Genomic DNA, 1,096,859 nt, shown 5'->3' on the forward strand with positions numbered 1-1,096,859 from the left:
TTAATTTTAGCGTCCAGGACAGCATAACCCTAAACACATCTTTAGATCTGGCCCCTACTGTCTTTGTAGCCATCCTAACCTAGTTGAGATTCCAAGGGGCTCCAGAAGGTGCTCCCCATTGCTGCGCATTTATGCGGGACCCCTCATTAGCCTCTCCCTACCTGTTGGATAGGTCTACCTTCCTTAAAGCACCTGCTATCCTTAGAAGGACAGCTGTGGTCTCAGAACCTTTACCTGTCCCTTTCTCGTGGAGAGGGAGAGCCTGTGCTTAAGTGCTGGCTCCTCGAGGAAGAGGAGTCAAGTCAGGCATAGCCTGGTTCAGTGGCACGTTCTACCCCAGCACAGAGGTCCGCAAGTGAGGCTTCAAAACTTCGAGAAGCGCCTAGAAGCCCTGGAGTTTCGGAGGATCCTGCTAATTCCAGGGAGACGCTTCACCTCTGCCCCAGGTCCAGGTTGCAGGCAGCGACCAAGGGTGCACAGTCCCCACGCACCGACTCGGGTGCTTGGTCGGACCTCCGGCCGTGTGGCTGCTGCAAACCGGTCTGGCTTCCCTGCAGGGCGTGCGGGATGGAGCAGGGGGTGGAGAGAAAAGGGGAAGAGCCTGGGCGGCTGGCGGGCGGGGCCTGCAGCCTCCCGGAGTCGCGGCCGCCGCGCAGTCTGCTCGCCGCCAGCCTCGCTCGGACTCCGGCGCGCCGTGCGGGGACCCGAGGACGGTGGTGGCTGCCACTCCTCTACCTCCACCCCCGATCTTGCCTAGCCGTGACGCCTGCGGCTGCCGAGTCCTTGTGGTCCGCTTGCCAGTCTGCCGGAGAGAGGAGCGGCGGGAAGGAAGGGGAACGCGGGGACACGCACACCGGCCGCGGCGCGCGCGCATTGCACACTCGCAGCCGCGCGTCCCCGTCACCGCGTGTCCGAGCCGAGTGTGGCCCCGCGGCAGGGCCCGGCACCTGCCCGCCTCCGGTTCTGTCCCGGCTCCGCCCCGCCTGCTGCCCGCCGCAGCCACCGGGGAACCCGCGGCATCCTGACAACTTGCCCGCCGTGGCGCAACTGGTCTTGGCCGCTGAGGTTCCAGCACGCCGGCCGGGGGAGGTAAGTTTCCTGCGCGTCCCCGGCAACCCTGCCTACACCCTTTCTAGCCGCCGCGCCTGAGGCTCTGTGTCTCTGCTGAGACCTGACCTGCTTGCTCTCCACCCTGCCACTTTGTCTGAGTTGTGCTGGGGGTGACGTGGAGGGGGCGCCCGTGGTCACCGAACCTGGACCTTCGTTTCTCAGGGGCACCCACCGGCTCCCCACCCCGATCCCTGGAGTGGCAGTGACACCGGCTGATCACTCAGGCTCACTTAAGCTGGAGACCCCTCCTTGGTTTCAGGGGAATCTGCTGAGTTTGGTTGCAGTGGGGGAGGTATTCCTGTCATTCTCTCTTGCTGCTAAACAGCGAGGAACTTGGTAGGCGCCCCAGGGATGTCCAGAGGGGCTTGCGTGAGTCGGTGTTCTGGTGGTTTCTGGCTCTGGTGCTGGATGGAATAGGTTGAGGTACAGTTCCAGCCTAAAAACAGTCACTGACTTTTACGGGTCCTCTCCCTCCACTGGTCCAGGCAACATTAAGCTTCAACATCTGGGGCGGCAGGCTGGGAGTATGGGGCAATGGGGTGGGAGAGTGCTGGAGTTGGATTGGTCTCTCTGGTGCCAGGAGTCGAGTCGTCAGAACTGAAGACAACAAATATCTGCTTATCTCTCATCTATGCAGATGAGCATGTTCTCATTTCTTACCCCCACCCCCCAAGCCGGCTGTCTGCCGTGCCCAGCATGCTTGGGTAGAAGCCTGTTTCAGAGAAGTTGTTTGGGTAGGTTAGTGAATTTTTTTGTCGTGCTTGCTGAAATCAGGGCTTCGAACAAGGATCTGCTAGTTACTGTGATGCTATTTAAAGTAAATGCACTTTGACCCCCCAAGTAACACCCCCTGACACAGCCCCTAGATGACATTCTCAGCTCGGTAGAAGTCCCCGCTGTAAAATGAACGACCCATAAGAACTGTGAGTTTGTTAACCTGACCTAAGAAGTGGTCCGACTCCATTCTCTTGAACTTCGGCTTGGAGGGCCCCCTTTGTCCCTCTTCCGGAAGACTTCACTCTTGTTCTGTGGAAAGGCTGCAGTGTTTTTGCAGTTGTTGGAGTAGATCAAAGTCCAAGGATTGGTTTTCCTTCGACTCCAGTGTGATGAAATAAAGGGGGTTCTTGGGAACTTTAGTCAGAGGGCTACGGCTGAAAGGAACCCCCGGGGGAAGGGGGGCCCTGCCCAACCAAGTTCAAGACTGAGCCTTAAGTGTCGTGTCTGATCGCTGAGCTGAAGGAAATGCAAAGGTGGAGACCCCTGAGGTCGGAGAGGAAACGCAGTCAGTCCACTCTTGGTGTATGATGTCCATCTTGGGAAGGGAAGTTGTGTGGCTCTTACAGGTACAGCTGCGTTACTAAGAAAACTGGAAGGACTGAAGAATGCCACCTAATATTTGCATCTGCATTTTGCAGTTTTTAAATACTTTTCAGTATTCTCGTTGTATTTCAACCGTTTCTGAGGGAGATGAGATAAAGATGATGATTGCACATTTACAGGAGGCATGGGGGGATTCTGGGGTGACGCGTGGTTGTCAGAATCAGACAGGTTTACTGTTGCTAACTCAGAGCCGACACTGTACTTGAAGTCTGTGGCTTTTGTTGTTGCTGTTGTTTTGTTTTCTTTAATGAGCAGACTTGTCTTGCCTTCATGGTGGTCAGTACAGTCTCATTGTGACTTACCGCTCACATTCTGCAGATATGAGGAAACTCAGGCGTGGACAACCATGGAGGTTGTACGTTGCTTCTCCTCTGAGGGGAGATTCTGAGAGGAGAGTTCATCTAATCTCCTGGCAGCTTGGTGCTTTGTGTTTTCTGGGGCTGTCCCACTTCTGATCAGGATGAGGTCACGCTGCTGTTCAGCATGCTGGTTGGTGACCTAGGCTGTCACTCCAACACAGCTTTTGTGCCGTAGCATAGCATCTCCAAGCCTAAAATCTTTCTCATACAAACCAAAAAGTGCCCATGGAATTCTGTGTCTGTTGTCAGCTCTAGCATTCTGTGGTGTCTAGCAATGTGGTATTACTTCCTTCAGGTCCTTTTCTTCTAAAGTTTAGGAGAAGAGAAATGTCTACCCCGTATCAGCCAAGGGTTTAGTTAGTCATTGATTCCAGCTTCAGTTTACTTTTCCTGACTTTGACTGTGGACCATTTTATGGAGGGAAAGAAAATTAGAAGTGTGTTTGAATTTACCACCCGTGCCGTTTAGTGCTTCCTATTTGTCTTTAAAGTATTCAGCGTGAAGTTCTCTCAGGTACAAGTTGGCTTAATATTCCAACAGCATATGCACACATTTATTTATTTATTCATTTAATTAATTAATTTGTTTTTTGTTTTGTTTTGTTTTGAGACAGGGTTTCTCTGTGTACCCTGACTGTGTGGGAACTCACTATGTAGACCAGGCTGGCTTTGAACACAGAGATCTGTCTTCCTCTGCCTCTACCTCCCAAATGCTGAAATTAAAGGCATGTGCCACTACCTTCTGTGTTTTTTTTTAAGTTTTGTGGTTTGCATGTAGTAAATACTGCCCCCCATGGCTGTTAAATTAATGGAGATGAATGAAATCATTCATAAGGAAAACATGTTATAAAATAGACACCACCTTACATGTAAATTCTCATCACGGAAGATAATTTTTCCTTGGACAGGTGAGTTGTGCCTTCTAAGAAGCCCATTGTTAATCACCCATGTTGTTTCCTGAATTCATTTCATGAAACAGTTTTTTTTTCCCTCATGCCATCTATGTCATGGTCTTTTTCATGCCCTTCTAACGATTGAATAGCTGGCTTAAGGAGCCATCTCCTGAAACTGACTTGTGTCATTTTATGAAAGGGCTTGTCTAGAGATGAAGAAACCAACCTCTGCGGTTTACTCAAGGGGGCTGAGGTACATTTCGGTGACTACTAACACTGGCTCAGTGGTTTTGGAGGAGGAACCTAATTAGTGAAACCAACCTAGTTTCTGTTCCCTTTAAGAGTTTTCTTCTCTTTCCATTTCTTCCTACAAACAGGAAAGTGTTTTGTTTTGTTTTATGTATGGAAGAGTGGGACAGCGAGCACAGTGGGTCTAAAATGCTGCTAATAGACCTTGCTGTTTATTAGGGCTCGGGATACATTTCCTTTTGATAAAGAACTGGAACATTAACTTGTTTAGAGATGGACCATTTACAGGTATGAATGCTGAAGAGTTAGGACGTAAACTGACCGCCTCATGGTCACATGGGTGCTGGACCGAGTCCAGAGCTACCGTAGCATTGTCACTGAGGTTTACTTTCCAAGTTGTGCCAGGATTTACAGTGAGGGTGCAGTTTTGACTTTAAGGAACCATAGAGATTTGCTGAAAACATCTGTTTGCCAGTAACTTAAGGGGCAGGTATATTTTTAAGTGATTTCCCATTTATGTTTTTAAATATTATTGTCTAAATAAATGCCATTATAGAGAAAAATGTCCATGCTCATCCATATGCTATTATTCTCATGACTAAGATACATCAGCAGACTCCTAATTAATACTTTGTTCCATTGAGGTCTTGAAGAAAGGGATTTGTTTGAATAGAAACAAATGCAGGGTGGTTTTGTTCTGGTAAATAAAGGCAAACACTAAAGGTGGCCCTGTCACCCAGCCAGTAAAATCATAAATATGCATACATTTAATTTGCATTTGCTTGTACTCCTTTTAAATTGTAATTCAAAGCAGAAACATAATTGTGTGTGTGTGTGTGTGTGTGTGTGTGTGTGTGTGTGTGTGTGTGTGTGGCTACAGCCTTCCTTATTGTTCTCTGAAAAACATCAAGTCCTAAATGTGTTATTTGTTACAAAAAAACCATTTCCTTTTGTATGGAATGCACTGACTGGAGTTGGAGGAGTCCTTTTTAAGTTTTGAGGAGCTGCCCAGTACATTATGTAGCCTTCACTTGTGGTCTTATCTTTGAAACTGGAGGTGTTTCTGCTAAAAGCCAGGGGCAGGAGACCTAACATCACTTTGTCTTACTCATTTTTCTGTGTTTTTTATTTTGTTTTTGTTTTCTTCAAATCAACCTCAAGCTTATTTTTTAAAATAGCTGCTGACATTGATAAGTTCTTTTTTTTTTCAACCATATCCTACTCAAAACAAACAAATAGGCCAACCTCAGTTTTGTGCAATTTGTTCTCAGCATTATCATCTTGTGCATGGCTTCGTCAGAGTGTACAAAGGTAAATGTCGGGCTAGGCTACCCTTGGGATGATGTGGAGCACAGACGCTGGCATGATGACAGCCACGTGAAGGGTGAAGTGTGTACCCTTCCTGGCACTCGGTGCCCTACAGTTTATGGGACCGAGCAGACAACGAGAAAGTGTGCTTGGAGAGTTTTCACAATGGGCCACCTGGAAGTCCTTTAGACTCCAGTCTCTAATGTATTTTAGAAAATCAACTGTGAATTTGCAATGAAATTGAAAGCACTGCTTGTCTATCATTGTTCCCGCCCTAGAAATGGGTTTGCGGGCTTTCCCTGGAGCCTCAGGTGAGGATTCTAATTGCCAGTGCTGGGAGCCTGGGAGATATAATTACCTTGGGGTGAAACCAAGGTTTGGAGACAGAACTGCCGAAAGTTCATCTATTTGGTAAAGAAAAAAGGGGGTATTTAAACTACATCCAGTAATGCTGACTGATGAGTTTGAAGAGCAGGGTAAAGACATAGCTAGTCACAGAAATATATAGAAATGTGTTTCTTTGCTTCACAAGTAGACTAGCACAAGAAATACAATGGGTCGAACATGTTGCATGATGGGTTTCTTTTCTTTTCCTCCCTCCCCTCCTCCCTCCCTCCCTCCCTCCCTCCTTCCCTCCCTCCCTCCCTCCCTCCCTCTGTCCCTCTCCCTCTCTTTCTTTCTTTCCTTTTGAGACAGGGTTTCTTTGTGTAGCCCTAGCTGTCTTGGAACTCACTATGTAGACCAAGCTGGCCTTGAACTCAGAGATCTGCCTCCTTTTGCCTCCCAAGTGCTGGGATTAAAGTTGTGCACCACCAACACCCAGCAATGTGATGGGTTTCTCATGTTTAATTCATACCTTTTTTCTTTGTGGTTAAAACTGTGCCGACCATCATGTGACCTCTTTGAGGGAATATGAAGTATGTCGCAGGTGCTAGGCAAATATTTGTCAGTGAAAAAGGTTAGACATCCTGTTTTGTTTATGTTTATGTTCTTGGAATTTATTTTCAGGGCTATGACAGATGGTGAGAATTTTTTTTTTTTTGGTTTTTCAAGACAGGGTTTTTCTGTGGCTTTGGAGGCTGTCCTGGAACTAGCTTTTGTAGATCAGGCTGTTCTCGAACTCACAGAGATCCACCTGCCTCTGCCTCCTGAGTGCTGGGATTAAAGGCATGCGCCACCACCGTGCTGGCGATGGTGAGAAATTTTAAAATGTGTCAATCACCTCAAAATTTATGTTTAAAATCTCAGAATGTTTCTTAATTATTTCAGAGCCATTTTAGGAATACCAACCAGATAGCTCCTGAGAACAACACCCGAAGTTGACCTCTGACTGTCATATGCATGCACACATATGCACCCCACACACGAACATGCACATACAATTGATTTTTATTTTAAACTCTCTGATAAATACACATGTACATTATGCATTATATACATTATGCATGCATACATACATACATACGTATTACTCCACAGAAACACTTATATATTTGGAATACTTGGTAAGTACTAGATGGCATAATAGTGAATTTGGGCCAGGGCTCTGAGATGAGAGTGGGCTTGAAGATCATCTAGCCTTAAAGACCTGTCTTATATGTGTTGTTCACTTGTCACAATGGTATTCACATACCTGCTTCACCTGCTTTTCCATTACAAACCACTTGACCCAGGATTATACATTCCTGGGATATATACACAGCGTGGTTCTCTAGCACTGTTAATCTAGTGGCTGTTTCATAGTAAGTGTTCAGTAAATGTTTAAATGAATGAGCAAGTCTCATTACCCCATGAGAGCAGAAGGGACACCACTGGCATTACATCACTGGGGCTTATACTGTTACTTCTGAGGCTTGCTTAAAGTTAGCAGTGCCTACTGCACTGGGCTAATGATGAGCCCCCAAGTTGAATGTGATGACACCATCCCATGGGCCGAAATCCTAGATCGTACATAATGTAAACCAGTTGAAATAGCTGGCAGGAAGCTCCTTCAAGTCTACGTGAGCTCTGTGTGTGTGTGTGTGTGTGTGTGTGTGTGTGTGTGTGTGTGTGTGTATCTGTGTGCTTGTGCGTGTGCATGTGATAGAAGGGGTGTTTATTACTTTTCTTATTGTCGAGACAAAATAACTTACAAAAGCAACTTAAAGAAGGCGGATTGGGTACAGTTTGAAGGTACAGTCCATCACCATGAGAAGGCATGGTGATGGGAGCATGGGGCAGCTGTCACAGTGCATCCACAGCCAGGAAGCAGGCAGAGAGACATGGATACTGCTGAGAGAGACAAACGCTGCCGCTCAGCTTGCTTTTGCATACTTTCTTTCTCCCCTTTTGATTCTGGCTGGGACCCAGACACTATCAGTTGATGTTACCCACATCCAGGGTCTTCCTTTTTAGTTAATGGTCTTTGGAAACAGCCTCAAAAATATCCTGAGGTGTGTTGCCTCTAAGGTGATTCTTTTTTTTTTTTTTTTGGTTTTTCGAGACAGGGTTTCTCTGTATTGTTTTGGAGCCTGTCCTGGAACTCACTCGGTAGACCAGGCTGGTCTCGAACTCACAGTGATCCGCCTGTCTCTGCCTCCCAAGTGCTGGGATTAAAGGCGTGCGCCACCAACGCCCGGCTTGCCTCTAAGGTGATTCTAAACCAGTCAAATTGAAAATGAAGTGAGCCTTGTCACTGATACACATCACTTCAGATAGTGACATTCCATCTCTGACTCCATAGGCTCCTGGCCAACCCATACTGCAAAATGTATTCATTTCAACTCAGAGCTTCTCAGAGTCTTATGTTTCGACACTGCTCAAAAGACCAAAGTCTCCTCCAATACTCAAAACAGCCTCTTAACTGTGTGCCCTTATAAAATGACATGTTGCTTATATCCAAAATACAATGGCACTAAATAAATAATCTCATTTGGTAGAGTGGTGAATGGGAGCATAGTTGGGAATGGTCAGACCAAGTGAAACTGCAAACAAGCAGGACAAATGCCAGATCCTTTAGCTCTGTGTCCAGCGTCTGGAGCTCATGATAGGCCTAGTGTTCCAACAGCCTTCAGTCACTCTACACTCCTCCAGCTCTGCCCCCTGAAGCCAGCTCCACACTGTGCCTACAGCTTTCCCTGGTGAACATCATGGTCCTGACACATCCGACATTCTGGGATCTCCACTCAACTTTATCTTCACAGCTTCACACAGTATCCTCTCAGGGCCCCCTTAGGAGAAACCCAACATGCCACACTTTACCTGGCCTCAGTCGCCTTCTCAAACTTCGGTGCAAACTTCTGCGACTCTATAACTCTACATATTTCATGTCCATAAATCCATGACCATATGGACAGTGCTGCCAAGTTCTGCTGCCAGGTGGTGATGCCGTGTGGCCTCGTTTATCACAGCTGTAGTGGTTTCTGGGTACCTTGGTAGCCAAACCTGGGAAAACACTTCCCCAGGTGATTATTTCCAAGCAGACAATATCCCCTTCGTGGCATTTTCATGAGGTTCAGTCTTCCTCCTCTTGACTGAATTGATTGATTTTTTTTCTTTTAGAATCTGGAACCTTCAATGGAAAGAAGACAATCTTGCATTCAAGGCAGTTTCTTTCTTGCCCGTACGAAGTGGGAAGTCTCCCTTAATTTAAGGAAAGTAGTTGCTTTGCCTTTACCAGCGGTTCGCAACCTGTGGGTTGTGACCCCTTTGGGGATCGATTGACCCTTTCACAGAGGTAGCCTAAGATCATCAGAAAACACAAATGTTTACATTACGATTCATAACAGTAGCAAAATTACAGCTATGAAGTAACAATGAAAATAATTTTATTTTTCACCACAACATGAGGAAGTGTCTTAAAGGATCACCACATTAGGAAGGTTGAGAACCACTGGTCCATGCTCTCCTGTTCCACAACTTTAAATCCATTCACTCTTTTCCGTACTAGTCTTGGTGATTTGAGTTCTCACTATATGCTTCAGTAAATATAGTGGCTGGTAGCCGTACCACTGCCTCAGTGTTATTCCATCTTGAAATTCCCTCCGTTAAACAACTTAATCCATCCCATTTGAATTCAGACTAGGTCAAATAATCAGGGGATGGGTTAAAAGCAGCCAGTTTTGTTTTTCATTGTTGTTGTCAAAATGTAGCATTATTGGCCTCTAGTCTGTAAAGAATTTTTGATTGCTGACTTGGCTGAAGGGCTCTATGAAGTCCCAGTTCTGATTGTCACTCCAGTCTTAGGCTAAGCAGTCTATTCTGTACTGTTTGGTCTCTAGTCCTGCTGGACACCAGCTGGTTTCCTCCCTTCCCTATGGCCCTGTGTGCTGTCTGGAGTGTGCCTTGCATTGAGTGACTATGTGTTGGGGTAGTCCTAAGGCTGCTTTGGAAGGAGGCTGTCCCCACCTTCCCACCTGTTCTCTGGGAAGGGTTCAGTGCTGTGATTACTGAACTCAGTGCTCCCAAGAAGCCCTCAGCAACAGAAGGGTAGACCACACTTCAGGAGCTTATTTCCCCCATGGTGTTCTTAGCAGCATAGTGCCAGCATATATAAAATGTTCGCTAAATGCATCGAACGAGTAGCATTGCTTTCATCTCTTAAAAAAAAACCCAAACTTTTGCAAACTCCCAGGAAAGAGAGGATATGCATAGCTGCCATGTATGCCACTGTACATTGTCATTGCTGCCCGTGGACTTTCTCCACCCTTCTGCTGCTGGATGGCATAGCTGTTGTTTTGTTGCTTTTCTGTAATGGTCCCTGCAGTAATTACCCCCAAGAAAGGTTGCCCACAAGTCATATTTCTAGGATGATGCTCCTGGGATGACATACTGGCTCCCTGGGAGCAGGGACAAAGGGAAGGCTTTTTTATTATAGACCCTTTTAAAAACTCTGAACTTTGAACCATATGTATGAGTTAGCTACACAGAATTGATTCAGTCTAAAGAGAAACAGCTCACCCAAAGGTGATACCTTTAATACCAGCACTAGGGAGGAATATAAGGCAAGCAGGAGACAGGAGCTCAGTGCAGTCTGAGGTTTGGTGGAGACAAATGCAGTCTGGAGATGCAGTCTAAGGACCATCGCCCCTTTGGTCTGAGCTTTGGTAGAGGTGAGAACTCTCTAGTGGCTGGCTGCTTTTTTTCTCTGATCTTCAGCTTCAACCCTGATATCTGCCTCTGAGTTTTTATTATTAAGAAGAATTAGAATTCATGTTACATACAGCCAGTTACTAATAACTCTGCACACTAAATGGGCGTCAAGTGGCTTATAGTCAAAGAGGATTCCACACTCTATAACATGACTTTGAAAGTCTTGCCTATATGTTCCCATGACAAAATATAATATTTAATCAAAGAGGAAAAGGTCAATATTGCCCACATCCATAGAAGCAAGCAGCCATTGAAGAAGGCATTAGATGCTAAAGCATTCATCTTGATGGCCTAGGTGTTTTCCAGGTTGGAATAAAGCACAGGATTATAGACTCTTAGAGAGCTGATAAGATGTCCTGACTTGCCTCACCTGTTGGTGCAGACCTGCAGTCCCAGCTATTGGATTGCTAAGGCAGAGGAATCACAACTCCAAAGTCAACCGAACTACAGAATAAATTCACAGACAGCCAGGATAAGTTAGTGAGACCCTGTGAAAGTCAATGAAGAGATAGCCACCTAACTTAGTTCTGTCTGCTGATTCAAAGTACCACTGACAGATGACTGATACACAACAGAATTTATTCTTGATAGTTCTGGGCACTTAAAGTCCAAGATCAGAATGCTGGCATGGTTGGTTTCTGGGCTGAGGCTGAAGAGAGCTGACCTTACATTATGCTCTCATTTGGCAGGAAGAGAGGTGGAGAGCCTTCTGAAGACTGCTTTTTTTTAAGATCTATTTTTACCTTTAAATCTCTCTCTATATAAAATTTATACTTTTACTTTTATGCTTATATGTCATTTAAAGTAAATATATATGTACACATACATTCACACATATATATGTCTATTGTGGGTATGTGGACATGGGTGGATTGCTCACAGAGACTAGAAACTTTAGATCCCCTGGAGCTAGACCCATAGGCCATTGTGAATTTCTTGATGCGGGTACTAGGAATGGAACTTGAGTCCTCTGGAAGAGCAGTATGTACTCTTAACTACTATGAGCAAAAATTCCTGAAATGAAGCTGTGTCTGACTATGAACAAAATCCCCCTGGAAGGAGCCTGTGTCTGCAGAGACTGATGGACCTACTGGAATTTCAGAACTGTGGAGAGATTGGAATTTTGTAGCTTCAGAGGCAAATTAATTTATACTGTGCTAGTGTTAGCCTTGATTTCTTGCCCCACTCTGTATCTGAACTGATACCTCATGATAATAAATAATAAATAAAAACCCAATCCAAGAGCTAAGAATGGCATCAGGTACCATTTTAGCCCCACAGAAAAGCTTCCCCCATCTCGATGTACCTACCTTGCTGGTGTGCCCACCAATGTATTTTAAACTTGCCTTGATTTATGACCTTTTTTGTCCTATAAAACTATGAATCTCTATGAAACTGCTTCCATGTTGGAACCTGAAATTTAGAGTAACCTAATTTCTATGTTCCTGGGCCATGGTCACTCAAAATGGTCCCAAAATAAACTGTCTCTTACTCCCTTTAAGATGAGAGCGATTTGGTTTCAACATAACTTTGGAGGATTTCAGTCTGTTATGGCAGTCAATGCCCTTAAAGAATCACAGCCTATGATGAACTCTAGGATATACACAGCTATATAAATAATACTTATAATCAAAACAATGGTTTCGTGAAACAGCACTTCCACAGTATATAAAATATACTTTGCTATTTTCTGGAATGTTTCCTCCTACCTGTAACTTCTAATAAATACTGACCACGATACATTAGATTGGCATTTTTTCCATTATAGGGCTCTGTGGTGTAGAAAGTCTGAGCTCTTGTCCCCTCTCATGCTGTCTGTGGACTGTGCGTCATATCTAGGACTCTGCATGTATGTGCCTTCTAGAAGATGTGGGGGTTAATGACCATGTGAAGGCTCTCACCATAAAGTTTTTATTTCTGCCAGGAAGGCAAGGTGAGTCATGGAGAGTAGACACCTGTTGGAATTTGGACCTTGAGAAGAGTGGGTTATAAAGCCACCTTGTCACAAAGGGTTCATAAGTTTCAGTAATGAACCATATCTTTAAATTGAGCATGTCTGTATTTTTTTCACATAATGTTTACCCTCAAGTTTATACTATGCTATTTTTTTTAGCAGGAACCTAAATACTGTTTTTTTAAAAGGACAAAAAGAAAAAGAAAAGAAAAAAAAACACCAAAAAAGTCCTTACTTAAAAGGACACTTTGGGAGTGTTTTTTTTTTTTCTCCATCTGAACTTCATTGATGTATCAACTTCCCATTCTAACTGGCCACATGAGGACAAAATGAAGAGGGATCCCCGTGGTTGCTCAGCCCCTCTGGACAGGCGGCTTTACTTCTAGAATACATTTGCTATTTGCAGAGAGCCTGTCTGCCCCTTAAAGTACAGTGTTGGTTACGGCCATTTTCAAGTGGAAAACCTCCACAGAGTTGTCACATCTCTTTTCACGTCTTTGTAAGTCTGTGCAGAGCAGAGTGACGCTTTGGTGGGGGAATCTGTCCCGAGCTGTGGCTCCCACTCGTTAGTCCCGTTTTGTTATTTCTGAAACTTCTCTCTGATTTCATTCATTTATTTTAAGGAGGCGCTACCTGCATGCCTTTAAAAGTAAGCCTAAGAGACAGTTAGCTTTTCTTGTCATTGTAACAGGATACCTGACAGAAACAACTCAAAGAAGATTTGTTTTGGCTCATGGTTCAGGAAATGAAGTCCAGCATGGCAGGGAAGTCATAGTGGATGAAGCGGGTCTGTGACAAAGGAAACTTGCAGTGGCAGTGCCCCATGTGGTCCACCCAAGAAACATAGAAAGCTAAACCCAAACTGGATGCCTATGTTGTCCAGCCCCATGCCAAAGGCTCTGCCTCATTCCAAACAGTGCATTCAGCAACAGATAATACATACAATCCTTTGGGGGGACATTTCTGATCTAACCTGCAACAGCCTTATTCATTGTTTGCTAGGCTGTTGAGACTACGTTGTGACCTAGGGACTATCTAACACTCATGTTATCTAAAATGTGACTTTCCGTAAGACTCATTGTACTTTGAAATTTGTGTGTGTTGGGGGGGGTGTGCATGTGCATGTGTGCATGCGTATGTGTGTGTACATTCGAGGACTTGGGGGTACCCACCAAGGTCAGAAAAGGGCATCAGGTTCCCTGGAGCTGGAGTCACAGATAGTTAGTTATGAGCTACCTGATGTGGTTGCTAGGAACTGAACTCAGGTCCTTTGGAAGAGGAACAAGTACTGCTAACTACTGAGCCATCTCTCCAGTCACTGAAAGTACTTTTTCCTTAAGAGAGAGAGGGGGAATGACCCATAAGGGGCTTTAGAGAGAGGACCTCAAGAGGTCTCCGCTAGAGCCTTTGCTTTTCATTTAGTGAAAGGCCGGTAACAAGTACGTTTTCTGAAATGCTGCCATTTAAAGCTGAGGCGGGCATCATTTCCTTTTTATTTTCTATTAAATATTGATCACATGCTTGCTACTTTATTTGATCCAAAACAAGGCTTCATGGATGTTTTTATTTCACTTAATTGTAGCGGTAGAAAGGATGGGCATTCTGATGACATTTTTAGTTTTTATGTCCTTAGAATTACAGATGACTAGTCATCTTTCTCTTTTCCTTGGAGAAAGTGCCCAGAGAAGTCTCCCAAATTTCCTGTCTCCTATCAGCAAACTTCCAGCAAAGCAAGGACAATGAATAATGAAAAATTAACTTTAAGAGGTTGTAAGCGGATTTTTCTAAGAATTCATCTTTGAAAAGAAGCAAGAAAGGCATTGCTTTGATGAGTTATTTTGAAACAATGCCCACTTATTGTTTTCCCCCAAGATGTATGGTTTACACAGAGTGGTGAGGGAAAAGGGAAACGGAGTAAGTGGTGGCTCTGCCTCTGGTGCCAAGAGAAACAGGACTTTCGTTTAGGTTTGTTTATAGAAAGCAAATTGGAAATTCAGCTTGTAAGGTACGGGTACAGTTGGGTTTCATCATTGGTTAAGCAATGTCTTAGAAACTGTCTCCTACACAGTAGTTGGTAACATAAACACGATGCATCATTTCCTTTTGTGCAAACTGTGTGTGAGGAATAGTCATTTCCACACACGGCAGAACTTCTTGAAGCAGTTTGGAACTTAGCGTTAGGCACCCTCCCTCCGCATGGGTGGAGCCGCTTCAGAGTTGATGGGCACTCCTCACATTGCCTCTGCCTTTGTTTCTTCATCAGTCTGCATCCTTCACTGAGATGTCACCTTGCTCTCACTCTCTCACTCTTGAGTTTTGCATCACCAGTGCTTAAAATAGTGTCTAGCTCAGTGGTTCTCAACACTCCTAATGCTGTGACCTCTTATCACGGTTCCTCATGTTGTGGTGACCCCCAACCGTAACAATTATTTCATTGCCACTTCATAACTATAATTGTGCTACTGTTATGAATTGCAATGTAAATATCTGATATGCAGTGTATCTGATATGTGACTCCAAAGTGGTCACAACCCATAGGTTGAGAACCACTGGTCTAGCCCAAGATTGGCCTACAGTTTGTATTTACTGAACCCACTCATTTATAAGCTGTGACTTACTTTGCTAATCGAATTTACCCTGTCTTTTGAAATTGAACCATCTGGCTTCTAGCCTGAACACCATTTCAAGTCCTTGTCCCAATAAGTGGCCTTGTGTGCTGCCAAATTTTAGTCTTTTTTCCATCTCCTAACTCTTTATGGTGGGGAGCTGCTGTATTTGGCACATCTTCATGACTTCACATATCTCCTTTGGAGACTGATCTCTTGAGACCCTGCGTTTTATCACAGTGAGGAATATGCACGTGCGTAAGAACTGTTTGAGAACCCCAGCCTGCCTCCTTCTCCAAGCTCAGAGTTTTACCATCTTTGCAAATCTAGAAACTTGCAGCCGCCTCTCTTCTGCTCATACGTGGCTTGCAGGGCTGCTAACCTTAATAAGACAGCCTCTGTTCTCACCTCTTCCCTATACCGACCCCTCTAACTGCCCTATTTTATAGCTTCTCAAGTAGCTTCAACCCCCCACCCATTTTTCTTTGTTCATTTTTAATACTTGCTCCTGGAGCTTTAATTTTGTTGTCCCTCACTTATAAAAACGTTTTAGTTTGTTCCATAGAACCATCCTCAGTCTGGTCTAACATGACTGTTGGTCATCTTTTGTCACTGTTGTCATCATCATAGGTATAGTATTAGAGCATAGACAGCAGCTATATGCCACATACAAAAGATATAGAATCATAGATCTTGGTGTTTTATAGTTGCTTACTTGGATAATGAGGGGTGTGAGAATGGATGGACATGGTGTGTTGGGGACCCTCCATGAACATATTAGCTGTGCCATGCTGAAAGCTTTCTCTCTGAAGATAGAGGTGCAACAATAAGAGTTGTGGACAAGTGATGAGCTCATATTTTCAATCAGTCACGTGAGCAGTGTAGGGAAATGAATTTGAAAGGAAATAAGCCAGGGACAGAGAGGCTAATGCAGGATCTAAGACCTCAGTAAAAGTATTGGGACAATGAAAGAGAGCAGATTTGAGACTTGGAGGCGGTGACCTACTAAGATACGAATGTTGAGGGAACACTAGGATTCCAAGGAAGTGATTCTTTGGATTTTAGCTGAGCCCCTGGAAGAGTGGAAAGAAATGCTTCACTGAGAAAAGTATGTAGAGTCGAGGCCCAGACATGAAGTTTGTAATGACGAGTCCCACTTTGCATATTCAAGAGGCCCCTTTGCATATTCAAGAGGCTGGTGGGAGGTGTAGGCAGGGTGTGGCTATAACAAGAGTGGTAGGAAACAGTGGCTGTGGTAAGGTAACAGGTTGTGGGCATTGATCCAAGTCCAGGGAGCAGATGCAATTAAGACACCTGCAGGATCTCCAGGTGGAGTCTTGGAGGAGGGTGGAGGTAAGGAAAGATATGGTGGAGCCACGATAGTTAGAATGCTTGTGAATTGTCAAAGGCTTGGATTAATGAAACTTCCCTGAAAAGGTGTGTGTAACAGACCTTACTGTCCTCTGATCTTAATTTGCAATTTAATTGCCTCATACATCCGCTCAGACTCTTTTTTTTATTACTGAATTGCCTCCTATTTTCTTCTCTGTTTGAGGAAATGACATCTAATTTTCATACTCAGTTGTTCTAGAAGGCATCTGGGACCCCACTAATCTGAATATCTGCTTCCCCAGAAGCAATTCCTCGAGCCTACTTTTTCTTTAGCATTCTTCTTCTTCTTGTGACTCCTGAAGCTCTCCCCTGAGGCAGGCTTGTCATTGCCTTGCAGCTTATCTCTCCAAGCAGACTCAAGTCCTGACGTCAGGGACCACATCTCTGCCCGCTCTTTGTTCCCACCCAACTTAACGGCTTCTGCGCCTTCTACACCCTAGACACAGCTACTGTGTTTTATTGATTATTTTGATCCTCCTTTAGAAGAACAAAGGGAAAATAGGAAGTTAAACTTCTGTAGGGTTTGTATCAGTCGATATGCCTTGAACTAATTTGAAAATGCCTACTTCAAGAATGTTTGCAAGCTTATTGTTCTGTTTCTTACTTTAAAAAAGAAAAGAAATTGAAGTACTAAGAAGGTTCACAAAGGCCAATGTAAACTTCTTGTGACTTGCCTTTATTGGTACTTTAGACTCAAAAGGAAGAGAATGTCTTTTGACAGCTTCTTTCCACCTGCTTGCAAAAGGAGTTTATCTCTTGGTGTGTTAGAGCAAGCTTCCTGTGCTTCGAGATGACATTTGCTTACATTTGCCCAAGTTGAATTTGAGTGCAGTGAGCACTGCGGTCAGAGAAGCACAACCCTGACTCATTCGGCCCTTATGCTGACACTTTGATGACCTCTGGTCAAGTGGCTTGACCTCATTCCTGCCTTTTTCTTCTTTTCATCTGTAGAATGAACATCTAAATACTGGCTCTTGAGTGCAATCAAAGGCATGATCTGTTTGAGAAGCCAAATAGAGTGATGGCCTTTGAGTTTCTTAGAACAAAAGTATCACACACATTACAGAATATATTTTATAGGGATTACAAAAAGAGGTCATGCTCGGGACATCATTTTTATAGCCAGGGTGGGGAAGCAGATCTGGGATAAGGGTCCTTGTAAAAAAGACTCCTGCTTTCTTAGCCCTGGAGTCCAAGGATGGGAAGAAAGCATCTCACTGAAGACTGCCTAGGCTTTGAGTTGAAACACACCCTTGATGCAGGCGCTAAGAAGAAAGTAAAACTTATGTTTACTTGTTAAAGAAAAGGCAGACAGCCAGTAATGGATTGGCTAGGGCTGAGACTAGCAGGTGATGCTACCAGTACTAAATGAGTCTGGACTTCTTGTGTGGGTGGAACTTACTACACTGCAGAGAGCCCAGCACCAGGCCACACACACACACACAAAGGTCCATGCTCCAGTGAGTGCTACTGTTGAGGCTCACTATGAGATGCTCTCAGAAGTCACGCACCTGGGGAATTTTTAAGGTGTTTGAATTTAATTGGGCTCCTCAAGTGCCAGTGAAAATTCCAGTCATAGAAATACGACAGCCCAGTGCTATGTGTCAGATTGGACTAGATTTACTGCCATGGCTAACGCCTGATCAAAATGAGACAAGCCATTTTGGGTGACCGATACAAAAACTGTCACTGCCATGCTGGAAAGGCACGACACCCCAGGCCTCTGCATGATACCTTTGACAAGAGGACTTTAGGACTGGCCACTGTGTGACTCTGGCTCCAGTGACTATCGAATTTCTGGCACTGTTGTTGAGTTCACACGTGCCCACCTGTCAGAGCTGGCCACAGGCCACCACTCTCAAGGGCCTTTTGGAATTTCCAGCAGGGCCATCCTCCTGGCCTGCCAGCTGAAGGACCTTATGGTGGACACTGGTTGAGCCTGTTCCTGAAGTGTTCTCCACAGACAGGATTCCCCAGAGGAAGCCTGTGTTTCCTGCCCACCCATTTCCACTTAGTGAGATGTCTAATGACTTGAGATTACCGTCACCTTTATCATAGCATGGCATCGTAGGCAATGTGTGTGTGAATAAAATAAGCATGTTTGAAAGACGAATCTTATGTGAACATCCTACTTGTTGGACACCCCACAACCCACTAACCATGCTCTCTGCATTCAGAGTAACACATTGGAATAGGAATCTTTGGGTCTGAGGCCCTGGCCTTGGCTCTGGTAACACGACACTAAAATCTGAATTGTTGGCTCAGCCTGGCAATGAGTATAGTGGTATCATCATGTCCATAGCTGGGCTGTTTCTTCGTCCAAATGTGGACCGAGTGTAGTTTGGTTCTGACTGCAGGCTGTATCACAGGTTTACTTAACAAAGTCAAAGCACAGCTGATAGGAAGTGAGCTATTAGAAGGCAGTGGTGACAATGTTCCCATCTGCTCAAAGGGGAGAAAGATGTAACGGTGAAAAGCTGCTGGATGCATACTATAGCACCTGCATCCCTGCTGACAGTGCTGGGGATTCCCAGATGCTCTGACTCTTCATCCACACTCGCTATGATGAGTTTTGTTCACTGTGGTCATCTTAACAGGTAACAGAGAGGTATTTGTGGTTTTAAATCACATTCCTTAGGAGTTAACCATGTTTACCATATTTCTATGTGTTTACTTGTCATCTTTAATTGCTGCATTCTCATTATTTATCAAGTGAGTTTTTACATCAATAATCCCACTGTCTGTATATGAAGACAGTTGTACTATAGAGATAAGCAGAAACACAGAGAGACTTGGACTTAAAACCATAAGGTTACTGAACACAAGCATTAAAATAACCGTGTGTTAAACTTAGGGAGAAGGGCAGGGCTGGGAAAGGGAGAGTCTGCAATGTGAATCAAGCATTAGGGATGTAAGTATCCACCAAGAAGTTTGAAATAATCACTAAGACCCAAAGCATAAAATTTAAAGCAGGTGTCTTAGAAGAATGGAATTAATAGGGACAGGAGAAGTTAGAGTTGGTTCCCATGACTTTTGATCTCTGTCTATGGATTTCCATGTGAAAGTAAAGCACAGGCATATTGGTCATTACAGCACAAAGATACAAATGACACAGATTGCTAAAGTAAGTAGATGGTAGAAACTGGATGTTAATAAATAAATACTGGAGAACTAGTTTGTGATTAAAGATGGGAATGAAGAAAGGGAAGCAGAGAGGGAGGGAGGGGCTACAATGACAGCACCCTGGTGACGAGTGCCCAAACTTATTTGGGTGTCTATTATAGTCTAGGCACTTTCTAGGTGATGACCATGCATTAACTTACTTCATATTCAGAGAAACCCTTGAGAGTAGATGATATCATCGCTATTTTACTGAAGAGGAAACCAAGGCTCAGGGGTATTAAATGTTATTCAAGATGATGAAGTCAGATTTTCAAGTCAGGTGGTACAGATACATAACCGTCTCTCTAAGGTAGGCTGCCCTGCATATCTTATAATAGACTGCTGACTGGTGTGCCTCAAAGTACACACAGTGGGTGTTACTTGATCCTAAAATAAGCTTAATTTCTTTTGTGAGGTCATCGTTTGAAGAAGTACTTAGCACGTGTCCAGTTATAAGCCAACAAGGTATTTAATGCCTATTATCGTAGTCCCAGGCACTAGCATTATTTCAGATGGGGAAGCCAGTGAAACAGAAAAGTAAGTAGCCTCAGCTGACAGAAGAAAAGGAAGCACACTCTCTCTGTTTCTTTTACAAAGCATTAATGCCCTTCATGAGGATTCCATTTTCAGTTTTACACACACACACACACACACACACACACACACACACACACACACACACCACTGGTAGTGGCCACACATGTAAATTTCAAGGAGAAACAAATATTTAAGTTATACACAGACTCAGAGTGCAGAGGTCAAACTCTGAAGATACAAGAGAAAGAATTCCAAATAGAAGGCATAGGAAGTGCAAAGTCCTGAGGCACAGTGATTGTTTGACCCATGTAAGCCAGTGCAGAGAATGAGTGTGTCCCAAGGTGTGGGCAGAGAAGGGAGGCAAGGATATGCAGGCCAAGGTAGGTAAATCCCTATAAATGAGATCATCCCGGATTCTGTTTCTCTAGCATGATGAGAAGTCATTAGTAGGTTGAGTGACAGGAAAGGATGTTCAATACAAACTTATTATCTTGTTTCTCATGCAGAGACAGGGTGTCATGAAGAAACTTTAAGCTGGTGGGTGACACACCCTTTAATCGCAGCACTCAGGAGGTAAAGGCAGGAGGGTCTCTATGAGTTTTAGACTACCCTGGTGTACATAATGAACTCCACACCTACCAGGGCTGCAGTGAGACGCTGTCTTTAGAAAAGAAAGTCTTGAAGATGAGCACATTTTTCTGGTAGGTGAAGATCTGGAGGGGAAATGGGGTCCCCTGTGAGCAAATGGAGTCCTTTGCCTGTATGTACCTTCCCTAAAGATGGTTTTAGTGCATGAGCCAGTAAGTCTCAGAGACACATAAAGGTGACAATTCGTGCCGCAGTTACTGATTTTCCCACATTTAATGACATTGACATGTTCAACCATCATTTAAAAATCTTCTTAGCTTCCAGTGCTAACTGAAGGATGCAAGGGACACTAATGAGCAGCATAAGGAGAGAAAGAATAAAGAAAGGTTTGGTTTGCACTTGAGATGTTGGAGTAAATGGAGGTGCCAATATCCAAACTATATTCACAACATTATAGTATTTTTCCTAAGAGCTCTTTTGATCCATATACTTGAAGTGTATGTTTTAAAAATCAATGATTAGTAAGAGTAAATAGCTAATTTGCTATTTAAGGGAAAACATTCTTTGGCTCATTTTTAGGATACATTAAATATCTTGAGTCCAATTTACTTATTCAAAATATAAAAGAAAGAGAATTTCCTAATATGGTCAGTTGTATTGAAAATTGTGTTACAACCAAAACATAAGCTTTCTTTTAAAAAAAGCCTTATGGAAATATATATACATATATGTAGTGGCATCTTGCCTTGTGAGTGAAGTCATGGTGGTGGCCACACCCTCTGGGTTTCAGGTGCAGACCTGACCCATTACAAGGTAGAGGAGGGGCTGGCTCGCACTCTCTTGAGTTGTGGAGAACTTTGGAAGGGCAGAGACTGCATCTTCTGGAGCAGGAAGACTACAGAGGTTATTCACTCTTATCTGTGTAAGGGCTCCCCTAATAAATACCTATGGTTTATCTTGGGTCTGGTGGACCTGTTTAAACCCCACCTGCACATATATACAGAGAGAGAACTTAATCACATGAATGTAAAGGGCAGTATTCAAATTATACAAAGTAATTATATAAAAAACTGATCTTTACTTGGGTAAGTAGCAAAAGATCAGGAACTGTCATTTTTATACATAAAACAAAAACAACTCATCACCTATAGTGATTAAGGAAATGCAGCTGAGGTGGCAGGTTAAAGAATAAAATTATGTTACAAGGTTGATAGGACTGCAATATTGTACATTTACAGATAATAGTTACCATTCAAACTAGTACAAAACTGGTTTGAACTCTAGAGCTGAGAAAAAAAAAGACTAAAGAAACTAACAAAAACCACTTTACTGAACATACCCTTGGTCCAGTAATTAATTTTGTTGTTGTTTTGAGACAGGGTTTCCATTTGTAACTCAAGCTTGCCTAAAAATCAAGAAAGTGAGACCCTCTTTCTTCAGTCTATCGATCTATAATTATAGGATGTACCACCATGCCTGGCCAGTGATTTCTGTTTTCACAGAAAAAATACTGAAAAAATATTATTAGAGCAATGTTAATGATGAAAGGCTACAAGTAATTTTGGTACCTGACATTTAGAGAAACGATTAAACCATATTAGTAGTCCTTTGGACAGGATATTATTTGAAGATAAAGTGCTATAGTGAAATCCATTTCAATAAGTAGAAAAATGCATTATAAAAATTACAGTTTGTTCACCATTTATTGTGCATTTGATTGCATATGAACACAGTAAGAATATAAGAAAACAACTCACTTTTTGTTTTGTTTTCTGTGAGACAGAGTGTTACTCTGTAATCCAACCTGGCTTCCAATTTACAACAGTGTTCCTGCCTCACCCTGCCCCTGAGTGTTAGGGTTGTAGGCATGGGCCTCCATGCCCAAGTGAAAGCAAGTCATTTTAAAAAATGACATTATAAGGTTGTGAGAATAATGGACAAGGACAAGAAATAGGGTGTGCCTGATAATAATAACCAGGACCTGGCATCTCAATGACTCTGCTTCCAATATAGGTGGAGACAATGTGATCGGAGAAATGTCCTTCAAGGCTTACTGGAAGTAATATTGATTGCAAAAAAAGTGAGCCGTGTCAGCAAATGAGATCTATTTTTGGATTAAAAATTACTTTAAAGAATCTTTTAGATCTACGATCACAGGCCATATCCAGTTACAGCATTTTAAAAAACAAATAGACAAAAAAACCTCTGTGAAAGTCTTAATTCTTAGCAGACTCTGTACTTTGATATTGTGTACTACTGAATTCCAAAAAACAAGGGATTTTTAGGAAAGATATCATAGTGGAATCTGGACTGTGTTGAGAAACATAGCTTTTGAGCTTGTCCCACCAGGTCCTATTAGAATGGGACGATATATTCCCTAGAATCCATCAGGCCCTTAAAATGGGTGGGGCGGCCCTTATATAAGTGCAAGGCACAAATGCACTTGGACCAGGATGGAAGCAGGAAAGGGAGAAGGGATTTCACTATTGTTTTGGATTTAAATTTTAGTATGACAGTCTTGTATAGCTCACCCTTTTTACAAGAAAGGATTATCCTAAGATGGGGCCAGAAAGGATAGTGGCCTCCTTGAAATCTCATTTGAAATCTTCTCCACCTTGCTGCTCCTTTAATCATTAACAAGTAAGCAGATATGAACTCCATAGTCACTGTTGCCAAGGAAAGTCACCTTTAGCATGTGCCTACGGGTCCTTTTCAAAATATGTAATACTTTGGTTTCAAGGGTCACATCTTGGTTGATGACTGCTTTAGAGTCTTAGGGACTATGGTAGAATCCTTTGTGTCTGAAAGGTGTCATATCTCAGTTTAGCTTCAGTGTATGGATGTATATTGCACTGATAAAGCCTTGATATCACTGATGTCTAGATAGATGCTTGTTTTATGGAGAAATAGGAAGGAAGTAGAGTTGATATTGCAATGGTTCACTGGACATGTGTAAGGTGATTCTGTCCCTTCATCTTTTCAGCTGAGAACAGCATCTAAAGTGAGGCGAATGCTATCCACATGAGTAATCACTTAGAGGCGTTAAAGAAACATGGAGAGAGGTTGAAAAGATGGCTCAGTAGTTAAGAGTGCATACTGGTCTTCCAGAAGATCCAAGTTCGAGTCCCAACACCATTGTTGGGTGGCTTACAGTCACCTGTAACTCCAGCTCCAGAGTGTCTGGCCTTTGTGGGCACCCATACTCATGTGCACATACCCCCACACTGGCATACACGGGGGAGAGAGAGAGAGAGAGAGAGAGAGAGAGAGAGAGAGAGAGAGAGAGACAGAGAGACAGAGAGACAGAGAGAGAGAGAGAGAGAGACAGAGAGAGAGAGAGAGACAGAGAGAGAGAGAGACAGAGAGAGAGAGAGACAGAGAGAGAGAGAGAGAGAGAGAGAGAGAGAGAGAGAGAGAGAGAGAGAGAGAGAGAGAAAGACCCAAAAAGAAAACAAACCTTTAAAAAACAAATATAGCCGGGCAGTGGTGGCGCACGCCTTTAATACCAGCACTCGGGAGGCAGAGGCAGGCAGATCTCTGTGAGTTCGAGGCCAAGCTGGACCGACAGCCTCCAAAACAATACAGAGAAACCATGTCTCGTAAAAACAAAAACAAAAACAAAAACAAAAACAAAAAAACAAATATGTGTAGTGTGAAGCACCTCCAAGTAGTTTTCATGTGCAATGCTTTTTGTAAGGTGCCTAGGGCAAAGGGATGACATTTAGAGGGAAGGGCTGGGGTAAGACAGGCATTGCAAAAACAAATATGTAGTCCTTGCCCTCAAGAAATTCACAAGAGATAGGAGAGCTGGGGAAAATCCATACAATCAGAGAAAGGTAGTACAATTAAAGTCTAGGTGGCATGGGTGGAATCTGACCGTGTGTGGGGTGTGGAGTGAAAGCCAGATTTTTCTATTTAGATGTGAAGACGGGCTAGTACACAGAGCACCTCCATGTAGAAGATTCTGAGTCACACGTTTAAAAGTAATAGAGTGTCAGAATTATTCTCTTTGCTTTTGAAAATTGCCCCCCTTTCTCTGTGTTTCAGGAAATACGTTATAATGGGCAAACTGTAGCCCTTTAATGATGTGGGCAGGCTGGGGTGTAGGAGGTCTGGAGATAACTTGCAGTCCTTTCCTGCTGTCTATCTTCCATGGATTTCAGTGCCTCTGCCACCAGCACCCTCCCTGAGCCCCAGTGCATGAGACTCAAGGCAGTAAGGGCTCTAGGAATCTTTTATAGGACACTGGAGTAAGCAGTAAGGTGGGGGAGTAAGCATTTTATTTCTACTTGACTTATGGGACTTAACTACCATGCCAAATGTATTTTCTATTGCTTTGTAAGTGTGTCTTACTTTTCTCTATTGGATTATGAATTTGTCAAGTAAGGAAGGGACTCATTTAATTTTCATTGAGTAAGGTGTTGGCAAATGGAATTCTCTTCAATCCAAAGTCTTGTTACTGAATTATGTGGATCCCTTTATTGGTTTAATAGCATTCACAATAATATGAAACCATTTCAGAAGACGTCTTTGCTTTCTATCAGCACATTATTCAATGCTTTCTACGAGCTATTCTACATTTTATTATAGTTAGCCCTGTGTTAGATGAGTCTTGCTCAACTGTAGAGCAATACAGATATTCTTAGTGCGTTTACAGCCGGGAGACTAAGTCATGATGTTTTGGTGGGTTAGACTGGTAGGTTAAATGCCTTTTCAATGTAGTCTGGTCTCAGCTTGTAGTGGGTTTAGTATGTTTTCTAGGTTAAGGAGCATCTCTGTTCATGTAGTTCTAGACACGTTTGGGATACAGAGGAGATTCGCTCTCTTACTATTTCTTGTTGATGTTCTGTTGGATTATTGGACGGATTAGCCATGGCATATTTTAAAGTTCTCACCCACATCTCTCTAGAAACAGGACTATGGCTACCTACAGTTTGTGAAAAGGAGATCAGAGGAAGAGCTACCGCACTCAAATCAATCTGGCAGCTAAACCAGAAGCTAGTGAACCATGAAAACAAAACAAAAACAAAAATGTAAAACCCAGCATGTCTAACACTAAAGGAAGAGCAGGGTTTGTTTTGGGCTAAGCTTTCTGGCAGAACTTAAGAGTTAAGTAGCAGCTGGCATGAGAATGTTGGCAAGAATAGTGGAGCAGAATGGTCTGTCTGCCCCTTAGGTGAAGCTGAGGAATTCTTGGTTGGATAGACTGGAATTTTGATGACTGGGCATAGCGGGTGGGCATGTCTTGTAATGCTCTCTGTCTTGGGAGATGGGTGGTGTTAACACAGTATAGTAAGCCTTGGACTGGTTTTGGTGATTTGCACTTGCAAAGAAACTTGGTCCCTTTTCTCCCACCATAAAAGAGAAGTTGATTTAATTCAGGCAAGGGCCACAATGTAATTGTAAATGCTCATGTAGTTGTGTAATTGAATTGGCGGTAACTTATTTTTAGAAACTCCAAGAAGCAGACCACAGAGTTGCCTGTAGGAAATGAGAAGCAGACTGCTGAAGGGGACCTTGCTGCACGGTGTCTGGGTGCTTGCATGTCACGTGCTGCTGCTGCTGCTGCGGGGTGCTCCAGGTGCTGGCTTGTCCCTGCACAGGTACCCCAGGCAGGCATATGGTGTTCATGTGGAGTATTCCTCCAGCATTTGGCTTGTCACCACAGTTACAAGCCTGTGAGCTCACCTGCCATTGAAGTTTAAACTTGCCAAACATGCATATTTTGTTTTTCTCTATTTTTTTGTCTCTGCCTGGGCCTTTCCCAGTGCCCACCTTGATTAATACATCTAAAGTTCTGTCAGTTTTATCTTTTCAAATTGACTGTTTTTTTTATTTGTCTCTACTTCTGCTCTGATCCTCATTGTTTCTTTCCTTTGCTGCTGTAGTTCCTCGATGGATTGTCAGGTTGCTGATTTGAAATCTATATACATGTATGTATATAGCTGTGCTTATTTATTGTAGTGCTTGATTTATGGTAGTCCTGGGGATTGAACCTAAGGCCCTAGTACTTGCCCCTGGCAAGCACTGCCCCAGAAGTTTAAACCCAAATAAATCTATTGCTTTGAGGTAGGAACCTACTGCCTTGAGTGACCCTCTTTGTACTGCCTTTTCTGCGTCTCTTAATTTTTGGTATTTTGTGTTTGCACATTCATTTTGGGTACACTAGTTCATCTCACCGCTTGCTGTGTGGATAGTGCAAAGGGTGATAGCTAAGATAGCTAAGCACAATGCTTCCTGAAAAATCTCTAAGTGTCTCCCTTGTGTTCTGTTAAGTCCATATACAAATGCATTAGGACTGTTGGGTTGGTGGGGGGGGGCAATTGAATAGAAGTTTTCTCAATTACCTTAAAGCATCTGCGGATGCCTGCACTGAGTTTGCACAAGAATCCAGCCACACCCCCCCCCCTACACACACAATGAATGGAGGAGAGAGGCTCAAGTAGCCCTACTTCTCACTGAGGACTAATTGCTAATGAGCGATTCAGAAAAAGAGGGAGTCACTGTCTTCAGTTCGATACCTACTAGTGATCTCACCAGCTCCAATGCATAGTTCCAACTCAGTGCCTGCCCCACGGTCCTAGTTTAACTAACTGAAATTTATTCATTTGTCAAAGAATAAAGTTAATTAAGAACAAAGTTTTCTTTCACTTTCCTCTCTTACTCAAATGCCCACATTGTCAGCGGTAATTTTTGAGTAGTTGGGCTGGATAGTTTTATGTCAACTTGACACAGCTGGAGTTATCTGAGAGGAGGGAGCCTCAATTGAGAAAATGCCTCCATAAGATGTGGCTGTAGGCAAGCCTGTAGAGCATTTTCCTAATTAGTGATTGATATGGGAGGGTCCAGCCCATTGTGGATGGGATCACCCCATGGCTACTGGTCCTGGGTTCTATAAGAAAGCAGGCTGAGCAAGCCATGGGGAGCAAGCCAGTAAGCAGCATCCTTCCATGGCTTCTGCATCAGCTCCCGCCTCCAGGCTCCTGCCTCCAGGTTCCTGCCCTGCTTGAGTTCCTGTCCTCACTGCCTTCGATGATGAATGGTGATGTTGCAGTGTATATTTATACCCCTTTCTCCCTATCTTCCTTTTTTATCATGGTGTTTCATTACAGCAATAGAAACCCTAACCGGGACACTAGGATTAGGTAGGAGGCTGTGAGTTACATAGTACTGATAATGAGCTTGAAATGTGACTTCAAATTCTGGCTCTGCAACTCCCATATGACCCCAGAGAAGTCAGTTAACTGCTTAAGCCATTTCCTTAAGGCTTTCAGCTGCAAAATAGGATGGTTATGTTCTTACTTCATTTAATTTTTGTGCAATAAACGTTCAGGGGCAAGTTCAAATATTTGCTAATGTTTATTGGACTACTTGACTGATCAAAGCACAAAGTGCACAAAGAGAAGCAGATGAGATCACTTCTATTAAGGAGCTTGCAATGTGGTGGGGAAGATCGGCTAATAGATATAACAGTTCTGGGAATACAAAGTAAGATGAGCTTCAAATGGTGTCACAGAAGGCAAGGCCATGGGTGGAAAGGCCACTTGTAGGAAAATGTGGAAGAAACCTTAGCAAAAGGAAGGCCTAGATGGGAGGGAAGGACAAGAGCTGAGGATCACAGGTAGGTGTAGGGTGTCTGTTTAGTTAACGCTGGTAGCCTTCAAAGATGGACTGCATGCGTAGCTGATCCTCCCACTTTTTCCTATACTGTTAGTCTTCATTGATGGTAGTAGCCAATACTTGTTCCTGTGCCATCAAAAGGTCCTGAGACTCACGGGGATAAACCTGTCTATAGAAGAGAAACATGGCTGATTAAAGAAGGAAGAAGAGATCTGACTGACTATAAAACCTGTCTGATGGGAAGGCCACTCTGTAGAGCATTTGGTGAGGTTATAGGGGTGGGGGCAGCCCATCTGCTTGATTGTTGTGGGATTCTCCTGCCAACCAGACAGATGGTGATGAAGGCTGATACCTCATTACTACAAACTGAAAAACTGGAAAAGGCAATAGGAAGTGACCATATCTGCTTCTGCTGCATGAATAATAGGGCCACTCCCCCATAGATGTAGCCCCTTTTGGGTCACTTAGAATATGGCCAAAGAGTATGATTCATTAGATCTTACATTGACCACTAAGGAAAACAATTACCTTATGAATTGAAATTTGAGAAGCCTTTGAAGACAGAGGCCATGAGTTCTTGAAAAAAATTTTAAAAAACTGTACTTTGTAACACTTTTAGATTTACAGAATAGGTTAGCTTTCTGTTGTTATGACAAAATAACTGAGGAAAAAATCAACTTTAAGTACCATTTTACTTATAGTTTTGGAAGTGTCAGCCCACAGTCAAGTGGTCTGCTTCTTTCGGTCTGTGATGATGAAATGGTGTACCACTGGTAGTAGGGTGTGGTGTTTAGAGCATCCTGGAAGCCAATGCGATAAGGGAAAAGGGCCAAGGCTCAGAGCACATCCCTAATGATGTAATTTCCACCCAGCTACTGAAGATTACATTACTTCCCCAAAATGTCATAGAGTGGTGACCAATCCTCTAACACATGGGCCTTTGGGGACCCTGCAGATCCACAGTATAGCAGAATACTACCATAAATAGCAATACAGGGAACTATCAGTGTTTCCGTTCCAGTTCTATCATTGCCTTACCTTTGTCTCAATACATGTGCTGATACCGATTTTTAACGTAAACGTACAGTTGAATCAGGCTTACTGTTTTCCCCAATGCCCTTTCTTCTGAGGTCCTATCACATGTCCTCTTGTGTTCCTCTTGGCTGTGTCTTGGATTTTCCATGGCTTTCCTGTCCTTGACAATTTTGAGAATTACTGCCAAGTGTTTTGTAGAAGGTCCCTCCATGGAGATTTGTCTGATATTTTGCTTTTCACCAGGCTAGAAAGATGTGTCCTGGGAAGGTAAAATGCCTTTCTCATCATATCATATCAACAATAGTAAGTCACAAGGACTTATCCCTACCGATGTTGCTCTAGACTACCCAGCTGCTCACCAGGTGTCTTAACTGTAAGTTTTGTCTTTTTACTTCCTTCTGTTTTTATTCTGGAAGGGCTAGCAGAAAGTCACTATGTTCAGCCCACAGGAAGAAACTGGGAAGTGACTCGCCTTTTCATTAGGGTAGAGGTATCTACAAAATTATGTGGAATACTTAGGCAAGGAAGATTTATCTACGTTCACTATTTCGTTCAGTCACATGTACCCTTCATGCTTACCTGTGTATGTTTGTTTTGTTTTTCACTTTGAGTTGTAATTGGATATCACTTCATTTTGTAGCTCAAATTATCCCAGTCTTGGGCCCTCCTTTACTTCCTTTCAGATACTCCTGTGTCCCCTAGTGTCCCTTCAGTGTTGAGGGGATCGTCTGTTTGCTCTTGTCTCATTTTGTTGTATTTTGTGTCTCTGACCCTTTGGAATTCGTAAGAATAAAGGAGAATCTCAGGTCATAAGTTGTGTAGCCAGAGTGGGTTTGAAAAACACCAGGGGAAATGAAGTAGATCTTGGTGTTCTAGGATCTGTGACGCAGGAGAGAGGAGAATGCCTGACACTCTGATTGCATAAATGTGCTGAGACTTCATAAGGGGCAGAGAGACAGACCTAAAGCAGCTCATGTGACTTTAGAGGACACCTGTGATTAATTGGGATTTTAAAAAGTAATGCACAGAAAACAGAGAAAGGCTCTATAGTTAGAGCGCGACTCCTAAAAATATCGCCATCAGTAGTTAATGACTTCTGGTTTGTTAAAAGCCTTCCATAGCTCGCGTATGTGAAGTTATATGGCTCGTCCACACTCCAGCTATACTGAAATGGAAGCTGCTTTTAGTTCTCTGAAGTCAGTTCTGATCTCGCTTCACTCACTGAGGAGGTTTCGATTTAACACCCACTGTGTGGAGTCATTCAAGCCCTAGGAACGCTTCAGTGAACAGACCGGCTGAAGCCCATGTTCTCATGGAATAAGCATCTAATTCAGGAAGATGGGTTCTCAAATAGGTAACTTTCACATATGTCAGGTGGTAAGACATGCTGTAGAGAAAAGGTAGGGGCCATGGAGAGTTCTGGAGTGGGGCAATGGAGTTTTTGTTTATATAAGGTAGTGAACGAAGTCCCCATTGATGGGGTGGCTTGCGGTGTGCTCAGTGCCAGTCATCAATGACAGGGAGGCTGGAGTGGGCTTTACATGGAAGAGATGCAGAGCCAATGAGGGCAAACACGCATACCTGGACAGGAGACACTGCTCACAGAAAGAATGTGAGAGTGACTGTCCCCAGAGCTCAGAGTCATTTTGGCTATGGCCCTAGGAAGCTGTTGGGACTTGGGCTCTTGTATCAGGAGCAGATGAGACATTAAGATTTCTGGGGAGAGAAATAGGGTGATTGATTTCACACTTGAAAGGACCGCACTGGCCACTATGGTGTGGGGGCCAAAGGACAGAATCAGGGTGACCACTTCGGAGATCATTTTGTCGATTAGTATGCACTAATATATGTTAATTTTACCCTATTTTATGTTTCACATACTAATAATTGTAAGCATACCACCTGCCTCCTGTATGTTGTACTATTGTCCTTTGATGATTATGTAGTGTTTAAGTAGCTGTATATTAGCTTGTGTTTCTTATTTCTATAAACAATATGAATCTTGTGTCTTAAAAGGACAGGGGGCAGAAGTCCTACAATTGAAGTACTTGCAGGACAGTGCTCCTCTGGAGCTCTACTATCCAGGAGCATGTTTCCCTCGCCCTTCTAGGTTTTTGGTTTCCTGGCTCCCAGTTCCTTTCTCTGTCTATTCAAGTCTCCCTCCTCTGCCCTTTCTGCCTCTGCTACCATGATCGGGGCCTTTTTCTGCATCTTACTCTTTACTCTGCTTTCTCTGCTGACCCTTGTGATTGCAATGGCCCTACTCCATAATCTAGAGCTTTAATTTAATCACATCTATGGAGCACCGCTTACCTTAGAAGGTACCATTGACAGAAGCACTTCAGGGAGTCAGAGTTGCTTATCTTAGAGAGACCAGTATTCAGCCTGGTTCCGGTCCTGTTTGGTACTTGGTGGTTCTGCTCTTGTGGGATGCAGCTAGTCTGGGGTCTGGCATGACTTTTTTAATCCCTTCAATATTGCTATACTTTGACTTTCTTTTTCTGAATGTATCTGTTAAGATACGTGTGCAGGTGTAGGTTTCCTGGAACAAAGGCCATGAACATCTTATCTACTTGTTCTCTAAATATATGACTACATTATCAATTTATAACTATGTCCTTTCTTACTGGTCCCTTTTTTTCACACTCAAAGGTGTGTTTCCATAGCATCTTGCAAGACAATATTTCATTGTGCGGATTCAATTTCCCTTTTGGTTTGCTTGAATGTTTTTCAAGTGTGTGTGTGTGTGTGTGTTGATGTCAGTTGTATTTTTTTAGGACAGTTTGCTTTACTCATTAGTTGTATCTGGACCCAGAACAGCAGAGAAAGCTGTAGAGCATTGCTTAAGTAGGTTAGGCTGGCATTAATAAGTGATCTACACAGAATTAAATGCATTGCTTTTGCATCTCATCCAAGAAATGATATTTGAAATGGAAAAAAGGGATTCAATAGATAAGGAAAGATTGTTGCAGTAATTTGAGTGAGTGCCTATCTCTGGGACACACATGATCAGATTACAGGGTGCTATAAGTGTTAGTAGGTACTATCAATGACTGCCATTGAACACAGAACAGATCTTGGAGAGCAGGGACATACAGATGTTCTGCATCTGTACTGTAAAAAAAAATCCATCTTGGACTAGAAAATGACTCAGTATGTAGAAGTGCTTGCTGCCAGGACTGACCTACATGTTAGAGGGGAACCATCTCCTGTAAACTGTCTTATAATTTCCAATCCCATACTATGGCATGCGTGGACACACCCTACACACACAAACACACACACACACAGAGGGAGAGAGGGAGAGCGAGCGAGAGAGAGAGAGAGAGAGAGAGAGAGAGAGAGAGAGGGAGAGGGAGAGGGAGAGGGAGAGGGAGAGGGAGAGGGACAGGAGGGGCTGGGGGAGAGCAGTTGCTAAAACTAGCTGCATGTGAATGCCTCCTTGCTCAAAAATATATACGAGTTACCATAATTTGTAAGCCCACAGAAGAGATTGCCTTATCCCTAGATACCAGCAGCAATTTGCACATTTGTGTGACAAATTCATCACATCCTATTTTGACAGGTGTTTCCCAATTAAAAGGGAATGCCATAGAAACAAACATTTGGTAAAATTTTCCCACAGGTCTTCTTAAGCGCTAGGAGAGAGATGGATGTTAATGGACAAGGTAATTAGATGATTCCACAGCAAAGGACATGACTGAGTGCCAGTTGGTCTGGAAGACATTCCAGTAGCAGGTGATCAGGCTTTTCCTAACTTAAAAAAATCCTTAGGACTTGGATAAAATGCTAATACTCACACATGTACACACACACACACACACACACCACAATGCTAGCTAAACTTGTAGACTAAATAATGTGTAATATGAAATATGAAGTTGCTATCCATCAACTATGAATATAGCCCCAGCCCCAAACCAAATAAATTTATAGGAAATAATGATAATTTTTAAAAATTATATCGTATTTAATTTGGGACTTCAGTTGATTTCCCTCTTTTCTTGGTTTCCTTAAGAATTCATCAGTTAAAAGTAAATGCAGTAGCATGTGAGCAGCAAAAGTTGAATGCTTTAAGGTTGCTTTCTGTCATGATGGGAGAAGGCTAGCCTGCCAGCACCTGGTTGGTGTGAAAGCATGATGTGAGTCCGCTGGGCTAGGAGGGAAGGAGTAGACTCCCTCTTGGCACCGCCATCAACTCATTGTCTAGGGTAAGCCACTGGTCTGAGGACTTTTCTTTTTTAATCTGCAAGTCAGAGGTGGCAAGGGGTGGGTGCAGTTAATGCTCAGCTCCCTTCTCACATAGCCCGATTCTCATGCTGGTGTCTGTGTGACTGCCCAAGTGCATTCTTGGGCTCCTCAGCCACTTTGGGCAAATTTTTGGACTAAATGGATCCTTGTAAATGATTCCTTCAGGATCGTATAAACAAACTATCCTTATTTTCACCTTACTTTTGACCCTTTCATGTGAGGTTCACCAAACATCTAAAGTGACGTTAACTCTCTTTGGTCTGAGGAAGACCTGGATGTTTTCTTGTTCAGAATGCAGACGTACCCCTTGGGGATTTCTGGATAAGCCTGTCCTGCCCAGATGGGGCTGGCTTTCGGGTTCTCACTCACCTACCTGCACTGTGCTATCTCATCTCCCCCAGCCCTCAATTCTTGAACCTTCTCCTATTCATTATTTCAGCACCACTACCTTGATTTAGTTGTAGCCACAGTGAGCCCTTACTTTTGAATTTCTCTTGTTTTCTTTCCTTTGTTTCAAGCAGACACTGGAGCTAATTGAGACAAGTGTTTAGTGCAGTTTTGAGGATGGTTTTGGCGTGGAAAGGGAGGCCCAATGAAGAAGGCGACTCACACCCATGAGAGGCACAGGCTTCTCAAAGAGTTGCCTGAAAGTGTCCTAACAACAGATATACACAGATTGCTTCTGAAAGGACTTGTTGAAAGCATTTCTGAGGAATGTTTCTTTTTGCCTAAGTGAGAGCATAGTGTGCATGGGACAAGAGTACAGGCTGATAAGATTAGCACAGGTCACCGGGTTCAAGGAACCGTGATGTGCTAGGTCACCAGGGTGTCGAGCATATTCTTGACTGTAAGCAGAGTTCACAGTCTTGTTTGTGAACCTTTCAACTTCGTGTTTTCTTCTCCTACTTTGTATTTTCATTCTATCTTCTGTACAGGAGTCAACAACAGTCCACGAGCCTCAGTTTACTCTTCTATGCCTGCTCACTAAACATAATCAAGTGTCTGTATTTTTACACACAAAACACAATGCTTATACATCTGCACACAATCTAGGCTTTGTTTTTGGAGGGAGGTTTTTTTCTTTCTGTTTATTTATTTATTTTTGTCTTGTTTCTTGGGTTAGGATCTCATAGTGGTTGAGACTTGAGTGATGGCTGAGTGGTCATGAGCACTTGTTTCTATTATGGAAGACCTGGGTTAGAGTGCCAGCTCCCATATGATGACTCAAAACTATCCACAACTCCAGTTCCAGAGGATCTAATGCCCTCTTCTCACCTCCTTGTACATCAGGCACAAACATAGCACATACCTGTACATTCAGTTGAAACAGTCATACATATAAAATAAACAAGTCTAAGTTTCCTAGTGGGGTGTTTCAGATTGGGAGGTCACTGATGCGGTTCTTCACTTGTTGGGGCTACCTTTGTTTTGACTGACAGAATAACCATGAAAGATTATTTCAATGCTTCCTATGACTTCCTCAGAACCTTAAAATACTTACTGCCTTGTTTATGTACTCAAGCATGTCAGCCTCCTCCTGATGGCTTCTTCCAATGCAGAAATATCTGCGGCAGGGTTTCCAGCCCTTTCTCATCTACAGCTCTCATTTGACTTCCACCACGAACTCTTTCCAGCACCAGCGCCATTGTCCTCCCGAAGCTTGTTCTAGGCTTCCTGCTCCTGTATCCGTGCATGTTTCAGGTTTTGCCCTAAGCTCTTGTGAGTCAGGGAGCTAACTTCATCTTCTTGGTGTGAGTTCATTATATTTTAATCCCAGAGACTGACCAGCTGCCCTGTGTGCTTTCTCCCAGCACAGGTATATATCTTGGAGTTCTGTGTTGGTTTCTGGTTAGTACCTTAGGCCAGCAATAAACTACCCATAATAACTGTGAACTCTGTGCTTTTCTTAGAGAAGTGTTTCTCTCTTATCACCACCTGCAGCCGAGCCTTTGCTGTTATGTCCTTGCTGGTCATGCCTAGAGCAGTTTCCCAACCTCGACCAACGGAGACAAGTAACAAAAAACAGGCAGCTACTTGGGTGCGGGCAAGGCCCAGTCATACACATTCACATTACAAACCTGAATTTTCTCCCTGAAGAAGCAAAAGGGATTGGATGGGTCACTTTTGGTCAGATTTAGGTGGTGTGTTGCTCCCGAGGTTGAAGAATTAGTAAAAGCTTTTCAAGCCTTCAAGACATAACTGGGTTTGGGAAGAGTTTTTGGTTCGATTGATATTAGACATGTTTAGGGGTTGGTTAACTATTAAATGGTTCCCGTGCGGTGGGAGTAAATGGACCGGAAGTGTAATTGACTGTGGGAGATGACCCATTGCCTCTGCAGTCACAGATGTGCACAGCAGAGGAGCTAAGGCACTTTTTGATATATGCTTACCAGGAAGTTCTCTGTGAGCAGGCAGCCGGCGGTAGTGCAGGAAGAAAAAGCTTGGAACTAGAGTTCCAGGTCAGTAGCTCTAATGACATCACCAGGGCTCCTCCAGCAACGGAGCTATTTGCGTGTCATAAACTGTGATATGACTCAGGGCAAATATTTATTTGGTGAGAAGTGTAGGTGTGCACGGTAAGGCCCCCTCCTTCCTTAAGGAGTGTTTCCTCATGAGGCTCATTAGCTGGGAGCAACTCAGACTGTAAATGTCACATGGTCTCAGCTTAAGCCATCCTGTGGCTAGTTATCCCCGAGTTGGAAGATCTCAGGCTCAGATAGGATTTGATGGGCCAGAGGGGTTTTGCTATAAGGTGGGAGGAGTTAGTAGAAGTGGGAGATAAGAGCATTTCTGAGTAAACGCTGGCTTCAAAGTGGTTATTTGTTGACATTTTTTAAAAATTGGTTTATTGAGCTGGGGTTTCTCTGTATAACCTTGGCTGTCCTGGAACTCCGTGTATAGACCAGGCTAGCCCTGGACTCAGAGATCCTCCTGCCTCTGATTTCTGAGTGCTGGGATTAAAGGTGTACACCACTGAGCCCATGGCTACTCTTTAGTATTTCTCAATGTCATTTTACTTTCTCATTTAACCAAACTTGAAAATAACACATTTACAAAGGAGTTAATATGTTCTGTCACTCCACAGCACAGATCAAATTTTTGTTCATGTTTTAAAGACTTCTTTACAGCCTTTTATATGCAGATATGTGTACAAATAAATGAAACATAAATTTAAAATTTTGAATAATATATGCATTCTCATAATTTGTTTGTTTTTTAACTATGTTTCAGTAGGGCCTACAGGGGCATTTCAGGAATCAAGTTTTCTCCTTTCACATTTGGGCTTCAGGGATTGAATTCAGGTCATCAGGCTTGGCTGTAAGCACCTTTACCATCTCATCAGCCTCTGCTTACTTGGTTTGTTGTTGCTGTTATTATTGTTGTTTGTTTGTTTGCTTTCTTTTAAGGTCTCACTATATACTCCAGGCATGCCTGGAATCTTTATGTAGCTCAGGCTGGTCTTGAACTCATGATCCTCCTGCTTTCGCCTCGTATAAGTGCTACGATCATGGCACCATCACACCCACCTGGCTTGTAATTGCTCCTTTTTTGTTGTTGTTCAGTTTTGCAGTGTTAGGGATTAAACCTGGGACCTTGCACATGATAGGCAAGCTCTTTACCCATGAGCTGCATCCCCAGCCACAGAAAATGACTTTTGTTTTCCTTAACAGTACATATTTTTTTTCTGTCATCTGAGCAGTGCCGTAGAGGTGTCATCCAAACCGGACTCCCAGTCGCTGCTTCGGTCTCTTCCAGGTTTTCCATTAGGGAGGTACCCTTGGCTCATGAACACACTGTTAGGCACAGTGATATATGCCATTCCAGAGAGTGATCCATAGGTGCTATCGCTGAACACTGCGTGCTTTCCTGGGTCAATTCTCTGACATCAGGGTGGGAGGGTAATTTAGTGAGACCATTTACTAAATAACCAGATAAGGTCACTTCTAGTTCTAAATTCTGTGATTTGAAACACTGTTTATATGGGACAAGGCTTTCTGTGTCCCGAGCAACTGAGTTTTTAATCTCCCAACTCCACTGAGAGATCTGGGGCAAGCTTTACATATAGTCACTGAATGTGCAGATAGGTGTGTATAAAGCAGGCTTGATGTACATAAGCAGCTGTGATAACAGTCCCTGGTGTTTGAACCTTACTGTGCTTCACATGCCCTCTATCTTAAGAGCCTTTGCCTTCTGCCTCGCAGTGGCTCTTTGAAGTACCCTTGTTATCTCCTCTCTGCAGATGAGGGACTTGAGGCAAGGGGAGAGAGACACAGCCCATCCAGCCTTGTGGCCTTTCTTCTCTGGTGCCTCCCAACCCCATGCTAGCGACTCTTCTTCTTATCTGCCTTACCTTTCAAAGTCCTTCCACAAAACAGGTGAAAGGTCCGTCTTTAAAATATGCGTTGTAAAACAGTACCATTACCTTCAAGCTATCTAAGGTATCAATCACTTCTTATCCAATCAAATCCCATGGTGAATGCTCTCCTTCTCAGTGGTGGTGAAAGTGCCAGTAGGCATGGATGGAAAACAATGAAGGCAGGAAAGTCTCTCTATAAAATAACACCATGGCTCACAGTTGCAAGTCTTAAATATATTGAAAGTACTCTAGGAAAAGGAGATGACAGGCCTGTCGTTTTAACATATTTCATTATACCTAAATTTCACTTGAGACCCGAGCTGGAATGCTCATTTGTTCTTTGGCTCATCATCTGGGAGATCCTTCAGGCCCTTCTTGCCCAGCAGTTTCTCTGCAAGACCCAGAGATCCCATAATCTGGAAACACAGCCCTGGTTTTCAAGGTGCTTTGTGTTGTTTGAATAGCTCAAATGCCAAGATGCCTTTTAAAATTACCTCAATTTCTAAAGAGTTCCCTTGGAAGTAGTATGGATGCTTGAGGAGAAATCCACGTCACGTACCCTGATAGCCCAGAGACTCATTCAATGTATGCTGGTTTGCTAATGTGGGAACCAGAGCCTTGCATTGCTTGACCAAAGTGCCAGTTTATTGAAGGTTGATTCTGTTTCATCCTCTATAGCCCCTGAGGACTTGAAGATTTGCTTTGTCTGAACTAAGACAAAATAGGGAATAAATGGCTGGACTTTAAGAGACCCTTCAGCCTGTGATTGATATTTCCTGGGTTTCCTGCTGGGTATAGGCAGACTCTGAACTTCTCAGCCAGACACCAGATGACAGTACCAGGAATCTGCTATGTTAAGGTAGAGTCTGAGGAGAAGAGTCATAGGCTTGGAAGTTGAGGACTCTGCCAGAGCCTCTTCCTGAAGGATCAGGGTGGAACTTGGTGATAGGCTCTTGTGGCAGATGTCCTTTGAGCTACGTTTGTCTCCCTGGAGTGGGAGGAGAAATGAGTAGAAATGAGAACCAGTGACATGGGCAAGAAGTCAGTAGGTTTAGCTTCTTCAGATATTGACAGATCTGCCTGGTATGGTCAAAGATGGACCACATTACAAGATGAACCTAGGCACTGTGCCGATCTTCGTGTTTAGGTTGGTGTGACAGACCTCAGCTTTAGAAAGTACATTCCCTGTGAGATATGCCACCATTTCTTGCAGAGTGATGTGACTTGAATAGGTAGATTTCATGACATGCCAGCCACAGTTGTCTGCCACACTATCCCATTAAAACTTACTTACTGGAAAACATTTCTGTTTCTGGATGAGAACAACTTACGTGTCTGTTCTCATTCCTTGCATGTTAGTTTGCCAGATCCTAAAAATAATCTTTGTCACATAAGAGCCAACGTCTCCACTTTGGTTATGTTTGTAGCTGTCCCCTTCTTCCCAAGATGGCCTGAAGCTCAAAGAAGGTGCTGTGTCTGAATGCTTCTCAGGAGCTGTCACTTCTAGGTTGAGCTTATAGGCAAGAGTAGGATCAAGCACAGGTTTGTCTCCGGAGAGCTGTCTTTGAGCTGTAAGTATCTAAAGAGGAGTCTTTGTCTTGTGGAACCTTTGGGTTCTACTAGGCTCTTCAGGGACACTCTTGCTACTGTGTCCAGAGACCTCTTGTTTCCAGCTCATGGATGTTGCTACTCATTCTTTTCAACCTCTTTGTAAAGTCCCATCTCGGCCTCTAATGACTTCTTGTATGGGTTCCATTGCTGTTCTGATGACCTTTGTTATTCAGAACCTGGGAGAGTCTACATACACAGGTCAGAGTATGAACCGGGGACTACATCATTTGTTCCATATAACTGCAGGAGGGCAGCTGATCCTGGACAAGTCTGGGGTGTCTGAGTAGTGAGCAGCTGAGTCTACAGTAGCCATGTTTTTAGCTTGTCCAGCAGCATTCAGTCAGCATTCAGATGTCTCAGAATTGATGAAAAAGATCACAGTGTTGTGTCTGGCTCCATGATCCCATAGAGGACCTTGCTAGGCCAGAAGTGGGGACAGGGGAAGGAATCCCCACTCTTAGTCCTTCACTGAGACCACTGTACAGCCCACTTGTGTTTATACCCAGCAGGAAGGTACATGTGCGTGTATACGTACCTGCACACACACACATGCACACACTTTATTAGAGATAAGCAGAGCAGCACAACCACACCCATTTTATAGATGCCTTCACCAAGAATATGGTAGGCTTGAGAGCAGAGTGTTACCCACAAGTATGGCCCAGAGTTCAGCACTTCCCTCCCTCTCTTGGTCTTATCTCTCCATTGGTCCTGTTTCTCCCACTAACCTTCTTACCCAGCTGTTCTCTGAACTCATAGCAAGACTGTGACCTGGTTCCCTCTACCACATTGTACTGAGGGGATAGTAGTCCAGGTTCCCAGCCAGAACCTGCCTTCATGATGCAGAGTAGGAGACTCAGTTCAGCCTATGAAGCAGCATATGTGCTCATGGCAAACCCCAGTGCTTGTCAGGTCTCTCTTCCAGAACCCAAATACTTGGGGATTCATGGGCCCTCTACCGAGAAGCAGTCTGGTTCTCAAGGAAGATGGTTCTGCATGGCTCTTGCCTTACTTCTCAGTCCTCCTGTGCCTCTCACAAGACTTTCCCATCCTTGACCATGAGTCTTCCTTTAATGAGTTTTACTCATCATAAAGCCATGGGGACAGTCCACATTCCTCACAGCCTGGATGGACTCCCCCAGGAGAAGGCAGGCAGCTTATCTCACAGAACGAGTTATTGTGATGTCCTGTCTGGGTAATACCCCATCCAGTGCAGCTGTTGAAGCATATTGCTAAGTTGCTGTCTAATGAATGTGAAATAATGAGCCGTCAATTCCTCAGGCTAGTTACTGCCGACGTGTCATTTTGAACTGCACACTGTACCTCAGCGGCATCATATTGCATTGCTGTCTCTTCAGTGGACATCTTTATTTATATAAATAATGCCTTGCATTTGAAATGTGCTTCATGTAGTTAGCACAGCACTTTCATTTTATTATCTAACAGGGCTCTGCTATAAAAAAATGCAAGTAAGGAACTAATTTGAGGAGAGAGTGAGACAAAAATATGATCCTTACTGTTGCTTTTGTATAAATTATAAGATAACATTTTTTTAGACAGCAAGTACTTCAGTTACAAAAATTAAAAGTACATGGTAAAGCTGTGTTGTTTACACATTTTTGAGATCTCTTACCAGAATCTAAAGAGTAGATGCAAAGTTCTGCCCCAGCTATATAAAATAAGAAGTCACAATGTCTTAAGTAGGAATCCCTCTACTGTTTGAAAGAAAATATGTTTTAAATGCCACATGGCAAAGAAATGGATTGTTTAAGCTGGGGTTTACTTTGTATATAGGCCATTAATTTGTTTTTATTGAGGTGATATTCACAGAACATCAAATGGACTGCTTTCTGGTGAAAACGGCAGGCAAGCATCATCTCTATCTACAGCTCTAGAATATAACCCAGACTATCCCCGCTATGACCCCTTAAGCCCTGGGCGGCTGTTCAACTGCCGCTTTGCTATTGTGGCTATTTCTTCTGCTGGGGATCAACTGATAGATCCTTCGGTGTCTGGCTTCTTTCACTCAGCGTGTTTTCAAGCTTCATGCCCCTTGTAATATGTATCAGTACTTTATTTCCTGTTCTGGCTGAATAGCAAGGATTTTTAGTATCAAAACATTTTGGGGGGTGCTGAAAACTCTGGCACCCACCTACACATAGACCCACTATATCGGTCCCTCCGTGGGCAATAACCTCCTCTCACAGCAAGAGTGAGATTTGAGCCGATCGTGAAGTACCAGTGCTAAGGGAACGTGTGCAGTCAAGGCTGTAATTTGTTGCATATTTAAAAGGCAGGAAGCAGGTGGGCAGCTCCATGCAAGGATTACAGGTCATTCTTTGTATAATACATACCTCCCAGGAAACAACAACAAAAAATGTTCCATAAAGGATGTTAAGAGAATTAACAATATTCTAGAGGTGCTTACATCCCGGGAGCCTGTGCTGACACAGAATCTTCCAGAGAGTGCTTGGAACACATGTGAACTTATTGATGCCCTGTGATAGTCCTGGTGCTGAGGCTGGCCCGGCTGGCTAAAGAGCTTTCTCCAGCTCCTCTGGGAGGTTCTAAGTTGCGTCATGTAAAAATGGGAATAATGATAGTTACTTGTGTTCCCTCAACAAGACCCCCGTCCTAATGCCTGGGATCTGCAGATGTCTGGAATCTGGTGGCTTGTTTGAAAGGAGGGTGTCTCCAGGGTTTCTGAGAGACAGAGTGGTTCTGGATTATCCAGACAATCCCTCAGTTCATCCCAGAGACAAGCAGGGGAGGTGGCAATGTGAAGACGGAGGCCAAGGTGGTCCTAAGCAAGGGAAGGCTGGGGCTGGCACAGTGAAAAGCTGGAAGGGACCAGGCCGAGGCTCTCCCTTAGGCCCTCCAGGGAGAGCTTATCAACATCTGTGTTTCTGTCTGTACTCGTGAAGCTTGCATCCCTCTACCTTTAGCGGTATCACTTCCATCACTTCCACAGCAGGCGCTCTCAGCCATGGCACTGGTAACGTTTGGTGATTCTTGGCTGGGGAGTTGTCCCCTGCATGTGAGATGTTTAGCAGCATTCCTACCCCCTAGGTACTGTAGTGCCTCTCCCCTGTTGTGACGACCAAAAGTGTTTTCATGAATTGCCAGTGTCACCTAGGGGGCAAAGGTCACTCCCTTTTGAGAATCACTCACCTAGAGGTTTGACCCTAACTACAGATTTAAGTAACTGTGCATCTGTGGGAAGCCTAGATAATCTCTCTGGACCTCAATCTTGTTATGGTAAGGCTATTCGAATGGTATACTATATGCTAAGGCCCAAGAAGTCTTCCCAGTAAAATATAATACATGAAGATTATTAACACATGATTACCACATTGGTCTATCACATACCATTCTGCGTAGTGTCTATTATAGAATTAGCAGGTGTTTGAAATCTTTTCCAAAAGTCGTTTCTGTTACAAGGATCAAATGTGGGGTGCAGGAGGCAAGATGGGTTAGTGACAGAAAGAGGTGCCTGCCACCAAGCCTGATGACCCGAGTTCAATCCTCAGGATTCACATGCTGGAAGGAGGGAACTGTCGCCATTCTTGTCCTCTGACCAACATGCGCACACCCTGGCACATGTTTCTCCTCCCCTAACCAAATAAGTAAATATAATAAGTAATACAAATATCAGCACGCATTTTGGCATCCCATATTCCTTCTTCATTGGTTTCTCCTCCTGTCTTATAACTTCCCACCCCTGTACCTGTGAGCTAAGGAAGCTTGGCTTGATGCCTTTGGATGGACTAACCTGTCAGTCAGGCGAACTCCTTGAGCTCTTTAGCTAATAACCTGGATAAATTGTAACAAGCCAACCCTTTCCATGTGTCAATGACATGTCTATTACTCCATAATTACAGCTTTCTCCACGGTGATAGAGCTGTTGAATTCACTAAGGAATTGTGCCAGTGGCTCCATTCAAATCTGTGAAATGTTTAACAGTGTTTAGCAGGTTGCAGTAAAGGTTAGAGAGTGTTGTGAATAGATACTGTCATCTATTTTTGTAAGGAAGAGGAATGCATTCCAACTGGGGACTAGGCCATTGTGCCTCTGTGCCTGGGGACATGGCCATGAATAAGACAGAGGTTTCTAAGAGTCTCCATTCTAGCCAGAAGTAATGATAGTATGCTCAACAACTCTGTAAAAGTTATAGCTTATTAGACAATGGGATTGGGAGTGGTGAAGGTGACTCTGTGCTCCTGGTTTTGGCAGGGTGGAAAAACCACTGAAATTCTTTATGTGGATAAACAAAAATAGCTTGGTTGCTGCCGAGACCAGTGTTCAGTGCACTGTGCATCTCTGCCAAATGCGCTGCTGGTCTGAATGACTGTGTTTTCAAAGGTGTCTTCTCTCCTTTCTGAGTATCCTGACTGGGGTACCCTTCAAACTTGACCCACCTGGCTCCGGGTTAGCCCAGCCACCGTGGGAGTTCTTTATAGCAATGGTTTGGCAATCATTTGCTGGCTCACAGACTCAGAGAAAGTATATGCCTAGCAGGTAAGAGGCCTGGTTCAGACCTCTGTAATTTTGGATCTCTACTTAAAAAGTGAATGACTTTGGGGAAGTTGTTAAGCCTCTCTGAGCCTCAGTAGCCATATAACCATTATTGTAAGGATTAAAGTATTAGAGGCAAGTAGCCTTATGTCAAGGGTATGGTGTACTCAGAAAATGCTGGCAATAGGAATTTTGTGATTAACATAGAATACTATTTCTAAGGTACATTTTAGTTAGTCATTGCAATTATAATTCGTTTGTGAAGCATACCTGTAATTATCAGTTTCAATAGGCAGTCACTTTTCAAATAAACCCTCCCTAACAATGGGGCTCCACACAGACAGCCTAGGGCTGGCCTCCTGTGACCATGGGCCTGAGATATTCTTTGCATATCCTGTGTATACTACACAAAGGCAGATTGAAATGAGGGAGCAGAGGCTGTGGATAATTTGGGTCATAAAAATCTGGCTTGTAAAATATGCACAGTAAGTTCTCATGGGTTATTCTGCGGATCAGCCTTCCCAGCTGCTATCTGGCTCTCCTCTTTGTGGGTAGGGACTTACACAGACACTTGTTGAATGGATCTGTGAGTGAGTTGATTATATTACCTGAATGAATTAAGATTTTCCTCAATGAGTCGAGGCTTCATTGGGAAAGGGCCAGAGTCAAGGCTGAGTCTCACAGCCGACGTGTCCTACTGCGCTATGGGAAAGGGATGGGGACTGGGAAATTGTGGCTTCACAGCAATGTGAACGTTCCAAATGTTCTCTCTGAAATGTTTGCTCCTGGGGCTGGGAGCATAGCTCAGTGGTGGAGTGCTTGATTGGCATGCATAAGGCCCTCAGTCAGATCACCTTGCCATAAATTTTTTTTACTGTTACATTATGTAAATTTTTTCAGGGCTAGCACCCAAACCTATATTCTTGCTTCCCTGTACCATATTTAAAAATTGTTCAAGTTATAGTATCTGTTCTAGTTTGTTTTCTATTGCCGTGATAAATACCACAACAAAAGCAACCTAGGTAGGAAAAGATTTATTTGGCTTGCATTTCCAGGTCACAATCAGTTTTTGAGGTAAGTTGAGGCATGAACTTGAGGCGGAAATCCAGAGCAGACGCCATGAAAGAATACTCTTCACTGCTCAGTTAGCTTTCTTGCTCAGGCATGGTACAGCCCACACTCAGCACGTCAATTGGCAATCAAGCAAATGCCGCACAGGCATACCAACAGGTCTATGATCAAGGCAATCCCCCAATTGAGATTCCTTAAAATAACTCTGAGTTGTGTCAAGCTGACAGCTAACTAGGAGAATATCTTCTATATCTTACATAGAATAAGTGCAATGAAAGTGTATTTCAGTGTGAGGAACATTCTGTGCTTATAGACTCATTCATGCTGTTTGATGCCGTATTGATTACATAGATGTCAGTTCTGGAGATTCAGGTTTTCTGGGGATGCCTTCACTGCAATGGGTGCCTGATAAACTGTCATTTTCTAAGTTGCCTGTAACTTTATAATGCAAAATATTATTGGCAATAGACTTGAACTGTTTAATGTTAGAGCTCTCAGAGTCCGTCATGCTCTATGACAAGCCACCAAGTCCTTGGAGGCTTGTTTAGTCACTTAGGGCAAGGCCAGGACACTACTTTTTAGCTGAATGTGTATACAAATGTGCACTCTGGGCCATCGTATAGTGTGATTTTTCCAGAATTTTTTCTCTCTTTTCTTTCTCTTTCGTCAGTAAAAGCCATCTGATACTACAGAACATTCTTTTAACAGCTGCAAAGTGTGTCTTCTGTCCTTCCTTGACTGATGGCTGCCAGTTTGTGTTTTAACCAGTCTCCCGGGCTTCTCGTGCCTTACTGCGAACGGGAGAATAGTTCTCTCTTTCCTCACTCAAAGGCCCGGAGTAGATCTGCCTTTGAGCTCACACCTTCCACTTCCCAGCTTCCTGGTTAGTGGGCGTGTTCATTACAAAGGTGGGATTATTGCAGCTTCTTTTTGTAAACCTTCCTTTTTCTTCACGTTGCTTTGAGGTAGGATAAAGGCCTGGGGAGGAAGGGACTGTGCTGTGGACAGATGGGACAGCTCATATCTGGGATGCAGGCAGAGTTCTGTTGTATTATAAGTTCTGTATGATGGAGTGTGACTTGTTCAAACTAGAAAGATGGAAGACGATTTAAAAGCAGGATAGTCAGCCATAGGACATAACAATAAGAGTGGCATTGTGTCCAAACCAAATAAGGTAGGCTTTTAATTTTCCCTTTGGCTTTGCTTTTTAGTGACAATATCAGAGGGTGGGGATATCAAAGACTAGGTACCAGGCTCACTGACTAAGGGCATGCGAGGCCTGAAGTACTAGCAAATCCCATTTCCTCTCTTAGGAAGTCTTCACCAAGGAAAATCTGCTGTAAGTCTGCTTGCTTGGGATGGAAGGAAGACATTTTTTTCATTGTAGAAAATGTATAAAATACAAGTGATTAAATAAGATAATATTTTGGAGTGTATCTTCAATCCTTTCTAGTTTTACTTATTTCCAAATTTCCTTTAGGATAGGAGCATAGAAGACAAGCTGTTTTAAAATCTGCTTATGAAGTATTTACTAGATTATGAATATTTTTCTGTATTTAATAGGACCCAAAGCATTTTTAATGGTTATTTCTTGGTGATTAGCATATTGAGCTTATTGGCTACCACCAGTGACTGAGAGAATCTGCAGATTCCATTCCGTCTATTCGTAAGTCTTCCCCAGGAAAATCTGTGTGTATCTACTGATTGAAATTTACAATTTTAATCATTAAGTATCAGAAATATGCTTTTAATATCCAGGTCATTTCCTTAGGACAGCTTCCTGGAATTGCAATTACTAGATCAGCGGGGCTGTGAGACATTAGGGTATTTGTGTACTGCTCACTTCATCCCTGGGAAGACACTGGCATAGATTTAGACTAAGGATGGGGGTGCTCTGTTCCCAGCTTGCTTGAAAGTTGCCTGCAATCACTTTTTTTTTTTCTTTTTTCTTTTTCGTCTTCTGAGACAAGGTTTCTCAGTATGACAGTTCGGGCTATCCTGGAACTCACTGTGTAGATCAGGCTGGTCTTGGACTCAGAGATCCACCTGCCTTTACCTCCTGAGTACTGGGATTAAAGGTGTATAACACCACTGCCCAGAATGTTGAGTTTTTTAAATACTTGATTTTTTAAATATTTATTGTAATATATCTTGATTCTACATTATTTGGTTTGGGCACATACACAATTTATGGGCATTTGCATGATTTCTTTTCTAAATTGCTTTAGTCATTTGTCTATACTTTAGAGAGTGTTTTGCTTTTCAAATGAATTCGCAGACATCTGTGTTAGCTGTAATTATTATTCTTTCTGTTATATGTTACAGATACTTCCTTCAGCTTGTTTACTTTTTTCTTTTTTTCTGAGAGATTTATAATACTATGCTGTCAGATTTATTCTTTTCCCCTATGAATCTGGTCTTTATCATGAATAGGCAGGTTTTTTTCCATTCTACTGCTTCATAAATATTACCTTAATTTTTTTGGTTTATTTTTCATGTTGAAAGAGGAAAATTCTATTTCTTTTAAAAATTTACCTTAGTCCAAAAGAATCAGAAAGTATTCTTTAAGCCAGGCAGTTCTTTTTTTTTTCAGAAAGAAAGGGCTTTATTTCAGATTATAATTTCAGGATATAATCACTGTAAGGGAAGGCCAATGCTGGGATGCTACATATCTAGTTACGTCACAGCCACAGTCAGAAACATAGAAAAATGAATGCATGTATTCTCACCTGCTTCCTTCCTTCCTTCCTTCCATCCTTCCTTCCTTTCTTTGTTTCTTTTTTTTGATTTTTAAAAAAAATTTAAATTTAAATTAGAAACAAACTTGTTTTACTTGTCAATCCCAGTTCCCTCTCCCTCCCCTCCTCTCCTGCCCCCCACCAACCTACTATCCCATCCATTTTCTGCTCCCCAGGGAGCAGAAATGTCATATCATTTGGAGCAGGGCCTAGGCCCTCCCCCGTGTGTCTAGGCTGAGAGAGTATCCCTCTTCATGGAATGGGCTCATTCGCATACTAGGGATAAATACTGATCCACTTGCAGAGAGGGAGGAGTGATGAGCAAAGGGATCAAGACCAGGCTGGAGAAACCCACAGAGACAGCTGACCTGAACAAGGGGAAGCTCATGGACCCCAGACTAGTATCTGGGAAAGCAGCATAGTACTGATTCAGACCTCCTGAATGTGGGTGTCAGTTAGGAGGTCTGGACAATCTATGGGGCCTCTGATAGTGGGCCAGGCAGTTCTGTAAATAGTGGTTCTGTAAACCTTTAGTCCCAGCACTTGTGAGACAGAGGCAGAAAGATGTGAGTTCAAGGCCAGCCTAGTCTACAGAACTAGTTCCAGGACAGCTAGGGCTACAGAAAGAAACTCTGTCTCAGAAAACAAAACAAACAACAAAACTACCATTGTGTAAGGTCAGAGACAGTGTTCTAACTTGATATTTTCAAAATAGATAAGAAGTCAACCACCACATTATGATACAAAAATCTTTATTTTTGCATTGATTTGAAGTGCCTTATTCATTGAACACTGAATTCCAGACTTCTTTGTTTCAGTTTTTGAGACAGGGTTTCATGTAGTCCAGGCTGACTTTGTTGGTGTCTGAGTCTGGCCTTCAACTTCAGATATTCCTGCCTCCACCTCCCAAGAGCTTGAGTGAGAAGCCTCCCATCATGCTCAGCATTCCAGACTATTTTTAAAGAATTGCAAAACAGGTTTTAGTTCCTATTGCTGATAAAACAGTTCAATAAGTTCTAATGTAGGCCAAACTTACTTACTCATCTTTTCTCCCAAAATATTCTTAAGAGCTCTTGAAGATTAGTCCTCAAGAACTTTATAGTCATTTTGTCAAATTATAAAGAAAACCTCTGATGGTATATTAATTATGGCTACATAATATTTAAAAAGTCTTAGCCAGGCATTGGTGGTGTACACCTTTAATCTCAGCACTTGGGAGGCAGAGGCAGGCCTGCATCTCTGTGAGCCTGGTCTACAGAGCAAGTGCCAGGATAGGCTCCAAAGCTACACAGAGAAACCCTGTCTCGAAAAAACAAAACAAAAACAAAATCTTTTGGGGGGAGAAACTCTTATATTTACCCTTAGCTTTAATATTCCTTTTATCACTTGATGAACAAATCATTTCATTGTTTTTTCTTTTATATCCTATCATAAAAATACACGGCTTTATGTTAATTTTATACATTTCTATTTAGCTTCCAGTGGCTTGTTTAGTATCTTTTGTTAGTATCTCTTTTGTTTATAAGCATGAATTTTAGCCCATCATACAACAACTTGGTTATTCCTAGAATGAAGGGAACTTGGTTTTTGCCTGGTAACTTTGTTGTAGTTTTAGAGTGATACTATTACAATTTGCCAATATCATAGTGTCATAATATCATTTTGCCAAATATCATGGTATTTCTGCATATTAATCTCACCTTCCAGTTTCCATCATTTTTACTGCCTTGAGTCATGCATGACTTGTAGCTTTCTTCTAGGACTTTGGCAGTGACAATCTTTTTTTCTCCAAAAAGATGTTCTTCGTGTGACCTACTTCATGCACTGCAGTGAATGCCGGTTGCCTAGTGCTCTTACCCACGGGAAGGTGACCCACCAACCCAGTAAATGGATATATTTTAGGGAGTGTCTAACAAGTCTCGGACTCATTGCTGTGCTAATTTTGCAGGATCGATGAAGAAGGAAAGTGAAGTATAGCATATCCAAGTTAGAAAAGTAGATCAGCAATCTGTAGATTTGTGTCCAGCCTGAATTTTTTGTGAAAACTTATCAAGACTTTGGATGTATAGAATAACTGAATGTCTAAAGTGTACACTTTTACTTTAAAAGATGAATCAGTTTTTGTTTTATTGTGCCCTACCTTAGGATGCCCTTTCTAAAGAATTATCTTTTGTCTAAAGTACTGATGCCACTTGGGGGGGGGTTGGTTAGCAGCATGGAAATTTTATTTTTTCTTTTTGGTTTTTCGAGACAGGGTTTCTCTGTGTAACTTTGCAGCCTATCCTGGCACTCTTCTGTAGACCAGGCTGGTCTCGAACTCACAGAGATCTGCCTGCCTCTGCCTCCCAAGTGCTGGGATTAAAGGTGTGCGTCACCAATGCCTTGCCTAGCATGGATATTTTTAAAGTTTACTTGTGAGTAATCATTGCATAAGGATATTAGCAGCAGTTTACAAAAATGCGTTTGGTACCAATGTGAAAGGAGAATACTAATTTATAACATATTTGTGTTCTTATTTATATATATATATACATATATATATACTTTTATTATTTGTTGTGCTCCCTCATACAAAAAAACTGATTTAATTAAATTATGCTGTATGAGTAGTTTAGTATTTACCTTCTCAAAAGCTGGGAACAATGGGAGAGCAGGGGAGATGGCTTAGCTGGTGAGATTGCTTCCTGTTCTTCTACAGGAAAAACTCACAACTCCCTGCAACTCCAGCTCCAGGAATTCAACAGCATCTCTGGTTTCTGTGGGCACCTACACATATGCACATGCGTGCACACACACATACACACTCTCTCACACACACATGCACGCATACACAAACATGCACCAATTTTCACAATTTAAATGTGGAAGATATTGGATGTTATAACTAAGCTAATTGAATTGTTGTGGCACTGTATCTTCAGGTATGTGTACTATCCTTTTAGCTAACATTTTAATCACCTGAACTACTTAGATATGGAGCATAGAGAGAGACAAAGACAGAGAGAGGCAGAGACAGAGAGAACTGTATTAGTGGACTGTGATCTGGAATGAAAGATATTCTATGCAGAGCTAGAGAAAGAGGAAGCCAAAGCCCTGAGGATGACCCAGGATGACTTCACAGGGTCCACCCCCTCACACCCCTCTCCTCCAATGATCATTGACCCATGCATCCTTCATAAATCTAAAGAGCAAAGCTGGGTCGATCCTGCCTGACCCCTGCAAGACTTATGGTCACATGAACAAATACTCCTGTTCTTTGAGCTACTGGGTGGCCTCCAAAAGCTGACCGTGTCCCCTGAGCTGCCTGTAGACTTCACTTTGCCATCTTTGATCAGTCATCTGGCACTGACCCCATGGTTTTAGGAGTGCAGGCTTCCTCCTGCTGTGCACAAAGAAGCTGTGGATAGGAGCTAGGACACTTTGCCTTACTCCTAAGACTAAATTCCAGAGTTGTTTTTAAGGGCCTTTGGCCATGTAATATTTTACATAAATACTTTTAAAGACCATCTTCATCCATTGTATACAGTTAGTTACAAAAATCCATAACCAATCCCTTTGCAGATCAAAAGGCAAAGGAAACAAATGACTGGAATTAGAAGCAATGTGAAAAGTTTTACAATTCCTTGTTTTCTTATTTTGTCAGCTTGACACATTTGTGGGTGGAAATGGTCATTTTAGAATGTATATGGTGGCTGCTGTGCCTTCTGTGTATTCAGTTTGGGTTTCCCAAGGTCATCTGCAAACTGAAAGCCAACCAACCAAAGAGGAAAGCTCGGAAAAAGGTAACTTTAATATCTTTCTTCTGATCATCCCTCTGTGGCTGCCACACATAGGTATTAGCTGTAGTGTTTGGCAGAAGCATAGCTCTGGGACTTGGACTCCCTATCTGCTATCTTAATAACTTGACATTTGTAGTGTGGAAGGAAACTTAAGAGAAGGAGCCTGGCACCGCTGCAAAGATAGCGAGATTCAAAGACAAGACACTTAAGATAGAGCCTCAGTAAATTCAATTCTGCTTTATCCTGACTAAAGAGAACCATGAACTTCCCTTTGGCAGGAAGATGTTGGCCATGTGAGTGCCTGCCTCTTCCCAAGAGAAGCCATAGTGGAAGGTGGTCCTTTGGTTATATTCATTCCTGCCTTCCCTTGAAGATCTTTTGATCCAACTTTCTTATATCTACTGACTTTTTACATAGTTTTAGTTAAAGTGTGTGTGTGTGTGTACACGTATGTATATATTTAGTTTTGTCCCTAGAAAACATTTAACTATGTTTGAAGTAAACGGATATATGAACCTACCATTTCATTTGCAACTTTTATGAAATCCAAATATAGTCAAGAAATTCCAGTTCTCCATAAGATGTGGTAAACATACTTCACTCTGACCCCTCCCCCTGAATTCAGCTGTGAAGCGTGGCCGGAATGCATGGAACAGATATGTGCAGACTGTGTGGATAAATACTGGATGTGAGATGAAGGAAAGAGACCATAACTTGAAGTTCTACCAGGCTGGCAAAGGAGGGAGTAAATCTGCCCCTCCTCCCCAAGTCATTGTGCCTGGAAGAGAAAGCCTGTGCTAAGGCTCTGAAGACTCAAATGACTGAAACCACAACCCACAGAAAGGAGTTGGCTGCCTGAACCTCAGCAGGACAATCACCTGTGGAAACCACAGTAAACCATTCTCAGCAAGACCCACAGCCTCACAATGTAGCATTCCAAATGTCCGGCACATGATGGAGAACTAGGGGAATCCTCAGTTCAGATGGAGGAAGGTAGTCAGGAGAAACCAATACTGAGATTGGCACAGATGTTGGGATGCTCTGGTATATGTCAAAGCAACTATTATAAAGATGTTTAACAAACCAAGGAAGACAATTTGAAGCAAATAGATTATGGAAGACCTCAGCACCGGCCTGGGGGCTATATAGAAGAGCAAAGTTTAAAATGAGAGACAGAAATACAAGTGCTGAAAACTTAAAGCTGTTAGATTCAAGATCAAAAGGGAAATGACAAAGGAAGAAGTCAGTGGAACAATTTAAGGACAAAGAAAAAAAGAGATGTAGGGATGGGGATGAACTAAGCCTTGGGACCAGTGGGATAATTGTGGAGGAATGATGCTCCTGGAGTCAGAGTTCCAGAAGAAAGGGCATCAAGCATAGCTCTGGGGATATAAATGAGGGGAGGGCAGGAGGGAGAACTCTCTGAGATGTGCCTGGTGATCCAAGGTTCGAAAAGCCACAAGCGGAATAAACCTGGAGAATATGCTCTCAAGCGGATCATTAGCTAACTGCTGAAACCCAGGGACAAAAACAAAACCCTTGAAACCAGAGGAAAACAATTCCTTGCCTGCCAAGGAACAATGATTTGGCTGCCCAAGGGATCTAAATCACAGAAGCCATCAGCCAGGGACACTGATTTGATAGAAAATTATTTGGTTGTCAACCCAGAGGCAAAAACATTCTTCAAGAACTTAAAAGATTTTCTCAGGTGAATGAAAACTAAGAAAATCCAATAGACCTGACTTAAGAAAATTGCTGAACATTGTTTTCCAGAAAAAAGGAAATAATGCCAGGAGGAACTTGGACCATCTGAAGTGGAGGCAGAGAAACAGAAATACGGACTAACTGAAGAATACCTCTACTTTCGTTTGGATCCTTCAAATATGTGTAATGGTTAGAGAAAAAAAAACTAGTATTACCTGATGGGGCTTTTGGTGTACGTAATATGTGAGAACTCCATAAAGGAGGATAAAGGGTACATACATGTTAAGGTCTTTATATTCCAACTGAAATAATAGCAATATCCATCAAGTGTGATGCCTGCATTATAATCTCAAGATGAACTGCCTAAAATCCACTGAATGGGACATATAGTTAAAAACAAACAAAAAACACAAAACAACAACAAACATACACATACACACAATAAAATGGATACTACAGAAATGTACATGAAGCCAAAACAGGGCCACAAGCAAAACAGAAGAATAAATGCAGAGAGAAGAAATAATAAGATGGAAATGCTCTAAGCAGACCAATTAAAGGGCATGTTATCAAATGGATAAACACAGCCGAGCATATCCAATGAAAACTTAGTATCTGAGATGAGGCATGCAGCAAGTATAACTTATGGAAAATGATGTAACAGGAAATGTATAGTTCCCTCGTCTTTTTATTTTAGCTACCAGCTAAAATGATACTTTAATATATGGAGTTAAAGTATTAATTACAATGTCACAGTTCTTCACAGTTAACACATTACTGTTGGGTAGCAATGCTGTAAGGGAAGGCTTCTGCAACACAGTGAAAAGGAATGTTTCAAGGGCTGGGCAGGAGCTGCATTGTTTTGTTTTCTTTGATAAGACATTAGGAGATTTGGAAGTTCTTTCAGGGCTGGATTCCCAGAATTAGGACCAAGTATAGAGCTGTCAATCAATCTGGGCACACAGAACACTTTCGGCCACTAAAATGTCAGCATCACAGTACAGCTCCTGTGACTCCACCATGCCCACAGCTTTCTTTCAGGATTGTGCAGCTGTTCAGCTACAGTGGAAAAGAAGCAATACTAAGTAACCATTTTACCTAGTGTCTTTCACAAATCAGTAAGTGTTATTAGCCAGGCCTAAAAGCTCTAAAGCCAGATTATGTATATATGTACTTATATACATATCTGTATATGTACATGTATATTGTATACATATATATTTCATATAATATATATAAGACATTATTCCAGTTTGGAACCAATAAACAGAAGTCCCCAGTTCACAAGCAAATGAACAATAAAATGGCTGAATAATTTTTATATAGAGAAAAATCATTCCATAACTTTGAACCAACATATAATATTGTTGAATAGCAATAGTTGTTATAGAATAATAAGCAGGCAAAAACAAAAGCAAAACAAGACTACCAAATAATAGGCAGTGAGGTAGACAGTATAGTCTATGCACTGTCTGCCTCTTATATTTTTGGTTGTGAGCCTAGCCTTTAATGGCTGAGCCATCTCTCCAGCCCGCACTGTCTGCCTCTAAGGAAGCTTTTCTTAACTGCGGAGGCTGGAGCTTTGCAGGAAGAGAAGTCATATTGGAAACTCTTGGCTGATGTCCTAATTCTTAGCAAGTATAAGCAGTCCAAGAACCATGGGCATACTCTAAAGGCAAGCTCACTCTCCGGGACTCATCCTCACAATCAAAACTTGACATTCAGCTAAGATCCACTCTGTTTACCTCTCTGCCTAGAGTGTAAACTCTGTGAGTACAGTAAGTCGTCCATTTTGCTCCTGAACGACTGCCTACAAAGCTCAGAGGTGCTTACAGATATGCTCAAATCAGATAACAAGTGCCAGAATCTCAGCTTAGCTGAGCTGGCAGGATATGGGAACACATTTTGGCCTCTCTAACCCATACTGAAGATCGCTTCCCTTTAGTGTGCCTATCAAAATGTTTGCCTAATGGAGTAAAGATATATTTGTTGACTGAGGTCAGTCTGACCAGCAACCAAATTATGGATAGCTGTTGGTTCTAGTTACTAGGAGCATAAGGAATTGAATGATAACTGGAGGTTGGTGGTTCTTGTACTAGTACTACAGTGAACTAGCTGTGAGACCTGGAGTGTGGTGTGGCTCGAGGCTTCTGGGATGAATATCATAAACTTGAATCATTGAGATATTCTTCTCCATGCTAGTCTGGCCCTTGTGAACTTTTTTTTGTATGCACAAAACATCAGGATTCTATACCTGTGTTTCAGATCATTTTTATGGACAGGCATGAAGAGTTGTGATAAAAGAAGGAATGACTGCATTAGAGATTATAGAAATAATGTGTTCTCTTTTTTCAGGTGAAATTTCCAGTATTTGTTTCTTATTCCTATTTGTCTCTGTCCTATTTTGGCCTTCTGTGGCTATGATAAAACACTTACCAAAATAGTGACGGAAGGGTTATTTTGGCTTACAGATTACCATCCAGGAAAAACTGGGACAGGAGCCCAGAGCAGGAACTTGGAGGCAGGAACTGAAGCAGGAACATGGAGGCTGCTTCCTGGCTTGCTTCTCCTGACTTTTATACAGTCCAGGCTCACCTGCCTAAGTATGGCCCTGCCCACAGTGGGCTTTGCTCCGCTGTATCAATTACCAATTAAAAATATGCCTTACATAAATAACCACACTCCAATCTAGGTTGGTGTCAAGTTGACAACTATGACATATTGTCCTATAATTATGGATGTAAAAGGCCCCAAAAGGTCTCACTTATATAAATGTAACAATGCTACAGGCCTGTGTGTCTTCTGGAGGCCCTGGTAAGAATCTATCATTTTGCCTTTCATGGATTCTAGAAAGAAGTTCAGAGCCTCCTTTCCTCTTCAAAGCCAGCCATAACTGGTAGAGAATTCTATACTTGTACCACTGGAATACTGACTCACCTGTCTCTCTGTTCCACTTAAAGAAGCCTTACGGTTACATCAGGCCCACGGGATAATCAGGATAGTCTCATTTTAGGTTGCTGTGTATCCACCGTTCACATTGCCATTCTGTATAAGCCAGTCATTTAAGAGCTGGTGTTTTTTTTTTTTTTGTCCCTCCATCCTCTTTTCTCATTCTAAGTTAGTTAACTAGAGTCAGTGGAAGAAGTTAGAATAAACAATATACTAGGACAACTGAAGAATTCCTCTTCAATGGGACCTGCCTAGTCTCTAGCTGTTTGTCATTTTACAAAGATTTATTTTAAATTATGTGTATTTGTGTGTGTGTGTGTGTGTGTGTGTCTGTGTCTGTGTCTGTGTCTGTGTCTGTGTCAGGGTATGAGCATGCAAGCGCAGGTGCCCTGGGAGGCCAGGGCACCCTGGAGCTACAGGCATTTGTGAGTCATCTGACACAGGGATTGGGTAGTCTGCAAGGGGCCCTGAGCTGTGGATCAGTGTCTATCCCTGGTATACAAACAGTCTTCGTGTGCCTATAGCACAAAGAGGGATGCTCTCTCAGCCTGGACTCTTTAGGGGAGTGCCTGGACCCTACCCAGAGAAAAATGACAGACTCTAGATATCCCCTATGTGGCAGGATTTGGCAATAGGGTGGGAGGGTTGGGGGAAGGGGAGTGCGGGATGATGGGAGGGAGAGGGAACTGGGATTGACATGTAAAACAAGCTATTTAAAATTAAAATAAAAAATGATAAAAAACCAACTAAAAAAAAAAAAAAAAAAAAAAAGAGGCGTAAATTCTCTTCACTGCTGAGCCATCTCCCCAGCCTTCTAGCTGTTTCTTAAAGCTGGTAGTATGCTTTTTCTTAAACCCAGGACTGTGTTCCTGTGTGTGGAAAGACAGAACCTGTATCCTTATAAAGGAGTGGGGATGTGTTACCTCACCTTAAGTTTTTTTAACTTCTAATGAAAGATACCCTGAATGTTTTCCAGAGTTCAGGACACAGTGTTTTTCGCCCTCTGATGAGCAGGTGGTTGAAAGTTGTGCGATGCTGTTTTTCTGAATATAAAATCATAATGTCCTTGTGAATATGTTCATTAAAATAGAAAAATTGGACTGTCTTCATTTGCATTCCAGTCCACTCTTTTGAGTAGATTTTAATATCTGGTTCTTGCTATAATTATTTACATCTCTGGTGGAAATGCCACATCCATTTGCAGATTAATTATGCAATTATCAAAGGCCTAGAGAAAGATCTCAAAATTCACTGTGAACATCTAGAGACAACCCACAGGAAGCTGAGGAGCTAAAGCAGAGATTTTCTGAATGTATTTCTACTGCACAACGAGATTCATTTGGAGGAAAGCAAGTGAGTTGGGAAGGCTCAGTGCCCAAGCTCTGTGTCACATTTACTGAGATCTCTTCTGAGCCATTCAGTCACCCATAAATGCTAGCAAAGTGCCTCTTCCTCAGTGCCAGGACTTTGAAATGCAATGAACACTCAGATGGCACATGCTACAACCGTGAAGTGGAGATGTATCACTCCTTAGCCTGTGCAAATTGGGAGTGCCCTGGAGTTGTACAAATCACACCTTTCACACCTTTCCCTGGGGGCCTGGCAGCTGCAAGAAAACCTGCAGCTCAGTAAGGAACAGATTCACAATTCTTGTGTCCCATGTGACTAGACACATGTAGTGACGGGGACACAGAAGAAGTACCTGACTATTCCAAGGTTCTGCTAGGGTACTGAAAAAGGTTCTGGGAGGGTGAGCCCTGCCTGAACCAAGTCTTGAAGGATCAACAAGTGATAGCTAACAAGAAACAAAGTGAATGGTTTGCTTGACCCATCTGGAAATCTAGGAAAAGAAACGGAGCTGCTGCGTGCAAAAGCGTCACGCAATGCAGGAATAGTGGACACAACCTCAAAAAGTATCCTTGGGGATCATCTCCATAATCCCAGGAGGACACTAAAATCAGTAGATGGTCAACGACCTGAACATAAAATAGCAAAGTTTTATATTAATCACTTACATCCTCCTGCATACTTGAAGCTATCTCTAAGTTAAAACACAATACCTAGTTCAATGGAAATGTTGTTGTCTTAGTTAGGATTTCTATTGCTGTGAAGAGACACCAGGTCCACAGAAACTCCTAATAAGGAAAACATTTAATTGGGGCTGGTGTTGGGTTACAGTTTCAGAGGTTAGTCCTTTATCATCATGGTGGAAAGCATGACAGCGTGCAGACAGACCTTGTGCTGGGGAAGGAGCAAAGAGTTCTACATCTGGATCAATAGGCAGCAGGAAAGGAGAGTGGCAATGGGGCTGGCTTGTGCTTCTGAAACTTCAAAGCCTGCCCCCATTGACACACTTCCTCCAACAAAGCTACGTCTATTTCAACAAGGCCGCACCTACTCCAACAAGGCCACACCTCCTAATAGCACCACTCTCCATGAGCCTATAGGGAACATTTCCATTCAAACCATCACAGCTGTGTAGACAGTTATTATGCTACATTTGTTTGGAAAATAGTGAGAAAAAAAAGAGGCTGAATCTACTGAATGTGGGCCCAGCCTTTTTTTTTTTCAATGTTTTTCATCCGTAATTAGTTGTTCATGGATGTGGAACCCAGAGCAGCAGAGGGCTCATTGTGTGCCATTGTGACCCAAGTGTGAGATTCATATGGTCATGGGAAGAGTGGGGTGTACACACAGAACACTGAACCTTTCTGTTCCCTGATTACCCCTTTAGTAAAATAGTTGTGGGAGTTTCAGGTGAGTTAACATAAGTAGAATCTTTCAGACAGGGCCTAACATAAGAGAAGGCAGCACATGCTAGCAGGTTGTTGACAAGGGTGATCACAATCGTATTATGCAAAGTTAAAAAAAAAGTAGTCTGCACTTCCCATGACAGTAAGTGTTGACATAATAGTGCTGTCAAGGTTTTCTTTGGGATTTGTTTGTTTGTTTGGAAGCTCTGTAGACGTATAAACTTTATGTCATCAGTTTTGCAAACTTGATGATACCCTGGTGAATCTGTTCACAGAGAACCATCAGAGACTGAGGAAGACAAATGCCATTTGTAATCCATTTATTCTCACAGTGGAACCATCAGCTGGAATGATTATGGCAATCTGGTATGATTTCTTCCCATACATTGATAAACCTTGAGCCCATGTGTAACATTCACTGGCTTCTTAGGGAGGCATGGGAGTGGGAGCTAATGTATTTTTTGAATAGTAGACGGCTTCTCAAGGCATTACACTAGCCTCTAGAATTTGGGCATCTTCCTTTAGCCTTAGGGATGGATACAAACATTTCCAAGAATAGAATGTTACTTGCATGTTCTGCCAAAGGTTATAAAGATAGATAAAGTCAGCAATAGTTTATCAGAACAAAAAGTAATAGTGTTGGCAGATCCAAATAATTTAGTCTTGTTACTATTGATAAAGTTGAATCTTTCGTTCTGTCCTCTATTCTATCTTGTGGTTCTTGTCATGTCTCTGAACTATAAACGTGTGAGTAGCCAGAAAGTTTGATTTTATTCTTTAAAGTGTAACCAACAGGATTTCTTCAGGGATTTTTATTAAAATGCTGAAGATTTAAAATATGATGCATGCATTTTTAAATGAAATTAGACCTTTTTTAAAAAGTGAAGGAAGTCCATGCTAATACATGGTTTTTGAGATATGCCTTCTGGGCATTGTTTTTTAAGTGTTTCAACCCAAAATGCTCTACTGGAAGGTTACAGTCACTGCTCATTATCTTGAATTCACTTGCAGGTCATTTGTTCTTAACTGTTTTTCTTTCCTTTTTTTCTTAAATGAAAAAGTGAGTATTCACCATGTGTTGCTCTAAAGGAAATCAGTCACAATTGTTCATAACAAAAGGCGTGTTTTAAAATGAAAGCTCTGAGCAAAGCCACTTTGGTTTTTAGTACTTCTACCAGTACAGATGTTGGTATTGTGAACAAACAGCTTATCTTCCGCATCACTGTAATGGTCCATTCCCTGGAGCAGCTGGAGATGAGATTATGTTACAATGAAATGTTGATCAAATGCTCACGCTGTAGTGAGGAGTTGCAAGTGTGATGATGTTGTGCTTAGTCTGCCCTATAACAAAACATACTCAATCTGTATCTTTATTGGTGCCACATGGAGAAAAATTGTCCTCCTTTATCTGAGTTGGAATAAATTTGAAGTAAAACTCTAAGCAATAGTACCAGAGCTGTCTTTTAAAAGTACAAGGCATTCTTTTTCTATAATTCTGCAGCAAAATAGGACCTAAGATTTTAAGAAACAGATGTAATTTATTTGTGCTATCTTGTATGTAGATAGATATTAAGCAATCCTATAAAATGAATTGCTGACTTACTGGGAAGGAACAATGAACACATCAGAAAAATAGAGATAGTAATGTTTGAAAATGCACAATAAAAGAATAAGCTTTTAAAAAACACTGCTTTTTGTCATTAACTCTCAGAAGAATTTGAGTATGAAGGGTGAAGTAAAGGCAGTGAGCTTGCCCAAGTCTTCTTTGGGATGTCACTGCTATGGGCTTTATCAAGGATTGTCACCAAGCTGTGGAGTGCTTATCTCTGATATAGATGTTCTGAACTAAGGAATTTAGTTTAAGAAAATAATTGGATTACTAAGGGTCATCATATCAAATACTGGGAATACCATGTTTTCATCAATACATAATAAAGTGCGGTCTTTTGTCTATTGGATGCTTCGTAGCTATATAGAATGAGGCTGGGCAGAAAAATATGGTATAATAATAACAAAATATGTATTTGTAGTCTCAGGTGAGTAAAAGAGGAGCAGTGGGACTTGTGGGTATCTACTATACAATGTTATAAGAAGTCAATGATATACTCATACTTAACTTACATTAAAATTGAAGATGTAAGTCTCCATTGATATAGAAAAGGTGTTCGCAGTAAATAATATGGAATTGGCAAGTTAGTGAGCATTGGATGTATAAAAACAGACAGGCATGGAGATAGATGAACACCCAGAGTGTTTCCGTGACGATACCACAGGCAGTTGTTTCTGGTGTTATTATTGGTCATTTTCATCTGTTACCTCCTGTGTTTTTGAATTTTTGTGTAATTAACAAATATCTCCCAGCCAAAGCCACCATGGAGGGGTACCGCGGGCCCTGCGGCAAGATTGCCTTCAAGCACATAATATAGTCAGAGTGTTGATGGAGCCTTAGGAGGTGAGGACTAGTCAAAACAACAAGCATGGACCGCGAGCATGGGGAACAGTCCCCAGCACACTTGGGTTAGTTGGGGAAAGCTTATAATACGCTGTGACCTGAGTGGTGGTCCAGAAGAGTGCATACGGGTCTCGCATGGGCAGCTCATGTTTTGGGAACACTACATCTGATGGAACCTGTACTGTAAGATGGGAGGGCCATACCATGAACTGCGTCATTAATATTTTTACAGTCTTGATTGTCCTGTAACCAACTAAGTATGTTGGGCTAGAGCTGTTAAGAGTTTCTGAGTGTATCCTTTCCCTAACAAACAGTTACTTACTGATGTACTAGATTACAAGCATGCGATACGCTTCAAAGCCCTAAATAAACACGTGGATGCTATATTAATTATTAAACTGTTCGATGGCTTAGGCTTCTTATTGGCTAGTTCTCACTTAATTATTAACCCATTTCTATTAGTCTATGTATTGCCATGAGGCCGTGGCTCACCTGTAACCTGGCATGTTACTTCTTTAGCAGAATGTTGTCTCTTTGAGGCCGTCACTCCCCCATCCTCCTCATCTGGTACCCCGCCTGCACTTTCTGTCTGGCTACTGGCCAATCAGTGTTTATTCATCAACCAATAAGAAAAATGATATATATATACAGAAGGACTTTCCCCCATCAGCTATCAACAAAAATCCAGAATATTATAAGCAAAGGTTGGCAGATTATCTCATTTAAAAATACCAAAAGTCTCTTTTATATTAAGAGAGTAAAACTGAACAAGAATAGGAAATTTTTTTAAAGAAGGTCATAAAAACACAGAAGGAAGAACTAACTGGGAAAAGAGAAGAAATGAACCAGAATGAAGCAGGGGACCCAGGGGACTGAGTGGAGTATGGAGATAACAGAAAACAAAGTACCATGGCACATACCTATGAAGAAGTCATGATGAAACCCATGACTCTGTATGCTACCCTAAAAATTTCATTTCTAATAAAAGCAGAAGTAGGATTTGGATGCAACTCAGCGAGTAGTGTGCACACCCAGCATGTTCAAGGCCCAGTTCCCAGCCTTCAGAAAGAAGAGAAGCAAAGATAACATGTGAACCACTCTGGAGTTACCTAGTGGTCAGTATTTCTAGAAACATTGACTGCATCAAAGTGACTCCCAGAAGAGAGACTAATCAGTGGCCACGAAGGGAATGAAACAGTTATCAAGAGGTAACCAAGCTCTGACCTCCAAAGGAAAGAACCAGATGCGTCAATAAATATCGCCAATGCTGATCTTAAGGAGGGCAGTGTTACCGCGCATAGAAGAGGTCTTTGAGACACAGGGAACAAACTCCTAGAATGTTCTGCAAAAATAAGTGGATGGTCATATTACTATTTCACCTTCTTCAATTTAATTTTCTATTAATACTTTTGAACACTTCATACATGTATACAGTATATTTTGATCATATTCATCATACACTCTAGCCTTGAACTCCTTTTGGGTTTACTCTCACTCACTCCCTGGCCCCTCCCAATTTTGTGTGCCCTCCCCCTGTTTTTATTTCCTCTTCCTTTTTAAATTTAAATTAGAAACAAGTTTGTTTCACATGTCAATCCCAGCTCCCTCTCCCTCCCCTCCTCCACATCCCTCCCCACCAGGCCTCCCAGTCTCCCATCCAATCTCTACTCCGATCCCCAGGGAGGGTGAGGCCCTCCATGGTGGATCTCCAGAGTCTGTCATATCATCCAGGGTAGGGTCTAGGCCCTCCTTCAAGAATCCAGGCTGAGAGAGCATCCCTCATTGTGGGATGGGCACTCAAACTCTATTCGTACGCCAGGGATAAATACTAACCAAGGCCCCATAGATGACCTAGGCCTCCTCACTGACATCCACTTTCAGGGGGTCTGGGTAAGTCCCATGCTTTCCACACAGCCATCTATCTGGTGTCCAAGAGCTCCCCCTTGTTTAGGTCAACTGTTTCTGTGGGTTAAACCAGCCCAGTCTTAACTCCTTTGCCCAGGGCCAGGCATTAATCCCAGCACTCGGGAGGCAGAGGCAGGCGGATCTCTGTGAGTTCAAGGCCAGCCTGGTATACAAAGCGAGTTCCAGGACAGCCTCCAAAACAATACCAAAAATAACCCCAAAAACTCCTTTGCCCATCAGTTCTCCCTTCCAGACACTGCATTCCAGGAGTTCAGTTCAGTGTTTATCTGCCTCTGCTTTCATCAGTCGCTGGGTGAAGGTTCTGTTTGCCAGATTCTCTGGCAATGTGATTGTATGCTGGCACTCTCCTGATTCATGTCTAAATCCATAAATGAATGAGTACATACCATGTTTCTCTTTTTGTGACTGGGTTACCTCCCTCAGGATGGTTTCTTCTAGTGCCATCCATTTGCCTTCAAATCTCAGGATTCCATTGTTTTTTCTGCTGAATAGTACTCCATTGTGTAAATGTACCACATTTTCTCTATCCACTCTTCAGTTGAGGGGCATCTAGGTTGCTTCCAGGTTGTGGCTATTACAAATAATGCTATGAGCATAGTGGAACAGGAATCCTTGTAAGAATGTACATCTTTTGGGTATATGCCTAAGAATGGAATTGCTGGGTCTTGTGGTAGACTGATTCCCATTTTCCTGAGGAATCTCCATACTGATTTTCAAAATGACTGTACGAGTTGGCACTCCCACCAACAGTGAAGGAGTGTTCTCCTTTCTCCACATCCTCTCCAGCATAAACTGTCATTTGAGGGTTTTTTTGTTGTTGTTGTTTTGGTTTGGTTTTTTGGTTTTTACGAGGCAGGGTTTCTCTGTATTGTTTTGCAGGCTGTCGGTCCAGCCTGGCCTCAAACTCACGGAGATCTGCCTGCCTCTGCCTCCCGAGTGCTGGTATTAAAGGCGTGCGCCACCACCACCCGGCAACCATTGGAGTTTTTGATTTTAGCCATTCTGACAGGAGTAAGATGGTATCTTAGAGTTGTTTTGATTTACACATTTCCTGGATGACTAGAGATGTTGAGCACTTTCTTAAGTGTCTCTCAGCCATTTTAGACTCCTCTACTGAGAATTCTCTATTTAGTTCTGTACCCCACTTTTTTATTGGATCCTTTGGTGTTTTGGACACTTGCTTCTTGAGTTCTTTGTAAATTTTTGAGGTTAGCCCTCTGTCAGATGTGGGGTTAGTGAATTGCCGTTTTGTCTTGCTAACTGTGTCCTTTGCCTTATAGAAGCTTCTGAGTTTCAGGAGGTCCCATTTATTAACTGTTGATCTTAGTGTCTGTGCTACTGGAGTTGTGTTCAGGAAGTGGTCTCCTGTACCAATTCATTCAAGGGTGCCTCCCACTTTCTCTTCTAACAGATTCAATGTGGCTGGATTTATGTTGAGGTCTTTGATCCATTTGGATTTAAGTTTTGTGCATGGCGAAAGATATGGAACTATCTGCATTCTTCTGCATGCCAGCATCCAGTTCTGCCAACACCATTTGTTGAAGATGCTTTCTTTTTTCCAATTGTATAATTTTAGCTTCTTTGTCAAAGATCAGGTGTTCATACATGTATGGGTTAATATCAGGGTGTTCAATTCAATTCTATTGGTCTACCTGTCTATTTTTGTGCCAATTCCAAGCTGTTTTCAGGACTATAGCTCTGTAATACAGCTTGACGTCAGGGATGGTGATGTTTCCAGATGTTGCCTTGTTGAACAGCGTTGTTTTGGCTATCCTGGGTCTTTTGTTTTTCTATATAAAGTCGAGAATTGTTCTCTCAAGATCTGTGAAGAATTTTGCTTGGATTTTGATGGGGATTGCGTTAAATCTGTAGATTGCTTTTGGTAAGATTGCCATTTTTACTATGTTGATCCTACCTATACAAGAGCATGGGAGATCTTGCAATTTTCTGGTGTCTTCTTTAATTTCTTTCTTTAAAGACTCAAAGTTTTTGTGATACAGGTCTGTTGCTTATTTTTTACCCCAAAGTATTTTATGTTGTTTGTGGCTATTGTAAAGGGTGATGTTTCTCTGATTTCTTTCTCAGCCCTTTTATCATCTGTATATAGTGGGACTACTGGTTTTCTTGAGTTATTCTTGTATCCTGCCACTTTGCTGAAAGTATTTATCAGCTACAGGAGTTCCCTGGTAGAGTTTTTTGGGTCACTTATGTAAACTATCATATCATCTGCAAATAGTGAAAGTTTGACGTCTTCCTTTCCAATTTGTATCCCCTTGATCTCTTTTTGTTGTTGTATTGCTCTAGCTAGAATTTCAAGTACAATCTTGAAGAGGTATGGAGAGAGTGGACAGCCTTGTCTTGTTCCTGAGTTTAGAGGAATTGCGTTGAGTATCTGTCAATTTAGTTTGATGTTGGCTGTTGGTTTGCTGTATATGGCTTTTATTATGTTAAGGTAAGTTCCTGCTATCCCAGATCTCTCCAAGACCTTTATCATGAAGGGGTGTTGGATTTTGTCAAAGGCTTTTTCAGCATCTAGTGAGATGATCATGTGATTTTTATTTCTCAGCTTGTTTATATGGTGGATTACATTGATGGATTTTCATATGTTGAACCATCCCTGCCTCTCCCTGTTTTTCCAAATAACCCATCTGCACTTCCTGTAAACTCACAGGTGGGGATCTATCCACTGGAGCTTAGTTGACTTACCACACCACCTCCTTCTTTCTCAGAAGCTATCAGTTGTCAATAGTTCCTCATGAGGGGTAGAGGCTCAGAGCCCTGACATGTTCCATGTTGGAATGTTAATTGGTCTTGTACAAGTCATGTGCAGGTCTCGTACTAGTCATAACTAGTGTGAGTTCTTGGGTACAGTGGTCCTGTCATCTCCAGAAGACACTGTTTGACTCCAGTCATCCCCTCCCCCCGCCCCGCTATCTCTGACACTCATTTGGCCCCCTCTTTCTCAATGGTCTCTGGGCCTTTGGAGATAGGCATGTGACACAGATGTCCTACTTGTGGCTAGGCACTCCATAGACACTTATTCTCTCTGCCCTTTGATCAGTTGTGAGTTTCTGTAGCATGCGTGCATGCACTCATGCAGGTGGGCACACAAGCAAGCACACATGCACACACACACGTGCACGCATGCACACAGGCACCCTTCTTTGATGAGGACTGGAGCTGTACTAATCTATAGGTACAAATATCCAAATCAATAGTCTGTAGGGCAGTTTGATACTGTGCCTTACTTAGCAAAAGGAAAATATAGTAGTTTCACTCTTGGGCTTGTGAGCTCCCTAACCATGGGTTCTTAGCCAGATTTATAGTACCAGGGATGCAATTTCATTTCACCTTTTCCTGACCATACTGAAAAAGACTTTCAAATGTTGTCAATATGGCAAAGTGATCCTAACCCCAGGAATTGTCCTAACCCCAGGAATTGACAAGCATGGACATGTGCACTGCAGATCTATCTTCTTTTTGTGAATATTGATGGAAAGCATTTCAACAATATTCCATCAAGTAGAATCTGGGCACGAAATAAATATCATGACAAGGTTGATTCCATCACAAGAGTGGAAGCTTGACTTGATAGCAGAGATGGCTTTCTGCATATTAAGTGGACTAAAGTGGAAAAATTTGCGTAATCATCTTAAAAGTGGCCAGGAACACTTTACTAAAATTCAGTAACTGGTTATGGCCACAGTTACATGACAAAACACAGCAAATTGTATTGTTAGGAAGAATTTGTTTATTTCTAGTAAATTTGTCAATAAAATTAACTTTCAAAAGAAATGGAATCACATTGTGATAACAGAAAACAATCTGATATGCATTACTGACATTAAAATTTGACAACATAAGGGGTTGGGGAGATGGCTCTGTGGGTAAGAGCTCTTTTGCCCAAACCTGAGGAACTCAGCTCAGTCCCTCAGCACCCTTACATCACTGCATACACCAGTAACCACGGCCCTGGGAGTAGGGGCTGGAGGGGGCTGGAGGAGACAGGAGGATCAGGGTCCCTGAGGCTTGCTGGCCAGCTAACATAACTGGGATGGGGGAGGGGACAAATCCAGGTTCAGTGAAGAGACTGTTACATTGGGATCAGTAAGTCAGAGAATGATGATATTGCAGGACACCCAGTGTGCTTTGTCTGGCTTCCATTCATGCACGTGCAAGCGCACACACACACGCACACACACACACACCAAAATTTAAAATTTGGCAAAATAAAAATAGATTCTGTGCTTTTGGATACTTGAGTGAAAAATATGTGGAAGATATCTGAAAATTATGAAACATTGGGCCATCTTGGTTTTGAATTGAAATGTTACTTTACAGTTAAAATAAGATGGGTATAGAGGTACACACCTATAATCCTAGCATGTGCAAGGCACAAAGATCACAAGTTCACAAGTTTGAGGCCACCTTAGGCTAATGGTCAGACCCTGTCTGTCTCATTGTGGGGGAAAAGATAATGACCTCTGTGGGAAACTAGTCCTTGTCTTCACCATCCTCAATGTGCCTGTTCTTCTGAATTCTTCATGTGTGGGGATTTGTAGCCTGGGGAAGTCTTCCGTTCTTTGACACATCTTTAAGATTAATTGAGCCTTTAGGTATGATGAATCAGGACAGACTTTTACTGTCACATCTGCTGTGTCCCCTTTCTAGCTTATAGCCAGGTCTAGAAGATGTTGGAGCAGTGGCACTAATTGCATTTTCCCTTTGCTTTTGCCAAAGAAAGGGAGACATATTTATGTTGCTAGTGGGGGAATGGATGAAACAGAATAAACACTCTAAAAGCATTGTGAATTACAATTCAAGAAAGAGAGAAGAAATAAATCCTTCCCAGGTTTGCAGAATGTAAACCCAAAGGCTTCTAGTAAATATTTGTAGCCAGTTCCTAGTGCCCTCAATTCCATCTCCATCCATCCTAGGTGACTTTATTCCAATGTTCTCAACTTTGTCTCATCCATATCTCTGTTAACAGCAGTCACTTCTCAGGCAAGAATAAGCAGAAGGAAACCCTGTCCCTTTTCACACTCCACGTGATTCTGTGTTGCTTGTTTTCCTATGACTCCACAAGAAAATAGGAAAAGGTGCCTATCTGGCATCCAGATTTAAAAGTTAAAATTTAAATTTAAAAAGGGTGGTTCTCGATTTGGACTTGGTAAGGTGCCTCAAATGTAACCATTTCACTGTTCCATCTAAGCTCCACCCCCTCCTCCACCCTGTGCAGCCCCCCATCCTCTCTGGCCTTGAGTAGAGCCTTCCCTCACAGTCTTCAGGTACCCGCAGGTTCCAACCGCTACCCAAAACCCCCTACCCAAAACAAAGCCACAGCCCTATTCCTCTAGCATTTCTGCTATATTTGACGAGAAACCTCTGTCCTTTGTATGTGACGAGTAGCACTCACAGGATGAACACAGAATTCCTTTCTATTGTTTCCTCTCCCCAAACAGTGGTCAAAAGCCTTCTCACTTCTGAATGAACTCAGAGCCTTTCCTTCTGCCCACTTTCTTTTTATGTTAAGTCTCACTGTTATATCTACTGACAAGGGATCCTGTGAGGTTGGCAAAGTCTCCACCCTCCTGGTAGCCAGCTTCCTTCCTCAGTGAGAATGTGAGCAGGCAGGCTTCCTGCACCTTGCTGAGGTCTGACCTGTAGGAGTATATAGGTGAGAATAAAGGAGAAACAAGGGCAATGTTTTGACTTAGTTGTTTGGAGAAACTCTTACACAATTTGGTTTCAGGAGGCAAAGGAGTTTGGGGGTAGGAAGATGGGAGTCCATTCATTGTCAAGAAAAGCTTGAAGAAGCTTGGAGCACACAATAGGAATGTCTGGGATATGTGATATGGTTTAGAGATGAGTTAGCCTCCAAGGATTCAGATTTAAGTGCTGTGGGCATACTGACCTTAGCAAACACCGCAGGGGTGCATGCTTAAAATGAGAGAAGAGCCTCAGGAACACAGACCAATCCTGACGGATAGAAAATACTTTCACTCTGTGCGATAGAGGCCTTTTAACCTTAAAGAAATAGTTTTCTCCCTGTGAACACTGATTTACTCGCTAACAAGCATTTGCATAAGGGACTTCTAGTTTCTATTCTTTTGCAGTTTTTATGACTGCTTTGGGATGAATAGGTAATATAAATTTCTTATTTTTGTGATCTTGTGAATATCTCTTGGCTTATACAATTACATGAACTCCCTGACTTCTGATGAGAAGCTTTGTTGGACATATTTGAATATTTTTTTCCTTTGGGATGCCAGCTCACAAATGATAACCCAGAAACTTATTATTAATTATGAAAGCTCAGCCTTGGCTTAGGTTTGTCCCACTAGGTCTTATAACTTAAATTAACATAATTTTTATTAATCTATATTCTACCATGTGGCTTTTATTCTTCTCCCATTCTGTATGCCTGACTCATTTCATGACTCCATGGCATCTCACGTGCCCTCTCTTACTTCCTCTCTCTCTTCCCAGAAGTCTTGCCTATACCTCCTGCCTAGCTATTGGCCATTCAGCTCTTTATTACACCAATCACAGAAATACCATTTCACAGTGTACAAATATCCCACACTTTCCCCCTTTTTGTCTAAATAAAAAGGAAAGATTTTAACTCTGACATAGTAAAACTATATACAATTAGAACAGCTATCGGGTAAAAATTACATTCATAATGTCCAGTCCATTTGTATTTGACAAATTCATAGACAGTATGTATTATCTGTCTTATCTTTCTGAGTCCAAAATTTTACACCTTAACCACTTTTTTCATAACTTGTATTATTATCCTGAAATTACCTTTTTAGAGTAAACAACCTAAGCCTTTGTGTCTCTCTACCTTATACACTTTCTTTTGTGTTTCTTTTCTGAATTTGGTAACAAGGAAAACTGTAGCTATAACTATATTGTATTCAGAGTTTTTGTCAGGACCTCTGGCTCCAACATAAATGCACAGAGACTTAATATTAATTATAAATGCTTAGTCAGTAGCTCAGGTTTATTACTAGCTAACTCTTAAAACTTAAATCAATTCATTACTATTAATCTACATTCTGCCACACGGCAGTACCTCTCTTTCATGTTGGACCTCCTGTTTCCTCTTTGTGTCTGGGGCTGGAGAGATGGCTCAGAGGTTAAGAGCACTGACTGCTCTTCCAGAGGTCCTGAGTTCAATTCCCAGCAACCACATGGTGATGCACAACCATCTGTAATGAGATCTGGCGCCCACTTCTGACCTGCAGGGATACATGCAGACAGAACACTGTATACATAATAAATAAATCTTTATTTAAAAAAAGCTCTGATTCCTCTCTGTGTCTGACTCTGCCCTTCTTCTTTCCAGTGTCCTTAGTCTGGTTCTCCTGTTTCTTTATTGAACTAACCACAGCACCATGCATTCACACAGTATAAAGGAATATTCCACACTATCTCATCTTCAATTCCATCAGAGACTTGAGCAGGATATTACTTGAGTAAAGAGAAAGTGCCCAGCAAGAAACTTCCAAAACTATAGAAATGAGAGAAACAGCTGGCTGCCTGGACTGTCACCCAAGTTTCCTCTGCAATGTTGGGGCATCCATCAAGCCTACTAATATTTTTGAGCACATCAAGCATGATAATTTTTAATGAGACCCAGGAAAATAGCAAGTTTGAAGAATCTTGGTATTTATGAGGTTGATAGCAAATGGTAGCAAACACTCTGTTGAGTGCTCAATGCTCAGCTACTTACTCAGCCAAGATTACTTAGTGAACCTCTCTCAGCCTCATTTCCCACATCTGTACAAGAAGATAATGATTCTTGCAATGATTAGCAAGGGATTGAGGAATGTTCTCCAAATACCTAAGATACCTGGGACAGATGCCCTCGCTAGGCATAAGCTGCCACTCTACACCCACAGTGACAATGGCACTGTCTAGTGAAAACTGGCTTCATTTTAAAGGAAGAAGTTTTCAAGAGGTGTGCAGGGCCAATGAGATAGCTCTGCGGATAAAGGTGCCTGCAGCCAAGCCTAAGGCCCTGAGTTAGACACTGAGAGCCCACAGGGTGCAAGGAGAGAGAGAGAGAACCCCTGCAAGGTGGCACTGGCTTCCACTTCTGCATGATGCACATACACTAGCACACAAACTAAAAGTCAATTCATAAAAAGAATTGAAAGGACAGTGGAGAAGAAAAATCCTTACCATTTCCTAGTATGTGGGAAATGCAGGTGACTGAGCTCCACGGGTCATAAAACTTCATTTCCTGCTAACAAATTAAGCTACGGGTTTAAAGGCCATGCCTACTAAATTTCAGCTGTATTCAGTTTAGCAGCTTGCATGAGACTGAAGGCTTCAGAGAATCCGTCCCTTCCTGCTTTCTGTTGCATTTGCTGTGGTTTAGCTCAGAATACAGCTGTGTACAAAGGCCACCACAAACCACAAGCTCTCCTCTTTCTAGGTAATAAAACCTTACTATCTTCAAGTGTCTTAGAGGCTAGGAGACTTGAGGCTGTGTCATCCTCTCAGCCAAAAGAATCTCTAAAGCGTGTTGCTTGGGAAGCCTTAGGTCAGGACATTAGCTTCAGAGTTCTTTAGAACTTTTCCCTTTCCCTCAGATTCTGTCTATTGATTTCAGTTACTTGGAGGAAAAGACCTGCCTCAAGCTGTTGATATTGGGGTCTGTGATTTCTTCCATATGTATGTATGTATGTATGATGAAAGCTGTTCAACTTTTTGTCAGGCACAGTCAAATGTGTGTATCCCCATTCGATGTGTTGTATGCTGAGGACAGTGACATGACTGCAGTAATTCAAAGCAGGGTTTTAAGTGAATAAATAAGAATAAGCCTCTGGGATTAGACCCAGTAAAAGCTCACCATAGCCAGCGAGGGCTGCATGGCTGCGGGGGATTAACAAATGGCTGGCTGTGGAGAACAGTATTCATGATCCAGTCACATTCTGAGTGGTGGACAGCCTCAGCCTCTGCCACCCATCTTTCCTCCTACATACAGACTCCAAGTGGGGACCTTAAAGCATGCTTTGGACCATCTTTCCTTCTCAGAAATTCTCTGCCTGATTGTTAAATGAATCCTTTGTTTCATACCTACCAAGTCCAAGAAAGGCCTGGCTTTAAAATTGCTACAGTCTAGGGGAAGAAGATGAAGTGAGATTCTCCTTCCATAGATCAGTCTGGGAGTGAGAAAACAGAGGACGCCCTCTGGGTAGTGAAAGACTAGAACAGGGTCACCCTGAGATGAAGGCACAGGGTATGTTAAAAAAGAAACCTGTTTGTATGGGGCCTTTACTGTCTGCAAGCCTATTGTTGGCACCCTATTATTTGATCCTTATAACAAAAGAAATGTGTCCCCATTTCACAAACAAAGAAAGTAAAGCCTAAAGAAGTGTCAGAGCCGGGCGGTGGTGGTGCACGCCTTTAATCCCAGCACTCGGGAGGCAGAGGCAGGCGGATCTCTGTGAGTTCGAGGCTGGGCTGGACCGATAGCCTCCAAAACAATACAGAGAAACTCTGTCTCAAAAAACCAAAAAAAAAAAAAGTGTCAGGATTGATACAAGGCTGGAAGTATAATAATCTGATTTCAGGTTTGGTGCTGTCTTTGATTATGGAGATTGTATAGAAAATTTCTAAATGCCCATGTGTTAATCAGCTTTTCATTACTATAACAAAAGACCTGAGGCAATCCACTTACAGTGAAGAAAAGCTCATTTGGGTTCCCAGTTTGAAGGCTCCAGTCCACAGTTATTTAGCCTTGTATTTGATGGCAGTGTATTTTAGTGGGAGTACACGGTAGAGGAACCCTGTTCATGAAGCAAGAGACTGATGCTTCCCAGCCCCTTCAAGGGTACAATCGCCAGTGATATAAAACCTCCTTCCTTGGACTCTGCCTTCAAAGACTTCCTCACCTCGCATAACGCCCATGACCTGGAAGGCCCAAGTATGTACATGCAAATAGATTCTCAGACTTTTGAACATTTTCATTTTATTAACTTCATACATTATGTTAAATCTATCAATTCTTTTTACTTTATACATGGTTTGAAAGTCATCATGTATTTTCCCCCTTCTTGATAAATGCATTGAATCTTGCAAGGGAAAGAGTACACAGGAAGAGAGACACATAATTATAGAAAATAATATGTATTATAATCTTGAATTATGACTTAGGAAAAGTTCAACGCCAAAGAGAAAGTGCCAAAAGATGAAAGCTTATAGTGTTGAGATACATGAGAACGAGATGTTCCAACCGCATTTTCTATTCCATCTAAAAGATATAAAGGCACACAGAGTAGGGATAAAAAGATATTTGAAATTAATTTCTTTCCTGATACTCTGCTTTGAAAAAATTAGAAAGTAACTACTGCTCACATCTGTTTGCATGAATCTGACTGAAGGTATGGACTGAGTGTAAGCCTCTACCCTTTCTAGCCTTGGACTTTCTCTACATGAATATGGCTCCATGCAATGGTGTGATAGCTTTTAGGTATTATTAAAATGGAACTTGAGAAGGAGCTGAAGATCTATATCCCCTTGGTAAATTTCACATTGTTGCTATTACCTGTATAATTGGTGGATAAGAGTCCCTCAAAGGTACACACCATAGACGTCTCAATAATATAGAGTGGAGTGACTGGTAAATTTGTGAGACTAATAATTCTCTTTCATCCTAAGTTTTTGGTAGCTAGACTTGTGACACCACACCTACATCCATTGCCCACCTGTGCTTGAACAGTACACTCTGAGCTCTGTAGATGCTAGTTTAATTGCTCCTTTTTGAACTGTACTGTGGGAGTACCACCAAGACAACAATGCTTACCTGGGTCAAACACAATACATGAAGCTTGCTGTGGAGACAGTAAGGTAGTGGGCTGGGCTTCTTTCCTTCCTGCTTTCTCAGAGGTGGCCACCTTTGAAGCACTATGGGAGCAGGGCCAAGGCCCACTCACAGCTCTTTTGGTGATGTATAAATGGTACCAGGAAAATTTCAGTGCTTTGTGAGGCCAATGGAGTCTGGGTACTTGAGGCATCAGGCAAATGTAGCTTCAGAGGTGTGTTTCTGTTTGCTTTCTGCCTACTATCAAGGACAGAAAGCTGATCTTTCACCCTCTCCATGTCACTGGGAAGGAAACAACATTCCAGTTTAGAGTTAGAACTGGGGTTAACGTTTGCACCAAGTATCTCCTTTCCTCTGAAGTGTATCCCTATTCATGTTCTGTTCTTTCCTTCTCTATTTACATTCCAGGTCCTTCTGATTCTCACTATGTGCACATTTTGAGATCCAATTCCAGACATAGTGAAGCACATACATTTCAAGTGTTTCATGTATGTTTACTACACATATGCCCACCTTGTCTCTAGCACACAGATCAGAGTGAGGCATCTTCTGTGTTCCTCCTGGTCAGGACAAAACTGTACAGCCACTATTTTGACTGGTTCGGGTTAATAAAACCATAGTGAGCATGTTGGAGTAGGCCTTTAATTCTGGCACTTTGGGAGGTAGGGGTAGTTGGTCAGATTTCTGTGAGTTTGAGGCCAGCATATTCTACATAGTGAGTTCCAGGTCAGCCAAGACTACATAGAGAGACCTAGAAAGACCCTGTTTCAAAACAAAAGAATGTGACCATAGAGTACATACTGTCTTTGAATTCTTCTACCCAGGCTTATGCTGTGACTAAAACACCTCTTGGAGTAAAGAACGCCATTGTGTAAGTTATGTATTCATTCATTTGTGGTTATATGGGTGAATTTTTCCTTGGGATTATTAAAAATAGTGTATCATAAATATTTCTATGTCTTTTAGTAGAACTTGCCATTCATCTCTTTTGGATTTTCAGTATATCCAAGAGTGGGATGGCTTCTTAGGTAGTACATATGGTTTTTTTATGCTGACAGTTTTTCCTAAATTGATATACCAGTAAACACCCCTAATATCCCGTGTTGTCAGAGTACAATTTTCTTTAGATTAGTGATGCCAGTTAATGTGGGATGTTGAGATATTTGCTACCCATCTCAGATAATGCTCATAAACATATAAGTGTTTACATTTCCCACTTATTTGGTATAGATTGAGAGGTAGAAATTTGCCTTGCCAGTGAAAAATGCCACAGAAATGAAAAATAAAGTCCATTAATTTTCAAAAATCTGAGAGTAAACAGAATAAAGTTTACTAGAGATGTCTAGTTTTATGGTGTAGAAGTGAGCATTTCAACTGCACACACATATTTAATTCATAGAGTGAAACCAGAAGGGCTATTTGACTTGGGCTTGGTCCTTCAGATCCTGCCTCTCACACAATTCATTTGCAACAGTTTGAATTGTATTTTATGACTTCGATTTTTCTCTAATTTGTTCTTGATTGCTTTGAGAGGAAGCAGTAACTCAATATATTAAACTCTGCTTAGAATCTTCAGCACTGAGCATTTTAATTCTGTCAAGCATATGTCATCGAAGGCTGAAAAGAGATGGAACCACAGGGCCCTGGTTTACTAGGTTACATAATGGTTCACTCAAGTAACTTACCTGTGTGGGCTGGAGGGTGATATAACTAGAATAATATTCCTGGTATTAGGAAACGAACTCTCAAAGTAAGAGGTGCCCAGGATCAATCTAGAAAAGCCTGTTAGGCTAGATTTCCAAATAAGTTTTCACTTCCCTTTTGGACAAACTTTATTTCATTCATTCATTCCTTATCATTCATTCACACAAGAAACACTGAATAGGGTATGGCAGGCTATCCTCTTGATACTGAGCATACAGCCCAGAACAAGTCTGGTTTTGTTCATAAGGAACTTACATTTTTAGATGGGGAAGAGGCAAGAATATATAGACATAGAGATTAGAGTGAGATAGAAGTAGGGATAGCAAGATCATGTGATACTCCCAGAGGAAATATTAAAAAACAGGGTAAGCGGCCTGGAAAGGCAGGCAGAATACAGGAAAGTGCTTTTTGTGGGGGTGGGGACTTCAGAGAGCACAGCCAGGGGCACGTATGTAATGGTGGGAAGGAACTGAGCAGTGTGGATGTCCACTAGAGGAAGTTATTTAAGAAGGTTCGGACAGTATCTAGATGGCCTGCAGGGCAAAGAGGCCTCTGGGGTTGGAAGTTTAGAGGAGAGGTCAACAGGGAGGCAGAGACTCATCAGGGAAGCCATGGCCACTGCAATAGCCTTAGCCTTTTTTTCAAGAGAATACTCAAAATCCAAAGATTCTGAATAAGAAAGAAATGAGTCAGTTTTCAAAAATGATTATCTTGAAAATTGGGTAAAGTGGACTACAGGGAAAAGGCATGGAATGAAGTAAATTGAGACCTCTAACTGGTATGGCATAGGTGTTTTATTTTGTGGGATTATCAAAATCACTGTACATTAATAATTACATTAATGCCTGGACATGAAACATGGGTAAATAATGACCGGCTTATTAGCAATAATTAGTAATCTTCTATAGATATTTTAAAATAAATTCTATGTCTAAGAGTCTTTCATTACCTTCTATTTTTATTAATATTTTTCACTCTCTGCTGTTTTAAGTTAATGTGCCGTTCCTTGCAGCCATCCACACTGGACACACCTGAACCTTGGTCACTTTTGACTCATCCCTCTTCGTCCTCTGAATAAAAGGGTGTCTCCCAAATACATCTTCTGCTAATCCCAGCCTTCAGAGCATCCTTCTGTCTGAGCATCATCGGATCCCCCATAGTCCATGTGAAACTCATCAAGAAACAGCATTATCAGTTTTTAAATTGGGAACGACCTTGATTTATATTGGCTCAGGCCTTTGTTCTTCCATATTACTGGCAATTGGGCCTTTTGGTTTGTTTTTTTTTTGACAACTGACCCTTTCTAACAGTATCAGTAACTGATTTGTAACATATAACATATAGATTAGTATTTAATTTACTCTCCTGCAATAAGGAGAAAATGGGAGTTAGGAATGCTGAAGTGACTGGGTTCAGTAGACACTTAACTCACTGGTTCGTTTCACCTGCCATTATTTGCCATCACTTCATCTTTGACACATCTGGCAGGTCCTAAAGCATGGCTCTCATTATGTCATTCTTCTTGTCAAAACCTGAGCAGCATCCTACGGCTTCCCATGTTAAATATAGACACTTCTGCCAGGCGGCCGCTGACTCCATCTTTTTCCCGTTATTCTTCCCCAGGTACTTACTTCATCCATTAGTCAAGCCGACTATGCTGTAGTCATCTGCTTCTTCTATATAAACAGTCATCCATTAAAATTCTACCTGTCCTTCAAATCCTGTCTCATACCACAGCCTTTCCACTGCCACCAATATGCCAATGATTTCTCTGACTCCTGAAACATCATTGCATGTAGAAGCAGCAGTAGGCATGCTAAGGCCTTGAACACACAGAGGCCAGGTTCTCTGTGGGTGTTACTTAACCTCTGGTTTTCCCTGGAAATTGGGTTCAATAATAATTCCTACCACATGAGGCTGTTGTGAGGATTTAGTGGGTTATGGCATCGTGTAAATTAGTTCTGTAACAGATATGAATACTTAGTATTATTTTAACATCAGGATCCATATTTAGTAGACACTTCAAATAAATCCTGTTTGAGATGAAGTAAAACCACATATGGACTGGGGAAAAGGAGACCTGGATAACTGCAATGCTCAGTGTTACTGTTCCTGTATCTTACTTTCTTCAGCTGAGAAAAATTACTATCAGTTCAAAGCGGCCACATTTGTATCTAAAAGTCACCCCAACCCTACCAAAACTGAACTTTTAACCCCTGTGTACCTTTCCTATCTATTTGATACTACCATCTAAATTACCTATTTCTTGGAATACCTAAACTTAATCTATTGGCCAGTGTTGCTGATGGAACCCAGATCATATGGAGTCCATCCACTTCTCTCCTCCCCATCACCACCACTACAACCCTAGTCCAGTACTCTGCTCTCTGCAGCAGCTTCCTAATCTACTCTTGCCCTCTTTCAGCTCATTTTCCAAACAGCCAGACTGGTGTTTAAAGCATAAGCCAAGCTTAGAGTGATGCTGTCTTCCCTGAGTCCTACTTCCTTGGGGACTGAGATGGATCACTGGAGCTCAGCAGTTTGAGATTAGTCTGAGCAAAACCACAGCATGACACCACCTCAAACAACAATAATCAAATAAAGCACAAACCGATTGTTCTCCTCTAACATTCCTCAGTGGCTTCTCTTTATAGGATGAGATACTCAGCTCTTTGCCCCCTCAGGCCACTGTCCCCATCATCACCCCCACTCAGTTCCTCCCCAGACCAGTGGATGCCTTGGCCCTTAGCATTGGTTGGAAAACTCAGCCCCTAGCCGTCCACGTGACTTGTCATTTATAACGTAACTCTACCTAATTGCCTCTTCTATCGGCGGTGCGCTACACACCATCCTACTCTTACCCGCAAAGGCTTGCCACCAAAAGTCCTCTATTTTGCCATCTCCCATTCCCACTCAGTAGAAACTAAATGTCCTCACACCGTCTCATTTCCTAGCACAGTATCTGGTGCACAGGATGTAGGTATGCTGGGATAGGAGACTTGACTGAATAAATAAACAACTACAACCCCGCTTTTAATGAGATACAAAGTTCTGTATTAAGTACATAAGCCAAAACCTGTTATTCTTTAAATGTGCCTATTTTTCCTTTCACTTAATTCCCATACCGAGTGAACATTAGCGACAGAAATATGACAACTTAAAAAGTCAGAACACTTCCTCCTCCCATCAGCCTTCAGTTTGCTGTTCTCTTCCTCGGCCCTCCCAGACTCTGCCTTAGCGTAAATTACCCTCCTCTCTGGCCTTTTCCTGTAGGTTTTAACCGCCCTAGGTCGAATTCTCCAGACCGCAGCCAAAGAACAGTTTGGCTGTTCCCGTAGCCCTCTGCCATTCCTTGAGAATGCCTGGGAGTTTTCCTTGTTATCAAGAAAGACCAGAACTTGCTCTTGTCCACCACCAGGCTAACACTTCTGGTTCCCGTCTGCCACCTAGCTGGGTAGCAGGGGCTTCCCGCTTCCAGGACAGTTTTACAAAGCGCCTCAAGTTGCCTCCTTTAGATCTCAGACGACTGTGCTCCCTTCCCTCTGGAAGCCCACCCAGAGTAGGCTGTGCTCCATCACAAAGCCCCGCATCGCCAAGGGCCTGTCTTTCTGAGCTCATACTTGCTTCACAAACCTACACTTCTGAATGCCGGGGCCTTTATAATCTGTTTTTCCGCGAACCCGCGCCCAGCGACTATTTGCGGAAGGAACGAACCGACGAGCCGACCAACCACGGCTCGCCCTCCCGCCCCGCCGCTGCGCCGCAGTAGTGACGCACTAAGCTGGCGCCGCGAGGACGGGCGTGTCTGGGCGCCTGCGCGACGGGCACGCATGCGCAGAGGCGCGAGCCTGCTGACAGATTCTCGAAGGCGGCGGCGGCGGCCTTCGGCCGCAGGGAATGGGAGTCTCAGGGCCCTGACTGAGCACCGCCCCCGCCTCCCTGCCGAGACATGGCTCAGGAGAAGATGGAGCTGGACCTGGAGCTGCCCGCGGGCACGGGCGCGAGCCCGGCGGAGGGCGGTGGCCCGGGCGGTGGGGGCCTGCGGAGGTCTAACAGCGCCCCCCTGATCCACGGCCTCAGCGACTCCTCGCCGGTTTTCCAGGCCGAGGCGCCCAGCGCCAGGCGGAACAGCACGACGTTCCCGAGCCGCCACGGCCTGCTGCTCCCGGCCTCGCCGGTCCGCATGCACAGCAGCCGCTTGCACCAGATCAAACAGGAGGAGGGCATGGACCTGATCAATCGGGAGACGGTCCACGAGCGCGAGGTGCAGACCGCAATGCAGATAAGCCACTCCTGGGAGGAAAGTTTCAGCCTGAGTGACAACGACGTGGAGAAATCCGCCTCCCCAAAGCGCATCGACTTCATTCCGGTGTCTCCAGCACCATCACCCACCCGGGGAATTGGGAAGCAGTGTTTTTCGCCGTCCTTGCAAAGTTTTGTGAGTAGCAACGGATTGCCTCCAAGCCCTATTCCCAGCCCAACCACCCGGTTTACTACCCGGAGAAGCCAGAGTCCCATCAACTGCATCAGACCAAGTGTTCTTGGACCATTGAAAAGAAAATGTGAAATGGAAACTGATTATCAGCCAAAGAGATTTTTCCAGGGCATCACCAACATGTTGTCTTCTGACGTTGCACAGCTGTCAGACCCCGGGGTGTGTGTGTCCTCCGATACACTGGATGGAAACAGCAGCAGTGCCGGATCTTCCTGTAACTCACCAGCGAAAGTCAGCACTACCACCGACTCTCCTGTGTCGCCTGCCCAAGCAGCCTCCCCCTTTATTCCAGTAGATGAACTTTCGTCGAAGTGATTCACCAGTCTTGAGCCCCCCTCCCCAATGGAGAGACAGAATCAAGTTAGAGCAAGCACTGAACTTTGTCGATTAAGTTGAGGCTGTTTCCTATTTGACTTTTCCCCCTTTTTTGGAAGTTCCTGAAATGTTATTCTAGAGAATTTCTATGTCAGGTTCCTGCGGACGCCCTTGAATTCAGTGTAGTAATATTTTCGGACTTTTTATCAATAAGTGTGTTGAAGCATACATTTTACGCTGCTAATATGTCTAAATACATATGTTATCCCTTGATTTTTTAAATAATTGAGAGCTCTATTTATTTATGGGATTATTAAGTTCTGATGAAAATATAAATGTTGAATTTCAGTTTAGTAAACTGATGTTTTAAAATTCCATAATTCATGGCACACTAATTTTTAATGTTTTCAATGATTGCTGGTTTCCATCTATTGAAGAATTTACCTACTTACAGCTTTAATGAAAAATCTTAGTCATATCAGTCCATTGGTTGTCTAGCTTACCCAGGAGTCCTTGGATATTTAATATAGGAGGGGAAGTGACAAAAGGAGAAATTACAGGATTTTGCAGCAAATATTTTTAAATTAAGTATATAAAAGTAAACATTTAAGAAGAACATTTTCTAACAAAATTTTAATAGTAACTACCAAGTCACACCAACATAACTACAAAAATGAAAAGTTTCTCTTTGAAAACATTTTTATCCAGAAAGTGCATTCTCTTGGGTATAACCCTAAACATTCAATGGAACAGTGCCTTGTAGTCTTAGCTCACTGAGGACAGGCAAAGGCAAGGCTCTTGCTACCACTTCAGAGTTAACATCTGTGAAATGTAAATGTGTGGGAAACCCTGTTGAGTGTTGGGAGAACACCCAGACAGATGATATTCTCTCAATCATTGATAGTTTTTAAACTATCCAGTCAGGTCTCAATTCTTAAAATTCTTGCCAGTGAGAAGCCAGAGCAGCTGTTTGCCTCTTTTCTGCTCTGCCTGTCTGTCACCTTTTCCCTTGCTCAGGAAGGAGGCATCTGTTTCTTTGCCAACAGGTACTTCCCATCTCCCACCAATCTAAGACATAGCTAGACCAAGGTACCTCTGATTTGGATTTCTGATAGTGTAATACACTTCTCTGTAGTTGGAGCTACATTGACAACATTGGAAATGTTACTTATAGGCCCATAGTGTACAGGAGATCAGTGGAGAGTCACAGTGACTCTTAAATGTGTAATTATGGGGTGCTTTTCTCTTGTGATTATGATAAATAGTAAATGGCTTTTATATTATACTTTATCATACTTCATCTTTCCTAGATAGTGAAGGCAGACATGCAGATGGAATGAATAACAGACCAAAAGGAAAAGCTTTAAAAAAAAATACTAATGCTTTTAAGACAGACCATGACAAAACTTCCTACTTACTTTTTAAAGTCATTGCCTACAGGTTTTAAGAATTATATGGAATTTTTACAACTATGAGAATAAATGGAACTGGTCAACTCTTGACAGTTGCATCAAGTTTCAGTGAAATGACATCACGGGTAAGACTGTGTCTGTATGTTTACCATTTTCTGGGTAATAATGTATTTGTGCTTACATCCTAATTGTTTCTCAGCTTAAACCTATGTATCTGAGTTTCCTGTTGGGTATCTTGACCTGCTTCCAGAGGAACTTTAATAACCTCAAAACAGAATTTACTGCCACATTTAATGTGTTCTTGTAGGTTGATGTCATCAATGCCTCATTTCCTAAACTAGATGCCATGACACATCTGGCTCCTTCCTGTTAAATACAGTGTGACCCCCAAGTTCTGTCAGTTTCTTCTAAACTGGATCTCCAATTCTACTCCAGCTCCCCTTGTCGCCTGCCTTCCTGTGACTTCCCTCTCTCTGGGCTTGGTCCTCACACTGGCTCCTGAATACTCTTGACTATTATAAACTTTTTTTTCCACTTTCGTACCCCCAAACTGTATCATTTATAGCCCTTATAGTTAAGGTAGTTGTGTAACAACCTAAACTGTAGTATAGTTTCTGGCTATAGTGATCTTTAGTGATCTGACTGTTAAGTGCTAAAGTAACTTCAGTCCTCTCATCTCATCTAATACTCACTTCCCTCCTGCTGCTACAGATACTAGACTACTTGATACTCCTTAAATAGACTATATTATTACATGGATTTGCCTTTAAAATCTGTGTGTGTATGTGGGTGTGTGTGTTGCACACACTATGGTCAGGACAGTTTGTAGAGTTCATTCCTTTCATCATGTGCATTCTGGGAATCAAATTCAAGTCATATATATATGTACATCATATGTACACATGGATACATGAAGTCAGAAAGCAGTTTGTGTGAGTTGATTTTCTTTTCACAGTGTTGGTTCCATTTGGCATCAGGAGCCAAAATTTACCCACTGAGCCATCTTGAACCAGCCCTCCCCCAACTCTTTAATTCCATGTGACCTTTAACTGAAAACAGTGTGTATATAGTTTATAAAATACCTGAGTCATGTATACTTGTATATAGTTTAAAACTCTGCCATGTGCTATGTAAACTTCATTATCTTCCTCACAGGTAACATCTGCTGACAGTTTGGTGTGCACCCTGCAAGATGCATTTCCCCCTCCCCCATTTCCCTGCATCTGTGTGTGTGTAGATGCAGGGAATTAATGTGCGTCAGCAGCTCTCGTCATTTCTTTCACCCCATGTTTAATCACTCACCAAGTCTTACTGATTTTATCTTCTGGAATCTAACTCCTGGTTTCAATCTCTGCTGCAGCAAGATCCAGGCTATTGTATCCTTTTTGGGCTTCTCTCCCAGCGGCGCTCAGCATACTCACTCCCATCTGCAATCTGTTCATTTGCTCAGAGTTGCCCTCTTAGAATGGCCTATTTCCTGTTTTTATGAGTGTACCAAATGTATAAGTTCTGGCTCAGGGGCCTCTGATGGATTGCCTCTTGTCTTTTTTTTGTTTGTTTGTTTTTTGTTTTGTTTTTCGCCACCCTTACTATAGCTAGCTTTCCTCTTTAAAAAAATACTTATTTATATGTATATGGGTGTTTGCTTGCATGTATGTTTGTACACCGTGTACATGCCTAGTGCCCATGGAAACCAGGAGAGAGCCTCAGATCCAATCTTCTATAACTGGAGTTACAGACAGTTGTCAGCTTTCATGTAGGTGCTGGGATTTGAACTCAGGTCCTCTGGAAGAGCAGCTTGAGTTCTTAACCTCAAGCTGTCTCTCCAGCCCCCACTTTTACTTTTTAAATGCCTGGTATTTGCTTTTATCTACATCCTTTTGCCAGGTCATTTTCCTGCAGTGTATTAAAGCCTTTCTTTTCCTAAGCTGCTGCTTTTCTATGGGTGGTAAATCTTAAGTAAGCTAGGGCTCTAAGAGTTTGTATGGGTAATTTACATCACCATAGCAACTTCAACCATTCCTCCTTAGCTCACATGGACATCTGCTTCCAAAAACACATTTTTAAGATATTGGTGTTGCCAGTTCATAAACTTTGACCTAGAGCAATTAAAAGCGCTTAAAGGTCCATTTTGTCATATCTAATAAACTTCTGTAGTATATTTTCTTTTATTGTGGCTGTTTAAAATATGTATCGTGAATGAAAGAAATCACAGTGGTTACCAAACCTAAGGCTGCTGGATGCTGGGACCCTTAAGGATACTTAAAAGTGCTTGCCCTCCAGAAGGACCTGGGTCAGGTTGCCTTCCAGGGATTCCCATCGATCAGTTCAGTCCGTTATGTAGCCTACCTCAAGAGGCCATTTGAGATAGTTGGCAGGAACTGGTAGTCTGAACCTAGTGAAAGACTGGGTTACTTTTTTCCTCTTCATTTTCTGGATTAGTAGATTAGAGAGAGGAAATTGCAGGGAAGGCAATGTAACAATCCGCAGTGGGTATCAGGAAACAAAGAGTTGCCATTGGAAAGCAAAACTAGAAATGTCGATTTCTTCTATAATAGAGCAAAAAGGTTGGCAATGACACCTGCGGCTATTGTTTTGCTTTTGCAGTGGTTTGGTGGTGCAGAGGTGTGGAGGAAGACGCTCTCTCTCTCTCTCTCTCTCTCTCTCTCTCTCTATATATATATATATATATATATATATATATATATATATAGTGTGTGTGTGTGTGTGTGTATATATATATATATATATATGATCAGTAGTAAGTGGGCTTTACATCTGCTCCCTTCAGTCTTCTAGTTAATGAGGAACATAGGATATTTTCGGGCAGGGTTAGGAGTGAATTAAATGATTAATAACCTGAGAATGTGTAAAGGAGAGGCTGAAGAGTGAATGGGAGGCTAGCCAGGCCACAGTGAATTCCATTTGAATCCACACAAAGAAGTGAGTTGAATTGACTCGGTTTGGGAATTAGCTAAGTAGATACTAGTTAAAGTGGACTGTGACACAATCATTCCTTGGAAAGTGCAGTTGAGTGAGAGGCATTGGGGATGGTCAGAGGAGTGGAAAGTGATATCCCACCTATTCATGATCAAACCTTATAATCTGTCACACCAATGTATATGACAACCTGGTCTCATTGTGGCACTTATGACAATATTTTTTCACAGATGATTTCATTTAGCTAAAAGAACAGCTTCCACCTGAATTCCACTTACTTGAGAGACATATCATACTGCTCTAGACAGTTTGTTTGTTAACATTAAGTAAGTTTTTCTGAAAAAATGAGATAATCTTTATATAAAATGTGATTGATGAAGTCCTTTCTTGTGTACCCAATGATTTTAGGGTCTGGCTATTTTTCAATGTAATCATTTTACCATTTACCAAGATGAATATGATCTTGACCCTTGTTTTTAAATGAGGAAATAGTAGTGAGGGTATTTGCCTGGGAATCCTAAGCTGGAAGCTTCTCTGCTGGTTGCAGTGATTATGAACGGACTGCAGAGCCAAGTTGCTGAGTTCTGATGGGGGTGGGGGGCATGTTACAGGGGGCGGGGACTGGGGCTCAGTGGATGCAAGCCCGTAACAACAGTGCTGAACAATGAAGGAACATTGAACTAACAGCTGTCATTATTGTGTGCTTCTGAGCAGTTATTTCCCTCTGTAACTTCCGCTGGATTCAGGTCCAACTCTCTGAAAATGCAGAACAAGTCTTATTCTTCCCTTTTAGCCATCATCCTTGCTCTGTGAATCCAGAACACTGATCCTTCTCTCATGGCTGCTCCTTGCTCTGGATTTTAGAAACCCTAGCTACTTTCTGCAGTCAAATAAGGCTGTCAGTGCCCTGGCAGCCAAAAAGTTTTCACATGACAATTCTCTCAAGACCCTTTGCCTTCCCAGGTGGGGGAAATCAGACTCAAGTAATAACATAAATTTTTGTTGACAATAATAAAAATGACTATCAATGTTATATATTCTTTACATCTGGAAGATCTCAATGCAGCATTCAGTGTGGGCTCAGGCACCATTTTCATTACACACACACACACACACACACACACACTTTGTTTAATCCTTATGATAACCTTCTGAGGTGGATAGTATGAGTTTACTATGACTAAAAGATGAGAAAATCAAGTTCTTTTTTAAAATCCCATTTTTAATTTTTCCTTTTGAATTTAGTTCCTTTTTTTTTCTTGGTACTTCATTTGAGAAGACCCTGTTTCCCCAATAGTCAATGTACTTGCAGATTATTGTGCTTTTTATATCATGCTTTATACTTTGAGTTTTAACTAACTCCTCAGAACTCAACTGCTGCCCTTTAAGTGGCAGCTATAATGGATGTGGTAGCTGTACTCACAATCCTTTTGTTCCTGATTTTTTTTTTGTTTGGCCTTTTGAACTTCCGAAATAAATACTGGTAGCGATATACAAATTACTCGTTAACAAACACTAAGGCAGCAGTGGTTCAAAGTGAAAACCTGAGAGCCCACCTCCACCATCTGTAGTAGTGAGGCAGGACCACTGTGGCTCTTATTCCAGTTACCCACTGGGGTCCCTGGAGCCTGACTTCCCTCTAAGGCTTGGCTAACCAGGCAGCTGTGAACCAAGACAATGGAGAAAGAGCCTTTGTGGACTAGCAAAGCAAGATGGTTGTTTGAGGTAATCATTCTTCCCCCTCACTTAAGGACAAAGAAAGATTTCAGTGTGGCTATGCAGGATCACCGAAACTCAAGTAACAAGTGGCTATTCAGAGTCAGTGTCTTTCCGTCCGAGGGAGATCTATGAGCTGTCACCAAGGGAGCAGGTATTCCTTTTAGCATCCATAAATGTCTGGGGGGAGCTGTCATACAGCTCTCACCTGTGAGCAGAATAACAGTATGGCTTTCTTGAACATTTATTTATTCTTTGTTTCCCTTCAAGATTTAAAGTCAGGATGTATTTAAGAATTACTTCAAGTCACTCTCTTGTTGGTCTCTGTTTTGAGTCCACTAGAGGAGGAGGTGGCAAAGAAAGACAATAATATTCAGCACCGGGTGACTTGGGGTCAAGAATTACAATTTGCTGTTATCATTTAAAACGAAAAACAACAAACAAAAAGCCATCTTGTAACCTGAACTAAAATACCATACCTTTCTCAAGGCCTCATTTACCATACTGCTTACTACAGAGACTTTTGAAATGCGCTTGAGTGTGCACCTCTAATGACTACCACTTAATTCTAAGATTAAATCAAAGCAAGCAGTGTGAGAGACAGCCCTTCCTCCTCCACATAGCCCCTGGATTCCAGGACTGCCCACACAGCTGCCTGTAGTTCTCCCTCTCACATCTGCCCATGCTTTCTGACAAGTTGTCTGTCCTCTCCATAACAGGACTCTTCTTTCTTCTACACCCCAGCTGGCCCTTTAACTAACTCCTTAAAAGGATACCTAGAGGGGCACAGTGGTTCTGATGGTCCCTGGTCCTCCCAGGGCGCTCTTTGAGGATTATCTCATCAACAGGACTTATCTTTATCAAAACCACAGCAGACTGAGTTTCTATTTGCCAGCTTCCTCGTCTCTTTCCCATGCAAAAGTCAGAACTGAATCTTTTACTTTTGTCCCTAAGACCTGAGCACAGCACATTAATTACCCAAGCTCTTATTAAGTGGATGAGTCAGTGCATAAGTGGATGAGTGAGTGACACATCTTTGTTTTTGATTCCTGAGATATTTGTGGTGAGATTCTACTTCCATCGACTGTGACAGCAACTAATTGAAAACCTGGTCATTAAGCACTTACTTGGGAACACTGTGTCTTTAAGTGAGAGGAATGCAGTAAAATTCTTAGAGGAATCTAGTCACGTGGCTAAGCTCTTTAATAGCTTCCTAAGAGACTAGAAGTTCATTCATTAAGCAATTTTGATTTGGAAACCTATTATGAGCCTCCCACTGGCTAGTCTCTTAGGGGATATTCATGTGAGAAGCCAAGCTCCCTGGTCAGCAGAACACACATATATTGTAATGGAAGGGGGTGTTCTATGTGTGCATATATGTAAAGTGTAAATTTTTTATGTATGAAGAACAATAAGGAGATCTAGGAGGCAGCAATAGAGTTCTTGAAAGGAAAAAACTGGCTGTGCAGAAGTTAGAGAGGTAGTGGGTAGAGAGTTCCAAATGTGGTTGGCATGGGATTATTGGCTTTGATTTTGAGTGAGAAGGAAGCCACCACAGGGATTAAGTGTAGAAATGACTTGATCTGTTTTACGTTTTTGTAAGGGACTTTCTTGCAAACTTGAAAATAAATTTAGGGAACAGGGGCAGGGTAAAAGTGAGGTTCATTAGAAGGCTTTTTGGCAATCTAGGTATGAGACAATGATGGTTTAGGTAAGGATGAGAGTAGGGGACATAGGAGTAGTAGTCAAATTCGAGGTGTATTTTGAAGGTAGAGCAAATAAATTTTGCTGGCAGTTTTAAGGTGGACAGGAGCAAGAGAAATCAAGGGCAATTCTGTAAATCTGAACATGAGTAACAGAAAACATTGGGGCATCAGCTGAGACTTGGAAATCTGTGAATGGAGTAGGATTGCAGGGCAATGGTTGTGGAAATACAGGTCATTGATACACACATTTTGGGTGTTTTGTTTTTGCTTTTAAAGTGGTCTTTAATAGACATCCAAGTGGGAGTGGGGTCAAACAAGCAACTAGATGACCAAGTCTGGAGTTCAGGAAAAATGGCTACATTACAAACACACGGGAGTCAACTGTCTGCAGATGCATTTAAAATTGAGACTAGATAAGTCTGCTAAATACTCAGGCATCAGCAAATAGGATAATAACTAAACCTGAGGTACAACTAAGGTTTGGGGAACATTGTGACACTGAAAAGCCAGGGAGAGAGATAGAGAAGGAGCAGAGGGAAATAGGAAAACCAAGGGAGTGCTGCACCCTGGAAGCCATGGGAAGAAATGGGCATGGCTAGTGATTGTGTGTATCTCCTGCAGCTGGTCTGACATGTAGGATGAGAAGTGGTCACTGAGCTCAGTTCACGGGACTCAGTGACATGGGAGTCACAGGTCCCTTTCTTCATGAGAGTCGTTTTAGTGGAGCGCTGTGAGTAGGACCCTGATTAGAGAGGCAGACATGAAGAGGAGGATAAAGGAGGTGGAAGGAGCAGAGCCAGAGTCAGACGGGAGAAAAGTCAGATGGAGGAAACATGAAAGAAGTTCAGACAAGACAGACAGACAGACAGAGGAAAGACAGATGGAAGAAGTTCACACAGAGAAGTCAGATGGGAGAAAGATGGACAAAAGACAGATGGAGGAAAGGCAGATGGAGGAAAAACAGGAGGAAAGACGAATGGTAGACAGTTATACGGAGGAGAGATAAGCAGAAGAAAGACAGACTGAGGACAGTTAGATGGAGGAAAGACAGACTGAGGAACGTCTGTCTGAAGAAGGGCTTGAGGCCAGAGCAACTGGAACAAAAGGTCACCTCCTGCATCCTTCCCTAATAAGTTATTATAAAGCACTTCACAGTAAATACTCTCTTTCATGTATGTGACTGTAGTTGCAGAAAGAATTACACAGAAAAGAATCGGCCGACGGTTTTCTCCCCTGTCCACTTTGGCATTTTGTAGTGTGGGAAAAAAATCTATAAATTAGTGTTTCTGCTGTAATCGTGACCTAACTGTTAGAACTAAAACCTTATGATATGCTTTCTCATGTATTGTCTGGTTCATTTTTCCTGTGTCATTTATTTTTCTTTATGGCCTTTTCTCTACTTATAAATTGAAACAGTTCCATGGCACAATTAATTCTGTAAGTTTGGCCCAGTTTCTTAGGCTAGAGGCATTTTCTTCGTTGGTTAGTGCTGTGAATTTTAAAGTCGTTCATGATCCGCTTAAGTTTTATTTAGAGACAGAGGTTGTTTTTTTAATTCATTTTCAAAATTATTTCTGAATAGTGGGAGAAGAGAGGGGTTGAATTTTTCCTCACAACTGCTCAGAGTGTATTCTAATCATATAGTATCAGTAGATGTCATCCGGAGCACTTTCCAGTCTGTTCTGTTCCTTTGTAGATGACTTAGAAAAAGCCAGACCATGTTCATATCCCCGAAGGCATTCTTCCTTCTGGGGATTACTGATCTCGGTGCTGATGTTGCATTTTGATCTTTCAAACTCTATCAAGTACTTCCCAACTCTTCTGCTGTAGGTAGTGTGGGTTCCATCTGAATCAATGAACTGCATATTGTCTGAACCCTTACTTTCTTGTTTTAGTGTCTGTCTTTGTGTGAGTGTGGTGTGTGTATGTCTATAAATATGTATGTCTGCATGTGAGTGAGTGTGTGTGTGTGTGAATGTGTGAGTACATGTGTCTCTGTGTTGCATGTGAGTATGTCTTTGTATATGGTGTGTCTGTGTGAGTGTGTGGGTGTCTGTGTGTAAAGTGTGTTTGTGTGATGAATGTGGGTTTGTGTGTGATATCTATGTCTCTTTGATGTATGTGTGTCTGCATTGTATGTGAGTGTGCGTATGGTATGTGAAACTGTGTTTGTGGTGTGTGTAACTGTGTCTGTGTGTATCTGTATGTAGTATGTGTGAGTTTATGCCAATGTGTCTGAGTGTGAGTTGTCTGTGTGCACATCCTTTCAGACCCTCTATGACTAAACACATACAGAAATAGCAGGCTACTGTTACCCATCCACTTGGGGGACTTTTTTTGCTCTACCTAACAGAAATCATGAGCAGGTAAGGGGAAGCTCTTCCAGTAATGGAAGCCCACAGGTTCTTGTCTTTGGTTCCCGCCACCTTCACTGCTGTTCCTGCTCAGCCACCACTTCTGCCATCTCCTCTTTATGATACCAGTGCAAAAACGGGGGAGGGGCAGACCCTTGGGAGAAGGCAGTGGATCTAGTATTGCAGCACAGGAAGATGTCCTCTGGTTGACTCAAAGAGTGAGCCAAACAGCCTCAAACCTGTGGCAAAGGTATCAGTTATGGGCAGCCCCTCATGCAAACGAAGGATTGTGTTTACACCAAGACTAGTCCTCTATTTGACTGCCAGAAGGTGGTCCTCAGTAGCCCAAGCGAGGCTAAAACAGCCACTAGAGCTTGGTTAAGACTTTTGTTGGGAGAGCATCTGATGTAACTATTTGAAACAATCATAAAAAAGTAGTTGCATTATTGAGCTCCAGTTTTATATCAGTAGCAAACAGCTGAGGTTGTAGTAGAGCCTCCTCAAGATGCCCATGAAATATTCAAAGCAGCAAATGGTCTACTACTCAAAACAGCCAAGCACCAGGGAAAGATGAAGATGTAACACCTGTAAGTTACAGAATCAAATCATCCTGGCCCCCAATAACATCAAAACGGTGCTTGTGATAAAGGCCTATCACTAATGTTGATAGTATTTAATAGGCAGGTGGTATCTGTCTCATTATTATATACTTGGCTTTGTTGATTGCTTTTATCCTTATAGTACACTCTGTTAACCTTGTTTGTCAACCAGAGTGGAGAGGCACCTAGAATACTACAGCATTCTTCCGGGTATGTCCTACAGGGCATCTGTGAAGATGACTAAGGGAGCTAGAATTGCCTTAAATGTGACGACATTCCATGAACTGGAAAGCCAGCTGGAATAAAGGGAGGACAGGAGAGAGCCCTCTAACACAGGCATACTCTCTCTTCTGGGCCATCACAATGGGAACTATTGCGCTCCTCCGCATCCTTCCAGCCTTGATGAACTTAAAACTCTGATGCCATGAGCCAAAAATAACTATTTGCCTCCCTTAAATTGTTTTGTCTTCAGACGGGCAGTGGTGGTGCACACCTTTGCACTCCGGAGGCAAAGGCAGGATCTCTGTGAGTTCAAGACCAGCCTGGTCTACTGAGCCAGTTCCAGGACAGGCTCCAAAGCAATACAGAGAAACCCTGTCTCGAAAAAAAAAAGTTTTGCCTTTAGTATTTTGTCACAGCAGCAAAAAACCTAATGCATTTGATGTTTTAAATGCTCTTCTGATTCATTGTAATAGTTGAGTGTTATTTTCTTCTCTCACTATACCATATCATAACTCCCCAACTGTCACTGCCTCTATGGGAAGTTTTAAATTTTTTTAACTTAAGCTGCTCTGATGTACATCTATACAAATTTAAAATTTGAAGACCACAAGTAGTTTTTGGCTGTCTTAGTTACTTTTCCATTGCTGAAGAGGCATCATGATCAAGGCTGCTTAAAGAAGAGTTTATTGTGGCTTAGAGTTCCAGATGATAAATCCATGACTGCCATGCTAGGGAGCAGCACCATAGTAGGGAGTAGCAGGCAGGCAGATACAGTGCTGGGGTACTATCGGAGAGCTTACATTCTTAGCCATAAGTAGAAGGCAGAGAGAGCTAACTAGGAATGGTGTGGGCTTTTGAAATCTCAAAGCCATCCTCCAGTGAGAGACCTCCTCCAACAAGACACACTTCCTAATCCAATAGTTCCACCACTGCAGACCAAATATTCAAATATATAAGCCTATGGGGGCCATTCTTACTCAGACCCCACCAGATTTGTCTTGCCAATATAAAATGCCTGGTAGGCGAACTTAATTTTGTTTTGCTCTTAAAATATTTTTTAGTTTGGGGAGATTTATTTGGCAATTGTGTTCAGAGTTCTTTTGTCACTGGAAAAATAAACCAAATGTTCTCTGAAAATAGTCTGTATTTCAGATTTTAAAAAAATTCTGGGAGAGGCATTTTCCCCCATTTATCCAAACTAGAGATCTCTCTCTATCACCCTGAATGGTCTGGATCTTGATATGTAAACCAGGATAGTTTGTGATGCTCACAGATGCACCTCACCTGCCTTTGCTTCCTGAGTGCTGGGATTAAAAGCATGTGACACTCACTCTACCCTACATATGCTAGATTTATGGCCATCAAATATGGGGACCAAGCAAGAATCACAATGTTTGTTTTATTTAAGCTGTAAGGGTATTTTGGCGTGTGTGTGTGTGTGTGTGTGTGTGTGTGTGTGTGTATGCGCGCGTGTGTGTACATATGTACTTTAATTTAATGTTTTTATTTCTCTATATTTCTGCTCTTTCAAAGAAGATAATTGTTATTCTGTTAGGAAATTGCTACACCATTTTATCCCAGAAAGTAAGAGGCATGCATATGGCATAATCAGATGTTCTTGTAACTATTTCCTGTCTCAGCGGCATACTTTTCCCTAACTTGGATTTAATTACTTGCAAATTGGGAACCACAAAGAGATTAAGAGATAAAATGCACAAAAACGATGCAGTCCAGATTATCTTCTAGATTTTGTGTATGCTAAAGATCACTGTGCATATTGCTGTCTTTACATTGAAAAGGCCTTGGGCTGCACGTTCTGAGATGCCAAACAAAGTCGACTAACAGTGGAAGGAGACAGATTTAGACTGAATTGACAGGCAGACTGTAAGAACATTACATGGTCTTGTTTAAGTGTTTTCCACATTAAATCGGTGTGTAGTGTGGTTATATTACTACAGTAAGTTTTTAAGTAAATGAATTTGCATCCGTAATGGCTTCAATGATCTGTGAATTGCCACACAATAGCCAGTGTGGATAGCTGAAGTTAAAAATCTGCCAGAGCTCAGATTTGAATTAAGCTCATTCAAAGATTAATTTTGGCCTCGTTTTGTAAGGAAGATTTTTTAGTTTAGGAAGCCTAATTAACAAAATTCTTGGGAGTGATAATTGGGATGAATTTCTGACATAGTTATAAACTCTTGGCCTGACCACTATTTCCTGAGCATGTACTATGGGCCAGCCATTGAGTTTAATGAAAAACTTTAGTCCATAATGTACCCATTAAAACCTTGACTTCAAGAAGTTTGCATTATAGCAAAGGGGAATTGCAACAGAAAGAAAGGTAATACAGTAACTGCCAGTTATAAATATTAGGAAGGAAATTAACAAAAGCTGTGACCTTGAACCACACTGAGGCACCTGCTTTGGGAAGAGTGGTTGAGGAGAAACATCATAGGCAGAAGAGCAAGGCATATGAAGACCTACTCAAGAACGGGCTTGGTTGTTTGAGCAATTGAAAGCAGGCTTTGCAAGCTAAGGCATAGTTAGAAGAATGTCAGATGAGGTTGCAGTGCATGGTAGACAGTGACTGGATAAAGGCTTGTGGAACAATGACAGGAGGTTGAATTTTATTCTAGTGCAAGGATGGCATTGTGGAATTAACACGAGGGACAAATCTAAGTTAATTTTTACTATTCTTGTCATATGAAGAATGATGGCAGGAGCAAAGGAGAGGGGCCCAAGTTAGGGCTGCTATGTTTGTCTAGTCAAGACCCGTTGGTTCCTAGATTGAGGGTAGCAGCTGAAATGAAGAGGAAAAGATGGTTTTGAAGGTTCTTGGGACATAGGGAAAGGCATTCTGAAAGGGAAGAAAAGAGTCTAGATTAACTCTTAGCTCGCTGACCTGGATGAGATGGAAACCTCAGAGGGCCAGCAGGACAAAGGTATGTGAGTTTTGTTTAAGGCTTTAAGATGCCTTATGTCTAACAGGCTTGTGAGGGTTCCAAAGGGAAGTGTGTCTCTGGAGCATGAGTTGCTAAGAGAAGGTCTAAAATCTAGTTAAAATTATGTGTGATTCCAGGAGGGTGGCTCATGCCTGTAAGCTTGACACTGGGGAGCTTGGGGCAAGAGGATATTGAGTTCAAGACTCTCCTTGGTGCTTAACAAGTCGGAGGCTAACAGACCCACCTAGCAAGAAGAGAGAAGAATTGCATGTGAGATAACCAGCCCTCCCATTGACACGTAGGCTTTGTTTGCAAAGACACTTGAGTGAAATGTAATACATTTATTTTGTCAAGGTGGTAAAATATTTGTCACTGAAAACTACAAAATAATAGTAAAAGAAAGGAAAGGCTATATAAAGGAATGGAAATGTACCCTGTGTTCAAAGGTTAAAAGTTAGCATTATTTAGATGTCCATATCATCCATTTTATAGAAATGAAAATATCCTAAAAAACTACAGAATGCTTCAGCTATGCAAAACAATTTTTAAAAAATAATGAAGGCATCACACTTACTAGTTTCAAAGTATATTACATACTATTGTAATCAAAGCAGCATAGTGCTGCCATAAAAGCAGTAAATATAGAGTCCCAAGAAATGAAATTAAGAGGCCAGAAACAAACCCAGGTATACATCATCAGCTGGTCCTCAGCTACAATGCAGGAAGTTCACACGAGCAAAGGAGTTTCATTCAACAATTTGCACCAGGGAACCTGGGTGTCTGTATGCAAAGTAACAAAACTTACATTATACACAGAAAGCAACTCAATGTAAAGACTTAATAAAATGCCAGAAACTATAAAAATCCTAATAGAAAGCACAAGAGAAAAGAATCAAGAAATAGTCCTAGCAATTAATTACTGAATATGGCTAAAAAATAGAAAAAGGACAGGAAGCAGAAGCAAAAATAAATAAAAGAACAACATCAGATTCAGAAGCTTTTGTGTATTGAAGGAAACCATCATAAGCACACAAGGGGAGCCTACAGCATGGGGGTGGGGTGGGAGGAACCCTTGCCAAGCATGCTTGATAATGGGATTTAGAGCTAAAATGAGTATGGAAAGCCTACAAATCAGTAGCAAGAGAAAAGATAACCTAGTTTTTAAAATAGGCAAAACATGCTTGCTCATGTGAGTTCTGATGAAATGGGTGAAGATACTTCTGCATGGCAAGTCGTCAGCTAGAACCTGCAGATTTGTGACTAAGTTCTTCCTTACCTCCAAACTGTAGGAATTGACATGGTTTTATAGTAAGATTATAAAGTTATACCTGTGGTTATAATATGCCACATGAAATAAAGAGATTACATCAGGGTGGACTGAGTTTCATGGAAAAGATACAAGTAAAAATCCAAAAATTATTTTTCAGTTAAGGATCACTTTGCTTTGAACTTGGAAATATATCACTGCAGGGTCATAAGAGGTCATTTTCTATGCCAAAGAATTTGAGATCTTAGCAAAAGCAACAGGAAGCTACTGCAGGATTTCAGAGAAAAATGAGGTAAACAGATTAACACGATGGAAAAGTCACCATAGCATAGCTGTCCCAGACAGGCAGACTAACTAGGGGGTCTATGGGAATCCTCTATGCAAGAATTACTCAGTCTCTACCAAGAGAGTAGCAGGAAAATGCAGAGAAAGTTTGGGTTAAAGAGTATTTTAAAATATGGATTGGAAAAACATTGATTCATCAGATGGTGCATTGTGATGGCTTTTGGCTTTTGGCTTGGAAGACTTACTGGGTGTCTGCAATAGCATTCTCCAAGTTGGGTAGAATATGACTAGCTGGAATTGGAGCACAATTGGTTTGTCACACCTGCATGACACATAGGAACCCTGAAAGCAACTGTGACTATAAAGGTTAAGCTCTGGAAAGGTCTGGCTGGGTTCAAGAGTTATTTTTTTTCTTTCTATTTTTTATTTAAATTAGAAACAAGCTTGCTTCACATGTCAATCCCAGCTTGCCCTCCCTCCCCCCAGGCCCTCCAACCCCCCACCCAATCCAGTCATCTCAAATAGATTATGGCTGAACCTGTTGGTAGTGGAGATTACACAGAGGGGAGTGGTCAGGGGAAGGAAGGGGAGACTCCAGAAAGCCTGGGGAACATGAATATTTGAGAAGCACCTGAAAGAGAGAACTTGCCAAAGAGATGAGAACACTTGCCAAGTGTTTGAGAAAATGAGGGATGGTTGAACATAAATAGTCCTTGTTGTATCCTCTCTCAAGCCATAGAAGAAGATGGAAAACATATGACAAGTGTCCAAGACGCCTACGCTAACAAATCTTGTCTGTAAGTCTCCTCAGACTTAAACATCAGTGCCACAATGACTGAGAATGCCAACCCTCAAAATGGAGGTGGGGGGGGTGACACCAAGGTAATGTTAGTAAAGAATGTGAGGAAAGGAGGTTTGGGGTAGACAAAGGGCAGCATTGACTATAACTAAGCGAAAGTTGACCCCTCGGTGCAAGAGGACTGGCCATTTAACAGTTCAATCGAAATTTGAGAGCCTGAATGGCATGTGAGTGCCATTACTTCAGAGAACTCCGGGAGGTACTGAATGAAGGAAGCAAGCAACAGGAGTCTACTTGCTTACTTGGGGTTACCTTGAGACGGCAGCTTGCTGTTCTTCTGTCAGTTAGTGGGGTGGGGGGGGGGGGGGGTAAAGTGACGACAAGAAAATCCATTAGCTTTGGGGATTTTGACCTTACACATGAGGGGAATGAGACAAGGTTGCAGCTTAAAAGGAGGATTAGCACAAAGAAAGCTTTGGAGCAAGGGGTAAGGATCCCCAGGCAAGAGGTAAAAGCCCATGTCCTCTGGTTGAAAAGCCCTCTGAGAGGAAGAGGTTCAAGACCATGGCAAAATCATGACCAAGGGTAGAAGACTCAAACATGTGTGTTAGGGAACGTGTGTGTTAGGGGACGTGTGTGTTAGGGGACGTGTGTGTTAGGGAACGTGTGTGTTAGGGGACGTGTGTGTCAGTTTTGTGTTGCAGTGGCAAAATGACCTGAACTAAACAACTAAAAGGCTCAGTTCCAGAAGTTTCAGTACGTGGCCTGCTTGCCCCATTGTTGTAGGGCCAGGTAGCATAGGCTAGAGCAAAGCAGCTGACTTCATGGTGGCCAGGAAGCAGAAAGCCAGGAAGCCAAGGACAAGATATTCTTCAAAGTTATGCTCCCTGGGACTTACTTCCTCCACTTTGTACTTTCCATCACCTCCCAATAATGCCATTATATTACAAAACCATCAAGTGATTCACTCATCCATTGGTTAGAACTGAGCCCTCAGGATCTAATCACCTTTCAATGCTTGGATCCACCAACGGGAGGCTGAGTCTTCAATATCTGAGCCTTTGGGAGTAGGGCTCACCATAGCTACCATGACAGAACACACAAAGTTGTGAGAAGAGAGACCACGGACCCAAAAGAATGGGCGTGGTACATGTGATACATGGTACATGGGTGTTCCCCAGATGGACAGGGGAACAAACAAAAGGCCATCATTCCTCTGTGAAGCAGGAACAGGGTACAGACTATTGTCGTGCAGGAGACTTGAGATAAACGGAGTGTTCCGTGGCCAGCCTGGCGGACTGACCAGCTAGAGCACTTTGAACCACTGCATTCCCCGCCACGACACTAACATTGTGATATTTGACAAGTCGTTTAGCCTCTTAATCGCCTCTGTGTTCCCTGTCACCAAGCATTGAGCTGTAACTTTGAGTTACTGGAGGAATTCCATGAGTTAATTCATGTCATATTTATTAGAATGCCTGGCACACGAGAGTGCTTCATGTGTATTATTGCTTGGAACCATCATTGTTGGTAGAACTGAGGGTGACTGCATTCTGGGGTGAACCAAGCACCTAGGTAAATGGGAGTGTGTTGACCAGGGGAGGGTGAGCTTGGCAAAGAAGTGTCTTGTTCTGCTGGGAAGCCATCAGAGGAGAGAGGCACTCAAGATGGACACACCAGGTCCTGGAGAAGCTGGTTCAAAGAACACAAACATTGGAGGCACAGGCAAGAGGCCTGTAAGAACCTGCTAGTGTCTAAAGGAGTGAGCCCTTGTGAGTACTTACAGGAAGCCTACGAAGCCAGAGTGCTTCCTTTGGGTATAAGCCCTTTGCCCTGAGTGGGCAGTGTAACAGAGGGAATGGCCAAGTGGCGCATGATACCGTGCTGTACAGAGCCTCAGGTGTTTTGGGGGCCTCTTGTAGCTGAGGGTTTAGAAGCTGAGCAGTGTTGGGATCACTGTTGCCCTCTGTTCTCCATGTGAGAGCAGCTACGACTAGTAATGATGCCGGTGTGGAGTAAATGCTGCCTGCTGGTGACACAGCTGAGCTGTCTACGGTGGGCGCTCCTCACAACCCAGGCAAAGAGCACAGCTCTCTTTCCTGCTCTCAGACGATGGTACGGTGGCACAGATATGGAGCTGTCTGGCCAGGCCATGTAGCTGGGGGGTGGGAGTGCTGCCATTAAAGCTGGCAGTGTAGGTTCACAAACTGTTTCTATTCACCCAGTTACCATAACGTGCCTTTTTAGAATTAGCTGGGCAGACAAGGAGCTAACGTGGAGTTTAGGGTGGTGACAGGGTCATACCATCTCATGGAGAGTGTCCTGCAAAGAGCTCCAAAGAATGGGGTGGATGCAATATAGAAATATGAGGCCCTCCCAACCCAGCATCTAGCTAGGGAGAATGGCTTGACTTAGCACTGCTGGAAGATCATGAGGCTCTGTCTGTCTGCCTAGAGTCTATTAAATTCCCTAGTCGAGACCTCTGCTTTCCTGTAATCCTATCGAGCTCTGCCTCTGTGTGACCTGACAAAACCAGAGCCTGTACCACTCAAAATCCCCAGCCATGCTGGGTGGTGGTCGTGCACACCTTTGACCCCAGCACTCTGGAGGCTGAGGCAGGTGGATCTCTGTGAGTTCGAGGCCAGCCTGGTCTACAGAGCAAGTGCCAGGATAGGCTACAAAGCTACACAGAGAAACCCTGTCTCAAAAAAAAAAAAACAAAAAAAAAAAAACAAAAAACAAAACCAGCCTCTGTTGTGGAGGTTCTGTAGAAATACAGATCCACTGGCTTAGCCTAAGTGGAATGCCCCTCCTCCGCTCATCAGCCAGATTGGGCTGGCAAGAGTTGCCTCTGGGCAGAGGGAAAGAATCCCTCAGGACTCCTATAACCTTCAGGAGTTAATGAAGCTTGAAAACCTAGACACTTTTGACTGAACCCCAAACTTCCCAGCCCCAGATAGAACCCAGATGCTGAGCTGTTTCCACTGCCCATTCTACATGGGGTTACTTCCCTTTCATCTTCAGCTGGATTCAGAGCCTTTGGGTTTCACAGAAACACTGCGGCAGAAGTTTCCAGCCACATTCCAAATCTGTTCTTCCATTACATATTTTCTACTCTTGAGCCAAGTTTTTAGAGATATACTTTATGTGTGGTGTAGGTGGCTGCTTCCCAAGGCCATCTAGTCTGCAACTGACCATTTGCTCAGTTTGGTCTACCCTGAAGGTCAAGGTCAGGCCCTTTCCTGCCCCTAATGGCTCTTTTTAAGATGCTCTGATATCTAGACCTCTGTCACCTCCCTTCCCTCCAGACCTCCTTGTTTTGCCTCTTTTGAGCTTTCATTCTTCCATTCAGTCACTGGCTCATTGACTCATTTGGCTCCCAACAAGTCTTAAACCTACAGAGAGCCAAGCACATGTCAAACGTTCTGTAGAATTTCAATATTCAGTGATTAGTAACTGATTTATGATCTGTTGGCCTTGATTTTTTTGGCTTTGAATTTTTATTGCATTTTTTATGCCATTACTTATAAGCCCTCTGACTGTGATGATTGAATACTTGTTAGAGGCAAAGCCAAATGAAAGCATTAACTCCTAATCTTGCTAAAGACACCCTCATTATTACTGTGCTTGTGTTTTGACTTCTCATTTGGGTACCTTGACGACAGGACCGTCTACTCTTTCTTATAATCCCCAGTGTGCCTCATGGAAAGGAAGTGAGCAAATGGCTGAGAAAGGTATCTTAAGTCATCATTTTGATACTCTTTTCTTCTCTCTAACTAGATAGTAATTATTTGTGTGTAGTTCAAAATAATTTTGGTATTTCTTGCCTCTTGTGCTGGTTAATTGTATGTCAACTTGACAAACTAGAGTTGAGAGAACCTCAGTTAATAATATGCTCCCAGCAGATTAGACCATTGGCTTGATGCTTGATATAGGAGGCCCTGCCCATTGTGGGCGGTGCTATCCCTAGGTGGGTGGTGCTTCTGCTGCTTTTAGGCTGGTGGTCCAGATGGTACCAGAAAGCAAGCTGAACACCAGGTAAGCAGCACTCTCCCAAGGCTTGTGCTACAGTTCCTGCCTCCAGGCTCCTTCCCTGCCTGAGTTCCGGCCCTGATTTCCCCTACTGATGGATGGAATGTGACCTGGAAGGGTAAGATGAAATAAACCCTTTCCTCCCCAGATTGCTTTTGATCTTGCAGTTTTATCACTGCAATAAAAACTCTGACAGTCAAGAGTATTATTAGACCAGAGCCATGGAAAAACATGAAAAGTTTTCCTGGTTGAGCATTTCCCTCCTGCATATTGTTTCCCTTTCCATAACTAGATTTTCTGTCCTTTCCTGCAAATGTCTTTCAAGGTCTTCCCAATTCCCCTACTGTGTTCTTTCAGACTTCCTGAAAGGCAGAGGCCCTGATGCCTGTCAGAGATTCCTCAGGGTCATTAACCAACTGTCCTTTATAACAATGTTTCTTACCTACAGGAGACCTGTGTTACTTTGGCTTTCCCAAAAGAAGACAAACCCATCCCATAAGTACTTTGTATATTAAAGCAGAACCAAGCATATAACCAAGTTAATGTGTCTTCTAGTCATGACTGGCTTTATCTGCATGTGGTTTATGTCATTGAACAATTTCTGGGGCATGAACATGTCAAATAAAGGTAGGCACAGCTTAGAAGACAAATGAAGATTGAAAGCAAAGTGTAGAGAACAAAAAAATTGAGAACTTACATCGTACCATCAAGATTTGATACTTTGAGTGAGTTAGAGACGGAGAAAGAATTATATGGAAAGAAGTCCAGCTTTTGAGGTTTGCTGTGATTATCTCCCAGTGTGAACAGAAAGATCTTTTTAAATGATATTTTAATGTTAGTAGAGTCCTTTCCCACATGCCAAAAGCATGACTTTATATGTGTTTACTCTCCTAACTGGGTTCTTCCTCCCTCTGGCATGCCTGCCATATATGCACAAACACACTAGGTCTTTGTGTGTTTAGGGTTTAAAAACAAGGAGGGGAATACCCGGCTGTGGTGGTGTTTCCATGAGAGACCGCGTGTGACACTGGTCAGAAGGCAGCACGTGACTCAGAGCTGTTTGTACCAGCAACTTTCTTCTGTCTGTTGCTTGTGGTGAAATGGTTTTGAAAAAAAAAGGCTTATGAATTCTTTTGACATAAACTTTGTTGGGAAAATGAATTACAAGTGGTTCGTTTTATGCCAAGCCTTTTGTTATCACCATTTAGAGCCATTCTGTTTGATCAGTTTGTGGGATCCATTCTGAGGGTTGATGCATGTGTTTTATGAGATAATATAAGAGCCTGTAATTTGTTTTGATTGATCTCCATTTGGATTCAAAGAGAGCAGGTGCTGTCATTTGGAATTGGTTTTGACAGTGGCTCAGTTATATAAATATTAGAAATACAGGCTGAAGCTTAATTTAAATTATCTTTCTCCACAAGAATAGAAGAGATTTATATTGAATATTAGACCCTGGTTCTATTTTTACAACTTCTCATATAAACGTGTAACATACCATATATATGGACACATATACATATATATGTATATGTGGTTTCCATTGTGCAGATATATAGTATGCACATCTTCTATACTTTATGAGTTTATGCAAATACTATTTTCTTTAAAAATCTGAGAATGTGATTTCTTAGTATAATAAGATGGTTTATTTTTCCTAGTCTGAAGAGTGTAGACATTTCTAACTTTGGAAACTATGTCAAGGGTTATTTTTGGTTTGGCGTGGTTTGGGTGCTTATCTTTACATCTTTGAGAGAATGACCCTTTGCAGTTTCAAATCTTCTTTCCCCTTCCGCATCTTTGTTATCGTTGTTTGAAGCACAGATGCTGTGCTTCTTCTCCAATGCAGTGGGAGGGTTAAGCCAGTACTTCCTTCCCAGCAAGGCTGTATACACTTGCACATAGCTGCCTCTCAACTTGTGTCCTCTGCAAACTGTTCCATTTCTGTGCTCCTCAGATACAGACATGGAACTTTCTATGACCCTCACAGACTGGCCTGACCCAGTTCCTCCTGCAAAACTCCCTAGCAAAGCTCATGCCAAGGTCTGTGAAGAATTGTGCTGGTATTTTCATGGGGATTGCATTGAATCTGTAGATTGCTTTTGGCATGATTGCAATTTTTACTATGTTGATCCCACCTATTCAAGAGCATGGGAGATCTTTCCATTTTTCTGGTAGTATCTTCTTTAATTTCTTTCTTTAAAGACTCAAAGTTCTTGCTATACAGGTTTTTCACTTGTTTGGTTAGCATTACCCCAAGATATTTTGTGGGTTTTGTGACTATTGTAAAGGGTGATGCTTTAATGTTTGAAACAAAGGAACTAACAGAAGTTATGACCCAATTGGGTTTCACAGAGATCTATAGAACATTCCATCCAAACACAAAAGAATATACCTTCCTCTCAGGGCCACATGGAACCTTCTCTAAAATTGACCACATACTCGGCAGCATAGCAAACCTCAACAGGTACAAAAAATTGGAATAACCTCCTGTATCTTCTCAGAACACCATGCTTTAAAGTTAGAATTCAACAACACAAATAGTAGAAACCCTACAAACTCATGGAAATTGATCAGTGTTCAATTACAACATTCCTGGGTCAAAGAAGAAATAAAGAAATTAAAGTCTTCCTAGAATTCAATGAAAATAAAGACACATCATACTAAAACTTATGGGACACTTTGAAAGCAATACTAAGAGGAAAGTTCATAGCATTAAGTGCTCACATGAAGGAACTGGAAAATAGTCACACTAGAAAATTAACAGCACAACTAAAAGCTCTAGAACAAAAAGAAGCAAACTCATTCGGGCTGAAATCAATCAAGTGGAAACAAAGAAAACAGTACAAAAAATCAATGTAACAAAAGTTGGTTCTTTGAGAAAATCAACAAGATAGACAAACCTTTATCCAAACTAACCAAAAGGCAGAGAGAATATGCAAATTAACAAAATCAGAAATGAAAAGAGGGACATAACAATGGACTCTGAGGAAATCCAGAGAATCTTCAGGTCATACTTTGAAAACCTGTGCTCCACAAAATTTGAAAATTTAAAGGAAATATACAATTTTCTAGATAGATATCACGTACCAAAATTAAATCAAGAACAGATAAGCAATTGAAAGAGACCTATAACCCCTAATGAAATAGAAACAGTCATCAAAAGTCTCCCAACCAAAAAAAAAGCCCAGGGCCAGATGGCTTCAGTGCATAATTCTACCAAAAATTCAAAGAAGTGGTAATACCAATACTCCTCAGACTGTTCCACACAATATAAGCAGAAGGGCCATTGCCGAAATCTTTCTATGAAGCTACAATTACGTTGATACCCAAGCCACACAAAGACACAAATAAGAAAGAGAACTACAGACCAATCTCCTTCATGAACATTAATGCAAAAATACTCAATAAAATACTGGCAAATTGAGTCCAAGAACACATCAGAAATATCACCCACCATGATCAAGTAGACTTCATCCCAGGGATACAGAGATGGTTCAACATACGAAAATCTGTCAATGTAATCCACCATATAAACAAACTGCAAAAGAAAAACCACATGATCATCTCACTAGATGATGAAAAGCCTTGGACAAAATCCAACACCCCTTCATGTTATCCCTGGGGAGATCAGGGATAACAGGAACATACTTTAACATAATAAAAGCAATATACAGTAAACCAACAGCCAACATCAAATTAAATGGAGAGAAACTCAACACAATTCCTCTAAAATCAGGAACAAGACAAGGCTGTCCACTCTCTCCAAATCTCTTCAATATTGTACTTGAAGTTCTAGCTAGAGTAATAAGAAAACAAAAGAAGATCAAGGGGATACAAATTGAAAAGGAAGAAGCCAACCTTTCACTATTTGCAGATGATATGATAGTTTACATAAGTGACCCAAAAAACCCTACCCAGGAACAGCTGATGAACACCTTGGCAGGATACAAGACTGACTCAAAAAAATCAGTAGCCCTGGTATATACAGATGATAAATGGGCTGAGAAAGAAATCAGAGAAACTTCCTAGGTGTTTAGTGAGCTGTTTTGTTAATGAGACCAGGCAGGGCTTAAACTTAGTATATCTCACTTCTGGTGTCTGTTTATTGACCTACTTGGATAATTAGCCACGTTTCCTCTTCATTTGACCTTGCCTTAGACTCATCTATGGCAGATTAAAAAGACTGAAATATGTGAACCTAGCTGGGTATCTGGGGCTGTAGGCTTCCTGCTGAAGTCCTCTAACATGGCCCCTAGGGATAATATAGCATCTAAAGCATTCCGTGGCTATAGTGTTTTAAACAGCTTCCCTACCACCTTGGAAATTAAGAATGCCCTCAAGGTTAAGACTCACTACGTGAAATAATTATGTAAACTAATATTGTAGGCCAACCTTTAGTTTCATTTACAAATTCAAAACTGCAGCATAATATGTATTAGTCTTCTAGTTGCTTTATTTAAGGAGTATAAGGTGGGGTGTTACCACATTGGAAAGAACATTGGATTTGAAGTCAGATGGCTCTGAGTCAGGTCTTACCTCCCCCACCTCTAAGCTGGACTGCAGACAAACTGTCCAGAGTCATAGACTCAGTCTTCCTGTCACACTTAAGCTCAGTGAGGCCAGAGGTAGAGCTCGGCAGCTTTTGGATATGATCCATTGAAGCTCTTACCCAGTTCCTAGAGTCACAAAAACTGAGGATCTTTTGCCAGCCACTCACAGTCCACCTTTCCATTCAAAACCAGGATGCTTAGACTCCTAGTGTCACATCTACCTTCTCACTTTCATTTCCATTTCCATCATGGTCTTTGTCTGACACGGGCATGCATGTCCTCAGCCATTCCTCATTCTTGATCAGTTCTGTATGACGGGGAATTCATCTGCCTAGCTCAGGTACTCTATGGGATCAGGTGTTTTTAGCAGGTGGTCCTTAGGAACCTCAGCTGTTGTTTAGCTTCTGCATTCTGCCAGATAATAGGTTTTCTGTACCCCGATAATCTGTTTGTCCACCGATGCAGTAAGCCAGGTCAAGCTGAATCGAAAAAGCCAAAGAACAGGTTTATTTGGGCAAAGCAACTCCCTGGTGAGTTCTCTGGTCCCAGAGATCGAGGTAGGAGAAGTCACACACCCAAACTAAAGCATGGAACTTACATAGCCTGTAGACGAGGGGTGATGATGTGCCTGCCACAAGCTGGGCTTATGCCCAAGTATGGTCAAAAGCTGACTGCTTTAGGCAGCTCAGGGGAGGAGCTGCCGAGAATGCAGAACTGGACTTTTGGTGCCTTTTTTCTTGGTAATTCTCTGAGAGGGTGGGGTTTGGAGAGAGGAGGGGGGCTTTCTGGATCATGCAGGATTGAGGGAGTGAGTAGAAGGTTCCAGCAGAACACTCTATCTTAGCCAAACTGCTGAGAAGCTACTGCAGTCCATGTCTCAACCCCATGATATTATTCAGGCCTCAGCAGACACCTCTGCTATTGACCCTTTCCCTTTGAGCCTCTGTCCCTGAAAGCAACAATGACTTCCTGTTGATACCCATCCATCTCTGACTTTCTTTAACCTCTACCTCTTGCTTATCATTTTTTTTAAAGACAGAGTGTCCCTCTACAGCCCTGGTTAGCCTGGAACTCACTATATAGACCAAGTTGGTATTGAACTCACAGAGATTCTGCTGCTTCTGCTTCCTAAGTGCTAGGATTAAAGGCATGCACCAACACGCAACCCTTGCTTAGCTTTTCAACTCATCCAACACTTTGATACCCATTTCCACGCATTAAATTCCTTCTCTTTACTCCATGTGGTTCTGATTTATCTAGTAGCCTCTGATGACACTCTTGAAGTGATCAGTTGTCTGTAATTCCTTTACTAATTATAGAGGTTACATAGCTGCCACGCCTTTAAGACTCTGCATGGGTAGTAACAAGTCACTTGCTTTTGTGTGTGGCCAAAGAATTTGAGTTTTCAAAAATTCCTACAACAAACCTACACTGAAGTAGAGGATCCTTGAGGTATACATGGGGAGCATCAGTAGGCTCATTCACCATCCAAAGGCTTCCCTTTTACAAATCAGCCTTCCAACAAGAGTACTTGCCCTAAGAAAGTTAAAATTACTGTATCCCATCCATGTTATGAAACAGTCTATTCCAAGTATCAAAATAGCACACTAGGTCCTAAAGAGACATCCCAGCTGTTGAAAACCTATATGACTCTTGCAGAGGACCTGATTCCCATCACCACATCCAGGATATCCAATGCCTTCTGTGGGCAACTTCAATTCATGTGCATATATCTCCACATAGATGCATGCATACATGTAATTAAAAGTAAAAATAAATTCTAAAACAATAGCAAAGCTAAATTGAGGAATGCTGAGAAGCTGTTTGCAATATCAAGTGAAATAATGTGTGTGACATCATTCCATATGTCATCGTAACTTCTTAAATGAAAATCTCAAAATGTCTGAAGCAGTTTGTCAATAAAGTTTAGTCCTTTTTTAATTAAAAAAATGAAAATCTCAGTCATTAGGCATGATGGCATACACTGGTAAACCTAGCACTTGGTAGTCTGAGGCAAGACGATCACTTGAGTTTGTGGTCAGATTGGTACCATATTCTCTATTAATTTTTTAGTTTAAAAAGATAGTATAAATAATTTATCTTTTCTGTATACAGAGGATATATGTGTGTCAGTGCAAAAGGGTGCAGGTGCATGTTAGTGTATATGCTGTGAAGCCAGAGGTCAACCTCAGCTGTTCCTCGGGATCCAACTATCCAGCTTTTTGAGACAGTCTCTTATGGTCCCTGGATTACCAATTCCACTGTGCTGACTGGCCAGTGAGCTCCAGAGCTCAACCTGCTAGCCTCTGTAGCATTAGGATTAGAAGCATGTGCCACCCGCCATGTCTGGCATTTTACATGGGTGAGGGGGTCAAAGTCCTTGTACTCATACAAAAGGTATTTTACCAACTGAGCCTTCTCCCCAGCTCCTAATTATTTGTTCTTTAAGGGAACAGGATGCAGATAGTACACACCAGAAATACAGGTAAATAATCAAATTCACAAACAACAACCGGCCCTCTCATTTCCTGGCTTGTGCCATGATAACCAGCTTCCTATCTCAATATCTGACTATATGATAGTAGAAGATGGCTCTGTTTAATGTCAGAAACTTTTTTTAAATGAGTTTTAACTTGGAATCATGGGTCAGATTGCATTGCGACACATTTCCTAAGGAGATTATTTCCTTAATTGTCCATTGGATTTTCTACATTCTATGCCCCGGCAGATACTATGACTATAACCCTGTCCGATTCTTATCAAAGGGTTGATTGTGAAGAGTGCCATTCACAGAGGTCTGCCTGGAGGATATGCAGTCTGCTCTTCACTGAGAGAGTCTACATTTTCCTCACAGTTTGTGTCAGATCATCAAATAGCTGCCAACTGACATCTCCACATATTAGTTTCTTGTCAGTTTCACTTTACCAGGGAAGATGAATGAAAAACAAAAGCTTGGTCATCGGGGCATTTGGAACTGTGTGTTGAAAAGAAAACACACAACTTTCCAAATGCAAAAGAGAAGTCAGCCCCAAAACAGCTTCATGAGGCTCTACCATGAAAGTGCTTGCCTATAAATGAGGGACAAAGTAGAGACAAAAGAAAAGGATAGCGAGCGAAGATCCCTCTACTGCCCAAAAGATGTACTCATGAGGATGAAGCAAAGATATTTCTACACGTAGAGTGAGTCAGGGTGAGTCTATGTGCTGCTCCTGGAGGAATTACTAGAAGTATTCCCATCAAATGAGAACTGAACCAAAAGCATCAGGATAGGGGAGACGAAGAACCAAGGAAAGTGGCAAGCAGTAGGCCTAATCAAATGTGCTAGGTATGTTCTGCTTTGCTTTGACAAATTACTGGACGAAAGCAATCCAGGGAAGGGAGGGTTGACTTTGCCTCACAGTTCAAGGGGATACAGTTCATAATGCAGGGAAGGCATGGAGGCAGGAATATGGGCAGATGGTCACTGTATCCAGAGAGCCAAGACTGATGAATCCTGGTGTTCAGCTTAATTTCTCCCTTCTCCTTTGTGTTCAGTCCAAATCCCTCCCCATAGGATGGTATTGCACACATTCAGGATGCATCTTCCCTCCACAGTTAAACCACTCCAGAATCTTTTACAGGCTCTTACGGTGTATCTTCTAGATGATTCTAACTCCAGGCAAGTTGACAATAATGATCAACTGTCACAATTTGCGGTCAAGTCTAAATGGTGAAGATGGGACTGTGAGCTGTCAGTCATTAAGGCTCCTTGAAGCAGAAGTGGCACTGACTCTGAGAAAGTGTGTGATAGAAGGCATAGAGTGGGGAGTGAGAATGAAAAACACCCCTAATGCGCCTCTCTGAGGCTAAGGAAGAGAAAAGAGAGGTTACAGGTTGGCTTCTCTAGAAGCAGGTGTTGTAACTGAGTTTGGGGTAACTGTTGTGAGAATTGTGCTAACTTCAAGTGCTTATGCACGTGATCTCAAGTGAGGATGAGATTGTTTGGTTAGACTCTAAGCAAGAATGGTTCAGGAAATAAGGATAATGTCATGTGTGTAGACAGGGACACCTGGTGAATATGCTGTGGGGTTAAAGAGGCCAAGACTGGAGTTATGAAGTATAAGCCAAAGAATGCAAAGATGGATGACCACCACCAAAAGTTAGGGAGGGTTGGTGAATGGGTCTACCCAAAGTCTCAGAGAGATCATGGCAAAGAATGCAGGATGACCACCACCAAAAGTTAGGGAGGGTTGATGAACGGGTCTACCCAAAGTCTCAGAGAGATCATGGCCCCTCGAGAGCCTTGGTTTTGAACTTTCAGCCTTGAAAACTGGAAAAACAAGTTGGTCACATTAAGCCTATGGGACTCTGATTTAAAAAAAAAAACCCAAGGAAGCTAAAAAAAGCTATGAGGAAGCACAAGACCAAATCCCATGAAGAAACCACAGAGCCTGTGCTGACTGGTGAGGAAGAGTCTTGTCATCTGACCCCAGAAAGGGCTGCCCCAAGGAGGTCATGACCGCCCCAACGAGGTTATGACCTAGGGTGAATGACTCCCTGCAGAGGCTAACCCAGAAGGTGCTAGCTGTGAACTGAGATGTTTGTTCACACACACACCACACACACACCACACACACCACACACACACCACACACCACACACACACACACAACACACACATACACACACACACACACACACTGCCATGCTGACAGTTGTTTCTTCTTGGAAGAAGATCTGATTGGTAAATCTTTGCCTGGGTATCAGGGCCATATATAGTCATTTTGTTTTTATTGGAAAAAAAACGTTGGGGCTATAACTCAGTGGTAAAGTGCTTATCCACTATGGTAAATGCTTTGGGTTTATTGGGAAAAAACGTTGGGGCTATAACTCAGTGGTAAAGTGCTTATCCACTATGGTAAATGCTTTAGGTTTCATCCCCAGCATTGCAACACCAAAGAAAGATTTTTTAAATTGATTTAAAGTAGAAAGATAACTATGAACAAGTATATATGGAAGCTTTAAATTAGCAGGAAGAAAAAAGGAATTGAATTATAAACTTGATAAATCAGCAAACAAATGAGAAACAATACAGTAACTAGTATAATTAATCATAAGGACATATGTTGTAAGCAAGCCAAAATATAATTTTTCAAAACAGGTATGATTTTTTGGTTTTTCGAGGCAGGGTTTCTCTGTATTTGTTTTGGAGGCTGTCCTGGAACTTGCTCTGGAGACCAGGCTGTCCTCGAACTCACAGAGATACCTCCTGCCTCTGCCTCCCAAGTGCTGGGATTAAAGGCCAGATATGTTTTATATCTCCTTTAAAATAGAAAATTCAGATTAAAAAATATAGAAGTACATTTTAAGCTATTTATAAGAAATGCTAGTAAAAACAAACTGTAGCCAGGTGTTGGTGGAGCACACCTTTAATCCCAGCACTTGGAAGGCAGAGGCAGGCACATCTCTGAGTTGGAGGCCAGCCTGGTCTACAGAGCAAGTGCCAGGATAGGATCCAAAGTTACACAGAGAAACCGTGTCTCAAAAAACAAAAAACAAAACAAAACTGTAGATTCGGTGGGAGCAGACTCAATTTGGTGTTTTGGTTATTTGGTGTATGGTAAAATTTAAAATAGCAAATGTGGGGATGTTGCTCAGTGGTAGAGTGCTTACCCACCATGCATCAGGCGCAAGGTTTGATCCCCAACAAAAAGGGGACACTGGGGAGAAAGTAAGCCCTCCCGTTTAACCAGGTATGTGTGGAGATGCTTATGTATAGTCCCAGCACCTGGGAGGCTGAGAAGCAGGAGGATCATGAATTCAAGGAATAGCAAGGTCCTGTGTCAGTTACTCGTGTTTATCTAGCCCTGCATGTGATCCTCAGGGCCACTGATTTCCCAACTGCTCCTTTTTTTCTTCATGCTACTTCCCAATCTCCTTCATAACAAGATTTTAATCCGACCCCTTGAACTGGTAGAAGTAGCTTCAATCTGATGCATTCAAAAGGAACTGGTGGCTTCAAAAAAGACATCTTGTAGAATGCCTTCCATTGCATTGTTAGGACTTTTGCTTTTCCTGTTAATAATTCCTCCTTGGGCAAGAGAGGTAGCTTGGCAGCAGAGCACTTGTTTAGCATATTCAAGGTTCTGGATTCAATCGCTAGTACTGGCAAAGCTATTTCTTCTCTTTGGGGTTTAAAACTTAGATAAAATCATTTTGTTACTGATATCCCCATTAAGAGTTTGCTTGTCTTTTAATGTCTGTCAGGCAGCCCAGACTGGCCTCCACTTTTATATGTGTGACAAATGAAGGAGGGCCTGGGATCTATAGGCCACCAGAGTGGCAGACACAAGGAAGGGCACGGGATGGGTGCTTCCTGATTCAGACAAAAAGACCAGCTTCATCATCACACCATCGCCATGGCTGACTCAGCCTCGCTGGCTTTGGTGGCTGCTAAAACTGAATCCTCAGTCAGCCTTCTTTTTAGAGAAATGATTTAAAAAATCACTGGAAATGTGTGTCTGGTGATGAAGTTACAGCTTCTTTGGCTTTGGTCAGGTAAAGCCAAGTTGTGAGGAACTCCCTTTGGCCACTTTGGAAAATCAAGATGAAATACTCAAATATCCATAAAATTCATTATTGGAACCTAGGCTGAAACATTAGCAAATAGCATGGGATTTAATTGTTCTTAACCACTTATGACCAATCCTGTTTTTCCTAAGTCTGAGTAAATAGAGCTTGGGGATATGTTCTTGCTTTATGGAATTGCATACAACTGTTCATGACCAAGTTGATATGCTAATTATGATTTGGAGTAATTTTGGGTTTCAGGATAACATAAGAACTGTAACTTCTAAAAAATATACAGCAAAAGCTCTCATTTTACTTTTAAATACATTTAGGAATTATTCTGTTGAAAAGTTTTCCTTGAAGGAACTAGAAAAAACAGAATGCCAGTAGTTGACAGTAATTGATATTGTAAACCTAATTGTCTTTATGAGTTCTCATGTAGTTACTGAGAATCTGATCTGAGATCTTTTTTAATCTTCAAAATTTTGCATGTCATGCCATCAGAAATGATTTTTTCTTATATAAATATATATGTATATATATATCAGAATGTGGGGGAAAGAAACTGAACACAAGCCTAGTTTTAAGTAAAAATAATTTTAGTTGAATTTCCTCCTTCAAAAAGCGGGGTCTTAAAGTCATACTATGATAAAAAAAAATAAATGGTATTTCCTGAGCTTTTGGGGTGGGTGAGTCAATATAGATATTCCATTTAGGATGTCCACAGTCATTTAATATCTACTGTATAGTTATTTTTTGCAGCATTATTCTGGTTTTCCATATTTTTATTTAACTTTTTATGCATGTCACTTTCAGTTCCCTCTCCCTCCTCTCTTCCCCCATCCCTCAATCCTTCCAACCCCTCACCCCCACTCCATCCCCCCTCCGCTCCCTGTACAGTTATTTTTAGACAGGAAGATGCACATACATATAATATATATGTATGTATAGTGTGTATATATATATCAGTACTGCTAAGAGCAAATAGAAGTGTGTATGTGTGTGTGTGTGTGAGTGCTCGCGCACACACATATGCTTAAGCAACAAGCTTGGGGGGGATTTGTTTACAGCAGTGCAACAAATTGTTGATGTTGATTATCTCTAGGGGTATATGAATATAAGACCAATTTATTTTTATGTTATACCTGCCCATGGTTTAAAAGTTGAATGTGATCAAGGCATGATGACTTGTGCCTGTAATTTCTGATACTCAGGAAGCTGAGGTAGGAATATTGCTAATTCAAGGATACCTGGAAAATTTAGCAAGATCTTGCCTGGGCATGCAATAAAAAGGTATGGGGGTATAGTTCCATGGTAAAGTGTTTGCCTGGGTTCAATCTCTAGTGCTGAAAAAAAATGGTAACAATGAACTTATATCTATTCTATGTTAAATATAGTTATAGCCAAAACGTTTGTGGAAGTATTATTTGGAGTATAACATCTAAGCAACTCTGATAAAAATCAGTCAATTATCATATAACTACTGCTGGAAGATTATTCACATGTTAAGAAAGGAATCCTGTATAAAAACTAATGTGATATCCAAGGCAGCCTCTGTGGGTTGAGTTACTGCTTATATCTGTTGGAGACTCTGTATCTAGAATCCAATCCTGTTGTCCTTCACTGTTGCAAGCAGGGACTGCAAAGTTAAATTGAACACTACAGTTCATTTAGTATATATTGGGTCCTGTGGTTTATTCTCTTGTCACCCTCTTTATTTATTCCCTTATGTGCACCCCCTTTCTGAAGTCTCACTACTCAACCTAGAGCCACACCTGATCCTTTGGGGAAAGAGGAAGTGAGGCTATCACTTAATACTGACCAGTGATCTCTTTTCTAACAGGAACCTGGGGGGACAAAAGCAGTGTCAACAATGAATAGGCCACCCGTCACTACCAACTACAGATGACTTGCCATTTTATTTACAAAGGTAAGGAAATGTATTCTGTATCCCTATTCCTGAAAGATGCTCTTTACAGCACTGAGTTTTTCTACTGTATCTTTATTTACCTACCTAGTTCATGACATTTAACTTTGACCATATCAAATTTCAAACAAACATCAAGCAAACAAGACACAAGCTTTGAATGTCTATCTGTATGTGGAGGGACAAAGCATGACAGGGGAGGAAAATGCCATGAATTATGATGCATGGCTAATTTTTAATCACCTTAGAATTCTCCTTAATTTTAAACAAATACTCTACAGCAAAATATTAAAAAGAATTCTGAATTCATTTGTAATCATCTTTAGGTTGATCACAAGCACTTCTCAGACTATCTTCTCTCCTTTCTTTTAAAGAAATAGAATGATTATAATGTCATCATTGGCTTACACACTTGCAAGTACATATTGTACCCAGTGCAGAATCATAACAAGCCTAAGTAAGGGCAGATAGTAACCCCACTGTGCCCAGTTTAATAGTCCTTTTTAATTTGCTGCTGTGGCCCTTAGTGTTGTCATCCTGGGAGGTCTGGTGTCTCCAGGGATATTGACCTCTGGACATACCTGTGGGAGATCATCTTGATTGCATCTACCGACTGGCCATTGTGGGTGAGAGTTTTTGTGTTCCCTGAGCAATGGTTCTGAACTGTATAAAAGAGAGTGAGTGGAAAACAGGCAAGGAAATCATTGCTTTCTCTGCTTGCCAGAGACATAGTGTGAGTAACTGCTTCGAGCTCCTGGGTGTTGATTTCCCCACACTGGTGAACTGTACTTTGAGCTGGACCTTTCTCGCTTAAGTGGCTTTGGTCATAGTGTTCTATCGCAGCAACAGGGAGAGAAAACAATAGCAACTTTTATCTCAGTTGACCCTTTAGGGGTGAAGAAGGGGGAATATCAATAAATATTGATCAGTGATTTTGTTTCTAACACTACCCCCAGGGTGGGGGGCACAAGCACTATCAACAGTGAATAGGACACCCATCACTACCATGACCCTCCCTTACCTTTTTTGTGCTTCTCAAAAGGAATTTAAATGACTTGAGTAAACTGGTATAGTTTCCACCTCCTCTTCCCTACTGTCAAGTAAGGACTGATTCACAAAGTAAAGAGGTACTCTTTGAGACTACCTGCTCACTGCCCTTCATTTGTCAATTAGTCCATTTCCCAGAGGTTGTTTCTCAACTCCCCACAGAGTGGCTGTTGAAGTGTTACCATTTGCAAAGCCTAGGGTCTGAGAAGTGCAGCTGCTTGCGTAGCGTGCTTCAGGGAGGTCCTTCTACTCTTTGCTCTAGGTTGGATTTTTATCCTGAGCTGGTATTACTAAGTCTTTCAAGCATTTTAATCTTCCTAGCATTTTATTCAGAACCCATCAAAGTACTATTCTAGGGATAAAAAGAAATCAGCTCCTCTTTAAACAAATAAAGCATTTTGTGGAACAGGATCTTTGTAGACTCCCTGTTCTAATACGGACAGGTTGAATGGAGTCCCTCTGAGAATAAGAAGGGTAAGAGGGAGGCTGGTTGTGGGAACAGTAGACCTAGTGAGGTGAGTTCATCTAAGTCCATACCTTCATTTTCCTGAATGGCCTTAGTCATGTTGGACACCCGCCATCAGGGGTGAACTCAGTTATTAAGTTCAGGTGTAGAGATATGATTGGCTAATTCTTTAATGCCACAAATACTGAACTTATTAAATCCCAGGATTCAAAGGCTTGTAAGAAAGTCAGATCTGTCTTTCCCTGGGGTATTACATGCCTTTCATGTAATTTAAGATCCTGAAGTATTCTTGGAGTCACTGGTAATTAGCAAAGAGTTCCAAACTGGACAGTGAGCAAAGAGTGAAAGACTTTGGGCATCAACCCTAGATGATATGTCTTCATCAAACCTCTCCTCTCAAGGCTCAGGGATCTAAATGAAAGAAGAGGCAGAAAGACTGTAAGAGCCAGAGGTGGTAAATGGCTCCAAGAAGACAACATCTTCCAGACCCAACAGGACTGGAACACATCTGAACTCACAGACTCTGAGAGCACATATAAGACTCCCATTGGTTCAAACCAGACAGAGTCTCCACATGGAGAGAGAGGGGGTGAATACAAAGTCCACCCTTAACCAAGAAGCTATTTCCAGTTGATTCCTGCTAGGAAGGTGAATATCAGTTTTCTCCAATGGAGTTTCACTGACTATGTCAACCATACTCCAGAGCAGATCCCAAGCCCAGGAGTTCATGTTTGTTTTGATATTCTTTTTTTATTTGCTTGTTTGTTTTAATTTTTGTGGGTTTTTTGTCCTTTTCTTGAGGGGGATGAACATAAAGTTGGTTGAGTAGAGAAGTAAAAAAGACCTGGGAGGAGTTAGGGTAGGAGAAAGGATATGATCAAAATATAAAATATATGAAAATTTTTTAATAATTTAGGAAAGATCCTGAAGTATTGTGGTCCCCTGATGATGTAGGTAACCTCATTTATCACAGAAGTTTTTAATGAATTTGAAGTCAAATATGAATGCCTATTAAATAGTGATTAAAATACATCTTTAAATATCTAATGTCTATCAGTTATAAAAGTGTTTTATCTTAAATGCATTTGAAAAAACTCACAAAGTTAATAGTTTTGCATATGTAGAGCTAAAACCCCTCTGTCAAATTTTTAAAACAGATTAAAAGGCATATAGCAGCATGGGAAAATTCTAATAATGTGCTTAGTAATAAAATAATAGTTCCAAAACTTAGAATTAAATATGAAATCACTAATACTACTGACAATTATAGGTTTAAAAGCCAATAATTTAAATACTAAGACCCTAATAGATAGCTTAACAAAAGTATGGAAAACTCAAAAATAAACACACAAAGAGCTAACAGTAGTGTGGGGAAACTTTAATCTTCACTAGTAATTTTCAAAAATTAAAATTAAAATAAGGAGAGAGTCCTTATTTGACCTATCAAATTATCAAAGATATCTAAATTAGAGTAGTCATTAATGCTCAATAAGACAAGCTCCCACTCGCTACAGATAGGGCTATGAGTGGGAATAGACTTCTTGGAAGGCAATTTACTAGAATATTAGTAAAAGCTTTAAAGTGTTAATACTCTGGTGTGGCTTAGTCATTCTATGAATTGAATCCAAGATAACATTGATATTGGACAAAGACTTAAATAAGCACAGATAATTACTTTATTATTTTCAGAAATAAACATTTTCAGCCACCTCAACTATCCATCAGTATTAGCATTATTAACTAAAGTACTGGTACACAATTGGCTTCACACAGTGATGTCTTTTCATATCTAAAAGAAAATATTCTTTTCCCAGGGAGGATTTTTATCATAAAAATGCATGCTTATTATATCAGTGTTCATTGAAAACACCAAGATGGATACTATCATTTTTCATATTAAAAAGCATATGTCGCCGGGTGGTGGCGCACACCTTTAATCCCAGCACTCGGGAGGCAGAGGCAGGCGGATCTCTGTGAGTTCGAGGCCAGCCTGATCTACAAGAGCTAGTTCCAGGACAGCCTCCAAAACAATACAGAGAAACCTTGTCTCGAAACAAGCAAACAAACAAACAAACAAAAAAGCATATGTCAAAAGGAAGAGACAACTGTGCTAAAACGTGAATCATGGAGCTGCTTATGGGAAGTTTCTGTGTATGCTCTGATTCATAATTTTGGTACTTTCCAGATATTTTTACAGTGAGCTCTTACAACCTGAAGCAAAAAGATTTTAAATAGCTTTTAACAAGGAATCTATTCACATGAAAGGGTTTAGGGTTCTTCAGACTTACACAGTTAGGTATACTTGCAATAAGTACCCTTGGATTTTCTTTTTCCTTTGTTTGTCTTTCTTTGAAACAATGGCAGTAATGACAACAAGACGCTATGTAAAATATATTTTTCTTTGATAGCATTATTACGTTGTATTGAAAGGGTAGCATTCAGATTCAAAATGGAAATATTTCTCCTTTGTAGATGTCGTCAACTGCTGAAAATGGAGACACAGTACCTAGCAAACAAAATGAAGAAAAAACCTACAAAAAAGTAAGTGTTTTACTGTCTTCAGAAAGTAGGAGCAGTCTTCTAATGTTTGCTGGGTTGATGTTGTTAGGCCTTTTCGTCCTCCAAAGCCATTACTTTCTCTTGCTGCTCCACTGAATTAGCAAAACCTTGGTGACTTAAATGACATAGTTGCAAAAGTCAGATGTCTGACAGGGTGTGACTGGTGTCCACCAAGCTGCATTCCTTCCAGAACTGTTAGGGGAACAATTTGAGTCCTTGTTCTAACAAGTTACTAGATGTTACCCATGTACCCAGTATCCCATCTTCCTTCTGTCTCAATGCCAGATTCTTTGTTGGGCTGTGTCCTTCTAATGCTACAAAGGACCAGTGAATTGCACCATGCCCTCTCAGATAATGCAAAATAATTGTTTTATTTCAAAGTGAGTTGATCAGCAACCTTAATGTTCACAAGCCTAAACTCTTTAGAGCACATAGCAAGGTGTATCCACAGGGTCCAAGGATTGGGTGTGGCTATCTTTGAGGGACATCTTTCTGCACACCCCAGTTGCCATCTGAACACATCTGGGGAGATAGTTATTTTTCTGCCTCTCGTATTATTCATAGGAAGAAGACTCTCAGTAGCATGTGATATTCTATGTCTAGCATATGAGTCCTCTGACTCACTGCCAAATACTAAGTACAGTCTGTCTTTAAATTGGGGGGGGAGGTGTAAGTGTGAATTAAGGTCACTCCCTGAGTTTTTTAAATCTTCTAAGATTTCGTGTCCATTTCCCACAGACCTCTTTTTCTAGGCTTCCAAGTACATCTTACCACTCTTTGAATTTGATAAATTTTTGACTCTTATCAATCAAGCTATCACTAATCATGTAAAATATGGCAGTGAGCACCACTGTTCCCACCTGTAGGTTAACCTTACACATTACAGCTTTTAGAAGTACCTGCCCTCCTGCTCCCTGGGATTAGGAGGTTTGTGTGTTAGAGATTTACTATATCCTATTTTTTTGTTTCTACTTGCTGTTCTTTGATGGACAACTGGTGTGTGTTGTGGTGTGAACATTTCTCAAGATGTCTACTTTAACCACATACTCAGGTCATGTGTCTGTGTGAAATATTGGTTTCCTAAGTGCTCTTTTCCTATAGATCTTATGAACTCTTCTTTTCTACTCAGAGAAGCCTAGACATATAAACATGGACATTGCCATTTAAAGGGATGATGTGATCAGGGAAAAGATGCTTCAGTGTGAAGACTAAAGAATTCCAGGTGTCAGGTCTCAGAAACTTTCTGTATCCAGCCAATGATACTCATAGCAGTTCTTAACTTTAGACATGGGTGGAACATCAGTTATTTCTTCTTTACCTAGTAAGTATGGGAACAGTATAGAGCCACTTAAGTCACCAGACTGTCATTACTTTAGGTCAGCATCAGGCAGTATCCTCAGTCAGCATCAAAGTACATCAAGATTCTGAACTCAAATCCTTTGTCATACAAACATAATAAAAAGAACATGATCACAGCATGCCAGTATTTGCCAAGTGTGCCCTGGTCAAAATATAACAATGCTGGCAAGAGTCTACAATTAATGGATATTTTGACTCAGCAATATCGAGAAAGTCATAAAAATGAAAAGCTCTAGTGCTATAATAATTCCTGTAGATAGAAAGAGACAAAAGAAGATTAAGAAAACCTGTGTACACTCACATGCACATGCAAATGCTTCAAGAACCTTTTAAGAAACACTATAGTATAGGAATCTTTTAATGATCTAATTAGTAAAAGAAATCTTATTAGAAGGAATTACTCTAGTTGTGAGAATATTCAGAGTTAATGAATGTTGACTTAAAGGAATGAGGAGAAACTAGTTTTCTTTCCAACAATATGGAGAAGTGCCGATTAAATACTGCATGGACTGTTGGTACCTGGTTGGGTTAGTAGTCCCAATGATTGACAAATTTGCTTCATTCCCTTCTCCACCAAGGCAGTGCATGAGTTGCCCCTGTAGCTTCATAGTTTTCCCATGACCTTCATAAAAGTAATACTTTGTAATCATACAGAGATATTGGAAATGATGCCCACCCCGATCCTGGCTCTATCATCAAGGCTACCTTGCATTTCACTCGATGTGTCTTTAAGTTGTTTCCTTGTTCTGAAGCTCTGATTACGCAGTAAGGTTCTGTTTAGTAAAGAGCCTTGGTGAGCCATTGGTTTTGAGTTTTTGTTGCTGTTATTGTTGTTTTGGGTTTTTTAAGGGGGTGGGGAGTTTCTCTGTGCCTTTGGAGGCTGTCCTGGAACTAGCTCTTGTAGACCAGTCTAGTCTTGAACTCACAAAGATCTGCCTCCCGAGCACTGGGATTAAAGGCATGTGCCATCACCTCCCGGCTGAGCCATTGTTTCTTATGACTGACAACAACCCAGGATAAGGGCATCTCCCTCCACCATCCACTGCCAGGAACAAGAAAGTCCCCAAAGGAGTCTATGACTAGGAGAAGTATTTGTGAAGAACACTGTGGGGCTCAGGAGCCTGTAGTGAGGTGGTGAGAGGAGCTGCTGTGGACTAGTGTTAACCAGTTGGCTTCCAGTATGGGGCTCCAGATTAGATGGACAGCAGCCAGCAACATGCAGCTTCGTGATTTCCACGTGGTTTAGGGAACAGTCAGTGCTCCTGAACTCCATGCTCTAGTGCTGTCTTGATCATTTGCACGTGATTGTTGAGTTGGCTGCTTTTGGTTCTTCCAATTGCTCATTTCTCTAATCTATTATCAATTCTTGGCAAGCCCAGGAGGAACTAAGCATAAACCCATAAGGTTAATGTCTTTGACTAAGGGCCAGAACAAGTCAGGTTTTAGCTATGTAAAACAAACATGTTGCCCATTAAGGCCGGCATTAATGGCCACCTCTCTGTGTTTACAGAGTCTAGGATTTCCATTCTCGGTTAATTTGCTGAATGTCTTCCGTTAGAGTTGTAAACACAAAAGCCTACAGGAGCCAGGCAGGAAACAGGTTTTGCTATAGCTATGGGAACTATTGTAAGGATACATACCTTCCTTTGGGGGTGGGTGGCAGTCAGCTGCTGCTAACCGGACTGTGCATGAACATATACCCCAGCCTGTCATATGCTCTGAATACCTTTTTGTTTTGTAGGAAAACAGACATACAGATCTTGATGCAAAGTCTCCCAGGTTTTTAATCATCAACTAATTCAGAAGTTTGTTTTTAAGTTCACTCTGGGCAAAACAACTTGCCAGTGGGACCTTTCTCGCCTACAAATGGCAGCCAATTTGCAAACTCTGACACATTTTTACTCTAAGAAAATGAAGGAGAAAAGAAAAACATGAAAAAGAAATGTCTTCGAGAACTTGTCTCCGCTTCCCAATACAGTTCAGTTTATTTGGGAGAAAAATATAGTCCCATATGAAAAAAAATTAATGACCCAAACCAGTATTAAGTACCAAGACAAGCGGTGGGAATTTTGTTTAATTATCACATGTCCCCAGGAGCTGGAAGATCATTGCTGTCCTCCAGGTTCTCCACAGCTTCTAAGCTGGGAGAGCATTTTGCTGGGGTAAAAATTTCCTAATGTCACCAGCATGGTGGTTCATGCCTTTTGTTAGTCCCAGCACGCCAGAGGCAAAGGCAGGCAGATCTATGTTTGAAGCCATACAAAGCAAGTTCCAGGACAGCCAAGGCTACACAGAGAAACCGTCTCAAAAAAAAAAAGTTCTAATGTCTCTTTGCCTTTTGTCACTCCTTTAGTGGCTGGGTCTTCTAATTTTCTTACTTGTCTATGTGATGGGGGCATTTGATGAGCATGACACACTTGGATGAGGGTGGCTTGCTAAAAGGACAGGAAAAGTTAACCTGAGCTCAGCCCAGTGTCGCTATTTGGGACACATAGCAGGTAGTAGTGTCGGCATGACTCCAAGTCACCCTTGGGTGCTGGTATAAAGGGTCCGAGCCTTATGTTCCAGGCCAGTATTATCCAGTAGAACTTTCTGGAATGGTGGAAGTGTTCAATAATCTGACGTAAGCCCATGGCCATAAGATTTTTGAAGTTGTTAAATGGCAAGCATGTCTGAGGGACTGCATTTTCATTGATGCAATTGTTAGTACTGAGTTTTAGAAACCTTTTCATTGGCTGACCATTTTATACATGTATATAATATATTTTGATTGTGTTAACCACTCTCATTCCATTTCCTTACCTTTTCCTGCTCTATCTGAAACCCTTCTTGCGAACACATCGCTTTCCTAACTTCATGTCTTTAAAAAATTACCCTTTTGAGTTTAATTAGGATTTCCTAAATGTGCACAGGTGTGGAGGTTTTACTGCATCATAGGAGACTTTCCAATGGCCACAATGTTGAAGAAAAGTCCCTTCTCCCTCCTCTGACCACCATTAACTGCCAATGGCTGGTTCCTCCTGGAGGGGTTGGAGTCTCACGTGCCCCTCCCCAATATGTGTTGGAATCTTGACAACACTGCATTCTTTTTCCTCCTCTCTGAGGCTTGGGGACAGGAGCAGTGTGTGTGCCTGCATGCATGCATGCACACACACACACACACACACACATATGCATGCACGCGCACACAACTTACATATCCCATTTAAGACCAAGCAGTCAACCATCATTTAGTCTCAATGTTTCGGTAAGTTATGAGTCTCTGCCTCTCTGCATTGATTACTGCCCACTGTAAGAAAGAAGCTTCTCTAATCAGGGTTGAGGGTAGCACTAATGTATGCAAAGAAACATAAATACTTAGAAGGAAGTTTGACAACTTGTTCATTTATCCTAACAACAGCAGAGGTTCCCTTTGGGGCTGATGATCTTCTGGGCCATGGGCTTTTGATGACATTCACAGTACAGGATTTCTCTCTTGTGCAACAGGCCCCAAACCAATCAGAGTGTGGTTACCCCCAGAAGAGTCATGCCACTATTAATCACTGGACACACCTTGCCTGGCAGTTCAGTTTGTAACATACAGAGTCCACCAGTGGGTAAAGCCATTGGTGACTTGATGACATGTATACTCTAGCAGGCTGAGGAACTCCATTTTTAGTCTTTGTTAGTAAGCTTGAGGCTTAAACAGGTATGTGCTGATTACCATAATGGATAGTGTAGTTGTAGGCACTAAGGCATTGTGACACTGTTGAGGACAGTGACAGGATGTGATGGCTGTACACACCTACCAGCAGTACAAGGTGCATAAGGTCAGAGGACTGTGGCACCATCGACTTTTCTATTCAAGGAAATGAGAGTTGGGCACAAATTAACATAGGAAAAAATGATCAAGAAAAATTTCTGAGAAAAGTTTGCTCATGTAGTCAAGACCAGCCTCAAATTCACAATCCTGCCTCTGACTCTTCAGTGCTGGTATTTCAGGTGAACTTGACCATCCTCAGCATCAAGGGTAATTTTGGAAAAACATCGAAATGAAGACTTACCTGAAAGTTTGTGATTGTTGTGACTATCAGAATTTTCCTGCTACAAGTAGAGGATATTGTGTTGTTTGTGGGATTTATGACCAGATAAGAGACTTAGAAGCAAGCAGAAGTCAAGACATGCACCTTATGGGATGGTTAACACTTGAATAAGATGCTGATGCCAGAGATCCAAGCCTCTACATTTTACTTTATGGATTTTTTAAGACAGGGTCTCATTATATAGCCTAGAACCCACTAGGTAGACCAGCCTGACCTTGAATTCGCAGAGATCTGCCTGACTCTGCCTCCATTGCTGGAATTAAGGATATGTGCCACCATACCTGGCCTCTGTGTTTTCCTATAAAGATGTATATGTATATACCACGTGCATGACTGATACATGCAGAGGACAGAAAAGTGTGTTTAATCCCCTGGAACTGGAGTGATAGGCAGTTGTGAAGCACCCATTGTAGGTGCTAAGAACCAAACCCAGTTCCTCAGCAAGAGCAGCAAGTGCTCTTAACCATTGATTCATGTCTCCACCTCCCAAGCTCCCTGCATTTTAAATGTGATGAAATTGCTTAGTCCTACAGTCCTATCCCTCCCAAAGCAACAGATATCAGGATGACTGAGTAATATGTGCCAGATGGCGTGGTGGTTCTTTGCCAAGGAGATGGCCACTCGTTGCTGATTTTGTGATCCCACAGTTGGAACTGATAGAGTATCCTAGACACTGGGGCACCTGCTGGGGCAGGAAGTATTTGTTGTTGTCATTTGCATTTTGCCCCCATCACCTCACCTCCCTACCTTGTCTTTCCAGCCTGCTTCTCCTTTCTAGGCCTGTTCACAACAAACTTCCTTCCCTAGGAGAGCCAGTTCTGGGGACCACAGACTACAGTGGGGACGGTGTGGTAGATGTCTGTTGCCTTTGATACCAATGAGTCTCTGACCACTTTCCACCATGTCTGGTAGGAAGCTGAGAGACCAGGACACACATAGCATAGAGGCCTTGACCTAAGTGCCCCTGTTTCTCTCATCTTCTATTCTATTTTTCAAGACCTTGGAAGTTTCACTGCAAAGCATCAGCCAGTTTCCTGTCAGGGCAGGGAGTGATGAGGTGGGAGTCGTGAAGCCTGGCCCTTACCACGTTTACAAAGACAGATGGCTTTTATTACTTTTTAAGTATGAGTAAGGTTTGCCCAGGTACACTTTGATCTAAATCTAAGCACTTGTTTCAGCCTAAGCTCCTTTATGTAGTCTTTGTGAAGGCACACAGCTGCCTCTAGAGAACTCCGGAGTGGAGATCTCAAGCTGAATATCTGTGCGTATCTGTTCATGAATACTTAGGTTGGAATCATATATTACCCAATCAAAAACTGAGTAAGTCCTTTTCATTATTTGGGTAGGGAAAAGGGCCGGCCTGATCAGTCTTTCTTTTCCTTGATTCTAGAAAGCCAACCCCACCTCCCTAAAACCCGCAAGCTTATCCCCTGTCCTGCCATCTTCAGCTTAGCCGAGGCATCTGTGCGAATGTATTGAGCAGCAGTTGTCTTGAACAGCAACTCTCCTAGTCTCTAGGAAGAGGGACCCTGTGACATTTCGAACAGCATTCCTGTTTCATCATAATCTGAAAACTGCCTCCCGCTTCTCAACCAGAAATTGTGTTACATGGAGAACATTTAAGGTCTGGAGACATTTTTTGGTTCTAACAGCTTGAGAGATGGTGCTCTTAACTATGTGGAGATAGGGGCCAAGGACGCTGTGTCTTACAAGGCACAGAACAGGCCTGTCACAGCGTTGTCTAAATGTCACTAGTACCAAGACTGAAAGTCCTTGGCCTAATCAAACTCTGTCTTTGAAGAGGAGGGAGAATATGAGTTCCTCTCTACTGGTGCCAGTCTGTAATTTTGGGCTTTTTTTTTTACATGGATCTGTGTCTTCATTTTCCCCATTCATAAAATATAGTGGATACATGTTCCTGGCTATATCACAGTGCTATAAGTATCAACGGATTTAACAGATGTGAACACAACTGGATAAAGTAGGATGCTAATGAATGGAGTCCCAGTATTTGTTAATGAGAGCGAGATCTCTCCACCTGAGATTCTCCACATTCATCTGTAGGAACAGCAGGATGGTCATGTGACTGACATCCTTGGACTAGACTCATAGAAATGATTTATTCACACCCGGAGGTCAGCCTCAGTCAACCTGGACATGGGCAGGGAATGGGGAGTGTTGGAACTGGATTCTGTCCTTCCCCAGTGCAGTGGCTTATGACATGAGAAGCAAAGATAAAAATCTTCTAATAGTGGGCTGCCTCTCAGATTTTAAATTTGAGCCACAAGGAGGTGGGGAGTATGATTAAACAAAATCATGTCAGATTTACAAGCATGTATAATGATAAGCCATTATCTCCCTCCCCACATAGTACGTACCCCACTCCAGACATCTCAGCTTCTGTAATACATGTTTTCAAAGAATCCTTTATTACTTTCTGAAAGATGTCACATATCATTGAGCAAATAAATCAGCAGCTTCAGAGAGAGCCTCCAGGGAAGCAAGCCATCTTGTCAGTCTCTTTCTCCAAATGGGTCATTGGAAGGTGGCCACTTTGTGCATTCACATTGGAGGAAGCCCTGGAGAGTGGTCAGGTATGCCCCATCTCTACCCTTCAACCTCTAAAGGTCTGCCTTTTGATCCCCAATTCCTGTAAACAGTACACTGGTGTCCCTAAAACTCTCCTTATAGGAGCTGCCATTCTAAGCTCACAATCTGTTATAGGACAACAACCACTGCAATATAGTTGTGTTTCGTATTAGGCTAGAACAGGGTTGGGGGTGTTTCTCTTCGTGCATCCAGCCCTCACTGGAGCTGCTGTTCCTGCTCACAGTGAATAATGCTACCTTTGCTTTCTAACCTAAAGACTGACTATAATGTGGTAAGCTGCATGCCTCCTACACAGCATGGCCAGGGGGTTCTCGTCTGACCAGAAGCCATCCTTGTCCTAAGGTCCATGGCTTGTCCATCTTTATCATGACCTCCCATGCTTTGTCTGTTCCCTTGCAGACTTTTTTAAAAGGAAGTCACATATGAGAAATATCAAAGCTAGAATTCTGGATTTTGAAAAAATAAAACCAGTACCATAAGTTTTAGTTGTATACATACTTAATAAATACTCATAATAATAAATAGGATTCTCACCATAGTGTGCTTTATTTAGTTTTGCAGTTATGTGGAGTGTTGGCTATTGGAATAATATTTATGGAGTTCCATTTAGTTTATGATATCTAAAAATCTTATTTATTTGATGAATGAAAGCATATTATAAACAATTTCAAAAACCAAGCTAATGAGAATACTAACATTAAATGTTTACTACAATTCTAAGTAGTTAAGAACTATTCATTTTATCTTCACAAGAATCCAATGAGGGTATCACTGAGATGGCTCATTAGGATAAGGCACTTGCCACCAAGTCTAGGACATACGTGGTAAAGAAAATAACTGACCCCTGAAAGTCCCTTTTGGCTGCCACATATGCACTGTGGCATATGTATATGTGCGCATGCGTGTGTGTGTGCGTGCACGCACGCATGTGCACGGACACACACACACACACACACACACACACTTAAAAGAACCTAGTGAAGAGATGTGCCTGGCTTTGTTTTCATGAGTTATAAATTCATAGACTCTACTGTATGCATGAGTTTTCTGTCTCATTCAACCAACCATGGACTGAAAATATTTAGGCCGAAGTATTTCATTTGTACTGAAAATGTACACATATTTCCCCCTTGGTATTGTTTCCTAAACAGCACAGTACAGCAGTAATTGTCATAGCATTTACGTGGTATCATATGTCTTCAGTAATATGGAGATGATACAGAAGGATGGATGCTGAATATAGGTGATAGTCAAATTTAGCACTGATCTATATAAGGACTTGACAGTGTCTATAGATTTCCATTTCTATGGGGGTCCTGGAACCAGTTCTCCTCCATGAAAGGAGACGACTGTCCTGTTATCTCATTTTAAAGATGAGAAAAATTGGTATGGAGAGGTTGAATAACTTGTTTCCCAAGCATAGTAAGTGGCAGAATAAGACGGATATCCAACCCTGATTATGTTCAGAGTCTGCCACACTCTCTACACTAAGGTCTGGACACTGTGTCCAGAGAGTGGTGCTGCCAGTGATGTTAGGATGGCCATTCTTAGCCACGTGTGATGGTGCACATCTTAATAGCTCACCTCAGCCTAGGCAGGAGGAAAGCAAGTTCAAGGCTAACATGGTCCTTTGAGTGAGAGAGACCTTGTCTCACAGAAGGAGGAGGGGGGCAGGGAATATATGCATAGTCATTCGAATTATCCACTGTAATAACAAAACCAGTGATAAAAAATAATCAATTCTAAAATAGCATTTTCCCTTCTTCAATGGTCCAAAGCCAATTTTCCTAATCCAAAGTCTTGCCTTAATATAGAATCCAAGTTCTAGCCTGGGAGATACCTTCTCTAGACAACAGTAATTTTGGAGTAATTTTGAAATGAGAAATGAAGGATATTGTGATGAATGCTGAAGAGAAAAGGATAAATAAGGTGACTGATTCAAGATGTTTTCTTGAGGGTAGAGCTCAGGATTGATAGCAAGGAGCAAAATTTATTTGGCAGATGAGAAATATTTTGAATGAGAAAATCAGAAGGAAACCACCTTGGAAAACCTAGTCAGCTGAGAGTAAGCTAGATTCTCAGGGGTAAAGCTTCACTGTTGATCTGCTTGGAGCAAACAAAGAGTGGATAGAGAAAGCACTGGGCAGGAGTGTGACTGCCCATAAGCTCCCCTGAGGGAATCAGGTTCTCTCAAATGAACGCCTTCATTCTCTGATGAGTACAGCCCACCGTCTGTTGGTCCTGTGTCAGCAACTCTCTCACTAGAAAAGGGAAGTAAGGCTGCTTAGTCCTCTGTGGAGAAGTGATGGCCTTCATTCAGCACATCATCAAGAAGGGAAGAGTATTGGGGCACACTCCTTGAATTCCCACACTCAGAGAGAGGCAAGTAGATTTGTGAATTTAAGACCAGCATAGTCTACATAGTCTCAAAGTAAAAGGGGGAGGGCAGAGAAAAGAAGGAAGAAAGGGAGAGAGGGAGAGAGGGAGGGAGGGAGGGAGGGAGGGAGGGAGGGAGGGAGGGAGGGAGGGAGGGAGGGAGGGAGGGAGAGGGAAGGAAGGCAGGCAGGCAATGGAAGGAAAAGAGAAAAATGTCTCTCTATGGAGACCTGAAAAATTCCTCATTTATCCTTTTGGGAGGCAACTTCAACATTTGAGTACTCTCCATCACCCCCAGACACAATGTAGGTTCTAGCCAAGGAAAATGTTGGAACTTCAGTGGGGTCTTATCACCTGGTGCTGATCTCACCCCCTCCCCAGCCATCCATATGACTTCTGCTCGTCCAAGAAGTCCAGCTGTCTGCTTGTGGAGCAGGAACACTTGCTCATTGAGCAGTGTATTAAAATATAAATGGTCTGGGTAATCTCCTAATTCCCCTGAGATATGTTTTCATAGTGTGACCTTGTCATTTGTTGTGGGTGTGGTCTGGGCCTGGAATATAAAGTGTATTTGGTTAATCAGTTGACAAATATTTATTTAGCTTGGCTCAGCACTAGGCCTTAAAGGTAAAACAGAGGCCACAAAGCCAGAGTCACCACCCTAAATAATGTTGTCATTGTCTTGATAGGCCAGCAAAAAATGAAGGTTAATAAAATAACAAGCTATTTTAATAATTACCGAGATCTGATAAGAATACAGGAGGTCAGGAGTGCTGCTGTTGAGGCTGCTGTTCAGGAAGCTTCTCTAAGGAGTTGATGTGAGGGCTGTGGTCACAGATGTGAGCAGCTGAGAGAAGAGTGGAGGAAAGAGCATTCTTGTCAGAGAGAATGGCATTTGCCAAGCCCTGGAGGCAGGAAGCAGCTGGGTGGCTTCCAGGAACCAAGGAGAAGCCAGTGAGAAAGCGAGATGAGCAAGCTAGGTAAAGAGCAGCAGTTCCCAGTTTTGTATGCATGGGGTCAGCAGACAGCTGTCACAACCAGCATCTGATGAATCCCATGGTTTCTGGGACATATTGAAGTACACAGGACAACCCTTCAGCACACTGGCCACAAATGTCAACAGAGCTACATTAAGAATAGGTAATGGCCTAGACTGAAACAATAGACTGGGGTCAGGGGTGGATTTTGACTTGTGAATGACCTGAGGAAGTGATAGGAATAATTGATGATCCCATGATTCTAGCTCAAGTTCTTGGATTGTATCAGTGGTAGAGATGGAGAAGGATGTCTACGGACAGTGACATCTTCCAACTTAGACATGTTAGTTGGGTAATGCCAATGAGGCCTTGGAGAGACAAACCAAGTAAGAGGTATGGAGTTCGGCTTCAATTCATGAAATTGTAGGTCTACAGGAATTGGTGCAACATGATAAAGAGGCTTTGTAACCTGGTAGTGATGGTGTATGCTTTTAATCCCAGCACTCGAGGCAGAGGCTGGTGGATCTCTGTGAGTTCCTGGCTAGCCTGGTCTACAGAGCTAGTTCCAGGACAGCCAGGATACATAGAGAAACCCTGTCTCTAAAAACTGAGAGGGAGAGAGAGAGAGAGAGAGAGAGAGAGAGAGAGAGAGAGAGAGAGAGAGAGGCTTTGTGATGGGAGTGTTCTTATTCTGATATTACGTCTGCAGAACCCTCTCTACATAGGTATATAGACTAAGCATTCTTAAGTGCTTCAAAATCCAAAACTTTAAAAAATATTTTTATTAATTCTTTGAGAATTCCATACAGTACACTTTGATAACATTCACCACCAAGCCCACAACTTTTCAGTGTCTACGTAACACCCCAAGTGGAAAACTCTACATCTGACCTATGTAATAGGTTATAATCAATACATAGGCACAGTATCAAATAAAATTACCTTCAGCAGTTGAGTTTCATGTTTCAGCTTCAGTCTCATACCTATAATATCTCATAATATATATGAAAATGTTCTACAATAAAAAAGAATCCAAAATCTGAAATATTGCCGGTTCTAAGCATTTTGAATAAAGGACAATCAATTTATAATTCTCAAATAAACAAATCCAACCAATGTATACCTTACAGCAATGGTTCTCAACCTTCCTAATACAGGTCCTCACATTGTGGTGACCTCCCAAATTTATACTGTTGCTACTTCATAACTGTAACTTTGTGACTGTTATAATCATAATGAAATATTTGGTATGTAGGATCTCTGATATGCAGCCCCTGTGAAAGGGTCTTTTGGCCCCAAAGGGTCATAACCCACAAGTTGAGAACCATTGTCCTACAGTCTTCCATTGACCTTTTGCTGACCACTAAAAATATCCATGGTCCATCGCTTAAGGTTCCATTCGTTCTAGATGTTGTCCCAAGCAAAGGCTGCTTCTTGATAATTGCCATTCAATATTTGGAATTGGCTAGCAGCCCAATTCTCTAACCCAGCAGCTTGATAGACATCCTCATCAAAAAGGAGCAAGGTGGGGAACTGTCCAGATTTGCTGTTTGAGAAGTAAGAAGGAACAATAAGACAGTTTGAAAAGCAAGTATAGGCTCACAAAAGCATGGGAAAGGGTAGAATGCAAAACTGTAGTTTGCACTTTAGCTCAGGCAACGATGACAGTGAGCAGAGCACCTACCCTTGTGCCCACTCTTCAGTGTGTACCCCTTGTTACTCCCAGGAGCTCCGTCTTGTGTGGTTGGTATAACATGAGTATAGCAGCACTGTGGTATGGCTTGAGTACTAAATCTAAGAAGAGGTACTGAATGGATGAAAAAATAATCCTAAATTGCTATTGCTCTTAATGGCCTCCTCCACTTGTGCCCTAGGAGACTTTAGATCCCAGGGGAGCAGAAACTGTTAGGTACTGATTGAATGTGATTTCAGTACTTCAATAAGGCACAAATATGGCTCCCACCCTCTTCATCCTAGCTCCCTTCTCAAAGTTTGGGATTCTGTAGTCTAAGGCCCTGTTTTCGTCTGTGGCAGCCTGTTTTCTTCAGTATGAAGGGGATGGGTTATTTTCAAAAAGCATTTGAAAACTGTCAAAAAGTCTTTCATGAGTCAATGACATCTCTTAAAAAGCCACATCCAGAGAGGGGCAGTGTTCTTTGGCTTCTTTCACATTCAGAAGGAGACTCTATTGGGTGTCAAGAGCCCTTCCTTCCCCTCCATCTCTGTGTCACAGGGTCCACCTGCTCTTCTGGTGACAATGGGATTCTCATGACAAAACAGATGTCATTCTTTCTAAGGACTGGATGAGAGGGTATATGGTTAAAGACAGTAAAAACGGGGGCGGTTGTGGGGCAGGCAATGTCCAGCTTTGGTTTTCTTAAAGAAAACCATGAAAGATAGTAAGTAAGCAGGGCACGTAGCAAGCCCTAGCTCCCGGGTTACGAGCCTATTTTTAGCTTGTTAATTATTTGAAACACAGACAGGTCAGATCTGTCATCCCCCAGTAGCATACATGAAACCTAAGATCAGCCTTATCTTCGGGTTTCAGATACAAAAAGAGGTCTGAAGCAGGGAAGTTGAACTAGAGAGCAAAATGAAAATGTGAAGTCTCCTGAGAGTCAACCTCGTAAAAAAGAAACTTTTTTCCCCCAGGAAGTATTCCACGTAATAAAAATGTCAAAAGTTTCCATTTCCTTTTGGAATTTAGGGCATGCCAACTCAGGCTGCATTGATGTTTATCTCCATGCTTTTTACTCGTTCGTTTATTTCTAAACAAGTTTTTTTGGCATATCACTGCTCTTTTAAATGCAGGTTTTTTGGATTGTGTGTGTCTTGAATTGCTTCACATGTGTTCACAGATGTGTGGGAAGAAAGGGTAGAGTATGCCACCACAGGTCCTTACTCACCTTGACAAGGACAGGGTCATTCTCAGAGATTAGTGGTCACACAAAACAGAGCAGCACAGTGAGGACCCTAAGAGAGACATACATGGTACCCCGGAGAAAGGAAAGGTGACGGATCGGGGACAGGATCTCCTGAGCGGATTGGAAGCATGTGGAGAGAGAGCTGGGAGGAGAGGGGAAGAAGGGGAGGGGAGAGGAGGAAATAGGGGAGCAGCAAGGTTGAGTCGGGGGAAGAAATAGAGAACAGGATGAGAGATACCATAATAGAGGGAGCCATTATAGGTTTGAGGAGAGATCTGGCACTAGTGAGATTTCCAGAGATCCACAAGGATGACACCAACTCGCAATCTAAGCAATAGTGGAGAGGCTACCTTAAATGTCCTTCCCCTATAATAATGAGATTGATGGCTACCTTATATGTCATCCTAGAACCTTCATCCAGTGGCTGATGGAAGCAGAGGCAGTTGTATGGTGATGGGTCACCCCTGGGCTGGTGGTCCTGGGTTCTATAAGAAAGCAGACTGAGCAAGCCATGAGGAACAAGCTAGTAAGCAGCACCCTTCCATGGCCTCTGCATCATCTCCTGCCTCTAGGTTCCTGCAGTGCTTGAGGTCCTGTCCTGACTTCTTTCAGTGATGAACAGTGATGTGAATATGTAAGCCAAATCAATCAAGTTGGTTTTGGTCATGGTGTTTCATCACCGCAATCGAAATCCTGCCTTGGACAGACACTAATTAACAAAAGCAGCATTCCCAGAGCTCACTGCACAACTTGAGAGAATGTCCAATTCAGAGGGAATGGATCCACAACAGCACCAGATCCCAAGATCGCTGGGCCCCTTGGTGGCCCAGAACATTTCCTTTTTTCCAGCCCCACCTCTAATCCTACATACTCATTCAGTAGACCGGGCTAGGCACCTATTCGCATTAAGCAGGGAACGAGAAGTGGACACAGGTCCTTGGCCCACGACCTCATGAAAGCAAATTAGCACTATTAAAACCTCCCTTTTGAGCCATTACCCACTGTGGACCCCATCCAGCCAATCAAGGTTGCCTGTATCCTCAGTCCTCAGTAGCACTGTGCATTCCTTTTGTTGTAATTTGGTTGGGACCAGGTTTTTCTGGCTGTTCTGGAACTCAGTATGTAGATCAGACTGGGCCTTCACTCACAAAGATCATCCTGCCTCTGCCTCGTGAGTGTCAGGATGGAAGGCACGCACCACCATGTCAGGTGTGTTGTTATTTTTCTATAGCTTAGACAGCTAGAGAGATTGAAATGCCTTCATTATCGTTTGTGTTTGTATTTGCTTTTATTACTCAGAATTTGATGTTTTTTTCAGATAATTTGCGTTGACTTACATTCATTGTTTTGAGAATTGCTTAGGAACACTGTTGCTGTTTTATTGCTAAGTTTTACTTACAAATTAAGAGCGCTGTATTTTTGTTACAAATATTTTTCTGACCTAAAATTGGACTTGTAATTTTAACCTTCTGTTACCTGTTTTTAAGTGAAAAATGTCATTTTATTTTCAACTAGTGAAGAAAGTATATCTATTAGTGGTTGTAGAATGATGTTGCTGTGTGTCAGCATCATGTGATAATCAGATGAGGATATTTAGCACACCCGTTGTATCGTATATCGTCATTCACTGCAGTGCAAACACCCTAGATCTTCTCTTCTAGCCATTTGCAGTAATAGTGCAGCATTCTTACCCACAGTCACCCCTCTGTTCTGGGGACAGACACCTTACTCCTTTTAACTGTGACTTCTTACACACGGACCAGTCACTTTTCTCCTCATCATTTGCCTTTCCCAGCAAAGCTTTCATAAAGTCAACTTACTGCTACTTCCCAAGGCTCTATTTCTACTCCCATTTTTCAACTTTATTTCTAGTAATGCCTTGTTTAATTATAATAGTTTATAAGACATACTTCTCATAGTATTAATTAATTTTCAAGTTTTTCCTGGGAGTGTTTTTATATCATTAGTATAACTTAATTTTAGGGTAAAATGGCCATTTGGCCATTCTAAATTCATACTATGTTTTTTGTTAAAGTTGTATTACATGTAATAATAAATTTAAGGAGAAATAATAGGTTTAAGTTCTTTCATCTTTCCTTCTTAGGATGGAATGTCTATGTAGTTACTGCCATTTATTCAACTCAGTGAAATTTTTTTTCTGTGTTGATCCTGTACACTATTTTTAGATAAATATCTTTCTGTGTAACCTATGTGGGACTCCATTAATGTTTTAGGGAAACTTTTTCTGTTATGAATAGGATCATTCTTCCCATTACATTTTCCAACTAGTAGTATCCTGTAAGTTTATTTTATAAGCTGCTAACAATTTGGAAAAATCATTTTATTATATTCATGATTGATCTTGGATATAGATACAATATCTATACATCTATCAAGCATAAATTTTAGTTTTTCAGTCGATCTGTTTTAACTTTGGCTTCATTAATTAAACCTTAAGAACTCAGTATTAGAAGCTGCTTGTGATAAGTGCCCAGGCAATACTCCTGTGCCATTTCCCAGAATGCTCATTGCACACACAGGTTATTAATAGATATGTAAATAAAAGACATTTGGAAAGTATCACTTTAGTGTTTTTCTTGGTATGATGCTTTCTTTAGTTTGAAAATATTGTTGCCTTTATTAATACGTTTTCATTTGGATTCTAGTTTTACCAAAAGTTGTTTATTATTATTGTTGTTGTTATTGAGTACTATAATTTTCCTATAATTGATTTAAGTGAGCATCGGAAACTATAACCCCTGTACCTAAATCTCCCAGCCTTGGGCCTGCTTGGACGCAAGATCTTTTCACCAACTGCACAAGTGAAACTGGACTTCTGTGACACTCCCAGAGATTAAAAAAAGAAATGTGACCAGTGTAACTGCTGTTAGCATAAAGCAATTAATATTTGAATTTTCAGTCAAATGTAGAGCCTGGTGCCGGAGATGGTCTGGTCTCTTTCATTTCCTGGATCAGCTTGCCTTCCCCTCGGTACCATTTGCTGTGTTGTTCCTTTGTGTTTACAGAAGCAGGGCATTTTATGAGGCATGTCCGGAAGAAGGAAATGATATATGGAAAGTATCCACGTAGGGTATAGAGACAGCTGATCCCTCAGCTGGAGTCAGGGTCTATAAATATACCAGTGACTTCGTATGTGCCATGGGACTGGTATTTTCCATCTTTCAACAAACTTTCAATAAACTTAGATGAATTTATTTTTTGAAAATGGAACAAATTAGTTATCCACAGAGATTTTATCCTCTCCATCTCTCTCTCTATCTCTCTCTGTCTCTCTCTGTCTCTCTCTGTCTCTGTCTCTCTCTCTGTCTCTCTCTCTGCCTCTCTCTCTCTCTCTCTCTCTCTCACACACACACACACACACACACAGAGAGAGATAAGGTCTTTACCTCTATTAACAGAATCAATCCTTTTCCTTGGAAGTAATCTGACATTCATTGTGGTTTTTACAGTCTGCTGAGTTGAGGATAGTCACCATCATTTGAGGTAGAAATAGAGGAAATGATTAATTTAGAAAGGAGAAGGATTGTGGGGTGGGTGGAAGTGACATTTTCTGCATTGTATTCTTAGAAACTTAGACTTTTCTGAGTTGGCTGTGCCTCTGATAAAACTGCTCGTTGACATAAGAGGAAACAGAAGCTAAAGAAACTTTCAGTCCCTAGGACAAGTTTGTGCCAACAGCAAAAGCCCAAGCTGGAGTCTCAAGTTCACGTCTCTGGTTATCCGCCTTTCTCGGGCCTCACACTTAGCTCAACACCTTCATTAGCTTCACAGAGGTCACCAGACCCTGACCTCTGCTCCAAAGATGATCTGCATGGCCGTTCCTGTTCCAGGCTTGCTTAGTTCGCAAAAGGAATGGTGTGTAGTTTATCTGTTGTTGGACACAGAACCCTCTGTGTGTGCCTGTGCCTGTGGAAGGGTGGTGGTGGGCACCCAGAGTTGCCAACACACTACCAGAGCACTTTCAAGGACCAGAATCAGGACTAAAATCACTTTAGTGCGCTCTGGGACTTGCTGTCACTTCAGTGTTTGTGTTTCTCCCATGACTGTGCAACAAAACAACTGTGCAGTTGTAAAACGCTGTTCTCAATGAGCCTGTGACAGAGGACATTCCTTTGGCTCAGGGAACAGGACAGCAGGCATGCTGATGGTGGGACAAGCATTCACACGGCATGTTCATTCAGACAGAATGGCTTAGCTGATGTATGCCCTGCCAGCTTTACAGTTAGATGAAGACATGGTTCTCAGCAGGGACATTTAGCGGTGTCCACAGACACGTGGGGGTGTCACATCAGGGGAAGAAGGGTGACTGGCATGGAGCAGATAGAGGCCACACAAGACGGTCCCCTCAGCATAAAAGAATCCGGTCCAACTTGTCACTTGAGCCAAGGTGGAGAGACCCTGACCTGTAGGAATTTTTTGACTTGCCTAATTCTTGGCTTTAGAAGGTTGTACTGAGAACTGATTCGTTTAGAAACAGACTGGCCTAGGCATATTTGGTCTGGTACAGCCTGGGAAGAGCTCTGTAATCTAACAGGGTGAGGGGACATGGGTGCTAGGAACTGCCTTGGAGAATGGCAGCCAAGGAAAGCAGTCACTGTATTACCTGGCCTCCCTCCCAGGTGTCTGTTCTCAGTTACCAGAGTGCAAAGGCCGTTGCCCTTTGTTCTTCCCATCTGTGGATTCAAGGATTTAGGTATACTGTCTTCTTGTTGCTGTTGTTTGAGGGAGGGGAGGGTGTCCTGAAATACTTTAGATAACTGGATTGGAAGAGATAATTATGAATATACAGGACAAAGGGACACTGTGCCATTGTCCAGTCTTTACACAAACAGCTGCAGGCAGAGAATGCGTGCCAAGTGAGGGATTGGGTCTCAGCAAACTCCACCATCACCGAGGACACCTGAGAAAGGAAGGACAGGAGGGCTCAGGAGGACGGTTGGGAGAATGCCCTAAGCCTTCCTCTTGCTCTGAGCTCTGTTCAACCACAGGTGTCCTGAGAAAGATTTGCATTTCCATGTTCCTTTATGAATCTTTGAAAGAAAATTTCCATATTGTTTGGGGTTCCCTGCCCCCAACACCAGGTGGTTACCTTCAGTACATATTGAATGGCTGACTAAAGATGCAAGCATTTCCAATTATGCTTCTTGTTTAGGGCTCCAGCCAGGATGGTGACCTCACCCCTCCCCCCTTGTGAGCCCAGCAGCTATGTGCTAACCTACCTCACAGCCCTAGACATTAGTGGTAAGCAGGAGTCATGGCTGCTTGGGTTCACTTCTGTTCACAAACTAATGCATTCTCTCAAAAGCCCATTCATTTATCCAAGTGGATGGCAGAACTTTCTCCCAAGCCATATACCAAATCAGGTGTGTTAAGTTCACAAACCTGCCTGTTGCTAAGCAACCCTCTTTGTAGACTTCTAGAGCCAGTATCAGATGCTAGTGCTGGAGTAAAGATGAAAGGATTCTGCCCAGGCACAGGGTCTGTCCGACAAAGTCTAGAAGAAGGCAAGATAGAGGCATGGTACATGGGGCAGGGTAAGCTATTAGAGAGGCTCGGAGTACACAGAACAGCAGGGGGGGCTGTGAACAGGCCTTCTGTACAACAGACTATGTAAGAGAATGTAAGATAGGAGTCTTCAGACTGCTAATTCCTTGTTTGCGTGCATGCTAAGTCCTTACTGTTATGGGGTCTGCCCAAGGGAGAAGCCATACAGTAGGGCTGTGTATCCATAGCCTATAGAATCCAAGTGTTGAGATCATCTTTTTCCATCCATTAGTTACTAAGTCACTTATTGAATAAAGCACATTCGTGGCTGAAGAGCCATATAGATCACTTTGCCCTGTTACTTTAAAATGGTGTGGTTTGCTGGGGTGATCATGTGTATTCTTGGATTCTAATAAAATGGCTGGCTGTGTTCAGAAGTATTCTCCTTAGGTGGTTGCACTCAGAGACTGAGTTGAGCTCTGAGCAAAGGCTGTGGTTAGATGGCAGAGAGGTGAGCACAGTTGGACAGAGCACAGGGTCCCTACAGAAACATTCCAGTTAACTGTTCCTCAGAAAGGGGGAAAGCAGCCATCCTGGACTAAGCAGATGATTATGGACTGGACACTTCTATTATAACAGGCCATGCAACTACAGGGGCAACCAGGGGTCCTCTTAGATGGACCACAGGAGGAGGGTTTGTGGGGATCAAGTTGAGAGGGTCTACAAACTTCTCAGAGTAGTCTCTACCATCCGAGTACTGATCAGTTCCCATGGAAGAATCCTAAATAATTTGTTGATAGCTCAGACATCTGTGATCTCAGACAACACCAAAAACCATTAATTACTGCTCTTTTGGAGTTCAGGGAGGACTCTGTGGGATCAGCAACACCCATGCCTCCCTGTAGCTGGTAATGCTGGAGGTTACAGGTGGGTGAAACAAGGGAAAGTACCTAATCTGTTCTCCTTTCTCAATATCAGTCTGACTCAGAAAGTTGTAACCCAAAAAGACACAGCACATTTGCTTTCTGTTGTGCCTCTTCTTGAGTAACTATGACTGAAGAGTGTTTATTGGCGTGACCATGGCTGGAGAGAAAATAAAAGATACAGAAAAAAATAGTGGGATGAAAAATGTTAAACCATGTGAAACAAGAAGCTTTCAGTTGATGACCATAAATACTGAAAACAAAATAAAGTCAGAAAGTGGAGTTTCAACACTTTGTATGTGTAAGAAACCTTTACAGTCATTAGTGACTACCTTCATTTTATAGAGGAAGAAAAAAACAACCACAGGACTTCAGGACCCTTTCTCAGCATCACAGCTCCCTGATGGCGGAAGGGGCTGGAAGTCCAGATTTTGCTGTGTGTTGCTGAGCCTATCAGATCAGTTTGTCCTACTTGCAAATTACTACAGTAGGGCTTACGGAATGAAAACAGTGGCCATTGAATACTTTGTGTTCTCTTCTACCCCTGGGCTCTAAGCTAGCTGGTGGAAGAGTTCGGGACACTGCCCCTGCATCCCTGGTGTCTGTCACGTGGGTGTCTCGCTGCATTCTGATACAGCTCCTCAGACAAAGTCCTCACATGCTTCCCTTGCAAAAGAGTCCATCATCTCCTCTGGGCATAAAACATTGTAATGCAGGAAGCTGTGATGGGCAGGGGCCAGGGGGAGAGCCAGCACACTGGGTGTGAAGAGGCCAATAGCCAGTGAGAGAGCCTAGAGATTGTCATGGTTGTTTTGCCCAAATGGCGAAAGAAATAAAATGTTTTAGAAACTATTCCATGGCCCTAAAAGAGAAGTGAAGTGCGGGGAAATTGTGTCTTGATGACAAGTTGAGCCTAGATCTTGGAGGGAGCATAGCGATTGCATGGACAAAGGCTGCTTCACCTAGATTTTCAAGAGTGCCCAATATTTGAAATTATCACCCAATTTTGGTACTATAACCTTGTTGTGGAGTTCTGGAAAGATGTATGAATGGATTTTCACCTATCAATCTGTGTGCTATTTTTTTAACAATCTTTTTTATTTTACATACTAATCCCAGTTTCCCTTCCCTCTCCTCCTCCTGCTCTCCCCACCTTTCCCCCCCACCCCATCCCCCTATTCACTCTTCAGAGAGGGAGAGATCTCCTATGGGGAGTCAACAAAGCATCACATCACTTGAGGCAGGACCAAGGCCCTCCCCTTGCTGTATCTAGGCTGAGCAACGTATCCCTCCATAGGTAATGGCTCCAAAAAAGCCAATTCATGCACTAAGGATAGATCCTGGTCCCACTCCCAGTGGCCCCAAAAACTGCCTAAGCCACACAACTGTCACCCACATTCAGAGGGCCTAGTTCAGTCCTATGCAGGTTCTCCAACTATCAGCTCAGAGTCAGTGAGCTCCCACTAGCTCAGGTCAGCTGTCTGTGGGTTTGCCCATCGTGGTCATGACCCCTTTGCTCATATTATCACCTCCCTCACTTCGACTGGACTGTGGGAGCTGGGCCCAGTGCTTAGCTGTGGATCTCTGCATCTGCTTCCATCAGTTACTGAATGAAGGTTCTATGATGACAATTAAGGTGGTCATCAATCTGATTACAGGGGAAGGCCTGTTCAGGCACCCTCTCCACTACTGCCTACAGTCTTAGCTGAGGTCATCCTTGTGGATTCCCTAGTGCCGGGTTTCTCACTAACCCCATTTGGCTCCCTCCGTGGAGATATCCCTTTCCTGGCTTTCCTTCTTTGTCCTTCTCCCAACTCCACTCTCTACCTCACCCCCATACTCCCAATTTACTCAGGAGATCTTGTCTATTTCCCCTTCCCAGGGAGATCCATGTACATCTCTCTTAGGGTCCACCTTATTTCCTAGCTTCTCTGGGGTTGTAGACTGTAGTTTGGTTATCCTTTGCTTTATGTCTAATATCTATTTATGAGTGAGTACATACCATGCTTGTCTTTCTGAGTCTGGCTTACCTCACTCAGGATGGTTTTTTCTAGTTCCATCCATTTGCCTGTAAATTTCATGATGGCATTGTTTTTTACCACTGAGTAGTTTCAGACACTTTAGAAATCAGTATGACTTTTTCTCAAAAAACTGGGAATCAGTCTACCTCAAGACCCAGCAATACCACTCTTGGGCATAGACCCAAAGATGCACACTCGTACCACGAGGGCATTTGCTCAACTGTGTTGGTAGCCACATTATTTGTAATAGCCAGATCCTGGAAACAACCTAGATGCCCCTCAACCAAAGAAAAAGAAAATGTGGTACATTTACACTGTGTGTGCTATTTATTTAACTTTACTTTTATTTTTATGTGTGTATAGGTGGGAGGGGAGGTGGGTTTCCATAGAGTTAAGAAAAGGGCATTGGGCCCCCTGCAGCTGGAGTTACAGGCAGTTGTGAATCATCTGACTTGGGTACTGGGAACCAAACTCCAGTCCAGCCTGTGATCTTTTCAGTTTCCACTCAATAGTCTTTCTGTGAAATGCGATCAAGGATTTATCTTTCTGCAATCTGTGGTGGTAAGAAGGTTGAAGATAAATATTATCTTCCTATGATGAGCACTTTAAATAATTACAACATAATTTAAAGGAATAGTATATTAATATATAAGTGCATAAAACATCTCAGAAAAATTATCACATTCAAGCCTATTAAATACTTAAAACCAGTCTTCTCTAGGAATACCTGAGTTCCAAATCTTAAAGCCTCATCCGATGAAACCAACACTTATGTTTCATATCTCTGTGTTTAACGTTCTCTCCGCTTTGTTTTTCTGTAGCTTCTCAGAATGGGACAGAACTGTCAGGCAGTTAGCAGCAGCACTGCTGAAGTGTTAAACAGTTGCTAGAATAATCACTTCAAATAATCTAAGAATAAAGGGCGAGTATTTTGCTTCCCATTCTTTTTTGCTGTTGTTGTTTTGTTTTTTGTTTGTTTGTTTTGTTTTACGAGACAGGGTTCTCTGTATTGTTTTGGAGGCTGTCGGTCCAGCCCGGCCTCGAACTCACAGAGATCCGCCTGCCCCTGCCTCCCGAGTGCTGGGATTAAAGGTGTGCGCCACCACCGCCTGGCCCCATTCTTTTTTTTAAAAAAGAGCTTGCCCATTGGGATTTAGAGAAAACACATTATTACTTTATAGGGGTTTTCTGCGTCATTGACAGTCATAGCCCTTCCCTTCTCAACTTTGGCTTTATATTGCAAAATTACTGTTTATTCCCATAATATATAATATATTCATATGGTGTATATATATACATATCATATACTTAGATATATTAAGGTGTGGGTTTCTTCTCATTCAAGAGTTTATCATGAAAAGTAACTGGTAGAGATTTGAAAGCAAAGACAAAGCCGTTCTTATTTCTTCTAGCCGTGCCTTTCCACTGTTATTAATTTCTTTTCCATATCTGATTTTCATAGATCAAGAAGCCTGGTTATTGACAAGTGACTAATACAAATTGAGGCACAATTGAGTAAATAAAATATAATTCCTGCTTCTCTAGAATGGTTCACTCTGCTTTTGTTCTCTCTATGGAAAAATGGCCATGGGAATCTCCTGCTTTGTCATTTATCTTTTGAATTAAGGAGTTGCCAACATGTCCCCATGGCCTTGTTGGCACTCTGTGAGAAGAACCATGTTATTCCTCTACCTAGCTGAACAAATCAGTTGATGGGGTGAAGAAGTTCTGAGGTCTCTTGGGTTAGGCAATCAAGGTATACACAATGAAAGCTTACAGAATACTGATGTGCTCGAATGTAATGTCCATTTCCTCTAAACATCTTGCCCCCCTTAAGAGTGGTAACTGTCCTGGTTTAGCCCCTGAAATCCAATATCCCCCTTCTTCCTCTTCCCTCTTTCCCTCTCTTTCTTTTCCTCTCCCTCCCTTTTTCCCTCTCTTCCTCTCTCTCTTTTCCCTGGACCCCCTTGTGAGGGAAGATGTATCTGTCGGCATGTATGTGTGTCTCTGTATGTGTACAGTTATTTGTATATCTCTGTGTCCATGCGTGTGTGTGAATGTGAGTGTGTGTGAGTGTGTGTGTGTGTGTGTGTGTGTGTGTGTGTATGTGATATGCAGCAAGAGAGGGAAGGGAGGCATGAAGTGTGAGGCTGGGCTAGGGATAAGTATCCTCTCAAAGTAAGAGGGGACAATATAATTCCAGAAAAGATGGGTGAAAAAGTAGAAGTTGCTTAGGGTTTCTTCTAGAAAAGAAGGGTTGGTTTTTTTCCCCTATCCCACATAGAGCTGGTCAACAGCCCAAATTCTAATTAACTTTCCAAAGACCCCAAACTGCCACCATTACAATGGCAGTCCTCTTTGACCCTTTAGTGCCCAGGTCTGTGACAATAGAACTCTGTAGGAGTGAGCCTTGGCTTTGGCCATCACCTGCGTACACACCTGTGGAAAAAAGAATTAACCAAGAGTGATGCAAATAAGAAGAGTAACTGGAGGCATTGCCTGGAGACAGCCCATGTACCGCCAGTCAGCCTAAGGATTAGCCAGTGGACTGGGCTGCATGCCTGGAGACATGTCCATTCAGCCACCAACAAGCATGAAGAGTAGCCAGAGGACTGAGCTGTGTCTGTGCTCCCTTGAAAAGTAAAACTGACAGTGCTGACCCATTCCATGGCCAGTGACAATGTGGGGTAAAATGGTCTGCGTATGAATTTAGGGTAAAAAGACCTGGCTTCCAGGGCCAGCTTTTCCATGTCTGTAGGATGTGACTCAAGATAAACTGCTTTGGGTTTCAGTTTCATCATAGGTACGTCAAAAATAAATAACTCAGTAGAGTGTTTGAGTTACAGTGAGCAACCACAAAGGCCAACATGCCGGAAGAACACTGAAGAGCTCCTGTGCTGCACCCACCCCACCAGGAACACAAAGGCTAAAGTGAGTTTATGACAGGAAAACTACCACCATAATGAAAAAGTCCAGCTAAAGACACAAGATTGTTGCTTACTTCTGGGAAACCCTTCTAAGGGGGCTTTTCTAACCCATGAGGTGAGGCTATTAACTAACAGGTAGACAGACACTTAGACCACATCTATGTATCTGTCACTCCAGCCAGGAGTGTTCTGCATACCTATCTCATCCACTCTAGGGTTTTGTGATCCTGCCAAAGGCCCCACTACCTAACTGAGCCCATTGTGGAATGCATTCCTTAGGTATTATATAAAACATTAATTCTGTGAGAATAAATGAAGTTCTCCTAATGGATTATTCCAAGCATAAAAGACTAAAGAATTATAAATTTTATTATAGGAATAAATAACTTTACATTGTGAATGCTAAAGAATAGCTACAGTTTTTATCCTTGGAGAATTTACAGTTTCCACAATAAAACCTCCTAACAAAAAGCATAGAATTTTTTTGGAGCTTCCAGGGGAGTGTTTTTGCAAGTGCAGTTTAGCTTTAATTAGCCTGAGGTAATTGAGCATGGTTATTAGTGCATGACCATAAAAAATGAAATTTTAAAGTTATCAGCAAATATGTAATAAGAACATAGTAGTAATTAAGAAAGTAGGGATCAAATCAGCAAGTCTGAAAAACTTAACATTGATGATGCTGACATTCGTAAGAATATGACAATAGGAACATTCTTATACTCTAGTTGGGAAGATGTATGTTGATGAATTTCTTCTAGAAAGATCTTGGCAGATGCTTGCAAAAGTATAAATGTACATATCCTTTAACTCGGCAATTCTTCTTGGAGTCTATGCTGCAAGTTACTCAATAAAGAAGTTCAGGAAAGGAATAGATGAATAAATACTCGTTACTGTATATTAGTTAGTATACTACTACCTAAATGTGAGGGCTGGCTAGTTGAATGGGGTAGCATGTGCTTGTAATCCTAGCTACTTAGGAAGCTGAGTCAGGAGAACCACAAGTTCAAAGCCAGTCTGGACAATGTATCACACTCCTGTCTCAACAGGAAAAGTTGGAATGTAGCTTAGGGGTAGAGCACTTGCTTAGTACGCACAAACCTCTGGGTTTAACCCCCATGGGAGGGAGGAGGCATATTTTGTCAGGAAGGAAAAGCATATTAAGCAACCACTCCTCATTAACAGAAAAATACTGCACTCTTAAGGTATTCATAACTCAGCAGTGGTGAATTATGCATATTCAATTGCCCTTAAGGAGATATGCCAACAATTGCAAATGAAACTCTTGATAGCATTGTTTTCTACTGTATTATTGTTTTAGAAATGTTACAGTTTAAGCTAAAGACACTCATCATAAATATAGCATCGGAGGAGGGGAGAGAGGGAGAGAGTGCATATGATTACAAGAACCAAAATCTATCATTGGGAGAGCAGTTGAACCAATTGTTCTGCCTACAAGCTGTGAAAATCTATGAAACCACTGACAATAATGTACTGCTTAGGTTGGCAATGCTGTGACTAAATGCCTATCAGAAGTAATGTAAGGGAAGAAAGGTTTGTTTTGTCTTCATCAGTTTCAGACTCATGGCAGCCGGAGCATGCATTGGTGGCTTTTTCCACAGGAAAAAGAGGCCATAGCTGGAGCCAGGCATGGGGCTTACTTCCTAAAGGTTCTGTAATGTCACTGGCTGGGAGCCAAGTGCTTAAAGCCTGAATCTATGAGAAACATTCCAGATTCAAAGCATTCCAGATGTAAAGCCTGTATAGTTAGACACAGAAAGAACCAAGGTGCAACAAAACCTAAATAGTAGGCGTCCCACTTTTTATTAATTTACTTTTGTGATGCCATGGCTGGGTATATGATGAACATGTACTTAGCACTGAGCTATACCCTCATCTCCGATGTGTGTGTGTGTGTGTGTGTGTGTGTGTGTATTTTCATGTATAGAGAGAAGCCTCAGGTACATATTAACAGTTTAGTATAGTTAGCCCTAGCATGCAAGGGAGGGGAAATGGGTACATTTGCGTTTTACCTTCTATAATGAAGGACTACTTAACTTTTCCCTCAATGAGCATGGGTTACAATCTGATAATTTGTTTTTAAGTTAGACAATGCAGTGTATGTATACATTTGTTTTTCAGCTTCAGAACATTTTGAATCAAGTTTAGGTTCCTAAGTTATAGCACTTGGAACACAGGTTCAATTATGTGTAAAATCAAAAATGCAAATGACTATGGTTGAAGCCACACTCATGCCTATTTCTCCTCTCAGTAACAGAACAGCAGTCCTTGCCTCTGCAGAGTCATCGGGGACCCCCGGGCTCAAGTCATTACTCTCTCATTCTCAATACACAACCTCCAAACATGCTCAAGAAAGGCTGCCTCATCTGATGTCACCTCAATACAGGCCACACTCTTTCCTCTTTAGGGCACAATCTGGTACCTGGGCATATAATTTCTTCTCTCATGTCATCACCAGAAATTAAGTTATATGATTACACCTACCCTTAAGAAAACCAGGCAAAATGCCCAATTCAAATTTCAATTACTGTGTAACAGGGTTTCTCAGTATTGGCTTTGGGGTAATTGTTTGTTTAGGGGCCATCAGAGCTCCCATAAAATGTTGAGCACACCCCTGGCCTCTAACTAATAGTTGGTAACTCTCTCCAGCTGAAACCATCAAAATCATCTCTATATCCTTTCAGATGTCACCTGAGGGAGGCACAGTCAGTCACTCTTCATTAACAACAGCTGCTAAATAAGAATAGATGCTGAGGGCAAGTAGCAACATCTGTAAGAAGCATTGTGACATCGCCCCCACCCCAAGTAGAGATTAGTACTTCTGTAATGTTTGAACTTTAAAGTTGACAGCTCCCTTTTCAGGAAACGTAACATTCTAAAATTTTGTAGGATCTAATTTTAGTTGGTTTTATAAGGTTGAAAGAAAATCAATTCTTATTTTTTTGTGATTGAATAAATTTTGTGTTTGTGTCAAATAAATACTGTTTCTATTTGACTACATGAACAAGTAAAATTTTCCCCAGTGTGTAGGAGTGATATTAAGAATATATTATGCCATATTTATGATGAATGTCTTCAGTTTAAGCTAACATTTGTGCAAGACAAATATAGTAGCTTTCATAATGCCATGCTGTCTTAAATCATGAGTTTTATTTGCCATTGTTGGCCTATCTCCTTAAGGGCAATTGAGTGTGCCTAATTCACCACTGCTGAGTTACAAATACCTCAAGAGTACAGCATTTTTCTATTAATGAGGAGTGTTTGTGTAGCAGGCTTTTGCTTCCCGTGAAGTTCACCTCTCTGACAGGCCTATCAGGGAAGTGGAGCTGACTTAAATGTAATTGTGCAACATCTTTTCTTTGTTCTACCTTTTTATCAACATTTGAGAAGCAGATCTTCCATCAAACACTGGAATCTTGTTTAAAAACTTCTTGGTGAAAAGGGAAATTTAAATAGAATGTGTGTTTGCCTTGGGTTTCTTCCAGGGTTTCATGCCCAGTGTGTCAGGGTGACATTATCCCAAGGCATTTCCTCCACACAGAATGCAGTCTCATTAAAACAGGGCTATGATATTCTTATTTTGAAAAATGTACATTGTAAATGGAGTACTTAATTGGTCGAAATAATAAAAACCCAGAGTCAGATATAGAGGAAAATGCTGAGATCAGAGAAAAGAAGCAAGTGAAAGGCACCTTTACCTCATTAGCCTCCCAGAAGAAATGAGAATGAGTTCCTGTTTCTTCCCACTTAATATCCTCTCTCTGCCCAGCCATCTCACTTCCTGTCTGTCTGTACAGAACTCCAGACCTCTATGGTTAGCTAGTGGCAAGCCCCATCCTCTGATTTTCAGACAAGCTTTATTTGTACAAGCAAGATATCACCACAGTAGATGGCTGCAAAAATTGTATCAGAAAAGTAGTTGCCTGTCATGGAAGCAATAGAGCACAGCAATGTCATGCATAGAACTAATGATGGCAAACAGAATTTGTCATTTCTAGCTATTGTGAGAGAGAGAAAGAGAGAGAGAGAGAGAGAGAGAGAGAGAGAGAGAGAGAGAGAGAGAGAGAGAGAGAGAGGAGGGGCCTGTGGGAGAGCAGGACCCAAGGCTGATGGTCAAGTATTAAAAAGCAAGTGGAGAAAGAGAAAAATAGAAAGCTGGCTTTCTGTGGAAGTGGAAACCAATGAACTCAGAGCAACTGTCATTGATTTAGTTTGCACTCCATTGATTTGTGTAGACATAGGAGGATCTCTGGCCTGCGACCAGTACAACAAACTGTCTAGAGTTTGTACCTCCTCTTTCAAAACACAGATGGAGCTTAGAGCCAGCTGCAAAAAACTACTATCCAGGAGATGTATTTCTTCCCTTAAATATGAGAAGGTAGCAGCCATTTATGGGGGGGGCAATCACAGATCTCTGGAGAGCACCCAGCAGAAAGCAATGTGCATATCTGGCAAGACTTTGGGGCTTCTTACAGCTGTGCTCCTCACAGAGGGCCTCTCCTATCTTCCTCCTCCCCCTCCTTCCAGCATCCAACAGGAAAGGGAAGAAGAGCCCGTGCACCCCCTCTGTTAGATGCCTATGGGTGTCCAGCAAGGTGGAGGAGGGGTGGAGACCACTGAAAGCATACCCAAATTTGTCTTTATTAAGCTCGATAAAGCATACCAAATGCCCACATAAGGCTATTTTTTTTAATGGCTCTGTGCCGAGGTATGAATAGGGACACTGTTATTCTGAAGCAACAGATAGACAGGTCCTAGACCTGCTGTGAATTTCTTCTGAGCAAAGGTGGATCCCACCCCAGAATACATTTAGAAAAACAGTGGGAGACACAGCGAGTCATTGTGATGACGTTTCCTAACAATCTAGTGGTTACATGGGTTTGTAGTACTGTGAACTTTAAATCCAGACCTACCATGGATGTAGGATATCACCTACAGAGATGATATCCATGCAGGTACCTTTCTGTCCTCTCATTTTCCTGTTTGTGTGCACACACATGCTTGTGGGGTTTGTATCTCCAAATTTCTTTGGGTTTGTTGTATGTGCTACTGCTTAGACATAACATAATGATTTATTTCTCCACATTATAGAACCTTTTTTTTTTGTTCTGATGGTTTAATTACATCCAGTCACTTTGTCAAATATTCTCAATTCACACTGAGGTTTATGTGTGAATCCCTGACTTGAATAAAAACAAGGAGAATTTAGCTCAGAGTTCTTGATGTTCCCTCATTCGTGTGTGACATGAAAAAAACTCCATGGTGGTCCCTCTTCCTTCAAAATCCTCTCTCTGGTCTACTAAGGCCATCTTTCCTTAAGCTTCATCCCACTACCCTAAGTGTGGCTAATTTGGGGGCCCTTCTGCTCCCTGTTTTTGGTTACCTCCTCCTGCCCCTTGGTTTTCGGTACCACCTATATAATGAATCTTTGGTCAACACCAGGCCAGACTTCTGCTCTGAGCTTGTTATCTCAAACAGAGTTCTTCATTCCTCTTCACTCTGCCCTCCTCAGATCAGGAAAAGCAGCATCACTTCTCAGAACTGATCAAGAAAAGTGTCCTCATTTCTGGCATACAGAAAACCCTGTCTGTTTGTCTTCAAAATCTATCTCACATTCCATTTTTCTGTCCATCTTGTCCATCAGCATTCTCTACACCATCACCGTCTCCATATGAACTGTGCAAGGGCCTCCTAATCACTTTTCCTACCATCCCTCCAGCCTGTTCTCCGCACAACATTCAGTGATCCTTTCAAATTAGACACCACCTCCCCACATAAAATCCTTCACTAGTTTTTGCCATCTGTTGACCAGCACAACTGAAAATCATCAGACCCTTAGAATGACTTCTAGAGACCAGTTCTACTTCTGCCTAGTCTTTCCAGCCCCCGATGCCAACTCTCTACCTGTTTGCTTCCTTCCTCTAATCCTAAAAATGAGCTTCCCTGACCCACTAATGGGACCTTTTCCTACCACATGAAAGCCCATAATGTCATTTTGTTAAGTACAATGATCCTCTTTGGCCACTTCCATATCCCTGAGTTGTAGAGAATTGCCCAAGCAGTGGTAAACACAATGCCAGCTTTCAGTGACATGATCTGCTAACTGCCCCACACCCAACTAGACTTGAACTGTAGAATGGAGAGAGCATAGATGAAATCCGCCTACCCCAACATAGATTACCATCTTGACACAAAGGGGTGCTATATGACTACTTTGTATGACCTGGTAAGGTAAGAGACCTTGTCAATAAACATACCTGATTTAGAGCTAGACTCTCTAAACATCAGCTTACTCAAGGACATCCTGGCCTGTGCCATTTTTTTCACATTTCATGTAGATATCTAGAAGCAGAATGGAGGGAATTGGATTAAAAGATGACTTCCAAAGTCAAGCTATCTAAGGTTTGGACTTGATCCTAGAATGAGGATGCTGAGGACCATTTCAGAGGTTTCAAGTAAAGTAATAATAACATGACCACATTTGTACTTTTGAAGCAAATCTCTGTAGCGACATATATCCAAGCTGTAATCTCATAATTAGTTCAGATAGCCTTAGGGGGGAAACTGCTGTTGACATGAAATGTTTCAATACTTCCTTTCAAAGCCGGTGACATCAGATGGCATATTAAGTGATCCAATTTCATAGACAATGCTTTGTGGGAGGCAGTTTCCTGTAACCGATGTAAGGTCATTAAACACTTGCCATAGCTGGGATCATTGCTTTCCTTAGGGTGGGTCTCTGTAGGCATTTCTCCTTACTGTTAAGATGCTCGTCATTATTTCATTACTCGTCATTATTTCATTGTTTAACTTCTTCCCAGCATATGTCAGCGCCATCTTCAGCAGAAAAAAGTCATATGTTAAGCAAATGTGTAAACTCAGGTTTGACAAATGATCAGAACACTAAACTGGGAACCTTCTAAATTGGGGACTCCTTCCTCTCTGTAGCATGTAGTTGTTGCAAGTTAATTCCTAGACCCGGGTTATCTATGCAGTGGGCATTTTGCATCCCTACTCATCTGACAGCTCTGATTATCAGATGCAGTCATTATAAGATAGTGCTTTGAGGGCTAACCATGTAGGCAAATGGGAGAGCTCTTGCCTAACATGAGCAAGGCACTGGGTTTGGTCCCCAGGACTGCTACAAAAAGAGCTTTGGAACTTCAATTCGTCACGTAAATGCAAGTCAATATCTATTTTCCTTAGTATTAGCATCATACCTGGATAAGCTACAGAGATAAATGAGTGGTATGCCTTTGTGCTGTTTTGTGGCTCTCTCTTTCCCTAAGAATCACATGCTTAGTATCCAGGCAACATATTGCCTCCACTTATCCCTGTGAGGTCCAGACTTAAAAATAGATTGTGTTGCTGTTCCAAATCTAAGCCCGTATTAAGCCTCTACTACAGGAGCCAAAGGTTTCCCCTCTGGAGTTAGAAGGAGTGTTCCAGCACTTTAGGGATTCAGCATGCAGAGCTTGCCTGCAGTAGAAACCTAAGTAGCCAAGAACGCATGCAAGCTGTCAGCTCAGTGCAGTCTTGCTGGTATCCCAAAGAAAGGAAGGGAGCCCTAGGGCTTCTGAATTGTGGGAAATGAGTGACTGATTGTAGGAGAGCAGCCTCCAACACTACACGCTGAATGCTCTTTGTCATGCTTGCTGACCTGATAATCATGCACACACCAGGCAGGATTTCAAAGTGATTTCGGTTTTATAGCATATATTGCTGAATTTGAAGCTGGGCCTAATGCTCAATGGGAAAGTGGCAAATGATGGGACCTTTGCTGCTGGTGGCCTATGAACAATTATGTGTTACTAAATGCAAGCAAGAATTTCCATGAAGCAGATGGGGTGCTACTTAATTATACCCAAATGCACCCATGTTGAAGCATTTAATTTTTACCTAGAGATTGGGAAGAGGAAGCACGTGGGGTCATGTCTACTGAGGCAACCAGATACCGCCTCATATTAATAACTCCCCACTTTACCAGTGATGTTAATGATGTGGTTTGCTGAGAGTTTTGTGAGCTTTTGTTTGGCTTGCCTATGGCTGGATGTGATTAGCAGCTAATTAAACATTCTTATCTCGGTTTATTCAAAGGAATGGCTCCTTCGGGGCTCCTTTCTTTGAGGAAGTCAAACATGAAGACTTAATAGAGAACCTTCAACTTTGATTCTTGGCTCTTTTTGAAAAACTAAATGTGGAAGCAGCCTGCACTTGGTGGTTAGACTCTGCCGGATGCCAGCAGAAAGACTTGGGGCAGTCACCTAACCATCCTAAGCCATAAGTGTACATCTATAAAGGGAATCATTGTCACCAAGCTCAGCTACTTGGTTAAGTGAATTAAAGAACTATTAGAGAGCCGGGCGTTGGTGGGGCACGCCTTTAATCCCAGCACTCAGGAGGCAGAGGCAGGTGGATCTCTGTGAGTTCGAGGCCAGGCTGGACCGACAGCCTCCAAAAACAGAGAAACCCTGTCTCGTAAAACCAAAAAAAAAAAAAAAAAGAACTATTAGAGACCACAGAGCATGGTTGTCTTGGATCCAGCCACCCTTGGCTTAAGTCCTAGATCCACCTCTTCACCTTGGAGGAAGTTGCTAAACATACCTGAGTTCATGAAATGGAGGTGGTAATGCAGGATGGAAATTCTTTACCCAGAATCCTTGGGACATGTTTTGGATATAAGATTTGGGGAACATTTGCATATGCATAATGAGGTAGCTTGTGGCTAGAAGCCAAGACTGAACACAAAATTTATTTCTGTGTTATTGGTGCCCTCTATGCTTAGCCTAAATATAACTTCATACAGTGTTTCTAAGCATCTTATGCAGGTGGTGGACTCCCTTTGACTCCAGCAATGAATAACTGCTGTGCTGGTATACTCTATGTTTTGTTTTGGTCATGACCCATCATGGGAGTTTGGGTGTGGGATTTTCCATTCATGGTAATTGTCAGTACCCAGAAACTTTGAGATGCTCACCCTATCACTGGCACACACTATTGATAGTTCCCAATGGTGGAGCACTTGGGATTTCAAATTTTCACATTGGAGCTGCTTACCAACTAGTACTTACCTCTCCAAGTTACTGTGAGGTTGAAAGAATCAGCGAAAGTCGAGGGCATTGGGAAACTTGTAAGCACAGTGGAAGTATGCACTGTGGTTACGTAGGGGAAATTATCATTATCCATATTGTCATGTGCCTGGCATAAATGAGTTGCTCAAAATAATTATTTCTATTATATTATTTCAAAAATAATTATTTCTATTGCTCAAAAATAATTATTTCTACTGCTTTACTGCTATGCTGTTGTTTCTCCTGCCCAAGCACTTGATTTTAAATAGGTGTAAAAAGAAAAGAAATTAATAGGATTACAATTTGTTGTGGGTTTTTTTTCTGTCTTTTTCTTATTTAATTAAACATGTCAGTGGGGTCCTCATTCCTTCAGGAGCTCAAAGCTTAATCTCATACCACAAGAGAAAGGTTGTTTTCAGTATTTCTTAGAGCAAGAGGACATTGCTTTACCCTGTTCCTGAGGTCCTTCTTCATATATTCTAGAGAAGTGACCCACCATCCATGTCAACAGTATCTCTAGTGACTCAGCATCCATGTCAGCACTCATACCCCCTGAAGTCTTACGATTCCGGTCAAGGTTGCAGACTACTGGCAGCTAAGACTGCCTTCTGTTCCCAGGTTGGGGACAACAAGGAACATGGTACTGTCTCTGCTAACAGGCTTGCACAAAGTGATCAAAGACTGCTCTTGTGACTCTGGAAAACAATGGGGGGTGAGCACAGAAGGGAGCATGCACTGGGTCACCCGGCCTGTTGAGGACTAGACAGAGCCTTATGGGTGATGTGCTGGTTCCTCTGAAAAGCGCCGGTGTCACATCTTGTGGCATACCACCCTGAGTGATACATGGGAAGAGAAATGGCTTTTGAATCTTTAGACAGGGTTAGAATAAAGAAATCCATTTGTGCCTTCAGAATGCAAAGCTACCGGTACAAAAGGTCACTGATGCCAACTGCTGGCATCTCAGAATACAGGGAAGGAATACTAAAATAACAAAATTGTTTTTTCAGGCACTCAAAGCACTTAGCTCTCAGTCTTTTGCAACTTGCTTCCTCCAGTCCTAAGTTAAAGGATATGTGGAAAAAACAACACCAAAAATTTTCTCATGTTCTACATGGTCCAACATGAAAATTGCTGTCCTTGGATGAAGGATGACAGATGTATGAAGTAGAGCAAGAAAAATGCTTAAACTGTGATTTAAGGAATGTTATTACTAGTTGTATGAAGACACTTCTGAACAGTAATGGTTGGCAAAACCAACAAGTATTAATGTGGGACTCACCCTATAGTAAATGTCTGTTTGGGGGTTCTGTCTTCACTGAATGAAGATGGCAGGGCCTAAGGAAAAGAAGCAGACATTTGATACAGGGTGGACAGGTTCAAGGATACCGCCTTCCATGTGTAGTAGTAGAATAACATCCAAATAGACTGAGAAGATCTGAGAGCCATATGCATAGAAATGAGACTGGAAAGGCTTAATACTAGCCTGTTGTCATTCATAATGACAGCGAAGGAGCCTGGGGATCAGGAATCACAGTGTAGGGAATTCTTCAGTTACAGAAGATAGACTGTGAGAAGCGTTGAAGAAGCAACAGGAGACACCATCAGAACAGCTGGGCATGGTCCCAGAACTTAGCCCCTCATAGAATCAAGAGACATTTTTCAAGGAAAGATGTTTTTGATATTAAAAAAGAAGAAGAAACGAAAAAGAATAAAGGATGTGGGGATTGGTGTTGGATTTACAAAATGAAAATATTGCTTGGAAAGAAGAAAGTTTTTCCTGTGGGATATACTGGATAATCTTTATGCCATTCATTTAAGTGAGAGTTTCTCAACCATGGGCCTGTTGACATTTGGGACTGGCTAGCTATGTGGAAGGGAGCTTTCTGGTGCACTGCAGGATGCTTAGACCCAGTCGGTGCTATTGGGCACACCAGTGTGGTAACCAGAAAACCTCTGCAGATGTTGCCAAATCCCTCTGCTTAAGAATTATTTATTTGCCAGGTGGTGGTGGCACAAGCCTTTAGTACCAGCACTCAGGAGTAGAGGCAGGCAGATCTCTGAGTTTGAGGCCAGCCTGGTCTACAAAGTGAGTTCCAGGACAGCCAAAGCTACACAGAAAAACCCTGTCCCAAACTCCCACCCCACCCCCCAAAAAATCACTCATTTAACTTACTGTTTTCTGCTGTGGTCTGTAGTACTGCATTAGCACTGGCAGACATGAAAAGTTAAACATGCTAACCCTTAAGGGCAATGTACTAAGGTGTTGGGGAAATGGCTCTGTAGACAAAGTGCCCTACTGCACAAGCACAGGGACATGAGTTCAGATCCCTGGCGCCCACATAAAAAGCTACACTGGGCACAACCAGCTTTGGAGAGCTAGAGGGAAGAGGACTCCTGGAGCAGAATCAGTGAATTCCAAGGTCAGTGTGAGGATGAGGAACAATCAAGGAAGACATTTCATCATCAACCTCTACCCTATACATGCATTAGCACGTGTGGGAAAGTACACACACACACACACACACACACACACACACACACACACACACACAGGAACATATGCACACAATCTAATGTATTCTAGAGCCAGTGAAATGTATCAGAGACCCAAACCTAATGGTCTGATTTCAATCCCTGTAACCAATGTTTCTAAAAATTCAGATGTAGAAACTTATGACTATAAACTTAGCACTGCTATGACAAGATGGGAGGCAAAGGCAGGAGTCTCAACTAGCGGCAAGAATGTACAGCACAGCTTTAGAAACAAAAAGAGAGACCCTCAAAGCCGGAAGGAAAGAACCAACACCAAGAAATTTGTTTTCTGACTCCACACAGACCATGACATGCACATGTATACATGTGCATACAGACACACACAAAAACAAAAATAAATATACAGAATCCATTCTAATTTTCTGTTTTGTTTTGTTGTTGTTTTAAGAAAGTTCTCCCCATCTATCCCTAGCTATCATGGAACATGCCATGTAGACCACAGATTCACAGAGATCTGCTTGTCTCTGCTTGCGGAGTGCTTGGGTTAAAGCACCACCACACCCAGCTATTCTAACGTTCCTAAATTGAATTATTCTACCCTATTATTGTTGTTTACTATTTTATTAAAGCCAAATGCATACATTAATATACATTTTAAGATTCTAGGCTTGATTTGCAGTACCATACATGCGAAAACAAACAAAAAAACTATCAACATGTACATGCATGCTACACTTCCATGTGCACATACTCAAGGTAGTTATCCTCTAATTTAACAGAACCTCTGTTTCATTATTAAGATATTTGAAAAGTAATAAATGGAAAATATTGGTGTCCTGATGCTTCTTCATCTTTTATCATACATCAATGCTATATCTTTTATCACAGATTAATGAATAAAATTTAATTATAGATCATTGCCAAGACCAATAGATAATTTTCGAAATTAAATTTTGTGTGAACACCAAAAACTCCAGTAATGTTTTGATCTATCACTTCTTGTGGAGAGAAAATATTCTTACAGATCCACAAGTATATTGTAGGGGAAAAATCAGAATTTTTAAACAATTCCAACTATACCATTTATCTTTGGGTAGAAACTGTAGTGCTCTTTATTGAAAGGACTCCACAGAGTTTCCAAGTTCTTAGTTAAAAAAGAAAAAGTTGAGATTTTTAGCCATTTAACCTAAGACTCATTTTGTATGAAAGATGTCACATACACAAAAATAGTACGCCAGTTACTTTTTTTCATGGTGACCAAAAGCCTGGCCTAGGCAACTTAATGGAGGAGGTCATTATGGCTCAGTCATCATGGCTGTGAGGGAATGGAAGAACGGGTGTGTGCCACTGGGAACAGGACCTGAAGCAGGGCCAGAGTATGAGCCTCCCGATGACCTATGTCCACCAGTAGAGTTCGTCTTCCACAGGTTCTACATGCTTCCAAAACAGGAGCTGAGGCTAAGTGTCCAGGTCATGAGTCCTCTATGGAGGACATTCCACAGTCAGTGTGAGAAGTCCCACCCCGAGAAGGATCCTGAATAGAGTCTAAGTCCCAGTTTCCTGCCATTTGGGAACAAGAAGGAGAAAGTAGCTTCAGCCTCCAGTTTGCTGCCTGTAACCCTGAACAAAGCCCTTGAAGCTAACATGGCACCCTGTGTTTCCTCTGCAGACCGCATCATCGGCTATTAAAGGTGCTATCCAGCTGGGAATAGGATACACAGTAGGAAATCTCACATCCAAGCCAGAACGCGATGTCCTCATGCAAGACTTTTATGTGGTGGAAAGTGTGTTCCTACCCAGGTAAGAACATTTTATTTGAAATGATTCCATGCTGAAACAATTCACAGTGACATCCTTCGGTTGAGGACTTTTCTGCCCTGCTCATATCTACATGTATTGAAGGTTGTGTGGGTGGGGCCTGTGACTCCACCATGTTCTTGCTTGAGAATGTCCTGCATTTCCTCTGTGGAGACGGTGAGTGTCATCCATGCATCGGCTGTAATTAGTTGTGATGGGTGGAAGACTGTGTGCAGAACGATCATGGGATTTGGTGGGTGAGGATAAAGAAATCTCAGAATAAAGTCTGCCTTGTGTTTTGAGAGAATGACTCAGCACTGGTGCCAAGATTTTTCTATGCCTAATTTAAAAGAGTGAGCTGGGTCTGTACAAATGACTTAGTGGATAATAGCACTGGTTACTTTTGCAGAGGACCTGGGTACGGTTCCCAGCACCCTCGTGGCAGCTCACAGGGGATTCAACACCCTATTCTAGCTTCAAGGGTACCAGGCATACATGTGATACACATATATGCATACAGGCAAACATTCATACACATAAAATAAAAACAAATAAATCTTCTTAAAAATAGTTAATTAATTAGTTAAGAATAGACTGGAGCAACCACAAATGGTCATGAATCTGAATTAAGCCAATAAGTTGTCTTTTATGATGACTTTAACTTAAATTTCCCCCAGAAAAATATGAGGTAATACTGCTATTTTGATTCTATGTTTGTAAAAACACCAGAATTAATCCATACACTTACCAGTCTGGAGAAGAAAAACATAAACTATTTAAAATCATATATGTGGGCCAGTGAGATGTCTCAGTGGGTAAGGCACTTACCTCTAAGCCTGACTACCTGAGTTTGATTCCTAGGACTCACATGGTAGGAAGAGAAAGCATCTTTCACAAGTTGTTCTCTGACCTACGCTCACACCCTGGTATGCAAGTGCACACGCGTGTGCATGCACACACACACACTAAACGTAATAAAATATTTTAAATACAAACACATGTGGAAATGGAAAACGATGATAGAACTGTATACCAGAGGTGTTTCTATGTTGTATCTACCATGCCCTAATAATTAAGATAATTTAAGTCAATTCCACTATTGTAAAAGACAATCATTGTTAAGTTGAAATGTCCACAACTGCTGGAATTTCCAAAGACAATGGACTATAAAGAAGACATTTTCCTTGGAAAGGTTTACTTTGTCTCTATGACTCTGACGACTGGCATTTCAGACTCACATGTTCAAAATGAGCCTTTTTGTTGTTTATGCTGGGCTTGATCTCATCTATCAGGTGGGTAAGGGCAGTTCACGACAATCATTGTCCCTCAGTGTTCGTGAGGGTGTGATCTTGCATCCCAAAACATCAGAAAATCCATCAGTGCAAAAGTCCCTTAAGTAAAGGAGCACAAGCCTGCATGTCTTGTACACATTCTCCTGTAAACTTTTTTATTTCAGTTATTTTATGAATGGGTGTAAATATGTGCACATGCACCACTATAGTCGGACTTTCTTTGAACTGACAGCTCCCAAATAATGACATGGAGATTTCTTACTAATTATGAAAGCTTGGCCTTAGCTTAGGCTTGTTCCTAAACTCTTAAAACTTAAATTAACCCATTTATATTAATCTACATTCTGCCATGTGGTTTATTACCTCTCCTCATTACCGTATCTGACTTCCTCTTCATCTCACTAGTGAATACCACACTCCCCCTCAGACTCTTCCCAGAGTTCCCGTCTCTGTCTGAAGTCCCACCTATCCTCTCCGACCTAGCTATTGGCTATTCAGCTCTTTATTAAACCAATCAAAAATTACCTTAGACAGGTGAGGAAGCACAGACACATATTCACACAGTATGACCAAATTTCCCACAACACCATGGATAAATCAGTTCTGTCTTTCTGCCATGTACAGCCTGGGGATCAAACTTAGGTTTGTCAGCAAGCGTTTTCACCCACTGAGCCATCTAAACAGCCCTACCCCTTATTTCATAGCATCTCTAGACTACTGTGGCATATTTATAAGGAAGAGAAGATGGTGGCTTTTTCACCGTTTTCTTTTTGAGTGGGAGGCTAAAGTTACAAATACCTAGACTTATGTCTTTGTCCTTCACATTATCGTCTCCATGAACAGCAGACCAGACACACCACTGAGGAAGCAGGCTTCATCCCTCATTTAGAGAAATCTACTGTCACATTTAACATCTACCACTTTAGAGTATTGCTGCTTTTAAATGTCAATACAACATTACAGAACTGTTTTTTAAAGACCTATGCATCCTATATACAATTACAGGAAGACAAACGAATTTATGTTGTGGGTCCCTTGATTCCTTCCCTGGACTCAATGTCTTCGTGAGTTTAGCAAAGGATCGCTGTAGCAGAGCTTTCTTTGGACTACCAGTTCCCAAATAATGACACAGAGAGTTCTTATTCCTTATGAAAGCTTGGCCTTAGCTTGTTCCCAACTAGCCCTTTAAACTTAAATTAACATATTTATATTAATCTACGTTCTGCCACATGTCTCATTCCCTCTCCTCAGTACTGTACATCTCACTTCCTGTGAGTCTCCTGCATCTCGGAAATCCTCAAGTCCCACCTGTCCCCTCCTGCCTATTTTTGGCCATTTGGCTCTTTATTAAGCCAATCAGAAGGTTCCTTAGACAGGTGAGGAAGTACAGACACATCTTCACACAGTGTGATCAAATATCCTGCAATAGCCCATCCCAGGGTTTCTCACAGGAGGTGTTATTTTAGGTTAGATAATTCTTTGTGTAGGAGTATGTGCCCTAAGCCATACTAGTGATAATATCCTAATTACCACAACAGCCAAAATCCTCCACAAAGTGATGGATACACTGAGTATGTTGATTATGACTATGTTTTCACAGCTATGTGTACATGTGAAATTAGTAATTCATAGCCAGACTTAGTAGCACATGACTTAAACCCCCACCCTTAGGAGGCAGAGGCTGAGGCAGATGAATCTCTGAGTTGGAGGTCAGCCTGGTCTACATAGTGAGCTCCAGGATAGTTAGAGCTACATAGTATGACCCTGTCTTGAAAAAACAAACAAAAGCAATTCATACATTGATTGTATGTATGTGTGTATGTGTGAATGTACCAAATAGTTCTCCCCACCCCCATATTTCTAAGCTCATCTGAGGATGTGGACCAGGATAAGTGACCACACAGGCTCTGGCTACAAACAACTGAAACATTCTGAGGTGTCTCTGGTAACCCGAAACCATGAGTTTACCTCAGTCCTAGAGAACTAGTTGCTTGAAGTGGCATGCTGTTTATTTACATTGTTTTATATGTATTGGCATTTTTCCTGCATACGTGTCTGTGCACTACTTTCATGCCTGATGGCCTCAGAGGTCAGAAGAGGAGGAAGTCAGGCCCCCTGTAACTTGTGTTAGAGATGGCTGTGAGCCACCATGTTGGTGCTGGAAATTGAATCTGCATCCTCTGCAAGAGCAGCTAATGATTTTTAACCCCTGCGCCATCTCTCCAGCCCCTGACAAGCTGTTTTAATTTACTTTCACTCTGAAGCAACTGCATCGGTTTCCCTTAGCAACCAAATGCATTGTGTTCCTTTTTTTGTTTTGAAATCTCTCAAAGCTAATTTTAGATGTCATATATTTATTCTACAAATTCATTTTGTAGATAGGAAAAGGCCTGGACATTTAAGATTGGAGGAATATATAACTGCCAGGCCAGTCTCTGGTTACATGATCTTCCAAAATCAAAGCAGATAAGTAAAGGAACCATGAACATCCACCCCCCCTTGATGGAATGCGCTAGAAAGTTCTCATTACTGAGATAGAGAAGGAAGAGGTTTTGTAACATTTGTGCCATATGACCATGAACCTGAGGTGACAATGGAAAAGAAAGCTCAGGTACCAGCTAGAAACCAAGTGTGGTTTTGTTTATTTGACATACAATGTGTATAATTATGATTTTAATTTACTCTTTTTTGAGACAGGATCTCACTGTGTAGCTTGACCTGTCCTGGGTCTCACTTTGTAGACCAGGCTAGCCTTTAACTCACAGAGATCTGACTGCCTCTGCTTCCTGAGTACTGGGATTAAAGGCATGCACCACCACACCTGACTACCTTACACATTTACATAAAAGGAAGGAAGGAAGGAAGGAAGGAAGGAAGGAAGGAAGGAAGGAAGGAAGGAAGGAAGGAAGGAAGGAAGGAAGGAAGGAAGGAATAGTCTACTGGCATATGAAATAATCAGTACCCTAAGAACTTGTCACTTAACCCACAAGTAAATGGTAAGACACAGTTCTGGAGAAGTGTTTCTGACCCCTGTGCCCATAAAAATCTGTTCTTCCTGTTCTGCTCTCCTGCAGGAAATCCTGTCCCTGGTGATGCTCCAGGCTGACATTTGTGTTTCAGAAGCTGAGAGTAAAGTTTAAACATCATTCCATCCTTGTGAATAATTACCTGGCTGAACACAGTAGCCTGTTACCCAGCACTGGAGAGAAAGAGTCAGGGGATGTGCTGTGATCAGCCAGCATAGCTACATTGATGACTTTCAGGCTTAGTAAGAGACCTTGTCTCACATAAAGGGGAGAATAATTAAGGAAAGACACCACATGTCAGCCTTTGGTCTCTACATCCATGTGTACTCATGCACACATATACACGCACATGCATGTACAAACACTCATGTGTGTATACAACCACACTAACAAGTATATATGCCACACATAACGTAATACATTTTCAAAAGGAGCAATGTTCACCTCTTCTACCTCGAGGTGCACTGCTATATATGCACATATATCATGTGTATGCATTTGTGTCTGTCTCATTTCCAAGGAAACCTAAGACTATCTATTTGATATTACTCCGGACTTGGGCATAGTCATCAAGTTGCTGTTCCCTAGAAATCTTCTTATAATTAGTGGAAGCCAAAGTGATCAACACAAGAAGCTCAGAGTCAACCAAAAACAAAGCAAATTAATGCATCCTGGTAAATGCGGCATCCAGCTTCTTGCTTAGACTTGCCAGCCAAAGAATGAAGGAAGCTGATGACAGGAACATGAGTGTTCGTCTCACCTCTGACTGTTGAAGGAAATCTGCCCTAACAGAGAGCACAGCTTTGATGCCATGAGCTGGAGAGCAATACGCAGGAGCCTGGGAAATAAGAAACAGGCCATGCTGTGAGCCCACTGAAAGCAGCCCCCCTCCAAAGCAGGCGTTGTGATTGTTTTGCTGACAGTCGAGTGGGAGGTCAGAGTCCACACCGACTCTCTTGACTTCTGACTCTTATTCTTCCGTAGCTGAGATTTGTAAATTATTACATGTCACATAAATTCTGAAGTCATCCCCGAGGACATACAGCCGAATGCATTTCCTCTCATCAATTGAAAGATGTGAAATGAGGAGCTGCTTGGCTGTGGTGGCAGGTTATCACACATGACTCAGAATATTCAGCCATGCCTGCTTAAGGCAACAACAACCATTTATAAGTTGAACATGGTGGCACACACCTGTAATCTCAGCTGTGACAAAGCCAAGACAAGGGAGTCCGGAGTTCAAAGCTCTTTGTTCTATATAGTGAATTTCAGGTCAGTTTGCATTTCAAAGCGAGTATCTGTTTCAGAACCCCAAAGGGAGGGGCTAGCAAGCCGACTTCATTGGTAAAGGTGTTTGCCACACAAGTCTGTCACCCTCAGTTCAATCCCTGGGACTCACATAAAGATGGAAGAAGAGAACCAACCCCACAAAATTGTCATCTGACCTCATATATATGCTATGGTGAATGCATACACACACAATTATACTAATAACAAATTTTAAGGTTTTTTTAACCCCCTAAAAGGAAAACAGCCCAGCAACTATTTATGATAAGTCTACTTTGATACGGAGATTGATGGTTCTTTTCTCTAGATCATAGGATATTTTTAAAATTATTTCACATGAGGGCTGGATAGATGGTTCATCAGTTAAGAGCCCTGGCTGCTTTTCCGGAGGACTCTGGTTCAATTCCCAACACCCACATGGCAATTCACAACTCATTGACTCCAGTTCAGGGGATCCAACCTATACCTTCTTCTGGTCCCTGAAGGCACTGCCCACATGTGGCACACAAACATACATTCAAATAAAACACTCATACGCATATAATCAAAATAAATAGATCCCTTTTAAAAAATATTTCAGATGTCCCTAGCTACAGATATTTATCTAGTATACAAAATTCATGGTGAAGTACTTTAATTTGTCCACACCATTCTCGGGATCTCATTAAAACATTATAATGTGATTTCTCTAGAAAGATTAATAATTTCCCACGCAAAGAAAATAGGGGAGATGAAGAATGCCCACCATACCCCGTGATTGACAGGAAAGGCCTGTGTGGAGTGGCCCATCACCATGTCAATGTGTCTTTACCCCAGGGCCATTGTCCATTGTGATGGGAGCTTCAAGACACACATGAGCAGGGTGTATTTTTTTTCCTAGAGATAAAATTGGCCCGGGACTAGTAGAACTATAATTTGAAGCCAAAATTCTCTTTGCTAATGTTCTCTCTGTGTCTCCTTTGTGGTATTTGAACTGCAGTGAAGGAAGCAACCTGACCCCAGCACATCACTACCCAGACTTCAGGTTTAAGACCTATGCTCCGCTGGCCTTCCGATACTTCCGAGAACTCTTTGGTATCAAGCCTGATGATTACTTGGTAAGAGCCTATCATTTTCCTTTCTGCAGAATGCATAGCACTATCTTGAATAGTAGCGGTGACAAGTGGCTGTCTTTTACAAACCTCGGGAACATAGCAGATGTTCCAAGTTTTTTTAATGTTTACATATTTGGCTTCAAAAATGCAATTTGATGCCATAGCTCTTAACAGATAGCTAGAAAATCTGCTGTGTGGTTAATATTTAAATAACTGTGGCATTGCCATTTCGGGTAATTATCCTAACAGATACTTTATAATTAATTTGAAAGACTTGGGAGGTTTACTGAGTACTGTGTTTGGATGTCTTCCTATTCTAATTGTCTTGTCTCAGACGTACCTTGGTCCACAACCGTTTCACCTTGACCTGGAATTTCAGGTAACATTTAAGAGAGGCCAGCTAGTTTTGTGCACCACATCTCTTCCTGCAGTCTCTCTCCCTCCCCACTTCCTCTGGTTTTTCAAGACCAGGCTGGCCTCGAACTTAGAGACTCGCCTGCCTCTGCTTCCCGACTGTTGCCATTAAAGACGTGTGCCACCACCACTTGGCTCTGCAGTTTCTTCTTAAACATATTTTCACATGTACATGAGCATACTCTATCCTCAACTCTGTCTCTTCTCTCTGTCCTCCCTCGGGTACAGCAGCAGGGACAAACACAGCAGCCTGTGTGTGACATGTAATGGCACCCTCAAGTTTATCTCATTCCCATTCAGAGGGCCACAGCCAAGTTTTTATTGAGGGGGGTACCTTACCTCATAATTTGATTGCTGTTAACACCTTAGGGCTTTTCAAAAGCTGTTTTCAAAGGAGCCACAGGAAGGATGCTATCTAATACTCACTGTTTTCCCATTCCGGATGCTCTCAGTAAGGCTGAGAGCTGTGCTTTGCAGGGGTGGTACAACAGTGTTTGTCACTGATGATAGAGTGTTCTGAATGTATCTGCAATATGGATAAAATATAAAGAATGAAATTCAAAACTGGTATCTGTTCCATGCTAATGAAAACCCATCTCTTTAGTTGGTACTTAAGAAAATATTATTTCTTTTTTAAAATGTGTGTGTGTGTGTTTGTTGTTTGCACGTATTTCTGTGTGAGGCCATGCACACGCCACATGGTGTGTGTAGAGGTCAGAGAACAACCTTGGATGGAGAAGAAGGGTATGTCGTCCCCCACTGCTCCGTGTTCTAGTTGTACTGCACTAGTTGGCCTGTGAGCCGCTGGGATGTTCTCCTTTCTCCACCTCCAATCCCCTTGATGGAGTGCCAGGATTACAACAGACACCACTTTGCTGGCTTTCCCTAGGTTCCTGGGATCCAGACTCAAAGCAACGGGTTTTTGGCAAGTACTTTTATCCACTGAGCCATTTTACAGCCAGAAAGTCATTGTTTCTTCCCAGTGACATAAGATGAGGAACTAAGTCTCTACAGAGCAGTGATGGTGATATAGCAAGGCCCTGGACACCCTGGCCTCTGCAAGTCCCAGGGGCCCTTTTTGTCTCTCTGTCCCTCTGAAATACTGGTGCCTGTCCCTGTCACTCCCAACTCAAGCACAGGTACCTGTTCTGGAGGTGTGTTATGGAGCTTTCTTGGGTTTCTGGCCATTTGATAATTGAAGGTCACCGTCCCTCAGAAAATATGTTTAGGGAACCCAGTGGGGTATCATAATAAAAAGGGCAAGGCCACTCTTTTGCCTTGGGCTACACACTGGAAGCTAATGGCTTCTCCTTCTGGATATCATTAAACTTCTGACCAACCAAGGAGTTAACTCAACATTTTATAGCACAGCTGATACTGGCATCTGTCCTTCTGTCACAGCACTGCTAACAGGCATCTGTCACAACATTGGGTGAAGTGCTTCCAAGTTCATAGCACTGTGAACTCTTCCTCTTTTGTTCCTAGACAAGCATCTCCAACCCAAGTGGCCCTGGGCATGTCTGTCTCTGCTGCAGTGACAAGCTGTTTGCTCCTTCCCTCCCCCCTCCAGGTTTTCACAAATTCACTGTAACTCATAGGAATTTGTAGGCTTACCTCCACCAGTAAGTGTGAAAGTGGATTGAGTGTTGTATGCCGTTGGGGGAATAGTAGGCAAGTTCATCTGTGCCATGTGGTACAGGTTTACATTGTTAGTTTGCCTTGGCAGAGCCAGCCCTGTTGGGATACACTGGGTGGGATGTGGAATATACTGAGATGAACTGGGTGGATATAGCAGGGAGGCCTTGCAGAAAATTGAGATGAGAGGATGCAGGCATTTGAGCATCTTTCCCAAATGCCTGGAAGGCATATAGAGCCCAGGAGCGCACAAAGAGACTTGTTGATCACAGCTGACTAAATTCTCTTTCTTTGTTCTTTAAAATCTGCCTTTAAACGTTGCTGAGAACATGTTCCTATCTAGTAACATAATCTCAGTCATATACATACTGATGGTGTGCTATTCATAATGTTCGTTCAAAATGTTACCGAAATAGGTCAGACAATTGCCTGCTGATAGTCTTTTATACGTTACATACTGAAAGAGTATTTGGCAAAGAACTGATCAAGTTGTCCCCAAAATAGATCAGTGCTTATAGGGAATTTTGATGCTTTATTGGGAGAGATATTTAGGAATGAATCTAGATTTTTCTGGACAGATTTTTCTCGCTTTTGTTTTAAATAATACCTTATTGTGAATTTCATACAGTGTATTGTGAATATAGTCACTCCCTCCCCAGCTCCTCCCATAAGTACCTTTCTACCCTCCCTACTCACCCAACTTTGAGGTCCCTTCCCCCCGCCGTTTAGTTTCTACTGCCCAACTACTTTTCGGAGTGGGGTCCACCCTGCAATGACCCACCAAGAATCACTTCATTAAAGAATACTGAACCTCCCTTTCTTCTTTCTCTTCTTGCATAAATGCACTTCTCTTGTCTATGATACTGTCAAAGCAAGATGATGGCATCTACAAACGGCCTTTAGTCGTTTCTTTAGTCTCTCTCTCTCTCTCTCTCTCTCTCTCTCTCTCTCTCTCTCTCTCTCTCTCTCTCTCTCCACCCTCCCCATTACTTGCTTTCTTTCCTGTGTTGGGCAACTCTCTCACAAAAAGCTTTGAGGGGTTTTCAACCTATTTTTAGCTACCTACATCTTCAAGATATGGTTCCATGTGTCGTGACACTATATTAAATAGAACAGTGTGGTTCTGGGAAGGGGGAGCAGACTCATGGGCCAATGGAATAAGATAATGAGTAGCCAGTGGAATAAGAGACCAGAAGTAAACCATCATATCTACTGCAAATAGATCTTTCACCAACAATGTCAAGAATACCCACACACACACAAAAGATTATCTTTCCTGTTAATTGTGTTGGGAAAACTGATTAATTATGTAGTATCTGGAAAGATAACTTAGTGGTTAAGAGCACTGGCTATTCCTGCACAGGACCTGAGTTCAATTCCCAGCACCCACTTGACACCTCAAAGCCATCTGTAACACCAGTCTCAGATGTGTTGTCCTCTCCTGGCTTCCACGGGTCCTGCATGAATGTGGTACACAGCCATGCATTCATGCAAAACACTCATACACACAAAAGTAGAATGAAATCTTAAGAAAGAACCTGGTTATGCTCATGCAGGAAAGTGAAACCAGACCCTTGTCTCAGGCTGGGAGTGTAGCTCAATGGTAGAACATTTGCCTAGTGTGCATGAAGATTGTTTCCACGCCCAGCACTGCAGAAACACAGTGAAAAGGCCTGGAGACAAGAGTTTATTTCACATTTGAGAAGATGACAATAGAGCTTCGGGGAAGAACTGATAAGTGAGACAGCTAGAAAGTGATTCTGGGTCACTTGTGGTCATAAACATGCTGTCAGAAGCCATGGGAAGATGTGACACGAGGATGGTCAAGGTCAGGTTTACATTGGGAAAGACCCCTGGTTTCCAGAGGAGAGGGCACTGGAGGGGTAAGAGTTGTAGTTAAGACCAGGAGCATGCCCTACAGGCCAGACAGAAGTTGACATTGGTAAAAGCACCGAACCTGGGGTATTGGCAAGGGAGATGGTGTGCAGGCGACTGGCAGAATCAAGCATTTGGATACAAATGAGGAAATAGGAAGTATCAAGGATGGTCATCAAGGTTCTGGCTTTGGAAACAAGACATATAGAGTTTCACCTCTGGAGATAAGGAAATACAGGAAAGACAAAAGACAGTGGCCAGATGATTTAGAGATGTGATTCTCTGCTACGTGGGAACTGGAACCCAGCCCTTCTTCTGCTCACCACACGTATTCTGGCCACGAGCTGGATCTGCCATGGTTTAAAAAAAAATTCATCTCATTATAGCAAAAAAAAGTCATATAATTTGTTTGCTTGTTTTCTTGAGACATAGTCTTTTCTCTGTAGTGGAACTCACTGTCTTAGAACTCACTATGTAGGCCAGGCTTGTCTTGAACTCACATAGGATTAAAGGCATATGCCACCATGCCCAGCAAAGTGAATTGATTGCATGCTTGTCACATGTTTACACATGAGTATTTAGTTATAACCAAGTAGAGATATCAGTTATAATGTTAGATACTTCCGGAGCCCTGGAGTCCTGGGATGGAGATGTCACATCATCCTCTGTGTAATCAGTGACAGTGGGGAGTGTCCCCTAGAGGAGCAGAGGAAAGAGAAGAAAGAGGTTCTATGTTGAAGCGATGTATATGCACGGACACCTATGGCTGGGGCTTCACCAGCATGCTGTAAACAGAGTATCTTCTCACAAGACAGATACAATGACCCCAGTTCTGTCATGTGTCACTGGGGATGGAAAGAGGGGAGAGCATACCTCTTAGCCATGATGGAATTATAAAAATAAATGGGAATCTCCCAGAGAAGTAGTACCCACATTTACCTGGTACTTCCTTGTACAGCTCATAGATGGTACTTATTCTTTCAAAAAAGCCAAGGGAGCTGGAGTGAAGCCTAAGGGCTCAGCAGTTAAGAGCACTTGTTCTTGCACAGGACCAGGTTTAGTTCCCAGCATCCACATGTTAGCTAACAACCATCTATAACGCCAGTTCCAGGGTCAATGATGCCCTGGCATATGGCCATTGCATACACATACCACACAGATATATGTACAAACAAAACACCCATACAGATACAATAGAAGTAAATAAATCTTTTTAAAATTTCTCAAAAAGACCAGGATGGGCCTTCCTTTGCTCATCCTCCATGGAAACATCATCAACATTAAGAATACTTCAGTGCCCAGTGGTGATACACACCTTTAATCCCAGCACCTGGGAGACAGAGGCAGGCAGGTATCGGAGGCCAACCAAGTCTATAGAGTTCCAAGACAGCCTGGAACTACACAGGGCTACACAAAGAAACCTGTCTTGAAAAAAAGCCAAACAACAACAAAAAAGATTACTTTATCCAAACTAAAAAAATGGCTAAGACAGTAAAGTACTTACCTGAGTTCAATTCCCCAAACCCACTTTAAAATGGCACCCTTGATAACACTGGAGAAAGAGAGATGGGTTCACTGATGCATACCGGCCAACTTGTCTTGCCTAATTATTTAATTTATTAATTAATGAGCTTCAGACCAATACCAGACTGTCTCAAAAGAGCTGGGCGGCATTCTTGAGGATGGTACCCAAGGTTGTTCTTTGACTGACATACATAGGCATACACACATACATGCACACAAAAGCACACATGCACACATGCTTGCATGCACTTGAAAAAAGGGTACTCTAACCGTGCATGGTGGCATAAGCCTGTAATCACAGCACTGGGGACATAGAAGCAGGAAGATCATCAATTTGAGATCATCTTGGCCTACACAGAGAGACCCTATCTCAAAAATAAGAGTATAATTTAATTTTGCATGTATTTGGTATATCCATGTGTACATGTTCTTGTGCGCACATATGTATGTGCAGCCACATGCATGTGTGTGGAGGGGTAGGAGGCGAGAATCAATGTCAGATGTTCTCTTCTACTGTTCATTCTCTGTATTATTTTGAGACAAGACCTCTCACTAAACTGGGGCTCACTGATTCTGCAAGACTAGGTGGCTCTGGAGCTCCAGGGATCTGTGTTCCTGTCTCAGCCACTCCAGGTCCGGGTACAAACCACTTCACCCAGCTGCATACACGGCTGCTGGTCCCAAAAGTTAGCTTTAAAAGTTTGCTTAGGAGTGGGCATTGAGACTCATCAGAGAACATCTACCAAGCCTGACAAGGTCCTGGATTCAGTCCAGCACTGTGAATACATCAATAAGTATGTACATACATTCATGAAATGATTTTATATGTGTTTATTTTTTTTAACTTTTTCAGTACTCCATCTGCAGTGAGCCTCTGATAGAGCTGTCCAATCCTGGAGCCAGTGGATCCTTGTTTTTTGTGACCAGTGATGATGAATTTATCATCAAAACCGTTCAACATAAAGAAGCAGAGTTCTTGCAAAAATTGCTGCCTGGCTATTACATGGTAAGGGGCACAGGGCTACCGTCTCTGCCTTAGGATTTATTCTTTGTTCCTGTCTGTGTGATTTTGTTTTTTTTTTCCTTTGCATTCAGACTATGTTGAAGAGATTTTAAGAATAACCAGGTGCCAGCAAGATAGGTCAGTGGGCTAAAGCACTTACGATGTAAGCCTGGTAAACTGAGTTCAATCTCCAGGACTGCCATGGTAGAAGGAGAAAACCAACTTCACAAAATCATCCTCTGATCATGGCACGTGTGTGTCCACAAATCACATCCATATATACACACTAATAATAATAATAATTCTAAGAAGTGATAACCAAAAATGGTAGAGTGCACCTGTTAGCCCAACATTTGGGAGGCTGAGGCAGAAGGATCATGATTTCAAGGCCAGCCTGCGAGACACTGAGAGACCCTGTATCAAAAGAGGAAATGATGTAAATGAGAACCGAGTGGTGAAGCGTAGTTGCTGAATCACAGTCCTAGGTTTAAGCACACCTCAGTCATTATCTCACTGTGGCCCTGCTGCTGCTGAACCTTTGCACCCTTGTCCTCTAGAAGCTGGGAAACAGTGTTTTTGCGATGTCGTTGTAGTGATCAAGGAAGGGGCAGGAAGTAATGCTCTTCACACCCACCAGTTGTCATTCTATGGATGGTGACATTCGTTGATTGCCTGTCCTGGTTAAGCAAGTTTTTGAGTATCATTCCCATTAAGTCCCTTAATACTTAGAGCAACCTTAGGCACTGCAGTTGTGCGAGCAAGCTACAGAGGTCCGGCTACCAGAGGCTATATCCCAGCTCCTAGGCCATACAACAGCATCTGATCTATACTAGCCTTTCTTATATGCTGCATGCTGGAATTCAGAGCCATAAGTTGAACAGGCCTCTTAGGTACTCTACTATTGCTGTAAGGAGTCACCATGACCAAGGCAACTCTTATAAAGAGAAGCATTTCATTGGGAGCTGGCTCACACTTGTAGAGGGTTAGTCCATGGTCATCGTGGTGGGAAGCGGATAGGCATGGCACTGGGGCAGTAACAGAACTTCTTTGCATCCTTATCTTCAGGCAAAGGTGGGGGCGGGAGATGGGGCCTGGCATGGGCTTTTAAAACCGCAAAGCCCAGCCCCAATGACTCAGCTTCTGCAACAAGGCCACACATTCAAATAAGTAAATAAGGACACACGTAAGTTCTACATTTATCAATCTGTAGGGGTTCCAAGAAGCCAGGCATGATAGCTTCTATTCAAGCACTTGAGGAGCTGATGGAGAATTACTCTAAGTCGAAGGCCAGTAATTCCAGGTCAGCCTGTACTTCAGAATAAGACACTATCTCAAAGGGGGATGAGGAGGGGAGACATGTAGGATCTGGAGAAGCCAGAGTCTTCTTCCTAGAAATAATAGAGGAAAACCCCTGCCATTATTGACCCTTGTCACAACTGTGTTGGAATCTTAAGGTAACTTTGTGAGTAGTCTCTGGAACAGAGAAGAGTATACTCAATGTTCTTGTGACACAATTGACAATGAGAAGATCTTCAAGAAAATAAGCCCGGGGCTGGAGAGGTGACTCAGTGGTTAAGAGCACTTTCTGGTCTTCCAAAGGACCTGAATTCAGTTCCCAGCACTCAGTGGTCCATAACTCCAACTCCCAAGGATCTGGCAAACTCTTCTGGCCTCTGGGAGCACACGCACACAAATGTACAGCATGACACACATGCTTACACATAACTAAAAATTAAAGAAAATAAATCAGAAGTTTCTAGAAATAGTAAGAGTCCTTATGTGTTGCAAAACATAAGATAAATTTATGTTCAGGTAGATTCCTACTTTTTTCATTTTCTAGAAGACGCTGGAGGAAAAAGAAGGGGAAAGATCTTGCTTGTGATGACAGTAATTCATGGCAAAAAGTATTAGAAAACTAAATGTAAACATATAGGAAGATGCTGTAATTCTCTTTGGGAAACAAGTTACAGTGAGTGTAACATAGGAACAATAATCAGTTCAGGAAAAACTGTAAACTGCTTAAATCTTTCAATACAAATGTTCATAAATCTGTCTGACTTGAGAGTGAAACAGGGGCTGTATGGGGAGGAGGAGGATCAGCGAGCTGGGGTGTAGCATGAATGATATAAAGATATAAAGCCAGAGACAGATATTGGGGTTCAAGATGAAGATTAGAAAAGCAAAACAGCCAAGACACCAGAGAGCTCTTACCTCTACCAGGACTGGGGCGATCCTGTCCTCAACATGGCTGGAGACTAATTGTTCAGGACTGAGTGCCAGCTCTGAGACCCTGCTCATGACTTATATACCAGTTTTCTCCTTCCACCGTGTGATTCCCAAGGACCAAACTTAGACTGTCAAGGCTTAGGAGCAACTGCTGTTACCTACTGAGCTATCTCAATGATCCATTATATCACATGCTTTGTTATATGTCCTTTAGTAAACGATTTAAATGTACCACTTACTCTTCATATGCATCAAAAATGGGTTTGTGCCTTGGATAGTTTTGTGTCAACTTGCATAAGCTGGAGTTCTCTGGAAGGAAGGAAACATAGGTGAGAAAATGCCTCCATAAGATCTGGCTGTAGGACATTTTCTCAATTAGTGATTGATGTGGGAGAACCAGCCCATTGTGGGTGATGTCATCTGTGATCTGGTGGTCCTGGGTTCTGAAGGAAAGCAGGCTGAGCAAGTCATGAGGAGCCAGCCAGTAAGCAGCATCCCTCCATGGCCTCTGCATCAGCTCCTGCCTCCAGGTTCCTGCCCTGCTTGAGTTCCCTCACTCACTGCTTTTGATGACGAACTGTGATCTAGAAATAGAAACCAAATAAACCCTCCTCTACCCAAGTTGCTGTGGTCATGATGTTTCATCACAACAATAGTAACCCTAACTTAGACAGTATGTTTTTTCTATACTAGGAGAAAACATTTACTCCTTGTAGAAGAAGAAAATTGTAGAAACCCAGAGTGGATCAAGATCTGCGGCAGTGAGGAACTACAGAAGAATAAGCAAATGATGTTAGCACAGAATTATCTTTGAGGTGGCTAAAATGCGTCAAGAACAGTAACTTTCTGCAATAACCAGTGACACTCAGCTTTCTAAAACTGTAATTTTCATCAGCCATGCCTAGAAAGATATTGGCATTTGGTACTGGTGAGAGTAATAAGAATGTGTAATCCTACAGGTGTGCTTGCAAATTGGTCACACCATTTAGGAAGGCAGTATTGCAAGCAGAACTAAATTTTAAATCAACAGACACTTGTGCATCCATCCTAGCTGCTCATCAACAGGGGAACAAGTAAAGAAAATGTGGTGCACATATTCATTCAATGGAACTTTTTTTCGGTCCATTAAGTGAAATGACATTATGTCATTTGTAGGGGAAAAACAGCGTAACTGGAGGTAATTGTATTAAGCAAACTGAGTCAGTCTCAGAAAATATCACATTTGTCATTTGTGACTCTTAGATGCATAAAAATCACGTATGTAGGGACTGAGACACCTGCCACCAAGCCTGATGGCCTAGGTTCAACCCCTGGGACCCCCAGGCTGGAAGGAGAAAGGCAACTCCCAGGCACAAGTTTTTCTGTCACCTACACTTTGATGCCATGACGTGTGCACACCTGCATGTTCCCACACAAATAAATGGAAATGGAATTTGAAAATCTGAGCAACCAGTTGTTATCCCATACCAAATCGTCATCCCTGAACATACACATACAAGCAACATAATATAGACTGATCATTTCATTTATTATAGTTCATATTCATTTATAGTTCAATTAAATACACACACACACATCTAGGTAACAATCATTAAAGAAAAAGGGCCACAAGTCTGAAAGAATGTAAGGGAGGCTGTATGGGAGGATTTAGAGGGAGGAAAGGGAAAATAATGTAATTATTATAATCTCAAAAAAAGAAAAAAATTTCAGGTATATAATAATCTGTAACATGAAAGGATCAAGTTTCTGGGGGGAACAAAGGTGATTAATAAGGCTGGGTGAGAGGAGGTAGGAGAGAGAGGTCAGGAAGTGTAAAGTATAAATTAATTTTTTTACAGTGGACATTAACAACACATCCTGTGTTTAGTCATGTTAGCCTCAAAACTAACTTTTAATGAAAAATTACTTGGTGAAAGTGGAACGGAGAAATGTTTTCCTTTTTTATTTTTCATTCTAGAATTTAAACCAGAATCCAAGGACTCTTCTGCCAAAATTCTATGGGCTGTATTGCATGCAGTCAGGCGGCATCAACATCCGTATTGTAGTGATGAACAATGTGTTGCCGCGGGCCATGAGGATGCACCTGACCTATGACCTGAAAGGGTCCACATACAAGCGAAGAGCATCCCGAAAAGAGAGAGAGAAGCCCAACCCAACGTTCAAGGACCTGGATTTCCTGCAGGACATGCACGAGGGGCTGTATTTCGATACAGAAACATACAATGCCCTCATGAAGACACTGCAGAGAGACTGCCGGGTAAGGAAGTGCCTCTGTGATTTCCTTTGAATAATCTCAATCTTGAGAGCTCTAGCTGCTACGTGCCCACAGCACAGCCATGAAGAAGGTCCACAATGGCTATGTGGAGTCCAGTCTTTCCCTGCTGACCCGGGCTCTCGGGATTTCTGAGGAAATGGTAGATGATAAGGGAATGACCTGGGGTCTGTTAACACATCTTTGTTGGTTTTTATAATAAGCTCTGTCAGCTTTCTTTGATAAAATGAAATGAGAACTTTTACTTTCCTTCCTCCCTGGGGGGGGAGGTAGTTGAAAAGGAAATGAAATTTAGATTTAATGCAGAACCCAGCAAGGAAAGTTATATTCTAATCTTGGATGGAATGGGATTTTGACTGCAGAGACACATTTAGAGAAAATGTACTTAGAGGGATTGATGAAGGGCTCCCTGGAGACCCACTGTGAGCTGAGCCTTGACAGACAAACGCTGAATATTTGCTGCAAATGTTCTGTCTGGGGGGCAGTGGCAATGAGCCAGATAGCGCCAAGTGCTCTGTGAATGTGATTGTCAGAGGTGAGAAGGGGTTCCCCAGCCTGGGTTGCATATACCGTATCGTATCAATTTATAAATATGTATAACCAAAACCCTAGGGGAATTGTTCTGATATGGTAAAAGTGAGTAAAAATCCTTTTGGAGAAAAAAAAAACAACTTGAAGATATAATCCTGAAGAATGATGGTGACTTAATAAATATACACTCCAGAAATAACCTTGGAATGACTTTTCGGGGAGACTTGGAAAGTCCAGTCAGCCCAGCTAGCCACCTTGAGCATCGTTGGACTGAGCAACCTGATGGCGCAGACTGAGGCCTAGGCTCTACCAAGGCTTTCTAGATAACCGAAAACACCACTAGTCCATGCCACAAGAAGTAAGGGTTATGCTGTTCAGGCTGTGGCTTTGTTGGTGAGGAAGGCAGGCTCAGCACTCCAATGTGTGCAGCAGAGAATCCCCACTGAGAAATTCCCCTCTCACTGGGCTTCCTTTCCTCTTGCTGTAGGACATATGACAGCACATGAGAATAACTCTTCGGATTCATTTTCCTCATTAACACCATTGTTGTCCCATTACTTGTTACATAGCGATGGCAGATCAAGCGCACAGTGTGCCGGGTTAGCCTAAGACTCATTAGTAGTCGCGTCCTTCTCCCTCTGAGAGCTCTGGTGGTGCATGCTTTTATAATCCTACTTGGGAAGACAGAAGAAGCAGACCTATGAATCTGAAGCCAGCCTGGTCTACACAGCCAGTCAGCACGAGAGAGAGAGAGAGAAAAAGAGAGAGAGAGAGAGAGAGAGAGAGAGAGAGAGAGAGAGAGAGAGAGAGAGAGAGAGAGAGAGAGAGAGAGAGAGAGAGAACACAAGAACACCGGCACGCTTTGGAGAGAGAAACTTGTTCAGAGGTCAGAGAAATTGCTCAGCAGTTAAAAGCACTGGCTACTCTTCAAGAGGACACAAATTTGATTCCCAGCCCCAACATAGTAGCTCACAACCGTCTGTAGCTCCAGTTCCAGGGGATCCAACACCCTCTTCAGGCCTCTGCAGGCAGCAGGCATACATGTAGGAAAAATGTCCACATATGTAAATATTTTTTCTAATTTAAAAAAAAAACTTATCTAGTGTTGCTTAGCAAGTCTGTGACAAAGCTCACATCTGTCTGGGAACAAAACACGTAATCTAAACAAAGGAAATTTAAAGATTCACTCTAAGGATCTTTTGAAGATTTACTTTTTTTATTGTTTTGTTTTGTTTTTCGAGACAGGGTTTCTCTATGTGTAGTTCCAGCTGGCCTGTTACTCACTCTGTAGACCAGGCCATTCTCGAACTCACAGAAACCCATCTGCCTCTACCTCCCAAGTGCTGGGATTAAAGGTGTGCACCTCCACCACACGGCTGCTTTTTATTTTTTATTTATGTGTGTTTATATGCCTGCCCTGGGGGATGGAGATGTCTTGAAGACTAGAGGAAGGTGATGGATCCCCTGATTCTGGAGTTACAGGCTATGGTGAGCCCCTGGCTTGGGTGCCGGGAAATGAACTCAGGTCCTCTGGAAGAGAAGCAAGCAGCCTGCTCCAACCTCAAGGAGTTTTTCCTATTACTATCTTTTGATAAGTCATAGGAGGAGTGGTGGAACCCAAGCAAGCAAAATAAATATCCTGCAGAGCTATTCAGCTATCTGGAGGACGCATGTTTTTCTAGAAAAGAAAGAAAACACACACACATTCTAGTGGAAACCTTTTATCTTGTGTTTTCGTTATGATTGCAGGATGTGGGGGAAAAGTTACTGTCAAATCCCCAGAGTGTAGTCCAAGGCTCTCAGGTCTTAGATTTGTTTTTCCCCTTGCCCTCTGCCTCCGAGTGTGTGTGTGTGTGTGTGTGTGTGTGTGTGTGTGTGTGTATGTGTGTGTGCCTTTTCTCAGTAATATTGAAAACCTTTGTCTATAGTCTATTAAGGCTGCTTATTTCTACGCCAGGAAGAAAAAAGGTCAAATATGAATACCATTGCACAGGATTTTGTGTGTGTGTGTGTGTGTGTGTGTGTGTGTGTGTGTGTGTTTCCTGAGCCCAATCCTGAGAGAGCAAGGTCAAACAATTTTTCATCAAAAATGAGACTCTGGAGATTTGCCTGTTTATTTTCTACTTTTTTAGCATGTTGTTCTAAGAAACATAGAAGCCAGTGTTAAGGGATCAAATTCATTTGAATTTGTATATAATGTAAGTCATGGAACTTGCTCTTCTCATCACAAATGCTTTCATCCCTGTGGTATGGGAACATGCAAATGCTGAGCCTGACCCCAGTCAGTCCCCGACCTGCCAAGTTGTCTGTGATCGGGATCCAGTAACTGGTACTGGGGGCAGAGCTGCAGTGTGCAATGCAGGCTTTGGAACATTGTCATAGATTGCTTTGTAAGTCTGACTAGTGTTGTCTTAGGGTTTCTCTTGATGTACTTAGTACCATAACCAAAAGCAACTTGAGCAAAGGGCTATATGGCTTTCCTATCCTGGGTCATAGTCCATTGAGGGGAGCCATGGCAGGAACCACTCAAGTCAAGAAATGAAGCAGAGGCAATGGAGAAACACGGCTCACTGGCAACTTGCTCAGTCTGCTTTCTCATACCACCGACGACCACCTGGGAGCCCTGGGGTGGCTCCATCCAAAGCGAGCTGGGTCTTCCAACAACAATTATTAATCAAGAAAATGTCGCATAGACTTGCTTGCAGGCTAACCTTATGGAGGCATTTTCCCAATTAAAATTCCCTCTTCTCAGATGTATTTTGTATTACATGGTAATTTACCATTATGGTTAGTGTTTAACCTTCTGCTTTACTTAATATTACTTTTTTTCTTTTATTAGACAGATACAGGAATGTGTTGATTTTGCTTGTTTTTAAAACTTGTTTATTTTCCATTTTTGGCACAGGCTTTTATGCCTTTCCTTCTGTGCATCTCCTCTACTCTTCAGAACTGAGCCTTAGTGTGGCTGATGGAGTCTGGGGATCGAAGGTGGCTGTGGGGACACTCCAAGGCTGGTACTGGTGCCTAACATCTGGGAATCTCTTCTGTTAAAACCCTACTTACTGTCTGTGTGAGGCTCCAGATATAAATCAATCATAGAACATCTTTATGGCGGTGCTCCAGTGGGAGAAAGGGGAACCAGGCTCATGTTGGTGACCTCATTGCTGAACATGGATGGGTGACCTCTATGTTTGATCAATTGCCAGACAGTATGAGAGATGCGGTGATGCCATGTATTATAAGGGTCAGAGTAGGTGATGACATAGCTTGATATTGAAGGATGAAAGGAATTCTCTTGGTAGGCAAAGCAGTAGAAATATTTGTAAGAAGAAAAAAGCAATATATATAAGGTATGAAATAGCATGACACATTCCAGTGATTATAGTTATGCATTGCCACAGCTAATAATTAGGGAAGGCATGTGAGGTGAGAGAGAAGGTGTTTGGAGGGCCCTATTGAGGACTCAAATAACAAATCCACTAGACCTCCAGAACTCGTATGCTCTATTGATAGAAATGTAAATTAGTCTAGACACTATGGAAATGAGTATGGAGGTTCCTCAAAAAGTAAAAATAGAGCTACCATATAATCCAGCCTTGCTGCTCTTGAACATATTACCCAGAGAAACCTGTCAACCCACCACAGAGACACTTGCACGTCCATGTCTATTGCAGCACAATTTATAGCAGCCAAGGTTTGTAATTAGCATAGGTGTCCATCGATAGATGAATGAGTAAAGAAAATGTGATCTCATAAAGAATGAAATTAGGTCATTTACAGGAAGACAGATGAAATTGAGGAGTATCATTCTGTTAAGCAAAATAAGTGCTTCAGAATGAGTATCATCCTGTTAAGCAAAATAAGTGCTTCAGAATGAGTATCATCCTGTTAAGCAAGTCTGCTTCAGAAAGGCAGTATTGCATCGTGTGTGAAGTTTAGAATATATGCATGCATGTGTGACATGGAACAGAAGCAGGACTTATTTGGGGGAAACAGAAAGGAGTCAGAAAGAAGAGGAAAAGGAAACAGAAGAGATGAACATGGGCATGGTATATGATACAACTGGATGAAATTTCATCATTAAATCTATTACTGTGCACAATTACCTAAAAATAAACAAATACAAGATAAAGGCCACACAGCAGTTGGCCCCCAGCTTCTCTGTGATTTTCTGAACAGGCACAGAGACCCTGCTAACTGCTTGTTTTATTCCCCAGCTTTCTGCCCGCCCTCCATCCTTTCTTCCACATTCTGCCATAACCTCTCAGACTAGGAGATTCCATTTCCCTTGGTCTGAGAGCTGTTGGGAGATCCCTGTGTGACTCATTGAGCCAGCTCGATTTGTGTTGTCCCTTATTCCCTGTGGATTGCTTCCCTGCTTCCAGTCGAAAACTATTCTGTCTGGACTCTCTTTTGAATTGGGCTATATCGAGTCACTGTACAGCAAGCCCTCTAGGAAAAATCCCCATCTCTCTGTCTGATTTTCCTGGTGATGCATTAGCCCCTGGGTGTCAGCCTTCCCTTTGCGATGACCAGTCCCTCACCAGCTTCATCCCGTGATGCATGAACCACATGAAACTCTTCCTGAAAACTAATCATATGCTCCAAACCTGCTGCATCTGGTTCCCACACAGAATCCAAAGGGCCTTTTCCAAATGTGAGCATTTGGTCCCAGGACCTCCCCATCCCCACATTGGTACTCCTTACTGCCTGTGCATGGGGGAATTCAGATTTGTACATAACTGTTCCCCTTTCTTGAAGCATTTCCTAGCCATCCAATTCTGTCAGTGCATTGTGATGGCTATCCACTTCTATCAGTGAAGTTGTTTCAGAGAAAGATGATGACAGACGGTACGTCATAGGTCACTTGCTGACACAATCAGAAAGTAGGAATCCAGTCTCTTCAGGCTTTCACATGGTAGAAAAACCAAGATGGGCATCCGTGTGAAAACTGTTCTTCCGTGGGCTGTGTTGTCTTCCCCAAGCCTGCAGCTCTTCTTGGCTACTGTGGTCCAAACAACATAACCATCAAGTAGCTAGTTGCCCAAATCAGTGCCCTGACTCTTAATGTGTTTTCTTTTCTTCCTCTCTCCACTCTCTCCACACACAGTAAATTGTCATGTCCCATCCAGTCTGTCTCCTAAGTACAACAGGAATCCACCTTATTGGATCTGCCTTAGTGGAAACCATGGGGTATTCATCTGGAACTTCAAAGCCTCTTCACTAATTTTCAGTACCACTAGCTTCCAGCTCACGCCCTCCCCCCCCCCAAGTGTACTGCCTTAGTCTCTTGGCTTACTCTGCCAGACCATGATTTCCTGTCTTCTTTTCTCACCCTCCCTTACTCATGTGAGGACTCCCAAGACACCCCTTCCTCTGAGAAGGCCATGCGGAGCTTCCTCCTCTCCCAACCTTACCTCTTTCATGAGATTTAATACCCTGTTGTTTTCTCACAATCAGATCTGTAAGCCCTAGCCATTGTCCCTGCACTCTTGGTGCTCAGTGGGTAATTAGCAAATGGCTCTTGGAAACTGTGTTTGAACAAAAGAATAGTAAAGAGGATATTGGAACATAAAGAGAGGAAGGCATGGGTGCTGCTCCAAAGAAATGTCTGTGATGACTTCTGTGTCTCCAGCTACTCTTGCAGTCCCACTGAAGGCATCATCCTGTTTTGCTGAAATGCATGCCAAAAATGGCATGGAGAATTTAATAATGCTGATGATTTCCACTTTGAATCACTTGGGACTAGAGCTGCACTGGATGTCCTCACATTGAGTCATTAGTTTAGCAGAAGTGTTTTTATATTTCGGTGGTTTTTTTCCCCCATGGAAGCCATGTTGTAATGACCGTCAGACCTTTATCTGACATTGACCCCTGCCTCTTTTAGGTATAAGTCTTCTCTTTCCCTGGGAGAGGTTCTAAAGCCTCTTAATTGTAGCACAAAACCCTCTAATAAACAGTCCTTTTTTTTCCTCATGCAGATGTTATCTGCCTCAAAATTAAAATGGAAGCGAGGTAGACTAGCATGATTAATAAACAGATTCATATCTGAATTTTACATCCAAATGACAGATTGCCCTCTGGGTTATATCTGACACAGCGAAGAGTTATGGCCGTTTATTTAAAGGATATGTGGAGGGGACGGGAAGAGGTGAAATACTTCGAAATGGGTGTTACTTAAGAGGCCATGGTGCTGCTCACATTTGTCAGTGAACAGGCTTGCTTATAATGCAAGATTTATACACGTGCCTGCTGCTGGGCACTTCATTTAAGATCGAATGGGAAGGGGAGAAGATATGGCCCACTGGCTGCGAAATCTGCCTGTCTGCAATGCAGATTCAGTCTTCCCCTTCCCGCGTGCCTGTGTGAATACTGTTTCCTGTGCCGTGTGAATACTGTTCTAGCTTCAGGACCCAGGGCCTGCCCGGATGGCTCAGTGGGTAAAGTACTTGCTGTGCAAGTGAGAAGGCCTGAGTTTGAATCCCCATGAGCCAAACTCCAAATGCCTCAGAGGCCCTTGTTCCTTCCTGTCTGCAGTCATGTCACCTCACTCCCTGCTGCTCCCAGGGCAAAGCACAAAAAATGATTTCGTAATTGAAATTTTATGTGTGAATTTTGGAAGGGCAATTATGAATTGTCTTGTGCTTGTTTTTAATTTATGGGAATTATTTTTTTCTCTGTTGTAATTTAGCTATGAAAATACATTTAATAAACTTGACAAATTAGTACATCTTGCAATATTTTGGGAGCACTCTAGGGAAAGTGACAGGATGACAAAGTCTATTACTGGGAACTTGTGTTTATAACCTAAATATTTCTTAATACTTCAAGTGGGAGTCATATTAGAGACAGCTTGGATAATTAATGGCCTAAATGAGTCATTCTACATTTATTATCATTCCTTGTTAAGCAGCAAAGTTATTAATTTTTCAGTAGCGCAAACTCGATTTTCTTTTCTCCCACAAATCACTGTTATCATAAATATTAATAGGCCCTGAGAATTTAATGAAACCGGTTTCTACTGGAACATTTTGATGAGCAAAGTGAGCCGCCCCAGTGTATGGCAAGTTCTTGGTTTATGTACTGGATGCTTGTGTGTCTGGCCATTTCTGAGTAGGTTGCATTATGGCTTATTTCATGTTAATTTGGCATTAAGATTAGTGCTTACCCTCCAGGTGTATGTCCTATTAATTTTTTTTAGTGTAATTTAGACAGATTTATAGGTGGATTGTTTTTGCTTCTGGTTTTTGTTGTTGTTATTTCCGTATCTATTTGTTTTGGGTTTGGGGCATAGTTGCTTTCTACATACCACACGATAGTGTCAAATTCATGGTCCTCCTGCCTCAGCCCTGTCTTGTTGTCAAAGATAACCTGAAAAAGAAAGGACAGGCGAATTCTTTTTCCACATAGATCTTTGCAAGCACTGTAGTGCCTCATGATATTGAATTTGCTCCACTATTTTAAATTACATTGGGGTTTTGCTATCTACAATATTAGTTACTGTCATGCTGTAAAATGTAAAAAGAAATCAAATTTGGAGTCGTGGGACAAATAGATGAATAAAACTAACTCTAAATGAAAGATAGTTTGTGCTGGGAGGAATCCCTTGAGTCTGTGGGAAACAGTGGCATAGTGTCTTCCGCTCTCTAGCCTGAGCTAGAGGGAGCTGGAGACACCTAGCCAAACCAGGCACCTAGTGAGAACATCAGCAAACAGACAAGAACAGAGTGTATTGGCAAGGACTCTAAATGTTTCCACCTGTAAAGTTTTTTTTCTCATTTTTTATGGTGTCACTTGCAACAGTTGGGGACAGTCATATACAAATCACATACACCCTTCACCCCATGTCCCCCAAAGGTAGCATTTTATATGACTTCAGCACAATATCACTGCCAGGAAATAGACTTGAATGTGATCTCCTGGTATGCTTCAAGACTTCTTAACTTTTCCAGTTTTGCGTGAGCATATGTGTGCTGGGGGTGGCTTCTATGCAGTTATGTACTAAGTAGATTTACATATCCGCCCACCAGGGCCAAGTACAGAGCAGCTCCTTCTCAAGGGTTCCCAAGCCTCCCTTTCCTAACCCCAGCCACCTCCCCCTTCATAGTCCTTCCCTAATCTCAGGCAACTGTGGATGTTTTTCATGTCCGTAATTTGACATTTCAAGAATATTGTATCCAGAGCTGAGTATGGTGATACACAACTGTAGTCCCAGTACTGGGGAGGTAGAGGCAGGAATTCAAGGCTAGCCTGGGCTAAAACAAAAACTACCAAAAAATGCTATATACAACATGAAGCTGTGCGGGCTAGTTTTTTCACTCATTATAATGCCCTTAAGATCATTCCCATCAGATCCTTTATCAACAGTTTGCTTGTTTTTGCTGTCGAGTGGTATTTTATGATTATGAATATGCTAACTTAATATTAACTTGCTAAAAATATGGGGATGGGGAAGGGTTAGGGGTTTTTTTGTCTGTTTGTTTGTTTGATTGGTTGGTTGGTTTGGTTTGGTTTTTTGGTTTGTTTTTGTTTTTGTTTTTGTTTTTTGAGACAGAGTTTCTCTATAAGACAGGGTTTTTCTGGTTGTCCTGAAACTCACTCTGTAGACCAGGCTATTCTCAAACTTATAGAGATCCATCTGCCTCTACCACCTGAGTGCTGGGATTAAAGGAGTGTGCCACCACCACCCAGCTAAGGGGTTAATTTTTGAATGGTTCAAGTAAGCTACCGTGAAAATTTTTGCCCTGATTTTTACCTGATCCAAAATTTCCTTCCTTTGGGATGAGTGCTTGAGTGTTGTTACCATATTATATGACAAAACATGTTTTCTTTTATAAAAAGCTGGTGCCCCCTTTTCCTACATCGCTGCCTATTCTCCCTTCTCACAAGCTGGAGTGAATGATCTGTGTTCTTATCCCCATCAGTGTTTACTAATGGCACTTCCTCATTTAGTTTTGGTCATTCTATCGGTGTACTGACTGGCCTCTTGTTGAAACCTCACCTGAGTTTGCACTCCAGGAAAGCAAAGGCTGAGGCCAGCAGAGAAGCATCTGAAGAGTGTTGGAGAGAGCTGAAAGGGGATATGAAAAAAATCCACAGTTCAGCCCAGAAGCTGATAACAGGCCTGTGGGTGCTGATGCAAGGAAGCTTAAGGCTCTGGGATTTCAGGTGTGTGTTTCTCACAATAAGCATGTCCATGATGCTAAATTCTCCTTAGTGCTTCATCCAAAACCATTCTGTAGTCATCACTGCAGACATTCTGTAGTCCCCATTGCCCAGTGATTACTGCTCTGACTTTAATGTCTGCACTAGGCTCTAATTTCTGTAAGAACAGAAACCAAGTGACTTTAGTTCCCCATCCACAGCCTGCTGGACAACTCCCTTCAGTGTCACCTTCTGAGGAAGCCTAGCACTAACAAGAGCAAAAGTTTTGGACACAGTGGATCTTACCTAAGCATTAAGGTAATAAAAAGCAGATTTTGGCAATAGTCCACTCATGACTTGTCCTGAAAGGGAACCAGAGTCAGTTGTGTTGCCCTTACACATTTGTTGGCTGTTGTATTGTATATACTATAACTGAAATTGTATTGCTCCTTTGACTGGCATGTGCAAATGGCTAGTAAGCTGCAGCTGTGTTGATGTCTCATTCTCCTCGGCCACTGATTTAGATGATGATTAATTCTCCCATTTAAAACTGTCTACACATTACAGTTGTTCATGAGCCTTGCAAGGGGCTGATGTTTGTCCCAGTTTTTGCCAATTGCTGCAGGTTAGCTGCAGTACATGTGACTGGTTGGAAAGAGTCTCCTGCTGATAGTAACAGGAGGGACAGATGGTCAACGTGGGATGGTGACAGGGTAACTGTAAAAAAAAATGTATTATTTGGTGTTGCTCATTCCCAACTTACTACCGAGCAAAAGATCCCTCAGTGTAAGCCAGACACATAATTCTCAGTATTTTGCAAAATCAGTTATCCCAATTTTGGAAGAAAAAATGTTCTATCTTTGATATAACCTATAGATACCAAAGTAGTTTAAGCCACTTAAAATACATAGTGTCTACTATGAATTCATCAAATATATGTACAATACATGATTGTGGACCATACATATTTCCCAGGCTCAGCTCCTCCATAGACTGCCTCAGTTAACACTGATTGTGGACCTGCTTTGAATTAGGCAGTGCTCGCTCTTAGAGGCAGAGCTATCCTTACATTAACACTAGCAAGTGGCACAGGCACTTTCTTGACAGATGGAGACTGCATAGGATTAAGCTTCCTGGGTCTGCTGAACTTACAGGGCCTCATACCCAGGTCCCTCTGAGTCTGATCCCATGGTCCTCCATCACTGGAATGAAAACCGTATGTCATAACCCAACTATAGTTATGAAAGGATAGAAGGCCACTATGGGAGTCCTCAGACTCTGATGATGAGCTGCCGGGGTAGGTTCTGGAGGAATCTGGAAAAGGCTTTGCCAAAGTAGACAGTTTGAAACAAGACAATTGGATTTTCACTTTCCAGGAGGGGGAAGGGAAGGGAGGGGGTAGTGGTAAGCGATGGATCTCAAGGAAGATAAGTAGTCCAAACATTTCATTCTTAAAGTTCAATGACAACCATAATGAAGCCTGTTGACACTTGCCAACTCTTACAACATGTGCGACTAGGAAATCCTACGAACATTAAAACAAGAGCTCTTTCTGAGATGTGAGATTGTTACAGGGAACAGCTGGGGACTAGATCCATGGCAGTGACTCCTGGGTGAGCAACTGTTGAAAATTCTCATTAGTTACACTAACTGCAGGGTTATCATAGCACTAATTTTTATAACCCTCCCTTTCATTCAAATGGAAACCAAAAAAAATCTATAGAAAGAGCAGAAAAGGGAAACTGGGAGGTTGTGGACCCAGCCAGGCCTGAGAAATAATTTCCTTGTCTTAACGTCTGAAGATCGGAAATGTGTACTGATTTCTGCTGTGGTTGTTGCCATCGTCATCTTCGTCGTATTTGTTGCTACTTGTGATTTTAAATAGCATGTCACCGAGAAATTTAAGTGAGACTGAGGCAGGTTCAAGGTCAACCTGAACCAGGTAAACTCTGTTTCAAAGCAACCATATATATGAAAGATACATATATGTTGCTGTACACATAGATATACATGTATGCATAGAAAACCTTGGGTGATAGGTGATTGTTTCTAAAGTATAGAGCATAAATCTGTCACTTCAAGTTTTTAAGTGAAAGTCGCCTTTGTGCTGGTCAGTACTGCATAGTCCGGAGTTCTGGATGACTGTGGTGCCAGCCTATAACTAAACTAAGGATTTAATATTTAATCCATTCTGATTTACTAGCTAAAATTATATGTCTGTATTTTCTCTTTATTACATTAGCAAAGAACTCTCTGAGCTTTATTGAGGAAATTAAGTTAAGTGAAAAAGACAGCATTCTGCTCTAACTGGACTTGCACGTATACACAGTCTAGTGCTATACTCTGAGGGGCTGACTTTTCCAGCAGTAACAGGTCACTGGATCCATTTTTCTTCAAATCAGTTCATTCCAGGGATGGCTATTTGCATAAAACCTCCAGGATACCATTTTTAATTAACTTATCTTATTGGATTACTACAAATATTTTGTATCAGTTAGTAACCCCTTATTTAGTTACTATATATAGACCAGCTAGAGAAATTACCCAGGGGCCTTATGAATCTCTTGTCCAGCTCCACATTTTAGTGTTTGTTTGGTCTTTGGACAAAGAATGAGCAGTTGAGAGGAGCAGAGAGCACAAGCCAGCCTCCTGCCTGGCCCACTGTGGTTTCTGCCCCTGTTTCTGATCTGTTTCTCATAGGTCCCATCACCAGCCCGTCAGATTCTCAGGCAGAGGCCAACTATCTAACCAAATATCAAAATGCATTTCTTCTAAGCATTTGGAAGAACATACATAAAAACAGGCAAAATGCTACAATTGATATACATGTATGTACATATATGCATAAGTACACATACACACATGTGTATATTTATACCTGTATGTATATGCATATATGTCCCATGTCCATTTTCAACTCAAAGCCAATCTTGCACTTTCTTTTTTTTGTTCTTCCTTCCTTCCTTTCTTTCTATACAATTTTTATTGATATGTGTTTCAGTTTCCTAATATTAAGGATCCCTTTTTAAATTAAAGAAAACAAGGTCATGAATTTGAGGAAGTACAAGGGAGAGAGACATGGAAGGGATTTGGTGAAGGGGAGGGGGATGGTATAATTGTATTTTAATTTCAAAAAATAAAATACCCAATATATTGTATCCTACATTTAAATTCATATTAAATGTTAAATGTTATATTAAAATAATTCTAGCCATAAAATAGGCAGTATCCAAATTTCTAATTTTTTCTGAATCCTTTTTAATTCTATGTATTACACAATTCAGCCTCCATCTTAGAGCCAGTCTCAAATGTTCTTGAGTAATTAAAGAGTCCGTTCTTAACGGAGCCTATGACAGGCTTCCCAAAGAGCAATGTAATGGGCTTCCCGGCCTACAACCCAGCCTCATTTACAGCAAAACAACCTCTCTTTTATCGGCCATTTCGTTGTGTGCACACTAAACAGTAAATGACAGTGTCTGCAAATATCATCTTAGTTTTCCCTTTGAACGGAGTACAAAATGCCCGTAATGTAAGTAGCTTTGAAAACACAGGGAGCTTTTAGGTTCGTTTTCCTGACAACACAGCATATAAGCACAGTAAATGTTTTCAGTGCTGGAATTTTTGCAGAGGCCTCGTAATCATGATACCAAGCTCAGAAACGTATTAGATAGATATGCTTTGTTGTTGAGTTTTTTTATTTGTATGTAGACATGGACCAATATGACCAATGCACAGTCCATCTACCACAGGAAGCACAGAATAGAACAAGCCTTTGGTGAGCCCAGTATCTTCTTTATGATATGAAAACTGAAAGTATAACCTGGTCTAGAGCTTTTAGCACAGAGGTACACTTAAAATGTTTGGGACTTAAAGAGAACACCTGTTCCCAATCGTTTGTGCTGTAGTAATGTAGTTTTCATGGAATTGCCATATGAGTTAGGAATGTAAAAATCCCCTCTGAGTTGAAAAACTAAAAAGTCTGTAGAAGAAGTAGCATGACTAAAAACATGAGGACTTACATCCTCTGGGCACCCTTGGGAGTAACTTAGGAATTTAAGTAGCCAGGAGGTGAATCTAGGCTGGTGTCAAACAAGGAGACACAGACTGCAGCCTTGATAGTAAAGACCTTGGATGTGAAATTGAGGCCTCACCACCACACAAAGGCAGGTCAGGAGGCTCTTAGTAGGGATGTGATGTGACCTAGTCAGGCAAAGGGGTCACTGAACAGATCCAAATGGGATGTTGGAATGGAGTGATTAGAGAAGGGGAGTGTTTTGATAACACCAGCTGCAGAACTGGGCAGCTAATGAAAGGAAAGGGGTCCTTGGAGTCTAAAATTTACATTGCAGTGATTTCAAATAAAAGAGGGAAGCCAGGGGAAAGAATTGGTTTGGAACAAAACAAGAGTTTAGAGTTACAATGTGGACTGTTTAGAAACCTCAGAATACCCAGAGGCCACTGGGAGTATACAGGAATGAGAACAAGCCAAAGGTAACAATTCAGGAACTTCTATAGGATGGTGGTAGCTAAGCCAGACCGCAGAGTTACACACACGTAATCTAGTGCTGCACTCTGAGGGGCTGACATAAGCAGGTCATCTTCGTCACGTGCCCACTGCTCTGCTGCCCCACCCCCTTCCAAGTGTCATGGTCTCTTACCAAGACTGTTGACGCACTCCCCGGTCTTCCCAGGTGTGTTCCGACTAAATTCCTGACTTTAAATGGTTCTGGAGTGAGAAGGGAACATCACCTTTTAAAGCCTTGCCACATTGACTTGATTCGAGTTTTCTGTAGCTCTGACTATGATTCCTGTGTCCTTTCGGTGAGGGGGAAAAGCATGGCTCCAGCGAGATGGAAGGGCCCCTGTGTTTTTATGAGATGGAAGAGCCCCTCTGTTTTTATGAGATGGAAGAGCCCCTCTGTTTTTATGAGATGGAAGGGCCCCTGTGTTTTTATGGTAGCGTGTGCTTCGAATAGTAGCTGTACACATACAGAGGCACCAGCCACAGTGACTGAGGCAGACTCTCTGGAAACAAGTGTGCACCTGCCTGATGAACTGGAGTGGGGTCATAGGCATTGCTTACTCTTGTGCTTCTGGCAGATAAGTCAGTTCCTTTAATGAGTTGACTGGGAGAATAAGAATATAAATGTTGGGCCCATAATTTATCTTAATCCCAAAACCATAATTAAAAGCCCACCGCTTTTAAAGAAATCAGGACTTCCCCCACCACCACCAAAAAAAAAAAAAAAAAACCCACAACCATGAGCAGACTGGAATGCATCTGTATTTTGTTGGCTTTTCAATGAATTTTTGTTTTCAGAATTGGAACTCCAGAGGTGTTTGCTTCTAGTGAGTGGTATGTGTGTTTTCTCAAACTAGTACAAGGAATGGCTCGCAATGAAATTATCATAATGAATCTAGATAGCAATTAATTGAGTGGTTACTTTAGATGAGGAATTTTCCTAAGCTCTTCATCAGGATTGCCATATTTAATTTTCACAAGCACCATATTTAATAGGCAATATTGTTACAACAATTTTATTTATAAGGATACCCACCTAGGGTCACGGGGCTTATGCTCTTTAACCCCAAGTCCTTATCCACCAATGTCTCTAAGAAAGGAAGCCCTAGTTTTGATGAATATGAGCAGAAAATTCATTCTTCTGTCCATGGCAACGACAAATCAAGTGGTCTTGGGCTGTCCCAAGCCATCATTTCTACACGGTAGAGAAATAGGGCTGAGGCTCCTCCTCTTTGTTTCTGTGTGAACGACATCGGCTGCCATTAGTGTTTCTCTTCAGAGGCTGAGCCAACGGCACGCTGACACAAAGCAGTCTTGTTTTCCATGGTGTCCACAGCTTTGCAAGGCTGCAGGGACATGCCTCCGTGGAGAACTGACTGATGGCGCTGCCGCTTGAGCCCTAGGCCAGTGATCAGCAGCTGTACCCATCTCCCCAATTTCCTCCTCCCGTACTGACGTCACTCCTACTTCAGTTAGTTGCGGGGAGCTGGCTTTGCATGGCTATCAAGTCATACACAGATCTCTAGAAATATAATATGTCCCAGGCCTCTCAAATAATATGATTCTACTCTCAATTATTATCTGTCTCTACTCTAAAAATACAATTTTAGCATATCAAAAGATGAAGAATATTCACAAGGCTTTGTTTCATTCCTAATGCTATTTAAAAACCAGTTGAAGGGTAAATTCTGAAACTTGTTTACAGCCCATTATATGTTCATCATTAATGGCAAAGATGACTGGGACCCAGGAACGAGCATATTTCAAAGACTACACATGCTCTACTTCATGAAGCCTTTCTCACTTGGCCTTCCTGATGTGGCATCCACAAGTATCTTCCCTCCCATCCAACCTCCTTTCAAATAGCCTGGATATCTGCTCTAAAAACACTTAGGCTCAAGGGAAATGAGAAGCATGAAGACTTCTGGGATTTTGATCCTACTTTGGCCAAGGACCAGAGTCTTCCTCATGAATCTGTCACTGATGCTCTGCCTGTGACTGAACGGGTTTTCATTTTTGAGCAGCTTTTTATGGAAAATGGCAGGTAATACAACAGTCTGTGGTCTGGACAACTCACACACGCTGGTAAAAAGAATAGTCACACAAGAAAAGATCTCATTTTCAGACATGCCTCCTGAACAGGCACTTCCTGTCTAAGGCTGGTCCAGGTGTGCAAGTCCCCTGCACTCTAAAACAGCCTGAGGGATGGTCGCCTGTGTCCTGTCCCTTTCCCTTCGCAGCTCTGCTCTCTCTGCTGTCTGGTTGCACTGAACCGTTTTTGATTCCTTCACCGCCCTGCTGTCTACAGAGTGTATAATGAAACATTAAGTCCTGTTGTTCGTCGAGATCACATATATTAAAAACACCTGCTACAGGGAAACAATTGGCAATGCTGAGAGATAGGCTTTGAAAAAACGGTCATCACTAAACTCAAGCTTCAGATGTGGAGCATGGAATCCAGGCAAAAGCTGAGTTCCTGCTGGGGTGTTTGCCCCCGTGGGACTGGGTTTCTCAGTTCCTGTGCTGAGTAGGAGTGTGAACGCCAGTCAGTGTTCATCTCGTGGATCTGTCACTGATGTGCTGCCTGTGACCAAACAGGTTCTTTTACCTTCTGTCTCCATGGTTTTCATCTGTGTAACAGAGACAGCGGTAATACCAGCTGGTAGGCTTGGCGTGATGGTTGAATCCAAGCGAGGCACTTGGCACCTGGTATGTGGAAAGTGTTCAATAAATGCTCGGAGTGAATCATTCGTGGAAGGAAGAGCTGCTTCCTATAGATTTGCATAAAATTTTCGTTTTCCCCACCACCAGGGCAGTACTTCCTGCTAGTAGCCTAATAATGGCTAAGAGGGCTTTGTGTTTGGCGTTGTGCCTCTCTGTGGACAAGTGCAGGTGTGGCATGTCTGCTGACCCCAAGCTCTTGGACTCACAGGCTCTTTGAGTTGACTGACCATCCAGGTCTTTTCCTTCCTCAGGTGCTGGAAAGCTTCAAGATCATGGACTATAGCCTCTTGCTGGGCATCCACATCTTGGACCATTCCCTTAAAGACAAAGAAGAGGAGCCCTTACAAAATGTGCCCGATGCAAAGCGGCTTGGGATGCAGAAAGTCCTCTACTCCACAGCCATGGAATCCATCCAGGGTCCAGGCAAGTCTGCAGATGGAATCATTGCAGAGAATCCAGACACGTAAGTGCACCATCCTGGTTTCGGGTACCCTAGTCAATGGGTAGTTGCATGCAATCACCTCCCCCGAGGGACAGTGCTCTGGGAATAGATTCCTGGTTGGCAGTCAATGGCTTAAACCAACTTTATTTCTCTTTATCTCTAGACAACTAGATGAGTGGCAGTTTCTCAAGTTTCTGTCTTTCACCCACATGGTTTCTGGTTTTAGATAGTTCCTTTTTATTTTATTTTATTTTAACAATGACTGAAAAAACGTTTTCCCTTCATTTATTACACATTCAAAACATCTACCAGAAGAGGGATGAATGAACGCTGGACTTGAATAAATATGAATACATGTTTATTCATGTTCATTTATTTGGTAGACATACTTCAGAGCTTTCAGTCTGCATAAGGGGATTCTGTTGGTCTCACCTCTGTACCCTGGCAGATATCTCTCTCAGCCAGACGAGTTGGTAACTGTGGACTTCATTTGCATATGTAAAGTGTACATTTGACAATAGAAATCATTACAACCACAGGAGGTTGTTGAAATGATTGACTCATCACATGTGAACTTGCTGAGCAAGGAGACAGAGGAAATCACTTCCCAAGCCTTCATCATCTGCCTTCTAGGAGTCTCTGGCAATGACTAAGCCAGGTGCACATTTGTCTCTCATAAAGGAAACTAACACATGGTCAGCCTTCGTTCAAATCCTTGCTTGTAATTCTGTCTAAATAGTTGACAATCCACTGAACAAATTATTCTATGTCCATATTGTAAAATGTCACAGAGCTATTAATCACATTGCCATTGTTGTGAGGAAAGAGTCCTCATTAACAAATGTAATGCTTAAATTACAAAACTACTCAATCCAATAATTTCTTCAGATTAATCCATATGTACATATATACATGCATATACACATACCCTGCAAAAACATATCTCAGGAGTTAAATTCATAATTTTTCTTCTATATGCTTTCGTATGTTTTAGGGGAGCATGGTTGATTGGTTAGGTTTTTTTTTGAGATACAGTCTTTTTATTATGGGCTCTGGCTATCTTGGAACTCACTATGTAGACCAGGCTGGCCTCAAACACACAGAGATCCCCTTGCCTCTGTCTTCGGAATACTGGCATTAAAGGTGTGTTCTACCACAACAGACCTCTGCTGGAGTCCAGCTCCAGATGAGGGCAGGGTCTGAAGATGGGAGTATGCAACAGTGCTGACGGGGGAATCAGACATGGAGCATGTCTTAGTTTCATTTCAGGAGAGAAGGACAGAGAAGAACCACATCCTCTGCAGAGATACAGGTCCCAGCAGGGGATGTGAGGAGTAGGTGAGGGAAGGAAAAGAGCCCTGCCACAGTGGTCAGGAAAATCTTGCTACCTGACTGACTAGCAGTAAGTGGGGATACATTCATGTTGTTCCAAAACACAGACCATATAATTTTTGTTTTTGGACATGTGTTTAACATTTTCTCTTATTCATCTTTTAGTCATCATTAGTAAACTATGACAGAACAGAGTTACCATTTCCAATCATTTTCCTTTAAGTTTTGGCATCACTGATAAACAGTTTTTTTATAACCATCTTTACTCATCAACACCATAACCCAATTTTTTAAAGTTTATTTATTTTTATGTGCATTGGTGTTTTGCCAGCATGAATGTCTCTATGAAGATGTCAAGTCCTCTAGAACTGGAATTACTGCCATGTAGGTGCTGGGAATTGAACCCAGGTCCTCTGGAAGAGCAACCAGTGCTCTTAACCTCTGAGCCACCTCTCCAGCCCCCTATAACCCAATTTTTAAGAATCTAGAGGCATATGACAGCCTGTTCTCAGGCTGGTAGCTTTTGTGGGTACAAGGACAGTAGACCAAAACAATCTTCAAGCCATCCCGGGCATACTGCCATGTCCCAAGCAGTGTATTATTAACTCTTAATGATCAGAGTGTCCAAGATACATCCTCACTCCAAAGCTGCTGCAGTTATTATTCAAATTCTGGCATAGCACAATGTTCACATTTTATATATTTACAGAATATTTTTATCATCTGTCTACATCATTCTTTGCCCATCAGTATAAGCCTCTGTATAGGACAGAGGTAACTTCAGCTAATCTAATTTTGTTGCTGTATATGCCACATAATCACCCTAGTGTATAGTGGAAAGAGGCTCGCAATCTGAATTGTGGTCACCTCCCCTAGTCCACCAAATCTTGTTGACTTTTTTAAGTTACTTTGTTTTGGATATCTCGTTCCTGTGTAAATACAGGGGCAGATGTTTCAAGAGTGTCCTGTAGCCTCATAAAACAAAACAAAACAAAACTTCTTTGTGTGTGTCACAACCTCCAAGGCATAAGGAGACCTTCAAGTAGATAAGGATGTCTCCCTAAAAGCAGGAGGGGCAGTGTGTTCAGGACTGTCCTGGGAGGCTTAGAAGCAGTGCTCCTGGGAGAAAGCATAAATGATTCATAAGAAATGTTCCATCAATTCAATATTCCTAAATTGTGCAAATAATAAAAGTCTCCCAAGTGTGCAACAGGTGAAGATGAAAACCAAAGGTGGCATGGGAGCCATCGTGTGACTCAGCTGTGCTGGGTTTTCCCAAACAGCTGTGCTGGCCCTGTGACTTTTGCCGCCCCCATCAGATACGGCTGCCCCAGACTTCTAGGTCTTTTTCACCCTCACAGTAAACATGCGATTCTTTAGATAAGGACAAATAATAGTGCTTTAGAGCAGGCTGACCTTGGACTTTCTATGTAGCAAAGAATGGCTTTGAACTTCTGATTCTCCTGCCTCTACCTCTTGTATCTGTCCCTGTGCATGTAGTTTTATGCAGCCCGGGGGATCAAACCCAAGGCTTCAGGCATGCATGACAAGCACTGTTCCATGCTAGTCTTGCCTTTTTTAAAAAAAGCAATATTTTATACTGCTCTAAAAATCCTTCTTTGCTCATAATTTTTAAATAGAAGTGGTTTTGTAATTAGATTCTTCCCATCCAACTCCTCAGATTTGACAGCTATGAAGTTATTATCTTTAAAGTGATGAAAACTTATGGAAATAAAGGAAGCAGTAGTCTAGAATTCTTAATGTTTCAGGGTATAATTAGGAATGAATTTTAACTTTCTGTACTCATGTTATAAAATATTTCCCCTTTGCTCTATACACAGGATGGGAGGCATTCCAGCTAAAAGCCATAAGGGAGAGAAACTGCTTTTATTCATGGGCATTATTGATATCCTCCAATCATATAGGTGAGAAATTTGGGAAAGTGGTCTTTCATTATTTCCTCTTTTTTCTGCAAATTCGCCAAAGAGAGCTGTTTCCATTCTCAATGTTATTTTCTCCATCTGTTTACTTTTTAGGTTAATGAAGAAGTTAGAACATTCCTGGAAAGCTCTTGTTTATGACGGGGTGAGTGACCTGTGCTTTGATAAACTGTAGACTCTTCTAGTCTAACTGTGGCTGTCACCAGACTTGGGGGAGAGCAAAGGTCTTTGCATGCTCAAGTCTTAGGCTGGAAGAGTGGTTCCAGTCTGAGATCAAGACCTCATAAATTTGAATGGCTGTTCAAATAAATGACTTTAAGCACAACAGCCAGGTTCACAGGCCTGGAAAATAAAACTGTGGTTATTCCTATGTGGGGTGCAAAAGTCCCCTTTGTGAGGTGATGAGTAAGGTGGAGGGGAATTTTTCAAAGGCCATGAGAAGATTGGGGCCCTTTAAATGAAGTTTCTAGAAGACTGGGCTAAAGAGGGTTTTGAGCTCCTACTGTGATTTGAACCAGTTTCCTACTTGACTGACCACATGAGAAAGCAAGTCAGTTTTCTCATCAGTAAGGGTTCAGAACCTGCCTTCTGTGGGTTTAACACGGGATACTGCATGTTAATATGCAGCACAATGTCTAACACATGGTAATGACTTAGGAAGTGAAAATATTGACATGGAATGTATTTACAAACACTATGAACTTTTGTAAACATTTACTTTATTAGTTTTAATTATGTGTACACACGCATGCATGTGTGTATGTGTATGTCACCTGAGTGCCCGTGCCCATGAAGTTCAGAAGCATCAGATCTCCCAGAGCTGGAGTTACAGCACCTACCTGGCATGGATGCTGGGAACACATCTTGAGTCCTCTGCAAGAGCATCAGGTGCTCTTAATTGTTGAATCATCTCTTTAGTCCTAAACACACACACACACACACACACACACACACACACAGGCTGGGTGGCAGGAAATTATCAGGTGAAGAAAACATCAGCTATGGAGGGCAAACTCCCTCCTCTCTTCTCCCTCACACGTACACACACTCATATCTACATGTCATATTTGACACCTCCACTCTGGCAGAACTGAGCCTCTCACAGCTAATGACTGATGGTGGCATGTCCACAGAGTCCACTGGTCAAAGACTTGATTTCTCATTTCCCTTTAAGACACGAGTGGACACCTTCTTTGGGGAGAGAATAAATTATGGATACTGTTCTCCTCCTCTCTGGAAAAGAGTGTGCATTTTTCAATTCTGTGGCAGATTGTTAATAACCTTCCAGCATGAAAGAACTACATTTTGTCCATGGACTGACAGCTGGCTTCCATCAGGATGCAACATTAAGTTATAGGCTCCCAAGGTTGTTTCTAAGGATCTGCCACAGGCTCAGTCAGATGACATCTTATGAAAAAGTCAAGGTAGTTTAATTTTAGGTCTCCCAGCTGAGGAAGACAGGAATCTCATAGTGCCTTGAATGCAGAAAGTAGATGCCAATATCCCAAGATCATTCAGTAGTTCAGTGACACTTTTATTCCATTACTAAGTCAGGGGTCTAGTCTCGTGTTAGCAAAGGGTCTCTACCTTTGTCTGTTGAAAACAGATCTCTGTACTTGTTATACATTTGTGAAACCATGAGTGATAACCAAGAATTACTTTTGTTTGTCTACAAATGTGTTTCTTATTTAGACAGTTTTTTAGATCAAAGATAACAATTTTGGAAGTCTTTAAGGGGAAGGGCTGGATGTCAGTCAGTCATGGATTCCCCTTGCTTCTTACCAGTATTTCTAGGTCATGGTGTCTGTTGTGAGAAACTGTCCACAGAGACAGAAGCTGCTAGTACTCTTGAAAGAGCACATGTCACACCAGAAACAAATGTCAGCCTCATCTCCAGCTCCCCAAGGGAGCTCAGTGTTGCCACTGTGACTGAAGAGCTGTGCCCTTTTAACTGCCATTTGGGGAATTGCAGATGTTTCTAACTACATGAAAATAGATTCATGGATCAGTGTGTTTGTAGATAAAGGAACCGGGGCTCTGAGACTCTGGCTGCTCCCAGAATCATACAGCCTGTTAAAATTAGACCTCACACCGGGTACAGGTCGCCTGACTTCTGGCTCACCACTCCTTGAACCCCACTGCACACCTTCCTGGTGTCTACACTTGAGCTTTTAGAAATATCACTGCTGAGATCCAGAAACCTACATTCAAATGGAGGATCTACCAGATGAACATAGAGAATCATCTCCTTCATCCAGGCTGTTTTCTGGATTATAATAAAATGACCTGTCACTCCTAAGGACTCCTACAAAACATGAGAGGGACCTAGCAATTCAATTCAAACCAGTCCCGTGTGATCAGTGACTAATTCAGTCTCACCTTGTTACCTAGTGATGAGCCCTCCCCCCAATTTAAATGTCACTCTTATGCTGGCGGGGTTCTGTTTCTGATCTTTACAATGTGACTGAGAATTATGCCCTTCTTAACTGCCCCTTGCAGATGTTCCTAGCTATAAACACAGATGCCTCATATAAGTGGTGTATTCACTGCAAGTGCCCCCTTCATCCCAGATGGTGCCTGGATTGCTAGTTGTCTGTTAGAAAGAAAAACACTCAAGTTCCCCCAAGCCCTGGTGATGTTGTGGCAAACGGACAAATTTCGTTTATGGAGCAGAGTCGTTTGGCTATCTCCCCCCCCCCCCCCGTCCCTTTATGCTCCATTTTGTCCCGAGCACATGATGATGGCTGTCTTGCTGGCCAACCCAGCACTAGCCTTCTGGTCCTTCTAATTGTTGGCTGTGTTTTATTTCCAACTCGAGATGAAGGCAAACCTGTTGTCTTTTTTTTTTTCAGGATACTGTTTCAGTTCATAGACCAAGTTTTTATGCAGATAGATTTTTAAAGTTTATGAATTCCAGAGTTTTCAAGAAAATTCAAGGTAAGAGCCTCAGGAAAGTTTCTGGGTTGTAGCACTTGTTACTGACGTCACCATATATGTGTGGGAAGTTTTTGTTGGAAGAGTTGGATGTTTTTTCTGCAGTAGTAATAATGACTAATTGCAGTTAAATATCATGACTTAATGATGCCATAATCATTATCCCAGTTTATGTTAAAAAGAAAAGGTACGGCTGGGGTGTAGGAGATGTGTGAAAGCTGAGCACCCGAGATGCTCAATCAGTAAAGTCACGTGAAAGCCTGAGTTCACACCTTAGCACCCATGGAAAAGTCATATGAAAGCCTGAGTTCACACCTTAGCACCCATGGAAAAGTCATGTGAAAGCCTGAGTTCACACCTTAGCACCCATGGAAAAGTCATATGAAAGCCTGAGTTCACACCTTAGCACCCATGGAAAAGTCACGTGAAAGCCTGAGTTCACACCTTAGCACCCATGGAAAAGTCACGTGAAAGCCTGAGTTCACACCTTAGCACCCATGGAAAAAGCAGAACATGGAGCCAGGCATGGTGGCCACACCTTTAATCCCAGCACTAGGGAGACAGCGGCAGACAGATCTCTGTGAGTTCTAGGCCATCCCAGTCTACCGAGTGAGTTCCGGGACAGCCACGGCTACACAGAGAAACCCTGTCTCAAAACAACAAAACAAACAAAACAAAATAAAAAACAAAAAAAGCAGAATACAATATAATCTATGCACTACTGAGGCATAAACATGTAAATTGTTGGCCAGTCCATAAGCTCCGTGTTCAATGACAGACCCTTTCTCAAAAAAAAAATATATATAGATATAGATGAATGAATAAATAAATAAATAAAGTGGAGAATTGAGGAAGACACTCAGCTTCAACCTTTTGGCCTCCACACATGTGAACACACACACACACACACACACACACACGTACAGTTAGTTGTTGAAACAATGGATGTATTTGTATGTAGCCATTGGCACCCATAGTTTAAAGAGGAAGTCAAAGAGAAAGCGCACACACCATCAGGCAACAATGACAAATACCTCAACAATCCCAGCACTTGAGAAGCTGAGTCAGGAGGGCTGGGAATCCCCAGGCCAGTCTGGGGAATGCAGTGAGATCCTCCGTCAAAAAGAAAAAAGGGAAACACACACATCCCACAAGTGGTGGTAAACTCCAAAGGTAGGGTTCAAGGTCAAATCTATAGATTAAAAGTCCCCGCATCAAAACTTGAAGAAAGCCCCTGTAGGTTTAGCTCCATCATGTATAGCGTACCCAGCTCTGCAAAAAACACAAGTGAGAAAGTTCTCACATCAGTATCCTGCCTTCAAACCATGAGTAATTAAATAAATAGAACAAACCAGGCCCAAAGCTAATAATGATTGTTTTGAATGACTGTCTTTATACTTACGGAAAATTTACTATGTGCATACTGTCAGTGTTCAAACTGTGTGGAAGTTAGAGAGTAAACATATGATATGCCGCATATTGTTATCTTAATATTAGTTATTCTGCGGTTACAACTTTATAACTCAAATCATAATATGTTAGTCACCCCCAAACTATGATGTTAGTCATCATAAATTTTTCTTGCAATGTTCGCTACAGTTTGGAATGCAAAAGAAACTGTGATAATTACTTGAAAGTCAATAAAATTGGGAGGAAGCTGCCTCGCGCTGCCTGGTATTAAGATCTTGATGTACTTCCTCCCAATTTTTATTTTTTTACTTTGTCTAATTTCTTAAATCTGGTGTCCAACAAAGTGCAGGACTGCTGTATGCAAGCTCCAGGTTTGATGTAGCACCACACACACACACACACACACACACACACACACACACACACACACACAGATCAGTATAATGGTGAAAGCTTTTAGGCTTCTACCCTCTGATGTTTTGCATATCATTACAATATAAATAGTTTCTCAACCCCTTGAACATTCTAAACATCATTTAAAACTGAAACACAGCATGAAAATTGTAAGGGTGTACCATCATCTGCTAGCCGGTTGAGCATTTACATCCTTTTTCTATTTCTAGCTAATATTTTTATGAATATATTTCAAATAAATGCTGTCTAAATTAGGATTGTTTACTTGGGATAGAGCTCAAGATGTGGAAGTAGGGTGTTAAATGTACATAACTGCAGGGACCAAATACAGCCGTCAGCCTGCATTAGGCTTGTTAAATTATGCCACCAGAGAAGTAGAAAAATGCCACCTGGTTGTTTTATTTTGTGCTTTTCAAGTACTGGCTAGGTTCAAGCATTACTCGTGGTTTTTCAGCCATTTGTAATCCCTTGGAGAATTGGGCTATGTAGTATTTGATCATTTCTGTTGGGTATTTATTATTTTTTCAGATGATTACATCTACATAAACCTTCATCTTACTATTCTTTTTTTTCATCTTATTATTCCAAAACCAGCTTTCATACACAATGGATAATCTCAATGGCATCTTAAAAATTACTGTCAAATGGAGACCCAATGTAAATTAGATTTTTCTGTCCAAGGTTTTCCTGAGCATAAAGTAGTGTTTATTCAGATTGCAAGTCTCTGTGTTCAAACTCATGTTTTCCAAGAATTTCTACCTCTCTTCCCCTTGAGCCAAGATTTATTTGATGTGCTTCACCAAGTTTAAAAGGACATGGCCCTTTATTGCTTCACACACACACACAACTCTGGAAGAGGGAAGCTCCTCCTGGGGCCTCCTCACCTTGGTAACTATTTTTCCCCTTAATGTAGTAACATATAAACTGATGCTATAATCAATGGTTTCTTTGTTTCCAAAAAGTACAGCATATGTTACAGACTTTCCCAGTCTCTGACTTATCAATCTTTCAATGCAATAAATCTTACTTATTTTTAAAGGATTAATTTGTTTCTATTTTATGTGTATGCATGTTTGTCTGCGTGTATGCATGTGCTCCGTGTACATACAGTACCCACAGAAGCCAGAAGAGGGATTCAGAACTCCAGGAAGTGGAGTTGCAGATGGTTGTGAGCTATCTTATAGAAACTGAGAGCCAAACCCAGGTCCTCTGCAGAATCAGCAAATTCTCTTGACCACTGAACTCACTTTCCAGCCCCAAGACTTCCTTTTTAAGTGGGAAATCTGTTAACTTTCTCCCACTTAGAGTTATTTTTTATAACTGTTCTTGCTAAGATATACATTACATATTGCAAAGTGCACCTCTTCAAAGTGTGCAGTTTTGTGGGTTTAATATATTCACTGACTCATTCAATCATCACATCTGTCTAATTTTAGAACATTTTTATTACCACCCATTAACAGTCACCATATTCTTCCTCTTCCCAGCACTTTATTCTGTCTCCATTGCATGGTGTTACCAAATCAGGAGACGTCTTAGGAACCCACTGTATATGACATGTGTGTGTGTGCGCGTGCGCGTGTGTGTGTGTGTGTATTCCACTGTATATCACATATTATTTATTTGCAGTCGATAGTCCTGTCTTCCTGGGTACTATGAAAAGCATTGCTGTGAACATTCACGTATGAGGTTGTATATGAATGTACATTTTCACTTCTCTTGTATAGGAACCTAAAAGTGAAGTTTCTGGGTCACATGATAACTCTGCAAACCTTTCTCAAGCACCTGCACCATTTCATTATCCCACTGACGTCATACGAGGGCCTCCTCTCTACCTCGTCACCAGCAGCTTGCTGGTTCTCTCTCATCTCGGCCGTCTTGGTGCATGTGCAGATGTAACTGACTGTGCTGTTGGTTGGTGGCTCTCACTGGCAAATGATGACAAACATCTCCTCATTTGTTCACTGGCCTTTTGCATATTCTTTGGGAGAATGTTAACTCAGATTCTTGGCCCATTTTTAGTTCAGTAGCCTACCTATTGTTGAACTTTTAAAAGTTCTTTTTATGTTCTGGATACAAGTGTGTTATCAGAAACATGATTTACAGATGTTCCATGTTGTAGGTTGTCATTTGATATTTTTGCTAATTTGGGTATAGTCCCATTCTTTCTTTCTCCCCCCCCCCCACCAACACGTTTGGTGTGGTATAAAAATGTGCCTCCTCCCTGAGGTCCTCTTTTCTTTTAATAGTTGCACAATTTCTCCTCTCACATTTAGGTCTGTGACTAATCTTTTTTTAATTTTTATACATGGTGTGAGGTAAGGTTCATCTTCTGTTATTTGTATTTCTGGTTTTCCCATCACGGTTTGTTGAAAAGCCTGCTTTTCCCATGGTGAATTACTCTGGAGTCCTTGTTGGGAATCAATTAACCACAGATGTGAGGATTTATTTCTGAACTCTCATTCCATCTTACTGATAAGTGTGCCCACCTTTATCCCAGCCCCACGCCCTTGTGTTTCAGCTGTGAGTTCTGCATTTGAGAAGCGTGAGTCATTCACCTGCTCTTCCTCTGATCGGCCATGCTAATCTGGGCCCTCAGTGTTTCCACAGAATTTCAATAATCATCCTGTCAGCTCATGTTTTCAAAAGGAAAGCAGCATCTTGGCTTTTTTGGTTATGTGGATCAGTCTAGAGATCTCGGTCATCTTAATAATATGGTGTCTTCCATTCTATGAGCATGGGCTTTCCTTTATCTGGGACTTCATTAATTTCTTTCAACAAAGCTTTGCATTTTCAGCATAGAGGTCTCAATTTTGCTCACTATATTCCTGGGTTTAGTTGGTTGATAGTTGGTTTGGGGTCTTATTGTTCTTTTTTCTTCACTTTGTTTTTTGATGCTAGAGATTGAGCCCAGGGCATCATCACACGTGCACATCATCACACGTGCACACCATCACACGTGCACACATCACACGTGCACATCATCACACGTGCACACATCACACGTGTACACATCACACGTGCACACATCACGCGTGCACACCATCACACGTGCACACCATCACACGTGCACACCATCACACGTGCACACCATCACACGTGCACACCATCACACGTGCACACATCACACGTGCACATCATCACATGTGCACACATCACACGTGCATACCATCACATGTGCACATCATCACACGTGCACACATCACACGTGCACACATCACACGTGCACATCATCACACGTGCACACCATCACACGTGTACACATCACACGTGCACATCAGCTTTCTATCGTGTGTGTGTGTGTGTGTGTGTGTGTGTGTCTGCAGCACCTGGGACTATTACCTGGAGTTCTCTGGGAAGTGTATCTTCACCGTCCTTCATGACTCTGGATCCCACTGGCCCCTTCAGATCCTCGTGCTCTTCTTTGGTAACCCTAGATGTCTCTCCAACTGTCTTACCATTATGTGTGCATGTTCTAGATCCAGGCCAGGACATTGTCTCTTTCTTATACAATTCTCCCTGGATAACTTCCCCTTACCCATCCAGGTCTGTTACCTTCTGTGAGCCTAAGGTCACTTGCCCCCCCTCCCCGTTGTGTCCCTATACAACCTACTCGGTACAATGCAGCCAGAGTTTGCATACAGCTCTATCCTTGCTAATTTCCAATTAAAACTGTTTTACACTAAAAATAATTATGATCATACGTTTGAGAGAGGGAAACTTCCTTAGGTTTCCTTGACTACAAAGCCCTTAGCACAACTCCTGTGTCTGCTTGTGATGTGGCCTCTGTTCCTGCCCTATAACCTTGCTTCTCACCCACCCAAACCCATACACTCTCTCTGCTTGGCCCCAGAAGCTCTGGACTCTTCAAGTTATTGTTTGATGAGCAATGAGATGAATGGGCGAAATTTTCACCACCTGCCACCATTTCCAGTAGAAGTAATTGGTAAACTTGGCACTTTACAACAAAACTATTAGATGTTTCATCAGTGATGGCTCCATGAAGCCCTAACGCTTAAGGACATGTCTTTATTGTGAGTCAAGACCCTGTTCGCCCAGAAAAGAGAACTGGTCTTCAATATTTAAGTAGCTTTTTCACTCCTCTTTTGTTTTGTTTTGTTGTTTTTATTTTGCCTTCTTAAATCCACTCATGCACCCTATTAGGCAGTTTCTACAAAGTCCTATATTTTCTAGAAATATTAGTCTCTGTTGTGTTAAAACTTCCCTGAAATTCTTGGTTCCAATCGCCTGCTGTGGCTGATAAGTTTTCTCATACACTGCTATGGGTATACCAAGAGAAATAACAGGTTTTCTGTCAAAAGAGTTTTAGGGGAAAAAACTATGTTCACCTAAGTCCTGCAGTGTTAATGCGGAGATCACAGGAAGGCTGGAAAGGGAAAGGCATCCCAAGGAGAGGAAAGAGCATGTGCGAAGGCCTGAGGGTAGGAGTGACTATGGGGGCTTGGGGCAGGCAGATGGATGAGCCAGAGACAGTTGAGTGGCAGAATGCATGGTGGGGATGGGCCCGGATGCCCACCATCAGGCATGGTTTAGCCAACAACACGCTCAGGAGTTTCTGTCTCAGAAAGAAAGAGCGGGCCATGGAAGCCAGAGAAAAAGAGAGAGAGAGAGAGATCCCTAATGCACTCAGTTTTCAGCCACATGCAAGTTGAGGTTGAAAAGGGCAATGTTTATATGTGGAATGAGGAATTCAACCATTGAAGGCAAAGTTGTCACTCTTGCTTCAGGAGTTCTTTGGTCTTTCTCCTTTCACCCCCAGTCTGACCCTCCTGAGTGTCTTCCACCGCTGTCCCTCTCTTGCCTCCCATGGTCACCCTTCAGTGCCCATGTGCTCACTATCAGAGCTGGAGTTCAGTGCTGGACATGAGCGTCTGCCTGAGAGTGAGCAAGTGGAAAGCAGTGCTCAGACCTTTGGGTCTTAGGGTGACGTTGTACTCTTAGAAGTTAGTAAGGATTGGTGTGCTGTGCTTTGTTGACACCCATAGGAGGCTGGCCCCTTTCTTAACAGAGATGGAGATGGAGAAGTGGATGGGGAGTGGTGAGGAAGGATAGTTGGGAGACAGAGAGAAAGAGCAGGAGTAGAGGAGGAAGGAGAAACCATGGTTGGTATGTAAAATAAATGAAAAAAAGTAATTAATAAAAAAGTAAGGACCCCAAAGAACTGTCTACTTACAGAAATCTGAATTGGGAAAAGTCTATTATTAATTATTGGTTCTTATCAGTTAACAATAAGAACCCATGGGGCTGGAGGATCATTTGTCCCACAAATATAAGTTCCTATCCCTAAAGCCTACATAAAGCCAGATGCATGAGGAAGCACCGGTAACCCAGCTCTCCTGCAGGGAGATGGGAAGCAGAGACAGGAGAATGAAATTCCTGGAAGCTTTCAGGCCAGCTAGCCTGGTGTAGTCACAGTACCAAATAAGAGACCCTGTCCCAGACTGGAGAAATGGCTCAGTGGTTAAGAGCACTGACTGTTCTTCCAGAGGACCTGGGTTCATGGCAGCTCACAGCCATCCCTAATTCCAGTTCCAGGGGACCTGACACCCATAGCAAAACACCAATGCACTTAAAATAAAAATAAATAAATGTTTTAAAAGGAGAAAGGATCCTGTCTCTAGAAGGCAAGGACTGACACTTGAGGTTGTCCTCTGACCTCCACATGCATGCTGTGCCTGCACTCATACATATACACACACATACATACACACACATACAGATATGCACATGCATACACACACATACAGATATGCACACGCATACACACATACATGCACATGCATACACATACTCACATGCATACACACACATGCATACACACATACATACACATACATAAATGCACACACATACAGACACACATACATGCACACACATACATGCACATACATGCACACACATACAGACACACATACACACATACATGCACACACATACATGCACACACATACATGCACATACATGCACACACATACAGACACACACATGCCTACACACACATATATTCACAGCACATACATACACACACAAAGATTTTTAAAGTATGTTAACATAGTCGGGTGTTGGTGGTGCACTCCTTTAATCCCAGCACTCGGGAGGCAGAGGCAGGCGGATCTCTGTGAGTTCGAGACCAGCCTGAACTACCAAGCAAGTTCCAGGACAGCCTCCAAAGCCACAGAGAAACCCTGTCTCGAAAAACCAAAAAAAAAAAGTATGTTAACATAAATTAACAATTTTTGAAAATAAAAATAATTACGATAGTTATGGTTCCTAAAATAAATAGTGAGAAAAGTGGCAATACTTTGCCTATTTTGAAATTCTGAGTAACTGTCTTAGTCAAGACTAGTTAAAGTCTGGCATCTGCTTCCAAATGTGACCCGTGATGACAGCATAGTTCATTCAAACTCTGATAAGCTCATACTCCCTTCATATTCTTATAGCAATAGTTCAACCTTGAAGCTCATCTGAGGGCTCAAGGACCCCTAGCAGTCCCCAAACCATAACTAATCCGAAAAGAAAAAAAGCTTTTACTTTGAAATCTAAAGATACTATAGCAAAGGGCAGGAACATGCCACAGTTCATAAAAGATTAACAAAAGCAGAGGGAATGTTACAGCAGGCAGCAGTGGTGGATAATCAGTTACATTCTGTAAAAGGGAAGCAGTGCTTAGCAGAACACAGTGCAAGGGAAAACCAGCTTCTTCAGTCCACTCACCCATCATTAAAATCAATTGTGAGCAACCAAGAGGACTGGCAAGATCAAAAGGTACACACACACACACACACACACACACACACACACACACACGCACGTACGCACACCTTAACCAGAAAATGGAATGCTAAAGAGCTAGAAAATCAACTACCAATTAAACGAGTGAAGACAACAAGAAAGGCCTCTGGGGTTCAGTCTCTAGCTCTGTGACCTGGAGCAAGCCCGTTTTTCTGCCCTCAGTTTCTAGAACTGTAAAAGGGCCAGCCTCCCTTAGACATTTTGACAATTTGATATATGCAGTGTGAGTGTTGGCCTCCAGACTAAAGCTGTATGTAGTCCACGAACATCATTTATCATGAAAATGATATTAATATAAAGCTCTAGGGGAGGCTAAGCCTTTCCTTTCCCAGAAGCAGGGAGATTGCTCTCCCTCTGTCCTTCCTCATTTGTGAATCCCAAAGTTATTCTCCACCTAATCTCTTGAAACCTGCCCACAGAGGATAGGGCTGATGAGCCATGTAATCCAAACTCAGGAGAGTCCCAAAGCTAACCACGGTGACTAATCCAGTTACTGTTGGATCACCCCTTTAAGCAAACCTCCAAGGGCCCTTGCCAATAACAACCTCAGGGGAAAGCATACACGGGCCTCGGCTTCCCTCCCTCTCTCCAACTTCTCTACCTATAGTCAGCCAAGAAGAGTTACTGTGGGAAAGCATGAACTAAGTGATGGACATCAGACTACAGCTTGAGAAGCGCCTGCCAGTGTGTCCTCTGTGGACCCACAGGCTGCGGAAAGCATGATGACTTGAGGGAACACATTTTCACTGGCCCGGGTTCCCGCCATGCTTCTGAGGGTGGAGAATGCCGTTTAGATAGAAATGGGAGTGAATTATACATCTGACAAGACTGAAGAGAAGGAAATTTCACTGGAAAATCACAAAGAAAGAAGCAACCAGAAGTAACTTGGCCAAATTTGGCAACATGAGTATACGATTAAGCGCTGGCACATTTATAAGTCCCGGGACCCAGTTAATAAAGCCGGGGTCGTGAGAACTCTCTGCACTCCACCATCTGCCCTTACCAGCTCACCCAGCCTCCTCAGCATAAGAAAAACAAGGAGGAGGAAGGGCAATTCTTTAGCAAATAACAAAATAAATTCGTTGAAGTTTTGCCTCAAATAAGCCTATTTCAAAATCCAAAGAAATTCCATCTTAAATGTATTTTTAGAATCTTTTCTTTAAATGAAGCCATTTTGAATAAATAATATAGCCAAAAACACAGATATTTTAATCTCTCTTGCTGTATATATGAAAAGAGCCCTTGCCCTTCTATACCCAAATTATTTCTAAAATATTAACAATAAATAGAATATTAAATTTAGAAATCTGAATCTTAATTTGTAAGTTTTATTTATTATGTTAGTTCTGTGGTTGTTTTAAAACAGGATCTCACTATGTAACTCAGGCCAGCTTCCAGCCCCTCCTGCCTCAGCCTCAATGCTGGGACTGTCACTGTGCCTGGCTTTACGGTGGGACACACTCCACTGTACCTGGCTTTACAATTATTCTTCCTTGCTGTGTAGCTCTGAAGGCCTCACCCTCTAAAAAACGGTGCAACTCCATTGCCGCATTGAAGGCAACCTCCCAGGAGATTGTGTCCTCTGTCGCTCAGGAATGGAAGGATGAGAAGCGGGATTTGTTAACCGAAGGGCAGAGTTTCAGCAGCCTGGATGAAGAAGGTAAATGCTTGCAACTTCCTAAAACTAAATACTCTAGTTAATTCTGTGAGTAATGTAAAGTCACAACAGAAAATTTAGAGAATGCATGTTCCAAGAGTTAGCCAATTCATTAAATTTTATAGGCTACATAGCTATATGTAATACAATAAATTTATATAAATAAAAAATGCCACATATACAATGCATGGTATATGATTTGTCATAAAAATAGTAAATGTTAAGATATTTAAAGAAAATATCTATAATCTACCTACTTCATGATTTAAGAAAATGCTAACAAATTGGTATGTTTCCCTAGATTTCATTCTGTGTGTGCACATGCATATACACCTGTGTAATAAACCTTTTCAGTTGATTTAGAGCTACTTCAGTGAGTTTAATTAAATGTTAGAATTTCCTTATTTGATATGGATGTAGATGTAGTCCTTGGATAAACAGAGAGAGATTGATGTGGACATTTTGTACCTTTTTAAAGAACTGTGTGTTCTGGCTTTTTGATGCTACTCTGTACACCTCCTGTCTCTTTCCCTATTGCTTGCTGCCTAGGACTGCTGATGCAGTGATGAACAGAAACTGTGGCTCTAGGTAGCCCAGCCTTGTTCTGATTTTAAAGACAATGTTTCTAACGTTCTTTGTTTAAAATGAAACTTACCATATTTTGTACCAGTTGCCAGGCCAAGGAACTTCTATTCTTGTTTTTAATTTGCCAAAAGGTTTTTAACCAAGGAAGAGTACCAAGTTTTAATAAGCTTTTGTCTATCTACTGAGATGATCATCTGAATTTTCCATTTTGATCCAATAAGGAGAAGTAATGTTTTATATATTTCTGTTCATTACTTCTTGATCTTTTGGTTAACAGCAAATAAGGACTTTTTTTAAATCATGATGTTCTTTGGAGACTCTCCAAAGTATCTTCTACTTCCTAGAGGAAATTTAAGACTTCTTATAGGCACCTTCCTTCCCTCAGAGCCTTCAGATAGATTGCTATTTCTATCCCCTTCTTTCTCAGCATTTATCTCCTTCATCATAGTCTCATGTCAGGGAGAGTTAATGATTTGCCTGTGGTGGCTAACATTGTTAACATGGCAGGATCTAGAGTCACCTAAGAGACAAACCTCCAGGCGTCCCTGTAAAGAATTGTCTAGCTTAGTTTAACTTCTAGGCACATCTGGGAGAGAGTGTCTTGATTAGGCTAACTGGGGTGGAAAAGGCACGTCCTGAAATTGGGTGGCACCATTCCCTGGGCTCTCATCCTCCACTACAGGGAAAAGCCAGATGAGCAAATGTTCATCCCCGTCTGCTTCCTGACTGAAGACGATCAGTCACCTCTAGCTCCCTCTGCCATGGCTTGCCTGCCATGGTCGACTGTAGCCTGAAACTGAGAACCTTTCTTGGGTCGCCTTTGTCAGGTTATTTTGCTACAACAGTAGGACACGTAACCAGGACATTGACCTTGGTCCTCTCTGTATTAATGACAGCAGTTCCTGGTAGATACCACCACCTTCCTTTAAGCTGCCCTCCATTGGCCTGTCTGATTTCTGAGAAAACACAGAAAATTATAAATGTCCACAGTTTGAGAAATTTATTTTCTTAAATAACTCTCATTTTAACAGACACTTTTCATTTTGTTTTTGTGTTTTAAATTGAAACCTTGTTCAGTTTCTAGGCTGGCCTCGAACTCCCAATCTCTTTGTCTCTGGCTCCCCAATAGCTATAGTAAAATTAAATATACTCCACTGTACCCATAATGCCTGGAAACAAGAAGTAGTACAACTGTATGAAATGAACACCTGTGATGAGCTTGGGGATTTTTATTTTCACATGAATTGGACCATTACTTACAGATTTGGGCATCTTTTTACATGTTGTCTAAACTTCAGAACTGAAGTTCAGCATTTCCTGTCCCTGCTCAACTTTCCCTCCATGCCTGTCCCTCTACCTCATCAAATATACTCCTTCAAATCCAAAATTCAGGGGCTGGGATTACACTGGTGGTGGCACACTTGCCTAGGAGGTGTGGGGCCCTAGACTCAGCCTAAATTATTATCCCACCCACCCCCCCCAAAAAAAACTCAAACTCATCTAGCAATGCCTAATGTGGCCATTTCCATTTACACGGTGAAAATACATCATCTAGGGAGCCTTTGTTGTGTATCAAGCAATGTCAGAAACACCCCAAGGCTGTACTGTATTCATTAGCACGTTTTCAACTCAGTTTGGGAAAAGATAAAGAGCTCATATAAGCCAGGTATAGTGGCAATTGCCTTTAATACCAACACTTGGGAGGCAGAAGTAAGCAGATCTCTGTGAGTTTGAGACCAGCCTGCTCTATATAACAACCCAGGACGGCCAGGGTTGTATAGTAAGACCCTGGGTGAGGCAACTGTGCGCTGTGAGTCCCTGCTGATCATCATTCAGGAGGGCCCTGATGTAAATACTTTTCTTGAACTCCTAAATTTTTAGAAAGAAATGGGAGTTTCTCACTTTTATAAAGGTAACCTTGCCATTGAAATAGGATGTTAAAAAGAGCCCTGAGTCATGTCCAGAAGTCCGTGCAGGCTCCAATGGGATTGAGGTGCTGCAGGCTGCTGTTCTGCTAAAGGGTTTGTTTGCGTCCCTTGAAGTCTGCCTCTCATGTGGAGAGCGAAGCCCATGCTCACTGTTCATGCCTCTGCCAGTCATCCTTTTAATCTCTGCCACATTATCTACTTAAACTCCTAGGAGTTTTTATGCCATCATTTTGAAAGATTAAATCACTTTATTAGGTTTCTAAAAGAGCATCCCTAATGTCATTTCCATAAGCCTTGTGTAAATTAATGTCATTTCCTTGCTGTTTAACCTGTTTGCAAGCAGATATTTTACATTTCTGTTGTAGTTCAAGAGAGCACAGTTAATTCATAATTTCATTTGTAGCCTGATACATAAAATGAATGCTTTTGACTCATGTAAGTTATTGCAGATCTAAAGTAGCATGTGTTGCTGAGATTCATGAGTGCATGCATTTGCTTTCACTCCCCCAGCCCTGGGATCCCGACATAGGCCTGACCTGGTGCCCAGCACTCCATCATTATTTGAAGCTGCTTCCTTAGCGACCACAATCTCATCATCTTCCTTATATGTCAATGAACACTGTCCACATGACAGGACTACGCTTTATTCAAACAGGTAACATTCAGTTCCGTCAGCTTGTCAATCAGGCTAGTCCTCTCTCAACCCTGGGCCAAAAGCAGTACCTTTGAGACTGTGTTTCTAGCAACCAGATGCTCCTGTCCCTACCCTCGTGTATAGGAGAAAGAGCTTGCTTCATTTTTACTGTTACAAAAACACACTTAAAGGTGTATAGGAGAAAGAGCTTGCTTCATTTTTACTGTTACAAAAACACACTTAAAGGGAAACCCTTCCGTTTCCCTTTGCCGTTAGTTATTATGTTTCGTAGAAATGAGTTCTTAACAGTTACACACTTGGCTCCATGCAGAGCAGACAAAGCTTCCATCATGTCTATTTCAGTGAGTGAGTGTGCTTGTGTGCGTGTGCTCATGTGGCCATTCACATGCATGAATGTAGACATGCATGTGCCAGTGTACATGTGGAGCTCAAAGGATGACCTCATGTGTCGGTCATTACCTTCCACCTTTTTTGTGGCAGGGTCTCTGCTTCCCTGCTGCATAAGCAAGGCTGGCGAGCTGGCCCATGAGCTGCAAGGGGTCTCCTGTCTGCCTCCGAGATTATGGGAATAGAGATGCCCAAGCTGTGTCAGCTTTTATTCGGGTCTGGGGATTCAAAGTCAGGTCCTCACATTTGTTTATGTAGCAAGAACTTTTGACCTACTGATCTATCTTCATGGCCTTTTACTTTTCTCTCCTCCCTGCCACCACCTTTGTTGAGATGAAGGCTCATCTAAGCACAAGCTAGCCTTGAATTCATGTTCAAAGTGCGTGTCATCATACCTAATCGCACCCATCAGTGATTTTATATATTTGATACAGGATTTCTCTGTGGCTTTAGAACCTATTCTGGAACTCCCTCTGTGGACCATGTTGCTCTCGAACTCACAGAAATCCGCCTGCCTCTGTCTCCCAAGTGCTGGGATTTAAGGCATGGCCCACCACCACCTAGCTAATTTCTTACTTTTTTAAAATTTATTTACTGGTGGTACTAGGGGTTGAATCCAGAGCCTTAGGGGTTGAATCCAGAGCCTTAGGGGTTGAATCCAGAGCCTTAGGAATGCTTGTCAAGTGCCCTGCCACTGTCCTACATCCTAAATGACCTCTCTTCATACATATTACTCACATAGCTACAAAGAAGTTCCATGCACTGTTTTGTACATAAGACCTTAATGACTATGGTAAAAAAACAGTGGTATCTGTGACTCTCAGAACTGCCACGTCTGTCAATCCCAAGTTCAGCATGGGCTTCAGCAAGCTAAAGTTTGGTGGTTACACCTGCCTATCAGTTGTATTTTCTTACTCCGCCTTTCTCTCCTGGCTACTTAGAAAGTAGGTGCAAGGGTAGCTAGTCAGGCAAACACTAGCACTGGAGAAGCAGATCAAGTTCAAGCCAGCGGGGTGTGGTGTGGACTGTTTCATCAAGTTCAAGCCAGCGGGGTGTGGTGTGGACTGTTTCATCAAGTTCAAGCCAGTGGGGTGTGGTGTGGATTGTTTCATCAAGTTCAAGCCAGTGGGGTGTGGTGTGGATTGTTTCATCAAGTTCAAGCCAGCGGGGTGTGGTGTGGACTGTTTCATCAAGTTCAAGCCAGCGGGTCGTGGTGTGGATTGTTTCACCTGCAAAACCACCAAAAATGACTTCAGTCACTTCAGCTACATAAAGGGCATTTGATGTAGCCGGCTCTCTTGGCCTGAAGAAATTTAAAATAGCACATACTAGCCTAATATGAATATGGACCATGAATATTCAAATTTGGTTTCTCAGTTAATCAATCCTCGCTATGTGTACTGAGGCAGAATGCATGGGTTGGACCCCATTAGTGTAAGCAGCAGAAGCAAGAAGGAGAGTCCACAGGAGATCTGAGCAAGACTAAGAACAACTCTCATAGGACGCTATGGTGCTTCTTATGGTGTGCCACTGTGGCCTTTATCAGGAAGATCTAATTCAATGTGTGCATGAATTATTGGCTGACATTTCCAGCACTAAGAGAGCAGTGTTTGGGGTCAGGGTTTTGTTGTTTGTTTGGTGGTGTTGTCACTGCTGCTGTTTGTCATCAGAAGGGTTCTTTTTTTTTAATCTCATAGGTGTATTTTCCTATTATAACACCACAAAGTGCTCATGCATATTAAGAATTCAATTACTTTAAAGTAATACATTCACATGTTGGTTTTAGCAAAAAATGACATATTGGCCAGACAAATTAGTCTTCCTTCCTTTTTCCCCCCCAAACTTCTATCTTTATTTTTTTTCGTCTGTACTTTTTTTTTAGGTTAGAAACAATCTTGTTTCACACGTCAATCCCAGCCCCCTCTCCCTCCACTCCTCCCCTTCCATTCCCACCAGGTGCCCCAGTCCCCCATCCAATCTCCAGTCAGATCCCCAAGGAGGGTGAGGCCCTCCATGGTGGATCTCCAGTAACTGTCATTTCATCCAGGGCAGGGCCTAGGCCCTCCCCCATCAGAAGGGTTCTTAAGCACCCTGTCTCTTGGTGAGAGCATTGAACTCCTGGGCATTTGCAGTTTATGCCAGCCTCCTCCTGAAACCAGTCTTTGTGGCCAGCTGGAAGCTAACTACCTCTCCATGCTGTCTGGTGTTGCATTGCTTTAGAAGTTTTTTCTGACACCGCTACCATGTTGCAGTTTGGTACCTTACACTTAGCTGTCAGTCAGGGTTCGGTTGCAAGAACAAAAAAGTATTCTATCCAAAGCAGAAGGAAGCTGGCTGCTTGCCAGTGTGTGGGAAGGCTGGTAGACAGGCCTTGGTCAGTCTTGGTCACTCCACTGAGCCCACCCTCCTACAGCACTGAAGTCTGGGTAGTACTCCCAGTGCCGACTGAGGAGGCATTTTAGAGATCCCAGGATGTCCTTAAAAACAGACCAACAAGAAAGCTCAAGCAGCTTCACTCTTCCTGGCGTTTCTCAGCTAGTGAGGAGAGCTCCGGGACCCTCCAGGCACCACCCTCTGCTTCATTCCCTTGCTGTCTGTCACAGGCCTGCTCCCTCCCACAGGTGTTTCTGCTATTAGCCTTCATGTGTAGGACAAGCCGAAAGATCCTGCACAGTCTTAGCTTTTCCTTAGGGAAATCCTCAGGAGCTGAGATTCAGAGATGCTAAAACCCTGAAGAGAAATAATGGCCCAAGAACCCCTGGGAATGAACATTCCTGGATGCCTGCCCTGCTTATTCAGCACGGGAACCTCACCAGCAAGCTGTAAAGACATGTTCATATCATGGTTCCATCACTTTCTTTAGTGCTGTACATGATATTTCTTGAGGTAATAAGTTGACACGGTCCTGCGTCTCATCTGACCCACTGAGTTTTAAAACCAGATACAGACAGCCTCAGAAGAAAAATGCATTTAAAAAGAGAATAAAGAAAGTACATCAAATACTGGCATTGCAATTTACATCTGAAATTTTTCTGTTATTCTGTGAATCATTTCTCTTCTAAATGGCCTGCTTTCTCATTTTAACATTATGTAATCCTTATCTCAGGTAACAGCTGACATTTTTGTCATTCTCCATCTCTATAGAGCCCTTTAAAGCACTGAATAGCATCCAGAAAAGTCCACACCTAAATTATATATTGCAGTGGGAAGCAGCTATCTCTAGAATTATTTTTAAAGTATCGTTGTTTGTGACATTTAAAGTCCCACTGTTTCTTAGAATCCATTCTGGTTTAAGTATACTCTCAAAATTGACTAGGAAGCAAATAAAAAGGTTAGGGTGCCTTAAAAGAATATATTTAACTGTTGAGTGAGCTTGTAGTCTCTCCTCTCTCTCTCTCTCTCTCTCTCTCTCTCTCTCTCTCTCTCTCTCTTGTGTGTGTGTGTGTGTGTGTGTGTGTGTGTGTGTGTGTGTGTGTGCGCGTGTGTTCATGTGAGTGGGTATTCACATGTGTGTGTGAAAGCCAGAGTCCAGTAGCTAGCTGTCTTGCTTTCTGAGACAGGGATCAGCCTGTATTTTCCTCCCCCCGTGCTTAGGTTACAGACCTGTGCTGCCCTTACCTGGATTTTTACATGGTGCTGGGGATCTGAACTCAAGTCTTCATGCTTGCCTACCAAGTACTTTACCAACTGAGGCTTCTCCCCAGCTCCAGGAGCCCTTATTTAAAGGTTCTACTACATGATCTCAGGTTAGAGTATAGAGACCACAGAACCAAAGTTACACGCCATCATCGACCTGCTTCACAAACAAATAAATGGTGGCTATCTAAGTTCCGAATTTCTGATACTTGAATTTGTCTTTCCTACTAAGAAATCTGTTCTTTAAAGGAGGCTTAAATTGGGCTCTGAGAACTAGAGAGGCAAATAGTTTTTTTTATCTCAAAACTAAGAGCAATTCAGCTTAATGTCGTGGAATAGTTACACACATGAATATTCATTCTCTCCCTGATTTCCTGCACAGTTGGGAGCGGAGCTGTGGCTCTGATTACACATACAGATTGAAAGCTCACTTCATCCCACGGCATCTGTGTGCTTACATCACAGAGGCCCTCGCCAGCATCACCTTGGTAGCCAGCCTCATATTTTGCTCATGTTTTGCTAGTGGCTATCTCTAATAGCTGGTCCACTGTGGAGACATGGAGTTTTATGAGAAGAGCAGATACCATAGGAGAAGCAACTGGTCATTTCTACATGGGAGACCAGCTGGCAGAACCTTCATAACTGATGAGTGCAGTCTCTAGATCTCAGGCTGACCCAGAAGATGTAGCAGCAATCCTGAGCTCTTCTTCCTGCCTGAGCACTGTGAACCTGGGAGCAGACGAGCTGATTCCTGTAGCCACATATCTCCTCTCCCAAATTGTGTACGGCTCAGATTAAAGACATGGAAGGACAGCCATACTAAAGTAGGTGAGAGAGCCTTCTTTAGAATAAGTCAGGAAACGGCTTTGCAGACTTCTGACTGCATATGTAAGTCTGCTATGAGTCCAGTTGGAGCGCTGATCTCTGGGGTCTAGACCTCCTGTTCTTACCCTGTACCATCCTTGCATCAAGACCTACAAAGACTTTTGGTCTCCTTGTTGTGTGCTGTAGGCAACACTGGTTGACTGCCTGTTTTCCTAGCATCAATTCTTCATGCCCTGTATTTGTGCTATCTTCTTTTGCTACACAATAACTAAAAAAAATGCTAATAGACAAAGTGGCAAGTTTACATTATTGCCACCCTAAGATACTTGTGTACTAGAGGTATTGGCTACTTTACTTTTCTCATTAAAAACACTGTTGCTCTGGCCATCTTTCTATCATAATACCAGTCATATTTCAACTCACAATAATCAAGTAACAAAACTTAAAAGTATGTCATATTAATTTGAATTCACAAGAAAACTGCCATGGCACTTTTATTTTCCACCTTCCTGGGTGGATTTAGAACTGCTACGCTACCCATTGAGAAATGACTCTTGGTAGGAAAGTTTCTGATTGGTTTGCAAAGACTTGCATCTGTTCTCAGTGGATGCAAAATTCAGGGGAACCTTTACTAGGTCAAATATGACTGAGAGGGGTTGCTAGGATGTGCTGGCATTCATTTCTTTCCTTAACCCTGTTACATGCAGAACACACTACTGTGTTTTATGGTTGCTGCACCCACCTGGTATGTGTTCAGCCCCCATGGCTGGTATCCTTTGGATGTCAAATTTTCAGTCTGCTGTCTCCAGACTCTTGGCTTTTCTGTTTCTTCCTCTGTATCTTCAGCCTTGCAGACAGTCTTGCCTCAAGTATTTCTCTTACTTTTTCATCATAATAAGTCACCGTTTAGAAGTTCAGCCCTCAAACTGTCGCTCTGGCCACGTAACACTAGGCAAGCTGATTTAGTTTTGGTATGGCACAGTTTCCCCATCTGTAAGAGGTCCCCATTTGTGTTTGTGTGTTTGTGAATTGTTTATAATAAGTGAATACCCTGACCCAAAAAGATTGCTGTGAAGAGTAACTGAAATAACGATCAGAAAGCAATTATAATGCCTCCTGGAGCATGCCACCATGAAACCATTTGTAAACATAAATAACCAAGCTCTTCAAGGCTTGAACATCTCACAGCTTCCTCCTGAGTTCTACTGCAAGAGGCAGTGTGTCGTTGTTTTTGGCAGAAAGCATCGGGTGGCACTCAGGGGCCAGTCAAGAAAAGAGAAAGTCCACTTGGAATTGTAAAGGGGGTTGATGTACTGAGCGCAGGAAGTCTAGGAGCGTGGGGAGGGAGAAGTGGCAGAACCCCAAGGAATCCCCATAGGAAGCAGCTCCCACAGTGCCTCCTGCTACCTGGGGCCTACAGCCACCTTTCAAGCAAGGACAGTGGAAGATGACACCAGCTAAAGAGCTGAGACAGTGGCAGGAACACAGCCAATACCAGAGACACTGCACAAACAAGGAAGGAGGAAAAAGAGGGTGAAGGGAGCCAGGCGCTCCTGTCCTTACCTCCTCATTGCTCTTCTGCCACATCTCAATTGGCAGGACCTGGTAAAGGAAACCGTCCAACACTCTTTGCCCTAGCACAGAGGCCACGGGGTTGCAAAGTGCAGATACAGAGAGTGAAACAAAAACCAGGTTTGCATAACATCTTTTTTAAAAAGAAGGAAGACAGGAAAGAGTTGAGGAGAGAATTTCAACGATCAAGGCTTCCCAAAGGAGAGTGTACACAAGAACAGGAATCCACTTCAACTCCTATAAAACGAATCACAGAGCCTATTTATTAGCATGCCAGTGTAATAGTACTATGTAAAATAGCTGCAATTTTTCTAATGATCTGTGTAATTAGAGACTGCAGTATTTACCAAAGTGTCTGGCTTTCCCAGGTGCTGCACTAGAGTGAATGCTGGTTATAAATACCCTCTTGGCTAATTCCAGGCGCATGGAATAGACAGAGCAAGCAGTTTTTTTAGCTCAAGAATCCGGCAGGGAGGTCTGATGAGGCCTGAGGAACCCAGGTGAGGCTACAGACACACTGAGGGAGAAGAGCTGCCATCCATATTCCAGCTTCTGAATATCCCTTCAACTGTTCAGCCTGGAGCAAGAATTCCTGAGCAAGGAAATACAACGTCTCTAATATCTTATGAGAAAGTAGATCACCAAACAGAAGTTTGCATCCCCAAGGATCCTGAAGCAAAGATTTCCCCAAAAAAATCTCTTGTTAGGAAGAGACCATGCTGGGTTTACCAGGGTCTCTGAGGGGGGCCTCACACATAACTCCTCTTGTATTCGTGGCATGCAAAGCACATGGCACCCTGACAGAAACTTCACAATATGTCTGTTAGTTTTGTTTCTCCTCTGCCCTCAGAAAGCCAAGGGAGGACCATGGATTTCCATCACGTCTTCTGCACCTGGATTTTACCAGATGGCTGCTTTTTTCTTTTTTGTCCTTTGTTTTTTTTTTTAAATAAACTATAGAACTGCTTCTGAAGTGATTGACTTTTCAAATGACCCTTCACAGATTACTGCATGGTCAGGAAATTGAAATGAATTTTTCAGATGCATGACATTTTATGGATAATTGAGGGCTCAGAGGTAATTTTTGTGAATACGTCTCTTTTTGTAAGGGATTAATGCATGGTACTATTTCTAGGCGCCTTTCATATAATAGTAAGATTCTTTTCATGGGTCCAATTTTTGATAAGCCATATTGCCAAAAAGGAGGAGGTGTGGGTAGTGACTGCTGGCCAGACAGTAGATATCCTAACTTGACACACACACACACACACACACACACACACGTGCACAAAGGCATGGGTGTAATGATTTCACTAGACCCAAGAAAAATGATAAGTGGGGTTTTATTGCGGAACAACTTACACAGAACAATAAAGAACTACCAGTGTTTCTCCACTCTTCCAATCGAAAAATCTGAGAGAGAGAGAGAGAGAGAGAGAGAGAGAGAGAGAGAGAGAGAGAGAGGGAGGGAGGGAGGGAGGGAGGGAGGGAGGGAGGGAGGGAGGGAGGGAGGGAGGGAGGGAGGGAGGGAGGGAGGGAGAGAGAGAGAGAGTGAGTGTATGTTTGGGGATAGAGAGATGGAGATTTGTCAGTGGTTAAGAGTACCTATCACTCTTGCAGAGGACTCAGGTTCAGTTCCCAGACAGTTTCAGCCCCAGGACCTGGCACGCTTGGCCTCTCTAGGCACCTGCACTCATATGCACACATCCACACAGAGACATCCACATACAAATAATTAAAAGTAATGCCTTCTTGCCAGATATGGTGACATATATCTTAAATCCCAATACTTGGGAGGCAAAGATAGGTAGATCTCTTTGGGTTCTAGACAAGCTTGGTCCACATAAGCAGATCCAGGCCGTCCAGGGCTATATAGTGAAACGTTGCCTTTAAAAAAATAAACCAAGCTTTGTTTTCATTCTCTGTCTTTCGATCTCAGCACTAAGAAACTAATCCTTACTGAGGTTGAGGCAGGTTGATCTCTGAGAGTTGAAGGACAGCCTGATCTACACAGTAAGTTCCAGGCCTGCCATAGCTACATAGTAAGACCCTGTCTCACAAAACAAAAGCAAACAAACCAAAATTATATTCTTATTTTCCTTGACTTCAAAGGACATGTGTCAGAGAGGGCATGTCTCTGGTCAGCTCTCCAATTGTCTAGCCTCCTTCACTGGCCTTCTAGAGAAATGCTTCTCTTAGTGACTAGTTTCTTCATTCCAGGGGCCTGCCTGTCCAAGCAGGGTCCTCCAGGGCTTCTTGTACACAGAAGAGTGGGGGGAGGGAAGGACCATATGACTGAGGGTAACAATGTTGTAGTTGAGGCACTTCTGGGATTAATGTGTGATGCATTAACTGAAACACAAAACAGCAAAATGCCAGTGTCAGATTATATTAAGAATAGGACCCTGGTGCCTTTCTTAAGATTTATTTGCAAAATACTAAGCGAAAGTACCTTTGACTCTGGCCAGTACCAAATCTGTGTCCCATCTCAGGCATTCAGACCTGAGGCCAAAATGCTTTTCTGTTCTTGACCTCCCTGTATCTAAAGTCCTTGGTTATAGCTAATCCCAGAATCTGTAATCCCCTTGAATTTACTGCTTCTTTTGTTCTATGTGAGGGTCACTTTGGGCCTTCTCAGCCCTTAGAAATCCCTCTCTCACCAGGCAGTGATGGCACACACACCATCTCTCTGAGTTCAAGGCCAGCCTGGTCTACAGAGCAAGTTTCAGGACAGCCAGTACTGTACAGAGAAACTCTGTCTCGAAAACCAAAACGGAAAAGAAGAACTCCCACCTTCAGTCCTGGCTTTTGGAATCTATCAGCTTGGTTGGTCCACCTGATAGTAACTGACTGGATCATTTGCTGAGTTGAGCATATGCGAGTTACCTTCCGACCCTGGACAATTCCCGATCGAGTGGTCTTTCAGAGACCAGCACCCAGTCAAGATAATCTCTGTCAATCCAGATGCCCTCACTACCTTGGCATCTCTTTAACATGGTTCCCACTGGCCCACCTGTCCTATTCCCTTAGAGTAGTTCTTTTGTGCACTGTAAATTAGTGGTGGGTGTCTGAGCCTGCGCTTCACGGTGGGTAAACTTACAGGCTTGTGCTAACAGTCCAGTCACTTCCCCTCCCACATCTTGCCTGAAGCCTGGGCCTAACTTTGTTTTTCTCACAAATATACAGGAAGAGGAACATCATCTCTCCCAATGCAAAACTAAAGTAGATCCATTTCCTGTTTAGTCTTATGCTATCTATGGGGTGAGCTCCACAAATGTCTCCTTTATTTACTTGATTAGTTTATCACTGAAATGGAAGGATTTTATAGTCAAAGCCACCATGGAAGCCTGCTACCCAGTGTCACGAACTTCAGTGAGATGGTCATGCCTGGCCCCTGTAGGCCAAGTACATCCGCCATCCCTGCCTGCCTTTGGCCTTTATTTATGAGAGTTATGGTGTTAGAATAGGAGATAGTGACAGACTCCTACTTCAGACTGATAGTAACCAAAATACAATTATTAATTTTCTGCTTTCTACAATAAGGAGAGATGAAATATATGATGATGGAAAGAAGCTCATTCTTTTTCTGTCCCATATGAAAGATAGTGTTTGAAGTGTCACAAAAGAATTAAAAACAACCAGACTTATTTATTCAATAGCTGGTTTGGCTAAAATGGAAGTGTCTGCCCTGGTTGCTACTTGGGAAGATGTTGACATTACTCTTTTCTTTTTCTCATCAAATATTAAGAATGTTTCTGAATCTTTAAGCACTTAATCTGCAAGAAGTTTTTTTTCTCTTTTATTACACATACAATTGTTGTTATTGGATGTTGTCTGTCTTGCTGCAGAGTGGGCAGGAGAGTAGGCAGCATTCCAGGGTATAGAACGCGTTCTAATAGGTCTTAATAATAAAAACCCAGAGTCAGATATCAGGGCAAATGCTGAAAGGTCAGAGAAGTAAAGGAGCAGCCCCAAGAGAGACCTCTACTGAATCCTCAGACCAAAGGTTCGATACTGTCCCTATGAATCCTCAGACTGCATGCAATGAGCATCTGTCTCTACCTGTCTCCACCTCCCAAGTAAGGGGACTGAAGGTGTGAGCCATCACGACTTGGCTCTGTTTCTCTTTTAGACTGGATCAATCCTGTCTGAAACTCACAGAGATACACATGCCTTTTGAGTGCTGGGATTAGAGGTGTGTGCCAGCACTGCGTGGTGTTCATGGCTAACTAGTATGGCTAGCCCTACACTCTGATCTTCAGGATTGATCCAGTCTAACCCTAACCCTGAGCACTTTGTTGTAACTTTGCAAATATCATATTATACAGTCATGTGCTGCTATCTGAGAGGGACTGGAATTCCAGGACCTTTTTCAGATACCAAAATCCGTGGATGTTCTTTGCTTTGTGTTTAATCTTGCACATGGAGACAAGTGCTTGTTCTACCACTGAGGCACCTCTTCAGACCTGGTTTCTTAATTTGTAATAGATTTGTCCTTATCGAACCTGAAGCTCTCATTGCTTTCAATGTTGTTCATGTCATTGGCCTATAGAAGTTTCCCAGAGCCTCTGATGTGTTCTGGTCTGTACTAGGGTCATAGGTAGGGACATTTCTGACATTAAGACATCCTTCTGCATACCCAAGTCACCTCTTGTCTCACTGGCTCCCGTGCTGGCTCCTGCTTTCTCTGTTTAGCCTATGCTTTCTTTCTATGGCTGCCATCTCTGCTTTCCCTCCTGTGTGTCAGGATTTCTGGAGGTGGTACCTCTGTGCTGGCTTGTTGTCACTTGATGTGCAGAACCTTCAGAGGCCCTCTTCAGTCTGCATGGTTTTAGAGTGGAGAGAGGGGAGTCCCTAACTTTCTTTTCCCTGCAGTTTCTCTTATGTGCATAGGAACCTTCTAGATTTATCCTCCAATATCTCCAATGTCTAGGATATTTATTCAGCTTTATCTTCTAATCCTTCCACTGAGATTTCGATTTCCATTCCCATGGTTTCTAAGAATTCTTTTTTCTTCTCTGAGGTACCATGTTGTAGGGGCCACGCCTTCATGGTTGTGATTTTTTTCTTCTCTTTTCTCCCTAGAAGTATTAGAATGAACGTCAAAGAGGAAATACCACATATTCCTAATAGGAGCATTCCACATCTTTGCCATCACAGATAATATTTCTCAAATACCTAAATACATTTGAGGTACTTAGGCTTGGGTGAATTAAGAAAAAACCCCACAATGAAAAAAAATCGCCTTATAAACGGGAAGACATGTATTTGTCACGTGCCTCCATCGATGCTTGTAACTAATGTGGCTTTTCCAGCACACTTCATCCCAGGACCTGAGAGGTAGGACAGTCCCCATCTTGCTGGTTGTCATTCTTTGCATGTCTTATGCTGTAATTGAGACAGTTTTTAAAAGTAATGTCCATGCCTCCATGGCCAGAAGTGGTTCATAATGAACAAGGAATTCTGAGCAAGGCTCTCAGTAGGAACTATGACAAGCAAGGAAAGGCATATTTTGTTGAAAAGCATAGAGCCCTAATGTAACTTGAGCCAGGCACTTCCTTGCCAACACAGGAAAGTTGGCTGCAGATCGAAGTCGTTCCATGACTGAGGGATACTGTGAGTTTCCTATTTGGGTAGCATTTATTAAATAAGGTTTATAAGGTCACTGTATTGGTATGGAAGATAAACTTTCAACCCATCAGTTATGATTACCAGTTAAGTAATGTTCAGTTTTCATATTCTGGTTTAAGGTAATCCTGAAACACATGTATTAGATCCCTAGTGTATATCACTCTGCCAAAAGCTTTATGAATATTATTTTATTTAGTGGATCTGTGAACTCTGTAAGGTGTGCATTCTAGATGTACTAAAGGAATCTGCTGGAAACATACAAGATAGGAACAGAAAAAAAGATCAAGCACATGTATACCTAAACCTAACATCATATAAAAAAACATAATTTGTCACAGGAAATGAACTCACACATACTGATGAAACCTTTATCCTCTTACATCTATAATTATTCAATCACTATAAAAATACTCTCAAAAGTATCACTTGGAAGTATCTCTGTTTTGATCTCATGAGATGTGATCATCATCCACCCAAAAGTGCCCCAAAGGCTGACGAAAATGAACATGAGTTGAGTAGCGAGGAGTGCAGCCAGTGGGAGGTGGTGGGGTCTAGACACGGGCCAGGCTGGCTGCACAGCTGTGTGGGGCAGAGGTTTTAGGAGACGTTTGATGAATCGTCACTTGTACCCCTTAGCAGAGGCCAGCCCATTACAAAGGCTTTCAGTCAAGCAACAGGGAAGTGTGACTTAAACTGGATCTCCCCGTGATAAGGCATGCTGGCCAGCAACAGGAGATGTGTGTGGTCTTCAGGGTAGTGAGAAGTTCAGGGTAATTTACCGATTGTGTTGGTAGTCACTCTCTCTATATCCCCCAAAGGGCTGAACAAACAGCATGCCCAGTGATTGTAGTGACACTGAGTGACATATGGGATACACTGGTTTAATTTACGTCAGCCACTTACTTAACAAAGTCTGGAGACAGAGGGACAGCCCGGTGACATCCTGTTGCCCTATAGTCCCAAGATGGCTGCCATAGCTTCAAACATTATGTCTTCATTCCATGAACTCCTGAAGGAAGAAAGTGGAGTCAAGGAAAAAGAGGGTGTGAGGCTTACTGAGAGAATAAGACCACTAGAGCCATGTTGAGACAAAAAGCAAAGTTTTGTATTTTAGGCATGAACTGCTGGACTGCTTCCTAGAGAAAGGAGAGCAGCCCCGCCAAAAGGGGAGTTTGGGTTTTCCAGGGTGGTTTTAGTTGGCCAGGAAAGAGAACCGCTGCAAGCCAAAGTCAACTATTATAAGCAAAACCTGTATGAGGAGGTATCTGGTCATTAAGATATCAGGGTGTGTGCTAGAGAGATGACTCAGGGCTTAAGAGCACTTACTGCTCTTGCAGTGGTCCTGGGTTCATTTTCCAGAATCCACAAGGTGACTCTCAACCATATGCAAACCCAGCTCCACCTGGGTTCATTTTCCAGAATCCACAAGGTGACTCACAACCATATGCAAACCCAGCTCCAGAGGACCCAACACCCTCTTCTAACTCTGTGAACACACATAATACACAGACAGATATGCAGGCAAAGCATTTATACATGTAAAAATAATACATAAAATTTTTTAAGATAATAGGATGCTGTGGTAAGGCTGCTCTGCTAAGGTAAGGGTCAGGTAGCTTCTGAAAAGTACAGCGCATTCTTTCCATTTCCCAAAGGGTTCCCACGGGGTTGTCCATCTTGGTGTCTTAGGCAACTTTGCCTTGGGTCAGGCAAGCAGAGGATTGGGACCTCTCATTGCAAGGCATCGGCTTCTTTATGGAGAGGGGTTGTCTAGTTGTGCCTTTAACAAGAAATTATTCAGATTCAGAAATGTATCACGTGACCATCGGTAGCTGCAAGGGAGGCTTAAAAAATTCTACCTTCCCTAAGACTGTCTTAGAAGAGGAAGAAAATTATTTTCTTTGTCTGCTACTAGGTTCACAGTTGAGGCCCCTATAGCAAAATAGATTAATGAAGGAAAACATACGGATTGGTTTAGTAGAGCTTCTTGTGACAAAGAAGCCTTCTTAGATGAATCCCCAAAGGCACAGGGACACTTGTGCATTTTTTTTATGCTGCTTGACAAGCAGAAAGGTTCCTCTGGACAAAGGCAGTGCAGTCCCCTAATGATAAACTGCAGGAAGCTAGCAAGCCTGTGGCTAGTATTCTTCTCTGTGTTCTTGTGTCTCAGAGGTACTAGCATTCTTTTGCCTTCTCTAAAACCTTTCTCAAAATAAACTGAGGGAGGACTTGCTTCAGGGGTTTGGGCAAGAGAAGGTCAGAGAGTAAATGGCCTTCCTACTTTTATGATCTTGTATTTTCTGAAATGCCACAGTACCATGTTTTAAAACAACATATTTGAATCTTCTAATGCCTCAATTCAAACTTGGGGACTGTTAGCAAAGTCAGAGCTCTGCCTACTGGGTAGCAACAGTTCCAAATAGGAAGGTGGAAAGACCCAGGATGTTGGGGGTGGGGGTTGCTGTTATGGATTGAAACAGTGCCTCTAACTGTAGACCAAGCTGGCCTGTAACTCACAGAGCTCGCCTGCCTCTTCCTCCCAAGTACTGGAATTTCTGTTTTTCTTTTGTTTTATTGAAGCAGGCTTTGTGCTTATGTTTAGACTACTCCAGCTACAATAATGCCTCTCAGACTGGAGGCCTACTATGTAAAGACATTTTGACACTGGGTATCCTACACATCAGAATATTTTGTAGATATTGGACACATTTCAATTTTATCAGAATTAATTTTAATTGAGGGTTATCCAAGCAACATTTAGGATTTTTATAACTTTGAATCATACCATTAGATGTGAGTATTTTACCCTGTTCCTCCTAATAGTTTACTAGGATATTAATAGTGTATGCAACTATGTGTGTGTTTGTGGGTGTGGTGTGGGGGAACATATGCATATATTTGCATGCAGAAACCAGAGGACAACCTCAGATACAATCCTTCCTCAGGTACTACAGCCACCTTCTTTTGTGTCACAGGGTCCCTCATGGGGTCCTGAAGCTCACCAATTAAGCTAGACTGGCCAGCCAGTCAAGACCAGGGGTCCTATGTCTCTGCATCCCCAGTGCTGGGATTATAATGGTGCACTGTGGGTTCTGTGAACCAAACTCAGTCCCCATGTCTGTGTGACAGACACTTTACCAACTAAGCAATTTCTGCAGCCCAGGACATAAATATTGTATTTCTTTCAATAAAATGGCTTCTTGGCATGTTTGTGAGGTGTCTCAAGAATTGGCACACAAAGCCAATTGTGTTGCATTTTATAAACATTAAACTGAAAGTTGCCATAACTCAAATGTCTCACACTACAAATTTTAAAAGATGAAGGGGTTTTTGGTTCAAGTAATATTGACTCTGGAGATTTAAAGTGACCTTCCAATATTTATTTTTCCTCAACCCAGAATTGATAACAAAACAAAGTATTCTTTTTATCAAGTTGCTGTGACTACAGGAAAACTGAATGGTCCCCAGGGGAGAAACAAAACACAATCATTAGCTTGATCGATTAATAATCCTTAGAAAGTTTAATTATAGTCATCTCAATATCGACTTGGTGAAAAAAAGGAAAGAAAATGCCACCATACAGGATCTTCCCTAGATATATTGGAAAGGAATGGGTTCTCTTAATAGAAATAACTGTGAACTGACTTAATATAAGAAATAAAGCTGGGGGGCTGGAGAGATGGCTCAGAGGTTAAGAGCATTGGCTGCTCTTCCAGAGGTCCTGAGTTCAATTCCCAGTAGCCACATGGTGGCTCACAACCATCTGTAATGAGATCCAATACCCTCTTCAGGCATGCAGGCATATATGCAGGCAGAATGCTGTATATATGATAAATAAATTTTTAAAAAGAAAAGAAATAAAGCTGGCCAGGCTTGGTGGTACATGTCTGTAATCACAGCACTTGGAGGGCAGAGACAGAAGTATCAACATCTTTGAGGCCTGGTCTACACAGCAAGTTTCAGGCTAGCCAGGGCTTCCTAGTAAGATCCTATCTCAAGACCCAGAAGGAGGGGGCAGCAGGGGAGGTATCAAGTGAACCTATTTGTGAATTCATTTTCTTTTTTAATTTCTTAATGTTTTTGAGAATTCCATACATGAATACTGTGTTTACATCATTTCCACCCCTCCCCCTACTCCTCCAGTGCCCCCACTCCCCTCTCAAGTTCATGCCATTTTCTTTAAGTATTATTGTTACCTACGTATGTGTGTGTGTGTATGTGTGTGTGTATGTATGTATGTGTGTGTGTATGTGTGTGTGTATGTATGTATATGTGTATGTGTATGTGTGTGTATGTATGTATGTATGTGTGTGTATGTATGTATGTATGCATGTATGTATGTGTATGTATGTATGTATGTAGATACACACAACCTACTGATACTGAGTACACTGAGTTTTGTGAATGTGTACACATGTTTAGGGCTGGCCCCCTGGAATTGGATCACCTATGAGAAGTTTATCCCTGAGAAGACTGACTCTCCCACTCACAGCAGCCGTTGATTGCCTGGAGCTCTCCATCTAGGGGCCAAGTCTTTTTTTTTTTTTTTTTCAGTTTAAATTTAGATAAGAAACAAGGTTGCTTCACAAGTCAGTTCCAGGGCCCTCTCCCTTTCCCTCCCCTCCTCCGGTGCCCTCCCCTCAACTCCCCCATTATCCCCTCATTTCCCCAGGGAGGGTGAGGCCCTCCATGGGGGTGTCCATAGTCTGTCATTTCATATAGGGCAGGGCCTAGACCCTTCCCCAAGAGTTCAGGGTGAGAGTGCACCTCACATTGTTCTATGGGAGTCCAAAGTCCGTGTGTATACTTGGGATGGGTACTGATCTGCTGCCCAAGGCTCAATAGATTCCCTAGGCCTCCTCACTGACACTCACATTCAGGGGGTCTTGATCAGTCCCATGCTGGATTCCCAGGCTGATGTCTGGGATTCAAGAGTTAACCTTTGTCAGGTCAGCTGTTTCTGGGGGTTAAACTAGGGGCCAAGTCTTTAAGATTTCCCCCATTCGTGTGGATGTGTCAGCTGGCGTTGCCCTTGTGAAGGTCTTGTTTTGCAGCTATACTGTTGAGATTGCATGGGTGCAGCTTCCCTGTCATGTATAGAAAACACTAACCAGCAGGAGGTGGCCCTCTGTCTTTTGCAATCTTTCCCATAATGTCCTCTGAGCCTTGGTTTTAAGGGTTAGGTTGTAGATACATCAACTGGAGTTGAGCACCCCCAAAGTCACTTATTCTCTGCATTTGACCATTTGTGATCTCTGTAATAGACTCCATGTCTCAAAAAAGAAGTTTCTTTGTGAGGAGTAAGAGCTCCCCTTATCCATGGGTATAACTGCATTTAGAATACAGTTAAAAATTACATTGGTTCATTTTCTGATAATGAAAGTTAGTCAACTGCTTTAGAATATAGGTAATTTAGAAAAGAAAGCAATTTATATTATTATTACTATTATTATTATATGATAGGGGGCACACTTGCCATATCACATATGTGGAGGTCAAAGGCCTTTATAGAGTCTATTTTCTCCTCCACTTTAATGTGAATTCCAGAGTACAAGGTCAGGTTGTCAGGACTAGTCAGTAGGTGCTTTACCTGGTGAGTCATCTTGCCAAACTCTCTGCTTCCTTTGTATAGTAACTAGTGCCTAGGTGAAGCCCAGCCGGCTCTTCCCAGGATGTACGGTCCGTATAAGATTGTAATTGGGGAGCTGGAGAGATGCTCAGTAGTTAAGATCACTTACTGCTCTCTCAGAGGACCAGGGTTTGGTTTGCAGCACCCACACGGCAACTTAGCATCATCTGTAACTCCAGGTCCAGGGGATCCAAAACTCTCTTTTGACCTCCACAGACACATGTGTGGTATACATACATACATGCAAACAAAATACCTGTACACATAAAAATAAAAATAAGTAGATTTTTAAAAGGTTATATGGGGGTAGGGCTGTAACAACTCAGTGGTAGAGTGCTAGCCTCTAATGTGTGAAACCTACTACTGGCAAAAAAAAAAACAAAGGTAATCATAGTGTAAATGTCATCTCATATCATGTTGTAAGCATTTCTTTTGCAGTAAGTATACCCTGCATACATCTCCGTGTCTTTCTAGGCTTTATTTTCATGAAAGATACACTATAGCGCCAAAGACTTCCTCATAGACTAATGCAAACCACCAACCCATCTGTCCCAGCCTTTATTTTTTTCTCTAAAGGCAGTCACCTTTCATGTCTATTTCTTTTCAGTGTTTTCTTTCTAACTCTGTAAACAAAATTATCTTGCCACTAAGGACTGGGGAGGTATGAGTGATTTCTGGACAACCAGGGATGTTCTCCAGGTTCCACAAGCATGGACCACTAGCCCCCCCCCCATCATCCCTTACATTCTCCTTACAATTAGCACTTTCTTTCCTGTAAACCCTCCCACCCTCTTTTCTTGGGTTCCTGTAATGCTTAGTTATCTGCTGAGACTTAAAAGTGTGCCACTGTTAGTCTTCAGAGACAGAGTGTAAATTGGCTCTTTCCTGGTAAGGGCTTGAGAGAAATGGGGTGATTGCTAATGTACACTTATCTTGAAAGTGACAAACAACATTGTTAAATTGATTATGTGATTGTCACATAACTCTGGGTATACTAAACAACACTGAATTACACATTTTCAGTGAATCAGTTAATAGAATCACTTTTAGTTATGCTATCATTGTCCATATGTCACAAACACCACTCACAACTATGCCCTGTTATAAAACAGCATGGCATTGCCTCATAATCTTTTCCCCAAAGTGAATTCTGTTCTTAGGTGTCTTATACTTACTACTGGTTAACTCTCAAGCTTCCCAGCATGCCTTGGGAGCTCAGATATATCATAGATGCTATTAGACCCACACACCTGAATCCTTCTCCCAGAGACTTCTGACCTCATCCAGTCTGCTCCCCATCCTGGTACCTGTCATCTTAAGGGCATCATCCACGTTACTCTAGACTCTGCTTTCTCTCTGATGTTGGCTCCACTCCTTCAGAATTTTGTATTTTCCTCATATTAACTTATTCCTTGACTTTTATAGAACACATACCCCAATATCTTTTCGAGAAAGGGCTCATAGGAATTCTTGAGATTCTGGTATCTGGCATGCCTTCATGGTAAGCTGACTTGTAAGTAATGGTTTAGCAATACATTAAGTCTTCCTTAAGGCCTTGGGGGGCGTTATTGAGTTATTTTCAGGCTTTCTGAGATGATGAGGGGTTTAAAGTTACTGTTTCCCTGATCCAATGCATGTAATCTATTTTCTCTCCCTCTTAAATTTAGAGATCTTCTCCCTTTTCTGATAAAGTACATGGAGTTGGGTTTATTTTCACCCATTACAAACTACACAAAGTAAACCTTTCCAGTCTACACACATGTCCTCCAAGGTGAGACAGTTTCTCTATTTTATTTCTTTTTTTTATGAGTTAGCTTTTGTAATCAGCAATTTTCTTTTGATTTCTTTGCCTCTTTTTTTTCCCTTCTGTTGTTCTGATCTCATTTGAAAGCCCTAAGCACTGACCTTGTCAATGTTTCTTTTGATTCTTCCCACCTGCTGTCTTATCTTTGGGGCCTATTAAGTGTAGTGACCTTGATTTTTCATGTAATGCGTTATTGAATCAGTTCTACTATTTTATTTTACTTTCCAAGACCTTATTCTCCTGACTATTTCCTTGTTTAGGTGCTTCCTTTTATTTCAGAGTCTGAGTAACTTCACAGAGGATCTAAGTGGTACTGAGATGGGGGGGGTATTTTCTTCTCCTTTATAATTCCACCTCCTTACAATTAGCACTTTCCTGTAAACCCCCCCACCCTCTTTTCTTGGGTTCCTGTAATGCTTAGTTATCTGCTGAGACTTAAAAGTGTGCCACTGTTAGTCTTCAGAGACAGAGTGTAAATTGGCTCTTCCCTGGTACTAAGTAAGGGCTTGAGAGAAATGGGGTGATTGCTAATGTACACTTATCTTGAAAGTGACAAACAACATTGTTAAATTGATTATGTGATTGTCACATAACTCTGGGTATACCAAACAACACTGAATTACACATTTTCAGTGAATCAGTTGTTGTTGTTGTTGTTGTGTGTGTGTATGTGTGTGTGTGTGTCTGTGTCTGTGTGTCTATGTGTAATATCTCGATAAAACCATCAAACAAAAAGTGGGACACTACTCAAAGCGTGTGGCTGGGACTTGTCCTGTGTGGGATCTGCTCCGGGGTGAGTGTTAGGAGTCTCTGTTTTCCAGAGTGTGTCAGTTTCCCCTAAGAGGCTGCCCAGTCTCTCCAGTCTGCAGGATAAAGGCTGGCTTTATGGGCTAATCCCACCTCATCCCCATCTTGGTTCCTAGCCTGTGCTGATTGGTGCTCTGCAATCCAAAGGCCTCTGTTCTACCCCCTCCAGAGACTAAGTCTTAAAAGAAGAAACAGAGTTGAGAAAAGACAGTTGTGTAGCAGAAAGGATGCTGGGAGGAGCTCTGCCTGCATAACTAGACTTTCTGCCAAGGCGTCTGTCTTAACTGACTCCTTCTCCCTAAGTGTACACTTTCTCTCTCATAACTGATTTTTAAACAGGGTCTGTGAATCAAAATTGAGAACAGGAAGTGAAAGGGAAGTATGTGTCAAATATAGTTAATTGTGGAGCTACAGAGATGGATCAGAGGTTAAGAGCATTGACTGTTCTTTCAGAGGTCCTGAGTTCAATTCCCAGCAACCACATGGTGGCTCACAGCCATCTGTAATGATATCTGATGCCCTCTTCTGGCGTGTAGGCATATAAGTAGACAGAACATTGTGTACGTAATAAGTAAATCTTTTTTTTAAGTAGGCAATTTGCCTTCTCCAGTGCCTTTGATCCATTACATTGTGTACTACTGATATTCCATTTTCATTTAAAATTCTGATTTGGAAAAAAAAGAATAAGCATTTGTTTCCAGACAAGTTATTCTTGTAGTTGCAGAATCAAAAGGTCTGGGCACATGCCTCCCCTACCAAGGGTAACAATAGTATTTTTCATGTGCAAACAGAAAGATCAGTCCTGTCTGAATTCAGAGACCTAATTAAGTTCACTTAAGCATAAGGTTTGTGATTGACTATTTTGAATTTTAAAAATTAAAATAAAAGCTGAGGCTCCCAGCCAGCCAGGTGCCGAAGCATTCCCTTGGCTTTGCCATTATTGAAGTTCTCACTTCTCCCTACCCCATAAAGAGTAGACAGATTGCATGGCTCTGATAGAGAGAGGACGGGGGGGGGGGTCTCGCTGGTTTCTCTACATCCCCTCACATGGCTCTTTGGTCTTAGAGGAGTCAGTCAGTTCATCTGCACCAAATGTCGGGTCCAGAGTATTAAAATGATGGGGGAGGGGACGCTAGCCAATCACAATCCTCCGAGATCACTGATCAGGCAGCTGGCTTGGCTCTGTTTGCAATGCTGGTGCCCAGGATTACACCCAATGTCCAGGATATATGTCTTGAAGACAAAGCCAGTGACTCACCGAGGGAGAGAAAACCATTCATTGTTTGCGGTGCCGTTTTTCCATGTGTGCTGTCACCTTCAAGGCAATTCTGAATTGTCTTGTGACTAAAGCACTTCAGTGTCATAGGGTGTCAGTCATGGCCGATGTCTCCAAAATCAGCTGTCTCTCAAGCCTCGTGATTCTTTTCCCAATCTAAATTTTGAAGAAAGAAAAATCAACTTTTGTTTTCCATGCTGGGGGCTGAGAGTCTGGACCTCCCATGGGCTCTGCACAGCTCTCCCACTGAATGCTACCATAAGTCCCTGAGAAGACTCCTCTCAAAGCTACATATTATGATGTATGTCAATTTGACCTTCCCAAACCATCACAACCACTTAAAAACTAACTCTATGATGTGAAGGGTCTCATGAGAAATAAATATGGGAGAGATCCCTTTCTCAAAGATTGTAAGCAAAAGCATTGTGATGTGTTTTGATTATCCCAGAATTCTAAACATTAAGACAAGAAGATCGTGAAGTTCAAGGCCAGCCTGAGCTACAAATATATCTGGGGCTAGCCTAGGCAAGATAGAAAAACACACACACAATACAGGACATTAAACTAAAGTGGGACCTCCCTAGTACATGAATTGCACATGTCCATAAAGCCAGCCCTGGAAGGAAGACACTGTTAGTGTCTCTGATGGTTATATATAATACACACATTTTAACCATTACCATGACTAACACCTCTGCTCAAGAGTCTTTACTCCCAGATCAGCCAGAGCTAATTTATTATGAAGTGATTCCTAAATCTCCACTGCTCAAACCCTGGAGTTAAGTCACTAAACTAGCACACATCATACAATAGTTCCTTCCATGGGGTTCCTTGCCAGGGCACTCAGGCACTTTCTTCCCGCTCTGACAGTAGCTTTCAGTAGGTCAGTTCTTCAAGCCAAATTAAATTAAAACTTGAGGTCTCCTATTTCTAAGCTCCTGGCAGTTAATAGAACTGCCCTCTCCTAACACACACACACACACACACACACACACACACACACACACACACACACACACACGCCTCCCTTATTTTTTAGTTCAGTTCATCCGAGCACCTGCTACTCATTTTAGAAGGAAATTAAATCACTAGAATTTTTCTTCCCCCTTGGAAGTCTTTAAACATCCTCTCGTGTTCAGGAACACTTTATATTCAGGCATGTCCACGTGTCCTTTAACTTGTTTATTTTGAATTCTGAATCTGATCGACACTTAGAAATTCATGTCACTCCACCCTCACCCTTGGAGGCACTCTCCACTCACATGACCGACTGAAATGTCTCTTAAGGGTTTCCAAGATAATTTAAAACACCAGTAAGAGAAGCCAAAGCCCCACGATGGAGGGAAAGGACTAATATGTATTTATCATAAGTAAACACCCTATCTGGCTATCTCAGAGCAGTGCATGCATTGATACCTTGAACTTTGAATATGTTGACATCTGCTCTGTGGTTGCTTTGCTGCATAGGCTGTTCCCTTGAGTCCACCTCCAAACAAGCAGAGCCTGACCTGGGGCTAACCTGATTCCCTCTGTAGTCCAGGAAGCTGATGAGGTTCCTGTAGGAGCTGAAAGCTCCTCCCTCCTGAGGTCAAAGAAACAGAAACCAAGTGTGGAAGTCACAAAGGAGTGGATTATCCTAGTAAATCAGAGGTTCACGCTGTGGTTAAGAAAGAAATGGATGTTTGGAAGATGATACACTTCTCCGTAGAGCTAAAGGGCACAGAGAAGAGAAAAAGCATGGAGTTTTTTGTTTGAGGGGAAAGGGGGGGTGTCAGGACACAGTTTCTCTACATAGCCCTGTCTGTCCTGGAACTGTCTCTGTAGACCAGGCTGGTCTCAGACTTAGAAATCCAACTGCCTCTGTCTCCCTAGTGCTGGCATTAAAGACGTGTATAGTGGCATCTTGCCTTCAGAAGTGTGCTACCATCGCCAGTGCATGGGTGTAACTCTTTAAAGTAGACTATCCTTGAGTTTTCCTGAGACCTTGCCTCTCTGGGAGGGTCTTGAATCAGCCCTGTCCCCAGAAGAGAAGATCGCTCAACCACAATAAGCACAGAGGAAAAGGAAGAGCATCTGTTTCACGAATAATGCCTCTTTTCTCTCCTCGTGAACAGAGAGCAAAGGCAAACCATCGAGCATGAAGCCTTAAGGGGGTCTGAACTATAAGCTGCCCCCCTGGACTCACAGTGCCTCCTTTGAGGCATGCGTAGGCCGTATCGCCTTTCAGAGTAACTTTCACAGAGCTTGAGTTTGCTCACTCGGTTATTACCCAGCTGTGTCACCTAACATCACCAGGTCTAAGAAACTAAGGATATCCACCACAAACAAAGTCATTGCAATAGTGGGCATGGTGACTCACGCCTACAGTTATGGTTACATGTAACACGAGAAATAAAGGACTCAGAGCCTGACATTGGGGTTCAAACTTCAAGCTGAAGTTCAGAATAGCAAAGCAGCTGGCCACTAGCTTCTTACCTCTACCTCAGGCTGAATGGGCTGGTCCTGTCTCCACCGGCTCTCACCAAGCCTCAGACTGTAACCACTCCTCGGCGTGGCTGGAGAATGAATGCCTCCTACTGAATCTGTTGCTGTCTTAAATACCTCTCCTGAGTCCTGGGTTTAAAGGCGTGAGCTCTGTTACTCTTTAGACTGATTCAATCTTGTGTAAGCCTGGGTGGTCTTGAACTCAGAGAGAGATCCATCTGCCTTTCTCTCCTGAGTCCTGGGATTAAAGGTGTGTGCCACCACTGCCTGAACCTCTATTGCTTGTAGTTGACTTTGCTTTCTGAATCTTCAGGCAAGCTTTATTAAATCATAAATAATACATCACCACAGTTACAGGAAAGATAGAGGCAAAAGGTTTGCTTGAGCTCAGGAGTTCAGGGCAGGCCTGAGGAGCATAGTGAGACTCTCATTGCTAAAGGGGGGGGGGCAACTATGATGGCTCCCACATGCAGTCCTGGCACTTGAGGGGCTAAGGCAAGAGGCTCACAGAATAAGCCTGAGTAGTGCAATGAAACCCATTGCTAAGGGGAAAAAGAAGGATCAGTTCTTGGCCTTTTGGCTGATATCAAGGGTCAAAAAAGAAGAAGATCCATGCCCAGTGGCTCACACCTGTCACCCTAGCACTTGGGAGACTGGAGCAAAAGAATTACTGAGTTTGAGACCAACCTGAACTACAGAATAAGATCCTGACTCAAAAAGAAAGGGAGGAAGATCAGGGATAGCTCAGTTAGAAGTGTCCATCTCACAAACACAAGTACATGAGTTCAATGCCCAGCATCCACAGAAAATGCTGGATGAGCCAGCAATGTATATGTAACATCTAGCTCCAGGGATCCAGGTCCTCTTCTGACCTGGGTACCACCACTCACGTGCATATACACATGCCCGCACACTCTCATGAACACACTTAAGATTATAATTAGAATTGATATGCAGATATGTGTCTGTGGTTAAATAGATGAGGGGGGGAGGAGGAAGCTGCCACACAGGAAAACTGCAAGTGCATTGCCCTGTCTGCTGCAGTGAGAACAGACCTCGTACCTTATCCCCAGACTGCAGGCTACACTCAGCAGCCCACTGCCAAATAGCACAGGGTAGGAAGAAGGGAGGTGAGTTTATGGTCTTGAAACTTCATATTTACTACCCCAGCAAAGCTATAAGGTATAACATCATCAGTGACAACAGGTTGACAGCGTGTGAAAAGGACAGAAGTTAGCCTTTGTAGTCTTTCTCTCCATAATACATACTTACCTTTTAACCAAGAGGAAAACATGAGCCAAACCCCAATTGGAGGACATTCTATAAGATATCCTTCAAATATGTCAAGGTCTTTAATAGATGAAGTTCTGACAAACATCACAACCCACAAGAGACCAAAGAGAGATGCTGACTAAATGCTGTGTTGTGTCCTGAATGGGACAGAAAGGGAACATTAGGGAAAACTGACAAAAACCTGGATGTGCTATGGGGTTTATTTTTAAAAAGAGAGCTGACACTTCTCATGTCAAGTGGCATCCTGAGAACTTTCACTTGGAGCCAGAGCCATACTTTCTAGGAACACTCTCATCCTGAGACTAGTAGGCAGTCATGCTTTAAAACTGCCTCTTGGGGGCCAACGAGATGGCTCCGTGGATAAAGGCAGTTGCCACCAAGCCTGATGACCTGTGTTCAGTCCTAGAGACCTACATAGTGGTGAGACAGAACCAACTGTAGAAAGTGATACATGCACGCATACACACCAAATAAGTTATTTCATTTTTTAACTGCCTTGTGAAGCCGGGCATGGTGGCGCACGCCTTTAATCCCAGCACTCATGAGGCAGAGGCAGGAGGGTCTCTGTGAGTTCGAGGCCAGCCTGGTCTACAAAGTGAGTTCCGGGACACCCAAGGCTATTACATAGAGAAGCCCTGGAGAGAGAGAGAGAGAGAGAGAGAGAGAGAGAGAGAGAGAGAGAGAGAGAGAGAGAGAGAGAGAGAGAGAGAGAAGAAATCTTCCCTCCTTTAAATTACTTCTCTTCAGTATCAGTCACAGTGGGAAATGTCTAACCCCTCCCAGACGCCCTCCTCTGATCCCTTGCTTTAAAAACTGCCTCTGACACCACAGGTAGTACACTCTTTTAATGCCCCCACAGAGGCAGAGGCAGGCAGCTCTCCATATGTTCAAGGTCAAACTGGTTTACATAGCAAGTGGTAGGCCAGGCAGAGCTACATAGTGGGACCCTGTCTTTAAAAAAAACAAAAAAGTAAAATCAGTTTTTTAAAAACCTGTTATTTGAAGCCTGGAGTAATGGGAAATCGAATATACTGACTGTTTTCACAGGAGACAAATAAGTCACCTGTTGAGTACCGTGAGTCCTTTTGCAGATGGTTTAGCTGATTAATGGGTTGTATTTTAACCTGCTTTGGAATCCCAACCCCTAGAAGGTTTGCTGAGTTCAGCTTCATAACTCCTAGCTCAAGCTTCCTAGCTCCCAGAACTTGAGGTGAGATCAAAGAAGGTGTTTTTTTTTCTTGTTTGTTTTTATATATGTGCCAAGTGCAAGAAGAAGGCTCTACTGCTCTCTCATGAGGCACACAGCCCCTGTGATCTCTGCGGTAAAAGATGGTTATAGTCTGGTGCAGCTGTGACATATGCACAGCATCTCTGGATTCTTTCCCATGCTTTCCTAAAAAGTGATGTTGTAGCACATTCTGATTAATCTTGGAGTTAAAATACATACTGGATGGTCAGTGTTGGGATCTCATGGAGGGAGGTGTGGACCAACTGTTGTGTCCACCCCACCCCAGCTCTCCCTATGCTCTATGAGACCCCAGTAGTGAGATCTGTGGGCTTCGGTCTCAGTCTCTCTAAAGCTGTTGCCTATTCGAAACCAGGACATCCCATGGTTCCCTGGGATGTGCTGCTGATATCCCGCAGCCAGTCAAGCCTGGGCTAGAAGCCCGTGTCTTTGCGCACTGTTCTTTGCTTCTTGTGTAAAACCTTTATGGTAATGCCTACCCTGGCAGGTTGTTCAAGTTGTAAATTTGATGGTGAATGTCAAATGTCAGCCTTCCAACTCCTGGGGGAAAGGTTATCACTCTTCGAGGGGTGGTAATTGCTGTTCTTTAGCCTCGACTGCAGTACGCTCAGAACTGTAAGATATTTTTTACTTTCTTTTTATTTGTTCTTTGTGTCTTTCACATCATGCACTTTGACCCCATTCATTTCCCCATCCCTTCATATCTGCCCTTGCAACCCCTCCCCCAAAATAGAATAAAATTTAAGAGGGAAAAAAGAGAAAAGAAAAAGGGGGAAATCTCACCATGGAAGCTGTAGTGTGACACAGGAATCACGCAATATATCCTTTTATCCATATTTCCTTACTTGCATGTGTTCATTAGAGACAGTCATTGGTCTGGTGCAAGGCCTCTGGTTTCTGCTATACTATCCATGCTGGGCCCTCACTGGGACTCCTCTTGTATATCCTGCTGTTGCCCTGTGTTCTGGGTATCCTGCAGAATGGGCCCCTTCATGTGTTCCTACAGGCCAAAGATGGAGTGGATGTTGGGGTGGGCCAACTCATAACCCTGATTCTGGGTCTGGGTAGTTGCAGGGTTGGTCAGCCTGCCAGCTCTCTCCCACCCTCACCACCAGGGTGAGCTCTCCAGGTTGCCCCTGCTAGTTCACCCCTTGCAGCAATGAGCAAGGTTCAGGGCCAGTTCCCCTGCTTTCATGCCCTCGGGGACGGCTCTCCCACACCTGGACCATGAGGGCCAGCTCTACTGTGTTGCCCAGGTGAGGCATGGGGGAGCCACTCTCCCAAGTGCAACAGCTGGTGAGGGGCAGGGACAGCTCTCGCTCTCTAATGACCTCAGGGTCAGGTCTCCCACCTGCCTCAGACACAGTGGGGGGCTCTCTTCCCTGCCCATGCCGCTATGTGGCAGATGAGGAGCAGGACCAGATCTCTCATGTTCTCCGGTGACTCACCCGTGCTCCCGTAAACAGAGTCAGTTCTACAATGCTGCCCAGGTGAGGTGTAAGGCTCGCTTTCCTGAGTGTTGCGGTTAGGAAAGGGAAGAGTCAGCTCCCTCACGAGCTGGAGGTGGTAGGGGCGGGGCGGGGAGGGGGGGAGGTCATCTTTCCCTCACTCCCACTACCACACTGCAGACAAGGAAGGAGGTGCCAGCCATGCCCCTCTCACACCCTCAGGCTCATCTGCCCCCTGTCTACAGGGTTAACTCTGCTGTGCTACCCCAGCAAGCTGCAGGGTCTGTTCTCCTAAGTGCTGCAGCTGGCGAGGGACTGGGTTAGGTCTACCACCTGCTGCAGATGATGAGGGGCGAGGGGGAGGGGGTGCCTTTCCCTCACCCGTGCCACCACATTGCATACAATGCCGCTCTTGCCCTCAGAGCCAGCTCACCCATACCCCGGTGAATAGGGTCAACTCTATTGTGCTGCCCAGGTGGGGTGTAGGACCCTCTCTCCTGAGTGCTTCAGCCAGTAAGGGGCAGGACCAGTTCTCCCTAGTGCTGCAGCCAGTACCCTCTTGGTCTTTGGCAGTATCAGGAGTCATGGACATCAACAGAGACCACACCTGCATCAGTGCCATGAACCGAGACATGGGCCCCAGCAGCAGGAAACTTGGGTGAACAAAAGTGGCATTACTTACCCCACATAATAGAGACAGATAGAGGCAGAATCAGCCTAGAGTGCAAAGACCTTTCTGTTGATCTGTCCTCCTGCGCTGTAAGAAATGGTGCCAACTTACTGAAATCATTAACCAGTCACCTAAGCCGCTTTGAAGGAACATGTGTTTTCCCTGGAATTGTTTTTCTCTCTGGAACTGTGTCATGGAGAATTACAAGCCAGGGTTAATTACATGATGTCGAGGCCAGGCCCTGTGCCAAGTCTTCTGGATGCTTATTCATTATGTGCTTGTAGCAAGGCTGGCCGAAGCTCTCATGATCACCACCGGTGCTGGGTTGCTCCTGGCAATTGCTAGACCGTCCTAGACAGCAATATTGCACCAAGGGGAGCTATTTGAGATCATCCTCTCAGTGGGAAGAAGTGTTGCTAAGACAAAGTAGGTCGTTAGCTTGAAGATAGATGAGGTCTTGTTCATCAAAATGCTGTGGGGTTGGTTTATTTCCTCAGACATATTGTATTCTGAGTGTAAAAGGTACCTTTTTAATTTTCAAGTTTTTAGAGCTAAAAAAGGTGAATTAGAACTTTTAAAAATTAAATATTGTCAGTGAATTCTGTTCACTGAGTCATGGGTTTAGCACCTGTTAATTAACAAATCCCATACGAGCCTATGGATTTGTGTGCCCCTTGTCACAGTTATGAATTCCCACCAGGATCTTTGGCCCCTGACCAATATCCCCTGTTCCATCATTTTGCCAGTAGCTGTAGTTATTCCAATGGAAGCAGCAACTTCAACAGCACATGTTAAAATTTGCCCCCAATGTTTTCTTTTGCCTTTCCTGCCATGGGGTACTGACTCTATAACCTTCTGACTTAAGAAAATCAACTGTCAACTTTTTCAGTTCGGCAGCTGTTAGGTTCTGCCATTATTTATCATTAATGGTATAAACTTTCACTTAATGAATTATCTTTTTAGAAGTTAGTACTCAAAATAGATCTCTTGCCAAGTCTCTACTGCACTTTTGAGGTTATGTGCATGTGTCTATATAATGTAATTTTGAGCTAATATGGATTTCTTCCTAGCATTCAGTAACATCACATTTAAAATGTTTATTCTATGGCAGTTCATGGGCACTCTTAAGTCAGAGCTAGATTTATTGTTTTATTAATCATCTGCTGTTTTAACTTGCAAGTACACTGTAGCTATGACTGTTTCATTGTCAGTGTCACACACAAATTGAGGAAATAATCTTTTAATATTAGAAAATAATTCTCCTGTTCATCAACAAAAAAATCATATCATTGATGACAGAGTAGAGTTCTGAAAGACATTTATTTTACTCTCATCTTCTTAATGTAAAGTCAAATACCAACTGACATTGTGTCAGAACTGTGCATCAGTGGTGGACATGGTCTGACACAAATACAGAAGTTCTATACATCTACATGGCAATCTGACAGTTAAGGGATTATCTGGACCTTATAGTTAAACTGTTGAGTATTTTACTATTTATAATGCACCATGTGATTCTTTTTAGTAAAAAAAATAGCCTGTAAATAATAATTTTATGATAATGCTAATAATGGCTGGTATTGATCACGAGTGACAGATGTAAGAGTTAACATCACTGGATGTCACAGATGTTCTTCTATTGCTGGCACAAGGAGGCTGTGATGAAGCTAGGACTTCCAGCACTAGGTGGAAAAGAAGGCATTTGTTTGCTAGGTCTTTCTCATTAACAAGAAGCATGGCAGATCCTTGGAACTTAGGTAATTTATTTCAACCCTATGTAAATAAAAAGGATGTCTGGGCCAGCTTTCCATTGCGTCAACAAAATACCTTATAAAGAGAAAAGTTGGGGCTAGAAAGGTAGCTCAGTGGTTAAGAAAACTTGTTGTTCCTCCAGAAGACTCCAGTTCAGTTCCCAGAAGCCATGTCAAGTGTCTCACAATCTCCTGTAACTCCTACACCAAGAGATCGGACACCTCTGGCCTCTGCAGGTGCCTGCATTCATGTGCACATACTCCCATTCAGACACAAACAACTACATGTGACTAAAAACAATAAAAATGCATTTAAAAATAGAAAAGTCATGTTTAAATTCACAATTACAGACATTCAAGTCCAAGATCCATCAGTCCTGGTGCCATGGGTCTCTCTGATGGTCCTGACACAAGGCAGGCAGCAAGCCCATGTTAAGAGTTAAGGCCCTTCCAGGAAACAAAACAATCCAAAGAGATGGGTCTCCTTCAAGGTCATACTACAAAACAATTAGGGACCTCCCACTGGGTTCCACCACCACCACCCCCCTCCCAGTACCATCTTGGGAGCCAGCTCTGGACATGTGGGCCGTCAGGAAGCATCCATCCAAACGACAGCAGAAGGTGACTTTATCCCCATTCTATGGAGATATGGCTAGAGTATTACTCCAAGTGATAGAGTAATGATCCATGTCCTGCTAAATAACCCTGTAGATGGGCACCCAGGAAGCAAGGGCCAAAGCTTCTGAGAGACTAAATCAAGTCATGCTATGAGACAGCCTCCCCAAGGACATGCTATGCAGGAACCTCAGCGTGAATATTTTCAGATCTTTTGGATTAAGTGCCAGCAAGTTGTTTCATGCAAATAGGACTTAAGCACATATGTGAATGACAGGCAGTTATTAAGACAACTAGTGATTAGCTCAGACTTAGAGACAGAACTGAATGTTCCTTGGTGTAGGTAGAATACATGTGCACAGGGGGCAATTTCAACGGCAGGCTTTACACTTTAATGTTTATATTTGCAAATTGCTTCTCATGTTGACACACAACAAGAAGCCAGGTGTGAGAGCGGTGTTAAATGATGGTTTCGGTGTTTAGCACAACACAGTGTTGTTTTCTTGCTTACATATGGCACCTTCTGTGAAGTGAAACTTGAGTGTGACATGGTAAGTAGCTGCACATCTGATATCACCAACACCCATGCTATTCAAAGCTCACACACACCAATGAGGTCCTAGCCCACTGAGCAGAATACTAGCTAGCCCTGTGGACAGACGGAGTGCCCATTCTAGTTGAGGGGACACAAGTACCTCAAACACAAAGCAATGCCTCCCTTCAGCAGTGTCCCTACACAACCATCCCCCACCCCATTCTTGACCTTATTCCATAAGATGGCTCTTCCTGGTTCTCCATCATTCTCAAAGGTATACCACACCATTTCTAGACTGGATGTCACTACTTTACCATTCCCTTTCACTATAAATCAGTGGTTCTCAACCTTCCTAATGCTACATCCTGTAGATGGGGGTTTCTGTCCCACCAGGTCCTGCAGCCCTTTAGTCTCAAATAAATACACAGAGGCTTATATTATAAACTGTTTGGCTAATGGCTCGGGCTTCTTATTTTCTAGCTCTTTCTTAATTATTAAGTCATTTCTGTTAATCTGGGTATCTCCATGTGGTTTTGGCTTACTAGAGAATGCTCCAGCATGTTACTCCTTCGGCAGCCACATGGTGTCTCTCTGGCGGCTCACTCTCTGTGTCCTCTCCCCCAGACAGAATTCTCCTCGCCTGGTACCCCACCTATACTTCCTGGCTGGCTACTGGCCAACCAGTGTTTTATTCATCAACCAATAAGAGAAACATATGTACAGAAGAACATTCCCCCATCGTCATCCCTTGAATACAGTTCCTCATGTTGTGGTGACCCCTAACCATAAAATTATTTTCATTGCTACTTCATAACTGTAATTTTGCTACTGTTATGAATCATAGTATAAATATTTGTGTCTTCTGATGGTCTTAGGTGACCTCTATGAAAGGGTCTTTTGACACCCCAGGCCAAAGGGCTCTCGATCCACAAATTGAGAACCACTGCTTTAAAGTAAAGATGATTCTAAATTCAGCTACTTCAAAACCTAGTCATCAAAAATGCAGCTTCTGGGCCTGGAGAGATAGCTCAGTAGTTAAGAGCACTGGCTGCTCTTCCTAGAGGACCTGGGTTCAATTCCCAGCACCCACATGGCAGCTCTTGATCGCCTGTAACTCCAGTTTCAGACGATCTGACACCTTCCCACAGACATGCATGAGGGAAAAACATGAATACACATGAAATAAAAATATTTTAATACAGCTTCCTAGGCCCGTTGGCATTGCTAATGCACATTAAAGTTTGAGAATCTGATTTAAACAGCTGGGATGAACTGACCTATGATTTGAACACACTGGCTCTGATTCATAAATCACAGCTAACAGTTTGATCTACAAAGAGCTACAACCAGAGATAATTAAAGCTCAGCCATAATTCAGAAACCAGAATAAGTTCTGCATTCTTCCCAGCACGTCTACAGTGCCTGATCATCTCTGCCGTGGGGGAACCAGGCAGGCACCTCCCTTTGTGGCAACTGCAGCTCTGTTCAATTTATTTGTCCCTAAACTGTTTATGTCCCTAATGATTCAGGACATGATGTTGACATGCACCTCAGAGACTAGCAGTTACCATGATATTTTCTCATTATTCAACTTGAAGCCCATAATTAGCGTGGTGTTAGCCAAGCCATGTATGAGAAACCCTCCTGTCATTTTTCTCTTCTTTGATGCTAACGGTTCAGTAAAACCCAGTCCTGCATATGATATTCCAGTGGCAGTGAACCCTTATAATTGCAAAACATGTCTGCGAGAGCCAAGCTGCCCTTCAAATCTGTTCTCATATTATTTTTTCCGTGAGCTTTTTTTCAACTTTGTTGTTGATTGACTAAATGATGGCCCCTTTGCCAAGTGTGGACATGACATCATACAGTTAGAACCAGAGTTATATCTAAAATCTAAAGCATAAACACACACAGGAAAATAAAAGTTGTTGTTAGATTTTCCTGAAGAAAGGTCGTATGTTTTTAAGGACAGAAAATACAGTGTCTAACGGGGTAGAAATTTACTTTTTTTCAGGTACTTAGAATACCATTTTTTCTATTATCTAGCTGGTTAGCAGACAAAGTAATGGGTGTCTTTGTAGTATTTCCACACCGTGTGTCACTACACTTCGTTCTCGCCCATTCTCTTCCTCTGCCCCCCCATTTCCTTGTGTCCTCCTTTCTCATTCCTTTCCTTCCCCCAGGTCACCCCCTTAAACTTTCTTATCACAGTACAATATGAATTTCTTAAAGGTTTCCTTTCATGTATGAACTCACATCAATAAGGGGTTCTTTTCCAGTCAGGCACAGTGGCACGTGACTGACACCCTAGCACTCAGGGTGGGAGCAGGTAACTTTGTGTGAGCTCCAGGCCAGTCAAGGCTACATAGTGAGGCTCTGTCTCAGGAGGAGGAAAGGGCTGCTGCTCTTTCCCCACAAGTGGTGCCATGAGTTACCGGAAGGGAGGGAGGGTTAGTATTCGGTGGGAGTCAAGACTCACTAGACTCAGTACAGATTGAGGGAAGTTTGTTTGGGGAGAATGCACTTACACAGGAAGCTGGTGACTGCAGGCTTTTCTCTGTGACCCAGCTGGGAGCAAGAGAGAGCGCTGGGGTCAGGTCTACACCTGTGACCACCCCCAAACGGATGGGCGTGGTCAGTGCTTCAGGTATGGGCTGGGTGGATATCTCAGTACAGGTTAGTGAATCTTTCCATTTTCTGAGCCCAGGCTTCACATTAACCACTTAACCCACCGTGGCTCTTGTACGAGGCTGCACTATAAAGTACCACTGACTGGGTGGTAACGTGGCAGAAATGTATTGTCTCTCAGTTCTGCAGCCCCAAAGTCCCCAGTCAAGGTGTTGGCAGGGTCCGTTCCTTCTGGGGACTATGAAGAAACTTGTCCCAGCTTTTTGTGTGGCTTCTGAGACTGTGCTGGCAATCTTTGGCATACATGGGGTGTAGCTGTTCGCTTTTATCTTTACGTGAAATTTTCTTTGTGTGTGTGTGTGTGTGTGTGTGTGTGGTGTGTGTTACAAATTTCTCACTTGCATAATGACACAGGTCATGTTGGAACACGGTGCAACTACTTCTATGACAGCGCTGTGTCCAAATAAGGCCTCTTTCTGGGGCACTCTGGGGAGACACTAATGAGCTTGTGACACCATCTCTGAAGAAAGTGTGCTTGTTCTGGGTTGACAGCAGGAAGCATTGAAGAGATGAGAGAGAAGCAAGTGTAAACCACCCCTCAGGAAAGCTGCATCATTGTGGCCTAAAATGGAGGGAGGGTGATGTCTAGCTTGGGAACCCCTTTCTGCTCTCCTGTATCAAACTTGTAGTAGTACTTTCTCGTCCGGACCACCATTCCAAAAATAATGACATGGCGATGTATATTAATTTAAAAAGGTTGACCTTTAGCTTAGGCTTGTCCCTAACTATTACCTTGTTTCTATTAATCTACGTTCGGCCATGTGGTTTTTATCTTGTCTTAGTATGGCACGTCCGACTCTCTCTGAGTCTGCTGGTGAAATCCATGTACCTAGACTCCTCCTCTTCCTCTCTCTCCCCAGAAAGTCTGCCTGGCCTCTCCTGTCTCACTATTGGTCATCCAGCTCTTTATTGCACCAGTCACAGCAGCACATCTTCACACAGTATAAACAAATATCCCACAACCCACAACACAAACGTTTATCTCTTTTGTTTGGCCATGAAGAGGCATTCCCAAACAGCGGGTTGTATTTCTAACAGGCCACTTTAATTGCACACTTTGTGAAGAGGACATTTAAAGCTAAGAGTCAAGGTTACTAGGGAGCCTAAAGGACCTAACCAAATCCAAACTCCTTAGTTGTACAGAGAAGGCAACCTGTAGTCCAGAATGATTCAGTATCTAATTCAAATATGGCTACTCAGGCCCTCAGAGCTACATGGGCACCAGAGCTTAACTACCGGGATTTTCATTCTAGCTTCTTCCATGTTCCATACTGCGTTTGTGAGCCAGCGATGTCACAGTTCCCTGTGATTAAAAAGTCCCTGCCCTCTGCATCTTATTTCTAGCTGAAGAGGGGAATTAAGTCTGTTTGGGGGGGAATACCCCCTTCTGGGGTATTTGGGGAAATGCCTGAGCTGCAAGATTTTCAGGCATTTCTTAGCCTCACCCCTGGAAGCCACTCAAAACTACAAGTATGGGCTCAGGGTGGGAGTCATAGCTGACCATTAGGAAGAACACACTTTCCTAAAGAGCAGAAGCCTTTGATGTTGTGAAATGTGATAGACATTAATTTAGTAATCGAGTATACATTTTGATTTATTGTTGTTATTCTTGGACTGGGTGGGGATGTAAGGATGTTTTGCATTTTATATGTTATAATAAAATGTGTAGGTACATGTGTCCTTTTATTAGCTGTTTCCCAAACTGTTTTGGTTTGGGTATTTTGTTCCCCCACTTTAAAGAGGTAGAGCTGATAAATAAAAATGATGCCTGGCCAGGGCAGTGGTGGCACATGCCTTTAATCCCAGCACTTGGGAGGCAAAGGGAGGCAGATCTCTGTGAGTTCCAGACCAGCCTGGTCTACAGAGCTAGTTCCAGGACAACCAGGCTATACAGAGAAACCCTGTCTTGAGAGAGAGAGAGAAGAAAGAAAGAAAGAAAGATGTGCATTTTAAATATACAACATCATGGTGTGACATGTATAGATTGTGGAATACTATCATTATCACATGGTTAGATTTGTGGGTTAACAAAAAGACAAGTCAGTTCTCTTATCAAATCTCAAGTGTACAATGCACTATTAGTAACTGTGCCCTCTGTGTTGTGAACTGGGTATTTAAAACTTGCTCATCTGGCATGGCTAAACCTTGGTACCATCTGATCAACATCATTTCCTCCCTTAAAATTCTGTACCTATGTGAACTTGTTCTGTATTTGTTCTTCTATGTCTATCTTATTTCTCCATGTGTAACATATAGTAAGCCTATTTGTGTCCACTTAAATGGCATTATTTCTTTCCTTTTCAAGGCTATATGATGCCCCACAGTATGTATGTATGAATATGTGTATATGTGTGTGTGCGCGCAGTGTGTGTGTGTGTGTGTGTGTGTGTGTGTGTCCCCATCAATGACATTTAAAATGTTCTCCCAACTTTTTTTTGTAAGTTTGCTCTATTGATGACCTAGTTATGTCTAAACTATTTACCAACTTATCTTTTGCTTTTAATATAGTACCTGGTATGAAATAGGCTATCAGTCTATATTTGAATGGTATATTGTTTTGTAAATAGAAAAGTAGAATCAGGTTTTTTTTAATGCTGATAGTCTATTATTAAAATGTAATTTTGGGAGGAGTTGGCTGTTTTGTTATTAAGACAAGTCTCACTGTGTAGTCAAGGCCAGCCCAAAACCCAGTATGTAATCAGGCTAGCCTTGCACTCATGGCAGTTCTCCTGCCTCAGCATCATGAGTGCTGGAATTGCAGATATGAGCCATTGGAAGTATAATTTATATTATGAAATCCTGAGATCTTGCAAATCACTCAATGAACTGTGATAAACATATTCTGTTCACTGGTAGTCATGGAGCACCATGGTGGGGAGCTTTCTTTCTCCCTTCTCCTAAGAATGTTCCCTTCTGCCTCTCCCTCCTCCTCACTCCAAGGCCAAAACTAACACCACTGTCTGTCTGTCTGTCTGTCTGTCTGCTTTCAGGGTGTTGGTCATTTTCACTTAAACATCTTTTTTACAATCTATCTCAATTAATGTTTCTCTGTCGTGAGATAAGGCTGTGTCATGGATTTCTTTAGCTTTGTTCTTGTTTTAACATCCACACACCTATCTTGAGCTGGCCAATGGTAGAATGCTTCCCTTGCCTGCATGAAACCCTGGATTCAATTCCTGACACTTTCAAAAACAAAAAATATCGTTTATTCCTGCTCCTTTTGACAAAGCCAAATAATGAAGATGTCACTCAGGATGATTTGTCACTTGTCTGTTTTTCTCTGGCTCTTCCTTATTAACAGAACCTTTATTGCTGGGACTCAGGCTCTCTTAGAAAAGGGAAACTAGCCGGGCATTGGTGGCGGTCGCCTTTAATCCCAGCAGAGGCAGGCAGATCTCTGTGAGTTCGAGGCCAGCCTGGTCTACAGATTGAGTTCCAGGACAGCCTTCAAAGCCACAGAGAAACCCTGCCTCGAAAAACCAAAAAAAAAGGGGGGGGGACTAATTCTCACAGAGACTGGGTGGATTGAGACAATATATATTTATTGTTGCTTCAGAGTCTGGCCTGGGTTTAATTCCAGGTAACCTGTGTTTAAGCAAGGTAAAGTTAAAGCTGAAAACTACAAAATATAGAGCAAGAGGCTCAGCCTTCACAGGCTCATCTTATCATGTGTAGCATGATCATAACCATATAAAAACTACCCGCTTTAAACAGGCATGTGCATGCGTGTGTGTCTGCTTGGCTAGGCTGCTAGAAATACAAGTGAGAGAGAGATGGTGATGTTCCCTGCAGGTTCCACCCTCCAGCTACCATGGACATTGTGCTGGCCCCTCTAGAGAGCAGCAGGCCCTCAGCTGCCTTCTGAGACCAGCTCTCTGAGCAGCAGGCCCTTCCTGTTTCATTCTCCGTCTGTCTGTCAGTTCCAAGCCCCAGCTTGATGCTGTCTCTGCAGCAGGCTTTGTGCCCGTAAACAGGGAGGTTAGTAAGCCAAGCTCTACAGCCACAGGCAGCCATCAATCAGTACTGGAGTTTGCCTGCTGTTCTGCACGCTGGCTGGAAGCAGGCTGTCTCCTGGCCTAAAAATAACAGAAGTAGAGCCGAGGGAAAACAGCAGCCATGCTCCTGACTGCAGAGCAGAAACAGACAGGAACTCTCCCAAAGGCTGTGCTCCCTGAGGCAGAAGTGGCCAGGAGTGGGGACAGCTGGCAGTGTGGACGCTGCAGCCGTGGTCAAAGCCTCCCAGGTTCCTGGGTCTTTTGGGTAACCCTGTGAACATGCCTCCTCGCTCCGCCAAAGAGCTCAGCATGTAGGGATTCTGTCATGAGCCTGCTGCACAGTGACATTTCCCAGGCTGTAAATGGGAAGTCTGGTGCCAGTTCCTGAGAAAAGCAACAGCCTCTCCCCTCCCCCATCAGAGTAGGGCCTGGTTGGTGGGGTGGCATTTTGACCTTGGCTTTCCACCTGGGCCTTGTAGGAACAAAAGCAGTGTGTGCCTCTAAGACCAAATGAGGTTTGGCAACCAGCAAGTGAGTCCCAGCTGTATTTGTGGGTTTTTTCCTTGCAAGGAGAGCTCTCTACCCACAGTGTTATCGGCTAGTGTTTAGGTAGCAAAGCTTGGAATACCAAAACAGGCATCCTCTCCAAGCACCTGTGATAAATTCATCCAAGCTGCTCTCCTCTGTTCATAATGAAAAGCCTTTCCTCAGGTTGGTCTTTCTCTCTCCGGCATAGTAGGGCTTGGTCGCTTGCATGAAGCTGTGAGATGGGCTGTCTGGGTTCCTCTACGAATGAGGAGCCAGGGTTCTGTGCCCGGGTGATCATCACAGAAGCGGGCCTTTGGCTCAGCCTCTGCCCTTCCTTTAAACACCCTTGGTTTTTGTTGTTGTTGTTGTTGCTCATTTTTTGCCTAGTGCAGTCAGCTTTAAAAGACAAAAATTTTATAACATGGAGCGGCCTAAAATGTGGCATGAATTTAAGCAAAAGTAAGGAGGGAGGTGGAGACCCCACTCACTGAGCCTTGTAACCTTGATGCCAGGAACATTTCTTGGCGTGGCCCAGCAATCATGACATTGAGCCCAGAGACAAACATATAAGGCTGACTCGAGATTGGCCCAGCATTAAATAGTGTTTACATGGCCCTGATACTATAAACTCTGTGTATCAATTTTCTCATTTTGGTGGCAACTCATGAAGGAAACAGAAAAATTCTAGTTATCATTGTAAGATAAAAATATATGTATTAGTAGCCTTTAAGAAATAGATGCAAATTTATTTTTTTATGTGCCCAATACAAAGTAAGAGGAGGATGAAGGGAGAGAAGGCGAAGATGAAGTAAAGTGGAATACTAACAGATATATGATGTGTGGATGTTGGGATTAAGACAGCTAAATACAATTTATAGATTCAAAATAAAATATAGGTAGCAGGTGTCGGGAGGAAACTCAGCATTAGAGAGTACACATCCCCCCTAGGGAATCCATGGACACAGCTCTTGAGTGTCTTTTATTCCAAGGTTTGTCAAAAGACATGAAGACGCTGGAAAGACGCTCAGCCAGGGTCAAGAGCACTTACTGCTCTTCCAGGTCCCTGGGAACCTCTGGGCTGCTCACAGCTGTTACAGCAGTCTGTAACTCCAGTTCCAGGGAATCTGATGCCCTCTTTTGGCTTCTGAGGCCACCAGGCATGGACATGTAAACAACGCACGTCTACCCATAAAATAAAAATAAAACGAAAAAAATTCTCACCAGAAAAGCTAAAAAGAGCAATGCTGATGGGAACTCCCTGGAAGAGGCAGGATTCAGATGGGAACTCCCTGGAAAAGGTGGGCTTCGGGCTAGAGCTGTGGCTTCACACCCTAACTTATCTACACCATGTGATATTTTACGCTTTCTTTTTTAATTGAGGCAGTGAAAAGATGGCTCTTGAAGGACAAAAACTGTGGCTAGGTCCATCTGTTCCCCGAACACATGGGCCTGTGAGAATGAGCTGTAAAAACACTCATTAGGTCAGCAAACAGAAATCAGTGTTCCAGGCTTTAATTGTTGATGACACTTTCAACTGTCCAGCCAAGCTAATGCTCTGTGTTAAGCCAAACTGATGTCACTTGGCAGGCGATAGTACCATGAATGCCCACTGCCAAAAGGACAATGGTAAGAAGAGTTCCCCTGCAGCACACTCATCTATGAGAAGCTTAAGGCTTATCAGGAGTGGAGTGGCAGCAGGTACCGGGACTCCTAGGCTTCTATGAGACAAAAGCAGAACCAAATAGATGCAGTTTCCTGTGCGGCTCGTTGCACATTAGAGGTACCTGGCCCTCAGACGGAGGGTACGAGGTCAGAACTCAGGCAGGCTGCCAGGCTCTTAAACCCAGTCACGTAGCATCGCTTCTAAAATGGACCTTCCCTCGTTGTTCGTCCAAGAAATGGTGAGCACTCTGACCCTGCTTCTAGATTCTGAGAGCCTTTTTCCCAAGAGAGATACCCTCACTTATTAGTGACTCCTAAAACAGAACCTAGGAAATTCACGGGCTGAGAAACTATAAATTGATTACAAATAGATGGGTGCCTGGAAAATCAACAGTGCAGTTTTGTTTTGTTTTTAAAAGGGGGGGTGCAATTCCCAGTGGACAATCTCTTACGCCACAGTATTAATTTTGAAACCCTTTGGGGGGCAGATCTTTTTTCTATATGGGGCATCTTTAAAGGATAAAACAATTTGCTGTAGGCTGTGGATACACTGACTTAAGGTGGGGTTTATTCTTGAATTATTTCTTTATACTTTGTAATCACATTATTATTTTTATTTCTATTATTTTTAAGTGGCAGTTGGCAAACACTTACATATTCATATAGGTTACCCAGGAAGACCACAAATGGGATGGATTCCTTACACAGTCCCAGCCCCAATATCACCTTCTTGCCTTGCTGTTTTCCAGTGTTCTGTCCTTAGAAACCTTGGGAAACTTCCTATAGGTAAAGGCATCACTTTATTTCAGATGCAGAGGGATAATTGTAGAACCCTGGCTGATACCCAGTTTAAATACTGTCAAAACCAACCAGCTCAGCCAGGCATAGTGGCACATGCCTTTAATACCAGCACTCAGGAGGCAGAGGCAGGCAGATCTCTGTGAGTTTGAGGCCAGCCTGGTCTACAGAGCTAGTTCCAGGACAGCCTCCAAAACAATACAGAGAAACCCTGTCTCGAAAAAAAAATGTCAGTTATCTGTGTTGTTTGAGCTTTTATTGTTTCCCTAGGTGATCCTCATAGGGGATCTGTACTGGGTCTTTTTTTGTCCCTTATCCGACTCCCAGATAATGACATGGAGACTTCTTATTAATTATGAAAGCTCATGCCTAGCTTAGGCTTGTTTCTACCTAACTTCAATTAACTCATTTCTATTAATTTACTTTCTGCCCCATGGCTTTATTACCTCACCTCTATATTGCCCATTCTGCTTGCCCTGCATCCTTCTTCTCAGCATCCTCTCTGCCCAGAAATCCTGCCCAGCTATTGGCTATTCAGATTTTTATGAAACCAATCAGAGTGACCCATCTTCACAGTGTACGAAAGTATTATTCCACAACAGGGATCCTCATAGAATACATAATAGCACTCCCTGTTGTTATTCCAGATGTGGTTCTTGGACCAGCCCAGCATGAGCATCATTACCTCGGGCTTGGTCAGAAATGTAACTCATGGACTCTACACTAGACCCTCTAATTCAGAACTGCCAGTGGAAGGGTCCTAGAACTTGCATTGTGATCAGCCCTCCAGAGACTTTGATATATACTGAAACCTGAGAACCACAGAAGCCTTGAACCTTTCTGGACCCAAAACAGGCAGGAAGAAAAGAAAGAAGAGGAAAAGGGGGAGGAAGGGAAGGAGGAAGGGCTGGGAGCAGAAGGGCTTTTTGTAAACTAGCAATGTATTAATAAATGGGAGGAGCACAGCAATCAGAAGTGAAAACCAGTCACTCAAAATCACAGATGCCAGAGGCTTCTAGCTTCACAGAACCCTTGGTTTACAAGATGGTACCCACAAATCACCTCCTGCAAACATTGTGAACTGTCACATATATGGGGGTGGGGAAATGTTATTAACAAAATTTTATTTAAAGTAAAAAAATTACTTATTTCTAAAATAATGGCCACATTTTCAGGGTGACTCACCACCACCCCCAAAAAAAGATTTTAACCCAAAATTCACTGCCACAGCCTCTTAGCCACTAGCTTGGGACACATACTTGAATCTGTTCTGCAGGCCACAAACTCATTATTCATCTTTGGTTTTCCAGCAAAGGGTTACCTTCCAGTTCAACCTTCACCTTGGAAGAGGGAACCATCTACCTGACTGCTGAGCCAAACACTCTGGAAATACAAGACGACAATGCCTCTGTGCTGGATGTCTACCTAGTGAGTGACTTCCTTCTCTTCTTCTCACATCCCTCCTTGACTTACACAAGACTAAGTTGTGTAAAGCCAGGCGTGCTTGGGGATTGTAGAGAAATGATTGCCTCCTGTCCCTTCTACAGATGACAAGTCTTCCCAAGCTGTTTTCCTCCCACAGTTTGTTAGAATGGTGGCAAGAATTGGTAGGTTAAACTGTTGTTTTAACTTCTACACGGCCAGCAATTGCAACTTGGCAGCTACCACCCTCCTTCTCTAGCAACAGCCTGGCTGCTCAGGCCACAGCCTGGTGGGAATTCTGTTCCTGCAGGCACTGGTTCTGTCCCTGCTGCTAAAGGTGGCTTTAACTAAATCTTTTTCATTCTATGTATAAATAAGACTGGAGATTCAAAGGCTGGTGTGAAAACCTGCTAGCTCAGAGAGGTTTTGTTTCAAAAAGCTAACCTCTCCTTACTGATGTCTCCAAAAGACCTCTCCTGGATGCCCTCTTTCTCCAGGGTCCTGGAGTTACAAAAGTTGCACCACCACACTGGGATTATTTCTGTATGAGTCATTGCCACTGGGCTCATAGTTTCAGTTCTGGAAGGAATTCTGTTGTGGATGCATAAAAGGATAAGATGGAAAAGCAAACAGTGTGTGAGCACTGATAGGAAAACCATTTGACCTAGTGACCCCTACACAGCTTTTCTAGGTTTTGAAGATAGCCTCTTCACCTGTTGCAAAACCAGATGAGTTGTAAATGAAAGAGAACTGGGCACCTGGAATCAGCTCCTGCCTCTGCTCCTCAAGGGTCACTGACCTGGGCTTCAGTTGTCTGTCTACTGCAGCATATTGAATGCTCTCTGAGATCCCATGTCACTCTAACAGGCTGATTCATTCTGAATCACACAGTTGCACAAGGATGGCTTTCTAGACAAGCTACGGTTGTTCTCCAAACTCTGCCGTTTCATCTCCTCCTCCACCACTAAGCCTCCTCACTTTAACTTTAGGGCAATACATCTAGAACATTCGACCCTATTAACTTGTAGTTCTGGGATATGTTTTCTTGCCAGAGATATTTTCATTTTTGCTATCATTTTTAATTCTGTGCTACATGTGAAAGATTCAGTTCATTGCTTACCTGTCAGTGTTTTCATTTGCCTCTACATTATGGAAGAGTGATAGGAAGAAAATCCAGTATTGCCTGGGAAATTTCTCTTTCCTTTCTTTTTGACATAATTCAGAAGCTCTGAATCCCAGCCATTTTTATCCCAGCCATCTTTAATTGAATGGCCCTTGAGGCTTCTGTGGTGACATTCTGTTTGGTGTTGTGGCCCAGCGAAGTCTGATGTCTCATGTGAGGTTCTCCTCTTGAAGATGCAATGTTTCTTTATTAGCAGTGATATCTTAATGCACTTTCTGTTTAACCGATCCACTAAGGGTTTATAATGCTGTGGTGTATACAGATTTAAACCACATTGATTTGCACATATCAGATAACAGGAAATTTGCTTTAAGGGATCCACCCAAACTGGTGCCTGTCGGCCAAGGCAGCCTTGTGACCTTCCTCTGTAATTTGAGCTGAAATTTAAAAGGCTGGTTGACCTCATCCATATTCAGGTGTTGGATTCAGGTCCCCACCCAAGCTTTCTCCCTCACTGCTTTCCAGAGGTCCTTCACCTTCTCCAGTGTACTGCCAGGCTTTCTGGCTCATTTGCAAATATTCAAATCCAGGGAGATGGGCTTTCTCCAGTGACCAAAGATGTTTCCTGTTGAATGCTGAGCTGATGAGACGCAGATTAGGGTATTGAAAAGAAGACAACAGGCCTGAGTAGCTGTACTAATGAAAAATGGGTACTTCTGCCATTTTCCTAACGGGACAGTCCCCCAGTATGTTAAGGCACCAATGCTATTGCTTCAGATCCTAAGGCAACTTTTGCCTGATGCAGAATGCAATTTGATGTTGCTGGAAAGAGGGACAAAAAGTCATTCCCACCGGAAGATGGAGTGGGAGAGAGTGCCCTTCCATGGCATGCTGGGAATGGGCTGTAAGTGAGAGATGAAGGGGCTGCATTTCTAATCACAGAAGTCTAAAGGATGGTGCCACCCAACAGCGCCTTCTTTCCTTCTATTCCTGGCTCCCTGACTTATACCCTATTGCCTTTACACTTAGCATCCTCTCAATAACACAGCCTTTATCTGTGAAAGTGCTTCTGCAAATGGCCATTTAAAGTGCAAAAATAGCTTCTTGTAAGGAAAAGAAACAGTTAAGCCATTTTTTAGCAGTACCAGTGTTGGAGATTAGGGCACTGCCAGGCAGCCCTGGACAGCTTGATTATTCGGTGTGTTTGGGGTGGTTAATGGACTCTTTGATCGTAGGAAGAAGGGTGGCGGAGAAGTGAGGCTGATTGAATTAACGGCTGCCACACCATCATGCACGAGGAAAGCCTGAGAAAATATGAAGACAAACACTCAACAAATTAGGTCACAGGGGTCTTAGAAAATTCACAAGAGGTTTTGGCAAAAGAAACTGCATTGCTAAATTTGAATCTTTAGACTTGTTGATGACTGACCCCTGCACCGCCTCACAGCAGTGGTTGGGCCTTTTTAATCATTCCTTGCTTAAGTCAGTATGGGCTGCCCCAGGGGGTGTTGATTGGAAACAGTGGCATTTCCATGTCTCTCTGGATGGAGCTGGATTCCCAGCAACCTGAGGAACTGCCCGGTGGGGTTTTGTGAGAGCAGAAAATGGAGAAATGGCCCACAGCCCCTCAGGTTTGGAAGCTCTGAACTAAAACACCTTTCCCGTCTGTCACATGGCTGCACTGTAGGGAACTGAGATTTCAGAGAGAGTAAAATAGGCCTCTTAGCCCAAAGAGCTCGACTCCTTAAGTTATTTGACTAATGTTTTGAAGACACATGAAAGAGCTGGAGGAGGGGGAAGTTGTATGCAGACATGATGGTGCACAGCTTTGAGTCCAGTGCTAAGAAGGCAGAGGTGGGCAAGATCTCTGTGAGTTCGAGACCAGCCTGGTCCACATAGCAAACACCAGGCAAGCCAAAGCTTTGTAATGAGACCTTGACTCAAAAATAAAATAAAGGATGTCCCTGCACATGTGCTAGCATACCCAGAGGTGACAGCTCTTTTTAAAATAGGATGGCGCATGCTTCAGGTAAGAAGCCTGTCTAGCTTAGGTGGGCAATCACAGGAATCTTTTTTAAACAGATAGCATTAACTGCTGTGCATACTTAGAATTGGAGTTGGAGTTACAAAGGCACACTGGCTTTCCCGTTATTAGGCTCGGTTTCAGTGCCAGTTTGCAGGGCTGTGACAGGGGTTTCTTTGAAGCATCCTGGCTGCAGTGGCCTTACTTGGACGCTCACCTTTGAAACTAGCTCGTCCTTCAGCTCTCCTGAGGCCATGCATGGGTGGCCCTGCTATTTCCCTTTCTCTATTTCCCTTTCTTTGCCTTTCTCTTTGTCCTTGCCCCTCTGGCCCCTACTGCTCTTCTTTTTGGGTCTGTTCTGTCCCCTTCTCGGTCATAGGAGGCCAGTGTTTACTTGGCTCCTAAGATTCTCCAGCTGTTGAGAATGAAAGGTCTGAAAGGAAGCCGCCACTATGCTATGGTATGAACTTCATGTCTTCCAGGCTCAGAGCCTGTAGCGATCAAATGACAGAATTGCACCAAGCTAGAACTCGTGAGCACCCTGGGCCTGGTGAACTCAACTTCACTCATACAGATTTCCTCCCTGGTCTCTGAAGTGTAAGAGGAGGGTGCTTAAGGATCATCCTTATAATAAAAAAGCAGAGGCTGGAAAGAGGGCTCAATGGTTAAGAGCACAGGCTACTACTCTTCTAAATGACTGGGGTTCAGCTCCCAGAATCCACATGGCAGCTCATGACTGTCTGTAACTCCAGTTCTAGGGGATCCAGTGCCCTCTCCTGGCACCAGACATGCATATCATGCACAGATATATATATATATATGTATTTTTAAAATATAAACAAAACTGACCATGTGTGGCAATACCTGAGGAGGGGTCTAGAGAGGGAGCCTGAGGGCCTGGTTTTCCCTCTTTGTATCTGCTTATATTAATCTCTTGCTGTAAGGTATTGCCACAAACTATATGGCTTAAGCAACACAAATGTGCCATCTCCTAGAGGTCAGGGGTTCTGAATGAAAATTTCCCATAGTGCCTTGCTCCCAGTGAAGTTGCTGAGGAGAGACAGCTACCTGTGCTTGCAGCTTCTGCTGGGTTCATGTGTTTGCTGGCATTTTTTTCCTGGTTTTTCAAGACGTGGTTTCTTTGCCTGTCCCTGGCTGTCCTGGGGCTCACTTTGTAGACCAGGCTAGCTGTGAACTCAGAGATCTGCCTGCCCTGCCTCTGCCTCCCGAGGGCTGGGATTAGAGGTGTGTGCCACCACCAAGCATGTTTCCTGGCATTCTTAAACCTGCACAGTGCCCTCTTCCTCAACTCCAGGGTCACCCAGTCTTCCTTGTAACCCTGTGTGTCTTCTCTTGGCCATTGGACTAAGGTCTCCTCTAATCCAGTGTCAGTTTCTAATGTCACAAGTAAACGGGAATTTTCAGGACCCTCCATTCAGCCAGCCACACCGACCGACACACAGACCCTCCTCCTACCTATCCTCTTCCTTGGCTAGCAGCTAGGAAGTTGGGGAGATGTTTCCAGGTTGTTTTGTATTCCTCACAAAACGGTGTTGGATAGATGGCTGTGTGAAGACTTATTTATGTCTTAGAGTGTGCAGTGTATTTCAAGCTAATTCCCTGGGGGTGAACCCAAGCATTTGTATTTCCAGGATCCAGCTTTGTCAGTCTACTATGCCAGTATAAAAGAGAGCTGTGTCACTCCTAAGGACCCCCTTCCTAAGACCTAATTAGAATCAAATGCACTTTTCCTCTGATTCAGAAGGCAATCCCTATGAATGACAGCCATAAGCCCCCTGATCGATGCCCCGTCTTGCCACAAACCTTCTGCTGCCACCTACTGGTAAGAAGGCAGCTCTGCACATGGGGGATAGTGAAGGCTCTGTATTGAAACCTAATGATGAGTGAGTATGGGATTCAGTATATAATTTCTGCACTTGACTTCATCCTTCCAACATTGTGCATGTCAGTTCAGCAGGCAGCAGTCTTCAGGCATCAAAGGCAGCTCACACTGCATGCCCAGCATCTCTGGTTGGCCCGGAGGCAACAGTTAGAACTGTGCACAGGAGAGAGGAGAGGCTCATCTCCCCTCAGAGTCAGGCATGCCCTTCTCATCCATCAAGGCCAGTTCCCCTTGAGTCACTCTGAAAGCCACCCCTTAGAGGTTTAAGTCAACACACAGAGCTCCGACAGCAACTGTAACAAGTATCAACAAACACACAGAGCTAAAGGCTTTCCTTACTAGTAGTCTGAATGACTTGGTTTACAGGCTGCTGAAATGACAGTGGGGCTCACTCGGGTACCAGAAGTCCCCTGTACAATTACCAGGATGCATAAACCATTGATACTCTCCATCATCTCCCCGCCCTTTGGAAAAAAATTAAGGAAGCAGCAGTCTGTGTACTAACAGCTGCCATGCTAACAGTTTTGCAATGAGAGGCCTTGGTCTCCTCCGCCTGTCTTCTGAGATGTGGGGGATGATGGCAGCCTCTCTGCCATCTTCCTGTGCGGGGCTCTTTGATGGAGCACTGGAGGCTGGCCTGACAAGCCACACGGTTTGGCCAACACTCAAGAATTCCGTCAGTGATGTTCTACCAGATTAGCCCCAAATGGGTGTCTTCATCCAAAGTTTACAAATCCTTCAAGAACAGTGCCATTCCCGCCTTCTGCACCAGGGCTTCTCAGATGAAGTCCGCAGCCCCTGGTCCTTGGAAAAGAACAATGGAATGTCTGGTTTGAGTGCTAATATTTATTTAAGTTTAAAGAGAGGAAATTTAGACTCAGACTCTTTAAATTTTTTGTGCCCACCAGTTTTCCTATCACTATGACAAAATACTTGAACTAAACTGTTTAAAAAGAAGAAAGGTTGGGCCAGCAAGACGACGTAGACGTAGCAGATAAAGCAGTTGCTGCCATGCCTTATGACATCATTTTCCCCTCATCCCACATTGGGGATGGAGAGAACCAATCTCCACAAGTTGTCCTCTGACCTCCACCTGTATGCCATGGAATGCGTGCTTTGGCATGTGTGCTCGCACACGTAGCGCACTATTAAAGGAAAGAGGGTTTATTTGGGGGCTTGTTTTCAGGCCATGGTTGCTTGCCTCTGTTGCATCGGGTTCCTGTGAGGCAAGATATCAAGAGAATGCATGTGGCAGGGGAAACCACACACCTCATGGCTCAGGAACCACATATGCTTTTCAAGTGCACATCCCATAACTTTGTCAACTCAAAAACACAACACTTATCTCAGTTCCATGTTCCAACATGGAAGCAGTTTGCCTGAAGTTTCTATGATAACCAAAGAGAGAATGTTATAAATCAGGACACTTTTAAAATACCTTGGGGTAACATCAGAGAGGTGGGTCACAGCAAAGCATAGAGGTGTCTCCATCTGCACCTGATGCTGTCTAATGACATTCTTAGCTTTGGGGTCTGGTGGAAGCAAGTGTTCTGTGTTGTGTAATGTTAGCTAAGGATGTGTTATATTCTTTTATGCTGTGGAATATTTGTTTGATGATGAAAGGCGTGTTGCATTTATTTAATTCTGTGAAGCTGTGTTGCTTTGCCTGCTTAAAACACCTGGCTGGTCTAATAAGGAACTGAATGACCAATAGCTAGGCATGAGAGGGACAGGCAGGGCTTCTGGGTAGAGAGAATAAATAGAAGGAAAGAATGAGAAGAAGGAGAGAGAAAAGGAAAAGGAAAGGAGGATGACAACACCATCTAACAATAACCAATAACCATCTAACAACACAGCCAGCCACAGAGTAAGAAGGAAAGAAAGGAATATAGAATAGAAAAAGGTAAATGCCCAGAGGCAAAAGATAGATGGGATAACTTAAGAAAAGCTGCCTAGCAACAAGCCAAGCTAAGGCCCGGCATTCATAAGTAAGAATAAATCTCTGAGCCGGGCGGTGGTGGCGCACACCTTTAATCCCAGCACTCGGGAGGCAGAGGCAGGCGGATCTCTGTGAGTTCGAGGCTGAGCTGGACCGACAGCCTCCAAAACAATACAGAGAAACCCTGTCTCGTAAAACCCAAAAAAAAAAAAAAAAGAATAAATCTCTGTGTATTTATTTGGGAGCAGGGTGGCAGGCCCCTTAAGAGAAAACAGTAAAACAAACAAACAGACAAACAAACAAACCAGCTACAGGTCTGCTAATACATCCCAATAGGTTTTTATCTGATGGTCACAGGATGTTACTTTCAACACCGAGTTATGTAAGGAATGGCTATTTAGACTAAAGACGGCCCAAGATGAGATATAATTGGGCTCTGGGCTTGCATCCTTCCAACCCTCCAGGTCTCTACAGTTCTAATCAGTCTTTGCAGGTACAGCTTCTGTCCAGGAAATCCCATTTACAGCTTCCTCCTGCTAGACCTCAGGCTTGCACTGGCACCCAGCAGAACCACCAACTGGAGCACAGAGGAGGCAGGGAAGGCAGATCTCTGTGAACTGGAGATTAGCCTGGTCTCCAGAGTAAGACCCTGCCCCCAAAGGAAAAAGTGTCCAAACCACGACAGGGTCCTTCAGCTGTGACATTCTGCACATGTGAGGTCCCATTGCCTTGCTATGTCCTGATTTCTACAGCACTGATATATGTCTATATTATGACTAGAAAAATGGTGAGCCTTTGGGTTCCTGCTACTATTAAAACCCAACACAAAGGGAAATTTCCAACAATACTTAATCCCCAGGTGTTACGCCTTGTGAATAACATCTAGTGGAGGGGGCATATAAGTCAAATAAAATAAAATGTACCAAGTATAAATTTTAACATAGTTCCTTTATTGACTCTTTGGGAATTTCTCATCATGCACCCACTCTTCTCCCAGTTCCCCCATATCTGCCCCTCACCCTTACAGCATCCCCCCAAATTTTTTTAGAATTTTTAACAAAAAAAACAAAAAACAAAAGAAACTTTCTCACTTCCATTGTTCCTAACTCTCTATCACCTCTTCATTTGTCTAAGTTGCATTGGGAGCCACCGTGTATCACACAGTATACCTTCTGTCCAACCAGCCTTACTTGCAAATGTTCAGTGCAATGAGTCATTTGTCTGGTTCAAGGCCTCGGTTTTTTACCAACATCATTGGACTATCACCAAAACTGAGATATCCTGAAGCCACTCTGAGTCATGGAGATTCTTTTTATTCTATATTCCTATATCTCCCCCTAAATGATGACAAAGATCAATAACCCACAGAATGACCAAAACCACCCATCCCACCTCTTGGGAATATGGACATCGTGTTCTCTAACTGCTCCCTGTTGTCTGGGGCCGATGGAATCTTTAGTAAGCCCTGAGGATATTTAGATAATGGTCAAGTCCTGGTAAAAGTAGTTGTAATATTTGTTGTCCAGTCTCAGAATTGTTCCCATGCAGAGGGATCAGTATATACATCGCATGCCTTGTGGTTTTTCTTGGTTTATTTCTTATGCCTGTAGCCAAGATTTTCAGGAGGCCTCCCCCAATCAAATATGACCTCTATTAACCTTGAAGGAATACACAGCCTTTCATTTCCTGTGGAAACACAAGCATAACATTTTCTGCAATACATTTTCTGAATTTCATTTTAAAGTTAAGACATCCTTAAAGTATCCAGGCTGATTAATTCAGCAGTCCCTAGTTTAATTCAGCAGCTGTCTTTTGCTCATCAAGACCCTGTCTAACTTAGGCCCATAAGAGGGAGGAATGACTAGGAAATGATGGTGCGTCCCTTAATCCCAGCTCCTGGGAGGCAGAGACAGGTGGATTTCTGTGAGTTCAAGGCTAGTCTGGTCTACAAAGCAAGTTCCAGGACAACCAGAGCTGTTATAGAGAAACCCTGTCTCAAAAAAACAGAGAGAGAGAGAGAGAGAGAGAGAGAGAGAGAGAGAGAGAGAGAGAGAGAGAGAGAGAGAGAAGGGAGAAATGAATTATAAAGTCAAACAGTGAGAGCTAAAGACTGATCTCAGTGTTAGAGAACTTGCTTTCATGCTTGAGGTTTTGGGTTCAATCCCTAGTACCAGAAAAAGAAAAGAAAGTTTATAAAATTAAAATTCACAATAGGGACAGATTATGTGATGAATATTGATTATTTATTGCCAAATGGGATTTCAAAAAAAAAGTTACATTTCACACTCTTTATTCCAAGTTGGGTTTTTGTTTTGTTTGTCTCTTTTGAAGATATTGGATAGCACCATACCTGTGACCGCCCCTCTAACCACTCTGATTTGGGAGCAGTGCATTGATTTTTACTTCTTTGTTTTTACTCTAAGCCTCAAACTCAAGGCCTCACAAATGTTAGGCGCATACTTTTATATGAAAGTACATCCCCAGCACTAATTTTATTTCTTTATATATATGCATATATCATGTGTTGCTTCTATAATTACTATGAGCTTGCAAAATGAAATAATGCAAGAGATATAGGAAGGAAAATATCACTTCCAGGTCTAAAAGCAAAGGTATGGGAAGTAGTTTAAATAAAAAAGTTCTTAACCTGGGTGTTTATGGCTCATGTATTTAATTCCAGCACTTGGGAGGCAGAGGCAGGCGGATCTCTGTGAGTTCGAGGCCAGCCTGGTCTACAGAGCGAGTTCCAGGACAACATACAACATCCAAAGCAATACAGAGAAACCCTGTCTCAAAACACCAAAAAAAAAAAAAAAAGTTCTTGCAGTGAGTGTGCAACAATGAATGACAGGATTTTGTGTATGTGTGTTAACATTTTATTTTATTTTATTTCATACACACAAAGAAGAGTTTATCTCTACTAGTTGTGGTGGCACACACCTATAGTCCAAAGTATTTAACAGGCAGAGGCAGGAGTATCACTTGAGCCTGGGGGTTCACAGCCAACCTGGTAACATAGTAAAACCCCTGTCCCTAAAAAGGAGGTTCCAGGGTGAAAGAAAAGTCACTCCCTCACAACTGTTCTGTGAGAAGAGTTAGTTATTCCTCTCCTCCCATCCAATTACTGACCAAGCCTGACTCTGTTTAGCGTCCACGATCAGACAAACTCAGGTGTCTTCAGGGTGGTATGGCCATTGACTGTTAGTCCTAGTCTACAGAAGAAACAGGACATAAAGGCTGGGAAACATGCATGATGTTATATGGCTTAGATAGTCGGAAAATAGGTTTGATCCAAGCTGTGCCTGTACAGACTGAAACGGTATCCCCACATGTACCATGACACATCTCTCACAGACTGACACGGCTGCCCCTGCTTCCTTTTGTTCATTTCGTTTCCTTGTTTTGCTTTGCTTCCAGTCAGTGTTTTATGTAGCTCAGGCTAGCCTCAAACTCACTATATAGCTAGCTGAGGATGACCTTGATTTCTTCATTGTCATCCTCATGTGTCCACATTCCAAGTGCTGGGAACATAGGATTACTATCATGCCTGCCTTGCCCGCCTCTGCTTATACATGGTTAGCAATTTAGGTTAGACATCTGATGACTTGTTTTACTACTGGCCATGAGGATATTTGTCTGGAAAAGAGCAGAGCATTCGTGAGTTCAGGACTGCGTTCAAGTTGTGCTGTTTGGCTTTAGGTTTCACATATCACAGCTTACTTCCTGAGCCCTGAGCCCTGAGCCCTGAGAAGGCAGAGTGGGTCTTAACCTTGCTTTGTTCTAAGCCCCCAGCATCAGTGCTGTGGTGTAACTGGGACTTGAGCTTGATGAACCATGGGTAATTAATATATCACAAGCCCCCAAAGAAGCATATGATGCTCTAAGAAAATCCCTAACCTAATACATGCTTTTCCAGGTCCAAGTTACTAGGAGAAATAACAACTTAAGGTCCCACCTATAGGCAGGAGTTACAAACTGATGTTAACAGTGAGTCTCACGTCTTCCTGTTTTTCCTCTCTCTATTTTTCCCTCAGTAAATGAAAGTGGTAGCCACATGGATGGGACCTGAACACAGCTGTGGGAGAGAACTTTGCCCACTGCAGAATTCTCCGGAGGAACTGGGCTGAGCTCCAGCAAACACGCAGTGAGAATCAACAGGGCCTTCAGGCTCGTGAGCTGTCAGGGGAGCCTTAGTCCGTGGAGATCAGAGGTGGATGTGAAACCCCACACTGCTCTGTGACTGCTGTTGCTTGCTGACTGTGAAGAACTGCATGAACTATACTTACGCTGCTTTTCTATACCATGGCCAATCACCTTTCTGGACTGGGAAGTGCTACTTTCATATAGGCTCTTGCATTGTTTCGTTTTGCATGCATGTAGTGATTACACATAAGCAACATATGAATCTGCTTCTATCATTTTTGAAAATCCATCCATGCAAAATGATAATTAAGATATAAATCCTCTCTCTTTGTTTAAAAAATTCTAATCATGGCCCATGTCATTGAAAGGTTCAATCTGTTTCCTTTAAAGATCAGTATAATAGGTCTGCCTTTACTTTATAGAAAGCTAGCTTCTATAAAGATTTTTTTCACTGTTTACTAGTGAAATGAGAAAAGCAAAGCTATTTATAAAAGGCCTTATGTTATGTATATACAGTGTCTTTGAAATATTTGTGATTTAGTTTATTGCTTGTAAAAGAGAAATTATATAATTTATTTAGTAAATACTACTGTAAACTATAGTTTTATTGAAAGAAATAAAATATTTTGTCCTCAACTGTTGTCATACATTGATTCCAGTGACACAGTCTATCCGTGTGTGTGTGTGTGTTAGGAGGTTTGGGTGATGAAACCTTGGGCTTTCCATATAGTAGGCAAGGGCTATACCACTAAACTATAACCTCTGCCCACACTTATTGATTGTTTAATAGAACAAATAAGTAAATCCTTTTAATTGAAAAACCACAGCATGTTGATTTACATGAGAGTGGCCCCCATACGCTCATATATTTAATGTTTAGAAAGTGCCACTATTTGAAAGGATGAGGAGGCGTGGCCTTGTTGTGGAAGGAAGTGTGTCACTCACTGGGGGTGGACTTTGAGATTTCAAAGCCCAAGCCAAGCCCAGTAGCTCTCTCTTCCTGCTGCCTGCAAATTTGGATGTAGAACTCTCAGCTACTTCTCTAGCACCGTATATAATGCCTCTGAAACTGTAAGCCAGCCCCAACTAAATGTCTTCCTTTACAAGGCTTGCTGTGGTCATGGAGTCTCTTCAAAGCAATAGAACAGTAAGACATCTAGCTGATGTGGATGTCCTTCTGTGTGCTTCCATTATGAGTTGTTTCATTAGTTGATGGATAAAACAGATTTGTCCAGTGATCAGGCAGAGTAGAGCCAGTGGGAAAATCCAAACAGAGGTATGGAGCAAAAGAAGGGAGAATCAGGGAGACACCATGTGAGGTAACAAGCCATGACCCTTGTGGTAAAATATAGAATATTAGAAATGGCTTAATTTATATGTAGAGCTAACCAATGAGAAGCCTGAGCCATTGGCCAAACAATTAAAATGAATGGTGTATTAGATTAGTCACTGTGTTGTGCTATGGTAACCAACAACCCCAAAATTGCAATAGATTTAATCAGGGCAGTGTATTTTTCACTCACATATGTGGGCTAGATACAGCTCAGCTCTGAGGGTTGTCTTTATTTGGGGACCTGGAGCTGCCCTGAGGTGTGCCCCTATAAGGTCAATGGAAGGAGAAGAGCAGAAAAACATAGCATTTTTACTTGTATGAAGTACTTTTCCATTCATGTTCCTTTGGCCAAAGCAAGTGACAGTGATATCCTAAGCCAATGGGTTTGGGAGGGTGCAACTTCCCACATGGAAATGAAGCCAGGAGAGGGGGCAGTGAATACTGTAAACAAGGAATTTACACTGTCTGGTAACCAGGGCTACAGAAGATGTTCCTGATGAGGTGCTCAGAATAAAATACTTAATGTTAAAGCAGGCTGTTTCTTGTAAACAAACAGTATAAAATGTCATAAATATAGTCTGGAACCAGCTTATATTTATTCATACACTCACACTTGTGATATCTTGCTTGTTCAAATAAAGCCTGTCTGAAGGTCAGAGAATGGAACTGGCCACTGGCTAACCATAGAGGTCTGGAGTTCTGTACAGACAAGGCAGGAAGTGAGCTGGGCAGAAACAGGATATAAACAGGGAGAAATAGAAACTCCCCCTCTTGTCTGCTGAGACACTAAGGAGGTAAGGTGTGGCGGTGGCTTGCTCCTTCTCTCTGATCTCTCAGCATTTTCCTCTATATCTGACTCTGGGTTTATATTATTTAGACCAATTAAGAACTCCAGTTACACACACACAGCTTAAGGAGAAATTTTACCAGCAAAGTTGATGCTGGGAATTCATCTTGCATTAGGATCTGTTCTAGGTTCATATATTTTGTGCTGCTGAAGCAGAATAGCACAGGCTGGGTAATTATAAAGAAACCTGCTTATGGTTCTAGAGGTTGAGAAGTCTAAGACAACCTAAAGCAGAAGGGCAAGAAGAAGCCAGTTCCCAGTCCTTTTCATGGAGGCATTGACCCAGGAATGAGGACAGGGCCTTTGTGACCTAAGCATGTCCAGGGGCTCCAGCTCCCTCATTGGTTACACTGGGACTTGAGATAACAACATCTGGAGTTCTGTGTTGGAATTCAAACCATGGAAGATGTCAACCAAGAACCCTAACGTGAATGAGGGATCCCTGCCCCTCCCCCTCCAGCAGACACTGCCCCTTAGCACATGTGTCTGCCCACACGACTCCCCTGAAGATGTCAACCAAGAACCCTAACCACATGTGTCTGCCCTCACGATTCCCCTGATTCCCTTCTAAGTCTACTCAATTATCTCAGCTGTGACCCACTGATTCCTGGGAGTATTGCAGCTGGCATGCCTTTGTGTATATGAAATTGTTTTGGATTTATTTATTCTTGAAGAAAAGGCTATGATTTCCATTAAATTCATAGTGACATTGATCCAAGAACGTTAAGAACTGTTATTTTAAGGCCTAACTCAAGTGCCATTTTAATGCCATTAGCTCATCTCTGACCCTAACCTTCTCGCCCCCTGAATACTGTATGAATATACCATAGTTACCTCCTACTCTAGTGCTGGCCTGATTGGTAAGGCCCACCACGCCCACTGTCAAGGTCATTCTCTTGCACTTAAAGTCATATGACAGTAGATTTTAACCACCTACAAAAAATTCTTGGACAGTGACAGTTTGCTACTTCTTGGAGAAATCATGCCCAGAGATTTCTCACCTACTGCAATTCTGACTGATTTCTGGGCCTTCTCTACCTTTGCCATCTTGGGATCTCTGTTCACAAGCACCATGGGGATTCCCTCCACCTCCCTCTTCTGTCGGATCTTCTCTTTTCTGGACGCTGTGGCTTCCTCTCTTTGGATTTACTACTCCATAAAGCACACCGAAGTCGAAAGGTCAGGGGTGACGTGGCTCAAGGTGAGCCAAGCAGTTTCTCCTTGGCAACTTGAAACTTAAGCGGAGATCCGTTTGTAAATGAGTCATCAAAGGCAGTAGCTCAGAGTGCCATGCATGTGATCTTATAGGTGATTTTTTTAACCAACAAGTTTCCATCTTCTGAGCCCCAAAGTCTTTTAATCCTTTCTTTATGCTTCATAAATGTGTGTGTGTGCGCGTGCGTGCGTGCGTGCGTGTGTGTGTGTGTGTGTGTGTGTGTGTGTGTGTGTTTGCTGGGGGTCAATCCCAGGGCCTTCTGCATGCCAGGCAAGCACTCTGCCACTGAGTGATACTTTCAGTCGCCTCAACTCCTTTTTGTAAGCAAAGCCAACAAAGAGACAGAGATGTAGAGAGAAAAGAGAAAGTCACAAAAAGTGACCATTAGTGATTGGGGATGTGATCAGTCAGGAGAGTGCTTGCCTAGCATGCAGGAAGCCCTGGACTTGATTTCCAACACCACAGAGACTGGACAGTACAATGCACGTCTGTAATCCTGACATTTGGAGAGTGGGGCAGAAAGATCAGGACCACAATGCTGTCCTTGGCTACACAGCAAATGTGAGGCCAATTTGGGATGTATCAAATAGCAAACGTGACAACAGGGCATGATGATGTATCCCTTTAATCCCAGCATTTGAAAGGCAGAGGCAGGTAGATCTCTGTGAGTTTTAGGACAGCCAGAACTACATAGTGAGACTCTGTCTTGGGGGAAAAAAAGACATTCAGGCAAGCTAGACTGGTGGTGCATTCCAATGCCATCCCTGCCTGGTCTGCCAAGTGAGTTCATGGGTGCTTGAGCTCAAGGCCAGCCCATGCAATTTAGAAAAACTTGGTCTCAAATAGAAACTTTAATTTGGGTTGGAGAGATGGCTCAGGGGTTAAGAGCACATAGTGCTTTTTCAGAACCTGAGTTCCGTTACCAGCACCCACAATAGGAAACTCACAAGTTCAGTCACTCCAGCTTCTGGGGGTACAACACCCTCTTCTGGATTCTGCAGGCATACACACACATGTGGTGTTCACTCACAGACACACATGCATATATAAACAATAAAATAAAATTTAACTATTTTTATGCATATGGGTACATTAGTTACTTTTTGTTTTGTTTTGTTTTTTTTGTTTTTTTGGAAGCTGTCCTGGAACTAGCTCTTGTAGACTAGGCTGGTCTCAAACTCACAGTTATCCGCCTGCCTCTGCCTCCAGAGTGCTGGGATTAAAGGTGTGTGCCACCACTGCCTGGCATTAGTTACTTTTTTAACATTATGATAAAACACCATGACCAAAGCAACTTCTAGAAGGAAAAGTCCAGTGGGGATCACAGTGCCATAGGATTAAGAGGCCATCACCACCACAGTAGGTAGGCATGACAGCTGGAGATGGGAGCTAAGAGCTTCTGTCTTGAAAAATAACAGAGAGAGCAAACTAGGAATGATGGGAGTTTTATCACTCTCACACCTCCTCCAACAAGACCACACCTCCTCCAACAAGACCACACCTCCTCCAACAAGACCACACCTCCTCCAACAAGACCACACCTCCTCCAACAAGACCACCCCTCCTCGGCCTCCCCAGTCAGCACCACCAACTGGGGACTAAGCACTGAAACGCCCAAGACTATGGGGGACATGTCATCCAAACTGCACAATATTCATTTTGCCTACATGTATGTCTCTGCATCACATGCCTGCTTGGTGCTTGGGGAGGCCAGAGGAAGGCATTGGGTTCCCCAGAACTCAAGTTGCAAATTATTATGAGCTGCCATGTTGGTGCTAGGAATCAAATTCAGGTCTAATACCAGAGCAGTTAGTGCTCTTAACCTCTGAGCCATCTCTCGAGCACCCAGAGTAAACACATTTTTAAAAAGAAAAATAAGGACCGGAGAGATAACTCAGAGGTTAAGAACACTGGATGCTATTCAAGAGGTCCTGAGTTCAATTCCCAGAAACCACATGGTGGCTCACAACCATCTGTAATGAGATCTGGTGCCCTCTTATATACATGATAAATAAATAAATCTTAGAGAGAGAGAGAGAGAGAGAGAGAGAGAGAGAGAGAGACGGCTCTGGGGTTTTGCATTGTGGGAGAGGGTGATGTTTAATTCTGTTTGTTTATTTTTGTTTGTTTTGAGGCAGGGATACTGTGTCCTTGGCTGGCCTGGAACTTGCTATGTAGTCTAGGTTGGCCTCAAACTCACAAGCTCCACCCACCTCTGTCTCTGACTGCTGAGATTGAAGAGGCTTGCCCCTACGCCCCGCTAGAAGGGAAAGATGATGGGCTAATAGTTGAGAGATGAGCTGGTGGCTGAGGAAAAGCCCCCAAGATTAGAGCACACAGTGTGTTGCCCTTTACAGTACCTGTCCCTCCCTTTCATAGTGTGAAGGATTTTCCCCACACGCTCTGTTCCCAGGTCGGAAGGGACGTCAGTCTTCTTTGTAAACTGGCTCCTTTCATGTTAATCTCGTTGTTTCAGTCGCCAGTCCCAACTCTCCTGTCACATAATCACTCTCATAGAGCATACAGAGCAGCCGTGTAGCTGAACAAGGAATTGCCCAGGACGAGATGCTGCAGATACACGGATCTGAAAGGGGCATCAGCAGCCATTTAAAGTGAAACAGCAGCAGTCTCCCATTGTCATAACAACTGCGCTTCCTGGTGAAGCATTCGGGCCCCAAGAGAAGCACCAGAGCACCCATGGTTTCCTTGAGAGGGGTCTCCAGGCCACTTAGCCTCTGGTTAAACCATTATACCTGCCAATTGACACTCAAAAAAGCTCCGGCTGGAACAAAGCTGTCCCAACAGCCTACTGCCAAAACAGACCCTAGACTCCAGAGGTGAAACGCGCATGTGCAGAAAGCCCATGGGGTCTCAGCCTTCCGCACACAGAGACCACACTGGGATGATGAGACCATCCTGATGATTTTTCCTGCCTTAGGAAGCAGGCTTAACTGGAAGACATGTGACTTGGTTACAGGACTCATAAAAATCCCCTAGGTAATTCCAGTGCAGCCATGAATAGCCAGTAAACACGTTTGCCTGACCTGTATCATAGTGGCTCCCACAGTGTATTTGACATAGCTTTGCTGCTTTTTTTTTTTTTTTTTGGTTTTTCGAGACAGGGTTTCTCTGTGGCTTTGGAGGCTGTCCTGGAACTAGCTCTTGTAGACCAGGCTGGCCTCGAACTCACAGAGATCCGCCTGCCTCTGCCTCCCGAGTGCTGGGATTAAAGGCGAGCGCCACCAACGCCCGGCCTAGCTTTGCTGCTTTTAATTAGCCTTTTTTGCTGTATCCCTTTTTCTTTTGTTTTAATTGAAGGTCCCTTACTGGTCCTGCTTCCAAGAGAAGCCAGGATGAAGGCAAAAGTGAGAGCAGCAGGCGAGAGGGTCATCTCCACAATGTTTCATTTCCACACAGAACTAAACAGATAGACAAGCACTGAGTCAATTTTGCTGTTGGAAGTGGGCAGCATGGGAGAGAGAGATAGGGAGTAAGGGTGCCCTTAAAAATAATATAGCCTCCCCCCTAAACTGGATGCCTGGGCTGCTTCACCCTAAGAGCAAATTGGAACATCAAAAGCTGTTTGGGGCCAGTTGGTGGTGGTGCACACCTTTAATCCCAGCACCTCGGAGACAGAGGCGGAAGGATGTCTTTGAGTTCAAAGACCAGCCTGTGTCTACAAAGTTCCAGGACAGCCAGGGCTACATGGAGAAATCCTGGCTCAAAAAAAAAGGGGGGGGGGAAGCTATTTAAGCTATTTGCTGTTTAGGAAGGCCAGAACTATCAGGGATGGAAGGAGAAGAGTCCAAGGGAGGGGGGGAACATTTATTAACTGGGATGAAGGGATTTTCCTCTCCCTGCTGGGATCCTTTAGCCCCTCCTGCCTGGTGGGAAAGGAACGGAGCAGGTCTGGGAATGCTCGATGCTCCAGGCAGAGACTGAACTTGCCCTCCAGAGAGATGAGGACTGCCACCTAGTTTTTCTGCCAGGGTTCAGGGGTCCTTGACCTCCTCTTAGCAGTTTGCTTGTAATTCGTGCTTGATCCCTGTCAGTTTCTCCTTGATGGCATCCTTGGAGCTGGCATTTTTATCTTAAGGGGTGCACCAGAGTGCCTTGTAGCTAGCCGGTAGAGCAAAGAGCTAAGGAGAGGTCTCAACCCAAGGGTCTCAAAGATGAAGGAGAAGCAGACAAACAGCAAATTCGAAAGGGAACAGGCAGTGGTACCCAACGGGCAGTTCCAGAAACCAAGACAAGCAAGGTATTTGAGAAGTTACCATATGAAACCGTGGGACCCAGAGCAAACCTGGCCTTTGAGACTTAGAATGCTCACCTTGAAGTTTTTACAAGGAAAACAGGGTTGCAACCTTCGTGCCCAAGAGCTACAGCTGCCATAGCCAAGCTTAGTTCTGCCCTTAAGGCTCCCCAACACTGGCACTTTCCTCATCAAGCCTCACAATCCACCCAGGTTTTCCACGTCAGGTTTCAAAGAACCTCAGGGCAACCGCCAACTGTGGTGTCTATTAGCATATCAAAGCGGTGCCTCCTCTCAGCTCTTCCCACCCCGCCCCTACCCTAATCTTCTCCAGCCCAAGAGTTCACTTCCCTTTCCCCAGCTTCTCTTCCGTGGTACAACCCTGCCCTTTCAGGCACACAAAGTCTTTCCTCCCCCCCCCACCACACACACACCTGTTCTCATAGTCAAGTTCAGTTTGAACTACTCTTCTAGATGCCTCTGGCTGTATTCTCCCTCATTCCTCTACTGAAAACCTTCTCCTCAACCACACCTCAGAGCCGTCATGCCACTGCCCTCCTTTGCCTGACCAGCTTCTGATCTCTCGGGTCTCAAGGAAGTGTGCCTTCATCACCCCTCAAGTTGAGACAGGGCCACACTTTTGGTTATCTCCTCCATGGCTCTGTAAGAACTTTTAAATTATCTCCTTCCCACACAAGACTATAAACTCTCCAAGAACGTGTTGATTAGCAACCGTCTTCGCTGTATCGACAGCAACCACAGGGGGGTGGGGTGGGGGTGGGGTGGAGAGGCAAACATGAATGAAGTAAAGGAATGGTGATTAAAACCAGAAAGCAGACGACTCCTGTGGTTTGAAGATATCTAAGGAAGAAAAGCTAACCAGACTGCACACATTGGTAGCATGTGAGGTCCAGCCTGAAAGACAATTTGTGGTAAAAATTTCGTACAGAGATTTCACTTCATCAGTGGTCCACGTGAGAGACAACTGCTAAACCAAGCCGGAAACTGTACTGCCTGTGTTACAGTCAGAGACCACTGCAGAGGGGGTATCCTCAGGGCCTGGGAAGGGTGACTAAAATCAGTGTGGCTTGTGCAGGAGAGGGGGGGAACCACAGAGGAAACCCATTACTACTAGAGACACTACTGAACTGAACGGACGGAGTAAAACAAGAAAGAGGGAAAGTAGCCAGTCTTCTCTCCAATGCATTCCTACCCATGCTCCCACAGTGTCTACCTTGGCTGAACCTTTGTCGAAGGTAACTGGCAAAGGAGTTTGGGAATGTAATTTGCAAGGATAAGAGTCCCCTACAAAACAGAAAAGCAGTCCAGATGTAGAGAACACATCTAGGTGTGAATAATAACTGCATAAGAGGAACCTGGGAAACAGGAGGCTGCAGTTACTGCCTGCTCTTCCTGCCTGGGGTGAAGAAGACAGAGTACTGTGCCCTGAGGCCAAGCAGCTCAGCAGAGGTCACTATTTATAATGACTTGTCGGGTTAGAGAAGGAAGAGAAGGATGCTTGTGCTAGCTGGTTGTTGTTGTTGGTTTTTCTGTGTTTGTTTTTGTATTAATGATTGCTGTAGAAGGGCCCAGCCCACCGTGGGAGGTGCTCCTGAGTTGTATACAAAAGCACCCTATTCCAGTACTGGGGACAAATACCACTTCCAGGTACAGAACCCTGGATTCTCCATGATCTGCCCCAGACTGAAGTCTCTGCCTGCCAAGCTGTAGAGCTATGAAGAGTGCTTTCTGTCCCTCACTTTCACAGGTATAGGACTGTGTCCCTTAAATAACATCCAGACCCGCCACCTGACCCTGCATGTGACCCACCCTTAATGACTGCTGTTTCTCACATGCTGTTCATCCCATCTTCATGCAAAGCCCTGAGACATTCACTCTATCTGACAGGGAGGAAACCAAAACTCAGAGAAATGAAGTATGGAGCAGTCATGGAGGCGCACGCCTATAATCCCAGCTCTCGGGAGCTGCAGGCATGAGAATGGGGAATTCTGAGCCAGCCTGGGCTTCCTAGCAAGACCCTGACTCAAAATATAATATAAATATACAAGTTTGAAGGGAGTTGGCCTATGAAAATTATCTAAAACGGGAAATAAGTTTTTAAAGAAAGATTGCTATAGGTCTTTAGTTCAAAGTTACACTAAAACAGTGTTAGTGTCTGGGGCAACTGGATCTGGAGTGGATAATACTGCCACCTAGTGGTTAGAATCAATGATTGCTGCAACCCCACAGCAAAGTCAAAGGGCTACTATTGAGAAATCCTATCCAAGGACCATGGTCCCATGTTTGACTTAAGCTAACCCCCGGCAGTACAAAGTGTGTGCAGTCTTCAGAAATAGGTTCTAGTGGACAACGAAGAGCAATGACAATAGCTGTAATGGGGGGGTTGGACCTCTCTAAACAACTTGTGGGGTGGTAACCTACACCTGCCTTTTCTTTTTGTGGAGCTTGCAATCAAACCGAGAGCTCTGTGTACTATTGCGCTATGACCCCCCCCCACCTCAACCTCCCTTTATGCAGACAAGCACACATTGGATTTAGGTCTCATTTTTGCGGCCCCCCAGTAACCTCAGTCACTTCTCTTAAGGCCCTTGGTGTAAACTCAGTATTGTTCAGAATGAACTGAGGCTTAGGATCTTCTGGAAGGAATTTGGAGGCACGGTTCAGCCCCTTATACTTCTCTGATTAACTTTAACGCCCGTTGGGCAGCTTGCATAGAAAGCGGGCTGAGCAAGCCATGTGGAGCGAGCCAGGAAGCAGCACCCTCCATGCTTCAGTCCTGTTTAGTTGCTGCCCTGGCTTCCTTGGTGTATCCATGAGGAGTGTGTTTCTCTCCTGTTGAATGCTATGCTGTGTAGACGTAGCTGCTGAAGCAGCAAAGCTGTGCATGCTTCTATCATACCCCAGAGCTTCCTTGAGGGAGGGATAGGAGCTATACACACCCCAGTTCCTTCATCAACACAAGCACGCCTAAAGCCAGTATCTCAGGACCTAGGGTGTAGCTCGGTGACAGAGCACTTGCCAAACATGCCAAGTGTGGCAGCACACACATTTAATTCCAGTGCGTGGGAGGCAGAGGCAGGCAGATCTCTGGGAGTCTGAGGCCAGCCTGGTCTGCAGAGCAAGTTCTAGGCCAGTCGAGGCTGCATAGTGAGACCTTGTCTCAAAAACAAACAAAAACCAGAAAAGAATAACTTGCTATCCCAGCCACACCACCTGCCTTTCTCCTCATCGCCCCTCAAACAAATCTCCAAGAAGAGTTTGGTTTTTGTAGAAATGAGAGCCCTCGCCAAATGCTACCACATAGGGCCCTGAAGCTGGGAGCCATTTCCAGCAAATAGATTCCAACCTCCTTTCTTCTGGCCAAGTTTCAATGGCAATCATTTATTTAAATTAGTCCTGTTTCTTATTTATTCTCAGTAACATTAGGTTTTTGTTGTTTAGTTTGGTTTAGGGTTTCGAGACAGGGTTTCTCTGTGTAGCCTTGGCTGTCCCGGAACAGTTTTTCATACCAATCCCAGTTACCTCTCCCTCACATCCTCCCACTCCCTTCATGATCTCCCCTTTTCCCCATCCCACCCAACCCCTATCCAGGGGGGAATCATCAAAGTCTATCACATCATTTGAGGCAGGACAAAGGCCCTCACCAACCCCCCCATAGGAAATAGGCTCCAAAAAGCCAGTTCATGCACTAGGGATACATACTGGTTCCACTGCCAGCGGTCCCATAGACTGCCAAAGCCCCCCAGCTGACACCCACGTTCAGGGAGAGAACTAAGTTTTTTGAAAACAAGACTATCTTGTTCATCAGCGTGTCTTCAGAATCGCCCGCTGGCACTCAATAAAATGGTTGTTAGTGAATAAACGCGCCGAGGTCAGTATCTACACACTCTTGTTGCCCAAGGGATGCGTTGCATGTTTGGCACAGAGCAGGCTCTGGGTTCTGGTTAAACGTGTGCACAGTGCAGTGCTGGGCACGTCGTCCTCACAGCGGATCTGCGTTCAGGAGCCCAGCCGCGGCGCTTTCAGGTCACCGCCACCAGGTGGCGCCACCGAGTCCTCGCGCACGGGGCGAAGCGGCCGCAGAGCCGGAGCGGTATGTGGGCGCTCGGACGGCGCGCGGCCGTGGGCCTGCTACCCAGGACGGCGTCCGGGGCCTCGGCCTCGGTCGGGATCCCGCGCGGGAGGGAGCCGATGGGAGCCTGCGGCCACCGAGGCCTGCACGTCACAACCAACGCGGCCTCTGCCGGCCGCCAGCCGGTGAGTATGCGCGCTGGTGCGGCCACACTGCCGAGCGCAGGCCGCGCCCGCCTCGACGCTCGGGGACGCGCACCGCGCGCATGCGCCGGGACGCCCTGGTTGGACACGCGCGCGGCGTTTGCGCGGGCTTCCGTCCTCGGGTGGGAAGTTAGCTGTGGGGATGATGAGTGCCCACGGGGATCTCCGCAGTCTGTTCCTCTATGAAGACTTCAGTTCTAGTAGTTAACACACGCAGGCGTGTTTATTGCTGCGTGTACTCCGAAGGTAGCGCGCAGAATCACGGAAGCCTGGGCTTCCGAACCAATTGTCGTTTGCGTGGCGTGGGGCGAGCAGGGCTTGTGGAGGAGCCTGGAATACGGCTCTTTTTTGTGTACCTGTCTCACTCTGTAGCCCTGGCTCGCCTAGAGTTGGCTGTGTACCCCAAGCTGGCTTCAAACTTGTGATCCTCCTGCCTCCTCTGGAGTGCTGCGATCACAGGTGAGGACCCTAGGCTCCAGCTTTTGGAAAATGACGGGACCTCGGTTCCACATAGCGAGTCTGCGGCTCTGAAGAGCCCTGTCACCTTGGGGGATCCTGGCTCTCTGGGGGCAGGGCCTGGCTTTCTGTACCGGAGAGATTAAAGGGTAACACCCATCTTGCGATTTTGGCGGGAGTGTTAAATTATGTTCACAAAGGCCTTAGCACTTCAGATAAATTCTTGAAGATGCAAAGAAAGAATAGATTACTACACGGCTTGAAAAGAGAGCACCCAGAGGATAGCAGTGGGGTTATGGCAGGCTTCCCAGAGAGGGACTTGATAGATGACAAAGGAGCAGACTGGAGGAGCATTCCAGGAAAAAGGAGAGCTGTGGAAAAGGTGGAGTTCTCTGAATTTACTGAGATAAAACAGGATTTGGTCCTCAGCTGTGCTGACTGCGTCTCAAGTGGCCATGGCTGAGGAGCACCAGACAGACCATCTCCCCGTGGTGGTGCTGTTGCGGGCTAGTACTCTCTGCAGGTTCAAACCCAGCCTAGGATACATGAGATCCTGCCTTTAAAAAAATAAAAAACAAAACAGGGCTAGCTGTACAGCTCAGGGGAGAGGTAGTCACTTAGCATTGGAGAAGTCCCGGCCTCATTTCTTAATACTGAAAGAAAATTTTAAAACAAATAGCAGCGGGGCAGTGTGAGAGAGACAGCCAGGACCCCCGCTTTCCCAAACGCTCTCCCGGATGTGGATGTTTACAGTCCTGTTCTGCTCTCCAGCCATCTGAGTCTTCCCCTGCCTGGAGCCTGACAGCTGGGCTCCAGTTCCAGCTGTGCAGTTTGGATCTCTGCATCTTTGTGAGCCTGCGCAACTTTCTTTTTGGCATCTCGGTTTCTTCACCTGTAAAATACAAATACCGCCCACCTTTATCCTCAGATTGGGTCCTCTCTGACTCACTAATATTCATTGTCCCCACTTGTCAACCTTGATGCTCTTGGAGTGATTATGAAGTGACAAAATGCTCTAGACCCATGGAGGGTGTTCCCAGGAGTGGCCCAGCAAGGCATTTTGTTCTGCTTGCTTCCACTGTTCTCAGTGTGAGCAAATGCTCATGTGTTCAGTGACATGTTTTCATATTTATGTACTTCTTGGTGATTTTGTTGGTTGAAAGTGATCCCCAAGCCTAGAGCTACAGTAAACACAGTGAGACTGTGACATGCCTTACAGAGAAAATGTGTGTCCGATACGCTTCACTCCAGCATAGGTTATAAGTGCTATTGCTTCGAGTTCAATATTAATTAATCAGTAATATAGTAAATAAAGTATCTTTAAAGAGAAGCACATGCCAAACCAGATTATGCATCACCCATTTGATGTTATGACTCGGGGCCCTTCAGGAACCCAACCTGAACAAACAGCAACTTTATAGAAACACCCCCTCCTGATGATGGCGGCGATGGAGGGGGGGCTGGAGAGATGGCCCAGCATTTAAACACACTTACCCATGTAAGGCAGCTTACAGCCTCCCACAACTCCAGTTAATGGAAATGAGACGCCCTCTTTTCCAGCCAAGGGCACCTGCACACATGTTGTGAACACTCATATGCCCAGTCTCACACAAAATAAAAAATAAGCATTTTTTTTTTTAAGTAGCTGCTGCTGCTGCTGAAGTCCTTCCCTCATGGAGTTATAATGAGGACTCAGTGTCCGGTCAGCTACAGACAGAGCAGTGCCAGGCAGATAGAGAATGCTGTAGGACATGTGGTAGCTGGGGCTGTGGTTATTGGGACTGTTGTCATCACGTCTTCAGAGCCCCTCCCCCCCCACACACACACACTGTGAAACATGCCGCCTACCTTATCCTACCTCTCTTCCAACCCTGAGCCTTCTGTCTTCCCTTTTCTGAGCTCACCACAGTCAACGCCTGCTCAAGAGCAGTAACTGTCTCTGACCCTTTGCGTGGCAGCCAGGGTAGCCTTTTGAGACCGTAAGTCTTAACATTAACATTTCTTGCCTTGCCAGAATGAAGTCACAACGATTGTTTCACAGCCCTGTGGTCACCTCAGCCTCACTCCATCGTCTCTCTCCACCTCATGCCAGCACCACACACACACACACACACACACACACACACACACACACACACACACACACACACACGCACGCACACACTTGCCACCTGGGCTAAGACTACACCACTGTTCTCTGGCTTCCCACTCAATCTCATCTGGTCATAATCAGCACACGTGCCATTGCCCAGTGCCCTGCAGTTAGGGACTAAGAAAAATTCACAGGTCACACTTTGCTGGAAGAATCCATCAGACACGGCCAGTCAGCTCTTGTTTGGACTTTAGCAGAATTCTGCCTTTTGCTATTTTCCAATGCCTTTTTTTAGTCAAATTCTAGGGGTACTGGTTGCTTCCCTGTCTCTAGTGAGCCACCAAATCTCCTGAACACTTGCAGCAGTACCACCATCGGGGAGATGGTCTGCCTGGTGCTACTCAGTCATGGCCACTTGAGATGGAGTCATCACAGCTAAGGACCACATTCTATTTTATCTCAATAAATTAGTGGTGGCACATGCCTTTAATCCCAGCACTCGGGAGGCAGAGAAAGGAGGATCTCTGTAAGTTCAAGGGCAGCCTGGTCTACAGAGGGAGTTCCAGGACAGCCAAGGCTGCACAGAGAGACCCCGTCTTGAAAACAAACAAACAAAAAACAGAGAGCCCCCTGTGTCTCATGACTATCCTATCAGATAGCACAGGCTTAGCAGAGAGACTGGGAAGGCCCATAGGAAAATATTAGGGGGTGATGGGGGGGCAGCAAATCCTAAGAATTGTCCCTGAGGTGTTGTCATGTGGCCTCTTGTGAATCTAAAAGTGCTGGTCTGTAAATCATGTATTGCTGGATTACAGTAGACTAAGATGTGGTCATTAATGCTCTTAACTTTGCTTTTAGAGTTTGAACTTCCGCTACCTCGATCAGATTCTGAACATCAAAAAGCAGAGTATCTGTGTGGTGCATTTGAGGAAGTCAGGAACTTTGGACAACCCCAGGTGAGAAGAAAACACCTCCACCTCAGGCATCTCTTCCTCTCCCTCTCTTCCCATGTAGAAACTGTCTTCTCCCTGGAAACAACCCTTAGTGACATTGTTCCAGGTCACTGAGCATCTGCCATGCTACTTTTAGTGACTAGTGTTATTGTGTGGATATCCCAGACTTCCTCTAATTCGTTCCTATTGTTTTATACTTAGGGTTTTCCCCCCCAGAGTTTTATTATTTTCTCCAACATCCTAGTTGACGAAGGCTGTCTTAGGGTTTCTATTGCTGGGAAGAGACCCCATGACCATGACAACTCTTACACAGAAAAACATTTAATTGGGTGGCTTACAGTTCAGAGGTTCAGTCCATTATCATCTTGTTGGGAAGCATGGCAACATGCAGGCAGACATGGTGCTGGAGAAGGAGCTGGTATGTTTACATCGTAATCAGCAGGCAGGCAGGAGACTGTGTATCACATTGGGCACAGCTTGAGCATATGAGACCTCGAAGCTGCCTCACAATGACACACTTCCTCCAACAAGGCCACACCCCCCAAATAGTGCCACTCCCTGTGGGCTAAGCATTCAGACATATGGGTCTATGGTGGCCATTGCTATTCAAACCACCACAAAGGCCATACAGCTATAATAGACCACAAACACGGTGCTTCTCCAGCCTGTTGAAGGCTAGTTTTCCTCCATGACATGACTTGGGGAGCCTGCCTCCTGCCTCCAGCTGGCCCCTATCTCATAGTTTGTTGTCCAGGTTAGGCCATCCTACTCAGGTTCCATTTGGTAAGAAGATCTGGAAGTTTTGAAAGGCTAAAAAGGGCACTTGTCCCTCACTCTGGTTCCAGTGGACCAAGCTCAGTTGCTTAAGGAAACTGGAAATGAACCTACAGTGTCTTTGGGAAAACAGCATTGGATTCCCTGTAGAATCAGCACTGCCTCAGGCAGCCCCTTTACTACTTGGTTATCTACAGGACCCTCCTTTCACATGCAGAGGTATCCCCAGCCCCAACCAAAGGCACATGGGGGTCTCTGTATCCACTCTGAAGCCCAAGATTCCTGACTGATGTTCAGTACTATCTCTAAGCTATAGGAATGCCCCCTGTGTCTGTCTGTCTGCACCTGTCTCCCTCCCTCTGTGTGTGCCTCTCTTCCCCTTTCTCTCTATCTCTCTCTAATAACCAAAATAATTCCTCCCACTGAGACATAGCTTCATTGCCGTCCTTGGCAGCAGTTGATAGCCGCTGGGCAACCTGGGACAAGCTCTGCCTTGGCAAACCAGAGTCACTGGCCCCAGCCGTGGGTGAGCCTCGCCTTGCCCATCATCCTTTCAGACGTAAGGAAGACAGCCAGTGGGAAGCACGCTGTCCTTGAGGGCAAGCAGCCATCAGAGCCCACTGTCTGATGACAACACTCTGTGCCTCCAAAAGCTGTTTCAAGGGTCCAGTCAACTGATTTTAGGCCAGACTCTTTTCTTCTTTTTTTTTTTTTTTTTTTTGGTGTTTACGAGACAGGGTTTCTCTGTATTGTTTAGGAGGCTATCGATCCAGCCCAGCCTCGAACTCACAGAGTCCCGAGTGCTGGGATTAAATGTGTGCGCCACTACCGCCCGGCCAGACTCTTTTCTTGGTAGTGGATTTGAGACATCTATGAGCTCTTGACTGCTTACTCTCAGACCAGTATGCCACCGCTTTGTCCAGATGTCTTCCTACTTGAAAGCTGCCTTCCCTTTTACATACCTCCATGCCCGCTCTCTGCTTGAAGGGCAGGTCCCCTTAGGTCATGTAATATTCACAATGCCCTTAGTTTGGTTGGTACAGCTGAGTCAAGCTCCCCCTGCCTCACCTCACACACACACATACACACCCCCCTTGGCTACCAGAAGCCTTTGGTGTAGATTGCCCCTTTGATTCTTCCATCATTAAGCAACTGTTAATCCCAAAGTAGTCCTTCTAGTTCCTTCCATCTCCTTACGAACAGGCCAGTCGTCTCCTGACTTAGTACCTACTGACATGACAGGGAGCCACCATACAGAAGAATATTCCTCCTGGGCAGGCAACGTGGCTCGGTGGGTAAGGGCACTTATCATGCAGGCCTGGCAACCTGAGTTTGGGCTCTGGGACACATGGAAAAGCGGAAGGAGGAATGACCCACACAGTTGTCTCTGCCTCCACACGCCTGCAATGCCACGTGCTCGTGCAGACACCAATAAATAGTAAATAAATGCACTTTTTAGAAAGGCTATTCCAACCGTCCCTAGGGTTCTTCAAGACACCCCAACACGCTTTCTTCTTCACTCTCTCCACTTCACCCCCAAAACGTCCATCACAGCCTATCAGGTCAGGTCAACCACTGTCTTCAGTTACAGCTCCTACCATCCTAGCCGGTCTCATGGCCTCCGCTGTTGTACCCTGGCAATGGGGTGGGCTGGGTAAAGGATGGATCAGATGCAGTTAGTACCCAGCAGCCACTGTGGGTCCCTGGGAACCTCTTGGATAGTGGAGCTGCCCAGTGGCTGTCTCATAACCGGTGTGTACCCTTACTGGGGCACAAAGGGCCACAGAAGGAAGACCGCAGCACATTCTTTCTTTTTGTTGTTGGGGATTGGACACGGGCCCTTATACATGGCACATTCATATCCAGCTCTGAGCCACTTCCCTGTGCAGCAATAGTTTATGGTCATAATTCGGAGGTGTTAGTATTCATCGGCTTCTACAGCTGTCACCACTATCTAAATCCAGGGAATGGGCCGGGCGGTGGTGGCGCACGCCTTTAATCCCAGCACTCGGGAGGCAGAGACAGGCGGATCTCTGTGAGTTCGAGGCCAGCCTGATCTACAGAGCGAGTTCCAGCACAGCCTTCAAAACAAAACAGAGAAACTCTGTCTCGAAAAACAAAAAATAAAAATAAAAAATAAAAAAAAATCCAGGGACTGTCCACTACTTCAGATTGTGCCCTTCATTAGTCCTGGCCATCCCTCCTCTGCTCTCAGAAACTACTAATCAACTGAGTCTGTGGAGTCATAGCAACGTGCACGGAGTTGGGGTCTTTTATTTGTTTGTTTTAGACTGAATCTCTGTATAACCCAGGCTAGCCTTGAACTCACATTCCTCCTGCCTCAATTCAGGAGCGCTGAGATTAAAGGTATTCTGCTTGCCCCTCGTTCTATGTCTTTCATGACATAGCTATTTTGTTTGTTTGTTTGTTTGTTTGTTTTTTGAGACAGGGTTTCTCTGTGTAGCCCTGGCTGTCCTGGAACTCACAGAGATCCACCTGCTCCTGTCTCCTAAGTGCTGGGACTAAAGGCGTGTGCCACCACTCAAAACTCATTCTTTAACCTTCATTTTAAAAATATTAATTATCTTTTTAAGTGCTGGCTGGCCATTTGGATATATTTTATGAAATCTGTATAAGTGTTTTACCCATTTTTCTTTTGGGTATTCTTTTTATTTATTTGTATTCTGGATTAGTCCATTTTCAGATACATGCAATACAAACATTTTTTTCCCATGTTGTGTCTTGCTCAACAAAAATTTAGTAACAAAAGCAATGAAAAGAGCAGCCTCAGTGTCCAGCAGAAGAGAGTGTGTGAAATAAAGAAAATATAATGAAGTAGACACAGTAGTACACACCTGTAATCGGAGCTGCTTGAAAAGCTGAGGCAGGAGGATCAGAAATTCAAAGCCAACTACCTAGGAAGACCTTGTCTTAAAGAAAAACAGACAAGGTACTTCTTTTTTGTTGTTGTTGTTTTGTTTTTGTTTTTGTTTTTACGAGACAGGGTTTCTCTGTATTGTTTTGGAGGCTGTCGATCCAGCCCGGCCTCGAACTCACAGAGATCCGCCTGCCTCTGCCTCCCGAGTGCTGGGATTAAAGGCGTGTGCCACCACCGCCCGGCTCATTTTTATATTTTTAAATTTTAATAGTCTAGAAGAACACAGAAATGACTTATCAAATGCAGCCACCTCTTGGGATGGTGGTTGTTTAGGAAAGAGGCTACTTCTCTTGTAACTTGTTTCATGCAACTTGAAGTTTTTTTCTCTGCACATGCTAGATATTTCCCATTATTTTAAAAATATAAATGAGGGGCTAGAGAGATGGTTTGGCAGTTAAGAGCACTGACTGTTAATAGGTTTTCTGTGTCTAGATAATAGATTTCTCCCCCGACGCCATAAGCCAGATCAAGCCAAATTGAAAAAGTAAAAGAACAGGTTTATTTGTGCAAAGCAACTCCTGGGTGAGTTCTCCATTCCCAGAAATCAAGGCAGGAAAAGTCATGCCCAGAACTAAAGCAAGAAGGTTATATAGCTTATAAGTGAGAGATGATGACGTGTGTTTGCCACAAGCTGGATTTGTACCCAAGTATGGTCAAAAACTGAACACTTTAGATGAGGACTTGGGCTGGTGGCAACTTCAGGGGAGGAGCCAGAAATGCAGAACTGAACTTTTTGATGCATTTGTTGTTTTGGAAATTCTCTGAGAGGGAGGGGTTGGAGAGAGATAGGGCTTCTCAGATCCTGTATGAAAAGCTGGAGGCTCCAACCTCACATCTAGCAGCTCTTCCAGAGGACATAGGTTCGATTCCCAGCACCCACATGACAGCTCACAAATGTCTGTAGCTCTAGTTCCTGTGGATCTGACACCCTCACACAGATGTACATGCAGGGAAAACACCATGCACATAAAATAAAAATAAATAAATCATTAACAAAATACACTCAATTCTCAGTTAAAAAATAAATAATAAAAATATAAATGAAAAGTAAATGAGTGAGAAAGGCTAGGTGTGGTGGCTCACGACTGTGATGTCAACACTAATGAGGCTGAGGAGAGCCCAGGTGTTGCCCTGTGTTTGAAGCCTGTCAGGACTGCAGGACAAGACAGAAATAAAAGTTGGTACATGATCTTGGTACTAACCAGCAGAGACGCAGGATGACTGGCAGAGCAGGATCCCTAGGGTTTTGGGTTTCACCCACATTCCCTGTTGCCAGCTGTTTACTTCTGCTGGGAGGCATGCTTTCTTTTCAGTTTGTATGTATTTATTGTGATGGTGCGTTGGTGGCCATGTGCGGTTGGTGACCATGCTCTGGTGGGTTTCTTTCCTCCTGCAGCTCTCTAGATGAGACAGCTTATGAAAGACTTGCAGAGGAGACGCTGGACGCCCTGGCAGAGTTCTTTGAAGACCTTGCAGACAAACCCTATACCCTGGAGGACTACGATGTCTCCTTTGGGGTACCTTTTGCCTTCTTTTATTCTATGTTTCCTCCTAAAAGCTGTAACTTAGATGGGTGGTAGTGGTGCATGCCTTTAATCTCCGCACTCAGGAGTCAGAGGCCGACAGATAGATCATTGAGTTCGAGGCCAGCCTGGTTACAGAGCAAGTTCCAGGACAGTCAGGGCTACACAGAAAAACTGTCTCAAAAAAAAAAAAAAAAAACAAACAAAGATTCTGTGACTTAGTCTGATAGACTTGGGTTGGTAGAGTGCTTCCCTAGCACACACAAAACCTTGCCTTCAGCCCCTAGCCCTGCATACAGCTGAACATAGTGACACATCCCTGTCATCCTAGCTCTCGGCAGGTAGAAGCAGGAGGATTAGAAATTCAAGGTCTTCCTCTTTGAATCTATCTCAAAAAAAAAAAAACAAATAAAAAAAAAAAACCAAGCAACAAAAAGAAACATCCCAATACACAGTTAACTGTAACTTACTAAAACAAGGCAGCACACAGCTGTAACTCTATAGTCTAGAGTAGATGCAGGAAGATCACTGAATGTTCAGGGCCAGCTTGGTCTACACAGTGAGGTGTAGACCAGCCAGCACTACATACTCAAAAAAAAATGGGGGGAATGGTGGAGGGCTCAATGGGTAAAGCTGCTGTCCCCCAAAACCTTATAAACTCAGTTGAATTCTGAGAACCCACATACAGGGGGGAAGAAGAAACCACTCCACACCATGCCATGCGAGTGGACACGCCCTCCTCATACACAAGCATTCAAGATAATAATAAGTGCATTTAAGAAATAATAATACAGATAAAAAATAGCCTCCAACAGACATAACCATCTAGCAACATAGACTGGCTGAGTCTTAAAAGCTAGGATTCATGTGACAGCCCAGCTCTGTCAGTGACTTTGAGTTCTGCCTCTCTGGACCTCTTCTGTTTAAAAACAGATTCCCAGGGGTTGTGTGGGTATCCCTGGGGTGAATAGTTAGGGAAGGAGCCCTTCACCCAGCCCTAGTATTAAAAAATAAAGAATAGATTTCCAGGATCCAACGTGGACAATTGCCCAGGAGTAGTTCACACTCTATATGTGGCCCCTTGCTTGCTTACCTCAAGAAGCAGCCCATTCTGAGTTTGGGGGGGGGTTAGTTTGTTTGGTGTTTGCTTTTGTTTGAGTCAGGGTCTCTCTGTGTAGACCTGGCTGTCTGGAGCTTGCTGTGTAGACCAGGCTGGCCTTGAGATCCACTGGAACTACGTATACACCACCACACCCTGGATCACCTGGAATTCTGATGCAAAGCCCTGAGTCCAACCTCTAGAAATTTTGATTTAATTAGTGTGCGGTGTGCTCTAGGCAAGGAATGGATGTGCAGATGGTCCCCCAGGATGGTTGAGAACTGAGTTGGATGGTATTACCCCAGTCACTGGAAGCTAAAGAAGTTTACATGCTGGCCACCAGGTGGCAGACTAAGCAAGGGTCTGCTCAGGCCTTTACCATTGGGAGAAAAATGTTCCCCTCCTTTTCTTACCCATTCCCCCTCCACCACCACCGCAATCTAGGCAGAGGTTAATCCTCTTGACAACAATTAATTAATAGTAGGAAATGTCATGAAGTATGCATTTTGGAGTAAATCATAGGATTATGTAGGGCAGATGGTTGTTAAATGATAGAGGAAATAGTAAAAAAAAAATTTTCGAAGTCATTTTATTTCTTAATGAGAAGTCACATGTATGTGAAGGTCCCTGGCTCAACATGACATCTCCCATGTGCCTATTTCTTCAGATGACCAAGTGACAACAGTGTGCAGTTTTTGTCCTTGAAAGGGCAGGGCTAATCTGCACTAGCACAAATCAGTAAGCCTGGCCAGCTGGGACTTGTTCTCCTCTGATTGGCTGGTTGGTGTGAGGTTCTCCTCCAATTGGTCACTGTGCCATAGCAATTGCTCGGTGTTGTGTTTCCCCGCCATCATGCCCCACAGAGACTTGTGTTGAAGGCCAGGTTTCCAGCTGGTGGTGTCACTGAGAGGTGATTGGACCATGAGGCCCCTGACCTAACTGAAGAATTGTTTTGCTGATAGATTTATGATTCAGTGGACTGTTGAGGGGACAGTGGAGAGATGAGAGAAGGTGGAGACTATGGGATGTTGGAAGAAGTGTTTTTTTAAATAATTTATTTATTTTTATTGTATGTGCATTGTTGTGTTCCCTGCATGTATGTCTGTGTGAGGGTGTCAGGTCCTGGAGTTAAAGACAGTTGTTAGCTGCCATGCAGGTGCTGGGAATTGAACCCAGGTCCTCTGTAAGAACAGTCAAAACAATGAGCTATCTCTCCAGTCCCCAATAAAGGAACTCTTTTTTTTTTTAAGGTTTATTCATTTATTATGTATACAGTGTTCTACTTGCACACATGCCTGCCTGCCAGAAGAGGGCACCAGATCTCATTAGAGATGGTTGTGAGCCACCATGTGGGTGCTGGGAATTGAACTCAGGTCCTCTAGGAAGAGCAAGCAGCCTGTGCTCTTAACCTCTGGGCCATCTCTCCAGCCCCCTGGGGAAAGGGAACTGAGCTTTGTGATCTCTGCCTTGGTAACCTTGCCCTTCACTTTGGCAGGTAGTTCCACAGGGTCCCCTTGGTCACTGTTTGTCCACCGGTCCATTCATCCACGAATATAATAAACACGCTTACATCCATCCTGGGTTTGGGTGGAAGCGTATAGGTGCTAACAGAGTCGCCTCGTCCTACGGACTCAAGATAGTGGAAATGGGAGCCAGGGACAACAGGCTCCTTCACACATAAGTCATGCTAAATAGTTCAAAGTGGGAGACGCTGCAGGGCTGTGCCAAGTGGAAAGCCCCAGACAACCTTCTCAGAGACACAGGGCCTGGAGCAAGCAGGGCCTACCGGGAAGATGCCAGAGGACAGCTGTAGCACTGTGGAGCTGGGTCTCCCATGGCTGGCTTTCGCCTCTTTTGTCTTGGGAGCACACATCTGCTTAATTAATATGCATTCCCAGATCCCTCCAAAGATGGGGCTCAGAAAGAGTAAATTGAGGATGCAGTGGTTAAGTGGGCTGTCCCTGGTGTGGTCACTCATTTTAATAGTGCCCAGGTGCAGCTGTGGAGTCCTTGAGCAGAGTTCGTGAGGAGACAAGCCAGATGTTGAGAGCCAGGCCAGAGTGATGTTACTTCTACAGGGCTGGGGCTGGTTGGGAAGGAGAGTGGACTTGGAAGTCACATCTGGAGAGTTAGCATTTGACTGGACCACCAAGCCTCAGCATGTAGGGAGAAAAATACAGGGGGACATTTATGAACCACGGATACGTATGTAAGTCAGAGGTGAGCATGTGGTTCCATTGAGTCTGTTAGCCCAAGGGGGAGCATGAAACTGTAGAGTTTGATGAAGAGCCAGGTGCTGAGGAACTGCTGAGATCTGGGGAATTAGCATCCCATGTGCACAGCGGTTGGGGTGCATTAACATTGAATGTGTACAGTGTTTCAGTTTTTCCAGGTGAACAGATTTCTGAGTGGCTCCAGAGTAACAGTGTGAATATACTCAGTACTGCTGTACTGTGTGACTTAGTTATAGGCAAATTTGATGTTTCTTTTTCCAAGATAAAGAGAGACAACACATAAACCAGCAGCTCAGAAGGAACAAGCAGTTACGACAGGAAAAACAGTGTTTTTGAGTCCAAGCAGCCCTGCATTTCAGATCAACGCTGCTGGTAGCTGATAGTTTGTTTTGTGTTTTTGCCACCCTGGACCACTTTTGTAAAATTGAGATAGTGATTCCTACCACCACAGCTATGGTCTAGTTGGAAACAGTTCCCGAGTGCATCCAAACACAGATCCTGGCACACCCTCGGCTGTAAGTGAAGAGGAATCAGTGTGTCCACTGAGAGGGTCTTGCTGTGTTTCTATGCCTGTATCCCTAACTACTCTAACAGGAACCTCTATGGATTTGGTTTGGGGTTGGGTTTGGTATAGCTTGGTGTTCTTTAGTTAGACTGGCGTCAAACTGGAGTGTAGCCAAGGGTGATCTTGAACTTCTGATCTTCTGCCACCTGAGACCTGGGATTACAAAGCCTGATGCACCTTGGGATGGAACCCAGAACATTGTGTGTCACAGCCAAGCACTCTCCCAACTGAACCACGGCTTCCTTCCCTGTCTTCTTTTTCTATTTGATTTTTGTTTGTTATTTTGTTATAATCAGGGGAAGAAACACATGTTATCTCAAAAGGAGGAGGAGGAGGACACAAACAGGGAGTAGTGGCACATGCCTGTGATCCTGGCACTTGGGAGACTGAGGCCCAAACATTAAAAGTTTGTTGTCTGCCTCGGCTACCTAGTGAAACCCCATCTCAGAGAGAGAAAGAGAAATCACTAGTGTCCCCCTCCCATGCCTATTGGTTATACTGTTATCGGTCCCAGCCCCTAGCGTTTATTTAAATGGCTGGCTATGTTTGTGAGGATGTGCTGCGAAAATCGTGTCAAGACTCCTGATTGGACGCTCACTCTGCAGAGCCCGAAGCAAGCATGGTTGCACTAGGCTGCCACGTGCTTACCAGTAGCCACAATGCAGGCAGTGTCCATAGCGTACTTAGTGCCCAGCCCATTGTTTCATTGCCTGCCATTCTAAAGAGCCTAAGGCCTCTCGAGTGGAGGGTTCCCGTGTTGAGTGTTTTCAAATTCAAATGTTCATTTATTGAACAAAAACGGACTGGCCAGTCTTGTGAGAATGCAAGGCTTTCTGTGGAAATGAAGCCTTTTGGATGAACACTTGTTAGATGCCTGGGAAGGGTCTGGATAACGCAGGTGGGCAGGGGCTGCCCCACCTGCTCTTCTAAGACAAACGAGGCAGAGCATTGGTTACTTTCTTCCTTCTCTCATCTTTTTCTGTTTTGCATTTTGGTGTGCAGCCTGCTGGCCTCAAGCTCACGATCTCCCCCTTAGGTCCCCAAGCACTGACGTTACAGATTCTTGCCATCACACCATTTCTTTCTGTGTTTTCATAATGGACTTGTCAGGTCTGAAGCTTGGACAGACACCATTAGAATTTGGTCTGCGTTTGTACCTGTCCTGATTGGCAGTGGAGGGCAGGAGCTCTCAGGCGAGTCTTGACCTTTCTTTCCTAACGATAATATCTTTCTTTACCACACACATTCCTAGTTCTGAACACTAATTTTTGTGTGGTTTTGGTGCCAAGAATTGAACAGGGGGCTTCCCAGCTCCTGAACACATACGGCCAGTGCACTGCATACCCAGCACCAGTGTATTATATCCTTGGATACGTGAAAGGCATTGAGATCGGAATAATTGTTTGTACATATACTCTTGTGCTAACCAATCTTGTTTGTTTCTTCACACTTTCTTCCCTGACCCCCTAGGGCGGCGTGCTAACCATTAAGCTGGGCGGGGATCTAGGGACCTACGTGATCAATAAGCAGACCCCGAACAAGCAGATCTGGTTATCTTCTCCCTCCAGGTATGTTCAGAAGTCAAATCTGTAAGGAGTGAACTCTTCTGAAATGCAGTGTTGGGGACCATTTGAGAGGACGCCCGTCACTGGCTTTGCCATGGCTTTACAGTTGTCTGCCTCCCCAGGAAGGCTCACTTCCAGCTGAATGTTTCTCCCCTCCGATAACTTGGTTCCTATCCTCAGGCATCAGGATATTGACAAGACCTGTGAAGCAAAGAAAGTTTTCAGAATCTGGCCCAGACCGTTTTTCTCTGTTTTGTCATTGCCCAGAGGCTTGCCTTTGAAAAAAGATACTTTGGCAGGCCTAGTGTTACATTTCTATAGTTCAGTACTCAGGAGGCAGAGGCAGTAGTTCAGAGTGCCAGCCTTCCAACACAGCCAGTTCAATGGCTAGCCTGGGCTATCATGTAAGACCCTGTCACAAAAACAAACAGGCCAACCTGGTCTATACAGTGATTTCCAGGTCTGCCAAGGTGATACATAAGCTCCTTTTGTTATGTATGGCAGCACATACCTGGGGTTAAAATATACATATATATACTAATATATATAATAAAAACCAAAACCATTAATTAATTCGAAAGCTACTTTGAAGTCTGGGGTGTATATCTTAGTAATAGAATGCCTGTCTGGCAATCTATTAGCCCCAGATTCAATTCCCAAAATGGAAGGGAAGAAGAGTAAAGAGGGAGGAACTTTTTATACTGTAACATCTGAGAAACCTGCACTTTGTCCTCAAAGTGAGTTAAACTTTAACTCCCAGCCTGTTTTGAAGGTCTCAGTAATTCCGTTAACAGAGCTGGGCTCAGCCTCTGTGGCAGTGGGACATTTTAGCAGCAGCTCCATGGCACCCATCTTCCTACCTGCCCCGTGGATGTGCCTGCAGTTGGAGGAACATCAGGGTGCACTGCAGGCAGCCTGGGTCTCAGAACTAAGAACTTACTAGTGAGCATACAGTGAGCTGCAGCCAGGGAACAGCTGAGGGATGCTCACACAGAGATGCTCACACAGAGATTCTCACAGAGATGCTCACACAGAGATTCTCACACAGAGATCCTCACAGAGATGCTCACAGAGAGATTCTCACAGAGATGCTCACTCAGATATGCTCACTCAGAGATTCTCACAGAGATACTCACACAGAGATGCTCACAGAGATGCTCACACAGAGATTCTCACACAGAGATCCTCACAGAGATGCTCACAGAGAGATTCTCACAGAGATGCTCACTCAGAGATGCTCACTCAGAGATCCTCACAGAGATATTCTCACAGAGATACTCACACAGAGATGCTCACAGAGATGCTCACAGAGATGCTCACTCAGATGCTCACTCAGAGATGCTCACATAGAGACATTCACACAGAGATGCTCACTCAGAGATGCTCACACAGAGATTCTCACAGAGACATTCTCACAGAGATACTCACACAGAGATGCTCACAGAGATGGTCACAGAGATGCTCACTCAGATGCTCACTCAGAGATGCTCACATAGAGACATTCACTCAGAGATACTCACACAGAGATGGTCACACAGAGATGCTCACATAGAGACATTCACACAGAGATGCTCACTCAGAGATGCTCACTCAGAGATGCTCACTCAGAGATGCTCACACAGAACCTTCACACTAAGCTTGCTGAGACTCAGAAGTACTACCAAAGAAGACATTTTGAATGCAAAGTGGGAAAAGCTCAGCTAGAAACCAGTGTGGAATTCTTTGAAAGCCTAATGGCATTAACAGTTTAAAAAAATTAAAAAATGCCAGGGTATGGCTCAGTGGCAAAGAACTTGCCTAGAATGTGAGAGAAGGCTCTGGATTGTTTCCCAGGTCCACAACAAGTGCACAAGCAAACAAAAACTATATCGGGGCGACTGGAGAGGTGACTCGGTGGTTAAGAGCACTTGCTGCTGTAGCATGAGGACTAGAGTTTGGATCCCAGCACCCATATCAGGCAGCTCACATGCACCATGGGGAAATTAATCACTTACAGAGACTCCAAGCAAACTCTTTAAAAGCTGCCATTTAAATGAGGGACTTGGAGGGAAGTCTCCTAAGTCTCCCTTCATCATGGGTGCTGTGTTGCTTTCATGGCATGGGCAGGGGAAGGAATTTTTACTTAGATGTCCATGGGTGAAAGTGTGAGTGAGTGTCCATGCCCACAGCAGCCAGAATAGGGAGCCAGGTCCCCTGGAGCTAAAGTCACAGCAGTTGTCAGCCTCCTAATGTGGTGTAAGAAGTCAAACCAGCCCTCTGGAAGAGCAGTGAGTGCCCTGAATCACAGGGCCATGGTTATCATTTCTTATTTCAGAAGGAGACTTTTGAGGTCCTGTGGAGATAGTAGTATTTCCTGACCACCTTGCCATAGGATCATAGGGTGGGTAGAAGAGACCTATGTTCTTATGTTCTTTGGTTTCCTCTGGTATTATTTTTGTGTTTTTGTTTTTGTTTGTTTTGGGGGGTGGTATTTAAGACAGGGTTTCTCTCTGCATCCCTGGGGAAACCGAAAAGAAAAAGATGGATTGATTGGTTTAGCGCAAACACAGTGGCTCCCCTGAAGACAGACAGTCCTTGCTGACTTAACACACATTCGTTTTGTTTTACAGTGGCCCCAAGCGCTATGACTGGACCGGGAAGAACTGGGTGTACTCCCACGATGGCGTGTCCCTGCATGAGCTGCTGGCCAGGGAGCTGACTGCAGCCTTAAAGACCAAACTGGACTTGTCTTCCTTGGCCTATTCTGGAAAAAGTGCCTGACCATCCACCAGTTCAAAGACATTAAAGCTATCAGGCCAAGACCCCCAGCTTTCTTCTGTGGCTGAGTGTCTACTTTCCTATGCCTGCTTCTGAGGACAGTCACACTGTGTAACAGCTCTGTGAAAAAGTGTGTTACCTCCTACCCTGTCCCCAGGTCTGGCTCTTCATTTCTGCAGGTTTGTGTCTTGTTTCTCCCCATGGTACTCCCGATCTGTTAGAATGTCTTACACCATGTGTGCATGACGACAACCTCAGGAACAGGAAAAGGATTTCCAGGGAGAAACGAGTTGTTCCCACTCTTCATTCTAAGGATTTATGGTAAAAGCTTCATGAAGAGCCAGAGGCTAACCTGACGTTGTGTCTGAAATGGCACTGTGAGGTGTAGCTTCTAAATGTCTCTCCAAGTGTGAATACTTCAGAGCCCTTTAGCAGCTAAGTGTCAAAGGAACACCCTTTTGTGATTTGTGACCTATACTGGGCACCCAGGACCTGTGTTTTGTGACCTACTGGGTGCTGTTGTCTCTATGCTTTCAAAGACAAGGGTCATTACAGAGTCTTGCTACAGCGTGGACCTGAGATATCTTTTTAAAAATTGAAAATTGGACTGGAATGACCTTAGTCCACAAAGTGCTTACCACACAAACATGAAGACAAATCAGGTTTGATCCTGGGAATCCACATTTAAAAACGAGGCATGATGGTGGTTTGTAATCCCAGCCCTGCAGACGGAGCTGAGAGGACCCCTGGAGCTTGCTGGCCAGCCTGCTTAGCCTCATCAGCCAGCCCAGTGTCTCTGGGAGGGACACTGTGTCAAAGCAAGGTACATGACTTTTGGTTGACCTCTGTCCTCCACACGTGCACACATGAACCACACAAACATGCATATACACAAATTCACACATGCTAAATAAATGCATAGAAAACTACAGGCAAGGAGGAAAAAACTACCATAACCCAAAGGCTTTAACAGTGTCAAGGAGCTTAATATGCATCCAGAGACACCTGACTGGCACAGAGAGCCCTGGCCCTCCACTTCCCATCTATTCAGTGAGAGGAAGAATTGACATTCAGTGGAGGGGACCACCAGGCTCTCTTTTGTTCCCACTGGGTAGGTGGGGGGATGGGTGGTGAACAGGTGTTTTGTTTTTAAGGCCTGCAGAAATGGTATTGTCTTTGCTTTTGCTCTGTTGGATTACAGATAAATTCATATTGAGCTAGTAGCTGCCCCTTGTTCTCTGTGCACTGAGTCCAGCACACCATCACACAGTTTCAGGTATTACAGGCTGCACTTTGTACTAGAAGCCTCCAGAACATCCACACTGAGCAACGGTACACTCAGGTTCTGGTGTCCTCTGACTGAAGGACAGTTAGGGGCTGGGATTCTAGCCCAGTGGAGAAGGCTCTTGTGAAAGGCCCTGAGCTCCATCCCCACACTACAAAGGGCTGGGAGATGTGTTAATAAAAAGTTCATGCAAATACACAGCAGAGGCTAGGCAAGGTAAACTGAACACATTACATCAGAGAGAAAACAATGGAACAGTGTAAACAAAGGCTAAGTGGGTATTTAAGATATTTCCTTCTTCACAAATAAATTTTTTTTAGTCTGGTGGAAAATTTTGAGTGGGGTAAGTCAGTGCTAGTGAGATGGTAAATAGAACCATGTGTGGACAAGACAACGAACCCATCTGTCTTCTAGTGAAAGTCTCAGCACCCGCGGCCTGCTTGAAACAGTGAAACGGAATGTTTACCCACCTGAGACTTAACGGAACTTGTAGTGTGCCCTGGCTGCTGGACCAGATAGAAACTGGGGAGTCCACTGTTAGGGGCGCCTCACAGACCAGTCCTGGGCTTCTTAATGTCCACTTTACATGTCTGACTGGTTTCCAAGGCAGCAGAGATCTCATTTGAGGGAGGGTATGGACACACTGCCGGAGTGGTTGTTATAGTATGATGTTTTTTACTCTTTTTTTTTTTTTTTGGTGTGGGGGGAGACACCCAGCTCCCAAATAACTCACTCACAGAGTCTTATTCTTGCTTATAAATGCCCAGCCTTAGCTGGGCTTGCTTATAGCCAGCTTTTTTTTTTTTTTTTACTTAAATTTCCCATTTACTTTTTTCCTCTGTTTACTTTCTTTCTCTGTTTCTTCATACCTTACATTCCTCTTATTCTGAGGTTGACTGGGTGGCTGGTCCCTGGTATCCTCCTCTCCTTGTTCTCTCATTGTTCCTCCTATTTTTTGTTTTGTTTTTCTCCCCCCTCCTTTTTTTTTTATTTAAGTTTGTTTCACATGTCAATCCCAGCTCCCTCTCCCTGCCCTCCTCCCCTACCCCTCCCACCAGGCCCCTCATTCCCCCACCCCATCTCCACTCCAATCCCCAGGGAGGGTGAGGCCCTCCATGGAGGATCTCCAGAGTCTGTCATTTCATCCAGGGCAGGGCCTAGGCCTTCCCCCAAGAGTCCAGGCTGAGAGAGCATCCCTCAATGTGGTATGGGAAGCCAAATTCCATTTGTATGCCAGGGATAAATGCAACCCAAAGCCTCATAGATTACCTAGGCCTCCTCACTGACACCCACATTCAGGGGATCTGGATCAGTCCCATGCTTTCCACACAGCCATCAATCTGGGGTCCTTGTTTTGTTTTTCAAGACAGTGTTTCTCTGTGTAGCCTTGGAGCTTGTCCTGGCACTTGTTCTGTAGACCAGGCTGGCCTTGAGAGATCCTCCTGCCTCTGCCTCCCAAATGCCCTGCTCCTATTTAACTCTACCTTCCAGCCCCGTCTTTCCTTTCTTCTGCCTCGCTATTGGCCATTCAGCTCTTTTATCAGGATCATCAGGTGTTTCAGACATGCGAAGAATCACCGCTTCACTGAGTTAAACAAATAGAGCACAAACAAAAGTCACACCTTAAAATAATATTCTACCTCCCTGCTGGGTGAGAGGTCATCCTAACGCCAGGCATGGGAGTGCACGTCTGTTGTCCCGGCACTCTGAACTCCAAGGCTCAAAGGTAACAAAAGCAAATAAGTTTGGGCTTTTGTCAGTTGCTTTTGAGGCATCGATATGTAGCTCAGACTGACCTAGAGTTTAAAATAATTCTCCCTTTGTCTCCAAAATGTTAGGGTTGCAGATGTTCCACCATGCTTGACAATAATTAAAATTTTGATAGCAGGCTGCCAGGTTTTGCACTACACAATTTAAGACACCACTATCCAGAGATAACAGTAACTAGGCTGGGATAGAAATGATGCCACCCACCAAGAACTACTCAGAATATAAGGCTGCAGCAGGAGATCACAAATGCAAGTCTATCCTGGGCCACACAAGACCATCTCCACTCATATTCTATCAGGTATGGTAGCACATGACTTTAATCCCAGTACCCAGGAGGCAGGGCCAGGAAGATCTTTTGAGTTTGAAGCCAGCCTAGTCTACAGAGTAAGTTCTAGTCCAGCCAGACCCTATCTCAGAAAACAAAAGATAAACTCATATTCTGGAAGCAAGCTGAATTGAAGAAAAACACTGCGTTATGAGCCACAATTCAAGCCGAAGACCCAAGAGCATCGCCCCACTCTGTGGTCACCACAGGCAAGGTTGCTACCTACTCAGTCTAAACTTTAGAAAGCTATTTTTGTTGTTAATAGTGATACATTATTTATGGTTTATTAGAGATTGCCTGAGGATTCAGAAAGCAAAGTCAGCCTCAAGTTATAGAGATCAGGCAGTGGTGGTACACACCTCTAATCCCAGGACTCAGGAGACAAAGGCAGATGGATCCCTCTGAGTTCAAGGCCACCCAGGGCTGCAGGAGATTGAATCAGTCTAAAAGTAACAGAGCTCACGCCACCAACGCCCGCCCGGCCTGTCTCTGGGTCTTTTATTTTTTTGCAACAGTTGTTTTTCTACTTTTGTTTTTGTTTTTTGTTTGTTTGTTTTTTGTAGTGCTGGGAATTGAACTCAGGGACTTGTGCATGCTGGGTAAGTGGTTTGTTACACCCTCAGCTTCTCTTCCATGAGAGAGCGAGTTTGTGTGTGAACTAAATTGTATAAGTTTGATGTTCTTATTAAATAATAAGTTTACAATATGTCTTCTCCTATTATACTTGCCCCAATTTTAAACCCTGTCGCTGCCCCCAAAGACCAGTGTCTGTAAAGATGAAGTTTGTGGAGATCTAAGATTGCTAAGGTATGCTATCTCCCATCCTCTAAGGTAGAAGCAACAGGAAATAATTTCCACTTGCATTCTTGTACAGATTTGTCTTTTACAAACGGAAGCAGCTCCATGTCACAAAGAGACAAAAGGAGGCACAAAGCTATGGAGCGTCTCATGAATGTAGACTGCTTTTTGGCTGGGGATTAAGTTCGGTTGGTAGAGTGCTTGCCTGGGGGTTCAAAGTCCTAAGTTCAGCCCCCAGTACTATGTAAGTGGCATGGTGACATGTCACGTCTGCTGCGCGGCCTGTGTCCGAGAACGTGCGGAGGGGATTGACAACACAGAGACTCGTTCAACGATATAAAGAAAACTTTAAACAGGCTCCAAAAAGGTTCAAGAAAACCTCCTAAGAAAAGCTCCCACCAGAGAAGCTTCTGCTCTCTCCTCTACCCTGGCTGGTTCGCTCTGACACCAGAGGTGGATGTGTGTGGGTTTGAAGGTGCGGTTAGTCTTTTGACAAGGTCGAGGTCAGGGCGGTTTCCGTGGGAAGGCCTTTTCCAGGAACTTATTGTATCGTTTTTAGTAAACATGTTTTTACTAAACATTGTCTTATAGCTGCCTACTCCCAGGCAGAAGGGGAAGTGGGTCTCTACTCAAGGTCTGGTGTTCCCACAATTCACCCCTTTTTATTTTCAAATGAGGCACTCCTGGCTTAGGTCAGGTAGGGTCACCCTCCCTTTCCCGTCTTTGGGGGACCTTGAATCCCTGTCTTAGGTGGGAGGGGTCTTCCCCACAGGTTGCCCGTCGTCAGAGACACCCCAACCTTAAATCATCTGTAACCAACCTTCATGGCTATCGGGATTGCCATGGGCTAAGCTAAGCAATACTTGGTTACGGATCTCTTGCCTCTGGAACAAGGCACGTTTGAGCTCGGCATAAAGCACATGCCTAGAATTCCAGCACTTAGGAGATCGTGGCAGGAAAATCAGAAGTTTAGGATCATAGCTATTTGAAGGTCAGCCTAGGATACACACATCCTGTTTCAGTTAGTAAATCTATGCCACTTTTCAAGATAAAATCATGACTGGGTGCATAAGAAATTGCTTGGAGGGGCTTGGTGAAGTTGATAATGTGCTTGCCACAAAAAACATGGTGACCTGAGTTCAGATCTCTAGCACCTTCGTGAAAAAATAGGGTTTGGCAGCACACACTTGTGATCTCAGTGCAGAGGTGGCAGGGACAGATGACTCTCGAGTTCCCTGGCCCTGAGCTTCAGAGCCACTGAAAGACCCTTGCCAGAACAAAAGGTGGAGAGCAGCTGAGAAGACACCTATCATTTTGTCGTGACCCTCTCATCTCCACATGTGCATACCACATGAGTGTCAAGAGTCCTTGGTTTGACCTAACTAGTGATGATATTGGAGTAGATACTGAGGCCTTGACTAAGGGCCTACAGTGTGTACAGGGACTTACTTCATTGTTGATTTTTTTCCTTCAGTGTCAGGAACTTAACTTAGGGTTTCACACATGCTAGACAAGCCTACTTCTGACACATACTCCCAGTTCAGAGACTCACTTTCTGAGTCTGCATCTGCTAGAGACAGAATGCAGATTCCAATGTCCCATATCCCCTGCTCCTGTCAAATAAGAAATAGAATGTACCAGAACAGACTTATTGAACCATTTATAAGAATGTTGAGGAAAACACCTGTACCCACCAGCATCATTGCCTCCCAAGGACTTACTATCTAAGAACGGAGTCAGGCATGTAAGCCAGGCCTCTGAGGACAACTGGTGTGGTCTGTCTTGGTACTGGAAAGCCCACCTGGTGTTTTGTTTTAGGAACTGGAGAGATGCTTGGTAGAGGACCAGAGTCCTCTTACAGAGGACCGGAGTCTTCAAATCCCAATACCCATGAATGGCAGCTCTCAACTGTCTGTGACAGTTCCAGGGGATTAGATGCCCTCTTCTTGCTTCTGCAAGTACCCACACATATGTGGCATTCTTGTGTGACAAAACTTCTCCTAGGGAGATGCAACACACATCTACTTACTCCAGATGGGGAGCCCATGACAGACCAAAGTACAGACACCACCAAAGTCCAACTTGGTGAACCAGTGAGTTTTATTGGGGTCACTTACAGGAATATGAGGGGTTCCTTACAGGAACAGAAATGATTCTCAACGCTGGACGGTGGTAGTGGATGCCTTTAATCGCAGCACTTGGGAGACAGAGGCAGGCAGATCTCTGTGAGTTTGAGATCAGCCTGGTCTACAAGAGCTAGTTCCAGAACAGCCTCCAAAGTCACAGAGAAACCCTGTCTCGAAAAACACCAAAAAATAAATAAATGAAAGAAAGAAAGAAAGAAAGAAAGAAAGAAAGAAAGAAAGAAAGAAAGAAAGAAAGAAATGACTCTTAAGACAGCTGCATCACCAAGGCCCACCCCAGCATGGGTGACAGCTCACAAAAGTAGGGAAACCTGGAGCACACTTCACTGCCTGCGGCCAGCTCAATAGCTTGGAGAGTGTCCTGTCCAAGAGACTCTGGTCCGAACCTCCTCCAGGGAGTTTGACCAGTCTCTGCTTCTTCCAGGCAGCTTGTCTGACTCTCAGCTTTTATCGCTTTATCTAGCAGGAAGGGTCAGTTTCAGGGACTTCCTGAAGCTCTTTTGAGTCGTTTACCTTCCTGTTTAAGGAACTTGCCTACATACTGGAATGTTTCAATCTCAGAGAAAACTGTTACACAACAGGCATACATTCACACATACATACATTAATTATATATATTTGCACTCAGGGCAGAGGCAGGTGGATCTCTGAGTTTGAAGATAGCTTACTTCACATATCAAGTTCCAGAACAGCCAGGTCTACATAGTAAAACCCTGTCTCAAAAAAAGGGGGAGGGGCTAAAAAGATGTGTCAGCAGTTTCTAGCACCCATATGGTAGTTCACACACATTGATAGACATAAATAAACCTTTTAAAAAAGAAACAATTGCTGCAGAATCACTCAAATCCGCCAGTGAGGTGAACGTGGGTTTTCTGGTTTTTGTTTTGGGTTTTTTTTGGTTTGGTTTTTTGTTTTGTTTTGTTTTGTTTTGTTTTGGTTTGGTTTTTTGAGACAGGGTTTCTCTGTATTGTTTTGGAGGCTGCCCTGGAACTCACTCTGTAGACCAGGCTGGCCTCAAACTCACAAAGATCCTCCTGCCTCTGCCTCCCAAGTGCTGTTTTTAAAAGGATTCTGTTCACTATAATAATAATCGGTCATTATTATTATTTGTTTTTTTTTCAAGACAGGGTTTCTCTGTGTAGCTCTGACTGTCCTAGAACTCATTCTGTAAACCAGGCTGGCCTGGGACTCACAGAGATTTGCCTGCTTCTGCCTCCCAAGTACTGGGATTAAAGGTGTGCACCACCACCATCTGGCTTTCAAACATTCAAAATGCAATTTATTTTATTTTATTTTTGTCATTATCATTTGGCATATCTAGAAGAGGCCAGAGGAAGTTAGAATCTATATTATTCAATGTCTAAAACCAGGGACAAAATGAACAATTTGAAATTCTTCATTTGGCCAGGTCCCAAGTTGAAATCACATGTACTACAGGTGTTTTCAGTCAGAAAGGCTATGTTTTGTAACTAAGGAGCCCAAACTTGGACTTGACTGGTGAAGATTTACAGGTGCTGTATGAATAACAATACTAGCAGCCAATTGGCTGATTCTAGCATGTATACTACTTGGCTTGTGAAATTTTTATAAATGTCTCTTAAATCCAGCCTCCAGGTTCTCGGAAATCAGTTGCCTTCATCTGATTCCCATGACTTGTTTAAACAAAAAGGCAGCTTTTTTTCATCTGCAAGATCATACACTTAAGTGTCAGCTGCCTGTGGGTAGATACAGAGGAAACAGGCCCTGCTGTGAATTTACAAGCCAGTTGAGCAGCTGTACTTCTTGGCTAAGAAAGCCCCACTCCCAACCCGGAAGACTCTCTATGAGCCCATAGGTAACCGGCACCCATCAGCTGCTTGTGACGTCATCTTTACTCATCAGTTTGCTGATGGTCCACCTGTCAAAGGTGGTCGCCACTAGAAAACGGCAACAGCCTTGGCTGAGGACCCTCACCCACTGAGCATGCCTCGCCAGTGCTTTTGGGGTAGGTAAAACAGGGCTTCCCTTGCGGGATGGAGTCTGAGTGACACACAGAACCAGACCCAGGGACAGAACTTAAAAAAGGCCCTACCAGCCAGGAGGAGGAGGGAGAGGCATTCTCAGAGAAGGCAGCCACACCCTCTTTGGTAGAATTTGGAAGTCACTGGAAGGTCTGAGAACTTTGCCCTCTTCCCAACCTCAGGGCCGGCTGAAGCAGCTGGACTTGAGAAGCTCTGTAATGTCAACACCACGGCTTAAATAAATCCTAAGAGAAAGAGAAATCCTAAAATCTCTAAGAGTAAAAAACAACAAGCAGGACTAGAGAGGTGACTCAACAGTTAAGAAGAACATTGACTGCTCTTCCAGAGGTCCTGAGTTCAATTCCCAGCAACCACATGGCGGCTCACGACCATCTGTAATGAGATCTGGTGCCCACTTCTGGTGTGCGAGCATACATGCAGACAGAAAACTGTGTACACAATAAATAAATCTTTTTTTTAAACTGTGATGTAAGGCTGCCCAGGCTTTGCGTTGCACAATTCAAGATGCCACTTTCCACAATGACTGTAGGATGAGATGTAAATGATGCCACCAAGTACTGTACAGGACATTTAAGCGTGTCCACCTAACCCTGCTGGACCTTGTCTTGCCGGTTCATCCACGATCCTTCAGGATCCACGAAAACACCCTCTGATCTGCCTCCTCCTGTCCCCAGCCAGGAACTTGCTCATCAGGTGCCCCTGTTAAATATCTTGAGTGCTCAGGCTGGGAAAGGCCAGCTTGGCTCTCCTTCCTTTCCTGCACTCCCCGGAAGCTAGTATAATGGAGAGATGGCCCAGGGGTTGAAGACATGGCTCAGTGGTTAGGAGTACTCACTGGCTGCTTTTGCAGTGGATCTGGGTTTGGTTCCCAGCATCCACAGGGTAGCTCAAAACTATCTGTAGTTCCAGCTCCCCAGGGATGCTTGTTTTGGACCTTCCCGAACACCAGGTTTTCATAAGACATGCATACGTGTGAGCAAAACATTCCTACATATTAAAAGAAAAAAAGAATTGCAAGTTATACCAAAAGGTAGAAAATGACCCAAGTCTAATGGAATGTCGTTCAAGTGTGCAAAGCCCTGGACCGAAAGGGGAACAGAGTAAAGTCACACCCTGAGCAGCAAGGCAGGAGAGCAATCCAGAGCCCGGAGAGGACAGAAAAAGTTCTTTCTTCTGAAGGAGAACCAAGACCTTTCCTTTCTTCCTGCTCAGAGAGGGGCCTGAGGAGCGTAATTATTTCTTGGATCTGGTGTGCCTCCATCCTTCAGAGGAGGGGCATAGAAGGGGGAGGGGGAGGGACTAGGGCTATTAATAGCTTTGGCTGTGCCCGAAGAATGACACTCGGATCTATAGAACCAAAGGGTACCGAGCCTGTGCAGGTGGCCACTTCCTTTGCTGTGCCCTGGTGCCAAGGCTTTGACATGGAAAGAGAAGAAGTCCCAAGAGCAGCTTGGAGAAGAGGGAGGTCCCCCAGAAACTTGAGGGAGTGAGGCTCACTTGGGGAAGGCTGAAGATTCCCAAAAGGGACAACTCAGGGATACCCACACAACTACAATCCCCAAAAGAACTTATTCTCACTAAGGTCAGTTAGAAGCAGTGTGGAGATCAGTCATTAAAATTTAAACAATATTAAGCCAGGTGTGGTGTTGCAAAGCAGTGATGCTAGCACTTAGGAGCCTGAAACAGGAGGATTGCCACCAGTGTAGATGCATAGTGACCTCCAGGACAGCCTGGGCCAAGAATGAGACCCTGTCTCAAAAAAAAAAAAAAAAAAGCCAACCATGGTGGCCTATGCCTGTAATCCCAGTACCTGGGAGGTGGAGGCAGGAGAGTCAAAAGTTCTGGGGGCTGGAGAGATGCCTCAGTGGTCAGTGTGCTCTTCCGGGTTCAGACTTTGTTCCCAGCACTCATTGGTTCTCTAGGTCCAGGGCATCTAATACCCTTTTCTGGCCCCACGGTCATTCAGGAATATGTAGCCTGCACATAGATGTAAATAAAAATTTTAAATAAAAAAGTTTCATGGCCAGTTAAAGCTACATAAGGTTCAGCTACAAAAAAGCATCTGAGGTCAGCCTGGACTACTTTAAGACCCTGTCTCAAAAAACTAGAATGAGATGACCATGGTTGAGGAAAGGATAGGGAGGTTACTTAGACCAAAATTAAAGATGCATGAAAAACCTTCATGGAAATCAGTTATTTTTATTGAAAAATAGAATTTTTTCATATAATATATTCTGATTTCAGTTTTCCCAGTACCCACGTGGCAGCTCATAACTGTAGTTTCAATTCTAGGGCATCTGTCACCTTCACAGGCATACAAGTAGGCAAAACACCAATGCACAGAAAATAAGTAAATCTTTTTTTTTGTTTTTTTGAGACAGGGTTTCTCTGTGGCTTTGGAGGCTGCCCTGGAACTCGCTCTGTAGACCAGGCTGGCCTTGAACTTACAGAGCTCTGCCTGCCTCTGCCTCCTGAGTGCTGGGACTAAAGATGTGCACCACCATCGCTAGGCTAAGTAAATCTTTTTTTTTTAAATAAAAATATCCCCTAAAGACACAAAACCAGAAACCATAATAAAGCAAGAACCTATATGTTTTTTTTAATGCCCAGTCCAAAAAAAAAACCCTCCAAAAAATACCACTGAGTTTGTTTTGTGTTGGCCATCTACTGCTGGACACGGGGTCTGCCCCTAAGTGTGGAAACTAGCTACTTTATAGTCTAACTTAAAACTGTATTTTTTAAGACAGGAGCAGTTTTGTGGTGAGTCAAGGCCTGAAACAATGTGTATGACATGGGCACAGACATTTCAAGGATAAAGTCCTCAGACCCATGGAAAATCAACAAAGCCTTCCCATTTGATCAAATTGGGAAAGGTAAAGCCTCCTGGTTCATGTGTGTTCAAAAACTGGCAACTACAGCTTCCTCTTCCTGGAAGTTTACAGCGAGGGACTTCTCACCTCCAGACTACTCAGCTTCTCCCCATTGTGCTGTACAAAACAGAAGTACTGAACATCTGAGCTGTTGTGGTAGTTGGCGCCACCCATCACTGGGCACACAACTCACCTCACTCCAGCTTTTCTGTGTACATGGCTGTCACTTCTTCATTCCCTCACCATCCCTAGTCTGAGTGTCAGGATCAAGGCAAGGTGATATAGCAGAGTTTGAGCACAGGTACCCTGCAGGGGCAGACATGCTTCCCTGAGAAGGCATGAGTTATTGCATGCAAATCTCTCCATGCATGTGGTATAAAATGAATCTCATGCAGGCCACCACACACGTACACACATAAAAATTAAGGAGAAAGAAAGAGAGGAGAATAGAGAATATGTCTCCCTGCTAGGCAAGGGATACTTCCCTACCATTTTTTGGCCCTGGAGGCCACAGAGACCACCAAAATAACAAAGGTGACTGCCACTGCTCCTGGTTGACCACTATAACTAAATAGTAAGACCCTTCTGCTAAAGACACTAACACTTTGATTGTAGGACATATGGAAATCATATTAGAACTCCAGGAAACTTCCTCCCTGCTGGCTAGTTTTCATAGTGCTAGAAGGTGCAATGTAGGCCACAGGGGAGAAAAACCATCAACGGTGTTACACAGGTGAATGCCAAATGATATAAAACTGACCTACCAGTAAGATGCACCCACTGGTGTAATAGTGGCATAAATGTTATGGGAGCTAACCACCTGCTTTCTGATTGGTTTGAGGCCTGTTCCACAGCACCTCAACTACTGTTGTTTTACTAAATGGACATGCTATCAAATCTAAGTATTTGCTTTACTTATAGATTAGGGCTGCTCTCAACCTTACCCACAGAAGCTTATTTTTGCAGTAGCTAATAATTAATGGAGAGACTTATACCAAGTCACAGTACTAAGAACAAGTGACTATTGAGTCCTCAGCCTTAAGTAGGACATTTTTAACCCCTCCCCTCAAGACTCAGGGTACATGGAGGAATGGGGTGTGGTGAGAGAATGTAGGAGCCAGAAGATGTGGAGGAGTGCTGTAAAATGCTGTCTCCTGGACAGGATAGTATCATTGCACTTATGAGCTCACTGCACAGGATCAAGTCAACAAGACCAGTCAGCATTTTAGCAGATAGCACTAACTGAACTCTGGGTTTAAGGGAGAGAGAGAGAGAGAGAGAAAGAGAGAGAGAGAGAGAGAGAGAGAGAGAGAGAGAGAGAGAGAGAGAGCGAGAGAGAGAGAGAGCGCACCATGGGCAAGTGGAAGGGATATAAGTTGGTGGGGTGTGGGGTGTGTGGGAGGGGAGTAATTGAGGACTGATACGATCAAGGTACATTATATACATGTATTGAGGTTGTTAAAGAATAAATGAAAGCTTTTTAAAAACAATTAAAAATAATTAGTAATACTAATAACATGGGCGTAAGTAGTGCTGAAAATTTTTTTAGAATGCCTTTCCAAGTTGCTTAAAGCCTAGAGAAGGAAAATGACATGTTTAGTAGACATAAATTATAGGATTAGCACAAGCAGTCATTGAGCTGATGAGTCAGAACTTATAAATTGGCTTTGTTTGGGTCTTCCCAAGTAGGTTGAGGAGTGTGTATGTGCATGTGTGCACGTGTATGTGTGTCTGTGTTTGTGTGTTTAATGGCATGATTCTTTTTTGTGCGAATTATTTTTAAAATTTTATTTTTCATTTTACATACTAGTCCCAGTTCCCCTCCCTCCACTTCTCCCACCTCTCCACCTCCCCCTTCCCACCCCCATCCATTCCTCAGAGGGGGTAAGACCTTCCTTGGGGAGTCAAGGAAGTCTGGCATACCAAATTGAGGCAGGACCAAGCCCCTCGCCCTGTATCAAAGCTGAGCAATGTATCCCTCCATAGGGAATGGGCTCCAAAAAGTCAGTTCATATGCCTGGGATAGGTCCTGATGCCACCGCCAGCCCTCCTCCCCAACAGATCAAGCCACATAGCTATCACCCACATTCAGAGAGTCTAATTCAGTCCCATTCAGGTTCCCCAGCTGTCAGTCCATAGTCTGTGAGCTCCCACTGGCTCAGGTTAGCTGTCTCTGTGGTTTTCTCCATCATGATCTTGACCCCTCCCCACTTGTTCATATGATACCTCCTCCCTCTCTAACATAAATCCAGGAGCTCAGCCCAGTGCTTGGCTGTGGGTTACTGAATCTGCTTCCATTAGTTTTATGGATATAGGTTTTATGATGACAATTAGCGTAGTCACTAATCTGATTAAAGGGGAAGGCCAGTTCAGACACTTTCTCCACTATTGCTAGGAGTCTTAACTGGGGTCATCCTTGTGGATTCCCGAGAATTTCTCTAGCACCCAGTTTCTCCCTAACACCATAATGGCTCCCTCTATCAAGATATCTCTTTCATTACTTCCCTTGCCATCCTTCCCCCAACTTGGTCTTCTTGATCCCTCAGTTCCCATTCCCCATTCCCTTCCTTCTACCTCCCCTCCCAGGGTATCCAGGAAATCTTAACTGTTTTTCCTTCCTGGGGCCCTCCATGTCTGTCCCTCTTAGGTTCTTACCCAGCTTCTCTGGGGCTGTGGATTGTAATCTATATGTTTTGCTTTAAACCTAATATCCACTTATGGGTGAGTGTATACTGTGTTTGTCTTTTTGACTGGGTTACCTCATTCAGGATGTTTTTTTCTAGTTCTATCCATTTGCCTGAAAATTTTGAGATGTCATTGGTTTTTTTGTTTGTTTGTTTGTTTGTTTTACCACTGAGTAATACACCATTGTATAAATGTACCACATTTTCTTTATCCATTCCACCGTTGAGGGCATCTAGGCTGCTTCCAGGTTCTGGTTAATACAAATAATGCTGCTATGAACACAGTTTATCAAATGTCCTTGTGGTATGATTATGTATCCTTTGGGTATATGCCCAAGAGTAGTATTGCAGGGGTCTTTTTTTTTTTTTGAGACAGGCATTTTTTTTATTTATTTTTCAGTTTAAATTTAGATTAGAAACAAGGTTGCTTCACAAGTCAGTTCCAGATCCCTCTCCCTTTCCCTCCCCTCCTCCCGTGCCCTCCCCCTGCAGGGGTCTTGAGGTGGATTGATTCCTAATTTCCTGAGAAACCCCCATTCTGATTTCCAAAGTGGCTGTACAAGTTTGCACTCTCACCAGCATAAGTTGTCATTGGTGTTTTTGATCTTAGCCATTCTGACTGGTGTAAGATGGTATCTCAGAATCATTTTGATTTGCATTTCTCTGATGGCTAAGGATGTTGAGCAATTCCTTAAATGTCTTTCAGCCATTTGAGTTTTTTCTACTGAGAATTCTGTTTAGATTTGTATCCCCATTTTTAAATTAGATTATTTGGTATGTTGGTGTCTGGTTTCTTTATATATTTTGGAGATCAGCCCTCTGTCAGATGTGGAGTTGGTGAAGATCTTTTCCCATTCTATAAACTGCTGTTTTGTCTTGTTGATCATATCCTTTGCCTTACAGTAGCCTCTCAGTTTCAGGAGGTCCCATTTATTAATTGTCAATCTCAGTGTCTGTGGTACTGGTGTTATGTTCAGGAAGTGGTCTCCTGTGCCAATGCATTCAAGGTTACTTCCTACTCTCTCTTCTATCAGGTTAAGAGTAACTGGATTTATGCTGAGGTCTTTGATCCATTTGGACTTAAGTTTTTTTTTTTTGTTTGTTTTTTGTTTTTTTTTACGAGACAGGGTTTCTCTGTATTGTTTCGGAGGCTATCGGTCCAGCCCGGCCTCGAACTCACAGAGATCCGCCTGCTTCTGCCTCCCGAGTGCTGGGATTAAAGGCGTGCGCCACCATCGCCCGGCTGGACTTAAGTTTTGTGCATGGTGATAGGCATGGATCTTCTACATGTCAGCATCCAGTTATGCTAGCACCATTTATTGAAGTTGTTTTCTTTTTTACATTGTACAATTTTGGCTTCTTTGTCAAAAATCAGGTATTCATAGGTGTGTGGGTTAATACCAGGGTCTTCGATTTGATTCCATTGATCCATATGTCTGTTTTTATGCCAATACCAAGCTGTTTTTATTTATGTAGCTCTATAGTAGAGCTTGAAGTCAGGGATAATGATGCTTCCAGAAGTTCCTTTATTGTACAGGTTTGCATTGGCTATCCCAGGTTTTTTGTTTTTCCATATGAAGTTGAATATTGTTCCTTTGAGGTCTGTGAAGAATTGTATTGGGATTTTGATGGGGATTGCATTGAAACTGTAGATTGCTTTTGGTAAGATTAATGGCATGATTCTTGAATCTCTAAGTTTCTAGTCTTTACTCATTTTAAAAATAAACTATAAAATGATAAGGTATAGCTAACACACACTTGTCGAACCTGTGTTTCTGTTAAAGAATTGCCACCGGGAAGTGGTGGAACACACCTTTTCCCAGCACTAGGGAGGCATAGGCATGCAGATCTATGTGAATTCAAGGTCAACCTGGTCTACAGAGGAAGTTCCAGGACAACCAAGGCTACACAGAGAAATTCTATCTAATAAAAAAACCAAAAAACAAAAACCAAAAAGCAAAAAACAAAAGAAAATAAACAAAACAAAAAAATTCATTGGTAGCTGTGTGTGATGTTACATGCAATCCAAGTATTTAGGAGGCTGAGGCGAGAGAATTGGGAGTTCCAGGCCAGCCTGAGCTACAAGACAGAACCTTGTCTCCAAAAAAGAAAACCAAATACACAAAATTATTGCCTTGGTAAATTTACCCAAGATGCTAAGCACTGTATGTTTGCCTTTATCTAGTATTTCATTCATTCGACTGATTTTTGTCAGTTGTCCATTATTGGAGGTGGAAGGTGCCGGGATCAGCTCCAGGTCTTGCATTCACACTGGTCAAGTATTCCAGCAGTGAGCTACATGTATTTTCCTTTATTTTTATTTATTATGTATGTGTATGCCTGTGAGTGGGGGGTGGCCCATGTACTTTGGTGTGCATGGGGTGGTCAGAGGGCAACTTTGTGGAGACAATTGTCTCCTTCTAAATTTATATACACCCTAGGAATCAAATTCAGGTCATGATGGGGAAGTCCTGTGTATATGTCAATAAAGCACTGTTGGCCAATAGGGAAGCAAGATAGGTGGGACTAGGAGTCTAGGAGGACTCTGGGTAGGAGAAACACAGGGAGTCACAAAGTAGCCCACCAGAGAAATAAGATGTCCGGCTGGACCTTTCTCTGGTAAGAGAAATACTTAAGATTAACAATTATGGAGTAGTTAAGTCAGAGCTAGCCAGTAAGAAACAAGCAAGTCCAACAGCTTCATAATTAATATAGCATCTTGTGTGTTATTTGGGGACTACATCGCAGCAGAGCCCAGGCGACTGGTGGGGAAAAACCAAAGCGGCTAGCAAGGAAAAGGCTTCACTCTACAAGGTCATATCAGGCTTATACAGCAATCGTTTTACTCACTGAGCCATCTTGCCAGCCAACAATTGCATGTATTTATTTATTTATTTGTGTGTCTGTGTGTGTGTGTGTGTGTGTGTGTGTGTGTGTGTGTGTGTGTGTGTATTTTCAGACATCCATGGAACCATGAGGACTGGACCCCTGGAGCTGTAGTTATAGGTGCTGTGAGCCATCCATTGATTCATTGTTGGTAAAGATGATTAAACTCTAGAAGCCCACGATTGAATAGTCTGATTCAAGCCACAAAAAGTGAGTAAGCCCTCCACTCAAGAATCTATGCTCTAGTGGAAGAAATAGGACAAATAAGAAGAAATTAATGGCATGGATTGTGGAAAGAATTGTGATCTAGAATTTTATGGCCAAAGTCTTGGCTCCTAGAACTTGTCAAGTTTGGCTCAGCCATCTGCCTGGATATGCCAATTAAAAAAGATGAGTAATGGTGAGAAGCAGAGAGGAGATTTAAACAGTGCACATTGGGAAGAGGAACAAATAAAGGGGTTGATGACCCCAAGTTCACCTGTCAAGTATTGACATGAGTTTTAGGTTCAAATAGAGAAAGACTAGAATGTGGGGGAGGTAAGAAGCCAGCATAATTAAGCAGGTCTGGTCAAGGTCTTGTCCATCTGTTCATTTGATCTCAGCTCTGATTCTGCAAGGTGATACAAAGAAGTCCTTATTGCTTAAGGAGATCAATATAGTCCCTAGGAGATGGCCCTCTCCAGGTTGTAGCCTTGTCATCAGAAGAGAAATGACCCCACTAGGGTGGGGCAGTGACTGTTGTGTGAAGCCATCTCTCCAGGCGCTGACAGGAGAACTTTTGGTGCCTCTTGGGGCTCTGGGACAGGACATTGTAAAAAGTCACAGTAAGGCACCTCAGTTATTCTGATCTTTGTGTCTTTAGCTTAAAGAGAGAAAGGTGGGTTCATTTCTACACATAAACTCCTCTGGGTCTTTCCAATGTCTGTGTGCAGGAATAGGCAGACAGTCCCAAGTACAGGGGACAGTCACAGAATGAGGGCAGAGACACTGGCTTTCATCCTGCCTTCAGTTACCTTGTGGGCCCCGTGAGGAGTCAGTGCTCATTCGCTGTTCCGTTCCGGTGCTTGACATAATCAGTGTTGGCTCCAACAGGCAGCGACAGTCTCTGCGCAGGCTGTGTGCTGTGCTTTTGTCCTTTTGCTTTCTGCCTGGCTGCACTGGGGTTGTTTACTGTTCAGTATCTTCCTGGAGGATTCCTCCTCGTAGCTGAACTTCATTTGAGACAAAGTCTCACAGTGTAGCCCAGATTGGTTCTAACGCATAGCAGTTCTCCTATCTCAGCCTCCCAAGTGTGGGGATTATAGGCATGCGCTGCTACTCCCAACTGTAACTGAATGTAATAAATAGACCCTTTGGCTACAGGTAAGCAGAGGCGGGGAAGATGAGGAAGGGAATGTAAACTAGGAAGAAGAGGTAGACAGAGAAATTCCAGTGGAGCTTGCTTTTATTATTTCCTGAAGTTTGAAGGCTAAAGCCAAAATTCTATAGTCCTGATAGCCTGGGCTGGCCTGCCGTTCTTAGTGGTAATCAAGGAGAAGAGCTGAGAGGAAAGGTAGAGAGGGGCTTCAGCCAGTGTGACACATGACACACATGTGGTTCTGTGACCCCCTGTCTCTTTAAGGACTGACAGGAACTTTGAGTTCTTACGGGGAGAGGGGGGGAGTTGCAGAGGAAGAATTGGACACCTGCTAAGCAGGTGATCTTAATCTGTTGATGTTCTGAGCCATCATATCTTAGTCACTGTTCTGCAAGAGTTCTGGAGATGTCATCACCTCTGATCTCTTGAGGGAAGCAGTCTGGTTCCCCGGAGATGATTATTTCACATGCCAAGCAGCCTCACTTCATGGGGAACGGCCCCTCTTTGGTAGCAGTTTCATGGAGGGTGATCACTCTGTGGGGCTTACTGTTGCTAGGGCTACTTATATTCCTTATCATAAAAATAATGGTCACTTGGTCATCCCCCCTCTTCCTGAAATTAAAGGTAGCTGCAGAGAAGAGTGCCTCAGGAAGAAAGAAGAAACTCAAGAGACAGAATGACCAGAGAAGGACAGTGTAGACTCAGGTAGGTCAGTGACAGGGCAGTGTCGTCTCCTTTAGGGGACTGATGCTTCTGGGAGAGGAAGGCATCCAGGTGGGCCTGGTCTACAGGTTCCTTCACTCCTGCCCACTGCTCCTGCTTCTCTAGTGGAAGAGAAAGGATGTGTCACAGGGGTCAGGAGTTCACACAGCTGGGGAGCTGCACTGTTTGTACCTGAGACATGGTGGGTTGAGCACCATGCTGCTGTTCATTGCTGGTCTCCCACAGTCACTGAGGCAAATCCAACTCTCGACAAGGCTCTTATCTAGGTATATAAGTCCACAGAATGGTATTAGACACCTGTGCTAGAGATGTAGCCATCAGGAGCAAAAATGTGAAGACTGTAAATATGATCACTTTCAGGCCAGGTATGGTGGTGCATGTCTGTTATCCTAGCACTAAGGGGACAGAGGCAGCAGGATCCTCAAGTCCAAGGCCAGCTTGGTCCACATACAAGTTCCAGGCTATCGAGAGCCATATAACAAAACCCTGTCTCAATAATAACAATAACAATAACAATAATAATAGCTTTCAGTTTTTCATAGTGAGTTCAACTGTAAGATCTTATAATCTTATTTAGCCATTGAGAATAACTTTGATTTTAGTAGGGCTAAGTAAATAAACACTATCAATTTGGAGATGATACACCCTCACCCCTAATACCTGATCTCTTTAACAGATGGGAGGTGGTGGCAGAGATGATGATTATGATGGTGATGATGACAAGTAGGAATTACATCATCTAAGCCATGGCATTGAAGGTAGGTGTGTGTGTGTGTGTGGTGGGGTAAGTTTATATCCCTTTTTTCCTTCTCATTGTAGGAATATGGGAATATGCTTATCAGTTATATAACCTTATTAATTATTATATGATACTGTTATGTTCAAAGAAATGACGATGTCATGCTGACTGCTAAATTTGGATCTCTACCATAATAACAGGTCACAGCTAGTTTGGAGGATTTTTAAATTATTATTATTATTCATGGTATCATTATGCTTATGATAAAACATCCTTATTCTTATGTGAGACTCTGGAATCTAGAGAAATTATGTTAGCCCTTATTTTTCTTTCTATTTTGAAAAACAACACTTGCAGTTTTTTTCTTGAACATGGAAAAATTTATGGCCTGGGAACAATAATAAGAGCATGTCTGTGTTTTTAAGATAACCCTGATAACCTTGGAGTCAGTGTTCTGGATGGACTGAATTAGAAGGGAGAACATAGGCATAGAGATACTAATTTTGGACCTAACTTTATTGCTTTTTTCCTTCATTTGTTCATTCATTAATTCATTCAAAAATTCTTTAGGCTGGGCGTTGGTGGCACACGCCTTTAATCCCAGCACTCGGGAGGCAGAGGCAGGCGGATCTCTGTGAGTTCGAGGCCAGCCTGGTCTACAAGAGCTAGTTCCAAGACAGCCTCCAAAGCCACAGAGAAACCCTGTCTCGAAAAACCAAAAAAAAAAATTCTTTAGGCATATCTTTAATATATCCAGTATAGTTGTGGACACAATGATACAACAATGAGCAAATAAAGCACTTGCCATATTGGAACTCACTTTCACTGTGGAAATACCTTCAACTGTGTAGGAATATTGTCCATCGCTTGTCAATATACAGCACTGATACTGGTAAGTGATGGAGAGAAAAGTTGAACAGGTGAGATGGAGCACTGCAGAAAAATGTAATTGACTCACCACTTTTTCAGTGCACATTTCAGTAGCATTGAGTCTATACCCACTGGCGTATGATAATCAGCACCAGTCATCTCCATAACTTGTTCAGTGTGGAGCTTTTGATAGGATGTTTGAAGGTCCTGGCAACATACAGTCTCATGGGAGCAGAAGCCTGAAGGAGGTGAGAGAATGAGTCTTATAAATCATTAGGTAGATATCGTCTAGCCCCCCCCAAAGCATCCTAGACTATCATCATAGCCCAGATAAGAAGTGGAACACAAGTTTGGTACCACTTCCAGAGCATCAGTAAGGATGGGTTGGGTGTGTAGTTTATCCAAGAGGCCAGTTTGGGTCCAGGCAGAGACAGAGAATGCATTATTGTCCTAGTTAGGCTTCTGTTGTGATTATCAAACACTGACCAAAAGCATCTTGAAGAGGAAAGGATTTAGTTGGCTTATGTATCCAGGTCATAGTCCAAGCTAAGGCAGGAATTTGGAGGCAGAACTGAAGCAGAGGCCATTGTGGAACATTGCTTACTGGCTTGCTCCTCATGCCTTGCTCAGCCTGATTTCTTTTATTGGTTTTCTTAGTATATTTAATTTTTTGTATTTTCATTTTATTAATTTATTTTTTATATTCCAACCAAGTTTCCCCTCCCTCCCTGCCACCTCCCATCTGCTCCTCAGAGAAAGTAAGGCCTCCTCTAAGAAGTCTACCAAGTCTGTCCCATCATCTCATTGAGGCAGGACCAAGGCACCTCTGCACCCCCCACACCCCTGTGTCCAGACTGGACAAAGTATCTCCCCATATAGAATGGGTTCTACTAAGTCAGTTTGTGCATCTGAGTTAGATCTTGGATCCACTGTCAGGGGCCTCATATATTGTCCCAGCCACACCATTGTCATCTATATTAAGGGAGTCTAGTTTGGTTCTATTCCGGTTCCTCATTTGTCAGACCTGAGTCAGTGATCTCTCACTAGCTTGGTCAGCTGATGCTGTGGGTTTTCCCATCATGGTCTTGACTCCTTTGTTCATATTTCTCAACTGTGTTCATAGCAACATTATTTGTAATAGCCAGATCTTGGAAACAACCTAGATGTCCCTCAACTGAAAAATGAATAAAGAAAATGTGGTATATTTACACAATGGAGTACTACTCAGTGGTAAGAAACAATGACATCCTAAAATTTTCAGGCAAATGGAGATAACTAGAAAAAAACATCCTGAGTGAGGTAGCCTAGACCCAGAAAGACAAATATAGTATGTACTCACTCATAAGTGGATACCAGACATAAACCAAAAATACTCAGCCTACAATTGACAGCCCAGAGAAGCTAGAACCTTCTTCAAGAAACAGATGGAAGCAGATGCAGAAATCCACCCCTAACCATTGGGCCAAGCTCCTGGCATATAATTGAAGTGAGGGAGGAGCGATAACATGAACTAAGAAGCCTGCTCTATTATACAGCTCAGGACCACCTTCCCAGGATGGCATCACCCAAAGTGAGCTGTGCCCTTCCACACCAATCATTAATCAAGAAAATGCCCCCACAGACTCTAGGCCAGTCTAATGGAGACAACTCCTCAGTTGAGATTCCCTCTTCCTGGATATGTATAGGATGGTGTCAAGTTGACAAAAACCAACCAACATGATAGCTAAGCACAAGAATGATGTTTACTAAAGCACAGAGAGGATTTTCCTGTTTGTCCTAGGATTTCACATCAAAGAGCACATGGTGATAAAGGAGAATTTATGAGACGGAGAACCCAATGTGTGTGTTCCCTTTCTGTCATTCTTCCATCAGACATGAGCCAAGACTCATGAGCTTGCTTGGGAATATGCCTTTAGCCTGTTCATACATGTTTTGCTTCTGATAGGAGCAGTTACTCATATATTTCTAAGTACATTCCATTTTTCTGGGTACAGAGGGCAAGAGGGAAATGGGCACATCTGTACTTGGTAAACAGAAAGACGTGTAGACCAATCAGTCAAAAAAATGTCATTTCAGGAAGCCTTCAGGTGTTCTAGGAGTTGTGTCCAGTGCCAAGTTTTGCTTGGGAAAAGAATTAAATCATGATTTCTGACCTGCCCCATATTTGAAAAATTAACATGCTTCAGTAATGCCATCCATGACTCCTTGTGTCAAAGCTTCCAAGGGAAATAGAAGAGTCAAAAAACGAAGTTGTGTCCACTTTTGTAGTCACTCTTCTGATTGTCTTTTCTCTGGAAACTTGCAGAGACACTTGAGCATGTTTGCTTTGGGTGGTTGCTTATTTTCTTACTGATATGAAAACCAGTAAGAGGAAATGGCATAGCTTTGCTAACAGGGAGGGTCAGCCCTGTAGATACAGGCAGACCAGCATACATTTGGTGTTTTCTTAGAGGTGTAACAATTGTGAATGTTTTCTACAGGACTGATATGGTTTAGAGTAAGGGTTGATGCACTGTAAAATGTTTGGGCCCAGAGACCAGATGCTCCTCTTATAAAAATGCTCCAGGTACCATTTTGGGTGTGAACAACACATCTTACAACCACTCACTTCCTGGAGGTCTCATTTCACAGGTCCACAGTTTTCTATATGTTGTTACTTTATTTTTGAGACAGGGTCTCATGTATTCCAGTCTGGTATTGAACTTACTATGTACCCGAGGACGACCTTGAACTTCTGATCATCTACTTCCAAGTGCTGAGATTGCAGGAGTCATACACTGTTTATGTGGTACTGAGCTCAAGTCCCAGACTTATGCATGCTTAGTAAGCCCTTGACCAACCGAACTTCATCCCTAGTCCTTCATCTGAAATCCTTGAACTATGAGTTGTAGAATTGCTAGTTTTTTCAGAAATATGGTAATGCATATTATTATAGAATCCCTTCAGGGAAGATTGCACCAGTTCTCTATAATTCAGTGGTTCTCAAGCCGAGAGTTATAACCCATTTTGGGGTCAAACGACCCTTTCATAGGGTTTGCCGAAGAGTGTCAGAAAGCACAGATACTCATGTTATGATAAATAACAGTGTCAAAATTACAGCTAGGAAGTAGCAGCAAAAATAATTTTATGGTTGGATGTCACCACAACAGGAAGAACTTTATTTCAGGGTCACAGCATTAGGAAGGCTGAGAACCACTGTTATATTTAAATATGTAGATATGTGCCCAACTGAGTGTACAGTTATTTACACTAATAGAATAAGGATCATCGTGAATTTACATCAGTTCAGATCAGATTTTACTGCCAATTTCATTTGGGGCATCAGACTTTTGGTTTCAGGGATAAAATACTAAAATTTCAGAATTATCTTGAGAGGCAGATTTCTGTGAGTTTGAGGCCAGCCGGGTCTACAAAGCAAGTTCCAAGACAGCGAGGACTGTTACACAGAGAAACCCTGCTGCAAAAAAAAAGAAAAATCAGAGTTATAGTGATGATATCCTGGACTTGTGTAAAACTTTAACTAGGGAAGCAGAAAACTCATGACAAACTTGAAACCACCCTGATCTACATAGTGAATTCTTAACAAAATCAACCCTTTCTCTAAGAGCTGGGCCTGTATCTCCAAGTTAGACTGATTACCTTACATTCTTCCAGGCCATAGGTTTGATTCCTGGCACTGCAACATAATAAATAGAAAAATTTAAAAAATCTCTATCTCTAAAACAAGCAAATAACTGTGTGGGCCAATCCCATGAGTAGCTGTGATTCAGTGAATCTATGCAGAGTAGATTGCCGACAGAACTCTGGTAGACTAGAGATCTTTCCGCTGTATGTGCTGCACCTGAGTAATAGCCACCAGGAGCAGATGAAGATACATTGTTAGCATTCACCTTCTGCTTCCAGTCTCTGCCTCTGGGTCTTGGCTATCTGAAGAACAAGGTCTCCATTAGGTGAACACAGGGATGTAACTGTGCAGGTTGAACCTCCTTAATCTGAATATCTAGAACCCAGACTGCTTTAAGATACCAAATTTTGCTAGGCATTGGCAGTGCACACCTTTAATCCCGCACGGGAGGTAGAGGCAGGCGGATCTCTGTGAGTTCGAGGCCAGCCTGGTCTACAGAGCGAGTTCCAGGACAGGCTCCAAAGCAATTCAGAGAAACCATGTCCCGAAAAAAACAAAATAAAAACAAATTCTGAGTGCTGATGTGGAAACCCCCATATTAAAATGTCATGTGGGGGCTGGAGAGATGGCTCAGCAGTTTAGAGCACCGTGTTGCTCTTACAGAGGACCTGGTTCAATTCCCAGCATCCACATGGTAGCTCACAACCATCTGGAACTCCAGTTCCAGAGGATCTGACCTTTTCTTCTCACTAGACATCCACATGGTTCATATACATGCATGCAAAACATTCTCAAAAAATAAAATATACACATAAGAAATTAATGAAATAAAATGACTTGTAGATGGGTCCTAGTTAAAAGGAAGCTGTACTAGAAATTGTAGAAAATTACTCTCAGGCTATGTCTAAGGTATGTGTGGAGCAAAACAAATTTGTTGTTTACACCTGAGCGTTTTTCCAAAGATATTTCATGATATATATGCAAATATTCCAAAATGTGACAAAAGAATGCTGGATCCAAATCATTTCCAATAATGGATCCTCACCCTGTGCTTTCCCTCTGTTTCCTCTCTGGCCAGGCCTCTCTGGCATCAGCATCCTTCCACATATGATGGATGCACCTGTAGCAGGATGTCCTTATGTGGGGAGTCTTAGGGTACCCCAGTGGGGCTTACAGGGACACTAGAGCTGATCAATGTGCTTTTGCTAGCTGCCTGGGTACTTTCCCAGAGGCAAAGCCCCATGACTTATACCCAGCTAGGCAGTTACAAGCAAATGATACCTCCCAAGCGAGTTGGAAGGGATCTTGTTACAAAGGATCCTCAGGGAGTTGTTGCTTTGGGAACCATTATGAGAGGATAATTAGCTCAGCTACTTGTTTTGGCAACTCCAGTTTTACATACAACCTTTTACAGATATGGCGACCTAACAGTTGCTAGACCCATCTGGGACACACTCCTTCTTTTGGAAGACGGAGTGCTTGTGGCTGCTCTACTGAGGAGAGAGTGAGGACCATGCTCTCTAAATAAGCCACATACTGAGCAACCTCTGCTCTGTCTCCTGGGATTCCAATTGGCCAGTACCATGCACAGCTACCTGGACAGTGAGATTTGGAAGATGGCATGGAAACCAGGTGAGTTGTTTTTGTTTTGTTTTGTTTTTCTTGATGAGGGCTTTAAATACTGAAGGAACAAAAGAATATAAACAGGAATGTTATATCATACCATATCAAGTCAAGAGATTGATATTTAATTCTGACTTATTCATCTAGAACATTACACTATCCACAGAATACATGCTATGTGCTGTTTTGCTGGATATGAGCTCTATCGATAAAGAGTTTAGGCTTGGATCACATGTTTGGGGGATGTATATGGGTATGTGTCTATGTGGCAAAGGGGATTCTGGAGCACAAGACAAAGGACAAGCCAGCAGAGAAGCAGACAGCCAGTGTGATGGAGAGAATCCGAAGGATGGCCTGTGAGCCAACACACATGGTGGGATCACGGGAAGCGATAAACTGAGGGGAGTTAGACATGGGCCTTCATGGCTACATACGATTTTTATCGGTAGATTGGGCAGGAGGGCACCTTAGGAAGAGCATCCTTCTAAACAAAAACAAGAGTCCAGGCTGGAAGAAATACAGTGTCTAGATAATCACTAGGGGAAAAAAGTTCACTGAGTTGTTTTGTCCTGAGTGCCAGGCTAGAGGCCTCTCCTCTCTGGACAGTAAAAAAAAAAAAAAAAAAAAAAAGAGGTCTAACCCGGAGAACCCTTTCAAAGAAAGTCAAACTGGTCATGATATCACTGTGGGAAAGAGCCCTGTGTGGAAGCCTGAATCCCACAGGATGTACTAAGAGAGCAAGGAGAATGAGAGATGCTGATGGGAGGGAGATTTCAATGGAAGCCTTGTTCTAGATGACTGAGTAGGGTCACAAGTGGGTCAGCAGGATGCCTCTGCCTATAAGGATGGACATCCCCAGCTGGGTTCAACATGAAGGGTGTGTTCTTCAGATAAACTCAGGTCACCAGGCTTATGTAGCAATCATCTTTTCCCACTGAGCCTCTGACTGGCCCACTTCCCTTGGTTTCTGAGACAGGGTCTCTTCATTGCCCTGAAACTCACTGGCAATGCTTGCTGGTGCAGGAATTCCAGGGATCTGCCTGGCTTTGGCCCCCAGCACTGGAATTACAAGTGCACAACACCAGGCTTAGTTTTTTCACATGGATCCTGGGTTTCAAACTTAGGTCTACATGCTTCTTTAGCAAGAATTTTACTAAAAGAGGTATCTGGTCAAGCTCCCATCTTACCAACTTCAGGCTGTGAATGCTGCAAAAGACAAAGAATCATGAACATTACAGTTTGAACTTGTACTTGTTTTTTGTGGCCTTTGTGTAGGGTAAAAAACCCAAGCAAGCTCATGTATTGAAAACCCACCAATTTCCACCCTTGAAATCTCCACCCTGGAAAACTCCACCCCCAAGAAATCCTATATAAGCCTGCCTCCCATTTATTTCTCTGCTGCTTCTCACCCTAGCAGAGACAGCCACCCTTTTGTGTCTTTGCCAATAAATCTCTTGTGTAAGGTTTGGAGTGCAGTGTGACTTTGTGGTATTTCTTGGCTTCTGTCTGCCAGGATATGGTCTCTTCAGAACTGCAACACTCCCAATGGGGAAACTTTCCTCTCATAGCTGAAACACTCATTGGGGAGACCATTCCCCCTCAGATCTGTAACACTTACACTTTGGTTTATGAAGTTCATAGTGAACTTTGTATGCTCTCCCTTCTACTGAACATTAATTACACAGTTACTCAGAAGTTCTGCAAAAGCAAAGCTTGCCATCTTGTTCATCATCGTGCCGAGCATAGTACAAAACTGGATCAATAAACAGAGTAATGTTACCATGTGCACTTCCTAAATAATATATATGTCCTTTTAGTGAGTATACATTCATTTACTTAACTTTAAAAATGATTAGATATTTGTCTCTATATGTGACTTTTATGAACAATGTAATGAACTAGTGAACAGTTCGCATAATTCTCTCCTTTTTTTCTACAATTAAATTTTATTGTCCTAAGAAAGAAATCCAATGGTAAAATTAGGAAGGCAGGTGGTTTACGCAGTTTTATGAATACATGCATTTTATAAATTTTTTGTTTTGTTTCTGAAACAGGGTTTCTTTGTATAATCCTGGCTGTCCTGGAACTCACTCTGCAGCCCAGGCTGCCTCCCAAATGCTGGGATTAAAAGTATGCACCACTACTATTTGGGAAAAAAAAGAAAATTAATGATGCTGTGCCTTGAACCCAGAACCTCATTCATGCAAAGCTCCCATGTACCCTGAACTACAGGCCAGTCCTGGAGATACTTGAAAATGACTGGAACAGTTTGGGCTATAGCTCAGTGGTTCAATTCCTAATGCCAAAACCAATCATATAGTATAAAACTAGACGGAGCAGTTTATAAAGGCAATAGCAAGATACCTGTTTTCAAATACTTTTCCTTGGGTTTTCTTTTTCTTTCTTTCTTTTCTTTTTTTTTTTTTTTTTTGGTTTTTCGAGACAGGCTTTCTCTGTATTGTTTTGGAGGCTGTCCTGGAACTCACTCTGTAGACCAGGCTGGCTTCGAACAAACAGAGATCTGCCTGCCTCTGCCTCCCGAGAGCTGGGATTAAAGGCATGCACCACCAATGCCCGGCGGGTTTTCTTATTTTTAAGATGTTGCCACTGAAGAGTTCTTTTTTAAATCCTTGTTAGTTGGTTGGTTGGTTGGTTTGGGCATAGTATCTCACTGTCACCCACCCACGCTGGTCTTGAACTTGAATCCTCCACCTCAGTCTCCTTAGTGGTTGGGATTGCGGGGACTACAGGTGTGTGCCACAGCACCTGGCTGCTGTTAAACCTGAGAACTTTGTCGTCAGTTTTCATGCTTCCTGAACCTCAGTTTTGTGTTACAGGAGTGGTGTGCCAATTAAATACTAAATAGAAGCCATTATTTCGGTTGCATCCCTAATTGACCCACTATTATCCAAGCATAATAAGCATGTGTTCAATTCAGTTGTAGCTCTGCCCCTAATTTCATTATTGGACTACAGTAAAGATTGCCAGTTGTAATTAATATCAAGCAGTTATAGTATTGTTCATTAGTTTTGATCATAATAATGAGTGAGCTAGGTTTTAAATTAGATCTTGCCAGAAATGATGTCTTCCTTTTCTGCAAAAGCACCCAGTCACTGTACTCATATTGTTGTATGACAAAACATTTCCTGGGGAGGCACAGCATACACTTCTATTTATCCCAGATAGAAGCCTGTGGCAGACTAAAGTACAGGTACCACCAACTTGGAGAACCAGTGGGTTTTAGTAGGGTTACTTACAGGAAAATGGGTAAGGGGTCACTTACAAAATCAGAAACAACTCAAGGACAGCTGCATCCCAAGGCCCACCCCAGTTTACAAAAGCTGGGAAACCTGGTTCACAGCCTGCAGGCAGCTTGACAGGTTGGAGAGTGTCCTTTCCAAGCAACCTCTTCCAAGCAGCACAGCTAGTTCCTGCTTCCTCCAGGCAGCTGGTCTGGTCTGAGTCTTTTTTATGGCCTGGCCCTGAACTTCTGCATAGGTTTAAATTGAGGGCTTGCTGTGCATGGTATACAGTTGTTCTCAAAGTGCCGGGAAGGTTGAGGCAGAAGGATTGAGAGTTTGAGACCTGCCTGAGTTTTACAGCAAGACCCTATCTTGGAGCATAAAGATAACACAGCATAATAGAGTAGACCAAAAAGGATGAGAGTCACCTTTAACCCCGTGACTGCTGAGTATGGAGAAGAGAGCAGTCCTGGCTATGGCTCTTAACTTTCTTCCCAGCGCTGACTGGTGCTGCAGTCCGGCTCTTCACAGACCCCACAGGCTGTTCAGAGAAGGTGGAAGGGAGGCTTCTGCCTGCTGAGCTTCCTCTGTGAAGGCAAGACCCCAGGTTGTTCCAGATTCACTATAGCCCCACCCTAAAGCCAGACAGGTATGGCTGGGATGAAGCCAGTGATTTCCAGGACCCTTTCAGCGTCCTGGAAATCACATGACCTTTGTATACTTGGCTGACCTATTTCTTAGAGCCACAGCTGGCACTATGCCATCTTTAGAAAGTGCCAGAATCTCATGGCCACAGTCTCTCACTGGGTCCCCGTTGAGATCTCTTCCATTTCACGAGGTAACTGCACTACCAGACAGATCCTTAGTCTATTCCGTGGTTGTTTCACTTTGGATATTAAATTTTTGTTTATTCTTGTACTTACTTTTGCCATGCTGGGGATTAAACCTAGGGATTTATCGATGCTTTGTCAGTGACCTACATGCTGAGCCCTACTTTTCCATTTTCAGTTAAATTTAAAGTTATTCTTGAAATGTGCAGGCCACTTTTACCACTTCTCCCCTCACCCATCCAACCCCCTCCCTATTCATATAACTACTATTGCCAAGTTGCTAAGCTGCCTTTCTAGCTCTTTTCTGTTAATTTAAACATGTGTGTTTTGTTTGTTTGAATGTGAAGTGTCTTCCCCTGATTATGGGGATGCTAGGAATTGAACTTGGGACTTCTGGAAGAACAGCCAGTGTTCTTAATCATGAAGCCATTTCCCAGCCCCTCATGTGTTCATTTTACTATCATCCGAAGCCTACTGAGAGGTGATATATGAGTTTTGATTATATAAAACCTTTGGGGATTGGTTGAGGCAGAGTCTCATGTAACTCAATCTGGTTTTGAAGCAGAAGATGGTCTTGAACTCCTGATTCTATTCTGCGGCCTCTGCTGCCTGCCCAGTGCTGGGATTATAGGCATGTACCATCATGCCTAGTTCTATAATAACATCTTCTATGTTAAAATGCTAGCTTTTAGAATAGCGTAATAAAACATGTAAAGTTAAAGCTTAAAGGAAACAAAAGTGTTAGGCTTGTAACTTCTGTTAACAAAGCACTCATTTTGGAAGCAAAGCAAACCTCTAAATATTCCATATAGAAACTGTCCTGGGGTTCACAGGACATTCATTAGGTGTTCAATGCCTCATGACTTGAGTTTGATCCACAAGATCAATGTGGTAGAAGGATACAGATTGGCCTCTGACCTAAACACACCCACATACACCCACATACACACTAAATAAATATAATAAAAAAATTGAAAGACCTAGGCATAATAGACATCTATCTCAGCACTCAGGCCTCAAACTCACAAAGATCTGCTTGCCTTTGCCTCTTCAATGGGAATTTAACATTATTTTATTTCTTACTATAGAAATGAGGTAACTTGGATTTTGTTTGTTTTTTGAGACTGGGTTTCTCTGTGTAACAGCCCTGGCTATCTTGGAACTCACTTTGCAGAACAGAGAGATCCACCTGCCTCTACCTACCGAATGCTGGGGTTAAAGGCATGCACCACCATGCCCATCAACTTGGATTTTGTTGTTACTGTTTTCCCTCCTCTTTTGAATTAGTTTACAAAAGAATTGCTTGGTCAAAGGGTGAGGAGATTGTATAGTTTAGGACCATAGAGGCATCAACTAGCAAAGTTAAAAGGAGGAGCAAGGACCCTTTCTGGGGCTGCACGGTACCCGTGTCTGCTAGGAAGATAGTCCTGTCAGGATGAACGCCCTCATTCTCCTTCTTGTCTATCCAGCTTGTATGTGAAGCACAGCATCCAGTCTAGTACCTCAGGGAACAGGACATAAGAGCTCTCTGTCACCAGAGGCAACAGACAGGGCTTTGTCCCCCAGACGGGCTCCCTGGCTTCCTCAGAACTGCCTTGGTGCCATGACCGCTGTACTACAATCAGAACTCAGAGTTCACGACTCCCTTTTCATGGCTTCGCCCTTGTGACCCATGGAGAAGTGGCGCCTCTTATTTTTTCTGAGCTAATTTAAAAATGTTGTCTTCAGAGTAGAAGTGTTTATTAGTTACTGAGAGTGCAGTTGTGCTGCTGTCAGAACCCACAGACAAAGGAGTGCACAGAGCATGTCCCCAGCAGAGAGAGTGGCTGAGGAGAGACAATGTTACTGCCCGTTGCCACCTATGTCAGCCAATAGCCCTTCCGTCCTACCGGAACACCTTCACAGCAAAACCTAAGCTCTGTTGGAAATGCCCATTTCATGGCTGATACAGAAAGAAATTCAACAGATGTTTTCATTGGTGTTCTATCTGTGAATAAATATAAGCATGCTATTCACGCACACAAAGTAGCAACAGCAGTCCCACCTATGAAACCAAAGCAATACAAATAAATCTTTTAAAACTTTTTTTTGGTGTTTCTCTGTGTGTGGCATATATATGTTTGTGTGAGTGTGTATGTACATGTGCACTCATGTATATGTGCACATGGAAGCCAGAGGTGGAAGGTTGGCCGTCTTTTCTATCACTCTCCACATTGTTTTTCAACACAGGTCTCTCACTATCTAGACAACTTACCAACTGGCAGACTAGATGGCTAATTTATTCCAGGGTCCACCTATCTCCTCCTACCCCTACAAGGGGTTTTCCCAGGGTACTAGGGATCCAAACTCAGAGTCTCATATTTGCCAGTAGACTAAAGTATCTTCTCAGCATTCCATTTTATTGTTTTTCCCTAAATTCTCATTAACTTAGAGAACATAAAATCCCAGACTTGTTATGCAGGTAGCAATGACTTTGAATTTCTGATCCTTAGGCCTCCCCATCCTAAGTGCTAGGGACTGAACCCAAGCCTCACACATACTAGTAGAGCACTCTACCAGCTAACTGCATCCCCAGCCATAGATTAATTAGTATATGTATATTATATTACATATAATACATAGTATATTATGTCTATTATATATAAATATATCTAAGTAATGTATATACTAGTGTTTCCCCTTACCAGGACTGGAGAGTGAATCTAGGAACTTGGACAAGTTATACTTGTTCCCTGGGGTGATCAATGGGAACTCTACCATTGAGCTGCATGAATAATACTTTTCAGTAGTTCATATGATTGAATGAAGATACAAACAAGATTTATAAATCAAGTTTCTCCAATAGTGTTCAAAAAATTTTTTTAAGATTTTACTATTTTAGCATGGCATAATGGTGTATGGTCTTTAGTCCTAGCATTTGGGAGGCAGAGGCAGGATTTGGAGGCCAGCCTGGTGTACACTGAACCTCTGACACTGTAAGTGAGCCACCCTAATTAAATGTTTTACTTTGTAAGAGTTGCCGCAGTCATGGTGTCTTTTCACAGCAATAATAACCCTAAGATTTATGCCAAACTTTTTATATGGGAGCTGAAGAACTGAACTTAGGTCTAATGCTTGCCTAGCAAGTGCTCTTGCCTGCTGAACCATCTCCCTAGGCCATGCTCTCTCTCTCTCTCTCTCTCTCTCTCTCTTTAAAATAAACTATTATTGCTGAGTGTGTGTGTGTGTGTGTGTGTGTGTGTGTTCTTTTCAGGGTGTGCATGTGGAGATAAAGAACAACTTGGGGGGCTGGAGAGATGACTCAGAGGTTAAGAGCACTGCCTGTTCTTCCAGAGGTCCTGAGTTCAATTCCCAGCAACCACATGGTAGCTCACAACCATATGTAATGAAATCTGGTGCCCTCTTCTGGCCTGCAGGTCTACAGACATATGCTGTATACATAATAAATAAATAAATAAATAAATAAATAAATAAATAAATAAATAAATGTTAAAAAAAAACAGAAAAAGAAAGACCCTGTCTCCAAAAGCTAAAAAAGAGAACAACTTGGTTTTCTTCTTCCATGGGGACCCTGGGATGGAACTCTGGTCATCAGACTGAGTAGCAAGTGTCTTTTGTCAGCTGAGCCCCCTCATCTCAGCAGTCCCAATTTTGTTCTGTTTCGAGAAACATGTAGTCCAGGCAGGCAGGCCTTGAACTAGACATGCATCCATGATCTTGAACTTCTGATTCTCTGACTGTACCTTCCTAGTTCTGCGACCACAGGTGTGTGCACCACACATGACTTTTTTTTTTAAAGTTCTCTTTACCCATTGGTATATTCCTAAGGAAAGTAAGACAAATACTAATGTTTAAAATCACTAGAAATAGCCGGGCGTTGGTGGCGCACGCCTTTAATCCCAGCACTCGGGAGGCAGAGGCAGGCGGATCTCTGTGAGTTCGAGGCCAGGCTGGACCGACAGCCTCCAAAACAGAGAAACCCTGTCTCATAAAACCAAAAAAAAAAAAAAAATCACTAGAAATAAATTCATTTTTATGACTGAACTAAGCTGGTAGCTATATTCATTTGTTACATTTTACTCTTTTTGGGGGTGGTGGTGGTGGTAGGGTGGAATTGAGATAGGTCTTGAGGGGTGTTTGCAGATGTTCAGACAGGGAAGTGAACTTCAAAGAGATGAGAATGAAAACTCTATTCAGACTGACTTCATAAACCTAGATCAACACTTCAAAGAGTCTGATACCAGGTGATTCATTGTCAGTATATTTAAAATGCAGTACAATTTGGTAAACAAGTTGCCCAGTGTAATACAATCCCCAGTGTACAAGGAAGTGTAATTACATTGAAACTCTGGGTACATGTCATTTCTTCCAAGAAGATGGGTTCTAGAGATAGTCTATCTGTGCTAGCTTAAGGGCCTAGGGAAGGATCTGGACTGGTCTCCACCATACAGATAGAGTAGAGGTCATTTGGGCTATTAGCTGCCTCTGGCCCTGGTTGTCAGAGCCTGGGGGAGCCTCTGGCTATACAGATAATGTAAGGATAATTTAGACATCAGGTATCTCCATCCTGGTTGTGGGAGCTTAGGGAGCCTCTGGCTGTAAGGGTCATTTAGGTTACTAGCCACCTCTGGGCCTGGTTGTAGGAGCTTGATATGGCCTGGCCTAGCAGATAATGGAGACCACCAGACTACTGATCACTTCCAATTCTCAGCTTCCTGGATGGAGGAACAGGTTTTGTTTGTTTTTCATTTTTTCCATTGGAAAGGCAATCCTGTGTGCTTAACATTCCTGGCCTCTCTGGAGATCTGTGGGTGAAGGACCTTTGTGCTATGCTCAGCAGGGTGTCCGGCTAACACTTGTTTTTTAACTCTAGTTCCAAGGGATCCAATGGCCTCTTCTAGCCTCTGGCAGTACCAGGCACAGACATACATGCAGATAAAACAACCATACATATTAAATACAAACATAATTTAAAACACACACACACAAAGTTGGACTTGGCGGTACTCACCCATTATTTCAGCACTTGGGAGACTGAGGCAGGAGGATTACTCCATTTGAAACCAGCCAGAATTGCACGAGAAGTACCAGGCCCATTAGGGCCATAGTAAGACCCCCAACTCAAAGAAACAAGGAGCAAATACTTGTATAGGTGTTTTCCCTATAGTAAATTCCCTTAGTAAATAGTGGCACAGTAAGTACGCTTCATTCTCCTAACAGTTGGCTTGTGTTCATTTTTCTTACAATGATACTATTTCAGCCTTGATTTTCCTATGCCTCTGGGTGTATGTGTTTGTGCAGGTCAGATAACAATCTACAGGCTGTCCTGTTCCTCAGTTGCTGGCCATGTTGGTTTCTGAGACAGGATCTCTCATCTTCCAGTGGTTAGTAAATCCAGGAGATGTCTCCCCAGCTCTGGGATCACAAACCTGTGTTACCATTTCCAACTTTTCTCTGTCTCCGTCAGTCCCTCCCTCAATTGATTCCGTTACTTCTCGAGAAGGGTTTTGGGGGAAGAGAATGCATTCTCATGCGAAGTTGCCGGAAGTGGGCCGCCGCATCCTTAGCAGGATTATTAAAAAACAGATGTAGCCCTGGCTGCCCTGGACCTTCCCATGTGTACCAGGCTGGATTCAAATTTATAGATTCCATCTCTGTCACATGCTGGGGTTAAAGGAGTTACCACTTTGCCCTGGACTCGCGACATTTTTCATGGGTTTTGGGGACTGAACCCCACTCTCAATCTTCCTCTTTGTAATCATTTGTTAGGTATCCCCGGAAATCTAACCTAAATAAACTTGAGTTTTAGGAAAAGTACAGTCAATTGATTCCATTACTTCTGGTAAAGGTTTTTGTGCGGACGTCTTCATTCTCACTCAAATTGCCCCGAACGAACCGCAGCATCCTGCAAGGGATTTTTGAAAAAGCATACTAAAGTACTTAAAGTCGCAACCCAGTGGACAGGTCGGTATCATTGCGTGCTTTCACGTCGGATAAGCGTCACCACTATCCATCTCCCCATCTCCAGATTTTACAGTTCCAAACTGAAGCTCTGTATCTCGTAATCTTCCAAAGATTTTTAACAGGGCTAGGTTAAACGGAAGGCGCATTTGCGCCCCAGGTGCAGCCTTGGGCACCGGGCGCATTCCTCCTTCCCAGCGGATTCACCACGTGACTAAGCAGGCTCCGGGCTTAGCGCTCCGCCCTCACCTATTGTCCCAAGAGAGGAACCGGTATTTCCGGATTAGAGCCACAGACCCAGTGATCCAGGGTGAGGGCGAGGTTGAAGGGGAAGGGGAGTGGAAATTGATCTTAAAACTTATCTTTCACCTGATTCTCTTCTTCCACAAACAACAAAAACAACAACAAAATCAACCCTCCCTCCTCCTCTACCAAATAAACACAATGACCCACAGACATCCATCCCGTGGTTTTAGAAGGCTGGCTGAGTTTTCCTAGCCCATACCGGAGAAAGAACTGAAGTCAGATCTGGACACGAATAAATAAACCCCGAGAATGGTTCTCGAGCCGGAGGCTCAGGGGGTTTTGCTGAGAAGGGAAGAGGCCCAAGCGTTACTCAGTTCTTGCCCCACCACTGGGTGGCGCGGGTGAGGCCTTTCCCCTCCCATCTCGACGTCCAGAAGTGGCGCGAGCCGAAGTAGCCTCTTTTTTTTCCGGGTCTGGAGGAAGCAGGTGACGGCCGCCGCCCACCTACCCTCCCCCTAACAACACACGCTTTCGATAGGCACTTTTTTCTTTCTCCTAAACCTCCAAACAGGAAATAGGTTGAGCCTCTGGAGCGGCCGGTGGCCGAGGTCACTGGCTCCCGCCTGCTGGGGCAGCCCGTGGCACTCCGCCTCCGGACAGCCGCTGACCGCGCCGCGCCACCCAACGCCGGGGACCGTCGCCTGGCTGGACTCTGACTCTGCTGGCTGTCGCCGCCCGCCTTCTCCAGGCGAGTACCTGCCTCCCTGCCCCTCCCGGGGTGCAAGATTGCGCTGGAGCCCCGGATCGGCCGTGGGGCAGTGTGCGTGGACGCCGGCTCTTCCTGTGGGGCTTGGAATGTGATTTATTCAAAGTTGCTTTTTGCCTGCTTCCACTTCCCACTTCTGGGCGGACTGGCATCATAGGGGTTGATTGAGGGACACCCGGGACCTGAGTGTACGCCGCTGCTACAGGTGCCTGGCTCTTCCTTGTCCTTCCATACCCGGGCATTGTTTCACTCCTGCAGAGGGCCTTTGGGTTTCTGTTGCCAGTGATGGTATCTAAGGGGCGGGTGGCCTGGATAGACGCGGCAGAAGAAAGTTGGTGACTGGGTGCATGTGGGGGCGATCCAGGCGGCCATAGGTCTCCCCACGCCGCGTACTGGAAAACTTGTGAGACATTTAATACGCGTGTGTATACTTGGGGTCGTCCGACCCACTTGTAAGGGAGGGGCACGGTTGTCAACACGCAGGGCGTTGTCAAGCTCTCCAGGGCTGCTTTCCACGGCTCCTCTATGGGACTCTCAGTCAAAGCCGAGTTGGAGATCTTTATGTTGGAAAAAGGCCACCGAATGCCAAGCATTCCCCGAGCTTGAGAAGGGTGTTTTCCAGACTGCTGCAGTTAGCGAGAGGGTTTCTGAGCTACTGTCTCTTGGTTGTCCGTGGCGCCTTCCCAGGCCACAGGTGTGCGCGCTCTGCTGAGAGGCTCCTCGGGCCTTTCAAAGTTTTCCCACTTGTCTACTTCATTTGAAAGACCCGTTTCCTGGTAAGGAGTGAGGGATCCTGGGACATTGCTTGGGGCCTCTTGAAAACCCCGGTCTCAGGCCGCACCCTAGCCCTGTTACCCCGGGATCTATTTGCACTTTGACCTTCGGGAACCTTTGGCTCTCGGTGTCTCCAAGAAAAGTTGCTGGTGCCAAGCAAAAGGATGATTCACACCACTTTCCCACCCAGTTTTACATTTGAATGCTATTTTAAAAGTGGGGACAGACAGTTCAGCCTCATTGGACCTGCGCACTCCACCCCAGAGCGATTGGCGCTTTGTTCAGATTGGAAAGTATTTGGCAAGCATATAATCTTGCAGGTTGTTGGTTTGTGGATTTAAATTTTTTTCTAGCAAATATACAGAACGTGAAATTGAGCATTTTAATGTTAAATGCACAATTAAGCGGCATCAAATACACTCAGTTTTCTTCAAGGGACTGAGAATGCTGACTAGGAATGTAAGGCAAAACTAGAGTCATGTAGGCAGAACAGAAACAAGCGTCCCAGTGTTCCTGAGTGGACAAGGCAGGATAGTAGCGGGATTCTGAGTTGTGCTTGCTGTTAATGAAGACAAAAAGCCAGGAGGTTTCGTTGGTTTAGGCTGCCGTAGAATGGAGTCACCTGGGGCTTTCAACCTGTACCAACCAGTTAACTATTGATACAGGTGATCTCTAATTCCTCATCTCTTGGTACTAGGAAATGAGTTTGCACTTAGAAGAAAAATACTTAGAGTACAGCTTGGTGGTACTGGCCTTTAACCCCAGCACTTAGAAGGCGAAGGCAGGATGATCCCTATGAGGATAAGGGCAGCCAGGTCTATGTAGCAAACTCCAGGCCAACCAAGGCTGCACGGTGAGACCCTGTCTCAAAACAAAAACAAAAACACTCTTTTTGTTTATTTATTGGGTGTGTGAGAGTGTGAGGGTGTATGTGTGGGCTTACATGCTGGGATGCTCCTGTGGAAGTTAGGGACAGCTCTATGGAGTCTGTTTTCTCCTTCTACCTTGTGGGTCTTGAGGGTTGAACTCCGGTCTCATACTTGGCTGTAAGTACCTTTACCCAATGAACCTTCAGCCCATCTCCTGACACCGTGTGTGTGTGTGTGTGTGTGTGTGTGTGTGTGTGTGTGTGTGTGTGTGTGTGTGTTGGCACATGTGCATGCTGTATGTACCTGTGGAAGCTGGAGGTTGACATCTGATGGCTTTCCACCTTATATATTGAGACAGTGTCTCTCACTTGAACCCAGAGCCTGATGATTTGGTAGTCTGGCTAGCTGGCTTGCTTGGAGGGTCCCTGTCTTAGCTTCCCAGCTGAGATCTCAGGCTGGCCCCCAAACCAGCCCCACCCACAAGTGAAGTTTCAGTGTGCTGTACCCACTTAGCTGTGGTCTCCCCAGTTCCTTCTCTCCTTCCTTCCTTCCTTCCTTCCCTCCCTCCTTCCCTCCCTCTCCCTCCTTTCTCCCTCCCTCCCTCCTTCCTCCCTCCCTCCTTCCTCCCTCCCTCCTTCCTTCCTCTCTCCCTCTCTCCCTCCTTCCCTCCTTCCTTCCTTCCCTCCCTCCCTCCTTCCTTTCTTCCTTCCCTCCTTCCCTCCCTCCCTCCCTCTCCCTCCTTTCTCCCTCCCTCCTTCCTTCCTTCCCTCCCTCCCTCCTTCCTTTCTTCCTTCCCTCCTTCCTTCCTTCTCTCCTCCCTCCCTCTATCCCTCCTTCCTTTCCTTCCTCTCTCCCTCTCTCCCTCCCTCCCTCTCTCCCTCCTTCCTTCCCTCCCTCCCTCCCTCCTTCCTTTCTTCCTTCTCTCCTCCCTCCCTCTCCCTCCTTCCTTCCCTCCCTCCCTCCCTCCTTCCTTTCTTCCTTCCCTCCTTCCCTCCTTCCCTCCCTCCCTCCCTCCCTCTCCCTCCTTTCTCCCTCCCTCCTTTCTCCCTCCCTCCTTCCTTCCCTCCCTCCCTCCCTCCTTCCTTTCTTCCTTCCCTCCTTCCCTCCTTCCTTCCTTCTCTCCTCCCTCCCTCTATCCCTCCTTCCTTTCCTTCCTCTCTCCCTCTCTCCCTCCTTCCCTCTCCCTCCCTCCCTCCCTCCTTCCTTCCTTCTCTCCTTCCCTCCTTCCTTCCCTCCCTCCCTCCCTCCTTCCTTTCTTCCTTCCCTCCTTCCCTCCCTCCCTCCTTCCTTCCTTCCTCCCTCCTTCCTTCCTCTCTCCCTCTCTCCCTCCTTCCCTCCTTCCTTCCTTCTCTCCTCCCTCCCTCCTTCCTTCCTTCCTTCCCTCCTTCCCTCCTTCCCTCCCTCCCTCCCTTCCTCCCTCCCTCCCTCCCTCCCTCCTTCCCTCCTTCCTTCCCTCTTTTATGTGATAGGTGTTTTGCCTGTATGGAAGTCTGGGCACCCTGATCAGTGTAGGGCCAGAGGCCTTGCATCCATTGGAACAGTGCAGTGGAAGCGCTGGCTCAGCACCCCTCCCTCAGTCTCTTACCACTGATTCCAACCACATTTTGAAAGTTAGTTCAAATGAACTTTGAGAAAAAGAAAAAGGTTGTCTCTGCAAATATTGGAGCCACAGCAGGACTTGAGGCGGATAAAAAAAGGTCTGATATAAATTTCCAAAATGCTTCAACCTGTTTTATTTTTAAAAATCATACACACACACACCCCTCTCTCTCTATCTAATTTTTTTTTTGAAACAGGGTTTGTCTGAGTAGCCCTGACTGTCCTCGGTCTCACTCTGTAGACCAGGTTGGCCTCAAACTCACAGAGATCTGCCTGCCTCTGCCTCCTGAGTGCTGGGACTACAAGTGTGCACCACCACCCGGCCTAAAATATATTTTTACAAGATTTTATGTTTAATTATGTGTCTCTGTGTGGACAAGACCAGAAGAGGGCATCGGGTCCCCTGGAGCTGGAGTTTCAGGTATTTGTGAGCCAACTGACAGGGTGGGTGCCTCTGTAGGCGTAAACAAGCACGTTACCTCTGAGCTCCAGTTCCTTACTTTTCTTTTAATGTTCAGTGTGATGTTCTAATAGCACCATCCATAGTTGGAAGAATGTTTCTATAGCTTCTAGCTTGGTAGTGATGGGTTATTTGTTTCCAGTTTTTAAAATGTCTGGTTCCTGGTTTGAGGGCAGTTTTCAATGAGAACGTAATGTGAACAGGGTTCAGAAGTCATTGTCATAGATCAAGACCGTGACTCAGAACACAGCCGGCTGGGGATAGGGTATTGGGCAGTTTAATAAATAACTGCACAGTGGCAGGTCCTCCATACAGGCTCTTTCTTCTTTCTGAAGCCTCATGACTGAGTGTGTTGAGACTGTCATCTGAAGGAGGTGATCACACGGAGGAAGGAATTTACAGTTTCCTTTGATTGAAAAGCCCCTTTGAAATTGTTGACGATAACTCAGCCAAGATCTAGCAAGAAAGCACCCTCTGCAGAGGATTCCTGAATTCACAGAGTTCCAAACTGCTAATTTTTTTAACTTCTAGCAAGGCAAAATGGAATGGATTTTCCCTGCTTTCCTAGAGTGTCTTTTGAGGTACACTGTAGTTTCACATTTTATCTAGTAACAAATACTATTTGCAGTCTGCAGAGAGGGTGAAAAATCCTTAGGAAACATCCAAGGAATAATTTTATTAAGAATGAAAACTTGCCAACTATTTGACTCACTAAATCAGTCTAAGTATTGGAATATGTAGGTTTAGGCACTTGTGGTTCTATTGTATAACCATTGGGAGTCATTTGGATACATGAACACGTAAACACACCTCGAATGGACATGCAAAATAAAATATTGGTTTTTTAATTAAAACATTTTTATTATTTATTTTTATGTGTGGGTCTTTTGCCCACATATGTATCTATGTACCAAATGAGTGTAGTGCCCTCAGAAGTCAGAAGAGGGCAGATGGTACATAGACATACATTCAGACAAAACACCCATACCAAAAGCACACGAAACAACAACAGCAATAATAATAAAGATTAAAATAATAATTAATAAAGCTAAAGTTGTACTCAGCACTCTTCTTCTCTTCCTCCTCTCCTTCTGTTCCCTTCTTTTTCCTTTTTTTTTTTTTTTTTTTTTTGCAACAAGCTTGCTCTTTCTAGACACAGCTGTCCTAGAACTCACTATATAGACCAGGTTGGTGTCAAACTCACAGATATTGGCCTGCCTCTGCCTCCCAAGTGCTGGGATTAAAGGCATCCGTCACCACTCCAGGCTCCTCTCTTTTTTTAAATGAATGCCTCTTTATACTGGTCTTCATGGAGATTTGGAATGCTGGTTTCTCCATTGGAAAGAATAAGGTACCTTGATTTAGTGTCAGTAAACATTTGGTGTATGATCCATTGTAAGACAGAGATTTCTGAATAGATTGTGATCCAGTCTTGACAACCACCCCAGAGGGTCCTCCCTCCCTCCCTCCCTCCCTCCCTCCCTCCCTCCCTCCCTCCCTCCCTCCCTCCCTCCCTCCCTCCCTCCCTCCCTCCCTCCATCCCTTGTAACAGAACAGAAACTGAGGTCACCCTGGTCTTCTCACTTGAAAGTGTGGTTCTTTTCATCCTCCATCCATGCAGAATTAGAAGTGCTTGGTTGCTTGTTCCCACTTATTGCCAGGAAGCTGGACATCCATTCATTCTTCATTTGAATCTTCTGGAATATCAGATTCTGTACCAGGCATTGAAGTAAATTAAAACAAAACAAAACAGAACAAAACGAACGTAAATTCCAAAGGAGCAAAGCGTTCTTTTGCTGGCACCTGAGACCTCTGATGGCTCAGATTACCCTCCACTCAACAGTGTCATTAATGTAGCCAGGTTAGTGCTTGGCAAACTGACTCTGGGGCACTTTTATTACGGACATGGATCAATATTATTATTCTTGTATGCCAGCCTGAAGGTACTATCTGGTATTCCAAAAATGTAGCCTAGCTACGCATAGCTGGATGTGGTGGTTCACCTGTAACCCCATCCCTCCTGAGCTAGGCAGGAGGATATAGAGATGTGTGCTGGGCTGGGGTATGTAGTAGAGCTGACCTTTACTTCCCAGCTGAATCAACAGGAGCATATATCACAAACTCATGCCTGTGTGTAACATTACAGGAATAATTATCTCCTTCCATGATTGTAGTGAGGCCTCAAGAAACTCTTATGTGTAAAAGTGCTTGTAAACTGTAAAGTGGTAACAAAAGCTGCCTCTTAGCTCCATTTGGGATTTATAACGGAAAGGAGATAGGAAAAGTCACACAGCCGCCTCACACTCTTTAATTTATCTAGCACTTTTCAGTTCACAAGGCTGTTTGTAATTCTCTTGGTAGAGTTACGCCAATTAAAAGGCTTTTTTTTTTCAGAGTTGGGCATGGTGGCACATGCCTTTAATCCCAGCAAAAGGCTGGCAGATTTCCAAGTTTGAGTCTAGTCTGGTCTACACAGGACTGCCAGGCTTACATAGTGAGACCCTGTTGAAAGAGAGAGAGAGAGAATGAGAGAAAGACACACACACACACACACACACACACACACACACACACACACAGAGAGAGAGAGAGAGAGAGAGAGAGAGAGCACGCAATTTTATCGAGATCATGTACAATCCAATTCACCTATTGCAATTCACAATTCAGTGTATATTTATTGTATAATTATTGTGATGTTCAATTTTAGAACATTTATCTGACTAAAAAAATACCTTCTACTTGTTGGCTGGCATGAGTCAGTCTTCTTCCACAAATGTGCTAAGGGTAGTCATTGGTCTTCGTCTTAGGGTTTCTATTGCCAAGAAGAAATACCATTACCAAAAGCAAGCTGGGGAAGATTTATTCGTGTTACACTTCTATATCACTGTTCATCAAAAGCAGTGAGTAAGGGAACTCAAGCAGGGCAGGAACCTGGAGGCAGGAGCTGATGCAGAGGCCATGGACGATGTTGCTTACTGGCTTGCTCCTCATGACTTACTCAGCCTGCTTTCTTATAGAACCCAGGGCCACCAGCCCCAGGATGACACCACCCACAATGGACTGGGTCCTCCCCCATGAATTATTAATTAATACCCTACAGGCTTGCCTCTTACCTGATCTTATTGAGGCATTTTCTCAATTGAGGCTCCTTCCTCTCCAGTGACTCATGTCTTGTATCAAATTGACATAAAACTAGGCAGGACAGTCTTTCTGTTCATAGATTCATCTATCTCAGGCATTTCTATTTTTTAAATTTATTTTTGTTTTGTTTTATGGTTTTTCAAGACAGGGTTTCTCTGTGTAACAGCCCTGGATATCCTAGAACTCACTTTGCAGACCAGGTTGGCCAGGCCCTGTTGATTGTTTGAGATAGGGTCTCACTATGTTGACTTGTCTGGCCTTGAACGCCTAGCAGTTCTCCCGTCTCTGCCTCCAAAGTGCTGGGATTACATTCAGGAGCTACTACACTTGGCTACCAGACAAGTTTTTATAAATGAGATTATACAACATATAGTCCTTCATGTTGACGTCTTTTATTTAGCCTGAATTTTCAAGGTTTATCCTGTCCCTACCTTTTGATAGAGCTGGAGTCTGAGCTCTGGACTCCACCCATGCTAATCAGTGTTCTACCACTGAGTTATGTACTTGGCCCCACTTGATTTCTCTTTATTGATGATTAATGGTGATGATAATTATGTAGATACACATTTTGACATCCATTATCTACATTTTGGCTAGAGTGAATAATGGTACTGTGAACATTCATGTAGAAGTTTTCATATGAACATACGTTTTCATTTTTCTTGGGTCTGCTCCTAGAAGTGGAAAATCTGTGGCGAGCCTATTGAATATCAAGATCTGTTGAGCTGGTTTCCATAGCAGCTGCCTCATTCTATCAGTAAGCTGGCTCTGTTCTTTGCATCTTCATCCACTTGAACTGCTATAATTTTCTGTAGAGTGTGTGTGTGTGTGTGTGGTGTAAGTATGTACGTGTTCCTGTGGGTGCATACATATGCATGTAGAGCTGGACGTTGGTTTCAGGTTTCTTCCTCGATTACTCTCCATCTTATTTTCAAAAATGATTTCTTTATTATTATTTTATGTATATAGATGTTTTGCCTGGATGTAAGTACACCACTGCATACAATGCCATTGGAGGCCGGAAAAGTGCATTGGATCCCTTGGAACTGGAGTTATATGTGGTTGTGAGCTACTGTGTGGGTGTTGGAAATGGGACTTGGGTCCTCTGAAAGAATAGCAAGTGCTCTTAACCTCAGCCATCTCTCCAGCCTCTCCATGTTATTATTTATTTATTTATTTCTGAGACAGAGTCTTTCTTTGGACCTGGAACTCATAAATTCAGTTAAACTTGCTGGCCAATGAGCTCCAGGGGTCTGCTTGTCTCTACATCAACCAGCTCTGAGGTTACAGATACTCACTGCCTGCATTGTATATGGGTTCTGGAGATCCACACTCAGGTCCCCATTTCTCTCTCTCTCTCTCTCTCTCTCTCTCTCTCTCTCTCTCTCTCTCTCTCTCTCTCTCTCTCTGTCTCTCTGTGTTTCCATTTTCTGTGGTTTTAATTTGAGCTCTCTTAACTTGACATGGAGTGGTTTTGATTTATATTTCTCTGACAGCTAATGATGCTTATTATATTTTTTAAATATTTATTTGTTTTTGGAGGGGGGTGGTAGGGTAGGGTAACTATTATGTAGCCCTGACTTCCTGGAACATTCCTATGCAGACCAGTCTAACCTTAAACTCACAGAGATCTGTCCTCCCTCCCCTTCAAGTGCCCAACCTATTAATTTGTTTCTAAGACAAAACCTCTTGTAGCTAAGATTGGCCTCCAACTCATATATAGCTGAGAATGACTTTGATCTTCTGGTCCTTCTGCATCTGCTCCCCATGTGCTGGGATTACAGGCATGTTCTATGCAATGCATGCCTGGCTCATGTGCTGGGATTACAGGCATGTTTAAAGGAATGCATGCCTGGTTCATGTGCTGGGATTACAGGCATGTTCAATGGAATGCATGCCTGGTTCATGTGCTGGGATTACAGGCATGTTCTATGGAATACATGCCTGGTTCATGTGCTGGGTTTACAGGCATGTTCAATGGAATGCATGCCTAGTTCATATGCTGGGATTACAGGTATGTTCTATGCAATACATGCCTGGTTCATGTGCTAGAGACTGAACCCCAGGCTTTGTGTGTGATCTGTCCGGTAATAATATCACTAGCCACTCATGTGTTTCTTAGACTGTTTTTTCTGGCATTTTTTCCCCTTGAAAATTAGATAAAGAAGAAAACCCATTTTGAATAGATTCTCTGTTGAAGTGTAAGTTGAGCCATTTGTTCTTTTGGAATTTATTTTGTTTTCTTTTACTTTTCATGTACTTTAAGATCTGATGTAGTATCTGATCATCCCGAAGATATGACTGAAATGTTAGTAAATACACAGAGCATCTTTGCAGTGTGTATTTGCATGGGTAAGCAAGGACTTATTCTATGGGCTGACTCAATGTCTATAAAAACATTGGGCACCTGTCTTAGGGTCACTATTCCTGTGATAAAAGATAATGACAAAAGTAAGCTGGGGTGGAAAGGGTTTATTCAGCTTACATGTCACAGTTCACAATCAAAGGAAGTCAGGATAGGAACTCAAGCAGGGCAGGAGCCTGGGGCCAGCAGCTGATGCAGAGGCCATGGAGGATGCTGCCTACTGACTGGGTCCCCATGGCTTGCTCAGACTACTTTTTATAACACTCAAGACCACCAGTGGAGGGATAGCACTACCCACAATGGGCTGGGTCTTCCCCCACCAATCACCAATTAAGAAAATGCCCTACAGGTTTGCCTGTAGCCCAGTCTTATGGAGGCATTTTCACTATTGAAGTTCCTTCTTCTCAAATGACTTTAGTTGAGGTAAAACTACCCAGCATGACACCCATTCAAATGTTAGCATTACAGGCGGTGATCATTTAAAACATTTTAATGGAGATGGGCACTTGAAAATTTAAAAATGTAAAAGTTTAATAAAGGTACTTTTTGATTAGCACCTGTCAAATCTACTTATTAAAATATACAGCGAGGGTGAGGCTGTAGCTCAGTGGTTGGGTATGTGCTCAAGGCCTTGCTTGATGGGTCTTGGTGGTACACAGCTCCATCCCAGTACTTGGGACATTGGAGGCTGGAGAATGGAGAGTTTACAGGCCAGCCTGGACTTCAGGGTGAGATCCTATCTCATGCAAAACAAAACAAAAACCCAACACCAAGAATAAATAAACAACCCTTACGTTGTTATACTTTAAAATCCTGTTAATACAATTTATTGAAGGGTATCTAGAATTGAGTTCCCCTAGGAGAGGACTTAGTATATTTGTTATTTTTCCAAGCTTCCTGGCGGGTGTTTTTTCCTCTGTTGTGTGGAACATTAATTATCTTCAAGTTGTATAACCAAAAATCAGTATTGAATTTTCTGGTTGTCGTGTTTTATGGGGGCTTCCTCAGGTTTTGATTTCCTACTAGAAGAAAATGTTGACAGCCTCAAAAGAGAAGTAGAGAAATGAGCAGGATTTGGTGGGAGAGAGTTGTTTCCTATTGAGAACTGCCTGAGTCAGTGGTGGCGGACTGGCTTGTGGAGGGCAGTGCAAGAATTCTCAAGCATTAATGCATCACGGGAGAGTTGGGGTAAAACACGGGTCCCTGACTATGGGAGTCTGAGAATGGATGTCTCTCAGAAGCTCCTACCCAGGACAGGTGGCGTTGCTGACAAGGCAGGGGAACTTCTAGGCCGAGAGCCAACGGTTTGTGGGCATTTTGGAGTAGGACTGGAGTGTGTGAGGTGGTAAAGCTAGGGCTGCTTGGGCTCCTGGCATGCAGGTGTTTGGTAGTGTCATGGGCATTGTGGGGGTAGGGCACAAAAGGTGCCAACAACTGGCTTCAGGGATGCCTTAGGGAGGGGGCCTGGAAGGGGGAGAACAGGTACTTGCAAGGTAGCAGAGGTAACCAACAGAGGGTGGTAGCCTGATCAAAGAAGCCAGGGTCTGCTAGGTCCTCTGAATTCAGGAGCCTGAGGACCTGGGTGGCACTGGTTTCAGGGAAGGGTTTGAGCTGCCATCAGGTGGCAGGTTTGGGGTATGTAGGGCCCTGTCTTCCCAGCACTTCTTCTGGAAGGCACACGTTACCAAGTCTAGTTGAGCAGCCTACAATCCCAGGTCAAGTGTAGACTTTACTTTCTGATACAAAGGGCCCTCTTGTCCTTCAGGCAACAGTTGCAGGACCCATGGCTGACTCCTGCCTTTTCTCGCCTACCAACGCTGACTGGAACCAAGGTAGCCTTTTGCATCCCATTGTGTACATGTTGTCCACATCACTAAAACCCACTCCCCTCCCAGCCTGTGCAGCTTAATGGCTTTAAAGATTTGCGCAGCCCTGGGCCCAGGGTTCTTAGCATAAATGAATATAAGCCGATTCTGAGAGTGGGTGCTGACATCCGCGAGTGTTTGTGACAGTCCGCATCATGAAGGTCACAAGGTTTGCTACAGGAAAGAATTCCCAGCAGGGTGGGGGCCTGTTGCTCACAGTGCGCCCCTACCCTTCCTTCCAGGTTCACAATGTCCAGACAGACATCCTCTCGTTAGCTTGTATATTTGAAGGAATGCTTAGTATGTCGGAAGATGTAAGAGATTCTCTTGGGTTTGGGAAAGAGGCCCTAGTCTGCCCTAAGCCCTCTCCGGTCTGAGCTGGCAGAGAGTGATCATTTAATATCCGTGCTTTACAACTGCCTGGCCCTGCCTGTGGCTGAGCAGGGGCTGAGTAGCTGCAACATGCTTTAGATATTCCAGTTTTAGTCTCCCTCCTACTTAGGCCTTTGCACACGTTACTATTCCCATGTTCCCTGTGGGGTTTGTGAGGCTCCTGTTTAATGGACAGGGCTGGATGAGAAGGGTTTCACAAGCCTGCTTCCGAGGAGTGGTCCCCAAGACCATACTCAGGTTCAGTAGGTTCAGGGGATTCACTGGACACAGCAGGTGGCTGTACTTGGGATTACAGGACACGCATCAAAACCATCAAGGAGAAAGTGAATGGAGCAAAGGTCAGAGAAACCAGGAACCAGATGCACTGGGGAGACCAGGGCAGAGCTGGCAGAGGTGTTTAATTCCCACACGCCCTGTGGGGAACAGTTGTGACCACACGGGGAACATGCTGCTAACCAGGGAACCCCCTTAGAGGCTCAGCACTCAGGGATTTTTGTTGGGGAATTGTTACATTGGCATCCTCTGCCTACCTGCGCCAGGTTCCACATTCAAACTCCTCAAAGGGAGGCAGATATTGAACAAAACCCACATTTTTGTTTAAGCATTTAGAGACAGTGAGCCACTCTAATTAGTTCAGTTCTGGGCCTAGGGAGCCCTCCCACCCATCTGAACTGTCAAGCAAGGTCTGAGAGCAACACTAGTTCTTCCTGCTCTCTCTTGTTGGAGACGGGGACTTTCTCTGTAGCCCAGGCTGTCTCGGAACTTACTTTGTAGGTCAAGCTAGCTTCACACTTGTGATATCCCAGGCTAGGCTTCCTGAGTGTTGAGATCGCAGGTGTTCTTGACTGCACCCAAGTTTTGGAGGGCCACCCTTTGTAAGTGGCACTCAAAAGGACAGCAGGCTGGTCTGTGATGTTGGCTTTTGTGTGTATAGATAGGAATGAGACTAGAGACTGAAGGTGTTGGTGGAGCCCTTGAACTTGAAAAGGGGATCTTTACAGGGTCTGTGTTGCAAGGAGGATAGAAACAGACTTGTCCTTGTACCTTTATCATGAAGGTATGGTAACCTGGATTCTCACTACAGAGATTAACAGTGGTGATGCTCTCTGGAATAGAGATGAAAGAAGTGTTCATTCATTCTTTTCCGTTTTGAAATAGTACCCATTCTGCAGCTTGTCAGTTCTGCTTCACACATGCTGAGATTGTGTGAGCCATCATGCCCAGCAACTCATTCATTCCTTTACTTCTTATCTGTTTTTCCAGACAGAGTTTCTCTGTGCAGCATTGGCTGTCCTGGAACTCACTCTGTAGACCCGACTGGCCTTGAACTCAGAGTCCTTCTGCCTCTCCCTCCCAAGTGCTGGTATTACAGGCATGTACCACCACTACCGCCTGGCCTTTTTTTTTTTTTTTTTTTCCTTTTTAAGACAGACACTCACTGTGTAGCTCTCGCTGACCTCAAACTCACAGATGTGCCTCATACATGCTGAGATTAAAGGCCTGTGCCATCATACCCAGGTAATTCTTTTTAAATGAAGAAAAAAAATTCTATGGCTGTTTGGCCTGGATGTGTACCTGTGCACTCCCTGTGTGCCTTATGCCTGAGGAGGTCAGGAGAACGTGCCAGGATCTCCTGGAACTGGAGTTAACACATGGTTGTGAGCCACCATGACAGTGCTGGAAATGGAGCTCGGGTCCTCAGAGGGCTCTTAACCACTGAGCCGTATCTCCAGCCCTTATTCATCCATTCTTAATGTCTTATTATTATTATTATTATTATTATTGCTGCCCATATGCTTGCTAGGCACAGGGCCTGGTAATGGGTAGGTAGTGAACACAGAAGTTTCTGACCTCATGAGACCCATGTTCTAGAGGGAAGTGAGTAAGTAGAGTGCCAATTAAGTCACCATGAGAGACCTATTCCAAAGTCCCCAGGGCACCCAGGCTTCTGTCAGGAGGACTGGAAGGCTTTAATCAGACTGACCAGGGAAAGAATCACATCTCCACCATTACCTGTGAGGCCTCTTTCAAGTCATTTATTCGCACGGCGCTGCTTTCCTTTTAAAGACATGGGACACTTAGAGCTGCTTCTGGAGGCTATTTTGAGACGTAAACAGGAGAGTGTAACTAGAACATTTATCTTGGTGTCTGGCACAATGGAAATGTTCACTAAATGATGGTTTAGTGACAGCTAGCCAATGGGAAGCTGTGTCTGTTACAGAGGCTGTCATCTGCTGAGCCCTTGCTCTGTATAGCCCAGTCAGGAGGCATCTGTCCCCTAGCCCCCAGCCCTGGCTTCACAGCCTCACAGTATATCTGTGTTCTGAATTAGAACTTATTAAAAATTTTTTTTTGAGAAAGGGTCTCTCCATCATATAGTCCTAGCTATCCTGAAACTTGCTACATAGACCAGGCTTGCCTTGGATTCCAGGAGAATCTACCTACCTCTGCTTCCTGAGTGCTGGGATAAAGGTGTGCACCAACATCATCAACATTCCCATGTCTCTGAAAACACAAAGACTTCTCTGCCTTCGGCTTTCTGGATCCCTAACATGGTGTTAGAGGAAGTTGTGGCTGCAGGTGAGGGTGAGAAGTAAGAGGACCCTGAAGAATGAAAATTGAGGACGTTGTCTCATGTATCCAGGCTGTGTACCCAGGGACCACCTGAAACTTCTTCTGTTCCCACCTCCTGAGTGCTGGGATTGTAGGTCCAAAACCAGCTTATGCCACGTGGGGAATCGAACCCAGGCTTTGTGCACACTAGGCAAGTACTCAACTGAGCTACATTCTCAGCTGCTCTGTCTGTCTGTCTGTCTGTCTGTCTGTCTGTCTGTCTCTGTGTCTCTCTCTGTCTGTCTGTCTGTCTGTCTGTCTGTCTCTCTCTCTTTTCAACCCCCTCCAGGGCCTTTGTAGCCCAGGCTGACCTAGAGCTCATAGAGATCTTGCCTCAGCCACTGAGTGTTGGGATTATAAATATAAACCAAGCATGGCTTAGGAAGGTTTGTTTTTTTGAGTTGCTGTAATCATCATCATCAGCAGCAGCAGCAGCAGCAGCAGCATCACAGTTCTTGTTCCAAAGGGACTAAAGGGTATTTTATTTGGAGCCAGTATGAGTGACTGAGACCTGGGAACATAGATTTGGGTTGTTCTGAACAATGTCCTCTACTGTAAGAGTGGTTGCATAGACTTTTATAGTCACTAAACAAAAGAAAGTAAAAAACCAATGTGTTTGCCAGACATGTTGGGGACCTGATGTAGGTGGGTCTCAGCAGATGGAAGCTAGGGCTCTGCTAGGTTTAACAATACATTCCATAAAGCTCTTGTGGCAGCTACAGAGATAATAGGTCAGACACAGAGGTGGGAGGAGCTGTCTATTATAATTCTGGCTCTGACCTTGCCACATTCTGTCTCACCAGTCGCCATATGCTAGTCGGCCGGTCCATCTGCGGGGTCTTCAGCACACACATGTCTTCTACACAGAGTTTTAGTTCACTTGCTTAGATGGTTTTCCAAGTCCTGGGCTCAATAGAGTGATCCTCCTGCCTCAGCCTGAGCAACTGGCTCTATAGTGGTGGGTGTCTCCACACCAAGCTTAGAGGAAAGTTTCTTAAATCAGAACTTTGTCTGAGAAAAGATGGACAGTGGGAGGAAGGAGGAAAAGGCCCCTGGGTGTGTCTCTGGGGTGAATGTGTTCCGAGGCCGCCTCTAGAGAAGGCAGGCTGTTTGAACAGAGCCGTGAGTTTACCAGGCAATCCATCGTTTGCCCCACCCCCTTTTTAAACAAAACAAAACAAAACCAAACCTCTCTAACTCTTCTACTTTGAGTTGAGACTTTTTCCAGCTCCCATGGGCAGAGAAACAGGCTGTTTTGGGGGAATTTCCATTTTTATGCTTTAAAAGCATAGAAATGGTTAAAGTACCTACTGGGGAAGGATGTCCACTCTTTTCCTCCGGAAAAGAAAGGAAGGAAGGATGAAAGAAATAAAGGAGAGAGAGAGAGAGAGAGAGAGAGAGAGAGAGAGAGAGAGAGAGAGAGAGAGAGAGAGAGAGAGAGAGAAATACCAGGCTGATCTGGGATTTTTTTTTCTCCCTTTGAGAAGGGTCATGACATGTAGTCCTGGCCTGGCACTCACTGGATAAACTGGGCAGGCCTATCTGCCTCCCAGCTGTTGGGGATACAGGCGTGCACCACTGTGGCTGGCTGACTGGTATGTGAATTCTTTATATTCAGGTTTTGTTCTTGTTGTAGCCCTGGCTGTCCTGGAACTCACTCTGTAGACCAGGCTGGCCTTGAATTCATAGAGATCCACCTGCCTCTGCCTCCCAAGTGCTAGGATTAAAAGTGTGTGCCACCACCACTTGGTTTATATTCAGATTTTTTAAAAGTTCATTTCTATTTAGTGTATATTTGTGTCTTCTTTGTGTGCGTGCAGGCCACATGTATACAGTGTCCTTGGAGGCCAGAGGAGGGCATTGGATCTACTGGTGTTGGAGGTAGATGTCAGTGCTGAAAAGTGAACTCATACCTTTTAGAGGAGCTGCAAGGGCTTGTAATTGTTGAGCTATCTCTCCAGCCTCTACATTCAGTTTTAATTTTCTAGAAAGAGAACTTGAACATCTTGATCCTCAAGTTTATTTGGGATCAGATATATTTTAAAATTTACATAGCTACTGCCTAATACCTGTAATCCCAATACTTGTGAAGCTAAGGCAGGAGGATCATCTGGAATTGTAAATTAGCCTGGGCTCTGTAGTGAATTTCTAGGTCAGGCTGGACTATGTAGTATGACCCTATTAAACAAATTTAAACTAAACAAACAAACAGAAGAACCAAAAAAGAAACCAGAACACTCTATGGTAATGAATTCACAAATAAAAATACCACATGGCTAACCACTTACACTTGCTTAGTCCCAAACTCTATAATCCAGTGAACTTCTATGCAGGTAGGATAGCCATTCTGAAGCAGTGGAGCTTCATGGAAGGTTTTTAAATTTGTTTTCATTGGGTTACTTTAAATCAGTGGTTATAGGTGTAAAGAATTTCTAGAACCCAAAGCCTGTCTGGTGGCACACGTCTTTAATCCCAGCACTGAGGAGGCAGAGGCAGATAGACCTCTGAGTTTGATGCCAGCCTGGTCTACAGAGCTGAGGACAGCCAGGGCTACACAGATACCTACCTCAAAGTGGGGGTGGGGGGAAAGAACTTCTAGAACTCTAAGGGAGTTAGCTGCTGCATAAATATATAATTCTCAAGAACCTTCAGAATGTTAAAGGACATGTCACATATATGGAAGGGACATTTTGTTCAGATTGTGTTCTTCTGTTATTTTCCATATTACAAAGGACTTCACATAATGATGATAGTAAAATAAATGAATAAATACATTAGAAAGCTGAATAATCTCATTTATAAGAGAAAGTTAACTCATTATCCTATTTTCTAATGTATAATTATTTTCCTAAAGAAAGACCCAATTTTGATTTTGTGTGAGGTCATCATGGATGAGAATTCTTTTGTAAGCGTTCTGTGTTAAATGTTGGAATAAAAAATTCCAGTAGCAAATGACACTCACGCCTTTTATAAACCACCCTACCACTTTTACCATACTAAAACAGCTTCCATGGGTAACAAGTTCAACTTGATTCGGGGCCCCCCCCCCGTTATCTCAGGCCTCTTATTTGGGAGGGTTACATAGTAATTTTTTATCACACTCATTAGAAACACAATTTGTTAGAACAAAGTCTGATGCACAAGTGTAATTACATCTTCCTGTGTGATTAAATGTGGGCTGCATGGAACTTTTTCTCAGGGGTGGCAGCTGTAGCCAGCCAAATTCAAGTTCACCCTACAATAGAATTCTTGTGACTAACTGGTGCTAATTGTTTGCAAAACAGCCAGTGGGAGTGACATTCAGGAACACTGGAAGTGAACTATTTCAGTACTGAATGCTTACCCCTTGTTTTTCTGCACTGTGTTGTGGTTAGAGGATGTTAATTGCTTAATCAGATAAAGTGAAATGAGCTTTTGGTCTATTGTAGTTGTTAGAAGAAATCATATCTTGTATCTCCTCTGTCTTCTCATTTTAAAAATGGAAGAATGGTCCAAGCTTGGTGGCACATACCTTTCATCCCAACACTTAGGAACGTAGGAGGCAGAGGCATGCAGATCTCTGTGAGTTTGAAGCTAGTCTGGTCTACAAAAAGTGAGTTCCAGGACAGCCAGAGCTACACAGACAAACCCTGTCTTGAAAAAAACAAAACAAAACAAAAAAACCAAAACAAAACCAACTATATATTTCTCAGGGAAAATATTGTGAATATATAAAATCACAAACACTCATATTTTGGCTATCTTGTATTTATTCTTTGACAGTTTTATGCATATATACATTGTCTCTCGATCCTATGCACCCTAACTATCCAGCTTCAATCCCCTTCAGACACCCCAACAAAGCTCCTGCAACCTTTACTTCTTTTTCTCTGTAAGCTATGGGGTCAAGTTAGTACTACCTCCTGAAATGTTGACCGATACTATTGGTTTATCTTGTGTGGGTAATCATAGCTGTCACGAGTCATGAGTGCAACAGTTACATCATATCCAGAGGATAGCATTCTTTCCCACCCTCTGGCTCTAACATTCTTTCTGTATTCTTCAACATTCCCTGAGACTTAGTGGGGTGGGGAGTTTGATATAGTTGACCCATTTAAGGCTGAATACTCAACAGTTGCTTATTCTCAACTCTTTGACCAGGTATGAGTGTTTGTTTTGACTTCTACCTAAAGCAAAAAGAAGCTGCTCTGACCAGAGTCAGGACAAGCAATAGTTTACAGGTGTAAATGTATTTGAACCCCAGAGCCTATAACCTCTTGATTCAGGAGCTTTTGGTCAGGTTTATAGTAGCAGGTATGATTTTCCTCCTGTGGAGCAGGTTCAAATCAGTCAGAAGCAGTTGGATATTCCCATGACCTTCATGTCAGTATTGCACCAGTGGGCACATCTTGCCTGACAGGTCAGTTTTGTCGTGTTGACAGTTCACTGCTGCGTAACTAACTCTATTGATACCCTGCCTCCCCAGCAGCCTGCATATCACTTTCTAGCTCTATAAAACCTAGCTAGCAAAGTCAGTGCTAGCGTGATTTCTTTGTGCTTGGCAACAGAATGTGGTGTGTCTTAAGCAGCAGGGTCTTTCCATCTAGCTTTGGTAGGCAACCAACAGAAAGTGGTACTAGCATTTGTTGTTTTGAGGGACTTTTGGGGCCTCCCTGATCAATAATTCATAAGGAGGAATCCCACATCTGGCGCTGAACTTTTCATTTAATAATCCATAAACATTCAAAATTTTAAGGAAGCAATAAATTCCAGTTGTCAACTTGACTGTTTGAAGGAGGCACACCTTTGGGTGTGTTGGTGATGATGTTTCCAGAGAGGCTTAACTAAGGAGGCAAGACTCTCCTTGAATGTGGCAGCATCATCCCATGGACTAGGGTCCAGGACTGAAGCAATAATCCCAAAGGACTTGAGAAACTACTAATTTAAGTCATTCAGGGAATTCAGGGAGGGAGAGAGAGAGAGAGAGAGAGAGGGAGGGAGGGAGGGAGGGAGGGAGGGAGGGAGGGAGGGAGAGAGAGAGAGAGAGAGAGAGCGAGAGAGAGAGAGAGAGAGAGAGAGAGAGAGAGACTGACTCTGATTCTAGGACTGGCTGTTGAGCTCAACACAGAAGTGGAGTTCAAGAGTAGGAGGCCTGGACATTCTGGACATCTGTGCTGATCATAATTGCTATGCAATGTCTCTTTCTCCAGTTTTACTTTCCCTTGTAATTTGCATAGACAAGGACAGCGTTGTTGCTATATGTTGCTGTAGCACATTTTATGGAGGGAAGGGACCCACAACTTGAAGAAGTTGGTGAGGGAGGAGTGTGTGAGTCAGCTCTTTCAGAGCGACAAGACACAACTAAAATTCAAGTTCATGAAAGTCAGCTTGCTAGCTATAACAGGATCTCCTGGGATGGTAGTTGCTTTAGACATAGTTGAATCTAGTAGCCCAAAGGATACCATTCCTTTTGGTGCTGTTTTTCTCAACATCTTGTGAAGAACTATCATTATGAGGTAGGACATGTGGACAGCTAACAGTCTTGTCAACCTGCCAGCCTTGGTTACTGACTCCAATGCAAGAAGGCATTCCTCTTTTTTAAAATTTTATTTTATTTTGTTAATTTTCTTTTATATGTGTGATTCCTTTGCTTACTTGTATGTATGTGGACCACACATATGCTCGATGCTCATGGAGATTACAAGAAGACTCTGGAACTGGAGTTATGGATGGTTGTGAGCCACCATGTGGGTACTGAGACCCAGTTTCAGGTCCTCTGCAAGAGCAGTAAGTTCTGTTAACCGCTGAGTATTTCCTCTTTTAAAGTCACATTCATCTCAGAAATGATCTAGCATGAATCATGTCTACCATGCTCCACAAGGGTACATCCATGGGCCACCAGGTTGGATGGGGTCCACTTTACCATGTGAGCGAGTGGAGAGTGAGGAAGGTCCTTAAAGGGAGGAGGAGGAGGAGGAGGAGGAGGGGGAGGAGGAGGAGGAGGAGGAGGAGGAGGAGGAGAGCAGATTCTAAGTCTTCTAGTCCAGATGTTTTCATACTAACAGAGCTCATCTTGGGCTTTGTGATACTTCAAAAGATACTAAAAAGGAATAGGGCAACGTGCGGTGCACAGGCCTGTAATCCGTTCCATAGGAAGCTGAGGTGGGAATCACTGTGAGTCCGAGGCTAGCTGGGTTACCCAGTGAGACCCTGTCTCAAACAAAACAATCATCATAAAAGAAACAGTATGAAACACAGTATTTTATACAATTAATAATGCTAGTTTTTTTAAGCAAAAGATAAAAAAATAGTCATTCAATTAAGAAAAAAAACCAACCAGTCAGAATTGTTTGTAATTAATTAGACTTTGCTGATGGCCCAAGTAACTAGTTCACAGCAGAGGTGCATTGCTCTTAAATGGCAGCTGGAATGCCTTCCTCATTTGCCAAAGCACAGCTTTCCCGGAGGGATTTGCAGAAAAAGCAAATCTGTTTCTGATTTTAATACATCCAAAGGCAAGTAGGCTTTTGACCATTTACTACCAGGTCCCGAGATCAATCACTTCCTACACCATTAGTGCGTGAAGGATTAGTGGCCCCAAAGATTTATGTGTGGATTAATCGGGGAGTGTACATCAGATGCTGTGTTTAAAGCTACCCTCATCCCTGCAGATCATTTCTGTTAGTGCTGTATGCAGAGCACTCTAGCTTTACCTAATACTGACATTGTGAGATCTGAAAGACCTCTTTTCACCCGTGGCCTGGCATGCCCCTACACCCTCTGATTGGACACATCCAGCTAAGGAGACACAGAGTGCTGGAAAGAAAGGAACAGCAGCATCCAATAGAGCGGATGTTAATTGAGTTGTTCTAGCCAAATAGTGACCAAGATTTACAGGACCGTGTACTGAGAAAGACAAGATGAAGTACAAGAAATACATGGCTATTTTGGAAGCAGCGGTGGGTATTACCCCACTTAACAAAAGAGAGCTTCTACCTGAGAGCCGGAGGCACGTAAACCTTTGGCAGCATCCTGGGTAAGCAGAGGAGGCCCAAGCTTCTCTCCTAATGATGGAAACAAGTTTTGGCTGTTTGGGGGACCAGAGAGAGAAAAGGGCCTCTCTCTCTCATGGGAATACCAGTGTGAAGTTCATCATTGAGAATGTGTTTTCTTTCTTCCTCTGAGCATCTGAGAAGAGGAAGTAATGGCATGTTAAGGATACACTTTTACTATTTAGATTTTCAATGGTGTGTGTGTGTGTGTGTGTGTGTGTGTGTGTGAGTGACTATATTTCAGAGATATTTAGCTTCAAACAGTTTTCCCATCACTATTCTTTGTGCGGCCCACTGATTTGCCTTACTGGAGAAAGTTTAGTGTAGTTTTTTTTTTTCCCCAGGTTCGTGGGTCTTAGTGCAAACATTTCTAAGGTCCTCCTTTTGTTTCTTTGCACAATGAAAAGCTGTTGTTTAAGGTGCCTGCCTGCAGGATAGACAGTATTTTCAGGGTCTGAATTTTATTTTTAAGCTGCATGAGTTACACAGCAGTAGTCACCAGCCAGTATGAGGCATCTTTCATACGTGGAATTTCTTTTTAAAAATTAAAAATACTGGTTTCATGATATACTCATTATGGAAGATGTAGAAAATATAGAAAAATGGGTGGATTATTTATACTTTCATGTCCCTAAGAGAATCCCTAGAGTCATGAAAGCCAGTGCTTTTTAGTGTAGGGAGAGGAAGAGAATTTTGCCCTCCTCTCCCAGAGGACATTTTGTAATGTCTTGGGGGCATTTATTTATTTATTTATTAGAATTCAAGGTTGGTGCTGGCCATATCCTACCATGTGCAGGACAGCCCCTCTGAAACACAGTGACTGTGCTACAAATGCCAATCTCACTGTGCTGTAGATATTTGGTTGAGGTAGATTTTTTCCTGTCTATAAAAGGAGTTTTTTTAAATTAATTAATTAAATTTTAGACAGTTTTTTCTTTGGTGAGTCTTAGGTCTGTGATAGAATTTGGAGACATTACTATTATTATATCATTCACTGTTTTTCTCCTGAAAGTAAAGTGTGGAGAGGTCATGCTATAATGAACGGACTGGTTTTTGTTGTTGTTGTTTGCTTTTGGTTTTTGTTTTTGAGACAGGGTCCTTCCATGTATACTGACTGTCTAAGAACTAACTATGTAGTTGAGGCTAGCCTCAAACTCATAGGTATCTGTCTGCCTTGGTCTACTGTGTGTTGGAATAAAGGCATGTACTATCACATCTGACAACCTTTTTTTAAAAAAAAGATTTATTTTTATTATTGTTTTCTTTTTAATCAATTATAGCTTTACTGGAGTCCTATCAAATTCATCTCTCTCTCTCTCTCTCTCTCTCTCTCTCTCTCTCTCTCTCTCTCTCTCTCTCTCTCTCTCTCTCTCTCCTTTATGTGTATGGGTGTTTTGCTCTGTGTCTATCTGTATAACACACGCATGCCTAGTGCCAGGAGAGGATGTTGTCAGATTCCATGGAACTGCAGTTACAGAGGGTTATGAGCAGCATGTGGGTGCTGGGAATTAAACCTGGATCCTCTGGAAGAGCAGCCAGTGCTCTTAACCACTGAGCCATCTTCCCAGTCCCAAAATTCTTCTTCTTATTTTTCAAAATGAAAATATATCACTACTCCTTTCCCCTTGAACTCTTGGCAGTCCTTCAACCTGCATTTCCAGCACACTCACAGAGGATACTGAGGGGCCAGATGATGCTGCGGGGTTGGCACATGGGCCACACAGCATCCAGAGACACACTTCCTTTTGTGTTTGCTGTCTGTCTTGAGACCTGGAACATTTGGATTATCTTGATGGCTTTTTATCCCAGTTCCTCCTCCCCCAGAAGCTGTTCAAGATCTCAGTGGCAGGGAGGTAGATTGTTGGCTGTACTTCTGTGAGAGAAAATTTCCCTTGAGCATTCTGCATGAATTGGGCATGCTGTTGCGTGCCTGTAACCTCAGCGCTGGGGGAGTGGAGGCAGGAGAATCATTTATTATAACAGCTACAGCATAAATTTGAGACTAGCCTGGACTACATGAGATTGCACCCTATCCTCCCTACTCCAGGAAAAAAAAAACTATGTAATAATAAGATGTTATAGACACACAAACAACTACAGTAAAAAGCAAGCTGCTTCAATAAAAGAAACTGTTTAGACCTGATACCTGCAGAAAAATCCCACATTTAGGCCAAAGGCGTAACCAGGCACATCTTGATTTGCTTGCCGTTTATTTATCTTTGGAAGTAATAATAGAAACTACGAATGGGCTGGGCTCAATCTTCTGCTTGCTTTGTAGGAAGTCCAGATGACCTTGGGTTAGCCTTAGCCTACATTTCCTACTGATCCTTGGAGAGGGGAAATGCGCCTCTTGCCTGAACAAATAAAGTCGACACCGTCCCTTACTTCTGGTTTGGCGGTGTGGGAAGAAGAGGGTTTAAGAGGGAAGAGCCGGTATTTTTTTGTGCCGCAAACACAAGAAGTGGGTCCAGAAGTGGCAAGAGGGCACATTCTTCCTCCCACGGCAGGATTCCCTGGGACTGCCTCAGCGGAGCCCGCACAGCCCAGGTTTGAGCTCGCCCCCTTGTGGTAGTGGTCAGCAATGTGGAGGGTTAAATGTTCTTTAACAGAGCGATAAAAAGAAAACCTGTCTCGTGATGATAGTGGTCAGGTCAGTAGCACAAGGATATAAGCCAGTTTCCCTGAAACCATGTAGAGGAAACCCTTTTGTTTCTTGTGCTTTCTCTTTGTTCGCTTTAGTATACTAAATTTTGTGTATATTTTACTATATTAAAACTTTCCTTCCAGGTCTGGGAGACACACCTGCACTTGATGGGAAGAAATAGGGTTGAGTTTGAGACCAGGCTAGGCTACATATTGAGACCCTGTGTTAAAGCGGGAAGTTTTCTCTGTTTCTCAGCAGGAAAAAAAACCTGCTAAGTTTTCCCCCTTGTACACAGAAAGTAAATTCTCTGATATTCTTGTACCTGGGGATTTTCCTCAGGTAGGCTGGGCCTAGCCCAATGCCTATCAGTTGATAAATAGATGAATGGATGGTGGTATGTCCATACAGTGGAATGTTATTTCATTCACGGCTGTTAGAAGCAATGGAGTATTGAAGGCTGGAGACGTCAGCTCAATGGTTATGAGCGCATACTGCGCCATCACTGCCTGGTGCACGCCTTTAATCCCAGCACTCAGGAGGCAGAGGCAGGTGGATCCTTGAGTTGAAGGCCAACATGGTCTACAGAGAGAAGTCCAAAAAAGCCAGGACTACACAGAGAAAAACCAAACCCAAAGCCAAAACCAAACCTTGTCTCAAAAAGCCAGATAGAGCTAGATGGTAGTGGCGCACGCCTTTAATCCCAGCTCTTGGGGAACAGAGGCAGGCGGCTCTCTGTGAGTTTGAGACCAGCCTGGTCTACAAGAGCTAGTTCCAGGACAGCCTCCAAATCCATAGAGAAAACCTGTCTCGAAAAACTAAAAAATAAAAAGCCAGATAGCCAGATAGATAGATAGATACATAGATAGATAGATGATAGATAGGTAAATAGATAGATGATGCATGATAGATAGATGATAATGATAGATGATTGGTAGATAGATAAAGGGTGCACACTGCTCTTGCAGAGGATTGGCACTTAGTTCCCAGCACCCATGAAAAGACCCTTGCAGCCTCCTGTAACTCTAGTTCCAGGGGGTCCAATACCCTTTTCTGGCCTCAAAGGGCTCTTTCATGCACAGGCACACACATGCATGTAAATAATTTTAGAAACTCCAAATCCCCAGAAATGGAGTTACAGTGGATTGTGAACTGCTATGTGGGTATTGGAAACCAAACCTGGGTCCTCTGCAAGAGCACTTTAACAACAGAGGCAATTCTTCATGTATGTATGTATATATGAATATATTTATTAAGTGGGTTCTGATACATGCTAAGGAAGAACCTCAAATATGGAATGTTAAATAAAAGAGAAGTTGCCATATAACTGTCACTATTGTAACAGACATTCGCATGAAATACACAAAATAGATAATCCTAGGAGACTGGAGAGACAGCTCAGCAATTAAAAGCACTTGTTGCTCTTGCAGAGGACCTGGGTTTAGTTCCTAGCACTTGCATGGTGGCTCACAACTGCCCATAATTCTAGTTCCAGGAACTTCAACACACTCTTCTGGCTCCTGAAGGTACTGCATACACATGGTACCCAGACATACATGCAAACAAGAAACTTATACACATAAAATAAAAATAATTTTTTAAAGAAATGACTTACAAAAAATAGGTAAATCTCTAGAAACAAATGAGATTGGTAATTGCCTAGGGTCAGAGGGCAGGGAGAGAATTGTGGGGCTGGGGAGTGATTGTCAATGGATGTTGGGTTTCTTTGAGGGGATAATAAGTGTGTAAGTCTGTGTACATTTAAAAGCCATACTATGGGGTAAGCTATGATATGTCGGATGTCACTGTGTCCCCCAGATCTCATCAAGCTGTAGTAACCGTACTGTCTCCTCCAGGGTGCGGAGCACTGCCCTACTGTCCTCTCCCTGTGAGTGGGACTGGCACCCAGGCTACAGCACCAGGCTCAAGCACCCAGCGAGTCACAGACCAGTGTCCACCTACAGCCTGTTCTCCCAGGTACCTGCTTACTTGTGTCTTATTAACCTAGTCACTGGCTCAAAAATTTGATGTTATTTCACATCATCAATAAAGATAAAAATAAACACATAGTTGGGGGGAGTAGCACTTAGTGTGCCTGGTGTCTGAAGTTGGAGAACATTTTGGTAGGTCACACATGTAGTTCATCATCATTGATATGGCAAAATTATGTAATAGTGGGAGGTACTTGTTTGTCTATTAAAAAAAAAGAGCACACTGGCTTCTGAGGATGGATTTTGTACTCAATTTTAGTGAGGAGCTCAGAGTGAGTATTATTGTTACAGACTCACTTTTAAGGATGAATTAGACAAGATTTACAAGGTATTAGGCTTTATTTTGACAGATGCTTGGGTGTATTAATCCTTAGTTTGGGTTTAGCCTCTGATGTAGCTCGTCTGTGGCTGGCCGGATGGAGTTGGACTTTTCTTCGTGTACTTAGATCATAATTCTATCTGCTTCAGCTGGCTTCTCCTACTTGTTTGGGGAACTAGAGTTGAGTGGTGTGGAAACTGCATATTCCTGAATGACAGGAGGTTCAGGACCCAGGCTGTGGCTTTCTTATTGTATGGCTTTAGATACAGGTCTAATGTCTGTGAACCTCAGATTCAAGGCAAAGTCAGCTTGAACCTAACAGCTTAACTAGTAGCCAAGACCAGGCACATTGCAAGACCTTTCTTGGAGTCTGGTTGCCTGAGATTGTTTTAGTCAAATTTTTGGTTCTGTGACAGAAAGTCTGACATAAACAACTAAAGAAGAGAAAGAAACTGATTTAGGCTTACATTTTCAGCATTTTTAGTTCATGGTCATCGTGCTCCGTGTTTCTGGGTCTGTGGTGAAGTAGTGCATCATGGCACAGAGGTTGCTCACTTCACAGCAGCTGGAAAGCAAGAGAGATAGGAAGGACACAAGACAAGATACAGTCACATGGATATGTCCCATCGCCAACTTCCTGAAGCCAGGCCCTGCCTCCTGAAGCTTCTAGCATCTCTAAAATCTAGAGACCTAGTCTTGAATGCATGAAACTGGTGGACGTTTTATATTTAGACCCACCTGAGCACTCTTGAATGGAGGTAGACCTCATCCACTGAATCCATGGGGTTATCAGTGGGGTTTGTTTGTTGGGACATTCTGTACAGAGTTCTGAAAGGTCTCAAATGTGAGGAAATTTGCTTATCCAGGCTGCAGAAGTGCTTTTTTTTTTTTAAATCAGAGTTCTAGATGGGATCTGCTAATTTGGTCAAATCAACTGGAAGGATAGTGTGGAATATGGCAAAGGGTGTCTCGATCCTCTGAGATGTTGAAACTAAAGAACTTGAGCTGTATAACTTTAAAAACATCAAAACTCTTGTGTGTGTGTGTGTGTGTGTGTGTGTGTGTGTGTGTGTGTGTGTGTGTACTGAGCCCAGGGTCTTGTGACTGTTAGGCAAGCGCTCCAACCCACAGAGCCAGTATCAAATCACCAGTGTATTTAGCATCCGATGAAGGACCATTTCCTCATACTTGCCATCTTCTCACTGTTCTACTGAGAGCTTTTTTTGTTTTGTTATTTTGGTTTTTGAAACAGGGGTCTCATTATATCACCTCAGACTCATCAAGATCTGCCAGCTTCTGTCTCCTAAGTACTGGGACTGAGGGAGTATGTCACCACCCTTTATGTTTTTTTGAGACAGGGCTTCATAGTGTACTCTTGGCTGGTCTGGAACTCTCTATTGTAGACCAGGCTGGCCTCGAACTGCTAGTGGTCCCCCTGTTTCTGCCTCCTGAGTGCTGAGATTGACTGGTGTGTACTGCTACAGTCAGCTTGGAGTCTCTTTTATAAGAAAATTAGTTTTGAGGGCAGAGTCCCCATAACCTAATCACCGCTGAAATGCTAAGTGTGTGTGTGAGTGTGTGTGTGTATACACGAAAAAGCATACTGTAATTGAGGGATCTGAGCTAGCATTGCCAGCTGTAGAAATGTTCTTTCAGGCTCCAGCAGGTTCCTCTTGGGAAGTCCTTCTTTGTTCTGATTTTTTTTTTAAAGATTTTATTTATTATGTATACAATGTTCTGTCTGCATGTATGCCTGCAGGTCAGAAGAGGGCACCAGATCTCATGACAGATGGCTGGAAGCCACCATGTGGTTGCTGGGAATTGAACTCAGGACCTCTGGATGAGCAGTCAGTGCTCTTAACCTCTGAGCCATCTCTCCAGCCCCTTTGTTCTGATTTTTTAACTATGACTGGCAAGGCTTCACCACAACAGCCAGGCTCCCGAAGTCAGTTCCTGCTTTTTGATTTGTTAATACAAAACCAGACAGGGAAGAGAAAGGAAATAGACTGCCAGGGTAATAGTTAGACTTGTTCCTGATAAAAATGGCAAGTTACCGGTTTTGTTTTAAATGTAAGTCTCAAGGAACATGGGGATATCTTGGACATCACCCTTTGGTTAGTTTGTTTAAAACACAAGTCAGCCAGGCATGGTAGCTCACACCTTTAACCCCAGCACTGAGTTGGAGGCCAGACTGGTCTACAGAGTTCTAGAATAGTCAGGGCTGTTACACAGAGAAACCCTGTCTCAAAAAACCAAAACATGCCAGTGGGTGGTGGCACATGCCTTTAGAGGCAGGTGGATCTCTGAGTTCAAAGCCAGCTTGGTCCAAAAAGCGAGTTCCAGGACAGGCTCCAAAGCTACACAGAGAAACCCTGTCTTGAAAAACAAGCAAGCAAACAAACAAAGAAAAAAACCACAGGTCAAGTACTCTCCCTTGATTAGCTGGGACCCACACTTGAACTTGCTTTATTATCTCACCTCTCTTAGAGATACTCTTGGATATACTGTGCTCGACTTCTGCCGAAAGCCTTTCTCAACTCTTGTGCTGATGCTTTTGCAAGACATCTTTACTGAGTCCCAAACTGCTTTGCAAACAAACAACTAGGTCATAGCTTGGGAGGCAGGAAAGGTCACGTGCACTGTGGAACTTGAATAAAGTTTTCATTACTTAAGTCAGTGCAATGATCCATGCCTGCAAACGCATCATACAGGAGGAGGATTGCTGTGAGTGAGTCTGAGGCCAGTCTGGGGTCATAATGAGACCCTGTCTGGAAAAAAAAAGTTTTATTTGTATGGTTTGACCTGGGCTGCGCATGCTTATTAGGGAAGACTTTGATTTGCCTTCTTCCATGCCTTTCCTAGGGCTCTCACCCTGCTGACTCCATAAGTGTGGGAGTAGCTTGGTGCAGTCAGCCTCTGAGAACATGAGAACACTGCCAACCAAGCTCTCCCAGACGTCCTGGGGCAGAGGCACCCAAACCAGGCATCCCAGTCACCATGCATTCCACTTTAATACACACCAGGAGAAGCAGGGAGAGAGATGCGACTTGTGATGCAGATGGGACACACTTCCTTTTATAATAGGATTGGCTTCCCATCTGGCATGTGGTCACAAAACGTAGATGACAGGGACAAGGTGTCTGCTTACTCTGCTGTGGTGAGGACACAGGGCAGCCTTGTCATAGCTGTAATTTACCAAGAATCAGTGCTTGCCAGGATATGATGTGTGTCCTCACTACTGTCTACCATAGGGATGGCAGCTGTCAATCTGGAGGTAATGTGTGTTCCATTTTATTGTAGTACTAGTATTTATGGACTATGCTAACAACTTATAAGATATTACAATTATATAAAAATACAGTTATGGCCTGAGAGGTGGCCCTGCAGTTAAGCGCACTGGCTGTTCTTCCAGAGGACTCAGATTTTATTCCCAGCACCCACGTGGTGGCTCAATAACATCTGCAACCCCAGTTCCAGGGCTTATGATGCTTTCCAGTGGCTGCAGGAAAACACACAATGCACAGATATACATGCTGATAAAACACCCATAACCACAAACATTTAAAAATATAAGTATCTTGACAGTCTCTAAACCAGTACAAAAAAGAAAAAACTTTAAAGAATGATGTGATATGTTGGAGTGTCTTCTTACTGATGATTTATGCTTTATGAAAAGATAGCCAAGCAACATTCTTTTTTTTTTCTCCCTTCTTTGAGACAGAGTTTCTTTCTGTAGCCTTCTTTGGAACTCACTTTGTAGACCAGGCTAGTCTTGAACTCACAGAGATCTGCCTGACTCTGGGTTCTATGTGCTGGGATAAAAGGCATGTGCCACCACCACCCAGTAACATTCTTGGTTTTTAACATTATTTTTATTTTGGGATGGTGGTGATTGAACTCAGGACCTCCCATATGCTAAAAAAGCACATGTACCACCACTGAGCCAAACCTCTATCCCTATGATAATTATTTTGGTGGGGGGGGGCAGTTATTTTTCAGACAGGGTCTGAGTGTGTAGTCTTGACTATTCCGGAATTCACTGGACAGACCAGCTGGCCTTGGACTCACAGAGACCCACCTGCTGCTGCCTCTTTAGTGTGCTACAGGTATGGCACTACGTCCATCCTTTTAAGATTCTTTTTCTTATTTTACATTTATTTAACTTTATTTTATGTACATTAGTGTGAAGGTATCAGATCCCTTGGAACTGGAGTTATAGACAGTTGTAAGCTGTCATTGAGTGCTGGGAATTGAACTCAGGACCTCTGGAAGAACAGTCAGTGATCTTAACCACTGAGCTATCTCTCCAACCTTGCTCTAAGATTCTTATATGCAGCACAACAGTTCACAAAGAGCTTCTGTACACCCCGGTGTAGAGTTGGACTCAGTATCATTCAGAGATACCTGGATAGAGAGTGTGCTCCCAGTGATCTAGAGCACTTGGCTCATAAGTGACATGTATTACTCCTTTTCCCTATTACTGGGCTGTACCACTGAGCTGGGTTCCCAGCCCCAGGTCTCAGTCTCCAAAGTGCTGGCATTGTAGGCTTGCACGCCCACCCCCCCACCCCCACTTCATTTTACTGCCTTTGGTGATCTGTGGTAGGATTTGAGTAACTAAGCATTGACTGTGTGATGCTGCAACGATAAACAGCACACTTACTGAAAGTAAAAATAAGTATTTATTGTAGAAATTACTCACAAGAGACCAAGCAAGTAACCCAGATGAGCCGAGTAGTTTTCTGCCGCTGAACTGGAAGCCGAAAGCCGGAAAAAAGAGACTGAGACTTCCGTTGTTCAGTCTTTTATACCTTCCTATGTAACGCCCCTAGCCATGCCCAAAAGTGGGCCTGGCTAGTGACGTAGTTCACTGCCTATGTCCATATATGTCTTTAGTCATGCCTAAAGTGGGTGTGGTTAGTGGTGTGGTAAACCACTCTTTTATTACCTCATCTGTATGCGCCTCTAGTAAGTCACATGGCTAATGGTGGCACATGGCTTCCTCCTACAATTCCCCTTTTAGTCTAAAAAGGATATTTAAACTTAGAACAACTAACTTGTGTCAATGAACAAAATGTATCAAACATCTATCCCATCTAAACCTAAACTTACCTGAAAGAAACACCCAAGTCTGAACACCTCTTTCCAATCCCAACTCTAAAATAATTGAAAACTAACACTAACAGGTGTAAACTATCGTTTTATATCAATAGTAGGGAGAGAGGGTGTTGAATTCTCAAAACTACTTCCTGCTTAGATGGGACAATGACAGTCTCATGGGGACTTGTGAGAAGAAAAATGTTAGTGTAACAAAATCTCAGTAGATCAGACAGTCTCTGTATGGCAGGAGATGCTTGAATGAAGTTCCTGACTAGAGTTCTAGTGTTGATTAAGCTCTCTTCTGAAGCTCTGGCCAGATTGTAGAAGGTGTGCTGTTTCAGTTCCTTGGTCTGGAGTTGTGTCAAGTGATGTAGTTTCAAGCCAGTTTCAGGATAGTGCTTGTCAGGTTGAGTCGATGATGTGGGGCAGTTCAGATGCCTCCAGTCGAATCAGGTGGAGTCAAGGAAGTGGATCCTCATTTTCTTTATGAAGCAGTTGAAGATTACTGTCAGGTATTCCCTTGTTCTCTGGAAAACTCAAACACTAATGTTAACAAAGAAATATTGTAACTTTTATATGTATGCATACTGGAAGAGGTGACAATAGGGAAGATGGTAAACATGAAGGAAATTAGACTTTTCAGAAAAAGAAATCCATAGATAACAGTCCCTAATTTTATTTTCTTCTGTCTTATATCAATGGCTCTTTGATAAAATACAGAAATACAGTTTGTCCTTTTTCATCAGCATTAAGAAAATTCAACGTTAGTAAAGCATTATGTAACCTGTGTTTGGGGGTCTTTGTTCCCCCTGGCTGTTTATGAAGCATCTCTTTTAAGGTTCGTTTAGATCTTCCAATCACTGCTTGTCCTGTGGGATTGTAAGGTATACCAGTTACATGTTTTATATTATAATATTTGAAAAATTATTCCAATTTACTGGTGACATATGCTGGAGCATTGTCAGTTTTTGTTGTTTTAGGTATACCCATAACATCCATCACCTCTAAGAGGTGTATAATAACAGAATCAGCTTTTTCAGAGCTGAGGGCAGTAGCCCATTGGAAGCCTGAGAATGTGTCTATGGTACGGTGTACATATTTCAAACTACCAAATTCTGGGAAGTGAAATACATCCATTTGCAAAAGTTCATTTCTGTGAATAACTTTAGGATTACAACCTGCTGGTAATGGAGTTTGATTGTAGAATGAGCAACTGGGGCAATTTCTTACTATTTCTTTGGTTTGTTGCCAGGTGACAGAGAAATTCTTATTTAAACCTTTGCTGTTAACATGGTGTTTCTTATGAAATTCTGAAACTTCCAACACATTACCTATTAATAAACAATCAATTTCATCATTGCCTTGTGCCAGAGGACCTGGCAGACCTGTATGGGATCTGATGTGTGTTATATATATAGGATGAGTCCTGTTTCTGATGGTTTCCTGTAATTGTAAAAACAATGAGGTTAATTCTGTACTATCAGGAACAAATTCTGCAGTCTCAATGTGCAAGACAACTCTTTCTGCATACTGAGAATCCGTGACTATATTGAGAGGCTCTTAAAGTCTTTAAGTACCATGAGAATGGCATATAACTCTGCCTTTTGTACGGCGTTGTAAGGGCTTTACTTATATTTCCTGATTTATACCCTGCCTTACCTGATTTGTTTGCATCCGTGTAGAAGGTAAGAACTCCAGAAATAGGTGTTTGCCTCACGATACGTGGAAGAATCCAAATTGTTTTCTTTTTTTTTTTTTTTTTTTTTTTTTGGTTTTTCGAGACAGGGTTTCTCTGTATTGTTTTGGAGGCTATCGGTCCAGCCCAGCCTCGAACTCACAGAGATCTGCCTGCCTCTGCCTCCCGAGTGCTGGGATTAAAGGCGTGCACCACCACCGCCCGGCCCACATTGTTTTCTTTATGAATTTGATTCTCTCTGTTTTGGGATAGTTATTACTAATAGTTCCCAAAAAGTCACTGCAAGCTATTTGACAATACTCATTATCCTTCCATAAGGAGGAAATTTCCTCATTTGTTAAAGATACAATAATATCACCTGGGTCTTTCCCAGTCAGTTGACAAAGCCTTAACTTACCTTTTAATATCAAATCAGAGATCTTTTCTATATATGTTTTCAATTTTTTATGCTGTTTATGTGGCAGAAATACCCATTCTAGTATGATGTCTTCCCTCTGCATTAATATTCCTGAGGGGTATTCTCTAGATGGTAAAATAACCAGAATACAGTCTAGTTTTGGATCCACATGTGCTTCTAATATCCTCTTTTCTACCAATTCTAATTCTTTTTCAGCCTCAGCTGATAGTACTCATGGGCTGTTTAGGTCTTTATCTCCTTTTAAATCCATTTTCAGGTGTTTTAAATCATGCCCTTCTACACCGATAATTGTCTGTAATTGAGAGATTTCTCCTAATAGTTTTTGAAGATCATTAAGAGTCTGGTAACGATCTCTTCTGATCTGTACTTTCTGTGGTCTAATTTTCTGAGCATGTATTTTATAACCTAAATAATTAATAGAATCTCCTCTTTGTATTTTTTCTGGGGCAATTTGTAATCCCCAGTGAGGCAAAGTTTCCTTTACTGCTTCAAACATCTTTTCCAAAGTATCCTTATTTGAATCAGACAGTAGTATGTCATCCATATAATGATATATTAACGAATGTGGAAATTTTTTATGAATTATTTCTAGAGGTTTATGCACAAAATATCAACACAAAGTTGGGCTATTTAACATACCTTGAGGTAGTACTTTCCACTGGAATCTCTGTACCGGTCAGGAATTATTATAGGTAGGTACTGTGAAGGTGAACTTTTCTCTGTCGTTTTCTTGTAACGGTATGGTGAAGAAGCAATCTTTTAAGTCAATAACTATAATTGGCCAATCCTTAGGTATTAGAGAAGGTAATGACATCCCAGGTTGTAGAGACCCCATAGGCTGAATTACCTTATTGATGGCTCTAAGATCAGTAACCATTCTCCACTTACCAGAGTTCTTCTTGACAACAAAAACAGGTGAATTCCATGCATTAGTTGATTCCTCAATATGTCCAGCATCTAGCTGTTCCTGAACTAACTTCTCCAAAGTCTCTAACTTCTCAGATATCATAGGCCATTGACCCACCCAGACAGGTTCATCTGTCAGCCATTTTAAGGGTAGAGCTTTTGGTTGCTCTGTAGGTTTGGCACTAGTATCCTGCTTCTGTACAGCCTGTACATTTGGCATCTGTTTTCTGTACTGCCTTACTATATTCTTTCTACCACCAAGAGCTTGTCTATAATTCCTAGCTGATACAGGAGGAATGTTAATCTGCGTATTCCATTGCTGTAATAGATCATGACCCCAGAGGTTTATAGCAATATCTGCAACATATGGCTTTAACCTTCCTCTCTGTCCTTCTGGCCCAATAAAGTCAATCCATCTAACGCTCTGTTTAACTTGAGATAGGGTTCCAATCCCTAAGAATTGAACCTTAACCTCTTTTAAAGACCAAATTGGGGGCCAAGACTTCTGATTAATGATGGTGACATCACTTCCGGTGTCCAAAATGCCGTTAATCATCATATTATTTACTTTAACTGGTAACTTGGGTCTATGATATTGTATAGAAGTTTGCCAAAATATACGTTTTGTATTTCCTCCTGATGTAATTGATTCATCCTCTGGAGCTAATGTATTATCCAGTGCCGTATTATTTACAATGGGCAGTGGATCTTCTAATTGTCCTGGCAGAGGCTGTCCTCCACTGTTACTGGGAATGACCGGATAATCTTGCTTTTTGGGGCCATCCTGAGGCCCCTGCTTAAGTTTCCCGGCTGTAAAGGTCTACCTTGTCTATTTGTAGTCGACCAGCATTTGTTGGTCCTATGTCTGCCCTTTCCACACCTCCTGCAGAGACCAGGAAGCTGAGGCCTTCTGTCTGATGCATTCCTGGTAAAAGCATTTTTTCTAGGAATGCGTTGTCTACAGTTCCTACTCAGATGTCCTATTTTACCACAGTTAAAGTATGTGGCATCTTTATGTCTGTTAAAATTTTTGGAGATTGCCTCCCCTACCCAGGCCTCTATATCGTCACAGGTAGGGTATTTGGCATCCTGGTGCCTCCTCAAGCCTGTAGAAATAGCTTCACCTACCCAAGCTCCCGTATCCTGACTTTTATATTCCAGATTCACTGTATATAGGACCCATTCCTTCAATGGCGCTGATCTTATTTTTAATGGCCAAAGTACCTGCTTGCATTGTGGATTTGCGTTCTCATATGCCAAAGATTCTAGAAGGAGTCGCCTAGATTCTGGATTTGCTACTTGTACTTCTATTGCTCTGGATAATCTCTCTAAAAATTCAGTGAACCTTTCCCTTGGACCCTGTGCTACCTTGGTATAGTGTTGCATTATCTCTCTTGTTTCACAAACCTTATCCAAAGCATTCAAAGCAGCTGTACGGCATAAAGACAACCATGTGCTCATCATATGCAGACTGAACCTGCGGGTCAGCATAAGCACCCTCCCCAAGAATCTTGTCTTGGGGCGCTTCATGACCGTTCTTTAATCCTGAATCTCTTAGGCTTTCGCCTCTTGCCTCCATAAAGCTCTCCATTGAATTTGACAAGAATTTTTGAGCACTGCTGAGGCTAATTGGGCTCAGTCTTTTGGGGTTACTGTATTTGCAGTGGCCCATGAGGTTAGGAGCTCTCTGACATAGGGAGAATGAAGACCACACGAAACAATGGCCTCCTTGATTCTCTTTAGGTCCTTAATCTGTATAGGTTCCCAGTGATAAGCAATGGGACCATTTGAGTGCTTTTTCGTTGCTGGATTTTTGGTTACAGATATTGGGAAAACCATAGGTGAACGCATAGCAACCTTAGGGAGATCTTTCCGGCATTTGAGAGGTGTGGGGAAACCCCTGTCTTGACCTGTTGCTTGTATATCTTATTCTGAAGTATCAGATTGGACGTCTTCTAAAACCTGCAGTCTATTCATCATTGTTTCTCTGAGCTCTTGAAGTTCTTGGTACAAATAATTTTCTAAGGACATCAGGGAATCGTTCATTTTTTTGCATTCGTCATTTACACATGATTCCAAATATTTAATATTCTCATCCTTAGAAAATTTCTCAATGGCATGTAAACTGCCTTCCAGAAATGACGTTCTATCAGCTAGTTTGTCATTGCTCTCAGACATGGAACAAATCTTTTCTGTTAGCATTTCAATCTTATGTTCCAGTCTTTGTAGTTTGCTAGTGAAATCATCAAACATGGAACAGTGTTTTTGGTTAAACATTTCAACATTATGTTCCACTTTTTCTATTCTGTCTGTTGAACACATTTTTCCTGAAAGTAATTCAATTTTGTGTTCCATCTCTTTAAGCCTGTTTGTCAGACCTACAGCCTGGTTGGGCTGAGGAGCAGCCACTTTCTGGGCACCTGGATCCGGGTTCCGGAACTTCTGACACCAAAATGATGCTGCAACAATAAACAGCACACTTACTGAAAGTAAAAATAAGTATTTATTGTAGAAATTAATCACAAGAGACCAAACAAGTAACCCAGATGAGCCAAGTAGTTTTCCGCCATCGAACTGGAAGCCGGAAGCCGGGAAAAAGAGAACTAGACTTCCGCTGTTCAGTCTTTTATACCTTCCTATGTAACGCCCCTAGCCATGCCCAAAAGTGGGCCTGGCTAGTGACGTAGTTCACTGCCTATGTCCGTATACGTCTTTAGTCATGCCTAAAGTGGGTGTGGTTAGTGGTGTGGTAAACTGCTCTTTTATTACCTCATCTGTGTGCACCTCTAATAAGTCACATGGTTAATGGTGGTACATGGTTTCCTCCTACAACCATGTACATAAAAGTAGTAATTAACTGATATCTAAGTGTATGTGTACACAAGTAAACATAACGGTTTTAGTTACTTTTCTCCTGCTATAAAGAGACACTATGACCAAGGCAACTTATAAAAAGAAAATAGCACTCAGGAGGCAGAGGCAAGTGGTTCTGTGTGAGTTCAAGGCTAGCCTGGTCTACGGAGTGAGTTTTGGGATAGCTAGGGCTCAACAGAGAAACCATGTCTACAAAACAAACAAACACCCAAAACATAACAAACAAAAAATTTATGGGTGTGGCTTCCTTATAGTTGCAGAGGGTGAGTCCATGGCTCTCAGGGTGGGAAGCACGGCTGCAGGAAGGCAGGCAGGCAGGCAGACAGGCAGGCAGGTAGGTAGGCAGACAGACAGACAGGCCGGCCATGGTGTTGAAGCAGCAACTGAGTACTTATATCTGCTCTGCAATTGGAGGCAGAATGGTGGTAGGGGAGATGCTTGTGTGGGCTTTTGAAACCTCACAGCCCACCCCACAGTGACACACCTCTCCAACAAGACCACACGTCCCAATCCTCCTCCCAAAACAGATTCACCAATTAGGGACCAAGCATTCCAATACACCATCCTATGGGGCCAGACCCTTTCTTCTGTAGGCCAAATACAACATTTTGCAAATAATTTCTTTTCTAAATTCTAAAACACTTGCAGGAGTGGGAACAATGGGATAAACACATGATCCTATTTTGAAAGCTGAGGTTGGTAGGAATTTTTAAGAGCAGGACTTTGAGGCTATCTTTCCTGGGCAAAGAAGCCAGATTATCTCAAAATGGTGATCTTCCTGTCTTATGTCAGGGAATACTGACAATGTTTCTTTAGCAAAATTCTTCAAGCTTTGGTGTTGATAGAAGTATAAGCTTAAAAATATCAGTTCTCTGGTCTCTTCTCAGACCCACTTGTTGCACGAATTCTAGTTGGTGTTAATAATAAAAACCCAGCACAGATACTGGGGTTAAAGCTGAAGATCAGAAAAGAAGCGTGGCCAGCCACTCGAGCGTTCTTACTTCTACCAATGTTCAGACTGCACGGGTGATCCTGTCCTCAGACTGCATCTCCAGACTGCCTCTGTCTCCACCAAACCTCAAACTGTTTCAGACTAACTGCTGCTCAGATCGCTCTGAGTGCCTGTCTTTTCCCGCCTTATATTTCTCTCTCTGCACAGCCATGTTCCTTTCTGTCCCCACCTCCTTAGAGCTGGGATAAAGGCATGTGACTCCAAGTGCTGGAATCACCTTTGTGTGAGCTCTGTTTCTCTTTTAGACAGATTCCATATCATGTAGCTCAGTATGGTCATGAACTAACAGAGATCCATCTGCCTCTGTCTTCCGAGTGCTGAGATTAAAGGTGTGTTACCACTGCCTGGCCTCTAAGGCTAACTAGTGTGGCTGCTGGGATTAAAGGTGTGTGGCTAGTTTTGTACTCTGATCTTTAGGCAAGCTTTACTTGTTAGGTCATAGAATATCACCACACCCAGTCACTTAATCTTGTGGGCCTAGGATCTTGTTGTGATTGTGTGTGTGTGTGGGGGGGGGTATGATGTTTTAATCAGTGCCTCATGCCACTTTGAGGTTTCAAAAACCCATGTCTGTCTGTCTGTCTGTCTGTCTGTCCCTAACACATATAAGCTCTTTACTGCTGCAGCACCATGTCTGCCTGCTGCCGTGTTCCCTGCCATCATGGTCATGGACTAACCCTCTATTTATAAGCTACTTTGGCCATGGTGTCTCTTCACAGTAATACAAAAGTAACTAAGACACAGGGCCTCTATATAGTTGACTGTCGTGGAACTTGGAATGTAGACCAGTTTGGTCTTGCACTCACAGAGATCCACCTGCTTCTGCTTCTTGAACTCAGGGATTAAAGGAATGCTTTTTTACAAGTAAAGCAGAGACACTGATGCCCAATGTCCAGAATTGCTATAACATTTATGTTAATTGGGGGCTAGAGAGATGGCTGACTGCTCTTCCAGAGAATCCAGGTTCGATTCCAGTTCCAGGGGACCCTAACCCTCACAAAACACCAGTGCATATAAAATAAAAATAAATAATTAACAAAGATTTATGTTAATTGACTTACTATAGTGTTGGAAGTTTTTGGTACACACCATGTATTTAATCTGTTGACTGGGGTTTCTGCTTTTTTTCTGCAGGATGAAGCTAGCAGGTAACATTTGCCCCTGAAAAGAGACCTAGTAAACCCTGGTAACACAGTGTAGTGCCTGTTCCTTGCCAGGGAGGATGTAGTCCTTCACAGGAAGAGCATCTCCCTACAAGGCCTGCCAACTAAGGCCACACTTCTTGGCTCCCATGTTAGTTACTTTTCTATTGCTGTGAATTGACATTATGACAAGGCAACTCAGAAGATTTTTTTTTTTGTGGCGTTTAGTTCTAGAGGTTTAGACTGTGACCATTGTGGTGGGAAATGTGGCAGCAGGCAGGCATGGTGCAGGAGCAGTAGCTGAGAGTTTATATCCTTATCCCAGGCTAACTAGGAATGATGCCAGGCTTTTGAAACCTCACAGCCCACCCTAGGGTCACACTTCTTCCAACAAGGCTACACCTAATTCTCCCCTAACAGTTCCATCAGCTGGAGACCAAGCATTTAAACACACAAGCCTATGGGAGCCCTTAGCATTCAAACCACCATATAGCTACCATCACTGGAGTTGGGTGAAGCTTTGTACCATCAACAAGGCGGAGCACTATTTTGGTCTCTGCTAATGGCCTGGACAAACATGATGCTTTGCCCTGGAAGTCTCCTAAAAGCCAGGGCTCACATAGAACTATAGCTGCTTCTTTCCAACTTGAAATCTCCTTCCAAATAGCACTGCAGGCCTCCCGAGAGGTTTAAAAGTATGTATGTATGTATGTATGTATGTATGTATGTATGTTTGTATGTATGTGTGAGAGAGAACATATATGTGCCACGTATGTGTGTGGTCAAAGGACAACTTTGGGGACTCCATTCTCTCCTGTCATGTACGTCTTGGGGATGGAATTCAGGTTGTCAGTCTTGGCAGCAGTGCGAGCCTTGCCCACTGAGCAGTCTTGCTGGCCCCATTCCCAGACTATAAACCATCTAGACCAAAGCTGAATCTGAACTGCAGAGCCAATTCTTTGGTCACTTGTGAGGTCAACTAAACTCATCATACTCAGAAATGTTAGCACCAAGCAGAGGGTGCAGTGGCTGGGGATGTTTGCTCTGGGCAGGCAGAGGAAGAGGCGGTGGGAAGGTACCATTTGCCAAGAAGTTATCTCTGTGAGTCCGACTACTTTGTACTTACCGTAACATCTTTCATCGCAGCAATAACATTCACGGTGCTGTATTGCCAGTGATAACAATGAAGTTCAAAAGAGAGAGACTTGGATAATCAACTCTTTTGCTTTCTTTGGCCCCAGCCTTCCTATTGTACCGCTGATGCTGAACTTTCCCCAGCCAGACCACCCAGGGCCTTTTCATATCGTCCTATGTTCCTAAAAGGCTTGTTTCTTGAACTCCATTTCCTTGCTGTATCTATGACTTAGATATTCTCTGGGCATCACTTCCTGGTATTGACTCAAGTGGGTGCTTCCTATTTTAGGCATAGAAAGGAATCTAAGCAGGAAGCCCATGCCCATCTGTAAACATGGGACTGAGGAAGGAAAATCCCCAGTTGTAAGCCAATCTGGTTAACGAAGACCTTGTTCCCCAATCACAAACCAAAAGAAGAAAAGAAAAGAAAGAAAACAAAACAAACAGACAAAAAAAGAACACCAGTGAAGACTCTAGGGCAGAAATGACAGAGGCAGGGTCCCAGAAGCCACAGCCACAAAGAAAGCCAGTGTGACTGCTGGCAATGAGCTTGTGAGACTGAATAGCTGGTGAGGTTGGAGAAGGTGGGGTCACCTCAGCAGACCTTGGAGGTTGTTTTAGGGCTAGCTGCTGTAGCAAAATCCTATACCGGGGGTTGGGGGGTGGGGAATTCAAAGCACAGATGTTCATTTCTCACACTTCTGAAGACTAGGCAGCCCAAGATAAACATGCTGGGCAATTCAGTTCTTTTGTTTTAATTTTTAATTTAATTTTATTAGTTTGTATGTTTGCATGTTTTGCTTGCATGTATTGTGTGTGTGTGTGTGTGTGTGTGTGTGTGTGTGTGTGTGTGTGTGTAGGCTACAGGAGGATGTTAGATCCCTTGCAACAGGATTTACAGGTGGTTGTGAACTGCCATGTGGGTCCTGGGGATTGAAGAGCAACCAGTGTTCATAACCACTGAGCCATCACTTCAGTCCTCCAGATTCAGTTCTTGATGAGGACCTTCACCCTTTGCTGGCCAGAAGAGACTTCATTTCTTAGCATAGTATTTTCTAAAGATGTGGAGACAGTGTGGGATGGGGGAGGAGGGAATCCATTCATCCCACTATGAGGATCTTACTCTTTTTCCCCCCATGCTCATGTGTATGCCTGTGTGTATGTGTATTTGTATGTGCATGTTTGCAGGTGTGTATGTGTATGTATGTAGGTGTATATATGTATGTATCATATGTATGTGTTTTTGTATGTGTATATATGCAGGTATGCAGCCAGGTGTGGTAGTGCACGGCTTTAATCCCAGCACTTGGAGAGGCAGAGACAGGTGGATCTCTGTGAGATTGAAGCCAGCCTGGTCTACAAAGTGAGTTCCAGGACAGCCAAGGCTATACAGAATAATCCTCTCTCCCCCCTCCAAAAAAAAGAAAGAAAGAAAGGAAAGATGGAGAAAGAAAGAAAAATGCTGCCCATGTGTCTGCACAAGTCACCAAAATTTCCAAAGTTAGTTAAAACTTCTTGTGCTCATATACTCTTTCATTATACAAAATCAATTTTATGGTCATTAAGTCATCTAACATGATTGTAAATATGTCAATTGAAAAAAGAACAAAATGGTTCTGGAAATGTGACAGTGTGGCAAAGCTGACTTTCATTCTGAGTCACGGGGCTATAAAGACTGCATGCAGAGGGCACTTTGTTTGCAGGCTCTTCTATGCAGCACCTAGAAGCATGGAAGCTAAACATGAGCACATCATAAAGTACTAGAAAGTTCTCAGACCTCCAGCTTTTGACTAACTGAAAACCACTGTTTTATCTGGCTGCATTTTTCTTTTTTAAGATTAAAAAAATTATTTTCTGTGTATGAGTGCTTTTCCTATATGTATATGTGTATACTGTCTGCCTACTTTTGGAGATCAGAAGAGGGCATCAAGTCTCCTGCAGCTGTACTTCTGGATGGTTTTGAGGGTTACCATGTGGGTACTCAAGTCTTCTGCAAGAACAACAAGTGCTCTGAATCACTGAGCCACCTCTTCAGTTCATAGACAGCATTTTCCACCACTTTATAGATATTCTACTTCTAGATCCTAGGAGTCATTCCTTAAAATTGCAAGACTTGGGCTTAGCAGGTAAGATTACTTACTGTGTTTATAGAAAGTGTGTCAGAGGGTTTACAGTTGCCTTTAACTCCAACTCCAGGGAATCTGATACTCTTTTCTGGCCCCTGTGGACACTGTACACATATCACACACGTTTAAATAAAAATAAAATCTTAAAATTTTTGAGTTTTTTTTGTTTATGATCATGATATCATCTAAGCTGAAATCTTACTGATCATATTTTCTTAAAGGTGTGAAATCACGACAGACTACATCAATTAAAATATAACCAACAAATATTTTCTAGCCATATACCTTGTAATATTTTATTGAAGGTAGACCATTATGAATGATATAATGGCATCACTATGACTTTGGGAATTATATCATCACCCTTCCTCTGGTTTTTGCCTGGTATTTATCACAGATGATAATTCCTAAGTTTACTTACTTTCTTGATTATCTACCTCTATTTTTATATTTTTATTAAATTTTTGGTAGTATGCAAAATACTAGGTATTACTGGTACATATAATATATACTTGTATCTTGCTCATATTTGCAGAAATGTAAAATACTTCATTATTCCTTTTGCTGGGGCCATGCCCATCTCTGTTCATCTCTGCTGTTGATTGAATTAGGACCACACAAGTCTGTTAGGGCCTGAGGATGGAGCTCTGTGGTCAGTTGCATGTTTAGTATGCATGTGCTTTTGAGGCTCCAGACTCTATCTCTATCACAGGGGAGATGGGAGGGGAGAAAAATATCATTATTCCATCAGGGTGGACAGGATGGGCAGGAATGTGTGGCACAAGAAGTTCCAAGTTCAAGTAAACAGTTCTTTAGTAATATAAGGTTTGGAACGATAGATAGCCAGTCACCAGCCCCCACTCCCCACAAAAGAAAGAGATGAACCAAACAAGAGTAGTTTAACCTCCTCTGAGGGTGAAAGGACCAAATGCGAAGTCAAGGATTTGAGCAGAAGTTGAGGTGCCCCCTCCCCTACTCCTGAAGTAGCTCTGCAAGGCAAGAGGGTGGTTATTGAGAACCAATGTTTGCAATGAGGAGGTGCAGGAAGGTAAGACACGCTCTTCTTCTTCTTCTTCTTCTCTCTCTTTTTTTTTTTTTTTTTTGGTTTTTTGAGACAGGGTTTCTCTGTGACTTTGGAGGCTGTCCTGGAACTAGCTCTTGTAGACCAGGCTGGTCTCGAACTCACAGAGATCAGCCTCCCTCTGCCTCCTGAGTGCTGGGACTAAAGGCGTGCGTCACCACCGCCCTGGTGCATTTCTTCTTTTTGAGAAGTGTTAGGGATCACATGGGGCTTCTTTTGACTTGTCAGTTGTAATCTTTTGTGTGTCTGTCTTTCTCTTCATCATGCTGTGGGCAACTCCCTGTTATATGCTATCTTTATCTCTCTCTAGCTACCCTAGGGGATAAGGTAGGCATTTAAGAAATGTTTGTGGAAGGGGTGGGTCTGTATGATTCCAATCTGCCTTAGGTGATGAAAGTACCCTGGAGACTTTTCAGTGTGACTTTATATTGTTCCCAACTGAAGAAACTATGGAACCATGTTGCAAATATATACACACAGATATTTATTTAAATATATTCTGTGTGGGGAGAAGTGGGGGAACAGGATATCTCTATATAGATCTGAAATCTTAATTTTTTTTCTTTAATGGTTGGGATAGCTGCTTAAACATACTAGGCAAGCACTTAGTCCTGCCCCACCCACTTCTGGTTTTGGTGAGGCTGTCCTAGAATTGGTTGCATAGTTCAGGCAGAGCTTGAATTGGAGACAATCCTATTTCAGCTACTATGCTCTGGTTTCCTGCTTAGATTCCTCTGTCTGCCTGGTGAGCAAATGTTAGCATTCTGCAGGAAATCTGACTAAATGCATTGTTTGTCTAAACGCATTTGCTTGAGTTGTTTTATCTTATATATTTACTTGAGACAGTCTTACTGTGTAGCCATGGCTGGATTGTAACCTATTGTGTAGACCAGTCTGGCCCAGAACTCGGAGAGATCCACCTGCTTTGCCTCCAGAGTGCATCAGACTGAGTTGTTTCGACTACTCTATTTCAGAAACCTTATACATTGTAATGTACAACAAAACAAACATTGAAGATAATTTAAAAGGGAAATTCAACTCACAAAGCTGTCATTGAAACATTTTCCCCATATACTTTCTGATTCATTTATGTATTTTTATGCATTATTAATTGTTATCACAGGTTAGATAAAACTTGTATTCATTTTCATTGACAGTTAACATTGTCATTATTCTTCTTGTTATGTAAGTTTTCTCATATTGTAGTTAATCTGTTGTTGTCTATACTGGAGATTGAACTCAGTCTCACCCGTTTTCTACTCTACTGCTGGGCTATATCCCTGGTCCTTTTCTTATTTTTTGTTTTGAGATAGGGTCTTACTAAGTTGCTCAAGCTAGCCTTGAAGTAACTCTATTGTCCAGGCAGGTCATGACCTTGAACAGCCCCCCTTTCGGGTAGATAAGTAGCTGGGATTATAGGCCTGGATTGTTTATGTGTTTATTGATATTTTTATTTTGTTTTGCTTTTTTTCATTGAGGCAGATCTTCGTGGGGAAGGTGAGACCGGCCTGTACCTCAAGATTCTCCTGCTTTAGTGCTGGGATTATAGACATAGGTCACTATGCTAGACCTGCTTTCCCTTAAGTAGGACTTAACATAGATGGTGTCCATCTCCCCTGGTTGGGAACAGACACTTAGCTAAGTAATTGAATTTCAGATTGGAACAGCTTTGGCCAGTATTACCATTGGGTCTTTGTGAAGCAACTAGGTTCAGAGTCAGTTTTTGTTTTGTTTTTTGTTTGAGATGATGTCACGTACCCAAAGCTGGCTTTCAACTTATTATAGCGAGGGGACTTCTAATCCTCCTGTCCCCCACCCCCCACCTCCGAGTGTGCCACCACGTTGTTTATGTTGTGCTGGGGCTCAAACTTAGGACTTTGTGCATATTGGCTAAGCACTCTACCAGCGGAGCTACATCTGCAGTCCTGGTCAGCTCATGATTGACTCCCTGACAGTTCTGTGTTATTGGCTATGTTCCCCTTCCCAGAACACCCTCTTCCCATGACATTTGCACCATTCCTCCCTAGGCTGTCCTTTCAGGCTTGCTCTGCATCCTGCAGAGTTCATGATACTCCCTGCACACTGGAATCCCCATAGGCAGCTCCTGTCTTTGGTCCACTCTTGCCTCTAACTACATCTTTGTCTGAATAGGCTCATCCCTTCTCATGACGTCAACTTTCACAACTCATTTATGATTCCCAGGCCTCTTTATCCAGGTGATCACTAATCCTTCCTGTCCACCTGGGTGACACATCCATCTTGACGGTTGTGTCTCAATAAACTCATTTATTATCCTTCCTGAGGCCCCTCCCAAGGTAAGCTCCCTCTCCTGAATTCTCCACTGTGGTCAAAGGAATGTCTACCCAAGTATGCCATAAACCTGCCAGTCATGCTGGGCTCACTTCCCTCTGGTCTCTCACAACTGCTCAGTCGTTCAACCACTTCCTCAGTTTCATTTGAATCCGGCTTCCTTCTGTCTGACTTCAGGGCCACATCATATTTCCCTGCTTTCTCACAATGGTAGTAGGTACAAACTAAATTCTCACCACTGTTCCTCAGACCCTAACTGCCAAACCCATCTTCCCAGAAGACAACAGAGATCTATACAAAATGCTAACTGAATCCCACTTTTGTAAAGGGGCTCAACACCTACTGTCCTGGGTCCCATCACAACATGGTATCCTCAGGGAAAGGCTGCTGGGTCCATGTTCTTTTTTTTTGTTTTGTTTTTTGTTTTTGTGTTTTGTTTTTTGTTTTTACGAGACAGGGTTTCTCTGTATTGTTTCGGAGGCTATCCGTCCAGCCCGGCCTCGAACTCACAGAGATCCGCCTGCCTCTGCCTCCCGAGTGCTGGGATTAAAGGCGTGCACCACCACAGCCCATGTTCTTTGTTTTTACATGTTATTAGTTTCACCTAGAAGACCTTTTCCTTTTATTTTGTCTGGGAAGCTCTCCCTGAACCCCACCCTCCCATATCAGTAGGAGCTTGCTAATTGTCTGCTGTAATGGACTCTCTGAGTTAGGAGAAAGGCTAGCCAGATCTGCATAGTGAGATCTTGCCACAAAAGAAAAAAAAAAAAAAAAGAGGTTAAACAAATTCCAGGAGTCGGTTTGAAATATTGTATCACCATGAAATACATTGCTTCTCAGAAGAATGGAATTAATTTAGGGTCAGATGTGGTGGCTGTATGCTTTGTAATCTCAGCATTTCAAAGCTTCAGGCAGGCAAATCTCTGGATTGAGGATAGCCTGCGCTACATAGCAAGAGCTTGTCATATGTACCAGAGTTGTATGGCTAATACTGCCATCACAAAGCCTTTGTAAAAGCTGGGAGGTGCTGGCTCACCTTTAACCTCAGCACTCCAGAGGTAGGCAGATTTCTGTGAGTTCCAGGCCAGCCTGGCCTACAAAGTGAGTTCTAGGACAGCCAGGGTTACACAGAGAAACCCTGTCTCGAAAAATAAAATTAAACAAACCAAAAAAAAAAAAAAAAAAGAAAAGAAAAGAAAAGAGAAGGAAAAAGAAAGTGTAACAATTGAATCAAGTTTATAAACTGCTTACTTTCAGGTGTTCTGTTAGAAGAAGTGGTATTATGGCATATAAATCTGTCATCATTTGTCAGATACTCTGTATCTGGGCTGCCCAGTGTAGTCATTAGGCACATGTGGCTGTCAGCCCTGGAAATGTAGGTAGTATGACTGAGAAACTGAGATGTTCATTGCCTCTCATTTTAGCTAACTGAAAGTGAAATGTAAATACAGGCAGGTGGCAAGGGCTGCTCAAATTGGACAGCCCCAGTCTAGGGAGGAAAAGCTAACCATTTAACAGGTGTAATTGCTATGTTCTGGACCCTTTCTTCCTTTGTTGATGCTTTGTTGACGTAATAAGCTCGTGAAAGTAAGGTGTGACTGCCATCATTACCACTATAAGCCGGCACCACCTAATTTGGGGAACTATTTTTAAATAGGTACTTAGATCAGGAGAGTAATACAATGCGCCGTGTCCCACTGGAGACTGGAGATAAAGTGAGAAATGTTACTCACTGCACTTACTCAGAGGCGTGGACTTCCTACTCCAAAGGAGGCCAGCAGCATAACGCTTTGAGGGCAGCATCTGCAAGACTTGTTTTTCCACATATACTGCCAAACTTGTTCTGATTAGACAGGAAGTGAAGCCACTTCTCAGAGAGCCCGCCGGCATCTGGATCTCCGCATTGGGCTCTCTTACCTATCTATTTATGGGCCTAGGCTGGAATTTGCTCTCCAATTTAGGGGAGGGACAGAGGTGGGCAATGCTTTGTCTTCTGACTCCAAATCACGGGTTTAATCAGTGTATCAGCTTTTGACTTTAAATACTTGATGTGCTCTTACAATAGGACAGTTTATTTAAAGCACACGATTCTTGCACAGAGGGGAACTGAATAAATCCTATTGGATCATCAGCCTTGCAAGCTACTGTCTTTTATACGCTAGCGACGGAGGGTGATTTCAATCTCTTTATTGGAGTTACTGGCGATATGCCAAGGAGGTAACCTGGTCGGCATTGCCTTAAAAAGCCCGGATTTACTATTTAGTTCTGTGACCTTTGTACCTTTGGAATCTGGGTCAGCAGTGGAGCTGCAAAATTTGGGGCGCAACACTTGTCTGTGCCGGCTGACCCCGCGGGCATTTTTCCGACGCAAAGCTTCGGGGTTTCCCCAGTTGTTCTCTGGAAGAGAACAAGAGCGCTCGCTGCCTGTGGGAAGCCCTGCGAGGTTCTCTCTAAAAGGCGTCCCTGAGGACGCCGCGCGACCTCTGGGACATCGGCGGCTGCGGGCCAGCCTCGCCAACGCGCAGCGCTTCCCCGGGCGCGCGCTCGGCTGGACCTGCTGGCTCTTAAGCGCGCGGCGGAGCGAACCATCCGGCCAGCGAGGCGGGGGTGCTGGCGGGACGCACGAACTCGGGGACCTCCTACCGCCCCAGGCCTTCCGTCGTCGGCTGGGGGTCGGGGCGCATGACACTGTCCGCCGCGGGGTCTCGGGCGCGGCGCCGGCGAGCCATCCCCCGGCGGCGAGGGTGGTAGCGGCCGTTGGAGTTTTCCCGGCCGGGAGGCCGGCGTGGGCGCATTTGGGCGCGGGGCGGGCCGGCTGCGCCGCGGGAGGAGGGACAAAGGGGAGGCTCCCCGTGGTGGCGTACGGGCCGCCGCTGCAGCTTGTGGTTCTGAGCGGCGAGGAGGACGTGCGGGAAGAGCGCGCAAGATGCCGGTGCGGGGAGACCGCGGGTTTCCACCGCGGCGGGAGCTGTCGGGCTGGCTGCGCGTAAGTTTCCTCCCGGATCTGGCAGCGAGCGGCTGCGTGGGAGCGGGTGGGCTCCTCGTGGCTCCCCTCTGTGCCCGGGTTTGGTCTCTCTGGGCTGTAGATGACTAGGGTCCTCCTCGGGGGACCCGGGTGCAAGAAAGGCGAGGATTGCTAGGACGGCGCTGATGGCTTGTGGCCTCTCTGAAGTCGCTTGGCTTTGAGATGAAATCGCAAGTCGGGGAAAGTGTGGCACCCAGCGCCTTGGTGTCAGTTCCCAAGACTTTCTGTGCCTGTGGTCGCCGACTGAACGCCTGTGTGTGTCCTCTTTCCAACTTAATGCAGAGGTTCTAGCCATGTCCTGAGAGAAACCGAGGACTCTGCTACCCAAATCCTCACTTTCCTTTTCAGTCAGCTGCCTCTGCGGTACAACTTCTTTTGCAGAAAGGGATGGAGATGGGGTTTCGGAAGAAGCCCCAGAAAGAAGTAATGAATGGTTTGTATTTTGGGAGTATATTACCTGTCATCAGTCCCTTTTATTTTATGTCTCCATTTGTCAGGTTTCCGCTTTTACACGGTAGTTTACTTTACGGTATAAATAATCAGGGATTTCGACCTCAGGCTTTTTCACATTCTTGAAATGTGAAGAACTTGGGAGGGAACCTTCCTGGACTCAGTAATGGAATACAGCCTTCCCTGCTATTTTAGCTTTAGTTCGCAGGCTGAGCTTCTTCTCTGGCGGCTGTCTGACCTGAGTAATAATGGTTGTGGCTTTCCTGAGGTTCCCAGGGAAGAGTCATCCCCTCCCAGAAACTGCCCTGCGCTACACACTCCCTGCCTTCACTGCCAAATCCCAGGAGAGAGGAAGAGACCTCTTCACAGCTTCCTAGGTGGTCTGTTGGCTGTGCCCACAACCCATTACAAAAAAAAAGTCCATCTATCCTCCCAGTAGAGCTGCCCTACCAGGCTCACCTGGGAAGAAGGTAGTTTTAGCTGAGAAATTAGTAAGTAATTGCATTTGTGGACAAGTGCCCCTTAATTTCCTGCTTAGGTTAAGGATGTATTAGCGAATTCAATACATTTTCTTGAATAATGCTGCTTCGATGTGGGGAATGCACATCCCTAGTTTTGTTAGGGAAATGTGCAAGGAATAAAGAGACCAGTAGTGTATGGACAGGATGCTGTTATTGTGGATGAGGAGGGAGCTTTAGCCAAGAGACTTTAGAGTTTTGTCTCTTCCCACCCCATATCTTCTAGGAAAGATTGACAAAAGGGAGAGCTTTTTTCCTTTTCACATTCTCCTACAACTCTCTCTGTCTCTGTCTCTGTCTCTGTCTCTGTCTTTGTCTCTCTCTCTCTCTCTCTCTCTCTCTCTCTCTCTCTCTCTCTCTCTCTCTCTGTGTGTGTGTGTGTGTGTGTGTGTGTGTTTGTCTCTCCTGTGGGTGTGTGGCACTGGGGACTGAATCCAGGGCCTCAAGCATATTTTTGAGTGGTATCTCCAGCGGTAGCTGTTCAGTACCACCGAGCTAACATGAGCACCTAGTTAGTGCCAGTCACTTTGAGGAGCTCCAGAATTGACTAAGACTGGGTTTCTGCTTGTGGGAGTTCAGTGACACCAGCATGGTAGACTGCTTTAGATGGATCTGGCTTTACATGATTTCTGGCACTGAAGGAGGGGATGTTTAATACAGATGCACACTCTGCTATTCAGAAATGCAACAAAGGGTGAGATTGTCCTCTCTGCCTCCATCCCTTCGGGGATTCTTTCAGGGAAGAAAGAACACATGAACAGACACTTCCTGATGTCACCCACTGTCGAGAGTGGCTGGGAATGCATTCACCTCACAGTGCACTGGCATAGATTGGGTTGCTAGGTACACAGTGGTCATTGGTCCCAAAATTTAAGTGTGGGGTTTTAAATGAAGGATTTGGGGTTGATTCAGGAGGTGAAGTCTAGAAGTGTAGATAGGAGGTGCCAGATAGTTGCCAATGAAAAATCTGAGACACAGAAAGTGTTGTACGAATCTCTTTGGGGGGCCTTGAATGCCAGTAACAGACCTTTGGGAGGGGGAAATCACTGAAACTCCCAATGTACTAATAGTGGTCCTGGCCCAGTTCTCGTAACAGGCCTGGGAGCTGCTCTCATAGCAAACACTCCACTCCACTCCCTACATAGTAAATTTATGAAGCTTGCTTAGGAACACGACCAGATTCATCTTATTGCCCTCCGGGGAATTCATTTCCAGTGACTTCTGCCTACATTTACTTAACCCTTGATCTAGTTCCTTGCACACTGACAGCAGATCACAACTAAGCAGACATCTCCTAGGTGCGGAGTAAGCACTCTGACAAAATACATCTAAGTGCTTGGGAGATGGCAAGATTCCCACCATTTTCTTTTTTTTTGAAGGAGACAGATCCTTGAAGCTAGGTGTGTGTATGGGGGGGTCACTTTAGGTCACTGTAGCTTTGTGTACAATAGAAGTTGTTTAAAAAGACATTCCGGTTGGGCAGTGGCTTGAAGTGTGGGTGCATAGGGCAGCTGTGGAATTGGGAAGAACTAATAACCACTCAACCTTTCAGCATCTCCCAAGAGTATTAGCCATTAGGGAATTCCTTGCCTAATCCCTAAAACAAATCCCATTAAGCAGCCTGGCCAAATTAAAGAGTTCTCTCAATCGATAGCTGCCTCCCAATAAAATGCCCCATTGATTACACCCTAAACAACAACCAAGGATGCAAAGACCTCTGGTCACATTGGCCTTGGGCCAGAAGTTTTGATGTTGAGAGTAGAGGTGATTTTTGGTAGGGTGCTATCTTATACCTGGTTTCCCCAGTCTTGGGTGGAGGGAAGCAGAATTAGCATGTTAGCTGGTACAGGGCCATATATTTAGAGTCCCAATTTAGCGCCAGTTGGTGAACTAAGCACATCGAAGTTCACACAACTTAAGAAATGGAAAGCCATTAGTGTCCATTTAACCCACACAGGAAATTTTGTGATGCCTACTCCTGCCTTGTTAGTCACAGCTCACACACCTGTGGGATGGTACTCGGAAAAGCAGTCAGAAAGCTTGCAGTTTGGGGTAATGCAGAACTGTGGGTTGGAATTCTGTGCTCTTTTCCCCCCCACTTGATCTAAACATATGCTTCTTAGAATTTAAACCTAACTTCCAGAGCACTAGGAGGGCAGTGTGCACTTGGGCAGTGGTGTTCCTGATCTGAGGAGGGAACTTAGGCTAGGGCCTTGCATGAGCCAGGCAAGCACTCCAACACTGAGCTGTATACTCAGGCCTCTATCCTGGTTTTTTGTGTTACGAATGGTACCTGTTATCTTGGCCATTATCTCCAAGCTTCTCCAAGGTCATTTACCTGTGAGCTCAGAAAAACCACTAAGGACTTTGATACTCCTAAATATGTAGCAATTTGAGTAAGTTTTTTTTTCCCCTAGAGTATCTACCCATTTGTAGTGCATACAGACTTGCAGGTGAAAAATTGTTTATTGATTTAGTTACCTTTTTTCTTTTTTCTTTTTTGAGATAGGGTTTCTCTGTGTAACAGCCCTGGCTGTTCTGGAATTCACTTTGTTGACCACCCTGTGATCCAACTCAGAGATCCACCTGTCTGCTTCCTGAGGCTGGGATTAAAGGTGTGTGCCACCGCACCTGGTTTAGAATTTTTTTTTCCAGACAGGGTTTCTCTGTGGCTTTGGAGGCTGTCCTGGAACTAACTCTTGTAGAACAGGCTGTTCTCAACTCCTGCATCTACCTCCTGAGTGGGGTCTAAAGGCATGGGCCATAGAAAATTATTTTTAAAAATTAATTAATTAATTTTATGCGAATGACGCTGTGTTTACATGGCTGTATTGCTTATGCACCTGGTGCCAGAAGGGGGCATTGGAGTCCCTGGGACTGTAGTTACAGATGGTTGTGAGTGATCATGTGGGCCTGGCAATCAAACCTGTGTCCTCTTCAAGAGAAGCAAGTGCTCTTCATCTCTGAGCCACCTCTCCAGCCGTGTGTGTGTGTGTGTGTGTGTGTGTGTGTGTGTGTGTGTGTGTGTGTGTGTGTGTGTGTATGTGAGAGGGGGGGTTCTCTGTGGGAATTCGGAATTCGATTTGTAGACCAGGTTGGTCTTGAACTTAGAGATCCACCTGCTTCTACCTCTCGAGTGCTGGGATTAAAGGAGTGTGCCACCAACACCTGGCCCAATATTTTTAAGCAATAAAACAACACCTACAGACTAACCCAGCCTGTTGTAGTAGCATATGCTCTAATCCTAGCACTCTAGGGGCAGAAGCAGGCAGATAGATCTCTGTGAGTTCTAGAGTAGCCAGGGCAACTTGTGTCTCATAATAAACACAAGTCACCATCACCACCAAAACCAGTCCAATAATTCTCTTCCACAGGGATTAAATTCTTTTTATTAGTTTGTTGAAAAGGATGAATTTTGTTTTTTGGTTTTTCTACATTAATGTCATGTGAAGGATAGAAAACAAAGTCAGCCACCAGTCCCTCTTATTTCAAGATTAGATATGAAAAGTTTCTGCACCCCTATAAGCCTTTCTGTCGATGCAGCAATCCAAATCAAATCCTTGGGTATATGGATGCCAGGGACTGGGGAGAAGCTTCCAGCATAGCATCCCAGACTCTTTGGGTATATGGATGCCAGGGACTGGGGAGAAGCTTCCAGCATAGCATCCCAGACTCTTTGGGTATATGGATGTCAGGGGCTGGGGTGAAGCTTCCACCATAATAGATAGCTTACTTAGGACAAAAATAATTGTCAAGTAGAACTGAGTGTATTAAGATGTGTAGACTTACCATGACAAGTAGTATTAGCATGTAAGAACTAGAGTATGGCGGTTCCCTTTGATATCTGAGACTTGGGCAGAACTGTGTAAAACGTGTGTCTTGGTTCTGGAGAACTCTGAGTGTAGCCCCTCCATACCTTCAGGAGCCAAACACACACCATCAACTGTCTTTAAGAAGTGTATATCGCCGGGCGGTGGTGGCGCACGCCTTTAATCCCAGCACTCGGGAGGCAGAGGCAGGTGGATCTTTGTGCATTCGAGGCCAGGCTGGACCGATAGCCTCCGAAACAATACAGAGAAACCCTGTCTCGTAAAAAAAAAAAAAAAAAAAAAAAAAAAAAGTGTATATCCCCCATTTCTGCTCAGTTCCTTTCTTTGTGTTTGCCCATGGTGTGTATGTGAAACTCTTAACATCTCTGCTTTCTACAAGTAGGTGTCGAGTCACCAGATGTTGGCTCACCAAATGTTGCTCATTCTTTTGTGATAAAGTGGAGTGACAGTGAGGAAGTACTCCTGGGGAATATCACTTCGTTTTTAAGTGGCTAGAAGAATGCAGATCAATCACCAGACGTTTGGCACATAGTGGTTTTAACTTCTCAGTGTCTTTCCAAAGTGTGGTGAATGGAGGAATTTTGTTTTTTAGTTAATGAGTTTGCTTTATGGTGCTGGGATGGAGCCCAGTTTTTATGCCATTGGTGCATCTATTGAGCTGTGAAAACGGCTCTAACAGGGATGTTAGAGGAACTAGAGAGTTTGAGGTGGAAAACAACCCCTGTTTTGGCTTAGCAATTGAGATGCATATTGATGGTTAGTGAATAAAAATGAAGAGGAGACAGTTTGAATCACAAAGTTCTCTTGTAGTGTGCCCATGGGGCTTTTTGTGAGGAGTCCTAAGCCCTTGGCTAGTGACTTGTGTTAGTCATTTCTTGGCTAGTGACTTGTATTTAGCCCTTTCAGATCAGCACATGGATTTGTTGAGTGCACCTGCCAGATGGCTAAAGTCAGGTCTTTAACATGATGCAGACTGGCGTCATTCCATAGTGGCATATATTTTGTAAGATGCCTATTTAAACTTTAGACTAATGTTTAGCCTAACTAGACTTTCATGGGTGTGGCCTCTAATTTATGTTTCTCCTCCTCCTGCTTTGTACAAGGGAGGCAGTAAATGTAGTTAATGGTGAAAATGCAATCTTGACAGATCTATGAATGAATACCTCCCATCCCTTTTGTTGTCTCAGGGAGCTGGGGGTGGAACCCAGGGCCCGGAATATGCTAAGGTACTTATTAAAATTAAAATTACTGTATTATTTATTTCTGCATGTATATTGTGCAACACATGAGTACCTGCTACGTTCGGAGGCCAGAAGAGGGAGTCAGATCCCCTGGGTCAGGACTTAGAGGTGGTTGTGAGCTTGCAAAAGGTGGGAACCAAACCCTGGTCCTCTACAAGAGCAACCAGTGCTCTTAACTGCTGAGACATCTGTCGCTACCAGGGCTCTGATTTTTGGTGGTTGTAACAGTTTTTAGACTATAGTTGTTACTGATACTGAAGGTTCAATTACATTTTTGCCATTATAGTGAAGATAGATAGCGTTAATAGTGTTACAGATAGTTTAGTTCTCTGCATTGAAGGTGAAGGTGATCAGGGTGCAACGTGACAAACCTCGCCTGGGGGTGATGATAGATGTGATTGATATGAAACGTATTCTCTACTCACTCCAGGTAGGGAACCCATGACAGACCGACTTTTAGTGGTACAGATAACACCAAAGTTCAATTTAGTGAACCAGTGAACTTCATTGGAGTTACTTAACAAGAATATGGGTGAGGGGTTACTTACGTGAGCAGAAATGACACCAAGACAACTGCATTACCAAGACCCACCCCAGCATGGGTGACAACTCAAAAAAGCTGGGAACCTGGAACGCACTGGAGAGTTTGCAGGTGCCTCAGGTGGTCTAAATGTCTTCCAGGTAGCTCTGAGTCTTCTTTGCAGCTGGGCAGGGTGGGGCCTAGTGAGTCTGTTCAGTTTCAGGGAATTCTTGAAGCTTTTTTGTTGTTGTTCACCTCTCTGCTTAAGAAGCTCCCTTGCAGGATGGAATGTTTTTAAATATAGAGGAGACTTACACAGTACAGGGAGATAATGCTTTCTAGTAGCAATTGGTCTTTGTAGGGCATGGAGCTTCTACGGTCTTTGTTGCTCTCTGGAGGAAGGGAAAAGAAATTTGTCAGACTGCCCCAGCTTGCTCTTTAGTATCTGAATGTAGTAATTTGTTTCCATGAGCTGAGAGCAGTTCCTAGCACAGAACTGAAGGAACACGTTCATTTCAGCTTTAAGTCGGTTTCTTTTTTCCTTACAAGGCTAGCACCCGAGAACCTGGGTGATGGAGTTTCACTGTTGAGGAGTCATAAATGTTTCCCTGAGAAGTCATCTGCCACTCTCAGGTCTTTGGAGGATCTAGCAGAGTAGAATGAGGAGATTATTCGAGGGAGTATCTGAGCAAAACTAAAGGACTTCCTGATGAGCTCAGTTTCACGAGCATGCTTCCTCGTTAGCCCTCTTCAGTCTGGAGTCAGCTGCTCTCCTGTTTGGGATTGGCTAGTGTGCACCTGTCCCTGTTTACTCCAGCCTTATCACCTCTGATGCATACATACCATCAGCCACTTCCCATCAACCATCAGCCCTGCCCTTGTGTGAGTCATAGTGGTAGGCCCCGGGCATCTGTCATACTCGCTGTGTACTTATCAAATTGACTTGATTTGGGAAGGCATAGCTAGCATGACTCAGACTAAGGGACTCAAGAGAGCGAATCCTTATGTAGTGAGTGGATGATAGTTTGTGAGCCAAAAACCTTACCAAAAAAATTGTAGAGATGGGCTTGGGCTTCTCTTTATGGTGTTGTTGAGATGGTGCTCCCTGAAACTTGTTACTGTGTTGCTTCAGCCTCCCAGAGTCCTGGGATGAGGGTGGGCTTGGGGGTGGGGTGGAAGGGTAGGGGTGCACCGTGGTACTTGGGTGCACTGTGGTACTTAGCTGCAGAACTCTTGGCTTAGGCATGGAAGCAGAGTCGACTGCAGTGCTAACAAACTGGTCCCTTTATGTAAGTCACACACTTAAGTTCTACTTAGTTTTGATGGCCAACAGTTTTCTGAGGTCCTTAGCTTTCCCAGTGATCTCAGTGCTTGGGTGTGGAGTCTAGAGAACATTCTAGGTAATTGGGAGTTCCTTGTTCCAAATGACTTGCAGTTTCAGCTGTGTTTTTTTCTGTGAGTTTCTTTTCTTTTAAAAAGAGATCCATTGGATCTTTCCTTCTTTTCTTCCTGAAAGACATACTAAGAAATATTGTTCAAAGGCAACCTTCCGGTTGTGCCTGGTAGTTGCTTAGCTCCCAGAGGAGCGGAAAGATCTGTTATTAAGTTGCAGCTTGAATAATGTACAAGTGTAGCGCCTGCAGGCTCTCGTCCCTCTTCAAGCCAGTAGTGACTGCTATCTCCTCCTTTTTCCTTTTTTTTCCTCCCTGAAATTTTTGCTTTATATGTAGGAGTGTTCACTTTCTTGTATGTCTGTGTGCTACGTTTTTGCCTGGTACTCTAGAAGCAAGAAAAGAATGTCACATTCTTTTGAACTGGAGTTAGAGGTTTTTTTGTTTTTTTGTTTTTTTTTTTTTTGAGAGGTTCTCTGTGTGTAGTTCTGGCTGTCCTGGAGCTCACTATGTAGACCAGACTGGCTTTGAACTCACAGATATCCCCCTGACTCAATTCTGGAGTGCTGGGATTAAAGGTGTGTACCAATATGCCTAGCTTACAAAGATAGTTATGAGCTGCCATGTGCATGCTGGAAAATGAACTCAGGTTCTCTGTAAGAGCAGCAAGTGCTCTTAACCACTGAGCAGTCTTTCCAGCCCTTACTATATAAGATAAGTTTGATTTATTTTACTTTTAATGTGTATGTGTGTGGGTGCCCTGGAGGCCACGAGAGTGGCCCTATCCGTTGGAGTTGGAGATAGAGGCAATTGTGTTCTGCTTGATAGGGGTGTTGGGAACTGAACTCAGGTCCTCTGGAAGAGCAAGAAGCAATCTTAATCACTGAGTCTTCTCTCCAGCTTCGAGATTTTGTCTTAATTTTAATTATGTGTGTTTGGGGGAGTACGTACATGTGAGTCAGGTACCCACTTAGAGGCCAGGGGCATTAGATGTCCTGGAACTGGAGTTAAAGACACTCGTGATGTGGGTCCTGGGAACTGAACTCGGGTCCTCTTCAGCCCCACTAAACACAGCGTTCTTGCGGGACTCCTGGAGAACCCATCTTCATTCTTTTCTCCATCCTTCCCAGGCAAAGCTACATATGGGGAGCCTCCCACACCCTCGTCTTTTGCCATAGACCTTTCCCCAGAGTGAACTTTTGCCGGGTTGAGCACAGAAGGGGCAGCAGACTGCAGTTGGGAGCCTTTTCTGGTCTCTTCCAGCCAGGCCAAAGATCAGACTGCTGACTGGGGCTTGGGAGGGGGCTCTTCCTCCTTCCTAACTACTGTGAAAGGGCATGCTCTCCGACTTCAGCCTCAAGTCAGGCACATCAGAGTGTTTGAGCATGGCTTCAGGGGAAGCACTCTGTGTCCCAGGGCTGCTCTGGTTAGTGTCTGGGTGAGTTTTAAGAGGGGAGAGAGATTTGTGGCCTCTTAGACACTCCCTGAAATTTCCCAGGTATGGAACTGAGTTTTGTTACTCTCCTCATGTTACTGTTACCAGGGCAAAACAGGCAGCTGGAGACTCTTGAAGAGTGCGAGCCCCCCTCCCCCCAAGTTGGTCCAGAGTTGCATATAGCTTCTATCAGGAATTATTTTCTTTCTTTTCTGGGCTGCTGGGGGAAGAAAAAAAAAAAAAACCAATCAAACAAATCAACCCAGGGCTCTGCTACTGTAAGTGCTCTCTACCTCAGAGCTACAACCCCAGCCCTAAGTGAAGATTTTAATCTAAGGTCTGGGAAAAATACTAGTTGGATACACTATTCAGTGCTCAGTTTGCAAATGACTCTGGGAAGGAAGGGCTGGGAAGGGGGAAGGAAAGATACTCTCAGCCCCCACCTCCTCACTCCCCACCCCCAAGGCAGGGTTTCTCTGTGTAGCCCTGTCTGTCCTGGAATTCTCTCTGTAGACCAGGCTGGCCTTGAACTCACAGAGATCCACCTGCCCAGCAACTCTGAGTTTTCTTAAGAACTGGAGCTTAGAACTTTTTTTCTGGATTATTTCCATACAGAAAGTCTGCATAGTCATTATCAAACATTTTCTGTGTGGTCATGTTTATGGTTTTTTGTTTAAGTCTAATTTATATACAGATTTATGTTTAAATTTCAAATGAAGAGTTTAATGGTTTGCTTTGTTTTTATTTGCTATTTTTTATGCTAAGATTGAGGGTTTTTTAATCCATTTCAGCCATTTTAAAATATACTATTCAGTTCTGTGTTGTCATCTAATCACACGATCCCATTTGAATAGAAAGGTGGACTTTTGTATCACCATAGAACTGGTTCCACCAAGGGAATCTCATTTGATTCCCCTCTCCATGTACTAGTTTTGCTTGACCTGAAGATGGCTTTTATGAATGAAGTCAGTATTTATTTCCGGGGAATCTCTGTAACATCCATCTGTGTTTTTGTATGAAACTCAACTGGTTCTTTTGTTGCTCAGTAGCAACGAGAAGTGTTGTGTATGTACATTCAGCATGATTCCATATGTATGCATATTCAACAGCATTCCATGTATATGTACACTCAACATCATTCTATGTATATGTATATTCAACATCATTGCAAATATATGTATGTACATTAAACATTATTCTATATATATGCACATTCAATGTTTTATTCTTTTCATGGATTTTTTCTGTAATTTTGCTCTTAACAAAGAAAGATGTTTTGAATATTCCACACACAGTGTATTGGGCACATAAACATACTTCTCTTGTGTGAATTCTAAGTAACAGAAGTCTTGTGTTGTGAATTAGGGACAGTTAAGTATCAATCTGTAACTCTGACGTCACACAGACTTGACTGAATTATTTTGACTTGCTACTCCTTCTTTGATCTCAGGCAGTGTACTCTTTTATCCTGTCCAGTCTTTGTATCTGTAAACCGGGCGTGAGTGCATGTCCGGTGAGTCAGGGTTCAGTCAGGAAGACATGTCCTTTCGGTGATTTCTAGGAGAGAGAGAGACAGAGAGACAGAGAGAGACAGAGAGCAGAATGTTGGATGTCCCCTCAAACAAAGTCCCATACCCAGTGTTCAGATTTACCCCCACAGACCCCAGGATAGGTTCCTGAGAACCCGTCACCTCGGCTGTGGCAGCTCTGAGACTGGTGAGGGGGCGGGAGCTGGCAAATTGACTTGCTGCTGCTGGTGCTGGTGCAGGGGGCTTCTGCTGTCCTTCATGCCTTCAGATCATCTACATGTGCTCCTAATGCCTGAGGCTCCTCAGCCAGGGCTTTGAAGATGTCTGGCCTCTGGTAGAACAGCTCCATGCCAGAAAGGCCGGAGTGCCTCCTGGGGTTGCTGTGAGCACTCAGTCAATGGAAGTGGCTGTCATTTTTTATTTCCATCATCATTTAGGAGGACCACTGTTTCTGTAATGCATGCTTCCAAGCCTGTACTTTTGACTTTATAGTCAGTCACCTGATACAGTCCAGGTGACCTGAATCCTCTACCTCCTTCGAAGGTGTTCTACCTTTGGGAAGACCTACACTCTGTGATTCTAGCTCTGCATCCTGCCTCCTAACACCATGTTGCTTGCCTAGACTGGTCTAAGATTCTGGTTTTGGGACTATAGACATGTGCCACTACTTGTGGCTCTGAGTACTTATTGTAGGGGTAACTTTAACTTTAAGGCTTGAGGGTGTAGCTCAGCAGTGGAACATTTGTCTGGCAAGTACTAGGCCCTAGGTTCATCCCCAGAACTAGAAAAGAAAACCAGATAGTTGTGCAGTCAAGCCTATAATCTCAGCACTTGGGAAGCGAAAGCAGGAGAATTGAGAGCTTGGGGTTAGCCTGGGCTACCTAGCAATTTCAAACTATCAAATGATACCAAAGAAATAATGATTTTACAAGTTAAAGAAGAAGTAGAAGATGGCTTAATCCTATTATTTTACATCTTTGATGAATAACTTAAAAATCCCAGTGAGTAGGCTGTATTTGAAGTCCTTCTAATTTGATATATATGGTACAAGGTAGTATATAAATCTGATTTATTATAATGGATTCCACCCATCTTTAACTCACTTTGGATTTTATCAAATGAAATGGAAAGAGATTACATACTTATCCCAGTTTGTGCTTTGAATCATGTTCTGGTAGAATAGTCTATCAAAATTGTGGGCAGTAGTAGCCCAGTTGTTTGAGCTTGTTTATGAAATCTAAGTGGACTGAATTGCTTTAAAAATCCTTAGTCTCTTTGGCAATGCCCTCTCTCACTGCTGGAGAAAACTTGACTCATTCCCCCTCCCCCTCCCCCTCCCTCCCTGCGTCATAATGTTGGTGAACTTGTCTCCTTCCGTCAAATTATCTTCTCTACCACTCTGGCCTACTTTACTGTCTCTTACTCATTTAAGGCTGGCTGGGAAACAGTGGTCGCATGATTCACGAAATAACATTTGAGGCTTCTGTCCACAGTGCTGCTTCCTCAGAGACACATGGCGACCAGACATCTAAGTTAGGGATAAACCAGGGCCCATAACTTTGCTCCAGCCCTGGGCTTAGCAGAGCGAGCTGGCTATTTGCAGAGCTTGTGTGGATTTGAAAGTGCCAGAACTGTATTGACAGAATCCCATTTTATCTCCTCCTCTCCCCTTTTTTTTCTCCAGACTTTGAGTCAGCCAGAGCTCACAATGGATGTCCAAACAGTTTACAGTGTCTGAAACAATGAACAAAGGGTCTCTGTATGGAGGGTGGAAAATGGAGGTGGAGGGAAACTTCTGGATGGTGACCTAATTCACTCCCCTCTGCACCCCCTCCCCATGCTGGAGCTTAAATATATACTGGTATTTTATTATTATTATTATTATTATTATTATTACTATTATTATTAGCTGGGCATGAGACTTGAGGCTTCATGTGTGCTAGGGAAATGCTCTACTATATATTGGTATTTTATTATTATTATTATTACTATTATTATTAGCTGGGCATGAGACTTGAGGCTTCATGTGTGCTAGGGAAATGCTCTACTATATATTGGTATTTTATTATTATTATTATTTTGCTGGGCATGAGACTTGAGGCTTCATGTGTGCTAGGGAAATGCTCTACTATATATTCGTATTTTATTATTATTTTTTTTTGCTGGGCATGAGACTCGAGGCTTCATGTGTGCTAGGGAAATGCTCTACTGTATATTGGTATTTTATTATTATTGTTTTTTGCTGGGTATGAGACTTGAGGCTTCATGTGTGCTAGGGAAATGCTCTACTATATATTGGTATTTTATTATTATTATTTTTTTGCTGGGCATGAGACTTGAGGCTTCATGTGTGCTAGGGAAATGCTCTACTATTGTGCTCGTGTGCATGCTCTTCCTGTGTATTTATGTTGACCTAGATAATCTATAAATATTTAGGCTTAGTGTTATAACTTGAAGAGGGACTTGTCCTGTTGCTTTATATATCTTTGTGTAGTACAGCATTTATTTACTATTTATTTTAAATCGAGCTCTGGGGTTGACTGATATTCACTGGACAAAAGTCAGGAACTTAAGAAAGGTAGCCGAGACTGTCCTCCTTAGTTCCTACAACTTGCTTTCTGTCGGGAACTAGGCATCTGCCGTTCAGAGATACATTTCTCACTGGGCTTTCCCGCTGAAAAATGTGAGCAAACAGAACTGGGTTAAAAATAAAATTAGCTTGAGTTCTGCCAAGTTTCTAAGTATCGTGCTTATAATTCACTTGTTCAGAAGACATACGGAGGCCACGCTTGTGCGCCACTCTCGTGGCACAGAGGACACTGTCATCCGCATAGCACCCAGAAGATGCTCTGGCCTCTGACTAGGAAGGAGTAAAAGAACATCCATTCATTGCGGTTTCGGACCCTCACTACAAACACTCTGCTCTGGGGCTGGTGCAGCAGGCTGGAGAGGACCGGCTGGGTGAGGGACTCTCCCAGCCCCAAGTCACCACCGCACAGCCACCTGCATCATCTGCAGTGTGATCTGAAGAGTAAGTGTCAGTGCTGGTCCAGTTGGATCAGGTCCCAGCAATGAAGTGTCCTAAGAGAACAGCCGTGGCACATCCTTCCTGACAGTCCCCAGGCTTAGGCTTTTGACTTTGTGCTTAGGATAGTGATTAGTGGGTTGACATGTTGCAGAGTGGGAAGCTGTCATCCCTGTCTGTCTCCAGCCTCGATTGTTCCCACCTGGCTACTGCGTTTACAGGGTAAACAACAGAAGCTGTTTGGTTGGGGACAAGTTGACTATAACTAGCATGGTAGATTTCAAAAATGTCCTCAAAAGTATAAACATTATGTGTCCTTTGAAATGTGTCAGAAGATCAGGGAGGTTTTTTTTTTTTTTTTTTTTTTTTTTGAGACAGGGTTTCTCTGTAGCTTTGGAGCCTGCCCTGGAACTTGCTCTGTAGACCAGGCTGGCCTTGAACTCACAGAGATCCTCCTGCCTCTGCCTCCTGAGTGGTAAAAATGTATTTTATGTGTATGTGTGTGCTTGAGCCTGTATATGTATCACATCTGTCCAGGAGTCTGTGGAAGTCAGAAGAGTTGGATCCCCTGGAACTGAAGATGCAGGCATTTGTGAGCTGCCCTGTGGATGTTGGGAACCTGTCAGAGCAGGTCCTCTGCAAGAGCAGCCAGGACTTTTAACTGATGGCCATCTCTCCAGCTCACTTTTCCAGTGCCAGAGCTGAGTGATTTAAGTGAGGGTCTGGACCCACATCGGATCTACCTAATAACTCCGGAGGCTTGCTTTTACATTAGGAGGGGTTGTTTGGGGAGGAGGGCAGATCCGCATCTTTGCACTCCTCGGGCAGGTGTAGTATAGTCACTGCTTGGGAAATGAAGGAAAATGAAAGGAAGAGAAAGCAGAACATAGATCCTAAGAACTGGGGCCTCTCATCCTTCTCACTGCGTTCTCTCTGCTCTCCTCCCCCAACTTCTTTCCTTCTCTCTTTTAAATTGACAAATAAAAATGCATCTGTTTCTGACATACAACATGGTGGTCCTTGGATCCAGGTCAACACACACTCCCACCCCACAACCCCCCTTCCTCAGTTCCTAGGAAGTTGCAGGGGCTCAGTGATTGAACTTGCATCTCTAAGGTATGGAATGTAAAATGCTCATGAGTGAAGCTTGCAGACAGGTCCGAGGCCCTGTCCTTGTTTTCACAGAGGCTGCAGTGTTCTTTGGGGACAGGTTCATTTCAGCTCAGTTTCCAAGCCTTGGACGGAACTCTGCATAAGATGTCCCATCAGATACCTGCGGGACAGGGTGAGATGCTGCTCTTGCTCGGTCGGTGCCTTTGCACTGCGCTTGGTTGCATGTTTTTGCTGGTGAAGCTGGGGCAGGAGATCTTGGGGCTTAGTCATGGTAGGCCCTTGGTTTAGCACTCACTGAATTCTCCAGATGATTGGGAAGGAGTGGTTAAGTGTGTTTTATAGGCTAGGAAACAGGCTCAGAAACAGCAAACGCTTGTTACAGGCAAGGAATGTGAGCCAGGGTGCATTTGAAACCTGCAGGTCATCTCGGTTCCTCCAGCTTCTGCTTTCCTTCCTCGGGCTGGAAGGAGGTAGAGGGAGAAGCTCTGCTCGGCACATTCAGCCTTCAGCCCAGGATACCTGTGAACGCAGCCCCTCATAAATTGTAGACGTATTTAATATGTTACAAGCTACTCTCCCCCCATCTCAGTGTCTCAGGGTGGGCTCTGACTTTGTAGTTGAGGATGACCTAGAACTTCTGTGTGCTGGGATGGTAGGCACTGGGAGTAGAACCAGGGCTTTGTGTATGCCCAGCAAGTAACCTACCAACTTGGCATGTCCCCAGCCCACACTATGAGCTCTGTTTGGATTTACTTTTATTATTTCTGGTAGCTCAGTTGTATAGTATTCAGATATGCATTTTGTAAGTGACAGTGCTGTGTCTCAGGGTCAAAAGATTGCATATTCTTTGTTGGTTTCTAGGAGTGTAAGCATTATGCCTGAACACATATAGGAGTAATTTTTGCCACCAGGAAAGCATGTGCAGTGCCCCCCTGGGGGTCAGGGGCATGTTTTCTCTGTGTAGCCTGGCTATCCTAGAACTTGATCTGTAGACTAGGTTGGCCTCAAACTTACAGAGATCCACCTGCTTCTACCTTCCAAGTGCTGGAATTAAAGGTATGCGCCACCGTGCCTGGCTGTCATGGGAGTTTTGATTGGGAATAAGGTTTAGTGAATTTTGCAGCTAGACCATTTTGATGATGGAGTGCATACAGAGTACCAGTTGCTGCCTAGGGTCCAGGAAGGAGGCCATGGAAAACTGGTCCAGCCAATTCCAGGGCTAGAAAAAGTAGGAAGACTTTCCTTACAGTTCATGGTTTTTATTCCTTTCTGGCTGACTCACCACGTGGTCCTCTTCCAGAACTAATGGGTTAATTGTGTCTACACGAGCAATCTAAGGTTGTTGCACTATTTAAAGTGTCGCTTTTCAGTTCTAAGCTCTGTGTGACCAGTTGCAGGTATGAAATTATTACTGGAGTCTTGGCTGGACTTTATTGAGATCAGAGACAATGGCGAGAGTTTATGACCTCTCTTTAACTGTGTCATCTAAGGCTGCCGGCTTTGGGCTGTGAACGTCACTTAGTGTCTTTGTCTGAGGGAGTAGCTAACACACTCAGGCTTAGGATCAAGAGGCAAAGATTTGGTGAGATGGGTCAGAGGGTGAAGTGCCTGCCTTGTCAGCCCAATGACCCATCTGCAGGGCCTGTGCAAAGCTGGAGTGGAGGGGAGAACGGACCCTGGAAAATTGTCTTCCGACCTTACATGTGCATACACACACGTACGCATGCGCAGCCACACAAATAATAGTTTAAAAAGTTGTTTTAAGGGGCTGGAGAGATGGCTCAGAGGATAAGAGCACTGACTGTTCCTCCAGAGGCCCTGAGTTCAATTCCCGGCAACCACATGGTGGCTCACAACCACCTTGAATGAGATCTGGTGCCCTATGCTGGCAGGCAGGACATATGCAGGCAGAACACTGTATACTTAATAAAATCTTTTTTTTAAAAAGTTGTTTTAAGAAGGACCATTTAAAAAAATTCTTCCACAGCACTGTGTGTCTCAGCCAACCCCTGTGTAGTTAGTGCTCCTGATAATAGTTAATAATCTACTTGGAGGATTATCTAAAGTAAGATTTTGATCCCAGCCAGCCTTCCCTTGCGGTATGTGTTTAGAAACTGTCAACAGTTTAGATTTTAGTTTATGGGAAGGTTAACCTGAAATTTGCATCACCACCCAAACAAGGTGAGTTTACTTAATTTCGGTGGATTATCTACCCACTGAGACCTATCTCTTGATAGTTAAACAAATACACGAACAAATCAAGCCATTGGAAACAGGATTATCACTTGACAGCTGCACCCTGAGGACAGACAGAGCTTGTTGGGGGCAGAAGTGAGAAAGAAGGCATCTGGAGGGTTGGCGTTGGAGGAGCCTGTGCGGTCCTCTTGGAGGTCAGCACTGTGTCTTAGTGATAACATGTAGGTCCATCAGTCATGCGTAGATGTCTACCAGGAACTCCCAAACCATAGTCTGCCACTTGTCTTTCTTCTGTTTTCCTCCCACCACCCCCCTCTCCCCTGAACCCCTCCCTCTCAGAGAATCTCCAGAAGAGGGCACCAGATCTTGACAGACGGCTGTGAGCCTCCATGTGGTTGCTGGGAATTGAACTCAGTACCTCTGGAAGAGCAGGCATCTTAGCTGCTGAGCCGTTTCTGCAGCCTCGAGATAGGGTCTCTCTTACTTGGTGCTTCACACACCAGGTTACTGCATACCGTTAGCTGGCTTACGTGCTTCTGGGAGTCCTCATGTCTGCCTCCCACCCAGGAGCTTGGGATTGTAAACACATGCTACCACATCTGGCTTTGTGTGGGTTCCGGGATTCTGTGGCAGTTGCCTTACCCATTGAGCCACTTCTTTTCCTAAATGGTCACATTTGAAAGTCATGTTTGTACCTGGAGTGGCTTGCACACTATGTGTTTTGGCTTTCTGTGGTTTCAGTTACCTGAAGTATGTAGTGGAAAAGTCAGGGAAGAAGTAAGTTCTGAATAATCTTTATTGCAGTGTACTGTTTTATTATTGTATATTTTTAAAATAGTTCCATTTGATTATTAGTAGTTGTAATCTTACTGTTCCTTAGTTTAGAAGTTATATTTTATCATGGATACTCACAGTGGATGGACAGGAAGAAACATTATGTTAGGTTCTGTGCTGTCTGGGGTTATAGGTTTCCACCTGGAGTCTTGGAATGGGTACCCCCTGAGGATGAGGAGGGTCAGCTGCCCCAAGGTCTTTCATGCCAGAAAAGCAGGACAGGTGTGGCTCAGCTACAAGCCATGGTAGAACAGAGGACTCAGGGCTCAGCTGCTGGAGTGATGGGCTTTGCCACCTCTTCCTGATAGCCAGTTACACTCTCGTGTGTCTCCTCCACACCTCGTGTGCATGTCATGACAAGCCCTGGGTCCTGCACCGTACACTGGTTCCCACAGGCCATCTCATCTGCAGTGTGGCCAGCCCCTGGGGCCAGCCGTCTTTGTGGGCTTTCAATCAAGCATTGATAATAGAGGCCAGGCAACCACTTTCCAACAGGGTGGGCCTGATTACAGCCTGCTGCACAGAGTCAGGTCTGATCACACCCCCACACCCCTGCAGCGGGCTACTAGAGGATCTTGTATCCACTTGCTCCCTCCGGTTTTGGAGGGCTGCACATCTATACTGCTTCAGCCACTGGACGTCTTACCTCTGCTCTGCCCGCTGGTGCTTGTTCAGCTGATGCCCTCTTCAGTTCTGCTGTGCCTGTCTGTTGCTGCTACACCAGGGAACGCAGGTGCTTAATGCAACTGTGGTTTAGTAGCTCATCTTTGGGCATCTCCAGGCTGTCCTGGCTCCTCCAAGACTCCTCTGCAACTAGGGCAGACGAGGTTTTCATCAACAACCCCCTTCCCGCCCCTGGAACCAGTTACATCATACCTCATGCCTCATCTCTGAGACCCAGGTCCTTCCAGTCCCTTGACGCCTCCACTCAGGGCCAGTCAGGAGATGCTCCAAATAGCCCATTTTGTTGGCTGTTCCCTCACTGAGTCTTTCTTCTTAGTGATGAGTTTCATGGCCAAGGGATGGGTGTGATGGCCCAATCAGGAGCACTTGCCCTGGATGAAGTCTGGGTTCTCCTGGTTGAGGGTCCTGGCTGTAGTTGAGATCAGGCGGCCGCAGGGTAGGGTGGACACTGAGTCTCAGTCTTGCCCTGTAGAGGAAGAGAAGGATGGGGTTGAAGTTTCTGACCACTCCTGATTGTGTTGGATGAACCCTTATAACTTTCCTTATAGTGGTATACGTTTTATGTTGTTGCGCGTGGACAACGATCAAGTGTAATGCCCATTTCATTTTTCCCTTTCTGTTTGTGAATCTGACCTTGGATTTTATGAGATCTTTCAGTGTACTCATTAAAAGCCCATTTCTAATATCTTGTATATTAATTTTGAACTTTGTATTTGGTACTGCATTACTGCGCCCCCTAGTGGATTTTACATCAGTTACCAGGCAGTAGCTTTTGCCAGGTTGCTGATAAGTGGGAAGTCTACAGAGGAAAGTTGTCTTCTTAGGCTCTAAGGTTATGTGCTCTTTCTAATTTTTGTTGCCAGCCCTGTATAGACTCAATAATAAAGTGTAACTCTGAATTGAAAACAATGTTGGTACCTGTCTGCAAAATGTTTCATGTAGAGACTGTCAGCGTGACTCAGGTCATGTTAATAGTATGTAATCTTGCAAGATGCTAGATTTATTTTATTCTGTGTGTGTGTGATTGTTTTGCCTGCCTTATATATGTGTACCATATGTGTGCCTGGTGCTGGAAGTCAAAAGAGGGCATCAGATACCCTGGAACTGGAGCCACCGTGTGGTGACAAATCTCTAAGCCACTGAACCGTCTGTTCGGCCTCATACAAGATGCAGGAACGTAGAGTCTAGGAACAGGCTATTTCAGGCTCCTGGAGTTTGTGTTTAAATTTTGTCATAAAAGCTTTGTCATCTTTTTCTGAAGCCATGGTCATTATTAGCAAGCCCAGTTATCTTCAGTGGCTTTGACTGTGAGGGCTTCTCTATGGAGGAAGCCTCGCTGTCCCTCCCACATCTCTGCTGCCTCCTCCCTCATCCCGCCCTCAGCCAGCAGCGCTTCGTTGATTTTCCTTTAGATTTCCTAATAGATGCAGCAGGCCCTCATCCGTGTGCAGTGTGCACCCCCCCACCCCAGAATAAATCACTTGTGCATCAAGTTATGGCTTTCTCGTTTTTTAAATAGTAATTTTATTCTTTGAGAATTTTACACAATGCATTTTGATCAGTCACCCTCTCCCAGCTTCTCACCCCCCACCCCGTTTTGTTTTTTTAAGGCAGGAATTTATTATGAATCCTAGGCTAGCCTCAGTAGCTCAGGCTAGCCTTGAACTCACAATAGCCCTCCTGCCTCAGCTCCAGTGCTAGGATTACAGATGTAATCAGCTAAAATAAGGTATTTTAAGTTCAACACAAGTATGCAGTTGAAGCCACAAGGTTGACAAAGTACTATAGGGTAATGGTTTAAAATAAAGTTAATAATTTTTTTCCTTGTGGTACTTGAATCCAGGGCATTATACATGCCAGAAAAATGCTCTGTCAGTGACCTACATGCTCTGACTTCATTTGTAACTTTCAAAGTGTCATTTGCATGTAAAAACAAACAAACAAAACCAAAACAATCCAAACACTTTAATATTACTAAAATCAATCTTAAAGTGTTAAACTGTTTTCAAAAATAGTCTCATTGCCCACCTTGTTCTAAAAGCATAAGAAACATCACATTTTGTTTACAAAGACCATAAATTTCTAAAGTCTGACTTTCTCCTTGATTGATTGAATTTTAATATGAGGTCTCATTTATGTAGCTCTAGCTGGCCTGGATCTTACTTTATAGATCAGGTTGGCCTCAAAACTTTTGGTAACCCCCCACACCCACACCCCACCCCGAGCCCTAGTGATGAAATTACAGATGTGTGTCACCAAGCCCAGCAAATACTTGATGAGCGCAGCTTTTTGATTTTGTTTTGTTTTGTTTTTGTTTTTTTTGGTGAGGTTGGACATTGAGCCGGGTGTCTTGGCATGCTGGGCAAGCAGCTGTGCTGATGAAGTTAACATGGCCCTTAGAGCTTCTTCTGAGCGCAGGCAACTTTTCACAATGTCTGTGCTCTTTAGCCCACACATCACAAACGTGGGGGTGGGGTCAGAAGCTGTTCACTCTAGTTTGTGTCACATGTTTGTACAGATTGGCTTTCTATGTATGAGTATTTGACTTGCATGTATGTGTGTACCTGGTGCCTCTGGGGGTCCAAGGAGGGTGTTGGATGCCCTGCATCTGGAGTTATAGATAGTTGTGAGCTGCTGGCAACTGAAGCTGAGTCTTCTGGAAGTCAGTAAGGGCTGAGCCATCTTTTCAGCCCTTGTATATATTTCATTCATTCATATATGCATATGTGTATATATATGCATATATATATATTTTTTTGAGACAGGGTTTTTCTGTGTAACAGCCCCAGCTGACTTGGAACTAGCTCTGTAGACTAGGGTGGTCTCGAACTCACAGAGATCTGCCTGCTCTGCCTCCCGAGTGCTGGGATTAAATTCATGCACCACCATCACCAGGCTGTAATACATATTTTAATACTAAAGCATGAGAAACCACTTAAACTACTATTTTAGGGGTATGGTTAACACTTTGTAGCTAAGTATAGCTATCTCAAGTTTTTAAGTAACTAAAATTAAGTAAAACTAGACATTGAATTCCCTGATCACAGTGGTCCCATGAGGCTAGTGGTCTCCGTGTTGAACAATACAACTATGGAATGTGGACAAGACAGAAAGCTCTTGGGTGCAAAGACTGTTAAGCACCGAGTTCTTCAGGGTTAGATGCTGTTCAGGGGCTCTAGGGGACCTCCCTCAGCTCAGGGCAGGCGGGGGATTCTGCACTTCTGTCATTCCAACTATTGCTTGGTACTGCAGTCTGAGGGTGGGCTCTCAAGGTTCCTGGGTCTCTTCTCCAGTAGGGAAGGTATGTCTGTTGCAGGCACCAGCTTTGCAGCCACCACCAGGCTCACTGATAAAGGGCAGAAGCACACGGTGTCTCTTTTCTGTGTGAGCCTTCCTCTGATGGTGCTGCAGGTCTGGGAGGATCAGTTTACCTTGTGTGTCATACCGGGCCAGCCCTGCAAGCAGTTCTCATGGGTGGCGTTTGAACCTGCCTTTTGACAAAGCAGTTTATAATTTTCTTTATCTTCATATCTATTATGGGGTGGCAGTTCGTATGTGTGTTTGCTGTTTGTAAAGTGAAGCTGTGTTTTAATGAGAAATGGGCTGAGTCAGATTGAAAATCACAGGTTAGACAGGGCTGTGTCTTTGTTGTCAAATTAGCACCTTCCTTTTGGGCTTATTAATGGCTTCTTTGTAATTACAAATGAGGGTGGTCTGTTTAAATTAAGCCTTGCAGCTTAGTGTAGGAGAGCTGTGAACATAGAGGTCTTAAATGTAATTATCTGCTGGTGTGTGTGTGTGTGTGTTATTAAACTGGAATATTTGCTGATTTGGATTCAAACTGTCACCAGTCCCCTATTATGGGTCTCACCATGAACAGTCATGGGACCCTAGGGTCTGAAGCCCAGGGAGTGGTTGCCAGTAGATGTTTTAGGGCATGGCGGGCATTTGGTAGAAATGGTAGTCTCTTCAGTGGAAAAACCGGTTGTGTGGCCCCACTGACCTGGGTTTAGTCCTTTCCACCTTTTATTTACAGGACTGCCACCAAGTTCCTTTACTTCCGTGTGTGTATGCTGGCTTGTGCGTGCGTGCGTGCGTGCGTGCGTGCGTATGTATGTATGTATGTATGTATGTATGTATGTATGTATGTGGGGTGTGTGGGTGTGTGGATGCCAGAGGATAACGACGGGTATGGTTCGTGAGGAGCCCTCTACCTCCTTGTTTCTTGTGTCTTGAGACAGTCTCTCACCTGGAGCTCACTGAGTAGGCTAGAGTGACTGACTTGCCAGTGAGTCCCTTCTAGTCTCTACTTCCCAGGTCCTGGGATTACAGACCACTCCATCACATGTGGCTTTCTTACATGTGAGGATGGCACATGTCCTCGGGCTCACATGGCAAGCACTTTACAGACTGAGCTCAGGCTGCCGGCTTCAGTCTCCTTTCTGTGCAACCCATTTGATACCCCGAATCCAGTGCATGCATGTCTGATGAGTATCTCACAGCAGCCCTAGAGAGGCGAGGTGGAGTGATGTTACAAACAGGCAAAGGAGGGGTGAGTGACTGGCTCACAGCACATGACAGGGCATAGGTTTGAGACCCTGCTTTCAGATTGTACAGGAGACGTAGTTTTGCTTTGAGACAGAGTCTCATGTAGTTAAGACTGGCCTCAAATTTGCCGTGTAGCAGAGGCTGGCCTTGAACTCCTGACCTCTTGCCTCTACTTCCCAATTGCTAGAATTACAGGCATGCACAACCATACCTTGTGCTGTGTTGTTTAATAAAATCCATTTTTGAGATGTAATAATTCATTTATCATGTAATCAAAACTGTGCAGCTAATAGTTTCTATTACATTTACAGTAATGCCACCATTACACACACACACACACAGTGACTCTCTAGGCAGCTACCATTCTTAGTCTCTCTCTCTCTCTCTCTCTCTCTCTCTCTCTCTCTCTCTCTCTCTCTCTCTCTCTCTCTCTCTCTCTCTCTCTCTCTCTCTCTCTCTCTCTCTCTCTCTCTCTCTCTCTCTCTCTCTCTCTCTCTCTCTCTCTCTCTCTCTCTCTCTCTCTCTCTCTCTCGTGTGGTGTTTCCATTCTTTTGGGCTCCAGGCTAATCTTAGTACCCGTAGGAGGACAATCAGGCAGATCTTTCTATCCTGGTTGTAGTTGGCCACACACAGCTTTGCGGGGTTGTGACAGGGTCATTATGGACGCCTTCATTTGCAGTGGGCATTGAGCTAACTTGATGCAAGCAGCATCCATCCACTCCTCACAGTTCTGAAGGGTCAGGATCTTAAGCCCCATCTGAAAGCTGAGGCAACCGCATCACTGGGTGTGGGTTCCAGGTCACAGCTTAAAGATGGCGGCAGGGAACTGTTTGGGGGCCAGGTGCGCGTGACTCCTGCAGAGTGCACAACATTGTAGTGAGGTGGGCACTAAGTTTGCAGTCGTTTTGAGGAGAAGTCTTGACTGGAAGTCTGGGGGTGGGTGTTGTTTGCTTTTGATGTTTAAGTTTTGAGGGACAGAGTCTCATTTGACCCAGCTGACCTCACACTAAACATATATCCCAGTTTAGTCTTAGATTTCTGATCCTCTTGCCTAAACCTTCCAAGTATGGGGATTTCAAGCCTGAACTATCATGGCTGGCTCTAGAAGTCTGGTTTTGGAATCTACGTTAATAGCCCCTCCCCCCATATATATAGTTTTATTTATTTTTATGTGTGTGCCTTGGTGACCAGAAGAGGGTGTTGGGTCCTCTGTAGATGAAGTTGCAGGAGACTATGAACCCTCCATGAGGACTCTGGGAACTGAGCTTGGCTCCTTTGAAGAAACAGCAGTGCTCTTCACTGCCGAGCCCCTAACCTATTTACATTAAAAATTGGTAATTATGCCCCCAGTGTGTCCTCACACCTTCTGTCATCTTGTCCTAATTTGTTATTAATTAAATATGTACCCCAAAATGTTTGCCTGAGGTAAATATAGTTTGGGTTAAAAAACAAAAAGTTCAGCTGGGAGGTGGTGGTGCACACCTTTAATCCCAGCTCTTGGGAGGCAGAGCCATGTGGATCTCCGAGATAAGACCAGGCTGATCTACAGAGTGAGTTCCAGGATAACCAGGGCTACACAGAGAACCCTGTCCTGAGAAAACAAAAAAACAAAACAAAAAAATCAAAACAAGCAAAAAAACAAAAAACAAAACAAAACAAGAAAAACAACAATACCCCCCCCCCCAAGAAAACCTTCATAACTAGTGTGCCTTAGCAATTGATCAGAGATGTCCATTATTCATGCTGGGAACCCATCAGAAACCCTTCTCTAACATTATTGTAAGAAACAGGTCTTGCTGTCTTGTTCAGACTGGCTTTGAAGACTTTGTCTCACGTGGCCAGCTGCTATCTTCTATGTGTCACTTTAAGAAAACATGGAGTTGGTCCATTGCCACACATGCCCTTCTACAAGAAGGGTGTTACTGTGGACATCAAGGGAATGGCCACTGTTCAGAAAGGAACACCCCACAAAGGTTACCATGGCAAAAGTGGAAGAGTCTACAGTATCACTGGCTGTTGACATTGTTGTAAGCAAGCCAAGTTAAGGGCAAGATTGTGGCCAAGAAAATTAATATGCAGATTGAGCATATGAAGCACTCAGAGTTTCCATAGCTTCCAGAAATGGGTGGAGGAAAATGACAAGAGGGAGAAGGAAGGAAAGAGAAGGTGCCTGTGTTCAGCTGCAGCAAGCAGCTTCCTCAGCCCAGGCCGGGAGACGCTCCCCCCTGAGAACCAGTGGGAAGCAGGGTGGAAGCCATGTTCCTGTGAACTGGTGACTACAGAGATACAGAAGAAATGAGCTCTAGACTGTGCACACATTCATTTCCTTATTAAACAGAACTGGTTTGTTCTCCCTCATCTCCACCCCCCCAAAAAACCCTTATTGTAGTATGAAAAACAGTTGAAGTGTTTTTATCTTGTTATCTTGGGTATAGGGGGGAAGCCCTTGTTGATTTATTTGACAAGTGTTTCTTGTCAGCAGAGGATGGCGAGCTCTCTCTCTCTCTCTCTCTCTCTCCCCCCCCTCCCTCCCTCCTTCTCTCTCTCAACTCTCCATCTCTGGAGTCCTGGGATTATGGTTTGAGTGAGCTACCTTTAATAGTACTTCATTGTCCAGACTGTTTCCTTGGGTTCTAGGAAAGGAATCCAGGCGTCCCTGCTAGGGAAGGTGGGCTGTGGCAGCAGGCTGCTGACAGGCTCTCCTCCTGGGATTGCAGTTGATTTTCTAATGATCCAGAATGAAGATGCCACAGGGACACTTTATATACAAAGATCCGGTCACCACTTAGTGGATGGTGTCATGGGGTTTCCACTCCAGTGTTAGACATTAAGGACCGTGATGACTCAATTTGGGCTTCTCCCCCCTTTCCCTTTTATCTTATTTTGAGGCAGGATCTGAATATGTAGCCCAGAATGACCTTGAATTGTTGGTCCTTCTGATTCTGCCTTCCTCCCAAGTGCTGGGATCAAGAGGCCACCGTACCCAATCTGCCCTCTTCTCCCTTCTCTCTGGCATCTTTCTCCTTTCTTCTCATCCCCTCCTCTATCACCCAAACACTCATCAAAGGCTCAGTGTATGGAATGCTTCCGTCACATCATGTCATCAGATTCAGATGCATCTGTGATAAAGGTGAACCATGGCTCTGAGTTCAGGCCAGCTTGGTTTACAGAGCTAGTTCTAGGATAGACAAAGCTACACAAAGAAACACTGTCTCAAAACACCAAAATAAAATAAAATAAAATGTAGAGAGAAGCCTTTTCCTTGCCAGCAGCTTTGGTTTATCCCCCACCAGTCTCCTGGGCTCTGCCGCGTTGTAGTCCCCAAATAACACACAAGACGCTGTATTAATTATGAAGCTGTTGGCCTTGCTTGTTTCTCACTGGTTATCTCTGACTTAAGTATTTACCCCATAATTGTTAATCTAAGTATTTCTCTTACCGGAGAAGTTTACAGGCTTCTATCCCTATGGCGGTTACATCTTGACTCCCTGTTTTCTCCTACCCAGAGTCCTCCTCGACTCCTAGTCCCACCTATCTTGCTTTCCTATTGGCCAACCGTGCTTTATTGACATATACACAGGACTTCCCCATCAAGAAAAGAAAGAAAGAAAGAAAGAAAGAAAGAAAGAAAGAAAGAAAGAAAGAAAGAAAGGGGGACAGGTGCAGCTAACCCATGGAGTACAGCATTCCTTGAGAGTCGGTATACCAGCCCTCAGATGCAGTGCTCTGCTCAGGGCCAGTGGCTTCCTTCCCTCCCAGTCTCTGTAATCACCTTGTGGCCTATTCCCCTGGGTAGTTATACATTCTCAAGGCTCCCGAGCAGGAGATCAATTTCAACATGCTCATGTAGAAGAGCATGCTGTAAGTTCATGCTCTTGGACCAGAATGTGCTCTTCCCTCCACGTAGAATGCCTCTCTGCTGGACTGGTTTGTCCCCCTTCAGCCAGAAGTGCCTGAAAACAGGTGGGGGAGAAGGTACCTCCTACGGTTGGTACTTGCCTCCCTCCACTCCAGCCTGCTGTCTCAGTTCACTTTACGGACTTAATTATGTATGCAGTATTCTGCCTGCATATATGCATGCAGGCCAGAAGAGGGCACCAGATCTCATTGTAGATGGTTGTGAGCCACCGTGTGGTTGCTGGGAATTGAACTCAGGACCCCAGGAAGAGCAGCAGGTACTCTTAACCTCTGAGCCATCTCTCCTACCCCCCACCGCCCCAGTTTACTTTATGTAAGTACTTGCTCTTAGGCTGTCAGCCTGTCTACCTGCCTCAGCCAGTCACTGAGCTGATTCCTACCTCAGAGTCTTTTTTTTTTTTTTTTTTTTTTTTTTTGGTTTTTCGAGACAGGGTTTCTCTGTATTGTTTTGGAGCCTGTCCTGGAACTCACTCGGTAGACCAGGCTGGTCTCGAACTCACAGTGATCTGCCTGTCTCTGCCTCCCGAGTGCTGGGATTAAAGGCTTGCGCCACCAACGCCCAGCCTACCTCAGAGTCTTTGAACCTACCTGCTGGTCCCTTTCCCTGGACAGCTCTTCAGACTTCCTTATGATTAATTCTTTCCACTTTGATATCCATAGCATTCATGGTACTTGGTGGCTGCGCATATGCTCCCAGCTCCTGGGAAGGAGACAGAAGCAGGAACATAGTTCAAGGCCAACCTGGGACACATTCAAGTCCTGCCTTAAAATGAAATACAGATTCCAGGAGAGAGCAAGAGGGTTGTGTTGTTTCTTCCATTGAAGCTTTCCTTCTCTCTGACAGAAGAACATTTGGTTCATATCCCCCAGGGTTTCAGCAGCGTCTGCCAACTGGTTGATACTGGACGAGTATAGGTTGAATGAATGAACTTTGTGTTTCCCTCTGCTATGGCACTTACACTGGGTTAGAATAATTTGCTTACACTTCCCACCACTCCACTGACCGGGACTGCCTTGGGGGAATGACTCAAGAGTTGTTCATCTTGCAGTATATGGCTGCCGTGTAGTAAATGTTTCTTGACTATAAATGTGAATGTTAGGAATCTATGGAAGGTGCACCTGAAATTCCTGATCATTGCCTGGAGGCAGCCTTCCTGCAAGTGCCCTTCTGGTGTCACCAGTGGAAGTGCTAGTGGGGACAGGCTATGGTTGTTCCGATGTTTCCAAGGCTGGTCTCCACAGTTCTGCACTCCAGGGTGGGTAGGGGTGTGGAGGGAGGATGGGGCTTGCTTCATTTGTGACTGCTGCTGGTCCTCTGAGGTTAGCGGTGGGAAAGGGCATAGCACCTCCAACGCTCCAGAACTGTACTCACCTTTGTGGCTTTAAAGCTTACTTTTTGGATCTTGGAGAGATGGCTTAGCTAATAAATACATCACTGGCTGCCCTTCTGTAAGACCTGACTTCAGTTCCCAGCACCCACACAGTGGCTGGCTAAGGTCTGTAACTCCCGTTCCAGGGAATCTTATGCCCTCTTCTGGCCTCCATGGGCATGCCTAGGCATACATTTGGTGCACAGTTATGCATGTAGACAAAACACTCTACTACACATAAAAGTAAGTAAATAAATAAATAAATCATAGAAAAGAAAGAAAAACCAAAACCTCAAATTAACCTTTTGGTATTCAAATTGTCTCCTGTACCGTAGCCGTGGTGTGCTCCAGATTTAGAGCTATGTCCAGTGTCAAACCAGGTGGCAAATTCTTCTCTCGTAAGCAGCTCGGCCTGTTGACAAGACACTCAGTGGTGACAGGACACTTCTGAAAACGTGCGTTGGGTTGCAAACCCAGGCACCCTTATGTTCAGAATTCAAAACTACACAAAGAAGCAAGGACAGAGAGCTCTTTGTTGTTTCTTTATCTAAGTTTATGGTAAGTTTGGAAGAGACAGGAAAAAAGCAAAGAACTCTGCTGAGCAAGTTCTCTGTCCCTGTGGCAGTGCCGACCTGTGCCAGCTCCCCTAGTTGTCACCAAGAATGTATGCCATGTCTCTGGGTGCCTTTTGATTGGTCAACACCAGCAGGTTGGTTTAGTCGTAAATGTCCTGCTGTTTTACATTTCCTGTATGCAGTGAGTCTGTGAACAAGTTACTTCTCTGTTCCTTTCCATAGCCCTTCTCTTGTTTACAGTCATTCTTGGTTCCCCATCCCAGGAGTCCCTTATACACTAAAACACGCAGAATCTCAAGTCCCTTTATGTGAAATGGTGTAATGTTCATGGAATTTCATGTAATCCCAGCTGTCTTTAGGTTCCTTATAACACCTAATGTAATGGAAATGCTACATAAGTCTTGTATTATTTAGGAAACAATTGCCCCAGAAGGCTGTACATGTTTAGTACAGACAAATTTCTTTTGTCTTGCCTTGCTTTTTTTGTGCTGAGACAGTATCTCCCCATAGAGTACAAGCTAGCCTCGAACTGTCGATCTTCCCGCTCCCACTGTCTCAGCCTCCCCAGAGCCAGGGGGCAGGTTGTTTTTTGTGTCTTAAAAATTTCAAGGTTTTTTAATATTTTTATTCATGTGTGTGTCCTTGAGTGTTTGCATGTATGCCGCGTGTGTGCAGGAGCTCACGGTGGTCCTGGATTCCTTGAACTATAGAGTTTCCAGGCAATTGTGAGCCACTTTTAATGTGAGTTCTAGAAATTGGACTCAGGTCTCTTAACCACTGAGCCATCTTTCTAGCTCCGAATTTTTGGATCACACTCATAGGATCTGTGGATATGGCCGGCCAGTAGTACTTAATAAGTCACAGCTAAGTACTGAGTGCTTTTCCTCGGCCGGAAGAAGTGCGCACCCCAGTGCTGTCCTCCTTGTGTGGGAGGGAGGGAGGAAAAGAGGGCTGCTGAGGTGGTGTGCGTCCGGACTGCTTTCTTCCTGCCTCACAAGTAGCGCTTTTCAAGGCGCTTGGCATCCCTGCTGTATGGATGTGTCACTGTGAGATGACAACGGGATTTGCTGGGAATGTGGGCCACTATTGTATCCGCCTTACGTAACCACGTGGAGTGGTGGAAATGGGCGAGCAGCCTGGGAGGTAGGCAGTGACCAGCCCTGACTCCGCGGAGCCATGAAGGCCACTCAGGTATTCCAGAGGATGTGGGTCCAGACAGTGAAAAAGTTGGAGAGGTGGAAAGGCCACGTGAGTCCTTCAGCTTTCTCTTTCTTTCCCAAGCTTGCTCTGCCGGAGGGGAGGGGGGCAAGCCCTTCACACACTGGCACAGTGACTCCTTTATCCTCGGATTTATTTGTGTCTTGGCAGCTTTCAGGAACAAATTGTGAGATTGCATGCAGAGTGTGGCTTGCAGTCAATGGTAGAATTTTAAATACTCGTCTTATTTTGAGCAGATCAAGGTGAGATTGATAGCCGCTCACTGGGTGTGTGAGTCAGACTGCTGGTTCCCATGTGTTGGCAATCTCAGAGAGCTTGGCTTCTTGGGGACAGATTAACGTACTGCTTTGTGTGTGTCTGAGAATTTTGTGTTTGGGATCAAACATTTAACCTTCATATCCTGTAGAAGCCTGTATCTCGATGGTGGGGCTTCCCATTACAGGAGTAATTTCTGACATTAGCTTTAGTGCTCAGGGCACTGTTGCACAGATATCTGCTGTGTGCTTTGGACTGTGATTGCGTCCTTAAAGCAGCTTGGGGTGAACTTTTGTTGTTGGTGGTCTCTCTCACTGGGAAGCAGCAACATAGGGACACCGAGCTTAAAAGTTGGCCGTCAGGGTCATTACAGACTTAGTTATCTGCCTGTGGTTGGTTTTAAATGCTTCCTCTTGTGTTGGGGGACGGAGTGCATGCGTGTAAGGGGCTTGTATGTGAAGTTCAGGGGTCAGTTTCCGGTGTCGTTCTTCAGGGGCTGGTTTTTGAGACTGGGTCTCTCTCATAGAGCCTGGCGCTTGCCAAGTCTGCGAGACCGGCTAGCCATCAGGTCCCCTTCTGTTTTCATCTCCCCAGTGCTGGGACTACGGGTGGTTTTGCCTAGGTTCTACGGACTAAACTCATGTCCTTGTACTAACGCAGCAAGCACTTTTTACCAGCTGAACTGTCTTCTCAGCTTTACCCGATAGTTATCTGTTTGATCGAGGTTTTCCCAAGAAAATGAACTCTGTAAAAGGCCTAAAAATAACAGCTTGAATTAACTATTTGCCTTAGTCTCAGTCTGTAAATAACCTATACACAGAGCTTATTTGCAGTGGGCCACATAGCTCCTAAGTATCCATGGAGTGACTTCTAGGGATGACTTGTTCTAATATGGAGGATGCTACCACTAATGTCCCTTTTACAGACAGTAAAGTGATGAGAGGAAATCGCGGGAAGCACGCGGAAGCTGCTTCTGGTGGCTGAAATCTCATGCTGAGGTTGAAAGGTGCCAGAGCCCTGATCTCTGAGGAGATTGGAGTTGTTGTCCTTCTGTGACTTTACCTGTTCTAGAGTCTATGCCACCTTCATTTTCCTAGCAAAGTTGCCTTTTAACCTTTAAAAAGGGAAGAAAGGCACTGAGGAGCACCCTGGGCTGCCCCACACAGTGCTCTCTCAAGCAGAGAGTAACCAGAAGTGGCACTAATTCGAAGTGATGAGTTTCCAGACTTTCAAAGCTTGGCTCCAGCGATGTACACCTCTTAGACTTCCCCAAACAGTGCTAGCAACTGGGGACCAAGTGTCCGGGTACCAGAGTCTGTGGGAGACGGTTCTCATTCAAACCACCAGGACAGCAAACAACCAAAGAACTGTCACATTTAATAGAAATTTCCTTTAAGAACATTTACAAGTAATAGAAATTGTTGTCTTAGTCATAGTCATAGAATGAGAATAGATAGTGCATTTATCTCTTGGCCTATTGGAAAGGAAAAAGACCACCTATTCTGTATGCATGACATCGTGTTCTAGGAAACCATGGGACAAAGATGAGCCAGACATCAAAATTTCACTTAAAAATCTTTCTTCATCATCATCATCATCATCATCATCATCATCATCCAGATCTCACTGTGCACTCTTACCCGGCCTGGAGTGGGCTCACTACACCAGGCTGATCTTGAACTCTATCTGCTTCTGTCTCTCAGATACTAGGATTTCAGGTGTGCTCTACATGCATGGATTTTTTAAAAAAATTTAAACATTTAAAAACATCAATTAGTATAGGGACCCTCCCTCCCTCCCTCCCTCCCTTCGTTTTCTTTTTGGGATAGGGTCTCACTTTGTAGCTCTGGCTGGTCTGAAACTCACAGAGATCTGTCTGCGTCTGCCTCATGAGTGCTGTGGTTAAAGACGTGTGCCATCATCACTGCCCAACAGTTAAATAGAAAATCTGGGCTGGGGATATAACTTAGTGGTAGAACATGGTGCCTCATACATGCAAGACTCTGGGTTTGATCCCAGCATGACAAAAGAAAAGAAGACACCCCTCCCCCAGCAAAGAACCAAAATCAAAAAAGTGGTCATGATAAACGAACAGTTTGGGTGGTTCCCATAGTTTTATCTTAATCCTTTCAGGATGTTTGTGTATTGCTTTGTATGGATGCAGGCGCCTTCTTAACTCAGCATCCTGCCTCCCCCACCACCCCGCCCGGTCCCCCCACACCCATAGCCAAGACTTTGCCTACCCCTCATACATCTCTGTATCTTTTTGATCCTAGAAATAATATAAATTGTAGTTTTTTTAATCTTTGAGAGAGAATTCCTATCTCTTGGAGTCAGATGGTATTTGCTGTGGGAATGTCCCAGAATTGAACACATAGGGAGGCAGAGCAAGAGTCACTCTCAGTGTGTGTCATTAGTTAAGTCACAACAGTAGGCTACTTCACGTTTCTTCTGTGCACACAGAATTGCCGTTTCCTAGCCCTCTGCTTCCAGAGGGAGTGGGTTATCTGGCCTAGTGTATTAGTGGGCATCATCGTCTTTACCTCTGGCTGTCTTTCTCCCAACCTGAAGAGTTTGTGAACAGGGAGAAAATGCCACATTTTCTGAATATTTTTCAGTACCTCTTCATCTCTCTAATTATCAGTGCAGTATTGGCCCCCTGAACCTCCTCACTCTTGGTCCTCTGTGTGACAGGCACCTCCTACCTTACTGTGGTCCCTTTGTGTCTGACGCTTTATCCATAATCTTCTTCTTCAGCTAATGATATGTGGTGTTTCCTAGAACACGATGTCATGCATACAGAATAGGTGGTTGCTTTTTCCTTTCCAATAAACCAAGAGATAAATGCACTATCTATTCTCATTCTATGAACATGAGTAAGACAACAATTTCTATTACTTGTAAATAGAAGAACTTCAGTTCTTTTCATTTCTAAAAAAAATCAAGTCATATTTCAGATTTGTCTGTTTGGTTCTTTTGATAGTCTATTTTTTATTGATAACTATACCTTCACTGATGTGTTCTAAATTCTTAAAACATGAACTGTTTTGTATATTTTTGGTTTGTTGTTGATGTTTCTAATACTGCCACTGATCCCTCAGTTTGTGTCTTTGACTTTCACTGTGTGTGTGTGTGTGTGTGTGTGTGTGTATACATGCACGTGAACTGTGAACTCAGGTTTCTTACATATCTGAGAAATCTGTGAAGCTTTCGTTTAAACATGTCCCTTGGAGAAAGGAACCTTGTATTTCCTTTGCGGTGGCATTACCACTTTGGCATGTTTGGGGAGGATGTACGGTCTCTTTCCATAATGGGACTCATTCCCAAACCAAGCCTGAATGCAGGCCCATTGGTAGGAATCTCCAGAGTGGTAATTTCTAGTTGTTCCACAGTGTTCATGAGCCGGGCAAGAGTCTCTGGAGTCCTGTGGAAGTGCCCTCTACTGTATCCTCTCTGGTCCCCCATCCTTGTAGATTTTTTCTTTTCTCCGTATCTTCCTGTTGCAGTGCTTGCTTAGGCAGGCCTGTCTGTAACTGTGGGCTTTTTTGACATTTCTAGCCTTTTTAGAGGCAGCCTGCTTTAACAGATCATTAGTCTTAAAGTTACACTACTGTGTTAAAAGTCTCCCTGGATGTCTCTTAGAATGTGTTAGCAGAACAAGTTCCAGTGGTCTGTTTTACACCAAGTGATACTGAGAAATCAGAATATCATATAGTTTACTCAGCGTGACACATCTTATTGATTACAAGGCCAAGGGTTTCTTTAGGTGGAAAATTTGTTGAAAGGTCATTTTTGACAGGAGAGAGAGAAAAAAATGGGAGAATGTTTTTTAATGAAGTTAAAATTGTATTGTTTTCTTGAGCAAGAGAGAGAGTGTGTGGGGGGGGGGGAGAATGTGTGTGTTCATGAGCCCATACTCACTATGTACATGTGTGGAGGTCAGAGGACAACTTTTAGGACTTGGTTCTCTTTGTCTACTATCTGGGTCCTAGGGATTGAACCTGGGTTGTCATGCTTGACAGCGAGCACCTTTACTGCTGAGCCATCCCCCCAAATAAGATGTTATTAAAGAAGCTTCCTAACATTTATCCCGTGTTTAGGGCCTCTCACTGTGTACTTTCATTTAATGCCCTAGCACCAAGACTGTCATTTCCTAGAAGGTTTCATACAGATAGAAGCAGCATAACATTTTGAGAAAGATCTGCTTTTTTAGTGTATGGGAAGTGTGAGCTGGGTTCCTGTCGAATTACAGTTTTATGTCTGGTGTTGGGGTATTTGGCGTGTACTTAAACTGACTTTGTTGCCACACAGGACCCAGGCATGGAGGAGCTGATATGGGAGCAGTACACCGTGACCCTGCAGAAGGTGAGTTCTGCGTGTTTCATGGCCCTCCCCTTGTGCTGGCTGTGTCAGTTCACGGATCTTACTCAGCTTTTGCCTACACTGTTTCAGTTTTAATCTCGCTGAGGTGGGCAGTGCATCCTTGGAGCTAGCTGGCAGGAACTAAGTTGTTGGCAAAGGTTGCATGCTCTGGGCTCTTGATTAGATTCTGTGTACCGTGCAGCATTTTGGGGCATGTTTAGTCCGTTCTCTTCTCTCCGGACACAGGAGACTGTACAGGGAACAGGGAATGAAAGTAGCAGTATTTGCTTGAGGATGTGGAAGTAACGTTTCCCAACATGCACAACCCAGGTGCCCTCCTTGCCCTCTCTATCCCACTTTCCCTTCTGATTTTTGAGCTGGGAATCAAATTTATACTTCTCACACACTAAGAATGCAAGAGGTGGCCCTTGGTTCAGTCCACTGAGCTAGACTCTCTCCCCACCTCTTCTAATTATCTATTTTATATATTTATGACAGTTGTTAGGTCCAAGGTAAATTTGAAAATACTGGCTTAGAAATCAAGTGTACACACGCGCGCACACACACACACACACACCCCACAGCCTCCCTCTCCAGGCAAACCCATTATCAAGTACACACACACACACACACACACACACACACACACACACACACACACACACCCACAGCCTCCCTCTCCAGGCAAACCCATTATCAAGTACACACACGCACGCACGCGCACACACACACACACACACACACACACACACACACACACACACACACACACACAGCCTCCCTCTCCAGGCAAACCCATTTCCCCTCAACTCATCTGCAGTCAGCTTGTGTTCTGTATTCTTATCCTAGCAAAGCTGCCCTCCTGTCAGCATTAGTGTGCTTTTCTGAGCTCCACAGATTACCTTGCTCCAAATCTCTCTAGGTTCTGTCACTTTCTAAAAAGATTGTCAGTTCTTCAAGGGGAAATTTTTCTGTTGACCCTCAGGACTTGTCACTGAGTCAGAGTTCAGGTGTCCTGACTTCCAGATCAGGCATCGCAAATTCTTCAGTTGAGGCTTGCCCACCTTCAGGCATCTTTCTGATTCTTGTCTGTCCCCCTTTTACCAGCATATTGTATATCCTTTGAGTTATGGTCCTCAGATTGCAAAGTAAGGAGCCTGAGGCTTGGTTTGGAAGATGGAGCCACCTCTGTCTAAAACCAGGTGCTGGTGATGGTGATGGTGCTGGCTGATCCCAAGCTACATGGAGACAACCTGGGCTGTCTGTGTTTGTAAGCTGTCTGAACGTTGCCCCCCACCCCCAGACTTGTCCTTGGATGAAGATTTTCTCTTAATTCTGAGTGTAGTTTTGTATCATCGACCCTGATTTGGGATTATGTCAGTGTCCCTATTGTGTGGTCTACCCTTTTAAACACTGAAGTAAGATCATGTGTTAATTAGGTTTACTGGTATGCATAGCTAAATCAATGATGGATAATAAACGTTAGTTTCCTTTCTTGCACGCACATTGGAAAGCGTTCGATGCTTTGCCCTTTCAAAATCACAATACTAGTTTTTTTATTTATCTTATTAGTTTTTTCATTCACATGTATGCATCCACATGCCCATGTGTACACTTGAGTACCTGCAAGCCACAGCACTGTGTAAGGTCAGAGGACGAGTAGGAGTGACTTATTTTCATCATGGCTGCAAGCTCCTTTATCCACGAGCCATCCCCCCAGCCCGATAATACCTCTGTTTAGGTTTTTATTTTTAAAGTCCATGTAGTTCTTTTTACCCTAAATTAAACTGCAGTTCCATCTCTACTAACTTGAATTTAAAGATGTATCATAGTCCTGTTGCTTGTTTTTGAGTAAGCGTCCCATGTAATCATGGCTAGCCTTGGATTCCTGACTCTGTTGCCTCTACCTCCTAAGTGCTGGAATTACCGGCATGTGCCTCATTTGGCTAAAGATACACTTTTAAAACACAGTTTTCACACAGAGTCAATTTGTATTGACTTCGTTCCAGCTCGGGTCAAATGATCCTGAGAATGGTCTACCTGGCATTGGGACAGCAGATTCCTGTTTAGACAGAAGACAGCCTTCCTTCTCCTGCCTCTTGTGATAAAGTCAGCCTTGGCTGTCAATCTTTTCCGCCTCCCACAAGGCTGCTCCCTGTAGATAAGCAGTTTCCCTTTAGGAACCTGTCATCTGACCACAGTTCGGCTTTACTTTGTTTTTCATTTGTTTCTGTAAGCCCATCTGTTCCCGGGTTGTGTCTGGTTATTGATTTGACCTTTGTTTTATTGAGCGCTTGTAATAAATCCTGAAAGCCACTTACGGAAGGATTTTTTCATTTTTTATTCTCTCCTAATTCTAATGAACAGGACTCTAAAAGAGGATTTGGAATTGCGGTGTCAGGAGGTAGAGACAACCCACACTTTGAAAATGGGGAAACGTCCATTGTCATTTCTGATGTGCTTCCGGGTGGACCTGCCGATGGCTTGCTTCAGTAAGTGTCCTCACTCCCGTCCCTAGCCCCTGCCAGCCCTATAGGTTGACACTAGACAGGGTATTATGATGGTTGTGTGCCCTTTAATGTACTTTTATATTACAGCTGAAGCCTTTAAGAGAGAGTTAGGATGTTAGGATCACAGCTAATACATTATGTTTTAGCAGTCACCAAACTTTGGGGACCATCCAGACATGGAGGGAAGAGGGAAATCCTTTGTGTGGACCCTCCCACCCCCATAGGAAGGTAGTTGGAATGGTCAGTTGTAGGTTTAGGAACCTTTTAGCTTTTCTGTGCCCCCCATCTTTCCCTCTCTCCCTCCTTTACTTTGGTGACAATGTCTGTAGCTTAGGCTGGCCTCCAAGTCACCACACAGACAAGGATGACTTTGAGTTCTGTTTCTTGACTTCCTGCTAGCTGGGTCTACATACCCAGTTTATGCAGTATGGGGGATTGGACCCAGGGTTCCATCCATGCTACGGAATCATAGCTACTGAGCTACATCCTCAGTCCTTGGGAACTGTTTCTGAACATGCAGCTTATGTCGCCATAACAAAATAGTTAAGAAAATAACTTGGAGGAAGCCCTTATTTATTTTGGCTCACATTTTCAGAGGTTTTTATCTGCCGTGGTGGGGAGAATGTAGTAGAACAGGGCAACCAACAACGTGGCGGCTGGGAAGCAGAGAGGGGAAGACGGAGACAACACCTGCCCTTCCTGGCTTTGTCTTTATTTCCTCAAGCACACGGGATGGGGTTACCCACACTCAGGGTGGGTCTACCCCCCAACCCTCTTGAAAACATCCCCATAGACACATCTAGGAGTGAGCTTTACTAATCTTTTCAGTGCTTGTCAATCCAACTACGTTGACAGAATTGACCGCCTCAAGTTTCCACGTTTCTCAATGTCTACCAAAAGCATATATATATGTATATATATACATATATATATGAATTTAGTGAAGATGGTTAGGAATGTGCCTCTGTAGTAAAATACTTAGCATAGATAAGGACTTGGGTTAATATTTAGCAGTGTTCCCCCTCCCTCCTGTAAAAACCCAACTAACACCCCCTCCCCCAGCAGAATTTAATAGCAGAAAAATCATGATAGGTACACTCAAGTTCCCCAGCGGCCAGCCTCTGTTCTGAAGTGGGAACTCCACTTTAGAAAATGGACCCAGAATCCTTTATCAGGAACGAATCTGAGGATAACTATACAGCTACATTGGCTGACTCATTCAAAAGTTGAATTTGTGTGAGATTTAAAAATCTCTGTCCTCCTATCCTATTAGTTGGTAGTCTTATCAAAGCTAGTCTTTTATTTAGAATAATATAACATTTTAAGATAACTTGGAGTGAACCTAAGTGATAGGATTCTGTGTTCTTAAAGTTTCTTCAAGAACCTGAGGCAAGCTAGACGGTGGTGGCTCAAGCCTGTAATCCCTGCACTCAGGAGGCAGAGGCAGGCCAATCTCTGTGGATTTGAGGCCAGCCTGGTCTACAGAGCGAGTTCCAGGACAGCTAGGGCTACACAGAGAAACCCTCTCTCAAAACAAACAAAAAGAATCTGAGGCAAAGAAGGCAGGCCTGATTGTGTTCATTAATAACCTCAGCATTCAGGGGATGATGGAAGGGTCAGCTGTTTAAGGCCTTGCCTGGCTAAATAGTGAATCCAAGGCTACACGAGACCTTTCTCAAAACAGAAAAAGAATCCAAGGCAAGTTTTTTTACCTCTTTCCCACCAGACATTGCACAAATGAATGTGTACCTGTTTCAGGGGAGTACCTGTGGGCTTTTTACAGCTCACTGTGTGCCCTAGCACATAGGACTGTCACCGCCACACTGCCTCATTACTGGGTGCCTTCTGGTGTGACCCTGTGGTCTGGACAGACCCTCTACACAATTACGGTGGTTCTTAGTAGACACCCAGAAGCTGAATGTATGGCTTCTGGTGTCTTACCTCCGAGTGGCTCACACCAAGTTGGGCTGACCTGGAGCTGCCACACACTGAGCCCCTTAATCCGCTTTTGGGGCTGATTTACTGCTTCTGTTCTGTCTCAAGGGTTCACACTGACTTACCATGTGTTTTTATGACTGATGTTTATTTCTTGTCTACAGAGAAAATGACAGGGTGGTCATGGTCAATGGCACCCCCATGGAGGACGTGCTCCATTCGTTTGCAGTTCAGCAACTTAGGAAAAGTGGGAAGATCGCAGCCATTGTAAGTCCTGTGATGGCGTGCGTGTGTGCGTGCGTGTGTGCGTGTGTGTGTGTGTGTGTACGCGCGCACGCGTGCATGCATGTCAAATGTCCTTACACATAAACTGTAAATAAATTTTTAAAAATCTTTTAAAAATTAAGATTTTGTTGTTGTTGTTGTTTATTGGAACATAAAGAAGGCTTGGAGAGATGGCTGTGTAGTTGAGTCCATATTGCAGGGAACCTGCAGATTTTAATTCAAGAACGTTTGTTTTCCATGCCCAAAGAAAACAACCATTTGACAGTTGCATGGCCTGCTTACTTCTTGGAACCTTGATAGCTTTCTAGGTTGATGTTACAGGTGTGGTGAAGCTGTGTCCGAGTCACCCTCTCAAGGAAGGTTGCAGGCATTCTACTTAATGACTACTGCACGTATCTCCCAGGAATAGGGTCATCCTGTAGACAAATCTGAGAAGGCCAGTAACTGCAGGGCCATCTAGTACCCACTCCATGTCTCAAGATGGCTTTGGAAAAGTCATCTCAGATCCAAGTGCACTCATTATAACTGATTATCTCTTTAGTACTTTTTTTGTATGGAAGGGTTACCTCTTCCCCTCATCTTCCTGCAACATGTGCAGGAGTATCAGCAATTATATACAAAATGTCTACCAAATGTCTGGGTTTTCATTTGACTTTGAGGAACCCATGAAAGCCTTTGGGGCGTTTCATACTTGGTCAGAAGTATTCAAAAGCACTATACTCACAGCTGCAGTCGCTTTTCTATCTTGGCCTACCTCTGTGAGGTGTTTCATTGTCTTCAGTTCTAGATAGGAACCTTGGGGCTGGGAGGGTTGGCAGGGATACAGGTGTTTAAGGGCTGTAGGTTTTATGTATCTATATATCTGTATCTCTGTCTATATATCCCTCCCCCACACTGAGTCTAGAGAGGGACAGTTTCATTGACGCTGGAACCAGGGCCATTGCCCTCCCAGTTCTGTTTGCACTGCCCTACATCTGCTCTGTTTGTCTCCACAGGTGGTCAAGAGGCCCCGGAAGGTTCAGGTGGCCCCGTTGCAGGGCAGCCCTCCTCTCAGTCATGATGACCGGGCTTTTGAGGGGATAGATGAATTTGATGGCAGAAGTTTCCGCAGCGGCTACAGCTGGGAGGACAGCAGGGAGAGGGGACGCCCCCAGCAGCGCACACAGAGCCGGGAGCGGGAGCGCAGCCGTGGCCGGAGCCTGGAACGCGGCCTGGATCACGAAGACTATGGGCGCAGCCGTGAACGCAGCCGTGGCCGGAGCCTGGAACGTGACCTGGATCACGATTTTGTGCCCCGGGACCGCAGCCGTGGTCGCAGCATTGACAGGGATTACGACCGAGATTATGAGCGCTCCTATCACCAATCCTATGAGCCTGACTATGAGGAAGGCTACAGCCCATCATACGACCGCAGAGCCCAGCCTGAGAGTCGCTATGAGCGCAGCCATAGCCGCGAACACCTACACTCCCGGAGCCCCAGCCCCGAGCCTAAGTCCCGGCAGGAGCACAAGCATGATCCTGACAGGCCCATCGGGGTCCTTTTGACCAAAAACAAAGCAAATGAAGGTAGGCACACATGATGTGGGAATGCAAGCCGTGGTGCCATTATCATCTGGCAGTTACCCCGCACCTGCTGGCGTTCAGCATTGACCTGAATTGGCAGACACCCGTGGGCTCACTTATTCCTCAGAACCACATTGTGGGCGTTGCTGTTGGGTCCTTGTTCTGTGGTAAGGAGACAGAGACGCAGGAGGGCCCACTGATCTGGGCACCGATGTCTCAATGCCTTTGCTTCAGACAAGTACCACAACCGTATGCTTTTCCAACGAAGATTCTCAGGCTCTGCTGGTGATCCTGGCGCGTCTCTGTGGGAAAACCAAGCAGAAGGCAGTACACCAGCTCCTCTTAATGGAGTTCTATTCTAAGCCAGGGTGGTGTTGACTAAATACTCTTTAGTTAATCCCCCCAAAGACTTGGTGGTAGGAGACCTCATTCCTGTGTTACAGGTCAGGGGGTTCGGTATGTATTTGGAGGGTGGCTCTGGCTAAGTCTGCGCTCTCCACACTGCATTCCCGGAGACTGGGCACACTTAATCCCATCCAGGATGCATTCACTCTGCAGTGAAGCTGTTAGTACTATTCATAGAGTAGGACTCTGAAGCCCAAGAAGTAGAAGCTGGGACTCACACTTAGCTGAATGGAAGCCGGGAGATGAACAGGAGTTGAGCCATTTCCAATCTTGGCCCTTGTCCTCCTTTTCTTTTCTTTTCTTTTTTTTTTTAATTTTTATTTATTTGTTTAGTTATTGGTTTTTGGAGGCAGGTTTCTCTGTGGCTTTGGAGCCTGTCCTGAAACTAGCTCTTGTAGACCAGGCTGGACTCGAACTCACAGATATCTGCCTGCCTCTGCTTCCTGAGTGCTGGGACTAAAGGCGTGCACCACCACCGCCCAGCTGTCCTACTTTTACGTTTTCTTAGAACATAGCTTTCATCTTGTTGGTTCTCTTACTGTTCTAAGCAGAGAACCGCAAATGCAGGGTGAAAGGCCTGTTGTTCTGTAGCTTGGGGATTTGCCTTTTGAGGGGATTTTAGATGAAAGAGTCTGTTTCCTACATTTTCCCTACTTAAATAACTGGAGTGATACAAGGTCAGGAGCATAAGGACTGTGTAAGCTGAAGTTGCACCATATTGCCGAGGAGAACGGCATCCTGTTGGCAACTTTGGAAACATGGAGATTTCACAGAATCTTTGTAGCTATGTGTCAGGAGGTAGCCCTTCACTGGTCCCCACGCTGGATCCAGACGAAAGGTGGAGGCCAGGGTTGTTCTGAGAGTGAGCACCAGGCAGAGACCTCTGTCCAGGAGGTCTGACCCATTCTGAGGGACATCGGTTTCTCTGTTTCTACCCTTGCCTCTTCTTTTATGCCCTCCTGCCGTAAGAATAACCCTGTATGTCATGCAATCATGGGGTACCTTGTATTAGTCAGGGTTCTCTCAAGGACCAGAACTAATGGGATGAGAGAGAGAGAGAGAAAGAGGGAGAGACAGTGTATCTGTGTGTCACTGTGTGTCTACATACATGTCTGTGTAAAGGGAATTTCTTAGAGTCATTACAGGCTGTGATCCCTCCTAGATGTGGTGTTGTTTTTCTTTTGAGAACAGTTCAAAGTGCTGCTGACTGTTAGTACAGTGCTTTAGGGGTGGCTCTGCCCCAGCTTGCAAACCGTGGGTAGTAGGAATTGTTACAGATGATGTGCACAGTGTCCCTAGCTTCCTGTGGGCAACCTCGGGGTCAGCACAGTTTCCTAGTAAGATGGATGAAGCAGGTCTTTGCCACCAACCTTTTACTTGAAAAGTGAAGTGTTCCGTTTTACACCAGACACTCACATAGCCTCGACTAGTTTGGCCAGTTGTTAGCATTTGCAATATTGTCTTTCTTTCCCCTTATTTTTTCTACTCCTCTTTCTCTACTTCATCCTCTGCCTCCAATCCCTTCTCTTTCTCTCTCCATGCCCTCCCTCCCTCTTAAAAGATTCTAGGCCAGTTTAGCAGAGTATCCCACATAAAAATTAAATTTTCGTAGCTTTCTGAACAAATTGAGGATGTGTGCGTTCCCTTGTTTCTCTTCTAGAGTATGGTCTCCGGCTGGGGAGTCAGATCTTCATCAAGGAAATGACCAGAACAGGATTGGCAACCAAAGATGGCAACCTTCATGAGGGGGACATAATTCTCAAGGTGAGGAGACAGGGACAGGGAGCAGCTTGTGCCTGCATTCCTAGTCTGTGCTTCCACATGCACACACCAGGACAGAGTATCTGTGTCTCAGTGGCCGGGAGTGAGATAGACAGAGAAGATCAGCGGGGTGAGGTGGTCTTTGTCCAAAGAAAAACATACACTGAGACACCAGGAGTGAAGCTCGGGAGCAGGGCTCTCCCCCAGCACGTGTGAGCCCTGCTCCCTCTCTCGCCCACTCCCAAAAGATGTAAAAAGGAAAAGGAAAGAGAAGCCTTAGAGGCTGTATTAATTTAATAACAAAGGAGGAAAACTTTGCCCTTCTCTCTGTAGATTTAAAGTTTAGGTTCCTGTTCCTATACCAGGGAAAGGTGAGCCTGAGAACCCTTGGTCTGTGATTGCTGAATGCTTGATAGTTTTGACAAACCTGTCTGATCAGGAAGCATGGTCCAGCAGTAAACCAATCTGTGGTCTTGACCTTGGAAGTTAAATAGATGAGCAGAGTAAACAACTGTACCCTCACTCTGTTGTGCCTGTTGTGGGCGTGTGTGGTTATATTTCATTTAGAGGATGATTCGTCTTCATTCAGTCATCCTGGAGTCTGGTCCCAGGATTGCAGCAACCTCCTTCCAATTCTGTAAAGGAAAGTAGGTGCTTTTTTGCATAGCTGTGCATAGTCGTCCTGCATGTGAATAGCTTTGCCGGTCTTCATCTTCACAGATCAATGGGACTGTTACTGAGAACATGTCTTTAACTGATGCTCGGAAGCTAATAGAAAAGTCTAGAGGGAAGCTGCAGCTTGTGGTGCTTAGAGACAGCAGGCAGACCCTCATCAACGTCCCGTCCCTCAATGACAGTGACTCTGAAGTAGAAGGTAAGAAGGGGCCCTGCATGATTTCTGGGGTGTCAAGAGGGTCATGCCTGAAGGCTGGAGGGCCAAAGAAGCCTTGTTTTAAACTTTGATTAAAAAAGAGAAGTATTCCTGATTTGTTGTTTGTTTATTAGAGTGTCTTTTGAAAGTCGATTTCTAGTAGGAAATTGTGGCACGCTTGGGAAGGACTCCTAGATGGGCCACTGAGAGCAGAACTTACTTGAGAGCAGAACTTACTAGTAACAGATCACAATTTGCTAGATGCTCATACACACACCAATAAATATAGACATTAGTGCTTTAAACATGACAGAAGCCTGGCATGGTAGCACCTTGAAACCCTCTCTCAGGAGGCAGAGTCAAGGCCAGATTGGTCCTACCTAGCAAGTTCCAGACCAGCCTCAAAAAAGAAAGGAAACCAAACAGCAACAAAAACCTATGCTCCTGGGTACATGTTCTTTTTTTCCTGGGGCGTTGGTTTTTGTTTTTTAAATCTTAACTCCAGTGCTTAAAATTTGTATTAAAGTCTCTTCATAAACTCCAACTTTGCTTAAGAAAAAAAAAAGGCTGTTAATATTTCCATCTTCAGAAGGTAGGGTGACATATGAAGCCACAGTTAAACAATCAGTCAAAACAGCTCAATATTATGGTACATATCATATATATATATCTGTATCTTACTAATATATGGCTGTTCCTGCTTGTTGTTACTGTTTGTTTTATTTAACTTGGATAGATAAGTTTATCCCAGTTTCATGTGTTATTTGCAAGAGAAGGAATCAAGTGTACTAGCTGCCCCTTTAATGCTAATAAACACTTAAGTTGAAGTACAGGGGCCAGCTCCAAGTGTTTGTTCCTTGTCAGGGTAGGTCTTTGGATTGCAGAGTGAAGATTGTTGCCCTACCTTCCAAGGATGTTTTAGAAACGGAGTGCAGTAAAGGGGTTGCAAATACTCCCTCACATGCGTATCCTAAAAGCAGTGCCAACCAGGGGATGGGCTCTCATCCTGTAATACTTGCAGATTGTGGATGTAGCTCAGGAGAGGGCTTCTATCGCGTGTGCATGCTCCCTGAGGTGTGATTCCGTCCCAGACCCACAGTCGGCTCTTCCACTGGCCCCTTGTTCAGACTGCTGGGTGAAAATAGCATTGTGGATGACTCAGCAGGTAAAGGCGCTTCCCTGAGATGGCTAGTGTGAACCAGCGTGCCTGGTTTAGAAAGTTAATTTCATTTCCAATGCATCAGAAGTCTGATCAGTTCATCTGGACTGTGAGTATAGCACAGGAAAGCAAAGAGAGCAAGGCAACCAATTGTAGTAGTTTACGGTTTATTTCCTTACTGTTCACCATGTGATTTCTTGTACAGCGTTAGTGTCGGTGAGCTTGATTCCAACAAGATCCCCAATGGTTTGAATGTACATTAAAATGTAAGGGGCACTGGTCTGTTTGGCAGTGGGTGGTTTCTCTAGCCTCGGAGTCAGGCAATCATGGGTTGAAAGTAGGTGAGGAAAGAATCTGGAAAGCTAAGGTTTCTTTTTCTTGTTATTCTATTAACAACACAGTGTAACCACTGTTACTGTGGCATTTGCAGGATGTTGTGTATTGTAGATAAACTATTCAGGAGACTGTGGATAGGCTGTATGCTAATGTTTTCATCTTATAAAAAAGGAGCTTAATCATTTGCCCAGTATGGTCTGGAACCAATTTCTACAGCTCAATTGTGGCCCCCTTCAAACAGCTTTGAAAGCGTGGGATGAGAAGTGAGCCGTCTGAATTGGATGACCTCTTCGTTAAGTAATCTCTCTCTCTGAAAAACAAAACTTACACCTTCCCTTGTGTTCCGTGCTCAGAGGATAGTGTAATTTGGGGGTATGCGCACATTTCACTGAAAAGGACTTCCTTTATTTTGAAACCAGATATCTCGGAAATAGAGTCCAACCGGTCATTTTCTCCAGAGGAAAAGCGCCAGCAGTACTCTGATCAGGACTATCATTCCTCCAACGAGAAGTTGAAGGAGAAGCCCAGGTAAGGCAGTGGGCTTCCGTTTCTTAGCCACTGGCAAATGTGTGTGTATTGTGAATGTCTTTTCTGCTGAGATGTGATCATGGTGTATGCTTCAGTTCAAGAGAGGAAACCTCAGGCCGACTGTCCAGGATGGGTGCCACACCCACTCCATTCAAGTCCACGGGGGACATCACTGCTGCAAGTGTTGCAGAGGCCAACAAGGAGCCCAGGTACCAAGAAGAACCCCCAGGTAAGGTTTTAAGGTCGTGTGTGTGTGTGTGTGTGTGTGTGTGTGTGTGTGTGTGTGTCTGTCTGTCTGTCTGTCTGTCTGTCTGTCTGTCTGTCTGTCTGTCTTACAAAGCTAGTTCATGCTAAGCATATGTTCCCAGCCCAGTACCAGGTCCTGAAGAACTGAGTTCAGAAATATGTGATTAATATTTCCAGAATGTGGATTAAAAAAAAAGCAGAATTATTTTTAAAATTTGTAAAGTGGAACAGGCCTTTATTTTTCTCATTTAATGTGGGAGGTAACCGTTTTAATATATCATCAGAACTGGTCACATTTTGACATATTTGAGTTACAATCCTCTTGCCCTCTGTCCAAAAACCCAACATCATCACCCTAATCTTTCCTACTACTCTGAAATTATCGTCATAACTCTAGGTACATAAACATTTATATGTGGGCAAACACGGTATTGTTTTCAGGCTGTAAAGAGCACTGCCTTGTGCACATATGTACCTTGTGTTTTGGGTGTTTCTTTTCTCTGACTTTGAGAAACTATGATGACTGCTAATGTCTTCAAGTTAAGCTTTGTCTTTAAGTCTTCCTTTATTTCTTATTTTTATTTATTCAGTTTGTTTGTTTGTTTGCTTTTGGGACAGGGTATCTCTGTATAACAGTCCTGGCTGTCCTGGAACTTACTCTGTAGACCAGGCTGATCTTGAACTCACTGAGAACCTCCTGCCTCTGCTTCCCAAGTGCTTGGGATTAAAGGCTATTGCCACCACCATCTCCCTCTCCCTCTCCCTCTCCCTCTCCCTCTCCCTCTCCCTCTCCCTCTCCCTCTCCCTCTCCCTCTCCCTCTCCTTCCCCCTCCCCCTCTACCTCTCCCTCTATCTCTTTCTCAAAGAAATAAAAATGAGGACAGCTTCAGAAAGGGAAGCATCTGGAAATGGGAGGGGTCTGGTGATCAGGGAAAAGTGTGTGCTGTTGTTTGATGGGATGGTGAAAGCGTGGCGTGCGGCAAACTTGAAGCCTGTGGATTTTGTTGTCGCTCCTGTGGGTCTGGATGATAAGAAGGCCTTGTTTTGGTGTGGTTTATTTTCACAGTATGAGGCTTGAATCCACAGCCTCCTGCATGCAAGGCAAAGCTACACACTTTAGCAACACACCTTCCGTCTATGCTAAACTTTTAAAATCCACAGTGCCTGGGGACTGGAGAGATGGCCCAATGGTTAGGAGTTTCCCATCCTCCTTAAGGTAGCTCCAACCCTCTGTAACTCCAGTTGCAGGGGATCTGATGCCCTCTGCTGGTCTCGACAAGCACTAGGCACTCATGGTGCATATATGTATATGAAGAAAAATTTCATATGCATAAAATAAAACCAAATAAAATCTTTAAATCCACAGTACCTCAGCCCAGAACAGCCCCAAGAACTTTTCTCCGTCCTAGTCCTGAAGATGAAGCAATATATGGGTATGTACTTCCATTACTCTCGCTCCCCTGCCCATTCCTCTTTCACTCAGCAGACCTGCGTAGCTGAAATCTAGAGCAATGGTGTGCTTCCTCTTGTCCCGCCCCAGTTAGGTGGGTTCGCATCGACTCAGCCACCTTTTGTCAACTCTTATTCTTAATAAGAAAGAGAAGTCATTTATGAGAGAAGCAAAATCTGGGACCTGGTAAACTCTGGTTACCTACCCGTCTGTTTCTCCTCTCCTGCATGTTTTCCTGAATATTTGCTTTGGCCAGATGCCTAACTCCCAACCAGGTGGAGCAGTGAAGACTACGGTGCTTCAGTAGAGACTTCCAGGGTGTGGTGGTCGTGTGTGCTGGGGAGGGAGAAGGGGTGATGTTGAGTGGTGTCTAGACAGCAGTTGTTGGGTTAGGACCAGCTTCCTTGGATCTGAACTGTCTGTATTTGACTAAGCTTGTGGTGGGGTAGACTTGGGAGGACATCCTCCTATCAGATAGCTAGAGTTAATCCCTAATTCCATCCTCTCATCTTTGGTGAGCTAATGTGGCAAATCCTGTATTTTCGCTCCTTTGTGGACTGATAGACATTCCTTTCACTGTCCCAGATGAGAAAATTGAGAGGGAACTTTTGTAAACTATGATGTCCCTTCTGAGCTAGAAAATAGTTACATCTTTAATATCTCCGATGTGAACCCTCCATTTAAAAAAGTGCCTTTCATCTTCCCTTTCTGAAATCAAACCTACGACAGCCCTAACACCAAAATGGTGAAGTTCAAGAAGGGAGACAGCGTGGGCCTCCGGTTGGCTGGTGGAAATGACGTTGGGATATTTGTGGCTGGCATTCAGGAGGGCACCTCTGCAGAGCAGGAGGGCCTACAGGAAGGAGACCAGATTCTGAAGGTAAGGAAGCTGCCATCTAGCAGTCTCTTGGGACAGGTGCCTTTCTGGATGTTTTTCAGTGAAGTAGTTTTGAGAACAACGGATTCCTGGTTGCTGTAATAGTTTGGCATACTGGGGAGCGGTCAGTGGGACCTCTCTCTCTCTCTCTGTCTCTCTGTCTCTCTGTCTCTCTCTCTGTCTCTCTGTTTGTCTCTCCCACCCTCCCTCCCTCCCTCTCCTGTTGTTTTGAGACAGGGTCTCTCTGTGTAGACCTGACTGTCCTTGAGTCCTTGAACTGGCTCAGTAGACCAAGCTGGCCTGGAACTCACATTTCTTTATTTTTCTATGTACATGCATATACTAACTTTGGTGGACAATCCACATGCCATTAACAGGAGGTCTGGTGAGCACTCCTAGGCCCAAAGGAGAGGGGAGAAGGAAGTTGCAGAATCACTCAGAGCATCAGGACACAAGTGCACACCCTGCCTCTGCAGTGATCAGATTGTGCCTCTAGTATGGGAGTTGCCAGACCTTGCTTATGAACAGGCTTTCCAGCGAAACTCTAGGACTTTCTTTGGCTCCAGGAAGGGTTCTAGAAGACTACCATAGTGAACCTCAGGGGAACACATGATCCCAGGCATCCCTTCACCTCCAGCCTCCCATGCTGCTGCTGAAAATCTTTTCAAATGCTAGCACATGCTAATTTGTATTTGGTAAATATGCTAATAAAAAAGAATCATGTTTCCTGTTACCACGGAGCTAGAGGTTTAGAACTTTGCTTTTAAAGTTGAAGAATAAAATAGATTCATCTTGTGGACAATCCGTGTGAATTTTTATGAAAAGTAGAGAATTCACCCAGGGCTTCAGGCTCCCATTTTCTGTATAAAACTTTGTTAAAGACAAGGAGAGTTGCTTCCATACTCAGAACTTTTCTAGAAAGTTTTTTTTTCCTGGCGTCACCATGGTGACCAGGGAGATACAAGTGCATACCCGACTTCTCTTGCAGTAGTCCTCTGTAGAGGCCAGGTAGCCTTGACCATCACTCGAGCTGACTACCAGATCTCTTTCTTTTCTGTACAAGTCTGAGAAAGACTGAGTTCCCTGAGCTAAGCAGAGAGGCAGCCACAGCACGGTGAGCCGGAGCTGATACCCAATCCTCCGCAGGCTCAGCACACCCAGCGGGCCCTGCACATTGCTCTCAGATAATGAAAGACGATATTTGTCTATTTGTCTGTTGGAAAGGACCACACAGTCTGACCTTGAAGTACAGAAGCGCTGGCCTAACCCTTTTTCACTTTAATGTGGTCTATGCTCTTTGGTCAGCTTGATATGAAGGGAACTGCATTTGTAGCCTGTTCTTTTTTTTTTGGTAGGTTTTTAAGGATGGCTCTGCCTTTGGTAGGTAAGGCCTGGCATGTGCCGTGTGCTGGACTGCAGCTGAACACAGGTCTTACAGGCAACAGAAATATAACTGCTTCTATTTCTTTCTTTCCTGCTTGGTGTAACTGCCTCTTTGTTATTTATATGGTGTGGCTGCTAACTTCTCCTTCAAAAATTGTTACAGGAATGGAAAAGACAAAAAGGAAAGCAAACACATTTGCAGGATGGAGAGTGGTGGTTGTGGTTGTTAAATTACATGGATATTAAAAAAGTACATCTTAAGTGTGTGGGGCTATGGGGTGGGGAAACACAACACAGTTGTGCCTGTCATGCATGTGGAGGTCAGAGGGCACCTTTCAGGAATCACTTCTCTCCTTCCCTGGTCACCAGGCACACATAATGCAGAGAGATAGATACAGGCAAAGCACTGTTACAATAAAATAAATTAGTTTTTATACAGCGGGGCATGGAACTAAATAGACTCATCAAATAAAATACAGATGGACAAGAAAATTTTATTTATAAATGTTCAACATCTATAGCCACCAGGGAATTGCAAATTAAAACTATTTCCTGGCTTTCTATATTATCTTACAGCATCTTTCTGTAGTGCTTCCTTAAGGATGTATAGGCCAGCACTTAATGATAAGACAGTGGTCCTCCATGTAAGGCTAATACACCCTGTTTCATGAACACATGTGAAACATTTCTTTTGCTTTGCTTTTGAGGAAGAGTTCCACTGACCTTGAACTCATCATTATCCTGCCTCAGCCAGAAGCAACGGGATTACAGCTGTGCATCACTGTATCTAGTGTTGGTTTCCAAGTGATTGGAGCTATAGGAGAAAGGTTGAAATGATCTGTGAATATGTATTCAAGATCTTACTTGAGTTAATTTTTAAAAAGTGTCGTGACAGATCTGTTTATCACAGGTCCCTCCCTTCAATATTGATTATAGATATTGTACCTTTCTGGTCACCTCCTTGAGAGACTTGACGAAAGGGGGGCAGAGAGAATGAGAAGAAATTCTAAGCAGTTCAGTTATGATTTTTTTTTTTGAGTCAGGGTTTCTCTGTGTGGCCCTGGCTGTCCTGGAACACGATCTGTAGACCAGACTGGCCTCAAAATCACAGAGATCCACCTGCTTCTGTTCCCCAAGTGCTGGGATTGCAGGTGTGCAGCACCACTGCCCAGCTCAGTGACAGACTCTTAATTCTTGATTGGCAGGTGTGACGGTATGTAGAGCACCGAGGGAGGAGGGTAGAACAGTAGTCATATAGTCCAGGCCAGTAGAGCTGCTGGGCGGGTGGACCGCGTGGCAATGCTGTGGACTTGTGCGCATGCCGCTTTTGCCCTTCACAGGCCCTCGTGGAATCAAACAGAGACTTAGGAGATACCATTTAAGATTTTGGTACTACTAGGGATTAATCCTAGAGCCTTGTTTGTACGTGCTAAGCAAGTGCTGGCCACTGAGGTATTTCCACAGTCCCATCAAAACCTTACTATACCGCCCCTGCCACTTGTTATTTATTTCTGTTTTTTTTTTCTTCCTTCCAGGTGAACACCCAGGACTTCAGAGGACTAGTTCGGGAAGATGCAGTTCTCTACCTGTTAGAAATCCCCAAAGGTGAAACAGTGACCATTCTGGCTCAGAGTCGGGCAGACGGTGAGCAAGTGTGACAATCTGTTTTTGTTGTTTGTTTGTTTGTCTTGAGGGGAGAGGGAAGAAAGAACGAGGTGTCTGGAGACCAGAACAAGCAACATTGGATCTCAGGTATATGGAGAAAATCTGGGTGCTGTCAATTTTGTATGAAGAATGTTTTCCTCCATCTGCTGAAATAATTTAGCCAGTTGTGTGTCACGTGGAGTTAAACTGCTTTTCTGAACGACGGTGCATCCTCAGTTATGCTGGAATTGTTACAGTCTCCATGTGATGGGTGGCCTTGGCTCCTCTTAACCCTTGCACAGTCTCACAAGTTGCTCCACCTTTCCAGGTTCTCTCATGTAGTGGGGGCGAGAATAGTTCCTTCCTGTTAGTCAGGGGTCCTCAGAGAAACAGAGCCAAAAAGACATGAAGAGACATTGTTGAGGACTTCACTGACGTGAATGGTCAGATTGGCGAGTCCCCCGTTGGTCAGGGTGAGGCAGGGAGTTGCAGACCTCGCGCAATCAAAGACTGGGTTTTGGGCTTAGCCTGAAGACCTAACTGACTTCTAGGAGAATTGATGGTGTCCACACAGTAGGGAGGTAGAAGAGCAGATACCCCATGGGTGAGAAGAGTAACTCCCTCTGATGTGTGACAGAATACTCTAATCAGGCTTTCAACTGGGGGAGGCCCCACCCTTGTTAGGAAGAACAATTTGCTTTAGTTAATCTACCTATTTGAACAGTGGTTCTCAACCTTCCTAATGCTGTGACTCTTTAATACAGTTCCTCATGCTGTGCTGACTCCCAACCATGAAATTATTTCATTGCTACTTCATAACTGTAATTTTGCTACTGTTAGGAATCATAATATAAATATCTGAATGCAAGATATCTGATATGCGATCCCGAAAGGAGTCATGACCCACATGTTGAGAACTACTGCACTTGAATGTTAATTTTATTCCACCGTCATTCACCACATCTTCTCAGAAAGGCCTAGGATAATGTTTAATCAATTGTCTAGGCACCCGCATACATTGGCAGGTTGGCACAAAGTCTACCGTCACAGCACTTCAGGAGGTTAATGATTTTTGCTTCCTTGTGTTGGAGCCTGATTCCCATAAGGCCATGTGCTAGGAACGGAGGGACGGAGTGACTTTGAAAAGATCTTCATTTAAGCCCAGCACAGCCAACAGTGCTTTTGTTTTCCAGTGTACAGAGACATCCTGGCTTGTGGCAGAGGAGATTCATTTTTCATAAGAAGCCACTTTGAATGTGAGAAGGAAACTCCACAGAGCCTGGCCTTCACCAGGGGCGAGGTCTTCCGAGTGGTAGACACGCTGTATGATGGCAAGCTGGGCCACTGGCTGGCTGTGAGGATCGGAAATGAGCTGGAGAAGGGCTTAATCCCTAACAAAAGCAGGTGACTAAGACTGTACTTTCCGAAACATACCTTTTAATCCCTTTCCCATCAAAAGGCAACAGATCTGCCCTTAAGGAAATCCCATGTGATGTCATCATCTGTCACCATCAATGGCTATGGGTACAGATCTGGAGTTGTGAGCAGCTGGTTGTTGCACTTGGCTTGTTTTTGAGGGTTGCCTGCTGCCCTGCTTATGGGAAACACCATGTGGCCATAGCACCCCCAGCACACCTCATCTCCCTCCTTAGGAGAGGCTTGCACACCAGGAAACACTTGTTGGTGGGTGGCAGTGCAGAAACTTAAGAAAGGTGAAAGGCGACCGGTTACTACACACATGCATGCGTTCTTATATACATCATATGAGCCAGACATGGTGTGTTCTGTATTGAGCTACTGCTTGTAGAGTTCAGAGACCTGTTGGGCTTCTCTCATTGCTATGACAAAAATGAGAGAGACAGAGAGCGAAACAGGGAGGGAGGGAAGAGAGAGGGAGACGCAGGCTGGCCCTCGGCCTGCTTTCTCGTTTGTGTTCAGTCTGGACCCCAGCCCATGTGAAGGTGCCATCTATTCAGGGTGGTTTTTCCCTTTCTAGAAATACCCTCGTAGACTGACCCGCAGGTGTCTTTCCATAGTGATTCCAATCTAGCCAGGTTGACAGCGAAACACTGCCTTTTCTGCCTCCACAGTCCCCTTTGTTGTGTCCGTTGTTAGCCTGAGCCAGCTGTGGGTTCTTACGTGATACTGGCTAGGTGTCAATCGTCACCTGTTCTCATGCTATGGAGAATGACTCCTCCTGGCTTCTTCTCTCAGAGCTGAGCAAATGGCCAGTGTCCAGAACGCCCAGAGAGAGAACGCTGGAGACAGAGCAGACTTCTGGAGGATGCGCGGCCAGAGATCCGGGGTCAAGAAGAACGTCCGAAAGAGCCGGGAAGACCTGACAGCTGCCGTGTCAGTCAGCACCAAGTTCCCCGCCTACGAGAAGGTTCTGCTGCGGGAAGGTGAGGCAGCTCTACGGGCCTGGAAAAGATCTGTTGAGCTCTGAGCAGCTGTAACTATCGAGTTCCAACTTCACCTATGTTGCTTACATCAAGGGTGTGGTGAGGGAATCACATCCGTCAAGGACCCTGAGTGGTTCAGGTTCCTCAGTGGAGGCAAATTCTAGAAATGTAGAAAATAATTTTAACCCTGACACTGAAGTATTTGTGTCTTGTCCTCTGAGTAGGGATACGAAGCAACAGAGTACCAGAGAATACGTGAAGTTTCTACTAAACTCTACTTTGCTGGGGAGGGTATCGAAGGCTTCTGTTTCAGGAAAGCACTGGGGTCGAGGTGGAGGTGGGAGGATCCAGTTTCTTTTACTGAGTTTGCAGAGGTGTAGACAGCACCTTTGCCTCTCGTCTGGACATTGTAATCACGGGTACATGTCTGATAGTCCTTCTCTCTTCCTTTCAGCTGGCTTCAAGAGACCTGTGGTCTTATTTGGCCCCATAGCAGATATAGCCATGGAAAGGCTTGCCAATGAGTTGCCTGACTGGTTTCAGACTGCAAGTAAGTCAGCTAATGGAGTTTTGCTCCCAGAGTGTTTATTTTAAAAGTTTTCTGGCACACGAATGAAAATTGGAAGAATAATGAATATCCACACACCCTGCCTGGACTCACTGTACCTTGCCGTCAGATACACTTTCTCTCCACCACCTGCCCAGAGACAGACACACCTCCCCCCTTTGAAATTTCGTGCTGAGCCAGTTCCATGTTTAAATTGTCAATTATGAGACTTTATCCTTGAGCATATGCGTGAGTCTTCAAGAACAGGAGTATTCTTTTACGTAACGAAGAGATTTAATATTAATGTTGCAGTTTGAACGTTGCTAATCTGAAGTATTCCAAGAATTGAAACTTTTTTGATTGTCAACATGATAGCACAAGTGGAAAATTCCACTCTTGCTCTCCTGCGAATAATCAGCCTCTAAATTCATATGCACTAAAAGTGCTCCATAAAATTATCTTCAGTTTAGCCAGGCAGTGGTGGTGCACACCTTTAATCCTAGCACTCGGGAGGCAGAGGCAGGTGGATCTCTGAGTTTGAGACCAGCCTCGTCTGTAAGAGCTAGTTCCTAGACAAGCTCCAAAGCTACACAGGGAAACCCTGTCTCAAAACAAACAAACAAACAAAAAATAACCTTCAGTCAGTGTGTGAGACAGGCATGACAGAAATGAAACTTTTCTTTTTTGAGCAGGGTCCCTCAGATAGCCCAGGCTGGCCCTAAAATTATGGTGTAGCTGAGGATGACCTTGCATTTCTGATAGTCCTGCCTCCATCTCACAAATGCTGGTATAACATGAATATGCCACTGTGCTTGGCCAAACCATGAATAAATCTAAAAATTAGATGTGGGTTTCCTTTTTTTAATTATGCATATGTAAATATTAAAATAGGTAGCACTTCTGGTCCCAAATATTTTCATTTTTTAAAATTAAGGCTCATCCATTAATGTTTAGGACTTTTATGTTTCTTTTTTTTTTTTTTTCTTTTATGTTTCTTGATCCATCCTCTTAAAAAGAGTTTCTTGGAATATTGATGCTTGGAGAATGCATGCCAATTGGGTCATAAGTACTCCTGTTAGGTTGACCCTAGCAATTTCCTCATGGTTAGATTCCCATTTAATAGTGCTGGGGTTGTAGCTCAGTGGTATGGCACTTGCCTCGTATGAGGGAAACCCTGGTGTTTGCTATGAGAAACACATGCACACAAGCACTCATGCACACGTGCACACTTGGGCCTGTTTGCACACACACACGGGAACACACATGGTTTCAGTTCAGTGAGTGGTGTGATCCCATCACACTACATGCCGTGAGGTGATGGCTGGTGTCAGGTGTCCCGCCGTGCTGATGTTAAGTTGGGGCATCTGGTTGTCACTGTTGTCCATCAGCATTCCTTAGCCCCTCCCCCTCTTTTTTCTTTTGCAGAAACTGAACCCAAAGATGCAGGATCTGAGAGATCCAGTGGAGTAGTTCGCTTGAACACTGTGAGGCAGATTATTGAGCAGGTGAGAAAACTCATCAGGAGCCCATATTGTTAGAGAACTGGATCATGATTTAGAATAGAATGTGTATTTTAATAAAAATGAGGGGATGGAGAGGTGGCTCAAAGGTTAAGAGCACTGGCTGCTCTTCCAGAGGACCTGGGTTCAATTCCCAGCACCCACATGACAGCTCATAACTGTCTGCAACTCCAGTTCCAGGGTCTCCAACACCCTCCCAAAGACACACATGCAATCAAGATACCAATGCGCATACAAATAAAGAGGAGTCATAAAATATGTAGAAAATACTAATGATAAAAGCTTGTGTAAATTGGAGCCTTTTCAATATGTAAGCCAGATGATATCCTGCAGCAGAGTTCCTATTATTAACCAAGTAACGCTTATTAGAGGGGAATATATCTCAGGACCCTGTTGGGTGTCTGAAACCATGGAGAGTGCCAACACTGTGTGTGTGTGTGTGTGTGTACTTTTTCTTCACATGTATATCTGTGGTAATTTAATTTATAAATTGACATGGTGGGAGATAAACAGCAATAACCAGAACCAAAATAGATCAATCATAAGAATATGCTCTAATAAAACTGGTACAAATGTCCCCTCATTCCCACTTAGAACCTTATACTCACTTTTTTTACTCCCTGTTGAACTCGGGAGAAACTGGAGGACAAAGCCATGGACTAGGAGGGTTCTGCAGTCATTCTCTTGAGAAATTTTATCTCAACCAGGAAGTGGTGGTGCATGCCTTTAATGCCAACACTTGGGAGGCAGACACAGGCAGATCTCTGTGAGTGTGATGCCAGCCTGGTCTACAGAGAGAGTTCTAGGACAGTCAAGGCCACATGGAGAAATCCTGTCTCAAAAAACCACAGGGCTGGCGGGGAGGGTGGTGTCTGATAATATGGAAGTGTATGTAATATGGGAAGAAGTATTTTTGGCTCTTTAAATATACAGGCAAGGTATGGTGGTATATGCCTTTAATCCTAGCAATAGGAGGCAGAAGGAAGCAGATCTCTGAGATCAAGGCCAGCCTGGTATACATAGTGACTTCCAGCCAATTTAAATATACACACACATTTTATCTGGCATAGTCTTTACCTGGGAATACAAGCCCTTGATAGTGTTTCATGTCGCCACGTGCCAACCTTTCTCCATTTGTGACAGGACAAGCATGCCCTGCTTGATGTGACACCCAAAGCTGTGGACCTGCTCAACTACACTCAGTGGTTCCCAATCGTGATCTTTTTCAACCTGGATTCCAGACAAGGTGTTAAAACCATAAGACAGAGGTTGAATCCAACATCCAATAAAAGTTCTCGAAAGTTATTTGATCAAGCCAACAAGCTCAAAAAAACCTGTTCTCATCTTTTTACAGGTGAGTGAAGTTTAAAACGCGGTTCATGTTCAAAATGAGAAATAATCTGGGTGTGGGGTATGGAGTCATGCTCATTCAAGAAGAGTTGGATATTTAGACTTCCGGCATTCAGGCATTCATATGTTAAACTTTGTGATTTTGATAGCCAGAAATGACTGTAAAGATCCAAGACATGGTAATAACCTGGTCATCTCAATAACATTAGATTTTTGTGGTAGACTCCAGGCTAATGATTGAACCTAGCTTATCGCCAAGTTCCTGTGTCTGTGGTAACTGAATGTTACTCTCTGTGGTAACTGCATTTAACTGACTGTGTGATAGCAACTTATCGTAGTGATTGACAGTGTCTCCCAAATAGAAACCTGAGCATTCTGACTATGGAGGATTTAAACATTTGTTACTTCTACTTTTTAGGTGTAATAATACTGTGAATGTGTTTTCCTTCCTTCCTTCCTTCCTTCCTTCCTTCCTTCCTTCCTTCCTTCCTTCCTTCCTTCCTTTCTTTTAGAGGGGTTTCCAAGACAGGGTTTTTTTTTTCTTTGTGTAGCTTTGAAACCTGTTCTGGAACTCGCTCTGTAGACCAAGCTGACCTCAAACTCACAGAAATTCTCCTGCCTCTGCCTGTTGGGATTAAAGGTGTGGCCAAGCACCGTGATGCAGATGTGGGTGCTGTGTACGTGCAAGTTTATAGACTGGCCTCTACTTTATCTACATATAAAGTCTTCCATAATTAGGTATTTTTTTAAATGTCACAAATAGATGCATTGCAACCATTACTCATGATGGCAAGATGGTCTAAAATATGACATTTAATGTACTATCTTCATATATAAATTGTGTGGGTATGCTGTAATGGAGAATTTAAGAGTCACAGTTTTTGTTTGTATAATGCTATATTGTGGAAACACTATAAGGATACTACATAGATGCCACTTTTTTAGTACAGTGACTTTAGAGGCCAGTGACAGTTGTCATCAACCATTGATATTTTGGGAAGAAAATCAAGGTGAATGGATATGTATCCATATTCAACCAGTGTTTGCTATAGTTTAACTTTTCCTGTTAGAGATGTGGGCCTTAACATGGTGAACGTAACTAAGAGACAGTGTAGCCAAATGCACCAGAGAAATTGGTCTATCATTGGCTAAAGCCTTATCCATTGGGCCACTCCTGTTCTTAGTGAGCCTCTAAACTGAATGTTATAGATCTATCTTTACAGCCTGTGTTTTCTTGTTGTTGTTGTTTTATTTGTTTGTTCATTTGGGTTTTTTTTTTGTGTGTGTGTGTGTGTACTTACTCTTGTATCTTCCTTCATTTTTACCACTAGCAGTACTAATTTACTTTGTAGTGGTCATGAACAGCAATGCTAGTCTGACTTGTATGCTGCCTAATCAGTCCAGTAGTAACTTGTACAGGGTCACAGATTAATTACAGTGTGGCTGAGCCGAGACTAAAACTGGTTTTCCTGACTCCATCTCATGTACCTTACAACCCAGCTAGATGATTCAGATGCCAGAAGTGTGACGTGTTAGTTGGTTATCCATTTCATATTTTAGATTTTGGAGTGGTTTTATAAATATAATTGAACATTTGAGAGGTGAGACTCAAGTCTGAACATTAGATTCATTTCTTTTTTACCGTGTCATTGCCACAGAGCCTATAAGGTGGTTTGCTATGATCATTTTAATGATAGTTCTGTGTATGACAGTTTCACAGTGTGGGTTTCTTTCCTTGGGCATTGTGTGCATTCTCTGAAGTTTCAGATCTTGAAGCATTTTTTAGTTGAGGTTTTGAATTAGCCAGTACTGTATTAATAATTCCTCATTTTAATGGTGAGAAAAGGAACCACACATGATTATGAATGTGATTATGATTATGATTATGACTCATTTACTCCCCTAGCCCCCATACTTTTGTTCACGTCCACTGAATGGCTGGGAGTTTCCTTTAAAGAGTAAGGTTTTGGGTTTTATGCAAGGATGTGGGAAGTCGGAAGGAGAATCCAGGGTTATGGGAGAAGAACCAAGCTTCTGGAGACTGGACTAGGAGAAGAGCTGGCAGAAGGTGGCTGGTACCTGTGGTGCTCCGTGTCCTAGCTGGGAGTCAGCATTGTTGGTTCTGGGGCACAGGCCACAGTCACTGGAGAGATCGTGTATGGAGAAGGATTTGTCGTGATTGTGAAATGCTTGAGGGAGAAACATGACTGAGGGCAGCATCGGGTCTCAGAAATAGGCCACCTAGATTGCCTCTGGCACAGCATCTCCCCCCCCCTCCCTCCCTCCCTCAGAAATTTGCTCATTTTCTGTGTATGGTGTTTTGCCTGCACGTGTGTATATATGTACCACATTCGATCAGTACCCAAGGAGCCCAGAAGATGGTATTGGATCCTCTAGAACTGGAGTTATAGTTTGCTACCATGTGGGTGCTGGGAGTCAAACCTGGGTCCTCTGGAAGAGCAACCAGTGCTCTTAACCACTGAGCCACGTCTTTAGCTCAAACACATCCTTTCTGATATAAGATGGCTCAAGAGAAAGAGATTCAGAACTCAAGCTAGAGTTAGGAGTAGATGTACGCTGAGTATTGAAGTTCATCCAGAAAAGTGGTTGTCAACCTTCCTAACGCTGACACCCTTTAATATAGTTCTCATGTCGTGGTGACCCCTGACCATAACATTATTTTGTTTCTACTTCATAATTTTAATTTTGCTGTTATGGATTGTAATGTAAATGTGTGATAAATGTGTGCTATCTGATATGTGACTCCTGTGAAAGGATCATGACCCCTAATGCTTCATGACCCACAGGTTGAGAACCACTGATTTAGAACTTTAAAGAGTCCAGATCTCTCAGTATGTTGTCCGTGTGTTTCAGTGAGCCATGTAGTCTTCTGGACAGAGGGTGCAGGGTTATAGATAGTTTGAACCAAGAAGCCCCTGTTTCATGCAACTATCTTTTATACATCTCTTGCAGGCTTCTAAGCCTGACTACTGAAAGCTGTGTAGAGGCTACACCAACCCTTTTTATTGCCCGTTTTACCTCAAGTCCATCCACAGACTGAGATTGCTGATGTGCTTTGTGCTTGAAACACTGTTCTGTTTTTCTCTAGAAAAGAATGTTTTGTTGTGTGTGTGTGTTTAAAGATATATTTGTTTAATTTATGTATTTGAGTACTCTATCTGCAGGTATGCCTTTATGCCAGAAGAGGGCATCAGACCCCCACTATAAATGGTTGTGAGCCACCACGTGGTTGCTGGGAATTGAACTCAGAACCTCTGGAAGAGCAGCCAGTGCACTTGACTGCTGAGCCATCTCTCCATCCCTGAAACACTGGTTTTTAAGCATGATTAGCAGAACCATGAACAGAATTAACATTTTATTTTCTATGATTTTAATGCACAGAATCTTTGTGGGTTGGTAAGTGGGAATATTAGGCTTGCTTTGGTAAGCACAATTTAATGTTATATTTTATGTCTTATGTGGTCTTATTAGCTCAGTATCCTAGTCCCTGTTTCTTTTTTGTATAGTAATAAGAAAGTTTTCCCACAGAGGATTTTAATTATGACAATATCTTTTCCATTATGAGCTTGATATATTCATTAATTAAGACACTTTATTCAGAGATTTGCTAAAAAGCAAGTTGGCTTGTCAGAATATTTTAAAGAGCCTGCATACCCCTATCTCAAAAAAATAGTATAAAATATAAATTAAATTTGAATTGCATGTGTTCTTAGGATCGTCAAAGTGCTTGGGTCATAGTTTAATGACTGTTGCGATGATTTTATGGACTTTCAGACCCAAACTAGGCCACCTTTGTGATAAATTGTGGCATGTTAAAGTACCATGGCTATTTTCGTTGCTCTCCAGGTTTCATTAAAATGAAGTTTTTGGTGTTCAACCCTGGAATTTGGGAGGGACTTACTGTAATTATCTTTCAACCTTACATTACAGAAAATGTTTTGCTTTGTGTGGTGATTTTTTTTGTTTGTTTGCTTTGGTCATTATTTAGTCTTTGAAAAAGCACAAGGGGAAAATGAATCTTGTACCAATTGAGAAAAACCCAAATTGCAGCGTGTAATACTTGGATTAGAAGAGTGTAGGGAATGTTGAGCGTAGGAAGGAAATGGGCTGAGGGGTGGTTTGCCTATTCAGCTGGTGTCTGGCTCCTGAGTGTTAAGGTGGTTCCAGGATAGCCTTCCTGAGATGTGACTTATGTAGTGTACCATTGACTGCTTCAGTGTGCTTTAGTTCCTTCAGAGTTGTGTGCTAGAGTCTTCCTGTGCCAGAGGCTGCTCCCAAATAATCACTCAGAAACTTAATATTAATTGTAAATGCTCTCTCAATCAATAGCTCAGGCTTGTTATATTTAAATTAACCCGTATTTCTTTTTTCAATATATTTTTAAATTTAAATTAGAAGCATGCTTGCTTCACATGTCAATCCCAGCTCTCTCTCCCACCCCTCCTCCCTTGCCCCTCCACCAACTCTTCCAACCCCCCCACCCAATCCCCACACCATTCCCCTGGGAGGGTGAGGCCCTCCATGGGGGATCTCCAGAGTCCCTCCTTTAATCCAGGGCAGGACCTAGGCCCTTCCCCATGTGTCCAGGTTGAGAGAGCATCCCTCCATGTGGAATGGGCTCCCAAAGTTCATTCGTACACCATGGTGAACACTAAACAGAGATTGCCGAGGCCTCGTCACTGACACTACATTCAGGGAGTCTGGGTCAGTCCCCTGCTGGCCTCTCAGCCATCAGTCTGGGGTCCAAGAGCTCCCCCTTATCATAACCCATATTTCTTTTTTTTTTATTTTCCAGTTTAAATTTAGATAAAAAACAAGGTTGCTTCACAAGTCAGTTCCAGGTCCCTCTCCCTTTCCCTCCCCTCCTCCCGTGCCCTCCCCCAACCCCCCCCCATAACCCATATTTCTTATTTATGCTTTTCCCCGTGGCTTTTCTCAGAACATCATGTCCATCTTGCTTCTCTACATCTGCTGGGGACTCCTGGCTCTGCCCTTCTTCCTCCCATTATTCCCAGTTTGGCTCTCCCACCTAACCTTATCTTGTTCAGCTAGTGGCCAGTCTGCTTTTCTATTAACTGATAAGGGTAATACATATTCACAGTGTTCGGAAAGATTATTCCACAGCAGTAAGTATCACTACAGTAACTTTTAGACAGAAACCTCATCCATTAGCAGTCACTTTCAATTTTCTCCCAACCCTTCCAGCTTACCTGGTGCCTTTTGGTGCCTCTGTCACTAGAGGTGGGAAGGTACTGCCCACACATGCCAGAGCTGCGCATGCCTGGCGTGAGGATATGAGAATGCTAGTAGCAGGGACACTGGCAGCAGGAGTCTCATACTTTCAGTGTGTGAATCGGATACTACCTCTGAGTAGGGCTAGGAAATTAGCTTCGATGGAACTTTTATATCAGTGTTCCAGCATTTGATTCTCACCGAAACTCGGGTTTTCTGACATTCATAATGGCAGGGGGCACAAATATGTCTTCTACATATCTTAGAGAGCACCCTTAACTTGAGGTTTTCTTTGTGATGAATTCATACTGCATCAGACAGCTCTTAGTAGAAACCTGCGAAGGACCACTTGACATTCTTTATACATCTGTTACAAGTCACTTGTTTTGTTCCTAGGGTGTACAGTCTCACTTCTATATTTACATCTTGGATCATATTTTAGCTACGATTATAATAGTCTTTGTGAAGTACCATGATAAGGATGCAAAGAATCTATGGCATCAAGGTTAATTTCTCTGTGCAGTCCAATGTGTCAGATTAGTCTGATGCTGTAAATAATTAATATCTAAGGAAATTGTAAGCTCATTCATGGTTTTCTAAGGTCAGAGGTGGAAATTTTTCAAGTTTTCAAGCCAGGGTCTCATGTGTCCCGAGGCTGGCCTCAAACTTACCTTGTAGCCAGTGATGATCTTGAACTTCAGATTCCCCTGCCTCTACCTCCAAAGTAGGTAGGTACAGATGTACCTCTGATTATAAATGTACATCACCATACCTGGTTTCAGGATTAGAATTTCCTAAAGAAAGTCAAATTTAATTAAAAAAAACTTGTAGCATAGTTACTCAGAAATTTTGTGTAATCATTAATGGTTTATTTGACTTTAGAAATTATATATACCACCATGCCCTCTAATAAAGAGCCATGAAAACATAATTTAAAAAGCAATTGTAATGGGGTGGTGGTGGCATACAAAAATCCCAGCATTTAGGAAGCAGAGGCAGATCTCTCTAAGTTTGAGGCCAGCCTGGTCTACAGAGTGAGTTCCAGGACAGCCAAGACTATTACACAGAGAAACCCTGTCTTGTGAAACTGCCCCACCCCCAAATCAGTTGTAGTTTGTCTGCAATTTGTTCATTTGCATTTTAGATCATTTTATACTAATATAATATTTTGTATGTGTGTTATGTCCATCAGGCTAGTTGGCATTGAGTGCCCAAGATCCACATGTCTACACTTCCAGTGCTGGAGTTATAGGCACACATAGCCACGCCCAGCTTTTTATACAGGAGATTTAATCCGTGTCCTCCTGCTTTCACAGCAAGCGCTCTTACCCGATGAGCTATTTCCCCAGCCCTGTTTAGACCGTTTAGAGCCAACTTACTGTTTTGGAGCAGTTTTGCTTGCCTAGTTTGTCTTCCCTTCATCTGTAAATACAGGTTGTGAAGAACGGATGCATGGCATGTGTCTCTTAGCATCTTATATCTGTGCTGCAAGTTGGTGTCTTTACATGGGCTGTGTAGGGCAATGGCCCGAGCTGCAGACTCAGAAAAATAATTTTATAAGCTTGCACTCAGGTTTCTTTATTTGCTTTATTTGCTTGGTGTGAAGTGTGAGACTCATTCATCTTCCCACTTACCTTGGTTTTTGATGTTTGTTTTTTTCTTTTTTCTCTGATAAAAATATACCCTGACAAAAGCAGCTTTCCTCCAAACACTGACTGGATGAGTAAGCCAGGCAGGACCTGTCTGTTGTGGTTTCCCAGACACTGGATACTACAAATGGTGCCCAACATGGGGGATTCTACATTCACTCTGGATATTGATGTTGACCTTTTTGTTTACATTCTTACAGCTACAATTAACGTGAATTCAGCCAATGATGGTTGGTTTGGAAGCTTAAAGGACAGCATTCAGCAGCAGCAAGGTGAAGCAGTCTGGGTCTCTGAAGGAAAGGTATGTGGTCTAGATTTGCTGCTGTGAGGTGAGAGTCTGTGTTCTCGATGCTTCCTCCAGAGGGCAGTGAATGTAGTAAACCATGAACAAATAAGAGTCAATGAATGCTGACCTACATTCACTTCCCCTCTACTTTTAATGTAGCAACTAGAATTGCATTCCAAGTACTCTAATCAGAGCTTACAAGTTCTCAATCCTAATGCCACACTGTACTAAGGACATGGGAAACTTGGAGTGGAGATGAGAGGCAAGATTGAGAACCATGGGGAATGCAGTATAAAATGATACCAAGTGAAGCACTAACAGCTGGAATTATGTGCCAAATGCTTGTAGTCTCCACAGTTCCCTGGAGAGGACAAGTTGAGCAGGATGTAGCTTTTGTCCTCAAGGTTCTGAGAATATATTTTTCTAGTTGGGGGCACTGAACCCAGCTACCTCTGAGAAACATCTGAGAGTCTTGGAGATGAGTAGAAATGTGCATAGCATGAGATAGAGATGGGGATCAGCAGAGAAGACCAGAAAAACAAGGAAGCTTGGTTCAGCTGACCTAGAGGATAGACTTCAGTTTGTGTCCCTGTGCAGAATTAACCTAGTGTCAACATCTCAAAGCCACGTGATGGTGAGAAACTAAAGGCTCCTTCCCTGCTAGCACAAGTCAAGGTTTCCAACACTTGGCTCATCCCTTGGGAGTTTTCTTGAGTCCCCACTCCCAGGAGCCATGCCAGATCCCACTCACCCTTCAAAACAAATTCCTCTAGATGGAAGGGATGGATGATGACCCCGAAGACCGCATGTCCTACTTAACCGCCATGGGCGCGGACTATCTGAGTTGTGACAGCCGTCTCATCAGTGACTTTGAAGATACCGACGGCGAGGGAGGCGCCTACACTGACAATGAGCTGGATGAGCCAGCTGAGGAGCCGCTGGTGTCTTCCATCACCCGCTCCTCGGAGCCGGTGCAGCATGAGGAGGTGAGGCGAGGCATAGCACACTCTGGGCAGCTTGCTGCAGGCTGTGAGGCCACGAGCAGGAGCAGTGTTCACTGAGGGTGCTGTAGAACGTATCCTCAAGGATTGGAGCAGAGGACAGTTAGGAAGGCCCACTGGGAGTCGGTGCCTACATGGCTGTGGCTGTGGTTCCTGGAAAGTGGAGCCAGAGCGTGGCATTGGAAAAGGTTGAGTGGTACCATTCACCACTCTCTTGTCCTTGGGAGTAGTGCATAAACACCGGCTTTATGTGCCAACTGTCCAAATTGTAAGTGGAACTTTTATGAATATGTGATTGCTGTGTTTGCTTGTAACCTTTGATTAGGCCTCTCTCTGTACTCTTAGGAGCCCTGCTTTTCTTCTCTTCTTGACCTTTGACCTCCTAATGTTATTAGAGTTCCTGAGTGTTTCCCCATCAGTTTCCTTCTGTCTGTATTTCACTTTTTAAATGGACTTTATACATCTGCTCACATGCACGGTGTATCCACTAGTTTACACAGTCCTCCAAACTGTACCGGTGGGCACTAACTTAGGGTGCAGCAATTATTCATTGCACCTCGGAGAACACTGGAATGGTGATCTTTGTGGGCAAGGTTATCTAAGCACATTTGGATCATAATTGTTATGGGCTACCCTTTAGTTGGTTAACTCATTCCGGTAAGTGATAAATGAGATAGAACTATCCCCAAAATAAATAGCTTAACACAAACACATACACACACACACACACACACAGATTTTTAATATACAGTAGATAAGTAGTAGAGAGAGGAGAGAGGTTTTTAATATGTAGTAGAGTAAATTAATATCTACATATATAGAAAGAGCTAATGCTTAGAAATACCATTGGTATTGACACAGACCTTTAGATTTTAGGAATGTTTTGTTTTGTTTCTTTCTTCCTTTAAGGGTAGAGCCTGCTGCCTTGTATTCAGCCAGTGTAGTGTGTACATCCTGAGCTTTCTCTAGCGAAGGATGGTTGGCATCTCTGTTTGCAGGAGGAGAGCGTTGCCTTGGCTAGTCAGTGTCTCCGTTTCCTTAAGTTTTCAGAAATCCAACAGAGCAGAGGGCTGTCTTCTCTCTGCTTGATGCTCTTGGTGTGAATGAACCTTTATGTTTTGTAGAGCATAAGGAAATCCAGCCCAGAGCCACGAGCTCAGATGAGGAGGGCTGCTAGCAGAGATCAACTTAGGGATGGTAGCCCGCCCCCAGCATTCAAGCCAGAGCCGCCCAAGGTATGTGGCTGGGAAGCCCAGGATGGGAAGGAGGAGGACACAGGCACCTTGGAGCCCCCGGGCAGCCATGGGGACATACGCAATGAGACAATGTTGGACTTACCCTGTGCTCAGTGAGAGCCTTTCCTTCCGGCCATTGAGTGAGCCTGACAACCAGGGACGTATGGGAGACAGCCGCAAAGCCACCATCAGGAAAGCATATGATTTTAGGATTCACAGAGAATAATAGTTATTTCATATATATACTTACTATTTATTCAGATTTTTTATTTTTTATTTTTTGGTAGAAAAAGTGACATGTGGTCAAAGACTGCACGCTACAATCACCAGTGTCAGGGTGGTTTTCTTTTTCTACCCAGTTAAAGTTTTCTGCCCACAATCTAAACGGATACACCAAAGGATGCTCACTGGTGATCTGCTAGGAAAACAGGCATGGCTGTTGTCTAGAATGCCTGTCACTCGTAGAGCATCTTCATTTATTGAGCTAATAAAGCATTATCTAGAACAGAATGGCAAAGGGCTCCAGGGTGCGCGCCGTGTGATTTGTTGCCCCAGATCATAGTCAGCCTATAAACAATAGGCTTTTCCTTACAGCTCAGTAAAATTTTTGTAGCGCAGTAATTTAGGTGAGAAGAAAACGGTGATTGTGTGAACTGTCAGCAGTAATTGTAACACAGAATATGACACTGAAGGCCTGCAGCGGGGCCAGACTGACCTTGAGGGAGCGTGGCTGCTGGCACGGTATCCTGCGCGCGCCCCGCCCCGCCCCCTCCCCCCCCCCCCACGCATACACACGTCCGCTCAGCTTCATTTCCCCACAGCCAAGCACAGGTCTCACTTTTTGGCTCAGGCTCCTACCCTCCATGCAGCTTGATCTCAGAAAAACCCGCCTTTTCCTTTCCAAAAGTTGATTTCTTCTGAGGTCTTCTGTGAGATTCCAGTCTTCTCTACTATGAAATTATGCGAGTCTGTTCTACCTCTAGCTGTGGCTGGCTACCCCACCGCTGCCAGCACTTCTGTCATCCTCAAGGAAGGCTCAAGATGCCTGACCATTGGCTGTCAGACGTCAGATTTGGTTCTTTGTAAAGATGGTTACGTTGCCCACCTTTGGAAACTGATCAGGAAACACAGTGCAGTGCATTAAGTCACTAACGTAGTTCTGAAAATGAGCTAAAAGCCCACGGTCATAAGGCATGCCATTGCTCTTTGCAGGCCAGAAACCAGAACAGAGAAGAATGCTACGACTACTCCAAGTCAAACCCCTCTGCCATGGCTGGCAGTGAAGTCCAGGGGGGGTCTACCAAAGGGTGTCCTCCCCCCGTTGCAGTGAAACCTGCTTTTGGGCGATCCATCCTGAAGCCTTCCACTCCTGTCCCTGCACCTGAGAGCGAGGAGGTGGCGGAGAGCACCGAGGAGCAGGAAGATGCTCCCAGATCCGTCCTGGGCAGAGTGAAAATATTTGAGAAGATGGACCACAAGGCAAAATTACAGAGGATGCAGGAGCTCCAAGAAGCACAGAATGCGAGGGTAATTGCTTTTAACCACCAGAGAACCTTAGCCTCTCCCAGGGGAGCAGTGCACACCCCTCTCCCTGCTACCAGGATCATGCTGGGCAGGCAGTCGTAAGCACGGTTCTGTGTACCTCTTCCAGATTGCCTGCCATCAGCACGCCGTGTTTGTTTCCAATCAAGAAAGCCTCACAGAGCCAGGTGTGGTGACCCACGCCTTTAATCCTGGCAATTGGGAGGCAGAGGCAGGCGGGTCTCTGTGAGTGGGAGGTCAGTGTGAGTGTAATCTACAAAGTGAATTCTGGGACAGTCAGGGATATACAGAGAAGCTCTGTCTTAGAAAACAAAACAAACAAGCACAAAAGAAAAAAGGGAAAAGAAGCCCTGACAGTTCAGATGAGCAAGCTTCAGTTCTCTGTCCTTCAAAACTGTGTGTCCTGGTTTGGGACGGAGAGTGAGCGTCAGGATTCCTCAGAAGTTATTTTAGCTGGAACGTGGGCGGTGGTTATGTGAGTTCCACAAGTCTCATATATGCTCCCGAATTTCCAATAGGATATTAGCAGCCCTTGGGCCTATGGACTGTAGTTTTTTTTTTTTAGCTGTTTGGATTTTGAAATGTACATGAAACATTTCAGCAGCTTGGGGGCTGTGACAGTAGAATCACTGGAGCCTGGGGACACAGTAAGACCTTCCCTCAAAAGGAGGGGACAGAGGCAAGGCAGATTTTTCCTTACCCCCTCCCCCTCTACTTCTTGAGACCTTATTGGTGTCGTCCAGGGTGACCCAGGCTCAGGACATGCTCTGGCTTCAGGCTCCTGAGGAGTCGGGCTGTAAGTCCTACGTAATATAAAAGTTATCATTTTGACTACTTTTAAGCGGGCAGCTCAGTGCTGTAAAGTACATTCTCATCACTGTGCAGCCATCACCGTCTGTGCTCAGGAACTTGATCAGTTCCCAAGTGAAACTGCTCTCGGTTGACAGTGACCCCCATTTCCTCCTGCAGCCTCTGCCACACGACTCTATGGTCTGCCTCTCTGAGTTGATGGAGTCATACTGTATTGGTTCCTTTTGTCAAATTACTTTATTTGGTGCACTGTCTCAAGGCTCCTCCCCATGCTTTGGTCCTCACCATTGGCACAACCCATGAGACCCCACCCAGCCATGGAAACAGGCTCCCATCTCTTCTTTGTCTGGAAATGAGCTGGGAGAAAAGTGATAGGTTGTGGGCATGGGGTAGGGCCTGCAGGTGACCAGTGAGAGAACCACACAGTCGCCCACTCTCACCTTTCCTACTGCCACAGATTAACCGTTCTCTCCTGTTTCCTTCCTGACACAGACTGATCGCTCTCTCCTTCAGTTTCCTACCTGACACAGACTGATGGCTCTCTCCTTCAGTTTCCTTCCTGACACAGACTGATCGCTCTCTCCTTCAGTTTCCTTCCTGACACAGACTGACCCCTCTCTCCTTGTTTCCTACCCACCACAGATTGAAATTGCTCAGAAGCACCCTGACATCTATGCCGTTCCTATCAAAGCCCCCAAGCCAGATGCCAGCCTGCCCCCACACATGAGGTAAGGACTGCTCAGTGCAGGTAGACCAGAGGAGGAGGCCTCTCCAGCATTTGGATTTGAAGGGTTTGCTCTACCCAGAGGGCAGAGCAATGGATTCCCTTCCCAGACTGACTGCACCTCATCCTGTCAATCAAACTTAACTATTGAGATTACAGAACCAAAAGGTGGGCAGAAGCAGGTGGATCTCTGTGAATGCCATGGCAGCCAAGGCTATGTAGAGACCCTGTCTCAAAGATTACAGAATCAGAAGTTTCTGGTCACTTGCCTTGTGTGTCCAATGCCTTCTGGCACATTGGAGCCTTATATTGTGTTAGGAGGGCACATGAGCACAGTTTTTAGGGCCCAGGCTTCTCTCGTCACTAACATTTTCAGGTGTTTAGCTAAGTCCCTTAATTCCTTTGTATGTATCACCATGCATAGTTGTGGCGTGTGCCAGACTAGTTCTGAAGGACTGTGCCGAGCATTATTGTCATCCTGTGGAGATCTCACATTGAGTTGTTTCTTGTTCCTGGAAGCTGAAGTCTTGTTTTAAAGCACTGAAAAACCGGACGCACGATGATTACTATTTGAATGCCAACCCAGTTGACCCTGACAGACGAAACTTGGTATAATTGATTTGACACCGGCAGAGAACTCTCTACCGAGTGGGCTGTAGTGGGGAGCAGAGTAATTCAGTTAACATATAGCTGCCCAAATAGGCCTTGGCCTTGACCCACACCAGATCTCTTCCCCTCTAGACTGTGAACCATCGGTGCCCTGGCTGGTGGTAGAAAGGGCTCAGGGCTCAGGAAGTGGCCAACCAGGTGATGCAGGCTTATTGTAACACCTTCACTTTCTTAGTTCTAGACCCCCAGAGCCACAGAAAGCTCCGTCCAGACTCTACCAGGACACCAGCTACGGCAGTGATCCAGAGGAGGAGGAATACCGCCAGCAGTTGGCGGCGCACTCCAAGCGTGGTTACTACAGCCAGCTCTCCCGGTACAGAGACACGGAATTGTAGATGGCTGTGTGTGGACTCCTGGGAGGCCAACCTGGAGATCTTTTCCAGTTAAAGTGCACTGCAGAGATATGGTGGTGACCCAGGTGACAGACAGCACGAATGACCAACCGAAGTCTCTGTGTGTGGGACTGGGGTAGAGCTGATTATGACTTTTTCTTTTGCCCAGAATGAAGAGAAACACTACAGTCTGACACTGTTACTTGCTTTGGTGTGGACCAAAATCTGTATTAATCTCTGTATTTGTAATATGTATATTAAGGAGCAATAACTATTTTTCCTCATTCATAGCTGCCTTCCAATACTGCTTCAACATGAAGCAAATGTGAAAAACGAGTTAAAAAATGTATCTCAAACTAAATCCAGAAGTATTTTATTACAACTCTCTAAGTGCCTTTGAGAAGCTGTGTCTTAAGTTTTCTTCGCTGCCCCTGATGCAAAGCTATAATGGACTAAAACTTTATTTTGACTAAAATTTTTATACCAGTTTTTCAGCCATAACTGCCCCCCTGCATCATGCCATCTTTTCAAGGCATTGTCTTTATAGTATTTTCCATACATTCTGACTGTACATAGGACAGTTAGACTTGGTAGATTGGTTGTCAGTGCTACATAGCTCAGAGGCTAAGAAGTTAGTCTAGAGTTTTTGTTGTCGTTTGTTTAAAACCTTGTGCTCCACAAGCAGATACTTGAGAAAAGGGTATTTTATTTCCTTTATATCAGTGTATGTACTGACATCAAGCCGTTTTATAATTTAATAAAAAGGAGTACATTATAATGAGCTTTGTGGTGAATTTCTACACACCTTCCTTTTGGGGCAGTGTTGGAATGGAACCCAATGTCCTTGTGAGTGTAGCTGTCTGCTCCGCCACGGAGCTATACCCTGGCCTTCTTGATTTATTTTAACTAAAATGTTTAAAAAGATCGTGTGTGAATGTTTTTCCTGTGTGCATCTATGTGCACTACCTTGTACATAGATCAAAGAGGGCAACAGATTCCCTCCTAGAACTGAGTTAGGGATGGTTGTGAGCCATCACATGAATGCTGGGAATCAAACCTGGGTTCTTTACCAGAACAAGTACTCTAAACCACTGAGCCAGCTGTCTAGCCCCTCTGTCCTGTGTTTAAGACCTTTACTTCAGTTGATCACACCAGTGAGAACTTGTTCATTCTTGAAAGTTGGGGAATAGAGACACATGAAGAATAAAATAAATTACCCCAACACAGCCCTGGTCATTTTTGGGTGTTTCCTCCAGTTATTCATACTTGTCTGTTTCGTGTTTGTTGCTGGCTTTGCACTTTCTTTTTTTGGGGGGTGGCGGTTTGAGACAGGGTTTCTTTATATTACTTTAGAGGCTGTCCTGGAACTCGCTCTGTTGACCAGGCTGGCTTCGAACTCACAGAGACCCGCCTGCCTATGCCTCCCGAGTGCTGGGATTAAAGGTGTGCACCACCAACGCCCGGCTCCTGTCCCCTATTCTTTCTTCTTCATATTTTATCAAGAATGGTCCCCTCACTCCACATGCACGTCGTGACTAACTGCAGACTAGTCTTGCCCATTTTCTCCCTCTATTACGTTAGATGTTATCTAAGCTGTACTTTGTGAGTCAGCCATCACCAACCGGCTGTCTCCTGAGGGTAGATGTTCAGAAGCGGGATCGGCGAGAGGAAGCAGAGTTTATGTTTACTACTAAATTGCTTCCTAGAAAAGCCTATCTGTTTTCACATTCACTCTTGAAAGAATAGAATAGAGTAGAAATGCGGCAGTGTAGGGACCTAAGCCTGTATAAATCAAGGTTGCACAGAATTTGGAGAAGAAGACTGAAGAGGACGGACTCAGTTATGCTGTGATAGGCAGGTCAATGGTAAGCTTAAGTTTTGATGGAGTTAGAACCGGGGCTTAGTGAATTATGCTCTCTAAGCATGTCCTTTTTTGCACTGTGACTCCAAGCCATTGACTATTGCAGCTTGAGTTTCTGAGCAGTCCTCAAGCCCTCAGCAGGCACTGACTAAAAAGCCACTGTCTGTCAACAGGTGGAAATGTACTCTGCTTAAATCCAGGATGACTTACTGTCCCGTCCTCCTGTAAACACAGGAGCAAGAAGCCATCTGGGAAACCCATTTAGAGGAGGCAGGAGGCTTCCCTGTAGGAGTGGACACAGGCTAGCATCAGGCGCATTTAGTGATGAAGACAGCAGTGTGTCTGGTCCCTGGAATGGACATCTGTGGTGTTCCTCCTAGTCATATCCTGCTTTGTTCTGGGAAGGACGCAACGCTCCCTACAGTCTGTTGGAGTCGTGAATACAGTGATGTTAGGCAGGTGAAGGAAAGGGGGAAGTAGGTGAGACAGACTGGGAAAGTGAACTTTGAGTGAGCGTGGTGTGCACTCTGCTGTGACTCTATAGGTCTCAGGCAGAGGGGACAGGTGAGGACTTTTCTCCATTGTTTTCATACACGGGTGGGAGAGGGACTCTTTTTTTTTTTTTTTGTCATTTTGTCCTTTGAGTCCAATCTCACCATGTAGACCAGGCTGTTCTAAAATGTCAACCCTCCTGCTTCAGCCTCCTGAGTGTTGAGATTCTAGGTGTGTACCAACCACTATGGCTGGCTTGGGAGTTCCGTTTCTCACTGTGTTCTTTTATGGAGGGCAGTAGCACAATTCTAAAAGACCACTCAGAAGTTCTTGGAGAAGGGACCCGCAGTGTGTGAAGCAGCTCTCCTGGAGTCTGGCTCTATCCCGAGATCTCTGTCTGGGATGCATGGCTGGGAAGGAGGATCTTTACTGGAATGAATAATCCTAGGAGATAGGGGTTGAGCTCTGAGAACAGATGTCTCTCTGAGAAGAGAGTGGAGAATAAATAGAATGATTGTGTTCTGGAAGAAAGTTGGTGAGGGCTCTGGGCAGGCAATTCCTAGTACCCTTTCTTAATTCATGTCAAGCTGTTCTTTCCTGCCTTAATTGTCTGTAGTCTGTGTCCCTGCCATTCTAAAGAGTTCCATTAGGGACCGCAAGAAGGGCTTTGCTAAAAGGTCTGTGGGAAACACTTAGACATTGCTCACCCCCATTAGCAACCTGGGAAATGGGAATTACTGCAAGTTGGTTTGGTGGGTTTTAAATGGGAGATGCTGGTTCAGAATGCTTTCCAGAGGGCAGCCAGTGTCTTTGAATCCAAGTGAAGTGTCTCTGAGCACCTAGCTTGTAGGTGATTCAACCTAAGGGTGTTTAAAAATAGCAATGAGCTGGGTAGAGTGGTTGTGGCAGTTAGCGCTGTCAGCTTGACAGAACCTGCTCGGTGTTCCTGTGGGGGCTGTCGGGGAGATGGGCTGCTGGGCGTTCCTGTGGGGGGCTGTATTTTGATTGTTATTTGAGCCCACTGTGGGTAGTATCTAGCTGGGGTCCTGATCTATATAAAGAAGGCCAGCTGAATGCTCGCAGAATTCCTATATGTTTCCTGGTTGTGGGTGTCATGTGACCAGCTGCTTCAAGCTCCTGTTGCCTTGACGCCCCTCCACGATGGACCTGTGAGCCAGAGTAAGCCGCTCTCACCCTTAAGCTGCTTTTGTCAGAGCCTTTCATCACAGCAGTAGGAAAAGAAACTAAGATGGTGGCATACGCTTGTAACCCTGAGCACTTGGAGACACGCGGGAGGACCACCCGAGTTTGAGGCCAGTGTGGGCTGCATGGAGGCCCAGCGTTCCTCCCGTTACACAGTGGAAACAGAAAGAAAAGAAGTGTTATTTTACACTGATACATATATGGGTGTTTTATTCTGTGTGCCTTGGCAGATTTGAAGCTTCCGCACTAAAACTTGGTGGGAGAAACAAATTAACACCATGCGCTCCTTTTCCTGCAAGAGTCTGTAAATGAAGTGGTGAAGCCAGGGACACTTCTGCAGGAACCTGGCACCGGCAAGGCCTCTCCAGCCAGTACCACTCTGAACCAAGCAGGCTGAGTAGTAGGAACTGCTGGGGAAATGTTGCTCACACCCAGACCTGCAGGACCAGAAGAGGTCAAGGGGGAGGAGGGGAGCGAGAGGGAACTATCCGAAAAGGACTTTTAACCTTCCAAGCTCCGAGTGCCAGAGCCACTGAGAACACCTGCTGCTGAGACCAACGGCAACCATTCCCCACACCCCATCCTACCCTACAGCACCAAGTGGGGACGGCTGGAACCCGAAGAGACTCAAAGCTGGTCAAAGAGTAAGACTGACTGTTGAGTGCTCATTCCTAAATGGGACCTACCATCCATCACCGGGGTTCAGAGACTGCCCCAGAGGAAGGGGTGGGGTGAATGAGAGAGCTGGAGGATGGGGAAGAGTGCTGGAAATGCTGTATTCTAGACATGACATGACTGTCCTGCTCGAGAACTCACAGCAGCTCTAGTTAGCTGCTCACCATCAGCGGGTGGGGGAGGGGCTCATGAGGCCACATTCTTCCATGTGGGACTACTGGCGAGTGTGTGACTACAGTGGTGTAGAGGAACACTTGGCAGTTAGTGGCTGCTGTGTGCATATGTCTTCTGTACTTTGTGATTTAAAAAGGCAGTATGTGAGAGAAAGATGCTGCGTCACAGAGTTTGGGTGGAAGGGTCTTTTTATTGGGGAAAGTGAATGGGAAAAGGGGGGAGGAAAGGCAGAAGAAAAGGGACAGAGAGAGAGAGACACACAGGCAGAGAAGCAGAGAGAGCGGAAGAGAGAAGGATGGGAGTGGGCAGGGCCCTTTTAAAGGGGAACATGGTGAATGTGCGCAGGTGGTGATGTACTTCCTTCGGCAAGACTGTGCTTCCAAGCCACCCCATCAACAGTGCCGCCAACTGAGGGCCAGGTGTGCAAATATTAGAGTCTATGGGGGACGTTCCTCATTCAAGCCTCCACAGTAGTTTTTGAAAATTATTTCTAAAAGTGGTGATAAATGAAGACCAAATGAAATTTTCTTGTTTTGAAAGTGTGTGGGTCACTAGTGAACCCAGGATGTCACTAGACAGGCTTCCTGAAGGCTTGTGGTTCATTCTTAGTAGTAAAGTGACATTTGCAGCTGCCCAGTCCCAAATAGGTACTTAAAAAAAAAAAAGGAACCATTGTGCTACCCTTGAAATAAATACATTGGCTTCCTTTCCTCTCCATCAGTGTTGAGGGAATAGAACTCCTTAGACTGGAGCGAAGGAACACATACAGCGATGGAGAGTGTGGACCACAGACATGCTGCATGTGCTGGAATCTCTCTGAAACCTGCTGCGGATGGGACCCAGTTCTGTTATATAAACTCTTCCCTCACCTGTGAACTCAGTGTGACCGTTGCACCTGTTCAAACAGTTCCTTATGAGAGCTGCAGTCTTTATTGCAGGGCATAGCACAACAAAAACAAAAGACCTACTAGATACACATTAATATCTCTTAGTCTAGTAGCCATTAACACTTAAAACAGCACAATTCTGTATTTCTCAGTACTATTTAGTATATTTACAACTATCGCACGACCTATTTTTATGACATTTTCATTACCCCAAAAGAAAAAAGTATCACTTCCCCTAGTACCTGGCAACCACTGATTCACCTTCTGTCTCTATAGATTACCTGTTCTGGATGTTTTCTCAAAATGGAAAAGTGCGACATGCACTTTCTAATGTCTGGCTTCTGTTGCTTAGCTTAACAACGTTAAGGTTCTAAAGCCACCGTTTCTATTACTACCGCTTTGCCAATTTCCTTGCTTACTACTCTAGAATTAATAGATTACTTTGGACAAGATGAAGATTTCTTTGTTGTTTTTATGTGTGTGCGCACATGTGTGCAGGTGCCCTCAGAGGTCAGAAGAGGGCATCAGAGTCCCTTGAGTTGGAATTACAGGTGGTTGTGAGTCAAGTGCTAGAAATAAGAGCAAACACTCTTGACCCCTGAACCAGCTCTCTAGCCATAGGATTAAAAAAGAAAGGGATTAAAATGACCTTCGGTGGTTCCTCACTAACTGGCAGTAACAGGGGCGTGTGGGGTTTCCAGAAAGTATTGACAAGGCAAAGACAGTAAACAGCCTGAAACACTTTGAAAATGGACTAAGTCCCCTTGGGGGAAGGCAGAAGTCACAGATTTGAGGACATAAGAGAGTCCTCTCCTCCAGGGGTCAGCCTGGAATTCCATGGAGTCTGAACTGGCTGAAGCCTGAAAGGGACAGCCTGTCTCCATTCTGAAGGTTAAAGTCACACATCCCTCTAACATACCCAGATCTTTCTACGTTATGAGGATAAAACAAGAACTAGAATACTAGGCACTTGTGTCAGTTCTGGGGACAGTTATAACTGGCTAGCCCACACTGAAATCTATGCAGATCTCATTGTTGCAGATCCTATCCAGTTTCCTGCCTGCATCCACTATGTACCTGGCCATTATGTAACCACTCAGCCTCTGCTACCCTAGAACTTCACTGTCCTGTCTGTGGAGTCCACCAGCAAGAACAGGATCCAAAACCACAGCTAGACTTCTAAGAGTCTATAGTCAGATTTTTCTTTGGGCCTCCAGCTCACAAGTAATGACATGGAGACTTACTATTAATTATGGAAGTTCAGTCTTGGCTTGTTTGTCCCACTAGCTCTTATAACTTAAATTATTAACCCATATTTTTATTAATCTACATTCTACCATGTGACTTTTACCTCTCTCGCTTCTGTGTCTGACTTGTTCCGCGTCTCCATGACATCCTACTGGCCTAGACTCATCCTCTTCCTCCTTTCTTTCTCTGGAAGTCCCACCTATACCTCCTGCCTAGCTATTGGCCATTCAGCATTTTAATTACACCAATCACAGCAATACACCTTCATACAGTGTGTGAATATCCCACAAGAGTCAGATTTGGTTTTCTGGATGTTGTTATAAAAGTGTGACTGAGACCCTCAGTCTATTCTTATGTGTGTGTTTGTGAGAAGGTGCCTGTGTGTCTGTGGGGAGGAGTGTATCAGTGTATGTATACAGGGGAAGGCCAGAGGACAACCTTGGTTGTCATTCATGGGTGCCATTCCTTCCTTCCTTCCTTTCTTTTCCTTTTGTCTGGAACTCATCACTTAGACTAACCTGGCTCTCTCAATGCCCTAGAGACCATGGTTCCTCCTGTCTCTCTTATGCACCCTGTGAGCTGCTTTCTCACTCATGATCTCAGTTCTCATCATGTTGAAAACTGTTCCTGGGACTATTTTTCTGTCACTGTCCCAGAAGAATGAGATAAACTTCACTCTGATTCAGTTGGCTGGGACCACATAACTGTCTGGATCAGTATCTTTAGTGGGCAGTGGTGGCTAGCGCATTCCACTGAGGACCCAATGGCCCCCTAACCCACTGGCTGAGAACTGGAAGGTGGAGGGAACATGTTGCTGAGGAAGATTGGGAGAGCTTCTCCTAGAGGAAGAGGAAAGCTGTGGATGATAAATACCATCCCTGAGTTAGAAAAACACCAAAAGGCGCTGATGTCACTGTCTCTGAGCTTTGAATCATGGAATTAGTGGAGATTTCCACTTTCTTTTCTGTGTGTTGCCAGATCTTGAATGTTTAGCACTGAGAAATATATTCACTTTACAACTCTAAGGCTACATAGCCGCCTCCACTTGTTAAATTCAGTAAATAGGACATACAGTATATAGATCAAGAATGGTTTTTTGACTTTGAGCTTCCTGCTCCCATAAAGAATATTCAATAGAGCTATTCTGGCATCTTCTTGAAATAAAAAGGAAGGCCCTATTGCATGCAGGCTGGGGGGGAGGGGGATCCTCGGTACTGCAGACCCCCTGCTGACCACCCTGGCTCCACCTGACTTGTCTGGCTTGCCCTTCCCTGTTCAGATGTGCTATTCTGGGTCATGGTAATTATTCAGCCAGTGAGTGTGCTCTTCAGTGACAACTGAGATAGCTCAAACTAAGAATAGGAGTCTGACTGATGGAGCAAGGTGACAAGCGCAGGCTGGGAGAGACTCCGCTCTCTGCCAGGGCTTCTGTAAAAGAACGGAGACTCCAGTTTCTTCTCTGCTGATGAGCTGGCTGCTGGCTGTGCTTTTTCTATTCCGTGTGTGTGTGTGTGTGTGTGTGAGAGAGAGAGAGAGAGAGAGAGAGAGAGAGAGAGAGAGAGAGAGAGAGAGAGAGAGAGAGAGAGAGAGAGAGAGAGCTCTCGTCAGCTGTGTAATCATTAAGACACTGTCCCGGGCTGGAAGCTTCTCAGGGGTCCTAAGGAGTCTCCCCAACAGCTTTAGTTGGGTCCTCTTGGCTAAGTGTTGCTAGATGTTGCTCATTGATGCGCTTGGGGCTCTTGCCTTGACAGAGGCATTCTTTGAAGCCAAATGGATAACTTTTTGCATTTTCTAAGAGCTTGTAAGAGAAATCAGTGAGTGAAACTCTTATCTCCTTTCAGGAATAAAATGGCGAAAGATTTAAAGATACATAGTGGGGCCGGGCAGTGGTGACGCATGCCTTTAATCCCAGCACTCGGGAGGCACACCCTGGTGTTCAGCATCCAGCACAGTAAAAGAAAATGGGTGTGTAGTAAAGCTCAGCTCTCGATGTAAAGATAAACTGAACTTATACAGCACAATAAATATTTGACAGACGTCAGACCTTGTTTTTCTCAGAAAGTCCCACGGAGTTGAGTTCCACCACCCTGAATAGTGACAGAAAGTATACATTGACATTAGATTTTCCTTCTTCTGCACCTCCTTCCCGAGTCACCTCATACAGAGATCACCTTGCATATAGGTCATTGTGTTGGCCTCTGCCTTGGGGAACCCAGGATAAGCTGGCTTCAAATGAATAACACCAGGAGTGTGGCCTCAAGCTAATCAGAATCTTGCTTCCATGATATCAGACACCCGATGCCTCTGAAAGATTGTGATCACTCAATGTTCATAAGGTGGGGGTTGGTGATGGTGCTGCTACGATGGGTGTTCTGTTTGCTGGTTGCTACAGATTTTGTTTTTATCAAATTAATCAGTAAAGACTGGACGTCTACAAACTGGAGATATAGCTCAAAGAAAGCCAGAAAAGTGGAGGTAATGAGGTAGAGGGGTATGGACTGATTCCTGTGTACCTTCCTTTTAAGAAATAGGGAGGGAGCTATAAAATGGCAGTGTCAGTGACGAGCTGGAGAGATGCCTCAGCCATCAAGAACACGTGCTGCTCTCGGAGAAGACCCGAGTGCAGTTCCCAGCACCCACATGGCAGCTCACGATCACCTGAAACCCAGGGGATCTGATGTCTTTTATGGCCTCTGCAGGAACTGGGCAAACATGTAATGCACATATACACATGCAGGTAAAACACTTATACAAATAAAATAATAATAAATAAATATTTTAAAGGTTCTAGCAAATACATTTAGGGCTAGAGAGGACAAGTGTTGGGCAAATTTTATTTCTACCATCGTACACTCAGCACCCATCTTTTGCACACCTGCCCATTTCCTGTCTTCCTGTCCTTAGGATAACTGTTAGCAGCAGAGCCATGCATGAGAAGAATGCATTGCCTGTACAGTGGTGCCGATATAATATACCCAGTGTGTTTACTAAAATTTTGGAGGACAGGCGGGCATTTGGGGAAAGGAGAAGGGAATTGGGTACCCGGGGTCTTTGTCCCACATGGTCTTCATGAAGTGGGTGCAAAATTGCCCTTCTCTCAGGGTGATCCAAGCATTGGGTGCAGAAGCAGGGCTCCACCCTCTCAGGTCAAGCAAGGGGGAAGTCTTTAACCTTGATATTATTTAGTCTAAACTTGAAGTAAGCTAAGGGCTGACCTGGAAGGCCTAGCATGTGGGATACATGGAAGATAAAGAGAAATAGTGACCAACTGTCTCTACTGTTATCAACTGACCTTCTGGTTTAACTATGGTCCAGGAAGGAGAGAACAACAGTACTTACTGCTATCAGTTTACCACTGGAAAGTCCCTGTCATTGGCTCATTCTTAACTTTGCAATTTGTTACATGCAGCTGTGGATCTGTATCATTTGTGGAAAAGCAGGTGCTTGCTAGCTTGTTTTTAATGTAGCATAGAAGATCAGTGTGTGAAAATGACTTATAAGCAGTTTGGGGATTTTTTTCCATGATAATGTTTAAAATTTGCCTCCTTTAAAAATTGTTAATTTCAGCCGGGTGGTGGTGGCGCACGCCTTTAATCCCAGCACTCCGGAGGCAGAGGCAGGCAGATCTCTGTGAGTTCGAGGCTGGGCTGGACCGATAGTCTCCAAAACAATACAGAGAAACCCTGTCTCGAAAAACAACAAAAAAAATTGTTAATTTCTGCTGGGCAGTGGTGGCACACGCCTTTAATCCCAGCATTCAGGAGGCAGAGGCAGAGGCAGGTGTATCTCTGTGAGTTCGAGGCCAGCCTGGTCTATAGAGCTAGTTCCAGGACATCCAGGGTTATACAAAGAAACCTGTCTTGAAAAACAAAACAAAAAAATTTGTTAATTTCCTATAAGGGCATTACTGATCCCTGATCATCTGTTTGAAGGGAAATGACGTATCAGTAACCATGAATCTCAAATGGTGCCTGGCAGAAGATGGTTACTGGGTAACATCCTAGTAGTGTCCGCCACCAGGTTCTCTGCCAAGGTTGGACTGGGAGACTGAGTTCTTGAACATCTAAGAGAGGAGCCAAGGGAAAGCTCTTTCCTTTGGTGATTTGATGTGCTGGTTAGCTTTAACTGTTCACTTTTCACAACCTAGGATCGCCTGAGAAGGGAGCCTCAGTTGAGAAATTGTCTATTATCAGGTTGGTCCATAGGGTACATCTGTGTCTTGATTGCTAATTGCTATGGGAAGGCCCAGCTCACTGCAGGTGGCACCATTCCCAGGCAGGTGTACCTGAAGCCTCTAAGAAAGCTAGCTGATTATAAGCCAGTCTGCAAGCCAGTTAGCAAGCATCCTCCATGGTTCCTGTTGTATTTGGTCAGAGGTAGTACTATGTGAAGTAGCATCAAGTTTCTGGGTGAGTTCCTGCCATTACTTCAATTGACCTGGGATTTTAAGCCAAATAAGCCCTACCCTCCCCAAAGCTATTTGTTTTTATTTATTTATTTATTCATTTATTACAACAGCAGTAGAAATCAAACTAGAACACCTGCTCTCACACAGGTTATGTATACATGATTATTTCCACAGAAGTATCCACAAATCCTCAACCAGGTTCAAGAAGAGAAATATTCAAATCTGACTCTTTCTGGGAAGACTGTAGGTCAGAAATATTGCCATAGTCATTTGTGGGAAATCCTGTCTGCCACATTTTCATCGGGTCCCCAAAGGGGATATTGCCACCTCCATTATCTTTTGAAACAGACAATGGTGATGGTGTTGGGAAGGAAAAATGGCTGGCTCTGCCGCAATAAACACAGACAAATGCTTGGGGTGGGGCGGAGAGAGAGCAAGTAAAAACTCCATGGAAGAATCTTAGATTGAAAAATAAACATGTGCCAGGTGATGGTGGCACACACCTTTAATCCCAGCACTTCGAAGGCAGAGGCAGGTGGATCTCTGTGAGTTTGAGGCCAACCTGGTCTACAAAGCTACAAAGAGAAACCTTGTCTTGAAAAATAAAAAGACAAAACAAAAATACAAGACAAAACAAAAAAAACCACATAGCCTCAGATGAATCAAACAAATAAAGGTCACTCGTGGCATATGCTGCTCATGACAGTTATTCATTATGTCTGTTTGATATTGGACCTATGTTGCCTAGGCTGGCCTTGAACTCCCAGACTCAAGTACTTTTGAGCAGCTGGAACTATAGGCATGCACTGTCACATCTACCTTTGAGTCCTTACTTTTAATTTGTGAATCATTTGACAGACTTGAAGAATACAGTCCTGGGAGGGATCAGATCCATTCTGCCTCCATCAAAGTTATGTTTCACAAGCCTCACATATCCAGTCCTAGCAACGTGTCCAGACAAGAGCCTTGCAGATAGGGCTGGGTGTTGACTGAGATCTGAGAGTGAAGGCTGTACCTCTTGCCTGACTAGTAGGTGTGCATTCCTAATGTCCCAAGTAAGAGCTTGTACTATTAACATACAGACATCCCAGGAGCAGCACAAAAACTGCACACCTCTGTGGACCCTAGAGATTTGCATATATTTATTGGCCCAAATGTTGACTCAAATGTGAACCTGTACATATTTATTGAGTGATTAGTGAGCACCTTGTGTCATGAAGGCATAAGATTGTATTGTGCTGACCCCATAACTCAGGCAGTCCATGAAAATCATATGAGAACATGCTAAAAAAAAGAAACTATTCGGAAAGAAGGGCTGGGGACAGGCAACATACAGATAAAGTAGCCAAGGGTGCAGTGGAGATTTTGGCTCCTGCATTATCCTAAGATGCTGGTCTTGCTTTTCACAAAGAATTCGCATGCACACACACACAGCTCCAAAGCCGAGTGGCTAGCCTACAGAGACGCTGCATTAATCCAAACCTTACAGACCCTATTACTCTTTCTTCAGCATGTTGTCCTCCTCCTGCTGCCACAAGCCCAAGAGGTTGGAGGCATAGAATGGCTCTGATGAGGAGGAGTCCCTGGTTGCTCAAGACTCTTGGCGCTGTTTGGGGTACTTTCCCACTTCTTCCAAGTGTCCCCTTAGGCAGGTGTCATCCTTGTCCCAGATCTTCTTGTTCATATCTACTGTGTCCTGCCCAAACCTTAACTGAATGGCCTTCCCACCCTTCAGGTGTAGCTTTCCAGGCAGAAAGCGAGGAAATAGCTCTCTTTCTCCCTGCTTTGGCTTTCTGCAGCCTGAGACAACGATGAGAAAGGCAGGTGGGGATCCAGAAGGAAAGGCACCGCAAGTATTTTGTTTCGAGGACTTTCACTACAGTTGGGGCTGTTGTGTTGTTGGGGATGGAGTTAAACAGAGGCAATCTTCTGTGCTTATGCTGGTTCTGGGAACATCTGTCAATGGCAGCCAGCCACTCTGCTCTCCCCCTGTCAGCTACACAGACGCTGTCTGGTTTCCTTACCTCCATGGTCAATGCCGAGGTTCCTGTGTGTGCCCTTTTAAAGAAAACATTTAATGGCTGTTTTGCTTTGCCTTCGAGAATTTAATTTCTATTACTAGCCCAGCATTCCATCCCTAGAGTTAAAAGCCATTCTCTTAAAATGCCTGTGCCAAGACAAAGCAACATTTGCCTTCCCTTTTACCTTTCTTTGCTTGGTCTGTTCTCGGAGCCAAGCCCTCAAACTCATTTAGCTTTTGTTCCTAGCCTTTGCTGCCCTGCCCAATTGGTGTTAGCTTGGACATATCTGGTAACCTGATGATGTTGCCTTTTTAAATGTCATCCCTATGTAAACCCCCTTCCATCATTTCAGCAGTTGTTTTATCGGTAAAGATAAGATTATTGTAGTGGTTTGATTAGGAATGGACCCAACAGACTCACGTATTTGAATGCTTGGTCTGTAGGGAGTGGCACTATTTGGAGGTGTGGCCTTGTTTGGGGAAGTGTGTCTCCATGGAAGTGAGAGGAGGAGGTCTCATATGCTCAAGCCACAACAGTGTGACAGTTCACTTCCTGTTGCCTGATGATCAGGATATAGAACTCTCAGCTCCTTCTCCAGCACCATGTCTGCCTGCATGCTTCTATGTCCCACCATGATGATAATGAATTAATCCTCTGAAACTGTAAGCAAGCCCCAATTAAATATTTTCCTTTATAAGAGTTGCTGTGGTCATGGTGTCTCTTCACAGCAATAAAACCCTAAGACAATTGTGTTGCCCATTTCACATCCAAAGTACCAGAAATTTAAATAGAATTGTCTTCTTGCATAAAAGAAGTTGGGGGTTGATTGATAATGGTGGATCCATATGTATCTTGAAGGAGGTTTTCTCACTCTTTATAGCTTTGGCTTCTATTTTTTATTTTCGCTTGTTTATTTGTTTGGTTTTATGAGTCAGGGTCTCGCTATGTGGCTCTGACTGTCCTGGAGCTCACTCTGTAGACCAAGCTGTTCTGGAACTCACAGAGATCCACCTTCTTCTGCTTCCCAAGTGCTGGGATTAAAGGTATGTGCCACCATCCTGCCAGCTTCCATTTAAAAAATATTTTCTTGTTTTATGCACATGGATATTTTGCCTGCATAGTTGTCTGTGTACTATGTGTGTGCCTGGTACCCAGGGGCCGGAAGAGGGTGTTGGGTTCCCTGGAACTGGAGTTACAGATGGCTGTCAGCCATCATGTGGGTGCTAGGAATCAACCCCAGGACTTCTGGAAGAAAAGCCAGTGTTCTTAATCACTAAGCCATCTCTCCAGCCCCTCAACTCCCAACTTTAAGGAGAAAGAAGGAAGTGACTGAATTAGAATACACTAGGATGTGCTCTAGCAGTGGGTCTCACCCTAATGCTGCGACCCTTTAATACAGGTCCTCATGTTGTGGTGACCCCCCCAGTCATAAAATTGCTTTTGCTGTTACTTCATAACTGTAATTTTGCTACTATTATGAATTGTAATGTAAATATTTTTGGAGCTAGAGGTTTGTCACAGGGGTTGACTTACAGGTTGAGAGCCATTGTTCTACAGTGATGACCAGCCCCCAGATTTCTAACTAACAATAGGAATAGCTTTGGTCTCTCACACAGCTCAGCCTTTAATAGGCTGTGTTTTCCTCATCTCTCTACAACTCAGGGTGACGGAGTCATTTCTCTTGAGAACAGTGTATACCGCTATGGCAGACAGATAAAGAAGCAAAAAGCATACCGTCTAAATATTTTTAATCATTGTCTTTTTTGGGTAGAATATAAATGATGGATTTCATTTTTAAAAGTGTGTCACTTTGTTCGTCCTCATCTCCCCATTGTCTTCTGTCCTCCTTTCTCCTCCCATGATCCTCTCTTCCCCTAAACAGCCCCCTTCCGTGTTGATAATTGTTTAAATCCAGATTCCACATGTGAGAAGAAATATGTGATATTTTTCCAAGTCTAACTTAACATGATGCTCTCCAGCTCCATCCACTTCCCTGTAAGAGACATAATTTCCTTCTTTATAGCCAAATGCAAGTCCATCACACATACTCTAAGACAGCCCCTGTATGTACGCCACACTGTTTTTTAAATTCATTTGTCTATTGATGGGGACCTAGGTTGATTGTAGTGATATATTATTTATGATTTAATAAAGTTTGACTGAGGATCCAGACACAAGCTATAGAAACCAGGCACACACCTTTATAGTACAAGACTACCCAGTGAATCAGTCTAAAAAAGACTTATAGCTCACAGCTTTAATCCCAACATTAGGGAAGTATACAAGCCAGAAGCAAGGTCTCAGAGAGGCATTCATTCTCCAGCCACACTGAGGAGAGGTTACAGTCTGAGACTTGATGAGAGCTCATGGAGACAGGACCAGCCCAATCAGCTTGAGGTACAGGTAAGAAGCTAGAGGCCAGCTGCTTTGCTTTGGAAGCTTGAACCCTAGTATCAGTCTCTGGGTCATTTATTTATTCCAGTTACAGCTAATTGCATCTCTTTGCTATTGACAGAGTAGCTTTTATGCTCTGTGCCACCAAAAATAATCTTAAGTCTGACATGTCACTGGCAATATTCATGATGGTTTTTTGTTTGTTTTAACGACTTTCTGCTTCCTTTACAGTCTGTCCTTTGTCTGAGCTCCTTGTTGGCTTTTGTTTCCAAGTCCTTAGTTTTGTTTGTTGGATGCCTTTCTCAAATGTATGATAGTCAACAGTAATGTACTTGTTTTTGAGAGTGAATCCCAATGGAGGAAGTGGTAGAAACCATATCTAATAGCAAAGAGACACCGAGGACAGCAGAATGGAACAAAACAACACGGAGAAAAACAAAGGGAGGACTTAGTCTTCTGAACTCTTTTCTGGAAAAAAAAAACATTGTCAGCTATGAGTCCAACCCAGGACAGTCAAAGCAAGAAAATACGTTTTATATAAATAATGTCATAATTTTATATCCAGCTCAACAATCAAAGAGTGAGAGCAATAGAATATTATTCAGGCAGACACACACCAAGTTTATCCAGGTATACTGGCACGTGCTCCTAACTTCTAAACTTGGGAGACTAAGGCAGGAGGATTTCAAGTTTCAGCTAATCTGAATTATATAAGGTAACTGTCTCAAAAAGATCAACAGGGCTGGGTCAATGGCTCAGCACATAAATCACTTCTGTGCAATCAGCAAGCATGAGGGCCAGAGTTCAAATCATCAGAACCCACATACACATCAGATGGGCATGTGACTCCAGAAGTTAAAGGCAGGGAGATCCCTACAGCAAGTTGGCTGCCTAGACTAGCTTTATTGGCGTGTTCTGGGTTCAATAGATCAATGCTGTCTCAATGGATAAGTTGGACAGCGTTTGAGGAATACTTTTGATATTCACTTCTGCTCCTCCCAAATTAGACAAAAAAGTACCCTAAGTTTAATGCTCCCAGATTTTTAGCAAAAGAATCATTATAAGATGTGTCTTGTTGAAAGTAAAATTAATGTAAAGATGGCAAACAAGATAAAACTATGAACACAGACATGGGGACATGTCATCAAATATACTACCCACCTGCTATAAAAATTGGGGACATTTTATCTCTTCTCTAAGGCAGCTTTGTTGAAGTATAATTTACATATCACAAAGCTCAGCCAGCTCGTGGAATTTCAGGAAATTGGATGAGATTCTCAGCTCTGCTAGCTTTGAAGTGCTCCCATTGCCTACGCCTCTCATCACTGTCTGCAGTGATCCTGGCTCCCATTCTGGGCCACAGACAAGCATCAGTCCACTTGCTGTTTCTGTCATTTTTCCTTTTCTAGAAACTTCATGCAAATGGAGTTGGATAATAGACAGTCTTTCCTGTTAGGCTTCTCTCACTGGTCATAATATTTTTACGGTGCCTGTGTGAGTTTGCATTAAACAGGTATTTTTAGTATAGAATTTAAATTCTTGTGCTGAATTTGAACAGCTTTATTGGGAAATAACTACCATTGCACAGGGTTCATCCATTTAAAGTATATTTTATTCATTTTGTGGCTGAATTATATTCCATTGTATGCTCAAACATTAAAAAAATCCATTCATTGGTTGGTGGACATTTGGACTATTCCCACATTTTAACTGCTGTCAATACTCAGGATTCTCTGAGTATTTCTGTGTGGATATGGGATTTCACTTTTCTCAGGTTTGCACCTAGGGAAGGCTTCCTTTGTCAACATGCTCTGTGTACTTCATCAAAGGCTGAGTGCTGGGACTATAGGGTTGGGTGTGACCATACCCTAGGTGATTTTTTTTGTTTTGTTTTTTCATACCCAGCCTAGTGGGTATGAAGTGGTACCCAGTGTGGCTTTGACTTACATATTCCTAGTGACAATAATGATGAATATTTCCTCAGGTTTGTCAGCCATTTGTGTATCTTTGCAGAATTGTCTATGTGGGTCTTTTTCTTGTTTCAAAACAGAATTTCTGCTATAATTGAGTTGTAACAAATCTTTTTATTCTCCATTGCCTTTTCTTGTCCTCCCTCCCTCATTGGTCTCCCACTTCTTTCCAAATAGTGCCGGTCATGTCTTTTTTTAAACTTTAGATTCCAGAAGTGAGATGAACCCTGTGTTATTTGTCTTTCTGAATCTAGTTTGTTTTGATTAACTTGATGATAGCTAGTTCTTTTCATTTTTTTCTGAAAATCACATAATTTCATTCCTTTTTATGGCTGAATAATATTTCATTATATATGTGTTACATATATGATCTTTTCCTTATCCATTTATCTATCAACTGATATCTAAGCTATTCCATCCCTTGGTTACTATGAAGGGTGCCATGATAAATAGGGCTGCACTGATCCTCTGTGGCATGCTGACTTCAGTTCCTTTACATACATACCCAGTGATGATATAGCTGAACCATATATCATAGGGTAGTTCTAAACTCAGTTTTTGAGATTTCATACTGATTCCCATAGTTGATGCTCTAATTTACATCCCACCAATGGTGTTTAAGGATTTCTTTCTTTGCTTTCTTGCTGGCATTTTTTTGCTGTTTGTTTTCTTACGGGTAGCCATTCTCCTTGAGTTGAGATAGAATCGTAATGTAGTATTGATGTGCATTTCTCTGATAACTAAAGATACATGTATGTATGCATATAAAAATGCATTTTTCAGGTGCTCAAGCCCTTTAATAATGCAACCACTCACATTGGGGAGAAGCTGGGATAGGAGATCTGACAGCAATATGGCTAAAGATACTGGATATCCTTCCAATATTTATTGTAAATTTGCACTTGTTATTTTGTAAACCATATATTCAATTTGCCCATTAATTGATAGGGAGGTTTATTCTTTGGGTCTTTAATGTTTTGAAACCAATTATGCTAGTTTGCTTTCTGTTGCTATGGTAAATCATGGATCAAAACTAACTTGGATGGGAAAGGGTTTATTTCATCTTACAACTCCCAGGTTGCGGTCCACGATTGAAGGAAGTCAAGGCAAGAACTCAAGGCAGGAAGCTGGATGCAGGAACGGAAGCAGAGGAACACTGCCTACTGACTTGCTATCCTGACTTGCTCAGCTTGCTTTCTTAGAAAACCCAGGACCACTTGCCCAGGGATAGCAATGCTTATAGTGGGCAGGCCCTCCTATATCAATCCTTTATGAAGATATGCTGATAGGCCAGTCTGATGGGGGCAATTCTTCAACTGAGGTTCCCTCTTCACAGGTGACTCTAGTTGGTGTCAAGTTGGCAAAAATCAGCCGGGACACCAATATGTATTCTGGATATATATTTATTAGGTGAATGGCTGTCCAGGATTTTCTTTCATTCCATGAGCTGCCTGATCTTTCAGGTTGCTAGAAAACTGCTCAGACTATCACACTAGCAAAACCCTCTCCTGAGTAGCAAGTAGTAAGTACCAAATGTACTACACAAGGTCCAGTAGGCAGCTTTAGGGCTCAGTCCTCCATGACTGCCAATACTCAGAGTCAGCCAAGTGTCAAAGGAGCTGCACATCTAACTGGCTGGTGGCAACTTGGGGTTTCCCATAATACCCCACTTGGGTTCCATTAATTTGATCACATACCTTACATTACACGCTTACTGTAAAACTAATGATGAACATGTAGGTTGAAGATTCGCATGAGGCAAAGTATGTACAGAGAGGTGAAGAGTGCCCCTGGGACTTCCATGTGTCTGAACACCACTCATGCAGGGATGCTTTGTTGACTCCAGGATGTTGGCACAATTGCAAGTGAGCTCTGTCCTCCATCTGCCCCTCTTCATAGAGGATGAAAAGTAGGAACGAAAGGTCCAACCTCAACACACACTTTCTGGTGTACAGCCTGTATCTGGGAGTTCACTAAGACCCAGTGCATCAAGACAAAAGATGCTCCTGTCCCCCAGGATGTCACCAATAGGTTAGGGGCTCAGCGCTGGGTGATGGGGCAAGGATGTATGTTTCATCCCATTATCTCAACAGTAAAACTCATTATTCTTCTTGAAACCAAACCAAGTTAAAAGGACATGAGTTGTGTCTAGAATCTACAAAGTTAGGAAAGGAACAAGACTAACCTAAGTGACATGAAATAAGAAAGAAAATACATTTTTAAAAATACGGAAAAGATTAACAGAGATCAATATTATTCATTTATTTTTTGGGTTTTTTTTTGAGATAGGGTTTCCCTGTGCAGCTTTGGCTGTTCTGGAATTTTCTCTGTAGACTAGGTTGGCCTCAAACTCACAGAGATCTACCTGCTTCTTCCGCCTGAGTACTGGGATTAAAGGCATTTGCCACCACTACCTGGCTTTAGTGTTTTTTTTTTTAAGAAAAGAAAATTCGTGCCTGACTGATCAAGAAAAAAGGATAGTAAAAAAAATGAAATGTTAGGATCAATGCAGTAAAAAAGTACAACTGAGATAGTTTTATTATTATCATCCTGGGAATTAAACCCAGCATCTTACATATGCAAGGCAAACTCTACCATTGAACTGTATTCCCAGTCCTGCGATTGAGTTTTTAAAATAAGGGAATCTGGGGTTGGAGAGATGATTCAGCAGTTAAGAATATATATCACTCTTCCAGAAGATCCAAATTCAACTGTAACTCCAGCTCTAGGGGATCCAACACTCTCTTTGGCCTCTGTGAGTATGTACACATGTAGCATACATTAACATACACAAAGACACATAAATAATAGTTTTTTTAAAGCTTAAAAATTAGGGAATCTTGTAGATAGTTTCATGTCAGTATGCTTGACAACTTAGATGTAGTCAAGACTGTTATTTTCCCTAAGTCCATTCTTTTCATTTTTCTCAGAGGTAGAACCTCTGATTTTCAGTTGGCATGGCTGCTTGAATAAAGAAGGCACTATCAGGGGCTCAGTGGTTAAGAGCACTGGCTGCTCTTCCAGAAGACCTGAGTTCGATTCTTAACACTCACATGGTAGTCTATATAACAAGTCTATAGCTCCAGTCCCAGGGAGCTGACACCCTCTTCTGTCCTCTGCAGGCATTGCACACACATGCAGGCAAAACACCCATACACATAAATAAACTGAAAGAAAAATGTTTTAAGAAGACATCTTGCACATGGCACTGCTTCCAAGACTATGCTGTAACCAGTTGGCACCTACTCCTTGCTTCTCCCTCCTATCTTTCTTCAATCAAATAGATGGAATAAGGATATGATGTCTGCATCTGAAGCAGCTGTCTGTCTGTCTGTCTGTCTCTATTAGGGAGGTGGAAGTCATGCATGGAGCAGCAAGAAAAGAGAAATCACATTCCTGTCAACTTTTGAAGCTATCTAGCAATCCTGTATAGGCTGCATCCAGATGTATTTTGCATGTCAGACAAACAAATTGAGAGCTTTTTAGGGCAATGCTATTTTGGGTTTCCTCAAGGGAGTACTCAGTGATTGCTTACATGTTGTTTAGTCATACTTTTGACATTCACGTTGGGAAATTCTTTTGGCATATGATGGGCAATTCTTTTGCAGGCTTCTAAGTTACAAACTAGTGTCATTTAATCCTTTCTTGGACAGTTCTACAAGGACATTTGTATCTAAATAAAGCCATTTTCCCAACAGTTAAAATTGCTTTTACTGATGTTTTCTACTCAAACAATCTGTTCTTTTGCACCTTTTGAGATACACCAATTGCTTTTTTCCATGGCTAAGTATGGAGTAATCTTTTTGAGGACCCCTCAACATACACATCCATCCACACAACTCAATGAAGATGGTAATAAGAACACACATGACCAAGTTCAGTTTGTGAAGGCAGCAGCAGCTATGTCGTGACCACTGTTGAGGATTAAAGTGCGCAGCATCAGAGACTGTTAGATATCCAATTTCACAGGTAAAAACTGCTAAGGCTCAATACAGATAAAGCATTCAAGCTACTGCAGTTTGGGATGATTTGTGATATGAATAGGGCCGAGTGATGAGTTCATTTATAAAACCCAACTGGGAAATGCCCTTGTCTATAAAATTCTACCAATTCCCTAGTAAGCAGCTGTTGGACCCCTGTGTGAGATCACTGCATGACTGCATATTGTCTGTATTTATGACAGGAGAATCTATCTGAGCCGTTGCCTTTAATATCACATCAGCCTGTCCCTTCTGTAAATAGCCACCTAGGCTGGGAAAGCTCAAAGTCACCCAGACTGTGGTCAGACACAGAAGTCAAGAGAGCTCAGAAAAACCACAGTGGCATTCGTCACTGAGGTTTCGGGCTGGGGATTACCAACATTTACAGCAAGGATTCAGCCATCTGAAAATATGTGCCTTCCGTGATGGATCAGAGCCTTCCCAGAAAGGACAGGCCTCCTTCTCCTTGTTCCACATCACTGTCTGTTTTCTCTAGAGCCCTGGGAGTATCAGGATGTCACAAGAGTCACCTGCTATCTACACTTTTTAATTTTTTTCCAGGCATGTGTGTGGATGTATGTATAGACAATGACCTTGGGTGCCTCTGTCAATTTCTCTCCACTGTATTTTTTGAGAGAGGATTTCTCAATGAGTCTGGAGTCACCAATTTGTCTGGGCTGGCTGGCCAGTGAGCTTCAGGGATCCTCCTGGTTTTGCCTCCCTAGTGTTGGGATTACAGGTGTGTGCCACCATGCTTGAATTTTTACACTGGGTCTGGGGATCAAGCCCAGGCCTTCACATTTGCATAGCAAATACTTCACTAACTGATTCATTCTCCCACGGTTCATAATTTTATAAGTACATACCATTTTGGTTATTCACAGTTAGTGAAGCTAGATGTAGGCACAAAATGATTCTTTGCTTAATTTTTTTCTGATCTGCAATGTATTTCAAAAACTTTTTGTAATATTGCATGTTTTTTTGAAATGCTGCCACGTTAACTATCGGTTATTCAGTGAATAATAACTCACATTAGCATTTGGTAGTTAGGCATTCACAGTGTATGCTAATGTGCTTCAGTCATTCCCTACAGACTCTGGGATAACACAGAAATAAGGTGATGATGTTTGCAGTCTATTTTAAAGTACTCCAGTGGTGGAGGAAGCAGAGTCTGGATGTAACAAGCTTGCCATGGCCAGTGATACACAGATGTAGGGTCTTACATGACTATTTTCTACAGTTTTGTGGATGTAAAGCATTCTTATGAAAGAGAATTTTAAACATTTTATTTAAAGTTTTTTGAGTTATTTTTATGTGTATGAGTGTTTTTGCCTGCTTGTCTGTGCAGTACATGCATGAAGTGCCTGTGGGAGCCAGAAGAGGGCGCTGGATCCCCTAGAACTGCAGTTACAGGCAGCTGTGCACCTACATGTGGTTGCTGGAACCAAACCTGGGTCCTCTGCAAGAGCTGTTTCTTATATTTTTCGTTGTGAGCCTAGCCTTTAACAGCTGAGCCATCTCTCCAGCCCAGCAAAAGTTGTTTCTGCAGCCTCAGAAAAGTGTCTTTTTTTTTTAAGTTTGTTTAAGGGAGCTGGGTGTTACGGTGCACACCTTTAATCCCAGCACTGGGGAGACAGAAGCAGGTGGATCTCTGTGTGCTTGAGGTCAGCCTGGTCTAAGTAATGAGTTCCAGGGCAGTAGGGCTGCGTAGTGAGACTTTGTCTCAAACAAACAAAAAACATACAAAAGGTTTGTCTGAGGTCTAGCAAGTCTATGTTTAGATATATATTTCTGGAAATTAAAACCAGGACTTCAGGTATTTTGTACACTTTAATTTTTTTGAAGATTTATGTATTTGTACATGAATGAGTGTTTTTCTGCCTGAATGTATGCGTGCCATGTGTGCCTGGTGCCTGCAGAAGTTAAAAGACAGTGTCGGATCCCCTGGCTTTTTGTAAGAGCAACATGCACTTTTAACTTGAGCCATCTCTCCAGGCCTTGCAAGCATCTTCTCAAATCCATAATTTATAATACCATAAAGATCAGAACAACCCAAATGTTCACCAACAGATCAAAGACATACACTTTATGATATTACTAGTTTACTACAATAAAAATGTTTTATAGGTCTAACTTTTTTTAAAAAATGATATGGGAGGAACAACTAGAGGAAAAAAATGGAGCATGTAGGTGAAAGCAATGGTCATGAAAACCACAGTCTATACACAGATCTTCACATGTGACTGTCATTTCCCTAAACTGTGTCTCTGGTTCACTCTCCTGCCCACTTTCCTTACCCAAAGGCCCTGGGTTTCTGAGATAGTAGGTGAGGCCATGTAGCCTTGTGGGCAGAACCAAGAAACAGTGTGGTAGTCAGTTTTTTGTCTCTGAGACAAATGCCTGAGAGGAAGGATTTAAAAAGATGAATGATTTCCTGTGCCTCCTGGTTTCATAGTCCAGTGGCTCCATTCTGGCCTAGTGGTGTGTGTGTGAGGAAGATGAACAGAGCTGCTTCCTCAAGGCGGCCAGGAAGCAAAGGGGCAGGAAATCTTCCATACAGTGTGTGTGTGTGTGTGTGTGTGTGTGTGTGTGTGTGTGTGTGTGTATCCTTGCTAGCTTTATTGTCACAGCTTTGATACAAACTAGAATCACTTGGGAAGAAGGAACCAGATCAGATTGGCCTGTGGGGATGTCTGTGGGGCATTGTCATGACTGCTAATTGATGTAGGAGGGCCCAGCCCACTGTGGGCAGCACTGTTCCTAGGCAAGTGGGCCTGGGATCTAAGAATGGTAGCTCAACACGAGCCCAGGAGCAAGCGAGTAAGCAGTGTTCCTCTGTGGCCTCTGCTTCAGTTCTTGTGTCCAGGTTCCTGCTCAAACTCTTGCCCTAGTTTCCCTCAGTGATGGACTAATAAGCTGTAAGCTTAAATAAACCCTTTCCTCCCCAAGTGGGCGTTTGGTCTTTGTGTTTATCCCAGCAACAGAGAGCAAATTAGGACAGAGGGTCACACTTCATTATTTAAACCATAACACGCAGTGTCCCTTCCCCGTCTCGCTGTGGTGGGCATGTGACTCCTCAGGGAGTTCCCAACATCCTCTGCCTCACCACTCTGAACATGAGGCCCTTGTGTTTCTCTGAGGTGAAACCTGATGCCCAGAAGAAGTAGCCCACCCCCATGCCAGGTAAAGGACAAAGGAAGAAGGGAGAGATGACCCCTCACACACCTTCCTTCAGATCTTTGGGGTCTTCCTCTGGGTCATTGGCCTTCACAGATTTCCAAGTACACCCAGAACCACCCAGAAGTCCGTTTTTCCCTGGGAAACTCTCTGAGTGTGCTCTCACAGGGCCCAGGAGAAGCTCTTAGTGACACATCATTTGGATGAAGTCCACGAGTGGGAATAAATCCATCAGAGGTTAAAAATATCACCAGTCATTTAGAAACACATTCTTCACTCAACATAGCAGATGTTAGTTTGTAAACACAGCCATTTAAAGGCAAGAGTAGAATCAAAAAAGTGGGATAAATGTATTCTAAAACAAGCTGTTCTTGCTGTTTCCCCATCTGAGTTGTTTGTCAAACTTTTTATTCTTTAAGTATGTTCAAAGGGGCAGATGTGGGGGCCATTAAAAAGAACATGATGCCGGCAGAGAAAAGAAAGCTCAATGTAGGAAAATCCAATGTGATGAGAGGTGACTTGGATATACACACCAAAGGCCAAGGGACCCTGCATTCTTTGCTGGTGGGTAGCTCATTCTGAGCTTCTAGGCCATCAAAAAGAGTGGGTGACAGCACTGATAGCAATCATTAAAGTCTGAGTACATCCAGGGAAGCGGAAGTCCTGGAATTTCCTATTGCTGCAGGAGGCCTTTGTGTGACAGCACAGGCAAAACTCTCAAAAACCATTCCTTCAATAAAACAGTGGGCAGTTTCCCGGCTCCTCCTACACATAGCACTCAGTGTGGGAAGGAGCAACCCAGAAGCAAAGGCCATCTGGGACTCAGTGGAAGTGTCTGGAAGAAAGCAATCCAGAGTTGTAGCTTTTAGAGGACCAGGCCCAATTCCTGGGCAGTGTATTAGACCATCCAGCAAGCTGAAAGGAGTGTGTGTGTTCTTCCTTTTATTGAAAATACATTTTTGCCTCACATAATATATCCTGATTACAGTTTCCTCTCCCTCTACCCCTCCCAGTTCCGCCCCACCTCCGCTCCCATCTGGATCCACTCCCCTTTCGTCTCTCATTAGAAAAAAAACAAAAACCACCAGGCTTTTAAGGGATAATAATAAAATACAATAAGAGGTGGACAGGACAAGCAGAAGGAAAAGAGCCCAATAGCAGGCACACAAATCAGAGCCCCATACATTTACACACTCAGGAGTTCTATAAAAGCATTAAACTGAGCTGGGCGGTGGTGGTGTCGCCTTTAAATCTTGAACTTGGGAGGCAGTGGCAGGTGGCTCTCTGTGAGTTCGAGGCCAGCCTGGGCAGTTCCAGGGCAAGCTTCAAGCTACACAGAGAAACCCTGTCTTGAAAAAACAAAAACAAGCAAACAAACAAACAATAAAGCAACTACAAAAAACCAAAACTCTCCAAACTTGAAGCTATGATACATACACAGAGGACCTGGTGCAGTCTGTGCAGCCCCTGTGCAGCCCCGTGCAGCCCCTGTGCAGCCCCGTGCAGCCCCTGTGCAGCCCCGTGCAGCCCCTGTGCTTGCTGCTTCGGTCTCTGGGAGTTATGTGCGTAGATCATGCTGATTTAGAGGGCCTTGTTTTCTTGGTGTCCTCCGTCACCTCTGTCTCCTACATTGTTTCTGCCTCCTCTTTCTCTGGTTTCCCCGAGCTCTGAGGAGTGGGCTTTGATGGAGACATCCCATTTAGAGCTGTGTTTTCCAAGGTCTCTCACTCTCCGAGGACCAGGATGTTCAGCTGTGGGTCTCTATATCCGTGCCCATCTGCTGCAGGCAGAAGTGTCTCTGTTGGTGGCTAAGTGATGATCTAGTTCCCTGGTCAGAGCGCAGGAGTGTGGTCTTGTTTGACTGTTGCTTGAAAGTGAAGCACCTTTGAAAAAAACTGGACCCCAGGAAGCCCCCTGAGTTTACCCCAGAGGCTTGCCTGTGAGGCCATAGCTCGTTTTGATTGCTCCCTTTCTCTGGGTTACAGAGGCCTTCAGTGCAGCTTTCATGCCCCAGCTCCCTTTCCTGCACCCTTAGGGACGAGTCTCCTGAGTCTCTCTGTCCTTGCATCCATGCTTTTCCTAGAGCTGGCTGCTCCCGCAGAGCTGCCGGCATCCTGTGGATATGAGATATCCAAAGGCAGGGCCCAGAGAACACTCCATCTCTGTAGTTCTTGGCAAAAAGATTCGTGCCAGGCCCAAAGCTACTTCCTCTACTAGGCTCCAAATTCCCTTGTCTTCTCTGCAGTGAAAATGGTAAAGGAAAACATTCCAATCAGGAACCGGGGCAGATAGGTTTACAGCTATGAGACACAGTTTTGGCTCTCCTGCAGTAGACACTGGCCAGTCCCTCACAGGTCAGTCACAACCAAACTGTTTGTTTTCTCCTGCTGTGTCTGGCTGGACTTGCATGTGGGAGTCCACCCTGTGATGTGGGAATCCACCCTGTGTCCTTTGGCTGGACAGTTCGGAGAACTTTGGGCAAATGATTCTATGGCGATTTTATCTAATTCTATTCATGGATTCATCATATAGACATTTTATTGTGGTGACTCCCACAATATCACTGATTTTAAAATTTTTTGCTTAAGCAAATAAAAAGTTTGGGACATTAAACAAAAAGTCTAGCTGTGTGGAGTTCCATAAAAGCATTAAACTGAGTTGGGTGGTGGTGGTGTCACCTTTAAATCCCGAACTAGGGAGGCAGTGGCAGGTGGCTCTCTGTGCGTTCGAAGCCAGCCTGGGCAGTTCCCAAGCACTCAGGAAGAAGGGGCAAGTGGATATCTATGAGTTCAAGTTCAGCCTGGTCTACAGAGCAAGTTCCAGAACAGTCAAGGCTACATAGAAAAACCCTATCTCAAAAAAATACATTCTCATAGTCATAACCTTCAAAGTATTTAAATTTTCACGAAGATAATCAACTTGCTTGACTAAAAATTGACTTTGGCCAGGTGTGGTAGTACTAATTCCATTGCTTAAGAGGCAGAGGCAGGCAGATCTCTGTGAATTTAAGATTTGCCTGGTCTGCATAGTGAGTTCAGGCCAGCCAAGGCTACTTCGTGATACTCTGTCTCAAAAAAAAAATGACTTCATTTTCTTAAGGTATTTTGGGATTTGCTGTCCAATTAATACTCCACAACTACAATGCCCCTCTTCCCCCTGGGGGTGTGTAGGAGTGAACCCCACAAAGCTATCCGCCCAATAGGGCGGGGTCAAGGTAGAGATAAAAGGAAGTGAAAGGAAAAGGGCCTTCCCTTTTGCTCCTGGAAGCCAGCCAGGCTTCTAACTCCTGGTCTGTGCGACTCTCTCTCTCTCTCTCTCTCTCTCTCTGGTAAATAAATATATTGTTTTCCCTATATAGCTTCGAATATCGTTAGAGGGGTGTCTGTTTTGTGGTTATTTTCCTGTGTTCTCTTTGCTACACTCCCTGTCCTCCTCACCTCTCTTTCTTTTGAAGACAGGATCTTACTGTGAAGCTCTGGCTGAATGTAGATCAAGCTGATTTCAGACGCATATAGAGCTGCCTATCTCTGCCCTCTGAGTGCCACGAATGCCTTCCCCCGCCCCTTCTTGAGTCTGGCATCACTCAAGGCTAAGAGTCAGAGACAGACATGATTCATGCATTATCCATTCTCAGCAGGGAGAATGCCTATAGTGGGAAAGAGAATGGAAGATAAACATTCATATATTGTCCACTGGGTAAAATAGCAATGTTTGGTTGCACTTTATCCTACTGGCCATGGAGGGCAAGAAGCAAAATTGTCTAGGGGGTTGCATTTAGCTGACAATTAGAACTTGGAGCAGGCTCAGATTTCCCCTACACTTCAGAGGTGGCCACCCCTCCTGCAAGGCACACTAACTTTCCAGGGTCTGACCATCTTAGGTCGCCTGTAACTCGTCACTGGGCTGGCTTGTACCTCTTCAGCTGCCCCTGGCACTGGAATGTAACTACTTAAGTGCTCAAGAGCCTTCCACAAGAAACACAAGGGCTTTGCATTCCACTTCCTGGTTCCTTGCCATACGACTGTCTCCCAAAACTACTGTGGTATTTTTGGAATGGAAAAAAACAAACACAGAATGGCTTCTTGAAAAGACAAGGTGGTTGCTCTCCAATCTGCTTTCAGAAAATAGGCACTTTGGTAGACACTCCACACTCAACAAGAGGCAGGCCACAGGAAAGATTCTATATGCACATCCTGTTACCAGGACAGTAGAAATGGGAAATTTTATCAGGTTTAATGGATGAAGGCTAATGACCTGTCCTGACTTCAAAGTTGAGAAATAAATTCCTTTCTGATCCAGAGAGAAGACCCAAGTAAGCACTCTGATTGACTTAGTGTAAGTCATGTGCCCAACTTGGGGCCGAAGTGCCAAGGGGTAGGTGGTAGAGGCTGCCTTTTGCTTCTCCTCTTCCCAGGCACTCAGGTAGCAAACCTCTCTAGCCTCCCTCACAGAGATGTCTGATCAGGTGACAACACTCTAGTCAATGGCTGAAAGCCATGGATGTGTGTTGTGGAAAAATCTTTTTGTACACTGTGAAGATCTGTTGCTCTCATTTGGTTTAATAAAGAGATAAATGGCCAATAGCTAGTCAGGGAAGAGATTAGGTAGGACCTGTGGACAGGGAGAGAACTCTCTGCGATGAGGAAGGGCAGAGTTGCCACAAGATTCAGGGAGAAGCCCAGCTACTGGCTATTGCGTAAAGCAAGAGATAAACCTCTATTAAGTTTGTGTGAGTTGTGTGGGGTATGCTTCCACAGATAGCCTACATTAATTAATTCACAGGATATGTTGCCAAAAGAAGGCAGGAGCTAAAGTATCTGGGCTTCAAGATATACCAGGCAGGTATGGCTGAACTGCAGTCACAACAGCCACATGCTTAGTCTCAACAGCAAAGGTCAGTCGATAGTGCCATCAGTTAACTGTGGGATGTCTGATGAGTACCTAGAAGAGGGACTCTCCAGCATCGGGATTCATAACCGCCAGGCAGAATGAAGGGAAGGGGATTAATTCACTGGGTTTTACAGTATCAGCTGCATGGAGATGTTGAATTGTTCAGCTCACATCTCATAGTGATTTCCATCTGCAGAAGGCAGCTGGGCAGGCCCATGGTGTCCGCATGTCATAGTCATGACCTTTATGAGAAGATTTTTAGAAAAGTCCAAGTATGGCTTGCCTTAGCTGGGAGAACTGAGAGACAGGGGAAGAAGGGATATGTTTTCTTTCTCTTTTTTTAACCTCTGAAATTAGACTTAAAAATATTTCATTATCTTGGCCTGATGGCACACACCTTTAATCCAAAACCCTGGAGAGGCAGAGGCAGGTAGATTTCTGTGAGTTCCAGGTCAGCCTGATCTACATAGTGAGTTCTAGGCCAGCCAGAGCTACATAGTGAGACCCTGTCTCTAAATAAGTAAATAAAAAATTATTGTAGGAAAGTATAACATGAAAGTTACCATCTTAAGCATTTCATGTGTGCAGTTTAGCAATCATTGAAGCATTTATGATTGTGTACCTCATCTTTAGAACTCTCACCTTGAAAAACTCAAAAGTCCAAACTCATTCGTTACTGACTTACCATTTTCCTACCTGTGAGCTCTGAACTTGGCTCCTCGAGGCACCTCGTGTAAGTGGAATCACATAATATTTGCCTCTCTTGTGGCTGGCTTATCTCACTAAACATAATGGCTTTTAAGTCCATAGTGTAGAATGTGTCTCCAGTACCTCATTTTAATTTTTAAACCTTGAATTAACTGTATGCACTAACATGGTTCAATGAGTTTCCATACATTCATATAGTGTGCACAGATAAAAGAATTTTCTCAGTTTTCAGAGATAAGTAGTACTCTATTGTGGGTAGACACAGGTTGTGTCATCCTTATCCCAAATGCTTACAGCCAGAGGTTTTTCAGATCTCATTTGTGTGTGTGTGGATTCTGGAACATCTGCATACGTATGGTGAGATATCCTGTGGATAGGACCCAAGTCTAAACAGAAACTCATGCATGGTTCATGAGTACTCCATACAGCTTAATGGTAATTCTTACACAACACTTTAAATAACCTTGCGGATGAAATAAACATGCACTGTGCAGAAATACTTCTTTTGTAGCATGTCAGCCACTCAGTTTTGAATTTTGGAAAATTTTTCATTTCTGATCTTTGGCTTCAAGATACTTCACTTGTTCCCCAGTTTCTGTCCACTCACAGTCCCCAAGTGGCGTCCATCTCTGGGTTACTGTGAAAGGCTTCTGTCAACATGGCGAGAGAGGACCCATTGGAGACCTGTGTTTCCACTTCCTTGGGATATGTGTCCAGTGGGATTGCCGAGCCTCCCAGTAATTCTATTTTTAATCTCTGAGGGACTGTGACTTTGGAGCTTTCCATTGAGAGGATGTTATCTGCCTGAAATAAACACCAGAAGAATGCTAATGAGCAGCTGAAATAGTGTGTCCATAGGCGATACTGTCCACAGACCTGCAGGTCTGGGGAAGCTTTTGCTGGCAAGCTGGGCCATGACTGACCGTTTGGTCAGTCTCCCTTCCTGCCACATTGACCTTGCTGACCCACTCTCCCACCTCGCCAATGTCTGGGCCCCTTAGCTGTGTCTCCTCAGTTGAGTGAGGACATGGAGGCTGACCTCTGGTGTCAGAAGACTGAAGGTTTTCCTAGGTGGCTTCTGTCAACAGCTCCAGTTTGCACGCACACTCAAAGCTGTCAGGCTTCCAGACTGTCAGGGAGAAATAAATTCAGTTGCAAGCACTAGTTTGGTTGTGAAGAAGGCAGGCTGTTTGTTAGTTGATACTCTGAAATAATATTTGGGTCATTGTCTTGCGTGGAGATTTTGTCAGCTTTTTCTCAGTCATCTTCTCCTTCTAAGCCTTTTCAGTATTTAAGGAAGAAAAGTGACATTTGTTTCCCTTAGATCCCAAAGCGTGGTTGGAGAGGGCTTGCCTTGGGATCTGTGGTATTCCTAAGTGTGGAATATAAAATTCAAGGGGAAACATGACTCTCTGCATTTTAGAACAACTTACAGGAATATAATTCCCAAATCAAATAATGTACACACTTAAAGTGTGTATTCAGTGGATTGCTGTGTGTTCACAGAGTTGGAGAACTATTACAATAGTGTAATTTCACGGCATCATCCCCCACCCCCACAAAGAAACACAATACACATTTCTAGTAATACCCCACACCCACCCCTCACTCCATTCCTACCTCTCTAAATTCAACCAGCCATCAATCTTTTTGCCTCTATAGATTTGCTTATTCTGGAAATTTCATTGAATAGAGAAATATTGTATATATTCTTTGTGGAGCTGCATCCATGTAGAAGCCGTACCAATGTTTATGCTTGAGTAATACTCCATTATGTGGATACATCCATCGGAGTTTACCCTTTCATCTGTAGATGGGAGGACAACATCTGAGTGATTTTTTACTTGTTGAATAGTGCTGCTATATTTGCACATAAGCTTCTGTGTAGACAAAGTTTTCATTTAGATTGAGTATAGAACTAGCTGTGGGGTTTCTGGGTTGCATGGTAACCCTGGGCCAAATGTTAAATATATTAAGTAGCTGCCAAACTATTTTCTAAAATGGCCACTCCACTTTCTACCCCCCAGCATATTAGAGTTTCAACTATGTCTCATCCTGTCTAACACTTGTTATTCCTACCATACTTGTTTCAACATCCTGTTGAGTGTGAAGCGAGAACATGCTTTTTCCTAATGGCTAATGACATTATCTTTTCATGTGCTTGTTGCCCATGTAATCTACTTTGAGAAATATTGATGTTGTCTGCCCATTTTTAAATTGGGCTACTTGCCTTTTAATAGTTAATTCATAAAGTTCTTTAGAATAAAGCCTCTTATCATAAATGGTTTATGAAAATTCCTCCCATTTTGAGGATTGTCTTTTCATGATAGTGGTAGTGTTCTCTTTTTTCCCTTTCACTGAAAATAGATTTTTTTCCTCTCACATACCGATAACAGTTTCCCACCCTCTACTCCTCCCAGGTCCTCCCCACTTCCCTTCCCATTTGGATGCTTCCCCCTTTCTGTCTCTCATTAGGAAACAAATACATTTCGAAGGGATAATCATAAAATAAACAAAAACTAACACACTGGAACAGGATAAAACAAACAGAAGGAAAAGAGCCCAAGAGAAGGCACAAGAAACACAGACCCACTCATTTGCACACTCAGGAGTCCCACAAAAACACTAAACTGGAAGCCATGACATGTACACAAGTGTAAGTGTAAAAAGAGAGAAAAGGTATAAATAAAATCAGGAAAAAAGATAAGAAAAAGCACTGACACAACATGAAAGAAGAAACTTACAAAGATGCCACCGAGTCATTTTCTGTTGGCCATCTACTGCTGGGCATGCAGCCTTAAGAGTGGTTTGTTTCTCCAACCACTCTTTAGTTGGAGGAAACTAAATTTTCATTTACAGGTGGTTACCAATTGGGGATAATTTCCACTTCTCCTTTCAGCTCCAGGACAGACCCTGTGCATGATGCCTCAGTCCTGAGGCATAGTGTGTGCGTCAGTCCTATTGGCATAGAGGACCTGCTTGCTCAGTGTCCTCCATCTCCTCAGAGTCCTACACTCTTCCTGCCTCCTCTCCTGCAGAGGTACTTGTACCCTGAGGAGAAGAATTTTTTTTTAAAGAACAGTAGCATTTGGTTTTACCCTAGGTCTCTGGGCTGTCCAGTCTCTGGTTCTTGGTCACTTAAGCAGTATCAGGTATGGGTTCTATCTTGTGGAGTGGGCCTTAAGTAAAAAGAGACATTGGTTGGTTACTACCACAAATGTTGATCCACCCTGCACTGGCATTGTCTGTAGGCAGGACGCCATTTTAGATCAAGGACTTTGTGGCCAGGTTGGTGCTTACATTTCTCCTTTGGTAGCATGTAGGATACCTTTCTGTACCAAAGACACCAGCATGTAGGAGCGATTCTCATGACCTCTGTTACCTCTTTTTGTTGTTGTTCACATCTTATACTTTGATGTCATAGCTAATAAACTGTTAACCAGCAAAAGGTTTTGAAGATTACTTTTATACTTTCTTGTAGGGATTGTAATAATTTAGCTATTACATTTATTTTTTAAAGATTTATTTAATTTTCATTTTATCTGTGTGTCAGTGCCTACATGCTTATATGTATACTGCTATGTGTGGTACATGTGTGCCTGGTGCCGTGGTGGGCAAAAGAAGACATCTAATCCCCTGTACCTGGAGTTACAGGTTGTAAGCCTGATATGGGGACTGGGGACTGAATTCTGATCCACTGCAAAGCCAGCAAGCACTCTCAATCATTGAGCTATCTCTCTAGCACTCCACTTGGGTTTATGAAGTAGTTTTCTGGAACAAGTCTTTCTATGTAGACCAAGTGTTGAACTCTCATTGTCTCACAGTCTCTTGAGTGCTGAGATTTCAGGTGTGTGCAAAGTAACAAAGTAACTTTATATCCAGAAGTAACTCGGATGCCTTTTAGAGAATTCCAGTGCACAATGGAGGACAGCTGTAGTCCTTCCTTTGCATGGGTGTGTAAGCAGGTCACTGTGCTGTGTGCTGAAGAAGGCATTCCCCATCTGGCATTGTTGTTGAAATGTAATTGACTTTATTTATTTATTTTTATTTTTATTTTTTGGTTTTTACTAGACAGGGTTGTAATTGACTTTAAATGTGTTCATTTCTCGTCTCCCAATTCTGTCCCATAGATCTAGATATCTGTCTGTAGGCAAATGTTGTCTTGGGCAGACTACTATAGTTCTGGAAAAGTTTTGGGTCACAACTTCCTTGGCCATATTGAATTGATATCCTTGCTTTAGTCATGCTTGGTAGTGGTGAAGTGTCCTGTACATCAGTTACTTTTTACATTGTGATGGGACAGGAATTATTATTTCAGTTTTAATGAGAAGGGATTTAGGGGCTTACATGATTTTTTTTTTTTTTTTGGTTATATGAGACAGGGTTTCTCTGTATTGTTTTGGAGGCTGTCGGTCCAGCCCAGCCTCGAACTCACAGAGATCCGCCTGCCTCTGCCTCCCGAGTGCTGGGATTAAAGGCATGCGCCACCACCACCCGGCGGCTTACATGATTTTAATAACTTTCCAGGTTTCCAGTTTTGCCTTTCTCTCCAGGTTGCCATGGGTGGAGTTCACAGACTAACATGAGGTCTCTTTGGCTTTAAGTGCATTATCTCTTCTACTGATTTCTGTTTCCAAAAAGATTTTTTTCTAGATCTTGAATAGAGTTTATTAGATTTGCCATTCCTGCCTGAAAAATGTTTCCATTTTCCTTAAATGTAGAATTTTTGTCAGAGGGTGAGTGTAGCCTACCTAACACCAGGGTAAGCTGGACCAGTACTGAAGGCCTCACAGTCTCCTCCCTGTGTCCTGAGTTTTACCGGTGTCCTGAGCTTTACCCATCAGGTTAGCTCTCCATGTAAGCAGTAGCCTTCCATGACAAGGCCAGAAGTAGATCACAAAACCTTTGACTCCAAGTCCTCCTCTCCATAGAAAACCCACGTTCCCCCTTAGAGGCAATTTGAAAAATGCCAGGCAAATACTCTGATTGGATGGTTGGGATCATGTGATACTCAGGCCCGCTAATAGGAGCCTGCTGAGTACTTTGAGGAATGGTTTTATTTGCAGAAAAGCCTCTTCAGAAACCTCTTTTTGGGTCAAGCATTTTGTTTCCAGTTTACAATTGCTGTAGTCATTGCAGAACTCTTATTTATAAACCTGGCAACTGTGAATCACTTTTTAACGAACGTTTAACTGTTTGGTCTGCTTAAAAACCCTGTCAATTAAACTGCTTCAGCATTTCCAGTATAATTGTTTTAATATATTTGATTTTCTTCTTAAATATTTTAATTGTTTGGCCAGTCAATCTCCTGAGTGTGTAAATAATACCCAGGAATGCAGTAAATTCTCACAAGGAGAACCCTGCATTCTTGTAGGCATTCTGATACATGCTTGAACTTGGCAGGCTTCCAACAGGGCATTGTTTATCTAACTTGGCTATTCAGTTGCCTGTCTTAAAGCCAGATCACGAGAGTGTCACTCTCAAGGTTAAAGTTTCCTTCATCCTGTAAGTGCAGAAAACACCAAACAAGAACAGGCCAGTTCTTCAGAACACCATGATATGAATAGCATGCTTTTGATGCCTCTAAACTTGTTCACAGTTACTTAAATCTTCTCCATTGTAAAGCTTGTATTCACTAAGAATCCCAGAGAAATCAACTGGGTTATTTTGAGACTTTTCAAGACATTCATTCACTAGTGAAATGTGACCTGTTCTAAGCTGTGCTTTTCCTCCACACTATGACGTATCTGAAAGTGGGATGTGTCTTGCCTTGCTCAGTGATAATTGACAGTAGACATCCTTTCTTGGTGAGGCAAAAGTAATGATGCTTTAACTTAGCTGAGGTATGGTAAGTTAACTGGTCTCTCTCTCTCTCTCTCTCTCTCTCTCTCTCTCTCTCTCTCTGGAACACACCCACACATGCACACACTTGTCTTACCACCCCAAGTTCAGGCTAAGTGTCAACCTAGGGCTGTAGACATTGGACATTTTCTTGTCACTGCCCTGATGATGTTTTTGTTGTTGTTTCTTTGCTTTATGGCATGGTATCAATTTTGAGCCTTTGCCAGCCCATGGAATGTACAGCCCTCCATCACTGGCTCACTTGCCAGGATTTTCACTTGTGTGATTTTTCAGTGTACACACTTTTTGTTGTTGTTGTTACTTATAAACAGATATGAATCTATGAAATTTAAATCTATTTTTAACTGTAAAGATGTCCACATTTGATGGATCCCTCTGTGCTTCCATGCTCTTGTTGGTATTATCCTTGTCCAGTTTATAAGTTATGTATTTAAATTATGATAATTGTTTTCCCAAATATTTATTACTTTGATGAAGCACCCAGGGAAGTATCAAAAGTGAAGTATATGACATACTAAACTTGTTCTAAAATTTAATAACTATTATGGTGAATTTTCTTGACAATTTGAGGTCACTATAACTGAGAAATTATGATCCCAGTATTCAGATAGTTGAGGCAAGAGAATAGTATGTTCAAGGCCAACCTGGGCTACATAGCAAGATGCTGTATTGATGGAGGAATATCCTTCTGTATGCTTTGAATGTATGTTTCTCTTATTGGTTTAATAAAATACTGATTGACCTATAGGTGGGGCTACCAGACTAGGAGAATACTGGGAAGAAGGAGTAAGTGACTCTCCTGAGAGATGCCATGTAACTACTGGGAAGGTAGGACACCAGGCATTCTCCAGTAAGATAAGGCCATGTAGAAATATATAGATTAATAGTTATGGCCTAAGAATTAAGAGAGAACTAGCCAGTAAGAAGTCCGAACCATTGGCCAAACACTTTGTAATTAATATAAGCCTCTGTGTGTTTATTTGAGACTACAGGACTGAGGGACCAGGAGAGACAAAAACGTCCATCTTCACTGTATTAAAGAAAAATAAAAGGAAAAAATAGAAATTATGTGATTTAAGACATAAGGAACATTTTGAACAGGCTTATAGAAATATTGTTAACATGTTACCAATCAAACCACTTAAAACCCACAACTCAATGGTCTTTAGTGCAGTCACATGTATGTGCAACCATTATCATAGTTTCGTTACTCCCCACCCCCCCATATTTTTAGTGCCACACCAGACCTTGAGCAACCACTAGTTTACTATAGTATGTGGGATTTTTGTAATTGGCCAACTTATATTTTATAATTGACTAATTTACATCTAATTTCATCTAGAAGATTGGACATTGAATTTGATGAAAACATTTTCAGGAAACATTAAGAGGGGTATTCTTGTTCTTTTTTATTTTTTATTTGAACATCTCACATGGAGTCTTCAGACTGGTCAAATTTCAGAAGTTCCTCCAATTAACATGAACCAACCAACTGTGACCTGCAGGACAGGTGGCTTCCCTAAGCTCCATCTCTAGAGAGGGAGGTGGGTCACTCAAAACTATGGCAGCCCTGGCTGGATGTGCCTGAGTAGTTAAAGTTATTTTTCTTGGGACTGTGCAGATACCCAAGAGACGTAAGGTAAAGAAGGGCTCCTTTGGCTCACAGTTTGAGGCTGCAATTCATCATGGTGGGGCTGGTTGTTGGCTAAGTGTGAGGCAGCTGGTTACACTGCATGGGCAGTCAGGAAGCAGAGAGATGAGTAGTACTGACCAACAATTTTTTCAGTTTTATTCAGTCCAGGACCCCAAACCCTGGGATAGTGCTGTCTACATTCAGAGTGAGTTGCCCCTCCTCGCTTAAACCTTTCAGTAAAACCGCCCTGAGACATGCCCAGAGGTGTGCCTCCCAGGGGACTCAAAATTCAGTCACATTGACAGTGAAGATGACTTATCCTGGGCATAGCAAAAACAGTCACAAATGGGACAGACCCAATTAAATGTCTTCTTTAACTAAGATATTAGAAATCCTTTATCCCCAGCCTATGAGTTCTTGAATTATGGATGAAGCTCAACACAAAATATCTCTGTGCTGCACTGGGAAACTGAACTAGAAACCAGGAGATTTAGCTTTTTTTCTGTGTCTTTATAGTTTGAATTAAAGAAAAATTTCTAAATCTCTGATGTTTTTAAAATCTGTTTGTTCTTAGGAGTGGGGTCTTACTCTGTTTACTCCTATGCTCAAACGGTCCTCCTGTCTCAGCTTCCTGAGTAGCTGGGACAAGAACACCACCACACTTAGTTACCTTTGAACCTCAAGTTCCCTCCTCCCTCCCTCCTTTCCTCCTTACCCTCTTTTTTCCATTCTCTTGACAGAGTCTGTGTGGCCAGACTCATGATCCTTGGGCCTCATTCTCCTTATTGCTAGATTTCTTAATTAATAGATAGCTAAAAATTAACTGCTGGGTGTGGCTGCTGGTGATTTTAAATGAGGTAATAAGTCTGAGGTCATAGCTGGGAGATAGATGGTTCAGTGGTTAAGAGCATTTACTGTTCTTGCAGAGTTCAGTTCTCAGCACTCCTAAGGCAGTTAACAGTGGTATTTCCAATTCCAGAGGGGTCAGACACCGTCTTTTGGCCTCTACAGGTACTACACAAGGTGCACAGACACAAAAGCAAACAGAACAACCGTACCCATAAAATAAAAATAAACATATCTTTAAAAAATATGCCTTAGTTCTCCTGCAAACCTAAGAAGCTCTAAGCATCCAGCGATTTCCATATCTTTTCTGGTCTCCATTCCCTACATGGTTGCTTCATAGGCTCCTGCTTTCCGAATGGTTTCAGAATTTGCTCTCAGGGGCACTTAGCATGCTCACCCTTCTGCTTTGTGCAGCCATTAAGGTCTGTGCTCACAAAGCCCAATGTTAGTGACTTTACTTTTTAAATTCCAAACTCAAGGCACTTTGGTAATTTTGCCAAGACTGGACCCACCTGTCTCTTCCCATAACACTGGAAGCTCACACCAGGGTCTCCAGTTTCGATCTTCTCTCACCACCCAAACCCAGCCAGGATGGTGTGGATACAGTTCCATCTGTGCTGTGAGAGGCCTGGCACAATCAGGCTCATCTCAGTCTGCAAAGCCTCTCCGTGGAGGAGGGGACATAGCTTCTGTCCTTCAGGACTTGAGCCCGAGCCTGGCAGATCACACACTGCAGGGAGTGGGACACCAGATATTCCAGCCTCGGGTAGCCTGACACCAGGGCCTTGGGCTCTGGGTTCTCTTTAAGCTTCATTTAACACACACACACACACACACACACACACACACACACACACACACACACCTCCAAACTCTTGCCTGGAATGATATCTTGGTCTCTATCTCCAAGGTGTTCTTGATAGATCAACACCTAGATCTCCAAGGAAGTTTCTGCTAAACACATCTGCATATCCTTACTCCATCACAGACCTCCTACATCAGCACCTTTGAGGGTGTGTGGCCTTAGAAAATGTATGAAGTTTTCAGTTTCCTTGGTAAATTCGATCAGTACCTTAGACAAAGGTGAATTAAAGCTTTGACTTCTACAGACACTTGAAACTACAGGAAACTCTGATACCATAGGTTACACACACACACACACACACACACACTCACTCAAGTTTACCCTAGAAACTTGTGGAGCACACTTTTTAAGGCAGTTGGCTTAAGTCAATGCCGGAAGAATTTAATTTCAACAATGAGAAAAATATGGCTGAAACTTTCCTGGTTGACATACAAATCTGTGTTGGAACCAAGGTATTAGCGGTTTTTCACAACCACTTTCTACCATTCATTTGGTCTAATTTGCCTAGCCATGCTCAGAGTTTCACTCATTGATTAATGCATATTTATTCCATTCTTTGAACAACAATGACAAGACCTACACGTCCCTTTGTGTCTTGAAATGGTCCTTGGAACTTGCCACTCATCCATTTCCCTACATCCTCTCATACCCCTCTAGAGAAACTACAGCCATGAGGCTCAAGGACGCAGTTTAGGAGAGGGAGTTTGAGGTTTTGTCCTGGATATTTTGGATCCATACAGCTCAGTGTGCCTGCCTTTCTTAGCCCCTCTTCTCTTAGTGGCAGTCCAAGAAACGGTGGTGGTAAATGTCTAAATTGCAGGCTTAAGGGCATCCAAGTGATTGTGCTGTCCCAGTAACTAAGGCCACAGAAACCCTAGACTGGTGTGAGATCACTTCGGGGTGGCAGGTTCCGTTTCCACCCGTGTGTCTAACAGTCACCTGTGTAGCAGTATTTGGCTGGAAAGCAAAACAGCCCCACCTCAACACACATACATGTAAGCTTGCTTTTAAACCAAATGCCCTGCTTTTGCCTTATAACAAAATGGCTGTTCCTAGACCTCTACTAAATGATCATAAAGCTGTCCGGTAGAGACTCAGGATCCACTGGACTGAGGAAAGCTATGATCCTCAGCACACCACACTGTATCATGGGTTAGGAATCTGTGGAGCATACTTTGAGAAGTTGCTCCAGAGCCACATGGTTCTCTTAACTCAGAGAAGGCCCTGCCTTGTTGTGAACTATAACAGGCAGAGGCAGGCTGCCAGGGAACATGCTTTGAGAGAGTTTCTTCAGCAGCTCCCACTGTGACAGGAGTAATGTCCTTTAATTAGCTTTGCTGGGCCGGTCTGCTAGGAGTGTGGAAGGAACCAGAGTGAGCTGAATAGTGTCCAGAGAGCAGGGTTCCTCAGTGGAGAAGGCTTTAAGCCTGGGAGCGGAGCTTGAGAGATGGGCAGGGGGAAAGTGTGTGGGAATTAACTGACCCTTCTTGGAATTAACTTTGATCTCAAGAACAATTGACTGCTGGATTCCATGAAACAATACTGTGCAACTGCTGTTACCTTGAACTTTTACCTATATTAGTAAGGCATCTGGATCAAGTTTTCCACAGCGTCTTCCTATTGTTTTTGTAACAACTCTACTGAGATTTAGTTCATATATTATGTGTACAATTTGTCCATTGTAAACGAAGGATATAATTCAGTGTTTTTCATATATTCAGGGATTTGTGCAGTAGTCACCACGGTCAATTGTAGAATACTTTTATCACCCTGGGGGGAAAAACACAAACACCGGCCCCCATATTCATTAGCTATTACCTGCCCCCGCACAATATCTCCATTTCCTCGGCACTCAACAACCACAAAGTGACCTTCTGTCTCTGTGGACTTGTTTGCTGTAGATGTTTTATCGCAATGGAATTGCATAGTGAGTGTCTGCTGTGACTGGCCTTTCTCTTAGCATGTTTCCAGGGTCCGTCCATACTGTAGCATCCAAGAATCCTTCATTACACTGGGTGGGCACCCCAGGTTTTAGGTTTATGTTCATCCCGTTGACTTACTATTGGGTTGTTTCTGTCTTCTGGCTATGGAGCATTATGAAATGATTTTTGTACATATTTAATGTTGATTCATGTTAACTCTGTGTGTCACTTTTTGAGGAGCTCCCTACCCTGTGAGGAAGGTTCAGTTACCACCCTCCATCCCTACCCCCCACCGGTCACTGGAGTTCCATTCCCTGCCCATTTTGCTCTTATCTTCTACACCAAGCTGGACTCAGTGCTTCAAGTCTTTGTTGTAAGAGATCTGTTTCATACAGCTCAGTGCTTCAAGTCTTTGTTGTAAGAGATCTGTTTCATACAGCTCAGTCAAGTATGACCGAACACTTACCGGAAGCAGGCGTTTCTGTGAGGTGGCATGTAGCAAGCTCTGGTTGCGGGAACCGCAAGCATCAATACTGGAGGGCCCTAACTGGTGTCACTTTGAAGACTGGGACAGTTTCAGCTAGATTTGTGCTTATGGAAACAAGAAAAAGAAACTCACTGCCATAAATGTTGACAATAACAGAGGGAGTGGGCGGGGAGAGAAACAGAACAACACAGCTCCCTTAGGTAGGAGTCTTGAGGAAGGGCTTGTGAGCTTCTAAGGAGTAGAGCTGGGAGATCAAAAAAACCGTCTATGAGTTTCACTTATCTTTGCTACTGTCTGTTTCTACATAGAGGAAATTCCTAGAAACTTGGGGCATTTGAAGTTCTTATGTAGATCCTTAGTAAAACATGAAGAAACAGATAGACCCTAAGTGTACCGGTATGGATTTTCACAGTGACCCTTGCTGTGTAATTAGCATTGGCACTAAGGAATGGATTGCCATCAGCACTTCCCCCAATCCTGTCCTAGTCATAGGTATCACCAAGGAAAGGAGGGTACTGTGACTTCTACCACCAACATTCTTAGACACAGGGGATGCATTTTTAATAGCGCGGTTCAGGTGACAGGTGCTAGCCAATGGAATAGATTTGTTTAGTAGAATGTTTGAACACTCAGCAGACATACTATATTTCAGGGTATCATCCAGCCTTAACAATTAAATACTTTTAAGCTTGTGTTTAAGATAAACGTTATAACCACAGTACCGAGGAAACTTAATTCATCTTCATCTGCAATTTGATAGCATCTATTGTAGGTTTTTTTTTAAAGTAGACAAGACATCAGACTTCCAGCATTTATTTACAAAGGCATCTACTTTCCCCTCCAAACCCTAAAGTTTATTCCTGGGAGCAATCTGAAAGGAAATCCCAGGCACTATTAATCCCAGGTACAAGTGGTTTAATGATTTAAAGAGTGTGTATGTAAACATATAAACATTGGTAGTACATTACACAGTATGAAGCAATGACAACATACGTACAGCCTTTACAATCAGAGCACTCAGAGAAACCTGCGTGTGTCTTGTTTTAGTGAACAGGAGGGAATTAAATTCCCTCACCTTTCCAATAAAACAAGCTTTCAAATACTAGAACTGACACTGCTCTGGCTCGTACTGGAAAAGAAGCCCCCTATCAGCAGCTCACCTATGATACATTAGACGTCTAGACATTCTATTAGAGGAAACTATTGTGCAAAGGCGAATAATTGCTTTTTCTTTAAAGTTCAATAGATGTATCACAGATTGCTAAAGTAGATTACGATTTCATTAGACTATTTCCTGGGAAGTTTGGGTTTCTATGTTCTATCAGGTGATGTCAGTTAGCTCCGGGTAAAAGCCAGAAGGATGGAGCCTGTGACTCTGCCAATTGGACAGGGTCGCCCTGGGCTCTTCCATTGTGAATGCTGGGTAGTGACTCCTAAGGTAACTTTTGTCTTGCTACTCTTGTTCCCACTCTGGTGCTGGGAAAGCACCTCGTCCTCTCCCCGCAGGGCTGCAGCGTCAGCACCGGGAATCCTCCCGTGGAGGTCGTAGATACAGGTCGCACTCACAGGCAGTTACGTCCAGGGAAGCATCGTCTTCCCTGGCTTGGACCTTTTCCCGTCGGGTTGCCAGCAGCCCCTCCTCCCGGCAGGGGGAGGGGGCAGACTCACACTGGACTTCCTTCCCATTTAAAGGTCGCCAGGGTCCCACTTTCAGGACCGCCCTCGGAGGTGCCCAAGTCTACTACGCTTCCCTTGGCGCCGCTGTTGGGGACAGACTCTGAACGGTGGGCCGCTAGCTGCTGGGGCCCCCGCCGTTTCCTGACGCCTTTCCCGGGTGACCCCGAAGTGGCGGCGCACTTGTCACTGTGGGTGACCGAGAGGGATCGGCGGGGGGCGGGCCCCGCGGGGCAGGTGGGCGCGGCCGGCGCGGGCCGCGGCAGCAAGTGGTTGGGCCGTGCGCAGTCCGTCCTGCTCGGCGCCGGCGCGGGTGCCCGGTGCGCGGCACCCTCCGCTCGGCTGCGCCACCCGCCCGCCGCGCGCCCATGTCTCTGCCCGTGGTGCTCCCGGGTTCCTGCTGCCCGGTGGCCGGGCTGTCGGGCGGACCTCAGGCCGGGGGTCCTGGCGTCGCGACCGCCGCCGCACAGGAGCCGCCCCTGCCCCCGCTGCGGCCGCGCTGGCCCCGGGGCGCACTGCAGCCTCCAGCCCGGCCCCGCTGCGCCCCCGCCGCTGTGCTGGCCCCGCCACCCGCGCTCGCGTCCCGCCGCCCCGCGGCGCCTGGCTCCGCGCTGCTGCCGGCGCGCCCACTGCTGTCGCTCGGGCTGTTGCAGCTGATCCTGGGCTGCTGCATGGTGGCGCTCAGCTTCGGGGCACTGTCGCTGAGCAGTTCACCGCAGGTGAAGAACTCGTGCCCGTTCTGGGCCGGCTCCTCGGTGAGTACCGTGCACCTCTGCGGGGATTCACCCACTGGGCAGTGGGTTGTGGAGGGTCCCTTCCGCTGTTTTTGTTTGACCTCAGTTGGGGAGCGCAGACCCTCAAGCCACCTGAAGTGTTTGGCCACGATGAGTTGGGGGGAAAGTGTTGGGAGGTAGTCAAGTTCAAGGGAGAATTGGATTGCACCTGGGCAGCATCTGTTCTTACACGTTAAGGATTTTGTTTCCAGTCAAGTTGACATTAAGCACAGTATTAAGCTCTTTGAGAGAGTGGCATGACCATGATGGGAGAAAAATAATTTCAAGCTTTTTTGGTCACTGAATATTTGTACTGCATTGGCAAAGTAAACTCCCGCAAGGCAGGGATGTTGATGTGTTTTTCTCACCGATACACCAACAATACCCGTGCAGGGTGGGGTACTTCTGGGATGGGCAAAGTGACAGATTGAAGAGGGGGAGGAGATTGATTTGTTTTTATTCTTCACTAAAGCACGGATAAATGAGAGTGTATCTGGTGTCGAGTGACTGCACCCTGAGGAGCTCAGAGGTAATAAGAGGTTGTGTATGACTGATGGCTTGTACCTGGTCATTAGAGGAGGGTTCAAACCCTAGGTGGGTTCCTGGAGCCACCAAGGCTGCCCTGCAGAAGTGGTTGCTCAAGAAACAGAACCTTCCATTATGAATGCACTCACTAGAACTCCAGAAGTGTGGGGCAGCTAGCTGGGGATGCCTGTCCTGACACCCACCCGGTCCTGCCTCCTTGACCAGTGGGCACAGGGAAGCCTGCCCCTGAGAAAAGTGGCTGCCAGTGAGCACGCATCTGTAGACGGGATGGCTACTCATTCCTACCTCCTAACTGTGTCACAGCTTTCAAGGCATCCAACCCCTCGAGGTTTGCTAGGGGCCAAGAGCCTTGGAAACAGGTCTTTGTGCAATGCTCTCGGAGGATGAGTAAAACAAATGACCTCTCTATGAACTAATGCACTCTGAGAGCCTGGGCTATAGCTTTTTCTATCATCTGCAGTGAGTGTACATTTTGTGCTCTACTGGTCAAAGCATATCCAGAGTCAAGACAAATGTAAATTTCAAAAATGTGGGAGAACTTATTGAACCTAGAGTAATGGTTTGAATAAGAACATTAAGAACATAAAGTTTCTCTGGCCTAGCTCAGAATTTTGTATCACCCAGTGTCAATCTGCTCTTTTTTGTTTGTTTGTTTGTTTTGTTTTGTTTTTCAAGACAGGGTTTCTCTGTGTATCCTGGCTGTTCTGGAACTCACTCTGTAGACCAGGATGGCCTTGAACTCACAGAGATCAGCCTTCTCCTGCCTCTGAAGCACTGGGATTAAAGATGCATGCCGGCACTGCCTGGCAATCTACTCATCTTTTTTCTTTAATTTTATTTTTATGTGCATTGATATGAAGGTGTCAAATCTCCTGGAACTGGATTTAGAGACAGTTGTGAGCTGCCACATGGGTGCTGGGAATTGAACCCTGGTCCTCTGGAAGAGCAGCCAATGCTCTTAACCTCTGAGCCTTCTCTCTTTTAAACACCTTTGCTAAATGGTTCTACAAGTTAGGACCCCAGTCTCTTGGTGCTATAGTGAATGAAGTTCACAACTTATGTATTAGATTGACAGAATTCCACCCTGTAGTCCTGTCTCTGGACTCTACTACTGTGTGTGTGAGTGTTCTGGAAAACCTCCAAATATGGGGGCTCTAAATAGAATAGGAATGAGAATAATACCCTTCCTCTGCCCCCAGGCTAGTCATCTAAACGGTAGCTGCATTTCTTTCCTCTAAGTACTCTGGACCAGAATCTTGTATGTATTTTGTGGGTTTATCCTTTGTAAAATCATAATTCAGCATTCTCTCAAGGTAGCTAGTTTATTAAAAAGATTTGTAGTCAGTAAAACATGGGGACCTGAGTCTAAATCCTTAGAACCCATCTAAAAGCTGGGTGTGGGCAGAGGGGAGTCTGTAACCCCAGTGTCTGGGATGGGGTAAGGAGAAGTTGGACACAAGTGGGTCCCTGAAGGTCAGTCAGTCTAGCCAAACTGATGAGACACCCAGTCTCAACAAATGAAATATGGTGGAGAGTGTACCTATTGTCATTTTCTGCCACCATACACATGCAGGCATAGTAACAAGTACATATACCACACACATAACCTGTATACACACACACATACACACACACACACACACACACACACACACACACACACACACACACACACGGGTAGAGAGAGAGAATTCATAGAAGTGACCAGGAAATCCTAAGACCCCCTTTCCAATTTTAACATTTCATTATGGAAAAAATTAAAGTTTTAACAAATATAGAAAGGAGAATGTAATGCCCATGTGGGTTGACCCATCACCAGTCACAGGCGCTAGCTATATCCGAATATTTGACACTCCCTCCTCTTAACACAATGGGTTATTCTTAGACAAATTACGGATGTGTAACTTCAGCCATTAAATACTCCAGTGTATATTCTCTGACACACTACCATGAACTCAAATGGCTTAATGAAGGTTTTTATGGCAAATGATGAAAAATTGTGACTTGAGAACTGGAAAAATGGAAACAAAAAACAAACAAACAAAAAACCCAGCTTTACAGTGCTGTAGTCTGCATGTAAAGAGAACCTCCTGGTAGTTTCCAGTGAGCTCATTGTTGCATAGCCATCACTAAAATGAGTTTTAGGAAGTTCTCAAAAACCACCTGATCTTTCTCTCTCCTCCACATCCCTCTGTCCAGGTGCCACCCATTTTCCTGTTTTCTGGCCCTGTAGACCACCTCCATCCTCGACATTTCATATCTATCTTCTATCTATCATCTATCTATCATCTATCTATCTATCTTCACATATACATACTCATATATATTCATAAATATGTACATACATATGGGACTATACAATATATCCTCTCTTATGGATAAATAGGTTCTTCTAATTAGGGTATTTTTAAGGCTCGTCCAGTTTAGCAACTCATTCCTGCTCATTGTGATGTGATAGGACATTTTGCAGACATACTGTGATTGTGATCACTCAGTTTCTCCTTTGCTCCCTCTCTGCCTCCTACCCCTCCTCCCTTCTTTTCTGCAGATCTGGGGATTGAACTCAGGGCCAGAGGCAAGAGCTCTGCCCCTGAGCTACATCCCTGGCCCACTGAGCAGTTTTGATTTGTATATGACCTGGTCTTAAGAGGAATGGCCAACAAGTCTAATGCTTCTTGAAATCCACATGTGGTGGGAGCACTTAAGCAAAATCTCTTCCTCTCAAACTGAATGACCATAAGCACATTACAGTTTGCCTCATCACTGAAACTGGCAAATCTTAGTTTGGTTTTTTTTTTGTTGTTGTTGTTTTTTTGTTTTTTTCGAGACAGGGTTTCTCTGTGGCTTTGGAGCCTGTCCTGGAACTCGCTTGGTAGTCCAGGCTGGTCTCGAACTCACAGAGATCCGCCTGCCTCTGCCTCCCGAGTGCTGGGATTAAAGGCATGCGCCACCAACGCCCGGCTTAGTTTGGTTTTTGTAAAAGCTTCATTTTGTGCTTGATACAACAGTGGTTCAAACATATTCACTTGAAAACATCCCATTTCAAGGAAGATCCTCCATGATCATCTCTGGGAGGGGTGTCTCTCAGAACTCAGACTTCCCCTCTTGTCTGAACCCCGAGGAGCTGTTTGAAAATATATTTGCTAATTAAGTCCTGTAAGCCACCTTCCCCACAATTTTGAATTAATATTTCAGCAGTGTGAAGGAACTATTTTAATATAATCTTTACTTTTTAAGTTACATTATTTAGAGAGGAGGTAGGGAGAGAGAGAGGGCATATATGTCAAAGAACAATCTGCAGAAATTAGTTCTCTCCTTCTACTCTGTTGGTCCCAGGAATGGACATTGGTTTGTGAGACTTAGTGGCAAGTGCCGTTACCTGCTGAGCCATCTTAGTGGCCCCTAATGTAGTCTTTTGTATTTGACGGCTATGTGTGACTCAGTGGGTAGAGCACCAGCCTAGCACAGGACCAGAGACCTGGAGTTCAATCCCCAGCACTGCCTAAGCAGGAGTGGAGGAGGCACATGGGTCTGTCATGTAATTCAAGCCACTGGTGAGTAGAAGCCGTCAGATCGGGACTTCCAGTTCATCCGCGACTCAGCCAGCTCGAGGTTCACCTGTGCTACATTGGACCCTGTCTCAGAAAGAAATGCATTCAGATCTTTTTTATTTGAGCATTCTGTGATCATCTCCCCCTTGCCAACCTTGGTTAATGACTATTATGCCCAAGCTTGTGGTACCAAGGAGTTAGCCTGCCTTCTTGAAACACAGCCTATAGTTGGTGAGTGTCTGAGGGAGGCTCTCGATGTCTGTGTTCAGGTTGTGTTGTCCTGGCTCTCAGTTTAGCTGTGTGTTCAGTTAATCTTATTTTGGTCCCATTGGGATTGTGGGAGATGGCACCCACCACACTGAGACACATTTAATTAAAGTGTAGAGAGTGGCATTGGTTTGTCCATCTGATTTTTGAAAAACAAAACCCCCGCTTGGATGCCACCTACAATCCCCGGGAGCAATTTCAGATGGAGGCTCCAGGAAGCCCATGTTGTCTGCATGCGTTTGTTTGCCTTTGCTCCAAGTCAGGAACTTGAACTCTCCTCTCTTGAATCCATGATGCCATGGCAAGATTCCAATTTCACATAAGCAAAAAAAAAAAAAAAAAAGAATGGCCAGGGAAGAAACTGACATAAAACCCTGAAGTTACTACCAGTTAAACAGTAGTAAATTTTCTGTCACGTATATTAGTTCCTACTTCTCTACTGGTTCAACTGTATATACGTATGTATGTGTATATGCACACACACATATATTTCCTATCATAAATCAAATATTTGCCGGACGGTGGTGGCACACACTTTAGTCCCAGCACTCGGGAGGCAGAGGCAGGCAGATCTCTGAGTTCGAGGCCGGGCTGGACCAACAGCCTCCAAAACAATACAGAGAAACGCTGTCTCGTAAAACAAAACAAAAAAAATCAAATATTTAAGGGACATTTTCTTTCTCCAGTCCTTTTTTTTTTTTTTCTATTTTTTACAGGGCAGCAGACTCTCACTTACAGTTTTTTTTTGCCTTGAGTAAATTACTCAGGTGTGAAACGGATGGGACCCTCTTGCCTCACGACTGATTTTGCATATAAGAGCTCGTGTGGGAAAGGCTTGGCTCCTGGCCTGGCGCATGCTGGGTAGTGCGCATATTTTTCACCCACAAAGACAATAAGTATATAACCAACGCGAAGTGAATAGGCTGTCTATAGTACCTACTGTGGGGGTTCTGCTCACTGCTCACTTTCAAATGCTATAAAAGGGGAAGACCCCCCCCCGTTTTCAGTTATAGGGAAAGATAGGTTGTTGAGAAGTTAGATAAATTATTTTCTGCCTATTTAGAAGATAAACACAGGGCATTTGCAACATGGCTTTCAAACATCTGTGTTTAGATGCAGCAGGTTTTGACAAACGAGCCAGAACATTTTTGCCCTAAGGCATGTTTGTGGATTAGGCAAGGAAAACAGGGCAGTAGAAGTATAAGCCTTTGATTTTAACGATTGGTTTTTAAGCTGGAAAATTAAAGGCGTTAGCTGCACGTGGTGGGTCATACTGACTTGGAGCTGTTGCACCTCGGACGCTTCCTTTGTATAATCAGATGTCTTGTTCCCTTGAGCCACAAGGAGCGGAACAGAAACGGTAATGGCTCTGATTACAATTATCTGGAGATGGTTTGGCCTTGACAGGAGGTTCTTACCTGCACATTCAGGGCATGTTGTGTCTTGTGCTGGTTGGAAGATGCTGATGGTGTTGCCTTTTCAGGAAGCACAGGGGTGGGTATGTGTTCAGACTTAGGTAGTCACCCATAAGCAAGCCCATCTCCTGTTTCTTGTCTCTATTCATTTGTTTGTTTACTTGTTCGTTCATTCACTCATTGACTCATGCCATAACCAAGTGCCTTCTAGAGGCTGCTCATGGCATTAAGTGAGGTTTCCCAGGCACACACCATCATGGCATAGACAATTTAGTCAGTAGCACATTGTGGAATAGTAGAAGCCATCAAAAGTCATTCCTAAGCGACTTCCTGGACTCCCTCTTGACAGAGCCCAGCTACTGCTGCCCCAGAGGGAGGCGGAGCCTAGAGTGTCCCGACTCTTTCTTCTTGCCTTCCACAACACTATGCTTGGTAGGTACAAGGTGCAAGCATCCGTTCCTTGGGTCTTGAGCTCTTAAAGGATTCAACCCCTGGGCAAAGCCTCAGTTTCTGCTACCATTCCAGAAGGCTTCTCACTCTCTATTCCTCCTTCCTCCCCACCCACGGGTTGAAAAGAACAGGGCTACTGGTGAAGGTCAACAGGACATGGGTTTGTTGTGGGTTCAGGACTGGGGCTAGCAGATGCAACTACCACCTGGAATTAGGGTGCAGTTTTATTTCCACTCCCTAGAACTGGGGATTGAGCCACTCAATATATCCCTAGCCTTCTTTCTTCTTATTTATTTTGAAATTGAACTTCACCACCTTGCCCAGTTGGTCTTGAAGCCATTCGGTAGCCTAGGTGGGCTTTGAACTTGTGATACACAGGCCCCAGCCTTCTGAAGTACTGGGGATGTAAATCAATTTTTGCCAGGCTTGACTGAACATATTTTCCAGCACCTGGTAAGGAATGTGGTTCACACAAGCTTGCTGGCTGTGCTTTGAATTTATTTCAGAATTCAAGTGGCAACGATGCCTTTAAACAGTGTCTTCTAACCCATGACCTTGGTATGTCTTGATTTATTTGGATCTTTATTCAATACTGCCCTATAAGCTTTCCTTTTCTCTCCAACAAGTCTTAATATCTTTGCTAAATATTTTGTGAGGTTATCGATAATATTCTTTATATCATGTGTTTTATTCATATTTTTCAATTACATTTTCTGCAGTTTCAGCTATATAGACAAAATACCACTCCTAAAGGCAGAAAGGCAGCAAAGTTCTTTTTGTCTCAGAAGACCTTCATTAGAAAAGACATCTATCTATGATGCCCTATTAGAATTAAAAAAATATAAATAACAGTCTACTTAGTCACCCCTTTCTTGAGACTTTGTCCAACAGGAATAAAAGCATGTGTCTTTAAAGATATACTCACAAAACATATGAGTGTTTATGGTTGTATTGTTTACAAGAATAAAAAGCTGGGACTAGAGTGAATGCTCACAAACATGGAAACAATTGAATACGTTAGACATGGTCACACAATGGAAGACTACACAACCATCAGTCTGAAATGAATTGCAGCTATTTCAGTGGACTTGACAAGATTCCAATGAAGTACTTACTGAGATCAGAAGAAGCAAATCTAAGCCAGGCAGTGGTGGTGTATACCTTAAATCCCAGCATTTAGGAGGCAAAGGCAGGTGGATCTAATTGAGTTCAAGGCTAGCCTGGTCTACAGAGTGAGTTCCAGGACAGCCAGGGCTACACAGAGAAACCCTGTTTTGAAAAACAAAAAAGCAAATCTGTTGTGATGATCTTGTGAAAATCACACCCTTGTGCATATGTTTATGCATACACAAACTATTGGCATATAGCAAGAAGAATTTAAAGAGTTGTGCACTTATATAAAATACATTTAATTTTTAAATTTTATTTAAATTAGAAACAAGCTTGCTTGACATGTCAATCCCAGCCCTCTCATGCTCCCCTACTCCCCTGCCCCCCACCAACCCACCATCCTATCCCCCTTCAGCTCCCCAGGGAGGGTAAGGCCCTCCATGGGGGAAGCTTCAAAGTCTGTCATATCATCCTGGGCAGGGCCTAGGCCCTCCCCCATGTGTCCAGGCTGAGACAGCATCCCTCCATGTGGAATGTGCTCCCAAAATCCATTTGTACGCCAGGATTAAATACTGGTCTACTATCCAATGGCCCATAGATTGCCGAGGTCTCCTCACTGACCCCCAGGTTAAGGGGGTCTGGGTCAGTCCCATGCTGGCCTCTCAGTCACCAGTTGGGGTCCATGAGCTCCCTCTGGTTCAGGTCAGCTGCCTCTGTGAGTTTCGTCAGCCAGGTCTTGACTCCTTTGTTCATCACTCCTCCCTCTCTGCAACTGGTTTCCAGGAGTTCAGGGAAATGCAATCAAAACAGCTTAGAGATGCCATCTCATTCCTGTCAGAATGGCTAAAATCAAAAACACCAATGATAGTTTATGCTGCAGAGGATGTGGAGAAAGGGGAACACTCCTCCACTGTTGGTGGGAGTGCCAACTTGTACATCCACTTTGGAGATCAGTATGGAGATTTCTCAGGAAAATGGAACTCAGTCTACCACAAGATCCACCAATTCTACTCTTAGGCATATACCCAAAAGATGCACATTCATACAATAAGGACATCTGTTCAACTCTGTATATAGCAACATTATTTGTACTAGCCAGAACCTGGAAGCAACCTAAATGCTCCTCAACTGAAGAATGGATAGAGAAAATGTGGTACATTTATACAATGGAGTACTACTCATTGGGAAAAAAAATGGAATCTTGAAATTCACAGGCAAATGGATGGCACTAGAAGACAGCATCCTAAGTGAGGTAACCCAGTCACAAAAAGACAAACATGGTATGTACTCACTCATATATGGATTTTAGACATGGAGCAGGGGAGTGCCAGCCTACAACCCTACCGCCAAAGAGTCTGGGAAACAGGGAGGGCCATAAGAGAAATATACATGGTATCCCAGAATAGGAGAATGGGACAGGATCTCCTGAGGGGATTGGAAACATGGGGTGAGGGGAGGGGAGAGCAAGCTTGGAGAAAAGAGGAGGGGAGAGGAGGACATGGGGGAGCAGGAAGGTTGAGTCAGGGAACCACTATAGGTTTGAGAAGAGATCTGACCCTAGGGAGATTTTCAGACATCTCAAAGGATGACACCAACTGGCAAACTAACCGATAGTAGAGAGGCTACCTTAAATGCCCCCCCATAATGAGATTGATGACTACCTTATATGACATTCTAGAGCCTTCATCCAGTGGCTGATGGAAGCAGAAGCAGACACCCACAGCTAAACACTAAAATACATTTAATTTACTAACTTGTGAGCATGGAGGAAGTCGGATGCTAAGGCTATTACAGAAATGGAAAGTGTAGCTCAGACACATCATTGTTTTATAGGTTTTTATGTCCTGAGCTGGACACTTCATCTTAATAATACTGTTTTAATGAAAAAAAGAAAAGAGAATGTTCTTGAAAGCTGAACCACAGGGTAATATGAGACGGTGACACAAATAACAAACCTCAATGAATAATTCAAATCATAGTTATTTTTTACTGAAGTGGGCAGTTTGAGATTTTCTCAAGGGCAGGGAAGTCTTCAGTCATATTTACATTTCCTCAGCAAAGTCCAGTCCCGGCAGGATGAATAGGCAGGGAAACACATACAAGGACATGCAAGCAGATGTTTGTCTGTGTACATGCATAAGTGTGCCTACACAGCAGATGCATGCATATATACATATACAATATGTGTCCATGGGCACATTGTATGTGGTCATATACTCACTGGATATCCGGTTTTCTGAGGAATCTGTCATTTGGTGGGATCAGTCTTTTGTGGTAATTTATTTATTTATTTAGGTTGTTTGAGAACAGGCTGACTTTGGATTTGTGATCCTCCTGCCTCAGCATCCCGAGTGCTGTGGGCTGCTTCAGCCTTAAGATGGGGGCTTGCAGGCAAACCTGTGTACTTGATCTGAACACCCTTGCCTGGTGTGTAGCTAATAAACAGCAATTGTGGATGTGTGTATGGGAGGGATTGGGGCAAGGGAGACGCTCCATGAAGGAAACAAGGGAACCACTCTTAGCTGTGCTTGGTGGACACACCCTGTTATATAGGGGAAGTGTACTCAAGAGGCCTCGGGGTGTCCTGAGTGAAGGATTACTTTGATTCTTCTTGCCAGTGCTTTAGTGAACTGTGCCATCCAAAAGGCTGTGGTGGTTTCCAGTCTGTGTTTTGGCAACACTCTGGTTCTTCTTTTCCAAGAATTTGACTGTGGATTTTTTTTAATTGAAGCATTGTCGTGCAATACAGGAGCTTTCTCTCCGTAGTTCCTCTTTGTGTGGTCAAGGCTCAGGGACAGCCAATTGTTGATAGTCATGTGACAAGCACTACCCTAGGATCCAGGGAGTCAAAGACAGGACAGGAACAGAGACATATGTATCTTTCAAATGATGACCAGGCTTGTCTGTCTGTCTGTCTGTCTGTCTGTCTGTCTGTCTGTCTGTCTGTTTGTCTGTGTATGCACATGTGGGGGCCACATTGCCTGACGTAGAGGGAACTGAACTTCAGTCCTCTGCAAGAGCATCAAGTGCTCTTAATTGCCATACTCAGGATTATCTTTAAGGGAAAAAAGAAGCTGGTATGTCAAGGCAGATGTGGAATGTTGATATTGCTGAAGGCTTCTCAGAGGAGGTGACAAACATAGGATGGATGTGAGTTCCCAGGCAGTTAGGAGGGTCATCAAGAGGAATGGGTTCTGCAGTAAAGAGGGTACAGCAAAAGTCCAGGATCTATCCTGGATGGCCAAGGAGGGGCAGGGGTACCTGGAAGGGAAGTGTAGTGGGGGCTCAGTGGAATGTGGAACCCAGGCTTTAAACCCTTGAGGACTAGGAGATACCCTCAAGGGTTTTGTTTGCTGTTTCAGAGTTTACCTGTCCCATGCAGATACTTGTGTATGTCACTGACTGACAGCAGAGTGGGTATATGGAACACTTGGTCAGAGATATTGATCTTTTAACTGACACAAATGGAAAGCACACACAGGCAGTGTCTTAGCGAGGGTTTCCACTGCAGTGAAGAAACATCATGACTATAGCAACTCTTATAAAAGAAAACATTTCATTGTGGTGACTGGTTTGCAGTTCAGAGGTTTAGTTCATTCTCATCATGGTGGGAAGCAAGGCCATGCAGGCAGACATGGTGCTATAGAAGGAGCTGAGAGTTTTTACATCTTTACTTACAGGCAACAGGAAGTAGTCTGAGACAATGGGCATGGCTTGATCATATAAGACCTCAAAGCCCACCTCCACAGTGGTATGTCCTCCAATAAGGCCATCCCTATTCAAACAGAGCCACACCTCATAATGTTGCCATTCACTTCTGGCGGCTACTTTTTTCAAACCACCAAAGCCATTAAGACAGTCTGTAAGTCTGGTCTGTAAGACAGTCCAGAGTGGTTTGCCATGGTTTATATAATCAGCAAGAATGGGAAATGTTTAACTCATATTTTTCTGGGCTGATGATATATTTATCCTTACAGGTGATACTCTCTGGAATCATTGGATTGACAACCTGGAAAAGGCCTATGATACTGCTGGTATGTACAGATCATATGAAATTACTCTTCATAAAACATGAAACACATTAAGTAAACTGTTGGAATTTTAAATGTCCTTGTTCATTAAAAAAGTTGACAGTAGATACTTTAGAAATAAATATTCCTATAATAATGATGGTGAAAGATGATAATCTTGATGGTCTATGTTTTGCTTTAAGTTCTGAATTCACCTAGAGTTATGCATATGTTTCTTGTTACAACATTACATTCATTCTGAAGATACTATTGAAAAAAATCTATTTAGAGCTAAGGAGATGGCTTAGTGGGAAAGAGTGCTTGCTGCACAAGCAAGAAAACCTGAGTTCAAAACCTCAACACCTACATACGAGCTGGTCATGGCCATGCATGCCTGTAACTCCATCATTGAGGGGTGGAGATAGGTGGATCCTGGGCACTAGATGGCTGGTTGGATTGTTTGGAATGGTAAATGTCGGGTTCAGGTCAAAATATAAGGTAGAGAGTGATGGAAGAGGACACCTGACATCCTCCTCTGGTTTCTATATACATGTGCACAGGTGCGCACACACCCTCCCAACCACACACACACGAACCCCCTACCGCTGTCTGTTCACTATGGATACAAAGGTGGAGGGAATGATATGATGAATTCACTGTTCCTGTTGTCCAGCTCTCACCTCCACCATGACTTTATTTTTCTTTGTCCCAAGCAAACCACATGTATTAACCACAAATATATAACTTTTTACTTTTCATTGTTAAAATAGTTTGGTTGAACAGCTTTGTAATTTTGTCCCTGAGATTTGCTACATTGTCTCTTTAACCCACACATGTTAATTTTCTTAATAATGCAGACAATAACTGATGTCTTTATCCTTCTTTTGCTGTTGTAGAGCTGCAATTAATGTCCCCAAAACAAACCATTCCCCAGTGTCCAATGGCAGTGCAAATGATCTGAATCTTTGTCCTTTATTTTTACCTGGTATGGGAGTTTAAGAGACAATGACAATAAACAGATAAATGGCAATAGAGTCTATATAACTGCCAAGAGTCTAGGAAATCTGACTTGCACTGCAGAGTATTTAAAAACATATTATACACGGTCGCTTTTCTTCTCACTTTTCTTTCATATCTCTTGATATAAAGTTTAATTATTTCTAGAAGTCATTTTTTAAAAAAATTGGTTTGTTTTATGTGTGTGTGTGTGGGTGGAGGTTAGAAGACAACCTTGGTGGCATCTTCAAGAACTCTTGTCTCCTTTGAGACTGTCTCTCACCGAATCTGGAGCTAACCAATTAGGCTAGAGTGGCGAGCCAGTGGGAGCCAGGGCCCTCCTGTCTTGCTTCTCCAGCACATGCCATGGTGTCAGCATTTTTACTTGGGTTCTAGCGACCAAACACAGGCCCTCATGCTTGCATAACAAGCATTGTATTGACTATCTTGCCAACTCCCATAGTCATACAGGGTAGGTTATGGGAAGCCACTTATGCATTCACTACATGGTGAAACAGCGTGGTGCAGAATAGATGTGTCAGAGTCATGGGTCTCTGCTTTGAGAATCTGGAACTCTAACATGTTTTCAGCTCCTCAAGTAACATAGGAAACATTCCGTAACCCCATCATTTACTGCCTTTGGTGAAGCACCTTTAAAATATTGGAAGGAATAAGTTATCAGTGGAGCATCTAATATGTTGGAAAGTATGACAGAAGGGAAGGAGGTGTTGGATGAGCCCGTGGCTCATAGCTGAGGTATGTTTTGCAGCAGCTGTTTGGGATTAGTCTGTGCAGGAAATTTTTAGATGGGTGGTGTTCTGTGTTTGTATTTGGCTAGAGGAGTGACCTTTGCGGTATCGTTTGCCGTTTGGTCAGTGTTAAAATACTCAAGTCTTTAAAGTGAATGAAGATTTTTTAAAAATCTCCCCTGATATTTGTATTCTAAAAATTCCAAATGATGAAAAGAATATGAGCATGTATCTTAAATAGAGTTCAAGAAAGCCCACACTTGAAGGCATTTATTCTTGAATTGTTATCATTTGGAAAGGTGGTTTATATATTGGTTATTGAGTATTAACAAGTATAGGTAAAAATTACCTTAATAAAAATCATTTTCCTTAACTGCTTTCTACTCTGTTTTTTCATCATTGTTAAAAAAGAAAAAAAAACTATGGTTTGTTGTAAAGTTGTATCCAATTTAGGGGTCTGGGAGATGACATGAATATCTGCCTTGGAATAGCTAATACACACATACAAAAGCTGGGCCTGGCTGTGCATGCCTGTAACCCAACATTGGGGGCAGATGTAGGCAGATCCTATGAACTCATTGGCCAGGCAACCTTGACAAAAGATGATTTTCCTATTAATTTGAGAGTCCCTGGTAAAGGCGTTATGACAGAGAGTGATAGAGAAAGACTCTGCTATCCTGCTCTGGCTTCCATGTGTATATACAGGAACACATGCACTAACACTCACATATATGTACAACACACACACACCACACAGAGAACATACAACACATACAACACCCAAAATGGTTGTAGCCAGTGTGCATGTATTGTCTTATGTCCTGTCTTTTCAGTTTACTATGAATTAGTATCAGTTAATATTGTTTCTCCAGGTATCACCCATTATTGCTAAACAGCCGTCTCCTGTGTTTCCATTGCATCATTAATTTTTATCATATATTTAGGCATTTGGACTTTTATATTGTAGTGGTAAAAGATCATGTAGAGATTGTCACTGGGCCGATTAGTTTTTGCCAACTTGATGCAAGCAAGTGGCATCTGGAAAGAGGGAACTTGAATTGACAAGATGTCCCCATCAGATTGCCTTGTGGGCATGTCTGTGGGGCATTTTCTTTATTGATGATTGGTGAGGGAGCTCACTGTGGGTGGTGCTACTCCTAGGCAGGTGGTCTTAGGTGCTATAGAAAGCAGATTTAGCTAGACATGAGGAGCAAACCAGTTAGCAGTGTTGCGTCATGGTCCCTTACCCAATTCCCGCTTCCAGAAACCTGCCCTGACTGCTCTTGGTGATGGGGTGTGATCTGAGAGGCATAAGCTGAAATAAATCCAACTCCCAAGTTGTTTTTGGTCAGCATTTTGTCACAGAAAAAAGCAAAGTAGGCCAGACATAAAATGTTAATCAATATTAACTTCTAATAAATGACCTTTTAAGGATCTGTACTAGGCAAGATTCAGTCAGTCAATTGATACATTAAGTCTCAGTCACAATACTACATTAAAAACTTGGGCTTTACATGAATCTTAGTAATGTAACACTATATACAGGTGTGGTGATGCCTGTCTGTAATACCAGCACTTAGGCTGAGGCAGAACTGTGGAAAGTTCGAGGCCTGTCTACACTGCATAGCAAGACTTCCTCTCACAAAGGTAACCAGTGGCTGAGAGATGGCTTAGTGTTTCTTACCAAGCACTCAACTTCAGTTCCCAGTACCCACATCAGGTGACTCATAGCTGCCTGAAACACCAGCTTTATCGAATCTAATCTCTTCTTCTGGCCTTTGCAGGCACCCTCTCTGGCCACACACCCATCACACACTTGCATGTACCCACACATGAAGATACACACACATACATGATTGAATAAAATAAAAATCTTAACAAAACTCTATCAAACAAACACCCACCCACACCCACTGTAATAACTGCATTAAATACATTATGTTAAGAAATAAAAATGTGTGCAGAGAGAAACCAGAAGTGCCATCAGATGTGCCTTGGCTCCTGCTATGACCTTTGTGGAGCGTAGTTTCTTCTGTACTGGGGGGGGGAAATAATTTGGGATATTAGGAGCGACTTTCCCATCCCCCCCCCCCCCGTTGCATCCTCCCTTGCTTCCTGAGTGCTGGAATGTGTCAAGGGCTAATGTTGAGGAGAGGCCTTGTTCCATTAGAGAGGCCAGCAGTGCCTTTTGTTGTTAATTTTTCAAGACAGGGTCCCATGTAGCCCAGGCTAGACTTGAACTTCATTTGTAACTGAGGCTGGCCTTGCTCTCTGCACACCCCTGTCTCTGAGTCCCAGTGCTGGGATTTTAAGAATATTCCAGTGCACATGCTAGGGCAGTGTTTTGCAGATCTTGGCTCAGATGCCCAGGCGTGTCACCGCCTAGCTTTAGCCCTCCTATACATACTGGGCACTGTCTGCCTTGGGTCTTTCTTCCCCAGCCTAGCGCGTGGCCGCCGCCTTCTCCCTTGACTTTCCACTCACACCCTAAAGAAGGACTGGCTACCCAAAGACTGGGTCCTGTTCCAGAACTGAGTGTAGTAACTTAGCCCTAGACCATCGGAGGCCGTCTGCTTAGCCTGAGGACTGTCTGCTTAGTGTTTCTCATTTGTCTTTCCAAGAGACGGTTAGGTGAAGACAGGAGCCTTCCCAGTGCCCCCATCCATCTCTACGGCCAGTTCCAGGTCACTCATATGCTTTTGTGGCTATGTGGAGGTTGGGGCAAGGTTGGCCCATGCCCAGCCCCTTGTGAGGCCAGCTGTCCTCATTTTCAGTTGGGTTCACACCAGCCCGGACCACGTGAGTGTTCCTCTGTAAGAAGCAGTTCTTTTGTGTACCCTCCCCTGTGATGGTCTTTGTGATAACTCCAGGCTGTTTATCAGCCTGAACAAAGGAGGGTCGGTTTGCTCCAGTTCCTTCAAACTCAGGTCTTCATGAAAACCCAGAGCGCCATTCGTTGAATCCTTTTCTTATATTGGAAGAGTGCTCACATGTTCTGTACAGTAATAACATTGGAAAATAGGTTTTAAATACTCTTTGTTGTTACTAGGGCCGAGCATGTGCCTTTGTGTAGTGGTCTAGGCTGAATATTTTTCTCAAAAGTCTACCATTTTCCATGTTTATGATGTATTCTTATTTTTATACTGTTTTTTCTTTTCTGATTTTGCCAAAAATGTTATGTAATTGTTTAAGAATTAGCCTGTTCTAGAAGTGGCCTCAAAAATTGTCCTGTGCAGGTACCTCAGTTAGTAAATGGGATTGTCTTAATTACATGTTTTCTTTGGTGGTGCATTAGGAAAAACCAGCACTGTGGAAGTCTAGCTGACTGCTATATTTTGGTTGCTTATGAAGTGGTGATTGGAACTGTTGCTACTTTCTTCAGTTTGGAATAGACAGGATGCATCTGACCTTCAAACTGATGTAAGGAAGGCTCTGTTCTTTAATGTTACGAATGAAGCTTCATGGCCATCGAACGGCTCAAGCCTGACAACCTGAGTTAGATCCCCAGGATTCACATGGTAGAAGGAGAGAATGTAGTCTTACAAGTTGTCCTCTGACTGCCCCATGCATGCTATGGCATGGCCCCCATTAACAAACAACGAACAGACAAATAAATGCATGCCTTGGGTTCCATATGGTTATTTTATTGTATTTGGAAAGACCTCATTATGTATCCCTGGAACTCACATGCAGACTAATTTGCCTTGAACTCACAGAAATCTGCCTGCTTCTGCCTTCTGAGTGTCGGGATTAAAGGCATGCACCACCATGCCCAGCAGGTTCCAAGTAGTTGATTTTCACCTGTAGGTCCCCTAGATTATACCTCACACCAATGATAAGAGATGGTAATGACAGTGACTGTTTAAAAATGCTCTAACTTCATTATTATAGTGGTTAGAGCAGAATGGCTTAAAGCATGCATTCCTCTCTCATTTACTCAACACGTTAGGCCAGGGAGAGGGCTGTACTCCCCGAAACCATTTGGGATCCGGGGGCCCTTCATCTGTTGTGAGAATCATGGGGAACTTGCATGCTTCATCAGAGTGATTGATGACTGACCTCCAAGACTGGTTAGCTAGAAAGAGTTGTCCTATCTTTCCTGATGCTGTGAAGAATTGGAGTCCAAGCCATCACATGCAAATGAGGATCCTCTCCCTGAGACTGAGATGAGCGCTGAGGCTCTGTTGTAGGCTGCTTCATTCAAATATGTCCTGTGGCTGTCCATCATTTGAAATGAGCCCTTATTATTTCACAGTGCATGAAACCTGGATTTAGTGCTGACACATTACCACTAATCATTAGGTACCTGTTGGGGAATCACTTAATATATGTGTCTGTAAAATAGGTACTTTAATTCAGAACAATGTTTTAAGTCCTTCATGCTGTATTATTAGAGATTTCCAGAGCCTTCCCTAGTTATTTTGATAATATTTTAATTTTAGATGGGCATTTCTTAAGCTCCCTTTGTATAAGTTGTTATTCAGTGATCATATTCTTTCTCTCCCCACGCCTTGAGAAAGAGCATCATGTATCTGGAGATGACTTGATGACTTTAAACTTCTCATCTTCCTGCCTCCGCTTTCTAGGTACTGGAATGTAACATAAGTAATACAAACCCAATGACAGATATTGGACTTTAAGCTGAAAGATCAGAGAAGCAAAGCAGACAGGCCACACTAACTCTTACCTCTGCCTCAGACTGAAATGGGTTGGCCCTGTCTCCATGAATACTCAGAGTTCACGCCTCTCCATCAAGCCTCAGACTGCAATCCTCTGAGTTCCTGTCTCCTTCCACCTTACTTCCTCTCTCCACCCAGCCATATCACTCCTGTCTCCACCTCCCTAGTGCTAGGGTTAAAAGTGTGTGATTCCCAAGTGCTGAGGTCACCTTTGTGTGAGCTGTTTCTCTTTTAGACTGGATCAATTTTGTGTAACTCATTGTGGCCTTGAACTACAGAGTTCCATGATCTGCCTCTGTCCCCTGAGTCCTGGGATTAAAGGTGTATGCTACCACTGCCTGACCCTATGGTTGTGGCTATCTTTGCATTTGATCCTCAGTGGTTTTATTAGACCACAAATAATATATCACCACACTGGGACTATTACCATGCATGGTTTGATTTGGTGCTGGACATTGAATCCTGGGTTTCATGCATGCTAGGGAAATGCTCTATCAAGTGAATTGCATGGCTAACATCCCGCTCTGTTTTTTAAGGCATAAAGGTGTCTGGATAGCTGGATATGGCACTGCTTAATCTCAGCTCCTTGGGAGACTGATGCAGGAAGGTCACAAATTTGAGGCACACCTGGGTAACTTGCAGTAGAATCTTTGCCTACTAGGCTCTAGGCTCTAGGTCCAGTACCCTGTAACACACACACACACACACACACACACCGAGGAGGGTATTCTTACTCTTCTGAATTATTCATGATATACTCTTTTATATCTATAATGCTTAAGAATTTACCAGGTAAGTGGGGATGTCTCTGATTCTTTTGCCTGCTCTTGGAACCCTTTTGGTTGCCTTGTCCAGCCTTGATATGAGGGCGTGTACCTAGTCTTACTGTAAATTGTTGCGCCATGTTTGATATCCCAAACATAGGGGGAGTGGATCTGGGGGAGAGGGGAGGTGGGGGAGGGTCTGGGAGAAGAGGAGGGAAGGGAAACTGAGGTCAGGATGTAATATACGAGGGAATAATAATAAAATAGGAATTTGCCAGGTTCTCTGGAATACAGGGTCTCATGATCTGTCACTCTGGTTTGTAGAACAGGAAGCAGTGGCTCAGAGACTGGCTGGCTTGTCCACTTCCCAGTCACATGACACATTATTAGAAAGAACTTCCATGTTCTGGTCCTGCTTCAGTGTTCTTCCCATTGTCCTGTGTCACAGTCTCCTTGGTTAGCAAAATGGTGGACACCTCCCCAGGGCTGACAGTGACTTATTTTGGGCATGTAATCTAAATTAAATTAGTTGTTTTTCTTACTCTTGCCCGAACAATTTCTTTTAAGTCTGGGACTGACAAAAACTTTGGGGACTTTATCCTTCACTTTAAAGAGCCAGATAACAATAGAAAAGACAGTACAGAGTATACTTTTGTCTCTCACACCTATTATTTTCAGTGAGTTAGTGGCCCAGGAAATGGTGGACTCAGCCCCCTCATTTATACATTGGGAATATAACTGTCCCTCAGGATTATAGGGTGAGCATATTATATATTTAAAAAATTCATCACTAAGGATGCCTCCAAGAAGATCTGGCCTCTTGCTTTGCTGTGCTACTACAGACACATTTAGGCCTGGTCAAGGCACCTGGGTTCAGGCAAATTAGCAGCAGAACTTTGGTTTTCTTCTCTGATAACCCCTAGGAACTGTGCCTGGGGAAGATCCTGGGTCCTCAGAAAGGAAGAGCCTGCAGTCACTCTCTGGGTGGAATCTAGATCCAGGCAGTGCCCTGCTTTGCAAAGCAGCCTGTGTGGCTGTATTGTAATGCTCACGCAGGGTCTGATATCACTGGAGCTTAGAGGTAACCTCTCTGCTAAGCCAACGAAAGGGAGCCTTCCCTCTAATTCTGCTATAAATACTAGTGTGCATTAGCTAGCAGACCAAAAAATCAGTCACACCCTGAAGACACATAGAGCTAAGATTTTAAGTCAGCCTCATGGAACGGGAGCACAAGTAGTGTTGCTATAGCCAATTGTCTTGAATAGCATGGTCGATTCTTTGAGAGCCCATTGATCAAATGCATTAAGCGTTGTCTCTTCACTCTACTTCAGTAGGAGAAGTAGATGCCAGTGGATGTCAGAAAGGACAAGGGAACAGGGGATATTTTTAGGGTTCTAGCTAGGGCTCTGGCTGGGCTATTTGAAGATGAAGTTTAAAAGCCAAGGTTTGGGATTGTCCAGAATCTGGATGTGTCAGAAGAGCTGTGGGCTGGTCAGACTTAAGAAGGGTACAGATGTAGAGCTTGACATGCCAGCTCTAAGTCACGATACGTATGTGGATAATTGGTTTATAGTCTTGCTTGTGAGGAAGGAGTATTACCCAGAGAAAGCAGCTAAATTATCGTTGTTGTTTTTGGTAATGTTCAAAATATTGTCAGAAATGGATAGCACGACCCAGAACTGATCAGCGTAGGGGCTGAACTTGAGATGTAGCTCAATGGCAGAATGTCTGAAGTAAGAGTTGGATGACTCCGGGACGGGAACTTATGTGGCTTTAGTGCTCTGTTCAGGTTTCACTGAGAACCAGTTGTGACATCTTTTATATTAAATAAGCTGATGGTTTCTCTAGCCACCTCATTTTCACATTTGCCACTCTATTAGTGAAGACACCTAATGTTGTTGGAAGGTAATGCATAGGTAGACTTCTAGGGTTTGGCTATTCTGGTAAGTGCTGCCTGATGGTCCTGGAATGTGAGTTCCTGACTGTCCTTAGGTGCATCTTGATCTGGCAGTATGTACATAAAACCACACCATCAGTGCTGGAGCATGACACAGTCTAGTGCTGGCAGTGCCAAAGGAAGGCCTCCTTCCAGTCCAGTGTCCTGACTTTCTAGGGTCCCATGGACGGTCATTACTCCTGAAACGACTTAGAGGAAACTGCAGTTTCTGAGTACTTGGGGCAAGAAGAGATACCTGGGTTAGAGGACATCTTAACATAAGTCATTGGTCTGTGAGGAATGACACAAAATAGGGAGGGTGCCATTGTGTGGGCTTTCCCCTTCTGAAACAAATGACCCACCCTGCTGTGTTGTTCTGACAAATGCTGCATAAGGAGGGAGGAGCTTATTTTGGCTCACATTTCCAGGGTACAGTTTATTATGTTGAGACATGATGGCAGCAGGAGCTTGAGGCAGCAGGTCCCCTTTGTCTGCTGTCAGGAAGTCGCCATAGGGAAGGGTCCCTGCATTTAGATGAGGTCTTCCTATCTCAATACACTTAGTCTAAAGGATGCCTAGAAGCCTGTCTCCTTGGGGATCCTAGGTCTTAATCGAGTTGACAGTATTAACCACTTGGGGAATTGGGTTGAATGCTTGCATTTGCACTGATATTTTCTAGAAAGATCTTCAGGAAACTAGATGGGGATAGAATGAAGAGAACTTGCTTTTTGAATTATGTTGGAGACACTGTATGAGAGGAGGCTGCTGTACAGAATTGTATTGTTTACTCCTTGACTGCTCTGTGTCTTCAGCATCCTAGACTTGGTGTCTCCACATTAGTGAGTCCCGTGAGAGGCAGGACCATCTCCTCCAGCAGTGGAGGCTCCGAGGCCACACACTTTCCCTTCTGAGCATCAGTGCCTGGGGGTGAGGCTGCAACCCTGCCGTCTGTTCATGAAATACAGTCTGGGTTGTCCACAAGGAGCATCCAGAGCACTTAATCCATGAGGGGAGGGCTGCAGGAGTGCCAAGGCCGGTGCCAAGAGGCCTGGTTTTCTTGCATGACCTTGATAGCGGTCCCAGCATTCAGTATCCTTGGCTCCCTCTCAGGTTCCTGTGGATTTTGTGAGATACCTGATAGCCTTATAAGAAATGCATTCTCTCCTTAAGAAGCCGAATTAACTTCCCCTGTTAGGAACATTGTAGGGGTGAGCCCCACAAAGCTATCTGCCCTAAGGGTGGGGATAAGGAAATTTAGGACAGGTGGAGATAAAAGGAAGTGAAAGAGAAACAAATCCCTCTTCTCTCTTCCTCTGGAAGCCTGCCATGCTTCTGACTCCCCAGCCTTTTGTATGTAAGTTCTTATTCTGGTAAATAAATATATTATATTCCATATTGCATTGACCTTCCATATCAGAACATAATTAAGAACGCTGGCTGTATATGGCAGTGATTTTTCTCTCCTCATGAATTTAATGGTAACTTTATTATATGTATTAAAGTTCAAATGCAAATCTGCTTTAAAGTATGAGGCATTTCTGGTAACTCTGAATAGCTGGAGGTCCAGGGGTGCTGATACTAGACAGTATCATTGGGTGCCTGGTTTGGGTGGGATAGGCTGATAAGCAGTGTAAGTGCTCAAGTGATCATGGCAAGAGGTTGTACCATGAAGATGCCCCAGAAGGCCTGTTAGATGCCTTTAGTGATGACAAAGGATTATGTATTAGTGGGCATTCCTGATGCTATTGGAGGATCCAGATCTGTACTGGGTTCCCTAATTAGTTGTAAAATTCTGGGCATGATAGACTACCTCTCTGAGACTAAGTTGAATATACTTGCCATCTATTCCTATCTATAAATACTTTGTCTGTATTTCAAACACACTCATGTGACATTGTATAATTTACAAAATGCCTTTTCAACAGGGCATGTAATGTTTAATCTTCACTGTCAACTTTACTGGGCTTAGAATCACCTAGAAGATGAAGGTACACCTTTGGATACCTATGAGAGTATTTCCAGAGAATTAATTAAGGGGAAAACCACACCCTAAATGTGGGGTGGCACGAACCTGACACAAGCTAGAGTCATCTGGGCAGAGGTAATCTTAACTGAGAAAATGCATCAAATTGGCCTGTAGGCAGGTCGGGGGAGATATTTTCTTGATTAGTGATTGATGTAGGAGGGTCCAGCCAACCATGGGCAATGACACCTCTGGGCAGTTGTTCCTGAATGGTGTAAGAAACATAACTGAAAGTGAGCCAGAGAACACCAGTGAGCAATGTTCCTCGTGGGCTCTGTTTTAGTTCCTGTCTCTAGGTCCCTGTTTGAGTTCTTTTTTTCTTCTTCCTTTTATGGAAAATAGGTTTTTCTTACATTATATATCCTGATTATGGTTTCCCCTCTCTCTACTCCCCCCACCTCTCCCTCCCTACCTCTTTCCTCATCCAGATCCACTCCTTTTCTGTCTCTCAGTGGAAAATAAACAGGCTTCTTCGAAAGGATAATAATAAAATAAAACAAAAGCTAACACATCAAAATTGGACAAAACAAACATAAGGAAAAGAGCCCAAGAGAAGGCACAAGAATCAGAGACCCCCCCCATTCGCATACTCAGGAGTCCTGTAAAAGCACTAAACTGGAAGCCATAACATATTTACAGAGGACCTGGGGCAGACATGTGCACACTGCCTCAGTCTCTGTGAGCTCCTGTGAGCTTGGATCATGTTGGTTTAGCAGGCCGTGTTTTGTTGGTGTCCACCGTCCCCTCTGGCTCTTATATTCTTTCTGCCTCCACTTCTGTGGGGTTTCCTGAGCCCTGAGAGGAGGGATTTGATGGTAACATCCCTTTTAGGGCTGAGTGTTCCCAGGTCTCTCACTCTCTGCATAATGTCTGGCTGTGGGTCTCTCTCTCTCTATTTTTCCCCATTAATTATAGGAGGAAGCTTCTCCAATGATGGCTGAGCAAGGCTATTAGGATTAGGATAGTAGAATGTCACCAGGAGTCATTTTATTGCTATTTATTCCCCCCCCCTTTGATTTTATCCTATATCCTTAGGATATCTAGTCTTAGGTTGTTGGCTGCACAAGCCATGTGGTTCCATCTCGTGGGACCCTAAGTCAAATTAGATAATTGGTTCCTTATACAAATTTTAGCCACCATTGTACTAGCATATCTTGGGAATGGGAACACCATTTTAGATCAAAATGTTTGTGGCTGGTGTGGTATGTTCATTTTTCTTTTGGTGCTGTGCAGAGTACTTTGTTGCACAGAAAACACCAGAACATGAGTGAGGAGCCTATGTAGTCACCAGCTTGACTTTCCCAACGTAAGCTGTGTAGGTGTTTTCTTTAGCATTGGAACCTTGCTGTCAGTTTGTAGGGAGCAACCTATACTCTCAGCAATAGCCTAGGTTGTTTGGAGATTCTCATGGGACCCCTTTGGCCAACAACTCAATTAGATGTAAACCAATTCTGGTACTGAAAGCTTCATTTGGTGACAAGAGTGGTCATTTGGGGTCTGTCTCCCTCATTACCTGGCTATTTCAGTTAGATCACCTTTATAATTATATATATTTTGAGAATTTTATACTATGCGAGATTTCTATACTATCCCCTAAATGTCCCTTAATTTTAGTTGTCTCTCCCTGTATTCCTTACCCATCCCCTCTCCTCTCTCTTCCCCACTTGATGCTCCCATTCCAGCCACCCCACCCAATCCATCCATAACTATCTATTCTGGTTCCCTTTCCTATCTAGATCTATCTATCCCCACTAGTCTCTTACTGTATACCTAATCTATATACTTATACAGATCGTAGATTGGTTATGATTGTCTTAAAAAGCTACTATCTACATATATGTGAAACATATATTTGTCTTTCTAGGTCTCAGGCACTCAGGATGATTTTTCCCTAGTTCCATCCATTTACCTGCAAATTTCATAATTTTATTTTTTAATTGCTAAGTAATAAATGCTTCATTGTGTAAATATACCACATTTCCTTTATCCATTCTTCTGCAGAGGGCCATCTAAGTTGTTTCCAATTTTTGGCTTTTCTGAATAGAGCATCAATGAACATAGTTGAGAAAGTGTCTCTGTAGTAGGATGAAGCATTCAGGTAGATGCCCAAGGTAGACTCATTCCCATCTTTCTGAGGAACCACCATACTGATTTCCACAGTGGCTGTACAAGTTTGCACTCCACCAGCAAAGGATGAGCTGTCACTTTTTAAAATTGATCTTAGCCATTCTGACAGGTAAAGGATGAAATTTCAAAGTAGTCTTGATTTCCATTTCTGAGATGGCTGAGGATATTGAGCATTTCCTTACATGTTTCTCAGCCATTAGAGTTTCCTCTTTAGAGAATTCTGTGTAGATCTTTACCCCATTTTTATTAATTAAATTTATTCATGTTTTTTATATCCCAACCTCAGTTTCCCCTCCCTCCTCTCCTCTCATTCCCTTCCCCCAACCCACTCCTCCTCTGTTTCTGTTCAGAAAGGGGGCAGGCCTCCCATGGGTGTCAACAAAGTTAAGGTAGGACTAATCTCTTCCCCCTGTTTTAAGGCCAGGCCGGGAAACCCAGTGTGAGGAATAAGTTCCTGGAAGCCAGCAGAAGCCTTAGGGACAGGTCCTGCTCCCACCACTGGGAGTCCCACAAGTAGACCAAGCTACACAACTGTTCCTCATCTGTAAAGGGCCTAGACTGGTCCCATGCAGGCTCCCTAGCTGTCAGACCAGATTCTGTGAGCTCCTATGTGCTCAGGTTAGTTGTTTCTGTGGGTTCTCTTGTGATATCCTTAACTCCCCTGGCTTCTCCTCCCTCTTTTTAGCAGGATTTCCTGAGTTTGGCCCAATGCTTGGCTGTGGGTCTGCATCTTTTCTATCAGTTGTTGGATAAAGCCTCTCCTACGACAGTTGGAATAGCAGAATTTTGCTAGGCATTATCACCCTGACATTTTCCCCCCATCATATTTGATTCTATCCTAGGTCTCTGGGCCACCCAACTTCTGGGTCCTTCACTCCAGGCAGTAACAGGGGGTGGGCTTATTCTTGTGGTATGGGTCTGTGGCTGGACCAGTTATTGGTTGGCTATTCCCACAATTTCTGTGCCTCCCTTACTTACCCTCCCGCGTTATGTGGCTAGGCCCAGTCCCTCCACTGGAAGTCTGGCCTGGTCACAGGAGAAGGCAAGTTCAGGCTACGCATCCCCCATTGCTAGGATCTTAGCTGGGGTCATTCTTGTGGATTCCCGGGAGTCTCCCTAGCCCCAGGTTTCTTCCTAATCCCAAAATGTCCTCCCCCAGCTTCCAGTTATCTCTTTTAGCACTGCCTCCCTCCACCCATCCCCAAACCAGATCCCTCATTGTCCCATCTCCACCCACCCCAAGTCCACCCATGAGATCTCTTCTATTTTCCCATCCCCAGGAGATCTGTTTGTCCCTTCTTGGGTTCTCCTTGCTACCTAGCCTTTCTGGGTCCAAGAATTGTAGCATGGTTATCATTTATTTTATAGCTGATAGCCACTTATAAGTGAGCACATTTCATTTTGTCTTTCTGGATCTGGGTTACCTCACTCAGGATGATTTTTTTTTCTAGTTCCATACATTTGCCTTCAAATTTCCTGATGGCATTGTTTTTTAACAGCTGAGTAATACTCCATTAAATAAATTTACTACATTTTCTTTATCCATTCTTCAGTTGAGGGGCATCTAGGTTATTTCCAGGTTCTGGTTATTACAAATAAAGCTGCTATGAACATAGTTGAGCAAGTGTCCTTGTGGTATGATTGAATATCCTTTGGGTATATGCCCAAAAGTGGTATAACTGGGTCTTGAGGTAGATCAATTCCCAATTTTCTGAGAAACTGCCATATTGATTTCAAAAATGACTATACAAGTTTGCATTTCCACCAGCAGTGGAGGAGTGTCCCCCTGCTCCACATCCTCTCCAGCATAAGTAGTCATTTATGTTTTTGATTTTAGCTATTCTGACAGTTAGTTGTACGATGGAATCTCAGAATTGTTTTCATTAGCATTTCCTGATGGTTAAGGATGTTGAACATATCTTTGTGTATATCTTAGTCATTTAACATTCATCCATTGAGAATTCTCTGTTTAGATATGCACCCCATTTTTTAATTGGATTATTTGGTATTTTTATATCTAGTTTCTGGAGTTCTTTATATATTTTGGAGATTAGCTCTCTGTGGGATATGGAGTTGGTGAAGATCTTTTTCCATTCTGTAGGCTGCCATTTTGTGCTGCTGACAATGTACTTTGCCTTACAGAAGCTATTTAGTTTAATGAGGTCCCATTTATTAATTGTTGATCTGTACTACTGATGTTATATTTAGGAAGTGGTCTCCTGTGCCAATGTGTTCAAGGCTATTTCTCATTTTCTCTTCTATCAAGTTCAGTGTAACTGGGTTTATGTGGAGGTCTTTGATCCACTTGGACTTGAGTTTTATGCAGGGTGATAGATATCTATTTGCATTCTTCTATATGTCAATATCAAAGTTATGCCAACACCATCTGTTGAAGATGCTTTCTATTTTCCATTGCATAATTTTGGTTTATTTATCAAAAATCAGGTGTTCAAAGGTTTGTGGATTTGCATCTGGGTCTTCGAGAACAATATAAAGAATCAATGAAACAGAGAGTTGGTTCTTTGAGAAAATCAACAATATACACAAACCTTTATCTAAACTAAGGGCAGAGAGAGAGAGAGAGAGAGAGAGAGAGAGAGAGAGAGAGAGAATATCAAAATTAACAAAATCAGAAATGAAAAGGGGCCATAACAACAGACACTGAGGAAATCCAGAGAATCATTAGGTTATACTTAAAAAAAACCTGTACTCCACAAAATTGGAAAATCTAAAAGAAATAGACAAAATTTTTTAATAAATACCAGTTACCAAAATTAAATCAAGACCAAAATAGGCAATTTAAATAGACCTATAACCTCTAAGGAAATAGAAGCAGATACTAAAAGTCTCCCAACCCCCCAAAAAAGTTGGGGGACAGATGATTTCAGTGCAGAATTCTACCAGACTTTCAAAGAAGAGCTAATATCAATATTCCTCAAATTGTTCCACAAAATAAAAGCAGAAGAAATATTGCCAAAATTCTTTTTATGAGGCCAAAGTCATCCTGGTACCCAACCCCCACAAAAACTCAACAAAGAGAATCACAGACCATTTTCCCTCATTAACATTGATGCAAAAATACTCAGTAAAATATTCAGAAATGGAATCCAAGGAATCTAAGATCAATCAAAAAGTTCATCCACCACGACCAAGTAGGCTTCATTCCAGAGATGCAGGGATAGTTTGTCTTATGAAAACCTGTCAATGTAATCCACCATACAAACAAACTGAAAGAAAAAAAAACACATGATCATCTCATTAAATACTGAAAAAGCCTTTGACAAATTCAACACCCCTTCATGTTAAAAGTCTTGATGATACCAGGGATACAAGGAACATACTTACAGCAATATACACCAAGCCAGCAGCCAGCATCAAATTAAATGGACAGAAAGCAATTCTACTAAAGTCAGGAACAAGACAAGGCTATCCACTCTCTGCATATCTATTTAATATAGTAGTAGAAGTTCTAGCTAGAGCAATAAGACAACAAAAGGAGAACAAGGGGATACAAATTGGGAAGGAAAAAGTCAAAGTATTACTATTTGCAGATGACATGATAGTATACACAAGAGATCCCAACATTCTACCAAGGAACTCCTACAGCTGTTAAACACTTTCATCGAGGTGGCTGGATACAAGATTAACAACAACAACAACAAACCAAAAAACAAACCACCACCACCAACAAAATACCCCGCCCAAATCAGTAGCCCTCTTATATACAAATGATAAGCCAAGAAAGAAATCAGGGAAACAACACTCTTCAGCAATAGCCACAGATAATATAAGATATCTTGTGGATGACTCTAACCAAGCAAGTGAAAGACCTGTATGACAAAAGCTTCAAGTCTTTGAAGAAAGAAATTGGAGAAGATATGAGAAGATGGAAAGATCTCCCATGCTCATGGATTGGTAGGATTAACATAGTAAAAATGGCAGTCTTACCAAAAGCAATCTACAGATTCAGTGCAGTCACATCAAAATTCCAACAATTCTTTACAGACCTTAAAAGAATCATACTCACCTTCATTATGGAAAAACAAAAAACCCAGGACAACTAAAACAATCCTGTACAACAAAGACTTCCAGAGGTATCATCATCCCTGATTTTATCCCATTTTTAAATTGGGTTGTTTATTTTCTGATAACTAGTTTTTGAGTTCTTTATGTATTTTGGATCTTAGCCCTCTATTGGATATGTATCTGGTAAAACTCTTTTCTCATTCTGTAGTCTGCCGCATTGTCCAAATGATGGTGTCCATTCATCCTTTCCTCCTCCTGCTCCTCCTCTTCCTCCTCCTTCCTTCCTTCCTTCTTTCTTCTTCCTTCTTCCTTCTCCTCCTCCTCCTCTTCCTCCTTCCTTCCTCCCTTCCTTCCTTCTTTCTTCTTCCTTCTTCTCCTCCTGCTCCTCCTTCTGTTTTTCAAGACAAGGTCTCGTTCTGCAGCTCTGGCTGTCCTTCCTGGTGCTTGCTTGTAGACCAAGCTGGTTTGAACTCATAGAATCCACCTGCCCCTGAATCCTGACTGCTGGGATTAAAGGCATGAACCACCACCGTCCCATTTGCTTTCAGTTTTATGAGATCCCAGTTATGAATTGTTGATCGTAGAGCCTGTGCCAATGGTGTTCTGTTCAGAAAGTCTTTTCCTGTGTAAATCAGTGTAAGACCATTCCTTACTTTTTCTTCTATCAGATTCAGTGTATTTGGTTTTCATACTGAAGCCTTTGATCCATTTGGAGTTTAGTTTTGTGTGGGTTGGTATGTCTTGTTTGACCAGCACCATTTGTTAAAGGTGCTTTTTCCCCCCAGTGTATATTTATGGCTTTTAAAAAATCAATAGTGGGGAGTCTGTAGGTGTGTGGATTTATGTCTGGGTCTTCAGTTCAATTCCAGTAATCAATGTCTCTGTTGTTGTGCCAATAGCATGCTGTTTTTATTACTGTAGCTCTGTAGTGCAACTTGAAATCAGGAATGCTGATATCTCCAGCAGTTCTTTTATTGTTCAGGATTGTTTCAGCTATCCTGAATTTTGTGTATGGGTGTGTTTCCATATGAATCTGAATATTGGCCCTTCAAGATCTGTGAAGAACTGTGTTGGAATTTTGATGGGGATTGCATTGAATCTGTAGATTGCTTTTGGTAGGATTACTATATTAATCTTACTGATCTATAAACATGGGAAACCTTTCTATCTTCTGATACCTTCTTCAGTTTCTTTCTTCAATGTCTTAATGTTTTTAGCATATAAGTATTGCATTTGTTTGGTTAGAGTTACACAAAGGTGTTTTATATTATTTGAGGCTATTTCGAAAGTTGTTGTTTCCCTGGTTTCTTTCTCAGACCATTCGCCATTTGTATATATGAGGGATACTGATTTTTTTTTAGTTAATTTTGTATCTAGCTAATTTGCTGAAATTGTTTATCAGCTGTAGGAGTTCCCCAGTAGAATTTTAGGGCCATTTATATATACTGTCATATCATCTGCAAATAGAGATACTTTGACTTCTTCCTTTCCAGTTTGTATCCCCTTGATCTCCTTCAGTTGTCTTATTGCTCTAGATAAGACTTTAAGTACTATGTTGAATAGATATGAAGAGTGGACAGCCTTGTCTTGTTCCTGATTTTAGTGGAATTGCTTTGAGTTTCTCTCTAAGTTGATGTTAGCTATGGGCTTCTGTAAACTGCCTTTATTGTGTTGAGGTATATCCCTTGTATCCCTAATCTCTCTGGAACTTTTATCATGAAGGGGTGTTGGATTTTTGTCAAAGGTTCTTTTTGCATCTAATTAGGTCATCACGTGATTTTGTCTTTCAGTTTGTTTACATAATGTATTACATTTATTGATTTATGTATGTTGAACCATTCCTGAGTCTCTGGGATGAAGCCTACCTGATCATGGTGGATGATATTTCTGATGTGTTCCTGGATTTGGTTTCCAAGTATTTTATTGAGAATTTATACATCTATGTTGATAATAAAAATTGGCCTTTGGTTCTGGCTTGGGAATCAGGGTAGTTAGGGCTTTGTAAAATGAGTTGCACAGTATTTCTTTTGTTTCTATTTTGTGGAATAATTTGAAGAGTATTGGCATTAACTCTTCTTTGAAAGTCTGGTAGAATCTGCACTAAAACCATCTGGCCCTGGGGTGTTTTTTGGTTGGGAGATTTTTATTTTTTTAAAATGTAAGTTGTGAGTTTATTGCATAGGTAACAGAATGAACCTGACCTCCTGGGTCCAGCCTGCTCTACAGTCAGTGTTTTATGTTTCCAGCTGGTTCCACAACTGCATTAAATAGAACTAGCATTTCTTTAAATGCTTTTAATTTTTGGACAGAAAACAGAACATTAGTGTACAACTGTCACAAATAAATGGGCAATAAAAACTGGGAGAGCAACTAGGGTAGCAGCAGCACTTCAAACAGGACCTTATAAAATAATTTTTAAAGACTACTTTTATTTCACAAGGTGGTTAGGTGTCTGTTTAAATTGCTTATCTGATCTTGACTTCGGTAAATGGTATGCATTGAGAAAATTGTCCATTTCTTTTAGATTTTCCAATTTGGTGGGGTACAGGGTTTTGTTTTTGTATATTCTTTTGATTCTCTGTATTTCCTCAATATTTATTGTTATGTCCCCTTTCAATCTTTAACTTTGTTACTTTGGATATTCCCCCACAACCTTTTAGTTAATTTAGATAAGTGTTTGTCAATTTTAATGATTTTTCTCAAAGAAACAGCCCTGTCTTAGTTAGGGTTTTATTGCTGTGAAGAGACATCATGACTGCGAAAATTCTTATAAAGGAAAACATTTAATTGGCACTGACTTCCAGTTCAAAGGTTCAATCCATTATCATCATGGTAGGACATGGTGTGCAGGCAGACATGGTGCTGGAGAGGAGCTGAGAATTCTACATCTGACCTGCTGGCAACAGAAAGTGAACTGAGACACTGGGTGTGGCTTGAGAATATATGAGACCTTAAAGCCTACTCTCATAGTGACACACTTCTCCAACAAGGCCATACCCACTCCAACAAGGCCACACTCCTAATAGTGCCACTCCCCATGAACTTATGGGGTCCAGTTACATTCAGACTACCAGGAACCCATTGATTCACTGATTCTTTGTATTTTTGTTTGTTTCTATTTTATTGATTTCAGCCCCGTGTTTGATTTTTCTTAACATCTACTCCTCTTGGGTATTTTGTTGTTGTTGTTGTTGTTGTTCTAGAGCTTTCAAGTGTACCATGACGTTACTAGTATAAGACCTCTTCAGTTTTTAAAAAAAATGTAGGTACTTAGTATCATGAAATTGCCTCTTAGTGCTGCTTTCATTGTGTCCTGTATGTGTATGTTGTATATTCATTTTCATTCAATTCTAGGAAGTCTTTTAATTTCTTTTCTTGATCAGTTATTCATTCAGTAGTGAGTTACTCAGTTTTCATGAGTTTGTAAACTTTCTGTTTTTTATGTTGTTGATGTCCAGCTTTATTCCATGGTGGGCTGATAGGATGCAGAACATTATTTAAGTTTTCTAGTATCTGCTGAGACTTGCCTTGTGTCTGAGTTTGTGTGGGCAACTTTGGAGAAAGTTCTGCGAGGTGCTGAGAAGCAGGCATATTCTTTTGTATGATTTTTTTCCCTTTTGGCATTTATTACTTTTTCTTTATTCCTTATGTTTAATATTTTGATTATTATGCATTATGGAGAATTTCTTTTCTGGTGTAGTCTATTTGGTGTTCTGCATGTTTCTTGTACCTTGATAGGCACTTCCTTCATTAGGTTTGGGAAATTCTCTTCTATGAATTTGTCGAAAACATTTTTCTGTGCCTTTGACCTGGGTTTTTTTCTCTCCTCTATTCCTGTTATTCTTATATTTGGTCTTTCATAGTGTCTCAGATTTTGTGGATATTTTGTGCCTGGATTTTTTTTTAAGATTTAACATTTTCCTTGACCGAGGTATTCATTTCTTCTATCTTGTCTTCAATTCTTTCTTCCATCTCTTGTATTCTGTTGGTGAGATTTGACTCTGAGGTTCTTGTTTGAGTTCTTAAAGTTTTCATTTCCAGATTCCTCTCAGCTTGAGTTTTCTTTATTGATTCTATTTCTACTTTCTGGTCTTGAACTGTCTTATTCACTGTTTGTTTATATTTTTCCTAGGCTTCTTTAAGGGATTTAATTCCTTTTTAAGGAACTGTATCATAGTCATAAAGACCATTTTTTTATTCAGCTATGTTGCAATACTCAGGGCCTGCTGAGATAAAGATTGCCGTGGAGTCATATTGTCCTGGCTGTTATTGATTGTGTTTTTACACTGACATTTAGGCATCTGTGCCTGGGAAAATTGCAATTCTAGGTGCTGATATCTGGTCTTGTCTTTGTCGGGTAGGTATTTGATTCCTTGGTTTCTGTTGTCTTCTCTGGTTCTTAGAAGACCATGTTGGTTGTGTGGTGACGGGTAGGAAATTCGTTTGGGATCCTGATAGGTGTGGCCACTCAGGGTTCCAGGTAAAATGTGTTTCTGTGTATTGGCAGCTGACAATTAGGAATGGGAACGGGCTAGGAGAGGAGTGGTCTGAGTGGATCCACAGGTGAAGGGAAGGCAAGATGTTCTAACAGGATCTGCTTATTCCCCTGGGAATGAGGTCAGAGAGTGAGGGGGCTGCAGCAGGTGGTCTGCTACGGAGCTGGGGATGAGACTGGGGACTGGACTTAGAGGGAGAGGTAAAGAGCTGCAGTTAGCCTACCTGCTTCTCTACCTGCTTTGAATTCTTGCCTCAGCTTCTCTGGGTCATGGACTGTGATCAGGAACACAGAACCCAAATTAACCCTTTCTGTTCTAAGCTACTTTCGGTAATGGTCTTTATCATAGCAATAGAAATCAAACTAAGACACAGACAGTAAGAAAAGTAACAATTACTGCTGGGTGGTGGTGGCGCACGCCTTTATTAATTCCAGCTCTCGGGAGGCAGAGGCAGGTAGATCTCTGTGAGTTCGAGACCAAGCCTGGTCTACCAAGCGAGTTCCAGGACAGGCTCCAAAACAATACAGAGAAACCCTGTCTCAAAAAACAACAACAAAAAAAAAAAAAAAAGAAAAAGAAAAAGAAAAAGAAAGAAAAGAAAAGTAACAAATACAAGGGGAAAAAATCTACTTTTTCTTATCAAAAGAAGAACTTATTAGCCATCTTATTCTTTTTAAAAATAAAAGCTAGGGCTCTGTATATTTCTTCTAGTACTCAGATCTGATGACACTCCCTGTTGTGCTAATCCACGTTCCTCCTCTCCCTCTTTCTAAAATACTTTTCATTTCCTCTATTTGTGACTTTATAATATTATATTATATGCTTCTATGTCTTACGTAGCTCCTTAGCTTTGCATAGAATCTTTTGACTGTGTCTTTCATATGAAGAAATTGGCCATTTCCCCCTCCTTTCTTCCTTCCACTCCCCAGTTTTTGATAATAACATTATTATTATTATACTGTCATAGAACTGACATTTTGCTTTTTGAATCTGTTACATCATCCAGATCTGGCCTCTACACCATTGCTACAACAGAGGAATCCATCCATGGAGTTTGCAGTGTGTGCACGCTATGAATGGTTCTGTCTTAGGGAGCACATTCTTTGTTTCCCGTTCACCTGAGGCCTCTGGAGGAGAGATTCCAGTTGCTCCCACATCCAGAGTGTCTTACATGATCTAAGTAGGGCTTGCATAGCTGTTATTGAGAACCCATTTTGCAGTCCTTAGATGATCTCTCCTTCCCTCCCTCCAGTTCCACTCCAACCCCTGCCTATAAAAAGATTAGGACTTAGAGGCAAACGTTTCAGAGAAAGTTACTGGACTGTGGTGGCATTATGAGTTCCCCATCCCCCCAGGGGATACTTAGAGATAAGCACTTGGAGATTGGATATGGGTCCCTTGGTGTTCGAGTGTGCCAGCATTGTGCCTAAAAAGGCTGGCTGGAATGCCCTGTGGCCTCAGTTTGGAAACAGATGTGTATTCACAGCTCAGGCTCTAACAAAATGCTTTTAGCTGGCTGGCTGGACTATAGGAGAGTGCTGGCCTGGAGTGAGGGCCCTGGAGGAGTGGGAGATCACAGGAGAAAGAGGTCCGGCTTGCACTGCAGATGCTGTGACAGGGACTGTGGCTCTGCAGTAGGTGTCAGAGGAACCAATGGGGGCTTTGCTGGTGGAGATCTTCAGACATGCTAAATGGACGATGATCAATAAATGATTAGTAACTAGATATCATCAGTCACAGCAAGCCGAGAAGTAAACACAAAAATAGGAAGTAGGATGTTGTAGTTGCCCCTTGCCCTTCCCTGTGCAGCCATGCTTATTTCCCACAGTAATGAGCCTAGTGCTGAGGGAAAAGAGCCGAAATTCAAATGAAATTCCGAGCTTTCACCAGGACACAAACATGGGCATGTTAAGGACTGAAATTTAATTATGGCTTGAAGAGATCAGAGCACATTTTTCATTTTATACTGGAAGAGAGGTCAAGGGCCTAACCTTGAATTCCATCTAATAAGTGAGTGAGGAGTGATAAAGCCCACAGAACAGCCTCCACCAACACTGGAAAAGGACAGGTGACCCTTTTCTCTTAAGACCCACCTGTACACATTGTTTCCTGTGGCCAGGAGCATGACAGGCAGAGGGCAGGAGATGCAATCCCACGTCACTCAGGCAAGCAGTGTTTTCAGCAGCCAAGGCAAAACACATACATATTCTTGTCTATTCTTTACTCAGTAGATGTCGTATTTTCATTGGTTTCTGGCTTTTGTCTTGGACCATGACTTTTCTATTTGCTCTGTTGAAACACCACAACCAAAGGCAACTAAAGGAAGTGAGTTTGTTTCTGCTTATGGTCCCTGAGAGATAAGAGTCCATCATAGCAGGGCAGCCAGCATGGCCACAGGAACAAGTAGCTGAGACAGGTGAACCGGAAGCGTGGCCAGACTATAAACTCTCAGAGCCCATCTCAAGCGATGCACTTCCTCCAGCACGGCTGCATCTCCCGAGGACTCTACAGTCTCCCCAAGTGACACCACCAAACAGGTGCTTAAGTACCCGAGCCTGTGGGGGACATTCCTCATTCAAACCACCACAGTTTTGATGCCTACCTTTCTGTCTCCTTGAAGCTTCTAATGACCCTTTGCTTTCTCGTGCAAACAAGACAAGGTACCTCACCTCGGATATTTTGTACCTACTCCTTATCTGTTCCTTAAGTATGGGTTCACTGTGTTATCATTGGCACATGCAAATTTTACTTGTCTAAAGAACACAAGTGGTTTGTGCAGGCATGTATACATATCACTGCCATCAGTTGCTGTCACCCCCATAAAGAAACCCTTTGTCTTAGAGAAGTCTCTTCCCATTTTCCTGTCATGCCACTAATTCTCTTTCAGTCTCTAGATTTGCTTACCATGGATATTTCAGGTAAATATAATCACATCATGAAAGATTGCTTTTGACTGTCAGCTTTCATTTGGCAACTTTTTAGTGTATCTGTTCTAACATGTGTTAGTACTTTTTCCTTTTAACTGCTGATTAATATTCTATTGTATGGTTATAATGTATTTTATTTCTTCACTGGTTGATGGATATTTCTACTTTGGGCTATTATGGGTAAAATGGTTTGGATATGAGGCACTTCTTAAAATGGCTTGTGCCTGGGGGTTTGGCTCCTTAGCCGGGAGAGGTTCTGGAAACTTTAGAAGTGAGTCACGGGGTGTGTGTCTTTAGAGGATGTGTCTTGTGCCATCCCTTCTCTCCTTGTCTGCTGTGACACGAGTAGCCTCTGTCACACGCTTCTGTAGCCATACTACTCTTCCCCACTGTTGACTCAGAATCCACAGAGCCTTGTAGTGTAGACTAGCACCTCTGAAACTCAGCCATATGGCCTTTGTGCCAGGTAACGTAAAAGCAACACAACCCCACTGCAATCGGTAGTGTACGCTATTTTCATTTTCTTTATTGACAGATCCTCATGCAGCTAAGGCTAGCTTGAACTCTCTGTGTAGCTGACGGCAACCTTGACCCCTTTTTTTTTTTTTGAGCATGTTTCCCATCCTCCAAACCACAGGCCATAGCGAGGAAACTCCATGCTGATTTTTGAAGAATTTGCTGACATTCTTCCCTTTTATACCAGCATGTTCTCCCTTCACTGTCTTTTTGTCTTTTTGGTCCTAGACATCTTTTCTTTTTAGTGTGGCTGACATTTCATTTTTAAGCAACATTTCATGTGTTTTTTTTTTTTGCCACTTGTATGTTTTAGGGGTAAATACGTGTTCACATTCCTTACTTAAAAACTGGATTGTTTTCCTTTTTGTGACATCATCTGATTTACAAACAATTCTGCATCTACAGGTTGTCATTTAATTTTGGTGGTGATGACCTTCCCAGGACAGAGGTTTTATTTTTTTTAATTTTGATGAAGCTTAGTTTATCCATTTTTAATTTTGTTCCCTGTATTGGAAGTCTTAAGAAGTTCTTCTGTTGGCCAAGGTCATGAAGACTTACTTCTGTTTAAAACATTTTTTGCTTCTGTGTGTATGCCTTTGTGAGTTCTTGTGTGCTGTGTGAGTACTGTGTCTGTGTAGGTCAGAGAGTTGGATCCCCTGGAGCTGGAGTTACAGTTGGCTGTGAGCTGTCAAATGTGGTTCTGGAAACCAAACCCAGGTCCTCTGTAAGAGCAGTAAGCACTCTTAATCTCCCCGTCCCCGCCTATGTTTTTAAAATTAGAGCTTTATTGTTGTAGTTTTTATTCTTAGGCCTGTGGTACCTTCTGATACACTTGTTCTGTATATAGCATCAGAAAGAAATCCAAATCTGATCTTTTGCATGTCTGTTTTAGGTCATAGTTAGGACACATTCTGTCATGATGGGGAAGTGACTGTGGCAATGGGAGGAGGCTGGTCACATTGTGACCTATGTTAGGAAGCAGTGTGAGATGAGTGTTTGTTCTCAGTCACAGACTCCACCCCCACCTTTAATCTGGAATGGGACCCCAGCCCTAGCCTTTGGGTTGGTGATGTCTACTTTGGGGATGATCCTCCTTCTCCTCAAGTAATCACTACAGAAATGCCCCAACTGGCACACCTAGAGATGTGTCTTCTAGGTTATCCTCACTCCAGTCTAGTTGACAATAAAGATTAGCCATTATGTCTAAGAACACAAAGAAAAGACATACATGCCACCTACACAGCCGCATGGGAAACAGCTAAGTTCAAACTAGAACAAAAAGTTGATGTTCTCAGGAAGAAACATACATGGGAGAAGTACCTTAGAAGAAAAGTGTGATCAAGAAACTAGGTGCATAAACCTCACACTTAGAGTGTCTAGACATTGAGACATAGTCTCCTATAGCCCATGCTTGCCTAAACTCACTATGTAGCCAAGGATGACCTTGAACTTCTGATCCTCCTGCCTCCACCTCTCCAGTGCTGGAATCACAGGCATGCATCACCATGCCCAGGTTATGAGGATGCTGGAAATCAAACCCAGGGCTTGGTGCACGCTAGGAAGTCACCCACTGAGATGCATCTCTAGTCTAGAGCCAAGAGGCATTGTTTCTCAGATATTAGGTATTTTTTTTCTGAATTCCTTTTTCATTTTGCCAGAGAACATCCTCAAATAATAATGCCCAGAAAGTAGTGACCAGAAGAGAATCAACTCAGGGCTTGAGTATTTGGTATCTTTGCTTTTCCTTTCTACTTGAGTGATGTTTGGCTGGCTATAGAGCCTTGCATTCAAAATACCCTCTGGCCCAAACTTTGGAGTCATTGCTGACCCCCTTGCTTTTATGTTTTACATGCAGGAGAAACTTGATGTTAAGCTACTTCTTAATCCTCAGTAGTCAGTCTGTCTATCCCTGAAAAGAAGCTCTTAGGGCCTCTCTGCATCTTGATATCAGTATTTAGTTTTCCGAAAGATAAAAATCATGACTTCTAAGAAAATAAAATGAGCAGGAATCATTAGTGAGGAAACCCTAGTAGTTCAAAGGTCATCTGAGAAACTGTTTACATCAACATTAAGGGAAGATGGTGGGCTAAGCAGACAATTGTTAATGAATAGAACTGTCTGTCACCTGTGAGGTTTTCTGATGCCCGGGACAGAAGTTGTTTTTGTTTCTACTGAAATAAGCCTAAAATGTAACCTCCTCTCAGAGGGGTAAAGTAGGCAATTGAGTGAGCATAGATACTACTTAACAACTTCTTTCTCTGGATTTGAAGTATCTGACAACCTTTTGAGGTTGCAAAGGTATGTCCTGGTGAGTGTGATCCTTCCTTCAACCTTTAGAATAGTCATTGACCTCTTTTAGTAAAAACTAAGAGTCATGTGACCTGAAGAGAAACCAGAGTGGCAGTTAAAAAAAAGATCTATCTTTTTTTAAAATATTTTATTTATTTATTATGTATACAATCTTCTGCCTGCATGCCAGCAGAGGGCATCAGAGCTCATTCAAGGTGGTTGTGAGCCACTATGTGGTTGCTGGGAATTGAACTCAGGACCTTTGGAAGAACAGTCAGTGCTCTTAACCGCTGAGCCATCTCTCCAGCCCCAAAAGATCTATCTTTTTTTTTAAGCACTGAATTTTTTCACTATTTTCATGATTTTTCCTTCCCTGCTCAATATGTCTTCCTTCCTTTTTTTTTTTTTTTGTTTGTTTGTTTTGTTTTTCGAGATAGGGTTTCTCTGTGTAGCCTTGGCTGTCTTGGAACTCACTCTGTAGACCAGGCTGGACTCAAAGTCAGAAATCCACCTGCCTCTGCCTCTTGAGTTCTGGGACTAAAGGGGTGCACCACCACCACCTGGCTCCTCTTTCTTTCTTGAATATGAAATAATCAAATGGCCCAGTATAAACTAGGGCCTCTTGCATTCTCTTTCTTTTTTAATTTTTTCTTATTTTTTCAAAAGTTCAGTTTTAATTATGTTCTCTATTTTGTTTTTTGAAGATTTATTTAGTGTGTGTGTGTGTGTGTTTTGTGTGTGAGAGAGTATATGCCAGATCTATGCTCCCAGAGACCAAAGGAGGGTGTTGGATTTTTTTTTTTTTTTATGAGACAGGGTTTCTCTGTATTGTTTTGGAGGCTGTCGGTCCAGCCCAGCCTCAAACCCACAGAGATCTGCCTGCCTCTGCCTCCCGAGTGCTGGGATTAAAGGCATGCGCCACCACCGCCCGGCGGGTGTTGGATTTTTACAGTGGGAGTTGCCTGATGTGGTTGCTGAGAAGTGGCCTCAGGTCCTCTTCAAGAGCAGCAAGTTCTTTTCACCACTGAGCCTGCTCCAGACCCTCTTTGATTCTTAATTTATCTTCTAGGTGTTTACTTGAATTTTGATTTTACCATTCTATAATAGTATTTATTTCACAATTATATTTTTGTAAAATTATTAACAATTTTTGATAACCAAATCATTTTCTATAGCAGCTGTTCTTGTTTGATGTATGCTACATTTTCATTTCTCTTTGAAGATATATTAGTTATATTAGTATATTTTTATTGTCTGAGAAATATGTTTTCTGCATTGTAGTGAGTGGTCTTGTTTGACTTTACCTGGAGAGATGTTAAAAAAATCTCTTCTGTCCCAGGAAGGGAGTCACCAGAGGCCAAAGAAATGATAGCAGTAAGTATTATGGAATACCACAGGAAACCTGTTACTTCATGTACTACCAATAAAATAAAAAAAGGAAAAATATAAAAGAGCATACCTGACACTTTAAATATTAATATCCTCCATTACTAACTTTGAAACACAATTTTTCTGGAAATTTGAAGTTGGTTTACTGTGCTTGCTAGTTTTGACTCAACTTGACACAGGTTAGAGTCATCTGAGAGGAGGGTGCCTCAGTTGAGAAAATGCTTCCTTAAGAGTGGCTGGAGACAGGACTGTAGGGCATTTTCTTAATTAGTGATTGACAGGGTAAGGCTCAGCCCACTGAGGGTGGAGCCATCCCTGGGTTGGTGGTCCTGGGTTCTATGAGAAAGCAGGCTGAGTAAGCCACGGGGAGTAAGGAGTACTCCTCCATGGCATCTGTATCAATTTCTGTCTTCAGGTCCTGCTCTGTTTGAGTTCCTGTCCTAACTCCTTTTGATTATGAACAATGATATGGAAGAGTAATCCAAATAAGCCCACAGACACTGAGAACAATTAATGAGTGGGACCTCTTGAAACTGAGAACCTGCTGTAAGACAAAGGACACAGTCAGCAAGACAAAAAGGCAGCCCATAGAATGGAAAAAGACATTCATTAACCCCACATCTGACAGAGGGCTGATCTCCAAAATTTACAAAGAAATCAAGAAGTAAGTCTCCAAAACATCAAAGGATCCAATTAAAAAGTGGGGTACAGAACTAAATAGAGAATTTTCAATAGAGGAGTCTAAAATGGCTGAACGACACTTAAGAAAGTGCTCAACATCCTTAGCCATCAAGGAAATGCAAATCAAAACAACTCTGAGATACCATACCATGTTTGTCTTTTTGTGACTGGGTTATCTTGCTCAGGATGGTTTCTTCTAGTTTCATCCATTGACCTGTGAATTTCAAGGTGTCATTGGTTTTTTTGTTTGTTTGTTTTTTGTTTTTTTTTTAACTGCTGAGTACTCCATTGTGTAAATGTACTTCATTTTCTTTATTCATTCTTCGGGCGAGGGGCATCTAGGTTGCTTCCAGTCTCTGGCTATTACAAATAATGCTGCTGTGAACATAGTTGAACAGGTGTCCTCGTGGTATGAATATGCATCCTTTGGGTATATGCCTAAGAGTGGAATTGCTGAATCTTGTGGTATGGTTATTCCCATTTTCCTGAGAAACCTCTATACTGATTTCCAAAGTGTCTGTACAAGTTTTCATTCCCACCAGCAGTGGAGGAGTGTTCCCCTTTCTCCACATCCTCTCCAGCATAAACTGTCAATGGCGTTTTTGATTTTAGCCATTCTGACAGGTGTAATTACTTTGTTTTAACTGGAGCCAAACAGCATCCTTGGGTTGCATCTGATTGATGTTTCTCCACATTTGGTGAGGTCTATAACCCTCTCTTCTTGTTTTTATCTGGTGAAGAAACTATTTTTTTTGACAGTTTGAGTTATTCTGCATCTCATCGTGGGTTTGCCAAGCTCTCCTCTGTCCCTTTTCCTGTAACTGGCTGTTAAATCTATAGGCTTGACCTGGCTCAGGTTGCATTCTGGAGACAAACTACCCCTCAGTGATGACTCACACTGTCACCAGAAGCACTCATTGTCTGCTGTCTCTCTTCTTGTAATATGGTTGCCACTGATGCCATTTGTACAACTTGAATAACTTCAGTCTTTTGTGTTTAAAAACATGAGTAAATTAGTCACAAGTAGAAGTCCTTGGACTGTTGATCCCATCCTGGGTCCTTGAAATCCTTCTGTCCTCTGATTTGTCAGATGCTTGTCTTTGGAAAGGGCCTGCATCTACGTAAGGAAGCCACACACTGCAGCTTTCTCTTGGTGCTTTGTAGTTTATCTGAACACTAGACCAGTTCTCCTCTGAAATGCTTATTGTTTAAGTCATATTTATTTCCCTCTGTCTCTACTGGCTTACCTGTTAAATCCTCCCAGAAAACCTGTAACCAATAGGAATATTTGGGGAGTAATCAGTCACTATGCGATCATGTTTACTAAGTGCATGCTTTATGGTAGCCTTAGTTTTAGGCTTATGGGTACAAGTAGACTCCTTAGATTTTGTTGTTTCTTTTCTAGTGTTAGAACATTTTAGATGTCACTGGACATACCTGACTACCTGATCAATGCAAGCTGATTTGTTACTGGAGTATATAAAATATTGTCTGCCTATTTTTCTTTTTTCTCTCACTTCCTCCTTCTCTCCCTTTCTTCCGCGGTTTTTCATGTTCTAGAACTTTACATATATGGAAGCACAAAGCATATATATTTTCACTTGTGTATTTCTGAAATCACCCATATTGTCACATATATCAGTGGCTTGTTCCTAATCATCCTGGGCTTGATTCTATTGGAGACTCCTTGGGGAATTACTGATTCACAGCTGTATTTAAAGGCCAATAATAACATGCTTGTTTTAGTTTATAATGGCTTTCTCAATAGCCTCAATCATTTTTAATTTTAAACTTCCTTTCATTTCCAGAGGGATTTCATGGCTGCCCACTTCTGAGTCTTTGGCCATTCTGATGAGTAAATCTTTTTATGTTTATCTTTTCTTTGTTGGTATTGTGCAATCCAGTTCCTTGGGATCCCCCCCCAGTCAATTCTACCTTCCAAAACTTTGTGCTTTCCCCTGTTATTGGTCTTTTAAATTTCTGCATTTAAAGATTTCACTTTAATGCTATTTTGGTTTTTTCAGTAACTAGTATTCTAAACTACCTGCTAAGAGTTAAGAGTACTTGCTGTTTTTGCAGAGGACTAGGGTTGGCTTCCTAGTACTAACATGGCAGCTCACAAACCTTCTGTATCTTCAGTTCCAGGATATCTGATGCCCTCTTCTGGCCTCTGTGCACACTGCACACACACAGTGCACATACACACATTCAGAAAACACTCAAACAGATTTAATGAAAATAAATGTCTAATTTCATTCTTAAAACATAACCATTTTTAAGCTGATGCCTTCCTGTAGTTCCTATCTGCCTATTTCTAGAGTGAAATTTAGAGACACTTAATACCAAGCTATGGTGAGCATGAGTATTTAATGAAGCTGTGTGTTGGGATTATGGAAAACATTAATCTAGAAGGAATAGGCAAACCCAGGGCCTTGCTTCTGGGTCGCCACAGACTCTGCCAATATTCTTTTTAGGGGCCACATAATTAAGACCTGGATTAAAATGACATCTCAGTTGCAAGAGATCTGAGTTGAGGTGAAATTATAATACCAAATCAAAACAGTAATACCTTTTGGATAAAAGCATTTGATATAAGTATACCAATAAAATATAATGCACATCAGTAAGCACGAGTGAAAGGCTCTCCCTAGGAAGGAGGACTCTCTCCTTAGGAGGACTTTCCCCTAGGAGGACTCTGACTAGTAAGCATGTGTGAAAGGCTCCCCTAGGAGGAGGACTCTCTCCCTAGGAGGACTCTTTGGCTCTCTCTACAGCTCACCCTCTAAGATAAAAGTCATAGACAGTCATTTCTCTTTGCACCATGAACTTTGTGTTTCTTCAGAGTGAGGTCTGCTTCTGTGAATTCACTGCCCCAATTTGTGGCACTGGGCAGATGAAGACTCACTTGAGGGCAGGCATCTGAGCTCAAAGAGCAGAAAGCATGGGTTAAATACAGGCACGCTTTGTAGAGAAGTTGTGTCAGGCTCCCAGCACAAAACAGATGGCAGAATTATAGTATGACATGAGGTTAAGGAAGGGACAGTTCCAAGCACCCATGCATGCTGTGAGGAGGGCACTATCACTGTTCTCTCAACCTGGGCTGCGGGGCAGGGAGGCTGCATCCAAGAGCCAACACCCTGGGCAGAAGCTCAGATCAGAGAGGGCCCATGGCTTCCCTTGAGGGCACAGCTGGCCAGAGGTGTAGAGAAGGCTACAGAGGGCCAGTTCCACAGCTTCCCTCGCTTTTCTCTCTCTGGCCTCCGACACGGCTTCTCTATGACTGAATTGAACTAGAGGCCAAAGGCAAAGAAGTCATTTAGTGGGGTCTTCAGAGAAAGTTCTCACAGATGGATAGGATAGGGTGGGGGTGGGGGGCATGGGAAGGGAAGCTCATAGACTAAAGAGTGAAAGGCCAGTGCCAGGTCTAATGACAGTCTTGTAAAACTCACTTTGTAATAACAAACTGCCTCCTCCAAAGAGGGAATGCCCTTTATTCTTCTTATTCATTTTCTTTTTTCAAGACAGGATCTCTCTATGTAACCCTGGCTGGTCTGGAACTCGCTCTACAGAGCAGGCTGGTCTTGAACTCACAGAGATCGACCTGCCCTTGCCTCTCAAGTCCTGGGATTAAAGGCGTGTGCCATTATGCCCAGATTTCCTTTCCTTTATTCTTTTTTTAATTTAATTTAATTTTTAAATTATATGTACATTGGTGTTTTGCTTGCATGTGTGTCTGTGTGAGGGTGTCAGATCTTGGAGTTACAGTTGTTAGCTGCCATGTGGGTGCTGAGAATTGAACTCAGGTCCTCTGAAAGAGCAGTCAGTATTCTCAACTGCTGAGCCATCTCTCCAGCACCCCCTTTCCTTTATTCTAAATAATAAAAGTGTGTGTATAGTGTTTTTCAGAGGACTTTAAGATAATTTGTATAACACATCAATTTCTCAACATTGGTAAAGACAAAGACATCTTGAACAGACAGGATAAGTGAGTCTTGCAAATTTGCACTGGATCCTGGCCCCATATTTCAGATTTCTATAAAGAAAACCTCAAATCACCTGCAGTGATATTTTTAAAGGAAAGAATGACTAAAATATAAGAAATGTAAGAAAAATGTCCCCTTCTTGACTGTTGCTGGGTGGCTTTTGTGACACTGATGTTTGTTGTTAACAGCTGATGTTTTCCTAGTGTTTGTTGTTGGTGCAACATCAGTGAAAGTCAAGGCAGAAACTCAGGCCTTGGAGGTCACACCATCACAGGGTAAAGCCAGAGGAGTCAAATTAAAGGTACCTGGGAGACCTGTGTGTCCCTTATAATTCCAGTAGTTCCCTGGCACCCAATGCTGCTTCTGAAAGTGGTCCTCAGAGGACTCTAAACTGACTTGTCCCTGTTATTAGCATCTTACTGTAGTATGATGTATTTGTCACAAGCTAGAATCAGCAGTGATACTGTATGGTCAGCTGAAGACCCTGATCTTCAGATTCCCAAGCTAATCATCCTGTCTGCCTCTGTCTGGGATCCCATCCAGGAGACCATGTTACATAGCTGCCAGGTCTGCCAAGGGTCCTCTTGGCTGAGGTAGCTTCTCGGGGTTCCCTTGTCCCCTAGGATGGCATTGACATACTTGAGGGATGCTTATTAGGTATTTTGCAAGATTGAAATTGTCTGATGTGGTACTCAGATGGAGGCTATTATGAGTTGGGCCAAGAGGAAAAAGAGGAAGAGGAGGAGGAAGAGGGGGAAGAGGAGGAAAAGTTTCACAGTTGCAAAGTACTATTTCCAGTTCATCTTATTGAGGACCCATGCTCTAATGGGGAGTTACTTATCTCCTCTTGGATGCTATATTTTTTTGGGAAGGAAGTCACTCTGTGCAGTTCATTAGAGACTGGAGGGTGAAGTATCTTCATGAATTATTTGGGATCTTCTACATGGGAGATTTCTATTTAGTTTTTGAAAAACTGACTGTATTCTATAGCAATGACACTATTTTCTGTTCACATGACAATGTCTAAATGCTCCCCATCCTCAGCGACACTTGGCATTGTTGACTTTGAAAATTTAGCCATTTAAAATGGTGTGGAGTAGTGGTGTTTCATTGTAATTTAACTTCCATTCATCCGTGCCGCGCGTCTCCCCCTCACCCCCTCCCCGTGTGTGTGTGTGTGTGTGTGTGTGTGTGTGTGTGTGTGTGTGTGTCCAGGTCAACATTCTTTAATCGGATTGTCACTTCATTACTGAGGTAGGTGTTATTTCTGTGTTCTACAAACAGATGTAAAATATTTGCTGTGGGGCTGGACAGATAGTTAACTGGTAAAGGCTTCACATTGCAAACATGAGACCCAAGTTCAAGCCCCAAAACCCATGTTAAAAAAAAAGACCAACTAGGCATGGTGTTATGGTGTTGTACTGTAATTTCAGCTATGGGGAGATAGAGACAGGCAGATCCCTAGGGCTACTGGCCAGTCAAGCTAGATAAATCTGCGAATTCCAGACAGAGACCCTGTCTCAAAAAACAAGGTCAATGGTGCCTGAAAAAGTATACCTGAGGTTGTCCTCTGGCCTCCACATGCATGTGTGTACACACAAGAACATATATATATATATATATATATATATATGTATAAGTAAAATATTTTATGTTATGAGAATATTTTCTCCTAGTTTGTGTCTTTGATGAGCTTAAGATTCTGTTGAAGAGTTTTGGGGTCCAGTGTTGAGAGTGATGGGACTTCATACACCTTCTATGCAATGGTGTTAATTTTTAATAATAAAGATTAGTGATTATGCAGTGTGGGGATACAGGCCATAACCACATTTTCCTCTAAAGGTATCTTATCTTGAAATAAAGGAAAATTTCCAAAGCCAACTTTTGAAACGGGATTCTTCCTGACAGCTGCCTGGGTCCTAGAATCACATCAATTCCAAATGAACACACAGGACACTATATTAATTATGAAGCTGTTGGCCATTTGCTATGGTTTCTCATTGGCTAGCTCTGACTTAATTATTACCCCATAATTACTAACATATATTTATAAGGACTTATCTTTCCAAGGACACCCTCCTGATGTGTCCTCTCCTCCTGGGAGATCACATGGTGACTCCCCACTCTTGACTACATTTCCCAGAATCCTCCTCAACTCCTAGTCCCACCTATCTTGCATCCTATAGGCCAACAGTGCTTTATTCATCAATCAATAAGACATATTTACAGAATGACATCTCCCATCAAACTTTAAGTCTTCTGTGTAGTCACACTAGTTGTGTTGCTGGGTCTGAGGACTATAGACACACTACAGCTCTTCAAATAGCAACTGCTATGTGGTGTTCATGTGGGAAGGCTGCACTCTGTCCTTGGTCAGTTCCGGATCCTTCGTTCCCCATGAGTGATACAGTGCAAAGGGCATGTGTTGTATGCTGCTCCATCAGTGGGGATGCGATCTTGTGACAGGCACAACAGCAGCTCCCACAGGATTTCCCAAAGATTTGACAATGGCATTTATGCAAAGAAACAGTGAAAGGAAAGAAGCCAAGTTCTATTGCCCAGGAAGAAGGAGACCCCCTCCCCCAGGGAAAGTGGCATTGTGTGGCGTTAACTGTTAACTCACAGAATGGGTCTGAGGAGATCTTGCTGGCCTGATCTGAAATAAGAACAGAAGTAAAGGAAGATGTTTTTGGTATATTGAAGTTTATGTATAAACTCATTTGCTAGCTAGCTTTGACATATGACTGGCTTTAATACTGATAATTATGGACTCTGATGTTTTATATTTGCTTTTTTTCTGATAAGGTCTCATTTTTTTTGTAGTAATCAGTTCTCAACTTGAAAGACACATTTAATCTCTAATTGATACCAAGCAAATACTGACTTCTTTGGTGACTTCAGTCAGTCCTTAATTATTTGAAGTGATTCTATTTTTAGCTTCAGAAAAAAAAGTTTATGGAAGATTATTGAACATTCTTTAGAACGTAAGCTGCTTTGGACTGAAACAAGATCCTATCCCCTTATTTCAGTTCATATACTGCGATTTCTGGGTGTTAATGACTCAGCTTCTTATTCTTCCTATGGTCTGCTTAGATCTCTGGGCTCTACATCTACCTCCTGCAGTTACTGGCCAGTAAAATTCAGGCAAAGTCTAAATAGTCCAAGGAGGAAATAGCTGGAGCATTCTGTAAGGTACAGATAAAAGGTCAACGAAGAAGAAATATTTGCAAAGAGGAAGAAAATAGGAACCTGAGATTGCTTTAAAGACTGGAGAGCACACAGAACTTAGAACTATGAAAAAAATTAAAACATGACTTCACTTTGTTTCTTAAGGTTTTGACTTTTTTTCCTTAAAGCTTCCACCAGAAAGATAATGTCTGCCATAAACATATGTATTTAATATATATCTGTACCTGAAACCATCTGCATGTTTAGCCATGGTCTTTTCTAAGCACCCATTCTGTCTTGTTGCAGGTAAATCTTTTTGTGCTGCTCTCTGTGGTTTGCATCCTCTTAAATCTGGCAGGATTCATCCTGGGCTGTCAAGGAGCACAGTTTGTATCCAGCGTGCCCAGATGTGACCTGGTAAGTACCCTGTAGCATCACCGTACTTGGGGTGGAGCCTGGACTGTCAGCCTCGCTGGTTTGCTACATGCACAAACTAGGAAAAGTAAGCTGGGAAAAGCCTGCTTCTAGGTACCTTCCTCAGTCACTGGTCATTTGGCTAGAGTAGCAAGTGGCCAGTACAACCCTAGTACGAGAGCAGTGTGATGCAGCAGCTAGGTAGGGGATGCATGGATCAGGTCTCCACAATTGATGTGCCTGCCTGCATCTAAAGAGCAAAAATGAATGTTACCAGAATCCAGGCCAAAGATCCTTTGTCTGAAAGCTTTGGAGGCCAGGTGTGCATCAGCATTCGGAGATCTGCTGATTTTGGAGGAGAAATATGATGCACAGACCATCTATTACGTAGCGTGTCAGTGGCATCTGGGACAGAAGGCTGTGATCAAGACTTGTGGTTTTCAGAGCTTTCTGGATCTCATACTTGTGAACAAGAAGCTGTAAATTCACAGAATCGCTGTAAGTTCACAGAATCTCTGTGAGTTCAAGGCCAGCCTTGCCTGCTTAGTGAGTTCCAGGATACCCAGGGCTGTGTAGAAAGACCTTGTCTCAAACAAAAACAAAGAAATAAAGAAGCAAAAAACAATTCAAATAATAGTTTTTATAAATTGTGGTGAAGCGCTCATAAAACAATTCATTTTAACCATTGTCTGTTACAGTACAGTAGTGTCACATACTTTAACACTGCTCTCCAGAGCTCTGCCTGTCTCTACCAGCCCCTTCCCAGCTACCCATTGTCTATCTTATCAATTCAAATACTCCAAAGACATTCATATAAATAGAGTCACACAGTTTTTGTCTTTCTGTGGGTGATGTCCTCAAGGTATAACCATGGTATAGTCTGTGTCAGAGTTCTTTCCTTTTAAAGGTTGAATAATACTCCATTGTCCGTACCGATGACGCTCTTTGTCCATCATTGGTGGATGGATCCTTGGGTTGTTGCCACCTTTTGTCTATTGTATGTAAAGCCAATGTGACCAGCAGTGCACAAACCTCTCGCCCAAGCCCCATTGTCAGTTCCTTTGAGTGCATTACCCCAAAGTGGAATTTCTGGGTATCTAAATGTTAAAAAAGTTGCGGTGGGGGAACATCTACCAATCAGTATTTCACTTAGTACAAAAGCAAGGGCCGACTCTAAACGGGTTATAGTAAATCTTTTGCATCTAGAATTTTGTCCCATTGCAATCTACCTTATAGAAACAAAGAAGATGCAAAGGTTGACTTATTACTCGAAAAGCTGTGGTCAAGTTCTTGCAGTGAAACCCACAACCTTCCCAATGAGGGAAGCTCCCAGGGCCTCACAAAACCTGTTGTTCTTTCTCACATTCTTTGAAACTTTTAAAACAAGCATTAAAGCTTTTTGTTCAAATGAGAGTGGTGACCATCGCTGACCAGTTGTTATGACGTGAATGTCTTCAGGTGAAATATAATGTGAGAAGCACAGTGGTGGTCAGTCTGGAAAGGAAGCTGCACATAGTTCCTTCAGTTGGTATGTCATACCAGTTGGTATGACATTTATTAGTATGAAAGGGACTCGTATTTGTTAGGATTCCTATTGCTGTAATAAAACACCATGACCACGAGGTAATGACTTCTGGGTTGAAGTGTGGAAATTGAGCATTTGGAATTGGGGCAAGTTTTATTGTTTTTTTTCAGGCGACTTAAAGCATTTAAAGAGAAGTAAGAACAGATCTTTAGACATACCAAGCAGAGGTGGAATTAAAAATGAAGGTGTAGGTGTTGGGTCGGCAAGGGTGGTGAAGGAAATGCACTGTCGATTGCTGTTGTTTGCACAGAGCCTCAGGGACTTCCTCGTGGCAAGTAGGCATGGAGTTTGTCATTCATGACCATGTAATGATTAAGCTTTCAAGGAGTCCTGTTTCAAGGGATTAGCTTGCACTCATCTGGACAATCTTGCCTGCATCTGAGCTCATGCTGAAAACTGAGGACAGCAGAAGTCCCTGTGTACTTTGCTGTCTGGTGGGAGACTACAGCCTTGCTGCAATCCCCTCCCTGGCCCACCTTCCTTCACTAAACACCTTACAGCAAGAATGGGCAAAGGGAAGAAGGGACCCTCTGTAAAATGACACCTAGCACTGCCAGAGGGAACTGTGAAATGTGGGCCTTTGGATGAGGTCTGGAGGTTTGCACCAAGGACCAGAAATGGAAACCACCCTGAGTCATGTGGAAATTAGTTTGGTTGCCATGAGGAGGAAGCGGAGTAAGTTGTCATCTGTAGAAGGGTTGACTTGTTACTACCCAGTACTGTGATCGGTGCTAACTCAGGCACTGTTCAACTTAATGTGAAGCAGCCCACTGCCTGTGGGAGGAGTAGGACAGAGGGGTGCTGAGAGGTAGAGGAGCTGTCTGTCACACACTCCCCACCCCCACCCTCCATGGAGCCTAGCTTAGACAGAGAGACCTTTGCATCTAGAGGGTGAGAAGCTAATGTCTATGTTAACAGTGGGACTTATCTGCAACACCGTGTGACAATGGTGGGAAAATTCTAATACAAACAGCCCTGTGTGTGGTTTTAGGTGTCGGATGTTGCTAAGTTGTCACTAGACGGAACATGAAAGGACCAAGTTATGGGAATGCACAGTAGAGATAATTGTAGAACCCATCAAGGTGACTCTGATTGCCATTCTTTGTATCAGAGACAGAATTTACATAAAACACAGATGTGATAATGCATCTCTTAAACATGATTTTATGATGAAAAATGTTGAAATCCATGGAGATCTAGAAGGGGTTCTACTAATCTAAAGGAACAAAAAGAAAGAATGATGGTTGTCCCTGGAGAGGAAATAGACACTGATGGAGAAGGGTGGTGAAGGAATGTTCTCAGATATGATGGTAACAGCTGGTGTTGAGAAGGGCTTGGGTTACACAAGTACACTCCTGAAACTCCTCAAATGGCACACTTACTATTTGTATATATGTAATGTTTTTGTTTTGTTTGTTTTTTGAGACAGAGTTTGTCTTTGTAGCCCTGGCTGTCCTGGAACTCTCTCTGTAGACCAGGCTGGCCTTGAACTCAGAAATCTGCCTTTGCCTGCTTTTGCCTCCCCAATGCTCAGATTAAATGCATGAACCCCTCCCCCCAGGTATAATTTATGTAGAATATGCAAATTTTACCTAAAAAGAGAAAATAAACTATAATAGCCAATTTCCCCGAATGTTACATAATCTAGTAGTGGGAATTTTTTTCCTTTAGTTTCCTACTCAATTTCAATAGGAAGAACCATTTTTTCTTATTTTCACAAAACTGAAACTCAGTACTGCAACTAGAGGTTAAGAACATTAATTCAATAAGAAAAAAATAGCCTCACCTGCTTTAACAATTAAAACTGACTGTGTAGTCGTTGAAGATTCCTGAAAGAGTTTGCAGTTAGTGAGTTGAGAGCTGCCTAATTAACACTTAGTGAATGGGCTATAACCTTGCCTTTTAGGACAAAGGGAAGCAAAGCCAACTTCACCAGTTCAGACTGCAGAGCAAGAAAGATTGCCTCTGTCCTCAAGTTGGGGTTTATTTACCCAAACCAGGTGTTATGTATTTTCTCAGCTTGCTTAAGAAAAACTTGGAAGTGGCCAAAAGTTTGCAGAGCATCTCATTAAGAATGTGCAAGGTTACTCATCAATTATCACTTCACTAAAAGTCTATGCCTGCATTGAGAATGAGCACGGGGAGGTCTTTCTACATGGCTCAGGACTACTTACTGTTCACAGAATTCACCCTGTGTTTCTTACCCTTGAGGTAGATTGGAATTCTCTTGCCTTCTTGAAATCAAAGTCAATCATGTGATTCACTTTGGCCACAAAGTTATAAGCTAAAGTGATGGGCAACACTAACTCTGATTAGTAAAATTAGAGGATACTCAATTGAGTTTGAATTTCAGATGAATTGCTAATGGCTTTTTTGTTACTATCAACATGCCTCAAGCAATGATTGACACATTCTTTATTTTAGACGATTGTTTGTTTGAATTCACACTTGCATTGGGTGTCCTATATCTTATCTGACATTTCTTAAGTGTTGTTTACTATGTGCTCTCTATCTCTTAGATATGTCGCTCATGCCACAGCACTGAGATGGTGAATGTTTCTTTCTTTCTTTTTTTTAATACTTTAACTTTATTTTATGTGCATTGGCATAAGGATACCAAATTCACTGAACTGGAGTTACAGACAGGTGTGAGCTGCCATTTGGTTGCTGGGAACAGAACCTAGGTCCTCTGGAAGAGCAGTCACTGCTCTTAACCACCGAGCCATCTCTCCAGCCCCCAGATGGTGGATGTTTCACAACTCTGAGTCCCCAAAGGAATATGACATAAAGAGCCCAATGTTGTCCTGTTGTGGCCTTATAGCATGTATAAGAAACGGACTTTGGGGCAGACAAGATGACTCAGCAGTTAAGAGCGTGTCTTCCTTTTCTGGAAGACCTGAGTTCATTTCCTAGCACCCACATTGGGTGACTTACAGCTTCCTGTAACTTCAGCTCCAAGGGTTCCAGTGCCCTCTTTTGGTCTTTTTTGGAACCATACACATCCCATCACATCCTGTACAATATATGCAGTGTGGTATAGCAATCACTGTTCTGCCTCTTTCCTTAAGGTGGACTTGGGTGAAGGCAAGATCTGCTTCTGTTGTGAAGAATTTCAACCAGCCAAATGCACAGACAAAGAAAATGCCTTGAAACTCTTTCCAGTTCAACCTTGCAGTGCTGTTCATCTCCTGCTTAAGGTAAGATTGACAGCTCACAGGCTCTGCTGAGATATGCACATGGGGGGGGGCTAAGAAGGCTCCTTGAGATACTCCCTTTCAGTAATGGCCTTCTAATAGTCAAACTGCTAAGAGCAAGTATGAGCAGCCCCTCACTAATGACCCACAGTCAGAGAAGTGTAGTGAGCGCCACAGGTTGCATCTTTAAGTATGGAGAGATTTCATTGTGTTTAAGAATATAAACTCTTTTTTAAAAAGTTAGCAAGGAGTCATAACTGACAATACGTGTATGTTCATACACACGTCCGAGGTATAGCTTTCAGGAAAGCCTCAGTTGCATGCTCCCTTGGCATTGTTCGTTTGTAGTGAGTTGCATGAACTTGTTGAATGTTGCCACTCTAGGACACACAGACTAAGATCAGCCGGAAAATAAGGAGACATTGAGTTCTTTGTATCGAGCCAGGCGTTGGTAGCACATGCCTTTAATCCCAGCACTCTGGAGGCAGAGGCAGGCGGATCTCTGTAAGTTCGAGGCCAGCCCGGTCTACAGAGTGAGTTCTTTGTATCTTGTTTAATAGGCAGCAATTATAATAAGGAAAAGAAATTTAGGACAGTGCTCAAAGGATTCAGGTCAAAGAGAAATGCAAACCAGCCTTTGTGATGGAGCCGGACAACTGTGGCCTGGCTGCAGAGGGTGGCAAAATCAGCTGGCGACCCCTTAGCTGTTGGTTAGTCAACCACCACCAACTCTCCTTGATTTTGGCGAGGAGGAGGAGGAGGAGGAGGAGGAGGAGGAGGAGGAGGAGGAGGAGGAGGAGGAGGAGGAGGAGAAAGCTCAGAGAGAGAACTCTTCAGCGCTGCCAGCTCTGGATAGTACAGGACTTAAAAAATGACCTACTTGCTTTGCCTTCTGCATATTTTGTAGTTGAGTCATCTGGAACTTTCTAAACCTGACTTAGCTTGGGGAAAGCCCATGAAGGAGCCAGGGCTATAGCCACAGCCACTTTCAGTGTTGCCTTTGCTGCTATTTGAAGAAAGAAATCCTGTTTACTCCCTGGCTGCTCCTGGTTCCTGCTGTGTATAGCTGGGTGCCTGGGGCTTCAATGCTTGTTGCTCCCAAAGTAGAAGCAGTAGCCACAGGTTAAGCAGATTGCATCCTGCTTGGAAGCACTGTGGTGGGGTGGGGTAGGGCACCAATTACAGAAGATTTTCACTGTTCTTCTGGAAGGAACATTTCTAGATAGCATTATAAAAAGTCCCTCTGTGTCCCTGGGAGATTGGTTCCAGCACCCCTGAGGACACTGAACTCTGCTGTCACACCCAAGCCCCTTCCATACAATGGCATAGGTTTGCACTTAACATGCACACACTCTTCTGCATGTTTCAGCCACCTTTAGAGGCAATACCTGGTGCAGAGTATTTTGCAAATAGTTTCTATATCATATAAGAAAAAAGAACGACACAAAAAGGGTCTTTGCATTTTCAGCACAGCCTTGTTCTTTTTTGAACATTTTCCATTTGGACTTCATTGAATCTGTGAAGGTGAACCCCATGAACAAGGAGGTCTGACTGCCTTGTATGTAACACTAGGCCTTTGTAAGACAGGGAGCTTCAGAGTTTGTCTTTTTTTAGGTTACTTAATTTTTGAATTGGAGTCTGACCCTGAACTGGGATCCTTCTGCCTCAAGCCTTCAGGGTTCTGGATTATAGGTGTATCTCACTATACCCAGTCTAGGTGGGTTTTGTTTTTATTTGTTTGTTTAGACAGTCTTACTGTATTATCCAGTCTGGGTATGAACTTACGATCTTCCTGCCTTTGTCTTCAAATAGCTGGAATTATAAAGTTTTAAAATTAAGAAATCTGCATTCTGTCAGAGGGTTATATTGGCCAGAATTTATTTCGGCACTTCTATAAGCTATCTAATTCCCTGCCCTCATCTGCTTGGAAGTTTTTCAGTTTGGGCAGTGTTGGTATTGACATGATTTTACAATACTCCCTGATCAGTGGTCTTGTTGTTTCCAGAAAGTTCTGTTTGCCCTGTGTGCCTTGAATGCCCTGACCACCACAGTGTGTTTGGTGGCTGCTGCCCTGCGCTACCTCCAGATCTTCGCCACCAGAAGGCCATGTATTGTAAGTGTGAGGAAACTGCAGTGTTTAGGTCTAACTGCCCATCCCTGCTGTGTGTGAGATTACCGTGTGGTGTTTTGGCTTAACTGCACATCCCCGCTGTGTGTGAGATTACTGTGTGGTGTTTTGGCTTAACTGCGCATCCCTGCTGTGTGTGAGATTACCGTGTGGTGTTTTGGCTTAGCTGTCCATCCCTGCTGTGTGTGGAAACACCGTGTGGTGTTTTGGCCTAGCTTTATCATCCCTACTGTGTGTGGAAGCACCGTGTGGTGTTTTGGCCTAGCTGTCCATCCCTGCCGTATGCTCCACTGCTTTTCTCCTACCATGCTGTTTAAACAGGATGAGTCCCAAATGTCTACAGAAGAAGTGGAAGAGCATGGACGGATTCCAGACCCAGACGACTTTGTGCCGCCGGTGCCTCCCCCCTCCTACTTTGCCACATTTTACTCCTGCACACCAAGGATGAACCGCAGGTATCATTCATTCCTAAGCCACCTGGGGTCTCCGTGCTGTGTTCCACGTTCAGACTCGTGTGGTCTCCGGAATGCTCAGCCTGGGCTTCCTCTTTTTTCTCTAACATCCAGACAGATTGTCCTGTGTGGGTTGTTCTCCTCCCTGTCGTCTCGTTTCTCTCTGATAAACCAGATGACTCCAAAGATAAGTCCAACCTTGACCTAGAGATACACCTTTTCAATTTCAATTAGCTTCCTAGAGAAAACTGACACCTAGGGAGATAACAGCTGTAATTTGACATGATTGAGAATTTCTGTTGTCCTGGGAACGTGCCCAGTTAGGCAGAATCGATGTTTCATTAAAACACCATCAGCAGGTCCCAACAGACATGAAATCCTTTGCAGCCACTAAGAAAAAAAAATAATTACCAATTGCATCTCTCTGGGTTATTTTTAAATGGACACCATGCTTTTTTCCTTTTCAAATTCCAGCTCAAATTTTGACTGTTTTCTTAAATCTATTTGTAGCAGGAAATGGGCATTGGTCTGGTTGTTAGTGATGCTTTGCATTGAGCCTTTGAATAATAATCCTCTTATTCATTCAGCAAACACTGTGCATCCAACACTGCTTGCTTAGTGCTGTGCTGGATTACAGAATGAGTTAGACAGGCTTCCTCTTCCAGGACAGGAGCTCAGTCTAGATCACTAACGTGTGTTAGAGTCATAGTTGTCAGTGCCCAGAGGTCTCCCAAGCCCAGAATAGCCAACTGGATTACCCAGTCAGCTCTGGCATCCCTAGAGAAGTGACCTTATGCTGAGTTTAGAGGTTAAACCACAAAAAGGAAAACAAAATTCTGGCGGTCTATAGGAAAATTATCATATTTAGCTTGATATTTAGAGATCAGGTATATATATATTTGAGTATCTGTAGTACATATAGAGTTGAGGACAGTTATGCATGCATTTGAAATAAGTCCCACTTAGGCATTGTTAATGTTCTTTGAATCTTACCTCACCCCTTCTGGAAGACCTGCCCAGACAGAGACAGAGATGGCCACAAAGCCAGGGAAGGGGCTATCACTGGGTGGCCAGATGGCAATGTTGGGTCTGGAACAGCAAGACTTTCTTTGTTTGGGGAGTGGCCTGCTGGCGATGCAGATCATCAGGGGCCAGGGTAAGATGATTTGATTACTTCATACAGTAAGAGGAGAATTGCCGATGTTGGAGACAGACAGCAATGAAACACATATTCTCTGTGGTCCATCTCTAGTTTCAGAACCTCCCCAGCTGTTACTTCTCCATTGCTAGGGCTGAGTCACAGAGGAGCCCAGAGAAAATAACATTCCAGGAAACAATAGTCTCGTTTTGTCTCTACCTTAGTATTCTGTGACTGTGAAGAGACACCATGAGTACAGCAAATCGTATAAAGGAAAGCGTTTAATTGGGACTGGCTTACCATTTCAGAGGGTTAGTCCATTGCCATCATGGTGGAAAGCATGGCTGCAGGCAGAGAGCCATGGTGCTGGATAGACAGGTACCTGATGGTTCTACATCTGGATCTTCAGGCATCACACAGTGTAACTCTGCCGCAAGTCAGCGCCTCTATTTCTTGGTAATCGCGAGACTCTTCCGAAGTTTCTCTGCTGAAATTGTCAGTTGGCTATAGCTTTGTTGTTGAGAGTGGGGTGTCCACATTCCAAATGAACACAGATCTTTTCGTCAACTCAGCCAGGTTTGCTATATCAAGTCCAGAGAAAAATAGGATGCCAACCTTAATCCACCTCTCTACTGTCCTTAGTATGACTGTTTTTAATTTTTATGCAAACCCTCACACCTGACACAGTGCATCCTTAGCTGAGGAGGGCAGAATTCCTGTCTGAGGGAGTCACTCTGTAATCTTTCTGCTAGCTAGCTCCCGGTTTTGTCCTCAAGCTGTGACATTGCTCACCTTTTGTTTTTTTGTTTGAAATCAATTCCCCCCAGCCTAGATGCACAGGGGGGTGGGGTGACTCTGTCCTGCCTCATCTGAACATGCCAGGCTTTGTTGACTCCCCATGGGAGGTCTTACCCTTTCTGAGGAGTGGATGGGGAGTGGGTTGGGGGAAGGTGGGGGTGGGGAAGAAGGAGAAGGGGAGATGGGGGGAATTGTGGTTGGTATGTAAAATGAATAAAAAATGTTAAAAACTGACAGTGAATTTCTGTCATGAACCAGACATTAGGGAAAACAAGGCAGGAAGTTTTCTCCGTGTACTAATACAGGAGAGAACCAAGATTTCACTTATCCTGTTAACTACATGATTCAGTGGTATTTAGCATATTCACCACATTGTCTAACCACTAGCTCTATCTCATTCTAAGGAAATGCCAAGTTCATAACACATAAGCTGTCAGTCCCTAGTTCCCTTTTCCCAGAGCCTGGCAGTCACCCATGCTTTCTGTCTCTATGGACTATTGTTTGTGTTCTCACTGATGTGATTAAAAGGAAAAAAAGGCATTATATTTTATGCACCATCATTTGCCTGAGGACCCTCCTGGGCATTTTCCTAGGACGGTCTGGATGGCTATCCCTCTTCTGGATGGAGCCACTGTGAGCAGTTTTCCCCAGTCTAGAGACAGAGGCAGAGGCAGGGCCCAGTGTGCGGAGTGTGCCTCCTGATGCCCAGCTGCTTTTTCTAGGATGGTTGGTCCTGATGTCATCCCACTGCCACATATCTACGGAGCACGAATCAAGGGTGTGGAAGTGTTCTGTCCTCTGGACCCCCCACCTCCTTATGAAGCTGTGGTGAGCCAGATGGGCCAGGAGCAGGTATGACCAGAGGAAACAGGTGGCATTCCTCACAAGGAATAAACCCTCACATCATCCGAAGGAGTTTACTGGGGTCCTTTGAGCAATGATTTAAACCTTATGTGAAAAAATCCTCTTTCTCCTTTCCTTTGTGATGCAGGAATCTTCATTCCAAATGCCAGAAGGACCAGAGGCTGCTGCGAGCCCATCGGAGCCAGTTTGCACACAAATAACTCAAGGTAACACACATCCTCACTCCCCAAGCTGCAATTCAATAGATTAGAATATGTAGTAAATATTCTGACCAGTGTTTTGGCTGGAGGTAAGGTATTCTTGGAGCAAATGGTCCAGGCCACTTCCTCTTGTCAGGGCCAAAATACTGTCAACTCTTAGGGCTTAGAAATAAGATCTAAATGTGAACATGAAGAAGAAAAAAATATACTGAAATAAAGATAAACACCTAGAATCTTTTTACGAATAATCAAATTATCCTTAGGAACCCATGGAATAGAGTGGAGATTAATTTGTTATTCCTGTTCTTCTTAATCATTTTTTTGTTCTGTTAAAATGAACTGAACTACTTTGAAGGAACATGAGTTTCATGTATTACAATGTATATTCGTCCTGTCATTTACAACCAAGGGTTTTAATGCCAAGACAACTAAGATTTTTCAGTCCTGTGGCCTATGCTAGAGTCCGTTTACATTTATCCATGTAATTTAAGGACACTATTGTCCCAGCTTTCTGTCTTTGGGGAGGTTTTAAATGGCCTAGAGAATTGTCCACTGGTACAAAATGCAGATGGCAATAAATAATGGATTGACTTTCCACCATTTCCGTCAGAGGTAGCTGTTCAGCAGGGCTGTGTGGAACGGTCTGCTAGTCACCTTACATGTGGGAGGGGGCAGACTGTGCCCCTGCTGCTGAGCTACAACCCTACTGTAAGAAGAATTATAAAACAGCACTATCTTCCCTTAGGCATGTTTGTGGTCATGCTTACTTATTATCTATCTATCTATCTGTCTATCTATCTATCTATCTATCTATCTATCTATCTATCTATCTATCTATCTATACAACCCTACCGTAAGAAGAACTATAAAACAGCACTATCTTCCCTTAGGCATGTTTGTGGTCATGCTTACTTATCTATCTATCTATCTATCTATCTATCTATCTATCTATCTATCTATCTATCTATCTATCTTTAACGAGGAATTTTCCAGCCAGAACCTCAGCTTCCCAGTTGATGCTGCCGCATTTCTTGAGCAGGGATCATGCAGTTCCAGTGTGATTTGCTGATTCATTTTGCAACCACTGACTCCTTCACTGGACTGTTGAGAGTGTCCCAAACTGGGGATGCCCTGGGTAGACAAATGTGCATCTGCTTGTCTTGGATAGCACCCTCGCCATGTAGGTGGCACCTCCCTGAAGAGCCAGATGGTGTGAAAAGCTCAGGTGCCCTGGAGGCAGCATCAGGATGCCTGAGTGAGAAAGATTCTCAACACCCCTAGGAAACAAGCCAGACTGATGTGCTTGCGTGGCTTCTTGATTTTGCCCTTTGGCCTTATTGTTTTCCTGGTTTGCTTGTTTTAAGTGTGGCAGTGTGATTTGGAGATGATGGCTTTGCCTTGGTACTGGACCTGAAAAACTGACTGGGCCACCAGCCTAAGTAAATGCTATTAATTATATTACTCTTGCCTTGGCAGGTTTGGGCCTGCAGGTGTTTCCTGACCAACATTTTGAAGGCTGCAGCTGTTGAAATAAACTGTTTCTTTTGTTTTTGTTTTGTAAACCAGGTGGGGCTCCTCCTAACCCTCCTAACACGGATGGTGAAGAAAGCACATCTGCATCAACTCCTGTTTCCAACCTGATGCAACCTCCGAGAAGCCAGAGGGCCCTCCCACCACTGAGGACAAGGTCAAAGAGCGATCCCTTGCTTCACCATTCAGAGGAGAGAGGTGATGTCATCCCCCAGGCTTTTGGTAGTCCACTGTGCTTATCTGACTGGTGCTAAGTATTGGTTGAAGGGGCCAGGTACAATCAGGCAGCTCTTCCTAGCTGAGAACCATGCAAGTTTTATGCAGTATCTTGAGGGAGGTTAAGAGGCTATGGAAAATAAGATATTCCACATTCACATTTGGAGAATACATGTGGTATGTCTTTAAAATTAAAAAAAATCATTTGGGTGTTTCAGGGGAGGCTGGGTGCACTGTAGTTCATATATGGAGGTTGGAGGACAATTTGTGTGGGTCAGCTCTCCTCTACCATGTGGGTCCTGGGGACTCTGCTCAGGTCGCCATGTTGGAGGAAATTGTCTTTAGCTGACGAGCCATCTTACTGGCCCTGCACTTTGTTTGAGGCTGGTAGAATTTGTTCCTGAGGTCATTGGCAATAGCTTTTGGCTGGCCATAGCTGCAAGATCATTGTGAAAACGATATCCTGATTTCTAGTTGCTGGCAGGTCTGTGAGAACCAGCCAAGGGGCATATGTATTTGTTATCTTTTCTACTGTGTTTGAGTAGTCTTAATTCTTGAAATCTGGCCATGCTTTAAAAACTTCGGATTAGTGAAACATGTTCACCTACTTCATCTCTCTCCCTCTTTGTTTTGGGATTTGTAATTTGAAAATTTCAAAATAATAGCATTGAGCCTTTTTCGAATATACAACTACCTTAATATCTATAAACACCTCTCATTATAGAACAGTATATAAAAATAAAGGAAGCAAAGGAATAAAGTGATCAGCTTTTGTAATGCAGTCTGTTAGGGCCTCTTTTTAGGGAATTAGTCTAGTAGTTGCACTCTGCTCTTCGGAAACTCTTTGCAGATTAATTGACCATCCTCTAACCTTACTCTCTTGGGTCCTCTCTGGCCCTTGTGGTCTCTGTTCTGTCCCTCTGACAGTGAGTGTCATTTATCACAGCTCTGGACTGACCATATGGAAGTCACAGAGGACACGTCTTTTTTCTCTGCAGCAGCTTCTAGGTGGAAAGGAAGTCCCACCTCCTGACACTAGCTGTGTGCCTCTGCAAACCAGTGGGCTTGGCAGCCTGGCCTCTAGTTCCAAACCCCGCCTTCCTTGTGGATCTCCTGTATCCTATCTGGCAAGTTGAGTCTTCTAGCTGGCTGTGCGCCAGCTTCCAGGAGCACTTAGCTGTTGACACAGCAAATGGAGATCTTCCTTCACCCCCTTGCATTCTGCAGTCCTGTGGAGGAAAGGGCATCTATCCTTTGACTTATTTTGCTGGGGACGGCACCAAGTTGCCTTCAGCGAGTGAGTGTAAACCCCACTCTGCCCCCACATGGCTTTAGCCTGTGATTCTGGGTGTTTGGAAGACACGTTGTCTGTAACATGCACATGGTAAGCTAGAAGGACAGCTTCTACCCCTGGTTCGGAACTCATGTCTACCTTTCTCCAGAGGAAAAGAAAACCTTCCCTTCCTCTCAGCACCCTTCTACCCTCTGCTTCCTGCTCCCATCAGTATCTAAATCTCCACTTACGAGGATTTACAGACTCAGGTTGGCAGCTGTGGGCACTGAAGGCTGATGGTGGCTAATGGACACATGGGGATCAGACCTGAGTATTCATTTCTTCACTCAGTTCATGGTGAAACAGCTTCCTGCAGTCTTTATACCTTTATCGACATTAGAGCCCGTGGTGGACTGTTAGAGCCTCTTTTGACTCCTGGAATGATGTAACTTTCTGCACCTAAGTTTCATGTAATAGTCACAGATCTACCTCATAGCCTGGTGTGATCCTCTGTAATAGTGCCCTTGAGGATGGTTAGGACAAAAGTACTGTGACAGTAAATGTTGTGCCCATCCTACAAGTCTCTCATCAGTCCCTCTTCTCTTTGGCCATTCAATACCCCCAACATTCTTTCATTGGTCCACCATGTTTTTTCTGCGTGGCCATCTATTCCCATCTACTGGCTGTACCCCATGAAACATTTTCCACTGTGGTTCGCACTGTGAATTCTGTGCTGTGTCACCTGTCTTTGCCTTGGGAAGTGTTTATGTGCCATGCTCCACTGTCTCAGGATATAGCCTATTGGAAGTGCACTTCACACAATAGGCTTGCATGGGTTTCATTCGCCGTCATTCCTTTCCTTCTTCAAGATGAAGGTGAGATGGACATGCATGGCCTCAGGCATCTGCTAGATGTTTGTCTACACTGAGATTTACGGCCAGTGTCCAGAGGGGGCTTGGCCATTGGTGATATGTTATTTACCTCTGCCCACAGCTACCCCAGTGCTCAGCTGTGAAGCTGCCACTCAGACAGAAAGAAGGCTAGATCTGGCTGCGGTGACTCTGAGGAGAGGCGTGCGACCAAGGACATCACGATGCAGACCCCGCTCTTTGATAGATTACAGGTCTTACATTGACACCAAGCTGCTAGTGGCCAGGTTCCTGGAGCAGTCCTCCTGCAGCATGACTCCGGACATCCATGAACTTGTAGAGAACATAAAATCCGTTCTTAAGTCTGATGAGGAGCACATGGAGGAAGCCATCACAAGTGCCAGTTTCCTGGAACAGGTACTGTTACGATCAGTATCAGACGTGCACCCAATAACCGCTGTCTACGGTGGCTGGCGGAAGTCCACAGTTACAGTCTCCAGGGTTCTGGGGGTGGGGGTTATATCATCAGAGAGGAAACTACAGAGCTCTTCTTCTGGCCTTTGTCACCTTTCCATGGTGCTCTTGGCCCAAGGGAAGAGAAGCCCATTTTCTGGCAGGTGGAGCCGTGCCTGGTGAGAAGCAAAGGTTCTGGACACTATGGAACTCACCTCGCTTAGGATTTCCTCAGTGGAAGGCTGCCCAGGACGTGGTGTTTTCTCAGCCCTTAAAAATGACAGACTCTCAAGACTGACAAAGTTCTAAGAGCTGTTCATGTGCCCATGAGTTGCTGGGCCAGACAAGGTAGCTGACAGGACTTAGAGGAACCAATATCTTTCTCTCCATAGATTAAAACATAATAGGCTCCCTAAACTGAAGCTGCTCTGGGAAAAGACAAAAGTAGGCATGCATGGAATCCATGTGCACCCTGGATTTCTCATCTTTAAAGGGAAGGGTTGGGTGAGGTATCTCCAGCCCGGTGGAATTTCCTCCCAGCAAGAATCGTTATCTGTCTGGGAGCTGCTGTTACTGTTGGTTATTTACTCATTCTCTGGGTCAGTAGGGTAGACGCTGTGGACACAATACACTCCACGCCTGGTGTTACCTGCTCTGTGCCTTTGGATGTGGAGTGCCCAACAAATATGTATTATGCTGAGTTGGGCTGCTTCTCAGTGAAATTGCTATTTCACCATTCCAGGAAGACTTGAATAGTTCATCTCCTCAACTTCCTTTCTGTTCCCTATTCTACTCACTGGCATTTATTTTTATTTATTTATATATACCAAAATTCAAAGCCAGATTCTGATTAGTTAGAGGAGATGCTTGGCTTCCATACTCTCTTGCAGCTTGCTCTTCAAGAGTGGCTAGGAAGCGGCTGCAGGTCAGGCTGTGGGTGGTGGCAGACATTTCTGACCAGGCATCTCTAAGTGCTCCAAGTGTCATTCCTGCCTCTTCCCTCTGTCTGGCCCCAGTAGCCCATAAACAGAAGCAAGCATTTGGAGTTGCTTCTCAAAGGCTGGAAGTGTGATGAAGAAAGTTCCAGAGAATCTGCCAGCCACTAGGTCTGCACTTCTTCAGTCCTGATCCCTGGCAGTTAGCTCCAGGGTACAGGAAAGACAGGCCCTAGCAAGCACCTGTTTATAGAATCATTTGTCCCAGACAAGTTAGAAGTTCAACTATGGAGGTTATTGTTACAGACTCTGGGTCATCAGCTGAGGCCTTCTACTTCTGAACCCCACATGGGGTATCAGTGCTACACCTCTTCCCAGACGAAAGGAGGTAAGGACAATGCAGGAGTACATTTTATTTCCAACTCTATTCAGCTTTCCACACTTTCTTTAGATCTATTTTACTCATCCCCAGTAAAACAAAAGAAAACAAAACAAACAAAAAAAACCCACTTGTCTTATAATAGCCGAGTTTGATAAACAGTGCAATCATCTTAATTAGGAGACAGAAACTGCTATGTAGATGAATATAACTAAGAGTGTTACAAAATTTAATATCACAGCTTTTGTGGGCATTAAATGTTTCATGACCTTGAGAAATCAGACTGAGACAGAGTGGCTTTGGGATGGTTGCCCTATGAGCTTCTCTGGCAGTGAGACTCCTGATTCTTTCCCAAGGCACTAACAGTATCACACACCATAGGGACAAGACAGTTCAACCTTCCATAGACCTATCAGCTGGCCGGTCCTCCCTCACCAGTTCTAGTTGGATGAAAAATAGTCTATATTTTTGCATTTTTGTTAAGTAATACTGTTATGTGTTTAAGGTTGTATGACACATTAAGGACAGACCTGGTAGTAGAACCATTCTCCAGCTTTGATAGATAGTGTCCTGCTTTGTATGCTGTTTAGCCAAGGGTTATCAGGTCCATCGGAAGCATCACTGATTTTAATGGGAATTTCGTAAATTCATTACCGATCCAGACTAGTGACGCAGTGTTGGTACCATCTGCTTTTTTTTTTTTTTTTTAAAGATCTCAGGCTTAGAGCTGGGGAGATGACTCAGTGGGTACAATGTTTGCTGTACACGTATGAGGACCAATGTTTGGTTCCTCAGTATCCATATAAAAACAAGGCATGGTGGCACTGGCCTGCAACTCTAGCAAATCCTGAGGCCTTGTTGGCCTCCCAGTCTAACCAAAGTGGCCAGCATCAGGTGTGGTGAGAGACTCTCTCCAAAAAATAAGGTGGAGAATGATAGAGGAAGACATTGAATGTCAACTCTGGTCTACAAACTCACAGAGTGTATTCGACACATGCATGTACACACACACACCACCACCACCACCACCACCACCAGCAACAACAACAACAAATCAAGCTTCCATGTAGGCTCTCAGAATAGGTGGCAGGTGGGACTTGATATTCCTAACAAGCTGTGCTGCCCACATCCCTCTCCATCATTAGGAGTCACTCATTGACTTGGAACACAAGGATACTGGAGAACTATGAAAAGAATAATGTTAAAAATACATCAAGAAAGTACAATTGAGCTTGTCTACTGCTAAAACAATAGAAAATAGAATTTCTTCAAAACCTTACAAAAGAGGCAAAGTTTAAAACATCTTTAGAATTAATTCTAAGTAGATTCTACTTTGGAAAATATCCCCTTTCTATTCTGAAACAATTAAACATTAAAATCCACAGACAGACATAAGGCCATCCCCGTTGAGGCTAACGTCTTTCCTTTTCCTCTTTTCCCAAAGATAATGGCCCCACCGCAGCCCAGCACTTCCCAGGCCCATGTGCTGACCTCGAGGCGACAGCCGGGCCTGCTGCACCTGCGCAGCTGTGGAGACCTGAGCACCTTTTCCCTGACTGGAAGGCCTAGGGAGGAGAGGAGGCCCCAGCAGAGAGCGGAGGCTGAGCGGCCACACAGCCTCATCGGTGTCATTCGAGAGACTGTCCTGTGAACTGAGGGACAAGGAGGGCCAGTCCAAAGGAAGGGTGTTCTTATTCAGAACTGTTCACTGTCTAGGAGTTGGGGGTCCCCCTGGGAAGCTCTCAGCAGAGGTCCTTGAGAGAACACTTATTGCTACTCTTTGACTACTTTTTTTTTTTGCTGACGAGGCACTAAGGTCTGGTCTGTGCGCTCCCAGGTGGAGGTGAAGGCAGGGAGCTCTCCATTGTTTGCTGTCTCTTGCAGCATCCCAAGGGGCACACATTGGGTGAGCAGAAAACAAGCTCAGGAGTCTTCGCCTGCCTTGCCCCCTCTGGCTCTTGTTGTTGCCAAGTTCATTCCCTTGCTGTAAGCAGAGACCTGCTGGGCTATTTATAGCTGCCTGTGGCCTCTGGCTGCTCAGTGAGAGGAGTTGGCAGGAGATGCGATGATTAACCCCATGTGACTGCAGTCATCCAGCCTCCTCTGGGTTACTCTCCAATCCCATCCTCCTTAGGAGACCTGCTAATTGGTGATTTTTTTTTTAAATGAAGGGCATTGAGGGAGAGGACTATGGTTGGTTCCATTTACTCATGCTTGCAAACTAGAACACCTAAGAGAGAACAGAGAATAAAGTGTTGACTTTGGAACTCTGGGTTCTGTGTGTAGTATTTGTGTGCCCTCAGATGACCAGGCCTTAACTCATAGAGCAGTGGTTCTCAACTTTCCTAATGCTGCGACCCCTTAATTAATATCGTTCTTCATGTTGTGATGACAACAACCATAAAATTATTTTGCTACATCATAACTGCAATTTTTCTATGGTTATGAATCTGAATGTAAAACATTTTTTGGAGCTAGAATTTTGTCAAAGTTGAGAACCATTGTTGTAGAGGGTTTGGAACTTGGGGCTGTGGTGTTCGGAGTGCCCCTGTTGGCCACCAAACTAGTTTCATTTCCACAGTTACCTGAACCTCACAGATAACAGTGCATTATGCAAGCCCTAGGTTGAATTCTACAAATGCTGGGCTTGAATGGCACCAAGGATCTGGGGTGGGACCATAAGCAAAATCAATAAAGCAGTTCCGGATAGGATTAGTGCTAAGAAGTAAGGGGGGAGTTAGTGAGGGCATCTTTGAGGAAATGATACTTGCACTGGGTCTTGGCTTTGCGGGCCAGGTGTTCCTCTGTTTCAGGCGGAGACAAGAGGCCAGGGAGGCTAGTGACCACAGACCTGTACAGAAGGAGAGGTGGGTAGGAACCTGGCAAGCTGTGTTCTGTGCCGACAGTGAGATGCTGTGGAAGTTTCTAACACAAGACAGATAAGCTTAGTCATAGTTTCAGAAGATCGTCATGCTACTTAGAAAAGAGTTAATGTGGATAGGAGAGAGAGCAAGGAGCTGGGCTAAGGTTGCCTGGGAGGCGAGCACTGAGCCTTACTGAGCCCCACCTCAGTCCTATGACGAGGGTGTTAAAATCCCATTTGATGCTCACGACAGCCCGCTTGCTGGGAGCTGCTATTTGTCTCCATTTTATAGGATAGTAATAGTTCATGACTTGTCAAAGGTCTCACAGAAGTCAAGGGGCAGAGCTGACATTCACACTGAAGTGGTTGGATTCAGATACCTCTCCGTGTCTTAGCTTCCCAGGAAGTAGTATTTGTGTTTCCTGTTTCTGTGAGCTTCCTGCTTGGTTCACGGGGCTCTAAACTCCCCTGGCTCCACAGCTACCACTTGTGCCAGGATAAGACTTGGAGAGCTCAAAGGTCACTGAATTTGGTGGAAAGTGGGCTTTGGGAACATCTGGAAATGAAGGAGAAAGAAAGGGCTATGAACAGGCTGGGTCTGGCTGACATCCCTAGTGAGCCGCATTAGGGGAGATTCATAGCGACCTCCCAAAGGGCAATTTCTGTTCTTACCACCTCCGCCCCATCCTGAGTGGGGCACACATCTCCTGGCTTCTCTAGAAATCCTCACTGTCACACTGCGGCTTGTCACCAGAGGCTGGTCTGCTGCCCGCAGTCAAGCCCGTCTTCCCTGTGAGTCTCTGCAGTGTCAGACCTCTGGCGTCACTGCTGGCTGCTTGCTCACACAGTAGACTGCCCATGTGGCCGTTGTCCAGCGTATCCACCCCAGTCGTCTTCTCCAGGTGGGCCCACGAGTTCTCAGACTACCAGGGTTGGTGAGAGGAGGTGCTGCCTATGCCTCTGTGTGTGGGCAGACCTTACTCACACAGCCTCTGCCCAGCCCACACTCCATTTCCTCCCTCGCTGCACCTCTTCTAAGTTCTTTCGCGGCCTCTGACTACCACCACTGAGCTCACAAAATGCCTCAAAGGCTAAGGGTAGGTGGTTAGATGTCAGAAGTGTGAAGCTTTGAGGCATGGTACAATGACGCTCCTGGCCATCTGTGGGAGGCTTTTTTTTTTGAGGGCGTGACACCAACCAGCTTCCAAATCATGACACTGAGACTTGCTGTTAGTTATGGATGCTCAGCCTTATCTTATGCTTGCCCTACCAACTCTTTTTTCCTCTTTTCTTTTTATTTAGATTAGAAACAATCTTATTTTACACATCAATCCCAGCTCCCTCTCCCTCCTATCCTCCCATGCCCCCTACTGACCTCCCATCCCATCCCTCTTCTGCTCCTCAGAAAGGGCGTGGCCTTCTATGAGGGAATCATCAAAGTCTGACTCATCATTTGGGGCAGGGCCTAGACCCTCTCAGTGTGTCTAGGCTGAGAGAGTATCCCTCTATGGGGAATGGGCTCCCAAAGTCCATTCGTACACTAGGGATAAATACTATTCCACTACCAGAGGCCCCATAGACTGCCCAGGCCTCCTAACTGACACCCACATTCGGGGGGCCTGGTTCTGTCCTATGCTGGCTTCTGAGCTGTCAATCTGGGGTCTGTGAGGTCCCCCTTTGTTCAGGTCAGCTGTTTCTGACCCCACCGACTCTTATTTATGAACTCTTAGCCTGTTTCTCTTCCTCTACATTTTGCCTCAGGGCTTTTACCCTTCTTTCTCTTTGTGTGTCATACTTTCACTGCTTCTCCTGCCTGGCTGTCAGCTGCCTGGTCTGGGTGTGTCCCTCTCTTTCTGCCTTGTTCTTTTCTTCTCTCTTGAGCCTAGATTTCTCCTCTTACTGTCTCTGCCTACAGCCCTGCCTAGCCCTCTCCTGACTAGCTATTGAATGTTCAGGTTTTTACTAGAGCAACCAGGTGCCTTAGGCAGGCAAGGGGAAACAAGAGCAACACATCTTCACATAGTTAAACAAAGGCAGCAGAAACAAATGTAACACATCTTTACATAGTTAAGTGTTCCACGGCAGCCTTCCTGAGGACAGGGTGGTTGCCAGCTACAAGCCAAGGGGGAAAGACATGAAACCTGAGATCACCATCCAAAATGCTACCAGGAGGCAGAGGGCTGCCTCAGTTTATCAGAACTGCCTCTGCAGAGTCAAAATGGCTCATGTAATTCTAGAACCTGAAGCAGTTGGGGAAGACTTCCTTCTCTTCCTTGACCCCTACCCTCTCTGTAATATTACAATATCGATGATGCTACCATATTTTATTGGGGGTACTTCATAGTAATACCATTCATTTTCCTGCTTTTGTGTGTGTGTGTGTGCGTGTGTGTAAATAAATAAAGTATTAACAACATGCATAAGTGCTCATGGGTAAACTGAATGTGTGTAGGGTAGACTGTTCTGTCATTAAGGGATCTAGAGGTGGGGACAAAGGATTTCAAATGTGACCAGAGCATTGGTTACTGAGTGTGGAAACATCAAAGGCTTCACTAGAGAAGTAAATGTCATTCAGGATGACTGGCTGGCTAGAACACTGTGCAATCAGGGTTGGCTCTGCTTCAGTGAGCAAGAACACAGTGCCCACTTTGTGAGATTGGCACAGGGTAAACCTGGACAGGGGTTCCTCCTTCAGAATGTTCCAGCAAGCTCTATATCTTGGTGTCTGAGGCCAGAGTGGAGGATTTTCCCAGCTTCTGCACTTCATGAAGACTAGCTCAGGCATGTCTGGCTGCCAGTTGCCCCGAGGCTTGCTTTCCTGCCTGATGGTGAGGCTCCGAATTCCAGCTGCCCGCCTGCTCTCCTTTTCCACAAGAAGCAGACATTTGCTGACGGCCTAACTGGTGCAATCTGGTTACTCTCTCTGCTCAGTTTGTCAAGTGGGGAAACGGAGGCACAGTCTGACTAGTGCAGCAGATGCGAGAGTCCACACTTCCCACTGTGGGACCAGAGCTTTTGGTTCAGGACAGAGCGACTCAGTTTGGGGCAAAAGAACAGCTCCTGTCCCTAAACCTGTCGTGGACTAAAAGCTTTTACAAATGATAGTAAACTGACCTGACAGAAAAAGTAATAGCATAGCCCCTTTCTCGTTAAAGAGGGTTATTTTTTATCAAGTACTTTTAGGTTCACTGGAAAATTGAGTGGAACGAACACAGATTCTTCACTGTCCTCTGCCTGTCATAGGCATATCCTCCTTTATTATCAACATCCTCACCCGAATCACACATTTGTCACAATGGGCCCATAATGACCACCCAAGTCCGTGTGCGTGAGGACGGAATGAAGTCCTGAGTGAATGTGCATTATTGTCATGTCAAGGACCCCAGTGCTTCAGACCCATGGAAATAGCAAAGTCTTCCCTAGGTCAGGAGCAGAGGAATGACAGAGCCTTCCTATGGTCTAAGTATAGGTGTTACAAATGACTGTTAGCTAAAACCAGTGATGTAGACACCATCAACCATGGTGTCCTGCTCCTGGACAAGCTGAGAATGCTCTCCTAGAGGGAACACCTACCAAGATTATCTCACCTGCCTCCTCATTATATGCATATAATAAATGTTCCTCCTTGTTCAGCTGTATACAATGAGCCCCCCCCCCCCATGGTGTGCAGTAAATGAGCTGCCTTTCTGGGCTGCTGCTGGGTCTCCATTAGAGAGCCCAGCACACCCGATCTCAGCCTTTCTAGGTATGTGTGTCTGATGCTTTTTCATTCCGTAAGCTGTGCAGGTCAAGGCAGAAGTGCACATGAGTTTACTTTTTGTGTATATCTTATGGGTATTGACAACTGTGTGCTGTGTATCCACCAGTACAGTAGGACAGATAGTGGTTTATCTGTGTAAAGCCCTCTTTATTCTGAGTATTCATTCCTGTTTCCCAAAAGACACAATCTTTTGCTGTTTCCATAATTTTGGCTCTTCTGGAATGCCATGCAATTCTTATGTTAATGTTTCTTGGGCGACATGAGCAAGCCAGTCTGGTCACCTCAGATAAGGTACCAACAGCAAACCAAAGTTAGGATTCCACCCAAATTTAGTCTGGTGAGTCAATAATTTATTACAAGAACATGGGTGTGGTAGAATATTATTTTAAAGTATGTGACTCCAATTTATATTGTGGTTGTTTGACTCTGTGAATCTGTGATTCCTTGCCTGTCTAAAACACCTGATGGTCTAATAAAGAGCCAAATGGCCAATAACGAGGCAGGAGCAAGGATAGGTGGGGATAGCAGGCAGAGAGTTTAAATAGAAGGAAAAATCAGAAAGAAAGAAAGAGCAGCAACAAGAGAACCAGGAGAGGAGGATGTCAGGGGCCACCCACCCACCCAACCAGCCAACCAGCCAACCACTCAGCAGTCAGCCACCCAGCCAGCCACCCAGGTGAGATATACAGAAATAAGAAAGATAAAAGCTCAGAGGGAAAAGGTAGACTGCTTAATTTAAAATTAAGAAAAGCTGACTAGCAATAAGCCAAGCTAAGGTTAGGCATGCATAAGTAAGAATAAGCCTCCGTGTGTGTGTGTGTGTGTGTGTGTGTGTGTGTGTGTGTGTGTGTGTGTGTGTGTTTGGGAGGGGAACTGAGTGGTGGGCCCCTTAAAAAGACCTACAGAGCAAACATCCCCAAAGAACACAAACATCACACAGCACATGGATGCCCCCAAACATCAAGGCATAGTCTCATCCCATCATAGATGATGACTTCATGGAGGCTGCACCATGGGGCCTCCTTTAGTTAACCCTCCAGTTCAGGTCTGCCACAGACTTGGCTATCTTTGTCTTGTTTTATTTATTTATTTATTTATTTGCAGTGGTTAATGGCTGCCAGCCAACGTTATCTCTACTCCAAGATGGCAATGGGATGATCCTGTTACGCTCAAAGGAAGAAGCCAGTACTCAGGCAGTGGTTGGTTTAACTGAAGTTTTAGAGCAAAGGCCCCTGAGTCTGGCAGTCCCTACAGGCCAAGCTCTGCCTTCCATCCCAACACACCAGTTGTGGAAACAAGAAATGATGAAAGGCAGAGAGAGATGTTCATTGGGGAGGTCAGCAGATAAGGGGGTTTGGTGACCCCAAATTTGTCTTGGGGTCTTGGAGAGAGTTTTGGTTCAAACAGGATGAACTGTGGCAGGGGGCAAGAAACGTGCATATTTAAGCAGTCAGGGTTTGGCCCCTCATCATCTCATCTTTTGACCTTCAAGATGATTCAAAGTTGTCAACCATGGCTGTTGTCGGAGGGCCGTGTCTGGTTTTTCTAAGGTGATCTGCTCCAGGCGTATCCTTCCCTCATCTTGTGTGTGGTCTATCCTGCCTGCCAGGGTCTATCACCCTTGGAACCCAAGGTGCTGCAGGTTAGGGTCAGGACTTGGGGTTTTAGCTGTAAAGGGGGGTAGGGTAAGGTGGGTGTCTCAGTTTTCAGGCACACAGGCCCAGAAAGTGACTGTAGGGCAGCTTACTAGCAGGAATTTCACCCAAAGTCAAGGAGACGGGCATAAAATGCAGGCGGAGATGCCAGGCTTTTATTCTATTCCAGTTACTCCGTGAGCTCAGGTGAGGAGTCAGAGCTTTTTGGCAAAAGTGGCTTCTATATGCCTGGTAGCACAGCAGCCGCCAGCCTGTAGCCTTTTCAACCAGCTGCTTTCATCAAGAGAGAAATGCACATCTAAGCTTCCTCATGGCTTTTATAATTTGGTAACTCAACCCTTTTAATACTACTTCACGAGTCATGGCATCAGCCAGGCAGGTCCTTTGTGTCGTGTAAGTTAGACAGCAGCATAGGCGAGGTCTACAGCGCAGGAAAGTGAGTGTTTATTACAGGAGAGTACCCTAGGCCACTCCAGAGCCCCAGGAGGCTGTGCCATATGCAGATCAGCCATGAATAGAGTTGTGTATTCCTTTTTATGGCGAAGGCTTGGAGCAGGTCTGGGGGACACAATTGCTCATGGCTTGAAATGTATGTCTTTGTCTTAGAATTACCCTCATCTCCACAGAGATTTTATTATTCCAAGTCTACTGTGCTGGGCCGGAGAGATGTCTCAATGGTTCAGAGTGATTGCTGTTTTCCCAGAGTTTTGTTTCTAGTACCCATGCTGGCAGCTCACAACCACCTGTTAGGCCAGCTCCAGGGGATCTGATGCCCTCTTCTGGCCTCATAGGGTACCTGCACAAAGTTTGTATTTACCACCACCGTACTACACACACACACACACACACACACACACACACACACACACACACACACACACACACACGAGATGGGGAGGAGGGAGGAAGAAAAGGAGGGGAGGGGGGGGATGAATAATCAAAAGACCAGACAGACCATGATGACAAATAATAATGAAGGTGTGCTGAAGGTCCTTGGGACAAGGACGGTCTTTGGTCAGATTGGCAGTTTCTGGTCTTAACTGGTTTGCCCTTGCCTTCTTGCTTTTGTTTGCTTTCTTGAGTGTTGCTGCTTCAGCAGGACCTGCAGATTCCCTGGCTCAGTCACAAAAATGGTCCTTCAGATTAACTTTCAAAACTCCTCTGTTTGCTTTCTGAACTTAATCTTGTCTCTGGCCTATATTGGCTCAGAGTTGGTCTGGGGCCCACTCCAGTCTGAGTCACCAGTTTCCCTTGAACCTGTTCTCTCTAGTGGAACCTGGGAACGTCGAAGAGGGGGACTGGAAGGGAGCAGGAACAGGTGGGCACGCACCCTTGGTTTGTACCTCCTCTCTGCAGCTGAGGTTTCCTAGAGAAGCCAACGGTGCCAAGGCCCAAGGCTCTGTGAGTCCCTCAGCATTAGGAGGAGCTGGCAGAGGGAAAGGGAGCCTCTGCCAACCTCTCCACCCAGTGGGAGAGGAATTCTTGAAGCAAACAAAGGAACCCATCTCTACCTTTCCCCAGGCTGCTGCAACAGAGAACAATGGAGGGGACCCTGGAAAAGGCCCCCACAAAGCCATCTTTGTTGACAAGGCTTCCTCCCTGGGGCCTCTAAAAAGCAAGTCAAGCCTGCAGCCAGAAGTTACCACCTTTCTTCCATGTTACTCTGTTAGTCACTCAACAGGTATTTACTGCAGAATCCTAGGCAGAGGGCCAGGGCTGAGGAGAGAAGGGAGGGAAGAAGGCCGTGTGTGTGTGTGTGTGTGTGTGTGTGTGTGTGTGTGTGTGTGTGTGTGTGTGTGTGTGTGTGTGTGTGTGTGAGTCTCCCTAACAAGTAAATGAACAATAACAAGAGAACAAGTATTAGGTTCAATAAAAGAAAAACTTCCCACTGGTTGCAGGGAATGTGCAGGCTGCATTCAACTTCCGGCTGGTTACAGGGAATGTACAGGCTGTATTACAGGGAATGTGCAGGCTGTATTACTGGGAATGTGCAGGCTGTATTCAACTTACCACTGGTTACAGGGAATGTGCAGGCTGTGTTACAGGGAATGTGCAGGTTGTATTCAACTTCCTGCTGGTTACATGAAATGCGCAGGCTGTATTCAACAACAGAGTGTTACTGCAGTGAGCTAGGGGTCAGATTCAACCGGAGCACAAAGACATTAGAAATTTTTAGCAGGAGAGTGTGGTGGTGGTGGTGGTGATGCTGGGTTTGAACCCAGGGCTTTGTACACATGAGGCAAGCCTGCTCCTGAGGAACCACACCCCAGCCTTTGGGTAATTCTCAATTGATCAGTTCAATAAAATTCAGAAGGCAGGCCAAAGCCAAAAGATAAGGTGAAGAATGAGGAATTGGTCAGATCTGAAGGGGGCAGGTTTTGTTTTTGTTTTTTGCTTTTGTTTTTTTGTTTTTTTCCTGAAGTTGGACCAAGTGGGTCAGGGACAGCACCTGAGCATTGGAAGGGGACGGAGTTTAAGAGGGGAGGGAGATGCTGGGTTGGTCCAGGAGAGAATCTGCAGTCTGTGTCATTTTCAGAGTGGGAAGCTGTGCCACCCTGCTCCTTGCCTCAAGCTGTGGCTCTTGAGCAGGGAGGCAGTCATCTTCCAGTAGCTTGGCAAGCTCTTGTGTTTTGCCCTAAGGAAAAAGCAAGAGCCAAAATTCCGGATGAATCATCGTTTCTCTCTTGCCAAGTGGCTGGAGGTCCCAGGTCTGTGGAGGCTTTGCCAATCCCTGTTAGATACTGTGCGTGGATCCAAAAGGAGTGGTTCACAGTGGACTCGGGGAGAGGGATCAGGCATGAGAGGATTCCAAGCAGGGAGAATTGTTGGAAGTCTTCAACTTTTGTTGGTGAGCTGCTTTGTCTGTGTGTCCCATGCCAGCTTTCAGAAGAAGGTGAGCAAGTTTTCAATGGTAAACCCAACTCACCAGCCAGAGGCATCCGGTGGGGAGCACTGCCGCTTTATTGTGTAGATCAGGGGCCAAATATTCTGTGAAAGAAATTCACTTGCTTGAGATTGCATAATCTACAAGTAGTAGGACTGTGGTATCTGTTTTTGCCTCTGTCATGAGCCATTGCTCAGTTCTCCAAGGACACTGATGCATGGAAATCGGGAGGTAAAGAGAATAGACACACACAGGGAGTTGAGACATCAACACCATGACATTACTTCTCCTTAAATTTTTTTTACATTTATATATGTTCTTCTTTATTTATTCGTGTGTGTGTGTGTGTGTGTGCGCGTGCGCCGGAATGCACATCTTGCAGAGTATTTGCAGAGGTCAGAGGACACCTTGCAGGAGTTGGTTCTCTCCTTCCACTGTGTGACTCCAGTCCCAGAGACTGATCTCAGGCCGTCAGGCTTAGCAGCAAGTGCCTCTACCTGCTGAGCCATCTCACCGGTCCAACAGGACTTTTCTAGAAGGAGCCATAAAGACACCAAGTGTGGATTGCATAGAATCCCAGCACTCAAGAGGCTGGTGATGAATCATGCATTCAAGGCCAGTCTGGATTACATAACAAGATCCTGCCTCAAAAAATGTCTGACTTTATTTATTATGAGCTCTTCTATAACCATCTTTTCTTATCGCATTGGCAGGTGTTTCTAGTGCAATGTGGAAGAGCGTTGATAGATAAACATTGTTACCCTTTTCTGGATCCTAGAGGAAATACCCCTGATGATATCTTACTTTTTTTTATTTTTACTTTTCGAGACAGGGACTCATGTGTTCCAGGTTGGTTTTGAACTTCTGAACATCACCTGTCATGTGCTGGTAATACAGGCGTGTACCGTCATGCCTGGTTATGGGATGCTGGAGATTGTACCCTTCATACATGCTAGGCAAGAATTCTACCAACCGAGCTATATTCTTAGGTTCCAAGGTATATATTACTTACCATATTAAGATGGGTCTATGCCATGATAATGGGTTTCTATTGGTAAAACTCTTGAATTATTGAACAAACCTCACTAGTTCGTGATGCATTATTTCTTTTTTTTCAGTTTTCCTCCATTCTGTTTTTTCTCAATATATGTTTTTATTTAAATTAGAAACGTGAATGTTTCACATGTCAGTCCCTGCTCCCTCTCCCACCCCTCCTCCCTTGTCCCTTCACCAGTTCCCCCAGACCCCCACCCAATCCCCACATCATTCCCCAGGGAGGGTGAGACCCTCCTTGAGGGGGATCTCTAAAGTGTGTCATTTCATCAAGGGCCCTTCCCCATATGTCCAGGCTGAGAGAGCATCCCTTTATTTGGAATGGGCTCCCAGAGCTCATAAACCATGGTAAACACTGATCTACTACCCCAGTGATTTCTGTGGCCTCCTCCCTGGCACTGCATTAATGGAGTCTGGATCAGTCCCCTGTTGCCCTCTCATCCATCAGTCTGGGATTCAAGAGCTCCCCCTTATCCAGGCAGCTGTCTTCGTGAGTTTCATCATCATGATCTTGACCCCTTTGTTCATCACTCCTCCATCTCTGTCACTAGGTTCCAGGGGGTCAGTTCAGTGTTTAGCTGTGGGTATCTGTCTCTGCTTCCATCAGTCACTGGATGAAGGTTCTAGGATGGCATATAAGGAAGTCATCAACCCTATCATCAAGGAGGGGAAATTAGTGTAGTCTCTCTACTATTGTTTAGTTTGCCAGTTGGTGTTATCCTTGTAGATCTCTGGAGATCTCACTAGTGTCAGCTCTCTCCTCAAGCCTATAATGACTCGATCTATTATGGTATCTCTCATCCTGCTCTCCTCTATTCTTACCTCGACTCAACCTTCCTGCTCCCTCATGCCTTCTTCTCCCCTCCTCTTCTCCCCTCTCTTTTTCTTGGTTTCCCTCTCCCCTCCCCCGATGTTCCCAATTTGCTCAGGAGATCTTGCCTCATTCCACTTCTCTGGGGTATCATGCATCTCTCTTGGGAACTTCCTTGTTTCCCAGACTCACTGGCACTGGGATTGTAGGCTGACACTCCCCTGATCCATATCTAAAATCCATATATGAATGAGTACATACCATGTTTGTCTTTTTGTGCCTGGGTTACCTCACTCAGGATGGTTTCATCTAGTGCCATCCATTTGCCTGCAAATTTCAAGATTCCATTGCTTTTCTCCACTGAGTAGTACTCCATTGTGTAAATGTACCACATTTTCTCTATCCACTCTTCAGTTGTGGGGCATCTAGGTTGCTTCCAGGATCCAGCTATTACATATAATGCTTCTCAATAGAGGAGTCTAAAATGGCTGAGAGACACTTGAGAAAGTGCTCAACATCACTAGCCATTAGGGAAATGCAAATCAAAACAACTCTGAGATACCATCTTACTCCTGTCAGAATGGTGAAAATCAAAAACACCAATGACAGTTTGTGCTGGAGAGGATGTGGAGAAAGGGGAACACTCCTCCACTGCTGGTGGGAGTGCCAACTAGTACAGCCACTATGGAAATCAGCATGGAGATTCCTCAGGAAAATGGGTCTGAGTCTACCACAAGACCCAGAAATTCCACTCTTAGGCATATACCCAAAAGATGCCCATTCACACAAGGATGCATTATTTCTTAATGTGGGACTCTGCTAATATTTTATTTAGAAAATTCACAATCGTATTTGCCAGCATATTTTCTTACAGTAACTTAATCTTATTTCTATGTAGGTATTCTATTTTCTCTATAAAATTAATCAGTATGTTTCTCTTCTTTTTTGTCTTCTGAAATATTTCAGAGCATTGGGATATCTGATCTTTGGTGATAGATTCGATGGCAGATGGTAGATTTCTTATTCTGGCTATTTTGTGTAATACATGTCTGTCATTGTGTAATATATATTCCCTATACACCTTTTAGTATATGTTTCTTTGGGTCTTCATTGCTGGAAGAGTCTTGTGTCATGTAAAACTTGCATTAAGTAAACTCGAATTTTTTTTGTCTTGTTCATGAACCTATGATGGGTGCAGATTTTGACCCCCTCTCCTTTGATTTCTTTTCAAGTGACACTGTGTGCACTTGGAGACTTGGGGATTTTTCCTTGCTGGGTTTTGCCACATAGAGAGTTTGAGCTGGAAGATGCTGTCCTTCAGGATGGATCAGTCTAAGTCTCGCCTTGCTCTGTGTTTCGGGCAGGAAGTTTCCTGTGATCACAGATCCACCCACTCAGTTGTGCTTTTCAGGTAGTGATTAGACACTAGGTGCAATCCCAGACACTGTGAGAGGTCCCACAATGCCTCATGTGCTTGAACACTTGGTCCCTCGAAGAGCTAACAGCCTGCTCAACTTGTGAGGTTGTGACGCCTCTTGGCTAATAGACTGGGTCACCCGAGGAGGGCCTTTGAAGGTTAGAGTCCTTCCAGGAGTCCAGTCCTGACTCTGACCTACACCCTGCTTCCTGTGGCCTCAGTGCTAGAAGCATAGTCCTGTCACCACGCCCCTTTCCCTAAGCCTCCATGCCTTCCCTGTACAATGGACTGAACTTTCCTTGAATGGTGACCCCCCAATACACTTTTACTTCCCTGAATTGCTTGTGTCTGGTATTTTGTCGCAGTGATGGAAAAGTTAACACACAGGAAATGATCAGTGAGTGGAGGACAGAGGTCCCTACTCTCCTTCAGTCCACGATTGGTCAGCAGGAGCCTGGCACTGAGTGAAAAAGAAGTTAAAATGACAGCAATGGCGAGAGGGGCTGTGGGTGATGGGAGCTGCTACCCTAGACCCAGCAGCCAGCGTAGGCGGAGCTGCACAGCGTGGGAGTTAGTGACGCCCAGCCCTCCCTGGTAGGTGGCAGCCCCACAGAAACTTAACGCAAGAATTATCTTTGGGTCACCATCAGCTCCCAAATAAAGACCGGGAGACATATTATTAATTATGAATGCTCGGCCTTAGCTTAGCCTTGTCCCACCGGCTCTGTTAACGATATTTCACCTATTTCTAGTCATCTACATTTTTTAGGGCTTTTTACCTTTCTTTCCTTCTGTGTGTCCTACTTTCCTGTCTGTCTATCTGTGCCCCACCCCCTGCATTTTCCTGGTGTCTCCCTGTTGTCTCTTTTTCTTTCTTCTCCCTAAATTCCTCTTATTTACTCTCCCTGTTCAGAAGTCCCACCTACCTCCTTCCTCACCATTAGTTATTCAGCTTTTTATTAGACCAATCAGGTGCTTTAGGCAGGCCAGGTAAAACACCAACACATCTTTACATAATTAAACAAATGCAACACATCTTTACATAATTAAATGAATGCAACACATCTTTACATAGTTAAATATTCTGCAACAAACAAATGTAACACACCTTCACATAGTTACACAAATGTAACATATCTTTGCACAGATAATCAAATATTCTATAACAAATATATATATATATAAGATAGTATAATAAAAACATTAAAAATGTTTCCAAGTAACTTCTAATGGGGTGGTGGGAGGGGTTTGAAAGGACAACTATATATTTAGAAACCTGAAAGGGAGCCTGCCATAAGCTGCTAGGGTTCTGGATTCTATTTGGATATTAAGGCAGCCTGTGGTTGTCCCCTCCATGTTTTCAATGACAATGCCAGTGTGCATCCACCACTGGTCTTCTTGCCCCTGCTCTTACCCTGTCTCCCTCCTCCCCTGTGGTCTGGCCACTCTGTACCGGCTTCCCCATTATTCCTTAAATGGGCAGAAAACTTGTTCATGCCTCAGGACCTTTGCACACCCCACCACCGCAAGCATGCTGCTCTGTATCCGTACCAGACTCTCCTGCCTTCTGCTTCCCTCTTCCCAAATTGCAACCCTCTGCACTTGCTATTTTTTCCCCTTGAGCACACATCATGATGTGATAGAAGTATATATTTTACCTAATTATTTTTATCTCTTCCTCTGGAACATAAATTGTAGACAGGCAGGGATTTTGTTTGGGTTCTGCCCAGCTGCACAGAATTCAGTCTGAAGCCACACTTGATGACTGACGGCAGAAATCTAAAAAGAGCTCAAACATTCCGCTTAACACTAAAAGACCTTTTGAGTCACCACTGGCAGCATTATGAACAATTGGGCTTAATTTTTTATAAGATGCTTTCTCTGTGCATTATACTTCACAGAATTCCGTTTCCACATTAGTCTTTGTTTTAATTATCCTTGACCAGTTTTGTTGTGTTTGGGGACAGCACATACCTACTATCCGTTTGGCTCACTGATTGGAGCGGGCAGCAGTAGGGAAAACGACTCTTCAGGGTGCAGGGTGGATGTCGGTTGGTAGCTGGAGGGTCGGCGTTGGGGTGGATAGACGCTGGGCTCCGAAGATGACTCAGGGGCAGTGTGAGGCGTGGCCGGTGCTCACAGGGCTGTTGCTGCACAAAGCTACTCAGGGCCTGATGGTCTGCTAGCACCTGGCAGGGGAAGCAGGGTCAGAGGGTAGGGAGGCCATTTTCTTCTGAAGTCTTTTGGGGATCATTGTCCAAGATCCACCAGAGGGCAGCCCCAAGTGGATGTTGTAGAAATCTTCCGTGTCCCAGGTCAAGAGAAACACACCCCAGGGCCAGAAAGGCTGGAATTCTGAGAATCCAGTTGGGGCTACAGTGGTGGAGGGAGTGTTCTGGAATGTGGGCAGGGTTGCTGGGAAGCCATCTAAGAGTGCCTTCCAGCTCGATAACTTCCCCTCTCTGCTTGGTTTACTTTTTCATGAAAGTAACTTGAAAAGCAAAGCCACAGAAGGAGAAGGGACTTTCTCCCATGCCCTACCCTCACCTGCTTTGAAAGAAGAAGCCAAGTGACTACCAGATGACTAGAGAAATGGTGACAATCAGCTCGCTCCCCTGCTGATTGTACTCCAAGGTTTAGGAGTACTGCTGCATTTTGATGTGTGCCACCAGGTGGCGCCAGAACACCATAGTTTTGGCCCAATGACTTGGGTGTGCCTGATGGGTGCGCCCGAACAGGGTTCAGGAGTAAGAATCCTGCTCCATCTCAAGCATGGCGATCCTCAGAATTCCTGGGTTTTTTTTCGGAGCTCCTGCTGTCACTCATAGCTCATTTAGTGAGAAATGAAATAGAAAACAGGGTTTTATCCCGTCCTTTACTCTGTGGACCCCATGATCTAACGGTACTCTGCCCACTGGGCTCTTCTTGTCAGAAAACATCCCGGTTCCACCCTGGTCTCTGCCTTCTTCAAATTTATGTGACGTTCACAAGTCAACTGACGCATAGACTTCACTTTCTATGCTTAATGTTTTCTTTGCCAGTTTTGTTAGTTTGGGGAGTTTTGGCCCGGATGTGTGTAATTCCGGAGTGTGAATTCCTCTTAGTGCAGTTAGCTGTGTGCTGGAGCCTCGTGGTGCGGGGCGATAAAGAACCCACGTGGAGGCACCATGTCCAGCTTTGTTACCAGCTTACTGGCTTTGATGTTGTGTGCATGTGTGTGAGGAGGTCAGAGGCCAATCGAGAATGCCCTCCTCTCTCTCTCTCCCTCCCTCCCTCCCTCCCTCCCTCCCTCCCTCCCTCCCTCTCCCTCTCCCTCTCCCTCTCCCTCTCTCTCTCTCTCTCTCTCTCTCTCTCTCTCTCTCTCTCTCTCTCTCTCTCTCCACCCTAGTGATTGTGACAGGGTCTCTCACTGGTCCCCGAAGCTCACTGATGGGCTATACCGACTGGTCAGCAAGTCCCTCAGGGGCCTGCCGTCGTCTTGCTGAGCTGCTGGGGTCACGGGCCTTCACTGCCATACTGGGACTTTGAATGGGCCTTCAGGACGGGATCGAAGCCCTCATGCTTGCATAGCAAACACTATTATCCGAGCCAACTCTCTAACCCACACATTCATTTTTAATAATGATATGTCCAACATTTGTTCCTGCAGGGGAATCAGAGCTGGCTGCCACCCTGACCCTAGGGCCCGGCCTCCAAAGGACATTCGAGGGCTGTGGTCATTCTCTCAAGGTCAGCGGCCCTTAGGAGTTGCTGAGGCTGTGACGGTCCACAGTTTTCCTTCTCCAGGGTTTGTTCTCTCCACTGGGGACACGGGAAGCATAACCAGCTTTCTTTGGGCCGTCAGGCAGCTCCCATATCGTGGCGCGGAGACTTATTATTAATTATTAATTATTAATGTGCGGCCTTAGATTATGCTTGTCCTGTTAGCTCTTATAACTTAATTTAACCCGTTTCTCCTCACCCACGCCTTGCCTTGGGGCTTTTTACCTTGCTTCATTCCATTAGTCCTAGCCCCTGTCTGTCCGGTGACTGCCTGGCGGGCCCTGGGCATCTCCTTCATTCTCTCTCCTCCCCCTGTTCTTCCAGTCAGCTCGTAGCTACCCCTGCTTCTCTGAGCCCAGGGTAATTTTATTTAATCAACACAGATTAACACATCGTTACACGGTTAAATATTCTACCTACGCGGAAGGAGGCAGTTCTCTTTCCCTCACTAGGAGCTAGATGCATCCCCTTTAGCTTCTCTGGCCGAGTGCTCTGTGGAATTTCCCCAGGGGCTCAGAACTGCAGGCAGCTGGATCCAATTTGGGCCCCTTTAATTAACAGCTCAGTGGCCTTGGCCTCTGGAGGATGCAGGACTGCTTCCTTAACAAGAGAGGGAGCTTGAGGAGGTCCCTGAAGCTGCCCGGGGGACCCAGGTCTGTCAGATGGGAAAGACAGGAGTGCATGGCCATGGGGTGGGGTGGGGGCTCATCTCTGCAGAGGCTGGAGTTCTTCCTAGCTTCAGGTTCGTGGGCACAAAGTTAACGTGGGGGAGCTCTTGCACCTGCTGATGCCATAGATGGAGGACCAAATCCGTCGTGCAAATGCTAGGAGTTAGGAATGGCAGAGGGAACTGAGGCACGCCACACCGAAGCCACTTAGCAGGTGTCACGAGGTGCATCATGCTTGGGCTGGCTGCCATAGGCAGCTCACGGTCCCTTCCGTGCTTTGGCTCCTTTGCTGTGTGGGAGGGAGGAAGGCATTCCCTACAGCTCAGTTCAGCGCGCCCGTACTGGCCAGCAAGAGGCTTAGGCAAAGTGGGACCTCTGGCTCCAGAGGGGCTGCTTGTCCCAAAGTCGTCCCAAAGAAAAGCTGAGGCCAGGAGGCTAGAGTGGTATAGATGCTGCCCATCGCTTCTGTGACGGAATCCTGCAGGAGGGGTTTGCCCAGCTGAATCTAGCCCAGGACTCAGCAGCTGAAGGGTGTGTGTGTGTGTGTGTGTGTGTGTGTGCGCGCGCGCGCGCGCGTGTGTTTGTGCGCGTGCCTGCGTGTGTGTGTGTGTGTGCGCACGTGCGTGTGTGCTGGCCGTGTAAACCATCAGCCATCGACAGTGGGTGTGCTCTGCCATACTCCTGATATTCCATGGCCCCGGCTTTGGTTAGCCTTCCAAATCTCACTTATGCCCTGGGGCCAAGCGGAAGTTGGAGTCACATGGATTGAATAGGAAGCAATTCTAGGAAGCAATAGTCTGAATTTTAGGTCGACTCGGGGAATTCTACTGCACTCGCTTCATGCTTCCCCAGTACCGAGTGTGTGAATCTCCTCAGCACGCTGCTCCGGAGTTTATGCCTTTGAGCTGTATGGTCTCCACGTAATGACCTGACAGTCTCTGCCGCGGCCCACAAGCAGGGTCACAGCCAGTGGTGTAATCAGTCTGCCTGCAGGGCTCCAGGACATGACCAGCCGGAAGAGAAAATGCCTCTGTCAGCCTCCGGGTTTGCACACCGAGAGTTAGTCAGTGAGTCACAGCCCCGGCTGTGCCTGCTGCTGAAATGTCCTCATCTGGAAAGTACCTGTGGGGGAGTCAGGCTAGGTCTATAAAATTCCTCATGCCCCCAGCCGCCCTCTTGTAGGTACGCTTTTCCCTCACTATTCCACTAGAGGGCGCCACACCTACCACTGGATTTCTGAAGCCTGTGGTTTCCCTGGGAGAAAGCACAGGAATTGATGGTGAGAGTTGAAAACTCATCCTGAAGCAATTAGCAATTGGAAATGTGTAGCACTACAGTTTTTTTCCCAGCCACCTCTGTCTGTCAGGCTACCTACTCTCTGCCTGCTGAGCTTAGCTGCAATCACCGGAGTCAAGCACCGCCTGAAGGAGGCTGGCTTCCGGGCGTTCATGCATGCTAGCCTGTCAATTTGACACATTAGTCTCGTTCATTAGACACCCATAGAGGCCTCTCTCTAGTCCCTGAAAGGCTCTTTCTAATCAATCTACACAAAATAATTACCATCAAATTAATTCCATGATCAATTAAGAATTTTTAAATTGTGGTAGAAGATAGGATAATAGAAAAGTTACCACTTACCATTAAAAATGTAAAATTGTCTGAAATACATCAAACATAATTTGCATTGCCGGGTGTTAAACTTAGGACCTCAATGTGGTAGGTGGTCAGTCTACCTGACCATGCTGTTGTGGGTGCGTGTGCTTGTATGTGTTCCTGTGTAAATGTATGGATAGGCATGCATGCTCGTGTGAAGATGCATGTGGAGGGCAGGGTCAACATCAGCAGATATTCCCCTCCACCACTGTTCACCTTGGATTTTGAGACAAGGTTTTTCAATGTCTCTAGAACTCACACAGACTGAGCTAGACTACTGGTCAACCTCCCCAGGAATCCTCCAGTCTCCACCTCCCCAATGCTGTGAATACAGGCTTTTTACACCGCTGCTGGGGACTGAACCCAGGTCCACATGGTTACGAGGCAAGCACTTTACTGCTAAGCCTTCTCCTCCATGTTAGTTGTTCTTAAGTGAGCAGCTTGGTAACTCATGTAAAATGCACCCTACATTGCTGCATAGCTAACCTTCAGTGCTTACACAGCCTGTAGCTGTGGTAAAGAAGGGATCACTTGGTGAAGGGGGAGCTCATTTGCACTTAGCAATGCAGAAGGTCATGATTTCTGTGTGCCTTAGTCTTGTTGATTAAATAAACCATTAGGCTTCCTGTAGGTCCTCATGTGCTAACAGTTTTTAGATTTCCCTTGCAGCTGCAAAAATTCTGTTTGCACTAGAAAACACGGGTCCCACAAGATGAGCATGCTCAGTGAGGTCAAGTAACCCAAGAGCAGATACAGCAAGGCTTAGAAAACTAAGACCAAGCGATTCTGTGAGCCTTAGGGTGGCTGGGGTGGGGCTGACAGAAGGGGTGGGGCTGACAGAAGGGGTGGGGCTGACAGAAGGGATGCGGCTTTCTGGAGGGGCGTGGCTTGTCAGAGGGCGGGGCTTTCCCCAAACAGTTGCTCACCATAAATTCTCTTAAGTCCCTCTGGTGATACCATCCTCCAGTTGAGGGGTGTTGCCCTTTGTGCAGATACAGAGACCAGGAAAAGTGCTTCCTTCCTTCTCTCCCTGTGGGGTAAGGTAAGGGAAATGAAGTATCTTCTTTGCTCTTGAGACGCTCCACTCCCAATGCTGGCGTCACCCGACACAGGTGGCCCTCTTCCTTAGTGATGAGTTTGGGTGCTGTGAAGGACGGTGCCGCTGGGATGGGGAAGAGAGATGACAAATGGGGGGCCAGGGACCCTTGGTGAGGAGGGTGCTGCCTAGTCGCCTTCAGCCAGGGACACCGCTCTGTGGAGAGGGTTCTCTTTGAAGGACTAGCCCGCCAGGGCCCAAGGGGGGTTCTGTCTTATGGAATTCCTGGTCAGTAGCATAGGTCAGCTGAGTGAGCCAGGAAGCGTGGTCTGTGACCTTCTCAAGAGAACGACTGTCGTTATCTCACTTAACAGGGTGAGGGGGAGAGAAGGAACGAAGCACAGATTCCTCCAGCTGCTCCATCTCCATCCAGGTCTGTCTCACAGGGAGGTGGGCCACTGCGCATTACTTAGGAGGTAGGAGCGTTTACATCCAGCACAGCTATGGCCGCTGGAGCACTAACTGGATTTCTTAAACCCTAGGCTCCTGGGCTGTAAATGAGGCGTGGCCTCTGCCTCCCTCAGGTGTTGAGGGGATTCGGTTCACCTGTAGAAAGCACCTTGGAAAGGTTCGGCTCAGAGGCCAAGCTCTAGGACCAGCTGAGGGTCATTGTCTGTGAGTGGTTCCTCAGGACGGAGTTCAGTCAATCTTCCCAGCTTCCCTTGTCATGTACAGCGTGGACACCCTGCTCTTGTGATAGGAGAGGAGACTCCGCCTGAGTTTAGATTTAGTCGGCTCCAAAGTGGAAGCGAGGAAGCTTTGGGCTAGTGTTGTGGCCTCCAGTGTGGCTGTGTGGAGGAGGGGTCTTAAGAGCCACAGCTGAATGAAAGGTGACAAGGACAAGGCCCGCCTCTCTCCAGGAAGGTCAGTGCTGTCTTGAAGGAATGGGATGGGCTGTTCAGTTGTCTCTCTAGAGCAGATGGTTTTAAAGGGAGGCCACCCATGGGCTTGGCCCCTTCTTCCGGCCACCGGATCCCTTTTTGCCTCTCTTCCTTGGGGCCTCTGGACAGGACACTGGTGTGGACCTGCTTGGATCTTCCAGAGTTGTGAGTCAAATGACTTTCCTCTGAGGCTATTGTCCATTGCTATTTTCACAATTTAAACATTGACACATTAAAATATGTATGGGTTATTGAGAACTGAAATTCTCAGAAGGAAGCTATACCCATGTTGCAGATTCTACCAGGCAGACTGACTGAACTTGGTGATTTCAGAGAGTTTGAATGTTACAGAGCCCAGGTCAAATTATCTTGGGCTAGTTTTAGCTCCCTTATCCGCTGCGCCCACCTCTGTGGCTGAGCTAGCCTTGCGGCTACCCCATGGACCCTTTTAGGATACAACAGAAACCAACACAGACGTTAAGAAAGGCACTCACAGCATCTGAAGTTCATGTGAGATTCCCCTGCTTAGCCAGGAGCTGCGCCCCTGATGTTTCCACCGTGCTCTGGAAAGGTGCCTAGATATATGGCTGTCTTTTGTTCTGCAACGGTAAAGACTCGTGAAAGCAAAACCGTTACTGAGTTGAACATGGTGTTTGGGACAACCTGAATCTGCGTTCCTGGGTCATGCTCGCTCATGTTTGGCTCTAGAACAAACAAACCCTTTCTTCCCTTTGAGACGAGAGCTAAGTTTTGAGTTGACAGGTCCCCTGCAGTTATTTGATATGCAGGAACCCATAAGAAAAACAACTTCTGAGATGTCCCAAATTTAAGAGAGCCAGAGTGTGAAGAGATGGAGAGGGGTTAATCAGTGATACATAAAAGGCCTACTTCCATCTCTGCGAGTGTGCATTAAAACCTTAACTCACACTCCATCATGGCCGACCACCAGGGCAACCGAGACGTACTTACATTTAAATGTTCTGTCTAAATACTTAACCCCAGCTACTCCGGAAGCAACCATTTCTCCTCCTAGGGGTAATTGTGAGCTGATGGTCATGGAGAAAAGTCACATTGTGGGCTTCTGTCCTGTTCCAAAGCTCCCCCTGCTGGGAGTCCCACCTGTCTCGACTATCCCAAACCCCTCCAATTGGCAGCACATGGTTGTGACATACTTGTTTCTGGAAGTTTATTAAAAGTGCAGTTAATCTTGACCACTCTCTAGCCCTGCTGCTGGTTGCTGGGGGACCTTGCCCCAGGACTGCTGCTGCTTTTCTGGCTGCTGTCTGTAAAGAGAGGCCTGTGGCGACGGCTCAGTGGGTGAGAGAGCTTTCTGTGTGCCAGTGTGACGACCTGAGCTCTTTTTTAACACTGTGACCTTTCTACTTTTGGGTATGTCCCAGTGGGGCTGCTGGCTCACATGGCAATTATATAATTTAGTTCTTAAGGAATCTGCATGCAGTGTTACTCATTAGCATTCTTTTTTCTTCTCTTTCTCCACGGAAGTTGCTAACATTCCTGTCTCCTTTGCCACTGGCCACTCCACGTCGACTGAGTTCATCTGATTGTGGCTTTGAAGATCAGTGATGGTTCCCATTGGGCCACACACCTGTTTGACATTTATTTGCCCTTCCGTCCTTCCTTCCTTCCTTCCTTCCTTCCTTCCTTCCTTCCTTCCTTCCTTCCTTCCTTTTTCTTTTTTTTGAGAAATGACTGTTTAGGTTTGTTCCCATTTTGAGATTATTATTCTTTGCTATTGATCCCCTTCTATATTCTAAAATTATCCTATTGTTAGATGCATAGTTTGAAAATGTTTCTCTCACTTTTTTTTTAGGTTGTCTTTATTCTTTTGATTGTTTCCTTCACTGTGTAGAAGGTTTCAGTTCGATGTTGTCCCATTTGTCTATTTTTGTTTGTATTTCCTGTGTTTGGGGGGTCTTATTAAAAAAATTCTTGGTCATTCCTAAGGTATTTCCCCTATATTTGCTGCTACTCTTTTGAGTTTTATGGTTGAGACCTTAGTTCGTTTGAACTGGTTTTCTGTGTGTTCAGAGATGGAGGTCCATTTTCACTCTCCTACGTGGTCTAGTCTGCTCTGTTGTGCTGTCGACTCATATGCACATCAGAAGCCTGTTTCAATTATTAAAGCGTTGTAATATATTTTCACAGTAGATGATATGATGATGCCTCCTATGTTCTTTAGGTTCTAATTGGCTTTATTTGCTTAATTTTTGTTTTGCTTTAGTGAATATTTATTTGGCGTTCCCAAATTTGGTCTTCTTTTCTAGTGTGGGAAGAAAGTCATTGGTATTTTGATTGTGATTGTACTGGGCCTGTAAATTGCTTTAGTCAGTATGACCGTTTTGACCAGTATCAACTCTTTGATTCCACAGACACGGGTGACTTTGTGTTTGTGTGGCCTTCCCAGCTCATTTGTCAGTGCTTTGTGCTGTTCACTGTGGGGCTCTTTTTTCCTGAATAATTTTTTTTAGCGACTGTTTTCCATTTGAGTCATTTCACTGTTGCTGTGTAGAGACACTCCTGACTCCGGCCTGTTTTGTATCTTGTTCCCAACCAGTGGAGCTCACTCATTAAATTCTTGTTTTGTGATTGGAGTCTTGTGAGTTGTCTAAATATAGACTCAGGTCAACTGTCTTTTCAGTCTTTTACTTCTCCATGTCTTGGTCTTCCTGTATATGGACAGGAATTTATCCAATTGTTTAGTTTATCAATTTTTTTTGTATATCATTGCTCAGGATCTCTAATGCTTTTGTATTTTATGGTATAAGCTGTATTTCTTCTCTCTGCTTTTGTGTTTGATTCATTTCTCTTTAGTTTGTTCATTTATTTTTGGAAAGACCAACTTTTCATTTTGATAATTGTTTATATTTTTCTTTTATTTCTCCTCTGGTCTTCATTTTTTCTTCTATTAACTCTGGGGTTCAGATCTATATTGCATTTTTCTTTCTTTCAGGTACAATGATAGATCTCTCCCACCTCAGTGAATCTGGAAACACCCTCACAGGTATACCCAAATGCGTGTCTTTCCAACCTCCTGTGTGATTCTAAATGCAGTTAAGTGCCCAATGAAAATTAACCATCATTTCACCTGTCACTTTTAGTCTATTATGTGTCTTCAGAAGTGAGTTTCTTGTAAACAGCGCATAGTTGACTCATATTTTAATCCATCTGTTAGTGTAGTAAGGAGGGGCAGGACCAAACCCACAGAAGTATGGCATGGTGTATTAGTGGCAGGAGACTGAAGCAGCTGGAGTTGAGGCAGGCTAGCCTGCAAATCTGTTCCACTGGAGCCTTAGTTCCCCTCCTGGAGCCAGGGTAGTCCAGAGTCTCCATCCAGGAGCACTAGCAGATTCCAAGAACTCTGTCCCCAAGCTAGTGCTCCTGGATAGACTCTTTCCTGTCAACATATTTTTTTTCTTTTGTACTAAAACTAGGTCCTGAGATCTCTCATCTGGTTTTGTTAGCTCTTGTGAAAGTACTTTTAGTGGTGAATAGAGCAATTTAAGATGTTTCTGTGGGGAGAGAACTTTGGAGGGTCTTTGTGTATAACCATCTTTTTAAGCTTTTCAACCTGAAGCATTTGTTAGAGATATAAAGCATGATAAGAAAGACCGAGTGATGGTGGAACACAGCATGCTGCCATGAGACTTTACAGTTCCCACGACCTGTCCCTGGCACTTGAGCTGCTCCTGGGAACCCAATCCCCAAGGAGGAGGATTGGGGGGGGGTGGTTTACAATGGAGGTTGGAGGAGAGGAGGGAGGAGAAACTGTGGTCAGTATGTAAAATAAATGAAAATATTTTCATAAAAACATAAACAAAATAAACAAACAATAACAATTCCTAACCTCTACCTCCTGGGGCTTCCAGCAGCTGCAGAGCACAGACCCCAGGGACCTGCAACTAGTTTTTCAGGAAGGATGTTCTAATGAAGATTAGGGCATTAGTGGGGCACCAGCCTTCTCATTTGGGAGTCTGCTGCTCCACTCAAGCCCCTGACAGCAGGAAGATCACGATACCAAACTTTGAAAAGTAGAATTGCAGAGAGTACCAAGTAAAAGGCTTCAGGGCATTCTCACAGGGTATTCAGGTTGGTCGCCTGAGGCACTGTTTTCCACTTTGACTCCAGTCCTTGGTGAAGACCACTTCTGCTCTGTTTTTTATTGTGGAAGGAAGGATTAATTCTGGCTTCTCTTCCCTTAAAGATGATACAAAGTATGACACCTAAGGTCCTTTCTCCCATAACATCCAAAGGTGTGTGCCCCAAGGAGGCTAGGAATGCTGCGGGGTGGCAGGCCACTGAGCCAGTTTTACCAGATAAATACCTAGGTAGCAACCAGTTCCCACAATCCTTAGAGACAGAGGTGGCCTATTAAAGAAGACAAAATCCTCCCTGCACAGGGAGCCCCAATCTTCCTCAAACAGTAAGACACTCAGCCAGGCTAAGAGGCGAAGTCCTTGTTTATTGTTGCAGCAATTCTTATACAGATGTTAGCGTTCAGTTAAATAAGGAGATAGCACATTAAATACGTCACAACCCCAAACCAGACAACTGCAGCCACGGCACAAAGAAGGGGAGGGTGGGCCAGGACTGGTGACCAGACTGTCAGAGGAAATACATTCAGTGTGTGTGCAGTGTCAACATTCCAGGCTCACGTGTAGATATATTTTATTTATATATATTTATATTTATATATAGAGATCATTGAGTTTCGTGTATACAAAGAACGATATTGTTACAAATACAATACTGTACTTTTCCCGATGTTTTACAGTAAGCGCTAGTGCACCCCGTTACAGAATGGGGGTGCAAGTTCATACTCCAGGTGCTGTGCTAAGTATGTACAAGAGATTTCATTCCCACACAGTCATCACACACTACCTTGGTGGAGGGAAAATGAAATCGGAGTTGTGTGCTCAAGTGGACCCTAACCAGGGAAGCAGACGGAGGAGTGAAACGTAAACCAACAGGTAGCCTTGTGAAGGTGAGAGTTAAAACATCAGCAAGAGGTGGCCCTTGGTTGTAAACATTGGTGACAGCTACACCAGTGGGTGGAGGGACCCGAGCAGGGCTCTGTGGGTGGGTTTTCATCAGTGTGCAGCAGGGGCATGGGTGTGGGTGGGGCTGCAGGAGGAAGGAGGAGCTATGGGGGAGGTAGTAGGTTACTCTGGACTCCCTGAAGGCCAATGTCGACAGGAAATGTTCAGGAAGCAAACCCATGTGCAGGGAGGTGGCAGCCTGCTGTGTGCTCTACCCCCAGGAGCCTGCGGTGGTGTGGGAGGAAGGAATCGCTCAGGAATCTCTCAGGAAGTGGGCTCCACCCATTGATCTGTGGGCTTTCTTCCTCTCAAGAACTCAAGGCTGATGGTGGCTCCCTGAAATGTTCCCACTGGAGAAGGCAGAGGCAGAGTGGGTTGTGGTGCAACCTCATTGAACTGGGAGGATGGTGAATCTGGGGGCCTGTCCCCAAAGCTGAGTCACCATCGTGTCCCAACTGAGTGGGCAGAGTGGCTTTGTGCCTTGCAGTTTGGGGAAGGCTGCTGAGTACACAGTAGGCCTCATCACTGGGGTGCAACTATGTAAATGAGAATGCCAGCAGAGACCTGACCCCAAGTTTAACCACTCAGTCTGATGCCAACTGAGGAAGAGCAGGCTTCAGCCAGGGGCCTGGACCAAGCTCTAACAGCTCTCCCTCTGGGTGGTAGGAACTACTCTGATTAACACAAAAGACTAGGTAATCTTACAATCATGCTCAACTGTTAATTCTCTAGAAGAGCTCACAAGAAAAGCTTGGCTTTTAGGCCCTCTTAAAGCTTCTGTCGTGCAACAAGAATGGAAAGTAATTTTCTCTTTCCTCTTTCCCTGGGATGAAGACACTTCATTGTGATTATCTGGGGGTTAGACTGGGAGTGATGTTTGTGGAGCCTGTCCCTGACCAGTCCCAGGCCAGTCTCTGCTGTCCTGGTGCTTGGGCATGTTCCCATGGTGGCCTCCCTGGATCTGACAAGCACAAGCCTCTCAAGAGACTTTCCAAGGACCCTGGAGTCTGAAATGTCAGCAATGATATCTCTTTTGTCCTCTCATCACTCTTGGCAGAGGAGAGCTGGGCTCACTTTTCAGTGTGTGATGATATTAGATACCCAGCAGATCAGTCATCTCAGGAGAGGCGAAGAAAGTGGGGGCACAGCTCGGCTCCTCACACTTGCTGGGGTTTGATCTTGGGCCTGGTCACCCAGGAGCATTCTGCTGGCCACCCTTACACACAAGTTCAGATAGCCTGGCTCCTGTGGTCCCAACACCACACGCTCTCTGGCAGCAGCAGCCCTGTCACTTCTCAGGCAGCTATGGGGACAGCTGGTGGCCTCTCAACACTGGAACTTTTGTACTGGAGTAAAACTGAGGGCTCCCCTGCAGATCCCTGCAAGTACCGGGCTTTCCTGATTCTGCCCAGGCAACTCATGAGGTCAGAGACCCTAGGGTTGACTGTTTTCCTCCCTGTCTGAAGCCTCTTGTTCCTCATCTTGTTATAGTGCCATCTCTTCCTCTCCCAGGCCCCACCCTTCCCTCCGTAGATCCATCCTCCCTATCTATCGCTGCTCCCTGAACTCCCATCTCCACAGACACTATAACATAAATATCCCAGATGCAGAGAACAGGGACTATATTCATATTACAAAATATATTAGTTTTTCTTCCCTGTCTCTACTGAGGTCATCAATGAGACAAAACAAAAACAAAAGCTAGCCGTGTCCCACATGGAAACAAACTGCTCTTTGGACCAAGAATAAGTGGCGACTGGCTCAGAATAATATGAAAACATACGTGCTAGACTGAGACGTTGTTCAGAACATGAGGCACCCAATGGAGACATCAAGTCTTCCACACCAGCTGCAAACTCCCAGACCCAGAAGACAGTAGATGCTGTTTCGGGAGCACATTTGGGGATTCCTAGGCCCAACACCAAGCATTTAGTCTGCTTGATGTTGTGACTTATCTAGTCTATCTAGCTTTGAAATACACACCCTCCTGAGTGGCTGGGAGAGGGCTCAGGCTGGCTTACCTGGGGCAGGAAGCATGACACTAGGTTACCCATGTCACAGTCTGTCCCTCAAGAACCTCCAGTGTGCATGGGGGGTGGGAGTCTTAGAGCCGTGGGATCAGGAGGGCCTCTCTCAGGACAAGGCTGGCTGCTTTCTGCATGTGTCAACCTTCTGCTAGGAGAAGGGATCTTCCAGAGGGATCCTGGGGTTCCCCACAGGCTGTGTGCTAGATTTTCAGCCTATCTCAATACAGGAAGAGAGCAAACGAGACACTCTGCAGGGTGTGTGTGTGTGTGTGTGTGTGTGTGTGTGTGTGTTGTACACGTGTAGTAAGCGCCCATTCCAGTGCACAGGAAGATAACACCTGTCTGTGGTTATCCTCTGACTGGTAACCTTGGGACAATCTCAGAAGCCTCAGAGGCCCCGTGACTTTGCAGCCTTATCCAGAGTGTCTCTTCCCCCTTTCTCTGCCGTTAGGCCTGTGTTAGCACACACACTGAAACTGAAAGGAACTGTGGAGGAGATTTAAAACTGGCTCAGAAATTCCGGGCAGAAAGAACATGTGATGCCCCAACTCCACAGCAGGCTGTCCCTGTCCCCACTGTCTTCCCACCAGGTATGGCAAGGAGGGCGGGAGATCAGCAGTTTTAGACACTGCGCAGTCTGCTCCTTGGCTGCCTCTGGGAGCTACTTCAGGGAAGTATGTGCCTCTTGGGCAGGGATGATGCCCGCCCTGGGCAGTGACAACCACTTCAGGACCCTCAAAGGCCCTCCACAATGACACCAGGTAGAGATTAGCCATCCTCCACCCTCAAGGTGACACACAAAACTTTCCTGGTACTAAGGAAGGAACATAAAAAAAGCAAACTGGAGAGAGACAGGGAGCAAAGAGGTCTTTGCCGATTCTTCTCTTCCCGCATAAGACCAAACGCTGGGTGCGAGAGGGGAATGTCTCGGTGGACACGTGATGCAGCAGCACAAGAAACACAACCACTGTGAGGAGAGTCCTCCATGCATGCCGCCGCCGCCGCCGCGGAGGGAGGTGCGGCTCAGATGTAGACAGGCTGCTCCTGGGCTGTCAGCAGTCTGTACATGGCTGCTGGCATGGTCTTCATGTGGATCTGAGGGCAGAAAGCCAGGTTAGCTGGGGGCGGAGCCTCTCACAATGCAGTCTCCAAGCTAGCCCATCCCCAATCGCCTGGCTTGGCCTAGGGAGAGTGAAGCCCACAGGCTTCCTAAAATTTTGGGGGTGACTGTAAATGGTAAGAAAATCTGGGTAAGGTGTAGTTTTCCAGGGCAAGGCTCTTGTTTTCACAACTCTGAAAAATGAAGGCGGCTCCATGGGAGGAAGGGCTCTGGGCTTCTGGCTGCTTGCTTCCCTCTCCTGTCTTGGCAGTGTGGGAGCACCAGGCCATCTAAAACAGCTCGGCTACTAAAGCAAGAGTGGAAGCCCCAGAAATGTAGTTAGGACATGACGTGAGTCCATGCTGGCTCTGGGGACTGCTGGCTTTGTGAGTCTTGGATCTAATTTGTGTCTTCCAATCACACTTGGTGGAGTTAACTGGGGAAAATGAGAGAATTTGGAGAGTCACAGAGAGTAGTAACACAAAATGAGTGTTAAAGGCAGGTGAACTTACTTCACCCAGGTCTGAGGGGCAACAGGGAGGGGGAGGAGGCTCTGGAAGGTTCCCAGCAAGGCCAGCACACCCCTGGGGCACACACAGCCCCAGGTCTCATTCCTACCTCCCCAACAGCATTGGAGAGGATGTGGACGATCTTCTCATGTGGAGTGGCTACCACACTCTGACCGTTGATTTCAATGATCCGATGTCCCACGCGGACCCCTCCTCTCTCGGCTATTCCCCCTCTCATGAGGCTGCAGATCTGCCAGAGATAGACAGCAGGTCACAGTTAGCGGGCAGTGCCACATCTCTGGACCACGTGGCAGTGGAGGACTGTCTGCCTGGGGTGCTGTAGCATGAGCTCCCCTTAGGAGCAGACTTGGTGAGGCTTGGGCCTTTTACATCTCTCAGGTTCTTTTTATGAACAATGGGTTCTGTGGTCTGGTACGGAGCTCAGCGGTTGAATTTTTAACCAGCATGCACAAGAGCCCATGTATGATTTCTAGCACATATACGGCCTTTGCAGAGGGGCATGACAGGTGTGAACTTACTGGTGTCTGAATTCTGGCCACTTTCCATCCATATTGGGCCTATCTGTTGGTGGTCAGTGTTTCAGTCTTCCACAGTCTCAACAGGCTTACTCCTGGAACTGTTTGATGCTAGAAACTTGTATTTGAGGATCACTACTGCATGATCCAAAGAGGCTCTAGAAGCCTACTGTGTTCCATGGTGTGGCTCGAGGAGAGACGTACTGTTGTTGCTCTCGATTTGGTGGTCCTTGGCCAAATTCACTTCTTAGATGGGTGGAAGCAATGGTATAGCCAGCTGCTGCATATGGTTTGGCTGTGACCACTGGCGAATGAACCCTCCCACTGTGGCAGTTTGGGGCTCACTACACCTTGCACACTAAACAAGAGTGCCCGTGAACTTAGTAAAGCTGACTTTACACCCTGGACCCTGCATCTTTATTATTCAGAAGCTGATGCAGACAAGATCTATAGCAAGGGAGTTTGCTGGGCCTGGAGTGAGTGGGTCCTTCTGGCTCTAAGATGCCCTTAGGTCAAATGTTCCAAAGCTGCTGTCCACACTGTAGGTAAGACCAAGGGGAATAGGGCTAGGGCCGTGGTTTCTCGACAGAATGCTTGCTTAGTGCACTCCAACCCTAAACAAACGAAATCACAACTGAAAACCCCAAATCTATTTACTGAATGAAAAGATGAAGAGAGTGGACCAAGCTGGAAAAAGATGCAATACACCTCACTTCCATTTGTCAGTATCTTGGAAAAGGGTGTGCTGTGCTGTGTACTTACAATTCCATTCTGGACGCTGAATCCCAGCTGGTAGCGAAGGTCTGGCCTCCTTATTAGCACTGTGGTCACTGGAGGGCACCTCACAATGTTCAGCTTTACTTGGGACTGGTTCTTTAAGCCCTTGAACATGAATAAAGCAGAGTGGAGACGGTGAGCACAGAGTCAGGCAGAGTACATGAAAGCAGACACGGCTGGACACAGAGGCGGTGCCCACACCTGCAGTCAGCCTGTGTGCGCCTGAGCTGGAGCCATCGCCATGAGGCCTCTGTGTGAGATGAGTGTCTGGAAAATGGACCGTGTCGAGGGACCTGGCAAAAGGACAGCTATAAGCAGAGTCTAACGTGGCTGAAAGCTGAGGGTGTAAGCAGAGTCTCACGTGGTTGAAAGCTGAGGGCATATATACACTGTTGACTACAAGGCAGACTCTACAGCGACCGCTAACAGAGGACGGACACTCCACAGCAGCAGCTCATTCCCGAAGCTGGTTCTCTCTGGTCTCTGCCCTCTTCTCCCCACTCTAGTCTGGACACACCTTCTGGCTATGGGTATTCCACTACAACTGGAAGTTGAGTATTTGTCTCCATGGGAAACGATGGATCATGAAGAAAAGGAAACATTGAGATTGTACATGGGTTTATCCTTGGTCACCTGCCCCTCCTCTAGGCCAGAATGGGTTGTAGAAGAAAAGCTGACCTTTAATTATGAACGGGGAACAGAGCCGGCTTGGAGCTTTCTACCGCATTAGCCACACTATCCCTCCCTCAGGCAGGCCCACCTACCACCTCAACAGCTCATGCCGACAAGTGTGGACCAGGCACAAGTGTGGACCAGAAATAAACATGCCCCCTCCAGTGCTGCTGGCTCTGAGGAAGGCCTGTTCTGCTTGTGTTGCCTCCTGCTTGCAAGAGCAGATGCTCTGAGGAGAGTATGCTCAAAGCTTTCTGGTTCTTTTCCCTGCACTGGCTCTCCTACTTGCAGAGGCTCTGAGATGTTTCACATCCTATTCAAGAGATACTGTGCAGAGAAATGGTCATTTTTGCATCCTGGAGCAGACAAACCACATTGATATGGCTGGAGGCCCTGCTGCTACAGCTGAAGCCAGGAGATCAGAGCACTCAGGAAACATCTACCTGACTGGACTCCTATCTGCCAGCACCAGCTGACCAAGACATGGCTTAAGGTTGGCTTAGACTCTCCTCAAAGGGAGCAAGGGTAAAATGGTCTTGAGACAGGGGAGCATGAGAGAGGGAGGGAGGGAGGGACAGACACACAGAGACAGACAGACACACAGAAACAATTTGAAGAGGCAGGAATTTGGGGGGGGGAAGCTAGCTTTTATTCAGGTCCAAGACAACTCCTAGAGACAGTACCCCATGTGACTTGATGCTCCAGTGTCCCCAGTGGTCTGAAACAGGCTAGGGTGCTCCTTGCTGGAGGGAACAGTGTTTCCAGTGCAGGGGAATGACCGTGTAAGACACCAGTAAGAGATTTTGTCCTTCTGTTGACAGCAAGTCTCACTGTCCTGTCAACATCAGAGACGGTCAGGCTTTCTGCTCCCAGCAGTGAGACAGGCATAGGCTGGTGAGGAAGGCAGTGCTGATGTCCCCAGACCTGAGAGTCTGTCATGTTCCCTTTACCATAAGCAGGGGGCTCTTAGGCACTTTGCTCTACCTGAGTTTTTCCACGGTGATACTGAGGTCTGCCAGGTCCAGTTTCTGTATACATCTTCCTAAATGCCCCAACCTAGGACACTGAAACTCAGCCTTAAAACTTCAAAACTGAGCCTCAGTCCCCAACACCAAAGCAGGTATCCAGAAGTGAGGCAGGTCAGACCTTGGCTATGTACATATTACATTTTTCCTTGTGCACCTCCTTTTTTTGTTCATTTAAAAATCACCTGCATGACAAGAATTGGGTTAGGCACTGGACTCTAGTGGGAATAAGACTCGCTAGGTCTCTTGGAACTGGGGAACAGGAGAGGCTGAGAGAGCACAGAGAGTGTGTCAGAACTAAGACGGGGGAGCTGAGGCAGCTTGAGTCCCACCACATCCATCCCACCACATGCCCTGCAGACCACACACCATAATACCAGGGATCTGTGGGACATGAACAGACAGAGGCGGGGCCACCTGTAGGAGTCATGGTCCTTAACACAAAGCCACCTGTTTAAATGCTTGTACCCGTTAACTGCCCAGGCCATCTGGAAGACCTTATGGAATATACCAAAAAGCATGAGAATAAAACAACTCTCCCAGTATTACCTACAAACTTCCCATTGCTCTGGTGAGTTGGTTTAAGATGCCTGTTGGGTTCCTTGGCAGAATAATTTTTAAGACTGGAAAAATGTGCTTCAATATAAGGCTTCAGAAATGGCAATTTGAAATAACCAGCGCATGATTTGTTCTGCTCTCCCTAATCAGTATTTCAAGTTGGGTTCCATTAACTTAGATTTCCAACCTGCCATTTTGTTGGAGGTGCCAATTAAATAAATGATCATTTCGTCTCCATGACAACAGTGAATGATGCAGCAAATTAAGAAATATGGTGGGGAGGGAAGAAGCCAGAGTGGTATCTATAGCAACAAGAGCAAACCCACGATACTCTAGAGAAGAAAATGAAAGCTGGCACTAGTTTGGAAAAGAACGGAAGTCTAGAGGGCAGGACTTGGAAACAAGGGCATGAGCAGAGAGACGCTAGCATGCTTCGTCTGCCAATGAGTGTGCTTTAGGAAAGGTAAAGAATTCAGAGGGTTTCTGCAACTAGAAGCATTCTCCTTCCTGTAATCTGGGGGAAGAAAGGCCAATGAGCATCCAAGTGGCAAGACAAGAACACAGTGCTGCAGACTCCTGTCCCTCAAGCTGCAGGCCAGAAGACTGGCAGTGCCACCTTCCCAGGAGTTTGCTGCAAAGTGGCGTCCTGATTAAGACTTGTCGGAACAGATCCTGCACTTCATCAGGGTCCCTGGGTAGCTCGTGTGAGCGTGAGAAGCAATGGCTGATGAAGATGACCAGGACCCACTGAAAGGAACAGCACGACAGGAAAGCCCTAAGCCCAGACGTTTCCCTGCCGTAGCTGAGGGGTTGGGCTGCAGCAGTGTGAGTATCTGTTGAGGTCCAGGCACAAAGTGGGGTGATGTCTAGAGAACTGTCTAGTGGCACTGAATCTACTGAATGCCAGTCCTCATTGGGTGTTGGGAGTTCCTCAGCCAAGACAAGGCATGGGGTAGGCTATCTGATTTTTCAGCTCAACAAAGCCGAGAATCTCAGAACACAGAGTGTTCAGTAGTTTCTACCTGGACCTGCCTGCTGTGCATGTCTCTGCTGAGGGAGGCCACCCAGGCTTTCTCAGCCCCCTCTTCAGCAGTTGTCACTTGTCTTCCCCCCATGGAGATTCTGTTTACAGACATCAAAGTCCAGCTCCTCAAAGGACCCGACCTTTCCTGCACAGGAAGCCCAGGGCCTCTCCGTTTGCATTTGAGCAAGCTTTGCTTTCACCTTGAGTTGGCGATTTGTGGACAGAGCTGAGTCTCCAGGCAGCTGTCAAGGGTTAGGCTGACCTCATAGACACCATGGTCCTTCATCTAGGGTGGGTGACAGGAGAGTTGGGGTCTAATGGATGGTCAGTTGGGGACCCTGAGCCTTTGCGGTTTCAGGTAGAGGGTGGCTTATGGGAAGGCCAGGCCCTGACATAAGGTTGGGAGTTACCAGAAATTCCTGCTTCTTAAACCCAACTGGGACAGAAGTCTGAGAGCAGGGTTCTGGCAATCAAGTGATAAGGGCCCTTCTCTGGGCTGCAGACTGTGGGCTTCTGGTTGCCATCACATGGAGGAAGAGAAGCAGAGAGCCTGGCAGGGTCCCTTACATAAAGGCACTGATCCAATTCATGAAAGCATCACCCTTTAAGACCTAATTTTCTCCCAACAGTCACTGGGATTAGAGCCTCAACATGTATTTTAAAGGGGCATATTCAGTCTAAAATACCCTTCTTCCTACCCCATGTCCTTTCCAGACCCAGTTTAACTCCCCATAAAGTCACCCTCACCAACTTCACTCACCAGGTTTTCCCTGTCACATCTGAACTCCACGCCACACACATCCTCAAGGCCAACACCACGGCCAACAATGGGGCTGGGTGGGTCTTGTCTGTGGAGGGGGCTGTCCTGTGCATTGCAGGCTGTGCATGTATTACTGTCTTCACAGTGAGACAGCTAAGACAGTCTCCAGGCTTCTGGGACATGCAAAATTACCTCTGGTGGAGGATGTCCACTTAGACACCCTCCTGGACAGTTGGGATGCCTTGGGGGTGTCTCTTCACTAGCTGAGGGATCTGTCTCTACCAAGGGCCAGCTGTGTGGTTGCTGTTCTGTGCCTCAGTTCCCTACTCAGGCAATGGGTGACAACAGTACCTGTTGCATAGAAATTCATGAGCAATCAGAAGCTTTAAGTTCAATGAGCTAATCCACAACCACCCTCTCTGCTCAGTGTTGGGTACACAGCCCTTGGCTTCTGTAACTGTGGGGCCAGTCACCCCTTTTTGCCAGGTCTAGCTCCTGGGTGAGGACCTACCCACGGTCTGGGCCACACAGTCCTTTGCATTTCTCGCATGCACACACAAGTAATCTGTTCATAGGAGAGAAGGGAGAGGCAGGCTAGTGGGCAGTGGTCCTGCCTTTTAGTAGAGGTCACCATGACAACACTAGATCAACCATTGCAGGTCAGGCTGAGTTCTTCCCCTTGACTCCATGCCAGACTATTGTCTGTCAGTTCAAGAATACACCTCTAAACACACTGTCCTTCCTGATACAAACCTAAGTTTTAACTTCATCAAAGTGAAATTAAACTTCCAAAGTCAGATGTTTCCTCTCCTAAACTCCTGCAGCCTTCACCTCTATGTTGCTACATCTCCTTTCAGCAATGTGACTCTCTTGTCCATGCATGGCTTCTCCATGGATCACCTAACAAAGGTCAATTAAACATATCTCAATGTCTGCATTAAGCAGACTTTCTGATTTCATCATTACCGTACAGTCATGTGCTGCACAGTCATCTTAGTCAACTAGACCACATATACCGTAGCAGTCCTGTAAGACAACAGTGGGAATGAAGAGTTCCTATTACCTGGTGTGGTAGTCTGAATAGATATGGTCCCTATAGACTCATGTGTTTGAATGCTTGGTTCATAAAGAATGGCACTATTAGGATGTGTGGCCTTGTTGGAGTACATATGGTCTTGTTGGAGGATGTGTATCATTGTGGAGGTGGGCTTTGAGGCTCATATATGCTGAAGCTACACCCAGTGTGACAGTTAATTTTCTGTTGTCTGCCCATCAAGGTGCAGAACTCTCAGTTCCTTCTCCAGCACCATGTTTGCTGGCATGCCACCATGTCCTGCCATGATGACAATGGACTTCACCTCTGAAACTGTAAGCCAGCTCCACTTAAATGTTTTCTTCTGTAAGAGTTGCCATGGTCATGATGTCTCTTCACAGCAATAAAATCCTAAGACACCTGGAGACTCCATAGGCATCTTAACACCACAGTACAACTCACTCCTCATGTCTATGGTGACATTTGTGTAAGCTCATTGCATTGCTAACATAAAAGTATAGCATGTGTGCATGCACATACATATATGCACAAAATACTTAAAGGCTATGTTACTAGCTTACATATATTTATTATGCTGTATTATATCATCATTTTAGGATGTACTACTACTAATTAAAACACATTAATCATAAGATAGCATGCTGTGTTACACTATTAGCTCCTCATGGGTCCTACAATTACTGTCTCTCTTGGTTTTGCCACAAGATCACACCAGGTGCCTGCCTAAATTATGTAAATATGGTGTGATGTTTGGAAAATGACTAACTGCCTAATGATTTGCATTTCCCTGATGGCTAAGGATGTTGAACATTTCTTTACATGATTCTTGGCTATTTGATTCCTCTGCTGAGAATTCTCTGTTTAGATCTGCATCCCATTTTTTAATTGGATTATTTGACTTTTTGATGTCTAATTTCTTGAGTTCCTTATATATTTTGGATATTAGCTGTCTGTCAGATGTGGGTTTGGTGAAGATCTTTTCCCATTTTTCAGGGTGTTATTTTGTCCCTTTGCCTTATAGAAGCTTTTCAGTTTCATGAAGTTCCATTTATTAATTATCAATCTTAGTGCTTACACTATTGGTGTTATCTTCAGGAAATTGTCTCCTGTGCCAGGGCTTGCACAACTATGTTCATAGCAGTTTTATTCATAAAAGTCAGACACTGGAAACAACCTAGACATACTTAAACTGAAGAATGGATAAAGGAATTGTGACACATTTATACAATGGAGTACTACTCAGCTGTTTAAAACAATGATATTAGGAAGTTTGCTGGCAAATGGAAGGAACCAGACAAGGTTATCCTGTATGAGGTAACACAGACCCAGAAAGACAAACATGAGTGCACATTAGCTGCAAAGGAGGACCATGCTATGCCCCACAGACCAAGACAAGCTGAGTAACAAGCAGGACTCGCATTAATCTCACTGTGAAGGAGAAACAGAATGGACATTGCCAGTGGACAGGGAAGGGGCCTGGAAGGGGGAATGGGGGTGGGAACTTAAGAGATCAGGTTGGGGGAAGATGGAGGGAGAAAGTACTGGGAGAGACAACTGGGATCTGGGAGCATCTCTGGGATGAGCTAGAAACCTAGAACAATGGAAACTCCCCGAAATCTATGAGGGTGATCCTAGCTAAGACACCTAGCAATGTGGGATATGGAGGAACCAGCTATATCCTGTAACCAGAAAAACTTCTAGTGAGGGAATTGGGATGTCAACCTAGCCACAAACCCTTCCTACCTACAATGTGTCCTGCCTATAAGATGTGCTGGGGATAAAGATGGCACAGAAATTGTGGTAGTGACCAACTAATGACTGTCCCAGATAGAGTCCCATATCCTGAGAGGGACCTCACCCCTGAGAGCAAGGACCCATAGGTGGGATACCCCAGATAACTAGAATAGAACTAAACACAATTGGCAAAAAATCCCCAATGAAATGATTCCTCATGATATTCTGCTAGTCTCATAGATGCCTAGCCCAACTGTCATCAGAGAACCTTCACCCAGTGTCTTAGTTAGGGTTTCTATTGGCTGTGAAGAGACACCCTGACCATGGTAACTCCTAAAAGGAAAACATTTAATTGGGATTTCAGAGGTTCAGCCTGTTATTATCATGGTGGGAAGCATGTCGGCATGCAGGCAGACATGGTGCTGGCCACATCTTGATATGCAGGCCACAGGAAGTCTACTGAGACACAGGGCGGTACCCTGAACATAGGAAACCTCAAAACCTGCCCCCACAGTGACACACTTCCTCCAACAACGTCATACCCACTCCAACAAAGTCACACTAATAGTGACACTCCCTATGAGATTATGGGGGTCAATTATATTCAAACCACCATACCCAGCAACTGGTAGGGACAGATGCAGAGACCTGAGGCCAAATATTATGTGGAGCTTGGAGAATCCTATGGAAGAGGGAGAGGAAGGATTGTAGAAGTCAGAGAGGTCAAGGACACCACGAGGAAACTCATAGAATCACCTACCCTGGGCCCACAGGAGCTCACAAATACAACCAACAACCAGGGGGCCTGCATGGGACTGACCTAGGCCCTCGGCTTATATGTTATAGTTTTGTAATGTCTGACTGTGAGATTCCTAACAGTGAAAGCAGGGGCTGTCTCTGACTCTGATGCCTGTTTTTGGGACCTAGTGCCCCCACTGGATTGCCTCCCTGAGCTTTAACAGGAGGAGCCTAGTCTCACTGCAGCTGATACACCTTGGCTGGTTGATATCCTTGGGAGGCCTGCCTGTATCTGAAGAGAGACAGTGGAGGAGGAATAGATGGGGCAGAGTAGAGGGGAGGTGTGTGTGCGTGTGTGTGTGTGTGTGTGTGTGTGTGTGTGTGTGTGTGGAAGAGGGGGAACTTTGGTTGGAATGTACAAACAACAAAAATTTAGAAAAAATTGCCTAATGACACCTCTCTCGGAACTTATTTCTCCACATGTGGCTGTATACTAAGCAACAAGTATACCTCAGGATGACCTGTCACCCTGCCCTCTATGCTCACCTGCAGTCTCGCCCCAGCTCCTCGGATAAGGGTGTTGGCTTTTGAGGGTTTTCTTGGGCATCGAATGAGTACTGTACAGATGTATTCACTCCCCGCCCTCCAGGTGGTGTTATCTTTGAAGCCCCCAGGACCAAGGAAAGCTGAGCACCACAGCCTGCCCACTGGCTGGGTGTGGGGTTCTGGGCCCAAAGAGGCTATAGTGTCATACTGGCTATACGAGCAGCAATGCCCTCTAAAGGCTATGCATACAGCTGCCTCAGGACTAAGAAGAAAAGCCAGCTCCCCTTCAAGTAGTCACATTTGTTTTCTCATTAAATCTTTTCTTTAGTGACTGCATCAGTGTGGGTCAAACAAGAATGAACGTGTGGACTAGAGCAGGTTTTCTCCCTATGACACTCAGGCGGTGGCTTGGGAAGGGACAGATTGACCCCCACCAGTGCTCTCTGAGGAGCACTCCCATGAACTTTGTAGGAGGTGGTGAATCACCTCACGTATATCCGGCTGACTATAAAGGACTATGGGTTATAGAGCTGAGGAAAATCCTGCTGGGGCTGAGTCTGCGCCACGGGAGGAAGTGAGTTAACTGATGAGTTGTACCTATGATGGGCATTGGATTAGACAAAGGTGTTACATCAGCCTCATAAATTACTTGTGATCCTGACCTATGGAGAAACTTGTAGTAGCAACTTGAGGGTTAGCTGCTTTGAGTACATGTCTATATCGTTTGCAGCTGGGTCTTCCTCAGTGCCTGGGCTGAGACATGTTCACAAGATTCGAGGACTGAATGGCAGTCCTATTTCACATCATTTCAGGTATGCTACGGAGGTTTTCTCATGCCTAGGTACCTTGATAATGCTCTGGCAGGTGGACAGAGGCAGCCCCACCAGGCTGGTGCCGTTAATGGACATGATCTGGTCCCCGATGTTCAGCTTCCCTGACTTCTCTGCGGGGCCTCCATGCATCATGTTGGCAATGATCACCGTCGGTAGAATGGATCCCCAGCCAGACTCTACAATCACGACTCCCAGGATTTCTCCTTTCTGCTTCTCTATGAAAACCTGCAAGGAGGAAAACATGTAGAAAGCCTGTATCAGCAGCCACATGGGATAGGTATCAGAGCTGGTCCCTTGCCTGCACGGGGAAAAGAAAGGTAGTTCTTTGAGGATGTCAGTCCAGGTGAGCTCCTAGCTTCTCTACATCCACGGCATCTGGGTCACACGAACCCGTCTAGACCTCAGAATTCATCCTTATTTCATATGACCAATATGACCTCACACACAAACACAAGAGGCACTGGGCTTTTCTGTTTTCTTTTGAAACATCAGTTGTCCTTTGTAGTGAGAGCTTTGGTGGCCTGCTACACTTTAATCTGTAAGTGGCTTTTGGAGTCTCTGCACAGTTTTTCTCATTCCACAGTGCTCTGTAAATTATTTTCAGTATTTAAGATTTTCGAGTGAGAAAGAAAACACATGAAACATTTCTCTGCAGGGAGGAATGTGAGGAAAGAGAGTGACACTGAAGTTGCCATGGCCAAAAGGCTGGGACGCACGTGGCAAGAACAGACCCTGGACATGCATGATGTGTTTGTGACCTCTGATGGCTGGCACAGAAGCAAGGGTTAGTGCTGGACAGTTGTGGTATATGGGAGTGTGCAGAGATGTCAGGAAAAGAAATGACCCCTTTGGAGGCATCCAATGGAGTCTGCACATGTATGTACTGGGGCCTGTAAAGCTACCGTCACAGATGCTGTCCACTCCTCTCTGCAGCTTAAGCAGCAGTGGGCTACTTGCCTGAAGCATTTCCCACAGCCACGTGTAACGAGCCTGTTACACACTGATCGTTTCCCATCACTTAAACTCCTGTGCTGTGGTTCTAATCTTAGTGCCTCCTCCAGTGCTTCAACACAGAGCAAAGGTATTTATGGATGCAACCGAGCTAACTGGGTACACTAGAGCATGCTCCAATCTGATGTGACTGGTGCTCTTCCTAGAGGAGATTTGGACACATGGAGGATGACACCAGGACATGAGAAGAGGCCATCTGTGAGCCAAGGAGAGAGGTGTAAACACAGCCTTTCTCCCAGTCCCGAGGACTCAACTTACCATCAGCTCGACCTTGTGCTGCAGCCCAGAACCAAGAGGCACTGCCTGTCTGTTGTTGGAGCTGCCTCGCCTGTGGGGTCTATTATGTGCATGGCAGCTCTGGTTCTCTATGACGTGAGGGACTGCCTTGGCCTAACCAATGAATAAATAGATCCCTGCCCATCCATGGTCAGTATGGGCAGAGGGTACAGCTACCTCTATGTCCTCTGCCCTGTGGTTCAGAAGGAAGGCCATGCCCAGCAAGACCATACTCCTCTTTAGTACCTCCCCCAACTCCCCATTTGCTCTGAGCACAGACTTCCATTGAACCTCTTGAACAAGAAACCTCTCCAAGGCTGTGGTCCAAGGAACCTGACTCAAAACACCTAATGGCTCCAAAGTCCATGTTCTTATTCAAAGATCTTTTTATCTGGAGGATAAAGTCTAAACATTTTGGCTGGATTTTCAAATTGTCACACTGTCTCTCCTGTCTTCACTTCCTGCTCCTATTGACTCATCTCCTTCCTGATGTCCCAGCATTCTAACCATCAGGTTTTTCTTACCCTTCCATTCTCTCCTGTCCCTGAATATTCCAGTGACCTAGAAGCCCAGACCAGTTTGGTTGGCCCTAGCTCCCTCCAGATATCCTGCTGTCTGAAACATCTGAGGGTGAAGCAGCTACTGTATGATCATGTGATCTGTTTGCCAAGGGCAGCTGTCTCCATCAGTGCTTGAGCTGGCATGCCACCAACTACTTTCAGTGCCCTCTCTGAGATCATGGGCTTCTTATCCATACCTATAGAATTCTCTCAAGGGGCAGAGGCTATCATCTATATTTGTTTTTGTTACTACATAATGATAGGGTCTTCTGGGAGGAAGCCAGAGACAGGCATGAGAGCCACAGAGTGTCCTGTCAATACCACAGTTTGCAGCCTCTCCTTTCACAGCAGGGCTGCCCCACCCTCTAGAACCCCAGCCAGCTGGCTCAGTCTGGAAATAAGTCTTGGAAGTACCTACATCTTTGCAGTTTTCCGACTTGGAGAAGTGGATCAGGTCATCGTTGTACATGTCTTGGGTGTTTAGCAGGTCACTGTACTCCTTTTGGCTGAGGTCTTCTGGGTTAATCCCATTGGCCCTGAGGAATTCCTGGTACGCCACACTGAATGCCTGTCCTATGGACTGTGCGATCAGCTGGGCCTAGAGCAGCAGCATAGGGAAAGATAGTGGTGAACAGGGGAATGCCTGGTACATGCACCTCTGGATGCTTCCTTGTGGCATTTGAGGGTCCTAAATAGCAGGTCACTCAGTCATCCTATATCAGGGTACCAGTGCCTGCCAGGAACTATTTGAAAAAAATCAGTATGTTTGTTATGATGACTGTGCCCATAAGGGAGTCGTTGGCATTCAGTAGACAGGAGTCACAGATGCTGGGCATCCTACTATACAAAGGACAGCCACACAAAATGACAAGTCACTCTACATCCTGTATGTAACACCTGTTTCTAATTACGGTATCCATGACTGGGTTCTAGTTTATGCTTAAATACAAAGACTCATTGGGTGGCCCTGCTACACTGCATATTTAAGAATAATATTATGCAAAGTGAAGGGAAATTGTCCTTTGAGATTTTATAAGTAAGTTTCATGTCTTTTAAAATCATCCATATTGGGCTGGAGGGATAGCTCAGCCGTTAAAGGCTAGGCTCACAACCAAAAATATAAAATCATCCATATCATTTGTGTGATTTGAATTGTTAATAACATTTGATGTGGGATATCATTCTGTATGTTGTGAATTTGTGTTGCTTTTATTGGTTAATGAATAAAGCTGTTTCAGCCAATGGCCAGGAAAAATATAGCTAGGTGGGAAATCTAAACAAAGATGCAGGGAGAAGGAAAGCAGAGTCAGGGAGACGACATAAAGGAGTAACATACTGGAGCATTACCGGTAAGTCATAGTCTGGTGGCAATACATAGATTAATAGAAATTGGTTAATTTATGAGAGAGCTAGCCAGTAATAGGTCTGAGTTATTGGTCAAACAACTATACTTTAATATTAAGCCTTAGAATGCTGTTTCATAAGCAGCTGCAGTGACCCAGTGGGTGGGAGAGACAGAGGAAAACATCCCTATCAGCCTGTGCAGTCACCATGCTGCATGGAGGCTCTGCTTGTTTATAGATATGGATTCTTGCTTAGCCCTCAATTCAAAATGCCAAGTAGAAAGTACTTACAGTACTGCATCAAATACAGTACAGTTCTCACAGTCAAACTTAAGTAAGCAGGTGTCAACATCTGGCTGCTTCATGATGCTTTGGGGGATGGCTGAGCCCAAGCATTTATAGTGTCATGATTTTATCTTAACCTCTTTCCTCTTTTCGTTATACTTATGGCTATAAGATATTTTGTAGAAAATAAAGGGAATTGGAGACGGCTCAATGGTTAAGAGTGCTTGCTGAATAACCATGAGGACTGAACTAAAACCCTGCCATTCATGTAACAAACTGTACATGTCTACAGTCCTAGCTTCAAGAGGGTGGTAGAGGCAGTGAGCCTGCTGACTTCCAGCCTAACTGAGAACATGTGAGTCCCCTGACTGCGGGAGAGACCCTGCCTCAGAGGCATAGGTGGGAAGTGATAGAGGATGCTACCCAATACCCTCTTTTGGTCTTTGTGCATACAGACATCCTACATCTACTTATTCATGGGGTGGGCGCCTTGCCTAGCCCAGCCTGGCCCAGGCCAGCTCAGCCCTCAGCTACAGAACAGTGCACTTGCTCCAAATTATAGTGGAAACAAAGCCACTGGGGTCATTCTGTTCTTCCCCGTGCAGATATAAAAAAAAAAAAGAGGAAGAGACTCCTTATGAATTCCATGCCAAATGGAGGTAGCAGGGTTCCTGTGGGGGATCTCACAGGCTGGTGAGCCTTTTCTGTGGCCCGTAGAAGCCAGGAGCCTGAAGACTCTACAGTTTTACTCATGAACTTTCCTGGCACTGTTTGTTTCTCTCGTGCTCCATCCTAGCCTCAGCCTTAAAGCACAGTGCAGAGGGAGACAGGAAGAGGCAGTGTTGCTTAAGATCAATGTCAGCATCTCCTGGTCTCCTGGTGGCGGCCACAAGCATGGCAGCTCTGGTTCTCTATGTTGTGAGGGACTGACTGCCTTGGCCTTCTCTCTTCTTGAGGAGGGCAATTCATTGCAGCTAGGTAAGCAAGGCCCAGGAGGTCAGGTGCCCGGGGAGGTCAGGTGCCAACGCAGTGCAGAGCCATTGTGGACAAAAGGACACCTCTGCTAGGAATGCACCTTCCCGATCTGACCTCGCCTCCTGCTAGAATGGGGTCATTGGACTGGGAGGAAGGACGACACTAACTGTGACAGCAGGACAGTTCTATACAGCTCTGGATTTCTCTCTACAAACACCCTGGTGCCGTGAAGACCTGCTTGGTCTTAGAGTGACAATCTGGGTCACGCTCTTTCAAAGAATGCTGCCCCCCCCCCCAGCTAACTCAGCAGTCCCTTGCCTCAGGGCCTTTGCTCTTGCTATTTCCAATATTACTGTAGTTAAGTCACTGCTAAAATGTCACCCTCTTGAAAAAAATACATTATGCTGATCACCCTACTTGAACTAGTCCTGTCTTTCTGTGTGTTGCTCCTGTTTTGTAATGCAGCAAAGCATTGCCCATGTCTGATTTGTTAAGCTGGTTTATCTATTTCTACCCCTTTCAAAGAGTAACTCATGCACTTTATTTAACCCTACACCTGCAGTTCTAGAACAGTGCCTGACATTCAGCAGGTGCTCCATAAACACGTTTAATGTATGATGAGCCAGACTGATTCAGGTCCTGAGAAACTGGACACCTAGTGGCTATTCAGGTCACCCAGAGGGAGGTTGGGGAAGTCAGCCTTACGTCCTCAGACTCAAAGACATGGCAGATCATCTTGTACTGTCTTTTTCCATCCTGGGATGGGTGAGAGGCCTCCACATTCTCCTGGGAGTTGGAGCGAGGCATCCGTCTGCGGGCCATAAGCACGACAATGTTCCCAATGTCTGCGATGTAGGAAATGGTCCTCAGAGGGTGATCCATCATAGGCTCCTAGAAGTGAAGGATGGGGCAGGTAAGTAGCACATAAGACCCAAGAACTTAGGAGATGGTACCTTCTTCCCTCACCCAGGCTGAGGATGGAACCCGGCTGGGGTGGGACAGGGCAAAGCCCTCACTGCCAGACCTTTGAATTCTGCTACCCAGGCCTGAGGCATGTTCCTTGGTCAATGAAGAACAGGAGAAAAACAAGGAATATCAACATTTTATACCATGTAGACTCTCTGGTGGTAAAGCTGAAAAGATAAAATCTAAATGCCACTTGTGTGTGTATGTGTGTTTACTGTGCACTTTTTTTTTACTGTGCACTTTTAAATAAGGCTAATGAGTCCCCCTTCCCAGAGAACTCATTGGAGTGACAGACAATACACATGTTCTGAGTTTTCTTTTGTGCTTTAAGAAATTAGTCACGGTCCTACCTAGCATCAGTCTTTTGTGAACAAAGGTCTTTGGAGTCCGTGGGGAGTGGATGAAGTCCTGAGTGAATGTGTATCACTGGTAAGAGCAAAGCTACTTAAAGGATCCTAACGACTCAGATCCATAGGGATGGCAAAGCCACGCCCTGGTCCATGTGTAGATACTGACAAAATGTGTGCGGAGAATGTAGAACCCAGTTTTGTCCTCAGCAGTGTTTACAGCCTGAGACTGCTCCCCTAGTGAGACAGCCCCCTGAGATGAACCAAACCTGCCTCCTTGTTCAGATGTATAAAGTAAACACTGAGTTTCCAGGGTGCTGCTGGGACATCTCCATCTCAGTGCATGGTCCACCAGATCCCAGCTGGTGTGTGTGTGTGCGCACGAGCGCATATGTGTGTATGTGTAAAATGTGTGTATGTGCATGTGTTTATGTGTGTTTGTCTCCTTCATTCCCTTGTCAATCCAGTCAGGTTTCCAGGTCCTCGCACATAAGTTGCCCAAAACCTGGGGATAGCCACTTTACAGGCATGGGGAGCCTATGTGAAAATGCCACTAGCCTTGACCCCCGAGAATGGTGGCAGCAAGCTGGTACCTGTGTATCAGCATTCAACACTTTGATCCTCTGGGTAGAAATGAAGAGATCCACCTCAGTCATTGGCTGAGATTCGCCCTCAGGAGCCTGAGAAGAAAGTGCATCAAAAGCAGTTTTATTATGTCACCTTAACCCAGAGGCATGGGAAAAGGTTAGCTCTCACACTGGGTTACCAAGACACAGTCACCAGAACGGCAACACAGACTCAAGGGTTACATTGCCAAAGCTGAAGGTACTACAGAGAGGATGGACACATGGGCAAGAGTTAGCACCTCTATGTTACAGGGGAAGGTAGAGTCCCCTCTGCTGCTTCCCCTACAGCAGCAGTCACTGCAGCAGATTAACTCTGGACGTTATGGCAAGTGGCCCTTTCTGCAAGGGTTTTGGAGGCTGAAGGGTAAGAGCAGCTAACTCATAGGGAGGACCTTGGAACAGTCACTCACCCAGTTTACCCTGCCAGAGCTGATGGAGGACAATGTCTGTAGTAGGTGCAAATGAAGCCACTGGATGCAGTTCTGGTAAGAGGGTCTTCATGTTCACACATCACCACAGCAACATAGAAGCAGCTGCCTGCTCCTGTAGCCACCCCGTTACAAAAGAGCCCCCAATGCCTCACATCCTCAGAGTAATTTACAAATACCTAGAAGCTCTACAATCCCCAAAGTGCAGCCTGGCTCATTTAGGACTGAACCCTGCACATGAGTGGTTACTAGCAAGTTTTCTTTTTTTGCATCCAGCAATCTGAGAAATCCTCAAATCGAATGTACTGTAATTGAGTAGTCCCAGGCCCCTGCCACATCATTGCTCCTGAATGGCTGCAGCTTCCACACTAGAGGGTTCATTTAGCATCTCCAATCTGCTCCCTGTCGTTCCTCTGAAGTGAAATGACCAAATGAGCAACAGAAAATGGTCACTTGAGGCAACTAAGTTTGGAGAAAGGCTGGCTTATGGAGCGGTTCAAAACGAAATCGGAACAAAAAACTTGCTGGATGCAGAAAACAAGAACACAAAATCATAAAAAGGCAAAACATAAAAGAAAAGGACAGGCGTAACACCAAGTGATGAAGTTGTTTGTACTGCACCTTCTTCCTGCTTTTGGCTAATTTCTGGGCCGTCTGCTTAGCATGGAACAAACAGAGACAGGAGAATAGTTAGAAAGAGGAACTGACATGCTAACACTGCTTAGGGGCATAAAGCATGTGTGGGAGAAGACAGGCTTAAACACCCCACTCTAAGGGCATGAAGGAACTTCTTATGCTTCATTGTAATTTGCCATTTTAAAGAATCCACCTTCTGTTGTTTTTATTGCATGCCTGATTTGTTATTTCACTGATTTCAGCTTACAGTTTTATTTCTCTTTGCTTTCTTTGGGAGTGACTTACTGAATTTCCCCCAGCTCCTGATGAAAGCTCCAGCTGTCCAAAGTCTTTCTTCACTGAAGCTTTGACTCCCTCTCTGCTTTAGTTGTCTCCCAGTTTTGTGTACTGCAGTCTCTTTACTGCCACATTACAATACTCCAGCTATGAGTTCTCTGAACCCTCAACTGGAGTTGTTATATTAATTTTAATGTATTTGGAGGTTTTCTAACTATTCTTTTGGCATCAGTTATGGGATCAATTTTACTGTGGCCTGAGAATGTATGACTCCAGTCTTTCTGAAAGTTGTCTTAGTTGTCTTAGGTGTTATGATCCAGCACATGACTGACATTGGTGAACATACATGCACTGCCAAGTAAGCACAAAGTAAGCATTCTCAGTTGTCAGCTAAGATGATGACTCTCATGTGGGCTTGTGTGTGTGCCTTCCCTGTTCCTTTATTGACAAAGCTGTGCTGAGATCACCAGGTGTCACTGTGGACTTGTCTTTGTACTGTTTTTGTTCCATTGATCTTTGTTTGCTCTGTTTTGTAGCTGTGTTATAGAGTGTATATATATTTGGGGTGGTATGTCTTATTGAATCAATCTATCATTTCCCCCCTTTTTATCTGCAGCAATAATTTCCTCTTACACTTTATAAGATGAATATAGTTTGTACCTAACTAAAATGGACATGTTTCTCCTTGTACTTATAGTTAAAGATAGCATAGTTTAAAAAGCTGAGCTGGACTTTCCAAATCCAAATATCTTTTTCTGATATCTATTATTTGTGTGATTTTGAGCAAGCCACTTAACATTTTTATGCCTTAGTTTCTCTACATAAAATAGGGAATAAACTGATATAATGGGTTGTTTTAAAAGCTAAAATGAATACATGAAAAACTCCAAACAGAGGACTGAGCATTCTGTCTGAGTCTGCTATGTACAGGTATAGTTTACACTTGTGGAGTGCAGTTCTCCAATTGTATGTATGATATATGTGAATGAGAGTCAGTGGCCACACTGTGGAAGATGTTATGGCTGTGGGGTAGGTAAAGCTGCATCATTGTGATGGGTGGGTAAGGCTGGACAATTGTGATGGGTTGGAGGATGTGTGAGGCTACAATGCTGTGATGGGTGTAGGGTGATAAAGCTAAGCTGTTTTGATAGTTTGGTACCAGTGGGTAAGGCTGTACTGGATGGGGGTGGGCAAGGTTGAACTTTTGTGATGGGTGGGTAAGACTTGGCTGTTGTAATGCAGTGGGTGGGTAAGGCTTTGCTGTTGTGATGGGGTGGATGAATAATCCTCTGCTGTTGTTGATGGGGGTGGGTAAGGCTTGGCTGTTTGATGGGGTGGGTAAGGCTGTACTGTTATGATAGGTGGGTAAGGCTTGTCTGTTGTGATGGGGTGGGTGGATAAGGCTCTGCTGTTATGATGGGTGGTTGGGTAAGGCTTGGCTGTTGTTATAGCTGGGTGGGTAAGGCTGTACTGTTGTGATGGGTGGTTGGGTAAGACTTGGCTGTTGTGATGGGTGGTAGGTAAGGCTGTGCTGTTGAGATGGGTGGATAAACTATTCTCTGAATTCCTGGGTACTTACCTGGTAGAAAAACTTTGCTGTCAGGAATGCACTTCTATTTCACTAGTGACTAAACTGTGTTGTCTGTATTATCCCACTGTGGGAACTGGATGACTCAGTCATCCAAACAGCACATAGTTAATTGCTGGTACACTCAGGAAGGAGGATGACCCCACTCCACACACAGCTTCCCCACCATGAGGTGAGCAATCTACTCTGGAGACTCCTGTAGGTGTTTTACCAAGCACCTGTCAGTGGGTGTATTCTTGCATCTGACAAGGCTCTACTGGGATGTAGCTAGTACCACTCAGATGCATGTGGATGAGAGGCCTTCCCTGACCCGAGCCAATTTTCATCTGCCTGGTAACATCTCCTCTTGGATCTTTTCTCTAACTCTATTGAAATGACATGAAATGGCCCAGGAATTCCTACTCCTGTTGTTATCAAAAGCCCAACAAAATACCCAGTTTCTATTCTTTTCTGGAACTACAGAAAGATGAAGAAGACAAGCTGAGTTTCATGACAGGTATTTAGCATGGTTTTCAGAAAGTTGAAAATATTTTATGCAGGTAGAGAAATGCCATCTTGAAATCACTTGGATCTCTAAGTATTCTGCACCAAATTATAACACTCAGATGTAACATTGAAAAGATGAGCGAGTCAGTGTCTGAACGAGAGATTGGAAGAGGCTAATAGAAACCTCATAAGGCCATGGATGGCAGTACCCTGGGAAGAGCTGTGAGCCTTCCTCTCACTTCCTCTCACTTCATTGGTGAGTGCACCAGGCGCCCACCAATGGCCGTCCCACTAGGCTGGTCACACTGTGGGGAGGGCTTCGTTAGTCTGTCTGTTCTTTACCCAGCTAGCATCTATTGAGTTATGGTCCTATGCCAGGACTCTTCTAGCTATTTCACAGGTCACTGTCAAAGCTCACAGCAACCCTGGAGGCAGGAACTATATATAGTAAGACACTCAAGAGTAGGAAAGCAGAGCACAGGAAGCCTATGTAATTGTGTCATACAGCTGTGAGCAAAACAGTGATTCAGACCCAGGCAAGCTAGCCCTGCGGTCTACCCTCCCTTGTGCAGCTTAGGTAGGCTTTTCTTCTGGAATGTCTCAGCTTCCCATAAAATGGGGCTAATAATACCTACCTCCCAGGACTCCCTACACTCCAGCCTGAGCAATGAATGAGGCAATAGTATAGGCCTGGCAGATACCAGCAGCATCCTCTCTACTGTTCTCTTCAAGCATGCTGGGAAGTGACACAACTCAGACAAAGCAACAGTGATAGAACATTTAATTCTACAATGAAGCTATAATTTTTGATATTTAAAAGAAGTCACAAAAGAATGGAAAAAGTATGAGCTCTGGGACAGGCTAATAAAGACAGATTTAAAAAATGGTAACGAAGGCATGATCTGAACAAAAACGTGTGCAGCACACAATCCCGACAGCATTTGTGACGTCACTACATGAGCCTCACAGATTAGAGTGAGAATGGAGATGGGGATACCACCCTGTGTGTGAGCACCCAAGGTCTCTGTGCCTCCGAGGACCACTTTAGCCTCTGCTGAGGAGTTGAAAATGAAGTGAGAATCCTGGGAGAAAGGATGACAAGGAAGCTAGCACAGGCTTCAGTCAGTGCCCGAGCCGTGTGGGGAGGAACATTCCAGAACATAAGAACATGAGGCAAAACTCTCTTCAGAGGTCTCTCCCCCAAATCTTTCTAAGGCACTACCAGCGAGGCTGTAGCAGGCAGGCAGTACACCATGGTCCTTTTAGTCCTTGCTTGAATGACTATGGGAGCTACTGTTTAAATAATACTGTATGGCAGGAATTCTGACCATCACTTACTACTATTCACGTGTTTTATGTTCTCATGGGTTTTCTAACTAGTCAACAGTTTTTAAAAATCATCCCATTGACGCATTAAATTTCTGTTGAATACTTATGCTTCCTCTTTATCTTTGCAAACAACCAATACTTGGCTTCGCTCATGTTTTGTATTGTTTTGTTTCTGATCTTTGTTATTTGGGGTTTAGTTTAGTTTTTACTTTTCTAACTCCTTGAGATACCTCAACAGGGTATTTGCAAAGTTTCTTTTTGTAAATGTAGGCACTCATAAATGTAGCCTTAGGGTGTATTTACGACATCTCACAGTTGTGTTGTATTTATTTCTATTTTAATTTTTTATTGAGAATTTCACCTATGTGCACAACGAAATGCAATCAATGTCCCCTTTCCCCCAATAGTTTCCCTTTATAACTGCATGTCTTCTGTTGTTGTTTTGTAACTTACTAAGTATAATTAGTACTGCCCATACGTACTCTAGTGTGGGGCCATCCATTGGAGTATGGGAAACTGCCAGGAGCCACACTCCCTGGGTATCTGAATAAAAATGGCCCCCATAGGCTCGTGTGTTTGAATATTTGGTCACCAGTTGGTAGACATGTTTGGGAAGGATTAGGTGGTGTGTCATTGGGCACAGTCTCTGAGGTTTCAAAAGACTCATGACATTCTCAGTGTGCTCTCTGCCTCCTGCTTAGGGTTTGAGATGTGAGCTCTCAGCTGTTCCTGCCCCCATGCCTTCCCTTTGCCATCATGGATTCTACACTCTCTGTTACTGTAGGACCAACTAAACGTTCTCTTTTATAATAAAGCTGCCTTGGTCATGCTGTTTGGTTACAGAAATAGAAAAGTAACTAATAGGATGACTTCCCTCCTCTAGCAGCTCTCAACTTCTGATTGGAGGAAAGCATTAATTCACCCCTCAGTTTCTCAGTGAGGCACCACTCTGTGCTGCTCCACCCCGGGCTTCACTGTACTTTCCACCTAGAGTTTCACTTGGTAACTGGTTTCCAGATCCATCAATCATTGCGATCAGAAAGGGTCTAGCATATGATTTAAATGTCTTTAAATCTGTGACATAATACATAATCTGTTCCAGAGAAGTCCTCTTAAACTTAGGAAAATGTGTTCTGTAGCTACTGGGGGGATTATTCTATGAATGTCTAGGAAGTTATATGATTTATTTTATAACTTAACTCTGGCATTGATTTGACTTTAGGAGGAGGCCTGGATGACCTGTTCATTAACCAAAGTGGAGTGTTGAAATTCCACACTATTTCTGTACTGGAGCCTCTTTCCACATGTGATAATAGTTGTGTATGAAACTGGATGCTTTAACATTGGTACATATTAACTTATGATTATATCTTACTATTGACTTGATCATGTCGTGATTGCCTTTAAACATTCTTAAAGTTATTGTCTTAATGTCTGTTCCTATAGATACTTATTGCTGCTTATTCCAGGATTTCCTTCACCTCGAGTATCATTTTGCAACTTTCCCCTTTGGTTTCTGTGTAATTACTTGCAAAGCAGACTACCAGTAGGCAGTTACTTTTTTAAATCCACTCAACAATTCCCTTAGGTTTCAACTGGAAAATTTAGTCCATTTACATCAGAGGCTATTGCTGATAGGTAAGGACTTATTCCTGTCATTTTGATGTTTTCATGGGTATGTATTTGCGAGGTATGTATTTGTGTGGTGTGTGAGGTTGAGGGCAGAGGCTGACACTGGACACCTTCCTCAGTCACCATATATACTGAGGAAGGGTCTCTCAAATGAACCCAGAGTGCATTGATTCAGCTAGTCTAGCTGCCCTGCCCCGGGAACCCTGTCTCTACTTCCCTGGTGCTAGGAGTACAGACAGAAGATGACATGGGTGCTCGGGGCCCAGACTCAGGTCTTCACAGCGTGGTGAGTGCTTTCCCCAGTGAACCGTCCCTACAGTCCCTAATGATTTTCCTTTGGTTGTGGGAATACTTTTATTTTCTTCCTGTCTTACCTTTGGGCTGACTGTTGAAGAGGCAATGCTTGATTCTTCTCTATTTGTCTTTTGTGTAGCTTCTCTTGTAAGAGGATTTATACTTTCACAGGTAATTATCTTTCACTTCTGTAGTAGGTTTCCCTTAGGTGACCTGGTGGTCATAAATCAGTTTTGTTTATCTTGGAAGGTCTTATTTTTCTCCATTTCTGAAACAGTCTTGCTTGGTAGAGTAATTCTGGCTGACTTTTCATTGTTGTGGGTCTTGGAGTGTGCTATTCCATTCCTTCACAGACTAGAGGATTGCAGGATTCCAGCTGAGGTGTCTGCTACAATTTTACTGAGCATACATACGGTAGAAGTGACAGGGAATTTTTCCCACCTGCAGATTGTAAAATTATTTCCTAGACTTTCGACAGTTTGACTATAATGGTGGGGTGGAGATCTTTTCTGGTTAGGTATCTTACGCCCAGATGATCCTATCTTCCCTAAGATTAGAGAGGTCTCCTGCTATTATTTCCCGTATCCTTAGCCAATGATATAGATATTTTCTCACTTTAGAGTGTTACAAAGATTTTGTTCACTTTTTGTTTGTATGAGATAGTCTTGCTATGTAGCCCAGGATGCTCTTCAATTCTCAGTCCTCCTGATTAGCTTCCAAGTGTGGGAATTACAGTGATGCTGGGATTATAGGGATGTACCCGTATTTCAAAGATACCAAGTGCATTTTTCTTTTTTCTCTTTCTCTCCCCTGCCTTCTTCCTGTGGATTTTTGTTGTTTATGCTTGTTGAGTCTGAATTGGATATTCAAGGAACCTGTTTTCAAATTCCAATGTTATTTCTTCCACTTGATCTAGTCTTTCAGTATTTTCTGGTTAAGCATCTCTTTCATTCCAAGATTTCAATTTGGTTGTTCTTAAAAATCTCTGGTGAATCTCTCATTCTTGTCCTGCTTTGTATTCCTAATTTCATTTGATGTTTTTAAAATATTCTCTTGGATATCACACATTTTAAAATTCTTTATCAGGCATTTCATCCATTTTGATTTCTTTGGACTTTATTGCTGAAGAGTGATATCCTTTTGGACATGGTACACTTCTTGTGCCCCTATCCTAAGGCTTCTGCATCTAGTGGATCAGATCCCGACTACTCTTGGAGGTGGTCTTCAAAGTAGCTTTCTTCTGAAGATGTGTCTTATGTCAGTATCCACTTTGCTAGGCATTTGGCTTTATTTACACTTGGGCACTGTACTGTAGCCTGCCTGCAGCTTTGCTGGTTATGATTCATGATTGGGCACTGTACATGCTGTGTCAGTCAGATTATTGTGGGCCATGTGAGTTGAGGCTCCAACAGTAGAGTATGAAATACTGCATGGGCAATCTTTACCATGGGGGCCATGGTACCCACCCTCTTAGTTATGTGTTTTCAGCTACTGATATCAGCTCTGCTACTACTAAGGGCCTCTGGTACTTAAAGCCCTAGAGGTGACAAGGGACCGGAATTCTTTGCTTTGGCTCAGACACTGTGCAGGGAGAGGATGATGGTACCACAGCCTACCCTGTATGGTACTTCCTATCAGGTAAGGTGTGAGGACATCAGGAAGTAGATAGGTGGGGTGACAGCATCAGCTGTGGCACTCTCCTCCACTGGCTTCTGAGAGCCTGGCCTGTAGTAGGGCCTCAGCCCCTCCTAGCCTTGTATGTATAGGGACAAGATGATAGCTGGGCTTTTTGCCTTTCTTTTCTACCCTAGTGAGCAAGGAGTAGTAGGACCTGGCAGGAACAGAGTCAAGTTCCCCTTAAGACTTGCACATCTGGTGACAGCTGGAGTCACAGAGCTATCATAGGCTACCTCACCATATTCTGGTGGGCAGGGCAGCAGGGTACCACCATGTCCTGTCAGTGGCAGGCATCTGAGTGTGAATCACTTTCAGTTCTGGTGCAGGATGAGTCTTCAAGCAGCTCACCATGGTAAATGGTCCTAGAGGATGCCTGTCTGATGACTGGTTCCTAAGGGGTCACCATCTGTTCCCCACCATGACAAAGTACCTTGCCGAAGTCAGTCACTCTGATGGGCTTAGGCCACTGAGGCAGCTACACACTAAACTGGGGCAGTGGAATGTGTCTGGGGTCTCAGAGATGGAAACAGCAGAGGTTTCAAACCCCTAAAGTAGTCCTAATTCTGACGCCAGCTGTTTTCTGAAGGCAAACCCCAACAAGTCAGGTGTGGCGGTGTATCCTGACTTGATCCCGACTTGATCCCAACCCAGCAATCAAGAGACCAGGTAACTGGAAAGGAAGTCTGGCTACATAGGCAAAACCCTGCCTGTGGCTCCAGACTTCTAGCATCCCCAGTGTTTGCTGGTAGATAATGTGAGATTCTGTTGCCTAATAAAGCTAGAGGGCAGATTTTGGTTACTTAAGTGGGACTCAAGCCTGTGAGGACAGTCAGTGCCTGCAAGGGCAGGCCACTGGGTCTCTCCATTTCACTTGTCTGCAAAGGACAAACTAGTCTCCCTCTCCCCTGGCTGTGTTTCTCTTACTATGTTATCCCAGACTTTTGAACCCTAACCCAGTCACTTAGTCAAAATACAGCTATCCACTGTTACTTGGAGTTCTTGTTTGTGGAGGAAAAGTGAGTCCCGGACACTTATGTCCAGCCATCTTAGAAAACTCTTTCTCCAAGCCCTTAACAAGGAAATGAATCTGGAAAATATCCAGAGACTGACTGTTTCATGCTCTTCCTTGCAGATGGAGACGAGTGGCAAGTACTCAGCTTGACTGGAGTCTGGAGAGTACAATTGAAAAGGCACTTCATAATGCTTTCAGGTAGCAATTTATAGGACACCATGCAGAGTAGACTCAGGAGCTGTTCACTACAGACTCTTGGGTCTCACTGTCCAAGTATCTGTCTCAAGAAGTCTGGGGTCAGGATGGAGAGCTTGCATGTCCATCAGGTTCTACACAATATTGGCTGCTGGTCCCCTGGACCACATTCTGAGATGCGTGTTTCTGATTCATCTCTAAGTCTGTTGTTGTTCACGGGTGTGTGTGTGTGCTCATGCGTGCATGCACACTTCCTGCGATGAGAGTATTTCTTCTAACAGATAGTAAGTGACAAAGGCAGAAAGGACACATGCAGGAACCAGCCAAACTTGGGGAAAGCAACAGCAAGGGAATTCTAATTCTGCTGCTGCTGTTGAAATTTGCTTCATTTCTTATATCTTGATAGATGGAACAAGGTTTTGTTTTCAAATTCTTCAGTTTGCCATGCAGTAATATCACTCAGTCTTTTTGGTCCATTTATTGGAGTGCCAGTTTCTCAATGTTTAAGACTGGGTGTTGGTTAAATTTTACTTCTACAGTGCCTATCACAAAAGTCTCTATAGAAATAGCCTTTTAAACCAAAGTCTTCTTCCTTCCTTCCTCCCTCCCTTTCTCCCTTCCTTCCTCCCTCCCTTCCTTCCTTCCTTCCTTCCTTCCTCCCTCCCTCCCTCCCTGAGTAGACAGTGGGATCCCTGGCCTGCTGTACTCTGTGTTCCCTGTGCTGAGGTAGCCTAGAAGAACTTATTCTGGAAAGTCCAGACTCTCTATAGAAAGAGCATAGTACCCACTCTTGTTGATTGGTTTCTCCTGAGCAGGGGTGGACTCCATGACCATGCTCTGGAGCCCCTGGACTTCTGGGGATGTATCCTTCCTCTGCCTGCCAACAAGTCTGAGCCAGCTCCCTACTCAGTTGCTTTCCAGATGGGATGGACTACAGAGTTATCTCTACTTACAGTGGAAAAAGGCTTCGGGCTGTGTGCAGTGTCATTCTGACAAGCATTTAGATGGATATAAAGGGAACAGGAAGCAGGAAATATTTATTGACAGACAAGTAGTTTCTTCCAGCACGCTGAAGCACATTGCAAAATGATACTTATAAGCTGTAAGTGAAATGTAACCATTTAATTTTACCACTTTATAGTGAATATCTCACACTATATCAATTTACTTGTAAAAGATAAATACATGTTTTACAAATACCCACTCTGGGCAGGTTTGAAACATATTTATAATCAGTTGGCTACTTGCTTGTTTTGAGAGCACCATCTAATTTTAGGTTTACCTGAGCTCTGGGATTTCTGGGTGCTGGTCGATTGAAAGCTTCAGAGTAAAGGGTCTGCTCTTTCATGAGGGAGCTGGACTTGAAGGTAAAACTACACTGTCAGCCCCCATTATGTAGGCAAGAGAGCAGTAGAGGACATAGCAATGCCGGGAGCGGTGAGGGGGGGTGCTGCCGCTTACCGTGTGTGCTGCCTGCCTGCCCTGACCCCAGTGCCATCCTGGCCTTTCCTAAGTGCCATAAGAGGAGTGGACAGACACAGACACTCATATGTGGAAGTCCAAGGCTGTCAGGAGGCGAATAAACAAGGAGCCCCAAATAAAGCCAGCGTGTGGGGACCTGATTAGGTAGAACCTATGAGACACTAACCTTGAGGCAACACTCAGTTTTCTGTTGCAGGAAATCTCCAGTAACCCTTAAAATCAGAATGTTGTTTAGTTCTAGAAAGAACACCTATGTGGCCCTGGTCACAGTACTTGGTATTTTGATACAGTTCTCATGTGTGGCTTTGTTCTGGATGGTTTCAGAGTGTGGAACATACTTGGTTCCAGCCCAGAGAAGCCTCTACCATTCCCAGGCACAGGGCTAGTTCCTATCTGTCAGGAAGTCATCGGGTAAGCTGTGTCAGCTCTGCAGTATGGTCAGCCTTGGGGAGGCTAATGGCACCACTTGCTCAAGGGGCTTAATGTTATGTGCTTTGCAGAGCTATTCCCCTTGGAGTCTGGATTAGGACTGCATTTAAAAGCTAGTTTGTTTTTCTTAAGAGATTTATACATTATTTCAAGAGCTGTGCTGGGGATGTATTAAATTAAGATAGAGAAGACCATGGGGGAAAAAGACCATGGAGTGATGAACAAAAGGAATTAGGTCAATTGCTGTGATCTGGATCTGGAATGTTCTTTCTAAGGTCCAAGTGTAATGGTTTGGTTATCAGCCTGTGGTACTTTTGGGACATGGTAGAACCCTAAGGAAATGGGTCTAGTGGAAGGAAGTCAGGTTATTGGGGGCACACCCTTGAAGGGGCTATCGGTCCCCCACTCCTTCCTTTCTCTTTGCTTCCTGGCCACTCTGAGGTGAGCAGCCTCCTCTATCATGAACTCCCCAATGTTGTACTGAACCACTCCTGGCCCAAAGCAACACCGGCAAGTGACTCTGAGCTCACACCTGTGGGAGTGTGAACCTAAACAAACCTGTTTCCCTTCGCTTCATCTTAGGCATATGTCGCAGCAGTGGAAAGCTGATTAATACACTAGGGCAGCTCAGTAAGAGCCCAGTAATGTTCTGCTGATAGCATTACCTAGTTTGAAAACCCAGACTGAGTGAAGGCCAAACTGCTACTTTGTTTTAATGGTGTCCTGATGGGAGTCAGGAGCAAGACGCATGTCTGTGAGTAGAAGGAGCTTCTCCCCCACCCCCTTGCTTTTTTCAGACAGTGTCTCTCTGTCAAACAGTCCTGGCTGTCCTGGAGCTTACTCTGTAGACAAGGCTGGCCTTGAACTCACAGAGATCTGCCTGTCTCTGCTTCCTGGGGGCTGGGATTAAAGGTGTGTGCCACCGCTGCCTGGCTAGAAGGAGAGTCTCTTAAAAGAACCAATCTTCCTATTTTCCATTATCTTGGGAGAGGCTCATTTTAAGATGAGACGTGCACATTATGTAAGGGCCATCAAGGCACAGGCGCAGTGTCTGTGTCCCAGATGAAGTGGCTGAATCAATCCCTGACATGTCGAATAACTGCTAAGCTAGGCTCAAGATGGCCATCAGTATTGTGACAGTACCCACTTTTGAGGCAGCTGAAAGTTATCCCGTGGGTCACACACCCCAATTCCTCACATATCCATGGGGACTTAAAAGCCACAGCTTACTACATGTACTGTGGGTAGTTAAGGGCGAGGCCAGCTCCAAGGTCAGGAGAGAGCTGTTGGCTTTATAAGTTGCCTTAGGAGGGAGTGACACACGGTAGGTCCAGCAGCAGGCACAATGGAGAGCTACTTAGTGATGAGGGAGGAGAGGACATCACAGTATCCTGGGGAAATAAATGCAGAGCGAGTGGGCAGCTGCTCTGATGCTTCATCTTACTTATCTAGACACAGGACTTGTGATGCAGCCCAGACTGGCCTCCATCTTCCCGTCTTAGGCTCCTGAGCATGGCTGTAAGGTCAGTCTTAATTCATGTGGGTAGAGGTTGGCAGATCTGAGTGTAGACAAGCAACTTTGCTCCTTTTCACCCTCTTGCCACGATGCGCTACTCTACCACAGCCCAGAAACAGCAGTTAGCTGATGGTGGGCTCTGCAGCTGGGACCCAAAACCAACCTTTCCTCTTAAGTCCTTGTCATGGCAACTTAAAAATGAACAGAAAATCGGTGCCAGGAGGGTGTTATTTTCAGGAATACCTGACTATATGGTCCAAAAGTCTTCACAAGCAGTTTGTGGGAAGAGAAGTTTGGAGTTCCCAGAATTCTCTTTCAAGGGCCTTAAGGGGTGTCTGTGATGAGAGCTCAAATCATGTATTGTAAATAGTAAGTACTGCTCATGGGGCTCCTAATGGAAATGAGGAATTTATCTGAAATTAGACCAGAGGCCATGTGTTATATTTTGACAAGTAATTTGTCTACATTTTGTCTATATCTGGAGACTTTGTGTGGGGTTCTATTTATATCTGGCAGAGGGAATTTTAAGACAGCTACCATTCAGGCTACTGCATGGACACTGTTTTGCTTTTGGTCACATTTACAGTTAGAATGGGGAACAAAAGCAGCATGGAAAGATGTGGAAACTTTGTAGTTTGGTCTAAAGTCCATGAATAGTTGAGGTTACAGGAGGTGTGGTTTCTAAAAAGTACCCTTCAAAAGGAGAGATGTACTTTGTTACATCTTGAAGGCACCTCAGAAATCAGCAAGATCTTACTCACTGCAGGTTTAGTGATATAAAAATGTAAATTGACTTGAAAGACTTTCCCTGGAAAGAGAAGACTGCTGGGGTGCCTGTGTGCATACAGATGCCTACATGTTATTGTCATAGAAGTCATTCTGCTGTGCTTAGTTGCCCAGACATTCAGGGGTTCCTGTAGCCATGATCCAAGGAGGTCCAGCTACTGCTCAAGCTGTGTTTTCCATGTGATGCTGGTTTGGGGGGAGCCCTCTAGATATTATGAAAGCATGAGTGTAAAGACAGAGATGAAATGGAGGTGTCAGTAAATCAGATGCAAGAACAGGAAGTACATACCACTAAAGCCATTGGAGACAAGTCCATGTGGGCTACAACTGGCAAGGCCCCCCTGGATCTTTGAGCTCACATTATGCCACTATATTCCTCAGATGCTACTCGATTCCGTTAGCACTAGGTTTGGGTCTAGCAGGTCAGTTCCTTGTTGTCCTTTTTTTAAAATTTTAATTTATGTTTTATTTTATTTTTTTAACTCTTCCCCTTTGGAATGAGGATGTTAGTCACTGGATGTTGGAAGTTTTAACTTGCTTTTCTCAGGAGCTCACAGTTGAGTTTGTATAGTGTACTGGGGGAGATTTGGAAAGGTATTAAGCACAGTTACATCTTCATTTGGAGATTAATTACAGAGAAGAGATGGATTTATGATGGTTACTCCTGTCGGCTTGATTCTCGGATGAACTGAGAGACACCAAGTAGTAAGTGTAGGTGTAGGTGTGGGTGCTGGTGAAGGTGTTTGAGAGAGGATGGGCATGCAGCTCTCTGTCTCCATGGGGTGAGCAGCACTGCTCCCCAAACTCTTTGGCCTCACTGCTTTGCTTAATTACAGCCCCAGAAACCAGACCCAACCACAGTTAGCCATGGACTAAGACCTCTGAAACCATAAGCCACAATAAAGCTCGCTTCCTTTTAAATTGTTTCAGGTCAGGCACCTCCCTCCCTTCTGCCTCTAGGATACTTCTGCGGTATTCCTCATCCCACATCCCCTCTTCCTGATATGCCTGGCACCTCTACTGGCTGGTTATTTTCCTCTGAGCTGTTGGGGGAACAGACTCACTTCAACTGTTACCCTCCCCCACAGACCTACATAAGGGAGTGCTCATGGACTCTCTTTTCTTTTATCAACTGCCTTCCCTTGTCCTTTTCTCAGTCAATATAACCACACCAGCACCAGGCTGTATGGTGCCAGAGAAGAGGGGCAGTTTTAAGCAGCATAAATTAGAAAGAATAAATTGGTGTATACTAACATTTCAGTTTTCTGGCTCTAGGTTTAAGCTGTGATGCTGGCTCTCTGAGTGTGTTTCATCTGACAGCATAACAGCATTTGGATAGCATGAATGCAGTGTCCCTGCTGCTCTGGTATTTCTATAATTCTAGGTGGTATTATGGTAGAGATTCCAGAATGCCACATTTACAGGCTGATTTTCGGTGGCTCAAACTACTTGTGAATTATTGAAACTAGATGAAATTGGTTCTTGATGTATCCAATTGGCTCGCTCATTTTAAGTCTTGAGAAAACGAATTTAAATAGCTATGACTGTGATAAAATTAATTTAAATAGGTTATGACTGTATTCAAAACTAGTTTAAGCTGGGATTTGCTTGGCTTCTTCAGACTACTCAAGTAAGATTTGGTTGTTAATTTTACTGGAAGCAAGACAGTTTGAATAGAGCCTAACAAAGGACTGCTCTGACCAGTGGCCTCTAGCCGTCAGTAGAAAGCCCGTGCTGGAATCTTGTCTTAGAGGCCTAAAGAGCAAAGTCCACAGCCATATGTATTTATTCTCAAGATCAACCTCAATAGTGTTTCTATGTAAGACTCAAGCTTTTAGCTAGGCAGGAATAAACACTGCTTGTATCATCTTAGTCCACTCTCTAAGAGCTATCTATGGGCTGATGTTGGTGCCTGCAGCCACACACCACCCCTCAGAACACGCAGAACTCCTCACCTTGATCCGGCTTACTGCTTCCTGGGCCTGCATCATGCGTACATTCTTGGAGGGAGTTTTGTCTGAGAGCAGCTGAGTGGAGCCAAGGTAATTGGCAGCAAAAATAATTCCATCGATCAAGTCTTCAGGATCACAAGGTCCAGGAACTGTAACACATAGAGTGAATGATGTCATGGGAGGATACCACAACCTGGATGTTGCATGCCAACCCCCAAGCTCACTGTTTACATATGTGGTTGACTTGCTAGTCTAAGGTATCTTGGAGTCATTTACTAAGAGAAATAATGTATTTACTTGGATATGAATCAAAGTCCAACAGTAAAAAAAATTATGTCTCTTAGCCAGGCCTGGAATCCTAGTTGCTTGAGAGGCTGAGACAAGGAAGACTGTTCAAAGTTTGCCTACAGATACTTGCCTGATGGGTGTAGTAATTCCCCACTCCCCCAACATAGTACTGGAGATTGGAACATGAGCTCTTTGGCAACAAGGGGTTATGCCATACTCATCTTTGGCTTTCATGCCTCTCATGTGTTTCTATAAACTGTATGTCTGCTTGGGTAAATGGTTAGATAAACAGAAAGCTGTAATAATAGAAAACAACATTTCCTGACACTTCCTATTTTCTTTCTACCTACTCACAATTTCCTCCCCTGTTTGGTCTGAATGAATCACACTTCATACATGAGGACAAAATGGGATATTTCTTTCCTATAATGGCATCAGACTCCAACTCTGAAAGTTGATAGCATCACCGTAAAACCTTGGTACCATGCTGCCAGTCTTGTCAACTGACAGACCATGAGGCTCCTGGCTTCACATTGAGATCAATCTCAAGGAAAATCAAATTGTTCTCTTCTCACTCACCAGTCCACTAAGTTAAATCTGTATTTTAAATAGAGAGACATCTGATTTTAATCACAAACACCTAAAATCCACACCCCAAGTTAAAGCGTGTCGGCAACTGTTACATATAACAGATTCACTAAAGACAGACATTTAAATTGCAAGTAAAATATGTCTTTTCTTTGACTTGAATGACAATTCTGAGAGACTAAAATATAACCCACTGTGAAACCTCAGGTTCTAGAAATGAAATAACTCGACATGGAAACAATTTGCTTTCCCTCTTGTAGGGCTAATCTGAAGTGGTGTTTATTTTCATTTTAATGGTCTAGCTTGCCTTGAGTCTCTCCCCCAGAGAAGCTGCTGGCCAAGGTACAAACTTAATTTATGGACTTTTCAACAACTAAGGTTGTAGTCAAAACACAGAAATGGGCAGTTAGTCAGGACCTTCACGATACACCTGGGGCATAGCTTTATTGCTTGGCTCTCCCCAGCTTCTGTCCTTGGTTTGTGACAAGAACAGAGGATTCACAGTTAGAATACTGTCAGTCTAAGATCCTCAGTGTTATCAAGTCTGTGGTCTTTCCCCCTATTCTCTTTTACATCCAGTGCCCCCAATGCTAAAAGAGTTATGAGTGACCCAAGTGCTCAGTATTCTCTTCAGCTCTTACCTTCAACGTAGGTTGGGAATGAAGCCAAGCTTTTTCTTGACTGTAATTAAGACAAAGAGGTTTCAAAAAGGGCAGAGCATGATGAAATATGCATTAGCACAAGCGTCCATGCAACATAAAAAAGAAATACATCACCAGTGGCATTTGTTAACCAGTTATCGACCAGTCTTCACTAGAATGAATGAAGTATGGATAAAATATGCATTTACTATTAAGGTTACCTAAAACTCAGAATTACCCACTGAAGTTTGAAGTGACCAAAATCCCTGAACATTTCAGAGATGTGTTTGTCAGCTTTAAAAAAAGTATAATCAGCAATAAAGACTATGCTGTACATTTTAAGAAAGTATTCAGTGTGAAAAATTATTGATTACTAAATGCACTAACAGCATGACTGTGTACTCTTGAGAGTAAGGATTCCCTGGAGAGTTTCCTCTAGGTCTTTGACACAAGGTATCTGTTAAAGGAAAATAAACTCTTGCACCTTTTAATCTCTCACTGATTCATTTATGTTGAAAAGTTCCATATTCTGTAAATCACGAATTTGTACTTCTTTAAAGTAAGAATAAAAGAGTAAGTTTAAAACACTGGATTTTTTTTATGCGTTAGCTCACAGCAGAGGTCAGCCTTTGCAGCACTGTTGGATGGGGTGAGCTGGAAGTTCCTATGCCGGCATGCTAAGGAGTGAAGCTTACCACAGGCTCTTTTCATGAGCACCTATGCTACAAGTGGCCCTCCAGGAGAGAAGAGCAGAGAATTCATTTCTGCTTCATATGGTATCAAAAATTTATAGCTGAAATGTGTGGGGGCTCAGAGGACAGCTCAGATTTGAAAGTAAGCACCTAAAATGGGCAAAAGGTAGGATTTACAAGGCCAAGATTTACTGTCGGGGCATGTGATCATTTAAACGTGCTTTTTGGAGGACATCTGTTCAGTACACCATCCCACTAGATGACAGGATGCACTGGGGTACATGATGGGATGGATGAACAGGCTATGGGTGAGGACTAGGGCGTCACTCTTACTACGCAGAGCGTTCTATCACTGGCATGCTAATTGCTTTATGTTGGAAACTGGAGCAACTCATTATTCAGGGCAGTGACAGGAATTCCACAATAATTGCATGGTAGACCACACAGGGCAACTCTCAGTAGGCCTCCTGCAAATGTGCTCACTGGGAAGAAATGGCACCTATGTCAAAGAAATTGGGTCTCTTGGGTACCAAGAACTGAATCTCCTGGCTGCTAATGCATTTGTGGAAAACTGCACAGCATATGAGGCAAGGTATGGCTAGGACACCCACGCTCTCATTCGGAGAGCCCATGCTAGGCAGAAGCAGCTATCTTCTTCACAGGGCCACACAGACCGTTTCCCATCCATCTCCTGCCCTTACTCTCAGTGTTTGGGGGAGGGGGGAAGTATCAGGAAGTCACTTAGCATCATCAAAATGGCTTAGTCATCAGGTACATTTAAAAAACTAATTCAGTTTTCTTGAGCTACTAGGACACTTCTCTGAATGCTAAAACCTGTTTTAGCAGAAGCTACAGGAGACTTACTTTGGAGCAGTAATGATAGGCAATTGGTACATTGACTACTCTCCATTTGTTAGCTCATGATCAGATTTATTTCATTCTTGGGTAATACTTAAAAATAGTTTTGTGAAATGAAAGGTCTCTATTACATACAATGAGGATTTTCATCATTATTTCTAAAGATATGAAGAGCCCTGTTGCAGGATCTACCGTCTCTGTTATAGCTGATGAAAGCTTAGTATTCAGATACCTGATGAGACCTGCCTTCTTACATGTGGACTGAGATGATCATCGGTTTAACCTTAGCAAGGATTAAGAAAGTTTCATTTAAGATATTAAGGGCTAGGTTGGATGTGGAGGGCAACGTCTGTCATTCCAACACTGGACAGGAAGAGGCAAGAAGGTTGTGAGTTCAAGTCTAGGGTAGCCTGGGCTACATAGCAACCCTTTCTAAGATAAAACAAAAACAACAGAAGAAAGTAAAACTGGGGCTTCAAGGGTTTTCAGGGTCCCCTGAAGTCAGTATAGTCTATAGAAATGAAAACGAAGTATGACCTCATGCACTTTCCACACCAGGTGTAGTATAGATCCTGGCAGTTCTGAAACTGGGCCAACAGGACTTCAGATTCAGACCACAGATGGCTACTTGTGAGCTGTGTATCTGTAAAAGTACCCAAGATCTGGCTTTCAGAACCACTGCCCAGAACCACTGAAAGGCTCTAATGAGATTCAGTCTATGACTCTCTCAGCCTGGTGCCTGGAATATCACAAATGCTTAATAAATGATAATGTCTGTTACTGTTGTTGGCACTGCAGAAGTCACTCTTCCCTTCTTACCTACCCATGTGCTATGAATAAGGAAAGTATCAAGCAATGGCAAAAGGGGCCAGCAGGAACTATGACGTTCCAGCGGCAGAGTCTGTGAACAGACTCGATGAGAAAACATATTCCTAGAAAAACTTAGTTTAATAAAAACTATATTTTCCTCTCATAAATAGGACACAATCTGTTATTCAGGTAAAAACATTTCTTATCTTTTCCTAGCTGAATATAACATAAAATTGTCAGCACAGTGAGGGAGCATGAGATGTACCTCTTCTCCACATCTCAGGACTGATGGAGGAGTATCTACAGCTGGCCCCACTTGTGCCCACACAATCACTGTGCAGGGAAATGGTCACCTGGTGCAGACCCTCAGTAGGCAGTGCCCATCACCCTAGGCTAAGAGGACACTGGGTGCTAAAGGAGGCAGTGGAAAAACACCCACCCTTTTCAAGGCCCAGAAATCACATCTCATGACTTAAGAGCTCTGTCAGAGTTAAGTGTGTCCCCCATGAGTGAGGTAAACACAGAACTTTACAACCTCCTTGTTGAGTAGCTTCTAGCCTTTAGTTGAAATGAGACTTTTAGTTTCATAGTCCTACTGGCCATGTTTCAAGAGTTCTATGGGCATCTGAGGCTAGTGAGTACCCCTGCCAATAAAAAGTGGCTCATTCCATCCACGCAGAATGTTCTTTTGGAAAAGATGCTGGTAGATAGTTTTTGATGTCCTGTGATACAAAAGTTCTGTAACCAGCTGCAGATGGCACTGAACACCTGGAATGCAAGTGGTATGTATGCCTGAGGGTGTGAATTCTCATGTTCAATAACTACCAGACACCCATGGTCAGTGATTACCAAACCTGACAGGTCATCATGGCTTTTACTGACAATCTCCACACATCAGAGAAGACATATATCTCCTCAAGACAGGTGGAGGTGAAAACAATAAAGCATTATTGGGATGAAGCAAAACAGGCATCAGGAATGAAGATGGTGCCCTACCTCTTTATTTGTGGAGGCTTCCGTGGGGTCACCGGGATGAAGGGCTATGCTTGATGACTCAGCACCCAGGGGTGAGGAACTGCCAGGAGAAGGAGACTGGAACACAGCAAGAGGGACAGACAGTAGTGAGACCCGAGGGATGTGATAACAAGTGACAAAAAAAACCAGAACTGCCCTGAGGGGACGCTGCAGTGGGAGAAGCATCCTTGGCAAGAACCACCAACTGCACTGAGCAGACCCAGCCATGCCAGCTCTCAACTCCATCTCTTCAAAGGAGTTCTACAACTCTGGGGCTTTTTCTCCCATTAGTCTAACTTGTTTGTTTGTTTTTCAAGACATGGTTTCTCTGTGACTTTGGAGGCTGTCCTGGAGCTAGCTCTTGTAGACCAGGCTGGTCTCAAACTCACAGAGATCCGCCTGCCTCTGCCTCCGAGTGCTGGGATTAAAGGCATGTGCTGCCACCGCCCAGTTAAGCTAACATTTTAAAGAAAACATGGACCTGTGGTATGTTATATAATATGTTAACTTTTTCCTAGTGAAAGTTACAAATACTTAGAATACAAATGTTTAGGTCACCTATTCAAGATGATCTGAATGGAAAACTGAAAACTAAAACTTTCCATTGCATTGTCCATGTCAGCTCAGATGTCTATATGTTGTCCCTCTTAATTCACAGGCCACTGAAAATTCAGACATTTCGACATTCAAACTATACTGTTTTGGACCATGTCAGCATACTTTAGAGATCCTTTGTCAAATGTCAGGCTTGAAAATAAGGCTTAGAGCACCTTTAATCCCAGCACTCAGGAGGCAGAGGCAGGCGAATCTCTGTGAGCTCGAGACCGGCCTGGTCTACAAGAGCTAGTTCTACGAAAGCTTCCAAAGCCACAGAGAAAACCTGTCTCGAAAAACCAAAAAAAAAAAAAAAAAAAGCAAGAAAGGAAAGAAAAACAGGTGTGACAGGTGTGGGGAGCATGATCCCTGTGTTAGTGTGGTGGTGCCTTGGTGGGTGGACATGGGCAGGCACTAGTGGTGGGCATGAAACCTTGGTTTGTGCACAGAACACAAGTATTGCTAAATGGATAACCAAAATAAGCAAGCCATGGAACAAATAAAGGCCTGGAAACACTCCCATATGACACCAGAAAGTTCTATGTGGTCCTGAAATCTTGGGAGATGAGGGGCACTTTCTGCTGGGCCTCACAGATGGTTACCAATTCTGTAGTGATGGCACTAGGGTGCAAGGGTGTGGTGCTTCCCAGCTGTGGGTGACAGATCTGAGATCCCACACGTAACATGAGAGTAATCATGCAGGACTTATTCTACCAGTGTGGGGGAGAAAGCCTGGGCGGCAAATGCTGACCAAAGGGAAGTAACACCCGTGTGCACACCTGACTTTCTGCACCTGGCCCTCTGGGGAAGTTAGGGTACAAGGCATCAGGAGAATATTTTTGCACAGGAAGGGACAATGTTTCACAGTGAAGTGATGCTGGGGGAATAGGGCATGTGAACAGACAAGAGAACCTCAAAGGGCATTATTGAAAACTGGGGAGAAAACTTTTCCAAAAAAAGCCTGAATAGCAAGAAATATAGGAAACACCAAAAGATGATACAGTGAAGAGCACTATTTAGCTAAGAACGTATGTGACCACAGTCACTGGGCATATTATTGCTTGATTCTAAGCAGGGAGGTGAGGGCCCAGAAACCCCGTACATGGTGATGTGGAAACATCTGTCACCACAGTCAAGGCAGGAGGACAAACATAAGGTGACAGCAGATATAAAGTATCCCAGGCCCCATGGCTCCTGGCCACAGTAAAGCCCCTTGCATGACTTTCAAAGGAAGCATGCAGCATTTTCCAGTCATTGCCCAAGAGAGCTGCTAGTTGCAGTACGATTCAGCAGTGATTCAAAATTAATGTGGGAAAGGCTGAGAATTTAATGCCTTGAATCTCCCCAATTTTCACATCAAAAGGACTTCTTTTGATATTTATGGCTTGATTTTTCCCCCAAAGTAATTTTCTGTGTTCCAAAGACTTTAAGGTTCCCTCTGAGCCTTAGGGAAGTCACTGTAGTTGAACTGATTGTTTTCAGGGTCATGACATCTTCATATGGAGCTACCTGACAGACAGCCCTATATTTCCCATTTATTTTCCACTCCAATATTCTACAAGTAGATTTCTTACCACCCTGTGGACCCTGGGACTGTCCATCAGTGATGTGGGAAGACAGGTTACCTGGACAGTGGGCAGGGATGTAGAAAATGGAACCCAGACCCATAGTAAGGCAGGTGTGGGTAGTGCTGGGTGCTCATCTAAGAATGCTGGGCATGAGGAGGACACAAGTCCGCTGGTCACTCCCTTGATCAAAGTGTGTATGGCTTCACACTGACCTTACTGGGGGCCCACCTCTCCCAGACACCTGGCGCTGTAGCCATCAGCCCATGCACAGTCTTGAGTGAGTTTCCTCCATCCACAGCATCCTGTCCTTTCCTCCACATTCAACGCTCAGTTCAGTAGCACACCCTCAATGGAATTTCTTAGATGCCAATCATAGCTCACATCTCCCCCTATGTGCTGTAGTTTGTATTAAAACTTGCTGATGTGTATGCCTAAGCTCCAAGAGCTCTTCAGCAGGAGGAATCTTGTCTCCAAAGCCTAGGCTTCAAATAGTTAGGAGCTTAGCAAAGGGAGGCATGGACAGATGATTTCAGTGTGGTAGGTACCCTGGTTGTACCACTTCCAACCTGCACTGAAGATATGGGTCAACACTGACCACTGTCTCCTTGGGATGATATCTTTTAGTGGTCAGTAGTGAGTCCTCCTATGATGTAGTTTCCCTCAGTTTCTCTGTGTAGAACACCTCTAGAAATATATTTTTCCTGTGAGGACTCTAACTTGGGCTCTATTGAAGTTCTTTTAATACACAGAGCTACAAATTGTCACTTGCTGACAAAGAAGCATGCACAAACACCTTCAAACAGACCTAACCCTTACAAGGGCGAAGCAAAGGTATTCAAATGCCTTATTCAAAATCTTGTTACCTTCAACCTCGCTGCTGGGGAATATTATTTTAACTGGACAAAGATGTGTTTCATTTGTTTATGCTGGGAATATTTTTTAACTATGTGAAGGTGTGTTACATTTGTTTCTGCTGCCTTTGTCAACATTGTAAACATATGCTGTATTTATTTCACCTTGCCTGCCTAAGGCATCTGATTGGTCTAATTAAAAAGTGGAACAGTCAATAGCTAGTCAGGAGAGGGATAGGCAGGTGGGGCAGAGAGGATAAGTAGGAGGAGAAATCTAGGCTTGAGAGGAATGAGAGGAAAAAGATGAGAGGAGAGAATGAGGGAGAAAGAGAGGGAGACGTCCAGGGCCAGCCTGATAGCTGCCAGCCAATGGACACAGAGTAGGGCACACAGAAAGAAAGGTAATCAGCCCCAAGGCAAAAGGTAGATAAAGATAAATAGCTTAGGTTAAGTTAAAAGAGCTAGCCAGAAAGTAGCTTAAGCTAGGTTGAGCATTCATAACTAATATTAAGTCTCTGTGTCATGATCTGGGAGCTGAATGCTGACCCAAATGAGAAAGCCTGGTACACCTCCCTCTGGGTAAAAGAAATTAGATAATAGCTTTCACTTTTATCATGGCATACCTGTGTTAGAATCTTATACCCCCCTAGTACTGCATGGATATTCAAAATTAGGGAAATGAGAACAAGGCTAGGAAGCAAATTTGGATTTGATAATTCACAAAATGGGTGCTAGAAAGTTGCTTGTATGTGTGCCATAGATGCTAGTACCCAAGTGCTCATCTTGTGGAGCCAAGGAAGGCCCTACCCTTCATCCTATAGCTCCACATCAGGTCTAGCATCTCCCACTCATATCCTGAGAATCCAGGCGGTCTCCTTCATGTGGGGTGGCTGAAGAAGGGGTGTTACTGATGCAATCCATCCTTTTTAAGACAGTCATTTCCTCCCCACATCCCACACTACCAAAGCTATGGAAGCTGCTACTTCAGCCTCTGTGTATTCAAGGCTCAACTCTGTAAAGTCCCAAGACACATACAGAAGCCTATGTCATGAACCCCTATAACACAGACATTGCTGACATTAAAATCAAAGAGAAATCACAGATATTGCTTTGGAACCCACTACAGCCAAACTCAAAAGTACCCACCCAACTGGTGCCCTATATATCACCAAAACAAAAATACCTTTCCCTACAAAAGTTACTTTATAAAATTTGAAGAATGTTACACCAGATGTGCAGACATCATCAAGATACAAGAAATATGAAAGGAAACATGATGCTTGTAAGGAAAAAAATAACTGTGTGAAAGAAACCTATGAAATGCCTGAAAAAGAAATTAACAATCCTAAGGAAACCCAGTGAGACAGGAAAGAGATAAGCAGTAGAAAGAAATGAGAACAAAAACTCAGGATAATACAGTTCACCAATGATAAATCACAAAAAAGAAACAATAAGAAAGCTTGGAAGTAAAACCTCCAATTGGTGACATAAAACAATACAAAGGAAGCTTCCATATCAGCCAGAAGAAGAAATTTCAGAATTTGAGGACAGATCTTCTTAAAAGTCACTTTAAAAAAGAATGGAAAAGAATGAAGAAGGCGGGCAGTGGTGGCACATGCTTTTAATCCCAGCACTCGGGAGGCAGAGGCAGTCGGATATCTGTGCGTTCGAGGCCGGGCTGGACCGACAGCCTCCAAAACAATACGGAGAAACCCTGTCTTATAAAACCAAAAAAAAAAAAAAAAAAAAAAAAAGAAAAGAAAAAAAGAAGAAACTCTAGGAATTGATGGGAAACCATAAAGCAAAAACACATTTGTAATGTGGAAAATGAAGATTGTTAATGGGAAAAACACTGAAAAATATTTTCCATAAGAAAATGCCCCCAATGCTCTCAGATCTTTAATGACATAGGGACAATAGGTTCATTCAAAACAGACCCTCACCCAAAGCATGTGAGAGTCGAATGACAAGAACACACAACAAGAAATCTTAGACTATCAAGAGAAGAGTCACAAGTATAAGGGAACATCCCTCAGACTCACAGGTTGCCTCACAGAAACCTCACATTACCAAGACAATGGGGGCGAAACCACTGCCCCCAAGAACTGCACCCAGACACATTACCCACCTAAATTTCAGACCAGTGCAGTAAGAAGTACTTACAGGACTCTATTGTACAAACAAAAGGGTTGCTACTGCCATGAAGACACCTGAGCACACACAAAGCTTACTGGAAGGACAGATGCATCACACACAGAGAATTAAACCTCAGCATAGACTGTCATTAGTGTATTATAATGTGAAGAGGAAAAAAATCAATGAAGTGAGCAGGTGCAATTAAGAAAATGATGGGAAGTTCGTGCTTCTTAGAAACAACCTTGAGTATCAATGGATTACATTTACCAATCAAAACAGACTGCATGAATGGGTTAAAAAGAAAGGCTATATACTTTCTAAAGTCACTTCCCCAGTGAAGAATCACAAAACTCAAAGTGTACTCTTAGAAAATAATACATCACACACGAGAAAACATGACCAGACAGGAATAACTATAGTGGTATTTGATGAAGCAGAATTTAAATGAAAATGCAGAAAAGAGACAAATATTGAAAAATAGGTAGACCAATGGAATCAGATTGATAATGCTGATATTAATCCACATACCTATGAACACTTGGTTTTTGACAAAGAATCTAAAATTATACAATGGAAAAAAGAAAGTATCTTCAACAAACAGTGCTGGCATAACTGGATGCTAGCATGTACAAGACTGCAGATAGATCCATGTCAATCGCCATGCACAAATCTTAAGTCCAAACGGATCAAAGACCTCAACATAAATCCAGCCATACTGAACCTCTTAGAAGAGAAAGTGGGAGGTACCCTTGAACAAATTGGTACAGGAGACCACTTCCTGAACATAACACCAATAGTACAAACACTGAGATCCACAATTAATAAATGGGACCTCCTGACACTGAGAAGCTTCTGTAAGGCAAAGGACACACTCAGTTAAGACAAAACAGCAGCCCACAGAATGGGAAAAGATATTCACCACGCCACATCTGACAGAGGGCTGATTTCTGAAATATACAAAGAACTCAAGAGGCTAGTCACCTAAACACCAAATAATCCATTTAAAAAGTGGGGTACAGAACTAAATAGAGGAATTTAAAGTGGCTGAAAGACACATAAGAAAGTGCTCAACATCCTTAGCCATCAGGGAAATGCAAATCAAAACAACTCTGAGATACCATCTTGCTCCTGTCATAATGGCTAAAATAAAACAACACTAATGACAGTCTATGCTGGAGAGGATGTGGAGAAAGGGAAAAACTCCTCTATTGCTAGTGGGAGTGCAGACTCGTACAGCCACTTTGGAAATCAGTATGGAGATTCCTCAGGAAAATGGGCATGAGTCTACCACAAGATCCAGCAATTCCACTCTTAGGTATATACCCAAAAGATGCTCATTCATACAACAAGTACATCTGTTCAACTATGTTCATAGCAGCATTATTTGTAATAGCCAGAACCTGGAAGCAACCTAGATGCCACTCAGCTGAAGAATGGATAAAGAAAATGTGGTATATTTACACAATGGAGTACTACTCAGTGTAAAAAAAAAAAAAGCAATGGAATCTTGAAATTTGCAGGCAAATGGATGGAACTAGAAGAAACCATCCTGAGTGAGGAAACCTAGTTACAAAAAGACAAACATGGTATGTACTCACTCATATATGGATTTTAGACATAGAGCAAAGGAGTACCAGGCTAAAATCCATACCACCAGAGAAGCTAGGAAACAAAGAGGACCCCAAGAGAGACATACATGGTCCCCCAGAGAAGGGGATAGGGACAAGATCTCCTGAGCTAATTGGGAGCATGGAGGAAGGAGAGAGAAAGTTGGGAGAAAGAGAAGGGGAGAAGAGGAGGGGAGAGGAGGACATGAGGGAGCAGGAATCGAGGGAAGAATAGAGGAGAGCAAGAGAGGAGATACCACAACAGAGGGAGCCATTATAGGTTTAAAGAGAAATTTGGCACTAGGGAAATGTCCAGAGATCTACAGGATGACCCCAAATAACAATTTAAGCAACAGTGGAGAGGATACCTTAAATGCCCTTCCCCAATAATGAGATTGATGACTACCTTATATGCCATCCTAGAGCCTTCATCCAGTGGCTGATGGAAGAAGAAGCAGATACCCATAGCTAAACACTGAGATGAACTCCTGGAATCCAGTTGCAGAGAGGGAGGAGTGATGAGCAAAGGGGTCAAGACCAGGCTGGAGAAACTCACAGAAACAGCTGACCTGAACAAGGGGGGAGTTCATGGACCCCATACTGATAGCTGGGAAACCAGTATAGGACCAATCCAGACTCCCTGAATGTGGGTGTCAATTAGGAGGCCTGGGCCATCTATGAGGCCTCTGGTAGTGGAGCAGTATTTATCCCTAGTATACAAATGGACTTTGGGAGCCCATTCCACATAGAGGGATACCCTTTCAACCCAGACACATGGGGGGGAGGGCCTAGGCCCTGCTCCAAATGATAAGACCGAATTTGAAGATTCCCCCATGGAAGGCCTTACCCTCCATGGGGAACAGAAGATGGGATGTGGAATCAGTGGGAGGCAGGGGAGGAGAGGAGGGAGAGGGAACTGGGATTGGCATGTAAAATAAGCTTGTTTCTAATGTAAAGAAAAAAGAAAAAACTCATAAAAAAGAAAAAGACAAATATTGTCATCCTATATTGATAAAAGGATCATTTTACAAGAACATAAATTTATAAACATACACATCCAACACAGGATCAAATCAGATGTTCTTCAGTGAATAAGGAAAATGTGGTATGTTTATACAGTGGGATAATGTTGAGCCTTAAAAAGAACATGGTTGTAACATGGACAGAACTGGAGGTCTCTGCGTTAAGGAAAACAGACAAATACCACGTCTTAACTCATCTGTGGAAATTAATGATGTTAATCTCAAGAAGAACAGAATGAACCTCTGGCCACAAGAGACTGAGACAGACAGGTAGAAAGGTAACCAAGTTTTCAATAGGGACACCAAAACAGAGTGGGGAAATCACTGCTGGCTCTTCTGGAGCTAGATAACTATGGGTTAACATGATCTATAGTGCATAGACTAGGTGACTATGGGTTAATACAGCCTATAATGAATGCATAGACTAGGTGAATAAGAAATAACTATGAGTTAACATGGTCTATAATGCATAGGTGAGTATGAGGTCCTCAATACTTAATGATTAATGGCTGAAGAGATGCAAAAACTTATTACCCTAGTTTGATTACACTGTGTATATGTATTAAATCACTATAATGCAACCCATAAAGAAACACAAATACAATAACTCAACAAAGTTTATAAATAATATACAAGAGTAAGATACTGATGATCCCAAGAAGATGGTGCCATCTAACAGAAAGCCTCATGCAAGACACTCAGTGTCTCTTGCTTGGAAAATTAACAATACTTTTTTCGTAAAATCTTTGTAAAATTAAAGAATATGATTGGTTCCTCCTAAAATTCTCCTCTGCACTTTTCACTTAAATCTAGAATGAAAAACTTTTCACTAACATTTAGAATACAAAAAGGGGGGTTAAGATTTTCTAGGTAGTTGGTTAGAAGTCAGCAGACTTGAAGGCCATTGAGGAGAGAATTCTCCCCTTGAAGCCCATTTCCTTTGCCCCTGTAACACTTCATTTCAAGGGAGAGTATCAAGATTGTTCTTCAGTGGTTTGAAAGGAAACAATCCCCCAAAGAGTAGGACTATTAGGAGGTGTGGCCTTGTTGGAAGAAGTGTGTCACTGTGGGGTGGGCTTTGAGGTCTCTTTTGCTCAGTTTCCCTCAATGTGACAGTCAGTAGACTTCTTGCTGTCTTCTGGTCAAGATGTAGCCAGCACTACATCTTGCACCATGCTCCCCAACATGATGATGACGGACTGGACCCCTGAAATTGTAAGCCGCTATCTCAATTAAATGTTTTCTTTGTCAGAGTTGATGTAGTCATGGTGTCTCTTCAGAGCAATAGCAACCCTCCTAAAGATTTAAAATACCTCATGAAAGAAGGGAAGGGTTTTATTGAAGCCGCTAAAGGAAAGATTGCCTCCCTAAAGCATAGCCGTTTTATAGATTTCTTTAACTTAAAAAAATCTTTTCTGTTACATGATGGCTCTTTTATTTAAAAAATGTTGGACTTGGTGAGTATGGTGCTTGTACTTCCTGCACATGGAAGGCAGAGGCAGGCCAGCTCTCTGTGAGTTCTGGGCCAGTTTCTATAACAGCAAGGTCCAGGACAGTGAGGGTTGCAGGTTAGACCTTATCCCAAACAAAACAGCAAACACACATGGAGTCTGACCTGATTTACACCAGCCTGGGGTGAAGACTTAATATTGTAAACTTTCCAAAAGATTACAAAGACATACTCTTGTCCCTTCTCTTACGAGTTAATCTAAGCAAGTAGTATTACCCTATCATCAGTTCCTGTTGTGGCCCTGACTTCCCTCAGTGATGGAGTGTGGCCTGGAAGTGTATGATAAAACAACTGCTTTATCCTCCACGATGCTTTTGATCATTGTGTTTATCACAGACAGAAATCAAACCGGAGTAGAGTTCACCTTTTTTTCTGCGCATGCTTGCCTTCCCCCACGCTCTCACATGGCCTACAGGACCTTGGCAGATGAGGGAACTGTGCTCAGGACTTAACCTCCAGAACTATGAAGCAAACAGACTATACTTTATAAATCCCCAGCCTGTGATGTTGCTTTTAGCACAAATCAAACTAAGACAAAGCCACATGTGGAAGCATGATGACAATAATAGCAGTATCCTGAAAGAACAGGGGTGTCACATGACTGAGGGAGGCCCTTAGAAAATGCTGTCACTGAACTGTCCATAATTTAAAAGCTCTTTCTGCTCATGCTACCAAAGTCACCGTGAATAGAGAAGGCTATTTGATTGTATGCTTCAGTGACTTCTTAAAAAGTAAATCGCACTCCCTCAAACCAATACTCTGAGAATTTTCACACCAGCCAGGCTTCCTGTCATTCTAGGGATGGGTCAGAACTGTCTTCCCTCCTGGTGTGAGTGCACACTGATGGGCAGCTGGTTGTCTGGGCACTCACCTAGTATGAGCAATCTTTTACTCTTTTACAATTCCAATCTCACTTTTTTTCTCTTAGAGAGGCTCAAAGGGTCAGCACACCCATGGATGCTTTCTTGGTCTGATTTTGTTTCCTCATTAAAAATTCATTCATGGATAAAGGGAAAAAGCAAGCAGAAGGCACTATAAAACCACACCACAAAGACTACATTAATTCGTAAGTTCCAACACTTTAATGGCATATTGGTAAAAACAGCTCATCAGTGGCTACAGCTAGGGGGCGGGTATCTACAACTGCTGTGTATTACTTCTAGTACTTCCGCTGCTTCCCATGCCAGAAAGCTCTGCAGGATCTGAAAGTTGAAAGTGACACTGTTGGAGTGATTGATCTACAAAGACACGCCCACCTCCCCTACCCCTACCCCTGTTAATTCCAGGCCAGCACAGGTGACCACAGTATGCCACTGAGTGAGGACGCCTATGAAAGATGGAGGCTATCTCTAGCTAGCTTGCAGTCCCAGTGAATACTGGTGCCTCTCTTCAAAGAAACTCAGCGACAGAAATTCACTTCAGTGAAGGGCAGGGAGAAAGCAAATATTGAAAACTTACATAGTTTGGCCAGTCCACCTGGGACTGAGTTACTTACTCGTTTAACCTATAGAGAACAATTCCCAAAGACATCTGGGGTTTCCTTTCTGTCACACCCCCCCCCATGACTAAAGAGCCAATATACCTACTAAGAGTTCACAAGCCTTCTTCCCCAGGAACCTATTTTCTCTTTTCAAAAAAAGCTCTGGGCAAACCACTTTCAATTCAAGCCTTTAAGCTACCTTATTGCTCGGAGAATAGGTCTAGACTACAAGAAGACTATCTTAGTACTTCAGGCAACCCGACATTCGCTGTTAACTCCTTTGCTACCCTCAGCCCTGCCACTTTGTTCTAATTCTTTTTCATTAAGCCCAACAGAATCCTGTCCTGTTTCCAGCCTATGGCCTGCACGTTTCTGCTCAGTGACTTTATTCTGCCCTTCGCCTGGACTCTAAATTTGCAAGAGCCTCCTAAGGCCCACTCTAAATACTACCTCTCCTATGCAATCTTCCCAATCCTCTTAGGCAAGAGGATTCCCTCTCGAATGGCTTGCATGCATTTTATCTCTGCCATTCATGGACTGCTGGACTTTTTCCCTTGTACATTATAAAACTACAGTACTCTGGCATAGTATTTGGACAAGTACAACAAAGGCAGGATTTATAATTAATTTATATGCTTCTTCTCTGAGTACCTAAGACAAAGACCCTCATAAAATATACAACAGGATTTCAATATGTGTGATGAAGAGAAAATACACAGACACTTATCTTGTATCACTTGAAAAGGCAACTGAAAATGAGTTTTATATCTTAGGGTAAGTTCTGAGCACACTCATGGTTATCAGTACCCAAGGCTCCCCACTCATTCTGGATGATCCTCTGAGTTCTGACCACACACATGGCTATCAGTACCCATGGCTCTCCACTCATTCTGGATGACCCTCTGTCACCCTGCTTGCATATCATGCACTCTCAAGGTTAGGATAGTGTAGGGGACACCACAGTAGGTACCGGTACCCATGGAAGTGGCTTTTACATACACTGTAATTGAGCACTTGGTCATGCAATCTTTTCCAGAATGAACAACATTCTGCTTTGACTGCTGTTCTACATGGGATTTCAAAGGTGTAGGTACATGGGGAAGGTCATGGCACATGCCGAAGTTCTTACATTGTTTTGAGACTGTGGGGGCTTCTGCCTCCCGGTGTTTCCAAATGGTGCTCCCACTTATGCTTAGTTTACTGGCTTACCTGCCTTTATTTCCTTTCCCCCAAACAGTACACACTGTTTCTCTACTTGTCTGAGTTACTTTATAATAACCTTATTCCACTTTAGGATTATTTTGATAAAACCCAAATATATGATGAGGTTTTTTTTTGTTTCCCTAATGCATGTTCACACTTCTGAAATTTGAAGCTGATTAAGAAGTGCGTAATTATCCACTCTATAGTATAATTCAAACAATATTATCAATGCACATTTGTATTTCCTTAATGTGGCAAAGTAGCGAAGTCAGTATAGGCACTGAATGAGCATAATTATGTCATTAAGATGATAATAGCTTGGGCTTAATGAAGTGTTTTACATATACATTCATAATGGATTCAATTAATACTGGTGGAAAACTTGCAGAGAACTGGGAGTTAACCTACTCCAACCATTTCTGTTCTCTCTTTTCCCACCAACATCGTCCTTTAGCTCCTGTCCCTAAGCTCATAAACCTGCATGGAAGCTGCCAGGACCCCAGGAAGCCATGCTTGGCAGTGCTTAGCTCAAGGGATGATTTCATGGGAGCAACACAAAATCCCCCCCCTTTTTGGCTACCATCACAAGAGCTCTAAGCTTCTGAGGCCATGTTCTCAAGGCAAACAATTAACCAGTTAATTATAAAGCAACCATCAATGCAAGGGTAAACCAACCCATCACCTAGTAAAGATGTATTTATGGACAGGGTATCTAGCACCAAATAGCCTCTCTTGATGTATTTGAAATGCACTTAACTGGGCAAATGAGGAAGCCCTTTGTTCACTTCCCTTTCCAGTCTCTTCATTCCTTGATGGACCCCTCATGCCTTTCCAGTCACTTGCCTAGGCTCTGGGAACAAAGGCCAGGCACTTCTAACTTATATTAAGAAAAGCAACTGAGCTGAATGTAACCAAGCCAGGTGTGGTGGCACACATCTGTAATCTTGGCACTTGAGAAGCTGAGACAGGAAGGACAATGGTTTGAGAATTCCCTGGACTACATGGTGAGTTCAAAGCTGGCCTGAACTGTTTAGAAACTCCCTGTCTTAAACCATAGTAGACAAAGGAGGAGATACGGCTATGCTTGCAATTTATAATAGCACAACATCTGCTAGAAATAGCAACAGCCACCATTTTTAAAGGACTTACTGTGTGCCCAGCACCATGCAGGGGCACATTTCTCATTTTCCAGCCAGGCAGTTATTTGTGCCCAAGGCACTAATAGCCATTGATATGTGTCAGCCCTCAGCAGTGAAAGATGCCACAGCCTAGAATGGGGGAATGAAGTGTCCAGAGGAACTCATTCATCAGAACACAGAGACTCAAAAGCAGCACTCACCAGGGAGACACAGCAACAATCACACCTTTCCCAGGTCCTGGCTCAGTGCAAAATGGTCTCTGCTGTCTGAGCCACATTCACTTCCAAGCTCATTTCCCTCCATCTGGGGTAATGCTCTCTTCCCACCTATTCCCTACTTATAGAGGGAAATGCAGAGTGCAGCTACCTAACTGTCTTACTGGGCCAGGAACGGAGGACTGAAGCCAGGCAACAAACCCCGGTGTAGCCATGGGACACATACCTCTTCTTCATGACTTTCAAACGGGTACATCCAAAAGTTCTCCATCCTCCCAAGTGCTGTCTGGGCAACAGGGTGAGCTCCAGAGCCTCCACTTGTGAGCCGAGTAGAAATCCTGATCTCAGTGCCACTTGGTGGATAGTCTTAGTGGTGTTAGGTGCCCTTGTCAATAATGCAACTGGTAATAGGAGACGTGACCACCTCCAGAGTGTCTGACCCTCCACATTAACCCTTCAGTGCTGGGTGGCCAGGACTGACTTGAGTCATTGGTGCAGCATCGTCAGCTGATATTTCTGACGAGAATCTGGCCCACCCTTGTTGTCAGTGGCACCTACTATTTCTGGGGGAAGTAAACTCAGCCCAGAGGTGCTACCAGAAACTTTCACACACCACAAACTCAGCTATGATTATAGAACCTGTGAAGAAGGTGCGGCTCTGGTAGAGGAGGGGGAGGGGTGACTGAAAATCTTCTCTCAGGTCTCGATTGGGATGCACCTGGGTGTGCGGAGAGATTGGGGAACTCCACTCAGCTGCTGGCTGGGCCCCAGCAGCACATGGAACCCACTCTCTCCACCCAACTAACTGCACTCTCTGTCACTGTGTTATAACAACCTCCCCTTGTGCTGCAAGTGAGAAGGGCTCTGACCAAAACCAATGATTCCAACCCGGTCTCAGAAAACAACCATACCTGCTGGGCCAGAGCCAACAGGAGTAAGGAGCCCACACAGCTGGGCTTAACTGAACTGCAGAGAGCACAGGGAGGCTGCGGTAGTGGGTGCTCGCAGAAGATGGGAGCCTCCCGAGTTTCTTATCCTCTTACTGACTGATGGAGCCAGGGCGTCAGGGGGATCTGGGACACAAAGTCCCTTACGCTCACAGGAGCATCAGCTTCCTACTCACCAAATCATCTGTCAGACTGTCTAGTCAACTGTGGACAGGGCTAAATGGTAGAACAAAACACAAAGGATCTGAAACAACCCACAGGTAGAAAACCTGTCATTCGCACTTGTGGTTTCCTACATGTGGTCAAGCTCTGCAGCCCGTGGGAGGCAGGATCACAGAGACCGCATCGCTGAACTTGCCCATCTTTCTCATCACCATGCTTGGGTGTCTGCAAGTTCTGCTGGAAATCAGAATGTACCCACCACAGCCTCAGTCAGTGGCCTGCAATTCCTGTGGCTGTTAGCTAGCATTCAAGAAGGAAAGCCTTTTGCAGGACTGTGATTAGGGTATTCCTAAATGACTGTGCTAGACACTTACCCACACTCTTCTCCCCCCACCCCGATATTTCTTTTAAAGGGAGAAATCATTGGGTGTTGATTATGAAGTGTCCACACTAATATTCCCTGCCAGTCAACTCTCTCTGGCTTTTGGTAAAGCCACCTTCCGTTGACCACTCTTGAAGCTACTTTGGTCTTGAAGCCTTCAGAACAAAGCTAGGGGAGTCACTGCTGCCATGGAAAGCTTACCACCTTCTGAGGTATTAGCCAGAGATGAACAGCTAACACATGAATTGAGTTATCAGACAGCAGAAGACTCAAAATCAAAACCCAAGCCTTCTGTGGTGTAGGAAACATCTACACACAACATCCTTTTGGCATGATGGAACTTGAACCTCTTGCCCTGGCTGTTTTGCTTTCATTCTTCCTTTCATGCCTTTAATGTTCATTCTGCACCTGAAACCTACTTAATTATTCATCGCCCTTCTCCAGGCTGCATCAATTATGGATCGCATCTGTGATGGAAAACTTCGCTGGCAGCAAGAAGGGAGCATAAGGAACAGGAACTGCACACCACACCGGAAGGTGAGAGCACAGTGCTGGGGACGACAGCGGCCCTCGAGGCCAGCTCGCCCTGTAGACCACCCACCCTGCAGGCCTCTGCCAACCCCAGGGCTCCCCTGCACTCCATGCTCCCCAATCATCCCTGCATCTTGGCCCAGAGAGATACAATATTCATGCAATACACCGGGTCAACTAGAGGCCCAAGTGGGGCTGAGCAGGGATGAAGGCTCCTGGGTAGTAGAGCAGGCACTTCCGTTCCCATGGTCAAAGGAGACCACCAGCACAGAGACTGAATACTTAGCCACAACTCATGAGTCTTTACAGAAGATTCTTTGGACACTGGCAGCCCCTTGAGATTGAAAATAAATTCAGCCTAAGAGCATGCCATGGATATGCTTGTCCTTCCAGACAAAACCTCCCTTTTAAAATGTCTACAGTGCCCCTTCACCCTGTATTCTTGGGAGAAAGCACCGCTCTGCCTCTGGGCTGGCTCACACACACTCTGGCTTCATTCTCCACCAGTCACTTTGGGACCTCTAGGTATTTTCTCACAGCCACAAGGTAGGGCAACAACCTAGGACCTGGAAGAGGCTGATGAGGTCGGAGGCAGAAGACACCCTTAGGTTTTGAGGCCCCTGCTCTTTGCTGACAAGATGACTGAAAATGACATAATAACTGATACCAAATATGGGAGAGACACTTTTCAGGTGGCTCCAAAGGTCTCTACCTCCTGAAAAATCAAACTCCTGTCTAATCCTCTCCCTGGGGAGGTCATGTGGGTCAGCCACATGACCTAAACAATGAAATAAAATGACAGCGGTGCAGTGTCACTCACTGATTGGGTTGCCAAGGACTGTGGCTTACATCTTGCCATCAGACTCAGGAGCTTTCTTGTTTTGCATACTTAAAGGGTGAAATAGGACCTATGGAGCAAAGAATTAAGAATGCCCTGGCCAAGATCAATGGGAAATCGAGGCTCTCTGCCAGTTGGCTTTGGAGAGCTGAATCCTACCCACAGCATGAGAGCTTGGGAGCAGAGCTTTTCCCAGGAAAGCTTTATGATGGTAACAGCCCCCTGGTGCCAGCCTGCAGCTTCACAGAGGTTCTGCTGTGTGACACAGATATGCACGCTGCAGAGCTGCTACATGTTGGGATGATGTGTTATGTGGCAGTAGTCTAAGACATCAAATAAGGATTCAGATGAGAGCCTGAAGGGCCAAACAGGTTGAGGGATCTGGCTGTGGACTTGATAAAGGACTGGTCTCCAGTGGAAAACTGTACAGACAGAGCTCTGGCTGTAATACAGTATCCCTAGGGTTTTGTACAATACTTCGTGTGCAGAATACACTACAGAATATCAGCTCAATTTTAAGATGGACTTTCAAGTTGTGAATAGGGGCAACAGTCCTAATTCTCTTCTAGTTCCATAGAAAAGCGGTGAACAGGTCAGGAATGGAAGCAAGACTTAGAACTCAACTGCTGGTCATGCTCTTAGGTCAGGGAATGTGCAAAGACTTAGACCCACTGCTTGGTTGTGCCCTAAGGTGAAGGAGGATGATAAGACCTAGTGCCCACTGCTGGTCAGTCCCTACCCCAATGAGCCCTATGAGGTGAGCAGACCAAGACTCTCACCCCACTGGAGAGACCGCTTGGTGACTAAGATCACTTGATCTCTTCCAAAGGACCCAGGGTCAAATCTGTAATGAGTTTGTAGAACAGAAGACAAGAAAACAAAATGGAATGGTTCACAAGATAGAGGCACTACTGCTCAACGTCCTGACATCAGAGCATGCTGAGAGCAGAAGCAAGCACTTGGGCATAATGACCAATGCCTTGGAGTTAGGCAGCCCTTGCCAATCATGAGCAAGGGCCAAAAGTCTGCAAGGCCTATATAAGGTTCAGAAGGACCATAAAAATCCAGACTCCAGTCAGCTCCGCAGCTGCTAGTCAATGCACCTCAATGCACATGAACTGTGTATACTACCAAAAAGGGATACTTCTGGTGACCATGTCTTCACCAAGATCTCCTGTTTCTGACTTTGGTGACCGCTGAGAATCCAGCACCCTGTTTGACCTGGCTAATCAGGTGACCATCTAGCTTCCATTGTTCTCAATTTCTCAAGGAGCATCAGCTGCAGAGCCAGCACCCAGTCACTGTCCTTCCCTATCAGCAGATGAGGACATGGTAGTTTGCTGTGCACTAGGCTACTGAACTTGCAATCTGCTTGTGTTACCTCTCCCCACTATCCATGAGTGGATCCTGCCTCAGGACATCAGTGGCATCACTTAGAGCCAGAATGTTAGGTTGTTAGATTTGTTCACTGTGAGTTGTTCCCCATGTTTATGTAAGAACAATAAACCATGCATTAGGAAAAGACACCTTTCTGTCTCTTTATGGGGTAAGTCATGTCCAAGACAGATTCCCAGCACCCACATGGTAGCCAGAGACATCTAAAACTCGAGTTCCAGGGCATCAGACACTGTCTTCTGGCCTGTGTGGGGATGAGGCACACCCACGGTGCACAGTGAGACATGCCGGCAAAACACTCATACACATTAATGAGATGAAATAAATTTTAAAATAGGACTCCCGACCTGTCTTAGGGTTTCTACTGTTGTGAAGGGACACCATGACCACAGCGACTTTTATAAAGGAAAACATTTTTTAATTGGGGCTGGCTTATGGTTCAAAGGTTCAGTCCATTCTCAGCATGGCAGGAAGCAAGGCAGCATGTAAGCAGGCATGGTGCTGGAGGAGTTGAGAGTTCTTACACTTGATTCACAGGTATCAGGAAGTGGACTGCGACACTGGAAGTGCCTTGAGCATATATGAGGCCTCAAAGCCTGTTTCCACAGTAACACACTTCCTCCAACAAAGGCACACCTCCTAATAATGCCACTCCCTCTGGGGTCCATTTCTTTGAAACAACCATATGACAAAAGCTAGATTCCTCCCAGCGCCACTTCTCCTCTGCAGCTGCTTCTTACTAGCATACTAACCAGTCAGTACACATATCTGTCACCTGGTCCCCTACTGTCCCTTTTCTTTTTCACTTTCCCTTTTCCCCAAACTTACCTAGGCTGCTTCGATATACAAGGTCTCTGTGACTCAACCCACCCCCCACAAGCAATGAGACTGTTCTACATGATCTGAATGCATATTTATACCTCTCTTTTCGGTATACCTTAAGCCAAAACTCTGACCCTCTCTCCACTCTACCTGGTTAGTCCCCTCTTCTAATTCCTAGCTGGAATCCTAATATAAACCACTAATCTCACCACGATTTCTTGCTTTTTTATCTTCTCTTCAGACCTGCAACCACTAATTGATTAGTAGATACAGTAATACTTGTGTCTCTTAATCTCCAAACAATGTATACTTACGGAGTAGCTGATTGGGGTAAGATGAAATCTCAAAGTTGTTTTAATTTTAATTTCTCTAACTACTAGGAATGAACATTTTTGAGATATTTCTTAGCCTTTCCCTGCTTCTTTTGAGAACTCTCTGTTTAGATCTCAGGCCCATTTTTTGAACGGGTCATTTGTTTTCTTTTTAGTCTTTGTTCTTTGAGTTCTTTTATATTATTGATATGAATCCTTTGTCACATGTATAGCTATCAAAATCTAACTTAAATGTCTTTCAACTACTGAATGGATAATAAATATGTGGCAGGGAGCAATAGAGATATTAGTTCCATCCATTTACCATGGAGTACTATTCAGAAAATGAAATCATGAAATTAGGAGGTAACTCAAAAAAACCACATTGAGTGAGGTAACTCAGACTCAGAAACACAAACATCACATATTACCCCTCATTTAAAGCTCCTAACTCCAAATCTTCAAATGTGAGTGCACATCCTGGAAGATATGCACTGCACAAACCAGGAAAGTAAAAAGGATCCATTGCTGGAGTGGAGGCAGGGAGCAATGGGGGTGATATCAGGATATAAGTGATCCAACAGGGGGATGGGAAAAACAGAGTGGGGGTGTTCTAGTTAGCGAAAGGGATGGAGCTAAAATACAGAAGAATGAGGGTAAAATAAACAGTAAGAATGTCTGAAAAAGGTTTAAGGAATAATGTGATTAACTATCTAAAATTCCTATAATACACATAAGTTGGTGAATATACATACAAAGTTTAAAGAAAATTTCCCATCTGACAATGCTTCCTCCAAGAGCCAAAGGCTAACAAAAAACCCAACACCAGGCATGAGAAGCCCTCTTTTGAGCTGTTGGTCACAGTTATCCAAGATACTCCCAAATATTATACGGTATTGCTATTGCACTTGGTAATCCTTCAGAGGTAGAAGGTGAGTCCCTATTGCTGAAGACCCCATGCACTTCAGACAAAGGGCCTGGAGGCCCCTGAGCTGGAACTGATCTGAAAGCCTCCTCCCTAAGGACCAGCTTTCATGGTACCAGAAGGTGTCATGCAAGTTTCAAAAGGGAAGAAGCAACCAATAGCCCCACCCAGCTATGATGTTTATGAACAACCACCCCATGAGCAAGGCCTAATAACCCTTAGACACATGCCTGGCCTCAGTGACTTTATTCCTTTCTTCTATCCATATGTGTCAGGGGTGTCCCTGAATAGAGGCCTAATAGAGAGGCTACTGTTTGAAGCTGTAAAGTTGAAGCCTGGATTGTCTTGGATAACTCATAGAGATGCCAGAGCCATGGGATACCTGCCAAGGAAAGCTGCTAACAGGGAGTGGAATCAGCCCAAGAGAAAGAAGTGTGTTGCAGTCAAAAAGATGAACACAGTTTTGACATCAGACATGGAGTTGCAGAATTTGGAGTTTGCCCAGATGGTTTTTGATCTTGTTTCTATCCAGTATTTCCTCACTATGTTCCCTTACCTGTGTTTTGGAATGGTAATATATATCTTGTGCCATTACATGTTGGAAGGATGTGATCTGCTTTTTGGTTTTGATGACTTTTACAGGGGAATTACAGTTAAGAGATTGCCATATGTCTCAGAAGAGACTTTGAACTTTGAAACAAGTTTGAGACTGTAATAGACTGTGGGGACTTCTGAAGTTAGACTTCATTGCTATAAGCCTTTGGCAGCCAGGGAGTAGAATATGGTGGTTTGAAAGAAAATGGCCCCTAAAGGGAGTGGCACTATTAGGAGGGGTGGCCTTGTTGGAGGAAGTGTGTCATGTGGGGGTGTGCTTTGAGGTTTCTTTTGCTCAAGCTTCCCTCAGTGTAACAGTGAGTCAATTTCCTATTGTCTGCAAGATGTAGAACTCTCAGCTATTCCTGCAGCACCACATCTGCCCACATGCTGCTATGCTCCCTGCTATAATGATAATGGACTGAACTTCTGAAATTGTAAGCGAGCCACCCCAATTAAATGTTTTCTTTATAAGAGTTAGCATGGTCATGGTGTCTCATCACATAGATAAAATTCTTAACTAAATCATAAACCTATAGCTAACATTATGCTAAATGGATAAAATATGAAGCATTTCCACTAAGATCTCCACTCCTATTTACTATCATACTTGAAATGTTAGCTAGAGTAATAAGACAAGGAAGTAAAATTGGTACAAACAGTAAAGGAAGAAACCATAGAACCCCTGTTTTCAGGTGGTATGAGTCTATACATAAACAATGCTAAGGATTCCACCAGAAAATGGAATTATAGGAAAAGGGAAAAATAAACTGATAAAAGTAACTCAGGCCCAGAGATACAAGTGGCATGTGTTCTGTCTCACACATAGATTCTAGCTATGAACTTTCAGTGTAACAGGCTTAAACTGGAATGCCTGTAAAGGCCGAGAAGCTAGAAAGGATCTACTAGAAGAAAAAAATGAAACCCTATGGGAGGAAAGTGGTGTGTGTGTGTGTGTGTGTGTGTGTGTGTGTGTGTGTGTGTGTGTGTGTGTATTGAGGTCCCATAAGCTAAAGTCATCTGGGAAGAGAGCTCTACAACTGAGAAAATGTCTCCATCAGATTGACCTGTAGGCAAATCTGTGGAGCATTTTCTTGATTAATGACTGATGTGGGAGGGTCTAGCCCAACATGGACAGTGTCACCTCTGGGCAAATATAAAAAAATGCAAGCTGAGAGGGTCATGGAGAATAAGCCAGTAAGCGGTGTTCTTCCATGGATTCTGCTTTGGTTTCTGTCCTTGAGCTCCTACTCTGGTTTTCTGTGATGATGGACTGTAAGTTGTAAGATGAAATATATTCCCTCTCCTGCAAATTTCTTTTCGTTGTGACGTTTACCACAGCAACTGAAACCAAACTAGGGCAGGAGGACAAAAGAACTCACATGACATGAAAGTAGGGGGTAGATATAGGGTTGGCAGTGGAAAGGTTTAAATGGGAATGAGGGTAGTAGGATAGGATACAGGAAATGGGAGGGGACGGGTTAACTAAAATAAAGGATGTTATGAAGAATTTCTAAGGAAACTTACCATTTTGTAAATATAGTAAAAACAAAACACCCTACATGTGTGGATAATGCTCTTTCTGGAGGCCTAACCTTATTAAACAGAAATCCTAGTACCAAGTGAGGGGTATCTCCCTATGTGATATTAGTCAGGGAGGCTCTACAGCAGCAGTTCTCAACTTGTGGGTCATGACCCCTTTGGGGGTTGCATAGTTGCATACCAAACATTCTGCATATCAATATTTACAATTCATAACGGCAGCAAAATTACAATTATGAAGTAGCAACAAAATAATTTAATAGTTGGGGAGTCACTATAAGGAACTATATATATTAAAGGGTCACAGCATTAGGAAGGTTAAGAATCACTGAGCTAGAGGCTTCCAAAATATTATAGCCTACTGTAAATGCATTTGCTTGCAAACCAGACCTAGATCCTAAGATCCTACTGCTGAGGACATATCACACTTGGGTTGTAGGACACTGAGAAATCAAACAGTCTGAGCTTGAAGTTTTCTCACTACTGGGGTAGCTTTCATCAAACAAAATCATCTACCTGTGGACCTCAAAAGCTACAATAACAATCTCCCTGGCAAGATTACCCAAAAGTATGAGAGTGGCATGACTATTATGGGGGTAACCAATAACCTTCTGATTGGATCTGAGGCCTGATCCACAGGATCATAACTGGCATTATTAACCTAGTCAAGAACATCAGCTGGATGATCATAGGCTCTGGAGGAGAACCTACTACTATTGTAAATGGACGCAGTGTCAAACTGCTTTCTAAATACACACATTTATATCTATAGACTGTCAGAGAAACTTCTTTTCTAATAGATTGCAGTTGGTCTTACTTTTCTACTGCTGTGATAAGATGCCATCTCCAAGACACCTCATAAGATAGTTTATTTGGGGCTTATGGTTTTAGAGGATTACAGCCCATGACCATCATGGCAGGGAACACAGCAAAAGGCAGGGAGGTGGGTACTGGAGTAGTAGCTAAGAGCCTGCATCTTGATCCACAACCACAAAGGTAAGAGGAAAAAAAACCTGGGTATGGTGTGAGGCTTTTGAAACCTCAAAGCCCCAAAGAAATCATTTCTTCTATAAGTTGCCTTGGTTATGGTGTTTTATCATACCAACAGAAAAGTAATTAAGACAGAAGATGGGATATTGCTGTGTCAGGCCTGACTACGCTGTTTTTTAGTTGTTTTAGAGGAATGTGGAAGACCATTTTTGGACTAGGAAAGCAGTTCAATGCTGAAAGTGGGGCTTAACAGGGCATCCTAGCAGGAGCTTGGAAGACAATGATGCTGAGAGAAATAAGGACTATGGAGGCTCAGTTCAAGAGGTATCAGAAGGGAACAATATTGGCAACTGAGTGAGAGACCATTCTTAGGATATTTTGGCAAAGAATGTAGCTGCTTTCTGCCCTTAGAATCTACTGGAGGCTGAGTGAAAAGTACTGGGTTAACTTCCGTGGTGGAGGAGATTTCAAGACAACCCAATACTGACTCTGTCCTGTGATTATTAGTAATCAAACTTCTGCAGGTCTATAATGAACAAGGGCAAGCAGGGCAAAAAGAAACACAAAATGTACAGTTTGAAGTGAAAAATACAGAGAAACCCTGTCTTGAAAACAAAAAACAAAACTAAAAAAAATGGGATAAAGGGTCGGTGCCCTCAGGGAAAGACCCCACCCAACTAAGCTTCCAACTTGTAAAAAGGAAAAGCTTGAGGAATTTTCTACTCCTAAAAGGGAACAACAAAGGGTAGCAAGCTATAAATGTCATTCAAGGGAGCCAGGCTCCACTCTACCTGGACCCCCAAACTTGTCAGTATTATCCTTGTGGTTCTGGCTTTAGAGTCATGAAGGATACAGAATATAAGCAAAGGGGTTATGGACTCTTTCTCTGAGGTTAAGGAGAACTGCTGAGGCCACCCATGTGGCAGTGGAGTCCCTTCATGAAAGCTCCAAAAGGCTATTACTGAATCTGTCAAAGTGAAGACTGGATTGCATTGGAGACTCCTTGATGTTGGAGATGCCAGAGCCATGAGATATCTGCCAAAAAGAGCTACAGGCAAGAGGAACAGCCCAAGGGAGAGAAGTGTGTTGCAGGTAGCAAAGCCTGAAGGACAGAGTCATTTGAGCCCTTTGACATTAGACATGGAGGTACAGGACAGTAAATGTAAAGGGTAGAGAATAAGTGACTATGGAGTTCTTGGCCCCAAATGAGACCTCTACTGCACCCCTTTTGAGGTTCAGGGTACACTGTAGGAGACAGAAAGAACATGAGGGCCAGAGGTTAGGGAGAAGTGCTGTGGATACACTACTTTCTGGGTATGATGCAGCCATTGAACTCATGAACTCATCGAAGCTATGGTTGCCTGCACAAGATATGATTACAACCGAAGGAAGGGCTCAGGAGGTCCCATGCTCTCTGAGGGATTATGCACAGTCAGTGGGTGCTGAGGGAAGAAGTGCCATTTTCTTCAGTGATGGAACCATTGATAAAGTGCTCGACCACTCATACTCATGCAAGCAGCCACAGTTAAATTCAGTAGGGAAAGGAAGAAAGAAAGGAAGGAAGGAAGGAAGGAAGGAAGGAAGGAAGGAAGGAAGGAAGGAAGGAAGGAAGTCAAGTGTATCCTTTCTGCTGGTAATCTAAGAAAAAAGGAACAGCACATGCTTTCCTGATGGTGACCTCTTTTACTTCACTTAAATAATCTGTTCTCGACAATCTCTCTTTACATATAAACATTTCTCTCCTGCCCAGTTACAAATTTCTATATTCAGTTAGTTACACATCTCCCCACAGACATAGCCACACATCTCATTTACGTATCTTCTCATCATACAGCATTTTAGACAGTTTCTAGGCACAGCTCCTCCACATCACCCAGCTCTCTCTCTCTCTCTCTCTCTCTCTCTCTCTCTCTCTCTCTCTCTCTCTCTCTCTCTCTCTCTCTCTCTCTCTCCCCCTCTCATATTCTTACATCATTCACTCTTACTCTCTCACTCACTCATTCTCTACACTTCTCTCATGCTGCTTCTCCATCTCTCACACTTCTCTCTCCCACAGCAGCCTTCTGCATCTCTACAACGGCTGCCCTTTCATGCCTGCTCCTTCACTTCTGCCTCAGCACTCTTCTCTCTCGCTCTCCTCTGCTCTCACTCTCTGCCTCTCTCACCACCAGACTCTGGACAATTACATGTTATTTTTCAGGGCTTGACCCATACTCATAACACATGTTAAGTCATGTAGTTTCTCAATATCACCATGACCAGACAGTTCAAGTGGCCTTGAACACAGCTCTAAGTTGGTGAGGGTTCCCAGACAGTAAGTAAACAGTTGGCTGAACCTTGAGGTTGGGGAGTATATGAAGACTAAAGTTGTTTCAAACTTTGACCTTGAATGAGCAAAACAATACCTGTGAAAATGACCTTGTGTATTTGTCTCTAGGGACAACCAACCTGCTTTGAATTTACTCTGAAGTCTAAAGTTAGCTTGTCTTTGTAAAAGGCTGTTTTGGTAACTGAGAATCCTGTCAATCTGAGTAATGTAAAAATATCCTAGCATTATTTCTATTCGTCAAAATTAGACAGCCTAAGCATCATCTTCTGGCTATCCACCGCTATATGTGTGCCCAAAAGGCACCACCAAAGGGCTGTGGAAAGAACCCACAGCTGATCTTATTAGGGAGGTGCAGCAGTGGTACCTGAGAAAGACCCAGGAACCAGTCATCCAGTTACTAATACCATGGCTTTGCTAAGTAGGGGTCCCCAGTCACATCTGGTGAGTGGGCTTTGCTAAGTAGGACTCCCCAACAATGTCTAGTTAAATACTAGTTGTCACCACTGTACCCTCTGCAAGGAAGCCCTTAGTTCTGAGCACCTCACAGGAATCCCGCACAGGAACAGAATCCTGAGCAGCAGCACAATTCTTCTTACTTGTCCTTGTAGGCTTGACAACACAGTAGCAAGGTCAATAGGGTGAGGTGGTGCTAATGAGTCTTAATTAACTGGCATGTGCATTTGACCTAGGTTGACAGTGTCCTAGCAACAGTTAAGAAAAAAAGCAAAATCCTTGGAGGCTGGATGCTAATTCAGGGCAGGGAGGGAGGCAACATCAAGAAATCTAAGGCCCAGATGAAGCCAGGGTATTTCCCCAGTTTCCTCATATCAGCGTTCTGAAATGAGAAGCAAAGTGGGCACCGGTGATCAGGGCAGGCACTAACATAGGCCTTTACTTCCCAGAATGTTGATAACTGGCTCCACTTCAGCGAGAAGGTGGCTTGTTCCTGACTCCAACTAAGCAGTGTTAATGCCGAAAACCTCCTTCCTGCCTTGAAATACTTTGCCCACTGGCCTCTGGAGGGGGAACGGGATGTCAGTATCAAATAATTGTTACCTGAAGGGGACGGTGCATGTTCCATTTCCACTGACCAGCAGGCTAGTTTGATTTAATTAAAACAGTCCTGGGTAAAAAAGGCTGGTGGGTTGTTGCTTTAAAGCAGAAGCTGGGAATGAGGGTCATTGAAGAGAGCGACCAGGACAAGTGGTATGGCGAGGATCTGTATGCTTGGAGATGGCAGATAGAAACCCCATGCAGAAAAGGTGAGGGGAAGTACTGAGCCAAGCATACTAAATCAGTGACCCACCCTAAATAGTAGCCATAACTTCCGGAAGGATCCAACACACTGTACTCATGATTCTTACAGCTCATTTTCAGAGAGGACTCTACACCAGCAAACATCTTATGGTTACTGAGAAACTCCTCTTGCACTAAGAGCATGATGCCAGCTATGCTTATAATAAGACAGCATTTCAATTTAAAGGAGAACTCACTTATGGACAGACAGCTCATACTTGATGACTGTGCAGGACTACATGGCCCTGGGATTTAACCAGGGTACACATAGCTCCCTGTACCTGCCCTTTCTCCCTAGCCCACTTAGCACACATAATACTGAAGGTGAAGTGTTAGGGAAGGGGGATACAAATATTCTAAAGAGTCCTGGGTAGTTTCTTGAGCCCCCACTTCCTAAGTGAGTCTGTCACATTCCTGAACTGTGGCTCTGTATGCTAACTCTAGGAACAAAATTTTCTCAGCCAAAACTGGCCATTTGTTTCCCTGTTGCTTTCTTACATGGTTTCACATATATGTTGTCTGGTGAGACAATTCAGAGAGAAAGATTCCTCTTGGAAGTGGAGTCAGGACAAGAGATGTTGAAGCCTATGCTTTATGATCTGTTTTAAAAAATCTTCCCCATAACATTTTTTTTAAATTCCTTGGAGCATGGAGTAGCTAGGATACTTGACTCGTGGTGAGCCACCATTAGACAGACTCTCCTCTAGTGATTCTGCTATGGCAGTGGTTTGATGTCAATAGGCAGATGGCATTCAGGTACCCGGGCTTTCCTGGCACTGAACAGACAGATGAAATTCTAGAGATGAGGTAAGATAATTGAAGGTAACACTGTGAGTATAAGAGAATCGAACAAAGCAAGCATTCTCCATCCCCGTGTGTTCTTTTCACGGATGAAATGAATCATTTGCTCTCCAAATGAGAGTTTAAGGTCAAGCCTTTTCATTTTGAAGATGTAACAGTTAAGACTATTACATCCTTAAAGAAAATTACCCGGGTCACATCGGGTCCTCATGGTTCACAGAAAAATGGCTCCTCTTTGTGGTTGCTATTGACAACTGAGTTTTGCTACATAGAGCACCACTCCCTGCTGGGATATGAGACCTCACTATGCATCTGAAGGGGCAGCATGGGCTTGTAAATGCTGCAACTGTGGTGCTTTCACCTTGGTAAAAGGCAGCTCTCAGAAGCACTTTATCCTTAAAGGAAGGCTCTCAACTTACATAATTATTCACGGCTCTGGAGAAATCAATGCACTGCACTTGGCTCCAGCATGCATCACTCCCACTGCAGGTAGTGTTCTTACTGCTTTCTTCCCCACCAGTGCTCTGAGGCTTCCAAACTTTAAACACACTGAGTCCATGGCTTTTAAACACTCCAGGTTCTTCACTATCCAGTAGTGTTCTATGAGAAGCACACGCCTCCTATTCACCTTATTCTCATGTGTGTAGTCACAGCCAAATAGAAGTGTGCATGCTCAATGCAAACACTGCATACAACAGTGCACCCATCTTACCATAGGTCAACAGCCAGCAAAGAAGTCCTTTCCATCCTATAAATTGAACACAAAACACAAAGAAGCATTTGCCCTTCTCTATTTTTGTTCAGGAAAACAGGGCAATGAGATAATCTTTTTGTTCAGTGAACTGTCTTTGTATAAATCTACAAATATAGTTTTCAAAGTCAAATCATACTGTACAGCTTAGGGAAATAATCAAATTCTTTTTATGCTGCTCCTCACTTCATGGCTCCAGTTTCAATTCCTTTGCAACCTTCTTTTACTTTTACTTTTATGTGCAAAGGTAATATATTTGTATGGCCTCACTTTCATTTTCAGATTTAGACATTATTTTCTGGCTTCAACTGTAAGGGATAAAGTCTGTGTCCTTTCTACTACGCATTTCTGGTTAATTGATGTTCAGTGTTTGCATTCTGTAGGCTATGCCTATGATCTTCCCAGCTCAGCTGCATGCATACAGTACTGCATTTCTGGCTAGTGAACTTGTTTTCAGAAAGGCCAATAACCAAAGGAAATTGGAATTGTTAGAATTGATTTTTGAATAGTGTTCTATGTGCTGGTCAACACTGTATGTTAAACCATCTCCAAGCCACCTCTACTCCCCAAAGCTGGATCATCAGGATCTCTCTGCTGGCTTCTCTCTCTGCCCATCAGAATCTCTCTGTTCCTCATGATCTCTCTGCTCCTCAGGATCTCTCTGCTCCTGGGGATCTCTCTGCCCATCAGGATCTCTCTGCTGTCTTCTCTCTCTGCTCCTCAGGATCTCTCTGCTGTCTTCTCTCTCTGCTATCTTTTCTCTTGGTGCCTCCTATTGGAGTCCTAGAAGCTCTGGCTTGGCTGCTGCCTTGGCTTTCTGCATAGTAGCCATCCCATTGCCTCTTCTTCATCTACCTGAAGGGGATCCCTTCCTATATTTCCTGTGGTGGAGTCCCTCCCACCTCTTATTTGTGTTTTTGTTGAGAGTGACAATGCCATGCTTCTGTTTCTATGGAGGCCATACATCTGCAGGAAATAGTCACTTGGCTGCACACACTAGAGATACCCAGAGGTCCAATGTGTCCTGTGACTGCCTGTTGACCAACCTTTCTTTCTCAACCGTGTCTTCATATCCCTGTTATCTGAAGCATGGGCTGTTTCAAGTCCCTGAGCCTTTCTGAGGTGTCTACGTTCAAATCCTCAGAAATCTTGGTAGAAAGGAAGAAGCAGAAACTCCCCCTGTGAATTACTCAGTACTGATTAGGCCATGCAGTGTGAACAAACCAACTCCCCACCCCGTCACCCCGTTCCTGTGGCCTCAACTCAGGTTGCCTCCATGTTTCACTGGGGTCACCAGGGAATCCTTGTTGTGCTCAGGGTCACGCCACTCTTACCCTCTGGATTCTGGTTTGTTGCACTTTCCTGCCCGAAAGTAGTATACTTCCGAATGCATATGTCACTGGCTTAGCCTCCTAGGGATGAGGAAGTGCAAGCCTCTCTAACTTGAAAGGGAACTAGAAACATGGCCTGGCATGAAAATGTCCAGAATTAGCAAAGAATTCAACAAGTTTATTATCCCCATCTTCTACTATTTTGTTTCTGTTTTTTTATTGTCTATCATTCTAATGAAGTTATAGGAGAGAGTAGAAAGGAGAAACTATCAGTCTACACTGCCATTCAGGGTAGCTCAAATCCTCCAGCATGTACAGTGCTGGCTGATGTCAAAGCAGTTGTACCTGAATGATTGTGCTGTCTGGAGAGAGGTCAGTGAACAGGGAACTTTTCAGAACACATCATTCACTAATGGTATGATTTCAAGGAGGGGGTTGGAAGGAAGTTCTCAAACCTACCTAGAGGAAAGTCCTTACTAGACCAAAAGCACAAGTCTTTTTTCAGGTCTTCAGAAAATAACTGTTTTCACGTAGTGCCGAGCATCTATCATTTCAGTAAGGAGAACGGGTTCTGGTGGATAATCAATCCTCAATTCTCATTCTGTCTACTGCACCAGAAAACACATGCCTGCTCGCTCTACATATATATACAATGTTGGGGCTACAGGGGGCTGAGCAGATCTGTCAAAAGCACTGTTAGCAATTACCTCTGCCAATTGGTAATATGGCTGTTCTCACCCTCCACCGGTTCCTTGGAGCTTTCTGATTTCATCATATTTTAAAAACACACTGCATCTTTGGAATAAAACTTTCAGGTCCCTCTGTTTCTGCAGACCATAACCACAGTGGTACAGTCTTTCACTGAAGAAAGTCTCAAGCCCACAGTTCCTAAATTGGTCCTCTCTTTGAATCAGTGGTTCTCAATCTTTTATACAGTTGAGATCTCAGGGAGAATTATGAAACAAAAACAAAACACCAGATCAGCAGGCTCTGCCTCAGGCATTGGGCTTTGGGAAGAAGGGTAGTGATCTGCATTTTTAACAAGACCTTTGCAGACTGCAGACTGCAGTAGTTTTAAGGGTCCCTTTCCATTTTCTACGATAGCATGCGTGGAATGAGATTCAGTAAATACTTTTTTTGAAGTTGAGGAGAGGTGGACTAATACCATCAAAGGGGGAGCAAGTGAAGGTCTTTCCTATACATATAGCATAAGCAGATGAAATAGGAGCCACAGATCCAGGCAGCTTGAGGAAGATGGGGGCCTATTTTGTGGCATAGGCTTCTGGCTTTGCTTTTTGTTAGCCCTTCATAACCCAGTAAGCCCTACTCACCGATTCCTTAGCATCAAGATAAATTCTGATGGCTCGGGGACTCCTAAGTATCAGTCAACATTTTATAACAAATTATTATTTTTTGAGTAAAACATTACACAAGAGGTGTAAAGTGTTCTAGTTCAAATGAACAAAAGCTGTCCTGGCCCTTCCACTGTCCTGGGGGCCCAGAGTGAAGCTGCAGGGTCAAGTGGTTAGTAGGTCATTTCAAGGGGCTGACACAGCTAAGAATGCTGATGGAGGAGGCCAGCACTTGGATCAATTAAAATGAAACTGGATTTAACCTTTTGACCCTTAGCCGATGTTAAGCTCCATTTTAAAATGAAATTGCTTAGAAATTGCCGGAGAGTCCAGAAAAGGGAGAGTTAGAGCAAAAAGCATCCTTATAGCAAGGCAGAGGGGCAAAGGTCAGTCTTCTTGGTTTATTTTCAACAGGCTGTGCCACCTGAGCTTGACACGGTCTCCAATTTAAAAAACGGCAAAAAAGCTGTTGGCAGAGGCAGCCACAGCTCTGCCTGTAGCTCCTGGCAGTGAAGCACATCTGGTTTTAAATAGAAAACATACCTTCTGAGGAGTGTCAAAAGCTTACTGGGTGCTACAGGCAGTCACGGTGTATGTGGGTGTGTGTTGGGAGGGTGGGGGTACTGCAGAACACATGGTGGGATAGGGGGATTTCCAGGAGAGGCCACAGTGGCCACCCATAGCTTTAAGATATGGCTTCACGGCAATGGTTCTTTAACGTGGCCCAGGCTCAACAGCATAAGCCTGGATCTTGTTAGTTGGGATAACACTGAACAACCCTGCCATCTTAAATAAAAATGTTGAGGATTTTGATTAACGCTTTTGATTAATGCTTTGGCCTAGGCAACAAACCCCTTCACTTGTCTTGACTCTGATGCCCTGTGCATTCAAGACAGGGCTTGATATAGACTGTATGTATTGTCATCCTTTGCCTTTTAAGTGTGGTTAGTTGAACTGCTGACTGGTCGGCGTGCGTGCGTGCATGTGTGTGTCTGTGTGTGTGTTTGTGTGTGTGCCTGTGTGAGTGTCTGTGTGTGTGTGTGTGTGTGTGTGTGTGTCTGTGTGTGTGCGTGTGTGATCCCCGGGTGCCCATTCACACCTGAGAACAGGCTGGTCTCTGGTTAGAACTTTATTCCCATCCCATCCGTGCTAGGCCACTGTTCATCGCATTTCCACACGTGCCTTGTTCTTGTTCACATGGGTGAGTCCTTCCTCTCAGGAACCCTTGCGGTTTTTTTTTTTTTTTTTTTTTTGTCTTTTTGCAAACATCCTCTCCAACCAAGTCTCATCTTACTCAATGCAGACTTGATACACATTCTGGGACTGCATTGAGAAAGTTCAGACTTTCTCAATGAGCACCAAGAGGGGTGTGTGGGGGTGGGCACTGATTCAAGAATGTAACTCTCAACAAGTCCCCCAGGTACCATCTGGAAGGCATAGGATGCCTTATAGATCTGCTAAGTAGGGTTCACTCTTAACACTCTTCTGCTGGTGCCACACCGGGTGCAGCTACCACGGGGAGGTGCATAGAGCCCCTACAGACCACTTAACCACAAAGTCATTTCTCAGACTTGCAAGGCCACAGAACTTAGTTTTCCCTCCCCAGGGCCTGGAGTCCAGCAAGCCTGAACCTGTACATACTTACATCTCCGTCCATGGGCCTCTGGTCGTCACAATCCCTCGTGGGGCTAATGTCCTGACGCATGACCCAGATGGGCTCTTTGGGTTCGTCGGGGGTGTAAGGCGAACGGATGGTCCGGGTTTTCACCTCTTCGATGGCCTCCTTGATGTCCTTGATGGCCAGCGAGATGGCATCTCTCTTCTCCTTACTGTACCGCTGCCCAGCCTCACCGCCACCCGGGGGTCCCATGACCCTCTGCTGCCCGACAGGTGCTGGCAGCCCGGGGCTGTCGGGGTGTCCTCCTCCTGGGGTCGGGGCACGCTCCAGGTCCTGCTCCGCCTCGGGCATGTCTTCGGCCGCCTTGTCGAGGCTCTGCGAACTCATGCTCTGCTTGACTTCGGCCACGATCTGGTCGATGTCCTCTTCCTGCTCGTAACTGTCCATGCGCGGGTAGGGCGCGAACTCGGCCTCTTTCTCGGGGCTGTCGGACTCGCCGTCCGAGCGCTCGTCGTAGTGGTGCAGGCGCGCGCCCAGGGCCTCTTGGCGGTAGGCGGCCGCCTCATCGTGCTCCTGCTCGTAGAGCCGCAGGCCGTCGCGCGCCTCCAGCTCGGGCGCGTCCCCGATCTCCTCGTACACGTGCTCCTGGAGGCCGCCGTAGTCAGCGTAGGGCTCGGCGTAGGCTTCGTCCTCGCCGCGGTGGAAGAGCCGGTGCGTGTAGACGTAGCCCGAGTAGGCCGCATTCATGGCCTCCTCGTGCTCCAGCGAGTGGAAGTGCAGGTGGTTGGGCAGCGCGCGCCGGTGCGCCGCCTCGGCGTGCTCGGCCTCCGCCTGCTCCGTGTACTCCTCGGCCTCCGGCCGGTACTGCACCGCGTAGGCGCTCTCATCCTCGGGGTCGTGCGCGCGCTCCGCCTCGTAGGCGCCGCCGTCGCGGGCCGCGGCGAGCACGTCGCCCTCGGCCGTGTCCGTGTGGTTGTGGAAGCCGCTCTCGGTGCTGGCCGAGCGCGCCAGGCTCTCCCCGCGCTCCTCCTCCTCCTGCTGCTGCTGCCGAGCCAGCTGAGCACGGGGGTCATCGAGCGCACCGTGGCGGCCTGCGGCCTGCGGGGGCGCCTGCTGCTCCTCCTCCACGTCGGGGTGCTCTAGGTCGGCCTCCACGGACTCGTTCACCTCCCCTCCTGGAGCCTCGTCCGGCACCTCCATCTCCGCGGAGCCCTCCAAGTGGTTCATGGTGGGCGTCGGGGGATGGCTGGGGAGAGGCTGAGCTGGTTCACTGTGCTCTCATTTTGCTCCACGGGGGCTGAAAGAAACAAGGAGAGAGACTGCTGTGTGGTTGGAAATGTAACTATGAGCTCTGAGCATCAGGACAGACGTAAAAACACCCGCTATTGATCCCTTCTGAATCTGGGTCAATTAAGACACGATTGCAAATTTATGCTTCACCCGACAGCACCCTTTTCTTCACGCACGTGTTGTAATTTGTAATTACATATTTACTTGTTTAATTGCCTATTGCGTTCTCCCTCCCAAGCCCCCAGACTGAGAGCTTTGCGGGCACTTTGTTCTTTATGCTGCCCAGTTTGCATTTTCTGAGGTCTATGGATAGAGTAATACTCAATTGGATGGGCCAGTTGGCACAGTTCCCCATCTGCTCAAGGATAAATCTCTCTAAACTAGGATCCTGGATACGTTGGAGGCAACTCTTTAAATAAATTTTGGGGGAGGGAACAATATCATCTTGCAATTTTTTGACACCCTTGCTATGAGTGTAAAGATCCAGCCTTTCTGGGGAGGCTGGTAATCACCAGTAGGTCCCTAGTTCTCATGCTTCCAGTAACTGTTTAGCTTTCTAGACCTCCCCAAAGACACAAGGTTCGTTTTTTGTGTGCAGAATGAACATAGGAGTAGAGAATGGAATCTCTAGTTAAATAACCTTGGGATCAGCTGATTGACAGGTAACTTTTCCCTGTGAAGATCCAAGGGAAGGAAGTTATAAAACGCCAGGTTTCTCTAACTCATTTGTCTCTAATTCATTTGACCCAGAAACACTGTCCCCCTAGAAACCAGAGTTCTGACAAATACACAAAGCAGTTTCTAGAATTCCCCATGTGCCCTGGATTTAAAATTCTGTAATTATGTGAATGCCATGGTATCTGAAACTAGAGTACATGGCTACTTTTCAAAAAGTATGGGTAGGGTAGACTTCCACCCATGTGTTTCTGCCTTGACTTCCCTCAGCGATGGACTGGAAACTGTAAGATGGAATACCCTTTTCTCCTCAAATTGATTTTGGTCAGAGTGGTTTATCACAGGAAGCAAACTCGGACATGGGTTTAATAGCATGTTTGGATTTCTCTCATTGTACAAAGGGGCAGGAAATACTCTTTAATGTAGCAGATAGAAAAGAGGGGCATCTAATCACCTAATATCAACATCCATTATACTCCACTCAATTCCTCACCATAGGCACAGCAATTCCGTTCCGATATTATGACAGATGAAACTGAAAGGGGGGCTGTGTTAGAGCTGCCACATCTATCTTCAAGCAGAGTATCACATCCCGGCCCCGACTGTGATGGATCCACCCCTCACTGACTCTGGATACAAAACAATGATGGCCAAACCTACTGTGCCCTAACCAAAAAGAGTACCAGATCAGAGTCAGTCTCTTCCGGAAAAAAAATGGTGGACTCCTTTCATCAACCTGCTGAGAACAGTAGCTGGCCCAAATATAAGAAACTTTCCTAAAAATAAGACTAGTCATCGCTGAGACTTTTACAGGCATGAATTAAGTAGAACAGGAAAAGCAAGTGTCGCTTCTGCAGAACATCTGGTTGAGAGGCCTCCAGTAGATGTGGGAAATACAAAACAGATGCTTAATACATTGCAAAGTCACTGTACCTATTTCCTTTACAGATAATAGACACCAACACAGCACAGGGCACTGACCTGTGTTCCAACCCAGTTCTAATGACCATGTGACAAGTTTCCACTGAGAGCAATACAGCAGGCCTCCCTAGGTGCTGTCCCTGTGAGGCATCTTGGCTGTGTGGGGTCATTGTTAAAAACACGATAACCTGAATGGTCAACAGTTCTTGATACCAGGTACAGAACTGACAGAGCCACTATTTTCTGTGAGTTCTATACCTGGTATCAAGAAAAGCTTTTCTATTCACGGAGGTATTACAAAGAAATTTTAGTCTGCACTGAGTTAAATTGTATTTGACTAGCAGATACATTGATTCTACAAAAATGGAATTTTTGTACATCTGCACATACCAGATCTCGATAGGGAAAGTTCTTTGTGGAAATACTATTAAAAGCACATAGTTTGAGTACACCAGAGCATTTTTTATTAAACAATACTGGTGATGTAACATTCTCCTACATTTGACCCTATTGGCCTTTACTGGACACATGCCAAACACTGTATGTGGCAAAGGGGATTCAAACGTTTCTGGCCTTCAAAGATAGATAGCTTTAATAATATAATACCCGACGATGAATGCAAAATAGGAATAGGCTCAAAACTTGGAAGGAGCACATAGTGAAAATAATGGAGGCTGCTATGTCACCTTCTTGTCCCATTAAGTACTGTGGTTCTTAAGAAATCTGCATTTCATGAACTCACTAGCATGCAAGAGCTCAGGCCTAGGAGAAAGACACTACCATCCAACTGGGACTTTGGTAGTGGTCCAGGTACCTCAAGAGGCAGAGCAAAGGGAGGAAGAACTGATTCAAGGAAACTCCTCCCTCTAGCTATAAAAGGGCTGTGGATCAGGGAGATACAGGCAGGGAAGTTTCATCCTTGGGGGCACCTACAGCATGAAGATGTGACAGGATCAAGAGAGCCTACAGGCTGTCAGTGGAAAAACAAAGACCACTTCCGGTTCCTAGTTCAGGAATGTTCCACAGCCTGGAGAAAATAAACAAAAAGAAGGCATCCTGCTGCTGTAGAATGTTTGGAATACAGAATTTCAGGATTCAGAGGCCAAATCCAGATATTTGATATTGTTGGCCAAGATACATATTGAGAGAAGGGAGGGTTGTATGTTTACACTCATCTCGCCTTAACTTGCTACAAAGCACTGCCAATTGACTGTCCCTTTTTTGAGATATTCAAAAGTAGCTTTAGAAGAAAGGTGTGGCTGAAGACAAAACAGAATGTATTAAAGAACCAAAGTCAGGTTGTAACACTGTGTGTGTGTGTGTGTGTGTGTGTGTGTGTGTGTGTGTGTGTGTTTCTGTCTGTCTGTCTGTCTCTCTTTCGGTTTGTGTGTGTGTTGTCAAAGGTGGTGATAGTCGTGAGATGCATGGAAAAACTTAAAGGTAGAATAAGGTGTTGAAATGTAAAAAGGAATTTTGATTCTATTATATAGGAGATTTTATATATGTGCATATTTAAGTTGTTATGCCTGTTCCCAGGTGCCTTTGGGAAAGGGGAAGACTAAACTTTTATCCTTTCAAGCTTAATTTACCTTCTTGTGCATGCCCAACACTAGTAGCTGGGTCCATTCAGTTAACCTTGGTAGACTCCATATTTACACAACTACCTCCGAAGCATCTAATGCCTGTTGCTTACCTTTCCCCACTGGAGTTGGCAGTCAAGCCCCATTTCTTGAGAATGATGTTTGTCTCAGGTATCAACACCCACACAAAATACTCTATCCAACTCTATTCAAATGATGTCTGTCACTCATGGTGAAGGCAGCATATAACCCTGAGATAGGTTAATGTCCATAGCAATAAAAAATTGTGGTTGCTAAGCAGGATTATGCCTTGGCTACAACATGTGGATATATGTGTATCCTGTTTTTTTTTTTGTTTTTTTTTTTTTGTTTTTTACGAGACAGGGTTTCTCTGTATTGTTTTGGAGGCTATCGGTCCAGCCCGGCCTTGAACTCACAGAGATCTGCCTGCCTCTGCCTCCCGAGTGCTGGGATTAAAGGCGTGTGCCACCACCACCCAGCTCGATATATGTGTATGTTGAGATTAATAGTTTTTGTGTGTGTGCTCACACTCCTGTGTTCATCTGTGTGCAAGTGTGCATGAGTATATATGTGTGCAAGCACTTAGAAGCGAGAGGACAACCTTGAGCTTCTATCTCTTTTTTTCCCTTAAAGACAGGATCTCTCACTCACCTGGAACTTACTTAGGCAAGTGCTGGGATTGCAGGCGCTCACAACACCACACAGGGCTCTTTTTAAAATAAAGGTTCTGGAGATCAAGCTGATGTTCTTGTCAGTATTCCACCTGGGCTATCTCCCCAGATCCTAATGTGTCTCAAATTGCACAAAGGATGAGGGAGTAAGAACACACATGGATTTCCTACCTTACAAATCTTCCTCGCTTCCTGAGTTAGATCAACTGTGAGATATCCCACAAGGAGTTCAAAGCATCTCAAGAACCTTGGATGGCCAGCTCCTTTAAATACAATGCATCTGCTTACAATACTAACATAGAAGACAAGAATGAAGAAGACTGGGGTTTATTAAAGCAGCTTTGATGCAGTTGGAAGTTAAATTTAGTAATAATTGGAAGCCTAAAGATGGACATGTAAATGCATTTCTCCTTCCTGAAATCACCTAGATAGCTCACATGGCCAGAGAAACCCCTAACACAGAACTATCTTGCTCCAGTTGAACACCTCGTATCTTTGCACCTGGTATCGTGAAGTGTGACCAGGCAGATGGCGCATGCGATGATTTCTGAATCGGGTGACTACCTGAACAAAGGTATGTTGCTGAGAGCTAGGTGTCAGCTAACGTGAGGCTGCAGATGAAGCTGTGGATGTACATCTTCACTTTCCCCTCGAGAGCTACTAGGTTGCTTTGTCTGCCTGTGCTCTTCAAGGCCAGCCTCTTTGGGACACTCCAGTAGGTATCTAGTTCTCCCGTTTCTGTTTGGCCAACAAAGAGTGCAATAAGGACACGACAGAGTCTGAGGTTGGGGTATTCATTCTCTCAGGTGATCTCTGACAGTAGCATGTCCACCCTTAAGGGCATAAGTGTTGAGATGAGGGCTGCCATCCTTCCCTTCTAGTCTTCTGGATCACATTGGTACTGCGGTCCTGTACAAGCTACACCTTTATAAGCAGTCCCATACTAAGTTCTTGTGTCTCTGTACATTACCTGATCTGAATACCCGTTGACTGTCTACTGGTATCTAACTGTTATTTAAGGTAGGATGCTTATGTATAAGTATTAACAGATGGCAAAATTAGTCACAGTAGCTAGCCCACTTAATAACAAGGTTAATATTCTAAATAGTACAGCCGTAGTCAAAACTACGAAGGTGACACTCTAATTTTAGAGAAGCTCCACACCAGGCTCCACTCTCTGTCCCTAGTTTCATGACATGGTCCCCAGAGGTTATGTACATTCAAGGAACTGACAACGGGAAATTCACGTAGAAAGTCTGATGAGCATAAGGACCCTGCCAAGGGTCCCAGTTGCTACCTCTTCCTTCGCGCTAGAGCACAGGCCACCTGCCCGTCATTCACTGGGATATTTCAGTTTCTTTTGCCTGGGTCTCAGCCTCCACACTTCTCCTCTCACCTCAGTAAAAGCCATTTGGCCCTCCTTGACTGACCAATTTCATCAGCCCCCTGTTTTCAGAAAGCCAGTAGCTTGGGTAGCAATGTGCTATGACTGTCATGTGTCTTAGATGTAGACTACCAGCTAGACCGAACTTCCATTCATTGGAGCTGATCCTGTCTTCTGGTACTTACCCCGTATGGGTATGTGAGTGAGGCCTGATCCTTTGCAACCAGGCTGGGTAGACACTACACTTAACATGCCTCAAGTGCATTGCCTTTGTTGAAAGACCTTGGGCATTCCTTTTTGGGAGCAGCTTTGAAAGTTAATTTTGAAATTACTAGAATATTGTCTCACTGTAATATTGTAATATTTAACCACATTTGTTTTTTGACCCCAAAGGAGGCCCATCACCTTATTGATAAGTATTGAAAATCAGTGGTGCTTGGCATTCTTCAATTATCAAGCCCCTAGATTATCTCATCATTTATTCTATGTAATATGGTATTGTGGTGATCAAAATGGCAGGCTTAGGAGACAGAAGGTCAATTCTGGTCCCTAGGTTTACTGCTCACTGGCTTTGACTTTGAATAGCTTACAGAAAATGCCGCGTTTTATAGCTTCTAAAAGTCATAATAAGAGTACCTACAGGATAGGGTTGTCATATGGATGGTGCCACTTTGTACTGTACTTGGAATAACAGATTCAGTGTAACTGCTATTTGATGTCTACTGGTGCATTTCCTGAACACACCATAGTTAGTATTTAAGAGGTCAAAACAGAATTTTAAAAAGCAAAAATTAAAACAGTATTAATATGAATATTGGGCACAGGAAATATTTATTAACATTATACTTTCCTGACTAACAGGCAGAAGACAAGCAGTTAGGGATCTTTTAGTCCATCTAGAAAAAAGGCGAGGTGCATATAAATCCATCAGATAACAAGCCGCCTCACACTCACCAATGTAGCCCCATGCTCCACCTGTACCCACTGCTGTATATACCCATTTCTCACTCTCACAACCATCTCGGTGGGAGTTATTAGCTCCAGCTGCTCATTGGGAAGCAGAGGTCCGGGCGGCTTACATAAATAGTCCAAGGTCACTGGGAGCAGAGAAGCTTGGAAACGGAGCTTCTGGCACTCTGCTGCACTCTTCCTGTTACATTCCGCTGAGCCCAGAAAGTAATGCAATTGATTTTTTTTAAACAAACATTTAAATTGGTGTAATCACATTTAGAATGGTGACCTTGGCTGGCTCTTCCCTTACCTGTTCTGAGGGCAATGCCTTTGTTCAAAGCTCTCTGGGCACTCTTATGTTGGAATTGATTTCTAAGTTAATTGAAGGGTTTTGAAACTGCCAGTGAATAATTTTCAGTGTTCCATAGTAATAGTTATATCTGATTTTTTCTTTCTTCTTTCTTTTCTTTTCTTCTTCTTCTTTTGACCTAACAGGCATCATCCAAATCTATCACTTGAAAGATTTGGCTATAAGTTGTTTTTTACATTTAAATGTTCTTGTCTCTTAATACTTTCTTATGTTTTAAAATGCAAATCTATTCCTAAAAGACAAAGATGTACAACTGCCACAATTACTAAAGACTGGTCATTTCTGAAGTTCCTTCAAAAGGGTAGCCTTAAGAATAGTTTTGGTTGCTGCGTGGTGGTGGCACACGCCTTTAATGTCAGCACTTGGGAGGCAGAGGCAGAGGTAGGCGAATCTCTGTGAGTTCAAGACCAGCCTGGTCTACAAAAGGTAATTCCAGGACAGCCTCCAAAGCCACAGAGCAACCCTGTCTCAAAAAACAAAAACCAAAAAACAAAAAACAAAAAAAAAGAAGAAGAAGGAATAGCTTTGGCCAGGGGCCACATCTGTCATAGTGAGGCTTTGTCCTCACTGGAGAAACAGAGATGCAGAAGATAACCCAATGGCTGGAACCCTGTGTCGTGTATGCATAATCAGGCCATTACTTCATCCCACCTTGAAACCAGTATTAATGCTAATCAAACAATGTGATTAATTTACCCACTAGGATGAATTTAGTTATTCTAACCACAAAGTTCTATCATTGCCCAGCCTTTCATTAGGAAGACATATCTAAATTTATTTGGCTCTCCTTACTTTCTATCTCTTTGCCTCACACGTTAATGATCAAATCGCTCATTTATTAGACTGATTCCAATAAAATACATGCCATAAGCCCTGGGCAACCCCAGAAAGTCAGAGGGGGAGATTTTACAATTTTTACAGAAACCTCAAGGGATAATATCTGGAAACCAAAGCCGATTAAACTTCTCCAAATTTCTGTGAAATGCCTCCAGTATAAAATCAAACATATCTATATAACTCATAATTTACAAAGGGCTAGAGGAGCTTGACAAGGTTTTCCTGTTACAATTTCTTTTTGTATGATCTAACTTCCTTCCCAACCCCTACGGTAGTTATGATTTCTGCTGGGGTACACACAGTTCAAAAATATTAAGTCACCTGTTACAGCCAATTTAGACATTTCCCTGATATTTCTTTTTTATAGAAATATCCCCAAACCCCCATTACCAGCACCATAGAGTTACAGATGGTAAGACTCTGAAATTGGTTCTACTGTGTGACTTTTTGGAGGCTCATTAAGTTATACTGTGAGAGGAGAAGGGGATTGGGAGTTTCCAGCTAAGGGCAAATTGAACAGTAATTCATTAAAATACAATCTTTCCTCTGAGACCACATCACCTCAAATTTACTGCTACGGTTACTTTTACAAATTATTTGGCTCATTAGAAAGCCAGTTAACTCGCTCTTCTCTAATCCTCCTAGTTTTGTGTTCATTTTCCTTCCCCAAACAGAAACCAGAATGGCAGCTATGGTCCTAATTACAAAGACTCAAATTAAATTCTTGTCTCTGGACTCCTTTTTTGTTCATGGGTCAGGAACAGGTCAGCAGAGGGTCTACTGTCCATTTTACACAAACAATATTTTCACTTAGTCCTCAAATCTGTAGTGATTTGAAACACTTGCATGCAGGAAGTCCTCACTAACAATCCTAAAAACAAAATTCATTAAGCAACTACTATGTGGCAACAATGGAGATGACTTGAATTTGAATTTGATGAGCCAGAAATCCCATACTGAGTCAGATTCCCAAGGTAGTTCATCTCTGTTTCCTTTCATTAGCAAAAAGTTTATAGGAAAAGAAACAAAGAGGGAAAGGTGGAAAAATTCTTCCCCCTCCAAATGATTCATGAGTAATCTGGAAACCCATCAGAATTCATTGACCATGCTGATTAAAGAGACTAGGTCTTAGATGCCCCAAATACGAGTATTACTGGGAAACCGATATCCACACATAGAAGAACGAAGCTAGATCTTTATCTACCATCCTGCACGAAAACCAACTCCAAGTGGATCATAGACCTTAACATAATACCTGAAACTGTTAGAGGATAAAGTAGAGAAAACACTTCAAGATAATAGGCATAGGAAGGGTGGACTTTCTGAATAAAATTATGGTTGCTCAGGAAATATGGCCAACATTGTTCAAATGGAACCTCATGAAAAAAAAACCACTTCTCCTCCTCCTTCTCCTCTGCCTCCTTCCTGCAGGCCTCTTGTTGTTTCTGTCATGCTGCACACTGCAGGCTAGCTGGTCTGGGGATGATTTATGTGGGTCCTTGGTGTTGAATTCAAGTCATCAGGCTTGTATGGCTCATACTTTTACCCACTGAGTCATCTCCCTGGTCCTTAAATACCTCTGTTCAGTTAACTGAGAGAAAAATCTTATATATATATATAAGACTATATATATATATGACTAAAATCTAAAATATACAAGTAACTAAAAAACAAAACAGAAAACAAATAGCCCAATTAAATTGGACTAATGAACTGAACACAGAGTTCTCAAAAGAAGAAATAAAAATGGCCAATAAAAGCACTTTGAAGTGTCCAACATCTGTAGCCATCAGAGAAATGCAAACTTAAAACTACTGTGAGATGCCATCTCACCTCAGTCAGAATGGCGGCATCAGGAAAACAAATGACAACGATGCTGGTGAGGGTATAGGGAAGAAGACACCATATTCATACTGGTGAGAGTGTAAATTGGTGCGACCACTTTGGAAATCAATGTGGAAGTTTCTCAAAAAGCTTAAAACATAACTTTCATGTCTCCCAGATATGCTATGCCTTGGCATATACCCAGAGGGCTCTACGTCCTACCACAGATATACTTGCTCATCCATGTTTATCAGAGAAATGGAGTTAGCCTGGATCCCCTTCAATAGAAGAACAGATTAAGAAAATGTAATGTGTAAACACATGGAATTTTATTCATCTGTAAGAAAGAGGAAATTATGGCATTTTTCAGGAAAGGGAATGAAACTAGAAAATGCTACATTGAATTACTCTAGGCTAAGAAAGACAATAACCCTCATAGTGTCTTTAATATGCTGATCCTGGCTCCTAGTTTTCATACACGTGCGTTTATGTGGGAGAGGCTTGCGTGGATGGAAAAAGAAGCTTGAAGGGACAGAAGTAAGGAGGACAATAAAACATGTGTGATACGACAGTAGAAGAAGGAATACTGAGGGTCAAGGGGAGGTCTAAGTTGGAGGAAGATAGGGACATGGGAAAAGGGGTTGGGTGGGGAAGGGAAACCAAATTTTGTATAACAGAAAACACTACAAGGAAAGCCGCTACTTTGTAAGCTAATTAAAACGTTTTAAAAGTTTTCAAAAATGAAATTTAAAAAAGGGTTAGAAAGGAGATACTCAACATGGCTAGACAATGTTGGTTCTAGAAGCCATGGGTTACTAAACAAAAATTCCAGTGCCAGGTGTGTAAAGCCTCTACAGGAGCTGTTGTTAAGGGAGGCTACAAAGACCCTAAAATGCTACAAGCTTTTGATACTCTTCATGTCTTCCTACTGGAACTGATCGCAAAATATAGAGAAATCAGGCTTAAAAAGAGCTAGAAAGTTCTGCCCTTCTGGCTAGCATTCATAGTACCTGAAGGTGCTATGGAGGCTGCTATGGGGAAAAGGCATAGATGAGTTTATCCAGCTGTAAAAAGTATGACAGCAATGCACTACATAAGGTGAGCCCACGTATGCAGCAGTGGCATGGATATCATGGTGGTAACCAGCTTCTCTCTGATTGGATTTGAGACTTGTTCTTCAAGATTCCTGACAATGTAAACCCAGTGTGTGTGTGTGTGTGTGTGTGTGTGTGTGTGTGTGTGTGTGTGTGTGTTGTGGGAAAGTCATAGGCCTTAGTGGGGAAGTTACTAGTATTGTTTAGCTAAATTGACACAGCATCAAGTTGCCTTCTAAATATCTAAATATCCAATAGGTAAATGCTCCTCTTGGCCTTAACTGGAAAAAAAATCTCTCTTTTGTTGGGAACAGTGGTGAATGGTGAATGCAGAGACTCAAGGCTGTGAGAGGGAACTGGGATTGACATGTAAAACAAGCTATTTAAAATAAAAAAAAGAATAAGTGACTGTTGACTGCTTAGCCCTAAATAAGACATTTATGCCATCTTCTCCAACACTCAGAGAACACCACAGAAGGGGGATAGAAATAATGTAAGAACCAGATGATAGAGAGAAGAGCTATGAAATGCCATCTTCTGTGCATGGAAAATTTAATACAAACATGAGTTCAAAACATCCCAGGTATGTGCATTGGGTCTGTATAACACTGGCCATGTCAATAGTCAGATATGAATGGGAGTGGGCTCATGGGGCTCTATCTCTCCCTGCTGAACTACTGACATAACATTATCTTCAGTTGCATACCCACTGGTGAACCCACCTGACTCCAGTGGACAGTTCCAAACCCATGGTCATACAGATGGTCTTGGTTAAACTCAATAGGTCACAAAACAATAGTCATAAATGCAGGGAAGTGATTTGTAGAGAGGCTGACAGAGATGGGAGGAAAATAAGAGAGGGCAGGAGATGAGAGTAGACAGAATGTATTGCATACATGTCTGAAGTTGTTAAAGAAGAAATTTAAATAATAAAAACAATTGAACATAAAAGTGAAATAGAAAATAATTAGCTTAGCAAATAATTTTGTATTTCAGGGTCATCACTTATTCACCAAACAAAAGTTCAGAATTTTCCCTCGTGAACAGAACATGAGTGAGGGAAGCCTGGATGTCATTGTGTCCCAGGACCAAGTATTTTATAACCAGCCATCAGTCTCTCAGGGAGGCTGGTTCACTCTTCTTCCTCCAGGCTGCACTGCTCTCTACTAAGTTTGGTCCTCTGGGCCTCCATGCAATATCTGGGATGCTCACCTTTCCTCCATTTCTCCCAGCTCCCCTCTGTTTCTGTGTCTGTGTATCTTCAAAGATAATCCTCAGGGTATCACAGGTAACACAGCTCCTGCCTTTCAGTGCTCAAGGCTCCACTGCAGAAAACAGCAGGACAAGTTTCTCACGAACTCTCCAAAGGGCCAAGAGACTTTGGGGAAACCTGGAGAAGCAGGGACATCTACCTTCAGTGGGAGTGGGGAGGAGGGGAAAGCAACTTCTGGACCTGGGGTTGAAGGCAGAGGCAGTATAGCGGGTGGTTAAGAAGTCTAAGGCCAACTACTTGTGTTCAAGTCTCAGTTCAAATACAAGCCAGGCCAGGCCTTGGGCAAGTCATTTAGTCCTCTTATGCCTCTGCGTCCTCTTTCCAAGTTCGAGTGACAACAGTCCCCTTCCTAGTAGATGTTATAAATATTAGCTGAGTAAATGTAGTCCTAAGAACAAGAACAAAACTGCATCTGTCAATTCACAGAGTGTTCAGCTCCAAGAGTGGACCCTAAGAAGATGTTGGGTGATGAGGATCTGCTACTACTTCAGCGATTGTAACCAACGTGTATGAGGACTCACTACTTCCTGCTAAATGTTTCCACAAACCTAAACTGCTCTTAAACGTGTATATATACATATCTCTGTGTATTTATAGTAAAGCATACCTGTGTGAAACAAAGTTACCTTACATCGAAGCTTACCTGTCATTGTTCTGTCACTGTCCTGATTCTAACGCTTGATGGGCATAGATGTGGATGACAGGAACCTGACTGGACCAATGGTTCTCTTTTTCTGCCTGGCTCAAGTATTTGTCCGTGTGTGTGTGTGTGTGTGTGTGTGTGTGTGTGTGTGTGTGTGTGTGTGTGTGTATGCCTGCACACCATGTGTCTGCTATTTCTGGGAGCCTCCTGCCAAGCTGGTTCCCACTCTGGCTCACAAAGCGTCTGCTCATCCATCGGTAGTACTCAGCTCACAGCTGCCACTGACTTTCCAGCCTGCTGCAGACAATCTCATTATTACAGCCTGCACCTCAGTCAATCGCTGGGTGTTTCCACTCATGCTTACACACCGAGCTTCATCGACCTTCTGACACCTGTCCGCGTCCAAATCAGAAGGGGAGAAAGCAATGCCAGGAGCTGCCTTTGGGGTGCAGAGGCAAGACTGAGAACTGGGCAGGTTCTTGTGCATGAGTTCGCCCTGGTGTTGGAACAACAAACCTATTTTAAAATCCGAATACACAGCAAAAGTGATGACAACTGTTGTTTTCAGTGTAGAGAGCCTGGGAAACATGTCCTCCCCCCTCACTGAGGAAGGCCATGAGGCAGGGCTACACGTGCCCCTGTAAACCTTCCGCTATGCTTTGAAACTCCTCACTCTTTGTCAGCCTTCTCAATGCCATTCTAGCATCCAGCCTGGGTTTTCTAAGAGTAGTATCTGAGTAGGCAGATTGTGGGGTGCTGGTGGTGGGGTTGATAAAGATGACTTCAATAGTTATACGTCGATGGGGATATCCGGTCTAGGCTGTGGTCATTCACTTCACTCTCCAGAAATATGCTGCCCATTCACTTGATGATAAAATTATGAAGTGGTGGAATTGAAAGTACTTCCCTGGCAGTAAGAACCTCATTTTATAGACAGTGAAGCCCAGGAGTGGGAAGGTGGTCCATGGCCATGATTATTTGGGATTAGAGGCGTGTGCCACCAACACCCGGCAACCTAGCTTTTCTTACTGCCTTCTATGGCCCCTTCTTCACTGTGGGGTACCCTTTGCCATGAGCCAGTCAGCAGGAAGCAGCATCATGTTGGTCTTCCCAGACTCCAGAACCATGTAAATCAGTCTCTGTTCTTTTTAAATCATCCAGTCTCAGGTACTCCATCACAGTAGCAGAAAACACACTAATCCACCTCAAAATGTAAAATTGTCATCAAAAACTACATTGCGAGCTCTCTACACTAGATGGGCATGACTATGCCTCATCAAAGGGAGGCGAGCAGAAGTGGCATGTCACTTCTGAGCCAAAGTGTTTATGCAAGAGTGTGTATATATATGTAAGAATACACACACACACACACACACACACACGCATATATATATATATATATATATATATATATATATATATATATATATATATACTCTCTCCCCATTCACTGGATGCAGAAGACTCAGGGACCTGAAAGTGGAATCACAAGGAGAAACAGCCCTGGATCCCTAATAAACCATATGGAGAAAACGTTATCATGCCACTGTTAGGAAATTAACTTTTGGTGTGTGATGGTAATAAAAATGCGAAGGTATTATATATTGCTCTAATAAATCACGGCAAGGAACATCTCAGTGAGGCCAGGAAAGAAGTAATTGTCTCAGCTTTAAAAAAGGAAATGAGCATTATTACAGCTTGGGTATGAAGTGTCCCCAAAGGCTCAGCTGTTAAGGCTTGGTCCCCAGGAGGACATGTGCCGAGTCGGGGACTTGGGGTTAGATCGTGAGCATGCTAGGCTTAACAGTGGGCGGTTCAGTGCTGAACGGGCTGTTCGGAGGAAGTAGGTCAGGGAGGTGTGTCTTTGAAGGTACATCTTGTCCTCCCTTCTACTTCTCTCTGCTATATGGCGAACCACCTTACTCTATCATATACTCTTTACTTCGGCCTCTCCCACAGCTCAGAAACAAAAGAAGTGAGAGACTACAGAGTATAACCTTTTTTCCTTTAAGTTGATTTCTCTCACGTATTTTGTCACAGCTAAGAAAAGCTCACTAGCATGAATATGAATAACCCTTTTATTTTGCTTCTAATTTGAGTTTGCTTTAGTACTTTTTTATTGTTCCTAGGCCTGCCGTATCCATAGCCCTAGAATGAATACATACATACACACACAAGCATCACTATTTGTTGACTTCCTGTCATATATACATATATGGCGCTATCTCCTGAATTCCTGCCATGAAAGATGAAAGTTAGTTAAAGTGTTCTTTTTCCTTCTGTCACCTAACACTTAATAATTTTATATTTTAAAATATTTTTCTAATTAGCATTTTTGGCTTCTCTTACTGACACAGCCTCCCATCTTTCCACTTTATTTTTACTGTCTGGCCTCCTATCTACTGTCAATCATAGTTTTATACTTTGTACTTGTCAATCAAACACTTATACCCTGTAGCCACAATCCAGTCTTCTGTACTTAAGTGCAGAGGGTGACTCAAAATGCTGGAAACAAATACACAACTTTGCTTTACCGTGGCTATGCAAATAATATCCATCTGTGTGGCATGGAGATTGATGTCACTATATTTTGGCCCTCTAATGTCATTACTCCTATGTCAATCAAAAGGGGTTTCCTAGCATCAAGTTAAAATCTAATTCCCCTAAATTTCACCGACTGCTTTAATGTGCCGTGGTGTAGTTTACTTAACAGTTAGGTCATGATTAATATAAATAATTTTTATCTTAAACCCCTTGGTCATTCTTCTAATCTTTCATCTTATTGGTCAAAAGAAAGAAAAAGTATACTGTCACCATGATGTCAACTTCTCTAGCATCTCATCAGATAAAGTGGGTGATAGGTCTCCCTCCATCTTCATGGATGTTTTCTTTTCTCTACTACACCAGTGTCCTGCCTCTGAGTCAGCTCACAGTCACCAGTCTGTTTCCTGGTAATAGTCTCTTGATACACCACTTTCTGGGTCCCTTCCTTCCTCCCTTCCTTCCTTCCTTCCTTCCTTCCTTCCTTTCTTTCTTTCTTTCTTTCTTTCTTTCTTTCTTTCTTTCTTTCTCTTTCTCTCTTTCTTTCCTTCCTTCATTCCTCCTTCCTTCTTTCCCTTCCTCCCTCTCTCCCTTTCTTCCTCCTTACTTCATTCCTTTGTTGATTCCTTTCTTTTTTCTAGAGTACATCTCAAACTTTCTATGAAGTTCTAAGCTAATGAGTGTCTCAAAGGGCTTTGATCACTGGGCAGTGGTGGCGTATGCCTTTAATCCCAGTGGTTGGCAGGCAGAGGCAGGAGGATCTCTGTGAGTTCGAGGCCAGTCTGGTCTATAAGAGCTAGTTCCAGGACAGCCTCCAAAGCCACAGAGAAACCCTGTCTTGAAAAACCAAAAAAAAAAAAAAAAAAAAAAAAAAAAAAAAGAAAGAAAAAGAAAAAAGAAAAGAAAAAAGGCTTTGATCACATCTTTACATCCAGCTGATCGCTGAGCATATAACTACATACCCACACTCGCTTATTGCTTGAAATCATCGCTCAGCTTTGTTCCAACTTGCTTACAAGGACATAACCTGGGGAATTTCTGTAAACTGCAAGTTTTGCCTGTGGGGAATCTTGAAAGAGTGATCCTAGGCCTTACCTGGTGGTGTCTGTACAGCAGAGGCCACTGCAGCCTGAAGAGCTTGCCTTTCCTGGGCTTTGAGAACACTCTGATTACATTTCTGATCAGACATCAGTGCCTCTGAGATCCTCGGATTTTCTTAGCTTTTTCTGTTTCAAGCTTGCTCCCTCTCTTCCCGACCTCTCTCTATATATCATGTTAGACTTTCTATTTTGTTTTCCAAAAAACAATTTATTGAAGTTTGGATCCATGTTCACTTACTGTCTAAAAGCTGCACCTTTCTCTCCTGTCTGCTTTACATTTCTTCTTTTTAAGGATATTATGAGCTCTTGGAGCTCTCTGAACATATGGACAAGAACTCTCATTTATCTTAGAGCCTCCTGGCTTGTCTTTCCTTCTGCTGGAGTTTAGTCTTTCACTATTATGCTGTTACTTTCCCCCATGTATCTCATAATTCTTGGTGTCTGTTCATGCAGAAACAAATGATCAAGTGGGTGTTGGTTATCCTCGATGGACTTAGTAATGTCAAACTTTTGTTGAGATAGCCACTCGTGATCATTAGGCTTTCTCACATCTATATTTTGAGAAATGTTCTCATAGACATATGCCATTATGTGTGGGTATGGTCATTCCTATGAGAGAATGTCTAGAGAATGGGATTAAGTGGCTAAGAATAGTACACTTATATTATGGAAAAATTTAAAAATGTGGGAAACTAGAAAGGAGGGTTGGTGACAGGATGAAGGCCAGTTGTGGTCCATCCACACTCCCCCCCACTTGTAATCCACTCTTGAATTATATTAAAGTAAATGCAAGAAATTCAATAATTTCATCTGGTTCAATAAACATTTTAATAGATGATGTGTGTTTGAGTCTCTCTCTCTCTCTCTCTCTCTCTCTCTCTGTGTGTGTGTGTGTGTGTGTGTGTGTGTGTGTGTGTGTGTAGGGTGTGTTTGAACATGTCATAGTGCACACAGAAAAGTATGAGAACAACTTGTTGGAGTCAGTTTTCTCCTTCCACCATGTAGACATTGGGAATGGGACTCTGGTTGTCAGGCTGATTGTTAAGTGTCCTCACTGCTGAACCATCTTGCTGGACCCAATGCACACCATTTGTTGCAGTAAAGCATACATAAAATTTAGCATTTTAACCGTATGTAAATGTACAATTAAGTGGCATCAAAGGCATTCTTATTCTTGTAAAAAAAACCCCAACATTATGCTACATATTTATGTTGTAATACATACAGACAAATGACTCCCTTGATTGTTAGCTATTCTTGCTAACTCTGAAGAATTTCTATTTCTACACATGTATGTAGCCATGGACATGTTTTTCTTTCTTTTTTGTTTCCTTGGTAAGAAAAGGCAGGAAAACCTTCCTTTATTCCCTAAGTTCTAAGCCAGTTAAGAAATACACAGGAGCCACAGAAATAGGGATTTAAATTTTCACGTGAATAGCTGGGTTGCACAGTCTGTCTTCAGAATTGTCACAGGGCTCAGTCTCTATCTCTGCCTTAAATGGGTACCCTATGTCATCACTGAGACATCTGCCATCCACAGGTATCCTTCCTGGGGGCAGAAGTCTCTGAACAGGGCTATGAATGTATGACAAGCTTCCTTGTAGGAAAAAGGGGTACAGATGGCACCACGCCCCCTTAGTCTCTTTCCCTAAATTTACTACCAATATACCCTTCTGGGGATGAGGGACAGGGAGAGGCCTAGTTAAAAATGAATCAAGACTCAGGAAAATGGAGTTCCCTTAACAGATGTTACAAACAGACTTAATCCTAGCTAGTCTGGTGAAGAACATTTTAACTCGATTTTTTCTGATGCTTAACAAGGAGGCCTATGTTTCTCAGGTTGTCTGTTGTATCTCCTTTTCCTTAAATGGTCTGATTTTTAGGTTGACTTTTTAATTTGAAGGTTTTTGAATATTACAGATATTAAAGTTCTATGTGTCACATGGTTGCAAGTATTTTTCCAATGTGTCATCAGTTGACTTCCTTCCTTCCTTCCTTATTTCCTTCCTTCCTTATTTTCTTCCTTCCTTCCCTCCTTCCTTCCTTTGTTTCTTTCTACAGGATGTTTTGCCTGCATGTATGTCTGTGCTCTGCATGCATGCAGTGCTCATGGAGGCCAGAAGAGGGCGTCAGATCCCCTAAGCTGGAGTTACAAACCTAGTTGATCCTCCATGTGGGAGCTGGGAATTGAACCCAGGTCCTGTAAAAGAGCAACCAGTGCTCTTAACCCCTAAGCCATGTCTCTAACCTCCTTTGTAGTTTCTTTTCCTCTAGAAAAACTTATTTCATAATGTCACTGAGAAAAGATGAGGAATACCTTGGGAATAAAAGCCAGAGCTTATTGAACATACTCTGGAAGTTTCTGGAAAGAGTTAGAAGCTTCCTCCCCGACAAGTGCAGTGAAAAGACATGTTGCAACCATTTCTTTCTTTTCACTGTGGTTGACAATAAAAACCTCATTAAAATATACGAGTGGTTCTAGCTATCCATATGACACCTGGCCATTTACATGGGCAGAATTATAAAATCAATTGAAACAGTCTGGGAAGTGAATGAGGCCACTTAAATGATTTTAATCTACTGCACTAATTGCACCTAAAGTGCCTGAACACTTTTCTCCCAATTAAAAATTCTAATTAGGCATTGACACCTTTAAAACACTCTGGAGAGTGTATCTGTGCTATGTGCCCTTGTCCAGCTGACGGGAGAGGAAGAAAGGATTCTCTTCCCAAACCCATGGCATCAAAGGACAAGAAAGACCTTTAGCATTTTCCTGGTCTAAACTCCCTGCTTAAGGGATGCTGAGGATGGGAACAGGGCCATCCACCCCTCTACATTCTCTACCCCAAGCCAGGACCAGGGCTTTCTGTTACTCAAAGTCACATGACTAGCAAGTGTCAAAGCCGCCCAGAGTCCTTCTAGAACGCTCCATTGTAGCACACAACCTGGGCTTTCAAGTAAGAACATGCGAGTTTAAATTCTAGCTTTATCACTTGTAAGATAGATTCCTTAAGCGAGATTCTTGATTCTTCAGGGGTCTCCGAGTCTCTCCTTAAACTCTGCTCTACCTTAAACGCCTTCTGGCTCAGCTCTCACCCCACTGCTCCTCAGGTGCCATGCCCACACTGCAGATGGTGGCCCCTCTGCACTCAACAGTTGGGCAGCAATGTGACACAGCCAATCCCACCCTGTCTCTAAGATCAGCTTCTGTCTTAGGTTCCACATCATTTTGTTCTTCTTGGCTTCCGTAGTTGCTCCTCCCCTATCTCATAGGCCACTCCCTCTTTTCTTCCAGGCTTCTCTCCACTGGAGGACCCAGTCGTGGTTCTTAGACCCTTGAGATTGTTGGTCACCCAGGATCTTTCAGGCAATCCCATACAGGCTTGGGTGTCATCTGTAGTGACAAATCTCAGGCTCATGTTGACAGTGGAGGCCCCTCCCTTGAACTCCTCTTGATACGATCTGTCTCCCTAACATGTTGCCGTGGATAAGTGGGCAGTGCCTTCAACAAATGTCGTGCAAGAGCAGACTTCTGCCTTTCTCCTCGTAAACTGTTCTTTCTTCTATTGTTTCCATGACTATTCCAATCGCTCAAAACCTTGGCATCATCATTAAGTCCTTTCCTTCATACTCTAGCAAATCTGTGAGAAACCTCGCTATTTCTAACTTCAAACTCAACCAAGGATGAACCAAACTGTTCTTACTCCTTTATTACAGTCCTCTCTCTCTCTCTCTCTCTCTCTCTCTCTCTCTCTCTCTCTCTCTCTCTCTCTCTCTCTCTCTCTCTCTCTCTCTCTCTCTCTCTCTCTCTCTCTTTCCGATACAGGGTTTCTCTGTGGCTTTGGAGGCTGTACTGGAACTAGTTTTTGTAGACCAGCCTGGTCTCGAACTCACAGAGTTCGCCACCACCGCCTGGTCCACCATCTCTTACCAGGAGATGGCCAATTGATTTCTAGGCTCCAGCAACCATTCCTAAATGTAAGTTAGGACATATATAGGACATATATCTCTTCTAATGATGTAATGATGCCCCACTCTACTCTCATTGACCCTTGACCTCGATTTCTACACACACCCCTACCCACAGGGACCTCTTTACAATTTCATGAAATGCCAGCATTTCCTCTGCATTCTTTGTCCCTCTGCCTGAACTTATTGTCCCCCAGACAAGACATACAACTTTGCTATGGGCCTGCTGAAATGTCACCATATAAGAGAAGCTCCCTGAACCACAGTGCCCAGTACCATAGCTACTTTAACTTGTTACCTGACATATTACACATTCGTTTATCTCCCTCCCTCATATATTTTATTACATTCCATACACCGTGTTCCAGAGGAATAGTGTGTGATGCTTAACCAGTGCTAATTGATCTATTATGATTACAGTACAACACAGGGTAAAGGGCATACCCTACAAGATTTAAACTGTATAATACAGTGTTCTTAACTATGAGTAAGATGTACAGCAGAACTCTGGGCATCGCTTACTTTGTACAGGGAAACTTTCTACTCACTGAATGGCAGTTTCTCCCCGCTTCTCCCTAGGCCCTGGCAGCTGTCAATCTATCCTCTCCTTCTGTCAGTTGACTATATTGGATCCTTCATGTAAGCGAGCCATGCAGTATCTGTTTTTCTGTGACTGGCTTATTTCACTTAAACAGGGTCCTCCCAGGTCATCTGTATTGCTGCAAATGGCAAGAATACTATTCCACTGCATGCATAAATTTTATCCATTTTTCCATCAATTGGCATTTAGTCATCCTGGCTATTGTGCATAGTGCTATAGAAAACACAGAGTGTGGCTAGCTCTGTGAGATATTTATTTCAATTCTTTCAGATAAATACCTAGAATTGAGGTTGCTGGGCAATAAGATATGTCTATCACATTTAAAAAAATCTCTCTCAGCTCAGCAGTTAAGATCACTGGCTGCTCTTCCAGAGGACCTGGGTTCAATTTCCAGAATCTACATGGTAGCTCACATGTAACTACAGTTCCAGGTTATCTGGCACCTTCACACAGACACACATTCAAGAAAAACACCAATGCACATATAATAATAAATGAAGCATTTAAAGAATTCCTTTACATTTAGAGTGGCCATTCTAACATGTGTGAGCTGGTACCTTGTGCTTTTGACTGGCATTTGTCTGTGATGCTGGACATCCTTTTATGAACCTACTGGCCATTTGTACCACATCTTTGGAGAAATGTCTATTCAAGTGCTTCCCTCATGTTTTTATTTTATTGTGGTTTTCTTGCTATTGAGTTATAGGTCAATAAATATTTTTGAGTGAATAAATAAATAAGTCTCCAGTTAATAATGACTAAATCAATGTATTACAAAGCACTTAACAGCATCAGTACCCTGGAAATTACAGAACAAATCCCTAGGTTAAGCTAGAAGGAGGGGGAGGAAAGCCTTTGGTACAGGTTCTAGGACAAAGTGCAAATACACTGCAGAAAAGCAATTTACTTCTCCTCGAATTAATAAGCATGCTGACATTTACTTTCTTCTTAGCTTCAATTAAGAGCATCTTGCTTAGAAACAAGGTGAACATATGTTCCTGTTCTCTAATTTGAAATACTCCCATTTTGATAAAATATTTTTTGCAAATTGTTTTAGAGTGTGACAATTTATGGCAGAGCTAATAGATATGTGCAAACAGCACAGTTTTAAAAATTAAGGACTGCTTAGAGAAGTCTAGGTTCACAGCAAAATTGAACTAGGATCACAGCAAGCATACACCATGTAGACCCTTTCTCCACACCTGCCCTCAGCCTTCCCAGCCATGGTCATTGTCACCAAAGCGGAACATTTGCTACAGTCTATGAACCACACCAGCACACCCCTGGCTTACACTGGGGTTCAGACTTACTGTGTGTCCTGTGAGCTTTGATAGAAGTTAAAGCACATGCCACCACCATAACATCAAACAGCACACATTCACTGTCCTTCAGGTTCTCTCTTATCCATCCCCTTTCCCAGCTTCTAGAAATCACTGACTTTTATCTGCCTTGAGAGATTTGCCTTTTCCAGAACATCATATGCAGACAATCTCCTCCACAGTGGCTGACTTATGCTTTTTTTACTTTCTGATTATATGAGAGCAGTACACATGTTGTAGAAACAGTACTTCAAACTTTGCATCTTGGTCCCTTCCCAGTGGAGCGACAGAAGGGACATCCTTTTGAAGAAGCACCTTTGAACTACAGTTCCCAGGAAGCCAGGAGATTTGCAGGGAAACTCTAGCACTTTGTAGTGTGTTCTATTGCCAAGAAAGGATTTTTAGCAGGCTAGGAGCAGTAAATGCTCTGTGGACTTAATATTCACTGCAACTGAATCTCACTATAAATTGAGAAACACATGTAACTGACCCTTTAGTCTGTGAGTTTTCAGATTGGCTTCTTTTGCATAGCAATACACACTGAAGAGTCTTCCGTGTCTTTTTATGGCTTGATAGCTCACTTCTTCTTAGTGCAGAATGTTAATTTTAAAAGCCGTGTGCCAATTGAAGGACATCTTGGCTGCTGGTGCATTTTGTCAATTACAATCAATGCTGCTATAAGCATCTCTCTGTGTGATTTCTCTAGAAACTTTTTTTAAACACATTTGGGCAAGTGCCAAGTGGTAAACGATGGATCATATGTACAGTAAGCGTATTTTTAGCTTTGTTAAGAAGCTGCCAAACCATCTTCCAAGGAAAGTTACATAATTTTAGTCATGCTGAGTGCTTCCTTTGGCTCTCACAACTATCCAAATTTAGGTGCTAGATTAGACCATCACTGTATTTAAGATAGATAATTTCTCATGGACTACAGAAATTCAGCATTTTGCTTTAGTGTGTCTGTGACTGGATTTGTTTGAGGCAAATCAAAATCAATCACGAATAGCAATTCCTCTTCTGAGGATGACTAGGGAGGAGCGAGAGGGCAAGTGAGCCAGTCTCATTTTCCTTCCAGGAACACTAAAGACAGCCAACTGCACCTCAGGCTGCAGGCCGATCGCCTCTTTCTCAAGGCCCAAGTTCTTCCTCTAGGGTCCAATTATCACCATTTCCTTGGCGTCTATGAATGGCGCCCCATGGGTTTCAAGCGGCCCACGGCAGTCCTGGGATGGGGGTTGATGTCTGATGAACACAGAGAACCCCTGACAGCTCTGACCACACACAGAGTTGCAGCTTCTGGCCCCTCTGCCTTCCTCCCCGATGTGGCTGCCCTCCCTATCTGCTGGTGCAACGCAGCCTGCTGGGCATCTCAAGTTTTTCACTGCGGTTGGTTTCCCACTCACAGTGGGAAAGAAGTCCAGAGACCATCAGGAAATGGAGCGTATATAGTGTGAGGAAAAACTTGAGCTTGTGTCCTTCATCCTTCCCAGCCTCTGGCCCGCTGATGAGGCCACCATGCTTAGCAATGCCCACAGCTGTGCTGACACGAGCTTGCATGCAGTGGGCTGTGTACCTTTCCTGTGTTCCCGGGGCTATCCTGTATGCTTAAATAATGTCCATCCTTAGAGCAGCTCTGTGAAGTGGTTACTGTCCACCTTCAACTGAGAAACTGGTAGGGTGAGTGACTCTCCCATTGTCACACAGCAGCAGAGTGGTGAGACTGGGGTTTGAACTTGGATAGTCTGGCTTGCTCTTGGATACTGAACACTGAAGCCATGTGCTTCTCTGCCAGAGGAGCATTTACAAACACTAGTAAAAGCACATTAATTTAGCTCCAAATAACTTGACATAAACTTCATGCCTCTTAAACTCAGTTTCCTTCTGGATAAAACAGATAAACACAATGCCCATGTCTGTCACAAGAATAAAACAAAGAAAGGTTTCTGAGGAACCAACACCCTGCATCAAGAAACCATATGTCAGTGCTAGCTTCTCCCACTATCACTTGATTTTGATTTTTAAGCTCAAAGGGGCCTTTCCCTTTTGCAATATCCATGACAAGAGTTCATGAATCAGTGATGTCAGTGCTTTCAGTACTTATGGAGAGTGTAAGGGGTATTTTTGAAATACTTTGAAAGCATTTGCTCACATTCCAACCACCACCATACAAATTGCAAGGCACGCCTAAATATTCCTTATGGCAGGCTGCAAAGGCTCTTTGCATATCAGATGTTTGTTGGCCAAGTTCCTGCTACCCAGTGTGGCTGAAAATAATACAGAAGTAGTCACTTTAAACATTCTCTACAATTCAGAATGAACATCCCACCAATTTGTTATATGTATGCATCTAATATGCTTCCACATAGCCAAGTGTCTTTAAACACGTTCATAATAACACAAGCAAAGAGGGAACAAATGAAAATAAAATTCACATGGAGAGCTTCCTGTTAGCCAACATAGATCCACAGTTTTGGGGCCTATGCCTTGCCTTACACAGTGGTCCTTAAATGCTGTGCATGGCAGAACTTCCCACATAAGAATGGCCCTTCCATCAGTGCCTAGTGATTGAAAGCATAGATGATGACTACAAGATGCAGTTGATTTAGGAACAGGAGTTTGAACTGCCTGAATCTATCAGCATTGATACATATCTGGAAAGCGTCTGCCCTCATTTTCTCACGGTATAGTCCTGACTCCATCTTCAGGGAATGGTGCCCATGGTAGCTGCTGCCATGAAAGACGTATGGTGGATGTGACTGTCCATCTTCCCACCTGCCTATTCTTACCCAGGCCTGGGCTCACAGCCCAGAAAACAATGCAAGGGTCTCCAGTCAGACTCCAAGATACCTGTGGTGCCTCCCTGACATCCCAGGGGTTCTAAAGATGGGCACCTGTCAGCCTCGTTCACTCCACCTAGACTTAGCCAAACGATCCGTGGTGGGACCCTGACCAATGGGAAGTCATGGTTCCTTACGTACAAATTTAGCAAGGGGACTAAGATTTCAAGTCTCATCAGGGCTTAGTTTCTGAACAGAACAAAACCCATGAGGAGCTGTATCTGATTCAGATTAGACAAAATGGGCTTGGTGGGTGAGCTACTAGGCACAGAGAAGCTGAAAGAGAGAAAAGAAAGACCAGATGAGAGGAACTTCAGCAAAACAAAACAAATCCAACCCCAAATCTGAACCCCAACCCTAACTGTCTAGTCCAGTCCCTTTGATAGCCAGGCTGCACTTGGGATCCATAAGACACACACATACCCTTCAAATATTTCCACTCAGTTTGTTCCTTTCCCTAAGCCAATTTTTTGAACTGGTTTCTATTGTTTTGCAAACAATACTTCTAAGCAATAGAAACAAGAACGCAGGGTCTTGGTGCGTAGGAAATGGCACTGACGCATGGCAGATGACGAACACACAAAGCATCTGCATATTTTTTGTTCCTGCTCTTTGTCATGCCTTTGATTGGACTGCTCAATTACAGAACACAGCGATGACAGGGACCAAGCCCCTGCTAGGATTCGTAACCTCTCTAGACTGGCATTCACCATGACTGTTTTCCAGCCTCCAGCCTCTCCCTATCTTGGGCTCATCCCTTAAGTGCTTTTTAGCTACTAGAAAGAGAGTTTGAAAACAGGATGTGTAAGCCAATTAGCTTACTGCTGGGTGACCTTCAACAAATTGGTTTTTAAATGTCATGGAAGACCCAGGTGGAAGTCACTCTTTCGTGGAAATAAGAAACATGTGAAGACTTATCTCAGCTGCCACTGGCTGGAACAATGGCTTTATTCTTCTGTGACATGCATTTTCTAATGTATGATGCATTTTGAAATTATAAAGACAAATTTACTTCCCCTGCCCGCCCCCCCCCAAGTGCTGAAGACAGAACCCGGGACCTTGCTTGAATTTGCTAAGTAACCTCTCTAGCAGTGAGATAAGTCCTGGCCCTAAGATAAATTTACTTCACAAGTTCACAGTTTAGGCTGAGAATTCTACAGTTCGGCAGTATGGGAGTGTCGTTTCTATTTGGGATTATCATGTGTACTTTCTGGCCTAGATTCCATTTGATCATCATAAAAATCAGTGCTTTGCCTTTTGGACAAATCCACGAGACTTGAACAAACCAACACCTGTTGACCAGATCACCCATCTGCCCGCTGTGACATAACTGGCCAACTCATGCTGGAGGCCCCATTCCAAGCCACAGTTCCGTTCCCTGAGGAATTGCTCCATGAGGCATTCTGTCCGGGCTGCTATGGTTTAATTAGAGTTGGAGACTTGGGGTGGGAGAATGTATAAGCCTCATGTAATGGTCTGGATGTCCATGGGAGGCTCCCTGTGAACATGACCTTCACTGAGCTGGTTCAAGAACAAATAAAACCTGGGTTCTCTTACCAAAGAAGGGCAATAGAAAGAGAAGAATGGATGTCAGCAACAGAATATTAATAGATTTTATTAACACACACCCCCTCCCCCCACCTCCCCGTTTGAGACCCTGTCTTGAGACCCCAGCGTGATCTTGAACTTGAAGCAATCCTGCTCCAGCTTGCATGTGTGCTGGAATTACAGGTGTAAGCTACCGTGCCCATCTGCCCAGCTTGTTTCTTTTTCTTTTCTTTAAAATAAATTTTCAATTTATCTTATTACACTTCAAAGCTAGTGCTACCTGCAGTGCCCTAAAACAAGAGCCCACATAGCCTTGGCCAGGCCCACAGATGCAAGGCTGGAAGAAGACAGCCTTCCTGGCCTCCCGCATGTGCTTTACTTGGCGGCACAACTTGCATTTTCAGCTATAACCTCCATGTGGGGCTCTTCCCCAGGAAGGAACGGTGTGGTGCTGTGCTAGGCAGAAGAGAAGTGACCACAGAAGTCCACATGAAACGCTGGGGCTCAAGCACATGCTGCCTTGCATCATACAGGGCTCATGTCGTTTGGGGGAAGGGAGTAGATTCTGAGATGAGATTATCCTGGATGATCAGGTTGGACCCAGCCTCTTATAGAGCCCTTAAAGGGAGGAATGTTCCAGCTGAGTCAGGGTGAGAGACCAAAGAAGGAGCTGAGGTTTGATGGCTGAGGCCAGCTTGACCCACAGGTGACTCTGAGGATAGTGGAAGAAGGATTTCAAGTCAAACAATGTAAGCATCTGAGAATTGCCCTCTGGTGACAGCCACTGGGAAATGGGGACATCGGTCCCACAACCTCAGGGGACTGAGGTTCTGCCATCCAGAATGAGCAAAGAAACGGATCCTCCCGGAAGCCTCCAGCAAGCAGTAGCGTTCTTCCCAGTTTCAGTTCAGGGGAGCCTGGGTCAGGTTCTGGTGTTGGGTTCTGTAGGCTGATACATTTGTCCTGTTTCAGCCTTAAGAATGGCATCATTTGTTACAGCAGCAATCTGAAACGAACACCCGCAGGGGCAGACAGAAGCAGCTGTTCCTGTTTTAGTGCAGGTGATAAGGAAATGCCTCTTGGTCTTCACAGAACAAGCTAATGAGGGTGCAACCTCTTAATCCAGGAGGTAGGGCTCTCAAGACAAAAGGAAGTAGGGCGTTCAGAACACCTGAATGCATTTCCTGCTGTGTCTTCAAACTAAGACAGCTCTGCACATAAGTGTTCATTGAATAAAGAAACTGTGAGGTACACGGGGGTGTCAGGCCCAGGGCAGGCAGGTGAAATAAAGGAACTCGGTGTGTGTGTGGCGGGTTGTGACACCTGCATGTGGGAACTAAAGAAAACATAACATGCCCAAAGCTCTTTAAGACAATTTGAGGTAAAGTATAACATCAGGCAAACAGTTCCAACAAAAGGCTGAATGAAGCTGTAGAATCACTTTTCATTCTGCCAGAGTCACCAGGGGGAAACAGGAAACCAGAAGATAATGGTGGGGGGGTGAAGGGAAGAAGCATGGAAAGAGACGTACAGAGAAGGGGGAGTGAGAACCAAAACCCCAGAAGAGAAAGGCCATGGCCTCACGATGTTGGAGGCTGCCTCATTCCAATGGCATTTGAACATAGATGCCCACAGGGCCCACCGTGCAGTGATGCCCCGGTTTGAACACCCCACTCATCCCCGGCTCTCCACAAGGAGAGGAAGATGAGGTCATCCACTTCGGATCTATCTGGCGGAGAATGAGCCCTCCTTGTGGAAGCAGCTGGTGAGACAGAGGCAGTGGGAACCCCGAAAGGCCCAGGGCGGTGGGAACGAGTCAGGCCCAGGGCAGGTCTCTGCCCTGAAGGGAGGGCAGAGAAACAGGCAAGCTGCCCTTCATGGAGGGCACGGTGAAACAGAGCCCTTGGGGAGCCCCAGGGAGAGCCTCAAAAGTCCATGGGGCTGAGCAGGTAGAAAAGGAAATGATACCATAACACGCCAAGGCTAAGCACACATCCCCAGTCTGCAATTGTTCTTAAAACAAAAGACAGGGCGTGGGTCTCAGCAGCCTGCCAGTCATCTGAGAGGCTGTTTGTGAGAGGCCAGTCACCCTTACTCTCACCCAGCACACTACCTGCAACCCAAGTGCAGGGGACAGCAGCAGGGACAGTGGTAGTGAAGAACCTCGGGCCTTTTTATCTTCTTGCATTCCAAGCCCCTTCTACCCCAGGTCCTCCTCAAAGCTACAAATCTCACTTCCCACCACTTCCATCCAGTGAGTCATCACTTCATATCCTGTCAGGACTCATGACAGGGCCTATAAATTTTAACTCAAGTTAAAACTCAGAGTTGCCGAGGTTTTGCCCTCACTGGGTTGTGAGTGACCTCTTGTGGCAAGCACATGTAATTGCAGGATGAAGAACCTCAAGTTGAATTTGATTCCTGTTATGCCAGTATCCAAAAAGATAAAGGGAAGGCAGCTTCTAAAATAAGTTTGTAAAAACAAAATTAAAAACCCAAACAACAAAAAAGAATTGACTGAGGTGACTATAAATCTGGAACTGAGGCTTATGTTAAAGCAGAGAAGGGATAATTTTCCAATTGCATTTTAAAATTCGAGATTTAAAAAATCTTGTGGCATCTTAGGTGTCAAAGAACAGGCATCAACTCTAGAACTGAGCACATGAAAATTAAAGTCCCAGGCTCAGCCTGTATACCTGAGAAATGGAACTCATCATACCCACCCCACTTGGCTCTGTCAGAGGGCCTTTAAACCATCCACTCCTTTTCCATCTTGCATATATGCCTTGAGTCTGTGATTTGTGTGGTAAACACTAGGAACGTGGCTGAATGAAACAGTCTTTGCCTTTATGGAATGTTTGGAACTTAGAAGTAACAATACAAATGAACACTTGGGGTTCTGAAAGGGGATTGTGAGAGCCCTGAACAAGGTGAATAGGCAGGAGAGGAGAGAATGAATATCTAGTTATCTGGGGAGGGAGAAGTATCCAGAGAGAGGGAAAAGCATGTTCAAAGTTTAAAGGACCTGAGGTAGACTCAAAGGAGATTATCTGCTTACCAACATCTACAGCTTGCTGTCATCTCACGGACATTTTTATATGCTGTACTGAGTGTAGGCATAAATATATATATGGACAAGTATACACAGAGAGGAAATAATGGAGACATATATTAACACCTTGTCAGAAGTAATGTGAAGAAATCCATGTTTGTGTCCTATGAGCTCAGATAATGAACTGCTCACAAACACACGAGTCTCCAACCAGGTGCTGGGTCTCAGTGACAGCTTTCAGGTGGTGTGACCTGGCTACTCTGCATTGCTGTCACAAGTTAGGGCTCATGGGTATATGTGGGGCTCCGGAGCTTAATCTCTATATTCAAACCTAACAATACAAGGTTTGCCTTCTTAGTGTGTAGCCTATAGAACCTCAGAATCAATGTTTTTTCTTTCTTCTTTTGCTACCATTGTTATTGTCACAGAACATAGTCTGGGTGACCTTTTATGCTGTTGTTGGAACAAAAATCCTAATTACTCTACATTATGAATTTTTGAAGGCCAAGAGGTTCCATGCAGTCTTTTGGTGCAAAATCTGTGTACCATGAAATGGCGCTTTGGAAACACTTCACTCTGAAAAAGAACCTGCTGTAGAGACAGATGCAGACTCTCTGTTTTCCTCAGGTAGGTACCTTAGTGTCTCCTCTACAGGAGCTGTGGACTTTGCACTTACAGCAGAGAGGTAGAGACATGCAGCAAGGGCCAGAAATGACTGTCACCAAGAGGCTGAAGTGGAATTGTTCTGAGGGCTTCAGGAAATGTCACATGGTCCAAGGTACACAAAGAGTTGGGGCCTGAGGTTCCCATGGATGAGGAACACAGTCAGAAAGATGGCATGAATAAGACAGCACAAAACACTTCCACTACCCCAGAAGTTGGTCAATGGATCTTTTTAACCACCCTGAAGATTTTGAAGAGTAAAAGCAAATGAAAAGTATTAGTGTCCACTTCTAGGTGGTCCTCATAAGTTGGGTAGTGACTGCATCTAGACTCAGCTTACATGTCAATTCTACCCTGCCTGATATATTATGTTTTTCAAATTTCAGTAAATACACACCCCAGAGCAAATGAGAGCAACCAGTTGATAGCTCATTCTTACACACAAAATGAAGATGTCCTGCATGAAAAATCAGTTTACACGGAGGTCAAACGCATTTATGTTGAGCTCCAGTCAATCCTCCCCACTTCCCATGGAGGAGTTTAACAAGCCCAAGTTGCAAAAATGAATTTACAAAACAACCTGTTCTTTTCTCCAGATGAAAATAGTAATGTATCCAAAGAGACATTAAAAAAAAAAAAATCAGTGTCACTCTGGAATTTAAAGCACATACGCCCTCTAGCTGTTGAAGTTAGTATTGTTTATATTGCATCTTATTTCAGAGCAAAACTTCAAACACTATAAAATAATTTATCGCCAGGTTTTATTTAGTTTTAAGATCAGGGCTCAATGGTACTTTCATTTTTACAGAGTTCATATTCTATAATAGAATTTTACAGAATCTATCAATAGAATATAAACTTTGTAAACTAGAGAACTTATTTTACCATATTAGTGGTTATAAAAACATAAACTTTGTAAGGAACAGTCTTTTTCTTTTAATTTGATTTTTATATGTATTTGTGTTTTGCTTGCCTGCATGTCTGTGCACCAATGTCTGCAGTGCCCAAAGAGGCCAAAAGAGGGCACTGGATTCCCGAGAACTGGAGTTACAGATGGCTGTCAGTCACCATGTGGATGCTGGAAATCCATCCCAGGTCCTCTGAAAAAGCAGCCAGTGTTCTTAACCACTGAATCGTCTCTGTAGACCCAGGAGGGCTCTTTTTTTTTTACAAGAAGAAAATTTATGTTTGTTTAGAAAAGAGCTTGCTTCACATGTCAATCCTAGTTTCCTCTCCCTCTCCTCCTCACGCACCCCCTCACCATTCCCCCCAGCCTCCCACCCTATCCCTACTTCCTTCCACATAGGGGTTATCCAGAGTCTGTTATTTTGCTCAGGGCAAGGTCCAGGCCCTCCCCCAAGAGTCCAGGCTGAGAAAGCATCCCTCTTTGTGTTATGGACACACGAAGTCCGTTTGTATGCCAGGGATAAACACTGATCTACTGCTCAGGACCCCATAGGTTGCCCAGGCCTCCTCACTGACTCTCACACTCAGGGGGTCTGCATCAGTCCCATGATGGCCTCCTAGCTGTTGGTCTGGGGTCCAAGAGCTCCCCCATGTTCAAGTCAGCTGTCTCTGCTGGTTTTGCCATCCCATTCTTTGCCCATTTGCTCATCACTCCCATCTCTGTGTTACTGGGTTCCAGGGGTTCAGTTCAGTGTTTAGCTGTGGGTGTTTGCCTCTGCTTCCATCAGTCACTGGATAAAAGTTCTAGGATGGCATATAAGGTAATCGTCAAGTTCATTATCAGGAATGGGCATTTAGGGTAGTCTCTCCACTATTGCTTAGCTTGACAGTTGGTGTCATCCTTGTAGATCGCTAGAGGTCTCACTGGTGCCAGATCTCTCTTCAAACCTATGACTCCCTCTATTATGGTATTTCTTATCCTGTTATCCCCCTATTCTACCCCCAACTCAACCTTCCTGTTCCCCCATAACCTACTCTCTCCTCCTCTTCTCCCCCTCTCTTCTTCCCAGCCCCCCCTGTGTTCCCAATCTTTTCAGGAGATCTTGTCTCATTCCTCTTCTCTGGGGGTACCATGCATATCTCTCTTAGGTTCTTTCCTGTTTTCCAGACTCTCTGTCAGTGGAATTGCAGATTGGCACTCCCCTGATCCACGTCTAAAATCTATATATGAGTGAGTACATACCATGTTTGTCTTTTTGTGACTGGGTTACCTCACTCAGGATGGTTTCTTCTAGCGCCATCCATTTGCCTGCAAATTTCGAGATGCCATTGATTTTTTCCCCTGAGTAATACTCCATTGTGTAAATGTACCACATTTTCTCTATCCACTCTTCAGTTGAGGAGCATCTAGGTTGCTTCCAGGCTCTGGCTATTACAAATATTGCTGCTGTGAACACAGGGAACAGATGTTTTGTTGTATGAATTTAAATCTTTTGGATATGTGCCTAAGAGTGGAATTGCTGGGTCTTGTGGTAGATTGATTCCCATTTTCCAGGGGAATCTCCATACTGATTTCCAAAGTGGATGTACGAGTTGGCACTCCCACCAGCAGTAGAGGAGTGTTCCCTCTCTCCACATCCTCTCCAGTATAAATTGTCATTGGTGTTTTTTATTTTAGCCATTCTGACAGGAGTAAGATGGTATCTCAGAGTTGTTTTGATTTGCATTTCCCTGATGGCTAAGGATGTTGAGCACTTTCTCAAGTGTCTCTCAGCCATTTTAGACTCTACTGTTGAGATATTCACTAACTCCATATCTGACAGACGGCTGATCTCCAAAATTTACGAAGAACTCAAGAAGCAAGCCTCCAAAACACCAAAGGATGCAATTAAAAAGTGGGGTACAGAACTAAACATGGGTCTCTTTTAAGAGGCAATGTCCTACCTTCACCTCACCCATTCTTCCCTTTCTTGGGCACCATTATAAATGGATGTGTGAGTTACATACTGTTTATGCATAGACTACAACTATGCAGTTTGGTGAGTTTGTCTGCACATGATTGTTTATCCTTCTATCTATAAATAACAGGGCACTGCCATCATCCTAGAAAAATTTTGCCCTTTTCCATCTAGTGGCCCCTCTGTAACCTGTATATGACTCCCATCATATCTCCATTACTGTAGATTGCATTTACTTATTCCTGGATGTCACAACAATGGAATCTTGCAGTACATATTCCTTAGCATCTGGCTCCATGGGCTCATCAGTAATTTCAAAGATTTCCCTATATTGTTAGATCAAACAGCTCCTCGGAATTTTTAAAATTTTGGACTAGAATACTGTTGCCTGAACATACTACAATTTTCCCATCCATCCATTCTCTCAGTGATGGAATCAGTGTTGCTTCTTGTGTGGATAGTGTTTCTGACAGACCTTAATGGAGTTGAAGACAGGGCTAGATGGACATAAGAAACTGATTGATCAGGAAACATAGTGAGAGAGGGGGTGGAGGAACTTTTGAGAGCCAGAGATCAGGAGACCTGCTTTGAGACTGTCTGCTAGATATGGCTGGGACACAGTACCCATGAAATTTGAACAATATGGCTTCCACAACAAAACCTACACAGTGACTACAACAGTCAACACACCAATGGGCTTGGGGAATATTTCACAAGGCCCCATCCCTAGATGAAGAACTGTATGTAGGCAATGGATTTAGAGGTATAATCACTTTTTCTAGATATGAGAGCCCTGATAGGTTATCCAATCCCAAATAGTAAGGCCTAGACACATGTACAAGTGACCAACACTAAATGTACTCAGGAGGATATATATGTATACATATATATTTATAATAACTATAGAGAAGTCATGAATCTGAGAAGGAATGGAGAAAAGGAGTTGGAGAGTAGAGAACGAAAGTTAGAGATTACATAAATACAGTGTATTTGTGTCTAGAAATTCTCAAAATCTTATTAAAAGTTTTTAAAAAGCAATGAGCTGAGAATTCTAAGTTTTCAGTATAGATATTTTTACAAATTGTTGTAGATGCAGAAATAGAACACATCTTTGTTATACTCTATAAAGTGTGGATAGAGTCCATTATAGGCTTGCTGGCTTTTCTGATAAAAAGGATTCTCTTTCCTGGTCTCAGAAAACAATAGTGACCTTTGAGCTTTCTCACCTGGGCATGTTAATGAGCAGAAAGTTGTGGAAGCGTGGGTAATCCATGAAACTCCTCATTCAGCTAAGAAATTTAACCAATGAACGCCATTTGCAATGTGCAGCTTTAAAGTCAGCCAATAAGGAACTTATTCAAAAGCCTCCTGTATACACTGTTAGCCAAGATCATATGTAAATATTCTAATTGTAAATGTTGACTCTGGAATAGCACATGGATTATCTTTGATATATGTGATTCACCTGTGCTGATAACCTCAGAAAAGCTATATGTTGATTCTTATATGTCACATAGGATTTCCTAAATCCTCAATACTTCGCTGAATAAGTGCACATTTCTCCCACATTTCAGAGGAAGAATCAAACTGAGGGCATTAGGTAAATTAGATCACATTCTTAGTATCTACCAAAGCCAGGCTTTGACCTGAGATTGCCACATCCCGAAACCCATTCATGCTTTACCCTAAGACCCCAATAACTTGGCATCACATGGACTCCACTTGTTGAAGTCATATGCATGCAGCTGACTCTCTCATGGTGTTGAAGGCCTCAAATATCTCTATTCCAAAAGAGCCGCACACAGACCCCTGAAGTTTCCATCGGCACACAGTCCTTTCAGAGAACGAAATAGACAACAAAGATGTGTCTGATGGGCTGAGGACAGACACCAACAGCGCTCTGTAGCACAAAAAATAAAAAGCCCAGAGACAGATATTGGGCTTCAAGCTTCATGCTGAAGATCAGAAAAGCAAAGCAGCTCGTTACCAGCTCTTACCTCTACCTCAGGCTGAAATGGGTTGATCCTGTCTCCATGAGCTCTCACTAAGTCTCAGACTGTAACCTCTCCTCGGTTTGGCTGGAGAATAATCTTAGAATGCTAGCTCTGAGACCCTGTTCCTGTCTTAAATACCTCTCATGAGTCCTGGGATTATAGATGTGAGCTCTTTTACTCTTTAGACTGATTCAGATTTGTGTAACCCTGGGTGGCCTTGGACTCAGAGAGATCCAACTGCCTTTGCCTCCTGAGTCCTGGAATTAAAGGTGTGTGCCACCACTACCTGGCTTCTATGGCTAACTAGCATGGCTGCTTTGCTATTTTGATCTCCAGTGGCTTTAATAAATTATAAACAATGTATCACCACAGTGCTCTGTGCCACTCCAGTCAAAACATTTCAATTTTTGTCTTCACTACATTAAAATAGAATGATTTTGATTGTGGGATTTTTGTCATTGCCTTTAAAATGGAACATATACTTTAAAAAATAGCTTGAAATGGCAGCTATTTTTAGGTTGAAAACATATGTAGTGATGACCCCAGATGCCAATGACGAGCTTTTGTATGTAGTAAGAACATCTGTGGAGAAATCAGTTCCCTTCACTGATGATACGTCCTCAGGATGATATGTCAACAGGTGATAGTGTGGAGAATCAGCTGAGAGAGCTGTTGATGATTCCAGTATTTCGAACATGTCCTGAGAAGGTGCCATTTACATAATTTAAGCATCCAGAGCTAAGCAAGTCAACAGCAAATAAGAACATCCCATCTCTGGACAATCATTGTCTTGCAGACAGTCTATGTTTTTTTTTCTAAACAGCAGTGGATATTATAATGATCATTCATTTATTGATGACACCATTGAGCAAGTTTTGGTGACAATTGCATATTGTTTTTCAGTGCATGGCAGGAACCAAGCTATAGCACTGAGTTGGTCACTCAGCTTTGAAACAGTCCTTAGGCCAGTGCTTCTCAGCCTGTGGGTCATGACTCCCTTGGGGACTCATATCAGATATCCTGCATATCAGATTTTTACATTATGATTTTTAATAAAAGCAAAATTACAGCTATGAAGTAGCAATGAAATCATTCTATGGCTGGGGTCCCATCAACATGAAGAACTGTATTAAAGGTTTGCAGCATTAGAAGGCTGGCAACCACTGCCTTAGACCATATGAAGTGAGGACAAAAGGAATGGATGTTCACCTGAGCTGAACACCACACACCTCCTAACCACCCGTCTGGGGAGGTGAGCAGTGGAAGCCAGGGCTACATAAAACGTCAGTTTTCTTTTCCATAGACATGTGTTCTGGGTTATAAAACATCCATAAATGGGTGTTTGGTACCTAAAATTTTTATAGTTGTGCAACAGTTGACTCGCTCACTGCCAACACGTAAAAACTATCATGTCAGGGTTGGAGAGATGACTCGGTGATAAAGAGCACTGGTTGCTTTTCCAGAGTACCTGGCTTTGATTCTCAGCACCCACATGGCAACTCACAACCATCTAGAATGCCAGTGTTGAGGGATCTAACACCCTCTTCTGGCCTCTGTGGGCACTGTGGGCACTGTATGACTGTGGTACGCACGTGCCTGCAGGAAAACATTTGTACACATAAAATAACATTTTGAAAATCTAGAAAAAAGTTTTAACAACAAAAATATGATCACTTCGATGTAGACAAAGGTGCAGAGAGATAGGGATCTCTCACTGAATATTGACATTCTTGGTAACTATAAAAGGTAGAGTGATTAGTAATATAAATTGCTATAGGTATAAATTTAGCAAATTCTTTGGCAACACATTTTAACAAGACACATCAAAAATTGAATGCCCTTTCATCATCATCTCATCATCATTTGTGTGTGTGTGTGTGTGTGTGTGTGTAGGAGATAGAGAGACAGAGACACAGAGACAGAGAGACACACACAGAGAGACATAGAGAGAAGACAGAGAGACAGAGAGAGTTAGAGTGAGAGACAGAGAGAGAGAGGTGCATGGACATCCATGTTACAGAAATCCTATTTGATTAGCAGACATGTTAACAAGATGCCTTTACCCACTGATTCATCTCTCTAGTTCTACACCTTATTTTTGAGACAGGATTCTCACTGAACTTTCAACTTGACTTTTTCAGTTAGGTTGGTCAGCTCCAATGAACCACTTGTCTCCACTACCCTACCCCTAGGGTTACAGACATCTGGGTCTTGTTAGTGTGCTGGGGATTTGAACACAGGTCCTCAGCTTGTACAGTAAGCACCTTACCCAGTGAGTCACTTCCCAAGTTTATCGGAGGTTTTAGAAATAAGAAACCTAAAGATGAGGGTGAGTGTGTCATGCTTGCTTTAATTCACATTTTGGTGGTCTCTGGTGGTTTGGGCAGTTTCTCAATGCGCCCTGGCTATCTGATTTTCTCATTAGGGAATTGTCAAGGTTTTTGATCATTTATATGGTATTACCTCATTGTTATTCATAAAAATTATATAACCTGGTTACATAATGAGGTTATTGTCCATTTAACAGTAAAGTTTTGTATATGATGTAGGCACCTGATTAATTTAAGCTAAAGTTGAACTTAAAGTGATGAAACAGTCTATGTGGCATAAACAGGGAAAACGACGACAACAAAACTGTTTCACTTTTGTATTTATAGCGTGATATGAATTGTTACTTAAGAAGAAGCATAAGCGAATTCTCTAGCTGGAAAACAGATGTAGTGAACTGAGTCTTTCAGAGTATAGGGAAAAGGGACCAGCCAAAGAAACACACCCTGAGCAGAGCCAGAGAAACACACTTTGACCCTGCAATCAAAACCAAAGAAATGCACCCTGACCCTGAAAACCAGTGCCAAAGGAACACACTTTGTCCCTGGAATCAGAGTCAGTGAAAGAAATACACTCTGGCCCTAAAACTAGAGCCAAAAGGCTAAAAAGGACCAGAGAAAGAAGCACACTTTGGCCCTGAAACCAGAGCCAAATCTGACCCTAACCCTGTGCAGAAAACTAAACAATCTTCTAGCAGGAGCTCTAGCCAATGTGAGTGCAGCATTAAAATCTGACCAATCACCACCCTGGAAGCCCTATATAAACCCTGTGCTCTGTTCAGCTTGTGGTCTGTTCGTGTTACCCAGATGTCCTCTGCCACTCTGGCAGAGGGCAGCCACTCTCCTGGATTCTTCCCTCCCAATAAACCCCTTGGATGAGTTTTGGATGAAGATCTTTTGCAGTGGAGCAGAGATGACCCTGGGCAGAGCAAAGCAAGCAGGGCTGTAACACTTTTGCCCCCCACCCCAGAAACCTTCTCCTGTCAGAGCAAAACTGCTACACTGGGCAAACATCCCCAGCTGGAAGACCCTCTTCTGCTGGAGCAGAGCCGATACACTGGGGAAGCCTTTCCCTGAGGCAGGGCTGTAAGCTGCTATGCTTACTGGGACCTATGGTAGTCCTTGGCTCCAGAGCTCCAGGATACCTTCCCATCTGAGCTGTGTAACACTTAGTATTCTGTGACTCTCGAGTATCAGAATATGGGTGCCATCCGATCCATCCAAAATGCCTACACAGAGGACACCCTAAAGTTCAGCAATCATCATAACCCCCAGATTTGCCAACATCATGATGTGTCTCCAACTCTATATCAAGTGGAAAATATGAAATCAATTCAAATATGTCAGTATATGAAATAAAATGAAATTTCCTCTCATCATCGAGAATAAGGCATGGCCTACCAAATGGTCATTTTGTTCACATATTAAAGTCCAAAGTCTTGGGCTGAATATAGGAAACCAGAGGCATACTTGACATAGTCACTAAGATGGACAGCCTGCCAGGGTTTATACAAATTCTGCTAGTGGCAGCTTCTACCAGGTGAAGAATTCCAATGCACAGGCTGAATGTGTGACCAAGTGCAGTTATGTTTCATTGCTCTGTGATGGAACCAATAACATTTGTTTTGAAAAGCACAGATCTGTGCACTGTATTTAATCTCTAGTGACGGGACAAAACTTGCCCTCAATAGTTGCTTCAGTTCTTCAATTATAGTGTAAAATAAACGGCGACAGATCGTTTTATTCCTTTTGTGTCAACCAAAACACCCATGGGATGCGTAATTCGGTGATCAAAGCCTGAACTGAAAGAAGTTAAGAAAGACTCCAGAATACACTCTGATATCTAATTTGCAAAGGCAGAGCATAGAAGGAAAATCAGTGAATATTCAACTGAAATATTCTCAGGAGCAGTGATCCATGGTAAGAACTGGAATCATTTCAGGCTTGAAGAAAGCTATCTGTGGGAGACTGCTGGGCTACTTTGGGATCACTGCTTTCCATGGACTAAAAATGGAGCGGTCTGTGGAATTTCTAGGTCAACAAGAGGTGCAGAAGAGACACTGAAGCCTAGCAAGGTGAGGGGCTAACCCACATCCTTTATAAGTGGCTAAGGATACTCTGGGCTTATAAATTAGGAAAACCTAAATCTTGAATAGTGTAGCCATGATAATGAATGATGCTATTCACACATCATGAAAAAAGGCTGTGACAAATGAACTGTTTAAGTAGAAAATATATAATCACCATGATAAACCATGTGCTCATTCAATCCATGGTCCAACTTACTAGATGTAAATACAATGTAACTGCAGGGAGAAAGATAATCTGTTCTTTCACGTGTCAGAGAAGGACTTCATCCAACCTCTCCCAGAAGTGAACTTCTGAGGACCAGGAAGAAAGAAACCCAAATCCATCACAGAATATATAAACCAAACTTTAGACAAGGGGCTTACTCCTTGTCATCACCCCCACTGCCCCAGCCTCCTGATTTCTTCCACTCCCCCCAGATAGGAAATGTAGCATGGAAATGACTGAATGGGAGGCATATCCGTTGATGGTGCCATTCCTTCCTTGAAGAGAACTATTTATGAGTCTGTCAGGGAGTGTGAGAGGTGGGGTGGTAACAGCAGCAGATGACACGTCTTCATCCTGATGTTTTAAAGAAGAAGCCATTGCTGCGGAACACTTTTGCTTTAGCTGGCTTTTGCCTTAAGAGGATGCCTGGTTTACTCTTTCTAGACACTTCTTTTGTGGTCTTATGCCCAATCCATATCAGTGCTTGAACATGGGGCAGGGGTCTTTAATCCATCAGAAGTCAAGTTCCAGGGGTCTTTACACAGTCAGAAGTCAAGTTCATATACAGGTGTTGTTTGAATCATCTTCTGTCTGTCTGGGCTATCATGTTCTTGTGAGGGATGTGTGCTTGCAATTTTATGTTTACTATAACATCACTATATCTACGTTACTATAAAATTGCTGACTTCTTGACGCATTTATTTAGAGGGTTCAGGCTCAGGAGTTGGATACTTTCTTAGTGATTTATTCCTAAAACATTGTTTCTGCGTGAAAGTGCCCCCCATTTGGTGTATGTGGAGTATATGTGAGCATATTTGTGTGTATGCATACATGTGTATTATATATACTAAAATTAGTTTGTATTATGAATATTAATTTCAGTGGATCTCTTTTCTATTCTTTTAGTACTTATTCCTTTTCTGAGTTTTCTCTTCTGATTTTTACTAGAGTGATAGATTTACTATTTTACTAATAACTTCTTAGTTCCTCATTAGTCCAGGAAAAGCATATATTCTGTTGCTACTGTTTTTGTGACTACTTTAAAAACGTTTAACATCATATCAGAGTTAAACAGCACCCTACCTTCTTTTCTGGTTCCAATCCTACTTCCTGCCTCCCATGGTTATTAGTGTGCCACTTCTATCTTGCTCTGATGCCTTCCCATGGACGTCATTATTGTTGTTAGTCAAGGTTTGCTTAATGAAAACAACTTACTACTTAACCCCTCCTAGTTCATTATTAAAACCTATTATAGACTTCTGAGTTCTATCTCCTTTTTCGGGAAATGAACCTTCTGTAGTTCCTGAGTATTAAAAAAAACAAAATTGAAAATTTTTTCTTATCCAATCCTTCTTTATAAACAACGTTCCTTTGTGGAGGAGGCTTGAGATACACACTAGTGAAGTGTGGCATGTGAGTGTGAACAAAAGCTATTTAGGGCAATGAGCTTTGGATATGAACACAACCATGAGACTAACACCCAGATCAATGTAAAACAATTCATTTCACCAGATGGCTCTCTCATACCCCTTGTCTATCAGTTTCCATCTCTGCCACTCAGACAGCTATTCCTAACCATTCATTTTTCCTATTTTAAATTTCATATAAATAGAATCACATAATAATCACTCTTGTTTCTGGCCTTTTCACACAACACAATGTTTTTGAAGATTGCTGTGTTTATCTGTGATTTTTTTATTCTTTCTCACTGTGTACTCCATATCATTATCACCCTAAAGTGATAGTTTAAGAGGGTATAGAACTCTGATACAATAATTACTTTTCTCATATTTTGAAAAGATTATCCCAATGCCTTTCAGTCTTTATTATTGCCAAAAAAGCTCTATCCTGCCAATGAAATTGTGTTTCCTTTGAGGATCATTTCCTGTGGCTACGTACTCTCTCCCCTCTAGGTTTAAAATGCTTCCTATCTCTTTGGTGTTCTAAAATTCTAGGTTAAATCATAGTGCCAGTTTGCTTTAGGTAATACTTAAGGACTTCACAGATGTCGGTGTGATTCATCAGCCTATGACCTTATGACCCTTTCATTTCTAAGCCCACTTCAGACATCTGTCCTAGGAGGGAAGATGTGGACTCACATAGAATACCAGTTCATAAAAGAGTGTGATGGACAGAGATTTCATTCTCCTCTTGAGAAGGACCAGCTTATATTTTGCATTGAATGCCTGAATGTACAGCTTATATTGTGCATTGACTGTCTGAATGCACAAGTCAAGTCCTATCTACTACCCTTAGGGATGGGAACTAAGGCGAGCATCTATCTCCAGGGTTAGCAGCCCGCAGCCCCATGACTTGTCTTGTCTGGCTCCTCTGAGTTTCCACTTCCTTCCTCCTACCTGCTGATTTTTTTCTTTTTTATTAAAAATGTTTTATGTGTGATTGTTTTGATGGCATGCATGTCTATGTACCATATACATGCCTGGTAACCTTGGATGTCATCAGAAGAGGGCATCAGATGGTGTCCTGGAACTGGAGTTATAGAAGGTTGTGAACTGCCGTGTGGATACTGGGAATCAAACCTGGGTCCTCTGCAAGAGCAGGCAGTGCTCTTACCAACTGAGTCATCTCTCCAGACCTTCTTTTTCTTTCTTTTGATCTTAATTATCACAGCACTAAAAAAATTGAAAAGGTTTAACCAATTTTTACAGGTCTGCATGGACTTTGTCTACCATGCTGCTAGAAGCTGTATGTTTCCCTTACTTTGTGCCTTTCACCTATAGACTTGTGAGTGCTTAACAGTCGGTTTCCATAGGTAGAGACTTAAATCCTGGTCATTTACTACCATAGCCAACTTGAGCAAAACTGCCTTTTTCCCCTTTCTTTTTTCTTTTTCTTTCCCTTCCTCCCTCCCTCCCTCTTCCTTTCTGCTTGCCTGCCTTCCTTCCGTCCTTCCTTCCTTCCTTCCTTCCTTCCTTCCTTCCTTCCTTTCTTTCTTTCTTTCTTTCTTCCCATGAGACAGGGTTTCTTTGTGTAACAACACTCTCTGTCCTGGAACTTGCATTGTAGACAAGACTGGCTTTGAACTCACAGAGATCTGCCTGCCTCTACCTCCTGGGTGCTGGGACTAAAGGTGTACGCCACCATGCCTGACTACCACCTGCCTTTTAATGAGTTGGATTTAATGCTGCATGATCTGTGTGCCTGATGGGCAGTGCCCACTGGTGCCCAGTAAACTGAGTGCAGTGCTGACACCTTTGACTTGGGCCCCAGCAAAAAGCTGATTGTCTTTTAAAGTCATTTCTTTGTCCTAAGCAAGTTGCTTTTGAACAAGAGTGGTTAGAATACTGTTAGTTTCCAGATAGCCCCATTACCACTCACTAGCCATTTTATACCAGATCTCTAAGTCTCTGTTTCCTCATCAGCAAGAGAAAGATAATAAAGATTCTTATCTTAGAGCGCTATTGTGAAGATAAATATGTGGTTACATATGAAGCAGGTGGTACTCGGTAAACCATCATCAATCATTAATATTATTAAACATGGGAAAATCATTTATTTAGTTAATTTGCCTACCCAGGAAGCAGGTAATGTGTAAGATAATATTCCAGACATAAAGAAAGATGTAGTTGATAAAAGGAATAAAACTGAATAACTAATATAATAATATAGTCTTTGTGTATGTTGGATGCAATGGCAAACCCTTATATGCAGGGATAATTTTTAAGTCTACCAGTGGATGCCTGAAACCTTAGACAGTGACATCACATATATTATATTTTCCCCATAAATAAATACTACATAATGTATGATAATGAATGATAACTATGATAATGTATGCTTTATCAATTAGGCACAGTTGGAGGTTAGCAATAACTAATAATGAAATAGACCTATAATAATATATTGTAATGTATATAAATGAACTCTCTGTCTCTTTATCTCTAAATAGGCTAATTCCTCACTGTACTGCATCATATTTTCACACCATGGATGACTGTAGAAAGCAAAACCACTGATAAGAGTGACTACTCCATGTAAAGTAATCCTTTTCGAATACTACTCAACCAAAGACCATGATCTTGTAATTTCCTCGGGTTAGAGAAGTCCTTTAAAGTCAGGGAGAAAGTTAAGATAGCAAGACATAGCAATGCACAATGAGGCAGGGTCTTGCCTCAGTGTGTAAATCAGTGCCTGGTGAAAGGTTCTGAGGTGAGGGACCACACTGAAGAGTGTATTCTGCAGTGGTAGACTTCTGTGAGGGCGTGACTCACTGTGGGCTCATAACAAACGGCACACTGACTGGGTGTGAGGATCACTGGCTCAGTGTTGGGGAAATAGGGATATTATGTTGTATACAATGCGATGCCACTGTTGTATACACTGTGATACACTCAGGGCCCCAGTCAAGCAGTGACTTCAGATGGGGAGTAGAACCAATTATCATCACATCATCAACGAACATTTAATGAGGAACATCATGTGCCCCAGACTCGCAGGCTCACTGGAGCCTTGGCAGGAGCTATTTGGGGCTACAGTGGCTCTGCCCATCCTATAATTTACTACTTATGGGTCTAGAAGACTAGGGTATAGGTGACTGTGATTATTATATAACAAACATTTCTGCTAGTTGATCTTTAACAGAAAAGTGAGGGGAAGATGGTCATTTTCCTAAGATGAGTTATTTATTATCTTCCCCAAGAATCATCAGTCGAAATCGGTTGCTGCACTCCAAATATAGAGAATAGTTTCCATGTACACTGAAGAGGAATTAGCTGGTCCCAGTAAGTCAAACAAACATTAGGTTTCAACCACAGCAAGATTATACTCTTTAATGTAAATATTTTAGTACTTCCAAAACACTGATTTTTACTGGTTCTACTTGTATTTCTGCTTTCATCAAAAGGTTAACTGTCAATATAGGGATGACAAACACACATATGTACACACATGTATGTATATATGCATATAGTGTGCTTAGTCTGTTTAAAGAGAACAAACTAAATCTACCTAGATAGAAATTTAAAATATATTTGGGTTGTGTGTGTGTGTGTGTGTGTGTGTGTGTGTGTGTGTGTGTGTGTACCATGTGTTTGCAGTGTCTATGGAGGCTGGAAGAGGTCATCAAATGCCCTGGGACTGGAGTTACAGATAATTGTGAGCTGCTATGTGGGTGCTGGGAATCTAACTCAGGTTCTGTGGAAGAGCAGTCAGTGTTCTTAACTACTGAGCCCAAATAGAAAATTTTAATTCAGAACTTAAATATATGACAGTGCTCTTTTAAAATACTGATTTTTTTGTTTTGTTTTGTTTTGTTTTTTCAGCACAGGGTTTCTCTGTATTGCTTTGAGCCTATCCTGGAACTTGATCTGTAGACCAGGCTGGCTTCCAACTCACAGAGATCCACCTGCCTCTGCCCCCAGAGTTCTGGGATTAAAGGTGTGTGCCACCAACGCCTGCCTATAATACTGATTTAAAATAAAAAAATCAAGAAAGTTAAAAACCAATATAATAAAATGGTATTGGCAGACAAGAACGTTACAGAAAAACAATTACTTAGCACTTACTGTCACTACCAATTCCATACACTTTAGCTTATTTCCTTGGAAATAAATGCTTTCTTGAACAGAAATTGAAAACAGATGACACATAAAGTCTTCTGTTAAGCTTTGCTCTGGCCTTTGGCAGCCCTAGGCCAGGCCATTTCATTTGCAAATTGGGTCCTTTTTCACATAAATCTCAAGTATGTATTCCCCTTTCACAGGGGTCTCTTAAGACCATCAAAGAAACACAGCTATTTATATTACGACTCATAACAGTAGCAAAATTATAAAGTAGCAACAAAAATAATTTCATGGTTGGGGGTCACCACAACATGAGGAACTGTATTAAAAGGGTTGCAGCATTAGGAAGGTTGAGAACCACTGCTATAAACTTTAAATGACCCAAATTGGAAAGACCGTAAATAAGATGGATTTCAGAATCTTGCACATATTGATTCTATCTTTGGTAATACATTTAGGTAAAAGGGATAGCCAGCTCCACCTGTCACTTTTCTACCTAGAAATGACTTATTTTCCCCGTCCATAATAGTGGATACCTTGTGAGTGACTGTCCTCTCTCAGGAGCAAAGGGTACAATATCAGAGCTTCCCTTAAAGGCTGAAGTGCAGAGTCACCCTGCTGCTGACGTGGTTCTCAAGATACAATTTATATCCTCTGAAGTGAAAACAGTCCATGTAATTCAGAAGCAAAATGGTTACTATGTGGTTTAATTACATGGTTTATAATTTGCCTGGATATCAAACCAGGGCAGGGCCATAAGCTTGTTCCCCTTCACCTGGTGCCCATGCACAGAGAATATATCACTTCCAATTTAACAGATGACTTTCCTTTAGTTTCTAGCCAACTTTCCTGTCCATCAAGACCAGATTGCTGAAGGACAGGATGTCCCTGCTAAGCAGCTCAGCATCCCCTGGCCCCTGAGACTATGATGACCAACTTTCCCAGTGTCCCCTGGCCCCTGAGGCTCTGGTGACCAGCTTTCCCAGTGTCCCCTGGCAATCTGGTGACCAGCTTTCCCCAGGATGCAGAGAGGACAGGAAGGAGGGCACTGATTATTTCCATAGAACCCACTGGGCTTTTGTTGATGTGAAAGTCACTAGGACAGAGTGTCAAGAAATACAAGCTACCCACTCTGAGAACAGTGTAGCAGCTCCTCAATGAGGCATTCACAGAAGCTGCAGGTGTCTCACAGCCCTGTCTCCCACAAGTGCACCAAAAATGTTACTCCCCAACCCTGAATTTCAGAACCTCTGCCCAAGCATTCACTCTGACTTCTGCACTTCCAATAAGCAGGTCTCTGTTTCAGGCAGACGAGTGATTGAACTCACACCCGAGCACAGTTAATCTGAGGCTGGAGGAGCAGGAGTAATTTAATCTCTGCAGCAATGCTCTGAACCCAGTGACACCTGAAATGGACTCAATTCCAAATGACAATCTCCTCTCCAGAGCTTTATGGATATTAATAGAGCCATCACAGAGCAACATTTAAAAACAAAAGCATGCCTTCATTTTCATTCGCAACTTTTCTGAACTCACAAAGGCCCATTCCCTCTCATTTTCACAGGTAATGGTGTATTTCAATGAGGTAGGCTCCTCAGGTCACATGACCCCTGCGTGCTCTTGCTCAGTTGGCCGCAGGGAAAGTCATGATTTCAATCTGTCATGTTTCTAAGTGAATACCCAATGTGTGCACTAGTGAGTGAGCAGTTGGGAAGAGGTCATGGCATCTCACAGATGTCAGGGTGGCTATTGTATGAAAATCAGAAAACAGTTTGGGCAAGACTGCAGGAACTGGAACCATAGAGCATAAATGATGGGGACAAGGGGTGGGGCAGCTGCTATGGAAGACAGAACACTGTTTCTGAAAAGATAAAAATGGAATGACCATATGTCCCGGCAACTCCTCCTCGCTAGGTTTCTGCTCATGAATCGGAGACCTCAGCATTCCTAACAAGGAACACACCACCCCGTTTGGGCCCAGAGTCTAGTAACACTTTTAGAAATACAATAGTGGTAAGGTAGTTAGTTGAAAAGTTGCAGATTGGGTAAACAAGGAAGAAGAAAGGCCATCTTCCTTTGGGGTTCCTTGGATAGCATGGGGCATAGGGCTAAGAAAAGGAAGCATCCAAAAATGCCAGATCTAATCTTGGAGCAATAGCAGGAAATGGCCGTAGAAACCTCTGAACAACCAAAATAAGAAGGTGAACTGTCAGTCAGTTTCTTAAGCTCATCAATCATTTCAGAAGCCACCTGCCCAAAGACCCTCCTGGTGGCAATGTGCCCTCCCTGCTCCAGGGCCTTCCAGCGTGTCCTGAAACACTTCAGTATGCCTCTGCCCTAGACCAACTGTGTGAGAACTGAGGAAAATACCCAGCTAGTGTGGCACCATATGCCTATTCCCATTCCCTTAAGTGTCTACCCCCACTAATGATCCAAGGGGCATATCCCTATCAGGTCTCTGTGGACAGCCAAGGGCCTATCACATATCACCTTCAGCTGCTGTTATTTCCCCCTACGAGAATGAGAATGTTATCTTCTACTCCTATCGCACCGCTTCTCTCACAAGACATTACTTCTCTTGGTATCTGGGTAAGCAGCCTGACACCCACCGTTTCCTAGGTAGCACTGTGGCAGCAACTGAGACTCCATCTTTCTCCATAAACTCCAGGTCTTCTCACTTATCCAGTCCTTCCCTTGTTTAGCGAGGTCCACCATACCACCTCACACCCATAATGTCTGTCCTTCACCTTGGCCTCAGCATGGCTTCCAACTGTTCCCTTTTAGTTGTTTCCTCTTTCCTAAGACATTCTCCATTCTGAAGACAGTGCCCTTTCTATAACAACACATGTCTACTTTTCATGTCTTTTTCTATTTTAAAATGCTTTGGTGGCTTCTACTGTTCTAGAGCAAGACAATGGCTTTCTGTTCAGAACCCAGTTAAGTCTGTCATGTGCTGAAAGACTCCCTAGAAAACACCCTTTTTGGCCCTCAAAAAAGCATCGTTCTTTGGTCAAAAATGCAAAGTAAGGGAGATGGACCAGAAAGGGGGATGATTATATTCTTATACGGGCTAGGCTACCTAGTTGCTTGCCCAGTTGTCTCTGGGGGACAAGGTTCATGTTTCAATTATAGAAGAGCTAGAAGACACTAGAATGTCCTGAAAAGGCACCATGCAGAATTTCACAGAAGGTCCATGATCCCATGTTAACAGTAGCAGCAGAGCAAAGCCTCAGTAGCAACCATAGCCTTCTCTAAGCCTATAATGAATCACTTCTTTCTCTAAATGTCTGAATCTGGGGAGAAAGATTCTAGCCAAGCACTCTAGTTTTTATGGTGTAATCTGCTATTTGAAACAAGAGAACTAATTACATCTTCCACTTAATTGCTATAAAAATGTGACCAGAATGCACGCATTCTATCATGGGTATGCCAGCAGAAGGAACAACAGCCTGTCCCCAAAGTTTCTGGTTGTCTCTGCTAGAACTTTCAGAGTGTCTCAAAAAATGAACTCTGACCCTCATGTTTTCAGTCAGCAGTGGAAGAGGACACACCTATGTAAGTATTTTAGAACTGTGGTCACTTGAGGATCTTGGAAAGCAAAGGTATGGGCAGTGACACAATGAAGTGGCTAAGAGTGAGTCCTGCCTTTCAGCTGCTGTGTGTGTACTCGTGCTCCACATCTGGCTCTCAGGTGTTACATGGTGGCATTAACAGTGGCTGCCTAGTGGGATTACCATAAAGACACAGGAAACAATGGGAGTCAAGGCTTAGGACAGCGTCTGGCATGTCTTGGGCAATCTCCATCAGCTCTGTTAATGTCAACCAAACTACTGGAGGTGTATTTGGGCCAGAATTTCAGACATGAACTTTGCAGAAGTGCCTAGCAGTCACAGTCTGATCTGCTGGTGGGAAAGAATGCTTAAAACTGGAAGATCTAGAAGAGGAATGAACAAAGGTTGGCCCCTTCCCTCAATGTAATGTTCGCTTAGCTATAGGCAGATATGTGTTAATTTTGTTACCTTTCCAGGAGGCTACCTTTTTTATTGAGGTGTGACTTTATACACATAATCTCATCACATCTATAAGCTGGGCACGCATGCTTAAAACATGGTTTTCATGTAATAAATGAAAGCCAAACAGAGCTTTTCATGCTATACAAGTATGAGAATATATATTACATGTATTGATTTCAACATTATAGTGTATTCGTGTCACTGGTTCTCAACTGGGGACCATTTTATTACCATACCCAAGATAGTTGTCAATGTCTGGAGTCATTTGTTGTGTGTGTATGTGTGTGTGTGTGTGTGTATGTGTGTGTGTGTGTGTGTGTGTGTGTGTGTGTGTGTGTGTAGACAGAGAAGCAAAGGCTAATGATTCTACTAAACTCCATACACTGCACAGTCCATTTGCGATGGTTAAATAATACAGTTCCCTGAAAGGTTTACTTGTTGAAAACTTGATCTTTGACAGGTAAAACTATTAGGGTGATTGGATCACAAGGGCACTAACTTCATCAATGAATAAACCTACTGATGGAGTTCATAGCTGGATGGACTCTTAGTAAGCAAGGCCTTGTTGGAGGAAACTGGTCATTGGGGATATTCCTTGGAAACCATACATTTCCCTGCTGTGATCTATCTTGCTTCAGGCTCTAAGCAATGGGCTTGGACTGAAACCACCAGACTAAATAAATCTCTCCTCCTTTAGTTCTCTAAAACATTCTGTCACAAAGACTAAGGTAATCATGGAGAAGAGGCTGAGGTTGAGCTGGTGTGGGCAGGACCGCTGTGTAATCCTAACCTCCAGGCATGATATGGCTGTTACATTCTTGTGTTCACAGAATCTGGGCTCACCTAAATAAGAGCTCCACAGGACTGGGCCTCTGGAACACCCTGTCATAGAAATGGGAGGGGCTCACGCCTGTCATCCCCAGCACCCCCACCTCGAACATTTATAATGGTTGATGAGGAGGGAGAGAGATTTTCTTTTGTGTTGTGGCCACTGGTAAGGTATCCCAGCCCCGGTAAAGAGCTCTAATAAAACCCATCGAGTCACACCCCAACCTGAAAAACAGGAGAGAAAATAGAAGAGAACTAGTAGGGAAGAGGAAAGGGATTATCAGGAGTGGTCAAGAGAGGGTAAGGGGGTAATATGATCCAAATGTATTATGTACATGTATGGAACGTCATAGTGAAGCCTACTATTAATCCATATATGCTAATGAAACATTTTTTAAAACCTGAAGAACAGATCACTCTACAAAGAATGATCCAGTGCCAGGGCTGAGCAACCATGAAAAGCCTATGCACCTGTTTCTAAAATGCATACTAATGAGGCTGCCGGGGGCAAAAAGTGCTACCATTGTGAAAGGAAAACTTTGTTCAAAGGACTTAACAGTCTTTGGAAAAAACAGCAACAGCAACATCCAAACCACTGGACTACAGGAGTGAGGCTCAGTCTTAAAATTTGGGGCTGGAGGGGGGCTTGCTTTCTTCTGGGATAACACTGATTCAAAAGCCCTGCACCTGGGAAAAAACTTCCTAGAGTCTTTCCTTCTTCCTAGACAGATGAGAGTAGCTGAATGGAGCTCCAGAATGGATTAAGTCAGGCTGCCAGACATGCACTTTTTACATTGCAGATTCTTGTTCCCCTGCCAGGTGGGTCAGGATTGAAAAGAGGATTAAACGTATTCTGAGATAGAGTCTGAGAATATTAATTGGACATCTGAGAAGCTTGAAGGGGCTGGTAACACACTGTCAGTCTTTCTAGAGCAGTGGGTCTCAACCCTCCTAATGCTGTGTCCTTTTAGTACAGTTCTTTATGTTGTGGTGAGCCAAGCAAAAAATTATTTCACTGCTACTTAATAACCGTAATTTTGCTACTGTTATGACAAATCATTATTTAAATATCTGATATTAAGGATACTTGATGTGCCCCGGCAGAGTGGTTCTCAATCTGTTCTAGAAGATGAGCATGGCACAGGCTTGGGACTAAAAGCCCGATTACCATATCTTTCTAATAAAAATATTTGTTTTCACTAATCTTAAACATGTGTATATGCGCATGGGTTTGTGCACTTGAATGCAGGTTCCCAAAGAGGCCAGAAGAGGTTGCTGGAGCCCCTTGGAGCAAGAGTTACAGGAGATTGTGAGCTGCCCAGCTGTCCTGGGAACTGATCTCTGGTCATCTCCATCCTCCACATCCATCTCTACAACCCTCAGCACATCTTAGTAAGAGTTACTTGCTGGGCCTGGGGATGTAGCTCAGTGGTACAGAACTTACCTAGCATGTGCAAACTTTGGGGTTTCCTTCAACTGACCACACACATACAAACAAACAAACAGACAAGCAAACAAAAAAACAAATAAAAACTTCCCCTCCCAGACACAACTTGCTTAGTTCATTTGTGTTTAATATAAATGGTATTGAGTGTTTACTACATACTAGGCAATGAGGACACACTCTTGGCTTCCCTTGGCTGGAGATGGAGGCATTCATCATAGAAGAACAATATCAATATCATAGTATCACCTGATACTCATGGAATCTCACCAAAAATCCAGGGGATAATCTGGCAGGGTATCCAAGGTAGTTCAACAGCGGATTCCTGGAACAGAACCTGTCAGCATGCAAAGCCACAATTCTCAAAGTTGTAACTAGAAATACATGCTGCAGCCAGCACATAAGCACAGAGGGTTTTGTTTTGTCTGTATGCATGAAATGCATGTCTTTTTGCATGTGTACATGTGTACATGTGGATATGCATATATATATATATGTAGTGTGTGTGTGTGTGTGTGTGTGTGTGTGTGTGAGATCATGTGTGTGGAGGCCATAGGCAGATGACAGGAGCCTTCCACTGGTGCTCTCCACCTTATCTTTAGAGACAGGGTCTCTCACTGAACCCAGAACTCACCAATGAGCCAGAGACTCCAGGGAGCCAACAGTGTCTGCTCCCACTACCTCCTATATTGTGGGTATAGGAAGGCATGAGTATGCCTGGCTTCTACAGAGGTGCCAGAGATTCGAACTCAGGTCCTCATGCTTGCACAGCATATGCTTTACCAAACTGACTTGTCTCCCTAGCTCCTACATGTAGTTGTAATAGCATGAAGTTAGGAGTTCTCATCATTAAATATGACTGTTTTTGAGACTGTTTATCTATTTTTTAAATCTTTTATTTCGAGATAGGGTCTCACTCTAGCCATGGCTGTCCTGGAGCTCCCTGTGTGGACCAGGCTTGTCTCAAACTCACAGAGATCCACCTGCTTCTACCTCCTGGATTCTGGGATTAGAGGCATGTGCTGTCATACCTGCCTATTCTTTTTCTTAAATTTGAAGTGACTCTGCAAAAAGGGTTTGTGTCCTTTTTTTCTAATAGAGATTTATAAACAGATTATGACAGAATGGTTCCTGGGAAGGAGACAAAGCCCCTACGGTCCCAGGATGAGCCATTCTAGCTTGTTCTGCTGCTGGTCTAAGAAGCCAGGCAACACAGTCATAAGGAAGTGCCTGTCACCTTCTCTGTGACATTCTCACCCACATGACAAGTTCTAACAACACAGCTGCAGGCCAGCTTCCTACTCATCCTTCACAGCACTGCAGGGGCCACACAAGAATGTGAGCAGACTCTGAATTAAATCACACTTCACTCCAGAGACACTGATCCCTGAAGCCTATGAGGACACTCTGGGTTTGTTTGGGAAAGTGCTCAAAGAAAAGCAATATTGTGTTAAAAAATCAACAAGACCAATTTAAGCCCAACAAAACAAGCCCTTCTGGTTTCCATTATCATTACACGAATAGAGTAATCCTCCTTGCAGATAAGGGTGGAGGGGAGTTCCAGGAGGCCTGGCTCACAGCATGACTCTCTTTCTCCTGGGTTCTCCACTGCTCTGGGGTTGTGAGGAGGCCAGTTTCCCTGGGTTTTAAGAAGCTATGAGTTAGGGGGGCACTGTGCAGACTTCAGACTTCTCTTGCCCTCTGTTCAACATTTATTTCTCTGTAAACCCAAAGCCAGGTGAAGCAGAAGCATACTTTTATTATCAGCTGGTAACTTTTGAATTTTTAAGATGGTAAATATGCTATTTATTGGATAAATGAATGCCAGGGCTGATAAATTATTTTTCGGTAATTCCAGAAATTATGAAGTCCATATAATTCACTGTAATAATTATTTCTCTATAATATGGAATACTATATGGATGCTATCTTTTCTGAGAATATTTAATTACATGCATAATAAAATCCCTCACTAGAATGTTAAATGATACATATAAAATATAAAACTAGGTAATTACAACCATAATTTTTAAGTGGGCATACACAGAGAAAGAGAGGGAGAGGAAAAGAAGGGGGAAAGGGAGAGGCAGAGGAAGAGAGAGAGACAGACAGAGACAGAGAGACAGAGAGACAGAAAAAGAGAGAGAGAAGTACTAATGGTAGTTTTTGATGGTATAATTATCTTAGTAAATTTTTAAACTTCTGCAATGAACATTTATCACTGTGTAAGGGAAATGCAGCTTTCCCCTGTTTCTAGTGTTGGTAACTACCATTTCACAGTCATATAAGATTCTAATAATTATTACTCTTTTGAGAGGAAAAGCAGATCATGTCAATGTTTTTACTATTCTAGGTTGGGTATTCTTTGTCTAACAGGCATGGAATCAGAGTCCCAAGTTTTCAGATAATGGAATGCTTACAAGGACTTGCGTGACCGAGCATCCACAGGATCTGAAATGCCCAAATCCTGAGGTTCTGAGTGGTGGGTCTGCATTCAGAAGTTATGGCTTTTGGCGTGTTTTGGATTTCAGGTTAGGGATGCTCACCCTATACCCTTTCACCCTGAATAAATTTCTGCCTATGCTACTAAAAATTTTAGACTGCTAATGATCCAGCCATGCTAAGAACATTGCAGAGATTCAGGCACAGGTATCGTTCTCCCTGGATCCTGCTTTCCAGGCCCTTCATAGCTCAGTGATGAGATGGAACAGAATGAGATAATGTACAGAGCTCCTGCATACTCAGGGCACCCAGAGAGATGGGCTGCTGTTGTGGTCTCGCTCCTCCTCCACCCCTCCCCAGTCATCCAGCACTCACCCCAAGCCAAGGAAGTAGCAGAAGTGGACAGAATATTCCACTGCTCTCTGCTCCCTTCAGCGTCTACTGCCTTATGTGTGTGGTTATCCCACACATACATAAACATAAACAATGTATGTATCACACACAACACCACATACACACATGTATTCTCTCTCTCCCCCTCCATCCCCCCCCCTCTCTGTCTCTCTCTCAGGCCCAATCTCCATCCATTTATTGCTGCATTGTTCTAAGTGAATCAACTGAACAGCAAGGGTTAGTATCCTCCCTGGGAGACAGCACTCTGCTGCAGAGAGCATGGACTTTGATGAGGATACAAATCACACTGACAGGTTGGGAAGGCTCAAAGCTGGTCAATTTCCTCAGCTTCCGCAGCTGCAGAGCAAACAGTGGCTTCTACCTTGCAGCCCAGTCATCTTTCCACTGCTGTGTGGTTTTCCTCCTTCCCTGACCTGTTCCTTCTACCTTTGTCTTATTGGGTTAATGAAACTGGTACTATTTGAACGTTTTTCTCCAATAAAGATAGTAATAATAGTCAGAGTGTATGCTCATGCACACCTATTTATACATCTCCAAATACATGTTTTTCTAATAAGGCAAATATCTTAAACATGATAGCTATTCAAATGTGAGTCAGTCTCTGGCCTGGGTAAACATTACCTGCATTTATACCTAGGTGATGTGGGGCACAGGGTTCTTGGTTTTCAAAAGGCCGTCAGAATGATCATGAGCTTGCTAAACTTTACAAACCATCAGCACAGAGCCTCAATCCTGCATTCCTGCATCATAGCCATGGCCTCTCCAACTATAACCTCCCCTTTGCCTTCCATCTTAAGGGGCAAACATTTGCTTCTCTATACACTGAATTGAAAATGGAAGTCAGTAGATTAATAAGTTAATATTTGTAAAGCCCATGTTTATGGAGATAACATGCAACAAAAATAAAGGTGTCGGTCTCTTATTGAACTCTTGGGAATGAGACCTTGTGAGGTTTCTGGGGAATAAGAGATGAAACAGCATAAAGGGTCGCTTGGTTCTTGGAAGCTGGTATGCTTGTTTATTATGACTTTAGGGCACAGGAAATATATTGGCAAGAAACTTAAATTTTTTATATGACTAAGAAACAGACCCAGAGTGACAAAACTTGAAATAATAATGAATAATTGTAAAGATATAGGGAGGAGACAAAGGTAGACAAAGGGGAGCCCCAAGGGACTGACCCTACATCATATGTAGCCTTCATGGGTTTTAAAAAAATTTTCTAGTGAGGACCCACTGTGATACACCTGATGCAGAAGGAACAATGAAACAAGGGGGATGCTTTGGAAAGAGCATGGACCAGTCAGGACCATCAAGGGAAGGAAAGAGCATGGACCAGTCAGGACCATCAGGGGAAGGAAAGAGCATGGACCTGTCAGGACCATCAGGGGAAGGCAGTTTACGAGTTGAGACAGCTTGGGAGTGAAGTAACAGCATGAGGAGATGTTATTCAATTAAATAATAATAATAAATTAATGATAATATTATCATTATGAGACAGGATTGCCCCAAACCCCCAATTCTGCTCAGCATTTTGAGTGGTGGGATTGCAAGAATGTACAACTATGTCTGGATTATCCACATAGAATTTTGTAAAGGATAGCATTATTATAAATGTGGTACCACTTCACATAAGGGGAATATGGGCATCAAAATTAATACAATCTAGTAACTAAGCTGGGCGGTGGTAGCACACACCTTTAATCCCAAAACTTGGGAAGCAGAGGCAGGCAGATCTCTGTGAGTTAGAGGCCAGCCTGGTCTACAAAGCTACACAGATAAACCCTTTCTTGAAAAATAAAAAAAAATTAATACAACCTAGTAACTAAATAATGCTCATTCTTTAGTTACCTAAAATCATTCAACTCTCTCTGTTTGACCTTTCGACCAAGGCCAAGTATAAAGTCATCTGGCTAATATTCCAGGGAATATTTCACTTAATTTATATCCTTTATATTTTATACGATTCATAACAGGTCCAGGGAGGTAAAAAGAGTTATCTGTGGTTATACAGTTAAAATTCACAACTGGAATTCTTCCTATGTGGCAGCAATGTAGACAACTACCAGAACCCACACTGGCCTTGATGTAGAAACCCTGTTGTCTCCGGGGACTCTGGCCACACTCTCTTCTGCACTTCCTAGTCAATCTAACACAAAGCACGTGAGCTTTGCTGTGCTGAAGGTAACTGCTAAAGGAGTCTGAGGGTGAATTAGCAAACATCGATTGCAGTTTCTCCCTGTAGACTCTCGAGTGAGAAATTAAATCAAGCAAAATGAGAACATCCTAGGATCTGTGGCAGGGAAGCCTGGCCAGTTCCACCATGGCAGGAGAAACGGATACCCAGTGCCCCTTTGTGCTCACTAGGCTACACTGGTACACAAAATCTAACCATGGAAGTAGTCTGTGTCTTGCAGACCCTACTACTGCCAGCAAGGCACAACTGCCCCAACATGGCTTCCTTTGTGAGCATGGCACACCCCAGTATTCGGAGCCTAAGGTCAAGATTTTAAGCATCTTTTGAGGTTCAACTCACACAATTGAGGGGGAAGGGAGTGATTTCACCTTCACAGACTTTTCTTCTAAATTCCACTCAGAACTCTTGGTAGAAGTGACTTTGAGATTACAATCTGGTTGAAACAAGCACACTGTGTATGTGCTTTAAATACCAAGCTGTTGTTTCTAAAATGCTAATTTTCATATCTTATGACAACTAAGAAATCAATCATCTTTCACTGTTGGGTTTTATACAGAAGGCTGGGAAGATGTCAAAGGTTGGGAGGGGGAGGAAGCAGGAAGACCCCCAATTTGGACACCACTGGTGCCATCTCTGTGCTTTCCCTTGTAGAGACCGTCCCCATGTAGAGACATGCAGTCTGTGTGCTGTAAGACAGATCATTTTATCAAAACTGCAAACTTAAAGTACATAGCTCCGTGAGGACAGGGGCATTGTCTTTGTGAACATCACTGCACCGAGCACCATGTCAGTGCATACAAAGCACTAAACGCTTGTGACGTAGATGGATGGGTGGATGCTGGATAGATGGGTGTGAATAAGAAGTATTTGGTTAAACATAGCTTTATAGAAAACCCATTCTTTGGGCAGACAAAAGTGGATTAGGACATGGAGTTCCAGCAATAATTGAGTTCTGTTTCCTAGAAGGTCAATGACAGTGAAAGGGGACAAATAGGACACCATTTGTTAGGCAGCTGCCAGTTCTGTGGAAAAAATACCCGAGCTGACCTACTGGAATGGGGCAAGATTGGTTTGGGTTCATGGTCTCAGGAGTGGCAGTCCACGGTCACTTGGACGGGTTGTTTTGGACCCACACAAGGGAGAATATCCTGTTGAGAGTGACACACAGTAGAACAAAGTCACCATCTCACAGTAGCCAGGAAATAAAGATCTCAGTATCCTCTTCAAGGGCATGCTCCTGGTGAGTTAACCATTTTACCACCTGCCAATAGTGCCATAGGCTGGTGACTAAGCTGTTAGAACATAGCATCTGGGAATATTTTAGACACAAATTATAATATCATATTCTCCTACTTAGCGATTTCCTGTTCATAATCTTGTGATTCATACAGACTTCAACTACAGAAAGAATGTTTATATTTTCTGCTCATTTTTGACTTGAATTCCCTAGTTAAAGTATAGATGGGTATATTTTATATCCATTTATGTAATAAAAACAATTTCATGCTCACAGTAGCCCAAGCCTGGGGTTAGACCTACTTTACTGCTAAGTAATTTGAGGTTTCAAAAAAATGGGGTAACTTGTCCAGGATCAAATGTATCAAGGGGAATGGTAGGGGAATCAAACCCAGGGTGTGTGGTTTTTAAATCATCGCTCTTAAGCACCTTACCAGTGCTCTTATGATGTACACAAAGTGGTAGATGTCAGTTATGCATGCTGTCTGACTTCCTGTATATACGTCATAGCTGAAAGCAAGGGGGAAAACAGTGTGTGTGTGTGTGTGTGTGTGTGTGTGTGTGTGTGTGTGTGTGTGTTTAGGAGAGAAAAAGAAAAACCAATTTGGGAATAGATCTAATTAGATGCTTGCACATTTTATCCCAGTTCTCAAAAGCCAATTAACTGCAGGAGTAGTTTTTATAGCTGTGAGCACACCTAGCTGTATCAGACAGCCTTTAACCCACAGCTGTGATTATCTGTAGTCATTATGGATTTTTTTCTTCTTAAAAATATACCTATATCTGCTCACTGTGACCATTCTCAAAACACAAATCCAAACTTAACAGCAGACCTTTCCAGGATGACAGAGACAGCTATGTGAGGCGCCCACAGCTGGCTTTCCGTCCTTGAGGAACTCATTTTTAAATGCCTGGACAGCACGTGGATGCTCTTTTGCTTGTCAATCTCCATTGACTGATTGATTGCAGCTGCCAAGAGCCTTGGTGGCAGAGTCCCAGCCTGAATCTAGGTTTCATGGGTGGGTGCTGTGGTAAATTGAGATGTCCACTCGGGGCACACAGTATGGACATCTTTAGTGAAATAACACTGAGTGCATATTCATGTACAAATTCCCTTCTTCAAATTAAGGCTTAGAAACCTTTACACCGATCAGAGAAACCCAGACTGAACTCGAGATGGAGAACAGATGCTAAGAAGGGCATTCAGACCGTACGCCAGTGGTCATTGCCTATCCTCTTGACCAGTACTAATCAATTCTGTTGGTGGGCTCTGCATGTGCTGCAGTAGTAGCTCATGTGTTTAGTATGTGTGAGGCCCTGATTTCAACCCTCAGCACCACAAAAAAATTAATTCTATTGGTAGTTATCAGTAGCCCATTATTCTAGCAAAGCTCCAAATTCCTCCCCACAATGGTCTGACACCATCTGATTGGGCAGGACTCTGAGTGAAGTTTGACTAGGGTAAGGTCATTTTTTCTGTAGGAAACTTGCTAACAGGCCTCCTTTGGGAAAGTAAAAGCGTGAAATGCTTTTCACTCCAGTGAATGGTGTTCCGCATGACACAAGGATTGAGTTTACAGAAGCCTGCAGGCTACAGAAAGTCCCTTCACACTCTCCACTAAATAAGCTCCAAGTGTCCCTCTGTGTCACCTTGGCAGTTCATGGGACCTTTCTTAGGCAGTTAAGTAAGAGGAAGATCTACTGGGAGCTCCGTAGTTATCTCCACACCGAATAGCTGGATTATTTGAAGATTCCTGATGGATTCTGATCTGGATCGGTCTTTGACATGGCTCTATGAGCCTCTGACATCTTATATAATTTATAATACTGCATTTCCTTAGCAGTAGGCAACAGAGATCAAAGATGGCCCCGATTAGTGACGACACCCACACACCCTGCAGATGGCATCATCTTTACTCTCCCTTTTCCGGCTTTGTTGTTTTCTAGTGTGTCAGACCTAAATCAAATCCAGGCAACACAGCACACCATTTAAATTGCCAGAGTGTCAAAATGCATCTCCCTTAACCCTGCCCTGCCATTTCTTCACCTCAGATTACATGTTTCCCCGACCACTGCTATTATTTCTGTTGCAAGGGAAAATAAGATCGGTCACCGAGGCTCCCTGAGAAAACATCCCTGACATTTACCTTAGCACATCCAGAAAGCTCAGCGCACCGCATGTCTCTGAGGGGGGAGGGGAGAGGCAACCAAGTCCCGTCTCCTTCAATAAAGCTTCATGATATAAAAGGACAAATTATTTTGCTAAGGAGGCACATAGTCTAATGTGCGCTATGGTGGGGTTGACTGCAGGAAACTGCCATACTTTAAGGACAATTATATTTTTCCCTTTGAAATTTGGTTTCAACACATGAAGACAGAGCCATAAACAGACCAAAAGAGTAGTCTTACACAGCAGGCATCCATATTTATCAACTGTATGGAGGAAAACCTCTGCAGGAAGCATATTCCTTCATGACAATGCCTCGGTAGGGAACCAGAGACACCGAGAGGAGATCTGAATTCCTACCCTTCTCACCTAGAGAAGAGCAGATCTGAATTCAGTTCCTCCCTGCATTTCTTCTTTCTAATGTGTGAATACTAAGTTTCTTCAGTTACTGGGCCTTAGTTTCTTGGGGGGGGGTGATTTGGGGATAAGGATCAGGGCTTGGCTTCTCAGAATCTGCCTGAAGATAGTGGGCAGAATGGAGACCTGTTTGTGTGTTACAGTCCAGCATAGTGTAGTTGTTGACAGAGTCCTGGACTGAGGAGAGCCAACACATTAGTGGTCTTGGTAGGACAGCTGAATTAAACCGTTGCTTGGCGACTCCTACAAAAGTAGGAGGTCCTCTTTTTAGTGACTACAGCTAAGATGTGAAGAGAAAGCTAGTTTTCTAGCAAATGGACAAACCAATTCTAAGAGTCCATAGGCAGCTAACCAGTACCTAAAGTATTAAGGAGAGCCATGATCTGTTCACAGATTAAAAGCTCAGACAGGGACAACTCTTTCAGAGCTCAGTTCCTCCTTTAGTCAGTATGGGATCTACACAGTTTCTGCTGCAGCTCAGACACACCTCCTCTGTCAGTGCCCAAGGCTCTCCACCCATGAGACCTGGATAATGACATGGAAATGTAAGAGCCTAGGATACTAACCCCTGGACTTTGGTCAAACAGATGCGCACGTGTCTCTTGCTCCTCTCAGCTCAGGTTGCTTCCACTCCTGCCTCTCCTCCCTCTTCCAGTCAAGCCTCTTTCTTCATGAAGAGAGAGACACCACTGCACTGTCCTGCCCTCTCTTTTGGAACTCTGCTAACATGGCCCTCTCTCATTCTGGCCTCATCCACATTAACTGCAGTTTACCAGTTCTGCCCACTACTGATGGCTCCTTCTTCTTCTGGGGACTTAGCCTTTTCCCTAATCGCCTAGTTACCTACTTTCTCCTGCTTCCTCAGTCAGGAAGATGAGGTGAGACCCATGCAAGCTGGACTCTGTCATGCTACTTTAGAACAAATTCTGGATAGGCTCACAGTATGTATTCGTCGAGTGAATGAATAAATGAATGAGGCTAATGAATGAAGAAAGAGAAAACCAACCTATACAAAAACCTTGGGTGGTAATGGATATGACAACAAGGATTTATTTTAAATCTGTAACAGCACTGCAAAATTACCCTGCATCAATCAGATGGTGTTCTTAAGAATTCTATCTTAAGCTCCTATATCTCAAGTAATTATACTAAAATGGTGTTATTAGAGCTAGCTCAAGAAAATTATCCAGCAAATGAATGGGATTTCAAAAGAAAAAAATCTTAAAAGAGATTTCTAATTACATAGTTTAAAAAATTACCAGAGTTTCTGTCTGATGCCGCCCTGCATTTTATGAAAAGCCCTGGAAAGCTGCACATTTTATGGCCCACCTCCTCTCACCCAGACAGCGATCTTGAGGTTATTGTGTGTGGTCCCGTAAAATTACTAAGAGCTTGGGCTCCATTGTACACATTAGCCAGCTGAGGTCCCCAGGCAAGTGCCTAGCCTCCCTAGGCCCCCATGGGTGCATCTCCTAAATGTGGATAACAGTACTGAGCTGGAAGGGATTGGCAAACATTCAAATGCATCATTCAGCATAATGAGCCCTGAACAAATGTCAGGCTCCATCTCGCTGCCTTTCCACTACACACAGGTTAGCTGAAGGACAGCATGGTTTGCAATCTATCACCCTGCTGGGGTGTTTGCAAAATAAACTTCATCGGATGCTCTTGGCTTTGGTTTGTCTTTCCAAACTTCTCCCACTGTAAGGAAATGCTGATTAACCCAAATAAAAGTTCAGTACATCCATCCATATTTATATATACAAACACTTGTATATACACATGTACATATGGCATTTGCATCGTGCTCATTTTCTCTACAGGACTTGGGGTCCCTAAAGGAGGTGATAGGTGAAAAGGGCCAACGATTGTTGAGTATGTATCAGATCCTCTAGAAGTTTTGCATTTAATGCTCACAAGAAGCTTGCGTGGTGGTCAATATATCATACTTATCTTCTACTTATCCAGTAACTGAAGAGTTATGTGGTATTTATTTGCTGTACCTTTAAAAGGTAGACAGCAGTTTAAGATGGAGATGCAGGGAGCACATTTTTGGAGAATATCTGTACAAACTGGAGCGATGATGATGTATGCATTTCTGGATGAGAAAAGCCCTGCTTTATTTCTGCACTGTGTTTATGTTTTTCTCAGTAGCTGATGATGAATTCTGACACTTGTTTAGTACCTGTGTGAACAAGTGGCTTCCCATGAGTCCCACAGAAGTGGAGTGCAGGGTGCTTTCTCACTCAGGTCTGTTCGTATCTCTGTAAACTTGATTTGGTTCTCAGTCTTTCTCAGGTACAAAAGATGTTCTTTGAAGATGCTAGTGCACAATGGAACTGATCTTTGTGGTGTTTGATAGAAAATCAATGATCCTTTTTGTCCCTTTTCTTTGTTCTTTGTCATCTCAGAGTTTCTACCAGTGTATTCAGTGACAGACAGCAGACAGTCATGTTGTGCAGTGTCAGTGGTTCTGTCCCTTTGACACTATGCACTTTTATAATAGGTGTTAACATCTTATGCAGAATGCTCTGTTTCCAGTGCCAAAGGTTTAAGTCGGACCTTGTGCATTTCTGCTCTTTTTAAAACTGGTCTTGACACTCTCACCCTGAACTCTTGGGGGAGGCTCTAGGCCCTGCCCTGTATGAAATGGACTATGGACACCCCCATGGAGGGCCTCACCCTCCCTGGGGAAATGAGGGGATAATGGGGGAGTTGGGGGGAAGGCACGGGAGGAGGGGAGGGAAAGGGAGAGGGACCTGGAACTGACTTGTGAACCAACCATGTTTCTAATCTAAATTTAAACTTAAAGATAAAAAAAATCTGGTCTTAACAAGGGATCCATGTTGTTCTTTTTTGAAGCAGAAATGAAAAGGAACAAGCAGAAAATACATGGCTCAATTGTTGAAGAATGGCGATTTGTTTCCTGCCTTCTGTATAGTGTCTAATGCTATACATTTTAACATGATGGACATAATGCATTATGTAGCTACAGCTTTACAAAAACTCAGTCTTGTAGCTCTTTTTTCAGATCTTCAATTTTTTCTTTAAAACAAAAGACTCCTTCCTCCCTAACTTCTGAGCAGTATAAACCTAAGTAAGTTGCTTTGCCTCAGTGTGTCTGCAAATCATTTTCTCCAAAGGCAAAATGAGAATAAGAATAGTGGCAATCATAACAAAAACAATTTTTATAAAGAGAGGAGATCTATATAGTAAGGACTTAAAATATTCTTGTTAGTTTTAGTTAATTTACTACATTCATTTTAAAGGTGGAAGGAGTACCCTTTCTGTGAGGTAAAATCAATTCTATTCATTCCAAAAACAAGCCAACAAAGGTCATTTTTCATTTCCTGCCTGAAAAGTAAAAGGACTTGACATGAAAATCTGGATCACTCAAAGAATGGCAACGCATCCTAGAGCCTTTGTCCAGTGGCTGATGGAAGCAGAGACAGACACCCACAGCTAAACACTGAGTCAAACTCCTGGAACCCAGTGACAGAGAGGGAGGAGTGATGAGCAAAGGGGTCAAGCCGGGCTGGTGAAACCCACAGAAACAGCTGACCTGAACAAGGGGAAGCTCGTGGACCCCGGACTGATGGCTGGGAGGCTAGCATGGGACTGATTTAGACCACATGGTTGTTAGTGAGGACTCGACAATATATGGGGCCTTGGGTAGTAGATCAGTATTTATCTCTGGCATATGAATGGACTTTGGGAGCCCATTCCACATGGAGTGATGCTCTCCCACCCTGGACATGTGGGGGCGAGCCTAGGCCCTGCCCAGGATGATATGACAGACTTTGGGGATTCCCCTTGGAGGGCCTCACCCTCCCTGGGGAGCAAAGGGAGGATTGGTGGGGGCAGGTAAGGAGGGGAGGGAGCTGGGATTGACATGTGAAGCAGGTTTGTTTCTAATTTAAATGAAAATAAATTTAAAAATCAACAAACAAACAAAACAAAGGATGGCAAGGAAGGTGAGGGTGTAACCATTTGGTGTCCAGTAGGAATTAAGCACCACATACCTACAGTATCCAGAGGAGACGTTAAATAACTTAGCATAAACATGATTTACAGAACATGAACAAAATGTACGGAAAGAGCAGAGCTAGTGAAGTCCTACGGAATGACTGCTCACTTGTTTATTCATTTATTCACGTTTGTTCACTCCATTCCTATGCTGAACATCAACTATATATGACTTACACTCTTCTAGGTTCTGGGGATCCAGCAGTGATAAAACATAGTCCTTGCTCCTGGGGAGCTGGCAATCTTGCTCGACTGAGGTAGCTAGCAAGCAAATGATTGCATATATAATACGTTAGTTTGTATATAATATAATATCTAGCTACTAAATTATCTTATAAGACTAAAATTAGAGCAGAAAGACTTCAAGTTATGGTGCCATGATATTCTGTTAGGTCAGTTAGCTTAGTGACTCCACACTCCCAGGAAGATTCTCTGAATGAAGGCAGAAGAGACAACAGCACATGATTCCCATGGTTGACCTAGGGCAAAATTTCTGGAGAAGGGAGCATTTCAGAGACTGGTCCAGTCCTAGCCTTGGGACACAGTCTCTGCACCTCTCCCCTGCCCATGGTGAGCCCCTCCAGCCCCATCTTCAGGTTAGTAAGGCCAGGTCCTCCCAACTTAGTCATGACATGTGCTAGAGGGACAGGGCATTCGGAGCTTTGGTCTCTGCTGCGGTTTGAAAGTTGAATGTTGAATACCTGGTTTTCAACTGGTATTCAACCAGTTGACAGATTGTGGAAACTTGGGTCAGAGAAGTAGGCCACCCCCCTCCACACACACCAACCCCTTCTACATTCACTGCTCTCTGCTTCCTGTCCACTCTGAGGTGAAGAGGCACACAATTCCACCACCTTGAGGTTCTGACTTCCCGAGGGGCCTAGCAACACAGAGCTACGTGGGTACGGTCTGACCACTCTGAAACTGTGAGCCAAAATAGCCCCTTCTCAGTTTACATTATGTCTTTTAGGCATTTTGTCCTAGTGACAAGAAAAATAACTAATAGAGTCTAACATCTGGGCAGCAGTATTCACACCTCTTCCACCTTTTCTGACCTGTACTCACTGCTATGAAAATGACTTCCATCTGTTTCCCAGGTTTGGGTGTCTACCAATGTCTCACTTCTGGTGGTAAGATCCCTGTTTATTGTCTACCCGAGCTTGCTCTCTGTTTGCTTATTTCTTGCTATCCCATTCATAGACCCAAATCTGTCTCTCCTACAGCCATGGAGTGTGTCATTCTACCTGTTGGCACACTTCATCAGCATTTGTTTCTGGACTGATCATGGATGTGTATGCCTGCCTTGTTACTTCAGGGTAGAACCCTACCATGGTAACCAGTTGCATGGTCCAGGACTGCTCTGATTCACGGACCTCCTGAGACCTTACCATAGCAGCTCAACAGGTTCTCTGCTGGTAAACAGTTAGGACTATCAGGAAGTGCTCTTGCACACAGTGTGACCATGAAAACAGCAGATCAGCATATTTCTGGAACTCTATCACTGCAGTCATTACCAACAAGCATCAACCATGGGAGTGACAATTTGAGTCCTCCTAGCCTTCTGACACAGAATTGTCCATAACTGTATCCTATTTTCCAAATGCTAATTCTCTTTGATGATTTATCTCTCTCCTTGTGTTTTTCAGCTTCCCATTATTGTAACAAATACCTGAGACAGCCAAGTTATAAAAACAAAAAGTTCCCTCTGGCTCCTGTACTTTGGAGTTCCAGTTTGTGTTTGCTTTTGGACTGTGGTGAGAGAGTATATCATAACAGAGAGAATGTGAGAAACAACACTACTCACCTTGTAGCCAGGCAGTGAGACAGGAAGAGACAATGGCCAAAAACACCTCCTTCCAGGGCAGATTCCTGTGACTTAAAACCTCCTATATGTCCTCAGCTCTTAAAATGTTTCAATGCCACCAATAGTCACACTGAAGACAAAGCCTTTAACACAAGGGCCTTTGAAATCCCAGCCCTTCTCCCTGACTGTAAACTCCACAGAGGTAGTGACTGGGTTTGGTTTGATCAAATTGCATCTACTAAACTTCATACTGGCCTGATTGTCACAGGCATCAACTCATTTGTTTTCACTGCTTTACCGAAGTGATTTCTAATTGATGGACACAAGGGTCTTCCCGTATTCAGGCCATTCCTAAACTGAAATCATGGTAAGCTGGCTCCTATGTGGGCCATCTTAATGTTCTCAGAATATTCATCATCTTCTCCTCTATGGTCACAACCTAGTGCTCTTTGCAGGACCACCCTTCCCTTGTAAGGCTTTCAATAGTGACAGGTTTTTTTTTGTTTTTTTGAGACAGGGTTTCTCTGTATTGCTTTGGAGGTTGTCCTGGAGCTCGCTCTGTAGACCAGGCTGGCCTCGAACTCACAGAGATCTGCCTGCCTCTACCTCCGGAGAGCTAGGATTAAAGGTGTGAGCCACCAACGCCCAGCCAGGTGACAGTTTGTTTAGCACGACTCTTATATTTCTGCACCATAGGAACAGTTGCTGTCTTCCTTACTTCTCAATAAAGCTTCCATATCGTTGTATCCTCATCCCCAAAGCCCCCTCAAGCTGTTTTAGGCATCTAATACCTCTTACTCAATTGACTTCATGACTTGGGTTCTGGTTACTTCCTGGCCATCATAATTATTCTGGATGCCAAGTTCTTGAACTTATCCCCTCCAAGGATCTTGCTCTTCCATTATTTTAGTTACTGTATATCACCCCAAATTGTCCCTGAATTTTCTATGAGTTCAGCAGAGGTAGGTTGAGGTCATTTAATGGAAGTCTCAGCTACCTGTTACAACTAGCAACTTATGCAGTACCTGTTACTTCACTAGAATGAAGCCACATAGGTTTCTCCCTGATGAAAGAAAATTCAGGCTAAAGTAAGACAAAGCAAAGAGCCAAAAATTTCCATGCACTTTCTAATAAAGTTGTAACTGTACAATATGCTTCTGGTAGAGGCCAGTGATTCTAGGAGTCATTTAAGAAGAAAATGTGGTCCTGAGATGAATTAACTTGAAGAGTGTTTGGAGTAGTATGTAGTTGGATGATAAAGCATAGAAGCTGTAACTTTATTTTCAAACACTGTCATCCATTCTTCCCATTTCCATGGGAGTCCTTTCATGGACAACTTCTATTGCATTGTTGATCCATAGCTCCCATAGCTCCCATCCCATCCCTCAAGTTCAAAGATGGGGAACACAACATTGGTCTAAGGAAATCAATAGGCCACAAGCCCTTTGTAGTAGGAAGTGGCTCTGTGATAGGACAAGGACCTAATTACTAAGTCAGTAAACTTCTACTGTAGCACTGAATGTGGGCAATAAAAGGGAACCTTGAGATGGAGAGAGAAAACTGGGGAGTCTGAGTCACTAAGCATCTGGATGAAGTCACACACTTAGTCTCTCTGTGGTGTGGAAGTTAGTGACAGGTTCATCATACTCTTCTCTTCCTGAGCAAAACTATTTCCTGGCCTTCTTTGCAGCTAGGTGGGACCTATGAGAATGAACTCTAGCTAAGAGATTATACAGAAGAAGGTCAGCCATTTCCAGGCCTTCACCTAAACACAGCCTTTAGGTCTTCCATTTTCCTGACCTCATAAAGTACCTCTGAAGATGTTCCAAAATGAATAAAAGGAATGGAAGAAATTGTATTAGAGGTGAGGGAGACACTGCCAAGAAAATCTACTTTATAAAAGTGTCATTGAAATAGAGACCTGATTTACAAAATTGAGAAGCAACAGAGTTGAGGAAGAATGTTTCCAATAGATAAAAATTGAATGCAGAGGTCATCAGGCAAGAAAGGGTTTGACACCTTGGGAGAATTAGATGGGAGTTAGCATTATTGGAGCTTTGAACTGGCAGGAGAATGAAAGGTCCAGTGGTCTAGGTAAGGCATGATGCCTTGACCAGTCTTAAAGAAGGTGATTTTGCAATGTAATTTTAGAAAAGCACAGAACTTGCTGGTTGGCTGGAAGTTAGGGACTTGGTAAAAGGAAGCAATCAGCAATGTCTCTAAGTTGTTGACTTGAGTGACTTAGAGAAGCTGATACGGTATGACACTAAAACACCCCAGTTCCCCATCAGCTCATGATGTGAATATTTTGTCTCCAGAGCTTGCTGCTATTTTGACAGCTATGGAGCCTTTGCATGTTAGTGCAGCTGGTGAGCCACTGAAGTTCTAATCACTTCTGTTTCTGGCTGGCATTTTCTGCTTCCTGGTCCACTAAGATGAGAAGGATCTCTACCACATGCTTCTTCTGCTGTGAACCCTTCCCTGTCTTTCTACTCATGATGGATTAAAACTCTCCAATGTTAAGAGAAGGATTCCCTTATTCTATTTCTGCCAAGTATTCAGTCATGGTGATGAAAAGTACCACATAGATATTAATACCATTCAATCAGATGGTAAGATAAGACGAGACCCAGGTTGGGGGAAAGCAAACAATCAGGACTTCCAATTTTGGACATGGTAAGTTTGATCTGATGACTAAGGGTCCACGCGAGATGCCAACATAGACATCGATGTTTATATATCAGAATTTACTAGCTCTAGATCACGATGAGGATGATGATGGTGGTGGTGATGGTGGCAGCTATTATTCACTGAGCATGTGTGAAATATCCGGCATTTTTGAGGTGCCTTGAACAGATTGTCTTATTAACTCTCATGATGTGCCTGTCATCTGGTTTACACACAGTGATACCCTGTCAACAGTAAGAGTTCTACTTTCTATGACATGAGATCCTATTGCATGTAAGGTACTTGGGGGAAGGACCATGCCCTTTCTTGCTCTGTGTCTCCAAAGCACTGGTCACAATGCCGTGTACTTAGGTACTCAGTCATCACTGTCTGATTCCACGCTCCTTGGAGGAGCAGAGGATCCTGAAGTCAGGCTTCCATACTGATCTCTTTTCTCTGCCCTCTCGCCTCCTTATTCATCAGCTCCCTGTAGTAAGGGACTTCCCACCCAATACCTCTCTCCCCCTTCAACATGCAGTCAGAGAACTACACAGAGGCATACACTCAGTTTGTCACTGAAGGTGTGAAGCATGAAGTTGTGAGGTGGGGGTCTTGGTCCACAGTTTTCATTCAGTGCCTCATTTGTTCTATGACTTTCCACTGAGCCTTTAAGGTTCTGGGGTAGTGATTAGTAAAGTTAGAACTCATTCTGTGCACTCTGCTACCATCCCCCAACCTGTATAGCTTCCAAAAATTGCTGCAGTCAAGAGCAGGAACTGACTGAATCAGATTCAAGCAATTCAAACTAGAAATGACTTTTCTGTTTCTCTCTGGCCAAGCATTTGAGGTCAATCTTTCACTTGATGAAACAGAAATAGAGAACGGCTAATTCAATACAGGCTCACAGCACCCTCACCTGCAATCTTAAGAGGAACGAGGCACTGAAGAGAAGGTGAAGATCTGTGTGCTTTTCACTAGGGGATCGCTAGAAGTGGAGAGGTAGCTACTGCTTCTCAGGAGAGGGCCACAGGACTGCTGTGGAGGGCTCAGCACAGTGAGAGGCCCCTGCTGCTCCTCCCCATACTGCTCTCCTCTTCTTTCTTCCATAGACTCACCCTTCTGGTCCATTCAGCCTCCCTTCCTACTCCTAAGAAGGCCCAAATATGCTTCTCTTGGGTCTCTATCCCTGAGGGGGTCCCCATCTTAATGATTTTAAATTATAAAATATGCTACCAATTAATTCCCTTCTCTCATTCCCAGAATATGGATTCTTCATGGAAAGAGGTCGCATGTAACCTATCTTAGATATCCTAAGGTTTAGTCCAGGTCCTGGCAGATTCAGTGTGGTTAAAAATAAACCATTGTTAAACCACATGGTGAGCAGGCAGGAAAACAGTATGCTGTTGACCAGAAGTTTTGGTTTTAGTCTAGGCTTTTGGGGAGCTCTGTAAACACCTCAGAAGAAGCCCTTTATCCTCTGTAGATCTATTGCTTCATCAGTTAAAATAAGGGATGGACTAGCCCAGTTCTGAAGGTCTCGGTTTTAGCATTGACAGTGTGTGGCTGAGTGAGAATGCATTTATGAAGGCCAGTTCTACAAGCCCCTTGTCACCATTCACAGCTCTCCAATTAGACAGTCCCTTCCTAAATGACCTCCAAAGGATGCTGAAAACAGAAACAATCACTCTGGATCTGCAGGCAGAGAAATTCTCTAAGTTCTAATAACTGTGTTTTCCCATCCAACTGCAAACACTGCACTTTCCCAACTCTTTGCCTGGCTTCCTTAGGATAGGGCTAGGGAAGTGTCATGACAAAGTATCCAAGGACAGAGGTTGTCTGCTCCCTGGAACATTTGGCAGACAACTTAACAGCCCAGAGAATCTTGTGTACGTTTTAATCTCCACCTGCTTTCAGATTCAATATTAAGATCAAAGTCCTAAGAGAAAGCTGATGGCTTTTAGTAGTGACATTTCTGTCAGTGAAGATTCCAATGGATTCTAACAAACATCCTCTACCATGTGACCATAATTCCAGGAGGACCCTGATCTCTCTGTCCTAAACTGGGAGAGGGGCAAGCAGAAAAAAGCAATGACACTTTCTCTGGAGGAAGGGGCAGTGGGTGTGCTGTCCCTTGGGCTCCGTTTTCCCACCTGCTATCAGGGCAGAGCTTTGAATTGCCCTGTCCTTACATGGCCCTCTCCCAACACACACCTTTCCCCGTCTTTCTCTTCGTTCTCTATCTTTCCTTCTCTTTTAGGGTTATTTATCTTATGTGTATGAGTGTCTCTCTATGTACCACACGCATATAGTGGTTGCAAGAGGATGGAAAGGGGCCTTGATTTCCCTAGAACCGAAGCTACAGAAGGTTGTGGGCCACCATGTGAGCTGAAGCTGTGAGCAAAAACCAAGTCCTCTGAAAGAGTAGCCAGTGCTCTTAACTGCTTAGCCATCTCTCCAGACCCCACTCTCAACCTTTCTTATACATTCTTTCCCTGTTGACTATCAAATCAACCCAATGAGACAGCATTCCATATTTCTAAAAACAGGTAACCAGTATTCTTTTATGTTTCAGCGAGAAAGATGTCCAGATTTTTCTTGAAAGCCAAAGAGTACACCTGCCACTCCTTTTGAATGGCATCAGTAATTCATGCCTGGTGTCAACAAGCCACATCTTCAGTATGTACTCACAATTTCCAAATGACCTGGGAGTGGTGCTTTTTTAAAAAATCACAACTTACAGTCTCACCTTACTTTTTCATGACTGACATTTAAATTTACACAATGTTTTCTGGTGGGTTATAGTTTCTTACTTGTAAAAGTGACTTTAGTGGACACTCTCATCACTCTTAATAATTAGAAAGCAGTTTACCTAAACTGCCCCATTTAAAAGTTGAGCAGAAACCCTCGTTCTCTCCCCATCTGATGGTCACAAGATTTTAAGGTGTCTTTTCTTTCATGAACTGCAAACTCATTGTTTCTAAGCCTAACAAAGTGTTTCCCAAGGTTTTCTTCACAATATGTAAAAAAATTCCCCCTGCCTCTCCCCTGTGTGTGTTCATGTCTGTGAATCTGGGCATGTACATGCCATGATGTTTGTGTGGAGTTTACCTCCCACCTTGTCTGAGGCACGTTCTCTGATTCCTCACTATATAAACCAGGATGGAGGACCTGGGACAATCTGAGAATTCTCCCCTTTCTCTTTCCACCTCGTACTAGGACTGCTGACATTATAGATGTATGTCATCATGCCCAGTTTTACATGGACTCGAACTCAGGTCCTCACCTTTGGGCTGCAAGTGCTTTATCCATGCAGCCACCTTCCCAGCCCTTCATATTATTAGCAATAAAACTGTTCTGAGCCTGAAAACTGAAAAAACTATATGTATATGCAATATATATATACATGGATACATATATGTGTATATATGCACATGTACAAACAAATATGTACATATATGCACGTGTGTATATGATTGTGAGCTGTAGTAGGAACTGAGGTTTTTCTGTGTATAGAGGAATGTTATGTCATCTTTTCAAATTACAAGAAGTAAAAAGATAAAGGCCTCTACTACCAAGATGCCAGGTAAGAAAACTAGTCAGTCACTCAACTACTTTAGAGTAATTACCACTGTGAGAAAGGCCTAACCTTTGGCTTTACAGTGTCCATTCCTTACAATATCATAATGTTTTCCAAAGATAACGCTTCTAAAAGACAAGACCATGAGCCTGAATTTATGCAACATTTGCCCTTTGAAAGTCAAACAAAAAACTATTTCTTTCCCCATATCAGAATATTTGAAGAGTGACAGAAATATACCACTGCTTGCCTGGGTCTATTTACTTATAATCTCTGGGAAGCATGACATTTTTGCTTCAAGAATTGGTTTTTAAATCAGCAACTACACTATCGTGCAGATATGATATTAAGCAGCTCTGATAGGGAAGATGCCATGTGCAGTTAATTCCCCATCCTCACCAGGAAATATGGAAAGGATCAGAACCGTAAGCATTATCAACAGCTACCAGTAAGGGGTAAAGAAGGCAAAGGAGTGGGGAGCTTGCAGAGCTGAGGCTGGGGGAGCAGAGAACGGCTGTACTTGTGAGGCTGGGAAATGCCAGGAGGTTAAAGTTGCCTGCTCTCAGCTGCAAGCAAAGCGTTATTTTTATGCACCAGTTTGGAAAACAATGGAGCAGAAGACAAAGGTCTGGCCATTTGCTGAATGGAAATTTCAAATGCGATAAATTCTTTCACACATCTACTGACGCTAATGAAACCCAAAGTAGATAAGAGAGCTAGGGTTTTTAAAAATTAAGTAAAATAAACCAAATTGTTTTTCATAGTGGAGAGCTTTTTTCTCCGCTGTTTTCATCCCCGAAGGATACACTGCTTATGAGCTTTGTTCAGGAAAGCTCTCTCTAATGACTTCTCTTGAATGACTTTCATGACCTCAGTCACCTGGCTTCTACTTAACTGTTCCCAAGGTGGACTTACTACAGCTGTACATCGACAATGTGGTTGGGTCTACTGGCTTTAGACTCAATGGGTGCTCTTTATTTGTGCTGAGGAAGTTTCTGAGCTCTTTCTTCCCCTTGACTTACCATAGGCTGAGTCTTCTTTCTGCTGGTTCTGTCTGTTTCTCACTTGGAGACAGTCTGTGAAATGGCCTATGCCCATCGTGGCTGCAGCATGGGAAGGGCCAAACTGCCCAACTGTTCATGTGCCAAAAGTTACCTGAGCTTGGGAAGTAGGGTCATAGTAACAATTATGGTTCAGCCAATTTGGATAAACACTAGGTCTGTATTTCTGTTGGGACCCCAAGTGACATCAATATTGCTGGCTACACATTATACTCTAAGTCCTTAAGGGCTAAAAGCAGGCATAATCAAGCCCCACCTCTTCTGGTGGGTCAATATTTCACAGCACTTTTGTATGAATGGTCAGCCCTCTTTATCCATCTGGGGTACTATTCCCCAGGAAGGAGGTGATCAGAAGAAAAGTAACTGAAGGATGTCAGAGAACCACGGGGAGCAAGAAAGAATGGCTTGTAATCATTGGATGATATAATGGAGGGAGGGAGCTATGGTTAGAACAATATAATCTGGCATACCTATGCTATGATCATGTGTGATGGGAAATACAGTCATATATTAATAACATGATTGAGGATTTCTGGTGACATTTTGAGATACATACTGATAGAAAAGTTCATCTGACTAGCTACCCAAAGAGTTCTTGAATGCCTTCTATGTAAGAATTCCAGTTCTTTTCTGATGAGTAGACACTACACAGACCAAGAACACCATACTTTCTCTAGGAAGCTGCAGACAAGAACATTGCTCTCAAGTTTGCCAAGAGCCTAGAATCATTATTTGTAAACATATGCAGTATTAGGCAATGACCTACTGTCTCTGGATAGAAACTCTTCACCTGTAGTATGTGATATTAACAATTAAAGTTTAGTTGCATGAATTAAACAAGAAATACAAAATGAAATGCTAAATACAAAGACTGGCACAAAGAAATTACTGGATTCATGACAAATGTCATGAACACTATTAATAATAAGGCACAGGTTCAAGGTGGTGGGATGGCTCAGCAGGTAAAGGGGCTTGCTGCTAAATCTGATGTCTGATGATCTGAATTTGACCTCCCAGGACCCACATGGTAGATGGAGAGAACTGAGTCCTACAAATTGTCCTCTGACCTACACATACACACACACACACACACACACACACACACACTTCATATTGTGACATGTTGCTATTTTACATTTATTCATTCACAAATAAATGTAAAAACACAAAAACAAAACCTACAACACAATGTTAAAGTTCCCTTATGATAACAATCCTGCACAAACGAGGCAAACAAACAAACTAAAGCTAAAATTCACTTTATACAAAAGCTGCCATGGAGTATCCTGGTATGTCTTTTAACTTGAGGGTTTTGTTTGTTTGTTTTGAGACAAGTTCTCTTATACAGCTCTGGCTGTTCTGGAATTCTCTTGCTAGACCAGGCTAGCCACAAACTCATAGAGATCTGCCTTCCTCTGCCTCCTGAGTGCTGGGATTAAAGGCATGCACCACCATTGCCTGGTTTTGGCCTGAGTTCTAATGCTAAATGTCACACAAGCAATAAGGCAAAAAAATCTTAGTTAGGAATGTACTATTTTCAGTTTCCTTTCTTTTCTGTCTTGACTTCCAAGGGAATCTGAGCTTCTGGGGAACTTCCGCTCCTCCTCTCTGATTCTCTACTGCAGAATCACTCCTAGAATGGTAGACCACTGAGACTACACTGTCTAGGTTGTTCTCCAGTGATGATGTCTCCACCACTCTTTTAAGACCTATTTTATTGGGTCATTAATTCACACACCACTGGCTACAGTCTGGGGGTGTCTCCATAAGGCCTGTGCAATAAAGGATATGTATTTACTGGTGATTATTTGTTTTCAAAGACATTAGTTTTGTTTATGGACTCACAGATCATTTCCAGATGGGCAAATTGATAACAATTCACCAAGCTGATGGTAAATCTATCTATATCCAGGAGGTGTCCAGTGACTGGTGTTAAACAGGGTCAACCAGGAGGCTGAAGCCTAAGGAGACATTCAAGGGGTGCTTAGCCACTGCTGTAGTCTGAGACAGGTGACTCTATTTGCAACCCATCACCTAGGCTCTGGAAGGTACCATCACATACAACAGTTTTTTTCCTCCTTCTTTCTTTCTTTCTTTCTTTCTTTCTTTCTTTCTTTCTTTCTTTCTTTTTTCTTTCTTTCTCTCTCTCTCTCTCTCTCTCTCTCTCTCTCTCTCTCTCTCTTTCTTTTTGTTCTGCCTGTGACCTATAGAGAGGAGGAGAACATTGGGATGGGTGGGGTCAGGGGTTGAGACAAAACATCTATCCGGACTAGTTTCCTTTCATCTATGTACATTGGATTCTGCTGACACTGGCTTTTGAAGCCAACAATGTGGAACTCCTCATTTTTCAGGCATCCATATCCCTCCTTCCAATTTGTCTCTTTACAAGGAGATGTCTCTGCAAGTAACCAAGGCACCAAACTCATAGTGAATGAACATTTATCTGTCTATTACATAAAAATCCAGATTGGGCCTAGTGTAAGAGCCCCAGATATGTGGAACTAAATAGCTTTAAGCTTTTCCTCCATGTTCTCCTAAATGCATTTCTCTTTTTCTCAGGGTCTAAGTATCACAAAGCAGTGTGCACACATTTAGAGAAGACACCTAGAAGCTGCATTTTGTTTGTCATTCATTGACATAACTGCAAGGCAGAATGGGAGATTCTTCCCTATCCTGGCACACACCTGCAGATACAGATGCTCTTGACTTACCATGGGAATATTGCCCCTCTGATCTGAGAAGTCTACATACATAGAAGTAGAGGGGGCTGAAGAAATAGCTCTTTCAGTTAAGTGCTTGCCCTGTTAATATAAAGATCTGAGTCCAATTCCCACAATCCATGTAACAAAAATCTGGGTGTGGTGGTGTGCATTTGTAATCCTAGGCTGGGGAAAGTGGAGGCTGGAAGATCCCTAGGGTTTACTGCCAAGCCAACCTAGCCTATTCAGAACTGAGACCCATAATCTGCCCCCTAATGGATAGCACCAGAATAACAGCAGGTAGGATGGACATTTGGCCTTCATGTGTATGCATACACACACAGACACAGACACACACACACACACACACACACACACACACACACACACACGCACACACGCATGCCTGCATACACACAAGCATGTCCTCCCCACAAAAAAAGACACAGAGAAGAGACACTGAAAGACACAACCTGCTTCTGCTACAGTCTATATCCTCAGTTGTTTTGGGATATCTGAGGTTCTTGTCAGATTTCTATTGAGCTAGCAGATTAGGAGGGGGCCTGAAGACACCTTGAGAAGTGCCAAGTGAAACAGCAGTCGATGAGTGAGTTATTTACAGAAGCCCCAAACCACATAGTGGGAGACAGAGTGATCTGTATTTGCAGGGCAGCACAGGCCTTGGCTATGGAGCAAGGGTTGTTATTGATTTCATTCTCTTGCGGCATGGGAGGACAGGCATGTGAAAGGCTCCTATCAACTCAGGCAGGCATTTTAGACACGAGAAGTCAGAGCTTCCTCATGTGGAACTGTGTTTGCTGAAGCTGTGTTGACTCTCGCTAGCGGTGTCGACGACACGGGTTTCTGTGTGCGGTGGGAATGAAGTTCACCTGCCCAGAGAGAAGAAAGTGTCTCTGTGCTCAGAGCCATCTTACAACTCACTCACAGTAGCCAGTTGCCCATCTGAGTCTTCCAAGATCTCCTTCTAATCCTAGGTGCTGTTTCTAATCAACTGACCAAACCATCAAATTGTGTGATAGCTCCCATCCCCAACCTTCCAACCCGCTCACCAGAGCTCTTTCAAAACAGATCTTTATTACTATTATTATTTTACTTAGGTACATGTGTCTGTTTGTGGCTGTGCGTATGCTAATGCAGGTGATCATGGAGACCAGAGACATCAGATTCCCTGGAGTTACCAGCAGTTGTGAGCTGCCCGACATGGGTGCTGGGAAGCAAACTTGGATCCTCCACAATAGTAGCACATGTTCGAAACCACTAAGCCATTCTCCAGCCCTGTCACTAGAGCTCTTAAACCAGCTGGCAGAGTTGGGAATTTGTCAACTCCCATGGACAAACTTTCCCAAGGTGCCCTGCTGATTTTCACTCAGAGACTCTGGGGGTGAGGCCTAAAATTCTGCTTTTCCATATCTTTCAGGGATTTACTATGCTCCCCCACCATTGGGGGTCTGGTACTCCCAAAATATTAGGAAACAGCAGTCAAAGAATGTATAAGACACTGAGAGGGCTGATGCAGGTTGCTTCTCAAGAGGTTCTAAGCTGGATCTACAGTGGCTGAAAGCTCACATTGCCTGGTAGCACGGCACACATGTCATCTGGTTATAGCCTCTTAAAACTCCCAAGAGAAGAGACCAAATCCCACACTGACCTGTAGCCTATCTAGGGGATCAGCAGCTCTCCTCTCCTTTCTTATCCGGTCTGCAGTCTCCTGAGTTATGACCAGGATGGGGGTATTCACAGCTGTGGTACTGTCAGCCCCCCTTTCTCTGCCTTTATAGAAGAAGTATAGGAAGAGCATTGGCTGTGACCAATAGCACTTTCCTCACTGCGGCCCAAGTCATTCTGCAGAAATAATACCAGTGGCAGAAAGCCCTACCTCCTGTTCAGCTTCAGGCTCTTTCTAAGGATGTCACCCTGGCCTTTGCTGCTTTTGCTGTTGTGAAAAGCAGCCCAAGGGCACAGCCTGAGTCTTGCCCTGTCACTTACCAGCCATATGCTATAAACTGCAGGGAAATTTCCTGACTATTAGAATGGAAATATTAAGCTGAGCATGGTGGAACACGCTTGCAATCCCAGGACTTTAGAGGTTAAGACAAGAGGATTGGGAGTTTGAGGCCAGCCTGGACTCAAGCAAAAATCGGGTATTTTTTTAATCCACCTTCTAATTCAGAAAATTGTGAGGATTCAGAAAGCTGATATTTTTAAAGGATGTGCTTATTTTTATTTTAGATGTATGAGTGTTTTCCTGCATGTATGATTGTATCACATGTGTCCCTGGTGTCTGTGGAGATTAAGAGAGGACATCAGATGCCCAGATGCCCTGAAACTGGAATTAGAGACAGTTGTGGGCCATCATGTGGTTACTGGGTCCCAAACTTGAGCAGTAAGTATTCTTAACTGCTAAGCCTCTCTCCAGACCTGAAATACTTTATAGATATAGCACATCTCCCACATGGAAGAAAATATATTTAATATTAACAATGTTATAATGCTTTTGTCTATATAAATATCAGGTGTTTGTAACATGTCATACAATTTTAAAGATGACAGGAAAGCCAAAGATGCAATGGGACTGGCAGAAGATTCACACACTTGAACAACATGAAATGATACAAAGTATTGAGACTGTTAATTTAACTTGAACAGGATTTAATTTGTATCTTTCAGAAACTGCTAACAAACAAAAAAATGATACACTCCAAAGCCCAAAGGCTCAAATTCCCTTTCTGATAAGAAAGCCAGAGTCCTAGTCCTCTCAGCAGAGTCCTCAGCTACAATAAGGGATTCTGCGTGGTCACAGAGCCGGCCACGTTCTTCTCAGACTAATTTCTTGTCTACTGCTTGGGAGAAAAGATCATACAAGAAAACCAGCAGAGATGTGGGAAGACGTAGTTTTAAAAATCTTCCTGGCCTTGGATTGAGGAGGATGGGGGAAAAAATCCCACCTGCACGGCCTCTGCTGACTGGAATGATTCAATACAACCACCTGTTGGCTATTACCAAGTGGCTAAATTACATGAATTCTGATAAATTTCTCCAGATTCATTGTCACAGACTGGCTAAATATCTCGGGTGATGGCATTAATCTGTTTTGACAGGTTTCACTCTCTGATGGGTAACAGACTTGTGGGGACTTTAAACGGTTTAACAGGAGCGCAGAACAAAAGAGTTGGAAGGATGTGAATTAAGATCCCCGCTGACAGAGGTCTCTTTCCTCCACTATTAAAATTTTTGAAGAGAACCACATTGACCTCGTCCTCAACCTCGACAGACCAGTAGTTACTTTTACCCTGATTCACAAGCAACAGCAACAAAACTACCATTCCAGAGAAACTCCACTATATTTCCCATGCTCCAAATCCCTCTATATGTAAATAGCTCGGGCTCCACCAGATCACAACCCAGATGCACGAGTGACCCCACAAACCATGATTTCGGGGCAGCAATTATTTAGATTCTTTTGGTATAGAAAAGCAATCATCAATTTACCTCAAAGACACAGTTATTACACACAACTACAGCAGCACAGAACGTATAAAATGGATCCAGTCTTTTTCTTCACAAGTAAGAATGAGATATAGTTAACATTCCATAAAATTAATCCATCTAATGGCCTGAGTATGGAGGGAGGGGGAAGAGATCCAGAGCAAATGAGAAAAATGGAAGACGGTAAGAGAGAGTAGGAGGGTGAGTGTACATGATGGAAGCATGGTATGGCCATGAGTAGAAATTTCAGTGAAATCCATTACTTTGCATGGTTAACATGATGGAATAATTGTAATAAAATACAGTAGCAGACAAAAATCCTTTCAAATATGAAATGGGGCCTAATAGAATGTTCAGAAATTTGTGCATTCATTACTACTATCTAATCCTGGCAGATTTTCACTATAGCCAAAGAAAAATACACACATTAGCAAACACTTTCCAGATTTTTCCCTCCCTCCAGTTGTCTACTGCCAGCCCCTTATTCTTAAACTTTTTGAACATCGGGCACTGAGTGCTGGAGAGCAGACAACTGGACAAAATAAGACTCAGGTCTGCCTTAGGGGAACTTCTAATTTCGATGTCTGATTCTCTGTCTCTGTCTCTGTCTCTGTCTCTGTCTCTGTCTCTCTCTCTCTCTCTCTCTCACACACACACACATATACATACACTAGTCATACAGAAATATATATAACAAATTAGAATGCAGTCAAGGATTCCTGTACACTGTTTCATTTTCTACAGTTTTAGCTCTGATCAACTGAAGTCTGAAAATATTAAATGGAAAATTCCAGTAACACACAGTTCATATGTTCTTGTTTGCCTACATACATCTGAGTGTTTGAGTGTGGGTGAGTACACACACATATGTGCACACATATGTGGGATCCAGAGGACAACCTCAAGTGTTTTCTCATGAGCTGCCCACCTTAATTTTTGAGATAGGGACTTCTATTGGGACCTGTAAGTAACCAGGTAAGCTGTGCTCACTGGCAAAAGCCCCAAGTATCCTGTCTCCACCCATCCTACACTGGGACTGTAAGTATGTTCCATTGCATCCACTGGCTTTTTCTGTGGGTGTGGGGAATTGAACTCAGGTCTTCATCCTTGTGTAGCAAACACTGTCCCGACTCAGCTATTTTCCTTACCTTCACTTCAATTGAATGCTATTCTGAATATCTGTCTGTCTGTTAGGTCCTTCCTGTGCTTCCAGGACATTGATTGTCCTTTAGTCCAGCATATCTATGCTGAACACATTGCCCTCCCATGCATCTATATTACCAGACCAAATGTCACAGTGTCCCAATATCTCAAGTAACCCCCATTTTACTCACTAATCATCCAAAGGCTGTGATGCTGGCCATTCAGACACACCAAAGAGAAGCAGTGTGGTGATGCTGGCCATTCAGACACACCAAAGAGAAGCAGTGTGGTGATGCTGGCCATTCAGACACACCAAAGAGAAGCAGTGTGGTGATGCTGGCCATTCAGACACACCAAAGAGAAGCAGTGTGGTGATGCTTGCTATCAGATACACCAAAGGGAAGCAATGTGGGGATGCTGGCCATCAGATACACAAAGAGAAGCAGTGTGGTGATGCTGGTCATCAGACACACCAAAGAGAAGCAGTGTGGGGATGTTGGCTATCAGACACACCAAAGAGAAGCAGTGTGGGGATACTGGTCATCAGATACACCAATAGAAGCTTTCTTTAAGCGAAGGAGTAAAAGTTCTTAAGGAAATAGGAACAGTTATACTCAAGGCTGCTAGGATCTATGCTAAGATGGATTTTTTATTTTAATCCATAGAATTGTGAAGAAGAAACAGGAGGTCCACACTAGTCTTGGTGTCACCTTTCAAACTGTATGGCCGCTGCGGGGTAAGTGCTGTTATTCACCTCACCTCACCTCATCCCATGTCATGACAGCAGGACAGCAAGTTGGATACAGTATATCTTGAGAAAGTGAGAAACTATGTTTCCAAAACTTTTATTGCAGTGTGTGACTATATCTGTATTTTATTATTAGCTATTAGTCTTAGATTTACTGTTCCTAATGTGTGGATTAAACTTTACCATAGGTTTGGATGCATATTAAAAAGATACAGTGCATGTAGAGCCTGTGCTTTTGTCATCCGCTGAGTTCCTTTCGCTGTATACCCTCTCCAGACCCTCCATTATAATATATAATACAGATCTAATATTTCTTTGACTTTTTTCTGGAAAAACACTAGTAAGAATTTCCCTCTTCTCTCCTCTTGGTCCTCTGGAAGGGCTGTGAGGATCAGGTCAAATAGTCAAAGAGAAATAGACAAGAATAAAGTGAGGCCTTGGTTGCAGGCAATCTAGACTGTTGGCTGCAGAACAATCAGATATGTCCTCACCTATGTCCACAGGCCTCATTCCACCGGATGCAACTCAAGCTCAGTCACTGGATTAGTGTCTCAGCTCTAACACTAAGATACGTTTCTGACAAAAGCGAACCTCATCCAAAATAGCAGATGATAGCCCAAACATTTTGAGCCTTGGTTATGATCACTGATGCATTTGTGTCCAGTGGGACAAGGTAGTGTGATTTTGTTGTTTTAACATTATGAAGGAAGAATATGTCTAACACCTATATTCACTGGCCAAGATTTGAAGGCCCCTGACTTCCTGGGTTTCAAATGTTTTCATCAGCTAATAGTTTGCAGAAGTTTTACTGATGAAACATAGTCACTGCTCTGAAGTGACCAGCTTTCTGCCATTGTTACTACATATTTTCTGAAAGTCTATGGATATCATATCTTTAGACACCTACTGATTCAGTGAGAACAGAAGGTTAATGAGGAAAGTAACTGAAACAGCCTTAATTGGACCTAATAGGGTCAAAGGCCAAGTTCTTTGTGGAGCTAAAGCTGCTTATAATTTATCATCAGAACAAGAGTGAAAGGGGAGCTGTTAATAGATAAGGTGAAACATCAGTCATGAACCTGGGCTGTCCCAGACAAATAGGGGGAGGCATGTGGTCACCCTATGAATGGCATAGGTACTAGCGGAGAGCTGTGTCTCAGGGAGGCCCAGAGCCTGATTCTAGAGGGAAGATCAGTACTATAATACATTGCAGAACATGCTAATTATTTTGCATGGGTCACCTCTTGTTCTAATCTCAGGACAGGTTTAAGATGGCCTGAATACTAAAGTCTTTTAAAAACCAAATGTTGAAAGGCTCCATTGAGCAGTAGTATATAGTGAGAAACAAATGACTAGTGAGTTAGTGGGAGGAGGTTCCAGGGGGCCATGAGTGTACATGTACAGACACAAGGAAATAGTGAGGATGAATGAGTTTGATGTACTTTTTCCCTTTAAAAATGATTACAAAGGCCAGACACAGTAGCACATGCCTGTAAAGCCCCTCTAATTGGGAGGTAGAGGGAGCAGGATCAGAGTTTAAGGTCATCCTCCGTTGTCCTGGTAGGAATGAAGATATTCTAAAGAAACACCATGGCCTTCCCTTTAACTCTCAGAGTATTGAAGCAATGGAACCCCAGTAGTTTGGAAGTCCCTAAGAATCTCATGTTGGTAGAAGAGAAAAGTTGAAAGTTTGATACCAGGTCCAGGAAAAACTTTTCTCCTGCAGAGATATTTTATACAGTTCTGACTTGTCAAACCACTTTGATGGAGAGACTGGAGCCTAGAAGGTGATAGCAATCCACCTTGTCAAGGTAATGCGTACCTCTTGCCCTCTATCTAATCCTAAACTTCATACCAGGGCTTAGAAGATGAACTGGGGCAGGGGGCGCTGGACCTCTTTACTCCACTTCATAATGTCTTTAAAATGCTTGAATTTCCTTCCTTTGTCCTTTGCAAATAGGTGTGTCACCATTGTCTATTGAAGATGGGTGACTGAGTTTCCATTCTTGGGGATTCCAGAGCATGGCTCTAACTTTATCTACTCCAATGACAAGGCTCCATGGTGAGCTTGAAGCTTGCCTGAGCTATATGAGACTCAAAGCTATATTAGCTATATGTGTCTCAAAATTAGTCAATTAATTAAAATAATTATAGGGAATAGGTGCATGACATTTCTGTCATGATAGCTCACAAGTACAAAAATATAAGAAGATCTGGAAGTAAAAACAGCCAAATTGTTCCACACTACTCTTTTTTCCCCCCTGATAAATCAAGGATATAGCTAGTTTTCTTCTAAACTATTCATATATACAGAACGAATTTTACCTGTAGGCAGCCTTTCTCTGGAGCAAGCATTTGCACATGAATAATGATGCTGGCCTCCTTTACAGAAAAAGGGATTTATTTCAGGCCTCCCAAGGGCTAGCAAAAGTTATTATTATTATTACAACACTACGAATGCCTTATGTTTAAAACTCTTACATTGCTATAAAATCAGCACAAATTTATAACTGATAATATAAACAAGGCCACAAAGCCAATAAAATCCAAATGAATCACATTAATTCATGTAATTATACTGTGTTGAAATTCATTTCCTCCCTGTGGCCTGGTTCTCCTGAGCTTGTCCTGCCTGTTCTGCTAAATGGCATGCAGTAGCTCAGACTTCTCCTTGCTTCTGCCTCCTTAGGCCCAAATGCAGCCTTGAGTGTCACCAGTGCTCCCCCGCATTGTCTTCTGCCTGGCTTTGGCTGGAAAGGATTATTTGCAATGATAGTCACCTCTGTCATTTGAGTTGATGAGTAATAAACAAAATCCATTATTTGATGCCACTGTGGGCACTAAAACCTCACAGCAACAGTTAGCTTCAAGATAGTCACCAGGGAGTCCAGAATATGCTCAAATTTAATTTATTTTTAAATCTTCAAACTGAATACTAAAATTATAAATTCCATGTAGTGAAGAATGTGGGTATATTTTGTTGACTGTAGTATTTCTAGTACTTCACAATGTACCTAGTATGTTGTGGTACACACTTTCTAACCTTGTATGTGTATATGTTCATACACACATACATATGTACATACTCCCCCCATATAAACATACACACATAAATATATACAATACATATACACATATTTACAACATACATACATACATATAATACACACATAAACATGTATACACACATATACATGTATACACAAATAGACACATGCACATATAGACACATGCACACACAAACATATACACATACATTCATACATATACACATACTTTCACAGATTCATTTTCAATAAATTAATGATTAAAGAATGGATTCTGAAAGAGAATTTTTGTGACCATAAGAAATATACTTATGGTCCTCGATCTACTGAGATCTGAAGGCACATAACAGGCCAAGACTACTACCCATAGGTTTGACAGCTGTACACACACATGAAACAAATCCAGATCATACTTTATGTTCAAATCACCGTGGGAATAAAAAAGCATCCATATGCAAGCAACTCATTAGTCTTTGCCAAGAATATCAGAGCTACTCAAGTGAGTACCTTTGACCACCAGCAAAGAATTGCTTTTCCAACTGCAGTGCTCAAGAAAGCAGGCCCTGCTCCTCTCCTTGGCAGCACAGTAGAGCTGGGTCTGTTGGCAGAGGCACAGGTGACTTGGCCCCCTGCATACCCCCCTTCTGCCGTGTGATGGTGAGAGCAAGGGAAACATTCTCTCCCCCACTTTGCCATGTGTTGGGCAAATGAGCTGACCCTATTGGTGGAGGTACAGGTGGGCTGGCCCTGAGGTGTGACAGTGGCATAGCTGACCCCCCAGAACCAGGGTTATGAGTTGGTCCACCCCAACATCCCACCGCCATCTATGATCTGCTGGAACATGGGAAGGGGTGGGTCCTGCAGACCCAAAGCTGCAGGATCTCCACAACACAGGGCAACAACAGGATGTCCAAGAAAGTACAGTGAGAGACCAGTACCAATAGTGCAGCAGAAGCCAAAGGCCTTGAACCAGGTCAATGACGCTGCAATGAACAACTTGCAAATAAAGATGTATGAATAAAAGAGTAAACTGTGTGAGTCTCTGTGTCACACTACAGTTTCCATAACCAGATTTTTCTCTTTTGTTTTTTCTCTTAAATTTTATCTTATTTTATTTTTGCGGCGACCTTGTAAGGACAGAGGACGGATAAGAAGGGATGGGCACGAGAGGCATGATGTGAAACACACAGAACATAAAAAAGGAAAGCTTAAAGAAAGAATTGCTTTTGTTCAGCACACCCCAGCATTATCAAGCTATGGTACAAAGGCACGAGGGCAGTGAATGAGAACAGAACTAGAATGCACTGCCTGTGTCTGCAACAGGCCAGCAGCACTATGCTGGCCACTCAGTATCCCCTGCTTAAACTTCCAACAACTCTGAGGTGACTTTATAGTATTTCTTACTATTTCTCATTCTCTCTCTCTGTCTCTCCTTCCCTCCCCCTATTTCTCCTCCTCCCTCTCCCAATTTCGCCCTCTCCCTCCCTCTCTTTCTTTCCCTCCCTCCCCCTATTTCTCCTCCTCCCTCCTTCCCTGACTCCCTCCCCGCTCTCTCCCTCTCATTCTCTCCCCACCCACTTCTTGGTGTATGTGTGTGTGTGTGTGTGTGTGTGTGTGTGTGTGTGTGTGTGTGCACATATGTGTATGTGTGGGTGCACGGGCACATGCATGCTAGTAGGTGTGGAGGCCCAAAGTTTATTTTGAAAATTGTCCTCAATTGTTCTTCTACCTTATTCATTGAGACAGGGTCCCTTACTCAAACCCAGACATTACTAATACAGCTAATCTCACTGGGCAGCTGACTCTAAGGAGTCTCCTGTTCACCTTTCAAGGCTGAAATTACAGGTGGGCTCTGGGGATTGGAATCGTGGTCCTCATATTTAAGATGCAAGCACTTTTAAATGCTGAGCCATCTTTCCAGGCCTGTGCTCCTTATTTTTTGAAAAAGAAATAAATGCTGAGAAGAGAAGCGACCTAACACATAGGGAATGGGGAAGTTGGTCTGGGGTCTCTTCAGCTGAATTCTCAGGTCATCCTTGACCCCAAAAGAAGTGGCACATGGCAATGAGGACAAGGAAGCAAGAGACAACAGAAGATGATGGGGTCTCCTGTCTTCAAGAGACAGACCATTAAAAAGCGAAACGCATATAGTCGCACTTATGTCTAAGAAACACATCAGATTTTGGAAACTCCTACATTTTCAGGTTGAATTTAATTTGCTTTGGAGATGAGAAAGTTAACTTTGTCAATATAGAGGCTGCAGGTTCCACCAGTACCCTGAGGACTGATGGGCATCACAGCTTTTGAGTCAAGAGTCCTCCATCTTCACAGATAGGCTGCATCCTGTCTACTGTCATCACATCCAATACTTAATGGTATTTGGGTCAAGACTTTTTTCTAATTTTTACTTCTCAAACTGGTCTATGCCAACTGATGGCTCAAGGGAGGGAGGACTAGTCAGGAACAGAACCAGCTGGGGATCCAGAGACACTCCCTGGGCTGTAATCTCAGGGCTGTTTCTTTCTGATTATTTAGCTTTGAACCTGTTCTTAAGTAGAGTATGCCCTAGTTTCCTTATTGGTAGAATGGAGATATTGGCAACAGCTCTCTTGCAGGGAGAGCATTTGTGAAGTTTTGTATGCAAGGCACTGAACATTTTTGCTATAATAAGAGCCTGATCAATGATAGTTACTTTATCAAATTATGCCTGGAAAATAGTAGAGCTAACCATGTGGCATCTGATGGAAACAGGCTGCTATTTTTAGATTACTTTGATCATAATAGATTATTACGTTTACCTAATAGGAAGTGCATAATGTTCTAAACTACTCCACAACTCACTCTTTTTATAAGCTGTGTGTGGTATTCCCCTTAGAATACTTAGCACCGAATTTAGAAAAGAAATCATGAAATCTTTTTAATTAAAATAATGAATACTGTTGGCTGCAAATTCAGTAGTAAAAAATAAAAATGTTTACCAAGGTAGAAAGTGCCAGAGTGACACATGAATGCGCCTACACCAGATTAAACACATCTTAATCCATATGGCACACTTTTTTTTAACTGCCAGGAATTTTTGAATCTCTGTTATCATCCACTAAAAAGGAAACAGGATGAGGTGGAGTCAAGCATCTATCACCAAATACTCACTTACTATCAGTTGGGTTTCAAAGGCCTGGAAGGAATATGCAGAGTGGAAGATTAATAACTGTTTGGGAAGAGGGATCACAGCACAGCACAGTCTTATTTATTTAGGGCTCTGCCCCCACCTTAAAAGCTGTATTCCTAGTATGCTGCTCCAACATTTCCAGGAAGAGACTTCTATGAATGCCAAGCTCTTCAAGGAGGCCCTGATGGGGTCATTTTGTCCTCCTAAGAAATGCTACTAAAGACACAAAGAGTAATTACAGCAATTACCTCCAGCAAATTAAAGCAAGCAGTCCCGGAGTAAGAAATATGGTTTGGCCTCAGTCCCAGTCTAGCACACTTTCTTAACACTGAGGTCCAATTTTCTGGTTTTACCTCTTCCCACTCCTTTCCATGCTAGATACCCCTTCTTGCTACCAGGGTACACCTCAGCACTGTCTTTCCTACTCTCTAGATGTTGTCTACTAGCAATTATCAGTGTACATAGCAAGAGGGTGGCATTTAACATGCTGTGGGACCTGTTTCTGATATAATAGCCAAGCATTGTATGTGTAAGAGAGTGGTCTAGGCACCATGATGAATACAAAGGCAAATCAGATATCAGCTCCGTCTGTTCACTTAATAATTTTATAATGCCTATCCTATTTCTTAAATGTCAGTCTTAAGCGCTGGGTAACGTCTATCTCAAATGTTGTGTGGGAACGGTTAATCATGCATGACTGAACATTGACCCAATAGTGATCTTGCCTCAGGTGTGGGTTGGGTAATTGAGGAAAGCCACCTGCATACTTACCACCTCTCAACCAGCCACTGTAATATAGAGCCTTACAAAGGAAATAGGGCCCAGCTCTTAGACAGACACACAGTGGCAGATGCTAATTTTGTGAGACATTACCATATCTCTTCAAGTGCCATTGGCATAAGCCACTGAGTTGATACCAGCTGTCTGTCTTGGAACCATACAATTCCTCTTGACTTAATACCACTCACTCAATGTTTGATGTAGTCCTTCTGTGTACAAGAGAGAGTATTTTAGGTTCTACAGAGACTAAATGGTAAGTAGGATGAATATGCTCAATGCCCCGGAAGGGGTAAGGTAGGTACCGGGACAACTGCTGCAGGAGGAGATGAAGTTTCCTATGGAAAGAGACACAGTGGAAGTCAGAATCATCACCTGTGTTCATTCAAAGCCCATTTGGGCCACGACAATCAGGGAGCTGTGACAAGTGCCACCAAGCCAGGGTAATGGGCAGAGCTGGTGGAGAAGACTAAGACGCATGACTCCCTAGGCTGTCACAAGAGGGGCTGGGGCACAAGAGCCATCGACAGAAATTCATGGCTGAGCATTTCTCAGCCTTTTATTACTCACTCTATGTCTGTCTGTCTGTCTCGTGTGTGTGTGTGTGTGTGTGTGTGTGTGTGTGTGTGTGTGTGTTATGTAGGTTAGAGGACAGATTGTAGAGAGTCCTCTTTTTCTACCATGTGGGTCTTGGGGGCTAAACTCAGGTTGACAGGGATGACAGCAAGCACCTTTACCTGCTGGGCTGGCCTGCTTGCCTGCCTTCCTTTTCTCTTCCTTCCTCTCTCCCTCTCTCCCTTTCTCTCTCTCTCTCTCCCTCCCTCCTTATTTATTTATTTGTTTGTTTATTTATTTATACTACCCAGAGGAAAACATAAATGTGGTGGGGCCAGAAGATCAGAGCTCCATTATGACCTTGCAGACTGCCTGCTGTGGATCTGGGGTAAGTCAGCCCTCCACAGCTCCTACCTCCAGCACAAGTACAACAATGCCCACCCTTAGACAGGGTGAGGAAACCACCATGTGGTCTGCAAAGCAGCCACCTAGGCATCTGGTGTATGGAAGGAAGCTCTTGGTAGAAGAGTGGCCCATGAAATAGCATCCACCAACATTTACTGAAACAAGCATAGTAGTTGGTGTTTTGAAGCAATCCAAATGAAACCATGCACCCAGAACTCAAGCTATTTATCAAGTGGTGAAGAGACACATATCTTTAAAGCCAAGACAGTGAGATGGCTTAGAGGGTAAAAGTGTTTGCCATGCAAGACTGGTGACTTGACTGCAACCCCCAAAACCAGAGGGAATTAACTCCATAAAGTTGTTCTCTGGTCTCTACACATGTGCCATAGACTGTGCTCCCCCCAGTACATACATATTCACAGCATATGAACATTACTTTAGAAAAGTACATTCTTCAAGTGATTATATGACTCCGGAAAGCTGAGGAAAGTATGGAAGCAACTGGAAAGATCTTGATAAGTTAGGGAATAAGCATAAGATACTATCAACATGTTTGCTAGCTCAGCCATAACTTTTATCAATTGCTTAATTTCTTGTACAAGTTGCTTAATTTCTCTGGGTCTTTGCTTTCTTTGTCTCAAAGACAATGCAGGCTAATATGCATACATGGATTCTACCATCTTTAGAAGTCATACAAATGCAAGACACCACATTTACATCACTTCAAGGAGACAAGAGCAGTCTAACAGTTACCAAAATTAGCCCCTTCCCCATTTGCCTATGTGTGGCCTAGGACAAACAGAAGGGCTTCATAGTGGAGGCTTTATGAAAAAGGTCAAGCTAGATATGCATTCACTTCAGTTCTGGATTTGAATGGATGTGGCCTGACCTACTTGTTCACATCAACAGGGTACTGGAAATTTCACATCTCTCTCTCTCTCTCTCTCTCTCTCTCTCTCTCTCTCTCTCACACACACACACACACACACACACACACACACACACACACACACACACACACACACTGTGGTCTGCCTAATGAAAGAAAAGCAAAATTTCCATTTACTGTGTATACAGAAAAGCAGATTTTCTTACAAAACTGAAACTTTTTATTTTTCATTTCTGTGTGAAAGTTTCCTGAAACCTAGTCTAGAGCATCCGGAAGAAAGGATTCCCAGCACCCAAAACAATGGTTAAGTGCTGCAGTGGGAGTCCTTCCCTTGACATCTGTCTTCTGAAAAGCTTGGCCCTACCTACAAATCTGCCTCTTCCCATCTTGCTACACCAGGGCTTGCAGTCAGCACCAAGGTACTTCAATTTGTCCTGAGAATTATCTAGTTAGTGAGTTGAAAAAATTATCCTCTAATCCAAGACAAATCCTGACATCAATTTTATCCATTCCTCTTGTACGTTGGCATTGCTAGTTTTGAGTCAGGTAAGGGCTAGGTGGAAAGGATGTGATAAGAAGGTGGGTGGCTGCTGGGTGATCAGGGGTGGTGGCGCACACCTTAAAGGCCAGCACTTGGGAGGCAGAAGCAGGGGATCTCGTGAATTCAAAGCCAGCCTGGACTATAGAGTGAGTTCCAGGAGAGCCAGGGCTACACAGAGAAACCCTGTCTTTGAACCCCCACCTCCCCAAAAAAGGTAGGTGGTTCCCAGCCTGGCAATGGGGAAGGGGGGCTTGTTTCTAGGCATGATAAGCAAGTCCACAATCACCTCTTGTGTGCATAGCTGGGAATCGTCCTAGACTCAGAAACTTGAGGCAGGGCTGTGCCCCAGTCACTTAAACCTATTGCATTCCACTTGGAGATGAGAGTGAGCAGGCCTGGCCAGTCTGGCTGCCCTAGCAGCTGTACACGCAAACAGTAGCCAGGCCCAGAAAGGATGAGCATCCTGAGATGCAGCAGATCACAGGCAGAAAGTGAGCCAGTGCTGAGGCAGGGACTGACTTCAAAGGCCTCCGAGGACACCGGAGCCACCTGCCTGGCCATCTAGTCATTGTGGTGTGAGAGAGGTTTTGATAGTGTTAGCTTCCAACTTAATGCATTACATAGGACTTTGTGACTTAAATACAACACATTCACCCTTCTGGTCCCTTGTCACCCAGTATTTCAATATTTGAATGCTATGAAAGTCTTTCCTGAAGACCGTGCCACAGGGGTTAGGTTCCCACCTCCTCTCTGGTTTCCACATACCCAACCTCCTGATGCTGTTGATCTCACCTTCCTTGGAGAGAATCTGTTCTTGCTGTTTCCCGGCTCTCCTCTTGTTCTCTGACTTTCCTTTTGCCCTTCCCTGACTTTTGGTCCAGGAGGGAGGCCCCTGCCATGCTGCTTCCCATGCTCCTGGCACTCCACACTCGACTCACTCCATGCCACCCATGTCTGCTCTGTTTCTTCTCAATCTGCCCTTCCAGCCATGCTTTCTCCTTGGAGACCCAAGTATTCCACATGTCCATAACACACCTCAAACTCAGCAAGGGCAACAGACATGCATCTGCTCTACTGGCCAACTGGAGTATTCTAACCACCCTTCAACTCTGGAGGAAAAGGCCAGCAGCAAACCAAGCAGTATAGAGGTTGACTGCCCAGCTCTTGTGTGCATGGCTTAGATTTAAGTCCCTACTTAGCAGTGGGACCATGGACAAGTTCTTGGTTCTCTTTATATCCAGTTTTCCACATCTCTGAAATGGATATAAGAATAACCCCATGATAAAGTTATGGCAGTTAAATAAGTTCACACAAGGTCCATCACTTAGACAAAAGATGTTAGATCCTTATTATAACTCCTCTCCATGAACATAATAGGAACAATATGCATGAATAAGGTCCAGCAGGCTACTCAGGCAAATGATTTATGATCATTAATCTTCCTTCTACTAGTGAATAAGCCGTGACATTTGGCAGAAGTGAACAAATTAATTGGAACCCAATGGTGGCTATGATTAGCAGCAAAGCATGCTCACTTATCCTGCATAAACCTGAAGACTAGGGTAGTTATTGTCCCTTACCCCATCAAAGCTTGAATGGTCTTAAAGATCATCATATAGACTGGCTACCACACCAGGGAGATGCCTGAAACATTGGGGCACATTTTAAAAGTACACATCTCCAGGCCCTCCACTCAGATTATGTCTCAGTTAGTCTGGGATGTGTCCAAAGAATCTGGAATAATATGTGTGTGTTGGATTCAATGATTCAATCCATTCTCTTTTTGTCAAAGATGATGTATTGAAGACCCAATATAATTAGCCTGTTTGCCTCATGGAGGCAAGGCAAAGCTTACACATCATACATGTCTTCAGCACGCAAGTGAATCAAAGATATGAATGCTGTACCATGTGCACCCAGGAGTGACTAAGGCTGAGAGTCTACATGTGGTTCACAGCTAGGTTTCATAAGTACTGTATTTACAGAGACAAATGCTGGGGCAAGATGTCTCTGACCTGAGAGGTCACTTGGTATCAAGCATCCACAGGACAGTGTAAGGGGAAACAAAGCCTATGTTATGCTTCTTCCCTTTCGGAAGCCTCTGACAATGTTGTAATGTATGCTTCCCTGTGCCCAAGAACAGCTGTTCTAAATTCCTGCCATGCTAAAGATCTCCCATTGGAGTTTCAGCGTGGGAGACACTATTTCTTAACTCCAAAACCCTTCTAAAAAGCAGCTCATTTTCCATGGTGGTTTTGGCAATCACAGCCCTTAGAAACAGCAGTGTTGTCTTTGTGACCAGCACAAGCAGCCACAGACTGAACAATGACCTCATGACTCAACTGTCCACTCCCTTGGCAGAGGCACAGCTCCTGCTACAAAGATAAGGCCTATGCTCTATCACCACTGGGCAATATCAGACATGGTCTTTGTCTCAAATAGCTAAACTCTAAGGGAAATGTCTGGGAAATAACATGCTCAAGAGTAGCTTAGAGGGAGTCAGCCAAGGCCCTGTTATTACGCTATTAATATTAAGTTACTAAGTTTTGAAATGCACCTTTTCAGGGATACTTAGATGCACTGTGTATCCATTTTCTCTGGTTTTCTGTGATCAAAACTTATCAGAGGCTGCAGTGAGATAGATAACATGGGGTGATCTGATAGTTTACAGGGGGCCCTCACTTTCCTCATGCCCAAATGCCTCCTAAGAACATAGCTCTTCAAAGCACAAATCCTATGGAATAGTGGCAGGTTCAGCCCTCAGATACTCTCATTCTCTTCTCAAAGGGTGTCTCAATGTATCAGAGAGCAAGCTTGAAGTAGTAGAGGGATGGACATATTCAGAGTAGGAGAGGGACAAGTCACACAAAATCTTCCTTGACTTCACATTTCAGTCAAGGGCTGACCCTTCTAGACCTAGCTGTTCTTTTCTTTTCCTTTTTGGTTTAATAAAGTTTTATTTCTCCAAACGTACAGTTGATTGAACCTCCCATGCATCTTTGCTAGCAGCCCAGGCATCTCCATCCTTTGTGTTTCTGGTGTAAATTTCTTGGGCTCTCTGCTTTGAAGCCAGCTTGATAAGTCCTTTACTAAGTAGCTCCTGAAGAGCTTCCCTGGCCAAGGAGCATTGCATCTTCAGTCTCTCAGAGACCTTAGCTGGAGCCATAAGCTTATAGTTGGGCCTTCTTTATGGAGTTTGTCCTGTGCAGCTTTTTGGTCCTGAACTTTGCCTTTGGACCATTTCTTTTTGACTCTTCCACAGACCTGTTTTCTGAGTCTTTGTCTTTGTTGACCAATTAAAATTATGGGACACTTCACGAAAGACATACCTGTTTCTTATCCCATACATTCTCCATTTAAATCCATGTAAGTCAGCCAGGTAGAGGTGGCCTTTAGACACAGATTCCTGGCCTCTAAAACTGAACAGTCTGATGTTGGAGGTTTTGCAGGGTCACAGGAACCTGTATTCTAGCAAGCACATGGTTAGCTTTTTAGAAAAATAATGTTTTCCTTTTACTGAATATAGATTCTTTTCTCATATATCCTGATTACAAGTTTCCCTTTCTCTACTCCTCCCAGATCCTTCCCATTTCCCCTCACCTCCAGTCCCACTCCCCTTCTGTCTCTTATTAGAAAAATAACAGATTTCTAAGAGATAACAAACATGAAATGGAATAAAATAAAATATAATAAGATAAAACAAAAGCCACCACAGGGAGGCTAGACAAGGCAACTCAACAGAAGGAAAAGATTCCCAAGAGCAGCACAAGAATAAGAGACCCCATTCATTCGCACACTCAAGAGTCCTATAAAAATACTAAGCTGAAGGTTATAATATACATGCAGAGGACCTGGTGCAGACCCATGTGGCCCTGTGCCTGCTGCTTCAGTCTCTGTAAAAAGGGCACTTTACAGCAAGCCTATAGCTAGCAAAAAATTCAATAGAGACAAACTCAAAGCAATTCCTCTTAAAAAAAAAACAGGAACAAGACAAGGTTGTCCTCTCTCTCTCTATTAAGTCTAGTACTTGAAGTCTTAGCTAGAGCAGTAAGACAACTGAAGGAGATCAAGGGGATACAAACTGGAAAGAAGTCAAAGTATCTTTATTTGCCGATGATATGACAGTATACATAAGTGACCCTAAAAATTCTACCAGGACACACCTATAGCTGAAAAACACTTTCAGAAAAGTACAAAATTAACTCACAAAATGGCTAGCCTTAATGTTAGGGAATGTAAATTAAACCCTTTGTAAGGCTTGAAGAGGACTGGTGGGCAGTTGTGTTGTGGTAGCCTGTGACCCTGAGTAGGTTGTCAATGTCTGATTTGTGTTGGCACCTCTGTGTGGCGTATCTTAAGACTCTTGAAATCGCTGCCATGTGGATACACACAAGGAAGGTATGGGTGTATTTTTAGAAATGTGAAGGCACATAAAATATAAAACATAAATTATCATAATCCTTTCTTTTCATTTTCACTCATATAAAACCCATATTTAGGATATATTGGCAACCTGCTTCTGATAGATTCTGGGTATGAAATGCACAAAAGTTCCCAGAGGACCACAGTAGAATTTCTTCACAGCCTGAGCCAGCTTTCAGTGAAAATAAACATTTTCTAAATTTAATAAAGAATAGCATGAATTTATAATACTGTGAGCATTAAAATGGGTGTCCAGAATGCATCAGATCAGTACAAGGTGGACAGGGATATGCTTGGGACTGAAGCACCCATCAGGCTGCCAGAGCCATAGTATTCAACTGCATTCTATCTACCACACCCTCGACTCAGACCAGAGCAGAGTCTTGGATGGAAAAATACATCTGAGTTGGAAGCGTTTCGATCCCCAATAATTACTTTAATTTTTAGTAATTACTCTGAAAGTGCTCATGAGAAACATTTTCTGTGAGAGCATGAACAACCAGCTCAGTCCCTGCCTCTGTCACCACAATGACCTCATGGAGCCCAGGTGAGAAGCCTGGAAAGCCACAAGGACCTGGTTCATGCTCTTACCTATCTAGACCTGCTCATTTGAAGACTAAGCATGTCCTGAGTTTTAGAAAGCAATCTGCTAAGGTCAAAATCCTAGGAAATTACATCAGTCTTTAAAAATTTTATAGCAGCATGACCAAATATGATCAAGGGTTTTAAAAGCAGTAAATTGATTTACAGCTTTTCCCAAATATAGACACTTAGCAGATATTCAGCAACAATAAAGAAAAAGTATACCACATTCCCATTGGAAAGAAAAAAGAAAAAACAGGTGACAGCCACCTTTGTTAGACTCAGAGCTACAAGAAAAGAGCCAGCCCCCAGCAGAAGCCTCCCAGGCCTCTGGTCTCCACGCCACCTTCATGGAGCAGACAAGTCCAAGGATCTTTTGGTTATGGCAGAACTTAAACTTAAAGTTCTCCTTGAGCCATACAAAGGTTGGCCTTTATGTTAGGCAAATTTTCTCTTTCCTAATATGTCACAGCCACAAAAGTCTTTGACCCATCCTTCAACACACCTAACCCTAACCCTAACCCTAACCCTAACCCTACCCTAACCCTAACCCTAACCCTAACCCTAACCCTAACCCAGTGTAAACTGGAATGTTTTCTCCCTTCAACTTCCTCACACTCCATAGCTCCAGATGTTGGGATCTCATTCAAAGTAGTATTTTCCAATGAAACGCTCCCAGGCTTACCAACCTAAAGTTCCTGACCAATCACCCTTGATCATGACAACCTCATTAATTATCTACACAGGACACATCCCCAGCTTTTTTTCTTAATCTATACTTTTCTTAATTGCTTTAAATGGAGTACTAGTGCCTTAGGAACTAGGACTTGCCTGTATTGATCACTGACATTTTCAGTCTAGAACTGTGACTAGCACATAGTAAGCCCACAGGCCAGTGAAGAAAGGAAACCCTGAAGGTATCTGATGAGTGCCACATCTTGAAGAAATCTTAGGACTCAAGCATGTGGGATCAGAAACCATGTCACTCACAGTCCCAATTAATTTAAGCCACAGTTCTCTGCCAGGTCTAGTTTAATTAACACCTAGTTCACACATGCATTCGTTCTCTACACTGCTCAGTCAAAACAATGTCCCCCTAACTATGAGAAGTTTTGGCTCAGACAATGCGCATGGTCAGCTTGAACGTGCAAGGGTGCAATGCATGCCACCAGGCTTGGATTTCACGGATGCCTAAATGACTCTCCAAGGACAAATCTAGCAGGTTCATTCCTAAGAACATTATTCAACATGACCCAATAATCTGGAAAGATTTTACTGAATTTTGGTAAGAGATTTCCTGGGAAGACTCGAACATTACCATTGAAATGCTATTCTGGGTCTAGGATAAGAGTAATTTGTGTGGGTCATGCAAAATATTTAATCAAGTATTTAGATGTAGTATTGTTCTAGAATAATCAGTAGATTCAAAATATACTTGAGGAGCTAAAAGGTCATCAGATAACAGGTGCATCCTGGTGAAGCATGAGGCTACGCTGAAGACAAGCTGAATGTCAAGTCATCTGCACTGACCGGAAGGTAAGGGCAGCTAACAACAAACCAAGCTTCAGCCATGAGCACTGACCAGAAGGTAAGGGCAGCTAACGACAAACCAAGCTTCAGCCATGAGCACTGACCAGAAGGTAAGGGCAACTGTGCTCACTTAGATTTGGGTTATAAAGCACTCGATGTTGCATGGAAAATACTATTATTTGAAAAATATACATTAGGAGCTATTGGTACTATTAAAGAATGGTATAAAAGACAATGGCGGGGAAATTATAAATAAAATTTAGATCAATATCTCTCTACTTGAATATGCAGTCATCCCCCTTTACAATAAAGGAGGCACAGATATGCATGTCACACACGAGAGAGCGAGAATGTGCTGTAAGCTCATTGCACAGACAGCACCTGAAAAACACAGACCAGGACAGTGGCACAGGCTGTTCCTTGACCAGTGCAATTCTGAGAAGCACATCAGTCTGTTTATATGAATTTACTCATAAGGCTTGGCTCAGCCTGCTGGAGAGAATGGAATTGGCATATGACCTTTCCAAATCTAATAGAAGAAAAAGTTACTATGGTTTTACATTCATGTCCCAAGGCATGCGGCTAACCATAAAAGCCAGTGGTGTCTCTCCTCATGTATTCACCTACTAATGCCAGCCTGTCTATCCCCAAAGTTTATAATCCTGAGACCAGTGGGAGAAAAAAAAGGGTACTTACAAGTGGGGAGTCTTGGACAAATTCAGCATGGTTATTTCAAACAGCGCCTTTACTTTTGTAATTTCTACCTCCATAATTCTGGCTGTCAGTGTACGCAAGTCCCTCTGAGTCACCATTCAGAACTTTTCAATCAATGGGACACACTACGGACCTATTCTTTATTCTGAATAGCGCAAATGCTATCTGTGTTTAACAGTTAGCCATTAGCAGGATCACAAACAGGGATAAACTACACTGGAATTGTAAAAACATGGACCCTAAACTCTAGAAAATTTAAATATCTCAAAAAATAATATTGCGCCCCCTGCAGGCATCCGGCCAGGTGGGCAGGTGCCAGCAGAACTGTAAATAGAGCTGTGCTTTTGTGCGGGTTTGTGCGTGTGCTGTATTTCTGTGTTTTGATAGAAGTCACACACAAAAGAAAAAGATTTAAAAAATAACCTCAAAAATAATATTGCTAAAAAGTCTGTCAAGGGTCACTGTATTTTTCGCTCTGTTTCCCCCTTTTAATTGTCAGATGCCGCTGTCTTTGGGTTCGTTATAGATCAGTACAATTAACACTCACCCTAGGGTTTTTATTTTTCCTTCCTTCTCTCTGGGTCAGACTCTGAAAAACAATTCTTTCATTAACTAGCTCTCAGGGGATATGTCTTTCCTCTCCTGGCTTGCATGAGAGGGCAGACATTCTAATTTTATAGCAAAAACAGAGAAATTGTGGGTGGGATGTGCTTCCCCCTAACTGTAGAACTCTTTTTAACAGAGTGTGAGCCATCTGGGTGTTATATTGTTGTTATAACCTAAATGGCTTTCCTGGGTGGCATAATGAGAAGCCAAGCAGAAATATGGTTAATGCCACATGAAGCACAGATGACAGCTAGCCAAACTCTCCCATCCTCTAATGCAGTCTCTGTTTCCCTCTGATATCCTCAGGAACTCTCTCCACACCCCAAATAACCATGGGAGGATCCCACAATGGAAAGAATTACGGAACATAAATTAGTCGCATACCTAGGGACAGAAGAGAGGCCCAGTCAGTGCCTTGGTGGTCTGTCATCACTGACTTAGTAAAAGATGCAATAGGATAACCAAAGGTCAGAAGTGCTGGGCATATGGAACACCTGAGTAGTGGAGCAGAACCCCGCGGTGACACCAATGTCTCTGCTTTCCTTCTGTAAGAGACCATACTGAGAAATCCACATAGCAAGGAACTGTGGGTAGACCCCAGTCTGCAAACAGCAAAAGTCTGAATCCTCTGTGGCAGCCACAGCTACTAAGATAAAACCTCAGTGAGCATGGACAAAGATTCTTCCTGCAGAGTAGGAAGACTCTGAAGGAATATAGCCTGAAGGGGCCTTGACTGCAGCTTTGTGAAATCCTGGTCTTGGCCCAGACTTCTGCCCCATGGCAAATGTGTGGCAAGAGATGTGTTATTTTAAGTTGCTAAACACATAGTGGTGTGCTGTGCAGGGACAGAAAACTATACACTGAGAAAAGAAATGAGGGCCCTGTCTATCCTTACACTGAGTCAGTCAGTCTAAGTCTCTCTGAAGGATTCCTTGTCAATTGCCCTCTTTTGAAAAAAAATCATAGGAAGACACATTCAGATGGCCTAACACAGAGCTGTCTGAGCTCTGTGGAATGCTCCAAAGGATGTCTGTCTGCTTCTTGGATGCTTTGAGTTCTGCGATGGAAATCCCATTAACCAGAGCATCTTCTGAAGCAGATAATGAAAAATAATGACTATAGTGACATGTCCCAAAATCTTATTAAACCATACAGGAAGCTTCTAAGTAGCTTCACTTGAAATTACTGGAAATGAAGAACAGCAAGAGACAATCAATTCGTCTTCATCTGCTGATGTCTTGCAAGTGAGATTACATTAAGTCTCTGTACCCATGAGCTCATAGAAAAGTTCTTGAATAGAAGTAAATTAAAAAGAAAAAGCCTACCTCACATGATCTTCTACCTTGAAGCTATTTGAACAGGGCTGTGATCCTTCATGTATTAATTTACTCCTGTGGTAATTACATACCCTATAATTCTAAAAACTTCACAGGTTTTTTTTTAAAAAAAAATAGGACGGGAATGTTGAAAGTTAACCATATAAGGTTTTTTTAAAACAAAACAAAACAGAACTACATTAAAAGTAACTTAGAACATGTGGCCCCTACAATAAAGCAGGCTAAAATCAGATTTGAAACTAATTCTGACTTTTCAACACATTCTGTGTGAGTTAAGGATTTTGTTGATACACTATCATTTCTTCAATGCCCACTGGAATAGTTGATCAATGCCAAGATTAGCTAATATCTGGAAAATTTAGCTGAAGTTTTACTTCATACCATTATTAGACAACAGAAGTTAACACCAAACTATTCCCAATATCAATCATGGTACTATAGATGCAAATAGTTTCTAAGTTTCTTTTTAATGCTACTTAATCATGATTAACCTTAAGTTTTGCACAATTGTTTCTAAAGCATCTCAAGGCATTTAAGAGTTCACACAAGGAATAGACACAAAATCATCTGTATAAAGAATGTCCAGTTGTATAAAATAAAGTAAGAATCATATCTTGTGTTACTGCAGATGTTGATGTCCTAGAAATTTCTAGAGGGGTGAGGCATGACAGAGATCTGGAAACTAACAGTCCAAGTTGAGAATTGTGGATCATCTGTGCCCGAGGCAAGCCAAAGTTCCAAAGGCTGGATATTTGAACACATTAGAGGAGGGAGCCACCAATCACATAGCACGTGTTCATTGAACTATTGTGTACTGGGACATCATGTAAAACTTGTGGGCCCTTGCTGCACTACAGATAATGGACAAGGAGGCAGACAACAGATCAAGGTGATTTCTGAGAGTCAAATTAGGCCAATTCAAACAAGTATATTAGTGAGATCCTGTACCCTGCCAGACAGTGCTGTGGAGCCTGAATTATGTCAGCAAACAAAGAGGACAGGGGTGCCCACCCTTATGGATATCATGTCTTAGCTGTGTAGGGGCAGGCATGTAATTGTGAAGAACACTGGGTTATGTGCTGTAATGAAAACTAGTATGTTCTAGGTTTAAAAATTAAGTAGAGAGTGAGAATGAAGGTGACTGGAAGTGCTTATGTGGAGGTGCAGTGGGTCACAGTTGAAAACGGGGTTTTCAGGCTAAGCACCAATGAGGTGTCATTGAGCAGATCTGAGGGAGGAAATGGAGCATGATGTAGGGACCAGAGGGTCGTGGGACAGAAAGGCTAATAGAGATGGAGGTGACTGCTCTAGATGGAATAGCCAGGAAAGTCCTTTTGGAGAAAGTGAAATTTTAGGTTAGGTTACAGTGCCCACAAGGATCTGAATACACATGGACCCAGAAGCAGAACATTCTCAGGAATGGGCACTGTAACACACAGGTCCCAAAGTCAGACTGCTTGGCCTAGAGGTCTACAAAGGAAACCTGAGTGAGAGGGCATGATGATCAAGCATAAGGACCTATCCTGTGCCAGGGGCAGGGCCAGGTCATCTAAGTTGCCTGGATCTTTAGTTGCTTCGCTGCTAAGCTACTGGATTCTCCCTATCTAGACATCACTTGAGCTTCAAACACATTCTCTTAACTCTCTCATGCTCCCAGTTACCACCCATTTTCTTCCTCCCTAAGTGTCCCCAAACAATGAGTCTAGACATGCAGCCCCTCGCCTGGCCCCTCCATGTGCTCTTTGCCTCACCTTAATTGAGTATCTTCCCAACACTTCTCTTGAAATCTTGAAAGCTACTGATGGTCTCTGCACAGCCACATGTGAGGGCCAGGTGATCTCTGCTCATCGAACCTTCTGCTGCCTCTGGCAGAGACAGCCATGCTTTCTTTCTAGAAGTGATCTCCTTCCCCTTGTCATTACAGCCATCCTCACTTTCTCCTGCACTTTCTGGATGCTCCTCAACTACCCATTATGGGAATGATGCATGAATAAACATAGGTGTCAATATGGAATATACTTAGGGGGTTTGATGCACTCACTGGAGGTGCGTCCAATAGCCTTGCTAACTTTGGCTTGGGGACATTCATTTAGTCCACAGAGAACATGTTGAACTAATCTGGAGATCTGCCAGAATTTGCACTTTCTAATGATATGACCTCTGATAACATAAGACATCTCCAGGCTCTAATCCCATCATCTGTAAAATGGAGATTTTAATAGCTGCCTTGTGAGGCTATTAAACCGTTTACTATTCCCAAGGTCTCCAACCAACATCTAGCACTTAACAGGTACCATTTTCTTGTTCATGACCCCCCAAAAGCTCAGATAAACATCTCCTGTCTGAACAACAGAAAGAATAGCAATATTAAAGGGAAAGATGTTTTAAATTTGTGGGTAGGGTCATTGTGAATGACCCAATCATCTTAGTTAACTCTGCTTTATAAATCTAGATTTCAAATACACCAAACTTCTGAAGTTACCTTTTGAGGTAGGAGCAGAAAATGAGTATTAGTCTGTATAGTACACCCCAGTCTCACTCCTCAGACACATTTTTATGTGCTTTTTCTTTATTGAGAGATGGGATGGGGAGCCTGCTTTGGAGCCTGGCTTTCCATCTCTACCCTGTAACTTGGCAGCTTTGGCAGCCGAGAGTCTGTGCAGAAGACCTGGGTTTCCCTATGCTCTGTAACATGGGGCTAATTACACTGCATCTCATGGGCTAGTTTGGAGAAATAAGTGAGTTAATACAGATGAAATACTTAGAACGGTACTTGGCACCCAGTTAGCACCTGATAAACATGAAGGTGACAACTATAATGACAGCTGATGCCATCACTGGTCCTACCATCACTGAAGCTCACCCCTCAAACCCATTTAGTGATTTGGTACTAGGTATCCTGCTTTTCCTCACTTGCATTTACCTGTGCAAATCACTCTCCATGTGTGTATATTATGGGAAGTAGACATGGTTGGGTGTTTCCCATCTGCATCTGCACTGACTGATGTCCTAGTCTGTACTCCACAAGTCTGGCCTTCTGTGCCAGTGGACTACCTCGGCCTCAGGCTTCTGCTGGATTCAGCAATGGAAGCATCGGTAGAGGAAGGAGGAAGAAGAGTAAGTTCTGGGTATCTATGCCTTAGCTCCCGGATGGCTGGGTACCACAGTTGCTATTTTTTCTCAAGCTGTAGCTTTGGCTAGGCAGCCTCTAGTCCTCCATTTCCTGGTCCTGATGAGGCAGAGCAGAAGTGAAGTCCCTGCCTCCACTGCTGCAAGCCCCAGGATGCTTCCTAACTCATTTTGTTCCATTCTGTAATTCTGTTTTAGATGATCTTTTCATTAAACTCTTCTACATGAGGATATTTCCTGCTGGGACCCAGTTTGAAACACAGGTCAAATGCAGCAACATATGGCTATTCAAAAAATGATGGTAATGTGTTATAGAATGTTAACATTCATTTATGCTGTGGGATATTTGTTGAATGATGCAAAGATGTGTTGCAATCTTTTATGTTGCATTTGTTTAACCCTGTGAAGCTGTGTTACTTTGCCTGTCTAAAATACCTGATTGATCTAATAAAGAGCTGAATAACCAATAGTGAGGGAAGAGAAAGGATAGGCAGAGCTGGCAGGGAGAGAGAATAAATAGAAGGAGAAATCTGGGAAGAAAGGATCATGGAATGAGAAAAGGAGGGGCCAGCTACTCAGCTACACATCCAGCCACGGAATAAGTAAAGAAAGGTATACGGCATAGAGAAAAATAAAAGTCCAGAGGCAAAAGGTAGATGAGATCAATTTAAGTTAAGAAAAGCTGGCTAGAAAAAAGGTCAAGCTAAGATCAGGCAATTATAAAAACAAAACAAACAAACAAAAAAACAAAAAACCCCAACCTCTATATGACTTATTTGGGAGCTGGGTGGAGTAAGGGTAAGAAGTAAAAACACAACCAACAACAGCAAGGTGAGACCTTGACCACTTAATCAAGTGAGAAGCCAAGAGTGGAACCAGCCAGAGATTCTCTGCAAAGCACTGCAATTCAAATCTTTCTGCCACCAGAGCAGGACAGCTCCCATGGAGGGCAAAGTGGGGGCCTTGGCATCCACCAGCTTGCCTGGGATGCAGATGCCATTTCCTCTGACAATGGGTAGAACCAGAGGATCTGCCAATCCCCAAGCTCTCAAATGCTCAGTTCCCTCTCTACCCAATTCAGTCCGTGAGGCACTTGACACCTTGCCCTGGAGAACAAGCTCAAAGGCAAGCATCCCCAGTGCTACCTCATCTTTTCCAAGCTGGCCTGGAGGAACTGGAGTTAGATGCATCCTGCTGGCAACCAGGCCCTTGGTGGCACTGTATACCCTAGGGCTGCAGCACTTAATTACAACCAGCAGAGTAATTTTGGAAGGTGACACCAGCATAAGCTTTCAGCCTCACAGTCTGAGCTAATCATTAGTTACATCTTTAGATCATAATCCATATGAGACAGTAGCTCCATAAGTGTCTGTGTACTGCTGTACTGCTTTAGGGACATGCCATCGGCTCCCATAAATAAAAGGGACAACACTCTAATAACATGGCAGGGCAAGCTCGGGCTAAGAAAAAGTTGTGATGTGTTCTCATACAGAGAAACTGATTGCCTTATACAATATTTCCTGCAAATTTAATTGAGGATCCCAATAATCAGGAGCCAAGTACACAAGATCTGCAATTGTTTTAATAGTTTTAAAAATCAAATCTATGAACCATAAGTGCTGAAGTTACATTTTAATAAAATGTAGATAATGTCTAAATGTAGAGCCAGACTGGAGATGTTCAACAGAAGAAAACATGGAAGGAATATGACATAGGGAATGGAAGAAAAATCAGGTGAATCGAGCCAACCTCCCTGTTTAATTGTGGCATGTGGATCAGGATTGGTGCCATTATCAACAAATGCCTCTTGCAGAGTCTACACGGAGCAGCATCAGCAACCTGCAGGAATAGTGTCCCTTCTTCCCAAGCACAAAACAACTGATGAGCCGTAATTTTGTTTACTCAAGAGACATGGTTCTGAATGGCTGTATACAAATCTGATTTCTGTGCAGACAATCAAATTTGAAATTCACTAGGGAATCTGGCTTCATGGACAGAACACTCAAGTAAATGCTTTGCAAAGTGAATAATGAAGACCTTGCCCCTGGCCCTCGCTTCCCCTATGTTTACGAGATTAACAGCTAGCTTGTGTCTGTACAAGTGTGTATGTGCATCAGGTCTGTTCATGTTAAATGATAGCATCATTCAGATTTCAAGCTGCTGGGGCACTTGGAAGTGATTAAAATTCAAAAAAGGAAAGATAAGCTTGGTGGGGTCTAAAGAAAGATAGGGAAAAATACTTCACTTTTAGATATTTGAGTGCACATTCGGAAGGTCAATGAGAAACGTATAAGGAGTAAAACTTCATGAAGTCACAGGAGAACAGGATAGAGCTGTTGAGCACAATGGGGCTTCTCAAGCTGGAGGGCTCATGCCTGAGAACTATACAAGAATGTGCAGAGGCTTCCATTCCTGCCACAATCCAAGTCTCTCCTGCCATCATTTACCCTACATTGTTCTATTAGTTCTAAGTACAAAAGCTTCCATTTTGCATGGAGAACTTGTCATATAAGACATTTTATGGTGCTGTATTCATCCACTCATTCTCAAATGAGTTAGGCATGAGCCTGTAGGAACTTTTCTTCTTCAGTAGAAGCAACCCTGTCATAGTGAATGTGAATGAGAGGGGTCAGGCAAATTCATGAAGTGTGCCATATACATATGTATATATATATATTTCTTAAGCATTCCCATGAAACTGACTTAGAATATTATTTCTCACTAAAAGGAACCAGAGTTCTCAGGGGGCGTGGCTGTTTTCAGGTCTGAGGCAGAATATGTGAAGATAACCCAGGAACATTTGACACCAGAAGGGACCACCACAGACCGCCAGGAGTTTCTCAAGGGATGCTGGAAGAACAGGAATCTGTTGGCCAGGCCCGTGTGAACAGAGGCATGAGTGTGTTCAGAATCAGCACTGCAGTCTATGGTGACTGCTCTTCCTCGCTGGATATCACAGATGCTAACAAATCCACTCCTCACTTTGCAAACCGTGGGACACAGAGGCAGAGAGCTTGTGTTTGCTCTGCCTTGCTCACATGAATTATACTTCAGAGTAACTAGATATCAACAAGAATAAGTTTCTCTTTATAAAATAAGTTCAACCAACACATACAGGAATGGTAAAATTTGAGTGCCATCATTTTAAAAGCTCCTAATAAAATAACATTTTTGGAAGAAAACTGAAATTATCTCCCCCAAAATGATACAAGTAGGAACTGAAGAAATGTCTACATCTTCTTGCTAATTTACATATAATACAGAGACCAGAGGGCATGTTAAGAATGCCTATGGCAGAAGAAGCAACTCCACAAAATCCATGTTGTGAGGCATCCTCCAGGAAAACAAACTTCATTTTATTTTCTGAATAAATTACAAAGGGAAGAGATATTCAAAAGAAGACTATAAATTAAACCAAGCTTTACCCGGATTTGATAGCATCTATTTTGTACACAAGTCCTAGTACAATCACACACATCCTACTACAAACAAAAGAGTTGTTTTGAAAGATACTTGGAAACAATTACAATTTTAAAACATAATTTCTTATTTGGAAATCACAAAGTACTGTGAGCTCTCATATTTGGACAATAGAACAGATTTGGATAACTTACTAAAGCAATACTCATCTGGGGCCCAGGCAGGCCATCCCTGGGTACAAATTTATAATTATTGGAATTCATATAATTTGCAGTGTCTTTCTTCATAATATAAGTTTATATTTCAAAAACTTTAAAAATTATTTAATGTATATAATGCTGTTGTGAAGATCCAACAGTTTAAATTTGCTGCTGAGAGCTAGATTCTATACTGGACATCACCCACATTATGTAACAGGCACAGAAAAACTATTATTATCCCTTCATTTTGAAAGAGAGGAAGTAACTTGCCTAAAGCCATATAGCCAGTTTAAAAAGCCACACAATCATCTTAATGCATGCAAAAAAATCATTTCAAAAAATCCAACTCACATCTGTAATAAAAATTCTCAGCAAACTAGAAATAGAATGACCTTGACAAAGAGCAGCCACTAAAAGCCTTACAGCTAACACAATAGTTAATAGTGAAAGACCACTTTTTTATTACTTCTATTTAGTACTGATCGTCATAGCCAGTATTATAGGCAGGAAAAAGGAAATAAATTTTGTAATTCACTGACATAATCATCTATGTAGAAAATTCCTAGCAATATATGTAAGTTATAAAGCTCCTAGGCTTAGCAATGTTGCAAAATATATGGTCAATATAAAATTATCAATTGCATTTTTATATACCACAATGACTAGAAGTTGAAATTAAAATAGAAAGATCCAAACTTACACACTTACAGATAATTTTCACAGAATAAGCTTGGTAGGAATGATGATAAACCATTGGTAAAAGGAATTAAGGGAGAAGTAGTAAGTTGGAAGGTCTGCCCCTATGGATTGGAAGACTCACTAATGTTACATGTCAACCATGCCCAAAAGGATCGACAGATCCCATACAAAACCAGACAAATCCTGACCTCTTGAGCGAGAAGGCATTCCACCAACAGACACCACTGAACCCAAGTTTGAATGCCTCCTGGGTCTCCAAGCTGAAGACATCAGATTTATCACCTGTCTACAGTGAGCAATCCCTCAGTTGCCTGCCTGCCTTCTGTATGTCTTTTTTCTGTCTTACCCTAACCCTCTCCCTCCCCTGTCTTCCCTCTACTTTCTCCCCTCCACCTGTACACACATCCCTTGGTCAAACACACTGTGCTACAAAGTCAAGCATGCACTTGCTCTATGATGAGCAAAATCATCTGTAATAACTTCTGCCTCTCACTTCTGCTTCATCCCTTCATTTCTTAGTCTTATCTCTTGCTCTTATATACAGAGACTGAAACCAAATGTCGATACCTATGAAAATAAACTAGCAGCTTTATTCTTTTAGTAGTTAAAAAAGGGAAATAACCAAATTACACATCAAGCAATGAATGGCTTAAAAACTGTGATAATGGAATGCATTTAGCAATAAAAAGAACAAACTATAGACACACACAACAAGGATTTGATCTCTAAGTAACATGCTGAGTGCAAATTGGGTGCAAAAGGCTACATACATACTGTAAGATTCCATTCATATGAAACTCCACAAAAAGCCATTTTGTAAGGATAGAAATCACATAAGTGGCCACCGGAGACTGAGGGGAAACAGACCTTGGGGCTTAGGGGATAACTGAGGGACACAAAAACCATTTGAGGGTGTATGAATCTTTGAAACTGTAATTTAATTATATTTTATTACTTTATATGTTTTGGTGTTTTGCCTTCATATATCTTTGTGCACACAGTATCTGAAGAGGCCAGAAGAGGACGTCAGAACCCCTGGAGCTGGAATATAGATGGCTGTGTGCTGCCATATAGATGTGAGTGAATATGTGAATATAGATGTGAGTGCTGAGAACATGGACAGGCTTATCAGTGACTTGGGACTAGGACTCGGTACATCTGTCCTCCCCAGTGCCCATGCTCTATATCTGCTTCTTCCCTTTCTGTCTCGTATTTCCTCACCACTCCTCTCTGCACATAAGTTAAAAGCCCAGTCCAGCCAGTTGATCTCCCAACTACTACATCAAGTCTTTATTTGTACTCAGGACAATCAGTCTGACTGATTGATCATGACAGCCATTTGGCTATATATCCAGGGCCCATATCTCAAGTCCCAATGTCCAGTGAGCAAGTGACTTAGCTTAGAAAATAACGCTCACTCAGGGAGTGAAGACGGAGCAGTGAAGAAGCCGTCAGCTCCTGACCTAAGAAGCCCATCTGGAGCTGACCCGACTACTGCTTTCGAATACCCTTGATCTTTCTCTCTGAGCATATTATGTCCTGCGAGCCTTTGTACTTCCTGTTGTCTCGGCCTAGAAGGCTCTTCCCACAGATATGAGGACTTGCTCCCTCACTTCATGTGGCCTTCTCTGACCACATCTAAGATGGCATCCTCTGTGTCAATCACGGTGTTTGCCATCACTTTCTTTACCTTATATTTGCTCTATCACTGTAAAAACATAACTTGCTCAAGTGTATTTGCTTGTTAATTTGTTTATCTGTTTTCCTTCGAGAAGAGCAGCCTACATTCAAGAAAGAACTGCTACATTCCCTACATTATTACCGGGATTCCTCATACCACGTACAGAGTAGGGGTGAGTGTGCGGGGCTGGTTTGCAGGGAGGAAGTGGGAACGTTGGTTGAGAAATGTGAAATAGGCTGGAGAGAGAACAAACCCAAGTGCCCTGGAAGTTGGGCCTGTTCTGGTATTAGCTGGGATCTGCGGTGGGTTCTGAACAAGGCATGAGCGTGGTTTCCAGGGAGATGCCCGGTATTAGTAGTAATACAGTTTGAGTGGAGATGGGTGAGAGCTCAGAGACAGCCACAGGAAATAAGAGACAAATCTATATTTTAGCAACTGACTGAAGGTGTATGGGGTAGGAGGAGAGATGGGGTGGGAGGAGTATTAGCTACTGCCAAGGAGTCAATCCGGAAGCAGTCACTGGGCAGTCTTTAGACGGCAGTACAGAAGGAGCCTGAAGTGGAAGGTTTTACGAGACTGCTTGAGGGTTTGAGTGGCTACACCTTACACACAGTCTTTATATTTTTCTCCAGTGTATTTTCATCTTACTTGGTCATTATTCTGATAGGTGGGTTTAAAAAAAATAATTTGTTTAAGGCACACTAGCCAAGAGAAATGAAGACAATTTCTCTTTCATGAGAGGGGCAGAAAGGTGGCCAGGTGTTAAGGCAGTTAAGGCAGGGATTCAAGACAACACGATACATGACAAACAAGTTTCTCTTCCCGGGCACAGGGCAAACTGTATTGTGTGTGGCATGTTCACCATTTTATGGTGCAGGCTGGGCCAGGCAAGACAGCTCTCAATGTGAGAGCAGAAACCAGACAACTTGCTCTGAGGTTTCTACTGCAGCAGCTCGGGGAGAGGCTAAGGGGGGAACTGAGCTCTGGTAGCCAGGTAACCTGTGAAGAGGGGGCCTCCAGAGCTCTCTTACTGTGGTGGAGGCTATGGCTTTCAAGGATGGTAGGGTCAGCAGCTGTGACTAAGGTGAGGTCCTGACACAGAACCAGTGTGCTGTTGAGAGCTTGCTTGCTCATTCACAGAGGTGGTGTTTTCTTGTCAGACCAGTTCTGAGGTCTTCCTGGGGCATTACTTCAGATCCAGTTCAGCAACAGCTCAGTCACTCCTCTGCAGTTAGCCGAAGCCACCTTCCCTGCTCTGTCTAAAACTTCTTCACTTTGACCTGTTTCTCCAATGACTTTAAGACAGGAAGAGCCTGGGCCCCTCTAGCCCTGACCCTCCCCCATTCTCTGAAAAGTGTAGGAGGAAGTTCTGGCCATTCCAGGAGGCTAAACTCTAGGCTCCTCTCTGTCTGAGGTAGGCCACCAGGCATGTGGTAGCCCCATGAGGCTGAGAGCTGGAATGATGATGATTCCAGACTGTCCTAGGTGGCCCAGCACCTAAGGCACAGCCCCCAGCTTGACGGTGTCATCGCAGAGCTCCATCTGTTTCCTCATTTTATGTCGCATCTGGTTCCAAAGCTGGGAGGTATCTTAGTTCATATTCTGTTGTCGCAATAAAATACCCAGTTAGGGTCATGTATAAAGGACAGTGGCTTATTTAACACGTCCTTCTGGAAGCTGGGACATCCAAGAGCAATGGCATTCATTGTCTGACTGCATCATGACACAGCACAATGTGCAAGCATGTGTCAGCTGGGGTCCCTTTACCTACCTTGTAATGTCACCAGTCCTATAACGTGGGCACCTCTCAGGAGATAGGTAAAAACCCAGTTTTCCCACAGAGGCCCCCTCCCGCTGATAAGGAAGACAGTTCCTGTGTGAGTGCTGGAGGGAACATTTAAATCATGGCAGGAAAAGGACTGAGGATGGGCTACAGTGACTCCAGACACCCAGGGACCCAGGAATCTGTGACAGATGCTATTTCCTTAGGCTCCTCAGTGCTTTCCTGAGTAGGTCCTGGGACACAGATGGGCTCACACTCTCCTAGATTGCCAGTAACGGGGAGGAAACACAGCTCACTGCTATGTGCCAATTCTGCAGGCAGCCTCTCTTCACTGCCTCTAGAGAAAGTGCACCATTACTTAATTAATATCTGGACCCCTCTAGAATCATCCAGTGCCTTAGTAACAGAGGCACAGAACTTCAGTCACCAAATAAAAAAAACTGATGCTCAGGCCAGAGGTTTCATTAACAGCATGGCATTTTAATGGTCATTATAGGGTGTGTGTTTTTTTTTCCTCCAGAAAGCAGTGTTCAATCATAGACAGTTTATCATGGCTTAATGTTTTTCTTCATAAAGTACACGAGAAGAAGCCAGCCCTAGCATCCACAAGTCATTACATTATTTCCTCTGTTCGTACATTATTTCTTGCCTCCCTCAGATAAAGGAAGTTTGATAAATTATGAGTCTTAAAATCCATCCATAAAGACGCATGGCTCTCCCCAAAGGTTTATCAGCATTTTGCAAAGTATCTGGATATGGTAAATGCTTTAAAAACTAGGAAGTAGCCAGCCAAATGCCAGACATTATACACAGTCTTCATCTGGCATCTGTCAGGGTAGACAATAACCAAAGCCAATCCCTTCTGACTGTGTCCTCCTCAAGTTCACCCTTGGGTTATAACTCAAGGTCACAGAAGCCATAATTTAAAACACCCATGTCATTAAGCAGAAAGACATACCTCACAAAATGAAAATGGCTTCCAGAGAGCACCAGAGTATATGTTATAGAAATGTAAGGACACAGGCACACAAAAAGGGAAACCATTCTTCAGGGTTGTTTCCCAGGAAACCCAACACACACTGCAGAGTGACATGTGAAGAGTGGCCCTTTCTGAACGAGGTGCAGAGCACTTCTGGGCTCCGGTGCCTGGCGCTGGGGGGACCAGCGTGGGGTTGGTAGAGTCAGTGCTCACAGGCCAAGACTGCAAGGCCCTCAGGTACTCTGCTCACAGTGTGCAGACAGCTTGTCACCTTGCAGGAAGGGAGCACCATGCTCAACCCTTCCTCCTGGCTCCTCACAGTTGCTAGCCAAGGGACTCCTGGCCTTGGCACTTCTCACCAGGAGTGGTGATTGGGAGAAATCAAAAGGGAGATGAGGAAAGGCTGGAGAATAGGACTTTTCAAGAGACTGGGTCAGATACGTATAAGTGGTAGGGAACACTTGAATAAACTGCCCTGTGCATGGAAAGGTCTGCCCTGAGGTCACTTTTCTAGTAAACCAGCATGGGGGTGGGGGACTGAAAACTTTAATGCAGTCCAGGCTTACACGGGAAACAGGCTTACCTGCGTCTACACACACCACCCAACTAGATAAACAATAAAAGCATCAAATACTTACAAACCAGTAAGCCACATCTGCTCAGCCATTTCTCTTCTCAACCTATCTGTTCACAACCATGAGGAGGTTTTCAATGTTGCAGGCATAGAACACCCAGATATTACAAAGTTCTACAGTCTGAGGACTTCAAGGCCGTCCACCTGCCCCCAGAACCATGTGCCTCTGAGCAGGGCAAGTCCAGATACCCTCCCTCCTGGTAGCCTGCTGCTGGGTTTTTGCTTTGGTATGTTGTTTGTTTTTTCTGCTTCTCAGTAAGAAGCTCAGACTGGCCTTGTGTGATCATCTTGCCTCTCCATTTATGGGATTACAGACATGTATTCCATGCTGCTTTGTAAATTTTATGTGGACAGGTGTTTTGTTTGTATATATGTGTCCGTGCACACAAAGGCCAGAAGGTATTGGATCTGGAACTGGGACCACAGATGGTTGAGAACTATCCTTTGGGTGCTGAGAATCAAACCTGGGTCCTCTAGGACCAGTGCTCATATCCACTGAGCCATCTCTCCAGTCCTTCCATGCTGTCTTGTGAGAGCATTTGATCTTCCAAAACTCAAGATATCTGGGCCACTCGTGAGTTTAATTTCTAAATCTGTGGATGCTTAATTAGCTTACCCACTGGTGCGTAATGCCCCTTGGAGTTTTAGATCTTATGTCCAAGAGCCCATCTTAGACTCTTTCCTAGGGCTTCATACCCACCTGACACATTCTTTACTTCCTGCCTACCCTCCCAACTAAATACCTTTTAATGATTTCACCTCCTATTTAGTGACTGAACGTTGAGAGTCCTTCTTCTAGCTCATTGCCCACGATTCCCTGGCCTCCTGCACCCAATGTGCTTCATCCCAGGAACTTTTCACTCTGTAAAATCAGAACTGTGTTTTCTCTTCCAGTCCCTTCCCAGTCTAGGATCAGGAAAGGTCCAAGATCTGATCAGGTCTATTGGAAATGCTAAAATGACTTTCTGTTGTTTGCACACTAAAGGGGATCCTTAGGGTCCATGGAGCTCTGGCCTGGAGCTCAGTCTGCAGCCAACTGACTCTCACTGTCCTCTACAGACACCCTCTTCCTTCCCAAAGTCTGGATGCAGCCCCACACCCACACCAAGTCACTTCCCCAGACAGGTGGCACAGGATGGGTCTCCCTGTCACATGCTGGCACTGTTATGTCTCCTTGTGACACACAGCCAAGGGTAAATGTGCTTGTCATTTAAAGGTTGGTTTTTCTGGGTCTCCAAGGTTCTGGAGGAATAATGTCCTCCTCTAACTGAATCTCCAGGTGTGACCTCCTAGAGTACAAGCGGGAGGGGCAGTGTTGTCCAGTTGTGATTGTTGAAAACAGGGACAGCAGGATGGCATCCTTCAAACATCCGACTAACAGACTCTACTAAAGTAAATGAAGACTTCAGCTGCTTCAGTCTAAAGCTGAGTAATGCCTCCAAATGAGAAAGAAGCGTTCTTCCCCATGACCTCCTCCCCATTCATCATGGAAAGGTTTAAAGAGGTTAAGTTAAAAAGCAGTACAGTTTGTTATATGTGCACACGTTCTAGAGCTGCATGCGAATCCTGGCTCTGTTGTGTACTGACTCCCACCTTGGGCAAGTCACCTAACCTCTCTGTGCTTCCCTCCATTAAAATCCTCTGACTCCATCTGTCACCAGAGGTTTGTGGCAGCAGCATACCCTATAGAACTGCTGTGAGGACCAAGTGAGTTGATGTATTTGTTATATGCTCTGAGCAGGGTTGACCACTGCAAGCAGCACACAGACACCTGCTATTTCATTCTTACTGGGTATGTTTTCCAAAAGAGCCCGCAGAACATTCTGGCTGAAGCTGTTATATTTTGGTCACAATAGAACTCAAAGCTTAAATCTAAAATGTCAAAATTGAAATATCCCCGGGCTTGTTGTCTTTCACATAAAACTGTGTTAATGAAAGTATTCTGAATGAATAACCTTTTTGAATCAGATAAAACAAACAAAATGCCTGTTAGTGGATGGTTGTTGGCTTAACAGAGTGTGACAAAAAATCATTTCTCAAATGTGCATACTAGCCTATTCATATGCAGCAAATGTACATGCATATGGCCTCATTTACCTTTGATACATAAAGAACAAAGTAAAATTCAGTTAGTTCTGCTTCACAATTAAGTCAACAAGTTGTTGTACTAAAGCAGAGCACATATACACACAACCACCCAAGTATATAGAATAAAGACTAAGGACTGTAGCTTAGTGGCAGGTAGGACACTTGCTTAGCATTCATGTACATGAACCCAAGTGTGAGTGCAGCACACATGAGTGGACACACACACACACACACACACACACACACACAACACTATGTCAACCCAAAAGGTACTAATACAAACTTAAAAAAAACCAGTGGTGTAAAATGTTTCCAGTAGACATATGATTATTTCTATATCTAAGGAATTCAACTCCTAAATACATACCCAAGACTCATATGAGTAAGGATAGATAGCAAGATTGTTCATAGTAGCTAACTCATATTAGCTCCAAATGAGAGAGACCAGCTGTCTATCAGCAGGAGAGTGGATAAACAAAGTGTTGTGTGATTATACAACTGATTGCTATATATTAATGAGAATAAACAAACTACTAATATATACAGCAATATGGATGGAATGAAGAGAAATTATGTTACATAAAATCATACAGGTCAAAAACGATGTACTGTGTTATTGGTGTATATGATTGCTGTAGATTGACCTTGAACCCCCTCCCAAAGACTCAGGAGTTGAAGGCTTTGTTTTGGGAAGGGACGGAATGTTTAAGATAGGAATCCAGATGGGAGGTCTTCAGGTAATTAGGGGAGCATACTCTCAAAACAAATTCTAGGACCCAGGTTCCTCCTTGTTCTCTGTTTTTCCTGGCCTTGAGGTGAGCATTTGCTCCCACACCCACTTCTGCCAGGACAGCACATTGCCACATGGTCAGAACCTCCAAAACCATGAGCCCAAATAAGCCTTGTTTTTCTTTATAAGATGATTGTCTCAGATATTTTGCTATAGTGATGAAAAGTCTACTTGCACAATGATTATCTTTATATGAATATTAAGAATCATCAGCAATGGTCAGTAAGTCACAGTACTGCTACTGCTTACCCCCAAGCAGGAGGAAACAGATATAGACTAGGAAGGAGCCAAAGAAACTCTTACAGGATGTAAACAATGTTCTATTACATATCTTGATTTGGGGAGTGGTTCCATTGATCTATGTGCAAAATCCATCAATCTTTCTATGTATATGTGTTTTACTTCTTTTTATAAAATATTCTCACGTAGTAATTTAAATTATGACTGATTGTATGTGAACGTAACAAAATGAATTTCTCTTTGCTTATTCCATGGGTTATTGGAGAGTTGGCAGAGTGATCCACCTACAAACACACAAAGCAAAGTATAATGGACTGAACTGTGTAACCCACAAAGGTCCTTCTCTCAAGCCAGAACCCCTAACATGGTTATAGATGAAGATGACCTGGTAAAGACAACTAAGGCAAATGGAGGGATGAGGGTGGCAAAACTTGTGTGGAAGAGCTGCCAGGGACGTACAGATAGGCAAGGTCATATAAGGATACAGCAAGAAGGTGGTCATCTGGAAGCCAGAGAATTCGGACCCACCAACTGCAGACTCTGACTTCTAGCCACCAGACTGGGAGAACATAAGTGACTGTTTAAGCATCCCGGTCTGGGGTATTTTGTTACAGCATCCTCAGAAGACTAAAACATCAGGAAAAGAAGCTTTCAAGACAAACTTGAGGTTGGCACAGGCCACACAGAGTTGGCTTCTGATTCTTGCTGTCAGAAAAACAAAGGCAGTCAGACCTATCTGGGCAGGGACAGAGTAGGGACCATGTTGGGAGTAGAGGCCATTCTACTGCCAAGGGAACAGGGTGTGTGTTTCCTCTGGTTTTAATGCGGGCCCCACAGGAGCAGCCTGCCTAAGCTGGGAGCGCTGGTTTAAATCGTGACAAGTTGAACACTAGTACATCTGGAGCAGACCTTTCCAGTGCTGAGTGCACGGTAGGGTACTAGGAGCTGCTGCAGACATGGAACAATGAACTGCTGTGGGGGTGGGGTGTAAACTGACTGGTACAACCGCCTCAGAAGGCTATTCAGCAAAGTCTCTTAAGATAGATACACCTGCAAAATTCAACACGTATAAGAACCAAAATGAATGTACATGAATGTTCACAATGGAGCAACATTAGTGTCCTTTAAGAGAAAAGTGGGCAAACAGTATAGTCATACCCGGACTAGACAGCCAAGAGAAAAAAACTGCTGATACACACAACAGTTGGATGTCTAAAGTGATATTAAACAAAGACAGGCAAAGATGCAATGCACGAAACAAGTCCCTTTATGTGAAAACTGCTCTTGGGTGACAGAGGTCAGAATAGGGCCTATCTTTGGGGTTGGGTAACAGTGATGGAGAAAGGACCTGAGGTGGCTTCTGAGGCTCTGTTCTAAGTCATAATCTAAGTGCTAATTATATAGGTTTTAGATATGCAAAAAATTCAACAAAGTAGACATCTGATATTTCTATTCTCTATATTTAAACTATGCTACAATAGTTAACTAAGATTAGATAGGAGTTTTGAGTTCTATTGTTATACTAGATTGTATTTCATGATTGATAGGCTGGATTTGACTTTTTGCCACTTAAGTAGAACTGAGAAACCCAAGGGACTTCCCCAAGTCTTCATTCTAACAAAGAGAAGTCAACAGTAGGAAGTGGTACAGAGGCAGAGAGGAGCTGAGACGCTGCCTTTTGCACCCCAGCAATCCATCAGCCAGTTGCCCTGTTCTGGATGGAGGACAGTGTCTCTAAGACCTCTTCTGATCCTTCCAAAGTGACTAATTTCCAGATTATGATTCATTTCCAGATGAACTGTGGTACGATACCTTGGGAGGTAGAGTTCCAGCTAACTCCAGGCCTGGCTAAGACAGAAAGAGACTTGTCTATTGCTAAGATATTACCATATCCCTGGTTCCCACTACCCATCTAATGATCACAACAGCTTATTATAGTTATTTGTTTTGATAAATACAGTGGTCTTTTATGTAATGCTTAGACTAGCTAATTAACAATTACTGGACCCCTTTTCATGAAATGACATGAATATATTTTTTACAAAAAAATTTTAAATGTATGTTTCATTAAGTGTAGGTGTGTGCCTGTGTATGGGTTAAATGCATGAGTGCAGCTACCCAAGGAGGCCAGAAGAGGGCATCAGACCTCCTGTAGCTGAAATTACAGTTGTGAGCTGCCCTACATGGGTACTGGTAAACAAACATGGGTCATCTGAAAGATCAAGAAGAGTTCTTATCCCATGGAGCCATCTCTCTATTCCCAGGAATATAAAATTTTAAGCATGCAAGCAACCTAGTTTTCCACTAGAGTTGTAAAGTCCCCCTTTCACTTTTGTTTTCGGTGGTGCTGGTTGAAGATGGAAAATAGACCAAATTCATTTACTTTTTTCCTCTCAAGAACTCACTTTAATGAGTATAAGATGTAGGTCAGATATAAGTCTATCAAGAGAATACGAGAGAAAATTTACATACCTGGGATTTTAACACATTACTTTGGAATAGTGAGCCTGTAGAATCCGTTGCTACAAACCTATCAAAGAATGGCATGAAGGGAATTCTGGAAACAAGTTCAGTAGGGTCTGTGGGGGCTCTGCCACACACTTGTCACCTCAAGCAGCAGTGTGCAGAGTTCTTTCTCATGACAGACTGGAACCTTTTACCAATGTCTGACGGGCATGGAATAGGAACCAGAAACCTCCCTGGCTTAGAAACTAGATGCTAAAGTGGAGTGGTCACCCTACAACGTGCTTTGAGATCACACCCTGGCCTGCCTCCTTCCTCTTCCGTTCCCAGTTTCCCTGACTGCACCAGTTCCTGAGTAAAGCAGCCCAGAGGCACACCAAAATAGAGTCTGACCAGTAATACTCCATCCTCAGCAGACACTATAGATCTTCTGGGAAGCTTTAGTGTCGTGGCCCTGAGAATGGATAACCAGTGACAGTCAGACATGGGCTAGAAGCCTTCAGCATAAAAGAGACCCATCAAAGTAAACAGTGAGATCTAAATAAGCCTACTGTCATTTTGCAAGTGGGAGGGGGGAGAGAGGGGCGTGGTAAGGAAGGGAAGTCTTGCTTGGTGAGTACAATGCACAGATAACACAGTAAATGAAGCCCAAATCACTCCCCTTCATAAGCAGATTCTCCATTTCTACAAGGAGAGCCTCTTTCCACATGAGATACTGGCGACAGATGGGTAATTAGCTACCCACCACCACCCAGTCATTTCTAAGCCTGCCCTCCCCTAGGACCCGCCCCTCTGCATTCATTCACTAAGAGTAATTTTGCAAACAGTCTTTGCACAGCTGGTAGGCACTGTGTTGTGTCTCACGTGGAACAGCTTAGACATAATAGGAGTAGAATCCTGAGCCTTTCGTCCCCGCTCTTCCCCAAGCAGGCTTTAGAGATCTCACATCACTTACAAGGAACACACACTTTTAACACTTGCTTAACATTCTGTCTGTAAGACGAGACATTATCTGCCATAGCAATCACAATGCATGCCAAGTCAAAAGCACACTTCACAATTTATTTTACACATACCATGCATTTTTCCAAGTTACAGCAAATTAGTGTTTTGGCAGGCTAAGATGAAGTACCTACTTGAAAACTGACTTCATTGTTCTATTCCTTTAACAAATTTTAATGAGGAACTTATACTATTAATGATTTTGAACTCATCTAGTATAGTCCTTTCTTCCAACCCTTTAAATATATGCATGTAACACACACACACACACACACACACACACACACACGCATGCGCACACACAGGCATGCACACACAAAGTGCCTTATCATTGAGTTATATACAGATGGTCTGTAAGTTACAATAGCTAGATTTATGATTGGTCTCTTTGTGATGATACAAATTTATATTCATTTGATAGAAAGCACATTTTTCAAATTGTGAACATGGATCTTTTCTGGGGCTGACACGTGGATGGCATATTCTCAGGAGTGGCTTGGAGCTGAAGCTCCCAACCAGACAAGATTACAAGGGCAAGCAGCAGATGCTCTACGACGAGGTCTGTTACTAGGCCAGGGTGTTCAGTAGGTTAGGGGTATTGAGTGCACTTCTGCTTATTTTCGATTTATAGTAGGTTTATCAGACATAGCGTCACCATAAGTTGGGAGGATCTTTTTAAAACAAGATACAGGAAACACATGCAACTACACCTTTACCATCCAGTGTTTGCATGCCCCATTTTGAGAAGATGAGTTAAATTTTATATACTTCCTAATAATCCAATTTCCAAGCTTGAAGTTGAGATTATTCTTTTTTGGGGGAAGGGGGGTTTGATATAGGGTTTCTCTGTAGCTTTGGAGCCTGTCCTGGAACTAGCTCTTGTAGACCAGGCTGGTCTCAAACTCACAGAGATCCGCCTGTCTCTGCCTCCCGAGTGCTGTGATTAAAGGCGTGCAGCAGGATTATTCTTAAGTGAGACAGGAACTATGGTCAAGCCTTTGCTCTCCAGAGAGAAAATGTGTGTGGTTCCTCGACACATTGTTAGGTTCTCTTGATGTTTATCGAGTGTGGAATTCTGGTCCTTTGTCCAATTTTGAGGAAATCACAGTCAAAAGCAGAACAGCTAACCAGTGAAAGCCAGAAGTACGGCAGGGGCTGCCCAAGTGACAGAAAGCCCAGGGATGAAAGCAAGGCGTTAGCCACTGCAGTGGCTCTCCAACAAGCCCCGTTCCTGTCGAAATGCTGGCTTTGTTTTGTTCTGTCTGTTTGTTTTCCCTTCTGTCTTCCCTGACATTCTTTTCCTTTTATGGTAGATCACAGAGGGGGTAAAACTTTAAGGCAGGAATCTCAGAGCCCCTAAATTTAATCACAAAATGTTAACTCTGTCACTCCCAACATTTTGTTAGAAACAAGGAAGAATTTCTTTCATAGAGAGATAGACAGGACGCAGAGACAAAGAAGGTTCTTTTCCTGGCATTTAATGTATGAATATTTACTGGACGAGAAGTGTGTGCACAGGTGCGCTGTGTGTACAGAGGGGGCGGGACCATACCTAGCGGATGCTAATGTGAAGCAAAGGTCTATGAAAACCCAGATCATGAACAGTCCATGTGACAAACCTACCCAAATGCCTGGCACTGTACCGCTTAAGAACTGAAACAGGTCTATGTTTTCAGACAGCGGAAAAAAAAAAAACTAAGAGCAGTTAAGGTTTTCTGACATGTGAAAATCTCGTGAAATTCCAGCAGTCTTGAATACACTTGTCAGAACACAGCTCTGTTCTCCGGCCTTCACAGAGTCATGGGCTGGTTCTGTGCTACAGTAGCAGAGCTGAGAAAATGTGACAGAGACTGTGTCGCACACAGAACCTATTTACTCCCTGGTTCTTGACAGAAAAGTGTGGAGGAAGCCATGCTAAGGACTAGGAGTCATTTTTGCTTAGCGTCATTATGAGGGAAGAGGTGTGTCTGCCTTACTAAGCCTTCTGGGTCTCACTTAGCTTTCCCAGTGGCAGTGTAAGAAGCAGTGGGAAGGCCATGTTTCATTACTGCTCTTTGGAAGCTGGGAAAGCTAAGATGTAGCCCTGTTCATTGCTGGTAGCTTATGCTGGCACCATATTCTGGCTTGTCTTGAGTCTTATCCAGTCCATAGTCTCCAGACCAGAGAGGTGTCCATATAATACACACACACACACACACACACACACTCTCACACTTATACACATTCACACATATTACCACACTCACACACTTATACACATTCACACACATTGTCATCCTCACACTCTCTCACTACACACTCATACACACTCTTTCACACACACAACTCTCTCACACACTTACAAACTCATACATATTAACATATTCTCACACACACTTATACATACACTCTTTCGCACACACTCATATATTATCACACTCACATACTCACATACACATCCTCTCTCTCACACACACACACACACACGCACGTGCGCGCACGCGCGCGCACACACACACGGTAAGGGATGAGCAGATAAGGTGAGAAGCTGATGTGAACACAGAAAGACAGAAGAGGCTTGGGGACCAGGAGCAATCTAGCCTTCCTACGCATGACGCTCAGGAAAGCTCCCTTTGCCTTGGCCTTTGGTTTCTGAGGAAACCACTGTGGGTCTCAAAGTTTCATCTCAGCTAAAATTTTTCTGCTGATGCAGTTTTGAAGTCATTAAATCATTAGGAAGCAAACTTGAGTTAGGCATGTGGATGGTGCGTAATACCATAATACCTGGCAGTCCTTCTTGTTAATTTGTAGTCATTTCACTGGAACACACTGAGGTTGTAGAGAAGGACTTGATGTGTATGTCCATTATACAACTAGACAGCCATAAATTATGCAATCATACTTGAATGCAGCCTTGAGCAGAAAATGCAGTTCACTGGTAGGATGCTTGCTTTGCACACATGAAGCTCCAGGTTCAATCCTCAGCAACACACAGAGGTTCAGTTAGGCCTTTATTCAGCTTGTCACTATGGAAACCATCTATGGACTAACTTCTGACTCCTTCAGTACAAAACATCCCCAGGTGTCAGCTTCAGTAAAAAGATTCTTGTATTTGCAGGTCTTTTGGAAGAAAAGTGAATATAAAAACTATTTCCACAACTAGAAAGAATACAGCAAACTAAAATTAGAATTAAGCATCTGGACTGAACATCCCCGCACTGCAGGGAAGCAAGCCTCGGGAGGGGCTCACAAGGAGAGGGTCTGGAAAGAGCAACGAGGAGAGAGGAGTGTACCCCACACTCTCCTCATTCCATTTTGTATACTTTTCAATACTTTGTATAATTTCTTCTTGGGGAAATAAAGGATATACTCAAAAACGAAGTTTCCCTTTCTGAGTGTTGTAACATCTATACCCATACCACCGAACACCCAAATATGTTAATGATTTGAAACAAATGAAAAAAACCCTTCAGACATGGAATTATTTCATATTATAGGAAAATAAGGAAAATAAGTACTCTTCTGGCTAGTTTCATATAATGGGCAGTGTGTTTTACACTGTGTGTCAGGACCCATTAGTGCTGAAATCAGTTTAGTGTGTTGGCAAACAAGAAAAAATAGAGCAGAAAACAGTGTTCATCACACATAACAGAAGACAGTCACTGTGGCATATATATGTTTTAGCAGTGTATATGTGTGTTAACACACATTCATTTGTAAGAATCCATTACAACCAAATGGGAGCCACTGCAGTCAAGTCTAGTGTAATAATCCTAACTCGTCAAATAGAAAAGTTGGAAGACTTGACTGCAGTGGCTCCCATTTAGGATGAACAATTGGCTTCTTTATGAAGCAAAGCAGTGCCATTTGTCACGCTGATTCTACACTAATGAGTACACCATGGAACAGAAGAGGAAACTTCTGGAGAAACGGGGCAGACAGAGTTAGCTTTGCCACAATAGTACCTTGCCCCTTCACAGACAGAAAAATAAAATGAAACTGCCATTAAAAGAAAAATACATTTAAGGAAAGAAAAAAATCCACTTTATGTTTGAGTGCCTACTATGCCCCCCCCCTTTGTAGTGCATTCTCTTAATTACTTTCTACTGATTGTCAGAAACCCAAAAGCCTATTACCAGGGAGACCACAGGCATTGATAAGCAAGCAAGTCATTAATGCAAGGTGATGGCAGCTGAATTTAAAGGGAGAGACCATGTCAACAACAGATAAGTTGTAAGACTGCAGGCTGCATGAAAAGCAACAGCGGTCTGGAGCTGGCTGACAACTACCAGAAGACAGCCCGAAACAACCCCAGTCAATACAATACAGGGTTCTCTATTGAAGGCCATGCAATTGAAATACCATAAACAACTGTATCCAAAAGGAAAGGAAATCAAGATTTAATGGGGATTTAAGTAGATATTCCTGAGAGGGGCTGTATAATTCCCTCTACTGGATATCTGTATACAGCCATAGGGAAATGTGGATTGGGACATCATGATACTCCTGGAGGAAGAAGAAAGAGATGCTCTTGTGTTCTGGAGTTGAGCACTGAGTTCACAGTGGCTGACCTTAAAGAAACTCAAGCAGTGCCATTATATCCCAAGAAGGAAGGAAATGGATAGACACAAAGTGGTCTCCTGATGGCAAGCTCAGACTTCCTAGTTTGTTTCTGCTACTGTGGATAAAACAGTGACCCAACCTACTTGTGAGAGGAAAGGCTTTATGTGGCTTACTCATCCATGCGACAGTCTGTCACCAAAGCAAGTCAAGGTAGGTCCCTGGAGGCAGGAACTGAAGCAGAGGCCATGAAGGAACACTATTTACTGGCTTGCTCTCCATGACTTGCTCAACCTGATTTCTTATACTACCCAGGCACCTGCCTAGGAGAGAAACTGCCCGCAGTAAGCTGGACCCTCCCTAATCAATCATTAATGGACAACATGCCACATAGACATGCCCACAGGCCAATCAGATGGTTCCCTCTTCCCAGGTGACACTAGTTTGTGTCAAGTTGACAAAATTTGAAGCACAGAAGTTAAAGGCTTATGAAAGTAAATGATTTCAAATTGTTTGAGAGTAGATATTCCCTTTCCAAATTATTAGTTTTGCATTTACAGTTGTATATATATGCAGGTAAATTAACACTTTAGACACAAGTAGACATTTCATTATTTGTATTTATTACTAGAATATACATATTCAAATGGCCAAGAGACCTTTGTCAAAATCTTCTGTTTTGGAAAACTTGGGGCCACATAATAATCAAGAGTATTTTACTCATGAGAATTGAGAACGATGAGTATCTCCAATACTGAGAGTTGTCAATGACCGGCTTATGAGTGAATGGAATATGGGCAGCTGTTACAGTAATTTAAATCTCTATGTTAAAGTACCAATAATTACTGTCAAACTAATTCTTAATCTGTCAAACAAAATTACTTATGGTGTCTGTGTGCCATATGGAACAGAGGCTCGGGGCTTCCTCGGGCCACTTCTTAGTTTGTCTAAACTTTGACTGACTGTGACCCATACACTGCTTTGCATTCCAGTCAGTTCATCCGGTCTGCTTCTCTGCCTCAAGGCTTTCCTCGGTGCTTCTCAAAGTGCTCAGGCTTATACCAGTAGCCTGAAATGTCCTCTGCAGGGTAAATGGTGGGGGAATATCACTGGTCCCCCATCCTCTGCTGTATAATTCTAAGTTGTGGTTTATAGATCAGCTACTCAAAGCAGTAACCTGTTCATTAATTCACCTCTTACTGGCTTGTTTCTTCTCTTTGTCTTGTGTTCTTTACTCTCAATTTGTATTTCTTGGACTTGTCTTCCAGCAAGACTCAAATCTGTGTTCCAGGGTCTAAATACATAAATGACCTCACTAACATATGGTGATTTGCTCTCCTGCTTTGGAAAACAGCTAGTTGTCTGCAGAAAGCAAACTAAAAGAGACATACCCTCATCCCTTCTACCTGGGTTGTGAAAAATCACTGGGATCATTATTTAATGACTGAGAGTGAGTACTTAATGATCTCCTATTGATGCAAAGGGTTGTCCTGCATGTTGTGGGGTCTAGCCTGGAGGACCTCACACTTGCAAATGGGACTTGAAATGTGAAAGAAATGATGAGAATACCACATTAAAGGGGCTGCTTCTGGCAGACTAGTGTCTCATCAATACCCACAATCCCTCTTCATGTTTTCTAGTTTTAACATGTTTGGCTGAGAACATGTACAGTTTCAGAAACCCAGTATTGCCTCTCAGGTCAGTCCAGTTTGGGACGTGGTGACTGAGCCTTGTGGGTGACAGATTGAACACTGAAAGGCAAAGGATATGCTTCTCTAAGTGGCTGTTCCTTCAATCAGGTGGACACCGTATGTCTCAGATAAACCCAGAACCCAAATGTGCGTCCCTGCTGACCCTTGATCTTGCAAAGCATGTTCCCACCTCCAGCCCTGCTCTCAAACATTTATATCGTTCAGTCCCTCTGAGTTTTAAACTCTGTCTGTCTACAGCCTGTTCCTGCTGTCCTGTATGACATCACCCCCTACATTTTCATGCTGTATTGTCTTCCTGTTTTACTCTCTTTCCCCCCTTTTTCCTTCTTTCCATGTGTTTGTGTATTTTATATGTATGCATATGTATGCATGCTTGCATATGCATGCAGGAGGAGGCCTTAGATTGATGTTGGAGTTGTCCTCAATTGCTTTTCTACCTTGTTATTTTGAGGCAAGGTCTCTTAATCAAACCCAGAGGTTGCTGATGTGGCTCCTCTTTCTGCATGATTTGGGGAATCCCATCTGTCTTCTGAAGCTGGGATTACAGTTAGGCCACCACACCGACCTGACACTAGTGTGGGTTCCCGGAATCCAAACCTTGGCCCTCATACTTGCACAGTAAGCACTTAAACCACGGAGCTGCCTCCTTGATCCCCTTCCCACCATTTTGTTCTTATTCATAGGTAACATACAGTGTCAGCTATATATTTCATGTAGTCTCCTCTGTGGTGCTAGAGACTCTTCCCACTCCAACCTCTGTCTTTTCAGCTAGCCTGACCCAGAGAGGGTGTTTGATTAATAGTTGTTAAAAATACAAGCACATTCTATTAGCGACAGATAAAGCGGTACAATCTCATCTGGAATCGTCACACTCCAGGGTCTCAAGCTAGCATTGTATTTGGTAGAAAACAGTGTCCTTGCTTTTCATGATAGGTGTACGTAGCAGCTATGAATACATAAACAGGTTTATATCACCATAACTTCATACGGGTCACAGAACTCAAATCATTGGATACCCACTGTATAAGTAAATTCTGAAGTTTCAGATCTCAGAAACTATATTTAACTCACTAAAGCTAATTTATTCATGAATTCATGTGACAAAAATCTATCGAATACTTACAATGGGTGTGGTGTTAGCTAAGGTGCTATGTTTGAGTTTTGAAAACCCAACTTTACACTTCACTGTGAAAGCCATATTTTGCTGTAATAGATAAGAAAAACTTATCTTTAAAAAGAAAGCTTTGCTTTTCTCCACTATTATAAATCTTATTTATTTAACTCAAAGGTCCTCAAGAAGAAGTTCTCATAGTAAAGCTTTTGAATAAAGTTTCAGACAATTCAGGCAATTTTAAAAGTAAATATTTTTTCTATGGAGAATAAGGGACAGAAACCCCACTGAATTTAGCAATACTGAATGCTCACTATTACAAAAATTAAGTAGTTACTAGGGCCTAATTGTGGGCAGCTTGTTGCTTCCTCTACAAACCCAAACACAGAGGGAAATCTTCCTTGCTGGAAGCCACGGCCATTCACTCATTCACTCATGCCAGTTTTCCACAAAGCCAGCAGCCTTTGCCGGTCTACTCCCAGCCTCAACCTGCCCTTCCTTTTTTTTCCCTCTGGGTTCCCTGTTTCCATCTCGGGAGCTCCCACCTGCTGTGGCCCTCCACTTGGAGGGTTTTATCTGTGTACCCTCCCTCTTACATGCCCTTTCTCTGAACTGATTTACAGCCCAGGCTCATGAAGTAGGCTTCCTTCCCTCTGCTGTGCCGTTCCTGTGATGTGTCGCCCTCTCCTTCACCACCCAACTTATTAAAAGACAAGTCTGCTGGCACCACTTGCCATCGTCTCGAATTCTTCTTCCTTGTGGCATACAAAGCCCAGTTTCCCCGTGGTACCATGGTTTATTCCTTTTGGCCCCACAGGTCAATTTTCAAATGTCTTTTACTTCCAAGTCTTCTGAAAAATAAAAACCAAACTTTTAAAAGGAAGCTCATAATAATGGAAGAGATAAAACATCCAAGCTACTTTAAGGCAAGAAAGGGCATCCACGTAAAACAAATGGCTGGCTGGCTGCAGCCTGCAGGGCAAGGTATGGCCATTTACCAGCCTGAATTACAGATCCAAGCTGCACCTTTAACCTCTCCAGGCCAAACGTTAGAAAAGCAGGGCATGGCGTTTGAAAAATATCTCATTTACATGAGAAGGGAAATCAGAAATTCTCAAGTCATCCATTGTGCTAGCCTGCAATTCTTTCTCTAACCAGGTTATTATTTACTTTGGTAAGTTCTAATATTTTTTAGCTTTATTATAAGAAATTTACATATATGGTTTTTCTTGCAAATACAAAGATAACTTTTTTTTTACTATAAAGAAACCAAAACCTCTTAAATGACTTTTACATCCATCAGAAAGAGATATGACTGGAGCAATAAGAGAATAAAATACTAAGATTCAAAATTCATTTTTATAAATCCTCATTTAAATCTTGGGTGAGATCCAACAACCTCACATTAAAATTTTAGAAGGCTTGACTTGAAGGACATGGGGCAATTTATTTTATATTGACAGCTTCCAGGGCACCTGGCCCATATATCATCATCAATTTTTTAAAACGATAAACGAGAAGGAAAAATCATATGTGGATGGCCTTCGTTTTATTATTTTCAGTACACCAATGTAATAATGCAATCTTTGCCCAAAGAACAAAATTTTTAAAAATTTAAGAAAAAGAGGTAAATCTTTGGTCTCTATGTGTTGTACGTTTATTTGTACAGATTTGATTATGACAGGTTTTTCAAAGAGGCCCAGGGCAGCCCATTTGGGTTCTGACAAAAATTCAATAGACTGAGGTATTATGACTAAAATGTGTCCCAAGAAGGTTAATCCACTCATACGATTTCAATAAAGTACTGAGCTATTAGCATAAAGGTGCATTCCCTCCTATGGATACTGCTGGAGAAATACAGACTCCAGGGAACCAGGCTGCGGTGGACACACATGAATATGCCATCTCGATTCCTCTCTCTCCCCCAACCCTACCTTTATTGCGCAGAGGAATTTAAGCATCTATAGACTCTGGGTGCTTTTTGGTGTCCTGGTTCCTAGACATCACCGGAGAGCCGGACATTTGCCAAATTTCCTCCGAATGCTGCACTGGGAAGGAAAGCCGGGACTCTGCTGACCCGAGATCTTATCACCATGGGTCTCAGGAGATTTCAGTTCCTAAATGGACCTTCTAACCATTGTGAAAGCCGGGAGAGTGGATAGCAGAAATTAAGTATCCCGTTTCCCAAGGAAAAACACCCAGGAGAACGTAAACCATGTCTCGGTATGGGCTTTTTCCTCGTTTTTATCTCCCTCCCAATCTCTTTCTTTTATTTTTAAAGCCCCAACCCCCTTAAACACCTCCAGAGTTTATTCTAAAAGAAGCAACACAAAGACTACCCATCTTTCAGCCAAAAGGGCTTCAGTATGTCAATGTGGAAGACTTGGTGATAAAAGTTGTGGGCAAGGGAGAGGAAGGTGACCATTAAACACCCTTCTCTTTGGGCTAGACAAGAGATAAACAATAGAAATTGCAGAGTCAGGCAGTCAGGGATCCGACGGAGGAGGGGCTGGAAAGTGTCAGGAAAGCTCCCTTCAGAACCAGGGACACCAGCAGTCTCCAAAGGTGACCATTATCCTGTTTTCCTGCCATGTGCCTCAAAGCAAACCGCTCACTTCCACATGCCCGTATTATGAGGTCAGGGAAAAGGGAAGCGAGAATCCCTACACGCAGCCACCCAAGACCAGAAACAGAACAGAAACTGTATGTACTCAGACTTGCACGGTAGAAATAACCGACAGTGTCCAACAGTGTTAGCTGGTGGCAGCAAGTCAGGATCGCTGGATGTGGGGCGCAGTTTGGGGAGCGTGGATCCAATTGCACACTACTCACTCTTACACTGGATTTTACAAACCCGGCCTTAGCCTACTGCTTCTCTCCACACTTCACACACTAAGTGCATCCTGCCCACCTCACGGTTTCCATCATCAGTCAGCCAGAGAGGAGGGATCCTAGCGGGGATTCCTGGAAATGTCATCCCCTACACCTCGGATCCTCCACCTCCATCCCCACTGCCAACACACAGACACACACACACAGACACATACACACACACACACACACACACACACACACACACACACACACACACACACACGCTCTGCCATGACTGTCATCAGGCCCGCTCTTCTCAAAGCCGGGTATCTCAGCACGCACAGGACTCCTGGTATCTCTTTGGTACACACCCTTCCCCCGCCTCGCTGGTTCCAGGCATTGCCCCCTGGATGTCGCCCGCAATCCCTGTTCATCCTCACTATTGTTCCACGCAGCACTCCTCGCTTCCAGGATCGCCCTTTCCAGAGCAACCAGGCTCCGTCCGGAGCATCGGGCTCCCCGCACTCACCCAGCCCGCCCTGGCGATGGTACCTTGCCTGACAGCTGGGTCCGCGGGCCCGCGGGAGCAGGCGGCGCTAGTGACAGCAACCGTGCCAAGCCTGGGAATAAAGCTGCTCTCCAGCCGCTCCCGCCTCCAGCGCCACCATCTTCCCCCGCCGCCACCGGGACCGCAGCCGCCCGCGCCCCGCTCGCTCCGGCTCTAGCTCGGCAGCCGCTCGGGCCCCTCCGGCCGCGGCCCCACCCCCTGCTCGCCGCCCGCTCGCCCTCGTGACGCGCGCCGGGGCCGGGCGGCTGCGACTGACGGCGGGGGGAGCGCGCGCACGCCGCGTGCAGCAGCAGCGCCCCTGCCTCCCACGCCCACCCGCGTGCTCGCGCGGCGCGGTCCCGACGCGTCGGCGCAGGAGTCCCGCTCCGGCGCGCGTGAGCGTGCGAAGTGTCCGCGCCCCTCACCGTGGCCGCGCCTGCATTCAGAGCGCGAGTCCCTCCCTTTCGTGGCCGGGATCCTGGAGTGGACTACGTGGCTACCTCCCGCGGGGACCCACGGGGACCTCCATCGTTCCCAGCCCCAGGTCCCTAACGCTCATCCCGGGCCCGATGTCTGCATATGGGATCTGGCCACGCTTAGGACATGGAGCGGAGCAGTCGCCTGGACGGCAGCGCGTGTCCTCTTGTTAGTGACACCGGGCTTTCCCGCTTCCAGAGTCTGAAACCCCCGCGGCGCCTCCGAAAAGGCTGGCAACGCGGCTCCGCACTCCGCATGTGGCCGCTAGGGGGCGCCCGCGTGGACTCGAGCGGAACAAGCTGTCCACCTGGTCGCCCACCGGGGGCGCTGCCCAGTCCCACTCCACCCTGAAAGCGTCTGGAAGGCGGGGTCAGGAAATGGTCCACTTGGCTTCTCCATGCCGGTTGCTAGGAGCTTCAAAGAGTCTTCCAGCCCGGCACGCGCGATCCGCTCGAAATATGACTGGGATCTCAGGAGGGTGGGGACCGTTTGCATCAGGGACCAGGTGGCAGGTGCTGTGTCTTAATGAAAAGCTGGACTAGCCCCCGGAGGGTGGGTTCTGGCGCTAACTCCACGCGTAATAGATGGTGTGGTAGCTACATCGTTCCCTTGTTCCGGACAGAGTTCTCAATTTAAAAATTGAATCATATTTCCCCGAAACCTTTTACTTTTCCCGTCTCTCTTCGTACACTTATTCTCGTCTAGCGAAATGAAAATAAAAAGCCTTGCTTATCCGACCCCAGGAGAGATGAGCATATCGTTGCATGGTGTTTCCGTATTGAGCACAGAGCTTCCAGAAATATCTGCGGGTGTAGCCTGAAGCTTTAAAATTCATATGAATTTTGCATTCTACTTCATAATGAATTTCTTTGCTTTGACAAAGAAGACTATATATAGCTTCTCCTGTCCCCTAAATATAATAAAACATACAAGAAGTATGTGCCATTGTTGCTTGTCCTGTAACATTCATTACCTATTCATTTTGTCAGTAGAGATACTCTCACCGGTGAAAGCCAGATGGTGTCCTTTTTCCCTCCAGAACTCATAGCATCCTGGGGAAAATGTTACACAATCCAGAGCAACTGTGAACTTTCCAACTGCGAAGGTGCAGGGCAGGGGCGGGGGGGGGGGATCTGATGTTGACTGGGCTGCCTGAGGAAAAGGCTTTCCCAGTCAACTGCCTGAGGAAAAGTGCGAGGACCCCTCCGGTGGGCCTGAAGCACAGGGGGCCTCAGGCAAGCGGTAGTCACAGCTTTTACTTCTTGCAGTAAAAGAGGGGACTAGGGGGTGTTGAGAGTTGGGATTTATCCAGCAAGCACAAGCTGGATCATTTGTGTCCTTGAAAGGTGTGTGAGGCAGCTCCATGGAGAGAGGGAGAGAGCAGCTCAGAGGCTCAGAGTCTAGGGCAGGAAAACCGAGTCAGGACGAATCCGGAATCCCTTGCCCTGCCTGCTTGGTGAACGCTTTCTGGGTTAGGTGTATCTTCTAGCTGGCAGCTCTGTTAGTTTTTGCTTTTGCTCTCATTTGTACTCCTTGGGCAGGGGGCGATTTCAGAGTACATTTCTGTCATTACTTCTGTTTCCTTAGTGTAGGTTTACGGTGCTTATCTGATTAAGTTTTAGGTTAATTAGGAGAGTACAGGTCCTTGGTGAGAGGCGCACGTTGATGCTGTGGTAGTTAAATCTTCATCATCCTGACAGCTCGCGAGTCGCTTTAGAGATCCCTTCTGATGAAATTTCTAGGTTGATTTGACAGAGCGGGAAGGCCCACCCTAACTGTGGGCGGCACCTTTACACAGACTGACTCTGGACCGGATGGGTTTAAGGAGAAGCTGCGTGGAGCCCAGCCCCGAGCTTCTCACTCCCCCTCCTCGCAATGGAGTCACTGTGACCAGCCACCGCAGTATGCAGGCCTCCAGGCTTGCTCCACCTTGATGGAGGCTTCCTTCCTTCAGTTGCTGTTGCCTGGCTTTTTGTCATAGCAATTTCAAGAAAAGCAAGTAATGCAGGTGTATCAACTTGCTACCATTTGGCTTGCCAGCTCATTTTTTTTTTCTTCCTGTGTGTTGTGTGATATTCCCACCAAACTCTGAGTAACAGAAACATTGTTGCTTTACTGATTTTTTCCCCTCAATCTTAGATCACAGGGGTTTGGTGTAGTTAAAGCAAATGTGTAAAAGCACTTTGCTAGCATCACTATAATGGCAGCTATTTGTCAGTGTTTGTATAGGGAAATCTTCCTTTCAACGGGAACATAGATGTCGTTGGTCCTTCTGGATGGTGTATTTGTGCCTTATCTAGCAGGAAGCTCCAAACCACATTTGTAGTTCAGTGTAGGAAATGGAGGGGCCCATATGGCACTTATATTACACCCTTCCTTTGGTATTAGTCTATCTATAGATTCCCTGGGTCTGCGTTACCGGTATTTTTCTATCTTGTTATTGATACTCTTATAAGGACTTCAAATATTTATGTTCACCTTCTGTTATTAACAAAAGCCAAAACTACTATTGTCTGCTTCAAAGGGCAGGATATAAAATGCTGGCAAACCGCCTGCCATTGTAGCAGGTTACAATCTGTAGACAGGGTGCCAAGTGACTAGAGTCCAAGTTAAAGCCTTACCTGCTGCTGCTTGGTGGGTCACAGTCTGCATGCCAGTTTAAAGTCTCATATTAGGGACTGTCGGCCCATGGCTCCTAGATAATGAGTCTCTCAAGGACCATTCCTGACTTCTCCACCAGCCCTGAGCCCGCCCCTCTTACCCTCTGAGTACTGTTTACAACTCAAGAGGGAAGGTAGGGGTTCATGAACATTTTATTTATTTAGGTTTTTTTGTTGACAGTGAGGTTATGAGATCCAGTAACGTCATTGGAAAGCCACAGGTATGTGAGCATATCTTCTGTGGTTTGATGTGGCTGTAGGCAAACCAAGCTGTGCTCACCTCTTCTGACAGCAGGTGCTACTGTCCCTTGATTTTGATGTTTTCAGGTGACTAGTGTCTTCCTGTCGTAGTCTCTGAGTTTGAGTCTTAAAAGCTGAGACAGCATATAGGACAATCACACAAATAACCTTTGGCAATGCACTTCCCCTGACTTGATAGTCCAGCAAACTATCTAATTACTGTACAATATAGATATTTTTGTCAAAGCGTTTAAAATGCATGGGTAAAGTAAAATGATGAACTATATGCATCCTAAACTTCCACAGGCTTGCCCTTGTATGTCATTTCCTCTTCCATCAGCCTTTCCTCTGGGTGGAAGTCCTGCCCTGACTACACAGCATCACTTCTTTTCTTCTCTAATTCCCAAACAGGTCAGACTTAGTCAGTCACACCCACGTGCTCACTATGATTCCAACCATAATTTTGTACTGTAACTGTGTTTGGCTGACATACTGGGAGATGCCCTGGTGCTCTGTGGAGTAAACCCACCTCCAAAGTGATGTTTCTTTGGGAAGCATGTTGTCAGAAGATGGAGGGTTTTATTTTATTTTTATAATTTATTTTTTAAAATTTCATTTTACAGTCCAACCTCGGTACTTCCTCCCATCCCTTCTCCTGCCTACTCTTGCCTCCTGCTCCTCACCTCCCAGCCTACCTCCGTCCACTCCTCCTCGCGGTTAAAGGATCCCATGAGGAGTCAACAAAGTCTGGCATATTAAGTTGAGGCAGAACCAAGCCCCTTGCCTTGCATTAAGGCTGAGCATGACATCCCAACATAGGGAACGGGCTCCAACAAGCTAACTCATGCACCTGGGTTAGATACTGGTCTTACTGCCAGGTGACCCTCAGATAGTCCAAGCTTCACTGCTGTCTCCCACATACAGAGGGCCTAGTTCAGTTTCATGGAGTCTCCACAGTTGTTGGTATAGAGTTCATGAGTTTCCACAAGCGTGGTTCAGATGCCTCTATAGATTTCTCCATCATAATTGACCTCCCTTGCTCATATATTTCCTCCTCCCTCTCTTCAACTGGATTCCTGGAGCTTCACCTGGTGCTTGGTTGTGAATTTCTGCATCTGGTTCCATCAATCACTGGATGAAAGCTCTATGATGATAGTTGGGGTATTCACCAATCTGATTAGAGGGGAAGGCCAGTTTGGGCATCCTCTCCTCTATTGCTAGCAGTCTTAGGTGGGATCATCCTCATGGATTCTTGGCAATTAACCTAGCACCAGGTTTCTCCCAGACCCCATAGTGGCTCTCTCTATTAAGGTATCTCCTTCATTGCTCTCTGAGTACATCCCTCCCCTTCCCTCGACCATTCTGTTCCCTCATGTTCTCATCCTCCCTCCTCTCACCTTTACCACCCCCCTGCCCCAGTTTACCCAGAAGATTCCATCTGATTTTCCCTTCCCAGGGTGATCCATGTGTCCCTCGTAGTGTCCTCCTTGTTACCTAGCTTCTCTGGAGCAGTGGATTGTAATCTGGTTATCTTTTGCTTTACATCTAATATCCAATGATGAGGGAATACATAACTTGTTTGTCTTTCTGAGTCTGGGTCACTTCACTCAGGATGGTTTTATTCTAGTCCCATACATTTGCCTGTAAATTTCATGATGTCATTGTTTCTTACAGATGATAATACTCCATTATGTAAATGTACCACATTTTCTTTTATCCATTCTTCAGTTGTAGGTTGTTTCCAGGTTCTGGCTATTAAGCATAAAGCTGTTATGAACGTTGTTGAGCAAGAGTCCTTGAGGTATGATTGAGCATTCTTTGGGTATATGCCCAAGAGTGGAATTGGTGGGTCTTGAGGTAGATTGATTTCCAACTTTCTGAGAAACTGCCATACTGATTTCTAAAATGGCTGTACAAGTTATCATTCCCACCAGCAATGGAAGAGTGTTCCCCTTAATCTACATCCTCTCCAACATGAGCTGTCCCCAATATTTTTCATCTTAGCCATTCTAACAGGTGTAAGATGATATCTCAGAGTCATAGTATACATAAGTGACCCCAAAAACTCTACCTGGGATCTCTTATAGCCGATAAACACCTTCAGCAATGTTGTTGGATACAAGATTAACTAAAAAAGTCAGTAAGCCTCCTATTTACAAATGATAAACAGGCTGAGAAAGAAATCAGATAAACATCACCTTTTACAATAACCACAAATATAAAATATTTTGAGGTAACTCTAATCAAACAAGTGAAAGACCTATATGGCAAGAACTGTAAGTCCCCAAAGAAAGAAATTGAAGAAGACATCAGAAAATGGAAAGAGCTCCCATGCTCTTGGATAGGTAGAATCAACATAATAAAAATGGCAATCCTGCCAAAAGCAACATGTAGAAGATTGCAAATAGATCCATATGTATCACCATGCACAAAACTCAAGTCCAAGTGGATCAAGGACCTCAATTTTAATACAGCTACACTGAACCTGATCGAAGAGAAAATGGGAAGTAACCTTGAACACAATGGCACAGGAGACCACTTCCTAAATATAACACCAGTAGTACAGACACTCAGAGTAACAATCAATAACTAGGACCTCTTGAAACTCAAACGCTTCTGTAAGGCAAAGGATACTGTCAATAAAACAAGATGGCAGATTTTTTTTTGCGAGACAGGGTTTCTCTGTATTGTTTTGGAGGCTGTCTGTCCAGCCTGGCCTCGAACTCACAGAGATCTGCCTGTTTCTGCCTCCCGAGTTCTGGGATTAAAGGCGTGCTCCACCACCAACTGGCTAAAATGGCAGATTTTAAAAGGTGGCTTTATGCACAAACCAATCCCCAAGGCTGACAGCATCGACTAACCTCAGCCTATGCAAGTCTTGTAAGTCCTTTGGCTGACTGGGAGAGCCAAGAACAAAACCTAGGGACCACAAGAAGAGGAGAAAGGCCAGAAGGGAACAAAACATCAACTTCCCTGTACACCACTACTTGGCATAGGGAAAGCCAGAAGCTGAGGCCTGAGGCCTGCACCACCTTGCTGTGATGAAGTACCCATCAAGGGACAATTTAAGGAAGAGCTTGTGATAGCTCACAGTTTGAAGTGATGTAGTCTCGTCCTGACAAGGAGGGCATGGTGGTGTTAGTATGGGGCAGCTGGCCACACCATGTCCACAGTCAGGAAGCAGAGAGAGATGAATGCACCAATCTGAGCCCTCGATCCATGATGCTACCTACTTCAGGGTGGATTTTTTTCCTCCTCAGTTAATTGCCTTTACAGACACATTTGAAAGTGCGCCTCACAAATGCCCTAGACATTTCTCAATCCTATCAAGCTGGCAGTGGAAGCTCACTGTCATATAGCCACAAGTGAATTGGAACACCAACTGAAATAGTTGCAGTGACTGGTGTGATATTATCCAGACTTTAAAGACACAGAGTTGGGTCTGGTTATGCATACCTGTAACCCCAGCTTTCAGGAGGCGGAGTCAAGAGGACTCCGAGTTTGTGGGCCAGCGGAGGCTACACAGTACAACCCTCTCTCATAAAGCAAAACAAAAACTCCACCAAATTCACTGGTTACTTTTAGAACAGCATAGCAAAGTCTATGCTCACATTTTAACAACAACAACAAAACCCAGATCATAAAATGGAGCTGCTGACGATGTGCAGTGGTTGTCACCTATAGGACCATGAATTCTGCCCAACCTGAGCTACAGACTAAGGTGAAGGCAAGCCTGGGATACACAGAGAGACCCTGTCTCTGGAAACGTGAAACACAGTAAAGCCAAGCAAAACAAAATAAAAACCAACAACCCCCTCCCCAAATCCTTTAGATGGATGATCACTGAGTTTAACAGATACACAGAATAAAGTATATCAAAATATTAATACAGTAAGAATTCACCAAAATAGTAGGGTCATTTTCCTCTGTATGTTTGGGGTGATGGAGAGGGAGTGAAGGTCTGCAGTCAGCCCAGCTGCTTTCCTGACTGGATTGGCCTGGGCTTTCCTGAAGGGAGTGCCCGCTGGAGTTGGGGGCTGGGATGGAGCAGTAAGTGGGGGTAAGAGGCTAAGGAGGAGATCTGTGGGATCCACTGGAGATGGCAGGCAAGGAGGTGAGGGAGGGTGCATCACGTGGTCTGCTACAGCGCTGGGGACGAGATGTGGGGATGGAATTTGGAGGAGTGGAAGCAGAGGTGAATGTCTCCAGTGAGTCTACCTGCTTCCCTGGCTGCAGTGCACTGTTGCAGTATATAAAATATTTTAAGACACTAGTATACGACCTTAACTCAGGGGTAGAGGGTGGGAGCAGATTATTCAAAAATCCTGATGTAAAATTAATGTCATAAAAATTGCTACTGGGACATTTCATATTCTAAAGCATTTCCCCAATTTAATAAGCCTCTAAGATTTATTTTAAATGCCACATACTTCAATAAATCATTTTCATGTAGCCAGTCTGACAGCAATGGGAATAGTCTGCAGTGACACTTGTATCCTTCCCCTTGGCTGTTTAGACTGGTGAAAGAGTAGTCCCCAAGCAATTGGGATCCCCTCCTCCCAGCAAGTGCTGGCAGAAGGCAAAGGCTGAGGCCTAGTGTCAGCCAACAGGGGAGACTCATCTCCTGTAAAGAGATTTCACGCGGTGCTAACAACTCCTCAGAGCAGCATGCAGGGGAGACAGGAATCCTGACAGTGACCTGGACTGGGTAGCTCCTCTATTTAAGCCCAAAGCTCAGGTCAGGATTTGGGAGTGTGTGCCAACATGTCTCTTTGTCAGTCTTCCCAATGTGATGACATGGAATAAATCCCTGCCCCACCCACACCCCCGCTGCCACACATTTTCGCATATAGAAAACCAATCAGAATCATGTTGTTCTCACTAGTGCACTATATTATCTGAACGTTTGTTTCCAGCCCTAGTCAGCTCACAGGACCTTGGGACGTAAGTCGGCAAAAAGTCAACAGATTGGTTGCTCATTCTGCTTCACACTTGCTTAAACTCTTGGTTGTTTCCACATTTATTTCAGTCATAAAGTACCTGGATATTATGCCCATCTCGTTGGAGTACCATAAAATATTGATATATTTAATACCTCTTACAAACCAGGGACAACTTTACTGGAAGAAAATATGGCTTCGTGCTCGCTATAAAATATAACAGTACAGTCAGGGGCATGTTTCCTCCAAAATAAGGAGCTATGAAATTAAGTGCTTAGCAATTTCATATTTTTGTCAGTACGCGTTTGCTTCAGATGTGCATCTTTTTGTCATCTTATGAAAGGCACTGATGGGGCCAGGGAAGAAGGCTCAGGTGGTAAAGTGCACAAGAGTAAGGCTTGAGGTCCCATCCACAGCATCCTCATGAAAGCTAAGTACCATTGTACAGCGGCAGATGTCTGTGATCTCAGTGTTGAGAAAGAGACAGGCAGATCCCTTGAGCTCATTGACCAGCCAGCCTAGCCAAATAGATGACCTCAGAATTCTCTGCAAGACATGGTTGGAAAAAACAAAAACAAAAACGATGAGAAACCATAGAAGACCCTGGATAATGACCTCTGGTCTTCACCTGTGTGTATACCCTGTGTAAACCTGCGCAGATCCAGATGGACATGTGTATATACCACACATATGCATGAGTAAAGAAGAAAACAAATGCTACTAAACGCCAGTAGCATAAGGCATATATCCAGGATGAAAATGTAAAAACCATTAGAATTTTAATAGCTGTTTTTCTTCTTTTAATAGTTTATAGAGAAACAAAGAAAAATAGACTACCATTGATCATATTTGACAGAATACTTGGCGGGGGAGGGCAGATTTTCTCCCAAGTGCCATGGTGTTACCTCTCAATATAGTCCCTGAGCTCCGATAGTAGGAGTTCAGTGTCAGTTAAATCCCTTGCTGGTTCCTCTTCCAAACATCATCAAATATTATAGCTGATGGACATATTAGGTATCTTTCTAATTATCCCATTCCAACATTTCAAAGTGATCAAAATGATTTTGTTTTAAAAATAGTTTCCTGTTCATTTTTAAAGTCCAATGACTTCTATTGACTTGAAACTAAGACTCAGAAATAGTTTTAATGGTAAATAGTATATGGGAAATTTTGACAGACCTTCATCTCCTCTGCAAGCCAAGATCTCTCTCTCTCTCTCTCTCTCTCTCTCTCTCTCTCTCTCTCTCTCTCTCTCTCTCTCTCTCTCTCTCGTCGTGTGTGTGTGTCTGTGTGTGTCTCTCTCTCTCCCTTCCTCTCTCTCTGTCTCTCTCTCCCTCCCCCTCTCTCTGTGTCTCTGTGTCTCTCTCCCTTCTCTGTCTCTGTCTCTGTCTGTCTCTGTCTCTGTCTGTCTGTCTGTCTCTCTCTCCTTTCTCTCCCTGTGAGTTTGTCCCTGTCTCTCTGCCCATCTCTCCCTGCATCCCCCCATCTCTTTTTTTCATTGTGACAGTTACTATTGGTTGTCATCTTATTGACTCTGGAATCACCGTGAAGATAAATCTGAAAACAAGTCTGTGAGGGATAACCTAGAGTCTCGGCGTCTGGGCATGCGTGTGAGGAATTCTCCTGATTAGCTTGATTGGAGTGAGAAAATTGCTGTCAGTGAGAGTGGCGTCATTCCTGGGCAGGACCTGGAACTGTAGTCCTGGAGAAAGGGAGCTGGCTGAGTGCTGGTGCCTGTCACTCTCTGTCTCTTGGCTGTGGGTCCAATGTGACCAGCTGTCCCCTGCTACCTGCCCTCTCCATCGTGAGAGACTGCCACTGTGAGTGGAAATAAACTCTCCCTGTAGTTGATTTTTTTGGGGGGCATTTTCCTGCTGTTGGGCAGCAGGAAATGTAAGACATTTGCACATTCATTTTTCTCGGGTTCTCCTTTACACTGTCATCAGGACAAACAATAGCAGTCACCAGCCAGACAATGCTTAGTGTTTCCAGTAGGTTTTCCTGTAAAAAAGACAGCAACCATTTAGATCTTCAGTCCACAACTTCATCTCCTACCACATGCCAGATACTGTGGTAGGAATCCGAAGGCCCAGCTCTGTCTTGAAGGACTTCTCTGTCTAAAGAAAGTCAGGTAAACCTGACAATTTTACCAAAGGAGATATAACCAAATATGGTGTTTTGGTTATAGATATAATTTGCTTGTTTTGCTAAATGCAGGTATTTAGGGCATTAAAATAACTATTTTATGGAAATAAAATATCTAGTAATGCAACTCCCTGTAGAGTTAATTTTATCCCCCCCCCCTTTTATTTGAGACAGGGTTTCTCCATGTATCTTTGGCTTTCCTGGAACTTGCTTTGTAGACCAGGCTGGCTCTGAACTCACAGACATTTGCCTGCCTCTGCATCCTGAGTGCTGGGATTAAAGGCATGTGCCACCACCATCCAGCTAATTTTATTCTTTAAAGGGAATTTTATTTAAAATATTTTGAAAAGAAAGCATGGTCGTTTATATTTAACCATTTCCACTTAACCAGAAGGCATGGGGGCTTCTTCTAGGTGAGATGTGCATTTGGAAACACTGTAAGTAAATACATGTGTCCACTTCAGGAAAGAGATAAATGTCGCCTTCTGGAAGGATGGAACTCTTAAAAAGACAGAACTTGGCAACTCTCATATTTCTTATAAAACAGAAAACTGACTTTGGAAAAGTACATTTGTTGCCATAAGCAGTTAGGACACATACATATGCATACACACACAATACATAAATACACACATATACACAATACACATACACAACACATACATACAATACACTCACACACGTGCATATATGCATTTGACACAGACACACAACATACACAATACAAATATGCAACACACAACATATACATACAAACATGCACAACACTCTCATGGACACGTAGACACACCACACACACACACACACACACACACACACACATAGAGTTTCTACTTCTATTTCTCAGAATTTATCTCTCATCTACCAGCTATCTCCAACTCCCATCTTCTTATTAAGACTGTCCATGAAGATGCTTCTGGGTTAGGTCCACTTTGTTGTGGATTGAATTTCCAAAGCACATTTTCATTTTAGGCCCCATGCATCCAAGCACCGCAATCTCCACTGCAAACAGGTAGAGAGGTGCAGAAGCTGATACGGAATTGAGACACCTTCTGAGAGTGCTGACTGATTTCCAGCCACTTGGAACAATGTCTGATAGGTTAAGGAGCTGCATGTCATGAGATCAGGGAAGTGACGTTCTATCTATCCTTGCCCTTTGGGAATGATTCTCATCCTCATGGTGCTGTGAACCAACTGATTGAGGAAATAGAATTGAAATGAGCTGTGTAGCACAAATCTCAAACCTGTGAAGCAGGGAGGCTTTTCTAAGAGGAAGGACTGTGTTGTTAGCATGTTTCTCAAGAAGTAGCAGGTATGCATTTTACTTTTCTGTGCACAGAACAAAGGGTAACCCCTTGTGATTCTTGCAGTACCTTACTTTTAAACAGTAGTGAGACATTTTTCTCTATGGACACTTTATGGTCGATGTTTTTATAGAGTAATAAATCAAATTTTCTGCCTGAGATTCTCCCATGGATTATTGATTCCATAAGAAACCAGCAATTGTTACATGCTAGAAAATCTTTGTAAATAATATGCAGATTCTAGATATCAACTAAATAGTCTGGGTTTTGGCTTTTAAGTTTGTGATGCTTTTATGACTTTTTGTGAGAAGAGAAATAAAAATGTGGAATTTCTCACACTTAACAGCATGCCTCTGCAAGAAAGATTCTGAGGATTCAGCAAGGCTGTATTATGTATTTTCTAACTGTTGGTATAACGACGAATATAGTATATTGCACGATAAAACATTTCATTTGGCCTAAGCTTTTATTTTCTTTTTCCTTTTAATTTGAAGAGGAATAAAATCCAGTTTTGTGGCTCATCAAAACTACTTTAGGACCAGTGAGATGCTGAGGGGTTAGAGGTACTTGTTGTGCAAACCAGATAACCCAAGGTAGATCCCTAGAAGCCACAGTGGAAGGAGAGAATGGATCCTGAAAGTCCTCTGACCTCTACATGTATGACATGGCATGTACACACACACACACACACACACACTCATATACACACCACACTAATAATAAGAAATACAAAAAATTAAAAAGTATGGTGAATCCTGAACATTAATTTCCAGGTGAGTTATGGAGAAATTCACAGAATGGAGTCTTTATAGGCACAATATGGAACCTCATTAGCAGTCCTTAGATTATGAGACACAGGCTCATTTCTTTCCTCCATGTTAAAGTAAGTGAAACACAGGAGGCTCTTTCACATATGCAATATAACAGGAAGTGGACTGCAGCAAATGTGTACATTAGAGACTCTGTGGGAACTCCGGCCATCCATCATGTTCTCTCAAGCCAAAATGCTGTTTTCTGTGTTGAATGTTTTCCTGTAAATCTATACCCTGGCTGGAAATGAAGATTCTTGCTCATTTCTTCGTATGAATTGAAACATCTTATTTGTATTCACTGTGCCTTTGAAAGAGTTCTATAGTTTAGATTGATTTCACCAACCTGCATTATATACAGCATTCTCAGGTCACAATTCTGGTCACCTGTCCTGATGAATTCACTGATTAAAAGCATTGAGACATGAACATTATTAATTAAAAAAGGACAAGGTAAAGAATGGTAGATAATGTTCACATAGGCTTGGGAAAGATGCTGAATTATTAGCCATGTTAAGATATCTTCAAAACTGAGGGTTCATTTTAAAAACAAAGTAGGGAAGAATTTTACATGCAATGCAGAGATGTTCAGTTCCAATTCCAGGACAGCAACACTTTGGTTCTCTAGTAGAAGAGTGTTCACACACACACACACACACACACGAGAGAGAGAGAGACAGACAGACAGACAGACAGACAGAAAGAAGAAAGAAAGAAAGAAAGATATGGCTTAGGGGTTTGGGGAACTTAACTGCTCTTGTGCAGGACCTGGCTTTGGTCCCAACACCCACATAGTAATTCATAACTGCCTTTGTAACTGTAGTTACAGGGGATATAGTGCTTTCTTCTGACCTCCTCAGGCTCCATCACATGTATGATGCCCAAAATTGTGTGCACACATGTGCACGCACACCACACACACACACACACACACACACACACACACACACACACACACACACACACACATTTTTAAATGGCTACGGGTATGTAAGATCTCTCCTTACAGCTATCATCTGGTTCCAGAGCAGAGGTAAATAGATTCCAGACACAGTAGGTATATAGCTGAATATAGTACACCATACATATACATATGGCATTTCAACTTGGTAAGAAATAGGTGGATTCCTGAATATATGGTAATAGGGTACCTAATTAGCCATTTGAGATAAGGCTAGGTAGATCTCTCTCTTAGCCCTCACAACTAAATATGGTCAAGGAGCTTCAAACAATAAGCCAATTATGGTGACTTAAGTATGTAATCTTAGCACTACGGAGGCAAGGCTAGAGGGTTGTGAGGTTGAGGACCCTTGAGGCTATGCAAAAACACCTTTGTAGGTAGAGTTTTCCTGTGTCCTGGCAATCAGCCCTGTTCTACCAGATAGCTCCCAAATATCCACACAGAGGCTTACTATTAATCTTAAATGCTTGGGTGATAGCTTATGTGTAGAGAGAAGCCTTTTCCTTGCCAGCGGCTTGGTTTTTCCCCACCAGTCACCTGTGCTCCGCCATGTTGTAGTCCCCAAAAAACACACAGGACGCTATATTAATTATGAAGCTGTTAGCCTTGCTTGTTTCTTACTGGCTAGCTCTGACTTAAGTATTTATCCCATAATTGTTAATCTAAGTATTTCTCTTACCAGAGAAGTTTCTGGGTTTCTTATCCCTATGGTGGTTATATCTTGACTCCCCGTGTTTCTCCTACCCAGAGTCCTCCTGGACTCTTAGTCCCACCTATCTTGCTTCCCTATTGGCCAACAGTGCTTTATTGACATATACACAGGACTTCCACATCACTTATGCTTGTCACTAACTAGTTCTTACATTTTAAATTAACCCATATATCTTTTCTAAGTTCTACCACATGGCTCATTGCTTGTTACCTCATTTTCCACATGTCCTGTTTCCTTTGTGTCTGGCTTACAACTCCTCTGACTATGTCCTTCTTCCCAGCATTCTCTCTGCCCCTTAAATCCAGTCTAGCTATTGGCCAATCAGCTTTTTATTAACAATGAGAACAACAAGTTTTCACAGTGTGCAGAAGGATTATTCTATATTATTTCCCCCCTTTTGTCTAAATAAAAAGAAACTTTAACATAGTAACAAAAACAGTTATCAAATAAGAATCACAGTTACAATATCCAGTCCATTTGTATTTGGCAAAATTAGAGAAAGTACTCTATTATTTATCTTATCTTCGTGAGTCTAAAGTTTTATACCTAATTTACCTTTTGTCACGACTATGGAACACTTTAAGTTTAATTATTTACTCTTTAATGCCATCAAAGACCCCAGAAGGGTGAAATGTTACCTAATGACTGGGCTGCCTGGACAGTCACTCTAGATTCTTATGTAATATTGGGGCATCAAATTTGGTCTACAGACCTGGTATATCTGATAGACATTTCTGAGAAGCAGGGAATTTTGAAGACCTATCCTACTTTGTTTTGGCAAAGGTTGGCAGTTGGTTGTTTTGTTTTGTTTTCATCCTGTTTGTCCAGTTTGGACAGGATACTGTCAGCAATTGAGGCAAGGGCAGTTTCTTTTGCCATAAAGAAAACAAACTCCATACAGAGTTTCTTTAATATACATCATCCTCTTTTGAAACATATTGGTGCTGTAGGAGCAGATCTTTCTCACTGTCATTAAAGCCTTATTTTACTAAAACATTTTAAATGTCATATTCTTTATGTTTGAAGTGTTTGAAAACCATCTATCTATCTCTCTCTCTCTCTCTCTCTCTATATATATATATATATATATCTACCTATCTAAATATATCAGCTAAGACCTTGAAAGCATACCTAACATGACTGTAAATTTGACTATTATAGGTAACTATTAATCTGTATTTCTTAATTACACATTATATCTTTGAATGAACAGCATAAACACAATAATCCAAATAAGAGTAAAAGCATACATGCAGCATAACGAAATTAACGTTAAATTCATATCAATGAACCAAAATCCATACCAATTTAAAATGTTTTGAGCTTAATAGTTGTTTTTTTAATTAAAGTTGATTCAATAATTTACTTTTTTATCTCATCATTTCTATATTATATCCCACCTTTTTCCTTTAGAAAAAGATCTTTGATAATTTAACTCTTTTGTTTAGATTTTTTTCTGACTATGACCAATAACAACTTGTAACCAATGCACCTTAAATGATAATGAACATTCATAAACCATCTTTGGGAATGTGGTGTCATTCTCATTCTTTAGAAGACTTCCTGTTGTCTGTGGGTGTTGGTATCTTTGGGAGAAACCTGAGAAAATTCAGGATAATGGTTAAGTCTTGACTGGAGTAGTCTGTGGTGCTGAATCATCTCAGCCAGCAGCCATGAAACTGTTTTGGATGCAGAATTCTGAGGAGACTGTAACAGAGGCATTCTAAGATGCTGGGTCATCTTGGTGTTTGGTCCCCTTGTTATGAAAATACATAAACTATTAAAGGTAACATATAATTACAAGTATGGAATGTGTGGTGTGCACAAATCAATTTAAATGATTTTTCGTTTTATGTTTGAGTAGGTAAAATATATATTACATGTCTTGTAGGTTTTTTTAAAGGATTATTTCTTTATGTTTGTAGCCAGGATTTTTAGAGGGTCTTCCTTGATCAAACCTGATCCATATTAATCTGGAAAGGGTCCACAGTCTCTCATTTCCTGTGGCAATAAAAGCATAATCTTTCCTCCAATGCAACCCATTTTTTACTTCCCTGTTGAAGTCAAGACATTTTAAAAATAGATACATTCAGTTAATCTAGTAGTTTCCACAATCCAATGTCTCTTAGCAGTTATTGGCCATTTATTACCAGTCAAAAAATTTAAAGATCACACAATAACAAACAGGATCTAGACTCTGTGTGTATTTCCCATTTTTAGGTGGCTTTTTTCTTTTATATTACTTTTTAATATAAAATACTCCCTTTTTAAAGGACTTTGTTTTAAAACTACATATATTAATGACTATCTATATCCTTTTTCTTTTCTCTCCCAACTCTTTGCACATTTTTAAACACACTGTAACACATTTAGAATTTTTATCTGTCTGAATCTGTTTTTACTGAGTATCAGTAACCTTTTCTGTCTTCATGAGCAAAAACCCCAAACCCACCATGGAGCACACTGGTAGGGCTCACATTGGCAGCTGAAGCCCATAGGCAGCTTCTGGGAAACACCTCTCTATACCTCAGCCCATGGAAGAGACTGTGGTAACTAACCCACCATGTGACTTAGCTCACAGAGTGCTGACAGCTCCTAGGACGTGCACTCTGTACTGCAGCAGCATGAGAGACATGAGACTAGGAAGCTGCATTTGGCTCTCTTTGTGTGTTTAGAACCCTTTTCAGGCTTTCTCGGATATTATGTGGATGTAGGTGCACCACATTGGAATGCCATTTGAAATTGGACTATTCCCAAAAAACCACATGGAAACTTCTTGTTAATTATACATGCTTGTCTGATAGTTCAGGCTCTTACAACTTAAATTAACTCATATTTCCTTTCTATGTTCTACCATGTGGCTCATAGCTTGTCACCTCATTTTCTACATATCCTGCTTCCTCTGCCTCTGGCTTGACATTCCTCTGACTCTGCCCTTATTCCCAGCATTCTGTCTGCCCCCAAAATCCTGGCTAGCTATTGGCCAATCAGCTTTTTATTAACGATAAGAGCAACACATTTTCATAGTGCACAGGAGGATTATTCCACAGCACACCTTGTTTCCAAATCAAACAAAGTAAAATAATTAAATCATAGACTTTTTAAAAAGGGTGAATAGTATTTATAATCTTGAAATGGAAAAAGCCTTCTTTTCACACGGCATAAATCCAGCTTTAGAAAATATTTTAACTACCTTAAAGAACTTTTCCATCAAAATGAAAACAAGTCAAAAGATCTTAGAAAATTATGCATGTTCAACATAACAGAGGGCTATCAATATTCCTTCCTTCCATAAAAAGTAGCTAACGAGGTAAGCAAATAGGAATATAGATACCAGAGAACTGTGGCCAAATTCCTAGAAGAAAAGCAATCAGCCAGTAGGCTGAAGAAAAGATCCCATTCAACCTTTTCAATGGCAAAACACCAAAGAAACAATGCAGCATTGTGTTTTACATTGGTCCAAACAAAATGAAACTTGATAACACCTCACACTGCTGAGCATATAAGGATCCAGGTGTCCTCATTATGGAGTAGTTGTCTTTATAAACAACACATAAACCTGCTCAGCAACACCCCAATTCCAGCCCCAGGGAAGGAGACAAAGTCAGGTAAGAACAACATGCATTTTGTAAAATATTTAGATATTTTAGGTTTAGTACACAAGTATTCAGGGGCACAAGCAAAATATTCCATATAATACTAATGACAATGAGGAGTTGGTAACACAAATGGCTAGCAATAGAAATCTGGTTAAACAAACTATAATATACAAAACAGGAATACTATAAATAATTAACACAGATGTATTCTTACAATGAAAACAATTACAATATACTGTTAACTAAAAACTCAAGTTGAAAAACTGGGTGTCTAAATTAATTCCATCATCATCATCATCATCATCATCATCATCATCACCATCTTTGTGTGTGTACTCCTGTTTGTGCATTAATATGTATGGAGGCCAGAGAACAGCTTTGGGTGTTGTTCCTCAAACACAGTTAATTTTTTTTGAAACACTGTCTCACAGTGGCATGAAACTTGCCAACTAGGCTAGGATAGGTGGGCAGTGAGTCCCAGGAATCTACCTGTCTCCACGCCCCAGGACTGGGATTAAAAGTGTGTGTGTGTGTGTGTGTGTGTGTGTGTGTGTGTGTGTGTGTGTGTGTGTGTGTGTGTGTAGCCTTATTTGCATTGGAAGAGTAGCTCTTTTCCCACTGAGCTATTTCCCCAGACTTGATCACACTGCTGTTTTTTAAAATGTTATGCATGCAAAAAAAATTGGAGTCATATCAGTTAACATGGTAGTCACTTTCTTCATTATATATAGCATTCAAAACTTTTATAAGTATTAATTATTCTTACATGGAGACAGTAATTATAAAAGAAAACAGAACAAAATTACCATGAAGAAATTGTAGTGAATCATATTTTTCTTTAAAGACTGCTTTTCTTCCTCAACCAAAGACTGGATTTCTTCTTAAGTCAAATAATATTCCATTGTGTAATAAAATACATTTTCATTATCCATTCATTAGTTGATAGACATGCAGGCTGTTTTCATTTCCATGCTATTGTGACCAGAACAGCAATGAACATAGGTGAGCAAGTATATCAGTTGTAGTATATACAATCTTTTGTAGTATATGCCCAAGAGTGGTTTCATTGGATCATATGGTAGATCTTTCTCTAGCTTTTCTAGGAATCTTCATATAGATTTTGACAGTGGCTGCACCAGTTTGCAATCCCACCAACAGTTAATTAATGTTCTATCCCCGCATCCATGCCAGTATTTGTCTTTTTAAAAATTCTTGGCCATTCTGACTGAAGTAGGATGAAATCTAAAGTAGCTTTAGTTTGCAGTTTTCGGATGCCTAAGGAAGTTGAATATTTTAAAAGCATTTTGTTTTCTTGGTCATTTGCATTTCTTCTTTTGAGAACTGTTTAATTACATGACCCCATTATTCACTAAGATATTTCTTTTCCTGGTATTTAATTTTTTATCTTTGCATATTCTAGACATCATCTCTTTTCCATGTGTATAGCTGGTAGAAAGTTTATTCCATTCTGTAGGTTGCCTCTTCATCAAATGATGGAGTTCTTTTCTGTACAGGAGATATTTATGTGTCTATTTTTATCAGGGAAATTGGCTTATAACTCTCTTTTTTGTAGTGTCTTTATCGGGTTTTAATATTGAAGCTTTGTTGAAAAAAATTTGGAAGCATTTCTTCCTTTCCTTTTTATGGAATAATTTCGGGAGTATTGGTGTTAGCTCTTGGAGGTCTGATAGAACCTTGTGCTGTATCTATCAGACCCTAGGGTTTTGTTTTTATTATTTTTGAGATTGTTTTCATTAGTGCTTCTATCTCCTTGGTTATTATGCATTCATCGAAATGATTTACTTCATCTTGGTTCAACTCTGGTAGGTAATAGATTTCTAAAAGTTCATTCATCTCATCTAGATTTAACAGTATTAGAATACAGATTTTAAAGTATGTCCTTATGATTCTCTAAATTTTCTCTATCTGTTGTAATGTCTCACTGTTCATCTATAATTTTATTTACTTGGGTCTTCTCTTTCTTTTGATTAGTTTGGCTGAACTTTTGTCAATCTTGCTAATCTTTTTATAGAACCAACCAACTCTCCATTTCACAGATTCCTTGCATTGTTTCTCTCATTTCTATTCATTGACTTCTGTTTGGGGGTGTGATTTAGTTTTGTTTTTCCAAGGTCTTCAGGCATATCATTAAGTCATTAACTGGAGATCTCTCCAAGTTTTTATGTAGGCCCTTCACATTACAAACTTCTTTCTTGGTACTGCTGTCTTTGTGTCCCATAGATCTGAGTATGTTGTGCTTTATCATTCAATTCTAGGAATTTTTAAATTGTTGTTTAGTCTCAATGAGTTTGTGTACTTTATTTTTTAATTGATATCTAGCTTTATTCCTCTGTGTTCTGAGAGAATTCAGGATGTTACTTCTGTTTCTTAGATTTGTTAAAACTTGGTTTATGTTTTAACAATAGCTACAACAAAATTCTGTTTCCTATTCTAATCTGCTATCTGTATCTTTTTATTAAGATCCATTACTGTTTATGGTTATATTGAAAGATATGCATACATTTTTATCACATTTTAATTTTTGTGGTGTTTTCTCAGATCTCTTTTAATTAATTGTTATGACATTGTTTATTCCCTGCAACCTCTTAGGTGTCCTTATCCTTCTCTTCAGACTTCCAGTATCCTCTGCGGAGCTGGCTCAGTGGTTGTAAATCTTCTTAATCCGTTGTTATGATGGGAAGTTTCATCAAACAACCCCACTAGACCTAGGTCTGAATCACAGCTGTACACTGCAGGGATCATCATACCACACAGCTGAACAGTGCTGCCTCAGGTACTGTAGCTAAAATACAGTCCTTTTTACTGTACACACAGTTCTCTGCTCTTATAGAAGCAACAGTTTATTCGCAGAAAACAGTGAAATTCATATTTGTCATCATCTCCCAGTATGCAAGTTTGGGAGAAGTATATCTTTGGGTGACATTGTTCCAAAATGTTTGATTTAAAAGAATTGTTATTGCAATTGCTGACTTAGATTTTACTTAAAACTTTTTGTTAAATGAACACCAGGCATGGTCTTGTACACCAGCCTGGTCTAAAATGGGAGTTCATGTCAACTAAAACCAAACCAAACCAATCCAAACTAAACCAAAACTACCAAAAATGAAATTTGGCTTTGAATTGGCAAGGCTTGAGGGCACTTTGCCAACAGCCATCATGACCTCTAACTCCCTGGAGCTTTAAGCCAAAATACACTCTTCTGTAAGTTGTCTCGGTCATGGTGTCTTAACACAGCAGCAGCAGATACATGTGTCATGTACAGTAGCTCTTAGGTTCACATCTAGTTTCTTCGGATCTGTGCCAGCATGGAGGTGGGACTAAGCATGACTTTGCAGCAAAGCAAACCTATTTATTTCTTTATGACTTATGGACCTGGTCGTTAGTTCCATATTATGGTTCCTTTCAAGTTGTCTTTATGCAAGGTAGTCGTTAAAGCTTCCCTTTCCATAAGAGCGCAGAATTAGTTGTCATTTAACTTGCCTAATAAAATGTCTTTGTACCTTGGCTGGGAAAAAACTAACGGAATGTCTGCAGGCCTATTTCTGGACTCTTGTTTTGTTTCATTGGTCTTTTTCTCTAGTAGTCTTATGCCACCATAGTTTAATTATTGTGGCTTAATGGTGACTATCTCTTTAACAAGAAGCTTTCAGCTGGGGGATGGAGGAACAGGTCAGTGGCCAAGAGTAATTGCTGTTCTTCTTCCAGAGAACCCAGATTCAGTTCCTAGCACCCAAATTGCTATGGGTGCCATGGAATACCGCATACATGCAGTACATTTACATACATACAGGCAAAACACACATATAAACTAAAAAAAATTTTAAAGATTGTTACAGATATACTAAATCTTTTTTAATGCTATACATGTTTGTAAACATAATTGTTTACTCAGTATCTACTTTACACAAACCATTATCATTATTTATATTATTTTTACTAGCTTTATGGTACAATTGACATAAAATAAATGGAATACAACATATTCACAACACACAGTAATAAGCCTTTACAAATTTATATACTTGTGGGAGCAATACCATAGTCAAGACAGTGAACGTATTCATTATTTCCACATAACCTGCCAATGTCTGTGAAAAAAATCCATGGGAGCTGATATAGTATTGAATCTATAGAGTAAGACACTGGAAAAATCGTTTTTATGTTGTCTAGTCTTGAATATGGTACACTAATTTCTTCAATATTTTCTCTCACTTAATAATCAGAGAAGTGCTATCAAAGTACCTATGTATATGTGAAGATGTTTTCAGTGCACACATAGGAAACAAAACCCAGCCAGCAACCTCTGTGTTCCTCATCTTGTTCCGGTCTTGATCACGGTTCCATAAGCTTCAGGAAATTTAAATTTTATTTCTATTTACACATTTGTGTGTAAGGCTATAGGCCATGTGCACGTAAGTGCATGGACTCTGTGGGACTGGAGCTACAGGTGGCTGTGATTGCCCTACACAGGGACTCAAATTCACTGAGTTCTCAGTCACCAACTAACCTCTCCAGCCCATTTCTCCTTGCCCTCTTCTGAAATGTCAGCATCTATTTTTAAGGCTTTACATGAATAGAATTCTGTGTGAATGTGTGTGCACGAGTGTGTGTGCATTAATGTATTTACCTACAGTCCTCAACATGTTTTTTATAATCCTACATTATCAATTACATTATCTTTGAGAACATTGATAATTTCAGTGTTGCTGTTCAAAAGTGTTTTTTTTTATAATCCCATTTTTTTTTTAAACGACACTTTGAAGACCTTTTCCATCAATGTTCTGGTTTAAGTAGGATTTCCTACTTACTCTACTTTAAAAAACAACTCACCTGCCCCAATAACTTTAGTCTTGTTCACCAAGTTAGTTCTGTAATGACTGGGAATCAAAATTTTAAATTTGTTTGAAAAAATTAGGGTCTTACTTTAGATACAGATTTATTTTTTTTGGATTATTATTTTTTATTTAGATTAGAAACATGCATGCTTTAAATGTTAATCCCAGCTCCCCCCTTGTCCCTCCACCAGTCCCCCAACCCCCCACCCAATCCCCACATCATTCCCCAGGGAGAGTGAGGCCCTCCATGCGGGGATCTCTAAAGTCTGTTATTTCATCCAAGGAAAAACCTAGGCCCTTCCTCATGTGTCCAGGTTTAGAGAGCATCCCTCTATTTGGAATGTGCTTCCAAAGCTCATTCATAAACCATGATGAACACTGATCTACTACCCACGGCCCCAGTGATTTCTGTGGCCTCCTCCCTGGCACTACATTTATGGAGTCTGGATCAGTCCCCTGTTAGCCTCTTAGCCATCAGTCTGGGATTCAAGAGCTTGCCCTTATCCGGTCAGCTGTCTTTATGGGTTTCATCATCATGGTCTTGACCCCTTTGCTCATCACTCCTCCATCTCTGTCACTGGGTTCCAGGGGGTCAGTCCAGTGTTTAGCTGTATCTGTTTCTGCTTCCATCAGTCACTGGATGAAGGTTCTAGGATGTCATATAAGGTAGTCATCAACCTTATCATCAGGTAGGGGTTATTAATGTAGTCTCTCCACTATTACTTAGTTTTCCAGTTGGTGTTATCCTCTGGAAATCTCACTAGTGTCAGCTCTCTCCTCAAAGCTATAATAACTCCAACTATTATGGTATCTCTCATCCTGGTCTCCTCTATTCTTACCCTGACTCAACTTTCCTGCTCCCCCACGTCTTCTTCTACTATTATAGATACAGCTTTATAATTTACTCCAAAAATTAAATTGTGAGTTATTTTCCATGCAACTATGCATTCGTCTATTTTTGTGGGTTTGTAGAAAAAGAGAAATTTACTTAATCTGATGTTGGTTTTTGTGATATCCTACTCTAATAAGTGCTATAAAGAATACTGTCATTTTCCCCCATGGCATCACTGAATTAGTGAAGGCTTATATCAAATAAGGGATGCAAATTGGATGTCTTCAGAGAATTGGAGATTACTTTCCTCCAAGAGACCTAAGTAGATGGTAAAATCACAAAATTTACTTGAAAATAAAACAAATGGATGATGGATGCTTTACCAACTCCATTTATTTAATGGCTTTCTAATACTCTTTCAAAATTTTGTCTGTTGAGATCACTAGTAACTTAACAAAACTCCAAAACATGATAGACAGCCCATTAGCTCCTGAGGCAGGAGGTAGACCTTTCAGTATGTGTAATTACTTCAAGAGGAATATGATATAATGGAAGCCTTTTGTGTATATGGGTATTTCTACACTAAACATGTAGATTATATCCTGGAAGCTAATATCACTCAAGAATCTTTCTGTGGAAGAACACATGCTGATCATGCCTTCTTCTAAAGCTTAGAAGAGGGGGCAAGTAGCCGCTCAATTTTGCTATCCTTAAACACAATATACGGGACAGGGTGTCTCTCATGCAAGAACACTTGCTTAAAGCTAATGCCCAACCTGGCCATTTCAGAAGGGGTGCCTAGGAGACAGGTGCTATGCCAGCTATGCCACTTATGTCTTTTTAAACAAACACTTGTTTTTCTCTTTAAAATAGCACAGTGACAAAAGTAAACTAAAATTACAGCATGAGGAAAGTGATGTGTCTGCTAAGTTCAGGCCAATGGCAAAGGACCCACATATTAACTTAGCTGGTCAGTGTGCCAGCCACCTCTGTTACTAGTGCTAACCTTGCCTTTGGAGAAGCATGCTGCTAAACAGTATGATATTCTAGGAAGCACCTTTCTAATACCAACTTTGTTGTATTCACAATCTGCCCAATAGTCAAACTAAGTTACTTTCCCTGTCATATTAGCTACAAACACACACACACAAACACAAAATCCTTGAATTTTTAAGTAGTTTCTATCTATTTGGAATGATGGAAAAAAAACCCCAAAAAACAAAACAAAAAAACCCTACAGCCTGTTTCCTATACAAAATTTGCATAGACAATCAATAATGTATCATTACTAACATAACTTTTGCTGTTAACAAAGCCCTTCTCCACAAAATACTCTTCTTAAATATTTAAAATCTGAGTAAAAATAGTATTTACCTGATGAGGAATGTCGCTTCTGTATGGTGTGAATGTATGTTTCTCCTATTGGTTGATGAATAAAGCTGTTTCCACCAATGGACAGGCAGGATATAGTCAGGCAGGAAGTATAGGTGGGGCTACCAGACTAAGAGAATGCTGGAAAAAGGAATGCAGTGAGTCTCACGGGGGAGACCCCATATAGCTACTGGGAAGATAAGATGCCTGGGCATTTTCCGGTAAGCCAAGACCACATGGAAATACATAGATTAACAGAAATGGGTTAATAATTAAAAGAGAGCTAGCCAATAAGAATCCTGAGCCATTGGTCAAACAGTTAATAATTAATATAAGCCTCTGTGTGTTTATTTGGTACTAAACAGCCGTGGGACCTGGAGGGACAGAAACTTCTGGGTACATCTATAGGATTCTTCATCAAGTGTAAGTAATGCCTGACTTACAGCATCCAGAGACAAGACAGGGTGTAACACTAGTAATGTTTCACTTTATACCTTCATTTGAATATATAAAAATAAAGTATGTATGTCCATAATATCTTTCCTAAGTCAATCTGTCACTGTTAATATATTTTAAAGTCTGCTAAGCAATTTCTCTAAGTTTGATTTTTTAATGTTCTATTCTTTGTATTACATAATCAGTTACTGGTTTCATTCAGACCATACTTCATCCATCTAACACTATCAAAGCAGTTCAACTGGATGTCTTGGCAGATTGATGCTGTGAAGTTTCACCATACAAGGAGATAAATCACACATAGCACTTGTTTTAGGAGAGGTAAAGTTTACTTAGACATCAGTAAAGACAACACCATTTCCATAGTCTACACAAATACAGTAATTTACAGCTGGTTTGGTACATGGCTCCATGTTAAAAACAGATCTAATGGGAAAAGAAATGGTTCATCCTATTTCTCTGCCATTTATCATAATCTAATAAGTACATCATTATGTTCTGGAAGGTGGCTGCATAGATTAGAATCCTAGGGCTGCTGGTCAACATACATCATTATATGACAAGAATAATAGAAAACAAATAGGTACAGATATACAATAAGCATGCAAATTAGGCTATTATTTTGAGGAAACAGGATAGACTTTAGTGAAAACTGAAAACTGTTGTTATTGCACCATCAGTACTGTATAACAGTACATATGGTATTTTACATGGGACAGGATTTCCTCCTCTTCAAATAATGCTTGGCAAACTGGATCAGGTCAATCCAATTTCTAGAGCAAATTTAAATTAAAATGAAAGAAAATGCCATTAGGTATCTTTCTAAGTATTCTAAATAATCATTAAAGTACTGAAATTTCATGTCTACTTGTTACCTCCAAAATTTAAACAGATTCATACTTTGTACCCTATCAGTCTGCACTACTGATGTAGCAGCACCTAGCCCCATGTGGAGCCTGAGGACAGGACACATAGCCAGAGTGGAGGGACAATGAGTGCAGACCACACTGAACTCTGAAGACTAATATAAAGAGAAAAAAAGGAGATAGGTAGCTCCTTAATTTTGTTATATTGATTAACAAATATTGAAATAGTATTTTAATAGATTAAGTTAAATAAGATATATTATTAAAGTTAATTACACTTCTTAAACATTGCTACTAGAAAGTTATAATTCTGTTTTGGCTCACATTACATTTCCATTGAATACCACAGCCATAAACAATACATAATTATGTTACTCTTAGAATTTACATTTAATCTTAGCCAAAAGTCCAAGTGATAATCTTAGAATTTAGCATAATTTAATCAGTCCGGGATACTAAATCCCAAAATATCACAAGTGTACTTTGAACATACCTTTTTTTTTTACAAAATTTATTCTTATTCCCCTCCAGGGTATACACTGTAACTGTAAAGTATTCACAAGAGGTTTAATCCTTTTAAAACTGTGGATTGCTATACATAGAGCTAAAGGAACTTAGAAGCAGACTGTTATAGTAGGGAAGTACTATCAGTGAAGACAGAGTCTCCAGGAAAATAGAGCTAGCCTAACTAATACTTAATGCCCAGGAACTGATGGTGCACCATGGAGCATGGTAATGTGTCCAATGTTAACTGCAGCCTTACTGAACACTTTTTAGAAAATCTACTAGCAATGCAAACTTAACACAGATGGTGACTTATAATAGTATAGTATCTGAGATCTTTCTCTTCAGTGAAAGTCCCTTAGTTTTATAATGTTAAACTAAGCCATTAACGAGCATACCAATAGAAATAGTCATTGCTGTACTTTTAAAGTCCTTCTCTTTGTTTTTGTAACAGTATATAAATATTTGGGGGTCCTTATAACACCTCATCTCTTATTTGTTTTCAGCTCACAAACAGTAATGTGACCTAGTATAGTGTACACTGCATTACTCTCCTAGAACAAAATACATAAAAAATAGAGCTGACTCCAGCCAGTGACACGATCATGCATCAGCAAACTCACTGGGAGGCAAAGCCATTTATACTTGCACTACACACACACTTCCTCACAGTTCAGGTAGGAATGTTTAGTTCAAAACTGTTTAAGTCTTTTGCATCAGGTCAACTCAGAACAGGTACTCAAACTACAATATCATTGATAAGATTTTTCTTCCTCATGTCAAACATATTCCCAGAAAATTTATGAAGTCACCATGCCCAACTTCCTATTTTATCATTATCACTTTTATGGCACCAGAGGGCAACTGAGAATTAGGGTGAAATCAAGAGTCTCTGCTGGAAAGTTCTGTATATACTAGTGCATGTGCAGGCTACAGAAGATGGCCACAGCTCCTTTAAGCACTCAGCTGCCAATATTTAAAGGCATTTATTACCTGTGTCTTGCACAACAAGCTACTGCTTAAACTTTTTATAACTCCCATTTTCATCCATGGTTCTATTAAAGAATGTTTTTATTATGTTTCTAACTGCAGCCTAAACAAACAAGTATAATAATTCATGTCATGTAATAGCATTTTTCAGTGTCCAACACAACACTCTACAGTTATAGTCTTCAGTGAAGAGATGGCAATGGTCTCCATGGTGAGAGCTGTTAAGTTTGATGCTAGAGTAATAGCTGACTAAGTACTCCATATCTGCACTCCACCTATACCACTTCCTTAACCAACAAAAAGCTGACTGCTTCAAATACATGACACTGGGTGTAGGAATAAATGAATGTTTCCAGGGGAGTGATGTGTGAGCTGACATTAGTATACTTCCCAGTGGCACATTAAAAAAACCAAACTCATATGTATTATCTATCACTTTATAAACATGAGCAGATACTGTTGTATGCTGCACAGTGCTTTGAGGAAGGTGAAATGAAATCTGACTCCTTAAAGAGATGGAAGAAAGCAGAATAACATTGTTTATAAATCACCAAACCCCTAATAAACAGTTCTCACAAATATTTAATAAGGCAAGTGGACACTTAGGTCAGTTGCCAACTTTGCTGGAGGAAGCTGTCAGTGAAGAAAATCACCTTAAATAAGAAACTTTGAGAAAATATAAAAATAAAAATTCAAGGGATAAAATATTTTGTAGAAAAAGATCATGTATGTTGATCTTTTTAGATGTATGTGCACACACATACATTCAGATACCTGGAAAGACCTCAACTCTGCTTGCAATGTTACATGATCTTGCCTTGTATATTTAAACTTGAGAATGTATTTTTTCTTACATTACTCTTTTATTAGTGTGCATTGATGGCTTGCCTTGCATGTATGTCTATGCATCAGATCCCCTGGAAATAGGGTTACAGACAGTTATAAACTGCCATGTGGGAATTGAACCCTGAACCTCTGGAAGAGCAACCAGTGCTCTTAACTTCTGAACCATCTTTCCAGCCCCGAGAATGTATTTTTCATACGAAATAGTATAGTACACCCAAAACTAAGAATGTGGACAACAATGAGAGAGATATGTTAATATCCTTCTCCAGTATTTATCAGTTCTGACTTGCTAGTTTTCCACAACATGCAAGGCATTATGTGATGTTCTGAACATGTCTGGGTCTTGTATCTCACACTTGCAGAGAAAAAAGAAGCCTTAAGAGGCAAAACAGCTGTCAATTTGGAAAACAACAGCAATTATTTACCTCAATATGATTTTTAAAGGCCGAGAATGTCAACTGAAACAGAATATAATCTTCTACACTTCCCCAAAATAGAACTATAATACAGAAATTCTTTTCATGAGTGACATTTATGATAACATTCACAACACAACTACAGGACAAGCAGCAAGACTGTGCGTATTAGCTTTTGCATATTTACGTTCAATAGCTAGCAATGTACTTAGAAAACTTTGCTTCTTCTTTTTGGCAATAGAATATAAAATTTTGTTCTAAATTTGTTGTTGAGGAACAACAATGGACTAATGAATGTCAGGGTTAGCTTTTTTGCTCTCACTGTTGTACAGGAAGCCCAAACCACATACAGTTAATACCCTTCGAAGCACACTGTTTCATGAGCAGATCTACTGAACTGCCTTGTATTTGTAAGCGAACAGTCTCTGGTTGTTCTGTAGTAACAGGGATGGTCTGAGAGGGTAAAGAAGTCAAAGTTGAGAGTCTGAGAATTCCTCTCACACTAAATCCACACAAGATACACTGGTTACTACATCAGTTATGAACACAACATAATTAGAGATATATTATTCAAGAATTGTCTGCAAAGTACTTTGTAATTTTTACTATAAAGAAAAATTACTTGCTATGATTAGATATGATGATCCTTACCTCCCATTCCACAGAGAAATACATAAAACTTGAAATTTCATCTTAGTATTTACCACTTTTCTTTTGGTATTAACAAGACCCAGTTTCCCCCTTTTATCTATCCTACCCCATGCCTGAATTTGGGGAGGGAAGTCTTCTGAATAAGGCAAAGGGTTACTTGGGACAACCACCTGCTCTGTGAGGTGTGCTGGGTGCCTTTCTCCTTTGAGGACAGGCTGCACAGACTTTATGTGTCTTTAATTGTGTACACACTGTCCTGTAATTATGATGCCCCCAAAACTCCTCAAAGGGAAAGGACGAATTCCAAGTCTCGGTATTCTTGGCATGGCACTCAAAAACTGCCAATTAATGAAACAGAAATCACAAGACCCTGTTTGAGTCAGTATCTCAATGCATCATAATGAGCTGTCTGATAAGATTTCTTTCCTGTTTACTAGCTAAACACAAGAGTTCAGTATAAAATAACCTTGTTCCCCACATCCATGTAAGAAAGGCACTCAAGTTAACATAGTTACTGTAGAGGAGACACTGTGTGACAGACACTGTGTGGAACTCCTGGGTGGCTTTGTCTTGCACACTGCTCCCATGAGACTGAGTTTGCTGAAGTTGTACCTCACATGCTTCTTTAATACGCAGGCGCTCATTACAGACAATGTGTGTTGGGGGCAGGGGGCATACATAGTGCTAGGGTTTGCAATTTTATTGCAAAAGATATGGTTTTTACAATGTTCAAAATTTTTAGAATAAAGCATTTAAAAAATTTAAAGTAAACCCAAGAATCTTTCTAGAAAAAAAAGAAGAATTTTACTGCTGAATTGTCCCTAACTTAGGGAGCCAATTGAGGTGTCTGTATGGTGGTGGGTTCACGCCTAAGTTACATTTGGCCTACGTCAGACAACACCTTGCTCTGTGTAAGAGAAAACTGCAAGACTGACAATTTGTAGCGAGTTCTACACATACACACCCAGCATGAACTGAGACTATCTGAACATTAGCTAAATGACAACGTCTATTACACACATGCTTTCTGCAGACTGCTGCACATAAACTCAAAAACTTGCTTCCACATTGCATGTTATGTAGCCCTTATTTGAAACTCTAAGTGGCTTTTGGTGATAATCTGTACACATTTAATTCTACGACTGATTTGATCTCAGCCTGATCCTCAGCACCGGCAAAAACAAAGGGAGAAGAATTAATGAAGCATCTAGCTTAAGCTAGAAATGTGCCACAGGAGTAAGAAATGTCTGGGCCCAGAGCTTCTATAGAAGTAATAGGGTAGAGTAATAGGTATAAAATCCTTGGGTTTAAAAATAATATCTCACACAGGTTCAAGGAGTACATAAAAGGTCCGCAGTTCACGTTGGGGATCGGGATGACTCATGAACAAATACAAATCAACAAGTCTCTAAATCCAAGCACCACTCCGGCTGTTCAAATGTATGCAAGATCTGCCCTTCAACATCATCTAGTGAAAAACAATATTCTCATCAAGTGGAGCTTATTGACTCTGAGAGTTTTTAGTGCAGACAAACGAACAGCTAAGGGAATTCTAGAGCTCCATCTCACGGCTGAGAGTTAACAAGTCTAAACAAGGTAAGGGAGACATCAAATCTCATTTAAATATTAAGGAAGCTAGTCCACATCACTCACTTATAACTCACTAACTTCTTGATCATTATTCCATCATTCACAATGAACCTTTCCCATCTTCAAAGAGTGAATTAGTTAACTTAATAAATAGCTATTAAGTCCTTATAATGTGCAAGGCGTATGGTATATCCTGGAAATACAATTACCAAAATACACAGGTGGAGTTGTGGTGAAAGCCACAGATCTTACCACTTCCGTGAGTCAAGTTTAGCATCCTGTGGGATGCTATAATGGCCTACTAGTTTTCCAGTAAAGATCAGACGCAATGTGTCAGTCTAAACTATCTTTTCTTTTAGCAACAACTTAGGTACAGAAGGCTATGACTAAAGAAGTCCCTCAGTTATATATATTATTTCTACTGCATTAGTTCATTTGGTCAAAGACACAGTAGCTTGCTAGAGAGGGTAAATGCCAAACACTTAGGGAAAACATATGGGGAAATCCTTAGTCCTGTGAATGAACTTTTGAAAATGCTAGTTTCAGAAATAATATAGCATACAAAAGCCACACACTAATAGAATCTTGTAAGATATCTGTATTTTTGCTACCTACTTCCTACTTTACTAGGAAGAAACCACGGTATATGGACTCCATGGCTTCAGGAAGAGATGGGCTGAGCCTTAGAAGACATAAGGTCAAAAACGACCAAGATGCTGAGTAGGAGATACAAAAAGGCATAGAACACTATAAAAATTTTATCTGGTGATCATACGGCATATCCTATGTTCATGTCCTGACACACTACATCAAATATAAGTCCTATTACTTGGGACACTAAAAAGGATGCTGGGATAACAGGTAACAGCGGGTGAAGACAGGATTCTGCAGCAGGAACTGCTGTGTCATTTCCACTTAATCTCAGAGGAGCTGGACATCAGGTAATGGTCTCCCTATAGAGATCCATATAGAACTTGAGGTATTTGATGATTCAAAATGCTTTGTATATAGAAGGCTGTGGAATTATGTTTGCAATGTTAAATGTTTTATTTTCTAAATACTATAAAACACTACACATAATTTGGCCCCAAGAGAGTAAGATCTAAGTACTGGGGTCAGTAGAAACTTTTTCTAGTTTCCTAAGTGCCTCACTCAGCTTAGCTGTCTGCCACCCAGCAAGACCATGAAGCCCTACTAAGTGTGCCAAACTCAAGTGCAAGTTCTCACTAGAGTGAGACGGGAGCAGTTTGCTTTTCCCCTGTCCCTCTACCTATGCTATATAGCACTAAGTTTGAAAGAGGAGAACATGCAAAACACGATGGCAGTGCTTATTTCTGCAATCATTGTTTACATTTTAACATATACAGGACAAGAGACAGCTTCCACCATTGTGCTAGCTTAGTTTCATGTCAATTTGACACAAGCTAGAGTCATCTAAGAAGAAAGCCTCAATTGAGAAAATGCCTCCATAAGACCGGAGGTAAACAACCCTACAGGGGATTTTCTTAATTAGTGATTGATGGGAGAGGGTCCAGATCAGCGTGAGTGGTGCCACTCCTTGGGCTGGTGGTCCTGGGTGCTATAAGAAAGCCAAATGAGCAAGCCATGGAGAGCAAGTCAGTGAGCAGCACTCCTCCATGGCCTCTGCATCAGCTCCTGCCTATAGTACCTGTCCTGCTTGAGTTCCTGCCCTGAATTCTTTCAGTGATGTATTATTTGCTACCTGGAAGTGCAGGTGATCTCTTTCCTCTCCAAGTGGCTTTTATTCATAGTGTTTCATGATAGCAACAGAAACCCTAACCAAGACAACCATTAAAAGGAAACATGAGAGGGCACCTCTTATTCATACTTCCTGTGTTTATATATAGGTATTAAATTCATTGACATAAGATAGATAATGGGTTCAGTGGGCATCCCTGAAAAAAAAAAGTAAGACATACAAGAAATAACCATGGACCAGTGCGTGATTAAAGGTATGGAATGGACTGAGAGAGAGAGAAGGGAAGCACAGCTCATCCGAAGGCGTGGATGTAGTAAGGGAGACGGAGACGGTGCATGACCCATTCCCACCCCGCTTCACCAACCTGAAAAACAGCCCTTGTTATTGAGATATAGCTATAGTGTGGACTTTGGTACTTATCCCTGATGAATTTAGTATCAAAGTGTTTTGTTTTATTTTAAAAGTAAAAATTTAACTAATGCTGAAAACTAGCCTTCCTCCCTGGGTTTTACCAGTAAACTTTGACTAGCTACTTGACAAAAACTTTGCAGTTTATCCAGTATAAGCTCAGTAACTTAAAAAAATTTTTTAAAAAAAGCTTTATAAGACTACATTTCTATGTAGATTTCTCCCACTTTTCATGAGTGATTTTAGAAGGAAAAAAAGTAGCAATAACTAAAAATGGCATTTCTGGGTTTTTTAAAAAAGAATTTATTTTATAAGGGCTGACTTACTGTTTTGGCATATACCAAATATGAGGTAAAAACAATCTATCAAAGCTAGTAATAAAAATAATTTTCCAGTACTACAATTACATAAACTCTTAAATTAGTTTAGTTTCTTTTAAATAATCATTTAAAAAATAGATTACATTGGAAGCATTTTTTTTTCTATATAAATTCTAACCTCTCCTGGCTTTGGTTCTCTTAGTTAGTAACTGGAGAACAAGCTTGAGAAAGAAGTGGCTTAGATTTTTACATATCCATCCATCTAGCCATTTTATTCTCAAAATTGCAATCAGATCAAGTCCTTCTGCACATGTATTAAAATTATTAGCTGAACTGTAACTTAAAATTTCAATTTTTAAAGAAACTCTTATGTAGCAACTGAACCGAGGTGAGAAAGGTATGTGAGCCAATCTCAAGAACCAAATGAGAAGCCCTAATATTGAAATATAAAGGGCAAGGAATCAAACAGAAAAAAAAATTAAGACTCACGGTTTAGCAAGAAGGAGCTATACAATTATTTTGTACCCAAAGGAATGCCGGTTCTTAACAAAATAAATAAAACAAAAGGTTTCTTAAGCTATAGATGAAGAATACATAGTTAGCCAGCCAGTTCATGCAACTATGGCATTGAGAAAGGAAAGCAATATTGCACTAAAAGGGGAATTCCTTAGGATGGATCCACCCTTCTTACTGACTCAAAGTCACCAGCCATTTCCTGTATGCATTGGCATACCTGGCTTGCTCTACATTCCGACAAGTGGATAATACTTGATTGATAAACCTGTGCTCCATCTCTAGGCCTAGAGAGTCTGGAGCTGGGGTCCGCTTCAGGCGCTTAGTTTCCTGGGAATAGCCTTGTTTGTTAGAGTCATTCAGTCCATCCACTTCCATTGCCTGAGATAGTTGGGGGCTTGCTGGAACCAGGTGCAAGTCATTCAAAGCGCCCCCAGAGCAGTCTGCAGGTGACAGGTGAGCCACGCTGGGCGGATACCTGCCATTTAAGTGATGCTGAAGGTAGAAAACATGACGCCTGTGATGGGGATGGGGCGAAAGAAATAACACTGTCACAAAAATCAAGATTTCCAGGCAAAAGAAGCTGATAATTTAAAAATACACAGCATTGGCTCATATGCAGTTCATAACACAGAGCTGTCTCGGGGAAGGAGGAAGGTGACTTGAAAGCTCAGGATTTCAACTCTCACCACTGGCTTGTGAGAAAACAGTATCACTCTAAAGACTTTCCGTTGAACATTCACTCAGATCACAGTGAGTTTGCTCTAATTCTAACATGAATTAGAAGCAGTAGAAGTTCAATATTCTCCATAAATAATTATATAAAATAAAATGCCACCTTCATTTAGAATATTAAAAGTGATTCAGAAACAAGGTACATTAAACAGTTCCTCCAGACCAGAGGAATATAGTCTCTATCTAGTCCTTTCTGAAGACAAGACACTTTCATTGCATCTTTCCTGCCCTCCCTCCCTCCCTCCCTCCCTCCCTTCCTCGCTGTGTGTATATGTACGGGTACAGAAGTCAGTTCTCTCATGCCATCAGGCTAGTTGGCAAGCGCCTTTACTCACTGAGCCATCCCACCAGTCCCTAGTCTTTAAAAATCTGAAGAGCACACCTGTGGAGTTGGTCTTATTTATGCTTTCTCTTAACCCTCCACTGTAGTCTTCCATATCAGTGTTTGGCAGAGGTAGGTATACCTCTCTAGCAAAGCACAAAAAAAAAATGGCCACTCCTGTTTTTAACCTAAGAGCAGCTGTCACCTGGAATTGCTTATTAAAATGAAAACTGCTCTGCATAATCCCCAAACAGTTTTCATGGTGCACACATCTGCTACACAAAGTGTGACATGACATATGAGGTTCTAAGTTGTATCTCATTGTTCATTCAAGTGCTAAGGCCCTAACATCAATACTTTAAGTCTCCTTGGCCTTGCTACCATGGTAAGGAGGTCAAAAGAGCAAGAGAGTCACTAACACAACAGCTGCATGTCCTGTCTTTCTTAAGAAGGCCTTGCTGTGAAGAGAAGACATCACTGTCTACTCATGAAGGTTCTAAAAAAGGAAAGATAATGTCTGCCTTCTTTCAAGTGTACCTAGTGTAGATTACAGCTAACAGGCCAGCTAAGCAGCCCATGAGAAAGACTAGACTGGAGAGAGGGATGGTAACTCGGAAACTCAGGAAACAAGAGATTTTACAGGCTAACGTTATCCTTGCCTAGCACAGACAAATCTTTTGTTTATAGACTGAATCCTGTGACATGAAGTAGAATTCTAACTTACAAAGACGGAGAAACTTAGAATACATAAAGATCCAAAATAAATGAAGCAAAGTGTAAACTTACCTGGTCTTCATTTCAGCATGAAGTTTATAATATCAAATGCACTCAAAACCTAGGTTAATAAAATTGATGGCCTTTCTGATTGTTATTATAATTAGGATAATTAATATGCAGGCCATTAAAAAGGGGAAAAGATAAAGCTTACCTAACATCCATGGTCTAATCATTAGTCTCAATTCTGACTACATCAAAATGATCTGGAAGGGTTTTACTTTTCTTAAAACACCCGGCAACATTCCATCCCTAATATGCTAATTGTCAGGATCTCCAACGAGTCATGACACATTTTTATGTTTTGTTTTGCTTCTATACTATTTTGGAAGTAACACAAGTCATTCTGTTGTGTACTTAAAGGTGAACCTAAACCACAGGCAAAGATGTGTGTGAGAAACCTCATATTAATGCTGACAATGGTGATGAGGGACGAAAGCCCTTCCTCAGTCACAAATGGAATATTCCATCGGTCCACAGATGGAGTATTTACATTCTCAGACAGAGGCCAGATATAACAGGCTCTGCAGTCTCATAAAGACACATCCAGTTAATCACAAGACATGGATTTTCTCTTCTCTTACCTATGACACCAAAGGGTTTCATGTCCTGGATAGGAATTAATAAGATCTGTGCAGAATTCCACTTCTTCTTCTAGGAGCTGGGTAAGATTTATCCTTGGCTCCTCTGTTGAAACTGTTGCTTCTTCATCTTTTGGCTCATTTTTCAAAGAGTTTTGCTGAAGTACAGAAGCGCCCATCGCAGTCTGGCTAATCAAAGACTTTAACAGAAACTGGCGATAGTGAAATCCACTGTGGTCTGAAACATGCATGGACGCCCAGTGTTTGGTAGACGAGAGCTCATCAAGAAGGACCTTGTAGGAAGAAAACGGGAAGTGAGAAGAGAATTACAAAGGCTTTCTTTCTCCATCCCCACCTCTGCTCTCTCTTTGACTCCCTGTCTTCCGTGTCACCAGTCTCTTGTATACAAAGTCCCACACGATGTCCTCTTAGAAGATGAATGCATGCTAGCCTCCCTCATTCCTTATAAAGTGAATAGGATTTTGTTTTTTGAGCACAGAGTTTAAGGACTTGTCATTCTTTCCCTTCACCTAACCACACTGTGAATGGTGAACAAATTTGAAATTAAAGAATTTTGGGGTATTTACTTAGAAGTAACACTACTGCCGAAGGGAAAATACACAACATAAATTCAGGTGATTTTGATTCTTATTATATTCACTACTTATTATCTGAATATGCACTATACTTTCAGTAAGAGACCCCAGCTGCATTTCCCAATAAATGACATGAAGGTAGAGACTATGCTATTTGTTTCCACTTCTTAACCCTAAAAGCTAAGCACAAACTAGGATTTCCCAGGGGCTCACAATTGTCACTCTTTGCCTCAAACTGAGGGTAATGAATGAATGAGATACAAATAGGTTCTAACGTATTTAAAACATGGTATTTCAAACTAATGAATCTCAAAAGGAATGCTGAAGGTTATAACATTTGTGAAGAAGCATTATTTGGCTGGTCATGAAACATGCCATCATAAACCTGACATATTCCATTAGGGTGTTGTTGGGGTTTTGTTTAGTTATGAGACAGAGCCTCATTCTGTAGCTTGGACTTCCTGGAACTCACTATGTAGCCCAGACTGACAGTGATTCTCCTGCTTCAGCTTCCTAAATGGTGGGAGGATGGGTGAGTCACCATGCCTGGCTTCTATAGAGGGTTTTCAGGCAAGCTAAAGAAAAGACTACATACTTGTGAGCAGAGAACAATGTAAACCAAATGACCTCTACTTGCTTCAAAGATTCCAGCAAATGCTTTTCCTATACTAGATCCTCTCCCCATGTCATCTCACACACCTTTCCTTTTTCAAAAGAAATCTTCCCTTTCTGAACCTCCACAGTAATTATACATTTTCACATAAAGAACTGTTGCGTGTGTCTTCATTATCATTAAATTGTAAGGATGTTTTATTTTTAATGTAACAACAAATTGGTACAGGATATTTATTCACCCTTAGTTGGTGTTTCCATTGTCTTCTGCTCGCTAACATCAATGAATGAGAAATTTAATGAAGGCAGGATTAAGATTACTAGCCTGGATGGACAAAGACAAAGTATATTATTTAAATGTTTTCATATCTCCTTCAAATTCTTTTTTTTTTTTTTTTTTTTTTTTTTTACGAGACAGGGTTTCTCTGTATTGTTTTGGAGGCTATCGGTCCAGCCCAGCCTCGAACTCACAGAGATCCGCCTGCCTCTGCTTCCCGAGTGTTGGGATTAAAGGCGTGCACCACCACCGCCCAGCAATTACTTTTAAGTGACTTTAAAACCAAGGGGAATGGCTTAAGTGTCAGGTACTGATAAAATGAAGCTTTTTTAGAATATACCTTAAGTGCCCTTATTCTCTTTCAACTTCCAATAAAAAAGTAAATAAGTAAACACAGTCACAGGGCTATGGAACAGAGGGGTTGACTGGCTCCAAATGAAATACTGAAAAAACACATGCCAACAGTCATATACATTTTCAATAACTTTACCCCTGGTTATACAAGTCCTGGCTAGGTTTTGTCAACATGATACAAACTTAACTCGTTTACGAAGAATGAACTTAATTCAGAAAATTCCTCAGTAAGACTGGGCTATAGACAAGTGGGGGTACTTGTCCTGACTACTGACTGGTGTGGGAGGGCCCATCCCATGGGAGGCAGTGCCACCTCTGGGCAGGTGAATCTGTATGGTACAGGTAAACAGGATGAGTAAGCTATGAGGAGCAAGCAAGCCAATCAGCAGTGTTCCTCCATGGCCTCTGCTTCAGTTCCTGCCTCCGGGTTTCTGCCTGAGTTCCTGTCCTGGCTTCACTTAGTGATAGTATAACCCAACCCTAACTAAGACAGTGGTAAAAATGACCATTATAAAACAGTACTATTATGGAGGGATAAAAGAGACACATCACACATTAACCCACTGGGAGATAACATCTGAACTGATTCTATTAAATCATAAGCACATTAGTAATGGCTAATCTTAGTGACAACTTAGCTGGATTTACAATCAACTCAGAAATACACTTCTGGGTATGCCTATGTAAGTATTTCCATAATGATTTAACTAAGAGCAGACCCATCGTGAATATGAGCAGAACCATCCCATGTGTTTAATCCCAGACCTAAGAAGAAAGAAAGCTGAAAAGTAGCATTCCTCGTTCTGCTTCCTGACTGAGGACACAATGTGGCCAGCTACCTCACATTCCTGCTGCCATGCTTTCTCCTCCATGATGGATTAAGTCCCTTCAAAACTGTGGGTCAAGCCAGACTGTGGTAGCACACACCTTTCATCTCTGTACTAGGGAGTCAGAGGCAGACAGATCTCTGAGTTTGAGGCCAGCCTGGTCTGCAAAGCTATACAGAGAAACCAAAATATTCCCCCCCAAAAACAAAAACAAAAAACCCCCTCCAAAACAAAAAACCACCTCCCCCCAAAACCAAAACTGTGCCAAGTCAAACCTCCTCCCACATGTCTCTTCTTGTCAGGTGTTTGGTCACAATAACAAGAAAAGTACCTGACAGCACTGGTACAGCCCAAAGCCTTCTGCAATAGCATCTTTTACTATCCCACAGTATTTATTTTATCACGAAGAGTGTCCAGCTCTTCCCTGTTTCTATTCACATTCTTTTTTTCTTTTTTTTTTTTTTTTTGGTTTTTACGAGACAGGGTTTCTCTGTATTGTTTTGGAGGCTATCGGTCCAGCCCGGCCTCGAACTCACAGAGATCCGCCTGCCTCTGCCTCCCGAGTGCTGGGATTAAAGGCGTGCGCCACCACCGCCCGGCTCTATTCACATTCTTATACACAACCATATGCATGCCCAATCATTTTTTTTCCGTGACAGGGTTTCTCTGTATTGCTTTGGAGCCTATCCTGAAACTAGCTCTGAAGACCAGGGTGGCCTCAAACTCAGAGAGATTAAAGGCGTGTGCTACCAACACCCAGCTCCTTGCCCAATCATTTATACAGGAGAAATGCTTACAAGTTTACTTGTTGGGACAAAGAGAACAACTTTATAAGATTGGTGACATATATTACAAAGTACCCTCTTAAAAGGTGGTACAATTTTATCTTTCTATTGGGGGTTCACTATTAAAGCCCATTTCCTAAACTTTTTATGCTACTTTAATCATTGCTAATTTATTAATATCTAAAAATGGTTTGTGTTTCACTATAAGGAAAGCTAAGAGCTTTATGTTTGGTTTTCCTTTGTTATTTCTTTATGAATAATCCACTTGTCTTGTTTTCTTCATTTATGAATTGCCCAATTTACTATCAGGAAGTCATCTATTTTTCTTATGAGCTTTTTAGAGATATTTATACATTAAGGAGATATTAATTCTCTACTATTATGATACATGCTGTAAACATTTTCTCAGTATATATATATTATAATTGATTTTTTCTTTTTTCTGGGTTAAATGAGGGCTAATTGATAAAAATGTATGCTCTTGTGATACACAATGTAATCACAGGCATGCATGCATGCCATTCACTGTGATATTACACAAACCTAGCTAATTAACACAGCCACCATGTCACAGACTTTTTTTGTGAGACTGTTTTAAAAATCCTCCTCAGCAAATTTTAGCTATATAATAAGATATTATTCTTTTAAAATATATTTATTTTTGTGTCTGAGTGTATGTATGCACACCATGTGGGCACCTTGTCCCTGGGAGGTCAGAAAAGTGTGTCAGAGCTCCAGGAACTGGTATGACAGGGAGTTGTGAGTCACCATGTAGGTGTTGGGAACCAAACTCCAGTCCTCTGCTAGAGCAGTGAGTGCTTATAACCAAGGAGCCAACGCTTCAGCCCCTACAAATGATATTATACTCTGGTCACTACATTGTGTGAGATCTTTGGAGCTTAGTCATTCTACATAACTGTAATTTTGTAACTATGACCAGCAACTCTTCCTTTAACCTTCCCTCAACTTTCCAACTGTCATTCTACTCTGCTCCCAATGAATTCAAACATTTTTAGATTCTACATAAAAGTGAAATCATATAAGATTTACATGGCTTATTTTACTGGCATCCTGCCCCTAGGTCTCTATTTTCTTCTCATATTTTAAAAATCCATTTACAATTCAGTTTACACATAAATAAAATATGAATTATTCTTTTAAAAGTCAATCCAACTTTTATTAGTCATTGCAAACTGAGCAAAGATTCTTCTGTTCTGTGGCATGCCATATTTAATGGTTACTAATGGAATCTTCACTTAATTATACATACTAGGATTTATTTCTAGAGTTTATTTTTATCATTACCTAGTCTACTTTTGAAAAAGTTCTGTTTTACTTAACATAGTTAAATATCAAATGGCACAGTGATTGTTTAATTTCTTAGCTATTTTCTAAGCTTTTCTAAACAACTTTAAAACCAAGCTTTGAAACTGAGAAATAAAACCAGTATTTTTGTATATTTAGAACTGTGTAGACTTTATTGCTAATTTCAAATGTTTTTACACACAATCCTGCAAAAAAGCCCTCTCTTACCATGGGGACTCACTTCCCGTTCCCTCCCTAGACTCAGGCACTCAAGAATAATCTTTGACCATCTGAACTTACTAAATCAGTGGAATGACATGGTATGATTTTGAAGCTGGTAACTTTTAATTATGTTTTGAGATTCATCTACATCACATAGCATTCCAGTATTTCATTCCATACTAAAGTCAACAGTCCATTTTATCAAGGTTTTCCTTGTCTCATATGATACACATTTGAGTTGTCAACAGTTTGGGGCTATGAACATTCTCACTCACAGGATTTAGTATGGACACGCCTCCAATTCCCCAGAAAGGGGCTGTGGGAGCACAAACAGACACCCTTTTCCTGCCAAGAATACAATCTACTGATTTTAACTATACCTAGTCCATCCCTATGTTTTCTCCCTTTCTCTTTTTTTTCTTAGGGGAATGTAAAGCTCATAGATCACATTCCTACCAGCCAAATTAAGGGCCCCTTCTCATATCCTCAGTGACATTCGCTACTATCTGTTACCATTCTAGTTGGTATGAAACAATGTTTCACTCACCGTGGTTATGATTTGCATCTCTCTCCTTTGTTAATGATGTCAAATGTCTTTTGTGTCTTATCAGACATTTCTACATCTCTATTTTTTTCAGTGACACGATAATCAACTTTTAATTGGCTAGAAATAATACATTTTGTTCATCTATATTAGTCTACTCCCCCACAAAATAATTACAATTTATAAAAGTATGTGTTTATTTATGCACAGAAACATAAAGCATCAGTTTCTATCCCATGGCACCATTAATCATCCATTCCTCTTTTCTTCAGACTAAAACATTATGTGCCTATTACTAAAAACACAAACAACCCAAACCATAACAACACTGTGTACACATGTACACCTGGTAGGCACTTCCTATGTCCCAAAGGATTAAACACCATTAATGCTTCATTAAACGCCAATGTATTAAAACTGTAAAGTCTACACTACATTTACTGATGCCAATAACCTACTATAAACATTTTTGTTTAAATAATCCAATAAAATATGATCTTTAGTAGACTACAATACTCTAACTTGTGATGGACTGTAATATTAATGAATCCCTCACTTCAGAGGGCAAGCCTTTCTAATTTTCATAATTATAAACACTTTCGTATATCAAACCTTCATAATTAATAGCCAGTGTTTACTGAGTATTATGTGAGAACACTGTAACAAACTGCTCTATGTGGATCCTTCTGCTCAATGTGGACCACTCACTGGACCACTCCACAGGACTGCTGTTGAGGAATTACCATCATACTCTATTCATAGAAAACGTGGGTTAGAGAGGCTGGGTAGCTTCCTTGAGGCTACACAGCAAATTGGTAGAATAGCTAGAATACAAATTAGGTCTGTATGATCACTGAGTTGCCCCTTTAGTTACCATACCATACATGTTGTCTCTACCACTGTTTCTTTAAGAGGAAGTCCATGAAAAGGAACTGCTATGACTCTACCTACTTTAAAATCTAAATGTGATCCTACTATAGCAACTTTTACAGAGCTCAGTTCAGTGTCATTCTCTCACCAGTACTGGCTCTCTAGCACTTTAAGATACTATTTTCAAGTTTCTACCCTTGAAATAATACTAGCCCATTTTATCTACATTGCTTTTAAAATGTTGTTGTTGTTATTACTATTATTATGCAGAACTAGTGCTTGAGGCTGGTGCTACACCACTCAGCTATCTCTTCTCTAACCTACTCACTTCTATTTTGAAATGAGATTTTACCAAGGTGCCCATTCATACTGTCTTTGAACTCGCTATGTAGTCCAGGCTGCATCCTGCATGTGTTCCTCCTGCCTGAGCTTCTGAGTAGCCGTGAATACAAGTGTGCACCATCACACTGAGACTAACATGCACTTCTAAGTTTGTTTACTACTTCTCAGAGACAAAGCACAGAGCATGTTCCAGCTGGGTCCAATGGCTTATAACATCAGAAAGAGGAGGATAAATGATAAAAATAAAAAAGCAGTCCATTTTACTGAAAACAGAAGAAGAGTAGTGCCGTGGAATCAGTCTGGGAAACACAGCAAGTCCTCCTAAGGGCAGCTCTAGATGTGGGCTCAGAAATAGATCTAGGCAGCTGAGTTAGAACTCATCAATAAGCTATACATGTAACATAAGATGGTCTCCAGTAACTTGGTATTTCACCTTGGTCCATGGCCTCTGACATTATGAGAATGCACCTTGAAAAGGTCCAGGACTAGCAGGAAAGTTTCCAATAACAGTTCTTCTCATTGGCCTTTCTGTCCCAAGTCTCCCCCAAGGCCCCGCCCCCAGCATTGTGCTAGAGAGCAGAGGGGAGGCGCTGCAGTACTGCATATCTCTGACAGCACACCACATGACCTGTAGGTCTCTAGACTCAGCAGCTGTTTCTAACGAACCATTTCCAGTGTTCCCAACTGGACCCAGAGCTCCCTAGAGCTCCAAGGGTTACCCTACTTTCTAACAGTGAGTAGAGCTCCAGTGGGTGAAGATCAAGATCTTAACTGCCATCCCAGTACCCAGCACAGCAGCTAGGAATGACATGACATTACTACAGTATTTCTCATGAATGAGCCTCACTGAGCCAATCAAGCACACTAGGCTGCTCATTTTACCAAACCCTTTAATTGGTGAAAGGACAGAGAAAGAAACCTGTATGGAAGAAGCCCAGTACTCTCATCACAGTAACTCAGGCCATTTTCACACTAGCCTCAAGACAGACGGTGGACTCCTTATTTTAAAAATAAAATCTCAAAGAATTACTTTCCATGTAGGGGTCAAATATGAATTCAGACTGTGACTCTAAGCCTCTGTTCTGCTGACTCCTTCGGGTACTTCCCTCCTGAAACTCACAGACATATGAACAGAAATGGAGAGGTCTACTCTTCTAAAAGGGTTGGCTTAACTTCCCTTGTAAGTGACAACCATATTTACCCTGGAAGACTTCTGACTAGGACACAAGGAGGAAAGGGGAACATAAAAAGAAGAAAGGACATTGCTGGTGAGTTAGTCACAGCTACAGGAAGCTCTCTGTGAATTTAAATCACCCCTGGGGCATGCTGACCCTCAACTGCACTTGCTAAGTGCCCAAACCCTGGGAAGCTTTTAGAACAGCATAATATATTCTTATGCTATTCTAACACCACAAACAGCAAAGGAAAAATGGAGATGGTTTTGTAACAGAAAAGGGAACATGGGGCTATCGGGCTATCACTCTGATGGATGAGAACTAAATACTCCAACTGACTCAACTATGGCAAAGTCTAAGCCTCAAAATTCTCTGGAAACCTCCCCTCCCCATTTCTAAAGAAAAAGGGAAAAGATAGGCAGTGAGAGCCACACTGAACCTACGTAAAAGACAGGCGGTGAGAAACATACTGAACCTATGTAAAAGAACTTATATGTAGATCCCACCATCACACTGATGTCATAGGTCTGCAGGGGCCTTGAGAATCCCAAGGTGAGTTACAGGCTCTGCCAAGTCTGTCCCTGCTCTCTCCTTTCCTTTCTGGGAGTGAAGGGTATAAAGAATGCCTGTTGGTTCAGCTCACTGACATGTGTCCAGAGATCACCATGAATAATTCTAATTTTAAGTAGTTTAATAATCTTAATGAGTTGTACTGACTTCCTATTTGGTTCTGCATGCCTTTGGTCTAGAAATGTATTTCCTTACCAATGTCCCAAGTTGCACCTGTAGGGAATGCAAACCCTTTTGTAATTATGAGGCTCCTCTGGAAACCACACGTGTCTTGATCCTCTGGGGCTGCTGGGGCATTACTTTCCAGGATAAATTACTACAGAAATTTAAAGGATGGGTGGGCAGTCTTAGCCATGGAGAAAGAATAACAGCTCTACCTTGAGATCCAGCTTGGCCACATTCTGCAAAACCCAGATGCGATGGGACCAGGCATTATAGTTGCTGGGATATCTTCCTGCTGCCTCACCGCAGACTTCCATCTCTTCCTGTATTATTCGCTGTGTCCTCTCTACAGGAACTGGTCCTAAATTTCCTTTGGCCACAGAAGAAGGCAAGGAAGTCTCCTGACTTAACTGCTGCAGCACCCAGCGCCTGTTAACACGGCATCGGGGAAGAGGAGGGAAAAACACAAGTGAGAAAGCAAAGCAATCCAGTCTCCTTGTTCTTAGTTTCCATGTACAGAGATGCACAATAATAGTTGTCTGTAGTGAGTTCATGTATGGGGACGCCAAGGTGGCTGCTGCTCCTATGCTCTGGAATACAATTCAACTTAGTACCATTAGCAGAAGGGACATGAAAATGATAGACAGGAAAGAGAAACCTCTCTACAACTTAAAGTCTGCCAAAAAGAGGTCATCAGCTCTAAAATGACAGCTTCTAAACTGTGCTTGGCAAGGGCGTACAGAGGGAGCCGGTCTATGTGCTTGTGTGTGGTGGGCTAGGCGCAGGGCTGACGGTGGGCTACGGCAGGAGGGAGCAGAAGCGAATCTTCGATTGTACGTGCATGCCTCACCCGCACTTGTCTGCAAGCAAAAAGCTTCATTTTGATAACTTCCACTAAGCAAAATTATGATATTACAGCATAAATTGTGGAAGGAAGCAAAAGACATTGGAGCACCAAGGTGTAAGATATCCTTAATCACAGATTCTCCTTTTGTCTATGTATAATTTGCATGCATTTCAACCAAAAGCAACAGGAAAGGTTTCTAACCAGTTCCAGTCCAAAGGTACAGAAAAATGAGTAGGAAAATTCATTTTATTTTTAAACAATGAAGTTTTGTAACAAAACACCTTTGTTTTAAAATTACAGACCCCCAATAACTGAGATACATATTTATTTAATAGTTTCCTTCTGGCATCAGCCCCGCCCTCTGCCAGCACATGGCTTTCTGGGGGCAAACCATGCCAATTTCCGGTATGAAGAAAATACAACTGACTGTGGTTTGCTACAGTCAACTTATAATGCTAGCCAAAGGCAAGGTTATGGTCATGCCTAGGAACCCAATGATGTTCATGACTGAGAAATGTTAGCGGCATAATGAAGACAAACTTCTGAGAGTAACTTCTCCATGACACCATGACAGCAGGCTACACCACTGAATTTTAGTCAAGTGAACAGAGTTACATGACATCTCAGAAAAGCACGCTTTCCAACAACAAGAATTTTCAGAGTCCTGCTTATATTCTGGCTGTCTCAGGTTCTCACCATAAAGATGGTCCTTGCATTACAGTTTTCCCTTAGCCCATATACCAATCATCTCAGTTACCTTTAGCTTCCTTTAAAATTTAATTTTTTAATCATCACAACCATCAGACCACCAAATTCCCTAGGAACACAAGCCCATGTATTATTATAGTTAAGTATCTAAATGCAATTTCCAAAGTTGCTACAGATGGGTTGAAAAACAGTCAACCTTATAGAGCAACTACTATGTGCAATGCACTATAGTAGGGTTTGCATAGGTGAGCTCAGCTATGAGACAAGTATAATTATTGTTCACGTTTTATGAATGTGAAAACTCAGACTTGGAAGGACTTGCTATCATGGACACTCAGGTAGCAAGTGATTATTTTAGAATCAACTATAAGTAATGTGACTTTAGAATTCAAATTCTGAACAAACACATAATGGTGTTTCATAAGCTGTGACCTTGAATACTGAACAGGGATACAAAACTACCTATCAATCACACCTGTGAATCCATGTCTCTGGACTTTTAGGAAACTTAGTTAAGGCCAATTTTCCCAGATGTAGATCCTTGATTGGACTTAAAGTGCCAGAAAGGATGAGCTCTTTCCTGTAACAAAAAGGAAAAAAAAAGTGTTAATTTTCAATTCAAGCATGTTGCTTTTAATAACAATTCAATGGTGAATCACCAAGGAATTATTAAAGAATGAACAACAAAATGAGAGGGGGAGGAAACAGTCATGTCAGGAAAGTGCTTGTTGTATAAGCATGGGAGTCTGAGTTTGACCCCCAGAACCCACATTAAAAAGCAGGCACCACAGCAGGTATCTATAGTCTTGGTGCTGGGGAGGGGAGAACTGCAATTGTGGGGCTTGAGGATGTGCATCTCGATATGCAAATCCCCAGGTCTTGTCCCAGATACACTAAACCAGAAAGTATGAACCATGTTATGGTTTAAAAACATTGCTACACTTTATTATCATCCTGGTTAGTTTTTTTTTTTTTTTTTTAAATCAACCTGGCAAAAGCTAGCTAGGATCATCTGGGAAAGGGTATCTCAACTGAGAAAAAGGTCACCATAAAATTGGCCCACGGACAAGTCTGTGGTGACTTTTTATTGGCTAATGACTGATATGGGGGTCCAGCCTACGGGGGCTGTGCTACCGTTGGTCCTGAGTGATAAAGTGAGTGGGCAGCCTGGAAGCAGGCCAGGAAGCAGTTCTTCCGCCTCTGCTGCTGCAGTTCCTGCCTCCAGGTCCTTCTTTGATCTTTTCCTGATCTCCCTCAGTGATGGTGTGTGACCTGAGACTTCTAAGCTGAAATAACCCCTTTCCTCCCTGAGTTGATAGTAGTCAACCATGGTTTGAACATAATAAACGAAGTGGCTCTGGGCATCTGATGCTGTAGGACAGGCGATGTGACTCCTTTGTCCAGTGTGTTCTGGCTCTCTACAGCGAACATCAAGAGCGGGTCTGAAGGCACAGGGGCCCTGCACATATCTTCCCAGGGAAAGAAGAAGAGACCGCGGGTTTGCATTTTGCTACTCAAGTCATTCCAGCTTCTGCTTTCAGAAGTTCTCCCAGTTGGCCCCTGTGCCCCTTCAACAGTTCCTACTGTATTTTATTTTTACAAGTTCTTTCTTTACATTCTTGCTCTCAGAGGAGCAGGATCATTTCAGATACTACTACCTTGGTCTTTGATTCAGTCATTTTTCCAGTGAGCCCAGTTCCTTCTACTATGGACCCAGCAGTTTCATGCAGTCCAATCAAATATCCTAATTTTACTCAAGTCTAGAGAGACTCAGGAGCATGCTCAGAGTAGCAGAGCCATCACTACTATTCAAAGACATCTCAAAAAACATCTACGACTGAAGTTACCAAAATTCTTAAAAATCCATTATAAACACAAAATCCAGTATAATGTGATCGATCTTGTTTAAAACAAACAGAAAGTTAAATGATTTAAGCCATCTCTGATGATAAATAATTATAATTTTATGGCTCTACCCTGTGGGAAAATTTAAATTAACTCAGAATATACAACAGACTTCACTTTTGCTTCTCATTCACTTTCTGCTTTCCTTTGAGAGAATTAGTTTTAGCCTAATGAATACCAGTTGATTTAAGTTCATATATACATTTGGGTCATGAAACTGAAAAAGGAACAAAACAAAACAAAAAACTCTTCAATAAAAATGGTTCTTGTCTGAATTAGTCAAATGTGATCCTTCTCCCAAGCCCTGAATGTCAGGCATTTTAAGTGGCTCTTATAGTACCACAGTGGTTATGGCCTTAGGTCCTTATCCCATAACCTACCTGTTAAGAGTACTCTTTCCTGCCAGCCTGATCCCACAGCCATGTCAGCCCCAAATGAATACTCAGATGTTATATTAATTATAAAGCTGTTGACCGATGACTAGTACTTCTTATTGGCTAGCTCTGTCTTAATCATTAACCCATTTTTAACAATCTATGTATTGCCACGAGGCTGTGGATTACCTGCTAATGCCTGGCATGGTGTCACTCCTCTGGCAGCATGGCAACTCTGCCTAGCAGGCTCACTCTGCCTATCTTTCCCAGAATCCTCCTCCTCTCCTAGTCCCATCTATATTCCTGCCTGGCCTGTTTTATTCATCAACCAATAAGAGAAACATATATAGAATAATATTGCCTATCACTCTGAATTCCAGTGAGGCTAAATTATCCATGCCTAGTGATCCAATTAGTCATAAAAAAATGCCTGTGATCTCCAAACAAGGGAAGAAAATACCACAGGCATCAAACAGTATATTATAACTCAGTAGGACAATCTGTATTTCAGGAAAAAAAATACTTAGAGAAAAGACAGTTATAAGGGGCACAGTGGTTAGACCATCATAGAGATATTAAAAGAATTTGTATAAGAAGCAAACTTAGGATGCTATGGGCAAATGGTTTCTAAGTAGCTATATAGAGTCATGGGGTTATATATCATCAGAAGTCTGGGCAAGCTTCACTTTACCACTGAAGAAAATGACATACCTCACATTCCATGCGGTGGTGAAGTCTGGGTTGAGAAGCAGCAGGGTGCAAGTGACATCTATCAATTCTAAAATAAAGAGAGCCATATCAAGAACACAGACCTGCCTGTCAAAGCCTTTCCTCGTCCATTCTCATTATAACTGTATCCAGGTTGTATTGATTTTAATGATAGGCACACTATTCTAAGACATCAGTGGAGTGACTGTTATCCTCAAGATTTTCTTCTATTTGTAATTTGTACAATTATTTTAAAAGTCAACAACTTTACAATATACCCATAAAGAATAATTCATCTTCCATTCTTTTAGTAGATCTAGCAGTAATCTAATTTGTACTAAGAAATAATTCTGAAATCACCATTCATTTAATTCTACCAATATCTCAAGCACTAAGTAAGACATTTTCAGAGGAAAGGAGAGAAAAATCATCCTTAATCCAATTTATGTTCTGCTGCAAAAAAATCCCTTTCTTCTACACATTTTACACAGTGATGGCAATGATAAAAGTCCAGTTATCGCTTTTAAAGACTTACTACTCTAATTTTTAGGATTAATTTCCTGAAAGAGAAGCACCATGGCAAAACAATCAGTGTGACTCCGACTGTGTTACAGCTTGTCCTCTAAATGGCCTGTGACTATCTTATACTTCCAAGAGTAATATGACTACTTTTGGTCCAATTCTAACCTACTATAATTATATTTTAAAACATCAATGTGATGGGTTAGAAAAAACAACACTCTACTATGTTTTATCTGACATGTTTATACCTTCAGTCATATGATCACTTTTTATTTTTATTTTCTATTTTCAGTTCATTGAGGATATTCTATTCATGTTCATTAGATATTTATTCTTCATGGTCTTAATAAAATGTTCATGGATACAAATGAATGCCATAAACCTGCTTTTAAAAGAAGTGAATTGATAGAATCTGGACATTTGCCTGTGAGTAAAACTGAAGAGAAGTTTAGAATTGCTATTGTCAATCTAGAGACACAGCCCTAAGGTAGGTAATGGCATCAGTGGTATTAAATACCAAGTGGGTATAATACAGAAATTGCCAACAGGCTTTATGTGGCACTGCTGGGAGCAGTACAATGCTAAGTTCTTCATTCCCATCAGTGCACTGCATTCTTACAGTCACGACCCAAGCCACTTCTGCTCAACTTTATAGCAGGAAAATGAAACTCAGAGAGTTTTGAAGATTATTTTTATTTTATGTATATGAATGCTTTGTCTATATTATGTTTGTGCACCACTTGTGTGCCTGGTGCCTGCAAAGGCTTGAAGAGGGCATTGGATGCCCTGGAACTGGAGTCACAGACAGTGGTAAGACACCATGTAGGAGCAGGGAGTCCTGTGGAAGCAGAAAGCAGCCTGTGCTCTTATCCACTGAGGCATCTCTTAGCCCTGAGATTCAGAGTTTGAACCAACTAGTATGAGACAAGGTTAATACCTGACTCTTTGGTCATATCAGTTATACTGCAATTGAAATGCCGGGTCTATGGAGATAAATGAGGCGTTTGGAGTACTTAGTACAAGATAAACTTCAAGCATACAGCAAACACATAAGTATTTCATGTATATACTTAACAAATGGCCCTGTATTCTATTATCACATGATCTTAATAAAAAGATTAGCATTTGTTCGGCACTTATGATTCTACTACTGATCACTTGGAGCATTCAAAAACTGAGAATCATGAACTGCACACCCTGACTTGTGACCCACATTTTCCCACTCTAAGTTCCTATGTACAAGCTTGCTGTGCATATAAAGGACAATCTAATTCATATCCTTTTTCTTTCTTTCATTTTTTAATAGTTTTTGGCACTAATTTAATATTTACCAAAGAAACTAATGCTCTATATTACTATTCACTTAATTCCAGAAATGTTCTAAGTATCAACAATGAGCAAAAATTAAACAGGCCAAGACCCGATCTTACCCTTCATAAGGTTTTCTTCTTGATGGAGAGGGCAAACAAAGGACATACACCACCCGGGGCCTTCAGAAGAAGCAATGACTAATTCTTACTAGTGTACCCATGGGGCCTAGGAGTGCAGTGGTAAAGGCCCTGCAGATGTCAGAGAGTGTGGGAAAGCCAAAGCAGTGTGATGTCATATACACTGTGCTCCGAGAGACTTTGGAGCACAGCACAACTCCAGCGCAAAGAAGCAATGCTGTTACACTGAAACTGGCTAAACCCTAGAAAACAGTCATCAGTGCCCCACCCCAGCATGCACTTACAGCACATGGGAAGGCTTACATGTGATAGGGAGGTTATGGAATTCTTTGATGTCAGCTACTGTTCTAAAAGTTGTAGCACTCCCTAAGTAAATTGGCTCTCAGTCCCTGTGATTCTTTCTCCAGTACAGAAAATGCACAATGAGAGTTACTTCTGTTGGTGCATTTAATGCAACTCTCCTCCCCTACTCTCTACAAGTGAGAGAGTAGCCTCTGGACAGTAGCGCAAGCAGAGCTAATGAACACACAAAATCAACGCTGGTCCCCACGCAGCAGGGAGAGGCTGTGGAAGAAGGATCATCATTGTGGAGCTTCCTTTGCTAGAGACAGCTGCTGTTAGGATCACAGCCCTGCTTCACCACTTACTGGGAGGTCTGGGCAAAACAAATATGTAAGTAAACTGCTTAATCTCATCACGCTTTAGTGTTTTCTCACTACAAATGAAGCTCACAACAGAGCTACCTCATAGAAGTGCTAAATGATTAAAAGCATGAAGTATCAGGGTATCTAACATACAGTGAACACTGAATTCTGAATGCTAATTTTCTTTATGAAGTCTGTATCTCCCACTCAGTTCCACAAGCACTACTAAGAGTGGATGCCGCCTTTAATCCCAGCACTCGGGAGGCAGAGGCAGGCGGATCTCTGTGAGTTCGAGGCCAGCCTGGTCTACCGAGCAAGTTCCAGGACAGGCTCCAAAACAATACAGAGAAACCCTGTCTTGAAAAAACCAAAAAAAAAAAAAAAAAAAAGAGTGGATGCCTTAGTAGGAAGTGAAGAAATCTGAGCTGAGCAAACCACTGTGCAGGATACCTAACAACATCTAAGAAGTTTGGCATTTAAAACACCAGTAGCCTTGACAGCCTTGACAGCCATCATACAACTAGGGTTTTCTCTGCTTCACACACTTCTCGTCTTTCCTGATTTAGAAGTCAAGTTCTGAGGCAAGAAGTGGGGAGAAAGCATAATGTAAGAAACAGGATAGGGCCAACCAAGACAGAATAATGAGGTTAGAAATGGAAGAGTCAGATCTGCAAGAAAATCCTGAGATCTCAGTCAGTACTCCCTTTCAGGGAGAAGAAAGGAAGGAATTTAACGTCAGACTGCTGATGCTCTGGCTTTTCAGGTCTATCTGAAGCAAAGCAGAAGCTAGCACACTTTTGGCAGATGCTTTGTCCTCTACAGGAAGGATGGACCAAGCTCTAAAGATAAACACGTGTCAGTAACAGCTGACTGTAATGACCTAACTCTCTAAATGTCACCAACTACAGACCAGTTCCTCTACAGCCTTCCCCAGAAGACATGAGCTGCTGAAGGTCCTGCAGACTCTTGGAATCAAATGGGTCTCTCTCAAGATACATAACACATGCCAGTAAATACATGCTCACTCTACACAATCCAATGTATGACCAACCCATCATCATCTCACAGGGAGAAAATTAATCTGGAAAAGAAAAGCGCATATGGACATGACTGAAGTCAGAGGTTAAACTAATACACTTTCTTTACTGCACTCCATTCTAGCAATAATCCAGGTTTTACAACTATTCTGACAGAGAATGGTTTCTGTGCATCTAAAGCTATATAAATTTAAGGTAATAAACTGGTTAACCTCCTTCCAAAATATCCTCAAGTACCATATGAGGAACAGCTTAAGGTAAAGCTATTTATTACAGTATACAGACCCTGCATGGGGACTAAGCTAAGAGTTCTTGCTAATCTGACAAGTGACACTTTAGCACTTAAGGGTACTGAGTAAGAGCCATAATCCTTGTTCTCAGTGACCCACAACCTAGTAGGAAAAATGTTTTAAGTAACAAACTACAATATACCATGGAGAGTGAGGACTATGAAAGTCACCCAAATAAAGGACTCCCACAGGTTGCAGAGATCTGCTGCTTCCTGAAGCAGACAGAAAGGCATCCTGGGGGATGACTGTGAATTCAGCTTGCTAATGTTGGCGACCGGGCTGATAATGAAAACACAAAAGCAAAATAAGGGAGTATCACACAATGAATTCAGAGAATGGGACAGTTTAGACTGTGGCTGGAATAAAGATTTCTATAAAAATAGAAATGAGTGTAGGATTCAAATGAAGTCACAAAGGCAGCAACACAACAATAATAAGTAGCAAGTGACACTATTCTCAGCGTCTGACTAGCATGAAGAGGTTACAATAAGCCAGCAGTCCTTTCCAGTTAAGAAACCTGTAGGTTACTGCTGCTATATAGAAACTTAAGACACAGGTAAACTGACTTTTCAAATAAGGATAGAAACTAAAATTTCCCATCCTGATTTTAAGCACTTATTCAACTAGTTAAGGGCAGTTTTTGAAATATATAAGCCAAATGAAATGGGTCTATAGATAAATATCAGCCTAGGGGTCAAGAACCTGCACTGATGCCAAATGTGGAGTAGCTGCAACGCTGGCAATCAGGCTTTAGAATAGAACAGAACAGATGGTTAAAGGCCTTGAATACCATCTAATGAATTTCAGTATTTCACTGGCTGAGAGAATCATGAAATAAGATATGAGCAGATACATGTATTTCAGAAAAGTACTTCTCAAAAGGCTTTTACATACTCATGAACGTATATGTAATAATAAAAAGAGGCCATCAAACTGGAGTAGGGGGTATGAGGAAATAGGAAGGAGATAACATGGGAGGAGAGGGAAGTGATAAAATTATATTAAATTTTTTGTTTTTTGTTTTTCAAGACAGGGTTTCTCTGCAGTTGGGCCTCAAACTCACAGAGATCCACCTGCCTCTGCCTCCCAAGTACTGGGATCAAAGGCGTGCACCATCATTGCCTGGCATATTTTAAATTTAAAAAAAAATTTTTGAGAGGAAACCAAATAAGATGTTGGAAGGTACTACTTGAAGTGATTGATTAGTGCCACGAAGGACATGAATAACAGAAGAGCCTGCAATAGGAACAATCATCATTAGCCCAACTGAGAAAAAGTCTAGCCAGAAAAAGAAATGCTGAATAAAAAATGAAGAAGGGTACGCTGAAATATATGTAGTGTTTAGATATATACAGAGCTGCCCATTCGGGGCTCTTAATGCTGTTTTTTTGGGGGGGGTTGTTTGGGTTTTTTGTTGTTGTTGTTCTTTTTGTTTTCTTGTTTTTTGTCTTTTTGAGACAGGGTTTCTCTGTGGCTTTGCAGCTATCCTGGAATTAGCCCTTGTAGACCAGGCCTGGTATGGAACTCACAGAGATCCGACTGCATCTGCCTCCCAGGTGCTAGGATTAAGGGCGTGTGCCACCACCACCCGGCTTCTTAATGCTGGCTAATTTTATGTCAATTTGACACTAGCTAGAGTCGTCTGGGAAAAGGGAATCTCAATTACGAAAAATGCTTCCATAAGATGTGCCTGTAGGAAAATCCGTAGTGAACTTTGCTAATAAGTAACTGACATAGGAGGAATCCACTCACTGTAGGCAGTGCCATCTCTGGGCAGGTGGCCCTGGGGTGTGTAAGAAAGCAGGCTATTAATATGAGTGGATGTGCTTAGCCTTACTGCAACATGATATGCCAGGTTTGGCTGATATCCCTGGCAGGCCTGCCCTTTTCTGAAGGGAAACAGAGGAGGGTTGATCTGGGGGAGAGGGGAGGTGGGGGGAAGGGAATGAAGGAGAGGAGGGAGGGTTTGGATGTAATAAATGAAAGGAAAAATAAAGAAGAGAGAAAGCAAGTAAGCAAGTAGGCTGAGGCAGCCAGAGAGCAAGCCAGTGAGCAGCACTCCCCGATGGCTCCGCTTCAGCTCCTGCCTGCAGGTTCCCGCCTTGACTTCCTTTGAGGATGAACTATGATGTGGAAGTGTAAGCAAATAAACCCTTTCCTCATGGTCTTGCTTCTGGTCATGGTGCTAATTACAGCGACAGAACCCGAAGACGGCTGTGCCATTCTTTCTTGCTTCCTTCCCTTTTTGCTTTTGTTTTGTTTTTTTTGGTAGGCCAATCAGCATGTTAATATCAGTCCTCTGCCAAAATAAGGTTATTACTATATCAGACTGTTAAAAAGTAATGCTCTCTAGCTAAACAAGACATCTTTCAAATATCTAAGAAACTTAGATCATTAATGAGCATGAGAGAGAAACCCAGGTTTTAAAAAAAAATCTGTTCTGATGATAAAAGTCACTGAGTTATGACTCTATTGCAGGGTTCTGGCCCAATCAAGTAGACACAGGAATACTTTAAATTATCAGCTTTCTACCCTTGGCATTTTGTACATACATAATTGTTTCTAGAAAAAAAAGTTTCAAAGAAATGGTATTTTCCTAAAAAATTTGAGATTTTCTTTTAGCAAGATTCAGCTACATTCTACATGTCTTGGTTCATAAATCTGGCACAATGTTTTCACATTAGCATTTTCAGACATCAAAGCACAATTTTCTTCTTTTACTGACAATACAACATATGACCTGAGGGTTAGGCACTGTACTGAACTACGCTCCCTTTCCTACCTAAGCCTTAGACTATCATAACTCTTATCTGGATGATCCAAGATAAAATCAAAACCTGCCCATATGTCAGGATAGTGTCCTGGGGGGGTCATCAAGATGGGAATCATTTAGCTGGGCAGTGGTGGCGCACGCCTTTAATCCCAGCACTCAGGAGGCAGAGGCAGGCGGATTTCTGTGAGTTAGAGGCTGGGCTGGACCGATAGCCTCCAAAACAATACAGAGAAACCCTGTCTCGTAAAAACCAAAAAAAAAAAAAAAAAAAAAAGATGGGAATCATTTGAACAAGATGGGCCTGCAGTCTGGTGCCCACAAGATAAGAAGCTGAAATGCACAGAAAGGTTTGATGGTCCCAGGGCAGAAGTAGGTTGAGTTCAGGTACACAGATGGGCAGTCTAGTGCTATGAGTAACTTGGACTTGATCTTTAAGAACGCTTACTATTTCTTCCCTGAGACAGTATTCTGCCCCACTAACGTTCTTTGGCTGAGTCACATGTCTGTATACCAGGATAAAAACAATACAGCCTCATTTGGCAAAATGTAACTTGGTGAAGTCCTAAGGCTCTCTGAAGCCTATGCCATGGTAACAGAATAAAAAAGGAGTTCTAACAAAAGTCAAATCTCTTTACATTTGAGTGTGCCCTAAACTCGAGTCATGCCATTAACATCACATCAGGGTTAAGCAGCACTTGTAAATTAGGAATACCTATCAGAGGACCAATCAAATGAAACAAACCACAGGGAAAACAGAGACCGCTTCTTACTAAAAACTCAGACTATGTCATGGTCCACACAGGAAAAAGTACTATTAACCCGTTCGGGCAGTCTTTTAAGGACAATACTGAGAAAAATTAAGGGAAAGCCCGTGAGCCATCTCTCCAGCCCCAGAAGCATGTATTTTTCACTTTTCTGCCCACAGTCCTCAGAGCGGCTTCTGGTAAGAGCAGCCCCTTAGTAATGACTACCAAACAGATGATGAAAATTGTTTAGAAAATAAGGTCTTACTGAAAACCAGCCTCCAGGAACACTGGCACTTCTGCAGATGCTGTTGCAGGAGGAAAGGGAAAGGGTTTCACAGAAGCAGAAGAGGACAAATCTTAGATGAGCGCTGCCCAGAAGTGAGGCCTGAGGTGAGCCTGAAGGCTTAGTAGGATTTGTGCAGCCAGAGCCTGATTTGAGGAAGGCTGGAAAGAGACCAGGTCGGATGGTTTGGGACTACCAGTGTCCTAAAGAGTTGACAGAAGAACAACGGAAGAATTAAAGGCCAAGATTTTCTTTTTCTTTCTTAGTTTTCACATTCTTATTTTGGCACTAAGATTCGGAAGGCCTGGTCTCAATTGGGGTTCAGTGAAACAGCACACTCATAACTACAGATGGGGGTGACACTGCAGCTACTAGAAGAGCCCCTTGCCTATCTCCTTTGAAATGCTATAGAAACAAGTTCAGAAGTCCACAAAATGCTAAGGGATCAGAAATCAAGTAGTTACAGGAACTAGAAGATAGAAAACTCTTTGGTGGTGCTCAAACTTCTTCTTAAGTATAGGATGCTATCCTTAAATAAAATCTTACAAATTACCTCAGCATATTAACACATAAATCTGCCCCGGCTGCAGCAGGTGGCTTGAATTTTATCTGAGACACTTCCATTATAATAACTGTGGTTACAAATGGGAACACTAACATCAAGGCTAAGGTATTCATGTGACAGAGGCTGAGCACCTGCTCAGGCAGTGCAGAGGAAGCAAAAACCAGAGTCCAGGAATGTTAACACCATCTCCCTTTCCCCCCACCTCTGCAAAACAGGGGCTCACCCCAGAGGAGGAGGAGGCAGGCTCATTCATACTCACCATCTTTGTTTAGCCATTGCTTTCTTGTTCTGTACAAAAGGAGCTTGTTGTGGACATATGGTAATAAGAACTTGACACACCAGCTCTCCACACCAAGTTTGTTCTCAACCAGGACTATGGGACTCCGGTTATATCTTGCTTCAGGGCATGGGATCAGGCCAATTTCATCTCTAAATATGCAAGACATAAAAAGAAATTGAAGATAATATTGACTTTTAATTTTTTTCTTAATTCCTCAAAGCATTTTAAAAGCCTCGTGTATTTATTTCTCTTAAGACTATACCTAAGAGGATGGTGGGGGTCCACACCTTTAATTTCACAGCACTCAGCAGAGGAAGGAAGATCTGAGTGTTCAAGGCCAGCCTGACTTGCAGAGTGAGATTCAGGATGGCCAGAGCTACATCGAGAAACCCAGTCATAATAAAACAAACAAGCAAACAAAAATAATAAAAAAAGGTTTAATTTTAGGCAGTTGTGGTGTCACATAACTTTAATCCCCATACTAGGAAGGCAGAGGCAGAGGCAGGTGGATCTCTGTGTAGTTCCAGGCCAGTCTGGTCTACAAAGGGAGTTCCAGGATAGCTAGGGTTACACAGAGATACCCTGTCTTCGATAGATCGATAGATATATAGATAGATATATAGATAGACAGACAGACAGACAGACAGACAGACAGGCAGGAATAAAACTAAGTTCATTTACTGGAGTTGTAACAACAAATCTTTTTTAGTGTAGTTGGCTGATAACAGTGGAAATGATACAGGGAAAACAGTACACTGCAATCCTCCTTGCTGGCAGGCGTGGAAATTCAGTTTATCTTTAGATGGCAATCTGAAGACACCTTTCAGCATTTTAAAGCACATACTCCAATCCTGCAGCTACCCTACTCTAAACACAAGACAGGAAACAAGCCACTTGTTTAACAGCAGAATGCAGGTAAAGGAAGTGCAGCTCAGCGGTGCAGTAATGATGCAGGTCTGCACGTACTGGCCTACCTGCCAAGAATACAGGGAGAAAGCAAAATGCACACAATGAAAAAGTCTTTTATATAATTTATCTAAAACATATATAGATACATAAAATTTTCCTTGGAAAGACATCAAGAATTTTTTTGAGAAGCAAAGGTAATGAACGAGGAAAAATTTTATTTTTATAGAATTATTCTATTTTTTAAGAATGTAAAACAATGTGTTTATATTTGTCTACTATAGTAATAAATATGGAACAGAAACAAATTATTAGTAAAGGCTAGCTTGTATGAAATTCTTACCTCATTTTCCCTCTATATATTCCTAAGTTTTTAAAAAAAATCACCTTTATGATAAAAATATCAAAATGCAAAATATATTTCAGAATGTGGTCATTCAATCTACCTTAAGTTGAAAATATGAACTAAAACAGAGACTTGATTACTAAACAATGTGTAAAATGTGACTTCACAGAGCAAATGAAACAAATAGTTGTAAAAAACTAACACATACCTTTCATGTGCAAAGGTGTTAAAATTCTTGCCTACACAATTTCTTAAATAGGATGTCTGCTACTTAATGAGTAAGGAGATCTCTATGAGAGGGGCTGGGGAGATGACTCAGAGGTTAAGAGTGACTTCTGATTCACAGAGGACATGAGTTCAGTTACCAGCAACCATGTTGGGATGTTCACTCTATGGGGGAGTCTAACACCTTCTTCTGACCTTGGCTCTAACAATAGAGAGCTGGAAAGATGGCTTGAATTAGAAGCATGAGGATGAGTTAGGATCCCCAGCACCCATGTACAAAGCCAGCTGTGGCCATACTTGCCTGAAATTCCAATGCTGTTGGGGACAAAGACAGGAGGGTTGCCAGGAATTCTGGCCAGTCATCCTAGCCAAAAATAAAGCGCTAGGTTCAGTGAGAGACCTTTTTTTTTACAAGAACAATCTGAAACATGATAGAACCAAATAACCAATGCAATTATCTGGCTTCTATGCTCTTGCATCCAAAACCACACATGTGTGTACCACATACACCACACACACACACTTTTTTTTAAAGCTATCTTTTAAAAAAGACTGTGTGTGGTGGTGTCCCAGGAAGCAGAAGGTACCAGATCTCTTGGAGTTGGAGTACAGGTGGTTGTGAGGCCACTGCATATGACATGGATGTTGGAAACTGAACTGTCTTCTGCAAGAGCAGCAAGCGCTTGTGACACTGAGCCATCTTTCTAGACCCACATCTCTTTTTCACACACACAAGAAAATAGGGCTGAAGACGCAGCTCAGTAGCTAGAGTGCTTGCCTAGCATTTTCAAAGTCCCAGGTTTGACCCCAAGCACCACCTAATCTGCTCTGATGGCACATGTCTGCAGTCTCTGTACTTGAAAGGCAGAGGTGGGTAGATTGATCTATGAGTTTGAGGCCAGCCTGGTCTATGAGTTCCCGGACAGCCAGGGCTACACAGAGAAACCCTGTCTGGGGAAAAGAGAGGAAGGGGGGGGGGGGGAGGCGAAAGCAGCATAAATGGAAGTTCAAAGTCACCTTGGGTTATATAGCAATGGGAACTACAGATGCTGCCTCCCCCTCCCCAGTCAAAATAAATTTAAAAAATAAACAAAAAGTTGATCTTCAGAATTAATGTGTGACATTGCCTTTTAAGTACCTACAATTCTTTTGCCAAGAAGACTGGTCTGATGGGTATTTTAAAAAGGGGCAAACCTGTTTAATTACAAATTATGAGAAAGCCTCTTTCTGTAAGTCACCACCACAAGTAAGAAGCACATATCTAAAATAGACCCACCCAGAAAAACCTCCAAACTGGATAGCTCAGAGACAACCCACTCTCTACTGATCACTTGCTAGTGACACAGGGATCTGTCAATAAACAAGGATAATAACAGTTCTTGCAAAGTATTTATCACTCCAGAAGACTTTGGGGCCTAAATACAATACGTTCAGTAGATTCATAGGTGCTCATATTTTTGTTGAACGTTATAAAAAATAACCTAAAAACAGAAAATAACTTGTTCAGTCTTCAATCCCAGCACTTGAGAGGCAAACGCAGGAGGATCTCTGCGAGTTCTAGGCCAGCCTGGCCTACACAATGCATTCCACGCCAGCAAGGGCTACACAGCCAGACCCTGTCTCAAAGAGACAAGCAGAAAACAAAACAAAACAAAAAACCCCTAAAATTAGCAAAACCAAATGAAAAGACTGTAAGCGTTTTGTCGGGATGGGTCAGGACAGGATGGAACAGGAGTGGGTCAGGTATTCTGGCACTCGGGAGTCACAGAATACTCAGTGTTACACAGCTCAGGTGGAAAGGTATCCTGGAGCTCGGGAGCCAAGGATACTGAGTGTTACACAGCTCAGATGTAAAGGTATCCTGGAGCTCGGGAGCCAAGGACCACCACAGGTTGCAGTAAGCTTGGCAGCTTACAGCCTTGCCTCAGAGAAAGGCTTCTCCGGTGTGTCAGCTCTGCTGGCAGGACAGGGTCTTTCAGCTGCGGATGTTCGCCTAGTGTAGCAGTTTTGCTCTGCAGGAGGTTTCTCCGGCGAAGTTGCTACAGTTCAGCTCTGCTCCTGGAGAGCTGAGAGCGGAGAGCAGGGAGCCGGGAGCAGAGTGTAACAACTCTGCTCTGCCAAGGAAGGTTTCCCTGGCAAGTGTTACAGCGCTGCTTGCTCTGCTCTGCTCTGCTCTGCCCAGGGTCGCCTCTGCTTGCTCTGCTCTGCTCTGCCCAGGGTGGCCTCTGCTTGCTTTGCTCTGGGTCGCCTCTGCTCTGTCGCCGCCGCAAAAGAAGATCTTCACCCGAAGCTCATCCAAAGGTGTTTATTGGAAGACAGCTGGACCAGCCAAGCTGAACATACACAGGGTTTATATAGGGATTCCTGGGGTTGGAGAAGTTTTTCCAGAGTAGGGATTGGTCCGATTTCAGTGCTGAGCTCAGATTGGCTAGAGCTCTGCTCCGGGATTGGTTACTTTTTTACACAGGATTAGGGTCAGATTTGGCTCTGGTTTCAGGGCCAAAGTGTGTTTCTTTCTCTGGTCCTTTTTAGCCTTTTGGCTCCAATTTTAGGGCCAGGGTACATTTCTTTCACTGACTCTGATTCCAGGGACAAAGTGTGTTCCTTTGGCACTGGTTTTAGGGTCAGGGTACATTTCTTTGGTTATGGTTGCAGGGCCAAAGTGTGTTTCTTTGGCTCTGCTCAGGGTGTGTTTCTTTGACTGGTCCCTTTTCCCTACATTCCATGCCAGCAAGGGCTACACAGCCAGACCCTGTCTCAAAGAGACAAGCAGAAAACAAAACAAAACAAAAAACCCCTAAAATTAGCAAAACCAAATGAAAAAACCAACTCCTCAATTTAATTACTCAAGAGATTGTGTTCTCTGAGATCTAATAACTACTTATAACACTTCAAGGAAACCCAGGAGCTAAAAACATGTTATAATAGCAAGAATAAAAGAATCCCAGCTTCCAGATATACTGTTTGACAGGAGGATTTTTAAACTTAAATTCACAATGTTAAAAAGAAGTTTTGCTCCCTATAGTTGTACTAGATATAAAATATTCAAGTACTAACTTGGAACCTAAATTATAGGACAAAGTCATCTGCAGAATTAAAAAAGCATTCTACTGTGACTGGCTACCCCTCCAAGAAACAAAGGGCCTTGGGGACAGCAGTGCTCAGTAACTGCATTTGAATGGATGGTCATCCTTGCTCCTCAGTGACATTTCCACTGCTTTCAAAGGTTATTCCAGGAGAATATTATCTCTGCTCTTTGTAATACACTGTGCTGAGAACAGCACAGGTCATTTAACAGGCAACTTTAACCTCCACAGACCCCACTCTCCCCATCTGTAAAAGGATAGAACTCTATTTCATTTCCAGTAAAGAAAATGGGCTAGAGTGTACTCAGCTTTCAAATTTTATACAGTGACTTGACACCTTTTCCTCTGTAAAGAGAATGAAAGGGTCATAAGGATGTAAACCTTTGAAGAACAAGAAAACAATGAAAAGACATGGTATTGTAGAGACAAAAGCTCTTGATACCTGCCTCTGACTAATTAGTCTCCCTTCTGCCACCAATGACCAGTGTGGCGTGTTGGGTTGTTCACCTCTGGGCTGTTCATCTGAAATATGGAAATGTAATATCTTCCCTGCTTGTTATGAAAACCAAAGATAAAGGTTATCAATTCATTTAAAAGTCTGAGGTCAGTCAATGTCAAGTTTCTTGGTTAGTGGGCAATAGAAAGCTATGTGGTTCATAAGCTTCAGAACAACAAAAGTTTCTATTTAGGTTTCTGTATCTATTCCTTTAGATTACTGTGTAATTTTTCAGGCAATTTAGAATTCCAAGTCATTATGAAATGAAGAAGAAATTCATTCCTGTGCCTCCTTTTGTCAGATGAGGTCCATTGAGCTTAAGGAGATTACCTGAAGTTAATATTTCTAGCAGTTATCTTAGGAATCTGGACCTCCAGTTTAAATCACACTTTCATACTCAAAAAGTAGAAAACTCAGGAAAAATAAAAACTGAAAGCCTGTCTCTACTGCTTCTAAAGTTTGGGTATATGTCTTTTTGCCCTCCTCAAGTATTTTTACAGAAAGTGAGATCACATCGTACATAAACTTTTGACAAAACGTATAAATTAATATCTAAGATTCCCTACATAATTGATAAATGCTTACAATGACTATGAGCATCAGATAATTTCCAATTAGTCCTTTCACTACCACAAAACCCCTTCCCCCTATATTTTTAAGTTTCTAGAAATCCAGAGTGCCTGTATTTAACCATTTGCTCAGAAAAATATTCTTTGTATGGCCAAGGTCAGGGGTTTACAAAGAAACCCAGGTCAAGGGCAGCAAACAATGATTCCACACACAGCATGGAATGCAGCAGCACCTTCACCTCAGGTCACACATGGCAATAGTGCATGTGTTTGAATGTCTGTCTTCACAGTGGGGTCCAACGGAGTTCAAGTTTCCTATTACACAGATGTCAGCTCTGTTCCAATGTGCAGCAGCTTCTCTGGTCAGTATGTTGTAGAAACAGCAACTGTCATCTACGACTTACTTTTATCTACAGCTTACTTTCTGCTCCAAAAGCTGTGTCAACCAAGTTCCCTTCTAGGCAGGATGCATTGTCCCCAATACTAAACATGAACTCTGTAAAGTGTTACAACAGGACAGAAAATGGCCCAGATTCAGGAAATTTTATAAATATCTTTATTGAATAGTTATTTTTGTTTTATATGCTGGAATTCTTTCTAGAATAAGCAAAAAGTAAACTTGATAAAATACAGGAACTGGTACTTGTATATTAATAATTAAAACTTGACTGGTACTGATGGTATTTCAGAGACCTAATAGGCTTCCTCAAAGATTTTAAAGGCTACTAACTTTTTGTACCACATTGCTGTTTATTGCCACATTCTATGTTTATTCTATGCAAAAACTTACAGTAAAAATCTTTGCCTTATCTTATAGATAAGATAGTCTTATCTAAGCCTATCAGGCTTGCAAACAAAATGACAAGGTTCAAATCCAGGATTCAAATTCTAAATAAAAATTTAAAAACTATACTATCATTTAACTGAGTAAAACACATGTACATGACCATTATAAATTCTGTGATTTGATATTCTTCAACCTGCAGACAGCTTGAAACTGTGTTTCAGTATTATCCCCTTATTAACAATTTTCTGTGGGGCCTTCATATTGATTAGAAGTGTAATCAATTGTGTCTCTATTCAAATGCTAGTTCCTCTGGAAGGACTATCTTGATCTTGTAATTCCAATAGTCTCCTAGGTATCACTGCTGATAATGTCTTTCTTACCCTTTCTGCCTCCTCTCATAAGTGTGTGTTGATTGGTTTGAAGTTCCATTAAGGATAGGTATTCATTCTCAACTGTGCACTAATTCATATGCTCAGCTCTCAGTACGGTTGGTTATCCCCAGACTAACATTTTGCCTGTCAAATGGGAGTGCTCTTTTGCTATACATTTGAATGCAACAACAGACCAGATAGTCAAGGACTTCTATAACGCATTCCTGTGGAATCTTTTCAATCACATCTTGCTGCTTTTGATCAATGTACTGATCCCAGTTTCTTCTAACACTGTAAGTCCTACCCAGATTTTGATGTTCATGCTAAAAGCAGCCTCCCCTAGGATACACTCAGCCTCCCTTCTCTTCTAGACAGCCCTTACAATACTGCTAACACATCATCACTAAGAACTATATTGTAGGATTAATTTACTGTTAAATCTTAGATCTCCACTAAACCCACACTATACAACATAGTACTCACTTCTTATATGATAATTATGCTTTAAATCAAAAGTTCAGTTCTCATTAACATTAAGTACATTCCAAGCAGTCAACAGCTACACATGGCTAATATAACAGATGTATAATTCAATAATACCAGAAATTTGGCTTCAGTACAAGCTATATTTTGAACTTCTTGTCCCATATTGTGAATATGGTACCTTGGTACCTACTGCTCCTCAAATCAATGATATTCAATAAAAAAAATACCAAGTTGCGATGTGATGACTTAATTAGGCTGTGGACAGCTGTCTTCTACATGAAGGCACAGTCTATATTTGATGGTAATAAATATTCCTGAGTTAAACTACTAGTTGCAAGGAACCCAATAAGATTCGCAGTTTCCTACCAAACAATATCTGCATTGTGTTTTCTACTTTGTAAAGTGTTCTGGCAAAAGTGCTCTGGCAAGGAGTGAAGGGACTTCGGTTAATGCTAGTGCTCTGAATTCTCATTAGCCCTACAAAATCAAGACGACATGGAGCCTCGGGGAAACAACCCATACCTGATAAAAAAAAAAAAAAACATTCCTAGCTCTTATTGCACCTTTGACTCCAGGAAGATAGTTCCACAGAAACGAGTTAATATAGTCAAGAGAGTAGATGGTAACATAAACTGGCAATTGATCTCACATTGGAGAAAAAGGGAAAACAAAGGTCAAATAATGAAAAACTTGTTTTGGGTGGGGGGGGGTGTTCGAGACAGGGCTTCTCTGTGGCTTTGGAAGCTGTCCTGGAACTAACTCTTGTAGACCAGGCTGATCTCGAACTCACCTGCCTATGCTTCCCGAGTGCTGGGATTAAAGGCGTGTGCTACCAATGCCCGGCTGAAAAACTTTTATAATACTGTTATTAGACATCTGTTTTTTAAAATCTAGAAGTACAGATTTTTGGTTCTAAAAAGGCTAGGTTGAGCAAACCCATGTCAGCACTTCTGAAAGGTCCAATGTACAAGGCATTTAAAAAGACAACACATAGAAGATACCTCTACTGTAGGGAATGTGCACTGGAATACAGCTGCTGACAAATGGTAAATAGTGAACTGAGTTGTTTAAATGTTTACAGTTTACACAGCTCATTATTTCAAGTGCCCGACTTATCTCAAACCTTCATATCTCAAATGACCCAAATACTTAAAATCATAAGTTTTGATAAAGTATGTATTAATGAGACTGAGTGGATGAAGAGAAGAGCATCAAAGCCTTTTAAAAAGAGTTTTGGTAAATGTGATCCAGAAAAACAGGGACCTGCTCCACATTGCTCCATACTGCACTGAGTCAACCTGCATAACCCATTATCCTAATCTTAGTTTTACCAAATACAATATTTTTAGTTTACCTCAAAGACCAGACACTAAAGTGATTACTGTATTAGACCTCTAAAACCTTTTCTACAATTTCTTTCAAAGGAGAAAAACAAAAACCACCAATGATGAAAAATAAACCCTTCATTTGACCAAAAAGAGTTTTGTTTTTTGAATATGTCTCTTTGCACTGTGGTTGGAATTCTCAAAAAGGGCCTCAAAGACTGACACACAAGACATCAAAGCATTCTTTAAAAAGCCCAACAGCCACTATGGCTACTGCCAGGAAATCGCTCCAAACATTCATTCCGAAAAAAGTCAACAGTCCAAAAAGGAAAGGAAGACGATTTAGAAGCTGTCAGAGCTGGCAGGTATGTTTTGAGGCCAGTAGTCTTTTGTCTTTAATGTAGTACACTTTTAAGCCCCTAATTGCCACAAGGGAGCAGGCATCACCTTGGAGAAAAAGAACACTTTGTTAAGATGTACGTTTGGTTTTTCATTTAGTCGGAAAAGCTAAGGAGGCTGGAATGTTTACAAATAATTCAAGTGTTCTAGTTGAAGATACTAAAAATAAATTGTAGAGCCGGGTGGTGGTGACCCACGCCTTTAATCCTAGCACTCGGAAGGCAGAGGCAGGCGGATTTCTGTGAGTTCAAGACCAAGCTAGTCTACAAGAGCTAGTTCCAGGACAGCCTCCAAAGCCACAGAGAAACTCTGTCTCGAAAAACCAACCAATCAACCAACCAAACAAACAAACAAACAAAAAATTGTATAATCAAAGAGAAAATAATACAAAACTAGACTCCATGTTTGTTTCCCCAGGGATGGGAAATGGGCTACACTCTTGCTTTTTTCTGATTGTTTTGTATACTGATGTAGGTAACTCTTTTGTAGCTTTCTTCTTAATGGTAGAAAGAGTGCCAGAAAGAATAAAATCTTGTATCTTCCTAGAGAACAACAAGTAAATGGAAAGAAAGGAGAAGGATATATGTGTCAATCCTTCAGTGAACTTATAGAGGGCAACGATGCTGGGTAAGAATGCCTTAAGATGCTTGTCTGTAACTTCCGACGCGCTTCTGATAAAAAGTATCCAGTTTGCAACAGCTTTCCGAGAGATCCAACCAGGTCACCTTCAAAAACTGTTACATCCGACTAGCTTTGCAATTTTGTGTCAAGTGAGTGGAAAAGTCAAAAGCAGCCTCCTGTCACCTTTAGTAACCTGCAAGGGGGTGCGGGGAATCTGATGGGGTGGGGAACCCTCTACAGTCTCTATAACCCTCTAAGAGGCGCCTCCGAGGCACAGAGAGACCCACAGCAGTGGCCCGCGGAGGAAGCGCACCCAGGCGGAGGGCGGCCAGGAGAAGAGTTGTCACAACTCCCAGGACGCGCCCGGCAGGGCAGGAAACTCCACGCTCCGACGTGGCTCTCGGAGGTCGCTTCCCAACACTGGCCCGCCATGCGCCCTAGTAACGGCCGGCTGGCCAGGCGCGACAGTCCCCGCCGCGCTCCGCCTGTCGGAAGCGCGCGTGGGCCCCGAGCGGCAGCCGCGAGTGGACCAGAGCCCGGCACCGGCCCGCCCCCGAAGACCCCGGCGGCGCAGGGCGCACGACTCACATGTGCGGGTTCCTGCGGAAGGCGTTGGTGATGTCCTTCACCACCCTCTGCACCAGCACCGCCACCTCCTCGCTCGTCTCGGCCATGTTGGCGGCCGCCGCGATCGGGCGCACCTCCGGGAGAACCCAGCCGCCGGCGGGAGTTCCGCGGGGGCGCGCGCGCGCCGGCTCAGGCGCGCCCTCGCCGAGGCCGCCGAGCACTTCCGGGTCAGGGAGGGTTGCATTGCTGCTGAGTTGGGCTCTCTCTCTCTCTCTGTGCTTCTTGACTTTGATTGAATTTTGATTCGCTTGGCGTGGACGAAGGAGGGTCCCTCCCGCACCTCTCCGAGCAGGCGTGGGCCAGGAGGGCTTTTTCCCAGAGACCTTCGGACGGCGGGAACACCCCGGGAAGAGGCATGTTGCTGACCTCCTTTTGCACCCCTGTGCCACTTTGTGTTTCTAGAATTTAAAGTAGCCCTTTTAATTAGAGCTTTTGTAATTCATTATGCAAAGAAAAAGGATGTAAAGGAAAAAAATTATCCTCCAGATCTAGGGAAAAAGAGACTCAACTGTTAGTGATTTACGCACTGTTTGGTGATGTGTAAATTTGGAGTATCAAAACAAAACACACCCACAAAAAAACAAGGCCCTGGCAATTTGTTCCTGATATCTATTGCCCGACAAATACATTTTTTAGATCTCTCTGTTCCATGTGGATTTTAAAATGCTGTAATTGAGTTTTATATATCAGGGTGTTTTGTTTTGGCCTTTTCTGAGTACAAAACTCTGACTGCCTCCCACTAGTGGTGGTAGTTGTTCCTCATCCTCTTCTTCCTTTTTCTGTTCCAAGCGTGTTCCTCTCATCCTTGAAGTCTGCATCTTTTTAAAAATATTTGCCTGGCAAGGTGGTGCACAGCTGTGGCTGTGATCCCAGCCTTTGGGTGGTAGAAGCAGTAGGATGTTAAATTCAAGGTCATCTTTGACTGGCTAGACTATCTGAAACTTGGATCTCTAAAAGCCAAAAGCAAGCTATGTTTGGTTGTTGTCCTGGTCAAGAAGCAAGAGAAAGTCTACCAAACTGTAGAAAGCAAGAACCTGTTTACAACACAGTAAAATCAACTTAACTTTACTCTCTGACAAGTTCTAGGATGATGTGTGAAGATCGCTGGGCCAAATATAATCTCAAGAGTCCTGTTGAAGCGTATGATACTAAGGGCTGGAGAGGTAGCTCAGCAACTACTAAGAGTTCTTTTTAGTTTCTAGCACTCACAGAGAACCCAACAATCCTCTTCTGACCTCTGGGAACACACACACACACACACACACCTTAGATTTTTTTTTTTAGTAATATGATACAATCCTCCAATGACTTCAGATAACTGTCAAGTCTGTCTCTTCTCATCAGAACCCTCCATCCTTCTGTTAGCAGCGCTGGGGAGTAGCCCTGACTTCTTTCTGCGAGCAGAGCTGAAGGATCACACCGAGAAATAGGAATTTTTCTAATGTACTTGCATTTAATGAGAAAAATCTAAGCTTGATTGCCCCAAATATTGAAATAAAACTGATATTCCAGAAAGATAATGTGTCTGTATGATCCTGTGATTGTCCTTCCTCCACCATCTGTACTCAAATGGAAGCTGTGAATTACATGCCTCATGGTTCTAAGTGTTAAAATGACCTCACCAGTTATTATAGATCTAATATGTATGGAACTGAAATATGTTAGAGCAAGGATCCAACTCAATTTTATCAACAAGGGCTGAAATCCTAAGAAGTTTAGAATCAAAATTCATGAGCCCTTATTAATGATATATGAATAGTGTACATGATTAAATTTAAGAAGAGTTTGTTTAAAGGTTTATATCGAGGGTCCTAAAATATGTAGTAATGAAATATATAGAAAATGTTTTAAGTACCCCATGACAGAAGATTGATTGCATTATGGTGAGGGGCCAGGGAGATGACTCAGCAAGTAAAAATGCTAGTGATACAAGCCTGAAGACCCAAGTTCTGTCCCCATATCTGACAGTACAGGGGAAGAGAAAAAAATCCAGTAAGTTGTCCTCGGACCTGTGTGAACCTGAACTCACACCTGTATCACAGTCACATACATAACACCCACATAAAATTCCTAAATTATGGCTAAATTCTATAAGAAAATATTATCTCACCACCAAAAAGTTGACATCATCACTAAAGAACTATGCAGTTGACCCTTTATCATCAAGTTCCAAAATAAGTACTTGGGAAAAATAAAGAACAGCACATCTGCAATAAGCTTGTACAGACTTACTTAAAACAGACTAGAAGAATATAAACTAAAAAGGCTAATAATGGTTATCTCTGTTTGATAGAATTAATGAAGATAATTGAGACCTATAAATACATGTTTTAGGGGCTAGAGCAGTTTAACTATTTGAATGTCACATGGGAATGGTATTCCGTCTGTAATTCCGCATGGGAATGGTTTTCTGTCTGCAAATCCAGCTCTGGATGGTGAAGATGGAGGGTTCTTAAAGCAGGTTGGCTAACTAGACTATCTGAATTTATGAGCTCTGGGTTTGAGTGAGAGACCCTTCCTCAAAGAATACAGTGGAAGAGCAATTGAGGAACATTCTCAGTGTCAACCAGGGACCTCCTCATGCATGCACAAACAAGCACACATAATCATACAGCACATCACACACATGGAAAGAAGAACAAACACACATATATATGTACATACATACTTACAGGTACTCCAAACTCTATAAAACACAACTCCTAAGGTAGATGTTGAATCCTTAGAAGGAACAGGGGTGGATAATAGACTAGTTTTAATGACATTTGAGAAGAGATGAAGATGGCTTTGTAACATAGTCACATCTTTACTCTGTATTGTTCTACTTACATTACTCTGGTACTTTGTGTATATATTCCAGCTACTTTTAGTTGAATTCTACATTGTGAAATTATACAAAGTTATATTGTAGCATGAATAGATATTGGTGTTCAAGCTGAAAGATTAGAGAAACAAAGCAGCCAAACCCTAGGGATTTCTTACCTCTACTAATGCTCAGACTGAAGGGCGATTGTATCCTCTGATTGCATCTACAAACTGCATTGCCCTCCACCAAGTTTCAGGAACCCAGACTGTTTCCTCCCACCTTAAATTCTTCTCTCTGCCCCGTCATATCATTCCCATCTCTACCTCCCTAGTGCTGGGATTAAAGGTGTGTGATCACAAGTGCTGAGGTCACTTTCGAGTGAGCTGTTTCTCTTTTAGACCGGATCAATTTCAAGTAGCTCATTGTGGCCTTGAACCAACAAAGGTCAATCTGCTTCTGTCTCCCAAGTACTGGGATTAAAGGTGTATGCCATTACTGCCTAGCTCTATGACTTGTAGCTAACTTGAATTCTGAACCTCAGGCAAGCTTTATTAAATCATAATATATCACCAAATCATATAGTATTCAACATGCTTTTATAATATTTCTAGATATTTTTTGCTAACATAGGAAACTGGTTTCATCACCTCAGCAAGTAAGTGTTGACCTAGGAGTGGTGCTGCACTCTTGTAATCCCCATACTGTAAAGGGAACTGGAGGGTTGTGAGTTCAAGCCCAGAATGGACGATATAATAGGTTCCAATTCACCTTGGGCTACATTGAGACTTTGTCTAAAAATAAAATAAATAAATGTTGGCTTGGAATATTACTTATTGATACAGTGCTTGCTTAGCATGTGTGAGGCCATAGGTTTACTCCCTAACATTGCTCCCATGCCTAAAAATAAATGTCCAAGTTTAAGTACTTGATTCTGATGCACAACAGTGTCATTGTGAATGTAAGTCAAACTTCAGCCCCCTTCATTTTTCCGGAATCTAAAATTTAAGGACTTATCAGCATAGAAACAGAAGAGCAAAATATCAGCAAACAAGCTGTAATATCGATTGTCTGTTTTATTAATGCATAAGAAAAGGCAATGGGAGCAATACCTGTCTTCATAGGCTTTACTAGACGTCAGAGAAAAGGAAGAGAAATAACTACATTTTTGAAACATATGCATTAAATGTAGAGATGCTTGGTAGATATCCTTGGCTTGAATATGTTGGTTTATTTTCTCAAACACAAGATTTCATTTACAAGGACTACTTTTTAAAAGCCACAAAAATGCTGAAGAATGCTAATGCCATCTATTGTCATCTTTAGACCAATTGTTGAAATAAAAATAAAATAGACGTGTTAGCCTATTTAAACTGAGAGGCACTGTACAAATGATTGCTTGTGTCTGTAAATAAAGCAGAGTTATTCACCAAGCAGTATTAAATAGACTAATAGCAAATGAAGACTAAGTGAAATACTATTAATATGAAACCGTCTTCACTCATGCAAAGGGTGTTGTACTACAGCATAAGCAATCTAATAAAGTATGAACTGCTTTTAACCTGACAAAGTAGGCAAATGCTACCAAGGGGCTAATAATGATGACTTTGAAAGACCAATTTATGCTGGTGTTAGAATTCATGAAGATATGAGAGTGAGAACACTAGGAACATGAATGGTTTTGTTGCCAAGAGATAACTCTTTTTCCCTTTGCATTTGATAGCTCCAAATTACTCTTTTCCTTTGCTTTGTTCCTTTTACCACAGAGGCTCTGGGGACCCCTGATGTAATCATTAAGAAAGAATAGGGAAAATGTCTAGAGAGAAAAGTCAGTCTAGGACTTGCACATGGAAACAGCCAGAGAGAAAGGTTCCTCTCTTAATGCAATGCAGTAAATGCTTCTTGTGTATTGAAGATTACAATTGTCATAGGATTCTTCTTAGTACCATGCCTTTTAAACTTATGGGTAAATAATTTTTAACAAAACTGAATGATAAAAATTGTAAGTCATAACTGAAATTGTAAAGGCAACTTGGAGCTTAATTTTACTGTAGAAGAAGTTTAGCATCTCTCTTAGTAACTTCTCTATGCTGTGATAAAACACTGTGACCAAAGAGAACTTAGGGAAGAGAGAATTTATTTTGATTTATGGTTCCAGAGGGATAAGGGTCCATGATGGCAGAGGGAGGGTGTGGTAGCAAGGGGTGGGCACATTGGTAGAAGCAGGAGCTGAGAGCTCACATCTTGAACAAGATGTAGGGAGCAGAGATGGTGAACCAAAAGAGGTGTGAGGCTTTTCATCTCTAAGCCCACTCCCAGTGATGTACTTCCTTCAGCAAGACTACATCACCCAACCCTCTCCAAACACCACCAGCAGTCGTAAATCAAGTCTCAAATACCCAAGATTATGGGGGGTGTTTCTTATTCAAACAACCACAGTCTTTGGTAACTGACTCAAAGTAAAGAATATACTTCCTCTCTCAAAAAAATCAGGACTATTACAATAAAAATGCGTCTCAGTTTCATCCTATTGACATGTCTTAAACCACATTTGAGACCCATTGACACTAATATTAGACCAAAGTTTCCTATAAGAATGACTAATTTCCCCTGTGAAATGTTGGATTATGCTCTTGTAGTATAACATTTATAGTGATGTATAGTCCGGAGAGTTAGGAAGGAATGCAAAAGACTAATCCCTTACTTGGTGTCTACTGATTTTAAGAACTATACTTTCTATGGCTCCATCCTCCAAGTCATTGGGATGAAAAACAAGAAAACAAAAACAAAACAGTGGCAAAGATGACATATGAGGCTATAAATAGAAAGGGCTGAAAATTGTCCCTGAGATGGCAGGCTGAAAGTAGCTTTACTTAGTTATTCTATAAGTTTTAATGAAAGTATTCCTGAATCTAAAACATGTGGTAGCTGCTGGTTATCAGATGGTGAGAAAAACAGGTTCTCAGCCTCTCTTGTGGCTCTTACATTCTCATGAAGAGATAAAGTCAAGAAGCAGACAAGTTTGTAAATAAAAATTTTAATATATGACACAAAGGCAAAAAGGCAAGTTATGTATGATACTAGTGTAACTGTATAGCTTTTGACAGTGTTGTCAGAAAAGCCTGATTGGTGAAACACTATTTAAGCTGAAACCCAAAACAGGAAAAAAGAAAAACCTGACCTGGGAGAAGCAGGGAGGTGGGGGGGCTTCATGCGTGGTATGAAGACTGTGTGAAGATAGAGAAGAAGGAGGCCTACTGAGCATGCCCTGAAAATTGAAAGAAGCCAAACTTAGTCTCTCCAATCGTAGAGTATTCATAAAGTGGTTGATCTCTGACTACCAAAACAGATAATAATTGCCTACCTCCAACCCTTTCTTCCTTTCTGTGTTCTTTGTGATCTTTATTATACTATAATGAATAGTTCTCTGGAGCAACCATTAGGTCTGTTTGGAGAATTTAAAAAATTAATAGCAGGAAAGCATCCTCCACACAACATGAGAGCCTGAGTTAGATTTCCAGTACCTACACAAAATCTGGGCATGAGCCTCTCATTTGTAACTCCAGCACTGGAAGAGGTTCTATGTGATAGAGACAAACCTGAGAGCTGGAGCTGATTGGATAATCAGGCTGGTTCAGTGAGAGACTGTGCCTCAACATAAGGTGGAAGACACCCAACATTGACCTCTGACCTCTTCACATACATATGCACATGCATACACATACATAATGAACTTGTAAACACCATAAACGCTCTCTCTCTCTCTCTCTCTCTCTCTCTCTCTCTCTCTCTCTCTCTCTTTCTCTCTTATGCGTGGTAAGTATATTGGTTAAGGTCCTGTATTTTAAATAAGGATATTTTAAGACACATTATTTGAGGTTTACCTAAAGGAGCTAAAGAACAAAAGTGAAGAAACATGTCATCAATTTTCAGCCTACCTAAATAAAATCAGTGACTATAGTTTGTTCAAAAGACACTGCAAATCTTGGTGAATCTCCCAGCAACTCTGTCTGAAGCACCTATTCAAGTGCATCTTAGGAAACTTATGCTTCTGCTTGCAGTGTCCTCCTAGAGAATAATGGTGTCTTCTCTTGGTTTCCAGAATCTCATGCTCTTGCTAACAGACCCAACTGTTTTACAAAGGAGAATTTTAAAGTGATCAATGGTGCTGAGTATGCGATAATGGTACCAGCTTGGCAAAAGGAAGTTATCCTTTAGGAGTAGTGGTAAAAAGAAGTCATCCCCTCTTGGTCCTTAGATACCTGGAGTCTGGCTATGGAAAAATGGCATTGTGCGTTGGATGATGCCTTGGATTGTCTGCCTCTCGTGGAGTGGACCACCACAAGACACACTGTGCTATAAGACTTAGTCTGAGTCACCAGTAAGCCCACTGTTTTATTAAGCAAACTTCTTCACATGATGGGTATATATCACCCTCAGTGAGTCCTACTGACGGGATGCCTGGTCTCTTGGGCCTCTTGTAAAACTTGAGGTCAAAAATTATTTATCATATTGTCTACTGCTGCGTAATGAAAGAACCTCAGATTTATGACTTGAAAACATTTCTCACAGGCCTGTTTACTTACCAGGACCAGTTGGGATGGAGCTTAGTCAGGGTTCTGCAATTGCAGTCAGATAACGGCTAGGACTGCAGTCACCTGAAGGCTCAACTAACCTGGATGTCCAAGAATGCTACTTTACTCAACCCTGTGCCTCGGCTACTTTACTCAACCCTGTGCCTCGGTATTCTCTGCGTGGTCCCAGCTTCTTAAACAGGGAGTCACAACTCCGTGTAGACTCACAAAACTGAATGTAGGGGCTGTGAAAAATTTGCATAGAGTAGAAGGTTTCTGAACATACAATAACAAAAATTAATTCAAAATCAAATGTATAATGAACCCATGGTGCTTCTGATGGCACTTCGCCATGCTGTGTTGTGTGACTTCACTATTGCCTTGTTTCTGAACATATAACACATGCATTTTACAGTGCACATGTCATCCCTCCATGCAATAACAGTGTCTGAAGTGCCCCAATTCAGATTCTAGGCTAGTGTATGTTATGAATTGTGGTATTTGTACTTTACGGATGAACTTTTCTGCTCTTATAGACGCATAATGATTGGATTGTGGAAAACAAAGGCTTTTAATACCTCCCCACCATTATTCTTCAACACACACCAACTTAGTCTGTTTTGTGTTATATTATGTAACAATGTTTGATTTTAAAAATTGGTCAGCATTCATATAAACTAGCCATATGAATCTATGCATATACAGAGATATTTTTAATTATTTCTTGACTTAGCCACCTTTCTATTGCTGTGATATGACACCATGACCCAGGCAACTTATAGAAGGAGGAGTTTGTCTGGGACTTACAGTCTCAGAGGGTTAGAGTGTGTGACTATCCTGGCAGGAAGCGTGGCGGCAAACAGGCAGCATGGTGCTGGAGCAGTAGCTGAGAGCTTACATTCTGATCCACAAGCACAAGGGAGCGAGGGGAAGGGAGATGAGAGAGAGAGAGAGAGAGAGAGAGAGAGAGAGAGAGGGAGGGAGGGAGGGAGGGAGGGAGGGAGGGAGGGAGGGAGGGAGGGAGGGAGGGAGAGAGGGAGGGAAGGAGGGAGGGAGGGAGGGGGACAGGGAGGGAGGGAGGGAGGGAGAGAGACAGAGACAGAGAGAGACAGAGAGAAAGCATGCAAGAGAGAGACAGAGACACCCACAGAGAGACAGAGACTGGGAATGGCAAGCATCTTCTGAAACATCAGAGTCCAGCCAAGTGGCCCACCTCCCACAAGGCCACATCTTCTAATCCTTTTCAGACATTTCCATCAACTAGGGACCAAGTATTAAAAATGTAAGCCTATGGGAACCATTCTTGTTCAAACCTTGACATCCTTCTTTCCCAAACAATATCAATTCCTAAAGTTTACTAATTTCTATGCAATTTGTTGCTGTATAATCTACCAAAGTCTCTGGTTAAACTAACCAAATGACTTGCTGCTATCCATAGACCAGTGTAGATCACTCTTCTGATCTTGCCTTGTTCCAATCTAAGTGGACACTTAGACATGAAATCTAATGTTCACATGAAAACCTCCTTTCTACTTGTTCTTTAAAGTCACAAGTAGGCTAGAATCTTAAAACACAGTACCAACAGGGTATGAATAACTATTTGGAAACTAGACATGCTCAGTCACATGTCTTGAGGAATTCTTCGTGTGGCTTCAGGTAACAGGACAGGGAAAGGAACAGGACAGGGAAAGGCATGTTACTGTAGCAGAGGTAAATAGTTTGGATGTCTGAGTCACTTACTCATGCCGTTCGTGTCTTTGGAAACTGTTTGAACTGATCTTGCATATCCTGCTTACAGCACTGCCACCCTGTCAGCCAAGTAACATCTTAGATCACATGATCACTTGGTGTCTCAGGTCTTCAGTACCAAGGGCACAGGAGCAAGGCCAGCACTTCCCCCAAAAGAATAATACTTATCAACAGAAGATTGGCTTCTCCAAACTTCGGCAGATACCATTTTTATTTGCTACTGTGTGAGCATTCTGACCTGCTGTTTCAAGAGTCCTTTGGTGTGCTGAGTCATATGGTCCAGATCAGCTTGCACAAAGGCTTGCGTCTGCTTCAGAGTCTCCAATTGATCTGGAAAACATTCAGAACTATAGGTCACTCAAAAAATGACTCAAAGAACTCAATGGGAGTATGCTACATCCAGAATCCAAATAGGCTCACATGTCTCAGTGACAGAGTCCACAAAATGAAGCAACTGCCCTTCCCCTCAGTAGAAATTCTGGGGTGTGCTTTGGAACATTACTAATCTGTCAAGGCCCTGAAAGTTTCAAGAGTCTATCTTCCCTCTTCTGTGACACATGTGGCAAGGCAAGGGTACTTGATGTTTCCTGTACACAAAATCAAACCTCTTAAAGGAATGAAGGGATGAACTCCCTCATTACATACACAAAGGCATCTGTATATATAATAAGTAGAATAATGCAGTTGTCTATGCTGGTCTATACCTCTGAACTAACTAATGTAAGTTAGACCACTATTAGACTGTGCAAAGTTATGTTCCCTATACTTTGCCTTGCATGTAGTAGAATTTCAATTAATACTGAAATGAATGCATGACTAGACTAAATAATTTATGAGGAAAAAGCGGTAAACACAGGAAACTGACAAGAAGCATACATGTAATAATGCATAGAGGAAGTCACCTAGGAACTTAGTGATCACAAAGACCCCAGAGTCCACATTTTGTCAGCTGAATTTTTTCTAAAAGGTTGTCAGAAGACATTGAACAGGTTTATGCTTGTCGTTGAAGTCTACTTACTCCTCAAGGCTGATATCACCACTTATACTTTAGCTTGGACATGCATGTAGACATTCATAAATGTACATAAACATTTATCTTCACATATATACTCCAAATCTTTTTCAGATGGTGAGATGAGAGAACATTTGATATTCTCCCCAGACATCTCTCACAGAACTTGAATGTAGCAAGAATTTCAATATTTGTCAAATAAACAAATAATGACTCAACTAAAATGCCACCTTTAGCCTGAAACCTTCTCTCTCTCTCTCTCTCTCTCTCTCTCTCTCTCTCTCTCTCTCTCTCTCTCTCTCTCTTTTTTGGTTTTTACGAGACAAGGTTTCTCTGTATTGTTTTGGAGGCTGTCAGTCCAGCCTGGCCTCGAACTCACAGAGATCCGCCTGCCTCTGCCTCCCGAGTGCTGGGATTAAAGGCGTGTGCCACCACCGCCCGGCATCCTGAAACCTTCTTGGATCACCCCAGAGAGGAGTGTTTTCCTGAGACCTTGAATTTCACTGTACTCAGTAAGGCTTTGGTACTCCTCACATGCAGTCACATTTTACAGTTATTTATTTATGTAACTATTTTTTGCTGAGTTAAGGAGGGGTTGTCAAATTCATTTCAATATCATAAAAATAGTGTAATTTCTTTTTTTATCATTTTTTATTTTAATTTTAAATAGCTTGTTTTACATGTCAACCCCAGTTCCCTCTCCCTCCCCTCCTCCCGCACTCCCCTTCCCCCCCTCCGTCCCACCCTATTGCCAAATCCTTCCACATAGGGGATATCTAGAGTCTGTCATTTTACTCTTGGTAGGGTCAAGGCACTCCCCTAAGAGTCCAGGCTGAGAGAGCATCTCTCTTTGTGCTATAGGCACATGAAGACAGTTTGTATACCAGGGATAGACACTGATCCACAGCTCAGGGCCCCATAGGTTGCCCAGGCCTTCTCACTGACACTCACATTTGGGGGGTCCAGATCAGTCCCATGCTGGCCTCCCCACTGTCGGTCTGGGGTCCAAGAGCACTCCGCTGTTCAGATCAGCTGTCTCTGCTGGTTTTGCCAGCCCATTCTATAAGTGTAATTTCTTATATGAGGAGAATATCAAGTGTATACCTATTAAAACAAACACGATTATTCTTTTATTGTTAATGTTATGGGTGTCAAAGAATAAAAAGAAAACTATAATTATAAATATCTATCATTTATTGATTATAAATACGTTAAGTTCATTGCAACCCATTAGTTGTTGAAGACTGCACACAGCATGCCAACTACACTACAAAGAATTGTCAATATCATATGCTTTTTAAAATAATCTTGAGATAACCACAACCAAAAAGATCATCTTTTTAAAGTATATAACTTAGTGTTTTTAGTGTATTCATGGAGTACACTGTGTAGCCATCACCATCTAATTCCAGACCACTTCCCCAACCACATTACATGTGGTTCTAGTGTTTGCTGTGTTTCTTCAAGTCGATTTGTTTGCTTGTTTGTTTGTTTTTTGTTTTCCTTTGTAATTTTATGTTGGGACCTGAGTGTGATATATGATATACAGTATAATTTTTTTCCTTACACTTCTGGAATCCTTGAAGTCAAGCCTTCTTTTTTGTAGGCAGTTGCCTACTTACTGTGCCCTCAGTGGGAGCTTTCTCTCTGTACACACACATTCCAAGTGTCCATGTGTCTGGGTTTCTTCTTCATATGAGAATATCATTAATATTGACTTAGAGTTCATGCATTACCATCATTTTAACTTAAAGGCCCTGTCTCCAAGACAGTAAAATTTTGGTTTACAGAGCGTTGGGGGTTTCAACATAAGAAATGTGTGTGTGTTGATGGATATAACCCAAACCACTCTGCATATCAACTGTCTTCTTTAAATTTGTTAGTTATCACCCAGAATGTAAATACATTCATCTACAGCTAACCAAATTTCCCTCCCAAATCACACTATCCAGCTCAAGGGTGGTCTAAATACCCCAAAGCAATGATATTTGAGCTTCTTCTTCCAGTGTCTTGGAATATTGCTACTATTCATTTCTCTTATCTATGAATGATTATTTTCAAATAGAATAGTGGCATTATTGTGCTGAATATACCTTTCTTTCAGATAAGAAAATGATTCATTTTGATATTTAACACAGAAATATTAAGATACACAAAATAGTGATATCTTATGATATTTTATTGAGGGAGAAATCACTTACATGAGAAGCCATGAAAGCTGAGAAACAAAGGTCCACATGCTGCTCTCCAGACTGCAACCAAAATGCAACTGGAACCCAGAGAGAGCATCTCCTCCCTCTAGCTCTTTTATCCCGCATACATTCTATGTACCTGTGATCATGCCCAAATGGGCGTGGTCAGTGCTAAGGGTATGTAAAAATCTCTCCCTACGATTCCCCTTTTAGTCTAAAGAAAAGATTTAGACTTAAAACAAAACTAAATTGTCTCAAACATACATAAAGCACATATATATTGAAGATGATAAACAAATTGTAATCTACCTATATCTTATCCTAAGCATATCTATGCTTATGACACCAGCAACATGGGTACTAAAAACTTCCACTTAAAAGTTGACAAAAGCTTACAAGGAATTTTACAAACAGAAGAACAGAGAGAGAAGCATAGCTTCTTGGTAGCAACATTTTCTCTGATGGGCTCTGTTTTGCTTGAAAGGCTGTGGATTCCTTCCAGACTTCTATGGTTTGATGAAGCAAGACCCCCTAAAGCAGTGGCCCAGGTGATCCAACATCTAAAACAGCTGAGACGATACAACTGTACAAACTACAAAAACAAGGACCTGGCCAGGTTTCTATGTTTTGTCATGATCTCCATGGTATGGACAGCACCCTCAGCCAGCAGGAAGCAGTTTGGAATGAACAACACCAAAATTCCCAAATATTGTTTATAAATGTTTGCTTTCATTTATACAGGGTTGGTTATAAATGGTAATGATCACAGTCAATCTCTTTCTAAAAAGAAAAAAGGGAATATGATATAGAAATGAATACTTTGTATTGGTATGGATTTTCATTTATTGATATAAGTTTGAGATCAATTTTTGTGATATATATATTTCTCCTCTTGTTTAGATATTGTGTTTATACAGCTATTTTAAAAATGTAATGTATAATTAAGTACAGATTATAGATAGTTACCTATAATAGTCAAAACTTATAGTTAGGTTAGTTGGGCTTTCTAGATATACAGAGATATATTTGAGATAGATAGTCTTCAGACCTTTCAAAGACCTTCAGAAAATGGCATTTAAATGGTTTAGGGTTTTTCATGATAGTGAGACACAAATACTCCTGACACACCAATTACGCCTGAGAGGAAGCTGGGCATCGAAGATCCTCATTATGGAGTTTGCTTTCAGCATGGCAAGATTAGATATTTGGACAAGAAACTGCCCTTGCCTGGACTGTTTGACTGTTGCTGTACAATCTGGACACATAGAACCCACAGGAAAGTGACTGCTGAACTTACAAAATAATGATGGACAGTCCTAAAGGGTTTGTGCTTCATGGAAGAGTCTGCCAGACATTCTACAGGACACAGAAAAATGACTGACAAACTGCCAATGCAGGCAGACAGTTTAAGATTTCCTGCTTTGCTGATATGTCTGCCAGACACACTGTGGCCTATGGGCTGAAGATGGATGCCCCAATAATACAGAGGAACTTTGGGTGACTGTCCAGGTAATGAGATGTCACTGTCAATTCTAGATTTTATATATTATCCTTCTGTGGTCTTGGATGTAGTTGAAGACAGATAGTTATAATTATAGCTTTCCTTAGTTATGATAAAGGATAAGTTACTTTAGACTCACAAAGATAGGATAGATGATATTTTCTTTAAATCTTGCTAAATGTTAATGGACTAAATATTATATTTATAGTCCTTGCTTAATAACTGTCTTGTTATATATTTTACTATGTTAAAGTTAAAAATATTTCTTTTTATTTAGACAGAAAAGAGGAGATGATGGGGGAAGCCCCTCTGTGTATATGTTGTCTTATTGGTTGATAAATAAAACACTGTTGGCCAATAGGGAAGCAAGATAGGTGGGACTAGGAGTCAAGGAGGATTCTGGGAAATGTAGTCATGAGTGGAGAGTCGCCATGTGATCCCAGGAGGAGAGGGTGCAAGTCTGGCATTCTCCATAAGATAAGACCTTCTAAAAATATATATTAGTAATTATGGGTTAATAATTAGATCAGAGCTAGTCAATTAAAAAACCATAGCAAACAGCCAACAGTTTCATAATTAATATAGTATCTTCGTGTGTTATTTGTGGGCTGAGATAGCAGCGGGACCCAGGCAGCTGGCAGGAAGAGTACATGGTACAAGTATTGTGTTTCTTTTTCTCTAAAACCCATCTTTCTTTGTATAAACCCAAGTTCTCAGTCTGTGTAATTTTACTGCCCCCTGAAGAACTTTCAAAATGACAAATTGCCCAAATTTTCATTTGTCTGAGAAAGTGTCTTTTTCTGGACCATTTCTCTGGTACTGAGTTCCATGTTGATGAGTTTGTAATTGTATCATTGTTAACTATCTTGTCTTCCTGTAGCATTACTTCCAAAGAGCAACGTGACAGGCTTCTTTTCCTCCCATCTCTCTTACAAGTGAGGCATTCTACTCACTTTTGTTCAAGATGTTTTGTTGCTCATTTTTTATAGTTTGAATAGAAAATAATGTGTGTGCTTGTGTGAGTGTGTGTGTGTGTGTGTGATTATCTTATTTGGGTTCACTTCTTGATTCTGTAGTCTGTGTCTCTCATCAATTTTGAGACAATCTTAGCCATTCTTATATGAACCCTGTTCTCTGCTCTTTTTTTCTCTTTGTTTTTGTTTTCCTTTTATTGAAAGTAGATTTTTTTCCTCACATACTATATCCTGATTATGGTTTCACCTCTCTCTATTCCTCTGAGTGATCTATGAATATAGTGGAATGCCATTCAGAGTCATTTTATTGCTACTTGTTTTTTTAACAATAGTATTTGGTTTTATCTATGTTCCTGGGATAACTAGTCTCTGGTTCTTGGTCATTCAAGCAGTGTGTGGTATGGATTCCATCTCTTGAAGTGGGCCTCAAGTCAAATAAAATACTGGTTTGTTTTACAAGTTTTGGGCTACCACTAGCCTAGCACACCTTGAAGGCTGTACAACATTTTAGATAAAGGGGTTGTGGCCTGATTGGTGTTTATGTTTCTCTTTTGGTAGCATGATGAGACCTTTCTCTACTAAAGATGCTAAAATGTGGGGGTGAAGGCTCTATATAGGCGCCAGCTCAACTCCTCCAAGTTCAATGAGTTGTGTACATGTTGTCTCCAGCAATAGGGTCTAGCTGTCATTTTGTGGAGAACAACTTATAGTCATGACAACAGCCTGGATTATTTGGGGGTTTTCATAGTACCCTTTTAACCAACCAATAACTCAGTTATATATAACCCAATCCTGGTACTGGAAGCTTCATTTGGTGACAAGAAATGTCCTGTTGGGACTCTGTCTCTCCCATTATTTGGCAATTTCAGTTATATTGCCTTCATAGGTTTCCATGCTGCCCCTTAAATGACCTTTCTTTTTAGCTGTCTCTCTCCCCATATTCCCTCCTGAGTCCTCCTTGCTCATCCCCATCCTCATTTGATCCTCCCATACTAGTGTCTACCCTCATCCATTCATAACTAGTCTATTTCCATTTTGTAGGAAGACATATCCATCCCACTTCCTAATTCCTTACTTTCAACTCATCTCTGTGGTTAAATGGATTGTAATTGATTATCACTGACTTAATAGCTAATGCCAACATAGAAGCAACTATATACTACCTTATCTTTCTGGGTCTGGGATACCTCATGCAAGATTCTTTTGTTTTGCTTTAAATTATTTCACCCATTAACCTGTAAATTTCATTTTTTTACAACTGAAAAATATTCCATCATATAAATGTATCACATTTTCTTTATTCATTCTTCTGTTGAGGGACATCTAGGTTGTTTCCAATTTCTGGCTATTATGTTTATTTTATGTGCATTGGTGTTTTGCCTGCATGCATGTCTATGTGAGGATGTTGAATCCCTGACACAGGAACTGGAGCCACAGACAGTTGTGAACTCCCATGTGGGTACTGAACCAGGTTCTCTGGAAGAGCAGCCAGTGCTCTTAACCACTGAATCATCTCTCCAGTGCCCTAATTTCTGGCTATTATGAATAGAGCAGCAATGAATATAGTTGAGCAAATGTCTCCCTGGTAGAATGAAGTGTCTTTTGAATATATGCCCAAGTGTAGCATGGCTAGATCTCAGGGTATTTGATTCCCATCTTCCTAAGGAACGCCAAGGATTTCCGTAGTGACTGTACAAGTTTGCATTCCCAGCAACTATGGTTGAATATCCGTTCCCCTTTCTCCACATTCTCTCTAGCATGAGCTATCACTTGTTTTATTTATCTTAACCATTATAACAGGTATAAGATGAAATCTCAAGGTAGTTTTAATTTGCATTTCCCTAATGTTTTAGGGTATTGAACATTTAAACTTTTCTCAGTCACTGGGTTTTCTCTTTGGGATTTTTTTGTTTGGACATATACCCCACTTTAAATTGGGTTTCTTGATACCTAGTATTTTCTTAGTTCTTTATATATTTTGGATATTAGCCCTCTATCAAATACATAGTTGGAAAAATCTTTCCTGTTCTGTGGGCTGCCAAAATGACAAGAAAATATATTTTCTTAAGAGCAAAGTCAGGAGATAGATTAAAGAAACTTAGTTCTACTTCATTGATTCATCAAGTCATTCATTAACCCAATATGCAGTTTAATTTTTTTGTGTGTGAGGATTGGATTTATGTATGTATATGTACATGTTTGTGTGTGTTTCTGTGTGCATGGGTGCATGGTGTGCGGGCATGCGTACTCTGTGTGTGTGTGTGTGTGTGTGTGTGTGTGTGTATGTGTGTGTAGGCAAGAGGTTGATGTTGAGTGCCTTCCTTGATTGTGCCCTCCATGAGTTTTAAAATTATATTTGTTTTTATTTTGTGTACATGTGTGACTCCTTGTTTATATGTGCATCACATATGTACATGTGTCAGCAGAGGCCAGGAGAGGGTCTTGGATCCTCTGGAGCTGGAGTTAGAGATGACTGCGAGTCACCATTAAAATGCTGGGAACCAGACCTGGATCTTCTGAAAGAGCAGTACACACTCTTAACCAGTGAGCTATTTCTTCAATCCCTCCACGTTACTTTTTGAGCTCTCAATGAACTTGGAGTTCAATGATTGGCTAAACTGACTGGCCAGCAAGCTCCCAGGATCCCCCTATTTCTGCCTCTTAGTACTGGGATTAGAGATACATGCTGAAACTTCTGCCTTTTCGAATGGGTGTTGGAGGGCTTGAAGTCAGATTCTTAAGCTTGTACATTAAGCATTTTACCAGCTGAACCATCTTTCCCACATCTTTAATGAGCAATTTGCACGATTGTCTACTTTGTCTTGGTTTTCCAAGTGTCAGTTTATGTATGAATTATGTCCTTTGAGCATTTTTCAGCAGTGACAATTTCACCACACTGGTAACGAACCAGGAATTAATAATAATTCAGCATTTTGTTGTTCATTTCCATGTCTTAATAAAAATCAATTGGAAGAAAAATCATGTCAGAGGCTACAAGGAGATTCTCAGCTTTTCTATGAAAAGAGTTAGGTAAAGAGCTGCTAAAAGTATTGTTTACTATTACTACATTTTAAAAGGAGAATTGGCTATGTGGTCATGAATCCATCAAAAAGTGAAAATGTACATAGACTTGAACAATTTTTGTAAGTTACATATAATTTGTTACAGCCAGGGAAGAGGAAATAAATGTTTACATGTTTTAATTCTTTACTATTAAAAGGACAAAGTTAGGACTGAAGATACAGCTCAGTGTTTTCTTACAACACACAAGGCCACAGGTTCAATCCCAAGTACAGAAAATGAAAAGGAAGAAAGAAAGAGAAAAGAAAACATCAGTTTACAGAAAGGAAACAGGAACCACCACAGATGGCTTTGTTTTACCCCGGAAATGGTTCTTTATGCCATCTGGAGTCACGCGTGAACAGTGGCTCATCCTTCAGAAAAAGAAGTCCTAACACAAACAACATGACTTAATAACAAATAGAGACACTAATCACTCAGATCGGTCAAATATTTTGACTTATATTTTTGGCTCCAAATTATTGAAATGGGAGAGCTTTTTGTATCTGTAAATATTCCTGTCTGCTGGGGCCAGAAAAGGTGACTTAATTTTCTAGAGTGTTGCAGTTTGCAGAGGAGCAGTTGTACAAATAAATGTAAGGTATCTTACTTTAGGTCACAGCCTTAGGTAAAGCCAGGTGACATGTCACTCAGTCATTATATTGAACTGTGTCTTAGCCATATCAGGAGAAAACTGGGACAACTCGTAATGAATTCTTTTGTAGTCTGGAATTACTAGTAATCTCTCCCTTCCTCCTTCTCTGTGTATGTGTGTGTAGCAGGCTATATTTATTTTTTAAATTATTCATATTAGGCAAAGATGAAGTGTTCCATGTTGCTGAGTGGCCGATTGAGGTTTGCATCCCTAAGGCAGCTGTGTTTGCTGTTCTACAGAATGAAGGCTCAGGAGCATATGCCTTGACTTCAATACAGGTTCTACAATTCTGTGATCTCTTCTAAAAACTTCCTCAGTTTCTTCTTGTATAAGATGAATGGACTACTTTGAGGGTTTATTATCCTTATTAACTAAGATAATATTAGGAATACTTCCAACAATACCTGGTTTAATACATGCTAATTATTTGTCACATAATTTGAAATAAAAATACAAAAGGCACTATCCCATGGGTATTTATTGTTATGAATAAAATAGATTTCACTTAAAATTATTTAGATTTGGGTGGATACTGAACTTTATTGATAGTATTCAAGACAGTAGGGCTCCCTAAGTCACTATCATTCTTCTGGGAGTCTGGGATGGAAACTGTGAGGGGAGCTGCTCAGTGTTGGGGGTTGAGTTGGAACAGGGACTGCTCAGCAGCCAAAGACCTCTCTCTTCCTCTCCTATTCTTGTGGAGTGTGTGGTCCAGGACTTCTTACTTCTTGGAGGCTGTGTAGGTCATGAAGTCTACCATCCCATTGCTATAGCTATAGCTGTATTTGTTGTCACACCAGGAAATATTAATAAAGTTTCAAACTCCAAAGCCTGCCCCAGTGACACACTTCCTTCAACTAGGCCACACCTCTAACAGTTCTACCAACCCAGAACTAAGTATCCAAATATACGAACCTCATTCAAGCCTTCACATTTAGCAGAAAGAGTACCAATCTCTAGGGGGAGGGACAGATATTTCAGATGAACTTAGATATAAATCACTTTGAATACACTTTCCCTCCCATTGAATTCATAAATTACAATTGTGACAGTTAAGTAGGTGTTTCTACTTTAATTGTTATGAGAGCCCTAAAAGCTGACTTCCCCACTAGTGTGTATTTTGAGAAAGAACAATGAATACTATTTTCTCTCTTCTGTCCTCCCACAGTTGTTAATTTTCTGGTAGTATCCGTGTTTCCTGCAACGGCAGCTGCTTAAAACTAGGATCACCCTGACCCAGTCTAGAGCAATAGAAAGTTAATGAAATGAAGCTAGCAAATCCTTGGCATGATTTCCCGAAGTTTTCCCTCTTGACTCATTGGTCCTCTTGGACTTCTTGTGGGCTTGAGAATTATTGCACATGTTGGGATGGACATCTGGATTTGGTGGTTACTTCTGTGACTTTGTTATCTTGGAATGATGATGGCATCACTTAGGTGGCGTGAATCAATATGAAAGGGATCTTACTAACATGGCAAAGCGCTGGAGGAAGTCATTGTTGATCATGCTGATTTTAATGAAGTACCAAGCACATTTCTATTTGGCATTTGAGAAACTTTCATTAGTTAAATGTTAAATGCTAAAATACCCATACAGAAATCCTACATTTACCTGAAATTGAGTTTGGAATTCTTTGGGGGAATTTTAGTGGGTATTTATAGCAGATTTCAGAGTATGGGATAGTTTTTCTAAACATGTTACCAAAACATAAAACATAAAAATATTGATAGAGCATCTATCTATTTATACCTTTCATGTTAATAAAATCCAAAATACTAACAAATAAAATAAGGGAAAGATTTGGGGATACACATGACATATAATCAGAATTCTTAATATATGAACAGTCTATATGTCAATAATCAAATGATAAGCTACCCTGTAAAAGACCAATGAATATTGTTGCTTGAAGGGAGATGTTTTTAAAGAGTAAAATGGATTACTTAGTTATTACAGTGAGAATGATTGACAGCCAGAAGGAAAATATGGTTGGGAAATAGATCAAGAAAAGGAAAAACTGCACAATACGTCCAAATTGATTAAAGCATTGACATCCATTGTTTGTGACATCAACTGTATCTCAAGTTAGTGATATCATAATTAAAAACTCACAATTGAGCAAATCAAACACCAACAAGTAGAGCACAGCACATACAACTTGTTTTCCTCAAAGGAAGACATAGTGATTATTTAGCAAGTGGTCTGGGGTATAGACTATAACACTACACCAGAAGAGAATGGCCTTGAGTTACTATAGAACTTAAGAACAGGGCATCTACATCCCCGCTCAGCTCTAGTGGGGATAAATCTTCCAGTTAGAACACAGCGTAGTAGATTTGAGTGAAAGGAAAGTCACATGGCAAGATGGGAAGCTGGATGATATGGGGGCCAGGCTTGCTCTATTTATACAGCTCATTTTTACAGGAATTAGTTCACTCTGTGAGATCAGTGTTAGTGCTTCTCACAGTTGCACCCCCTCTTACCTATCTTGTATTTGGTTCCGTCTCTTAAGGATTCCAATACTTATCAATATTACCACACTGGTGGCATGTGGACCTTTGGGGGACCTCTCAAGCCATATTGTCAGTACACCATGGAAAGGTGTGCTGTGCATTCTCCCCGCCATCCTGGTCCCAGTGCCACATCAGTCCCAAATGAACATACAGGATGCTATATTAATTATGAAGCTGCTGGCCGTTTGCTATGGTTTCTTAATGAATAGCTCAGACTTAATTATTAACCCATAATTACTAATATATATATTTTTATAAGGTCTTATCTTACCGAGGACACAGCCTCATGTGTCCTCTCTTCCCGGGACCACATGGCAACCTCCACTCTTGACTACATTTCCCAGCATCCTCCTAGACTCCTAGTCCCATCTATCTTGCTTCCCTATTGGAAAATAGTGCTTTATTTATCAACCAATAGTACAACACAGAAAGGTCTAGTAGAATCATGATACCTTCTTCTGCCACAGGGCATCTGTCACTATACATAGGTTTTATTAATGGAACTTTTAAGTGATCATGGTTTTTTTTCATTGTCACCAGAGTTTTCTTGATGGGGCTTCTTGTTCAAGTCCTCTGTGTGTTCTGAAGAGACCGTATCAGTCGTTTCCTTCCTACAGCAGGGTGATGGGAACCACAGGTCCTTGGGGTGCTTCTTGGTGAAATGTGTATGCGACAACTATTTCTTTTATAAAACCTCCAGGGTGTTAGTACAAACAGTCAGAGATGGACACACACCCACACACAGAGAGATAGAGAGAGAGACAGACAGACAGACAGAGAGTGAGACAGAGAGGCAGAGAGAGACAGAGATAGAATAGTTGATAAAAGGGAGGAAAGAAAGACAGACCTAAAAGGTAATACGGAAAGAACTTCTTGAATGTGATGCCCATCATAAAGAGAAGATGGGGAAGTTGGCACAGTCAGACATTGCTAGAGGAAATATAAATCTTTATGGACTTCCTTAAGAGCTATGTGGTATAGAGAGCAAACACATGAATGCATGCCCAACTTTTAAACCACACATTTTTACATTTTATATAGAAATATAAATTTAGCCATTGTACATGCGTGCAAAGATTTAATTACATGAAAGTTAAGGCAGCATTTTTCTTATAATGATGGTGAATAGGAAACAATAATCACCTACCAATGTGGGACACTTTATGGACCACTCAAAAAATGTTCTTCTGTCTTTAACTATCATATTGTAGAATATTTCATGACATAAAAAATATTAACAGTGCTGGGGATGTGACTTGCTTAGTGTGGATGAGACCCTGGCTTCCATCCCCCATGCTACATAAAATCAGATGTGGCAACATATGCTTGTAATTACATCACTGGGAAATGGAGGCAGGAGAATCAAAAATCATATGCATAACAAGTTTTAACTCAGCCTAGATACATGAGACCTTATCTCAAATTAATGTTGTTGATCAAATAAACTTATAAATACAATATGTGTGCTGATTAAGTAACAATACAAAATATTAGGTTTTATTAATAATGTTTGTATTATTGTCCATTCCTTTTCTTTCTCCTTTCTTTCTTCCTATGTAAAATGTTTAAAAACGAAGGAAAGTAAGTTTCTACTGTTGTTGGTAGAGCCCATCAGGACTTCTTTTTTTTTTTGGTTTTATGAGACAGGGTTTTGGAGGCTGTTGGTCCAGCCTGACCTCGAACTCACAGAGATCTGCCTGCCTCTGCCTCCCGAGTGCTTGGATTAAAGGCGTGTGCCACCACCGCCCAGCCCATCAGGACTTCTATGGCAGGTGATGACACACGTATGAGCAAGTCTAATACCAAATATGGAACTGGCCATGTAGAGAAACTAGACATTCATGTTTAGCAAATAAATGCTTTCTAACATTTATTCTAAATGTGTTTACATACTTAGATCACAAATGATTATAAAAAGGGATTTGGGCCGCACTGAGGTCCCTGCTGGAGACAAAAACAACTCTGCCCTTTGCTCAGGCAGAGTGGGTGACAACATACAGAAAGAGATGCCTGAGGGGTTCCCTTGAGCCTATGTGGATGTTGTCAACATCAGCACAAGAGCACCCAGAAACTAGAGGTCTTGAAAAGCCTCCCTGCAAAGCAAAGGTGATGACTGCAGTCTTCCAACCGTTATCCTATAGAAGATGAAAGTCTGTGTTTAAGGCTGGATGTGAATATGTGGCATACTTAGGAAACCTGTGTGGTGCATCATTGCATACCCAGTCCCTGCCTCCTGGCCTTTCTTTTGCTGCCTCTCTGAATGGTACCTGGCCCCAGGGATTCTAGAAAAAAAATGAACCTGTTAAAAGTTACCACATGGACAGAAGACAAAAGTATCTCTATACGTCTACCTCCCTAGGTCTAGGGAGATAGCTCATTTGGTTACTGCTTTCCATGCAAACGTTAAGGACCTGAGTTCAAATCCCAGTGCCCACATTAAAAAAGAAAACCTGTTGCTGGGGAGACAAAGACAGGTGGATTTGTGGGGTTTTGCCTGCCAGCCAGTCTAGACTGCTTGGTAAGTTCCAAGTTAATGAGAGACTCTGCAACCCCCCAAAGGTAGACAATGCCTGAATAATATCTGTGATTGTCCTTGGGCCTATGCTTCATACACACACACACACACACACACACACACACACACACACAGAGAGAGAGAGAGAGAGAGAGAGAGAGAGAGAGAGAGAGAGAGAGAGAGAGTGAGAACCTGCTTATCCAATCAGAAATGTATTACATGTAGTTCATTACAGTCATGTCAACATTTGTCTGTCTTTGTAAGCTCCAACTGATGGGATGAGCAGACACGTGCACCTTGGGAAATCAATCATGGCTGAATTATCTAAAGTTTCTAAAGAAATCAGTACAATTATGTCCCAGAGCACAGCAAATTCATTCCCAAAAGATGGAGGTTCGATCTTCTGAAATTCTTACCACAATGTTCATATTGACAGTGGACATGGCTTAGTAAATATTTCAATCACTCCTTCTTGAGGCATTATCCCTAGACTTACATACTAATACTGAATGAGTTCTCTAAGATGATTAATCTTAATTTCTTCTCAGATCCTCACTGAAGCCAGGAGCCCCTTGTTAAATTCAGTTTTGTATGCTAAAACTAAGCGAAGATCAGCAAAATGAATGTATACAAAAGTTATTTATTCTGAATTTTCTGTAGTGAGAGTTAGCCACCATCACTTGTGTTTGGGCAGAAATTCAAAGTCAGTCATAAAAGTGTGAAACTAGAAGCTTAAAGTATCTCCTGACTAGGGACTGTTAGCATAGGATGCTGTAGGCAGGTTGGGACACAATTAGTGTACCTGTCATTTAATGAAGTCCTGACCATGTGTTGTCAGTTATTATACAGGACATTGTGTGGCTTCTGACATGGTTATTAGAGGTAGTATGCAACATTCTGTGAGTCTGACTTATAATAGGCTGCCTTTTTCCAGGTTGATAGATTCCCTGAGCAGATTGTGGGCCAGAGTTCTGCTGTTATATGTGGTCTGACCGTTGTTCGTTTGCATACCCAGTGTCTCAATATAGTAGTATGGCTGCCTGTAAACCCAGGCATGGACAGTTCCATCCATTGCCCTTGATCTTCCAGAATGCTGTGAATATATTCCTAAGTTTAGCCCAGTAGAGCCAGAAAAGCCCCTGAGACTCACACTACCAAATCTTATGTCTGCTGTAAATTTTCCTGCAACTGGAGAAATAGACTGAGGCAGAAATGCAAAAGAAACAAGTGACCACTGTTATTTCTACAAAACCCCAGTCATGACCCCCCTATTTTACCTGTAAACTTTAGTCTTTGAGACTGCTCTCACTGTGTCCAGGTTTAGGATTGTGTCATCCAATTAAATCTATTAGTGCTGCTGCAATGATGAGTTGGGCAACTTGCTGAAGGGCTTCATGATGTAATTTTCTACAGGAAAACTGCCCTGGATAGGACACCATGTGCAGAGCTAAGTGGTAAGTCTGGAAATTGTGGAGGTGCTGTTACATTCTGGGTGTGGGAGTTTAGATTTGAAGGATGTTGAAGTCCCTTGAAGGGAAATGAACCAGTCATTCTCCCTTTGAGTTTGTTAGAACAGGAAGAGATTGTCAATACTGAATTGATTTTCACATGTGGTTTGAAACCATCCCACTTCTATGGCTCTCAGCAACTTTTTCTTGAATAATAAATAAGTAAGGAAACTTCAGCAGTTCTGTCTTCCCATTCAGGTAGAAACACATCTTCTTGCATTACCCAAGGCTATTTCTTTTCTCTCTGAGATGCCTGAGATATTCTATGAATTCCATATCTCAAATAATTTCAAATTGGAATGAAGACAAACTAGTTTTTATCTCAGTCTAATCAGATAAGTGTCTGTGATGATATGCCTTCTTCTCAGGCCTGCCATTTTCTGTAATGTCAAGGATAACATTTCACTCTTGATGGGTACTAGGGAACTGCAGGCTGAAGATAATGTTCAAACAACTTCACAAGAGCTATGAAAAAAACAAAAATATGATGTATATTTTCACTGATGAAAAATATAGTGGAGAATGGGCATGTCCCATAGACTAGGCTGAAGTGAGAAGTCAGCAAGAAAACGTTATAAGAGGAGAAAATAATGCCATTATGTAAAATGTCAATTTCAATAACCAAAATAGTTTAATTTCCTTTTATAAAAAGAAAATATTAATTACATCCTTACTGTGAATGAACCTTGTTCTAAATAAATCTGGAAGGCTAAGTCTAAAAAGGTAAGCCAAAATCTTGGGATGATGTCTGCCTATAATCACAGCACCAGGGCAACTGAGACAGAAGGATAGAGAACTAGAGACCATCCTGTCCCTAAAAGCAAACAAGTCCAAGAATACCAAGAGCAAAAGATACTCCCCAAACCAGAGTAGATATTGCAGTGTTAATGTAAAAAAAGAAAACTCATGGTCAAAAGAATTGAAATGGAGCATAGGATATAATTTTAAACCAGAATATCTCCTGGCAGAGATGACAAAGAAAAGAGACTCACTCACATGGTTGGAAAAAGTAAGTTCTTCTGGCCCTGTTCTGTTATGTCAGTCATAAAAAGCTCCCTGCTAACATACTCCTCTTTAATTTATGCTCACTGTGCATGACTTCTACAGGCAAGATACAATTTGTCATCTTTAGGGATTGCTTTTCTTAAATGATTCTTCAAAAATGTCATTTCTTCTAATTTTCTATTGTTGCAAAACACATTGCCTCAGATACAAGGACTTTTACAAGAACATTTATTAATTCAAAGTTTTGTAAGCTAGAAGTCTGGCCTGGCTTGTATGAATTTCCTGGTTAAGGCTTTATAAATCTCTAATCAATGTGTCAGCTGAATCTCCTTCTAATCTGGATGCTGGGGCCCTGGGAGGTGGGTCATGGGCAGTGATGGAATTCACTTCCTTGAAGACACCTTCATTTTCCTGCTGTTGGTCAGCCTTCTGGACATAACCCTTTCTTTCACCTTTAGTGCTGGCTACTGCACCTCAAACTCTTCCTCTATTTCTCCTGCCACAGCCAGGGCACTGTCCTCATGATAAGATCAGGGTTCCCAACCCCCTGAATGTGGGTGTCAGTGAGGAGGTCTGGGCAGTCTATGGGGCCTCTGGTAGTAGATCAATATTTATCCTTAGTCTACAAATGGATTTTGGGAGCCCCTTCCCCCATGGAGGGATACTCTCTCAGCCTAAACACATGGGGGAGGACCTAAACCCTGCACCAAAGGCTATGACAGACTTTGAAGATCCCCCATGGAAGGCCTCACCCTCCCTGGGGAGCAGAAAGGGGATGAGATAGGGGACTGGTGGGGGGGATAGGGGATTAGTGGGGGGCAGGGGAGGAGGGGAGGTAGAGGGAGTTGGGATTGACATGTAAAAAAGATTGTTTCTAATTTAAATTTTAAAAAAAGAAAAGAAAATTCACTCATGATCAAAAAAAAAAAGATGAGGACTAGGGTTCCTACATAATATAATATAATCTCTTTTTTGATGAACTCAAAGTCAAGGAATTGGTGCTCTTAATTATGTCAGAAAAATGTCATTTGTCTCATGAGGTGATCTAACTACAGGGTCAATATCGCATCTGCATTATCGTCATATTCCCTTGGATTCTGGCAGGAGACCCAGAGGTGTCTCTGTAGATTTTTAGGATCCTCTCTGCTCCATTAGACAGAGGCTGAAATAGAGAAAATGGTCCTCCAGTCATCAAACCTGGGATTAATGTGTGTTTGAGTCAGAAATATCCCTGGAATTGTGAGTTGCATATCACTGCGTTGCATGAGTCAAAGAATACCTGGAATTGTGAGTTGCATATCACTGCGTTGCATAAGTCAAAGAATACCTCTGTTTAATCCAAGGAGATTGACTCAGCACTCTGTTGTTATCAAGAATGTGCTTGCCCAGTAACTACCCTAGAACTTTCTTCAGAAATCATTGGTGTTTCACGGAGAATTCCTAGACCTAACATCAAAGCCATTGCAGGGTAGGGTAGGGGTGGCAGTTTTTATTTCCTTTGGGCTTGTTTTCTTTCTCAACCCTGGTCAAGAGGCTTTCCAGCTTGTACTCGAGTCCTTCAACCCCATGGGCAATACTGAGGCAGCTTCAGGCTCAAATGCACACTTGTCTTCCTAATCAACCAGGAACCACCTGGACTGTCAATCTCTTACCCAGCTTCCCCGGTGAGCATCTGTGGGCAAAGGATAAATGCTCACCTTCACCAGTAGCAAAAGGGTGCCCAATTCCTCCCAGCTTCTTGCTCAAGGGGAGAGGAAAGTCCTTTATCAGGATTGAAGAGCAGGAAGAACAGAAAAGACTCAGCAAGGTTTCCTGAATTTCCTGGACTTCTCTTTTCCTACGAGCCTTATCACAGCTAAATTGTCTCATCCCTGCTACTGGCAAGCGGCAAGCTTCTAGAAAGCAAAGCCCCACTGGGGAGAAAAAGGAGAAATGGACGGCTCTTTAGAGCACTGGTGACAGCGGATATTTAGTCTTTAAATAATTAAGGATATAGCTTTTGTACGATATTAAGGAAGGCTCTAATCTACACTTGTGTTAGAGCATGTCATTACTATTCCACAAAATTAAATTTTTATCATGATAGTTATGGACATTTCTGCCAAGAAATTTTACTTATTGGCTAGATTAGATATTAAAATAAGGAAAATGATGAATTATGGAATACTAGATGTTGAATATTTAATAAGCCAATCCCATGTTGCCAGTGGAAGTTTCTGAAAGAATGCCTGTTGCATCCTAACACTGAATCGATACTAGTTAATGACAATGGCCTGAGGGCAAGTAGATGCCTAACTGGTTCACAATCCAAATTAGAAGCACAGCAGAAGCCCACTCAGATTTAAAATCATTCAACAGGAGAACTTTTGGCCATTTCCCAGAAGTTAGAGGAACAGGAAAGAAAACAGATGCCTTTGTCAGTTGATTCCTTCAGTAGTTTCTGGGCCATAAATATTGGCTCTAGCTCATAGGACTTTGTTTATAGGTCCCGCTATTTTTCTTTCACATTTTTATATTACTTTGAACAGTATGGGTTTTCTCCTCCTCCTTCTCTTCCTTCTCTTTCTCTTTTTCCTCATCCTGAGAAATGATTTTGACTCCCCAGTTTAGTATAACAGGAGGAAGAGCAGGGGAAGAAAGCAGAGTGGCTGCAGAGAAGGGAAATAAATAAATGAAGGGATGGAGCAAACAAGGGATAGGGAATTGCAAAGCAAGAAACAAGAGGAGGAAAAGTCAAGTAAGGATGGGGGAGGGAGGAGATGAGAGGGGTTGGAGAGATGGAGAGGATGGGTATGAATAAGAATATATTATTTCAAGATAACAGGTGGACTCCAACATTTTTATGTCTGATAAAGCATGCATACATTAGTATGTGGATCACTATGGGAGGTCCTTGTCTTTGAAGAACAGCAGTGGAAATATTATACAATCCTTGATTAAGCTATCAGTGCTTAGTTCATCAATTATGATGTAGGTACAGTTCAAAATCTATTTAAACTGGATTGACATAGACATGAGTTGACATACAGATGAATTGTCAGCCTTCCTAAAGTCTTGTCTCTTAGCTTGATAGAAAATTGGTAGGGGCTGGAGAGATGGCTCAGTGCTTGAGAACACAGACTGCTTTTCTTGAGAGCCCAGATTGAGTGCCCAGCACCCACTACTCATGACTATCTGTAAGTCCAGTTCCTGGGAATCTGATACCCTCATACAACACACATGCAGGCAAAGCACCAAATGCACATGAAATCAAAATAAATCATTAAAAACTTACAAGAAAAAGACATGTGGGCAATTCGAGAGGTGGGGAGAGTTTGGTAAAGAAATGCTATTTTAATGATAGGGAACTGCATGGAAGGTCCTGAGATAGGGCTCCTCTGGGAACTGGGCTCAAGCACCTGGGATAGCTAGGATGGGGATGGAAGGATGAGAAGGTGGACCTCTTTTCCTTGTATGTCATTAAATGATGTGAAAAGACCAATCTTAATTGTGGGTGGGACCATTCTCTCTCTCTCTCTCTCTCTCTCTCTCTCTCTCTCTCTCTCTCTCTCTCTCTCTCTCATTTCATTTTTTCCAGATTGTATTTTGAATCAGGAACCAAATAAGTTCTACTATTCTGATTGCTTGATATGAATGGTAAGCCCCTTTTAAAATGTTTATTTAGTTAGTATTAGGTGGAGCCTCTCTATGTACTCTAGATTAGTCTCAAGCTCAGTCTTCCCACCTCAGCCTCCTGAATGCTAGGGAAGTCCATCATGCCACACTAGGCAGGAGATCTTTCAGTGCCTTCTGGGGTCTGTGGAATTCTGAGTAAAGGGTAGTCAAGTCATATTCATCTGTGCATTTGGCACTGGGGAGACACAGATACAATGATGACAAGAATGAGTGTTGGTAGTTCCCTGGGAGTTGATTTCTGGGTCCTAAACTGCCTAGAACTAGTTTGGCCTCCATATTCCGAAGGGACCAAGACCCTTCTCTGCTCCTCCCCTCCCCCACACTGCACAGTTCCATCCCCGAGTCTTTTGTCATAGGAGGAAAGCAGTGCTCAGCATCTGGGCCTGGAACCGAGCCTGTGGCTGCTCAACTTGTTCATCCCATTTGCTGAATGCCTCTACTGTTTGGCAGGCATAGAGGTAGCCTTACAGGGAGATCATATTCGAGGACTGGGATTTTCTCTTGCTCTTTTTTAGTCAAACTTAATTATGAGCAGAGGTGGGCAGTCAAAACAGCAGTCACTGCTATTTCACCTTAACTGATTCTCTGCACTACCTGCCCTTGTCTCCCCTTGCTTAGGTTAGGCTAGCCAGCCAGTGCAACTTCAAATCCTTAGCACACAGCCTTCCTTCCGAAGTCTGGGCAGACTGTCACTCTCGCTGCATCCTGGGAAATGTAGTTTATTTAATCAGTAATCAGAAGAGGAGCAATCAGGTTAGGAAGGCTGGAGAAACCCCCACCTTACCCTGACTCCGCCTCCTCTATTGGCCCCTCCCAGGTTGCTTAGGAGACAGGAGACGCAGAATCTTGGTCCTTGTTACGCAGAGCTGGACTGGTGCTGAGGGAAGTCCAACCCAGTCTGTTCTCAGCTCAAGCGCAGGCATGGGCACTTTTACTAGCGAGTGTCGTGACTGTTTCGACAATAAAGACCAGTGGTATGAGATTGGACCCACGGACTTGCTGGAGCGCAAGGGCTCCCTAACTCTCCGCTCTCATCACAAGAAATACTCGAAGCCAGTGTTGGTGTGTTCCTGGTGAGCCAAACAGTCGCCGCCATTCATGGGTTCTAGCTAGGGAGGGAGGAAAGGATAAGAATCCATCAGGAGGCAGGAAAAGTAACAGTAATAGGAAACAGTGGAGAAGAGAAATTGGGAAGAGGAGAAAATCAAAGAAAAGGAGTGGGAAGAGGTAAGAAGGATGATCAAGAGAAAAGTGGCACAGAGAAGAGGGGAAACAGACCTTCCACACAGAGCAGTGGCCATGTCAAAGTAAGCTAGAACTCTCCAGGACTGCTCCCAGCACACCAGGACCTGCCCCAGCCAGTGCTCTGGCGAGGGAGTTTAGCTGTCTACACAGGGGAAAGGAGTGGGAGTCACTTAACAGGCTTGAACGTCACTCCCTAGACGCGATGCTTACTTGTAAACGGAAGTCCTATTAGAAAGCCAGGCCCAACTGGCAAGAGGCAAAGGTCCCTGCACAGGACCAGCGCTGCCAATGTTTGGGGAGGGCGACACACTTGAGAACAGTTCCTCAGGATCCGTCAGACTGTCATTCATGAAGACCATTCCAGTCACAGGTAGCAAAATTTAGTCTCTCCTTGCATAAAGCCAGTGCAGTTTGTTTGGTGTATAGCTGCTTATTTTTTTAATTACTTGGTCACACTTAAAATTCACATAAAATCCAGGGGTTTGTGTTCTCTGGGAAAATTGGAAGGCCTGGAGGACTTCCTTCTAAGTCCATTTTCTTCTGATGATGGTAGAATTCACTAATTCACTCTCTCTCTCTCTCTCTCTCTCTCTCTCTCTCTCTCTCTCTCTGTGTGTGTGTCTGTCTCTCTGTTTCTGTCTCTCTCACTGTCTCTGTTTTTCTGTCTCTGTCTCTCTGTCTCTGTCTCTCTCTCATTTAAAGTGCAAAGTAGCCAATAATCACAATGTCTCTGGAGAAAAGGGGATAATTTTTTTGAGTGGTGGGATTTTTAAATGTAATTGGCTGTCATAGGGAGTGGCACTATTAGGAAATATGGCTTTGTTGGAGTAGGTTTGGCCTTGTTGGAGGAAGTGTATCACTGGGGAAGCCTTTGGGTTTCTTTTGCTTAAGTAAGATTCACTCAGTGTGACACTCAGTTGACTTCCTGTTGCCTGCAAGATACAGCCCTTTCAGCCTCCCTTCAGCACCATGTCTCCCTGCCGGTCACCAGTCCCACAATGATGATAATGGACTAAACCTTCGAAGTATAAGCCAGACACCCGAAATATATGTTTTCCTCCATAAGAGTTGTTATGGTCATTGCGTCCCTTCACAGCAATTGAGCCCTAACTAAGATGGGGGCAGGTGGTCAAGTTTTTTGCAGTAATTTTTCTCAGAATAGCTGTAATATTGGGGTGAAGTGGGAAGACAGAAATGGAGAGAAGTCACAAATCTCATTTACTTTATGCTTTTGCCTTTGATGAAGGATGAATGACTTTAGGTATGGTTGGACTTCTGCACCGTTTGTACCATTTCTGTTCTGCAGAAGTTTAAAAGCCTGTCTACTCCCTATATTTCCAAAGCATGCTCTTTCTGCCTTTATTTCTCATTTCAAAGTGTATTCTCACCTACACTGAACTCACTGTGAGACATTATATATGCACAAAGTCCAAAGCTACCCAGGGAAACACTCTTTTTCAACAACCAAATTTATTATGGAAACAGACTTCTTCACATTGATGGTGTCTTTGCTAATGACAGGGGTGGAGTCCTAAATACCATCGTTTGTCTCCATACATATTTTATGGCCATTAAGCAAAACACTTGTTATGTTCCAAGAATGTGCATCATAATAGATATTGCCTCTGTCAGTTATGGATGAGAAAGGGTTTCAATGGGACAATGCTTCTGCTCCTGTTTGCATTACTGCTACTTTGTAGCTAACTTGTAAGATGCATGGGTATCAATAGCAGAGCAGAAATGTAAAAGGTATGGGGGCCTGAAGAGAAAGAAGGGTGTGTGGGGGGACTGTAAGTCATCAGCCATTCCTGAACATGTGTAGGGCTTTCCTTTGGTTCACAGAGGAGAATTAAATTCAACTCAGCGAATATTTATGTGTCATAAACTTTGCTACACATTAGGATGCAGAAAGAGAAACAAAGTTCACTGAGATAATTTTTGTAAAGCATTTTGTCTTCCTTAGGGTTTCTATTGCTATGAAGAACTGAAACACGGAGGCAGGAGCTGATGGATAGACCATGAAGTGCTGCTGCTTACTGGCTTGCTCCTCATGGCTTGCTTAACCTGCTTTCTGTTAGAAATCAGGACCACTAGCCTAGGAATGGCACTACCCACAGTGGGCTTGGTCCTCCTACATCAATCACTAATAGAGAAAATGCCCTACAGGCTTGTGTACAGCTTGATTTTATGGAGGGTTGTTTTTTTTTGTCAATTGAGGCTCCTTCCTGTCTGATGACTATGCTTTGTGTCAAGCTGACATAAAATTAGCCAGTACACACTGTGTCTAGGATGGTCAGTAATACCCGACAATCAACATTATGTAGTATAGCACAAGAAAAAAAATGATGAACTTGGTCTCTAGAATTTAATGACAGCCCCATGACTGTGTGATGTGACAAGTGATTTGACAGTACCAGGACCAGTGCCATACAGGAACACCTATAAAACAAGGCTATACATTGTGGCTAGAAGGTCACAGGAACCTGAACCTGTTTCCTCTGCGAGAGATGCTCATGAATGGTTTGAAATCTCTATAGAACATGCACTAATGAGAATCTACTGTAAAGATTCAGAAACGGTGGCATCTCCTAAAGCTGGCCACACCCTGCTGTCTTTTCACAAAACCAACCTGTCATTTAATATCTATGCTGGCAAGTCAGCATAAAGTTGAGTGTAAACTTATGAAAGAACAATGTCAGCAAACCCATGATTGTTAGCTATTGATTGCCTTATGACACATTTAAACTTTTCTAATTATATTTAGCAGTGGTTTTTAAATTTAATTTTTAAACATCTAAGGGAGTGCTCCATCAGGGACCTTTTATATTGCAGGCAGAAATGAAGTATGTAACTAGGAGACATTCTGATGTACTCTTCATTGTTTTTTAAACATGGGGATTTTCCCTGCATCTTTCTATCTGGCATGTAGTAGAAGTCTGTTTGACCTCACGGAACATATTCAAAATAATTGTATATGGCAGACCTGATAAAGGATGGGAGGTGATGGATACCTAAGACATTGTCTAAGATGCACCTCTTCCTTGAGCTAGAGTGGTTATTTATAGAACCCATCACCTTTGTCACCTCTTCCTTGAGCTAGAGTGGTAATAGATAGAACCCATCACCTTTGTCATAGCCTGTCTCTAGAAGTCATCTTTGCTTACTCCTTTCTGTAACATTTATGGAACCATATTGTGAGATGTTTCCATTAGAAATGAACTGAGAGAAAACTATCTTGGGATATCTTCCCACTAGCCGGAAAAATAAGAAACAACAAATTCTACTTTTAATAAATTGTCTCATGTGAGGTGAGTTTGTTCAATCATTCACTCATTCACTCCTCATTCATTCATTTGTTTTCTTCTGTTCCTTAGTCAAACTGACAAGCAGTAACAAATGATGATAATTTAAAGGGAAGAAATATTCATCCAGATCTCCATGGAGACTGATCCTGTTCCAGTCTCCATGGCAATATCTAGTTTTAAGAACTCAGATTAATTTTATGCATTTGTAATTTTAATTGTTTTTCTTTCTTGCCTAAGTCTCAAATTAAAGACCTTGAGGGTTACACATTTCCATGCCACTCCCCTACCTCATAATAGGAAGAAAATGAAAATGAAAGTGAAGGAGGGAAAGCCAGATGTAATCCTTGTGGGGACAGGGAATCTCCTCATTTTAAAGATTTTTACAAAAGCTAATTTGGGCATAGATAATAAATTACAGGTAACAGGAAAATTAATATCTCTCTGATACTCTTAGATGGTTGTACCACTGTTTCTGGAGCAGGAGTGCATGTGTATATACGTAGGCCCTCCCCTGAAGATGGAGAGCCATTCCAAAGCACTAGACCATGTTTGTTTGTGCACTTAAATAGAAAACAGAATGCCTGGATTCCTTAATTTAATGGGTCATTCTTTTTGTGTTTAATCAGTGATTTTTTGGGGTGCTGACCTGGAAGGATTTAGAGTCCTCACATCACCAAGGGCCAAACTAGAGTTATGTAAAGCTGTACTGGCCAACAAAACCTGCACCCCCTACCCTATGCATCTCCATTACACAAGAGGATGAAAAAGCAAAGGAGAACGAGCCCTCCCTAAGCATGTACTGTAGCTTTTAAGTCACTGAAATTCATAAGGACATCTTCTTCTGTTATGCCCCCAACTTTGACATAGACCCAGTACCTCAAGAGAAAGCTTATTAACTCTTTACTGAAGATTTGAAAAGATCCAGGCATATGGTTTCCATGCATGAAGTATATAATTTTAACTCAAGTAAGGAGGCATTAATGGGACTTTTTGGTCACTGGTACAGAGAAGACCAAGTCCTGGAACATGGGATGACAACACAGAGAGAGACCAATAGATGTTTACCACATAAATTAGCAAATTGTTGTGAAGCATTCACCAGGAAAGACTAATTGGGCATGGGCTTAAGCCAATAGAATGTCTTTACTAGCCAGTCACCTACTACATTGGGTGTCTGGGACCCCAAATGCAATCTGGACCCTTTTTCCTGGTGCTCTTTTAAGTACAAAAACCACATCCCAGTTGACACATCTCAATTATAAGAAGAGTTAGCCAGAAGAGGAACTGTAGAAGCCTAAAAGCAACTTAGCCCAATTATGGACTTTCCCAGATCTATGAACTTAGATGAATTAGATCTTAGCTCTCATTTTGGTTGGTTTTGCTTCCCATGTGCTATATTCTAAGGCCTGAATTGTACTTCCATCATGCTGCCAGTTGTGTTAAGGTCTGGGAAACTGTTAGAAAAGGAGCAGGTAGAGAGGAGACAGAAGGAAATCCAATAGACATGGAATGCTAGCACTCCAGTATGGTGGTTTTAACATGAATGGCTTCTCTAAGGTTATATATTTGAATGTTTGGTTCCCAGATTTGTTTGCAAGGATTAGGAAGTATGACCTTGTTGGGGGTAGATTTTGAAGTTTCAAAAGCCCCCACAAGGTCCAGTCTTGCTCTCTTTGCTGCGTACTTGCAGCTCTCAGCTGATGCTTCTGCGCCAAACTTGTCTTCCTGCTGCCATGCTGTCTGCCATGATAGTCATGTATTCGCACTCTGGAACTCTAAGAAAGCCCCTAATCAAGTGATTTCTTTTATAAGTTGCCTAGGTCATGGTGTCTCTTCACGGCAATAGAAAAGTAACTAATACAAGCTACATATCATTGCTGTAGCTTTTTGTACCCCTTCCAAAACTCTAAATTTTCAAAAACTTGCTAGAATATTCTTCTTCCTGAAATAAAGAATAGCAAACTTTCGAGAAATCTGTCCTGCTTAGATTATTGTTGGAAATTTAGTCTCCTGAATCATATTTTCATAAGATCCTGAGATAAGAGCTATTATAGTATAGCACAAATCCTTAATAAAATGAATTGATTTTCATAGCTAATCCAGTTCAACAGGATAAAATTGAAACGTGTTAGTCAGTTTCCGTATAAGTGAATTTGGAAGAACATAACACACCAGACATTCATGACAGTTAATCATCTAATAATGATTCGCTCTAGAATCAGCTATGAAGCATGCTCTAGACTGGGCATGTCTGTCAGGGCTTTTTCAGAGAGGGGAAGGATAGGGTGGGGGAGTGGATGGACCCTGCCTTTGAGCTACACCATTCCATAAGCTGGATGAAGGACCAAATAAAAAGGGAGTGAGCAAAATGCTAGTATTCTTTCCTTTGTCTTCTGATTGTTGTACTGTGGATAGTAGTACTTGTGGCCATGTCTTTCCTACCCTGCTGGTAGGGTTAGGGATAGATGCCCAAATAGTTACTTCCTGGTTTAGGTTGCTTTTTTTTCCAGTCTTTGGTCACATAGAAGAGTAATGCAATGGAAGAGAATTAAAAATCAGGGACTGAGATTGTGCCAGTCTCGTGGTTGCAATACCTGACATACCATCAGGAAATGGTGGATCCTAAGGAGATTTTGAGTTAAAATAGGGACAAGCATTTATACTGTAAAGAACTATTTTTATTTCTTATAAATGTTCAAATTAAAATATCACATGTGCATTTATTATAATGTAAAGTAGACTGAGGACATGGAAATATATTCACTTTCTAGTGGGTAACAAAATTCAAAATTCGCATCCTGGTGAGTATGGTGACACATGCCTGCAATCCTAGCACCTGGCACTCTGAGGCAGGAAGACTGAGTTCTTGGTCTCTCTGGGCTACACACAGAGACAATTGTTTCAAAAAAGAAAGTAAAATTTTGCATATGATCCAGATGCATATAATAAAATTTATTTTCCACAATTGATCCTCAGCTGTTGGCTTCTACAGAAGAATTTGAACATGCCAGTTAAAGCTCATCTCTGCCTTTCTAACTTTAAATGGCTTATTTTAGGTTAAAATAGTCAATTTCGGAACAGTGCCCACTCTTTCCAGGTCCTCCCTCCTCCACATTCTCCTCCTTCCTGTTCCATTTGTGTGCATCGAGGGAGTAGGTTATGTGACAGATGCTGGTGGAGGTGGGTTTGCCTTCCAGAACTGTGTAGACATCCTTGTCCTTGTTCTCCCCATTCTTGCCCCACTCCTCTGCGTGCTGCTGGGGAATTTGTTATTTTTTGAAGACTTGGTATGTCTGCTTGCAGTGATATTCCCACCCTGGCTCTTGCTGGTTCTGCAGATCCCTGTGTCAGGCTCATTCTGTCTGGCTCCTGAAGTAGATCACTCCATAGTCACTGGTGGGCTACTTTATCCCTCAACATGGTCACTGACAGCTCAGATTCCATCTAGGTGCACTGTACACGCTCTATTGTGCTATCTTTTCTCATCATGGCCACTAACTATGTGACAGAAACAAATTAAGGAGGGAGGGAAGGATTTATGTTGGTCCACGATTCAGAATGTACTGTTTGCGAAGACATAGTGACTGCAGATTCGAGCATGAGGCACAGCTTTTTTACATTTGAGGAAGCCCAACACATTACACCTATGATGATCTACTTCCTCTAGCTTTGCCTCACCTAAAGTTCCCACAACTTCCTACAACTTCTCCAGTAGCCTGGGACTACCTGGTCAAAAACACAAGTCTGTGGGAGACATTTCACATTCAAGCTCTAACAACTGATTTGCCCAGGCTAGCCTCCTCCTGTTTGCCTACATATATCAAAGCCTCTCATCCAATTTCTCTGGTTCCTCTTTGGAAGGCCAATTTTAAGGTAACTCTATTTGGGAACCTCCAGCTTAAGAAATTAGTTTCTAGTTCAACAATGCTGACTTTTGACTGTCTCACTCAGGACTAAAATTTTTAATTTATTGTGTCAGAAATTAATCAGCAATGTTTTATTGCTTATCATATTTCTGGGGAAAGAATATTGATTCATCCCAAGGTATATGTGGATGTCCCTGATTTGTCAGAGTATAAGCTATTTTAAAGGTCACTCAGCAATGCATGAAGACTAGTTCTGGGCAAAATAAGGTCTTCATAAGAAAGTGTGAAAAAGATGTTTGGGTGGAACTAAATAAGTTATCATGCTGTGTGAAATAAGGCAGACTCAAAAACTAACTTCTACATGTTCTCACATTTGTGGAATTTTTTAAATAATAAAAAAGAATTGAAAACACAGTGGAGAGATAGTTGGACACAAGACAGAGATCAATAGGAAAGGAAGGAATGTCCAGAGAAAGAGATGAGCGCAAGGTGACCAAAGTGCTTGACATACATGGATGAAAATGTCATGATAAAAGTTCCTTATTTTGTACAACCAGTGTATACTAATTAAACAAACAAGATGGTCATACTTTAGAGCCTTTCTCTGTTTAAAATATACACGAATCTTCATCAGAAGAATGTCAGTTATAAGCTACAGCAAAGTATGTATTACAGACTGTCTGGCCTCTCTCTGTCTCTGCTACTTCTACATTCCAATAAATGCTATGTATTGTTTTCATAGTGAGACCGAGTAAGAGTCCTTTTAAAATTGACAGCATTTTCTAGAGCTTTCTCTGTGAAGCACACATTCTCTAAGTGATCAGAATGTAGGCATAATACCTTTTTCAGACTCCGACTCACTCCAAATGGCTTGTTATGAATCTTTAAAAATATCTCTTTAATTGCTAGTTTTTGCTGGGTAAGAATCATGATACGCATGCACGTGGTCTCGCCACCCTTCCGTTCTTGTCTGTGTGCTGCCACGGTAGCTCCCACGCCACAGTTATTTTGAATCTAGTCTACGTTTTCATTCCTCAATATACTCATGCTGCCTCCCGTTGGTTTTTGAATGAAACAGTTTTTGGGGTGAAAAGTGCTGTTTTTTATTTCCTTTTCAAATGAAATTCAAGAGGTTCTTTCTTCTTTACCCTGGCTCCTATCTCTCCTCCCCAATGCTATTCTCTTTTATGAAATTCCAATCAAATGTTTTTTTTAATGTTTTCTAGTAAAGTGGGTTTTTTGTCTTTGTTTTTATAGATACTTTTTATTTTTAAATTTAAATTTAAATTAGAAACAAGGTTGCTTCACATGTCAATTCCAGGTCCCTCTCCCTTTCCCTCCCCTCCTCCCGCACCCTCCCACCAACCTCTCCAATATCCCCTCATTTCCCCAGGGAGGGTGAGTCTGTCATTTCATCCAGGGCAAGGCCTAGACCCTCCCCCAAGAGTTCAAGGTGAGAGTGTATCTCTCATTGTTGGATGGGAACCCAAAGTCCATTTGTATAACCAGGATGAATACTGATCTACTGCCCAAGGCTCAATAGATTAACTAGGCCTCCTCACTGACACCCAGATTCAGGGGGTCTTCATCAATCCCATGCTGGATTCCCAGCCATCAGTCTGGGATTCAATAGCTAACCCTTGTCAGGTTGGCTGTTTCTGGGGGTTAAACCAGCCAAGTCTTTACCTTTTGGTCATCAGTCCTTCCTCTCTGTCACTGGATTTCTTGAGTTCAGCTCAGTGCTTAGCCGTGGGAGTCTGCCTCTGCTTCCATCAGCCACTGAATGAAGGTTCTGTTTCCCAGACACTCTGGCCATGGGATTGTAGACTGGCAGTCCTCAGATCTACCTGGACCTCAAGCTCTATTATAGACCTGTAGTCCTGAAAACAGTTTGGTATTGGCATAAAATAGACAGAACAATGGAATTGAACTGAATACCCTGATATTAACCCGTACGTGTATGAACATCTGATCTTCAAACAAAGAAGCTAAAAATATACAATGGAAAAAGGAAAGCATCTTTAACAAATGGTGTTGGCATAACTGGATGCTGGCATGTAGAAGAATGTGGATAGATCCATGTCTATCGCCATGCACAAAACTTAAGTCCAAATGGATCAAAGACCTCAACATAAATCCAACCACACTGAACCTCTTAGAAGAGAAAGTGGGTGATACCCTTGAATGAATTGGTACGGGAGACAGCTTCCTGAACATAATACCAGTAGCACAGACAGTGAGATCAACAATTAATAAATGGGACCTCCTGAAACTGAGAAGCTTCTGTAAGACAAAGGACACAGTCAGCAAGACAAAAAGGCAGCCCAAAGAATGGGAAAAGATATTCACTAACCCCACATCTGACAGAGGGCTGATCTCCAAAATTTATAAAGAACTCAAGAACCAAGTCTCCAAAACACCAAAGGATCCAGTTAAAAAGTGGGCTACAGAACTAAATAGAGAATTCTCAATAGAGGAGTTTAAAATGGCTGAGAGGCACTTGAGAAAGTGCTCAACATCCTTAGCCATTTGGGAAATGCAAATCAAAACAACTCTGAGATACCATCTTACTCCTGTCAGAATGGCTAAAATAAAAAATATCAATGGCAATTTATGCTGCAGAGTATGTGGAGAAAGGGGAACACTCCTCCATTGCAGGTGGGAGTGCCAATTTGTACAGCCACTTTGGAAATCAGTATGGAGATTCCTCAGAAAAATGGGAATAAACCTACCACAAGACCCAGCAACTCCACTCTTAGTCATATATCCAAAAGATGCCCATTCATACAACAAGGATGTCTGTTCCACTATATTCATAGCAGCATTATTTGTAATAGCCAGAACTTGGAAGCAACCTAGATGCCCCTCAACCAAAGAGTGGATAGAGAAAATGTGGTAAATTTTAACAATGGAGTATTATTCAGCAGAAAAAAGAATGGAATCCTGAAATTTGCAGGAAAATGGATGACACTAGAAGAAACCATCCTGAGTGAGGTAACCCAGTCACAAAAAGAGAAACATGGCATGTACTCTCTCAAATGCTTTTTTTTCAAAAACAAATGGTTATAGAGTTCTGATCGTGCTACTGCATGACAGTGTGGTAGCTGGCATTTATGAAAGCACAACAATTTTGTAGGAAAAATTGTTAGGGTTTGAATATGAAATTGTCTGCCCCAGCCTTCAGGATTCTGTTTTAAACACTTCTCCACAGCACATAGTGCTGTTTTGGAAAGTTTGTGGCATCCCAGGTGAGACTTACCTGGAGGAAGTAGAATCCTGATGACTGACCCTTGTCCCTGCCCCCTTCCTGTCTTTCTCTTCATTTCCTGTCCACAGTGAGGTGAAGAAGCTCCTTCACACACAGTTCCTCCTGCCACAGTGTCTTGTCCCAGCATGTGGGTCAAGCAACCACAGACTGGAGCCTCTGGAACTGAGTAAAACACATACTCTGCCCTCCTTGAGTTGTTCATGTCAATGATTCTGCTACAGGGGCAAAAACAAAACAAAAAGCATCAAAACAACAACAAAAACAAAAATCAAAACAAAAAGAAAGCAAACAATGACAAACCCTTGAAAGGCAGAGCACAGACATTCTGTCGTGTGGATACACTTGAAATTAGAGCAATAATCACTGTGTAGAGATACCTCTGCCTCCAGAAAACTCCTTACTCTCATGATATCCTAGTTAAGCTGATTCTGGGATCCATGAGGTCCCCTCATCAAACTGATGTAATCTTTCAGTCTTAAGCCTGATTTCATCAAGCTTTACTGCCTTTTACACCGATAATGTCTTTCTAGATGAGGGTATTGGGGCAGAGGAAGGGGTGAGGAGAATGTGGGTCCTATGATAGTTTGATACAAAGAAGTTTAGGCTATGGACACACATGTAAATCCAGGCTCAGGCTTTTGAGACAGTCTCACTATGGAGCTCTGTCTGCCCTAAAACACACTCTGTAGATCATGCAGGACTTGGAGAGATCTGTCTGCCTCTGCCTCCAGAGTGCTGAGATTAAAGGCATGTACCACTACTCCAGGCTCAGACATTTTTTTTAAACAGCACTAGAGCTAGTATTAAGCAAGTATCTTTGCAATTCCCCTATTCTTAGTACCAGTTCACATGCTCACAAAGTTGTAAGACCAGTTATCTCTCTTTTGGTTATAAATGCCAAATAGCTTGCATTAAATTAAGCAAGGCGAATGGATATACTCAAGTATGGTTGGACTAGGATCTTAGGAACCCAGAGAAAAAGGGAAACTAGTTCCTAACTAATTTCTCTGCTCTTGATGCCTGTTATTTATCTTCTCAAGGAAGACTAGGGAAAGCATGACTGCCACAGTAGAAATTGATAATTTACACCTGTATCTCCAAAAGAGAGTCTGGCTTTAAGGTCTTTTCAGCTCCAAATTAAAGATCTGAAGTCAGTTGTATTTCCCTGGATCAAATGTCCTGTTAGGGTCATCTTTCTAAGTAAAATCAAATTGAAACCTGGTGCTTCTCCAGTCACCATGGAGACATGTACACAAGAGAAAGAAGATATGATGGACTTGAGATCCTAGGGACAGCTCCTATGTCAGAGAGAGATTCTGTATTACAAGCATTCATTTTTATAGCAAACTTAAAAAACACATTAATATATTAGATGTAATGAGCAGAAAGAGAAATCTTGTACATAGATTAGGTAAGAACATTTTTCTGGTGCTTTGAAAGAGTTATGAATAAATTTGAATATTATGATATGCTTTTGATAGACACTAATATTCCTTTGTTCTGTTCCTTTTAATTCATTTTGAAATACAATTATGCTTTAATTGTTATTAGTCACACTTCATATTTTCTTTTTCTGATTTGGGCTTTGGTGAATTAACAAAGATAACTGATTGGCAGGAATACAATATGCTTCTTTGGTAAATTATTAAATCCCTAATCAGATTGTTAAACTTTTGAATTAATATACTATTTATATCTAAATAAATTTTAGTAAAAATAATTTAGTTTCCTTACATAGAAAATATTGGGAAGATTATTTTGAAATTAAAATGTAACAATTTTTTCAACACAAGCTTTTAGTGGTGCAAGCCAGGGATCCTAGCATTCTGAGTCAGGAGGCCTGAAAGTCAGGGCCAGCCTGGGCTACAAAGTAAGACCTCTGAAGCAAGGGAGCAAACACACAAAAGCCACCCCCAAATATAACAACATCTCACCTCCCTCAAAAAAACAAAGCAAAAGACTACAACCAAAGCAAGTAAAAGTGACTTTTAAACATTTAGGAAAACTCCAAATTGCTCACCCAGAAGCCAGAAGTGTTAAATGAACTTAAAAAATAAAACTTTCTCCCAAATATGTTCTCCTTAGATGAAGCACTCTTTTGTGGGCATTTTAATTTAAAATATATTTACTAGGGTTGAGGCTATAACTTCTTGATAGAGGGTTTTCCTAACATGTACGGAGCCCCAGATTTGATTTGTAGCACTGAAAAAATAAGGTCAAAATATATTTGTTGCCACATGTGTCAAAGGCATGCGGCTGGTTCAGAACCTCACATTGACCATCCTCCCTGTCCTTAGGATGACAGGGACTATGAGGCAGGGAAGGCTAATTTAACAATTGCAATGCCTACAGCATGTGCTATAGTTAAAGCTAAAATAAGCAGGGTGTCCTGGTTATTAGACATGGATCAGAGTCCAGACCCTACCCACTGAGGTTTCTAGGTTCTGTGACTCAGAACAATGTGTTAGAACAGAGACACTGAGATAGTGATAGAAATAGACAGTTGATTAAGGAAAAGAAATGTTCTCTTGAGGGGCCAAATGACTTCTTGTGCTTTGCAGGCTATTTTCATAGTTCCTGCCTTGTGTTTATATACTGGGGTCTTTTCTACTTCATATTCTGTTATATAGCCCAGGTGGCAAAGGATTTATTTCATATGTCAGTCTCGCTACCTCTCGTGCTATATGCCTGCTCTGCTGTCACACTGGGAGTACTTAAAAGAAGCATAATATCTTGGGCCTGGTGGATGAGATAAAGCTACTCAGTGGAGACCATCTAGCCCCTACCATCCATAGAAGAACTAATGTATGGTATGCTAGTTCTCAATTTTAGCTGGTATTACTTCTTCCCCAAATATTTGGAAATAGGTGCAGGTATTTTTGTTGTGTTATGACTGCTGTCTTGTGTTGTACATGATTGTAAAACTGAGGACTATTGGTCCTAGGGATGACTGTGGCATCTTAATCTTTATCCATCTATATGATATCTCATATTCTTGGACCTACAGCCTGATGGGTGGAAACAGTATAGCTAGTGTGCATTTAGAGTTACCACACTGAGATTGACTAATTTTTATATGGTCACTCACAGAGTGAGAATAGTAGCAATGCTAGTCAATCTAGTAATTAATTCACTCCTGGCCAGGCAGTGTACCTTTCCTTGTTGTGTAAGAATCTTTCACTTTTAGAACTCCATAGTCCCTGGCCTCCTTGTAGGAATGCATGTTACAAACAGCCAATGGGCCATTGCAGGTTTTCTTCTGGGGTAAAATACTGTGGTCTTACACTAAGACCCTGAGAAAGATGTTGAATTATTTAAAAATTTGTGGGAGCTAATGAATGGGGTGGCTAAGCAGAGGTGATTTTTACCATGCTTAACAACCTGAACTCAGTCCCAGGAGCCTGTGTGTGCTAGTGTGTGACAACTGATTCTTCAAGGTTGCCCTCTGACCATAGGCATGTGCACTATGGCACATATGTATACATGCAACAAGTAAAATAAATGTATACATAATTAAATAGTGGCTGAATAGATGGCTCAGTGGTATGAGTGGTTCCTGCATAATTGGGAGACGCAGATTTTGGATCCCAGAACTCACATGAAAAGCTGGGCATCCTGTGCAAGCCTGTACCTGATCTTTGAGTGGAGTGAAGATGGGAGGATCTCTTCCAGACTAGCTGAGAAAACAGTAGTCCTGGCTTTAGGGAGAGATCCTGCCTCAAAGGAAAAGGTAGAAAATGACAGAGGGAGACGTGAAATGGTCTTTTCTGGCCTCTGTGTGCTTGCATAGCCCAATTGTGTAACACACACACACACACACACACACACACACACATGAATAAACATTAAAAGAAAAGAATTGTCTGGAGGATGTAGTTGGAACAGTGCTTGCCTGGCATGCACAAAATCCTAGGTTTGATACTCAGCAAGGAATAAAATTGGGTATAGCGTCACATGCCACAACTCTGGAGGTGAGGAAGGAAAGTTTAAGGTGATTATCTGGTACATAGGAAGTTTGAGCAGTCCTGGCCTTGCTTGCCTGAATCCAAAGATCAGGTATCTACATAGATGGCCCAACCTCTGCTTCTAGATATTCCTCAACCTTTAACCCCAAGCTTTTTTCCTCTTTATATAGTTGTTTTTTGCACCATAGAATGCGACTTGGTATGTTTCCAAGGTGCATTTCTTTATTTCTGCTTGATAATACTCCATAGTATTGGCATTGTGTCATTCCAGTTCCAATCTCCTTGTTTCTCTTTGATTCATTAGAAAGCAACCTCTGCATTTACTTTATTAATTTCTTTCCTTTTTATTTACATTAGAAACAAGATTATTTTATGTGTCAATCCCAGTTCCCTCTTCCTCCCCTCCTCTGTCCCCCCCACCGACCCCCTATCCCATCCCCTTTCTGCTCTCCAGGGAGGGTGAGGCCTTCTATGGGGATCTTCAAAGTCTGTCACATCATTTGGAGCAGGGCCTAGGCCTTCCCCCGTGTTTCTACGCACAGAGAGTATCCCTCTATGTGGATTGGGCTCCCAAAGTCCCATTTGTGTACTAGGGATAAATACCAGAGGCCCCATAGATTAACCAGAACTCCAAACTGGCATCCTAATTCAGGGGATCTGGAACAGTCCTATGCTGGTTTCCCAGCTATCAGTGTGGGTCCCATGAGCTCCCTCTTGTTCAGGCCAGCTGTTTCTGCAAGTTTCTCCAGTCTCGTCTTGACCCCTTTGCTCATCACTCCTCCCTCTCTGCAACTGGATTCCAGGAGTTCAGCTCAGTGTTTAGCTGTGGGTATCTGCTTCTGCTTCCATCAGCTACTGGAGGAAGGCTCTAGTCATCAATCTCATTATTGGAGAAGGGCATTTAAGGCAGTCTCTCTACTGATGATTGATTGTTAGGTGGAGTCAATCTTGTAGATCTCTGGACATTTCCCTAGTGCCAGATTTCTCTTTAAACCTATAATGACTCACTTTATTATGGAACCTCTTTTCTTGTTCTCCTCTATTTGTCCCCTGACTTGATCTTCCTGTTCTCTCATGTCCTCCTCTCCCCTCCTCTTCTTCCCTTCTCTTTCTTGTAATTCTCTCTCACCTCCCCCAAACTCCCAATTAGCTCAGGAGATCTTGTCCCTTTCCCCTTCTCTGAGGAACCACGTATGTCTCTCTTAGGGTCCTCCTTGTTTCCTAGCTTCTCTGGCAGTGTGGGTTTTATGCATGCGAATGCCTTTGTAGTTGAGGCACAGATGTTCAGAATTGAGACTTCATCTTGATGGATTTCTACTGTGATGAATATGAAATGACCTCCTTCATATCTTTTGATTGATTTTAGTTTAAAGTCAAATTTGTTAGATGTAATGAGAATTCTCCCCACCCTCCTGGTTCCAGAGCTGCATCAGTCCCAAATGAACATGCAGGATGCTATATTAATTATGAAGCTGTTGACCATTTTCTATGGCTTCTTGTTGGCTAGCTCTTTCTTAATTATTAACCCATATCTGCTAATCTGAATATTTTCACATCATCTTCTCTTACCAGAAAAGGGGTCCGGAACTCTTACTCATCTCTCGTCCTACATGGTAACTGACTGTGCCTCCTTTTCCCAGAATCCTACACCTCTCATAGTTCCATGTATCTTGCTTCACTATTAGCCAACATTGCTTTACTTATCAATCTATAAGATAAACAAATACACAGAAGGACTTCCTCCTTCATTTCCTTTTTTCTTTCTAAATAAAAAGAAAGCTTTAAACTTTAACATAGTCAAATTATATATAACAGAACATTTATCAAGTAAGAACTATAGTTATAATATTTAGTCCATTAACTTTTAGTAAGATTTAAAGAAAGTATTTTATCATCTATCTTATCTGTGTGAGTCTAAAGTCTTATATGTAGCTTATCTTTTATGATAACTGAGGAAAAGTATAATTATAACTATATGTCTTCAACTCCATCAAAGACCACAGAAGGATAATATATAAACGCTAAAATTGAGAGAGACATCTCGCTACCTGGACAGTCACTCGAAGTTTCTCTGTAATGTTGAGGCATCCACTTTCAGTCCGTAGGCCACAGTGTGTCTGGAGGACTTCTCAGCAAAGCAGAGAATTTTAAACTGCCTGCCTGTATTGGCAATTTGTCAGTTATTTTTCCGTGTCTTGTAGAATGTCTGGCAGACTCTTTCATGAAGCTTGTTTTGTAAGTTCATCGGTCACTTTCCTGTGGGTCCTGCATGTCCAGTTTATCAAACAGTTCAGGCAAGAGCAGTTTCTTGCCCAAATGGCTAATCTTGCCATGTTGAAAGCAAACTCTATAACTAGTTTCTTCGATGACCATCTTCCTCTCACACATAATTGGTGTGTCAGGAGCAGTTGTGTCTCACTGTCATGAAAAACTCTAAGCCATTTAAATGCCAAATATTCTGTAGGTCTTTGAAAGGTTTGAAGAATACAAGCTGTACAGAAACAGTATACAAGTGCCAAACCTATAGAGGAACCAAAAGCCCTAATCTTAAAATTGCTAACAGATGAACCTGTCTGGGTAGGGGAATGGCCTGTGACCTCTGAGAAGCTAGAGGCTTTAGAAAAACTGGTTCAGGAACAGCTAAATTCTGGACATATTGAGGAATCTACCATCCATGGAATTCCCCTGTAATTGTTATCAAAAAGAAATCTGGTAAATGGAGGATGCTTACAGACCTGAGAGCTGTCAATAAAATAATTCAGCCTATGGGCTCTCTACAGCCTGGGATTCCATTGCCTTCTCTGATACCTAAAGGATGCCCTATTATTGTCATTGATATAAAAGACTGCTTCTTCACTATACCTTTACAAGAAAAAGATAGGGAAAAATTTGTCTCCACAATTCCTACCTGTAACAATTCTCAACCCATTAGTAGATACCAATGGAAGGCTTTGCTACAGGGAATGTTAAATAGTTCTACTCTATACCAATATTTTGCACAACAATCTATGGAAGCAATTTGCAAACAATTTCCACAATCCATAATTTGCCATTATATGGATGATATACTTTTGGCTGATTTGAAGGAAGGAAGCTGGAAAAGAGGAGATTCTATTATTTAGGATATAAAATAGATCTATTAAAAATTAGACCACAAAAAGTACAGATCAGGAGAGACCATTACCATACTCTTAATGATCTTCAAAAACTACTAGGAGAGATTTCTCAACTACAGACAATTATTGGAGTAGAAGGGAATGATTTAAAACATCTAAAAATGGCCCTAAAAGGGGACAAGGACTTAAATAGCCCACGAATATTATCAGCTGAGTCTGAAAATAATTAGAATGGGTAGAAAAGAGAATACTAGAAGCACATGTGAACCGTGTGGATTCAAAACTAGACTGTATTCTGGTTATTCTACCATCTAGAGAATACCCCGCAGGGATTTTGATGCAAAGGCAAAGGCAAGATACCATATTAGAATGGATATTTCTGCCATGAAAACAGAATAAAAAACTGAAGACATATATAGAAAAGATCTCTGATTTGATTTTAAAAGGAAAATTAAGGCTTCTTCAACTAACTGGAAGGGACCCAACGGAAATTATAATACCTTTTACTAATGAGGAAATTTCCTCCTTATGGAAGGATAGTGAATATTGGCAAAGGGCTTGCAGTAAGTTTTTGGGAACAATTAGCAACAATTATCCTAAAACAGAGAATCAAATTCATAAAGAAAACCATTTGGATCCTTCAACGTAAAGAAGAGAGGATGGCTAGCCAAAAGAACCATTAAGAAGAAGAATCTGATATTTGGTATCAATGTCTAATTCTCTTAATTATATCCTTATAAAAATCTATTTCTCTTTATTTCCTAGTACTCTTTTAGTCCCAATTCACTTAAACCAATGCTGGCTTTGGAGTTGGATCTGGCTCTAAATCCAAGCATACTGTTAAAAAATAAAATTCAGAGTTTCTGTATCATATCAAGAAGCCAACTGATGTAAGACAGAAGAAAACAAAATCTAGGGACTGTCATTTGTCTATACTCAGTTCTTTCTCTGAAAACCTAATTTCCCTCATATTTATTATCTTTCTCATTGTTGCATTTCCCAGTATGCATACCTGTTGGGGAAGTCCTGTTATTTGCCTGTTATTTGTCAATAAAGCACTGTCTGGCCTATAGGGAATCTAGATAGGAGGGACTAGGAGTCCAGGAGGACTCTGGGAAGGAGAAACACAGGAGAGTCAAGATGTAATGCCATGGGGGTAGGAAGCCCGGAACCATTCTTCGGTAAGAGAAATACTTAGATTAACAATTATGGGGTAATCACTTAAGTCAGAGGTAGCCAGTAAGAAAGAAGCAAGGCCAACAGCTTCATAATTAAATACAGCGTCTTGTGTGTTTATTTGGGGACTACAATGCGGCAGAGCCCAGGCGGCTGGCGGGGGATAAACCAAAGCAGCTAGCAAGGAAAATCTGCCCTTTACACATACCTACAAAAGTTGAGATTTCTTTGTTGACATTAATGTTTAAGTCCTCCACAGAGAACAAAGAATTTCCCAACAACAATCCTCAAACACTAGGAAATAAAATGGGGCCCTACTTCATCAATTCCACCTGATCCAACTTGATGCATCTGAACTGACGATTACCACCCTGAAACTGGTTTGGTACTACATAGCTCTAGACAAATCCAGACTAACTAGCTGATATGGTGCACCTTCTTATTACACTCTATCCAGAACCTTAGACAAGAACTTCAATTAAGATAAGAACTTCAATCAAGCATCTCCCACCAAACAGATGGGTACAAATGTTGTAGCTAGCTCACTTGAGACTTTCAATACTCTAACATTTTCTACAGGATCCCATGAGGTTACTGTTGTCCCATTTCAGCAGGAAGTAATTTTGAGAATACTACACCCCATTTCCCTACTGTTGACATTAAAGGATAATTTACACTTGTTTAAAGGTTAGTTTTCAACTGTTTAGGGTTGGGATTGGAAGGAGATGTTCAGACTTGGGCATTTTTTTCAGATAAGTTTAGGGTTTAGATGGAATAGATATGCTTAGGATGGGATATAGGTAGATTATTATATATTGTGATTTATAATTTGTTTATCATAATTAGTCTTACTGTGCAAAGTCTAATTTCTGTTCATGATGTTGTGAGGCATAAATATCCTTATCATCTATGTATATATGCTTATGTTTGGGACATTTTGTATATTGACACACTTTAGTTTTGTTTCAAGCCTAAATCTTTTCTCTTTTTTTGGTGTTTCTAGACAGAGTTTCTGTGTATTGTTTTGGAGCCTGTTGTGGAACTCGCTCTATAGATCAGACTGGCTTTAAACTCATAGATATCCACCTGCCTCTGCCTCTGTCTCCCGAGTGGTGGGATTAAAGGCATGCACCACCAATGCCAGGCTCTTTTCTTTAAACTAAAAGGGGAATTGTAGGGAGAGATCTTACATATCTGTAGTGCTGACCATGCTTTGGGCATGGTCTCAGGCATGTAGAAGATGCAAGGGATAAAGAGCTAGAGGAAGGGGACTCACGTTTCCGGTCAGGTCTCGGAGAGCAGTGAGTGCTGACCTTGGGTTCTTGGATTCTCATGTAAGTGACTTCTCCCTAAATAAATATAATATAACATCCTTATCCTATGTAGGTTAATTTCCCTCAATGGTTAGATGTTAGGATTGCTACCCCTGCCTGTTTCTTGGGTTCATTTGATTGGAAAATCTTTTCCCAACCCTTAACTCTGAGGTTTCATCTGTCTTTAAAGTTGAGGTGTTTTTCTTGTATGTCTTTGTATCCATTCTGTTGGCCTGTGTCTTTTTATAGGTGAGTTAAGACCATTAACATTGGGGGATATTAATGGACATTAATTGCTCTTTCTTGTTTGTTTTGGATTTGTTGTTGTTGGTGAAATTGTGTGTGGATTTCCATCTTTTTTTTCTTTTGGCTATCGGTAAAGTGGGATTATCTATTATGCTTTTCTGGTTGTAGTTAACTTCCTTGGGTTGGAGTTTTCCTTCCAGAACTTTCTGTAGGGCTGAATTAGTGGATATGTATTGCTTAAATCTGGTTTTGTCATGGAATATTTTGTTTTCTCCATCTATGATGATTAAAAGCTTTGCTGGGTATAGTAGTCTGGGCTGGCATCCATAGTCTCTTAGTGTTGGTAGAATATGTATCCAGGACATTCTGGCTTTCATAGTTTCCATGGAGAAGTCAGGTGTGATTCTGATAGGTTTGCCTTTATATGTTACTTGGCCTTTTTCCTTGTCTGCTGTTAATACTCTTTCTTTATTCTGTATGTCTGGGGGTTTGATTACTATGTGGCAAGGGGACTTTTTTGTGGTTCACTGATGGGAGAAGTTCTGTCAATTAAGTACTGTTGGCCAATAGGGAAGCAGGATAGGTGGGAGTAGGAGTCTAGGAGGATTCTGGGAAATGTAGTGAAGAGACTGGTCGCCATGTGATCTCCCGGGTGGGATGGACATGGCAGGAGTGTGTCCTCAAAAAGATAAGTTCTTATAAAATATATATTAGTAATTGTGGGTTAATAATCAAGTCAGAGCTAAGAAACCAAGCAAAAGGCCAGCAGCTTCATAATTAATATAGCGTCCTGTGTGTTATTTGGGGGCTAAAAGTGACAACTGGACCCAGGCCGTGGGCAGGAAGACTAAATGTTACAGTCTACTCCATTTGCATAAGCTTTTTGTACTTTCATAGGCATGTCTTTCCTTAAGTTGGGAAAGTTTTCTTCTATGATTTTTTGAGTATATTTTCTGCACCTTTGAGGTGGATGTGTTCACCTTCTTCTATACTTATGATTCTTAGGCTTGGTCTTTTCACAGTGTACCATAATTACTGGATATTTTGTGTTAGGAATTTGTTGGACTTAAGATTTTCTTTGCTCAATGAATCTATTTCTCCTAGTGTATCTTCAATGCCTGAGATTGTCTCTTCCATCCCTTGTATTCTGTTGGTTATCTATAGTTCCTGATTATTTACTCAGCTTTTCTATTTCCAGAATTCCCCCAGTTTGTGTTTTCTTTATTGTCTCTATTTCAGTTTTCAGGTCTTGAACTATTTGAATTGTTCCCTTCATCTGTTTGATTGTTTTTCTTGGTTTTCCTTGCTTTCTTTAAGATATTTGTTGATTTCTTGTATTTTTGGTTTGTTTTTACTCCTATTTCCTTAAGGGATTTTCTCATATTCTCTTTGAGGGCCTCTATCATTTTCATGAAGTTATTTTTAAGGTCATTCTCTTCTGCTTCATCTGCGTTGGGATGTTCAGGTCTTGCTGGTATGGAGTCCCTAGACTCTGGTAGTGTTGTCTTGATTTTTCTATTGTTGAATGTGTTTTTATATTGTCTTCTTCCCATCCCTTCTTCCCGTGGGTGCAGGAGGAGTCTCTTTCTCTCCTGGGTATGTGTCCAAGGTTCCCTTCCAGTGGGTGCAAGCAGGCCCAATACTCTGATGGCTCTCCTCTTCCAGTGGATGGAGGTGGAACTAGCACCAGGGCCTTGGTCATCTCTGGGTGGGTTGGACTGCAGGGACGGGATCCTGTCCCCAGGTCTCAGGTGGCTCTGAGCTAGGCACAAGAACACTAATTTATTTCTTGGTTCTGCTCTTCCATTTTTTGAAATCTGGTGTTTTATTTTGAAACTTCTCCAATCATGTTTAGTGATATTAATATGTACTTAAAGCTTTGACATTTTCCCTGGGTACTGCCTTAGGTAGATCATATGCAATCTTGAGAGTGGTTTTTGCTGTTTAATTTTTTAAGGTCAGGTCTCATGTAGCTCATGAAGTCTTTGAACTTACTATGAAGACCAGGGGAACCTTGAATTTCTGACTCTACTGTCTCTACCTCCCCAGTGCTTGGACTGTAGCTGTGCACCACTACACTTGGCTAATGAGTGGAATTTTGTTTTTTATTTGTTTTTTTTTTTACTGTTTGTACTTGCAAAGCATTTAGCAGTTTAAGCTTGCATTGCTTTGACTTAAATAGTTTGATAAACTGTTTATACCCAGATCCTCAAAATATTAGTTAATTTTGTTTTATCATCTGTTGTTTGATAACTAGAGAATATAACCTAGTTTTAAAAAGAATGAAATATAGTTTCTTAACTGTTAGTAATACGTACTAAAGCTCTTTAGGAAGGTAATCAGGGAATGTTTCAGTTTTTTTGCTTATGTTCAATAGAAGGTTACCCACTTGACCAAGGAAGGGACCCAACTTCTAATTGTAGATCACATGTATCCAATCTAATTGTTATCACTAAATTATCTCCTAATTCTAGCTGTGTCTAGTTCTAAACACACTGAGAAAATATTTGGCAGCCTGACTGTTGTAACCTGCCATTTCTCTTTTCTTCCTTGATACAAGGCCACCCAGTTAGTTTCTAAAATTCATCTCATTGTCTTTTGAAAATGTCAGCAATGGCTGACTACTGTAAATTCATAAACAGAACCAACACTTTTCTGCTCCCCTTTCTGGTCATGGACACATAGTTTGACTTCCTTCTCTCTGTGACCATTGAATTAGCTGACCTTCATTCCTTGTCTTGTTTTCCTTGTAGATGTTGTGTGCTTTAGGTTTTTGTAACACTATGTGTCTCTCTACTTCTGCTTCTGGTTCTTTTGTTAGTTCAAGTTGGGATTAATATTTGATAACTAACACCCCTCATCTCAGTGACTTATCATATAAACATTTATTTCATGCTCTCCTAATAGCCTCAGTTTTTGGTGGGGTGGGAGTGAATCACTGCTTCCTCTGAGGCTGGTTACTTACTGGGGTTTAAAATCTCCTCCAAGTGCTACAAAATGGCAATGGGAAGTGGGCCATTTATGAGGTCAGGAGGCGCTTGATTGAATGGATTGATATTATCTTGACAGTGGCTCAGTTATAATGTAGGTATTCTCCATCTCCTTGTCCTTTTCAGACTCCTCCCTCTCTCTCTCTCTCGCTCACTCTTGCTCCCTCTCACTCTCTCCCTCATCCCAACTCCTGCCATGTGATGCCCTCTTCATGTTAGGACATAACAAGAAATCCTTCACCTTCAGCTTCCTGACTTCTCCACAAGAATTTTTTTCTTAAGTTACTCAGTTGGAGATATTCTGTTACAGCACCACTGAGCAGGCTCTACAACCCTCTAGAAAGACATCTCTCTGTGTGATAGGAGGAGAGTTGGATTTGAACCATGGTTTCCTCCTACTGTCATAGCCCCCAGACCATGTAATTTCTGCTCATAGTGTTTTCATTGGCCAGATTCAGTCAAATGCTACTACTAGGTGCAGGGTCTTGGACATCTCTTTAGTCTGTTTGTTTTTATCCTGTGTGTTGATTAGGCATAGTAATGGCTTTCATTTTGGCATTTTCACAGATACATGTAATGTGCTTCTACCATGCCCACCTCCTATTGCCCTCTCCTGTTCCACCTCACTCCTGCTAATCCACCTCCTCCTCCCACCTAGTCCCTCCTTTGCTTTCATGTCTTTATTACTTATTTTGATTTTGATGACCCAGTGCGTTTCGTTAGGGTTGCTTACTGGGTCCTGGTTGAAAGATTATTTACAGGAGCATTAAGTAGCCACTGATATTCAGGGAGTGGTGGAGCCTCTTAAGCCTACATCTCCCACCATGATATTGGGTATAGATCCTGGGAGTGGGGAGCTCAAAGACCTTTCTCTCTGATTCCAGGGATGTTGACAGGGCTAGCCTTATACAGGTCTTGTGCCTGTATCACAGCTGTTGTGGAGTCAGGAGTGTATCAGTGATGTTGCATTCTGGACAGTGTCTGGCATCTCTCTACTCCTTCCTCTGGCTTTTACATTCTTTCCACTCCATCTTCTGTGATCTTCTTGGAGCAGGTGATACATAAATCCTATTCATTGTTGAGTACTCAGCAGTCCTAGATTTTCATCCTGTAACCAGTTGGATGTGTGCAGTTATCCCTGCAGGCCTTGGAGTCCTGGAAAGAAGGAGAATGGCACTGGTGAGAACAATGTCTGTCACATATAGAAGACTGTCTTGTAAAAGTCCCATAGGTGGACTCTGGGATAGGCTTGTGTCCCTTCAACATTGGTACTTGCCCTATCACCCATGCTGAAGAGCAGTGCTGGAAAATGCTCTGAGCTCAGGCTTGACTCAGGTTCTTCTAGTGCGTGAGACAAAGTTAAATGTCTTCTATCTCGTGTTTTCCAGTGTTTACAGTGAAAGAGTCTATGGGCACAACTGTATGAAGAGTGATCTGGTCCAGACAGTGCTCTCTGCAGGTTCCCACCTATGAGCCACCTCATCACTGAGACCTTGTCTCGGTCTGAGTTAATATTGCTGTGATGAAACATCATGACAGAAGGAAGGTTAGAGAGGAAAAGGGTTTACTTGGCTTCCACATTGTAGTCCATTATTAAAGGGAGTCAAGACAGGAACACAGACAGAGCAGGAACCCGGAGACAGGAGCTGATGCAGTAGCTCTAGAGGATGCTTCCTGCTATCGTGCTCCCCATGGCTTGCTCAACATGCTTTTTCATAGAACCCAGAACCACTGGCTCAGCGATGACCCCACCCACAATGGACTAGGCCCTCCCACAGTTATCACTAATTAAGAAAATGTCCTATGGACTTGCCGGCAGCTTGATCTTATGGAAGCAGTTTCTCAGTTGAGGCTACCTCCTCTCAGATGCCTATGGCTTATGTTAAGTTGACATAAAAGTAGCCAACACAGACATCTTTCACATGACCCCTTCTCTGCCCATCTTGATTTTCACTGGGTTTTAAGTAGCCTACACATGGTATGATCTGGTGCTAATAGTTCCTTCTTCTGCCAAGATTTTAATTTCACTTTTAAGTTTCCCCCCCTTTTTTCTGTTTTTGAATGATTACTCATAAGTAAATGGAAAAATGTGCATTCTTTAGCTATGTTTATGATGAAACTGTTTTAAGCCTAGATCCTATTTACAAAGAAAATATCATTTCTTTGGTTTTGAATTTCTATTATGTTTTGGTTTTAAATTTCTATTATGTTGAGAAATCTAACTGACTCTCCAGGATAATTTTCTTTTAAAGCCTTAGATAGCAGAGGATTAGAAATAAAATAAATTGCATTGAAACCAAATAACCTTATTTATTCACTGTGTATAACACATGGAATCACAGAACTACACACTAAAATGGACATTAGAATCTCCTCATATGGCCATCTGATGTTTTCTAGAATGATAGTGAGATTAGAGGGGGAGGAGCTGTTTGCTTGTTTGTAGCATGAGGGATAACTAATTTCCATGTCACTTAATACTCTCTACAGCAGTGGTTCTCAACCTTTGTAATGCTGTGACCCTTTCATACAGTTTCTCATGTTGTGGTGATATCCAATCATAAAGTTATTTTTGTTGCCACCTCATAACTGCAATTTTGCTACTGTTAGAAATCATAATACAAATAGCTGATATATAGGATATATGACTCCCCCAAAGAAGTAATGACCCACAGCTTAAGAACCACTGATCTAGGTACCCTTTGCACTCTAATGAACATATAATTCATCTTTAAAATCTCGAGTCCCTTTCTTCCACCACCCAGAATACCTTTTGTTTTGTTTTGTTTTGTTTTTGAGTTATGGTCTCTCACTATGTAGCCAGAACTGGCCTTGAATTCACAAATCTCCTGTTTCCCCCTTTCAGATGCTGGGATTACAGGCCTTAATTATCACACCAAGCTTGGAGTGTTTTTGGTCAACTAATACAAGCCATTCTTTGGAGGGGACTGTCTCAAAATCCCTGAGAAGTATACTAGAATGTGAAGATAATTGAGGGCTAGCTGTCTTGGTTTGAGCAGGATGGATGTCATTACTTCTGCAGGACATCCTATCATGAAATGTGTCCCAGGTGGTGTAATCAGTTGTATTGTCACCTTGCTGCTATGTGTTCCTTCAGCTATTTGTAAGTCTTGTGTTTGGCAGTCAATCAGACTGACATTGCCTTAACTGTTTATGTCTCTGACTGCTGCATTCATTTCTTTCCTTCCAATATTCCCTGTAGAATTTCTTGCTTTTGAAGATTTTCTATGCAGGAAATTCATAATAGCGATAATTCTTGATTTACATGCCACTCAATATGTGTTGAGTGAAGAAAATATGGCACATCCATCTTCATTAGGTGGCTTTTTTCTTGAGCACAGCTTTAGACAGCAAGTTTTAGGATCATGGTGAAAATGTATAAATGACGTACAACATAGGATACACTGAAAAAACAAAGTCCCTGTTCACTACTCTGAGATATCATGATTCCTCTCAAGAATATAAAGTTTTCTTACAGTGCCGCAAATATATCTAAACTTCCTTGTCGGTTTAATGTATAAACCACTAAATAACACTTGCTTGGCCTATACATCTCTTTGCCTATGAAATCTTCAAAAGGATTGTCAAATCTCTTTTCAGCATTTGCTTCTATTTGTTTTGAGTTTCAAAAGTGTCAGGGAATATAGCTGACTTTCCAGGGTAACTTTCTTTTAACGTCTTAGGTAGCTGAGGACTATGAAACTTAATAGAAAAGATATCACTCTTATTTGCGCTCCACTTACATCAGAAAATACAACAGCTGACAGCATTGCTGCGAACTACATTAATAATTCTAAAGCTTAAAGTTAATGTATTCTGCCATCTGGAGTCTTAACTAAACATTTTAAACATCTTTGAAATCTGCAAAGAAAATGTGTCTCTTGTCAAGTAACCAGAGGCTGGAATCAAGCTCAGAATTTCATTGTTCTCATGTCAGACACTCCTCATATCCAAAACTCTTTGCAATTGGTATTATGCATATGTATAGTGAGAGTGTTCCCATTTAGCAGGTAGATTTATAATTACTTATGAGACAAGCTGGTGTTGCAGAGACCAAACTTGTCTGTTTGCACCCCTCCTGATGGGTGCCTTTGAAAACGGAGCCAGGATATTCTTTATCTTTAAGGACACATTTGAAAGCCTTTGCGTTCAGCATTTCTAAGGGGGTGACAGTAACAAAATGTAGGAAGATTCAACCCACACATCAATCATGAAAGATCTAATCATTTGTAACTGTCAGACTATGAAAGTCACCAGATCAAAAAAAATGAATAAAAAATAATCTCTATGTCTAAGAAGCCCTCAATCTCAGGAGAGCTGGATACATTATTGATACATTAGTGGATCATTGTAGAATAGTGTGAAATGTGGTACTGTAAGAAAAAAAAGTTTCTTTGAAAACTTACAGTTCTTCCCCACTCCTTACAGACACAAGACCACAGAAACCCTGCAGTGCAACCTGTCCCCTTTGCTATGAGAGGAACCCTGTGCCCTAACTTCACCTTTCTTTCACTAGCAGGAATTGGGGTTCCCCTGTGGTGGGACAGCTGGAAAGGAACTGTGGCTTCCTGCCCCACCTGAAGCTCTGGGATAGTTTGCTGAGCCTTAAAACTCACATGGAGTATTGTGCAGGTTTGCATAAGAGGGGCTTGTTGCAGATCCATAGGATGTAGAATCATATAGTGGTCACAAGGGAGTCCTCAAGCTCCCATAGAGCCCTGGGTAGCAACGCTGCCAGATCGTTTTGATGAGACAGTGAATTGCAACTGAGTCAGACTCAAGATGCAGAAGGATGATGGAGGGCTGGAGGGCACAGGTGGTTGTCAGTTACTGGATGAATCTTCAGAGCATCATCCAGCATGGGATCTGCTTGGGCTGTCCCTTGCTCTGAGCCCTCCGTCATTGACAACAGTTGTGAGGCTGCTTTTTATATAGCTTGTCATTTGGATTCTCTCCCAGCAGCCCTCTTTCCATTCCTAACTCTATTTATAATGTTAAGATACGAAATTACAGAAAAATCGATGTAAGAACCATATTGGCTTTCCATATAATTCTACAACTAGGCAGTATCTCATTTTAGGAAACAGTGTTCGGCTGATCCTAGTTCAGAAAACTGGCTCTGTGGGGGAAGAAAGAGTTGAGAAAACAGAGACAGAATAAAAGATCATTGGCCATTTCAAAAACTTTAGAGCATTAACACGGGGAGGGGGGCATTTGTGACTTCATACTGACTCAGGTGGCCTGGGTTCTCTTGTGTTTGTGTAAGTCTGGCCATTTTCAAGCTTGGTTGGATTACATAGCATTTGGCACAGTAGTTTCATGGCTATTTGGTCTGGTTGCCTGGAGTGTAGCACAGAAAACTAGTTCAAAACAGTGGCCTCCTGTAAACTTTGGTTGTTGTCATACACCCTGTCATGTGGCTTCTCTAATAAAATTGCAGAGCCAGAAACACTTCGACTACTGATTAAGTATATTCTACATAGATTGTTTTTTTACATTTATTTATTACCCATTTATTTAGTGTGTATGTGTGTGTGTGTGTGTGTGTGTGTGTTGCATGCATGTGGGTGCACATGTGCTAAGATGTGTATGAAAATCAGAGGCAATTGAAGAGAGTCATTTCTCAGCTTCCACCACATGGGCTGTAGGGAGTGAACTCAAATAGTCTGGTTTGGCACAGGTGCCTTTCCTGGCCCTCATTTAGTATTTCTGTCTTAGGGTTATTATTCATGTGGTGAAACACCAAAGAAATCTGTGTAGGAAAGGGTTTATTTGACTTATACTTCCAAAGACCTGTTTATCACTGAAGGAAGCCAGGGCAGAAACCTGGACAGGAGCTGATACAGAGGCCATGGAGGGATACTGCTTACTGGCTTGCTGAACCTGCTTTCTTATAGAACCCTGGACCACCAACCCAGGGATAGCACCACCTACAATGGCTGGACTCTCCCTATCAATCATCAATTAAGAAAATGTCCTACAAGCTTAGCCACAGCCCATCTTATGGAGGCATTTTCTCAGTTGAGGTCTCCTCCTCTCAAATGACTTTAGTTTGTGTCAAGTTGACATAAAACTATCCTTACAACTTCTTATAAATAGCCATATTGTGGTTTCCATTTTAATGGGATTTCTGTGTGTTTGAGTATATATCTCTGTGATTATATGTGTTTCTTTTGGCTTCTTTTCTTCTGTTTATTTTGTGCTATTCTGGTTTGCTTGTTTTGTTTCTTTTTTTCTTATTTTTACATTCCTGTTTTCTAATCAGAGAGAGAGAGAGAGAGGAGAGAGATCAGAAGGCTGTGGATTGAGATGAGAGGGGAGATGGAGAGTATTTGGGAGGACTTGGGGGAGGGGAAACTGTAATCAGAATATATTGTATGGAAAAATATGTTTTAAATAAAAGAAAAATAGGAATAATAATCATAGCTACCAGATTTGCTTGGCAGAAATAGGTCTTTTAGAAGAAACACGCCCATTTTAAAAATGATTTGTTAGGAATTTCACATCATGACCTCAATCCTACTCATTTCCCATGTCTGTACTTCACCCTTGTAACATCCGCTCTGAACAGAAAGTAACAATAAACAAAACGAAACAAGAAAACACTTTGATCCTCCCTCTTTCCTGCTGCTCCATCACACTGATTTGTCATAGCAGGCTTTGGGACCTGTGATGTGCCACATCCTCCTGCCCCAACAGCTCTACTTGCAAATGTTCATTACAATGACTTGTTGGTCAGGTTCAAGGCCTCTGGCTTCTGGTACACCATGAAACTTCTCTCAGATGTCCTCCTGTTGTGTCATGGCTCCTGAGGCTATGGTTCCACTGGACCAGACCCACCCTTTCATGAGCTGCGGCAGACAGTAGGGTAGATGTTGGGGTGGACCAAGTCAAAGCTCTGGGTTGTGGTCCTGGGTGGTAGCTGAGTTGGTTAGTCCAGGTCTCCACCATGACCACCCTCCTCAGAGGATCATAGCCAGCTCTTCTGTGTACTCACTATTGGGGCCAGCTCTTCCTCCATGCTCATGGTGAGGGGTGAAGCCAGCTCCCCCACTGTGGCATCTGGTGAGCTGTGGGGGCAGTTTTCCCATGTCCAGGCCCCTAGGGCCAACTCTCCACCGAAGGGCAGGGCCATTTCTCCCAGCAGGAGAGGGTCGGGGCCATCTCAGTACAGCCTTCAGACATCAACATGGCTTGGCGGGCTTCCAGACCCAGGGCATTCACATGGCCCCCTTTGTTGGTAACAGTTGGTAACATGGGCCATGGACATTGTCACAGACCTTGGCTATAGTAGGGCCGTAAACCCAGACATGCCCTTAGCTGCAGCTTGGGCCTGGACATCACCATGGCTGTGAGTGGCAGCACATGCCAGGCAGATTAGTATGGCCCCAGCAGCACCATGGCCCTTGGGTACTTTCATTGTACATGGTACTGAGTTTAATAAGGACATTTTCATACAAATATGAGGTACTTAAGCGTGTTCTTCCCAATTCCCCCTTACCTTCCTCTTTGTCCCCCATCCTGTTTGTCCCCTTTGTTCCTCTAGACAGCTTTGTTTCTACTTTCATGATATATATATATACATATACATATATATATGTATCAATTAATACACACACACATATATATATATATCAATTAATACACACACACACACACATATATATATATATACATATATATGACTTTATCCATGTAGACTCTAGGAATAAAAAACGAGAAAAAACATGTTTGTCTATTAAGATTGGTTTCATTTGGTTAATATGATTATCCCCAATTGTCCTCATCTTCCTATAGTTTAGCTTCATTCCCTATGGCTGACATCCATTCCTCTGTGGCTGGACACCTGAGCTGATTCCATGATTTCACTATTGTGGATGGTGCTACAGTGAACACTGGTGTGCACATGTCTTTCCAGTATGTTCACTGAGCAGGAGTGATAGGAATGGATCATGTTTCATTTCTTTCCTAAGTTTTTGACAATGTTTTCTCTGACTTCCTACACTCTCTCCAGCAGGGCTCCTTGCTGTCTCCATCTTTGTTAGCATTTGTGGTTATGATGGTCATTTCACTCAGATGAGATGGAATGTCTGTGCAGTTCTAATTTGCATTTCTATGGTGGATGGCCAAATTTAATGTCTGCTTCTTCATGTGTTTATTGACCATTTGTTTTCATCTTTTGAGAACTGCCTATTTCATTATGTTTTGTTGTTTGAGTTCCTGTTTAGATTTTTGAGTTCTTTGTATATGCCAGGTAATATTACATGCTAAAGCCATTCTCCCGTTCTTCACTTGATGAACTATTCCCAACTGACAATTGAGAATGGTACCTTCATAAATTAAAAAGCTTCAGTCTTGTTTCTTGAGTGACTAGAGCCCTAATGATAAAGCCCTTGCCTATGCCTATCCCACAAAGGGTTTCCTCTAATAGTTACAGAGTTTCACGTGCTATATTGAGATCTTTTATATATTTTGAATTGAGTTTTGTGCTGGGTGAGAAATGGGGATCAAATTTCTTTGTTTGTAGTAGATTCCCAGTTTTCCTAGCATCATTTATTGAAATGATTGTCTTTCTTCCCCAAATATGTATTTTTGCCATCTTTATAAAAAAATCGGGTGCTTTGAGCTATGTGGGTTTACGTCTGTGACGTCTACGTGCCTCTGCTGTGGCAGCACCATGCTCCTTTTGCTACTTGACCCTATATTGCAACTTGAAATCACATATGGCCTGTAGCATTAGTCCCTTTGCTGACAATAACTTTGACTGCCCAGAGTCTCTTGTGTTTACATGACTTTTAATGACATATGCTGCATTATATTTAGGATTTTAAAATAGTTCAATGTTGAAAAAAGCCAAATTACTCTGTTGCTTTTCTGTTCTGTGAGTGTTTTTATGTTTTTATATAAACTCTTTGTGACAACCTAGTGAACCAAGCTGAAAGATTCTTATTTGCTAAAATTTAGCTTAAAAACAATGTAGGTCTAAGAATTTAAAAAATCTTCTGATTTTAGAACCAGGACATCTCCAAGGTTTGGAACACTTTCCATTATTTCAAGGTAGTCTAGTCCATGAACTAAGCTGTGTTGCCCTTAATTCACAACATCAGCTTGCTTTTTCCTCAACTATAAAATGGACCAATGTTTTGTAGAATTTATACATTTGAAGCAAAGTGGATGGGATTTTGACAATGCTCCAATAGTTTCTAAAACGCTCTTAAGAATTTAACATTTACACTGTGAATCAGTTTTATCTAAAAAGAATTTTAATATCTTTTGTTAATTAAATTTGTTCTTTGACATTTTCATACATGTGTAAAGTACAATCTAATACTCCCCCACTCCTCTGAGCTTCCCTCCTAACAAATCCTTTCCCCAGATTCATGTCTTTTTTGTTTCCCTTTGTGATCCCCTGAGTTTAACTACAGCTGTTGTTATGACCATAGGTTTAAAATTATCCACTGGAGCCTGGTGGATTCACCAGTGAGTATGCAATTGAAGGCAATAATTCTGTCTGCTGCAGAACCTTCAGTAGGGAGAGATAAGGCTCAATGAGTTTGCTGGTTAGTTTTGTCATCTTGATAGATCAGAGAAGAGGGATTCCCAGTTGAGAAAATGCCTCCATAAGATTAGACCTGTAGGACATTGTCTTAATGCTTGATTTGGAAGGGCCCAGTCAGTTGTGATTGGTGTCACCCCTGGGCTGGCGGTCCTGGGTTCTATAAGAAAGCAGACTGAGCAAGCCCTGGTATCAAGCCAGTAAGCAGCACTCCTCCATGATCTCTGCATCAGCTCTGCCTCCAGGATCTTGCCTTGTTTGAGTTCCTATCCTGATTTCCTGCAATGATGAACAGTGATATGGAAGAGTAATCCACATAAAGGTTTTCCTCCCCAAGTTGTTTTTGGTCATGGTGTTTATCACAGCAATAGTAACCCTCAGGTTCCAGGGTGAGGAATCATGCCAGCTGTAACTCGAGATTGCAGTGGCTATGCCAGGCCCAGACAGTGTCGTTGTACAGCTCTTCTTTCTGTCATCCATCTTTCACATTCTTTCTGTCCTTTCCTCTGTGATGTTACCTAGTCTTAAAATGGGTAGTATAAATGTCTTGTTGAGGGCTGAGCTCTTGACTGCTCATGTAAAGAATGGCATTAGAATTTTGATGATGACAGTACTGACTCTTTTGATTGGTAAGATGGCCATTTTCACAATATTAATTCTCAGCTGTGAACATGGGAGTCTTCTCACTTCCTAGTGTCCCAAAGTTTTCACAGTAGACATCTTCTTTCATGTTAGATTTGCCCTAAGGTAATTTTTTCTTGAGGTAATTGTGAAATGAGATTGCCTTTCCCAATTTCTTTTTCAGTATGTTCTCATTCATCTATAAGGATACTGGATTTTGTATCCTCCATTTTTTTATATTTTATTTTCCAGTTTAAATTTAGATAAGAAACGAGGTTGCTTCACAAGTCAGTTCCAGGTCCCTCTCCCATTCCCTCCTCTCCTCCCGTGCCCTCCCCCAACCCCCCCGTTATCCCCTCATTCCTCCAGGGAGGGTGAGGCCCTCCATGGGGCTGTCCATAGTCTGTCATTTCATATAGGGCAGGGCCTAGACCCTTCCCCAAGAGTTCAGGGTGAGAGTGCACCTCACATTGTTCTATGGGAGTCCAATGTCCGTGTGTATACTTGGGATGGGTACTGATCTGCTGCCCAAGGCTCAATAGATTCCCTAGGCCTCCTCACTGACACCCAGATTCAGGGGGTCTTGATCAGTCCCATGCTGGATTCCCATGCTGGAAACTCAGGATGGTTTCTTCTAGTGTCATCCATTTGCCTGCAAATCTCATGATTCCATTTTTTTTCTGCTGAATAGTACTCCATTGTGTAGATGTACCACATTTTCTCTATCCACTCTTCGGTTGAGGGACATCTAGGTTGCTTCCAAGATCTGGCAATTACAAATAAAGCTGCTATGAACATAGTGGAACAGAGATCTTTGAGGTATGAATGGGAATCTTTTGGATATATGCCTAAGAGTGGAGTTGCTGGGTCTTGTGTTAGGTTTCTTCCCATTTTTCTGAGGAATCTCCATACTGATTTCCAAAGTGGCTGAACCAGTTGGCACTCCCACCAGCAATGGAGGAGTGTCCCCCTTTCACCACATCCTCTCCAGCATAAATTGTCATTGGTGTTTTTGATTTTAGCCAATCTGACAGGAGTGAGATGGTATCTGAGAGTTGTTTTGATTTGCATTTCCCGGATGGCTAAGGATGTTGAGCACTTTCTCAAGTGCCTCTCAGCCATTTCAGACTCCTCTATTGAAAACTCTCTATTTAGTTCTGCAGCCCACTTTTTAATAGGGTCCTTTGGTGTTTTGGAGACTTGCTTCTTGAGTTCTTTGTAAATTTTGGAGATCAACCCTCTGTCAGATGTGGGATTAGTGAATATTTTTTCCCATTCTGTGGGCTGCCTTTTTGTCTTGCTGACTGTGTCCTTTGCCTTACAGAAGCTTCTCAGTTTCAGGAGGTCCCATTTATTAATTGTTGATCTCACTGTCTGTGCTACTGGTGTTATGTTCAGGAAGCTGTCTCCTGTACCAATTTGTTCAAGGGTACCACCCACTTTCTCTTCTAAGAGGTTCAGTGTGGCTAGATTTATGTTGAGGTCTTTGATCCATTTAGACTTAAGTTTTGTGCATGGCGATAAACATGGATCGATCTGCATTCTTCTACATGCCAGTCTCCAATTATGCCAGCACCATTTGTTGAAGATGCTTTCTTTATTCCATTGTATATTTTTAGCTTCTTTGTCAAAGATCAGATGTTCGTACGTGTGTGGGTTAATACCCGGGTTTTCAATTTGATTCCATTGGTCTACCTGTCTATTTTTGTGCCAATACCAAGCTGTTTTCAGGACTATAGCTCTGTAATAGAGCTTGAGGTCAGGGATGGTGATGCCTCCGGACGTTGCCTTGTTGAACAGGGTTGTTTTGGCTATCCTGGGTCTTTTGTTTTTCCATACAAAATAGATTATTGTTCTTTCAAGGTCTGTGAAGAATTGTGCTGGGATTTTAATGGGGATTGCATTGAATCTGTAGATTGCTTTTGGCAGGATTGCCATTTTTACTACATTGATCCTACCTATCCAAGAGCATGGGAGATCTTTCCATTTTCTGAGGGCTTCTTTAATTTCTTTCTTTAAAGATTCAAAGTTCTTACGATACAGGTCTTTCACTTGTTTGGTTAGCGTTACCCCAAGGTATTTTATGTTGTTTGTGACAATTGTAAAGGGTGATGTTTCTCTGATTTCTCTTTCAGCCCTTTTATCATCTGTATATAGTAGGGCTACTGATTTTCTTGAGTTGATCTTGTAGCCTGCCACTTTGCTGAAGGTGTTAATCAGCTGTAAGAGTTCCCTGGTAGAGTTCTTTGGGTCATTGATGTAAACTATCATATCGTCTGCAAACAGTGAAAGTTTGACCTCTTCCTTCCCAATTTGTATCCCCTTGATCCCCCTCTGTTGTCGTATGGCAATAGCTAGAACTTCAAGTACCATGTTGAAAAGGTATGGAGAGAGTGCCTTTATATGTTACTTGACCTTTTTCTTTAGCTGCTCTTAATATTCTTTCTTTATTCTGTATGTTTGGGGTCTTGATTATTATGTGGCGAGGGAATTTTTTTTGTGGTCCACTCTATTTGGTGTTTTGTAGGCTTCTTGTACCTTCATTGGCATGTCTTTCTTAAGGTTGGGAAAGTTTTTTTCTATGATTTTGTTGAATATGCCTTCTGCCCCTTTGAGGTGGATTTCTTCTCCTTCTTCTATACCTATTATTCTTAGGTTTGGTCTTTTCATGGTGTCCCATATTTCCTGGATGTTTTGTGTTAAGGATTTGTTGGATTTAAGGTTTTCTTTGGTTGATAAATCCATTTCTCCTAGTGTATCTTCAACACTTGAGATTCTCTCTTCCATCTCTTCTATTCTGTTGGTAATGCTTGTATTGGTAGTGCCTGACTGTTTGTCCAGCTTTTCTATTTTCTGCCTTTCTTCAGATTGTGTTTTTTTTAATGTCTCTATTTCAGTTTTCAACCCTTGCAGTGTTTGCATTGCTTCTTGCAATTTTCTGTTTATCTTTTCATCCGTTTGTTGCCTTTTATGAATTTTTTGGTTTGTTCTTTCTTCCATTTCTTGCATTTTTTGGTTTGCTTTTTGTTCCATTTCTCGCATTTTGTGCTTTGTTTCTTCTTCCATTTCCTGCCTTTTTTGGTTTGTTTCTTCTTCCATTTTTTTCATTTTTTGCTTTGTTTTTTTCTACCATTTCTTGCATTTTTTGCTTTGTTTCTTCTTCCATTTCCTGCCTTTTTTGGTATGTTTCTTCTTCCAATTCTTGCATTTTTTGCTTTGTTTTTCTTCCATTTCTTGCATTTTTTGCTTCATTTCTTCTTCCATTTCCTGCCTTTTTTGGTTTGTTTTTTCTTCCAATTCTTGCATTTTTTGGTTTGTTTTTTCTTCCATTTCTTTGAGGGATTTTCCTATATCCTCTTTTAGGGCCTCTATCATTTTCATGAAAGTGCTTTTAAGGTCGTTCTCTTCTGCTTCGTTCGCATTGGAATGTTGGGGGCTTGCTGGTGTGGAGTCTTTAGAATCTGGCGGTGTCATATTTGTTTTTCTGTTGCTGACTGTGTTTTTGTATTGTCTCTTTCCCATCTCTTCTTCTAGTGGGTGCAGAAAGAGCCCCTTACTGGTCTGGGGACCAGAGTTCCCTTTTGGTGGGTGCTAGCAAGTCCAATAATCTGGTGGTTCTTCTATTCCTTGTCCAAATGCTGGTCCCATGGGTGGAGAAGAAGAACAGGAATCTGGGGCGCTTAGCCTCCTACCTGGTCCCCTGGACCCTATGCTGGGTCCTGTTGTACCTGATCCAGAACAGCTACTCCCCTGGTCTCCCTGCCTCCTCTGGTTTCCTGGTCTCATTGGTGGGAGAGAAGATCTGGAGTCTGGGGTGCTTGGCTCCCGCCGGGATTGGGAGCTCTGTGCAGTTCCCAGGCGATCTGCAGGCACTGGAACACAGGCCGGGAAGCCGGCCTGTTTACCTGATGCTGCCGGAGGAACCTTGTATCCTCCATTTTACTGAGTTTTTTTTTTTATAATCAGATACAAGAGTTTTCTGGTAGAGTCTTTGTTGTCTCTTCTGTATCTCATCTGCTAGTAATGAAACATATTTCTTCCTTTCCTATTTATATTCAGTTTTTCCTTGTCATATTGCTCCAACTAAGACCTTGAGCACTATAGCGAATAAAAATGAAGGAGGAAAGCCACTTCTGTAGGCACATCCTGGCACTGCTGGCAAGAGTCTGTGGGTCCTCTTCCCAGTATGAACTTCAGTCTGTCTTCCCACCTGGCCTAGAATATCTGGCGGCATAGAATACCTATATTCAAATGCCTTTGACCTTGAGCCATTGCAGACCAGCTCCTTCCAGATTCACGTCTGGATAGGGATCTACACAAGGGTCTTGACCTGACCAGGTCTGGCCAGTGACACTCTTTTTGGTAACTCAAGTTGCTGTGAAGACTACAGTGATAGTGTAATGCATTTTTATGTGGTTATATTTACTCAGTTTAAAGGAATGTAGGGTTGTTTTATTTATGCTGATTTTTCATGTTAAAGATCTTATTCTTAGAGTTGATAGGTTATTTTATTTTGAATGTTCTTTCAAGTCAAGTACTTGGCAGCCTTGTATTAGTCCCACCCATTTCAGAGGAGATTGACTACTCTGGGATATTATGCCAAAAAGACCACCAAAGAAATGACTCACCCATGCAAATGCGCAAGGTTTATTGTTAAATTACAAGTCTTGGTAGGGATCCTGTCCAGCAAACTGGTGCAGCAACTTCAGGAAAAGGGTGCCTGACCTCAATTGCAAGGGGTTTATAAAGGAAAAAAACTGCAAGCAGGGTGGTACATGCCTTGGCTGTTCAGGATTGAGTAAGAGTAGGTGGGTGACCTTTGGATTTATTGACTGGGGTCTCAGGGAATTTCAAATTGTTACTAACAGTTACCCACAAGGACAGTTGAAGCAAGATGTTATTTACCAAAATTAGTCATTGCCTGACCATCTGGATGGGGTCACTTTGTCCAGGTGGGCACAGTTTGGGTGCTCCATGAAACTGTTTATGGCTCCTTGGTTAGAGCTGAATCATCCTTGTGCCATGCAGGGAATTTCTCAAGGTGGCTTTTTGTGAGGATGATTAAATCCATCCTCTCTTGTTTACCTTGCTCTTTTATGGGAAACACTGAGTTTTGGGTACTAAAGATCCAAGAGTCAGAGATGCATCTATTCTCACAGCTGTGCTAATGACATGTGTTACAAGTGTTACCAGTTTGTTTGTGGTGGGCACCTACCTGAGCACCATAAGAATTCAGCTGTGTCATTGCCAGTTTCTTGCTAGATTCTATAGCATCCCATTCTACCTAGATTCCACAACTGAAAGTCTATTTCGTTTGGTTTTAGAAGAAGAGCCTAGCTTAGGCTGTCTTCATACTCATCTGTCCTGTGCACTCAGACTCCTTGTTGGAGATTACAAATGTGTATCACTATTTGAGCTTCAGATACTATGAATAAATAAGCAAATAAATGTCTCTAAGCACCTACAAATGTTTGTACTATTTTCATTGGGTTGGGGTGCAGTTTAAATCCTACCCCAAAGTCTACTAAAAATTGCTAGCCTAGCAGAGTGATTTTGAGATCATAGTCTTCGTGCATTTATGTGTTGCAAACTTAGTTTAGAACATCAATGACACCAGATCTTTAAGAATGGAAGATGAGAGAAAGGATGGTGCTTCAGTTAAGGTGCTGAGGAGATGGGGTTTGCACATCCAGAATAAAAACCACACCCCATCCTCACCAACTGCAAACAAACAAACACAACAACAACAACAACAAAACCCAAGCAAACAAAAGCACAACATGCAAATGGATGAAAAATCCCAGTGTGGTAGCATGTGCCCATAGTCTCAGCATGAGAGAGGAGCAGCCCAGTAGACCAGGAGTTTGATACTAGCCTTGTCTCTACACACACACACACACACACACACACACACACACACACAATTTAAAACATTAGAGATTTAACTATAACACCTAAAATTTTAAACTACTAGAAGAAAAAAATCAGAAAAATGCTTCACATTGAAATGGCCTAGGAACTTTTTAAGTAAGACACCCCCATCCCTGGAAAAATCACAAAACCAAAAGCAAAAGCAGACAAACTAGATTACATCCTTTGAAAAGCTTCGCTGAAACAATGGAAATGGCATAGCAAGAGGAAAATATTAACCAACTATTCATCTGGCAGAATGTCAAGGTCCAAAATATACAAGGAACCCAAAACCCCAATAACAGAAAACCAAAATAACACAATTTAAATAGCAATTGGCCTTAATGGACATTTCTCAGTCATACAAATAGCCAAGAGATACACGAATGCCCAGCATGCATCATGGCTGGATCCATAATGGGAGACCATAGAGAGCTGGTGACGCTTCTGCTGATGAAAGGACAGCAAAGAGGGATTCTGGGTACCACAATACCATAAACCTCCTCACAGCTGGAACAAATTGTCCAAATTAAGGTCTTCCTTCCTAATTAGTTATGTCAATTATTGCAGAAGCAGAGAATAGCTGAAGGTAGACTCCATTAAATGCATTCCCCAATGCAACATTGTGCCTATTGCAAATGTAGCCCAACAGAATGCACCACTATCTCAGTCTGCTTTCTGCTGCTCAGACAAAATACTGCTGGTCAGGTGCACTTGTTATTTTCTTTGTTGCCGTGGTGGTTTGAATAGGAATGGCCCCCGTAGACTTATTTGTTTGAATGCTTGGCTCATAGGTTGTGGCACTATTAGAATATGTGGCCTTGTTGGAGTAGGTATAGCTTTGCTGTAGTGTGTCACTGTGGAGGTGTGCTTTGAGGTCTTAGAAGCTCAAGTCTACCATTATAACACAGATTTTTATTCTGCTGTCTGTGGATCAAGATGTAAGATTCTCAACTCCTTCTCCAGGATCATGTATGCCTGCATGCCTCATGTTCTGCCATGATGATAATGGACTAAACCTCTGAAACTGTAAGCTAGTCCCAATGAAATGTTTTACTTTATAAGGGTTGTCTGGCATGAAGTCATACATGCAGATAGAGCACTCATAAACAAATCTAAAAACAAAAAGGAAGTGAGGCTTTGTTGTTTAGTTTTTAGCTGGTGACTATCAGTTTCTTCAGGTGCTCTTTGGAAACAGGGACCACACAGGTTATCAATCAATGCATACTGCCTTATTTGAAAAACAATGTAATTAAAATTCTCGATAGAGAGAATTTATAAAGTGACATGTTGCCTTTTTAAAAGCTATTCCCATATCTTATTTTCGAATTTACTGTCAGTAATTAATCTACATTATTAAATAAGATTCAGTTCACTGGAGCTACTGAGTAATTACTATGTTAGTTAAGTAGTGTTTCTATGACAGTACAAGCTTTACTGAATGTGCCGAGTTGTTTTTAGGGAGTAGTCTCAGAATTCTTTGAAAAGGGGTGAGAAACACATCATGAATCATGAATTTGACAGATTAATGATTAAGAGAACAGCATGAAATATAGCAAATTTAAAGTTTTTTAATTCAATGCATGATCAATAAGGATTATTCCTAATATTTTACTATTTTTTCCTTGAAGGCACCATGACAGAGAAGCTTTTCCCAAAGATTATGACATAGAGGATCCTGAGACAGTGACAAATCTCTGTAATTCGACATATTGGCGACTTGGAACTGACTGTCCAGTAAGTAGCTGCTGTTAGTTCTTTGTCTAAAATCTTTTATCATCCTGAAACAGCAAAAAGTTAAGGTGAGGCATATCTTTTCCAACTCTGGTTCTCATTTGTGACATTTAATTAGGTGACTTAGTTGCACTTGGCAAACTTGTAAAATGTGCCTGCTTCTTAAGGTTATTGGGGGAATTAGACACAGCAAAGTGTTCAGCTTGCCGCCTGACTGTAATTAGTTAGCTTCTTGTTGCTCTAACAAAATATCTGACACAGGCTACATATGAAGTAAAGACATTTATTTGAACTTGCAGTCCAAAATCAGGTCTCTCCACTGGTGTGATAAAGGTGACAGTCACTGGGGGAGTGTATGTCTGGGTGAGTAGCCACATATTAAGACAAGAATAAGAAAGGAAACTGAAACTGGACCACCCAGTTTCTTCTGAGAGTGTACCCTCCCTCAATGGCCTAATAGCTCCCTCTCAAGTGAGTCTGTTACCTCTTAAAGATCCCTTGTACTTCCCAGTTCTACCACCGTGGGAGAACGTGAGGTTATGCTGCTGCAGCAGCATCTTGATGGAATATTAACATCCATCTTCCAGAATAACCCTGTGGTGATTTGAACGAAGATGGCCCCCAAAGAGAGTGGCACTCTTAGGAGGTGTGGCCTTGGAGGAAGTGTCACTGTGGGTGGTGGCTTTGAGGTCTCTTTTCTCAGGCTTCACTCAGTGTGACAGTCAGTGGACTGCCTGCTGCCTTCTGGTCCAGATGTGGCCAGCTCCATATCTGCTTGCATGCTGGCATGCTCCCTGTCATGGTGATCATGTACTGGAGTTCTGAACTGTAAGCCAGCCCCAATTAAATGTTTTCTTTGTAAAAGTTGCCATGGTCATGGTGTCTCTTCACAGCAATAAAAAACCCTAAGACAGAATTTGGTTCTTACCTCCATTTTATAGAGGCAGGGAGAGAGACTCCTGAAAGTTGGGCAGTTCACTGAGAGTCACATAGCAAGAGAATGGGAAAATGAAATTTGAACCTGGGTCTATGATTTTTTTCTTTTTTAAATATTTTTCTCAGGGTAGGTGCTACAAGAAATTTAACCTGCTATCACAAAATTTTGGGGTCCATTTACAGAAAGAATATGCATTGTATAAGCAATTACTGTTTGAATCATGTGGAGTAGATTAATGCTTGTCCACTTGAGTATCTGTCTAGTCAACATAAGCTTAGCAGTCTAAGAACACCTAGCTTGTGCCATACAATGGCAGTCACCTTGGAGAGAGATAAAAGCCTGTTTCAAGGGATGGAAGAGATGCCTGAGTGATTGAGTGCACTTGCTGCATAATCATGAGTACCAGAGTTAAGATCTCAGTATTCACACAACAAGCAGGGCATCTGTCACTCAGCTTTAACTCCAGTTCTAGGAAAGATAGAAACAGCAAGATCAGCCTGGTCAGACAATAATTACAAGTGAACTCTAGTGTCAAGGAGGGACCTAGTTCTCACTGCCTGACCCCTCACAAAATAAAATAATAAAATGGGGACCCATGCCCTCTTCTGGTCTCTGTTGGTACTGAGATCTAAGGCTCACACACACACACACACACACACACACACACACACACACACACACACACACACACACAATAATATATACACAAATAAATTCTTTTTTTATTTCACCAGCATATTTAAATTTAAATTAGAAACAAACTTGCTTCACATGTGAATCCTAGCTCCCTTTCCCTCCCCTCCTCTACTGCCCCCCTTCAACCCTCCCAAAGCCCCTCACCCAATCCCCACTCCACTCTCCAAGGAGGGTGAGACCCTTCATGGGGGATCTGGGAAGTCTGTCATATCATCCGGGGCAGGGCCTAGGCCCTCCTCCCCCATGTATCCAGGCGGAGACAGCATCCCTCCACGTGGTATGGGTTCCCAAAGTCCATCTGGATGACAGAGATAAATGCTGATCTATTGCCTGAGGCCCCAAAGAATGCTGAGGCCTCCTCACTGACATCCACATTTAGGGGGTCTGATTCAGTCCCATGCTGGCCTCTCAACTATCAGTCTGGGGTCCATGAGTTCCTCTTCGCTCAAGTCAGCTGTTTCTGTGGGTTTCACCCACCCAGTCTTGACCTCTTTGCTCATCACTCTTCTCTCTCTGCAACTGATTTCCAGGAGTTCAGTTCAGTGTTTAGCTGTGGGTGTCTGCCTCTGCTTCCTTTAGCCACTGGATGAAGGCCCCAGGATGGCATATAAGGAAGTTGTCTACCATGTTATCAGGGAAGGACATTTAAGGTAGCCTCTCAACTACTGGTTAGATTACCAGTTGGTGTCATCCTTGTAGGTCTCTGGATATCTTACTAGTGCCAGATCTCTCTTCAAACCTATAATGGCTCCTTCTATCATGGTATCTCTCATTCTGCTCTCTCTATTTTTCCCCGACTCAACTTTCCTGCTCCCCCATGTCCTCCTCTCCCCTAGTCTTTGCCCCTCTCTTTCTTCCAGCTTCCTCACCCCTCCCGCTGTGATCCCAAAACCCTCAGAAGATTCTGTCCCATTGCCCTTCTCTGGGTTGCCATGCATATCTCTCTTAGGGTCCTCCCTGTTTCCCAGATTCTCTGGATGTGGGTTTGTATGCTGGCACTCCCCCGTTTCATGCCTAAAATCCATATATGAGTGAGCACATACCATACTTGTCTTTTTATGACTGTGTTACCTCATTCGGGATGGTTTCTTCTAGTTTCATCCGTGAGCCTGCAAATTTCAAGATTCCATTGTTTTTTTCCACTGAGTAGTAGAGTAGTACTCCATTGTGTAGATGTGCCACATTTTCTGTATCCACTCTTCAGTTGAGGGCCATCTAGGTTGCTTCCAGGTTCTGGCTATTACAAATAATGCTGCTATGAACATAGTGGAACAGGCATCCTTGTTGTATGAATGTGCATCTTTTGGATATAAGCTTAAGAGTGGAATTGCTGGGTTTGTGGTAGGTTTATTCCCATTTTCCTGAGTAATCTCCAAACTGATTTCCAAAGTGACTGTACGAATTGGCACTCCCACCAGCAGTGGAGGAGTGTTTCCTATCTCCACATCCTCTCCAGGATAAACTGCCATTGGTATTTTTTATTTTAGCCATTCTGACAGGTGTAAGATGGTATCTCAGAGTTGTTTTGATTTGCATTTCCCTGATGGCTAAGGATGTTGAGCACCTTCTCAAGTATCTCTTAGCCATTTTAAACTCCTCTATTGAAAATTCTCTATTCTATACCCCACTTTTTAATTGGATCCTTTGGTGTTTTGGAAACTTGCTTCTTGAGTTCTTTATAAATTTTGAAGACCAGCCCTCTGTCAGATGTAGGGTTAGTGAATGTCTTTTCCCATTCTTTGGGCTGCCTTTTTGTCTTGCTGATTGTGTCCTTTGCCTTGCAGAAGCTTCTCAGTTTCAGGAAGTCATATTTATTAATTGTCTGTGCTACTGGTGTTATGTTCAGGAAGGAGTCTCTTGTACCAATTTGTACCTCCCACTTTTTCTTCTATGAGTTTTAGTTGGGCTGGATTTATGTTGAGGTATTTGATCCATTTGGACTTAAGTTTTATGCAAGGTGACAGACATGGATCTATCTGCAGTCTTCTACATGCCAATATCCAGTTATGCCAGCACCATTTGTTGAAGATTCTCTCTTTTTTCCAATGTATAATCTTAGCTTTTTTGTCAAAAATCAAGTGTTTGTAGGCATGTGGGTTAATATCAGGGCTTTTTATTTGATTCCATTGGTCTACCTGTCTATTTTTGTGGCAATACCAAGCTGTTTTCAGGACTATAGCTCTATGATAGAGCTTGAAGTCAGGGATGGTGATGCCTCCGGAAGTTCCTTTATTGTACTGGGTTGTTCTGGCTATCCAGAAAAACAAAAGTTTTTCCATACAAAGTTGAGTATTGTTCTTTCAAGGTCTGTGAAGAAGTGTTCTGGGATTTTGATGGGGATTGCATTGAATCTGTAGATTGCTTTTGGCAAGATTGTCATCTTTTCTATGTGGTTCTACCAATCCAAGAGCAAGGGGGATCTTTCCATTTTCTTGTATCTTTAATTTCTTTCTATAAAGACTCAAAGTTCTTACTGGACAGGTCTTTCACTTGTTTGGTTAGCATTATCCCCAAATATTTTATGTTGTTTGGGGCTATTGTAAAGGGTGATGGTTCTGTGATTTCTCTCTCATCCCGTTTATCGTTTGTATATAATAGGGCTACTGATTTTTTTATTTTATCTTGTATCCCCCACTTTGCTGAAGGTGTTTATCAGTTATAGGAGTTCTCTTTTAGAGTTTTTCAGGTCACTTATGTAAACTATCATATCATCCGCAAATAGTGAAAGTTTGACTTCTTCCTTTCTAATTTGAATCCCCTTGATCTCTTTTTCTTGTTTTATTGTTGTAGCTAGAACATCAAGTACAGTATTGCAGAGGTATGGAGAGAGTGGACAGTCCTGTCTTGTTCCTGATTTTAGAGGAATTGCATTGAGTTTCTCGCCATTTAGTTTGATACTAGCTGTTGGTTTACTGTATATTGTTTTTATTATGTTCAGGTATGTTCCTGTTATCCCTGATCTCTCCAGGACCTGTATCATGAAAGGATGTTTTTTTGCCTAGTTTTTGGGGCATAGATATTCAGAATCAAGTCTTCATCTTGGTAGATTTTTCCTGTGATGAATATGAAATGACCTTCTTCATCTCTTTTGATTGATTTCAGTTTAAAGTCTAGTTTGTTAGATATTAAGATTGCTACCCCTGCTTGTTTCTTGGGACCATTTGATTGGAAAATCTTTTCCCAACCCTTAACTCTGAGGTAATGTCTGTCTTTGAGGCTGAGGTGTGTTTCTTGTATGCAGCAGAAGGATGGGTTCTGTCTTCGAATCCATTCTGTCAGCCTGTGATTTTTAATGGGCGAGTTAAGACCATTAATATTGAGGGATATTAATGATTATTGAATGCTCATTATTGTTTGTTTTGGAATGGTTGATGATAGTGGAATTATATGTGAATTTTCACCTCTTTTATCTTTTGGCTGTTGGTAAGGTGGGGTTATCTATTGCCTATGTTTTTCTGGTTGTAGTTAACTACCTTTGGTTGGAGCTTTCCTTCCAGAACTTTCTGGAGTGCTGGGTTAGTGGATAAGTATTGTTTAAATCTGGTTTTGTCATGGAATATCTTGTTTTCTCCTTCTAATAGTGATTGAAAGCTTTGCTGGGTATAGCAGTCTGGGCTGCCATCTGTGGTCTCTTAGTGTTGGTAGAATATCTATCCAGGGCCTTCTGGCTGTCATAGTTTCCATGGAGAAGTTGGGTGTAATTCTGATAGGTTTGCCTTTGTATGTTACTTGTCCTTTTTCCTTTGCTACTCTTAATATTCTTTCTTTATTCTGTATGCTCAGGGTTTTTACTATTATGTGGCAAGGAGACTTCCTTTTGTGGTCCACTCTGTTTGGTGTTCTGTAGGCTTCTTGTACTTTCATTGGCATGTCTCCTTTAGGTTGGGTAAGTTTTCTTCTATTATTTTGTTGAATATGTTTTCTGCACCTTTGAGTTGTGTTTCTTCAACTTCTATACCTATTATTCTTAGATCATTTACTCACTCTTTCTAATTCCAGCATTCCTTCAGACTATGTTTTTTTTTTATCTGTATTTCAGCTTTCAAACCTTGCAGTGCTTGAATTGTTTCTTGTAATTTTTGGTTTGTCTTTTCTTCCATTTCTTTAAAAGATTTTCTCATTTTTTCTTTCAGAGTCTCTATAATTTTCATGAAGTTGTTTTTAAGGTCATTCTCTTCTGTTTCATCTGTGTTTTGATATTCTGATCTTGCTGGTGTAGAGTCTCCAGACTCTGGTGGTGTCACAATGGTTTCTCTGTCGTTGAATTTTTCTTGTATTGTTGTCTTCCCATCCCTTCTTTCAGTGAGTACAGGTGGAGTCTCTTCCTTTCCTGGTGAGCACGGGTCCAAGGTTTTCTTCCGGTGGGTGCAAGCAGGTCCAATTCACTGACGGGTCTCACGGTGGATGCAGATGTGTCTGAGGCACTCCCTCTCCTGGTGGGTGGGAGCTCTGCCCTCTGCCCTCTGCCCTCTGCCCTCTGCCCTCTGCCCTCTGCCCTCTGTCCTCTGCCCTGAGTGGGGCCAGGAGTAGGCAGGCTCTCTCAGCAGGCTCCTGGTCGCTCAGTCCTTTGGTGGTGAGTTGAGCTTGCTGCAGTTCCCAGTCCAGGAGATCCTGGAGAGCCACAGATAAATTATAAAAACTCCAACAAACCCATTTAAACCTTGGCATGTCTTGCTGGCAGTTAGCTAGCATGTGGGTAGAGCTCACATGTCTAATGCTGAACAGTCAATGGCACTTCTGCTACACTCACCCTAATCCCAGACGTTCTTGAGCATCTCTTGGGAGATAGCCTTAGGTTCTGAAGAGTGGGTTACTTGACACAGCTGTTCCTCCTGGGTTTGAAACTTAACAGTTTCTGGTCTGTTTTAGATACAAAGGAAATAGATGAAGAGCCACTATTTCTATTAAAACCACAATTTTCTTATTTTAATAAGTCTAGTTTTTCTGATAGAGTTTTGTCTATTTCATTACTGATCCTTCCATTTTTGGTTTTGTTTTTCACAACAGAGCAACAAAATTGTTAAGAAAAAATATTCATTGCTATTCTCATTCTAAACCTATCCTTATCAATCGTAACATCACTCATTCAATGTCCCTGGTGTCCAGAGAGAAGTAGTCACCACCTGTTCAGGGCTTCCTGGCCACCATGTGATGAATTAGTGAGTCCCCCTTCCTGTTTTTCCAAAGTTTTGGGAGGCCTAAAGTCTAGAACACTTTTTAATTTTTTTTTGAGCAGTATTTCATGTAGCCCAGGCTGGCCTCAAATTTCCTATGTAGCTGAGGATGACTTTGAACTTCTGATCTTTCCCCCAAGTGTTGCCACGGTACCCAACTATGAACACCCTTGATAGTTGTCAAGAAGTACACAACCTAAGAAGCTAGCCTGCCTAGGCAGGACCATCTGTGACCTCCCAACCAGAGTAAAACAGTGTTAGCTGTTATATTTTTGGAGAGTGCTGACCAAAGATTTGAAAGAGGATTTGCTTACCTGAGGATTGCTAGTTCATTTTTCTCTGGTTGAGAAGGATTTCATATGAACTGTTCAGAAAGACATCTGTCCTGATATTTCAAAGATGTAGGCCCTAGTCTGTGACACTAGCTTGAGAACCTCAGTGTAAGGAGCTGCTATCTATGCCTGATTTGGCAGAACACAGAGAAGGAGCAAGTTGCCCTCAGAGTTGTCAAGTATCTTTGAATGTGTTTGCCTGGATAAGTCACATGATAAAATCTGCAGGAGTCCTTTAAGGAAGACTGTAGAACTGGGACAGAGAGCCAGATACCCATCATAAGAGACATACCAAATACCAAAGCTCAGAAGAGGAATTGCTGCTATTGCCCAAGGACTGACTCTGTGCATGGTGGGGGATCTTCCTAATAGACCTGCCTCTAGAGTCCAATGAGAGACATGTGGTGAAGGCAGGAAGAATTTGTCTGATGCTGCCACACTGGGAAGCAATAGTGAGAGTCATCCTAAACCCTCACAAGGTACCAATGGGAACTTAGGAATTATAGAGAAGAATAAAAGGATGGGCCAAGAAATAGGCGCATTCAGTCTTTGTCAACTGATCATGATCTCGGGTCTGGTTCCATGAGGTCCTGCTGGCACAAACAAACCATTATGGCATGAATGGTGGCAGTTAACTTCCAGTGACTGCTTCTGCCTGGAGGTGGGGACCAGTCTGTTAGTCAGAGCATGTAGGCAGCAGGGCTGCTACTGTGGGATAAACTGGAAAGGACTCAGATGGTAAGCTACGTCAGTAAAGCATAATCAGTCAAGACATTGAGTCTCTCCCTCAGGGAAATAAACGATGAATGAGCACACCTCCATCTTGGAATTGAAATCCATGTTACTGTGAAGACAAACTAGGTTCATTGCTTGTTATGATTAGACCTCTGTTTCTCAAGGTGGGCTATGCTCCACCTGTAACCTTAGCTACAACTGGTTCTGTACTCTCTGTTCCAGGAATGGCAATCATGTCTATTTTCAAAAAGTTGTTATGACCATGTTGTAACCTTACCTTTATTTCAAAAGATTATTATAACCACCTGTTGTTATGACTACCCAGGCACGTTCTGTGTCTGTAAACCTTCCTATTTGTAAACTTGCCTACTCCTTAGTTAAAAGAAACCTTATCTTCTACACGCCTAACTCTGACCTCTTGAACCCTGCCTTGGGGGAGGTAGTCCCAGGTATATGAATGAAAAGCTTGCCTCATTTCATTGCTTGTTTTAATTTGGCCATGGTGATTTGAGTCCTTGGTCTTTCTCCGTGAATCTTTGGGATTGACATAAAACATTTTACAATGTGCTCCTGCTACTTTGTTTGAGCCTGGGAAGGAGTAAATAGGGAGTTAGGGGTGGAGCTCTGCTTGTCTCCAGAAGGCAGCAATTGGAGATCCTTAGTAAAAGAATGTCCAAAAGCAATCTCAAAAATGTCTGAGGAGAGGAGTTGACTTTGAATGTCAGCCAAACCCAGGTCAGGGGAGTAACGGTCACTTAACATTACATCTTTCCACCCAATCTCTCCCCATCAGCCAGACCTGGCAGAGATCCACGAGTAGAAAAGGGAGACAGAAAAGCTCCATCATTGCAGTTCTAGGCTCCCAGACCTGCAGCCCTAAGCTGAGAAAGGGGGCACTTGGTGTAAAAGATAGAAGTACAGATCTCACTGAACAGGCGACTTTCATAAACAGAATTATATTCTTCTGGATACTTGAAGGGCACAGAAAAGCTATACTACTATCCTAAGACTTCTAGCAAACTGAGAGTGAGAATGTACTGGGTATGGGGGACTGCAGGAATGGCGTGGCTAAAATAGTTTTGTGGTGCCTTCTATTAGTGCTCAGTGTGATAGTTCAGTTTCAGTATGAAGAACACCTGGTTTCACCCTCAGTGTGACTCAGGCAGGTACTACCTGTGGCATGCGTTATACAGAGAAGGAAACCGATACCTTGTAAAGTTAATCACTTATTCAAGGTCAAATAGCTGGACAGTATACCAAGATGGCACTAAAGTCTAATGTCTGAAATATAGCTGCTGTGAGAACCAGCCTTCAGCAGCTCAGGGATCGAGGGGGATCCATGGAGTTGATGACCTAATCACTCAATTGACTTTTCTGAGGGAGAAAACTCAATTATCTAGGGATAGTGAAAAAAGGAAACACACACACACACACACACACACACACACACACACACACACACACCCTCCAACATGTCAGGATCTCAGCTGGGGTGCTGATGCTTGGCAACTCTTCAGCATGTCAGAAAACTGAAGAGGAGATTCAGAATAGGCCAAAAACTGGATAGGCAAACAGACACACGTTGACTTTTCTGAGGGTCAAAGCTTAGTTCTTCATTTTATTATTTTTTGTTGTTTGTTCTACTCTATTCTTTTTCTGTTCTGTTCTTCTACCCAAAGGTTACCCTTCTGTCTCTCTTGAGGTCTTTTTTTTCTAGCTACTGCCTGATGTCTTCCTTCTATGTCCTTCTCCTTTTCCCTTACAGATTATATATCCCAGAAAAGTCTTTCAAGCAGTATAAAAATTGTTATGTGGCTACATTCTATTTTTTAAGTGAATGATTGCAATGAATACAAGTAAAAAGGCGTGTTTTCCATATGCCTTACATGATTAAACACTTTACATAATACAGGTGAAAAACAAGTTGTCCAAAGAACCCACATACATTCATACCCAAGAACTTGTTAAAGATTAACAGAGTGTAAGAAAGAAAGATAATTTTCTCAGCCAGTTCTTTTGCTGGAAGGCTGCATTTTGCAGTTAGAAAGGAAAGACCAATTATTTTATTATTTGTCTCAAAAAGTAATTTTTAAATCTTAAAGGAATCACAAATCTAAACTTTTATATATGAAAAACAACCAGTAACCTCTGTTTCAAATCCTCAGGGTGCATACTCATTCACCAACAGATATATATATATATATATATATATATATATATATATATATGTATATATATATATCAGGAAGCTGAGGGCATAAATGGACACAAGGAATTAATCATTACCTTTGATCACCAATCAGTTCTAGCAAGAAAAATTCATCAGCTAGCAATAGCCTTTGTTCTTGTTTCTTGACCTCAACTCTCAATGAATCCCTCACTGTGAGCCTTTCTAAACTTTAAATTGTTCCCCAAGATTTTCTACCTCAGGGTCATTAACAAAAACATCTTAACCTAACTTTACTAACAATATGCATGTCTAAATTCTTTCTAAGGGTGGTGGTTGAATCCCTAATCTGCTACAGCAGCAATGCTTGGAAAAAGTCATTCCCTATTATTGTAAGTACTAGTAACATTGCTCAATGAGGGGCTAGAGCCTCTTGAGAGTTTTCATCCAACCTATAGATTATGAGGGATATGGTGACCGTGACCATGAAGGCAGCAATCAGAGCTGTACTCAGTAACAGCATGAGGTCCTCAGGACACATAGTCCTCAGGGCTTGGCCTCTCCAAGTCCCACTCAGGTGTGGCTTTGCCAAGTACTCATCTGTGTTTCATGAGTGCCCCATGCTGCCTATTGGTCCTCTATCATGGCTCCCAACACAGAAATACACTTTCAAGTTGCCACTTGCATTTGCCACACTGTCACAGAATAGGTCCAGGAGCCTGTTGATCCCCATACATTGCATCCTAACTATTCTGTGGTCTTGCTCAAAATAACAAACATTTCACTGTGTATGTCAAGATCTTTCTGTCATCTATCATATCATATATAGTCACACACACACACACACACACACACACACACACACACACATCACTATATGTTGGAATTTTGATGTCCTGCATCTGAGCTTCAGCTTTGTCCCCTTCCCTTGAGTTATGTCTACAAACATGCTGGCTAGCTCTTTCCCAACTGTTTCCTCCCAAGAATGCTTTCTTAGCATTTTCCCTTTTTTGCAAGATATTTGCTGAATGGATGCCTCTTATGTCCAATAATATTTCTGTTTAGCTAGTTAAAAGTCTGTATGCTTGGATTCTCTGGATTACTGTGGTGGGCATCATTTATTTGTAGGAGTATCCAACAGGACTCTCTATATTTTGGCTAAGGTTCTAAGAGTCACAAAAAGTTTCACAAACTGAAGTAAATCATGAACTTAGATGTGCAAGGTCTTCATATAAGATGGTACCATTAGGCCCCCATTCAGAGGAATGGTATAAGAAGCTTGGGATCCAAGGAGGAATTTGAGAGTTTTGGGAAGATTGCGCTCTACCCTGCACCTGTAAAGCTCCTTGGATAATGTGAAATTACAGACTTAAGGCTCTGATGATCTACCCAAAGAAGCAGAAGAGAAGGAGGCAGCTGGCTATGTGATTGCCAGGGATAGAGCAAGGATGTCCTTGGGCCAAGAAGTGTTTTTTTATGAATCAAGTGGGTGCCACAAGAAAGGTAAAGATGGCATGTGGTCATTTCAGAGCCTGTCCTCATGTAGGATGGGAGGAAGACCACCTGAATTTCCATGGTTGAAGCAGGATATTATTTCATTTGCATCTTCTCAGAACTTTGAGCAGGGGTACTGCATTGGCATAATTTCCATCTCCTCTCCCATCTTCAACTCCTCCTGTCTCTTTTCCACCTCAAATTCATGACATTTGAAGCAGTATTTTAAAATACATCCAGAGTCATCCTGCATGATGAGATATACTTTTTATTCTTCTCAGAGAGGATCTCTAAGCAACCACAACATCCCAGAAGTTCATCTTCGAATATCCATAAATGTCAGGAATGGGTGGTGAAACATAGACATACCCAGAGGAAGCAAGAACTGGATTGCATCCTACCTCTCTCCTGCCCCATATCCCGATTCTGATTCCCTTCCATCAGCACCCTCTCACCCCCACCCAGACAAGAGAGGTCTGGAGAGTAGAGACCAACTCCAAGAGTGCAGGAAGACAACTGTGTCCCCTGTTAACATTGAAGTCAATCAAACCAAAGCAAGCCCAAGGCAAAGATTCTTCAACTTTAATTGAAGTGTAGCCTTTGTGTAAGGGACTGACTGAGTATGCAACCTTCCCAGAAGGGCTCTTCTTGGGAAAGAAACATTTAGATCAGCTAAACAGAAAAGGCCTGGCACTAGTTTTATATTTCATCAAGCACAAGAAAGGACCAGCCCTTCCAAATGACTGAGTAGGGACAGTGGCTGGAGGAGGAAGGATGTTTGTTTTCTAGTTGTTGCCAGGGAGAAGTCCTGCTTACGCAGTGACCAGTTACAGTCTCTGAACCCTCTCCATTCTGTGTCCTCATTTGGGGTTTCTTTGCACCCAACACACTTCAGACTTAGCTGTTGTCTGACTCCCTCTACTAGAGTACAAGTTCTATATATGTAGGATCTTCAGTCTGTTTTGGTTCTTATTAGAGTCCCAATTTCTAGAGCAGTGCCCACCACATAATTTATACTCAATTCATATTTGTGAAAGGAAGGAAAGAAAGCTGGAAGGAAGGTCTACATTAGGTAACTATGTATTGAGGCAACATCATCATCATTATTGTTATTAGTATGTGTACACATACACACAAACATGTGCACACATACTTTTACCTGGTAAGCCATCTCTGACATTGAGGTGGGAGTCACAGGATAAGAAGTGGTTTGTGGCTCACCTTGAACTAAAGATCTTATTTGTATGTGGAATTGAATGAAGTTAAAGGAGAGCGTAAGACACTTGTTACCAGAGGTTTGGAGAGGGAGGGTGGAAATGAGAGGGAGTAGGGAAAGGGAGTAACTAGTACCAAGTACCAATTAGGTGGGGGAATAAGTACTATTGCTCTGTTGCACAGCACCAAGGCTGTAGTGCATAGCAATGGGCTTTTGAAATAGATAAAAGAGAAGGTTTTTCAAGTCTTTAAAGATATGGTAAACATTTGAGGTAATGGATATAATAATAATACACATTTTGTCATTGCACAATGCAGCATGTTGAAACATCACAGCCTATAAATTCGTACAATTAGTATTTGTCTGATAAAAATACTGAAGACTTTATAAAGAATAACTAATATGCCTAAATATGAGTTATGTTTGTGGAAAACATGGCATTAAAAGTTAAAAGGAGAAATAAGAAGAAATAATTCTATCAGATCTCAGACATTCGATATGGCTTACTTTGTTAGTTCAGATATTTGCCTTTGACTTAGCAGATGGTAATTGACAGTGTGATCTTAAAGGTGTTATAGCTGAACTTTCTTTGGACCACCAACTCCCAATAATGACACAGAGACTTCTTACTAAGTATGAAAGCTTGGCCTTAGCTTAGGCTTGTTCTCAACCAGCTCTTTTGTTTCTTTAAAATTACTTATTTTTATTTTATGTGCATTGGTGTTTTGCCTGCATGCATGTCTATGTGAGGGTGTTAGATTCCTCTGGATCTGCAGTTAAAGACACTCAGCTAGCACTTAAAAAATTAAACTAACCCATTTATATTAATTTATGTCCTTCCAAGAGGTTCATTACCTTTTCTCAATACTGTATATCCAACTTCCTCCTTGTCTCCATGGGAATTCCTCATAGAGTTCTTATCTCTCTCCAGAAGGCCCTGCCGATCCTCTCCTGACTAACTATTGGCCATTCAGCTCTTTATTAAACCAATCAGAAGTTGCCTTTCTCCCTACATTAATCTCCAACTGGTGTTTCTAACTTTTTATTGTTCTATTCACCAATAAAGATTCAGGAGTCAGATGTTGGGGTGAATACCTGTAGCTTAAAGAGGTGGAGCAGCAACCAGCTGGCCTTCCCTTCTGGTCAGAGACTCACCAAGCAAGCATCTCTCCAGCCATCTCAAACCAAAAAAACAAAAACAATAAAAACCCGCGAAACTCCAAGTCCCTCCTTCCCTCCTTTTTCCTGTGCACCTCTCTCTGTATTCCTGTTTCCTCCATATTCTCTATGGTTAATTCCTGTCAACTAACTGCTGGCTCTGCCCCTTCATCCAAGACTGATTTTTAACAGAGTCTTGGTTTCACAGTGAGATCAAATATCCTGTAAGAAGATGCCTCTTTTCTTCTTGCCTAGATAGCTGAAGGATATTTAGACTCTTACAGATAAATCACTTGAAGAACTGTTATCACAGCAAGGCGTTAGGGAGTGGGCTGCTGAGCCAGGACCACCTCTTGTTTCCTACCTCCACATCCTCCGTATGTGAAGCTGATGCAGCCTTATGTGCATCCTCCCTGGGGACTCCTTTGGACCATCCTTCCTAGCATCAGCACAGCTGCATCTGCCTTTCCTCTTTGAGGAGTTCTATATACATTTTGGTCCATTGAGTGGTCCTTGCCTGATTTTTTATTCATCTGTGGGTTTATTTCTTCTACCAAATGTCTTCCCTGCAATTTCTAAGGATTTGGGACAGGAATGAAAACAGGGCACAGACCATTTAGATTATATCACTCTACATTTATGCACCAGTCACCATGCCTTAATTTAGCACTGGCATGAACTAGTTTTTTTTATGTATATCAGTTTGTTTATGCAGGCATAGTGGTCACATTTTATTAATGGGACTTAAATGGTATGGTCACAGATATGTATATATACATACATGGTTAAACATAAACACACTCTGCTTTGTGGAAGTAATCTTTTCGTTTTGCTTGGGAAAAGTTGTGAATTTGAAAGGTAGGGTAACAATGGGAGGAGCCCCAGAGGGGAAACGGGGCTGGGAATAATACAAATATAGTACTTATATATGGAATTCTTGAAATTTTAAATTAAAAATTCAACTCACCTTTGCTTCACCCTCAACTTACTTTCTTTCACTGAGTCAGTGTCTACCCAAAGTAGGTCATAATTTATCCTTAATACTTATTTTTTTGTTCACTTTTTAAAAATTAACTTAAAAAAGCAACAGCTGGATAGCTCAGTGTTAAAAATCACTTGCTGGACTGAGTTCAATGCCCAGTACTCACATGGCAGCTCACAACTTCCTGGAACTAAAGTTCCAGGGGTCCATTGTCTGCTTCTAATCTCCATAGGCTCCAGGCACACACATGGTACATAGACAAACGAAAGTAAAACACTTACAACAATAAATATTTAAACAAATAAAGCCCCCAAAGTATCAGGTTTATATATGGCATTTTCGTTTTTGTTTTGTTTTGTTTTGTTTTGTTTTGTTTTTAGAGACAGTGTTTCTCTGTGCAGCTTTGGAGCATGTTCTGGAGCTTGCTCTGTAGACCAGGCTGACCTCGAACTCAGAGAGATCTCCCTGCCTTTGCCTTCCTAGTGCTGGGACTAAAGGCATGCGCCACAATCACCTGGCTACATATGGCATTTTCACACGTACTGAATTTTGGTTGATTCTGTCCCCATCCCACTATGGCTCTTCATTTCTCTGTCTCCTTGCGCCTCTCTTCCCTTTTGTCTCATTGTTTCCCTTCCCCATGAAGTTCTATTGTCTTCTCTAACCCTTTCCTTAAAGTTCCTCTTTTCTTTATAATTCCATGGGCTCCTTTCTAGCTTGCATATTTACTCCCACCGATATATAAATATTTAACGGTTATAGGCTGGAATCTGCATATGAGAGAAAACATACGGCATTTGTCTTTCTGAGCATGAGTAACATTGCTTAATACAATATTTTCTAGTTTCATCTAGTTCCTTACTAGTTTCATTTTTCTTTATGGCTGAATAGAATTCCACTGTATAAATGTAAAATAATATCTGGTACAAGTACCATCAATTTTATGGTCAGATCATTAAAAAAAACCTATTGGTTGTGTTCCAGTAATTAGAATATCATATCAAAGTAATGAATTTCATGTAAGGCCAAACGTTTCTCTGTAAAGCTATATAGATCACTCTGAGTCTAGAAAAGACTGCAGATGGGGATCAGAACATGACGTACAGGGTACGATTGGCTGATTTTCAATCTTCCTGCCTGCTCCACTCCCCCCACTCCAGACACCTGAACAACTAGAAGGTACTTTTGTGATTGTCTACTATCAGACCCTTAACCAAGACTATTTTATGACAGGAAATGGTTCTGTTATGTATCAGGATGATCAGAGAACAAACTAGAGATTGCCCAGGATTTCTTTCTTTTAGGGACAAGAAAACAACAAAGCAAACATACAAAATCTTAGAATAGCTTGCTTTAACAGGGAGTGGGGAAAATGAAACTATTTTTTTCTGATTGTGTTCTATGAGTCCTATTTGTTCAAAGCAATGTTTTTATTTGTGGGGATCTTTCTGGGTCCTCTAGATTCTGAGTTAACCTAGATGTGGAAATAGAGCTGGGGTCTCCAAGGACAGCACAACTGTTGAGAAACAAGAATGACCTTTCTGATGATCTATGATTATTTATTTATTTATTTATTTTTTGGCTTTCTTGAGAGAGGGTTTCTTTGTATAGCTTTGGCTGTCCCAGAACTTGCTTTGTAGATCTGGCCTTGAACTCTCAGAGATCTGCCTACCTCTCCCTCCTGAGAGCTGGGATTAAGGTGTGAGCCATCACCACCAGATTATTTTTTAATAGATGAAGCAGGTTTTATTTTTCCATTTCAACTTCTTTTTAATAAAAAGTACTTCATTCAATATATTTTGATCATGTTTTCCCTCCCCTAAATCCTGCCATATTCTTCACACTCCCTTCCCCATCCAGTTTTGTGTGTACTCTCTCTAAAAAAGCAAGCACGCAAATAAACAAAAACCACAAGGAAAAAAAGAAAATAACAAGAAAAAACAAAAATTAAGCAGATAAACCTATGAAAGACAAAAACTAAAATCAGTACAAATAGGCAAAAGCATCCAATAGGACAAAAGAATGCCAAACTACAGAAAACTGAAACAGTTCACAAAAATGCTGTTGTGTTTATTTTGCATTGACCAACTACTTCTGGGTCTGAGATCTATCCTGAATTGTGATTAATATACCTAGGGAAACTCTGTTGGAGAAAACCAGTTTTCCCATTGCTAGCAGGTATTGATAGCAGATAGCTTTTTGGTTAGGGATGGGACCCTGTGTCCACTTCCCTTTCTTAGTAATGGGACCCTGTCTGGTTTGAACTTGTTCAAGTGTTGGGCATGTTGCTACAGTCTCTGTGAATCATATGTAGATCAGCCCTATTGTTCCTAGAAGACACTGTTTTCTTGGAGTCATTCATAACCTCTGACGTTTACAGTCTTTCTGTCTTCCATAGATCCCTGGGACTTGGAGGGAGGAGTTTGATGAAGACATCCCATTTATGATTCCCTGTTCCAAAGTCTTGCACTATCTTTACATTGTCCAGGTGTGGGTCTCTGTGTTAATTTCCATATACTATAAGAAGCTTCTCAGGTGAGGGTTGGACAAGGCACTGATCTGTGGGTATAGCTGTTTATTAGGAATAATTTTTATTGCTGTTTCTTTAACAGAATAATAGTAATGGAATTACCTTTATGCCCATGACCTATCTAATCTCAGGTTCTTGGCCCCTTTGGCAGAATGGGTTTTACCTCATGGACTGGGTCTTGAATCCAATGAAAAGACTGTTGGTTACTACCATAACAATTTGTGCCCCGGTTTTACCAGCATGTCTTGCAGGTAGGCCAGATGCAGGTTTTAGGGTTTGTAGATGGCTTAATGATCATCTTTTTCCTCCAGGGGTGTGAAGAGTAACTTCCAGTACCATGATTACGGGTCAGTAGGGATGAAGCTTCTAGTTGGATACTAGCTTGATTTCTCTGTGTCCAGTGACATAAGTATCGTGTTCAGCAATAGGGCCTTACTATCAGTTGTGGAGAGCAACCAGTAACCTTGGCAATAGCCTGTGATGTTTGTAAGTTCCATGAGGGACTCTTGTAACCAATTCCTGGAACAGGAGCTTTTACTTGGTGGCATGAGATGAGTAGTTGGTGCATTTTATTCCCTATTATTTGGTGACTCAATTTAGATTCCTTCCATATATGTGTGTGTTTTAAGAAGCTTCAACAATGGTAGTTTTCCATGCATATATTTTTTCAAATGGTCTCAGTGTTAGTTGTCCCCATATTTCCTTCTTTACCCCTCTCTCCCACCCTCCCTAGTTAATCCTGCTTTTCTGGTTTTACTTTTATCACTCCATAACATTGTATTTTAATTCTCCTTCTTAGGAGATCCTCTCCTTCCACCATGTCCCTTACTAGGTACCTGAGCTCTGTGGTTATTCAGATTGTAGCACACATATCAAAAGCTTTTAAGTTTCCATCCACATATAAGAGAAAACATGCAATAGTTATCTTTTAGGGTTTAGGCCACTTCATTAAAGATGACTATTTTTAGTTCCATTCATTTGCCTGTAAATTTCATTTTTAAGAATTTTTATTCATTTTACAAACCAACCACAGTTCTTCCTTCCTCCCCTTCTTTTCCCACCCCATTCACTCCTCAGACAGGGTGAGATCTCCCATGGGGAGTCAACTAAGCCTGGCATATCAAGTTGAGACAAGACCAACTCCCTTCCCCTTGCATCAAGGCTGACCAAGGTTTTCCACCATTAGGAATGGGCTCCAAAAAGCCAGCTCATGCACCAAGGACAAATACTGGTTCCACTTCCAGGAATCCCATCAAACAGATCAAGTCACACAACTTTCACCCACATTGAGAAGGCCTAGTTAAAATCTCATGCAGGTTTCCCAGCTGTCAGTCCAGAGTCCATGAGCTCACACTAGCTCTGGTCATCTGTCACTGTGGGTTTCCCCATCATGATCTTGATGCCCCCCCTTGTTCATATAATCCCTCCTCCCTCTCTTCAGCTGAACTCCAGGAGCTCATCCCAGTGCTTGACTGTTGATCTCTGCTTCTGCTTCCATTGGTTACTGGATGAAAGTTCTATGATGACAATTAGGATGGTCACCAATCTAATTCTAGAAGGCCAGTTCAGGCATCTTCTCTACTCTTGCTAAGATTCTTAGCTGGGGTCATTCTTGCAGATTCCTGGGAACTTCTCTAGGGTTTCTCCCTAACCCCATAATGGCTCCCTCAATCAAGAAATCTTTCATTGTTCTCCCTCTCTGTCCCTCCCCCAACTCGATTCCCCTTGTTCCCATCCCCATCCCCTCCCTTCTGCTCCCCTCCAAGTTTACCCAGGAGATCTTAACTATTTCTTCTTCCTGGGGCCCTCCATGGGTGCCCCTCTTAGGGTCCTCCTTTTTACCTAACTTCTCTGGGACTGTGGAATGCAGCCTGCTTATCCTTTGCTTTACATCTAATATCCACTTATGAGAGTGAGTACATATAGTGTTTGTCTTTCTGGGTCTGGGTCACTTCATTCAGGGTGATGTTTTTCTAGTTCCCTCCATTTGCCTGCAAATTTCATGGCGTCATTGTTTTTTTTACCAAAGAGTAGCACTCCGTTGTGGTGATATCTTGTTTGTATAAATACAGTCTGTCTGAAGATCAGAGGGCAGAACTTGCCACTAGCTAACAGACAGACAGGAAATGAGATGACTGGGCAGAGATAGGATTAGAGTCAGGAAGAAACAGGAACTCACTCTTTTTCAGCTGGGGAGTTGGTGAGGTAAAGTGTGGCTGTGGCTTGCTTCTTCATTTCTCTGATCTTTCAGCTTTTGCCCCTGTATCTGACTCTGAACTTTTATTATTAAGACCTATTATAACTCTTGTTACACTCCATTGTGTAAATTTTTGCACCACATTTTCTTTATCCATTCTTCAGTACAGGGGCATCTAAGTTGTTTAAAGGTTCTGGCTATTATGAATAATGCTGCAATGAACATAGTTGAGCAAGTGTCCTTGTGGTATGACTGAGCATTTTTTGGGTATATAATCAAGAGTGGTATTGCTGGGTTTTGAGGTAGGTTGATTTCCCATTTTCTGAGAAAATACTATACTGATTTCCAGAGTGATTATACAAGTTTACACTCCCACCAGCGAGGGAGGAATGTTCCCCTTACTCCACCTTCACTCCAGCATAAGCTGTCATTAGTGTTTTTGATCTTAGCCATTCTGACAGGTGTAAGATGGTATTTGAGTTGTTTGATTTGTATTCCCTGATGACTAAGGATGTTGAGCAATTCCTTAAATGTCTCTCATCCATTTGAGATTCTTGTGTTGAGAATTCTCTCATTTGCATACATCTATCTCATTTTTATCATCTGTTTGTCAGTTTATGGATATGTAATCTGTTTCCAATTTCTGGCTATTGTGAATAGAGTATGTCCTCATGATGCTCTGGATTTCCTTGGTTTCTGTTGCAATGCCCTCTTTTCATTTCTAATTTATTAGTTTGGATCTTCTCTCTCTTTTGGTTAACTTGGCTAAAGATTTACCAATCTTGTCAATTTTCACAAAGAGTCAATTCTTCATTTCTCTTGTTTATTTTGTTTTTGCTTATTTGTTTCTGTCTCATTAGATCATCTATTTCTATCTACTCTTTTGGGGTATTATTTGTCCTTGTTGTTCTAGAGCTTCAGGTGTGTCCTTAATTGGCTAGTATGAAATCTCTCCAGTTTTTTATGTAGTGCTTTTAGTGCTGTGAACTTGCCTCTTAGAACTGCCCTCATTATGTTCCACAGGTTTGCGTATGTTGGGTTTCTATTTTCATTCAGTTCTAAAACCTTTTTAATTTTCTTCTTGATTTCTGCCTTGACTCAATTTTCCTTCAAGAGTGAATTTTTGTATACTTTGCGTTTCTTTTGTTGTTATTATTCAGCTTGGTGGTCAGAAAGGATGCAGAGTGTTGTTTCAATTCTCTTATATGTTGATACTTTTTTTGTGTATCTAAGTAGGTGGTCAATTTTGGAGAAAGTTCTTGAGCTACTCAAAAGTAACTGTATTCTTTGGTGTTCAGGTGGAATGTTCCATAGTAGGTCTCTGTTAGGTCCATTTGATTTATGCCAGTATTTAACTCTGGTATTTCTCGGCTTAGTTTTGTCTGGATAACTTGTCCACTTGTGAGAGTACAGTATTAAAGTCTCTTGCCATCACTATGTGAGGAGCAATATATGGTTTTAGCTGTAGTAGTGTTTCTTTTATGGACTTGGCTGTCATTATGTTATGAACATAAATGTTTAGAATTGCAATATCCTTTTGTCTCTATCTCTTCTGAGTAATTTTGGTTTGACATCTATTTTTCCAGATGTAAAATGGGGACACCTGCTTGCTTCTTGGGTCCATTTGCTTGGAATGCCTTTTTCCATTCTTTTACCTTAAGGTGATGTATATCCATGACGGTGAAGTGTCTTTGTTTGATCAACAAAAAGATGGATCCTGTTTCCTAATACGATCTGTCAGTATGTCTCTTTTTATTGGGGGAACTGAGACCATTATATTGATTTATCTATAAGCTGTACATTATTGATTTCTATTATTTTGTTCTTGTATGAATTTACCTTTTCTCTTTTGATTGTGTTCTCAGATTATTTATCCCTTTGTCCTCTTAGATATACTTAACCTCTTCAGATCAAAATTTCCCTTCTAGTGACTTCTGTAGAGATGCATTTTTAGATAATCCTGCTTAAATTTATTTTTTAATCATAAGATTTTTTTATTCATCTGTTGTGATTGACAGTTGTTGGTTATAGTAGTCTGAGCTGGCATCTATTGTCTCTTGAATTTGTAGAGATCTGTCTAGGCTCTTTTGGCATTCAGAATTTCTATTGAAAAGTCAGGTGTTATTCTAATGTGACTGCTTTCATATGTAATTTGGTCTTTCTCACTTTCATAATAAACTTTTTTTGTTTTGAACATTTAGTATTTAGTTATTATGTGTGGTAGGGAAGATTGTTTCTCATCCTATTTGATGATCATCTGTACCTCAATAGGCTTTTCTTTCTTTGATTGGTGAAACTATTTTTCAAAACTATATTCTGTGCCTTTGCCCTGTATTTCTTCTCTCTTTTCTATCCTATTATTCATAGGTTTTGTCTTTTTTATAGCATCCCCAATTTCCTGAATGTTTACTGCCTGAATTTCGTTTTAGATTTAGCATTTTCTTTGAATAAAATATCTTTTTCTCCTACCTTGTCTCCAAGACCTGGAAATCTATCTTCCATGCCTTGTAATGTGTTGATGAGCTTATCCTTAAGGCTTTTATTTGACATGCTAAGGTTTTCATTTCCATTTTATCTTAGTTTGGGTTTCCTTTAGTGATTCTATTTCTTTATTAAATATACTTTGATGTCTTGAAATATTTTCATTATTTCTTCAGCAGTTTGTGTTCTCATGATCTTCATTAAGGCATTGAATAGTATCTTTGAAGTCCTTGAACATATGTGTAATTGTTATTTCAAAGCACTAGTCTTATGTTTCAGCTACACTGATTTTCTTTGCCTAAATAGGGTTGCTGTCTTCTTGAAGAGGCATGTTGTCTTGGTTGTTTACATTTGTATTTTTGTGCTGGGATCTAAGCATCTGGAGTTATGATGTTTGAGGTGTTTCTTGATGTAGGTATCTGGTCTTGTCTTTTTGGATGGGTGTTTTGCTCTTTGGTTGTCATTGCCCACTCTGGATCATAGGCAAATGTGATGGCTGGCTGTGAGGTACCCAAGAGAGAGTGTCTCTTCAGGTCTTTAAATGATACAAAGGAATGGAGATAGCTTAGAAGTCAAGGTTGAGAGGGGCAACAAGAAGGAACTCATGGAATCCTGGGTCCACACCAAGAGGCAAAGTCCCCAAGGAATGGAAGTGGAGTGAGAAGTGGGCTCATGGAGGGTACAGCAGGATAAAAATAAAGTCTGGGAATACTGGGATGAAATAGCTTGTGGGTTTTCAATAGAGAACTTTTTACAATGTCTTGGTATTATCTGATGATGATTTTCGGCAATGGTGCAAAAAACTTCATCCTTGATTAAAAGTACTATTTAACAGACTTAAATAAAACAGTCTTTGTTACTGGTCAAAGAGCCAAGATCTCATCTTTATTCCAGAGGTGACATGCTACTCATGTAAACCACGAAAAGCATTTGGGCAATAACTAGATTTCAATGTTCTGTTCTTTTATTCACTCAGAGGATTTGAAAATAAACAAACAAGTAATTGAAAAGAACTGGCTACAAGTTTTAGAGGTTGAGGAACAGTTTGGAAAGACTGTGAAGGTAGTGAGCACCTCTGAAAGAGTGTACTCTAAGTTAGGGCCTTGAGGGTCTAACCTAGGGAATGTGAGTGTTCCCTACAGGTTGGGCTTTCACACATACTTGCCATAAGACTACAGGGTAGACAGTTCTGGAAGCAGCTTGTGGCATCAGAGGGAAAAACTTGACTTGGAGAATATTTGTACTTCCTTCAGAGGAGGCAGCTTTGCTAGGAACTAAGAAGAACTATCAGCGGAGGAGCTCTTGCAATGACCTGAGACATAGGATGTAAACCACACTGAGCAAGATGCTGACTCCCCTCAAGTGTGTAATGTATGGGAGTGTCAGAAGTGGACTTCCCTAATCCCTCTAACCTGTTACACGGACTTTGTGTCTAATAAGTTTTCTTAAATGCAGCACACATGGGCGAGTTTATTCTGGAAATTTAGAAATCGGGGATCTTTTAAAAAAATGGAGGCAGAGGCAGGTGGATCTCTGTGACTTTGAGGCCAGCCTGGTCTACAGAGCGAGTGCCAAGATAGGCTCCAAAATAATACAGAGAAACCCTGTCTCAAACAACAACAATAACAAAAAAAGACTCTAAAGAAAATAGGAAATATTTATGATATTTTGAAATGAGCTTCCTGTAAACATTTGATTTTGAAAAAATATTTTCACTTGACTCAAGCTATACTTTATTATGCAAATCAAATGGAAATTGTAGTGATTATCCTGTGACTTTATGCTGTGTTAATTTAGCTATCTCACGCACCAAATTGCCAATCTCCATATATATACATACAAACATATATACATATATATATATATCCCAAAAGACTTTTGAACATATGGAAATGCTTTTATGAATTATACTTATATCAGGATATAAAGTGATTTTTCACATTAAGATGGTTTAGGATTTTATTTGGCTATGAGCATCCACCCAGAAATCACCAAAGACTATTCACATAAGATTTTATCTTCTAAAGTCTGGGGATAACAGACCAGAACTAGTATGGAAGTTTCACAGATGGTCCCAAGAGATCTTTCCTTATAGCTTTCTTCTTTGTCATTCCTTGGTTAAGATCCAGAATGACTGATGGATACCAATTGCAATGCTGACTCTGTGTAATGGGAACAGGAGTATAAAAGATTGTCCCAAGAAGCTGTGTAAATGACTTCCACTAATGCAGTGTATAAGCTGTGTAAGTGTGAAGGGACACTAGAAAATGTATTCCATAACTCCATGAGTCCAATGGAAATGTGAGATTCTACTTTTGAAGAGGAAGAAGCAAGACCTAATGTCAGTGGGTAACGTTTGCCTCACTTACACAGGAGCTTTGAGTAGGCTCTGTGTCCAGACAGCTTCTTTACCTCTTTGTCTATCACTTGCTATATTCTAACTCTGGTGTGGAGTCCTGAAACTTCCCATGCCTGGAAACGCCTTTGCTTCATATAGCCCTCAGAGGATTGGAAAGTTAAATTTTAAAATCGTATACCTTCAAACAAGACAATGATTTCTAACTCACCCACAAGAGACCTTTAAAGATTTCTTCTTTTTGTTACAATATGTAAGGCCCAATCTATGTTTACTTGTTCCTGATTTGTGAGTAGGGAAATCCACAGGGGAAAAAAACACCAAAACAATAACAACAACAAAAACCAAGATAATGGCATATGGATCAGAGAAGGGAAAGTGATGTTGGGGAGACCATGTGATTCAGGAGGTTGTGGTCTTCTGAGACTAGTGGTCAGAGAAGCACATAATCCACAGAGCCATGGCCTAGATCGGAGGATCAAAACCAGAGACACTGGTTAAAATTGCCTTGAGTAACTACAGCAGAGCCTGTGCTAACCAAAATGTACTGAAGCCTTTGACTATAGCTATGATAATCCTGCAGTGAAAGATTAAGGTTTTCTAAGATTGGTTCCCCCCTCCACACTCCTTTTTAAGAATTATTTTTATAAACACACTTGTGGTATTTTGTTTATGGCCTAACAAATAAAGCTTGCCTGAAGATCAGAGTGCAAATCTAGCCACACTAGTCAGCCATACAGGCCAGGCAGTGGTGGCACACACATCTTTAATCCCAGCAGCCACTCTAGTTAGCAATAGAGACCGATAGGTGGTGGTGTACACCTTTAATACCAGCATTAGAGAGGAATATAAGATGGGAGGAGACAGAAGTCAGTCTGCAGTCATGCTGAGGACAGACAGGATCACCCCAGCCTTAGTAGAGGGATGAAATCTTTAGGGATTGGCTGCTTTGCTTTTCTGATCTTCAGCTTGAACTCCAATATCTGCTTCTGGGTTTTTACTATTCATGCTACACAAATTATTTGGGGTATAATGTATTCTGGAGTTTGGCTGGTTGTCTTGGGAAATCTAGTCTTCTGGGTTAGGAAAATAATGTATTTTCTTGGTGACAAATTTTGCTTCTCTGTCCGGGGCCTCCAGAGTCCTGATTAGCTAAGTTTCTATGGTAACAATACTGAATCCTTAGCTCACCACAGTCTCCCAGCTCCTAGGAAAAAAAACTTCCACTTCTAAGGTCCTCTAGATGCTATCCACCATGCTTCTGCACATGGTCTAAGTATATATTATAATTTCCAGATGATCTCTCATAGTAATAATTGATTGATGAGTACTGAGTTGTCCTTTGGATGATGTTTGAAGACCTCAAAGATCTTTAGGGTTTTCTTAGGGAAGTTAAAAAAATACACCAACCTTCCCATGGCTAAGAACTGAGCTGAACTCAAGAAAGCCAGCAATAGAGAGGGAGGACTGATGACCAAAGGGATTAAGACTGGGCTGGTTTAACCCACAGAAACAGCTGACCTGACAAAGGTTAACTTTTGAATCCCAGGCATCAGCCTGGGAATCCAGCATGGGACTGATCAAGACCCCCTGAATGTGGATGTCAGTGAGGAGGTCTAGGTAATCTATTGAGCCTTGGGCAGTAGATCAGTACTCATCCCGAGTATACACATGGACTTTGGACTCCCATCCAACAATGTGAGATGCACTCTCACCCTGAACTCTTGGGGGAGGGTCTAGGCCCTGCCCTGGATGAAATGACAGACTATGGACACCCCCATGGAGGGCCTCATCCTCCCTGGGGAAATGAGGGGATAATGGGGGTTCGGGGGAGGGCACAGGAGGAGGGGAGGGAAAGGAAGAGGGACCTGGAACTGACTTGTGAAGCAACCTTGTTTCTAACCTAAATTTAAACTTAAAAATAAATAATAAAAAAAGAAAAAAATATACCAACCCTGAAAGGGTTAAAAAGTGGAGAACAGTGAAGAGTTAATACCTAGTTGAATGAGCACTTCCAATTTTATGGGAGAAACAAATTGATAATTATTTACCAACAACAAACAGAAATTGCCATTTTCAGATACTTGTGGTGGAATGGTGGCTATGAGTTTTTTTTATGTTTGAAATGTCAACTGGAGTCAGTAATTAAAGTCAGAATATGCCTTAGTAGGGAAGCATTTTAGTGCCTGACCTTGCTGTTGATTAATTAATTTTTCTTGTATGTGACTTCTATTTCTCCAGAGGTGGATATCAGAAGCACAGGAACAGATGTCCCAGGTTGTTATAAACAGAGACTTGGTGCAAAATAAGAAAAAGGCCTTAGTAAACAAGGAAACAACATGCCCTGGGATTTTGGAAAGGTACTCATTGTCTCTTCTTTTGCTTGTAGAACCTACAAATTTCAAGAAGGGTTTATATTCACTGGAAAGAGGCAGTTAGCCCCAGTAATGTGCCAAGGACTGGGTCACAAATGTTTTGCTTTCTGTTTGAAACATGACTAGAAATATTGCTTGCCAGCCAGAATTAGGTAAGTTGTCATCGATTAAGATGAGTTGCTCTGCTGTTCTTGCAGTCTGCGTATTTTTAAGTCTGATTCTGGGGGGATTGCAGGTATTTTTTTGTGTGCATTTCTCCAGAGTCTTGAGGGTAGCGCTATGTGTAGCCAAACCTGCTGTCCTACACCAACCAGAATGCCCCTCCAGAGAAGTATACAGAGTAGTCTTTGTTTTGTTCTGTAATTATTGGAAAGTGCATTTCAAAGTAATGACAAAATATTAAAATCTCTTGGTTTATTTTAGTTTCCAAAGTATATAAATACTATACACTTTAAAAAGATTCTAAAAGTCATTGGCTCCAAATTAGTTCTGAATAGCTTTGAAATGTCAAATATAGTGGAAGTCCTATATATTTCTTAAAAGACATTTTTCATACAGGGATCCTGAGTTGCCTCCCACCGGCTTTCGGGATGTTTTTATGGGATCCCCACCAGTTCAGATAAAACCGTAAGTTGTCCCTAAACTGCTGCTGATTGTACAAAATGTTGATTCAACAGTTTTGATTGCTGGGGTCACCAAAATGTCCTTTACATGATGTTTTACTTTCCTTTAACAGCAGAGTTTTGTGCATAAAGAGGCATAGAATCAATTAACAATAATGACAACACTAACAATATTGACCACAACAAATAAAACAGCACTTACTTATGAATTCTCCTACTCTCTAACATTCACTTGCAATCTTTAAATGATAGCAGGATGTCAATGCTTATATTGCCAGCACTTGGGATGCTGCGGTGCACGTCTTGTGAGTTCCAGGGTAGCTTGAGTTACATAGTGATACCTTTTTTTCAAAACAGAAAAAACAAACATTCACTGCAAAAATAAAACAAAACAAAGCAAAACAAAACAAAAACACAAAGCTGTTTTGGGAATTCTTTCAGCCAATGGTCTTTGAGGTACCCGCCCCTTGGGGCAGGGCTCATGTGTGGACTGGGAGCAGGTGCTTGCACGCTCTTAGGTGGTGGTCGGAATTGGATGGCAGCGTCCAGCGGCTAAGGGTAGAAGACCTTGCTTTGTCATTTGTGAATGATTCCCCAATAAACATCTAATTTCCCTTTATCTGGGCTTTTATGAACCCTATTACAATTGTCAATTACATTTTGGTGACCAACGTGGGGCCCAAATCCACGACCCTGATATTAAGAGTCTTATACTCTACAGGCAAGGGGCGGGACTCAGATTCTATTGGCTGAAAGAATTCCTGCAACAAAAAGCAGATAAAATCATCTGCGGCTTGAGTGAGAATTGAGTCACCTTTGCACACCCTTCTAGCTGAGGTAATAAAAGATGATCCGTGTTGCTGTTGCAGCTCTTACACTATGAATGTGTGTCCTTTTCACAGATTGCTAAATGTTATGCTTTGCTAACTTTTATACAATCTGACAGTCTCATTAAAAATGCTTCCTAAATGTACAGCTGGGGAAGTGTCTTCTTTTTTACTGCAAGAGAGCTCTTGCATACCTTTGGAGGGAAGGAAATCCAAGCATGAGGGAAACTTCATTCAGGCAAGAATTACAGAGTACTTGGTGGTTAAATTCAAGGTACCTAAACTATATATGTATTCTAAGTAAGAAGTCCTTAAGCAGAGACGCTCAAAATAAGGTTGTGTGTTGATCAGTTAGTCAAATGTAACCAGAGGCTTATAGGGACTTCATTCACACCTGTAATCTTGGCAGTTGTGAGGTTTGAGACCATCTGGACTATACAATAAGGCTCTTTCTTTAAGAAAATGGGATAAAACAAAACCAAAACACACCAGAGTACCAGAGGCTTGCAAGAACCTGGTTCTCACATTTCAGTGTTTGCTAATTTTGTGTTTGGGTGTTTGTGGCAGTGTCCTAGAGCATGGCTGTGAACAGTGAGAATTGACTGTACAGTGAACAAGACATGGATATTTTTATGGGCAAAGAAATGTTTTTATTTGAGGCTATTAAAAAGTTTCTGCACCCCAATAAGCCTCTCCATTGACACAGCAATCCAAATCAGACTAAATCAAACTGAATTAGAAAAAGTCTACATTTAATGGATACAATGCTCCCAGATGATTTTCCAGCCCCTCAGAGAGGAGATGGGAAAGAGAGACTGGAAAGCCATGTTTTCTGGGGGACAGTTTAAATACCCTGTGGGAGTGGTTTTGAGCATCTCTGGGGGAGTTGTCATCATTAAGTGGGCTTTCTGAGATGAGGCAGGGTTTGAAGAGAGATAAGGGAGGGATCTTGAGTGAAACTACCACCAGAACATTCCAGACTCTTTGGGTATATGGATGCTGGAGGAGGGGGTGAAGCTTCTGCCAGAATAGCCATGATCATGATGAGATTATAAGTGTCCAGTTATGTATCACAGGACTCACCATGGTAACTGATGTGGGCCTCGTGTCCACTCTGCTGGATGCTTTACTCTGTAAATTTTCGTGAAGTCAGGAGCATTTCAGGATTTATTTTTCCTCTTATGTGTGCTAGTCTGCAAAGTCATTATTTGGAGATGTATTTGGAGATGGGGTTGCTTGTCGGGGTCCTCTGATTTTCTTGGACTTTCTTTCTCTTACTTTGTTTTGTAACACCTTCTGTCCTTTCTTTTGAATTCACCTTTTGTTTCTCTTGTGTGTCTGGAATAACTATTTTTCTTGTTTCTTCCACTTGGACATGTCCTGTTTTCTCCAAGAGGATTTCTTTTTCTTTCCATTTTTTATTTGTGAGTTGTCTGTCTATCCTGGAGGCATGTTTCTAGACTGGTAGTCAGTCTTTGGTCATTTATAGACATGATCAGTGGTGGGACTCAAAGCCTTGAGACTTTCTGACAGGGAGATTCACAGGAGGGGACTATGCAGATCATTCTCTCAAAGCAGCATCATCAGTCAGATCTCTAGTGGAGGATCCCAGTCTTTCAGGTAATGGGTAAAAGGCTTTTGTCCTTGAAGCAAGGGTAATCATGCTGGGAAATCATTACTAAGTCTACCCTTTAGAGTCATAGGATTATGCTGTTAGTAAGAGACTTTCTCCTTTACCCTTTCTAGTGAATGGGTCTCCTGCTGAGGAGGCATGAGGCAGTTACCCTACTGTGATTTGGGAGGGAGTCAGGGATTAAATTTACCACTGAACAAATATTTCCTCCCAACTCCTATTGTCGACTTCAGATTAACTTTTCCAAGCCAGGTTCCTTTTCTTTTGAGCGCTTAAAGGTTGTCTCTCCCATTTCTTATGTTCTCTGTGTTCTTGTGGGCTCTAATTTCTAAAAATATTCTAAAGATAAAATTTTTAAAGTATTTTATTTGTTGCTATTGTAATATAATTACATCATCTCCCTTTCCTTTTCCTCCCTCCAGACCTTCCTATATATCTCTTCTTGCTCCTTTTCAAATTTGTAACCTCTTTTTCATTAATTGCTATAACCTGTATACATATATATGTATTTATCCATATGTGTGTACATACACATTTGTATATGTACATACACATATATTTATGTATTTAGGAATACATATTTAGGAAGTTTTAATGGAGTCTTGGAGGAAGGAGGACTGATGTGCATGTTCAATTCTTAAGTCATGCAGTCTTTTCCTGAAGACCTTCTTACACTGTCCCCCTTGTTCCCATGACCAGGTTCTGTCGCTCCTTTTGGATATCCATAGCACTCCACACCACTTTTGTCTAAACATGGTTCATCTTTGTGTGTAATGATTTGGAATCCCGTCTTTCTGAGTTCCATGGTCTGAAGGGCAAGGCTTCCACAGCGCCATTCCCTTGCATTCTGGAATGTGAAGCTCCTGATATGTTGTAGCTGTAACATAATTACGTCTTCAGCAAATTGTTTATCTCTAATGTTCAACTGCAAATTATAAGGAAAAAGGAATGCCAAATCCCCTATCTTATTTGATTTAGGGATTCAAGGACTGTAGATGCAAAAGCATTTTAGTAAATGCTTTTGAAGACAAGTCTTTTAGAAATCAACACTTACTAGTTTGAATTGCAAGAATTACTTGCTTGTGTAATTTGATTTGTGAGGATGAGCAAGGAAATAAACATATGTGCAACTCCATCCCTCTTTAACTAATTCCATATGTAATTCTTCCTTTCAGTGAACGTATATTAATTACAGGATGCCACAAAGTAGAATCCTGTGGTAGCTTGAAATCTTCTCTCTTGAATATTAAAATTTCTTTTGCTGTTTGCTAGCTGTACAGCTGTGGAAGTTAAATGTCAACTTTAAAAGGCAATGAATAAGAATGAGTTTGCTCAATGGACCAAAATAATGTGCCTCAGCTTATAAAAGTAAAGCTGTATTCATAATGTAAATTTAAACTTCATGTTACCGCTTAAGGAAAAAAATTAGAAAGTGGGTATAGGCTTACTATTTGGGATCCATTGTTGCCTTAATTTATAGATAATAGCATTTATATTGTAATGGTGTTAGACTGTCTACTTCATTTTCTTATAACTCAACCTGTGGCTGCTATATCACTCTGCGCCAATATGAAGGAAACACTATTCATAAATTGGTAACAGATACCTCAGTGAAACACTGAAGAACAACTAAAGTATTTCGTGCCACTGTCTTGACACGTCTGACTTTAACCAAGGAAAGAGACTCCATAATAATGTCTTCTTCACATGCCATGAACTAAGGAAAACGGGGGAAGTTGTACTAGAGAAATGTGGTGGCTAGTCTTGATTTGTCCGTTTGATGGCATCTGGAATCAAGTAAAACAAACTTCCAAGCATTCATGTGGGAGATTTTCTTGATCGGGTTATTTAAAGCAGGAAGACCCACACTGAAGTGTGACTGGCACCTGCCAGTGGCTGCTCTTCACTGGTGTGAGAACAGTATCTTTGGAGTTCCAATGTAGACCAAAACTGAGCATCTCTCCAGGAACCCTCCAGTGCTTCAGCTCCATATTGGGACCACTGGGACATCCATGTACTTCATGTACTGAGCAACTATCCAATTCTTGCCCTCTCCAATATGAGACAGCCATTGCTGAACTACCCAGATCACATTCTGTAAAAACAATCTAATAATTCCCCCTTTAATATACATATTACTTCTGTCAGTTCTGTTCCCTTAGAGGACCCTGAGTACAAGAAAGCAGCTAGATAGAAATTAAAATTTATACCAAAGAGATAAACCTGAAAAGACATTCATGGACTTGAAGGCTGAATTAGTGTTTCCCTTGAGATGCAGCGGTACTTTTTCTTACCAGTGAGTTTCCCAGGCATTGGCCATGGTTGGTGGTAGGAGTTTTGAAAATCAAGGATGCTCAAAAGTCTCTTAGAAATCAACAGTGCTCTTTTGCTTTTGGTCGTTGAAACACATCTTGAATATATATATATATATACAGACAGAGAAGGTGAAGACAGTGGTTTGGAGGCACAGTTCCTAAGACACATAGGAAAGAGAATGGAGCATGCCTCTACTGCATATGCTAATTTAAGTTTTTCTTTGCCCTTCCACCTTATTCTCAAGCCTCTGAAGTAAGTTGAACTTAATTTAGAAGTGCTATTTATGAGACATGGGGAACTAACTTGTAAGTGGGTCCTTGACTATCTGATTATCTAATACAAACTCATTGTATGTGAAGGTCTTAGTTATCAGCAGTGTGTGTGTGTGTGTGTGTGTGTGTGTGTGTGTGTGTTTACATACACATGCATATCTACCTACATACAACTATGTATAGTCTTGTGATGAGAGGCCATAGGAGAAAATAGGGCTGCCTTCCTATTCCTTCCTTCCTTCCTTCCTTCCTTCCTTCCTTCCTTCCTTCCTTCTTCCTTCCTTTTTCTTCCTTCCTTCCTTCCTTCCTTCCTTTCTTCCTTCCTTTCTTACTTCCTTCTTCCTTCCCTTGAATAGGGAAAACTCTGCTCTGACACAGGCTATTTGTAGAGTAGGAAGCATGTCCACAGTAGCTGGTGTTAGCTTGAGAGAAACCAGTACTCAGCACCCAAAGCTGGGTGGAGAAATGCCCAAGGAAGACTTTGCACAAGGTCAGCTCTGAGTCCTACATCTTGTCCTTGCTATCAAATTTCATTGCCTTGAATGGTAGTGATTGGTGCATATTTATTGACATTTTATAATAAATGTGTCTTGTTTTCAGAATGCTGATGAAAAAAATTAACAGTGTATTGGTCACTAGGTAGCTTTTGACACTAAATGAGAAAGAGTACAGTTTGGGAAAATAGGGAATCTGGGATGTCTGGGACTGTGCAGAACCGACTAGGTGACCTTGCTCTTAGCTAATAATCCTCCCTGGCTTCCATCTGGAACATGAGGGGTTGAACCTAATGATCTGTAACATCCTTTTTCTGTGCTAATCAATGGCTATAAGGGGAAAGGTATCTAAATAGACAAATTAAATGAGACCAAAAGGTAGTTGAGGCCGTTAAGTGTCTGTTGTTGGCAGAGAGCCCCTCTCTGCGTGTGTGAAGTAGTTTCTTTGCAGTAGAAGCAGCAAGCTCAGGCCATAGCTTAACTGCTCCCAGTTCGTTCCTCTCGTGGGCCAGCCGCCAGCCTTTCTGAAACCTGCCACACTCTGCAGAGGGAAAAGGGACTGCATATATATTGCAAGAATATTTTTGTTCTCCTCATCTTTTCCTTTCTGCAAGTATGAGGCAAGCCATTTATTTCTTCTCTACCTCTTGTGATGGCTTGTCTCTTGTTGAAATACTATCTAGTTGCTGAACATATTTCAAGAAGGAAAACAATGTAAAAACAATATCCCTGTGAGGATGTGGAGTAAATAATAATACATTGTGACAAGTAGAGTGGGGGTGGGGAAGAGACCACGGAATAGAAGGGAAATAGCTCTGAACTTCATTCCTGATTGCATCTTTTGTAGGACTGTTCACTTTCTTGGGTTTAGACTTGTTTTTTTTTTTGTGGGGGACATCCTTGCTTCATTGTAATTCAGCTAGGCCATGTGACAGCCAGACTGATTCTGTCCATTCCACCCTCCCCACAAACCCAGGTGTTGGCCACATGATCCAGAGTTGGACATTTGGAGAGCATGCTAAGGTAGTAAATGGACTTTAGGAGGGGCAATGCCAGTTTCAGTTTAAATGGCCACTTTATTACCTCTGATCATTTGGTGGGGTGAATGGGCTCAGCTGGGTTTGCTGTCCCATGTGATAACAGAATCACTATGCTATCCAAGATGGCTCACGTCCACGCTTGGTAGTTAGTCTTATCTGTAAGAGCTCAGATCGAGATGTCAATACAGTGTGTTGTCACCTCTGTGTGACTGCCCTGTGCATCTTAAGTTTCACTGTATATTAGCTGGAGTCCAAGAATCAGAAAGCAGAGACTGCCAGTTTTCTGAAGGTCTGTACTGGAGAGTTTGGAATCTCACTTCTGCAGTACCGTTTGTCACAGCCATCTCAAAAGCCAGCCCAGCAGTGGAGAGGAAGCACATGCAGAGAGAGGCAGGATTACTGCAGCCACGGGACAGGCTGGCAAACTCAGAGGTAATCAAGGATGGCTAACTTTACCATTCTTGATTGCCTCGTTGAGTAGATCTGGAAACCCAAGAAGCCCAACTTTGTTGATGCAAGTTGAAAAGCTACTGTAATGGTCTCAGGTGTAGACAATAAAAAGGTAACAAAGGGCAGTTTGCATCAGCCATTGGTCAACTGTTACATCACTCCTCAAAAGCCACGAGATACTATATTACATGCTTTTCTAAAATCAAATTATTTAAGTTACAATGTAATGATAGCAGATGGAACAAGATATCACTAGGTGTGAAAACAATCCTTGCCAAGGCACACAACCCAAATTCTAGATCAAATAGGACTTGTGCCACTACCCCATGTACGGCCATAAGGAAAATCATTCACTGACTTGGCAGTGGCATACATCAGCTAAGCTGGGATACACTGCATCAGGAGTAATGTGGAGAGAATAGTACTTAGCTGACTCTGAAGTCATCTCATCAAATTCAGCCAACTAGAGAGGCACCATCACTCAGTACTGCAAGCAATGCACTCCAGGTCCAGAAAGATGTTAACATGATTCCTACCTCACAGGGGGAAATGCCAGGCTAGAGTCTATGCATGTCTGAATAACCAGTATCCCCACTTGTTTCAAAATGAAAAGTTTTATTTGATGTTTAGAAGCTTGGTGCTCATAATGGTTAATTTTATATGTTAATTTGACTGGGCCAGTGGATACCCAGAGAGTTAATAAAACATTTCTTCTGTGTATGCAGGTGGGGTGTCTATGAAAGAGATTAGCATTTGAATTAGACTAAGTAGGGATGCTCCCCACTCATGTGAGCATGCATCCTCTAGTCCATGGACAGTCCCAACAGAAAAAAAGCAGAAGGACCAGATCTTTTCTCCTGTACTAGATTATCATGGTCTCCCATCCTTGGACACCAGAGCTCCTTGCTCTTAGGACTTTGGGTTCTGAACTTACATACCATCCCCACCCCAAGTTCACATGCCTGCTGATGGGGTTATATTACCAGCCTCTCTGTCTGCGAATTGCACCAATGTTTTTTTGGGGGGGGAGAGGGGGGTCTGTGGCCTGCAGAGGGCAGGTTGTAGACTTCTTGGCCTTTGTATCAGCCAATTCCTGAAATAAAATACCCTCATAAACAAACAGTGACCCTGGGCTCAGGGTCTGGACTTCCTAAATGCAGGAATTATTATCTCCAGGTTTACAAAGAAAAGTGATGTACAGAGAACTGAACTGTATATCAACATTCTAGTTGTTCTATCATTCTTCTGAATAATAAAACATCACAGACCCTGGGTTTTGATGTTAATAAATTTTTATTATACCTGTTATTTTGTGTGTGTGGTAGGTGTGCTCACATGCCATGGCATGTCTTGTGAACATTCAGGGATAACTTTTGGAATTCAGTTTTCTCTTTCTATTAAGTGTATCCTGGGGATTGAACTCAAATTGTCAGGCTTGGTGGCAAGTGCCTTTACTTGCTGAGTCATCTCACCAACATCTAAACATCTTAGCTCAAATCCTGGCTTGTTATTAAGTACCAGCATGAGAGCATTACTTTAGTCTCTGTGCATATGTTTTACTCTATTCAGAATGTAAATGATGAAATTAATGTAGAGAGCTTTTAGGAGTAAAGAATTAACATATACAAAACAACTGGAATAGAGTTCATACATAACTAGCTATTCAGAAGCATTTGCTTTTATTAGCTTTACTCTTATATTTACAAGTTGTTGGAGCCCAACTCAAGCTTGAATAATTAAGGGAAATACTAGCACATATAACAGGGTGTCTCTAGAACTCTTGTTTTGACTTACAGATAGTCCTTCCTCTGAAATAGAATGTTGTAGAAGTGAGATTCCAAACTTTCTAATGGAGACCTTAAGGAAACTGCCAGTTTCTACTTTCCAATTCTTGGACTCCAGCTGATATACTGTGAAACTCAAGATGCACAGGGCAGTCACATGGAGCTGACAACATTCTGTATTGACATATCCAGCTGAGTTCTTACTTGATAAGAATAACTACCAAGAGTGGAAGTGAGCCATCTTGGATAGCATAGTGGTTCTGTTATTACATGGAACAGAAACCCCCGCTGAGCCCATTCACCCCACCAAGTGATCAGAGATAATAAAAAAGGGGCTAATTTGCACTACTAGCTTTGAATCTATAGAAATAGAAGGCTGAGATAATCTTCACATCTCTAGGTATCAGGTTTATGTAGTTATTTCTTCCAATATTAAACCTATAATTTTATTGTATAGTTTTATTGTTAAGTAGAGATGCAGGTAGGTCAAATCTTGGGAACTCATAATCTAGTTAAGTCAGGTGAATCTACAAACTATGAAAATTTCCTAAGAAAGCACAGGAGAAAAACTCCTTGACTTTGGTCTTGACAATAACTCACTGAAGAGGGCCTAAAGGCACAGGCACCAGAGGAAAAAGTATGTAAATGATACTTCATCAAACTAAAAAGCTTATGCACAGCAAAATAGATAACTAGAAAAATGAAAAGGCAGCTTACAGGTCAGAAGAAAGTGTAAGTTATATCTGACACAGAATTAATATCTAAAATCAACAACAAACCCTTTCATCACTTAAACGTGGGCCAAGAATTTCAACAGCCATTTTTCTAAAGAAGACAGACAGACAATAGGTATGTGAGAAAGTCCTCAGTGTTTCCAATCAAGAAAACATAGATCAAACCAAGGCCTGAAGATTTAGTCAGTAACGTGCTTGCATGAGTACCTGGGCTTAATCTCCAGCACACATGTAAAACGCTGTGTATGGTTCCACATGCTTTATAATCTCAGCTCTGAGGAGGCAGAGACAGGAAGACCCCTGGATCTCATTGGTCAGTGACAGGAGGACCCCCGGGGCTCACTGGCTAGCCAATTAGCTTAATGGGTGAGACCCTGTCTCAACAAACAGGGTGACTTACTCCTGAGGAACAAAGTTTATGGTTGATATCTGGCTTCCATATGTATATATACACATATGCATCCATGCACACACAATCAAAATCACAATGAAGTACCATCTCATTCCTGATAAGATGGATATTATCAAGGTGACAAAAATTACAAATCTGGATATGCATATAGAGAAATTGGAACCTTTATATGCTTCTGGGTATGTAAAGTCCAAAGGCAATTATGAAAAATAGTGTGGAAATTACTTAGAATTTTTTAATGGAACTGTCTTATGATGTGGTGTTCCCATTTTTATATATATATCGAAAGAAAATGAATTGATAGCCTACAGAAGGATGTATACACTGAATTTTATTGCAGCATAATCCACAATAAGCAAAAATATAGAATCAACCTAAGAATCCTTTGAAGGGTAAATAGATAAAGACATCGTGGTATACATATCCAGAGGAGTATTATTTAGCCTTAAACATGGAAGTAATGTTTTGAGAACATAGATGAAATAAAAGAGCATCCTGTTAAGCATACTATACGGACAAAAGGTACTGAATCATCTCATTTATATGTGGAATCTAAAAGGTTGAATTCACATAAGCAGTTGTAGAATGGTGTTTACTAGGCACTGGGAGGTGGAATAAATGAAACAGTGTTGATCAAAGGTACAAAGTCTCCAGCCTGAAGAATGAACAGATGCCAGAGATTCATTGTACAGTTTAGATATAGTAGTTAATCCTTCAGGATTTGCATTGTGAAATTTGCTAAGAGAGTAAGTAGGTCATGAGTATTCACACCACAGAAACAAAAGGCAACAGTGGGGAGATTTTTCGTGAGCTTGCCTGTATTGATAAAGTTACTGTATTTGAAGATAGCAAACCATCACATCACACACCAGAAACATAAGCAGCCTTTGTTAAAACAGCGACCACAACAAAGCCAAGAAGAGTGGTAAAGGTTTTCAAGTTGTCACAATGGGGGAGTTCACACATGTCTATCATTCCCTTGTGTCTCACGCCAGAGTTCCAGGTAGAGGTGACATCTGAGCTGCCAGATCAATGGGATAGAAAGATCTCGTAAGAAAAGCATATAGGCCCCCAATTTCCCTGCCTATGCTGGGGTGAGCCTACTGTCATAATATAAGTTATATAGTTGTCATTTACAAAGTATTTATAATCACTTGAAGTCTTCAGCTGGTCTCAGTGGATAGTAACATCTTTGAGGTAGAGGTATAGTTTAAACAAAGTAAGGACTTTCTAGAATTACAGATAACATTGCTACTGTGTATATTTGAGTCTGTGCTTTTCATTTACATGAATACTTACATATGGGTGCTTTATTCTTTCAAATGGCTTCCAAAAATGTTTAGGCTTGAGGAAATTCTTTCAGCATACTCATTTGACTGTCTACTTTACACCAGGAAAAAATTGACTTTGGTAGTGTAGATGTGAAAGACAGTCTCATTTGTCTAATATCTAAGGCCAGAAACATAATCAGTTCTGGTGTACTGGTAAGACACCAATACTAAAAGTAATAGAAGACTTAGCTAGTAGTTCCTAGGTGATTTTTAAAGGGTACATTTGGCCACCTCTCATGAACTCTAAGAGCAAGGAGTCCAAGACTGGCATGGTGCTAAGCAATGTTTTAAGGGAACCGAGATTAGCTACTTTTCATCTTTATAGTCTCAGGGTGGTTCCTACATTGTAAACACAAAGCTGTTATAGAAGGGACAAAGAGAAGAGCTAAAGGGAATCCCTCTCTAGAATCTTCCATCCCACACCTCATGACAGACTTTGGTAGGGTCAATTTGGCTGCAGTATTGTTTTAGGCTTTTAGATGGAGAAAAGAAAGAGAGAGGGTAATCTGGAATAGTGTTGAATGGAGCAACCTGCAAGGTGTTGCATGTAGGCAGTGGACACAGGATGCAGGGGAGCAGTGTGACTCTGGCTGGGAAGGTTAGAAGAGGCTCCCAGATAGAAGAGACACCTGAACTGATAGACCAATGGAAGAAAACGTCATTCTTCAGCAGAGGACATAGGACATTTAGAGACAGAATGAGCAGGGCCCATCCTGGGTGAGTCTGCACTCATGACAACTGAGCTAGCAGTGCCTGAGAGCCATGTGAAGAGTTAGGGTCAGGAACTGGAAACATTTTCAAGTACAGGGAAGACATAATACATTTGCTTTTGAAAAAGCACAAAATTGGTAGACAACCGAGGCTGCTACTAGGAGACTTTTGAATGTTCAAGGGAAGACAAAACATGATCCTGCTCTTCGGCAATGACAGTGTGGCAGGAGAGCAGGATGCAGCTTTTTCCATGCATTGAGAAAGAATTTACTCGGTCACTGGTTAATTATGGGGGTGAGGTGGTTTCAGGTTGGTTCCTAGCCTTCCTGCTTAGGCATCCAGAGGAGGATGAGGCCATTCACTGAGGCAGTATCAGAGGCCAGGAGACGACAGAACACATAGATCCAGGAGACTGGAGAACAGACAGATCCAGCCCCACTTGCTAACATTCGCTGAGGCAACATCAGAGGCCAAGAGACTGACAGAGACTGGAGAACAGACAGATCCAACCGCACCTGCTAATGTCAGTATCAAAGCTGGGTCCTCTTTCCCCAGTCTTGTCCCCTTCATCCATTCTCCACCTTAAGGCTGAATACCCTCTTTTAGGTGTAATGAGACAATAATATCATTGCAGTATACTTTACATCCTGCAACAATTCTCACTCGTAAGGGCAGAGTAGGGTATGCTAGCTTTCCAAAGAGCAGGAAGAGACCTAGAAAACAGTAGAACTTGGCTTTGATTTTGTCTGGTTCAGTAGATGGCAGAGTGTTTCATCCAGCAGGACACTGGCCTCATGCCTCATTATGTATACCATCCCTTGTCCTTCAGAACTTCTACATGTTTTGTCTGCATTCTGTCCTTCCTAACAGTCATCCAAGGTCATTTGGGTGAGGTTGTTTTTATCTGTGTAGAGGAAAAAAAATGAAAGCACAGGAATAAAGGATCTGATTCCCCATTAATTAATCCACTTATCTTTTAGATAAATAGACATGGGATAAATATGAATGGGAGGTGTCAAGATACAGAGTACTTAAGTGACTGTCTGAATGTTCCAGAATGACTTAAGGGCAAAACAGAAAGGAGAAAATTGGGGCCCTATCACTGTATTTGTGACAGGAGGGGAGAATGCTTACAACGCTGCTAAGGACTTTTAGATGGTACTGGTCTTGGGTCAGGATTAACAGTAGATTCAAACTGTCGGTGCAGTTAGTTCATCTTTGCTCTCCATCATGTACTCATTAACCTTTTAGGAGGTAGTTTCTAAGAATGCTTGGATTCTGTGGATGTTGAACAGCTAATGAATTCCATCTGACTTAATCAAAAGGTAGGCACAGGAAAAAATGTCAAGGACATTCAAATCAGTTTAATATGTGACAGAGGAAGTTAGTGTCTCATGTCTCAGACTAGACTAATTTGTCATGCTGCCAAGGTCATCTTGTCCCTCTGATCCTCCTGCCTGTACCTTCCAAGTCTGGGATTACAGACTTGTACCATTGAGTCTAGATTGACATGCAATGTAAAAGATGATGGTTAAGAATGGGATGTTATTTCCCAGAGTACAAAAACTTTCCCTTTTCACCCATAATATGGAAATCCATGGCTGTCAGTAGCTAGACTTGTCATAGTAATAGGTACTTTTATTGTTGCCAGGGAAGAGATTAATTTGAAATGAATTATTTGTTTCTTTGAGTCACTCATATTTAGAAGACACCATATGATATGGTAAGTGCATTGTATACTTGTTCTATCTCTTGGCAAAGGTGGTAAGAAAATAGCTTCCCTTTCCTCAGACAAAATAGAAATTAAGCAATTTAAACTTTAAAGTTTTTGCAAGCTAGGAGAACTCCGTGGGTTAAGGTGCATTGTCTTATCACCCATTCACATTTCACCTTGTGTTAGTGCACATGTAGATATTTTAACTAATGTCATAGCTCTAATGACAAATATCAAACTTGCTCATCTCAGAAGGTATCTTTAGTTATTCTCTGCACCTGTTAAAGGTCAATGAGGGTATGTGTGGCAAATTGTGGGTGGTACTGGATGAAAGCCAGCTGTCTACCTTCCAGACAACCTGACAGTGTAGCATTGTCCTCATGAATGTACCAGCATCTGGTCTTCAGTTTTACATTTCCAGAGAGGCCGTTTTTATCTGTGCTTCAGCATTTGTCTGACTCATGGAGACTGACTTGAGCTCAATAAACTCTCTCTTCCTTTCTCCCTTTCTTCCCCTCCCCCCTCTCTCATACCACACACACACACACACACACACACACACACACACACACACATCCAGAATTCTAACTGTTTGATTTATAATGAGAAATAAAAATGTCAAGCACACCAGACAGCCTAATGAAAGCATCTCCCTCTGTGGAAACCATATGGGAAGTCAGCTTTTGATCAGAATGTTTGGACTGAGAGCAAGGGAAATTGGTTACACGAGTACAGCAATCAATGGCTACAGACTTTGTAGTGGCACTCTTGCAGGTGTCATTGACAGACACAAGGTCATCTTAGCTAAAGAGTAAGTTTGTTAAAAAAAGACCCCAATGGCACAACTGGAGAGTCAGTGGGGGAACCTGCAGTGAGGACTCCAATCCTGCAGCGTTGTCTTCCTGATGGTCTCTTCCATGAGGTGGAGACATGACAGTCTGTGGCTCTTGTCACAAAAGAGTGACTGGCTATTTTCTATCAGTTTCTACTAAGGGAAACCCATAATAGTGTGGGCATGGGTCTGACTTTGGACCTATCAGCTTTGGATAGGGAGGAGAGAGGTAGGGCAGATCCATGAGACACAGTCATGCCCCAGTGGTTCCCAATCATGACTTCAAGTCACGGTAGGCTGCCATTGGGTCTGATTAGAATACTGACCCTGAGGTCCTCCAGCACTACTCTAGACCTGACAGATCTATCTATAACCCCAGGTTCATGGGACTCATGGACACTGGAAAGGATGGAGAGCACATGAATACTCATTCTTTCACACCTTCATAAACATTACAATGGTTTCAAAGTAGTAATCTAATGGTACTCTGTTGTTTCATTTTGCATTTCACCAATTACTGGATTTATGACTAAATTTATTGTCTAACATCAATGAGCCTTCCTGATTTTTTTTTTGCAGATTATGTGCACGTAGCTTCAGTCAGTTTTCCTTTGGGATTTTTTAAACCATTGATTTACAAGAGTTTAAAATTTTATATTAATTCTGTCTTTGTAAAATGTATGAAAATATCTTCTGTAACTTCCTTGTAACTTTATGTAGGGTATTTCATGGACAGCAGAAGTAAAGACATAATATGAAATATAAAACCTATATGTTGTTACCCTTTGCTAGTACGTGGGTAAACTACTTCATACAATGATCTTATATCTCACAACCTTCTTGAGATTTGCTTGGCACATTTTGTGTGTTCTATTGGATTTTTAAATCTTTTCAACTTTGGGAAATAAAATTTTGCATTCCCACTCAATTATTGTAGGACACTCATATTTTTGTTTCATTTTCTAGGCTCTACAGTACATCTTAGAAGCTACGTATCTCATATATACTACCCATGCACTACATGTAACTTAAGACTAGCTGGTTGTTATAGCATTCTTTTGTTCAGTGCTTTGTCATTAAGTCTTTTCTATCATTGCTGCACAGCCTTAAGCAGCTTGATTTCTGAGCTTTGGAGTCTATCCTGATGACTTCTTTGTATACTCCTGAAGCAACAACACTGTCTTAATTAGTATAACTTCACACTACTCCTTTGTACCTTAAAGGAGCGAGTTTCACCAGTTCATTTTTCTTTTCCAAATTCTCATATTTCCATTTAGCATTTTATGAAATTCTATGTCTATTAGATATTTTTTTGCCAAGTTCCATGAAATATCTTGTGTTTTGATTCATAACATTTAATTAGTTAGATGGAATAATGACCATCATCAATGATTCATCTCATTCATAAGTATGGAATTATTCTATAGCCAACAAAATGTGTGTTTCCCTTTGTATATGTATTATATAGCTTTGGTTATCTGTGTTCTAGGAAATTTAGAGAATGTGCTACAATTGTGAGAACTTCCACTTATATGTTACCACTCTGTTTGCTAGTATAAGGGTAAACTACTTCATATAATCTTGTATCTGACAATTATCTGGGGACTTGCTTGGTACACTTTGTGGATTCTCTTGGAATTTTTAATCTTTTCAACCTTGAGGAGTAAAATTTTGCATTCCCACTCAGCTATTGTAGGGCACTCGTTTTCTGTTTCATTTCCTAGGCTCTGCAGTGTGTCTTTAAATAGAAAGGCTGATGGAGGACTCAGCGGTTGGGAGCATTTCCAGAGGAAAGGATATTCATGAGTTTAATTTTGATTCCCACTGCCTTCCTTGTACTAATGTTACCTATTTCTGCTTCTTTTAATTATGTTAGATTTTCCTGGACTAGTGGCAATCACAGGTTCTACTGAGGGAAATGAGAAGTGTGGGATGCTTGCTCATTATCTTAGTTCTAGAGTGCCATCTTCTGTTAGACCCCTGAAGCAACGTGTAATTGCCATTGGGGGTGGGGTGAGAAGTGGGAGGCCTGCTCATCCTGTGATGCTCTTACAGTTCCAGGATCCTGAATTTCTGGTGTGTAATTTCTCAACTCTTTTGACTCTCTTAGTTGCCTCTCTCTGTTTCAGAAACAGTGCCTTCTCAGAACTGTCATTCTGGTCCTTTCTGCTTGAAAACTGGTTCAAATCCTCTAATCTCAGTATCTCCCCCATCAGGGTAGGATGCTGTTTCCGGAGGTGATGTCCATGGTGCTCTGGGTAACCACAGGCAGTTGTTACCTTCTGTTCTCCTGTGATCTCTGTCCACACTCTGGTCCAGTGTGGGCTTTCATCTAGCTCTGTTGACAGGATTGTTAAAACCTATCCGAACACAGTTTGAAACGTATAGAGTCAAAATCAGTTATTATTACACATGTAAAGGTTCCATCTGGCTTTTGCTTACAATTCTAGAATCAGAAAATACCTCATCCTATGAAATAAAATAGTGTTCTGATGAGCTGAGTGAACGGGTTGCTTTGACAGGAAGTGCTGAAGAAAGCAGAAACAAAGGAATCAGCTGCTTCAGTTATTTTTCCTTGTAAAGGTAACATAGGCTGGGTACCCCATCTCCTTGAAATAGCACATAAGCAATTTATCTGGGACTGGATGGCATGGAGTTTAGCATGAACAGTTCCATATTGATTTGATCTGTTGGGTCTGGTGCCTATGAATTTATTTCAAGTAGTATTTGCCATGCTCCACTATGTTCTCCTTAGGGACAAATGTGTAACTTAATTCTCTTTGTTGCTGACTTGTCTTTGTTTGAGGTTTTGGAGGATACAGGTCAATTTAGGATTAAGAAACCAATGATGGAATGATGTTTTACAGTTTTCCTCTGTGACTGTAGATTAATAATTTATCTTTGGGAATTCTGCCTTTCTCTGCATTATATATCTTATATATTTAGATTCTTATGCATATTATTGGTGAGTTGCTTTTTTAATTATGAGTAATGATCCCTACAAGTATTGGATTTAAAAATTTTGTCTTTTGCATATGCTATTACCAGAAGAAAATAGCTCTTGGCTAATGTGTGTATGTGTTTTTGCATATTTTCACTTTCAAAATTTTTTTGAAAATAATTTTATGTTAAGTATTAAAGCATATAGATGGAATTTTAAGAAGCTGTGTGATATTCACTTTCTACTTCTATAATTCTCTTTCTTACTTTCTTCCTTCCTTCTTCCCTCCCTCCCTCCCTTCCTTTCTTCCTTCCAAGTTGGTCTTTCAAATTTCATTTAGTGACTTGAAAGTTAAAAAGTTGAACATCCAATTCATTTTATAATTTTTATTTATCCTTTGACAATTTCATGCATGTATATAATTTATCTTAATCACATCCAACCTCCTCACTAGCCCTGGATCGCCCACCATAAGTCTCCCTTCCACCTTCATTTTGTTTCCTACTTCTCCTCCTTCTTTCTCCTCATCCTCCTGTTTCTATAGCAACCCACTGACCACTGAGTTCAGTTTGTGCTGCCTGCATACTCAACAGTGTGGGGCTATCAAACACAACCACAAAGAATAATGCCGACTTTCCTCTTCACAGCCCCAGAGCCAGCAGCTCTTCTACCACTTATTTTGCAATGTTGACTGACTTGTTCTTGTGCAGGGCTCATGCTAGTAACCATGGCTGTTATGACTCATGTCCAGAAGATAGCAATTAACAGAAATCCTCATCTTCAAGATCTTAAATTATTCATATCCCTCTTCTCTGATAGACTCTGAGCCTTGGGGAGGAGTGCTGATATGTAGCCAGTTTAGTGTCTTATTCTCAGAATTTCTGACCAGTTATGAGAATCTGCATTTTCTGCTACCCACTACAAAAGGAAGGGGCAGTTCAACAGTATGCTTATTTAGCAAAACAATAGTAGGTTACCACCTAGGGCCATATATTTATATAAATCAAGTTTATAGTACCAGCATTGAAGTCCCTCCTTTGGACTTGAAAGTTATTGCTTATTCCTGTAACAGTCATGCCATTATTGCTCCAGTAGGAAGGCTGGTATTTTAGGATGCAGAGTATACTACTAGTAAGTTCACTGATGGCTTTTCTCCCTGAGTGACACATATAGCATTTTCCAGGGTTATGAAAGCTATCCAACAGGGAGGATATCCAGATCAGTTATTTCTTGATTTCCTCTATGGTCTTCAACCAAAGTGCATTATGTCTTTAGCAGTATGATCTTACCATCTAGGTGTAGTGGACAATCAATCTTCTTTTTTAGTTGTATTTCTAATTAGTTTACAAAGCAGTAGGCTTTCATAAGGCTTCTCCATACAGTCTTAGCTTTACTTAAGCCATCCCTGCAGTATCCTCCTCTTCATCCCTTCATCCCTATATTTGCTTAAACCTTTATGCCTAGCATGTCACCCACACGCTTAAATTTTCATATCACATATGTTCTTCTATCCATTTCTCCCTTTTGAGGCTTCGCCCCTCTCATGTGAACTTCTATTTTTGTTCTTTTACTCATCAGAACTCAAACTCAAGTGTATATAAGAATTATCTAGAGGGATTGTTAAACTACAGAATTCTGGGTCCTGTTCATAGAGGTTTTAATTCAGTAGACTCAGGGTAGGACCTAACTATTATCATATTCATGGATTTCACATCTGCAGATTCAACCAATCATGGACTGAAAATAACTGAAAGAAAAAACAATGCTTTGCTGAACATGTATAGACTTAAAATCATTAGTGTCCAAGCTATGTACTTAGCTTTTACATTATGTTAAGTAGTATAAACAATCCAGAGATAACTTACAATGTGTATGAAGATGTACATGTGCTATCCACAAATACAGATTGACAGAAGGGTTTAAGCATCCCTAGATTTTGGTATTCACTGGGTTCTTCCTACAAGCTCAGGGAAGACTGTATCCTCATAAGTCTCAGGCTCCCAGGTGCCGCTGCTGCTCAGGAAGCAACACTGAGAGTGCTGGCACAATCGGTGGTTACCACTAGCTAATTCTACCACTTTTACTCATTCGCCCACCTGAATTGGATTTTGTTATTTTGAGATTCTTGTTGAATGCTCTTGCTTTCCAAAGAAACTAGATACTTATTTTCTTTGACCAACCATTCCTATCACATTGCTGGGAACACAACTACAGCTTCATTTCTATAGAAGAACATCCTCCTTACCCAAAGCTCCAAACAGAAAGACCTGGTAAATTTTTCTGGGCTCATAACTGGTGCTTCCCTAGTTTCTTTAAGGTGGAAGTACAGTAAACCCAGGATCACTTCTCTTGCTCATTACCTATAACGAAAACTCTGCCCTGAAGTCTTACGGTGTCAGCCTTTGAGATTCGCATAGCATTGTGTCTTTTCATCTCCAGCACCCCAAGGGTTTCCTTTTGAGCTTGGCTAGGCTTATACATTTGATGGAGAGTATATGATTCATTAACATTTCTGTGTGTTTAGGAGGTGGCGGAGAGGACCTTGGGATAGTCTGTGGTTTCAGTCACCTAGGTGTCTTCCACAATTTCTTTGGTCATCCTCTGGGAGAGAATGTGGGACATCGGGTCCAAAAGGCAGGAGGTGGGTGATGCAGAGAATCTGGGGAATAGAGAGCCCCTATGATGTGGACACGGGACTTCGTAGCTACAGGTTTTAGTACAGGAGCACAGAAGGTTGTGAGGAGTTGGCAGTAATTGATGAATGCTTGCTGGGATGGGTAATACTGTAAAGATGGCCTGGGAAGACTGAACTTAAATACCATTAGTGCCAATCCTTCCTCAAATGTGTTTGTTTCATGTCAGTGATTTTGTTTGTTTGTTTGTTTTGTGATTTTTTTGTACGGGGGCTGGGTCTTTCTTTTTCTGACTTCTTGGCTTCTCCTTCTTAGGTGTGCTTTAACGACATACTCTCAAGATTATGTTCCACAATATGAATACCCACCACCTGTAAGTACAAGAATCATATTCTAACTCTTCTCTTGTAGGTGCCTCTGCATGTAGTACATAAGTGGGGAGAAGGAATTGCTGAGAGTTATAATGGATTTTTTTAGGAAGAAAATATATAAGGTTCTAAGTACCTAAGACATATTAATCATTTCCTCCCTTGCTTATTTATTGTCTCTACCTGAATGGAGCTTGTATGAAATGAAAACCACCTTTTTATTTTTGACTTATATGCACATAGAAGTATGGAACTTAATTTAGCTCTTGGAAATTGAATGTTGATATTTTGACGTCCAGTTGTATGGCTTGAATATATTTATATTTAACCATTAGGCAACAGGACTACAGAGAAAGCCTCACTTTTAAGGCCCTCATTGAGCAGCCAGTGAAAAGTCTCAGGTTGATCTCAAGTATGAAGAGTTGGGGGAAGAAAGGGAGGGAGTGGGGAGATGGGGACAGGAGAGGGAAAATATACAACAGAAACTAAATAAAAGTAGCTTCCTACTGGCTTTACTGTGTGCATCTTAAACAGTAAAATTGCTATGAGATAAAACTAAAATAGTTAACTTCTGACAAAGAACATTTAAAAATGTCATTATTGTCTCAAATAGTGTGATTTTCTACTATTAGAAGAATCAAGATATGTTAAACTGTGAAAAAACAAGGATGAATAATAAAAAATTTTTTCAGCTGGGTGGTGTGACACACACCTTTAGTCCCAGCACTTGTGAAGCAGAGACAGGTAGATCTCTATGAGTTTGAGGCCAGCCTGGTCTCCATATTGAGTTCCAGAGCAGCCAGACATGTTACACAGAGAAACCCTGTCTCAAAAAACTAAATAATTTTTTCTTCATACAACGCTAGTGAGTAAACTGTAAAAAAAAAGGAAAGCATGCGAATATAGCAACACAACATAAAATAATTTCTTGAAAAGAGTTTTTCCAAGGCCAATGAAAGAAATGTGGCAATTTATCCCCTCCCCCCAAAAAACAAATCAAACAACACAGACTTTCTTACTTTCAAAGTCTCCTCCCTCACCAAGAGATTATTTCTCTGTCTCTAGAATTGGGGCTGTCAGGTGAAAGATTTGGTCATCAGAAAATGGCAAAAAGGATCTTGTGGTAGGTTCTTCATCTTTTGCAGGCCTGAGTAACCAGGCTACTGCTGAGGGAGATGTGGGGAAGGATTACTGAAGGGCATGGCTTGAAATAGAGGAAACCATGTTGAGTATCCATCTTGGTTATGGCTGGAGTCTGTTTATAGCTTCTGGTTGGCTGTAGCTCCTGAGGAACTCAGGAGTTGTTGAGCTTGTTCATTTGCTTGCTAAAAACAAAAACAAAAGATCCCAAGAGCTCATACAGGAATCATGAATGAAAGTGACATGACTGGAAAACTGATCATAAATAAAATATATACGCTTAGTATAACTAAAACCTCAATGGATTTTTGCTTTTTATAGAATTTAAGACTATAAGAATTATTTGAAAGAGCAAATAGAATCATGTTTTGAAAACAGTTGCAAAACCAATTTAGCTTTTACCAATTTAAAGAAGAAAACAATTAATAATACTAACTTTATTGTATGTTACTTTCCACTATTTTTTCCTTATTAAAAATAACTATTAATACATACAAATAGAAAAATACTATTGCTTATGGATGGATATATTTAATACATATAGAAACAATAATTGATAAAATATTGTTAAAGACCTTACAGAAATGAACAAAGAACATGTATAAGCAATTTATATGGTCAGAAATAAAATTAACTAAATAAATATAGGTAAAAGATACAATTTAAAAGTAAGAAATATGAGCTAAACTAAAATTTTTTGCTAATAAAATTGGCAATATACTTAAATATGATGAGGGAGGAATAAAGATGGGAGGAGATGGGTAGTTTTTTGGTGTTGGGCAGGGGATACATTGTTTCATCTTTCTGGGAAGGAGTTTACCAGTTTACATATTGTCACTATTTAACCTATTCTCATTCAGGAAAATTTCATCAAAGAAGCATAATTCAAAATATGTAACCATACATGCTAGTCAGTGTATTATTTATAATAGCAAAACTTGGATAGTGCATAAATATATAGTATTAGAGATAATGTTAACACATTATAATCACAGGCAGCACTGTGCAGCCTTTACATTGTTCGTGAATAGTACTAATAAAACTTCATTGAAGGTTAAAAAAATTAACATATTTATATTTCATCAAAACCACATGAAAATATAGAGAAAATGGAAAACTTGGAGAAGTTCTCAAAATGTTGGCAAAATTGGCCTCCATACATGGTAAGATACATTACCCCTCCACAATAAACAAGTACAAGAAAAAGCACAAAGAAATAGATACATGGTTCCGAAATGAATTTCAGACCTGTTTCCTTATCTTTTTACAAGCTCTGGCTCTCTCTTTAAACTAAATAAAGTTGTGAGTTCTAATTTCACGTTTGGTGTGTGATAAATACTAACAAAAGCCCCCACTGTAGCCCATCATTGTGGGGAAGTTACTGCAGCAGGAGATTGAAGGAACTAGTCATATCACATTGTCTTAGGTACTTTACCATGGCTGTGATGAGACAGCATGCAGATAGAGTTCGTTCAGCTTAGTTACAGAAGGTTAGAGTGCATGACTGGAAGCATGGAAGCATACAGGAAGGCTCAGCCCTGGAAAAGTAGCTGAGAGCTTTTCATCTTGATAAACATGTGTGAGACAGAGACAGACAGACAGACAGACAGGCACGCACACACACACACACACACACACACACACACAGAGTGAGAGAGACAGAGAGAGAGAGAGAGAGAGAGAGAGAGAGAGAGAGAGAGAGAGAGAGGAGAGAGAATGGCAAGCATTTCTGAAACCTCAAAAACTGCTCCCAGTGACACACCTCCTCCAAAAAGGCCACACTTCCTAATCCTTCTCAAACAGCTCCACTAACTGGGGACCAAGTATTCAAAGCTATGAGCCTATGAGGACCATTCTCATTCAAACCACCACATACTTTTACAATCAAAGGCAGACAGAAACAAATGCTACCTGCCCCCTGCTTTTGCTCAGCTAGCTTCCCTTACTAATCTTTTACAGTTCAGGGTCTAGTCTAATAAATAGTGCTACACATGTTTAAGGTGGATCTCCCACCTCAATTAGCAATTAAGACAATCCTCCACAATCATGCCCACATACCAACCTGATCTAGATGATTCTTCAGTAAGACCGTATTCCTGGGTATTTGGGTAACACAAATTGGTCTTGAAGGGTTTAAAAAAAGAAAAACAACACAAAGTTGGGTTGGGTGTATAGCAAAGCAAGGGTGGATCTGGGAAATGCTGAGAGTGTGGATATGATCAAAATATGTTGTATAAAACTCTCAATGTGGGAAAGAAAACTCTTCAAGGCAATTCTAGGTTGTGTCAAGTTGATAGTGAAAATTACCCAGTACAGACACCTAATTAAAACACCACAGAATATGAAGAAGAAAATGTAAAAGAATGTGAGCTGTGTTCTTGGAACACTTAAGCGTTTAGTCATTCATACTTTTCAGCATTCTTTCTAATATTTCTCACTTTGCTAGCTTCCATGGTAATTGCACAACATACCAGGGCAGTTGTCTGGCTTTAACTGCAGACTTTTGTTCATTCCCTTCTATTTTGATGACAAAGTAATTGATTTTGAGATCTGATTTTAGCACTGATTTTCATAACACATTAATGAGTGTTTATATTATGATAAGATATTTTAAATTGTAATGGCTGGTGGTTAAAACACAGCAGGATAGCGCTAAGCTCTTACAATGAAGTTAGCATGCACATAAACAAGTCTATAATTCACAAAATACTGACAAAGAAAGAAGAATAGCTGTTACCTTGTTAGGGACTTCACCGTGTGACCTTAACATGAGTTAGTTTCTCTATTTGTTTAGCCTATAACCTTCACATATGCTAGTATCAAACATTTTTGAAAGCATTTAGACTCACATTATCTCAAATATTTGTGAATTGAGACTTTATTTTTATACTGGTCTTTTACATCAGCTCAATCCACATTTGTAGGGCTGACTGTAGGAAATAAAGGGAATGAAGTTGGGTGAAGAACTGAAAAGCATTCTTAGGGTGTGTAAGGAAAGGAATCCTCTTAGTTAGGAACTAACAAAATGAAAATAGATGTTAAAAGAGAGAGGACCTGTGAGATGATTCAATCAGGTAAAAAGTTCCTTCCACCAAGGCATGATAACCTGAATTCTCCTGGAACCCACATGGTAGGAGCAGAACTGACTCCCACTAGTTGTCTTCTGATCTCTGAACACACACACATACACACACACACACACACACACACACACACACACTCACTCACTCACTAAATCAAATGTAATGGCAGGGGGCAGGTAATAGTGTAGTGATATAGGTAAGAGGTACTGATCAGTGTGTGTGTGTGTGTGTGTGTGTGTGTGTGTGGTGGGGTCTTGGGAGATATTATTTCAGAGGTAGGACAGTTCTGGAAAATCATAGGAGCCAGGCTGTGGGCCTGAGTTTCTAGTATGCATTGAATCTACTGCTGTGAGTATGTGAAGGAAAGGTAATGCAAAATGCTAACCACTTGCAAAGTATGCCTATCGGAAGTTCACCTCCAGGAAGGTCTGGATGAAGAGTGGAGACAAAGATTCTTGCTGCTGATGCCTCTTGCAAGCCATGCGGCTTCCATTTGTTCAGCATCAGTTGTCAAGTAGCACTGTGTTTTCCTAAACAGTGCCGTCTTCTAAACTTTCAGTTACCTGAATGTTTGTAAAATAAAATTTGCTAATCCTGCTCATTCAGAAGCTGAGCAAAGCTTTAGACTCAAGTATTTGCTCAAACAGACTGGCTGACAAACACTCTAATCATTACCAGACCACAGGTTTCTTGCTTGGAGAAATGGTTCAGAGGGGGTGGTACTGGGCACCTTTATTGTTCAATTTGACTCATTCTCAAAAATGGAGTTCCCCAAAGACTGGAATTGCTTTCAGTGTACTGATTCCTGTACAGAAGGTGCCTACCAGAGGCCTTCAAAAGAAAACACAATAAAGAATAACTCAACAAGAACAAGGGCTGGGACAGAAAGTAAATCTAGAATATGGGGATTTCTTCAGCAACCGTCTCCTCTATATACTACATTAGCGGGGGGGGGTGGCAGGGGGCAAAGCTTGCCATTGTACAGAGGACAAACAGATATCTGGGAGGAGGGAAGCCTTGGCAGATGAAGTCAGGATGCTACTATGGGCTTTGAAATGCTGCATGTAAAGAGGTTCTGAGAAAGCCTGGAGGCCAGCATGGACTTTGACATGCAACCACAGGTATGTGTCAATGGAGAGCCCTATGTCCCTTGTGCCAGAGATAAGGGAAATGACTCTCATTGGTGGACAAATAGGTTCCTAAGTACTGCTGGCTTTTTTTTCTAACTGCTGTGCCTAGACTGTTATTTCTGGGCATAAGCACTTCCTGAGACCTAACACACAGCCCGTCTTTTGAAGGTGCTTGAGTTGTATCTGCTCCATTCTGTTTTCCTAGTCTCATCGCTGCTTTCATTTAAGTAAAGACAGACCTGCCGCCATGCTGTGACCTCATTCTCTTCATCTTCACCCTCTTTCTTCTCCTGCCCCTCCGCTTCCTCCTCCTCTGGTTATATAACCTCTTCTGGTTATTTAAAAATAAGTGCATGTATAGGGCAGGTCTGGGCTATATGGGGTCCCACTGACAGAGGAAGTGGATACAGGAAGCTAGCTCCAACTGACAATCACTTACAAATAAAAATAATATTAGTCTTTTCCAACTGTAGGAAGAGATCTTGTGTACCCGTAGAACTGTAGGGAGAGATCTTACGTACCTGTAGCTCTATGGGTATGTAAGATCTCTCCCTGCATCCAACAGTCTTTCTGGGTATACAAACCACTCTTAAGGGCAGGTCCCATGCTCAGCTGTAAACAGCCAGTACAAAACAAATTCAATGGAATTTTTTGAGTTTCTTTGTCTCATAATGCTTTGTCAGGGCTTTTGTGTATATATTATGGTTTCCAGTTTGGGGTTTTTATGGGGCATGTGTGCAAATCTGTGCCTTTGTATCTTTGTGTTATGCTTTCTCTTCGACTTTTTTCCTTCTCTGTGTGTTTGTTTCTATTTATCTTTTTTAGATGCCTGTTTATATTCTAAGGAGAGGGAGAGAGAAAAGGTGTGGAATTGGTATGTGGAGATGTGGGGAAGATCTGGCAGGAGTTGGGGAAGGGGAAACTGACATCAGAATATACTGTATGAAAAAATTAGTTTTTAAAAATGTACACAAAAAGTCATGTTATATAAATATTGCTGAGTTGAATAGTTGGGTATAAACCTTGTAGTCTAGAATAGAAAGTAGTTTTGCCAAACTTTTACTTGGGAAATTAAAGCTGAAACTTAGTTAGATAATGTTCCAGGCTGTCTAATGTGCCTTTATTTATCTTTTGTGGGAGAGGGACTGATTTTTGTATATTATGTGTCATATGAATATATAATGGTGGTTTCCTAGTGCACTTGTTATATTTTGTGTGTTAAGATGAATCAAGTGAGAAATTTTAGAATTGCAAATGAGGAAGTGGCAGGGTTGGAAAAGGGAAAGAAGGGAGGGTCGTGTGAATGTTCACATTTTAAGTGCTGTTAGAACCTATCAGTGTTCCATGACACTCCTGCTGAAACAGATCTCTATTTAGTTAATAAGGACATGGTAGCCTTTCTGACTTAAATGGTACATTTAAAAGACCTCAGAGTATGTTTATATATACACACTGAAAGTGTATACATAGGCATGATATTGTAGCTTAATGGGCAAACAATTCAAGCTCTCAGCCTCACATCCTTCTGACTCTAGTGAATGAAGAACCACCTTTCTTAGGCCCAGTTATAGGCTCAAGGTTTGCTGATGTTTTTATAGCTCCTTAGGGCTTGCATAGCTATCCTTTTTGGCAGGAATACAGGAGAATTTGTCTTACTGGTAGAATGTCATAGCTGGTAGATCTGTAGAAGAATGGAAGGGAGATGGAGATAGAGATAGAGATAGAGATAGAGGTGGTTCCAGTAACTAATCCTCGAATGATGAACACATATTTAAATAGAGGATACCCATTGAGTCTTGTTTGTACCACGTGGCTCAAAAGACAACATCTGCATCAGATGGGTTCACTTTGAGCACTTATCTGTTGTGTTATTATTAATATTAACCTCTATGGAGCATAGATTTCCTAATACAGAATAAAGGTTTCCTAATACAGAATTCTAACAAGCATCTATCACAGGGTAATTGTGAGGTGAGCTAATACAAGTAGGACAATTAGGCTGGTACCCTGCACATGTCAATGCCTTTGGACATCATTCATGTCTATCTCCCTCCTTCTTGTCCTCCCTTCTGTCCATCCAATCCTCTCACCTGCCCCTTCTCCAAGTTCTCTATTTTTCTTGCAAAATAGATTTTTTTCTCACAGACTATATCCTAATTAGTTTTCCCTCCCTCTACTCCTCCCAGTTTCTCCCCATCTCCCCTCCCACCTTGCTGTACTCCCTTTCTGTCTTTCATTACAGAACAGGCTTCTAAAGGAGAATAATAATAATATAATATAATAAGATGAAACAGAAAGTAACATGTTGGAATGTCACAATAAAAACAAACAGAAGGAAAAGAACCAAAAAAGGCACAAGAAACAGATACAGAGTCAGAGACATACTCATTCACACTGAGGAAGCACACACACACACACAAAAACAAAACTGGAAGCATAATATAAATAGTGCCTGTAAAGTGAAGGAAGGAAGGAAAGAAGGGAGAGAGGAAGGGAGTGAGGGAAGGAAAGAAGGAAGAAAGAAAGAAGGAAAGAAAAGGGGAGGGAGGAGAAAGAAAAGAAAAGACAAAACCAAAAATATAAATAAAAACAAAAATTAAAAAAGTTTTTTAAAGAACCCTGACAAGGTATTATGAGACAAGGAAGCTCCAAGGATTCCACGTGAGTTTGCTTTGCGTTGCCATCAGGGTAACTGTGGCCTCATAGAATGAATCAGGCAATGTTGCTTCTGTTTCTATTCTGTGGAGTAATTTGAGGAGTATTGGCACTGACTCTTCTTTGAAAGTCTGGTAGAATTCTAGGCTAAAATCATCTGGCCATGGGCCTTCTGTGGTTGGGAGACTTTTTATTACTGCGTCTACTTCACTAGGTGTTATAGGTTAAGGTTTTTTATTGCTGTGAAGAGATACCATGACCATGGCAACTCATATAAATGAAAACATTAAATTGAGGTAGTGGCTTGCAGTTTCAGAGGTTCCATCCATTATCATCCTGATGGGTAACATGGCAGCATGCAGGCAGACATGGTGCTGGCTACATCTTGACCAGAAGGTAGCAAGAAGTTTACTGACTCACACTGAGTGAAACTTGAGAAGAAGAACTCAAAGTCCACTATCACAGTGACACACTTCCTCCAACAAGGCCATAACTCTTTTTTTTTTTTTTGGTTTTTACGAGACAGGGCTTCTCTATATTGTTTCAGAGGCTATCGGTCCAGCCCGGCCTCGAACTCACAGAGATCCACCTGCCTCTGCCTCCCGAGTGCTGGGATTAAAGGCGTGCTCCACCACCGCCCGGCACCATAACTCTTAATAGTACCTACCACTCCCTTTGGGGGTCATTTTCTTTCAAACTACCACAGGGAGTGACAAATGACCCTTTCACAGGGGTCTCCTAAGACCATTGAAACACACACACACACACACACACACATATTACACTTTGTAACAGTAGTAAGATTATAGTTATGGAGTTGCAACAAAAATAATTTTATGCTTGAGGTCACCACATAAGGAAGTGTCACAGTATTAGGAAGTCTGAAAATTACTATCTAGAGCCGTCCAGTGTGCTGCTAAATTGCTAGTATGAAATTTCTCCAATTTTTTTTATGTAGGCACTTAGCACTATGAATTTGCTTCTTAAAACCATCTTTAGTATGTCCCATAAGTTTGGGTACGTTGAGTATTCACTTTCATTCAATTCCAGGAAGCTTTTCATTTGTCTTGACCCATTTTTTCATTCAGTAGAGAGTTGTTCAGTTTCTATGAATTTAAAAGCTGTGTCTGTAGTTGTTGATATCTAGCTTTGATCTGTGGTGATCAGATGGGACACAGGGTGTTATTTCAATTTTCTTGTATCAGTTAAGACTTATTTTTTGTTCTGAGTATGTGTTCAATTTTGGAGAAAGTTTCAAGAGGTGCTGAGAAGAGGGTATATTCCTTTGTGTTTGGGTGAAATGTTCTGTAAATATCTGTTAGACATATCTGGTTTATAATGTCAGTTAGCTCTAGCATTTTTCTGTTTAGTTTTTCTGTGAATGAACTATCTCTTGGTGAGTGTGGTATTAAAGTCTCTCACTATTAGTGTGTGAGGATAACCAGGTAATTTAACCTATAATACTATCTTTTATATGAATTTGGATGAACTTGTGTTTGGTACCTAACTGTTAGTAAATGAAATTTATCTTGGTGGCATTTTCCTTTGGATAGTATGTATGTCCTTCCATACCTCTTCTGGTTAGTTTTTTGTTTGAAGTCTATTTTATAGCAGATATTAAAATGGCTTCATCACCTTGTTTCTTAGGTCCATATGCTTGGGATATAGATTTTTCTTAAAGATTTGTTATACATACAGTGTTCTGCCTACATGCCAGAAGAGGGCACCAGATTGAATTGTAGATGGTTGTGAGCCGTCATGTGGTTGCTGGGAATTGAACTCAGGACCCTTGGAAGAGCAATCGGTGCTCTTAACCTCTGAGCCATCTCTCCATCCCTTTGACTGTGGTATCCATTTCTTCTATCATGTCTTCTATGCATGAGATTCTCTCTTCCATATCTTGTATTCTGTTGATGAAGTTTGCCTCTGAGGTTCCTGCTAGAGTTCCTAAATTTTTCATTTCCAAATTTCCCTCAGTTCTGATTTTCTTTATTTTTCCTATTTTTGCTTTCAGGACTGTTTTATTTATTTCCTTTTGCTTTTTATTCATTTCCTCTTTAAGGACCTCTATCATATTCATAAAGGCTATTTTAAGTTCTTTGTCTTGTATTTATGCTATGTTGCAATCAATACTCAGGGCTTATTGTAATAGTAAGGTTGCTGGGCTCTATTGAAGACATATTGTCCTGCTGTTATGATTTTTGTTTTTACACTAGAGTCTAGGCATCTGGGTTTGGGATGATTGTAATTCTAGGTGATGATATCTGGTCTTGTTTTTGTTGGGTAGGTGTTTTGTTCCTTGGTTTATGTTACACTTTCTTTTTCTTAGAAGAGCATGGCGGCTACGTGTTGCCTGACAGGGAAATCTTCTGGGATCCTGTCAGGTGTAGCCACTAGATAAAATGTGGTTTTATATATTGTGAGTTGACACTAAGATATGGGGATGAGCTGGGGGTTGTGAGTGAGATTGGATTTTGAGGAGAGGAGGGAGAAATGAAGATCTGCAGTTAGCCTGTGTTTCCCTCCAAGTTCTCTAACCCTTAAATTCAGCTATTTGATATGACTTGACTCTGTCTCATTGACTCTGTTCCATTGTAAATGTATTTGTTTTATAACCAGGTAAAATTTTGTATTAAAGACTCTGACAGACATTTCATTAAGCCACTTTGAAAGCTTGATAATATTTTAATTCTCCATGCATCTGTTAAGTCACTAATATTCCAGATTGTATTGAAAGAAAGACAGATTCTGAAGTGCCATAGATTTTCCATAGAAAGAGGTCACCTTTGTTCTGACTGCCATGTTCCTCCTAACAGTAGTTAGGTAACATACCCCTTTGCCTCAAGGCAAGGTCACAAAGCTCAGTTATGCTCCAGAGAATTTGGGACTAGGAGAGATTTTACTTTCTTTGTTTTAATGGTTTGATTTCTATAGAAAACACATGTCTTTTATAAAGGAAAAAATTTAAAAATTGAGATCCCTAGGCTTCAAATTTACATGTGATGTATTATATCATTTGGTTATAAATACAAATCATTATCAAAGAAAGATGTCCTCATATAATACAGACTAAGGAATAAGAAAAATGTGTTTCATATGATTGGAATGATAGGTTTAATGTCAGCAGCTGTAAGTATTACTGCCTGGAATCTAAATGGTGTGGTTTTACTTTAAAAAGTCAGTTTATCTTTTGGAGGGATTGTTCACATAGATCTTCCTATTTTTCTCTTATAACAAAACCTTATTAAATTGGCTACATTTGTTAATTGTGTAGCAATTTATATTTGTACACACAACCTCAGCTCCTTTATACCTCTTGTGAAATTTCCTTGTGGTTGAGGGTCTAGAATTACAAAAATGTTTTTTTCTTTTATAAGATGAATGCAGTAAAAAGAAATAGTAAATTCTACTTCAATATATAACAAAATTCTCCCACTAGTTACGTATTTATTATTGCTACATCAGATGATTACTATTATTTTGTAATATAGCCATTGAAAGGAAATAACATCAAGTCACTTAAGTTTAGTGAAGAAATGAGTAAGGTCTTGTCACCTACTGTCACCCAGGGTAGGTAAGGCAGATTCTTGCTCTTTTCCTCCCATGATACCCTGCATGTGTGTTTAGAAGACATTACCAGAGGAAGGTGGGGTTTTCATTCAGGTATGTAAGCATCATGGAGTTTTTATATATGGTATGTACTAAAAGTAACAAGACCTTACAGGCAATCTATAAAAATACATACTTTGGTTTTGTTAAATGTGACATTCACATCAGTGTGCTTGCTGCTTCAAATGCCTTTTAAGAGTAAATAAACTACCCAAAATGAGTGTACTTATGGGCATATAATGGAAGGATAGCCTTTGATGAACTAATGCCAGGTGGGCAATGGCTGTCATTACAGTGCACACAAGGGTACTTTACAGTGGCTGGTTTGGCCAGGAAATAACCCATTATACATGTTTATGGATGAGATGGATGGATAGACAAAGAATGCTTTCAAATTATAGCACAAAATTAGGCAGCTAACAATGTTTCAGAAGACTGGTCTCAAATGAAAATGACCTTGAAAAATAAAACTATCAAATAAGAAAGAAACCAAGGAAACAAATGAAATCAGTAAGAATAGACTGTCAGAATGGCCTGTTGGAAGGTTTAGAAAACTTTGCTGAGGATTAGATACACACATTGACTAAGAAACAGCAGTGTCATTTTATCAGGGAAAAATGATGCAGGAGATAATGGTATACAGGGTACCCATACAACTCTTGGGAGAGTTTGTAGTGGTTTATTCTTAGAATATGGGTAACTGCTTCTTTATCCTAAAGAATAAGACTGTAGCCCTCAGGAAGCATGGAGTGTGAGGATGGGATGGGCTTGGGCCAACCTGTTGTGTAAAGGTACTATGAGTAGTGTGCACCTGTCTGTATGATAAAACCTGTCACTTGTCTTTCAAGTAAGTGAAGGTCAGTTGGGAAATGTACTCATGGAAACCTATTGTAATATCCTAGACAGCCTTTCCATGATCCATAAAAGAGAAAGAAGGAGGATGAACAAAAGGATGGGAAGAAGAAATCTTCTCGGCCAGTTTTCCCTGGGCTAGCCTTCTTCTGTATGCTCTCACTGTAGTTTCTTCGGTGGTACCCAGCATCTAATCAGGCTGTTTACCCATCAGCATTCCTCTCCTCTCTGCCTTTTATGGGCATGTTTTCTTGAACTCTCTTAACCCTTTTCTGAGCAGCATATACTAGGTGACTAGAAACTGATTCATCCCACTGTGTTTTGTTAGATCTTTCTCTCTTACTTCTTTCCAAACTAGTGTTATTGGCGCCCACTGAATTCATCAACCTCACTGGTCCTTGTAGCTGTACACTCTCCTTGTTGCACCTTCTCTATCTTTTATGACTTCTCTTTTGACCCAGCCATGGGCACCACTGACATTTGGGTTCCAGAACAGTGCTCTCCAATTTTGCCCAATCTCAGAGAATTCATTTGCCCCATTAGTTCTGCACCCATCATTCTGGGCGTATAGTTTTTGATTATATAATTTAAGCCTTATAAGAACATTTCAAGAAATTCACAGGGATAGCCACATCTGTTAGAGTCAGTCATTGTTTGTCCTGTGAAGGTGGGTGATGATGTGGGATGTCCTTCTGTATGCCGCAAATACATGTTACTTTTATTGGTTGATGAATAAAGCTGTTTTGGCCAATGGATGAGCAGAATAGACCTAGGCAGGAAATCCAGAGAGTTGGAGAGAAAGAGGACAAAGTAATGGAGATGCGATATAGCCACAATAGAAGTAAGATGCCAGAATATTACTTGTAAGCCACAGCCATGCGGTGATACACAGATTAGTAAAAACAGGATAATTTAATTGTGAGAACTAGTCAGTAATATGCCTAAGCCATTGGTCAAACAATTATAATTAATATTAAGCCACCGAGTGTTTAATTGATGAACTGGCAGGTGGGAGAAAAACCTCCATTTATAGGTGACTAACCCACATTCTTTTATCCTACATAAATCAACATGTTAACTAGAGCAAGCACGCATAGCTGTGCTACAGTTTTCAACCTCAGTGAAACTGATGGAGTACAATTATGTAATCCACAGTCCACAACAGATACCATCCACGGTCCCTGTGATGTTCTCTACAGCTATTTTTTTCCCTGCTGATGATCACTGCTGCGTGTAGGGCACTGACTCCTCTCCAGGCCATCTGTCCCATCACACTGTCTTCCAAGTAAACATTTTGTACTGGTGCCATCTCAAATTAGAAATGCCTAAAGTGTGGCTCATAAGTTCCCCATAAAAGAAGTCCTCCCCCAGCCCCATGTCTTACTCTTTACTGGTGTTGCAACTCTCCCCATTATGCTGATTTGATACTATGAATCATATTTGATTCTTTGTACCCAGTTAGCTATGAAAATGCTCTAAGCTCCTTTTGTGAAATGTCCCTTGTCTATATTCTGCAGGAACCTCTGTGCAACAATGCCTAGTATGTACACATGAAGCACATACTTCCCAGTTATCCTTATCTATAAAAAGCTCAGATAGTTCTTTCAAATCCTAGACCTGCCTCAGAGAAACAGGCAGAAATCGTGGTCTGGGTGGCACTGAATACTGGGCCTGACTGCAATCTGTAGTAATTCAAATATCTGTTCCTACATGTAATTCTAAACACTCTGCATTACCCTCTAAGGAAACATTAATCAAGGATTTTATGTATTCTGTTAGGGAACTGAGCATATCGTAACTGTCTGCAGCTAGTGTTTGAAGAGGAAAAGAGTCTAACTGGTAGATAGCCTTCCTACCAACTCTATCACAGTGGAAAACAACTCCTCATTCTAGATAAAACCTCATTTTGATGCCACAACTTAGTTATGATAAGGAGTATTCAGTCTAAATCACTCCCTCTCCCCATTTCTCCCTTTCTCTCTTTGCTCTCTCCCTCTTCTGTATCTACTTGCATTTTTTGTAAAGACAGTATCTCACAGTGTAGCCCAGGTTGTCCTCAAGTCAAGGCAGTCCTATGCCTTAACGTACTAAGTATGGGCATTATAGGAGTGAGACTCTGTGCCCAGCTCATGGGTGTTATAGGAGTGAGCCTCAAGATATAGTGGCTGAGTGGTCTAAATCACGGGAAAAGGAGTGAGTCACTGTGCCCAGCTCATTGTATTATAGAAGTGAGCCACTGTGCCCAGATCCATCTCTCTTGAAAATAATCTCACTTTCTCAAAGATTATCTCCCATTATCTGTGTGCAGTGAAGAACTAACAAATCAAAGCCAAGACTCCTATCCTTTCCAAGTTCTTGTTCTAAGGTTTGCCTGGCTTGCATCTGGAAACTTGACTTTCAGGATCACAATTCTCAGAATGGCTCCCCATGCCAAAGCTAATCATGCAACCTACATGTTTTATGCCAAACACCTGTTTTTCTTCTGGAAATATAAAATTTTGGTGCGTGTAGACTGGGGTTGGATGTGACCAGTGCTGAAAAAACCCTGGGCATGCAATCCTAATGAGCTTCCTCTGTAGAGAGGCTTTACCCTTGTCTGGGATAACGGTCCAGGGGTCTGCACCTGGTATCCTCTGGGCTTCGGCCAATGCACCTGTTCTCCATGCTCATTTTACTTTATATCCTTTTGAGATAATAAATCATGAGTCTGTGAAGAATCTAAACACACAACTGTGAGTCTTCCTAGAAAAATCATTAGACTCAAGGGGGATTTGAGGTTCTTGGTTCAACTTAATCTTCTCCCTAAAAAGATGAGAGAATGTAGTGTATTAAAAAATGACCAAAAATGTGCCCCACCCCACCAGGATGAATGCCTTTTGTTGAGGAGGAGAGTTTGTTTCCTACTGTGGAACCTGGGTGAGCTGTGTCTCTGCTGCAAATGGTGCTGCTTCACTTTTGAATCTAGACAATGAAAAGCAATGCACATTCCCCCTGATTCACTTTGTATTGTGTTCATTCTCAGAACTTGGTCATCACTGAGGAAGTCCATGCAAGCACCCAGGAAAGGCCTGTGCAGTGATTCCAGCCAGTAGCCTAGAGGAGATCCCAGAGGAAACCTCCCACCAACTACTAACCACTGTGAGGGAATGTTCCCAGGTCCTGGCCCTCAAGGCACCCTCAGTTTTCAGGCCATCATGGCTGATGCCCTAGATATTGTGTTAAGAGCTGCTGTCTTTGCTGTACCTTATTCAAATTCCTGACCCAAAGAATCTGGAGGCATTGTAGAATGGCCATTGTTTTATGCTATAGGAGTTGGAAGGCTTGTTATGGAGCAGCAGAGCTGGTAACTTTCCATAAGAGGGCAACTATCTATAGTGAGAGGTACATGTTCAGCATCATGATTCCTGAGAAGAGTGGAGATTACATGTGTTCTCTATCTGTCTCTGTCTCTGGCAGGGTACTCTAGGCCACCTGGTTCTCTTTCCTTGTTGTCATTAGTGGCTAACATAGATCAACACTGAAATTCACAGCCCCTTCCTTTCTAAAATGGGTGGAGATGGCTTGGCTAACTTTCCACTCTAATTGGTACCGTAGATGCCACTGAAGCCTCTGTGACTCCCATTTTGTCTCTACTCCAGTGTTCAACTCTGCATTTTTTATTAACACCCCTTTCCAAAACTGTAGCTCCTTCCAGATCTTGGCCTCCCCACGATACCCAAGGTGGCTCAGGATAGATGAATCTTAGAGGTCTCTTCTGCCTGACACTCCAAAATGAGAGGCTGTATTACAGGTCGCCAATTTTAAGAGTTCTCAACTGGGTTGGGGCCAAGAGACCTCTATGGTTTTCTGTTTTTATTATAATTCCCCCACTATACTTCTTCCTGTCCAGAACAAAGGGACCCTTCATGGTTAAGGAGCAGGGAGAAGTGAAACATTATTCTTGTCTGCTGTCCCGATTTCCTTCTCTTTCAATTTTTCTTCCTAAGGTTCCTCAGACTGTGTTTTCTCTCCCCGGCTCTTCCATAAATCATCAGAGTAAAGGATCCTTTCTGATATATTTAAGGGAACCCTGGGATCTGCTGTTTGATGGCTGGTGTTAAAACTCCTCAAGCCTGTTCATTTACAACAAGGATAATATCTTGCTGGGTAAAAATAATCTTGTTTTGCATGCCTCAAGTCAATATTACTTTGGTCTTTGACTGGTGTTGTTCTGAAACACATTTTACACCCCCTTTGAGCAAATGAGTGGTTACACACACTGAGGGGAAACGCATTAATGATTTTCAAATCATCTCCCCCTGTTTATTGGTCTGCATGGTACTCCAGCTTGCTTGCTCGCTCAGGACTCCCACTAGGCCAGTGTTGCTTTGGGGTCTGAGCTGCACTCACTGCAGGGTATCTGCTTTTTACATGTTCCATCTCAAGGCTTTTGTATTATGCTTTGGAAAGGTTCCTCGTTTTACTTCCCAGTGAGGAATCTAATCTTCTCAGTTCCTGATAATTTGTTTTTGTTTCTGAATGCCTGTGTTGTTCACCTGATCTGTTCAGCTCCTTCTGATTTCCAGACGTCTCCCCTGCCACCAGCTCATCCACTGTTTGCCTTCACTCCCACTCTCCAGTGTATGCTCTGCTGCCGTGGTTCTGACTCATTTCCTTGGTCCAAGGGTCTCGGTGTTCTCATGTTGCATGAGAAATTATGTCAAGATGCTTTTAGCACGATGCACAAAACCCAGCTTAAACTGGATCAGGCGGTAAAGGCAATCAATTGGTTCACATTTTTGAAACATTAGACTTTGGGAAAGGATCAATGCAATGTGTCCTGTTTCTAATGGACTCTCCAAACTGCTCTTTACAAGTATTGGCTTTGGGGACTGGAGAGACCCTGAGTTTCATGCCTAGCACTGAAAATAAATAAAAAGAAAAGAAAGAAGTTGATCTCATGATATACTGGCATCAGGGAAGCTTCCAGTTGTAATCTGGTCTACAAGATTCCTCATTTAGGTTGGCAAGGTCCCTAATGATTTGTTCTAATCTTTTAATACCTGCTGACTTGAGGAGGCAGTGAAAACACACCAATTTTCTTAGCTAAACTAGATTCTGCCCCTACTTCTCTTCTGAGGTCATTCTGCTTCACATTGGCAGCTCCACACTGGGAAAGGGAGCTCAGGGAGAGCTTGTGTGAGCTCTCAAAATTTTATGTGAGTGACTAAGTTCTTTCAAGTCCTCCTCAATTTTCTGACCTCTGGTCATTTGAAATGTGCAACAGGAGGGGTATTTATGCCATGGAACCTGGCCACTGTTATAGACTGGTTCATTTGTTCAACCAGCAGGCACGCTGTAATGCATGTTAAAAGGCAACAATCTTCTTAACTAGTTTCTCTGACTTTAGAATCACCCCCATCAATGCACATGTTGATTTTAAACAACACTTTTACTGAATTCATCCATTTTAAGTGTTTGGTTTGTTTCACTTTGAGTAATGTTTTCACTCATGCCATAGCATCCATCAGTATTTTATTTCTCTTGGTACTGAGCAATCTGTTTGCCCATCCATCAGAAGACACTGTGTGATTTATTGAGACCCAATTCCAACCATAGTTCTTAAATCCAGTCTTTTCTTCACCATGCAGGCCCTGCATCTTACTTGGGCTAAACAGAGCTGGCCCTGGTGGTGTCAACGCTGGTGAGCTGGACTGAGGGTGTAAGAGCAGGAGTCAGGTTGGCCCAGCTTCTTGATATCTGCTACATGGGATGGACTAATTAAGGCAGTGTTGGAAAACTCTCCTTAGTGGTGACAATGAGGGAAATCTGGCAGACTGACCAATGCAGCTACAACCCAGTCCCAGAACAAGGACTATGAGATAGCCCACCCCAACACCCACCTTATCTATGAACTGCTGGAGTATGTGAAGGGGCTGGACCTAGATGCAAAGCTACAGGATCTCCAAGACACAAAGCAACAATAAGATATCCAAGAGGAGTCCCAGTGAGGGACCCATTATCTTTAGTGTAGCAGAAGCCAAAATCCTTGAACCAGACCATGAACACTTGCAAGTAAAGATGTATGGGCTAAAGAGTGTACTGTGTGACTCACAGGACCATGCTACAGCTTCCATGCAGAGACTTTGTTTTGTTTTATTTTTTGTTGTTGTTTTACTTTTAAATTTTGTTTTGGGGGGTTGCAAGAGCAGGGGGTGAAAGCAAGGGAGTAGTGAGATGAGTGGGATTGGAATGCATGATGTGAAATTCATAAAGAATCAATAAAAAGTTTTTTAAATGCAGTCTTTTCTATCTCTAGTCTTTTATTACTTATGCTTCTAGAATTATTTCCCTAAGATATAACACTTTGACTTGTCATTAACATCATAAAAAATACATTGCCCTCTCTGCCTATGAGATGCTTCAGGAAGACACCAACCTTGCATTGGAAACACTCTTCAGTTTGACCCCAGTAAGGGAAGGAATGAGAAGATTCTGCTTCCTCTGTATGGGCCAATAATACAAAATGTCATTTAAAGTAATTGTATATGAATGATGGGCCATGTATCCCCCTATCCCTCCATCAAACATCCATCCATCCATCCAACCGACTGACCAACCAATCAACTGACCAACCAATGGAAAAGTTCCTCCATCCTGAAAATGGCACCCAATGGCAAAGTCAAAGTCCAAACCATGTAGAACAGGATCATGAACTTACTTTATGACTTTATGATATTATAGTTTATGCTTCTGGAGTAACCGTTGGTCTAATTCAGACAGATCTGGTTTGTAACCAGCCTCAGCCACTTAGCACTGATTTCCTATATGCTCTCTCCTGGGGCTTAGGAAAGCCTTTATTTATGTGCAAAATAGGAGTAAAAATCAAACCCCAGTATCCCATTATTGGATTAGAAGATATCAACTCTGAAGTATTGTGCTCAGTCCATAATGGGCACTTCACAGAGAAATGGACACTGTGGTTGAATATATAGTTAAATGCCATTCAAAAAAGCTAAGATGAGAGTGTCTTTCGTGTTCTCTAATGGTTTCATAGTTTGAGTGGTTTTATTTCCATCTTTTTCTGGTACTTTAATGTTAGAACTGACTTAAAGCAGAAATCAGGTGATCTGTTTTATCAGGCTTTATGTTGTAGATCTGCCATTACTCCAGGTATAATTAGGAAGACCCAGTGCTTTCTTGGGAAATGGTCAACAATGGCATCATATTTTATTACTAGGAAGCTTTTTAATGAAGTGGCCTAAAGATAAGCATCTTAAACTATATTTGGGCTGTTTTGAGTCAAATTTCTCATAGGAATGAACCTCAGAGATTGTTATTTACCATTGTGGAAAGCATGATTTAATAATTATTAAAGAATAATCCTGACTTGTAGATAAAAGATGTTGAAAGTAGTTAATCCTAACTACTTTGGTTTTTTTAGACTATCATAATGCTTCAATTGGCCTCAATGCTTGTACTTATTTAGAAAATTTGTACATGCATAATAATGTACAATTTTAAAGTCTAGTAAATCAATCTACTGTGAGTTAGATTCTTCTTTCAGGATTGCAACTACTTATAAATGTCTAGCCAGTGTTTGGTTGGTCTTCATTGAGACATTTGGTAAAACCAAATAATCAGTTGTTGAAAATTTGTTTAGTCATAAGAGCCAACTTTAGGAGCTTGGTTCTTTGAACATATACTTCAGTCGCTAATATTTTTTTTCTCACCATAGGCCTGTCCACCTCAAGATGAATACTCCATAGTCTACAGGAAGTGCCGCTCACAATTCACAGACCTCGATGGCTCCAAAAGATTTGGCATTAATACATGGCATGATGAGAGTGGAATTTATGCTAATTCTGAGGCAAAACAGAAACTCCATTCATTGGCTGGCAATCCTATTGTCCCTCGTTAAAAGCAATATATAAGCAATCCCAATCTCTGGCTAATGAAAACTAACAAATGTAGCAGTTAATAGATTCCTTTAATAAACACAGTCTTCCAATCTAAAGAAACATTTATATTCATTTTCTCGTGAGCTACCCTATAACTCCCCTGTACCTAAGCATCTTTCAAACATCTGTTTGTGCCAACTTTACTGAGTTGGGGCCAGAAAAGATCTTGAGATCAGCCAAGTCAGTGGGGACTGGTTTTGCAAGGATATTATCTAAAAGGAGGGGCAGTTTGCATTTTTTCAGTAAATCACAGCACTGCTTCACATTTCTCACGACAAATCCTTCTTTGTCAAAAAAAGAGAAAAAACTATGCTTCCTTCTATATAACATTTCAGTCAGAGAACAGAGACAGACTTTTCCCATTATCTTACATTAGTGACATGACTTGCTCCTTTTAGGTGATTTCAGGCTCACTGATCATGCTCTAGGTGTTAGTGAAACCTTGTTTAGGATCAAGCCGATGACTAAAACCTGTTTGCCATGATCATATGCTGCTCCGAGTGAATGCTCACGAAGAGGGAAGTCTGGAGATTGTGTTACCTTTTATTAGTATCAAAATCCATGCACAATGATTACAAGACACAGTGAGGAATCTGGGTCGTTTCATCAGCTGCTCCGCTGTTCCCAGTGGTGAACCAGCTCTCTGCCCGCTGTGTCTTTGGTTTTGCTTTGCAGATGTTGCACCTTCCTGCATTCTCCAGCACCTTTTGCAACTTAGGCTTCCCCCTCAAAACTTCATGCATTTCCCTGCACTGGGCTCTCCACCGGGTATCTGATCTGCTACACATGGTTGCTACACACAAACAGGCTTTTCCCAGAACCTTAATGCCTCTCTTGCATTCTGTCTGCCTATAAAACCAGCACCACATGAACAACACCAGACTCTTATGTCAGCTGGAATGACAGGCAGGCCTCCTTGAACCATGGCTGCAATGGCCTCTGGCTGGCTGTGTTGTTTACCCTTGGAAAATAATTTCCTTGTGACCCCTTTCCAGTAGGACACTCTTTCAGCTCCCTGCACAAACTGTTTTCAGGCTCTCTCCTTTTGAATAAAAGCCTTTAAATTGCATTTGCCCTTTTGTATTCTCGAGCCTCTTTCGAGTGAAGTCTTGCCATCAACACACTTCCTAGTGTCCCAGTGGGAAGAGTGATGCCTCTCTAATGACACTCATCTCTAACAATTACAGCTGCCTTGTCTGCAACATTAATGGACTTATTCTCTTTTCCTCACTAAACTATATGCTTTTTGCTTCTTTCTGTTCCAATGTTTTCTGACCCAGCTCTGAGAGAAGCTGACTGCAAGCAATGAATAACAAACATGTCATAGCCTGAATGTTATACTGTCTTCAAATTTATTTGCCTAATAAATTAATCCATTGTTCTAAAATTCAGTCTCACTAAAGTTTTCAGGCCACTAGTGAAACAAAGCCAGATTCTTGGCCAAAAAGTAAGACAAACAGCTTCTATTTAACTCTAGTTACCAAAATAGTCCTTGTTTTCTCCTGAGTTCTCATGAGCAAGGTCTTTGTGGGACAAAGTCTTATCTGTATTCTGGTCTTCTACATCTAACCATGACAGGATGGTCCATGAGTTCTGCCTATAGCTCCAAACCTGTCCAAATTCCTCCCACAGACCAGACTAAAGATTTAAAATCCCATGTTCAACTGCATGCTCATCCCAGCAATGACTCCACTACTCGTGACAATTTTCTTACTAGCTACTTTTTGTCTTGACAACATATTTGACAAAGCAAGTTAAGAAAAGAAAGATTCAGTTGGGCTTATGGATTTCAAGCATCACCGTCCATCATGGAGGGAGGCCTAGGTCCTTGCTGGTAGGAGTGGGGAGCATGAGCTTGCTCATATGGCTATGAACCACGTGTGATTTTAATGAGAAATGTTTCCTATAGCCTCATGTATTTGAATACTTGGTCCCCTGTTGCTGGTGCTGGCTAGGAAGGTAGGAAGCTTTTAGGAGGTAGAGCTACTAGAGGAAACAGACCGCTGGGGGTAACCTTTAAGGTTTTATAACCAGGCTCCACTTCCTATTCTGTCTGTGCTTCTGGTGTGTGAATACAACGTGATAAGCCAGCCAGTCCTGTTCCGGCCACTATGCCTTGCCTGTTTGTCACTACACTTTCCCCATCATGATAGACTGTATCCCTCCTGGAATTATAAACCGTTTCCTTCTTTAAGTTGCCCTTTCTCAGGTATATTGTCAAGAAAACAAAAAGAAACTAATAAATACCAGGAGGCAGAGACCACAGACATGAACTAAAGCTTAGATATAAATTCAAAGGTAATTGTGAGCTAAGCTACAACTCCCAAAGTCTCCATCGCCTTCACATAGTACCACGAGTGGTAGATGGAGAAGAAACCTGAACCTGCATTGGGGTCATTTCAGATTAAATCCATAGCATCCTGAATCTCAGAGTGTTTTGAACAATACTGTAGCTATGGGATGTTTTGAACAATGAGAGGCTGGTTATGAGATGGGTATGGACCCTTTGAGGACCAGGGGCAGCACAGTCTAAAGAGATGTGTTTAGATATCAAGTTGACAAGGGGTGGGCTTATGATTCTGAATTTTCATTGTCAATTTGATTTAGAAGTGATTAGGAAATCAGTAAAGCATACCTCTGGGTCTTTGTGCATATTCTATAAGGAACTAGGGAACTTTGTGAATGTAGGCCGTGCCTTCTGATAAGATGAGGAAGGGCAAAAAGCTTCTGTGCAGACATCCTCATTCTGCTTGCTTGCTGCCATAATGTGAGTTGTTCTCCATGCCATCCCTATGACAGTGTGTGGAAACTTCTGACACTCTGAGGCCAAATAAAAAAAATGCCTCTTTTGATTTGTACATATATTATTCTATCACAGTGACACAAACCCATTCTTGAGGGCAGACTACTCTGATAACAGTTTCATTATCTTAATGAACTTTTAATATTATAGCATTAGCAATTAAACTCCAACATAAATTTGGGAGGGAACCTTCAAAGAGAGAAGGCAAATAGTCTGAAGTCTTAGTGTGCAACATGTGAGAAGATATATTTATAAGGGAAAATAATGACTCAACTTTGACAACTTTTGAAGATAAGAGAATTACTTTACTCTCCTGAGTTTGTTAATACTAATGAACACTGTAGTTAAAAGTTAATTATGAGATCTTAAAAATACCAATCTACATATTTCACTTTTTATAATCTTTATTGTCCTAGAATCCTTTGTAGAGTTTCCAGGGCACTAACTAGAACAACTAAAAAGTAGGTCACTTTCCTAGGAAGAGAAACATCCAAGTTTCATGAGTCAGGAGGGAAAGGATTCTTCTGGATGTTCCAATTATGCTCGAGAGTGGTCCCTTCTGGGCCCAGATGCTGCTTAGAGGCACCTGTGTAGGTTCAGAGGTCTTCTGGATTTTCCTGACATGATTCAGCAAGCAAAAATGAGCAATGCCTAGTTACATTTGAATTGCAGATAAATGTAGCTTTTTAAGGCAGGTAAGTCTCATATGTATATAGTATAAATGCATATACTTATCTGAATCCATATTCAACTGGATGTCTTATATTTTATCTAGCCGTCTCAATCTGTCTGGCTTCCTTTGGCATGATGAGAGAACCAGCAGGTGACAAAGGAAGTGGACTGAACAGTTTTTCCAACGTGTTCCCTTCTGGCTGATTGCATCCCTTGGCAGGTTACACCTGTCCATCAGTCCTCTGCATTCATGTTGTGGGAACCTCTTTTCCTGCATGCTTCTTGTGATCCAGGGAAAATACATCTAACTTGCATGCTCTGGGTCCTATCTCATTCAGGGGCACCATTCCCTGTTATTACTCTACTTTGTTACACTCCCCATACTACTTCTATGCCCTATTAGAAACTAACTTCTTAAATAGCTTGAATAGGCACCCTGTTTCCTACCTGCATGCAGAACCAGATGATCTTGTAGAGATCCAGTCTCTGAGGTGTCTTTCTATGTTAACAACTTCAATGTCTCACAGCATTGGAAATATTGAGTCTCAGGCTACATGAGGTACTGTGCACTGCCCTTCCCTCTCCAGCATCAATACCACTGGTTTCTTTGTCATACCTCTAATTTTCAAGCAGTTTCCTAGGCCTGGCTTTTATTTTTACGCTCCCTTTACACAATGTCTTGGTTTTAGCTATTATAAAATTTATGCAAAATTATGATTTTGTTCTTTTAGTTAGTGTGACATCAATGAGAAAAATGTCTATATGTAATGACACAAAAGCTTTAGACATTCCAGAGTGTGGTGTCAAGAAATTGGCATGAAAGCATACAGTGGTTATGATGGCTATCTTACACACCAAATTTCCTAAGCCACAATGCCTATATAGTCAAATATCATTATAGATGTTTCTACAAGGGTGTTTAAGCTTGTGGAGTTTGTATAAAGTAGATTGCTATCCTGCTTGTGGATAAGGCTCAGCTAGTGTGCTGATTAGCTCATGTCAGCCTGACACTGACTGGAGTCACCTGGAAAGAGCAAGCCTCAGTCTTTCAAAAGATTGGTCCGTGGACATGTCTTGGTGACATTTTCTTGATTAACAGAGGGTACCCTGACATCTTTGGGCAAGTTGTATAGAGAAGCAAGCTGATCAAGTCATGGGGAGCCTTCATAAACTCTCTTCAGTTCCTGCCTTTAGGCTCCTTCCTTCATTCCTTGCCTTGGCTTCCCTTGATCTAGACTATAAACTAAAATGAACCCTTTCCATTTGTTTTGATCAGTATTCTATCACCCAACATAAAACAAACTAGGTCAATCAGCTAACTGATGGCTTAAATAGAACAAATGACAGATCTACAAGCAAGAAGGAATTCTTCCTTAAATGGTCTATGGACTTGAATTCCAAGTTGGTTTTTCCAGATCTCCAACTCTCTGGTCAACCTGCTGATTTTGGACTTGCCAGTCTCGATTACTACCTCAGGATACACTAGGTTGCATACTCTTTTTCTTTAAGAGGTAAAACTCTACTGGGTTAAACAATTTGCATACTCATACTCTCATGCAACAAGGAGCCCTAGAGTAAGATATATTGTAACATGATTAATAAAAACCCAGAGACTGACCTTGGGGTTCAAGCTTCAAGCTGAAGATCAGAAAAGCAAAGTAGCCAGCCACTAGCTCTTACCTCTGCCTTAGACTGAAATAGTGATCTGGCTAGATCCACAAATCCTAAGACTGCATTTCTAGACTGCTGTGCCCTCCTCAATGGCAGCTGCAGATTGCCTAATACTGACTTTGCTTCTTCTTTTTATACCTTTCAAATCCTGGGATTAAAGGGATGTGATCCCAAGTGGTGAGATCACCTTTGTGTGAGCTGTTTCTCTTTAGGACTGGATCAATTTCATGTAGGCCAGTGTGGCCTTGAACTAACAGAGATTCATCTGCTTGTCTCTTGAATCCTGGGATTAAAGGTGTGTGCCACCACTACCTGATCTCTATAGCTTGTTGCTAGCTTTGCATTCTGAACCCTCAGGAAAGCTTTAATAAATCATAAATAATGTAGCACCAGAGTACATATCTACATAATGCATTGTTCAGGTTCTGGAGTTTTCTTGCCTGTTCCCTCAGATTGGCTATATAACAGTTAAAGATGTTTCAGGCTTCACATTCAGACCCAAAATGTTCGGTGTGGTTGACTTTGTTTCTTACATCTGGGAATCTTTTTTCCAGTAGCTCTCTTAGTACATTCTCTACTTTGTGGTCTCTATGTTTGTTGGCCCAACAAGACTAGAGTCTATTTACCTATGGCTAAGGCCAGCTTCCTTCAGATTCTATTGGGTGGTCACTTGAGGGAAAGCAGAGTACTCTTGGTAGGAAAAAGAGGAACAAGCAGGTTTTGGGAAGGCAGCCAGCAAAAGCCACCTGAGGGCTCACCTAGATGTTGAACTTTCCTTGGTCAACATCTAGGGTTGAGAGGAAGAGAGACACTCAGAAGGAAGTAAGGTCTTGGTATGGGCTGCTAGAAGAGATTTAGAAAGTAAGACATATCCATGTATGGACATGGACATCTCAAAATTATTCAAATACTATTTGGATGTAGGTGAAATTGATTACTTATAAGTTATAGTTATTTTATTGTATATGCTTACAATAGCATAAGGATTTGATAAGGCATTTTTACATTAATATTTAGTGGTTGTGAATTCATATAGGTGCCTAATAAATGTGCCTTTGTTGGAAATGTAAAACACATGGATAAAGGCCCAACCAAATCTCAGGCACTATGAGAAAAAAATGCATTTTTAATGCTGCACCTTGAGCCACCAAGTATAATTCAAATTGTAACTGGCAAATAAGGAGAAGTATAGAATGAATGTCAGTAAAAGTGTTTTTTAGCATTGTATTCTTTAGAAGGATTTGATTAACATCTTTATTAAAATTTTTCATAAACTCACAAAAGGTCCAATTCAAGTAGTATTTCACATGGCAGGTGATAAGTTATGAATAATTAAGGGCTGTTTATATGAGCTAAGAGTTGCCCACCTAGAAGCCCTTAGTCACTGCTGAAGGGAAACAAACTGCATACTTACATAGTAGCTTTTGCAAAATCGAAATTCATCATACAAAGGAATGTTTCTAAAGCAGCTCAAGAAAATACAGAAATCTTTAAGTGTTTTTCTGTTTAAGCCAGATGGAGAAAATAATGTTGGGAAACCATAAAGAGCGTGTCTTGCAGATACCTCCTTCTCATAAGTAATTTAAAGTCCAATGGAGTGTGTAAAAAGCTCTTTTTTTGCACTGTGGAAAGTTTTGTAGTTTAGGAGAATGACAGGAAAAGGTGGAGGCTAAGGCAGTGGTTGTGGGAAGGAGTCAGATTATGAAAGGTAATGCAGGTAATGCAGAAGAGATGGAGGTGATGATTTTTTTCTTCTGAGACAGGGATTCTCTGTGTATTTCTGGCTGTCCTGGATCTGACTCTGTAGACCAGGCTGGCTTCAAACTCCAGGTGATGATCTTTAACTATGTTGTAGCATGGTAAGAAATGTAAGCAAAAAGATGACTCAAAGGTAATGGAGGAGAGCTATTGAAAAGGAAATGATTGGGGAAGGAACAGCAGTGAAGATGCTGTTAGAAGTGTTTGGGGGAGAGATGACTGTGGAGAGAAAGCAGCATGCATAACTATGCGAGATGTAGAGTTAATGATGAGTTAGATGGGAAGGAGACTGCATAAGCATCCATGATGAAATCAATGGAAGCATTAATAGTGAGGAGCATCAAGAGAAATGAGAGAATATGCATAAAAAAGCAACCTGTTCTAGGTATGTCCAACACATACTGGGACATCCCAAAAACAGGAATTCACAAGAGAATACAGATTCTACACCTTAAAACCAAGCTTTTCTCCAAGGAGTTACATTGCCACTAATACCTTAAACGTCTCTCATGTCAAGCTGAAGACCTGATGTCCATTTTCTACTGTTCAATGTTGAAAGTCTAGAAAGGTTTAAAAATTCCACCATGGTCATTTCCCCATGAATAACCTCCCTTCAACTCTTTCAGCAACAGCACTTTAGAGACAATTCTTTATAGTCTCCCCAGAACAACTCCTTCCAGTTCCCAGGCCTTCAACTGAGGTTAGCCCACTGTGAAAGACATCCAAGATTCTTCACCATGTCAATGGCTTGGGGGTCATTTTCTCTGCCTGCTTTCTCTGCAGAGAGAGGCATCAATATTATCTCCATCTTCTTTCTTTGTTGTCTCATTCTGCCTTCCAACTACCCAGCTCCTTGAGTTATTTCTTTCACAGCTACTGTCTTGATACTTAGTAAAATCAGAAATCCCAACAACTTCTTTTTATGTTTCTGTGTTACGGAAGAAATTTTTACACACTCCGTTGAACTTTTCTGTTTGTTTGATTTTTGGAAACAGGGTTTCTTTGTATAGCCCCAACCGTCCTGTTCATTAGCTCTGTAAGACCAGGCTGGTTTCCAGTTCACAGAGATCTGCCTGCCTCTGCATCTCAAGTGCTGGTACTAAAGGAGTGCCACTACCACTGGACTTACCATTGAACTTTAAACTACTTGTGGAGGTATCTGCAAGAATACCTTCACCTGGTTTAAACATAAAAGTGTTTTCAGATATCTCCATTGCATATAATGAGAATGGGGCCTAGAACAATGATCTGGGTCTATGGGAGTTTGCTGTGGTAGATGTACCATTTTCAATTCAAAGAAATGAGGTCTGAGTTCATAAAAAGTCAGTGAGAAAGTCATTCAGGGATGATGCTGTGTAGACAACAGAGTTTAAGGACTGGACCTTCTGAGTTGCTTTGGAGTTTGTCCAAAGAATGAATCTAACTTCTTCCAAAAGAAAGTGTGATTGACTCTGGGATATACAGTTTCCAGGAAACCAAACATCCTGCAAGGTGGCCTTCTGGGACTCAGACAAGTGAGGGAATGGAAAAATATGAAAAAAAATGAGCTTAAGAGTTTGTTAGGGAGTTTGAATTCCAGTTCCACAGAGGTGGGAGCATTTCACTTCTGTATTCCCCAGGATTCTCATGCATGTGTACTTCATAACGACTTATAACGACTTAGTGACTGAGTGACACATTGCCGAGGTAGACTAGGAAGTCAATGAGATAGATGAAATGAAGGAAGTCTTAAGAGTTTAGAAAACCTGAATACACAATTTTGATGTGTGTTTAGGAGTTCATGCTTACAGCTTTCTGCGTGGAAAGTAAACTGATAATTACATTCAGTAAATGTCTACTTCCTGAATAATGGACATACTTAGAAGGTACCTTTCACTATTCCCTGCCTTAGAGAGAGAGGATTTCTATAATACAAATGTCTATGGGATATGAGAGTCAAAAGCATTCTATTTTGAGGACTTCACCAGGCTACATTTAAAACTGTTTGCTATGGAACATGTGCCATCACCTGGGATGTGCTCTAGGTAAATATTTAACTTGAACACATAAGCTGTTGCTTCTATTTTAGTTTATTGGAGACACAAAAGATAGAAAAGCAAACAAAGATGATACCACATGGAAATAACCAGTTAAATATAGAAGATGGGACATTCTGTAAAACAGTTGGCTTGATTTATTTAACAAGTTGTTGAGATTTAAAAGAAAAAAAGGGGGTGACTCTGCTACATTGGAGGAGAGGGAGTTTGGATTGGATGACTCTTTGGACCAAACAATTTCCAAGAGCATTATGTAACATTCAAAGGCACTGGGCATGAGAAAAATTAAAATTTATTTTTGTGGAAGTTATGGATAATTTAGCAAATAAATCAGTACTTAAAGTTTTTTTTGGTAAAAATTTCACATGTGCTTAGAATTGTCTAAAAATATCTGGAGCAATAAACTCTTCACAAAGGTTAGGCCTGGTTTGTGTGAGCAGTCATTTTATTTTCTTAGTTTTGTCTACATATGTTTCCTAGTATTTGAACTGCATTTATATTTCTTTGGAATATTACAAACCATTTTTTGTTTGAATAGTTAAAATGAAAAGCAACTAAAGGTGCCACTTAAGAAGATACGTCTGCTGGTCCAACAGCCTCCAAAACAATACAAAGGATCCCTGTCTCATAAAGCCACAAAAAAAAAAAAGATACTTCTGTCCTTACTGCCATCAAGCAATGAAATGACAGCCCACATTAGTTTTCTGAGGCTGCTGTTAGATACTACAGGGTGAGGTACATAAGCAACAACAGGGTTTTGTTGTCCAATTCTTCAGCACACTGAGGTGTGTGTGTGTGTGTGTGTGTGTGTGTGTGTGTGTGTGTGTGTGTGTGTGTGTGTGTGTGTAAGGGGGGAGTCTGTGTGTCTGATTTTTTCTGGGGCCTATGAGGGAATCTAAGCTATACCTCTCGTTGGCTTCTAGCTGCTTCCTGGCTTAACGCTTGGCTCTATGTCCATCTTTACACAAGTTTTACACATGTTGGTGTCTGAACTCTGCTCTTCATAAGAACTTCAGTGATGCTGAATTCGAGTGTCTCCTACTTAAACATGACTCACTTTCCTAATTAAACATACAACCCTATGTACAAATAAACCCACTATATATTCACTGCCATAGATCTGTATGGTTTATTGAAATCCGGACTCAAACACCCATGGGCTAAACACATACATGTCTTTTCTATAAAAATCCCTCAACTTCTGATGACCTCTACACCAAAGGATTTGTCGCTTAGCCTTGTTTTTTTGCACATCTGTCACTAGGGGAAAAACTTACCCTTTGGGGAATTAGTATTGATCCTATAAGCAGTTTTGTTTTGTTTTGTTTTGTTTTTTTTTTGATTGTTACTTAGGATTCAGACAGGAGGATTCAGTATCGAAAAAGGGGTTTCTTTTTCTCTCTCCCTCCCTCCCCCCTCCCTCCCCCCTCCCTCCCCCCTCCCTCCCTCCCCCCCTCCCTCCCCCTCCCTCTCTCTCTCTCTCTCTCCCCCTCCCTCTCTCCCTCTCTCTCTCTCTCTCCCTCTCCTCTCTCTCTCTCTCCCTCTCCTCTCTCTCTCCCTCTCCCTCTCTCCCTCTCCCTCTCCCTCTCCCTCTCCCTCTCTCTCTCTCCCTCTCTCTCTCTCTCTCTCTCTCTCTCTCTCTCTCTCCCTCCCTCCCTCCCTCCCTCCCTCTCTCTCTCTCTCTCTCTCTCTCTCTCTCTCTCTCTCTCTCTCTCTCTCTCTCTCTCTCTCTCTCTCTCTCTCTCTCTCTCTCTCTAGTTGGTTTACTTGTCTCAGTCTTAATCCATCTCACTATGCTAAGAATCCACTCAGGTGTTTTGCAGTCAGAACTCTTATACCCTTGTGTGCATGAATAGACCTTCACAAAGAATTAATTAGTAAGCAGAGGGACGAAGCTCAGAGGCAACTCTGGCCTTATTGTTTGGACCACTCTCCTGATCACTTGTTCTCCTGCCCAGAGAAACGTGAGTTTTTATTCATACGGCAGTAGTGCATTGCAGCTAGGTCAGGCCTCAGAATCCATTCAGCTCTTCTGCTTGGCAGCCCCGCTACCTTGGACTGTAACTTGATCCCTTGGTGCCTCATAGTGCTGCTGAGATTCTTGTGATGAATAATGAATGGGCATGCGTGAGACCATATTTAGCATGTATATATGTTCAGGAGCATTATTATTGCTTAGTTTTGATGTGCAAAGAAGACAAGTGTATGCATGGATTCCAAGGAAGGATTTACAAGTTGATTTATACCGTGAGAGGTGACTAGGTAAATACATTGCCTACTGACTTTGGATCCATAGGAGGGGAAGGGTATTTGCCAGGGAGAATGTACTTTGGTAATCAGAGGCACCAGGGTGAGAAATTTAGTTCTAAACTTATAAGCTAAATGTCAAGCTCCTGCTATTCGCGTATCTTTTGCTTAGGAGACACAAAAAGTATTATGGAATGAAATCCAAGTCCATTGTGAGAGGAAAAAAAAAACCAGACACCCTAGTGTCAAAAGTCAAAGACGATGTATTTGAGCAGCCTGAATGTATTCCTCCTGCGACATCCTTAGAAATCACAGGTGTCTCTATTTCAAGCTCATTTATAATTCTTGGGTTTCAGCATCAAAGGCAGGAGCAATTGCAGCAAAAGGACTCTGTTCTTGCTAGTCACCATGTAAGTGCAAGTGCTTTCATCCACTAGGCACCTAGCTAAAGACTGCACTATTTGAAATTCTGGAGTCGCAAATCATCCTGAGGTTCAGCATTACTTCCTTTTCATCAAGGTAGATGTAAATGTGATTATTGCAAAGGACAGAGCTTTTCTAAGCATTATGCTTTTGAAACTCAGATGAGATGTAATCAACAGTTTCTCATTTTACATCCCTGATGCCTCTTTTTCCGCACAGCCCAGAAGTCAACCTGAGTTTGAATTAAAATCCATTTTCTAGGCTGCTTCTGAAAGATAAAAACACTAATTGGTTTGCAGCTTCTTCAAAGCCCACCCAACAGGTTGAGTTTTAGATGTTTAATCAGGTATGGTCTGGAAGAGTGTCTACCCAATTACTGACAAACCCAGGCCTTTGATGAGTTGTTTTCTGTTCATGACTGTGATCTCACTAGAGCAGATCACCGGTTCAGCACAAGCACCTTGTCACTATCAATTGGGGATTTTACCCCATGTCACCATGGCTGCCACCCCATTTAGCATTAATGAAGCTGGCGATATAGGTGCCACAGCTCTTTGGCTGTGCACCGGCAATGAATAAGCCCATCAGATGAAGAGGCACTGGCTTCCTGGACTGCTGTGAGTTCTTCTGACTCTTCACAGAGAAGTGTTAAAAATAAATACATGTGATGGTCCTGAGAGCAAGTAGTCAAGAATATGAAAACTCTAGAAAAAAATGTGAGAATCTATGGTACCTAAATGAAGACCACGCTCTCCTTGCCACAGACAGCTAAGTGAAGCAGAATCACCTGCAAGTGGGAATACAAAGGAGTTTTCTCAACATGAAAAAGGGCGCTGTGCAAAGGCTAGCTGGCTAACCTCATTACTGGTGAAGGAGCAGTCCGGTGTGTGTCAAGAATTCCACCCCTCTCCCCCCCCCAATGCTGTACTAGAGATTCCACCTAGGGATGTCAGGCAAGAAAAAGGACTGGAAAGGAAGTAAAATATCTCTATTTGAAAACAGCATGCTCTTATATACAGAAAATTTTAGAGAAACCATCCAATGCTGTTATGACTAAAACAAAGTCAACCAATTTTCAGAACACAAATGGTATCTAAAAGTGTATGTGTGTTCGTGTGTGTGGCATGGATGTGTGTGTCTGAGTGCAAACATACATGTGCCACTGAAAGCCTGTGGAGATCAGAGAACAACTTTCAGAACTGGGCCCTCTCTTCCCCTGTACCAGACTTCTTTCTCTTTTAGGCCACCAACCTAGATCATAACATAGAGACTCATTCCTTTTGAATGCTCATCCTACCTTAGGCATGTTTCTGGCTAGCTCTTTTAAATTAACCTATTTCTCTTTATCTTCCTTTTGCCTCAGAACTTTTTACCTTTTCTTGCTGTATCTTTGTCTGTCTGTCTGTCTGTCTGCCTGGCTTCTGGTCCTGGGTGTCTCCCTTCTTCTTCTTCTCTTGAGCCTTGATTTTTATTTATTTATTTATTTGTTTGTTTGTTTGTTTGTTTATTCTCTCTGCCTGCCAGTCCCACCTATCATTTTCTCCTGCCTATCTATTGACTGTTCAGCTCTTTATTAGATCAATCAGGTGCCTTAGGCAGGCAAGGGAGAAACAAATGCAACACATCTTTTTGTAATTAAACAAATGCAGCACAAGCAAAAGTAACACACCTTTGCACATCTAAAGTAATATTCCACCACATAAACAAATGCAACACATATTTACATAGTTAAAATAATATTCCACAACATTCCACTAAGGGGTCAGGGGTCAAACCCAGGTTGTTGGCCTGCATAGTAAGCACCTTTATCTCCTGAGCCATCTCACTGGCCCTCAGCTTTATTTTTCTACAAGTGCAGTGAACAACCTGAAAAAAGAAGTTAAAAAGTCAACTCCATTCATGACTGTATCAGAAGAGTAAAGTATTTAGGGACAAAGTAAACAAAAGAATTGCAGAATTTCTACTCTTAAAAGCTACAGCACATATTTTAAAGGAATCCTAGAAGGCCTGAGGAGGTGGAAAACCATCCAATGCTCTTACAACAGATGGCCTACACCATTGTAAAAAGGCAGTGTTCTCCAAACTGATCTGCAGATTCAACACCATTACCATCAGAGTTGCAGAAAACATCTTTGTGTAAAACCAGGTAGAGTTTTAAGGGACCAAAAACAACCCAAGAAATTCTGGCAAAGGATAAAACAGGAAGATGCATACTTCTCACTTTAAAATTTACCACATAGGATGGATAAGAACAATATATGATTCTCTCTCTCTCTCTCTCTCTCTCTCTCTCTCTCTCTCTCTCACACACACACACACACATATACACACACACACTCACACTCACACACATACATATATTCACACCATGCCCACATATGCACATACATATGTAGTGGTGATATCTTGATTGTACAAATAAAACCTGTCTGAAGGTCAGAGAATGGAGCTTGCCACTAGCTAACCATAGAAATCTGGAGGTTTGTACAGACAGACAGGAAGTAAGGTAGCTGGTCAGAAACAGGATATGAGCAGGAGGAAGCAGGAACTTGCTCTTTTGTCTGCTGAGACACTAAGGATGTAAGGTATTGGAATGGCTTGCTTCTTCTCTGATCTCAGCATTTTCCTATATATCTGACTCTGGGCTTTATTATTTAGGCCAACTAAGAATTCCATTTACATACATACACATGCTTACATACACACACATATGCACACCAGGCAACATACACACATATACACACATACAACTCCTACACACACGCGCGTGCACACACACACACACACACACACACACACTATGAAATTCAGAGTCCAGAAATAAATGCATATGTCTTTGGTCTACTGATTTGTGACAGGTATGCCCTGACCATTCATTGAGAATAGAATGGTTTCCTTGGCAAATGGTGTTGGCATCCAACAGCATAGCCACATGTGGAAATGTAAATTTGGGACCTTATTTCAACTTATGTATAAAAACAGCTCAAAACAAATAAAAGATATAGGTATAAGGCCTAACAATATGGAGGGAATTTTTAGAAGATCGTCCTATTCATAACATCAAAACCATGAATGACAAGAATCAGAATGGATGAAACAGGCTTTGTCTTGCTCTCTTCAAATTCATGATCACTTTTTCTTTAGTTGTTGTTACATACATAAATGTGTGACTTTTGACATAAATATAACCTGCTTAGTCTGTATAATGTTAGTTGTACATACGTATTTTCAGACTGACCAGTGGTTATTGGAAACAAATGAGCTCTTCCCTGGAGAGACTATTTGTCCCAGTCTCAGCATCCCTTAGTTACCTGTAGCCCCAGGGTTGAGGCCTCAAGCTTTTCTCCAGACTTCCCTCTTAATGTGATGTAATTGTCTTAGAGTGAGTTGCACACACTTGCGCATGTACTGAAGACTGGGGTGTAGCGTGGATTTCCCTGAGAGAATCGTGCTGGCTCATTTACAAAACTTGGTATCTGTGTTTGTACAGGATTCATACCTCCCTCAGAGCAAGGAGCATGTGGTGGATCAAAGATACACACTTCCTGGCAGCAAAGAGGGACACATGAGGGAATGGTTACTGGTTACACTCTCCAAGGCCACATCCCAGTAACCTACTTTCTCTTATGGGTTCCCACTTCTGGGAGCTTCTGCCAACTTCCAGTAATCCCATCAGCAGGCAATCAAGCCTTTAGCTTAGGGCTTTGGTGGGTGGGTTTATGACACTCCAGTAATGCAATTTTCAAACAAAAGAAAAAGCCCACTGAACGAGAAGCAAGAAACACAGAAATAAAATGTATTCAGTAAAGCAGCACTCAGGACGATGCTGGCCTCTGCATTCTGAGTAGCATTGAGTGAGGGTGCATGGCCATCGGGTTACTCATGACAAGTATTGATGTACTTGGTTCACACAGAAAATGATGAATATACCTCTGTTTTTCATCTTACTCTTTTGAAATAGAAGAAATTCAAAGCCAGAGGCCATAAAGCATTCTGGTTTTATTGAAACCTTTTTTCATACAGTTTATTCTGATCACGCTTTCCCCCTTTCCCATCTCCTAGATCGTCCCCACCTCCCCCCATCCACCCAATTTTGTAGCCTTTCCTGCTCTCTTCAGAGTACTCTTCAGAGAGCACATTCCCAATTAACATTCTTGTGTTCTTCTAAGCCCAGTAACAGAGTAATGATCGCCTTGCATTTAGAGAAAAGAGATGCAGGAAATGGATGATTGTACCTTACGTACGCTTCTAATTCCATTTTAAAATCTTACTTTGTCTCCCACTAGAGATCAAGCTCCACAATCCATTATTCAACAAATGTCTATTGGATCTTTGCAACATCCCAAGCACTGCATTGGGAGCAAACTGCAAAATTTCGCTTCTTTATAGAGTTCATATTCTGTTACGAGGAAACAGATCAGTACACTTAAGTAAATCATGGGGTGCCCTTGAAGGGGGCAGTAATGTGGAGAAAACAAGCCATGAGACAATGACTCAGTGTGTTCCCACCTGCTACAGCCCTGGTGCCTGGAAGAGCTTTTGACTCAGGGAAGCAATAAATGAATGAGTGGGTTCATAAGCAGGGCCCAAGCTGCATGCCTTTTAAGGCTTTGTGGTTTGCACTTTGGGCTGATTTTCTTTCCTTTCTTCTCAGCTATACATAGAGTTTAATATCTGTCTCCCCCACTGCTTGGGTTTGTTCTCTCAGAGGAGGGATGGGATAATGGATTGCTTAAGCACAAATGTCTCTGTGATATCTGCATATTTTGTCTTCACATGTCAGCTTTGCTTATTATTTCTGAAAAGCTGAATCATATTTATCTTTCTTTAGAATGATTTTAATTACACCATCTTCTTTAAATGTAGCTTGAGGCTTTGTGCTCTGAGGAGTTCCCTACTACAGCTAATCTTGATGCTGTTTGTTAACTCCATCCTGATGGTTCCTAGTGCTTTTATATTCAGTCAAGATTTATTACATGTCAGTTGTTTTCAAGGAACTGTGCCAATCCTAAGGGTATTAAATAATGATGGGCCCATCACAGGTAATGTTGGTGATCTTTCTCTACTACCAATGGGAAATTTGATATCTAGATCCTATGCAAGATTCATATCTCCGGCAGCTAAGATTGTTTCATTCACATCCAACATCCTCAGAACCTTTCCAGTGACTGGCACATGAGTGCATATATAGCATGTTTGTTGAATAAATAAAAAGTTGTTATCTAGTAACATTAATCAATTATATATGCAAATAGCATGCCATTGTAACAGATAGAATTACAGTTTAGAATATCTTTGGATTGCTAGAGATTGGCTCACATTTTTCAGATTTTTTCAGAATAGCAGTATCTTTATGGAGGTGACCAGATGACCCAAAGCTTGACAGCACCTCAGGAGCATGTTTTCCTACTCAGACATCAGTCAACAGGATGAGTTAAGGCTGGGGAGCAATTCCTTTCTTCCTCAGAAATGTTATTACACCTCTCTCTCACACACCACCTCCCAGATCTGTGAGCTGGTTCTTTGTTTTGTATGCCTTGGTTAGAAATTCCTATTTTTTTCCCTTTTGTTGTTCTATTTCAAAAATAAACCAACATCAGAATTTGTTATGAAATCTCACACAGAGAGTAATTTATTAGGCATGATATCAGGGTATCAGGTAATAGTAAGTTCTTTGGCTGTTTATTTCCCTCATTGTGAATGGAAAGAGAAAGTGTGGTGATGTGTCTTGTTGCCATGGATACCCGGCATTTCAGCTAGTAAAATCCTGTTTAGTTAGATGACTTTCCTTTTGAATGCTCTATCTACCCAGCAAACTTTTTAATAGAATAAATTATAAGCCGCATTAGAAGTCATTATTTACAAACATTCTCAACTTTTTCCTGCAGCTTTACTATTACTTAAATCTCCATCATCCATCAAACACCAAAAAGAGATGAAGTGAAACCACAACTCTATTTTTCTTCCTATCATAGTAGGAAACCAACACGGTTAATTCTACACAGTTTTATGTAAAGGTCATAAAATTGTGGTTTGGACCAATTGTGATAATTACCTTTTATAAAAATTCTTCAAAATCATACTTAATTATAGAAAGCCATATAACCACCTTTTCACATTCCATGGACTCATTAGGAGTCTCTTTAAGGTGTGTGAAAAGGAACAAAGTACTAAGCAAATTGGTTGTTATATAGGGAAATGAATCACAAAGAATTCAAAAGCAAACCCAAAAGATGTACAGGGGTAGAAGAAATATCTGTCCCCACGTATGAAAGCAGTTAGGTTCTTTCTAAGAAAACACATTTCCAAAGTTGAAAATGCTAGCTAGCCTTCATCCATAGATTGTAGATGAATGATTTAGCAAAACTGCACAATGGGTCAGTGAGATGGCTCAGTAAGTTAGGTTGTAGTCTCCAGGCCTGACAACCTGAGTTCAGTCCCTGGAGCCCACACAGTAAAAGGAGAGAACACACACACACACACACACACACACACACACACACACACACACACACGCACACGCACACGCACACGCACACATACACACACGCACACGCACACACAATGTTTGAAACTCTTGCTTTGGTTCCTCAATCCTATTCTAACGTACTAGTATTAAAAAGGGGTCAGGTTCACTGCACAAATTGGAAATTCTGCGCAATGAATATTTTCTGGATGTTTTTCCTGGAGGCTGCCATGTTGGAGATGAGAATGAACGCTAGCTTGTGTGTCACCAGAACTGTATTTTAGCCACAGCTGTGCCTCCAGTTGTGTGGCTTCTGATCAATCCCTTAAGCTATGTGGACTTCATTTCATCATGTGAAATTAGAGGTCAGACTATATTATTCTCTAAAGCCCCCCTGACATCTTCAAATGTCTATACCGCTTTGAAATGTATACACATCTCCGTTTTTATGCAGTTGATACCCAGAACCAAGGTTGGAAACTGTTCTTAAATAAGCTTACTAAGTTCAAAACCAAATTCAAAAACAACAAGTTTCAGAAGTACAAGCCTGCCAGCAACTTTATTTCCATCTTGCACAGCATTTAAAATACTTTTAAATTTACAGTGGAAAATAGGAATTAGCCCACACTGAGGAGGATGGCTTCAAAACATCCAGGATCCATGATGCTTTCCCCAGTTGTGAAGTGTGGCATCACAATCCTGGGTAATAATAACCTTCATCATTTCTTACATTTCTTTTTTTTTCAATTTTTTTTATTTTAAATAGCTTGTTTTACATGTCAATCCCAGTTCCCTCTCCCTCCCCTCCTCCCGCACTCCCATTCCCCCCCACCCTCCCACCCTATTGCCAAATCCTTCCACATAGGGGATATCAGAGTCTGTCATTTTACTCTGGGTAGGGTCCAGGCACTCCCCTAAGAGTCCAGGCTGAGAGAGCATCCCTCTTTGTGCTATAGGCACACGAAGACTGTTTGTATATCAGGGATAGACACTGATCCACAGCTCAGGGCCCCATAGGTTGCCCAGGCCTTCTCGCTGACACTCACATTTGGGGGGTCCAGATCAGTCCCATGCTGGCCTCCCCCCTGTCAGTCTGGGATCCAAGAGCTCTCCCCTGTTCCGATCAGCTGTCTCTGCTGGTTTTGCCAGCCCATTCTTTGCCAATTTGCTCATCACTCCTCTCTCTCTGTCACTGGGTTCCTTGGGTTCAGTTCAGTGATTAGTTGTGTGTTTGCCTCTGCTTCCATCAGTCACAGGATGAAGGCTCCCGGATGGTTATAGACATCAAGTTCATTATCAGGAATGGGTATTCGAGGTGGTCTCTCCACTATTGCTTAGCTTGCCAATTGGTGTTATCCCTTTAGATCACTCGAGGTCGCTCTGGTGCCTGGTCTGTATTCGATCTTATGATTCCCTCTTCTCCCTATTCTACCCCCACCCCCTCAACTTCCTTTTCCCCCATGACCAACTCTCTTCCTCTTCACCCCCTCTCTTCTTCCCAGGTCCCACTCTAAGATCAAGTGTAGTATCTGTTCTTATCAGTCTTACATTTCTTAGGGCACACCAGATCCTTACTCAGTATTTTATGTGGTTCAGGTCACCAGCACTCACAAGGTGAACTTTGAAGCAGGTTTTGCCCTGTCTGTTTTACAGGTGAAAATGGACACAGTAAAAACAAAGGGAAGTCTCTATCCTAAGGTGTCCAGCTAGTGCATGGCAGAGTCAGAATTTGATTTCCTGCTGGTGCTTTTCCCAAAAGCATAGAAACACCACCCTGCACAGTCTCCAGTCTTCTGCATTTAAAGGGAAATCCCTGTCTCTCATGTACTCTCCACCCAGCAGTCCTCTGTCTGTCTGACCTCATCCTCAGTGAAGGATATCATTTGTCGCACAACGGAAAACTGGAAACTATGCCTGTCAGTTCACTTTCCCTCGTCATCCACCTTGCCAGCCCCTCTCACTAAGTTCCATCAACACAGGGCATTTAATAACTACAAATGGGTGTGTGGCCAGACACACACACACACACACACACACACACACACACACACACACACACACACACACACACACACACACACACACACAAACACACATACACACACACACACACATACACACACACTGATATATTGTGGTCCTAACACCCAATGTCTTGCCATATGACCTTGTTTGGAGAAACCCTCTTTCCAGAGCTAACTAAGCTAAAATGAAATCTTGAAGGTAGACCCAAGCCCAGGCTGATTGATGTCTTTATGAACAGGGGAAAGTTTAACTCACAAGACAGGGAGAAACCTGTGTGAACTCAGAGGCAGAGAGCTGAATGGTCCTGTAAGACAAGGAGCTCCAGATGTCCAAGGGCATCCAGAAACTGGGCCATGTGGAGCAGATTTTCTCTGAAAGCCTTGAGAACCAACCTGGCATGTTCATCTCAGCTTCTGATACTTTGAGACTCTATAGTTCTGGTATTAGAGCCACTCGGAATGCTCCTCTCGTAGCCCCAGAAAACGTGCAGTCTCCTTCAGTCTGAAAGTGCTGGGATTCCAGGAGGCAAGCAAGAGCTGTGGCTATGGCAAAGGGACTACTTTCCATGAGGCTTGGGCCAGGGAATACGTTTCTCAGCCTTTTCATAGGCTGTCTGCTTACTTCGAATAATAGAATTTATATGGAAAAGCTACAATACATACTTGATTGATTTTCGTTGCTGACTAGTTTCCAGAATAATGGGTTGTTTTACTAATAACCTCTAATAACTTGCTTTTTGATGCATGATCAAGCATTGTTTGATGTTTTAACATACTTCCCATATTACATCTATTGCATGCTATTTTAGTGTGTTTTGTTTTGTTTTTTGTAATACTAACAATTACTAGAGATAAGATCAGCTTAAAAGAGGAAGTGTTTACTTTGATGGTTTCAGTCCATGTCAGTCAACCTGCTGTTTTGGGAACTATGCAAGAGCACGTGTTTGAGGATTCTTCTCATCTCACAGGGGCCAGGAAGCAAAGATGATGGTGCTGGGATCCTAACATCCCCTTTTAGGGCACATAGTCAATGACCTAAGGCCCTCCTGCTAGACCTGCCTATTAAAGGTTCTACCACTTTCCAATATTACTGAGTCTTTCTGGGACACTTATCCAAACCATAGCAAGGCATTGCCATGTTTTTACTTAAATTATCTATGGTTGGGTCCAAAGTGTGTCTTCTGATTACATTTTTTGTGATCTTCACATGACCTAGAGCAGCGGTTCTCAACCTGCGGTTTGTAACCCCCTTTGGGGGCCACATACCAAGATATTTCCATTTTAATTCATAACTAATAGAATTACAGTGATGAAGTAGCAACAAAATAGTTTTATGACTCAGTGTCACCACCACCTGAGGAACTGTATTAAAGGGTCACAGCATTAGGAAGGTTTTCTAACAACATTCTCTCACCAGGAGGGCAAAATGCCTAAGCTCATCTTGGACATTTCTCATTCTGGGCCTGAGATGAGTCAGGTCCAAGGAGTTCTGGCTTGGTTTTGTTTTCTTGTTTTGGGTTTTTTGTTTGTTTGTTTTTTCTTCAGGAAATGACAGTGAATACGGAATGGGCATTGTCTTCATCCCTAGGAAGAGGACATTATCTCTTGTTTAGATAACACCTTGTGGCAGGCAAGCAGGGTGGTGGAGATGAGATTTCTCTGTGAATTTGAAGGATACCCTGTCTTGCTTCTGCTTTCAGGCACCTGGTGTGTTGTCTCAGCCATGGTTTTCCTTAATGGGACCACTGGGCTAAGTCAGAAAAGCAGAAGTCTCTTTGATTACTTCAGGTATGAATCTTTTAATAAGGAAAGGCCCTAGGTAGAATTCCATAACCCCCATTCAGATATCAAAGCTCTCACTTTCCAGTGTGGAAGCATTTGGGAGTCAAGGCCTTTGTAAGGTGGTTTGGTTTACATGAAGTCATAAAGAGGGGTTCTCATGGTAGAATTAGCACCTTAAGAAGAGACAAGAGCTCTGGATGTCCTCCCTTGTTCCCCCACCCCAGCACACAGTTAATATTTTGAAGACAGCTGTACCTAGTACTTTAGGTTAAGTGTGACCCAGTTGGAGCTATGTCTTAGAGATGTAAAAGATAAAGAAGGGAGCAGCAGGAGATTTTACATGTTCAAGGGCATATATTCTTTCACAGTGACATGAAGCAATGCAAACGTTGTATATGTAAATGAAGCAAGTGTTCTCTAGCAAAAATGGAAGTAGAAACAGCATGGGGTGTAAACTGTGGAATGGGATGGGTGGGGTAGGTCTATGGAGAAGAAACTCCCCCTCTCTTCTCTTCCACCCAAATGTAACTCCAGAGATTCAGGAGTGAGATATAAGTTGGAGCTATCTTTTATTTAGAGTTTTTTCATAAAATGACTCTTTTTCATCTCAGATGACTTTTGTAATAACAGCTGTAACTGCAAACCCAAAATCTTTACATGTGGCTATCAAAAAGCTCTGTGCCAGTTTACTGAGTAAGATATTGGTCTTACCCTGTAAAAATTCAGACTTGGATACTTCTCTTCCAGCAGACCATTGCTGCTGCCTCCAAGCAATGAGAAGGGCCTTGAGATAGGAGTAAACCTGCTGAGTTCCCATCGTAGAAGGAAGACTGAAGCATCACAGAGATGAAGGAAAATGATAGAATCAGAGGCTTAGGTGGATGATACAATACAGAAGCCATTTTAGGCCACTGTAAAAAGTGGGGATTTACTCTAAGTATAGTGAACTCCCTAGTGGGGGAGAAGCTGGAGAGCCCTGGCATCTATGTTCCACTTACCAAACACTTCTCTGGCTATCATTTGGAGAACAGGAAAAGAAAAACATCCATCAAGGAGGTCATCACAGCTTGTCCAAGGAATTTTGGGGTTCCCAAGGCTGATGATTCAGTGGGGTATATGAAGAGAAACAGTTGGGCAAGGGATGTCCTTTTGAAACATGAGATTTCCCAATGGGTCAGAAACAGGGGTGTGGAAAGGAGAACACAAATGAAAATATCTTCCAGCTCTGGAGGCAATGCAGAGATGGTGGTGCCTTTCAGATGGGGGAGGCCAAGGGAGTAACATTTGGTGGGGGGAAACGAAGAGTTTTCTTGACTTTTGTGATATCCAAGTGGAAATATTTGTTAGGGTTCTGCCTGGAATCTCTGGCTTCAGTTCTGAATCCAACTGCCCTCTCCCATTCTCTCTACAAGCCTTTCACGACCCTATTAATCTTTCTAAAGCTTGGCTGAGGTCATACAACCTGTCTAACTAAAGATACCCAGCATATCCTTATTGTCTCCATACCCACACACCAATCTCAACTTGGTTTTCAGTACTTACAACTCCAGGCATTCCCTTCCATACTGCCTCATGTAACTGTCATGTATCTACTATACTGCTCAACTGGGTGACTTTCTAGTCACTAAATGTACCTTTGGCCTTTGCTCAAGTTTCCCTCAATTGGGAATCTCTTTCCCATCAATTTGGATGGTTGCTTATTTTTTAAAACATAATTTGATTGATGGCAGCTGTCACCAGACTTTAGGAACTCCAGCAGTCAAGTGAGATCACATTTTCTATCCTCTTACAATGTGTTGTTAAGATTATAAGCATGCACTAGGATTCTACTGGACTCTAAAGTTACTGACATATTCATTGTTCAGTTTAATAGAAAACTCCATGATAAAAGCAAATGTACTTTCTTTTTTCCCTCTGAATTTTTGCATGTCTTTGAGACTTATAAAATAAAATTCTAAATTAATATTCAGTGGTCAAGTGTAGTACACACACCTGTAGTTGTAGCACTTGGTGAGCTGAGGCAGAAGGATCACTTAAGTGAAGAGTTTGGGACCAACCTGAGCAACATAGCAAGTTCCTCCTCAATGAAATTAACATTTAAGAAATTTAAAAATCAATCAAATTGTCTTTTGAGTCAATATTAGATGTGTATAGCAAACAAACAAATAGTTCTACCCAGGAGATTTTCCAGTTACATAATTTTAGGATTATAAGATCAGAAAGACGGAAGGGAGAAGGATCTGTGATTGACATGTAAAACAAGCTTGTTTATAATTTAAATTTAAAAATCCTTTAAAAAAGGGAAAAAAGATCAAAAAGACATTTCCAGGACAATGATAAGAATATATTTTGAAATCCCCCAAGTTGAAGATTAATGTCTTTAAAATGAGTCACATAAATGAAGACTTGGGATTGAAAAATCCAGCCATCGTCCATCCTAAACGCCTATCCTAACTGTTCCCAACAATTTTAGAGTGGACTGCTCACTCCCTTGCGAGTTCTGTTAGGCCTAACAATAAACAATTCTCTTTGCTAAGAAGTGTTTTTCCCTTAAAACTGTAAACCTGTCCCCTGATTACTTTTGATGGTAAGTCTGTTGCTCCTACTACTTAGCAATCGGTTCCAACATTCAATGATGAAAGGGGCTGTTGTAGTATCTCTCACATTCCGTGGAGTGACCAGCTCCATGGTATCAGCTTTGTCTGGATTCAGACACCATATACTTAGAGGGTCAATACTGACTTAATGGGAGCTCTGGAGGGGATGTCAAACAATGTCTCCCTAAGCTCTTTCCCAAAATAGCTCCACTTGGTTCCAGAGGTTAAAGTGGCTATTCCATTACCCTTGAAGCAGTTTGGATGGCATTTCATGCGGTCATCAATGGTCAAAGATGCCTGAAGCCTTGAGATATTAACCAAGAGAATATATATATACATATATATATCTTTATAAGGAATAAGGAACAAATGCCTTTTGATTAGAAAATAGAAAACAAATAAGAAAGATACAACTGCACCCCCATTGTTCATTCTGTTTCCAGAACAGAGGTTATAAGGTAGTCCCAGGGCCAGAGAGACATTGGTTAAAGATACATATATGACAAACCTAGAGCAAATAATTTGAGTTCAAAAGACTATGTTCTTACCGGAACCCAAACTATAGTGGCTGTTGGTTACAGAAGAGTAACTGAGATAATAAATGTGATTACACAACACAGAATGCCTGTTGCATAACAGAATACCTGAGACAATTTTAAAATTTTAATTTCATAGTCCTATTACTATTGTTGCCATTAGTAGTGTAAACAGTTGTACTCTTTTTAAAAAGTTAATTTCACAACATTTTTCACTTGGGGTGTCTAGAATTAATTTTATTGGTTATTTTATATCATATTATTTGAAAACTAGTCATAATAAAGTCTATATGTGAGCCGGGCGGTGGTGGCGCACGCCTTTAATCCCAGCACTCGGGAGGCAGAGACAGGCGGATCTCTGTGAGTTTGAGGCTAGGCTGGACCGACAGCCTCTAAAACAATACAGAGAAACTCTGTCTTGTAAAACCAAAAAAAAAAAGGCTATATGTGGTGGTTTATGTCTGTAATCTCAGCCCTTGGGAGGTTGAGACTGAAGAATTTTACAAGTTTGAGGAGCCAGCCTGAGCTACAAAATAAGCTCCAGGCCAGCTTGGGCTACTGTCTCAATAGAAAGTTGGTCTTAATGCATGCAAAGTGACTGGCCAGACCAGCATTCAACAGATAACAGGGTAGCGAGCAAGATTTCAAACCCTGAACTTCTGATGCATGTTCTATTGTTTTTTTTCCTATGACTTCACTCAACAGAAAAATTTCCTCCATGATTTTAGCCCCATTCCCCCAATTTTGCTCTAGTTATCCTTCTCCTCAATGTGTGTGCAAACTGGAAAATAAATTCTCCAATCCCTGAAACATTAAGGGTTTTTTAAAGGATCATAATGATGAGAAATTGTAAGATGGCGTTTTTCAAAATATGTTAAGATTCTGATTTAGAGATAACGGAAGAATTTTAAAAGAATAAACAAAGATCAAATGTAACATTTGTAATCAATTAGGTCTTGGTACAGTCAGAAATTCTGAGGAACTGACACTGGGTCCTTAGGGATGCTGTAATAGCAGGGGTACCAACTGCAACTTTAGTGGCTCTCTCCAAGTTCCCACAGTCTTTCTGGAATTTAAGATGTGTTTATCATTTCAAATGCTCATTAATAAATAAGTCATGCCAATGCTGTGGCCAATACAATCAAAAAAACTTATAAAGGTTCATAAAGGCATAGAACAAGGAGTCTGTCCTATTTAAAATTACATCATTCATTCATTTACTGTATTTGTACGACTGTATGTGTGTGCATGCCTTGGCACACCTTGATGGCCAGAGGACAGCTGGTAAGATTCAGTTTTTTCTTTTCAGCAGGTGGTTCCTGGGTATGGAACTCGGGCAAAGCTCTTAATCACAATAGATGGAGAAAACAAGATATTCCATGACAAAACTAGATTCAAACAATACGTACCCACTAACCAAACCCTACAGAAATTCTGGAAGGAAAACTCCAACCCAAGGAATTTAACTACAACCATAAAAACATAGGCATTAGATAATCCCACTTTACCAACAGCCAAAAGAACAAGGGGGTGGAATTCCACACATAATTCCACCACCACCAACCATTCCAAATCAAAGAAGAATGAGCAATCAATGGTCATTAATATCCCTCAATATTAATGGCCTTAACTCACCCATAAAAAGACACAGGCTAACAGAATGGATTCGAAGACAGAACCCATCCATCTGCTGCATAAAAGAAAGACACCTCACCCTCAAAGACAGACATTACTTGATAGCAAGTGCCTTTACCACATAAGCCACCTCACCACCCTGACCACTCAGATATTTTAAAGAATGCCTTGTATAAGAATCTAGAGAACTCAAGGAGAGAACAAGATTTTAATAGTAACATCATCGAATAATGATGGAGAAAAGAACATGTCAGGTATAACTCTGAGTTGTACAAGAATAAATTCTTAGTATTTTTGTGTTTCTGGGAGGCATAGGAAGAATCTCCATCTGACAAACTCCTTTCCCACTGTTGCTATTTTAGAGATCCCCTTCCCCACTTTATCACGTGATCTGAATAGATGTGTGTGACATCTGGATGCAATGCTCCCTGCAGAGTTCTTGGTAGAGGAGAACTGGTCTCCAACATTGAAGTAGACCAACGCCCTGGATGAGTATACTTTAAACCGTTATCCCTGCATCTGAGAATCAGGGCTTTCTCCTGTCTCTAAAATGATCTGTCTTGTGTGCACTCGGCAATTCAAGGAGCTGACTTTTTCTTCCTTCGTATATTCCACTTTTCCAGCAGGGGTTAGGCTCAGAGTTCCTTTAGTTCTGGGCCTGGGAGTCCACCTGGCAGTTGCAACCCCAGAGCCACTACTCGCTCACAAAGCTGGCTTTGTAACAGGGCTCTTTGATGGCAGAGAAACCCACTGGAGCCAGAAATGTCTTCCATCAGCTCTTGGGAGCTGTGACAAAGCTTCTGGGAACTTACACCAGGCATTGTGATTGTCCAGCAAGGTTTCTATGGCTACATGGTCCACACTTTCCAATACTGACTTTGGAACACTTGGGGAAAGCTTCAAGAAATAATAACTGTTCTCATGAAAGAAATGTCATTTCAGAAATGATTGTAAATCACTTACATCTGAGAACTCAGTAAAATGTCTCATGTCACAGGGAGAATTCCTGGCTTAGAGGGGAAGGGACACATGGTCAAGGTTACTGATGAAATGGTCTGAGGATAGATGATGCCCACCACATCAGAGTTTCCAATTAAAATAATTCCAATAGAGTCAGAGGGTCAAAGGCAGGGGCCAAGCCTACTTGAAGTATAAGATCTAGTCCTTGAAAGTTTGAAAGGGGCTGCAGAGATGGCTTAGTGGTTAACATAACTTACTGTTCTTCCAGAGAACCTATGCTTGGTTTCAGGAACCCACATTTAACAGCCAGAACCTCCTGTAACTTCAGCTCCAGGGGGATACAATGCCCTCTTTTGGCAACTATGGGCATCTGCAGAGAGAGAGAGAGAGAGAGAGAGAGAGAGAGAGAGAGAGAGAGAGAGAGAGAGAGAGAGAGAGAGAGAGAGAGAGAGAGAGAGAGAGAGAGGAGCTAGCACAGGGAAGCATAGAAACTCAGCAGTGTATGCTGGGTGTTGACATCTTGACATCTTAAGCTCAGAGTATTAGGCTCCTACCTTGAGCACACAGGGAAGTAAGCCTCTGGTTGAAACTTGGAGCTATTCCTGAAGACTGGGAAGTATAAACCTGCTGGCTTAGAAGCCCAGCTTATGAGCCACAGGGCTATCAACACAAGGGAACCTGCTCTGGGACTTACCAGGAACTGTACCTGGATAGCTCAGAAGAGTCCTCAGTCATCGGTTTGTTCCACAGTGTACCTCTGGTGCCATGGGATGATCTTTCTGTACTTTCTGTATTCCTCTGATGACCAATGGCCAAGCAGGATAAGGTTAGGAGGAACAATCAAATTGAGAGCTCAGATGAGAAGGGGTGAAGTCGAGAGAGATGCCAGCCAGCCACTGAACAAGCAGGACATGTTGAAAATGAGGTAAAAAGCCTTGAGACAGGTGGGAAAACATAGAAATATGAATTAATTTAAATGTAGGATTTGGCTAGTAATAAGCCTGAGATATTGATTGAGCATTAATAATTAACAAAAGCCTCTGGGTGATTATTTGAAAGCAGCTATGGCATGGGCCAGGACAGAGAAACTTTTGTTTACACTCTTGTCTGCAGTTTCCACCCCCAGGCACAAGGTTGGGAGTCTGTTCACTGTCCCTGGTAATAGCATCACAATAACCACTAGCTTCCTTTCACTCACTCTGGAAGTAAGACTAGGATAATTAACTTATGGGCTGTGGAGGACTCTGCCTCCATCATTTAGTGACTCAATTTTCTAAAAGAGGTCAGGCCCTAGGAAGAATTTGGAAAAAGATAATGTGTCCTGTCACACATTGATCTACCTTCCAGTCAAGGGACCAGAAGAACACTTGCTGCACTGCCTGAGCCATAGAACAAGTCTGTGGGACCTCCGCCATGACAGAACTGCAGCACCTCACCCTGGACTCGTTTCCTCAGAGTGCCTCCTCTCTGGTTCACCCTCAGACAACCCTTGTCTTCCAGAAACAAGGGGATCCCAAGAATTGTCTTTTTATTTTGTTTTTGTTTTGTTGTTTTTTTGAGACAGGGTTTCTCTGTGGCTTTGGAGGCTGTCCTGGAACTAGCTATTGTAGACCTGGCTTCGAACTCACAAAGATTCACCTGCCTCTGCCTCCCGAGTGCTGGGATTAAAGGCGTGTGCCACTAACGCCCGGCAGCATTGTCATTTCTAGCCAGATAAGATATTGACTGTGCTTGTACCTCCTAGCAGATTGGTGTCAACATTCCCACTTACTAACATCTCCCTTTTCCCATTTTCATGTTTCACTGTTTGTACAGTAATTGTTCCACACATGTTAGTCTTGTGCTGTTTGAAAGAATTTAATGCTTTAAACTTTTTGAATGGTTATATTTAAGTTTAAGACTCTAGGTTTTGAGGGGATCTTGCCTGTGATATTCCTATTAAAGGGTTGCCAAGCTCACTGGGAACTAATCAAAACGCTAGGGCTACCCAGGCAACTTTCAAATGTTCCGGCTTTAACTGGAGTGGTTTTATCCCCTTCAGAACACATGACAGTGCTGAGATGAAATGAAACAGCAAATAGCTTTAAATGTAGAGAAAGAGCTTGGGATTGTACCAGAAACCTCAAATAATACAGTACAAACTCAATGAAATCTGTGTCCTTAATGGGCAGACTTGTTGGAAGACCCACCTTTGCAGAGGCCAAGGGGGACCTAATTACTCTGATCCTTTTCTTCTCAGTCATCTCTCCTTCAAGAATGTTCTATTACTTTCTGTCATGATCACAATTATCCTGGGGTTCCTTTGATCTGCTCAGATTTTAATATTTCTTCTTGAGAACACATGATTTCCTGGATATTTTCACAGCTATGGCTAGGCATTAAAGCTGCTGAGATGGTACTAGATGTCGAGAGAATAGTGGAGTTGAGAACATATGGCCTCCCTCATGAGCCTTTGAGGGACCAGGCTTTCCATTCATCTTTGCTTTGTATTTCTGTCCCTGGGTTCACACTGCTGGAGATCATGATGGTCATATGCAAGAAATCTCTGTGAGCTTGCTGCAAATACTGGCATTAGGCAATATGGAGACAGCCTGCCACCAGAAAATGGCAGTATATAGGAGCCTACCCCTCCCACATGGTTTCTGCCATTGAGTGTGCTATTTCTTCAATTCCCTCTGAATAGCTCAGCTGTGTCATTAGCTGCTGTAACAAACACACAGATTTATTATCTCATTGTTCAGCAGGTCAGAATCCAGCACAGTTCTCCCTGGCAACAACTCACAGATTCCCAGGGCTCTGGGAGAAAATACATCTCCCCCTTTCTGAATCTTCAAGGCTGACCACATTTCTTGTTTCTCTCTCTTGCATCCTCAAAGCTAGTGATGCTGTTCGTTGTCCTCTTAACTGTAGTCACATCTCTGCCTGGCCATAGCTGGAAAAGATTTTACTGATGTCAACTTGGAATCTTGAATCACATCTGAAATGTCCCTTTTGTCATGTGAGGTAACATTCCTGGGTTCTGGAGATTAGGGTATAGATGTCTTTGGAAGGCTATTCTACTTACCATGGTCTGCTAATCCTGAGACTCGACAGAGATAGACTAATTCCACCACTTTGAGTCAAATTTGAAGCGAGCTTTATTTAAATATTAAATAGTAACCAAGATGAACTTTGGTCAGAACCACTCCCTGGAACTACCAACCTAGTGGACTGAGTGTTGTAGGGCCTTATATAGACAAACCTATAAGCCACTGTGCTTTTCCATGAGGTTTTGCATTTTTCCAAGAACTACAACTCCCCGCATTCCAGGAAGTTGCTTGGTCCTTGGGCAGGTGGGGCTTACACATTAATTTCTGGTCTTAGAGTCATGCAAACTGTATTTGAAAGGAAGAAAAATTCTACCTAAAATATGAAATGACTTCCACCTTCCAGGGATATTATATAACTTTTTTTTTAAGAGTAGGGCTTCTTGCTTTGTTTTAATTTTCTTAAGAAAACATTGTGGTGTTTTTTACTCAGTCATTTGTTGGATAACTGAGATCATCAATATTAAAAATTTTAGTCATCCTGTCATTTTGTTTCTTTTTTGGTGTTTTCTTGGACCTCTTTTGATTAACTGATCCACTATTGCTTATTAGTTCCCTATGTTCTCTTTGATAGGTTTATCTTTCTCTTTAATCCTATTTCTCCAATTATCCTCTTTAAGGTAGTTTAGGTATAATAAATTCCTTTAGTCTGTTTTTATCATGTACATTTTAAAATTTCATTTAATTATAATACATAGTTTTGCTGGGTATAATAGTTCATGAACTTGGAATGATCTTTTCAAGCCCTTTTGACTTTAAATGTTGTTAGATGTTGTCTGGTGGGCCTGTCTTTATAAGTGACTTGATGCTTCTCTCATGCAGTTTTTCATATATTTCTGTGTTTCTGCTATCTTAACTATAAAATGCTATAGGGAGTGTCTTCTGTTGTCTTTTATATTTAATGTTCTATAGGCTTGTTGCCTTTGGATGGGCATTTCCTTCTTCAGGTTTGGTGACTTTTTTTTCCTGTAATTTTATTGAACATATTTTCTCTGCCTTTGGTGTCATTCTCATCTCCCTCTCCTATGACCAGAAGTAGGAGAGTAGGAGATTTGGTCTTCTCTCTCTCTCTCTCTCTCTCTCTCTCTCTCTCTCTCTCTCTCTCTCTCTTCTCTCTCTCTCTCTCTCTCTCACACACACACACACAGAGTTTTATCTTGAACTTCACTGTGTAATTCAATTTCTTTATCTTGTTTAAAGCTTTGATACTGTTTTAAACATTCCCACATTCTATTGGTGAAACCTTCTTCTAAGGTTAATTGAGTAATGTTGCTTCCAGCATCATTTTAGTTTTGTTTCTCTTCAATAATTCTATCTCTATATTGAGTTTTGTTTTCATATCTTAAATTGTCATCATCACTTCGTTCAGCTCTTTGTTTTGTTTTCTTGAGTACATTTATATCTTCTTTTTTATTTTTTATTTAAATTAGAAACATGTATGCTTCAAATGTCAATCCCAGATCCCCCCTTCTCCCTCTACCGGCCCTACCCCACCCCCAGCCCAATCCCCACATAATTCCCCAGGGAGAGTGAGGCCCTCCTTGTTGGGATCTCCAGAGTCTGTCATTTCATTCAGGGCAGGACCTAGGCCCTTCCCCATGTGTCCAGGCTGAGAGAGCATCCATCCATGTGGAATGGGCTCCCAAAGTTCATTTGTCGGCCATGGTGAACACTAATCTACTACCCAAGGCCCCAGAGATTTCTGAGGCCTCCTCACTGTCACTATATTCATGGATTCTGGATCAGTCCCCTGTTGGGCTCTTAGCCATCAGTCTGGGGTTCAAGAACTCCCCCTTCTACAGACAACTGTATTTGTGGGTTCCACCAGCATGGTCTTGACCCCTTTGCTCATCACTCCTCCATCTCGGTCACTGGGTTCAGTGTTTAGCTGTGAGTATATGTCTCTGCTTCCTAGAACTGGATGAAGGTTCTAGGATGGCATATAAGGTAGTTATCAACTTTATCGTCAGGTAGGAGCTGTTAATGTAGTCTCTCCACTATTACTTAGTTTTCCAGTTGGTGTTATTCTTATAGATCTCTGGAAATCTCACTAGTGTCAGCTATCTCCTCAAAGCTATAATGACTCCTACTATTATGGTATCTCTCATTCTGGTCTCCTCTATTCTTACCCAAACTCAACCTTCCTGCTCCAGAATGTCTTCTTATACCCTCCTCTTATCCCCCTCTCTTTTTCCTGGTTACCTCTCCTCTCCCCCCATGTTCCCAATCTGCTCAGGAGATCTTGGCTCTTTCCACTTCTCTGGGGTATAATGCATATCTCATGGGAACCTCTCTGTTTTCCAGACTCAGTGGCCCTGGGATTGTAGGCTGATTCTCCCCTGATCCATGTCTAAAATCCATATATGATTGAGTACATACCATGTTTTCTTTTTGTGACTGGGTTACCTCATTCAGGATCGTTTCTTCTAGTGCCATCCATTTGCCTGCAAATTTCAAGAATCCATTGTTTTTTTCCACTGAGTAGTATGCCATTGTGTAAATATACCACATTTTCTCTATCCACTCTTCAGTTGTGGGGCATCTAGGTTGCTTCCAGGATCTAGCTACTACAAATAATGCTGCTATGGACATGACATCCTTGTTGGAACAGACATCCTTGTTGAATGAATGGGCATCTTTTGGGTATATGCCTAGGAGTGGAATTGCTGGATCTTGTGGTAGACTGATTCCCATTTTCCTGAGGAATCTCCATACTGATTTCCAAAGTGGCTGTACAAGTTTGCACTCCCACCAGTAATGGAGAAGTGTTCCCCTTTTTCCACATCCTCTCCAGCATAGCATAAGCTGTCATTGATGTTTTTGTTTATAGACATTCTGACAGGAGTAAGATGATATCTCAGTGCTGTTTTGATTTGCATTTCCCTAATGTCTAAGGATACTGAGCACTGTCTTAAGTGTCTCTCAGCCATTTTAGACTCCTCTATTGAGAATTCTCTATTTAGTTCAGTCCCCCATTTTTTAATTGGGTCCTTTGGTTTTTTCAGAGAACAGCTTCTTGAGTTCTTTGTAAATTTTGGAGATCAGCCCTCTGTCAGATGTGGGGTAGTGAATATCTATTCCCAGTTTGTGGGTTGCCTTTTTGTCTTGCTGATTGTGTCCTTTGCCTTACAGAAACTACTCAGTTTCAGAGGTCCCATTAATTAATTGCTGATCTCACTGTCTGTGCTACTGGTGTTATGTTCAGGAAGCAGTCTCCTGTATCAATTCGTTCAAGGGTACCTCCCACTTTGGCTTCTAAGAGGTTCAGTGTGGCTGGATTTATGTTGAGGTCTTTGATCCATTTGGACTTAAGTCTTGTGCATGACGATAGACATGGATCTATCTACAATCTTCTACATGCCAATAACCAGTTATACCAGCACCATTTGTTGAAGATGCTATATTTTTCCATTGTATAATTTTAGCTTCTTTGTTGAAAATCAGCTGTTCATAGGTTTGTGGATTAATCTCACAGAGTATTCAATTCGATTCCATTGGTCTACCTGTGCCAATACCAAGCTGTTTTCAGGAGTGGTGCAATAGTGCATTATTCAATTTGATGAGTTTGTAGGGTTCCTGCAGTTTGTGTTGTTGTTGAACTCTAACTTTAAAGTATGGTGGTCTGATAAGATACATGGGGTTATTCCAATTTTTTTGTACCTGTTGAGGTTTGCTATGTTGCCAAGTAGGTGGTCAATTTTTGAGAAGCTTCCATGTGGCGCTGAGAAGAATGTACATTCTTTTGTGTTTGGATGGAATATTCTATAGACGTCTGTCAAACCCAATTGGGTCATAACTTCTATTAGTTCCTTTATTTCTTTCTTAAGTTTCTGTCTTGTAGTCCTATCTAGTGGTGACAGTGGGGTGTTGAAGTCTCCCACTATAAGTGTGTGAGGTTTTATGTGTGGTTTGAGTTTTAGTAATGTTTTTTTTTAAATGTGGATGCTTTTGTATTTGGGGGCATAGATGTTCAGAATCGAGACTTCATCTTGGTGGATTTTTCCTGTGATGAATATGAAATGACCTCCTTCATCTCTTTTTATTGATTTCAGTTTAAAGTCTAGTTTGTTAGATATTAAGATTGCTACCCCTGCTTGTTTCTTGGGACCATTTGATTGGAAAATCTTTTCCAACCCTTAACTCTGAGGTAATGTCTGTCTTTGAGGCTGAGGTGTGTTTCTTGTATGCAACAGAAGGATGGGTTCTGTCTTCGAATCCATTCTGTCAGCCTGTGCCTTCTTATGGGTGAATTAAGACCATTAATATTGAGAGATATTAATGACTTTGATTTCTCATTCTCATTTGTTTTGGAATGGCTGTTTTTGGTGGAATTCTATGTGAATTTCCACCCATTTTCTCTTTTGGGTGTTGGTAAAGTGGGATTATCTATTCCATATGTTTTTCTGGTTGTAGCTAACTTCCTTGGACTGGAGTTTTCCTTCCAGAACTTTCTGTAGGGCTGGATTAGTGGATATATATTGTTTAAATCTGGTTTTTGTCATGGAATATCTAGTTTTCTCCATCTATAGTGACTGAAAGCTTTGCTGGTTATAGTAGTCTGGGCTGGCATCCGTGGTCTCTTGGTGTTGATAGAATATCTATCCAGGACCTTCTTGCTTTCATAGTTTCCATGGAGAGGTCTGGTGTAATTCTTATAGGTTTGCCTTTATATGTTATTTGACCTTTTCCCTTAACTGCTCTTAGTATTCTTTCTTTAGACTGTATATTTGGTGTCTTGATTATTATGTGGCGAGGGGACTTTTTTGTGATCCACTCTATTTGGTGTTCTGTAAGCTTCTTGTACCTTCATTGACATGTCCTTCTTTAGGTTGGGAAAGTTTTCTTCTATGATTTTGTTGAATATATTTTCTGTCCCTTTGAGTTGGGTTTCTTTGCCTTCTTCTATACCTATTATCCTTAGGTTTGGTCTTTTCACAGTGTCCAATATTTCCTGGATATTTTGTATTAGGGATTTGTTGGATTTAAGATTTTCTTTGATTGATGAATCTATTTCTCCTAGTGTATCTTCAACACCTGAGATTCTCTCTTCCATCTCTTGTATTCTATTGGTTATGCTTGCATCTGTAGTACCTCACCATTTCCCCAGTTTTTCTATTTCCAGCATTCCTTCAGACTGTTTTTTAAATTGTTTCCATGTCAGCTTTCAATCCTTGCAGTGTTTGAATTGTTTCTTGTAATTTTTGCTTCATGTTTTCTTCCCTTTCTTACATTTGTTGGATTTTTTGGTTTGTTTTTTCTTCTATTTCTTGCATTTTGTGGTAGTTTTTTGTCTTCCATTTCTTTAAGGGATTTTCTCATATCCTCTTTGAGGGCCTCTATCATTTTCATGAAGATGTTTCTAAGGTCATTCCCTTCTGCTTCATCCACATTGGGGTGTTCAGGCCTTACTGGTGCAGAATCTCTAGACTCTGGTAGTGTCATATTTGTTTTTCTGTTGCTGAGTGTGTTCTTATATTGCCTCTTCCCCATCACTTCTTCCAGTGGGTGTAGAAAAAGTCTCTTTCTCACCTGATGAGGAAAGGGTTTCCTTTCGGTGGGTGTAAGCAAATCCAATATTCTCTGTCCTCTGCCCTCTGCTCTGAGTGTGGGCAGAAGTGGACCAGCTCTCTCTCAGGTTCCTGGTCACTTGCTCATCTGTCCAGGGCGGAGAAGGGGAGTCGACCTGATTGCAGTCCCCAAGCTAGGGGATCCTCTGTCCTCTGCCCTGGGTTTGGGTGGGCGGAAGTGGACCAGCTCTTTCTGCAGGCTCCTGGTCCAGGGGCAGGGCAGGGCAGGGGGATCAACCTGGCTGCAATCCTCAAGCCAGGGGATCAGAGAGAGGGCGAGTAGGAAGAAATAGGGTCTAAGATGGGGATCTGGTGCTCACCTCTGCCCTCTGCTCTGGGTTTGGGCAGAAGTCTCTTCTTTGAGTGTCAGACATAGAACCATTCTTCTTAATTCTTTGTCTGGAATTATGGAATATTATTTTAACTAGGCATAGAAGTGTTACATTTGCTTATGCTGTAGAATATTACTTTAACTGTGTCAACGTGTGTTACTTTTGTTTTGCTGCATTTGTTTAATGATGTAAGGATGTGTGTTTAATTATATAAAGATGTGTTGCATCTGTCTCACGTTGCCTGTGTATGGTATCTGATTGGTCTAATAAAAAGTTCAATGGTAATAGCTAGGCAGGAGAGGGATAGACAGGGATGCCAAGCAGAAAGAATAAATAGGAAGAGAAGCTCTAGAGAAGGAAGAAGAATGTGGGAGATGCCTAGGGTCAGAAGCCAGGCAGACATAGAGACAGCATGGAAACAAAAAGGTTAAAAGCCTCAAGGCAAAAGGTAAAGAGAAACAGATTAATTTAAATTAAAAGAGCTATCCAGAAACAATCTAGGCTGAACACTCAAAACTAAAAGTGTCTGTGTTTGGGAGCTGGTTGGTGACCCCAAAGAAAGAGCCTGCTACAGTCTGGAAGTTCTCCCAGGTCATTCTTCTTGGGGGCTATGGAATTAGTAACTCTTGGAGGAGTTGTGTTTTTTGCTATTTTCTATTTTGTTTCTGCACCAGAACTTGTGTGTTTAGAAGCAGCTTGTTAGTTGAGTCTTTCTTTTCTTTTTCTGTCTTCCTTCCACTCATGTCAGTTTTCTTCTTTCAGTGAAAGCACTTACCATGTTCCAAAGAAGACTCAATCATGCTAAGGGGAGAGATCATTTTTCTCTGTGGAACTGGCATTCTGGGCTGCAGGCTCTATCCCTAGTTATCTCCTGAAAGTCAGCTACTGTCTGCACTAACAGTTGCTATCTAGGGGTCAGAACACCCTACATGGTTTCTGCTTCTTCAGCTGTCTGGGGTGGCTCTCCACACCTGAACGCCCTGCTTTGCTTTAACTTTGCCCCAATCCTCATTTCCACAGCCCTCTACATGTAGTGTGGAGTTCTGTGTACTAGGTACTCTACCTGAGCCATCTCCTATATCCTGCCTGAGTCCACAGCTTCCAGTGTGAGTTGTGAAACTCTCCTGGACATGTATTATTTTTCCTCGAGTCTCCCCTTATAATTCCATTCACAAGGGTTCCACCCTTAGAGCCTAATAACTTCTCAAAGGTCCTGCCTCTTAATACTGTCATATTGGAGATTAGGGTTCAACACATGGATCAGTGGCCATCAACTTTCAGTCTATAATGAAATTTGTTACTTATTCTCATCTCTGGGATTGTCATATGATTTATTTAATCCTAGGCACATGCCCCTGAAAGCTTTGGAAAACAGAAGTTCGTATCATGGGGCTGTTTCTGGGCAAACATGGTAGGCAGATGTTTGGGCTCTCTGTAGCAATTGCAGCTGTGGGCTCTGGTGGCTTTGTGGGTGACAAGAAGAAGGATGTAGAACACCCACTTTCACAGACAGCAGCAGAGGTAGTGGGTGGCCTTATGGTTGTAGCCAAAGCTATAAAGTGTGACCCTAAAAACTTAATCTAGGCCCTAATTTTAAGAGAGAAGGAAGAAGGATCATGGGTCACATGGAAATCATGACAACAGGTGTGTGGTTTCTGCTTGAATTTACAGGAGATGTTTCTATGTTGTGCTAATGTGGAGCTAGTCATAGCCAAAGCTATGAAAATGTTCAGTGGTTTTGTTTCTTGCTACATGGGAGATTTTGCACAGACAGCTTATGTCAATACAGACAGCTACATGGATTGGAATTGATGAAGACAAACACAAGTCATATAATGGTCGCTACTATCCATGAGGTCCCATGACATGTATTATTTTCCCCACTTTTAATAGACACCAGGCTTTTCATCTTGACCATGTGCCATGTTTTGCTTAGACGCATTTAAAGTGGGTATTTGCCAGTAGATGGTGGATGGTTTCTTTAAATCAGATTGAATTGTGATCCTATAGAAATAAATACTGAGGCATAAACTTTAAATAATTAGTTATTTAGTGTAATTTCCCCTGTCCCTTAATAAATTTATGGTTATTGATTTTTGTCATGTAGATCTTGGGGTAAGGTCAAACTTGAGGCTGTATCGTTATTTCTGCTCTGACCCACAGCCACAATTTATTCTATCAAATATTTCAATACTATGAAATCAACTTAAGTTAGTGGCCTGCAGTTGGTGGGTCATAAATACATTAAAAGTAACAGTTCTAGAGATGGGAACACTTGGTCTTTGTTGGTGAGGGTACAAACTGGTACAGTCACTGTAGAAATCAGTATGGAGGTTCCTCAAAAAGCTGAAAATATATAGCAAAAATGCAGCTATATTACTCTTGGGCATATATCCAAAGAACTCTATAGCTTACCATGGAGTGTTTTCTCATCCATGTTCACTGATCCATAATAGCCAGAAACTAATAATACCCCCGGTGTCATTTTCATGTCCACCACTGGGTGGCAGTCAGCTGCTGGGTGTCAAATTGGCTGGGCTGGACAATTTTCATGGGGCTGTATGTGGCTTCCCCATGCTTCACTTTCTGGGAGTTAGCTTTTTCCATCACAGCCTTGCTGAAAGCCTGACTTAGGGGCTCATGTTTGGCCCTGTGACCTCTTCTTTCTCAGGCACTTCTGCTCTTCAAATCCGTTTTTTGTCCTTAGAGGACACAGTTGCTCACTAGCCAGTGGCTCACTAGATGTGTTCTCCAAAAAGTAAAGTGACAAAGAAACCACACAACTGGTCATAAGAACTGGAGTCCAAATAACCAAAGCACAACTCCCCAAAGGAGAAAAAGAAGGATTTGACTCAATTGAAACTAAAAATGTGCATCAATGAACACTACCAAAAAAGTAAAAGACAACCTTAGAGCAGAAAGCAAATTTGCAAATCTCATATAAGATAGGGTCAAGAGTAAGGAATTCTTAAGGTGCAACAACAAATAGGCTGGAATTAATTAGAATATCTAATTTAAATATGAGGAGAGGCTCTGACAAGGCCTTTATCCATAAAAGATGACAGGGAGCATGAAATCAGCATCGAGTACTATCTGTAGCCATGCATTATATAGAATCATCTCTTTCAAATGAGTTTCTACTGAAGGCTTGCTATGTGTGACAGGTATTTTTTATTTTTAAATTTAAATTTAGATTAGAAACAAGGTTGCTTCACAAGTCAGTTCCAGATCCCTCTCTGTTTCCCTCCCCTCCTCCCGTGCCCTCCCTCCAGCCCCCTCAATATCCCCTCATTTCCCCAGGGAGGGTGAGTATTAAGGATACACAGAACAGTAGGAGATAGCCCCTCCTTTATAGTGGAGCAAAAAACTGGTTTGGGTTACACAGGCAGAGAGAAATTCAAGAGGTAGAGATATGGCTTGTGCCTGGAGAGGTGCATACTCTAGTGGGGAAAGGTTGTAAAATAAATAAACACAAACAGAAAATTATATGTAAACAGAAACTGAGTTGAAATAAAGGTGGGTTTTTAGGCAAGTGATGACTACTAGGCCAAGTCTATTTGATAGGAAAGCTGAGAATTGCAGAGATGAATAAGACCTCCGGATGTAGAAGGAACTATTCTGAGTGAGGGCTCAGGGCACTGCAGTGCTCTCACCTGCTTGGTCTAAAGAAATAGGCTGACAGCCTATCTGTATTTCCCTAGTTTTAGAGATGAGGAGACCATTTGGATCATCTCTTGATGAGATTTACTGTCATGGAAGATAGGATTTATTTAAACAAGGTAGGAAAGTCATGGGGGAAGAATATAAACTAAGTTGCTGTCTGATTTGGAGCCATTATTAACATCTGAAAAGGTGTGGCTCACAGGCTTATCTTTAGGGGGTTTATGACTAACAGGATTTTAGTGAGCAGTCGACACAGAAGGAGGGAAATGCAACTCTACGTATTACTGATTCTGACTAAAAGCTCCTGCACCAACTCCTTGATGTGATACAGTTGTGACTCAGTCTGAATAGCAGGAGTCACCTGAGGCGACACAACATATCCATTGTTTGTTTTGAGACAGGGTCTTACTATGTAGCTTGGGAAGATCTCCATCCTCAAACCTTTTGCCTCACCTTGAATGCTGAGATAGAACACAGGCTCTTCCATGCCTTGCTGACATACCCCAAAGAACACTAGCCAGTTTCCCTTGCTGTAGTATGCACACAGGCAAGACAGAGGGGAAGGTGATAATGCCTTCAGATGGCCAAAGCTCAGAGCGCATCCTCCAGTCATCATACACTGTCCTTTTTCCTGCACTCACTTTCTCACCGACAGCAAAAGATCACATACACAATGCATATATGAATGTTCAATTGGAAGTTAGAAAAATGAGTTGTAGGACAAGGAACTGAAAAGCTTCAGGAAGGCTTGACTTTACAGCTATTAGCAATGCCCTCAATAACCTGTGTTCTTTCATCCCCCTTCTACAATGTCAGCTTCGCAAATGAGCTCTTCTTGGGGTCTCACAATGGCTGTAAGCCCTTATCTGGTGACTCCCTGCTCACCTCTATAGCCTAGACAAATTTCATCCCAATATCTCCCATGGGAGTCCTGAGATTACTCTACAAGCCTCACTGAGGTCACGTGCTCACTGTTAATCTAGTTGAAGAGACGGTGAGGTGAAGGCAAAGCTCCACAGCCTGTGGGTGGAAAGGAATTTTCATTTCTGAAATCATGTGGCTCTCCTAAATTGAATCAGAGGTCCATCCTTCACCCGTGCATTTCTAGAAACAGCACATTGTTTCAGGCCCCACTTCCAGGCACACCTTAGGTTGATCTCTAAAAACTGGTTGTTACACCAATTTTTCTAAGTCTAAGCACTCCTACTTATGTCAGAGTACTGGCTCCGAAAAAAGAACCATGTGGAAGAGTCCAGAACTGTGTGGAAGCATGTGGTCAGAAACACAGGGACACAGAGAAGTGGGCAGTGGTGAAGACTGCTTTTTCCTGTAATAGTGATGAGGTGATGTCACGATTCCAACTCTCCAAACATCTGTTGGGAGGCTCCTGCTGCTAAAAGTGGAATAGCTGATTAGAGGACAAAGATCTCAGAGCCTCCACTCACTTCTAACCAAAAGGGAAAGCCAGTTGGTGCCACAGAAGGTATGGTGACCATGGGAGGAAGTGACTGAATCATCTCGGAATTCATAATGTCAGGGAAGAGGAACAAATGGGCATGTTGAGACACACCCACTGGCATTTCTTTTTTTAATATGAAAACAGCAAAATGAGCTTGTAGTGTGTTTCTAAAAGGGACCCTCATTTAAGAAGAATGTGTAGCTTAAAAAAAAAGAATGCTTACTTTGTAATCTTGCATTATCCTAATGAAAAGGATGCAGGGACTACCCACTTAGAATCATCCAAAGAAGATTTAGAAAGAACAGAAACAACAATTTGGAGGAGGGCACATAGTCAAGGCTAGCATGAGACCCTGGCCACAGAGTTTGTACCAGTGAAACACACTGAAAGGTCAGCTGGGAATAAGTTGAAACATGAAAAATATTAAGTGAGAAGATGGACAAAGAGAAGAAAGGTTATCAGAGCAGACAGGGTCAAGTTAGATGACAAAAAGAAGTAGAACTATTCTGCGGCTGCTTTGCTTGCCTCTCCCCCTTTTAGAAAAAGGCTTTTCACCATGGAAAGGCTAGCAGTGCACAAAATACTATTCCGAAAGAACAAATACCCCCAGCAAGAGCATTAGCCAGCCCATCAGAATTCATTCCTATAACAAAGACAAATAAATGACATCCCAAGATAATGAAGCAACTGTCTCGAGTGATGGGTCTTGGGATGTGTACTGACAGAACAATGGTCTCTTTCAAAGATATCCGCATCATAATCCCTGAAACCTGTGACTTTGTGACCTCACACAGCAAATGGGACTTTACAGATGTGATTAACTAAGGCTCTTGAATGGAAAGACCTAACTGTCTAAATGGGTTCCTTATACTCTCCAGTGCTCGTATGAGAGAAATGTTGGAGGGTCAAAGAAAGAAAAGACAGTGCGAGGGTGGAAGCAAAGTTTGGGGTGGTTGAGGGCTTGAGCCAGGGAATATGCACAGCATCTAGAAGCTGGAAAAGGCAAGGGCAGGGCTGTCCCATCTGGGAGGAAGCAGCCCTGTCAACACCTTCATTTTAACTCAATGGAACTGGGTTTTGATTTTTTGCTCTTCAAAGCTGCGTTATAACAAATCTGTGTCATTTGAAGCCAGAAAGTCTATGGCATGTTTCAGTCACAACAGGAAACTATTCCAGTCTTGGTGCTTCAGAGCTGGAATACCACTGTGAAGAGACAGAACGACAGGGACGGCACAGTCCAGTATGATGAGGTATTATAGTAACTTAGTGCTCTTCATTGATGAAATTTTGGATTTGCTTACTAAAGGAGTAGCCTGAAAATAAAGTAGCCTGAAAGTTGCTCAACACCAGTAGCAATCATATACAAAGCATCCTTTATCTCCAAACATGGTGATTCTGGTTTTAAAGTTATTAGGCTTATTCTAGAGGACATATCTGAATCAAGCAAATAAAAGACTCAAAAGAGCTTTTGATAAAATGCCCAATGATAATAACTTGAAGATAAGACAAACAAATGTAGACCAAGTCATGAAAAATTCAGGGAGATTCATAGTTGACTAAACAGATATACCATGATGTTGATTAATGGATCAGAGTCATTATGGAAAAACAAAAGCAAAAGGCAGAGCAGTCTTCTCTGCTGTCCTTCATCATAATATTCATGGCTCTGTAAAGTGCACCCTTACTACATGGGTGACTCTGTAAATTACATCCCTTTTCCACTTTGTGAATAAAAATAGTGTTAAAACCGTTACTGAAAATAATTTGAATTAAAAAGGTCTTCCTAGAAAAAGTGAACAGAAGCTAAACAAGGGACAGAAAGGGAATGAGTGTAAACTCTGGCATCAGGTTTAAACATTGGGAAAGTAGAGTACAGACAGTGTAAGGAGACCTGGAATGGCAGGGACTCTTATATCAGAGCCACATATGGTGATTTGAGTTGATGAGTGGAGGAATATTGTCTAATTACAGCTGCATCAACGTGGCACTTTGGGAAGCTATGCCCTGGACTCACTGCTACTAGAGGGAGGATCGAGTTTTGCTTACCACACAAAGAAGAATGCAATGTGAAAAAGGCTCTGAAGAAATAAGTATGTAGAGTGTGTGCTTGGGTTAAAGAGAACAGCTTGGCCATTATGGAGGTCTGTCCAACTGGAGAAGTGAGAAGAACCACAGTCACAGTTATTGGGCTCCTCAAGCCTAAACCTAAACTGTGAGTCTCATCTTGATGACACAGATGTGTTATATTTGAATAGATAATGTTTCCGATAGGCTCAAGATTATTCTCAATGTTTATTCCCCAGAGGATATCAATATGGAACGGTTGAAGAAACTCAGGAAGTAGGGCTGAGCAGAAGGAAGTAGATCCCTGGCCAGTTCCTGTTACTCTCCTATGGTTTGCTGTCCACCATAGTGTAAACAGCTGTTATTGTACAATATTATTTTAAGATGTGCAGGCTACAAGATCAACTCAAGAAAATGAGTAGCCCTACTATATACAGATGATAAAAAGGGCTGAGAAAGAAATCAGAGAAATATCACCCTTTACAATTGCCACAAACAACATAAAATACCTTGGGGTAACGCTAACCAAACAAGTGAAAGACCTGTATTGCAAGAACTTTGAATCTTTAAAGAAAGAAATTAAAGAAGCCCTCAGAAAATGGAAAGATCTCCCATGCTCTTGGATAGGTAGGATCAATGTAGTAAAAATGGCAATCCTGCCAAAAGCAATCTACAGATTCAATGCAATCCCAATTAAAATCCCAGCACAATTCTTCACAGACCTTGAAAGAACAATAATCAATTTTGTATGGAAAAACAAAAGACCCAGGATAGCCAAAACAACCCTGTTCAGCAAGGCAACGTCCGGAGGCATCACCATCCCTGACTTCAAGCTCTATTATACAGCTATAGTCCTGAGAACAGCTTGGTATTGACACAAAAATAGACAGGTTGACCAATGGAATCGAATTGAAACCCTGATATTAACCCACACATGTATGAACATCTGATCTTTGACAAAGAAGCTAAAAAATATACAATGGAAAAAAGAAAGCATCTTCAACAAATTGTGCTGGTGTACCTGGAGGCTGGCATGTAGAAGAATGCAGATCGATCCATGTGTATCGCCATGCACAAAACTTAAGTCCAAATGAATCAAAGACCTCAACATAAATCTAGCCACACTGAACCTTTTAGAAGAGAAAGTGGGTGGTACCCTTGAATGAATTGGTACAGGAGACAGCTTCCTGAACATAACACCAGTAGCACAGACAGTGAGATCAACAATTAATAAATGGGACCTACTGAAACTGAGAAGCTTCTGTAAGGCAAAGGACACAGTCAGCAAGACAAAAAGGCAGCCCACAGAATGGGAAAAAATATTCACTACCCCACATCTGACAGAGGGCTGATCTCCAAAATTTACAAAGAACTCAAGAAGCAAGTCTCCAAAACACCAAAGGACCCAATTAAAAAGTGGGCTGCAGAACTAAATAGAGAATTCTCAATAGAGGAGTCTAAAATGGCTGAGAGACACTTGAGAAAGTGCTCAACATCCTTAGCCATCCGCGAAATGCAAATCAAAACAACTCTGATACCATCTCACTCCTGTCAGAATGGCTAAAATCAAAAACACCAATGACAATTTATGCTGGAGAAGATGTGGTGAAAGGGGAACACTCCTCCATTGCTGGTGGGAGTGCCAACTGGTTCAGCCACTTTGTGTATCAGTATGGAGATTCCTCAGAAAAATGGGAATAAACCTACCACAAGACCCAGCAACTCCAATCTTAGGCATATATCCAAAAGATGCCCATTCATACAACAAGGATGTCTGTTCCACTATGTTCATAGCAGCATTATTTGTAATAGCCAGATCTTGGAAGCAACCTAGATGCCCCTCAAATAAAGAGTGGATAGAGAAAATGTGGTACATTTATACAATGGATTACTATTCAGCAGAAAAAAACAATGGAATCCTTAGATTTGCAGGCAAATGAATGGCACTAGAAGAAACCATCCTGAGCGAGGTAACCCAGTCACTAAAAGAGAAACATGGCATGTACTCTCTCATATATGGATGTTAGACATAGATCTGGGGAGTGCCAGCCTACAATCCCATGGCCAGAGAGTCTGGGAAACAGAACCTTCATTCAGTGGCTGATGGAAGAAGAGGCAGACTCCCATGGCTAAGCACTGAGCTGAACTCAAGAAAGCCAGTAACAGAGAAGGAGGACTGATGGCCAAAGGGATTAAGACTGGGCTCGTTTAACCCCCCAGAAACAGCTGACCTGAAAAGGGTTAGCTCTTGAATCCCAGGCTGATGCCTGGGAATCCAGCATTGGACTGATCAAGACCCCCTGAATGTGGGTGACAGTGAGGAGGCCTAGGTAATCTATTGAGCCTTGGGCAGTAGATTAGTATTTATCCCGGGTATACAAATGGACTTTGGACCCCCATCCAACAATGTGAGATGCACTCTAACCCTGAACTCTTGGGGGAGGGTCTAGGCCCTGACCTGGATGAAATGACAGATTATGGACACCCCCATGAAGGGCCTCACTCTCCCTGGGGAAATGAGGGGATATTGGGGGGGTTGGGGGAAGGGCATGGGAGGAGGGGAGGGAAACGAGAGGGACCTGGAACTGACTTGTGAAGCAACCTTGTTTCTAATTTAAATGTAAATTTAAAAATAAATAAAAAATTAAAAAAAGATGTGTTACATCTATTTATGCTGTGGAGCATTTTTTAGTGATGCAAAAATGTGTTGCATTCTTTTACATTGCATTTGCGTAACTCTGTGAAGCTGTGTTACTTTGCCTGTCTAAAACATCTAATTGGTCTAATAAAGAGCTGAATGGCCAATAGTGAGACAGGAGAAAGGATAGGCGGGGTTGGCAGGTAGAGAGAATAAATAGAAGAAGGACTCTGGGAGGAGAGGAGAAAGAGCAAGAGAAGAAGGAGAGGAGGATTACAGAAGTTAGAAAAGGTAAAAGCCCTAAAGGTAGATGGGATAATTTAAGTAAAGTTGGCTAGAAACAAATCAAGCTAAGGCCAGCCATTTATAAGAAAGAATGTGACTCCATGTATGTTTTATTTGGGAGCAGGTTGGTAGGACCCCCAAAAGTCAAAAGAATAAAACAACCAACAACAAACTGTCCTCCATCATGCCTCCACCATGTTTCTCCACAGCACATGGGACCAAGCAGCGAAGGCATGAACCCTATGAAACAATGAGCCCGAATATATCATTCTCCCTTCAAGCAGTTCTGGGTCACAGTGACAAAAAGTAACTAATCAAGAGTGTAAGTACTAAAAAGTAGAAGAGGGTAGGTGGAATTGTGTTTCTGAGGTCAGACCTGATTTATTAACACACTTGATGGGCAAGTGCTCAGGGTCTACAATAAAGAACAGATGATAGAACGTTTGGTCTTCAATTTCCTTGTGTCCACCTATGGGCAGAATTCTGTATGTCTCTGTGTCAGTTTCCTCATTTTTAAAATGTACCAAAGGACAGTATCTACATATACAATTATTAGAGGTATTAAGTAAGTTAAGATATATGAAGTGCATACAATTGTTCCTGGCATGCAGCAGATCTGAGCAAAAACTCACAAGTAGCTATTATCAGTCAAACTTTGGGCGAATGGGCTATAGGAATTCAGAAAGGAAGAGTCACACAGAGCATGACAGAGGCAAAATCCAGGGGCTTTTCTATGTATCTGGACTCTAACTGACTGCTCCTGGTCTTCCTGAAGCATGCCAACCCTTGCTCCTGCCATGGCCGCAGGGTGGAGTCTAGAAGGTCCTCATTGTCTTCTCCTTCACCAAGGCCCTGAGTGGTGCTCATAACATTTGGCTTTTACATTCCATTTTCTTAACTATTTTCTCATGTGTGCACATATCTCACTCACTGTATCAGGTTTAGGTACTGTTTTATAGATGACTTTCTATCTCCTACAACATCTGGCAGAGTCGAATACAGATATGCTATTCCAAACTGAATATAACTCTCCAGTATGCATAGAGGATTGTTTTCAGGGATCTCCTCTCCCATGTGTTGATACACAATCTGCAGGTGCTCAGGTCCCTTTTATCGAATACTGTAGTACTTGTAATTAACCCATACACACCCTCCCCTAAATTTTGAATTATTTTGACATTACTTGCAAAACCTGTTACAATATAAAATAAATAGCCACTATTATGTATTGTTTAAGAAACAATTAAAAGAAAATTGTTCATTCAGGTTCAGTTTAGACACTAGTTTCCCCCACATATTTTTGATCTTCAGTTGGCTGAATCCTCAGAAGTGAAGGCTACACAACAGAAAGGAGGGATCAGGCTAAGCTAAAGATTTGGAGTTGTGTAGCTTGTCTTGGGGAAAGTGGTGGCACCTGTAATGGTGGCAGAGATATACATGAAGGAAAGGTTACTTCACCTCAGAAGTTCATGAGTTCAAATCTGGGGTACAGTGAGGTCATAACTTACTTGGCTTAAGTTTTTTTTAAAAAAAGCACTAAGACAGAATTCAATTGGGTTCCTTTTGTCAGTCTCTCTTACATCAGGCACAGATGAAATTATTCAATATATTACAAAACTATTCCCTGTGAAGAAATTATGTTTTCTGACCATATGGGGAGGTGGTGGTGCAAAGGGAGTACTGCGAAATTATTAAAACCCTCAGTGCTCATGGTTGGGTTGGCAAATGACTATGTAACATCTAGTCAGAGATGTGCACTGAGTTTAGACATGACATTTAATGCTTGTGGTTCCCTGAAGCGCTGTTTTTCGTTTCATGGTGATAACCTTGATGTAACCTTTGGGAGACATGCCCATGAGTGGGCAATTATGAATACATGGAACTGTCTTTTATTACAGCTGGCTTTGAAGACAGCTCAGAAGGAGAAGGCAGTGTGAGCTCTCATACTCTTCTCAATTCCCCCTTTGCCCATAATGACGTCTATGATTTCTGTACCATGTTAAGAACCCTCAAAGGGAGAGAAAAAGAATATGATGGGGTGCTCTTTATTAATTCAGTAAATATGGACTACTCAGCTGTTGGGGGAAGTCCTGTGCATTTGTCAATAAAGTACTGTTGAGCCTATAGGAAACCTAGATAGGAGGGACTAGGAGTCCAGGAGAACTCTGGGAAGGGGAAACACAAGAGAGTTCGAGATGTAACGCCATGGGTAGGATCCCGGAACTATTCTCCGGTAAGAGAAATACTTAGATTAACAATTATGGGGTAATTACTTAAAGCAGAGCTAGCCAGTAAGAGACAAGCAAGGCCAACAGCTTCATAATTAATATAGCCTCCTGTGTGTTTATTTGGGACTGATGTGGATCTAGAACCAGGCGGGCGGAAAGGCTTCTCTCAAGGAAAGCTTCTCTTAACACTCAGCCAATCACCAGATTTATGGACAAAATAAAAAGAGGACCATCAATCCCACACAGTGTGCAATTATCATAACTATAAATCAGGAGACATTTTTAAAACACCAGTTTGCTTTGGAGAGAAAAGTGGAAACCAAAATGCAGTGTTTCACTTTTTTAGACTTAAGAGATGCTTTTCGTGACTCTGATGAGTGTAGAAGCCAGCAACGGAAAGAAATAACCAAATAGGCAGAAAATGTGTCATCAAAGGAATGATCTGACCATGTGGGAACAGTCAACCGACAATAGATGGCTGATAGAAAGGACCCGTAAGTGGAACTCAGAGAGGAATGCCATGGGGCCGTCACCTCAAATGCCTGAGCCAGGCGGCCTTGTTTTGTTGACACTGGTGTTAAGGAAAAAGGAGATCACGAATCTGAACATCATTCCTCCTAATATCAACCATCTGCCCAAATGTAACCTATTTAGTTCCTGGCTGACATTCAGCTTGTGTGGCTCTTTCCTTCATAGTGATTATGAAGCATCCCTACTGGTGACTGGGACTAATTAATGTCACAGAACAGTAGTTTGAAGGCTGGTTTCCAATTCTTTAAAGACAGGTCCCCTTCCTTGCCTGGATGATCTAGATATTGACACTCCAAGAGGGTGGCCAGGCAAGCCAATGCTCCTTGTGGAAGTCTCCCAAATGAGACCTGTTTTGGAAACTATTTTTAGAAGATCAGAATGAAGAGCTGAACAAAAGGGTACAAGGCCAAGTTTAAATACTCCTGGCTGAGAGGGAAAGGGGACTGAAGATTGTTTTTTCAGGATTTCCCCACCTCCAGGAGCTGAGAGGAATCATGGTCCCACTAATGCACCACAGCTGTTCAAACAGAGGTGCTAACCTCAACCGGCTTAACCAGAAGTGGTCAAAAATTGGTGTTTGAAAGAAGTGACAAGGTGCTATCTTTAAATTTGAAGGAGTGTGTAACGAAGGCAGATTAGATAAGCAGGGGAGCCTCAAAGACACTCCTTAAACCATAGCTAGCTTGCTTAAAATGGGTTATTCCCATCTGAGTCTATGAGATCTATTGTGCATTACATAGCTAATTCTAAGGAGATTCTAAGAGATTTGGGGGCAAATCCAGAATTAACCAGACTCTCGGTTTTATCTTATGCCTATAATTAGACTGGTAACAGAAGTATTCATTTTGGTCAGCTCTGTTTCCACAACCATATTTGTGAGGCTTGGTTAAGATTCTCTCTGAACTTGCATGTGTGCTTGTTTATGTATATAGATGTATGTTATATATAATCACAAAGACAACCTTGGATGTGATCCTCAGGACTAATACCTACATTCTTTGACACACAGTCTGGCAGCCCAGAGCTCACAAATTACACTAGACTGGCTGAGCAGCAAGCCCTAAGGATCATTCTCTTCCTCTTCAACACTGGAATTAAAAACTCATATTACACAACCACGCCCAGCTTTGTCCATGGCTGCTAGGAATTGGGGTCTTCATGCATGTGAGACTAGCACTGTACTGACTGAATTAGCTCCATAGTCCTTGGTGGGGTCTCTTGCTGCCCAGTCCTCAGGACAGGGATGCATTTGGTTTGCCTCTTTATCAAACAATATTTTCCTATTTCCCCTAACTTTGTAAGGATCAGTGTTCTACTGGCAGTATCTTGGGGCTGAGTCTGTGGCCTCTGTCTTAGTGTTTTCTCCATCCTTACCTATTCTGTTGTGGTATTCAGTTCACAAACGTTTAGAGGTCCATATCAGGAGTCAGAGGACGTGGAGTGATGAGCTTCACCTCTCACTTGCAAGGTTACTGCAGCTTGGGGATGGATGTGGAAGCCAATTTAGGAGGGAGGATGCAGCTCACCCTAGGGTTCTAGTCTCTTTCCTTGTAACCACCTTGTGATGGTGAAGGCATAAGTCCACTCTCTTCCAAGTTCTCTGGACTTTGTCCTCAAGTATCAGCTGTAATTTCAAGCCAGCTGAAATGAGTTCTCTGCTCTATTAGGGTTTACATTGCGTGAATTTCATTTTTTTCTTTTCTACTTGACCTTGAGCAATGTATTTTTCCTTTTCACCTCTTCCTCCTTCAGATGCAAGACGTGTTGCAAGCAGTTAAGAACTTAGTGGCCCTGTAACAGGCAGCAGTAGATCATAGAGAGCTATTTATATACACAAAAGTCCAATCATTGCCTTTGTCTGAGGTGGAAAACTTGCTGTGGAGGTAAGGGAAAGGCATCCGTTGCAAGCTTGTTTGATTAACAAGTTTGCTCTAGAAAGAACAGTTTCATGGATGCAGCTAGACTCAAGGAAATTTGTCATTCTCTCTTGATTCACAGGGGCCACTAGAACACACTTAAGATCCAGGAAATTGAACAAAATAAAGTAGCCTGTTTCTCTGGCTACTTTAGAGCTTGAACCATGTTAAACCAGCATTAATCATTTTAGGCTAATGATGGTGATGCTGGCAACTTTTGGAGGAGGTATTTTGGCAGGAACTTGAAGAGGGGTTGTACTGAGGTTTTGCAAAGCAAGTGTAGAAATAAATGGATAAATAAATGCACACAGATGTAAGATCAGTAATTACACACTCATCTCTCGAGGGTTTTTCATTAGCTTGGGTGAGTAGGAGAACCTATAGTACTAAACCAGAGACAATTTGTTATTTGTTTAAGAAAAAACATGTAGTTAATGAAAACAAATGAATAGAAGCAGCCAGGTGGTTCACAGTTCATAGAATCGATGCTGTCACCTAACATTCTCACCCTTCTCTCATTCACTTTGCCTCAGCCATCTTATGGAAATGTATAGTTTAGACTTTCTTCTTAAAACACAGAAAGGGGCTCAAGAAGATCAGAGTCTGTACCAGTGTGAGCAATAGAATCAATGCTATGACCAAAAAGCTCTGCAGGGTTGTCTGGGTTGGAACCCTTGTTATTCATGATAACAACTTTGTAATGCTGAACAAGAAAAGTCCACTTATACACCACTCACACAACCTCATGTTCTCATCTATAAAGTAGTGGATTAATACTTGCTTTGGTAACTTGATAAGATGTGCTGGAGAGATGGCTCAGCAGTTAAGAGCACTGGCTGTTCTTCCGGAACTCCTGAGTTCAATTCCCAGCAACTACATGGTGGCTTGCAACCATCTACAATGAGATCTTGTGCCCTCTTCTGGTGTGCAGGCAAACATGCAGGCAAAACACTGTACACATAAAAATAATTAATATTTTATAAAGATATATTTATTTATTTATTTATGTCTTCTACATAATGATCCATACGGTAGGTAAAATAGGCCAATAGGTAACACTATGAACCAGTATCAGGATGAGATTATAGAAGAACTAAATAGAATTCAGCTGTGCCTAATGGGATGCTTGGCTACAAGGGACAGAGATGGTCTTTGACTTATATTGATATTGCAAGACCAAAATTAGTACAGGTTCTACAGAAACGATGGGCAACAGAGCATTATGAAGAAGCAAGCTATACTGAAGCATGCTAACAGTTAGATCTCTGAATATCACTGTGGTCTTCCCTATAGTTTAAAAGTTTGGGATGTTATGGCTTGGGAACTTGGCTCATTTGGTGATATATTATTTATAATTTATTAAAGCTTGCCTGGGTATTCAGAAAGCAAAGTCAGCCACAAGCTATAGAGGTCAGGTGATGTAGGTCCACACCTTTAGTCCCAGGACTCAGGATTAAGAGGTAGACAGATCTCTGAGTTCAAGACTACCCTGAGCTACCAGAGAGTGAACCAGAGCTCACACCTTTAATCCCAGGATTTGAGAGGTATAGAAGGTAGAGGCATTCATTCTCTAGAGATTGAGGATAGGGCAGCATTCTGAGAATTAGTTTCCATCCATGTTAAGGAGTCTGTGTGAATCTGAGGAGCAGTGAAGTTGGGAGCAGTCTGAGAATCACCCCTCTGGTCTGAGCTGAGGTAGAGGTAAGAGCTAGTTGCTGTTTACTTTGCTTTTCTGATCTTCAGCTTGAACCTTGTACCCCATATCAGACTCCGGGTCTTTTATTTTTTGTGTTACAAGCTCCTATTCTGGGAAGATCTAGTATTTACTTGATCATGCTTGCCTTTTCTCACATGTGCCATTTGTTTCCCAGTTGGGCTGATCTGGGAATAAACCAAAGTAAAAACATTTAAACACGAGGTGGGGGGCTCACACCTTTAATTCCAGCACTCAGGAGACAGAGGCAGGCAGATCTCTGTGAGTTCAAGTCCAGCCTGTTCTACAAGAGCTAGTTCCAGGACAGCCTCCAAAGCCACAGAGAAACCCTGTCTCGAAAAACCAAAACCAAAACCAAACAAACAAACAAAAATGTTGATTCTCAAAACCTGGACCATCGCTTTGTGGTCAAGCCTAGTTTACTGACCAAAGCCTGACACTGAATTACAAAGATGAGTAATCTCTTGGAGAAAGAGGAAATACCAAAAAGCCAGATATATAAACAGGGGCCTGATTTTAATTGATTTGTTCTTGTTGGAGGTAGTGATACATGAGCATTGTTTTTGAAAGTCCTGTGAATGGAACTGGTGCTTTATCATTACTCCTAACTTGGCCCCTTCTGTTCAAGATTCCCATCTAAATTACCAGGAAAATAAATGTGATTGGTCCACCATAGTTATGTGTCTAAGGTCCAGCTTACTCCTCTTAATGAAGGAAAAGTGTTTTCTTGGAGGATAGAGAAGTGAAGCTGTGTGTCTATATGTCCTTTAATTGGGACTCTTGGTAGAAGAGTTTGATCTCCTTGTGTGGGAGGCTCACAGTCTCTGGAGTAAGATGCTGTGGGAAAGCACAGGGAGACAATGATCATCTGAAACCTGTCTGCTGTTGAATCTGACTCTCAAGCTCACAATATCTATACAACTTCTATGGGGCGCCACATATTTCAAATACAGCAGTCCTGTATTTTGGACAAGAATCTGTATTTAGACACCCAGATGGGAGCTAGCCTCCTGGATGTGAACATAAGAAGTTGGTTCGGTTCTAGACCTGCTGCAGAGTGGCATCTATCTATGTAGCCAGAAGACAGAGAATGCTGGGGTTGCAGCATAAGTTGTAGTTGGGTTGGTCTCTCAGCACTCTATGATAGAGAACAGCAACCATGAACAGCTTTGGAGGCTGTGTTCTTGTGGTACCATGTTTCCCTTGACATTAGGCAACTCATTCTGAAGCAGCTCTCCAGTTCCCAACCCACCTCTCTAGGCAAAGTAACTATATTCCAAATCATGGGTCTCTGTCACATGTGCTTTCTTATTGTCTGTGATGTCAAGGACTCCCTCTTTGTGCAACCCATTCACAACCTGTTTCTAGAAAAGACTGTAAGATACTCGTTTACACAAAGAATAAGGAGTAACTAATGTCTGCAAAAACATGTTCTAAGAGTTGGAATGGTCACACCCCCTTCATCTCTGTCCATCTCGTCATCTTCCTCTCTACTCTAGGAGACTGAGTTCTATGATCTGTATCAATAAGCTCCTTTGCCACTGGTTTCTGTTTGACTTTCACTGATGGCAGGCACTGGCAGTACTCAGGAGAAGACATGTCCCCCATCCCTACTACATAACCCTTTCCTCAATGATTGCTGCAGCTATCTGTTTACAATTCCTCTCCTTGTTCTAAAGATGTAAAACTGACAAAAGTCCCCCCACCCTCCCACCCCTGTCTTGTCCTGCCTCATTATGCTTCTGCATGTCTTGCTGGTGTCCCTTAACCCTGAGCACATTTTGGTAAATAGTTCCTAAATGAGCTCTTTCAATTGCATTTGAATGCAATATCCATTTGCTGAGCACCCTCCCTTGACAGCTTAGTATTACTGATCCTACTTTATAGATGAGAAGGTATGGTCCAACAGCTTGATGAAATTCATTGCCAATCCAGACACCCATTTACAGAGCTCAGACTTTATGAACCTAGTCTACCCAATGTCTTGGTGTTGAACATCAGCCTTCAGTTTTGCCCTTCAGCCTCTCAGGCATTAAGTCATATGGAAGGATATGATTTTTAAAGAGCAGCCTCTTCTGATCCCACAAAGAAAAGATCCAACTTTGTCCTTCCAAACACAATCTGGGTCTTCATTGTTGCATCTTGAAGAACATTTTCTTCTATAGTTAAAAAGAATTGCCCTGAATTCCTTCTTCATTCAGGAATGGCTCCTGAGATTTCAATATCTAAGACCCTATTAAGCAGAGCTCTTAAATGTAATTATAGGAAAACAACTTTAATAAAATCTAACTCAAGGCAAGTCCTGAAATACCAGATAGTAGAGGAATCTAATTAGCTATTTCACTCTCTCCCCCATACCACAAAGCACATTGGAGTGTGAATAGCCTCATAGATTATCCAGGCTCTTAACCTCATTTTGGGTAACACAGACCCTCTTAAAATGTAAAAGACTTTGGATCTTTTCCCAGGACAATTTCAGAATTGTATACTGTCTCCTTCCTTTCTTAGGCACACACACACACACACACACACACACACACACACACACACACAATCTATAACTATTAACTATTTGGTTTCTACCACTGTCTTCCTGAAGGTCATTCCTAGGCCTCTAAATTAATGTTCCCTATTTCCATTCTAAGTTAGTGACTTAGGTTTGCATGCAAAATAAATGACTTGCCTAGGGTCACGCAACTTATTAATTGGCATATTGATCTGATTTGGCCATTTATTCTGTAGTAATGAGGTTTCTCTTTCCATGCATGTGGTCTCCACTGTGAGTTAGTTTAGGGCTCTACTGTATGCCATTTTTATCTAGTAATGTAGGGTATCTGACACCATCTGTAACCATGAAAGGAGAGCTGGAAAACCCAGTGCTGGTTTTTGAAAGGTTACTCCTCAATAATGGTCATACTCCATTGGCTATAGCAAATGACCCTGCCTAACACCCAAGTTGGGGGATAAGTCATTGTAGAATATAAGACATATGATATCAGGGATTGGAAGAAAAGGGATTTAACCTTTGATCCCATGTATTTTCCTATTCCCTGGATACCATACCAAACTAATTCATCTGGATGTAATTCCCCAAAATTTTTTATTATGATGGCCAAATTTCCCATACAAAACTGAGCCTAATAACAGTCATATAGTGCCAGGAAATGATGCTCAGTCTTCTGGGGGAGAAAAGTCATCAACAAATTTAATCAGTTGTGAACCCTGCAAGCTATAATCCCAACCAGCCAGGTATGATGAGCCCACTGATACAATCATTGCATGGTTGCTATGGGAGCAACTAATAATTTTCTGATTGGATTTGAAGTCCTCTTCACAGGAAGAATTGGTGCCTGGTACTGTAACCCTAGTTAAAAGTTTATGGCTGGGGAGTTCATCAACCCTGAGAGGGAAACCTACCACGGTTACTTTACTGCTGTGGATATGGTATCAAACTGCCTTCTCAATACTTATGCTTATACCCACAGATTGACTCTGCTTTGAGCCTTTATGAGAGAAGCTTCTGTTTGCAGTGGGCAGTGGTTAATACAGTGACTCAGAACTTGTCAAAGTGCTGAGATAAGCGACAGTTAAGTGCTTAGCTCTAAACAGAGAGCTACATCATCCCCTCAGACTCAGAGAACATCATAGAAGAGGCAGAAAAAAGGATGTAAAAGCTAGAGGATGGGAAAAAGTATTTGAAACACTGTCTTCTGGACATGACATGATTATTGCACACATATACTCATATCTGTGTGGTTACCTCCATAAAATCCTCACAAGACCAGGCGTACCCATATTCTATTATGGATAGAAGAGAGGATAAGGAGATAAGAGGGTAATGGTGGTGTGGCATATGATCAAATTACATTGTACATGTGCATGCAATTTTGAGAGAATAAATATTAAGTAGAAAAACATAAAACAACAATAAAAGTAAGCCTAGCTTAACTTGCAATGCTGCTTTTCTGGCACAGTTCATCTCATATACTACCATAGAAAATAAAACCTGTTTCATGACATGTGTCCTCATAGACTTTAAAAAACAAACACTTATTTTCATTGTTGCCTATGATCTGAACTTCCCTTAGGTTTCTAGTACCCATTTATCTTTCCTATTCCTCTGTAGTTCTGAACCTAAGGTGTTACCAATGCAGGTACAAGGGTGTCTCTGGGCTTTTCTTATGATTGGTCATAATGACAGCTCTCGTTTTTTCTCTCTGGTTGTTCATTCATTCCACAATTTACTGAATAGCTGTTCTGTTCTAAGGGTTATAACAAGGACTAAATTAGGATGTGTGTGTGTGTGTGTGTGTGTGTGTGTGTGTGTGTGTACCCGTGTGCGCGCGTGCACGCACATGTGTGCGTGCATATGCATGTTTATTTTTATGTCTTGAAATTAAAAACACAGGTTGGGTCAGCATCTTGATTCCACTTCTTACTATAAAATCATAAGCTCTGGGGATATTTTAATACCCATGTACCTGAGTTTTCTCATCTGTTAGGTAGGGAATATTGATACTATAAAATTCCCTTTTTTCAATGATTAGAACTGAAATAATGTATGTAAAAATCTACCGTAATACATGGTTTATGGAAGGTGTTTAATATAGCTGCAATTCTTACTGTTTTCAGAATGGAGAACATTCTGAAATTCAGAATTGGAGAACAGCAGTGTTGTTTGCCAACTAACAGTGTGGCAAGGAGGAAGGAGCCCAGGCTCTGTAATCCAGTAGACTTGTGCTGGAATCTCAGCCCAATCACAGTGTGAATTTGCACCAGTCACTGGTCTGGAGAGCTTTAGTTTCCCAGCTTCTTTGTCTTGCAGGGTGCTTGGGAGTGCACCTGTAGGGATATGATACTGCAATGTCTCATTCATCGAGGTGTGCTGGAGACACTGTGGGGCATACAGATGTGAACAAGGGAGGTGGTCCTCTCCTTGCCTTCCTAGAGATCTCATTGTGGAGATCAGACATGCTCACATATAATGACTGATAACACTGTTTGGTGATGGCCACGAAAGAGTTGTAGCACAGGTGTGGAAATTTGCATGAAGTAAGTAGTTTAAGCTGGAAGAAAAAAAGGTGTTTTTTTACTAAAAAGAGACTGTAATTTACAAGCCAATTTCTTTCATCTCTTTCTCCCATCAGTTCCTTCTTCACTCCCAAATCAGAGGATACCCTACCAGGAAAAGCTTATGTAGAAAGCAGAGATCCACGGCCCTCCCTCCCTTAAGAGTTCGCTGATCCTGTGCTCTGTTTCTGCTCCTGGTATTCACAGCAGCTGAGTTAGGATTCAATGTGGCAGCCCTTATTTTTCATTTGCTGCTTGAGACTCGATGCCCTGGCACCTGGAACCACTGCTGGAAAGACTGACTTAACATTCAGAATCGATGAACAAACCAGAGAAACATTTTACCTGAGGCAGGCTCAAGTGATGAGGGACTGAGTTCTGGTTCTTAGCAGGAGTTTAATACACTCTGCTGAGCTTTCTGTGGCCAACTGCCTCCCTCAACCTCATTACCACATAAGATACCCCAGAGGTATCGGGACCTGGGCTTCCTCTCCAGGACATGTTAGAGCCCAGGATCTCTGGGTATCATTATTATTTCCCTTTAATTGTGGCCTCTGGACTTAACTCATTGTTGTGGGAGCGGAGCTCTGTTTTTTTTTTTTTTCTTCATTTCCTTTCCATGCGTCTCTTCTGGGACTTGCCTTATGAAACAAAAGACTTCTCTAAAAGATCTCCCAGCTAGCAGGCTTTTTCTTTGCCTCATTATCTGTAGATTCTGGCTGCTGATTAATGCATATTTGTACTCTTGAGTTTCTCATAAATCCTGCTTCTTAACTTCGTGAGATTGATCAGCACAGGTGTGGTGGTTGGGAGCTACCCCACCCCCATTTGTTTCCAACTCTTGGGGATGCCTATGCTATTTACTGTGGGTCCAGGCAGACACTTTCTTACCCTTTCCTTTTCCAGTTCTTCTACTGAGTGGCAGAAGCCTTTGGTGGTTCTGACTGCCTCAGTTGCTCCCCCTCCCATATCAAAATCACTGTGAATCGAGCAGCCATTTTACAGATCTTCATACATGGTCCTGATGCGTTTCATGGGTGCACTACAATGGAACAGCGAAGTCCCTGTGAATTTCTCCACTGAGACTGGGATTTGGACCTGTGAGATTTAGGCTAGGCCACTCAGGGGGACTGGAGCTGGACAGGACATTGGGGGGACTGTATGATTTTTTTCTTCTGTGTGACAACAGTGTGCAGTGAGAGAAAAACGGGGCAGCATACAGAAGGGAGAGGGAGTGGGAAAGGGAGTGGGGTGACTTAAAGGTAACCAGAGCCTTTCTTCCTCTGGGGTGGACTCTTCACTGGGTACCAGAGGTGCCCTCAAACCTTTTCCAGCAAAGTGTTTTGGCTCATAATAGTACAGTATTTTTATTGTTGTTTGTTTTGTTTTAATTGGGTTGCCAGTTTATGGTTTTGAATAGCTTACAAGGAGTAAAGTTAGGTTATTAACTGTCATCCTTCTAACTGTATAGGAACATGCTAAAACAAAAAAATCTTTTAATGTACTCGAAGAGTTATCAGTTAAACTCAAAAGAATTGAAAATATGGTATTGACTAGATATCTGTGCACCCATGTTTGTATCCTGTTATAACTGAAAGAGAAGTAATCCAAGCACCACTGAAAGCTCACGGGATCAACAAAATGTGGAATGAATATCTGATGACGTATTACACAGTTAAAAAAGGATATCCCCTTTCAGACGTTAGCAGAGGAGAACAAACAAGAGGCCACAGAATGAGGAGCTCTCCCAGTACAAGTCTACATAATGAGTTCTGGACCATCCAGGAACTCAAAACCAAAGCCAAAAACAAAGGATGAGTAAAAAACAAACAAACAAACAAAAACCAGTAAGGACTTTCTCAGGAAGACTTCGACTAAACTTTTATTCGCTGATGGCTACTCCACATACCCCAATGGGGGATCTAATGTGGCCCATACCCCAGACACTAGAAGGTCACAGCAGCCCACTGAACACAGAGAAAATATTCTTTTCTCCAGGATAATCTGAAGACAGCACAGCCATCAATGAACACTAAGGACATTATGCTAAATAAAATAAGCCAGTCACAAAGTTAGAAACCCTACGGGAGTGTCTTTATGTGAGGTATCTGGGACAAACCAATCTATGCAGACAGAGAGCATGATGGTAGTTAGTGGGCAAAGGAAGCTTCAAGAGTGGGTCATTGTCCAATGAGTATAAAGTTTTAGTATTGCCACGGAAAAGGGGTTCTCAAAATCAGTTGTACCACAAAGTAGAGGTTCTCCACTCTACTGAACTGCATGTTTACAAATGATTCTGATAGCTAAGTTCATTACGCTCTACAATTACACCCCAAAACCTGACTTTGAATTCAAGGGAGTATGACTTGTCCTTTAACTTCCTTCAGCATCACTTTACTCCTGAGTTCCTTCCATTAACTCACACAAGCACCTGCTGAGGGTTCATGTCCCATGCAAACGTCTGTCATCAAAAAGGGGAATAAGAGACGGGTTATTGATAAGCCTGATCACAGCATCCATTGTTGTGGAATATTATTGTAACTCGGCAAAGATGTGTTACATTAGTTTAGATTGGGCAAACCTTCTCTGGCTTTTTATTCAAGCTGTTCTGGTCACCAGGTGAACTTGGCTTGCTAAGGAGACATCATCCTGTGTGTCGCTAGTAGGCCCAAGGAAAGACTCCTTTGGTGTGGTATTTTTCTGTCTGCCTCTAGGTAGGACAGTAACTGCTAACTTGAAAGTAGCAACAGGTGTGGATGGGTAGCACTGATGGCAGAGGCAGCAGAAAGTTGGTGGCAGCAACAGCCGAGAGGCAGGACCGCAAGACTGTAGAGTGACAGTAGCTGTGTGTCCTCCATGGTGACAACTCTTACACCAGCCTTAGCAGGAGTCCCTCGAGCATTTCAACAGACAGCCAGAGCACAAATTAGGGGTTAGTGAAGAAGAGATGGGGTGGAGAGCTGAGACTGAAGGCAGATCGGGAGCCATAGAGAGAAACTGAAGTTCCTGGTCACTGGAAGAGAGTTCCAGAGACTTGTCAAGTCTGTGGGGCCAGGAGGCTCAGCTCTCTCAGGCCTAGGAGCTCCAATCCTGGTCTCTGTCACAGGCCTCGGCACAGGCTGTACCACTTGTAAAGCTAAGACCTGCAGGAGCTGTTGCAGTGGAGAGCTGCAGCGGGACTGCTCACACCTGCCTGCTGCTGGTTGCTGCTGCCAAATGCCAAGGGATATGAAAGCTGCTGTCTATATCTATATCATTGATATCTATATCTGTACCATCCAAACCAATATCATTTATACCATCTATATCTATGCTATCTGTACTTATACAATCTTATCTATCTTTATCTCTCTATATATATACATATATATATACATATACATATGCATATCTGTATGTATATATGTGTGTATGTATATATGTGTGTATGTGTAGGAGGGGGAGCCTTATTAGGCTGGCATACAGGCTGTGGTCCAGTAGCCCAACAATGGCTTTCTGCAACAGAAAGGCCAAGAATCCAGACTTGTTCAGTTCATGAAACTAAATATCTCAGCAGCCTCAATCTCATGCTGAAGTACTGAATGATTCCTGAAGAACTGTTGATATTCACTTATAACTTCGAATCACAAACTTCCTATCCAATCAAAGCAATATTTCAGCAACAAGATACATGAACTAGTGAGAGTAAGGTCAAGCAGGCAGAAAGCAAAGGTTTCCTTCCTCCCTGTCCTTTTATGTGGGCTACCACCAGAAGGTGTGGCCCAGTTTAGGGTGGGTCTTCTCATTTCAAATTACCAGATCAAGAAAATCTCTCATAGGAATACACAGCAGCCTGGGTTTTAATTGGCTACAGATGTAGTCAAATTGACAACCAAAATAAGCCATCTCAGCTACCAAAGACCAGAACTGAAACTGGTTTTTGCCTACTGATGATTTCTAGCTGGGAAAAAAGGGACCCAGCTACTGAGTGTGCTAAATGTCCAAGAGAATGGAAGAGTATTCCATGGGAGTCAGAAGGGCCAGAGGCAGAACACTAGCCTATCATGTACAAGGCTCTGAGTTAAATCCTCAGCACTGAAAAGCAAAGAAAAAGAAAAGAAAAGAAAGCATAAGAATGAAGAAAGCATCATGGGAGTCAGAAGAACTTGGGGGAAGGGTGGTGAGACTGAAAGGGATTTGATTGAACAGAGGGCACTTGACGAGAAGACAGGATTAGAAGGAGCAGACTAAACAGCTAGGATATTGTTGCACTTGTATATTTAATCATGTAGTTATATAGTCGCATAGCATGAGCACAAATCGCTTCTTGACTACCTTGCAGTAATGTCCAGCTACTGTGCACTCATACAATAGTTATTGACCCACTTCAGGAAGGTATGTGTTCTACACATTAGAAAGACAGCAATCAAGTCTTTGCATTCATCAAACTCAAATTCTAGAGGCTGCTTTTGTTATTGCCAAGAACACAAAGACAGGCTCGAGAAATGGCTCAGTGGTTAACAACACTAGAAGTTTTTCCAGAGGTACTGAGTTCAATTCCCAGCAACCACATGGTGGCTTACAACCATCTGTAATGAGATCTGGTGCCCCCTCTTCTGGCCTGTAGGGGTACATGCACACAGAACACTGTATCTATAATGAATAAATAAATCTTTTTTTTAAAAAAGTATGTGTGGTATATCCTACCTTTAATATGTTATTATGTAGTCATACACATTATTAAAATGAGACTGTGCGAAGTTATATACAAAAGGAAAGTGAGAGAACTACCCAATAACTTTGGAAAAGTAGATACAGTAGTGTCAGCAGTGATTGGGCAGCAACAGTGGAATAAACTTTACTTTGTCATCTGTGTTTTCTGTACCATGGGGAGCTATACACCTGAGCTTTATTATACCATTTAAAAGTTGTGTATAATGTACACAACCAAGCTACTGCACACTAAAAGTACAAAGTGTCCTCACCTGTTTTCTCTCTTCCCTTCTCCTAAAATGGCTTTCACGTTTCTGACTCAAAGCCTTTTGATGTTCCACACTGCCCACATGTCTGCTATCACCCCCTTGTTTGTGGTCCATAAATCCTTTATTTGGTCAAATAAAGTCTTCAGCTTGAGGGGAGCACTTTTCGTAAATAACACTGTACCATAAATCTGAGGCTTGGGGCTTTGAGAAAGCACAGTATGTTGCAACTACAAATGCTCACTGTTTCTATCTGCTATGTAGGCTGCTAAGAGTATAGAAAATATTCAAATAAAGCAGACTAGAAAGTAGCTCATTGATTTTATAATGGAAGCAAAAGAACCACAGAGTTCAGAATCTCTTTCTGTGACTACTTTCATTACAAGAATGGTCCTGCCTATGCTCCAAATGATATGACAGATTTTGAAGATCCCCTATGGAAGGCCTCACCCTCCCTGGGGAGCAGAGGTGGGGTGGAGTAGGAGGGTCAGTGGGAGCAGGAGAGGAGGGGAAGGAGAGGGATTTGGGATTGGCATGTTTCTAATTTAAATTTTAAATCAAAGAAGAATGGTCCTGCCTTAAGTGTTGCATATTTCCCAGGCCCCAAAGCACTGCTGGCCATGATTTCCTAGTACGCTCAAGGCCTAGGAGGTTCAAGGATAAGTTTGTTTGCCATGGCATCGCTTCTGTCAAACACAGATGTATCTTTTCCACCAAGGCTCCACTTTGCCAACAGGACCTGCCTTACCTGGCATGGCTAGTCAGCAGTGGTTGGCTTTCCAAAGCTGTGCCTGCTGTCAGAAGCCAGGGTGTGGCAATTTTAACAGTCAGGGTTTTGAATGTGATTTTTTTCAACGACTTTCACTTAATTTGCCTTTCTGTTTCCTAGTCTAACCATTCCTGTGCTTTCCTCTCAATTTGAATCGGGAACATTTTAATGGATATTTTTCAGTACATGCATTTAACTGACAACCCTGTCCCTTTTTGTGCCCCAGCTGGTAATTATGGATCCTGCTGTCATTTTGAGTTAAAACTCAAACAATTTGCTTATGACATTTTTAGGTGAAGGTTCAGTGGAAGTAGCTATAACTTGAAAATGAGTTACATAAATTATGGGCAAATGAGAATAATAAATTTAAATATTAAAATGAAAGTACATAGTTAAAATTATGGCAATAGGGAAAATCCTCAAGATTTAAATAAAAACTGGTTCCTCATCAAAAACCCACTTATGTGATTGTTTTGTTTGTGACTTAGAATTCCTTGAAGTTTTCTGCTGCTCTTAGGACCGAGTTCAAGTGCATAGGGTCAGCCTGTATTCATTCCATCCAGAGCCTCCTCTTCCACAGCCCTGACTCTTCCATTCTAACTACAGGATAACCAGTTCTTTTCATTTCTCCCGTCCCTGGACTGGAATTCTTGCCTATTCCCCTCCATCTCCATAACTTTCACTTGTTTATCAAGCCCCAGCTCTGAGGAGCCTTCCAAAATTTCAGTCTAGGCCAAGATCCTCTATGTTGGGTCATAAGAAGCATCACATGTTGTGTTCGTATTTCCTCCATTAGCCTGTCAAAGTACTCAAAAGCAGAGACTCTGTCTGCTATCATTGCAGCCTAGTAATTAGGAGATATTTAGCTTGTGCACAATAAATATTTCTCTCTTTTTGGTGATTTTTTAATTGTGTGTGAATGTGTGTATGTGTGAGTGTTTGTGAGCCTGTGTGTGTGTGTGTGTGTGTGTGTGTGTGTTCACAAGAAATCAGAAAAGGGTGTAAGATTTTTAGAGCTGGATTTAGAGGTGGTTGTGAGCACCCAATGTGGATGCCTTGAACCAAAGCTGGGTCCTCTGGAAGAGCAACATTCACTCTCAACCTGGAGCCATCTCTCTAGCACTAATACATATTTCTTAACATGGGAACACTTGCTGAGAAAAAGGAATCACAATTAAAGTTAATTTTAAGGGTCCATGCTGTCAGTAGGTTGAGAGCTTAGGTTATCCAATCAATGCAAATGGGAAAATGTTGAACACCAGAATGTGTCCACAACGTTGATGTTTCCTTACACTGTTCATAACTGGTGGCACTTGGGCTCAGTGAGCATGAACAAAACATACAGAACTCTCAACTACAGAGGTCTCACTCATAGCTCTCTGTTGGGGAAGTCTTATGCCAATAAAGCACTGTCTGGCCAATAGGGAATCTAGATAGGAGGGACTAGGAGTCCAGGAGGACTCTGGGAAGGAGAAACACGAGAGAGTACGACATGTAACGCCATGGGGTAGGAAGCCCGGAACTATTCTCCGGTAAGAGACATACTTAGATTAACAATTATGGGGTAATTACTTAAGTCAGAGCTAGCCAGTAAGAAACAAGCAAGGCCAACAGCTTCATAATTAATATAGCCTCCTGTGTGTTATTTGGGGACTACAACGTGGCAGAGCCCAGGAGACTGGCGGGTGATAAACCAAAGCAGCTAGCAAAGAAAAAGCTTCTCTTTACAGCTCTCCATTCTACAGCAAGGTGCAACTGCTTCAAAAATTTGATGCTGTTGTCACAACATCTGCTAGACTCTCCTGTTGGAACAGATGAGCCCTTGGATTGCCTCTGTAAGAAGGAAATCAGGGGCAGACTCTGAAGTGCATTCCCAGAAAGGAGAGAAGAGAGTAGGGAGAAAATTCTAGGCTAGGAATCCAGACATCTGGATTTGTCTCCCTTTCGTCACTACCTGGTATTTTCCCACGAGTCACCTAGACTCCCAGGACCTTGGCTTTCTCAGCAACGCACCGAATGAAAATGACTGGATAGTTTCTTATCAGGGGTTTCAGCATTAAATTCTACAATGTTCATCTTAGTTGGTATGCGGCTTTGGGATGGTGTAGTGATTACTTCTCTGCAGCCCAGAAGGTCCACATGAGATATCTCACCTCTCAGGGGCTCACCTGAAATTGCATATTGAATGAAGACAGCAAACATAATTTCATATCACTCACTTGCTGACATCTGTGTGCATACACAGGTAACTAAATAAGAATGATGAGTTGGGGAGGATTAAATAACAACAGCATATAGGGGAACATGCAGCCTCTCCACGACATGTCTGCTGTTATCCTTTCAATAAGCCCCCAAGGGAATGTCCCCTCTCCTGCATTCCCTTCTACAGTCACATGGCTCACTCTTTCTAATGGACACTTACTTTCAGAAAGCTGTTTGTAGTTCTGCCTCTCTTGATTTAAGCAATTAGCAATCAGATATAGCATCTTATTGCAAATCTGAAACATAAAAATGCAAATTGTAGGGAATGAAAATAGATTTGAGATTGTTTACACATCACCTGATCGTCATGAACAATTAAAACTTACCAGATTGGTAATGATCTTTGAAGGTACTAAACTAAATAAAATAATTATATTACTTATGTGAGAATTTAGTAAAAGGAGAGGAAAATTATCATTCTGAGTTTTTAAAATATAGCCAAGTTTGGCTTTGATGTGACTAAAGACAAGAAACACTTAAATATGCATAGCTTTCAAACCTTGGTTTTCTAACAGGTGTTATACTAGTGACTTCTTCAAGATGCCCTGAAACACCCCAAGTTGTGAAGGAAGAAACAGAAAAGAATTTAAAGTGAACAAGCCATTTGAACTTGAGAATTTGTTTGGGGTTAAAATGGCATGCATCGCCAAATGATAGAAAATGACATAGAAAATGAGAATATTTATTTTTATCCTGTTTACTTTCTGTGTGTGAACTTGAAACTGCATCACTAGTTAAGAAATTCATTTTTTTTCTGTCACCATCTGCCTCCACTGATTTAAGTAAGTCACTTAAGCCCTCTAGAGAAAATCGTTGATATACATGGCATTATTATTTTATAGAAGGGTGACTAGAAACTTTAGGAAAATTGTGAAAATATGCCGTCAGGAATGACACTGTAATTTACAGCCTTATTGCAAATTAAATAGATTCTGGAAATGGCTGTCCACATTTTATAGGTAAATAAATGATTCTGTTTCTTTCTGTATTGGATCAGCTTCCTGTTGTCTGTTCTGGAAAGGGCTTGATCACTGGCCCTGAGCCATGGGTATAAGTTCCAGACCATAGGTGGGAGAATTCCTGAGGATGGTGGTCAATGAAGTGTAGAAGAGCCCTTTCTTTCTAAGTGCTGAGTCAAAACTGCCAACACAGTGGATCACCACCTGGAATTCCTTCCCCCTTCACAGAATGATGTACAGTAGTTACATTTTAGAATTCTAAGTACCTTTTCCAAGAGAGTTTAATTTCCCCAGAGCAATTGTAATTTCTTTATCATAAAATCCTGTGTTTGATTTCTCTCTATGACAATACAAAAGTATGTGCTACCTGTGGACTAGAGAGTTTACATCATCTGAGAAACTCAGATTGTTGCAAGAAATGTGAGAGTTTTTGTGTTAATTAGAGAGAGGAATCTGACTTGGCTTTGAAAGCATCACTACCACAGGTTAGGAAGTAGGCCTTTTTTGGAGACTGAGCACTGTTGCAGTCTGAATGACCTTGCTCCTCACCAATGAGTGTGTTGAACCCCTAATTCCCAAAATGACAATCCTAAAAGAGATAGGGCTCTTGGAGAGCTGTTAAGCCAAGGAGGTGTCATCCTTAAGAAGGACAAAAGCCAATACCAAGCTGTTTTCATTACTATAGCTCTAGAGTAGAGCTTGAAGTCAGGGATGGTGATGCCTCTGAAAGTTCCTTTATTGTACAGGATTGTTATAGCTAACCTGGGTTTTTTGTTTTTCCATATAATATTGAGTATTTTTCTTTCAAGGTCTGTGAAGAATTGTGCTTGGATTTTGATGGTGATCGCACTGAATCTGTAGATTGCTTTTGGTAAGATTGCCATTTTTACTATGTTGATCCTACCTATCCAAGAGCATCAAGAAAATGGGAATCAGTCTACCTCAAGATCCAGCCATTCCATTCTCAGACAAATACCCAAAGGTTGCACATTCATACTACAAGGACACCTGTTCAACTATGTTCATAGCAGCATTATTTGTAATAGCAAGAAGCAACCTAGATACCCCTCAACCAAAGGATGGATACAGAAAATGTGGTACATTTACGCAATGTAATATGACTCATCAGTAAAAAACCAATGACATCTTAAAATTCATAGGCAAATGGATGGAACTAGAAGAAAACATCCTGAGTGAGTAACCCAGACACAGAAAAAAACATGATATGTACTCACTCATAAGTGGATATTAGACATAGAGTAAAGGACAACCATCCTACAATCCATAACCCCAAAGAAGCTATGAAACAAGGAGGACCCTTAGAGAGATATACATGGACTGACCCCCCAGAAGGGGAAAGAAACAAGAGCTGTTGAGCAAATTGGGAGCATGGGGAGAGGGGGAGGGAGGGAGGGAGGGTGAGAGGGAAGAAGGGAGGAGAACATGAGGGACCAGGAAGGTCGAGTTGAGGGAAGAACAGAAAAGGAGAGCAAGGAAAGAGAAACCTTAATCGAGGGAGCCATTATAGACTTAACGAGAAATCTGGCACTAGGGAAATATCCAGAGATTCACAAGGATAACCCCAACTAAGAATCTAAGCAATAGTGGAGAGACTACTTTAAATACTCTTCCCGCATAATGAGATTGATTACTACCTCAAATGCCATTGTAGAGCCTTCATCTAGTAGCTGATAGGAACAGAAGCAGATATTCACAGCTTAGCACTGAGCCAAACTCCTGGAATCAATTTGTAGAGAGGGAGGAGTGATGAGCAAAGGAGTCAAGACCATACTGGGAAACCCACAGAAGCAACTGAGAGCTCACAGACCCCAGTCTGACAGCTAGGGAATCAATGTAAGACCAAACCAAGCCCCCTGAACGTGGGTGTCATTTGGGAGACTTGGACAGTCTATGGGGCCTCTGGCAGTAGACCCAGTATTTATCCCTAGTGCATGAATGGGCTTTGGGAGTCCATTCTCTATAGAGGTAGACTATCTCTCTCAGCCTAGATACATGGGGGAGAGCCCCAAATGATGTGACAGACTTTGATGATCCCCCATGGGAGGCCTCACCCTCCCTGAGGTGTGGATGAGGGTGGGGTTGGTAGGGGGTATGGGATGACAGGAGGGAGAGGGAACTGGGATTGGTATGTAAAATAAGATTGTTTTTAATTTTTAAAAAATTAATTTTAAAAAGGACAGAAGCACATAAGGAAGCCACATAGCATGCTTGTCCCTCTTATCATGAAACACAGCAGGAAGGACCCCACCCCTTTCCACTAAATCTGCAGGTGCCCAGTCTCCGAGCTTGCTGTCCTCCAAAACCAAGGAAGAGGCTGTGTTGTTTGTTTGTTTGTTTGTTTTTGTTTTGTTTTTGTTTGGCGTGTGTGTGTGTGTGTGTGTGTGTGTGTGTGTGTGTGTGTATTAGATGCTTTTCCAGTCTGTGGTCCTTTTTTTTTATAGCAACCAAAGTTGGCTAATGCAAGCTAAAAGTAGATGGTCAAAAGTGAATTTTCTGCAACTCCAGGCTGAGCTGGAGGGAGCAATTAAAGCCTGCTGAGGAGGGAGAGAGAAATAATCCATAACGTGAGGGATTTGTTAGGTGCAGGAAGGGGTGGCACTGAGGGCTGATTGACAAGGCCACATGAGGAGTGTGTACCAGGAGTTGTGAAAAGTATGGAGGTCACAAGAAAGGCTACTGTGTGAGAAATGTGAGGGCAGAGTGTGAGGAGCCAACAAAAGTCAAGATGCTGGTTATTAGTGAGTACACATGACTGGCTACCAGAAGTACATTTCTGGAATGCTGTGTGAAAATTGACTTGTCCCAAACTACAAGCATGCTTAGTAGTTATGTCAAAGGAAGAGATGTCTGTCAGGGAAAGGGCACTTGGGTAACTCAAATTCCAGTTCTCTGAATTAGTTCTTTTGCAACTCCAGATTTCTGTTTATGTAGATTTTCTTAGAGCCATGGGCAACTGAATGAAACAGTTGGAAGAAAAACTCTCAATTGTTCTAGTTTGGGGTGTGGCAGCAGTGAAGTACAGATCATTCCCAAGTGAAGGAGGCCCTTGCCTTTACCTAATCCAACTCCTCGTCCTCCAAATGGGAAAAACAAAGAGAATGTGTTCAAGACAGCCTCCTGACTGTTAACTGAAGGCTACTGCTCTGCTCATCTCAGAACTGACTGGGCATCAAGAGGTGGGACCCTGAAGTCCTCCGCTCCACTCAAAGCTCTCTCTGCATGGGCTTTACCCTGAAGTCCTCCGCTCTACTCAAAGCTCTCTCTGCATGGGCTTTACACTGGTGTGTTGTGTGTAGAGAACCAAGTGCACCACACAGTTCCAAGGCCTGTAATGGTGCATCAGCCCTGCAACTCGTGCTTCCTGAGGTTTGCCTAAAAGAATTCATCGTAAGACTCTGAGACAGGAAAAAAAAAAGTAACTGTTACTGGCTCACCAACGACCAGGGACTGTAGTAATATATCTTACAGGAGGAGACAGATAATGCTAAGAGAAAAAAATCTGTCTTCCAGAAAGCAATAAAGCTTTAAAAGTGAGTGTAGGGAAAAAAACCACAGCCCAGTTTCTCCACAGTTCTTCCAGAATTTGTCAAGAATGACACCTTAAACTGATCCAAGTTCCACAGGCCCTGGGAAACCACAAGTATGATGTGTTTGAAGATGCCTTGGCCTCTGACAACACATCAGTTTGCTCTGGCTTTCTTTTCTCTACACACCATCTAACTTTGCTTCTTGTCACTTCTCCTCGGCGATCCCACATGTGTCTCTTGTGTTCAAGAAGTGAGCAATATAACTGCAGAGAATGCATCAAGTGAGAATGCAGAGAGAGGACAGAGAGGGTGGCAGAGGCAGGTGGATCTGTGTTGAGTTCCAGGCCAGCCTGGTCTACAGAGAGAGTGACAGGACAGAAAAAAAACCTGGTTTTATTTTTTACAAGATAAAAACTTTAAATTTTCTTTCCTTTTAAATGAAAATTTATTTTCTTTCATATACTTTATTCTGATTACAGTTTCCCTCCCCCTGCTTCTCCCAGTCCCCACCTCCACCCCTCATCTGAACCCACACCTTTTCTGTCTCTCTTTAGAAAACAAACAGGCATCTAAGGAATAATAATTAAAGTGAATAAGATAAAACAAAAACAAAAATTTGGAATAGGAAGAACAAACAGAAGGGTTGAATTAAAAACACATGAAAAATATATAGATAGATAGACACACATTCACACACACAAGAATCCCATAAAAACACAAAACTGAAAAGCGTATACTTACATATCAAGGAAAGAAAGAAAGAAGGAAGGAAGGAAGGAAGGAAGGAAGGAAGGAAGGAAGGAAGGAAGGAAGGAAGGAAGGAAGGAAGAAAGGAAGGAAGATGCCCGGACTCAACATTATGAGACAAAGACCTTACAAAGATTCCTTTGAGTTTGTTTTCTGTTGGCCATCTTCTCCAGGGCATACGGCCTACCCTGAAGAGTTGTTTGTTTCCTCAATGAGATTGCCTTGCAGAAAACTAATTTTTAATTTGCAAATAGTTATCAATTGGATATTGCTTCTAGGTTAGGGAAGGAGGCATGTGTCCACTTCTTTCAGTTCTAGGACCTCATCTGGTACAGACCTATGCAGGCTCTGGCCATGCTGCCTCAGTCTCTGTAAGCTCATATGTGTATTGGTCCTGGTGATTTAAAAGTCCTTGTTTCCTTGGTGTTATCCATCCCCTCTGGCTCTTATACTCTTTCTGCCTCCTCTTCCATAGGGTCCCCTAAGAGAGGGATCTGTCTGTCTGACTGTACGTCCGTCTGTCCATCCATCCATCCATCCATCCATCCATCCATCCATCTATCCATCCATTTGCGCTTTTTGCCAAAATACAAGGATGGAGGTCAGAACACAATGAGTAGGTTTTCTCCCTCCTGGGGCTTCCAGGAATCAAACTCAGGTTTGTCAGGCTTGAGAGCAGGCATCCTTACCTTGCTTTCTAACCTGGTCTTTCCTATGTCCCTGTCTTTTCTGCTTTAAATGGGATCTCACAAACTATCTCAGACTCCAGAATGCTAAGATTACAGGAGAACATTACAACACCTGGTTTTGTTTTCTTTAAAAAAATGTTAAGATTCTAATTCATCTTGAATGTTAGCTTCATCCTTCTAAGGCTTAGAGATCTGTTTGGAGAGATTTGAAGTAAACTTTCTCATAGCTGGTTTGTCTTTCCATTAGGGTGGGACATTTCTGATGACCTAAGTACATCAACAGCTCTAGACTGTGTGAGCTATAGAAATTGTTCCGTTCACCCCTCCACCCACCAGTCAGTCTTTGCTCGAGCTAAAGAATTTCACCTTGTTGCAATAGTACAAGACCTTAGGCTGCTTGCTGTGCAACAGAAGGCAATTAGTTGAAGGGCAATGTTCTAGTAGGAAGGTGGTGGACCACAGAGCTGATCTGTGGGGATGCTGATTTAGGAGTGAATTATATAGGAGATGATTGATTGCACTCTAGTGAGTGCCTTCTGGAAGGTAAAGATTTGTGTTCACATGATACACGTTTGATCTTAACCACTTGATCACAAGATGTGGTTTCAAGTTCTGCAAATATTGAGCAGGAGGATCATTATTTCCTCAGTCTATTCGTGTCCTTGTTTACTTTGCCCCTGTGAAGTTCCTGATGTATCATTGCACAATGAACAGACTAGGGTGGGTACATGCCCAGAGGCCCTGTTGCTAACCAACAAACTCATGGTAAGGAAGCTAACAGATCACACCTGTTTATTGTGAAAGACAAAGGTCTTCTGAAATTCAGCCAGGAGCTGGGCAGAAGATGAACTTTTAACACATTTCCTACTAAACATGACTTTTCTCATGTTTTAAGAGGCATCTGTTAAGGGCCACTCATATGTTTTCCTGTGTTTCGAACACAAAAATACACTTAAAGAATTGTTCAACATACCCAGCCATCAAGGAAATACAAATCAAAATGACTCTCAGATACCGTCTTACATCTGCAAGAATAGCAAAGAACAAAAACACTAAAGACAGCTTAATGTTGGAGAGGATAGGAAGTAAGGGGGAACACTCCTCCACTGCTTCTGGGTGTGCAAACTTGTATAGAAATTGATATGGCAGTTTCTCAGAAAATTGGGAATCAATCTACCTCAAGACCCAGCTATACCTGTCTTGGGCATACACCCAAAGAATGCTCAACCATACCACAAGGACACTTGCTCAATTATGTTCATAGCAGTGTTGTTCATAATAGCCAGAACATGGAAACAACCCAGATGCCTTTCAGCCAATGAATGGATAAAGAAAATGTGGTACATTTACACAATGGAGTATTACTCAGTTTTAAAAACTGAGGGTGGTGGGAACATGAGGGATTGAGTTGGGGTGGGACACAACAGGATAGTAAAGAAAGATGTCTTGATGGCAGAGGAGGGAGCATTTCAGGGTTAGGGAGAAACTTGGTACCAGGGAAAGTCCCAGGAATTCACAAGGGTGACACCAGCTGTATCTGCAATGTGGAAATATACATGCTGAAGGAAAGAGATTGCAAGAAACTGTTCTTTAGTCCTTGGACCCTATCTTAGCATAAGGTACCATGTTTACCAGGATAATTATTACAGTGCTACGCCTACTGCTGAATTGTTGCTACAGAACACGACTGAAGTCTGTGGGGCTATTAGAGAGAGTAGAGGTTTGCCATCAAATTTGAAAATGAAAACATCAAGAATGAAGAAAGGTGGCATAGTATTTTCCAGAAAAACTGATATTCTTCTTCTAGCATAGAAAGACAAACAGGGTGTCCAAATGATATCAATGATCCGTAATACTTCTGTCTTGACAACAGGAAAAAAATAGAAAAATGGGAGAGAATATTACAAAACCTACCTGCATCAAGGAATGCAATGCACACATGAAAGGTGTTGACCGTGTGGATCAATTTCTTTTATGTTGTTCCATTCTAAGGAAAATGATGGAATGGACAAAAAAAGTAGTGCTGTACCCTATGAACTGTGGAGTTTTCAATTCATTTAGAGTGTACAACATCCTCAATTCACAAGCAAACGTGAATTGTAAATAGTTTCTGCTGTGGGTGGCAAGAGACTAATAACAGATGACAATAATGAAGACTCTCTGGAACCACAGACAAATCTGTCCAGCCCTTCCCCTGGGGGTGCAAGTAGAGGACTTCTAAAGATCCACCCAAAAGCTTGTCAGGTGATACAAAGCAGCATGAACCTACCGTATTCCAGTGAGTGGAAAGAAAAAATTTCCTAGGAGAGCCTGCAGAGTTTGTGCCACCCATAGATAAAGGGGTGAATCTAGATACTTGTATAAATTTTTGGTCCCTCTTCATAGAGAGGAAAATGTTTTAAGCAGTGCCATACATTTAAAAAGTACTTGGAACTTTAATTGTTTAATTAGTTATTTAATTGTTCAATTGTTTTTATAAATAAAAATGTTATAGAAAAACAAAACTTAAAACGTGTTATGATACTCAATTATGACCATTTAAGTAACGTTCAGTTTGCCCAAAAACCTGTGGTTCCTGGCATATGTCTTAGAGATTTCTACATGGTATAAAATGTGTTATCACTCAGCTTCACTATGAACTCCAGGCTTAGGATTATCTGTGACTCAAGATGAACTCTGAATCAGTATCTGGAGTTCTGTCTCTGCCCTATAGATTCCAGATATCTTTGTCTCCATGAATTTTCCACTGTCTCTTTAGCTCAGGAATTCTCCTGTAGTCTTCTCATGAGTCTCTTTGCTACAGCACTTTCTGCTAACAAACTCCACAGCTAGAGTCAATGCAGCCCTAAGACCCACCTCCCTTTTCATCCAGCAGCATCCTGCTACCCAGTGTTTAGAATGAGGTACTGAGCATATCTTCCCTGCAGCAGCAGCTCACGGGCCCCCTGTAAGACAGATCATTGTCTAGGTCACAAAGGAAGTCTTTTTTTATTTTATTTTATTTTCCAGTTTAAATTTAGATAAGAAACGAGGTTGCTTCACAAGTCAGTTCCAGGTCCCTTTCCCATTCCCTCCCCTCCTCCCGTGCCCTTCCCCCAAACCCCCCCTGTTATCCCCTCATTCCCCCAGGGAGGGAGAGGAAGTCTTAACAATTGCGAAACAATTGAAACTATTTCTTAGCTCTTATCAGACCACAGTTGAATAAAACTAGAAAATCAACAGTAAGAGAAATCACAAAAGCTACACAAACACTTGGAGTCTGAACAGTATGTTGCTGAATGACTGGTTGCACATCAGTGAAGAAGTTGAGGAGGGAATTACAAACCTATAAATGAAAATGAATGCACTGCTTACCAGGACCTGTATGATACATCTAAGGCAGGTCTAAGAGGAACGTTTGTAACTGTGAGTGCTTGTGCTAAAATGTTAGTAATGGATCAAATAAACAACCAACTGTGCACTTCAAGGTCTAGGGGGAAATATACACAGAAGACAAACCCACACACAGTTGATAGTAAGAAATAACAAAGATCAGACCAAATCACAACAGAAATCAATGAAATAAAAGCTAAAAGAACAATACGTAGATCAATCAAAGCATTAGTTCTTTGAAAAAATAAACAAGGCTTACAGCACCTGCCCAATATAATCCAAAGAAAGAAAGAAAGGCCAATTTGTAAAGTTTAATATGAAAAGGGAGTGGGTATCACAACAGGTTCGCACAAAATTCAGAGTCACTAAGGAAGACTTTGGAAACTCATACTTTAAAAACATGGAGAATAAAGACAAAATGAATACATTCCAAGACACCTAAAACTTCCTTTAAGATTCTACCTGGTCACAATCAGAATGACTGTCGCTGAGAAAGCAAATACTGTCCAAAAGGTGAGCGAGGAAAAGTGTACCCTGTTGGCAGAGTGTTGCCCAGTCTATCTAGTCTAGAAATCAGTTTGGGGGTCCTCCAAAAGCTATAGACAGATAACCTGCGACACAGCTCCACCACTCCTGGCTTTATACTCCAAGGGTTCTAAGTCAGCATCCCACAGAGGTGTGTGTGTGTGTGTGTGTGTGTGTGTGTGTGTGTGTGTGTGTGTGTGTGAAAATAGAAAAGGGACTATGGAGAAGGAAGAAGTGTAAAGACGGAGGGTCAGGGGAACTGAAGGGGAGGAAGAAACATGAAAGGAGAAAGTGGGACTATGGAGGGGTAGGAGGGATCAGGCAGACAGGAGAGGTGAATGAGGGAGGCAGTAACAAGAATACAGCATAGTAATTCGAGTATGAAAATGTGACAGTGAAACACATGTCATTGCATGCTAACCAAAAGCTTAATAAAATAAATGAAAATAAGCCACGTATTCAGAATATTTTGTCAAGCTACAGTCATAGTGAGAATATATGTTTATTATTATAACAGTCCAATTACTTGTTGCAGCAGGCAGCAGAATTTCCAACATTAGATGTTTTACAATTGTGCAATGTTTCCCCAGTTGTGGTTGAGAGCTTATTTTAGCTATGAGCCATAGCCACCGATAAGTGCTGAGAAATGTGGGCAGGCGAGGCCCTGTCTGGGTCCCTCACTGTGGAGCAACAGAGCATGCAAACACATGAATTTATTGGGAGCACATGAGCAGAGCTGCCTCTTAGCTGAGAGCTGACACTCAACGCTGACTCAGCAGGACACAGAACCAAAACACACTCTCGTGACTTCCACTGTCCAGCCCCAGCGGATGTGTCTTTCTATCTCTTGAGTAACGATTGCAGACAGATACTACTTTGAAGTGTTGGGAGTATTTGAACATTAGAAGTAGTGAGAAAATGGAAGACAAATTAATTAGCTTGCTAAATTCTTCCTGTCAAGGGTCTGGAATTTAATAAACTTTTACTGATCATTAACCATTTATCAATAGAATCTTCATTTTTAATTTAGTTTTTAAGTGTATGCATGTTTTGCCTGCATTCGTGTGTGTGTGTGTGTGTGTGTGTGTGTGTGTGTGTGTGTGTATGGTAAGAAGAAGGCATTGAATCCCCCTGGAACTGTAGTTAGCAGTTGTTGAGTCACCGTGTCTGTGCTTAGAACTGAACTAGGGTCCTCTGCAAGAGCAGCAAGTGTTCTCCAGCCCTAAATGTTTATTGTCTTGCTTCTCTTGTTTCAATCTTTTCCTAAGGTGCCTAAAAAATTACTGTAGTGTTTGTAATAGTTCAGCATAGCACCTGAAGAATGCTTGGGGATATTTTAATAAGTCTTGTTGTGTTTTGTGCATGCAGAAGCAGTCATAACATGAATATAATGCTGTGTACCCTTTACCTAACTAGTGAGATAGATGCTGAGTCTCAGGGTTACAAGTAAGTTTTAGAGTTAAAACTATTTGTCTATTTTATAAGACAATGAACTTATATGAAGTCAGATTGTTATAACTCCAGAATCATTTCATCACCTTAATATTTTATATTGATAAATTATATGTATACTTACTTAATTTCAATATATAATTTTAATATATCTGAAAAATAAAATTTCAGAAACATGAAGAGGAATTTAGTTTTAAAGTTTAATTTTAATAATTAGCAAGATATATCCAGATCTGTCTACATTGAATGTTGTTTTAATTTTTTTAATCATTTGTAACTGGTATAGATTGAAACCATGATAAATATAGAAAATAAGAAAATGTAGTCTGTGTATGTGTGTATGTATGCATTTGTACATGTTTATTGCGTATGTGTATTGTGAATGTGTATTTTTATATTTTGTGTAGATATCTCCATGTCTGTGTGGTGTGTGTATACTTTTGTGTATGTGTATCTGTGTGTGTATGTATCTGTGTGTGAGTGTGTGTATCTGTGTGTGAGTGTAAATGTGTGTGTGTGTGTGTGTGTGTGTGTGTGTGTGCTACTGTGGGCTGATCCCAGGGCCTCCCACATGCTAAGCAAGTGCTGTACTTCTAAGCTGCATCTTCAGCCATTATTTTTTGTTTTTTTAAACACTTTTTTATTATATATTTAAATTATGAACAAGCTCACTTCCCATGTCAGTCCCAGCTCCCTCTCCCTGCCCTCCATGCCCCCTTCCCCCTAGCTCCCAGCCCCCACCCAATACCCACTCCATTTCCCAGGGAGGGTGAGACCCTCCATGGGGGATCTCTAGAGTCTGTCATTTTGTTCAGGGCAGGGTCTAGGCCCTCCTCCAAGAGTTCAGGCTGAGAGAGCATCCCTCATTGTGGGATTGGCACCCAAAGTCTATTTGTATACCAGGGATAAATACTGATCTACTACCCAAGGCCCTATAGATTGCCTAGGTCTCCTCACTGACACTCACATTCAGGGGGTCTGGATCAGTCCCATACTGGCCTCTCAGCCATCAGTCTGGGGTCCAAGATCTCCCCCTTGTTCAGATTAGCTGTTTCTCTAGGTTTCACCAGCCTAGTCTTGACCCCTTTGCTCATCACTCCTCCCTCTCTGTCACTGGTTTTCAGGAGTACAGTTCAGTGTTTAGCTGAGGGTGTTTGCCTCTGCTTCCATCAGTCACTGGATGGAGGTTCTAGGATAGTCATCAAAATTATTATCAGGGAGGGGCATTTAAAGTAGTCTCTCCACTATTGCTTAGTTTGCCAGTTGGTGTCATCCTTATAGATCTCTGGAAATCTCACCGAGTGACAGAACTCTCCTCAAAGCTATAATGACTCCATCTATTATGGTATCTCTCATCCTGTTCTCCTGTATTCTTCCCCCAACTCAACCTTCCTGCTCCCCCATGTCCTCCTCTCTTTTTCCTGTCTCCTTCCCCCCCCCGCATGCTCCCAATCTGCTCAGGATATCTTGCCTCATTCCACCTTCTCTGGGGTACTATGCATATCTCTCTTAGGGTCCTTCTTGTTTCCCAGACTCTCTGGCAGTGGGATTGTAGGCTGGCACTCCCCTGTCTCATGCCTAAAATCCATATATGAGTGAGTACATACCATGCTTGTTTTTTTGTGACTGGGTTATCTCACTCAGGATGGTTTCTTCTAGTGCCATCCATTTGCCTGCAAATTTCAAGATTCCATTTTTTTCGTCCATTGTGTAAATGTACCAAATTTTCTTTATCCACTCTTCAGTTGAGGGCATCTAGGTTGCTTCCAGGTTCTGGCTATTACAAATAGTTCCATCCATCATTTTACTGTTTACTTTGAGACAAGGTCACGGTAAGTTGCCCAGCCTATCTTTAAATTCACTGTGTAGCAAGTTGACCTTGAATCTTTGATCCACTTGCCTTGACCTCCTGAATAAGTGAAATTACAACCCTACAGAACTGGCAGTATCTTACTTTTAAGGAGAAAACATGAATGTCATTATGAAGATGCAGATCTGTCACGACAGGAATATTTGTCAAGGAGAATTGCCCTATTTTTGACTGAAACTGAGATGATTTCAAAGGAAGGACTTGGTTTTGGCTCACTGTTTCAGAGCATCAGTCTATGGTCAGCTCAGCCATTTCTAGTGCCATGCTAAAGCAGAGCATCATCACACAGTAGAGCTGCTCTCCTGGGGACAGCTGGAAAGGAGAGGGGGGGAGGAAGGAGGGAGGGAGAGAAAGACAGAAGACAAAGTAGTTTTTTCCTAGATGTGACCCAGTGTCTGGTTATGCACCTCCTCAGGTCCCACCTCCCAATAATACTATGACGGTATATCACTCAGGTCAGAGTCCTCAGCAGCAAATTACTTGTCAGTGATTGGATTTGCCAGATTAGGGACCAAGCCGCTAACATATAAGCCTTTGGAGATGTACTTTATATACAAGCCGTAACTGTTTATACTGTAACTGTGTGTTCTTATATTGGGCAAAGAGGGGACTATAGAAAGACTGGTTTGAGGTTGCTTATTTCCTGGCCTGATAATTTTCCCTCTGCAAGAGGGCTTCCTTTTATACACCAACCATCCTGTGGCAGGGGCTGAAGGCAAGTAGGCTTGACTTTGAGACAGGACTCTAGCCAACAAAAGACTTAGCCCCAAGCAGGGCCACTGAGGCAGACATCTATCCCTACACGGATGTCAGAGTCTGTAATGAGGCGGGTTGGGCTATGAGTGTGGTGGGAGGAAAAGCAGGTATGATTCACCTGTCCTATTTCCTGCCCAAAGGCCTCAGGGCTACACCCACAACAAGCTTGTATGCTGACTCCCCAGAGCTGCTTGAAGCCATGCCTAGCACATTTCCTACACAGGCCCAGACTGACCCAAGTTCAGAGCTAGTGGAAAACATCATTGATTCCTGCTTAACAGGGTAGGAGACAAAAAGCAATCGGGATATTTTTATCTGCACCATGTGATTAAGAATAGTCTTCGCAGTGATGTTTTACAAACAGTTTAGTCATAAGCACCTCGCTAGGCATGTCTGCCAGGGCAAAATTTATGGCCTGCCTATGATCGGTTTTGCTGTGTTACTTCGGCTGAATCAAGATTTATGTGGTGTTGTCTTCATGCCAATCGCTGATCTAGGCACTGGGCAAACTTTAGGAAGGAGACACTGGCTATGAGTTTTTAATGGACTGCTTCAGCTGTGTGAGGAAATTGTGTCTGTGAAGAAAAGCTACAGAAACAAATCAGAGAAGCAGACAAGAAGCCGGGGTCATTCATTTAGCTGGTGGAGAGTGCATCTCTCTTACCTAAGCAATCATCCCAGTGAACCTCGAGCTGATTACTGCCTGTTCCATGGTGAAATGTTGATGTTGGGTACAAACGAGCAAAGGACCATGGACTATAGGAAGGATGAACTGTGCTGCATGTTGTGTCCTTGTCCCCTCCCCCAGCCTCTAGGCTAGTGATCGCAGCCTCGGCTGTCCAATACCAACACTAGGACAGCTCTTAACAATATTGTTGCCCATATCCGCTCGAGCCCAGTAAGTAACATCGTCCTGGACACTGAACGCTGGCACATTCTCATTGTTAAAGCTTCCCGGATGATTGCAATGTGTAGCCAGGGCTGGCATTTGTTAAGCTGGCTAGCAAGCTATTGGTCGCATGGTATTGCTCAGCAAACATTCAGTAAACTGAACTTGGGAACAAGTAATTTTCGCAGGTGCCACTGCAAGAGAAAAACACCGAGGAGCGAGCTGGCCCCCCTTACAGTTATTGAGCTGCAGACAGAACCATTTGTCTAACATTGCAGCCCTACTGCTATGAAATGGTGTGTGTTTGGAGCAGGGCAGTTTTCTTCTCTGATGAGAAGCAGCGAGGCAGCTGTGTGGCTAAGGCTTCCTTTTCCAGCTTTCAGTCCAGGGCTGTGATGAAATCACTGGTCTTTTAAAGTTGTACTGCATTATTGCCTTTTGCAGAACAAAGAACCTCGGTTCAGATTATCTCATTTGTCTAAGATAGATGCAGCTTCCTTTGGTACCTGAGGGGAAAACTTGGCTGATAGGCGCTGGCAAAGGAATAAGAACGGCTGTTCTCAGTAGACTAAATGTACTCTAAGTCACTCAGTTCTTGGACTTTACATTTTTGCCAAAATATGGATCTGGAGTTAAGGTTAAAATATAAATGAGTTAGATAAGCTGCATTATCAAAATATTTACAGTGAATAAAAAAAGATGGATAGATAGGTGAATGACCAAATAATAACTTAAACCCCTGTAGCTGCCCCATTTCTCTGTAATGTCAAACTGACGCAAGGTGCAGCATGGTACATAAGTGACAGGGTCACAGAAGCTAACACCAAAGTTCCAGGGAAAAGGCAAGAAGACCAGACAGTGAGGAACAGAGCTGGAGTCCCTGAAAAGAGACCCCAACGGCCTGAATGGTAAAGTGGTGATGGAGAAATCGAAGTTTCAGTAGAGACCCCAAGATGTCACAGATGCCAGCAATGTGGATGGAGGAAAGCTGCAGGCCCTGAGTGGAACTGGCCCTAGAGAAAGCCACATGTGACACCAATGACTGACCTATGGAGGCAGGGTTGCACACATGTGACACCAATGGCTGACCTATGGAGGCAGGGTTACACACATGTGACACCAATGACTGACCTATGGAGGCAGGGTTGCACACATGTGACACCAATGGCTGACCTATGGAGGCAGGGTTACACACATGTTATATAGATCCTGGTGATGCTACTGTGTTTGCCAGATGCTGGATAACGAACTAGAAGGTTTGGTGTCCGTCTTGCAGAGATTCAGCCTTGCTTTGGCACAGTTTTTCCTTCCTGTTTTTCTCATCCTTCCTTTTGGGAGTGAGAGTCTTTATGTCACTATGAATTACAAGATGTAACTTAAAGGATTTCACAGGGGCTCACAGTGAAAAGACTGAATTGGAACTTTGGTTTCTTGACCAATGTTTGGGCTGTTAAAAATTTAGGACTCTTTAATTGGAACTGGATGCATTTTCAGTTATGAGGAAGCCATGAGACTATGAGGGTCACAGGTAGAATGTTGTGGTTTGAGTGTGATGTGTCTCCCATGGGCTCATGTGTCTGAATATTTGGGAGAAGGAAAAGAAATTAAATGGTATTAGTTGTTACTAGGCTAAGACCAGGTGATGGTTTCCCCAAGGTATACACCATTTAAGAATTGGCATACTGTCCAATGGGAAATTATCAAAAACTAATTGAAAAAGCAGACCAAAGACACTAAATTCAAATGGATGGATAAATTATAGGCCTATCCCTTTTCAATGCTGGTTACTCTAAGAGATTGTATTTCACAACCTGAAGAAATCAAGCCATGACCTCTTCAGCTTCCTCCCTGGGACAGAGAATTAGGAAGTTCTGTGCTGTGGTTTTATAGACTGTACATATGGCCCATCCCAGTACCTGGCCCCTGATTTCTCCCTACTCCATCCTGCAGCTCTTTCCCTCTTTAATCTGTCCCTTTTAATGAAGCTCTTCCTCAAGCTCTAAAGGGAAGTCTCTCTTTTCCTTCCCGGCGCTGTGATGTGGTTTCAATACGGTGTTCACCATCCTTTCTAATGCTCTTCCTTCTCTATGTTCTATCATGTTCCTGATGCCTTCTGCTACAGTTAATTCTCATGTGCCATCTGCTTTCCAAAGCCAACTGCTAACACTCCATTCTCATATCTAGCATGAACCTACTCAATACATGTTTAGTCTCTCACCCACTACAAACAATCTTCATTGCCTGTGGAGAATGGCAGGTGCTATACTGAATTAAGTGGTGAGCAGGAAGGAGTCCTTACTTATATCATATGAAGAAACCCTACGGTTACTCCAAGGGGAGCAAATAGGTAGCTCAGGGGCTTCCCTGTTTTTAGCCAAGGAATTTGAACAATTCAGAGCAGGGGTAGGGGATGGAGGACTATTTCTACAAGCTTCCTGACTCCTGAACCATGGGGACTTTCTATCCTGGTCTAGGAGACATTCTTGGAATACATATTAGTGCCATGACTATCTTATGTCAAAAATTTAAGGATTTTAGGCATCCTGAGTTGGATCTATGATCCACAATGTGGGACTACCTACTGTGAACTCAGATTTCAATTAATCCCAAGTGACCTGGAACCCAAATTTGTGGAAACCCGATGGTGACTAGAACTTTGGGGAATGATATTCTCAACAGCTATGGGGATTGTCACACATAACAAAGACAGTCCCTCTCCTTCTCCCTGTCTTATTCCCACCTATCCTGAAAACCTTTACCTTCTCCACTCTTCTCTCCCTCTGCGGCTCATCATACCAGAAAGTTCCTCACTCATTATTATAGCCAGGAAGCTTCAGTCCCGTGCCTTCATTTCCATAGCTCATCATTTCATGCACCATCGGGCCTTCAGTCAAAATACCCAGTGTATGACCTTGCTTGTGGGAAATAAGAAGTGCAAGTGCTCTTAGTCAAACTTTTCTAAGCCGTTTCTGACCAAAAAAATGGGGAAAAATCCTTTCCCAAGCTTCCAGGCAGAGTCTCCACATATCTTCAGCCAGATAAACTGTGTCATACTAGCAGCCGGGAGCCCTGGGGAAGGCAAGACCCTGAAGGCCATGGATTAAATTCATGAACCACTTGGGACTGAGAAGATACAGGGCAAAGGATTCTTACCCCTAAATCCCAGATCTACTCATTCTGGGCTGGTGTTCTTGGGGAAAGTCTCTCCTTTCCCCATCTTCACTCTCTTGGCCTGTAGAACAGTCCCCACCAACTGCTCTGAATCTCAGTTAAAGATGTTAGCTTCTGTATTATGAGCATACGTCTGCATCCATTAGTATGTTTTTCTGAAACTATGCCCCTGTAAGGTGGTAGACAATATTATCATGTGCATTTCAGAGATGATAAAACCACAGCCTTAGCCAGAGGCTAGCGTGGTCTGAAACCAACTTTGCTTGATGAGCCATTGGCAAGTCCAACTATTGTGTCATATGGAAACCAGAGGTTTAAAGATGACAACAGAGGAATTTGACAGCCTCAGATCTCAGAGTCAGACAGGACGCTGGCTGTGCGGCTGGTGGTAGAGAGCTTGGTGAGACGCTTACCTAAGCCTTTGTTAACTTCCTTTGGGAGCAGACAATATCATGGTATCTCCTTTCTGGGGTGGTAACAAGGCATGCCCTGGAAAGGAAAGTGGCCCATTGTTTCTGGGCCTAGCTTGCCTGTCCAACTGATAGTGTCAGGAAACTGATAAAGTCAACACTACCTACTGAGGAGCCCTTGTTTGTCTAGAGACATCTTCAAGAGTGATGCTGAATGCAGCAAGTAAAGTGTTGTCTGTGGGCTCCCCCCTCTCTTTGCTAAGTCTAAACAATGTCTATTTATTAAAGAAAATTCTTTAACTTTTTCCCATTTTTTAAAATTAATTCTTATTTTACATATCAATCCCAGTTCCCTCTCCCTCCCATCCTCCCATAAACTACACTTTGGGGCCAGTGTTAAAATAAAAGAGAGACTTCTTAGCAACCTTTACAGATGTAACTTGAGGGCCACCAAACTGCTATCTGGATCCGTGGTAAAGAAGCCTAACTGTGACTCTTCCTGGAGAAACCCACCCCACGTTTGAGTGTGTCTGCTATTCCTTCCCTGGTGTCTCTTTCTGTTTACCCTGCTTAGATTTACACTAAAACATCCCTCTTTCTAGCTCTACTGCATAATGGCTAACCTTGACATTCTTCTCTTCTTGACACCACGAATAATGGTTTTGACTGAGTAGAGAAAGGCTTCTAAAAAGAAAAAGCTACTCTTTTAGGATATTGTGAGGGATGGGTTAAGGCTGCACCTCTCTCTGCGCCATGGCTGACAATTTTAAGGTATTGATCACAAAGCAGGGTAAGCCCAGTTTCTTCTCAGGCCTTTCCTGCCATGCTCTAGTCACTCCATATCCCTGTTTATGTGTAAGAGAGAACACTTCTCACTACTGTAGATTAACAAACAAGAAACAAAACCAAACAAGCAAAAGCACCACTGTGTACTGTGGATAACATGCTGAAGCCTCTCTCTGCCTCACTGGAATGAGTGAAGTTCTGCACCCACTACTTCAGCAAACCCTGGGCAGAGTCCTTTCCAGCCACTCCCACTCCCTACCAGCCTCAAACCAAGGTTCTTGTTTGGACTGTGCTCTTCCCTCCCCCACCTACCACCCCAGTCTGCTTTGTGCCTTTTGTGTCTTGGCTCTGGACAGACAAGTCTCCCCACAGCCACCTATTACACACACACACACACACACACACACACACACACACACACACACACCACTTTGCTCATCATTGGGTCCAGCATGCCTTCTGTGTCACACCCTGGTTCCACACTCTCGGCAGTTGAAGCTATCCCTGCGGTAGTTGGTGGTGGAGAGCCCTGCTATGCCCAGGCTTTCATTGTCTCCCTTTGCCACTTCATTTTTAGCTCACTTATGATTCACGCATGGATGTACACCAAGAAAAATACCAGTCGGGGCTCAAATTGTGTCTCTCAGATTCAGACCTCCAGATATTTCCAGTAACCCAGGAGTTTTGGTCATATAAGTGAATTCCTGTCCACTTAGGTGAATCCTTAACTAGTCCTCACAATATGGCCTCATGCAAGCACAAACTGTGGCTTATACTAGTTAAGAGGAGGATTACTACCTGGGTGTCAGGCACTGGAAATAGCAAGTGGAGGCTAGGGGATCAGGGATTAGGAGTTCTAAGTCATCCTTAACTACCTGCTGAGTTTAAAGCCAGTCTGTGTTATGGGGAGATCATATCTCAGAAACAAACAAAGGAATGAACAGATCAAAAAAGGAAAAAAAGAAAAAGAAAGAGACAGAGAGAGAGAGAGGAGGAGAGGGGGAGGGAGAAGAAAGAACTCATAACACACTGACTTTGGAATTGTCACAGATGCAAATGTATCTCCCTCCCTCCCTCCCTTCCTTCCTTCCTTTCTCTCTTCCTTCCTTACTTCCTTTATTTCTTTCTTAATACCAGCCTAATAAGTCTTTGCAAGCTAGTGTCAAAACTTCTAGCCTCTGACCTCTTGAGGCCTCTTCTGGCCTCATGCAAGCAAAATATATATATACACATTTTTAAAAGCTATAATTTAAAAATACCAATTGTTTTTCAATGCACATGGGCTTTGGTAATGGAGAAAAGGTGTGGCTCCATCTCTTTCAGGCCGCTGCAGTGCAGGTTTCAGACAGCCTTTTCCTAGTGGCCTCCAGGGCATCCACACACCTTCCTTCTATCTCTTCTTCCTTAACTCATGGCGCAAAGGAGAAATTATAGAATCTGCAGAAATCTCCCAGACCCCAAGATGGAAACCCAGCTCTTGCCCTAACAAAGAATGTGGAAAGTTCCAAGAAAGTGTGTTGCATGGGCAGCTACACAGATGGATGTTTTCTTGGAGCATGACAGCTGCCACTCCAGAACACAGCACCCATACAGTAGAGAGGAAACCACAGCATCATAGAGCTCACCCTGACCTCTCCCTCTTCCCCTGAAGCAGATCATAAACTTCCTTCCGTAAGAACCCTCACTACGCCCCGGGGGAAAGCACAGTCCTATGTCTGAAGTCAAAAGAAGACAGAGAAAAATCTCAGTGTATAGTCCTTGCAGGCTCTGCCAAGGTATTACCATAAGATCACACCTCCTTTGCACAAGCACACACTGTCCGCCTGCCCTTTTCAACAGATTTACCCAGCAGAAACACACACAACTGTCCTGTCTCTCTGGGTCTTCATTTTCTGAAGGATTCTGTGTTACATCAAGCTTGCATTAATAAGAGTTCATTCTTTTCTCTTGTTTTATTATATACAGGGTCCTCAACCATTTACCTAGCGGCGAGTAAAGACATCCTTTCTTCTGTGCAGCATCCTTGTGTCTATAGACGTCTATAAGCCGCTCAAGGGAGCACTTTCCTCTGATCACCCAGATCATTCAATGATTTACCTTGGTTCCAGAGATAAAAAAATGGGGTTCCCAAAATGTTTTGGATGTTTTCATCATAAGGAAATCATCAATGTTTTTGAAGATGCATATGTTTATTTGATTTAAAGATGATACAGCATATGAACATACCGGAATATCACATAGCACCTTATAACTATGCACAACCTGTATGATGGATTGTTAGCCTAATTCTTCTTTATTAATAAAAATTCTGAAGTCAGATATTGGGGTAAGAGCTTGAAAGATCAGAGAAGCATAGAACCCACCAGTCATCCCTACCTGCTCTGTCCCTTCCTCCAGACGGTGAGTTAGATCCCTTTCTTCCGGCCTTACTACTTCCTGTCCTATCTGTCCTCCATCTTCCAAAACTTCTGTGTGGTTAATTTCAGTCAGCTAGTAGCTAACTCTGCCCTCCGGCTCCAAGCAAGCTATATTTATCAGAACACAACCAAAATATCACACAACAGCTTATCTTATGTATAAATTAAACAATAAAATCTACAGAAAAAGGTAAACACCATAGTAACCAGAAAGTGATATCATTCTACAAATGTTGATGAATGCAATTCAATCGATAGGGACATTAGATGCTTAGGCAAACTACTTTCACAATCAACAAACAAATGATTAAAAAGTAAATGTGCAGGCTATAAAACTAAAAGGGGTATTAATAAACTAGAACACTTTCTGTCCAAAAGAATGCCTTGTTTGGACACCACTGGATAACTGGGCTTGTTCTGACTTTGTGTGTGTGTGTGTGTGTGTGTGTGTGTGTGTGTGTGTGTGTGTGTGTGTGTAATCTTCACGTTCTTTCCGTGGCCACAGTTTGCCTCCCAGAGCCTGTGGCTGCAGGCTGTTGTCTGTGGTTGGGCTGGTCAGTGAGCTGGCTCCAGCTATGCTTCAGAATTTCCGTTGGCCTCTAACGGCCAAGCTCCTTCAGTGTGTCCTCAGCTGCTTCGGCCCCAGACAGGCTCTGTGCTCAGCAAAGGCCTCAGTGATTTCTTTGCTTAAAAATTTAGTAGTGTGATTTTTTCCCTTCAAAAACCAATTCCATGGTGTTTGGCAGTTGGAAGCATCAGACTGGCTCTATAGAGAAGAAATTTCCTAAAAGTAAATCCAGTCCTTGGGGTGAGGAGGCTGTAAACGTGTACTACCGTGTTGCTCAGCCACACAAGAGATCTAAAAGCATAAGAGTTTTCTTTAATCCCGGGAAGATTTGAATTTATTTTAAATGCATGCCATACAGACTCAATAAATTGTCAGACGCAGGTAAGAACACAAGAGGAAAAAGCAGCACATATACCGAATGAAAGCATTGTCAGAGAGCCCTTGAGTTGGAAAAATCTATTGCTTTTGGTGTGTGTGTGTGTGTGTGTGTGTGTGTGCGTGTATGTGTGTACGCATGCGTGTTCTTGTGTGCAGAGACCACAGATCAATGTCAGAGTCTTCCTCTATTGCTTTTTACACTGTCTTTTGAGACAAGGTCTTTCCCTGAATCTGTGCTCAGTCCTTGTCTACACTGACTGCCAGGGTGGTCTCTCTCCTCCACCCCACGGCTAGCACTGGATTACAGGCACATGTTACTACTCCCTGCACCCCCTTTTATTCTTATGTGGCTGCTGGGGATCAGAACAGTACAGCAAGCATGTTACCTACTGAGCCATCTCCCTAGCACTGCCAGTGGTTTAAAAGAAAAAGTTTTATTAGCACAGGTCATTTGCATGACATCATTGTGACATTTCCACCCAAGAACCTCAATCATGTCCACTCGTCTTTTAACCTTTTTTGCCTCCCTCCCTGCCCCCACTAGCACCTGTGCCAACAAATATACATCCTCTAGTCCCGTGTATTTTTAAAAATTGATACCACCTATGATAGAAACCATGTAGCATTTGTTTCTCTGAATCTGCTTTGATTCATTTAATGTGAGGCTCTTTAGTTCCATCTCTATTCCTGCAAAAGACATAACTTCATTTCTTGTGTGCAGCTGAATAATACTCCGCCGTGTATATATGCCACAGTCTCTTTTTTAAAAAACGACTATTACTGTTAGTAGTGGTAGTATTACTAGTACATCTGTGTGTGTGTGTGTGTGTGAGCACATACACACCCATATGTGTATAAGTACACATACATGTACACCTATGTGCACGCCATAGCCTGCCTGTGAGATCAGGGGACAATTTTTGGGAGTTTGTCTTTATTTCCACCATGAACTCCAGGGGTATAACTCAGAGCATCAGGCTTACACAGCAAGTGCTCTTCAGGGCTAAGCCACCTCCCAAGCCTTAAGGCACATTTCCTATTTCCGCTCATCCACAGATGGTGTCAGGATGACTCTGTAACCCAGTTATGTGAATCGTGCAGCAGTGAACATCAGTGCACAGTACAATGAGTCACACTTCAACTCCAGGTTTTCTAGGCCCCTTCCCACTCATTTTCAGAGTTATAGCATTGTCATAGATACCCAAACTAACATCGTTTTCTCCCTTATGCCAGGTGGGAACTCTGTTTCCACTGTAAGGAGAGCCATTATCATAAGTCTCAAGAAACTAACTTGACCTGAACTAATGGAATGCCTCAGGACCTTAGGGACATCCTGTTAGTTACATTAGACCCAATGAAAACAGTGTTTCACTGTTAATTTGCTTATGAACAGAATAAAACCACAGTCTCCCTTCCCTGTTCACAAGCATAGTGTGAGCAGCCCCCGCTGTGCACTCTCTACTATAGAGAGTGCAGTAGAATTAAAGCCATGCCAACCACTGAATGGTGTGATATTAGATCACGTGGGGAGATTTTTACTTCTGCAAAGGGCCGCCGAGGTGCCTGCATCCTCACTCCCTGAAGAATTTCAGAGCTCACAGTGGAAGTCCTCATCACGTTAGATGATGAGTTACATCAGTTTGCCTTCCTGTCACCAACTAGGACACACAATCCCTCACAAAGGCTGTCTTTCCCCTCCATAAACACATCTACAGCAGATGAAGAGCATTGAGGGTGAAGGTAGTATGAAGACCAAATTCTGAGGGGTATCAAGATTTTTCTCACACAGTCCTTCAATGGTTCTGAGAGTTAAAGTTACTTTACCCCATGTCATAGATGAAGAAACAATGATTCAAGGACTAACTTGTCTCTTCAATGGAACTCAGAGGTAATCTATTCTAGAGCAGTGGTTCTCATCCTTTCTAATGTTGCAACCCTTTAATACAGTTCCTCATGTTGTGCTGACCCCCAACCATAAAATATTGTAATTGCTACTTCATAGCTGTCATTTTGCTACTGTTATGAATTTTTTTGTTTGTTTGGTTTTTTTTTTTTTTTACTGAGACAGGGTTTCTCTATATTGTTTTGGAGACTGTCCTGGAACTAGCTCTGTAGACAAGGCTGACCTTGAACTCACAGAGACCCATCTACCTCTGCTTCCCAAGTGCTGGGATTAAAGGCATACACCACCAACGCCCACCCCTGTTATGAATCTTAATGTAAACATCTGATATGCAGTATATGTGACATACAACCCCTGTGAAAGGGTCGTTCAACCCCTAAAGGCATCACGACCCTCAAGTTGAGAACTGCTACTCTAGTGGTTCCACCGGGATGCATGTTTCAAAGGGCTAGAATATGTCAAAAATTATGTTATAGAAAAGGCAGAATACTGTGTTTGCTATAATGTTTTGGTCTGACTTCATTATCATAGTTCATAGTGCAGGCCTGAGGCCCCTCTGTGAGTTTAGATGGGCAACCCAACTGTGGTGCCCCATGGGAGTGGACATGACTAGGCAGATCTTTATTTCTCAAGATCAGATGTCATTTGAAGAGTAAGTAACACCTCAAGCCAGAGTATGGATGGCACTGTATTAATTTATTAGGGCGTACCTAATTTCTTCTAAATGTTCTTTCTCAGGGCAAAGGACATTGTACAACTTTGTGCTAACTTACTCTAAACTCAGCAGATTCTAAAGTGGCTTGACATCTTTTTATAGTCTGCTGGGGGGTAATGAAACCATTACACTCATCTAATGTTGGTCTTTGTTGTAACATTTTGATAAATAAGGCCCTGCTCTGAAAGTGTTATGTTCTTTTGATATTCTTCGCTTATTTCTTTTCCAAGGGTCTCTCAAATAGGTTGGCTACAAATATTTCTGCTAATGAGATGACATGGAAATGGCAACATTATGGTTCTAGGCAATATAGTCAATTTCATTGTATGTTTGAGCCCTACTTTTGCTGAAATAGTAAATCTCATAACAGCCTTGGGTGACAAATATAAGGGGAAGCTTCTTTTAAAAAATATAATTAACTTATTTGAACGTACCCACTAGCTATCTTAACATTGTAATTCTAACTTAGTCTTGGGCTACTTTAAGTACATAAACTAATTTCAAACTGTTACAGGGGCTTTCATGACCTCAGAGGACTAATAAACTAAAAGAAACCACAGCCTCTCCAGTTTGAAGAAAACATGACCATGACAGTATGATTAAATCCTCCCTCTGTGTCTCTGTAATTTGGTTACAAATGAACCTGAATGTTCAGTGCCTAGAATGAGTACTAACAAACGGTTTCATGGAATCAAATTGTTAACCATTTGTTCTAATGGCATAATTGTGTTTTGTTGTTTCTTTAACAATTCATTTTGAACTATTCAGCACCTGATGAGTTCATAAATTTTACTTAGATTGGCTTTGAGAGTGGACAAGTTGTTTCCTAAGACAGGACTATGTGTATGTTCAGAGGAACATATACAATTAGACTAATGCCTGAGAATGTTGGTTACCTCTTCACCAAGGTGCTTTGGAAGAGAACAGAACTTGCAGATTGTCTGTATTCTCAATTTATCCAACTGCTCCTTCCTGGTAGAACCTAACTTGCTTCTCTACCATCTGCAGTTCCTGAAGCTAACTCTGGGACCAAAATGTCAAATCTCACTAAAATTGAGTATGTATGTTACCCATTGGCAGTTACGCTTGGAGACTAACTGTCAGGGAAGACATATACCTTCAATAGAGAACTGGCTATCACACAACCAGACATTATGAGCGGAAGGAGCATGTGACATGAGTGAGCTGATATGCATCCATGGAATGTGGCATGAAGGTTACAGCATCCTCTAGGGACTGCTGGCAGCCTTGTACTTGTTTTGAGCATATGGAGAGAGACATTCTAGCACTCCTAAGTTCATGCCAGCCAGACTCTCACTTCTTTAAATCCCTCAGGACATTCAGATCAAGCGAACCCTGGGAAATTCTGTGACTCCAGTCATTGCATCCATCTTATATCCTTCTCTTATGTTAGTGCAATAGTTAAGACTTCAAGTGCTGTGTGGAGTAGTCCTGAACTTAGAGGAACTGCTTTGAGATTTTCTCTGTCTTAACATAATGCTGACTATAGGTTTGCTGTATATAGCTTTTGGTATTGAGATATGATCCTTCTCTTCCTAGTCTTTTTGGAGTTTTACCAGGAAGAGATATTGAATTTTGTCCACAGCCTTTTCCATACCTACTTAGATGATGCTATGGTTTCTGTGCTTGAGTCTATTCATGTGACTTTGCCATCTTTACTGACTTTCATATGCTGAACCATTCCCACATTTTTGGAACAATGATAACTGGATCATAGTTAATGATCCTTTTGATATGGTCTTGAATTTCATTTTAATATGATATAGTCATATTTTTTGTGTGTATGATCATTGGCAATATAGTCTGTAACTTTCTTGGTTATCTGTCTGATTTTTGATATCATGTAATACTAGCTCCATAAAAAATTTTGGTAACGTTTCTTCATTTTCTACTTTATGAAATGATGCTAAAAGGATTAGTGTCACATCTTTAAAGCTCTAGTAGAATTCTGCAGTGGATTCATCTGCACATGATGTTCTTAGTTAAAAGATTTTTTTAACAGGCCAGGTGGTGGTGGCAGTGTGCACGCATTTTGTCCCTGCCACTCGGGAGGCAGAGGCAGGAAGATCTCTGTGAGTTCAAGGCCAGCCTGATCTACAAGAGTTCCAGGACAGTCTCCAAAGCTACACAGAAAAACCCTGTCTCAAAAAACACACACAAAAATAATAATAATAATAATAATTATTATTATTATTGAAATTTCATTGCTTGTTATAGCTCTGTTGAAGTTATTTATTTCATCTTGGTTTAATTTCAACATGTCATGTGCATCTATTCACATCTTTAGATTTTCTAATTTAGTGAAATATAACATTTTAAAGTGTGCTCTTATAATTTCTGAATTTCATTAGTTGTAATGATCCTCTTTTCATCTATAATTTTAATCTTCTCTTTTTTATTAGTTAGTTTGCCTAAGGGCTTTTTGATCTTGTTTAACTTTTCAAAGAATCAATTATGTTTCATTGATTTTCTTTAAGATTTCTTGTATCTCATTAATTTCTTCTCTGTTCTTTAAAAAAGTTTTTATCTGTACATGATTTTCTGCCATGTCTGTATGATTGAACCTCTCAGACAGATACCCGGAACTGGAGGTACAGACAGTTGTTGGCTGCCACGTGGGTCCTGGGAACTGAACCTGAATTCAGTAGAGCAGCCAGTGCACTTACCACTGAGCCATCTCGCCAGCCCCGCCTGCCCTGGACTAATTCCTTTCCTCTACTGCTTCTGGGTTTTGTCTGCTTTTGTTTTCCCAAGATTTTAAGTTATTTAATTGTTTTAATGTAGAAACTTATTGTAAACTTCCCTATAGGACAATTTCATTGTTTCCCATAGGCATGGCTATGCTGTATTTCATTTTCATTTAATTCTAGGAATTTTCTCACTGATTTTGTCAATGACCCACTCATCATTCAATACTGTATAATTTGATCTCTATAAGTTTGTATACTTTCTGTAGTTTCATTTTTGTTGTTTTGTTATGCTCAGATATGATACAAGAAATTATTTCAATTTTCCTATATTTGTTAAGACTTGCTGTATGACCTGACATCTAATCTATTTTAGAGAAAACTCCATGAGCTGATTGAAGAATGTACCCTCTGTACTAGGTAGATAGAATGTTCTGCAGTTGTCATTTAGGTTTTTTTGATCTATGGTATCATTTAACCCCAATGTTTCTCAGTTTATTTTTTATCATGTTGGCCTCTATTTGTGATGGTGGGATTCAACGTCACTCACTATTATTGTAGTGGCATTGATCAGTGACTTTGCATCTAGTAGTATTTGTTTTATGTAACTGGGTGAGCCTGTGTTCATTGCACATATGCTTAGAATTATTTCAAGTTGACCAACCCAGAACAAGCAGCGTGCATTCTTAACCCAGCCCCATGCTCAAGCTTGCAATACTTCCAACACTGATTAATACACATCATTTTATAAGTTCCTGTAGTACTTAACAGGATTAAACTGCAGGAGTATTTAAATTGATAACAGATATTGTCACACTAACCTGTATAGAGCACACATACATTTGACTGCTGCCTTCCTTGTACAGGAAGGCCCCACATCCTCACAAAATACAGTGTTCTCAGATGTTCTGGGCTTTGCTAATATAGCTGCACTTTTAGTTTTGTCTGGTTTTCAAGTTTGTTATTTGTGTAAATGTGAGGCTGGATTCTGCTTTCCTGTGTTTAAGGCCACTTTTCTAAATCCCTAGAAGGCACGTGAATATAAGCACCATGTTAATATAAGACAAATGTCTGAGCTGAGCGAAAAGGTGAGATACTCCATGTTTAGAAACCCAAAGACTTTCAATAATTCCAAATGCCTCTTTTTCTTGGGCCCTGACAGAGAGAGCTGTGAGCTTTCTGTCCCTTAGTGATTGTTGGAGTTGTGATGTTTCCCAGACCCATCCAGAGATTCTTGGTTGGGAAAGAACCCTGATACGCATGATTATGTAACTCCCCATGATGAGATCTACCCTTTGATTAGGAACCTCTCAAAAAGAAAAATGCCCCTTGTGTAAGGTTGTCATCATTCTACAACTCTCTCTGCCACCAGATCTGAAGTGAATGACTGACCTTTGGGTTTGGGGTACTTCTGCAGTCCTTCCTTTCCATTGTCCTTCTACTGTTTCCTTTACCCACCTCCCCAGCTAATAGTTTAGTTTATAGATTCCTGGGATACACGGCAGTCTAGTCTTTCATAGTGGCACAATATAATAAACAACAGAGGATGGAAGCAAAATTCTGAAGGCAAGAAGAAACAAATTGACGTGGTTGAAGCAGCCCCTGTACTCAAACCAGAAAACTGGCTGGGTACTTAATCTGCCCATGGGCTTGTTTGTCAGTCAGTGTTCAGAGAATGGATGTCTGAAATCAAACTGTCCTAAAGGTCAAGAGAAAGAATGAGCTCTATGCACATTTTACAAATAAAGTCATGTTCATAGGTATTGGGGGAGCTAAGGATTATACAAATGAGGGGAAGCAGCTACTTAGTTCACTCCAGTGAACAAACTAAGAATTGGATCCTGGTTCTTTCCCATTTCAAGTCTGATGTACTTTGGATCCCTGATGCTCTAC

General features: G+C 42.7%; 8 protein-coding genes and 5 long non-coding RNA genes across 31 annotated transcripts; 7 read left to right on the forward strand and 6 right to left on the reverse strand.

Annotated features, from left to right (window-relative positions):
* The first annotated feature begins 967 nt into the window (after positions 1 to 967).
* Pip5k1b (phosphatidylinositol-4-phosphate 5-kinase type 1 beta) lies at positions 968 to 266,388 on the forward strand. 4 transcript variants are annotated; one of them, XM_040746216.1, is made up of 15 exons: positions 968 to 1,089; positions 114,002 to 114,088; positions 118,071 to 118,139; positions 157,113 to 157,243; positions 163,825 to 163,942; positions 170,241 to 170,393; positions 174,574 to 174,873; positions 192,061 to 192,272; positions 195,425 to 195,508; positions 195,620 to 195,668; positions 198,376 to 198,460; positions 208,599 to 208,754; positions 211,775 to 211,919; positions 254,510 to 254,627; positions 265,644 to 266,388. In XM_040746216.1, exons 3-15 carry the CDS (start codon positions 118,071 to 118,073, stop codon positions 265,644 to 265,646), a joined length of 1,623 nt encoding a protein of 540 aa, XP_040602150.1. In that variant the 5' UTR covers positions 968 to 1,089; positions 114,002 to 114,088; the 3' UTR covers positions 265,647 to 266,388. The 4 variants fall into 4 exon arrangements, with proteins under 4 accessions (XP_040602150.1, XP_040602163.1, XP_040602153.1 ...); XM_040746219.1 differs by lacking the exon at positions 968 to 1,089 and adding an exon at positions 98,596 to 98,796; XM_040746220.1 differs by lacking the exon at positions 968 to 1,089 and adding an exon at positions 101,059 to 101,174.
* On the forward strand, positions 79,792 to 85,513 carry Pabir1 (PP2A Aalpha (PPP2R1A) and B55A (PPP2R2A) interacting phosphatase regulator 1). The gene has a single exon (XM_005063734.4). It carries the CDS (start codon positions 79,922 to 79,924, stop codon positions 80,780 to 80,782), a length of 861 nt encoding a protein of 286 aa, XP_005063791.3. The 5' UTR covers positions 79,792 to 79,921; the 3' UTR covers positions 80,783 to 85,513.
* An 11,083-nt stretch (positions 266,389 to 277,471) lies between the features above and the next one.
* Positions 277,472 to 294,797, forward strand: Fxn (frataxin). Its single transcript, XM_013122823.3, has 5 exons — positions 277,472 to 277,678; positions 281,103 to 281,200; positions 286,306 to 286,426; positions 291,801 to 291,898; positions 294,505 to 294,797. The coding sequence occupies exons 1-5, from the start codon at positions 277,517 to 277,519 to the stop codon at positions 294,653 to 294,655; spliced, it is 630 nt and encodes a 209-aa protein (XP_012978277.1). The 5' UTR covers positions 277,472 to 277,516; the 3' UTR covers positions 294,656 to 294,797.
* LOC121140514 lies at positions 291,892 to 362,220 on the reverse strand. 4 transcript variants are annotated; one of them, XR_005877395.1, is made up of 8 exons: positions 362,181 to 362,220; positions 357,946 to 358,043; positions 352,472 to 352,663; positions 337,852 to 337,931; positions 336,704 to 336,831; positions 324,043 to 324,201; positions 315,213 to 315,363; positions 291,892 to 292,096 (listed from the first exon to the last, which is right to left on the reverse strand). It is a non-coding gene; the product is annotated as an uncharacterized LOC121140514 (long non-coding RNA). The 4 variants fall into 4 exon arrangements; XR_005877397.1 differs by lacking the exon at positions 291,892 to 292,096 and adding an exon at positions 313,686 to 313,777; XR_005877398.1 differs by lacking the exon at positions 352,472 to 352,663.
* On the forward strand, positions 331,120 to 452,365 carry Tjp2 (tight junction protein 2). Of its 6 annotated transcripts, XM_040746254.1 has the most exons (24): positions 331,506 to 331,622; positions 357,025 to 357,145; positions 415,264 to 415,317; positions 417,682 to 417,806; positions 419,924 to 420,026; positions 421,040 to 421,610; positions 423,673 to 423,776; positions 424,494 to 424,647; positions 426,559 to 426,667; positions 426,763 to 426,896; positions 428,280 to 428,346; positions 429,093 to 429,243; positions 432,159 to 432,267; positions 433,461 to 433,671; positions 434,482 to 434,669; positions 435,124 to 435,219; positions 436,642 to 436,721; positions 437,880 to 438,090; positions 445,189 to 445,289; positions 446,048 to 446,260; positions 447,400 to 447,510; positions 448,723 to 449,037; positions 450,505 to 450,590; positions 451,431 to 452,365. In XM_040746254.1, the coding sequence occupies exons 3-24, from the start codon at positions 415,273 to 415,275 to the stop codon at positions 451,588 to 451,590; spliced, it is 3,444 nt and encodes a 1,147-aa protein (XP_040602188.1). In that variant the 5' UTR covers positions 331,506 to 331,622; positions 357,025 to 357,145; positions 415,264 to 415,272; the 3' UTR covers positions 451,591 to 452,365. The 6 variants fall into 6 exon arrangements, with proteins under 6 accessions (XP_040602192.1, XP_040602188.1, XP_040602201.1 ...); XM_040746258.1 differs by lacking the exons at positions 331,506 to 331,622; positions 357,025 to 357,145 and adding an exon at positions 331,120 to 331,399; XM_040746251.1 differs by lacking the exons at positions 331,506 to 331,622; positions 357,025 to 357,145 and adding an exon at positions 379,966 to 380,263.
* Positions 452,366 to 462,446: 10,081 nt separating this feature from the next.
* On the forward strand, positions 462,447 to 562,530 carry Fam189a2 (family with sequence similarity 189 member A2). Of its 2 annotated transcripts, none has more exons than XM_040746287.1 (11): positions 462,447 to 462,536; positions 507,054 to 507,110; positions 544,142 to 544,252; positions 548,903 to 549,031; positions 551,034 to 551,141; positions 551,478 to 551,611; positions 554,267 to 554,396; positions 554,536 to 554,614; positions 556,175 to 556,336; positions 558,621 to 558,913; positions 561,708 to 562,530. In XM_040746287.1, the coding sequence occupies exons 2-11, from the start codon at positions 507,099 to 507,101 to the stop codon at positions 561,912 to 561,914; spliced, it is 1,365 nt and encodes a 454-aa protein (XP_040602221.1). In that variant the 5' UTR covers positions 462,447 to 462,536; positions 507,054 to 507,098; the 3' UTR covers positions 561,915 to 562,530. The 2 variants fall into 2 exon arrangements, with proteins under 2 accessions (XP_040602221.1, XP_040602217.1); XM_040746283.1 differs by lacking the exon at positions 462,447 to 462,536 and adding an exon at positions 495,307 to 495,719.
* An 858-nt stretch (positions 562,531 to 563,388) lies between these two features.
* On the reverse strand, positions 563,389 to 564,439 carry LOC121134305. The gene is made up of 2 exons (XR_005871379.1): positions 563,799 to 564,439; positions 563,389 to 563,682 (listed from the first exon to the last, which is right to left on the reverse strand). It is a non-coding gene; the product is annotated as an uncharacterized LOC121134305 (long non-coding RNA).
* A 13,756-nt stretch (positions 564,440 to 578,195) lies between these two features.
* LOC121134306 lies at positions 578,196 to 582,328 on the reverse strand. The gene is made up of 2 exons (XR_005871380.1): positions 581,716 to 582,328; positions 578,196 to 580,258 (listed from the first exon to the last, which is right to left on the reverse strand). It is a non-coding gene; the product is annotated as an uncharacterized LOC121134306 (long non-coding RNA).
* Positions 581,751 to 585,866, forward strand: LOC121134308. 2 transcript variants are annotated; one of them, XR_005871384.1, is made up of 2 exons: positions 581,751 to 581,831; positions 585,738 to 585,866. It is a non-coding gene; the product is annotated as an uncharacterized LOC121134308 (long non-coding RNA). The 2 variants fall into 2 exon arrangements; XR_005871382.1 differs by lacking the exon at positions 581,751 to 581,831 and adding an exon at positions 582,491 to 582,749.
* Positions 585,867 to 587,226: 1,360 nt separating this feature from the next.
* Apba1 (amyloid beta precursor protein binding family A member 1) lies at positions 587,227 to 792,126 on the reverse strand. 5 transcript variants are annotated; one of them, XM_040746291.1, is made up of 13 exons: positions 791,922 to 792,124; positions 660,983 to 662,252; positions 628,696 to 628,791; positions 625,340 to 625,379; positions 623,826 to 623,971; positions 609,154 to 609,189; positions 608,072 to 608,158; positions 606,871 to 607,056; positions 603,981 to 604,160; positions 601,728 to 601,940; positions 592,757 to 592,876; positions 591,568 to 591,708; positions 587,227 to 590,945 (listed from the first exon to the last, which is right to left on the reverse strand). In XM_040746291.1, the coding sequence occupies exons 2-13, from the start codon at positions 662,180 to 662,182 to the stop codon at positions 590,874 to 590,876; spliced, it is 2,517 nt and encodes an 838-aa protein (XP_040602225.1). In that variant the 5' UTR covers positions 662,183 to 662,252; positions 791,922 to 792,124; the 3' UTR covers positions 587,227 to 590,873. The 5 variants fall into 5 exon arrangements, with proteins under 5 accessions (XP_040602225.1, XP_040602226.1, XP_040602233.1 ...); XM_040746292.1 differs by having other exon boundaries at positions 791,899 to 792,124; XM_040746299.1 differs by having other exon boundaries at positions 609,154 to 609,186; positions 791,922 to 792,123.
* LOC121140525 lies at positions 639,065 to 642,931 on the reverse strand. Its single transcript, XR_005877417.1, has 2 exons — positions 642,265 to 642,931; positions 639,065 to 639,203 (listed from the first exon to the last, which is right to left on the reverse strand). It is a non-coding gene; the product is annotated as an uncharacterized LOC121140525 (long non-coding RNA).
* A 25,459-nt stretch (positions 792,127 to 817,585) lies between the features above and the next one.
* Ptar1 (protein prenyltransferase alpha subunit repeat containing 1) lies at positions 817,586 to 860,633 on the reverse strand. Its single transcript, XM_040746320.1, has 7 exons — positions 860,491 to 860,633; positions 850,265 to 850,434; positions 841,701 to 841,767; positions 839,186 to 839,290; positions 837,371 to 837,584; positions 828,518 to 828,807; positions 817,586 to 826,619 (listed from the first exon to the last, which is right to left on the reverse strand). Exons 1-7 carry the CDS (start codon positions 860,574 to 860,576, stop codon positions 826,277 to 826,279), a joined length of 1,275 nt encoding a protein of 424 aa, XP_040602254.1. The 5' UTR covers positions 860,577 to 860,633; the 3' UTR covers positions 817,586 to 826,276.
* A 30,042-nt stretch (positions 860,634 to 890,675) lies between these two features.
* Positions 890,676 to 1,001,007, forward strand: CUNH9orf135 (chromosome unknown C9orf135 homolog). Of its 2 annotated transcripts, none has more exons than XM_040746329.1 (7): positions 890,676 to 890,802; positions 891,083 to 891,338; positions 932,495 to 932,600; positions 959,294 to 959,412; positions 959,986 to 960,054; positions 980,490 to 980,547; positions 998,642 to 999,208. In XM_040746329.1, the coding sequence occupies exons 1-7, from the start codon at positions 890,793 to 890,795 to the stop codon at positions 998,696 to 998,698; spliced, it is 675 nt and encodes a 224-aa protein (XP_040602263.1). In that variant the 5' UTR covers positions 890,676 to 890,792; the 3' UTR covers positions 998,699 to 999,208. The 2 variants fall into 2 exon arrangements, with proteins under 2 accessions (XP_040602263.1, XP_005063281.2); XM_005063224.4 differs by lacking the exon at positions 998,642 to 999,208 and adding an exon at positions 1,000,729 to 1,001,007 and having other exon boundaries at positions 890,778 to 890,802.
* The last annotated feature ends 95,852 nt before the right edge of the window (positions 1,001,008 to 1,096,859 follow it).

Source organism: Mesocricetus auratus, unplaced genomic scaffold (assembly GCF_017639785.1).
Source record: "Mesocricetus auratus isolate SY011 unplaced genomic scaffold, BCM_Maur_2.0 Super-Scaffold_4256, whole genome shotgun sequence".
Classification (NCBI taxonomy): domain Eukaryota; kingdom Metazoa; phylum Chordata; class Mammalia; order Rodentia; family Cricetidae; genus Mesocricetus; species Mesocricetus auratus.

Bases quoted from the DNA above. Each gene is read 5' to 3' on its own strand.
- Fxn (XM_013122823.3), top strand. From the start codon at position 277,517: ATGTGGGCGCTCGGACGGCGCGCGGCCGTGGGCCTGCTACCCAGGACG. The intron at 277,679-281,102 runs GTGAGTATGCGC...CTTTGCTTTTAG, and splicing joins CCTCTGCCGGCCGCCAGCCG to AGTTTGAACTTCCGCTACCT. The intron at 281,201-286,305 runs GTGAGAAGAAAA...TTCCTCCTGCAG, and splicing joins GGAACTTTGGACAACCCCAG to CTCTCTAGATGAGACAGCTT.
- Tjp2 (XM_013116110.3), top strand. From the start codon at position 410,656: ATGAAGGCCACTCAGGTATTCCAGAGGATGTGGGTCCAGACAGTGAAA. The intron at 424,648-426,558 runs GTAAGAAGGGGC...TTTTGAAACCAG, and splicing joins CAGTGACTCTGAAGTAGAAG to ATATCTCGGAAATAGAGTCC. The intron at 426,897-428,279 runs GTAAGGTTTTAA...TTAAATCCACAG, and splicing joins GTACCAAGAAGAACCCCCAG to TACCTCAGCCCAGAACAGCC.
- Fam189a2 (XM_040746283.1), top strand. From the start codon at position 495,333: ATGTCTCTGCCCGTGGTGCTCCCGGGTTCCTGCTGCCCGGTGGCCGGG. The intron at 551,612-554,266 runs GTATCATTCATT...TGCTTTTTCTAG, and splicing joins ACACCAAGGATGAACCGCAG to GATGGTTGGTCCTGATGTCA. The intron at 556,337-558,620 runs GTGATGTCATCC...CTCTGCCCACAG, and splicing joins TCACCATTCAGAGGAGAGAG to CTACCCCAGTGCTCAGCTGT.
- Ptar1 (XM_040746320.1), bottom strand. From the start codon at position 860,576: ATGGCCGAGACGAGCGAGGAGGTGGCGGTGCTGGTGCAGAGGGTGGTG. The intron at 850,435-860,490 runs GTGAGTCGTGCG...TTGCATATTTAG, and splicing joins TTCCGCAGGAACCCGCACAT to AGATGAAATTGGCCTGATCC. The intron at 841,768-850,264 runs GTGAGTATGAAT...TCTTTATTTTAG, and splicing joins GCAATGGCTAAACAAAGATG to AATTGATAGATGTCACTTGC.
- Apba1 (XM_040746291.1), bottom strand. From the start codon at position 662,182: ATGAACCACTTGGAGGGCTCCGCGGAGATGGAGGTGCCGGACGAGGCT. The intron at 628,792-660,982 runs GTAAGTATGTAC...GCTGTGTTCCAG, and splicing joins AGAGGCCCATGGACGGAGAT to TCTCCTTCTCCTGGCAGTTC. The intron at 625,380-628,695 runs GTAGGGCACCAT...TCTTAATTACAG, and splicing joins AAGCCTCCACAAATAAAGAG to TCAAGAAAAAGCTTGGCTTC.
- Pip5k1b (XM_040746216.1), top strand. From the start codon at position 118,071: ATGTCGTCAACTGCTGAAAATGGAGACACAGTACCTAGCAAACAAAAT. The intron at 174,874-192,060 runs GTAAGGAAGTGC...TTCCTTCCTCAG, and splicing joins CACTGCAGAGAGACTGCCGG to GTGCTGGAAAGCTTCAAGAT. The intron at 211,920-254,509 runs GTAACATTCAGT...TTGGTTTTCCAG, and splicing joins ACTACGCTTTATTCAAACAG to CAAAGGGTTACCTTCCAGTT.
- Pabir1 (XM_005063734.4), top strand. From the start codon at position 79,922: ATGGCTCAGGAGAAGATGGAGCTGGACCTGGAGCTGCCCGCGGGCACG.
- CUNH9orf135 (XM_005063224.4), top strand. The intron at 891,339-932,494 runs GTGAGCCAAACA...TTTTCCTTGAAG, and splicing joins CCAGTGTTGGTGTGTTCCTG to GCACCATGACAGAGAAGCTT. The intron at 932,601-959,293 runs GTAAGTAGCTGC...CTATTTCTCCAG, and splicing joins GACTTGGAACTGACTGTCCA to AGGTGGATATCAGAAGCACA.